Source organism: Schistocerca nitens, chromosome 4 (assembly GCF_023898315.1).
Source record: "Schistocerca nitens isolate TAMUIC-IGC-003100 chromosome 4, iqSchNite1.1, whole genome shotgun sequence".
NCBI classification, from domain to species: Eukaryota; Metazoa; Arthropoda; class Insecta; order Orthoptera; family Acrididae; genus Schistocerca; species Schistocerca nitens.
Window position 1 is genome coordinate 240,459,560 of NC_064617.1, and position 1,153,433 is coordinate 241,612,992.

General features: G+C 42.8%; 2 protein-coding genes and 1 non-coding gene across 3 annotated transcripts; 2 read left to right on the forward strand and 1 right to left on the reverse strand.

Annotated features, from left to right (window-relative positions):
* Positions 1 to 693: 693 nt before the first annotated feature.
* Positions 694 to 259,446, forward strand: LOC126252951 (uncharacterized). Its single transcript, XM_049953965.1, has 14 exons — positions 694 to 703; positions 78,677 to 78,754; positions 110,893 to 110,987; positions 132,861 to 132,932; positions 133,022 to 133,162; positions 133,919 to 133,994; positions 152,592 to 152,779; positions 176,209 to 176,353; positions 176,430 to 176,654; positions 192,662 to 192,801; positions 204,457 to 204,589; positions 227,162 to 227,384; positions 236,354 to 236,543; positions 259,317 to 259,446. The coding sequence occupies exons 1-14, from the start codon at positions 695 to 697 to the stop codon at positions 259,348 to 259,350; spliced, it is 1,749 nt and encodes a 582-aa protein (XP_049809922.1). The 5' UTR covers position 694; the 3' UTR covers positions 259,351 to 259,446.
* Positions 259,447 to 358,974: 99,528 nt separating this feature from the next.
* On the reverse strand, positions 358,975 to 955,235 carry LOC126252230 (uncharacterized). The gene is made up of 31 exons (XM_049953102.1): positions 955,209 to 955,235; positions 954,660 to 954,934; positions 928,730 to 928,824; positions 897,260 to 897,429; positions 843,336 to 843,553; positions 753,357 to 753,559; positions 715,662 to 715,667; positions 702,650 to 702,756; positions 687,918 to 688,107; positions 681,971 to 682,126; positions 657,398 to 657,716; positions 629,669 to 629,883; positions 618,905 to 619,126; positions 614,458 to 614,723; positions 595,816 to 595,978; positions 587,374 to 587,514; positions 584,756 to 584,974; positions 560,158 to 560,352; positions 549,087 to 549,320; positions 510,963 to 511,228; positions 493,171 to 493,368; positions 488,996 to 489,202; positions 468,169 to 468,414; positions 451,860 to 452,048; positions 451,320 to 451,706; positions 444,998 to 445,471; positions 425,446 to 425,726; positions 418,921 to 419,160; positions 406,393 to 406,519; positions 379,082 to 379,185; positions 358,975 to 363,655 (listed from the first exon to the last, which is right to left on the reverse strand). Exons 1-31 carry the CDS (start codon positions 955,233 to 955,235, stop codon positions 363,430 to 363,432), a joined length of 6,366 nt encoding a protein of 2,121 aa, XP_049809059.1. The 3' UTR covers positions 358,975 to 363,429.
* Trnat-ugu (transfer RNA threonine (anticodon UGU)) lies at positions 426,724 to 426,798 on the forward strand. Its single transcript has one exon. It is a non-coding gene; the product is annotated as a tRNA-Thr (tRNA).
* Positions 955,236 to 1,153,433: the final 198,198 nt, after the last annotated feature.

The window sequence follows — 1,153,433 nt, forward strand, 5'->3', positions numbered from 1 at the left end:
ACAGCACTGTATGGCAGTGATCCATGGACTGTGGGAAAACCGGAACAGAAGAGAATCGAAGTATTTGAGTTGTCGTGTTACAGACGAAATGTTGAAAATTAGGTGGACTGATAAGGTAAGGAATGAGGAGGTTCTGCGCAGAATCGGAGAGGAAAGGAATATGTGGAAAACATTCATAAAGAGAAGGGACAAGATGATAGGACATCTGTTAAGACATGAGTGAATGACTTCCATGGTGCTAGAGGGAGCTGTAGAGGAAGACAGAGATTAGAATACATCCAGCAAATAATTGAGGACGTAAGTTGCAAGTGCTATTCTGAGATGAAGAGGTTAGCACAGGAGAGGAATTCGTGGCGGGAGGAACTGATGGCAAAACAAGAAGGCTTAATTTTTTTACCACCAAGTAAGGGAAATCATCTACTATAAGGGACATTGGCAATCCTGGACAGACGGTTTGAAAGGTGGCGGATGTTGGCAGCAGTGCAGACGCATCCCGAGCGGCCGGCGGCGGCGCAGTCTCCGCGCGCGGCGGGCAGTCAGCGCCGAGATGCCGGGCATGCTGTTCGTGGTGTGCGTGCCGACAGCCGAGTACGAGCTGCGGCTGGCGGCCAAGGCGGGCCCCGAGCTCCGCCGCCTCGACGGGCCCACGCTGCGCTCGCGCCTGCCGCCGCCCGCGCCCCTCGGCCAGCTCCCCATGGAGCAGGTACGAACCCCACAACCGTCACGTCTGTAGTTGTACGTCTTCTATTTGACAATCGTTATTTCACACACACGAAATGTTTGACAAGTTTCATCTCGACCCAGATAAAAATTTGCTTGACGCCTGCCTAAGAGACAGTCTCCATTCCTTCCAAACTAACTACAGAGGGGCCCAGAAAAATTTAGACACTCTTTGATAATAAGTACTATCGGACAAAATGACATACCGTTACAGTTCTTGCGCGGGGGGAAGGTTATTTGGTAATTTCCAAGAAAGATACCCTATAGAAGTCGCGGGGTCCAAACGATACATATCGAACGTGCGATCCTAAATCGATCACGGGACTCTGGTGGCGGGCATTATGAGCATGTTTACGGTGGTCACTACAGCAACGACGAAAGAAGAGCGTTACAAAAATACTTGTTGTAATTACGAAGGAGAAGACTTACCTTACTCGTCGCCGATGTTGTCGTCATGTGAAAGCCCATGTGATGTGTACGCTACGGGAAAAATTCCCGTTTTGCCATAGCCTGGGTAAGCTCTGCCAATATCACGCAAGAACTACCGGTTAAGGCCGGCCGGTGTGGCCGAGCGGTTCTAGGCGCTACATTCTGGAACCGCGTGACCGCTACGGTCGCAGGTTCGAATCCTGCCTCGGGCATGGATGTGTGTGATGTCCTTAGGTTGGTTAGGTTTAAGTAGTTCTAAATTCTAGGGGACTGATGACCTCAGAAGTTAAGTCCCATACTGCTCAGAGCCATTTGAACCATTTTTGAACTACCGGTTATGTGTTGAAAGTGACACTCGTTGGCAACTAAACAACGTCGATGCCACTAAACTGTTGACCGAAATACGGCTGTTAGTGTTGCCGGTGTGCTAACCGCACAGGGAGCCTCGATGGTTTCTCGTAGGTCGTTCAGTGTAGCTGGCTTCTCTTGATAAACTTCATTCTCCGAGGTCCCCATAGAGAGAAGTCAACAGGTGTCAGGTCTGGACACTGTGTTGGGTGCTAGACAGCTCCTATTCAACCTGTCCATCGTCCAGGTAAATTTCCATCCAAGTAAGCTCTGACAGTCTCTGTAGCAGTGAGACGAAGCGCCATCTTGTCATAGGCAAAATCTTCCATTTCCAACACTCTCAGGCGGCAGGTAAAATCGATATTTGCAACATATGAAGATATACCTCGCCAGTTACGGTGCCTTTAAAGAAGAATGGGCCAACGACACCACACATCAGCACCCGGTAGATTAACACGTTCGTCAGACCAGATAAACATCCCTGCAAACCGTTCATCTACGCAGTACTCCTTTCTTGTTCGTAACGTAAAGCGATATTGGAATATACTTATTCCACTTTGCTGCCTTCAGAGTTCGTCGTCTGCTTGATCGGCTAACCCTGCTTTCATATGCACCCTGCTTCACAGATTTTTGAGGTGATCTAGTAAAATGTTGCAACACAGAAGCGCTGAAATCTGGACTCTTGATGTATTTGATCGGTCAGACCTTTCCTTATGCTCATCCTGAACAATATCGTCGGCTATAAATTTTTTCCGAATACGATAAATTGTTGTACGTGTTGGTAGCTGAGTTACCTACAAATTATGCCATTGCCATTGTACCTTCATCATGTCTTCCTACTTCCAGTACCATTTCTATACGGCCTTGCGTTGTTCAAACGACAATCTTACTTCATTCATTGCTACACTGTCATCTGTTGGAAAACACGGGCCAAGATCTGTTGAGAAAACACTGAACTACGCTACCGCGCAAAATTGCAACGATATGTCATTTTATTCCAAATATGTTAACTATCAAAGAGTGTCTACATTTTTCTGGACTCCTTTGTATGCAAGCGTAGATCAAGCGTGGCTTAGATTCATGGCAATGATATCGACAGTATTGGCAGATTCATATGAATTAATAAGAGAAGGAACTAATGCCCCATGTACACAAAACAAATCAGAACACTGTTGTAGAAGCAACGAAAAAGAATGCCACTTTTAAAAGGACGCAAAACCCAAGAGTGGCGAAGTTTGATAGAAGCTCGAAATTTAGCGTGAACTTCAATGCGAGACGCATTTAATGGTTTCCACAACGAAATTTTGTCTCGAAATCTGGCAGAAAATCCAAAGAGATGCTATTCGTATGTAAAGTACACCAGTGGCAAGGTACAGTCAATACCTTCACTGCACGTCAGCGATGATAATGTTACCGATGACCCTGTCAAAAAAGCGTTACTAAATACGGTTTTCCGAAATTTCTTCACAAAAGAAGACGAAGAAAATATTCTAGAATTCGCATAAAAAACTGCCGTCACGAGTAACTTAAGAGTAGATGTCCTCGGTGTAGCGAAGCAACTCAAATCACTTAATAAAGATTAATTTTCCAGTCTAGATTCTGTCGACGAAAGATACTTACCTAAAGAATGGAAAAATCCACAGGTCATAGCAATACCCAAGAAAAGAAATAGGAATAATTCGTTGAATTGCAGACCCATATCACTTAACTCTATTTGAAGTAGGGTTTTAGATCATATGCTGTATTCGAACATTATGAATTACCTCGAAGAAAATCGTTTATTGACAGCACGGATTCAGAAAATACTGTTCTTGTGCAACAAAACTAGCTCTTTATTGTCATGAAGCTATGAGTGCTATCGACAGAGAATCTCAAGTTGATTCCGTATTCACAAACTTCCGGAAGGCTTTTGACATCGTTCCTCACAAGCGGCTTTCAGTCAAATTGCGTGCCTGATAAATAATACAAACCTCAAAGCTGCCAGTTCAATTGAATTCCTAGAAATTACAATCACGAACAACTTAAGTAGGAACGACATATATAATAAGGAAGGTGAAATAAAGACTGCGTTTTATTGGGGGAACACTGAGAAGATGCAACCAGTGCACTATAGAGACTGTCTACACTACGCTTGTCAGTCTTCTGCTGGGATCTTGTTGTGCGGTATGGGATCCTTTCCAGAAAAGATTGACGGAGGACATTGAAAAAATACAAAGAAGGGCAGCTCGTTTTGTACTATCACGAAATGGAGAGAGAGTGTCATGGACATGAAACGCGAGTTGGGATGGTAACCGTTGAAACAAAGGCTTTTCTCGTTGCGGCAAGATCTTTTCACGAAATTTCAATCACCAGCTTTCTCATCCGAATCCGAAAATATTTTGTTGACACCGACCTACAGAGGCAGAAATGATCGTCGTAGTAAAATGAGAGAAATCAGATCTAGCACGGAAAGCTTTAGGTGTTTGTTTCCCCCGCATACTATTTAAGTTGGAACGGTAGAGAAACAGCCTGCAAGTGGTTGGATGAACCATCTTCAGGTACTTTAGTGTAAATGGCAGAGTAGCCATGTAGCTCTTGGGGTAATGCTGTACTGCATCTTCGGTGTTGTCACTGGCTGTTGCTGCTGCCGATCGACAGCTTGGTTTAAATGTAGAAAAATGTAAATTAATGCAGACGAGTGAGAAAAACAATCGTGTAATATTCGAATACAGTATTAGTGGTTTGCTGCTTGACATAGTCATGTCATTTAAATATTTAGGCTTGACACTGCAGAGCAGCATGGAATGGAACAAGCACGTAAGATCTGTTGATGGAAACGTCGATTTCGGTCTATTGGGAGAGCTCTAGCAAAATGGAGTTCATCTATAAATCAGATTGCGTACAGAACAGTTGTGCGATACATTCTTGAGCACTGGTCAAATCTTTGGAATCCCCACCAGGTGTGAGTAAAGGAAGACACCGAAGCAATTCAGGCGTGTGCTGCTAAATTTGTTACCGCTAGGTTCGATCAACACGCGAGAGCTACGCAAGAACTCAAATGGGAATCCCGGAAAGAAGAAGTTGTTCCTTTCGCGAGACACTACTAAGGAGGTTTAGAGAACAGGTATTTCCGACAGACGGCCACCAAGGGCTAGGATAAAGAAACCCGTGAAGTTCGGATACAGCATTAGTAGTGTCCTGCTTCACACAATTACGTCGTTTGAATATCTGGGTGTAACGTTGCAAAGCGATATGAAATGGAACGAACATGTGAGGAATGTGGTAGGGAAGGCGAGCGGTCTACTTCGGTTTATTGGGAGAATTTTAGGAAAGAATGGTTCATTTGTAAAGGAGATCGCATAGAGGATGCTTGCGCGACCTATTCTTGAATACTGCTCGAGTGTTTGGGATCCGTTCCAGATCGGATTAAAGGGAGACATAGAAGCAATTCAGAGGCTGGCTGCTAAATATGTTATCACTTGGTTCGAACAACACGCGGGTGTTGCGGAGATGCTTCTGGAGCTCAAATGGGGATCCCTGGAGGGAAGGCGGCGCTCTTTTCGAGGATCTCTGTTGAGAAAATTTAGAGAACCGACATTTGAAGCTGACTGCAGAACGATTGTGCTGCCACCAACACATATTGTGCGTAAGGACCGGGCTCATACGGAGGCACATAACAGTCGTTTTTCCCTCACCCTGTTTGCGAGTGGAACAGGAAAGGAAATGATTAGAAATGGTAGACAGTCGTTCTTCCCTCGCTCACTTTGCGAGTGGACAGGGAAGGAAATGATTAGTAGTAAGAGGTCTCCTCAGCCATGCGCTATATGGTGATGTGCGATGTTTGTAGGTGCAGATGTACGAACGGTCCAAGGCAGCACACAAGGCGTTTGCAGAAATTTATCCGAGAGGAAGCAAGATTTTAAAATTAATATTTTTGATACAACTGTTTCGGTGAGCTTCAGTAAGTATCGCGCCTCAAGAACTAATTTCGACAGGAATACTTAATGTATATCAGACGACTGATTGGTATTCACTCGAGGGTTTCAAGCTAGATTACTTTGATATCTAATTGGTAACTTCGTGATTCAACGGTGTGAAGTTACGTCCTCCTCGTTATTAAATCCAGGATATTTAATGACTTATTAAACAATAATAATATACCAATAATGATAGGTTGACACTTGAAGTTAGCAATCTAAAGAAAGCACGATTGAGAAAATACTGTTGTAATCAACAAAAATAACAGAATACCAAACTAATGTGTCTCAAAGTGGAGACACTAGACGTAAACTTCAATTTTAACTACGCCATTCAACATTAAATAATAGAAGACATGAAAATAATACAATAAATTCATTACCGTAGTCAGATCTGACTTTTGTATGGAAACGACTTGTTATAGACGGGATCAAAATTGAATAAGAGTTTTTTTAATGTTTACGTCTAGTGTCCACTGTTTAGAAACAGACATTTTCGCCTTATTTGGGTGAAGTGTAACACGAGACCAGCAGCCTAGTACAAGAATGTGGGAAACATCCCAAAACCATACTCACAGAGGCGGGTAGAAACAGCTTTCAACAGCCGAAGGTAGAAATGACTTAATAGCCGAAAACTGAACCAATGTGTGACTTTACTAAGCAGAAATGCCAACTGGTCTGTATAATTCGAAACTCTATGATCGCACGTTGCGTTGTGTTTCTTCATAGAGAGCTTAGGAAGGTCTTCTTGGAAAGGACATCTTTTCGACCTTCCTTCATACATTTATTTTCCCCCTCTTATCTCGACTGACGCAATGTCATCTCGTCACCTTCCGTTAGGTCATCGCCTCGGTATTTTCAGATCAATTGGAATCCAGCAAAGAATTTCCTGCGCCCATCTATCATCCATTCGCGTAGCTACACGTCCCGTCCACCTGCATCTAATTTTCAGGACAGTCATAATTACGTTTACACTTCACTCTTTCCTCTGATCCAGTTTTTTTTTTCCCCATCTCTCCGAATAAGTCCCATCGCGCACCTGTCCACCGCTCACCGAGCAGCCTTCCGGTCACGAATGGTTTTCTCATGTCCGTGTCAGACTACCAGAAATCAAATCTGGTGATACTAATTGATTCTAAGACTTCAGTTTCGGATAGATTGGAATCTTTGTTTGAAAATATTATTTAGTTTTTCAGAAGTCTCTAAACATTTTTTAATTTTCTGTTTCTTTATTCTGTGTCCATTCAATCGTCGTCTCCAACTACTGTAAATACAAAAATTCATGAACCAATTCAGTATATCCCAATTAATATGGCTTATTGGTGTGGGAAGGCATATTTTCTGGATAAACTGTGATCTTAAGTATTGGACAGATATAGTTTTGAGCAGACATCAGTTAACGTTCATTTAAGAGAGACTGAGAACATGATACACTTCATGTCTCAGTTTACAGTACTTTTAGGGGTTCAGCGACCAGCATCTTCGTGTGTGTTCCGCACGGCGAAGCAAAGAAAAGCGAAATGATAGTTTATAAAGACTTGTTGTCTATTATCGAACGTATTACACTTTTTTTGTCAACCTTCATTATTCGCACATTGCCTGCGAAACCAACTCCAGCGAGACTCCTGTTTGAAATGCCCCCCTCCCCCACAGCATTTTACGACGATGTAGTGTTTAATCGCGTGTTTTCCGTAGACTGGCAATCAATTTCTGCAGCTAATATTTTCATTGACCGTACAAATCGAATACCCGCATGAACTTTGGTCCCAGATTGGAACGCTAGTGTTAATACCACACTATGAATGGTGAAACACTACAAATTCAGCTGCTATTCTTCTCGCTCTAAACTTATTTCACAAATGTAAAATGTACAAGTAAATCGTGTTCCGTTTGTCTACGAATATTGTTGTGCAGTAAAGAAATCCTAGATATCTTTTCTCATTCATTTCTAACTTTACCTTCCGGATAGTCCTCATTAAAGATCATTACGTATAATTTGTCCTTTCAGAAGCATAGGTAATTAATTCCTTCACTGTTCTACCAGCCATTTCCATATAACTTTTCCTCAAACGGAGCCGCTGGCCTCCCAATTCACGGACGTCGGATATCTTGGTTTGGGTGCCACGCACTGCCCAGTTCCTAGTTAACATCTACATCTCAAAGGAAGCGATAAGTGTTTAACGTCCCGTCGATAACGAGGTCATTAGAGACAGACCACAAGCTCGGATTAGGGAGGATGGAGAAGGGAAGTGGCCGTGCCCTTTCGAAGGAACCATCCCCGCATTCGCCTTAAGCGACGCAAGGAAATCACCAAAAATCTAACTCAGGATGGCCGGATGCGGGTTTGAACCGTCGTCCTCCCGAATGCAAGGCCAGTGTGCTAACCATTGCGCCACCTCGCTCGGTATCGATGTCTCATGTGCTCGCCGCCGGCGGCACTTCGTTATTTCGTGCCTGCTTATTCTTTCTCGCAACTCTCGTTAGCTCCTCGCCATTCGCTAACATTTGAGCATCTCCTAGCAGTAATTTTCTGTCTACTTCTCCCTGTACTATGTCATAGAATGCTTTACTTATCTAAAGGGATATAACGGGTAGATTAAAATAAAACACGGTTTGGTCAAGCCTACCATTCATTTGATCTATTGCTTGAATTCCGAAAGTTGTCACGTAGATTCGCGAACCATTGTGACACTATGAAAACGTGGCCACCCGTCGTTGAGCTTTTATCTGGTAACTTTACTTTCTTCGAAAAGGAAGGGAGGTTAGGGGTAACGCCCCAATGACATCGAGCTGACACGAGACGGCTCTGGTTGGACAAAGATAGGGAAGAACATTGGTTACGATCATACTGAAGTACCCGCCTCGTCACCCTTTTCATGCGATTTAGGTAAAACATGAAAATTAGGGTGACCGATTGAAGATTTAAACCCCAATTAACCGGAAACATCCGTCAGTACACTAACTGCTACACCACCTTGCAAGGTCTTAGTAGCTCCGGGGCGCAAGCCATGTGACCATGTACCGACGTGCTCACAGATGTCTCTTAAGTTAAGATTGTCTCAATTTTTTGGCACACAGATGGCCCAAAAGATATAGCTTTTATATATCTAAGACTGAAATTAGGAGCGTGAGGCTGTAAAAGACAGTTCGTAGAGAAGGGAAGGATTTATTTCCACCCATAGATGACTACATCTTTACACGTTATTACATTTGTTTAAAAAGTCGGTAGATCATCGGTAAGATGTATCTTTTGTGCAGTCTTGAATCACGTAACGGTTCCTGGTATGCACAGACCTGATCTTCGGGCTCCGTAGAAACAGCACCATCCTAATTGCGTCATCGGAAATTTAGCACGTACTAATGACGCTAACTTGCCAGAGCTGGTGGGGAGCGCTAATTTCATTTTGTTCACGTGGCAGGATGTAGAAGAGAGCAGGGGAAGAGTGAAGGATGGAAGAGTAAGCATATTTCACGCCACGTGGATCTAGCGGTTTTCTTCCATTAGCAACCAGCAGGAAAGGAAGCATCGCTAATAAATTCTGTTTATTACGTTCTTTCGCAATAACATCACCACAATAAATAGTAGAAGACCGGGGATCTTTCAGGCGGAATCTAAAGACGTCGCGGTCTGTATAGCACACTGTCTGACCAAAAGAATCCGGTTATTAATATGGGATGTGTCCGCGCTTCGCCATTATGACGGCATGAACACTACTACGGACACTTTCAATGAGGAGTCTGAATGTCCGTGGAGGAATGGCATCCCATACTTCTTCAACAGCAGAAACCAGAGAAGGTAGTGATTTTGAACGCTGGTTTCTGGAACGGAGGCGACGCCCTAACCCATCCCAAAGGTGTTCCATTGAGTTAATGTCGGAACTCTGGGCACACCAGTCTATTTCAGGAATGTTATTGTCCACAAATTATTGCCTCCCAGAGATTGCTTTATGGTAGGGCTGTTGATAAAATATCGATATTTTTTCCAAAAAGGTATCGGATATAAACTGTAGACTTGTAATGGCAAGGAAAGCGTTTCTGAAGAAGAGAAATCTGTTAACATCGGGTATAGATTTAAGTGTCAGGAAGTCGTTTCTGAAAGTATTTGTATGGAATGTAGCCATGTATGGAAGTGAAACGTGGACGATAAATAGTTTAGACAAGAAGAGAATAGAAGCTTTCGAAATGTGGTGCTACGTAAGAATGCTGAGGATTAGATGGGTAGATCACATAACTAATGAGGAGGTGCTGAACAGAATTGGAGAGAAGAGAAATTTGTGGCACAACTTGACTAGAAGAAGGGATCGGTTGGTAGCGCATATTCTGAGGCATCAAGGGATCACCAATTTAGTATTGGAGGGAAGCGTGGACGGTAAAAATCGTAGAGGGAGACCAAGAGATGAATACACTAAACGGATTGAGAAGGATGTAGGTTGCAGTAGGTACTGGGAGATGAAGCTTGCACAGGATAGAGTAGCATGGAGAGCTGCCTGAGACCAGTCTCTGGACTGAAGACCACAACAACAACAACATATACCGACAATATTTTTCCTCCCGATATATCGATATCAAAATGGCGATATCGAGTGCCAATACTTTTATTTTATATTTTTTCACAATTTTAGGTAAATATTTAAAGTCATTCTTTTGAAATTGTAGTAGAACATAATTTTACATTCATTGCGTGAAGTAGTCTTACTAACTGTTGAGCTTTCATCACATCCAGTCTCTCTATATGAATGTATGAAGCAAGTATACGTGGCGCAAAAGAAGAAGTCTGATTGTACTGGGGTGGCGGTGTGAATAGAATAAAAAGATTTCCGATGTGAAGAAATAGCACACCAGACGCGTCACAAAAATTAATTTGTGGTAAGTTCCTGTGGGACCAAACTGCTGAGGTCATCTATACCTAGGTTTACACATTACTTAATCGAACTTACACTGACGTACGCTAAGGACAACACACACCCATGCCCGAGGGAGGACTCGAACATCCGAAGGAAAAAAACTAACGCAACTACTGTGCTATTTCTACACGTCGGCATTCTTCAAAAACAGCTGCTGAAAATGATGAACAAAAATCTGAACGACAAGATTGGTTTTTGCGGTGGGCTGAGACGTGTGAGGGGAGATGGTGACGGAATCGGCGTTCGGCGGTGAACGTTTAGCTTCACCACGCAATTACGACACTACAACCGCTAGGTCGCTGGCGTCGGCAGAAATGACAAAACGGGGAAGTCTGAATGAACTGTTCCCGACAAACCCGATATGTGACGAAACCGAACAACTGACCAATCGAACACTTTTTATTCTGAGACTTACATGCAGTTACAATTGTAAGCAAAGTGGTTATCGCCAAGCATGAACGTGCATCGTTTTCTTTTCAGTTCTCGCTCTAAGGCGGACACGCAGGCTGCTAGCTTGTTGATGTACAGAATATCTAATAATAAATCAATACTTCAATATACATCTCTAAAACAGGTAGTATATGGCTCTGAGCACTATGGGACTTAACATCTATGGTCATCAGTCCCCTAGAACTTAGAACTACTTAAACCTAACTAACCTAAGGACATCACACAACACCCAGTCATCACGAGGCAGAGAAAATCGAACAGGTAGTATATTTACAGTGTGCAGCCGATATTTTTATAGGCCACTACCTCGATATTTCTTCCATTTATATATCGATGCCTCTTTTAGATACATCGAGAGGCAAAAAATATTTGGTTTTTAAATATCGATATATCGTATTCACGATATTTTTAAAAATATCAAGAGCCCTACTTTGTGACAAACGCATCGACTGTGGCAGCTTCAGAAGAGACAGATTTTTTACATAAGTGACACCCAATGACTATCCAATCATCATTGTCTCCGAAATGTTCGACTGGTGTACGCAGTACAGAATGTTGTAAACTGTGTTCATATTCTTTCGCGTTAAGCTTTATCTAAGGCGTGATAAGGCGAGCCCACCGTAACCATGAAAAGCACCCAATACCGTAACACCACATCCGCCGTACTTCACTGTTGGCACCACACATGATGGCAAGTAACGTGCTCCATCGGATTTCCGCAGGGTATAGCGTGATTCGTCACTCGTTTTCTGTCATCCACTGCCCAGTAACGTCTCTCTTCATTCCACCTCAGTTGACGCTTAGCACTAACTACATTTGTATGTCGCTTATGAGAAGCTACTCGACCACTGAACTTCATTCTTTTTAAATCCTTACGCATAGTCTTTGTGTTAGCTGGACTGCTGATGGCACTTCGGAACTCACAAATGATTCTTTCCGCTGTTCAAGTGCGATTTTTTACAACAATCCTTCCAATTGCTCGATGGTTCCTGTTCTTCAGTACAAGAGATCTGCTTGGTCGTGCTTTAGCTGTGATTGTTCCTTCGCGTTTTCATTTCACAACCGCATCACCAAAAGTCGGCTTGAGCAGCTTTAGAAGGATTGGAATGTCCGACATATGTTTTACACAAGTGACACCCAGTGGCTATTCTACGTTCGGCGTCACTGAGCTCTGATGACCGACCAATTCTGCTGTTACTGGTTCTCTACTGACAACACAATACGCCCCGCCACCGTTTATATTAGGGGATCCATCACTTGTGACATCTGGTGATGATGTTGATATTTTATTTGTGGGGTACCCCTACTGCGTGGTTATCAGCTCCTGTACAGATTCCTAATCTTTTCACTGTCCCGTCTCGCCACTTTCCTGAATGATGCTGAAGTGGTGAGGAAAACACAAGCACTCAGTCCCCGGGCGGAGAAAATCCCCGAACTGGCCGAGAATTGAACCCGGGACCCCGTGATCCAGAAGCAGCAACGCCAGCCACTAGACGACAAGCTGTAGATTGTGACATCCAGCCGCATTACATAGAAGTGTCCGTACTTCTGATCAGACAGTGTTTGTGAGGCAGTATCTCTGCCGATAGAAATCGTGTATTATGACTGCGATGTCCTCATGGTGGTGGTGGTTAGTGTTTAACGTCCCGTCGACAACGAGGTCATTAGAGACGGAGCGCAAGCTCGGGTTAGGGAAGGATTGGGAAGGAAATCGGCCGTGCCCTTTAAAAGGAACCATCCCGGCATTTGCCTGAAACGATTTAGGGAAATCACGGAAAACCTAAATCAGGATGGCCGGAGACGGGATTGAACCGTCGTCCTCCCGAATGCGAGTCCAGTGTGCTAACCACTGCGCCACCTCGCTCGGTCCGATGTCCTCAGTGTAAACAGTTTCAGTTAATACACTGTGGTCTTGTGTGAGAAGGGAACTCTGCAGGATCAAAATAAACTATCCAACAAAATCTGCTTTCTCAAACGTGTGTTGATTTTAAATTCAGTTATCAAAAGCCATGGGAAGGGTTGTCGCATTTGATGACGTTCACTACATGAAGTTGGAATGGTGCAGCTAGATGCTGCATATGGGCCGAGCGTAGACACGAAATCCATGTCGTCTGTTACAGACTGGTGTGTAGTAAACATGCAGCATGATGCGAGTTAACCGGTTTTGAACGATGGAGGACAATCGGTGCAAGACGTATAGGTTGTTGAATGTTGGAGATTATATAAGATTTCAGGGTCCCACGGTCAACACTGTCTGATGTAGGTCTTTACTATTGCACAGAAATGTTCAGCAAATACACGGCATAGACTTCAGCAGCCGACGACATCCATCACATTGAGCGCTTTTCCATGACTTTTGGCCACTTGCAATAAATCTACTGTTTATCAGACACTGCAGGATTTTTTCTATTAAGAAAGGGCGATGAGCGGGACATATAGTCTGACAAACAGGTGGAACATTTTATCGTTACAAGAAAAGACCTAGATCAGGATCGGTCATGATGTGCAAAACTTCATAGGAGCACGATGTGCCGTGCTGGACTCGTGCAGGTTGTGGCTTGGCCTGTATCAGCTTTGCTCAGTCCTTCTTGGAAGTAGACAGTACACGGCATCTCATTTAGCATTGCAAGGCAGCATTTTTCGGTTGGCATGACATTCTTTAGTTCGGCAGAATCATGGTGTGAGTACTGTTTACCCTTCGCTATTTGTTTCGTGATGTAAAGTAAGTTGACAGGTCCACTGGTTGTTTGCACAAAGAGAGGCAGTCTAGTGGTCGATCGTCGCAAGTCTTTAAAAATGAATGGGAATGGCAGAAGAGAAGAATGAGAGTTCTCAATACCTATTACGCAGTCGCATAATCGACGGGCACTGCAGGATTGCTATGGAACGATGTTACAACGCCATGCAGAAAGAATTTAAAGATTTAGTTGACGAGCAAAAAATTACAGATAGACAGTTGCAATTCATTGTTCTATATATCAAGAAGCATTAAGTGTTAAATTTGCAGGCATGGAGCACGTGACGAAATTGTTGGTACAAATAGTAAATTTTCAGAAGTCAATCGCATTGTTGGACTGTTGATTGCAACACTTTTCGATGGGGTTGAACGAAGAATATGGATACTTTATACGGTGTGTTCAAAAAGTCTCTCCGCAGTGCCGTGTTATTGTTAGCCCTAGTATTGTTGGTGTGTGTGTCGTTACGTGTTGACATGAAAGTTTCAAATGGCTCTGAGCACTATGGGACTTAACATCTGAGGTCACCAGTCCCCTAGAACTTATAACTACTTAAACCTAACTAACCTAAGGACATTACACACATCCATGCCCGAGGCAGGATTCGAACCTGCGACCGTAGCGGTCGTGCGGTTCTAGACTGAAGCGCCTAGAACCGCTCGCCCACACCAGCCGGCGTTGACGTGAATGTTTAAGTTTAGTTCCTTCGTTTTGTTTTTGTCACTGTTTAAAGGCTAACCATTGAAGAACGTGTGTTTTTAGTCGAACAAGTGTTCAAAGCTGACGGTAAATACAGTTTCAGTTCGTCAAACATTTAATTCAGTTTTTACGGAGGCAACACTCCCACATCGCAATACTGTGCGAGATTTGATTAACAAACTTGTGTCTGGAAACTTGATTAGACGAATTGAATTGTGTATTCAACAACAGGGGGACACTTTCAACATTTAATGTGAAAATTTTTAGGTAAAAATGAATATTCAATAAGTTAAAAACTTGTACTTCACTGAGTTTCATTTCGGTATATACACTGCGGCATACGACACACGCGGCTAACGATCATACGGTAATGCGGAAAGACTTTTTGGACACCGCCGTATATTACTACAAAGTAAGTTGGTTAAGTTAACAGTACGCCTGGAACGATTTTGCGATTTAAAACCCGCTGTTGTTGAATTTCTGAAGAAGAAGGAAAGCAGGAACCAAAATTAGAACGTCTCGATTTAATTGCAGGCCCCGCATTTTCAGTGGACTATAAAGCATATTATCCACAGGAAGACGTTGCAACATGATGCAACTTATTTGTAATTTGATGGCAATGCATTTAAAAACAAAATCGCATTGTGGAAGGGACAAATTCTGACAAAAGAACACCGTCCATTTCTCTGAGCTCACTAAAAAGAATTCATAGTGGTCTTGAAAGAATTACAAGGAAAGTTCTTTAAACGTGTTGAGGACACTTCCAATCTTACATATGTAGTTGAGACCACACGCTGTTTCAACTACAAGTGTAGATGCAACTGATTGATCTGCAGTGTGATTCCTGTTTAAAAGGGTAATTCCTTTACGGGTCTACATTATTTTTTTCGGAAAGAATTTCCACGTCCCCACAATGAGGTTGTAAACATGATAAAATACTTCGATGACTATGTGTGTGTGAAAGGCCAGTTATGAAACTAAATGAGACATGATTACATTGCAACCTGAGTGCGACAATCTATGAAATTGTCGGCGTCTGCTGACAGTTTGTACAAATTAAAAATTATACTACACGTACAGTGCGCCAGAAATAATAAAATCATACTGAAAATGTATTTTGTCTGTGATTTACATAGTTGAGAAGTCCACTTCCACAGCGCAGAGGTAGCGCTACCGCCTACCACGCAAGGGGGCCCCGCTCGTTTCCCGGAAGGGCACTGGGTGTTGTGTGTCCTTCATCATCATTTTCATCATCATTGACACGCAAGTCGCCGAACTGACGTCAACTAAAAAGACTTGCAATACGGCGACCGAAACCCGAAGGGGATATCCCGGCCAATAAATGCCATACGATCATTTCATTTCATTGTTGAGAAATATGAAACCAAATCTTTGCAATGCGACTGCCCTGCCCTCTACACTGAAGCGCCAAAGAGACTGGTATAGTCATGCGTATTCAAATACAGGGATATGTAAACAGACAGAATACGGCGCTGCTGTCGGCAGCGCCTATACAGGGTGTTACAAAAAGGTACGGCCAAACTTTCAGGAAACATTCCTCACACACAAAGAAAGAAAATATATTATGTGGACATGTGCCCGGAAACGCTTACTTTTTATGTAAGAGCTCATTTTATTAGTTCTCTTCAAATCACATTAATCATGGAACGGAAACACACAGCAACAGAACGTACCAGCGTGACTTCAAACACTTTGTTAGAGGAAATGTTCAAAATGTCCTCCGTTAGTGAGGATACATGCATCCACCCTCATGCGCTGATGCAGCCCTGGATAATGGCGTATTGTAACACAGCCGTCCACAATACGAGCACGAGGAGTCTCTACATTTGGTACCGGGGTTGCGTAGACAAGAGCTTTCAAATGCCCCCATAAATGAAAGTCAAGAGGGTTGAGGTCAGGAGAGCGTGGAGGCCATGGAATTGGTCTGCTTCTACCAATCCATCGGTCACCGAATCTGTTGTTGAGAAGCGTACGAACACTTCGACTGAAATGTGCAGGAGCTCCATCGTGCATGAACCACATGTTGTGTCGTACTTGTAAAGGCACATGTTCTAGCAGCACAGGTAGAGTATCCCGTATGAAATCATGATAACGTGCTCCATTGAGCGTAGGTGGAAGAACATGGGGCCCAATCAAGACATCACCAACAATGCCTGCCCAAACGTTCACAGAAAATGTGTGTTGATGACGTGATTGCACAATTGCGTGCGGATTCTCGTCAGCCCACACATGTTGATTGTGAAAATTTACAATTTGATCACGTTGGAATGAAGCCTCATCCGTAAAGAGAATATTTGCACTGAAATGAGGATTGACACATTGTTGGATGAACCATTCGCAGAAGTGTACCCGTGGAGGCCAATCAGCTACTGATAGTGCCTGAACACGCTGTACATTGTACGGAAACAACTGGTTCTCCCGTAGCACTCTCCATACAGTGACGTGGTCAACGCTACCTTGTCCAGCAGCGACTTCTCTGACGCTGACATTAAGGTTATCGTCAACTGCACGAAGAATTGCCTCGTCCATTGCAGGTGTTCTCGTCGTTCTAGGTCTTCCCCAGTCGCGAGCCATAGGCTGGAATGTTCCGTGCTCCCTAAGACGCCGATCAATTGCTTCGAACGTCTTCCTGTCGGGACACCTTCGTTCTGGAAATCTGTCTCGATACAAACGTACCGCGCCACGGCTATTGCCCCGTGCTAATCCATACATTAAATGGGCATCTTCCAGCTCCGCATTTGTAAACATTGCACTGACTGCAAACCCACGTTCGTGATGAACAGTAACGTGTTGATGCTACGTACTGATGTGCTTGATGCTAGTACTGTAGAACAATGAGTCGCATGTCAACACAAGCCCCGAAGTCAACATTACCTTCCTTCAATTGGGCCAACTGGCGGTGAATCGAGGAAGTACAGTACATACTGACGAAACTAAAATGAGCTCTAACATGGAAATTAAGCGTTTTCGGACACATGTCCACATAACATCTTTTCTTTATTTGTGTGTGAGGAATGTTTCCTGAAAGTTTGGCCGTACCTTTTTGTAACACCCTGTATAAGGCAAGTGCCTGGCGCAGTTGTTAGATCGGTTACTACTGCTACAATTGCAGGTTATCAAGATTTAAGTGAGTTTGAATGTGCTGTTATAGTCGGCGCATGAGTGATGGGACACAGCATCTCCGAGGTAGTGATGAAGTGGGGATTTTCCCGTACGATAATTTCACGAGTGTACCGTGGATATCAAGAATCCGATGAACCATCAAATATCCGACATCGCTGCGGACCGAAAAAGATCCCCAAGAACGGGTCCAATGATGACTGAAGAGAATCGTTCAACGTAACAGAATTGCAATCCTTCTGCAAACTGGTGCAGATTTCAATGCTGGGCCATCAAAAAGTATCAGCGTGCGGACCTTTTAACGAAACTTCATCAATTGGGCTTTCGGAGCCGAAGACCCACTCCTGTACCCTTGATGACTGCATGACACAAAGCTTTACGCCTCGCCTGGTCTCGTCAACATCGACATTGGGCTGTTGATGACTGGAAATATGTTGCTTGGTCGGACGAGTCTCGTTTCAAATTGTATCGAGCGGATGGATGTGTAAGAATATGGAGACAACCTGACGAATGCATGGTCCCTGCAATGTTCGGAGGGGACTATTCAAGTTGGTGGAGGCTCTGTAATGGTGTGGGCGTGTGCAGTGATACGGGACCCCTGGTACTTCTTGATACGACTCAGACAAGTGAGACGTACGTAAGCATCCTGTCTGATCGCCTGCGTCCATTCATGTCCATTGTGCGTTTCGACGGACTTGGGCAATTCAAGCTGGACAGTGCGACACTCAACACGTCCAGAATTACTACTGAGTGGCTCAAGGAACACTCTTCTGAGTTTAAACACTTCATCTGGCCACCAAACTACCCAGACATGAACATTATTGAGTATATCTGGGATGCCTTGCAACGTGCTGTTCAGAAGAGATCTCCACCCTCTCGTACTCTTACGGATTTATTGACAGCCGCGCAGAATTCTTGGTGTCAATTCCCTCCAGCACTACTTCAGACATCAGTCGAGTCCATGCCACGGCGCGTTGCGGCACTTCTGCGTGCTCGCGGGGACCCTACACGATATTAGGCAGGTGTACCAGTTTATTTGGCTTTTCAGTGTATAAAAATGCTTAAAAAGGTGAAGTGGAGAAAAATATGTTAAAAATCGGCTCCAAAATCGCAGATGTAATACCATCGTAAGTAGCAGACCATGACGTATTCCCTTTCCACATGGAGAAGGGACAGTTTTATATCTCGTTGGTTGAACTGTAGCAGGAATTACTCCTCTCAGAAACGTCACTAAAATTATATAAGGCTGCATCATAGGTGGTGGGACGCTCACAGCATCAAATGTTCCTTTATTATCTGGACAATGTACAATGTACATATGCAGCCGTTCTTAATTACACCGGTAGCTGAGCGCCTCCCATCTCTTGAAAAAGTCCTAATTATGGTCTTCAATTCTATTGTGGATTTGTGGAACGGTATATAGTGTTCAGGAATTCACGGTGATGATTCTGATTGGTCTCCTTCGTAATTCGGCGAAAGTTGGCCCTCGCTACGCGAATGGTAGAAATATTCTCTGGTTGAAATTTGAACTCCATTGAGTTACGCGAAAGCCTTTGATTACCGAGTCCTACGCTTAACTCCGTCGGGCGGAAGGGATTCTTGTGGGTGGCCTGAAGAGCTTGGAATGGAGACATCAATAGACTGATGTATCACAGCTTTATTGTGACCCACACATCCTTGGATATCTGTCAGAATGTTCAGACAGCCTGATAGCTTTATAGTGTCTAGTTAGTCTTACTAAGCGTCCATTTCTGTGGTTTATTTTAAGGAGTGTTTCAATTTATCAGGTAAATATAGATCTTAAAATCGGTACTGGAGTACAAACTTCGAATACTTTCCACTGAGGAGAGAGTGTATCGTTGGATCGGTGGTGCGGAATTAGACTGTAACTATTCTGAAGTGCATGCTGTGTCCCTTCTGGAGAAATAACGCTCTCAACAGCTCGCTCCCAGGGGCCATGTGATAAGAAAACCCCATAGCACATCATACGCATTATATTCTCTACGGAGGAGGAACAGATGAATGAGCTGTACAGTGAGTTTAATGATGGCCTCTCGATTTAAATCTCTGTTAGCAATGTGGATCGAGAGAATATGTAATTACCATATATGGTACGGTGACAATTATTTCCAAGAATGTCGCGAAGGAAAGACGCGCGAAGCGGTCTTACATCGCTTGTAAGTGATACATCTTGTTGCACAGAATTCTTATTACCAGAATGAGATCTTCACTCTGCAGTGGAGTGTGCGTTGATATGAAACTTCCTGGCAGATTAAAACTGTGTGCCCGACCGAGACTCGAACTCGGGACCTTTGCCTTTCGCGGGCAAGTGCTCTACCATCTGAGCTACCGAAGCACGACTCACGCCCGGTCTCACAGCTTTACTTCTGCCAGTATCTGGTCTCCTACCTTCTGTAAAGTTTGGAAGGTAGGAGACCAGATACTGGCAGAAGTAAAGCTGTGAGACCGGGCGTGAGTCGTGCTTCGGTAGCTCAGATGGTAGAGCACTTGCCCGCGAAAGGCAAAGGTCCCGAGTTCGAGCCTCGGTCGGGCACACAGTTTTAATCTGCCAGGAAGTTTCAGAATTCTTATTAAGTTGGTTCAAATGGTTCAAATGGCTCTGAGCACTATGGGACTCAACTTCTAAGGTCATTAGTCCCCTAGAACTTAGAACTAGTTAAACCTAACTAACCTAAGGACATTACACACATCCATGCCCGAGGCAGGATTCGAATCTGCGACCGTAGCGGTCTCGCGGTTCCAGACTGCAGCGCCTAGAACCGCACGGCCACTTCGGCCGGCCTATTAAGTAGGCAGTAACGAAGAAATACCCTGGCTGATTTGAAACGGTAAGCATGCTAGCTCCGTCATTTTCGAGACTATAGTGACGTCACTTCTGCTGGGCAGTTGAAGCAGCTGTTAGCGACACTTGTTAGTGGTCGCTAATGTGCATAACACGACATGGAAGTGGCAAAGCTATACCTTTTGTGATGACCTATTCGTATTGTACCAGGAGCGGTTTATGAAGTTTTAATTATCATGTCAATAAATGAAGCCTTCTCTATATATTCACACTTCAAGCGACACATTTTTCCCAACGATGATTGTCGTGGCGAAGGCCTTGGTTGTAGAAATCTGTGTTTTGAATATTCATCTCCTCATCATTCTGGAAATTCATGCCACAATATGGTTTCTTCATCTGAAGAAAGAAGAATTAATCACTGGATGCCATTTGAGGAGAACACAGGGAAAGAGGTAAAATTTGATAGTTCAAAGGAACAGAATGTGTGGTAATGTCGTTTACAGAAAGAGCTTGGCTGTTGTCATACAGCAAAAACACCACTGTGGACAGCTTCCCGCGACACTTCGTCTTTGCAGCCTCCCTTAACTTTACCAGGAAATTCTGGCAATATGCTCTTGTGACGGATTGCCCCTTGAGAGCACAATCTACTATCGCCGGCCGCGGTGGCCGAGCGGTTCTAGACGCTTCAGTCCGGAACCGCGCGACTGCTACGGTCGCAGGTTCGAATCCTGCCTTGGACATGGATGTGTGTGATGTCCGTAGGTTAGTTAGGTTTAAGTAGTTCTAATTTCTAGGGGACTGATGACCTCAGATGTTAAGTCCCATAGTACCCAGAGCCATTTGAACCATTCAATCTACTAGCACCACAACACGACATTCCCAAGAAACACTCAGCATCACCTTGTCCAGTGATTGTTGGGTATACGATTTTCAGCAGGGGTGAATCCACATGTTTCCACTGCTAACGGCCTAGAACACAGCCACAGCCCAGAGTCATAATGAGGGCTTAACCACAGACAACGACGTCCTGATCAGCAGCCGCGATATGTTTCCACACTGTACTTCCTCGCATCAATGTCCAGGACACTGACGAACATGCACGAGGCTTGCGCAGTTTGACCAACTACCGGATAGCAACAACCGGACCTCGGTCACTGGCCCGTGTTCGAGACGCCGGCCGAAGTGGCCGAGCGGTTCTAGGCGCTACAGTCTGGAACCACGAGACCGCTACGGTCGCAGGTTCGAATCCTGCCTCGGGCATGGATGTGTGTGACGTCCTTAGGTTAGTTAGGTTTAAGTAGTTCTAAGTTCGAGGGGACTGATGACCTCAGAAGTTAAGTTCCATAGTGCTCAAAGCCATTTGAACAATTTTTGAGTTCGAGACGTTTGCGCGTGACAAGAAAATGGTGCAGCTTCCGCGCGGTGATCGCAGACATTGGTATTTAAGGACAGGCTCTGAATCAAATGAGCAAAAAATAGGCAAAGTTTGGAAAATTTTTTGAGACAGTGAACAGACATACAAAGGAGCTGTTTGGGGATTATGATTGATCCTACTTTGAACTTTATTTTAGATTTTCTATAAAAAACAAAATGGCGCTCATAGTTGTGGTTTGATCAAGGGCGTGCAGTGTAACCCCTCAGGAGTTATCTGAAATCAAAAATGGATAACATCAGTCGATACTACATTAAACTTATGGGAGCTTATACCTAACCACAATGAAATAACCTTAAATTTAACGATGTGGTACTAAATCGAACTTCGAGTTCGATTTTTGGGGGTTTGTTTCACTCTTTACGGCTTTACAAAAAATAGTTATATGAAGACATGCGAGGAGAAAGGGGCTAACCCTCAAATGTAAAAGCTTAGAGATAAATGTTGCCATCTGATGCTGGGTACGGGAACTGTCCAAATTGACATTGGTCTCAACCCTAAATATAACATTAGGATATTTAGGGGTGGGAACAGTGTCAATTTTGATAGTTCCTGTACCCACCAAGAGATGGCAACACTTATCTCTTTAGTTTTTAAATTTGAGGGTTAGCCCGTTCTTCCTTGCATAGCTTCATATTGACAAATTTTATATACCTCAGGTATAAGCTCCCAAGAAATGTATTACTTTTCGGGAGTCAAAGGTGTAAGTTAATAAGTCGAACCGTTTTTATTTTATGCTGCACGCAATTTTGAAAAATCGTTTCTCTAGAAAAACCCATTTGAAGTTCAGGGAAAAGTTTTATACGTAATATTAGTTCAATTTGCATAAAAACTACATGCTGTTATATATTTTTGATGTCGCTGAACACAGATCTGAAGTTACATTTTCAAAAATCAAAATGGCTTATCCAATATGGTGGACCAAAAATTATGTTTTGACCAATTTTGACCAAAATCTAACCGAAAAAGTGTTTGACCAAAACAGTGTTGTAGTTACTTACATTTAATCCGTGACTCCAGGACAGTATATCAAGCCTTCCTCTAACTCGAATTGTTCATCGAGAGCATATTCCCTCGTTCTTCTTGACGAGGAACGCCTATATGGCTGAACTGGATATGCTGCGTTCGACAGCCTACACATGTCATCGTCAGCTTTTTCGGCGAATATGTTTGCATGTGTACTGCAGTATAAACCATTTTGTGAACGTGCGTCACGGCACAAGTTTTCTACGTGAGCCAGGCATCTCCGGCTGAGAGCGTCCCGCAGCGGCCGTGACACTGCTTCGAACAGTGGGCTGTAGAAATTTTTGTAACGCACGGATTAAAAAAAAGGCTTTTCGTCTCAACATTCTAGACATATTTACCTTTCAAAAAATGCAATAAAATCGGATTTCGAATGAGAAACTGGTCTTAAACCACCAGGACTAGCCCGTCATCAGTCCAGATAGCTGGACAAATTTGCTACGTACAGTTTGCGTCGGCCGCAGCCACGGATTCTAGACTGTAACTGTAACGTAGCTTCCACCGTCGTCTTCAGGCCACGAACTGCCGACCGTTGCCTGATCGCCCAGGCCCTCGGCAGCCAACACTCCCCCACCATCTCTGCGATACCGCTTTCCGACGAACCTGCTACCACTGTGCCGTCGGTGACCGCCGGGAACCCGCCGCTGCTCTCCAGCCGACGGTACGGAGTTGGAGTCTGGGCGGCACCACACCGTCGCCTCTTGCAAAGCTACACTACTGGCCATTAAAATTGCCACACCACGAAGGTGACGTGCTACAGATGCGAAATTTAACCGACAGGAAGAAGATGCTGTGATATGCAAATGATTAGCTTTTCAGAGCATTCACACAAGGTTGGCGCCGGTGGCGACACCTACAACGTGCTGACACGAGGAAAGTTTCGAAACGATTTCTCATACACAAACAGCAGTTGACCGGCGTTGCCTAGTGAAACGTTGTTGTGATGTCTCGTGCAAGGAGGAGAAATGCGTACCAACACGTTTCCGACTTTGATTAAGGTCGGATTGTAGCCTATCGCGATTGCGGTTTATCGTATCGCGACATTGCTGCTCGCGTTGGTCGAGATCCAATGACTGTTAGCAGAATATCGAATCGGTGGGTTCAGAAGAGTAATACGGAACGCCGTGCTGGATCCCAACGGCCTCGTATCACGAGCAGTCGAGATGACAGGCATCTTATTCGCATGACTGTAACGGATCGTGCAGCCACGTCTCGATCCCTGAGTCAACAGATGGGAACGTTTGCAAGACAACAACAATCTGCACTAACAGTTTGACGACGTTTGCAGCAGCATGGACAATCAGCTCGGAGACCGTGGCTGCGGTTACCCCTGACGCTCCATCACAGACGGGAGCGCCTGCGATAGTGTACTCAACGACGAACCTGGGTGCACGAATGGCAAAACGTCTATTTTTCGGATGAATCCAGGTTCTGTTTACAGAATCATGATGGCCGCATCCCTGTTTGGCGACATCGCGGTGAACGGACATTGGAAGCGTGCATTCGTCATCGCCATACTGGCGTATCACCCGGCGTGATGGAATGGGGTGCCACGTATCGGTCATCTCTTGTTCACATTGACGGGACTTTGAACAGTGTACGTTACATTTCAGACGTGTTACGACCCGTGGCTCTACCCTTCATTCGATCCCTGCGAAACCCCACATTTCAGCAGGATAATGAGCGACCGCATGTTGCAGGTCCTGTACGGGCCTTTCTGGATACAGAAAATGTTCGATTGCTGCCCTGGCCAGCACATTCTCTAGATCTCTCACCAATTGAAAACGTCTGGTCAATGGTGGCCGAGCAACTGGCTCGTCACAATACGCCAGTCACTACTCTTGATGAACTGTGGTATCGCGTTGAAGCTGCACGGGCAGCTGTACCTGTACACGCCATCCAAGCTCTGTTTGACTCAATGCCCAGGCGTATCAAGGCCGTTATTAAGGCCAGAGGTGGTTGTTCTGGGTACTGATTTCTCAGGATCTATGCACCCAAATTGCGTGCAAATGTAATCACATGTCAGTTCTAGTATAATGTATTTGTCCAATGAATACTCGTTTATCATCTGCCTTTCTTCTTGGTGTAGCAATTTTAATGGCCAGTAGTGTAGAAGACGCCGCTGGCTGCCTCGTGCCAGCAGCACAGCCGTGCCAGATACTCTGGTCATCGCCACTGCCGATTCAGCACCCGACGAGTCTCCACTCTGTGTGTTAAGCTGCGTGCTTGCAGCAGCGTGTGAGATTAATTTAAGTTTTTATTTCCGTATTGACCTTTGGCAGCAACGATTTAGCTGGAGAATGAGTAATGAAAAACCTGGTGTACTATATCGTACGTATTAGGTTGGTGCATAACTTCGTAGCGTTTTGTGTTTTTTATGTTGCTATTCTGGTTGCTACGGGTTTATTCATCGATTGTCATTTCTTATTTGTAGTTCACTGCTGCTATTTGAGTCGACATTTTGTCATTTGCAAATAGTGACTGGGGCTGTGAAGGCTAGGAAATGGAGTGTCAAGTGGAGAAATCGGAATATTTCCGGCATATTCTTCTGTTTGAGTTCAGCAGGGGGGGGGGGGGGGGGTGACAGCAGCGCAGGCAGTCAGGAATATTTGCGCCATGTACGGGGATAATGCCATCGGACAGAGCAGGGAAAGAAAATGGTTTTCTCATTTTAAGGAGAATCGTTTTCATGTTAGTGACTCTCCACGTTAGGAAGATGGTTCAAATGGCTCTGAGCACTATGGGACTTAACATCTGAGGTCATCAGTCCCCTACAACTTAGAACTACTTAAACCTAACTAACATAAGGACATAACACACACCCATGCCCGAGGCAGGATTCGAACCTGCGACCGTAGCGGTCGCGCGGTTCAAGACTGTAGCGCCTAGAACCGCTTGGCACTCCGGCCGGCCGTTAGAAAGACCTTTAGGGTTTGATGAAGTGCGTTTAAACGCATTAATTCACAATATCTACTTCAGTATACTCGAGAACTGGCAGATGTGTTGGACTGGGATCACTCCACCATCCTGTTACATTTTCATGCAACGGAGAAGGTAAAAAGTCGGTTGTATGGGTACCGCATGCTCTAAGCCAAAATCACAAATATCAGTGGGTAAGCTAAATGTACATCTCTGCTTGCTCGTCATCAATTGGATGGTGTACCACACATGCCATTCCTATCCTGCATCGTTACTGGTTACGAGAAATTGTGTCTTAAAGCTACATAAGGAAAAGAAAGGGATGGCTGAGTCCAAATAAAGCAGCAACTCCATGTACAAAGACCTATGCGAACCTACAAAAGATAATGTTACGCATCTGGTGGAACAGCGGTCGTTTGGTGTACTACGAATTGCTTCCCCGAGGTGTAACCATCACTGCTGACATTTATCGTCAACAACTGAAACGTCTTGTAGACGGTCGTTGGACGGGAAGATTGCGTGAAGTGGTGGAACTCCGCGGTAATGCCCATCAGCACTCTGCTAGACTGACAAAACACGCTATACAGGAGTTTGGTTGGGAGGTCATTCCTCACCCACCTTACTCACCTGATCTTACGCCTTCAGGTTTTCACCTTTTCCACTCTCTAGCAAACAATGTTCAGTGAACTTCCTTTCCGGTGAAAATATGATCGGAATACGGGCCGACGAGTTCTTCTCCTCAAAACTACGTGTAACCCCAACGTTGGCAGACTATTGTAAATAGTGAAGGACAATATATTATTGATGATTAAAACTTATGTTAGGTCTATAAACTTAAGGAAAACTCTACGAACTTATTCACCAAACAAATACGATATAAACATATTAGATTGTACTAATTTGGTACACTTTGTACATGCAACCTCTCACGCTGGATCCATTGTGGCTGATGTATAACTGTATATCCGCTTCTTGAACAAAGAGGGTAATACTGATATAGTCCGCTGTGGACAGTGCCGTAACAGGGCTGTCACAGAAATAGGCTGGGGAATTACTGTATGATAAAGGCCCTCGGAAAATCTCGCGCATGTCTGCTGCAATGCAGGCACACAAGTATTACATGTTTGATGTCTACAATCTTAGGTGGCTGTACTTCCAGCAGAATGTGTATGTCGTAGGGTGTTTGCTTCGCCTGCCGCTCCCAGAAGAAGTACTACGAGACAACGTCAAGCCGCACCAGAGACGAGGGCGCACCTAATATAACTGTCCGAATCAGATGGAGTAATAAAATGAACTGTTTTGTTCACAGACTTTCTCTGCAACCTGCTACAAAGTCGCACTGTCTCTCCCGCCATCGTACAAACCCAGGATACCCCAAGTGCACCCCCGACCTGATGTGTCTTGAGGTCATAATGATGCACCCAGCACTCATTCATGGTGGTTATATGGCTAAAGAAGTCATCTTGATTAGCCTGATACAGCTGCAACATTTTCACTGCTGCCCCAGTTTGGCAGGCTTTTTGAATGTGCATGAACAGTACCAAGCGGACGGTGTGATTCGTCACGTTCAAAATGTCACGCAAGATGTTTATAAGTGATGCATGACTGACTTTACCTTCGCCTCTATTGTAATACCAGAGCCTCCAGTTATCTTGCAATTCCTGGTTTTTGGGTATTCAAAAGTGATTGTCGCTACTATTTACTGAATAAACGAATTCAGATTGTGTTGCAGGTATTCTCCTCCAATGTCTCTGCACTGTTGCCAAAGTTCTGGCAGCTACATAACAAAAGGGCATGCCGGTGCCACTGGTAGACTGCTCCAAGTTCGTTATTGGTGGTGAACTTGTTACCCCACATGACCTCTTTCATTCGACGAATAGGGCATATTTTCTAGAAGCCAGACCTGGAGAACATGGAGTATTTGTCAGCACAGTAAACCCTACATCAATCACGGTGGCAATGGTCTGGTGAATAACATTTTCGTGTTTGAGCGGAATGCCAATACATTTTCCATGGCGGCGTTGTTGAATGCGTCGGCGGAGTTGGGACAGAGAACTGCAGTAACGATTACTGTTGAGGGTGATACTGGGAGGGAACCAGTCCACTAGTGGCATACCTTGCTGATCCAAGAACACCGCTGCCATTTGTTTCTGCACGAATATTCCCAGCTGTGACTTTTGGGACGAAGGGTCCCAGTATGCTTCACGCCACAGACTGGCGTTTATTTTCTGGAGTCTCGTGGAAGAATCTAGACACGTCGGTGGTGACCAGACGCTCGAAGAACTCCGTTGGATCTGCACTGTCGTCATATCTCCATAGCCTTCTTTCTCTGCGCAATGGTAAGAGAATATGGCATCCTCTGTGCACACACCTCCTTCGTCTTCACATCCCCATCGATGACGGTGTCGGGGACCCCCACGATAAACCTGTTGCCTTCTCTAGTTCATCAAACGTGATCCGCCTGTGCCCGATTATCAAGTCATTGACACGCTGGGCATTGTTTGGTTTGGGCGCAGCTGCTGGACGCCCAGAGCTGTTAGGTCTCACAGCACGGTCCATGTCGTCTCTAACACCTAACGATACACGAATCTGCGACTTGGTGCTGTTTCCCCACATATCACTACTAACCCTTGTGGATGGCTGAAGCAGTCACTCTCAATCTCCAGAGAAACCGCACTGTCCACCATAGCCTATGTTTTGTGCTTCCATGTTGTCTTATCGATGTCCATCATTGTACTGCCTAGCGAGAACAATGCGCCTACCGGATGCAGCAACACCATCTGGTGACAGAAGCGAGTACTGCAGTCTCTCTTCACTCATACTTGGCAGGAGTTCCAGGAAGAGTGCCAATTAATATTGAACTGAATATATTACCTACAAATTTCTTCTTCGTGACTCTGTTAATGCACACTTCCATTAACCCGGCACAAATGTTGCAGTGCTGTTCCCCTTCGAATGGAGGAAACGAACTACCACACGAGACTCCGTTTTATTAATGGACTGCAGTATTTTATTTTGGCTCCTCTACCGGTTTGCCACGATATATGTCAATGTGTACCAGGGCTGTAGATACATACCTCCAAACAAACAAAGTGTTAATTACGCAGTTTGGCGAAGTTGTTATATACGTGAAGAGTGGAAGTAGCCCGTGAATGCCAAGACTAAAAGAAAGGAAACAGACATGGATGTCAGAACTACAGGGCTATTAGTCTTCTGAATTCATGTTACAAAATGTATGCCAGAATTTTAACAAAACGACTACCGCCAATCGTTAAAACTGTAGTAACTGATGTCCAACATGGTTTTCGAAACGGTAGACAATGCTCGGACTGTATCTTCACCATGACACAACTAACAGAAAAACATTGTGAATTCAATTTACCAACTTTTCTTGCCTTCGATGACTACGAAAAGGTGTTTGATAAAGTAAATCGAAACTAACTGTGCGAAATTTTAAGAAACAGAGGCGTTCCACCTCATGTTATAAGAGATGTACAGGGTTCATATATGAATAACAAAATACAAATAAAAATAGCAGGCAGTAGACTTAATATGGCCGAAATAACCCAAGGAGTTAGACAATAGTATCCCCTTCACCTATTGCTTTTAAGATGTATAAAGGGTGATCCATTGATCGTGACTGGGCCAAATATCTCACGAAATAAGCGTCAAACGAAAAAACTACAAAGAACAAAACTTGTCTAGCTTGAAGGGGGAAACCAGATGGCGCTATGGTTGGCCCGCTAGATGGCGCTGCCATAGGTCAAACGGATATCAACTGCGTTTTTTTAAAAATAGGAACCCCCATTTTTTTTTATTACATATTCGTGTAGTATGTAAAGAAACATGAATGTTTTATTTGGACCACTTTTTTCGCTTTGTGATAGATGGCGCTGTAATGGTCACAAACATATGGCTCACAATTTTAGACGAACAGTTGGTAACAGGTAGGTTTTTTAAATTAAAATCCAGAACGTAGGTACGTTTGAACATTTTATTTCGGATGTTCCACGTAGGTACGTTTGAACATTTTATTTCGGATGTTCCAATGTGATACATGTACCTTTGTGAACTTTTTCTGATAACGCATGCTGTTGCAGCGTGATTACCCGTAAATACCACATTAATGCAATAAACGCTCAAAATGATGTCCGTCAACCTCATTGCATTTGGCAATACGTGTAACGACATTCCTCTCAACAGCGAGTAGTTCGCCTCCCGTAATGTTCGCACATGCATTGACAATGCGCTGACGCATGTTGTCAGGCGTTGTCGGTGTATCACGATAGCAACTATCCTTCAACTTTCCCCACAGAAAGAAATCCGGGGACATCAGATCCGGTGAATGAGCGGGCCATGGTGTGGCGCTTCGACGGCCAATCCACCTGTCATGAAACATGCCATTCAATACCGCTTCAACCGCACGCGAGCTAAGTGCCGAACATCCATCATGTTGGAAGTACATCGCCATTGTGTCATGCAGTGAAACATCTTGTAGTAACATCGGTAGAACATTACGTAGGAAATCAGCATACATTGTACCTTTTAGGTTGCCATCGATAAAATGGGGGCCAATTATCCTTCCTCCCATAATGCCGCACCATAAATTAACCCGCCAAGGTCGCTGATGTTCCACTTGTCGCAGCCATCGTGGATTCGCCGTTGCCCAATAGTGCATATTATGCCGGTTTACGTTACCGCTGTTGGTGAATGACGCTTCGTCGGTAAATAGAACGCGTGCAAAAAGTCTGTCATCGTCCCGTAATTTCTCTTGTGCCCAGTGGAAGAACTGTACACGACGTTCAAATTCGTCGCCATGCAATTCCTGGTGCACAGAAATATGGTACTGTGCAACAGATGTTGATGTGGCATTCTCAACACCGACGTTTTTGAGATTCCCTATTCTCGCGCAATTTGTCTTCTACTGATGTGCGGATTAGCCGCGACAGCAGCTAAAACACCTACTTGGGTATCATCATTTGTTGCAGGTCGTGGTTGACGTTTCACATGTGGCTAAACACTTCCTGTTTCCTTAAATAAAGTAACTATCCGGCGAACGGTCCGGACACTTGGATGATGTCGTCCAGGATACCGAGCGGCATACATAGCACACGCCCGTTGGGCATTTTGATCACAATAGCCATACATCAACACGATATCGACCTTTTCCGCAATTGGTAAACGGTCCATTTTAACACGGATAATGTATCACGAAGCAAATACCGTCCGCACTGGCGGAAGGTTACGTTATACCACGCAGTTATACGCTTGAGACTATTACAGTGCCATCTATCACAGTGGTCCAACTAAAACATCCATATTTCTTTACGTACTATACGAATATGTCATAAAAATTGGGGTCCCTATTAAAAAAAAAAAAACGCAGTTGATATCCGTTTGACTTATGGCAGCGCCATCTAGCGGGCCATAGCGCGATCTGGTTTCCCCCTTCAAGCTAGCCGAGTTTCGTTCTTTGTAGTTTTTTCGTTTGATGCTTATTTCGTGAGATATTTGGCCCGTTCACTATCAATGGACCACCCTGTATATGTATATGTAACCAGAACTTGGTTACAGACAATAAAACGTTTTAAAATTAACGATATGGATGTTAATACAATACTTTTTGCTGACAACCAAACAATTATTACTCAGAATGAAAATGACCTACAAGAAGTTGTCTTTAATTAATTAAAATAACCAGGGAATACAATCTGAGCGCCTCTATCACCAAGACAAAATAAATGGCATTTTTAAGACACCAGCCCATCCGCGTTAAGACTGAAATGGACAAGCAGATCACGAAACAAGTTAATACGTTTAAATATTTAGGGTTCAGTATTACATATAGATGAGATGTGGTGCTACAGAAGAATGTCGAAAATTAGGTGGAATGATAGGTTAAGGAATGGGGACATTCTGCACAGAATCGGAGAGGAAAGGAATATGTGGTCCGCAGCTCGTGGTCGCGCGGTAGCGTTCTCGCTTCCCGCGCCCGGGTTCCCGGGTTCGATTCCCGCCGGGGTCAGGGATTTTCTCTGCCTCGTGATGACTGGGTGTTGTGTGATGTCCTTAGGTTAGTTAGGTTTAAGTAGTTCTGAGTTCTAGGGGACTGATGACCATAGATGTTAAGTCCCATAGTGCTCAGAGCCATTTGAACCATTTGAATATGTGGTAATCAATGACAAAGAGAATGGACAGGATGATAGGACGTCTGTTAAGACATCATGGAATGACTTCCATGGTACTAGAGGGAACTGCAGAGGGTAGAAACAGTAGAGGAAAACAGAGATTGGAATCCATCCAGCAAACAGTTAAGGACTTAGGTTGCAAGTGCTACTCTGAGATGAAGAGGCTGCTACACGAGAGGAATTCATCAAACCAGTCAGAAGGCTGATGACTCAAAAAAAATGGCAAACAATAAAATATTAAATAAGTGTAACCTGTTTAACTATTTCTGTGGAACTTTACGCAGAATATTGGGAAAGGAAGTCAACAGAGATATTCTACTAAAGTTCTGTAAGGTTATGGCTATACCAGCAATCTCTGTGGATGCGAAAACTGGGCTCTTAAGAAGAGAGATGAAAAGAGAATAGAAGGATGCGGAATGAATTTCCTTAGATACGTCGCTGGATATACTTTGACGGATAAAAACAGAAATGATGACATCTGAGCTGACTAATATGCAAAATGTAATTGACATAATAAAACAACACCAGTCAAGATGGAAAGAACATATAGACCGTATGCCAGATGCAAGAATCACTAAACCCATAAAACAATGTAAACCAAGAGGTAAAAGATCTTTAGGAAGACCAATTAAGAGATAGCCTGACCAATTTTGAAGAAGATGGAAGGGACTAAAAGGTACAACCGTTGATGTAGATGTACATATGTACTCTTTTTTTCTAGGTTATAATTAAAACTTTACGACTACTCCTCGTGCCATGGGACTATCGCGCAGCTTTGCAGAGGCTCGAGAGTTCATCGAATAGTAATTTCACATTCAATGAATTCACATATCAGGCCTCAGCTGCGTAAGTCCATCCAATCCTTTGACGCCAAGACAATATACACTGGTGTTGTCTATCAGATTCACATAGATATATTAGGAAAAGAACTAAAACTTTGTCTAACGTTCTATAGGCAATAATTTCTAGCTTTATAAGTGTGAAGCAAGTGCCTAACTCCGTCCACTCACAATATTTCAGATACTCATAACCATTATTTATTAGACCTCGAAAGTGTCAGTGTTTGGTCTCCAAGTCTGAGATAACAGCCTGCAAATGTATTTGCTAACGTCCTTATTGATACGTTCAGGTTGAATCGGTGGTATTCATATAAAAAGCAGCTCTTCCATGAATTTCCCTTGTGCAACAATGCAGCTATAGGATGTTATGTTTTATGTTATGGTGCTATAAGTAACCTTCCAACATAATCTTCGGTGTGTATACCACTAATTGCTGCAGACACTAATCGATTAGCGTACATGTTTCACCTCTCTCATTTACTCCCCAACGTCTTGAAGCTTGGTGCAAGATCGTGATGTTGCGAATACTTGTAAGCGCCACCCGGGAACTGGGTGTTTGTGTTGTGCTCATCATTTCATCATTATTCGTGAAAAGTGGAGAGACTGGACTGTTGTAAAGAATGGGAATTTGTATGGGCGCTGGTAACCGCGCAGTTGAGCGTCCCACACGACAAATACATCATCATCATCGTCATCATCCTTGTAAACAATGAATTTTCTTCCGCTCCCGCCCCCCTCCTAATCTCTCTCTCCCTCCCCCCCTCTCTCTCTCTCTCTCTCACACACACACACATACACATACACTAGCGCGCGCACACACACACACACACACACACACACACACACACACACACACACACACACACACACAAATTACGTTTCTTTCGCGTCTGCCAGATACGATGATATTCGTCTCAAAGTTTTTGTCAATTTACGTTGAAGAATCGTTCACAAAGACGAAAGACAATGTATTTTCACAACTTTGTTGGAATAGTTTTTCTCAGAGACAACAGATCCATGTAAAACAGTGCACTATCACAAGTGAAATCGTAAATCATTAACGTCCCTTGCGACGTGTGCGTGAAATATGCATATACCCTCCACTTGTCGAAATTCCGATGGTCAACTGTTTTCTACACTCCTACAAGCAACCATACGAACTCATATGATGGGAGTCCCCCCATGAACCATGGACCTTGCCGTTGGTGGGGAGGCTTGCGTGCCTCAGCGATACAGATGGCCGTACCGTAGGTGCAGCCACAACAGAGGGGTATCTGTTGAGAGGCCGGACAAACGTGTCGTTCCTGAAGAGGGGCAGCAGTCTTTTCAATAGTTGCAGGGGCAACAGTCTGGATGATTGACTGATCTGGCCTTTTAACACTAACCAAAACGGCCTTGCTGTTGTGGTACTGCGAACGGCTGAAAGCAAGGGGAAACTACAGCCGTAATTTTATCCGAGGGCATGATGATGGCGTCCTCTTGGGTAAAATATTCCGGAGGTAAAATAGTCCCCCATTCGGATCTCCGGGCGGGAACTACTCAAGAGGACGTCGTTATCAGGAGAAAGAAAACTGGCGTTCTACGGATCGGAGCATGGAATGTCAGATCCCTTAATCGGGCAGGTAGGTTAGAAAATTTAAAAAGAGAAATGGTTAGGTTAAAGTCAGATATAGTGGGAATTAGTGAAGTTCGGTGGCAGGAGGAACAAGACTTTTGGTCTGGTGAATACAGGGGTAATGAAGGAGTAGGTTTAATAATGAACAAAAAAATAGGAGTGCGGGTAAGCTATTACAAACAGCATAGTGAACGCATTATTGTGGCCAAGATAGACACGAAGCCCATGCCTACTACAGTAGTACAAGTTGATATGCCAACTAGCTCTGCAGATGATGAAGAAATTGATGAAATGTATGATGAGATAAAAGAAATTATTCAGGTAGTGAAGGGAGGCGAAAATTTAATAGTCACAGGTGACTGGAATTCGAGAGTAGGAAAAGGGAGGGAAGGAAACATAGTAGATGAATATGGATTGCGGGTATGAAATGAAGGAGGAAGCCGTCTGGCAGAATTTTGCACAGAGCATAATATAATCATAGCTAACACTTGGTTCAAGAATCATAAAAGAAGGTTGTATACATGGAAGAAGCCCTGAGATACTAGAAGGTATCAGATAGGTTATATAATGGTAAGACAGAGATTTTGGAACCACGTTTTAAATTGTAAGACATTTCCAGGGGCAGATGTGGACTCTGACAACAATCTATTGGTTATGAACTGTAGATTAAAACTGAAGACACTGCAAAAGGTGGGAATTTAAGGAGATGGGACCTGGATAAACTGACTAAACCAGGGGTTGTACAGAGTTTCAGGGAGAGCATAAGGGAACAATTGTCAGGAATGGGGGAAAGAAATGCAGTAGATTCTCACTTAAATTGCGTGTGAGTTTGGTATAGGAGGTGTAATTTCGAGTTTTAGTTACTGTAATCGTAAATTCAGGCAGATTGTAGCGCAGTCGTTAGGTATTTGTACAGGTTAGTTCATACATTCTTTGCGTGTTTCCTTCGCGTTATCTAGGCATGGACTCGTGTTTCAGTAACTGTTGTTGAACATCGATTAGTATGGACAGGGACTGTGATTGCTGTGTTTGGATAAGGGCTGAGTTGGCATCCCTTCGCTCACAGCTGCAGGCGGCGCTGACTTTGGTCGCGCAGCTTTAGGCTGTTGCCAATGGGCACCACTGTGGGGAGCCGGACTTGGGTATCACGGGGATGTAAACCTCGTCCCGTCTGTCCCCAGATCGGTCTGCCGCTGTGGTTGCCCCGGTTGCTGCCCGCAGTGGGGCTGATCCCTCGCCTGTGGTTGATTGGGAGGTCGTTCCAAGGCGTGGCAGGCAGCGAAAGACGTCCCCGAGGCTGATCAGAAAGCCTCCCCGGTGCGTCTGACAAACAGGTTTCAGGTACTGTCTCTGGCTGAGCCAGATGCAGCTGCCTGCCCTGTTTCAGAGGATGATTCTCAGCCTTCAAGGTCCGGGCAATCGCAGAGGGTGGGCTTATTGGTAGTTGGGAGCTCCAATGTTAGGCGCGTAATGGGACCCTTAGGGATATGGCGGCTAAGGAGGGGAAGAAATCCAGTGTGCACTCCGTGTGGAGTCATTCCTGATGTGGAAAGGGTCCTCCCGGATGTCATGAAGAGCACAGGGTGTAGCCAGCTGCAGGTGGTGGCACATGTCGGCACTAATGACGTGTGTCGCTTTGGATCTGAGGAAATTCTCTCTGGATTCCAGCGGCTATCTGATTTGGTGAAGGCTACCGGTCTTGCTTACGAGATGAAGGCAGAGCTCACCATCTGCAGCATCGTTGACAGAACCGACTGCGGACCTTTGGTGCAGAGCCGGGTGGAGGGTCTGAATCAGAGGCTCAGACGGTTTTGCGACCGTGTTGGCTGCGGTTTCCTTGACTTGCGCCATAAGGTGGTGGGGGTTTCAGGTTCCACTGAATAGGTCAGGAGTTCACTACAGTCAGCTGGCGGCTACACGGGTAGCGGAGGCTGTGTGGCGTGGACTGGGCGGTTTTTTAGGTTAGAAGGCCTTGGGAAAGTACGGGGTGGGCTGCAATCTCAAATGGTGCATGGCAAATTCAGGTCGTGCTTGGATCTAGGAACTGTCGGAATTGTAGTTGTAAATTGTTGTAGTTGTGCTGGGAAAGTCCCTGAGCTTCAAGCGCTAATAGAAAGCACAGAAACTGAAATCGTTATAGGAACAGAAAGCTGTCTAAAGCCTGAAATAAGTTCTGCAGAAATTTTTACGAAGTCTCAGACGGTGTTCAGGAAAGATAGATTAGGCAGAATTGGTGGTGGAGTGTTTGTGTCTGTCAGTAGTGGTTTATCTTGTAGTGAAGTCGAAGTAGATACTCCGTGCGAATTGGTATGGGTGGAGGTTATACTTAATAGCCGAACTAAGTTAATAATTGGCTCCTTCTACCGACCCCCACACTCCGATGATATAGTTGCTGAATAGTTCAGAGAAAATTTGAGTCTCGTAACAAATAAATACCCCACTCATACGGTTATAGTTGGTGGGGACTTCAACCTTCCCTCGATATGTTGGCAAAAATACTTGTTCAAAACCGGTGGTAGGCAGAAAACATCTTCCGAGATTGTCCTAAATGCTTTCTCCGAAAATTATTTCGAGCAGTTAGTCCACGAACCCACGCGAATTGTAAATGGTTGCGAAAACACACTTGACCTCTTAGCCACAAACAATCCAGAGCTAATAGAGAGCATCATGACTGATACAGGGATTAGCGATCACAAGGTCGTTGTAGCTAGGCTCAATACCGTTTCTTCCAAATTCACCAGAAACAAACCCAAAATAATTTTATTTAAAAAAGCGGATAAAGTGTCACTAGAAGCTTTCCTAAGAGACAATCTACATTCCTTCCGAACTGACTATGCAAATGTAGACGAGATGTGGCTCAAATTCAAAGATATAGTAGCAACAGCAATTGAGAGATTCATACCTCATAAATTGGTAAGAGATGGAACTGATCCCCCATGGTACACAAAACCGGTCCGAACGCTGGTGCAGAGGCAACGGAAAAAGGATGCGAAGTTTAGAAGAACGCGAAATCCCGAAGATTGGCTAAAATTTACAGACGCGCGAAATTTGGCACGGACTTCAATGCGAGATGCCTTTAATAGGGTCCACAACGAAACATTGTCTCGAAATTTGGTAGGAAATCCGAAGAAATTCTGGTCATATGTAAAGTACACAAGCTGCAAGACGCAGTCAATACCTTCGCTGCTCAGTACCGATGGTACTGTTACCGACGACTGTGCCGCTAAAGCGGAGTTATTGAACGCGGTTTTCCGAAATTCCTTCAACAGGGAAGACGAATGGAATATTCCAGAATTTGAAACACGAACGGCTGCTACCATGAGTTTCTTAGAAGTAGGTACCTTAGCGGTTGCGAAACAACTCAAATCGCTTGATACGGGCAAGTCTTCAGGTCCAGATTGTATACCGATTAGGTTCCTTTCAGATTACGCTGATACAATTGCTCCCTACTTAGCAATCATATACAACCGCTCGCTCACCGATAGATCTGTACCTACACATTGGAAAATTGCGCAGGTCGCACCAATGTTTAAGAAGGGTAGTAGGAGTAATCCATCGAACTACAGACCTATATCATTGACGTCGGTTTGCAGTAGGGTTTTGGAGCATATATTGTATTCAAACATTATGAATCACCTCGAAGGAAACGATCTATTGATACGTAATCGGCATGGTTTCAGAAAACTCAGCTAACTCTTTATTCGCACGAAGTAATGGCCGCTATCGACAGGGGATCTCAAGTTGATTCCGTATTTCTGGATTTCCGGAAAGCTTTTAACACCGTTCCTCACAAGCGACTTCTAATCAAGCTACGGGGCTATGGAGTATCGTCTCAGTTGTGCGACTAGATTCGTTATTTCCTGTCAGGAAGGTCGTAGTTCGTAGTAATAGACGGCAAATCATCGAGTAAAATTGAAGTGATATCAGGTGTTCCCCAGGGAAGCGTCCTGGGACCTCTGCTGTTCCTGATCTATATAAATGACCTGGGTGACAATCTGAGCAGTTCTCTTAGGTTGTTCGCAGATGATTCTGTAATTTACCGTCTAGTAAGGTTATCCGAAGACCAGTACCAGTTGCAAAGCGATTTAGAAAAGATTGCTGTATGGTGTGGCAGGTGGCAGTTGACGCTAAATAACGAAAAGTGTGAGGTGATCCACATGAGTTCCAAAAGAAATCCGTTGGAATTCGATTACTCGATAAATAGTACAATTCTCAAGGCTGTCAAATCAACTAAGTACCTGGGTGTTAAAACTACGAACAACTTCAGTTAGAAAGACCACATAGATAATATTGTGGGGAAGGCGAGCCAGGGTTGCGTTTCATTGGCAGGACACTTAGAAGATGCAAGTCCACTAAAGAGACAGATTACACTACACTCGTTCGTCCTCTGTTAGAATATTGCTGCGTGGTGTGGGATCCTTACCAGATGGGATTGACGGAGGACATCGAAAGGGTTTAAAAAAGGGCAGCTCGTTTTGTATTTTCACGTAATAGGGGAGAGAGTGTGGCAGATATGATACGCGAGTTGGGATGGAAGTCATTAAAGCAAAGACTTTTTCGTAGCGGTGAGATCTATTTACGAAATTTCAGTCACCAACTTTCTCTTCCGAATGCGAAAATATTTTGTTGTGCCCAACCTACATAGGTAGGAATTATCATCAAAATAAAATAAGAGAAATCAGAGCTCGAACAGAAAGGTTTAGGTGTTCGTTTTTCCCGCGCGCTGTTCGGGAGTGGAATGGTTGAGAAATAGTATGATTGTGGTTCGACGAACCCTCTGCCAAGCACTTAAATGTGAATTGCAGAGTAATCATGTAGATGTTGATGTAGATGTGGAAGAAGAATGGGTAGCTCTGAGGGATGAAGTAGTGAAGGCAGCGGAGGATCAAGTAGGTAAAAAGACGAGGGCTAGTAGAAATCCTTGGGTAACAGAAGAAATAATGAATTTAATTGATGAAAGGAGAAAATATAAAAATGCAGTAAATGAAGCAGGCAAAAAGGAATAAAAACGTCTCAAAAATGAGATCGACAGGAAGTACAAAATAGCTAAGCAGGGATGGCTAGAGGACAAATGTAAGGATGTAGAGGCTTATCTCACTAGGGGTAAGATAGATACTACCTACAGGAAAATTAAAGAGACCTTTGGAGAAAAGAGAGCACTTGTATGAATATCCAGAGCTCAAATGGAAACCCAGTTCTAAGCAAAGAAGGGAAAGCAGAAAGGTGGAAGGAGTATACAAGGTGTCTATACAAGGGCGATGTACTTGAGGACAATATTATGGAAATGGAAGAGGATGTAGATGAAGATGAAATGGGAGATATGATACTGCGTGGAGAGTTTGACAGAGCACTAAAAGACCTAAGTCGAAACAAGGCGCCGGTAGTAGACAGCATTCCATTGGGACTACTGACGGCCTTGGGAGAGCCAGTCATGACAAAATTCTACCATCTGGTGAGCAAGGTGTATGAGACAGGCGAAATACCCTCAGACTTCAGGAAGAATATAATAATTCCAATCCCAAAGAAAGCAGGTGTTGACAGATGTGAAAATTACAGAACTATCAGTTTAATAAGTCACAGCTGCAAAATACTAACGCGAATTCTTTACAGACGAATGGAAAAACTGATGGAAGCCGACCTCGGGGAAGATCAGTTTGGATTCCGTTGGAACACGTGAGGCAATACTGACCCTACGACTTTTCTTAGGAAATGGAAAGGCAAACCTACTTTCTAGCATTTGTAAACTTAGAGAAAGCTTGTGACTATGTTGACTGGAATACTCTCTTTCAAATTTTAAAGGTGGCAGGGGTAAAATACAGGGAGCGAAAGGCTATTTACAATTTTTACAGAAACCAGATGGCAGTTATAGGAGTCGAGGGGCATGAAAAGGAAGCAGCGAGTGGGACGGGAGTGAGACAGGGTTGTAGCCTCTCCCCGATGTTATTCAGCCTGTATATTGAGCAAGCAGTAAAGGAAACAAAAGAAAAATTCAGAGTAGGTATTAAAATCCGTGGAGAAGAAATAAAAACTTTGAGGTTCGCCGATGACATTGTAAGTCTGTCAGAGACAGCAAAGGACCTGGAAGAGCAGTTGAACGGAATGGACAGTGTCTTGAAAGGAGAATATAAGATGAACATCAACAAAAGTAAAACGAGGATAATGTAATGTAGTCGAATTAAGTCGGGTGATGCTGAGGGAATTAGATTAGGAAATGAGGCACTTAAAGTAGTAAAGGAGTTTTGCTATTTGGGGAACAAAATAACTGATGATGGTCGAAGTAGAGAGGATATAAAAAGTAGACTGGCAATGGCAAGGAAAGCGATTCTGAAGAAGAGAAATACACTCCTGGAAATTGAAATAAGAACACCGTGAATTCATTGTCCCAGGAAGGGGAAACTTTATTGACACATTCCTGGGGTCAGATACATCACATGATCACACTGACAGAACCACAGGCACATAGACACAGGCAACAGAGCATGCACAATGTCGGCACTAGTACAGTGTATATCCACCTTTCGCAGCAATGCAGGCTGCTATTCTCCCATGGAGACGATCGTAGGGATGCTGGATGTAGTCCTGTGGAACGGCTTGCCATGCCTTTTCCACCTGGCGCCTCAGTTGGACCAGCGTTCGTGCTGGACGTGCAGACCGCGTGAGACGACGCTTCATCCAGTTCCAAACATGCTCAATGGGGGACAGATCCGGAGATCTTGCTGGCCAGGGTAGTTGACTTACACCTTCTAGAGCACGTTGGGTGGCACGGGATACATGCGGACGTGCATTGTCCTGTTGGAACAGCAAGTTCCCTTGCCGGTCTAGGAATGGTAGAACGATGGGTTCGATGAGGGTTTGGATGTACCGTGCACTATTCAGTGTCCCCTCGACGATCACCAGTGGTGTACGGCCAGTGTAGGAGATCGCTCCCCACACCATGATGCCGGGTGTTGGCCCTGTGTGCCTCGGTCGTATGCAGTCCTGATTGTGGCGCTCACCTGCACGGCGCCAAACACGCATACGACCATCATTGGCACCAAGGCAGAAGCGACTCTCATCGCTGAAGACGACACGTCTCCATTCGTCCCTCCATTCACGCCTGTCGCGACACCACTGGAGGCGGGCTGCACGATGTTGGGGCGTGAGCGGAAGACGGCCTAACGGTGTGCGGGACCGTAGCCCAGCTTCATGGAGACGGTTGCGAATGGTCCTCGCCGATACCCCAGGAGCAACAGTATCCCTAATTTGCTGGGAAGTGGCGGTGAGGTCCCCTACGGCACTGCGTAGGATCCTACGGTCTTGGCGTGCATCCGTGCGTCGCTGCGGTCCGGTCCCAGGTCGACGGGCACGTGCACCTTCCGCCGACCACTGGCGACAACATCGATGTACTGTGGAGACCTCACGCCCCACGTGTTGAGCAATTTGGCGGTACGTCCACCCGGCCTCCCGCATGCCCACTATACGCCCTCGCTCAAAGTCCGTCAACTGCACATACGGTTCACGTCCACGCTATCGCGGCATGCTACCAGTGTTAAAGACTGCGATGGAGCTCCGTATGCCACGGCAAACTGGCTGACACTGACGGCGGCGGTGCACAAATGCTGCGCAGCTAGCGCCATTCGACGGCCAACACCGCGGTTCCTGGTGTGTCCGCTGTGCCGTGCGTGTGATCATTGCTTGTACAGCCCTCTCGCAGTGTCCGGAGCAAGTATGGTGGGTCTGACACACCGGTGTCAATGTGTTCTTTTTTCCATTTCCAGGAGTGTATGTTAACATCGAGTATAGATGTGTCAGGAAGTCGTTTCACAAACTATTTGTATGGAGTGAAGCCATGTATGGAAGCGAAACATGGACGATAATTAGTTTGGACAAGAAGAGGATAGAAGCTTTCGAAATTTGGTGCTACAGAAGAATGCTGAAGATTAGATGGGTAGATCACATAACTAATGAGGAGGTGCTGAATAGAATTGGAGAGAAGAGAAATTTGTGGCACAACTTGACTAGGAGAAGGGATCGGTTGGTAGCGCATATTCTGAGGCATCAAGGGTTCACAAATTTAGCATTGGAGGGCAGCGTGGAGGGTGAAAATCGTAGAGGGAGACCAAGAGATGACTACACTAAGCAGATTCAGAAGGATGTAGGTTGCAGTAAGTACTGTGAGATCAAGAAGCTGGCACAGGATAGAGCAGCATGGAGAGCTGCATCAAACCAGTCTCAGGACCGAAGAGCACAACAGCAACAACATGATAGGAGTCAGTAGAAAAAGACTGGAAACAGAAAGCAACTATATAAAACTGTTTAACAACCCTATTTTGTGGCCCAGTTAAATATTCGCAAACAGGGAAGATGAAACTAAGTACTATACACAATTACTATGGAGTACACACACATCCCAAATGCAGCGGCAACATGTCCCAATCGCCCCTATAGTAACGTTCACAATATCATCAGGGCCGCGTAGGCTATCTAAACTGCAGCCTTCGGCGTCAGCAGAAATGCACTGCTGTGCAAAACGTAAGGACGAAACTAACTTTCGCATAAGTATCACTGTCAAGTAACATTGCTCTATGAAACTTGGACCATACACAGAAAGAACAGCAACAGTATCGTGCAGAAGGTAGCTGAAAGAAATACGCTATGAGACGAACAGAGATTATGTTTTCATTCAGAGACAGTCGCGATTATTGAGAATCCTCTGGACATTATAAACGGTGGGACGTGGTTCTTAGTAGTGTATGATCACCATGGTCGGCAGTGCATGCTCTGCAGAGTGTTCCCACGCTGGTTACAAGGCTGTTAAGTTCTTATGATACGGCGTGCCATTCCTTCACCAGTACTGCTGATACCTGCTGGACGGTAGTTGGCGATGCGGACGTACTGCAGAACGTCTCCCAAGCACATTCCACGCATGCTCGATGGGATTTACGTCGGGGAATGGGTAGGCCAGTCTATTTGCCATGTATCCTCTCGTTCCAAGAACTCCTCCACCCGCACTGTTCGATGCGGTAACGCCTTGTCGTCCGTAGAAATATTTTCAGGAGCGAATGTACCCTGAAAAGAAGCACGTCGGAAAGAGGTATAGTATCACAAGAACTCTGACCGGCGACTATAGTGTGTTGGAAGATTTGGAGGTCTACACACGCATGCAACACTATGCCTCTGTACGCCATAACACCTGAACCTCCAAAACGATCATGTTCGACAACGTTTATGAGTGCATTACGTGTTCATATCTCTCGCCATCTCGTCCAAAATCATTGCTCAGACTGAATCTGCTCTCATCCGAGAAGAGTACACGTTGGTCTAGTAGCTATTATGCTCTTGGCACTGTCTCAGAAGGTGCCGTCGATGTGCGGTTATCAACGGTGCTCAATGTAATGGTCGCCAGGCAAAGAGACCACCGGCAAGCAGTCGCCGTATCACGGTGGAGCGTTAGATTGCATGCCTTGCAGTCCTGTTAAATGAAGTTTGGAAATACACCCATTGTTTGACGTGGGTCTCTTCTTGCCTGTTGCGCAATGTATGGGTCATGTGTTGCTGTAGTTGACAGTGATCGACCACCACCTCTCCTTTGCACAGCAGTGCCTTTGGTTCGGTACGCTCCCCACGCACGTGAAACGGTACATGAGCAATAACAGAATTCCTGGACCACACCAGTCACACTTAGGCCTTCTTTCAGTTTCACAATGATTCTTCCCATTGTGAAGTCATCCTGATGTCTCTGGGCCATGTTGTAATGAAGAACACTACAGTACACCGTAACTTCTCGCTGATTGCCACACGCTGTCTTTTCCTGTTCCTGCAGCTGCCTTGTGTTGCAGAGCCAATCCCATTTGGTGCTATAGTCAGGCTGATCTCACGGTATATGACGCCCAACTTACTATGCACAACTGGCAGACCTCTGACAACATGATCCCGCCCTTTCATTCATTTCCACCGACAAGTTAATATTTTGTCTCGTCAATAAATTTTGCTTTCAGCCCCTGGTAGCTGAGTGGTCAGCGCGACGGAATGTCATACCCAACGGCCCGGGTTCGATTCCCGGCTGGGTCGGCGATTTTTTCCGCTCAGGGACTGAGTATTGTGTTGTCCTTATCATCATCATTTCATCCCCGTCGACACGCAAGTCGCCGAAGTGGTGTCAACTCGAAAGACTTGTACCAGGCGAACTGTCTACCCGACGGGAGGCCCTAGCCACACATTTCCATTTCCATTCAGTTTTGCAGAGCAGTGTAGTTACACAGTCATTATTAACATACAGATGTGAAACATGCCCATGAGTTCAAAAACTGAGGGTTGTACAACGAGCATTGGAAAGGTGCATGTTAGCAATACAATGGGGGCAGAAAGAAAAACGAACAAGTGGATAAGAGAAAAGACAGTAATTGAGGACGTAATAGTGTCTGTTACAAATCTGAAAAGGAGATGGACAGAACATGTATTAAGACGAAATGATGCGCCATGGAGTAACGATATCATGTGTTGAGTTCCTGCGAAAAGACATAAAATAAGATACATTAACGAAATAAAGAAACAAGCATCAGGACAAAGTAGGCTGTATGAAGCTTAAGATTATAATTTATGGGAAAGTTTGGAAGAGACCTACATCCAGCACTAGATAATAGACTGATGACCATAGATGTTAAGTCCCATAGTGCTCAGAGCCATTTGAACTAGATAATAATAGCTTCTGCTGATTCTGCTGTCGATGATGATATATGTCATTTTTCACTCCTTTAATTTTCTGAAGAGAGAAATCTTTGATAAAGTATAATTGCTGTTGAAACTGATGATAGTTTTGTTATTCACGGCTGTTAACAGTCCAAATAAATGAGATTGTGTTCTTGACTGCTGACAGGTAAGATAAAACAGCAATAGCGTAATGTAGAACGCCACTTAAAAACACTATGAAGATATTCGGCCTAAGTTTACTTCTGGCAAAGACAATTCGATCAGTGATCGTGTGTATATGTCATTAGTGAGTTGTTCTGAACGATTATCTGTTTCCTTTTTCCCCCTGCCGAATTCTTCCCCACCCCCCACCCCCCACCCCCTTCCGGCGCCCCTGCCTTTCCCCCTTCTCCACCATTTTCCCTAAAACATGAGTTCAGAATGTTCTCGATGTTTCGAGCTGTCTCGGAGAGGGACATGCTTGTCTGTGTCAGCGATTGTCTTTGCACAGGAAAATGAGGTTGCCTGCCAGACGGACGTCGTAAGAAGTATATAATAACCGATAATGAGTGCCGTTTGCTGGTGCTAATCAGCTCGTAGCCGGGCCAACTGGACACGGGTTCTGTATGTATATGACCATGAAAGCAAAGGTTGTTGTCTTTTTTATATATTACTGGCAATTTTTGGTCAGGTGCGAGTAACTCTTGCGCACTGAGGGTGCCATGCAAACTTAATTATGTATATAGACACTTCATGCAGCCCGGGAATCGAGAACTTCGACCATTTTTGCCTGTTATTAATACTGGCAAGATATCGGACCCACGGATTCCACGATCTCTAACAATGTTTTAATTTTAATAACATGAATGTGACATAAAGTCGTACGGGAGGCAGGCGACTGTCTTTGTAATAATTAGTAGTTCTCCATTCAGGCTGACCGGGTCGCAGTGATAAAGGTCAAACGTCACGCAAGGAATTGCTTTATTACTTATGTGAGGCCTTTCGGAATTTATCCATCATCAGATATCCAGGAGCGATTACTGCACGTAGATATGGCGTTTCGAGTTGTGTGTGAAACAAATATTCGCAGATTAGTCGTTTCGAGGTGTATGTGAAACAAGTATTCGCACACATTCAACTTGAAACGCCATATCTACGTGCAGTAACCGCTCCTGGATATCTGATGATGCATTAATTCTGAAACGCGTCATATGAGCAATAAAGTCATTTCTTGCCTGATGTTTAATTTTGCCATTGCGATCCAGTCTCCTGAACGCAAAACTACCGAGTGTTTTAATTCCACACTGTAGGAAATACTGCAGCCAGCCACAAGTGTAATTTACGAAAACATCTCCGATGTTCTCCATCGACAATGGAGAAAATAAAGGTTTTAATTTCCAAGTTTTACGTCGAATAACAAATGACAAAAAATATATTTTTTCGCCTGATATAATTACAGATCAATATTTTTCGGCTTTTTTTCCTTCACGTGTACTGTGAAACCCTGCCTCTTGCCAAATTTCTTGTTTCTAGCACATCGAGAAGTACGATATGCATTTTGATAAGTGTTTGCGAGTATCAAAATATGTGACTTGCGTGGCCGTATCTTTTTGATTGCATTCACTTTGAAGTTTCAACTTGATATGTCTAACCGTTCCTGAGAAAAATGGTTTTTAACAGTCGGACAGACAGATGGGCAACAGTTCGATCCTGTTAGGGTTCCTTTTTTGACCGATTGAGGCACAGAAAAGGAATCAAATAAGAAAAAAAAGTCAAAGCGGCTGTCGTTGACACATTTTTACGAAGTTCAGGTTGCTATTAATCAGTGAACTAATTTTTCTGCTGCTGTGAGTTGTATCTTTGATTATCAGTCACGCAGGTGATGCAAATGTCGTAAGCAGAACGTTTTCTCATTACACCACACTCGTTGAATATCTTTGGAGTGAAAGTTTAGGAGCTCAGAACAAATTTTTTTGCCAACATGCCCTGTTTCTCATATCACGTGACGACGTATACTTAACCTATGAAAAGTAACTGTTTCTCATTACATGTATTTCCATTTGTGTCCGCAGCATTAACTCGTCGTTACTAACAAATAAATCCGTAAAATCAGGACAAATACGTGTAACAATATAAAGTTTAAGACTGCGCACATAGTGTAAACAACGGCGTTATGCCAAAAGTTACGTGACATTTCCTATTTGCTGCTGGTGACGAGTGCAGTATACTATACTCAGTCCTTAGATATTCCTACTGTGGGTTCACCAACTTAGAATCAAACTGACATTTTTCAATTTAACCTAGACCTCGGTCTACACTACAAATCAGTTTGCCACCACAAACAATATTACAAAACGTGATACAGAGGAAATACAAACGTGTTTTCTGTTCTGTCTCGAATGCATGCTCCCATCGCGACAAAAGAGAACTGCAAATAGATTATCTACGTAAGAGCTTATTCAGACAAATTTTTCGGTGGTTAGCTGTTATGTAAACCTTTTTACGCTCAGTCCCACAAATAATAATTATGCCTTTCTGGTGTTTCTTCCATCATCGATTTACGTACGCATACCATAATGTAGCCAGCCATTTCTCGCTGGTAAGGTCGTTACAAAAATGGTACTGACAATTCATAGCCAAATCGCAAGAAAAAGGGGAATAAGTATTAACATTCCCACAACAACGAGGGCATTAGAGATGAAGCAAGAATTCAAGTTACGCAAGGGAAGGGGTGACAGAAAAAAATTTCCTGAGTTTTTTTGAAAGAACGATTCTCTTATTTATCCTAGTCATTTTTTAGGAATCTACAAAAAACCGAAATCTGAATGACCGTGTGGGGATTTGCGCCCAGTTTCTCTCGAACTAGATGTTAGTGGTTTAACCATTGCGCCTCTACATTCGTTACTTATTAACCGGCAAAGAGAACTGAAGAACTAGTCACGGTGGCTGTTCGTAGGGTTTACGTCAGAAAAAAGAGGAAGGTACGAACTCCACATACCGCTGCTAGTGGAGCGCTATCATACGCTTTCCGTCATTACGCTTATGCCATGCATAGCGCAACAATTAAAGATTAATAGGCACTTTTGTATGACAACATCCTTCGCGCACTATCAGTGTGACAGTTACAGTTTAAAGTGTATGGATCTATGTTGCTTCTCTGTACGGCACTGCCCGCCTTAACTCTGATGCTTCCTTACTTTTTCTAAAAAGCGATGTCTTCTCATTCCCACATGATATCTCATTGATTTTGGCACACTTTAAAACTAATTCCCTCAGAAAGAGGCACTGTTTCCAGAGCTTCCTTGCTAGCTTTGAAATTCATTTCCACATGGTAAAAACTATAATGTTTTAGCAAAAGTGGTACAGTGCATTTAAAAATTAATATAGCGCTTGCAAGCAGCTATAACCATTTAGTATATAGCAATACATCGGTGAGAATTACAGTGAATCAAAAAAAGGTTTAAATTGATCACACAGGCAACTTCTAAGTATTAATCTGTACATTTTGAGGCGTATATGAAGTCGTCAACACAAACACATTAGAAATGTGCGTTTCGAGTTCCCACTGCTGCTCTAGCCCCTGCTAGTGGGTATATGGAATCGGAGATGTGTCACGGGGTTGCCTGCCTGCAGGTGCATATAACTCCGGCACTGGTTGTCACAATACAGGTGCATTTCTAAAGTGCTCAACAGAGCTGCATGGGTGGCACCGAGGGTGTTGTCGAACGGGGGAGATCTTAGAGGGACACTTCGCCATTTTGTTGACACATGTGTCAATGTCACACTCTCCCTGCCCTTCCAATCTCCCCTCATCGCGCCAAAGGAGGGTGTGAAACAGGAGATCAGACAAAGCATAAGCAGCGTTTGGTGCTTCGGATCGCCTCCAAATTTTGTCGAATGGTTTTGAATGGTCTCTAGTGGTACTACCCTGTTCACTAGAGAAAAATTGCAGTCGCGCCACACTCCAAAGGGATGCAATCACGTTCACTGGGATTGCTGGTCCATGTTATCCTTAGAGAAGGGTTGAATCGTGAGACGGGAGTCAGCAGTGTCAAATGTCAAGAACGTCGTCCTGTTGCTTTTCACACTGTGAACTGACGTTTTAGGCCGCAAAATGCGAGGGAATCAATGTCCCAAGGGAAGTAACTCCCCAGGAGTCTTCTCGTGTCGATTCCGAGCTGCGTGTGTCTGACATTTTTTTTTTTTCGGCCATCCGTAAGGAAACTGTGTGATCTCGACGCTGGGCGTCGCGGATTCGACTTCCGTCGCCGAGCGTCGAAAGAAAGGGTGAAACGTTGGTAAGAAAGCCTGTGACGTTCTTCAAATCGTGTGATACGACCTCGTTGGCGTTGGGCAGAACTGCGGTGAAATTTGATACCATTGTGACATCATTAACCACCTTGTATCTCACAAGAACTTCTGAGCTCTGGTTTTTTTTTTTTTGTTTTTCGCATTTGTCGACACCTTACGGTTTGAGGACATCGTCGAGCCCAAGGATGATGTCGAAGGGCGCCACGCTTTCTCACCGTTATATATATATAGCTTATAGACACCTTTGAGCCTATATAGAACTAAATAAATTCTATGTGTTAACCATATGACAAAATACATCCTCATTGTGTGCTATCATTTGCCAAAATCTCGTTTCGATACCTCGAACGGTTTAGGTGATGTGAAGTATGTTATGAGTATTTCATTCTCGTGCGTTTGCGGTCGGAAGTGAACGTGCTACGTAGATTCAATTTTCTCGAAATTAGACAGAGACCTTCTCCCAAATGTAAAGAAAAATTCAATATCTTAGCTAAATTACATTCACAGCAACATATGGTGTAATATGCACCAAATGCAAAGTCATAGCGACTTCTATTTTTGGTTGCAAATATTTCAAATTTCGCATAGTGATATATTTAAATGCGAATATCACATTAAGTATGACTGTTATCTAAACTGGCATACGAAGCTATAATTAAAGTGAAAATCTTCTTTTTTAACGATTAGTTTCTGTAAAATCATTTCAGAAAGACTGAGCACACGTCACCAACAGGCGTGCCGAAAACGGGCAAAGAATCTTCCATTCAGGCCTCGCCGGCAGGCCGGGGCCACGCCAGTCGGCACCGCCACCCTACTGCCATTGTGAGCTGCCTCGTTAGATAACAAGGCGATATTTTCCGCGCTGGGTCAAGCCGACTCCCCCCCTTAACCACTTCCTGAACAGGTAACACGCTTTCTTTCTGTGCGCATCCTAAAGATGTAGCAACACCCAAACTCTTAAGCCCAGGACTTAATTGATTTTTGACTTTCGAATTTTTAACATGATTTTTAATGGCATTTGTGAAAATCAACTTTTGGTACTCAGTCATCAATTTCTGTATTCTAGAGTTTTTAGGTACATTCACGGGACATAGAGCAACACTTCTATGTATTCATTTTATGAGAAAGGATATTAATTTACATTCAGACTTTTTTCAAGTTTCAAACTTAAATTTCGTTTAATTATTGGTACATAAACGTGACAATAAACTGTACAAAGTACATCTTCGATAATATTAATGAATATAAGTATGAAAATACCTCAAGACTACTCCCTGCAAAAATATCATTGAGATTGGTTGATATTTAGCATAAAAAAGTTAGCATTGAACTTAGAAGTACAAACTTATGGGAACATGGATCTTAAAATTTTAATAAAAAATAAATGCTAGTTCAAGACGCATAGCCATTAAAATTCACTAGCACCATATGCTTTCCCTTTCTGCTCTTGTAAGGCTTCTTCTTCTTGTAATTTCAAGAGCAGGGTAGCGTTTTCTTATTTTAAAAAAATTTTTTTTTTTCCTTTTCTAGACAACGTCATATGGACTTGTTGAGCTGTTGGCGATCCCTATACGAGCAGATCTTCTTCTGGGTGGGTGAAAAGGAAGTGCTAGGACTCCTGTTTCCTTCAAACATCCCGTGTTGACCTGAGAAACAGTTTCTAGAAGACGCAAAAATATCTATTTCTTTTCTTTGTGATACTTGGACCAAATGCGCAAATTTTCATTTGCATTTTGTGTCTTGTTATCAGCCCATCTTGTCTGTTGTGAATCAGACGCAAGTCTCTGATAGGCAAGTACTATCCTCAAAACTTTTGTAGCTATCAGTGTGGCATGGATCTTCGTGCATTCTGTATTTCAAACATTTCTTAAATATACTTATAATCTGGATACAGTCAAATCGTTTTGTGATCTAAGATTAAATACCCCGAAGATATGAAGTAACCATCAAAATTTTTTTGAAAAAGAATACAGATTTTAGGCTGTAGTTCCTCGTAAAGGAAAAGAAAAAGAAAAATAGAAACCGCATCCAAAAAGCCCGATTTCTCTTGTTCTCTCTGAATTTATCCCTTATGTGATGTAAAAGTAGTAGAGATGCACTGACGTTCACTAGCTCGTGTTCGTCCATTTTGTGGCAATAGTGTGGCTCCTTGTAAACGTTTCTGGCCTGGAAACATATTGCCCCAAGCACTGCCGTACGATCGCGATTCGTGTGGCCGCAATGTTGTCGGGCAGTATTGTCGAGATGTATTACCGACGACACGCAATTTTTTATCGCCCATCTAAACGTACCTTAACTCATCCATTCACTCTCTTAGCACTAATTTAGGTGATTCTCCTATTTCATACCACTCCTTAAAATTATCGGTATACCTAAATACTTATATGGTTTGACAAGCTCTAGATCCTCACTATTATTCTTGAAATCAGTCAGCCCTTTCTGTTTGTTATAGGCTTCATCTAACATTTATCTACTTTAGTGAGACCCAGCAACCATGTACCATGTAGAAATTTTGTCTAAATCTACCAGTAATTCATTACGATCGTCCAACGACGACACTTTTCTGTTCACAACAGCACCATCAACGAATAATCTTATACTGCTGCTGATTCTGTTTGATAAATCGTTCATACATCATTTTAAATATGAAAAGTCCTATTACGCTTTCTTGGGGCACACCCGACGTTCGTTTTTGTGGAACGTTCGCCGTCAAACACAACGGGTTCTATTATTCAAACTATCTCTCTTAATGACAACGGCGTTCATACACAATCATTGGCTGGTGACAAAACATTCACTGATTCTATTTACATAAATACGAATGTGTCGTTACTCTCCCGCTATGTATTCTATCATTTTAATTCCATATAATGCCTGAATGAAATAATTTTCCACCAGTGACTTTTCCCCACAATGCGGGCAATTTATGTGGGTTAATCTAACAATTTCTAACGGAATATTTGGTTTGGATAATATTTTTAAACATCTCTTCTTGCACAGTTTATTCCTCCTCCACCTTACGAGCTCACTGACAGCCAAAAGGATATCGTATTCTCTCTTTATTAATAATATCTGAGTTCGTATGGATGAAGACGCTAGATTATCACTACTTTCATCTGTAAAACAGGCACCAATCGTGTACAAGAGCTGACGTTCGTATAAAATCGATATGTTACCGGGTTTGCAAAATAGATTGACGCCTAAAATTAAAGCGGTAGCGTAAAAATTTTTCCTAAATTCAGTTTTCATCTTCCACAAGTTACTCCCGTAAACTTCGTGAGTAGTACTGATTACACGATTATGAAAGGAAATAGTTATAGTATTGGAAAGAACAACGATAGAGTATCGTAAGAAACCTTCACAACTTGAATGGAGTCAACGATATGCAGTTCGAAGTCATGAAAAAATCTATTAAAAAGAGATCGAAGGCAGCATAGGAAAATATACTTTAGCTATATAACTCAAGTAGAGACCGTGATATACAGTTCAGAATATATATATATATATATATATATATATATATATATATATATATATATATATATATATATATGTAGAGAGAGAGAGAGAGAGAGAGAGAGAGAGAGAGAGAGAGCGAGAGAGACCTGGAGTAAATCGAAGCCGTTATCGGAAAAGTAACTTCAACAGTTTGTCGGAAATAAAAGGTTTCATTATATACAAAATTGAATCTGGTATCGCAAAATGAACTTTAGCTATGTAGTTTAAGTGTATACTGCAATATACAGTTATGAAATAGCGAATTAATGGAAGCGGTTACCATGAAAAGAAATGTTACTATATTTAGCGGAGAGTATTGAAAAAATTTCTGTAGCTGGAATGGATTGCACAATATACAGTTTTAAAAAGTCATCATGAACAAATTGAAGCTAGTATACCAGAATAAATTTCAACTTTATAGTTCATATAGAAAGTAATATTATAGTTACGATTACAGGTACGATAATGTGCGTATCAAGCGCAAATCGAAGCTGTTATCGCAGTATGAAATTTATAAGTTTTCAAGAATCTAATGAAGGTCATCGGATATCTAGTCTTCTCAATCTAATTAAGAATAGTGAAACGCAGTCCTGGAATCTAGCTATAAACTTTCACGCTATTTTAAAAAATGTTAGCAGAATCAGGCATTATACTCAGAGCCGTTACCATCTTCATACTTCGCAATAAAAGTGACTAATAACATGCCTAAAGTTTACAAGTACACCGAAACAGAGAGTATTTTTTTACTTTTTTCCAACACAAAGCAGAGCATAGAAAAAAATAATTTCTTTCGAAACCATCGAAAATATGAAGATGAACAACGCTGTGGAAAAATAGAATTCATAATACGCACCAAGAAATGACGTCACAGCAGCCATCGCTATTACGTCAGTGGACAAAGCCGACGGGATATTTCTCTCGATCCGTTGGAACAATCGTCGCTTGAAGAACCCTGAAAAGGCACAGAAAGCCAATGCATAATGCGAAGTGGTGCGTACTGTTCAATCTGTTTAAGAAATGGTGGGACAAACCTGCTGCAGGTTTTCAACTTTGTCACAGGCATCTCCAATAAGCGCCTCTTGTTTATTGCACTTGTATCTCTATATTGAACAATTCGTTTGTATCTTTCAAGGAACCGTAATACCCTGCAGCCCATGCTTTGAAAAGTATTTTTGATAATTTCTTTCGATATTAAACCAAGTATGCTATCACACGTGAAGTTTCAGCCGCGAACAATGATCTTGACAGGACAGAAAACCTATGCCATATATTGCTTAGTGATCTCTGCTTTCGACATCCAGCTTTTCCCCAGAGGTATTGTTCACAGCAATGAGCTTGTTGTATTGAATTTTTTTTTGTGGCTTCATTTTCTGTTTTCGTGATGTGATTGCACCAGATATTTATGTTCATTCTGTGTGTGGCCATGTTCCGTGACATTATAAAATTATATATTTGTTTTTTTTTGTTCCATTGTTACGGTGACGGTGTAACTTTTGGTTGGAATAAAGAAAGGAGCAATAAGTTATTTTTACTCCAATATACCGTATTTCGTTCTGTAATTTTCTGCCAAACACAATTAAAGACATCAGATTATAGGCCCAGGCAAACGCATACATACGGTATTTCTTTCTGTTCTGTGAATTCATTGCTTTTATCGGAGTTTTATTCGCGTGAACCGTGACGCTTAAGTTCTTGAACCGTCGTATTTCGCAAGTCTATTGTGGAAAACCTGCGTTTTTGTTTTGAACTGAGTGTTACATTCAGCCTACACGAAGATGGATAAATTGAAAACGTAGAGTATCCAGAAATTTGACGGTAAAATTTTCCAGCTTGGGAGGTATCAGTTGTAAATTTTTTCGTGCTGAAAAAGTGCTCGATATCGTCGAGGGGGAACCGAGACCAAATTAAGCTGGTGAGAGTCAAACCGCTTGGGACGACTTAAATGCGAAGACCATGCTCATTCTATCTACTGCGATGGAATTTGACCAATTGCAATCTGTTATGACGTCCACAACTGCAGCGGAAATGTGTGCCAGACTAAAGACTATTCATGAACAGCGATCCGCTGTTAATAAAATGGCCTTGAAGCAGAAATTTGATTACAGAATGTCGCCAACAGACACAATCGCACAGCACATCAGTCAAGTTTAGACCTTGGCACAAGCATTAGCTGATATTGGGAACCTGTTACAGAAACTGACAAAATGGCTAAAATTTTGGGAAGTCTGGCAGCAAAGTTCGCAGTATTTTCAACTGCCTGGGACTCGTGCGCTGAAGATCAACAAACGTTTGATAATTTGACTTTAAGGCTATTTAAAGAAGAACAAAAACTTTTACAATGTGATGTAAACTCAACAGCCTTCGCAGGAGTTAATGTGGACAAAACACAAAATTTCAGTTCAAATACCGGTGATAACAGTGCGTCTAACATGGTCAGTAGAAAAGACGTTTAATGTTATTACTGTCACAAAAAGGGACGTCTTAAATCTGAGTACAGGAAACTTTTAGAAAAACTTAATACGAAAACTGATACGTCTGAGCACCAAGCATTGAGCGCAGAACATGCGTATGTTTTTGCTTCAGGTTGCAAAAAAATTTGGTTAGCTGACAGTGCTGCGTCAAAACATATGACGTCACAAAAGTGGTTCAACACATTTAAGCCAATTCAGTCGGATGACTCATTTGTCCAAACTGGAGACAACTCGATCATCAAAGCAGAAGGCATTGGATCAATTGAAGTATTGTCATCAGTTGAGGGCAAATGGCAACGTCGCACTTTGGAACACATATTATATATTCCTAAGCTAAAGAAAAATTTATTTTCAGTGGGAGCAGTCACAAAATGAGGAATGAAATTTATTTTTGACGACAGGACAATGGAAGTTCGCAGTTCAGGTCTAATTGCAGCAGGAATTAATATGGACAATCATTGTTATCAAATGTTGTTTAAACGTCCAGATGTAATACAGGCAAATCCTGCTTCCCTTAAATGCACCATGATCTGGCATGAGAGACCTGGGCACATTAATTTCAGTGGTCTCAAGAATATGGCTGATCTGAACTTAATACCAGGTTTCAATACGAAGAGAGTTGAAAATCTTCATTGTGAACCGTGTCAGTATGGCAAGATGAAAAGAAAATCTTTTAATTCAAATTTGGAATCAAGATCGAAAGTTCCTGGTGAATTTATTCATGTAGATTTGAGTGGATGGATGAGAAAAGGAGGTGCACAATTGTACGTAGTTTTCAAGGATGATTGCACTTCATACAGGTTCGTGCATTTTCTTAAAAGTAAGCATGATACTTTCCTTTGTGTTTGGAATTTCAGAGATTAATTGAAAGACAAACTGGAAACAAAATCAAAGTTCTGAGAAGTGACAATGGAACCGAATTCATAAATAAGCAATTTGAATATTATTTCAAGCAAAATGATATAATACAAGAGAAAACAAGTCTCTATACACCACACCGGAACGGCCGAATTGAACGAGAAAACAGATCCATTGCTGAGTGTGCACGTACTATGTTATTACGTCGTGGCTTGTCTCACGAACTGTGCGCAGAGGCAGTAAACTGTGCTCCATATATCTTAACTCGTCGACCATGTTAAGCAAACGATAGTGTTACGCCATATGAAAAACGATTTGGAAAGCCGCCTTCTTTAGGACACATGAGGAAGTTTGGATCAGCAGCATACGTACACGTTCCTGATAAATTTAGATCAAAATGGGATAGTAAATCAAAGAAGTTTATCATGGTTGGCTATGATGAGTATAGTAGCAATTATCGCATCTACAATCCTGAGTCAAAGAAAATTACAATCTCCTGCAATGTCTCTCAATGAAGAACAAACCCATAGCTTATACGTAGAACAAAGATATACTGAATATTACCTGGAAGACCATGCTACAGAAGATGTTCAAGAGGAATCTGAAGAGGATTATACTGGTGAACAAATGAAAGACAATCAAAAATATGTTCGAGAGAAATCTGAAGAGGATGACACTGGTGAAGAAAAGGAAGGAAAATCAAAGGATGAATCTGAGAGGTTGGTCTAATCTGCTCGTTTTCGGGACCAAGATGTAGCTTGTTCTGCCGTTATCTTTGAACTTCAAACTTTTGAAGAAGCAATGGCATAGAAAGAGTCATCAAAGTGGAAACAAGCAATAGAAGAGGAAATGACATCCCTGAAGAAGAACAAAACCTGGGACCTAGTACCATAACCACACAACCGCAAGGGGAAAATTGACCGCTTTAAATCTAGATTACGTGTAAAAGGGTATTCACAACGAGAAGGCATTGATTATGAAGAGACATTCTCTCATGTGGTTCGATATGATTCAATCAGAGTTTTATTAGTCCTAGCAGCTTCACGAGATATGGAAATTAGGCAGTTTGATGTTAAGACTGCATTCCTGAATGGGGCTTTGAAAGAAGACGTTTACATGGATCAAACAAAAGGTTTTGTTGTAGAATGACCAAATAATGTTTGCAAACTGAAGAAGAGTCTATATGGACTCAATCACCACGTTGTTGGAATCAAAAATTCGTATAGTTTCCGACAATGTTTGGCTTTGTGTAACTGAATGCAGACAAATGTTTTTTCCATTCGCTGATGTTTACCTGGCACTTTATGTGGATGATGGCTTGCTTATTTGTAAGTCTCCTAAAATACTGGAAAATGTTTTAACAGCACTGGGATCAATGTTTGAAATTACTAATGGCAATGGAAAATACTTCTGTGGATTGGAAATTGAACACAGTCCTTCTAGAAACGAAAATTATATATAGACCAGCAAAGATAAATCAGTTGTTTGCTTCAGAAGTTCAACATGGATGATTCAAAACCGAACTCGACTCCTTTTGATGCTGAAATCATGTGGCACAGTGGGCAGTGTCCTGCAAACCAATATGAGGTAAAGGAGATGGAAAGCAAACCTTATCGGCGGCAGTCGGCAGCTTAATGTTTGCAGCAACTGTCTCACGGCCAGACATCATGTTCGCTGTGAGCATGGTGAGTACATAATCCAGGTCTCGATCATTGGCATGCTGTTAAAAGAATTATGGAGTATCTACAGGGGACCAGGGACCTGACCATAAGGTACAAAGCCGACTCTATTGGACTGGTGGCTTACTCAGGTGTCGACTTTACTGGTGACTGTGACACTCGTCAGTCAACAACAGGCTATGTGAGCTTGTTAGCAGGTGGGCCTGTAACCTGGTGTTCACGTCTGCAGAAATGTGTAAGCAGATAAACAACGGAGGCCGAATACATTGCAGCTTCAGACGCTGCTACTGAAGTTCTTTGGTTGCGTGGTTTTCTCAGTGAACTTGGTTTTCAGTTAGACAAACCAACAACACTCGTTGTTGACAATCAGAGTGCCACTCGTCTGATTAAAAATAGAGAACATCACAAACACACCGAGCACATTGACATTAAATACCATTATATACGTGAACAAGTTGAAAATAATGAGATTGAAGTTTATTATTATTATTATTTTTTTTATAAACAGTTGGCAGACTTATTCACAAAACCTTTAACTGGAGACAAATTCATATCAAACAGAAAAGCTCTGTCAATGATCTCAAAACAAACTCAATAAAACAACAGCAGTGAGCTTGTTGTGTTGAGCCTTTTTTGTGGCTTCATTTTCTGTTTTCGTGGTACGAATGCACCAGATATTTATGTTTATTCTGTGTGTGGCCGTGTTCCATGACATTATAAAATTATATCTTTGTTTTTTTGTTCTGTTGTTACGGTTACGGTGTAACTTATGGTTGCAATAAATAAAGAAAGGAGCAATAAGTTATTTTTACTCCAGTATACCGTATTTAGCACTGTAATTTTCTGCCAAACACAATTAAAGACATCAGGTATAATATCTCCATGCCTATTCTATGAAATTAATTTTTTTTCAGCGGTCATGTGTACAATTAGACCGCAGCTACTTCACTATAGTCTTTCACAGTTTATTTTCTTCGTAAGTGCTCTAAAATAAAATGAATGGCTCTGCGGGGATGAAATCAGTGAAGTCGTATACGAGTAGTCAGTTTGTTTCCCATTCCATGGATCATTTGTACTATGAATTGTAATGACGAATGATTCATTTTACGTTCTCATTGCACATTTATATGCTGATCATTTACAAGCGGTTTGTTTAAATACAGATATGAATTAGTAACTCCTACCCACGACCTCTCATGCATTTAAAAAACTAGAAATTCTTCTACGGAACAGAATGAACTGTCAAGGAGAAACTGTTTCACTTTGTTTTCAGATTTAACGTTACTATCTGCAAATGTTTTGTATCACTAGATAAGTGATAAAAAGTTTTTGTGGTAGCATTGTGCACGCTCTTTTGTGCTAAAGACAACCTTAATGTAGAATAATGTCATTTTTTCTTCTAATATCTGCTGGATGTGCTTCCTAAGAGTCATTAGACGCATTTCTATGGTGTTACGGCAGATTTTTTCAGTTTTGTTTTTGCAGTGTGTAACTGGACTCAGTCCAAACAAATACTGCTTGTTACGGTTTGTTTCGCGTTACCCGCCAGGTTAGCCGACAGCGCTAAGACGCTGCTTCCTGGACTCGGGTAGGCGCGCGCGCCAGCCCCAGATCGAATCCGCCCAGCGGATTAACGACGACGGCCGGTGTGCCAGCCAGCGTGGGTGTGGTTTTTAGACGGTTTTCCACATGCCCCTAGGTGAATACCGGGCTGGTCCCCACATCCAGCCTCCGTTACACGGCTCGCAGACATTCGCACTATTCCATGGATTACGCTAGTCGCAGACAGTTGGGGTACACTAATTCCGTCCTAGGGGGTACGGGGTGACGGCAGGAAGGGCAACTGGCCACCCCTTAAACTTACATTGCCAAACCCGGTTAACATGCCGACCTTGCCTGACCACGGGAAAAGTCACAAGCGAAAGAAGAAGAAGACGGTTTGTTTCCCGTTACAAACAAAATTATTTTTAAAGTGGAATTTGTGTGCTCTTTCGATGGACAGTCCAGAATTAGTCTGGTGCGGTACTCGTTTTATCGATACGGACTAACAGGGACATTAAAACAGAGAGAATAACCATTACTACAGCAGTGGCTAGGTACTAGTGCTGCATGCCAGTAACAGTGAGTGCGGGGCAGGACAGTGCTGTTGCTGCTGGAGTACTGGTTATTCTTCGTCTTTTACTGTCCGTATGAATACATATCGATAAAATTAATATCGCACTTGAGTAATCTGGGACCACTCTATTGACTGAGCAAATAAAATTCCGCTTTTAAATTCAATTTGTTTATAAATGGAAAACAAAACCGTCGCTTTCCGTCGACAGTGGGCGTGCCATGAAAGACGTGATGAGCAGTATTTCTTTCAAAGACCTTGTAAAAAATATCTAGACTCACTGATGGCACTGCAGTCGCGGGATAATTTGATCCTTCGGCTGGACGCCATTATAGTGGTTGTAATCTGATGTGTTGTGTAGTACTGTTGTTTATGAAGACCCTGATTCAACGTTGTATATTTGTTGGGACGTACATACAGTATTTGTTACTCGTAATTCTACTGTCTGTACGTTCCAATCAAAAGAAGTACAATGGTGAAGAGTCGTGCAGGGATTAATTGTACAAATAAATTCGAGAAAGGAACGAATATTACATTTCACAGGTAAGTGAATATTTTAAGTTGTTTTGTATGTCAGTGCACTTGCTTGATAAATGTTTTTGTAACACGGTATTAGCATAATGTCCGTGCATCTATTTGCAGGTTTCCTTTCTCAAAACCATAGCTGTTACAAAAATGGTTACACGCTGTCAGGAGGCAACATTTCCGACCGACAGAATACCATTTTATATGTTCTGATCATTTTGAAGAAAGTTGGCTGATCTGTAGTGTTTTCATGGTCTAGGTTAGGTTGAAACTTGATAATTTGATCGTGAGTTGCCAAAGCACTATGCCATATATAACGCACTTCTCGTCATAAAATCTAAAGCAAGGTAGAGTCAGAAAATATCTATTAATATAGTGGGCAAATCTTCGAGTATTTTGATGCATTTTGCGTACATCTATCGTAAATGAACTACGAAAAATGCTAGGGGTCCAGGACGTAACTTTTAGCTACGGCAGATTCCATGCAGTACGTAAGATAAATTCATAAACAGTGACTAGTTGCTGTTTGTTCATAAATTAAAAAGTATATTGTAGTAACGTATTTAAATGAGGCATTATGTTTATCACCTAACTCAAGGGAAGGCATTTTATAACCAAAAGCGATGTATAAACATTCGAACTCGGCGCGTCAGTTCACCACTCTAATGGCCGCCGGCCAGCTATTCAATTTGTCCGCTCTTCACAGTCGACCACTCGTGCGGTTGTGGGGGCCTGATTTCTTTAGACTTACTCCAGCTACACACTGCAAAAACAAAATTGCAAGTGCAGGGTGAAGCAGAGGAAACGCATGTTTTTTGAACCGCTGGTATGCGGCAACAAGAGGGGGTATTGACGTTGAATCAATGTTGGCAGACTGCCCATACAATTCAGTTTCAGTCGCTATGGAGTGTAGGAGCGTAGAGCATCGTGTGTTCGTTGTCGAGCAGTACTTTAGAAACAATGATTCCGTAGTCACAGTGCATCGTCTTTTCAGTCAAAATTTTAGAGTTGGTTGTCGAGGTGCAGCGCCTGATCCAAATACTGTACTCCGATGGGTTGCAGCGTTTAGAAGTACTGGATCTGTGATGAAAAAGAAACCACCTGGTCTTCCTCGTTCAGTTCGTACTCTGGAAAATGTAGACCGAGTGAGAACGGCAGTTCTTGCTAGTTCGAAACGATCGGCTAGACGACAGGCTGTGGCGCTGGGTATATCACGTCGTTCGCTTAACCGCATCTTACATGATGATCTTAAGTTTCACCCGTACAAGATAATGACCGTCCAGCAGCTTAGTGAAGGGGATTTTGTGCAGCGCAGAGTGTTTTGTGGCGTAATGGACGAAATTTTTACGGAAGATGCAGATGCTACAGTCTTCATGAGTGATGAAGCACATTTTCATGTAGACGGTTAAGTCAATGTTCAAAATTGTCGGTATTGGGCTCCGGAGAACCCACAAGAATTACACTAAATTCCTCTCCACAGTATAAAAGTAACAATGTGGTGCTGCATTTCAAAGATGGGGATTGTTGGACGCTATTTTTTAGAAGAGGAAGGAACTGCAGTTACTGTTACATCAGTGCGTTACGTTAAAATGTTAAACAACTTTCTTCGTCCAGAATTTGAAAGGCGTCAAGTGAACCTGAGAGAAATACGGTTTCAGCAGGACGGTGCCACAGCTCACACGGTGAGAGCATCCATGGAAGTGGTTCGACAAATGTTCCCAGGACATGTTATTTCGCGATATGGTGATGTTTATTGGCTCCCTCGCTCACCCGATTTGTCGATATGCGACTTATTTTTGTGGGGATATTTAAAATCAAAAGTCTACATGAACAAGCCTCGCACAATCGATGACCTGAAGAATTCCATTCGTCAGGAAACTGAAGCCGTGCCGAATGAAATGTTGGAGAGAGCCATGCGTAACTTTCGGGAGAGGGTCAAAATTTGTATCCAGCAAGAAGGGCGTCATCTCCAAGACATTATTTTTCGAACCTAATTAAAGTATGTATATTTCAAAACTGCATTAAAAAATCTATCACTTAATGCTTGTTTTTATTAATTTTATCAAACCGTGTCCCAGTCGTACTATAGTGAAAAACATGCGTTTCCTCTGCTCCATCCTGTATCTGCCAAAACTCCAGAGAGAGAGAGAGAGGAAAAAAAAAACCGGCGCCTGACGACTCTTAGGAGCGAGACCCGTTATATATAAAATGAAATAGCATTTCAGCTCTTCTTATGATAAACATTCATTCACGGTGCATAGCAATCTGCCTAACGATGTGTGGAAGGGGATATTTTGAATACTTATGACATATTCTCCCATTCTCTGATGTCCACAAGAAAACGTCTAATAAGTCTTCCTATGAGCTCTAATCTTTTATTTACTCTGTTGATTACTCGCTAGCTATTTATGTGGAAAAAAAGCAATGAGATGCTTCACTCACCTTGTTCCTAGGGTTACAGTAACGCTCTCCGTGACGTTCAACAGGTCTCTTGTAATGTCTGCCTCTGGTGTTTGTTGAGCATATCAGGTACGCCCACGCGCCAACTGAAAGATTTCGTGACGAAAGGCTCTTATATTCTTTGGATTTTCCTTATCTCCTCTATTAATCTTACCTGGTAAGTGTTCCAGATTGCCGAAGGATAGTGAAAAATTGGTCGATCGAGGATTTTGTATGCTACCCCTTTTGTTGGTGAATTATATTTTCATTTCAGTGAATCTCAATTTGGCAACTATTTTTCCTGCAACTAGTTTTATGTAGCCGTTACACTTTAAATAGTTCGTGGCATATACTTCTGTGTACCTTACTGCCAGTAGTGTTTCCAGTGATTATTCCACAAAAATACATTCGATCAATAATGAGTGTCACTGTTTATTATTGCGCAATGCGCTGCATTTGCTCATGTTGAGGGGCGTAATCTATGCACATCGTGAGTCTGGTACTTATTTTGTGATCCACTTGCCTTCGTGGCGCTGGAAAGTAACCTTTCTCGAGGGCAGAAATGTCATATCTCTACGAATAACGTAAACTCGGTTCTATTTCTTTCTCTGTTTTATCTCTTTGTTACGCGTTTTTGAGATCAGGTCGTCGTGCGGCCATAATCACGTCGAACACCTTTTCACGCGAACCACCTGAGTGCAAATGACAGCTCTGCCAATGCACTACCCTTTCATACCTTGTGTACGCGATACTGCTGCCATCACTGTATGTGCATATCGTTATCCCATGACTTTCTGTCGAGTCAGAAGAGCCAAAGAAACTGGTACATCTGCCTAATATCGTGTAGGGTCCCCGCTAGCATGCAGAAGTGCCGCAACACGCCGTGGCATGGACTCGACTAACGTCTGAATTAGTGCTGGTGGGAACTGACACCATGAACCCTACATCTACATCTACATCTACATCTACATTCATACTCCGCAAGCCACCCAACGGTGTGTGGCGGAGGGCACTTTACGTGCCACTGTCATTACCTCCCTTTCCTGTTCCAGTCGCGTATGGTTCGCGGGAAGAACGACTGTCTGAAAGCCTCCGTGCGCGCTCTAATCTCTCTAATTTTACATTCGTGATCTCCTCGGGAGGTATAAGTAGGGGGAAGCAATATACTCGATACCTCATCCAGAAACGCACCCTCTCGAAACCTGGCGAGCAAGCTACACCGCGATGCAGAGCGCCTCTCTTGCAGAGTCTTCCACTTGAGTTTGCTAAACATCTCCGTAACGCTATCACGGTTACCAAATAACCCTGTGACGAAACGCGCTGTCCATAAATCCGTAAGAGTACGAGGTGCTGGGGATCTCTTCAGAACAGCACGTTGCAAGGCATCCCAGATATGCTCAATAATGTTCATATCCGGTGGTTTGGTGGCCAGCGTAAGTGTTTAAACTCAGAAGAGTGTTCCTGGAGCCACTCTTTAACAATTCTGGACGTGTGGGTGTCGCATTGTCCTGCTGGAATTGACCAAGTCCTTCGGAATGCACAATGGACATGAATGGATGCAGATCATCAGACAGGATGCTTACGTACGTGTCACCTGTCAGAGTCGTGTCTAGACGTATCAGGGGTCCCATATCACTCCAGCTGTACATGCCGCACACCATTACAAAGCAATCACCAACTTGAACACTCCATTACTGACCTGCAGGGTCCACGGATTCATGAGGTTGTCTCCATACCCGTACACGTCCATTCGCTCGATACAATTTGAAACGAGACTCGTCCGACCAGGCAGCGCATTTCGAGTCATCAACAGTCCAATGTCGGTGTTGACGGGCCCAGACGATGCATTAAGCTTAGTGTCGGGCTCTCATCAAGGGTACACGAGTGGGCCTTTCTCTCCGAAGGCTTATATCGATGATGTGTACTGTAGGTCTCTAGAAGAGCGGTGAGTTCCAAAAGATTGGAAAACGGCACAAGTCATTCCCGTTTTCAAGAAGGGACGTCGAACAGATGTGTAGAACTATAGACCTATATCTCTAACATTGATCAGTTGTAGAATTTTGGAACACGTATTATGTTCGAGTATACTGACTTTTCTGGAGACTAGAAAGCTACTCTGTAGGAATCAGCATGGGTTTAGAAAAAGATGATCGTGTGAAACCCAGCTCGCTCTATTCGTCCACGAGACTCAGAGGGCCATAGACACGGGTTCACAGGTAGATGCCGTGTTTCTTGACTTCCGCAAGGCGTTTGATACAGTTCCCCACAGTCGTTCAATAAACAAAGTAAGAGCCTATGAGCTATCGGACCAATTGTGTGATTGGATTGAAGAGTTCCTAGATAACAGAACGCAGCATGTCATTCTCAATGGAGAGAAGTCTTCCGAAGTAAGAGTGATTTCAGGTGTGCCGCAGGGGAGTGTCGTAGGACCGTTGCTATTCACAAGCCCGCATCTCGTGGTCGTGCGGTAGCGTTCTCGCTTCCCACGCCCGGGTTCCCGGGTTCGATTCCCGGCGGGGTCGGGGATTTTCTCTGCCTCGTGATGGCTGGGTGTTGTGTGCTGTCCTTAAGTTAGTTAGGTTTAAGTAGTTCTAAGTTCTAGGGGACTGATGACCATAGATGTTAAGTCCCATAGTGCTCAGAGCCATTTTGCTATTCACAATATATATAAATGACCTTGTGGATAACATTGGAAGTTCACTGAGGCTTTTTGCGGATGATTCTGTAGTATATCGAGTGGTGGTAACAATGGAGAATTGTACTGAAAGGCAGGACGATCTACAACGAATTGATGCATGGTGCAGGGAATGGCAATTGAACCTCAATGTATACAAGTGTAATGTGCTGCGAATACATAGAAAGAAAGATCGTTTATCATTTACGTACAATATAGCAGGTCAGCAACTGGAAGCAGTTAATTCCCTAAATTATCTGGGAGTAGGCATTAGGAGTGATCTAAAATGGAATGACCATATAAAACTAATCGTCGGTAAAGCAGATGCCAGACTGAGATTCATTGGAAGAATCCTAAGGAAATGCAGTCCGAAAACAAAGGAAGTAGGTTACAGTACGCTTGTTCGCGCACTGCTTAAATACTGCTCACCAGTGTGGGATCCGTACCAGATAGGGTTGATATAAGAGATAGAGAAGATTCAATGGAGAGCAGCGCGCTTCGTTACAGGATCATTTAGTAATCACGAAAGCGTTACGGAGATGATAGACCTTAAACCAGGGGCTCAGACGATTCTGCGGAGATCTGGGGTGCAAATTTCTCGACCTCCGCTATCGGTTGGAGAAATGTAGGGTCCCCCTGAATAGGTCAGGCGTGCACTACACGCCGGAAGCGGCTACAAGGGTAGCGGAGTACGTGTGGAGTGCACATGGTGGTTTTTTAGGTTAGAGAATTCCCTCCCTAGGCCCGACAAGACGCCTCCTGAGACGCGGCAAGGTGTAGTAGGCAAAATGCAACAGGGAATAACAGTATTAATGTGCTAATAGTAAACTGCAGGAGCGTCTATAGAAAGGTCCCAGAACTGCTCTCATTAATAAACGGTCACAACGCCCATATAGTACTAGTGACAGAAAGTTAGCTGAAACCAGACGTAAACAGTAATGAAATCCTAAACTCAGATTGGAATGTACACCGCAGAGACAGGCTGGACAGTGAAGGGGGAGGCGTGTTTATAGCAATAAGAAGTGCAATAGTATCGAAGGAAATTGACGGAGATCCGAAATGTGAAATAATTTGGGTGAAGGTCACGGTTAAAGCAGGCTCAGACATGGCAATTGGATGTCTCTATAGGCCCCCTGGCTCAGCAGCTGTTGTGGCTGAGCACCTGAAGGATAATTTGGAAAATATTTCTAGTAGATTTCCACACCATGCTATAGTTCTGGGTGGAGATTTTAATTTGCCGGATATAGACTGGGAGACTCAAACGTTCATAACGGGTGGCAGGGGCAAAGAATCCAGTGAAATTTTTTTAAGTGCTTTATCTGAAAACTACCTTGAGCAGTTAAACAGAGAACCGACTCGTGGCGATAACATATTAGACCTTCTGGTGACAAACAGACCCGAACTGGGAGTACGCATTAGGAGTGATTTAAAATGGAATGATCATATAAAGTTGATCGTCGGTAAAGCAGATGCCAGACTGAGATTCACTGGAAGAATCCTAAGGAAATGCAATCCGAAAACAAAGGAAGTAGGTTACAGTACGCTTGTTCTCCCACTGCTTGAATACTGCTCAGCAGTCTGGGATCCGTATCAGATAGGGATAGAAGAGATAGAGAAGATCCAACGGAGAGCAGTGCGCTTCGTTACAGGATCATTTAGTAATCGCCAAAGCGTTACAGAGATGATAGATAAACTCCAGTGGAAGACTCTGCAGGAGAGACGCTCAATAGCTCGGTACGGGCTTTTGTTGAAGTTTCGACAACATACCTTCACAGAAAAGCAGTATATTGCTCCCTCCTACGTATATCTCGCGAAGAGACCATGAGGATAAAATCAGAGAGATTAGAGCCCACACAGAAGCATACCGACAATCCTTCTTTCCACGAACAATACGAGACTGGAATACAAGGGAGAACCGATAGAGGTACTCAGGGTACCCTCCGCCACACACCGTCAGGTGGCTTGCGGAGTATGGATGTACATGTAGATGTAGATAGATAAACTCCAGTGGAAGACTCTGCAAGAGAGACGCTCAGTAGCTCGGTACGGGCTTTTGTTGAAGTTTCGACAACATACCTTCACCAAGGAGTCAAGCAGTATATTGCTCCGTCCTACGTATATCTCGCGAAGAGACCATGAGGATAAAATCAGAGAGATTAGAGCCCACACGGAGGCATACCGGCAATCTTCCTTTCCACGAACAATACGAGACTGAAATAGAAGGGAGAACCGATAGAGGTACTCAAGGTACCCTCCGCCACACACCGTCAGGTGGCTTGCTAAGTATGGATGTAGATGCAGATGTGGGTGTTTCATTGAATGGTTCGCACGCTGACACTTGTTGATGGCCCTCCACTGAAATTTGCAGCAAGCTGCGGAAGGGTTGCACTTCTGTCACGTTGAACGATTCTCTTCTGTCGTCGTTGGTCCCGTTGTTGCAGCATCTTTTTCTGTCCTCAGTGTTGTCGGAGATTTGATGTTTTACCGGATTCCTGATATTCACGGTACACTCGTGAAATGATCGTACGGTAAAATTGCCACTTCATTGCTACCTCAGAGATGCTGTGTTCCATCGCTCGTGCCCTTAAATCTTGATAACCTGCCATTGTAGCAGCAGTAACCGATCTAACAACTGCGCCAGACACTTGTTGTCGTATATAGGAGTTGCCGACCGCAGCACCGTCTTCTGCCTCTTTACATATCTCTGTATTTGAATACGCGCGCCTATACCAGTTTCTTTGGCACTTCAGTGTAGAAATTCCATTACTGGTAGCGATGGCGTTGCGAGTTGATTAACAGTACAGCAGGTACTGGTACATGATACCATGAAGTCATATGGGTGTCCAACTAAAAGTCGTAGAAGTAGTAAAGACAGTTTATTTTTTTTCCGTGTGTAAAGTACAGCAGTCTTAATGCCGTCTTGCTGTAGTCAGCATCCATGGATGCAACCTGGCCCCGGAATGTTGGGAGTGTGCTGGGCTCAGCATGTGGCCTTCGAAAGCATTGCCCTGTCGTGCAAGGCAGCCTGGCGAGCGATGTGCGGCGTCAGGACCCTAGCAGGTGGCCAGCACGCTGTGACGAAAGCTAGATGGCGCTCTCGACGACTGCTGCTTATGCGCAGCTGGCGCAGGTAAATCCCCCCACATGGAGGTGAACCGAAGACCCGCAGTGCAGGATACATCGGCAGTGGCATGCATGCTCGAAGGAAAATTTCTTCGGACTATGTAGGACAACACAGACACTGCGCTACAACACAGTACCTCACTCCATAACAGGGCGAGGTGACGATTGAAAAACAGTGCCTCGGGCTGTGCGGGAATCACGGCAGTGTACTGCAGCGTGGCATGTGTAGACACCAGGACAAATGAAGGTTTGTGTCGTTCCTGGAAGCGTGCTCGGATAGCCGATGTGGTAGGGCGACCGCTCGCGACAAGCGGGAAATCCGGGTTCGAGTCCCGGTCCAGAACAAATTTTCATTTGTTCTGAAACATTCTACAGCTGAGGCGCAGCGTAATCGCAATGAGGGAATCAGTTCTTAAGTGAAGTACCATACAAACTCTAAGATGCAGTCTTTTCTTCGGAAAATTGTCTCCAAAATTCAGGTTCGGCTTATACTCGGAATTAATATAAAAATATACCATCGGTGACCATGCAGCTCGTTAGAATGAAATTACAATGAAATTAACACTCTTAGCTGCTTACAGGTGTTGACAAACGTCAACGGAGACAGATTAAAATGTGTGCCCCGACCGGGACTCGAACCCGGGATCTCCTGCTTACATGGCAGACGCTCTATCCATCTTTTTTTTTTTTAATCATATTTTTATCGTTTTCGTTCGTTGTATCTGCTCTGGGCGGACGTCGAAAGACACCCGTTTTAGTTCGTTGCTGATTCATTAACTCAGTTTTTTTATTGCACAGGGCAGCTAGCTACCGTGCCGGCATCCATCTGAGCCACCGAGGACACAGAGGATAGCGCCACTGCAGGGATTTATCTCTGGCACGCCTCCCGCGAAACCCACATTCTCAAAGTATTGTCCCGCACTACATTCGTAGTGCCCCCGCCCATTCTACTCATTACTCGCGGCGCGTTGCCGATTCCCGTAAGAGTTCGGGCACTGTTTGTGCATTCGCACAGAAGAAGAGGATGGTCAAGTGGCCGGTGAGCCTTAACTATATATATACTAAGATGGTATCTGTTCTTTCGACCACGCAGCTCGTTAGAATGTAGTGCGAAACAATACGTTGAGAATATGGGTTTCGCGGGAGGCGTGCCAGAGATAAATCCCTGCAGTCGCGCTATACTCTGTCCTCGGTGCCTCAGATGGATAGTGCGTCAACCATGAAAGCAGGAGATCCCGGGTTCGAGTCCCGGTCGCACCACACATTCTAATCTGTCCCCGTTGACGTTTGTCAACGCCTGTAAGCAGCTAAGGGTGTTCATTTCATTGTAATAATATAAAAATGTCCAGTGTTTGATTTAAAATTCCCTGCCGTCTTAAAAACGATGCCTATCTTCAACTGGCAGCAGCAGTGTACCGATGCTACGAACATGAGTTGCGGAGATTCACAAGCTTGCTAACACTGTGTCCCTCCCGTTCCGCCATCACAAACCCAGAACACTATCTAGCCTATGATGCGTCATTACAATCTATGGTGCCCGTGAACTTGAACTGAAAGTGATTCTTGTTATTAGCAACAGTATAATATTGTCATCAGTAGCTAGTTCCGCAATGAAAAAAAGGTGAAAGGCACTCGTATGATGCGGGCTATAAAGTGAAAGTAATAGCACATGCAGAAAAACATGGAAACAGAGCAGCTGAACGGCATTTCAGCCCGGCACCAACAGAAAAAGAAGCAATTCGCGATTGGCAGACTAGTAAAGAAGAACTGAAGAAAATCTTGAAGACTAAATGTGCAAACAGAGGACTGAATGCAAAATGGCCAAAACTAGAAGATGACGTATTGAAATGGACTATAGAATACCGTCAAAATAACGTTGGAATTAATACAAAAATGACTCAGATACACTCCCGTAAGCTAGCGCTACGGCGGAACTTATAGAATTTACGGGTGCTGTTGGTTGGTGCTACAGGTTTATGAAGCGGCATGGACTTAGCACGCGAACCAAAACGAACATGTCTCAGAAAATTCCACAAGAAGATGAAGAGAAAATATCATCTTTCCATCACTTTGTCATTCAACATGGAAAGGAAACCAGTGTGGGACTAAGCCAAACAGCGAATATGGATGAAACTCCTCTGACATTCAATGTGCCGACTAACAGAAGAGTTTCCATGAAAGGTGCTAAAACTGCAACTATAAAAACAAGTGGACATAAAAAAATGCGCTACACTGTGGTCCTTTCATGTTGTCTAACGGTTATAAACTTAATCCAATGGTCATTTTCAAGCGCAAAACAATGCCAAAACCTTCTGAAATACCGTCAGGTGTTGTCCGCGTACATGGCAAGTGTTGGATGGATGAGGCTGGTACGAAATTGTGGACTAACAGAGTGTGAGAGAGAAGTAAAGATGCTTTATTGAAGAAGAGTTCTCTTTTTATGCTAAGGAAAGATGCCTTATTGAAGAAGAGTTCTGTTCTTATGCTATATCAGTTTGATAGTCATTTGAAAAATTATGTGAAAGAGACATTGAGCCAGGGAGGACTTGCTTGATAATTGCAACCTCTTGACGTTTCGATAAAAATACCATTTAAAGTGTAAATGAGAGAGGAATAGAATAAATGGGATGATGGATGAAACTCAACATGAATTCACGCCGAAGGGAGCTTTAAAACGACCTACAGTCAAACAGGTGTACCAGTCGATAAAATAGCCGTGGTCTAGAGTGAGGGAACACATTACTGTTAAATCTTTCAACAAGTGCGGCATAAGTAACGTTGTCGATGGAAGTGAATGAAGAGGACAACGATGGTGACGAAGAGGAAGAAGAAGAAGAAGAAGAATAAGAAGAAGAAAGTTCAGATGTCGATTTTCAGGGATTTTAAAAGTTGGTTCGGTTTTATAAACTAAGAATTTTTTGTCGGGCTGTGCGATCTAATAATACAAATGGTAAAATTGTTATTTAAAAAAATTATTAAAAATTGAGGTGCTCCTTACAGTCCTAGCTTCTTACACTCCGTAAAATACAGTAGGATGCTGCCCTGAGTGGGGGATACGCGGAATGTTTGGGAGCGGCAGCTGTACCACACAACAGCGTCGTTGCGCGTGTAGCCTATGTGCAAGGGACTAGGCACACCGTCGTTCGCTAACTAAGGATTGAAGAAATGTGTATTATCTTGCCTGTCTCTTGTCTTTACTGGTTTTAGGTATCCTATATTTAATTTTATGTCACACAGAAGAGCAAGTTATTAGCTAATAGGCAATAAAGAAGCCCAGATTTCCTGGAGAGTTCTTGTACTCCCGGTTACAAATAATCCCATCCAGTATTAACTGCGATTTTTAATTTTTTTTTTAATTTTTATTTTTAAGAGGGGCAGGATGTCAAACTAGCCGACTGGGAGCAGGAGAGGCACTAGAGGACATTTTAATTTCCACTGTGCTGCAATAGTTTGATGGCATCCATAACAAAATATACACGTTTGAGTTCCACAGAGCGAAATACAGTGACATGCGGTGTAAGAATGTTGTTTGAAGAGGCGTGGCACTGCACGTCGTCCCACTTCAGACCAAATATCTCTTACATTTCCTCGAAGATATATATTTATGTATCAGACTCTTCCGAAAGATGTCCGCTACAAAATGAATTTATTTGAAAAGTCCCTTTTTTTACACTATAGTGGGGGGGAGTCTCCAGGTGACCCGTGTTTACATTTAGTGATTTTTCTGTTTCCTCTTCGTTTACTGCTCTCACTTCAAATGAAAACAAGACGGATTTCTGTGGCTGGGAGCTATCAAGTGAATTAAGACACATTCACATGATTACGAAAGACTAAAATATGTTACTATTTTCAGATTTTATTTCCACCTTTCTGACAGTCAAGCATTAATCGCCTTGCAGAACAATAAAGTTATTTTTGTCGGTTTGCTAAGGAAATTTGGCTTTTATTAAGCTTCCCTGCTGAGGCAGTAAATTTATTTGAAACGAAGTGCTTAATTCCACACTATTGACTAGTTTCAACTTTTCGCTGCGTTTCAAGTGCACGTTTACATCTTCTAGCACATATGACAGTATACCATAATAAAGAATCAAACATGAGATAATACAGTACTGGTACTCTATGAAAATTTACGTCCCGAAAACCACAGCGAAAAGCTTAATATCAGGTCGAGCCCTAGATTGGGAAATCTGGACATACGAATGTGCGCTTTAAGGCGAACTGTGCATTTTAGTATGGTTCACGAAATTCGACGCTCTTGGAGTATTCTCTGATGACTTGTTTCTTTTATGACATAATGTAAGTAAGATCTTTTAATGTTTTACACGTACGAACATACGGGCTTCCTACGTCACCGTAGCTGCGCAAGCGCCTTGACGCCTCTAATCTGGCGCTCTCTGGCAACTTCTGAAATGAATCTATTTCTAACAGGTCGCGGGGAAATATTGCGAATTATGGTTCGAAAAGCGTTATTTTCAAAGTAAATTTCCTTTTACGCAAGATGAGCTTTGTGCGAGAATGTACGATGAATTTCTTAAATCACATAGAGTTTGCCCTCATTTAAAAATCAACTCTTTGATGACGAGCCATTTACAAGAATTTCGATCACAGAAGATCAGAGATTTATGTCGGTATTAAAAAAGTTAATGCATATTTGTGTGATGTATCTTAAAGTGTAACATGCGCTAAACAGATCAATATTATATGTGAAAGTTTAGCTTCTCTAGTAGCTTATTAATCTTCGAGACAAATATTATATGCGAAAGCTTTGCTTTTCTTGTAGCAACACTATGTACATAAACTTACACCATTAACTTTTCATTTTGGTGGAATTCGAATTTATACTTTCGTAATACGAAAATATGCAGCGTACATGTTGCTGCACATCAAAGATCTTCCATAACGTTTTTCCCCCTGAGTTTAGTTTTCTAAAGTGCCGAGAAATTCAACGCTGCTGTATAAAACCCTATCCATTCAAAGGATTGATAAGTTTTACAGTTCCTACGGTAAGTATACTATCACTTAACAAGGAAAAAGTGTGTTTTCACCCGGGAGAAAATGTATTTTGATCCGGGAAAAATACGGGAATTTTTTTTCCGTGTCCGCGTATACACCCTGGTGTAACTTTTGCCACATAGCCGTCTCACACACCCCTGCTCAGTGCAGCGCAGTGGTGGGAGAAGCCGAAGCATTGAACAGAGCCAGCTGCACTTGTGGAGTGCGAGCACAAATCTTGGTCATACATACCACAGACTATAAATTGTTGCTGGCCAGTACATATGTTCAGGATACGAAATTTGTAGTATTGCTGATAGACACTTATAAAATTAAAAATGAACCTTTCCTAGCTTTCGGAACTAATAATTCCTTCCTTTGGGAAGATAGATTGGGGAAAGTTAGATCTCTCAACTCTAAGATGAGAGAGTCAGGGGTAGACATAGATCTCTTTGTCCACATGAGTCAGCAGCTTACAACTTGCAGCAAGGTAAACTGCACTACTGGCCATTAAAATTGCTACACCACGAAGATGACGTGCTGCAGACGCGAAATTTGACTGACAGGAAGAAGATGCAGTGATATGCAAATGATCAGCTCTTCAGAGCATTCACACAAGGTTGGCGCTGGTGGCGACACCTACAACGTGCAGACACGAGGAAAGTTTCGAAACGATTTCTCATGCACAAACAGTAGTTGACCGGCGTTGCCTGGTGAAACGTTGTTGTGATGCCTCGTGTAAAGAGGAGAAATGCATACCATCACGTTTCAGACTTTGATAAAGGTCGGATTGTAGCCAATCGCGATTGCGGTTTATCGTATCGCGACATTACTGCTCACGTTGGTCGAGATCCAATGATTGTTAGCAGAATATGGAATCAGTGGGTTCAGGAGGGTAATACGGAACGCCGTGCTGGATCCCAACGGCCTCGTATCACTAGCAGTCGAGATGACTGCATCTTATCCGCATGGCTATAACGGATCGTGCAGCCACGTCTCTATCCCTGAGTCAACAGATGGGGACGTTTGCAACACAACAACCATCTGCACGAACAGTTCGACGACGTTTGCACTATCATCTCGGAGGCCATGGCTGCGGTTACCCTTGGCGCTTAATTACAGGCAGGAGCGTCTGGGATTGTGTACTCAACGACGAACTTGGGTGCACGAATGGCAAAACGTCATTTTTTTCGGATGAATCCAGGTTCTCTTTACAGCATCAGGATGGTCACATCCGTGTTTGGTGATATTGCAGTGATCGCACATTGGAAGCGTGTATTCGTCATCGGCACTTTGAACAGTGGACGTTACATTTCAGATGCGTTACGACCCCTGGCTCTACCCTTCATTCGATCCCTGCGGAACCCTAAATTTCAGCAGGATAATGCACGACTGCATGTTGCAGGTCCTGTACGGGCCTTTCTGGATACAGAAAATGTTCGATTGCTGCCCTGACCAGCACATTCTCCAGATCTCTCACCAATTGAAAACGTCTGGTCAATGGTGGCCGAGCAACTGGCTCGTCACAATACGCCAGTCACTACTCTTGATGAACTGTGGTATCATGTTGAAGCTGCATTGGCAGCTGTACCTGTACACGACATTCAAGTTGTGTTTGACTCAATGCCCAGGTGTATCAAGGCCGTTATTACGGCCATAGGTGTTTTGTTGCACATAACAATTTACTCACAGCGCTTACTATTGATTTTCTGTCACATGAAAAGCCCAGTACTTACGTGACCTTGAAGATAGAGTATCACATCAATTTGCCACTTGCTGTCTGACTGTGAGCAAGTGAACTGATGTTGCACATCTTGTCTACCTTTCAACCGCCCATCAGAGCAACAACCAATATGAGATTTGATGACAGTTTAGTCACATGTGCTATTTGCCATGATGACTGATGATAGGAACACTCTCTCTCCAACACAGTATGAGTCCCCTTTTCAACTGATTATGAGTTAAGAACATATTTGTGTGTGTGTGTGTGTGCGTGCGTGCGTGCATGCGCACGCACGCACGCGCACGTGCGCGTCTGTGTGCATGTCTGTTCCTAACTTTCAAACAAATACATTTGAGCCATGGTGCATTCATCATAAACCTACCCTCGTTCCCCTGAACCCTAAATGGAAACATTTTTTTTGTTACCAATCCCTCTGACAAAACATAACTTGATACCCTAATCCTAGCACTGGAGCTTGCCTCTTCAGTTCATACCACCATCCAACTGTGACCCTTCCCTCTCCCATATAACCCTCCATATTTACCTTCCAGGAATTCCTTACCTCCAATTTGGCCTCACCATCCTTCCCCAGGTGCCTTGCCAAAAACGCAGATATCTCAACGGAAGAAAGAACAGTTATCCACAACCTCAAGACAGACACTGATTTAATCATCCTCCCTGCAGGAAAAGGCTCTATCACTTTTGTGATGAATCACAATTACTACCTGACAGAAGGGATCTGCCAAATGTCTGACTCTCCACCTTCAAGCTCTGCTATAGTGATTCCCTCCCAGAAGTTCAACATAATCTCTAATCTCCCAGAATCTTTCCCCTGAATCCATCTCCATCCTCACCTCAACAACTCCCAAATACCCGCCTTCTAAATGCTTCCAGAAATCCATAAACCCAGCAATCTTGGACAGCCAACAACACCCAATAGCGGCTAGTTCCTATGCCTCCACTGAAGGAATCTCCAGTCTTGTCAACTGACAACTCCAACTGATTGGTTGTACCCTAGCCTCTCATATTGAAGATGCAAACCACATCCTTCACTGGCACTAGACCACCCCCACTCCAGTACCACTTAGATGCCTACTTGTCATTGTTGATGGCATCCTCCTGTACACCTCCAGCCCCTGCCCATGCTCTTGATGTTATTGAACACTCCCTCAGATTATGTCCTTCCAGCTCCATACCCACTACCTCATTCTTTATACATTGAACCTGCTACATCCTCACACACAACTACTTCTTATTTGAGGCAAAGATATGTACACTAATCAGTGGCACAGTCACCGACATCTACATGGCACACTCCAATGCCAATCTGTGAACTATTTGTAGGAAACCTTCCTAGCCTCCAAAAACCCAAAACCGCTTGTCCAGTTCAGGTTCATTGATAATTTTGTTATGTTCTGGACTTGTGACCAAGACACCCAATCCGCATTTCTCCACAGCCTCAACATCTTTTCTCCCATTCACTTCACCTGGTCCTTCTCAGCCCACTGTGCCAACTCCCTGGATGTTTACCTCCACTTCTCTGGTGGCTCCATCCATACCTCTATCTGTATCAAGCCCATTAACCATCCAAAGTACCTGCATTTTGACAGCTGTTCTACATTCCACATCAAAAAATTGCCCCCATGTTGCCAGGCCACCCATGGATGTGATATTTGCTGTGGTGAGAATCCCTTTACTGAAGGTCTCACAAAAGCCTTCACATACAGGCACTGTCCTCCAAACGAAGTCAAAGCAGATTTTTTTATGCCACATTCTCACACTCCAACCATATCCAAGAACCAGTTTCAAGGAGCCCTTCTCCCCCCTCATTGCCCAATCTCATGCTGGATGGAGCAACTGAACTATATCATTTTCCAGGGATTTGACTATCTGCCACTGTGCCTGGAAATTAGAGACATCCTACCCATAATGCCTCCCACCACACTTAAGTGATATTCCACACCAACCAACCTGCACAATATCCTAGTCCATTCTTATGCCATTCCCTGTCTCAACACCTCGCCACAGGGATCATATCCCTGTGGAAGACCCAGGTGCAAGACCTGCCTGATTTACCCACACATTTCATCCTATACTAGACCTGTCACAGGCTTATCCTACTGACCAGAGGCAGGGACACCTGTGAAAGCAGCCATGTCATACACCAGCTCTGCTGTGATTTCTGCACAGCATATTATGTGCTCATGACTGCCAACCAGCTGCCACCACAATGAATGACCACTGCCAAATTGTGGCTAAGAGTGAAGTTGAACACCCAGTGGTGGAGTGTGGTGCTGAGCACAACACACTCAAGTTCAAAGGCTGCTTCACAATCCATGTCATCTGCACCCTTCCCCCAATATGAGCTTTTCTGAACTATGTAGATGGGAGATAACTGTTGCAAAACATTCTTTGCTCCTATGATCACCCAACCTCAATACCCTCTAAACTATTGCACCCACACCCTCCACCCAACAGTCTCTCATACCTTTTCCTTTCATCCCCTTCCAGTTCACTTGCCCATGCCACTATTTTCATGTGCTGCACAAAATAACTGGCTCTATTACCCATGTGTCACATTCCTATCCCGTGGACCTGTTACGTCTCTCTCCTACATTCCTGTCCCACACGCTTATTGTGTCCCCCTGAGCCATCAACCACACTTCCTCAATCCCTGATCCTGCTTCCTGTGTCTTTTCTCCCTGTACACACCCCACTCCATGCAACCTGACACAACCTGTCACCCCAGTGTACGTGACTAACTGCAATCCTAGCTGGGTATGTTCAATTGGCATCATGTAGCTGGTTTGTGTGTGTGAGTGAGTGTGTGTGTGTGTGTGTGTGTGTGTGTGTGTGTGTGTGTTTGAAAGATAATTCCAAAAGCTAGTAAAATTTTCATTCTTTCTTTTTTTGTGTGTGTGCCTATCAGTGCTCATCAATTCCGGTGTTCGGTGAGCTGTCTCCTCATTTACGTTCTGCTACAACATTCCTTATCATATTAATATTGTGCAGGTAGTAGCTGTTTGAGCAGTATAATTTCATAAAGCTTAAATATGTTCCATGTAAAATGTATGTTTGTCATTGTATATACATTTACAAGAATAAGCAGCTGTATGTGCTCTTCATACCATACTGGTATACAAAACTAAATTGATAATACTTTTAGTTTGTATGGATTTTAAGGCAAATAATGATGTCAGCTACAGCTTCCAAGGTTCTTTATGAGCTGTCTGGAGAGTTGTTTTTCACCTATAATCAACAGAACATAATGAATGTGCTTTGCTGCAGAATTGCATGATATATTAATACTGCAAACAACTTATATCTTACATGCATATTTACTCTTTGAATTTTATCTGAATGTGTTTATCAGATCATGTCTTGATTGGATTGTTTTTCAGGTTTTGGAAGATTTGCTGAAGAAATTAGGCATTGAACATGTAGTCTGGTGCAAGGACAAGGTTGGCAATTATTTTGAGGTAAGCATTTCTCTTTCTTTTTCAAACTTTTAACTGAAGTTTATCAGACAATCAAGTTCACTTATTGAGTTGTTATGTTTCATGCATATTATATGAATGAACATTTGATTTCCCTGTCACTGAGCTCTCCTGACCAACTCATTTTGCTGTTACTGCTTCTCTACTGACATGAAAATACTACCAGTGGTTCCACCTCCCTGAACACCAAGTGAACAGTTGTACATTGTATATGGGTATTCAGGTATTTTTCATCAGACACTGTATCTCTCCCTTGGTTGATCAACACCTGCAACAGGAGTACAGAGACTCTTCTCCTATATTAAAGATACCAGCCATTTACTATTTTATCTGAAATCTGTGCCCATCTCACTCCCACTGCACACCTTGCTTGTCACCATTGATGCCACCTCCCTCTGTGCAACATACCTCATGTACATAGTGTGTGTGATGCTGAACAGTACCTCAAACATGGCCACATGATTCCACAATCTTTGATGTCCTTTCTGCTCACCTCAGTCAACTTTTTGCCTACCATCAATTGCTTTACCTTTGAGGAGCGGAATACAGGCATATCAGGGTATGACCATGGGAACCAAGATGGCTCCTTCCAGTGCCAACCTTTTCATGGATTACTTGATGAGGGCTTTGCTGGGATCCATAACCCTTTCAGCCCTTTGTTTAGTTTAGATACAATGATGACATTTTTGCCATACAGACTAATGATGAGACTGATTTGTCAAAATTTTTGGAATCCCTAAATACTTTCTCCCAATTAAATTTCATGTGATCCTATTCCAAACCCATGCCATTTTTCATGATGTTGACCTAACTCTTGCTGATCGTCGGCTACACATTTCTTTCACTTTAAACAACAGTACTTATATTGTTACAGTTGCCATCCTTTCTATGGTCCATTTTTCTGCCCAAACAGCCTTGAGATTCAAGACAAATGTATTTGTTCATACGTTGACTCTTTACAGCAATTCTCACCCCAGTCATCACTACATGTTATTATCCCACCAATCTAGATGTACCATTCCACGCAGTCAAATCTTGTTACTGCTGATCCCTCCAAAAACAACTTCGGATTACACCTCATTACTATCCTGGTCTTGAACGTATGAATCAGCTACTTTGACAGGGCTAGGACTTCTTATAACTGTGCCCTGGCAGAGGTCCATTCTGTTGGATATTGTGCCTTCATCATCTAGAACAGCTTCTTGTCACCTCCCTCCCAGTCTCCATAATATCCTGATCATACCTTATGCTCCTTCTGTAGCCATTTCCCTGCCCTGTGGTGGCTATATCTGTGACGATTCCCACTGAAAGACTTTCCTGATGCACCCTCCTACAACCACTTAAATTTATATTAAATTCTGTTGTACCTGCATTTCTTTTCGATAAATGATCCCTTTCCTTCTCATCCTGTACAATAAGTCTCCCATGACATGTGATTCTGGGTGACTTATCCTCAACTCTTGCCATTTCCTAAACCTTACCAGTGTTTTTCTTCATCCCTCTTCCTTTCCCTTCATTCCTTCTGCCAGAAGGAGGTGCAGCTGGCTTCAGAAGCTGATGCATTTCCACATCTTTTATGTATGTTCTGCCACCACTTGTTGAATAGATTTTCTTTTGCTAGCCATATCATATCACCTAACCAACTGTGTTTCAGTTGTATCCACACAGCTCATAACTGAAATTTCCAAATAACTGATACAGTAAAATAAGTTTATATTTTATTTTTATTTTTTAAACTTCTTTTGGTACTTCTAATGTGTTTCCCTTATTCTGTGAAAATTATTCTATCATTTCTCTTAAAAGCAATTATTTTTGTTTGGCTGATTTACTTTAATGTTCCCTTTTTCCATGTTAGCTCTTTCTATGTGCTTGTATACTCTAGTTTCTTTTTCCAAACAATGGAAAATCCAGGATGGAATGTAACAATGTTAGAGAAGGAAAGTTGCTACTCACCATAGAGCAGAGATGCTGAGATGCGATAGGCACAACAAAAATACTCACACAATTATAGCTTTCAGCCATTAAGGCTTTTGACAAAGGTGTGGTTTTGGTCTAGTTCACTCATGATGTGGCTGAATTTAGTGAGGTTGCAGGTGATGTTATTGCTCAGGAAAATCACATTAACTTGTCTGAACCAAATCAGAGGGTCACAGGGCCGAAAGTGTGGCAGCCTGATCAACAACAATTGAGTGCTTGTTGCTGCTCATGTAACAGTATGAGATGTTGATGTGGTGACATCTAACGCGGCAGTTTTCTTCAGCTGGCTTCAAGTGGGCAGAACTCGTGTGTGGGACATGCCTGTAGCTCAGTCTTCCAACTCTGGTTGCTAATTAGCAGTTCATCTACTGTCTTTTTCATTTCGTATGTGTTGTTACCATCTTGCTGTACAGCTAAATTCTCATAACAGGGGAGGGAAGCACACACCAAAAATAACACACGCAAAAAAATAAACATTCAAAGTTCCAGGTAGTGTCCATGCATGACAACGGCCAAAATACAGAATTGTTCATTCATAAGACAAAGTTTGCCAGATCCAATGTCAGTGGCAATGGGGGACACAAAAGAAAACAACAGAAAAGTTTATGAATAAGGAATGCGCACCAAAACTGTTCATACAAAAGACTCAATAATTTATTTGCCACAATAACTGTTAAAGGCACTGTCGTAAGTTACACAGAAAGTTTTATTTATTAATGGGGTGACTTGTTCCAGACAACTCATCCATTATTAAATCATCCTCAAGAACAAAATAAAGTAGATGCTGTGAACCATAGCAATGAAGGCTTAACAAAATACAAATATTGTTTGAAGATAGATAACATACCATGCACATTACTCTTGCATTACAACCAAACATGAATTACAGGCTACAAAACATGTAAACATGGCTCTATTTGATGTGGCATTCACGCACAAATATTGCTGTGTGTCAAAATGTAAACTGATACTGAGGGGTAACTCCAGCAACCAAGTAACCTGAGCCAGAGGCCTCTGGTGGCAGCATGCATCAAAGAATTTTTTTAAAATTTTTTCTTTATTTTTTATTTTTTATTTTTGTAAATTGTAGTACAAATAACTGTTTACACAGGTAATGGTAAAATACAATCTCGACAAGTTGTGAACAGTCTGCATTGATAAAATATTATAAAATATAAAATAAAGTACATCAGGTGCTATGATGCCATGCATGGTGTACTCTAAAACTATCACACAGAGAAACAAGGAAAGGCTTTATAGCAAATCAACTACAATACAAACAGATTAACAAAATATAGCCTGATATAAGGCTTTTGTATAGTTTGGGCATGTAGATCAAATGCAAATGGAACAATAAAACATCCTAAATACAGAAGTAAATATATAAAATGATAATAAAATAATAATAATAAAATAAAAAGGAGGATTATGGTAGGGGATGTAACCACTGTGCTAACAGTACAAAACATAAAGACATATAATTACATAACTACTGTTGAAGCAGAACTGCAAAAGTTAGTGAGAGTTACAAAGGAATATAACCCCCAAACTATGACATTTACATAAAAAGCATCACGTACTGTACAATAGCATTTTTTATGACACTATATAATAAAATGGCATGTGTTACATAGTGTAAAACTGCTGTGTGTCCAAACAGATGAGGAGAGGTAACATCATACGTGAGGTGAGGGGATACCATTATTCATGTACAATACATATGGTTAAGGTAAAGTGACACATAATCATAAAATGGAGTTGAAGACGTGTACTCATAGATTTGCAAAGTATAGCCCCTGCTGTACTTTTATTTTATACATTATAATGTTTTATCAATTTAGATTGTTCACACCTTGATAAGGGTGTATTTTACCCATGATTCACAAATTGTTATTTTTACTACAATAAAAAGCCCCAATCCTTTGGTGCAAGCCACTACCAGCAGCGTCTGGCTTAACTTCTGTGTTCACTGGAGGTACCCCTGAGTATCAGTTTACATTTTGACATCCAGCAATGTTTATGTGTGATTGGCACACTGTATAGTGCCACATTGACATGTTTTGTAGCCTGTAAGGCATGTCTCGTTGTAATGTAAGACTTACGCACATGGTATGTTATCTACCTCCAGGGAGTATTGGTATTTTGGTAAGCCTTTATTGCTTTGTATCATAACATTTGCTGTACTTGAATCTTCAGAATGTTTGATAATAGATGAGTTGTCTCAAACTAGTCATCATTGTATAAATAAAACTTCCTACACAGATTAAGATGGTTCCTGTAACAGATATTGTAATCACATAAAAGTTGCTGACCTGTTCAACCCCAGCATACTTAAGGTGCAGAAATTTGTTTACTAATAAGGTACTGTTCTTATGCGAGGACGTAAGTTTTATAGACAATTGGCAGTTCGGTTTGTCTCATAACAATGAAAATTCATCACACCACTTGTTAGCCTACAGATCATGTTAGGGTCACCAGTGAAACAATAATATTTGGGTATCACCACTTCCAACTCAGCCATGTGGTGAGCCAGATATACTGCTGCATCCATGCATTATGTCCTGGAAGGAGGCTGTAGTCATGGTGTGGTGACGGGAACTGAGAAAGAGGATGTTTATCAAATGTACATTTATTCCTCGCAAATTAATACACAGCCAACTGGTGACTGAGTTCCATTTGTAAATATCACTCATGATCGCATGACCACAGTGAATGCTGTTAGTGAAAATAGCTCACTTTTGTCACATGCCACAATGCTGGAGTACTGGTTCTAGAGGGTGTGTGCTCCACAGTGTTATGAGAGCATTGCCTGATCGCATGATCATGGGAGAACAACAGGTTGTGTCTCACTTGGAAGTGAACGACTTTTTGCTTGAACCACTGGGCACAGTGTCTTACACAGAAACTAGAAACTGACACAAACAGCACCAAATTAAAGTCTCATGGAAGTTGGTGAGGAGTTTGTGGTAAGCTTGACTAATGTGCATGATACAGTGGCTCAGCTCACACTGCTCATCTCCCTCATGATTATACACACCACACTGCAGCCAAAAGTTCACATAATGGTAAAGATTTTTCTGTGAACTGCCATTCTGCCCTTCAACGCTTTTCTGCAGTGTGGCTCCTGCAATCACATAATCACATTGTGAAGTCATAGTCCTTTTTGAATAGTACATTAGTATAACACAATGGGTGTGTAGTCTTGAAACAGCACCCATGTTCAAAAGAAGTTGAAGTATTTGCATTATAATCTCCTGGTTCAAGATCAACATGAATCTACTCACCATTTGCTCCTGTCTGATGCATGTGGTATGCTGTTCATCTTAATTTATGATGTCATCAGAAGCATGCTAAATGGGTGAGTGTGATACTCATTGTACAGCAATTAAACAACTGATAATTATATTATGTACAAGCTGAAAGATCAGAAGGTTTGGCCACTGAACTGAAATGGAATACCATCACAATGAGACAGACATATTCAAAATGCAAATAAATTTGCTATATTTATTTTTTTAGAAGGTTGCCTAACCGGGATCAGTTGTAGGACAGTAATTTGGTTGCAATATTCAAATCAAATCTGAATGTAATGATTTATTTTATTCACTCAAAGACAGGGTTCCATGAGAACTGAATAAGTGCTCTGTAAAAACTATTAATAATGGTGGGACTTTTTTTGCATTTTTCTTATTTTAAAAAAAAAATATTGTGATTTTTGTGTAATTACTTTTGATTTGAAATTGAAGTAATCTGAATAAAATAGTATTTTTTGTTTTTTAAAATTTTATAAACCTTCAAAATAAATGAGGTAGTTCCTTCAAAATACTGAAATTCTCAAAATGTTCCATCAGCAGCAAAGTCTTTGAACACGTGGTGTATTGCAGCAAAAGTAGCAGAAATTAATTTAAACAAAACCACAATGCATTCCCCAAAAGGTCTTATATTTAACACTTATCTGGTGCACTAATTTACAAGTCTGACCATGTGATCAATTTAGTGATATGCAGTATCTTGGTGACACATTCAGTGAAGGTGGCATAATCCAACTTGTACAGCACTTATTAAGACAATAATATCCCTTACACAAATATCATTAAGCTCACTCGCACTCACTTGGCTCATATTGGTGACAGACAAATCATTATATCACACTGGCAAATACTCCAGGTATTATTCATAGCCGGTGGCAGGCCAGATCTCCCAAAAACATCTGCAGTGCATACCACAACCACATAGAACTTTAAAAGAAAAACAAACAACACTCCTCCTCACTTCATTCATGATAAGTCCACTCTCAGTTCATAAATGCATAAATTTGTGCTCTCCTAAACCCTTAAACAAGTTGCAGAGACAAAAGCTTTCCCCTTAGAAAGAATGAATCCAACATGTCACAACATAAAACATACAACACATCTTATATGTACCAGACATCAAAGGAGAGGTCCCATAGAAAATAAACACTAAATCCTTAGAGGGACAATACCTTATGTTTTGGTTAACCTTAGGTAAACTTCTTGACACTGAAATGAAGTACATCAACAACACATCTCAACACGATTGCTGACAGTTCTTGGCCATTGCGGTTGTGCAATCTCTTCTAGAACATTTGTGAAACATGTATTTCAGTCAAACAGTTAAGGATTCTTTCCCCATGTGGATGTGAAATTAAATTGTGTTTGCACACAGACCCACACATCTCAAATCATTGAATGGAATGTTTAAAAATATACCTGCTGTACAAAACTGTTCGTTCTTGTCAGGCTGGTTAAATGCAATCTGGAGCTGGATTTCTCAATTCTGTACTGACAGGGAAAAGCATTGCAACACCAAAAGATAGCCTCGTGGGGTGACTGTGCTGTTAGAGGCGCCATGCCATGGATTGCGCAGCTCCTACCGCCAGAGGTTCTAGTCCTCCCTCGGGCATGGGTCTGTGTGTTGTTCTTAGCATAAGTTAATTTAAGTTAGTTTAGTAGTGTGTAGGTCTAGGGACCATTGACCTCAGCAGTTTGGTACCTTATGAATTCACACCAATTTGAACATTTTTGAACACCAAAAGATAGTTAACGTAGAGTAATGAAATTTTTAGAATACATTTGTCTAGATAACATATTTAAGCGATTAACATTGCAAGACCACAGGTTAATGTAAGCACGAGATAAGCCATTGCAAATGTGAAAGGCTGATACATTAATAACCAGAGTAACCACAGAATATTGAATGCAAGCATGCAGATGGGCATGCATTCTGTTGTACAGGTGTACGGACATCAGTTTGTGGGATGAAGTTTGTAATCTACCCCCTCCCTTTACAATATCCACCTCACATAATATGAAAATAATGCATTTACAATATTATGTGACCTACTATAAGGTTTGAATATAACAGAGGGAAACATTCCACGTGGGAAAAATATATCTAAAAACAAAGATGATGTGACTTACCAAACGAAAGCACTGGCATGTCGATAGACACACAAACAAACACAAATATACACACAAAATTCAAGCTTTCGCAACCAACGGTTGCTTCGCCAGGAAAGAGGGAAGGAGAGGGAAAGATGAAAGGATGTGGGTTTTAAGGGAGAGGGTAAGGAGTCATTTCAATCCTGGGAGTGGAAAGACTTACCTTAGGGGGAAAAAAGGACAGGTATACACTCGCGCACACACACACACACACATATCCATCCGCACATACACAGACACAAGCAGACATTTGTAATTACAATGGAATGACTCCTTACCCTCTCCCTTAAAACCCACATCCTTTCGTCTTTCCCTCTCCTTCCCTCTTTCCTGACGAAGCAACTGTTGGTTGCGAAAGCTTGAATTTTGTGTGTATGTTTGTGTTTGTTTGTGTGTCTATCGACATGCCAGCACTTCCGTTTGGTGAGTCACATCATCTTTGTTTTTACTATAAGGTTTGCTGCACAGTGTGCAAAATGATGCCAGAAGATGGGATACAGATGTATAGAACTATCTGATACATAATATAATACAGAAAACATAAGAAAAATATTGACTATACAAGTCATAACCTATACATATTATGAAGACATGGCATTCAGATTTTCAGATCTGTGGAACATTCCGTCTCAAGACAAATGATACCAAGTCAAAATTACAATATTACAACACCAAACTATAGAAACAAGTGCAGAGACAATGTAAATTACTAGAATTACAAATTGCAAGTTTACATCTCTAAAGTCACACCTTCAAAATCATCAAAAGAGAAGAAAAAAAATTCAGAGACTAAATGTACGACGAGTGAGCTGATGTTAAAAACTCACGACAACTGGTACAAACCAGAAGAATATACTCAATCACAAGTAGGAGTATAGCAGAAAACCTATCAACTACATAAACCTGCGTATGTAAGGATATGTTGACTAATGAAAGGAGAAAATAATGAAAAAATATTAGGACCTGTGGTTATAATGTGGGGACCGATCCTGGAAACCAAACCAAACCGGGTACACACCGGCAGAAATGTTTTGACACAACAAAATAATAAAGTTCATGATCATATACCAAAAAATTCCATCATATGTAAAGATAATTGTAGGAAACATACAGCCTCAGTCAATAGTTGCACACTCTCCTCCTCGAGTACACACACACACACACACACACACACACACACACACACACACACACACACACACACACACAGTCGTGATGATAAGGGGTACACAGAACAGAGTTGAGCATGAGTTTACACACAACTCAAGTTCCAATGAGATACAATAATGCAGTACTGAGGATAAATACAGGTAATCAGAGTCATAAATAGCTTTGAATGATGACATAATCAAGTAGCTTGAGGACCAAAATCAGTGCGTGGGATCAGAAATGTATACATCTTGTTATACAGTCTATACTTGTAAATGTCTTCCACACTATTTGCTAATTGTTCATACAAACTAACTTACATGCATAGAAGCCTAGAAGGTTGATTTAAAATTGATAAAAAAAATACATACCGAGTGTTGAGAAAAGAAAATGCATTGAAATGTATGGCTACTAACCTAACAGTGCCTAATTATATCAGATTCTGATAATTATTTACAACATGGTTCAGCATCATCTGTCATAGAACATCAGCCTTGCACAGCATTATTTGCCGGCCGCTGTGGCCGAGCGGTTCTAGGTGCTTCCATCTGGAACCGTGCTGCTGCTATGGTCGCAGGTTTGAATCCTGCCTCGGGCATGGATGTGTGTGATGTCATTAGGTTAGTTAGGTTTAAGTAGTTCTATGTCTAGGGGACTGATGAACTCAGATGTTAAATACTGCAATTCTTAGAGTCATTTGAACCATCCCCTACCTGAAAAAGACATATATTTATGTGGAGTAATACTGTCCATAGCAGTGACTACTTTTATAAATGAATACAGGGTGTACATAAACTTCAGGAACACTTTCAATTATTTATTGCACAAGAACCAAACATTTTACAGATATCATATGTCATTTTGAAGAGAAACCCTGATAGTTTTTTTTTTTTTTTTTGTGTATGCCGCCACAGTGTAGTTTGTTAATTTGCTGATAGTCAGTGCTAGTCGCAAACATAGCGAGTTCAGGTGCGGAGCGAGCTTTGTGTGTGTTGGAGTTCAACAAAAACAAGTGGGCTACAGCTGCTCAACGGATGTTTAGAACCAAGTACGGTAAGAAGCCACCAACAAGGAAGGGAAGGCCATTTACCTCTAGCACAACAAATTCGTTACGACGGGTTGCTTGTGCCCAGCAAAGAGAGTGAAGGAGTTTGTCTTCAAAATACAATATGTATGACATCTGTACCATTTTTAGTTCCTGCGCAATAAATAATTGAAAGTGTTCCTGGACTTAATGTACAACCTGTAGTTCCATGAATTCTTCATATAGAATAATTTATTGACTAACAATTTACAAATTTCAGTCACAAGACTGATTTAGTTGATGGGTGCTTGAGTACACTGCCCAGAACCTATGATCTGTTGTAAGTTAACTACTTCAGCAAGGGTGCAGCCATACAGGAGTGTGGCAGTGGATCCACCCACATCTTTCAGTTTCCTCCCTAGATTTCTCATCACATGTTCCAACTTATAGGTAACTTCCTGTCTGGCTTTCACATTGAATACTGAAACATTGTTTTGTGTACTAAGTATGCAGTTCAATACCTGCCTCACATTACGTAGCATATGTTTTGCCTATCTATGTTGAAAAAAATAAGTACACATGGTTTATGGCAGAATGGATTAAAAAGTGTACACATATGAAACTTTAAGATACTATTCCTAATATTTACAATACATTTGAATAAAACAACTCTTCACTCAGTTTACCAAACATCCATGACTTGACCCAAGAGAGTTCGTGACAGTTAAATTTTATTATTTCCTGCAGAGTACACAGGAATAATAATAATATTTAACACTAATAGCATTCTAAGATAAGAAATATATTACTATATATTTAATGACACTGTCCCATTTCAAAACTGTAAAAGGATCTACTCATTTAGTCACATGGAATATATGTATCAAATTCTGAAGCACAAATCTGTTACAAAACAGAATTATGTAGTTGTATGAACCTGCTAACATAGTGTATATTTTCGAAACTTCATTATTCTTAAAGTCCACAAATACCTGATACCATTCCTCCAAAATTACTTCATCAACAACATCACTAACAATACAAGTTCCATTTCCATCAAAGTCACTTATCTCATCTAACTTCATTTGCAGTAACCCATCAGTCTCAGACTTACCAACCTCAGTTATTTTGCAGCTCTCATTCACATATACACCAAAAATACCACCTAGTTCACATCAAATATAGTCGTCAGCTGATTTACATACATCAATAACACTATTTTACGACCAAGAGAAGGAATCATTAGTACATACTGCATCAAAATCCCCACACCTCTCACATTCTGGTTAATGGTTAGCACTTACATCACCATTATTAAACATAAAATTCAAAAACTTCACTGTTATTGTTGTCTAATTGTAAACATAACTTGGGCGTCCTGTGCTTGTTATGTTTCCTCACCCAAAAACTGTGGATGTACATTGAGGTGAATTGTTGTTTCCCAAATGGTTACTTCTATGATTCTTTCTTCTATTAAAATGCCCATGGTTATCCCCATTATTCCTATCCTGCTGAAGTTCAGAATTAAGAATAAGAATCTTTATCAACTGTTCAGCATTTTCTTATACAATGGGCTTTGTCAATAAGTTCAATTACAGTATAAAGATGGTTATATTCTCATAACAATGTATATATAAATCATATGAATGTTAGTGTAGTACAATAGCACACATTTGGAATTTTATATAGTGTTAATTTCACAATAAAAAAAGAGAACATTATATAAATCTATATTAAGCGGGGAGTATTCATGTTGATGACACTATGTCATTATCATATACATGTTGATAACACTATGTCATTATCCTAAGATATTGATACAAATATAGAGCATTCAAAATATGTCTATGCCTATATGTTAGATATTTTTTTCCAAATTTAGGTCCTACTACAGGCTGAGGTGACTTTCTCTATGTTAAAACAGCAAATCTGCCATATTACAATCTTTATAGTCATCAAATGAGTAAAATGCTTTACCTTTGAGCCACTGACCCAGTGTTGTCTTAAATTTATTTTTAGATACTGTTTGTACAATTTTAGGGAGCATATTAAACAGTTTGAGGCCTACATATTTATAACTATTATGTATCTTGGACAATCTAGAGGATGGCAGATTAATTGTGTGGTTTCGTCTTGTATTATGGGTGTGGACAGATGACCTAAGGGGATATTGAGCTATGTTTTCTTTTACATGTAATAAGCAATAATAGATGTACAAACAAGGAACTGTCATGATGTTAAGTTTTTTAAAATGTTCCCTGCACGTGTCCCTAGGAGATAAACCCACTATACATCGAAGAGTTTTTTTTATTATTCTTCTCCTTTTTTTTCCATCTAAAAATTGATACTGAATTGGGAGAATTTCCCCAGAGCAGAATACCATATGAAAGATGGGGGTGGATATAAGCAAAATATGAATTCAGCAGTTAAGTTTTGGCTGACGTTATTCTTAAGCTTATAAAGTAGGAACATAGCACGTGCAAGTTTAGAACAGACGTATGTGATATGTTTATCCCAGCTAAGTTTCTGGTCAATCATCATTCCTAACAGTTTAACAGACTTATTTTCTTTGTTTGATGCCTTCAAATTAAAGAATATTTCCTTAGTTTTTGTTTCATTTATGTATTGGGAGTTTGCACTAAACCACTGAACCAATTTTTCAAATGTTATATTATTTTTTTCTCGTACAGATTCAAGAGTCTGTCCTGAATTGATAAAAGTTGTATCGTCCACATAGAGGACTGTTTTACAGGGTAAATACTGCGGCATTTCATTAACATACACTACAAACAGAAAGGGCCCAAGTATGGTGCCCTTTGGCACACCTCTTTTTATTGTTTGTGTGTTTGACAGCTGCCCATTTCCACTAACAGATTGTACCCTGTTGCTTAAGTAGGATTCTAATAATTTCAGAGTATTCTCTTCCATGCTGTAGTGTCTTCATTTCATGATCAAAGTACTATGAGATATAGTGTCAAATGCTTTACTCAGTTCTAGGAGAGTAGCCCAAGAGATTAATTTGTTTTCAAAGCCATCATATATATCACTAACAATATTTTCAACTGCTTTAACTGTGGATAGTTTAGACCTGAATCCATACTGTGAGTTACTTAACAAGTTATTCCTCTCAAAATAGTGATTCATTTGTTGGTGAACACAGTCTTCGATTACACTCCTGGAAATTGAAATAAGAACACCGTGAATTCATTGTCCCGGGAAGGGGAAACTTTATTGACACATTCCTGGGGTCAGATACATCACATGATCACACTGACAGAACCACAGGCACATAGACACAGGCAACAGAGCATGCACAATGTCGGCACTAGTACAGTGTATATCCACCTTTCGCAGCAATGCAGGCTGCTATTCTCCCATGGAGACGATTGTAGAGACGCTGGATGTAGTCCTGTGGAACGGCTTGCCATGCCATTTCCACCTGGCGCCTCAGTTGGACCAGCGTTCGTGCTGGACGTGCAGACCGTGTGAGATGACGCTTCATCCAGTTCCAAACATGCTCAATGGGGGACAGATCCAGAGATCTTGCTGGCCAGGGTAGTTGACTTACACCTTCTAGAGCACGTTGGGTGGCACGGGATACATGCGGACGTGCATTGTCCTGTTGGAACAGCAAGTTCCCTTGCCGGTCTAGGAATGGTAGAACGATGGGTTCGATGACGGTTTGGATGTACCGTGCACTATTCAGTGTCCCCTCGACGATCACCAGTGGTGTACGGCCAGTGTAGGAGATCGCTCCCCACACCATGATGCCGGGTGTTGGCCCTGTGTGCCTCGGTCGTATGCAGTCCTGATTGTGGCGCTCACCTGCACGGTGCCAAACACGCATACGACCATCATTGGCACCAAGGCAGAAGCGACTCTCATCGCTGAAGACGACACGTCTCCATTCGTCCCTCCATTCACGCCTGTCGCGACACCACTGGAGGCGGGCTGCACGATGTTGGGGCGTGAGCGGAAGACGGCCTAACGGTGTGCGGGACCGTAGCCCAGCTTCATGGAGACGGTTGCGAATGGTCCTCGCCGATACCCCAGGAGCAACAGTGTCCCTAATTTGCTGGGAAGTGGCGGTGCGGTCCCCTACGGCACTGCGTAGGATCCTACGGTCTTGGCATGCATCCGTGTGTCGCTGCGGTCCGGTCCCAGGTCGACGGGCACGTGCACCTTCCGCCGACCACTGGCGACAACATCAATGTACTGTGGAGACCTCATGCCCCACGTGTTGAGCAATTCGGTGGTACGTCCACCCGGCCTCCCGCATGCCCACTATACGCCCTCGCTCAAAGTCCGTCAACTGCACATTCGGTTCACGTCCACGCTGTCACGGCATGCTACCAGTGTTAAAGACTGCGATGGAGCTCCGTATGCCACGGCAAACTGGCTGACACTGACGGCGGCGGTGCACAAATGCTGCGCAGCTAGCGCCATTCGACGGCCAACACCGCGGTTCCTGGTGTGTCCGCTGTGCCGTGCGTGTGATCATTGCTTGTACAGCCCTCTCGCAGTGTCCGGAGCAAGTATGGTGTTCTTTTTTCCATTTTGAGGAGTGTATTTTTTATATTATTGGGATTAATGAGATAGGGTGATAGTTACTTGGATTTGATTTATCTCCTTTCTTAAATATGGGAATAGTTACTGCTATTTTCAAACAGTCAGGGAAAATCCCTTGCTGCAATATACGGCTAATGAGAGTGGTTAGAGGGGACAGAAGATCACTTGATATCTTCTTTATGACAACGTTTGACAGACCATAGAAGTCCTCTGCTCTGGAAATACTTAGTTCGTCTGTTGCTTTGCTAATATCATTTTCAGTTACTGTTGCCCAGCAGAATTTATGAACTACATTCTTATTTAAACCTAAAAGAGTTTTAGCATCAAGCATGGCTTTGGGGGGAGACAAATCTTGTTGTAAACTGAAGTTAACAAACTGTGAGTTTAAGATATCTGGGGCTATGGGTATAGCTAGTTGAGTTGTTGGTCTATTTATTTCACTTTTAATTACTTCCCAGGCAGCTTTACAGCTGTTTCTAGATTTAACAATATAGTTATCATTCACCCTACATTTTGCCAAGCTTATCTCAGATCTATTCTAATGTACATCTCTTTGTACTCGCTGCTGTTATGAGATCTGTCCTTAAACATAAGAAGAATAATCCAGATGCCATTGAGGTATGGTGTGAAATTTCGCTTTCTATTGATCCTGATAGAAGTTATCATTATCTCTGTTTCTGTGACTACTGTCATTGTGATTCCTATCATTTCGATTATTATGGTACATACTTCTTTCTACTGCCCTATCCAGCCTGCCAACATATCGTAAAAACTGTTCAAGAGAATCATCAGGTCTGTGTACTAAATCCCACTACAATCTTTCTGGTAATCTCCTTTTAAGTGCATCAGTCAATGTGATTTGATCAAATGGTTTGTCAAGATGCACTGATGTTTTAAGTTGGTTCTCACAAAACTCTTTCAAAGTGCAATCCCTGTTCCTATAATTAGGACCATTCAAAAATTCACTTTTGATCCTCCCCTGTTCAGCTTCTGACCAAAATTTATTTAAGAAACTTTTCTTGAAACTCTGATATGTTTCCCAATGACTTAAATTTAAATTTACCCATTACAGAGCTTCGCCTTCAAGAAATCTTTTAACAAATTTAATTGTCATTCATGCCTGACACAAAACTACCTCTGCAGTGGTGGAGAAAATACACTGGATGTAAATTATCTGACGGAAAACTTTTGATAGGAGTGTTGGACCTTGCAATACCATTGTTTGCTCACAGATTTTGGTTCAGACTAATTTCCTGTACTAAAATGGTTACATTATTTTGCGTATTGTTTTCTACATTTAATTTTTTTTAGTTTAAACTGGTGATATTTTGTTGAGTTTTTTCCACTATGGTCTTCTGTACTCTGATGTCGTCAACAGTTTTTGATTGTTTTGCCGACTCAGCTACAAACTCATTTTCCAAAAGACTAAATTTATTTTCTAAAACATCAAATTTTTTGTACACACTTTTTAACCCCTCTGACAACTCATTTTTTAGCTCTGAAACTTGATTACTAAGTTGATCTATCTGATATTGTACACTGTCCAATTTGATATTGTTATTTGTCTTCATTTCCTCTATTTTTGCCAAAATTAACTGAAAAATATCAGTTTTTTCTGTTTCTTTACTGACTACGATTTCTCTCAGCTCAGACATGTCCTGACTGAATCCTACAGCTTTCATTTCTACCTCACTTTGCGTTCATCACTATCCATTTTGTTAACAAGCACACGAGTCCACAAACAAATCAACTTCACAAATAATTTGTTCTTATCTTTCCTTTTTGTTGTCCCTGGTTGTAGTTGTAAAGTCCTCTTCTGTTTCTTTTATCTGGTCCGTCATTATTAGTACTACATCATCCCTGTTGGTGTGATTTTGCTTTGTGGGACAGCCTTCAGTTTTTGCTTCATGTGATCAAAAATTTATTCATACATAAATTATACACAAAATAAAGCACTTTCTTTTGTGTAACAGACTAAACTTCATTATTAGTCAATTAATCATGTATGATGCCCCTACTTGTAATCTACCCCCTCTGTCCTTGTTGCTGCTGTTGTTCACCAATGTGCAAAGTCTTTTCAGAAGATTTGGCAGTGGTAAGATTACAATAAACTTTTTAGTTTACAGGTCATTCCATGTCAAGTGTCCTAGAATAAATAAAATTTATTGTGAAAGATTCAAGCCCTACTTTAACTATCCTTTAGTATAGGGGAAAGGCAGCTGGAACTTTGATTTTTGGGCTGCTAGCCAACAACCAGGTGCTCACTATACTACACCAGTATTAATATTTATGAGTAAATAGTTCTGATTTTATTGACCTGTGTCTCAAGTGTCAAATTGAAAATTGAAAATTTCTAGTTCTTTCTGATATTGCTATCAACTCTGATCTTCTTTTTATTGACACCATTGAAGAAAGCACATTTTTTGCTACAAGGGAATTGAAAAAGTAGAATGGTAATTTTCCATATAAGGCGTTTAAAATAAATTAAAAGAAACCTAAGCCATTATGCTTACAGCATGTATTACTGTGTTGGCAGCTGTTGTGCTGGAGAGTGTCAAGGCACTTGTGATGTGATTTGTTAGTACAAATTATTTGCAGCAGGATACTTTTGTTCCCCTGATTTGGAGGTACAACTGTTTCATATATGGGTTCCAGAAACTTCTGGAAATTAGATATGCAGATATTTCTGTTTTATAACAAAGGGCATGGTTTCCACAAACTTCTGTAAATTCGATATGCTGCTATGACTGATTTATAACAGATTCCAGAAACCTGTGTAAATTTGATATGCTGGTATGACTATTTTATAACAGGGCATGGGTTCTGGAAATATTATGGATATTTGATATGCAGATATGACTGTTTTATAAAACAAGGCATGGATTCCAGGAAATTATTTGCAGGTACAACAGTTTTATAACAAGACACTAGAAACTTCTGGAATTTTCTGCAATGTTCTGCAATGTTTTCCAGTATTCTCATTTTATACATTCACTCTATATAAGATGTAATTTGATTTGGGCATCATTCATGTTTGTATGCAAATTGTCAATCATTGTATCATTTGTGGTTATTGTGACTCTTGAAATTTTCCACAAGATTTCGGGATTGCAGCCAGATCTCATCGACTTCTTTCCGCGATATTTCGGCTGACAACCTTACAGCCATCTTCAGGCAAGTGTTTGACACTGGAGATTGCTAGTGCAAGTCGCTCTATTTATACGTAAAAGTGCCGCAGGCACGCATGCGCAAGTTACCGTAGCATGCGCGCCACCTGTCGATTCCAAGGCCCTCTACAATATTACTGCATCTATGGAGCACCAACGAATGCGTGAAAAAAGCAAAACATGTATGCAGATGTGTCCAAAACAATAAAATGCAAAATTTCAATATTAAAATTAAAATTACTTGTCGCTCGACATGTCAGAAGCCATAAAAAGTTTTCTTTTGGTTGAAATTAAAGAAATCAACGGGTCCCAGGCCTTATTCAATAAAAAGCCGTCATCACGATTAATGAGATTTTCCGCTAAATGTATTTCCACAGATTCCTTCACAACTGAATCCCAGAAGGATCTCAATGGGGCCAAGATTTTCATGGCCGAATAATCCATAGTATGTCCTGTGGAAATACAATGTTTGGCTATGGCCGACTTACTGGGCTGTAAAAGGCGAGTGTGGCGTTCATGTTCAACACAGCGGTCGTGTACTGTGCATGTGGTTTGACCAATGTAGGCTATCCCACACTCGCAAGGTATTTTATAAATTCCAGCCTTCCGTAATCCCAGATCATCCTTGGCTGAGCCCAGAAGAGCACGAGCCTTTGTAGGTGGCCGGAAGATTGCTTTCACACGATGTTTCTTTAAAATTCTGCCTACTTTCGATGAAATGTTCCCAACATATGGGAGAAATGCTCTGGACTTAAACACCTCCTTATCCTCTTGATCTTGTGGGTGGTCACGTTTTTTCCTCCTTAAAGCAGTACTGACCTGATGTGCAGAATATCCATTATGTTGAAATACCGATTTCAAGTGCTCTAATTCATCTGCAAGGCTGTCTTTATCAGACACGACATGTGCCCTATGCACCAACGTTCGAAGAACACCCATAGTTTGTGACGGGTGATGACAGCTTGACGCCTGCAGCTACAGATCCGTATGCGTGGGTTTTCGATAGACAGAATGCCCCAATGACCCATCCACCCTGCGTTTAACCATGACGTCCAGAAATGGTAGGCAACCATCCTTTTCAACTTCCATCGTAAACTGAATGTTTGTGTGGATGGAATTCAGATGTTGTAAAAACCGTGAAAGCTCTTCTTCACCGTGAGGCCACACTACAAAGGTATCGTCCACGTACCGCCAGAAGACTGTTGGTTGCAACATCGCTGAATCGAGAGCCCTCTCCTCAAAGGACTACCCATGGCAACACCGTCAAGTTGCTCAAAATATTCATTATTAAATAGAAATTAAGTAGAGGACAGGGCATGGCGAAACAGCACCGTTATATCGGCCGTAAACTTATTGCCGATAAGTGACAATGAATCCAAAAGAGGAACCCTCGTGAAGAGTGAAACGACATCGAAACTTACTAACAAGTCCAAATCCTTCAGCTGTAGTGTTCTCAGTCTACTGATAAAGTCCGCAGAGTTGCGAATATGGTGCGTACATTTGTCAACGAAAGGTCTCAGTAGCAAAACCAAATGACTAGATAAATCATATGTTGGAGCACCGACATTGCTCACTATGGGGCGTAAGGGCACATTATCCTTATGGATCTTTGGAAGACCATATAACCTAGGTGGAACAGAACTGTGAAGTCTCAATCTTTTCACAACTTCTTGCAGCAGAGAACAGGAGTTTAGCAACTCTCACATTTTCCTTTCTACTTTCCGAGTAAGGTCTTTATCAAGCTTCCTGTACATTGTCTCACTCAACAAACTATATATCTTCTGATCATACATATCACGTGGCAACAGCACAGTAGCATTCCCCTTATACACTGGAAGGACCACCGTCTGAGGATCTTCCCGTAACTTGTGCAGTGCAGCCCTTTCCATTGAAGAAATGTTGCTCTTCTGAGGCCGAGTTCTCGTAAGAGCACGACATGTTTCCCGCCTGATTTCTTCTGCTGCTTCACTGGAAAGAGGCCTGACAGCTTCTTCAACAGCACTAATAAAATCTGTTAAAGGTAAGGTCCTAGGTGTTGGTGTGAAGTTCAGACCTTTCCCAAGTACCGACAGTGTCACGTTGTCTAAATCCTTATCCGTGAAATTTACCACAGAGCGCCGAAAAACATCTTCTTGTCGTGACTTGGAAAGAAGTCGATGAGATGTGGAAAGAAGTCAATGAGATCCGGCTGCAATCCCGAAATCTTGTGGAATATTTGTGGTTATTACCTGTGAATGTTTACCTTACAACATGGTTGATTCCTTCAATCCATTGTTGAATCATTGCTGAAGTTACAACTTGTTATGGCTTCAAACAATGGAAATATGGACCTAGAGTAGTGCACCATTGGACAAATCAACAAATCTGTGTGTCATTTAACTAAGTTCACCAAGGACAAACGCCTTCAGAAATCAATTAGTGGCTTCACTGAGGAGGATCAGAATTTTATGTTTTGACAAATTGGATTTCAGCTTGACTGTGATGCCAAAATATGTTCACATCATGAAGCAGAACGGTTGAACAGATTTCAATATCTGCAGAAATCATGCTGCAATCTATTTCAAAAGAAGAATCACATGTTCAACAAAGGTCTGCATCCTATTGATTTTGCAACAGCCAACTTTTGAAAAAACTTACAACAGTTGATGTTAAACCTGGATAGAAGCTTTGCCCTGCCTGTACATTTGACATCAATGCAAAAAAGGCCAAGCCACTGCTGTCATCAGAGGCTGGCTTAATTAATTAATGAAGGGCTTTACTTGGTCCAGGAAATGTAGGGTTTTAGATTAGATTAGATTTACTTTCATTCCAACTGATCCGTAGTGAGGAGGTCCTCCAGGATGTGGAACATGTCAGAAAAACAACAATACATGACAAATATTTACAACTAAAACAAATAAGCTAATGTACCATTTCACAGGTCCCAAGTGGAATGATCGTCATTTTTTAATGAAGACTATATGAAAGAGTCATTTTACAAATACTAATGTACTGAATTTAAAATAAAAAAGTTTTTTATTTATTTATAAGGTAATAAACATGTAATAGAACTACTATAATACTTATTTACAATGAACACATTACTGCACTGAAATGGTGCAGAAGTTAGATGGTACTTACACACACACACACACACACACACACACACACACACACACACACACAATTTTTCAATGAACACATTACTGCAATGAAATTGTGCAGAAGTTATATTGTACTTATATACAAATCAGTTGGTTTTACTGAGAAATTCATCAATTGAGTAGGAGTTGGCCACCAATAAATCCTTTAGGCTTCTCTTAAACTGAATTTCATTGGTTGTTAAGCTTTTTATGGCTGCTGGCAAATTATTGAAAATGTGTGTTCCTGAATAATGCACACCTTTTTGTACAAGACTAAGTGACTTTAAATCCTTGTGAAGATTATTCTTATTTCTAGTATTGATCCCATGAATTGAGCTGTTGGTTTGAAAAAGTGATATATTTTAATGACAAATTTCATTAACAATATATTGGGAAGCAGTAGTTAGTATCCCTAGTTCTCTAAACAGGCTTCTGCAAGATGTTCTTGTGTTCACACCACATATAACTCTTACTGCATGTTTTTGTGCTCGGAAAACTTTAGTTTGGCTTGATGAATTACCCCAAAAAATAATCCCATATGACATTATGGAATGAAAGTAAGCATAGTATGCCAGTTTTTTCATTTTTATATCCCCTATGTCTGACAAAATTCGCATTGCAAACAGAGATTTGTTAAGACGCTTCAGCAGTTCTGTGGTGTGCTCCTCCCAGTTGAATTTATTATCAAGCTGTAATCCCAAGAATTTAACACTGTCCACTTCTTCTATCTTCTTGTCATTGTATGTTAGACATATACTCGTGGGACACCCCTTACAAGTTCTGAACTGCATGTAGTGTGTTTTTTCAAAGTTTAATGACAAAGAATTTGCTAGGAACCAGTGATTAATGTCCACAAATATTTTATTAGCTGATCTTTCTAAGACTACACTTGATTTGCTATTTATTGCAATGTTTGTATCATCGGCAAACAAAACGAACTTGGCATCTGGTATGTTACTGATGAAAGGTCATTGATATAAACAAGAAAAAGTAAGGGCCCCAAAATGGAACCTTGTGGGACCCCACATGTAATTAGTTCCCAGTTGGATGATGCCTGATAGCTTGATACATGTCTCTTTCCTAATAACACCCTTTGTTTTCTGCCAGGGATATAAGATTTGAACCATTTTGCAGCATTTACTGTTTGTTGTTGTTGTGGTCTTCAGTCCTGAGACTGGTTTGATGCAGCTCTCCATGCTACTCTATCCTGTGCAATTTCTTCATTTCCCAGTACCTACTGCAACCTACATCCTTCTGAATCTGCTTAGTGTATTCATCTCTTGGTCTCCCCCTACGATTTTTACCCTCCACGCTGCCCTCCAATACGAAATTGGTGATCCCTTGATGCCTCAGAACATGTCCTACCAACCGATCCCTTCTTCTGGTCAAGTTGTGCCACAAACTCCTCTTCTCCCCAATCCTATTCAGTACCTCCTCATTAGTTATGTGATCTACCCATGTTACACTATAATATTCTAATTTACTTAAAAGGATATTGTGATTTACACAGTCAAATGCCTTTGACAGATCACAAAATATACCAGTTGCCTGCAATTTTTTGTCTAAGGAATTAAGCACATTTTCACTGTAAGTGTAGATAGCCTTCTCAATATCAGAACCTTTTAGAAATCCAAACTGTGGCTTTGACAGTATGTTATTTGAGATAAGATGGTTATAAAGCCGACTGTACATTACTTTTTCGAAAAGTTTTGAGAATGCTGGCAACAGTGAAATCGGATGGAAATTTGATGCTATTTCTTTATCTCCCTTCTTAAACAGTGGCTTAACTTCAGCATATTTCAGCCATTCAGGAAATATTCCACTGATAAACGAGTGGTTACACAGATAGCTTAATATGTTACTTAGCTCAGAATCACATTCTTTAATTAACTTTGTTGATATTTCATCATACCCACTAGATGTTTTTGATTTTAAAGACTTTATGATGGACATTATTTCTGTTGGGGTAGTGAGGCTCAAATTCATATTATGGAAGTTACTTGAAATGTCTGGTCTGAGGTATTCCATAGCAGCATCTACCGAACCTGACAACCCCATCTTTTCAGTAACAGTTATAAAATGTTTGTTACAAAGTTCTGCAACACTATACACATCTGTCACCAATGTATCATTTACTCTTAATGCTACTTGTTCCTCTTCATGTCTGGTTCTACTGGTCTCCTCCTTCACTATATACCATATTGTCTTTATTTTGTTATCTGATATGACCATCTTTTCCTTGTAATATATTTGCTTTGACATCCGTATTACAGTCTTTAATATTTTGCAGTATTTCTTATAATGTGCTATAGCATCAACATTGGAAATGTTTCGGTTTGACAGATACAGTTTTCTTTTTGTTTCACAAGATACCCCTATTCCTCGAGTAATCTATGACTTCTTTGTAAACTTTACTTTAACCTTGGTAAGTTTTGGGGAAAGCAGTGTTCGAATAAGGTAAGCACTTTATTAGCAAAAGTGTTATATTTTTTATTCATGCCATGAGCACTGTAAACATCAGTCCAGTGAATGTCTCGGAGGGGTGTCCTAAAATAATCAATTTTTGGCTTACTGATTACCCTCTTGAGCTCAGATTTAACAGATTTAATATCCTGTTTAGTATTAAGAATGGTGGTATGATGGTAAAAGCTGGAATCTACCAAGTATAATGTCTAAATTTCCAATGGAGAATCTAGGTATGTTTGAATTTTAACATTATCTGTTAATTAGTAAACTCAAAATACATTACTATAAAGTCTGGATGTGGATCCTTCTGGTAAGTTGTGTCACCATTATCAAATGTATCTATTAGCTCAAGAAATTTTCCTCATGACATACTGCAGTAGAATTTCAAGGGCATAACTTTTAATAATAATGGTTTTAAACAAATTTAATTACATCTTTGCAATCTGCTGATCTGAGACTATAGCTGGAATAATGAAACTGAATAGGATCTGGTGTAAATAATAAATGGATAAATTCCTCACCACACTACAAATACATGTCATAGAAAATTAAAACAAATAGTCATTGAAGAAAAAATTAATTATTAGCAGAGGTGTAATAAGAGCTGATGGGAGATTCTAGCCTGCTCTGTTTCAACTACGTTCCTGTGTGGCTATCAGTAGCAAATACATCTTTTACATCATCTGTCCATGTGAAACGCCAATGTTGTTGGCCACAATATTTTTTTGGAAACAATCACAAAGTTGCTGGAAACTGTCAGGGAAGAGTTCTTATGAAATCAAGTGAACTACTGACGTCACATATTTAGGCATCTGTAAAATATGAATGCAAACACCAGAACACTGACATGATTGTGGTTGGCTGACCCAGTTAGTTAATTAATAAGTTTGTTACATGTTCCATAGATCACATTCTCAATAAACATTATGATGTCGAACATCTTGACAGAACCATTTCATAAATGAATAAATGTACTGTGAGGCTGTAATAATATTCCAAGCTGCTTAAAGAGATGTCTGCAAAATGTACATGTGTGAACCTCACATTATTTCTAATGATGTCTTTTCTGCAATAATACTACTGTGAACTGAGCTGCTACCATTAAGTATCATGTCCTCCGACCATAACTGGATCTCACTCATTTAAATAAAACATATAGCATTCTAAAAATTCAGAACACTTCATCAGCTTATCCAAATCTTTGTGAACCGTAGCATTAAAAATGTATTGCTAATTCCCAGTTTCTGCAGTAACAGTGCCAGAGGCAGCCAACAATTTTGTGCCAAAATCTCTTGCACTTGCTCAATGTTGTCTTTCTTTATTCTTGTTGACAGTCAAACTGGATTCAATGCATCATCAGCACAGTTTTATTTCCATCCTAGAACTACACTCCTGGAAATGGAAAAAAGAACACATTGACACTGGTGTGTCAGACCCACCATACTTGCTCCGGACACTGCGAGAGGGCTGTACAAGCAATGATCACACGCACGGCACAGCGGACACACCAGGAACCGCGGTGTTGGCCGTCGAATGGCGCTAGCTGCGCAGCATTTGTGCACCGCCGCCGTCAGTGTCAGCCAGTTTGCCGTGGCATACGGAGCTCCATCGCAGTCTTTAACACTGGTAGCATGCCGCGACAGCGTGGACGTGAACCGTATGTGCAGTTGACGGACTTTGAGCGAGGGCGTATAGTGGGCATGCGGGAGGCCGGGTGGACGTACCGCCGAATTGCTCAACACGTGGGGCGTGAGGTCTCCACAGTACATCGATGTTGTCGCCAGTGGTCGGCGGAAGGTGCACGTGCCCGTCGACCTGGGACCGGACCACAGCGACGCACGGATGCACGCCAAGACCGTAGGATCCTACGCAGTGCCGTAGGGGACCGCACCGCCACTTCCCAGCAAATTAGGGACACTGTTGCTCCTGGGGTATCGGCGAGGACCATTCGCAACCGTCTCCATGAAGCTGGGCTACGGTCCCGCACACCGTTAGACCGTCTTCCGCTCACGCCCCAACATCGTGCAGCCCGCCTCCAGTGGTGTCGCGACAGGCATGAATGGAGGGACGAATGGAGACGTGTTGTCTTCAACGATGAGAGTCGCTTCTGTCTTGGTGCCAATGATGGTTGTATGCGTGTTTGGCGCCGTGCAGGTGAGCGCCACAATCAGGACTGCATACGACCGAGGCACACAGGGCCAACACCTGGCATCATGGTGTGGGGAGCGATCTCCTACACTGGACGTACACCACTGGTGATCGTCGAGGGGACACTGGATAGTGCACGGTACATCCAAACCGTCATCGAACCCATCGTTCTACCATTCCTAGACCGGCAAGGGAACTTGCTGTTCCAACAGGACAATGCATGTCCGCATGTATCCCGTGCCACCCAACGTGCTCTAGAAGGTGTAAGTCAACTACTCTGGCCAGCAAGATCTCCGGATCTGTCCCCCATTGAGCATGTTTGGGACTGGATGAAGCGTCGTCACACGCGGTCTGCACGTCCAGCACGAACGCTGGTCCAACTGAGGCGCCAGGTGGAAATGGCATGGCAAGCTGTTCCACAGGACTACATCCAGCATCTCTACGATCGTCTCCATGGGAGAATAGCAGCCTGCATTGCTGCGAAAGGTGGATATACACTGTACTAGTGCCGACATTGTGCATGCTCTGTTGCCTGTGTCTATGTGCCTGTGGTTCTGTCAGTGTGATCATGTGATGTATCTGACCCCAGGAATGTGTCAATAACGTTTCCCCTTCCTGGGACAATGAATTTACGGTGTTCTCATTTCAATTTCCAGGAGTGTATTTTATCCCGTACAATCACATATTATGGACAGGCCTTCAGTTCCATTCCCAGTGAATGATCTCTGTTATCATTTTATTTTTTGCCAAATTAAACATTACTATACTATACATTGGTAGCAATCTTCACATTCATTACATTTAAGTGACTACTGCAAGTAAGACTGCATGAGCTTAGTGTGTTCAGTGGTACTCTGGCCCGATATTCTGTGTTTTCTGTAAACTGCTTTAAGCAAATCTCACAATGGTTTCTTTGAAGAGGATATCCCCGAATTCCTACTTTATCCTCTGCCAATTCAAGCTTGTTCTCTGAAATGTTTGCAAAAATTTCAACACTGCAGGAATAATTAAAAATGAATTTGATTTAACATATATTGTTAAAAAAAATGTTTCAATGTATATTGAAACATCACCACATGCCTTGTATCATTGTTTTGTGAAGGTGAGAAAATATATGGCAGAAATCTCTTCACTTTTTGGCACTGAATGAAACTTGTTCTAATGGTGTCTGTGAAATGGCATTCTAAATAGTTTATAGCATAGTTCAAATCTGTGCTGTATTATGTATGAGTTAACCATTGCATGTTAGCTGCTAATCAGCGAACTTCCAGACATATTCAGCTGCTAAATTGTTATGTGAATGGAGGGTGTATATGCCCTGGGACAATGGGGAAATCTGGGAAAAACCCGGGAATTTTTTCATCTGGGAAAAACCAGGAATTTTTTTAGAATTCTGGGAATTTTTCATTATTTTAATTCTCAGTTAAAGTTTTGTAACTTTGATTGGTATGAACTGATACTGTAACAAATAATTTTCCTTTAGCCTGCTACTGCAGAATAATAAAAGAGAAACAAGACAATCACACAAAAGTAAAAGTTTAGTTGGAAGAAAATGAGCCATTTATGACAACAAAACACTGCATACACAAGTGTCTGCCAACAGCAAAATAAATTTTGGGATGAAGACTATGTAATACACTGAAGAGCGAAAGAAACTGGTACACCTGCCTAATATCATGCAGGGCAGTGGCATGGACTTGACTAATGTCTGAAGTAGTGCTGGAGGAAATTGACACCATGGCTCCTGCAGGGCTGTCCAGAAATCCATAAGAGTATGAGGGGGTAGAGATCTTTTCTGAGCCGCATGTTGCAAGGCATCCCAGATATGCTCAATAATGTTCACGTCTGGGGAGTTTGGTGGCCAGCAGAAGTGTTTTAACTCAGAAGAGTGTTCCTGGGGCAACTCAGCAGCAATTTTGGATGTGTGGGATGTCCCATTGTCCTGCTGGAATTGCCCAAGTCCATCAGAATGGACAATGGCCATGAATGGATGCAGGTGGTCAGACAGGATGCTTATGTGCATGTCACCTGCCAGTCATATCTAGATGTATCAGGGGTCCCATAACACTCCAACTGCACATGAACAGTCCCCTGCTGACATGTGGGGTCCATGGATTCATGAGGTTGTCTCCATATCCGTACACATCCGTTCACACAATACAATTTGAAATGACACTCGTCCAACAAGGCAAAATGTTTCCAGTCATCAACAGTCTAATGTCAGTGTAGAAGGATCCAGGTGAGGTGTAAGGCTTTGTGTCATGCAGTCATCAAGGGTACACAAATGGGCCTTCGGCTCCAAAAGTCCATATCGATGATGTTTCATTGAATAGTTCACACGCTGACATTTTGTTGATGGCCCAGCATTGAAATCTGCACCAATTTGCAGAAGGGTTGCACTTCTATCACGTGGAACGATTCTCTTCAGCTGTCATTGGTCCTGTTCTTGCAGGATCTTTCTCCAGCCACAGCGATGTTAGAGATTTGATGTTTTACTGGAATCCTGATATTCATAGTACACTTGTGAAATGGCCGTATGGGAAGATTCCCACTTCACCGCTACCTTGGGAGATGCTGTGTCCCATGTCTTGTGTTCCGACTATAACACCACGTTCAAACTCACTTGAATCTTGGTAACCTGCCATTGTAGCAGCAGTAACTGATCTAACAACTGCACAAGGAACTTGTTGTCTTATTTAGGCATTGACGACCACAGTGCCACATTCTGCCTGTTTACTTATCTCTCATACCTCTGTATTCGGATATGCGTGCCTATACCAGTTTCTTTGGCACTTCAGTGTAGTTTGTAACAACAAACTGCTTTCAATAAGTGTGACAGCACAATTGTTTACATTTCCAACAGACCATGGAAAATATTGGGAATGGTGGTTTGAGAAGCCTTTCTTTCAAAGTTAATTGCCTTTTGTGCAAGATCAATTATGTTACGTGTGAGAGTATGTGATGAACTTCTTAAATCACGGAGTATTTGACTGTCATTCTAAACTCACTGTTAAGACCAGCCACTTAGAAAATTTTTGGACCAGCAGTTTATGCCATGATTTAAAATTTTACTGGCAAGTTTGTGTTTGATATATGGTATCTTAAAGTCTAACATAAAAAAAGGGACCGAGCTTCAGGGTTAGTTTTTCATTTTTATTTTAGTTGTTTCATAGATTAGAAATTATGCAATTATGGCAAAATGTATAATTAACCTTAAAAAAAGGGCCAGGGGAGTTCTTGAACAATTTCACATGTAATTGGGTTTTCTATGGAAATGTTGAAGTGCTCGATGGAATGCGTACTTGGCCAGATAACTCACAAAATATTCAGTGCACAGTGCTGAAATTCATACTCCTGCTTGTCAGAAATATTCAGCTGCTGCAATTTAAGCTGTGCTCGAAGGATCTTACCTAACCACACCCTTGGGAAAAACAGCAAAAAAATCATTTATGATCAATATTATATGTGAAAGATTAGCTTTTGTTGTAGCTATACTGCATGTATATTAATTTACACCATTAACTTTTTCTAATTGCATGTTTGTGCTGGTTGTCAATGATAACACTATTGGTTGATCGCACGCTTTTACTTGGCCTCTGCGCGGATGATACTGGGAGTGGACCTTGTGATAGGCTTGTAGTGCACTGGCTGCCGAGACAAGCCCCGACCTTCATTTCCCAAAGCAGCAAACTTATAGCATATAAAAGAAACAAATATGGAGTGGATTAATGTGTTACAGAAGTGACATGGAAGTTTATGGTGAGTTGTTAGAAGGACTAGGCACAACCTCATCACTCATTTTTGTAAATTGCATTAACAATTACTAAACACAACAATGCACCTGGATCAACATGGCATTCACAATGACTGCTCATTGTTGTGGTGCACAATACTGGTATATAGTGAAGGGTGGCAATGAGCAGAAACATTCTGGATTGGTATGAACACAGCTGGCTTCCGTCAATCACAGAGAGGGCCGAGTAAAAATGTGTGACCTAGTACATAAGGGCTGATTGTATAAATATTGTTGGCTGGACATCAAATTTGACATTAGATCAGAAACTGAACTAGGTTCAGGACTCGGCTCCATTGTATAATGCTAATCTTGGATCCACCAAAGCTGGTTCAGATTTGATTTTGGGTAGCATGTAGCATGCTTGGCAACATAGCTAAAATCAGCTATCGACTTGATTGTTGCATTTTGACTGCAGATATTTATTGTACATTGTAGATACACAGTAGCCGTGCGGTTAAAGGCGCTGCAGTCTGGAACCGCAAGACCGCTACGGTCGCAGGTTCGAATCCTGCCTCGGGCATGGCTGTTTGTGACGTCCTTAGGTTAGTTAGGTTTAACTAGTTCTAAGTTCTAGGGGACTAATAACCTCAGCAGTTGAGTCCCATAGTGCTCAGAGCCATTTTTGTAGATACACAGTATTTATTATCAAAGGTGTCATGCTGTAACTGTGGGAGCAAGTAAACAGAAAAAGAAGCAATCATCAAACTTCCCTTAATACAAGAAAAGTTTGGTGCTGGAAACTTGGATGGGCCAATATAAAGGTATAAATGAGTGCAAACTAATAAAGTCACTGTAGCCAACAAGGTATAGCATGGAGAGAAGCTGTTGTTGACTTTAATTCTCTCGTAAGGCTGATACCTTATGGACAGCTCTCCAAGCTGTTGGTATGTCTGCTTTAAACAAATCACCAACCACTATTTGAAAGGTTCCTGTGGCATAAAATCTTAAGGTTAACACCAACATGTGCATTGCAGTCAGTGGTTGGTTAATTTTCATTGCTTTCATAAAATAGTGTCTGAGCCTTAGTTGCAACTGGTCTACAGTACTTTTCTCATGAGCCTTAGTTTCTCTAAAAGAAACCCCAGCTTAAATGATTTGTTATTTAACTCGAAGAGTGGGTTCATGCTTTCACAGAATGTACGAGGAGCTTGTTAGGTTGTCATCATCATCCTCTGTACACACAATATTTGTTAAGTATATGAAAGGTTAACAATGAAATTCAAATCATGTAGGGTTGTGGCATACAGAATTTTGCCCAATAGTGGTCCAGAATGCTTGGAAAACAGAGAATATTTTATGATTTAAATGTTGTGGAATCATATGGTAATGTTGCTATAATTATCTTTATGACCAGTAAAGTAGAGGAAATAGTAGCAAATAGAAAAAAAATTCAAGAATTGAGATGGGTTCGAGCATGTGACTTCTGCACTACAGACTACAATGCAACCTCTGAGCCTTCAAAATTAATGAAGCAGAGTTATGATGTTACTTTATTTCAAAATACTTGCTTATGTTCTAATTATCAATGCACATGGAGTTGTCATAACAGTTTAAGGACGTGTGCATTAGTTAAAAATTTAATACAAATTGCATAGTTACTGCTATTCGAGATGAAAGAGAACATACACAAGTGAGGCTGAATTGTTATTAGCTGCCGTCAAACTTCCCATACTTAACTGTTCACTGCAAATATTTTGAATTTTTCTTTCTTACTCTGCTGCTAAGTGCCTATAAAATGCCTTTGAACTAATCACATAAATTATGAATCATATCCCAAGAGCTGTTATGAGATTGGTTGTTAAGGACACAGGGTAGTCAGTAAGTTTTTTAACCTAACTTTCCAGATTGAAAAAAAAGGTGTTTTGATTATCAGTGGTGTGGGAATGGCATAGTCACATATTTACTTGCTACTTTCTGTGTTAATAAAACTTTTTGTGTTATTTCAATTGGTTTGTGCTGAAAACAAAAGCAATGAATCGTAGTGCCACTACACTATAAACTGAATATTAGAGCTGAACCTGACTTTGAACAGTGAATTATCACCAGTCAAATATGATCTGACTTCATGGCTATATGATCTAGGATTAACGTTTATACAATGCAGATTTCCAGGTTAAGCTTGATCTAAGGCCATTTCCATTTAACCTAAGGTTAAATGCCTTATACAATGCCCCAAGGGCCCTATACTCTGAATATCTGCTGTCATTGGCTATGAGATCAAATGGCATGAGCTATTACTGGCTCTCAAAAACATGTAGTAATCTCAGTTTCAGTATGTTGGAAGCTACCGTGCTGTATTGGGTGGAATTCATATTTATACATTGATAATATGAAAATATGCAGTGCAAATGTTGCCATGCATCAAAGATCTTTCCAAAACAAGTTTTTTTTTGCTGGGTTTTGCTTCCTAAAATGCCATAAAGTTCAATGCTGGTGTTTAAAAGCTCTACCATTCAGAGGACTGATAAGTATCGCCAGTCTGAGGGAAATAATATTGTCAGTTAACATGAAAAAAAAAAATGTACTTTAACCTGAGGAATAATTATTTTAACTGGGAAATCTGGAAATTTTTTTCTCGTCTGTGTATACACCTTACAATGGCTGGACAGCTGTTTGTAGCATCTTATGAGCACTGTTCTCTTGGCAAACAGCTTCAGAAATGCTATGACATAAGATTATCACTTGAGCCCTGTAGCTTTGAGTGAACCCATTGGGAATTTAGACCATCACATCAGATCGTCATTTTATTAATAACGCACTTCGAAACATGGACTTTTATGGTCTCTCACACATACCCTTTTTGTTTCTTGCTTTGAGTTTCCAGTGACGTCCATATTGTACCATGGTTTGTTTACTATACTGCAGTTTTCGTGAGCATTAGTGTATCTCAGCTTATGGGGGGGATCATTGGATTTAGCCAATATAGCTTGTCTCTGTTTCACCATAGCTTATGTCTTTCTCTTGCATGATCCAATATTCATGACAGTCCTTTGTTTGAAAGAACATAATTCAATAGTTTTAAGCATAGGAAGAAATTTTCATCTCTAGTATTTCACTGGGAAGAGGTACACAGATGGTAGCATAAAATTCGGTTAGTGTCTAATGGTATATTGGTATAAAAATTATACAACAGAAAAACTAAAACTAAACTATTTAATGTCTTTCTTGAAAGGTATTTGATTTATTTTTTTGTATCAGGAGATAATAAACAATATTCTTTTGTGGTTTATACAATTGCAGGTCTTCTTTCCCTTGGGGGCTGGAGATCCAACAGAAAATTGTTTGCATTGTCTTACAGAACTGGGTATTGGAAAAAAACACAACTCAATTGTGAGGTGAGGCTATATACAGCAACATTTGATTAACATTATTTGCTTACAAGAAAATGTAGACATCTTTAAAATGATTGATTTGGTCCCTGTGCCTCTTAGAAATGTCTGTCTTTTGTTTCAGTCAGTATATAAAGTCTTAACTGACTACTGATTTCATGTTTAAGTAACTGCACTTGTTCACTGATTCTAAATGTTTAGTTTTAGGATAAACCAGCCAGACACACATCAAAAATCATATTACTGTACCTGGAATTTGTAATCTATTCTTCATTCTGTGTGAGACATAGAACAACTCAAGATCAGTTTACCAATTTTAGAGTTTATCTTGTACTGTTAGTGAAAGGAACTGGACAAGTAATACTAATACCAGGTATAACCCCATTTCTTTGGTTTTTGTTATCTGATTTTGTTATCTGATTTAGTTTAGATTTAGTTATATAAAAAAGGGGAAAGAAAAAACCACAGAACTACAGACCAGCTGCGTTAACCACAGTGTTTGGTAAATTAATTGAAAAAATAATGCTAGAAATCTTAATTAAGCACTACAATATGAATAACTTAATAGGAGATTTTCAACACGGCTTTAGAAGTGGTTGGAGCACCATATCTGCAGCAGTACAGTTTGTACACTGTCTGATGGAGAAAATAATTGAGGGTTACGAAATGGCAGGAGTGTTTTTAGATCTTTCCAAAGCGTTTGACAGCGTCCATCATGGCGCTCTTTTAAGTAAATTTGCTTATAATGGTGTCAGTGGGAAACTGTTGCTTTTAATAGAATCTTACCTTAAAGATAGACAGCAATGCACAGAAGTTGTGTATGATAGTGGAGAGGTAATCGAAAAAAGAAGATCAAAGATAAGAAATATAAATTTTGGTGTGCCACAAGGCTCTATCTTCGGCCCCTTCTTGTTTATTTGCTACTTGAATGGTTTCCCAAAAGTATTAGACACCAGTCATTGTATTACTATGTATGCTGATGACTCCTCTGGGGTTTGCTGGGCATGTAGTAATGATGACCTAAATTCAGTGGTACAGAATTTTGTTGAAAAAGCCCGAACACATTTTGAAAAAGAAAACCTGAGGGTCAATATTAACAAAACTAATTTAATTTATTTTAAGACAAGTAGTTCAAATAAAAATACTGTTGTAAATGAGGACATTCAGGAAAATACCTGTTCAGAATGTAAATTTCTGGGGATATATATAGATGACAGACTTTCGTGGAATCAGCAAATAGATCTTGTCTGTGGTAAAATAACATCTAGTCTGTATTTACTAAGGAGATTAGTTCAATATTTAGATATCAAAGCAATAAAAATAGCGTATTTTGGGTTGGTGTATCCTCATCTATCTTATGAAATTGTATTGTGGGGTGGGTGTAGCCAATACAATATAAAAAGGTTATTTGCATTGCAGAAAAGAGTAATAAGAACTTTGGCAAAAGTAAGACCCAGAACTTCATGTAAAAACCTGTTTATTAAGTTTAACATTATGACTATCTATGCAGTATATATGTTTCAATCAATATTATTAGTGAAAAAAGACAAAAAAGTGACAAACAGGAATATGGAAATCCATGATTACAATACAAGACAAAAATCAGACTTTCATATGGTAAGCAGACAATTGAATCTAACAACAAATACCCCATTCATTAAGGGAGCAATATTTTATAATTCTCTGCCAAACAACCTGAAACAGCTTTCTGGTAGAATTTTTAAAAATGAGTTTAAAAAATGGCTTGTATTGAAGTGCCCATACAGTATGGTGCTGACATAATTTGACCTCAGGAATGCTATGTTAAATATACTTAAATGATATTTTACTTAATAGCATGTAATCTATTTATATTGTGTATCAATAATCTAAATGTAATTATTATAACATTGCCCATGCATGTTAAATACATGTTTCGAGCTGTAAGATAAATAAATAAATAAATGATTCATCTGCAGCTCACTAATGTTGTAATTTGTTTTTCCTTGTACTATAACATCTCTGACAGTATTCTGAAATGCTGATACATTTCCATTGATTTTGGTAATGTGTTCAACTTCCATTCTGTCAGAACTTTTGAGGTGATTATAAATGTCTCCTTAGCTGATGTATTCGTCACAACATTCAAAATCTGCTCCAGGTGTACAGAACTATTACCATATGGAGCACTTATGTGAGTATGAAGAAACAGAACCAAACATGCACTTTAACTGGAAACAGACAATTATATTAATGGAATCCAAAAATATAAGCAAGAGGTGTGTAATTAAAGGTAAAACACACATGGAAAGGCATAAGTATTCCATAAAGATGATTTTATGAAAAGGAAAGTTGCCACTCACTGTATAGTGGAGATTCTGAGTCTCAGATAGGCACAACAATAAGACTGTGCCTATCTGCAACTCAGCATCTCTGCTATATGGTGAGTGACAACCTTCCTTTTCGTAATATTGTTACATTCCATCCTGAATTTTCCATTGTTTGATTTCCAAAAAGATGATTAATTTTTGTAGAGTGACAGTAATGAACAGTAAATAGTTAATCTTAGCTTCAACCAGTAAGAGGTTTCATGCCTTGAACTAATGTGACATTTCTAACAGTGCTACACCAATACTTATAATCAGAAGTGATATAAGTTTAAATAAATGAAACAAGAAAAATTTAATGCTCCTCTTATTTGCAGTGTGTCTCACAGTAAAACAACAACAACAAAAAAAAACATCAAAATATACGGTGTAAGTTATAACAACTGGACACCATTTTCATGGCAAATAAGATGAAGATGCAAACATTCATAGTGAACGGTGACTGGAAATTAAAAACAAAAGGTAAATGAAAGACTGCCAAGAATGAAACTAATATGTTTTATTTGCACTTGTTATTTCAAACTCTCATTGGGAGATTGAACAATGGAAAATCCAGGATGGAATGTAACAATATTACGCGCACACACACACATACACACACACACACACACACACACACAAACACACACACACACACACGCAACTTGTTTGTGTGTGTGTGTGTGTGTGTGTGTGTGTGTGTGTGTTTGTCATCTACTTTTTGATGAAGGCCTTACAGGCCAAAAGCTTTATTTGGAACAGTCTGTTGTGCCTATCTGCAACTCAGAGTCTCCCACATGGGAGAAATTTACAGGGCCACTTGAAAAAGAAAAGCAAGTACACTCTAAATTCTGTGCTTGCAGAATTTCTGTCCATATCATTTTATTCTGCAACAGCAATTACATGAAGTTTATTTCTAGCAAAATCTTTACCTTAAACAATGGAAACTCCAGGTTGGAATGGCAACAATGTAAGGAAAAGATAGGTTGCTACTTCCTGCAAAGACAACACATTAAGTTGCACACAGGGACAATTAAAAGGCACTTGCATATTAGCTTTTGGCCTTATCCATTATCAGCAAAAGAAAGGGAAACACACACCATTCATTCACAGAAGCAAGCACACCTCATGCACACATGACCTCCAACTCAGGCAGCTCAGACCAAAATGCAACTACCATTTGGAAGGAAGCAACAATCTAGAGGGGTCAGGGAAGGGGAAGGGGTAGATGTGTATATATAGGGGGAGAGAAGAACACTGTCTGGCAGAGTGTGCAGGGACAATGGCTGCCAAAAGGCACTACCTTGGGAGGCTGTGGGGCAGGGAGATGGGGAAAATGGAGTGAAAAAGGAGAGGAGTGGGGGAAGATGAGCGGTTGTGTCAGCAGAGGGCAGCTTGCAAAGAGACGAGGATAGGGAAGAGGTGATAGGACAGAGGGGGTGCAAACTGATAGGTGGAGGGTATGGGAACAGTATGTTTCCATAGGTTGAGGCTGGGATAATTTTGTGAGCAGAGAATGTGTTGTAAGGATACCTCCCACTTGCACAGTTCACAGCAGCTGGTGGTGGAGGGAAGGATTCAGATAGCTCAGATAGTGAAACAACCATTGAAATGAAGCATGTTATGTTAAGCTACATGTTGTGCCGCAGCCTGGTCTACTTTGGTCTTGGTGACAGTTTGGTGGTGGTCGTTCATCCTGGTGGACAGTTGGTTTGTAGTCATACTAATATAAAGCTGTGCAATGATTACAGCAGAGCTAGTGTATGACATGGCTGCTTTCACAAGTGGCCCAGCCTATGATCGGGTAGTATAATCATGTGACAGGACTGGAACAGGAAGTGTTGGGTGGATGGATTGGGCAGGTCTTGCACCTGGGTCTTCCACAGGGATATGATCCTTGTGGCAAGCGGTTAAGATTGGGGGTGGCATAGGGGTGGACTAGGATGTTGTGAGGTTTGGTGGGTAATGGAACCACTTCAGGAGGGGTGGGAAGTATCTCGGGTAGGATGTCCTTCATATCAGGGCTTGATGACAGACAATCAAAGCCCTGGCAAAGAAAGTGGTTCAGTTGTTTCAGTCCAGGTTGGTACTGGGTGATGAGGAGGCACTCCTTTGTGTCTAGTTCTTGGGGGAAATGGGAGGATTGGGTTTGTGAGGGGAAATGGCATAGGAGATCTTTTTGCGGACTAGGTATGGGGTATAGTACCAGTCTGTGAAGACCTTGGTGAGGCCCTCAGCATACTGGGTGAGGGAGTTATTGTCACTGTAGATATGCCATCCACCAGTGTCCAGGTTGTATGGGAGTGGTTTTTTAGTGTGAAAGATATCATAGCTATCAAAATGCAGATACTGTTGGTGGTTGATGGGTTTAATGAGGACAGAGTTGCGGATGGAGCCATCAGACTGGAGGAGGTCATTATGTCCAGGAAGGTGGCATGCCCAGATGAGGAGGACCAGGTGAAATGGGTGGGAGAGGAGGTGTTCAGGTTGTGAAGGAATGAAGATGGGTGTCCTGGCCCTGAGTCCAGATCATGAAGATATCAGCAATGAATGTGAACCAAACTAAGGGTTTGGCATTTTGGGAGGCTAGGAAGTGCCATGCAGGTGCCCATGGCTATGCTATGGATTTGTTTATATATCTTCCCTTTAAAATAGAAGTAGGTGTGAGTTAGGATAAAGTTAATAACGTGTGTGAGGAATGAGGTAATGGGTTTGGAGTCTGAAGGATGGTGGGGAAAATAGTGACCAATAGCGATAAGACCATGGGCATGACGGATCTTTGTGTATAGGAAGGTGGCATCAACAGTGATGAGTAGGGATCCAGGAGGTAAATGGGTGGCTATGACGGAGACTCAGTGAAGGAAGTGGTTGGTATCTTTGATGTTGGAGGCTAGACTATGGGCAGTTTGTTGGAGGTGTTGGTCAATGGGGTCCAAATAAGGGGTCCAGTATTGTTGGGTCTGTAGATTTTGGAGAGCACATAGAGGGGGGAGTGCGTGGGCGATGGCTATGCTATCTTCATCCATACATGTGTGCTATAATTCTGATCAACTCACCATGCCTTTTGTAAGTCTAAGATTGACCGTGACCTGTCGATCTACTCCAGATTGATTGGTTCAGATAAAAACTGATTTTTTCATTATAACTTACATATTACACAATAAAAGTGAGTTCTGATGTAACATAACAGACAATTTTGGCTGCTACATCCCTTTGCATATCAGTCATTTTACTCTTATCTACCTTCTAAGGTTTCTTTGTGTGTTTCAAGTTTTCATATTTGGTTTGTCTTTGAGACATTATCCCCAGCTTTACATACATGTATTGGAAGTTCATCTGCCTCTTATTCACAGTGACATGACAGGTTTTGTGTGGGGTGACTTCCATTAGCACACCCTGCAAAGAGAACATTGTTCGTCTTATTTTTGATACTTATTTAGAAAAGTTTTTTGAAACAATGGATTCATTTTAATCAAGCCAGAGGCCAAAATAGCTTGATTCCAACAACCAGTTATGCTTGAAAGATCATGGTTTAATTTCTGTTTAAGTGTCAACAAAGACATATAAATAACTTTAATAATACTTTCCCAAGATGAAATCCATTTATAGTTTTGTAATCCTCAGATATGTATGATTTACAGGACAGTAGCAATCTGTTTGATTTTTATTTTAATGTTTTTCTAGTGATTTTTATTTTTATATGCTTTTGGCCCTTCCAATTATGTGGTCCTGACCCAGACAAAACATTATAATCACAGTCTGCATGTGATTAGGACAAGTAATTTGTGAAGAAATCTCAGTGTCATTTGGATGTATTGAATTATCCATGTTATTATCCATCAGTGAACTTAAATTTACATGATACTTAATTTGAATCATCGGACATATCATAATTCTGATGTAGAGCTCCTCTAACACCATGGGAATGGCCTCATTAGCCAGTAGAATGAAGTCAGTAGCCACAGCTACAGGATGCACCTTCTTGCCTGTAGCTTCACATGTATGGGACGTTGTTGTGGTTAGTCTTGGCAGACACTTTAGCAGATGACAGACGTATGTATGTTTCCAAGATGGTGATGAACTGTGCCAAGGATGAAGATTGCAACAATGAGTCACTGAGGCAGCAAGATATTTCGGTGTTCTTATCTCATGTTGTTGTTTCTGTACAGAAGAATAATAAACCAAGATTATTCAAAGGGTTTGGTTATTATTAAGGAAGTTAAAAGATCACCTCAAACATACATATGAATTTGTGGACCTGCAACTCCGACAACAAATGACTACAAGTTTAAGTAGACCTCACACTTTCTTCCATGAATCCTACTCCAGTGAGGTATACACAAAAGAGCCTCTATAGAGTTTAAGGGGAGCTGGAACAACCTATCCCAACAATGTTAAATTTAGTGACTTGGTTTCCCTGCATTTCAGGAACCACTTTAGCCATTGATATGAAACTTTTACAGGACATTTAACTTTATGTTCTGCTGCTACGGTCGCAATTCCGTTTCATCCATTGCTTTTGGAAATACAATTTTTTAATTACACAGTTAAAATTTTGTGTACTTTTTTGTACATTATCCTAAATAATTTTAATTATACGTAACATAATGTTCTTTTTTTAGTTCAGTAGACTCAGGATATGTATGTTGTTACTCCCTGAAAATTTGAATACTCTACTCAAAGTGGTTTCTGAGATTTAGGGGAAAATGCAACAAAAAATGTAAATTTTCAGGAACGGCTTCTAAAGTTTCAAAAGACTGTAACTCACTTAACATAGGCTTATTTTTTTTAGTCATTCAGGAGCACCCTGCACCATACTGTATACAATCCTCTTGATCTTTTTCCAAGTTTTTCTTCTTTTCTTCTTTCTGGACTCCTTAGTTGCCAACTGTGCTGCATACTCTGCTTTATGAATGCAAATTTGTCTATCCATTAAAGTTCTCTTCTGCAGTCTGCTCCAGGATTAATTTCCATATGCTGTAGCACTTTCACCCTACCAATAACAGCAAAGCAATAACAGCATCACTGACCCCTCTCTTTAGTGTCTTCATTCCAACAAATACATTTCTTGGTAAACAAGTCTATATAAGATTACTGAATGACTCATTGAGATTTTGAGTCTGACCATGCAGACATTTCTTTAGTAATTCAGGATTCAGGTCTCTGTAAATAGGTTTTATGATATCCATGACTGCTGCTGGGCTGGAATGTTTATGCTGTATGAACTGTTTGAGTACTGGGCATTGCATTAATTGCACCATGAATTAAGTCCAGGTGGGTAAAGGTGGTGCACTGGTTTTTCATCAGTTGACAGTCTCGGAAGAAGGTAGCCCACACTGCCTGCCTCATTTTCAACAGATCCTCAGTATTATTTCTAATGCACATCCCATAATTCTGGAGGGGACTTATGACCACAGCAGTTGAGTCCCATAGTGCTCAGAGCCATTTTTGAACCATAATTCTGGTGTAGTTCATCAATCATTTTGTCTGTCAGCCCGCTTCTCATGGTTTTACCATCAGAAAGTTTCTTGTCTCTCAAAGTTTGTTTCAAGTTCCTCAACCTGGTGCCCATCCTCTTCTGGGCATGACCTTTATAAACCACAACAATCCACAGTCTTCTGTAAAAAAAATTACTGATTTCATTAGATCTTGAAGTAATGCACATAAAAATTTTAACATTATCAACTGATTTTATTAGATCTTGAAGCAATGCATATAAAAATTTTAACATTATCAACTGGTGTACATTATATTTAAAAAAATAAAATAAAATACTTCCCATGTGAGTTTATAAGTGATATGTATATATATCATTTTACTTGGAAAATTGCAAATTTTATAATGAGATAAAAATCCGAAAATGTGAAAAAAATTTTCCATTCTAACTCCCCTTGAAAAGGGAAAGGTACCAGCAGGTTGAAACTTCAAGGTTGGCTCTGAGGCATGTCTTGATCGCTCATATGACAAGAGAATTGTCCACGATAGATAATAATCTGAATTATAGTGCTGTTCAGATAAGCTGTTTTAACATTTCAGGAAGTTTTAAATGTTCTGCTTCCTAAACAGAGGTTGTGTTGTATTATAGAAACTACCAAATAAGATTTTGCCTGCTGTATCACACTTAATAAATTGCAAAAATGTAATTAATATCAGGTATGCTGAAAAGTCTGTCTTAGTTCTTATACATACAACTATCAAAATGATAATACAACTGTATGTAGATGAAATATTAGGTTTCATAAACACCAGTGACATTGCTCACTGTAGCTGTCAACATCATCAAACAGCTCTTGCACTATATGATACAAAAGGCATGATGGTCATTCAATATATAGAGGTGTATATACAAGCAAAGTGATACTTGGTTCGAAGTTTGTCGTGAAACATAATTTACTTGAACTACAGCAATATGAAAACAATAAAGACCATAAGAGTGATTAGTATCCTGCATCATCATGTATTAATAGATTTTTGAAATCTATTACTTCTTTCCTTATAATTAAGTAATTAATAATTATCTGCTCTTAGTTGCTGTTTTGTAATAATTTTCACAGATAATTGTAAGTTGGACGCTAGTTACATTGCACTATGGACTTCATATGCATATCACAATGGCTGTAACATGTTCCACCTAACTGCATCTGAAATTATGGGTTAACTCATCAAGCTGTAAAAATGTTCAAAGTATGAATCTTTCAAACTATTGCTGAAGATTTATTGAACAATGATTTATTATATTGTTTGGTGATGAGTGTGTTTCATCACCCAGAATATGCTGTTCATCATATTGTAGCTTCATTGTTATTTTTAGTGTTCAGCAGAACATTAATAGTTCAATAATTTTCATGCAGCTTCACATCAACCACATTCCCAAATTGTACCAGGAACTCTTCAACAATAGTACATTGCTGTAGTATCATTGATTATCATACTCTAATTTCCAATATATATATATATATATATATATATATATATATATATATATATATATATATATAAAAAATTAATAGAGGGAAACATTCCACATGGGAAAAATATATCTAAAAACAAAGATGATGTGACTTACCAAACGAAAGCACTGGCACGTCGATAGACACACAAACAAACACAAGCATACACACAAAATTCAAGCTTTCGCAACAAACTGTTGCCTCATCAGGAAAGAGGGAAGGAGAGGGAAAGACGAAAGATGTGGGTTTTAAGGGAGAGGGTAAGGAGTCATTCCAATCCCGGGAGCGGAAAGACTTACCTTAGGGGGAAAAAAGGACGGGTATACACTCGCACACACACACATATCCATCCACACATATACAGACACAAGCAGACATATGGATATGTGTGTGTGTGCGAGTGTATACCCGTCCTTTTTTCCCCCTAAGGTAAGTCTTTCCGCTCCCGGGATTGGAATGACTCCTTACCCTCTCCCTTAAAACCCACATCCTTTCGTCTTTCCCTCTCCTTCCCTCTTTCCTGATGAGGCAACAGTTTGTTGCGAAAGCTTGAATTTTGTGTGTATGTTTGTGTTTGTTTGTGTGTCTATCGATGTGCCAGTGCTTTCGTTTGGTAAGTCACATCATCTTTGTTTTATATATATAAAAAACAAAGATGATGTGACTTACCAAATGAAAGTGCTGGCAGGTCGACAGACACACAAACGAACACAAACATACACACAAAATTCAAGCTTTCGCAACAAACTGTTGCCTCATCAGGAAAGAGGGAAGGAGAGGGAAAGACGAAAGGATGTGGGTTTTAAGGGAGAAGGTAAGGAGTCATTCCAATCCCGGGAGCGGAAAGACCTACCTTAGGGGGAAAAAAGGACGGGTATACACTCGCACACACACACATATCCATCCACACATATACAGACACAAGCAGACATTTTGTGATAATGAGAAGGAGCTCATTCACAAACTGTTAGCCTATAAGTGTGTTCTAGTATTAAAGAACCTGAATGAAGATAGTAAATCCCCATGCATTGTTCAAACCCACAAATGTTTTTAAGTGTACACAAAGCTTCAAATTTGAATAACACAGACCTGCCAGCACTTTCATTTGGTAAGTCACATCATCTTTGTTTATATATATTTATTATTAGCCTGCCTATGTTGAAATACACAATTGTACAATCCAAGTTCTACATCACATTTCATAGTTTACAATCTTATTGTTAGAAATTTGCTTTATAACAGTCAGGTGAATGTTGTGCACTTGGAACTGTAAGGAAGACTATATACACTCTGTGTTATTCAAATTTGAAGCTTTGTGTACACTTAAAAACATTTGTGGGTTTGAACAATGCATGGGGATTTACTATCTTCATTCAAGTTCTTTAATACTAGAACACACTTATAGGCTAACAGTTTGTGAATGAGCTCCTTCTCATTATCACAAAGCAAGTCTCTCACTGATGGCAGTAGCTTGTTATATAGCTTCATTCCTGTATGTTTAAAACCTACACCTAGGCTATTTCTTTTTATGGTTTCATGGGAATAGATAGCTGTTCTGCAACAAAATGTATGTTGTTGTTTTACATTGCAGATGAGACTGAAGGAATGTGTAGTAAGAAGACAGTGATTGTTGTCTGCAAACTAATGTTTCTAATTTGTTACTCTAGATAGTTTGGTGCATAACTGTTCAGTGTGTCTGTTACAAGTCAGTTTGGGATCCAGGTGGATTCATAGAAGTCTAACAGTGTCAGACTCGTTTACTTAGACTCACTTACTTTTCCGTTTAGCTTGTACAGGAGAAATACACAGTTTCAGTCATGCTATTGTTTAGGACAGGGCTGGCCAAATGCTGCACAGTGTGCAGACATGCGGAAATGCTACACATGTGTACATGCGTGCGACAGCGACATCTGTTATTAGACATATGTCCTAAATGAACGGCGGTGGCTCCACTTTCCTGTTTATGTGGTACAAGCAAGAGTGCAACATACCCAGTCTGGTTTACCCCTGGTGACTGTTACCTTAACGGAGAAGTACTAAGAAATGGGAGGTATTGTGAAAAAGCAAAGGACGGGAGATCTATGTTCTCAGTCGTTTAAAAATGACTGGGAACTGCAATTCTTTTTTGTAGCCGTTGGCGAAAACTCACAGTGTTTGCTGTGCTGCCAAACAATAGGTGGCCAGCATAAGTTTTCAATTGAAAGACACTGCAATACATATCACAAAGACGAGTGTAATGTACTCAACAGTGAAGAACGGCAAGCAAAATTAAATGTCCTTAAGAAAATGGATGAGATACATTAATTCGATTTTACTGTACATCAAAGCAACAGATACTTCTTGAACTATTAGTTTCTTGTGTTACATTTATGTCTATTTTACTGTACGCTATACAATGTACTGTTTTCAATTTTCCAGAATGACAACCACACTAAATCTTCACTGGGAGCAAGTTTTAAAATCACATTAAGAATTGCACAATCTGGGAAACCCTTTTCCAAAGGGGAGTTTGTGAAAGAGTGTCTGATTGATGCTGCAGAACTTGTGTGTCCCACAAACATTAGCAGGTTTCAAGAAATCAGTCTATCCAAACAAACAGTGACAAGACGTATCAGTGCTATGGCCGGCGATGTGCACAGGCAGCTAATAAATAAAGCTAAAGACTTTGTTGCTTTCTCTGTTGCACTCTATGAAGCAACAGACCTTACATATACAGCCCAGGTTGTGATATACATACGAGGTGTCGATAACACACTTTGTGTAACGGAGGACGTTTTGGACTTAGTACCTTTGAAAGGGACTACTACAGGTGCGGACTTACTCCAAGCTGTCGAGCAAGCGATTGATGGTGTCAGTATGGACTGGAATCGGTTAGTCTCAGTGACCGCAGATGGAGCACCATCATTGCGAGGCCATCAGAGAGGACTCATAGCACGGATGCGCAAAAAGCTAGGGCGTGCAGACGAGACGTTGTATGGAATTCATTGCATTCTGCATCGAGAGGCACTTTGTGCAAAATCAGTAATGTTAACAAATGTCATGCAAATTGTTGTGCGTACTGTAAACTATCTGAAGACACATGGGCTTACACATCGCCAGTTTCGGCAGTTCTTGGAGGAATTAGGAGCGGAGAACGGCGACATACCTTACTATACCGAAGTACGCTGGCTCAGTCGAGGTAAAATGCTGATAATATTTTTTGATTTATGTTTGGTCATAGTAACACTCTTGCATGAGAAGGGAAAAAGTGAACCTACGTTGGAAGACCCTTGTTGGATATCACACCTTGCATTTGTCGTGGACATTACGTCTCACATGAACAGCGTGAATGTCAGTTTGCATGGTGAAAATAATTTAATTTCTGACATGTTGGAAAAAGTAAATGCCTTTGAAAGGAAGCTTGCGCTTTGGGAGAGCCAGCTATTGACAGAAAACACTGCACGTTTCCCGACTCTTGAACTGGTCCATGAAAGTGCTAGATTTCAAGAATACGTATCAATAATAATAAAAATTAAGGAACAATTTCTAGCATGATTTGCAGATGTTACGAGTTTGTCTCCTGTCATTCGCCTCTTTGCTCGACCATTCTCATCATCAGTTGAAGATGCTCTACAGACGGAACTGATTGACCTACAGTGCAATACAGTGCGAAGCACAAAAGAATTGTACGAAACTTTTTCACAACAAGAATTTCCACGCCTGCACCGAGAAGCCTCGAGAGTTATGTCCATATTCGGGTTGACATATGTTTGTGAAAGATTTTTCTCAGTGATGAAAATGAATAAATCAAGGTTTCAATCAAGCATAAGTGATGAAAATCTTCACAACTGCTTGCGTTTGTCAATGAGCCGTGCTTTTGTGCCCGATATTAACTACATCATTTCTCATGAGCAGTGATAAACATGTTTGGATTTATTCCTTTCATAAAAGGGTCTACAGGAATGCTGACTGTTTGTTTCAGGCTGGTGTTTCAGATGCAATAGAGGTCTTCACTGTAAGAGTTACCTAGGTTTGCGACCACTTTTTATACAGTTGACACATAACCTGTTTCCATTTAGAATGTAATTTATTTAGGAAAGTGCTTCCACATGTTGCATTGTATGGTGTGGATGTAGAAGAAGCTTCACACTAAGTGTTGTTTATAAAGAATTAATTTAATGTTTTTGATGGTATCAGAGTTTGTTGTCAGTTTTTATGTTTCCCTGCTCTTCTAGCCCAAGAGCATTGTAACTTTATTTCATGAGAAAGTATAAACACATAAGAGATAGAGTACATACAACAGACAACACACAAGTGGCTGGCAGAGCCTCATGGTATCACCTACATAATAATTAGTTTTAACAGGGAGTGATGCTGGTTGGCTGCATGCAATTGCTGTCATACTAGCAGACTGGGTGATCTCCAATGGCCAAATCAAGAACAACTTTCATGTGTGAACTGTGAAGTAGCACACACAAAGATTTGGTAGTTACATCACTCCTCTTCTGTTGCAAAGAAGTGAGCACTGTGTTCATGTCCATTTCTTCTGTCATCATTGTTGGTTGTTGAGTCATGTGATGTGCTGCCACCTGTGTGTAGTGTTGGAAGTGGTACGAGTGTGGGCAGGTGTGGTGCCCAACCCCTGTGAGAGAGCATATGGTAGGACAGGTGTCACTGACATGGCTTTCATTTCCATGTTCAAGGCTGCTGAACAGGCGGCACTGGCTGCATGAAGGTGGTAATGGCAGAGGTGTCAGTGGTGACAATGCTGGGACTGGTGTCCCACTTTGGCCCACCACAGCTGAAGGGGGCACCCACTGCAGAGGAGACTGTTGTGAATGCATCAACAATGGTAGAGGAGAAGCTGAGGGCACCGACTGCGTTGTAAGAGTCAGCCAGGCAGATGGAGGACACGAGGGCACAGCTGCCCACTTGAGATCATAGCTGGTTAATATGTTGTGACGTTCTCCCCTCAGAAGTGCAAGTGATGTAGAGGTGATGGCCATGGTGGCTCTCAATTACTGTTGACATCAGTTTCGGATGGTGGCCAAAACACAAACCCAAATAGCTGTGCCAGGTTGGAAGTGTTGCAGCGCCAGTGTCGGCAGATGTCCTGGCATCGGTTGAAGCAAATGTAGGAGAATCTGAGGGAGACCATGTAACAACTCTGCTGAACTCTTATCTCTGAAGGGGTACACCTATAAGAACTGAGGAACTGGTCAAGAGCCACTTCACATGACATCCAAAATGTATTTTTCTCGTCTGAGTATTAAATGTTTGTACTAGTCATTCTCCTTCCCTCTTTGAGTCATGGTGGTAAAGAGAAGCCATGACATGGAGAACACCACTTTTTTTCCAAATCCTTCAAATTCCTGAGACATGAACTGGGGGCCATTATATGTAACTAACATATACAGAAGATCTTCAATTGCAAAAATTTTTGTAGAGCTGAACCGTTATTGCCACAGAAATACAAGGTGCATTCAAGTTCTAAGGCCTCCGACTTTTTTTTTAATTAACTACTCACCCGAAATCGATGAAACTGGCGTTACTTCTCGACGTAATCGCCCTGCAGACTTACACATTTTTAACAATGCTGACGCCATGATTCCATGGCAGCGGCGAAGGATTCTTTAGGAGTCTGTTTTGACCACTGTAAAATCGCTGAGGCAATAGCAGCACGGCTGGTGAATGTGCGGCCACGGAGAGTGTCTTTCATTGTTGGAAAAAGCCAAAAGTCACTAGGAGCCAGGTCAGGTGAGTAGGGAGCATGAGGAATCACTTCAAAGTTGTTATCACGAAGAAACTGTTGCGTAACATTAGCTCGATGTGCGGGTGCGTTGTCTTGGTGAAACAGCACATGCACAGCCCTTCCCGGACGTTTTTGTTGCAGTGCAGGAAGGAATTTGTTCTTCAAAACATTTTTATAGGATGCACCTGTTTCCGTAGTGCCCTTTGGAACACAATGGGTAAGGATTACGCCCTCGCTGTCCCAGAACATGGACACCATCATTTTTTCAGCACTGGCGGTTACCCGAAATTTTTTTGGTGGCGGTGAATCTGTGTGCTTCCATTGAGCTGACTGGCGCTTTGTTTCTGGATTGAAAAATGGCATCCACGTCTCATCCATTGTCACAACCAATGAAAAGAAAGTCCCATTCATGCTGTCGTTGCGCGTCAACATTGCTTGGCAACATGCCACACAGGCAGCCATGTGGTCATCCATCAGCATTCGTGGCACCCACCTGGATAACACTTTTAGCATTTTCAGGTCATCATGCAGGATTGTGTGCACAGAACCCACAGAAATGCCAACTCTGGAGGTGATCTGTTCAACAGTCATTCGGTGACCCCCAAAACAATTCTCTCCACTTTCTCGATCATGTCGTCAGACCGGCTTGTACGAGCCCGAGGTTGTTTCGGTTTGTTGTCACACGATGTTCTGCCTTCATTAAACTGCCGCACCCACGAATGCACTTTCGACACATCGATAACTCCATCACCACATGTCTCCTTCAACTGTCGATGAATTTCAATTGGTTTCACACCATGCAAATTCAGAAAACGAATGATTGCACACTGTTCAAGTAAGGAAAATGTCGCCATTTTAAGTATTTAAAACAGTTCTCATTCTCGCCGCTGGCGGTAAAATTCCATCTGCCATATGGTGCTGCCATCTCTGGGACATATTGACAATGAACGCTGCCTCATTTTAAAACAATGCGCATGTTTATATCTCTTTCCAGTCCGGAGAAAAAAAAATCGGAGGCCTTAGAACTTGAATGCACCTCATAGACAGACAACACACCTCATACAGAAACTTAGAATATGCATCAATTATAACAAGTCTGTAGAAATTAAAAAATATCCTACTAAATGTACATCAATTCTATCCCAAGGCCACTGTGGAGATGGCCACAGTGACAAAGATGTATGGTGGACACCTGATGGGTGACACATTGTGGGCAGGTTGCAACAACTCATGTTATTTCCCCATCAATGTCTATCTGAGAAAACATGTCTGCATGCTAACACCTTTGAATGAGAGACATCCCAGTGGTTCACACGTAATAAGTGCATAACCTCAGGCCAAAGGGTGGACAGGACTACGATCCAAGGAGTGGTGCCCTCTGTAGCTAACAGCAGAACTCCATCCTAAACAGAAAGATGATTTTGAGTGTAAAAATAATTTCTTAAAGGGTCAGAAGCACAGCCCGAAGATTTATCCGGCCAGCTGTGTTTTACAAAAGAAACAACTTTACATAAAATAGGATCTGTGGCCCCAATTTTAGTGCTAGTAATAGGAAAACCATCAAAAACATTTTGAGCTTCCATGTCTAAATGGAAACAAAGCTATTCTTTTTTATCAAACTGTGGATACAGATCAACGAGCAGATGTGATAGGGCATTAGCAGTTGCATGTTGCACCATAGGTCGAAAATATATCTCATAATTGTAATGTGACAGGAAAAAAGCCACTCCTGTAAGTGATGTGCAGCTGTGTATGGCAAGGATGACAAAGGATTAAAAAGAGATAGCAGTGGTTTGTGGTCTGTGATCAGGTGAAACTTGGACATAGAAAAACATGAAATTGTTTTAGAGCATACATGATTGCTAAACATTCTTTTCCCATCTGAGAATAATGCTGTTGCTCTGAATTTAAGAGTTTAGAGGCATATACAATAGGGTGTTCTGATCTGCCCACATACAATGTCAAGGTCAAACTGAGAAGCATCTGTGGCTAACACCAGGTATTGTACTGGCTGAGAAGTGACCAAACAAGGGGCCAACTGCAGCTTAGATTTCAGCAACTTGAACACCCAGTCACAAGCCGGGGACCATTGGAAAGGAACATTGTTACATAATAATGCATGGAGTGGTTGTGCCACAGTATCGGTGTGTGCTATGAAGTTGTGGTAGTACACAACTTTTCCCAAAAATGCCTGTAATTCCTTGATGGCCGTGGGGTGTGGAAACACGGCAATAGCATCAACATGCAGGTGCCATAGTTTAATGCCAGCATGCAACACTTCAGAACCTAAAAACATAATAGATGGTTGAAACAACTGTGTCTGGTCCAAACTGCACTTTAACCTTGCAGACTGTAAAACAGAAAATAGAGTAGGAAGGTTCTGCAGATGTTCCTCTGCAGAGACACCAGACACTGCTATGTCACCTAAATATGTGGTGAAGTGTGGAACTTATGCAATAAGTCACTCTAAAAAGTGTTGACAAATGGCTGGTGCAATTGCCACACCAAAAGGCAAATGCTGGTATTGACGAAGCCCAAATGGCATATTGATAACTAGAGGACATTTAAATTCCTCATCAGATGGCACTTGTAAATGTGCATCTGTTAAGTCAATCTTTGAAAAAGATTTTGGGAACAGCTCATGACAGTGTAGTAAAGGATATATATCAGTGATTGAATGTGCATTCACTGATTTTTAAAAAATCAGCACAGAGGTGTAATTTACCTGTAGGTTTGTTTACTAACTCCAGTGGTGTTGACTATTCATTGGAAGAAATAGGTCAAATAACTTCAAGGAATTGAGGATGGTCTGATTCTGCTTTTCTGGATCCCCTAAAGTTACCGTCACTGGGCAGGTCCAGAAAAAATGGGGGCGGGAAAACTGTTTCATCATAATATGAACTTGAAATTCTGTTGCGCAACTCAGTCCTGGAGAAAATAAAGAGGAAATTTCAGCACAGAGTGCATCTAACTGTTGCTATGAAACCTGACTGGAAACCAAATTCACTTCCTCATCGATGGAGAAACCAAAAAGTTTAAAAGCATCCAAACCAAACAGATTTTCAGTGTAAATTTGTCCACAACTAGGAATGCTAATGAACGAACCACAACCTTTTAAGTCACAGGTACAGAAAACTGACCAAGAATGGGAGCCAGAGGGAAGAACCCAAATCCACATAAGTTTGAGAATTCATCAATGATAATGCTGCACCAATGTCCACCTGCATTCACAGCAGTTTGTTAAACACACACACTTCAATGTATAACTTGCTTGGAGACGCCATCACTGCTGACACATTGTTCACATCCACATCCATACCGTCCTCACTCTGGTTTGGAAGAGAGTTACACACAGAAGCAGTGTGTCCCTTTTTTATGGCACCTATAACAAGTTGCCCAGTACTTGAGGCATGTGGTCCATTCGTGTTGAATGAAGCAGGATAGGCATGACAGTAGTTGGGCATGAGGCTGCTGCTGTTGTGACATGGACTTTTGTTGTCGCAAACGATGATTAGCTAAATGGCACTGAGATGTCCATTGGACTGCTGCAATAGCTTCTCCATTACATTATGAATTGACTGAAGGCTGGGAGGGGTGAGAGGAACTGATTTCTGGAACTTTGGACAAGGTTTCTGTCTACCTGCATCTTGTGAAACCTCAAATGACTGAACTACGTTTAATACTTCGGTAAGCATAGGATTTTCACTTTGTATATCTTGCTCTTGAGCTTCCCTATCAGGAGAAAGACACATGACTGCATTTTAAATCATATGATCTGCCTATGATTACTTATGAATATTCATCATAGAATTACAACAATGACTAAGTGCATGTAGTTCTGCTGCCCATGCCCTGTATGACTGTTTTGACTGCTTTTGATGATGGTAAAACTCAACATGAGCAGCAATAACGTGAGTACATTTACAGTGATAGACACACATCTGATCTAAAGAAAGACTTGAAGGTTCTTGTAAGGGGTGATCTGACACACCAACTGACACACATCATTTGAGATCCACGACAAAAAAGAGCCTTGCACAAGTTTACATCTGTTACCCCAAATGCCAGGAAACATTGTCACAGGAATTTTTCATAAGTGTCCCAGTCTTCTGTTGCATCGTCGTACACAGGGAATGGCAGCGGATATGTTGTGGATGGCACTGCACGTTGTACCAATGTAGCTATTAAACTGGAAATAACAAATGTCTGTGCCTGCTGTTGCTCAAGAAGAGATTTAAGCACTGCCTTCATGCAAATTAAGCTCAAAGGACCAATCAGTGAAGTAGAACATGTGAAGTCAAATACCATACTCATTGCCAAAGTTTTCTAACCCAAAAAGAACTGTAACTTTATTGGGTGAAAAAGCATAAACACATTAAAGACAAAGTACATGCAACAGACTACACCCAAGTGGTCTGCAGACCATTGTTCTCTACCATATATAGTCATTAGTTCTAACAGGGGGTGCAGCTGGCAGGCTGCACTTACTATTGCTGTTGTACTAGCAGGCTGGGTGGCCTCTAGTGGCTGAATCAAGCCCAAACTTCATGCGCAAACTATGAAGCAATACACATGCAAATTTGTTAGTTACAGCAACTGCTATTGTATTTATTACCTTTCAGGCAGCTTTACATTTGTTGCCAGAATTTTCAAGGAAAGTATCATTGGCTCTATGTGCTTTTCTGTCTGTACTTTGGTCCTGTACTTCATATTTTTTCCTATCTTCTTTGTATCTCTGCTTCAATCCTAGGTTACAAGTTTTAGCCATTTTATGTAGGACAACAACAATGTTTCTCAGGTTAGGCAATTCAAGTGTGAACCATTTGTTCTGCTTTTTTGGTTGGCTGTACCATCTGTTTACACCTTTTTGGTTATTTGTGAGCAACAGTTTTAATAAATAAGTTAAAAGCATTATCATTGTCATAACAATTATATACTGTATCCCACTCAAGTTTTGACAGTTTTGACAGTTTTTGTCTTAGCTGTGTAATGTTGCCTGGATATATCAGTCTGATCTTCTTAATGTGTTTGGGTTGCTGAATAGAATGTTTTCACAGTTGACCTTCAATTACAGGCTGTGGCAGTCAGATAACATTGGATCTCTCCATACAGATATTCGTCTTTCATCAAACTGGAGATTAAATTATCCAGGCATGCATCATATTGGGCTGGCTTTTCAGTCACACTCCACTGCCTACGTTAACCAGTATATTTTCATGTACATATCTCTTACTGGTTAAACAGTCAGATCTCAGATTGGCTGTCATAAAATGTTCCATTAGACATGTTGCTTTTAAACACTCAGTATTTTGGTTGATTAAAAATTTGTTTGCAATACCAGTTTCATTTCAGTAAACTGTATCCTTCAAAGATAAACTTTGATTGCTAAGTCTTTCATCAAAGCAGAAGGAAGAAGAAACAATAAACAGAAATGGTGGAAATGTTTTAAAAATCTGTATTTCCTGAAATTAAATGAGAATGAAGTTTGTGCATGTCTCCTTATAAAATTGCATTAATCTTTTTGAATGTGAGAGCTATTAGCACTTGTGTCATATGATTCTTTTAAATACCTAACAGTATCACTGTAGTATCTTTATAACTTTCTCTTCAGAGGCACTGCATATAAAATTTTAATCATTGATATTGCTATGTGCTTTCTTGTGACACTATTAATGTTAATTTGATTTTCATATTTAGGATTTACACCAAGTTCATTGTTAGATGATAGTCTTTTATGATATAAACTAATCCTAATTTGAAACTTCATGGCAGATTAAAACTGTGTGCCAGACTGAGACTCGAACTCAGGACCTGCCTTTTGCAGGCAAGTGCTCTACGAACTACCAAGCACAACTCACAACCCATTCCCACAGCTTTGATTCCACCAGTTCATCTCCTATCTTCCAAACTTCACAGAAGCTCTTCTGTGAACATTGCAGAACTAGCACTCCTGGAAGAAAGGATATTGCATAGACATGGTCCTGCCACAGCTTGGAGGATGTTTCCAGAATGAAATTTTCACTCTGCAGCAGTGTGTGCACTGATATGAAAGTTCCTGGCAGATTAAAACTGTGTGCTGGACCGAAACTCAAACTCGGGACCTTTGCCTTTCATGGGCAACTACTCTACCAACTGAGCTACACAAGCATGACTCACAACCCATCCCCGCAGCTTCTGTTCTGCCAGTACCTTGTTTCCTACCTTCTAGACTTCACAGGGGCTCTCCTGCAAACATTGCAGAACTAGCTTTCCTGGAAGAAAGGTAGAGCACTTGCCCATGAAAGGCAAAGGTTCCTGAGTTTGAGTCCTGTTCTGGCACACAGTTTTAATCTGCCAGGTAGTTTCATATCAGTGCACACTCCACTGCAGAGTGAAAATTTCATTCTGGTATTTCCAATTTGCTCAAAAAATTAACGAAGAGATAATCCTGATAACCTGGATCTACATATTTTAAATTGATTTATTTGAAAATATTAATCTGATATTTTTTGTTAGTTGTCAGTTACATCAGTCATACCACTAATTTCTATGGAATTACATTTTCTGAAGTGTCTCCCATCTGGTTTTATATTTTATATAGGCAGTATTCATAGTGACATTCTTTTCCTTATCAGCATAATATATTAATCACACTTATTTCATTGTATTAGCACATGAAAAGAAATATTTATTGCTGAAATGGTAAGTTTCAGGAGCATTTTTTCTTTTTCTTTTTTTGTTAGAAAGTTTCATTTTTACCTGAAAGTTATTGTAGAGTTCTATAGTCTTCCTAAATCCTTAACTTTGATTTCTGGCAAACTTAAATTTAAAAATAAGTGTTGAAGACTGACTTATGAATATTTTTTCCTAACAGTGTTGTACCCTCCAATGTTTTCTACCATGGTATGAATGACGGGACAGCGGACTTTAATCCGGATGACACTGTGTATGTAAAATCTTCAGCATTCACTACTCTAGCTGCTGCTATGCAACTTAAGTGTATTCTGATTCCCTGTTCCTTTTTGTTTTTTGCAGTGGTGAATTAATACCCAAGAAAAACTGGAATAATTTTGTGCAGTCAGTTCGCTCAAAGCTTACTGTGAAACAGGTAGTTGATGGTGTAAGGAATGGAGCAGAATTATCCTTTGACTATCTTTTATTGGTGCTGACAGCAGAGTAAGATATTCAATATTTTGTTCATTTCTGTTTTTGGTTGTTTCATTATATTGAGTATTGTATTATGTTTCTTCAAAGACTTGTTTAATTTTAAAAATGTAATGTAAGGTTTCAGTTGTATTAAAAACTGACAATATCTTTTAATTAATCTGAATTATCTTTTACTTAAACATACACCCTCCCGTCTCTCCCCTGCTATACTTCCCCCCTGCCATCCCAGCCCCCTCCTTCCCCCACTACCCAGATTGCTTCTCCCATTAAACACAGTTGCTAGCAGTCAGGCCTCAGTGGCCAGAGACAATGATTGTGTGTGTGAGATGTTCTTGTGTGAATGTGTGTGTATGTGGTTTTTTTTTACATTAGAAGTAGAACTTTTGGCCAAAAGCACACATGTATAGCAGCATTTTTGTTGTGCCTGTCTGCATTTCAGCATCTTCTCTGTATGGTGAGTAGCAATCTGTTTTTTCTTAACTTCAAGACGTACTGTACACCTATCTTATTCTGGGCAGTACTGTACATCTTCATGGTAGAATGCAAGATAAGTAAACTGCAGTCATTAGGACCTCAAAATTGGTGACACTTGGTTCCAGATTGTGGGCTCCTGTCATAAAATGCACTTATTTCTCCTTTTATAATACTGATGAGTGCTGAAAGCTTAAACGGCAAACACTGAAACAAAATGTCATTATATTTTTTTCCATTGCTGTCATTTCATAATTTAACACAATTTTCACGTGCAACATTTGTATCTTATAGCATAATTGCTGCCGTTGGCCTACTGGAGAACAACTCTGTCAACATTGTAGCAGCTATGCTTGTCTCGCCACTTATGGTGAGTATTTATGGTAGATGTTACCTGTTAACAGATTTGAAATTTAATATATTAATCAATAGTTCTGGATAAATAATTTATGTGGAAAAAATTGTATGATTTTATGTTGGTGGTATTACAGTTTTTCTCTGCTAATATTTTTATACTTTTCCCACCTGGAAACAGACATTTAAACATTTTTGCCGTTTCATGAGGTGAATGATAAGTGCAGTAAACTACACTGCAAAAAGAATCATTTATTTCTCAATCCCAAACAGCTCAGTACTTGTGGTCCAATAATGTTACAATTGTTTTATTCTCTCAGGAAATGAATTCATTTTCTGTGTGGCTTAATATTAATTTGCGGTACAGATACCTTGTCATTCATTAAGAATAACAAAATTCTGCTGACTTAGCCGGGTTAGGAAACAAAAAAGGTCATGGGCCCAAATCAGCAGAATATTGTAGCTAGGGAATTATTTTATATTGAACAAAGTAGTGTTCTGCAGTTTGCAGATATTGGAAATACATCATATCCAATTCTTCTGTAGCCCAGCTCATGCAGTTTTGCTATCTCCACAGTTGCCACATGTACAAATTCTTTGTCCTGATGCCAAAGCTGTTTTTTGGTGCTTAGTATTCATTATTTCTACTTTAGTTTTTGAAATGTTACAGCAATATTGTATAGTAAGAGCCAATCAATGTTTGACCTATTTTTTTTTTTTTTGTAGTAAAAGTTGTTTTTGTAGTCTTCAGTTGAAGACTGATTTATTGCAACTGAACATGCTAGCCATTGCTCTGCATGCCTCTTCATCTCTGTGTAACTACTGCAATCTAATCTATTTGAACCTGCTTACTGCATTCATGCCTAGTCTCCTTCTATAATTTTTATTCACGTTATTTTCTGCTATACAAAATTGATTGTTCCATGATCCTTCAGAATGAGTCCTATCAATTGATCCCTTCTAATAGTCAGGTTGTGGCATAAATTTCTTTTTTTTCCCAATTTGATTCAGTACCTCCTCACCAGTTATTTGATATACCCATTAAATATTCAACAAGTTTCTGTAACAGTTCATCTCAAAAGCTTCTGTTCTCTTCTTGTCTCAAATGCTTGTTGTCCATGTTTCACTCCCATGAAAAACTACACTAAACACAAAGACCTTTAGAAAAGACTTCCTGATACTTAAATTTAAGTTACATGTCAACATATTCCACTTTTTCAGAAGTAACAATATTATGAAAAGGAAAGTTGCTACTCACCATATAGCGGAGATAGGCGCAGATAGGCACAGCAAAAAGACTGTCAGAAATAAATAAAGCTTTCGGCTATTAAGGCCTTTCAACAGTAGACATAGACACACACACACACACACACACACACACACACACACACACACACACAAACGCAACTCACACACATGACTGCAGTCTCAGGCAACTGAAACCACACTGCGAGCAGCAGCACCAGTGCAAGACGGGAGTGGCAACTGGGTGGGGGTAAAGAGGAGGCTGGGGCAGGAAGGCCAGATAGTATGGCGGGGGTGGTGGACAGTGATGTGCTGCAGGTTAGACGAACGGTAGGGGAGAGGTGGGGAGGGGGGAAGTAGCGAAAAACGAGAGCAGTAAAAAGACTGAGTGTGATGGTGGAATTATGGTGGTGTAGTGCTGGAAAGGGAACAGGAAAGGGGCTGAATGGGTGAGGACAGTGACTATTGAAGGTTGAGGTCAGGAGGGTTACTGGAACATAGGACATATTGCAGGGAGGGTTTCCACCTGCAAAATCCAGAAAAGCCGGTGTTGGTGGGAAGGATCCATATGACACAGGCTGTGGAGCAGTCATTGAAATGAAGGATGTTGTATTTGGCAACGTGTTCAGCAACAGGGTGGTCCACTTGTTTCTTGGCCACAGTTTGTCAGTGGGTATTCATGTGGACAGACAGCTTGTTGGTTATAATGCCCACATAGAATGCAGCACAGTGGTTGCAGCTTAGCTTGTAGATCACATGACTGGTTTTACAGGTAACCCTGCCTTTGATGGGATAGGTGATGTTTGTGACTGGACTGGAGTAGGTGGTGGTGGAAGGATGTATGGGACAGGTCTTGCATCTAAGTCTATTACAAGGGTATGAGCTATAAGGTAAGGGGTTGGGAGCAGTGGTTCTGTAAGGATGGACAATTATATTGTATTGGTTTGGTGGATGGTGGACTACCTCTGTAGGCAGTGTGGGAAGGATAGTGGGCAGTACATTTCTCATTTCAGGGCACGATGAAAGGTAGTCGAAACCTTGGCGGAGAATTTAATTCAGTTGCTCCAGTCCTGGGTGGTACTGAGTTATGAGGGGAATGCTCCTTTGTGGCCGGATGGTGGGACTTTGGGAAGTGGTGGGAGACTGAAAAGATAAGGCACAGGAGATTTGTTTTTGTACAATGTTGAGAGGATAATTACAGTCTGTGAAAGCTTCAGTGAGACCTTCAGTATATTTCAAGAGGGGCCGCTCGTCACTGCAGATGCGATGATCATGGGTGGCTAGGCTGTACGGAAGGGTCTGCTTGGTATAGAACAGGTGGCAGCTGTTGAACTGGAGGCATCGCTGGTGGTTAGTAGGTTTGATTTGGATGGAGGTACTGATGTGGCCATCTTTGAGGTGGAGGTCAACATTTAGGAAGGTGGCTTGTTGGGTTGAGTAGGACCAGGCGAAACAAATGGGGGAGTAGTTGTTGAGGTTCTGGAGTAATGTGGATGTGGTGTCCTCACCATCGATCCAGATCACAAAGATGTCATCAATGAATCTGAACAAGGTGAGGGGTTTAGGATTCTGGGTTTTTAGGAAGAATTCCTATAGATGGCCCTTGATTAGGTTTTCATATGATGATGCAATGTGGGTACCCATAGCGGTATCCGGATTTGTTTGTAGGTAATGCCTTCAAAGGAGAAGTAATCATGGGTGAGGATGTAGTTGGCCATGGCGACTAAAAAGGAGGTTGTTAGTTTGGAATCTGTCGGGTATTGGGAAAGGTAGTATTCAATAGCAGTAAAGTCATGGGCATTAGGAATGTTAGTGTAAACGGAGGTGGCATCAATAGTGATGAGCAGGGCACTGTGTGGTAAAGAGACAATAATTGTGGAGAGTTGGTGGAGGAAATGGTTGGTATCTTTTATATAGGAGGGTAGGTACGGATAATAGGTTGAAGGTGTTGGTCTGCGAGAGCAGAGATTCTCTCAGTAACCAGCCACAATGAGATGTCCAGAGTGGTTAGGTTTATGGACTTTAGGAAGCTTATAGACAGTAGGAGCACAGGGAATGATAGGGGTGAGTAGAGAGATGGACTCTGGGGAGAGGTTCTGGGATAAGCCTAAGGATTTGAGTAGTGACTGGAGATCCTGCTGGATTTCTGGAATGGGGTCACTGTGGCAAGGCTTGTAGGTGGAAGTATCTGACAGCTGGCAGAGTCCTTCTGCCAGGTAGTCCTTGCAGTTCAAAACAACAGTGGTGGAGTCTTTGTCCACAGGTAGGATTATAAGGTAGGGATCAGTTTTTAGATGGTGGACTGCGGTTGTTTCTGCAGGTGCGAGGTTAGTTTGCATGTTGAGAGATTTGGGGAATGATGGTGAGGCAAGGTTCGAGGTTAAGAAATTTGGGAAGTTAACAGGGGGTCATTTGGGGGCACTGGGGGTGGATCACGGTTCGATAGAGAAGTGAACTGAGTTAGGCAGGGTTCAATATTGGTCTTTGGTTGAGTCTGATTAGTAGCATTGTTGGCAAAAAAGTGTTTCCACTGTAGGGACCGGGAGAAGGACAGAAGATCTTTAACAAGCCCTGCATGATTGAATTTGGGAGGGGGGCAAAACGTGAGGCCTTTGGAAAGGACTGATATTTCTGTGGGGCTAAGGCTTCTGGAGGAAAGGTTCATGTTTGTGTTAAGGGTCTGTTTAGGTTCTGGATTCTGTGCAGTGGTGGGAGGGAGTTTTGGAGAGTGGGGTAAGTGTAGTAGGTCTGCAAGACAGGGTTTGTCAGCTATGAGGGGATGTGCGGGAGGTTTGGGGGTTGTTGTAGAGGCGGTGGACAGTGGTACTCCAATGCAGGAGTAGAAATTGAGCAGAATGGAGAGCACTAGATGTGGCTTTGTTCATGCTGCTCAAGTTCCTGCAGGGCAAGAATTTCAATGTGTGTTATGGGTTCCAGGAATTTGAGATTGCATAGCAGGAGAATTTTGTGGATGAAGAGAAGGTACTGTAAGAAGGTTTGGGCCTGGTTGACTTGGTTTTGCAGTTTTGCTGGACTATTTTGGTGAGGGCTAAGGATTGGTGGAATATGATCAGATGGAGGTCATTGTGGAGGGAGGGGTGGCAGCCAGAGATGGGTAATTTGATGGTAAGGCCATTTGGGGGGTTTTCATGAGCCAACCAACAATGAAGGTTCAGTATGTGGAATTGGCATCTGGCTAGGTATAAAGAAAATTTTCTGTATTGATGCAGATGGAAGGAGCAAGGATCCATGGTGATGGAAACTATGCAAAATATCATGTAAATAACGTAGAATTATGTCTGATAAATTTCACAAAAATACTCCCAAATACATGGGAAAAATCATGAGAAGAATGAAACGGATGCCAGAGGTGGAAACAAGATGAAATTTGAGGGAGTCAATGATAGCAAAAAGTGTGAACTCACTAAAATTGGTGAGATGTCATGAGGATCAAAGTGGAGAATAAACTATAGATATATTACTGTTTGTAGCAGACCTGAGGGTGGATAAAAGTGAAGAAGGGGGATGGCAGATGTGACAGGATGAGGTGGAATTTTTCTGACTTAGATCTTTCAGTGCTCTGTCAAATTCTTCACACAGTATCATATCTCCCATTTCATCTTCATCTACATCCTCTTCCAGTTCCATAATATTACCCCTTGTATAGACCTTCTATAAACTCCTTTCACATTTCTGGTTTGCCTTCTTTGCTTAGGCCTGGTTTTCCATCTGAGCTCTTGATATTCATACAGCTGATTCTCTTTTCTCCAGTGGTCTCTTTAATTTTCTTGTAGGTAGTATCTATCTTACCCAGAGTGGTAAATGCCTCTACATCCTCACATTTGTCATCTAGCCATCCTTGATAGCCATTTTGCACTTCCTGTGATCTCATTTTTGGTATGTTTGTATTCCTTTTTGCCTGTTTCATTAATTGCATTTTTATATTTTCTCCTTTCATCAATTAAATTCAATATCTCTTCTGTTACCCAAGGATTTCTACTAGCCCTTGTTTTTTTTTACCTTGATGATCGTCTGCTGCCTTCCATCTTTCAAACCTACACATTCTTCTTCTACTATATTTCTTTCCACTGTATTTGTCAATCATTCCCTAATGCTCTCTCTGAAACACTCTACAGCTTCTGGTTCTTTCAGTTTATACAGGTCCCATGTCCTTAAATTGCTACCTTTTTTCAGTTTCTTCAGTTTTAATCTACAGTTCATAACCAATAAATTGTGGTCAGAGTCCACATCTGCCCCTGGAAATGTCTTACAGTTTAAAACCTGGTTCCTAAATCTCAGTCTTACCATTACATAATGTATCTGGAATCTTCCAGTGTCTCCAGGCCCCTTCCACATATACAGCCTTCTTTCATGAATCTTAAACCAAGTGTTAGCTATGATTAAGTTATGCTCTGTGAAAAATTCTATCAGGTGGCTTCCTCTTTCATTCCTTACCCCCACTCCATATTCACCTACTACTTTTCTGTCTCTTTCTTTCCTTACTATCGAATTCCAGTCCCACATGGCTATTAAATCTTATTGCATCATACATTTCTTCAATCTCCTTCAATCTCATCGTTCGACCTATACTTGAGTATTGCTCATCAGTGTGGGATCCGTACCAGATCGGGTTGACGGAGGAGATAGAGATGATCCAAAGAAGAGCGGTGCGTTTTGTCACAGGGTTATTTGGTAACCGTGATAGCATTACGGAGATGTTTAATACACTCAAGTGGCAGACTCTGCAAGAGAGGCGCTCTGCATCGCGGTGTAGCTTGCTCGCCAGGTTTCGAGAGGGTACGTTTCTGGATGAGGTATCGAATATATTGCTTCCCCCTACTTATACCTCCCGTGGAGATCACGAATGTAAAATTAGAGAGATTAGAGCGCGCACGGAGGCTTTCAGACAGTCGTTCTTCCCGCGAACCATACGCGACTGGAACAGGAAAGGGAGGTAATGACAGTGGCATGTAGGGTGCCCTCCGCCACACACCGTTGGGTGGCTTGCGGAGTATAAATGTAGATGTAGATGTAGATGTAGATCATCTGTGGAGCTAGTTGGCATATATACTTGTACTACTGTGGTAGACATGGACTTTATGTCTATCTTGGCTACAATAATGCATTCACTATGCTGTTTGTGGTAGCTTATCTGCACTCCTATTTTTTTATTCATTATTAAACCAACACCTACATTACCACTATTTGATTTTGTATTTATAACTCCGTATTCACCTGACCAGAAGTCTTTTCCTCTTGTCACCGATCTTTACTAATTCCCACTATATCTAGCTTTAACCTATCCATTTCCCTTTTTAAACTTTCTAACCTACCTGCCTGATTAAGGGATCTGACATTCCATGCTCTGATCTACAGAATGCCAGTTTTATTTCTCCTGATAATGACATCCTCCTGAGTAGTCCCCACCTGAAGATCCAAAGGGGGACTATTTTACCTCTGGAATATTTTACCCAAGAGGACACCATCATCATTTAACCATGCAATAAAGTTGCTTGCCCTTGGGGAAAATTACAGCTGTAGTTTTCCCTTGCTTTCAGCCTTTCGCAGTACCAGCACAGCAAGGCCATTTTGGTTAATATTACAAAGCCAGATCAGTCAATCATCCAGACTGTTGGCCCTGCAGCTACTGGAAAGTAGTCAGTTCACTTCTCCATCCAACTGCGATCCACCCCCAGTGCCCCCAAATGACCCCCTATTAACTTCCCAAATTTCTTAACCTCGAACCTTGCCCCACCATCATTCCCCAAATCTCTCAACATGCAAACTAACCTCTCATCTACCCTTTTCAGGAACCACACATATGCCTGTCCCCTCAACAAATACCCCTCCCTTGTGATTGCACTATGGTACGGTTACCTGTATCACTGAGGCATGCGAGCCTCCTTACCAGCGGTAAGGTTCATGGTTCTTGGGAGGTGGGGGGATATACAAAACTGTATGAAGTGATAAATTAAATGCTTCATGCCAAACACTTCATAAACAGGATGTTACCTGTTCCCTGACCCTTTGCAATGCTTTTACATTGTTTAGAGTATGTATTTTATGTTGCTCATTAGGTTTCTAATGAGACAAAATTATACACATGAGTAAAAATGAATGTTATTTTATTTGATTTTACTTACATAATACAAAATTATTTTTATATAGTGATTTCACTATATTGTTGAATATTGTCTCATTATTGAGCTAAAAATTGTATAACAGCATTCTAAAGTGAAAATTTGATTATGAATTAAAAAACAAATCAAATAGTAATATTATATGATATATGAAACATCTTGGAAGAATATCTTTCTTACGTGTCACAAAAGAATGCCTTATATTCAAAGTAGCTAATATTTTTCAGGCTTGAATGACCTAGTATAATATTCCTTGAAATGCTCATTTCCTCAATTACCATTGGTGGCATATGCAAAATACAGTTATATCTTTTGACCAAAGTGGTTGAATTAAAATTCTATTTATTTGCTCTCTTCTAATCTCTTATCACCTTCCTTGGATCTTCTGTGATGGCATTTCTTGTTTCAGAACAAAGCAAAAACTGTAGGAACTCCAAATGAACTGTCTACAATAGGACTGCCAGTTTTTCATAGGAGTTTAGTCTAAGAATCAAAATCAAGATGTGGAACCACTCACTGCAAAGGCCAGCTTGCCATAGATTGGTGGCAGGAATTCAAGAATTGAAAAGTTCTTCAAGAGATATGGCATTAAGTGCAGAATTAATTTTCATTCTATAGTGAAATGAGTGCTGATTTGAAACTTTGTGGCAGATTAAATTTTTGTGATGGACCAAGGTTTGAACATGGAACATTTGCCATTTATGAACAAGTGATGTACCAACTGAGCTAGCCAAGAACAAATCATGACCCACAGTCACAGCCTGACTCCCTACAGAACCTTTTCAACTACCTTCCAGACTTCTCAGAAGTCCTTCTGCATACTTTGCAGAATTAGCACTCCTGGAAGAAATGATATTGTGGAGAACTGGCTTAGGCACAGCCTACGGGATTGCTTGCAGAATGAATTTTCAGTCTGCATCAGGCATTTATTTGAAAGTTCCTGACAGATTAAAACTGTCTGCTGTACCATGCATAGTGAAAATTCATTCTGGAAAAAATCCTTTAGGCTGTCTCTAAACCAATTCTCCACAATCTCCTTTCTTCCTGAATTGTTAGTTATGCAGGTATACAGGAGAACTTCTGAGAAGTTTATAAGGTAGTAGAGGAGGTACTGGTTGAAGTAGGGCTATGAGGGAAAATTTTGACTCATGGTTGGATAGCTCAGTCTGTGGAGCAGTTGCTTGTGAAAGGCAAGGGATCCAGGATAGAGTACTGGTCTGACACATAGGTTTAAACTGACTTTAAGTTTGGTTTTCATCTACTGGCAAGATTGAGGTATCTGTTATGTTCAGTCAAAAATGACCTTGTCCTTATAAAATACAGCATATAGAAGATTCCATGCTAGTGCAGAAAGTCCTACATTGAGCAGATATGTTGCCCTTTGCAAGAATGCTGAGCTGAATTCCATCAATAGATACACATCAGCCATTCTGACAAATCAGCAGTAACACAGTGTTGTCTCTGCAAAGAGCATTGTATGTTTTATGGGAGAACTGAAGTTTTATCTTCAGCATCATTGTTCTGGGATTGTGTTAGTAATGAAGCCATAGTACCTTCATGGTAAACATGCTAATTTACAAGGGTGCAGGAGTGACATCTAGTGCTGTTTGCCATTAAATTAAAACTGAAGAAACAGGAACCCCTGATTACAGATCTGATGCAGCTCATTGCAGAATTTTAATTTTTTTTTTTTTTTTTTCTTTTTTTTTTTTTTTTTTACCACAGCAATGCCCAGTACCACAACAATTGCACATGTTGCACACATGGAAGGCCTCTCCTGGGCTGCCAGTAGGGAGCACTGTGTTGCAACTAGAAGTGCTTTTTTTGTGCACACATGATTCCTGTTCATAGGCCCAATAAATCTGGACACTGCTGAGCAAATATCGCTTGTCACATCTTGTGGCAGTAACTGCTGCAGGCAACTGACAGTGCCAAACAGCTGCTTCTATGAAATATTATGGAATCTGGCAGCAAACAAGAAAAGCATATTCACAACAATCAACCAGAAAAGTCTGAAAAGTTATAGTATGATTCTGTACCAAAGAGGCCTTTATCTTGTGTTACTACAGTAACGTCATTACTTACTGTATTATTGGACTCAGTCTGTGCATTTGCATCTGTATATAAAATATCTTAGATATAATCAGTCCAACAGTTGCTGTATATGTTCATTTTTTTAAAATCTACTTCATTTGGATTGAATAAATTGTTGAATGATGATGATTTCTTGAAACTACAAAGTCCTACATACTCAAAATTAACCCAAATCTATCTCAGAACAACCTTTTGCTGAAAACAAGAGTGTTCCAAAAAGTAAATCTCTGGACCACTTGTTATAACCTTTAATCACTAATAAATTGCATGGATATACAAACGTAGAAACAATAGCGGGTTACATGCTACCAACTCCGAATCTGTCATTAGACTGCCATGCCGTGACATGCAGCCGGCGCCGTTCATAGCTAGGTGGCGCTCCCACACTAAGCCGAGTTGCGGAACGCCTTTATCGCCGTTTTCGCGTACTGACATAGCGGCACTGTTAAATGTCGTGGCACTGTCACAACACTTTTCCCCCCTTGAAAAAAAAAACACTCACTTCCTTGGAGACAGGGACAGGGCGGAGACATCCATGGCCTCTTGGGAGGCCCCGAAAAGATCCCGCGGAGAAACATGAGAGTATAGTCGAAAATGTCCAGGACGGAAGCTCGTGCGTGGAACGTGCCTCCTGGACGAAATGATGGGTGAAAACTCCGGAGCAGCATCCATAGGTGTCGTGGACCTGGGGGTGTGCTCCAGCGAGATGGGTCCTGGATAAGGCGGCGTCGCGACTGGGGCTGGTTCCGGCGTACTCGGAAACGGTAGCGACGTCGGCTGCAACAACACACACGGGAGATCGGCAGCAGCGACAGGACTGGCTTCTCGGGCTGGTGGAGGCGAAGGAAGGTGCGGTGGCACCGGCGTGGCCATCACTTGTGGGCGCATCTGGTCGTAATGGCGAACAACCATGCCGTCGTCCGTACGTATTTCACAAAGCCGGCGGCCGCGAAGATCCTTGACCACCCCTGGAATCCATTTAGGGCGAGATCCATACCCTCGTGCCCACACGTCGGCGCCCACCGAGTATTTTCCCGCACTAGGGGACACAGTACAAGGCCTGATAGGGTGAAGCAGGTGCAGTAGAGTGCGCGGTTGGCGGCCATGCAAGAGTTCAGCAGGGCTGCGATCACCCAGAGGCGTGAAGCGATAAGAACTCAGAAAATGCAGCAGAGTGTCATCTGTGGAAAAATCACTAAGGAATTTTTTCATCTGGCTTTTGAAAGTGCGGACAAGGCGCTCGACCTCCCCATTCGATTGTGGATGGAAGGGCGGTGCTGTAACATGATGAATCCCGTGTCCAGTACAAAAATCACGGAAGGCCTGCGAAGAGAACTGAGGGCCATTGTCCGTGACGATCGTGGATGGAAGACCTTCTAACGCAACGATTTTGGACAAACCCAGCGTCGTCGCCGCAGTGGTGGGCGACGGACATCGAACAACAAACGGAAATTTCAAGAAGGCGTCAATCAACAGTAGCCAATAAGTGCCGAGGAAGGGGCTGGCAAAGTCAGCGTGCACCCGTTCCCATGGCAGCGCCGGATCAGGCCACAGAGAGGGCATTGTACGGGGTGCAGCCAGTTGTTGAGCACACTGACGACATGCAGCGACCATGTGGGCGATGTCCGAATCAATACCGGGCCAATAAACGTGCCTGCGGGCCAGGGACTTACTCCGAGAAATCCCCCAATGGCCTTCATGCAACAGTGTGAGAACATCTTTGCGAAGAGAGGCTGGCACCACGACCCGTGGAGAGGCGCCATCTGTGGCCAGAAGCACAACACCCTCACAAACAGACAGGTGCAAGGCATGGTAGTTGCGAAGGGGATCCGATGCCCGGCCCTTGGTCCTGTCCGGCCAACCCCGTTGAACAAAACCGATCACCTGACGCAGGACCGGGTCCTGTGCAGTAGCCTACGCGACCTGCGAACCTGTAAGTGGAAAACCCTCGACTGCACGATGTTCTTCCTCATCAATGTGGAAACAGAGTAGTTCATCTCGATCGAAAACTGGGTCGGGGCCCATCGGCAAACGCGACAACGTGGCAGCGTTCGCGTGCTGGGCCGTGGGGCGATAGTGAATCTCATAGTGAAAACGAGACAAGTATAAGGCCCAACGTTGCAGGCGGTGAGCTGCCTTATCCCGAAGTGACGCCGATGGGCTGAACAGAGAGACCAGCAGCTTGTGGTCGGTGATGAGGTGAAACTTAGAACCATACAAAAAATCGCTGAACTTTTTTAGAGCATAAATGATAGCGAGCGCCTCCTTTTCGATTTGAGAGTAACGCCATTGCGCATCATTGAGGGTCTTGGAAGCATAGGCGATGGGTCGTTTCGACCCATCCTCATACCGATGGGCGAGAACAGCCCCTAGGCCATACTGTTATGCGTCAGTCGCCAGAACCAAGTGCTGACCCGGACGGAATGTGGCAAGACAAGACCCCGACTGCAAATGAGCCTTCAGGCGGACAAAAGCCTGCTCACACTCGTCGGACCAACAGAAAGGAACGTTTTTGCGTAACAGCTGATGCAGAGGATGAGCTACTGCCACCGCGGATGGAATGAATTTGTGATAATAAGCAATCTTGCCTAGAAACGCCTGAAGTTATTTGACTGTAGACGGCCGGGATAGAGCGGTAATGGCCGCAACATGCTGATGTAGAGGACATATGCCCTCACGGGACAAGTGGAAACCAAGATACACAATGGAGGGTTGGAAGAACTGTGACTTGTCCAGATTGCACTTCAACCCAGCCGAATGCAGAACCCGAAACAGTGAATGCAAATTGCGAAGGTGCTCCTCAGTGGAGGCCCCCATGACAACAATGTCATCCAGATAGTTGATGCAGCCGGGAACGGAAGCCGTGAGCTGTTCCAAAAACCGCTGAAAAATGGGCAGTGCGCTAGCGACGCCAAATGGTAATCGCTGGTACTTATACAACCCACAAGGAGTGTTGATGACGAGAAATTCCTTGGAAGACGCATCCAACGGCAACTGATGGTACGCCTCTGATAAGTCAAGTTTGGAAAAGAACTGGCCCCCAGCGAGCTTGGTAAATAACTCCTCAGGACGGGGAAGAGGATAAGTGTCAATGAGGCTCTGAGCGTTGACAGTGGCTTTAAAATCACCACACAATCGCCGACTCCCGTTTGGTTTAGAAACCACCACGATTGGCGATGCCCATGCTGGAGGTAACAGGAAGGAGAATTCCTGAAGCTGTTAACCTGTCTATCTCAGCCTTGACAGGTGCACACAACACCACCAGAATAGGGCGTTTCCGGAAAAACTTAGGGCGAGCTGTAGGTTTAAGAGAAATGTGGGCTTCAAAATCCTTGGCACGACCCAGACCAGCAGAGAACATGGACGAGAATTCAGAACACAATCCATCCAGCTGTTGATACGGACTATCCTCAGATATGAGGCGCACATCATCATCAATGGAGAACCTGAACAACTGGAAAGCATCATACCCAAACAGGTTTTCAGTGCCCGCATGATCCACCACATAAAACATGAGGGGCCTAACAACAGACTTGTAGGCAGTGGAAGCATCAAACTGGCCAACGATAGGAATTTTCTGCTTATTATAAGTCCTCAGATTCCGTGTAATGGGAGACAAGGGAGGGGAGCCCAACTCCAAATACGTGTGAGAATTAATGAGAGTTACTGCAGAGCCAGTGTCCACTTGCATGAAAATGTCTTTATCCAGAACACAAACAGTGACAAACAACTTACTTGTTTGAGAAAGCACACAGTTAACATCCATGTCCGATGCCTCGCCCTCGTCGACAGGAACTTTAGGGGACTGACACACAGAAGCAATGTGGCCTTTTTTTCTACATGAATTACACGTGGCCCAACATTTTGGACACGCGGCCCTGTCATGCTGTACGAAACAACGTGGACAAGAAGGAAGTGCGGAACGAACCTGCTTCTGTGGTTGCTGTTTTCGCTGCGAGCGTGGCGACCCAACGTGACATTGTTGACGCGAGTGAACTGCCGCCACATCATCATTCCCCTGGGAAACAGGCAAATTGTCTGTGTCGAAAGTTGTCTGTATAGTGCCTACATCACACCACGCGTCTATTTGTGCACCTGCAGCATGAGACACTTCAAAAGATTGAGCGATGCTTAGAACTTCCAACAACGATGGGTTTGGCAGTTGTAAGGCACATTGCCGAACTTCTTTATCAGGAGCAAGCCGTAGAATAGCATCCCTAACCATTGAATCAGCATAAGACTCATGATGAGTGTCCGTGACAAACTGACATTTCCGACTCAGACCATGTAGTTCCGCCGCCCAAGCCCGGTAAGATTGATGGGGCTGTTTACGACACTGGTAGAACACCATGCGGGCGGCAATGATGTGGGTGTTTTTACGGTAATAGTTAGACAATAAGTCACACATTTCTTGGAAGGACAGAGAGGCAGGTTCCCACAGAGGGGCTAACTGAGATAGCAGCTGATAGATCCGTGGGGAAATCCAAGATAGAAATAATGACTTACACATAGGAGCGTCGACAACGCTGAAATCCAAGAAGGGTTGCCGCAAACGCTTCTCATAATCCTCCCAGTCTTCAGCGGCCTCATCGTAAGGTGGGAATGGAGGTGGAGAAGAGGAAGACAGACGATGAGTAAGCGACATCGACAATGCCTGAATAGCAGCCGTCAGCTGTGTTTGTTGTTCAATGAGTGCTTGCATAAGCTGTTCCATGTCTGCCCCGACACGAACACACAATTCCACAACGCAGGAAAAAAAATATCCCATCCTCGTCGCCAAAAAGTGTTATAACCTTTAATCACTAATAAATTGCGTGGATATACAAATGTAGAAACAATAGCGGGTTACATACTACCAACTCCAAATCTGTCATTAGACTGCCGTGCCGTGACATGCGGCCGGTGCCTTTCATAGCTAGGTCGCACTTCCGCGCTCAGCCGAGTTGCGGAGCATCTCTATCGCCGTGTTCGCGTGCTGACGTAGTGGCACTGTTAAATGTTGTGGCACTGTCACAACACCACTCACTGCTAATTTTCAGCTTTTTCACTTGAATCATGGGAAGAAATATGGTGCTACAGGAATTAGGGTTGTCAAATCCTATTTCTATCTCTTCTGACAACTGGGAATTCTTTTCCAAGATCTTCACCATCTCATTCAAATGCTACAGATACCAAAGTCCTATCAATTACATCTCTTGCATGAAGTGTAGACTGTTGTACTATTACTTACTGATATAGCCATGTTAAAACAGTTACTTCAAATTCAGTAGGAGAAAATTCAATCTTTCTGCCACGTTTTGTCGCCAGGACTTATTTCTGTGTGAAACTTAGATAATATGTGTTTTTCTTAGCAAAATTGTTGTGTACTATTTGTAGATACACTAAGACAAGAAAAGAACATCTGAAACTGATAATGAACAAACATAAAGTAAAAATTAACCAGTACAAGACTGCAGCTCTACCAACTGAACATCTTCAACTTTGAGCAGCTTGTAAGATACTGAGACAGAAATATAGACATCTACATCTACATACATACTCCACTGTATGGTGCATGGCAGAGGGTAACTTGTACTACTACTAGCAAATTACTTTTGTGTTCCACTTGCAGATACAGCAAGGGAAAAACAACTGTCTATAAACCTCTGTAAAACTCTAATTTATCTTACCTTATCTTTGTGGTCCTTACATAGAATTTCTGTTGGCAGCAGTAGAATCATTCTGCAGTTGGCCTTAAATGCCAGTTATCTAAATTTTCTCAATAGTGCCTCATGGGAAGAACATCATTGCTCCTCCAGGGATTCCCATTTAAGTTTACAAGGCATCTTTGTAAGACTTGTGTGCTGATCGCACTTACCAGCAATGAGTCTAGCAGCACACATCTGAACTGCTCTGGTGTTTAATCAGATCTTTTGGTGATCCCAAATGCTCAAGCAGTACTCAAGAATGGGTCATTCTAGTGTTCTGTATGCCATGCCCTTTATAGATGAACTACATTTTCCAAAAATTCTTCAAATAAAATGAAATTCACCTTCCCTATTATCAACCTGATTCCAATTCATACCACTTTGTAATATTATGCCTAGATATTCAATCAATGTGACTCTATCAAGCAGCACGCTACTAATGCTGTATTCAGATGCCACTGTGTTGTTTTTCCCACTTATTTGCATTAACTTACATTTTTCTATGTTTAGAGCAAGCTGCTTTTCATCACACCAACTAGAAATTCTATCTGTGTCATCATATAGCCTCTTATAGTTGCTCAATGACAACGCCTTCCCATACACCACAATGTTATCAACAAACAACCATGAATTTTTCTCACCCTGTTCATCAGATCATTTATGAATATAGAGAAAAAGAGTTGTTCTGTCGCACTTCCATGTAGCACTCCTGATGATACACTTGTTTGTGAACACTCACTGTCGAGGACAATGTACTGGGTTCTGTGACTTAAAAAGTCTTTGAGTCACTCACGTACACTATGCGATCAAAAGTATCCAGACACCTGGCTGAAAATCACTTACTAGTTTGTAGCACCCTCCATCGGTAATGCTGGAATTCAATATGATGCTGGCCCACCCTTAGCCTTGACGACAGCTTCCACTCTCACAGGCATATGGTCAATCGGGTGCTGGAAGATTTCTTGGGGAATGGCAACCCAATCTTCATGGACTGCTCCACGGAGGAGAGGTATCAATGTCAGTTAGTGAGGCTTGGCACAAAGTAGGCATTCCAAAACATTCCAAAGGTGGTCTATAGGATTCAGGTCAGGACTCTGTGCCAACCAGTCCATTTCAGGGATGTTATTGTTGTGTAACCACTCTACCACAGGCCATGCATTATGAACAGGTGCTCGATCATGTTGAAAGATGCAATTGCCATCCCCAATTTGCTCTTCAACAGTGGGAAGCAAGAAGGTGCTTAAAACATCAATGTAGGCCTGTGCCATGATAGTGCCACACAAAACAACAAGTGGTGCAAACCCCCTCCATGAAAAACACGACCACACAGAACACCATCCCCACCTCCAAATTTTACTGTTGGCACTACACACACTGGCAGATGACATCTACCGGGCATTTGCCAATTCCACACCCTGCCATTGGATCGCCACATTATCTACTGTGATTTGTCATTCCACACAATGTTTTTCCACTGTTCAATCATCCAATGTTTATGCTCCTTACACCAAGCAAGGCGTCATTTGGCATTTACCGGCATGATGTGTGGCTTATGAGCAGACACTTGGCCATGAAATCCAATTTTCTCACCTTCTGCCTAACTGTCATAGTACTTGTAGTGGATCCTGATGCAGTTTGGAATTCCTGTATGATGGTCTGGACAGATGTCTGCCTATTACACTTTATGACCCTCTTCAGCTGTCTGTGGTCTCTGTCAGTCAACAGATGAGGTCGGCCTGTACGCTTCTGTGATGTACATGTCACTTCACTTTTCCACTTCACTATCACATTGGAAAGAGTGGACCTAGGGATGTTTAGGAATGTGGAAGCATTGCATACAGATGTATGACACAAGTGACACCCAATCACCTGACCACGTTTGATGTCCGTGAGTCCTGCGGAGCACCCCATTCTGTTCTCTCACAACGTCTAATGACTACTGAGGTTGCTGATATGGAGTACCTGGCAGTAGGTGGCAGCACAATGCACCTCATATGAAAAATGTATGTTTTTGGGGGTGTCTGGGTATTTTTGATAACATAGAGTATGTGGAAAACTAATCCTTATGCTTGGACCTTCATCAACAGTCTGCAGTGGGACACCATATGAAATTCTGTCTGGAAATCTAGAAGTATGCACTCTGCCTGTTACCTTTCACTGATGCTTTGCAGGATAATATATGAGAAAAAGCCAAGCACCCTAAATCCGTTCCGATTTTTAGGCAGAAGCTTTTCTGTCTCAAGGAAATTTATTACATTTGAATTAGAATGTGTTCAAGAACACAGCAGCAAGCTGATGTTAAAGGGTAGTCTTGTGTAATTATGTTAGTCTGTCCTTTTACCTTTCATACATAAAGAGTGACCTGCACTTTTCACCAGTCACTTGGAACTTGACACTGGCTTGGATTCGTGGCAAGATCTTTCACTAAGGTGTAACAGTGGAAGTTGAATGCTTTGTGCAGCGATCTTCTTATGAATGCATGAACTTCCACTAACTTTTGCCTTTGAACATTTATAACTTCTTTTTTGAACTGAGAGAGCAACAGTCTCTGCTTTCTCAGCATTTTCGGAATTTTATGATTAAACCATGATGAGTGCTTTCCATCCTTGGTCCACTTACATGGCACAGGTGTCTCGAGAATGTGATTTACAATCAGTTTAAATTTTGTCCACAGTTCCTCTATGTCAATTCATTGTCTAAAAGAGATGCTAACAACTACTTACTTGCTTTCTCCAGCATAAATACTTTCCTAGCCTTCTTGGTGGATTTATTAACTTCAGAAACCATCGTCCTTGTAGTGGTGTTATGATCAGTAATCCCTATCTCTGTACTGACTCTGCTGATAAGGTCAAACCTGTTTATAGCTACAAGGTCTAAAATATTTCTGTGGGTCCAGGTTCTGGGTGACTTTTAAGAACTCTTCCCATTTCCTAAACCTCACCAGTCCTTTTACTTCACCAGTCTTCTTTTCCCTGCAATCAGTCTCTCAGAAGATGAGCCACTTGCTCTGAAAGCTTGCAGATTTCAATTCCAACAATATAAGGAAAAGATAGATTGCTACTTACTGTAAAGATTGATGGGAATGTTGGAAATGGCGGTCATGTATGTGAGATGTGCTTACTTGTGTGATTGAATGTTTCTGTGTGTTTCCTTTTCTGATGAAGACTGTGGCTGAAAGTTAATGTTTAATTATCATTTAGTTGTACCTGTTTGCATCTTAATGTGTCATCTTTATGGTAAATAGCAATCTATCTTTTCCTTATGTTAATGATTTCCTAACTTGGAGTTTTCATTGTCAAATTTCAGTAACTTAATATGTGTGTTCTTCTGCCACCACTTGGTAAGTAAATTTTTTATCTATGCAATTACAGTTTATTTGTATAGTAATACAAACATTAAATTTTCGATAGATAAATTAATTTGCAACACATATTTTACTTACAAAAGGGTCCTGTTATGGCTATGACTTTTGGTACAATCATAGCTGACTGGAAACTCTTCAAGATTGGTTTACGCAGTGAAGCTATTGGGTTACTTCTGTCTACACTGTTTGGATTTATTTTTGGCCTTCTACTTGGTACAACAGAATCACCTTGGGGATATGGAGACTGGCCAACTGAAGAAATGAAAGGCAGGTATGTGTTGCTGATAGTAATGATGCCTAGAAAAATCTAATTTATATATATGGTCCATATGTTTATCAAAATGAGTGTTTTACTTTGTGTGCACAAATAAATAAATTATATCTAAAAAGAAAGAAAGTGATGAGACTTACCAAACAAAAGCGCTGGCAGGTCGATAGACACACAAACAAACACAAACATACACACAAAATTCTAGCTTTCACAACAAACGGTTGCTTCGTCAGGAAAGAGGGAAGGAGAGGGAAAGATGAAAGGAAGTGGGTTTTAAGGGAGAGGGTAAGGAGTCATTCCAATCCCGGGAGCGGAAAGACTTACCTTAGGGGGAAAAAAGGACGGGTATACACTCGCACACACACACATATCCATCCGCATATACACAGACACAAGCAGACATTTTACAAATGTCTGCTTGTGTCTGTGTATATGCGGATGGATATGTGTGTGTGTGTGCGAGTGTATACCCGTCCTTCATTCTTCCTCCTGAGCTCCCAAAATAACTTCTTACTCAACAAACATGACATATCTGTAGCAGGATTAATGTAATGAGTATAAGTACAAACACATGACTATACAAGCGTATGTTGGTTCAGTCATGACAACAGCTTTTACATTTGCTACAGTTTCATTTGAAGTTATTCTAGCAATTGACAACAGAAGATAGTAACTGTAAAGGTAGTGAGACATCTGTACATTGTTTTCATATAAAATGAGTTCAATTTTTGTGTGATAGGTGGTCTATATGTCGAGAAAATCGTGACCCAAACTATGCTGGGAATGGTCTCATGAACACAGCATTATAGCTTGCGCTATTTTCATAGTTAGTCACAGTGCATTAAGAAGCCTATGCCATAAAATAATTATGCAAAGATTATTGTCAATTAGCACCAAATGTTGTTATTACTATATACTTCTATGCAATGTATCTTTTGTATCTTAAAGAGCATAGATGATACCCCGCAACATAAATCTGTAGAAAATTATTGATGAAAAATTGTATTAGCTAGATTATTGGGAGGAACTTGGAGCCAGGAGCTATGAGATACACTAGTTACATGAATTTTAAATAAAATGTAGAAGTATGTTTAGAAGAACTGCATCTTGTGCAGATTTGAGATAACTGCTGATATGTGCTGAGATGAACAGAAATGAGTGATAGTAACTTAAATAGTGCTGGCTGAACTTTGTAACATATTCCAATGAAATGAATAAACACCATCTTCATGGCAGCAACTGCTTTCTTGCCATCAGTTCTGAATGGTATGAGAACATTTAAGAGGCAGTCACAAATTTCATACTGAGTAGTTGATACAAAAGTAGAAATGCAGAAAGTGGTAGCATAAGGTTATTGCGGGTACCATTAGAATGTTATGCGTTCTAGATGTCCATTGTATCAGTCCTTCAAGTGGTTGCTAATTCTTGATTACTGCACCTCTTGTCTAGGTGGTTGTGGAGAAACACAATAGTTGAATAATGTATTAGAGTTTGGAAAGATGAGAAATATTACAGTTTTGAAGGATGAGAAAGTAATGGAGGCGCTTTCTACACAAAAGTTGTTAAGAAATGTACCCACCAAGACAACACCTATAAAAACAAACACACGCACACACACACACACACACACACACACACACACTGCATAAAACAAAAATTATTGGCACTTGATATGGGACAAATCCCATGCTAGACTTGCAGCTGACCAAAGAGACCCAGAATTATTTTAGATTTATTGAGTCTCAGTGGAGGTGTACTCTTAGACATGTTTTTTACTCAAATGTTCTGTTAAATTCTAAGTGAGTCCCATTGGGTACTGTATAAAATAACTCACAGGTGCATCCAAGCTAGGGGCCTCTCTTTGCTACTGTGTGGCATTCGTTATGCACAAGACCTTTTTATGAAATGATCATTATTTGATGCAGATTTTTGTGATCTAGAGCAGATGAGAGTTGTAGTAACACACACAATTGAGAATTCTAAAAAAAATTATAATCACTTTCATGCTCAAATCATGAACACATTCAGTACATCATCCTTGTACATAGCTGAATTGGTACTGGTTTCACATGCAATGATCCATGAGTGGAATGAAGTTAACAAGAGCATAAACCATTACAGAATGAGGCACAAGCCACTCTGCTGTGGATTTAAATGGAATGACATGTAGCATTTCCACTAGGTGGCATTGGGTGGTGGCTGCATACAGTATTCTTGTTGCACGGCTGTCAGCATTGTCTAAAAATGCCACCTCCTGGCAGCTGAGGTTAACCGCCATGCTCCAGCATGGCTGACTGAATAGCATTTGACGGGCTGATGCCTTGCATCCTGCTGCACTTTGATGGATGGCGAGATGCCATTGCGATTGAGATGTTAATCACGGTTTATCACTGTTGTCTTCTTTTTTCAGGACACATGTAAGCTAGTGGAAACTTAGTACCCCCGCCCTCCCTCACTCCCCCCCCCCGCCCCCCCTCTTGTAGCATGCGATAGCACTTGGTGCTCGGGAAGACAATGCCCAAGTGCCCAAGTTTTCTGAGGCACTGTTGGTGGATGACCTCTGTGCTGCAAAGAGCCCTGTGTCAGCCTGCACTGGAGAATAGCGTCAGAAATGACCCAGACAGTGATGGAATTGCTGTGGGCAGGTGCCCATGGGTGGGTCACTGGCTGTGGGGGTGGAATGGGAAGGTGTGGGGGTCTGGTACTGAATTAGGATCCGTTCCCTGCTGTCCATGTGGTGCCTCTAGCTGCCGACCATACTCAGCCCTTGGTGGACTTGTGAAATGTGAGCAAGGCATAGTATTATATAGGGGCAGAACCAGTAGCCAGGCCATTGAGAGGGGATGTGACTGAGGTACTGATGCAGGAAGAGTAGATGATCTCAGTATGTGCAGAGGCGGCAGAGGCTGGTCATGCAGCAGTCAGGGGCAGAGTTAATTGCAGTAGTGGCTCACTAGCCTGTCTTCCATCTGCAAGGTGAAGACACGCCAAATGCGCCGGCTGCAGATGATTGCCAGAATACAACACTCAGAGTGATCATAGTGTGAGCCCAGTCCAGATTCCTAGGCACGTAGCACCTCGTCAGAGGGATGGTAGGCTTTGGTGTGGAGAGCAGTAGATTCAGTACCATGCATGGTTGGCAGCCATGACATAGCTCCACTGGACACTTCTCACCATTTGGCGTGGAGCTGAAGGAACTGAAAAAGCGTGTGAGTATCTTGTCCATAGGGGCGTTGCCAATATACCTCTTCATCCGTATCTTAAAATTACCTATTTGACTGTGGATGGAATGAGAGTGCATGAATATTGTGAATACGGTGATGGGCACATAAATCTGATCAAGTCTGAGGTATGAATTGTGAACCATTGTCAGTTATCAGGGTGCAGAGGAGGCCTTTGATGGAGAAGATCCAAATGAGAGCCCGCACTGTTGCGTCTGCTGTGGTGGAGCAGCAGGTGACAATGTACAGAAATTGGGAGTAGGCATTGACCACCAACCAATAAGCATCAAAGAAGTGGTTGGTGAATTTCATGGATACACTCCCAAGGCTGTGATGTCTCAGGACATGGTGAATAACTTTTCTGGGGAGAGGCCAGGTGATCAGCACATTTAGGACAAATAGTGATTAAATGTGCAAACTCATGATCAATTCCAGGCCAGTAGATATGGCAGCAATCTAGCATCTTTGTGAGCAAAATCCTCCAATGATCCAGATGCAGAAGTCAAAAGAATGTCGCTTGGGGAGCTGCTGAACAACTACCCATGGAACAGCAGCATTTTTTGTGGACAGGAAAATAACACTATTGATGAGAGTGAGTCTGAACTTCAACAGAAAATAATTGTGGATGGAATCTGATGCACAAGCTGGAGGTTACTTGGGTAATCCTTGTTGAATATGTCATCGCTCTTCATGAAGAACAACTTTGGCAACAACAGCTTGAGTGATTCGAGAATTGGTGGTAGGGAATCCATCCACTGTCCATTGTGCTTCATCATTCAGGTAAAAATGAAGTACTTTGTTCTGATTGAAACCAAGGTCAGGTCCCATTAATAAATATAAAGAGCATCTGCATTTGAATGCTGAGCCATGGGGCAAAAATTAATCTCATAATTATACTAAGGAACAGGGCCCACTGTTGAAGCCTATGGGGTGTCTTGTCCAGTTAGTGTGCTGTGGGGCTAAAGAGAGGCACTAATGGCTTGTGACCAGTCACCAAACGAAACTTAACACTGTATAGAAACACATGAAACTTCTTGACTGCATAAATAATAGTGAGAGCATCCTCTGCTTGAGAGTAATTCTTCTATGCAATGTTAAGAATGTTCGATGAAGAAACAATGGACTGTTCTGAACTGTGAGCATGGTATTGAGACAATACAGCCTGCACACCTTACTGTTGGAGCTACAAGCCAGATCCCAGGTATATGGATGGCCAAATACAGGGCAGAACACAAACCATCTCTCAGTGTCTTGAACGAGTAGTCGCAAGTAGGGGTCCATTTAAATGCTGCACCTTTCTTAAGCAATTGATTTAGAGAATATGAAACTGAACGTGCCTGTGGAAGGAACTTATAGTAATATGCAATTTTGCTTAAGAATGATTGAAGGTCCTTCACATTTGTGGTCCTGGGAGGGTTACAATATCCGATATATGGTTGTCTGTCAGCTGAATCCCCCAATGAGAAGTAACATGCCCCATGTATTTTATAGAGTTTGGAAGAAATGTGACTTATCCAAATTTCACTGAAGACCTGTGTCACACACAGACAAAGGTTGCAAAGATGGTCCTCAGTGGTGGGATTGGTAATGACAAAGTCATCAATGTAATTGATACAACAAGGAATTTGTTGAGTAAGCTTCTGCAAATAATTTTCAATAACGACTGGCACACTTGTAATGCTGGAAACAAAGAGGTCATATGCCATATTAACAATAAGATGCTGACATGAATCTTCATCTAGTGACAGCTGTAAATATTTCCAACAAATCTAGTTTTGAAAAATAGTGTGTGCCTGACAGCTTCATCATAAGTTCAGAGTACGTATTGACCATGGACTGTGAAGTAACCACCATGTTATTAAGTCTCCACAAAGATGGAGTTTGGCCATCACCTTCTTATAAAGACTAACAGTGTAGCCTGCTGTCTATGTGAATTGTTTTCCATGGCACCTAAAACTGCCAGTCTGTCTAATTCTTCTTGCATTTGAACATGAAGTGTGAATGGTGCAGACCTGTTATGGAAAAAATGGGGCGCACTGTAGGTTTGAGAGTGATGTGGCTAGAACCACCTTAGAACCACCTCCTTTGTACTTCACTGTTGGCACTACGCAAGATGGCAGGTAATGATTGTCAGGAATTCACCAACCCCGAACCCTTCTATTGGAGTGCCACAGAATTTGAAATAATAATCAGTCTTTACTGCAAATTTTTATTAAAAATTAAAAATAATGTGCCAGGGGTTACCAGTTTCAATTGTATCTAGATCATCATCAGACCATATCTCATAATTTGATGAGCAGAAACAAGCAGAGCAGTGACAAGTGTCAGAAAACACCTTCAGCAAGTGCTCAGACATTATAGGGAGCACATACTGAAAATCCCATGTATCATTTGACTCTTCCTTTTCATGTTGTCACCTCTATGTTGAGGAATTGAATCATGTGTTAGTGGAAAAAATTGAGACTGGAAGCTGTGTTTATGAAAGACAATTCTCATCCATAGCATACTTCCTCCCAGTTTTTATGAAAGGATGAATTTATTATTAGTTGTTTACTGATAGGACATTCTATAATGATGCATAGTTTCCTGGTTTGGAATCAGTCCTCCAACCTGGTAGCACACAAATTTCAGTATATCATGTTTTAAATGATTTTATTTTATATTCTGACAGACACTAGTTCACCACAATTCTGCCCTTTATTTTAAGAGATGATGAGATGATATTTAAGATATTTTTTTAGCACATTTTAGAACACACAACACATTTACAGCTTTACTGTTTGGGTGGAAGTGTGAATGTGCATGTGAATGTGAATTAAAATTAAAATGGGAGAGAGTAAGTACAGTTTTTAATGAGTTTGTACTGTATACCTTTTTAAGTTTTGACATTCTTAACCACATTTCTCTGAAAAATTTCAGAAAGGGCGATAGTAACCTAAATAGTGGTGAGCATATTAAACTCTCTATCTATCCATCTATCTATCTATCTATCTATCTATCTATCTATCTATCTATCTATCTATCTATCTATATTAAAAACAAAGATTCCATGACTTACCAAACGGGAAAGCGCTGGTAGATAGACACAATAAAAAAACACACAAACACACACACAAAATTTCAAGCTTTCGCAACCAACGGTTGCTTTGTCAGGAAAGAAGGAAGGAGAGGGAAAGACGAAAGGATGTGGGATTTCTGCTCCTGGGATTGTAATGACTCCTTACCCTCTCCCTTAAAACCCACATCCTTTCGTCTTTCCCTCTCCTTCCCTCTTTCCTGACGAAGCAACCGTTGGTTGCGAAAGCTTGAAATTTTGTGTGTGTGTTTGTGTGGTTTTTTATTGTGTTTATCTACCAGCGCTTTCCCGTTTGGTAAGTCATGGAATCTTTGTTTTTAATATATTTTTCCCATGTGGAATGTTTCTTTCTATTTTATTTATGTCTACCTATCTATCTATATATCTATCTGTCTGTCTGTCTGTCTGTCTCTCCCTCCCTCTCTATCTATCTGTCTATCTATCTATCTATTAGTCTGTATTTATTCATTATTTCAGTTAGAAGACTTTTCCACTGCTACTGAGGTATACATTAAATAATTAATTGCTTTGGTGGAAAATTGAGGAGTTTCCATACACTTCTTGTTGCCTCTGTATGTGCCACCTCAGTGAGAACAACAATCTTTATGTCTAACATGATTACATCAATTGCACTGAATGAGTTCAGTGGAGAATGGTCTCTGGGATGTGTAAAAAGAATGTACATTTTATTTAAATGTATTACAATGAAATGACTGAACATTATGAACTATTATGGTGTTACAATGTTAATATTAATTATTTGTAGAATTTTCTGTAACATCAAAATATTCTAACTGTCTTAAAATAATGTGATAATTTACACAGCGTAATGCCTTTGCTATATCACAGAATATACCAATAACATATAATTCATTGTCTAATGAATTAAGTAGGGCTGCATTGTCACTGTATATGTTTGACAGTTCATGGTCTAGATAATCTTAAATTAAGTAAAAGTTGCCCAACAGATCCACCATGTTACCTACAAGTTATTTGGTATGCCCTGGCAGGTTGTTAAATATTTATGTACTCCTGTATTGGATTCCTTCCTGTACTAATGTTAAGTATCTGAAGCTTTTTTGGAAGTTTTTTTTTGTCCTAGTATTCTTTTCATCACTTTTTGTGAAAAGAGAAATATTGGGGATACCAAGAGACAATGAATGCATGTGTTATCAAACCTCTTTAGTATGCTCTGTAACTAACATCAGATATTAGTACTATAGCAGATTCATATATTGTGAAAATATTATCTCATTGTGTTGAGTGTACCCAAAAATTTACTCTGTAACCCATTAGTGAACAAAAATATGCAGAATAAACTAGTTTACTAACTTTTAAATCACTTAATTGCAGTTATTATGCAAAGGTGCTTCATTAATTCTAGGAAGTAGGTTTTCTGTTTAATATTGTGGTCTATCAATAGTTTCAAAAACTTAATACTATCTATTTCTTGTATTTTATTGTTTGAATAGGCTATTTCAATCGATTGTGGAGTTTTTTGAGAAATACTGAATTGTATGCATTGAGTATTGTCAAATTGTAATGATTATCCATCTACCGAGAATTGTGTCAATATTTTTTAATATTTCATTAGCCGCCTTTTCAGTTAGAAGACTGGTACTAATTTTTTTTCATAGACTTGCATCATCTGCAAAGTCTACCACATTTACATCTTCTGGTGGCACCAGGTGAATATCATTTATGCATATCAGAAACAACAGACAACCCCGGTGGCACACTGAGTGGCTGTTGTCATGTGATTAATGTGGAACTGATGCACACTGCTTTTGCCCTAGTGATGAGATAATGGCTGTGACCCTGCTGTGTATGTTGTTCCTTAATATTTTAACTTTTGCTTGAGGACATTATGTTTCACACAGTTTCTTTCTGTGTTGTATGAAAAGGGTGCCTCATCTGCAGAGTGCAATGTGTTCTGCAATCTCAGTTACTTGGACCTGTAATACTTCTGTAGGGTTTTCCACCCTGGCAGTTCCATCATGATGTGTGTGATGGGACTGATCTACAGTATTCTGTCCACCATTTGTGTGATGTATGCAAGTCACCAGTGCAGTGTTGAAATCTTCTGTGCATCTGCCAAGAGATGTGAAGATCATAGTCCCATAATTCATTTCCAGTTAATGTACAGAACTCTCACAGTAATTGTGCAGGGCTGAAATACACAAGTTATTATATGTGTGAGTTAAAGCTCATTATAAGAAAGGGTATGAAAAATTCTGTGAAACTTCTGTGGCAATAAAAATTATTTAGAGTGGTAATATGTAAACAGTATGTTAGTAATTTGACTGCAACATGACAAATGATCAGTTACAATTTGTATTTCACAAAGTTGAGAAGGCAATTTACATATGCAGTGACAATGCAGGCCTACCAAATTCATTAGACAATGAATTATATGTTATTGGTATATTCTGTGATATAGCAAAGGCATTAGGCTGTGTAAATTATCACATTATTTTAAGACGGCTAGAATATTACGATTTTACAGAAAATTCTGTGAAATTGTTAGTCTTATCTCTCAAATGGAAAACAGTGGGTGTCAGTAAAAAAATAGCCCTGCATTAAGCTATTAGTCTTCATGCAACTGCAAACTAATTACATAGTGCACCATACAAGATTACCAGATGTTTTTTTTCAGTTGCTTTGCTCTGCTGTCGTAGCAGTCAGACAACTTGCTCACAAGACTATTAAGACTACCATAGTGTATACAACAGCTGAAAAAGTGGATGTGGTTTTTGTTAATGGTGAATGTCACCAAACTCTTAGAGCAACTGTTGCATGCTGAAAGGTATCCTGATTATGGCAAGCCCTTACAATCTGTCTTTACAAATATTATTAAAAATATTACAAGAAACTCAAAGTGTGAAGAACAAAATATGCCAATGAAAAAGAAGAGCAACTGATGAGTGGAAATGCAACCAACATTTTAACAGTGGAACACGTGATTCATGTGTCACTATGAGGCAGCTTGAATAGGTGATCAAGAACAGTCAAAGATGTGTTCTGTGAATATTACAGTCAAACATGTTACATCTTGTCCACATTTTACTCCATCAACAGCTCCAATGCAGTGATTTTCAAAGTAAGTTACAGTTTCCAAAAGATGTCTAGAAAAACTACAATAATTCAAAATGTTTTAGGAGATTTTGTTTATGTATACAGCATTATTTACAAACCATGGGCAGACCAAGCTTCCCAGTATGCAATACTAGCCAGTTGAAAATGGGTAAACAGTGAACTTATTTTGTCAACATGTGATGTGAGCTTTTCAAGAATCACATTGGTGATCCCTGCTTTATTGAAGGGACTGTAAATAGTGACTAGTATCTACAGTTCTTAACAAATATACTATTGCAATTATTCGAAGATGGCCTGCTAGACATATGCAATTCATTTGGTCCCAACCACATGTCCCACCCAACCTGAAGAGCTGATTACACATCTTCTTAACAGAAAATTTGGTGATTATTGGATGGATTGTTTAGGAAACACAAAAGGCCCATGTACTCACCAGAATTAACATTTCCGGACATTTATCTGTGTAGGAGAATTAAAAGAAGAGGACTGCATGGAAACACCAATGATTCTTGAAGCCATTAAATGCAGTATAACATAGACCTTGTGCTCTGTTAAGTCCAGATAAAATTAATTCAGTATTGTCTGTCCAAAATAACTTTATAGTATGGATAAGTGCTCAAGGTCAGCATTTTGAGCACTTGATATGTCATTTGATTTGAATTGGTGTTGTTAAATTATGAGAGGTTGTGTTGTAATGTAGGATAAATCAAAGGATATATGGCAAAAAAGAGAACAAACAATACACATACAAGGCATACAACATTACAGACATACATAGCATATAATATTAGAATATAATTTATAATTATGATATATCTGTAAATAACTTATAGCTCTAGAAACTCATTCAACTTATACATTGTATGGTTTATGAGGTATTGTTTCAGTTTCATCTTTCATGTGTGAGGGTTCTCAGTGTTCTTATATTCAGTGGAAGCTTATTGTAAATTATTACTCTAGACTTGATAACTCCTTTCTGTACTATGCTAAGGGTTATTGAGTCTTTCTGAAAGCTTTGCTTCTACTTTGTGTCATAATTGTGAATTTCCCAGGTAGTTTTGAAAGTTTTGTTGTTATTGATTACTAGTATCCTTAATGAGTCCATATATAGACTTGTGTCAATATCTCAAGGGTCTTGAATAGGCGCGTGCAGGATGTCCGATTTGTAACACCACATATCAACATCACAACTCATTTTTTATAGTTTAAAAACATTTTCCTCTTTTGCAACATTTCTGTAGAGTATTATACCATATAAGAGAAGGGACTAATATAAAAGGATGTAGACAGTATAACATTTGGAAGTTTGGGTCAGACTGGGGAGCGTGTATGGATAGCCAAATTGGTGAAGGGCAGAAGTAGGTCATAATGCATACTGAAATTTAAAAATCGATGTCTCCTCCAATACTAAAGTTAAAATGTTGAAACTTGAGACTATTGTGTAGAACATAGTGTGTAGTATTATGTGTAATTTTATATAGTATAATGTAAATGGACAGATAAAAAAAGCTACTCACCAAGTGGCTGCGGGGAACCATACACACAAAAGGATTTAACTTTTGCAAGCTTTTGGTGCCAGTGGCTCCTTCTTCTGGTGGAAGAGTTAAAGGGGAAGAAAGGGGATGAAGCAAAAGGACTGGACAGGTTTAGAGAAAGGGGTAGAATTTAAAAAAGTCACCCAGAAACCTGGGTCTTGGGAGACTTACCAGATGGGATGAAAAGGAAAGACTGATTGTTGGGGAATGCACCAGACGAGATTTGAAAACCTGAGAGCTTAAAGGTGTAAGACAGGATGCAAGACAGAGATTACTACTGAAACATTGTGCACAAGTCAGTAAGAGGGAAAAGCTTAATACATTGTACCTAACAGAAGTGGGAGGGGGAACAGTGCATAATAGACAAGTCAGAAAATGAAATATGTAGGAAAATGAAAGATGTAGAAAACGAAAATAGAGTGAAAAAGGAGTAGTTACTGAGAATAAATTCTGTGATGGGAAGAATTAATGTAAATTAAGGCTACATGGCTGGTGAGAACCAAGGACATGTTGTAGGAAGTCATGCCCTGAAATGATAGCCATTCTGTATGAGATTTAGCCCACCACATCTAGAATAACTTTTCGTCGCCCTCCTAATTCTGCAGTATCCTTGCTCCTTCTGTACCAATCTCTTTACCCTATGGCTCCTACCCCTGTGACCATCCCCAGTGCAATACTTGTTCTATGCACCCTCCTACCACCACCTCTTCCAGCCCTGTAACTGGTAAAACATATACTATCAAAAGGAGATATACACCAGCCGTTATGTAAACACTGTCCAGCCTTTTACATTGGCAGTTATCAGTCAGGTTGATTGGGCATAGGCAGAAGATGTATACAGACAACACACAATATCCTGTTGCAGAGCATGCTGTACAACATGACAGTCATGACCTCGGTGCCGTCTCTCAGAACTCTGCAGGCAGGAACTAGCACTACAACATGTCCTTGGTTCTTGCTAGCCACCAGGCCTTGATTTATGTTAATTCCTTCCACCTCAGCATTTATCCTCAGTATCTACTCCTTTATTCACTCCATTTTAGTTTTCTACATCTTTCATTTTCTGACTTGTCTATTATTTGCTGTCCCCCTTCCCACTTCTGTTAGATACAATCCATTTAGCCTTTCCCTCTTAATGACTTTGGCACAATGTTTCAGCAGTAATCTCTGTCTTTTGCATCCTGTCTTCCACCTTTAAGCTCTGAGGTTTTCAAATCTCATCTGGTGCAGTCTCCACCAATCAGTCTTTCCTTCTCACCCCATCTGATAAGTCTTCCAAGTCCTGGGTTTCTGGATGACTTTTCTAAATTGTAACCCTTTCTCTAAACCTGTCCAGACCTGTTACTTCACTCCCCTTCCTTCCCCTTCGACTCTTCCACCAGGAGGAGGAGCCATTGGCTCTGAAAGCTTGTAAAAGTTAAATCCTTTTGTATCTGTATTCCCCTGCAGTCACTTGGTGCATAGATTTTTTATCTGTCCATGTACATTATGTGTGTAGTTTTTGTTTGATAATTGTCATAGACATTCATTTTATAAGGATTTGAATTTTTAATTACCATTGTATATATGATGTACCTTTTCTCGTTAAGTAAGCAACCGTTAAAATTGAAGCTTTACAGATTACATACACATAAAAGGCTAGCAAAACGAGTGCAACAGATTTTTGGTTAAGATCATAGTTACTTTAAAATTAATCTTTCAGTTTTATGATTACTGAGGCTGTCTCCTCATACAGTAAAGGAAAACTTTTATCAGATACAAGATAAAGAAAAATCATTGCACAGGATTATGTGGTGAGTGCTTTTTAAGAACTGTGCCAAATTTCAGTATGTCAGCTTTTTTAGATTATGAGAAAAGGTACATTATATCCCAGAAAAATCTCTCTATAGCAAATCAAACAATGGAAAATCTAGGATGGAAAAATGACAATATTAAGAGAGGGACAGAGTGCTGCTCACCATAAAGCGGAGATCTTGAGTCACAAACAGGCACAACAAAATAGACGACACACACACACACACACACACACACACACACATATTCATGCAAACGCATCTCTCTCTCTCTCTCTCTCTCTCTCTCTCTCTCTCTCTCCCTCTCTCTCTCTCACACACACACACACACACACACACGCACATACACACACACACACACACAAACGACCACTGTCTCTGGATGCCAGGGCCAGACAGCCACCAGCAGCCACAGACAGTAGTCACGTATGTGTGTGAGCTGCATCTGCCAGTGCCTTTCCATTTTTTGATTTCTTGCACTTCATTTCTTCCTCCCATCTGAGAAATCTGCCTCCCATTCACTTTTGAACTTGCTTCACACAAAATTAACACAAGCAACTACTATAGAGAAAGTGTGGACTGCAGTGTGGAAAAATAGGAACATGTTAGGTACAGATGGCCAAAGAAAAATTTTTAAAACATATTTCTATGCAGATTTCAATTATGGAACTTTGAGACATCATCCTTCAATCATCCATCTAATAAATTAATCAACAACTAAAATTTTAATTTTTTTTCATTATTTTGCCTTGCATCTGCACTTAAGATGACCTCTCGTGATAAACGGAAAATCTGTCTTGAGTCATGGTCCAACACAAATTTTCATATGTCACTATTGGGTAGTAGAACTGTTCCTAATAAAACTGATGCCAAGGAATTCAAAGTCAGTAAATTAATTTCGAAAAATTTGTGTATTTGATGAGATATTGTTTCAGTTGTAATCTGCATTGAGGATTTCATGCCCTTGATCAGGATACTTGTATCATCAGCAGATTACTTTATTTGCCTTGTTATTTACTGATGCTGGTAGGTCAATAACATTCACCATTAAGATCAGTGGTCCAAGGATCAAGCCTTGGGAAACACCATATGTAACAGTTCCCCAGTCTGGTATTACTGCTTCACTTGCACATGTTAGAGCAGCTCTTTGTTTTCTGTTCCAGCCAAGTTTGTGGTTGGTCTTTGATGCCATAGTGTGGGAGATTTTGTGTTAAAGTATTATTTTTTACACACTCAAAAACATAAGAGAGGTCACAGAAAATCTCCACAGAACACCTTCTACAGTTCAGTTAGTCTAGGAATTCTTTTGCGAGACTGAATATTGCCCTCTCTCTCTGGTTATAGCCCTTTGCATAAGCCAAAGTGGGAGAGTGTCAGTGAGCCCTTTTGTGTTAGGTGTTCATATAACATTTTAAATATTTTTGAAAGAACTGGAAATGGAGAGATAGGTCAATAGATATTACATGTTTCTCAATATCTGTGTGTATTGGCACCACTGTAACATGTTTTAATCAATGGGCAAATACTCCAGGTTTCATAGACGAGTCATATAAATAACACAATATGTTGCTGATTAGTGATCTGTTTGATATTCTGTCATACCCAGAAGAGCTGGTACTTTTTAAGGATATGATGTTTACAATTTCGTTGGGTGTTATGGATTTCAAGTTAAGTGTTGTTGGTGTATGTTGGGTAAGATTACATAGTTTCATAACTTCTAAGGGAGGCTGTGTGTATTTCATTCCTATATCTTCAGTTACAGAGAAGAACAAGTTATTTACTTCTGAAGCTGCTCTTTTCAGATTATTGTTATGTATTCCATTTTCCATCACATTTTCTGTACCCCATTCTAATTTTTGCCCCTATTTCTTTCAGATTTTATAATTTTCCACATGGATTCTGATTTTTTGTTTGCCCTGTTTAATCTGCTGAGCATGATATATGTTTTCGCCCTTCCTGATTACACACATGGTTGTGTACGTTTAATTTAGTAGAGCAGACATTTGAGGAACCTCTTCTTGTGATGGTGAGACAGTGATTCATGTAGCTGTTATTGTGTTACTATTAGATCAAGCTCTACACTGAGATCCTCCTAGAAGGCTATTTATAATGCCACAGAAATGGGTGTTTAGTTTCATTTAAAAAGCTCTGTCATATTCAGTAGTTATGTTAAAATTTCCCTACATACATCAGAAAATTCAACACACTGTCTGCTATAACTTTGTGAAAACTCTATCTTAACACATTTACGCTCACTGAATATATCTGATGTGGCCTGTCTTCACTGCTTCACCCTGTATGTACTCCTTACTGAAATTTCTGGTGAATATTAAGTCTCTCTTTCAAACCAACAGCTCAGTTCACTGAATCAGTAATGTGGATAAAGTAAGCCGTAATGACTTAAAATCACTTACAGTGATCCAAAAAGTCATTCATTAGCCAGGACTAAACATTTTTAATGAGTTTCCAGAATCTATAAAAAGGTTAGCTACTAATAAAATAAAGTTTAGGAGAAGTTTACAAGACACAATGGAGGTTATTTTCTTGTGCTTCATTGGCATATTTCTTAACAGAACCACTGAATGTATATTTTATTGACAATATCAATTAATGTGTGTGCTGTGTAGTATCTGACTCCTGCCCATCTTCAGTGATATATGTAAACAAACCTGATAAACTGTTTTCTCACTGCCCCTTTCCAGCTAAGATCCAGCATATGCTCCCGATTCTCACTGCTATGGTCCAGTCATGTCTCCACTTTACCTACGCTGAAGTGCCAAAGAAACTGGTATAGGCATGTGTATTCAAATACTGAGATATATAAACAGGTAGAATATTGCACTGTGGTCGGCAACACCTTTGTAAGACAACAAGTGTCTGGCACAGTTGTTAGATCAGTTACTGCTGCTGCAATGGCAGGTTAACAAAATTTAAGTGAGTTTGAATGTGATGTTATAGTCAGCGCATGAGTGACAGGACCCAGCATCTCTGAGGTAGTAATGAAGTGGGGATTTTCCATTATGACCATTTCACAAGTGTACCATGAATATCAGGAATCCGGTAAAACATCAAATCTCAGACATTAATGCAGCCAGAAAAAGATCCTGCAAGAACAGGACTAACAAAGACTGAAGAGAATAGTTCAACATGACAGAAGTATGACACTTCCACAAATTGCTGCAGATTTCAATGCTGGGCCATCAACAAGAGTCAGCATGTGAACCATTCATTGAAACAAAATTGATATGGGCTTTCTGAGCCGAGGGCCCACTCATGTACTCTTGATGACTGCACGACACCAAGCTTTACACCTTGCCTGGGCCCGTCACCACCGACATTGGACTCTTTATGACTTGAATCATGCTGCCTGCTCAGATGAGTCTCGTTTTGAATTGTATCAAGTGGATAGACGTGTACAGGTATGGGGAGAGCCTCATGAACCCATGGACGCTGCATGTCTGCAGGGGACTGTTCAAGCTGGTGGAGGCTCTGTAATGGTGTGGGGCATGTGCAGTTGGAGTGATACATCTAGATATGACTCTGACAGGTGACGTGTACATAAGGTTCCTGTCTGATCACCTTCATACATTCATGTCCGCCGGCAGGGGTGGCCAAGGCGCTACAGTCCACAACCGCGCGACTGCTACTGGCATGGATGTGTGTGATGTCCTTAGGTTAGTTAGGTTTAAGTAGTTCTAAGTTCTAGTGGACTGATGACCTCAGAAGTTAAGTCCCATAGTACTCAGAGCCATTTGAACCATTCATGTCCATTGGACATTCAGACAGACTTGGGCAATTCCAGCAGAACAATGCAGCACCCCACTACAGAGTGGCTCCAGGAACACTCTTCTGAGTTTAAAAACTTCCACTGGCTATCAAACGCCCCAGACATGCCAGTGATAGGCTTGACGATAGTTTAAGGTGAAGTGTGAGGGCAGGTGATACCTGGCTTATGTTTACATACCGTTAGTATGTCGTTATGCTGTCAATGCTTGATTTGATGTTGTATTATTTAAGACTTACAGTGTGTGATATCTCTTGCAAGTAATATATGAATGTGGTTAATTGTAACACTTTCTTTGGGACACAGTATTTAACATAAACAGCTTCTGTAGTAAGCAAATAACAAATTAGTCCATGAATAAAGCAGAAACAGTTTTGCCATGGGTTCCAGGATCTGGCCTGGACTGTACCCAAATGTATGTGCCTACACCAAGACACTCACATGGATTGGCATGGCAGTGTCTTCTTTGTGTTCTGATGGTGTACACAAGAAATTCAGAAGCAAGGGTGCCCATGGAGGATCTTGACCACTTTCAGAGTCACAATAGAACCTATTGGGAGATCACTCCAGAGTAGGAGGACAAGGTCCCAAGCAATTAACCAGTTAATATATATTTCAAAGTTGCATGTAGGTGAGAGATGGTGGAATCACAAGTTCAGGATCTTATGACAAAAACACATGGAAAAAATCAGCACTGCCAAGTCTACTTGTAGAGATGGTGTGACAACAGAAAATTGAGGCTGTGGCAGTTGCCTTCTACACTCCTGGAAATTGAAATAAGAACACCGTGAATTCATTGTCCCAGGAAGGGGAAACTTTATTGACACATTCCTGGGGTCAGATACATCACATGATCACACTGACAGAACCACAGGCACATAGACACAGGCAACAGAACATGCACAATGTCGGCACTAGTACAGTGTATATCCACCTTTTGCAGCAATGCAGGCTGCTATTCTCCCATGGAGACGATCGTAGAGATGCTGGATGTAGTCCTGTGGAACGGCTTGCCATGCCATTTCCACCTGGCGCCTCAGTTGGACCAGCGTTCGTGCTGGACGTGCAGACCGCGTGAGACGACGCTTCATCCAGTCCCAAACATGCTCAATGGGGGACAGATCCGGAGATCTTGCTGGCCAGGGTAGTTGACTTACACCTTCTAGAGCACGTTGGGTGGCACAAGATACATGCGGACGTGCATTGTCCTGTTGGAACAGCAAGTTCCCTTGCCGGTCTAGGAATGGTAGAACGATGGGTTCGATGACGGTTTGGATGTACCGTGCACTATTCAGTGTCCCCTCGACGATCACCAGTGGTGTACGGCCAGTGTAGGAGATCGCTCCCCACACCATGATGCCGGGTGTTGGCCCTGTGTGCCTCGGTCGTATGCAGTCCTGATTGTGGCGCTCACCTGCACGGCGCCAAACACGCATATGACCATCATTGGCACCAAGGCAGAAGCGACTCTCATCGCTGAAGACGACACGTCTCCATTCGTCCCTCCATTCACGCCTGTTGCGACACCACTGGAGGCGGGCTGCACGATGTTGGGGCGTGAGCGGAGGATGGCCTAACGGTGTGCGGGACCGTAGCCCAGCTTCATGGAGACGGTTGTGAATGGTCCTCGCCGATACCCCAGGAGCAACAGTGTCCCTAATTTGCTGGGAAGTGGCGGTGCGGTCCCCTACGGCACTGCGTAGGATCCTACGGTCTTGGCGTGCATCCGTGCATCGCTGCGGTCCGGTCCCAGGTCGACGGGCACGTGCACCTTCCGCCGACCACTGGCGACAACATCGATGTACTGTGGAGACCTCACGCCCCACGTGTTGAGCAATTCGGTGGTACGTCCACCCGGCCTCCCACATGCCCACTATACGCCCTCGCTCAAAGTCCGTCAACTGCACATATGGTTCACGTCCACGCTGTCGCGGCATGCTACCAGTGTTAAAGACTGCGATGGAGCTCCGTATGCCACGGCAAACTGGCTGACACTGACGGCGGCGGTGCACAAATGCTACGCAGCTAGCGCCATTCGACGGCCAACACTGCGGTTCCTGGTGTGTCCGCTGTGCCGTGCGTGTGATCATTGCTTGTACAGCCCTCTCGCAGTGTCCGGAGCAAGTATGGTGGGTCTGACACACCGGTGTCAATGTGTTCTTTTTTCCATTTCCAGGAGTGTATTTGGCATGCTATGTACACTCATGAGAACTTGCAGTAATACTGTATTTTTGTCACTGGCACTTCACATTATGTGTGCGGTGTTACACATATTGATAGTTTGTATTATTCAGTTGCACATTCGTCAGGGTTATTAAGAGCCTCCAGCCTTGAACCAGTGTTTAGTGCCATCACCTGCTCAGTGAAGGAGAGGACACACCGGAAGTGGGCAATAGATGGGTGATGTAATGACAGAAGGCTCCTAGGAGACATCTGAGGCTGCCAGTGAAACTGCTTCTGGATCTAGAGCTTCTTTCATGAACCCAGAGATATCTTGAAGTGGAGGTGCTCCTGCAGGACCAGTAGACCCAGTGGTTCAGCTGTTGGTAAGGCCAGATCAACTTCCAATTGCTTATCTCACAGCTTGCAGGAAGGAGGATCCAAGTGACCATCCTCTGAGATTTATAAGTCGAGAAAACTATGGCATGGCTGCAGTGGTGAAGATGGTGGATTTACGGGTGAAAGAAGCCACAGCCCTGGTTGTTGCAGCTGGTGTTTCTTGTGAAGTTGCCACAGCATCCCAAAGTGATGTAGCTGCCAATACCATCTGGCACATATGTTTTGCCATGGGTTCCAGAATCTAGCCTGGACTGTACCCAAATGTATGTACCTACACCAAGACACTCACATGAAGTGGCATGGCAGTGTCTTCTTTGTGTTCTGATGGTGTACACAGGAAATTCAGAAGCGAGGGTGCTCATGCAGGATCTTGACCACTGAAGTTCATGGACCTGTAAGAAAGTAACAAGGTGTTTAGCAATGAAGCCAATTTTGTATATCCTAAAGCTTCCTGCTTTTGCAGATGTGAACAGTTCATACTGTGAGCCAATTTGAGGCTGGATAGAAAGGGGCTGTGGTAAGATGGCGACCTTTGGAAATTGTCTTCCATGAATTAGGGATTATTGTCAGTCACCAGCACGTGGGGTGCAATCTCCATTCCAAAGACTCCACCATGGCTACCATTGTTATCAGCTGAAGGCATACAACATACAGGAAGTGGGAAAAAAAGTCCATGACAATTAAACATATGTCTCCCGGCATAGAGCCCATGAAATTGACGTGAACCTTGTTTCAGGGCTGTGTCAGTGCGGTTATGGCCAGAACACTGTGGTAGTGCCAGTCCGTGTGCCTGACAAACATCACCTGTGTAACATTGCGTCAATACAGGGCCATTAGATATATCATTGTGTTAGTTGCTTTATCATGCAAATCCCTCACTTGAACTGATTCATAAGCTGAAGCACCTGATATTGCAGAGAGGGCAATGCCACCACCTGGCACACCACCTGTAAGGAGCACCACGTATTGCTGGAGCTGAGTTTGGTGCCACCAATGTAAAAGTCACTTAAGGCCAGATGAGTCAACTCTAGAGGTCTTGGAAGGCCAACCTGAGTGGACTTATTACAGGATCTGTTGAAGAAGTGGGTTAAACTTATGATTCTTCTAGTTGGGTATCTGATGGGAAAGTGACTGTTTCCAGGCAGTCAAATTCAGGATCCACACCTATCACGAGGTGAAATAGCATGTCCACATTAGAATGCTAAGTGAATTGTGACAATAAATAGAATATTCAAAATTTGCAAAACAGAAAACCCAACAACAAAGGCTATGTGCTGTGTGCTCTGACAATGTGACCCTTGGTTACAAAAAATGAAATATATGGACACCAAAAATGATGGCCAGTGTTTCCATTTTGTTCTGAGAGTAATGTACCTGAGCTTGAGTAAGTACCTTTGACACAAATACAGTTGGCCTTTCCATTCCATCCTCTAATTTATGAATCAGAACCTCCCTTAATCTGTGTGGAGATGCACCTAGAGTCAACACTAATGGCAAATGGAACTTGTAAGTCACAAGACTGGAAGGCTGATTGGAAGGGTTCAACTTCTGAAAAGCATGATTGCACTCTTCAGACAATTTTTATGTAGACGGTTGAATGGACATGAAATGGAGGTTGCCTGGGGAATAAATTACACATAGTCATTCACTTTTCCTAGGAATACTTGGAGATTCTTAATGGATTTAGGCACAGGCATATTCTGAATATCTTTGACATATCCTGTGGTGGGCTGAAAGTGTTTTTCATTGAGAGTACAACCTTTATAAGTGACTAAAGGCTGAAAGAAGGCATGTTTTTACAAGTTACAGATAAATAATATCTCTGTAAGGATTGCAAAAACCAAGCAGAGATTGCACAGCATGCATGGTATGACCAATGACGAGATTTTCACCAAGGTTATTGACACAGTATGGAATGTTGGCAGTAGTCTGTTCAAGAAAACTCAGGGAAATTATGTGGGCACTAGCCATGTCAAAAAGCATCCTGCTATATTAATACAGGGTGTATACATGAACAAGGGAAAAAAAATCCCAGATTTCCCGGTCATATGTGAAATTCCATGTTATTCACAACATTTCAGCCATGGAGGGGCCGGACTGTCTTCAGATTTGTATGAGGACTTCCACAAGACCAGTGTTGTAACCCTCACTTTGAGCCACAATGTTTATTAACTTAAACAACTTCTCTAATATGTGAATATCCATGAATCAAAGCAGAAACAGTTCTTGGAGGGATATTCATCAGAGTCACAAGAGAAAGCCTTAGGAGACTGTTCTAGAGTAGAAGGATGACGTCCCAGTGTGACTAGCTGGTTAACATGTATTTCATAAGCAAAGTTCCACATAGGCAAGAGATGGTGGAAACCACAAGTTCAGGATCCCTTGCACCAAACACATGATAAACAATCAGCACTGCAAGTCTGCTTACGAAGGTGGTTGTATAGTAGCAAATTGAGGCTAAATGGCCTTATATTTGGCCCACTCTGGACACTCATGTGAGCAGCCTATTGGCGATGTTACAAGTATCAGTATGTTTGTGTGATTAATTTGCACATCTGGCAAGGTTACTGAGTGGTTGACTGTTTCATACTTGTAACAGAAATATGTATGAATTAAGGTAAAATGAATGAGCAAAGGAAAAATAATTCTTTTTCTATCATAATGGGAGTTATTAAACACATCAATCTATTTAAACAGTTGTCTACATGGTTTATGTGAGTTATTGTTGTTTCACCCACTATATTTGCTCTCACTTCTAACCATGTTTAAGTGTCCTTCCATAAGTGTACTTTGTTTCCTAGATGTGTGCAGCTTCTTTTTTGTTACCATGGTCAGCTGACTTAGCTTTGTGATGATTTCCAGTTTTTGATTTTCTGTTAATATATATCTCTTTTTGATACATCTCATTCCATCATGCAACTCAAATTTAAATCATCATCCACTTTTTTTTATTATCAGAACTTGTTTCAGGACTGTGATTGTCAGAATGTATGGCCAAAGGACTTTTTATTATGATTTTTGTTGCCTTTCCCAACTTGCTAAGAACTTTATAAATCTTCCTGAACTTTAATACTCTTTGTTTTTCTTCTAAAGATCCCAAAATCTTTTCCCAGCTCTTCATTTGAGCCTCTTAAGTCTTCTCTTCAAAATCTTGTATCTTGATTTTAAAAATTATTGTGTGATCAAAGCAGAAACAGTTCTTGGAAGGATATTCCTCAGAGTCACAAGAGAAACCCTTAGGAGACTGCTCTAGAGTAGAAGGATGACGTCCCAGTGTGACTAGCTGGTTAACATGTATTTCATAAGCAAAGTTCCACATAGGCAAGAGATGTCATAAGGTTGTCTCTTATTGTGGATCCACTGCATAGTTCATTCTAATTATATTTGGTGAGCATCTTTAAAGAGAGTGATTTAGTTATACTTACTCTGTTAATCATACATTATACCTTGGGATTAATGTTATTCAGCCACTGTTCTGGGATTTGAAGGTTTTGACGCTATTAATGTCAGATTCAGTGTTTTATTTGTTGTTGACTATTCTCAGTATTGGCCATGTATGCCTGCACTTGTAATTCACTCATTCCAATTGAAGTTTTGAATCCTGTTTTACCCCTTGTCAAGATAGTTATTTAATCTATTGTTCAGTTACCTTAGCTGAATGTGATAGGACTAAAAGGTCTTTCACAAATGCTAAACAATCTCTGCATATTCTGACTTTGTGTCCTTTGAATCCAAGTCAATTTTTAGTCCTTTTTTTCTTACAGGGATTTTTCTTAACTCCAGCATTGTTGCATTATTTTCAGAGTGGTAGAATATTTTTGTGCTATGCGCCAAAGATATCTTTTTCCATGTCGTATCTAATAATTTGGCAAGCAAATAGAGAATAACTGAGCAATAAATATTTTACTAAAAAAAATACTGAGCTCTTCTTATATGCTGAAATATTTGGGACTCCAATATTTCATTAACGGGGGAAATTTTGGAAGACCAGTGCAAAAATTACTTTTCAGTTCCCAGGAAGCTAAGTACACCAAATATTTTTAGTTTTGCTATGAATTCTGCATAATTAACCTTTCCTTGCCAAGTTTACTAAACTTACCCTCTCAGCGTCTCTTTTCTTTGGGTCTCAATCAAAAAAGGTATGTTATTAGAAGCTAAATCTTCATTTAGATTTTTTTTAAATAAAGATGCTGTTCATATTCTTCAGTTCTTCTGTTGATGAGGGACAGTTGCTGTCAATATCTAATAATTCAGGTTTTGTATTTATATGGTTGCAAATATAAACCAATGTTGTACATTCATGCTGGCTTTTGAACATGACTTTTTAATGTCTTTAGCTTTTGAAATCCATGGACTTTTTTTCAGAGGGAACTATCGTTCTCTTTGGGTTGGTGTAATGTGGGCTTTACCTTCAGGGACTGGTGTTGCCTTAGCATTACTTCAAGGCAGTGCTGGACCACTGATTGGTGTTGCCATTTCTGCATCCTTGCTGCCACCAGCTGTAAATTGTGTAGGTATTTTTTCCTGTTATGTACTCTTGCATTAAATTATTAGACAACATATATAATCTATTTTTTTCATTCTAGGGCATTATGTGGGCACTAGCATGTACTGTGGTAAATGATAAAAATTACACAGTGCTAGTTCTCCAGGGTGAAGACCCATCACAGCCCAACTTTACATCAGGATATGAACCAATATATTACCCTGACAGCAAAGCAAAAGAACTGTCTGTCATGGGAATTATTAGTCTGTGTCTCACTTTAATCAACATTTGTTGCATATTTATCTGTGCAATACTTGTTCTGAAGGTGAGTTCATCATTCAGATTTAATTTGTCCCTCATTATGTCTTACATAGAGATATTCAGTTTTCTTTATATTAATTATAAGCCTTTATATATCATAGGCCTACTCTTCTCCAGCTTTAGAATGGGCTTACCATATTTTTTGGGTCCCACCCAGTACATATTACTCTGTTTTTGAAAGTACTTAAAAGTCTTAACAGTCTACTGCAGCATTACTCTTTATTTATTCAGTTCCATTTTTCACTAGACACAACTTTTTCAGAAATGATTTTTTTTTTAATTCCATCATTAAAGTCACAATTAGAAAGTTCTTAATTAATTTAAAAAATTAGCAGATGATTAACCATAGATACTGAAAGTGTACCCATTTTTACAAACCAAATGTTCTTCACAATTGAAAAAACTCTCTAAACTAGAAAAGATATACCAGGCAAAGATGTCACAAACTGAACCATTTTAGAAATATTGCAACATGAAATACCAGTCTTTTGAAACACCTTAAAATTGATTTCCAATTTTCAGAATTGATTTCCTTTTCAGAACTTGAACCACAGTCTACCATTTGGTTTATAATTAACTGGTTTAACAAAGTGCATTCATTAAGTAGGTTATCAATATTTATTGAATCTTTTATAATTTTGTTAACAACCTGTACACTTTCTTCTAAATCAGACCAGATAATTTCAGTTCATAAATTTATCTACTGAAACTTTCTAACTTTAACAGAACTCATAAGTATTGGGTACTAGGATTATGAAAATTGTCTACACTTGAGAATAATTTTTGTTCCTGAATGTCAATGACATAGGAAAAGACAGATTGCTACTTAGGATAAAGAAGACAGGTCAAGTTGGAAACAGACACAATTAAGAGACACTTACATATAGCTTTCAGGCACAGCTTTCCTCAGTAAAACACACACACACACACACACACACACACACACACACACACACACACAATGGTGTGTGTATGTGTCTCTCTTTTACTGATGAAGGCCTTGGCCAAAAGATATATGTGAATGTCTTTTAATTGTGCCTGTCTACAACATGACATGTCTTCCTACCTGGAGTTTCCATTGTTTGTTCCTGAGCATCAGTATTTTCTTTTAGAGTACATAGAAATTCTTTGGTAGGAGATAGCACAAAACATTAACACACATTTTCTATTGCTAAACAGGAGGCGAAAAATAAATTGAGATGAAATGATCAAAAACATGTAAATGAGTTACTTTACACATGGTAACAACATAAGCACATTGCACCTGTTGGCATGCTAAATGACTAAATGAAAAGCTGTGGTGGACCTGATAGCGGCACCTCCCCATCCATGTCAGTGCTTACTCCTGGGTTAGCTGAGAGAGGCACAGCTGTAAGAGAAGTTCTAAAAATGTGATGTCAAACAAACAGGTCTAAAATTAAAAAAAAGTCCTTGCCACTCAAAGTTCTCAAATGCCAGACATATTTGCAATGCTGGAGAAATTTGCAATTTGAGACAGCACTAAAAAGCCTGAAGTGTCTGAGCTAATGCTGGACATGTGGTAAGCCTCCTTCTGAAATGCACAACTTTTATTTTCACTATCCTCACAATTATCATGGTCATTCCCATATTACTAAATTTCCCTGTACTGAACTTAAGGTCTGACCTAAGTATATCTTGAAGAGAGTTAATGGCATTAGGCAGCTTGTTTGCAGTGCCTTTGAGAACAAAAATTCTGAGGAAACATCATTCACAATCTTCACTGTGCTAGCACCTTTCATATAAAATTGTTTAACAGTTTCATGGAGGTATTCAATAAACCATTATTTTTCAGACAGCTTATCTTAGATGTTGGAGCCATGTTATAGGTCTTTTGCAAATATGTAAATGAAGTGTGTGGTCATTCATCTGAGGAGATAAATAAAGAGTGGAAAAATTCATTTTTCATAAAAAGACACTGCCAAAGCAAGTAATGTGTTATAATAAAGGATAAAATAATAAATTAATGGTTCTCATTAGATGAATACATCACTGGGTGAATCATATATCATTGTAAAATGTGGGAACATTTATTTTACAAGAAGATAGTAATTGGGCAGTACTTATTTTCAGGAGCAAAATTTTAGTACTGTCAATAAAAACACTTAAAAGCAGAAAAAATTATTCAAAACTTTTGGAATGTTTTACATCTTACTTAAGTGAGGAAGAGGTTGAGAGGAAAATACCTACTGTGAGGACACAGGCAAACATTAAGGGAACAGCTACAGAGAGAATAGGAGATCAAAGGTAGATACTATGCCAGCTTCAGCTCAAACATGATAGAAGGGACACAATAAGAAGTAAAGGTGAAGGATAGTGAAAAGTTATCAAATAAATAATGAAAATCTACCTTCAGAAAATTGGGAGTTTCCTTCCAATTCTTAGTGAAATTATTTATTTCTCTTCCTCTGTAATGCATCTTCATTTCTCATTCTGTGGTCTCTAAACTGAATCTAGCATGGTGCTTACCTTTGACCTGCTACCTCTCTGAAAACTCATTTGGTCTCTATACCACCTGCATGGAGAACTCTGGTCTTGGAGTGTAGAACTTTATGCATATGTGTAACTTCCTGTTGTTTGCTTCATACATCATATTGCAATTAGGCAAAAACTTTTGAGTGTTCTGCGTATGATGAGAATTACTTACTTATTTATTGTTACAAACCTAATGCCATTTGAAGTCTTACTGCCTTGTTTGATGCCTATAAAGTTTCAAGGGAGTTCTTCCTCACTTTACTTCTTTTTGATCTATATCAAGAACTTCAGGCAGTTGTAAAATGAGTGTCACAACTCAGATGAGATTAATGTTCACTTCATGTTTATTCTTTGTAAACATTTTGGGTGCAATATTTTTAATTTGTGATGTAATATTTGTAAGGTAATATTATAGGTTTTACAATACAGATCAGTAAGCTTCACATTCTGTATTTGGTTTCATATTGTTCATAAGTGACAAAGACAGATTAACATTGATGTTTGTGTAATGATTATTGTTGAACACCATATGTCTGTTGAACATGATGAAACCAAAACACAGACTTGATAGTGCTGAATGTAAGATGTGTAGTGTCCATCAGTGTAATGAAGTAGATGAACACTGTGGCATACATCAAACACTGTAGAATGATTAAAGCATAAATGTATTTATCTACAGTGTATTCAGTATAAAGCGTATGTAACTATGTATAATGTAGTCTCTCTCTCTCTCTCCCTCTCTCTCTCTCTCTCTCTCTCTCTCTCTCTCTCTCTCTCTCTCCCTCCCTCCCTCCCTCCCTCCCTCCCTCCCTCCCTCCCTCCCTCCCTCCCTCTCCCTCCCTCTCTACCTTTGATCTCCTATTCTCTCTGTAGCTGTTCCCTTAATGTTTGCCTGTGTCATCACAATAGGTATTTTCCTCTCATTTTTCCACTAGTAGTAGTTATCAGTATTCACTAGAGCAATAGCATTGTGCTAGGTTTGTAAAGTTCTCACCGGCATCATGTTAGGTTTGTAAGATCTTGTTGCACTGCCATCTTTATGCTTGGTGTGAGAGTAGACTGGCAATGACCTGAATGTAATCTGAGGCTGAGCTCTTAGTGCAGTGATTGGAGACATATGTAGTGCTATCTGACAGCGTACAGTGAGAGCTCTATAACAGCAGCTTGCTGTGGCTCATTTGAATGATTATTCTACAGAGATAAGAGTGAAGCACGATGCACTGTTTCCAGTTGATGAAGGCACTGCTGATACCGCACAATGTGCTGCATTGAAAACAAGTTACTGACTCAGAACTGACATAGAAGATCACAATTTTGCTGCTGGGCTGTGACTGACTGCAACTTTGTGCTTGACTCCTGTTTACAGACATGCAGACATTAAAATACTTGCCTTTTTTCCTCTTCCCCATACTCTCAGTCTCTTCCCCCTCTCTTTGCCCATTTCCTCCATCCCCTCTCTCTTTGTCTATTTCCTCCATCCCCTCTCTCTTTCCATTTCCAACTCTTCCTCTCCCTTTTTCACCAGACCACCACCCCTCTACATCTTCCATCTCCCTCTTATGCATATCCCTTTGTACATTTCCTCCTCCACCTCAATCTGTCCATCCCCTCCTCTATACTTCTCACCTTGTCCCCAGCCATGCTCATAGGCCCCTGCAACACAGTTAAGTAATGCAGACCAGACTAGTCCCACAACACGCCTATCAGGCATGTTTGACTACATGTTGAGGCCTGCAAAATTGTTTCTTTCCCCCGATGCAGGCTGCCCTGTGAAGCAGGTTGGCAGGCCGATACTGTTCCCACACAACAAGCTTGTTGTGAGGGGCAGCCTGTATGCAAGTGGCTGAATTTTTTTTTCATATCTCTGCACCTGTTGGAGTTAGGAGGTTATAAACCCAATACTGCTTATAACTGTAAGGCCTGTTGTTTCTCTGGCAAATTTGTTTGAAATCGATTCAGGGTTTTGGGAGGACATCCTGAAAAGCTATTAAATTTTGGATAGTAATGTAAAAGGCAGCAAAATTAAAATGTACAAAGATGCAACTGTTAATGAACTAAATTTGTTCAACCAAAAGCTGTATGACTGCAAAATGGCAGAATAATAGGTACTGTTTCATGAGAGAGAAGTTTTTAGGTACATTGGGATTTTCAAACGCTGTCAAGAATTTACTGAAAGTTATATTTTCCTACTGGCATATTTTGTTAACTGACATGTTATTTTAGTAATGTTGCATCTTTTTGAAGCAGAAAAATTGAGGCTGCAAAACCATAATATTGGATTTTGGAAAGAATTACACTAGACTCTCGCTAATCTGGCCCTCGCTAGTCCAGCCTCTCAGTAATCCAGCGCACATCCAAAAACATATGCACAATTAATTATCGTGTGCAATAATGCTTAGTTAAACACTGCTTTATATACTGTATTTGAAATTGTAGCTTTCTTTACAGTTTGGAATTATGTCTTCTAAAAGGAAACACATTATGTTAGACCTCAAGCAGAAACTCAAAATTTTAGATAAGTTAAATTGACTTTCTTCACAGGAAGCCATTGCTGCTGAGTTCAGTGTTGGATGAGCAACTATTTATGATGTCAATAAGAAAGATGTTATTCGACAGTACTCAACACAAATGGATAGTGACTTGTGAAAATGGAATATTATGCAAAAGAGTGAGAATGAAGAACTGGACATAGCTAGCTGTTTATAGATGGTTCATACAACAATGCAGTAAAGGAATTCCAGTCAGTGGCCTGATTATAAAGGAAAAAGCAGCTGCATGTAACAAATGACTTGGCAGTAGTAACTTGTTTGCAGCGAGCGAAGGTTGGCTATCAAACTGGAGAAAACGACATGGCATTTGGCAGCTGACAGTCACTGGGGAAAGTCACTCAGCTAAAGATAAGGATGCTGATGAGTTTGTAACCAAGATACAGAAGACAATAGGGGAACAAGATTTAACTGCTGATGCCTTGTATAATGCTGCTGAAACAGGACTCTTTTACAAGACGCTTCTTTCAAAAATATTAGCTGCCAAGAACAAGAAGGAAGCTCATGGTTACAAGCAACAGAAACAGCGTGCGTCGTAATCCAAATGGGAGTCATAAACTACTGCTTGTGGTGATTGGAAAATTCCAACATTCTTGTTGTTTTCAACACACTGACATAAATACCAGTGCAGTATTGCACTCAGAAGAAAGCATGGATGGGCAGACAAATATTCTCTCAGTGGTTCCATGAAACATTTGTACCACTCCATCTTCAGGCCAAGAGTGGCCCATCGGGACCATCCGATCACTGTGTCATCCTCAGGGGAGGATGCGGATAGGAGGGGCGTGGGGTCAGCACACTGCTCTCCCGGTCGTCAGGATGGTATTCTTGACTGAAGCCACTACTGTTCGGTCGAGTAGCTCCTCAATTGGCATCACGAGGCTGAGTGCACCCCAAAAAATGGCAACAGTGCATGGCGGCCCAGATGGTCACCCATACAAGTGCGCTTAACTTTGGTGATCTCACGGGAACCAGTGTAACCACTGAAGCAAGGCCCAGTGATCTCACAGGAACTGGTGTAAGCACTGCAGCAAGGCCGTTGCCAAAACATTTGTACCAGCAGTGAGAAAAGAGCTAAAGAAGGAAAAGCTTCCACAGAAAGCTATCCTTATAATTGACAATGCTCCCAGTCATCCTTCAGATGTTTCTCTAAAGTCCTATGGTGTACATGTACAAGCACTCATGCTCCCTCCCAATGTGACAGCCCTAATTCAGCCCATGGACCAGGAAATTTTGGAATCAATTAAATGTCATTATTGACATTCACTTCTCGTCTCCTTGCTGAATGAAAGTGACTCTATTGAGACCATGCTGAAGGTGTGGAAAGCAATTAACATACATGATGTTGTTTTCCAAGCAGCCGAAGCATGGGATGAAATGGAGAGTGCTACCATAAGGAAGAGCTGGAGTAAATTGTGGCCATCCATTGATGCTGAGTTGAACCCAGTAGTGAGTGACAATGATGATCCAGTCAATTTGGAATTGTCATTTACTTTGTACACTGACATGTTCCACAACCTTCCATGAAGAGAAGAAATTGATGATGAAGATGTTACTAAGTGGCTGAATGAGGTGTACTGTATACAGTCAGCGAAGGGGGGAGAAGGTTATTACATATGCCTTGTGACAAAGGTGTGCAGGAGGTTGAGCGGCCAGGACTTGAGTGTGGGTGTCCAGGGCTGCCATTAAATGACAGAACTGGAAATTAGGTACAATAAAGAGAATATATTTCAGTGTATGGCATACAAGGGGTGCACCTAGGGTCGGAAGTTACCAGGCTTAGGCCAGTCTAGGAGGTCGAACAATTAATTGAAATGGGCAACAGAAGGGGAAGCGGTTCATGTTAACTTATGTTGGTGGCCAGTCAGAGGCTCTGCCTTCAGAAAAGACATCTGTTCTACTTGAGGGCATCTCTTGTCAGCAGCTTTAACTGAACAGAACTGCCTCAGTTTTGAAAGACAGGCAACTTGTGTCATGTACGCACAGCATAAGTTGCTCTAGGAGTAAACTTGTAAAGATTTGACTGGGCCTTTGAAATACATTTTTTAAACCAATACCCTAAAATATTCCGAGACTACCTGCTACAATGTACATTCCTTCCCCCTTCCAGAGAAGTGGTTACAAACATTGTTTACAAAACGGCATCTGTCACTCTCCGGAAAGACGGTTTGCCCTAATAGGGGCCTTAATACTATGGGAGGGATCTGTTACAAGATTTCATTTAGTGTATGTAAGTGGGAGGGGTCTTACATGCAGTCAAGTTTATCAAATTTCATGAGTTAAGAAAATAATAAAATATGAATTGTTCAAATTTTGTGTAGAAATACAATGTCTTCTGTAACAATTGAAATCATTAGTATAACAAAATACAACAGAAAACCGACGATTATAACAAAATGTTTAATTCTATGGTAATCAAATTATTTGAGTAAGAAATATAGTAAATTGACTTACTGTAGAACATTAACACCTGGCTTGGTTAGAATTGGATTAAGTACATTTGAAAAAGAGTAATAACCTTAGCAAAATCTTGCTATGTCATCTGACTATTTTTGAGGGTAGTAGTTGCACAAAGTTGCTGAGGCTATGAAATATTTACACATTTCAGTAAAATGGAGGATTGATGTACAAAGTACCATAAAACACATATAATACAAACCTTATCTATCTTAATCCATGTTAAAATACAGAGTACAAAGCCTTTTCTTATACTGACAAAACACTGAAATTAAGGATAAAGTCATGGGATAGCAAAGGCTACACATTTAAATTACCTCACAGGATAATATTCCTTATGCACATTACTTAATTTTTCATGTAAATTAATTAGTTAAAAGTGGGGCAAATGAAAATTAACAAGGTTGAAATGTGACCAAGTTGTGGTCTGAATGGTTGAGAATTTCTCAGTCAACAGTTTCAATATTTTTCTTAATAGTATCACTCAACCACAATGTTTTACAAATCTGTTATGGTAATTATTAACAAACTGTTCTCTATAGTAAAATTACAACTAGAAAAACTGAAGAACAAGACCAGAACAGCTCTTGTTTAAATGTCAGCTGCAAATGAGGTCTGGTTACAACCTTATTTTTTCCTCTAAAACGGCAATATTCAATAAAAATATATGTCCCATCAACTGTTCTTAGAGTTTACTGTTTTCAGATTATCATGGGACTGTCATAAGACATAAAATGAGCTTATAAAACACATTTATAGGCATGGAGAAACACACAGGCAAAACTCTAGAAAAGATAATTAAAATGTGTGTTTGCAGTGACAAAACAGCTGACAATATCCTCATCCTTTCCATAAAAGTTCACATAAAAAAGGGGAAGAATGCAGTGAGTTTATAATCAGTTCATTAAATATGATAAGATTCACATCTAGAATGTGGTTCTGTGTGACAGAAGCTCAAGCACTGTTTGTAAACAAACTTCGACTGACAGGAGAAGAGCACGTGGCTTGTCCGGCGGGAAAGGAGAGATATGCCTGTGTGACATCAACAAACTTTAATGGCACTTCTCTCTAGTAGGGTAATAGAGGGGATATTATCTGTGGCACAACACACGTGATGTGGGAGGGGAAAGAGTGCAGAGGTAAGCGCAAGGGATGAGAAAGGGTGAGAGGGGTGAAGGAGAAGTGGCAGTGGTACTTTCAGCACTCGGCACAACACAAGTGTGCCTGCTAAGGAAATCTAAAAGAAAATGTGTTTTGTAGCTCAGCTGGTGGTGTGTACCAGCGGTATAATCCAAAGTATGTGTAAAAACAGAGAAAGACAATGCTGGATAACAGATGGTCAAACACTGGTAATGATCGGCACAGAGCAACACCAAATTTGTACATGAAGAGATCCGAACTGTTATAGGGCAAAATAAAATGCATGGCTGCACAGTAAACAACATTTAAGAAAGCTCAGTTAAGATTGTTCGTACAAAACATGCATTAATTCTTAAATAGATATTGGACAACAGAGTGCATCTCTGTGTTGATTTTCAGCAAACACAGAATTCATAAAACGCTGGCCATCCGTTTTAGGAATTTGTTGTCTGCATAAAGACTACAACAGAGTTGCCTCAAGATGATGAAAATTCTGACATGCAACAGTAGGAGTGTATGACAGAGTACTGCAGGACTTAATATATCATGCACAAGATGTAGGTAAGAAAAAAGTAAATGTTAATTTCACTGGACACAGGCCAGGAAAGTTTTGTAAAGAGAGACTGAAGCAAAACAATCAATTTGGCAGACATGAGAGTTAAACTCACAAAATCATTTTGAACCCTTAGTGACAGCTTGAAAGAAAACCAGGAAATAAAGCAGTGGAACATTAGTTCCAAAAGTTAGATGAAACTTCGAAGTATCACACTCCATTGAACAATAAAAGACAAACAGAATAGACACCACAAGGTTTGACATCAAAATGAAATGTTCAATGGCGTACGCTTGTAAAAAGTAGCATTGTAGAAAAACTTTAGTAAGGTAAACTTGATGCATTCTTTTGAAAGGAAAAAGAAAATCTTAGTCAATAGAAGAGATCTACAAGTGAAATACAATACAACACCAAAATTCTGCAACAAAGCTGAATAATGCAAGTAGTTTAATTCACCACATCATGAAGACCTATACAGTACTTAAGAGAGGGCACATTTAAACACTTCAAATTCTTCACAATACCTAAACTTCCCACATAATACAAATACTGTAGGTGTGCACCTGAGCCATCCTTCTCATACAAAATAGTAACTATTACTTACGACGACTTAATATTTATACTCTATATAATACATTGTCACTGAAAACTTATACAATAAATGACTTGTAAATCATATTTAAATTAGACCTACTTACGGAGGAAGATGAAGAATAGGGAGAGAAATGGTAGCGTTTGGGGGCATGACTAGCTTATCACAAGGTGACAGCTGTACTAGTCCATGTGTTTGCACCATGCTCTGCTTATAGTAAGTGTTCACTGGTAACATAACATGCAATTTAAATGACTCCAAAACTTTGTATCAACTGGAAACTCGCTGCATGGTAAAATGAATCATGGCTAATGGTTCAGCTCTGACCTCTGGGGTGGCAGCATAAAACAGACCATTTAACATCACCTACAACAATACACACATGAACTCTTGCCTGTACATAATTATCTTCAACCACATGACCACAGGACCTTGTGCCTGCTCACAAATAACCTCAATAAAACAACATATTACATATCTTCATATCAACAGAACTTCGCTGCCCTCTGGTGGATAATAGCTGGAAGTCATCAATCCTCTCTTATCAACTTACAGGGGTGGAACAGATCAATTCTCTTTCCTCGTTATAACTCTTATTATGGTACATCATGTAATACATCCTACCTTCGTGCATTGAGTTAACCAATCAAGTTTACGAAAAACAGATGGCATGGACAGAAAAAGAATAAATGGTCAGGAAAGAGGATGCAAAGAGACGAGAAAGAAAAGAAAGAGAAGGAAGAAAAAGTTCATTCCTTTCATTCCACAATCTGACATGTCACACAAAGTCCTATCCATTTCGGCAACACAAGTGCTAATCGTGTAATTATGACTGTGTATGTGCTTGGGGCCTAAAGTCGCCTAGTCCCAGTAGTAAACAACAGACATCACCAGGACTATCAAAATCCAATGGTTTGTTGCTTTTCTTACAAGGCCTAAATGCTGATTTCACATCTGTGGTCATGCAATAAAAACGAACTCCCATCAAGGTAAAAAGATTTAGTACACCATTGATTTCAGAAACCTTGCAAATGCGGTATGATGGCACAGGGTGTTACAGAGCCCTTAAAGTGCTCATGTCTGTGGAGCAAGGAGAAGGAACCTACTTTCATCATAGGGTGGAGAAATGATGCTTATAGGAAAGATGAAAGAAAAAAAGAGTTGATCATGACACGAAAACAAAACAGAATAGCTGGGAGACTCTGTGGTTGCCAAACACATTGTGCAAGCTGCACATCCCTGGAGATTAATTGAAAGCTGTCAAAAAAAAAAAATCTTAAAAAACTTTTTAACTAACCAACCAACAAGTGAAGTGCTTATATACAAACAAATACACATTCAAGATACCTTATAGTAATCAAACTCGCAAAAATTCAAAGTTCAAATCGTTCTAGGTAAAGACATCTCCAAAAAACAGGCAATAACTGCATAAGATGCCAAATTTAGCTGTTTACTATAATTTACCAATCTCTTCTCCGAAAAAATGGCTGCAAGTGCCTCACTACATGCCAACACTCACAGTACAGTCATTGTGTCATGACGTGCAGAAGCAGCAGCTAAGGGCCGTACGCACTGGTACCCGCGTAGCAGCGCCATGGACGGTGGAGTGGCTGGTTGCATGGCACTAAAAGAACACACCCCGGGTGTTGAGGCCTGGACCCAAAAGCAGATGGCAGTTGGGAGCTGACCGGCGGCCAACATGGGCAGCAGGTGGGTGGCGGCAACAGCAGGGAAGCTTCGCCAACTGTGAACAGCACGCCCGTGCGCTCAGCGAGCCACGGCACCAGTGAGGATGCATTGCACGTTTTCCTTTCATGCTCCCGCGCCCAACTCAGAGTTAGCTGGCAGTGACCGAGAAGCTGGGTCAGTTGGACCATCAACTGAGCCTGGAGGGCTCAAATTAAGCATGTGGGCTGTGAGGTGCAGATCACTGTACTCAGCACGCAATTGTTGTTGTGGCACGCACGCTGTGAGAGGTAGGCAGTAGACTTTAACCCTGGTGCTGGTATGTACGGACGCAGCATTGGAGCAGCACCATAGCTGATGCACTGCAGCATCCAGGCTCAGATCGCAGCGGCATAACAGTGGTGAATTCTGACCAACCACACAATGTCAAACATGAACCAAAAGTAAACGGCCGCCCTATGGACTGAAAGGTGAGAATGAATCGTGATTCTGACACCAATGTACTGTATATGGTCAGGGAAGGGGGGGAGAAGGTTGTTACATATGCCTCGTGATGAAGGTGTGCAGGAGGTGGAGTGGTCAGGACTTGAGAGTGAGTATCCAGGGCTGCCATTAAATGACAGAACTGGAAATTAGGTACAATAAAGAGAATATATTTCAGTGTATGGCATACAAGGGGTGCACCTAGGGTCAGAAGTTACCAGTTTTAGGCCAGTCTAGGAGATCGAACTATTAATTGAAATGGGCAATGGAATGGGAAGTGGTTCATGTTGACTTATGTTGGAGGCCAGTCATGAAAAGCAGAGCCAGAGGCTCTGCCTTCCGAAAAGACATCTGTTCTGCACGAGGTCTGGATTACAAGAGAGAGAGGCAACTGTGTTCCACACTGCAGAACACTCCAGTGTCCACATATGTGACCAGTATCCCATGCACGCTACTGGGTAAAACCAATGGCGTGAATTTGCTAGCAGTTTCAGCAGAGGTCTCAGGGCACCTCATGTCAGCAGCTTTAACTGAACAGAAATGCCTCATTTTTGAAAGACAGGCAACTTGTGTCACGTAGGCGCAGCATAAGTTGCTTTAGGAGTAAACTTGTAAAGATTTGACCAGGCCTTTGAAATAAATGTTTTAAACCAATTCCCTAAAATATTCCTTGACTGGCTGCCACCATGTACAGAGGAAAACTGTGATATGGACCACACTTTAACAGATGAAGGAATAATCAAAAGTGTGCAAGACAGTAATGATGAAAGTGATGAAGAAGAAGACACAGGAGGTGAGAGCATGAAGATTTCTCAGACTACTGGTGCTGAAGCTGCTGAGTTCTTCCTGGAGTACATTATGCGACAACCAGATATGTGCAGTACTGATGTAATGCTTGTAAAGCAGTTGTGTGATAAAGCATGCCACCATCACGTATCACCATTGCGATAGTTAAAAATTAGGGACATGTTTCATAGTGAGTGATATGACTGTATAATTATGTACTGTGTACACTCAAGGACCACATTTTCTTTGAAAATTAATGTATTTATGATTGAATAAAGTGTATCCTCTATGTTTTAAAACAGTATCCTTTGGTTTAATAAAGTACAGTACACTGTGTCCCTCATGTTTTCAAAATAAATAAGAAACAAAATAAAACAATATAATATATTTCAGACACTCAATAAACTGGCACTTCCACTAATCCGGCACCCATATGTGCCAGGAATGGCTGGATTAGTGAGAGTCTAGTGAACATTTTAAATTTCGAATACAAATAAGTCTTGAAATATTAAGTTTTCTGAAAAATAAAATTATTTGTTTGAAAGGGAAGAATGAGGGCATTGAAATAAATTATCAAAAAGCAAACAGTTACTAGCAGGGTTGAATTTTGATGTGCTCATGGTTTACAGGTATCATAATTTTAGTATTTCTGTAAATAAGATATTTCTACATGAACTGTTTATACTACCATCAACAAACTGTGAATTATCACATGAATAATAAAGTTTATTGAAATGCTGGAGGAATAAGAATTTGGGACTTTTTGTGCACATGGTATGTATATTATGTGTGCAGTGGAAATCAGAAAAAAGAAGAAAAATTATTTAAGCAGTTGAATTATAGCCAATGGAGCTACTCTACCTTACTATGTCTCATGTTGACTGAAACAGTATATGAAGCAGGGAACTATTAGACAGACAGACGTATTGTGTCTGTATATGTGTGGATGGATATGTGTGTGTGTGCGAGTGTATACCCGTCCTTTTTTCCCCCTAAGGTAAGTCTTTCCGCTCCCGGGATTGGAATGACTCCTTACCCACTCCCTTAAAACCCACATCCTTTCGTCTTTCCCTCTCCTTCCCTCTTTCCTGATGAGGCAACAGTTTGTTGCGAAAGCTTGAATTCTGTGTGTATGTTTGTGTTTGTTTGTGTGTCTGTCGACCTGCCAACACTTTCATTTGGTAAGTCACATCATCTTTGTTTTTAGATATATAAGTATTTAATTATATGGTTATAATAGAGGGAAACATTCCACGTAGGAAAAATATATCTATTAGCAGTACTTGAAGATTTGTATTCTGAAAATAAGTACTGACCAGTCATTGTATCTCCACATAATGTAACAGTTTCTTAATTTCATTTTCCTCATGATGTATCAGAAAATTATTTTATAGGACAAAAAGTAAATAACAGAGCAGTTCAACATTTGATGATACAAAGAACTATGATAACTATTGTACCCTTAGAAGCAACTCTGCAGTGACCCTGTTGTGTAGTTTGTTAATCTGTCATCTTTACATCTCGTATATTACTTGTTGTACTGTTTCCTTCACACTGCACATGCTAGTAGGCTGGCAGCCAGGACCAAGAAATGCACTTGCCATATTTGCATTCTTTATTCGTGCAACAGTCAGAGGTAGTTAATTTCTCATGCAGGCAGCAATGTTAACAGATTGTGTACTCACTTTGAAAACCCGTTACTCATCTCAGAAAGTGTTTATTATTAATCGTCATTTTATTTGAGTTGAGTGTATTGATGTACAAACATTGTTTTATGTTGTGAAGTAATGCATATTGAAGTACTATGCTAAGTATTGTATTTCCCAGACATGTATAGCCTGAAACTGAGCTTTAAAATCTGCATGTACAACATAGAACGAATGAGGTAGAAAAAATTATGGTAATGATCCTATGAAAAAAAAGTGGAAATTTGTTTCTGTAAAAGTATACTTTATCTTTTGTGTAGAATGTAGCAGATTTCATAATATGAAATGTCATTACCTGATACTTTAATAGTAAGGTGAGTAATCTGTCATATGTATAAGAAACATTGATGATCTCTATTACCAAGGGATGAACTCTCTTCTTAAAATTTGAGTGTGAACAGGTAAACATAGTTTGGAATGAACTGTTCGAAGGTATGTGTTTTGAGTAATTGCACCAAAGATTAACATGAACAGAGAGGTTGCGTAAGCACCATTGGAAAAGTAATATCAAATAACTGCCAAGGAGATGGGTGGACATGAAATAAATTGAAAGCTTGGTGTTTGAAGAGAAAAGGAAGATAAAGGGAAAATGTTTTGTTTCTGAGAAGCAATGAATCTGTTTTTAAAAATGATCAAATTTCAATCTACAAGATTCCAGAAAGGTACATATAGATTTAATCTAATGAGATAGGCTCATGTTAAGGTTGTTCTGGTATGCCTTGCATTATTACGGAACAAAGTTTCAGCTAGAGACTTTTAGCTGGGTGGAATATACAGAATGGTTGGAATTGGATACAGATGAGTGTAGTAATGCTTTCATGGCTGTCACTTAGCCTGTTCATTTTGCCTTCACATCAGTATAGATATTTGGATAATTTTTCCTCTGCCAGGACATGCCTTTTGCTCAGTGGATACTTCATAATTATCCATATCCACGAAACATTTCCTGATCCACTTCCTGTAGATGACACTCATGGGTAGGTGTGTTGGTATCTGCATCATAAGGGTAGTGGCCTGCAATGCAACTTGCCATGTGCATGATGAAAAGAAGATGACTTAATTGCTGTATACTATTACATGGGAGTGAAAGAACATCAAATTCTCCCAAGTAAAGAATTGATTAACTCCATACATTTGTTCACTGAAACCTGTGTAAGGCTTATTTTTTCTTATAATATGTCATCAGAACTGGTGTTTGCTTCATTCATGTCATTTTGAGATGTTACTGCGTTAATTACAGCTTTTATAGCTCACTGTTATTATTTCCAGCTTATGGTATCACTTATCAGAATTGTGATGTTAATATATGTGAATGTAATGAAATAGTGCACAAATCACTACACAAATTAATGTTATTAATTTAAAACTCGAATTGAGAATAATAATGATTCATCATACTATAAATATCATGGCTGCACAAAACAAACAAACTAAAAGATATATTCGTAATGTAATTACTTAATAAGAAGAAAATTTATTGGGTTTTTGATATATTTTTAGTATAATGCAAAGAAATGTTCAGCAAATATTTTATTGCTTTGTTGGTTAGCATAAACTGTGTATCTTTAGGTGAAGGAGGTAGCTGCACCTTATACATCATCACCAGACCTGCGAAGGTTTTGGGAACATGATATACGGATGGCTAGAGATGTTAACAGAGGAACTGTGGATGGTGCAAACACAACGAATTTCAGGAATACTAACAAAGAGTGAGTTTCATTTCAGTAGCTCTCTTTACTTCATTGTAAATGTAATGAGATTTAGGAAGTTACTGAAGTATTAATTACCTCTTTCAGATATGAACCCATTAATCTCCAGAACCTGTTGACAGCTATGCTAAACATTTAGTTGTTTCATCATGATAACTTCTTTGTGCCTTCTTAAGTGATCAGAATTTTGTTCAATTTTCCCTGTTAATGACTAAGTATATTATACTTCTGAGGTTTCGTTGTCAAATGAAATTATAGCACAATACAGAGTAACCTAGGAGGAATGCTCAATAATTAGGAGTGTGACAGGAAAGATCATTTGAAGCTAAAGAGTCTAATAAACATGGGTCCTGAAATACAGGGCATTTCAAAATTAATATACTGATTGTAAAGCGTTGTAGCACATATTACGCTCAACTTACAATTGTAAATAATACACGAAATGAAAGAGCAACTGAAACAGTTTTGTTTGTATACCTGTGCGCAATTGGAAGAGTATGGAATGACAAAGAGTGATTGAAAAACATGTTGAACGGGTGCAAGTCTTTCACGCTTCTTCTTCTTCAGTAGCTCTACAGCCCTTGGTGAGCCTTGGCTTCTTCAACAATCCTCCTCCACACTTCTTGGTTATTTGCTGCTTTTTTCCACCCCCGGACTCCCATATTGCTGATATCCATTATTACCTCATCGATCCATCTTCTTCTAGGTCTCCCTTTTCGCCTAACTGAATGGATCATACCTTTCATCATTTTCTTTGGAATTCTATCCTCTGCCATTCTCTCCAAGTGCCCTAGCCATCGTATTCGCTGTGATTTAACAAATTTTACTATGTCCCTGCCTTGTATTAACTCCTGTAATTCAGCATTGTAGCGTATTCTCCAGCCTTCTTCCTCCCTTATTGGCCCATAGATTTTGCGTAGTATTTTCCGCTCAATGCTTCTTAGAGCATTTTTATCGTATTCTGTCAACGTCCATACCTCTGAGCCGTATGTGATAACTGGGCGGACTAGGGAATTATATATTAGCAATTTAGTTTTTCTTGTAACAAGGCTACTTTTGAAAAGCTGCATATTTGCAAAGTAAGCTCTGTTTCCTGCTTGTATTCTTTCCCTTATAGCCTTTCCAATACTGTTATCATTTGTTATTAGGGCTCCCAAGTAGTTAAAAGAGGACACTCCATTGAAGCATTTCCCATTGATGTTTAGGTTTTAAGGGGTTCTTCTGGCCTCAGATTGTGACATTACCATATATTTTGTTTTGTTTACATTTACTATGAGGCCAATTTTTAAGGCTTCTGTTTCCATTGCCCGGTATGTTTCTAGGAGTGTATTGGTATTTCTTCCTACTATAGCAATGTCATCAGCGTATGCACATATCTGGCTAGTTTTCATAAATATGGTGCCTCTTTTGTTGATTTTATTTACTGCACTATGCAGGGCAATGTTGAATAGGACAGTGGAGAGACTATCCCCTTGCTTCACACCTTTATTTTTGTCAAAGCTTTCACTTGTTCTGCTAAGGACCTTTACTTTTGCTCTTGTCTCTGTCATTGTCATTCTGATTAGTCTTATTAATTTAGCACATATACCAACTTCTTTCAGTACTCTGTATAGTTCTTGCCGATTTATGCTGTCAAAGGCTTGTTTGAAATCGATGAATAAGAAATGCAGATCTATATCATATTCATAGAACTTTTCCATCATTTGCCTTATCACAAATATTTGATCAGTAGTTCCTCTGCCCGGTCGAAAGCCACACTGATATTCCCCTAGTATGCCTTCTGCACACTTCCGTATCCTTTCGTTTAATATACTTGTGAAGATCTTATAAGCTGTACTTAGGAGTGTTACACCTCTATAGTTTTCACATGCTGTTCTGTCCCCTTTCTTATAAATGGGGACTATTATTCCAATTTTCCAATTATCTGGCATAGTTTCTGTTTCCCATATATCTGATATTAATGTGTGCAGTTCCTTTATTACAGGCTCACCACCAGTTTTTATTAATTCAGCAACTATGCTGTCTTCCCCAGGGGCTCGATTGTTTTTTGACTTGTGCACAGCCTGGGAGACCTCTTGTAGTGTTGGTTTTCTTGCCTCATTGGTTTCATTGTCTACTTCCAGCTCCACTCTTCCCTCCTGTGCAGCTGTCTCTTCATCTTCTAGGCTGGTACTTAGTGTATCTTTGAAATATTCTGCCCATCTTCCCACTATCTGTTCTTCCTCCCTTATCATTTTCCCATCTTTACTGGAACAGGCCATTGTTTTTGGTTGGAATCTATTCTTCATTTTGCCTATGGCATGATAGAACTTTCTTATTTCACTCTGTTCCTTTAGTTCTTCTAGTTCTTGAAATTTCTTCTTATTCCACTCTCTTTTCTTTCTCTTGCACAGTCTGTTAGCTCTTCTCCTTAATTCTCTATATTGTTCCACATTATTTCTGGTTTCTCTCTGTAGCTTTTTTATTCTTGCCCTGTTCTTTCCTCTATTGCTGACCTGCAATCTTCATCAAACCACTCCTGGGTTCTTCTGTTCCTTCTTATGCCTATTATTTCCTCTGCAGCATCCTTAATGGCTTTTTCAAACCTGTTCCACCTTTCATCTACTCCTACTGTGGTCTCTTCATTGCTCAACTTTCTGCTTAGTGTTACTTGGTATTTTTTTACTTCATCAGGGATGTTCAGTTTGTCTGTATTCCATTTCATCATCTTTCCCATTCTGTTGCCATTTGTTAGTGACAGTTTCTCTCTCAAGACTGATTTTATCAGAAAGTGGTCTGAATCACAGTTTGGCCCTCTGCAGCTCCGTACATCCGTAACTGACGTGGAGTGGCGTGCAATCACTAAAATATGATCAATCTGATTGACTACTCCATTGGCTGCAGACTTCCAAGTACCCAGATGGATCCTTTTATGTGGAAAGCAGGTACTTTTAATAATCATATTATTCCTTGCTGCGAATTGGCATAGTAAGTCTCCATTCTCATTGTTTTCTTCATGTAGTGAATATTTTCCAGAAACTCCATACAGATGTTCATTCCTCCCTATTTTTGCATTAAAATCTCCTATTACTAGCATCAGGTCATATTTAGGTACTGCACCGTATACTTTTTCCAAGTCTTCGTAGAACTGTTCTTTAATTATATCCTCTTTTTCCTCTGTTGGTGCATGTGCATTAACTATTGATATATTCCTAAATTTACCTTTTAGTCTGAGTCTGCACATCCTTTCATTTATGGGTTCAAATTCTAGAAGGCTTTTCCTAACTTCCCTAGTTATTATAAACCCTGTTCCAAGTTGGCCTGTTCTTTCTTCTGGTCCACTATATACCAATGAGTACTCAGGTTTATCTATCTGCCCATTCCCCTGCCATCTTATTTCCTGTAGCCCTGCAATATCATATTTGAATTTTAAAATTTCATTGGCTACTTCTTTCATCTTTCCAGGCTGAAGCATTGTCCTCACATTCCATGATGCTACTGTTAGATCCTTTATCCGTTTCCTTTGCCGGGGTTGTGATACATGCTTTCCATCCAGTTTCCGAGGCTTCTGTTGAATTTCTGTAATATTCTTTTTTTTACAGTATGGGGTTATTAGCCCCATGCCCAACCCCCAACCTGGAGGACCAGGATTTGTATGAGGTTTACTCCTCTAGGGAAGCTGGCTTCACTACGCCTCTAGAGCCCTCCCTGCCCTATGTTGTGGGACACACTTTGTCTGGCTCCTCTGTCGGGACCAGTCCGGCTTGGGAGACCCTGCCAGTAGCTATGCTACCGCCGGCATAGCTCTCGACTTCACCGAAGCACGCAAACCCTCCCGCCCGGCACTGAAGGTGCCTACTATAAGGCGGTGTCCCCTGAGAGGGAAGTCTTTCACGCTGAGCCCCAAGAAATAACACTGAGGATAGTTTATGGGCCTTCCTTTTTTGGTGAAACAACTGTGACTGATGTTTTTTATTTTGCTATAGCTATGGCCCATGACTCAATGGGAAGAAGCTGAACAACACATCTTTATTTGGGAGCAAGATGGTGCGCTACCTCACTGGCATAACTCAGTACGCGACTGGTTTAACGACGTTGTATCCAACGAGTGGATTGGGTGCAAGGGGCCAGTTGACACAGCATTTTATACATGACCTCCAGGTTCACACACAATCTGATGTGATCATGTGCATGTGCCTCTGATACCAGCTGATCTATCCGACTTCAGAAACAGTGTTACTGCAACAGTTACTCCTTACACATTGATCAAGGTTTCGGAAGAACTCGCCAACGACTCAGTGTGTGATCAGTGTTCACACTGAATAATTATAAGAAATACTGTTTGTGTTTCTCTTTCATTTGGTGTATTATTTATAATTGTAAGATGAATGTAATGTGCTGCAAAGCCTTAAAACCCGTATATTCATTTTGAAACACCTTGCATATGCTGTAAGAGGTATGATCACTTCTTCATCTTTGATACTGTGAAACAAATCATTTCTATTGCTAGCTCTTTGCTTTCCATACTTTGGGAGGAGGTATCATGGATCAAACCAAGAAAAAATTTTCAATTAAACATGGCCTGTAAAATACATACCTCAAGCGCTATGAACCCTTGTTCAGTAGAAGAGATTTATTTCACTGTAGCAAAGTTGAACAAATGCTCATAGTTCTTAGGCTATGTAATTTAGTCCTCATTCTTACTGAACACATTTTTCTTGTTTTGGACCATACTATCATTTTTCAAAATACGGAAAGCAAAGAGCTTGCAGTAGAAGCAATTGGTTTCATAGTATTGAAGATGAGGAAGTGATCATAGCTCTTAAGGTATACATGATAGAGACCATGTATACTATACTTTTTTGCTGCCATATCCCTGAATATTGACCATTCCTCCTGAGACACCCTGTATAAAACTAACTTGATTATGTGTGAAACTAACACGAACCTCTGACCTCATCGAATCTTTTGTTAATTGTCTGCTCAGTCAAGCAGAAGAATCTGTTTAGATCAAATATTCTCTCATCTCATTACAATTTATCAAATCCTAATGCTTTATAGAATCAGATCAATATCACTAAAAGTGAAACACTGCTTGCAAATTATAACAATATTTATCATGTGCATCTCTAATCTGAAAGCCTGCACTTTTAACTAACTCTGGTACAAAACTGCTACTGTATTTACTGTATGTGATCATAGTTTATGACCACTTATGCTGTAATACATCAGCCCTTGTGTTTAACACATGTAAAAGATTTGATATTACAGTTTAGCAGTGAAGCACAAGTGTGCATGAAGGGAAGACAAAAACATTGTAACAAATGCATATAAGGTATGGTACAAATAAAAAGTTAGATGCAAAATGTAGTGCAGCTGGCCATCAAGACATGTTAGTTTGCTGCTACATAATGCAACTGTGCTAACTAAGTGAAATGTTTCAATGTTGTTCCCTAGTATGCCAAATTTCAAGACAAAATAAGTATTTTTTTCCTGTTGTGAGTAGAGGAGTGTTTCCTCATTAAGGAAAATTCAGAATCGTCTTTGTGATGTTTACAGTACAGCGCATGTTGGTCCAAGTTAATGAAAATTTTTTTAGGAACTACTTCTTAAACTGACCCTAAATGTTAAGGTCCACAATGAATTTTATAAGCTGGGCATGTTTGTCATTTGTGTGTACTCTGCAAAATACTTTACACAAGGTCTATGACCTTTTGATGATAAAATTACTTGATTAACCAATGACCATCACAATTATAGTGGCCACCACAAAAATAGGCAGCTCAAGGTCATACCTGCTGTGTGGTGTCTTCAGACATGAAACATTGCGATTTGTCCTCTTCACAACTTTGTTACCACATGCACACTGCAGCAGTAAAGGAGATCAGCATCAGCTGAATATTCAGTGTTCCCATGTGATATTATGTGGTTTCCATTGTCCGTATAAAGTTGCTTTGACTTGTGTTTTTCAGTGAGTGAAATGCAAGAGAAATGGCCTAACTGTAGTGCTACACCAGTTGAAAGAGTGACAGGACAATTGAAAGCAAACTAAGATTAATGTATCGAACATACTGAAGTTCTTTTATTGATCTGGTCAGCTGTGAAGAAGCCAGGAATAATATAACCAAAAGTTAGTGTGTAGAATTGTACTTGGTTATTATGACATAGGAGGATTTCCAATGACTAGTAAAATACTGGGCGATCTCCACGAAAAAATAAATTGTTCTGGCTCAGAGATCTTCATTCTTCATCTTTGCTTATCACTTGGTTTTCAGTTTAGAAAGTGCAGCAGTACGATACAATAATGATGTCTCATGCGCTATCAAAAGTAATTTTATACTTTTCTTAACAACTTTGTCACTGGGAGGTTTTACAAAGCTCAAAAGAACATAAATTCATCAGCACTGATATTTCTAGTTCACAGACAAGACAGTTCCACACCTCTTATGGTATTTCATTTCGTTTTATCTCAGAATGCTCCTATGTTTTCAAGATAAAATATGTATCACATGCATTTACAAACTTTGAGAATGTTCATATTGTTATTTTAGTTGTTCAGATGGGATGCAAATCGGTAGATGTGCATGTACAGATTTATTCAAGAGAAACAACTTCACAAATTGAGCAAGTCAGTAACATGTTGGCCCACCACTGGTCCTTATGCAAGCAGTTACTTGTCATGGCATTGATTGATAATGTTGTTGGATGTTCTCCTTGGGGATAGGGTGCCAAATTCTGTCCAATTGTCAGATTGGCAGGTCCTGCCCATAATGCTTCAAACATTCTCAATTGGGGAGAAACCCAGCAACCTTTCTGATCAAGATAGGGTTTGGCAATCATGAAAATCTCTCACCAGTTGGTGTGGGTATTATCTTGCTGAAATGTAAGCCTAGGATGGCATACCATGAAGGGCAACAAAACGGGACATAGACTGCTGTACTACTGTGCTGAAGGGTGCCATGGATGACAACTGAAGGCATTCTGCTATGAAATGAAATGGACCCCAGACCATCACTCCTGGTTGTTGGGCCATATGCCAGGTGATGGTCAGTTTGGTATTCTGCCACTATCTGAGATGTCTCCAGACACATCTTTGCTTGTCATCAGGGCTCAGTTCAAATTGGGACTCTCCACAGAAGTCAGTTCGACTTCATTCAATGAGATTTCAGGCCTAATGTGCCAGACACCACAGAAATTTGGCTGGTTGGTGTACATAGGTCAATGGTAGTCAGTGCAAGGGGCACCATGAGCTCAGCCCCCTTTCTGTAAGCCACCTATTAATGATTCTTGTGGTTACTGAAGACCAGTAGCATGTCGGATTGATGATAATGATCAGTCAGGGGCACTGAGTGCCTCTCTGACAATTGCTTGGTCCTCTCATTCTGTTATTTCTCTCAGATGACCGCTTCCTTCTTGATGCTGTGTTTGGCCATGGGTCACCCATTCCTGCCAACATCATCAAAAAGTGACATCTCTCTTATTCAAATGTCAGGTGATCTATTGATTACTCCAACTGGCTTCTATAGCCCATCTACACATTATCTCCAAATTATGAAATCTTCATGTATTCTTCATGGGCCTGTCTATGAGGCATATATACTGTCCAACTGAATACATGGAATGAAATTTGCAAAGACCTCATGCCCTGGTATCACCACGTCTCCTGTCTATTGTCCTTGCCAACTACACACTGAAACTGTGCTGAAGCGTCACACATTCATCCATCGGCAGCGTTTTCTGCTGATATCTGTATGAATATCAATTTGTGACAAATTTGCATAACTCCTTCATGGTGTGCCATATTTTTGTCTTAGAACGTGTGTTAGCGCTTCTGCTTTTTTCACAGACTGACATTACAAAAAAATCTTGAAAGTTTCTTGTAGTGCTAGTTGTTATTTTCATTTTTTGTAACAACTTTCAAGAATTTTATTTTAGAAAATACTCCATCATATTCTAGATTAAAAATAGAGATGTCTAATATTTTTTCTGAAATTTTTACTGACATCGGAAATTATCACTAACTGGCAAAGCTGTAAAATTATAAGATCACCTTGACGTGTCGTCTTTCATGATGGTCACTAAGGTCTAGGCTCATGTTTCGTAATCTTTTTTTCCTTTGGGGGGCATCAAAGTACGTTTCAAACTTTCATGGAACTCCTACATATGATTTTTTTTACTAGATATAAACAAGCAATGACAAAGTACATACAATACATTTTTAAAAATTATGGAACAACTATGAGGTACAAATGTTACAAATTTATTGCATAGGCTCATGAATATGAATAAATTTTTTATGTTCTAGATATTTTATTTGCAGAAGAATAGAAGACATCTTGCAATACACCTGACACTGATTTCAACGTATTGTGACACAGTGGTTCAGAAATGCCTGTCTAGGCCATGACAACCTTACTCACTGCTTCAGGAAAGCTAAATCAATGCAGTTCAATGAGAGCACAGTGAATGACACTCAGTGATATAGATGTATGTTAGCTGGATGTTGTATGCAGACATGTGTGTAGAAAATCTTCTTTCTTTTATTAACTAATGAGAACATAAACAGGTGTCAGAAATAGTACCATGATGTTTGTTTCTTAATTTATGTGTGTTGTATGCTGATATTTGAGAGTAAAAACTCCTGTTGGAGTTCCCAGAACATGACAAACAGTGATGTACTGTCCAATTTGTGATCTGAGTCAGTATTGAAGTATCTGATGCACAATGTATAATATTGTAGTATTCAGTGTCTTGAGCTGCTCCAAGAGCACAGAGCTGGGTTTAGCAGTTGCACAGCATTAGACAACTTGTGAAGACAAGTGGCAAAGGTGCAGTGTGTGTTACAGTGGAGAATGTAAATGTTTTGCTTGTTGAAATTTCACCCAAGATGACCTGTGTGTAGCTGTAGTGTACAGACTGGACCTGTTAACCTACATCATGTAGTACATTTTGACATTGACAGACGGAGGCTAGGTTTTCTCCAGTAGGCTCTATTTATTGTTTTTTGACAGTTTGAAATTAATTTCTAAGCATGAAGACTTCATCTTAGGCAAATAGCATTTAATTGATGCCTTACACATCCACAAACATATCAGTCCATCATAAGGCATTGTTATCTGGTGTGGCTACAATGCATTCAAGAGCTTGTATGTTGACTCCTTATTGTTCCTTCATGTAAATATGCTGTTTTATAAAGAATATTGTCTATTGTCATCTTTTCATGCTTCTTGTGACCAGGTTGTGATTTTTTTCTGCCAGGTATGTAGTACCTCAATAACTGGTATCTCAAGAATTCCAGTCAGTTATTTGATACTTTCATATATTTTTTCCAAAGATCCATATTTCCTTCACCTTTAGCATGTGTTTACACTTAACTTATATTCTAGAAATTAGTGATTGACTTCTTGTAAATATAATCTTCTTTGCAATTTCATACATTTGGTATCGTTTCTTGTACTATAGTGCCCATACCAAGACAAAAAGAATATTCCTCTTATTGCACAACGCTTTGGACAAGCATCTATCAATCAACAGCTTTGTTACAGGTATGTAGGTCCACAAGCTCTTTCCTTAAGTGAGATCAATATTACAGAAAAGATACATCTTGACATCCCAGAATAACACTCCACCATCCAACAAACACTGGCCAAAACTATTAGGGACTCAGATAAGATATTGCACATTGTTGGAAGACAAGCTGTTGTGCTCATACTCCTAGGTGTTAGAATGTTATGGTGTTTATCAAGAAATGAATAAATAACTATTACATCATTCATAATACTTGTATCCACACATCAGTATTACATCATTAATTCAGGATGAAAAATGAATAGTCCATGATCTTACAGATGGTTACAGAAAAGCTGTGTAAGGTTCCAGATTACCAACATAATAACAGGGGGATATGGAAGGTATGGTATTTTGAAGATGTGAAATATGTGTGAAAAATACCTGGCATCCTCTGGTAATAGAGGAAACTGACCTTCTAGCCAAACCTTCCACTAACTGGACAACATTGGATAATAGCTATACCTTCTCTGCTTCAGTCTTTCAACACTTTATTCCATTACAGTTTGCCTGTTAGATTTTTGTAGATGATATTGTCAAGATGCTTGTTGAAGAAACACTTTTTCATTTGTTCAGACATTAACACGTTCTCTTAAATTCGTTTTCCCTAGTCCCACTTTCCCTGATAAGTGAGGTATCTAAGTGTCAGCCTCTCGTTCTACCTTTTCATTGACTTTATAAAAATCAACAGCTACCATCTCTTCTACACAATACAGTTCCTCCCGTAAAACAAAGAATGCTCACAGAAACTGCTTATGTAGTGGTGAGTAGTATATACATACAGACTCGTCGTACTGTGTTATTCTATTTCGTGAAAATTCTTGCATCATTAAAATTCTTGCGTCATTAAAATTCTTGCATCATTACAATGGGATGGAGGGTGGTTGTGGTAGGAAAAACAACCTGTCACCAATGCTTTGATTACCTTTTGTCATGTTTTGCAGTGAGAGATACCCTGCACAAAATCCTCTTCACAGTCTTCGAAGTGGTTTCCTACCAACCAAATCTACATAATATCCTTATACAACTTTGCTCCAAACCATCAGGCCATGGTTAACATTCTGAGACTAACTCTGCTTCAAGACATGTACCATGTAATTAGGTCCTGCTCTTGACAATTTATTGATTATACATTTCTGAATGAAAACCTCCGATGTTCTTTTCTTACAATTGATATATGAAAGATATAGCTGCAAAAAATACCTAAATACTGTGTACTGTTTCCTAAGTGTGTAAGATAAAATATTGTGTTATCCATTGCCTTAATATCATAATACATATTCATTAATTCTGCATACTTCCCTTAGTGAAACCAGATACTTCAGTACATGTTACGGTTTATTGTTTCCTTGCACTTTGGCAGAAAATAGAACCCTTCTCCTTGTAGTCAAATCTATTCTTAAGTATGATTTTCCTTTGAACATGGATATTGTCAATACAAATGTTAATCAGTAACAATGATTTAATTTTCTCAATTTGTGCAAGAAATTTTAATGCACTGATTTCATTTTTTTATTTATTTATTTTGCATGTTAGAGTGAGAAAAATATATACCTGCTCATATAGCGTACTGTGCAGCACACTAGCTTGCAAGACAGGAGGGTGAGCCAGGTCTTGATTGAATTTGAGCAGCAGATAAATGATCATGACTTTTGCAGCAGCCAGCCTGAGTGTGTTTGTTAGGGTGTTTCCCATTGTCGTTTAAGAATGCTGGACTGGTCTCCAATTCCCACCTCAGAAAGTACAATACACAAACAGTTAAAATATGTTCACACTTAGAAGAAAACTTACACAATCCACAGACAGTTGCTGCACAAGACTTCCCTCCCTTAGGTTACTGATGACTGTGACATCAGGAAGGGCATCTGGCCTCAAACTTAAATAAAATAAATTTGCTAAATCGTGAGTACAGCAGACCCTGTACAAGATGGGACTTAACACTAAGAAGAAGAAGAAGAAGAAGAAGAAGAAGAAGAATGAAAAACTGTAGCAGATCACTATAAATTAACAACTTGATACAGCATTATTAGAAATGTCTTATGAGAATCTTACAGGCTAATATATCATTGACTTAAATTATCATACTGTTTAATCTAAAATTTAATACAGGTTTATGGACGGCCTTAACAAACTGCCACCGGAGAATTTGGGTGCAACACTGGAAGCAGCTGTTCGAGAAGCAATGGATGACCCTACTTTCCGCAAAGTAAAAAGACTTAGCTACTCACGAACTGCAGCGGATGTAAGTATATACTTGCAGTTCAGTATATCATCATATTTAACATGTAATTTGTTGTGATGTTATCACTCCACAGTATGTAGTGGTTGAAATGGATTAATGAATCAAATAAAATGTCACACATAAATATAAGATTTAATTAATTCTTATACCATACATAGCAGGTTACACTTTCAGATGAGAACAAAGTCTTTTGCAACAACGTTGTTGTTTAAAACATTTTCAGATTTCTTGACTTATTGATTCAGGGTAAAACCTCAAAGTTTTGGTGGTTGACTACTAATTGGTCGGTAGTTACGTCTGCGCTGGTGGCACCACCACCCTATCTGTATCTTAAACAGTGCTACAAATATCTCTGGCTCCTCTCTGTATTGAGAGCTCGCTTCCATGCACTGCTAAGACTATATCCACCACCAGACTTGAAGGTTTTCTAACACATTCTTATTTCTACAGCCTCTTTAATTATAGAGTACCAGTATGTGGGAGCCTGGAACAAAACTTTTGTTTCATCAAACAGTATTTTGTGTTTGTTTGTGATGCTGTGCTCAACAACTGCAGATTTCTTCAGTTCTCAATTTTTAATATGCCATTGATGTTATGCACAGTGGTCAGAAATGGTCGTAATGGACTGACTGATATAATTGCATCTGCACTCACATGGGATGTTGTAAATCACAGGAATCCTCAGGTTGAGACTGTCCTTAATGGGGTGTAGCATCTGCCTTATTTTCTTAGGAGGTAGGAAAATAGATCTGATACTTCGTCCCCCTAGGACTCTGCCTATTTTGGTGGATGTGATACTGCAGAAGGAAAGGAATGCAATTGGTGGCTCATCACATGAATGTTCATCCTTTCCACATTTCCTTTTCATGGAGAATGTTTACTTAATAACACATCACCCATCCCTGTTCTTTCAGAACACATACTTCACATGATTAATTTCAGAATCCAAGTGGTCCTTGTCAAAAACAGTTTTTGCTTTGTGTACTGTTGTTTTTTTAGCTGCTCTCTTCTGCACTGGATGGTGAAAACTCTGGGCACTAATATATAAATTGGTGTGCATTGGCTTACGGTACACTGAGTGGTTGAGATGTCCATCCAACTTTCATTTTACCAGAACATCTAAAAATGACAGCGTTCCCCATTTCCCTGACTTGATGGTGAAATGGATGTTTGGGTGCATGCTGTCCGTGTGTTCCAGGAAGTTCTCAGTAGCTTCTACACCATGTCATCAACATAACAATAAAATGAATATGGATGAATGGGAGCTGAATTTAATGTTTGTTCCTCAGAATGTTCCATAAAAAAGTTGGCCATTGCTGGAGACAATGGTGAACCCATAGCCATTCCATCTGTCATTTCATAAAATTCTCCGCCGTGCAAGAAGTAGGTGCTCACCATAACATGTTGGAACAAATGTATTGTTTCAGGAGGAAAATGCTCTGCCAACAGTTTCAATGGCCCCTCCATATGAACTCTTGTAAATAGTGAGACCATATCCAGCCTGACTAAAATATAGTTTGGGCCAACTCTAATTTGTTTAATTTTCTCCATGAACATCTGAGAGTTATTGATGTGATGTTCGCAGTGGCCAGCTATCAGAATCATCAACTTAGTTAAATATTTGGCCAGCCTGTTGGTAGGAGAACCAATGGAATTAACAATTGGACACAGTGGAATACCTTTCATGTGGACCTTACAGTTGACCTCAATGGAATACATTTCTTGGGGACTTTACGTAATCAGAACATCATAGGAGGTTTATGAGCTTATGATCTTAAATTTTTGATGACAGCCTCTGGTATACCAGAATTCTTCAGGAGCTGTATTGTGAGAGATGCTGCACCCATTGTGTTCATTAGTGGAGTGGAACAGCCAGTACAGGGTCTCTTACAAGGTGCTGCCGATGACTTAAGACTTCCCATAAGACAGCTAAGCCAATGAAACCTAACGTCAGCAGAGCAGAGAGAGAGGGGCTTCATGCATTGCAGAAAGATGATCTTGTGGTCTTAATACCACTGAATATCACTGCAAAGTGGGATCATTATTGGAAGATAGCACTTACAAATGCCTAAAATGGGAACCAGCTGTGTCATACAGTAGAAAAATGGTGGAGCTCCTGAAGAGTTCTGGTCTACCAGAGGATGTCATAAAAAAATCTTAGAGCATGAGCTCATAGATCTCCTAGGTTGTACACATTACCTAAAGTCCACAAGGGAGGTATTCCATTGAGGCCAACTGTTAGCACCACTTTTTCTCCTACCTAAAGGCTGGCCAAATATTTAACTAAGTTGATGTCTTTGATAGTCGGGCACTGTGAACATCACATCAAAAACTATATTTTAGTCAGGCTGGATATGGTCTCACTATTTACTAAGAATGTTTTGTATTTCACTTTCAGATACTGCAATTATATTACTGACATAATTCTTGTACATATGACTAGAAACAGAAGATGACAATTTTGGTATCAGTGGTAAAGCTTAAAAATAGGCTAAGCAATATTTTCTATCTTCTAATATATTTGTTCACTGCAAATGACCTATACTGTTTTACATCTGTGTGACATGCATTCAGTGAGATTATTGATGCATTCCTGAGAAGACTCACTTGTACTCATGAGAGGTGTTGGCTTAACTACAACATTGTCACCTGACTGAATTCCACTTGGGAATACATACATTCTGATAGCTTTGTAAGTATAATCTTGACACATGGACATTGCAGCTGCTGTGAGAAACAGGAATTATCCATGTCTAAAAAATCCCTCCTGAATGGTTTTGGCACCCATTGGCACTGCATCTGCTGTGAGAAACAGGAAGTATGTAAATATGCTGGTAGCATTGCCAAAGCCTTTGGTGGTGCTGGCCATGTTGCTGTGTTCAATCAAGGCATTGTGATCTTCAGGCAGATTTGTATGTACCTTGTATCATAAGCCCTCATTTCTAACCTGCACCTCAGGACTAAGAAAAGGCTTCTTGCAAAAGATATGGATTACTTCTCTGAGCTTTTGCCATCTTAGTGTCTCTTCCTTGACTTCATTGGGGGTATGCAGCAAGTGAGTTAGGATTCAGAATGGCCAAAGCAGCACTTTAATCTAAAAACCTGTTCAATTTCCCTTATGTTGTAGTTTATGGGTCAGTGGTCCACGTTATAATGTTAATGGTCCTCATCCTTGATGTTCAAGATGCTTATGTATGCCAGCTGTCTTCCTTCTTCTTCTGGTGATCAGCTGTTTAAAGTAATAATGTTGAGCATTATCAGACTGGAAGGGAAACAAAGGTAATGCCTTTCAATCACAGACCAGAAAGAATGGCATGAAAATGTTGTTTGTTAAGTTGTTGCGTTGTATATGAATATCACAACATACAGTATCATGTCCCTGTTTCTCTTTTTGACACTAACGTACATCGAGAGCATATCTGCCAATATCTTATTAAAGCATTCTGTAAAGCCATTTGTCTGTGGGTAGTAGGCAGCTTTCATCCTGTGACCAGTTGCACTGTGAAGTTATTTCTGACATCAATCATGTCCATAACACTATTCCACAGCCAGATATTATTACATGTTGTCCACCTTGTTCCAAAATCATGTCGTCAATAAGAAACGTGGAGCATCAGTAGTCAGTATAGCTGACAAGGTAGTCATTGCACATTGTTACCCATTTATTCATGTTTGTCAATTTGAGAAACCTCCCCAAGAGGTCCAGTCCAAACCAGTGGAATTAAGCAACTGCAGGAGAACTTGGTACTAGACATCTTGAGGGTAACTAAGACACATGCTTCTGTAGTTAACATTCCTTTCAGTCGCTTACATAATGTCTGACAAACAGTAGAGACTCACCAATTATATCTGCTTCTGATTTTGTTGAGGGTCTTTCCATGTCTCAGATGACCTAATGTCGGAGCATCATGAAAATACAAGGTAAACATAGTTAAAGTTCCAGTTTCAAAATGATGTAGAAACAAAACCACTGCTCAGAATGATGTCAGATTTGAACAGCATGTTATTGATGCAGGGGGAAATATCATGTGGCAAAAGGTGATCAACAGATGATGCTGTAAGCATCAGAATAGGCACACAAGCATATGTCCCCTCATGGGCTCAACATTTGTTTGCTGAGTACTGGATTAGCAACCCCGGGGTTCCTGAGCTGAGGACTGGCAAGCACCACCAGTCTCCTGTCACCATAAGCTCTGGGCATGTTTCAACAATCACTGCATGGTGCGGCAGTGGAATGTTGTGTGTCACAGGGAATGGGGATCTTGGCTTGACTGCCCGGATTGTGAGGATGATGAAAACCTCTATAAAAGTTGCCTCAATCTCAAGGCATGTTGCACACTGATGAGATGTATGGCTGTTGAGGTGGAACAGTTGTTAGCGAGCAACCTCTGGGAAACCTGCCACATGTCAGTTGTATAAGGCTTACCTAGGCACACGGGGCTCTGTCTAGGTGGACTTTCAGTTCCCTAGCTGCTCGTGGGACTGAGGTGGATTCTTTGAAATCTTCTCTTCCTCCTCCCAGCGGAAAGGGTGAGCTGCTGGTAGATACCAACACGCAATCAAACAAGAGGGCTTGTGTAACCAGTCCTCCAGACTTGGAATATATGCAGACTCTGTCAGTATTGAGTAACAGAATGCATGCTGGTGCCAGAATGTGTTTCTTATAACAAAATGGAAAGAAGGGAGCTTACCAAGAAAGTTTCATCTTTTTACATACAAAAAGGGTTAGAGGGAATCAATGGAAGCTTAAAATCAGTCAATGGCTTGTGAAATGGGACCCTGTTGGTAGAAACATCCAATTCCCAACAAGTCAAGAGCATCCAGAAAGCTCAGTGCCTCGGGCAGGACACAATAGAAAGTGAAATGCACAACTCCTTGAACTATAGCAAAGGTGTTGTGACTTGAAGGAATCTGATTGATGTTCTTCGAGAAGAACTGAGAGCTGATTGGTCCCAGGAAGGCGTCGTTGATGTACGGAATATAATGAAATGGGTGGATGGCAATCTCATGAAATTGGACTCATTTACACTGAATTTCTGCAGCACAAAACTTCCTGATCACATTAAGGAGGGTTTCCTCTGCCTCTGCGTGCAGCCTTATTTGTCTTACCCAATGCGCTGTTTTACCTGCAAGTGCTTTGGGCATTCCACCTCTGGTTGTATGGGGACAGCCACTTGTGACAAATGTGGTAAGGCCACCCATGAAGGTGTTGGTTGTGCATCTCCTCCAAAGTGTGTAAATTGCTCTGGTGATCACCCTGTCTGGAGTAAGGACTGAAATGTCTTCTTTGAAGAAAGGAAGATACAGGAAATTAAAACAACTAGACATATTTCATGTGAAGAGGTCAGGAAGATCTGTAACACCATGCAGCCCCCAAGTTTGATACCTCCTTTGCATCCCCTCTTAAACAACCAGTTTCAAAGAATGATGCTGCTACCCAAACAGAGGTTGCTAGTGTCAGTGCTAGCACCTGCATTTGCCAGTGAACTTTTGATACTGCAATTCCTTCACATCCCACTCCCAAAACAACAGATAAGTCTGTTGTTGCTAATGTTGTGGCGCTCCCTGCACCTCCAAAGGTTCAGTCTGGTCCACCATCCAGTGGTGACACTACCATTGCTGCAATTTTGAAGTCTATCCAGGGCAAAAAATCAAAGGAAAAGCATCCACCACTGATGGAGTGTGGAAGTAAACTGTCCAACAATGTGGACATCTTACTGTATGATGTCTCTCTTGACTCTTCCCTGGAACTAATGGAGCTTGATGTCGGACTGGAGAAATCATCTCAACCCAAACCCAATACTGGGCCCCTGTCTATTATTTGCCCCCCCCCCCCCCCACTGGTGTAAAGACAGGGTGAAAGTGTAACCTCCATGATAGATGGCTTCCATATCACAGTGGAACATTAATGGGTTCAGGATATGTGGGGGAACTGAAACTCCTAGGAGAGGAAGGCCCTCTTTTCCAGTGTTTACAAGAAACACATTTTAAAGTCGCTGACTCCCCTGTGCTACATGGCTATACCCTTCACTGAAAGGATGACCTGACTGGGGACAGAGCCAAGGGGGATGTGGCTGTGTTTTTCAGTAACATGCATCACTCCTCGCTCTATCCCTCACTACTGACCTCCAAGCAGTTGCTGTCAAAGTTCATATTATTGAATCTGAGATTGCAATAAGAGAAGAACAAGAAATGAGTAGCCATTGGGTGTACCCTGGGAAACGTCAGAAGACACTACAAAGCGCACTGATGGCAGATCCTTTCACAACCGATCTCCATTCAAATGGCCTGCATTCTGACTGGTCTTTCTCAAGACCATATGTTTTTATTTCCATAAACATCGAGGGATTTTCCTAAGAGAAAGAAGCTTTAGCAGCAAATTTATGCCAAAAATATACATGTGACTGTCTGTTAGTCCAGGAAACACTCAGGGTAAGTACTAAACACTGTCCAAGAATTGCTGGTATGGAATTAATACTGGGAAGTCCTCACAACAAATACATCAGTGCCACCTTTGCCAGACCTAATGTGAATATCACGTAAGCCTCACTGACTGAAGACAACAACATCGAGCTCCTCACAGTGCAAACTCCATTCTTCTGTGTAACATTGATCTAAAAAACCACCCGGTGCCAATTTCAGCATTAAAACACCAACCAACTTCAACTATCAGGATGTGAACTTTGTCATAGGTGATTTCAATTGCAGAAGCACATCACTGGGACACCCAGATACCGACACAAACGGAACAAGTCTAGAAACATGGGCCGAGGCTCATGACCTACATCTGATCCATGATCCAAAGCTCCCACCTTCTTTTAACAGTGGCAGGTAGAAAAGAGGGTACAACCCAGACAACATCTTTGTTTCTTCAAAGGTAGCTGTACAATGTATGAAGACTGCAGGAGAGCCCATCCCCCGTACCCAACACAGACGTGTCATATGCACTGTGAATCCTGTAGTCGTGTCTGAAGAGGCACCATTCAAGAGGAGGTTTAACTTCGAGAGGGCTGACAAGCAGAAGTTCAGTGAAGAGCTTGACTCAGAAGTGATAAACATTCCACCACAACCTGAAATGTATGAAACCTTCATCAAATGCATCCAACAAGTTTCAAGGAAAACTATTCTGAGAGGATGCAGAACTTGGTATGTTCCAGGCATGTCCAGTGATGGCAAACTGTTGTTAGCAAGATACCAAACTCTCTATGAAGAGGATCCATTTGCAGAAGAAACGATCCAAGCTGGTGAAATGTTGCTGCAAGCCATTTCAGCAGCTCGCAAGGCCAAGTGGAGTAACCTGGTAGAGAGCCTCAACATGAAGCTGAATGGTAGACAAACCTGGAAACTGCTTCAAAACCTGAGTGGTGGCCCTGTAAAATCACAAGACAATTTTACAAGTGTGACTCCTGATAAAGTGGCAACCCAGCTCCTGCAGAATGGCAAAATAAAAGGAAAGACACCCAAAGAAGCTCTTCAGTGTGACCCAGAAACAGAGCATTATATTCTAAGGGGTCCCTTCACCATGGCTGAACTCAAAGCTGCCATCTCCAGCTTGAAGATGCATAAGGCTGCAGGTGTCGATGACCATAGAGTTGAACAAATCGAGAACTTCAGCTGTAAAATGATGGAGTGGCTACTAAGCCTAATGAACACACGTGTCGCCATGCTACACATCCCCAAAATGTGGCAGAAGTCTCAAGTCATTGCAATACTTAAGCCTGGGAAGGAACCAAACAATCCAAAAAATTTTCAACCTATCTTCCTTTTATGCCACACCTTCAAGATATTAGAATGGCTGGTACTTAACCGAATCAGTGCCACCCTCAAAGTGAAGTTTATCCCACAAAAAGCATGCTTTTGTGCTGGCAAATCAGGCTGCTGTCAGATCTTGAATCTAACCCAGTACATCGAGGATAGTTTTGAGTGTGGTGAGATTACTGGAGTCGCTTTTGTTGATATAACAGTTGCATAAGACACTGTGAACCATAGGAAACTGTTAAAGAAAGTGTATGACTTTACTAAGGACTACCAACTCACATCCCTTATTAGCACCTTCCTTCAGAACAGAAGATTCCAAGTTTCATTACAGGGTAAGAGGAGTAGATGGTGAATGCAGAAGAATGGTCTCCTCCAAGGCAATGTGCTTGCTCCAGTACTGTAAAATATCTACACAAATGGTCAGCCAATACCAGCAAGTACTAGGCTCTTTATGCCGATGACACAGCAGTAGCTGTTCGGGGGCAAACCTTTGGCACCATCCTAAATTTTAGAGATTCAGTGCATTTTCTGGGCCTCATTTTTAATTCCAAATTGTCATGGTTGCCACACCAGAGAGACCTGAATGCCAGAACCCTGAGAGCACTGAAGAGCCACAGGTCTTGGGGAGCTGACAGGGCACATCTCCTCCAGTTTTATAGGGCTTTAATGCATTCATGGCTGGACTACGGATGCATGGTGTATGGATCAACAAGGCCTTCCTATTTGAAGATCATTGACACTGTCCACCATGAGGGGCTCCAGGTGGCCACAGGTGCTTATAGGACCAGCTCCATATCCAGCCTCTGCAGCCTCTGTGATGAGGCCAGGGAACTGCCATTTACCATCCAGCGTAAGATATTCCTGCTGGGCTAGGCATGTAAGTTCCTCGCAGCTCTGACTTCACCCACACACCATACTGTTGCTCATCCACCTCTGGAACATCTTTTCTGCTACCCTCAGTGAGCCACAATGCCGATTGGCATCTGTGTGCAATGTGCGCTGGCTCCTCAGAGTGGAGCCAGTATGGCCCCAAATCCAGGATTTTAACCGTCTGTCACTCTGATTACTGAAGAGACCCAGAATGATTTTAGATTTGGTGCAGTACAAGAGAGATTGCACTCCTGCTTTCATTTTTATTGCAATATTCTGTGACATTTTATCTGAGCACCACAACTATGTAGGTGTTTTTAGGGATGGGTTGAAACAGTGGAATTCTGTTGGTTGCTCTGTTGTTTTCCCGGATCATGTCCTCAAGGTCCGACTGCCTCAGGTATTTACTGTCTTTGATGCAGAATTGTCTGCAACCTTTCAGGCACTGGAGCAGATGAAACATTCTTCCAATGCTAAATTTCTTGTGTGTTCTGATTCTCTAAGTGCCCTTCACTCACTGAACTGTTTGTACCCAGCAGATAAAGTAGTCCAGACCATCCAGTATGCCCTCCTCTAACTACAATGACAGGGGAAGGAGGTGGCTTGCTGCTGGGTACCAGAGCACATCGGCATTTCTGGAAATGAAAGGGCAGATCTAGTTGCCAAGGAGGCATGTCTTGATCCTCAGATATTTCCTGCATGCTATCACCTCACTGTTGATATCAATGGTCTTGCGTCAGTGGGAGGATGAGTGACTGGAAGTGAGCAACAATAAGCTCTGTTTAGTAACGTGCACAACATGGTTATGGTGTACATTGTAGACTGGATGTGGCTCTCCTCACATGTCTTCACATGGGCCATAGCCCTATGATGCATGGCTTCTTGCTCCAGTGAGAGGACCCTCCAATGTGTGGTGCTTGTGGTGTACAGATCACTGTGTGCCAAGTTTTATTGGACTGCATTTTACTTTCTGACAGCAGGCTGCAGGTGATTTGCCAATGGACCTGCAATCTCTTTTAGGTAATAATCAAGTGAATGTGGTTAGAGTTTTAAAGTTTTGTGAACTGTCCAACGTTTTTACCAAGATTTTAAGGAGAAGGTTTTAATTTGTTTACAGGGTGACTGGCTCACCCATATTTTACGTAAGTGGCCAGATGATGACAATTTCATGTGGCATCTTTTTAGCTCCATTCTTGTTTTACATGGTATGTTTTTGTCTCTTGTATAGCATTTCAGTCTTTTCCTGCTGTCTTTGCATGTATGGGAGCCTTTATATTTTATGAAGTAACAGCTTTTTCGTGAGATGAGAAAACATTTTATTTTCCAAGCACAGATCAAAAATTAACAAGAATAAACAACTCGTAACCAAGCCGACTACGGCAAAGATAAATATCTATCAGCTGCAGCTTTCACCTGCTGTTTTTGGTGCAGTGGATAAATGACATCGCCACATCAGCCCCCCTCCTTTTGAAACCGGGTGCACCAGGTATGTGGGGAAACTTGCACTTGATTTTTCTACCAGCTCTTGTGAAAACATCTGGTGCAGGCAATGGCTGCTCCTGCGCTGCACTTGCTGCTTTGTTGTCCTCTTCTGAAACCGAGGGCTCAGCGAGACTCTCTGCTGTTTCTTTGGCCTCCACGTTTGAGGGTGATTTTGCAGACCGAGGAAATAGTGTACCCTCTTTGGTGTAAGCAGGTTTAAGCCGCTCAATTGAGACTGTCTCTTCTTTACCATCCTTATCGATTTTGAAGCTGTGGCTTCCTCTTGTGATTACCCTGTATGCTCCAGAGTAAGGCGAAACAAGCGGCGGGCGCACCGTATCATCCCTAAGCCACACGTGGGACGTTGCTTGCAGGTCTTTATGTACAAACACTCTCCGGTCTCCATGTCTGACAGGGTTAGTGGGTTTGATGTTTCTCATTCTAATGCTGAGTTGTATCGCAAATTGCGTGCATAGCTCAGGGGCGAACGGCTGTGTAGATGCTGGAACGATAAATTCTCCAGGAACCCTCAATTGCTCGCCATAAACCAATTCTGTGGAAGAGCATTGTAAGTCCTCCTTCACGGCTGTTCTCAATCCGAGTAGGACCAGCAGTAGTGCTTCAGGCCATGAAGTGGAACTACACATTAATGCAGCTTTGAGCGTGCGGTGTAGTCGTTCCACCATTCCATTACTAGATGGATGATAGCTTGTGGTGCGTAGGTGGTTGCACCCGCACAGTAGTAAAAGTTCATTGAAAAGTTGGCTTTCAAACTGCCTTCCGCGATCTGTTGTTGTTTTGCGGAACGCCAAACCTGGAGAACCATGAATGCAACAGTGCTTTTGCAACCGACTCTGCAGAAATGTCTTGTATTACAACTACTTCTGGCCACCTGGTAAAACGATTAATGATTGTGAGCAAATAGCGTTGTTCTGAAGAGCATGATAGCGGGCCCACAATGTCCACATGTATATGCGAAAATCTTGCAGAAGGCGTCGGGAAGTCAGCAATAGGTGCAAAGACATGTCTGCTGATTTTATTACGCTGGCATGTTAGGCATGCACGCGCCCATGCATGACAATCTTTTTGTATTCCAGGCCACACTACTTTGGAGGAAACTAACTTGGCTGTAGCTCGTACTCCTGGATGTGATAGGTTATGTAGTGCACTATAAATCTCCCGACGATATTGTTCTGGTATGTTAGGTCGCTCCTTTCCTTTTGCTACATCACACCAAATTCCGTATGGAACATTTGGGACAGACACACATCTGAGCCGCAGCGCAGTTCTCTGTTCCTCTATTAGACGGTGCAAGAAAGGATCTTCTTGTTGTTTAGACGCTAACTCGGTCCAACGAATTGAATTTAAACTGGCACAATTCCTAGACAGGCAATCTGTGACCAGGTTGTCTTTTCCTGAAATGTGACACACGTCAGTTGTGAACCGTGCAATGTACTCGACTTGCCTGCACTGACGTGGTGAATTGAGCTCTGTGTCTCGTTGAAATATAGCTACTAACGGCTTGTGATCGGTAAAAATTGCAAAGTGCCTCCCTTCGACAGACGTGCAAAAATGCTTTATGGCTAAGTAAATAGCAAGCAACTCACGCTCAATAGCACTCCATTTTTGCTGCTGTCGAGTCAGGTTTTTAGAGAAAAATGCGAGCGGCTGCCATCTGCCGTCAACTTCTTGCTGTAGCGCTGCACCAACTGCTGTTTGGCTTGCATCAACCATGAGCGCTAAAGGAGCGCTCAGTCTTGGATGTCCCAGTAGTGTTGCCCGAGAAAGACATTTCTTTAAGTCATGGAAAGCTGCTTCAGCATCTGGACTCCATGGAATTTTACGATTTCCTGTTGTATTTTTACCTGCAAGTAACGTTGTGAGTGGCTCTTGGGCGGCAGCTAACTTAGGTAAGTGACGTCTGTAATAGTTGAGCATGCCTAAAAATCTGCGAAGTCCTTTGTAAGTTGTGGGAAGGGGCATCTGTTGTACTGCTTCAACCCGCTCAGGCAAAGGTGACAGGCCTGCTGCTGAAACCAAATATCCCAGGAACTTAACCTCACATTTTCCAAATGTGCACTTTGTTTCGTTAATAATTATACCATACTCTGTCAGACAGCGGAAAAGCTGCCACAGATGTTCGACATGCTGATATACAGAACCAGAGAATACTAAAATGTCGTCCATATAACAAAATACGAATGATAATTCTCGAAGCACCTCATGCATGAATCTTTGCCATGTTTGGGCAGCGTTTCTGAGGTCAAATGGCATAAAATTGTACTCAAACAAACCGAATGGTGTGATAACTGCTGTTTTTTTAATGTCAGATGGAGCCATGGGAATCTGGGAAAATGCTTTGGCGCAATCAATCACACTAAATATTTTGGCATTGCTAATCATACTGTTAAAATCAGTCACATTGGGTACTGGGTAGCGGTCGGGAATTGTGCGGGCATTGAGCGCCCTGTAGTCTCCACATACTCTCCATGAATTGTCTTTTTTATGGACCATGTGAATTGGAGATGCCCATGAACTATCAGACCTACTTACAATACCTGTTTTTAGAAGTTTGTCGATCTCAGCTCGCGCCGCGAGCAGCTTCTCTGGAGGCAGACGCCACGGGCGGAAGGCAATGGGTTGACCTTGTGTCATGCTGATGTGGTGTTGAGTATTGTGTCTGCATTTCCTGGTTGCGTTGATGGGTTCGGTAAGTGCTGGAAAGTCTTGAAGCAGTTTATGAAAAAGTGATTCCTCCGACAGTGCTCTGATATTGCCTACTGTATACGAATCGTTATGACTGTCGGGTGTCTTCTTGCGTGACGCGCACGTGTGCGCCCCGCTTAGTTGCGGGTACGACATCGTATCACAATATCCCGACACGGATGACGCGGTAGAGGAGCCGGAAATCTTCATGCGGAAAGACACGGGCACATCGCACTGCACTTGAACCGATGCGGAAGACGCAGTAGGCAATATCCCTTCTGTGGTAACTGTCACCAAACGACGGTTAACCAGGTCGGGCATAAGTCGGTAGTTCCGTAAAAAGTCCACTCCAATTATAGGACTCGGCACATCAGCAACCACAAAAGTCCATTTTGGATGGAAGTTGGAATTCAGATGTAATGCCAACTGTTTCTCACCATAGGTAGATATTCTGGAATTTTTTGCTGCAGTCAGCACATGTTGCGTTGTTGTCATGAGTATATCACCTCTCTTTCTTGGATACACACTGACTTCTGAACCTGTGCCAATCAGAAACTTCTCACCTGACGAGAGGTCCAACACGAACAATCGGTGTGATTGGTTGACTGCAGATACCGTGGCGTTTTTACCTCTTTGAATCACGCTATGACTCGGGTGCCTATGTTGTTGTTGACGAACGTTAGTGCCCTTTAATGCCCGCCTTTTAAGTTTGGGTAGTTGCAGGGTTGAATACATTGACGGACAGTGTTACCGAAGCGTCTGTGGTACCAGCACCATTGATCTGTCAAATCCTGTTGGATAGCATTTCTTCATCTTTTCCAACGGCGACTTCGTAGCTGCTGGTGGAGTGAAGTTACTTGCACGTTGAGTTTTGCCACTTGTGCTGCCAGTTGCTGTATGGTGGGTTCGGTTGATGAGCACTGCTGTTGGGAAGTATTACTGCATGTTCCTGGTTCACTGACGTCAGATTCCATCACACTACACGTTCTTGGGCCTCTATCCTGGCTGTAGTTGAATTCGGAACACACAGAAACTTCGGTTAAGGTGTTTGCGATGGTGTCTGCCTTTTTTGCTAAGACTTGCAATGGTAAGTCTGTTTCTGCTGCAATGACGGCACGGATGTTGGCAGGAAATTTACGAAGCCATATTAGACGTAAAGACTCTTCAGGTAGGAATTCCGGGCCGGCTAATGTACGTAAGGCTTTGAGTACTTGTGACGGAGTCTTGTCACCCAAATCTTCGTATGCGAAAATTTTTTGTAGTCGCAAATCTGGTGACAACGTATAATGCTGTATGAGAGCTTCCTTTAGCAAAAAGTAATTTTGTTGCGACAAGGTTTCTTCTACTTGCTCTATCACTTCTAAATTTAGATGTGAAACCACTATATTAAATTTGTCAATGTTGTTAGACACCCCACGCTGCCGAAATATGCATTCAGCCTGCGTAAACCAAAGCTGGGGGCACGTCGGCCAGAACGCGAAAAGCTTAACATTTCCGTGTCGCGCGTAGGTACTCCCATCTTTTGCGGTAACATCTGTCATTCCGTTTTGTGGCGAATCGATCCTTGGTCGAACAGACTGTAGTCTTCAATCTTGATTCCACTGCCCCATGCTTTTGTCTCTGAATTCATTATTCTTGTCGGTATATATATTTTCTTTATGCTTCTGCTACGATTTTTCGGGGTCACCACTATGGGAGCCTTTATATTTTATGAAGTAACAGCTTTTTCATGAGATGAAAAAACATTTTATTTTCCAAGCACAGATCAAAAACTAACAAGAATAAACAACTCGTAACCAAGCCGACTACGGCAAAGATAAATATCTATCAGCTCCAGCTTTCACCCGCTGTTTTTGGCGCAGTGGATAAATGACGTCGCCACACATGTATGACCACATTTTACTAATTTTTTCCACATTTGTTTCTTTTAATGTGTTAGGGCACTGATAACCTTGGCATTGAGTGCCCATAAGCAACAAACACACACATAATACACACTAGCAGATGTGTGGCAGGCAGCCATTCCTCAGTTTGCTTCTGATATACCCAACTTGATTGTCTCCAAGAAGGATCATGTGCTGCTGGTAAAGTTCTTTCACAATAATGATGAGTGTCTGCCAGTAGCCCAGCAGTAGTTCTGGACACTCAAGGGCATGAAAAAAGGTGTTGGTCTGATGTCTGCTAAGGGTCTGGAGAAAATGGTTACAAAATTCAAAAAGAAAGGTTCCTTTGAAGTGCATTGTAGCAGAGGGAGAAAAGCAGTTGATCTGATGCCTGTCAAAGATGTGGTCACATCATTGCAGCAGGTGTCAAACAGTGGTGTGCAAACATACAGTGCACAGGAAATTACTCAAATGTGGGACATGCCTGCAAGCAGGGGCATAAAATCCAACAAAGCATCCTGCATTGCAATCCATATAAAATCATCCATATTCAGGAGCTACTTACTGCTGACCTGCCAGCAAGACAAATGTTGACTCTGGAGTACCTTGCTCACATTGAAATAGGCAATGAATGGCCATGGAGCATTCTGTAGACAGATGAAGCTGATTTCCCTCTTTGAGGACATGTCAGTACGCAGAGTTGCAGACTATGGGCAACAGTAATCTACACACACGCATCAGTCAGTACTACTTCATTCTACAAAGGTGACAGTGGTTGACAGCATTGTTTATCATAGGGCTATATTTTTTTTGAGGAGATGAATCCCATCAATTCTTTTATCTGTACAATCACTGTTAAATACTATGAGAGTCTTTTTCACACCAACATAATTCCAACACTTCAACAGCATGGATGAGTGGGAAAGTCATTTTTATGCAAGGTGACACATTGCACAGCCAGTGAAGTGGATGCTGCAGAGGCATTTAGTAAATACTGGAATTGTTAGCTATCATTTCCCCACAGCCTTGCCATACATATCACCTGATCTTAATCTGTTGACTTCTGGCTGTGAGGTTGTCCAAAAAATGTGTTCAGAGTTCCAACTACAAACTGATGGCACACATGTACTCGTACTATGCATTCTGAACATGACTCCCGAGGCACTATGATCTGTTGTTGAACGTGCTGTTTCTCAATTTCAGCTTGTGACAGAAAACAGTGTACAGCATATTGAACATGCTTTGTGCCAGTCTCACAACAATAGAAACTGATGTTGTTTTGCTTTTTATGTGGTTTTTAGCATCAGGACAATTTGATGGATGGTCTTACCTAACTAACAGTGCTACAAGTGTTGAGTGCCAAATTTGTGCAGACATGCACATTGAACAGTACGGTGGTGTAATGTGCAACTCAAATTGTTTTGCATATTGTATTGCAATTCACCTATCATTTGTAGCCAACCCATTTAGGTTAAGCAGCTTACAGCATCATCTATTGGTAAAAGTTTCCTTAATTTTTTTTTCCTTCATGTGAAGTTTCTCTGTGTATCAATAATATGCTGGTCAAATGTGACATCATTATGAGCAGTGGTTCTTGTTTGTATGGTGTTCTGAAACGAACTTAAGTTACCGGCCCCTGTACTTCTATGTGGCTGACTGTAAATGAGCTGGGATAATGAGCAATCCTTTCAATTTTATTGGATTGTAATGTCTTTTATACACTGTTTCATGTATCAATCTGAATTCTGTTTTGACTACTTCTTCCTTCTCTAAGATCTTTGTGGTCCATCACTAATACTGGATTTTCTCTTTATTATGCTGCAGTGCTCATTAATGCAGTGATGACTTAGACATCAACAGCACAGTAATGTTACTCCAGTTGATTCTGTAAAAGGCAGTTCATATCCTTGTGCATGCATATACTATTCTGTGTTTTTGTTTATTACTGTGGCCATGATCCTTAAACTTCAGTGCCCATAGGAGGAGCATTCTCAGGCTTGTCAGCCAGCTTAAAGAATGGTGGTTAGTCACAATAGTGAACAGTCTGCCATTCAAATGAAGTCAGGACTTATTGGTAGTCACTCTTCCTTGGCCTAGAATAACTGTTGTTGGACTTGGAAACTATTCTGGATGTGTAAACAATCACTCTCTCAGCAGTTTCCGTAGCCATTAGCATCGCTGTATTATTCTGTCTTGATATCCTCTTCAAGTGTAGAGGAGTCAGAGAATCTGCTACAGTTCTTACTTTTTCTGCATCAGGACAGACTGTTACTGTTAACTAGATGCAGTAAAGAAGCACTTTCTTGGTTTCAGGTGAAGTCTTGCATAATGGACACACTTCAGCATAGCAAATTGCTCAGATGCTCTTTATATGTCTTCAAGAAAACAACAGTGTCATCTAGATAGCCAGATTTTGAATAGTCTATCCAACATGCATTCAGAGGTGGCTGGAGCATTGCATAGGCCAAATGGCATAACTTGGAACACACAGGGCCATCAGGTAATGTGAAAGCAGTCTTTTCTCAGTCAGCCTCATCAACCTTGATCTGCCAGGGGCTAGTCTGCATTTCCATAGTTGAGAAGCACTTCACTCACTTAAGGCAATCCAAAGTGTCATCAGTTTGTGGCAGTAGGTGTACATTTGTTTTGATGATTTCATTCATCCATCAGGAACTGACTTAAAAACGCTTGTATTTTTTTCATTGTGTATATGTCATGTTAGTGATATGAGGTACTAAAGTGCACGTCATTAACAACGGCGGCTGAGTTTAGGTTCGTTCTGCGCATCTGACGTCACAAAACACAGTCAGCCAATGAACAGAGAACGACGTTGCCAGAGCTTGACTGCAGTGCAGAGCACGGACGAGTGTCTTCAGTTTTAGAAACATTCAGTTATAAATAAAGTAACTGAACAGAAGCAATGTCTTGAAAGCGGACTTTCTTTTATAGAAAGTTTGGAAAAAGCATTTTTTATACCAATTGCTTCATATTCTATTAATTAATTAAACCAAACAAGCAATATGCCTCCTAATTCAGGCGATAGCAAGGAAAGGTGTTTCTCACTAAACGCTTTTCCGCAATAAAGAAGAATGGTAATTGTTTCTTTCCTATTGTACTTCGATGAAACATGAGTAATTCATAGTCATACCAACAGTGTTTGTCGGTATTTTGCGTGCTATTTTAAAGTCCTTCGGAAGGTCACTTAAATGACGAGCTCTGTTAGCATAATGTTTATATATATATATATATATATATATATATATATATATATATATATATATATATATAGATAGATAGAGAGAGAGAGAGAGAGAGAGAGAGAGAGAGAGAGAGAGAGAGGGAAACATTCCACGTGGGAAAAATATATCTAAAAACAAAGATGATGTGACTTACCGAACAAAAGTGCTGGCAGGTCGATAGAAACACAAACAAACACAAACATACACACTAAATTCAAGCTTTCACAACAAACTGTTGCCTCATCAGGAAAGAGGAAAGGAGAGGGAAAGACGAAAGGATGTGGGTTTTAAGGGAGTGGGTAAGGAGTCATTCCAATCCCGGGAGCGGAAAGACTTACCTTAGGGGGAAAAAAGGACGGGTATACACTCGCACACACACACACATATTCATCCACACATATACAGACACAAGCAGACATTTGTAACGGCAAAGAGTTTCGGCAGAGATGTCAGTTGAGGCAGAAGTACAGAGGCAAAGATGTTGTTGAAAGACAGGTGAGGTATGAGCGGCAGCAACTTGAAATTAGCGGAGGTTGAGGCCTGGCGAATAACGAGAAGAGAGGATATACTGAAGGGCAACTTCCCATCTCTGGAGTTCTGACAGCAAGATGTGCTGGCCGTGCACCAAGGCATGTTTAGCCACAGGGTGATCCTCATTACCAACAAACACTGTCTGCCTGTGTCCATTCATGCGAATGGACAGTTTGTTGCTGGTCATTCCCACATAGAATGCGTCACAGTGTAGGCAGGTCAGTTGGTAAATCATGTGGGTGCTTTCACATGTGGCTCTGCCTTTGATCGTGTACACCTTCCGGGTTACAGGACTGGAGTAGGTGGTGGTGGGAGGGTGCATAGGACAGGTTTTACAGCGGGGGTGGTTACAAGGGTAGGAGCCAGAGGGTAAGGAAAGTGGTTTGGGGATTTTATAGGGATGAACTAACGGGTTACGAAGGTTAGGTGGACGGCGGAAAGACACTCTTGGAGTGGGGAGGATTTCATGAAGGATGGATCTCATTTCAGGGCAGGATTTGAGGAAGTCATATCCCTGCTGGAGAGCCACATTCAGAGTCTGATCCAGTCCCAGAAAGTATCCTGTCACAAGTGGGGCACTTTTGTGGTTCTTCTGTGGGAGGTTCTGGGTTTGAGGGGATGAGGAAATGGCTCTGGTTATTTGCTTCTGTACCAGGTCGGGAGGGTAGTTGCGGGATGCGAAAGCTGTTTTCAGATCATTGGTGTAATGGTTCAGGGATTCTGACTGGAGCAGATTTGTTTGCCACGAAGACCTAGGCTGTAGGAAAGGGACCGTTTGATGTGGAATGTGTGGCAGCTGTCATAATGGAGGTACTGTTGCTTGTTGTTGGGATTGATGTGGACGGACGTGTGAAGCTGGCCATTGGACAGATGGAGGTCAACGTCAAGGAAAGTGGCGTGGGATTTGGAGTAGGACCAGGTGAATCTGGTGGAATCAAAGGAGTTGATGTTGGAGAGGAAATTCTGGAGTTCTTCACTGTGAGTCCAGATCATGAAGATGTCATCAATAAATCTGTACCAAACTTTGGGTTGGTAGGCCTGGGTAACCAAGAAGGCTTCCTCTAAGTGACCCATGAATAGGTTGGCGTACGAGCGGGCCATCCTGGTACCCATGGCTGTTCCCTTTAATTGTTGGTATGTCTGGCCTTCAAAAGTGAAGAAGTTGTGGGTCAGGATGAAGCTGGCTAAGGTAATGAGGAAAGAGGTTTTAGGTAGGGTGGCAGGTGATCAGCATGAAAGGAAGTGCTCCATCGCAGCGAGGTCCTGGTGTGCGGAATATTTGTGTATAAGGAAGTGGCATCAATGGTTACAAGGATGGTTTCCAGGGGTAACAGATTGGGTAAGGATTCCAGGCGTTAGAGAAAGTGGTTGGTGTCTTTGATGAAGGATGGGAGACTGCATGTAATGGGTTGAAGGTGTTGATCTACGTTAAAAAAAAAAGTGAAAAAAAGTGTTTGGCTGCTATGCGAAAGGTTCTGAGTTCAAACCTTGTTCGGTGTTTAATATTTTATTTATTTCTTACTTAATGAATTTTATTCGTTTGAATGCAATTTTTTGAAATTTCTAGTGGCAACTAAAATTGACCTTACGGAAAGTATACACTATGGACTTTTGCATCTGCAAACTCTTTAAAATTTCATGCAATGGTTTACTACATCTAATGCTGCACAATAACTGCATTGAACATCAAAACAAAATTAAGTCATTTATGGGGGGGAGGTAACAGTCCAGAAGATGTGGAAAAATCAAATTATTGGGCCAAATAGTTTTTGTGAAATAGAATGATAAAGTGTGTCAAAGCAGTCGAAACACCATGTGTCTGCACAGGTGAGCAATGCAGTGATGCCAAAATCGTGCACAGCGTGGAATGCGGGGAGCATGTCTCTGTAGCAACGAAAGGGTTAATGCGGCCGTGATGGCTTTACTTCATAAACTGTGTGTTCCCCCCTAAACGTAAGTTTGCGAACTATACTATACTATGGCGCTGCTTCTCTTGGCGCGTGCAACTGGCAACACAGCAGTCTCCCGCGTCTGGGCGGGCATGCGCGAACTGCCAAGATAAAAGAATTGAACTATAACAGACTTTCATGACTGCCATCTTTCTGATTCACTAGGACCACAGGAGAAATCCAGTGACATTCTGATGACTAAATAATGTTGTCTTGCATGCTTTCTCCACATCCCATTGAATTATTTTTCATTCAGCTGTAGACACTCTATATGGTCACTGACTGATGGAGGGATGATACCTGATGTTGATATGGTGTCTCACATTGAGTTGTGTGTTCTGCTGTAACATCACAGTGAACTTGAATCCACCTGTAAATCGACGGGGTGTAGCTAACACTTAACGAGAGTCACATTTTGATCAAACTGGGATCTATTGGATGCTCAATAATTTGGCATCGTTAAAGGTGCCCATCTGTAGAGACACATACATTAGGACACTATATCCAGGATTCTGCCAAGTGTGCCAGCCCTGGACAGAATCCACCTGGAAGACTAACAGTGATGGCTGGTGTGTCAGCCTGCTGGAATGTAATTTTCAGGTGGTTTCTCACATTCAGCTAGGTGAATACTGGGCTGGTAGACATGTCCCACTTCACTTACACAATTCATAAACTTTTAGAACGTGGGATAACACTAGACAGACAGATATCATACACAAATTCATCCCAGGGCGAGTGTGGAGACAGCAAAGGCATCCAGCCACCCTCTAACACTAATAGTGCAAAACTCAATTAATTAACTTGCCGACCCTGTGGAGGTACAGGATAAAGGCCAGGGCAGCATCATGTTTCTTCATCAATCCCAATGATCTGTCCTTTCTGGGATGTTCCCACTGTCCCTATCCATAGGGATGAATTCAGGTTGTTCATGGCAGGTAGTTAATCAGAGCTGTGCTTGTCCATCTTCAGTTGTGATGATTGTTGTTGGTATATAATTTCTTTTGTGAGGCTGAGTAACTTTTTGCATTAAATTAGAGTTTCACAATTTAACTGAGTGTCTACCCACTGACTCCTTTACAGTGGAGTATTTGTGTCTTCAGTGATAGATAATTACGCAAACAAAACTTTTGCTGTGTGAATTTGTTGGAGTAGTTTCATCAATCTTAGATTCCAATCTTCCATAGTCTGTGACTGCTTGTGATGCCTGCAAGAACGCCCGTACAAGGATAATATTATGGTAGCATTCTGGTAAAACTACAAATTTGAAGAGCTGTGTTCTATAACAGATAGTTATTGTCACTACATAGTCTCCTGTCATCTGGACGTAATTTATGTTGGCATTCTTCAGCAAAATGATATTTGAATCGTGAAATGTAAACTTCTTTAGATGGCGATAGTAGGGATTCAGTACTGCAAAAAGTGTCACCTCAGAATTCGCTAATGTCTGGAAAATTAGTTGTTATTGAAGGTGATTTCCCAACATCTTGGCAACTGTTGCCCATGGAAAATGTCCACACTTGGATACCTAGTGTAGTTTTCGTGATTTTGAAAATTTAGCAAGCTACTGGAAACTATGACGCAGTGGGGAACAACTGTGGCTTGTTGGAGAATGACATTTACCAAGCTATGGCAATGGGCTTAATTCTGTAGGCCAGCTGTAGTCATCTGCAGCTATCTGATGAGCAAAGATTTCACCTGTTGTTGTGTAGTTGTCATTGAACACTCTTCTTTTTTTTCTTCTTCTTCCTTTCTTTTTATTTTTCTTTCTTTAGTGTGACATATGACATATCCAGGGTGTCCTTGATTGAATCATGGTGTGTGTCATGATCCATCTTCCTGATTATTTGAGCTGTTATGAGACATTAACAAGAAGTAGACATTGTTAGCTCACCTGCCATACCTTCATTTTTCTTCAGAGCATGTAAACACAAACATACACACTCATTTATGTTGTCCAGCTACTGCAACCAGACATTTGATTTATGTCCGTATCAACCTCTCAGTGCTTCCCCTGTGTCCATAGTAATTATCTTTACTGAACTCATTGTTTTTATTACAGACATATATTTTTCAGTATTGTATTAAATCCAGACTTGTCATATTGTGTGAGTGAAATAATTTAGAAGACTGTATAAATTTTTTCTGTTCTTCCAGCAAGTTACTCATTCGCTTGGGATAGGCAGTACCAACAAACGTCGCAGTCATGTAAGTGGAGATCCAGAAACACCATTCAGTGACCCTGCTACACTGGACCAGCTCATCCAAACACTTGTGGGCCAGCAGAAAGCTGCACAGGGTCGGACCAGTCGAGGACATTCAATGCAGCAGTCTGTGAGACGAGGGTCTCATTCCAGTCATGATTTACAAAGTCCGCCAGGTTAGTTAAGCAAATGTTTAGTCCACATTCATATTTTTATATGCAGGATGAACATATTGTTGTTAATTTTTGTGACAACACTATAATGATGCTAATTATAACAATTTAAAATCATTTCTGATTAGTGTGTAACATGTTTCAGTCTGTAGCAACTTTAATACTGACAAATCTGGATTCCACAAGGCACTGGAAACATTTGGAAATCGTGAGACCCCATTACTGTTCAAGAATTTATGAATATTAGCTAGATCAGGGACTGTGTTGGAGCATATCACTTTATCTCCCGCAGTAACCCTTTATTTTCTCCAGATGATGCTGTGCTTTCTTTTCTTATCAAGACTGGGTCTGTGTTGCACTTATCAATACTGAAAGCATCTCACTTTATCTCCCCCAGTAACCCTTTATTTTCTCCAGATCATGCTGTGCTTTCTTTTCTTATCAAGAAGTTACTAATAGTTTATGTTCAGCAGAAAAATTGTGTGATGTTTGTGTGAAAGCTAAGCTAACAAGAAAGCCATTTTCTACTTTGTGTCAAAGAGTAACAGGACCACTTGAAATAATACATGCCGATATCTGTGCAGAGATAGATCCCCCAGTGGTTAATGGATACAGGTATTACATGGAAGCATTAGATTTCACTTATTTTTTGTGACTTATTTGTTAATAAGATTGTAGGATTTATGATAAAATATGTGTTAGAAAGTGAAAAATCAGTTCATTGTGAAAGTCTCAAAAATAAAATGTGATAATTAATGTGAATATACCAGTCATGAGTTTAAGGATTGGTACAACAGAAAAGGAATTGTGCTAGACTCTAGCATTCCTTATAGTACTCAAACCACTGGGAAAGCAAAGAGACTAAATCTGACAAAATGAACAAAGCAAGAGGTTTGATCTTCGATAATAAACTGAATGGGAGCTATGTGAAGAAGCAGTACTCACAGCTGCAAATTTAATCAATGGGTCCCAACTTTCAAAGTGCTGCACCAACAGAAAAGTGGTTTCATAGAAGACCAGATCTGTCATGACTTCATACTTTTGAAACACGAGTTTTTCCCAAAATCTAGGCCATTTGAAGAAACTAGATGAAAGAAGTAATCCAACTATTTTTGTTGCTTGTGATGTAGCTACAGACTAGTGCAGAAAGAAGAAATAAAGTTGTGTCAAGAGATATCAAATTTGAGCTGAAACTGCCAAAGAAACTGTACAGGAGTATCTCATTATTGGTGAATATAATGTAATTGGGTGGATAAAAAATATACTCACTAAGTGGCAGCAGGAGAAGGAACATACAAAGAGTATTAAAGTTTGCAAGCTCTTGGAACAGGTGGCTCCTCTTTGTGGCAGAAGGGTTCAAGGGGAAGGAAGAGGGATGATGGAAAGCAACTGGATGACAGAAAAGGACTGGTGAGGTTTAGAAAAAGGGGTAGATTTTGGAAAAGTTGCTCTGCACCCTAGGTCAGGGGAGACTTACCATCTAGTAAGTGTCCCCTGACCCGGGGATCCGGGCAACTTTTCTGAACTCTGTCCATTTCCTAAACCTCATTACGCCTTTTCTGTCACTCCTCTTCCTTCCCATTCAACCCTTCTGTCAGAAAAAGGAGCCATTGGCTCCAAAGGCCTTCAAATTTTAATACTTTTTATAAGTGTGTTCTCCAGCCACTGTTTCGTGAGTTGAATTTTTATGTATTCAATTGCACTACACTATATTTTCAAAAATTGATTATTTTCATTATCAGTGAAGTAGCAAATAACATTAACAATCAAGTAAAAGAAATTCAAGATCAAGGTAACAATCAAGTAAAAGAAATTCAAGATCAAGGAAATGGAGGAGAAGAAAATCAAGAAGGCAGAAAGTGCATTGAAGAAAGAAGATACTACAATTTTAGGTACAGAACCAAACGAGTGCCTGGAGACAGTGTCTATTTGTGTGTGACTTGTGCTTGTCTGAATATGTGGATGTTTTCTGCTTTGGAAGAAGGACTTTGCCTGATAGCGTCTTTCTCATTGTGTCTGTCTGTGACTTAATGCCTTCTCTATGCAGTAAGTACCAATCTATCCCTTTCATACACCTGCATCTACATACATACTCCACAAGCCACCGTATGGTGTCTGGAGAGTTTACTGATCTCATACAGGTATGATTTTATGTTCATTGACTGAAGTACATAGTGGAAATTTGTACCAAGGCCAGTAATCGAACCCAGGAAGAAGGGGGCAGCAGTGAGGGAGGCATGCCAAGGTAATCTGTGGAATGAACCCCTGTGCCAAGGTGGCTTAGTGGCTAATGCGCCTGCCTCATAAGCAGGAGAGCCAGGTTTGATTCCAGCCTTGGTACAAATTTTCATTCACCAGTTCAGTCAATATACATAAAACCATATCTGTATGAGACCAGTAATGTCTCTGAAATTGTCTCATTTCATTTGTAAATTAAATGATTCTAGACCATGTCTGAAAAATGCTGTAGTCTTCATTTTATCTAATTTACCAAAGCTGTATACTTCTGCACTTGTTTTTGTATCCATTTATATCTTTATTTGTATCGATGGCACAACAACTTCTTGACCACTCTTTGTGAGCTTCCTGAGAGAAGTCAGGAATGTTTACCATCAATAAATCTAATATGGTACTTTTTGTCATGGCTGGATTTTCACACTTCATCTTCCAGGTAATTTTTTGAATAAAAGTTGTGATAGTTTTACATGAAGTTTTCTTGTATCTACCATTTGTGATATTGTAATTTCACAATCATGACAGGGTGATCAGTCCTTTAATTGCAATCACCTGACAGACATTTTGTGCCCCGCCAGCAGCCAGCTGGTGGTGATGCTGGTGGAAGTATATTTCCCCTCCATAGCAAGGCCTTTGTTTGTGTAGAACTGTTGCACAGGTAGCACTTGACTGTTAGGTAATGGGATACAGTGTATTGAGTGAAAGTGTTTCAAGTGAAATGGCAAAATCCAAGTATTCTGTTCACTAAAGAGTATTCATGTATGATTCATATGTGCATAAAGAATCAGCATGTGCCGCAACGAGATTATTTCAAGAGGAATCTCCTGATGTTCAAGTTCCTTATTGGAGTACGGATCATCAATTGATAAATACATTTAATGAAACTGGAATTGCTGTTGATGGGAAACTTAGACAACCATGTACAGTACTCATAGAAGAAACTCTCGATATCACTGGTTACGCTGTAGAAAGGTCTCCCAGAAAATCAGTTCAACATCTTTCTCAGCAAATGGGAATTTGCTAAGGCTGTGTTCAAATGGCTACAAAGTTACTGAAGTTACAGCCTTATAAAATAACTGCAGTGCAAAGACTTAAACTGGGTAGCCCTGCAGTAAGATCGCAATTTTGCGACTGGATTTTGATTAGGGTGCATGACAGAGAAATTGTCCCTCACCTAGCTTTCTTTTTGAATGAATTATGGTCTCACCTAAGTAGGTATGTTAATTCACAAAATAACCATTACTGGAGTTCTGAAAAGCCTAATGTAATACACTAGGCACCCCCACATGATCAAAAGATAATTGTGCTATTAGCAGTGAGAGAACAATAGACTGTATTTGTTTTCTGGGAAACAGTTAACACCAAGAGACATGTGTAAAACATTTTGTGGCCTCTTTTTGACCAATTATCTGAGAGAAACTGTGCTTTCATGACCTTTCAGCAGGATGCTGCAATGGCATATACAGCCAATTTCTCATTACAGGAAATTCATGATGTGTTTCAAGACAGAGTAACCATTAAAAATATTTGGCCTCCCTCAATTTAGCACCCTGTGATTTTTATCTCTGCAGACATTAAAAGAGGAAATGTACAAATCAGATCCACACATTTAAGATGAACTTAAAACTAACATTTCTCAGAAAATTGCTGCCATTTCTCAGAGGGAGTGTAATGAACAATTTTCTAAGCAGGTGTCAGAAATTATTGAACATTGAAGTAGTTTCAGAATCTCCTTGTGTAATAAATATGCATATTTGCTTTTATTTTTAAGTGTTTATGTTAGAAATAATTTATGTGACAAACTGTAGTATATTTACTGCGGACCTCCTGGCACCTGTGCTGTGTGCACAGCAGCCGTCCTTGCTGGCCAGCTGCATACTGTGAATGTGGTTACATTAATGATTTATCACCCTGAGTTATGGCATAACATATAATGTGCATTCTAATGTACTGAGACTTTTTTGATGTTTCCAGTTACTTCTGCCAGTGAGTTTAATGTCTGGTAGAAGGATCCAACCATGGCTTGCAACTTACTCTTGGTAGTTAGTATTTTAATTGCAACATTACATGTGGATTAAGTTTCTACCTTAATTTATTTAAGTTTTGTAAAATTCTGTTTTTATGTGCCTTGTACTCCATTGAAGAGATTTTTTTGTAGAAACTCCTAAAAGTAATTTTTTACATTTTATTATTATTTGCATTGAAATCATGTAGTGTCACACAAAGCTTTCTGTCTCATTTCAGCATTGTTTCTGATCTTCCACAGTTCTCTCATTTTTTCTCCATGGAGTATCTTTCTGTCTTCAGTCCATTTTATCCCTAGTGTCTTTGGGTCTTCATTCCCTGATCTGACATTCCACTTGTGTATCTTGTCTCTATATATGTTTCTGTCTTCAGTTTATGTTGCATCAATTTGTGCTTTTTCTATTTCAAGTTTAGGTTGTGTGATCCATGGTGTTGTTGAATTGACCCTTTGTGTGTGTGTGTGTGTGTGTGTGTGTGTGTGTGCGTGTGTGTGTGTGTGTGTATGTGTGTGTGTGTAAGAATTCTGTTCATGATTCATGTTATGGTAGCTGATGTGCCTGAAGAGCCTTAACCTTCTTTTTCTGGCATCTGGTGCTAGATTTGACTTCTTCTCTGTGGGTTCCTAAAGAGTAATCTAGACCTCTCTTCTGTCAGCTTTGGGCCAAGATTTTTTTGCATGATTTTGCGTTCTTCCTTTAAAATGCATTCCATGTTGCTTTTCATATGGAGTGGCAGTGTCTCACTTGCATACAGTATTTCATGCTTGATTGCTGTGTTGTACTGTCTGATCTTTGTGTTAATGGACATGCATTTCTTATTGTATATGTCCTGTTTCTTGCTGTATACTCTCTCCATTTTTTTGTCATCAATTCTTCTGTGAGATATTTTCTCCTCCAGTTGGTTTGAGGGCTTCAGCTATGTATTTGAAATGTTGAACTCTGGTTATCTTTCTGTATTTTGTATCTAATTTTTGTATGTGAACAAAAGAATTCAGACTTCTGGAAAGAGATTTGCAGGCCACCATTTTCTGCACATTCGTTTAGTACTTATGTTTGTGCGTTTGCTGTTGCTTTATTATCTGGGAATATGGCCAGGTCATTTGTAATATCTAGGTTTGAGATTTCCTAGATGTCCTAGTCATGATGGTTTCCAGTGTCCTTTTTCACATTCCTTCATTACTTTGTCCAGGACTAGGTGAACAGTAGTGGGGATAATCTGTTGCCTTGGCATACTCCAGTTTTGATCACGAAGGGATTTCACGCATGAATTTAACTTTTGATTTTGTGTCACCCATTGTCTGTTTGATTAGTCGTAGTGTTTTGTGTTGAATCCCTGTTCTTCTGAGATTTTGAACAAGGATTGACAGTCAATAGAATCAAATGCTTTCTTGAAATCTATGAAGGTGAAAATAAGTGATGTAATGCATTTGTTCTCAGCCAATTTTGTTTGAAAAAAATATGGAATTTGATGTGGGACATTGTGGAATATTCCCACTTCAGCCCCTGTAGTTTCAAGAAGTTCTGATAGATGGTGGCACTTTATGTATCCATCAAAATAGTGTCTTTAACAGAGATGTGCTCCAAGCAGAGAACTGTCATTCAGTCTCTTTTGGCGGAGAATAAGAGCACCACAGATATTCATATGCATCTGCAGAATGTCTACAGAGACCTGGCAGTGAACAAAAGCGTGGTGAGTCATTGGTTGAGGTGTCTGTCATCATTGCAACAAGATCGCACAAACCTATCTCTTGCATGCTGGCTGGCCCCACACAGCTGTTACTCTGCAGTGTTGGAATGTGTGGATACCCTCAGTCAAGGTGATTGATGGATCACAATCAAACACCTCACTGCACAACTGGACGTATCTGTTGATAGCATTTGATACAATCGTCTGCCAGTTAGGGCACCAAAAGGTGTGTGCCCACAGAATTCCTCGCCACCTAGCAGAAGACCGTAAAGACCAATGAAGGCCCACCTGTGCAGAATGGCCTGCATGTTATGAGGCTGCTTGTGACAATTTTTTGTCAAGCATTGTTACAGGTGACGAAACATGGGTTCTTTACTTTAAACCAGAAACAAAACAGCAATCCATGGAGTGGTGCTGCACCATGTCCCCTGTGAAGAAAAAGTTCAAAGCCATACCCTCAGCCAGTAAAGTCATGCCAGTGGTCTTGTGGGACCCAGAAGGGATTATTCTGTTTGATTTCCTCCCTCATTGTCCAATGATCAACTCTGAATTTTATTGTGCTATTCTCAGGAAATTGAAGAAACTATTTCATTGTGTTCATCAACACAAAAATGCAAATGAACTTCTCCTCCTGCGTGACAATGCAAGGTCTCACAGACGTTTGTGCACCCAAGAGGAACTCACAAAACTTCACTGGATTGTTCTTTGTCATCCAGCCTACAGTCCGTATCTCACCCTTTCTGATTTCCATTTGTTTGGCCCAATGAAGGATGCACTCTGCAGGAATCAGTACGTGGATGATGGGGAGGTTATTGATGCAGCAAGACATTGGCTTAAATGTTGACCAGTGAAACGGCACCATGCAGGCATACAAACCCTTCCAGTAAGGCAGCATAAGGTCACCAGATTGAACAGAGTTATGTTGAGAAATAGTAATTTTTAGCCAAAAAAGTGGGGACTAATATAATGTATTGAAATCATGAATAAAACCAACCTGATGCCAGAAGAAAAGCATTACATTTCCTATAGAACGCTCCTTGTACACCTGCTTTTGGATTGAAGATTAGTTCTGTGCCTGAATGACTGGGATGGAAGCCTGCCTGGTATTCACCAATTTTGTATTGTAATTGTTCTTGCGTTCTCTGGGGTAAGCAAGCTGAGAAAATTTTGTTGGTGACTTGTAACAGGGAGATCCATCTGTAGCTGTTCACGTTCATTCTCTCTCCTTTCTTGTGAGCAGACAGATAAGTACACACTTCCAGTTGTCAGTAAATCTTTCGGTTTGCCAGATGGTTCTGATCATTTGTATAAGTTCCTCTACAGATTATGACCTGAATTTCTATAGTAATTCTGTGATGATGCCATATTCACAGAATGTCCCGTTATTTTTAGTTTAAATATATATTTTGTGGATCTCTTCACATGTTGGTGGAAGTGATACTGGATGAGTGGAGGTGCAGTCCTGTATTAGAAATATTGTTTCGTGTTCAGGAAATTAATATGCCAGTTCCTGATAATTCTTGTAATTAGTTAGTGTGAGTTTCGCATCTTGCTTTGTGAAACTTAAGTTCTGAGGTGTGTACCTGTGGACTTTTCTAGTAAAAGTCCTATAGAATTCTCTCATGTTGTGGTTGCAGAAGTTTTCTTCTATAGCACTCAGTTGTTCTTTCATGTACTTTACCTTGGTTTGACTAATGAGTTATACAGCCTGATTTTTTTAATTCATTAAACTGATATAGGCTTTCCAGGGATATTTTACAGTTGTATTCCTGGAAGCTTGTTTGCGTCTTTCTAGCGCATTTTCACATTCTGAGTCCCACCAAGGATGTTTAGTGTTCTTTTTCCATGGTACTAGTTCTTTTACTTAATGTCTGATCTTTGTATGGAATTCTTCCCATTTTTTCTTGTTATCTTCCCTATGCCTGCTTTATGTTGGATTCTGTAAACTTCTGCATGTCAGACTTCTCTATATGTGTTCTTTTCTGTCGGATTTTCTTCAATGTAAATTTGATTTTGATCTGAAATAGGTAGTGGTCTGAATCAACATTTGCATCTCTGCAGCCTTGAATGTCATGGATCTCCTGCATAGGAAATCAATGCCTACATACTCTATTTGCAATTCGTCCATCTGCTGTATAGGTTACCTCCATGTTTTTTTGTATGCCCATCCTTCTGATTGGAGGTTTAAAGGACTTCAGCCATTCATTGATATAATAAAATGGAACACCTACAGCCATCCTATTGATGTTATTTATTATATGACTACCAATTTCGGTGCTCCATGTACCACCTTCAGGTCTTAACTGACGCTGAGGGAGTTAAATCATGTCTTATAGACAATTGCATGATTTGCCAACATGTATGAACTGGTTTAAGCAGACTAACTGTAACAACAATGTTGTGTCTCCAATCATCAACTACCAACTGAGTCAGTTGGTAGTTGATGGTTGGAGACACAAAATTGTGTGTCACTGCTGGATTCCTTCCTCTGAGGTCTCATCAAAGACTGTGTATGTTGCGCCTCTACCAAACAGTTTAGCTGACCTGAAAAACTGAACCTATGCAACTGCCGTTGCACAAGTTATGTTCAATTTGCTGGTGAGTGTGGGAAGAAATCGATTACCAGTGGGATATTATCCACATCCCAAATGGAAGTCGCATCAAACCAAAATTACACTTGACACTTTTGTGTGAAACTTGGTGTTGTTTTCTACAAAATGTCACATCTGCCAATCTGTGAGTTATCTCAATAAATTTCTGTGTCATTCCAAAGTTGTAAGGTCCTTTTTGAATCATTCTGTATATTTACTTAGAGAAATTCTATACAAATGTAAGCTGCAAATCTGTCTTCTTTTACTTTTTACTTTCATTTTTAACTGTTGTCAGTTTGACAATTAGTAATACAAACAAGTCCATATGAGCGATTGGAATGAGCATGGGAGCAATGAGTCTACAAACATATAGACACATTTTAAATCATTTGAAAATGAAATGCATTTCTAGCTCATTTGTTTCTTTTTTTCCAGCACAAACCCAGTCACCTGTGATGAGTGTCAATCTGGGACTGCCAACCATAATGGAAAATTCAAATGCAAGGGATTCATCAAAGAGGCACTCGAAAGTGATGAGCATTGTTCAGTCCATAAGAGATGTCCCACAGAGATTAACGCAGCCACCACCATCAGAAGAAACAACAAGTCTCACTGACAACATTCAGTAAGAATCATATTCTTGATAGTTGTATCAATTTGAAGTTTTTATGTTGTAGATGCTTTAGGCATGAGTGACTAATCCAGAACTTGTGTGTGTTAGAGTACTGACTAGTAGTATCAAAAGAAAAATTCAGTTTCGAAAACTACAGAATTATGAAACAGAGGTACTAGCAAACAATCACCTTCATTTGATGAAGTGTTTAGAACTGTCAATAGACTCATAACAGTACACGAAAATATCCTACAGCTTTACAGCTTTCATAACTATTAGTTCTTTTGTCAGGGAGGACTGAGGGATAGGGTAGGGAATGTTAAAAAAGGAAGGGTAAGTCACTCACACTTCATGATGTGAGGGACCCACATGTTGTGAGGTTTAGATCAGCAAACTTTGTAGCAAAGGTCTGGAAGAATGTAAATACTGTAAGAGTAAAGGAGACCATTCATGAAAAAGCAGAAGTGTTGAGTTGTCAGTAAGCACACACAAAAAAGAAAACTTGCTAGCTTTTGGAATAAACCTTTTTCAAGCTAGAGTAAAAGTACACACAAACACACACACACACACAAACACACAAACAATCGCCAGCAGAACAACAACAACTACAAACTCCTTGGAGAATGGGGCCAGGACAGTTACAAGAGTCAAGAATGACTCCCATCTGTGTAGTTCAGAGAGGCTGCTGTTGGAGTAAAGGATCCAGTTGACACAGGTTGCAAAGCAGCCACTGAAACTGAGTATGTTATACTCAGCTGCATGTTGTGCCACTGGGTGGTCAATTTTGTTCTGGGCCACAGGTTGGAGGAAGACATTTTTCCTGGTGGACAGCTGGTTGGTAGTCATATTGATCTAAAAGGCTGTGCAGTGATTGTAGCAGAGTTAGTGTATGGCCGCTGCTGCTTTCACAGGTGGCACAGCCTCTGATGGGGTCAGATAAGCCTATGAAAGGACTGGCGTAGCAAGTGCTGGGTGGATGGATTGGGCAAGTCTTGCACATGGGTCTTTCACAGGGATATGATCCCAGTGGGTGAGGCATAGGGATGGACTAAAATCTTGTGGAGGTTTCTGGGAGATATAACACCACTGTAGGAAGGATAGGAAGTATCTTGTGTAGAATGTCCTCATTTCAAGTCATGATGAAAGATAATCAAAGTCATGGCAAAGGATGTGGTTTACTTGTCCAGGGATGGTTCAGCTGTTCCACTCCAGGTTGATATTGGGTGAGAAGAAGGGCATCCTTTGTAGCTAATTCTTGGAAACGGAGAGGAATGGGGGTGTGTTAGGATGTGGCACAGAAATCTGTTTTCAGGCTAGGTTTATATTGTAGTGTCTGCGAGCCTTCATGCGATCGTTAGCATACTGGGCAAGGGAGTTCTTTCTTTTCAATCCAGATATGTTGTCCATGGGTGACCAGACTGCATGGGAGGGTATTTTGGTGTAGAGGGGATGCCAACTAATAAAATGCAGGTACTGTTAGTACTTAGTGGGATTAACATGGCCAGATGTGTGGATGGAACCATCAGAAAGGTGGAAGTCAACTTTCAGGAAGGTGTCACATTAGGTTGAGGAGGACTAGTCAAAGCAGATAGGAGAGAAGATGTTGAGATTGTCAAGGAATGATGATAGGATGTCTTGGCCCTGAGTTCAGATCACGAAGATATCATCAATGAACCTGAACCAGATTAGGTGTTGGGAGGCTTGGGAGGCTAGGAAGGTTTCCTGTAGATGGTCCATTAACAGGTTGGCATAGGAGGGTGCCATAAGGGTGCCCAGATTTATTTGTAGATGTTCCCTTCAAAGGAAAAGTAGTTGTATGCCATGATGTAGTTGATAAGATGTATAAGAAATGAGATAGTGTGTTTGGAGTCTGAAGAATGTTGGGAGAGGTAGTGTTTGAAATGGCAGGGCCGTGGGTGTGAGGGATGGTGGCATCAACAGTGACGAGTAGGGACCCAGGAGTTAAAGGGACGTAGATGGTGGACAGTCAGTGAAGGAATATAATAATATGGGAGGTTAGACTTCATGCTATTGGTTGGTGTTGAGTTGATCCACATGTGGATGCTGAAGAATAGATGCGTGCTGAGGCACAGAGCAAAGTAATTAGGAGCAAACGTAATATGTATGTCACTCTTCACTTTACTGAATGTTAAGCAACAAGTCCGCAGAGAATCTTCACTTTGTCTGTTACACAGACATCTTCATCATGAATAGTCACTCTAACAGAGAAGCAAACTTGTAACACTGTGAAGGCTCCAAGTGAACACCATGATTAGACTGGCTAGCTCAGGGGTGGTGCTACTACTGCATGCAGAAGAGGGAGTTTCTTCAGATGGGCTACGGATTGGGTGGGCAGTCACGTGTTCCTGCCAACATCTGGATGTAGAATGCCTGACATGGTGTTGATAGTGTACATTAACACATACCCCTCGCCCACTCCCACAAAAAAAAGAATCCTAAACTTTGTCACCGTCTACTGGTACCGCCAGAAGCAGTGTCAAGGTTTGAGCAGTGACTGATGAGGCAGAATCTGAAACAGCAGCTAATAACAAGCCCCTGCCCATAACCTGGCAATTGTCTTGTGAATGGCCAAAAACAACCGCCAAAAAACCAGGCATAGGATGTACACATCATCTTCTGTTGGTGAAGGATAGTGACTGAAAGAGTCCACGGTGGCCAACAGGGAGGTGGCAGGACGAAGGGGGACCACCTCTGATGGCTAGGGTTTTTGGCACTGTGGTGACAGCAGTGGTGCAGTGTTGATGGCTGTTGGTTCCCAGTTCAGTGCTGGCAGCATAGGACATGAGGGAGGTGAAGGTGGCTGAGGCTGCTGGTTTCTCTTAGGCACCAAATTTGCAAACAAAAAACTTGTGACAGGTGTATGTAGGCCACACAACCAAAGCTGATTCTGATTACAGTTCCGCAGCCCAGTGAAAGACATATAAAGAATGGCCAAAGACTTCATTGATAGTGGCTCATTCCCAGCATTTGTCTCTGCCAAACACTCTGAAAAAGATGATATCATTAACATTAACCTTAGAGCAATGCGGAGGATGACCAACTGGTGTGCAGCATGCAGCAACTGCAGCAGTGTCCTATGTCAGCATCCACACAAAATTTCTGCCAGTGACTTGCCATTCTGTGGCTGGGCATAGCATGATGAGAGGAAAGACACTAGTGCTCACATCTGCATAAGAGAAGTGCATAATTTGTTCATCTGTTGCTTGAATGTTTGGATAAAGTGTTCTGCTTCACCATTAGATTGAGAGTGGAACAATGCTGACATGACATTGTTAATGCCATTAGTGCCACAAAATTGCTGAAATTCTGCAGATGTGAAATGGATTCCAGCATTTCTGGTACATCTTCAGTACAAAAAGTCAATGTCAGAGTCTTGATAGTATTAGCTGTCGTAGTGGATTGCATGGGCACCCAAAATAGAAACTTGCTAAATGCGTCTACCACAATAAGCCAACAAGAATTCCAGTAGGGACCCGCAAAGTCTGTATGCAGACACTGCCGAGGGGTGATGAGTTTGGGCCAATCAAAACATTTCTGTGTGGACCAGCCTGTCGTTCTCCACATGCCAGGCATTGTGAAGCCAGTTGTTCAGTTTGAGAGTCCATAGCAAACTGTGTGCAATGGTGTCAGTCAAGCTGTTTAGTGTCCTTGATGGATAAGGTGAAGAATTTCCTTCTGACGCATATATGGCACAACCACTCAGGACTGTTCATTGTCTGTGTGTAATAACACCCTGCTGGACAGATAATTTATGCCAAAGAGCAAAATAATGGTGCACAACTGGATCGCAAATCTGGTTAAATGAATGTGGCCAATGATGCAGAGAAGCTGAAACAAAATCTTGAGATTGGAGTCTGCAGCCATTGTCTGAGCAATCCATTGGTAGTTAATGGGAAAACCATCAAGTGTTTCATTGTCGTGAAAATCAATGTGGAAACTAATCTTCAGAAATGTCGAAAATTGAATCGGCGACAACTGCGAGGTGAGAGAGAGTGTCTGCATTCAAATGCTTAGCCCTTGACTTGTACACAATTTTGTACTAATAATTTGAGAGGAGGAGAGACCATTGCTGCAACTTTAATGCTTTGCATGGAGGTACTACCTTGGAAGGGCTGGACAAGAGATGAGAGGATTGTGATCTGTCACCATGTAAAATTTTCTGCCATATAGGTAACAGTGGAATGTGGCCACCCCACATGTGATAGCAAGAGCTTCCTTATCAATCCGTGAGTTGTTGCTCTGTGCCTTGTTGAGGAGTTTGGATGCTAAGGCAACTGACCTACTCAGTGATCCCACGAAAGAACAGTACCAGTGCTGTAAGAGGATGCATCAACTACAGGCACAACTGGTTTAGTCGGATTGAAATGTAACAAACAATAATTGCCCAGTAAAGCATCTTTTCTTTCTGAAATGTGACCAGATACTCTCTAGTCCACTCAAATTTGAAGACAATGCAGTTCAGCTGCAATCTGTGCCATGTTTAGGATGAGCTGAATGTAGTAAGTCAGTTTACCCAACTCTGTGTGAAAGAACAGTACCAGTCCTGTATGAGGACTCATCAACTGTAGGTTTGACTAGCTTAGCGGGATTCACTGATATTCCTAGGATAGTGGATACTGTGTCTGTTAATCACATGTCCTGAATATTCAATCTCAGTCTAGAAGATGGAGCATTTGTCTTTATTACAGTTTAACCTAGCATCTGAGAACACTTGAAACAATTTACTGAGATTGGAAAGATGGTCATTGTGAGTGTGAACCAAAATGATGGGAAGATAATCATTGGGAGTATGACCCAAAATCACTGTGTCATTCAAATAGTTCAAATAATAAGAAAATGAAGCAGTCAACTGTGAAAAATAACATCGAAAAATTGCAGGTGTGGGCACACTGCTGAAGGGAAACCTCAAAAATGTAAATTACCACAGGTGGGTGTTGGTCACAAAAACTTGTTATGACTGTTTCACCAAGAGAACCTGCAAATAAGCATCATGAAGATCAGTCTTGGAAAAGAAGTGACCTGCATGTAGTTTGTCTGCAAGTTCCTCGACTGTGGCAGAGGAAAAGCGTCAATCACAGTCTGTGGATGCATTGAAGGTGATGCCCACTGACTGGCTGCTACAGAGGAAATCACACCATTTTCCTGTCAGAATAAGAGTTCTTCTGCCACTTGATCTCAAATAGGATGAGGGATGGGCTGTACTTCATAAAACTGTGGTTGTGCATTGTCTTGGATGGTAATGTGAGCCTCAAAATTAGTAGCTTTGCCTAGGTTATCTTGAAAAAGTGACTAAATTTGTCACACAGTTCAATTGCCATGTCAATAGGCACAAAAGAGTCCACAGAGGTGCACTGTCTTGAATGTGCAACCAAACAAATCAAAGGACTCCAGGCCAATCATGTTTTCTTTGTTATGTGAGCACAGAACCATGAATGAAACTGTCTTGGTAACATTATGAAGAGTGGCTGGTAGGTCACAAGTGCCTAATACTTAGGCTTGCCTAACACTTCATAAGTGCTTCTTTTCAACAGAGTAATTGAGGCACCAGTGTCCAGCTGCATGTGTATTTTGCATATGGCAATTTACAGAGTGACAAACAATTTATTTTCCTGATGCTTACTAGAAAAAGTGTGTAACTTCTTCATTGCTGTGTTATACGAGAGTCACTATTTGGCTTTGAAAAATTGCATTGACATTCATTGACTGAGACTTTGGGTAACATGCAAAGTGCATATTGGGCTTGCATTTTTTGCAAACATGAAAACAATTGTACTTGCCACAGTGATAACATTTAGCATTGTGACAGGGGAATTCCTAACGTTTGTGTGCTTTGAAACACCAAGGGTATGGTTTCTGCCTGGCACACTGAATCTGTTTATGTTGCTGTCTTGGTTGAGACTTTGCGTGCTGCAGTGCATGAGCTATGAGCACAACCTGTTTAGTACTACTCTGTATGGCTCATTTAGGAGTGAAATCAAAGCCAACTGCTGCACTGTCATGCAAATGCTGATGCTCCTCTAATTCCAAGACCTGTAGGTCTTATATTGCAAATATATAGGCTAATGCCAAAGTGGTAGCTTTTGCTGTTGTGGATGACACTTGTACCACACAGTGTAAATGTGAGTAGGTACCTGTTACTACCATCCATATACATTGTAGAAAGTTCCTCATGAAGTGTGTGTGAAAGTGGTCCCAGTGTCTCTGTGGTAGTGGCTACGAATGACACTGCTGTTGTGGTGCTGACTGCCATGTAGCATACAACTTTCAGCTTGCAGTTACGTCAGTGATGTCTTGATTTATAAATTGCCTGTATACATACTGGTGAGCAACTTGTTCACGCAGAGTGATAATAGGTATTTGGCTACCTGCTGCCTTCAAAAACCTTGATGGTCTTTAGCTGTGATGCCTGCTGTTTGATGGTTGTCAGTGGGAATCTATTAAAGCTACTGGTTGGTCATCTATTTGCCAACAGACTTGTGGGGAAGACACATATGTCTCATCTGGACCAAATAGTAATGGGAATGGCAAGCTGTTTATCTAGAGTTTATCTTATATTGGTAATACTGAGAAACAGGGACCAATGCATAGGTGTTGAGCTGTGCATTGTGGGATGCGATGGGCTGATGCAGATATTGGTGGCAGTGGCTTGTGGTAGGTGAACAGCTCATAAACTTTGCCAAAAGTATATTCAGGTTATGGAAAATCGAAGATGGACTGTAACAATATTATGAGAAGGAAAGTTACTACTCACCATGTAGCGGAGATGCTGAGTCACAGATAGGCATGACATAAAGACTCTCACAATTAAAGCTTTTGACCATTAAGGCTCACACACACACACACACACACACACACACACACACACACACACAACTGCAATCTCAGGCAACTGAAACCACACTGAAAGCAGCAGCACCAGTGCACAATGGGAGTGGCGACTGGGTGGGGGTAAGGGAGAAGCTGGGGTGGTGATGGGTAGGGATAGTATGGTGAGGGGTGGCAGACACTGAAGTGCTGCAGGTTAGGCGGAGGGCATGGGAGAGGGATGGGAGGGGGGGGGGGGAAGTAGCAGAAAAGAAGAGAAATAAAAAGACTGGGTGTGGTGGTGGAATGATGGCTGTGTAGTGGTGGAATGGCAACAGGGAAGGGGCTGGATGGGTGAGGGCAATGATTAATGAAGGTTGAGGCCAGGAGGGTTACGGGAATGTAGGATGTACTGCAGGGAAAGTTCCCACCTGCACAATTCAGAAAAGCTGGGGTTAGTGGGAAGGGTCCATTTGGCACAGGCTGTGAAGCAGTCATTGAAATGAAGACTATCATGTTTGGCAGTGTATTCAACAACAGGGTGGTCCACTTGTTTCTTGGCTACAGTCTGTCAGTGGCCATTCATGCGGAGAGCTTGTTGGTTGTCATGGCTACATAGATTGTGGCACAGTGTGTAGACCACATAACTGGTTTCACAGGCAACTCTGCCTTTGATGGGAGAGGTGATGTTAGTGACCGGACTTGAGTAGGTGGTAGTGGGAGGACATACGGGACAGGTCTTGCATCTAGATCTATTATGGGGGTATGAGCCATGGGGGAAGGGGTTGGGAGCAGGGGTTGTGTAAGGATGGACGAGTATATTGTGAAGGTTCAGTGGATGGCGGAATACCACTGTGGGAGGAGTGGGAAGGATAGTGGGCAGGACATCCATCATTTAAGGGCATGGCAGAGGTAATCAAAACCCTGGCAGAGAATGTAATTCAGTTGCTCCAGTCCTGGGTGGTACTAAGTTATGAGCAGTAATTGACACATGTAGTTTTGAAACATTGCTGAGATGCTTGTTACACCAAACACCAACCTATGGTATAGGTATAATACAAATAGTTTGTTGATGACGATGCATATTTGAGACTATGCATGAAGGGAAATCTGGATATATAGTTCAGGAAGGTCTATCTTTGTGCAGCAATGCTTCCTGCATGGCACAAAAATAATTCTTCAGGCTGTGGTATTGGATTGGTGTCTATTACAGCTTTGGCACTGACTGTGGCCCTGAAGTAATCACAAATTTGGAGAGATTTGCCTGGTTTATGGATAGCTGTGGAGTGGGACGATAAACTTGATGCATGCCTTTTTGTCTTTACTGCTGAATCCAATCACTGCCTGAAAAAATTTCATTCAAAGTCCATTGCATGTTGAAAAAGCATAGAAAAAACACGTGGTTGCAAATATTCCAAAAGCAGAAGTGCACCTCACATGATGAGGTGCTTGCAATAGTTGTCTGACTCATTATCCCCGGACTTTCATTTGAGGACTGCCTCTTGTAAATTCCATACTTCTGAATGGTTGTTCAGACCAACAAATCAAAATATTGTGCTTGTTTACTGCATCAAATACATAAAATGTGGCAAGCTTTTATTTTTGCCAACATTATGGAAGCAAAAGTCTAGTGGTGTGTTTTGTCCTTTGGTGTGAACTACTTGCTATAGCCTTTAATCACTAATAAATTGCATGGATATACAACGTAGAACAATAGCGGGTTACATGCTACCTACTCCGAATCTGTCATTAGACTGCCATGCCGTGACATGCGGCCGGCGCCGTTCATAGCTAGGTGGTGCTCCCGCACTCAGCCGAGTTGCGGACCGCCTCTATCGCCGTGTTCGCGTACTGACGTAGCGGCACTGTTAAATGTCGTGGCACTGTCACAACACTTTTCCCCCCTTGAAAAAAAAAAAAAAAAAACACTCACTTCCTTGGAGACACGGACAGGGCAGAGACATCCATGGCCTCTTGGGAGGCCCCGAGAAGATCCCGCGGAGAAACATGAGAGTATGGTCGAAAATGTCCAGGACGGAACCTTGTGCGTGGAACGTGCCTCCTGGACGAGATGATGGGTGAAAACTACGGAGCAGCATCCATAGGTAGCGTGGACCTGGGGGTGTGCTCCAGCGAGATGGGTCCCGGAGAAGGCGGCGTCGTGACTGGGGCCGGTTCCGGCATACTTGGAAGCGGTAGCGACGTCGGCTGCAGCAAGACGTATGGGAGATCAGCAGCAGCGACAGGACTGGCTTCGGGCTGGTGGAGGCGAAAGAAGGGGCGGTGGCACCGGCGTGGCCACCACTCGTGGGGGCATCTGGTCATAATGGCGAACAACCATGCCGTCATCCGTACGTATTTCACAAAGCCGGCGGCCGCGAAGAGCCTTGACCACCCCTGGAATCCATCTAGGGCGAGATCCATACCCTCGTGCCCACACGTCGGCGCCCACCGAGTATTTTCCCACACTAAGGGACACAGTACAAGGCCTGACGGGGTGAAGCAGGTGCAGTAGAGTGCGCAGTTGGCGGCCATGCAAGAGTTCAGCAGGGCTGCGATCACCCAGAGGCGTGAAGCAATAAGAACTCAGAAATTGCAACAGAGCGTCATCTGTGGAAAAATCACTAAGGAATTTTTTCATCTGGCTTTTGAAAGTGCGGACAAGGCGCTCGACCTCCCCATTCGATGGCGGATGGAAGGGCAGTGCTGTAACATGATGAATCCCGTGTCCAGTACAAAAATCACGGAAGGCCTGCGAAGAGAACTGAGGGCCATTGTCCGTGACAATCGTGGATGGGAGACCTTCTAGCGCAAAGATTTTGGACAAAGCCAGCGTCGTCACCGCAGTGGTGGGCGACGGACATCGAACAGCAAACGGAAACTTCGAGAAGGCGTCAATCAACAGTAGCCAATAAGTGCTGAGGAAAGGGCTGGCAAAGTCAGCGTGCACCCGTTCCCATGGCAGCGCCGGATCAGGCCACGGAGAGGACATTGTACAGGGTGCAGCCAGTTGTTGAGCACACTGACCACACGCAGCGACCATGTGGGCGACGTCCGAATCAATACCGGGCCAATAAACGTGCCTGCGGGCCAGGGACTTAGTCCGAGAAATCCCCCAATGGCCTTCATGCAACAGTGTGAGAACATCTTTGCGAAGAGAGGCTGGCACCACGACCCGTGGAGAGGCGCCATCCATGGCCAGAAGCACAACACCCTCACGAACAGACAGACAAAGGTGCAAGGCATGGTAGTTGCGAAGGGGATCCGACGCCTGGCCCTTGCTCCTGTCTGGCCAACCCCGTTGAACAAAACCGATCACCTGACGCAGGACTGGGTCCCGCGCAGTAGCCGACATGACCTGCGAACCTGTAAGTGGAAAACCCTCGGCCACACGACGTTCTTCCTCATCAATGTGGAAACAGAGTAGTTCATCGCGATCGAAAACCGGGTCGGGGCCCATCGGCAAACGCGACAACGCGGCAGCGTTCGCGTGCTGGGTCGTGGGGCGATAGTGAATCTCATAGTGAAAACAAGACAAGTATAAGGCCCAACATTGCAGGTGGTGAGCTGCCTTATCCGGAAGCGACGCCAATGGGCTGAACAGAGAGACCAGTGGCTTGTGGTCGGTGATGGGGTGAAACATAGAACCATACAAAAGAACGCTGAACTTTTTTAGAGCATAAATGGTAACGAGCACCTCCTTTTCGATTTGAGAGTAACGCCGTTGGGCATCGTTGAGGGTCTTGGAAGCATAGGCGATGGGTCATTTCGACCCATCCTCATACCGATGAGTGAGAACAGCCCCTAGGCCATACTGTGACGCATCAGTCGCCAGAACCAAGTGCTGACCCGGACGGAATGTGGAAAATGAGCCTTCAGGCGGACAAAAGCCTGCTCACACTCGTCGGACCAACAGAAAGGAATGTCTTTGCGTAACAGCTGATGCAGAGGATTAGCTACCGCCGCCGCAGATGGAATGAATTTGTGATAATAAGCAATCTTGCCTAGAAACGCCTGAAGTTCTTTGTCTGTAGATGGCCGGGGTAGAGCGGTAATGGCCGCAACGTGCTGACGTAGAGGACGTATGCCCTCACGGGACAAGTGGAAACCAAGATACACAATGGAGGGTTGGAAGAACTGTGACTTGTCCAGATTGCACTTCAACCCAGCCGATTGCAGAACCCGAAACAGTGAACGCAAATTGCGAAGGTGCTCCTCAGTGGAGACCCCCGTGACAACAATGTCATCCAGGTAGTTGATTCAGCCGGGAACGGAAGCCGTGAGCTGTTCCAAAAACCACTGAAAAATGGCTGGCACGCTAGCGACGCCAAATGGTAACCGCTGGTACTGATACAACCCACAAGGAGTGTTGATGATGACAAATTCCTTGGAATACGCATCCAATGGCAACTGATGATACGCCTCCGATAAGTCAAGTTTCGAAAAGAACTGGCCCCCAGCGAGCTTGCTAAATAACTCCTCAGGACGGGGAAGAGGATAAGTGTCAATGAGGCTCTGAGCATTGACAGTGGCTTTAAAATCACCACACAATCGCAGACTCCCGTTTGGTTTAGAAACCACCACGATTGGTGATGCCCATTCGCTGGAGGTAACAGGAAGGAGAATCCCTGAAGCTGTTAACTTGTCGATCTCGGCCTTGACAGGTGCACGCAATGCCGTCGGAATATGGCGTGCCCGGAAAAACTTAGGGCGAGCCGTAGGTTTAAGAGTAATGTGGGCTTCAAAATCCTTGGCACGACCCAGACCAGCAGAGAACACGGACGAGAATTCCGAACACAATCCATCCAGCTGTTGATACGGAATATCCTCAGATATGAGGTGCACATCATCATCAATGGAGAACCCGAACAACTGGAAAGCATCATAACCGAACAGGTTTTCAGTGCCCGCATGATCCACCACATAAAACATGAGGGGCCTAACAACAGACTTGTAGGCAGTGGAAGCATCAAACTGGCCAACGATAGGAATTGTCTGCTTATTATAAGTCCTCAGATTTTGCGTAATGGGAGACAAGGGAGGGGAACCCAACTCAAAATATGTGCGAGAATTAATGAGAGTTACGGCAGAGCCAGTGTCGACTTGCATGCGAATGTCTTTATCCAGAACACGAACTGTGACAAGCAACTTATTTGTTTGAGAAAGCACACAGTTAACATCCATGTCCGATGCCTCATCCTCATCGACAGGAACTTTAGGGGACTGACACACAGAAGCAATGTGGCCTTTTTTTCTACATGAATTACACGTGGCCCAACGTTTTGGACACGTGGCCCTGTCATGCTGTACGAAGCAAGGTGGACAAGAAGGAAGTGCGGAACGAACCTGCTTCTGTGGTTGCTGTTTTCGCTGCGAGCGTGGCAGCCCAACGCGACGTTGTTGACGTGAGTGAACCGCCGCCACATCGTCGTTCCCCTGGGAAACAGGCAAATTGTCCATGTCGAAAGTTGTCTGGATAGCGCCTACATCACACCATGTGTCTATTTGCGCACCAGCAGTGTGAGACACTTCAAAAGATTGAGCGATGCTTAGAACTTCCGACAACGACGGGTTTGGCAGTTGTAAGGCACTTTGCCAAACTTCTTTATCAGGAGCAAGCCGTAGAATAGCGTCCCTAACCATTGAATCAGCATAAGACTCATGATGAGTGTCCGTGACAAACTGCCATTTTCTACTCAGACCGTGCAGTTCTGCCACCCAAGCCCGGTAAGATTGATGGGGCTGTTTACAACACCGGTAGAACGCCACACGGGCGGCAACGACGTGGGTGTTTTTTCGGTAATAGTTAGACAATAAGTCACACATTTCTTGGAAGGACAGAGAGGCAGGTTCCCGCAGAGGGGCCAACTGAGGTGGCAGCTGGTAGATTCATGGGGAATTCCTAGATAGAAATAACGACTTACACATAGGAGTGTCGACAACGCCGAAAGCCAAGAAGTGTTGCCGCAAACGCTTCTCATAATCCTCCCAGTCTTCAGCAGCCTCGTCGTAAGGAGGGAATGAAGGCGGCGATGAGGAAGACAGACGATGAGTAAGCGACGTCGACAATGCCTGAATAGCAGCCGTCAGCTGTGTTTGTTGTTCAATGAGCGCTTGCATAAGCTGTTCCATGTCTGCCCCGACACGAACACACAATTCCACAATGCAGGAAAAAAAAAATCCGACCTCATCGCCAAAAAGTGTTATAGCCGTTAATCACTAATAAATTGCGTGGATATACAACGTAGAACACTAGCGGGTTACATGCTACCTACTCCGAATCTGCCATTAGACTGCCGTGCCGTGACATGCGGCTGGCGCTGTTCATAGCTAGGTGGCGCTCCCGCGCTCAGCCGAGTTGCAGAGCGCCTCTATCGCCGTGTTCGCGTACTGACATAGCGGCACTTTTAAATATCGTGGCACTGTCACAACGCTACTGTTATCTTGTAAGCCTACAACCACACTTGTTTTCATAGTAATTTATGGACAGACAATCATACCATGTGTAATCCTTGAAAACCTTCTGCACAAACTTATCATGAATCTTTGGGGGTCATTGTCCGGCTTGTTGGTTACATTTCCAACTTGCACAGTGCGCTTTCAAAACATTTGCTATTCTTATTGTTTTTTTAATCAGTTACACTTACATGTTACTCACATTGGCACACTTTCTTCATCTCCACATGATAATAATATTTTGAGAACAACACACTGGTTTGTACTATTTTTTAAACATGCATTGTTTTTGCATACACTGACAGTTAAGTCAACAGCTAAGGCAAAGTTGAAATATTTCTCTGAAAATTTGAATCATAGTAGAGTGTAGGGGAATAACACAAATTTACAGATATTTAATATCACTTTAAAATCCACCTGTATTGACACTATGTAGAACTGTCTCAGTTGTTTGCTATTCTGATTCGGTCTCAGTTGTTCACTGGTTTGATTTTTTCCACTGTTTGTAGTTGGTATTACCTGGTAGACACCTCACTTAAAGAATGACATTTTCTGTTCTCTTGGAGATGTATAAATACATTGTAATCAAATCTCCTGTGTGTGCTTTTCAACTATTAAGTGATGCTACTCTTGTTTTAGTTTTAGATCTCACTAACTCCTTTATTTAATTATTTTTGTACCTTATGTTAGTGTGGTAATGTGCTTCTAATCATAGTAATTATATACAAGTGTTTTTATTGTTAAGTGAATTTACTACACTAAATGTTGTTTATACTGTGTCAGTTGATAAGAAAATAAACTCATAGGTTGCTTTTTAATACAGCCTACAAAATATTTAATTTGTGAATATTAACTTATTCATGCATAATCCACAGCAGTTGTTATTCTTGATTTGGGTTAGCTTGATTAAGAGTACTGTTTGTGTAGTTTTCTTAGGAAGACACTATATTGTTGTTTAATAAATTATACTGATGGATAGAAAATATGACTGTGTGTCCAGATTGAGAAGAAGCTGGCCAACATCTGCAAACAGAAGCAACTCACAATAAATGGAGCTGCTAAAAGATAGACTCTTGGGACATGTGTGTGAAGTACTGCAAGTTTTCCGTTTATCATCAGCTTGCTGGCAATGCTGTCTGATTACCAGCAAATGAACAGTTATCTTCAGTTCAAGCACACATCATAACTGTGCTGACAGCCTTGAGTAAAGGGTGTGTGACGTGAGAAACAAAGGAGGCACCATTGTTCCTTTAGGGATACAGTTTGGCACATTGTCCAGTGGTACTAGTGAATCTGGGGTGTTCAGTTCTATTTCTTCTTCTCCTCCTCTTTTTTTTGGTGGGGGCTATTCTTATTGCAAATGAACATTCAGAGGATAATAGAATTTTTTGATCCTTTAGTTGTATTCAGAGGGTAAGGGCAAAATAAAGTTTTGCCAGCAATGGGTTTGTGTGATCAGTATACAAGAAAACTTGCTGATGAAATGTTAACAATCCACTTCAAGTCACACAGCTGTAGTTAGGAAGAGAATATGAGGTCTGTTCAAAAAATTTTGGAAATTTGTCCACAATATTTTTCTATGCTTACCTTTTACTTATTGTGCATGATCTCCTTCAAAATACTCTAATCCACAATTTATACACCACTCCCAATGCCATTTCCTCTTCCAGAAACAGTCTGGTATGTTTCTTGCTGGATCACATGAAGTGCCATCTGTAAATTTTCTTTTATCTTGTCTATTGTTGCAAATCTTCATCCTTTCGACGGGGTTTTGAACTTCAGAAATATAAACTTTGGAAATAAAAAAAGTCTGCAGGGGCCAGATCTAGAGAGTACAGAGGATGAGGAAGCACAGTGATTTTGTTTTTTGTGCAGTAGTCATGCACCGACAGGGATAAATATACGGGTGCATTATCATGATGCAAGAGCTGTGAATTATCTCGCCATATTTCAGGCCATTTCCTTCTCACATTTTCTCATGGGTGTTGCAACATGTGTCAGTAGTACCATCAATTAGTAGTTTGTCCCTATGGCATGAATTTAAAATGAGTTAATCCTTCAAAGTCAAAGAAAACTATCAGTATGGCTTTGACATGTGACTTGACCTGGGGAGCTCTTTTTGGTGAGCTCTTTTTGATGTTGGAGAACCTTTCCCAACCCATTGTGAAGATTGAACCTTGGTCTCAACATTGTAACTGTAGACCAATGACTCATCAACAGTTATGATTATCTTAAGGAACATCTTTTCTCATTTGTGTGATGCAAAAGCGCTTCACAGATTGTGAGGCAAATGTCTTTCTAGTCTTTACTCATAGCATTGCTCCTCTAACTGTGCCATCTCAAAATTCGCAAACTGTGTGACACAACGTTTTACTCAATAAAGCACTGAGAAATAACTAACAGGCATACAACAACAAAACTTTTTGGAGTAACACATTAAACACAGCATGTGCAGGGTTGTGAACTGCATTTCATTCCAATACAGCATCAGCAAAAAATTACTAATGTTCCAGAATTTTTTGAACATACCTCTTTTTTAACATCACTGAGGTATGTTTCCCACAGACAGAGCAGGATAGAGTTTGTGTATACACTGTTGTGTCAAGTGTAAGTTGGGTTATTGTAACGCATGAACTGTGTATGAGGAACGGAAATGCAAATTTATTCCTTGTTATAAATTTTGTTGTACAGAAGCTGTCTGTCTCTCTCTTCATTCTCATTTTATCTACAAAGTAATTTTACTAGAATGAATGATGCTGATACGAAGAGGTCTCACAGTAGATCACAGATGTCACACCAATTCTAGACACTGAATGAGTTTTTCTGTTTTGTTTGTGGAGAAACAAACTTGATATTCCACTTCATGATTTTTGTCAAAGTTTGTGCTGTAGATTATCTGCCTTTGCTGGTTATGTGACACAATTAGACACTCCCTCGTTAGTAAAACTATGCTACTACATGTCCAGTACATGTAGATTTTACATATCATGAAACTTTCCAGACGTTCCAAGAAGACAATTACAAAACATGTCTCATGATACTGACAAGTGTTAAACCACGCAAGAAACACGAGAACTAAGAATGTGACTACCATTTATTGACTTAAAAGATCTATAAATGTTCATGTCTTCTAAATGATTTAATGTTTATTGTATGTAAAGACCAGATTAGCATGAGTCAAGTCAATGGAACTCCCGACAATGAAAGTGAGTAGAACCCGCAATTACTGAAATGTAAATCACTGTAGAGTATGATCCATAAAGCATGGAAGTATATTTTGACAGGACACCAGAACAAAAAGCTGCTTTTATTGAATATATGAAGGATATTTCAATTACTATCATGAAGCACACTTTTTGTTCATGCTTATATAGCTGGTGATGAATGTAACAGTTTGTTTAAGGGGCGTGAGATGTTTGCTAGTACGAGAGGAGAAGATGTTTGAAAAAAATTATAAGCTTGCATGATCAATTATTATTTTAAATGTCTTGTGTAAATATTTAAAATACAATACCAGAGAAGGAAAGTTGCTATTCACCATATAGTGGAGATGCTGTGTCATGATAGGTACAACAAAAAGATTCACTCAATTATAGCTTTCAGCCATTAAGGCCTTTGTCAGCAGTAGACACATATGCACACATGTTTGCAGTGTGGTTTCACTTCTCTGAGACTGCATACATGTGTGCAAGTTGCATTTGTGTGAGTGTGTGTGTGTGCGTGTATGTATGTGTGTCTAGTGCTGTCAAATGCCTTAATGGTCGAAAGCTATAATTGTGTGAATCTTTTTGTTGTGCCTGTCGTGACTCAGCATCTCCACTATATGGTGAGTAGCAACTTTCCTTCTCTGGTATTGTTACATTCCATACTGGATTTTCTGTTGTTTGATTTTATTTAAAAGACAAAGTAGTTTTGAAATGGAAAAAGAGTACTCTAATACTGCAGAATATGAAATAACTACTCCAACAGATGAACACTGCTTGAAGAGACAGTTATGTAATTTTATTTCATATTCTGGCATGTTACTTTTCAGGGTGCTAAACACAGTCTATGCATCAGTATTAATGTAAACTGCTGTATTTTTCTCGCGTACAATACTAGTGTGGAGTACATTGTCAGTAGTGTAACAAATAATAGTGGGAAAATATGCTAGTATTCCATTCTGTGTATCTGAGTTATTTGCCACATAATATGCAGTGGAAGTTTTATGTGCATTATTTTGGTTTGTGATGTACAAAATAAGTACTAAATCTATGAATGTCAACAAATATAAAATATACTCATAAATTTTAACATTAAAGTGTAATGTTAATGTGTTTACTTGCCACAGATTTTTTGCACTATACTGTGTTCAGTGCTATTTTACAGGCATTCTTGTAAAAAGATACTGTTTTGTGTTGCCAAAATTACTTTTTAATTGTTATGATGTGCTATATATAAACTGTTAATGAAAACTGTTTGCATATAATTTTCATGCCCTTCAGGGACCATGACACTATGCTATTACAAGCTTAAGTAAAATAGACATTGTAATTTTATTAATAAAAGTTAAAGTGAAATTACTCCTCGTAATTTTATTAATAAAAGTTAAAATGTACTGCATGTTATTAGAATTGTTAATTCTATGATACATGTAGTGTTACAGAAAGCTTTCTATATTAGATTTCTTATTTTTGGACAATGTAGATATATTTCAGTATGTCATTTAAATTGTAGTTGTGATGTTATGAAATAAAAATGAGGAAAGTTTAGCATTTACCATAACAGTGCAGTGTGATCCAATGAGATGGCTGTCATTAGACATTCTTCAATTATTCTGCTGTTAATTTTGCATTCCTTGTGCTCTTTGGTGTGTTCTATGACATAATTACTTTTTCCAATAACCATCTGTTTTGACAATTTCATTTTTAATATTAAACATGTATAGCATCCGAATGAATATGCATAGGTTGAAAGAAAGTTATAAGGAGTCTTGAGTAGCAGAAAACATATTGTCTGTTGTTAAGCGTACTTGAAATTACTACTGGTAACTAGTGGTGATAGTTGTGTGCATTATTATAGAACCAAAATCAATTACTATGATGTCTACTATTACAGGCAATTAACACTCCACTTGACCATGAGTAACACACTATAATAACAAAAAGATTTAATTTAGAGGGATGCATTTTGAGACTATTTTCTCAGATTTTGTGAATCTCGATGTGTGTGTTTATGAATACCCATTTCTTGTTTTATTTGTGGTTTGAGGGATGGAAGTGGTGACTGATCCACTGTTTTTGATCATTCATCACCATATGGGCATAGAAGACCATCTCAAAACATCAAAATACCAATAAATGATGTAAAGGTTATCAACACATGCTCAGTACATATGAGGAAAATCATTGAGAAAGATGCAGTGACAGTCGGTGAACAAGCAGATATGTATGAGGGTACTTTTTTTTTAGGTCAAATATAGTCCATTTAGACTAAATAAGTCCAGATGCAAAGTAAATCAAGATCTGCTGATAAAGTTTCATGGCTGCAATGTTATTTGTTAGTGTCATAGAAAAATGACTGACTTATTTAAAAAGCAATGTATTATCTGCCTTGGCAAAGATAAACAACTACCACATTACAAAATGAGAAATATCATTGTGTATGTGAAGTGAGACAGTTGGTGTTGATCTCATGGTAAATTTATGAACTAACATGATTATGTTTTATACGTTTCACACAGTGCTCTCTGAAATCCATACTGCATGAATAACGAGATCAGTGCTTGTTTGATCCCAAACTATGTAGAGGAAATGTGGCTGAAGTTTGAAAGAATAGTTGACCACACACTGCATAAGTATGTACCTAGTAGAACAGTTTAAGATGGGTGGGACCCTCCTTGTTTTAGAGTCAGTATAAAGAAACTTACATAGAAAGAGTGACTTCTTCTTCATAATAGGTATAAAACAAATTTCAAACACAATTGTCCATCAAGAAGGCAATGTATGAAGCATTTAGAGAATACAACATCAAACTATAATTGAAAAATCTGTCGAAAATCCAAAGAAATTCTGATCAGTGGCACTAAAGTTTGCGCAGAGATTCTCATGGATGAGAAAGTGAAAATGAGGGTAAGAAAGCAAAATCAGAAATATTGGAAATACTGGACTCTGTTTTCAAGTTTCCCTTTAATAGACAGATGTATTGCCTCTGCACCATTTTAATTCTTGCGCCATTGCAAAAATGAGTGACACAGCGGTGTTCATGGATGTTGAGAAACAGCTAAAATCACTGAAATTAAACAATGCTCCAGAACCGGGTGGAATCCTTGTTGGATTTCGTATGCAATTATCAACAAAGTTAGCTCCAATTTAAACCATAATATACAACAGGTTCCTTGAACAAAAAACTGCTCAGGGATTTGAAGAAAGTGCAGGTCACACCTGTCTCAATGAAGACTACCAGAAATGATCCTCAAAACAACCATCCAGTCTCATTGACATCCATGTTTTGTAGAACCATAGAATATATTCTGAGTTCAAACATAGTGAGACATCTTGAACCTCATCCATGCCAACTATCATGGATTCTGGATTGTGTGAAACCCATCTTGCACTTCTTCACATGACATTTTGAAAGTCATGTAGATGCAATGTTTCTTGACTTCCTAAAAGTATTTGACTCAGTGCTGTATCAACATTTATTGTCCAGAGTGCATTGATGTAGAGTATTAAACAGAGTTTGTGACTGGGTTGAGTATTTCTTGGAAGGCAGGACACAGCATGTAGATTTGTATGGAGAATCACCAACAGAAGTAGAAATAACTTCAGAGGTACCTCAGAGTACTATATTATTTTGGGACTCTTTTTCATATTGTACATTCATGATCTTGCAAACAGTATTAACAGCAACCTCTATTACTACAATAGCAGCCGTTCAGAATTAAAACCAATCAGCTCATACAGATACCTGTGTATAATAATTTGTAGTGATATGAAACAGAATAATTGCACAGAATGGAAAATCCAGGATAGAATAACAATGATATGGAAAGGATAAATTGCAACTCACCAAATAGAGTAGGCACTGAGTCACAGATAGGCACAAGGAAAAAGACTACTAAAATATTAACCTTTCAGACAAAGTCCTCCCTGAAGTCCTCCTTCTGAAATAGAAAAAAAAAAAAAAAAAAAAAAAAAAAAAACATATTCCCACATTTGCAGTCAGGCCCAAGAGATCAGAGACAATGGTCATGTGTGTATGACTTGCAGGGATGTGTGTGTGTGTTTCCTTCTATTTTAGAATGATAAATTCTCCTGAAAGCTTAATATTTTAGCATTCATTTTCATTGTGCCTGTGTATGACTCAGTGCTTCTTCCATGTGGTGAGCAGCAATCTGTCCTTTCTATATTGTTATTAATGATTCAGTCATAGACAATGAAAGAAGTAGACTTTAGCTCATTGGTAGGATACATGGAAAATTCAATCAATTTACAAAGGAGAATGCTTATAAATCACTTGTGTGCCTCATCTCAGAATACTTCTCAAGTGTGTAGGACTCATACCAAATAGGACTAATGGGGGATGTCAGATGTGTACAATTATGGCTGTCACCAATTGTCACAGGATTGTCTGATTCATGTTAGAACATCACAGATATGTTGAAAATATGAAGTTGGCAATCTCTTGAAGATAGATGCAATTTATCCCTTGAGAGCATACTTACAAAATTGCAAGATTGAATGTTGTATGAAGAATCTAGAGACATTCTTCACCTTGTATGTGTCAGCACTACAGGTATCATGAAGACAAAATTTGAGACTAATTACAGCAAGCACAGAGGCATTTAAGCAGCCATTCTTTGTGTGCTCCATATGTGATTGGAATGGCAGGAGATCCTAAACCTTGACTATGCTAAGTACCCTCTGCTGTGCATTTCACAGTGGTTTACACAGCAAATATGTGGATATAGACCATGCCATCCAACTTTACTGCAGTTGTTCAACAATGTGCATAGCAAACTGCATGTATTTTGAGGATTTAAATGGTCATCTTTCATGCAAGTGCTTTTCAAGTGGAAAAATTCCTTTAATATAAATAACATTTTGCTTGGAAACATCCATTTAGAACTTGGTTCTGAGCATTACATCTCATCTGATACTAAATGCATGCTTGTCAGATCATGTTGTATGCAACTCACAAACTTGGACAAGCAAGCAATAACAACTGTCCTTTATACTCAAATTATTCTGTTTACACATATTCTGATGATTTCTTATTTAGTTGAGTGATTATTTCTATGTGTCATGGACATTAAGTCAGTATCTAGTTTGTTCTTACACCTTCATCTCCATGCAAAATTGCAGTATTCTTGAGCTAAAATTCCTGTTCTTTGGTTTCCTCAAAGTACTCAATTCTAGTTTCTCTGTCACCTCTCTTGTTTTGACCCAAAAGAGTATGGTGTGACTACAACATGAATTTTTCTCAATTGATACAGGAAATCCTTATAACATCTGTTTGGCTAATTCTCTTTTATATTTATTGAGAGATTTCATGTTGTCCCTAGTAGAAGTCCATTGTTAATAAAATAGTCAAAATTATTGTCTGGAATACTTGCAGAAAGGAGTGAATAAAGAAAATCCCCTCACTTCATAATGGAGAATTGATTGTTGGATAAGCATGTAAATAAGAACATGTGTTATACAGTACTGTAGTTTCCAAACGCATTCTTCTTCAGAGTGTGTGCCCCCTGCCCCACACATACACATAGATGTTTTTCTGGTACTGCTAGCTGAGTGGGTAAACATACTATTCATAGATGCTGGTGTTAGGGGTAAAAAATCCAAAAGTATGAGTTGCGAAGCAGCTATTGCAGAACAACAGGTTGTGTTCCAAAGTGTCAAAGTGTGTTACACAACTACTTGGTCAAACTTGTTCTCAGCCATGGATTTGTGTGGTTACTTACAGCGATGGGCAGACAGTCATGTCCTCTGTAGTAAAAGAGCCCTGCAGTAATTATAGCAGAATTGATATATGACATAGCTGCTTTCAAATAGGCCATGCTACATGCTAGTACTGATAAGGATAAATCAATGTTTAGCAGCCCATGTAATATCATTTTAGAAGAGGTTGGAAGGATTTTTAATTCACACTATTCTATTGGAAAATGCATTGGATTATACTTCATGCTTCCTTCCAGAAGAAGCAACAGTAACTTCCTTTCTATGAAATGATCATAGAATATGAATATCTGAAATATTTTCACTAAAAGTATTTTAGTGTACAGTTCTGTATGATGATACATTTATGATTATTAAAATACACTTTCTGACGTGAGTATTCCAGTTACATAACTCTTTACATTCCAAAATCACAGAATATGTGCCTCACCATGTGACTATTTATAATCTCTGTCATACAATTGTATAACTATAGGTTTCACATATTGATATTTTCGTAGATTCTACTAAAGTACAGATGTTTCCTGATATTAATAACTTTAAAAAAATTTGTTTCTGCCCACAGATTAAGGAATCCCAACGCTTATATTCCAGAGTAAGTGACTCATCCTGAATTTTTGACTTCTGCAATAGTGCTTATGGTGTTGCAGAAATCAGAAACATGACAGTGGATTAAAATACTCATATGTGTGGACAGTTTTCAGCTGTTTTATCAGATTTGTACTACTGGAGATTGTTTTATAGTATTTTTACTCTTGTATATTCTTCTCTAATCCATTCACCATTGTTTTCTAAACAGAGTGGTTCAGTAAAATGAGCATAATGCAATGTCTCAAACAGAAAAGATGAGAAACCTCACTATTCTTAACTTACGACTGTTATCTGTTTGCATAAGTAGAGCTAGAATAAATTGCTGAATATATCTTTACTCTTCACTGGTATGCTTATAACAAACCTTTTAGGCTGTGGAATGTAAGAGGCAGGGGCCTGCACCTCTGTGCCTTAACTACTTTGGCAGTCAGTTGAGTTTTCTCCATAACTGTTTCTGTATTAAATATCAGGTCCTTGTGGTAACTGTGTAACCAGTTTTAACAGTGAGAACAGTCTGTGATAAACAAACTGGTAAATGATTTCACACAAGTGATACATATGAAAAAAAATGATAATCATCCATAATTAAAGTTCTGATTGACTTTAAAGATATGACCATTCTGTACTGAACAACTCTGTATATGTACAAATTAAAAGGTGTATTGGAAGGTATATGTAATTGTGAAAATGTGAATGTGTTACTACTTTTATGAGCAAAGCAAACGAATAAATATGTGATAAACTTATATATACACTTTATAACAAATACATTCTGTTTATTTAAGTGACGGAAGGAATGAGTATGTATTTGTGTAATTAATGACTGTGATTGTTTGAAAAATATAAGTACAGTATAAGTCTTTTTATTTCTGATTAGCCCATCATGGCTTTAAAGCTGAATCTTTTGTCAGAAGTAATCATGTTATTGTATAATGACCTTGAGGTGGATAGAATCACATTGGTTCAGAGCCAGATTCCTTATTACACACTTAAGTTTCCAAAAATTTTTTACTGGTGTCGTACCTCTGCCTCGTTTCCCATGTTAAGAAATTTACCTAAAGCTGCAATGTCTCAAACATCCTGACAAGTTATTTGCCTGTAGGGTGCTGTGACCATACTGATTTTGCTATTCTGTTTCAGTGACTGCTTAAGAAAAGATAATTGTGATTTTCTTGAGGATATGAGTATGGGTTTTTGGAACAATGCTACTGCCTCCTCCTCCTCCTCCTCCTCCTCTCTCTCTCTCTCTCTCTCTCTCTCTCTCTCTCTCTCTCTCACTCTGTCTCTCTCCCTACCCCTCTCTCCCTGCCCCCTCTCCCTCCACATATCAGAGTGAGAGTCTGGGATTATGGATGGCTCATCTGATTCAGTAAAACTGAACATTGGCAAAAGCATAATTTTAGCCTTCCTGCGAACATTTTCAGCTCAAAACTATATGTACTGTAATTCTTAGCTACTGAAGAAGACTTTGAATGATTTCATTAGACATGCTTGCGTAACTCTTTCGCAGAGAAGTGCCATGAAAGGCAAGTATTTAGGTTAAAGTTCTGGTTGGCAGACAATTCCAATTTGTCAGGGAAGTTTACATAGTCAGGAATTCTGTAGTATCAGTTAACTGTCACTAAATCTGGAACCCTATCCTGCAACAATCTGTCTTCTAGTTGATGACAAAGGAAGTTTGCATGATAAGAAAACTATAAGTTATTTCAAAAGGTTGTCAGTCTTACATGTATAATGGCAATGGCAGTCATAATCTAGTTATAAACTTACAGTAATGTGAGTAATACAGTCCTCCAGTTTTCATAATTATTTTGCAACTTATCATCTAATAATGACTATTTAATTTGCCTCTTCTATTATCTTGACTATTTCTTTGCCTTTTCTTAAATTTGATAACTTATGTGTGTCATTTGCACTTTTCTTTTTGATTTTTTTCCTCAATAAATCCAACCTGCGTTGTGCTTCACAAGGCTAAGCAACAATCAAATATGGGTATACCAAGAGTTTTCTCCTATGATAATTCTTGATTGTCTTTGTTGATTCTACTATTTAATATAAGAGTCATTGATTTTCCTGTGAGACATTTTGCTTTGAGTTTCTTCTGTTGTATAATATCAGAAGATACTAGTTATTTTTCTCAACTCTTTTCTCTGTTCCCATATTTGTGTCAGTTTCAGCTTTTAAATTTACATTTTTATTTTTTTTATTTTTCCTTCCTTCCATGTTTACTGATGCAATCTTGTCCCACATTTATTTACTTAATTACATGTTCCATAAGTAATTTCAATGATTCTTCTATCAAAATTATGTGGAATGAGTTAGTTTACAGCAGGATATGAATACATGATTAGTGTTAACATTAATAATTACATTATTATTTTTAGCCCTACTCATGCAACTCTCCCTCTCTAGGAGGAGTTATCCAGGAGAAATGATTCTGAGTTAAATTTAAAATTTGCTTCACTATCTGTCAGACGTTTTATGTTATTGGGCAAATGATCAAAAAATTTTTTGTTGCTGCATATTGAACTCCTTTGTGAGCCACTGACAACTCTAACAATGGGTAATAAAGGTCATTTGTCCTTATAGTGTTCTAGGTATGGACATCATTGTTCATCTCAAATTATATTGGATTATTTATGATGAATTTCGTTAGCAAAGTATGTATTGTGATGGTGAGTTAAAATGCCTAGCTGCATGAAAAGGTACCAGCATGATGTATGTGGGTTTATTATTCTAACTGATCACTTTTGTGCACTCAATACTTCCTTTCTAAGTTTAAAAACCAGCTTTGTTTTATGAAAAGATTCACAATATTTATGAACCACATGAATATTTTTGCACAGCTTTCATGCCCTCAATACAACTTAAGTTGAATTGGTTTTTTCTGTTGATACCACATCATATATGGTACATGATTACAAACTGTTACGTAAGTAACATGAAGTCTTGGTACAGTACACAAATAGTGATGATCCACTTGTTGTTATCTTTTCTACATTGATTGTCATATAATTAATACTAAGAAAATCCTTAGAAACTGTTCCTGAAATATACATATCCACAAATATGCTGTTGTACTTTTTTCATATTGCATCTAACTCTAAAATATATTTCTGTTTATTACATTATTAACAGAAACTTATTTTTTTTCGAATGCTGTACCACCAAAAATGCACATTTTCAAGCATTCAGGCCTTTTTTTATTAAAACAATTCCATTATCCAGTTATATGTGCCAAACAGTGGAATTTCCAGGTTGAAATACCAACAATATTATGAAAAAGATAAATTGCTATTCACCATAAAGAAGACACATTGAGTTGCAGATAGGACAGTGAATACACATTAAGCTTTTGGCCACAGTCTTCTTCAGAAAAGAAAACACACAAACATTCACACAAGCAAGTGCTCATGTGAATGTGTATGTTTGCTTTCTTTCCTAAAGAAGGCTTTAGGCCAAAGCTAAGTGTGTAAGGGTGTCTTTGTTGTGCCTGTCTGCAACTCAGTGTGTCATCTTTACAGTGAGTAGCAATCTATCCTTTTCCTAATATTACATATATCAGAAGCAGAAATCGATGAGCACACACACTATATGTGACATTTCTGGGTACCCAGAATGTGGATAAGTTAACCTAAAATTCAGGTCTGCCTACTTTCCACTTACAGTTTTCTCTCTTCGTGTTGAGTTGCAGACAAGTTGCCTCTCATACTTTCAGTACGTGATGTGACATAATCTTCTGGACAAAGCAACTAAGTAGGAAAAAAGCATTTATACTGAAGAAGTGTGCTATAAGAATATTGTGCCAAGTATATAATCATTCATCTAGGAGAAGCCTCTCCAGGGGCCTGGGTATTCTTAAGCCTATGTGCCAAAGCATATACTCTCTAATGGTATTTACAAGTAATAATAAGAGTGATTTAGGATGAACTGCAATTCACAAAAAAATACTAGAAATAAAAATTATTTTCTTGTAGGCTGTGCATATCGCTCTAGGGTTCAAAATGGAGTTTTATACTTTGGTGCAAAAGTTACCAGTAGACATCAGGCTGGAAACTGAAAATCTCCATATATCCATAAACAAAGCAAAAGAATACTGCATTAGCCACTACTTCTATAATTTATTAGAATATTTTGACTCAAGGGGTGTGAATTCCATGTCACTCTAATATTTGTTGTAATGAAATAAATTCTGACATTGGCCACAATTGGGCATTGAAATGAGTGCAGTGGTGACAAGTGAAAATTTGTACCAGACCGGGACTCAAACCTGGATTTTCCACTTCACACAAGTGGTCACCTTAACTGCATATTACACACATCTTGAGTTTGCCAGTATATACAGAACTGATAGTCACCTGTGTAAAGGTCCATAAATACTTTAAGTGTGGTATGAAAGTTCTGACCAAATGTAAATAACTTAGGAGTAAAGAGACCATTCACTGAATAGCAGAAGCATTGAGTTACTGACAGGCAACACAAAAGAAAAAGAAAACTTGCTAGCTTTCAGAATAAATCCAGCGTCAAGCTGGAGTAGAAATACACACACACACACACACACACAAATGTGCCACTATATTGTGGCAGTTGGACACCAATGGCAAGACTGCATTTCAGCAAGTAGGCTCGGACAGGTTAGGGAGGGGGTTGTGTCAGGTGGGATGAGTAGAGGGAGAGAGAATGGGTGGCAGGAAGAGAATTTAGGGGTGGGTAGCTAGTGGCTCGGAGGGAGGCAGCAGGTTTGCCAGCTACGAATGTGGGCGTGGGAGGTGGCAGATGCATGAGATAGGCATCTGCCACACATGTACCAGAGCTGGATAGGTGTGGCAGAAATTACTGTGGATATGTGGATTAGGAAGGGAGAACAGGTCATAGGAAGCGGGAAGTTTTAAGTGGAGGTTGTGGGGATAGTGGATTAACAGAGATTGACACCAGGAGTGTCATAGGAGCAAAGGGCAGGTTGTAATCACAACTCTCGTCTGCACAGTGCTGAAAAATGTGTGGTGGACGGAAGGTTCCAGATGGCCCAGACTCTGAAGCAACCCTTGGAGTTGGGCATTTTATGCTCAGCTGCATGTTGCACCACAGGGTAGTCAACTTTGATGGTGACCACAGTTTGGCAGTGGCCGTCAGTTCTAGTGCACAGCTGGTCATTGTCATAGAAATGTAAAAAAAACTGTGCAGTGATTGCTGCAGAGTTGGTGTATGACATGGGTGCCTCCAGTCTTCAACTCGATGTTGCCTATAGCCTTATACACAGTCACACACGAGTGACAATAATGACAATAGCGGCATCCCATTGTGAGCCATTCAATGCTGTTGCATATGTACAGCTCCAAGCCAGAGTCACAGTGATATCAGCTCCACGAAGCTATTTATAGCCCAGCACCAGCCTTATCAACCTCAACTTCCTGCCAGTTGCACAACCAGAAATGAATTTTTCTCTATCGCGGGCCTGTGACGAGAACCAGTCAGCTCAAACCTTCTTTAAGTGGTTGCACCTTCTTTAAGCTGTTTCCTAACTAAACACAACATGTTTTTAACTCTAAGTACCTATGTTAATGATATATGACTCTTAAGTAAGCTCTTAACAAAGAAAGTTATTGGTAGAGTCGTGTTAACAGTTAGTGATGAGTAATTTAGATGATCTTCTGGATAGTGATGTTCTGGTTAGTGATGTTTTGTCAGAAGATCCTGGTGTACCTGCTTAAATGTTGTCTGGTGACTTTTTTGGTGTTCATGTTCATAACAGAGATGAGTATGGTGGTCATATACGCAGGTTGCCTTCTACTGGTGGTGGTATGGTAGTTCAATGTGGCCAGCGTGATCTGGAGAGATACCTTGATGTGTATCAGCCTTCTATGTCTGGTGTACATTTAAGTCAGTCGAGCATAAAAGGTGGTGCCTGCACATGTGGGTCACGTGACATGGGCGTTGGCCATGCAGGTGCAGAGTGCACTCTGACGACAGCTTGGGTGAAGCTGCTTGGGGTCAGGGTGCCTAGTATTACTAGGCCCATGATGGAGAAAAATTCATTTCCGGTTGTGCAAGCAGTGATGGTGACTTAACACTGTGTTATCATAAATAAAGTGTTGACCTTAAATAAAAAGACTACACAATAATCTTGCCAAAAGCCAAGCAGAAATTCTTATTGGTGTTTTAGCTCTCTGGGGTGCTCTCTGTGTCTCTGGGATATCCCTGTGAACATGTGTGTCTCTGTAAGCCATAACTCATTAACACAGGTACTTGAAGTTAAAGACATGTTGTGTTTAGTTATGCAACTACTTAAAGAAGGTGCAACCATGTAAAGAAGGTGTTAAAGTAGTTGGGCTGGCCAGTTCTGGACACAGGCCATAGTATTACAAGGCCCGTGATAGAGAAAAATTCATTTCCTGTTGCACAACTGGCAGGAAGTTGCACTACTGGTTAGTCAACTTTGTTGGTGACCATATTTTGGCAGTGGCCATTAGATCTGGTGAACAGCTGGTCATTGTATTACCAATGTAAAAATCAGTGCAGTGATTGCTGCAGAGTTGGTGTATGACATGGGTGCTTTCACCAGTAGGCCTGCCTCTAATGTCGTAGCATAAGCCTGTGATATAACTGGAGTAGGATTTACTGGATGGGTAGATAGGATAGGTCTTGCACCTGCATCTTCCACAGGAAAGGCAAGGATTTGGAATGGGAGTGGCATAGGGATGAGAGTAAGTTGGGTAGGACTTCGATTATCTATCATCATGCTTGGAAATGAGAGACATCCTTACCCAAGAAACTTCCTGTGTCTCGAAAGTCATATTCCGTCACCCAACCAACCTACACAACATCCTTGTCCATCCCTGTGCCACTCCTGTTCCAAATCCCTTGCTATAGGGTTCATGTCTTATTGGAAAACCCAGGTGCAAGACCTGCCCAGTCCACTCACTCACCACTTCCTACTCCAATCCTGTCACAGGCTTCTCCTATCTCACCATAGGCAAGGCCACCTGTGGAAGCAGCCATGTCATATACCAACTCTGCTGCAATCACTGCACTGCTTTTAATGTTAATATGATGATGAACCAGCTGTCCATCAGAATGAATGAGCACTGCCAAACTGAGGACAAGAATAAAGTTGGTCATCCAGTGGCGTATCATGCAGGTGAGCACTGCATGCTTGATATCAATTACTGCTTGAGATCCCGGGTTATGTGAAACCTTCCCTCCACCACCAGCTTTTCTGAACTTCACAGATGGGAGTCATCCTTGCAACACATCCTTCTCTTGAGTAACCCTTCTGGCATTTTCTTCATTAACTCACTGTCCCCACACACCCCACTCAACAATTTCCCCTTCCTCTGTCCTGTCACCCCTTCCCAATCCACATCTGCACGTCACTTTCAGCTCTGGTACCCATGCATCACATGCCTAGCTGGTTCATCTACCATCCCTCCCTCCCTACACATTCCTAGCCCACATACCTACTGCCTTCCTCTGAGCCACTAGCCACCGAACCCGAACCCCTCTCTCTGCCTCCCACCTCTGTCTCCCTCTACCCACTCCATTCGGCACAATCCCCACTCCACCACTCTGGTCCACCTGCTGAATTGCCATCTCGGCATTGTGTATCCAGCTGGCACAATGTAGGTGTGTGTGTGTGTGTGTGTGTGTGTGTTGTAGCTTGAGAAAGCATTTGTTCAAAAATCTGGAAAGTTTTCTTTCTGTTTTTTGTGTGTCTGTCAATGTGTCTGTCAATGACTACTTCACTGAGTGATCTCCTTTACTCCTAAATTATTTATGTAAATGCTTTATTTGAAGTATTAGACAAGGACAGCTGCAGAGTAGTATTAGTATAGGAGAAGGAGCAGCAGCATTTTTCAGACTAGGTATTTTCTCCTAATGTATATTTATATATAAAGTAATAACATAATTATCAGTGTGAGTAGATTGGAATTAGTCACTATTTGTTCTTGATATGCTTTATGGAAGTAGTCTGCATTGACTTCTTCTTCCATTTCACATATAACATGAACTTAATTCACATTTCCGAAGGCTCTCCTTCATGATGGAAGTGATGGAATTTATAGAACATAATATGTGAATGAATGAAAATGCTTTTATGATCTTCTTTTTCTTATTTGTTATGATACTGAACTTATCAGTATTATTTCACATGAGAACAACATGACTCTGGCATGCCAAGTACAATAAGCAGTAATCACTGGATTCTGTGAGGCCAAGGTACCTTATATGCTACATGGCTTGCATTGCTGATGTACTTTTTATTTTTCATTGAAAGCCATGCATTTAAAAAGAAACTAGGCTCTGTTTCACTTAAAAAAAGGACAGTGCCTAACTTGACATACTGGTTGGGAGGGGATAAGTAGAATGCAATAAATAGCTGCAGTATTGATTGCTTTATTTTTTAGGAAAGAAAATATGGTGACAAAAATACAATTTTTTACCTGACATTAATATGCAGTATTTTGCAGCACATTATGCACAAATTAAAACATTTAATTACTCTGAAAATCAATCAAAGATCAAGTTAAAAAAAGAATTGAATGCATGCATTCAGACCATATCGCAAAACACAGCAAAATGAATCTGAGTTGTTCTTCATCCAGGAGGAACACAGATATCCCATTCTCTCACAAGAGTTATAAAATTATGGAGTGAAAACATATCTTGCTGTTCGCCACTTACATAAAACATTGCAACCATCATTGATTAAACTCTGCTATTTTTATTTTTATCTGTTTCTGTGAAATCAGGTCATAATTTCATTTTCCTCCTCCCAGTTCACAATTTCCTCTGTCCAACCCCAATGATCTTCTTTTTCTTATTTGTTATGATACTGAACTTATCAGTATTATTTCACGTGAGAACAACATGACTCTGGCATGCCAAGTACAATAAGCAATAATCACTGGATACTGTGAGGCCAAGGTACCTTATATGCTACATGGCTTGCATGGCTTGCATGGCATGCTTGCATTGTCAGCATGACAGAATGTCAATCCTAAGGGCCTGGGTTCAATTCCTGACTGGGTCGGAGATTTTCTCCGCTCAGGGACTGGGTGTTGTGTTGTCTTAATCATCATTTCGTCCCCATCGGCGCACAAGTTGCTGAAGTGGTGTCAAATCTGAAAGACTTGCTCCTAGCAAATGGTCTACCTGATGGGAGGCCTCTGTCTTTCAAACTTTTTACTAATTGCAATATTGTTAAGCTGTGAGGAGGGACCATTCTATCAAAAGCTTTCTAGTATTTTCTCCTTCTCTCTTTATCCTCAGCATAAAATTTTGTTAAATGGTATTTTTTTGTTATTCTCATTGTTATAATTACATTTGTAAGTGTAAGCTACTCTTCAGTTGTTACTGTTGTGTGTCAAATGCTTGGTTTTAAAGCTGCAATGTAATACACTTTAATAATTCACATTTCATTTGACTGCAGTGTAAAATGTAATGTAAGAGGTCAAGTTACAGAGCAAATTGTTGAAGAGTAAGGAGTTTACTTGATCTTGTACTTCATAAATCTCGATGAGTGTAGAATATTTTTATAGTTTTGTTACAATGATTAAATATTTAAAGTATGTGAAATGAGAATACTGGGCAAGAGAAATGTTTTTATTGTCTTTTTTGTCATAACTTTAATTTGTCTGCCACTTTATTTTTTAATGTGATCAGTAATATTATGTCTGGTGTGTATGTTTCCTCTATCAGTACTGGGGTAGATAGTACAGTGTCCTGTGACATACTACAGAATTTCATGATCCATCCTTGGCCATTTCAGATTGCCAGAAGAGGACTCTATGCAGGACATCCCCTTGAGAACAAAGCTGTGATTGAATAATGGAATAAAAAGACTATAACTATGTAGTAGCATTGTACTGCAAGCAGATATAAATAAATGTATTTTTTCATTCGTTAGACAGTAGACTACATATTAACAATTTCATTATAGTATTTGCGAAAGGAAACTGACTCCCAGTAAATTGGCCATCTTTAATACATATATGTGGCTGCTTATGGCACCAACCCAAAAACTAAATAAAATATTTAGATAAATTGGAATCTGCTTTAAACAATTATTCACTCATTCTCAACATTATTTATCTACAGTAACCACTTCTTCTGAAAGTCTATGCCTCCTTCTCAGTTGTGATTCCCTTTTATATATGTATAAGATATTAAAATTTCCACAAATATTCAAAATCCATTTCAAAAACTTCTTAAGTGATTTTTCCACAGTTCACTTCATTAAGTAGTTTGAAAGGTCCATGTACAGTGGAACCTCATTCCCATTATGCACATTTTGGATAACAAGAAAAACAAACTGTAAAAAAAGGATGCATTTAATGAGCAACGTTTTGCATAACAAGCGATGACAATTTAGTGTGATGTCACCAGCTGTTTGCATGCAAAGGCAGAGATATTTAACAATATGAACACCTTTCATTGTTGGCAGTGGCATATGAACAGTGTCTTTAGTACATTCTGCAGTCTGGGTTTAGTGCTCTTTCTGCTACCATCTTAGTGCAGCTTGTGCTCAAGATTTTTTTTTAAGTTTCTTTTCACAGAGCATTTTTGTGTGTGCAAATTTTAATAACCTTTGTAGAAATGCCCCTGAAGATAAATCCAAAAGAAGATGAACATAAGAGAAAGAAAATGTCTTTAGAAATGAAACATAACATTATTGGAAAACATGAATGTATTTTGTGAGCATTGCTGATTTAGCATGTCAACAAGGACAAGATTAAGGAGACAGATGTTTCAAAGGGAGTGACAAAAGTATCTAAACAACTGTTTCGTATTCTGGATTATTATCAATGGCTGAAGAAGTGTTTAAGGGAAGCAGTGGGTGGTTTAAGAAGTTTAAGAGAAGAACTGGCATCCACAGTGTTGTGAGGCACAGTGAAGCAGCCAGCTCTGACACAAAGGCAGCAGAGAACTTCATCAGCAACTTTAAGATGCTCATAGATTCTGAGGGCTATCTGTGGCAGCAGGTTTTTAATTGTGATAATATGGGTCTATTCTGGAAAAAGATGCCAAGGCGTACAATTATAAAGTAGAGGAGAATACATTGCCCAGTCACAAGCCAATGAAAGACCATCTCATGCTGCTGTTCCATGCCAATGCAAGTGGCGATTTGAAAATTAAACTGCTGCTTGTTTACCATTCAGAAACTCCACAAGCCTTCAAGAAGTGTAAAGTCCAGAGGAGCTGGTTAAATGTGCTGTGGAGGTCCAACAACAAGGCTTAGGTGACAAGTGTTCTTTTTTATGATTGGATCAATTAAGTGATTGGTCCTTCAGTGAAATAAAAAAAAAAATTGCTAGAGATGAATCCCCCCCCCCATAAACCATGGATCTTGCTGTTGGTAGGGAGGCTCGCATGCCTCAACAATACGGATAGCCATACCGTAGGTGCAACCACAGCGGAGGGATATCTGTTTAGAGGCCAGACAAACGTGTGGTTCCAAAGAGGGGCAGCAGCCTTTTCAGTAGTTGCAGGGGCAACAGCTTGGATGATTGACTGATCTGGCCTTGTAACATTAACCAAAATGGCCTTGCTGTGCTGGTACTGCGAACGGCTGAAAGCAAGAGGAAACTACAGCTGTAATTTTTCCCAAGTGCATGCAGCATCATCTTTGCATCTGTACTATGTGCAGCATTCTAGGTACTTTGCATTGCCCACTGGGCATTCTAGCATGATGCTACTAATTTTCCTTAGTGTTGCATGCACTATTGCTCCCATAGCAGAAGTAGGTAAGACATTCAGCTCGCTACTGGTGGATGGAAATCATGGTATAATAACTTGGTTCAAATGGTTCAAATGGCTCTGAGCACTATGGGACTCAACATCTGTGGTCATAAGTCCCCTAGAACTTAGAACTACTTAAACCTAACTAACCTAAGGACATCACACACATCCATGCCCGAGGCAGGATTCGAACCTGCGACTGTAGCAGTCACGCGGTTCCTGACTGAGCGCCTACAACCGTTAGACCACCACGGCCGGCTTATATAACTGGCATCTATATAAGTGATGTTTCTGGTAAGATGGTGTCAGTCATTGAGCAGCCGCACGTGCTGCAGCACTGACATAGACTAGTTATGCCGCATTATTTTAGGAGGAGAAGTCGTATGCGGCTTGCAGTGTATAAAGCTATTGATAATATATCTATTACTACAAAGTGCAGAGTAGGTGTGCAATTTATTCTTCATCGTTCTTCATTGTTTTGTGGATGTGTACTCAATTTTACACCTACTAATGCTGATGCTAGTGCACATGGTAATGGTTGGGTTACTTTGGCTCTAGCTCGTGTTGGTAAAGTGGAGACTGTATCAGGGCTGGAGACTTTTAACAGCCGAGAAGTTTTTGCTTATTGTACATTTCAAATATGTGAAGTGTATAACAGAGATCATGGTTCATCTTACTATATGTCTATGGCCTTGTAACATTAACCAAAATGGCCTTGCTGTGCTGGTACTGCAAACAGCTAAAAGCAAGTGGAAACTACAGCTGTAATTTTTCCCAAGGGCATGCAGCTTTATTGTATGGTTAAATGATGAGGGCATTTTCTTGGGTAAAATATTCCACAGGTAAAATAGTCCCCCATTCGGATCTCTGGGTGGGGACTACTCAGGAGGATGCCATTATCAGGAGAAACAAAACTTGTGTTCTACAGATTGGAGTGTGGAATGCCAGATCCATTAATCAGGTAGGTAGGTTAGAAAATTTAAAAAGAGAAATGGATACGTTAAAGGTAGATATAGTGGGAATTAGCGAAGTTCGGTGCCAGGAGGGACAAGACTTCTGGTCAGGTGAATACAGGGTTATAAATACAAAATCAAATAGGGGTAATGCAGCAGTAGGTTTAATAATGAATAAAAAAACAGGAGCATGGGTAAGTTACTACAAATAGAATAGTGAATGCATTATTGTAACCAAGATAGACACAAAGCCCACGCCTATCACATTAGTACAAGTATATATGCCAACTAGCTCCGCAGATGACGAGGAGACTGAAGAAATGTATGATAAGATAAAAGAAATTATTCAGATAGTGAAATTTAATCATCACGGGGAACTGGAATTTGGTTGTAGGAAAAGGAAGAGAAGGAAAAGTAGTAGGTGAATATGGAATGGAGATAAGGAATGAAAGAGGGAGCTGCCTGGTAGAATTTTGCGCAGAGAATAACTTACTCATATCTAAAACTTGGTTTAAGAATCAAGAAAGAAAATTGTATATGTGGAAGAGACCTGAAAATTGGAAGGTTTCAGATAGATATGTGATGGTAAGATGGAGATTTAGGAACCACGTTTTAAACTCTGAGACATTTCCAGGGGCAGATGTGGACTCTGACTACAATCTATTGGTTATGAACTCTAGATTAAAATGGAAGAAACTGCACAAAGGTGGGGATTTTAGGAGATGGGACCTGGATAAACTGAAAGAAGCAGAGGTTGTAGAGAGTTTCAGAGAGAGCATTAGGGCACAATTGGCATGAACGGGGGAAGGGAATACAGTGGAGGAAGAATTGGTGGCTTTGAGAGATGAAACAGTAAAGGCAGCAGAGGATCAAGTTGGTAAAAAGACAAGGGCTAGTAGAAATCCTTGGGTAACAAAAGAGATATTGAATTTAATTGATGAGGGGAGAAAATATAGAAATGCAGTAAATGAAGCAGGCAAAAAGGAATACAAACATCTCAAAAATTAGATTGACAAGAAGTGCAAAATGACTAAGCAGGGATGGCTACAGGACAAATGTAAGGATGTAGGGCATATATCACTAGGAATAGATAAATAGTGCCTACAGGAAAATTAGGACACTTTTGGAGAAAAGAGAACCACTTGTATGAATATCAAGAGCTCAGATGGAAAACCAGTCCTAAGCAAAGAAGGGAAAGCAGAAAGGTGGAAGGAGTGTATAGAGGCTCTATACAAGGGTGATGTATTTGAGGGCAATATTCTTGAAATGGAAGAGGACATAGATGAAGATAAAATGGGAGATATGATAGTGCGTGAAGAATTTGACAGAGCGCTGAAAGACCTAAGCCAAAACAAGGCCACAGGAGTAGACAACATTCCATTAGAACTACTGATAGCCTTGGGAGAACCAGTCCTAACAAAACTCTACCATCTGGTGAACAAGATGTATGAGACAGGTGAAATACCCTCAGACTTCAAGAAGAATATAATAATTCCAATCTCAAAGAAAGCAGGTATTGACAGGTGTGAAAATTACCAAACTATCAGTTTAATAAATCATGGCTGCAAAATACTAACGCGAATTCTTTACAGACGAATGAAAAAATTGGTAGAAGCAGACCTCGGGGAAGATCAGTTTGGATTCCGTACAAGTGTTGGAACATGTGAGGGAATATGACTATGAATTATCTTAGAGGATAGATTAAGGAAAGGCAAACCTACATTTCTAAGCGTTTGTAGACTTAGAGAAAGCTTTTGCAATGTTACTAGAATACGCTCTTTCAAATTCTAAGGGTGGCAGGGGTAAAACACAGGGAGTGAAAGGCTATTTGCAATTTGTACAGAAAACAGATGGCAGTTACAAGAGCTGAGGGGCATAAAAGGGAAGCAGTGGTTGGGAAGGGAGTGAGACAGGTTTGTAGCCTAACCCCGATGTTATTCAATCAGTGTATTGTGCAAATAAAGGAAACAAAAGAAAAATTTGGAGTAGGAATTAAAATCCATGGAGAAGAAATAAAAACTTTGAGGTTTGCCAATGACAATGTAATTCTGTCAGAGACAGCAAAGGACCTGGAAGAGAACAGAATGGACAGTGTCTTGAAAGGAGGATATAAGGTGAAAATCAACAAAAGCAAAACGAGGATAATGGAATGTACTCAAATTAAATCAGGTGTTTCAGAGGGAATTAGATGAATAAATGAGACACTTAAAGTTGCAAATGAGTTTTACTATTTATTATTTATTTATTTATTTTATTTATTTATTTGTCCATATAAATCTCTTTTTAAGTACATATATTGTACACAGATATTGGACAGAAAACCTTTTTAGCTATTGGATTTTCAAATAATTGTCTTTTGTTTCCGGAAAACTGTTATAGCCTGATATACATTTCCCCAGAAAATTATACCGTACTTCAGTATTGAATGTACTCGAGCAAAGTATACAGCCCTAACTGTTTCTGCACTAGTACTGTTGCAGAGAATTCTTACCACATAGCTCATTTTTGCTAGTTATGAATTTATGGCTGTGATATGCGTGTTCGATTTAAGATTTTCCTGGATATGAATCCCAAGAAATTTAGTTTCATTGACAGCACTAATGTTTTGGTTATCTATACATATTACAGGTTGTGCCGGATTTTTATTTTGATCAGTGTGAAAATTCATGACTACCGTTTTTTGGGGATTAACTATTAGCCTGTTTCTGGTAAACCATTCAGACACTCCTTTTGTAATATCTTTTGCAGATGCAGTAAGATTTACTTCATTATCCTCTTCAATCAATAGACTGGTGTCATCTGCAAACAGTACTGGTTCAGAATCCCTAACGTGTGATGGGAAATCATTAATGTAGACCAAAAAAAGAAAGGGACCTAAAATGGAGCCCTGTGGGACACCATGACTTAGTCCACATGGTTCTGAAAGGTGTACCTGGAGTTAATTTCCCTCCACGTACTTAATTTCAGTTACATGAGAGCGATATTCCAAATATGATTTAATCCACTGATTTGGCACACCTCTTACACCACACCATTCGAGCTTCCTCAGGAGTATAGAATGATCAATCACGTCAAAAGCTTTTGTTAGGTCCAAGAATAAACCTGAGATATTTCTGCGGTTGTCCACTGCATTTAATACATGGTATATCAGATTGAAAGTGGCAGTTTCAATTGATCTCTGTGGTCTGAAGCAATGTTGATATCCAGAAATAATATTTATTCTTGTCGAAGAATGTAATTACTTTTGAAAGGAACACTTTTTCAATAATTTTCGAAAACCCTGACAATAGAGACACAGGCCTATAGTTACCCATACAGTGATGTTCACCTTTTTTTACATAGGGGTATTACTTTTGCCATTTTCAGTTGCTGAGGGAAGACACCACATGATAAAGATGAACTGCATATGTCCAATAAAGGTGAAAGTATTTGCCTTGCTGTTATTTTTATAACATAATCTGGAATATCATCAATACCAATTGAGTACTTACTCTTTAGTGAATTAATGGTATTTAGGAGCTCTGTTGGGCTTACTGGACTGAGGAACATGGATATATTATTTATTTCAATAGATGAAAGTTCTTTCCATGTTGTATTAGGTGGATTTCCAAATTTTTCCTTCACTAATTTCCCAGCAACAGTTGCATAGTAAGAATCGAAACTGTTTGCAACTGCCCTAGGGTCAGTCACATTCTTGCCATCATGTTATATCACAATATTTTTGTGAGTTGTCTTCTTCCCTGTAAGATCCTGCACAGCTTTCCACATGGACTTAGTTTTATTGGATGACTTCATAATATATTTGTCATTTTCCATAATTTTTGCCTCCTTTATGATGTGTTTCAAAAGTAGCTTGTATTTTTTGAAATAATTAATAAATTCTGGACTGCTGTGAGTTTTTGACTGCAGAAAAAGTTCCCGCTTCCTTTTACAAGATACTCTGATGCCTGGTGTAATCCAGTTTTTGAATCTATCTGTGCTTTTGGAAATAACTTTCCTTTGTGGAAAAGCTATGTCAAAATTATGCTTGAAAATGTTCAAAAAATGTTCCATCTATTCGTTAGTATTAGAGGTATCATATACTTCTCTCCAAGATTGTTCCCTGATTAGGTACTGGAAGTATTCAATATTTTTCCCACTATAAATCCTTTTATGGATAACATTTTCTATACTGGTCGAAATGTGATTTACAGGTTTGGTCAGTAATTGCGAAAGGTGGTCACTATAGCCGGTATCAAAGTTTTCTGATGTACACTTATCCATGTTTACACATACCTGATCAAGGAGAGTGACACTAGTTTTAGTTACATGTGTTGGAGAGCTAACAGTAAGACAAAGATTGTAGGCTTTTATAATATTTAAAAACGTTTGGGAAGCAAAGTAACTGATTATAGTTGAAGTAGAGAGGACATAAAATGTAGACTGGCGATGGAAAATTTGTTAACATCGAGGATAGATTTAAGTGTCAGAAAGTCATTTTTTAAAATATTAGTATAGAGTGTAGCCATGTATGGAAGTGAAATATGGATGATAAATAGTTTAGACAGGAAGACAATAGAAGAAGAAGAATGTGGTGCTACAGCAGAATGCTGAAGATTAGATGGTTAGATCATGCCAAGATGGCTTCAAGTGAAGTTGTATGTGATGATAAAGTGAACAAAAGTTACAGTGAAGTGGTGAAAAAGCGACCTTGCAGTGATTGCAATGGAGAAACTCCTAAGTTAAAAGAGAGCATATTAAGTCTACAGTTCACAATGGATGCATTATGATGTGAAATTTCCCACCTAACAAATGAAAATTCTGAGCTGCAAAAGCCACAGACAACACGTGTTCCTGTATCTCAGACAAGTAAACCTAAATTGCAAGACTGGAATCAAGTAAGTGCTGAAAAAGCAAAAGGGGTATCAATTGTAGCAAGTGAGCAAATTATTGTTGATAAAAATAGGTATAGTGTACTCTCAACAAGTGCTCACAGTAAATGCAAACTTGAAAGAAACACTGTGAAAAGTACGAAAGTAAGATGCAACACGAGATCCTCAGTTAAAAATTGTAAGGAACCTTTGAAAATTGCCGAAATGAAGTGTACCGGTAATGAACTCCCAAAAACAAACGGAATAATGTCAATTAATAATGAAAATGGATACGGTTCACTTTGCGAATATAAACATTGCAATGAAGTTAGTGACTCCAGCTACGAACTGTATAATTCTTGTAGTAGGAAACAAACTCTGAAGTGCAATGTGCTCTTACTATCAGATAGTCATGGAAGAAATCTTGCGGAAATCCTAAATGACACGAGCAATCATCTTTATTTATTTATTTATTTATCCATCTTTAAGCATTTACATGCAATCGATGTCGTCATGAGTAAAGCCCGGTCCACACGCAACGATCTGTCTGCGCAGACATCGGCGCAGTTGTCTGTACATGCAAAAGATCGCTGCAAATGTGGTGTGTTCACACGACACAAACCCCAGTCTACTACTCGCCCGCCATCTGTCGGTGTAGAAAAGAAATATCAGTGGCAAGCAACTACGCTCCCCGTAAACGTCAAAAATGTAATTCAGTTATTTTGAATTATAGAAATGGAGAAAGTTCTGTTGTGGTCTGTGTTCGCAACTTGTGTTGGAAAAAACATTCAGACCAACCGCAGGAACCAGAGAAAGCGGTCAAAATGGTGTAGACAGTGGCTGATAAAGCGAAAGCAGTTTTCTCACGTAAATTTACTGCGAGAGTTGCTGGGCGAACCTAACGACTGGCGAAATTATTTGCGGATGGATGTCGACACTTGTAACCCCTCATATTATGAGAAAAAATACGTGTATGAGAAGGACAATTGCTCCTCACGAACGGCTTGCCAAGCAGATCAAAATACCATAACGTTGGCTGGTATACTTGATCTACTCCTACAACAGATCTTCTAGATTTCTGAACTTTGGATAACTCTTTTCTGTAAACAGTTCGCAACGAATTTTTTTAAAAATATATATTACTGTTTCTCTGTTTGCCAAGGCGTCAACTGCCCGCAATTTTTCAATTAGAACATTGTATGCTGCTGTCTCGGGCACTATATTCTTTACTTTTTATCTTCCACAAAAATGGGTGGTTTCTATATATTTCAATGAATTCACTTACAAGCTCTCGAGAACACTAAAGAGTATCAGCCATTTTAATGCCCTGTGCGCTCAAATACAAACACTAGACTGAGCAAACAGCTGTTTCGCGCCAGATTTGCGGCGATCTCCTGTCCACACGCTCCAACTTGTCTGCGCAGATGTGGTTTGAACCCACAGATTTGAGAGGTTTCGCTCAAACCTCCAACTCCAACTTCCAGGTTTGCACACACCTCAGGTTGGTGCAAATCTTCTGTCCACACGCAACGATCTGTCTGCTCAGGTGTGATGTGCGCAGACATTTGCGCAGACAGATCGTTGCGTGTGGACGGGCCTTAATGTACAATTTACATATTAAGAAATATAACTATTGTGAGGTATCACACAAAGCTAAAGTATACATTTTAAAAGAACATACATAATAAAGGAATGCATTTGATACATAAAGATATCCCACATAACTAAAGTGTGCATTTTAAAGAATGTGCATAATAAAAAAATACATTTCATACAAAGGATTTCTCCACATGTTTAACAATTAAATGTGGAACTCCAGAGACAAGAAAAGCTTAGGAAGAGGTTCAAACAAGAGTTACAAGTTGTTTCGTAAGTCAGGTCTATTTTTGAAGAGTTTTCAAATTCTTTAACACTGTAAAAAACTTTGTCTTTCAGCCATTTTTTAGTCTTACTTTTAAATATATTAAGAGAGGCACAATGTGCCTGCACAGGTACTGTATTGAAAAGCCTTATTCCCATGTATTCATAACTGTCTTATGTTTTCTTGAGTCGAGTTGTTGGTATGTCTATCTTAACTGTTTGACGAGTGTTATGATTATGAACGGACTGCCTAAGGCTGTAACTGTTAAAGTTTTCTTTTATGTACAAAAGGCAGGTGTATATAAAAAGAGAAGGGACTGTCATTATCTGTAATTCTTTGAAGTATGGCCTACATGATACGTTATTTTTGGTAATCCCAGAGATGCTCCTGATGGCTTTCTTCTGCCAAATAAAAATTTTCCTTGACCATGGAGAATTACCCCATAGAAGAATACCATAGCTAATATGGCAATGAAAGAATGCATAATAGGAATTAATCAGTAGGCTTTCAGAAACACAGGTGCGTATTTTTTTCAGTAGATAGATAACTCGCGAAAGCTTTCGAGATATGTTGTCTATGTGACTCTGCCAGGTTAATTTCGTATCTAAGTGTATGCCAAGAAGTTTGGTAGAAGTGTACTCAACATCAGCATTGGATAAGCTGAAGGATATATTTACAGTCTTCAAGTGAGTAGTGTTGTGAAACCCGGCGCGGAAACAAAAAACGTTATAGAAGACGCCGATCTAAAAGGAAAAATACTGCGTAGCAACGACTTTATATTTTGTATAAGTGGTGCAAATGACATGGGAAGAAATGAAGCTGATATCTGCATTGAAGCCCTGAAGAACTCCCTTAAAGAAAATAAGCAGAAAAATACAATTGTCGCTACTGTTCCGCATCGGCACGATCTGATCTACAACTCGTGCGTAAACAAGGAAATACGAAAAACAAATATTAGAATTAAGGCACTATGTTCAAACTATGGAAATTGTTCTATTCTAGATATAGGAAAGTTGGATAGAGGTCAACACACATCCCGCGGACTGCACTTAAATTATGCAGGTAAATGCTATTTGTGTGAAAAATTAAATTTAATCATAAAAGAAAAAATCGAACTGAAAAACTTAATATATAAAAACAGTTTGTTCATAACTGAAAGAAGTCTGACAGAAACTTTTTTAAACTAACTCAGTCTTCACCAGACATACGTGAAGGCGAAGTACTTGACAACATCGCAAATCCCAGTAAAATCAAAATAATATCGCATAATGCCCAATATATTACCAATAAAATTGAACAAATTGATGAATTTCTACGTGTTAGTTGCCCTCATATTTATCTTATGATTGAGCTAGGGTGCAAAACTGAAGAATTATGCAGCATTAATTTACGTAATTATAAAACTGTCAGTGTCACCTCATAAAAAACAGACTATAATAGTAGGAGATGTGAAAACATTGACTCCTTAACTAATAGTGTAAGTTACCTTAGATATGACATCTCGTGGAAATCGGGTTTTCTGCCGGACATCAGCGTCTTCCAAACACGATATTTCGACGTCATTACTTGACGTCCTCATCAGGTGTGACCTGAGTCTCAGGTCACGCCTGATGAAGACGTCAAGTAATGACGTCGAAATATCGTGTTTGGAAGACGCTGATATCCGGCAGAAAAACCGATTTCCACGAGATGTCATCGAATTGCTGGGAAAGTCTAAGAAATTATACCTTAGATATATTGACATATTACATCCTATAATTACAACCACGTGGATTCAATACCAACAAGAATTCAGGTGACTCTCAGGCTTGTATTGACAATGTTATTACAAACTTAAGCAAGGAGGACCTTGTAGTTGGAACTGTTGAGAACCACATTTCGGATCATAGTGTATTAGTCCTAGAGCTTCACACTGACAATGAAATAGTATCTCATAAGGAGCAATTTACTTATAAAAGAAAGCTTGACTATCATGCATTAAAGGAAAAACTGGCATACATAAACTGGTATCAGGTAGGCTTATATGCAACAGAAGACATTAATGAAAAGTGGGAAATATTTTATACAACATTAACCCATTGTCTAAATCAAGTATGCCCAAGGGTAGAAATACTAAAGAAAGATGACAGTTCCAGGAATCTTAAACTCCCCCCCCCCTAATGTGATGAAATTAAAGAATGACATGAATGATCTATATATTCTTTTTAAAGACACCAAACTGCAGTACTTTCAGTCTAAATACAAAGCCTGTAGAAAAACCTATAGGGAAGCACTTAAGACATTAAAGGCACAGAAGTATGCAGGTGAGTCAATCCTGAAATGTTAGCAAAACAGAGTGGAATATAGTAAAGAAGGAAAGTGGGGGGAATGGCAAGGTATTGTGTAACAACATAATAATAAGGGGCAATGAAAAATTGGTTAGTGACCCAAAAGAAGAAGGTATGTGAGAGATTCATAGATCAATTTATTAAGATGAGTAAGGAGGATGTGATCAACTCACTGCAGATTCTAAATCCCAGTAATGTCAGTAATTCGTTCTTCCTGAGGTGTGTTACAGGACAGGAAATCCTGAGAACCATTTCCAACTTAAAAGCAGGTACATCCAGTGGCTGGGATGACATCTCAGCCAAATTTCTGAAAGAATGCAGTAATGAGTTAATAAAGCCACTGCAACATTTAATAAACAGCTTTTTCAGACAGGGGTCATTTCCTGACTTGTTAAAAGTCACTGAAATAAGACTGGTGCATAAAAAGGGAAAAACTACTGATGTACAAAATTATAGGCCTATTTCATTGACATCAGAACTTAGTAAGTTGTTGGAAGGCTATTTCTTGATCAATTGGAATCATTTTTCTCTAAGTACAATATATTAAAAAGTTCTCAACACGGTTTCAGGAGGGGTAAGTCTACATTAACAGCCATAGCCACATTTATTCAAGCAGTATTGAACAAACTTGATGAAGGAAACAAAGTTATTGGCACCTTTCTAGACCTATCTAAGGCTTTTGATACTGTAAATCACTCCATTCTTCTACATAAGTTAGAAACTTATGGGGTCAGAGGAGTGGCATTAGATTTGTTAAGATCATACCTTGCTGACAGGAGACAATGTGTTCAGTTGTATCATCCAGCCAGGGGACTTATACAAACAGTAAAATCATCTTATAAAATTCTTAATTGTGGAGTCCCTCAGGGAAGTATTATTGGGCCTTTTCTGTTCATTGTGTACATCAATGATTTAATAATTCCAAAAAATGCAGACCTTGTGAATTATGCCGACGACACCTTCATAATCTAGGGCCCTACAAAACAGCTAGCAGTGCAAAATAATATGAAGAACACTAGCCTCATCCCAGAATATATGACTAAAAATAAATTGGTGTTAAATAAGAAAAAGACAATTCTAACGGAGTTTATGTTAATTACGAATCAAGACAAGTGGATACTGAGCCAGAGTTATCAATTGAAACAATTGATAAACATAAATTCCTAGGTATTATAGTTGATGAACATCTTACATGGAAGGAGCACATCAGCTACATGTGTAAAAAAATCTCGTATAATACCTACCTGCTAAAATGCCTTTCTAGCATAATAGCATCACCAGTCTCAAGACAAATCTATTTTGGTATTATACACTCTCACCTACAGTACGGTATCGAGATTTTGGGCGGGGTACCAACGGTATACATGGATAGGGCTTTTAGAGCCCAGAAGAGAGCAATTAGGATAATAGCGAATATTAGTAAACGTCAATCCTGTAGAGAATACTTCATTAAGTATAATATACTAACAGTGTATTCATTACATGTTCTAAGGACTATACTGTTTGTAAAAGAAAATATGGAGCACAGTATAATAAATAGTGATATCCATAGTTATAACACAAGGAAGACATAGGATTACCACACAAAATTCAGAAATAAAAAAGCAACCGATCATTATCCATTTTCTGCTGGGGGATTTTTTTACAACAGATGGTCAAATACCGTAAAAATGTTAAAAGGAAACATATTTAAAATAAAATTAAAGCTGCTGTTAATTGCTAAATGTTTGTACTCCATCAAGGATTTTTAATGTTGTATGTACTTTTTTTCTGCTACTAAATTATTATTGTTCATGTATGTACTGACTGACTATGTCCATGACTGTAAAAGTTATTATGGACAAATAAACCATTATTATTATTATTATTATGTAACTAATGAGGACTATAGAGGGTCTATACAAGGGAGATGTACTTGAGGACAAGGGTGGGAATTTAAGGAGATGGGACCTGGATAAACTGAAAGTACCAGAGGTTGTACAGAGTTTCAGGGAGAGCATAAGGGAACAATGGACAGGAATGGGGAAAGAAATACAGTAGAAGAAGAATGGGTAGCTCTGAGGGATGAAGTAGTGAAGGCAGCAGAGGATCAAGTAGGTAAAAAGACAAGGGCTGGAATAAATCCTTGGGTAACAGAAGAAATATTGAATTTAATTGATGAAAGGAGAAAATATAAAAATGTAGTAAATGAAGCAGGCAAAAAGGAATACAAATGGCTCAAAAATGAGATCAACAGGAAGTGCAAAATGGCTAAGCAGGGATGGCTAGATGACAAATGTAAGGATGTAGTGGAATATCTCACTAGGGGTAAGATAAACACTGTCTACAGGAAAATTAAAGAGACCTTTGCAGAAAAGAGAGGCTCTTGTGTGAATATCAAGAGCTCAGATGGAAACCGAGTTCTAAGCAAAGAAGGGAAAGCAGAAAGGTGGAAGGAGTATATAGAGGGTCTATACAAGGGTGATGTACTTGAGGACAATATTATGGAAATGGAAGAGGATGTAGATGAAGATGAAATGGGAGATACGATACTGCATGAAGAGTTTGACAGAGCACTGAAAGACCTGAGTCGAAACAAGGCCCCGGGAGTAGACAACATTCCATTGGAACTACTGACGGCCTTGGGAGAACCAGTCCTGACAAAACTCTACCACCTGGTGAGCAAGATGTATGAGACAGGTGAAATACCCTCAGACTTCAAGAAGAATATAATAATTCCAATCCCAAAGAAAGCAGGTGTTGACAGATGTGAAAATTACTGAACTATCAGTTTAATAAGTCACAGCTGCAAAATACTAATGCGAATTCTTTACAGACGAATGGAAAAACTGGTAGAAGCCGACCTCGGCGAAGATCAGTTTGGATTCCGTTGAAATGTTGGAACACGTGTGGCAACACTGACCCTATGCCTTATCTTAGAAAATAGATTAACTCAGGCAAACCTACATTTCTAGCCTTTGTAGACTTAGAGAAAGCTTTTGACAATGTTGACTGGAATACTCTCTTTCAAATTCTGAAGGTGGCAGGGGTAAAATACAGGGAGCGAAAGGCTATTTACAATTTCTACAGAAACCAGATGGCAGTTATAAGAGTCGAGGGGCATGAAAGGGAAGCAGCGCTTGGGAAGGGAGTGAGACAGGGTTGTAGCCTGTCCCCGATGTTATTCAATCTGTATATTGAGCAAGCAGTAAAGGAAACAAAAGAAAAATTCGGAGTAGGTATCAAAGTCCATGGAGAAGAAATAAAAACGTTGAGGTTCGCCGATGACATTGTAATTCTGTCAGAGACAGCAAATGACTTGGAAGAGCAGTTGAACGGAATGGATAGTGTCTTGAAAGGAGAATATAAGATGAACATCAACAAAAGCAAAATAAGGATAATGGAATGTAGTCGAATTAAGTCGGATGATGCTGAGGGGATTAGATTAGGAAATGAGACACTTAAAGTAGTAAAGGAGTTTTGATATTTGGGGAGCAAAATAACTGAGGATATAAAATGTAGACTGGCAATGGCAAGGAAAGCGTTTCTGAAGAAGAGAAATTTGTTAACATCGAGTATAGGTTTAAGTGTCAGGAAGTCGTTTCTGCAAGTATTTGTATGGAGTATAGCCATGTACGGAAGTGAAACATGGACGATAAATAGTTTGGACAAGAAGAGAATAGAAGCTTTCGAAATGTGGTGCTACAGAAGAATGCTGAGGATTAGATGGGTAGATCACATAACTAATGAGGAAGTATTGAATAGGATTGGGGAGAAGAGAAGTTTGTGGCACAACTTGACAAGAAGAAGGGATCGGTTGGTAGGACATGTTGTGAGTCATCAAGGGATCACCAATTTAGAACTGGAGGGCAGCGTGGAGGGTAAAAATCGCAGAGGGAGACCAAGAGATGAGTACACTAAGCAGATTCAGAAAGATGTAGGCTGCAGTAGGTACTGGGAGATGAAGAAGCTTGCACAGGATAGGGTAGCATGGAGAGCTGCATCAAACCAGTCTCAGGACTGAAGACAGCAACAACAACAACAACAACAACAATGAGGAGGTACTTTTTTTTTTTAAAAAAAAAGCTGAAATCACAATACTAATAGTATGAGTATATACAATACATCATTTTTTATGCTGAAATAACAATACTACTAGTATGAGTATATACAATACATCATTTGCTTCTATTAAAAAATTCGTCAATGAAGTAGAAGGAATTGGCCACTAGTAAGTCTTTCAGGTTCCTTTTAAACTGCTCTTTATTTGTAACTTAATTTTTTACGTTTGCTGGCAAATTATTGAAGATGAGTGTTCCTGAGTCGTGGACCCCTTTTTGAACTAAAGTAAGTGCTTTTAAGTCCTTGTGCAGATCATTTTTGTTCCTGGTATTGTATATATGAACTGAGCTGTTTGTTCGAAAAAGAGATACATTATTTAGGACAAATGTTATTAAGGAGTAAATATACTGAGAGGCAGAAGTTGGTATACCCAGTTCTTTGAAGAGGTTTCTACAGGATGTCCGTGAATCTACTCCACAAATAATAAGTATTACATGCTTTTGGACTCTGAAAACTTTTATTTGACGTGAAGAGTTACCCCAAAATATTATACCATATGACATTATGGAATGAAATTAGGCAAAGTATGCAAACTTTTTCATTTTTATGTCGCCTACGTCTGCTAACACTCGAATTGCAAATACAGATTTGTCAAGGTGTTTCTGCAGTTCTGTGGTGTGCTCCTCCCAACTGAATTTATTATCAAGTTGTAATCCCAGGAATTTAAGACTGTCAACCTCTTCTATCTGCTCTTCTTCATACTTTATACATATGCTGGGTGGAAATCTCTTACAGGTTCTGAATTGCATATAGTGAGTCTTTTCGAAGTTTAATGTCAGTGAGTTGGCTTTAAACCATTTATTAATATCCATGAAAATATCATTAGCAGATCTTTCTAGAACTACACTCGGCATACTATTTATTGCAATACTTGTGTCATCTGCAAACAAAATGAACTCTGCTTCTGGCAGTGTAACATAAGAGATCATTAATAGATACTAGAAAAAGCAATGGCCCTAAGACGGATCGTTGTGGGACACCACATGTAATTTCTTCCCATTCTGATGACGACTGACAACTTAATTCACTAGTCCTATGCACTGACACCCTTTGTTTCCTGAACCATTTTGCAGCACTGCCCATGACACCATAGAATTCTAATTTATTTAAAAGGATGTTGTGGTTAACACAACCAAATGCCTTTGACAAATCACAGAAAATACCTGCTGCTTGTGACTTGTTACTTAATTATGCTGTTAAAAAGGGAGTTTGTCAGAATTGTAACACTGAAATTACAACACTAAAAGAACGAATTGCGAGCTTACAATTTATAGTCAGTTCCTTAAGAAGCGATATTGACTCACTCAAGAAAGAAAACCGGGATCTACGATCGAAGGCAACACTAAGTGAAGTGATGCAAGACAAAAGTAATATATCGTCCGAGTGGGTAAAAGTGTCGCACAGAAATAGTGTTCCAACTACAAAAAGAACAACAAAGTCTGCTAAAACTGTCACATTTTCGGAAAAAAACAAATATAATGTTTTTCAAACAAGTGACTGTGATAACGACTCTCCAAATGATCGCGAACTTGAAAAAGTCAGTGAACTGAAAATGAATAGCGTTTTTTCAAATAATGTCAACAACAAACACAGATCATCAGGGAAAAGGAGTAATGTACTATTACTAACAGACCGTCATGCATGCTCCGTGAGAAAAATCGCGACATAGCTGTGACTAGTGTAATGAAACCGGGAGCAGGATGTAAAAATGTTGTAGATATAAACTCTCAGACGAAATTAATGCAAGATAATGACTTTATTGTCTGTATAATGGGTGCAAACGATGTGGCAAAAAATGAAGCAGAGGTTTGCGTGAAAACGCTGCAGAATTTTTTACAAGCTAATAAATGCAGAAAAACAGTAGTTGCCACACTTCCTCATAGGCATGATCTGATTTATAGTTCGTGTGTAAACAAAGAAATTCGGAAAACAAACATTAAAAGAAGGAAAATGTTCTCAATTCGCTAAGTGCGATGTACTGGACATAAGCAAGCTGCATCGAAATCTGCACACGAAGCATGGGATGCATTTGAACTATGAAGGGAAAAGGTTTGTTTGTGATCGTGTTAGTGAAATAATTAAAGACAGACTTGTAAGGCATAGAACAATCTATCAGCTTCCTGAACATCCTTCCAACAACAGCGAGGAAAACAAAATAAACAATAATTTAAACTAGAGGTATGTGATGCTGTAAATATGATTCCCTATTACCAAATCGTGAATACGCTCGAACTAAAAATTTTTCACCATAATGTGCAATCCCTGCGTAATAAAATCGATGAAATTAACGTACTATTAACACATGAACTTAATGATATCTCAGTGTTATGCATTTCTGAGCACTGGATTAACCCAGAATTAATCCAGAATACGAAAATAAACAAATTTGTCTTGGCTGCTTACTACTGCGGGAAAAACAGCAAGCAGGGTGGGGTAGCAATCTACACAAAGGATAATGTAGATTTTATTACACTACCTGGCTTAATTAGGGCAAATGTCAAAAAGGATTATAAAATTGCAGCTATAAAAATTACTCAGTTCAACCTCGTTATTGCTACAGTTTACCGATCACAATCCGGGAATTTTGAACTTTTCTTAAACAAAGTGGAGTCATTGCTAAATAAAGTAAATAAAATGGATTGTGAATTGATAATCTGTGGTGACTTCAATATTGACTTCCTCACGAATAGTGGAAATAGGGAGACCATTTTGAACCTTGCAACGTCCTACAACTTAAAAGCTGAAGTAAAAGCTGCTACCTGAGTATCAGAAACTTGCCAAACAGCTCTTGACCAGTTTATAGTCAAGAAGTGTTTACACAACACCTCACTAAAAATTTTCAATGCAGGTTTTAGTGATCATCTTGCTCAAATATTAAGTATAAAAGTACAAGGCAGTATTATTAACAACATGTCTTTCAGAACAGCATATCGAAGTTATAATGAGCATAATGTAAACTACTTCAACAACTTATTACAGAAAGAAAAATGGCTAAGAGTGTACAAAATGAACGATATAAATGAAAAATTCAACTGTTTCATTGATACATTAACCCATTTCTTTGAACTTGCATTCCCACTGAAAACATTAACCATACGGGGGAACTCTAGAACAAACAGCTGGATCACAAAGGGGATAAGGGTTTCATGCCAGAAGAAATGACTACTTCATGAAATATGTAACTCGAAAAATTCCTCACCTGCAGTACGCGCATACTATAAAAAATACTCCAAAATATTAAGAAAAGTAATAAAAGCAGCAAAAATAATGCATAATGATGAAATCATTTATAATTCAGCTAATAAATCAAAGGCTATGTGGAGTGTTATAAAAAAAGAATGTGGAGAATACAGACAACCTTGCTAAAATATAACACTCTCACATAAAAATAAAAAAGTAACAACCCCTTAGAAGTAGCCAACACACTAACAAATTTTTCACAGGTGTTGCTGATAATATGTTACAATCAAACTTTAAGAGCACCCAGGCAAATGAGTATAAAATAAGTGCATGTAGAGGATCAATGTACATCAGTTCTGTTTCACAAGATGAAGTAGCTAAAGCAATAAAAGGACTAAATAATTCCAAATCGGCAGGTATTGATGGTATACCTGCAACAATGTTAAAGAAGAGCGTATCAAACCTAATTGAAGTACTCACACACTTATGCGACTGCTCACTTCAGGCAGGCACTTTACCCGATGTGTTGAAAACATCAAAAGTTATTTCTGTATATAAAAAAGGGGATAAAGACAATGTAAATAACTACTGACCCATCACAATTTCCTCCTGCATCTCTAAAGTACTGTAAAACAACATGGATTCAGAAACAAGAGGTCAACGACAACTGCTGTCTATGAGTGCATCAGTTCCATCCTAAACCTGATGGACAAAAAACAGGAAACAATAGGAGTCTTTATTGACTTGTCAAAAGCTTTTGACATGGTGGACCATAAAATTCTGCTATCAAAGCTAGAAAGATAAGGTATTTGAGATCTGTCCAACAAGTGGATCAGTTCCTTCCTGACTAATCGTATGCAGGCAGTGTGTATCAAGCACACAAATATTGAACTAAAAACTGTATCAAATGACTTATCTGACTAGAAACAAATTAAATGTGGTGTACCCCAAGGATCAGTATTGGGACCCCTTCTGTTTCTTCTGTACATAAATGATCTAAGCTTAAATCTTGATGCACACAAAACAATCATATTTGCAGATGACACCACGATTCTACTAAAAGGAGACGGCAATGAACAGTTACAGCAGACAGTAAACACGGTCACGAAACAACTTAGCAGCTGGGCATAGAGTAATCAGCTTGTAATAAACAGTGAGAAAACCATTGCTCTAAAATTCCACAATGTTCCTAACAAGGACATGTTTATCCCATCAGTCACTATGAATGACGAACCAGTTGGTAACAATACTGAAACCAAATTTTTAGGACTTTGGCTGCAGAGTAACATCAGATGAAATAAGCATATTGAATATCTCAATGCAGAACTGAGCAAAACATGTTACCTTCTTTGTTCATTAAAATCATGCTGTAGTGAGAAAACAGTATTGAATGCATATCATGCACACTTTCATTCTCGTCTTAGATATGGGGTCACCTTCTGGGGAAACTCTAAAACAGCTAATAGCACTTTTAAACTACAAAAAAGGGCCATTAGAATCTTGTTTGCAAGCCTAGAGACTCTTGTAAACCCCTGTTTAAGAAATCTGGAATTCCTCCATTACCATGTGTATACATTATGGAAATCCTTTTGTTCTTTAAATTAAATGTAATAGGCAAGGACCAGAGACTGCAAAAAAACTGTGATATACATGAGCACTTTACCAGACAAAACAGAAACTTACATATGACTCAAATCAGCACAGCACTGTGCCAAAAAGGTACTTTTCACATGGGAGTTAAGCTTTATAACAAACTTCCTGAAAACGTAAAAGCTATCACTGAGGTCAATACATTTGGAAAATCTCTTAAGTCATATTTACAGCATCACTCCATTGAACAATATTTAAATTTATGAAATGTGTTATATAAATGCTTACGTGTAAAGTGTATTATTGTATCGTTAAATATGTATGCCTTGTAATGACTTTCAGCCTGTATATTTATAACTAGACTTGTCCAATGGCGTATGCATAAGCTGCTATGTAGACAACAGGACCAATAAAAAATACAATACTAAACTCACAAGAACATGCCTTAATTAACTTCGTTGATATTTCATCGTAACTACTAGAATGCTTTGTTTTTAAAGATTTTATTATGGATGTAATTTCTTTTGGTGACATGAGTGACATATTCATGTACCTGAAGCTATTTGTAAAGGCTAGTTACAGATATTCAAGGGCATTATTTACTGATCCTGACAATCCCATTCTATCAGTAACGCATATAAAGTACTTGTTAAATAGATTTGCCACATTATGCGCATTGGTTACTAAAGTGTCATCTACCCTTAATGCTATTTGCTCCTGTTCCTTTCTGATTTGTCAGTCTCCTGTTTCACTATATCCCATATTGTTTTTATTTTGTTCCCTGACATTGCTATTTTCTTCACGTAGTGCATTTGTTTAGATGTCTGCATTACTTTTTTAAATATTTTACAGTATTCCTTGTATTTAGCTAAATCATCAGCATTGGAGCTATTCTTGGTTGACAGATAGATTTTCCTTTTTGTCTTACAGGAAATCTTTATTCCTTGTGTAATCCTTGGTTTTATTATAGACTTCTGTTTAATTTGAGTAACTTTTAGAGGAAAACAGTTTTCAAACATGGTACTGACGTTGATCATGAGTGTGTTATATTGTTCATTCATGTCATGAGTACTATAAACAACTTTCCAGTTCATAACTTTGAGCAGTTTTCTAAAACACTCAATTTTTCGTTGATTGACTAATTTCCTGTACTCAGATTTAGCAGTCTTGATAATCTGCTTAGAATTTACATCTAAAACAAGGAGCTGTATGTCATGATCTGATAGTCCATTTATTACAGGTTTTGTCATATGATTTTGTTCCTCTGATTTGTCTATAAAAATATCAATGGCTGTCCTTGAGTATTTAGTGATCCTAGTTGGAAAGTTTACAGTGTGAGTTAGATTGAAAGACAACATTACTAACTGCAGTAAATGTTTACTGGAAGATTGCATTAGAAAATCTGTATTAAAGTCACCAGCAATCAAAATTTCTTTCTTTCTTCCTGTTAAATAACCCAAAAGAGCTTCTATATGATTTATGAATAGATTATAATTTCCTGCAGGTGCTCGGTAAATAGTTACGATTATATAGGATCTGTTATGGAACTCTACTTCTGTTGCACATGCTTCTAGATGCTGCTCCAAACAGAATTTATTAATGTCAATGTTCTTGAATTTATGGCTGTTTTTAATAAATGTGGCAACTCCTCCTCCATCCATATCTACTCTGCAGAAGTAGGAAGCTAGCTTAAATCCTGAAATGTCTAACATATCTATACCAGTGGTCACTTGATGTTCAGAGAGGCAGATTATGTCAATTTGGTTAGATGAATTCATTTCATCAATACAAATGAGTAGTTCATCAGCTTTATTTCTGAGTCCTGGAATGTTCTGGTGTAATAAAGATAAATGATACTACATACTAATAGGATTATAACTGCTTTGGCAAAGATGAACTGGCAGTTTCTGATTACTTTCTGTTAAACATTGTTTAAATAGAGGCTGTATGCTAAAATCTGACTCCTGTTCATCTGTTTTCTCAAACTGAGTGTGCTGCCAATCTCTCTTATAACTCGTTTTCTTTCCCCCTTCCTTATCCTAAAAAAGGCATTCCTTTTTTAGGATAGGGAAGAGGGAAAGAAAACTTGACTAGAAGAAGGGATTTGTTGGTAGGACATGTTCTGAGGCATCAAGGGATCACGAATTTATTGTCACAGGGCAGCGGGGGAGGGGGGCGGGGGTGGGTGAGTAAAATTATAGAGGGAGACCAAGAGATGAATATACGGAGAAGATTCAGTAGGGTGTAGGTTGCAGTAGTTACTTGGAGATGAAGAAGCTTGCACAGGATAAAGTAGCACAGAGAGCTGCATCAAACCAGTCTCTGGACTGACGACCACAACAACAAACAACAGAGATGATTCTGCCACTCCATGTCTTGCATGTGATGGACAATGCTCCTGCCCATTCTCCAGGCTTACAAGACCACCTCATTGAAGAATTTCAATTTATCAAGATCCAATTTCTGCCTCCCAACACCACTCCTTTACTCCAGCCTATGGACCAGCAGATTATTCCTAACGTCACGAAGCTCTGCACTAAACCACTCTTTGAGCATTGTTTTGGGTTGACTGAAGCTACCGATCTCACTCTCAGATAGTTTTCGGCATATCACTTCAACATCATTGTCTGTGTCAAGATGATCGAAAAGGCATGGGAAGGGGTCACCAAGAGTACTTGCCCTTTTACATGGAAGAAGATAGTCAGTACCTGTGGAGTCTGTAGTCAATTAGATTTTGCCTTTGGCCAAGAGCATGGGACTAGAAGTGGATAACAATGATATTGATGAGCTTGTGGAAGATCATAGCCAAGAAATGACCACCAAAGATCTTATTTAGTTGCAGTCCGTTTCACAGCAGGAAGTTATGGAGAGGAGTTCTTCAGAGGAGGAAGAGGAGGTAACAGCAAAGCATCAATCTTCTGGCGCAATAAGAGAAATGCTCAAAGCATGGGAATCAGTTGCATCACACATTGAAAATCATCACTCCAATAAAGCAGTGGCTAAATGTGTAACAAATTTATTTGACAACAATGCTGTGTTGCAATTTCGCCAGGTATTGAAGCACTGGCAGAAATGAATGACTGTAGATAGCTTCCTAGTAAAGAAGAATTAGTTATGTATCATTAATAATAAAGTACATAATACTGTATGTATAATTTTCTTTGAATACATGGCATGAATAAGATAAAACTTGTAGCACCTTTTCTGCATGGAACCCATTATTGTATTTTACATTAATTTATATGGAATAATTTGTTTCACTTAATGAGTGTTTTGCAATGTAAGATTCTGGAACAAATTATGCTTTTCATGCGAGGTTTCCACTGTATTTCAGGGCACCACAACTATCAACAAAATGAAAATATGGAACACTATTTAAAACAGACTGTTCCAGCTTGGGGCCTTCCTGCAGTCAGCTGGATACCTTTGGACACAGGTGAAAAGGGGTGCACAAACAGCTCATGTAGGGAACCTTTGCAACTGTATGCCTCAGCCAATCATCTTTGAAAATAGATGGGTAAATGGCTTGCATATATGAAGGGCAAGGCATAAATGCGTAGCCTATACTACTTATGCTTGCTCATGGGAGAGCCGATGAGTACTCATGGGTGTCTTGGCCTGATGGGAGGGATTTGGAATAGCCTGATTTAAAATATTTATTTAATATAATTGCCTAATGTAAAGCAGTCATTTATAATTTTAAATTGTGATCTCCTGCAGCCAGTTTACCAGGAAAAGATGTTTCATGAAACAAAAGGTGGAAGAGGAAGACTGTGCACAATGGGCTGTATGTGCTTCATTATGTGACACATTCATCCACCCATACATACTACATACATACTTATAAAGTCTGTTAAAAACATTCTGGAACATTCCTAATCTTGTGCCAATGGTGTGTTGGAGTCGAATGTGGTTCACATTAATGCGCATGAATGTGTTTAATGAAGAACTGCAAGAAGTTTCATTGTTGCATTTTTATTAGCTATTGTTCAATACTGTATTGAGTGGAACACTGTGTCACTCAGTGTGTGAATTTCAAGCTGGCAGAGTTAGAGGAGCAATGCATCTGCATTAAATATTGAATGAAACTCAAGAAAGCCTTAACAGAGACACACTAAATGATGCAAGAAGCCTAAGGTGATGAGTGCTTGAGTGATACCGTATTTACTCGAATCTAAGCCGCACTTTTTTCCAGTTTTTGTAATCTACAAAACCGCCTGCGGCTTAGAATCGAATGCAAAGTAACCGGAAGTTCTGAAATATGTTGGTAGGTGCCGCCACAACTAACTTCTGCTGTCGAATATATGTAGCGCTACACAGGCATGCTTTGCAGGCACAAAGATAAATTCTGGCACCAAATTCTCTGCGCCAGTAAATAAATTTAAAAAAACTGCATTTTCATATATTATCCAACGAAGTAAATACAAATTCCGTATTGTTCATCTTCGAATGTAGCAGCTTTTCAATGTACTACGAAAATCCGACTGGCAAGACTGTTTGCAATGTTTCCGAACTGAATTTTTTCCTACCTGTGAGAAGAAATGGTTGCTAATGGGAACTTTTATGAAGTGTGAATCACATGCAGTATTCTCTTCACCATAAGAATAATACCAATATAAACATTTTGCCATGTGTTCTTTCGTGTTTCCTGCTATCTCATTTAAATCCTGTCTGCCTAATAAACTACGAAACTAGAGTGAGACAACAGCAAACGCGGAAGAATACACGTATCATGTCATGTTTATATTCGTATTATTCTTATGCCTAATAGTGACACATTCAGAAATGAAGCACGGCAGTTGAGTAGATTTTTAAATCTAAGATGACTCTTATTTCTGTGCAGATTGTAATGTACTAAAGAGGTGTCTGCAAAGATTTTCAAATAGAGAAAAATTTTCGCTAAATTCTCGTTCAGAACATCTTCTATCATACGCAGTTTATTATTTGGTTCTTGTTGATCATTATCAAACAAAGCAGCAGTGTAAATAACAACAAATAGTCTCTTGCCATTGTTTCGCTAATGAGGCGATTCCTCTCTTTTTTTTTAAATTGTAAGCGGCGGCAGCGCACACCAAAGCAAGCCATGCCGCGAGCGGCGACAGGTCGTGAACACACATTACCAGAATGCGACAAAGAATGCATGACACAGTACAGTAATACATTTTCAACTTAAGAGTCACGTAAACACCTATAACAAAGAGAATGGCACTTAGTAGATCAAAGAAAAATAAGCAATCAATCCAAACCAGACGAAGCACGTGAAAAACGAAGGGTACCCGTATAAATACGGACGGAGCGCCTGACGCATAGCAATGGCTACTTGGTAAAGCTTAACTGCTAAGCTTACGATTCGAAACAAACTACTGTAGCTCTATCGTCATTCATTCGACCTAAATTGTGTCTCATATCACAATGGACTAACTTTGTTTCGATTTGGAGGTGCAGCCTAAAACTTTTCTCTCCCCTTGAATTTCGAGTCTCAAATTTCAGGTGCGGCTTCGATTCGGGAAAAATTTTTTCCTTGATTTCGAGTCTCATTTTTCAGGTGTGGCTTAGATTCGAGTAAATACGGTACTTAGTGTTACAAATGGTTCACACGGTTTTAAAATGGCCAGACAGAAGTTAGAGATGATCCTCATCCAGGGCGCACTTCGACATCTACCGACGCTGCTCATGTCGGGAATGTCAACAAAATTGTGCATACCAATTGAAGACTCACTGTCTGAGAGTATGCAGAAGAATATAACATTTCGGTTGGATCATGTCACGAAATGCTGAAATAGCATCTTGAAATGCACTGTGTTGCTGCCAAGCTTGTCCAACAGCTCATGAGTGAAGACCAGAAATACCTCCCCCTTGCAATCTGTGAATATTTTTTGGATCATGCAAATAAGAACTAGACATTCTTAAGAGAATCATAATTGATGGGACATGAGTCTATGGTTATAATGTTGGGACCAAGGTGCAATCTTCACAGTGCGTCGGAAAAGGATCTCGAAGACCAAAAAAGCTCATCAGGTCAGCTCAAATGTCAAAAATCGTGCTGATAGTTTTCTTTGACTTTAAAGGATTAGTTCATCGTGAATTCATGCCACAGGGCAAACTGTTAATTGATGGTGTTATGCAGATGCGTTGCGAAATGTACTGTATGTAAATGGTCAGGAAATGTTCTGAAACATGGAGAGAGAATTTGTGGCTCTTAGATAATGATAATGTACCTGAACATTCATCTGTATTGGTGTGTTAATATTGCACAAAAAACGAAATCATCATCTATACACTTCAGACCTGGCCTCTGTAGACCTTTTTTTTTATTTCCAAAGTTAAAAACCCTGTTGAAAGGATGAAGTTTGGAGCAATAGACAAGATAAAAGAACATTTGCGGATGGCGCTTTGTGTTATCCAGCAAAATGCGTACCAAGGCTGCTTCTGGAAGTGGAAATGACTTTGGGAGTGATCTGTCAATTGTGGAGGCGAGTATTTCAATGTGGCCTTGCACAATAAGTAAAAGGTAAGTGTATAAATATTTTGTGAACAAAGTTCTGGAATTTTTTGAATTGACCTCGTACATATGTACATCATACAGTACAAAAATGAACTTACCAGATAGATTACGAACAACTCCAGCAAAATGGTTAGTGATGATAGTGTCTCATAGCAATAAGATTTAGGAACATGTTACTGTTTTTGAAAGTGTTATTTACAGAATGTGATGAACAACAAATTAAAATTATGTTTCAAAAGGATGTGGTTGATTTCCCTTCTCTTCAAGTACTCAGTCCCAAAAGCCCTCTTCATTGACTACATGTTAAATTCTAATCTTCTTTTCTTGAAATTGAAATGTAAACTCTAATTGCAAACTTGTCCCATTCCTCCAAGATTTTTTAAAATTTTCAGGAATTAGACCAGATCCACTACTCAGAAAATAACTTATGAAATTGGAAGTTGATAGTATTGTAGCCAGTCACATTTATTATATTTACTACTGCATGTTTTGAAAGACTATACATTGAACATGAGACGTATTTATCTCAGTTAATAAGGCATGGATGATGTGTACATAGAACTTTTTGATAACCACATGCTCTGTTTTTCAGTATTCACAGGCTGTTTTCTATCTACATCTACATGATTACTCTGCAATTCACAATTAAGTGCATGGCAGAGGCTACAGCAACAAGCTGTTTCTCAACTGTTCCACTCTCTAACAGCGTGCGGAAAAAATGAGCATTTAAATCTTTCTGTGCAAGCTCTTTTTATAGTAAGTGTATGTAAAATGTAAATAAAACTGGAAAAATAGCCTGTGATCAGGGAAAAACAGTGGAATGGGTTACCCAGCAGTCGTATGTACTTTAAATTCATGTGTTATTAGTGGACATAAATAAACCTGTCCAAACAAATATCAGGAAGAATAATAAAAGTGACTGCCTACAGTAACTGTCCTAAAATGTTTCCATTTTAACTTACTCATTATCTCAGTTTTTCTTTCACAAAGACTTCCCTATGGATGGAATTATGATACTTGAAAAACTAATGTGTTGGTATTTTCTCATCTGCATTGATCAGCCTAGTACTCTGATTGTACTGTCCTTCAGGCAAAAATGCCATGATATTTTGCATTCATTCTCTTTTATCCTTCCCTATGCCTATCTTGCTTTCAATCCCAAGCCCCTCAGATCACATCATTGTGGCACATTCATCTGCGCACCAACTTCTATTGCTGTCCTGTCACTCCAATTATGTAATCCAGCAGAGGTAGAACCGTATGTAATGGTTGCCATCTCTCCTGTCACCATCACTGCGACTAATGAATAGTGCATGGGCATGAGTATCTCAGGTATCCACAGTGATGAATCATCTGTGTCACCCACTTGTAAAGAATATGGCTCAACATATTATATTTGTACCTATCCCATTCAACCTCCCTTCAGTCACTTGTCTAGTTTGCTAGGAAGAGTTCTTTATTCTGAGGAAAATATTGTTACCAAGTAACCCACAGATGCAAGCAAAAAATTGAATATATTCATATCTAATTAGCTACTCCTATGAGGTCACACTTTGTAAATCCCTATTTCTTTATAAAAAGCATTATGCATTACCAGTAATCCTCTTTCATACTTTGTGTAAGAACTGTTATTACTCTATATCAGTGTTTTTCAACCTTTTTGAATACACGACCCCTTTCCTAGAAAAAATATTCTGGCGACCCCCAGAACCATAATAAACATATGTCAGTGATTTTAAAGGCAACATATTTAATTTTCTTTCTGTTAATACTATACCAATCGAGAAATCATGTGCAATGTGAAAAGGGATAGCAGTACTCTGTGGGCAGAGATATAATTGTATTTTTTGCTGCAGTAGAGGCATGGGTACGAGAAGGGGTCAGCGGAGGCATAGTCATGTGTTTTTGATTGCTGCAATCAGTTGTCTGAATATGCCAGCAAGTATGGGTGCGATTATAGTCTTCGCATTTTGCTCTGAGCGAGCATGAAATGGACAAGTTCCTTTTTTTCTTCGTTGACCGAGACGCTCTGAGCAAGGCTTTGCAACCCTCCAGGAGGTCATGACCCACAGGTTGAAAAACAGTGCTCTACATTAATCATGGATTGTAGGGACATCAGCAAAGAACAAAACTCTAGCATTTCAGCTATTGTACTCTAGAAGGATGATGGAAATTAGGTGAACTGATACAGTAAGAAGGTAAAGACAATAATGTGGTAAACACCAACAACAAGAAGTTGCAGGATGATAGGACCTGTGTTAAGACATCAGGGAATAATTTTTATGGTGTTAGAGGGAGCTGTAGACGGTAAAAACTTTACGGAAATACAAACATTGGAATACATCTAAACAGATAATTGATATAGGGTTCAAGTGCTACTCTGAGATGAAGAGGTTGGCACAGGAGAGTAATTTGTGATGGGCTGCATCAGAACACTGATGACTCAAAAAATCAGTAAACTTTGAAAACTTGTTCAGAATATCATAGTATAAATGTAGTAGATGAACAGTGTTATCAAAGCAGCAGCTTCTGCTGAAAGAAGTTGATTCCACAATAATTATGTAAAACATTATTTTTATTCATTTTGAAATGGAATACAGTATCTTTGGAAAATTATATAATTCATATATCTTAAACAATAATAAGTTACAATTTAATCTAAAGAAGTATTAAACAATTCCCGCAGCTCTGTGATGATGAGCATTTTGACTCACTGCAAATCTTAGCCCATTGTGATATGTGAATGAATAAGTTAATGCTATACACATTATTCTATCATTTTTGGGGCATGTATCCAGGACATTGTCACTCCTTCTTCTAAAATTTAGGTTAGGAGACTTCCAGAAATTTGTGGAATTTCAACATTGTATTGGCAAAGGACCAGAAACTTTATTTAATCTTGCTATTTCTTTAATTTCCTGTCTTGGTTGTATCCACTTTTGAGTTACTGGTGACTAGTTTTCAATGTATTTTTCAGTTTCAGACCATTACCTTTGAAGTACTCACGTGGTCAGTGAAATAACCTCATAGCATTGTACATTTTTAGCTGCTATCACCAGTTCATATTTGAATATTCTGCGTCCTTGGTGCTACTAGCTACTATACATTGAGCCATCTGTTAGCAAAATATTGTTTGGAGTATTTTACAGGTGCTGTGTGAATTTGTTATGTACTCTTGTGCCCTGTCATCACACTAAAGTACTCATTGTGCTTCCAGCATTTGGGTTGATGGCTGCCTGCTGAGTGTGAAACCACAATTGTCTATTCTCAGAGACCTAAAATTTGTGACACAGAGCTACAGTGTAGAGTTATATGCTCCTGCATCACAGGTGACTTACTTGATGCAGCAATGTCTGTCAAAATAAGGTATAGGTATTGAAAATAAAAATGTTGCCACCACCGACCTCTACATCTACATCTACATGGATACCCTGCAAATCACATTTAAGTGCCTGGCAGAGGGTTTATCGAACCACCTTCACAATTATCTTTTATTCCAATCTTGTATAGCGGGCGGAAAGAATGAACACCTATATCTTTTCGTACAAGCTCTGATTCCACTTATTTTATCGTGGTGATTGTTCCTCGCTACATAGGTTGATGTCAACAAAATATTTTCGCATTTGCAGGAGAAAGTTGGTGATTGGAATTTCGTGAGAAGATTCCGTCGCAACGAAAAACGCCTTTCTTTTAATGATGTCCAGCTCAAATCCTGTATCATTTCTGTGACACTCTCTACCATATTTCTTGATAATACAAAACGTGCTGCCTTTCTTTAAACTTTTTGGTGTACTCCATAAGTCCTATATGGTAAGGATCCCACACCGCGCAGCAGTATTCTAAAAGAGGACAGACAAGCATAGTGTAGGCAGTCTCCTTAGTAGGTCTGTTACATTTTCTAAGTGTCCTGCCAATAAAATGCAGTCTTTGGTTAGCCTTCCCCACAAAATCTTCTATGTGTTCCTTCCAATTTAAGTTGCTCGTAATTGTAATACCAATGTATTTAGTTGAATTTACAGCTTTTAGATTAGACTGATTTATCATGTAACCGAAGTTTAACAAGTTCCTTTTAGCACTCATGTGGATGACCTCACATTTTTTTGTTATTTAGGGTCAACTGCCAATTTTCACACCATTCAGATATCTTTTCTAAATAGTTTTGCAGTTTGTTTTGCTCTTCTGATGACTGTATTAGTCGATAAACAACAGCATGATCTGCAAACAACCAAAGTCTGCTGCTGAGATTGTCTCCAAAATCATTTATACACATAAGGAACAGTGAAGGGCCTATAAAACTATCTTGGGGAACGCCAGAAATCACTTCTGTTTTACTCAATGACTTTCTGTCAGTTACTACAAACTGTGACCTCTCTGACAGGAAATCACAAATCCAGACACATAACTGAGATGATATTCCATAAGCATGCAATTTCACTACGAGCCGTTTGTGTGGTACAGTGTCAAAAGCCTTCCGGAAATCCAGAGATATGGAGCCGATCTGAAATCCCTTGTCAGTAGCACTCAACACTTCATGTGAATAAAGAGCTAGTTGTGTTTCACAGGAATGATGTGTCAATAGACCATTTTCTTCGAGGTAATCCATTATGTTCGAACACAATATATGTTCCAAAATCCTGCTGCATATTGACATTAACGATATGGACCTGTAATGTAGTGGATTACTCTTACTGCCTTTCTTGAATATTGGTGTGAGCTGTGCAACTTTCCAGTCTTTGGGTACGGATCTTTCGTCAAGCTAACGGTTGTATATGATTGTTAAGTATGGAGCTAATGCATCAGCATACTCCGAAAGGAACCTAATTGGTATACAGTCTGGACCAGAAGACTTGCTTTTATTAAGTGATTTAAGTTGCTTCATTACTCTGAGGATATTTACTTTTATGTTACTTATGTTGGCAGCTGTTCTCGATTCGAATTCTGGAATATTTACTTCGTCTTCTTTTGTGAAGGCATTTCGGAAGGCTGTGTTTAGTAACTCTGCTTTGGCAGCACTGTCTTCGATAGTATCTTCATTGCTATCGCGCAGCGAAGGCATTGCTTGTTTCTTGCTGCATACTTCACTTACAACCAGAATCTCTTTGGATTTTCGGCCAGGATTCGAGACAAAGTTTCATTGTAGAAACTGTTATAAGTATCTCATATTGAAGTCCATGCTAAATTTCAAGCTTCTGTAAAAGATCGCCAATCTTGTGGATTTTGCGTCCGTTTAAATTTGGCATGTTTGTTTTGTTGTTTCTGCAACAGTGTTCTAACCCGTTTTGTATGCCAAGGCAGACCAGCTCTGTCGTTTGTTAATTTATTTGGTATAAATCTCTCAATGGCTGCTGATACTATGTCTTTTAATTCAGTCACATCTTGTCTACACTTATAATATTAATTTGGAATGAGTGGAGATTGTCTCTCAGGAAGGTGTCAAGTGAATTTTTATCTGCTTCTTTGAATAGGTGTATTTTTCACTTATTTTTGGAGGATTTGGTGGATTAAAGTATTCAATCTTGCTATGACAACCCTGTGTTCACTAATCCCTGTATCGGTTTTGATGCTCATTATTAACTCAGGATTATTTGTTGCTAAGAGGTCAAGTGTGTTTTCACAACCGTTTACTATTCGTGTGGGCTCATGAACTAGCTGTTTGAAATAATTTTCAGAGAATGCGTTTAGCACAATTTTGGATGATATTTTATGTGTACCTCCGGGATTAAAAATATTTTTGCCAACATATCAAGTGTAAATTAGTCACCAATTATTATCGTATGAGTTGGGTACATGTTTGAAATCAAACTCAATTTTTCTTTAACCTTTCAGCAACTGTATCATCTGAATTGGGAGGTCGGTAAAAGAATCCAATTATTGCCAACAATGACCTCTGCCTGTACTAACTCACAGGAAGTATCTAATTCAATTTCGCGACAAGTTAAACTACTTCTAACAGCAACAATCATGCTACCGCCAACCGCGTTTAGCCTTTCCTGTCAGAACACCGTTAGGTTCTTCGCAAAAATTTTGGCTGAGCTTATAGCCGGCTTTAGCCAGCTTTCAGTGCCTATTAACAATTTGAGCATCAGTGCTTTCTATTAGCGCTTGGAGCACTGGTACTTTCCCAACACAGCTACGACAATTTACAGCTGTATGCCGATGGTTCCTAGATATACATCCTTCCTTTGTTCAGCCTGCGCTCTTTAAGACTGAAGCCCTTTTTGTGTTTCTCCAAGACCAACTAACCTAAAAACCGCCCAATCCATGTCACACAGTCCCTGCTACCCGGTAGCTGCCTCCTGCGAATAGTGGACACCTGACCTATTCAACAGAACCTGAAACCCAACCACCCTTTGGCACAAGTCCAGGAATCTGCAGCCTACACGGTGGCAGAACCATCTCAACCTCTGATTTAGACACTCCACTCAGCTCTGTACCAGAGGTCTGCAATCAGTCCCGTCGACTATGCTGCAAATGGTCAGCTCTGCTTTCATCTTGCAAGCAAGACTGGCAGCCTTTCTGCTTCATTTAGCCGCTTGAAACCAGAGAGAATCTCTTCTGATCCAAAGTGACACACATTATTGGTACCGATGTGAGCAACCACCTGCATTGGCGGCACCCTGTGTGCTTTCCATGGCATCCGGGAGTACCCTTTCTGCATCTGGAATGACTCCACCCATTATGCACATGGAGTGCACATTGGTTTTCTTACCCTTCTTATCAGCCAAGTCCATAAGGGGCCCCATAACGCGCCTAACATTGGAGCTCCCAACTACTAATAATCCCACCCTCTACCCTCTGTGATTGTCCAGCTCATGCAGGCTGAGTGGTTTCCTCTGAGACAGGACAGGCCACAGCATCTGACTCAGCAACAATGTCAGCCACAGACAACACCTGGTTCAAAATGGTTCAAATGGCTCTGAGCACTATGGGACTCAACTGCTGAGGTTATTAGTCCCCTAGAACTTAGAACTAGTTAAACCTAACTAACCTAAGGACATCACAAACATCCATGCCCGAGGCAGGATTCGAACCTGTGACCGTAGCGGTCTTGCGGTTCCAGACTGCAGCGCCTTTAACCGCACGGCCACTTCGGCCGGCTAGACAACACCTGGAATCTGGTTGTAAGACAAACCAGCGAGGCCTTAAGTGCGGCCACCTGGGAAGTCTTTTGCTGCCTGCTTCACCCTGGATGACCTCCCACTCAACCACAAGTGAGCGGTCAGCCTCAGTGCAAGCAGTAACTGGGTTGGCCACTAGTGAGGTTCAATCAGAGAACTTCAACGTGCTGGATGTCTGTTGGATCCCCACGGCTGGCCCACAACAATGGTGCCCATCCACTGCATCCTCAAGCTGTGTAACCGAAGCCATCACTCCCTGAAGCTGAGAGTGAAGTGCCATCAACTCGGCTCACATGTGCACACAACAATCGCAGTCTCTGTTCATACTAAAGACCATGGAAAACTGAACTATCCAGATAAATGGACTATCAGCATGTGCTCCGCATCTCTACTGTAGACCCTGATGAAAACACAGGAACTGTCTCTAATAATATGCAGATATTCAAAAACCTAATTACTGAAGCCCTCAGGTGAAACTAAATAATTTACCTATGATTAGTAATTTGTAATATGTCACAAAATCGGTTTACTTTCCAACACAAATGAAAACGCGAGAACAGTGACTACTAGATATTAAATTTACACTCAGAAACTCAAGAAACTAAGCTGTTAAAGCACACAGATGATATAATAAAATTTTCTTCTGGTTAGGAACTCATAAATGTCACAAAAGCAGTTACTTCCCTGTTGCTGCGTCTGTCTCGGCCGGCTACTACTGCCTGACCGAGTGTAAAAAAAACTCAAAGTTCCTGAAGGAACCACAAATCTACATTGCTTATTAGTCAAGTGGTTGATTGTTTGTATTGGTGGCAGGTGAGTGAATGTCAGGCAGTAAAGACTCTGAACAGATTTGCCTGTGAGAGCAAAGAGCTGGTATGAAAGGCTTCCATGTATTTTCTAACAGAAGATCCCCATCCTGGATGATAAGTTGATTTCCATATTTTCTAGCCAGTAGAATGCAAAACTAATGAGGGTGAGGCCATTATTTGAATGCTGGCATCATTCATGAGTGGCACAAAGCCAATGCATATATGTTTGGGTGTCAAAATCAAATGTGCCTTTAGAGTTCAGTGCACCACTGTGTGTAGGTTGTTCTACATAACATTTACCATACTTGCTTACAATTTTATAAACTCCCACCTTTTATAAATGCAGATCATCTGATACAATATCCAGGAGGACTATTGTCTTGACAGCAGAAATAATTTTTGCAGTAACTTTTCCCACATATGAAAGCAAAGTTATAGCTTTGCATTACTCTCATATTCCTGTTGTTGGTAGTGTGGCATTTTGACATGTGGTGCATCTTTAACCTGATGTGAATATCCATTTTCTCGAATACAGTCTCTAGGTGAATCAGCTTGCTGCAGAGGCTATTAGTGTTAGACATTTTATACATTTAGTGAACTGAAGTTCTGACGACACCACAGTCTGTGAAGCATGATGGCACCTGCTCTTCTAGAAGTATAAATTTGTTTGGGTGGACTTACTTCATCAGTCCAAAAAGTTTTTAGACTAGATGAATAAAAAATAGAGAAAATTTAATACTTCAGATGTTCTTCATAGTCCTGTCCACTTGAGTGCACTACACAGAATATACATACAACCAGTACTGAGTTTCTGAGGCTATGCTCGGGAATAAGAATAAGAATCTTGATTAGCCGTTCAGTATTTTCTTATACAATGGGCTTCGTCAATAAATTCAATTACAGTATAAAGATGGTTATATTCTCATAACAATGTATATAAATCATATGAAATTTAGTGTAGTACAGTAGCATACATTTGGAATTTTATATATTATTAATTTTACAATAAAAAGGAAAACATTATACAGATTTATATTAAGCAGGGAGTAAGGAATGAGGAGGTTCTACGCAGAATCGGAGAGGAAAGGAATATGTGGAAAACACTGATAAGGAGAAGGGGCAGGATGATAGGACATCTGCTAAGACATGAGGGAATGACTTCCATGGTACTAGAGGGAGCTGTAGAGGGCAAAAACTGTAGAGGAAGACAGAGATTGGAATACGTCAAGCAAATAATTGAGGACGTAGGTTGCAAGTGATACTCTGAGATGAAGAGGTTAGCACAGGAAAGGAATTCGTGGCGGGCCAAATCAAACCAGTCAGTAGACTGATTGATACAAATTTAGGTCCTACTACAGGCAGAGGTACCTTTCTCTATGTTAAAACAGCAAATCTGCCATATTACAATCTTTAAATTCATCAACTGAGTAAAATGCTTTACCTTTGAGCCATTGACCCAATGTTGTCTTAAATTTACTTTAAGATACTGTTTGTACAATTTTAGGGAGCATATTAAACAGTTTGAGGCCTACATATTTATAACTATTATGTATCTTAGACAGTCTAGAGTGTGGCAGATCAATTATGTGGTTTCGTCTTGTATTTTGGGTGTGGACAGATGACCTAAGGGGATATTGAGCTATGTTTTCTTTTATGTGTAGTAAGCAATAATAGATGTACAAAAAAGGAACTGTCATGATGTTAAGTTTTTTGAAATGTTCCCTGCATGTGTCCCTAGGAGATAAACCCACTATACATCGAAGAGCTTTTTTTTGCCATCTGAAAATTGATATTGAATTGTGAGAATTTCCCCAGAGCAGAATACCATATGAAAGATGGGGGTGATATAAGCAAAATATGAATGCAGCAGTAAGTGTTGGCTGACATTGCTCCTAAGCTTATAAAGTAGGAACATAGCATGTGCAAGTTTAGAACAGACGTATGTGATATGTTTATCCCACCTAAGTTTCTGGTCAATCATCATTCCTAGCAGTTTAACGGACTTATTTTCTTTGTTTGATACCTTCAAATTAAAGAATATTTCCTCAGTTTTTGTTTCATTTATGAATAGGGAGTTTGCACTAAACCAATGAACCGATTTTTCAAATATTATACAATTTTTTCTCATACAGATTCAAGAGTCTGTCCTGAATTGATAAAAGTTGTATTGTCTGCATAGAGGACTGTTTTACAAGGTAAATACTGTGGCATATCATTAACATACACTACAAACAGGAAGGGCCCAAGTATGGAGCCCTGTGGCACACCTCTTTTTATTGCTTGTGGGTTTGACAGCTGCCCATTTACACTAACAAATTGTACTCTGTTGCTTAAGTAGGATTCTAATAATTTCAGGGTGTCCTCTTCCATACCGTAGTGTCTTAATTTCATGATCAAAGTACTATGAGATACAGTGTCAAATGCTTTACTCAGGTCTAGGAGAGTAGCAAATATTTTCAACTGCTTTAACTGTGGATAGTTTAGACCTGAATCCATACTGTGAGTTACTTAACAAGTTATTCCTCTCAAAATAGTGATTCATTTGTTGGTGAACACAGTCTTCGATTATTTTAGATATTATTGGGATTAATGAGATAGGGTGATAGTTACTTGGATTTGATTTATCTCCTTTCTTAAATGTGCGAATAGTTACTGCTATTTTCAAACAGTCGGGGAAAATCCCTTGCTGTAATATATGGTTAATGAGAGTGGTTAGAGGGAGCAGAAGATCACTTGATATCTTCTTTATGACAGTTTGACAGACCATAGAAGTCCTCTGCTCTGGAACTACTTAGTTTGCCTATTGCTTTGCTAACATCATTTTCAGTTACTGTTGCCCACCAGAATTTATGGACTACATACTTATTTGAACCTAAAAGAGTTTTAGCATCAAGCATGGCATTGAGGGGAGACAAATCTTGTTGTAAACTGAAGTTAACAAAGTATGAGTTTAAGATATCTGGGGCTATGGGTATAGCTAGTTGAGTTGTTGGTCTATTTATTTCACTTTTAATTACTTCCCAGGCAGCTTTACAACTGTTTCTGGATTTAAGAATATAGTTATCATTCGCCCTACGTTTTGCCAAACTTATTTCAGATCTATAAATTTTTCTTATTCTAATGTACATCTCTTTGTACTCGTTGCTGTTATGAGATCTGTCCTTAAACATAAGAAGCATAATCCTGATGCTATTGAGGTATGGTGTAAACCAATTATTTAGTCTCTGTGGCTCATGAGCTCGGTTATTATTTTGTCTTTTTACTAATCTGGGACAACACTCATCAAATATTCTTGCAATTTCCTCTATAAATAATTTGCTTGTTATTCACACACATATCTTTGTATAAGATGTCACTCCAGTTAACTGACCTTAATCTAGTTCTAAACTCTCTTATGTTGCATTCATTCATAGGTCTAACAGTTTTGTGTTGTTCATCTGGAATGCTGACTGGAACTGTAATCCATAGGCCATCATGGTCTACTAGGCCTAACTTGACTACTCCAATTTCAACACTATTTTCATGGATATTACTTATTATATTGTCTAAGCATGCATTATATCTTGTAGGCTTATCATTTAGACAATAGCAATCAAAAGCTCTTAGGCTATCCAAGAATTACAATATGACATGACTCAGTATCCTGATATCCATATTAATATCACCAAAAATTAAGATTCTTTGGTATTTATATTTAGGCTTAGTTAGTAAGACTAACAGTTTTTTTTAATTTACCATAAATTCATATTCACTAGAAGATGGTGTGTGAGATACAGATGTAACAATAATATTATGTTTAGGTATATGTACAACTGCAGCCTCAAAGATGGTGTCTACACACAGGTCTGTGACATCAATAGTAAAGTATTGTAGATTTAGTCCATTCTTAATATATATTGCAACACCCCCATATCCAATTGTTGATCTGCAGTAACTACTAGCTAAGGAGTAACCAAATGGAATACTGAGGTCAATTTCTGATGAATATAGCCAGTGCTCATTTACACTAAGTATACCACAGTTGGAAGTTTCTAACCAGTACTGCAATTCTTCCAACTTCTTTCTTAAAGACTGTATATTAATATGTAAGAACAGAAGACTATTTTTGTTACCCTGGGCAGTAAAGATGAGGATTCAGATTGTCTTCTTAAGGGCACTTCTATACAGCTGATATCTTGAGTTGTTTGTAAGTCTACTGCTGGTAGCCAGGCCCCATTTTGACAACGTTTGGATACATCTAGTTTCCTGGACTCAGAGTGAATGGTTTGAAGGTTATTTTGATCCTGCTGGAGCATATCTGTTAATATTTTGCCAGACAGACCAGCAGGCTTTACAGGTTTCCCTGGTCCAGAGGTATTACTGTAAAGGTGGTCATTTCTTTACTCACAGTTTTGTTAATCAGTTTCGAGATTAATCTTCTTCCTTGGCTGTTGAGGTGGAATCCTTGTCATGTATAGCACTCCCTGTCAAACTCGCTAGCTTTAATGATTGTGGTATTTTTGAATTTTGAACACAGGTGATATAGCCGTTTGTTTACGTCCAATACCTCACGATTTACGCAGGATCGTTTTGTAAGATCATATCTAAACAGAACATCGACAACAAACACTGTTTTTGATGTGATACTTGGTAATGTGCTTCTTAAACCTTTTATTAAGTTCGCGCTGTTGTTTTTCGCTATGTCATTTGTTCCAGTCATAATTACGACGACATCAGCTTCAGAAGCCTATTTGTTAGTGTTTTGCAAGACATCCTTGGCTTCTGCTGAAGGATACACATACCCCAGACACTCGAGATTTACGTTTTCATTAAGGTAACTTGAAATATTACGACTTTGGCTATCAGTCAATAAGGTAATTTTACAGGTTTTACGTACTAAGCTTTGACCATCACACTGTTTCACTCGTGTTTGAATTTCTTTTTGATATTTATTAGCACTACTATGTTTCACTGCATATGTTTCCTGATCGCTACTTTGTTCATGAAACTTGCTAACATTCACACTGCAGCTACTTATGCTGTTTTTGGCATTATGCCATTTTGCTGCGAATGTTTCTTGTTCATTACTTCGTTCACAAAGCTTACTTACGATCACTCTACAGGGTTTTGCACTGACTTCTACCGGGCAGAACTGCGAATATTTGTTTACGTCGGCGAACCTTAGGGGAGAGTGGGGGAAATACACGCACCTAAGGAAAAATCGATGTGAACCATTCGTTACGTCATTAAAACCTACGAAAATAAGTACATACCATACAATGGACATTTCACCACATATTCCAATCGTCTGTAAATAGTTATAAACAGTACCTTAATTTTGAACATTAAAATAAAAAAAAGTGCAAATGCGTGGTATTCCCCACCCCTGAGGGTAATGACACGCAAAGTACTGGGTAATAGCACGCAAAACAAACAAATCATAAAAATGTACAATACTTGCTATTTTTATTTGCTTATTAGTTACTACAAATAGTAAACAGTATATTTAAGAACGAAATAATGTAATTCTACAAACATCTTTTATAATTTTTGTTTTTTACATTTTATTGATGTGAAAAGAGTTCATTTTCTCATACAGCAAAAATCGCACTTGTAACCTTTTGGAGTGTTCCAGCCGCTACATTCTTCATGACTCCATCTGCTACAAGAAATACATCGATACTATAGATCTCCTTCTTTCCCAAACTCTCCACAAACTAAACAGACATATTCTGAAATCGCCAATGGATCAATATCATCTATTTCATCGTCATCACAAATGATCTGCAAGTCCAGATTTAGGTCATCCTCGCTGCTACTTTCACTTTCTTGGCGGTGTTTCTTTTTATATAATGTCTGTTTCTTTTTCGAGACTTTAAGTTGCAGATTTCTCCACTTATCTGCTTTCTCCTTATGATTTCTTTTCTTGCTTCCTTCAGCTTTCTTTTTCATGGCTTCTTTTTGTTTCTTTATTGATAACTCTGTTAGCAGTTTATTCTTCTCTGGAGTTGTTGTAAGGATCACTGACTTTCCCTTAGGCTTTCCCTTGGCTTGTTTCGTCTTAGGAAGAAGTTGGTTTTGTTTTGGAACAGGAGATATGTCAAATACACTAACATGCTTGACACATGCACTTTTAGTTGATGTTGTTGTGACCTCTTATAGGCCTACTAGAAGTGGAACATCTTCTGCTGGAGATCCAGGAATCTGTTCTTGACTCATTTTGGGGATATGTGGCTCGTTTGAAGATGCAACCACTTCATTTCCATTTGTTGCATCGGAACCTTTTCATCTTCAAGGACAACATCTCTTAAAATCTCACATTGTTGTAAGTCGTCATGCTGAAATTTGTTTGGATTGAAAGAGCAAATCCCACCTGCCTTAAACCCTGACTGCCTTTTGTCCATGGTAGTGACCTTAATATATGCCTTATTACAAAGTTCTGCTAACTCATATGGTGTAATTTTTTGATACACGTGTGACTTCATATACATGTCACATTCATGACTGAAGGCTGATTTCAAAGAAGAAAAGAATGGAACATCTAGTGGTTGAGGCTTGTGAGAAGTGTGTGGAGGTATGGTTACCATGACAATAGAATGTTTTTTACAAAATTCAAAAATTTCAAGTGAAATGTGGTTGCTGTGATTATCTAAAATCAGCAGCACAGGGTAATCAATAGTTGATTTTACATTGTTCAGAAAATGTTGGATCCATTTGAAAAATAATGACTCATTGGACCAGCCATTGACGGAACAACCATATATTGTTCCAACTAGTCCACCTTTACTTAAGAGATATGACATCCTCTTCCTGGGGAAGATAAACATAGGGGGGATGTAGGTACCAGCAGTACTGAAACAACATATCACAGACACATTTTTCCCCCTTTCCCAAGACGTGGCCCCACCTATTTGTTTAACACCTTTAGGAGCCAAAATTCTCTCGGGCTTTTGTACAGTATTTATCCCCATTTCATCGATGTTGAACACTCTCCCCTCTTTAAATTTATAGTTTTCAAAGACATGTTCTAAGCTTTTAAAATATGCATTAACCTCTTCTTCATTAAATGCCTGTATTCTGTTAATGCTAGTTGCTTCAGGTTTTCCCATGCTAATACTTGGGTTTCTTTTTAAAAATAGAGTTAGCCAATCCTTTCCAGCTAACCTAGATGACTTATCAAATTTGTTTGCAATGTTGTTAGCCTCTGCATACTCAAATGCAATCTTTCGCAGCTGGGTGCATGTAGTGCCATAGAGCAGCTTGGCCATTGTAATAACATGATCCCTAATCTTATTTTCCTGTTCTGTCGAAAATGTTGGGTTTCTTCCAAGTTTTGGACCCTCGGTACTTTTAACATTCATTCTCGTTGGCAGAGTAGATTCATGAATTCCCGAAAGCTCTTGATACTTCTCGTATTTTTCTTCCAGATTTGACGGCATCAAGAGCCTTACAAAGTTCCTCTTGCGTCCATTTTGCTTTCTGAGTTTTTCTTTTATAATATCGACCCATCTGAAATTTAAAAAAAAAAAAAAAAACTCGTTAGTATCAAAAATATAACCTGCAAGGGGGAATACCACGCACTTCAACATGTGCGTGGCATTACCCCACTGTAAGTTCGATGACTAACCTAAGCATAACTCGGCACCTAATTCAAATAGCGGGACAAATCTACAATTAAATTAAAGGTTTCATCTAGGGTTAGTAGTTGATAAGCAAGAATTACATTAAAGCAACTTATAGTAACCCTTACCTTGCAAAATACAGCTGACCAAAATTACATGAGACATGCCGAAAATAAACAATACTTCACTGCTCCAACAATGTCACTGGAAAATGGCTGGCGTAAGCCGCGTAGTAGTTGTTACTCCTGCCGGCAGGGTGTAGCACCAACTGGGAACAGCTTGCGCTATTCAAACTGCGTAAATCAGCCTGCGTGGGATTACCCACATGCGTGTAATTCCCCCACCTTCCCCTACTCTTCTTGGTGGTTTATTTAATGCTGCTAAGCTGTTATTATGGCGAACTGTTTCACAGAGTGGAGGTTCCTTTACAGTACAGGTTACCTTCGACATCTGCGATTCGTTATTTACTGCTTCTGAAGTCCCACATGCTCTCTGAGTGAGTCGTAGCTGCTGATTTTATTCATTCCCTCAAACTTTTTTAATCATCAGAGAGGGAGAAAGTTACATTTTATTTCTATTAAAAGGCAGAAAGATTGTACCAATGACATTATTAGTAAAAGCAGATAATGATATTAGATTTCATCTGTGTCTGGGACATTTGTAAACAGAATGTTGGTAGTCCTTTTAGATGTCATGGCAGCTAATCTAGCAGCCTTCTCAAAACATGAATAGAATATCAACCTGTATAATATTACTGAAGTCATTCCATGCGTGAATTTTAAGAGCCACAGAAATAAATAAGTCTTATGCAGTGGTGCGTAACATTGTTTGTTCAGTTCTGTATTCAGCGTTGATGAGATTAAGGTGAAGTGTGGAACTTTATTAGAGTTTCAAAGTAGAAATGAACCATAAGGTTACATGGGATTTCTCATCTGCACCAAGTAAAAAGATTAACTTGTTTGATGGTGGTGATGAAAGTAGAAGAGGAGATGAGACTAAGGAAAATAGGGATACTGCATACCAGTATCCACCAGTGAATGTGAGGGGAGATTTTCACAAATGAACCTTGTTTTAACCCCATTAAGACCATCACAACACTTGAAGAATGTTGTCAACTTGATGTTCATCAGACTAGTGGGACCTCCTTTACAACTTTTCATCTCAATTCTCTAAGTGGGTGCTGAAAGGAAGACACCTGGCTACAGACAGCAAAAGTAAGGAGCAGAAACAGGAGAAATATGACAGTGATATTCTGATGCTGATTTGGAACCTGCTTTAACCCATCAACTGCCAACTGGCTGTCAGTGGCAACAGCAGAACCATACACCTGGCACAGTGTGGCCACCAATGGCTACAGCAGAGCCTCACTCTACATACCGTGTATCTGGCCGCCCCTGGCCGGGCCTGGCAGTGACAGTCTATGTGCTAAACAAGGAACGTCTTTTAATTTTAATTCTAGTTATTAATTATAAATCTATATTATTTTCTTAGTTTAAGGTACACATTAAAATAATGTTATAATTTCTTACAGTAACTCAGAGTACCACTTAACTTCTTTCCACAAAACCAACATTGCATACAACCATATGAAACTGTAAAATTCTACAATGACATGTGTTCTACCACAGTAATAGGTTGAGAGAAACTTGCACATTTCATCATATGATAAGCTGGCCAGTACTTGTAAAGGTGCAAGTTGAAAAAAAATCAACTGATACATGTGTGGCAAAAGCCGGAAAAGAAAAAAATCCCCACACAGGTTTGCATCACCCATGCAAAAAAACAGGAAATGTTGGTGTAACCATGTCTAATAGGAGTCCCAATCTTCAACCAATTCATCATATGCCAGAAAGGGTGACAGCTGCAATGATGGGAGAGTAATATACTGTGAACGCGCAGATGCCACTCAATTGAGAGCGGTGGCTAGAACCTGCTGTTGTTCTGCGAAAGCTTGCTGCTAGGCAATGAGATGTTGGAGTATTACTTCCATGAAGATGTTTGTTGAGTGACTTAGCACTGACACTAACATAGAGAAAACATAGCCCTCACTTGTCACCAAGTTTGTTACAGCAAGTACAAACATGATGTGTGGACCATACTGTAATATCTTATAAAGCGACATGTAAGATAAAGGTTGTGCGTAGCACTGAGACATACAACAGTAACACAATGTAAAGAATAAACTTAGCAGTTATTTGCGATCATGTAAATAATGTTTTTTTCTTTGGCACCTTACCAGAGTGTGCCAGGGGGCCAACCCAGGTGGACTCTATAAGTGAGTCTGTGAACTGTATGGATGCGTGCTCACTGATACTGCATGTATCATGAGTGAAGGTACATCACAATATATGTTGCTTACTGATAAAACTGAACCAAATCACTAGAAGTGCGAGAACAACAAAATGATCTACAAACATCCATATATTCTTTAAACAGCCTACTTGTAATAAATAAAACATTATGCTTTTGGTAACAACAAGAAGGAGCAAACTTTATAATAAATATAAACATGCAAAATGGAGCTCCTTCATTTCATTCAATAAATTTCCTTTGTCAGATGTACAATGTCTTTTAATGGTGATACATGTTCTTGGAAAGGAATAAAAAAATAAGCCAACTAGTAGTGTAAAACAGGTTTATTAGAACTGTTGACCTAGGATTTAATAATTATAAAATTATCTTCTTCAGAAAAAAAATGTAGAAACTTAGAAATTATTCTCTAAATGAGAGAGAGCAGCACTCAGTCATTGTTTCTGTTCTAGCTTTATTAAAGCAGATTCAGATTTTGGCTAGTAACTAGCCATTATCAATGCAATATTTCAGAGTTGTTGTTTGGCAGCTGTAGATGTACTAGGGCAGGTATAACAACTCTGAAATACTGCATTGATAATGGATAGTTACTAGCCAAAATTGGGATGTGTTTAATAAAGCTAAAATGGAAACAATGACTGATTGCTGGTCTCTATAATTTTAAAAGTTAGGTATATCACAGTAATTGGGTACATTCTACTTTTCTAATGGAAAGTAATTTGACATAGAATTTACACATTGGTTACAAAAGGTTCCAATAAAACAAAAACAGCAAATATGGATATTATAGCCCAAGAGTACATGGTTATCTGATTACCATGACTTGTTATTTTATAGTTTTTCACCTGAATTTTTACCTGACAAGAGCGAAAAGGATCATTCTAACATACAGTTTCAATACAATATGTAACAAGTAACTGTGTAGCCTTGGCTTACAATATTTTATAGACACTTGCTGTTTCTGTTTTACTTGAAACTTTTGCAACCAATATGTAATTTCTAGGCCCTTATAATTTCCTCCTGAATAAGATTGTTGCAACTCTATAGTCTGAATGCACACAATCAATCACATGATACCAGTCCACCATGGCCAACCTAGAGAGGCCACTTTGCAGCCTGGACAAATGGCACAGCAAGTGCTGTGTCATCTGCACAACAACCCAATATAGTGTGTGTGTTTGAGGTTTACGGGCGCTAAACAGCGGGGTCATCAGCGCCCAAACCCAATATAGGCCTGGCACACTGGGCCCTCTGTCTCACTTATGTTTACTCTTTTATTGTATGCTGTCTGCCTCCGGTAGCTTGACAGAATGTCTATCCTAAGGGCTCAGGTTCAATTCCCAGCTGGGTCGGAGATTTTCTCCGCTCTGGGACTGGGTGTTGTGTTGTCCTAATCGTCATCATTTCATCCCCATCGATGCACAAGTCGCCGAAGTGGCGTCAAATTGAAAGACTTGCACCCGGCGAATGGTCTACCCAACGGGAGGCCCTAATCACACGACAATTTTTTTTTATTGTATGCTCACCTATGAGACTGTATATTGATGTGATCTATAATTATTCTGTGTTTTATAATTATGAGATGTTTTACTGTTATATAGTTCATTATTGGGGGACTGGAATTCGGTAATAGGAAAAGGGAGAGAAGAAAATGTAGTTGGTGAATATGGATTGGGGCTAAGAAATGAAAGAGGAAGCTGCCTGGTAGAATTTTGCACAGAGCACAACTTAATCATAGCTAACACTTGGTTCAAGAATCATAAAAGAAGGTTGTATACATGGAAGAAGCCTGGAGATACTGACAGGTTTCAGATAGATTATATAATGGTAAGACAGAGATTTAGGAAGCAGGTTTTAAATTGTAAGACATTTCCAGGGGCAGATGTGGACTCTGACCACAATCTATTGGTTATGAACTGTAGATTAAAACTGAAGAAACTGCAAAAGGGTGGGAATTTAAGGAGTTGGGACCTGGATAAATTGACTAAACTAGAGGTTGTACACAGTTTCAGGGAGACCATAAGGGTACCATTGACAGGAATGGGGGAAAGAAATACAGTAGAAGAAGAATGGGTAGCTTTGAGAGATGAAGTAGTGAAGGCAGCAGAGGATCAAGTAGGTAAAAAGATGAGAGCTAGCAGAAACCCTTTGGTAACAGAAAAATATTGAATTTATTGGATGAAAGGAGAAAATATAAAAATGCAGTAAATGAAGCAGGCAAAAAGGAATACAAATGTCTCAAAAATGAGATCGACAGGAAGTGCAAAATGGCTAAGCAGGGATGGCTAGAGAACAAGTGTAAGGATGTAGAGGCTTATCTAACTACGGGTAAGATAGATACTGCCTACAGGAAAATTAAAGAGACCTTTGGAGAAAAAGAGAGCCACATGTATGAATATCAAGAGCTCAGATGGAAACCCAGTTCTAAGCAAAGAAGGGAAAGCAGAAAGGTGGAAGGAGCATATAGAGGGTCTATACAAGGGCGATGTACTTGAGGACAATATTATGGAAATGGAAGAGGATGTAGATGAAAATGAAATGGGAGATACGATACTGCGTGAGGAGTTTGACAGAGCACTGAAAGACCTGAGTCGAAACAAGGCCCCGGTAGTAGACAACATTCCATTAGAACTACTGACGGCCTTGGGAGAGCCAGTCCTGACAAAACTCTACCATCTGGTGAGCAAGATGTATGAGACAGGCGAAATACCCTCAGACTTCAAGAAGAATATAATAATTCCAATACCAAAGAAAGCAGGTGTTGACAGATGTGGAAAATTACCGAACAATCAATTTAATAAGTCATGGATGCAAAATACCAATGCGAATTCTTTACAGATGAATGGAAAAACTGGTAGAAGCCAACTGACCTCGGGGAAGATCAGTTTGGATTCCATAGAAATGTTGGAACACGTGAGGCAATACTGACCCTACAGCTTATCTTAGAAGCTAGATCAAGGAAAGGCAAACCTACATTTGAAAGGAGAATATAAGGTGAATATCAACAAAAGCAAAATGAGGATAATGGAATGTAGTCTAATTAAGTCGGGTGATGCTGAGGAAATTAGATTAGGAAATGAGACACTTAAAGTAGTAAAGGAGTTTTGCTATTTGGGGAGCAAAATAACTGATGATGGTCGAAGTAGAGAGGATATAAAATGCAGACTGGCAATGGAAAGGAAAACATTTCTGAAGAAGAGAAATTTGTTAACATCGAGTATAGATTTAAGTGTCAGTAAGTCGTTTCTGAAAGTATTTGTATGGAGCATAGCCATGTATAGAAATGAAACAGGGATGATAACTAGTTTGGACAAGAAGCGAATAGAAGCTTTTGAAATATGGTGCTACAGAAGAATGCTGAAGATTAGATGGGTAGATCATATAACTAATGTGGAGGTATTGAATAGGATTGGGGAGAAGAGAAGTTTGTGGCACAACTTGACTAGAAGAAGGGATCGGTTGGTAGGACATGTTCTGAGGCATCAAGGGATCACCAATTTAGTATTGGAGGGCAGCATGGCAGGTAAAAATCGTAGAGGGAGACCAAGAGATGAATACACTAAACAGATTCAGAAGGATGTAGGTTGCAGTAGGTACTGGGAGATGAAGAAACTTGCACAGGATAGAGTAGCGTAGAGAGCTGCATCAAACCACTCTCAGGACTGAAGACCAGAACAACTACAACAGTTCATTCAGTGCTACTGCAGATCTCTTCATGCAGAAGAAGAATAAAACTTGGTTGGTGTTTCTTCTGATATTGTGTCTGTACAACCTCACAAAATACTTGGCGATGAGGATGAGATTCTATTTTATGTGTTTTGTTTTACTGGTTTGATATGCAGCCAGCATGTCACTGGAAGAAGTACTTCAATCTCTGTTTGAACAACGACAAGTTCTCAGTAACCAGCAACAGGCTCTTGCCATGACACTAAACAGTTCGGTAACCTCACTGACATGCAAGTTTCCACCACCGCTGATGCAAGCCCAACTGTTTCCTCAATATTATGAGTCTGTGAAAGACGGTGATCCATATGAAAAAAATCTTTTAGTAACATTTTCTAGCTTTTGGAGTTGCTGACCCCAACTTGTGCAATGTTTTATTTTTGTCATGGATTCATTCTTGTGTGTATCACCTTTAGTGCCAGCTAGCTCCTCTTCAGGAATGGCCAGTCTATCTTTTGATGGAATTTGTCAGTTGCTCTCTAATTATCATTGTAAACATTCATGTTATTGCTGTTCACATTGAGTTCTACCGCTGTTGAAAGCAGCTGCAACAATAGTACAGAACTTGGGCAGTGGAACTCCTTGGCCTTCGCTGTCAGTGCCAATTTTTTACAGAGGCCCTCTGGGACTCACATGTTGATGGTTTGTGATGATATAATATGTCCAGCCACTCATAGGGAAATTCATAAGTGTGCTTTACAATGTGAAAATCTCTCACTCGTGGTTGTTCTGAACTTTGCTCAGTCTTTTGAAGTATCTAGGGTAGCAGCCAGTCAGAGAGAAGTGTGGTGTGAAGTAGCCAACATTACTTCCTCTTCTCCTCAACTGCCATCAGTTAGCTCACGGGGCGAAGACGACATCACGGCCGTGCAACTGCGTTCTCCATGCTGCGTGGGGCAGTGCCATGCTAAACAGCAGCAGTAGTCAGCATCACAACAGCAGCCGCATGCTCCTCTTCCATTGTGCCCTTAATTGTTTTGTTCAACACGAGTGGTCTGCAGTGCCCAAAGCATTGGGCGAAGTGCAACCATTGTAAAAAGAAAAAGGGGGACATATTGTGTCAGTGTGTAACACTCAGACTCCTTCTCCAGACTTGAACATGGATGTGAACAGTGTTTCCCAAGTGACGGTATCCCCAAACAAACTCTACATTGAGGTACATGTGATGGATAAAATGCTAAAAATGCAAATGGGCATGGGTGCAGCAGTGACCTTGCTACATTCTCAATCTATGTGGTTCTTACATCTTTGACATTGTCCTCTGTCTCTCAGTGGTTGGTGAGTTACAACAAACAACAATTTGTCCTTCAACCTTTCTAGTAGTGGATGATGCCAACAATGAAAACTTATTTGCGTTAGAATCCTTCAAAATTTTTGTTTTCTTGATTTCTGATGATGATCATCTGGTATTGGATCAAGTTCATTACCAACAACTGAGCATGTTCTGCTGAGAATATTCCTCCCTGTTATCAGGAGGTTTAGGGTGTGCTATCAGCTTCAAGGCCCACAGCACAATAACACCAACAGTGTGCCCTCATTTTTTTTTTTTGTATCTGCCCAGTCTCAATATCTTTACGGAAACAAGTCAGACTAGAACTGGCTTATGTTTTTGGGTGTTATCACACCTGTCTCCTCTAGTGAATGGTCTACTCCACTGGTAATTGTAAAAAAATCTAATAGCAACCATCAGCTCTGTTGTTGGTTTTAAAGTTGCTGTACAGATGTGTTCAAACTTCACATTTAGTACACATTTACAACCACATACAGATAATGTTTGTACATTCAATACTTTGTATGCACACCATTGTTCTTAATCAACATTTTTATCCTGTTTGGCATAGATTTTATTAACTTTTTACATGACATTTTAATATCATTGTCATGGTATCAGATTTCCTCTAGTTTCTCCATGACATCTTGTTTGTTGATTATTGTAAATTTCCTTATCTTCTGTTTCACAATAGCCCATAAATTTTCAATTGGGTTCATATTAGGGCTATTCCCTGCCAGGGCAACACTTTCAATTGCTTTTCTTTCAAGTACTTGGAAACACTTTTGACTTTGTGCATAAAAATAGCATCTTTATTAGGAAACCACTCATTTATCTGGGGAAAGTTCCTTTTCAAGGATTTCTTTATATTGTTCTTTATATTGTTCTTACCCTTCAACAGTGTGTAATCTGCCAGGACCTTTCATGGACATCACACTCCAGACCATAACGAAAGTTGGATGCTTCATGCATCATTGCACACATTCAGTTTTGAACTGTTCTTCAGGTCTGCAATGAACACACTGGCTGCTTTCTTCCATCCCATTTGGGTTATAACAATACCAGCACCTGCCAATTGGTATGGCTAGTGCCCCTACCATTTTCCAATGAGTTTTCGAGCAACTTGTAGCCTCCAAGTTGGGATGCATTAACTAGCTGGATGATATTGTGATCTCAGGGTCCTCAATAGATTAACATTTGCAGAATCTTCATGCCTTGTTCATGGTGCTACAATTTTTTCAGCCAGCTATTGCCTGTCTCAGTTTTAACTCTCTGCAATGGTGTCAAGGCCTTACACTAGCACGTCAATTCCATGCAGCTTTGCTGCATCCTACTGATGTCAAAGAGTTGAAAACCTTTCTCAGAAAGATTTCATACTACCACCAATTTGTTTCTGATGCAACTCTTAGTGCTCGCTTACACAAATGTGTTCCTTTCCACTGATTGCCCACCTGCAAGTGTGCTTTTACCATAGTAAAGTCAAAAACACTCAGCACCTTGCTTGGTTACTTTACAACCAAGCCAACATGTTGTTTTGTCCAAAGACACCTCTCAGTATGGCCTTGGGGCTGTTGTCACACACAAATATGTAAATGGTTTCAAACACTGTATTGCATATGCTTCCAAAACTGAATCAGTTGCTACTTGCATGTAGAAAAAGAAGCCCTTGCTATTGTGTATGCACTCTCAAAGTTTCATGTTTTCCTATACAGTTCTAAGTTTTGTTTGATTACCAATCATAAATCTCTGGTTTCTCTTCTCAGTCAGTCAGCATCTTTACCAGACAAAGTGCCCCATTGGCTGCAATGCTGGGCACTGTTTTGGTCATGTTATAACTACGAGATTCATTTGCAATCCACGGCAGAACACCCTAATGTGAATGCTCAAAAAAATGGTTCAAATGGCTCTGAGCACTATGGGACTCAACTGCTGTGGTCATCAGTCCCCTAGAACTTAGAACTACTTAAACCTAACTAACCTAAGGACATCACACACATCCATGCCCGAGGCAGGATTCAAACCTGCGACGGTAGCAGTCGCACGGTTCCGGACTGCGCGCCTAGAACCGCGAGACCACCGCGGCCGGCAATGCGGATGCTCCTTCTCGATTGTTGATTGTCCACAATCCATCATATGATCAGGGTGAACTGTTGTGCTTCCATTTAGACACTGAACCCCAAAACACTGTGGATGGTTTCCACATTACCAGACCTCACATTCTGGTGGCTGTTGTGACCAATCCTGTCTTACATCACGTTGTTCAATTTGTCAACCACGGTTGGCTGGATAAACCGCCAGGCTCGGTGTCAGATCATTTATGTAATTATTGTGCTCTCTGCCACTGCCTCTCAGTTCTTGATGGTGTGTTACTGCTGGTTACTGAAGACGTAGCGCCCAGGATTGTGATCCATCCACATTACGGCAGGATGTCATGCACCTTTTCCACCTGGACCACTGGGTCCCTGCCATGCATTTTGGTGGGGTATTGACACTGAGATGATGCACATTGTGACATCCTGCATGCAGCTTATCACCAATTAAGCAGTGCCATGGGGCTCTCCTTCCCTGTGTCCTGGCCCCCAGCTTCACTGGGAGCATATTCATGCTGATTTTGCAGGTCTGTTCATTAACTCTTTTAGTCTTGTAGTAGTTGATGCTGTCTCAAAATTTCCTTCTATGCTTCATTGCTTGTCCACAGCAGCTACAGTCCCAGCCCCCTCAAAGATTTTTTTGTTCCATAGAAGGATTGTTGAATATTTTTGTGAAGATAACAGCCTATAGTTTGCGTCTCAAGATTTTGAAGATTTTTGTACAAAGAGTAGCATCTGGCATGTTATGGCTCCTCTATTTCATCCCCAGTCCAATGGAGAGGCAGTGTGGCTGCTTCATAGATTCAGAACACAGATTGCTTCACCCTCTGGGTCCACGGGTTTGGCCCCTCTGGGTCCACGGGTTTGGCCAGTGCCCTAAGTGAATACCAGCAGTCATCCATTGCTGCTGAGGCCACTACCTCTGCGTCAGGCAGACCTCCAATGGCTTGGTGTCGTGACACTATGACCAGCTCTGTCCACGCATGGTCGACCACACTCCAGAGAGCCTTCTGCCCCTGTGGCCACATCCATCATCTGTGCCAGCCTCCATGGCATGGTCTATACCTCCTCCAGCTCCAGTACCATCTTCACTCTGGGTGCTGGCACTTCCGGGTGGAGTAATCAGCCCTGGGCCACTTCTATCTCTGCAGCTCCTGTCGCCACCAAGATTGCTGCCTTCTCTGTTGCCAGGATGTGGATATAAATACAGCACCATTATCAGCAGTGCTCCCTTATAGCCTCTCACAGGGAATTGGGTGCTACACCTGTCTGCGGCCATTCCATTTTAGACATATTCTCCTGTGACAGAACGACACCTGCTCCAGCAGTCATCACTTATTGATGAAGACATAGACATCTCTTCATTGAACACATTTCCCCAAGGGAGAAGTGGTGTTGTAACCCTATATGTAACCGTATAGTGTGACACTTGTAACCAAACAGTGCATGACCAGAGAGGTCGCCTCACAACGTGGACAGATGGTGCAGCAAGCACTGTGCCTTGTGCACAACAGCCCAATATAATCTAAGCATGCTGGGCCCTTAACATCATTCATATTTACTTGCTTATTGTATGTTTACCTATGAGACTGTATATTGATGTGTTCTATAGTTATGGGAGTTTGTAGTGTTACAAACTTCATTCAGTGTTATGGTGGATCTCTTCAAGGGGAAGCAGAATAAATCTTGGTTTGTATTGCTTCTAATATTATATCTGTACAACATTACAATGAAGACAATTTTATAATTATTGAAACCTAGGTTGAAGGTTCTGATAAACTTGTGTTATACAGCTGGTTGGCTTATTTCTTAAGTCTTTTGAAGACTATCACTTCACAGTTGCTGTTTACAGCCAAGTTCAAGATTTAGATGCATATTATCATGGAGTCTTGAGTTCTAAGACTAGTGGAATGCACTGCTCCACAGTAGTTTATTCTGTGCAACTTGTTCATCTCTATATAACTATTGCAACCTACATCCATTTGAAATTTTTTACTATACTCCAGCCATAGTCTCCCTTTACAATTTTTATTCCTCCACACTTCCTTCCATTACCAGATTGATGACTGCTTGATGCCTAAAGTTGTGTCCTCAAAGCTGGCCCCTTCTTTTAGTTACATTTTGCCATAAATTTCTTTTCTCCTCAATCTGATTCATTATCTCTTCATCAGCAATCTGATCTTCTCATTTAACCTTCACCATTCTTCTACAGTACCACATTTCAAAAGCTACTAATCTCTTCTTTTATTGCTAATGTCAGGGTGCATTTTATATCCTTTCTTCTTCAGCCATCATAAGCAATTTTGTTAGCCAAATAGCAAAACTCATCTATTACTCTTAGTATCTCATTTGCCTATCTGATTCCATCAGCACCAGTTTGGGGGAGGGGGGGGGGGTGCAGGAATATCAACACATGTCATCTCAAAAAGATAATATCTTAAACAACTATGCATACATGCACTACAGTACAGAGACAATGGAGGACATACAGAAACTTGGTACAAAAGCATGCACCGAAATTCTGATATCAGATACCTACCAGTTACCAGAACTTTTGGAATTTTATCTGGGATTACTTGCAGAAATTTTGACACAATTCAGAAAACACACATCAATGGAAGTACATTAAAGAAACTTGTAAACAAATAAGTGGCTCACTAAGAAGAAAAACTATCTGTGAATAACCATAGCTGGTGTTAGTAAACATGAATGTGAACACAACAAATGCTAAGTTCTTGTAAGAAGCAGTGAAACTCCAACAGCTAAAGTTATGCACAGCTCTTTTAGTTTCAATGTTTAAAACTGATATAGTTTTTTTTCTCTTGATTGATAATCTCAACATCTTTCCGTTTTGCAGTAATTATTAAACAAAATGTTGACACTTGTCCATACAGTAGATATACACAACTCTACTTGCGAATGCCACAGGATCTATCAAAAGTTCTTCATTGGCCAGAATGAAATCAAGATTTATTCTTGTTTGCTGCTCATTGTTTGATAACTTGCATTGTTTTAGAGTGCAGTGAAAGCAGTTATGACATTTGCGAGGTAGAACAGGTTTTCCATGTTGTGACTTGCTTATAGGTGCAGTTATTGCAGTCCCTGTTCTCCAGTCTACTTCATGCATTTCTTACAATATAACACCTAATAAAAAATGAAAATGCCAACCTGTGATACAAAGAAAAATACTTTGTTGTATCACTGCTGAAACTTATACTTTGAATCAGTCTTAAACTGTTACATAATTTCATCAATTTATTGACACCAGTAAATGGTTAAAAAGGTATCTACATAATACAGAATGCTTATTAAGAAAGAAATTACCCATCTTGATCTTGGATATCTACTTTGTGTGCATATCTTCAGTGGTTCTGAATTTGAAAATATGAACATTGTTGTTCTCATCTTAATTAATGGCATAGCTAGTGTAGTGTAACATGTTACTTTGGTGAAATGATGTGTTGCACAATGCATCAATTAAATTCAGTATATCTTCTGTTTCCCAAGCATTCCTACTAGCCCTTGTTTTTTTACCTACTTGATCCTCTTCTGCCTTCACTACTTCATCCCTCAGAGCTACCCAATCTTCTTCTACTGTATTTCTTTCCCCCATTCCTGACAATTGTTCCCTTATGCTCTCCCTGAAACTCTGTACACCCTCTGGTTTAGTCAGTTTATCCAGGTCCCATCTCCTTAAATTCCCACCTTTTTGCAGTTCCTTCAGTTTTAATCTGCAGTTCATAACCAATAGATTGTGGTCAGAGTCCACATCTGCCCCTGGAAATCTTACAATTTAAAACCTGCTTCCTAAATCTCTGTCTTACCATTATATAATCTATCTGAAACCTGTCAGTATCTCCAGGCTTCTTCCATGTATACAACCTTCTTTTATGATTCTTGAACCAAGTGTTAGCTATGATTAAGTTATGCTCTGTGCAAAATTCTATCAGACGGCTTCCTCTTTGATTTCTTATCCCCAATCCATATTCACCTACTATGTTTCCTTTTCTCCCTTTTCCTACTCTCGAATTCCAGTCACCCATGACTATTAAATTTTTGTCTCCCTTCACTAACTGAATAATTTCTTTTATCTCCTCATACATTTCATCAATTTCTTCATCATATGCAGAGCTAGTTGCCATATAAACTTGTACTACTGTAGTAGGCATGGGCTTTGTGTCTATCTTGGCCACAATAATGCATTCACTATGCTGTTTGTAGTAGCTTACCCGGACTCCAATTTTTTTATTCATTATTAAACCTACTCCTGCATTACCCCTATTTGATTTTGTATTTATAACCCTGTATTCACCTGACCAAAAGTCTTGTTCCTCCTGCCACCGAACTTTAGTAATTCCCACTATATCTAACTATAACCTACCGTATCCATTTCCCTTCTTAAATTTTCTAACCTACCTGCCCAATTAAGGAATTTGACATTCCACGCTCCTATCCGTATAACGCCAGTTTTCTTTCTCCTGCTAACGACGTCCTCTTGAGTAATCCCCGCCCGGAGATCCAAATGGGGGACTATTTTACCTCCAGAATATTTTACCCAAGAGGACACCGTCATCATTTAACCATACAGTAAAGCTGCATACCCTCAGGAAAAATCACAGCTGTAGTTTCCCCTTGCTTTCAGCCATTTGCAGTACCAGCACAGCAAGGCCGTTTTGGTTAGTGTTACAAGACCAGATCAGTCAATATCCAGACTGTTACCCCTGCAACTACTGAAAAGGCTGCTACCCCTCTTGAGGAACCACACGTTTGTCTGGCCTCTCAACAGATAGCCCTCCATTGTGGTTGCACCTACGGTACGGCCATCTGTATCGCTGAGGCACGCAAGCCTCCCCACCAACGGCAAGGTCCATGGTTCATGGGGGGAAGGAATGACGATTGCCACTATAAAATATTTATTTTCATAATGAATCAGATAATCTACTGTTGAGATATAAGTTTTATTTATGTGTGTATGTGTGTCATGACTAGATGGATTCAGTGCACTTGCTATCTGGGATGACGATAAACATCATACTATGTTTGCGGAACTGCTGGTCTTGTAGTTTATTCTATGTTGCCTGGTTCTCCCTCTCATGGTACAAGCCATGGAGGAAGAGTGGTCGTGACTATGCCTATCACATCACTGGGATAAGAGAAAACTTGTTATATACTGACTGAATTGGAATCTGTTAAATAAGAGAGACCATTTGTGAACTTAGTTATTGTGAATACAATTGTGATATTCCAAAATTTGAAACAACTAATGAATAATCACTGTATGCAAGAGCACAATGTACAATAAATTGATTACACTAGCCAACAAAATTTTATTTCTTTTTTGTAACTAGCATGAAAACAACTAATCTTCATATTTTTTGGTGTGCTGATAACAAAAATGTCAATGAAAATGTAAGATTAGCTCTTATTTTGAAGCATGACAACTTCACATTGTTACTTATATACACTTATGCATGTATTTACCTTGGTGTTATCCTTTGGATGAAGGTCACTGAAGGCACAACCACTTTGACTGGCATTTGTAGTTTTCTGCTGTTGATTTCCTAATTAGTGTCCAGTGGTAATCGGCTAACAATGATGCACTGCACTTTCCCTCATATCCATTTTCATGTCCAAAATTTTCTGATGGAAGCGTTCTCCATGCTCATCAGTTACAGCACCACAGTTGTCAGAAAATAAGTCCAACTGGGAAACTATAAAATGGAACTTTAAGGACATATTGTATCCCAGTCTAATGTAGCAGTGCAGCAGATTTCCCACAGGATCCTTATAGTTTTCTGCCCTCTTATTTCCTAGAAAGTTTGTTGACACTGGGACAAAGACATCACAAGCTATATTTTCATAACCTGTCAGAATGGAGTTGAAATGTTCATCTTTGTACAGTCTGTGTACTTGGGGACCCACAAAAATATCCCTGTTTTATTTTTGCCTCACTAAGATGTGGAAATTTCTTGCACAATTAGAGAAATGCTTCTCCAGTTTTGTCCATGGCTTTAACAAACTATAATCCTTACAGTACCTTCACAGGTTCTGTGGAGTTCTTGATGTGACGTTGGTGCTGACCTGTGAGAGGTTTTAGCAGTTGTGCCAAATGTTTGGCTATGGTGTATATCAGCGAATTTACTGTGTTCAGCACAGGCTGCAGTGGAACCCACTGTATATGTATTTTTAGGAGACCATATAGTCATGGTGGTGCTGGTCCCTACAGAAAAAGCTTTCTGATTGTGTTGGTATCTATTCCTGCACTGTTGAGTAGATTGATGGTCATATGTGCCCCATATGTCATCACATTCTTCCCCACTTGTTTGTATGCTGTGTTTTGCACTAAAGTTTGAAACTTCTGCCAGTAACCTTCTGATTACAGTGGCACTGTCACATTGCCTTTCTCTGCTGCTAAGACCAACACATCCATGTCATCACACAGGGTCAGTAGCACCCTGTGCTCTGCTGCCAAACTGTTGTTCTTTGCCATTCTTGCCTTCTCGGCAACTCTGCATATTTCCCTTCTCACTTCTTCAGCAGCCTTCAAAGGGAGTCCATGTATGGCATGCTCAATGATGCTGATGATGTCATGTTTCAGTAATGTTCTTGGAACTAGAGTAAAGTTTAGGCATTTTGACTTCATAAAAATTGTTGGCTCATCCAGTTCTCTCTTTGTCAGGTTGATGACAGTCTTAGCATTGCTGGTATTGTCTTCCTGCTGTTGGGTCCCTGGAAGTTGGAGGAACTTGTCACACTGTTTCCTGGTGGCTTTCTTCTTGTAGAGCTCACTGCTTGTGTCAGTGTTGTCATCCATCCACTCCCATGTATGTGCTTGGAAACTGGAAGTGAGGTACAGGTGTTGAGTGAGCAAATCTCTTGCATTATTGTTAAGTTCCAGTCTGGTAACATGGATATGATTCCATACAAAGGTCGAACTTACTTGTCATAATACGCATCTTGTCCTGGTCATGTTCACAGGAATCAGTAAGTTAGCAAACTGTGGCATAACTTCATTATCCTGATAGTGTACCAAGAAGAGCAGTCTACTGAGCAACTTCACCTTCTTCATTCATAGTTTTTACAGCATCTTGAAGCTCCACTGGATATCCTCCCTGTAAAGGTGTGATGTATGTGATTGTAGGCTTTCTTAGCATATTCTAATGATAGCATCTTCTCAGGTGATCAGCCGATTGGTGGCATCATCTTGTCACACTCATCATATTCAGGCAAAGTGTTGGGATGCTGTGTCCTGCATATTTGTGTAGCCACTGGGCCACTGACCCCTTCAGATTGGATACCAGTCACACACTTCCAGAAAATGGTGCTGTGCTGGTGGTGGGGGAACATGCGCAGCTCTTTTGTGGGTGGCGGCAAGTCCCATTGTCTGTCCATTCTGTCTGCAAATGCCACCACCTTCATAATGCAGTGTTCCTGTCACATTTTTCCATTACAGAATTCCATGCAGTGCTGAATTGAAATCCTCTACCCCAGTTTATTAGGTTGTTGTGTAGATATACACTCCTGGAAATGGAAAAAAGAACACATTGACACCGGTGTGTCAGACCCACCATACTTGCTCCGGACACTGCGAGAGGGCTGTACAAGCAATGATCACACGCACGGCACAGCGGACACACCAGGAACCGCGGTGTTGGCCGTCGAATGGCGCTAGCTGCGCAGCATTTGTGCACCGCCGCCGTCAGTGTCAGCCAGTTTGCCATGGCATACGGAGCTCCATCGCAGTCTTTAACACTGGTAGCATGCCGCGACAGCATGGACGTGAACCGTATGTGCAGTTGACGGACTTTGAGCGAGGGCGTATAGTGGGCATGCGGGAGGCCGGGTGGACGTACCGCCGAATTGCTCAACACGTGGGGCGTGAGGTCTCCACAGTACATCGATGTTGTCGCCAGTGGTCGGCGGAAGGTGCACGTGCCCGTCGACCTGGGACCGGACCGCAGCGACGCACGGATGCACGCCAAGACCGTAGGATCATACGCAGTGCCGTAGGGGACCGCACCGCCACTTCCCAGCAAATTAGGGACTCTGTTGCTCCTGGGGTATCGGCGAGGACCATTCGCAACCGTCTCCATGAAGCTGGGCTATGGTCCCGCACACCGTTAGGTCGTCTTCCGCTCATGCCCCAACATTGTGCAGCCCGCCTCCAGTGGTGTCGCGACAGGCGTGAATGGAGGGACGAATGGAGACATGTCGTCTTCAGCGATGAGAGTCGCTTCTGCCTTGGTGCCAATGATGGTTGTATGCGTGTTTGGTGCCGTGCAGGTGAGCGCCACAATCAGGACTGCATACGACCAAGGCACACAGGGCCAACACCCGGCATCATGGTGTGGGGAGCGATCTCCTACACTGGCCGTACACCACTGGTGATCGTCGAGGGGACACTGAATAGTGCACGGTACATCCAAACCGTCATCGAACCCATCGTTCTACCATTCCTAGACCGGCAAGGGAACTTGCTGTTCCAACAGGACAATGCACGTCCGCATGTATCCCGTGCCACCCAACGTGCTCTAGAAGGTGTAAGTCAACTACCCTGGCCAGCAAGATCTCCGGATCTGTCCCCCATTGAGCATGTTTGGGACTGGATGAAGCGTCGTCTCACGCGGTCTGCACGTCCGGCACGAACGCTGGTCCAACTGAGGCGCCAGGTGGAAATGGCATGGCAAGCCGTTCCACAGGACTACATCCAGCATCTCTACGATCGTCTCCATGGGAGAATAGCAGCCTGCATTGCTGCGAAAGGTGGATATACACTGTACTAGTGCCGACATTGTGCATGCTCTGTTGCCTATGTCTATGTGCCTGTGGTTCTGTCAGTGTGATCATGTGATGTATCTGACCCCAGGAATGTGTCAATAAAGTTTCCCCTTCCTGGGACAATGAATTCACGGTGTTCTTATTTCAATTTCCAGGAGTGTATTTCTGCCACTTCTTTGACTACTGAGCACCAGAACCCAGTGGCACTGCAGAACTTCTTTGTTTGTTCAAAATTGAAGATATGTTCCTCATGGATGCTATGCTCTACTACTGTGGACTTGTCTGCTTGTCCAAGTCAAATGTTTCCAATCAGTTCCATATGGCACTGTGAGATGCATCGTCTGTGTCTGTCTGATGTACTGCAACACACATTCACACTCAATGCTGTTTATGCCCAGCTTCTGTAGTCCCAGCTGGTCTTTGGTTGAGCCAAACATGTCCTTAATTTTCGACATTGCATGGAAAATGGACTTTATTTGATATTTCTCCATTAAAATATAGCATCATCAGGAAAGTGTAGTGACACTTCGCTCTCGTCAAAAAGGCAAAAAACAAACAGTTATTTGCATATAGAATGCAAAAAGCGAGTGATGAAAGGTATATTGTGTATAAAGTACAACTACTGGCTACACAAAAAGTGCACGAAGGTAAACCTGAAGTTCATCAGTGACGATATTACATGGACATGCCAAGTTTGTTTATGTGCTGAAACTGTCGAACTTTTAAATAAAGTAGACTCAAAAAAATGAAGTTATAAAATTGCTAGAAGAGGATATTGAGGGGTTAAAAACAGAAAATATAAAGATAAAGAAAGAAAATAATAAGTTAATACTCAAACTGTCCCTGTGTGTACTGCCGGTCCATAGTGTCCAACAGGCACAATATTTTGGTGATTAGACATGTCGCCATTGTCAGGTGTGCTGACGAACTGAGCTCCTGAGGGCAGGCGGCCGTCCTAAATCCCCTTCCCCCCACAAGGCACTCTCTCCACGGTCCGCGCCCGCAGCCACGTGTTGATGGTCTCTGAGAGGCTGGCGTCGGCATCTATGGTGGTGTCGGTGTAACTGCCTTGTCTGCACTGGTTGCTCATTCGTTTTCTTTGCTGAGCCTCTTTTTAATTAGACTCAATGCTGGTTCACATGCCTTGCTGGGGTTATAGCTGCAATCTCTGTTGATGAGTTCATCCCTGTTATGAATTTTGATAGCCTCTCTAACAACGCTGTCCCAGTATTTAGATGTCTGTGCCAAGACCCTGGTATGTTAGTAGTCCATTTCGTGATTTTCGGACAAACAGTGCTCTGCAACTGCTGACTTGTTGGGGTACATAAGTCGAGTGTACCTCTGATGTTCTCGGCAATGATCTTTGATGGTGCGCACTGTCTGTACAATGTAAATCTTCCCACACTCACAAGGAATCTGGTATGTGCCGGCCTTCCGCAAACCGAGATCATATTTGACACTTCCCAATAATGCTCATGTTTTATTGGGTGGGCAAAAGACAGTTCCTACTCGGTATTTCCTCAATATTCGTCCTATTTCCCCTGATAATGCACCAGTACGAGGTGCATTCAAGTTCTAAGGCCTATGATTTTTTTTCTCCAGACTGGAAAGAGATAGAAACATGCGCATTGTTTGAAAATGAGGCCGCGTTCATTGTCAATACATCCCAGAGATGGCAGCACCGTACAGCAGATGGAATTTTACCGCCAGCGGCGAGAATGAGAACTGTTTTAAATAAAATGGCAACGTTTTCCTTACTTGAACAGCATGCAAGCATTCGTTTTCTGAATTTGCGTGGTGTGGAACCAATTGAAATTCATCGACAGTTGAAGGAGACATGTGGTGATGGAGTTATGGATGTGTCGAAAGTGCATTCATGGGTGCGACAGTTTAATGAAGGCAGAACATCGTGTGACAACAAACCGAAACAACCTCGGGCTCTCACAAGCTGGTCCAACGACATGATTGAGAAAGTGGAGAGAATTGTTTTGGGGGATCGCCGAATTACTGTTGAATAGATTGCCTCCAGAGTTGGCATTTCTGTGGGTTCTGTGAACACAATCCTGCATGACGACCTGAAAATGCGAAAAGTGTCATCCAGGTGGGTGCCACGAATGCTGACGGACGACCACATGGCTACCCGTGTGGCATGTTGCCAAGCAATGTTGACGCGCAACGACAGCATGAATGGGACTTTCTTTTCGTCGGTTGTGACAATGGATGAGACGTGGATGCCATTTTTCAATCCAGAAACAAAGCGCCAGTCAGCTCAATGGAAGCACACAGATTCACCGCCACCAAAAGAATTTCGGGTAACCACCAGTGCTGAAAAAATGATGGTGTCCATGTTCTGGGACAGCGAGGGCGTAATCCTTACCCATTGCGTTCCATAGGGCATTACGGTAACAGGTGCATCCTACGAAAATGTTTTGAAGAACAAATTCCTTCCTGCACTGCAGCAAAAACGTCCGGGAAGGGCTGCGTGTGTGCTGTTTCACCAAGACAACGCACCCGCACATCGAGCTAACGTTACGCAACAGTTTCTTCATGATAACAACTTTGAAGTGATTCGTCATGCTCATGCTCCCTACTCACCTGACCTGGCTCCTAGTGACTTTTGGCTTTTTCCAACAATGAAAGACACTCTCCGTGGCTGCACATTCATCAGTCGTGCTGCTATTGCCTCAGCGATTTTCCAGTGGTCAAAACAGACTCCTAAAGAAGCCTTCGCCGCTACCATGGAATCATGGCATCAGCATTGTGAAAAACGTGTATGTCTGCAGGGCGATTACGTCGAGAAGTAATGCCAGTTTCATCGATTTAGGGTGAGTAGTTAATTAGAAAAAAAATCGGGGGCCTTAGAACTTGAATGCACCTCGTATATGGTATATAGGCGGTGGCTATCTCTTCCTCTGTGACTTCGTCCATCTCCACATGCTGTACTGTAGAGGTGGGGCGGAGAGCGCATCTGATCCGCCATTCCGAGTACCGGTAACATATCCCGTGCTCCATATGAAGGCTCAAACTTCAAAAACAAAACCCCAGTGCCTCTAATGAAGACATGAAAAAGTCAACAGGTCTAACATCAGCAGATAAATATAAGTGGAAGGTGATGACATACACTAAAAGAAGAAAAAAGCCCACAGCTGTACAAAATAGCGAGCTTCTAGTAATAGGAGATTCGCTATTGAAAAATATCGCTGTCTCCAATTGTGAAATCGACATCCGACCTGGATTTAGAGTGCAACAACTCAGCAGACATTTCAAAAATATTGCAAAACAAGCGGCTTCAGAACAGGACATGGAACACAAACGAAATTACAAAGGTGTTTTTATACGTATTGGAACAAACTTGTTTAAAAGCAGTAGCGAACATGAATTAGAGAATGAAACAGGAAACATGATTCATGCAGCAAGAGTCTTTATGAAGGATCCAGGCTCATACTTAGCAGAATTGTAAAAAGGAGGTATGTGAGTGACAAAGACATATCCAAAATAAACAGTGCCATCAAACAAGAGTGTGATTGTCTTGGTGCTATCTTCATAGACCCAAACAAATTCCTATGTGAAAATTGTCTGCAAAAGGATGACACACATTTAAATAGATTACATTCGGTAACACTCAGCAGAATGTATGCAAATGTTTGTAAAATCATTAGAAACAAGGGAAACTAACATTGTGTAGTGGGGGTGAAAAATCAGGAAATCTGATATTTACAAAAAAAATGTGACACTAACAAAAAATAATATAGGACAAAAACAACCATAGAATCAGGATATTCAATTATAAAAAAATGCACCAGAGTATACAATACATAAAAAATAAGGTAACCCAATTAGAAATAATGCTAAATAAAGAAACTCCTGACATTCTAGCTCTGACAGAACATGGTCTAAATGAGCATGAAATTCTAAATGTTACTGTTGCAAATTCCAATGTAACAACTAGTTTATGCAGGAGGAATAGTAAGGGTGGTGGAGCTGCTATACTAACCCATAAAATGTAAACAGAAACCATATAAAAAGCCTTGATAATATAAAAAGCCTGATAATAAAAGCAAGGCTTGTTGGTCTATTATAAATACAAATCGCAAATCCTCCAACTCACAGGAACACAGCAAAATACAGTTCATGATCAACAAAATAACTATAACTGAACAGAATAAAATCATAAATCTCTTAAATGACTATTTTGCCACAGTAGGCCAAAAACTAAAAGAAAAAAACAAATAATAAAAAAACACAATAACACCTCAAAAACATTTATTAATCCCCAGGGAAAAGCAATGGCACTTTTCCCAGTTACAGAAGAAGAAACACTTAAGATAATAAAAAAACCTAAAACAAACAAAGTCATGTGGAAATGATGGAATATCAGGCATAGAAATTAAACACTGTATGCAGGAACTCAAGAAACCTCTTACACAACTAATCAATTCATCATTCCTGGAAGGAACGTTTCCAAAGTGCTTAAGGACAGCACTGATAAAACCAATACATAAAAAGGGGAATGAATAAAATCCAGAAAATTATATGTCTATAGCTCTTTTACCAGTCATATCAAAAATATTTGAATGAGCTTATGCACAGAGACTTGTTGCTTTTATGATGAAATATGAAATAATCAACAAGAATCAATTTGGCTTCCAGAAAGATAAATGCACCATTGATGCAGTAATAGATCTCATCAAAAATGTCATAACAAACTTGGACTCTAAAAATAAATGTGTATGAGTATTTATGGATCTAACAAAGGCATTCGACTGTGTATACAACAAAACTTCGTAGAAATATTAGGAGTATACGGCATAAGAGGAAATGCAGGAGACTGGATTCTCTCATACTTGACACAGGAGCCAATATACTGAAATTGCTTCTGGTGAAGAAATAAGATCTAAAGCAAAAATTTTATACCGCTCTGTGCCATGAGGTTCCATTCTTGGGCCAATATTCTTCATTCTATACACAAATCACATCCCAAATATGATAAGGTATGGTAGTATAGTTACCTATGCAGATGACATAACCCTTCTATTCATGGATGAAGATGCAGAAAAACTAGAAATGAAAGCCAATGTAGAAGTAAATAATGCCATCCAACTATTTACTGAATTAAAACTGCACAACAATATTACTAAAATACTTTGTGCAAACTTCAGACTTCAAAACTTTCACAGTGAAGATATCAATGTATGCACAGATGAGTGCATAGAAGAGAACACCAAATATACAAAATTCCTTGAGATAATTAGTGATGAAAATGTAAACTGGGGTAAGCATGTAGAATATATAAGGGGGAAACTTAGCACAAACCTATATGTGCTGCACAAACTCAGCTACCTAAAAGATACAGGCATTATGAAAACAATGTACTATGCTTTCATATGACATTAAGTTACAGCGTACAGGTACCTTGAAAACAAACATTAACAAAGGTTTCACATAAACCAGCATATAAAGCTCTCAAAATACTAACATTACCCAGTATATACCTATAAGAACTCCTCCGTTGGACAAAATTCAAATATTCTGCCGATACTAAAGATAAAATCACACAACACAACCATGACATTAGAAAATGGAACCTCTTCCATGAGCCTACACACAACACCACAAAATACAAAAAAGCCATCATACAATGATCCAAAAGCCCTTGAAAAACTTCTTTCATTCTTGAGAGAAATAAACAATAAAAATATTTTCAAAAAATGTCTCAAAATTTTTCTAATAGAAAACTGTTATTACAGTATTAATGAATTTATGTGCACTGCAGTTCAAAACAATTGCAATACCATTATTGTATCAAAAGAAAATTGTACAAAATCTAATTTAATATGAAATAGCCCTAGAATAATTTTGTAATAAATTATATTTTGTTAAACAGTAGACAGTAAAAACTGTGTACCTGTCGGTGCATGAAATGAAAATATATCTTGATCTATACAATGTACTTTGTCAAAGGATAAATAAATAAATAAATCTTGGCTTTCAGCAGCCATGCATATGACAGGAACATTACATTTGGCTTCTTCTTCTTCTCCTTCTTCTTCTGGTTTGTGTTCCCTCCTGTTATCTGCTGTTAAGGTGTGATTTATTTGCATATCGTTGTAATCATTTTTGTGGAAAGTATTCCGCAGATGCTGTAACTCATTTTGGTAAGGTCATCCTGTTGCAGGTGGACTTGGTTATACACTGAAATGGTTAATACTTAGTTGTGTTGTGCTGGATGGTGGAAACTCCGATCATTAAGGTCAAGGTCTGTGCACATCTTCTTCGTGCAGACAAAGTGTCCCAACATGGCCATCTGGACTTCTCTTGATCAAAATGTCCAAGAAGTGTAGGCTTCCATTCTCTTATATCACCATGATGAATTTTATGCTGTTGTGTATGCCATGGGAATTATTTAGGAACTTATTGAAACACTGCAACAAGAGAAAGCCCTCACTCAGCTGATCACCCAAGAAAATTTTATCATTGAAATCTGTTGCTGAAGATCAAAGGCCAAGCCAAGATTACACTCCAATGCAAAATCAGTTGCTAGCAATGCAAATCAAGATTGTTGAAAAGAGCTGAGTAGTCAGTGAATAATTATTAAATCCTTTGACTACAATTATGATGGAGAAGAAAATAATTAGTCCTCAGGTCAGACAATTTTGATGTGGACCACAAAGGGCTTTGATTGGGTTAGTGTCATGATGAGTATACAACAGCAGTTGCAGCTGCAGTTCATCCATCTGCAGCAGGACAGCATCAAATATGCAACCATTTCCTGTGAAGCAACATGGCCTGCATGCCTACTCAGCTACCCATTGGAATCTACACATGGTGAGACTCTAGCGAGCTTATAAAATCTGAGTTGATTAGTTTCCAAAAGTTCTTTTTTTGTGGTGCTGTTTGTGTTGTGGTATAAACTGCAATTGGTTTCATAACCAGAGTTTGTGGGTGTACTGCAGCAGTGTAACTGGCCTTGTTACACTACTAAGCTGAAACTAGTTAAACTTATGTTATTGTAGACACTGAATGCCCATGGTGATGAGAAAAGTGGATGCAGATAGCCCCACTTGTGTTGTGGTATAAACTGCAATTGGTTTCATAACCAGAGTTTGTGGGTGTACTGCAGCAGTGTAACTAGCCTTGTTACACTACTAAGCTGAAACTAATTAAACTTGTGTTATTGTAGACACTGAATGCCCATGGTGATGAGAAAAGTGGATGCAGATAGCCCCACTTGGTTCAGAACATTTGTTGAGCAACTTTCTAATGATATAAAAGAGTTAACTGCCACACTCAGATAAACTAACACGACACTAGAGAATACTAAATCTGAATAGAAAAATGAAATGAAAATGACAAACACGAAACTAGTGAGTGCTAGAGCCATAGTAAAAAATTAAATAAAAATGACAAATACCACACTAGAAGGTCATATCAATGAATTGTGTAAGAAAAAGCAAGAAATAAAAAACGGCATATTACAGTTAGAGATGATACTTTCCACCTTACCAGAGGAAATAATGAAACAGTGTGATTTAGTCTGAAATGACATGAATGAGAATTTAGAGATGTGAACAAGGATTTGAGACAATTAAAAGGATTAAGTGAGCAGGAATTTAACACAATACCTGATGAAACCTGAGGCACACAAGAAAGGTTGAGAGCATTCAAAAAAAAGTAAAGATTAAGATAAAACCACTATTCCAGGCTCTACATGTGATCATTTGGAAAGGTAAGTAGTTGACTTCACTGATAACAAAGTGTGATACATAACTGGATCATCTGTAAACACACTTCATTCTAACAAAAAGAACAAAGTGTGAGCTACAGGAAATTTGGAACAAAGTAACTGACTAAGGAAGGAATCTTTCAAGGGGAACATAATCTAAGCACTGATACCACAGCACAGATGGAGAGGTTGAGGAAAGAAAAGGAGAAGGCTATTGGTGCCCTAAGGATGGAAGTTTCTGAAATAACAAATTCCTTTGAAGTAGATTGTAAGCAAACATTTACATATCCATGGAAGTGTACAAAAGTATATCATCCTTGGAAACCTAGTTTTGAAAAGTATTTAAACTGAAATGAGTGTGCTGAGGAATATGTAAGCCTTGAGCACACTATGTGTCAGGAGAGGTGATACAAGTGGATGTACCAAAGCAAATTGTGGTTTTAATTTTTATTATGAGGAGTATTTGAACAGAACTGTACATCTAAATGGAACACTATTCTGTGAAGTTGTTTTATGTAAACTATTATGCAGTTTATTATGTGTGGTAATAGGAAGGTTTATTAGGTAGTGTATGCTGCATAATTTTAAATATGCTCCCACATGTAGATGCTTGTGATAAACAACAAGAAGTGAACTGTACAGTGAAAGAGTTAGAAGCCTAGATTCAATTTATGTCTATTGGCATGTCTGAGTGCACCACTGTACATGTCTGATGTGATGTGCCTCTCAAAAACCAGTATCTGAACTGTAAGCATTTTTAGTTAGTTTACGAAGTTGGTTAAGATTTTTATGATTTTATTTACTCTTACCTGAGGCAATGGCATTATCTATACAGTTATTTGTTCATTGCTGAAGAAGAAGGATAGTGAGAGTATTATTATTAGTGTAACGTTAGCAAAATGCAGAAAATGTAGGTGTTTAAACATAACCACTGGTTTGGGGACAAGGTATAAGATTAAAGTTAAGTTTATCCCTCACATAAGATACAGATAATGCACATTTATGGTCATAGTTACTAGACTGGGACTTAATATGTAATGGTATTTCATTGTAGAGAAGAATTTTTTCATAGTGTGCAAGGCACCTTATGTTATGTGAATTTACATCATTATTGGTTATATAAATGAAAGAACATGTTACTTTGACCTAATGGCTGTTAGTAATGAATAGGATATTTATATTGAAATTATTTAATTGTAGGTGTGAATCCTTGTTTATTTCTTATTTACTGTCATCTGAAAGAATTATGTGAGAGATAGGAAGATTTATATGCAGTACAGCTCCTGTAGTCCATCAATTTTGGGTAATAGAGTATGGGGTGGAATTCAGAAAGGTTGTATTATCAGAAAATACAGAAAAATACAGATTTACACTAAAATAAACAACCTTTGAACTCAAAAATGACTACTACATGTATGTATAGCATTCTATGCAGTAAAAACATTGCAATAAACTGCACAAGTACTATTATTACTACATACTAAACAAGAGCAATGCTGTACAGTATGTATTTACCATACTATAGAGTACATATGTACAGTATTGTAAAAATTGAAGGTAGCCTATACACTATTAAAAAATTACTTAGGAAGAGAGCCAGTTACACATTTTTGTGTAGTAGATGAAATTCTAGATTTAGCTGCAGTGTTCCTCCATTTCCTGATACACAAAATGTCCACAGGTGTTGCGACTGACTTCTGTTCAATGTACTAAAGGGCAATATCAAAAGCGTTCTTGGAATCAGTGAGTGAAATCCAGATAGGTTGTTCATAATCATCACCATCTGAGTCTCTGTTCGACAATCCACTCCTCAACTTCACTGGCAGGGACATTCGATTGTATAGTTTGTAAATTTTTAACAATTTCTGGTGTGTTGTTGTTTTGCTCACCTTTGATCTAGTCTCTTTTGGTCTTAACTTGCAGCCAAAGCTTATGCCAAGATTTTTGCAGTGTGTCAGTTTTAGTCCCTCCCATGTCTTTGCAGTCACATACATAGTATCTTTGACATTGAGGTATTCCATAGCTTCAAGTATGTTACAACCTTCTTGAGACTTTTCTAAAATTGAGATGATGTACCACTTCTTCAACCATTCTGTCACTCCCTGATAGAGCAGATAAGTGATGTGACATTCAGTGGAAGGAAGATAGTTTTTATGCCATCTTTCACTAAATCCTCCTCATATGGATGTGATGATGGGTTATCCAATAGGAATAGAGCATGAATAGGGAACTTTTTTTGTTTCAAGTCTTTTTCAACCAATGGAATAAATTCGTTGAAAACCAAAGATTTGGAAAGGTTGCAGACCATCCAAGCAGATTTTTTATTGTGGCAATAAACTGGGTAGGAAGAGAAGTTAACAGTGTTTTTCAATGCCCCAGGCTTCTTACATTTGTCAATAATGATCAGGGGAAGCCTGTAAGTACTGTCAAAGAAAACTGCGAGGACGTCCACATGGGTACTAAAAGAAATCCGATAGATTTTGGGTATACAATAAATCACACAAATCTAAGGGCTTTCAATTCGACTAAATCCCTAGAAATTAAAGTTATGAGCAACTTAAATTGGAAAGACCACATAGATAATATTATGGGGAAGGTGAAACAAAGACTGCGCTTTGTTGGCAGAACACTTAGAAGATGTGACAAACCCACTAAAGAGACAGCTTACATTACACTTGTCCATCCTCTGTTGGAATATTGCTGCTCAGTGTGGGATTCTTACCAGGTAGGATTGATGGAGGATATCGAAAAAGTTCAAAGAAGGGCAGCTCGTTTCATGTTATCGCGCCATAGGGGTGAGAGTTTCACTTATATGATATGCCAGTTGGAGTGGCGGTCACTGAAACAGAGGTGGTTTTCTTTGTGACAAGATCTATTTACAAAATTTCAGTCACCAACGTTCTCTTCTGAATGCGAAAATATTTTGTTGACACCCACCTATGTAGGGAGAAACGATCATCATAATAAAATAAGAGATATTAGAGCTCGAACAGAAAGATTTAGGTGTTCCTTTTTCCCACGCACAATTTGAGAGTGGAATGGTAGAGAAGTAGTATGAAAATGGTTTGATGAGCCCTCTGCCAGGCACTTAAGTGTGAATTGTAGAGTAACCATGTAGATGTCAGTCTTACTGCAAGGTACAACGGCTGGCCCATCTTTTTTAAGTTTTATTCCTGCCACAGTTTCATTTGATGCAGATTGTGTTTTGTATGGTAGTATTTTATAGTTTAGGCCTTTCACATCTGTGTTATAGACTTGGCAAGGTAACAGTTCATTTTCTTTGACAATTTTATGAATCTTCACAGAAAACTCCTTAGCCACATTGGCATCAGCAGATAGTTTTTCACCAGAAATTGAAATGAACCAAATGTAATGACAGGTTTTCCAGCAATGAATCCAGCTTTCACTATTTATGAACTCACTTCTGGCTTCTAGTTTTTTATGCAAAGTTATTGCCTTTTCTTTTATAATGGGCCCATATAACAACATTCCTTTTCTTCTTTCTTGTCAGAAGCACTTCAACAATGTATTGTCAAGCAGTTCCAGTTTATTAAGTGAGTTTTCACCATCTGTCATCATGATTCAATGTCTTTTCAATTTATTCTCCAATCTTTTACTGTCATGATGTCTACATTTAGTTCCTTGGCCATTTTTTGCAGTGATTCCCTTTTGTCCAGTCTTTGTACCACAGCTAATTTTTCATTTAATGAAAAAGTAACATGTTTATGTTTCACTCCTGACATGTTGAAAAAAACACACGTGTACAGTATGCACAATGTAAAATAAATATGTAAAGTATTGAAATGAACACAGAAGAACAATGTCATAAAACCACTGAACAGTAAGCACTGAAAACTTCACAGTGCAGTAATTGACAAAAAACACGGACGACGGCAATGATATGAGAGATGATGGAACCCTAAAATGGATAAGCGATAACAACAATCACCTGTAAACAACAATACAGTAAACAACATTGGTGCAATGGGGAGTGAGTCACCACCTTGAGTTGGGGTAATTTTGGCTTGAGCACGGGTGCATCTTCTGAAGTGGTGGACCAGCTGAGAGCGGACGAGAGGGGTTTGACTGTTTTGTTTTATGAAACACATGACCTGGGTACAGATGATGGTGGAGTTTCAGATTATTCTTAATGAATTATCTCACTTATCAGGTGTATTTTCTCCAGTAGAAGTGTTGAATAAAAATTTTGTAGGAGAATCATTGTTAAGATATTTTTCTTGGCCTGAAATAAAAAAGATAGCAACTAGTGCATTATAAGAAAAAGTAGAAATGAATTTAAATAAAAACACAGTATGTCAAGTGCAAGAACATAATTTAAAAGCAAGCATCCCTACTTTTAAACTCAATGACATGGTGCTAGTGAAAGTCTTTCATCACAGTTCACAACTGAAGAAAGAAATGAGTGAGTTTTTCCATCATTATATTGATTCCATATTCAAAGCCTATTTTCTTAGTAAATCCTTTGGATGGGAAAGAAAAAGGTCTCTATAATATGTGAGCGAAAGATGTGTGTCATAGGAAACACCCCTTCATAGCTAACGTAGTTTTACACCAGTATGTGGCAAACAACAGAACTTAACGAACTTTAGTCAGCAAATAGACTTCAGAACCTAGATGAGTTATTTCCTTTTCCTAATGGAGCTGGGTGTTAGACCCATTACTTTTGATGGAGGGATCAAGGAGAATAAACTTTCAGCTATGAAGTGCAAGCATCATGGGATGACATCCAGGTATGATTGTTGCAGCATATAATAGGAGGACATTTGTTGAAATGTACAAAAGAAGGACATTGAGAGTTACAGTAGTGAACGAGTATGTGCAGGGAAAAATGATAAATATAGCACAGAAGAAAGATTAAAAACTAGGTATGCATACAGACTACGTTAGGAATAGGTTACCTTGATATAGATGTATAAAAGGAGAAGATAATGGTGTAAAGGCTATCAACAGGATATTGTACCCTAACCTGTATGTATCTAGGATGTGATGAAAAGTATAGATGGATCTAGGGCAGACAGCTGATCAGTACCTAAGAGAAAAAGGACCACATCTAAATAGGGGCACTATTACCGTGGATAATTACATGACTGTGTAGATATTAATATTTTTGCGGAAACAGGCGTATGTTGACAGTTACTACATAAGTTGGTAACATTAGTTTCAAGGTTCCTGCAAAGTACCAAAGTAGATGAATTTACCTGAGATCGTTAATCTGTTCCATATGCTAATTTAAAAATGACATAATAAAAAGGCAAGTCTCTGAGTTTTGTATGTTACCCTTCAGGACTGGGAAGGTAGAGTGACTGATCACAGAATGCCCATTAACAGATGCTTGTTAATTGTTTAAAATATGTAATTCCTCTGGTCTGGTGGCAATTTAAGAATGCTGAAGCTGTTTGATGAGGAAATTGGCCTCTGACAATGAATGTGATGTTCCCTGTAACATCTACGCAGGATAAAATCCCAGTACGTCTCTGTGAGTTTTTTAGTGTCTCATATACTCCTCCTAGGCGAATCTCTTTTTTTTTTATTGAAGATGATAAGCAATACAGTATAGCACACATACAGTGATTTCCAAAAGTATTACAAACAGGGCTAGAAAAGCCTGAGTTCTTGAAGCAATATATTTGATTAGATGAAATAGACACTTACACTAAACAGCTACTTGGACCATAGGCCCTGGTAATGAGTAGTTCACAAGAGAAAACATGAAAATATTGTAAGACTGGGTAATGATCCATATGGATTCATTATCTGAGCACCTTTACCCATAGTAAATGAATGATTAACTGGTAGGTATGTTAAGAAACTTAACCGAAGTGCAATTAAGGAAAATACATACCTATGATCAATGGTTCACATAGTATTATGAAGCATTCCACAGTTAATAAACATGAATAAGTATATGTATGAAGATGGTATCTGTTCTTTTGGACAGTATCTGTCCTTTCGGACATGTCCGAAAGAACAGATATCATCGGTGACCATGCAGCTCGTTAATTGAAATTACAATGAAATGTATACACCTAGCTGCATACAGGCATTGATATAAGTCAACAGGGACAGTTGGAAACGTGTGCCCCGACCGGGACGCAAAGACGGGATCTCTTGCTTACATAGCAAATGCTCTATCCATCTGAGCCACCGAGGACACAGAGGATAGTGCGCACTGCAGGGTGAGCCTTAACTATATGTATATGAAGATAGTATCTGTTCTTTTGGACATATCTAGTTAAGGCTCACTGGCCATTTGACCATCTTCTTCTGTGCAGATGCACAAACAGTGCCTGAACTCTTACGGGAATCGGCAGTAAAGCTGCAAGTAATGAGTATAATGGGCAGGGGCACTATGAATATAGTGTTGGACAATAAGTTGCAAATGTGGGTCTCACAGGAGGCATGACAGAGATAAGTCCCTACAGTCACACTATCCTCTGTGTCCTCGGTGGATCGGATTGATAGAGTGTCTGCCATGTAAGCAGAAGATCCCAGGTTCGAGTCCCAGTCGGGGCACAAATTTTTGACTATCCCCGTTGACTTATATCAATGCCTGTATGCAGCTAGGGGTATTCATTTCATTGTAATGAATAAGTATATTTATTGCAAATGAGACACAATGTAATGTCGGCTGTGATTGTACATCAAAGATGCACTTGACATTGATGCTTGTAGGGTGAAGGTTAAAGCTAGTTTTGAACTTCAAATATTTATTGTTTGGTTAGCATTTCACAATGATGATGACATCATTCACCTACGGGGAGGAGTCTATAGTGCAACATATTACTTTGGTGAAGTGATGGGTTGCACAAGCGTTTTTCGAACCGACAAATCGTAAAAAGTTTATTTTCATAATGAATCAAACAATGTACTGTTCGGATGTACATTTTGTTTATGCACATGTGACATGAATGGATGGACACAGCATATTTGCAAGCGAGGATGACAATAAACATCATACCACCTCTGTGATATCTGCTTCTTGGGTAGTTTATTCTATATTGTTGAGTCCTATCATGGAAATATTGCATGAGCTTTGGAGGAAGATCAGCCATGACAATGCTTATGATGCCATGGGGACAACAGAGAATTTGTTATATACTCATTCAATTGGTATCTGTTAAATAAGACAGTCCGTTTGTGGACTTAGTCCTTATAAATGCAATTGTGGTGTTCTGAATGTTGAAGTAACTACACTCCTGGAAATGGAAAAAAGAACACATTGACACCGGTGTGTCAGACCCACCATACTTGCTCCGGACACTGCGAGAGGGCTGTACAAGCAATGATCACACGCACGGCACAGCGGACACACCAGGAACCGCGGTGTTGGCCGTCGAATGGCGCTAGCTGCGCAGCATTTGTGCACCGCCGCCGTCAGTGTCAGCCAGTTTGCCATGGCATACGGAGCTCCATCGCAGTCTTTAACACTGGTAGTATGCCGCGACAGCGTGGACGTGAACCGTATGTGCAGTTGACGGACTTTGAGCGAGGGCGTACAGTGGGCATGCGGGAGGCCGGGTGGACGTACCGCCGAATTGCTCAACACGTGGGGTGTGAGGTCTCCACAGTACATCGATGTTGTCGCCAGTGGTCGGCGGAAGGTGCACGTGCCCGTCGACCTGGGACCGGACCGCAGCGACGCACGGATGCACGCCAAGACCGTAGGATCCTACGCAGTGCCGTAGGGGACCGCACCGCCACTTCCCAGCAAATTAGGGACACTGTTGCTCCTGGGGTATCGGCGAGGACCATTCGCAACCGTCTCCATGAAGCTGGGCTATGGTCCCGCACACCGTTAGGCCGTCTTCCGCTCATGCCCCAACATCGTGCAGCCCGCCTCCAGTGGTGTCGCGACAGGCGTGAATGGAGGGACGAATGGAGACATGTCGTCTTTAGTGATGAGAGTCGCTTCTGCCTTGGTGCCAATGATGGTTGTATGCGTGTTTGGCGCCGTGCAGGTGAGCGCCACAATCAGGACTGCATACGACCGAGGCACACAGGGCCAACACCCGGCATCATGGTGTGGGGAGCGATCTCCTACACTGGCCGTACACCACTGGTGATCGTCGAGGGGACACTGAATAGTGCACGGTACATCCAAACCGTCATCGAACCCATCGTTCTACCATTCCTAGACCGGCAAGGGAACTTGCTGTTCCAACAGGACAATGCACGTCCGCATGTATCCCGTGCCACCCAACGTGCTCTAGAAGGTGTAAGTCAACTACCCTGGCCAGCAAGATCTCCGGATCTGTCCCCCATTGAGCATGTTTGGGACTGGATGAAGCGTCGTCTCACGCGGTCTGCACGTCCAGCACGAACGCTGGTCCAACTGAGGCGCCAGGTGGAAATGGCATGGCAAGCCGTTCCACAGGACTACATCCAGCATCTCTACGATCGTCTCCATGGGAGAATAGCAGCCTGCATTGCTGCAAAAGGTGGATATACACTGTACTAGTGCCGACATTGTGCATGCTCTGTTGCCTGTGTCTATGTGCCTGTGGTTCTGTCAGTGTGATCATGTGATGTATCTGACCCCAGGAATGTGTCAATAAAGTTTCCCCTTCCTGGGACAATGAATTCACGGTGTTCTTATTTCAATTTCCAGGAGTGTATATAATTAATGGTTGCTGTACACAAGAGTGCAATATACAATGTGTTGATTATCAGAAGGATTATATTTCTTATGACAGTTGGATTTGGATTTTTACTCTTAACTTCCAGCAGTAAAAGCAGAACTTTGAGAAATGAAGTTTAATTGGAAGAGGTTGGCGAGTGGGCTGAAATAGATATTGAGCAAGATTGAATAATAGGAAGTCAGCCGCTGATCTGACTCTACTTCAGCTTACAATATCACAGTAGAGAACCAGCAGAAGGTTGCACCAGGAACGCAGCACTACTTCATCATGCTAAATATTAACACTCAACTACTAAAGATAGCACAAGCCCCAGAGGCTACTATGAAGCACAAAAACACAGTTTGATTTAGCAAATCACCAACAAACACCCCTACATATCCATGATCCATATAGTACAACTGTTTACGTGGAGCCTGTGACATCACCACAGCTTATGCAACAGCTGCGAGATCTTACAGTTTAGGTCACATTCATTTAAAGCAGGTGTACAGGGTATGTTTTACTACATACAGTGCTGACACCTTTTGCCGTACAACAAACATTCCCTAGAACAAAGCAAATGTAGATGGACAAGTGGATTAAGAAAGGAAACAATTCAGTAGAAGAAAGGAAGAATTTCTCATTTAGTGAACCAAGCAGCTAGAAGTCACACCTACAAATCCAAAACCTGGAAATGAAAATTTTTAAAATTAATTAATTAACTATTTTTAAAGGATACTTATAACTTGTAAGCAGTCTCCTTTGTAGACTGACTGCATTTTCCCAATATCTTGCCAATGAGCCAAAGTATACCACGTGCCTCACCTATCAGCAAGCCTACGTGATCATTCCATTTCCTGTTCCTATAAATTGTTACACCTAGTATTAGTAGAGCTGACTGATTCCAGTTACAGCTGATTGATGTTGTAGTAGTAGGATACTGCTTTTCTGAGTTTTCAGTTTACAGTTTTACATTTCTAAATATTTAAAACAAGTTGTCAATCTTTGGATCTCCTTGAAGTATAGTCACACTCTTACTGGACATTTGTCCAGCTTCTTTTTTAGACTGCTTCATTATAGATAACAGCATCATATACAAAAAGTCTGAAATCACCACTAATATAGCCTTCCAGATTCAAAACTGACTTTTATACTTTGCTGAAAAAGTACATATTAACTTGCCGGAAGACATCAGACAGGACATTAAGAGAGTGAAGAAAGAGATTTAAAAAAGTGTAAGAATACCTCATTACAGACTTCTTCTATTTGGAATTTGTAAATTCATATAGCTCTAGTGTTTGTATTAAACAGCTGTTAACTTTGTCAGTATAAAAACAGCTGCTTGTGGTCTGTGTAAAGGAAATGCATTGTTTGAAATATTAGATAAAAACAGCAACTGAGTAATATCAGAGTAGTAGTAGTGTTTGTATTTTCAAAATAGTTGTTTTTTTCCTAATAGACATATATAAAGTGAACTTGAAGTAATACTCATAATTATAAGTGTGTAACACTACTCATAATAAGTATTCTTTACAGATGTAGCCCGCGCTGCATGTTTCTGCCTGTTAATGCACAACTTGCATCTTCCACATCTCTGGAGCTCTCCTTCATATTGGTATTGATAGAATTGATGTGTCAATGATTTAGTAATGACACAGCCACCCTAGTTTTGTCATATGACTGATATTTGTTATAATGATTTGTTTCATATTCCTTTTACTAATCAAATTGTTTGCAACAATTCTAAGGCGATCCAATGTTGTGAAAAATGCACACGAAATTACTTGGCTTTGGACACAGAAAAGCGACAATTGATGAAGTTATTCACAATACAAAGTTGTTCAAAATTTTAATTCTGCTAGAAACTGATTTCAATTTGATCTCTATTCAGTGCATCTAGATAGGTTCTTGATATTATGTTGTTTAACTAGTGACAATTTTCATTGTACTTGGGTATTTTCTTGTTCTTCTTCAGACTGGCCTACTAACCACATTACTATGCCAACACCAGTTATGCCAATACCAGTCAGCGGTGTGGATCTCCCGCATCGTCCCCTACACTCCTCGGAGTATGGGACCTCCTCCTCCTCCACCTCCTCATCATCATCACCAGTTAAATATTCCAGTTACACATGAGTTCTTTAACTTATTTTTACAATTCGAGCTGCAAGCACGATAATTTATTCAATCCTTAGTTATACATCTTGAAGGGTTACCTGCACATCATTATTGTCTACTTTCTGAATTCCATCCATGTTGCTTCCATGCACTTTGGTGAATATTACAGTTGTTTGAAACATCTGTGGTGATCATAGGATTTTGAGTTCTGACCTCCCTCCCTGCCATTTTTAATTGAATGGCTACTATTTTCCATATTACCACTAAGATGCATTAAACAGACAATAATGGAAAAAGAATAAGAATTAATAATGGAAATGGAGAGGTAATACCTGCTCCCAATTCACTATATTATTTAATATAATTGGATACATAAAAAAATCTACTAGCCATGTGGTGGCAGAAGAACACACACATACATATTAAAAAAGTATTACTCATGCAAGCTTTTGGAGCCAGTGAGTGCTTCTTCTGGCAGAAGGGTTGAAGGGGAAGGAATAGGGTTAAAGAAAAAGGACTGAAGAGGTTTACGAAAAGGGGTAGAGCTCAAAAAAGTCACACAGAACCCTGGATCAGGGGAGACTGCACTGGATGAGATTTGAAAACCTGAGAGCTTAGAGGTAGAAGATAAGGTAATCTGCAAGACAGAGATTACTGCTGAAACATCATGCGCAAGTTAATAAGAGCATTGATATCTGTCTTGCATATCACCCTGTCTTCCACATTTAAAGGGAATTAGAACAGATTTTTTTTTCACATTTTCTGATTTTTATTTCATTATAAAATCTGCAGTTTTCAGAATACAATGATGTATATATCACTTATAATCTCACATGGGAAGCATTTTTTTTAATGTAATCTATGAAGGTTGAAAATGTTGAAATTTTTATTTGCTTTACTTCAAGATCTAATAAAATCAGTAATTTTTTATGTAGAAGGCTGTAGATTTTGGTGTTATAAAGGTTAAATTACCATACATGTTTGTATTGGTCATGTCCAGAAGAGGATGGGCAGCAGGTTGAGGAAGTTGAAGCAAGGTTTGAGAGACAAGAAACTTTATGATGGTAAAACAGGTTGAGGCAGGCTGACAGACAAAATGATTCATGAACTACAGCAGTATTATGGGATGGCCATTAGAAATAATACTGAGGATTTGTTGAAAATGAAGCAGGCAGTATGGGCTACCTTCTTCCACAGACTGTGAAGTGATGAAAAACCAGTAAACCACCTTTGCCCTCCTGGACCTGATTCAAGGCACAATTGCTGCAATGCCCAGTACTCAAACAGTTCATACAGCCATAAACATTCCAACCCAGCAGCAGTCATGGATATCATAGAACCTATTTACAGAGACCTGGCAAATCCTGAATTACTGAAGAAGCGTCTGCATGGTCAAACTCAAAATCTCAATGAGTCATTCAGTAATCTTATATGGACTCACTTACCAAAAAATGTTTTTGTTGGAATGAAGACACTAAAGTGGGGGGTCAGTGATGCTGTTATTGCTTTTAATGATGACAACATTGGCAGGGTGAAAGTGCTACAGCACATGGGAATTAATCCTTGAGCAAACTGCATCAGAGAAATTGATCGGATGGACAAGGTTTGCATTTATAAAGAATAGCATGCAGCACAGTTGGCCACTAAGGAGTCCAGAAAGAAGAAAAGAAGAAAAAACTTGGCAAAATATCAAGAGGATGATATGCAGTATGGTTCAGGGTGCTTCTGAGTGACTAAAAATAAAAAAAAATAAATAAATAAGTGAGTAAGTCTTTTGAAACTTTAGAAGCCATTCCTGAAAATTTACATTTTCTGTTGCATTTTTCCCTAAATCTCATAAACCACTTCGAGTTTTTCATAGAGTAATAACATACATATCATGAGTCTACTGAACTAAAAGAAGAACATAATGTTAGGTATAATTAAAATTATTTAGGATAACATACAAAAAAGTACACAACATTTTAACCATGTAATTAAAAAGTGTACTTCCGAAAGCAGTGGCTGAAAAGCAATTATTGTACTTCAGTAGACTGAGAACATACAGTTTAATGTCCTGTAAAAGTTTCGTCAGTGGCTACAGTGGTTCCTGAAATACAGGGAAGCCAAGTCACTAAATTTGATATTGTCGGGATAGGGCGTTCCAACTGCCCTTAAGCTCTCAGGATTTCAAATCTCGTCTAGTGCAGTCCCCAATACTCAGTCTTTCCATCTCATCCCATGTGGTAAGTCTCCCCTGACTTAGGATTATGGGTAACTTTTTTAAACTCTACCCCTTATGCTAAACCTCTCCAGTCCTTTTTCTTCATCCCTCTTCCTTCTCCTTCAATCTTTCTGCCAGAAGAAGGAGCCACTGGCTCTGAAAATTGGTTTGACAAATACCATACTTTTTTATGTTTGTGTTCTCCTGCTGCTGCTTGGAGAGCAAATTTTTTTTATCTATCCAATTACATTACATTTTCAACAATTGATTATTTTTATTAGTATATTATTTGTTATGTACAACTCACTTTTTAATTTTTAGATGTGATAAAATATTTTTTTCTTTTTTGAAAGAATTTAATGTGCTATTAATAACAAGTTAAATATGAGGCCACTTTTGGTATGAAACATAGCAGAAATTGATTTTATTCATGTAGTTTTGATCTTATGTGAAGTAAAAACTCACAGAAAAATGAAATACTGTTAAGGTTTGGCCTTTAAGGTCAAAATGAAACAGATGTGAGAGGACCCTAAAACGAGTTCTTTGAAATAATAAACTAATGGTTTCAAATGAATCATCAGCTTTTTTAGATAGAAACTAATGGTTGCAAGAGGATATTTTGTTTAGGGATATAAACAACTTATCCGTCATGGCAAAAAATTAAGGTCATAGCAAGTGATCAAAGTGATGACTGCTAATCTCAGGACCTATATAATAGTGGCACATAAATTGTTTCAACACTTTCTCAAATACCTCTGTAGTTTGTTGTACAACATAGGCAGACAGGATCCTGCCAATCAGTTCATTTTCAGTTTCTTCTGGGGTTTCACACAATAATGAGTTAATGCAGCTGTATAGTAGTGATTTATAGGAGAGAGATCCAGAATTGGGGAGAATTTTTTCAAAACTCAATAAACGAAAAAAGTAAATTTTTCTGGGAACATGTCTTTCAAATATCATACTAAAATACTAATTACATAAACAACATAACATTTACACACAGCTTTTGTTGGCACAATTGCAACTGACAGTTTGAATTTTCCAAAATTTTCATTGTTTTTTTCAGGATGGATGGACAAAGTTTCCAAGTTTTTTTTCAAAAGTTGATAAACAAGCGAAGATGGAAGTTAAATGTTTTGTTAGTATAGACATTCAAATTGATTTTTTTCATTTGTTTTTTATCTTTTACGTTAGTTGCAAAGCTACTTTATAGTTCATTTAGCATAGAAATGCAATATAGTACTACAATATGATTCTCTGGAGTCATACCTCTCCATAAATGGTTGACAAGCAGAAGTGCATGATAGCAACAAATGCTACTGAAATACAATGCAAAATACTGGCTGCAACAATACTAAATTAAAAATCTATTGATAATTTTCAACAGTGTCCTTATAAAACTCTTCTGCTCCTTCTGGTATGTTAAAATACCTGATAAGTTTTAAGTCATACTTTTTATTTCCCTTGCTGACAATATTCTTCTTTTTCGAGGTAGCAGCTTTCATCACACTCTAGCTGCAGTTTCTGGATTTCTGTACTTCAGTCTCTATAGGGTTTCCATTATAAGTGTCTGATACTGATAAGAATACCTTCTTCTTAGCCTTTTTGTAAGCCATCACTTGCTGAGAACTTACTTTTGAAAGGCATCTTAGATCGTAGGGCTTTCAGTGTGCTGGACTTGAGATCCTCTGCAACCTTATCTTTATTTAGTATTTTGGTGATGCTATGTTGATCCAGCACATTACAGTATTTGGTCAGTGAAATAATATCTTCCTTTTTCTGGTAATGTTTTTCCTCTGTATCAAACACTTTGCCAGGATTATAGTTGTCAACACGAATAGGAAAGTAATGCACAAGCTTATTAAATTTTCTGCTTTTTCGCACAAAGGCCATTAGCATGCACATCAATACTGTATTTTAATTTAGACTGGTGCAGGAATCAGAAAATAAATTTTGTTGCTGGGATGCCTCAAGGTTTCTGGAAAATCCAATGGAGTGGAGGCTACTTGGCTGCGTACTTTTGGTCCTTTGGTTTGAAGCCAAGTTTAAAAAGCAGTCCTTTCTCTTTTCTGTGATCTGGAATGAATCATAATGCACAAATTGTATAGCCAAACCTGTCTTGAGTAGAATACTTCACCGACAGAGAACTCTGGTATCGACTGATTTTGTTTTATATCAAAACATACTCTAACCACATTTGGATTTTCCTCCTCCATTATTGAATAAAGCTTTTTTTTGTATGAAGTTTGTGCTTCATATGGTTTGTTATCAACTAATTATTTTTATTCAGATCTTGTTCCTTTTGAGAGCCTGTCTTTGGACATCCCCTATGAGGCTTGAAATGTTGCGGTGCGTGCAAGTACTGCCATCTTTTTTCCCTATGCTCTACTTTATTCTTCCCTTTGGCTTCTTTTTTGATGTTTGTTCTCCCTGACAAAGCTGGCTTGAACTGAGCAATAATCGAGAGCTAGTGTTGTTGCGCAAACTTCTAATTTATCTCAATTGTTGGTACTGGCAACTAGTACTTGGCTAAAGTTTGCAGAAAAATCTTTCACAATGATGTCCTGTATTGTTATTCTCCATTAATGCCTCTCAGAAGCAAATCACAGTTTGCATTTATTGATATTTGCTTTAAATGGCTGAGAGAAAATATCAAGTTTTGCAAAAACTCATAGATTGCAGCACCTTATAACAACAGCAAATATCAGCTTTTGATGAAACTATTTCAAGAAGTCGTGTGTGGCAACAAGCTTGATTTGCAACTACAAAAATCTAAATTTTGGAAAACAGCATTTATTGGCTTTTGAAAAACTCTCCTCAACTGTGCTATTCACTGGACAAGACCTCCCTCTCTAATCCAAGGATGTGGTTATCTGTTGTTTAGGTGTAAACAGACATTAATGTTAAAGTAGAGGGGTGCACTGTCATGTTGAAACACATATTCTTGTGGAATATTAGAGGTACAGTCACCAACTCTTGTAGCAGGACATCTTGAATGAACACTAGGCAGCATGTGTGATTAAAATGGGGTATTAGCGAACAAGGTTCTGTTATTATTTGCATTTTTATGTTAGCAGTCACAATGCAAGAGGTAGCAGAAAAATAGAAATAATTATTCCACACAGTCACAGTTCCTAGACTTAGCCAGCATGGCCACAATAAATTAAGTTTATTTTGTATCTGTATGTGTGTGACAAAACAGTCAAACCATCACTGTTGGCAGAAAATACAGCTATACTAGCCAATGGTGGCTTGAAAACAAACAGGGGAACTGAACCCATGAAGAGGGAACAAATCTTGATGTGTAATTCAATCTATGGGTGAGTAGAGAGTCCAAACATCATGTAGAGACAAGCATGGAGAGAAACACAACATGACTGGTGCAAGCAAATGAATAAACTAAGAACATTGAAATCAGAGCACAGCGTGAGATGGAGGCCAGGCCCGATTTGCTGGTTGTCAGTGTAAAAACTGTCAGGCGTGATCTATTGCCACCACCTGGATCAATGGCAGTGTCCCAACGGTGAGACAAAAGGTTCTGTTAGTTGATCTTGTACAATTCCATCACACATGTTGATAAACAATTATCACTAAAGACCTGATATGGAAGTGACACATGGATACATACAGACAGTTGAAAAACATCATCACAATTGAAACAGACCTCATCTCACACAAGTTGTGGAAAGAACAGCACTACAGTAGTTCTTGGTCCCATTGGCTGGACACTTTGTTTATTGTTTGGGTGTAGCTGATGCTCAATCAGTACCCACCATATTGCATTCTTTGAAGTGTTCACTTCACAGGTGAGTTGACAGGTGCTTATTGGTGAATCTTATCAGACATGTTTTAACACCATCTACTCCAGTTCTGCTGTACAAAAAATTCTTTGTTAAGATTATTGGCCAACTCTCTGTAGCTTGAATGATATGGTTTCTGTCTGGCAGAATAAATTCTTAATCAGATTGATGATTGTTGCTAAACTTAACCTGGTACATTTGTCCAGCATTTATCCTGCAGCCTCATAAATTAAATACATGTCTGGAAGGGTGTGTAATGATTAATGTCTCATCCCTGACAACCAATCATGATGTGTAGACAAAGAGAAACTCCCCCATGGACCCATCTCACAAAGGGTTGGGTTAAGCAAAGTATATTCACAAAAGAGACCGTATGAACTTCCCCTCATTGATTTGATTCATACTGAGAGGGTTTGCTAGGCATGACTAGAACTTCAACATATGTAAACCAATTTTGACAATATAGAGCATGAAAATTTCAAGCATCCTTATATACTTTGTACGGCCACTAGTATTCCAGGAATCTGCAGACGATGAATAAGCAATTAGTTTAATAAGGGTGAAGTTTCTAGGTCAAATCTGGCCACCGGTAACTTTTTTTTATTCTCACATACTTCTAACAATGGATTTATTATGATTGTACAAATTATCAGTATTAAATGATTCAGTTATTATGTACCTGATATTTATGTTCATAAAATATACAAAAATTGTCTTAACAGTATTATAAATAAGACAATGATACACAAGAAATTTCAATCAAATCAGTACAATCATTTTATTTATATTATGCAGGGTAAGTCACTAACTACTGCTACCTAGAATAATTCTGAAAGTATGGTAGTAGCTGAAAAGTTTATGGGACAAATGTTGCATGGGATAACAGGGGCCATAATATGACATAGGTTTTTTGTTGCAACGTGGGGTCATGTCAGAGATATGAACAACTTTGTTTCTCTAAAGTGGATGCTATAGTTTGGTACTTATTTTCTGATAGCAGCTATCAAGATGAATCCAATTATGTGTAACAGTAAGGTCTTTGAAGGTCAAAAAGGTGGCATGAACATCCATTTACAGAAGGTGTTCGAAGTGATGACCATTGGTATCAGTCCAGTGCTGCAATCTTCTTATCATGGATTGAGTGGTATTCCTTATCACTTCAGCACTTATCAAAGCACATGCTCTGACAATTCTCTCTTGTATATCATGCAAACAGTAAATATTCGCTGAATGCTGCATATCCATCTAACGTGCCATTTACATGTAAACACCATTCGATGGTTTCGCAATACAACACTTAATAGGAACGGTAAGACTAGTATTGTCAAATCAAGCGAATGTGAATGATGTATTCCTTCAAAGAACAAGTCAATACGCTTCTCATTTATGGAAATGCCAATGAAATTCAGTGAGAGCTTGAGACTTACACACTGAAAGATATCCTCAACGTACTCACACTACACGTCGTAAATTTAAATATGTGTATGATAAACTGAGAACAACTGGGTCTTTAATGCATTGGAAACATATCCGGCAAAGGGAAGTTACTAACGTGGAAACGGAAATTGTACTCTTGCCACTGTGGTTCGAGATCATTATGTTAGTTCACGTAAAACTGCAAGGGAATCTGGCATGAGCCAAAGTAGTGTTGTTCATGTTCTGCATTGCCATAAATATCATCCTTACCATATCAGTATCCACCAAGAATTAATTGGTATGGATTGTATGCATCCCACTGAATTCTGCCAATGGGCTCAGCTTCAGATTTAGAGGGATGACACATTTATTAATTTGATTTTATTTACTGAGGAGGCTACATTCATGAACCATGGAAGTGTTAATTTGCATAACATGCATTATTCGGCAACTGAAAATCCATGTTGGCTGCGGCAAGTTGCACACCAAAAACCGTTGTCGGAGAATGTATGGTGTGGGATTCTGCAGGACAGAATTATAGGGCCCTATTTCATTGAAGGAAATCTTAATGGTAGGAAGTACACCACAATAAATTGTTGGATTGAATGTGGTGATGTGTTGTGGTTGGCTTGTTTGCGAGACTTGATGCCTCTGGATTTTTTTCTTGTGGGGATTCGTAAAAGACATTGTTTATAAAGACATTCCAACTACATTTGAAGATATCCAAGAGACAATTGTCATATATGTGCTTCATTAAGCGCTGGTGTAATAAGGAATACCATTCAATCCATGATAAGAATATTGCAGCACTGCATTGATACCAATGGTCATCACTTCGAACACCTTCTGTAAATGGACAATCATGCCATCTTTTTGACCTTTGAAGACCTTACTGTTACACATAATTGAATTCGTCTCAATAGCCACTATCAGAAAATAAGTACCAAACTATAGCTGCCCATTTAGAAAAACAAAGTTGACCTTCATATCTCTGACGCGACCCCACCTAGCAACAAAAAACAAACGTCATATTATGGCCTCCATTGTCCCATGCAACTTTTGTTCCATAAACTTTTCAGCTCCTATCATACTTTCAGAGTTATTCTTGGTGGCAATAGTTAGTGACTCATCCTGTATTGTGGTATATAGCATGCGTAACGCATGATGAATTTTTTCCATGTGTTTGTTGCAAAACAAACTTGGTTTACATTCATGAACAGTTCTCGGTCATCACACAATTTCATGGCATACCACACGTATTTAAGTGTATCACAGAATAGTGGTGCAGATAGCTCACAAAAAAATAGCATATGGTATGAGCACTGAGATTTGATCCAGCGACTGCGCTTATGAAACTAAGTGCTTACTTACTAGGTTGTGGATGCCTTGGACACTTGTGACCCTACAAAGTACATAAGCATGCCTAAAATTGTCAAACTGGGTTTCCTCAAAAACAGTTGAGAGTTGTGTCTTCATCTTTACACATGTTGAAGTCCTAAGCGTTACCTACACGTCATGTCAGTATGAATCAAATCAGTGATGGGAAGTTTGTACAGTCCCCATGTCAGATAATTGTATATTATTTTTCAAGTTAAAGCCATCAGTGTCAATGCAACAGGTACTTGTTTATTATTAACTTGAAACATATCCAGTTTCCAGAGATTTCACACACGTATAAGTCATTCAGGACCTTCACCCCTTCAGTTGTTCATTTCTGACCATCTTAAAAAACTCAGTTTGAGATAGTCTGCCATCTGTATAATTTTAACCCTAAAGGTTTGAAACAATCTGTATATTGTCCCGATTATAATTTTCATGTGCCACTGTTAGAGTGGACTCATTTTAATACATTTACAACTCATAAATATGTTAATAACATCAACGTAATAATAATTGGAATTTTTGTCAAAAGGAAAGTAAGACTGTTATTACACGTTCTGTTGACAAGAGTCATTAAAGACAGAGTACAAGCACAGATAGGGATGGAAATCAGCCTTTGAAAGGCACCATCCTGACATTCACCTAAAGTGGCATCGAAAAATCACAGAACACCTCAGGCTGACTGGAGAGGGATCTGCTGTCTTCTGAAATATTAGTCCAGTACCTAACTACTTTGTCACTTTCTTCAGTAATTGCAGTTTTAACATGTAGTCAACTTGCACAATGTAGCCATTTGTGTGTCTGTACGTGTTTTGTTTGTTAGCTCTGAAAGATGATACTGTCTGAATGCTCATCAACATTTTTGATCTTGGTTATGGGTTTTTGAGTGCTCTACACCTCAGCTTCTTCCATTAATTACTATTTTACAAAGTAAATATCATAGAATTTGAATTGCAATTCTCTGTGAAAACAACTACTCTTTTAGAACAGGGTGTCTTTATATAATAAAGCACATTTGAAAACTTTCAGTCATTCCTTATCCTTTGTGACTTTATTCTGTTTCTATTCAGCCCTGGAGATTATGTAATTTTTGAGCTGTAGCAGTGACAAAGCAATGAAATAATTGTCAGTGATAGCAAAATAGCTTAGGTAGAACATAGTGTTATTTTGTTTTGAATGTGTTGGAATTTGACTAGTAGTATAGTAACCAGTGTATGGTAAGAAACAGTTCTTGGCTTATGATGATGATGATGATGATGATACAAAGTTCAAATAATCAATAATCAAATAACACAGTGACTGGATAACGAGGTGAAAAGCATACGACTTTTACACAATTTTAGCATGAAATACATGTAATTCTTGCATTTATTTATTATAAAAACAGGAAAAATTGAAAGATTTAGTATGATGATCAAAAATTGTTTGTTATGTCTTTGTTCATAAAATAAGCAAAAATTATTTCTGAGTAAAATACAGTACATTTTTCTCAGAGCAAATGAATAGATATAAAACAGATATTATTAACAACAATTATTTACAGCTGCAAATTTATTATTGTTACACCAAGAACAAGAAACTGAAGAAATTTTATGGCTTTTACAAATGTCATTACATTTGAATAATGTGCATAACAAGAGGATGAGTTCATGAAACTTTTATGAATGCAGTATGTGCTGAACATTATTTTCACTGATAAGATAAATATATTTATATCTGAATTTACAAAAATCTTAAAAATCTGTCCACACGGAAGTATTGCTGCAATAGAGATTTCAAAGTATACTGTTCCACAGCCTGGCACGGTGCATATTTCTCTTCACATATTTAGGATTTATGGGAAATCTTAGCACTTGTGGAACATTTTTCTTGTTTGAAATTAGTGTAGAATTTCATCAACATATTCCATAACAAGGATGAAGGCAGATTAATATTTACTCTGCCTATAACTTATTAGCAACAAGGTTAATAATGTGTGAACTCATGTTGTGCTTTTTATCACAGATCATTTTGAATCAGCACCTACTATATGATTGTTCAGACCGTCACAGTGAAGAACAAAGGTACCTTTTCTCTGCTCCTGTTTTCGAAATTTTCTTCGTAGTCTTCAATTACATAAGTGTAATTGATTACTATGTATAATATTGAAACCATTATTACTGATAATGTTGCTACCCGTATTAATTAGTAGATGATAGATTAATGATGAATATTTTCACAATTGTGTGCCTGACAAATCACAATGCACTAGAGCAAGATAAAAACTTTCTATCAGCCTATCTAGAAGATTTATAGCTATTTTAAAGTGACTTTGTACAATTTTCATAAAAATAGCATATCAGTTTCTGCCTACCATATAATAATAAGAGAAAATTAGAGCCAATTTGAAGAAATATCTATCTCAACTGCTCTCATGAGTATGACAGCTGGGTTCTTACATCAGAAATCCTTCCATCTAAAGGCTGCACATGTTAGTCAGTTTATGAATGAGATAAAAGTCTAAATCTGAAATGAAATGTAAGATTCTATGTCTTCTGGAAAAAGAATACAATGACCTAAATGTTTTCATGAAGTGGGATGTAGAGACTGGAAAATGAATTGAGAGAGTAGAGGGAAGTACAGTGGTCTATTATGTAAGTGATGAATTATGAATATTTATCTACGGAAAATCACAAGTACTTTAGCACAGCATGCAATAACACTTTCTATCAAAATGGAACTTGCAGTAGCTTACATACAAGTCGTAGTTAAGAACAAGATTGAATTGCACCTCACTACAGTCAACAGTTTTCTCCTGGCAATCTTTAAAGGTTTGTATTTTAGCAAAATTTAAATATGATGAATAAGCATCCTGATCTGTAAAAACAAAATTAATTAGTTACCATGTTTTCAGTTTTACTGGTTGTTTATACGTGATTTTCCTAGGGCCAGAATTATTTTGAAATTGAATATTTATGCACGTTTTAATTTTTGTTTAATTTTTTGGATTTATTTATCTCAAAGAAATTACTTTTGCTCAGATGATCTGCTTTCAGCATATCTTTCATATATGTAATAGAGGACTTCACCAAACACATGTTAACTTGCCAGAGTATGTTTCAAAAATTAATCTCTTGCTTTTTTGGAACTGTTCAGTTCAAGAAATAACAAAAATAAGTTTTGTAAAGAAACAGATAGCAGTTTCTGGTATTAAGTAATACAATATTCAAGAAAAATGTAAGAAATCATTAGGCTGCATGGCACCAAAGGAGCACATATTTTTTTAACTGGTATGAAATGAATGAGATCTGTACATCAATTTTTATTATTATAAAAATTTGTTATCCTCAAATGACTAGTTTATGAAGTTCAGCTGGACTGATATCTTGAGAGCATAATTTATTAATAGAACAAAAAAGACAATGATGTAATGGATTATAGTGATCATATTCCTTATACATTATTTCCATGAAATTCATACTGAATCCATGATATTATTATATAATATGTTGTAAATGAATTTGACACCCAGTATAATTAGTAAATATGAAACAACACATGATAAAAATGAAATTTTTAACTGGACAAAGTTCCTGATTAATAACAGTGTCAAGTCTTCAAATAATCCACAGCTTTGGTGTTCTCCACTAATGAGCAGTAGTCCCTGTGCCCAATATTGAATGCCACCAGTACTTAAAATGAGATCAAAACATCAAAGAACAACAATAGTACTCACAAAATATCTAGTTTCAGACACGCATGAGGTTGCTCTCTGGATGCAGCTCAATATTGGCAAAGGAACTATCACTGCAGAAATATGCTGCAGGACAAGCAAGACCATTAGTTTTAAACACAATTATTATAGCAGAGTTAATACCACAATAATTCACTTTTTTGTCAAGGCATAAATATCTTGTAACAAAATTAAATATATATATTTCAAAAAATCTTTTTTTCTCTTACTCCACAATTGATTGCTTAGCCTCTGGCGAAATGTAACTATACAAATAATCTTCTCACAGTTTGAAAATGTGTATATATCACTATGAATTTAGGTAAAAGTGTAAGAAAGCTGATGTAGATCACAGTACAGAGTGCAAGTTTTCAGTTGCTACCAATGAAGTGAATGAGAATGACAATAAAGGTTAGTTTTTATCATTGCTCATCACAGTAGAAGTAGAAAAAAACTGATATTCAGTAATTCAGGAGTTCCTGTGTTTCACCAACTAGAATTGATAACACTAGCAAATGGTTTATGTGGATGTACACTGACTCTGAAATTCTAAAAGAAATAAGTTCACAAGCAAAAGTACTAAGCTTGACTGGTGACTCAAGCATATACCTGAACAGATGAAAAGGAGTTGACTATTATTATGAACACAACTTGGGTATAACTAATAACAAAGGAAAGACATACCAAGCTTGGTCCACTCTCTTTCCTGGTCCGCACTACTCGTACTTCGATTTTTGCGGAGAGGCACAAATACCCACAATGTGTTGCCAGTGAGCAATATCTCTAACGAGGATAATGACTGGTATGATAGATGTCATACCACGTATTTTAGTGCAGGAACACAGTATTTATTCATGAGAGACCAGAACTCCTTACCACAGCACTCCTTTGAAATAGGACATAGAAAACACAGTCTGTAATTGTCAGTGTAGTGCACAGGTTGATTGTAATCACTACTAGCTTAACTTAGAGTTCACTTCATAAACTGTGGTACCAGAGAACAGTTGCAAGCAAATTATATCAAAATAATTTTTTCTTCAAAAATAATGCTGTGACTTCTCTCAGACGACAGTATTGCTTCAGAATGGAGTTACGAAAATAATGAAGGTAGGAGCAGCACCACTGTAGGACACATAGTGCCTGAAAAAGTTTTTATACATTTTTCTTGCTATGCTGTTTTCACTCTTTTCCATGCTGATAGCTTGAACCACACAATCCACGGATGTATTTTGACAGTTGGTCCAGGAAGTTTGCAATGTCCCTGTTGGATTACATGTCTTGATATAGAGTGCTGTCAAGCTGAGAAGGTTAATAGAGAAATGCAGCAAGGAATAGAAAAAATACTGTCTTCTTTTTCACGTGGAAACATAATTTTCAATGTTAAATGACAATTGCTTTTGTGCAGATACAATAAATGCTATCATATTAACGCTTGCAGCTGTAGCATTGTTGATGTAAGTTACATAAAAATGTAAAAGGTTTGACCATCTTACCAAAGACATCACAGTTCATTGCCTGACAAAGTAAGAGCAAATAATGCAGATGATTAGTTTTATAGTAGCAGCTGTGATGCCATTTTGCAACGCACATAACCTGTTAATAGATAAGAGTTCCACGGACTCATTGTAACACTTCAGGCACCATCTGCACTGTGTCGATGCGGTGGTCTTCCTCTATAGAGATTGGCAGACATGACTGGTAGCTGGTGTGCCAGTAGGCCACGGTGGTTGCCGCACCGAGAGTCGGCGCTGCTGACGTGCAGTGACCCTCTCCCCTACGTTGTCACATCAGTTGCTGTGTCCATTACAATTGTGTCCACCACAGTTGCTGTGTCCACCACAGTCTGCCCCTGATGTTGATGACACAGAGCTTTGGCACTAGCTGTCAGGCTTTGTCTCACCACATCATCATGAACACAAGTTGTCTGTTTATGGAACTGGTAACCTGTCACTGTACCTCCAGCTTTGTCCATTACTGATGCCACTATTCTATAACTGGTCTGCCATTGTCTATCCATGTGTCATTACAACAATGTGATGCTTTGTGCTGGTGGAGATGTTCTGCTTAAATGCAGGAGACACATCCTGTATCATTACTATGTCTTTCAGAGGCACTGGAAACCCCCAACATAGCACGAGATCCTGCCTCTGCTCTGTCGTTTCAGATGCTTTATAAATGGTTGGTGCTGCTGTCCAAAATCAGTGGCACCATTTGTGCAATTGTATGTTGCCACATCACTTATATGCTGTTAGGTGATGTGCATAAGCAGTTTTAAGTCTGCCCCCACCACATCAGTTGCTGTGCCCACCACTGGCACTGGTGACTCGTAGTTGAGGCACCAGCAAACCGCCTTGGCGGCGCAGCCGGCGGTTGCGGTGGTGCCCATGACCGCTCGCCTGCAACTGTCCATAGCTGCTACTTTTGTGCAACAGTGGAGGCTCCTCTTCATCCAGACTGTCCGACGGGCTCACCAGACACTCACGTCGTTTCAAGCTCTGCTCTAGACGTCGCAGGAATCTACACAAAGGAGACATTAATTTTTAAAATTATTTTACCGCTCCTATTACAGAAAGGAACAGTAGTTACTCAGTTTAAGATGCAGATCCAGTGTTTAGTCATTGGGTGGAGCGATTTCCTATTGTCTCTCTCCACCCCAAATGCTATCCCCACCCCATATGTACAAGTGATTCAAAAGTCGCAAAAAACTGTTATTTGAGCAGCTTCTGAAAAATGATAGAGGGCAAAATTGTTGGACATATGTGTTAAATCATGACATCAATATTAAATTTGTATTTTTTTTCATTTTATCAGTAATCAATAACAATGTCCCCAGTACACAAATCAGGAAATGATAGAAATAGTTATTATCCAAGGTGAAGACATGAGGAAGATGCAGGGGAACATCACGCACAGCATCTCAATCAACCACTCCCATATCATGTTGTAATATTAGTAATTTTCGCCTCACAAACATTAATATACGCTCAATAGTAAACGCCTGATGGCCTAGAGTTATCGAACAATTGTAAAATAAAAGAAATGAACCATCGCATAGCAGCGACAGAATCTATTATTGTTTATCTTTGCCGTTCTTGCGCGGTGCCTGTAAATTTCTATGTACATGTATCGATTAATGGTATAAAAAAGAATTCTGTTGTTTCAAGACAAATGAGGCTATTGGCGCCTCACTTTTTACTGTTTGTATTCTATGAAAGGCGGACTCGGACTTGCTGCGTTCCACAACTGTATTTTATATTTTATGTGAAAATATTGAGTGAATGCGCTAATTGTTATTTTTCCAATCAGAAAACATGTAGTTTCTTGTAACTGATATCGAACAGACAGCGTCAAGAGGGCATTTTGACTGTTATGTATAAAGTATTTAACCACAATGGTCATCTATTGTAATTTAATATGAAAAGGTACGTAGCATTAAAAAAAAAGTGTGTTAAAGATAAGTGTGCTTATTTTCGTAAATTAACCTTGATGATTCCATCTCCTTATTTACCTGAATGATAATTATTTTTGTTACTTCATCATCAGAAATTACGATCACGCTGATGGGCCGAACGCAGCATGAGGCAGAAGGAACATTATCGTTTTCCTATTATTTCTGAACCAACTTTTTTGTGTAGTGTTGCATTTCTTTTAAAGTCTATAAATCTTCTGGTCCCTTAGTGTTGATCCGGGGGGTCAACAGAAACCTTCGATCTTACTCGTCGGCTTTGACCCGTGACGTAAGCGTGTTGAGGTGTGTGACGTCATTACGGCGCGGAGTTTGTTTTGCGATTGTGGCGTGTTTGTAGATGTCTTGTTTTTGTTTGTGGTGCTCTCTGGTGGTGTGTTCATGGTTTTCGTTTGTTTTAATTTAATGCTCATTGCTGTACGTCGGGTGAGTTTGTTATTGAGTGTATTTGGTTGTGGTTTTTTGTTCAGGAATGGATATGAAAGACACCGTTAGAAGTTATCAAGTTCTTACAACTATTCGGTTTAATCGCCGAAGTTGTTGATCGGACGCTTTTGTATTTCCCGCGTGCGTGCGTGCATTTGTGTGTGATTGTGGTGGCCAATCTAGTTTGTGGGGCTGGAACTTTTTTGAGGTAAGTTCCTTTTTATCTGTTTTTGATGTATATTTTGTGTCAACAGAAACATCCGATCTCACGCGTCGGCTTTGACCCGTGACGTTAGGGACCTACACATTGATCTGTAGCGTAGCCCTGAATACGAATACGAGGTTAGGTTGGGAGGTTTTTTTTTGGCGGGGGGGTCAGGGGGGGGGGCGCAGCCCCCCCCCCCCCCCCTGCCTGGCCTCGAGTACCACTTGTTTATTATTATCTTTGTTCGATCGTAATTTATGTGATTGGGAGCTGTGACGTTAGGGACCTACACATTGATCTGTAGCGTAGCCCTGAATACGAGGTTAGGTTGGGAGGTTTTTTTTGGCGGTGGGGGTCAGGGGGGGGGGGGGGGGTCGCAGCCCCCCCCCCCCTGCCTGGCCTCGAGTACCACTTGTTTATTATTATCTTTGTTCGATCGTAATTTATGTGTTTGGGAGCTGTTGTAGATGTATGTAGGTGTAAGGGAAGTGTTGGTTTTTTAGGTTGGTGTTGGGGGATGTGATCGGTAGGTTCTGTTGTAGATGTATGTAGGTGTAAGGGAAGTGTTGGTTTTTTAGTTTTGTATTGGGGGATGTGATCGGTAGGTTCCGTTGAGCTATATAGGTCAAGGGAAGTGTCCGATTCTGGATAGGAATGTGTTTTTTGGTATTTGGTCAGTTTTGTGATGTTGATTTATTTCGTTGTTTTGCGTGGTTTTGTATGGCCGTCGGTGGCTACATTTGTGTATATTTAGTTTGTCTCCACCCAAAAACCCCCAATTTCCCACGCTTGTCCCGTTAGAGTCATTAGGCTTTTTGTAAAACTTGTGTATTTTTGTGTTTATAATACGTATGCGATGTTTTTATATCCGCCATATTGGATAATACGTATGCGATGTTTTTATATCTGCCATATTGGAATTGTCGTTTATGGTCGTTTCCGCTACATTTGTGACGTCATGGGTCAAAGCCGACGGGTAAGATCGGACGCTTCTGTATTTCCGATCCGGGTATGACTACATCGCGACTATAAAAATGCACAGAAATGATAATGTTTCTTCCGAACGATCTCAAATATGTATATCAATATGCTGCTCTTATTCAGGTATTTAATGGTCAACGTATGTTATTATAATAGCGTAATCAATCCCTGATTCTGTTGCCAAGTGGCCCACCAAAATATTCACTTTTTCGACATAAAAAAAGTAACAATCCTTTTTATTTTCGTCCCCCAAGAGCAACGATACACTTGGCGCCCGAACAGGGACTTGATCAAAAAATCATTTCATGTATGTGTTTAAAAATTTTTCAGTGCTTGTTCTAATAATTGTTTCATTTTTTCATGTGGATGCAATTCAACCGAGAAAGAGAAGTGGGAAAACCTTTTAATTAATTCAGAAGAACGATTGATGAAATTACCAAAAAAAACGCGAGTATCCAGCCGTATCATCATCAAGACAGCCATAGTAAGTCAAATTTTTATACGCAGTAGCCAAGCTTTCGTAGTGACGTTGCATCTTTCGAGTTGATCAGAACGTAAACCTGTCTTTCCTTGCCCTGAAACAGCTTTATTTCAATTTGTCCATAGTCCATTCTTATGTAGTTAAATTCAGTGAAAGTTTACCATTGTTGTCAGTGCATAAAAAAATTACGATATGGCGGATAACTACGCTCAAAACTGGTAAAACGTGTAATATTTCATTTGTTTGTAATTAGTAGGAACCATCTTGTCTTCTTGGCGTACATGAACGTCAGTTGTTACCCAGAGTTAAAATTTCATCTTAGGTCCCAGTAAGCCATAGCACTACGTCACAGACAAACGACTGACGGCAGTGACAAACAATATCTGTAGCATTTTGACGTTTGACAAATAATTCATGAACATGGCTGACGGTAAACAGCGGACACAAACAAAACCAGACGACAGCGGTGATACGAATGGACCTCACTATCCATTACGATCACGCGCGATAGGTACACGAGCGGAGGCAGAAGCAGCCTCGACCGAAGTTTTAGAAGCTGGTCCTAGTGTGCAAACTATTCCCGCTTTTGAAAAAAATGACTTGGCTGCAATGATTGAAGCAATAATGGAACGCAAGTTCGAAAGCCAAAAACAGGAAAGATTAGATGAAAAGGTCCGCGAAGAAAAAGAGATGGCCGAAAGACGGCATAATAAAAATCAGGTCTTTACAAATCTGTGCAACTCAGTAAAAGTAGACATAAATTCAGTAAAAACAGGAATAAATTCGGTAAAAACAGATCTGCAAACGGAGATAAATGACCTAAATACACGGTTAAATTCGGTAAAGGCCGAACTAAAGGCAGACATAACAGCTGATTTAAATACCCTGTTGGGTAATGTCCAAAGCCAAATCAGTAGTCAGATCACGACCATGAGGCTAGACATTGACACACAAGTAGAGTCAAAAATAGAGGATATTTCAAAACAGTTAGATAAGAAAATCGAAGCAGCCAAGGGAGAGATAAATTCAAAAGTGATGGAATATCAAAAACAAGCTGCGACCTTAAAAGAAGATTATACTGCAATCTCTGATGAGGTCAAAGGAGTTAAAACCGCAGTAGACACGATCGAGAATGTTGTTGATGATCTTTCCAAACAGATTGAGACTCTTAATGTAGAGGATCAAATAAAGAATACTGTTAAGGCACATGCTGAAGCATTGTCTGAACACTACCAAGAGTGGATTCAAAACAAAGACGCATTCATAGAAAACAAGGTCAAGAACGAACTCAGGGAAACTGTCAAAAACGTGACCTTTGAAATATTGGCAGCCCCTGGAAAAACAGGAGACACGGTCATGTCAGAATTTGGCCAGATAAGACGAACGTTAGCTCAAGATTTACCTGAATGGCGTCAACAGATAGTTGATGAAGTTCGTACACTAAAATGTCAAGTTGAAAATTCCCCACCTTCCGTGTCAGGAGAGTGGAATAATTCACCACGATGTAATGAACAACAGCAGGTGCATTACCGTTCACCATTTGATAACGCTCAAACTCATAGTTCTATAGAAGCACAATTTAACAAGAGTACCAGCCCACCCACTTTTGTCAGTTTGATGCAGGAGGAAAGCGTGATCAAACATCGTGTTTTTCCGACCTTTCACCCACAGAAAAGAGAAATTCATCCTATAGTGTTCCTCCGAAATTTTTCAGGAATTTTCCCGAATAGCTGGAGTGACCGCCAGCGAATTCAATTCGTTAGTGGATTTATCGTAGGCGATGCTGCCTTATGGGGAACAGAAATGGTCGACTCTTGTAAAAGTTACAAAGAGTTTGAACAGATGTTTTTAGCTAAATTCTGGAGTTCTGGTGTGCAGCAGCGCCTGAGAAAAGAGGTTGACAACGCCGAAGTGTTTAACAGTAAGCGCGGTAGTTTGAGAAGATATTTTGAAAAGTATTTAGCGAAAATCAAGTTCTGGGATTCGCCGATCACCGCCAAAGACGTTATTATGATTCTAAAAACTAAGCTACCGATTGCGATCAGAGAAAAGTTAGTAAACGTGTCTGAGGACGATACGGACACTCTCCTATCTGTGTTAGACTCGTTAGATCTGATTTACGAGGACGCTAGAGTTGATGTTGGCAACGCCCACTTCAGTGCAGGCGGCCAGCACAATACAGAATACGCAGGAAACAATGGTGACCGAGCGAAAGCGCGTCACAGCGACAGCCAGTACCAACCCCACAACGGTTTCAAAAATAAACACACTACGTACTCCAACAGCAAGTACAAAAATAAGTACAATAACGGCCAGAGATACAATCCAATATATAATTCGTCACCACCTCAGTACGAAAATGCACATTATAGCACCCATCCCCAGCAATATGGAAACACGCAATCGATCAACGGTAATTATCAAAACGATCAGTCTTACGATTCAAATCGTCAGTGGAAAGGAAATAAATGGCATAATCAAGGTGGAGACCAACGTACACCTTTTAGTAACGGTTACAATCAACACAAGAAACAGCAAAATACCTTTCAGCCACAAAATATACACTTCACGTAACAAGCGAACGGACCTTCGGGAAGTCTGAAGCCTAAACGCCCGCATAATACGCAAATTTATTATGCGCAAGCGAATACGCCAGGACAACAAGATCCATTTCCAACCGAGTTCGTACCACAAAACCAACACCAGTTCCAGACGGAAGAAACTTTAAGAAATATAAATCAGCAGAAAAGTAAGCGTCGAGCGGAAAATTAAAAGCAGCACCTTTGAGCCTCCTAGAGGATGCTGCAGGTTTGAATGGGGGCTCCCTGTCCCTTAGTCCACACGAAATTAAAGCAATTAGGTATGACAAAGAGACAAACTTACGGGATGATCTAGTAGCAGACACTGAGACGAAAGACAATGATGACGTATGGGACGAACAAGTTCAAGCTTCCATAAGAGTATCAATTGCCAACATACCAGTAACAGCCATTGTAGATACAGGAGCTAATATAAATGTCTTATCTTTATGTTTATTTAAGCAAATATCCTCTGTATGCAAAGTTTTATCACTTCCAATCCAGGGTTGCACCGTATCATGAGCAATTGGTCCACCACTGACACAACGTGTAAATCTTCAGACTCAGCTTCAAATCCAGATAGAGTCTATTTCAGTAACGTGCATTTTTCTTATTGTTAAAAACCTATCAGTGCCATGTATCCTGAGTATGGAATTCTTGAGGCAGACGAAAGCTAAAATTGACATCGAGTGTGGAATCTGTACTCTAGTAGCGAGCCAGCAACAAGTAACTGTAAATTTGTTAAGAAGTAAGGTGGAGACAAACTTTGGGGTGCTTCAAATAGCAGTACGGCCATGGACTAAAAGACAACAGTACAGTCAGTCAGAAGACGTGACAGATCCTGAAAGTGTTAATGACGATGAGTATAAAGACCTAATTCCCGGTCAGAATGAATTATACGGTAAAGCTAGTGAGTCCACTGAATTATCCAAACAACAGAAGAATGAGCTTTACAGTTTGTTAACAGATTACGTTCAAGTATTTTCTAAGAAACCTGGACTAATAAAAGGCTTTGAATATCGAATGGATGTCCTGCCCCATTCAACCTACTGTAAAACAAGCTATTCCATTCCATATGCGAGACGCGAAGCTGTCAAGTGCGAGATCAGGAAAATGTTACGCTGGAATGTGATAGAAGTATCTCATTCACCTTATTCGAGTCCTTTATTGTCTGTACTAAAATCAGATGGTAGCGTAAGGCTAGTCCTAGATGCAAGATTAATCAATAAAATTATAGTACCAATAAGAACGAGACCAGAGGCTCTTGAAGAGCATCTGCAGAAGTTTCTTGGAGTTAATTATTAGTCAGGACTCACTTTAAACCATCCCTGTTGTTAAAGAAGAATCGTTAAGTGGCAATACATTTATGAAGGTCCCTTTGTGATAATGAGGAAACCACACATTGGTAGCTATTTGTTATCTGACCCTGCCACGAATAAAATCAAAGGATTGTTCCACCATCATGATTTAAGAAAATTTTATAACGCCAGGAATTAAGTTAATTTAAGCTGTAAGAAAATTCTAAGGTATTGGAGATCAGGATTAACCAATGAGTAACAAGAACTGAACTGAACTGAACTGACTACGGACGTTAACCGGTGCTAAAAGGAAACCTTATGTATCAAAACAACGTGTCTGGAAAATAATATACAGAATAAGTTGTAGACAAGTATTTACATGAATAATCTTTATGTAAACAGGAGGACATGTCATAGAGGCGAATTTCAATTTTAGTTATAAGTTAGTATGTAAGAAAAATGATGTACTCGAGAGGTATTAATTAGCCCCGATGTGCTAAAATGAGGAAAGAGGAAGGAGCGAATAATGCACTTCTCTCACTAAATAGTAATTTGAGAATGAGCAGGAAGGAGCGAATAATGCACTTCTCTTGCTAAATAGTAATATGAAAATGACGATTATATACGCTTAGTATTAGTAAGTGAGATTTAATCGAGGACAAATTAATGACCTGTTTTAAAAGGAAATACTTAAACGTCCAGACAAAAGAGGAAAGTTGTGTGAAAAGATTCGATTCCATGAGGTTATTCCCTATTTTCAAATGTGACGTAAATAAGGCACCACCTGTTAGCGCAAAACAGTCGGTAGATTTAACTTGTAAGTTCCAGCACAGTGCTGTGCCAGCACAAAGCCACGATCCGCCGAACAAAAGCGACGCACGGCACCTCAAGCGCGAAATCAACGCTCTGCAAGAAAGCTCCGGTCACGTGCGCGCGCACATACTGAATTTCAAGATTGCTCGCAACAGTGGAGGCGGACAGCCACCATGTGACGAAATAATGTGAACGTTCAACCGCCAACAGTAGTTGCTGTGCGCTACATTCTGTAGCAAAAACATTCACACCCAGTACTGAAAACATTTTTGTATGTATCATAAACATTCTGAGAGACTCTAAGATAGAGAAGTTAGCGTAATTAAAGTGCGCGTCATATATCTTGGCGGCCGAGTTTAGGTTCGTTCTGCGCATCTGACGTCACAAAACACAGTCAGCCAATGAACAGAGAACGACGTTGCCAGATCTCGACAGCAGTGCAGACCACGGACGAGTGTCTTCAGTTTTAGAAACGTTCAGTCATAAATAAAGTAATAGAACAAAAGCAATGTATTGATAGCAGATTTTCTTTTACAGAAAGTTTGGAAAAAGCATTCTTTATACCAATTGCTTCATATTCTATTAATTAATTAAACCAAACAAGCAATAAGACTCCTAATTCAGGCGATAGCAAGGAAAGGTGTTTGTTTCAATCTCACGAACTGCTTTTTCGCAATAAAGAACAGCGGTAATTGTTTATTTCCTATTGTACTTCGACGAAGCGTGAGTAATTCATAGTCATACCAACAGTGTTTATAAGTAGTTGCGTGAGATGTTAGAGTCCTTATGGAGTTACACTGTTCGAGGAGCTGAGGTAGCGTAACGGTTAGGGTGTTGGGCTGCCCAGGGAAAGGTTATGAGTTCAAACCTTGTGCGGTGCTTAATATTTTATTTATTTAAAAACAATATTGGAGTGCCTTACTTCACGAATTTTATTCGTTTGAATGAAATTTCTAGTGCTGCTGCAGACACGTGCTCCCCGCATTCCGCGCTGTGCGCGATTTTGTCATCACTGCACTTCTCGCCTGTGCAGATACATGGTGTTCCCACTGCTTTGACACACTTATCATTCGATTTCACAAAAACTACTTGGTCAAAAAATTTGATTTTTACACGTCTTCTTGCCTGATACCTTCCCCCCATAAATGACTTAATTTTGTTTTGATGTGCAGCATTAAATGTAGTAAACCATTGCACGAAATTTTGAAGAGTTTGCAGAGGTAGAAGTCCATAGCGTATACTTTCCGTATGGTCGATTTTAGTTGCCACAATGTTGAGAATGAAATGTGGACAAGATACCTAAATTTCATACAATATTTACTGTATAACAATATCTCATTTAATTTAAGAACCACATAGGTGTCGTATGTAATATTGAGAAATATTCTGTCTTTCGCGACTGTAATAAAAGTTTTATATACACACGGCGCGTTTGGCTTTATTTTAAAGCACTTCCATCGGTGAAAGGTATGGCACATACACAATGGTATTCATGTTCTATTTCTTGTTTTTGTTCCATAGTCGCAGTTTTACCAATGGTATTGAAATATATCCCTCTTCTGCAACTGTAACAAGCGACTTATTTAGACCAGACGCGTTTCTCTCTTTTAAAGCATCATAGAGGACTGTATTTTGTGTCCTCCATTGCCAAGTCACCTTTCGTAGTTTTGTGCTGCGGTAGCACAATATTCAACGTTTGTGTTGGCTCATCAGTGTTTTAGCAAATAAATTATATTTGACATAGCTCTGAGCACTTCACTGAGAGACGGTATATTCAAGTCCTAATGTTTTTGTAAGTCCACAGTTTTGTTTAATGTATTTTGTCTACTTCCTTTTGATTGATTGAAGTGCTTTAAAATAAAGCCAAACGTGCCCAGTGTAAGTAAAACTTTTGTTACAGTCGCGAAAGGTGGAATATTTCTCAATATTACATACGACACTTATGTGGTACTTAAATTAAATGAAATATATAGGTATCTTGTCCACATTTCATTCTCAACATTGTGGCAACTAAAATCGACCATACGGAAAGTATACTCTATGGACTTTTACCTATGCAAACTCTTCAAAATTTCGTGCAGAGGTTTACTATATTTAATGCTGCATAATAACTGCGTTGAACATCGAAACAAAATTAAGTCATTTATGGGGGGAAGGTATCAGTCAAGAAGATAGGTAAAAATCTAATTTTTGAGCCAAATAGTTTTTGTGGAATCGAATGATAAAGAGTGTCAAAGCAGTCGGAGCACAATGTGTCTGCACAGGCGAGCAGTGCAGTGACAAAATCGCCCACAGCGCGGAATGCAGGGAGCACGTCTTTGTAGCAGCGAAAGGGTTAATGCGGCCGTGGTGGCTTTATTTCATGAACTGCGCGCTCCCCCCTACACGTAAGCTTGCGAACTATGCTATACTATGGCGCTGCTTCTATTGGCGCGTGCGTCGTGTGCAACTGGCAACGCAGCAATCTCCAGCGTCTGGGCGGGCATGCGCGAGCCGCCAAGATAAAAGAATTGAACTATAGTATAATGACTGATTGTACACAGAGACAAGTCACAAGGTCACCTCTGAACACTGTTGATATGTAAACTTTAACGAGAGGTCACGATACGATTGAAAATAAGCACACGAAAATACGTCAAAGGATCCGATCCTTCCTAAATCCCATCCTACATGTATATAAAATTAGTTTTGTAAGCTATTGTAATATAAGATATTTTATCTGTTTCATATGTGAAATAATTCGGAGAGCCACACTCGAGCCCTGAAAGTGAAAGATATGGACTTCCTTGTCGAAGCCATCACCAGTGGCCACTCTACAATCCAAGTCTATCATAAATAGTGTATGTGCGACGAAAATAAATGTATAATTAAGTGCGACGACGGACAAGGCAATCAATCGACAAGACGATGACAATATAATGAATAAAGTCAAAACAGTTGTATACCAGTTGTGTTAGTCAAATTACTTTTGCAATGATGAAAAATGAAGTGTGATTCTATTTCCTTATAAATTTTGTAAATATGTGTACTTATAGCCTTAATTTTAAGAATCATCAAGAAAGACTGAATCCATGCAAACACTGATAGAAAAACAGAACAAATTCACAATGATCCACCGTCAGTAATTACAAATTGAAACGTTAATTCTTTTATTATGGAATGAATGTGAATTGAAACTTTTAATAACCTGTATGTTACACCTGAAAATTACAAATATTCCAATGGGCATGGGGATGAAAGTAATACCTTCGGTATTCCTTCCCTCCTCATGGAAGGCAGTGTAATATTAGTAATTTTCGCCTCACAAACATTAATATACGCTCAATAGTAAACGCCTGATGGCCTAGAGATATCGAACAATTCTAAAATAAAAGAAATGAACCATCGCATAGCAGCGACAGAATCTATTATTGTTTATCTTTGCCATTCTTGCGCGGTGCCTGTAAATTTCTATGTACATGTATCGATTAATGGTATAAAAAAGAATTCTGTTGTTTCAAGACGAATGAGGCTTTTGGCGCCTCACTTTTTACTGTTTGTATTCTATGAAAGGCGGACTCGGACTTGCTGCGTTCCACAACTGTATTTTATATTTTATGTGAAAATATTGAGTGAATACGCTAATTGTTATTTTTTCCAATCAGAAAACATGTAGTTTCTTGTAACTGATATCGAACAGACAGCGTCAAGAGGACATTTTGACTGTTATGTATAAAGTATTTAACCACAATGGTCATCTATTGTAATTTAATATGAAAAGGTACGTAGCATTAAAAAAAACGTGTGTTAAAGATAAGTGTGCTTATTTTCGTAAATTAACCTTGATGATTCCATCTCCTTATTTACCTGAATGATAATTATTTTTGTTACTTCATCATCAGAAATTACGATCACGCTGATGGGCCGAACGCAGCATGAGGCAGAAGGAACATTATCGTTTTCTTATTATTTCTGAACCAACTTTTTTGTGTAGTGTTGCATTTCTTTTAAAGTCTATAAATCTTCTGGTCCCTTAGTGTTGATCTGGGTATGACTACATCGCGACTATAAAAATGCACAGAAATGATAATGTTTCTTCCGAACGATCTCAAATATGTATATCAATATGCTACTCTTATTCAGGTATTTAATGGTTAACGTATGTTATTATAATAGCGTAATCAATCCCTGATTCTGTTGTCAAGTGGCCCACCAAAATATTCACTTTTTCGACATAAAAAAGTAACAATCCTTTTTATTTTCGTCCCCCAAGAGCAACGCTACAATGTAACCATTGGTCATTTACTGGAGCATTCGAGGCAACAGGCAGTGTACATGATGATTGACGGTCTGGGCGGTCACGTACAGCAACAAATAATGCCACTACATTTAGCGTACTGGCTAAGTTAACAGTCAGTTTGCCATTGTCAACAAGAAAAGTGGCTCAAGAATGTGGCATCTGTCATGCATCAATGTCCACAATATTATCCAGAAATAACTTTCATCCATATCACATGCATTTTCTCCAGGAACTTCCTGAAGGTGACAAAGATGGATGGGTGCAGTTGTGTGAGTTTTTTACAGAAATACAAATGCACCAGCCATACCTAGAAGCTGATATTCTTTCAGTGACGAGTACTGTTTCCATCTGAACAGAACAGTGAATAGATATAAAGTTGTTTAGTGGGCAACCGAGAACCCATACATTCCTGTAGATGCTCATCATCAGACTGATCCAAGGTTGAATTTGTGGTGTAGCATATGGAGTGATGTTCTCATCAGTCCCATATTTCTTAACAATAAGCTCACTGCTGAACTGTACAGGGAACATCCCGAGATGGCACTTCTGCCGTATTTGAATAATCTACCTCTAGCAAAATGATGCAGGTTTTTCTTTCAGCAAGATGGAATGCCACTGCAGTTTGGATGAACAACTCACAAACTACTGAATGAAGTTTTGCCTGAATGTTGGATAGGTCAAAGGGGTTTAGTGGGATAACCATCTAGGTGACCAGATCTGACACCACTTGAATTTTTCCTCTGGGACCATCTCAGATCTGTAGTGTACAGAAACAGGCCCCAAACACTGTAGGAAAAATCAGAGGAGCCTATACAGCAATAACACCCTTGGTGTCACATAAAGTGCGCAAGAGTTTCATGAACTGTATTCAGATGTGCCACCAGCAGGACAGCATTCAATTTGAACAATTTCTGAAGTAGTGTCCAAGAGATGCAGTAGCAGGATATGGCAGTTCAAAATTAATCTGTTACAATTTGCCACTCCCTGAGTTTGGTACTGTGATTGTCAATTTTGTTGTTAAGTCATTAATAATGTATGGATTTGACACTGATTTGTTTGTGTTTGTTTCAGTTTGCAGTTTTGAAGTTTTTGTTAAATTTTCTATTTCAAGCAGGCTATGGTGAATCTTATATCACAACAATTAAGCTCGTGATTTAAAACAATGTATTTCAAACAATTTTGCCTTCTATTGTTTTTATGGTACCTGCACAAATAATGGAATTGTCCTATGTTGTTGGATTCTTGAATCACCCTGTATAACTTGCCATCCCAACTTTTAATGTACCACAGATACCTATGATTTTAATAATAATAGTAGTAAAAAATACAACATCTTTAATATCAAACAATGGAAACTTCAGGTAGAAATATCAACAATGTAGGAAAAGACAGATTGCTACTTAGCATAAAGAAGTACGTTAGTTGCAGACAGGCACGATTAAAAGACACTTACATAGAACCTTTGGCAACAGCCTTAATCAGCGAAAGAGAAACACACATCATTTATACACACAAGCAAGAACACCTTATGTGCACATGACCACCAATTCCAGCATCAAGGACCGGAATGCCTTCTTTAAAAGACGATTGTTGATACAGTGTGACTCAGCATTAGATGCAGTTTGAAAGGTAGTGACTAAACACCGGAAAGTAGTGAAAGAATGTACTCTGAGAAGAGTAATGCTGTAGAGAAGAGTAACAAAGAAAAACATCACAGGGTTGTAGGATGGAAGAAAATCTGTTCAGCAATGCCAATCAATGGAGACTCCAGATAGGAATATCGACAATGTAGGAAAAGGTGGATTATACTTATCGTAAAGAAGACATGCTAAGTTGGTGGTCATGTGTGCATGAGGTGTGGTTGCTTGTGTGTACGATGGTGTGTGTTTCTCTTTTGCTGATGTTTTAATATAATAGTACTAAATTATTTGGTTGCAATAACACAGGTAAAATGTTTTGATAAAATAATAATGTGTTTAAACTGTTGCTTAGTACACCATTTTAAAATAACTCCCACAAAACTGCAATTTAGAGAAATGTGGTATCCGGAAAGCATACATCTGAAAATTTGAGAAGTACATGTGTCATGCAATTGATTTAAGCCCTGCAATAGCAACAATTTCTCTTAACATTGTCAGCATCATAATTTACAAAAGTTAAAATGAGAATGTGCAACCACCATTATGTGTATGCCACACTTAGCACTGCAATCCAGTCTGTAGGCTGCAGCTCTGCAAGTGTGAAAATGATGGAATTTGGTTTCTTTAAATCGTTTCTGCATATGCTCAGGAAGTCAGCGTCTATGTTATTTTTTTCTGAGCGGAGTGTCTTTCCTTACAAAACTCCTTACAGTTTGCAGCTCCTATCTACATGACAACCGCTCGCCTTCCCTACCTCCTGTCTCACACTCCTCCTTGGTTTTACATTTTGTCAATTTCATATTCCGGGGATCCCATTCACGATATCTTGCAATGATGTGTAAGGTATCAAATAGCTCACAAAAATGGTACTACAGAGGTGTCAGCTGAGACTGGTCTTTTGGGATGGAAGTTTGAAGCTTAAAGGAAGGGGGGAATGTCTATAGCCATTCTCACTCTATAATACCACCACGAGACTGTGATGTGTCATCTCTGCTGTGGGTTGTCTGATTCTTGTTTTGATCCATGCATAATTTTAGCCTCTTCTAGGACGTTCAGAACGTAAGCACTTTGTTCATACCAGCTCATGCTAAGGATGCTGTATTATTTTATGTAGTTTGAAAACCAAGAGGATCTCACTCTGGGATCCTGTTACAAATGAGCACACGCAAATGACATTTTAATATTAAACTATTCACACAGGTATATGCAACCAACTGCATGCCACTGAATACAGTCAGAAGGTTATCAGTAAACTAAACAACAGCTGTGGCTTCCCCCAGTAAGCTGATAGGCTGATTGGTGCCCAATCCATATATTCTACCTGTCAATGATTATTTATTATTGGAAAACAGCTACATATTGTATCAAAACTATAAAATTACAAAGAAACAGAATGGCTGGCAGGTATGTATCTTTATGGTGCAACATTTCATTACTGTCTACTAAATCTCCTTCCTCATGGAGGATGGAGGGATAGCTTGGAGAAGGTTAGAAAGGAGGGGAAGGTCATTTACATTTCAGGGTGAAAGAAACCCACCTGTAGAGAAGATGACCTTTACTCTTGTACTATCAACAGATATGTCCCTTTCCCTTGGAGCTTTGAATGACCTGCCCTTACTTTCCAAAACAGCCACATAAAATATTATTTAACACAGGCGTACGTAATTCTTGCATTTAGCAACAATGCCATTTTGAGAAACACTGTGATCTTCTCTTGGAGATATGATAAAATCAAGAGACGGATTTCGTCTGTTACAAACATAGCTGTACCTTACCTAATCTGATGACCGATAGTACGCAGTCGACTGATCTTCTTACTGGACTTAGGCAAGTCTTCCCCTCTGAGCAAGGTCTTAGGCAACATCTGGCTCATTACATCCTGTTAACAGAAAAATTAAAGAAAAAGCTGAAGCATGTTACTAGAGACAAATTACCATCATAAGAATTATGTTCTAAAAAGCTACATTTCTCATGACTACCATACAAGAGCTGAAACAGTTGGGGGTATAAGAAGCAGGGTACAGGTGTAGCCCTTGATTAGTCTGTTAATAATATAACTTCAGCAGATTTCAATACATTACTGACAGTACAATAATCTATGAGAGTGTAACAGTTTTCAACGTCATTGCTTGTTTAATTAAAGCTTAGGGAGTGGAGGAAGCATTGCTTTTTTAGATTAGCAGCCTACATTGCTTAGTACTTCTGTGATTATTAATATGCACTGTAATTAAAAAAGGAAAAACAAGATCAGCAGGCTAGAATATCAACATTTTGGAATTATTTCTACAAACATTTCATTGACTATTATAAGGTATGCAATGCAAGGTAATTACTTTTTTCTCAAGCACGTAGGGCTACCTGGGGAATATCGCAATTATTTCCATTAACAATTTGGGATTCTCTTATCATTACTGCTGTGAAGACACTGAGGAGCTAAGCTACTAGTATTAGAGAGATAATCTAAAAGTGTTTCAGAAAACTGTTTTTAAGAGTTCATCTAGGCAAAACTAAATCTACACAAAAGGCAGGAATATGATCATTGCAACTTCCCAGTAGATTAAAACTGTGTACAACATCACAACTCAAACCTGGAATCTTTGCATTTGGTGTACAAAATGACTGAGTTATCGAAGCATGACTCAGGACCTGCCCTCACAGCTTTACTTCCACCAGTATGTCTCCTACCTTCCGTAGTAGTCCTATAAGGTATGCAGGAGGGATTCTGTGAAGTATGAGAGGAGTACAGGCAGAAGTGAAGCTGTGAGGGTAAGTAGTGCTTAGACAGCTGTCAATAGAAGGTTTGCCCTCCAAAGGGAAAGGTCCAGGTTCGAGTCCCATTTAAACATACAGTTTTAATCTGTTGGAGATTAAATCATCACACACTTTGGTGCAGAGGGAAAATTCATTCTGGAGATATCATCGTTACTTAGATTCGAAGTTCATGTCATGTCTGTGGATTCTTTCAGTTTGTTTTCTTCAAGCACAGTTTGTGTCTGAAATATGAAAATCTTAGTTAATTACACGAACACATTATTTGAATGCTGTGAATTTGTCACATTAGTGACACAAATTATACTAAATAACATATCAGTATTCTATTAGGTGGAAGGTGAAAGAAATGTCTTTGCATTCACAGTAACATTTAAATATGCCTTATGTGTTATTTTTCTTTAAACCGAACAACTTTTGACTTGCAGTTACTCTCCATTATTAATACTGTGAAATCAGGGCTGGTTTGAGAACATTTTGCCAAATAAGTGACTTATCACTTGGTGCTCCCCCCCCCCCCCATTGCCACATTGCCACCTGTACTCTCATACTCTTTCAACCGTGACCATTTTTACTACTAATTGTGATATGTGTTGTGTTGTGTACATAGTTCCGTGTAGTCAGCGCGTACAAAACTTTCCCACTAGAGCGCACCCCGCTAAGCACAACAGCGCAGGCGCAGCGCTCGTCCGTCTCCGCACTACGAGATAGCGCTGTCATAGAGACGGACCAAATTCTGCTTCCGCAGATCCACGTATTAATATGTAACGCAGCCAATGAGATTGCTGCTAACGTAGAACCTTTTCTCCTCGCGGATCACACTCGCGCAGTGATACCTGAACGCTCGAGGTATTATAACGAGTGTACATATCTCCGATTAGTCAGTCTGCATTAGTCTGCATTTGCCTGTACCAGTCTATAGTCAAGTTTCAGTCTGCACCTAATAAGATTACCATATTCCTGTACATAGCCATGAAGAGAAATGTATAGACACTTTGTCAAGTATCAGAGATATGTGAGAATAAGATTAACGTACCAAGACCAAAGGAACTTCAGATTGTCAATTGTAAACAGCATCCAGAATCAAGTTACGTAATATCTATGATTTTTATTATTTTAATAAATGTGTATGAAAATTAATCAAGTTCTGTTTAAAGTTGGTCACCGTCAATCTGCTACTCTAAGCGTGCAAGTGGCATTTCTATCGTCTGACCTTACGGCAGAAGATAAACGCCATGATAAGACCATTAGACATATTGCTGACACTCGCCTACTTCGTTAGAGCGACAAGTCAAATAATCTGATGGTGTGTGTACCGAAGGTCTTACAGTACGCACACCACATGTTGTATACAAATCTTGCACATTACTAAATTTGTGCTTGACACCCCAAGCAGCTGTTTGTGTTGCTTGGGCTTTAAACCAGCCCTGTGTGCACCGATACCTTTACCGCCCAGTCGGAGCACAAAACTTTCAGTTCCATCCAGCATGCATCACTTTAACAAAAATAAAATTTTGTGAATGAACATAAAAGTTGAAAAGCAGATCTCATTCATGGGAATGAGAGCACAACATGCTCTGAGACTCATACAGTTTTCATGTGGGACATAACTGCAACTCTTTTCATAAGGCGCAATCAAATGGAGATGTGACAGATGGAAAAAAGTAAACTGTTTATTATTTTAAAAATAATTGCCATAACTGTTAATAAACTCATCCCACTGTGAGACAAGGTGGTCAACACTTCGCAGTTGCCTTTTGAACCACAACTGTATCGAGGAGTGCACCTCTTCGTCCAAAGGAAATCTATGACCACGAATGTCTTCTTTCAGGGCTCCAAAAATATAGGAATCGCATGGGGTGAGATCAGAATTGTGTGGACAATGTGTAAGGACTTTTCAGTGAAACTTCTGCAATGTAGTCTAAATAGCCTTGGAAACATTCACATGTAGCAAAGTTTATTTTAAATATAAGGTACATCATCCATACACTCCCAATCTCTCCCCATGTGATTTACATATTTCTGGAGTCCTGAAGACAGACATTTGTGGCCGTCAATTTGCTTTGCATGAACAGGTGATGTCTGTGTAGAGCCATTTTTCCGTTGGCAACTGCAAGCATTTTTCCATGATGGCAGTGACCATCTTGTCTCACAGTGGGATAAATGTATGAACAGTTATGGTGATTATTTTTGAAATAATAAACAGTTTACTTACTTTTTTCCATCTGCCATGTTTATATTTGAGTGCCCTTTATACATTAAAAAATGCACTGCAATCATACCGAAGTAAAGAAAATGAATAAAACATAATGTTTTAAGACTAGAAATGCTGTCACAACCACTTAACTGAACAGACTATTCATTTCAAGATGTGGTTCTTTTATTTTTAATGTGATACTGGTTTATTATTTTGATGTGAATTCCACACATATCTGACTTGTGTACAAAATGGTATTTTAGTAGGCCTAACACACTCTGCGAAGTGTCAAGTGTTTTCATGTAGGCCTACAATCTGGTTCAGATGATACAAACTGCCTGTGACTTATCCATTTCACTTTGGGAGAATGTGATTCTCTCTCTTTATTCGAAGTTATAATAATTTTGACATGAAATGGAGTTCGTTTAGTATAAGAAACTGTGAACTCATTTCCACCCACAGCAAATTTGTATCCGTATAAGCCAACATACGTATGTTGCACTGGGTACATGCTGTACCAGAATGACTTTCTTTTCTTTGTATTCCGTTTGCGGTTTTACGGTATGCGGAAAGTACAATTACTATGGTATCTTTCACTTCCGTATAGGCACGAATTTCTGCACGCGATTTATAGTGAGAGAAAATAATTTATTTCCAGATTGTACTGAAATGAGGTTTCTCGGGAGTCATTTGTCATGAAATCTCGCAAATATTACGCCATTTGTCATTATTCTGCTTGCAACTGAAAACGCGAACTGGCTCTGGGATCCGAAAGATTCCAGCAGGGTTGTACCTGCATTTCGAGATGTTTTTCCTCGTGTTAACAGTAAAGGTTCTTTAGATTTACGCTTTGTTTTGTATGGGAAATTGACTTTCCTTTTTCCGAAAAGAGTTATGACTTTCACTTTACTTCCGATGTTTCCAAAATTTAAATTGTGCGTATTATTTTCATTACAAACTTTGCACTTCAAAAAATTTGGTTCAAACTTTAAGCTAACCCATCTGCTAATTAATGTTTACACAATATATTCTAATCTCTGAAATTCACATATCCCAGTGGATGATGCCGTTTATTCTTTACTGACATATTATCCTTCTTACTTACACTGCTTACAATCTCTTTCTTATAAATTCTATTTTTCATTATTTACAGACTCTCTTCTTTAAAAGCAATCACAATTAAGTTATTATGTTTATCAAAAACTTTTAAGTTATTGCCTACAGATAAAACTTCACGTTTTTCTATTATTTTAATATAACTAATCAAATCTCGCGCCATGTCTTTGATGTAAAATACATTTTTCATTGCAACTGGAATTATGTCATCACTAACAGGAAAATAACGAATTATTATATTTCGTATTTTTGTTTCTTGCAAATCTTTACTCCACACAACATTTACATTCACAGGTATGCTCTCAGAAAAATAATGTTCATTATTGGCAACATGAACTGTGCAATTACTATCCAATAACTAACCCATGTATACATTGTTAACTGACTCAGTATTATTACATGACATCCTGGGCTGTACCTCCATTACAAAGCTCCACCTGCCAGTCATGTTGTGTGATTGTTGACCATATATGCAATACCGTAAAATGGATGATGGGTAGCAAAGTAAGATTTAAACCGAACTTAAAATCATTTCATCTGGACAACTCCTTCTATTCAATGGAAGACTTTGTATTTCGGAACTGGTAACGTGCAAAGTAGTGGCACGAATAGGACTAAAAAATAATGTAATTAATAATGTACCATGTATATCTGTATACTGATTCAGTCTTCATCATTTCAATAAAAGAATCATTCAGATGTTCTGTGGGACATGCTACCAACTAACTGACGTGATAGCCTCAATGTCCTTGATGATGATCAACACTTGCGCCATACTGCTCACCTCGACCATGTGACCAGTTATTGTCCTCCTTTGTTGATTATTTTGCACATGTTGCCAATTGCCGCGATTGCCTCCTCGATGATGTCCACCACATGTCCATGAATTTGTGCTTGTTCCCAACTGGTGTCTTTTTTTTTTTTATTATTTTGCTTTCGCCACCCAGACTACAGAAAATAAATTTTAAGCTAAACAAAATGCAAAAAGGCACGCAAATATATGTTACTAGCTGTTACTCACAGCTGTGCTCATGCATCAGTAAAATGAAATAAAATGTGCATGTAGCTTTATTGGCTGGGAGACCCTAGTTGGGCTGATTGGACACTTGCTGCAAGTCTTTTTATTTGACTCCACTTTGGCGACTTATACGCTGATGATGATTATATTATGATGTGTACAACACACACACTGAGTTGCGAATGGAAAAAAATCCGAGCTGGCTGGGGATCGAACCTGGAACCCCATGATCGAGAACCAGCAATGGTAACCTCATGTCCATTGTTCCCAAAATCTTTTCTCTACCAAAAAACACAATGAATTACAATGTTATTCAAAAGTTGGTATAAAACCAATCACTATCAAAGCACCCTTGAAATTGTTGCGTTATTGTATTTTTTAAATTAAGGAAACATACAATAAAATAAGCTGTTGATGTGAATCTTACATGTCTCAGGAGATATGAGATGTGTGATGCTAAGCAACTAAAATGTGTCATGTTCATGAGTGATATTAGGATGTAAGTATGGATTAAACACATAGAGGGTTATATAAGCATTGTATTCGTTATGTTGAATTATATTACATAGAACATATCAAACAATAAAAGCTTTTTCACATATATGATAAAGTTCAACAGTCAAAGAGTAAATAGCTTTTTCAAAGGCTAATTATTGTTCCATATTTCGTGTTATAGTTTTCAAATAAATAAATATGTTGTACCACAAACTTTCTAAAGTAGCTTGTGTTCTACCTTAGTGTTCAAGCTATCTCCATACCAGATTCCATCTCAATCAGTTCAGTGGTTTGGACGTGACAGAGTTACTTAGCATTTATAGTATTAGTATGGATATGGATTACAGTATAAACATGGAATTTTGTACCCAATCTTTAGCGCTTTCTGTAAATATGTGGATGTCGTTAAGACATCCGTCAGGAAAACCATACACATCACAACTTAAAATATGGTCTGTGGTCTGTTCCACTCCATAGTGACACTTGGGATCTTTGGCAAGTCCTCACTTCATTGTTCATTGTCCGCATCGTCTAAATCCAGTTTGCAATCGTTCAGTGTAGTCAAATTCCTGTGTGGCAGGTCAAAGCTGGCACTTTTACTGTTGGGCATCAGGCAGCTCTTCACGGCTATCCACTGTCACTCTTTTCTCCATGCGGTCTTCACATCCTTGGACGTTCCTTTGTCCATGCTGAAGGATTTTCGTAATTTGAGACAGTCTTCGGTACCAAAATATTGTCTCTGATTCATATAGCTACCTGCTGAAATGCTGCTTAGCGTCAGATGTGCTAGGCCTGTATCAGTTCCTCTTGGAATATCTTGGTTTGCCACATCTGTAACACTACTGCTCCTGATAGCTCATGCTGGTTTTCTTTTCAGTAAGAAATGCACTGGATTTTACACCTTCATTTCCACCATTGTCTATATATCCATGATTTGAATTTTACTTTTAAGGTATTAAACTGTCTGATCTTCTTTCAAAGCATCGACCATGTCCTTGATATAGTTCAAAGATTCCAGCAAGGTTCTCAACTAGTAGCTTAGCTTCTCCTTTTCTGTCACTGTCGTGCCTCCTAATTTTAATTCGTTCACTGTTTTTTCAAAAATACCGAAGAATGTTTTCCTTTCACTATGGTCTTTTAACCTCTATTTGTCCAGCATGTTTCAGTAAACAATCGGCAACGCTGTCGATTCCTCAGAGTATAATTCGTCGAACTTTTTCATTCGCTGAAGTGGAGTTTGCTTATCATTCACAAATTCCAATTGCTTGTTCGAACTCGGATTTTGTTCATCACAAATATTAATGCCTTCTGTGCTCGTTTTTGCTATTGAAGCCACTTTATAGCTTTTCTTCATTTTCAGACTCATTTCCTTCATCCATTTCCAGTTCCTGTAGTCGTCTCCATCAAACACTATCTTAATGTCAGCCATGTCTAATTTCACAAAGTGCACTTCATGAATAACAATCTTTATTTTAGTTCACAACTGTTCTCTGCTTTTTCGAATAACAGTTTTCTTTTTTTTTAGTTAACAGCTGCAGACCGCTACCATGTTAAGAATATTTATAAACAACAAGGTAAATAAAACATACAACAATCTTTACACTGTGAATATTCTCTCAGAAAGGGACTGGCTGACTGACTATTGTATGTATACTCAATGCTGAGAAGCCTCTCAAAGCTGTTGATTTTCCCAATATAAATGCACCACATTCCAACAATTTTTAAAAAGTTGTGCTCCGTTTCCTTAAGCTTCTTCCTTTCACATTAACAATGCCACTGGTAAAAAAGTGAAACACTCAAAAGACATGTTTCGATTACAGTGTAACTTGCAACACGTGCACACCATCAGTGGGTATGTAAATGATTACAGATGAAATTCTCGGCGGCAGGTAGAACAGCTACCACATTTCATTAGCGACATTAAGGTTTAATGGCGTTACCAGGCTTTGTCGGACGTGTAAGAGCATGAACAGTGTCAGATGTTGAGTGATAACTGTGAAGGACATCAAAATGCCGTGTTCTTGTGTGGGACTGTATTATCACACCTGACAGGGTTTAAAACGGAACTCATTGTGGATCTCCAATGGGCTGGCTGGTCAAACAGTGCATTTTACAGATTTGTGCGGCATTTGCATGGGACAGAAAATGGCCTGATACTGGACTACATTGGACTGTGAGGGCAGGCATACTAGTCGTCAGGTTTCCAGTAGACCATGCCTGACCACCACAATGGAGGATTGCAGCATTGTGCTCCAAGCATATAACACCTCCACATCTGCGTCTGCCGGCAATTAATAGGCTCTTTGCGACATTCTGTGTCGTCCTGTACCATTGGTCAGATACTAGCAACAGCTGTTGTTGTTATTGTTGTTGTGGGCTTCAGTACTGAGACTGGTTTGATGCAGCTCTCCATGCTATCCTATCCTGTGCAAGCTTCTTCATCTCCCAGTACTTACTGCACCTACATCCTTCTGAATCTCCTTAGTGTATTCATCTCTTGGTCTCCCTCTACGATTTTTACCCTCCACGCTGCCCTCCAATGCTAAATTTGTGATCCCTTGATGCCTCAGAACATGTCCTACCAACCGGCCCCTTCTTCTTGTCAAGTTGTGCCGCAAACTCCTCTTCTCCCCACTTCTATTCAATATCTCCTCATTAGTTATGTGATGTACCCAACCGATCTTCACCATTCTTCTGTAGCACCACATTTCGAAAGCTTCTATTCTATTCTTGTCCAAACTATTTATCGTTCATGTTTCACTTCCATACATGGCTACATTCCATACAAATACTTTCAGAAACGACTTCCTGACACTTAAATCTATACTCGATGTTAACAAATTTCTCTTCTTCAGAAACGCTTCCTTGCCATTGCCAGTCTACATTTTACATCCTCTCTACTTCGACCATCATCAGTTATTTTGCTCCCCAAATAGCAAAACTCCTTTACTACTTTAAGTGTCTCATTTCCTAATCTAATTTCCTCAGCATCACCCGACTTAATTAGACTACATTCCGTTATCCTCATTTTGCTTTTGTTGATATTCACCTTATATTCTCCTTTCAAGACACCGTCCATTCCGTTCAACTGCTCTTCCAAGTCCTTTGCTGTCTCTGACAGAATTACAACGTCATCGGCGAACCTCAAAGTTTTTATTTCTTCTCCATGGATTGTAATACTTACTCCGAATTTTTCTTTTGTTTCCTTTAGTGCTTGCTCTATATACAGATTGAATAACATCGGGGAGAGGCTAGAACCCTGTCTCACTCCCTTCCCAACCACTGCTTCCCTTTCACGTCCCTCGACTCTTATAATTACCATCTGGTTTCTGTACAAATTGTAAATAGCCTTTCGCTCCCTGTATTTTACCCCTGCCACCTTCAGAATTTGAAAGAGATTATTCCAGTCAACATTGTCAAAAGCTTTCTCCAAGTATACAAATGCTAGAAACGTAGGTTTGCCTTTTCTTAATCTTTCTTCTAAGATAAGTCGTAGGTTCAGTATTGCCTCACGTGTTCCAACATTTCTACGGAATCCAAACTAATCTTCCCCAAGGTCGGCTTCTACCAGTTTTTCCATTCGTCTGTAAAGAATTCGCGTTAGTATTTTGCAGCTGTGACTTATTAAACTGATAGTTCGGTAATTTTTACATCTGTCAACACCTACTTACTTAGGGATTGGAATTATTATATTCTTCTTGAAGTCTGAGGGTATTTCGCCTTCCTCATACCTCTTGCTCAACAGATGGTAGAGTTTTGTCAGGACTGGCTCTCCCAAGGCCGTCTATAGTTCTAATGGAATGTTGTCTACACCCGGGGCCTTGTTTCGACTTAGGTCTTCAGCTAGATTAGTGAATTATCGGTCAATGTGTAGGCTGCCAATTACACCTCAACACAAAGGGATGCATTTGGAATGGCGCTGCTGATGAATGACATTGCATTGGGTTCAGTGATGAATCGTGATTCTGCTCTGCCCTGGATGACCATTGCCAGATGTAAGCGGCGACCTGGGAGAGGTGCCATTCTTACAGTGTTTTGGAGAGGCACAGCCTTGTTACCCCTGGTGTTCTTTGTAAATTTGGCTCGATGTTGTATTCACTGAGATAACATCACATACCTTCTTAACAAATGAAGTTTCATTTCGTTTCTTCTTCCCCTTCTGGGAGCTTCACTCTTTTATCAGTCAGTGTAATGTTGTGTAATGTCGTCACTTTCAGAAACAAATACTCTTATGAGCGTCAGATAGTATGTTATGATATATAGATCATTACATAACACGAAATAAAGTCTAAAAGATAATGCCAAAGGCGTTCTATATGAAAGTGCTTGTGTGTACTCTTGATATCTGTCTAATGACTTTCAGAACATTGAATGACTGCTGTATATTACTTGCATCGGTAGACAAGATCAGTAAAGCACATTTGTGGTATGGTGCTAAATCCCAAACTAGGTGATTTGATCCATGGCAGTGGACGAAAATTCATCGCCATTATGTGGCCAGAAGGGAGAATATCGGTGGTAGTATATAGTTTTTGAACATGGAATTATGCACCAGATGAAAGGAGTCTACTGGAGCATACTTGTATGTGGTACACGAATATGATAATAATATTAATGTAAAATAAAATAAAACTAGTATACGATTTTATAAATGATGTATGTCTCTGATAGGCTTTATAATGTGGATCGCTGACTGTGCACGACTGCACAGCCAAAGATACTGCTTCTGGTCTGAGATAGTAGTGTTGGACATAGTTGTAGGTAGCTGTCTGTGAGTGAAAGAGGATGGAGTAGGCAGTTTTTGTGATGTGCTCTGTGAAGCCACCAAGTGTTAAATTAATGTAGTAATTACGGGAACATGGAAGCAGAAGTCTTCATGCAAGCAAGGTAGAGATGTTAAATAATTATGATTTTCGTTTTGCCAGGACGTTAGTATAGGTGAGTTGGCTGATAATTTGTAATTGTTGAGTAACCCCAGAATGTACATAAACTGATTGATAAAAAGGCTAGTTAGGTATTTCACTTTTGTAATGCTTCTAAGATTTGTTAACAGAGCTATATTTAATTTGATGATTTGCATTTTTGCTGGATTAGTGAGGTTAGATAATGCTTTCTTTAAAAAATGTAATTGTTTGTGGATCAGTTAGTAAATATGATATATTCTTGTTTTTGGCCAATGTAACTTCAGGTGTCAAATGTTTTTGAAAAGCCAAATTTAACTTGCAGTATAATTTCAAACAAATCAGTGTTAGTAATTCATCACAATCAGTACCGCCTCCCCGTCCAGGTTCAGAGAAGTTGGAATTTCTTAAATGTTCTCGTTTATCAGTCAGAAGAATTTCATGTGCATTTCAAGTATTATGGCCAGCATTGCATGCTGCTGAGCCTGTAGATAGTATTCATATTTTTTTTAATGAGAGACCAGAATATATCGGATTTCACTTTCGCTGCTTTAGAGGTAAGACAATTTAATTTATTGTTATGTGTACAAGGACTAAGGTTATCGGTTTTGAACAGGGCCAGAGGATTCAGTGCCTAAGGGGCTGAATGTGATTTTGCAGTGACTGTATTTCTTTATTGGTATTGTAAATTGCATTGCCCAACCAATGCGTATAAAGTTTTTGCTAACAGTAACACAGAGTAAGCACACCACTATTTTTGCTAACAGTAACACTGAGTAACCCCACCACTGGGATACATCAAAGGAACCTCCACGAAAATTGCAATGAGAGAAGACCAAGATATGAGTAGCACGCTACGAAGCGTGCCGATGGCAGATCCTTTCACAACTGGTCTCCATTCAAATGTACTGCATTCCGATGGGTCTTTCTCAAGACTATTTGTTTTTATTTCCATAAACATCGAGGGTTGGTTGGCGGAAGAGACCAAACTGCGAGGTTACCGGTCTCATAGGATTAGGGGAAGGATGGGGAAGGAAGTCGGCCGTGCCCTTTCAAAGGAACCATCCCGGCATTTGCCTGAAGCGATTTAGGGAAATCACGGAAAACCGAAATCAGGATGGCCGGACGCGGAATTGAACCGTCGTCCTTCCAAATGTGAGTCCAGTGTGCTAACCACTGCGTAAAGATCGAGGGATTTTCCCCAAGAGAAAGAAGTTTTAGTAGCAAATTTATGCAAAAAATATACATGTGACATTCTGTTAGTCCAGGAAACACACAGGGGAAGTACTAAAAACCGCCCAAGAATTGCTGGTATGGAATTAATACTGGGAAGGCCTCACGACAAATAGTGCAGTTCCAGACCTAACGTGTTTATCACGTCAGCCTCACTGACTGAAAACGATAACATCGAGCTCCTCACAGTGCGAACTCCAGTCTTCTGTGTAACATCGGTCTACAAACCACCCAATGCCAATTTCAGCATTAAAACACCAGCCAACTTCAACGGTCAGGACGTGAACTTTGTCACAGGCGATTTCAATCACAGAAGCACATCACAGGCATACCCAGATACCGACAGAAACAGAACGAGTCTAGAAACATGGGCTGAGGTTCATGACTTACATCTGATCTGATCCATGATCCGAAGCTCCCACCTACTTTTAACAGTGGCAGGTGGAAAAGAGGATACAACGCAGACAACAACTCTGTTTCTTCAAAGGTAGCTGTACAGCGTCTGAAGACTGTGGAAGAGCCCACTCCCTGTACCCAACACAGACCTGTCATATGAACTGCGAATCCTGTAGTAGCGCCTGAAGAGGTACCATTCAAGCGGAGGTTTAACTTCAAGAAGGCTGTCTCGCAGAAGTTCAGTGAAGAGCTTGACTCAAAAGTAATAAACATTCCACCGCAATCTAAAATGTATGAAACCTTCATTAAATGCGTCCAACAAGTATCGAGGAAAACTATTCCGAGAGGACGTAGGACTCAGTATGTTCCAGGCATGTCCAGTGACGACAAACTGTTGTTAGAAATCCAGCCATTTCAGCAACTCGGTCCGCAGCTCGTGGTCGTGCGGTAGCGTTCTCGCTTCCCGCGCCCGGGTTCCCGGGTTCGATTCCCGGCGGGGTCAGGGGTTTTCTCTGCCTCGTGATGACTGGGTGTTGTGTGATGTCCTTAGGTTAGTTAGGTTTAAGTAGTTCTAAGTTCTAGGGGACTGATGACCATAGCTGTTAAGTCCCATAGTGCTCAGAGCCATTTGAACCATTTTTTCAGCAACTCACAAGGCCAAGTGGAGTAACCTGGTGGAGAACCTCGACATGAAGCTGAACAGTAGACAGGCCTGGAAACTGCTTAAAAACCTGAGTGACGACCCTGTAAAATCACAAGACAATTTTACGAGTGTGACTCCTGATAAGGTGGCAACCCAGCTCTTGCAGAACGGCAAAATAAAAGGAAGGACGCCCAAAGCAGCTCTTCAAACCAACCCAGAATCAGAGCATTATTTTCTTAGAGATCCTTTCACCGTGGCTGAACTCAAAGCTGCCATCTCCAACTTGAAGATGCATAAGGCTGCAGGTGTCGATGACCTTAAAGTTGAACAGATAAAGAACTTCGGCTGTAAAACGATGGAGTGGCTACTAAGACTAATGAACACGTGTCGCCAAGCTACTCATCCTCAAAATGTGGCGGAAGTCTCGAGTCATTGCAATACTTAAGCCTGGAAAGGAACCAAACGATCCAAAAATTTTTCCTTTTTATGCGACACCTTCAAGATATTAGAACGGCTGGTACTTAACCGAATCAGTGCCACCAACTAAGTGAAGTTTTTCCCACAATAAGCAGGCTTTAGTGCTGGCAAATCACGGTGTAGTCAGACCTTGAATCTAATCCAGCACATCGAGGACGGTTTTGAGCGTGGTGAGATTACTGGAGTTGCTTTTGCTGATCTAACAGCTGCATACGACACTGTGAATCATAGGAAACTGTTGAAGAAAGTGTATGACCTTACTAAGGACTACCAACTAACGTCCCTTATTAGCACCTCTCTTCAGAACAGAAGATTCCAAGTTTCGTTACAGGGTAAGAGGAGTAGATGGCGAACGCAGAAGAACCGTCTCCCCCAAGGCAGTGTTCTCGCTCCAGCACTGTACAATATCTACTCAAATGGTCAGCCAACACCAGCAAGTACTATGCTCTTCATCTATGCCGATGATACAGCAGTAGCTGTTCAGGGGCCAACCTTTAAATAAATAGAGGGAAAACTGTCTCGAGCAATGGATGAACTCTCCAAGTACTATGATGCCAACCACCTGAAGCCCCATCCCAGTAAAACTCAAGTGAGCGCCTTCCACTTACGAAACAAGGAAGCACAGCGAAAGCTGGGTCAATGCTCGCATTGGGATACTGTGCTGATTGACAGCAGCTGGGGAGCCAATCCGCACCTCCTAAGGACTTCTGCACTTACGCTTTGTGTAACAGCTGCTGAGTATGCTGCTCCTGTGTGGAACGCTTCGGCTCATGCTAAGCAAGTTGATATTGCGGTCAACGATACTGCAAGGATCGCCTCAGAATGCTTGAAGCCAACACCAGTGCAGAAATAGTATCCGATTGTTGGAATAGCCCCACCCAACATCTGGAGGGCCATTGCTGCAGACAATGAGAGAACAAAGCAGGAGAATGATCACCGACATCCTCTGTACGGTCATCAGGCAGTAAGATCCCGCCTTAAATCCCGTAAGAGTTTCCTTGCTAGGTCTGCGCCACTGGAGGGAGCACCAGAGGCAATTCGTCTTGCAAGATGGAAGAGCTCACTGCCCGTAGACGTCTCACCAGAAGAACTAGCTCCTGGCGCAAACCTACAATACTCTGTATGGAGGTCCCTCAACCGCCTAAGAGTTGGCGTCCTCCGATGCAAGACCAACGTGAAGAAATGGGGAATCCTTCCAGTGATTGCTGAAACCTTTTCCTACTGCGGGGCTGAAGAAGACCCAAGCCACCTACTTATATGCCCCCTCCTGGACAACCCCCTGCACAATACAAGATGCTTACGGAGGAAATGACAAAGCTATCGCAGCTGCTATTTTTGGAAATACTGACCGGACATGGAAATGAATGAATGAGCACATCACTTGCATTTACATCACGCTACACGATAGTTCGAGTTATGTATCCATTCTACAGTTCAGACGTTCATTCAACGTAATCTACAGAAGTATTTTTTTAAAAGAAAGTTACACTTGGCGACAGCTCTCGCACTCGTTCGTTTTGTGAAAGCTTTGATATTAAAATAGTCAGGTGTATATATTCTGTTCTCTCAACCGCTCTGTAGCAATAACAGTAGTTAGATACTTTCTGGCGCAACGCAATTTACTAACTTGAACAAAATTTCTTCTACAATTCATCGACATTCTTATGCTCCGCCTTGTTTTACATTGATCTGATTGTTCAATATTTTTTGTCTTTGACTTTGTACCCTGTGTTTCATTTACGATGCCGCGCAAAAGTGTTAAGGTTCCGGCTCGTAATCTGACAATTAAACATACCGAAATGGACGATTTTCCCATTATTGATAACAATGGTGAGAATGATAGAAACCACTCTGCGGTGCAACAGTTGCAAAGCACCACTGAAAACGTGAATTCCGTTTCGCAAAATGATGTACAGTTTATTGACAGTATGATTTCACCTAGTTTACCCATTGCTCAGACTGCCAATTTCGGAATAGCGGAAGAAGCTGAGGTAGATTTTCCTAACTCGCAGGTGTCAGAACAGGATTTTTTTTACCGAATCAGGCCAATGAACCCGTCGCATCAATTCAAAGTAATATGGAAGCGATGCTTCAAAATCTCGTGCACATATTCAATGAATGATTTAATAAGAATAATGAAATTATGGTTAAAAAGAATAACAAAAATGATGAACAGTTGGCTTTTGCAACAGTAACAGTCACCAACTTTTCAACCTCACAATAATATGAGCAGACCGCAAAGAGAGCGAGGCACTGAAGCATACCTCAAAATTTACAACACGGAGGATTCGGCTATAAACATTTCCTGTCTGTGAAGAAATTCAAAATGTTTAGAAATAACAGCGCAGACCTGCATCCCCTTCCATTGGGTGTAGCAATTTTCATTTTCGCTGCCACCAAACTAGCCAGTTTATCTGTTGCATTTGAGAGGGAGAAACAGATGCGTATGAGAGCCATAGCAAGACAATGTCACTCCGCCGAAGAGTCCAAAATGCATTTCATTATGCGTATTGGTCGAAAAGAACTCAGCGAGGCATTGAAGACCAGCTTATCAGTTTACCCAATTGAACACTCCAGTTTCCCCACTATCACCCACTTTTTTTGAGTATATGGTCCAACAAAACCTGTACCTGACCGAACAGTATAGCCAATCTGCGCCCTTACAATTATGCGCTCAAAACTTCCGTGCTCATTACGAGTTTCCCTTCTCACCGGACAGCAAAAGGAAAATATTTCAGCATTCAGAGACTTATTACAATGATTAGAAATTCAGCAATCCGACTACTCATTTGTCAATAAGAACTTAATAACAGAAATCAATGTAACAGCTCGTTCGGTTACAACGAGCAATCCCACCCATTGCGTAACAAGAGAAATAAAAGATTTGGTTTCGATAACGATTTTCATGGACATTTTAGTAAGAGATTTTGATAACCTGTATGTTCACCGGCCGCAGTGGCCGAGCGGTCCTAGGCGCTTCAGTCTGGACCCGCGCGACCGCTACGACCGCAGGTTCGAATCCTGCCTCGGGCATGGATGTGTGTGATGTCCTTAGGTTAGTTAGGTTTAAGTAGTCCTAAGTTCTAGGGGACTGATGACCTCAGATGTTACGTCCCATAGGGCTCAGGGCCATTTGAACCATTATGTTCAGCAGCAGCAACAATATCAGAATTGCGACGCCAACAATCATAGTTTCCAGCCGCAATTCTTGCCGCAGCCGCAGCAGCCCGGAAATATTGAACAACAATACGGTCTACAAGCTCAATGTCAATGTGCCACCGCCCAGCTGTGCCAGTACAGCCCAGTCTAATAATTTTACGCGACCGCAAGGGAATAATTTTTCCCACAAAAGCCAATGGTCGCAGTCACACCGAAACGATCAACGAAAAAGTAATTTTCACCACAAATATAAAGGGAATAACCACCAATTTAAGCGTTATTTCCTCAACAGCAATTTTCATTACAATCAGCCTCAGAAGTCTCAGTTCATTCTTAATGAATCTAATGTTGGTTTCAATCCGCCGCAGCTTTCTGCAGATCAAAACAACCGCAGAGCATAAATAACTGATCTACCACAGCAATCGTCTACCACCAATCAGCGCACTAGCAATACATGACTAGAAACAACCGACGCTGTTCAATCGAAAACGCACTGTGTCATTCTGCTACTCATGATACCGAACAGTAAAACGTCATCACTTTCGACGACATTAGGGACACATTATTACAAGAGAGACACCAAACTCAAAAAAATATAAAAAAATATTTCTAATCACATAGTTGAAATTAAAATTGGCTTGCATTTATTTTCTGCAGTGATCGACTCTGGCTCACCTGTAACAGTGATAAATGAAACAGCATTTCTAAAGTGTAACGCTGATAATACCTGTCCTACCTTTGGAAGAGCAGTTGAACGGAATGGACAGTGTCTTGAAAGGAGGCTATAAGATGAACATTAACAAAAGCAAAACCAGGATAATGTAATGTAGTAGAATTAAGTCGTGTGATGCTGAGGGAATTAGATTAGGAAATGAGACACTTAAAGTAGTAAAGGAGTTTTGCTATTTGGGGAGCAAAATAACTGATGATGGTCGAAGTAGAGAGGATATAAAATGTAGACTGGCAATGGCAAGGAAAACGTTTCTGAAGAAGAGAAATTTGTTAACAGCGAATATACACTCCTGGAAATGGAAAAAAGAACACATTGACACCGGTGTGTCAGACCCACCATACTTGCTCCGGACACTGCGAGAGGGCTGTACAAGCAATGATCACACGCACGGCACAGCGGACACACCAGGAACCGCGGTGTTGGCCGTCGAATGGCGCTAGCTGCGCAGCATTTGTGCACCGCCGCCGTCAGTGTCAGCCAGTTTGCCGTGGCATACGGAACTCCATCGCAGTCTTTAACACTGGTAGCATGCCGCGACAGCGTGGACGTGAACCGTATGTGCAGTTGACGGACTTTGAGCGAGGGGGTACAGTGGGCATGCGGGAGGCCGGGTGGACGTACCGCCGAATTGCTCAACACGTGGGGCGTGAGGTCTCCACAGTACATCGATGTTGTCGCCAGTGGTCGGCGGAAGGTGCACGTGCCCGTCGACCTGGGACCGGACCGCAGCGACGCACGGATGCACGCCAAGACCGTAGGATCCTACGCAGTGCCGTAGGGGAGCGCACCGCCACTTCCCAGCAAATTAGGGACACTGTTGCTCCTGGGGTATCGGCGAGGACCATTCGCAACCGTCTCCATGAAGCTGGGCTACGGTCCCGCACACCGTTAGGCCGTCTTCCGCTCACGCCCCAACATCGTGCAGCCCGCCTCCAGTGGTGTCGCGACAGGCGTGAATGGAGGGACGAATGGAGACGTGTCGTCTTCAGCGATGAGAGTCGCTTCTGCCTTGGTGCCAATGATGGTCGTATGCGTTTTTGGCGCCGTGCAGGTGAGCACCACAATCAGGACTGCATACGACCGAGGCACACAGGGCCAACACCCGGCATCATGGTGTGGGGAGCGATCTCCTACACTGGCCGTACACCACTGGTGATCGTCGAGGGGACACTGAATAGTGCACGGTACATCCAAACCGTCATCGAACCCATCGTTCTACCATTCCTAGACCGGCAAGGGAACGTGCTGTTCCAACAGGACAATGCACGTCCGCATGTATCCCGTGCCACCCAACGTGCTCTAGAAGGTGTAAGTCAACTACTCTGGCCAGCAAGATCTCCGGATCTGTCCCCCATTGAGCATGTTTGGGACTGGATGAAGCGTCGTCTCACGCGGTCTGCACGTCCAGCACGAACGCTGGTCCAACTGAGGCGCCAGGTGGAAATGGCATGGCAAGCCGTTCCACAGGACTACATCCAGCATCTCTACGATCGTCTCCATGGGAGAATAGCAGCCTGCATTGCTGCGAAAGGTGGATATACACTGTACTAGTGCCGACATTGTGCATGCTCTGTTGCCTGTGTCTATGTGCCTGTGGTTCTATCAGTGTGATCATGTGATGTATCTGACCCCAGGAATGTGTCAATAAAGTTTCCCCTTCCTGGGACAATGAATTCACGGTGTTCTTATTTCAATTTCCAGGAGTGTAGATATAAGTGTCTGGAAGTCGTTTCTGAAAGTATATGTATGGAGTGTAGCCATGTATGGAAGTGAAACGTGGACGATAAATAGTTTGGACAAGAAGAGAATAGAAGCTTACGAAATGCGGTGCTACAGAAGAATGCTGAAGATTAGATAGGTAGATCACATAACTAATGAGGAGGTATTGAATAGAATTGGGGAGAAGAGGAGTTTGTGGCACAACTTGGCTAGAAGAAGCGACCGGTTGGCAGGACATGTTCTGAAGCATCAAGGGATCACCAATTTAGTATTGGAGAGCAGCGTGGAGGGTAAAAATCGTAGAGGGAGACCAAGAGATGAATACACTAAGCAGATTCAGAAGGATGTCGGTTGCAGTAAGTACTGGGAGATGAAGAAGCTTGCACAGGATAGGATAGCATGGAGAGCTGCATCAAACCAGTCTCTGGACTGAAGACCGCAACAAAAACAACCTTTCCACTTGGCAAAACGAAAGTTCGAGGTGCGGTCTCCAACAAGGGAGTAGATGTTAAACTGCAAACACACCTATCTTTTTTACTTGCTGATTACACATTTCATGCTAATTTCTGGATCGTTCCCCTCTTAACAACCGACATCATCCTTAGCATGGATTTCTTTATTGAACATGAATTTGTTATCAACTTTAAGAAGTCATTGCTTACATTGATCTGATTCACGACAACTAGCTGTTACGTTTCATAATACTTTGTCAGCTGAGGAGCAAGACATTTACAGAGCAGAGGTCACTTCAGTATCTGAGAATACTAATTGGCATACAACATTTTTTACAGACACGTATTTCCGTAGTAACAATACCCCTGATAAATTTGACTACGACGTTGTGCAGACGATCAACAGTAAGGTAAATGAATGTAAAGCTTCGACCGACGATGAACAGCAACAGTTGCACAATATCCTTTTACAGCGCTCTGAAGTATTTAACAATGTACCAGGAACCATGTCCAGTTCTGTTTACGAATTCCAAGTAAAAGCGCATAATGCATTTAACGCAAAAAGTTATTCCATTCCGTTCGTCTACAGAGATGAAGTCAAGCAACAACTTCAGGCAATGTTAAACCAAGGTATCATTGAGCCAGCCGTTAGTCTGTGTATTAACCCTCTTCACATATTTACCAAGAAAGATGGCTCACTTCGTCTTGTGTTGGATTCACGTCAGATAAACGAAACCATCATTACTGAAACCGATCGTCCGCAAACGCTGAAAGAGCTCTTGCAAAAATTTCACGTAAGGTCAATATGTTCTAGTTTGGTTCTAAAATCTGGATTCTGGCAAAATTCAACTGCATCGTAATTGCAGAAAATATGTTTCGTGAACTGCTACCAGTTTTGTAAATTGCCTATTGGTTTAACAATTAGCTCCGCTGCATTCATCCATGCGATGAATACTATTCTTCCAAATGAATTAAAAGACACAATCACCACAGACATTGACGACATTCTAATTGCAGAACCTTCTTCGTCGGAACATTATTCTGTTCTTCACAAGCTATTGCAAATTTTTCTTACAGAAGGTGTTACCGTGAACCTCAGTAAATCTCATTTTGGCAAGACTTCCATTAAATTTCTAGGTCACGTAATTTCGGCAGACGGCATTAACGCCTGAACCCGACAAACTAGAAGCAATCCGTGAAATTTCAATTCCATCTACCAGAAAACAACTTCGCAGCTTCCTCGGGTTGATCAATTTTTTCCCTGTTTCATACATCAATCTGCACTAGATATCCCTAAACTGTGTCATCTTACTGGTAAAAATACTATCTGGTCGTGGGATATCCAAGTACAGGCCGAGTTTCACGATCTAAAAAATGCTTTACTTAAAGCTCCACTTCTGTCACATCCGCCCGACTACAGATTTTTCGATTGCTGCAGACAGCTCCAAGACTGCTCTTGGTATCCATATATTTCAGGAAATAGAGGAAAAGTGGTACAACTCTTAAGAAAAACAACGCGTTTTGCTAGTCGCACCCTCACATCGGCTGAAAGAAATTATCCTATCACCGAACTCGAAACTGTGTGTTGTTTGGGCTTTCACTAGGTTTCGTCTCTTGCTCTACGGCGGACACGCAACAGCATACACAGATCACAGAGCTATTCAGTTTCTCTTATCAGCTAAATTTACACATGACAGACTCAGTCATTGGAAGCTTTATTTGCAGGAATATGATTTTACGATTGTCCTAATCCCAGGAACCCAGAATACTGTAGCAGATGCACTTTCACGCTCACTGTCCAGTTACCAGCAAGAAATCGCCGCTAATTACTGTCAAACTAATTTCAGCCTTCTCTATATTAAAAAGGTAGTTTCTGAAAATTTTTATTTCAGCTTCATTAAAAGACATCGCCAGGGTGCAGAGCAAAGACGACGTCTGGAAAGAGATCAAACGTCTGTGGCGTGATACGAGCCAGACAACAATCAGAACTTACTATACCGTGCACAATAACATCCGTTTCGCCGCGCTCACCATGTCAGCGATAATTGGGTTCTCTGCATACCTGACGAATTTGTCAATAAATTAATCTGGTATACACACTTGACCTACGCCCATTTTGGTGCTCGCAAATGCTTTTTGGTCCTACGACAGAACGGTAATTTCACAAATATGGAAAAGCGTATTCGACAATTTTTGACGACTTGCAGAATTTGTCAAAATGTTAAATCTTCTACAGTATCTCACATTGCCCCTCTGTGCCCCACTGTACCCATGAAATTAAGACATAAGGCAGCTGTTGATCTATATGGATCCATTCCAAGAATTAATAAAGGTTTCTGTTACATATTCGTTGCTGTAGAACTAACTTCGAAATTTGTATTTTTCACTCCGTTACGAAAAGCCATTGCTACAACTGTTTCTAATGCTTTTACTTAACACTTTTTGCCTCATGTTGGACATGTTCAGAACGTAATCTCCGACAGTGGACCGCAATTTCGATCAGCATTATGGAAGCGCACACTGCAAGCTAGCAATATTACACCGCCGGCTGGGGTGGCCGAGTGGTTCTAGGCGCTGCAGCCTGGAACCGAGCGACCGCTACGGTCGCAGGTTCGAATCCTGCCTCGGGCATGGATGTGTGTGTGTGATGTCCTTAGGTTAGTTAGGTTTAAGTAGTTCTAAGTTCTCACTGGACTCGCATTCGGGAGGACGACGGTTCAATCCCGCGTCCGGCCATCCTGATTTAGGTTTTCCGTGATTTCCCTAAATCACTCCAGGCCAATGCCGGGATGTTTTCTCTGAAAGGGCACGGCCGACTTCCTTCCCCGTCCTTCCCTAATCCGATGAGACCGATGACCACGCTGTCTGGTCTCCTTCCCCAAACCAGCCAACCAGTTCTAAGTTCTAGTGGACTGATGACCTCAGAAGTTAAGTCCCATAGTGCTCAGAGCCATTTGAACCATTTGAACCAATATTACACCCATTTTTATTTCGAGACACCATGCTTCTTCCAACCCGTCAGAGTGCATCATGAAAGAGATTGGAAGACTTTGTCGTACTACTGTCACAAAAAAACATATTGATTGGAACAAGCACATTTGAGATTTTCAAGACGTCATCAATTCCCTACCAAACGACTGCACCATGCTTTCGCCGTATCTTGTGTTGAAAAATATAGATCCACCTAACAAAATTCGTGAAATAGTTTCTTTTCCTAGTACAGGAAGATTAAGTCACCATGAAGTTATAGACATCGCACTTAACAATATAAAGTGTGCAGCACAACGCCGCAAACGTCAACAAAAACAGGTGAGTCACTAGCAGGAATTTTGCATAGAACAAAGAAGTGTTGGTACACACTCACTACGTTTCCAACAGAGGAAAACGTCGTTGCAGTAAATTTGAACTTTGATATTCTGGACCTTTTGGGATACGTGATCCCCATCCCAATATAGTTCACACTGAAACTTTCCGAAGGGGAAAATCGTGAGGCAATCATCACATCATCAACATCAAGCACGTTATAGAATAACTTTTGGTTTGGTCCATTTCACGTATGAATGTTCTCATACCACAACTACTTATTTTCCGCCTTTCAGCCTGATAAACAAAATATTTTGATACGTTTCAGGAACTGTTATATTTGGAATTAGTCTTGCAGAAGTCGTTATTTGCACTGCCAACAAATTTCAATTTATTCTTATTTTGGTTCTACATGCGAGCCCACATACCTATAAAACACACCAAACCTTTTACTTGACACATTTCCCATGCTTATACAAATTCTGTTGGTACCGTACTTTGTTTTCACATTTCCTTGATTATTCGGCATTTATTTAGGTGGCGACGTGCCCGGTAGGGAGAATCTTGGAGGTCGGCTTTCTTTCTATAAGTATACGCCTTGCACATTTTTCTGTATTCGTAAGCATGTGCATGAAAACAACAGTTAAAAGAGGCTCCGTTTATTTCGACACGTGTCTAGCGGATCGCAACCCTTTGGTGGTCTGACCGCTGAAAACTGTAACTCATACATTTTTTCGTAATAAGAATTTGTGTCCTTTTGTATATTGCCTCTATGTACCTTATGTTCATTTATTTCTGATGCCATTTTGTCCATGTAGATACCATAAAATGTGCTATTTTTTTCTGATGATATGCTACTCCAATTTGCCATTATTGCACTCCCTAAGCTAGGTACTATTGGTACTGACGTTTATGCTATTGTCTCATGAGATATTACTACTTTTTTTGTTAGGTTAGTCACTACTTGTATTTTACCAATGTTGCCATGCTTCAGTCATGCCCGGTCTGCCCCTGGGGTAGTTGAGTGGTCAGCGTGACGGAATGTCATACCTAGCGGCCCGGGTTCGATTCCCGGCTGGGTCGGGAATTTTCCCTGCTCAGGGACTGGTTGTCGTGTTGTCCATCTAATCGTCATTTCATCCCCATCGACACGCAAGTCGCAGAAGTGGCGTCAACTCGAAAGACTGGCACCAGGCGAACGGTCTACCCGACTTGAGGCCCTAGCCACACGGCATTTCCATTTCCATTCATGCCCCGTCTTGTGCTCTAATTTAATATGACTCTTGCGTAACTCATGCCCATTGCATATACTCATCCATTCTGTGTATTTTGCAGAACCAATGTACCGAAGTCTCATTGTATCCAAACGAGACATTGAGCTCATAAATAGAAGCACATGAAAGTGTGGAATGTGCCATATATAAAGGTCTGCAGACCCGCATTACATAGAAAGCATGACAAAAGCAACTTAGGTGGAATACTAAACACCATTGACACTTCTCACACTGTTTCCTGGCATGCCTTTATAAACATTTTCCTGTTAGTGCTCTAGGTAAATTAGGCAGATTGCCTATAAAGATTTAGGATTAAGGATATTTTTACCCACTTTTGTGTTAGATATAAGAGTATTGTTAGGATATTTAATGAGTGTTCGTGCCATGTGCTGCACAAAATTTTTGGAATCATGATGGAATATTGATATTCAGTGAGTGTTTATCCCCAGAGCTGCACTCCAATAATGAGGATTATATTGATGTATTGATGAATCTTGTATAATGATATTGTATTGTGTTAATACATATTTTGTGTATGTTGTGTCCTTTCTAGGAAAATCTGTCTTACCTTGTGACACATGATTGGAGATGTTTGTGGAAGGTTGTCACAGAAGCTTTACACCTAAAAAATTTTTTTCACCTTTCCTTATGAGACTGTATATGATAGTGTTCTTCCTTTTACAGTTTCTGGTTAGCTGGATTCGAATACTGTGATACACCAAAACTTCTTCGTGCAGCAACACTCCGTGCAGTGTTGAGCTTCACTCCAATAATCTACGTCTGCATCGACATCCATACTCCGCAAGCCACCTGACGGTGTGTGGTGGAGGGTACCTTGAGTACCTCTATCGGTTCTCCCTTCTATTCCAGTCTCGTATTGTTCGTGGAAAGAAGGATTGTCGGTATGCCTCTGTGTGGGCTCTAATCTCTCTGTTTTTATCCTCATGGTCTCTACGCGAGATATACGTAGGAGGGAGCAAAATACTGCTTGACTCCTCGGTGAAGGTATGTTCTCGAAACTTCAACAAAAGCCCGTACCGATCTACTGAGTGTCTCTCCTGCAGAGTCTTCCACTGGAATTTATCTGTCATCTGCGTAACGCTTTCGCGATTAGTAAATGATCCTGTAACGAAGCGCGCTGCTCTCCGTTGGATCTTTGTCTATCAACCCTATCTGGTACGGATCCCACACTGTTGATCAGTATTCAAGCAGTAGGCGAACAAGCGTACTGTAACCTACTTCCTTTGTTTTCGGACTGCATTTCCTTAGGATTCTTCCAATGAATCTCAGTCTGGCATCTGCTTTACCGACGATCAACTTTATATGATCATTCCATTTTAAATCACTCCTAACGCGTACTCCCAGATAATTTATGGAATTAACTGCTTCCACTTGCTGACCTGCTATATTGTAGCTAAATGATAAGGGATCTTTCTTTCTATGTATTCGCAGCACATTACATTTTATAAATGTGCCTATGGAACAATCTCAGTGTAATCACAGCTGTGTAGACGGCTACCGTTGAAAGCTGGCAACAGTGCTACGAGCCGTCAGGGATCACCACGGAACAATGCAAACGTGTGAACGCACCTTTTCAATGAGACGTTTGATGTTTGCCTATAGAACTTTGCTATTCACACTGCGCATGCGTACAGGGTAGTTTTTTCTTACCGTGCGTACCCCTCGCTCTTCTGACAGTGGACTTCTCATGGTGTGAGCATACTACCTTTAACTTACAGCGGAGGATACTTTTCAAGGTGATGATAATTTTAAAGTCATTTGTCCAAAGGAAGAATTTCGCATTCTGTACGTAATTAATTATCCTATTGTATTAAGCCTCTAGAAATTGCATAACTGGATGGTTAAAACAGCCGGTTAAATAGGTCATTGTACTTTTGCAGCACCAGTCCTCTGTTAGCTTTGGGATTTCGTACTTACAGGGAAACCTACCTAGAGAATACACTCCGATCTGATCGGCTTTGAGTACGTTGTAGTGTTGAGCAAAATAAGTGAGACAGATTTTGTTATATCTCTACGGACGGCCGTTAAAGAGGTGAAACACACTCAAAATTGAATTAAATATTTCTGAATGAATACCGTTGAAAGGGTAACACATATGGAAAAAAAATCAAATCAAAGTTCCATGGTTTTTAACGTACCGGTACGTTTCAATATTAATAGACTGATCCAATTTTTTTTTTCGAAATCCGTTCTCCTCCACTATTTTGTTTTTTATTTCGACGTTTGAGTAACAGAAAAACGTGTAGCAACACTAACACCAAATTCAATGGTAAAGGATGAGTGGTATTCCAAAGACGAATTTTTCAGAACTAAGCTAGAAATACCCATATATCAAAGTGCATTCAGCATTTTTTTGACCTGAACAATTTTGTGCCTTTCTCATTATTGTACACATTTACAATAATGTTACAACAGTATAGTACAAACAGTTTCAAATATAATATAATTAAATATGAAGAGGTTGCAAGTTGAAATAACAAAGAAACACCAAATGTAAAAATAAAACACAAATGCAACGTAAAATATTTTATATTCCATAAAATTAAAAGAATATATATAGAACATATTTATCTGGGAAAGACTTGTTAAACGACTTATCATGACAATTAGCACTGAAGCGGACAGATACCTGGCGCACATACAGCGATATAGAGATATTTCTAGCTCACTTATGACAAATGTGTCTTTGGAGTACAACTTCGCTATATACTACTGAATTTGGAATTAACGATGCTATACGTTTTGCTATTAGTCAAATGTCAAAACGAAAAACATAACAGTAAGGGGAGGGGGGGATTTTAAAAAAAATGTCTTTTTCGACAAATCGGGATAGCTGTTGTAGCGTACATTAAAAAGCATAGAACATTTATTTGAAATTTTTTTATGTCTGTTACCGTTTGGAGGGTATTCATTCAAAAATTTTAAATACAGTTTTTTCAAGGGGGATGTTTCACCTCCTTAACGGCCGGAAGGGCACGTACAAAAAGAGACGTGTCTCTTATTTTGCTCTACAGTACAACATATTCAAAGCTGATCGAAATCGAAGTATATCCCTTGGGTAGCTGTGAGATATAACACTGTATCGAATAAAACAGCGGAACTTCAGATGGTTGTCGTTTTTATACATGTGAGGGAAGTAACAAAAGTAGGATAGTGTGCTCAGCTAGCGAGGTACATTACCTCTCCCGTGTCTTCGCCGGAAGCTTCTATGGACAATCGCCGGCCCTCATCAAAGGAGCCGCCAGACCAGCAATGCCTCTCCGGGCACAACGCCTTTTCCGATGACGACAGCCGCAGCGTCATCTCCCTGAAAAATTAGGAAAAAATTACAGTGAAAAGTGGCAGACAAGAAACTGCAAACAAATGCAGTACTGTTGGAGACAGCTGATCAACTTCCAACGAAATTATCGCGAATAATGAAACTTCCTGGCAGATTAAAACTGTGTGCCGGACCGAGACTCGAACTCGGGACATTTGCCTTTCGCGGGCACGTGCTCTGCCAACTGAGCTACCCAAGCACGACTCACGCCCCGTCCTCACAGCTTTACTTTTGCCAGTACCTCGCCTCCTACCTTCCAAACTTTACAGAAGCTCTCCTGCTAACCTTGCAGAACTAGCATTCGTGAAAGAAAGGATATTGCGGAGACATGGCTTAGCCACAGCCTGAGGGATGTTTCCAGAATGGTAGAGCGCTTGCCCGCAAAAGGCAAAGGTCACGAATTCGAGTCTCGGTCCGGCACACAGTTTTAATCTGCCAGGAAGTTTCATATCAGCGCACTCTCCGCTGCAGAGTGAATATCTCATTCTGATCGCGAATAATGCTTGGTCCATTCATTTTACGAGGAAACATTCTTAAAAAGTTCTATTTACCGCGAATGAATCCTTCCATCGTCGGTTTACCCTCGCGGCTGCATCCAAAAGGCATTTCAGGGTTGTAATCGTTTGTTACGCCTCTCAGATCTTGTCATTCTTAATCTTCTTCTTTTTCTTGGTCACTTCCTGTTTTAGGCTATTTATTCCCTGTAACGATTCTCATCTTTTCCGTTGTTTTACGGGTTCTCATTTTCCTTCCTGTTTGTAGTTCTTTAGTCGCACTGCTAATCTTTCAGTACCCATTCTTTGCAAGTTTCCATTAGACCTTCTCTTGTTTTCTGTCGGGCTTCATATGTTAATTCAATTTCCGGCATAAAATTTATGGTTTTGTCCATTCTTGTACACACATTGAGACGTCGTAGAAGCCTCTTCGGACGGAGGACTGACTGCAGCTCGCCCACCAGTCAAGCCACTAGCGTGCCACTGCCATTTCACTGGTCACCTCCAGCGGCATCGTCATCGACGATTTCACCCATCCCACCTTGGCAAGTGCACCCTGCAGTCCGGAGAGGCAGATATATCCTTCACTCTCCGCTAGCCCGAGATCCCACCACAATGACTAGGGATCCACTCCCACTCAATCCGTGGCTTGGTGAGTCACACGTACCTGGGTCTGGAGCCACCTAATCAAACTGAAGAGACGTCACTGCCCTCTGGGCGTGACAGTACACGCCATTAAAAGTACCGAGCGAGACACCCATACCGACATTGCTCGGGATTAGACTGTGGAAAAACCGGTCGCTGGAAAATGGGGCCACAGACATGGTGTTCCCTCGCAGCACAGCCCTCCGCTGTGCCAGGCACCCTTCACTTTCGCTTTGGGTTGGGGGCTCTGAAGTCGATCAAGACAGGGGCAGATGTTATGCCAGTAAGACACAACTTCCCCTGTGCAATGCATGCTTTACTTTCGCTTTGAACTAGAGCTGTTTGAGAAGGGGAGGCTATGTATGACGTACCACTTCCCGAGAGGCAGCCTATTGTAGGGTCCTGCTGTAACCCCGTATCACTATGCCTGTGAATCAACCTTCATCACAGTATGCCCGCGCCAGCCAAGGCCTAGACCAAGGCAAGCAACAAGCACAGCACTCTAAAGGACCAGAGAGCAGCAACCGTCAAGACAAGTATCCCACCACTCATCTAACAGCTGTGGCTCACCTGAAGAGCAGTATACTGTATACCCACCGAGATAGCTGCAAGCTTTAGCACGCTGGTTGTGGCATTCGTGGGAGGCGTGCTGGACCTGAATCAAATCCACCAGACATTAACGACAAGGGACGGCGTGCTGGCGAGCCTGGATGTGACTTTTGGGCGGTTTTCCACAGCAGTCTCTCTGAGTACCTGGCTGGTACCCACATCCTGCCTCAATTACATGCTTCGCATACATTTCGGAAACGTTCTCACACTTTCACGTGGATAACACTAGACGCAAACAGATGGGGTATCTGCTATCGAGCGGCGCGGGTTTCGAATGGCGCCAGACGGCATGGCCCTCGATTACCACTAGAGGTCTCCGCAGCTGTCACGCAGTAAGCCGTGGCTGTGCGCGCTCCTGGCCTGTGTACAATGTGAGGGCGCCACTGTGGAGCACGTGGTCCCAGCGGCCAATAGCGACGTACCCTACCATGTATTTAAGCATCTGCGTTTCACTCAGCGAGGGGGTCTGGACACCTCCACCATACTCCACACCTATAAATCCCTCATCCGCCCTATCCTTTGTTACGCCCATCCGGCCTGGATCTCCGCCCCCCTACCTTTTATAAATCCCTTCAGATCCTTGAACGCCATGCTCTCCGCCTCGCCTATTGCATCCGTCTCACCTCCCCCACGCGGATCCTGTACAATCTCATTCCATTCCCCCACCTCCTCCTTTTCCTTGAAAGGATACGGATCCTGTACACCTCCCGCAAACTTGATCCTCCTCACCCGCTTGTCTCGCCTATCCTCTCCCGACCCTGCCCGCTGCCGCGCCTGTATTCCCACGTCCCACCTGGTCTCCATCTCTCCACCCTCCTTACCCTCTCCTAAGGTGGCTTCCGCTGGCTCCCCCTCCCCCTCCTACCAACTTTGATCCTCCCTCCCTTCTCCTGTGTCTGTTCCTTTGGGCACCCTCCCTCCCTCCTCCCTTTCTCCCCACTCCTCCCCCGGGCCTCCCCTCCCCTGTCCCTCTACTCCTCCTCCCATCTCCTCAGCCATTGGAATCTTTGTTTTCCCCTCTCTACCCCACCCCCCCTCACCCTTCTTCCCCTCTCTTCTCACTTTCGCGCGCCGGAGATCATCGCCATCAGTTTCTCGTGTGTGTGCCATCGTGCTTGTGGTTTAGTGTTCTTCGCCGTCACGCTCCTTTGTTCACCTGTACCGTCTACGTCGTCAGTGTTTGTATGCAGTGCCAACAGTTTTTTAGCATGTTTTTCGTCGAGTGTGAACGGCTTCGTGTTATTTGTTTCTGTGTCTCCTGTTTTTCGCCCGCCACTTTGTTCAGTATCTTATGTGTCTTCTTTGTATTTTCATTGTCAGACTTGTGGCGGAAGAACAGCGTAGTATGCTGCTGCCAGCTCACCTTATGTAAAGGTGTTTAAATAACGATAAAGGAAAAAAAACATCAGCGAGTTAGGCTGATATTTGAGTGAGTCTCTCGATATCTCGCTTACAGACATCGTGTTTACTTTGCTTGTTTCCGTGTCCGAGTGGACGTTGTTGATTTCGTGAGGTTTTCGCTTGTGACCCAGTTGCTTCTTGCGTTTTGCTGTTCTTGGTGTCTCGCTCGGTCGTCTGTCGTTGTGTGTGTCCATCCTTCCTCGTTCATCCGTCTTGTTTGTTCACAGGCCGCTCCCAGTCGGTCGCACCGCGCTTTCGTTCATGGCAACCCCACGACCGTTCCGGTCACGGCTACAACAGGGTACACAATTTCCGTCCTTGGGAGGGGGTAGTGGGTGGGGATGGCGGTGATAGGGTGGTGACAGGAAGAGAATCGGCACCCTCTTCCTCTGACATAGACAAATCCAGATTATCATGCCATGAATGTAGGGAATAAAGCCCCCAAAAAAGAAGGATCTGCGGATGGAACATCTCCCGAGCTTCGATACGTAATAGACGCAGTGCCACCACTAGGTAGCAGGCGTATCAGAACATGGCGTATAATGGAGAAATTTTTGCATTTTATGTCCCTGAATTAGCTAAACGTGAGTCAACTGTGACGGCCCAGCGACGATTTCGTATCAGATTTCAGGTAAAATGTCCAACATACAAAACAGTGCTGGGTGGTATAAGACATTGCGTGAGACTGGCTGGTTATGTGGTGCAGAAAAAACAAACTAGCAGGGGCCGTCAGCAGTGAAAGTGGAGCTTGTTGAGGAACACGAAGAAATCGACGACCCGTGCGAGCAGAGAACTACAGAAGCCCCTGCCAGGTATTTGACGTGTTCTACGCAAATGCCCGTGTGTGAAAAATACCGGCTGCAGCTGTTACTTACGCTAACTACTAGCGACAGTGACATTTGCAATGATATGAAGCAGCTACTGGAGGATGACTGTTTTCGCAGTGGCCACACCATCACCTTACTTAAATACTTATGATTTATTCCTACAGGATTATGTCGAATATCGTAAGTTCCTGCCTCTGCTGCCAGTTAATTTAGACGACTGGCAAGAAAGGATGACTAATGTGCTCGCTGATATCGACAGTGACGTATTGAGACATGTAGGGCAAGAATTTGTCTATCGTTGTGACATTTGGTAGGTCACAAATGATGCCCATATTGAACACCTGTAATTTGAGTTAAAAAACTGGAGAGATGCCCTATCCACTGATATGAATCTGCTTTCTCTATTTCTTGTAGTTTTAACAAGGTAGACTTCTGAAACCCAGAGGTACTTACGGATAACCCTATATTTGTTTCTTATTTTAGTAATTCATGCAAGACAGTTTCATTGTAATATTATTGTCTTGTTCAGCGATTGGTGTACGAAAAAACCATGCTGCAATTACAACTGCTGTACCAGGAAGGATAGCAAATAACTAAATTTTAGTTATTGTGCACTTATAGTACAGTCAGTAGAATACATAATCAAATTTGTAGGTGATTTTGCGCGCTGTACAGGATGCGAAATCCAGTTCTGCCAGAAAGGACTGCCACCACAGAACAAACTTCACATGGCATCGTGGCGAACTGAGCTTGCGTGACGGATATGGAAATATTATTCCATCCCGCTTCAACTCTATTCTAGAGTTCTCATCAATCCTAGTGCCTGGTGACTGATGGTGTGCCAATCTCTTGGCAACTCATCACCAAATGTTTTCAGGGGATCAGAGCTCTGGAGAATGTGGTGGCCAGTGCAACAGATGAACATCTTCTTTATTGAGTTGGGTCAAGACAGCATATACAGGGTGAGTCACCTAACATTACCGCTGGATATATTTCTTAAACCACATCAAATACTGACGAATCGATTCAACAGACCGAACGTGAGGAGAGGGGCTAGTGTAATTGGTTAATACAAACCATTAAAAAATGCACGGAATTATGTTTTTTAACACAAACCTACTTTTTTTTTTTTTTAATGGAACCCCGTTAGTTTTGTTAGCACATCTGAACATATAAACAAATACGTAATCAGTGCCGTTTGTTGCATTGTAAAATGATAATTACATCCGGAGATATTGTAACCTAAAGTTGACGCTTGAGTACCACTCCTCCGCTGTTCAATCGTGTGTATCGGAGAGCACCGAATTACGTAGGGATCCAGAGGGAACGGTGATGGACCTTAGGTACAGAAGAGACTGGAACAGCACATTACGTCCAAATGCTAACACCTTTTTATAGGTCTTTTTCAGTGACGCACATGTACATTACCATGAGGGGTGAGGTACACGCACACACGTGGTTTCCGTTTTCAATTACGGAGTGGAATAGAGTGTGTCCCGACATGTCAGGCCAATAGATGTTCAATGTGGTGGCCAACATTTGCTGCACACAATTGAAATCTCTGGCGTAATGAATGTCGGGCCGGCCGCGGTGGCCGTGCGGTTCTAGGCGCTGCAGTCCGGAACCGCGGACTGCTACGGTCGCAGGTTCGAATCCTGCCTCGGGCATGGATGTGTGTGATGTCCTTAGGTTAGTTGGGTTTAAGTAGTTCTAAGTTCTAGGGGACTGATGACCTAAGATGTTAAGTCCCATAGTGCTCAGAGCCATTTGAACCATTTTTTGAATGTCGTACACGCCGCGGTACATCTGGTGTAATGTTGCTGCAGGCTGCCACAATACGTTGTTTCATATCCTCTGGGGTTGTAGGCACATCACGGTACACACTCTCCTTTAACGTACCCCACAGAAAGAAGTCCAGAGGTGTACGATCAGGAGAACGGGCTGGCCAATTTATGCGTCCTCCACGTCCTATGAAACGCCCGTCGAACATCCTGTCAAGGGTCAGCCTAGTGTTAATTGCGGAATGAGCAGATGCACCATCATGCTGATACCACATACGTCGACGCGTTTCCAGTGGGACATTTTCGAGCAACGTTGGCAGATCATTCTGTAGAAACGCGATGTATGTTGCAGCTGTTTGGGCCCCTGCAATGAAGTGAGGATCAATGAGGTGGTCGCCAATGATTCCGCACCATGCATTTACAGTCCACGGTCGCTGTCGCTCTACCTGTCTGAGCCAGCGAGGATTGTCCACGGACCAGTAATGCATGTTCCGTAGATTCAATGCCCCGTGGTTTGTGAAACCCGCTTCATCGGTAAACAGGTAGAACTGCAACGAATTCTCTGTTAATGCCCATTGACAGAATTGCACTAGATGATTAAAGTCATCACCACGCAATTGCTGATGTAGCGACACATGAAACGGGTGAAAGCAGTGACGATGCAGTATGCGCGTGACACTACTTTGACTCAGTCCACCGGCTCTCACAATGTCCCGTGTACTCATGTGTGGGTTCATGGCAACAGCAGCTAACACACCAACTGCACCCGCTTCTCCTGTGACGGGCCTGTTACGGACCCGTTTGCGTGCCCGACCATACCTGTTGCATAAAGTTGGCGGTAAATTTTTTGCAATCTGCGGCACGTTGGATGCTGTCTGCCCGGGTACCGTTCTGCATACACCCTGCGGGCTTCAGCTGCATTTCGTCGACACTCGCCATAGATGAGTATCATCTCCGCCTTTTCAGAGTTCGAATACACCATGGTCACAGTTCCTACAACACTACACTATCACAGACGTCTGGTAACACGGTGTACTACAGTTGGTCTGCGTGCGGAGACGAATGCAGAATAACAACAGCAGCAAGCGCTACATGCGGACACTGCGACAGCTAGACCAAACCACAACAGTACACTACAGCCACACTCGTAAACACGGTCGTCATGGTAAACATGTCCCTGCAGATGATGCTCGCCGACCGTGGCCCGTGTTTGTTACAACACGCAACTGAATGCCGGAGGTTTCAAGCGTCAATTTTAGGTTACAATATCTCCGGATGTAATTAACATTGTACAATGGAACAAACGGCACTGATTACGTATTTGTTTATATGTTAAAATGTGCTAGCAAAACTAACGTGGCTCCATTTAAAAAAACGTAGGTTTGTGTTAAAAAACATACTTCCGTGCATTTTTGTATGGTTTGTATTAAACAATTACACTAGCCCCTCTCCTCACGTTCGGTCTGTGGAATCGGTTCGTCAGTATTTGATGTGGTTTACGAAATATATCCAGCGGTAACGTTAGGTGACTCACCTGTATATAACGTTACAGAGACTTTGAACACATGGTACAGCCACTGGCCCCAACACGTCAGGAACGTAGTGGCTGCTGTCCCAATTAATACACTCATGCTCATAAATTAAGGATAATGCTGATACATGGTGAAACAACGCCGTGGTGGGCAGTTTGCGGGTGTGTTGGTGCACGTCAGAGTACCGTGCAGCGAGTAATTATGCAGACGTTTTCAGACGAGCTAATGGTGACTGTGTGTTGAAAATGGCTCAAAGAACACATATTGATGACGTTATGAGGGGTAGAATACTAGTGCGACTGGAGGCTGGTCAAACACAGCACGTCGTAGCACGGGTCCTCCGTGTGCCACAAAGTGTGATCTCAAGATTATGGAAACGATTCCTGCACACAGGAAACGTGTCCAGGCGCTATAGTACGAGACGTCCACAGTGTACAATATTACAAGAAGACCGATATTTCACCATCAGTGCTCGCACCTGGCCATGGAGTACTGCAAGTAGCCTTGCTCGGGACCTTACCGTAGCCACTGCAACAGTTGTCTCCAGACACACAGTCTACAGACGACTGAACGGACATGGTTCATTCGCCCGGAGACCTGGAAGGTGTATTCCACTGACCCCTGGTCACAGGAGAGCCCGTAAGGCCTGGTGTCAAGAACACAGTACATGGTCATTTTAACAGTGGTCCCAGGTTATGTTCACTGATGAGTCCAGATATAGTCTGAACAGTGATTCTCGCCGGGTTTTCATCCGGTGTGAACCAGGAACCAGATACTAACCCTATAATGTCCTTGAAAGGAACATGTATGGAGGTCGTGGTTTGATAATGTGGGGTGGGATTATGACTGGTGCACGTACACGCCTTCATGTCTTTGACAGAGGAACTGTAACAGGTCAGGTGTATTGGGATGTCATTTTGCACCAGTATGTCCGCCTTTTTAGGGGTGCAGTGGTACCCACCTTCCACCTGATGGATGATAACGCACGGCCCCACCGAGGTGCCATTGTGGAGGAGTACCTTGAACCAGAAGATATCAGGCGAATGGAGTGGCTTGCCTGTTCTCCAGACCTAAACAGAATCGAGCACGTCTCAGATGCTCTCGGTCGACGTATCACTACACATCTTCAAACCCCCAGGACACTTCAGGAGCTCCAACAGGCACTGGTGCAAGAATGGGAAGCTATACCCTAGCAGCTGCTCGACCACCTGTTGCAGAGTATGCCAAACCATTGTGCGGCCTTTGTACATGTGCATGGTGATCATATCCCATATTGATGTCCTGGTACAGGCAGGAAACAGTGGTGTTTTGTACCACATGTGTTTCGGGACGGTTTTCTCAACTTATCACCAATACCGTAGCACTACAGATCTGTGTCATATGTGTTCCCTATGTGCCAATGGTATTAGCGCCAGTTTTGTGTAGTGCCACGTTATGTGGCGCCACATTCTGCAATTATCCTTAATTTATGAGCATGAGTGTAGCTACCTGAACAAGATGTGATCGTATGGTGTACCCAATGGCATCCTGTACCACCACACCATCAATCTAAGTTATGAGCTCCTGTTGCAATGACGAATGCAAGCTGGCAGCGTTTGTTCTCTGCACACGGATGTATCTATCGTGACGCTGTACACAGGACTACAACTCCCGTGTAGAGCATTGTCGATGGGCGCAACACTGTCGACGCACCCTCTGTGCTGGTTCATCAAAGAAGTCACAAATCTGTTGGCTGTGCTAGTTTCCCATAGTGCTTACTACATCGTCACACAGATACTTGGCTTCCTGCAAACAAACCCATTTTCAGATTCAACATACATTACTGGCCATTAAAATTGCTACACCACGAAGATGACGTGCTACAGAAGCGAAATTTAACCGACAGGAAGGAGATGCTATGGTATGCAAATGATTAGCTTTTCAGAGCATTCACGCAATGTTGGCGCCGGTGGCGACACCTACAACGTGCTGACATGAGGAAAGTTTACAACCGATTTCTCATACACAAACAGCAGTTGACCGGCGTTGCCTGGTGAAACGTTCTTGTGATGCCTCGTGTAAGGAGGAGAAATGCGTACCATAACGTTTCCGACTTTGATAAAGGTCGGATTGTAGCCTATCGCGATTGCGGTTTATCGTATCGCGACATTGCAGCTCGCGTTGGTCGAGATCCAATGACTGTTAGCAGAATATGGAATCGGTGGGTTCAGGAGGGTAATACGGAACACCGTGCTTGATCCCAACGGCATCGTATCACTAGAACTTGAGATGACAGGCATCTTATCCGCATGGCTATAACGGATCGTGCAACCACGTGTCGATCCCTGAGTCAACAGATGGGGACGTTTGCAAGACAACAACCATCTGCACGAACAGTTCGACGATGTTTGCAGCAGCATGGACTAACAGCTCGCAGACCATGGCTGCGATTACTCTTGACGCTGCATCACAGACAGGAGCGCCTGCGATGGCGTACTCAACGACGAACCTGGGTGCACGAATGACAAAACGTCATTTTTTAGGATGAATCCAGGTTCTGTTTACAGCATCATGATGGTCGCATCCGTGTTTGGTGACATTGCGGTGAACGCACAGTGGAAGCGTGTATTCGTCATCGCCATACTGGCGTATCACCCGTCGTGATGGTATGGTGTGCCATTGGTTACACGTCTCAATCATCTCTTGTTGACATTGACGGCACTTTGAACAGTGGACGTTACATTTCAGATGTGTTACGACCCGTGGCTCTACCCTTCATTCGATCCCTGCGAAACCCTACATTTCAACAGGATAATGCACGACCACATGTTGCAGGTCCTGTACGGGCCTTTCTGGATACAGGAAATGTTCGACTGCTGCCCTGGCCAGCACATTCTCCAGATCTCCCACCAATTGAAAACGTCTGGTCAATGGTGCCCGAGCAACTGTCTCGTCACAACACGCCAGTTACTACTCTTGATGAACTGTGGTATCGTGTTGAAGCTGCATGGGCAGCTGTACCTGTACACGCCATCCAAGCTCTGTTTGACTCAATGCCCAGGCGTATCAAGGCCGTTATTACGGCCAGATGTGGTTGTTCTGGGTACTGATTTCTCAGGATCTATGCACCCAAATTGCGAGAAAATGTAATCACATGTCAGTTCTAGTATAATATATTTGTCCAATGAATACCCGTTTATCATCTGCGTTTCTTCTTGGTGTAGCAATTTTAATGGCCAGTAGTGTATATGGCGGGCATCTGCGATCCTGTTGGGCAGAGTGTCCTCTTGGGCCCTAATCGCATGGAATTGTTGTGGTCCTACATAACGATAAATAAGGACCTCTTGAACTCATAAATTCTATATCTGCTTGGTAGTCACGGGACCACAACCTACACGAATAGCAATACAGCATAACGATTAACTGGAACAACTTGAGGAACTTCAGTTGTCGGGACCATGCTGGGCTTGTTACTGGCACAGGAGGTATGGAATCCAGTTAATTTTGTATCGCTGCATACGATTCTGTTCATTGCACATGAAAAAGGTTGTGGACGGCAGGTTAGGTTTGGAGCCTGAAGATGAAACTATTTGGGGTCGAAACTGGTAGTATGTATTAAATACACTACTGGCCATTAAAATTGCTACACAAAGAAGAAATGCAGCTGATAAACGGATATACATTGGATAAATATATTAAACTAGAACTGACATGTGATTACATTTTCACGCAATTTCGGTGCATAGATCATGAGAAATCAGTACCCAGAACAACCACCTCTGGCCGTAATAACTGCCTTGATACGCCTGGGCATTGAGTCAAACAGAGCTTGGGTGGCGTGTACAGGTACAGCTGCCCATGCAGCTTCAACACGATACCACAGTTCATCAAGATTAGTAACTGGCGGCCACCATTGACCAGACGTTTTCAATTGGTCAATGTGCTGGCCAGGGCAGCAGTCGAACATTTTTCTGTATCCAGAAAGGTCCGTCCAAGACCTGCAACATGTGGTCGTGCATTATCGTGCTGAAATGTAGGGTTTCGCAGGGATCGAATGAAGGGTAGAGACGCGGGTCGTAACACATCTGAAATGTGACGTCCACTGTTCAAAGTGCCGTCAATGCGAACAAAAGGTGACCGAGACGTGTAACCAATGGCACCCCATACCATTACGCCAGTGATACGCCAGTATGGCGATGACGAACACAAGCTTGCAATGTGCGATCACCGCGATGACACCAAACACGGATGCGACCATCATGATGCTGTAAACAGAACCTGAATTCATCCTAAAAAATGACGTTTTGCCATTCGTGCACCCAGGTTAGTCGTTGAGTACACCATCGTAGGCGCTCCCGTCTGTGATACAGCGGCAAGGGTAACCGCAGCCACGGTCTCCGAGCTGATAGTCTATGCTGCTCCAAACGTGGTTGAACTGTTCCTGCAGATGGTTGTTGTCTTGCAAACGTCCCCATCTGTTGACTCAGGGATCGAGATGTGGCTGCACGATCCGCTACAGCCATGCCTGTCACCTCGACTGCTAGTGATACGAGGCTGTTGGGATCCAGCATGGCGTTCCGTATTACCCTCCTGAACCCACCGATTCCGTATTCTGCTAACAGTCATTGGATGTCGACCGACGCGAGCAGCAATGTCGCGATGCGATAAACCGCAATCGCGATAGGCTACAATCCGACCTTTATCAAAGTCGGAAACGTGATGGTACCCATTTCCCCTCCTTACACGAGGCATCACAACAACGTTTCACCAAGCAACGCTGGTTAACTGCTGTTTGTGTATGAGAAATCGGTTGTAAACTTTCCTCATGTCAGCACTTTGTAGGTGTCGCCACCGGGGCCAACCTTGTGCGAATGCTCTGGAAAGCTAATCATTTGCATATCACAGCATCTTCTTCCTGTCGGTTAAATTTCTGTAGCACGTCATCTTCGTGGTGTAGCAATTTCAATGGCCAGTAGTGTAGAATAAACGACATTGGATTCAAATACAACCGCCGGTTTTGTTGCGATTATTCAAGTACTTTATGTCCGGCTGCAGTTCCACTTCCCACGATGGATTACCAGAGACTGTGTAATGTATGGCGTAAGGGGGGCGGCGACGTACCTGGCGGAGTCGAGGCTCTCCGAGGAGGAGGAGGTGGAGGCGGGCAGCTGTGAGACGCGTGTGCGCGCGCGCTTGGGGCTCTGCTTGCGTCGCTCCCTCAGCGGCACGTCCAGCAGCTCCGGCAGCGGGCTCTTGGCGCGCGGCGGCAGCGACGGCAGCGGCTGCGCCAGCGGCTGCGCGGGCGACGTCGAGCAGCCCGGCTGGGCGCCGCTGCGGTGCCGGTGGCGGCGACCACCGGATCTGTCGCGACAACATCGGCTGCACCCACGTCCACGTCACACGAGCAACGTCATGTTTCTTTGCTCTTGCTCTCGTCTTGATGCCATCAGCCAGAGAAGTGGTCCGATGGAGTTGTCAAGGCTACTGCAAACTCGTGGAACAAAATATTAGTCTTATGGTTAAAAGAGCACACTGGTCGCTTTGGAGCGCCATAGATGCTCTATAACTGGTACCGAGTGAGGCAGTCATATGATTCTCCACTGCTAACGCAACTGTTGTATAGAGTATCTGATCAAAAGTATCCAGTGTGCTGTCATAAGCTTGCGTCAGCACACTGTGCGGGGTAAAGGTTGCGAGAAGAGGCCAATGACAGACTCGCAGGAAACGGGCCGCCAACGCCCTCTCGGCCGCCTGTATTTAGATCGCCACAATGGAATCTAAGGCCAGCCTGTCACACCGAGTGAGTTCCAGTCTGTTATCCAACGAGTCACTGAGTCGTAGTGGCAGTCACAGCCTCTAGCTCAGAATCAGGCAGAACATAGCGACCTGAGTAGTGTATATCGCGGTCTTGTACTTGACCAGCAGTAAGGCTAACGTTGACTATTACAGAGAGCTTGTTTCACACAACAACTAGCTTAAGTTAAGTACATTTCTTAGTCTTAGGAATAAAGAACCCAGTTCATATATGCGTGCGTTTTGTGTTATAGAAAGACGATAGTGGCCTCCAATCAACATCCTATCCTTACTTCCCTTGGTACAAGCCTACAAGAGACAACGAGACGACATACGTTCAAGACACCTGTATGTAGTGGGGAACCGACGCCTGGACGCTCTGGTGGTAAGCCTGGAAGTATAAAAGGAGACGAGGAGTACTGTATTGTCGCTAGAGAAGTAACAGCAGGAAAAAGGATCGGTCAGGAGAGCTCGGTAACTTCGAATGATGATTACTCATTTAATGTCACTTGAATAAAAAATCCGTCAGACACATTTGTACCCTTCCTAAGCTGCCCAAGTCGACTGTTATGACTGTGAAGTGTAAACGCGAAGGGAGAACCACCGCTAAACACAGTCCATCCAGAACTCACGGTTGGACACGGACCGTCGAGCATTGCGGAGGGTGCTTGGAAAAAATCGCGGGATATCAGCGGAAGAAAAGTGCTACTAGTAGTCCAGCGAGGACAATGATTATGTGCACGGAGTTAAAAAGAAGGGGATACAAGAAGGGGATACAATGGTCGAGCAGCACTTCATAAGCCGCACTTATCTGTAGTCGTTGCTAAGCAACACTTGAGCTGGTATAGAGAGCGAGGCCATTGGACAGTGGATGACTGGCACACCTGGTTTGAAGTGATGAATCGCGTTGCAGCCCGAAGCAGCAGCTTGGGTTCGACAAAGGCCTGGAGTCATCATGTGAAGTGCCAACAGTGATGTCCTCTTACTGCACCTCGGGAAACATTAAAGACAGACGGGTATAGACACATTTAATAGCATTGTGTACTGTGTACAATGGAGGAAAACTTCGGAGGCGATGATTTTATTACAACGAAAATGTTCGCTGTCACAAAGCAGCATCCGTGAGGTGATGGTCTGTAACTGGTTTCGGCTCTTGAGGAAGAATGGCCTGTCCTTTCTCTGCAGGCATTCAGGCAAAGTCATTGAAAGACTCCCCAGCAGAGTTCAAACAGTCGTAAAGGTGGACACGCCCCACGTTAACGTCAACTAATAGGTATCTGGATACTTTTGATCAGATTATGTGGCAGCCAGTCGCTTGTAAGGGATTAACACAGAAAGATGCCGTGAACGAGTTGTCGTGTTGGGAGGTACCTGTGGACCACACCGTGAATTGAGTTGCCCAATTGTTGGTTATCAATGTTGACTACCCATTTTGTCTAGAAAAGAATGGTGTGACACTTGTAGCCGTGTAACACGGAGTGACGACAGTGGTCGTAAACAGATCCTAGGTTACAAGAACCAGAGATGTGTGTGACGTGTTACCGACAACAAACGGTTGCAAACCCCAAAGTAATTGCTGCTTCAATGAATGGAGGTCACTACAACTAGTTTCTGAGTGACCATCGCAAAGGGAATTGCATGGAATGGACATCTGAAGTCGGGTCATCGTTAAAGGCCCATAAACTTGCATGTTTTCAGTGGGGCTAACAACACAGAAACTGGACTGTAACTAACTGGTAGAGTGTGGGGTGGTTCGACGGGTGACTGGTTTGTTTCTCTTCAAATAATGCAAGGCGATGAACGCACAAACCGCTCAATGAAGCTTTTAACTCGCAGGGCGTAGAAAAGGTAGTTTAGGGTGGAAGTAGTTTTGTGATGTTTCGTACCTGGGTCAACTTTTTCAGTTTACTATCAACGTGAACCAGGATTACATTACATTACATTAATACTTATTCCATAGATCAGGAATACGACATTTCGTAATGATGTGGAACATGTTAGTTTAACGTAAGTTTTCTTTACACGATGTAATTTTTTTTTACAATTACTGCTTCATATGTAGAAATTCATCTACCCAGTAGGTTTTGTCTTTCAGAAATTATTTTAATTTATTTTCAAATTCTGATTGGCTATCTGTCAGACTGTTAATGCTATTTCGTAAATAACCAAAGGTTTCTGTCGCAGCGTAATTCACCTCTTTCTGTGTCTAAGTCAGACTTAACCCAGAATAGTGAAGATCGTCCTTTCTTCTAGTGTTGTACCTATGCACTATGCTGTTATTTTTGAACTGGGATGGATTATTAGTAACAAATTTCGTTAGTGAATATATGTATTGCGAAGGTACTTGAATATCCCGAGTTTCTTAAATAAATGTCTGCAAGATGATCTTGGGTGGGCTACAGCTGTTATTCTGATTACTGGCTTTTGTGCAATGAATACTTTTTCTCTTAATGACGAATTATCCCAAAATATGATGCCAAATGAAAGCAGTGAATGAAAATAGGCATAGTAGGCTAATTTACTGATATGTTTACCACCAAAATTCGCTATAACCCTAATAGCACATGTAGCTGAACCAAAACGTTTCAGCACATCAATGTGTTTCTTCCCACCCAGAAATTTTGAATATTCTGCCTTAGTAACAGACTTCTGGTCAAAATCTGTATTTATCAATGGTGTTATGCCGTTTACTGTACCGAACTGTGTATACTGTGTTGTCACAAAATTTAATGAGAGTCCCTTTGCAGAGAACCACTTAAGAATTTTCTGAAAGACATGATTTACAATTTCCTTAGCCGTATCTTGTTTATTGTGTGTGATTATTGTACTTATATCATCAGCTGAAAGAACTAGCTTTGCTTCTTCGTGGATATACAGGGTGGTCCACTGATAGTGACCGGGCCAAATGTCTCACTAAATAAGCATCAAACGAAAAAACTACAAAGAACGAAACTCATCTAGCTTGAAGGGGGAAACCAGATGGCGCTATGGTTGGCCCGCTGGATGGCGCTGCCATAGGTCAAACGGATATCAACTGCGTTTTTTTTAAAATAGGAACCCCCATTTTTATTACATATTCGTGCAGTACGTAAAGAAATATGAATGTTTTAGTTGGACCACTTTCTTCGCTTTTTGATAGATGGCGCTGTAATAGTCACAAACGTATAAGTACGTGGTATCACGTAACATTCCGCCAGTGCGGATGGTATTTGCTTCGCGATACATTACCCGTGTTAAAATGGACCGTTTACCAATTGCGGAAAAGGTCGATATCGTGTTGATGTATGGCTATTGTGATCAAAATACCCTACGGGCGTGTGCTATGTATGCTGCTCGGTATCCTGGACGACATCATCAAAGTGTCCGGACCGTTCGCCGTATAGTTACGTTATTTAGGGAAACAGGAAGTGTTCAGCCACATGTGAAACGTCAACCACGACCTGCAACAAATGATGATGCCCAAGTAAGTGTTTTAGCTTCTGTCGTGGCTAATCCGCACATCAGTAGCAGACAAACTGCGCGAGAATCGGGAATCTCAAAAACGTCGGTGTTGAGAATGCTACATCAACATCAATTGCACCCGTACCATATTTCTATGCACCAGGAATTGCATGGCGACGACTTTGAACGTCGTGTACAGTTCTCGCACTGGGCACAAGAGAAATTACTGGACGATGACAGATTTTTTGCACGCGTTCTATTTAACGACGAAGCGTCATTCACCAACAGTGGTATCGTAAAACAGCATAATATGCACTATTGAGCAACGGGAAATCCACGATGGCTGCGACAAGTGGAACGTCAGCAACCTTGGCAGGTTAATGAATGGTGCGGCATTATGGGAGGAAGGATAATAGGCCCCCATTTTATCGATGACAATCTAAATGGTGCAATGTATGCTGATTTCCTACGTTATGTTCTACCGATGTTACTACGTGATGTTTCACTGCATGATAGAGTGGCGATGTTCTTCCAACATGATGGATGTCCGGCACATAGCTCGCGTGTGGTTGAAGTGGTATCGAATAGCATATTTCATGACAGGTGGATTGGTCGTCGAAGCACCATACCATGGCCCGCACGTTCACCGGATCTGACGTCCTCCGATTTCTTTTTGTGGGGAAAGTTGAAGGATATTTGCTATCGTGATCCACCGACAACGCCTGACAACATGCGTCAGCGCAATGCATGTGCGAACATTTCCGAAGGCGAACTACTCTCTGTTGAGAGGAATGTCGTTACACGAATTGCAAAATGCATTGAGGTTGACGGACATCATTCTGAGCATTTATTGCATTAATATGGTATTTAAAGGTAATCACGCTGTAACAGCATGCGTTCTCAGAAGTGATACGTTCACAAAGGTACATGTATCACATTGGATGAACCGAAATAAAATGTTCAAACGTACCTATGTTCTGAATTTTAATCTAAAAAACCTACCTGTTACCAACTGTTCGTCTAAAACTGTGAGCCATATGTTTGTGACTATTACAGCGCCATCAGTCACAAAGCGAAAAAAGTGGTCCAACTCAAACATTCATATTTCTTTGCGTACTACACGAATATGTAATAAAAAAGTATAAGTTTCTATTTAAAAAAACGCAGTTGATATCTGTTTGACCAATGGCAGCGCCATCTAGCGGGCCAACCATAGCGCCATCTGGTTTCCCTCTTCAAGCTAGACAAGTTTCGTTCTTTGTAGTTTTTCCGTTTGACGCTTATTTCGTGAGATATTTGGCCTGGTCACGATCAATGGCCACCCTGTAGAGTGGCAAGCCATTAATGTACCAGGTGATCAAAAAGTCACTATAAATTTGAAAACTGAATAAATCACGGAATACTGTAGATAGAGGGGTACAAATTGACACACATGCTTGGAATGACATGGGGTTTTATTAGAACCAAAAAATACAAAAGTTCAAAAAATGTCCGACAGATGGCGCTTCATCTGATCAGGATATCAATAATTAGCATAACAAAGTAAGACAAAGCAAAGACGATGGTCTTTACAGGAAATGCTCAATATGTCCACCATCATTCCTCAAGAATAGCTGTAGTCGAGGAATAATGTTGCGAACAGCACTGTAAAGCATGTCCGGAGTTATGGTGAGACATTGGTGTCGGATGTTGTCTTTCAGCATCCCTAAAGATGTTGGTCGACCACGATACAGTTGCGACTTCAGGTAACCCCAAAGCCAATAATCGCACGGACTGAGGTCTGGGGACCTTGGAGGCCAACCATGACAAAAGTGGCGGCTGAGCACACGATCATCACCAAACGACGCGCGCAAGAGATCTTTCACGCGTCTAGCGATATGGGGTGGAGCGCCATCCGGCATAAACATCGTACGTTCCAGCAGGTGTTTATCAGGCAGGCTGGAGATGATGCGATTCTGTAACATATCGGCGTACCTCTCACCCGTCACGGTAGAAGTTTTGCTGTCCAGCGCCACTCGTCGGACATTTTGTGAACTTTGCTTTTTTTTTTGGTTCTAATAAAACACCATGTTATTCCAAGCATATGTGTCAATTTTTACGTTTCTATCTACATTATTCCGTGGTTTATTAAGTTTTCAAATTTATACTGACTTTTTGATCACCCGGTATATTAAGAACAATATGGGACCTAAGACTGAACCCTGTGGGACACCTTTCTTGAAGACTTCCCAGTTAGAAGAATCTGCTGATTTTTGCAGACCATCAGTACTGTTAATTTCAACCTCCTGCGTTCTTCCAGTTTAATACGAATTAAAACATTTGTGCACTGTCCCAGACTACAGTTTTATCCCCGCACACATCCCTCCACTATCAAACCGACTGTTGCCTGGTGCCGTGTGGCTGTGTACTGACCTCCTGGGGCGCAGCTCTGAGGCGTGCGCGCCGGCCGTGGCGCACTCGTAGAGGCCGTCCGAATCGCCGCGCGTCAGCCTGGCGATTCCGGAGCCCACGAGGCCGAGGGCGAGGCTGTTGGCGGCCTTCTCGCTGAGCGGGCTGTCGCTGCGCGAGCTGACGGGCGACGGCGACTGCTCCTGGCCGTGCACCACGATGCTGGGCAGCTGCAGCGACGACCGGCTCGCGCTCAGCCCCAGCAGCGTCTTCCCGGACTCCACCAGCTCCTTCCCGATGAACACCTGCCGGTACCACCAGACTCAGTGTCGTTGGCCTTACAAATAGGGTGGACAGAAATTTGGAAACACCAAAAAGGAAACACATTACCATACCCAATTTTGTATTGGAGGACCACTGACATTCAAAACAGCTTCCAGTTTTCTCTGAAAACAGGCCCTGGTTTACAAGAGAATCATATACCACTGTTGCTGCGAAATATCGGCAAGTTCAAGCAACGGTGATGAAGATGGATAGCGATCAGGCATCCTTCTCTCCAAAGTGGACTGCAGACTCTGAGGTCCGATGATTATGGTGGCGAGGGGAAATGCGACAATTCATCCTCGTGCTCGCAAATTTAGTTCTGGGTGATGCGAGTGTGTGGACAGAGGCCCTGTCACCTTGGAACATAGAATCACCAATGGGCAACGAGCATTGTGTCACAAGGTGGATCTGATCAACCAAAATGGTCACATAATGCTCTGCAGCAATTCGACCTTGCAGAGTAACCATGAGGGCCTATAGAATACCACGATATGGCTGCCGAAATCATCACTGAGCCGCCCGGAGTGGCAGAGCGGTTCTAGCGCTGCAGTCTGGAACCGCGCGACCGCTACGATCGCAGGTTCGAATCCTGCCTTGGGCATGGATGTGTGTGATGTCCTTAGGTTAGTTAGGTTTAAGTAGTTCTAAGTTCTAGGGGACTGATGACCTCAGAATTTAAGTCCCATAGTGCTCAGAGCCATTTGAACCATTTGAATCATCACTGAACTGAAATGATAATTAAATGGACACCTTAGCTGCAAACAGGCTTTGATGTACTTCATTGGGGACACGTTGAAAATGTGTGCCCCGACCAGGACTCGAACCTGGGATCTCCTGCTCACATGGCAGACGCTCTATCCATCTGAGCCACCGCCGGCACAGAGGATAGTGCGTCTGCAGGGACTTATCCCTTGCACGCTCCCCGTGAGATCCACATTCCCAACATGTTCACACTACTACATTCGCACTATCCTCTGTGCCCGCGGTGGCTCAGATGGATAGAGCGTCTGCCATGTAAGCAGGAGATCCCGGGTTCGAGTCCCGGTCGGGGCACACATTTTCAACATGTCCCCAATGAAGTACATCAACGCCTGTTTGCAGCTAGGGTGTCCATTTAATTATCATTTCATTTCTAGCAAAGCTGCATGGTCATCGACGGTATCTGTTCTTTCGTGAACAGATACTACCGTTCATACATCACTGAACTACCACCATGTTCAGTCATAGGACGTAAACTCTGCCAGAAGTTGGAAGCAGTGCATAACAAGATTCATTCGACCCAATAGTTTTCCTCCACTGCTCCATACCCTCCCGCCGGAGGTTCGAGTCCGCCCTCTGGCATAAGTTAGTGTAAGTAGTGTGTAAGTCTAGGGACTTCAGCAGTTTAGTCCCTTAGGAATTCACATACATTTGAACATTTGAGCTCCATAGTCCAGAATTTATTGCTCCAGCGCCACGGTTTCCTGTTACTGCATTTTCACCACTGATGAGTGGTTTTGGAATTCCAGTTCGCCTTGGATTCCCATCCCCTTTGTGTTGTTTTGGTGGTGACAGGGTTCGCGAGAGCGACATCCAGTTCTGCACTGACTTCTCCAGCTGTCGTCCTTTTATTTCGTGTCACAATCCTCTTTAGAGTCCGTCCGTCATGACCACTCAACACATTTTCGTTTGTGTTGTGACTTAGCGAACGTCGCTTTTCGTTTTTCTATGCATGCAATATAAATTTTCAGCACGATACGTCTTTTAAACACCAAACACTTCGCCGGCCGTAGTGGCCGAGCGGTTCTAGGCACTTCAGTCCGGAACCGCGCGACTGCTACGGTCGCAGGTTCGAATCCTGCCTCGGGCATGGATGGGTGTGATGTCCTTAGGTTAGTTAGTTTTAAGTAGTTCTAAGTTCTAGGGGACTGATGACCCCAGATGTTAAGTCCCATAGTGCTCAGAGCCATTTTAAACCAAACACTTCGGCTATCTAGGTCAGCGATTCTCAGCCTGTGGTGCGCGTCGCCGTAGGAAGGCTTGATAACTCTATATGCACGACACGAGGTTACCGCAAAGATAAAAATTGAATTCAAAAACCGATTAATTTACCGAAGAAAAGCGAAGTAAAACACATTCTGACATAATACAAAATTAAAATTCTCATTTACACTGATATTATGCACTATAAATAGAACTGAATCGCTATTGCTCAATGAATTTAATAATTAATTATTCAGTTCAACATTAAATACAAGTTTAGTAATTATTAGTGTCATCCTTGGACCTGGTTTACAGGGAAAAGGTTTTCGAAGGCAGTAGCCATGCTACTTTCCCTCTTCCCCCCAACTTTCCCCCGAGGTGATCCATCAACTTTTCACCTGCTACGTTTGAGACAAACGGCAGACGATAGCTATCGATTTTGGGTTTGCCAATGTAACGGATGAATGTTGCGAAATAGCAAAGAATTTACTTACTATTGGTATGAAACTTTCTGGCAGATTAAAACTGTATGCCCGACCGAGACTCGAACTCGGGACCTTTGCCTTTCGCGGGCAAGTGCTCTACCATCTGAGCTACCGAAGCACGACTCACGCCCGGTCCTCACAGGGCCTCACAGGAGCGGGCGTGAGTCGTGCTTGGGTAGCTCAGATGGGCACAGTCTGCCTTCGGCAGGGCAACAGAGCGGACGCGTACGTGTTGACTTCGTGCGGCGCGCGAGCTCGCCTTGTTTACTTCTGACGGCCGTTGCTTCAGTGCCGGCTTACCTTGTACGATCCATGGCGAACCGTTACCGTAAATCAACACTCCGATTTACTTTCTGCAACGATTATGCCCGACCCAAAGCACTTGAGGTAGAGCGTTTTCTGCGAGAGGAAGTGAAGATCCCGGCGACCGATATTATCGGCATACATTTGTCCATCGTGAGCAGCACGGTCTATGTGAAAATCATTAACGACGCGGCGTGCGAACGCATACTACGTGAGACCAAACAGGGGCTCCGCTTCTGTCACGCTGATGGCAATGTGGGGGAGGTAACCGTCGACCACGCAGGCTTAGGTATGCGAACGATACGCATTTTCGAATTGCCATTCGAACTTCCAGCTGAGGAAGTCGTCGCGGCACTACGCCCATACGGTATAGTCCACGGCCACACTGCGGAGAAGTGGACACAGTTTCGGACGTATCCTGTCCTAAACGGGGTCCGACGGGTCACCATAGATCTCCGAAGCCACGTCCCGTCCTACTCACAGATCGGCGGATGCCGTGCCATAATTATATACGATGGCCAGCCTCGGACCTGTTCCGGGTGCGGCAAAGAAGGCCACCTTGGATCCGAATGCCTACAACGGCGTATTACGCAACTTCCAGCTGCCGAAAAACCACCCACGTCGCAACCTACAGTGCTACCGGTGACCTATGCCGCTGCTCTGGCTTCTCCTACCACTTTGCAACGTCGCCCGGTCACCACAAACGACGCCACCAACGAGCCCGACCAGACACCGACGGAGAGCGCCTCGGACGACCCGCCGCCTCGGCCGGCCATTGACGCCGCTCCGAAGATGCCGACGCAACCAGACGCTGACCCTGATCTCGGAAACACGATGGAGATCGACTCGCTCATCGTTCCTACAGCGGCCTTTCTGCCAGAACGACGCGACTCCCTTCCGTCGTCGGACACGGAGGGTCGCACAAGGAAACAACGTTCCCCGAAACGTCGCAAGCGAAGACGTCGCACCGTTTCTGGCCAAGAGGAGACGTTACAAGTCGAGGAGGACGCACCCGTCGACCAGCACGAGGCCTCAGAACCCGCTACTGCTGACGAAGACGTAATGAGCGCGGAGACATCTATCGGTGTGCCTGCGCCCCGTACTGACGCTGAACTAAATCATGAACGTCTCACAGGCGACACTACACCACGCACAATTACAACATCTTCTGACGACAAAATGGACGATACACCAGTTTCCGCTTCCACGGCGTGGCACGAGGAGGAGGTCACGGAGCAGGAGCCGTTACGGGACCCTGCGCCGTCACGGCCACACCACTAATCATACTCTCCCCAGACTCCCCTGCGGCCCAGCGGGATAACGTTCCGCTGTGACGCCCACACCCTTGCGCGGACGGCGGAGTGGACCAGCCTCCAGCAATCCGACACCAGGCCTACCGGATAGCAACCATCAACACCAACAACATCCGTTCCAGGGTGAAAATCCGCCTTATGCAGGAGATGTTCTGGGCTTCGGATATTGATTTCGCCCTTCTGCAGGAAGTTCACTTGGCTAGTCTCCCGGATATTAATGGCTATACCGCCCACGCCTCCGCGAGTGATCCTATGGGCCGCGGGGTGGCCATCTACGTCCGCCACGGGATTTCTGTGACCGATGTCGCCTTCCTTCCATCAGCTCGGGGCATGGCACTCACTGCCATGGGGACACGCATCATTAATGTCTACGCTCCCTCAGGCACCGACCGACGGCAAGAAAGAGCCCAGTTTTATTCCGAGGAAATCGCTCCCCTGTTTTTAGGGCGTTATGACCATTGCCTACTAGGAGGTGACTTTAACAGCGTTCTGCATCCTAAAGATCAGATTCCCCACTATACTACATGCCAGGAGCTACGTATAGTGGTGCGAGACCTCCTGCTTCACGATACCTGGGAAGTACAACACGGCGACCTTTCTGGCCATACCTTTCTTACAAGTCATTCCGCAAGCCGACTAGACAGGATATATGTCTCACACACTCTTAGATCTGCGATACGGGGCGCCGAACGCTGGCCGCTGGCCTTTTCCGACCATTGCGCTTACATCTGTACGGTCCTCCTTCCGCCGCAATCAGTATGGCGCAGCCGTGCGCCATGGAAACTCAATACCTCACACTTGCATGACCTGGCGTGTCGCCAACAAGTCACTGAAACGTGGACAGCCTGCGAACGACGCCTTCCCCGCTACCACTCGACATTGACATGGTGGTTGGACTGCGCCAAGCCGGCGATCCGGAGGACACTGATGAGATACGGGAAGGACATGGCCGACTGGCATCGCACCACTGTTGACTTCTATTACGCGATTCTCCGAGATCTGGATGCTCAACCGCCAACCCCGGACAACCAGTTGGAACGGCAAAGAACTAAGGCGAAGATAATTGCGCTGGAACGCCGGAAATTGCAAGGAGTCGTGATACGGACGCGGCGCCACGATCACGCGGATTTAGAAATTCCATCCATACATGATATAGTGTCCGACAAACGAAGGCGTCGTCGGCAGATCATCAGCACTCTGACCACGCCTCATGGAACGCAGGTGACCACTCAGAATGACATCGTCCGCGCATTCGTCGAGCACTACCGTCGTACTTATGGTGATGAAGATGCTGAAACTGCAGCAGACGACTCCATTTTGAATTACGTCACGCGCACCCTCCCCCACACGGAGGCGGATGCTTTGACAGTGGCGGTCACGCTAGACGAAGTCAACAACGCAATCGCTAAGGGTGCAGTCAACAGATCGCCCGGCATTGACGGCTTACCGATTGAGTTTTACCGTACCTTTCGGGACCTCATGGCCCCACGGTGGACGACTATGTATCAAGAACTGATAACATCTGACCAAGCAATCCCACCCGCCTTTGCTGAGGGCATCATTATACCGGTCCACAAACCAGCCCGCGGTTCGATGGTCACGAGTTACAGACCGCTCACCCTCCTCAATGCCGATTACAAGATTTTCGCGCGCTTACTGGCAATGCGGCTCCGAACTACACTCCCTCATATCCTCTCGCCAGAACAAACGACGCCTGGCGGACAGATTAACATACAGACTGCCACAGGGGAATGCCGCGACTTAATTGCGATGGCGGCGGCCTGCAGGCTCCGGGCAGCGGTCGTCGCTATAGACTTCGACAGTGCCTTCGATAAAGTGCGTCATCGTTTCCTGTTTTCGGTGGCAGCCCTAATGGGCATCCCCCCTCCTCTTCTCGACGTCAACCGGCGTCTTTACGTTTGTGCCAGTTCACGTGTTCAAGTCAATGGACGTATAGCTGGGCCGGTACCTATCTGCCGTTCGATACGGCAGGGGTGCCCCCTCTCTACCCTCCTGTATGCTATTGCCCTTGAGCCCCTTATTGGGGGCTTGACGACCAAGCTCTCTGACCTCACCCTACGCCAACACACTTTTCGCTGTCGGGCATATGCTGATGACCTCCTCCTCCTCATTCGCTCCGGCTCTGAGATTCGGGATGTCCTCGAATTGATTACCCGTTATGGGGCTGCCGCTGGCAGTGCCATGAATGTCACCAAATCTTCTGCAATGCACATTGGACGAGGCCTCCAGGAGGGTGAAGTGGCACCACTGCCGCTTGTGCGGACTTTCCGGTACCTGGGCATTACCTTTACCTCCACGGTCACACGCACGGCGGCAACGAATTTCCGTCGCCTGTTACACGTCATCCGCAACGACGTCCGCCAGAACCTCTTGCGCCGCCAGGACACACTTCAACGGGTTGCGTTTATTAATCTTTATGTGGCATCAAAATTGGTTCACATCGCGCAAGTTCTCCCTCTGCCAACTGCAATTGGGCGCAACCTTCAGGCGGCTTTTGGCTGTTATCTCACGGCTGGTTCAATGTTTAAAGTCCGTTATGAGACACTTACCCTGCCCTCACGGTATGGTGGCGTCGGGCTCGTCAATGTCCGTATGCGAGCTGCAGCCTTGTACATGAGTACCATGAGAAAACAGTGGATGGGCCAGGGTACATCTCTAACACGCTGCTTGCTTGAGGTCCTCCTATCTGCTTCCACCTCACCACCAGTGTCTGTCGGCCATATCGTGCCTCATTTGTCCCATATTTCGACCTTTTTCGTCGACTACAGTTACATACATACCAGTCTCCCAGATACACGCCCACCTAGGACTAAGGATTTTTACAGCCTGTTGCTGCGCTGTGTTCCCCGGAATGTGATGGAGACCAAACACCCCTCCATCCAGTGGCCCTTAGTGTGGACTACCGTCCACCAGCCGTTCCTCCCTACGAACGTCCGGGCACTGTGGTATCACATAGTCAACAGGAAATTTGCCACGAAGCAGCGCCTGCACAACATTGGCTTGTCAGAATCCCCTCTTTGTCTCCTTTGCCAGCAACTGGACACTGATGAACACCGTCTGACATGCGCCTCATCCCAAGATGTATGGCGCTTCGTGCAGCAAATCATTGCCTGCTATCTCCGGGTGCCACCAGATACAGTCGAGCCTCGAATGTTTCTATACCCGGAGGACCGACATTTTCCCGCCGCCAAATGTCATGCTATTACGTGGGTCAAAGGGTGGGCGGTCGCTTATCTCTTTAATGAGGGACCTAAATCCCGCCTCGACTACTGGACCTATTTACGAACAGCCCATGCAGCTCTCGAAAACACGCCACGTTACCGAACATTATTTGCTAACTATCTTCGAGCGGTCTTTGTTAGACCTCCACTGAGTTGGGGGGTTCCTGGCACAGAGGGCACCTACCCCTCCTCCCCCGGCGGTGTCTGAGTTTCAACCGCCTACGATCTATTCTACTTCTGACCTCCGCGGATGGGAGAGCGCGTCGCAGATTACGCGGATTTTATTTCTTTTTGCCTTTCCTTTCTCCTTTCTTTTTCTTTACCTAGAATTTATATTTCTTTTCTCTTTCGCATATGTGTTCCCATAATTTCATGCTATTAGTGAATATTACAAAACACATGCAAATAAATAAATAACAACGCCTTCCACTACTGTTGATTCCTGTTTCTCCCACTTCCCTAAGCACCACAGGCTCGGTGGTGGTGAGGGGGACACTGTGGCCAGGCCTCAGGTTTCGACCCCTGCCCAAAAAAAGATGTTTAGGGCTCGGACTCCTACGCCAGAGATCTCGCGTTCTATTCCTTCTCTGGCACTTTTTTTTCTTCTGTTTCATTTTCTTTTGTTAGTCCACCAATTATTCAGAAAGTTTCCCAAACCTACATTATCTTTAACAAGTTAGTTACATAAGTTAGTTACATTATTGAATAAAAATTATTTTCCTTTTGTCCAACAACACAATTCATGGCGGTGGGTTTTCCATTTTTCATAGGAAATGATAAAATAAAAAATAAAAAAAAATTTTATTGCTCAAAAAAAAAAAAAATAAAAAATAAAAAAAAGATGGTAGAGCACTTGCCCGCGAAAGGCAAAGGTCGCCAGTTCGAGTCTCGGTCGGGCACACAGTTTTAATCTGCCAGAAAGTTTCATATCAGCGCACACTCCGCTGCAGAGTGAAAATCTCATTCTTATTATTGGTACTTTGAAAGGTTTGTAACTTTGTAGCCTTAGCGCCAAAATACGCATAATAAAATTTTATATATATTATTGTCGTCTTGTCGTCGTTTGAAGAAAGAGGGGGTGAGGTGGGGGGCATACAAATTGTGATAGAAAATTGGGTCGTGAATACTGAAAGCTTGAAAAACGCTGACCTAGGTTACAGAAACACCCACCATACGAGCACTAACAATTTACCCACCTACGAATGCACTGAGCTGTGACATGATGCACTCATAAATACACAGAACACTGTGCTGACCACGTCTGACACTTTCAGTTAGTTGAGGACATTGCACAAGAGCCGTTCGTGTTCAAATACAACAGCACAATCTGCAGGCTTGGCTAGCGTCTCCATTTGTGTTCACGCATGCATTTTTCGCTGTGTTTCCATATTTTTGTCGACGCCCTGTACATCTACATCTCGAATGGTGGTCATTAAGTTTTAATTATCGCATCGAAAAATCAAGTTAACTAAAATCAAGTACATATCTGCAGTGCTAGTACACACAGAAACCCACACGTCATCGCACCCTAGCTCGCCACTAGAGGAGCGAAAACAAAATGACGCAGGCCGTTAATAAAATCGAGTATCATGCAGCAATTCGTTTTCTAGACTTTAAGGGGAACAATTCTGCGACAGTACATGCTGAATTGGTAAAAGTGTACGGAAACAATGCACCGCCACATTACACGTTGGTTACAGGGCTCAGACGCTTCCATTGGCGACAAAACGAGTTTCAATGACGAAGAACGATGTGAATCAAGGCCGCCCATACCTAGGGCCAGGAGAGGGGTGGGATGGGGGTGGGGGGGGGGGAGGGGGGCTACATCTCAGGGAAAGGAAAAAAAATTTACGGTATTTTGCAGATTTTAGCGGGGTGAGAACCGGAACTTTTTGATAACTGCTTACCAAAAATGGTTCAAATGGCTCTGAGCACTATGGGACTTAAATTCTGAGGTCATCAGAACCCCTAGAACTTAAAACTACTTAAACCTAACTAACCTAAGGACATCACACGTCCCTGCCCGAGGCAGGATTCGAACCTGCGACCGTAGCGGTCGCGCGGTTCCAGACTGTAGCGACTAGAACCGCTCGCCACTACGGCCGGCTAACTGCTTACCAATCGCCATTCGTCTTCCAAAAATATTAAAAATACACCATATCCGCAGGCATAGACATCCCTAAAAATAATCGTATGTTCGCCCTTGATTTGACTGGCCGGGATCTGCAAGAGAAGAATGCCATGGTGCTCGAAAACCGGCGTAGTACAATCGATGGCGGAAAATTAGTCAAGGATCAGTCTTCAGTGTCTTGCATGATATTTTGAACATGACGAAGGTCGCCATTCGCTTGGGTCCGAGACTGCTCACAATCTTTCATAACGTGCACCGAACCGAGACAGCATCGGAAACGTCGAAGCTGTGTCAAGCCATTAGAGATAACTTCTTTATCCGCTCAATCACACGGACGAGTGCTGGGTGCACAACTATGACCCTCCGAAAAAGTAGAAGACGCAAGCAGCTTTGGACAAGGAAATATTGAATGTTTTATGGGACTGCCATGGTGTGGATGTATCAGATTATCCCCGTAAGGGGCATATCGTCACAGGAGCACGAAACCGAAATCTTCTGTCGAGCTTACAGGAAGTAAGCTGTTCAAGGGGGTGTTTTTGCCGCATGGCAACACGCAGCTCAATCTGGACAAGACACAGTCCTACATGCTGCTCCTTTGGACTGCCAAATTTTACTTTACGGTGCGTATTTTTCTGAGATGGCACCAAGTAACTCCTTCCACTTTCCTCAGGTGAAGAAATCATCGTGTGGTCGATATTTACAGAATGATGACGAGGTGAAACGTTTCCTAGACAGCCATAATGCAGACCTGTACAACGAAGGTCGCCGCCAAGTCACTCGTTGGAAAAAAAAATGTGTCGCTTTGAAGAGTGAATCTGTAGAGACGTACTAACACCATCAGCAACTTTCATGGTCACAGCTTCATTTTTTTTCCGAGATGGTAATTAAATCTACAGGGTGGGAAGGAGGGCGCTTCCAAAAAACGTGTGCGCTGTTTATAATGCAATAATTTCGAAACAAATTAACATACATTTACTAGTCTCCCACATTTACCAATCTCACACAGAAGTGTAGTGTAACCATTTTATCGTGGTAACATAGTACTAGCAGTTAACGCCACATACGCGCAGTTGGTAGGAGTGGCGCGGTGAGCCTCTACAGTGGAAGACAGTCGCGCAGCAACAATGGCTGAGATGGGATGTGACGAGGCGCAGATTGGTCCCTTCTTCTTCGAGGGTGCTTTATCTCGATGTGCTACAGATAAGGATTTTGCTTGCTATTCAGACTCTGTACGTAGATGAGAAGTGTTACATGAAACAGGGTCGGACCCCACCTCACTACCATTTACCTGTCAGGCTGTATCTCGATGACATAGTGTCCAGACAATGGAAAGGTTGAACAGGTCCTACTGAGTACCCAATTTGCTCCGCCATCTCTCCCATAGGGGACAGGGACGCTGTATCCTCATGCTTATACTAGGATGATATCTACACGGCCGTACAGCCGAGGTGGACCAGTTGCTGTGCCAGCGGGTGTCCAACAACGGCACCAGTACACCAGCTGGCGGACACCACTAGTAAATAAATATATCGGTTGCCATAGACACACAGCCGGTATGTTTACAAGCTAGCCTGTTGTCAGCTTTACAGATAACGGCGGTGGCTGCATCAACACCACCGGCGCCTACATCTCCCGTCGGCACACAACTCACTAATGGAAGACGACACCATTGTCGACCACGAATTGGAAGAAGCTCTGCCACACGAAGTTTCTTCATCGTCACAAAGCGAAGTAGAAACGAAACAGGAAAACGAAACGAAAAATCCACAGGATGACAAGTTTGAGACGGTGCAATATAGACGTCGCCACCACCGGCAAAAAACCGCGGAGAAAAATCCGCGCAAACGAAAAGCGGAGGTGGTAGCAGCCAGTCGATTTACTTCGATTGATCCCTTCCCTTTTACACAAGGAGAGACGCCAGCAGAGACGAGCAAAACCCCTGCAACAAACGCAGGACTTGCAGAAGTGACACCACTACACCGCAATATACCGCCAATAACCGTATACTCGTATTATATGGAAAATCATGTACAGTTGAATGTAACCTTCAGACAACAGCTAAAAGGTTCACTCAAAGCAATTTATATGGGAGACAGGATTAAGTTCCATTTGGAATCTCATGAAGATCATCAACGGGCAACGGACTTCTTTAAACAATACTAACTTCCACTTTTCACCCACCAGCCCTTTGAAGCAAAGGAACTGAAAGTGGTAATTCAACATCTACCTGCGTCGGTTCCAGAGGGAAGTGATCCGGGCACTACGTGAGAAAGGCTTCCCAACAGCAAGGGTACATCAATATAATACAAAGAAAGAACCGAACAGCGACTTGGTACCAATGCCAATCTTCGTTGTCGACCTTCCCAAATGGAAGGAAAACTACAAAATCTAGAACATACAATATCTAGTGTATACAAGGGTGCGAACTGAATCATACCGACGCAAAAATGGGACAAAACAATGTAAGAAGTGGCAGATTGGTTCAAATGGCTCTGAGCACTATGGGACTCAACTTCTGAGGTCATTAGTCCCCTAGAACTTAGAACTACTTAAACATAACTAACCTAAGGACATCACACACATCCATGCCCGAGGCAGGATTCGAACCTGCGACCGTAGCGGTCTCGCGGTTCCAGACTGCAGCACCTAGAACCGCACGGCCACTTCGGCCGGCAAGAAGTGGCAGAGATTCGAGCACACAGCTAATTATTGCTCGCTGCCAGCATATTGTGTCCAGTGTGCAGGGTTCCATGCGTCGAAAGAATCCACAATGCAGCCTATAGAAAAGACAAGATGCGCAAATTGTGAAAAAGACCATGCAGCATCTTGTAAAGGCCGTGAAAAATACCAAGAAGTACTCCGCAAGACCAAGACTAGGTAACCTAGCCGGCCGGTGTGGCAGAGAGGTTCTAGGCGCTTCAGTCTGGAACCGAGCGGCCGCTACGGTCGCAGGTTCGAATCCTGCCTCGGGCATGGATGTGTGTGATGTCCTTAGTTAGGTTTAAGTAGGGGACTGCTGACATCAGATGTTAAGTCCCATAGTGCTCAGAGCCATTTGAACCATTTGAACTAGGTAACCTAAGACATCAAACCAAGTACAGACGATACAACCGAAGCTGGTGTTTGTACAGCCAAGCGGCACCGCCCCAGCGGACGCAGGCCCCACCACCGACGACAACACACTCCTCAACTTCCAACACAACTGTTACAGCAGCAAGAGGCCGGCGCACGGAAGTAACCTATCATGATTCATTCCACAGCCACCCAGGAACCCAGAAATCAGCACCCGTTGCCTCAAGCCAAAAGTCATCGCGAAGTACACTGCTGGCCACCGTAAATGCAACACCCTGAAGGAAGCATCCGAATCAAGTGAAATTTACACCATGGGTTTGCAGCGATGAGATATGCAACTGATTAGAATTTCAGCGCAGACGCACATCACGCGCGCCTGTGGCGCCACCTCATAGCGCCATTTAAGGCTTGGCGATTTCGACGAGTGTACGTTCGGCACGTGTGTTTACCTTGTGGTTGTTTCACAATACGATCAGTTATGCCTCGTAGACAACAGCGAACATCGTTTGATCAAGTATCCGAGTTCGACAGAGGAAGGATAGTGGCTTACCGAGATTGTGGATTATCATACAGAGAAATCGCTAGTCGTGTTGGACGAAACCAAACAACTGTAATGCGGATATGTGACCGTTGGATGCAGGAGGGTACGACGGACCGACGTGGTCGATCGCATTCACCTCGGTGCACCACTGCACGTGCTGATAGGCAAATTGTGCGCATGGCAGTGACGGATCGCTCAGTGACATCCCGAACTATAGCACAGCACATTGCGTCTGTAACGCATCATCCAGTGTCTGCGCGTACCATTCGACGCCGTATACAGCAGAGTGGTCTGTCCGCAAGACGTCCATTGCTTCGTCTACCATTGACGCAGAACCACAGACGTCTCCGTCGCCAATGGTGTGATGACAGACGGATGTGGACGGCAGAATGGAATGACGTTATCTTTACTGACGAGGCACGCTTCTGTCTGCAGCACCACGATGGTCGGATTCGAGTGTGGAGACACCGTGGAGAGAGGATGCTGGACAGCTGCATTATGCACCGCCACACTGGTCTTGCACCGGGTATTCTGGTATGGGGCGGTATTGGATATTACTCTCGCACGCCTCTAGTACGCATTGCCGGTACTTTAAATAGCCGGCGCTACATATCCGAGGTGCTGGAGCCAGTTGTCCTTCCTTACCTTCAGGGCTCGGCCACAGCCATATTTCAACAGGATAATGCGCGACCACACGTGGCACGCATTGTCCAAAGGTTCTTCGTCAATAACCAGATTGAATTGCTTCCCTGGCCGGCTCGCTCTCCGGATCTTTCGCCGATAGAAAACATGTGGTCCATGGTTGCTCAACGAGTGACCCAGATTACATCCCCAGCTGCCACACCAGATGATCTTTGGCAACGTGTGGAAGCTGCTTGGGCTGCTGTACTCCAGGAACACATCCAACGTCTCTTTGACTCAATGCCGAGACGTGTGGCAGCGGTGATCTCCAACAATGGCGCCTACTCTGGCTATTGATTCTGGCAGGAACCACATGTCACAGACGTCTGTAAACGTAATCATTTGATACTTGGTCAACATGTTATCTACAAAATAAATTTTGTTGTGATACCTCTTGATGTGTCGACAGAAGTGCTGACACAGTGTGATTTGAGAGGACCGCTATGCACGCTATAAACACACGAAGGATGGCGTGAGGTCTGAAACAGGATACGTAATGAATGCTATAAAGAAAAGTACGTAGCTTCTGGAATACTTAACTTTAATCCATCCTTGTTGTATACATCGTTCTTGATGAGACATGTGAGACTCTGTAGATACATGCTAATTGCGCCTTGCTAGGTCGTAGCCATGGACTTAGCTGAAGGCTATTCTAACTATCTGCTCTGCAAATGAGCGAGGCTTCGACAGTGTGCATCGCTAGCTACGTCGTCCGTACAACTGGGGCGAGTGCTAGTAAGTCTCTCGAGACCTGCCGTGTGGTGGCGCTCGGTCTGCGATCACTGACAGTGGCGACACGCGGGTCCGACATGTACTAATGGACCGCGGCCGATTTAAAGCTACCACCTAGCAAGTGTGGTGTCTGGCGGTGACACCACACCTCTTGTCTTTCTTGGTGTTGCATTTACGGTGGCCAGCAGTGTATTATGTATTAATTTTCATTAGCTTTGACAGACATCGCAGCGCAGCTCTCAACGCTCCAGCAGAAAATCATATCCGTTCTCGGCTTGGTGGAAGAAATAATCCAAGCGTTCGTGCCGCCTCAAATCGCCGCCACAAATGCCAATGAGACACCTCCGCTGTCTTAATTGGAATGTCAACGGTATTCTTAGTAAACAGGTGGAACTAAACGACTTCATAACATAGACCGCATCGACGTTGCGATGGTGATGGAAACCAGGCTTACGGGCACAGTCGTCTTCCGTCTCGGTAATATGCAGGCGTACAGCACGGATATGATGGTCTGGAGCGGAGGAGGCACTGCGATTTTCGTACGAAATTCACCATATGAAGACACTACTACCACCGCTGGAGAATCTGGAAGATACAACTGTAACGGTTCACACAGCAGTTGGAAATATTACGTTGCTGGCAGGGTACATCAGCCCAAATCGCCGGCTTATTCGAGAAGATCTACTCACAATATTCGACAGATACCCAAAAATTCTTCTATCGGCGATTTAAACGCCAAACACTCCACCTGGAACTCTAGAAAGAACAACCAGAAGGGTCTCACACTTTTCGAGCTTCAAGAGGACCTAAACTGCGTCGTGCACGCACCACTACATCCTTCCAGGATCAGTCACTTCTGGCAGGCAAACAGATGGTGTCCTCGACATTGCGTTGACACAAAGGATTGATCCAAACGTGCAACTATGCACCATAAATGATGTATCATCAGACCACCTGCCAGTCGTACGAATCATCAGACGTGGTAGATTGGTGACCCTACCCATCAACCAAACGGAGATCAACTGGGGTCAATTCAAGAGGTACCTAATAAATGAAGTTACGCCTTCACCTCTACATACGACAGCTAAGACCAGCAAGGCAGTATTAACTTTTTACAACGAAGATCCGACAGGCACATTGGAGAGCTGTAAACGTCGCATTGTTACCCGACCCACAATTAGCCGTCTTCCCACGCCACTGGCAAGAGCTGAAGGCGCTGCTCAACAGAGTGAGAAACCGTTGATTGAGATATAGAGACCTGACTGACAGAATGAAGACAATAAACATGGGAAAAACACCATGACCTAATTTTTTAGGATTTAGTGCGTGAATTCCTAAGGGACCAAGCTGCTGAGGTCATGGGTACCTAGACTTACACACTACTTAAACTAACTTTCGCTAAGAACAACACACACACCCATGCCCGAGGGAGAACTCCAATCCAGCGAGAGTGGCCGCGCAAACCGTGAAATGGCGCCTATAACCCCGCAGCCACTCCGCGCGGCATGACCTAATTTGTTTCAAAAACAAGGGGAGAGAGGAAGCTTGTAAAACGACTTCACAATCAGCCGCCAGCTAAGAGAGCCGTTGCGGGACCGAATGGATTGATGTATGATGCTACACAAGGCCGAACTGTTTGCAGACGCGTATGCCGAGCAAATGGCGTCTCTGAACGTTGGACAAGATCCCCGAGGACGACAAAGAGACGATGAAGAAGAAATAGACGCCTTCATCGCACGAATCCGAATGGAACGGATTATGGACCAACCTAATCTTACTACTCCTCGAGAGGTAGCGAAAATCGTCAGGAGGACAAACAAGTCAGTACCGGCAATCGACCGTGTAACCAGTGCTGGACTCCGGCACCTACCGTCGAAAGCCTTAGTCCTCCTCACGAGGTTCATAAACAGCTGCTTGGTGACAGCATTCTTCACCAGCACCCGTCTCAACACCAAGACCAATCACCAATTCCACAGATCGACAGATCGACATGGGCCTTGGTTTTCTGGCACTGGCCATACCTTTGCTCACCAATCATCGAAAAGGTCGAGTACCACGGCTCCTGGAACGAATTAAAGAAAGGTCCTCTACAATACCAAATAGCCATATTACAGAGAAAAATCACACCTCATTAGAGGAACAGAGGACCTAATGAGCGTCCAGTATAGTGTATAGTAAATTGTTAAATAAAGAGACAATAAGTTTTATTTTTATTTTATTTACATGTCAAGTGCCCTCTGACGAAATTGAGGAGCGAATCTCCAAGGCCATGGAACGTGTCAGTACACGAAATTACAACATAAAAGTAATAACAGATAAAAATAAATGTTTTATGAACCCGAAAAAAGTCAGTCCATAAGTTTAAGTAAACACAATCAACAATACAACAAGAATCAGCTTAATTTTTCAAGGAACTCCTCGACAGAATAGAAGGAGTGACCCATGAGGAAACTCTTCACTTGAGGTTTGAAAGCGCGTGGATTACTGCTAAGATTTTTGAAGTCGAGTGGTAGCTTATTGAAAATGGATGCAGCAGTATACTGCACACCTTGCTGCTCAAGAGTTAAGGAAGTCCGATCCAAATGCAGGTTTAAATTAAAAGAAAGGGCAGCGTTGGCCGTAATATTGATGTTTTATTAATAGCAGAATCGATTTTCGATCACATAGTGATCTTCTTCAGTGCTGTACAAATTAAACTCAGAGACTGGTATCAAGTTATCAATAACCAATTGCCATCACAATAACCAATTGTGATCGCTTCTCAGTTTTGGTTATTGACAACTTGATACCAGTGTCTGAGTTTAATTTGTACAGTACTGAAGATGATCACTATGTGATCGAAAATCGATTCTGCTATCAATAAAACATCAATACTACGGCCAACGCTGACCTTCCTTTTAATTTAACATATATGGTCGTTGTGCACACAGCACTCCATGGAGTCGCCAATCAATAAATGCAGGTTTGATTTTTTCCGAGTATTAACCGAGTTAAAGCTGCTTATTCTTGGGAATAAGCTAATCTTGTTAACAAGAAATGACAGTAAGGAATATGTATATTGAGAGGCCAATGTCAAAATACCCAGACTCGTGACCAGGCGTCGACATGAGGTTTGTTAACTTACATCACTTATTGCCCGAACCGCCTGTTTCTGAGCCAAAAATATCCTTTTAGAATGGGAAGAGTTACCCCAAAATATAATACCATACGACATAAGCGAATGAAAATAAGCAAAGTAGACTAATTTTCGGGTCTAACGATCACTCACTTCAGATACCGTTCGAATAGTAAAAATGGCAGTACTAAGTCTTTGAACAAGATCCTGAATGTGGACTTTCCACGACAGCTTACCGTCTATCTGAACACCTAGAAATTTGAGCTGTTCAGTTTCACTAATCATATGCCCACTCTGTGAAATTAAAACGTCAGGTTTTGTTGAATTTTGTATTAGAAACTATAAAAACTGAGTCTTACTGTGATTTAGCGTTAATTTATTTTCTACAAGCCAAGAACTTAGGTCATGTACTGCTCTATTTGAAACCGAGCCAGTGTTGCACACATCATTTACTGCCAAGCTAGTGTCATTAGCAAACAGAAATATTTTAGAGTTACCCGTAATACCAGAGGGCATATCATTTATACAAATAAGGAACAGGAGTGGCCCCAACACTGATTTCTGGGGCACCCCCCACTTAACTGTACCACACTCAGACCCCATATCACAGCCATTATCAACATTGTGAATAATGACCTTTTGCTGTCTATTGCTAAATTAGGAGGTGAATCAATTGTGAGCTACTCCCTGTATTCCATAATGGTCCAACTTCTGGAGCAATATTTTGTGATCAACACAACCAAATGCCTTAGTTAAATCAAAAAAATATGCCTCGCGTTCGAAACCTCTTGTTTAAGGGGGGTAGGACGTCAAACGGGCCGACTTGGAGCAGTAGATGCACCACAGGACTTTTTAATTTCCACTGTCTATACTTTGACAAATAAATTCATAAAACTTTAACAGCATGACCAGGAAGGATCCAGGATTCATACTCATAGGAGTGGAAGCTCAAAAACGTAACAAAACACATTTTTTTACATGTGAAATTTCCTCATTTTTTCATTTACTACTGGCTGCATTTGTTACTATAGGTACACTTTTCTTCTTAAGTAAGAGAGATTCTTCGATGACTTTTGCACAGCATACAAACCATAGTTACAGGTGTATGAAACTCTAGAAGTTATTTAATTTATGAAAAAATGAATGAACTGTTACATTTTAAACTTCATGTTTAGAAAAAATTCAAGTTTTATAGTTAATTATCTCAATTTTTTCCACAGTTTTTTAATAGATTTGGAAAATTCTAGAGTTTCATACACCTGTAACTACTGTTTGTATGCTATGAAAAATTCATCGAAGAATCTCTCTTTCTTAGGAAGAAAAGTGTACCTATAGCAACAAATGCTGCCAGTAATAAGTGAAAAAATGATGAAATTTCACATGTAAAAAAAGGTATTTTGCTACGTTTTTGAACTTCCACTGTGATGAGTGTGAGTCCTCAATCCTTCCAGGTCGTGGTGACAAAGTTTTACGAATTTATTTGTAAAAGTATAGACAGTAGAAATTAAAATGTCGTGTGGTGACTCTCCTGCTCCAAGTCGGCCCGTTTGATGTCCTACCCCCCTTAACCCATCCAGTACCTCACAATGCGTGGAGTGTCAACTATCATGTAATTTTAGTCGGACAATAGAACGCGAATGACAGTTGTAGAAGCTAGAGATAAAGGTGTGTGTACCTCGAGCTCCTTGGCGCTCTTGAGTTCGCCCTCCTCGATCTTCTCGTCGATGTGGTCGGTGCCGATGCCCTCGTCGTTGGACTCGAGGAAGATGTCGTCCGAGAGCGTCTCCGAGTCGGAGCGCGCGCGCGGGCAGCCCGCCTCAGCGGGGGAGGCGCCGCCCCCGGCGCCCGTGGCGGTGCCGTTGCCGCCCCCGGCGCTGGTGCAGGTGCCCGCCGCCGCTCCCGCAGCCGCGGTGGGGGCGGTGCCGCTGGCGCCTGCCGGAGGCGTGCCGTCGCCGCCGGCGTCAGCGTCCGGAGACAGGACGAGGGCGGCGGCGTCGTGTTGCGTGTGCAGGTGGCGCAGCTGCGTCGTGGGCGGCGCCTGCGAGCCGGCGGGCGGCAGCAGCAGCAGCGGCGCCGCGCGCCGTGCCGACGTCTGCCCCGAGGAGGGCGGCGCGGGGCCTCCGGGGCCGGAGGGCGGCGGCTCGTCCGTCTGCCAAAACACTCGCCTCGTACAGTTGTAAAACTACCCAAGTCTATCCTAAGCAAGAGTAGATTACGGTAGGTTTCCTAGTGGCTTTGCTCAGTTCAAATGTTCAAATGTGTGTGAAATCTTATGGGACTTATCTGCTAAGGTCATCAGTCCCTAAGCTTACACACTACTTTACCTAAATTATCCTAAGGACAAACACACACACACCCATGCCGGAGGGAGGACTCGAACCTCCGCCGGGAGCAGCTGCACAGTCCATGACTGCAGCGCCTTAGACCTTTGGTCAGTTAAGAGCGTAACTACGTTATCTGTACGTTAGGTGTGTTGCATGCCTGTTACGGATTACCTCATTTCGATCGCTTTGTTTGCGTATGCCATTAGTGCGTTGCTAGAATCCCTGAGAAGCCGGATATGGTGAAATGTACAGAAATTGGGTGTGGATATGTAAAGGGCCGAGTAACCTACAGAACATTTTTGTTCTATGTAGTTATCCTCGTGTCTGTTACTTAAATAAACAGTACTCATAGAAAAATTGAACTTGTAATTGTTTAAGGGGGGTAGGACGTGAAGCGGGCCGACTTGGAGCAGGAGAGGCACCACAGGACATTTTAATTTACACTGTCTATACTTTTACAAATAAATTTATAAAACTTTGTCACCATGACCAGGAAGGATTCAAGATTCACACTCACAGCAGAGGAAGTTCAAAAACATAACAAAACAAATTTTTTTTACATGTGAAATTTCATCATTTTTTCACTTGGTATTGGCTGTATTTGCTGCTGTGGGTACACTTTTCTTCATAAGTAAGAGAGATTCTTAGGTGAATTTTTCACAGCATACAAATCATACTTACAGGTGTATGAAACTCTAGAATTTCCCAAATCTGTTAAAAACTGTGGTAAAAATTGAGATAATTAACTATAAAATTCGAGTTTTCTCTAAACACGAAGTTTAAAACGTAACAGCCCATTCATTTTACCATAGATTAAATAAATCCTAGAGTTTCATACACCTATAAGTATGGTTTGTAAGCTGTGCAACATTCATCGAAGAATCTCTCTTACTTATGAAGAAAAGTGTACCTATAAAAACAAATGCAGCCAGTAGTAAGTGAAAAAAATCACGAAATTTCACATTTAAAAAATATTATTTTTTCTTGTTTTTGAACTTCCACTGCTATGAGTGTGAATCCTCAATCCTTCCTGGTCATGCTGACAAAGTTTTATGAATTTGGTTCAAATGGTTCAAATGGCTCTGAGCACTATGGGACTTAACTGCTGTGGTCATCAGTCCCCTAGAACTTAGAATTACTTAAACGTAACTAACCTAAGGACATCACACACATCCATGCCCGAGGCAGGATTCGAACCTGCGACCGTAGTGGTCGCGCGGTTCCAGACTGTGGCGCCTAGAACCGCTCGGCATTTGTAAAAGTATAGACAGTGCAAATTAAAATGTCCTGTGGTGCCTCTCCTTCCCAAAGTCGGCCCGTTTGACGTCCTACTCCCCTTAATTCAGTTTTATTTGAAACTTGTTGATTTGTAACATAAAACAGAAGTATGTTGTTGTAAAAAATAAACATTTTTCATATATCGCTACAAAGTGCAGTTTCTTCTAAAAAGGTGAATTAAAAAAATGCAAAACAAAATCGCATCAAACATCGTTTCAGTACTTCGTGGAGCTCATATAAAACATGCTTCTGTTATTCATAAACAACTTATCGACACTAATAGCAAACTCTTGCCCTGTAATCATGGTCAAGAAGAATCTGGTCAGTACAAAATGACAACAACAATATATAGATTTTTTGTGTTTGTGCGTGTAAACTGTACCTGCATCAAAGTTAATTGTTCTAGTTACATAAAAGCCCATAAGTTACGCGAGCAGCTAATTTTTTTAGATATAAAATGCGATTTATATTTTTTAAGAACATAAAATACATAATGGACTAGCGCTGAACGATGGGCTGTTCTGTTTATGTGCAAAACAAACAAACAAAAAACAAATAGAAGTTGTCTGTTACCAGTTCCTCTCTCACACATTCATTTACGTTTCTTTCCCTAACAGTGTTACCAATACTTCCGGTAATGGTACTATTTTTTACGTCATTTATGTATTTTACCCAAACAACCGAACCGTAGTTTTGATAAACGCAGCTCTATCGTCTCATTGTCGACAGACATTACGCAGGGCCTGTGCCTAACTTACACACTGAAGCATATGGAAAGTGTTACACAAAGAACAGTTTGATCGAACGTTACAAAACTGATACTCAAAGTATTTCTATCTGTGTGCAATATGTTGATTAAAAGTTCATCCTTATGTGAACTTATTTATACTGTAGGAAAAAGTCGTTTGTATATATGGAGAATGGTGCGACTACATGACGGATATTTGGCGTGCTTAACGTTGCAGGAATGGATAATGTTTTGAAGCGCGATTATAAAGATCAATATCAACGAAAGTAAAATAAAGATAATGGAATACAGTCAAATTAAATCAGGCGATGCTGAGGGAATTACATTAGAAAATGAGACACTGAAAGTAGTAGACGAGTTTTGCGGTTTGTGCAGCAAAATAACTGTTGATGGTCGAAATAGAGAGGAAAAAAAAAAAAAAGCCCACACTGGCTACAGCACGAAACGCATTTCTGAAAAAGAGCAATTCGTTAATATCTAATATAAATTTAATTGTCACATCCGGTGAGTTTACATCAGTTTTTGTATAACATTGTAATTCATTGTGTTTTAGTACAATAAAAGATTTTGAAAAGAAAAGCTGAGCGGTCAGCGCGTCTGAGTGTCATACAGAGCGCCCGAGTTCGATTCCCGGCCACGTCGGAGATTTTCTCCGTGCGGGGACTCAATGTTGTGTTGCCCTCGTCACCATTTCATCACCATCGCCACGAAAGTCGCCCAATGTGACGTCACCTGAAAAGACTTGCAACTCGACGAGGACGTGTTATGAAGTCTTTTCCGAAGTTGTTTGTCTTGAGTGGACTTTGTACGGAAATGAAACGTGGACGATAAGTTGTTCAGACAAGAACGGAACTGAAGCTTTTAAAATTTTATGTTGCAGAAGAACGCTGAAAATTAATTGGGTAGACCGAGTAACTAATGAGGAGCACTGAATCGAATTATGGCATAACTTGACTAAAAGAAGGGAGCGGTTCACAGTGTACATCGTGAGGCACGAATGAATCGTCTGTTTGATAACGGAATGAAGTCTCTCTCTCTCTCTCTCTCTCTCTCTGTGTGTGTGTGTGTGTGTGTGTGATGTGGGAGGTGGGTGGGGGGATATAAATTTATAAATTATAGGGGAGACCGGGCTGTTCGAAATCCGGACCGATTTGTGACAAACAAACCATGTCTTGGCTGCGATGCGAAGCGGATACTGTTATACCAACCCCTTGCAAGCAATATTCCAGCCGGCCGGAGTGGCGCTATAGTCTGGAACCGCGCGACCACTACGGTTGCAGGTTCGAATCCTGCCTCGGGCATGGATGTGTGTCATGTCCTTAGGTTAGTTAGGTTTAAGTAGTTCTAAGTTCTAGGGGACTGATGACCACAGCAGTTAAGTCCCGTAGTGCTCAGAGCCATTTGAACCATTTTGAAGCAATATTGGTGAACTATCAGAGTATGTGTTTCAGGACTGGCAAGGAATTACTCATCATGACATTTGGAGGATATATGCTTGCCGACCGATGTGGCCGAGCGGTTCTAGGCGCTTCAGTCTGGAACCACGCGACCACTACGGTCGCAGGTTTGAATCCTGCCTCGGGCATGGATGTGTGTGATGTGCTTATGTTAGCTAGGTTTAAGTAGTTCTAAGTTCTAGGGGACTGATGACCTCAGATGTTAAGTCCCATAGTGTTCAGATGCATTTTTTGGTATTTTCTTCAATTCCGCAGCGAATACGAGAGTGCGAGAGTGTATTCGTGCCGGGGGTCGAGGCGTAACAACTGATACTGTTGCTGATGATGGACATCACCGCCGAATGGAATGAAAGTTTCAGCATTCAATGACCGTCATGTGATGAACAACCCCACAAAGTTTGATAAATATTGGACATGTGTAACAATTTCCATTTCTGTCAGTGTATATAATATATACAGGGTGTGTCAAAAAAATGTATACACACTTTGAACTGTCATAGACAATTTATTTCTCGTTCTACAAGGTCAAATGTATGTGAGAATGTAATGTTATGTTTCTTCAACAGGTGGCAGCAGTGGAAAGGAAGTAACTACAACATGGCGGACGTGTGTTTGAGCTTTGAAGCGCGGAAGCAGATAATTAAGTGGTACTGGAAGTTTGAGAATGGAGCTGCGGTTCGAAGACAGTGGAGAAGTGAGTATGGTACAGAACCACCTTCATCGTTAACAATTACACGTCTACGAGACAAATTCGAAATTCGTGGAACAGTGTGTGATGTGCATAAAGGTCGATCAGGGCGACCTCGTACAGCTACAAGTGATGATTCCACAACTGCGGTCTTGGAATTGTTTCAGCGTTCGCCTCAAAAATCTTCAAGGCAAGCGGCACGTGAGAGTAATGTAAGTGCTAGTAGTGTGCTACACATTCTGAAGAAAGGCAAGTTTCGTCTTTACATTCCAAGGCTGGTACAACAGCTAAGTGACGACGATCCAGATCGAAGGTTAGAATTTTGTGAATGTGTGAACCCGGATTTATGGGTAGCATAATTTGGCCGGATGAAGCCCAATTCAAACTCAATGGAACTGTCAATAGGCACAATTATGTGTACTGGGCTGAAGATAATACTCACATTACAGTTGAAAGGGCTGTGAATTTGCCTGGTGTAAATATGTGGTGTGGTTTGTCTGCAAGGTGACTCATTGGGCCTTTCCGTTTTGAAGGTACTGTTACTGGAGAAACGTACCTAACAATGCTTGCTGACTCCCTATTCCCTGCCATTCGTGCATTATACGGTAATGATGAGTTTTATTTCCAACAAGATGGCGCCCCGCCACACTATGATAGTGACATACGAGCGTATTTGGATCACAATGTGCCAGGCCAGTGGATTGGACGCAGGGGACCAATCGAGTTTCCTGCACGCACTCCAGACCTCAAGCCGCTGGATTTCTTCTTATGGGGCACAGTAAAAGATGAGGTGTACAAACGTAAACCACGTAACCTGGATACACTTTGGGTTGAGATTCAGGCTGTGTGCACAGAAATCTCATTGGACACTTTGGTATGATGTACAGAATCAGTGGTGACTCGTACTCAGAAATGTATTGATGCTGAAGGCCACCAGTTTGAACATTAATCACATTTTCAAAGTACATTTATTTTTTCAATTGGATTTTAAGCTTTCCATTTCCAGAAATTTAACATTGTAGAACGGGAAATAAATTTTCTATGATGCTTCAAAGTGTGTATACATTTTTTTGACGCACCCTATATATAATGCGCCCTCATTGTTCATATTATTTTATTTCTCTGATTTAGTGCAACTCCTTTCGGAGCTAATACGCCGTTCTCAAGGAATGTACGGATTTGTTTGGGCGTTACACGTGCGTCAGTGAGTCAAGCAAAAAAAAGGACCAAAACCTACAGTAAGACCAAGGAATCCTGATATAAAGTGCAAGTTTTTCATTGCCATAAATGTCCAGTTTTAAATATTTCATCGCTGCTAAATTGTTGTTGACTGGATTTCGTTTGTTCGAATCGAAGGCACAAGAATGGGATGAAATGTTAGGTTTACCCAGGGAACCTATTCGACCTTACCTTAGTAGCGTGGAAAATTTCAGTAGCTTTCCAACTAACGGTTTACGTGGCGCAAAACATGTTGAAAGGAGAAGGGGGAGTAGCGTACTCACCTCGCTGGGACAGAGCGGGTTGTTGGAGCCGCAGCGCGACGGCCCCGGGCTGGCCATGGAGCTGTAGCCGGACGAACTGAGGTTGGACTCGGAGGCGGTGCGGTCGGCGCGCGAGCACATGGAGAAGGGGCTGAGGTAGCACATGGAGGGCGCCACGGCCGGCGCCAGCCCGGACGGGCCGCCGCCCCCGCCGCCCCCCGCGCTCGCCGCGGACGCGGGCCGCCGCCGCCTCGCGCCCGCGCCCACGTCGTCGTCCTCGTCGTCGTCGTCGTCGTCGTCGTCCGAGTCGGGCTCGCTGAGGTTGCAGGTGACGGTGATGATGGGCGGCGGGCACGGCAGGTCCAGGGAGGCGGGCTTGTCCAGCTCCTTGAGCATCTGGCGGCGCTGCTGCGGGGGCGGCGAGCCGGGCGCGCCGGCGGACGTCGTCGACAGAGAGCGCGCGCGCGGCGTGGCCGGCGGCGACGCGTGCTGCACCCACAGCGTGGGCACCGACACGGCGGGGGCGGCCTGCGGGGGCGGCGACGCCGCGGAGGCCGCGGCCGCGGGGTTGGCGGGAGCGACTGCGGCGGCGGCGGCGGCGGCGGCGGGCGACGTCCGCCCGCCAGACGACTGCCGGCTCTGCTGACACACCGACAGCCTCGTGTTCGTACTCTGCCACTGGGCTGTGGGCGGCGCTAGTTGCTGGGGTAAGCAAGCACATGTGTCGTTGACTACTGACCAGTTGCCCCGCTGAGCCCAAAAAATGATGATATTCTGGCGTCAGGTGTTATGTCCCATATGGTGTTCATTTCGGACATAGGACATCAGCTATTATTGTTATTAGTTTGATTAAACAGCAGTTCCTGTCCATGTTGTTGTTGTTGTGGTCTTCAGTTCTGAGACTGGTTTGATGCAGCTCTCCATGCTAGTCTATCCTGTGCAAGCTTCTTCATCTCCCAGTACCTACTGCAACCTACATCCTTCTGAATCTGCTTGGTGTATTCATCTCTTGGTCTCCCTCAACGATTTTTACCCTCCACGCTGCCCTCCAATACTAAATTGGTGATCCCTTGATGCCTCAGAATATGTCCTACCAACCGATCCCTTCTTCTAGTCAAGTTGTGCCACAAACTTCTCTTCTCCCCAATCCTATTCAATACCTCCTCATTAGTTATGTGATCTACCCATCTAATCTCCAGCATTCTTCTGTAGCACCAAATTTCGAGAGCTTCTATTCTCTTCTTGTCTAAACTATTTATCGTTCATGTTTCACTTCCATACATGGCTACACTCCATACAAATACTTTCATAAACGACTTCCTGACACTTAAATCTATACTCGATGTTAACAAATTTCTCTTCTTCAGAAACGCTTTCCTTGCCATTGCCAGTCTACATTTTGTATCCTCTCTACTTCGACCATCATCAGTTATTTTGCTCCCCAAATAGCAAAACTCCTTTACTACTTTAAGTGTCTCATTTCCTAATCTAATTCCCTCAGCATCACCCGACTTAATTTGACTACATTCCAGTACCCTCGTTTTGCTTTTGTTGGTGTTCATCTTATATCCTCCCTTCAAGACACTATCCATTCCGTTCAACTGCTCTTCCAAGTCCTCTGCTGCCTCTGACAGAATTATAATGTCATCGGCGAACCTCAAAGTATTTTTTCTTTTCCATAGCTTTTAATTCCTACACCGAATTTTTCTTTTGTTTCTTTCACGGCTTGCTCAATATACAGATTCCTGTCCATAAAAACGTTTTATTGTCACAAACATTTTCGCCCTGTACGTTATTTTGGAGTGATCAGTTGGTTATTTCAGCAGTAACCATATCGTAAATTGATAAGTGTTCAGGATACACTCCTGTATTTGAAGGGGCGAGGGGGAGAGTGAAGGGGGAGGGGAGTTGGCGATAAGTCGATTTATTGTTAATTTATTTCATTTTACGTGTCCGCAACCTAGATAATACAGAATAATAAAATTATTCTGCGGGGCATTGCTGATTTTCTGGTACATAGACAGTAAGTTCAAGAACGCCGCTGTCTTGATGACCTTATCACTTGCAGCATATGAATCTTCTGTGCTGCAGTTATCAGGAAGGTTTCTGCTGACCAGGAGACATTGTGGGTCCTGCAGGTTTTAATGGTTCTTTATTTACGTGACCATTACGGCACTCCAACCCCAGTTCTCGATACCAGTAATATCGTACTACTTTTCTGCGAAGTAACAGACATATTTTTGTGACAATATTCACATTTGGTTTCATTAATGTATAGGTACTCCGATGTATCGATATATTACAGTGATATGGTTCTTGTGTGTATTCATTTCTGTAAGACTTGTAACCGTTCTGGCGCGAATGCGCACAGAGCAGTCTTTGTTTCACTTTGCAGAAGTTAAGTTGTTATTTCGCTTTGTAAAAGAACAGGCAAGTCTTGTGTTTGGTTAAAGTGGAAATGAAATATATGAAGATTGATTCAAAACTGTTTTCTTGATGATGTGACAATTAAGAAGAAGTATATGTGAATTTACAAGAAGTTTAATAAAAATGTGAGTCGTGAACACCAAGTCAAAAATTATTTCTACCATACCATTGTTCTGATCTGGGATTGTTTGATCGTTAAGAATTTCCTGAAAAATGCATTTGTTAGGTCCTCAAATATTGCTAAACTACAGATCTGGACCTTCTAGCAGTCAAAGTGGAATCACCCTAGAATCAACAAGATGAGACATAACAACTTCGACGAAATGTACGTGGGAATCCATTCAAGATAAGTGCCAAAATTAATGCCTTTTCCAGTGACTTGATTATTTCCATTCTGACGATACCATCCACAGTCAATAACTTTGTTGTTGCCCGATAAAGCGAACATATGCTGCGTGAGCAACATTATGAATCTGATTTCTAACCTACTTCGCAAGTGGTGTTGTTAGAAGGTCACCGCACTCACAAAACTGATCTTCAGTCATGAAGCCCCAATTCCTGAGGTTTGCCTTGCATCGTCACACTGCTGTTTAACCGATTTAGTGCCTTCCTTGTCACCTACTGCAGATGAAAGCCCGCTGCACGTTGCTCCTTCATGCCTCCCCAACCCTTTCGGTCAATTTATTTCGCTGCTCTGTTCTGCGAGTTCAAGGTCCTGATGAAATTGCGTACGTTGTAGGCATGAAGCTCCGCTTTGACCTCAGCATAGGTTTTTGTGGTTCGTACAAACAGTGTGTGTCTGGGATTGATTTCCTGCTTATTTTCCTCCTTTTCTGGGACTGTTCTTCTGGGATGTAAGGTGGCACTATACGCGTAAATTGATAAATTTTGGTGACGGGAGTTAGTCGTAGGCAACCAGTCACAAAGCGTCCACCTACTTGGCTTGTGTGGAATTCTGACAAACTGGAAGTGTAGTGCCAGGGCAGATGTACGGAGCGCGTTTGACTGTGAGCCCCAGGTGATGCTAATAGGTTTGAGGATGATGTTCCGGGCAGATACTCTAAGCTTTGTTTTATGGCAATGATTTTTGAACGTGAGTCTATGATCCACTTTTACTCGCAGTTATTTTGGAGTATCGTAGTGTGTGTGTGTGTGTGTGTGTGTGTGTGTGTGTGTGTGTGTGTGTGTGTGTGTAGGGGGTAGCGGTTGTAAGGAAGTGGAGAGGGGTCTTGGAAGCTGAATCTCGTGTTCCCGGAGAACGCAGAGACTTACGTCAGGAACGTTGATGTTAAAACTAACTGGCTTCATGAAAATGGCCAAGGAGCCGAAATTGGTCGTGACAATAAATACATTTTTATGCAAGTGGATCTGCCTTTTTGCTCAAATTCTGGTATTAGCTTGGGACTGGTCGTTTACTACCTGTGTAGGAATAGGTTTTAATGTTTTTAGATATGATACTGGAGAGAAGCACGACGTATGCACTGTCCCATCCAGATTGTGAGATACCTATTTAACGAGGAAAGGTACGAGCAAGAGGGTGAATCACGACGTATCGAAAAATATTACTCTTGTTTGTAATGAAGACCTGGGGTAAGAGAAGAGTTCATGAAGTGCTGAAAATTCTTAAAATACAATTTCTTCGGTGTAACCATGAAAGCATCACGACTGATTTGCCGTGTTAAATGTTCACGATGTACTTGTCCTTGTCAGGAAAGAGTGAATGCAATCTGAAGGAAAACTACCCTTATTAACCTTTCTAGTTGAGGAGAAGCTGGACGATCGGCATGGACGTTCGGTGAATCGTAAACCGAGCCAAACAGGTGTCCCAACTGGCACAATTTACATCGTCCTGCACAAAAGAGTGCTGTGGTGAGGATTCTGATATATAGAGCTAGAAGTACATCGGACAGGAACCGTATAAGTGCCCAAATAATCCGTCTAATCACTGTTTTGAAACAAAACGGATACTGGGCACGTGATATAAAGACAGCTGTGTCCGAAAAACAAATCCATATCTCATCAAGTAACACAAAGGTCAATACACGAAGTTCCTTTCGTTCTATGGAACATCAAGTAAAACTGGACGAATCTTAAAGAGGCATGGTATTAAATCCGTCTTTCGGTAACGCAAGAAAATCAGAGTATATATTACGCCATATGCAGGATAATCATGACCACAAAGTCCCAGTTGTTTACAGTACTCCATGTGAAGATGACAGTAGCCACATGGGAAGGCCTGTTCGCACCGTTTTTCAGCGCTGTACCGAATATCAGCAGCTCGATACAGAAATATATAGAAACCTGCTTTTTCCGAACACAGCCCTGTGAAATCTAGTTTGAGCAGACACGGATTCAAGCCCACACTTCAGACATCAAAGAGGCTGTGGCAACGGGAATGTGTCTCAACAACTTTAACAGAGAGACGGGCTACGAACTCAACAGTACGTGGAAGCATGCACTCTATACCGAGAGACCATATATGTGCAATGCCTTTCATTCCCTACTCATGAGGTTAGAGTGCGCTGTTTGAATAATTAGAGACTCGAGGAATTTTCAGGACAGCGCAGGAGTACTGTATGTCCCGAATTATAGATCGTGATCGGAACAGAGACGTTACGATACACAGTCCATCGTCGACACCAACGTAATATCTGGTCATAGTGAGCACTGAAACATCTGTGTTACTCCATTACTTCTTCATCTACATCTACATCTAGGTCATACTCGGCAAGCCAGCTAATGGTGTGTGGCGGAGGGTACTTTCTGTGCCACTAACTGAGCCCTCCAACCCTATTACATTCGCAAATAGCGCGTGGGAAGAATGATTGTCGGTAAGCCTCTGGAATTGCTCTAATTTTTCGAATTTTCTCATCGTGGTCATCACGCTAGACGCATGAGCGAGAAAATAATATGTTGTCCGACTCTTCCGGGAAAGTGCTCTCTCGAAATTTCAATAGTAAATTCCTCCGTGATGCACAACGCCACTCTCATAATGTCTGCCAGTGGAGTTTGTTGAACGTCTCCGTAACGGTCTCGCGCCGGCTAAACGATACCGTGACGAAACGCGCCACTCTTCGTTGGACCTTTTCTATATCTTCTATCAGTCCTACCTGGTAGGGATCCCAGGCAGATGAACAATACTCAAGATTCGCTCGAACAAGCGCTTTGTAAACCACTTCCATCATGGATGCGTTATGGATGCGTTACATTTCCTTAAGATTCTTCTTATGAATCTTACTCTGCCATCTGCTTTCTGCGCTATTTGTTTAATGTGGTCATTCCACTTAACGTCGCCCTAGATAGTTGCTCCTAGATATTTTATGGTAGATAGTGTTTCAAGCGGTTTCTCATCAATAGTGTAGCTGTACTGTAGTGGATTTATTTTCCTAAGTATATTACGTTAATTTACGTTCAGGCTCAACTGCCAGAGCAATATATTGAAAACTCCGCCTCAATTGCGAAAATTTTCTGCTCTTTACCCAGGTTTCGGCTAGAATAATCTAGCCTTCTTCAGAAGCATGAAATTACTATAACATGACAGAGTAAGGCACAGTCAACATTAAAAATTAAAACCTATAGTACCGTGGTATCGTGTCGAATTGAAACTATCGACCGACCGACCGCGTGGTGAAGAGATGCCGGGGCTGGACTTCAGTTAAGTAGTTTAAATTCGACATGGTACCACGGTACTATAGGTTTCAATTTTTAGTGTTGACTGTGCCTTACTTTGGCATGTTATAGCAATTTTATGCTTCTGAAGAAGGTTAAATTATTCTAGCCGAAACCTGGGAAACGACCAGAACATTTTCAGCAACTGAGGCGGATTTTTCAATATATTAGTCTATCACAGTTGCTGACGGGGCCGCAATATGCTAAAAGTTCTTAAACTGCCAGAGCCTTTACGATTCGTCAATTCTCTGGAGGCCATTCTGCAGATCGTTACTATCTTCTGGCGTTACTACTTTTGTTATAGACAACCGCATTATCTGCGAACAGCCTTAAAGAGCGTCCCATGCTTTCTACTAGATCATTTATATGTATTGTAAACAGTAACGGTCCTATCACACTTCATTAGGGTACTCCGGAAATTACCTTTACATCTGTCAATCGGTTATCTCAATATCTGCCATTTGGACGTCCGTACAATTATTGAAACGCGGGACCATGCTACGATCTTCTGCGGTGAATTAATTTCGGAAGACCGAATTCAGTATTTCGGCCTTCTCACTGTTATCTCCCTTTTCGGTGCCAGTATCAATGAATTGATGATTGACCCATTTACCGATTTTACATACTACCAAAACCTCTTAGGATTTTTACTCAGATCGATTGCAAAGATTTACTTTCAAAGGCACTGAACGCTTCTCTTATTGCTCTCGTAACGCTCATTTTCGCTTCGTTCAGTTTTTGTTTGTCAACTAGGTTTATACTTCTCTTCAATCTGAGATGAAGTTCTCTTTGTTTACGTAGCAGTTTTCTAACATGGCTATTAAACCATAGTGAGCCTTTCCCATCTCTTAAGACCTCACTCGGATCATACTTGATTAGGGAACATCGCACGATGCCTTTGAATTTTTTCAATTAGTTCTCCACATCTTCACCTTCATCTACGAATATTGCTGACTGCTCAGATACTCTGAAATTTGTAGCCTGTCATTCTTGCTAACCAAAAATATCTTCCTACCATTCTTAACATTCTTTGTAAGACCTGTTGTCATAGATGCTATCACTGCTTTATGGTCACTGATACCTTCCTCTATGTCAAGTGATTCAATAAGTTCAGGTCCGTTTGTTGCTGGGATGGCTAAGACGTCACCTTCTCGAATTGGTTCTCTATCTGTTTGCTCAAAGTAATTTTCGTACAAGATATGCAGAACAATGTCAAACGAATTCCAGTCTTTGGCACCAGTTTTGGTAGCATGACACACCCAATCTGTACCTGGCAAGTTGAAGTAACCCCCTATTACAACGGATTGATCAGAAAAGTTGTTAACGACATTCAGCAAGTTCTGTCTGAAGCGCTCCACCACTAGAGCTCCTGACCCACGCGGTCTATAAAAGCGCCCGATTACTATATTTGACCGATATTCGCTACCTAACGTCACCCAGATTAGTTGAAAATCTGAATCCTTCATAAAGTCGCTAGACTTTATCGAATTCTTTACTGCAATAAATACGCCGCCACCATTGGCGACTAAACTATCATTACGACAAATATTCCAATTTGAACTTAGGATTTAGCTCTCATTAACGTCCAGTTTCAATCAACTTTCTATTCCTAATACTGTCTGTAGATTATAACCTCTAGTAAGCGGTATTAATTCTGGGACCTTTCCTTGGATGCTCCTGCCGTTTCCTAAAATCATATTAACCCTTCCTATCTCTGATCTGCGACGACTAACATTCTCTGAGGACACTGTGGCTAATTTATCAGGCAAATCGTCTCTGATCCCAAGGGAGGTTTTCTCTAACCTAAAAAAAAGGCCCATGTGCACGCCATGTACTGTGCTACCCTAGAAGCTGCTTGCTGCATGTCTGCATGCCTGATCTATTAAGGGGAACCCTACAATTACGTATCCGACAGGGGAGGTCGGGAGTCAACTGGTTTCATGAAGAAGATAACCCTCTGGCACAAAACATAAAGTGGCTTGTGGAGTGTAGATGTAGGTGTTGATACTGCCGAAATCTCGTATTTTCATAGAGAATAACGCGAGAAGTGCATCGAGTACATTTGACATAAGATATTTCTTCGCTGTTTCACACAGTACATCTACATCTACATGTACATTTATACTCCGCAAGCCACCCAACGGTGTGTGGCGGAGGGCACTTTACGTGCTACTGTCATTACCTCCCTATCCAAGTCGCGTATGGTTCGCGGGAAGAACGACTGCCGGAAAGCCTCCGTGCGCGCTCGAATCTCTCTAATTTTAGATTCGTGATCTCCTCGGGAGGTATAAGTAGGGGGAAGCAATATATTCGAAACCTCATCCAGAAACGCACCCTCTCGCAACCTGGACAGCAAGCTACACCGCGATGCAGAGGGCCTCTCTTGCAGAGTCTGCCACTTGAGTTTGCTAAACATCTCCGTAACGCTATCACGCTTACCAGATAACCCTGTGACGAAACGCGCCGCTCTTCTTTGGACCTTCTCTCTCTTTCAACCCGACCTGGTACGGATCCCACACTGATGAACAATACTCAAGTATAGGTCTAACGAGTGTTTTGTAAGCCACCTTCTTTGTTGATGGACTACATTTTCTAAGAACTCTCCCAATGAATCTCAACCTGGCACCCGCCTTACCAACAATTAAATTTGTATGATCATTCCACTTCAAATCGTTCCGTACGCATACTCCCAGATATTTTACAGAAATAACTGCTACCAGTGTTTGTTCCGCTATCATATAATCATACAATAACGGATCCTTCTTTCTGTGTATTCGCAATACATTACATTTATCTATGTTAAGGGTCAGCTGCCACTCCCTGCACCAAGTGCCTATCCGCTGCAGATCTTCCTGCATTTCGCTGCAATTTTCTAATGCTGCAACTTCTCTGAATACTAAAGCATCCTCCGCGAAAAGCCGCACGGAACTTCCGACACTATCTACTAGGTCATTTATGTATATTGTGAAAAGGAATGGTCCCATAACACTCCCCTGTGGCACGCCAGAGGTTACTTTAACGTCTGTAGACGTCTCTGCATTGAGAACAACATGCTGTGTTCTATTGTAAAAACTCTTCAATCCAGTCGAACAGCTGGTCTGATATTCCGTAGGCTATTACTTTGTTTATCAGGTGAAAGTGCGGAACTGCATCGAACGCCTTCCGGAAGTCAAGGAAAATGGCATCTACCTGAGCCAGTATCTAATATTTTCTGGGTCTCATGAACAAATAAAGCGAGTTGGGTACTGGAGCCCCTGAAACGATATCAACTAAATTTGGTACACGTATTAGATAAGATCTGGAAATAAATATTGTGGGGGCAAGGACCACCAGTCCCCAATTGGGGTGAGGGTGATAATGTGGGGAAAGATGGAGGGAGGAAGAGATGGACAAAGAAGGAGGGGAAGGAGGAGATGGGCACAGGTAGGGGGGAGGAGATGCACAGAGAGAGGAAGAGGGGAAATGGACAGAGAGAGGGGAGAGGAGAAGATGGTCAGAGAAAGGAAAGAGGAGATAGACAGAGTCAGGGGGAGGAAGAGATGGGCAGAGGGAGAGAGGAAGGAGGAGATGGGAAGGAGGAAGTGGACAAAGAGGTCGGAAACGAGATGAACAGAGCGAGGGAGTGGTAGGAGATTGATAGAAGAGAAGGACATACAATAAGATGAGGAAGGAGCAGATGGGCAGGGAGGGGACAAGCAGATGGACAGGGGTAGGGGGGAAGAGCAGATAGACAGAGAAAGGGTTAGGATGAGATGGACAGAGAGGGGCAGGAGGAGAGAGAGGGGGAGTGGGTGGTGGAGGAGGCGGATAGAGAGAGGCTTGTGGAGGAGATAGTCAAATCGGTAGGGAAGGAGGAGATAGAGAGGGGAGAAGGAAGAGGTGGACAGAGAAAGGGGCAGGAGGATATGGACCGAGAATGGCAGTGGAAGAGGTAGACAGAGAGAGAGGTTTGGAGGAGATGATGAGAGAGATAGGGAAGCAGGAGATAGACAGAATGGGAAGAAGGAGATGGACTAATACAGGACTAGAGTAAGAACATACTGGAGCAATGCTAGGTACTCAGCTAGTAATACATACAAGAAGAAATAGAAGCGTTTAAGGGGGGTGGGACGTCAAACGGGCCGTCTTGGAGCAGGAGATGCACCACAGGACATTTTAATTTCCACTGTCTATACTTTTACAAGTAAATTCATAAAACTTTGTCAGCATGACCAGGAAGGATTCAGGATTCACACTCGTAGTAGCGGAAGTTCAAAAACGTAACACAATAATTTTTTTTACATGTGAAATTTCATCATTTTTTCATTTACTGTTGGCTGCATTTGTTGCTATAGGTACACTTTTCTTCATAAGTAAGAGAGACTGTTCGATGAATTTTGCACAGCAGGTGTCTGAAACTCTAGAATCTATTTGTGAAAAAATGAATGAGTTGTTACGTTTTAAACATTATGTTTAGAAAAAATCAAATTTTGTAGTTATTTATCTCAATTTTTACCACAGTTTTTAATAGATTTGGAAAATTCTAGAGTTTCATACACCTGTAAGTATGGTTTGTATGCTGTGTAAAATTCATCAAAGAATCTGTCTTAATTGTGAAGAAAAATGTACCTATAGCAACAAATGTAGCCAACAGTAAGTGAAAAATGATGAAATTTCATATCTAAAAAAAAATTTATTTTGTTATGTTTTTGCACTTCCACTGCTATGAGTGTGAATCCTGAATCCTTCCTGGTCATGCTTACAAAGTTTTATGAATTTATTTAAGTATAGACAGTACAAAATAAAATGTCCTGTGGTGCCTCTCCTGTTCCAAGTCGACCCGTTTGACGTCCTACCCCCCTTAAGAGATGTTGCTGCAGAAAATGCTGAAAATTAGATGAGTAGATTGGATAACTAATGAAGAGGTACTCAGTGGTATTGGAAAGAAATTTATGGCACAACTTGATAAAAAGAAGGGATCGGTTGGTAGGATATGGTCTGAGGAATCAAAGAATCGTCAGTTTGGTAATGGAGAAATGTGTGCGTGTATGTGTGTGTGTGTGTGTGGGGGGGGGGGGGCGTTAATTTGAAGAGGGAGATCGAGCTTCGGCTACAACAGGCACATACAAGTGGATGTAGGTAGCAGTAGTTATACAGAGACGAATAGGCTTGTACAGGATAGCTGCATCAAAGCAGCCTTCTGACGGGGGACCACAACAACAAATACAACAACGACGAAGACGACTCTATGTACCCTCTGTCACACATTATTTAGTGGCTTGCGCTGTAGAGATGTGATATGGCGCGCGCGCTATTCTGTGATCTTGTTCAGAGCGCGCACTGTAATCGATTATAGTTCTCTGTCCTGGTGCGGGTGGCGCTCCTGTGGCGATTTGCTATGACGTCGCTGGCGTGTGTTTGCGGTGGCCGGCGGAAAGCGAGAGGGTAGTTGGTTTCCGGGTATTGCATGGAACGTGAAGTTCGCTCTGCCTGACCTGCTTGTGACTAGCGCTAAGGTTGTTGTGCCTCGCAATATGAGCAGAGTGGTCTGGGGCGGAGTCGACTCGCCGCTGTGCTGGCCATGCGGTGGTGATTAATTGGCGTAGTTGTTCTTCCTGCCTGTCTGATGTGGAGGTCCGGTGGGGTCCTGATACTCTAGCCCGGAGACAACTAGTTCCTGAATGTTGGAGTCGTCTGCCAGGTTAGGGTGGAGGCTCGGTTGGCTCGTCAGATTTTCCCCTGGAAGCTCCAGCAGCGGTTTCTGAACTTCATTCTGATGTGGGACGGCGTTGTTGGAACTTTTTGCTGTTCAATTTCCTGCCTGGCCTGGTGCGCCCCTCCTTAGCTAACCTGGCCGCCCAAGACTCCTCTTCAGCCACCATATCGATGGCGATCTCAGTGCTGACGCCAGATCAAGACAGGATGCGTTGAAATAGTACTCCCATCCTCAGACTATCCGTCACATGAATAGTCAAACCACAGTCTTAGAAGTGCCTTAACGACACCAAACGCGACTATTCCACCAAGTTAATAATAAAACAGTGAGAAAAATACAGAACATACCACTAAATGCTGTTACACAATCAAATTGACGAGATCGTGTTGTTAAGGTCCCAGAAGACCACATATACCAAGCAGCAGTAATTCACTATGTACATACTGTACAAAACCGCCCTTCGTAGGCAGACTTTACCTAACACATGGAATGCCAAATATCCCATACACGAACGCAACTCTGGGCAGGACTCCAGTTGAGCAAATAAATTATTACCAACAAATATCGTAATGAGCCACACACACACAGCAAAAAGTTCCAACAACGCCGTCCCACATCAGAATGAAGTTCAGAAACCGGTGCCGGAGCTTCCAGGGGAAAATCTGACGAGCCAACCGAGCCCCCACCCTAACCTGGCACACGACTCCAAAATTCAGCAACTAGTTGCCTCCGGGCCAGAGTATCACAGGACCCCACCGGACCTCCACACCAGTCAGGCAGGAAGAACAACTACGCCGACTCCAATTAATCACCACCGCATGGCCAGCACAGCGGCGAGTCGCCTCCGCCCCAGACCACTCTGCTCATATTGCGACGCACAACAACCTTAGCGCTAGTCACTAGCAGGTCAGCCAGAGCGAACTTCACGTTCCGTGCAATACCCGGAAACCAACTACTCTCTCGCTTTCCGCCGGCCACCGCAAACACACGCCAGCGACGTCACAGCAAATCGCCACCGGAGCGCCACCCGCACCAGGGCAGCGAACTACAGGGTGGCGCACGGAATGTGTTACGATTTTGTTTTTGAATATAAACATTATTGTCAATACAATCTGAAAGGAGCATATACTACAATGAAGAGCCGTCCATGGAGATTTGTTCTAACTCAGCACATGCTCAATGTGTTCACTATTTCGTTTCCTAACTGCCTTCAAACGAACACTACCTACGGCACATGTCTTCCATAATTTCCCTGCAAGCTTGAAGAATAAGTCTTCTGAGCTCCATTAAATCACGTGAACGTTTCGGGAAAATTTTTTCCTTTAGGTACCCTCAAAGAAAAAAGTCACATGGATTGAGGTCTGGACTATTGGGGGGCCAATTTTGTCCGTCATTGAAGCGACCTGGAAACCTGAGTGAAATGATCCGCATGTCGAAATGCTCGTGTAAAAACTCCAACATAGTGTTTGCAGTATGTGGCCTTGCTCCATCTTGCATGAACCACTGCGTGTTGAAGGGCAAGGCAGTAGCAAGAAGCTGTGGAATGAAGCTATTGCGAAGTATGCTCAAATAACGCTCTCTGTTCACAGTTTCTTCAAAGAAAAAGGGTCCAATAAGTCCGTGACTGGAAATTGCTGCCCACGCTGTAATCCTCGGAGCATAATGTTGTCGTTCATGAAGCACTTGTGGGTTTTCAGTGTCCCAAAAGCGTACATTTTGTTTATTAACCACACCGTCTAAATGAAAATGCGCCTCGTCTGAAAACTAAACGTTGTTGAGAGTTTCTTCCCTATCCTCCGCCCACTGAGCAAACAGTAGTCTCTGCTGCTTGTGTTCGTCAGTGAGCTTCTGTGGACAGGTGATCTTGTACGGGTGGAGGTCACTTTTAAGAATGCGTTGAACTGAGGGTCTGGATATTCCCAGTTGCACTGCTGCGTTTTTACACGATTTCCCGGGACTTCTCTGTACAGCAACTCGTACCGCTTCAATAATCTCCGGCGAACAAACAGGCCTAGGCCGAGGTCGCTTCGCTTCCAATACTGTTCCTTCCTGTACAAAGTTATCGTACAATCTGTTGGTGGTGTTCTTGCAAGGGACCCATCGTGTGTTAAACTGTTGTCGAAAACGCCTCTTAAGTCACAACAAGGCTTTTCGTTTCATGAAAAAGTAACACAATTGCCGATCGTTGCTGTGTCGTCAGTCTTCCATTGTCAGCCATTGCTGCTTACGTCTCCTAGCGGCAGTATTGTGAATTACACATCATTTCGTAACTCATTTGTTTTTCCAAGCTCTGCTGGTACTTTTGTAAATATCCCAGCGGGATATCTCATGTGCGTCGTAAATTGTGAAAGAAACAATTGGTAACACATTTCGAGCGCCATCCTGTATAATCGATTACAGTGCGCGCTCTGAACAAGATCACAGGATAGCGGCGCGCGCCATATCAAGACGTAAATGTAGACACGTGTCTGTCGTCGTCAGGGCGAGAAGGTGCGTAGAGTGAAGGGTAGTAGAGATGGTGAAGTAAGATCCCTGACAGCTGTCAGCGTTGTTGCCAGTTTTCAACTGTGTTTCGCAAGTATTGCAGGCGAGACATTAGTGTTTTATAGAGAGTAAGACGTTGTCAAAGAGACATATACAAAATCGCGTTACGTGATTGGTTGAGATAGGCGCACGAAGCAGCCGTGAGAAACATACTAGGGGGAACTCAAAAGAAACCGGACTCCGAGGGCGCTGCCACTCGTAGACGTAGTGCAGGGTTCTCACGCTAGATGGTGTTAGTAGAGACCTTCATGAAACAGCTGTGAAGGCGGCGTCAGTGTAGAGCTGAACGTGCAAGTGTGGTATTGTGTTTCTCTGACTGTTGGCGGGTTACCTCTGCGAAGTCGTTATGGCAACTTTAAAAGAACATAGTGTGTGTGTGAAATTTTGTTTATTGCTTAAAAAAACTGCAACGGAGACACACCAAATGCTCCAGGAAGCTTTCCAGGAGGACGCTATGAGCCGCACACAGGTTTTTGTGTGGTTTCGGCGCCTTAAACGTGGTGGCATGTGTGTTGAAGACCAAGCTCGTTCTGGACGCCCTTGAACATCGCGAAATGAAAAGAACATTGAAAAGTTCCGCCAAAAGATCAACGAGAGACAGGAATCAGTTTGAGCTCGTGCCAGCGGACTTTGAATGAGGATTTGCACATGAGACGTGTTGCTGCTAAATTTGTTCCGCGCCTTCACACACAGGAGCAAAAAACCATCCGTATGAATGCGTGTCAGGACTTGAAAACAGAGATTGCACGTGATCCAAACTTCTTAAACAAAGTCATTACAGGGGATGAGAGTTGGTGATACGTGTATGACCCGGAAACCAAGCAAACGTCCAGTGGAGGATTCCCATTTCTCCCAGATCAAAAAAAGCAAGGCAAATGAGGTCAAATGTGAAGACGATGATCATTGTCTTTTTTGATGTTCGTGAAATTGTGCATCGAGAATTCGTACCCCCTGGCCAGACTGTTAACCAGCACTTTTACTTAAGGCGTCTGCGAGAGGATGTGAGGAGGAAACGCCCGGAACTTTGGCGATCAGGTGACTGGTTTCTACATCACGACAACGCTCCAGTACACACGGCCTTACGAGTGACCCACCATTTGGCATCTCAGAGGTGGTCTGTCGTTCCCCACACTCCGTATTCGCCGGACCTAGCACCGTGCGACTTTTTCCTACTTCCGCGAAAGGCAAAGTTCCCGAGTTCGGTCGCGGCCTGGCGCACAGTTTTAATCTGCCAGGAAGTATCATATCAGCGCACACTCCACTGCAGAGTGAAAATCTCATTCTGGATGTTTGGAACTCTTCAAGTTTGATATTGTCCAGTGCCCTTTGCGAAGCTGTTTTTACCGCCTCCAAATCGTCATAACGCTCCCATTTTAGCGTTTTTTTCATTTGTGGAAATAGGAAAAAGTCGCACGGTGCTAGGTCCGGTGAATACGGAGCGTGGAGAACGACAGACCACTTCTGAGATTGCAAATAGTGGGTCACTCGTAAGGCTGTGTGTGCTGGAGCGTTGTCGTGATGCAGAAACCAGTCACCTGATCGCCAAAGTTCCGGGCGTTTCCTCGTCACATCCTCTCGCAGACGCCTTAAAACATCCAAGTAAAAGTGCTGGTTAACAGTCTGGCCAGGGGGTACGAATTCTCGATGCACAATTCCACGAACATCAAAAGAGACAATGATCATCGTCTTCACATTTGACCTCACTTGCCTTGCTTTTTTTGATCTGGGAGAGTTGGGAGCCCTCCATTGGCTTGACGCTTGCTTGGTTTCTGGGTCATACCCGTAACACCAACTATCATCCCCTGTAATGACTTTGTTCAAGAAGTTTGGATCACGTGCAATCTCTGTTTTCAAGTCCTGACACACATTCATGCAGACGGTTTTTTGCTCCTGTGTGATAAGGCGCGGAACAAATTTAGCAGCAATACGTCTCATGAGCAAATCCTCACTCAAAATCCGCTGGCACGAGCTCCAACTGATTCCTGTCTCTGCTGAAATTCGGTCGATCGTCTGGCGACGATCCTCGTTGATCTTTTGGCGGACCTTTTCAATTTTCTCCTCATTTCGCGATGTTCAAGGGCGTCCAGAACGAGCTTGGTCTTCAACACACATCCCACCATGTTTAAAGCGCCCAAACCACTCGAAAACCTGTGTGCGGCTCATAGCGTCCTCATGGAAAGCTTTCTGAAGCATTTGGTGTGTCTCCATTGCAGTTTTTTGATTTAAGCAGGAAACAAAATTTCACACACACTCTTTGTTCTTCTAAAGTTGCCTTAACGACTTCGCAGAGGTAACCCGCCAACAGTCAGAGAAACACAATACCACACTTGTACGTTCAGCTCTACACTGACGCCGTGTGCACAGCTGTTTCATGAAGGTCTCTACTAACACCATCTAGCGTGAGAACCCTGTACTACGTCTACGAGTGGCAGCGCCCTCGGAGTCGGGTTTCTTTTGGGTCCCCCCCCCCCCTCGTACAGCTGTTAGGGACCTTCTTTCGCCGACTGTGCTACAGGCAGCTGGCGGCGGCCTCACCTCTGTGTCGTCGTGCTCGTTGGGGGTGAGGGTGATGGCGGGCAGCGCGGCGCAGGAGCCGTGGCGAGACATGATGGGCGTGGGCACGGGCGTCGGCATCTCCGTGATGGGCGACAGGCACTTGGCGGGCAGCTCCAGCAGGATGCTGGGCGGGTGCAGCAGGTTGGACGAGCCGCGGTGCGGCGACAGCGCGTCCAGCACCGGCACCTCGATCGTGTTGCGCATCGACGGCGGCGGCGACTCCACCTGCCGACCCACAGTTACACAGTCTCTAACGACCGAAGTTCAGCATCTGGCAGGAGTAGTCCGGTGGAGGGGTAAGTTCGCATGTGGATACGTGGGGTTTTAGAGTTGCAATGGTTCCTCATCGAGAGATGGTATAAGTCGTCTGTGGCATTAATTGTTTGCAATGCTGTTGCTGTATGGTGTTAAGGGGGATAGGACGCCAAACGGGCCGAGTTGGAGCAGTAGAGGCACCACAGGACATTTTAATTTCCACTGTCTATACTTTTACAAATAAATTCATAAAACTTTGTCAGCATCACCAGGAAGCATTCAGGACTCACAGTCATTGCAGTGGAAGTCCTAAAACATAACGAAGTAATTTTTTTTACGTGTGAAATTTCATCATTTTTTCACTTACTAATGGCTGCATTTGTACACTTTTCTTCATAAGTTAGAGAGATTCTTCGATGAATTTTGCACAGCATACATACCATACTTACAGGTCTATGAAACTCTAGAATTTATTTAATTTATGAAAAAACGAATGATCTGTTGTATTTTAAACTTCATGTTTGGAAAAAACACAAATTTTGTAGTTAATTACCTAAATTTTTACCACAGTTTTTAATAGATTTGGAAAATTCTAGAGTTTCATACACCTTTAAGTATGGTTTGTATGCAGTGCAAAATTCATCGAACTATTTCTGTTACTTGTGAAGAAAAGTGTACCTATAGCAACAAATCCTGCCATTAGTAAGTGAAAAAAATGATGAAATTTCACATGAAAAAAAAACTTCATTATGTTTTCGAACTTCCACTGCTATGAGTGTGAATTCTGAATCCTTCCTGGTCATGCTGACAAAGTTTTATGAATTTATTTGTAAAAGTATAGACAGTGGAAATTAAAATGTCCTGTGGTGCCTCTCCTGCTCCAAGTCGGCCCGTTTGGCGTCCTACCCCCTTAATGCGTCTGGATTCCGTAACCTGCGGAATGTAGCGTCTCTAGATCTGCATTGCACTGCCCAGCATAACTCTCACACAATGGATACACACAACATTGTGTATACAGAATGTGCATTAGCATTAACTGGAACTGATAACAACGACACGATAGCCTCCGTTTCCCAACCCCAAATACAGGAAACTGTCAGCATAAAACTGTTTTTTACAATGGTCACGCTCCAACCACAACACATTTTTTATTTCCTTTTACCAAGCAAGAGTTAAATCTTACACTACATATTCACGCTAAAATGGCTACGCCACGAATCGTCCCCAGGTAGGGAAACCCAACGCTAATGGAACGAAGTGAATGGCATATATTTCACCAATGTACTCAAACCTGTCTACAAGTTTACAAATGTTGATGAAGACGTCTTGTATGTCTGCTGCTCACTAGGGGACAGGAAGAGCGATATTATCTCCAGACTGGCTCGAACGACGATTGTTTGTTCCAGCTAATCGGGAACGCAACGTCCCTCCACGCTATCTTAGTTTTTAATATCATTTTATACTAATTAATCTTCCCAGGTGATTTGGTGGGGGACAAGTCCTCCTCACCTAAATTTCTTCAATATATGAATTAATTATTATGAGGAATAGTACATACACAATTTAAACGCAGGTCTGTGAGTCGTTGGTCCATTTTTAGGCACGCAGGACTGAATGGACCGTTCTCTGGTGCACCCTGGTCAACGGTTTTGTAGCCTGGCGACTCGAAAGTCGACCTGCCGCATTCCAACGCATCCTTTCACAAAGCGTTATCGTCTCTCTCTAAATCCTTGCCAAGCCTAGCTGGCCCCTTTCCACTCCGGCATCCAACTATCGCCAATTATTACCGCAACCACAGCACCTGACGCTAAACTGGCTGTCTCCTAACAATGGTTAGAACAGGCACAAGTCTGCATTAATGTTGTCAGAGCCTAAGATTGTATCAGACCTGACACTATATGCAGGGTCTTTCAGATATAATGCACACTACTGGCCATTAAAATTGCTACACCACGACGTACTACAGACGCGAAATTTAACCGACAGGAAGAATATGCTGTGATATGCAAATGATTAGCTTTTCAGAGCATTCACGCGAGATTGGCGCCGGTGGCGACACTTTCAACGTGCTGACATCAGGAAAGTTTCCAACCGATTTCTCATATACAAACAGCAGTTGTCCGGCGTTGCCTGGTGAAACGTTGTTGTGATGCCTCGTGTAAGCACGAGAAATGCGCACCTTCACTTTTCCGATTTTGATAAAGGTCGGATTGTAGCCTATAGCGATTGCGGTCTATCGTATCGCGATTTTGCTGCTCGAGTTGGTCGAGATCAAATGACTGTTAGCAGAATATGGAATCGGTGGGTTCAGGAGGGTAATACGGAACGCCATGCTGGATCCCAACGGCTTCGTATCACTAGCAGTCGAGATGACAGGCATCTTATCCGCATGGCTGTAACGGATCGTGCAGCCACGTCTCGGTCCCTGAGTCAACAGATGGGGACGTTTACAAGACAACAACCATCTGCACGAACAGTTCGACGACGTTTGCAGCAGCATGGACTATCAGCTCGGAGACCGTGGCTGCGGTTACCCTTGACGCTGCATCACAGAGAGGAGCGGCTGCGATGGTGTACTCAACTACGAACCTGGGTACACGAATGGCTAATGAATCCAGGTTCTGTTAACAGCATCATGTTGGTCGCATCCGTATTTGGCGACATCGCTGTGAACGCACATTGGAAGCGTGTATTCGTCATCGCCATACTGTCCTATCACCCGGCGTGATGGTATGGGGTGCCATTGGTTACACGTCTCGGTCACCTCTTATTCGCACTGACGGCAATTTGAACATGGGACGTTACATTTCAGATGTGTTACGACACGTGGCTCTACCCTCCATTCGATCCGTGCGAAACCCTACATTTCAGCATGATAATGCACGACCGCATGTTGCAGGTCCTCTACGGGCCTTTCTGGATACAGAAAATGTTCGACTGCTGCCCTGGCCAGCACATTCTCCAGATCTCTCACCAGTTGAAAACGTCTGGTCAATGGTGGCCTAGCAATTGGCTCGTCACAATACGCCAGTCACTACTCTTGATGAACTGTGGTATCGTGTTGAAGCTGCGTGGGCAGCTGCACCTGTTGCACACGCCATCCAAGCTCTGTTTGACTCAATGCCCAGGCGTATGAAGGCCGTTATTACGGCCAGAGGTGGTTGTTCTGGGTACTGATTTCTCAGGATCTATGTACCCAAATTGCGTGGAAATGTAATCACATGTCAGTTCTAGTATAATATATTTGTCCAATTAATATCCGCTTATCATCTGCATTTCTTCTTGGTGTAGCAATTTTAATGGTCCATAGGGTAGATCCACTTGTTCCACGAAATGATTTGTCCGTTTTTTCAGGATAAAATGTATTTTAGGTAAGCCAATTACAGCGAATAAATTGACGAACCTTTCATTGTATCAAATCGGACGAATATTTTTTAAATACCTGTATTTTAATACTGACAGAGGCACTGTGTCCACGAATTGTTCCTCTGCTGCTGTCGGCATCCCTTTTTCAAACCATTGTAATGCGCCACATTAAAGATTTACCAGGCGATTTGATTTGCAGACGCATCTAACAATGGTTATAGAAGTGTTGCATTTCCTTTTCCCTTGGACGCGCCACGGAACGTACCAGACACGGCGCAGCTATTAGGACAGCCAACGAAACGCGATACAATCGGGAGGAGACATTAGATCTCATCTCACTGAAGGACTGAACAACAGAGCGAGATATCTTTGGTGGTCTTGGAGTACTTATGGAGAAGCTTTTTCTGCCTTTGGAAATAACAGCTTTCGTGGTGACAAACAGGGCTTCAGTTATGACGTAAAGTCACTGTGCCAGAGGATCATGTCAAAAGAAAAATGCAGAATTCTGACCCACTTCTCAATCCTAGCATCATTTACCAGCAAAAATTATGTTCAAAAAAATATGAAACTAAATAATGAAATGAAGTGAAATATTGACCAGAAGATGGAATGTAACAATGTCGCGTTTCAGACGTTTAACTGTGACGTTGTTTCAATAGTCTACAAGCCTCCAGAGGCTGGATGCGTTGTACTAAATTTTTACTGAAAAATTGGATCTTCTGTACAACATTTAATTTCTATATAAAGTTTTATGTCCAGTTAGTGTTAATGACGCAATGCAAAGAGGGTTGAAACATCTTGTATGTGTCAACACAGATACTATAATTGGAAACTTCCTATGCGTCTTAGTAGTAACAGTAAAAACTTGCAGCAATACTAACCGGTATAATAGAAGGTGACGCTGGTACAACACGATTTATCATAAACACGGTGTGCAGCTACTCACGGAGTCCATTGTGGGCTGTAATTATTATATGGCTGCGGAACTAGGAAGATATGCTAATGTGTTAATGCGGAAATGATCAACACTGGAAAAAAATTAGTTCGGATTTTGGCCACCAGGTGCAAATCTGGCGCTCTACAGCATCTCGTCGACATCTCCGGCACTCACACTGAACAAATTGTGTATGTGACGGTTAACAGTCAAATCAACATTATGCCTTTCTCTGTTGTTTGACATTCCTTTTCTGCTGAAGTCCCGTCTTCAATTCATTATATATGGAAATGGAAACATTTCTATACGTCTTTCTTGGATCAGGACTAATTTTTTTCCAGCGTAGATCGGTTCCGCATTGATGCGGTCGAATATCTACCAACGTTGAACCTCTGTGAGCAGCTGCAATTTAATTATAACCACCCGATATCTGCAAGCTGTAGGGAACCAACTGTGGAAAAATTGCGTGTTTTTGTTTTTCTAGTACGTTCCAGATTCTCGAGGGCCTTCTCTTTGTAAATCCGACCTCACATGGCTCGTGAATTGGATCGTTAATGTGTTGTATAACAAGCATCTGACGTCAGAGCTTGGAAAATGAACGTTGTCGAGTCTTTTAGGAGGTACAGAGCAATATTAATCAGGTCAGATATTCTGAACGTGTATTCGAAAGTGGACCAATGACCGAGCGAGGTGGCGCAGTGGTTAGCACACTGGACTCACATTTGGGAGGACGACCGTCAAAACCCGCGTTTGGCCATCCTGATTTAGATTTTCCATGCTTTCCCTAAATCGCTCTAGGTTGAAAGGGAACGGCTGATTACCATCCTTATTCTTGACACAATCCGAGCTCATTGACCATGATGTCTACGGGACGTTAAAACCAATATTCCTTCCTTCCTTTTCTTCTGTGAACCAATGAGGGGCCGTCACCAGCACATGCAGGTCGCTTCTCAATTCAAACAAGGAGCGTGCCACGGTTCTTGGACATGGGAAGAATTACGCTGATGAACCAAAACATTATGACCACTGCCTATCGCGAGACTGAACGTCGCTTGGTTGCGTTGTGTGCACTTAACGCGGTAAGAAAAATATGAGGGGCAGTGAAATGAAAAGTGAAGATACACTACAATGGGACCATGGAGTGGTTCCATTTAAAAGTAATCACCACAAATGTTAAGATATTTATCCCACTGGGAGACGAGACGATTAATTCCTGGTCCGTAGAACGCGGTCAGCCGCTGACGGATCCACAACCGTACCCAATCTTGCACTTCCTCCTCCGGCTGAAACCGATGTCCACGCTTGTCTTTCTTCAGATCGCCAAAGATGTGAAACTAACGTGCTAAAAGAACCGGGCTGTATGGAAGATGTTGCAGTGTTTCCCAACCAAATCGCTGAAGCGTAGCCTTCGTCCGATTGGCAGTGGGGGACGAGTATTATCTTGTAACAGGATCATTCTGTCCGGGTAAGAGTGTTCCCGCAATCGAAGAAGAAGGTAATCATTACCTTGCCGGAACTTGAATGAACAGCTTTAGATTTCTTTGGCATTGGAGATGTAGGATGTTTCCAATGTTGCCTTTGTCGTTAGCTCTCGGGCTTCAAGAATGCTGTCAGAAAGGTCACAGTTTGCAGTAATAGACGGAAAGTCATCGAGTAAAACAGAAATAATACCCAGCGTTCCCCAAGGAAGTGTTGTAGGCTCAAATTCAAATGGCTCCAAGCACTAAGGGGCTTAACATCTGAGGTCATCAGTCCCCTAGACTTAGAACTACTTAAACCTAACTAACCTAAGGACATCACACACATCCATGCCCTAGGCAGGATTCGAAACCGCGACCATAGCAGCTGCGCTGTTCCGGATTAAAGCGCCTAGAACCGCTCGGCCACGGCGGCGGGCTTGTTATAGGCGCTCTATTGTTCCTGATCTATATTAACGACATAGGAGAAAATCTCAGTATCTTAGATGGTTTTCAGATGATGCTGTCATTTACCGACTTGTAAAATCATCAGATGACCAAAACGAATTGCAAAATGATTTAGATAAGGTATCTGTATGGTGCGAAAAGTGGCAATTGACCCTGAATAAAGAAAAGAGTGAAGCTATTCACATGAGTACTAAAAGAAATCAGCTAAATTTCGATTACGCGATAAGTCACACAAATCTGAAGGCTGTAAATTCTATTAAATACTTAGGGATTACAATTACAAATACCTTAAATTGGAACGATCACATAGTGTTGTGGGTAGAGCCAACCAAAGACTGCGATACATTGGCAGAACCCCTAGAAGGTGCAACAGGTCTACTAAAGAGACTACTTACACCACGCTTATCCGCCCTATTCTGGAGTATTGCTGTGCGGTGTGGGATCCGCAACAGATGGGACTGACGGATGACATCGAAAAAGTACAAAGAAGAGCAGCTTGTTTTGTATTATCGCGAAATAGGGGAGATAGTGCCACAGATATGATACGTGAATTGGAGTGGCAATCATTAAAACAAAGGCGTTTTTCGTTGCGACGGGATTCAGTCACCAGTTTTCTCCTCCGATTGCGAAAACATTCTGTTGGCACCCACCTACATAGGGAGAAATGATCGTCACGATAAAATAAGAGAAATCAGGGTTCGCACAGAGAAATTTAAGTGCTCTTTTTCCCGCGCGCCATTGAGAGTGGAACGGCTTGAAGGTGGTTAATTGAACCCTCTGCCAGGCACTTTATTGTGAATAGCGGAGTAATCACGTAGATGTAGATGTAGACGGCATCATCCTGGTGTACGATAACGCCCGCTCCCACACTGCCAGTCGGACGAATGCAATACTACACTTCAGCGATTTGGTTGGGAAACATTGCAACATCCTCCGTACAGCCCGGGTCTTTCACCGTGTGAGTTTCACGAATTTGGCAACCCTACGAAAGGCATACGTCGGTTTCAGACTGACGAAGAAATGCAAGAGTGGGTGCGGTTGTGGGTACGACAGCGACCGAACCCATTCTACGAAACAATAATTGATCGTCTCGTCTGCCAGTGGGATAAACGTCTTGACGTATGCGGTGATTACTTATGAATGGAACAATTGCACGGTCGCGTGGTGGATAGGTGTTCGCACTGTAGAGGCGAATGGTGAATCAGTCTACTAAGGATATGGGACGCACATGGTGAAATGCGCTGACATAAGGGACTCTGACAAAGCGCAGGTTGTTTGGCCGGCGTCTAGGCACGAATATCTGTGAAATGTTGTTCGTGTGATGTTGTCGGAAGCATCTACAGTGAAGGATGGCGAAAGCAGGAGTAGACAAAAAGTGTTGGACGTCCACGCCTCATCACAGAACGTGGAGGTCAGAGGGTCGTCCGCTCTGTAAAGCAGAATAAGCGGCGATGGGTGGCAGAACTGACGGCAGAATACGATTTCGTTCTGGCACAAGTGTTTCGTAGCGTATTGTTCAGGGCAAATTGTTGAATAGGGAACACCGCAGCAGAGGACTGATGTACGTTCCAGTTTTCATCCAAAGACATCTTCTATTACGAATGCAGTGGGCGCAGTATTGTCGAGATTGGCTCGTGGATCAATGCAAACATCACTCCTGGTCGGATTAAACAAGTTTCTTGTTATGAAAGGCCGATGTCATCAAGGCGAACGACTGCTTGAAACATGCACCACGCCACGGACGCAGACCGGTGGGGGTAGTACACTACTGACCATTAAAATTGCTACACCACGAGGGTGACGCGCTACAGACGCGAAATTTAACCGACAGGAAGAAGATGCTGTGATATGCAAGTGATTAGCTTTTCAGAGCATTCACACAAGGGTGGCGCCGGTGGCGACACCTACAACGTGCTGACATAAGGAAAGTTTCCAACCGATTTCTCATACACAAACAGCAGTTGCCCGGCGTTGCCTGGTGAAACGTCGTTGTGATGCCTCGTGTAAGGAGGAGAAATGCGTACCATCACGATTCCGACTTTGATAAATGTCGGATTGTAGCATATCGCGATTGCGGTTTATCGTATCGCGACATTGTTGCTCGCGTTGGTCGAGATCCAATGACTGTTAGCAGAATATGGAAACGGTGGGTTCAGGAGGGTAATACGGAACGCCGTGCTGGATCCCAACGGCCTCGTATCACTAGCAGTCAAGATGACAGGCATCTTATTCGCATGGCTGTAACGGATCGTGCAGCCACGTCTCGATCCCTGAGTCAACAGATGGGAACGTTTGCAAGACGACAACCATCTGCACGAACAGTTCGACGACGTTTGCAGCAGCATGGACTATCAGCACGGAGACCATCGCTGCGGTTACCCTTGGCGCTGCATCACAGAGAGGAGCGCCTGCGATGGTGTACTCAACGACGAACCTGGCAAAACGTCATTTTTTCGGATGAATTCAGGTTCTATTTACAGCATCATGATGGTCGCATCCGTATTTGGCGACATCGCGGTGAACCCACATTGGAAGCGTGTATTCGTCATCGCCATACTGGCGTATCACCTGGCGTGATGGTATGGGGTGCCATTGGTTACACGTCTCGGTCACCTCTTGTTCGCATTGACGGCACTTTGAACAGTGGACGTTACATGTGTTACGATCCGTGGCTCTACCCTACATTCGATCTCTGCGAAACCCTATATTTCAGCAGGATAATGCACGACCGCATGTCGCAGGTCCTGTATGGGCCTTTCTGGATACAGAAAATGTTCGACTGCTGCCCTGGCCAGTACATTCTCCAGATCTCTCACCAATTGAAAACGTCTGGTCAATGGTGGCCCAGCAACTGGCCAGTCATTACTCTTGATGAACTGTGGTATCGTGTTGAAGCTGCATGGGCAGCTGTACCTGTACACGCCATCCAAGCTCAGTTTGACTCAATGCCCAGGCGTATCAAGGCCGTTATTACGGCCAGAGGTGGTTGTTCTGGGTACTTATTTCTCAGGATCTATGCACGCAAATCGAGTGAAAATGTAATCACATGTCAGTTCTAGTATAATATATTTGTCCAATGAATACCCGTTTATCACCTGCTTTTCTTCTTGGTGTAGCAATTTTGATGGCCAGTAGTGTATTATGCTACGGCGGGCATTCACTTAGATTTCCATGGGACTTGTGGAAGTAATCTAAGGTAGCCGTGTCAGCTGTGGACTACGTGTACATTTTTGAGAAAGACCTGCATCTCATCATGCTCGATGTCTTTTGCGACAGTGAGCGATCTTCTAGCAGGATAACTGTCTGTGTCACAAGGTCAAAATAGTGCTACAGTGATTCGAAGAGCATGGCAGTGAACTCATGTTGATGTCTTGACCACCAACTTCCACTGCACTCGATCTGATGGAACTCATCTGGGACACTATCGGGCATTTTATCCTCGCCCACAAGCCACAGCTCGCTACTTAACGGGGGATGCGTGACCTCATCGTAGACATCTGGTGCCGCATACCTCCGGAAAGCTACCCAGTACTTGACGGATGCATACCACGCAGAATGGCTGCTGTATCGTGTTCCAAGGGTGGACCAACAAGCTAGAAGGGTCAAATCAAAAGTCCAGCACACTGCGCATGCGCGACCGTTAGAGAGACATGATCAAGTTGAAATTCGTGTCAGTTGTGAGCGAGATCTTAGGCGTGACGGGTGTGTATGTATTTGGTGGTTCGCGTAGCTGTATCGTGAGTAATTTAGTTTCAAAGTGGTAGCTGAAGCCGAATCAGGTCGGATTACGAGTAGTGACCAGTGTTCCTACAACAAAATCGAATCCCCACGTGGAAGGAACCCAACGGAAATTTATCACATTTTGAAAGAGATGTGTGGGAATAGTGTAGTGGATCGTAGCACAGTATCACAGTGGTTTGCTTGTTTCTGTGAAGATCGAGTAAGCACTGAGGACAACCCAAGAAGTGGAAGGATATCAACTGCAATAGACTGCACATCTCAATATATTGGTAATGACATTTTGAGAGATGTTCGACGAAAAACGTGTGAGAAAAATTGCATATGACGCCAGAATGTCTGTAAAGTCAGTTCACAGAAAAGTTAAAGATGAGAGAAGTTGCTGTCAGCTGGGTTTCGCACGATCTGAGTACAGAGCAGGAAGCAGGTTGCTAAACAGTCGCAGAAGAATTACTTAAACGTTATCGAACCGATGGTGAACAGTTCCTGAAAAGGATTTTTTCACTTCATGAAACTTGGATACGAGACTTTGAGCAAGAACTGAAGTCTCAGTCGTCACAGTGGGAAAGTTCCGAATCTCTACTTCCGAAAAAATTCCTCCGCCAACAATCAAAGGTGAAACTGATGATGGTCTTTACATATGAATGGAATGACAGTTGCAAACAGAGTGCCCCAGGGGACGTCTGTAACAGGCGTGTACTAGAAGCTGTTTCTGCAAAATGTTTTGCACCCGAAGATTCGTCAAAGTAGGCCTGGCATGCTTGCAGCTGGTGTCCTCATTTTGCGCGATAATATTCGTTGGCTTGGTGAGTAAAGGGACCAAACTACAGGGTCATCAGTCCCTGAACGATAATGCAAGACCGCACATTACTCTACAAGTAAGAGAAACGCTCGCCAAATATGGATGAGAAATACTTTCCCCCTCTGATATAAGCCCAACAACCTGATTTGTTTTTCAGACTGAAACAAGATCTTCCCGGAAAACGTTTTGATACAATTGATGAAGTTTCCAGTAAGGTGACCCGAGTAAATCATAGAGCTCAAAAATGAAGGTACCCTATCCGAAGTGTAGAAGTTGGAAAAACGTTGGGAAGGTGCCATAAGCAGGAATGGAGATTGTATTGATGAACGGTAAGGGTATTTTATAAAATAAATTCCTTTCTTCACTTCTGTCTTACAGTGTGCAGAAGTTTGGAAATGATCCTCGTATTAAGCAGGTAGTTATAATGCTTTGGTACATCGGCGTATGTGTATTGATAAATGTATTTAGAGAAAAATAGTGCCTGTACAATGTCGAAAGTAGAAATAACCATTGTAAACGTTGTCGCTCCACATTGTGTCTTAAACAAAGTGGAAAAGTGGCTACACTTGTCAACATCGAGAACTCGTGTGTAGTTTGTGCGACTCACCTGTAGCCTACAGTGTCCCCTGGAGCGCTCTGTTGTCGCACGTGGCGACATCGCGGTATACTGTACATCCCGCGTGAACAAACCGTGTCGTTTCCGATCGTCCAGCTGTGTGCTCGAGGCCGCGTCAGCGCGTTGGACGTTGAATGCCACGTCCAGCGTGAAGGACGCTTTACTCTAGCGTACGAACAGTGTGCGTAGTCTTGAAGCGTTCATTTCGTCCGTGCATTGGAGCTTGGGTGACGTCGCGGCCGTGGGCATAATTCACACGCTCTTTACAATGTGCTGCGTGCGAGACAAATTATGTGACATACTGCTCCACAGATTTAATTGTAAACGTTTACTGCCGGATCCGGATTAATTCTCTGCTTTGTTACAACTATCGTATCAGTCAAATATGAGTCACAAACCTCGTTTTAACCCTGTGAGACATGGCTAAATTTCTCATTACTGTAGTGTCAATAATCAAAACTCTCTAGCAATCCAACTACTTTCAGAAGGATTCAGATATTCGAGAGCTGGGTTGGAATATGTACGTCGCTAACTGTTCACACACAGCCTCCAGCTGGCCACCTGGAACCATAATTGATCATTACCCCAATAATAAACTGGAATATAGATAGGTTTTAAATTATATTTCCAGGGGCAGATGTCGACTCTGACCACAATCTATTGGTTATGAACTGTAGATTAAAACTGAAGAAACTGCAAAAAGGTGGGAATTTAAGGAGATGGGACCTGGATAAACTGAAAGAACCAGAGGTTGTACAGTGCTTCAGGGAGAGCACAAGGGAACAATTGACAGGAATGGGGGAAAGAAATACAGTAGAAGAAGAATGGCTAGCTTTGAGGAATGAAATAGTGAAGGCAGCAGAGGATCAAGTAGGTAAAAAGACGAGGTCTGGTAGAAATCCTTGGGTAACAGAAGAGATACTGAATTTAATTGATGAAAGGAGAAAATACAAAAATGCAGTAAGTGAAGCAGGCAAAAAGGAATACAAACGTCTCAAAAATGAGATCGACAGGAAGTGCAAAATGGCTAAGCAGGGATGGCTATAGGACAAATGTAAGGATGTAGAGGCTTATCTCACGAGGGGTAAGATAGATATTGCCTACAGGAAAATTAAAGAGACCTTTGGAGAAAAGAGAACCACTTGCACGAATATCAAGAGCTCAGATGGAAACCCAGTTCTAAGCAAAGAAGGGAAAGCAGAAAGGTGGAGGGAGTATATAGAGGGACTATACAGAGGCGATGTACTTGAGGACAATATCATGGAAATGGAAGAGGATGTAGATGAATATGAAATGGGAGAAATGATACTGCGTGAAGAGTTTGACAGAGCACTGAAAGACCTAAGTCGAAACAAGGCCCCGGGAGTAGACAACATTCCATTAGAACTATTGACAGCCTTGGGAGAGCCAGTCCTGAGAAAACTCTACCATCTGGTGAGCAAGATGTATGAGACAGGCGAAATTCCCTCAGACTTCAAGAAGAATATAATAATTCCGATCCCAAAGAAAGCAGGTGTTGACAGATGCGAAAATTACCGAACTATCAGTTTAATAAGCCACAGTTGCAAAATACTAACGCGAATTCTTTACAGACGAATGGATAAAACTGATAGAAGCCGACCTCGGGGAAGATCAGTTTGGATTCTGTAGAAATGTTGGAACACGTGAGGCAATACTGACCCTACGACTTATCTTAGAAGAAAGATTAAGGAAAGGTAAACCTACGTTCCTAGCATTTGTAGACTTAGAGAAAGCTTTTGACAATGTTGACTGGAATACTCTCTTTCAAATTCTGAAGGTGGCGGGGGTAAAATACAGGGAGCGAAAGGCTATTTACAATTTGTACAGAAACCAGATGGCAGTTATAAGAGTCGAGGGGCATGAAAGGGAAGCAGTGGTTGGGAAGGGAGTGAGACAGGATTGTAGCCTCTCGCCGATGCTATTCAATCTGTATATTGAGCAAGCAGTAAAGGAAACAAAAGAAAAGTTCGGAGTAGGTATTAAAATCCATGGAGAAGAAATAAAAACTTTGAGGTTCGCCGATGAGATTGTAATTCTGTCAGAGACAGCAAAGGATTTGGAAGAGCAGTTGAACGGAATGGATATTGTCTTGAAAGGAGGGTATAAGATGAACATCAACAAAAGCAAAACAAGGGTAATGGAATGTAGTCGAGTTAAGTCGGGTGATGCTGAGGAAATTAGATTAGGAAATGAGACACTTAAAGTAGAAAAGGAGTTTTGCTATTTAGGGATCAAAATAACTGATGATGGTCGAAGTAGAGAGGATATAAAATGTAGACTGGCAATAGCAATGAAAGCGTTTCTGAAGAAGAGAAATTTGTTAACATCGAGTATTGATTTAAGTGTCAGGAAGTCATTTCTGAAAGTATTTGTATGGAGTGTAGCCATGTACCGAAGTGGAACATGGACGATAAATAGTTTAGACAAGAAGAGAATAGAAGCTTTCGAAATGTGGTGCTACAGAAGAATGCTGAAGATTAGATGGGTAGATCACATTACTAATGAGGAGGTATTGAATAGAGTTGGGGAGAAGAGGAGTTTGTGGCACAACTTGACTAGAAGAAGGGATCGGTTGGTAGGACATGTTCTGAGGCATCAAGGGATCACCAATTTAGTAGTGGAGGGCAGCGTGGAGGGTAAAAATCTTAGAGGGAGACCAAGAGATGAATACCCTAAGCAGATTCAGACGATGTAGGCTGCAGTAGGTACTGGGAGATGAAGAAGCTTGCACAGGATAGAGTAGCATGGAGAGCTGCATCAAACCAGTCTCAGGACGAAGACCACAACAACAACATAGATAGTTTCACATCAACAGGGAAAGATTCATACAAAAACAACACTGTAAAATTTTTGGGTAATCGAATACAATTTTTGGATGAATTAACCTTAGCTAAGTCCTTTATCCAGCATCACAGCCTCCAGCTAGCTAATATCCCCACATCCTGCTCTGCGGTCTTTCTCTTTATCGGAAAAGTCTACGCTAATCATCAGTACTCGCCGAAAAAAACGGGAAGGAACACACTTCGAATTGTCTCAGTCTTCCGTACCGCACGTGGTTGATCATAAAGAATCATCTACTCGCATCTTCAGAAATACACAACGGAAACACTATTTCCGCTTCAGGGGCACACAACTTTACATCCATGAGAGCTGTCGGTAGACTCATCGCTCCACGAAATTATTTAACGTTGGGGCCTTCAGCCAGTCAGAATCAGGACCAGAAAGTAGGCATTTTCATTGGCCATTAACTGCTCCTACTAGAAGGGCTTCTGTAAGATGCTCCCTACTGGCCACAAATGTTCGAAACATCGGCCATCACTGGGAAATTTTTCGCCCCTAAAACCAAACCAGTCGGGTCCGACCACGACCCATTTAGGAGGATCAGGGAAAGACCAGGCCATCATCTTCAGGTTTAATAAAACACCCCTTCGCCCTACAACTGCAGACTGAACGAGATTAGTATGAACGGTGTTCAAAAGTCAAAAGGAAAGGTAACAATCAAGACTGTGGGTGGGTATAATTAAAGTATTTTTCAAAAGTAATCGCCAGAGGGCTGGGAACAACTATCCCACTGTTTCACAAGCCAGATTCCCTGTTGCCAGAATCGCTGTGGCTGTGACAGGAGCCAGTCCTCTGCTGTGTCCTTCAGTTCGTCCTCCGAGTTGAAGTGCTTCCCTTTGAGATGTTTTTTTATGGGGCCAAACACGAGGATGTCGCAGCACGATATTTCCGTAGGGCAGATGCTCAAGCTGGTCCCACTTGAAGTTGCCATTATACTTAGTGTTACCTTGGAGACGTGTGGACGTGTGTTACTGTTGAGCAGAATAATTCCCTCCTTGAGCATCCCAGGCCGTTTGCTCTGGGTAGACTTGCGTAGGCTGCGCAGTGTCTCACAGTACGCGCCACTGTTAATGGTCTTTCAGTCCTCGAATAATTCAATGAATATCAGACCGCGTGCGTCGAAAACGACTGAGGTGACGACGCATACTTCCGTTGCCTTGATGTCTCACTACGTTATTACAAAACGGCATATACAAATTTCAACCAGTGTGGTTGTTACGATGTTACGCACATTTTCATTTGAATACCCATTACACAATAGCGAACACGACTAATAAACATGGGCGGTCAGGAAAATATATGGTATCCACACGAAACCTCCTCAATTTCCAAATGCAATAAAAAGGGTATGACACAAAGATACTTGCTGTTTGTGGCATCACGTAAAGCAACTCAAAAAGTTTTGTATAGATTGTTCTTAAACGACTCCTTTCTTTTTGTTTCCGGTAATAAATAAATACCGGAAATGGCCACACCTCAAGTGAGAGCCCAATGCGTAGAGTGGTAAGCGGAAACGAAATCACCCATTGCTGCCCAAAGAAATTTTCGCCGGTGATTTCAAAGGAAGCCACCAGACGTTCCTAGCCGCTGGGAGTGTAAACAGACAATGAGGTTCTGGCAGAAAAGGCACATCTAATCAAATTGTAGAGGAGATCAGAGAGACCTCCCAAAGAAGCCCATCAACGTCAGTTCGCGAACCATCACGAGAACTAAAGATCCTTTCCTGAACAGATCTCAAGGTGCTGCATCAACCACTTCGCCGCAAACTTAACAAAGTCCAAACTGTGCAAGCATTAAAGCGAAATGATTTCCAGTTTCACCACGAATTTACTGTTGAGATGTTTGGCCGGATCGAGCGAAACGCAAACTATATAGGAAACGTCGTTTTCTTTGATGAAACAATATTTCACACATGCAGGAAGATTAACTGGCACAATAACTGCGTCTAGAGTTCTGAAAACCCCACAGTTTCCTGGAACATGTCAAAGACAGGGAATAGGTGAACGTGGGTATGTGCTGTTGAAAAAACAGCATAGGTGGATAATTTTTCTTCACCGAGTAAACAGTAACAGGAAACATTTATCGGTACTAATGGAACATCATGCGCTACCTAATGTGTTCCAAAACGATGCGCACAAAACCGAGATTCTTCCGGGCCCATACCTCTGTTTCTGTCGGTGATGGGAAGGTAGGGTCAAGTTTTTTGGATACCCGTTGGGCTAGGGACCATTTGTATACGCAACAGGAGGATCACCTTAGTATCACTATTCTACATTACAGGGTCCAAGTACGAATACTAGACATTTCCTCTTGGTCAGGTAAATGGAGATACTCGGTTGGTTCTTTTTGCATTCGATGTGGTCTAGGGTGGACCTTAAGATGCTTATGGAGGCACCATTAACTCATCGCCGCTTCTTTAGAGATCCCCCAAAAATGCGTTTTTTATCGTTTTTTCGTACCAAAACCGAGTTGGGGATTCCATGACGGCTATGCATAGTAAATGGCTGAAATGTTTACGCAGTATTCCTAAAATCCTGATACCGAACATCAGTGAAAATTTTCTTTGTATCTTTGTCCCTTTTCGAGATACAGGGGTTCAAATTTATCCTTCTTATACACCCATGTACAATCTAGTGTGAGGCGAAAACGTAGTGGCTTATCACAGAGAAATATGCTGTAAAGTGTTTCCGTTACTATGAGAAGGCTTCTGGGACTCCATGTTGTAATACTGAAGCACATTCAGTTTTTTTTGCACGTAAATTACCGGTCTGACGTGTAAAATTAGTCTTACATTATTTCAGTTTCACATAAGTAAACTATCAAAATTTTACTGATCCATAAATCTCTTTTCATATGAGTGACATGCCCTGCTGTGGCAAGGAAAAGAAAGGAATCAACGGAAAAATGATCCTATCGGAGCGCAAAAAAGGCTCTGACTGAAAATTGGGGTACTACCTGCGTCATTCTACCTTCCTCAGCGTCTTTAAAAATTTTCTCAAAAATTTTGGCATGCGAACATAGTCGAGCTTTTTTCTGCAGAAAGAGTAGGAGATAGTGGCATTAGGAAAGAGACGGGAAAGTAATAAGGTAGTAGACAGTAGTTGTCGTATAGAAAGAGGAAGGAGACAATGGCAGTGTGAGAGAAAGAGGAGCACGCAGTGGCAGTGGAACAGAGTTGACAGTGACAGAACAGTGATGGGAAAAGGGTGAAGGAGACAGTGAAGATGGTAGAGGAATAAAGAGAAGGAGAAAGTGGAAGTGGGCGAGAGCCTGTGAGTGTGAAAACGAGGAAGTGAGAGGTAGTGACAGTGAGCAGAGGCAGCGGCAGTGGAAGGAACGGTCTATTGACACAAACATGGGTTTAGAAAACATCGTTCCTGTGAAACACAACTGGCCCTTTATTCACATGAAGTGCTGAGTGCTATTGACAAAGGATTTCAGATCGATTCCGTATTCTTGGATTTCCGAAAGGCTTTTGACACTGTACCACACAAGCAGCTCGTAGTGAAATTGTGTGGTTATGGAATATCGTCTCAGTTATGTGACTGGATTTGCGATTTCCTGTCAGAGAGGTCACAGTTCGTAGTAATTGACAGAAAGTCATCGATTAAAACAGAAGTGATTTCTGGCGTTCCCCAAGGTACTGTTATAGGCCCTTTTCTGTTCCTTATGTATATAAACGATTTGGGAGACAATCTGAGCAGCCGTCTTCGGTTGTTTGCAGATGACGCTGTCGTTTGTCGACTAATAAAGTCCTCAGAAGATCAAAACAAACTGCAAAACGATTTAGAAAAAATATCTGAATGGTGCGAAAAGTGGCAGTTGACCCTAAATAACGACAAGTGTGGGGTCATCCACATGAGTGCTAAAAGGAACACTTCGGTTACATGATAAATCAGTCTAATCTAAAAGCCATAAATTCAACTAAATACCTAGGTATTAGAATTACGAACAACGTAAATCGAAAATAACACATAGAAAATGTAGTGGGGAAGGCTAACCAAAGACTGCGTTTTCTTTGCAGGACACTTAGAAAATGTAACAGACCTACTCGGGAGACTGCCTACACTACTTTCGTCCGTCCTCTTTTAGAATACTGTTGCTCGGTGTGGGATCCTTACCTGAGTACATCGAAAAAGTTTAGAGAAGGGCAGCACGTTTTGTAGTATCGCGAAATATGGGAGAGTCTGTCACAGAAATGATACAGGATTTGGGCTGGACATCATTAAAAGAAAGGCGTTTTTCGTTGCGACGGAATCTTCTCACGAAATTCCAATGACCAACTTTCTCCTCCGAATGCGAAAATATTTTGTTGATACCGACGTACATAGGGAGGAACGACCACCACGATAAATCATGGGAAATTAGAGCTCGTACGGAAAGACATAGGTGTTCACTCTTTCCGCGCGCTATTCGACATTGGAATAATACGGAATTGTGAAGGTGGTTCGATGAACCCTCTGCCAGGCACTTAAATGTGATTTGCAGAGTGTCCATGTAGATGCAGATGTAGAGAGAGCGAAAGGGAGACAATGACAGTGAGAGGAGACATCAGAAGTACGACAGAACGAAGGAGGCTGTGGCTGTCAGATAGGAGACGGTGATAATTAGAGAGACACTAAGAGATAATGACAGCGAGTTGGGCTGAAGGAGTGACTGAGAATGAGCAGTGGATGGGTATGAGCGACTTGCAGCGGTGGACTAGTGGGTGTCAGTGAGTTACAGGTAGGGAAGCTTGTTGGAGTGAGAAGAGATGAACTACATGTTAAAAAGAGCGCAGATGTGTTCGCATGCCTAAATGTTTGGAAAAATTTTTGAAGGTGCAGAAGAAGGCAGAATGAGGCAGTTGATACCGCACTTTCCACTCAGAGCCTTTTAAACAGGAGCATATTCACCTATAACTCCCGATACGAGCATTTTTTCCGGTGGTCTGGATACTATCGCGCAATTTCCTGTCCCTCGGCTTCTCCTTCTTCAGCCAAATCTGATCTTCCAAGAGAATGGTATACCATCGCACTGGAGTTTACTTGTTGGTGACTTCCTGGACCGAACATCTCCACAGCGACGCATAGGATGTGATGGACCAACCACGTTGTCACCTCTGACTCTGCACTTATCCCTCTGGAATTCTTCATGTTGGGTAATGTGAAAGGCATTGTATGTACTTCGCCTGTGTGTGCCCTTCGCGATCTCTGAGAGAAAATTGTGCATGGAATGGCCTACATCACCCCAGGCGTGCTTCCGCGCACATGGGTAGAGGTAGAGTATCGTCTAGACCAGGGCTTCCCAACCTAAGCTGGCGGACCCCTTCTACAGTCGAAAATCCATGGCGGTCCCGTAGTCAGTCAAGAGCACAGTAACATTAAATTTCAGAGCGAAATCCATGGGAACTGAAAGCTTCTTAATGCAAGTGCCATGGTCCCAATGACCCCCCCTCCCTCCCCCCTCCGAAGTATCAATAGTCTTTGGAGCTTCTTGTGATTGTTCTTCCTTTGGTCGTCCTCCCTCCTCATTCATTTCAACTGGAAACTTCCCTTGTTGTGAAGGCGATGGAGAAACCGCACCCTTCTTCAATGATCCTGACTTCAGCCACGGATCCACGTTAGAAGTAATAAACTGGTCAAAAATGGACTTATGAAATAGGTAGTGCACTGACAAAGCAAATTTAACATTTAACGATGCCTGGGGCCGCATACGTGCCAGAGAGCGCTGTGATTGGTCGACAAAGCTCGCTCCGCGCATGCGTAAAAGGTTTCAGCGCATCTAGAGCCGTGAGCCGGCGCACTAACGACCCCCGTATTGTTGCGAAACAGTCGACCAGAGAAACCGCATTCTCCGGCACTAAACTGTGTATGCGTTCTCACTCAGGAACCGCAAAGGCTGCTTGGGAATACGACCTGAAGTAAAAGTACACATGCTTTTCACACGAAAAAAAAGTGATGAATTTGATTTTCACATTTTTATTCAATAATTTTACTCATTATTTTACACAATTTGGTGAAAGGTGGCTGCGGACCCCCTAGAACGAGCCGCCGGACTCCTAAGGGGTCCACGGACCACATGTTTGGAAGCCCTGGTCTAGACGTTTTACATGTTACAAAAGGAGCCAATACCGACCTGTAGTACCTTCCGCTCAATGTTTATGAGGTACTTTATATGATGCTGCAAAGTGTAATTTGTTATTGCAGTTTTTTTAAAAAAATTGCATTTGACAGTCAGGGAGGTTTCATGTGGACACCATATATGTGTTACAATCTAAGCTAAGCTTAAACAGATGCACTGTGCCACTTGGCTGCGTGCGCGCTTACCGTGAGGCTGGAGGAGGGCACGGACGAGGTGGTGGAGGAGGCGTCGTCGTCGTCGTCCTGCGGGCTGGAGGCCGTGGAGGGCGTGGGCGCGCGCGCGAACGTGCGAAACATGGCCAGGATGGCGTCAGCCGACGGCGGCGCTCCCGTGGCCGCGGGCCCCGACGCTCGCCGGCGAGACACCTCCGCGCTCGACACGGAGTCGCTGCCCTGCACACCGCAAACAGCGCGCGTCTCACTCCGCACCGTAAGCACGACGAACACCGCGTATTTCTAGATCTGTCCAAGGTGTTTCACACTGAAGGCCATAAAAGTCTACTGAAGAAACTAAAAGAAACACTAAAATGTAGGTTCAGTCACCTTTCACAACGCAGAAGCGCTAAAACTGTCGCGTTTCGAAGGGGCAAGCCATCGTCATCATCAGAACTATTCTACAACAATCTTATAAAAGCGATAAAGATTAAAATACACTGGTGTCCAAAATTAAAGCAACAAACGGAAATTTTGCAAGGTTGCGTTTATTTTGCCACAAAACAATATAGGCAGGGGATAGCAAAGTAGAAGCAACGTAAAGAATACAGAACGTAAACAACTGCCACATACATAACAGTATAGGAAAATTTTCTTCATTTTTTTCAACTTAACAGATTTGCACACACATTGCTGCAACTGGTTAATGTGCTCACTATGGGGTGCGACCACCTCCATCTACGTGATTACTCTGCTATTCACAATTAAGTGCCTGGCAGAAGGTTCTGCCAGCAATACAGACCTGACAACGACAGAGCATGCTGTGAATAACTTCATCAAAGTCATGTTGAGGAAATAGCGCCCTTTCTTCCTGCGGAGCTGCTCGAAACTCTTAGATAGTGGTTGGTGGACGCTGACGTGATGCAACCTGTCTCCCTCGTTCGTCCCAGACACGCTCTATGGGATTCAAACCGGCAGAGCGAGCAGGCCACGCCATGCGTGCGGTATCTTCCGTTTCCAAGAACACATCAACCAGTCGTGCTGTATGAGGTCGAGCATTATCGTCCATCAGTAGGAAGTCTGGGTGCACAGCACCTCGCAACAACTGTACGTGAGGTCCCAGGACGTCTCTCCATACCTGACAGCAGTTAAACCTTTCCGATTCACCCGTACAATTTCATGAAGAGGTGTTAGACTGGTCAGCATAATCCCTACCCTCAGAATTAGCGATCCTCCTCAGTACCGGTCTCTTTCCACAATGTTCGAATCTCAAAATCTTGTTCCACATTCCCTTCAGAAGCGAATCCACCGAGATCAACTCTCCAGACCAGGTCTGGCCTCATCTTTGAAAAGGACATGGGCCCACTGTTCGATTGTACAGGTGGAATGTTCACGACTCCACTCCAGACGTTCCATTCTGTGAATAAGCGTCAGAGGCACATGTGTTTAGTCGTTGGACGTTCTCTGCAGAAGTACTGAGCCATGCTGCCACTATAGCTGTCCATAATTGCAAAACTGTTGCCGGTGCCGGATTTTGTGAACGAACAGACTTCTCAATTATGCTCCATAAATGTTCGATGGGCGTCACGTTGGGCGATCTTGGTGACCAAATCATTCGCTCGAATTTTCCAGACTATTCTTCAAACCATCTGCGAACAATTCTTGTCCATCGACATGGCACATTGCCATCCATAACAATTCAATCGTCCTTTGAGAATATGAAGCCCATGAATGGCTGCAAAAGGTCTCTAAGTAACCGTGAATATCCATTTTCAGTGCCAGTTCATTCGATCTAAACATAGCCCACACCACTATCGACCCACCACCAGTTTTCACAGTGTCTCGTTGATAACTTGGATCCATGGCTTGCGCCATACTCGAACCCTACCATCAGCTCATTGCAACTGAATACGAGACTCGTCTGACAAGGCCACTGATGTGTTGGCAGAAGAGCCAACACCGTGTTGCTAGAGGAGGCCGAAATGCACGCGTCTAAGCTCACGCAGACTGGCGTGAGGTCTGGAACAAGGTAAAGTAATTATAGTAGCCAAAAATAGTACATAGCTTCTGGAATACTTAACTTTAATCCATAATTGGAGAACATAGCTCTTGATGATACATAATTGCAATCTCAATATAAACTGGTAATGGCGCCTTGCTAGGTCGTAGCAAATGACGTAGCTGAAGGCTATGCTAACTATCGTCTCGGCAAATGAGAGCGTATTTGTCAGTGAACCTTTCCTAGCAAAGTCGGCTGTCCAACTGGGGCGAGTGCTAGGAAGTCTCTCTAGACCTGCCGTGTGGCGGCGCTCGGTCTGCAATCACTGACAGTGGCGACACGCGGGTCCGACGTATACTAGCGGACCGCGGCCGATTTAAAGGCTACCACCTAGCAAGTGTGGTGTCTGGCGGTGACACCACAGCCACACTCAGTCGTCCAGGGTCCACGTGATATGGTCACGAGCCCAGGACATGCGCTGCAGGCGATTTCGTGCTGTTAGCAAAGGTACTAGTGTCGGTCGTACGGTGCCGTAGCCCATTAACGCTAATTTTCACCGAATTGTCCTAACCGATGCGTTCGTCTGCGTCCCATATTGATTTCTGTTGTTGTTTAATGTAGTGTTGCTCGTCTGTTAGCACTGACCATTCTACTCAGATTTACTGCTCTCGTTCCTTAAGTGAAGGCCGTCGGCCACTGCGTTGTTCGTGGTGAGAGGTAATACCTGAAATCTGGCATTCTCGGTGCACTTTTGACACTGGGAATCTTGGAATACTGAATTCCCTAACGGTTTCAGAAATGGAGTGTCCCACACGTCTAGCTAGCTTCCGCGTTTAAAGGCTGTTAATTCCAATTGTACGGCCATAAACGGGTGGAAACGTTTTCACATGAATTTCCTGAGTACAAATGACGGCTCCACCAATGCACTCTTTAATGCCTTGTAAACGCAGTACTACTGCCATGTGCATATGTGCATATCGCTACCCCACGATTTTTGTCATCTCAGTGTATGTTGCTGGCTGTACATTGTGGTCTGGAGTGTAGCAGTGAATCCTACGGACTGTACTGTGTGTTTCCCATATTAACGAGTAGTATAAAGCATAGCAGTGCTGGATAACATACCTGTGTGATGGTGTGTAGTATAGGATGTAGGAAATTGTGGCACGAATTGCAACTACGAGTTTCTAGTGATAGAGTGCATTATGAAATGTACTGTATCAGTGTGCTATATTATTGTATAACATAAAGTGAGTCGCAATTGTCCTGCACAGCAGCAGTGCACCCTGTCGTAGTGTAGTATCGAGTATATTTCTGCATCCATGGACTACACCTCTACGCTGTAGAGTAATGTAACACAGAGTGTAGTTGTATGTGGTATGGACTGCACCAGTGTGCCGCAGATTAGGATAATATGGAGTATAGCTGTACATGTGATGGACTGCATTTGTGTTGTAGAGTAGCATACTGTGGAGTGTAGTTGTACACACAGTGGACTGCACCTGTGCTGTAGAGTAGTGGAGTACAGAGTGTATTTGTACATGTGATGGACTGCAACTGTGTGCTGTAGAGTAGAATAATGAGGGTAAATGTGTGTGCCATGGACAGCACCTGTGTGCATTAGGAGAGTGTAGTATGGAATGTAGTTGCCATGGACTGCATCGATGCTGTAGACTATTGTACTGTGGAGTGTAGTTGTACATATCATGGACTGCACCTGTGCTGTAGATTAGTACAGTATGGAGTATAGTTGTACATGCCATGGAGTGAACCTGTGTGCTGTAGAGTAGTAGAGTATGGAGTGTAGTAGCACTGGGTATGAACTGCACCTGTGTGTTGTAGAGTAGTATAGTATGGAGGGTAGTTGTAAATGTTGTGGACTACTCCTGTGCTTTCTAGTTGTGCAGTATGGAGTGTAGCTGTATGTGTCATGGACTGGACCTGTGCTATGAAGTAGTACAGTATGGAGTGGAGTTGTATGTGCCATGGATTGGACCTGTGCTGTAATGTAGTACAGTATGAAGTGGAGTTGGACATGCCATGGACTGCATCTGTGCTGTGAAGTAGTACAGTATGGAGTGTAGCTGTATGTGCCATGGACTGAACATATGCTGTAAAGTAGTACAGTATGGAGTTGGACGTGCCATGGTTTGCGCCTGTGCAGTAGAGTAGTAGAGTATGGGGTGTAGTTGTTACGTGCCATGGACTGCACCTGTGTGCTGCTGGTGCTGTGAGGACTGCTGGCGGAGCGCGGCAGGGACGCAGCTGCTGCTCCAGAGGCGCCGTTGCTTCCAGAGGCCGCAGCTGACATCAGCCCTGACAGCTGCGCAGGCCGGCTCACCACCTCGCCGTCAGAGCCTCCGGAGCTCATCTCCGCCGACACTTTGCTCAACAGGCGTGCGAACGTCACCTGCAGGTGCATAAGCAGACCGTAGGATTAGCAACGTTTTACATTACTACTATTCCTTGATACTGAAGTGTGTAACGTCTGTGTGAGGTGAGCTGGGCTGGATACGAGACAGAGAAAGCAAACAGACACTGTGGGCTATGTAACTGCAAGGATGCACTCACCCCAGGTACTATAAGTCCAGTCAAACTGGACGAGCAAAAAGACTGTTGGCCGGCAGGAACACAGCGAGTGCAATGGAGGAAATGTCGAAGCTGCCTGACAATTTTTACGAGTCAGTAGGATATGGAGTATTGCAGATATCAGAGAACGTAAGTACATTCAAGATTATTATGGGATTTTTTTAGGAAGGAACATTCTTGGTGACTCTGCTGCTTTTAGTGCTAGGAAAGAGGGCGTTGTACAACGGCAATGAATGTTGCTAACAAATGATTCAACTGTTGTGAGGAAGAATCCGATCTCGCCAATTAGATGTTGGGAAACCACATGGAAAATTTGATATAATTCCGGGGGAACTTGATGTGGAGCACTTTGTTACGCGGCCTCGTGTGGAATACATCTAACAGTGTGATGGTCACTCAGTACTTTGGTTCTGAGCTTGCAATAAAAGGCGCGCGTGACTTTTGTGAGAACTGTACGTCTCTAGGATCGCTTTGTTCGACATATCTACGTTCCTTTTGGAAAGTGTTCAGTTCGATTGTAAAATTAAATGATCTGAGTTGAATAGAGAGATTAGATCTGCTTTACGACGTCATATTTTACTATTCGTATAAGTTCACATTGACGGTAATTTAGCACATTCTCTCACTGTGTAGTACAATTGTCACAATCATCGCGGAGCGGCAAATAAGTAAAGTCTAGGCATTTTTCAGCGAAGAGTCAGGGAACATAGCAAGTGTGATTTATGTCGACAATCATATTTAGTCAGAGAAATGTTCAAAGCAAATCTGAAAAAAAAAACAAACAAAATGTCATTCTACTTATGAAAGTCTGTTTCCAATAGGCGGCTAAATCTACCACACGTTTCTATGCTTGTATTGCTATCGTCTTCGAATCAACAGTGTAGACGTGCTCAGGAAGGTATTAGCGATAAGTGTATTGCGCAGTCTGAAAGCCCTTCTACGAAAAGTCAAGACAGACAAACCTCTCAGGCTTTGTAAAAGTAGTTATGAATATGGTTGGGAAGAAATGACTTAGTACTAAAACTGATTGTCAAACATCTCCAGCCTTTTTCTGTTGTAGGAGACTCCGGTTATACTCAACTACTACGTTACCTGGGACCCAGTTACACATTCCATCGTAATATTTACTGAGTACAATTTTATCTTATGTTCCGCTTATCTCAACATGCCATTTTATGTCGCTTAATTTTAACAGATCATACCAAAACACATTTTAGTAAAACCCTAAAGTCATTCTTACTTGATCACTGTTCCAACCCAGTAGCAGAAACTTTACAACATGCAAATCACGAAACTCAAAAGAAAAAGGAATACCTTTATACAAGTAGCGCAAGCTGTCCTGTAGATTAAGCCAATCGAACGAACTCACTCCTCAAAAAAAGGTGAACTTATATTTACATAACATGAAATATTGTAGTATAAACTTACATTAAACTAATAATAAAGTATCGGAACCTGTTATATACACGAATATTATGAAAAAAATATTTAGACTGGGCGAGATGCGAACAATCATCAGGTCACGATTCTGGTTTTGAATCATCGACGCTACTCACTACGTTTTTTTTTAATCTCTTTTTTTCGCTTTTTTTCGTTGCATCTGCTCGGGGCGGACGTCGTATGACATCCGTTTAAGTTCGTTGTTGATCGATTAACTCAGTTTTTTTACTAGAAAGGGCAGCTAACCCTCTGACCGAACACGCTGATCTACCGTGCCGGTAGAAAAGCGAACGAAAGCAGCTTTTACCTGACAGGCAAGCACGTTACCTGGGAGCTAGCTAACAGGTACTTTTTAAATCTCATTTTGTTCGTTTTCGTTCGTAGTATCTGCTCGTGACGGACGTCGCAAGACACCCGTTTCAGTTCGTCGTTGATCAGCTTAGTCTTTTTATTACAGAGGGCAACTAACCCTCTGACCGAACACGTTGAGTTACCGTGCCGGCGACGCTAAAGAGACAACCTTTTATTGCCCTCTTATAAGATGTTGCCACTTGCTAAAAGCTTTATTCGTAGCTATGTTACTAACTGAAATTTAATTATAACAAATTGTACCAAAAACAATGTGTTTTTCGTGGATCCTCAGCTTGTCGCTACCTTCAAATGATATACTCTGATAATACCCAAGTTACAATAATTCTTTTGCCACGAATATGATGTCTCTCATTATTTTATTGCAACGAATCACGCAGTTAACAACAGGTTTTCGAATGATTCTCAAGTTGCTGGTGCTCAGAAACGACATATATATGTGTAGGCTTGAACTGAATGCCAATATGGCGCCTCACAGCTCAATGCTGAAGGGAGATGGCGTGCATGTGACGTAGGTGGCGTTGTGCCATGTGATTGGTCAACGCTCAGACGCACGCTCAGGATATCTGACATGCGAGATATTGCTCTGCACGTTTGGAAAGACTCCCGAACGTGCTATTCCACGCTATGACGTCAGAAACTCGACACGTTCAACGCTCAACGATCGGTTACACGGTCCGTGTGCCGACGGCTTCAGTGTAGCGTGTCTAGCACGAATACAGGTTGGTTGCAGACACTCAACTGGCCGCCTTCTAGCCAACACACGGCCATCACTGGCACCGAGGCAGAACCAGCTCTCACCAGAAAATACAAGAGATCTCCACCCTGCCCTCCAATGACCTCTTGCTTGACACCACTGAAGTCGCAAATGGCTGCACGCTACAGGTCCTCTGGCTCGGAGCTGTCCTTGAAGTAACCGATTTGTAACAGTTCGTTGTGTATCTGTGGTACCAACTGCTGCTCCAATTGCTGCTGCAGTTTCAATATAACGCTACAGAGCCATACGCCGAACACGATGGTCTTCCCTCTGGATAGTGCCACGTGATCGTCCGGAACCAGGCTTTCTTGCTACCGTACATTCTCGTGACCGCCGCTGCCAGTAATAATGTATAGGCCGGCCGGAGTGGCCTTGCGGTTCTAGGCGCTACAGTCTGGAACCGAGCGACCGCTACGGTCGCAGGTTCGAATCCTGCCTCGGGAATGGATGTGTGTGATGTCCTTAGGTTAGTTAGGTTTAATTAGTTCTAAGTTCTAGGCGACTGATGACCTCAGAAGTTAAGTCGCATAGTGCTCAGAGCCATTTGAACATTTGGATAATGTATAGTGGCTACATTCCTGGCAAGTCTTTCTGCTGTAATGCAGCAGACACATCCAGCTTCTCGTAGCTCTATTACAAGAAATCGTTCAAACTCAGTGAGGTGTTGATAATGGCGTCTATGTCGTCTTAAAGGCAGTCTTGACTAACATCAAAGTCCAGTCTCAAAGGGAACTATGCTCACGACTGTTATACCATGTATTTAAAGCAAACCTGATTTGCATCCTCACAGTGACGACTCTTATGCGACTGGCGCCAAATTTGAACGAACATCGAAATTCTTCCAATCCATATGTGACATACAGCAAGCCAGTGCTTAACAGTATTGGTTAAAAGCAGTCTTGGTTGCAGTTTTAGTTTTTTATTTTTCAACTACGCGTTTTGCCTTATTTAGGCATCTTCAGGTTATCTTAATTTGGTATTTCGTAGAAGGATCCTTCGGCGTAGCCAAAGGGCATCGTCGAATATATCAGGCCAACATCACCTTCGTTAAACTCAGTAAAAACTTTTATACACTCCTGGAAATTGAAATAAGAACACCGTGAATTCATTGTCCCAGGAAGGGGAAACTTTATTGACACATTCCTGGGGTCAGATACATCACATGATCACACTGACAGAACCACAGGCACATAGACACAGGCAACAGAGCATGCAAAATGTCGGCACTAGTACAGTGTATATCCACCTTTCGCAGCAATGCAGGCTGCTATTCTCCCATGGAGACGATCGTAGAGATGCTGGATGTAGTCCTGTGGAACGGCAAGCCATGCCATTTCCACCTGGCGCCTCAGTTGGACCAGCGTTCGTGCTGGACGTGCAGACCGCGTGAGACGACGCTTCATCCAGTCCCAAACATGCTCAATGGGGGACAGATCTGGAGATCTTGCTGGCCAGGGTAGTTGACTTACACCTTCTAGAGCACGTTGGGTGTCACGGGATACATGCGGACGTGCATTGTCCTGTTGGAACAGCAAGTTCCCTTGCCGGTCTAGGAATGGTAGAACGATGGGTTCGATGACGGTTTGGATGTACCGTGCACTATTCAGTGTCCCCTCGACGATCACCAGTGGTGTACGGCCAGTGTAGGAGATCGCTCCCCACACCATGATGCCGGGTGTTGGCCCTGTGTGCCTCGGTCGTATGCAGTCCTGATTGTGGCGCTCACCTGCACGGCGCCAAACACGCATACGACCATCATTGGCACCAAGGCAGAAGCGACTCTCATTGCTGAAGTCGACACGTCTCCATTCGTCCCTCCATTCACGCCTGTCGCGACACCACTGGAGGCGGGCTGCACGATGTTGGGGCGTGAGCGGAAGACGGCCTAACGGTTTGCGGGACCGTAGCCCAGCTTCATGGAGACGGTTGCGAATGGTCCTCGCCGATACCCCAGGAGCAACAGTGTCCCTAATTTGCTGGGAAGTGGCGGTGCGGTCCCCTACGGCACTGCGTAGGATCCTACGGTCTTGGCACGCATCCGTGCGTCGCTGCGGTCCGGTCCCAGGTCGACGGGCACGTGCACCTTCCGCCGACCACTGGCGACAACATCGATGTACTGTGGAGACCTCACGCCCCACGTGTTGAGCAATTCGGCGGTACGTCCACCCGGCCTCCCGCATGCCCACTATACGCCCTCGCTCAAAGTCCGTCAACTGCACATACGGTTCACGTCCACGCTGTCGCGGCATGCTACCAGTGTTAAAGACTGCGATGGAGCTCCGTATGCCACGGCAAACTGGCTGACACTGACGGCGGCGGTGCACAAATGCTGCGCAGCTAGCACCATTCGACGGCCAACACCGCGGTTCCTGGTGTGTCCGCTGTGCCGTGCGTGTGATCATTGCTTGTACAGCCCTCTCGCAGTGTCCGGAGCAAGTATGGTGGGTCTGACACACCGGTGTCAATGTGTTCTTTTTTCCATTTCCAGGAGTGTAGATGAACGCGAGTGACACCAAGATCTGCATAACGCGTTCCCGTTCACAGGAGCGAGTAACAGAATAAGATGGGGGCTCAGGTAAATTCAGGTAACCTGAAGATGCCTAAATAAGGCGAAATGCGTAGTTGAAAAATAAAAAACTAAAATTGCCACCAAGACTGTTTTTAGCCAATACTGAACGAACATCATCTTTCAGATGTAGAAACACGCCAACCAACTTTCGTTTATTTCACACAACTTCTTCCTGGTGATGCGATTTTTTTCCGTCAGTGTGTTAGTGAAAAAGAGTATCAATATCAGTAGTTTCTGAGGTTATGCTGAGCTTACAGACAGAAACCGCAGTAAGGGACTTAAATTTATACATGTATTTACGGGTGTTTCAGATTTGTGCCGACAAATATCGAGGGTATGCAATAGATGTCTTGAAGAACAAAATGACGATAGGAAGCGATGTCCGAATACGTCAGCTGACGAAGCTACGGCGTGTCGAAGTTATAGGCACCGTTGCCTGTGTTTGTATGTATACAGACTGTGATTCCATGATGAGGTTACAAACTTTGAAGTATGGTGGAGAAGGATAAATGTATAAATTTGAATTAAGGAGGCCTAGTCCGGAAAGTTAAAAGGAAAAATCGTTCGGATACCCCCCCCCCCCCCTCATGAACCATGGACCTTGCCGTTGGTGGGGAGGCTTGCGTGCCTCAACGATACAGATAGCCGTACTGTAGGTGCAACCACAACGGAGGGGTATCTGTTGAGAGGCCAGACAAACGTGTGGTTGCTGAAGAGGGGCAGCAGCCTTTTCAGTAGTTGCAGGGGCAACAGACTGGATGATTGACTGATCTGGCCTTGTAACACTAACCAAAATGGCCTTGCTGTTCTGGTACTGCGAACTGCTGAGAGTGTGGTGTCACTGCCAGACACCACACTTGCTAGGTGGTAGCTTAAATCGGCCGCGGTCCATTAGTACATGTCGGACCCGCGTGTCGCCACTGTGTGATCGCAGACCGAGCGCCACCACACAGGGCAGGTCTCGAGAGACGTACGAGAACTCGCCCCAGTTGTACGACGACGTTGCTAGCGACTATACTGACGAAGCCTTTGCTCTCATTTGCCGAGAGACAGAATAGCCTTCAGCTAAGTTAATGGCTACGACTTAGCAAGGCGCCAATTGTAACAGTGCATGTATCTTACGAGTCTCATTTGTATAGTCAAGAGAGATGTACCAAAGGAAGCATTAAAAGTTAAGTATATTCCAAAGATACGTATTTTCTTTATAGTATTCAATACGTATCCTGTTCCAGACTTGACGCCAGTCGGCGTGTGTGTACGCGTGCCTTTCGGCTTCCTCCTCAGTGTGGCGTGACTAGCTTGTTACGCCACAACAGATTGACGACGAGTATTACAGGATCGTGTTCTTTCTACTTGCTTTGCTCTGCATTATTTTTGTCATGGCTTCGACACATTCTCCAGATGTACTGTCCGAATTTTATCGCTTGCAGAATCAGCAGACGCAGGCGTTATTGGATGCCCTTGGACAGCTCGTCCAGGGTCAACGTGCGCTGCACCCCGATGCGGCCGCCGCCGTTTCATCGCTACCGCAGCCACAACACGCCGTTGCACCATCCTTCCGTAATTTTGATTCAACGCAAGAAACGTGGCCAGAATGGTCACGCCAGTTTGGCTTCCATCTGGCCGCCTACAGAATTCAAGGTAATGAGCGGCAGCCGTTTTTGCTTTCTTGTGTCGGTGTCTCCACCTACCGTGTGATAGTGAAATTGTTTCCCCAACGCGACATAGCAACTCTGTCCTACGAAGAAATTTTGTCTGCTTTAGATGCCTATTTCAAAGAAACAGTTAATGTAGTTGCAAAAAGGTATACGTTCTTTCGTACCAAACGTACGGCCGGTCAGACTAAGAGGGAGTGGGTTGCAACATTGCAAGGACTTACTAGGGATTGTGATTTTGCATGTGAATGTGGACTTCCGTATTCAGATACTATGGTGCGTGATGCAATAGCACAGAACGTTTCTGATGTTCGCATACGGGAACAGATTTTGAAACTAGTTAATCCCTCCCTTCAACAAGTGATAGACATATTGGATAGGAAAGACACACTTGAGTTTGCTCAGGAATCATTTGAAACTTCGCCAGCAGTGTGTCGCATTGACCGGCCCGTCGGGCGCGCAGCACGGGACGCTAAACGGCCCTCGCGCACGTCAGCGCAGCTGCAGCCTAGCTCGCAAACACGTGTGCCGCGTAAGCATGCCAAGGCAGTGCTCAAATCATGCCCGCGGTGTGCAACTAGAGATTCGCGTGAAAATTGCCCGTCACGCCAAGCTATTTGCTTTTACTGTCATAAGAAAGGACATGTTCAAAGTGTTTGCCAGAAAAAGCTAAGATCAGACAATCAAAACCATTCCAGGCCCTTTGCTTCACGCCGGAATCGAACCAGGGACAATCAGGCTCGTGGACCTTCGCCAATGGACATTCATGTCGTTAATTCCACCCCGTCCAGTGCCACTTTATCTCACAGTGACTGTGTTCGTCCCACAAAAAGTGTGCGTCGACGTCGCTGGAAATCCCGTAAAGTCGCAAGTGCTTCTGTACCTGTATCAGTTCATATTGCACGTGAAAGTCGCTCTTGTCGTCAGCAGGACAATAAACTTTTTGTAGACTTAGACTTTGGAGGCACAGTGATACCATTCCAGCTCGATACCGGAGCTGCAGTTTCATTGCTCAATCAAGACACGTACAAACAACTGGGCAAACCTCCGTTGCGTGCCGCAACTGTTCAGCTCAATAGTTATTTAGGACAGCAGATACCTGTGATAGGACAGTGCAGCCTTCTTGCCACATACAAAGGACAAACAAAACTTGTGTCATTTTACGTTCTTCGTTCTTCTACGGCAGTGAACTTGTTTGGGTTAGATTTATTTCAGTTGTTTAACTTGTCAATAGTAAATCAGGTCCTCTCAGTGAATCAGACTGTGCCTTCCGCCAGTGTTTCTAATCTATGTGAGGAATTTGCAGACATTTTTGCACCGGGCCTTGGTTGCGCTAAGAGCTATGAAGCGCATTTGGAACTCAAAGTGGACACGCAACCGAAATTTTTCAGAGCGCGCAATGTTCCCCACGCATTGCGTGATGAGGTCGCAAGAACATTAAACGATTTAGAATCTCAAGGTGTAACTGAACGTGTGCAGGCTTCTCTCTGGGCCTCACCCTTAGTAATTTTGCCAAAACCTTCCGGAAAATTGAGACTTTGCGTGGACTTCAAGGCAACTGTGAATCCACAACTTGTGACTGCAACTTTTCCTTTGCCCCGCCCGGAAGATCTTTTTGATAAACTGTGCCCGGGTAAATACTTTTCGAAATTGGACCTAGCAGATGCGTACTTGCAAATACCAGTGGACGAAGAATCCCAGCGCGTCCTGGTGGTTAACACGCATCTTGGATTGTACCGATTCAAAAGACTGCCATTCGGGTGTGCATCCGCCCCTGCATTGTTTCAGCAATATTTACAAACTGTTTGTGCGTCGGTCCCTACTGCTGCGAACTATCTGGACGATATTGTGATCTCCGGAAAGACAGAAGCCGAACATTTGGCAAACCTACGAACGTTATTTCAGGTCTTGTGACAAAATGGTCTTCGCTTGAGGAAGGACAAATGTGTGTTTTTTGCTCGTGACTTACCATATCTGGGACATGTCATAAATGCCCAAGGAATACATCCGAGTCCGGAGCACCTCCGTGCCATACAGGAGTTGCCTTCGCCACAGAACTTGAAACAGCTACAGAGTGTGTTGTGAAAAATTAATTACTACCATAAATATGTTCCCCATGCCTCTTCCATTTCAGCTCCGCTTCATCGCTTACACCGTAAAGGTGTTCCGTTCGTCTGGACGACGGAATGCGAACGCGCCTTTCGCCGGTTGAAATCGGCGTTGCTTTCAAATACTTGCCTTACGCCATTCGATCCCCAGAAACCCCTTTTGTTGATGGTCGATGCATCGAAATTCGGGATCGGTGCTGTGCTTGCGCACAAAGATGGATCGCATGATCGTCCTATTGCCTTTGCTTCAAAATTGCTCTCGTCTGCGCAACGCAATTATTCCCAGATAGAGAAGGAAGCTTTAGCTCTCGTGTTTGGTGTTACTAAGTTCCATGATTTCTTGTATGGTCGTCACTTTACCATCATCACAGACCACAAACCTTTGACATCGCTTTTACATCCGAACAAGCCTGTACCTCCACGTACAGCGCAGAAATTCATTCGCTGGTCTCTTTTCCTCTCGCAGTACCGCTACGATATCTTGTATCGGTCCACTGCTAAGCACGGAAACGCTGATGCGTTGTCCCGTTTGCCTGTTGCTGAGGATAACGCATTCGATTCTTCCGAACTTGCTTGCATGTTCCTTGATTCGGAAACCGATGACGTGGTCGAATCGTTTCCGATTGATTTTCGTCGTGTTGCTACAGCCACAGCTGCTGACCCTGTCCTTGCTACTGTTTTGCGTTTTGTTGCTACGCAATGGCCCTTGTCAAAGTCACGGATCGAGAATCCGTTGGTTCGCCGATTTTTTGCTCACAAGGAGAGACTTTTTGTACGACGTGGTGTTTTGTTGTTGCGTTCGGATAATGATCAATCCAGAGTCGTGGTCCCACGTTCGTTACAGTCCTCTGTCTTACGGCTTGTTCACCACGGACATTGGGGTATAGTGCGCACGAAACAACTTGCTCGTCAGCACTGTACTTGGTTCGGAATCGATGCTGCGATTACGAATATGTGCGCTTCTTGCGTGGCGTGTGCCGAACAACAATCCGCCCCGCCGCGGAAATTCTTTGCATGGCGGACGGCTACTTCCCCTTGGCAACGCTTGCACATCGATTTTGCTGGTCCATTCTGGAATGCTCGATGGTTGGCTGTGGTGGATTCCTTCAGTAATTTTCCTTTTGTTGTCCGGATGTCTTCCACAACGTCATCTGCCACCATCCAAGCGTTGTCCGCTATTTTTTGCATTGAAGGTCTTCCCCGGACTATTGTTTCCGACAATGGCCCACAATTCATGTCCGCAGAATTTCAGTCATTCTGCAAGGCCAATGGTATTCAACATCTGACATCCGCGCCGTTTTCGCCTCAGTCAAACGGTGCCGCTGAACGATTGGTCCGGACTTTCAAGTCACAGATGTTGAAGTTGAAAGAATCGCATTCTCGGGAGGACGCATTATTGCTCTTTTTGTCCTCGTATCGCTCTCAGCCCCGCGATCGTCGCTCGCCAGCTGAGTTGCTCCATGGTCGTCCTCATCGAACCTTGATGTCTTTGCTGCATCCACCGCATCAGGTTCCAGTGCAGCGGCAGACTACTGCTTTTGCTCCTGGCGACGTTGTTTTCTATCGCAACTATCGCGGTTCCCGGCGTTGGCTCGCAGGGCGCATTCTTCGCTGCCTCGGCCGCGCGATGTATTTGGTTTTGGGGGCCTCTGGTGAGGTGCGTCGGCATCTAAATCAGCTGCGCCTCTGTCGTCGCCTGGGTTCTGCCGCTCCCCGTCTGCTTTCAGCGACGGTGCCGTCCGGTCAGCGCCCTGGGGACCCATCTACTGGTTCGCCTCATCCCCAGGTGTTACCGACACTGCCTTCCATTTTGCCTCATGGCGACGCGCCGCCGCCGCCGCCTGTTCTCCCGCCGGCGCCGCCCGCAGGGGACGCGTCGCTGCAACCGCCTGGCGCCTCCCTGGGTCACGCACCGCCGCTCGCTTCCCGTGACCGGCTGTCCTCCGCCATGGAACTCTTGCCCGCTCCGGACCGCCTGGCGTCATCGCGCGTCGGATACCCCGACGCAATGGAGGTCGACCCTTCGGCCCCTCCTGTCTCTCTACGGGCGCATACTCCGCATGTTGACGTGCACCCTGGACTAGGTTTTCAGGCGTTTCCTAGCTCCCCTCGGACCGAATGGCCGGGTGCGGGTGGCACAGCCTCGCCTGTTGTTAGGCTCCCCACCTCATCGCATACGTCAACATGGGGTCCTCCCCACGGCGGGCGGAAGCCTTATAACACGACCGTTCGCCGATTTGCGGGGGAGGAATGTGGTGTCACTGCCAGACACCACACTTGCTAGGTGGTAGCTTAAATCGGCCGCGGTCCATTAGTATATGTCGGACCCGCGTGTCGCCACTGTGTGATCGCAGACCGAGCGCCACCACACAGGGCAGGTCTCGAGAGACGTACGAGAACTCGCCCCAGTTGTACGACGACGTTGCTAGCGACTATACTGACGAAGCCTTTGCTCTCATTTGCCGAGAGACAGAATAGCCTTCAGCTAAGTTAATGGCTACGACTTAGCAAGGCGCCAATTGTAACAGTGCATGTATCTTACGAGTCTCATTTGTATAGTCAAGAGAGATGTACCAAAGGAAGCATTAAAAGTTAAGTATATTCCAAAGATACGTATTTTCTTTATAGTATTCAATACGTATCCTGTTCCAGACTTGACGCCAGTCGGCGTGTGTGTACGCGTGCCTTTCGGCTTCCTCCTCAGTGTGGCGTGACTAGCTTGTTACGCCACAACAGAGAGCAAGGGGAAACTACAGCCGTAATTTTTCCCGAGGGCATGCAGCTGTACGAAGTGAAACGTGGACGATAAATAGTTTAGACAAGAGGAGAATAAAAGCTTTCGAAATGTGGTGCTACAGAAGAATGCTGAAGATTAGATGGGTAGATCACATAACTAATGAGGAGCTATTGAATAGAATTGGGGAGAAGAGGAGCTTGTTGCACAACTTGACTAGAAGAAGGGATCGGTTGGTAGGACATGTTCTGAGGCATCAAGGGATCACAAATTTAGTATTGGAGGGCAGCGTGGAGGGTAAAAATCGTAGAGGGAGACCAAGAGATGAATACACTAAGTAGATTCAGAAGGATGTAGGCTGCAGTAGGTACTGGGAGATGAAGAAGCTTGCACAGGATAGAGTAGCATGGAGAGCTGCATCAAACCAGTCTCAGGACTGAAGACCACAACAACTACGACAACAACCTCTGACAATGGAATACATGTAACGGTGCTGTTATTTCTAAGATTTGAGTGTAGGAAACTTTCAGAGTTGGCATTATGGACCAAAACAAAAACAAAAAAAGTCTCGTAATCACTCTAAAATGCATACCTGAGGAACTATGAGCACTTGTTCATCTTCGCTATCGTGAAACACATCTCCTCTATTGAAAGAGGGCTCATAGCTCTTAAGGTACGCATTTTAGAGCACATGTTAACTAGATATTATTTTCCTTGCTCTGGGTCACCTCTGTAAGTTGCCTACCCTACAATATTAGCGATAACTGCACCTGCACATGTATTCCACTGTCGGAGGTATCAGAAAGATTTTCGCTTATAACTTCGACTCGGTAGTTTCCGCATCTGGGTCACTTATATCAGACTGTCATATTTATTATTCCCCATTATCACGGGATCACCCTGTGTGTATAGACATGTACAGGTACTGGCGCCTGTAACTTCGACAGTCTGTAGCGTTTTTGGAAGACGTTTCTGCACACGGGTTCCTATCCTCATCTTCTTCCTGAAGACACCTTCTACATCTCGTCAAAGGTTCTCGGTGTACTTCTGAAACACGCTGTACACAATAAAACGAAGATGTGGTCCAGTAACGAGTAACGAATACGCGTACTACGAGGTGCGACAGTAAAGTAATGAGGCTGATGTGAAAAAAATGTTGCTTATCGTTTTAGTCAAGTTTAGTGTTGTCTCCTTCACAGAAGTTCCCTTCTGATTGCACACACTTTTTCCAGCGCTTCTGCCATTGATGGTAACGTTTCTGGAACTCATCTTCTGTAATATCCTCCAAGACCCTCGTCACAGCTTCTTGGACAACTTGTATTGTTTGAAAATGGTGTCCCTTGACCGCCGTTTTGACTCTTGGAAATAAAAGAAGTCGCACGGAGCGATATCTGGTGAATAAGGAGGCTGTGGGAGAACTGAAATTTGTTTTGAGGTTAAAAATTGCTGTACTGACAAAGCAGTATGGGATGGCGCATTATCGTGATGCAGAGTCCAATTATCAGCAATGTTGGCACCGACACGAAGAACTCTTTTACGAAGTCTTTCTAAAATTTCTTTGTAGTAATATTGGTTAACTGTTTGTCCAGGAGGCACCCACTCTTTATGAACAATTCCCTTGAAATCAAAGAAGCGCACAAGCATGCATTTCACTTTTTTCTTTGACACGAGAGCTTTTTTTTGGTCTGGGTGATCCCTTTGAGCACCATTGCGAACTTTGGCGTTTTGTCTCTGGATCGTACTGAAAAAACCAACTTTCATCACCAGTGATAATACGGCTCAACAATTATGGATTGATTTCCATTTGCTCTAACAGATCGGCTGTCACATTTTTCCATGTTTCTCGCTATTGTGGTGTGAGACTTTTGGGAACTTTTTGCACAAATCTTTCTCATACCAAGATCTTCTGTTATTATTGGATGAACTGTTTCTCGATTGATGTTCAGTTCTTCTACAATCATTTTCACGGATAATTTTCGATCAAATCGGAGGAGTTCACACACCCTGGCCAAGTTGACATCCGTCCGTGAGGTTGATGGTCGTCCACTGCGGTCTTCATCTTCAATATTTGATCTGCCTTCACTAAAAATTTTATGCCAACGGAAAACTTGAGCTTTTGACATAACCTCCTCTCCTAAAGCCTTCTGAAGCTTACCGGAAGTTGTCGTCGCGTTTTCACCACATTTAACGCAAAAAGAAGTGGCTTACCGTTGCGCAATATTATGCGGTTCCATTTCCGTGACGAGAGACAAACACGTGTTAACTTATTACAGCACAACTCACGACTGAGCAGTTGCATAGATGTGTCGCTTGGAGCGCAGGGGTGAAAGCTATATGGGAGAAGAGGCAACAAGCCAGGTAGTTCCTTCCAGACCACTAGAGGCTCTATGGGTCAAACGAAGCTGCAATTGGCCAATGAGAATTGTCCAATGGCGGTTATTGATATTATATCGTCTTGCTCTGTACTGAAGTCCATGGTTACAGTCGTATTTGTATATGTTTCATATTTACATACTATTCATCTTCATTATAAACAGGTTTATTACTTTAAATTTCATAAATTTCACTGTGGAACTGAAGAGATTTCCTGCAGAAAAAATGTCCGCAATTAATCCTAAGGTAAGACATTTAATTTTCAGTAAATAATCTCGTAGCGCATAAATGAAATGTATTCTCTTCTGTCGTGAATGAAGCTGTGTGATTTCTGTTTGCTTACTTAAATAACTTTGATATGCCAGTAGTAGTTTTATTTGATGAAGAATTTTATGTTTTTCAGAATATTCAACACAACAAATTGACATAGAAATACTCCTGTAAATTCCCTGGCTGTTCATCTTGATATTACGTCGGTTCAACTGAGAAAGTTAGGAACAAGCATTTCAACAGGTTTCCAAAACTACTTCAAGGATTGCTTCTGAAGCGGAAAAGTGTTTGTAAACTGTGACCTGATGTGAATTATGCTACTTATTTTGTTTGTGAAGATCATTTTTTCGAGGAAGATTTTATGAATAAAAGTAGGCATAGGCTAAACAGGGGTGAGTTTCCAAAATATGTGGCAGGTGTTCCATGTGAAATTGTTAATATCAGTAGTAAATCAGGTGAAACTGTTGCTCATAGTGAAATTTTTATTGTGTGCTTAGAAAATAAAAAGTAAGTTCTGTTTTCATTTCACTGTTTTTATCCACCTTTCCTATTTTTGGTACTTAATGTTGATGTCTTCTTTTTTGTGTTGAAGCGTTTACAGTTGTAAGATGTAGGAACTTTTTCAAGAAATTTCCTGGGCAATTACTCAGAAATTACAGTCCTGAAACATAGTTGTAACAAATTTTAGAGTTCTTCATTCATTAGCACTGTGACAAAGATTTCTTAATTGAACCTCCTTAACTGCCGATTATTCTCTTAATAATAGTTTCTTTCTTCTTTTGACCCCACAACTTATAAGATGTCAAAGTATGACATTATTCAGGAATATTTGTGGTCCAATTTATATGCAACAATTTTTATTTAGCTTGTGACAGTTATTTAACCTACAAGCTTGTTTCGACTTACTGTCAGTTTCAAGTGTTGCGTCTAGTTATTGTAACGCACAAAACGTCCTGGAGCTCTTATATGTTGATAGAAATCAATATAAGCGTGTCAGTTTGCAAGTCTATTCTTGATGTTTGCGCCTGACAGTTGCTGCTCAAGAAAAGATCATAGAAGCAGCGACTGTCAGACGCAAACGTCAAGAATAGACTTGTAAACTGACACACTTGTATTGATTTCTATCGACACATAAGAGCTCCAGGATGTTTTGTGCGTCTTAAAAACTAGACGCAACACTTGAAACTGACAGTAAGTCGAAACAAGCTTGTAGCTTAAATAGCTGAAGCTAAATAAAATTGTTGTGGCTAAATTGGACTACAAATATTCGTGAATAATAGGTTGTCACTGCTGTATTGCAGTGTGCTATAGCTGTGTTTAAATTATTTTATTATAATGCTAGCAAAAATAATTACATAGCACGCCCAGAAAACTGAGATAAGAAAATTAAAACAAAAAAAAACAAAAAAAAGCAGTGTACATAAGCTAAGAGGGATGCAACCCGCAATGTTTATCCTTTTTTAGTTTATCTCCATACCACAAGAGGCGCTGCTATCGGTCAGTGATGCCCTCTTTTAACACGGGAGTTGCACATCTCTTTTCTTGTTGTTCTGTGGCTTGGACTAAAGCCAGTATATAGACCAAGGTCAAAGATATTGTGCCTATGCAAACCTGCAGGGCTGCCACATCTTGCAAAGAAAATAAGTCTCATTATTGTCACACCTCGTATGTAAAAGGTATGTCTAGTGACAATATAACACGATACAAAATTTGTTCCGTACGTAGGTCGTACCACTCGCTCCTTCCGGCACCTGGATTTCTCCTTTACTGTCTGCGCCTGTCCTGTCCGCCTCACCCCCACCCTCACCTATCTTGGCTTCACCATTGACCGTCACCTCACCTGGATCCCTCATCTCCGCTCCATCCAATCCAAAGCCCACAACCGCCTCCGACTCCTCAAACTCCTCTCTGGCCGGACATAGGGGTTGCACCCGTCTTCCATCCTCCACACCTACAAATTCTTAATCCATCCCATCCTCTGTTATGCCAGTCCCACCTGGATATCTGCCCCCCCCCCCCCAATTCTATAAGTCCCTCCAGATCCTTGAGCGTCATGCACTCTGCCTCGCCTTCTGTATACGCCTCCCGTCCCCCACGTGGGTCCTCTATGACCTCATTCCTTTCCCCCATCTGCTCCTGTTCCTCAAACATATCCGCATACTCTACACCTCCCGCCGTCTTGATCCCCCTCACCCCCTGGTTGCTCCTCTCCTCTCCCATCCCTACCCTTGCCACGCATTCACTGTTGTGTCCCCCCTACCCTCCATCTCTACACCCTTCATCTCCTTTCTCAAGGTGGCTTCCATCAACTCCCCCTCCCAGATGATGCCCTCTCTCCCTCCATCTATCCCTCCTATCAACTCTGATTCCCCCCCTCCGTTCCTCCATCCTTTCCCTGGGCTCCCTCTTCCCCCTCTTCCATCCTCTTTTCTCCCCACCAGACCTCTCCCTACCTCCCTTCTCCCCCCCCCCCCCCCGAGTCCTTTTGTATTTCCCTCCTCTGCCTTCCCCACTCCCTGTCGCATCTGCCCAGCACCCCTCACCCCTCTTATGAATCCTCATCCTCCATCGGCTCCTTCCCCGCCTCCCTCCTTCGCTTTTCATCTCCTTCCCCCCTTTTTTATTTTCCCATCATCTGTCCAGGTTTCCCCCCACCTGCTCTCGGCTGTGGTATGTCACCTTTGCCAACTTTTTAGTGCAGTGTTTCAGTGATTGTTCAGTGTTGTTCGTCTTTCTCGTGTTGCGAACAGAAACCATGCTGTCGCTAGGTGTGAATTTTATATCTTTTGCGAACAGAAACCAGACTGTCGCCGTGTTTTTTAATTGTCTGTATATTGATTTACCTGTCTGCTTCGTATGTATTTTATCATCCCTCTGTTCTTTGTTTTAAGTTCCACGATTTTTTTTCGCCAAGTTACTCTTTAAGTCTCCGATTTTATCGCCTGTTTTTATTATTTATTCTCTTCATCTTTTTAACAAAGTCTGTAGGCTGAAGAGCGGCATACTAAGCTGCTGCCAGCCCGCCCCCTTCGGGGGGAATTGAAATTCAATAAAGAAAAAAAAATGTTCCGTACTTTTACGGTTCTTATTCTGGTGGCTACCAGGACTAGGACTATAGGAGCGGCTGCAGGAGCGCTCACCTTCTTCTCCAGCTTGGCGTCCATGATGGCGCCGGAGTCAGGGGTGCCCTCCGCGCTGCCGAAGGCGGTTTCGGCCTCCCTGGCGCCCGCGTGCTGCTGCAGCTGCTGCTCCTGGGCTTTGCGCTCGCTCAGCTGGATGAGCTCCCCGATGCTCACCTTGCGGGACGGTTGCTGGTTGATCAGCTGCTGCAGGATCTGCTTCTTCTCCGCCGCGTTCTTCTTGGTCGGCGTCGAATTGTTGCGCTTCTTACGAGGCGAAGGCGTTCCTGGAAATCGAAGATACGTCAGGCTCACTCACACAACCATACAACTACTCTGCCACCTACTCTGTGTAGAAGAATGTAGTCTATTAATCTTTAAATATTTCACTTCTATAGCAGAGAACCAGACATCTGGCAGTGTCGGTGCTTCAGTTTCTTGTCTTGTACGACTGAAGGAGGCATTCGTGGTTCTTCAGATTCTACAAATCTAATGTATGAAATCTAATTGGGATAAGCACACTTGCTGAAAAACGTAGTGCTGGACATATACTCCAGTCATTTTATTGACGGGAAAGGGTATACGAATGTATAGGGCGTTTCAGAAAGATTCCTACAGTTTCAAAAGCTACAGGGTGAAAAGTATTTAAACCGACAAACTCTGGGAGGTTGTAGGGGACATCAAAACGAATATTTTTCTCTAATGTCAGTTTTTCCTATGAGGAGTATTTAAACCGGTAGAGGAAGATTTCTCTGGCGGCAAATTAATTAAACCAACAAACACTTTTCCATTTTTTTATGACCAAGAGACAACACATTAACACAACCCAATTTCAATTACAGTAGATTTTCAAAAACGCCTCCATTGACACATAAACAAAGGTTACACCGTCGGATCACGTTCTGTCTGACACGGGCAAAAACCCCACGAGTATCCCGAATTCTTCCTGCTGCTGCTACTATCTGGGCAATCAGATCCTCTTCTGATGCAACAGGAGTTGCATAAACAAGGTTGCGCATTTCTCTCCACACAAAACAGTCCAGAGGGGACATATCTGGGGATCGAGCAGGCCATGGTACAGGATCACTTCTGCCAATCCACGTTTCTGGGAACTGTCGATCCAGGAGTCGACGCACACGACGACTGAAATGTGCCGGCTCCCCGTCATGTTGGAACCACATGCGTTGTAGGGAGCGAGATGTCTTCCAGCAATTCTGGCAATGCTCTGGGTGGATAATCAACTGGTTCCAGGTTGTGGACACGCTGGAAGTGAAATGGACGTAACAGTTGCTCTCGAAGGACTGTTCTTACATTCGTCTGATTCGTCCCCATGTTACGTGCAATTGCACGAGTGCTGATTGATCGATCCCGTTCCACATGCTGCAAGACAACTTCCTCAAATTGCAGCGTTCTTACCGTGCGACGGCGTCCCTGTACAGGTAATCTGCTAAATGACCCGGTCTCACGCAGACGTTGGTACACAGCAGCAAAGGTCGTATGATGCGGGATACGGCGATTAGGATATTGTTGTTGATGAACCCTCCGTGCAGCTCGTCCGTTGTGGTGCGCTACGTAGTACGCACCAACCATATCAGTGTACTCACTCCAGGTGTATCGCTCCATTAGTAAACAGAGACAATGCACTACTACACTGGTGGACAGCAGTTGCCTACAACTAAAGAGCGTAATACGGCCTCCACCTGTCTAAATAATCCTCATGAGAAAAAGTGGCATTAGCGAAAAATATTTGTTTTGATGTCCCCTACAACCCCTCAGAGTTTGTCGGTTTAAATACTTTTCACCCTGTACATCTTCTGAATGAATGAAGACAGAAACATAAATTTTAACCAACATGTGCGATTTTCAAAAGAACCATCCGGATTTACAAAGGCATAGAGGGTGAATCACCTAAAAGCTGCAGCGCAAGTCTTGGAGAGATGGACCTGCTGTTGATGTAGAGTTTTCGCAGAATGGATTGGTGATCAGGGGCTCGTACTGTTAGTCAATCAACAGTTTCTAATAATACTTAGAAAGTGTACTGTTTGTACAAACATACACTTTTACAGTGGATCAAAGCCTATTGAAGTTAACAGACTAAAAGTAGGGTGACTAGAATATCAGCAGTGTTCGTTGCAGAATTCTAGTGCGAGTCATTTACGAGATACCGAATTTGAAAAGTTGCCACGTTAAAGAACAACATAAGTGCATACTGGCCAGTAAAGAGGCAATTTACCATCACAGTTTGTGCTCAAAATGGCCACCGGCAGCGGCGATACACGCTTCCCATACGGTATGGAACGACTGCTTGCAAGCGTACTGTCATATCGCTGGCTTACTCGTAGTTGTGGAGTATCTTTGCGGGCAGCCGCGTCTGTCGAGTCGAGCGCGGGACACGGAAATGTTATGTTGTGTAGTGTGTAGCCTTGCATATTGAGGCATTGTTAATATGGAAGTTGAAATGTTGCTACAAGTGCTGTTACAGTAAAGTGATAAAATAAGTAAATGATTCAGAGGAAAGTGCGTCAAGAAGTAATTTAAAAATGAGCAGTGCTGCTGATAACGTATTTGTGTATCCTCTCGTTGCGTGTCGTACCGTACAGTATCAATCATACACGCCGTGTTCGGTTTCTCAGAATGAACTAATGCGAATCAGCAAATATTAATTACCATAAAAGAGTGCAACCAAGTGCCAGTGTCTTGTAGCGAGCGTGAGAACCTGCGTTCGGTCATCGAGTTTCCGCATTATCAACAGTCAGGCATGCCACGACGGTTACGCGCACGCTCGTACAAGTGAGAACTGAGAACTGAAAAATTAACTTTACGGACAGTGTTACGTCATTACTGGTGTCAAGGAGGACTGGTATCAAAAGAAATATGTGTATGTGTGGCGAGTGTAAGAACTTTCGTTCGATTACTCGGCTTTCGCATCATCAACAATCATCCGCGCCGTGTTCGGTACGCGTACGCTCGTCCAAGTGATATTGTGGACAGATAATCATCAAGATTGTTAATTGGGACTTAGAGTATAAACAGTGCAACCTGCGACTTTCTTTTAGCGTCTCAGAATATAGTTGTTCATACCAGACGTAAAACAGAGTTGTGATTTAATGTTGAGTGGCTCCCCTAGCTCGCTTGCATATTTCGATAGATGGAAATGTCGTGTGGCTAGGGCCTCCCGTCGGGTAGACCGTTCGCCTGGTGCAGGTCTTATGATTTGACGCCACTTCGGCGACCTGCGTGTCGATGGGGATGAAATGATAATGATTAGGACAACACAACACCCAGTCCCTGAGCGGGAAAATTTCCGACCCAGCCGGGAATCGAACCCGGGCCCTTAGGATTGACAGTCTGTCACGCTGACCACTCAGCTACCGGAGCGGACGATATTTCGATAGATAATTTCAGGCAAGCCAGGAGCAGTATGGAGCAGAACAGTACGACCGCCGCGGGATTATCAGGTACGTGGTGTGGACAGGGCGCACGGTCGAAACGATAACCAGTTTAAAGGTATCCCACCCATTTGTACCCCCGGGCGTGTTACATGCTGCACACGTGATAGCATTTCAGAGGAGATGTCCGAGCAGGCTGCAGTAATACGTCGTTGCATATCATCGGATGTGGTTGGTATGACCTTGTAAACAGCGTCTTTCAAGTTTCCTCACAGAAAAAGTCTGCAGGCGTCAAATCCGGGAAACAGGCCGGTCAAGGTATATGTCTTCTGCGTCCAATCCAACCATTTGCAAACAACTCATGAAGACATGCTGTAGTACTTCGTACACCATGGGAAGGAGAGCCATCATGCTGATACCACAGGTTTCTCCCATAGAGTAAATATCTCTGGAGTGAGCATTGCGTTCTGCGCATGTTGTCAACATTAAACCAGGATTGTCACGTGATCTCGGGACTTCGCTGTGCCTGTGTGCTTTCTGCAGCGTTTGAAGTTTATAATACCAAGAGTTTTTGTTGTGTTTCACCGTTTGTTGATAGTGTAATAGCGATGGTGAATTACGTTGTTACTACGGATGGAAACAAAAATATGTGAAAGGAGGGATAGTAACTTTTCATGGGTACATTCCATATAGCTCTAATTATATTTTTCATTTCAGTAAGAGACACTGTATACGTTTAAAAATTTCGAGACGCATTATAATTAAGACTTGATTCTGTAGACCTATTTTTCTACGATTTTAAGACTATATAATAGATATTACGGCTCGTACAAAAGCTTACAAACAATCGCTTCCTCTCGTAAATTTGCTAGTGGAACAGGAAAGGGAAAGGTTAGTTGTTTCAGTAAATACTACCCTCCATGCATTTATCAGTGACTTGTCAATTATGTATATAGATTACTCCGCCTACTATTTATTTAATGAACTGGGAGCAAGTACTTAAAATGCGTTAAATAAATACCTCAAAGTGCCACCAGTAAGAAAAATTGTGCTTTAGGTCGCAAAAACGAGAAAATAAATACGCAGAAATACAAGAAAAAAGGACGAATTAGCAGGGATATAATCGCTAATGTGTGGTAAATTCGGTGTATTTCGGACACTTGCGAAAGTACTAACGTACTGTCAAGTCGTTTTGCAGGACTATCACTGCAAAGATGTACTTCAGGCTCTGTAATACTATAAAGTGCGGTATCATACCAAAAACTACCAAAAACCGAGTGCATCTGAACTATGACACCTATCGCAAAGAAGCTGAATGTAATATCACTTGCCCTTAAAAGTTACGTAGCTGGTTTATTCCCGGTATCAAATGGATACTGTTAAAATGTCTTCGCAACATATATAAATAATCCACGACACGTACGAAAAGAATCCATCTGTACTAGGGGTGTAGTGATATTCTAAATATACAGGGCGCTATACGAACAAACACACGACGTCCCGAGATCACGTGACCAGGCCCGCAATGTATGTTTACAACACAAAATTTGTTCTGCGCATGTGAGTGCTCACTCCAGAGATATTTACTCTATGGTTTCTCCTAGTCTTCAGAGAAACGTCTTTCTGCATCCGTGGAAGACGATCTGTTAGGAGGCTGCGATACTTGTGCTCGTTCAGCGTTTCATCTATGAAAAACAGGTTTATCAGCTGATGATTCACTATCCCACACCACACTTCACACACTGTGGACGCTGACATTCCACCTGGCGAAGCCAACAGGGATTGTCAACAGAACAATAGTGCATGCTTCGGCGGTTTACCCGGCCATGATTCGTGAATATGGCTTCATCACAAAACAATATACATGATACATCTGCAGTATCCTGTCTTAATACCCATGTACGGAAGTTAACACGATTCGCATAATCGTTTCCATTCAGCTCTTGATGGAAAGGGATGTGATATGGACGGAATCTCTGTTGATGAAGAATGCCTGGGACACTTGCCTGACTTGCGGCACTTCCTTGTGGGATTGCGCGGGAGCTAACGTGCGGATCAACTGCAACACCAGCAAGGACATTAATTTCCCCTCTTCTGTCGCCAGTTTTTTCCTTCTGTTACTTTGTCTAGGTGAAATTGATCTTCTTTTAGATTTTTTGCTTTAATTTTTTTATCTTTTTTTAGAGCTATATATATATATATATATATATATATATATATATATATATATATATATATATATATATATATATATATATTACTATTCTGGGGTTTATACTTGTTCTCTTGGTTATTTTCGTGAATATCATCTTTTACTTTTGCATTGATTGCCTTTAAATATTCTTTGTTTAAAGGGTTTGTTGAAATTGCTTAAGTATTTTAATTTAAAATATTGTTTTGTGGAATCAAGAGGTCGATAAATAAGTGCCGAGATGGTTGACGTCTATTGGGCTATCTTGTCCCATACACCGTACAAGAACGAACTGTATTCTTCCTACTCTCTCCATACACCATGAGCATGTCGGCTTTTTCTGCACTGGTAAATCGCATCGTCCACTCACAACCTACTGCTTGGACATGCGTACTCCGACTGACTAGCAAGTCGCAACGCACTGAAGGAACACACAGGCACACTGCGAGCAAACACAACTACGCAGGTCGAATGGCACGAACAAGTGTCGGTGTCGAAACGTTTCAAAATACGATGTCTTGTAAACGACTTGCACTAGACTCTAGCAACAAACACCTCTGATATTCTAATTTGCCCTTCTTTTACTTTGTTAATTTCAACAGGCACTCTTCTATTTAAACAAGTTATGTTTGACCAGAAAATACACTCTCTTAAGTACTACTAAATTCTCTTTATTGACTAACAATGCGAGTCCCTTACTACCAATCCATTATGTGAAAACCGCACATCAATAGCACTTTCCATTTCCGCGCTATTGCGATGTAAGTTTTGTGTGATTCACCCTGTATATGCTTGCCCAAGCAACCTTGGAGAACTTCTTGGAATAACGTTTAGGATTGAAATGTTGATTTACTTTACACTGGTGTCCAATGTGGCCTCCACCAGACGCACGATTAACATTTGCGAGCGTATCGTCTGGAGCTACAGCGTTCAATGATGTTGCTATGCAGACCCATAGTTAACCCACAGATGTTGGAAGGGGAGGCACAAAGTGAAGTTTTTTTAAACAAACACAAAAAATCGTATACCATGAGACCACGAGACCTTGGAAGCCAATGGTGGAACGCTAGAGCCGCACACCCCCTATGGCTTACGCTGTAGGAGAAGCGGACTCTCAGCGAAAATCACGCCGCGGAATTGTAACTGAACTGCACCTGTGGAAATGCAGTATGCCAAATGCCTTTTGTTGCTGTGTTACTGCCATCTGGATTCGATGCAAACAAGGTAACGAGCGAACGAGCTGCTCCAGGGAGATCGCTGTTGGGACCCACATGAACGAATAACTTGTAACCGGCGCACAAGGTCCACTTTTAGTTTCGATGCCTAAGTTAAAATTAACCTCAAGTTTCTATCATAATTAATTTAGAAGTTATCGTATTGCAAAACTGGTTGACTCTTTGGAACGCCCTCAACATCTGCCTACTCGTCCTCACCATAACAGATACCCTCGAAAGTCTCCAGAAATCACAATGAACTTCCTGTATAAGGCTTCAGACCATGAAGCAGATGGTATAAAAATGAGTCGACGGAGAGAATGGGGGCGATCTTGAGCGGACACGATTGTAGAGGGACCAAAAAAGGAAGTTTTATCTACGACCTAATGACAGCGACGTCATTGCGAAATGAAAAAAATTAAGAAATCACTGAATCGTGGGAATAATCCACTAAGCGTAAAACAGAAACTGGTGCTGACGGCAGATCATCTTTATGCTGTAGGAGGAAAACAGCAGAAACGCTTGTCAACTACCGCGGGATACTTCCGTTATTGACGAACTACAGACAGACGTCAGGGGCAGTATGGCTAGTCAAGAGGACTACAGAACTGTGTTTTCCCTGTCACCAAGCTGCCCAGGAATCACTGATTATATGAACGGATGTAATACGTTGTTTACAGTAGTGCAGCCTCTCGGAGCAGCCGAGCGGTTCTAGGCGCTACAGTCTGGAAACGCGCGACCACTACGGTCGCAGGTTCGAATCCTGCCTCTGGCATGGATGTGTGTGATGTCCTTATGTTAGTTAGGTTTAAGTAGTTCTAAGTTCTAGGGGACCGATGACCTCAGAAGTTAAGTCCCATAGTGCTCAGAGCCATCTGAACCATTTGAACAGTAGTGCGAACTGTCTGTTAGACAGTAAAGTAAAACTGTATGTCATGAATGGTTGGGAGACGCTGAAGGGCAGGTTCAGCCACCTACCTGGAAACTCTATCCTCCGTGGCCGCAGACATTAGTCCTTTGCGAAGTATGAGAGCTATATGAGTACGTGTACCTGTTAACTACAGATGACTGTAACGGTGCGTGTGTAGTGTAGTGTAGTGTCGTGCTCATGTTGGAGATGATGAGGGAAGAGAGAGGGTGAAAGCCGGTGCCGACTTATAGCGAGTACCAAGAGGGCTGTTAAGTGCTGAGCAGTAAAAGAAGAGTTATGTTGGATGGCATGACTCTCAGATGGGCTTCTGTGCGTCTGTTTGACTCCTGACGACTGATATTGGACGCCTGGTGCAAAAGTCAAGTTCAGCGCGACCAACCGAAGTGACGCAGTGGTTCAGACTCTGGTCTCGCGTTCGCTAAGTTTGGAGTTCAGTTCTCGTTCCAGTCGTCCAGGTTTGGGGATTCCACGGTCTGCCTAGACAACATAAGGTAGAAAGCGGAATGAGTTGTTTGGAAACGACGCGGCCCATTCCTTCCGCATCCTTTCTCATCCTGTGGCTGTAATCTATCTCTAACGACCTGACTGTCAGCAGAAAGTCAAACCCAACAGTTCCTTCCCAGAAAATTTAGTGGAGACAGAGTGCTGCTCTGGAGATGGTATCCCTCGTTTCGGTTGGAAACATTATTTTTCGTTAATGGTAAAGTGGTGGACATTTTAGACAGTAGTATGTTCTACCTACTATGGCAATAGCTTGGCCATGCCCACCTTCATCTGAATCGTCAGCACGTCTGGCTACCATGCAGCGTGCCCGGGTTCGATTCCCGGCGGGACGGAGATTTTCTTCCCTGGGGGACTGGGTGTTGTGTTGTTGTCGTCATGATTTACTCATCATCGATACGCAAGTCGCCCAGTGTGGAGTCAGCTGAAAAGAGTTGCAATTCAATGGCTGAACTTCCCCAGGGGGGAGACTCGTTCATCAGTGCCATACGATCATTTAATTTCTTTCATTTCAGTTTGTACTCTGACATTTTTCTGTACGAGCATCATAACATTTTCGTCTACAGAGAAAATACTATTAAATAGCGGTGCGAAGAAAATCAGATGCGTCTATACTAATAGCATACTAAACGCCCCGCAAAACAAGTAAAGAATATTATTGCAATGAACTAGGGCACAACAGATCTCCAAAAATTCACTAACAGCTATTCACCAGCCTCGAGGAATTCGTCCTTCAGTGTATCAGAATTTACTAGTACAGACTTCTCGGAAGATGAACGCAATAGCAGTAGTAGATCAGCCTTTTCTGCGGCCTCCTTGACATTCTTTTAATAGTCAGTGGTGAGTTTTTTCAATTATGTTCAACAGATTTTTGAAAATATTTATAGAACTAGTTCCCTGTTGTTACTGACGCTTGTATTACCGCTTTTCTTATGAGGAGGACGTATAAGGATTGTTCAAATGAAAAAGTACGAAACGTCGTAACAACCAAATCGGTTCAAATTTGCTTATGCTACTTTGGGACAACGTAGTGAGACACTTAGGAACGAGAATGTAGCGTTGTCACCTCCCACTAAATCTTCAAAACCGTTTCCTCAGTAGGCAGGGAGATGCTCTCCATCTTTTTCGACGTCCGATACTCATTGGATACCTGGAGCACGAAGCAGCAATTAACAGTGATGCGTACTGAGAGACACTCCGTAGCCCCCGGAAGTCCACCAGGAGCAAACGGCCTGGGCTGCTCACGGAGGAGGTGATTCTGCTCCACGACAACACACGTCAACACGTCTCCAAGGTCACACAAAGCACGATGGTCAAGTGGAAACAGCTTGAGTATCCGACCTAAGGCTCGGACACGTCGCCCTGCGACTTCCATCTACATCTATATCTACATACATACTCCGCAATCCACCATACGGTGCGTGGCGGAGGGTACCTCATACCACAACTAGCATCTTCCTGTTCCACTCCCAAACAGAACGAGGGAAAAATGACTGCCTATATGCCTCTGTACGAGCCCTAATCTCTCTTATCTTACCTTTGTAGTCTTTCCGCGAAATATAAGTTGGTGGCAGTAAAATTGTACTGCAGTCAGCCTCAAATGCTGGTTCTCCAAATTTCAGCAGTAGCGATTCACGAAAAGAACGCCTCCAGAGACTCCCACCCGAGTTTCTGAAGCATTTCCGTAACTCTCGCTTGATGATCAAACCTACCAGTAACAAATATAGCAGCCCGCCTCTGAATTGCTTCTATGTCCTCCCTCAATCCGACGTGATAGGGATCCCAAACGCTCGAGCAGTACTCAAGAATAGGTCGTATTAGTTTTTTATAAGCGGTCTCCTTTACAGATGAACCACATCTTCCCAAAATTCTGCCAATGAACCGAAGACGACTATCCGCCTTCCCCACAACTGCCATTACATGCTTCATATCGCTCTGCAGTGTTACGCCCAAATATTTAATCGGCGTGGCTGTGTCAAGCGCTACACTACTAATGGAGTATTCAAACATTACGGGATTCTTTTTCCTATTCATCTGCATTAATTTACATTTATCTATATATAGAGTTAGCTGCCATTCTTTACACCAATCACAAATCCTGTATCCTCCTACAGTCACTCAACGACGACACCTTCCCGTACACCTCAGCATCATCAGCAAACAGCCGCACATTGCTATCCACCCTATCCAAAAGATCATTTATGTAGATAGAAAACAACAGCGGACCTACCACACTTCCCTGAGGCACTCCAGATGATACCCTCACCTCCGATGAACACTCACCATCGAGGACAACGTACTGGGTTCTATTACTTAAGAAGTCTTCGAGCCACTCACATATTTGGGAACCAATCCCATATGCTCGTACCTTACTTAGAAGCCTGCTGTAGGGCACCGAGTCAAACGCTTTCCGGAAGTCAAGGAATATGGTATCCGTCAGGATTTTTTTTCAGACTGATATCTTTATCACTATTTTGTTTTCCCTGTCAAAACTGAAATACTTCGGAAATGTTGCACGATGTATGTTTTATAAGCTAATGAATCGAAATTCATGTCTAGCCCACATCGTACCTGGATGGTTGCCGTGAGAACTCGAAAGACAAGTAAAACGATTTTTGGAAGAAACAGACGACTGCGCAAACAATTAACAGTAAAGTAATAAAACGATTGGAAGGATGGGGATGAGAACTTTTAGATAGTTGGCGCCTTTAGTGCAATAATAGTTGGTATGTGGGCAATTTTGCCACATACACTAATGAGCTGAAACATTTTGGTCGCATAGTTAATAGAGTGTTGGTCTACATTTGGAACGCAACACTGCAGCGACTCTGCGTGTCAGAATCTTCTATTTAGCTGGCAGTATCGAACCTCGCGGTATTGCAGTAGTTCGAGTAACGAAGATTTTTGTGAGGTAAGTGATTCATTAAAGGTAGAGGTTGTTGTTAGTCAGGGCCATTCTTTTGTAGGGATTATTGAAAGAATGCGTTGCGCTACAAATATTGTGTCAGTTTAGTGATGATCAGAATAAGTAAAGATAAAACTGTCTGTGTACGTTGAGTTTTGCTCCGCTGTTTGAAAATCAAATAACGTAGAAGTTTACCAGCAAAGCCATTTTTAATTCTTCAAAGGGGACGGTCATTCATAATTTTTCGAAGGGGACGTTACACCGTGTGGCCTTTAATATCATCACACAACGAGCTGATATGAGCTCTGTTGTATGGCATAGTAACTTAGTTGGACCAAAGGTGACTGAATTTAGCAGTCCTCGTGGCCGATCTAATGCCCCTTCAGTGATGCGTAATTTTATTACTTCAAGAGAGTGTCAGTGCTGTCTTCTGTGTGCTTTGGATAAATTAACTGTGTTAAACTATTGTGCCACCCCAGCGGTATTTTGCCGTTAACTGCGTCCGCTTTAAACCGCCTGAGTTGGAGTTCGCTTAAAGGCGCACTGTTTGGTAAACCAATAAACAGTAACTAATTATTCATTAGTAAATTTATTAAAGCGAATAAGCGGTGTAAAAGATGCAAGGCTGATTTCTGATTTTAAACGATTTGTATTTGTATTTTTATGGTACTTCAACTAGCACTGTTATTTTTATGTTTTAGAACTTTAAAACCCTAAAACTAAAACTCCTCTCGAACAGGCCATGAAGGCCTAAAAGGTACCGACTGGCCGGGCGCTGATGACCGCGCAGCTGAGTGCCCCACAAGTCAAACATCATCGTCGGTACCGACCGTCCGCCGTGTCACCCTCAGCTCACGGCCGTCACTGGATGCGGATACGGAGGGGCATGTGGTCAGCACACCGCTTTTCCAGCCGTATGTCACTTTACGAGACCGGAGATGTTACTTCTCACTCAAGTAGCTCCTCAGTTTGCCTCGCAAGGGCTGAGCGCACCCCGCTTGCCGACAACGCTCGGCAGATGGGCTGGTCACCCATCCAAGTGCTAGCCCAGTCCGACAGCGCTTAACTTCGGTGATCTGACGGGAAACAGTGTTACCACTGCGGCAAGGCCGTTGGCCGCCCTAAAACCAATCTGTTGTTTATTACTCACGTGCAAACATTGGGGGGATGGTCTGTCGGGACTGACGTTGAATGTGGAAACCAATTTTCTGCAGCAATGTTCTCAGAGTAAGGCCTTGCCGTACGTGATTTACTCTCTGAGAATTTTGGTATATAGCAACGATTGCAATTTAACCTGTGTCTGTGGAAGCTTGTGAGAATTAAGTTGGTCCTTCAGGCTTTTAAATGAGTTTTTGAATGTTAAATTATTCTGAATATTTATTAGTATTTTTGAGAAAATAATTATTTCGTACCAGTGTTCAATGGCGTCTTTGAACTGTTTTAATATTTAACGTGATTGTTAGCGCCTTGAAAGTTTGAATTTTGTCGCTTTTTAAATGAATCCTTAGCGCATTTGTCTTTCAGTTATTTTTTGTTGCGCTTTTAAAAGCCTTCTGATGTGAGATTGTTTAATTGAACGCTTAGCACCATTAAATCATTTTGTATGTCTTTCTGTTACTTTGAGCGGCGCTTTTAATTCATGCTATGTGATCTTATATAAGTGTAATATGAATGTTTGATTACAATTCTTTTCTGTTCAGCCAGTGCTCCCTGGTTTACCACACCCATATCCTCGCACCTTATACAGTTTCAACATGTACACATGTGATGATGATGGGGTTCCATACTCCGAGGAGCGTAGGGAACGATGCGGGAGACTCGCACCGCCGTACTAGGGAAGGTCCTAGCGGAGGTGGTTTGCCATTGCCTTCCTCCGACCGTAATGGGAATGAATGATGATGATGAAGACGACGACACATCAGCACCCAGTAATCTCGAGGCAGGGAAAATCCCTAACCCCGCCGGGAATCGAACCCGGGACTTCGTGCGCGGGGCGCGAGAACACTACCACGAGCTGCGGACTGTGCACCTGTACGAAACATTATAACACGCCTTTTACAAAGTAGCAATCGAAAAATGCGTATTTTTAACACATTTTTATCGCACATGTCACATTACAGCTGTTGTACAATTCACAACAAATGTTCGAATACCTGACAGTCAGCTTCAGTGCATTTGTGCACTCTTGGGGGAACATGTTGTGCGCTTGTCTGAATACCTCTGCACGTTTCCTTATGAGGACAGCATCGTCCATGACGCGACAAAGCATTTCATCTCGCATATTGACCTTTCGTTTGTGTACGTCAGATATCGCCCAACCCCATGAACAAAAAATCTAATGGCGTAAGATCGGCGATCTTGGTGGTGACTTAATCGTACTACCACGACCAGTACATCGATCAGGTTAAGCGCGGTTGAGATGTTTCCTCATACGTCAGGGAAAATACGGGGTTGCTCAGTCATGCTGCAAGTACATTGCAGTTCCCGTCGCCAGAGGTACGGCCGCAACATGTTCAACAAGCGAATTTTCCAAAAATGCAGTAATGCTATCCCTTCGTTCGCTCTTCTAAAATGATTAGACCTATGAACAAGCTTCCGATCATGCCGCACTAAGCACTGATCGAAAAATAAACCCGGTAATTGGTTTCCTTTGCAGCGTGAGGCTGCGCGCCGTGGCCGCGTGGGCTGCTGCGCCTTGCCACGGTTCCCGCGACTCTCCCCCTCCCCCCTCCGTCGGAGATTCGAGTCCTCCCTAGCGTAAGTTAGTTTGACATAGATTAAGTAGTGTGTAAGCCTAGGAACCGATGACCTCATCAGTGCCGCGCGCAGTGGACCCGTGGTTTGAGGCGCTATGTCATGGATTTCCCGGCCCCTCTGCCGGAGATTCGGGTCCTCCCTCGGGCGTGTGTGTGTGTGTGTGTGTGTGTGTGTTTAAAGTTACTTTAACTAGTGTGTAAGTCTAGGGAGCGATGACCTCAGCAGTTTGGTCCCTCAGGAATTCACACACATTTGAACATTTGAACCTCAGTAGTTTGGTCCCATAGGAACTTACTAAAAATTTCCAAATTTGTTGCGTGAGGATTTTCGTGCAACCACCGACGATTATTACGTGTGTTGGTGTTGTTCCATTTCCTGTAACGATGGGTTCAGCAGCGAATAGTATGTATGAATGGAAGCAAATGACCGTTATCATGTAACCAGTAAAAAAATTCATGTCGTGTAGTATTGTCGCCAATGTGAATGTTGTGGGCACGCTGTCTGTTTAATAGGTACAAGTGTTCCGCATGTAATATTCGCCGTACGCGTGTTCATGGGAGTCTGATATGTGCAAAAAGTCGCTGTGTAGTGGTAGCTGCATCATGTCAGCAATGTCTTGCTGATCCTGCACAGGTTGTTGAACTGTGCGCGCAGAAGAAATATGGAAATTGGAAGAATAGTTGTTGCACGCAATGTGCTGAAAACTCTGGTAAACACTCTACTATCAGGAATTAGATGTGTCGTAGGGCGCCGACGGTGTTCTTCGATAGCAGCGGGGGCACTACCATCCCAGATGCAGTAAACACACTATATCTGCGTATTCTTCATTTGTGTGGATGTGTAGCATTTCAGCCAGAGCTTGTACAAAAACAGTTGACCGATGCTTCTCTCTGATACACTTTCAATACCTCGCACTATTTCACTCACGACGCACCATGGACAACTGTGCGTTCAATGCGTTAGTTTAATGGCAGAAAGACATCCCGAGCAAAGACATAGAAAGCAACGACGTAAGATGGGCTAGAATAAAAAATCAAAGGTGCTGGGTTGGTAAAACACATACGTGCACGCCACTAGCCCAAAAACAAATGTACATTAAGTGTATTCTATCTGGGAACCATTCGACAGAGGCAATATGATTCAAGTGAGCGTTCCTATCATATCGTTGAATACTGACCATACCTCCTGGGATAACATGTTTTGGTCACCCCCTAAGTGCAACCAATGGTAAATTTTGAGCATGGCATATAACTGGTACCAGGCGGTAATGTGACACTACACCTCTAATGTCAGCCACAGTAGTGAAATTGTGTGTGTATGTCATTCGGTTGTATGGTATCAGGACAGTAAATGGCTCGGTGTGTATACGTAAGAGGATGGAAGAAAAGACATATCATGTTTGAACACGGCCATGCTCACATCATGAATGAAGCTGCCCGTTTTGTTGGCATATCGACACAGACTGTCCAATGTACCTACAAGGAATGACGTTCCACTCGCGGTCTAGTAATACGGTAAAAAGATGTTAAAGCGACAAGGACCGGAGAAGAGTTTCGTGCCTCGTCAATGATCATCGCTTTCATAGCCGACAGGGACTGCTGCTGTGAACGAATGCAGATTCATCTCAGTTAGTTTTCGAGCGAACGTCGCGAAGAGAACCGCATGCGTTTGTCATCTGTGTAGGGTACCTTGCAAATGGCCATTGCTCACACTGGCAAGTAAGCCTGCACTTCTTCTGTAAACACGAGTAGTGTTTGTAACATGTAGCGTGTGTAGGAGTGGTTGCGTAACGTTACCACCGCAGTGTAGTTCTCAAACCTACAAATGATTAAAAAGACCCTGTGATTGACAACCAACACCTAAGGATTTCCATAAGACGAAGCATCGGTTGTGGTTTTACTTCAGTTTAGCACATCAAAACAATCATTCCTATCGGTATGCTACTGGAAGGAATGACAACTTGTATACCGTATATGAGTTATTCTCAAAAAACATGTAGAGTACAAAACTTTTTATAAATATGAAGTGCACAATGTTAGATCCTACCCTAAATGTAATTTCGAGATTAGCAGAACATATATTTGACTTTCTTTAGACGGACAGTAAGTTGGCTGACACTGGTTAGCGGTGAGAAACAGAAAACCTACACCCTAACTGGCACTTTCAGAAAAAGTTCAGCTGACAAGAAACACATTAACTGTTGCATGCTCCTTATTCCTTGTAAGACCACCAAAGCATCCTAATCGATCTCGATCCACAGGCTCTGATGCTACGGATCTTGTCCCAGTCACGCGACCATGAACAACAGCAAAGGTTACATGACTGGATCGTTTCTCTAGAAACACATTTCGACACATCGTGGAGCCTAGTGTGCTTGAATGTAAAATACATATCTACACTCCTGGAAATGGAACAAAGAACACATTGACACCGGTGTGTCAGACCTACCATACTTGCTCCGGACACTGCGAGAGGGCTGTACAAGCAATGATCACACGCACGGCACAGCGGACACACCAGGAACCGCGGTGTTGGCCGTCGAATGGCGCTAGCTGCGCAGCATTTGTGCACCGCCGCCGTCAGTGTCAGCCAGTTTGCCGTGGCATACGGAGCTCCATCGCAGTCTTTAACATTGGTAGCATGCCGCGACAGCGTGGACGTGAACCGTATGTGCAGTTGACGGACTTTGAGCGAGGGCGTATAGTGGGCATGCGGGAGGCTGGGTGGACGTACCGCCGAATTGCTCAACACGTGGGGCGTGAGGTCTCCACAGTACATCGATGTTGTCGCCAGTGGTCGGCGGAAGGTGCACGTGCCCGACGACCTGGGACCGGACCGCAGCGACGCACGGATGCACGCCAAGACCGTAGGATCCTACGCAGTGCCGTAGGGGACCGCACCGCCACTTCCCAGCAAATTAGGGACACTGTTGCTCCTGGGGTATCGGCGAGGACCATTCGCAACCGTCTCCATGAAGCTGGGCTACGGTCCCGCACACCGTTAGGCCGTCTTCCGCTCACGCCCCAACATCGTGCAGCCCGCCTCCAGTGGTGTCGCGACAGGCGTGAATGGAGGGACGAATGGAGACGTGTCGTCTTCAGCGATGAGAGTCACTTCTGCCTTGGTGCCAATGATGGTCGTATGCGTGTTTGGCGCCGTGCAGGTGAGCGCCACAATCAGGACTGCATACGACCGAGGCACACAGGGCCAACACCCGGCATCATGGTGTGGGGAGCGATCTCCTACACTGGCCGTACACCACTGGTGATCGTCGAGGGGACACTGAATAGTGCACGGTACATCCAAACCGTCATCGAACCCATCGTTCTACCATTCCTAGACCGGCAAGGGAACTTGCTGTTCCAACAGGACAATGGACGTCCGCATGTATCCCGTGCCACCCAACGTGCTCTAGAAGGTGTAAGTCAACTACCCTGGCCAGCAAGATCTCCGTATCTGTCCCCCATTGAGCATGTTTGGGACTGGATGAAGCGTCGTCTCACGCGGTCTGCACGTCCAGCACGAACGCTGGTCCAACTGAGGCGCCAGGTGGAAATGGCATGGCAAGCCGTTCCACAGGACTACATCCAGCATCTCTACGATCGTCTCCATGGGAGAATAGCAGCCTGCATTGCTGCGAAAGGTGGATATACACTGTACTAGTGCCGACATTGTGCATGCTCTGTTGCCTGTGTCTATGTGCCTGTGGTTCTGTCAGTGTGATCATGTGATGTATCTGACCCCAGGAATGTGTCAATAAAGTTTCCCCTTCCTGGGACGTTGAATTCACGATGTTCTTATTTCAATTTCCAGGAGTGTATATCTTCACGAAACGAGTATCTTACTACGGAATATCTATAGGATAAGTTATTACTGCTATACACGTGAAACAGTTAAGGTGAACCTCACATGAACACAAAAACAAATTTAAAAATGTGTTCATTGCCATCTTGCACACGACAGCCAGTGCATCAACAAACTGACATGCATCGATAATACTACTCGATTTCTGAACGCAGTGAATTTAAATTATTAGTTACAAAACTCTATAGTTCATTGTACTTTGAATCGCGCTGATTGCACAGTTACATTTACAAGTAAAAACCGAAAGAATTCCAGATCTGTGGTTATGTGGACTTAGTTCCTTGGCCTGCTCCAAAATTTATCGAACAATTTCTGACATCCCTGTATATAGAGCGTTATGTGACTTATCTGGCTCTCGCCCACGTACTGCATGCCAATGATAGGAAAAGGAATACTTCGATCTCTGTGCCAGAAAACTTTTCGTACTCACAGAGGTAGTTAGAAACCTGTGAGTGAGTGAGAACGAAATGACACGATTGTGCAACGAGACACAGTGCTCCAGAATTGTGTTCCATACCATTTCATGATATCCTCTGATATCCTCTGATCTGCCCAGCCGGAGTGCACATATCACCTATTTAAGTACGGACAGCGGTTGTATTGCACCAATGGTCTCCTCGTTGGGGCGTTGGTTGCTACGCAGTTGATGTACGTACTGTGCCTGCAATTCTCTGCGTACAGAGTGGACGCAGTATGCCATCCGCAAACTTCCAGGGTTGAAATTACCTCAGTACAAGACAGAACAAGAGTCTAGGTTTCGCTTTGCTCATTAGCCAGGAACAGAAATTCGACTCAAATATTCTCCCGTTAAGAAGCATTTCAGTAGGTACGATATTGCAGTGCCTGTGTTATTGTGATTACTGTACAACGATCTTTTGGACATGCGTGCATGTCCAAAGGAAATTTGTATCGTAATGAGAATAACACAGACACTTCAGTATCGTATTTATCTGCCGATACCGGGCAAGCGACTTTCAAGTACAACGTCTGACCTGTACGGGAATATACATAATGGATGTACGAGTACAGGTCCGGACATATGGTTGATGACATATGGAAGTTTGGGTCTGGCCGTGAGTCGCGCACGGGTAGCGAAATGGCAAGGCGACCGCTCGCGATAAGTGGGAAATCCGGGTTCGAGTCCCAATCCTGCACAAACTTTCATTGTCGTCATTCCATTCTATAGCTGATTGCAATTGCGAATTCATTCAATGCGCTTCAGTAGGTGTCAGACTCCACAGGGAGATAAGGAATCATCACTCGAGTAAAAAAAATTAACAACTCTGTTCACAGAGAAACGACTTCACGTGCTCCTTGTGCCGAAAGCAAAAGTTCTCTAAATCTAACCACCACTTTTTCTGCTGTGGCTCACGTCAGCCAAAGTCTCTAGCTCGATCCCCAAAGGGAAGTGTCTTCCAATAATCCTTGCAGGGAAGTACCTCCCCATGCCATACGCCCGTTCCGTGCACGAGACGTGTCATTTAAGTTTGCGGTCAGGTGACGAATCGCAGTGGTCTTACAATAACATTACTTCCCATTATATGAGTCATGGAGCTGCCAGGCGATCACCTGTAAATAACACTCCATTCAGAATATTTTCTGGAAGTTTCCATTTGCCCTCCTACATGCTTAGAAATCCGCCAGTAAAATGCTCATCTACTTTCCGGTGGGACACATACCCCAGCACTTCCTGTGAGAAGATTGCTTGGTCATCTAGCGACCATCATTCGTGACCCGAACGTTCCTTCGCACTAAAAGAATGTCTTTTCGCCTTGTTCCGACTCTGGTGCCCTTTTACCAGCTACGCTGTTCTGAAATTTATTTTTGACCCGCCAAAGTGCAACCTCCCACCCACACTATGCACACTACAGGGGTTCTGCGGCCTCCAGGGTTATAAACTGCCGTCTCCTCGCTCTGCTCTCTCTGAGCAGTAAATGTCCACCCGTACAGAACACGATAACTCTCTTCCCAGCCCTCCTCTTTAGCCAATAGTAGCTTCTGAGGAATCCATAGCCCACGACGCCCTTTCTGTGAGTGCTCCACTCTAATTAAACTCCCAGACATGTAGTACTACAGGAAGCATCAGTATGTGAAACTAGCCAGTAACAGCCGATGAAATGATCATTAATATGATTGTGCATCGTAAACAGTAATCTTTTATAAATATGAATCGAAAACAATTCACGGAATGTTAAATGTACGGTGGCAAAATCTTGCGCCTTACACTTCATTGGACCAAACAACACAGAAACCAGACAGCAACTGACTGGAGGAGTGTAATATATTACGAAGAGTTGCGAGTTTACCTCTTTTCAAATGATAAAAGGCATAGATTGCGCTGAGGATTCAATTGAGTATTTAACTCACTCTGTTTGGAGGGTGTAGCAGCCGCGCGGAATGGCCGCGCGGTTTGAGGCGCCATGTCACGGATGGCGCGGCCCCTCCCGCCGGAGTCCTCCCTCGGGCATGGGTGAGTGTGTTGTTCTTAACATAAGTTAGTTTAAGTAGCGTGTACGTCTAGGGACCGATGACCTCAGCAGTTTGGTCCCTTAGGAATTCATACACATTTGAACATTTGAACCTCAGCAGTTTGGGCCCATTCAAACACACATTTTTGAAGGTGTAGTGAAAGCCAAAGATAGTTCTGCGATATTTTGGAGGCGTTTTTTATACCACTACTTGAGCCCATCACGCAAGTTACTGTGATCAGGAATTAGATTTCATAATTCCAGGTGACAAAGTTTTGTTCTTTCTTCTACATCTTCATAAGGAGTGTGCTGTTGACACCTCTGTCTTCCAAGAGGACCAACAATTATGTTCACACGGCTGTACGTGTGAGGTCCTTGTTTGACGAACACTCAGTATTGTTTCGCATCTCGACAGGCCTGCTACTTGAACCGATTTTGATCTCACAGAAATTGTCTGGGACGATATGAAACAGTGAGTAAACTAACAGTCAACATCCCTGTAATTTGGTAGCACTACAAGATATAATGGCAGTGTGGTTTCAGTTAATAATTGGCAGTTAATAATTGGCAAACAATGCTGTACAATCGCAATAAAGTCATGAAATGTTCAATTGACTCTTTTATTAGAATAGATTACGCGTTTCGGGATTACACCCATCTTCAGACATCACAAGCTTCAACTCCTTCCTAACCAACCAGGCGTACAGCCTTGACAACTTAAAGAAAGTGCCGGATAACATATGACTGCGACACATTCTTTGAGTTGTCAAGGCTGTACGCCTGGTTGGTTAGGAAGGAGTTGAAGCTTGTGATGTCTGAAGATGGGTGTAATCCCGAAACGCGTAATCTATTCTAATAAATGAGTCAATTGAACATCTCATGACTTTATTGCGATTGTACAGCATTGGTTTCCAGTTATTAACATAAAAATGATCGCAGGCCTCAGACTGGATTTTATGGATGAGGGGGGGAGGGGGATGATGACAAATTTTCCGTCCAGTATGTAAATTAAGCGGGGGATAGTTTATTCGTATTTCTCTGCTATTTCTAATGTTGATTTCGAGCCAGCGTCCTTAAATTACTTATAACAAGAGCCGGGAGAATTATCGTGAAAATCCCGTGGCTGATTTTCTTTACTTCGAATGTTATGTCTTCAAGCGTGCTTTACAAGAGACAGATTATGGATTACATTTCTTTCACGGTTATTTCTTTATCTCTGAAAATGAGAGCCGATCAGAGGATATCATGAAATGGTATCGAACACAATTCTGGAACACTGGGTCTCGTTGCACAATCGTGTCATTTCGTTCTCACTCACTCACAGGTTTCTAACTACCTCTGTGAGTACGAAAAGTTTTTCTGGCACAGAGATCGAAGTATTCCTTTTCCTATCATTGGCATGCAGTACGTGGGCGAGAGCCAGATAAGTCACATAACGCTCTATATACAGCGATGTCAGAAATTGTTCGATAAATTTTGGAGCAGGCCAAGGAACTAAGTCCACATAACCACAGATCTGGAATTCTTTCGGTTTTTACTTGTAAATGTAACTGTGCAATCAGCGCGATTTGAAGTACAATGAACTATAGAGTTTTGTAACTAATAATTTAAATTCACTGCGTTCAGAAATCGAGTAGTATTATCGATGCATGTCAGTTTGTTGATGCACTGGTTGTCGTGTGCAAGATGGCAATGAACACATTTTTAAATTTGTTTTTGTGTTCATGTGAGGTTCACCTTAACTGTTTCACGTGTATAGCAGTAATAACTTATCCTATAGATATTCCATAGTAAGATACTCGTTTCGTGAAGATATAGATATGTATTTTACGTTCAAGCACACTAGGCTCCACGATGTGTCGAAACGTGTTTCTAGAGAAACGATTCAGTCATGTAACCTTTGCTGTTGTTCATGGTCGCGTTACTGGGACAAGATACGTAGCATCAGAGCCTGTGGATCGAGATCGATTAGGATGCTTTGGTGGTCTTTCAAGGAATAAGGAGCATGCTTACATCAGCACATTACAGTCCACCGTGCCGTGTGATAGTCCCATAGTAGGACATGGAGCGTATTTCTTGGATACTTGAAGTATTCGTATTGTGTTCACTGTCTTTTCCCTACGACCAAGGAGTACTTTTGCAGATAGTTTTTTGCACAAACTGCCCGTCCCTTGCTTGTGACCTGAGCCATAGTTACTGATGACATAACATTTTCAAGAAAGGAAACAGTAAATTTTCACTGTTTACATGTGCGGTATGATGAAAATCCTCCTGGTACATATAGAGTATTAATAGAAAAACTTCATTTGTACAGTTCTGGCCAGATACCAACCGAAGTTTAGTCTGTGTGAGGCCTTGAATTGTAAGTGATTACCTAGTGGGTCCATATATTTTCCCAGACATGCACTGTTTCATATCTGCCACAACATTTGGATAGGTGGAAGAGGACCAAATCCATGGTATGCACGTTCCTCTAGTATAAATCCTTTCGTTTATGCAGTAGATTTTTCCAATGAATACACGCTTCATCACTCACATGATAGTCTCCGAAGCCGTTCGACACCGTTTGGGGGCGTTCAATAAAATGCTACAGTCTATGACTGGGAGGATTCAGATGCGTGTAAAAGCAAGAGGGAGACATTTGAACACTCGTTATGAGTTTCTGACTTGTGAACTTCGTAAATTTGTTCTTTTCTTAACAACCCCAAAATCGAGCAATTTCGGACTAATGTTTACAGGAACTTTTTTTTTTTGTTTTTGTGTGAGGAATTCATCCCCCAGAGTTAGTATAAGTATTTATGATACACCCCTAATCAATCTGATGTTAACTATATTTCTTGCGACGGTGCTTTCTTCAGATCTGAGCTACAAATGAAGGACTTATTTCAATAGTGGTATAAGTCCATTTTTGTTCATTCTGAGATACAGAGTCCTAAAGCTAAAAGAGCGCTGAAAAATCTGCAGTTGAGATACCAGAATACTTGAATATTTTTGGTATCTCAACTGCAGATTTTTCAGCGCTCTTTTAACTTTAGGACTCTGTATCTGAGAATGAACAAAAACGGACTTGTACCACTATTGAAATAAGCCCTTCAAATATAGTCATTCTGTATTTCCGAATCACAGAGACGAAAGTATTTAACCCATTTATAGGGAACTGGCTCAGTAGTAAGACACTGGACTCTCATTCAGTAGTAATGGGGCAAAAATATCCACCCGGTCATCAAAATTTAGGGTCCCGTGATCTACCAAAATGGATTAACGCAAATGAAAGGATAATTTCTTTCGAAAGGACACGGTCGATTTATGTACCTACCCTTCTCCAAACAGACTGTGTAATGACACCGTCCTCGACAAGGCTTTAAACCCCAAATTCTTCTTCGTTCGGTCAAAAGGCAGACTGCATTTTGACGTAAAATTAGGAAAAGAAATTTAATATGTTTGGCTTCTACAATATTAAACTTTCTTATTGCATTGGAAATTTAAAAACTCAAGATATTTTAATGAAATAGTTATTCTCGTTAGGAGGAAACTGGATGGAGATTTTTTAGAAAAAAATGGTTCAAATGGCTCTGAGCACTATGGGACTCAACATCTTAGGTCATAAGTCCCCTAGAACTTAGAACTACTTAAACCTAACTAACCTAAGGACATCACACACACCCATGCCCGAGGCAGGATTCGAACCTGCGACCGTAGCAGTCCCGCGGTTCCGGACTGCAGCGCCAGAACCGCACGGCCACCGCGGCCGGCAGATTTTTTAGAGTTTTTAGAATGTACATACATAGAAACATACACTATTTGATAAAAAGTGTCCGGATATCTCTAGGTAACGCAGAATTGGTGTTACGAGAGGCGGATCCAACAGTATAAAACGAGTTGAGGAGTTTTGTTTTGTCAGCGGAAAAGCGATAACAACACAATGTGTCGGTGAGGTAAGCTCTGTTGCTTCGAATGTGGACTGGTTATTGTATGTTACCTGAGTAAGAAATTAAAAATATCCATCAGGGATATTTCAGCGCTTCTAAAGCTGCGGAAGTTGACTGTTGGCGACGTGACTGTGAAGTGGAAACGTGAAGGAACAACCAGAGCAAAACCAAGACCAGGAGCGGAGGGAGGTTGTAAAGAAAGTGGAAGAAACCACGCGTGAGTTCCCAAGTGCTGCCAGTAATCGAGGCAGCACAGTGACTGTGCGCAGGGAGTTAGGAAGAATGGGGTGTGCTGGTCCAGCAGCTCCTCATAAGCCATGCGTTTGTGTGGCCAGTGCAAAGCGACGTTTGACGCGACGTAAAGAGCGACGTCACTGGAAACGAATGGTTTGGACAGATGAATTACGCTGTACCCTGTAGGAATCCAGTGGAGTGGTTTGGATTCGCCAAATGGCCAGAAAGCGTTACTCGCCATCGTATGTTGCGCCAGCTATGAAGTATGGAGGATATGATGTTACGAAAGGGGCATGTTTTCGTGGTTAGGATGCGGTCTCCTTATTGCACTTAAGAAACCGCTAAATGCCGATGGCCATGAGCACTTTTTACAGCATCGTGTTTTGCAAACGGTAGAGAATAACGTTCTACGAGTCGCGGCGTGGAATGTCAGAAGCTTGAACTTGGTAGGGAAACTGGAATATGTGAAAAGGGAAATGCAAAGGCTCACTCTAGATATAGTAGGGGGTCAGTGAAGTGAAATGGAAAGAAGAAAAGGATTTCTGGTCAAACGAGTACAGGGTGATATCAACAGCAACAGAAAATGGTACAACGGGAGTAGGATCCGTTATGAATGTGAAGCTAGGGCAAAGAGTGTGTTACTGTAAACAGTTTAACGATAGGGTCGTTCTTATCAAAATCGACAGCAAACCAGCACCGACAACGATAGTTTAGGTATACATGGTGCGTCGCAGTCTGAAGATGAATAGATAGAGAAGGTATGTGAGGATATTGAAAGAGTAATACAGCATGTAAATGGAGATGAAAATCTAATAGTCACGGGGTCTGGAATAGAGCTGTAGGGGAAGGAGTAGAAGAAATGGTTACGGGAGAATATTGGTTTCTTGGGACAAGGAATGAGAGAGGAGAAAGACTAATTGAGTTGTGTAATAAATTTCAGCCAGTAGTAGCGAATACTCTGTTAAAGAATCGCAAGTGGACGAGGTATACTTCGAAAAGGCTGGGTGATTCGGGAAGATTTCAGTTAGATTACTTCATGGTCAGACAGAGATTCCGAAATCAGATACTGCATTGTATTGCATAGCCAGGAGCAGATATAGACTCAGATCATAATGCAGTAGTGATGAGGAGTAGGCTGAAGTTAAAGGCATTAGTCAGGAAGAATCAATACGCGAAGAAGTGGGACACGGAAGTACTGAGGAATGACGAGATACGCTTGGAGTTCTCTAAGGCTATAGATACAGCAATAAGGAATAGCTCAGTAGGCAGTACAGTTGAAGAGCAATGGACTTCTCTAAAAAGGGCCATCACAGAAGTTGGAAAGAAAAACGCAGGTACAAAGAAGGTAACTGCGAAGAAACCATGGGTAACAGAAGATCAGTTGATCGATGAAAGGAGGAAGTACAAAAATGTTCAGGGGAACCAAGGAATACAGAAATTCAAGTCGCTGAAGAATGAAATAAATAGGAAGTGTACGGAAGTTAAGACGAAATGGCTGCATGAAAAATGTGAAGAAATCGAAAAAGAAATGGTGGTCGGAAGGACAGGCTCAGCGTATAGGAAAGTCAAAATAAACCTCGGTGACATTAAAAGAGAGGTTGGTAGCGTTAAGAGTGCAACAGGAATTCCACTGTTAAATGCAGAGGAGAGAGCGGGTAGATGGAAAGAATACATTGAAAACCTATATCAGGGAGAAGATTAGTCTGATGTGATAGAAGAAGAAACAGGAGTCGATTTAGAAGAGGTAGGGGATCCAGTATTAGAATCACAATTTAAAAGAGCTTTGGAGGACTTAAATAAAATAAGGCAGAAGGGACAGATAACATTCCATCAGAATTTATAAAATCTTTTGGGGATGTGGCAAAAAAACGACTATTCACATTGGTGTGCAGAATGTATGAGTCTGGTGACATACCATCTCACTTTCGAAAAAAAATCATCCACACAATTCCGAAGACTGCAAGAGCTGACAAGTGTGAGAATTATCGTACAGCCAGCTTAACAGCTCATGTATCCAAGTTGCTGACAAGAGCGATAAACAGAAAAATGGAAAAGAAAATTGAGGATGTGCTAGATGACGATCAGTTTGGCTTTAGAAAAGGCAAAGGCATCAGAGAGGCAATTCTGACGTTGCGGTTTATAATGGAAGCAAGTCTAAAGAAAACTCAGGACACATTCATAGGATTTTTCGACCTGGAAAAAGCGTTCGACAATATAAAATGGTGTAAGCTGTTCGAAATTCTGAAAAAAGTAGGGGTAAGCTATAGGGAGAGACGGGTCATATGCAATATGTACAACAACCAAGAGGGAATAATAAGAGTGGACGATCAAGAACGAAGTGCTCGTATTAAGAAGGGTGTAAAACAAGGCTGTAGCCTTTCGCCCCTACTCTTCAATCTGTACATCGAGGGAGCAATGATGGAAATAAAAGAAAGGTTCAGGAGTGGAATTAAAATACAAGGTGAAAGGATATCAATGATACTATTCGCTGATGACATTGCTATCGTGAGTGAAAGTGAAGTAGAATTAAATGATCTGCTGAACGGTATGAACAGTCTAATGAGTACACAGTATGGTTTGAGAGTAAATCGGAGAAAGACGAAGGTAATGAGAAGTAGTAGAAATGAGAATAGCGAGAAACTTAACATCAGGATTGATGGTCACGAAGTCAATGAAGTTAAGGAATTCTGCTACCTAGGCAGTAAAATAACCAATGACGGACGGAGCAAGGAGGACATCAAAAGCAGACTTGCTATGGCAAAAAAAGGCGTTTCTGGCCAAGAGAAGTCTACTAATATCAAATACCGGCCTTAATTTGAGGAAGAAATTTCTGAGGATGTACGTGTGGAGTACAGCATTGTATGGTAGTGAAACATGGACTGTGGGAAAACCGGAACAGAAGAGAATCGAAGCATTTGAGATGTGGTGCTATAGACGAATGTTGAAAATTAGGTGGACTGATAAGGTAAGGAATGAGGAGGTTCTATGCAGAATCGGAGAGGAAAGGAATATGTGGAAAACACTGATAAGGAGAAGGGACAGGATGATAGGACATCTGCTGACATGAGGGAATGACTTCCATGGTACTAGAGGGAGCTGTAGAGGGCAGAAACTGTACAGGAAGACAGATATTGGAATCAATCCAGCAAATAATTGAGGACGTTGGTTGCAAGTGATACTCTGAGATGAAGAGGTCAGCACAGGAGAGAAATTCGTGGCAAGCCCTATCAAACCAGTCAGAAGACTGATGATAAAAAAAAGAGGTACATTTAGGAGACGGTGACTGTATCAGCCTGACAATGTACGCTGTCATAAACCAGTATCTGTGAGGCAATGGTTTGTGGGCAATAGCAGTCCTGAAATGGCCGACCTGTGTCCAATGGAACATCTTTGGGATGAGTCTGAACGTCGACTTCTCTTCGGATACCAGTGTCCAACACCATTCTTTGGTTTCAGCTCTAGAGAAGAATGGTCTGCCATTCTTTCACAGACACTCGGGCACGTCATTGAATGTGTTCCCAGTAGAGTTGAAGCCGCCATAAATCTCCACCACCAGGTGTCGGGGTACTGCTGATTAAATAGTGTCCGTTCGATTCCTGACAAACAAAGAATCAACTCGCTCTTACGCGAAACTGAAGAAATTTTCGGCGTTGCTTCCTTTGTGGGTGCTGCATGTGACGGTTGGGGCAAAAAACGAAATTGTCACCGCTATATGCGATCCAGTTCCTCGCCGTTAATTGAGTAGTTAGGAGGTATGCAAACCAGTAAAATGTAATACAAAGTGACTTCTACGTTGTGGCTGACGACCTAAAACGCAATGTGACTGATATGCTGTCAAATGATTTAACCTGTCGTTTAATATTACAGAAAAGCATGAAAAAATTCAGGCCACATCTCAATATTTTGTGGGAATGTATTGCGCATGACTTTAGTTGCCACCGATGTCTTATTAGTGGAATGACATAGCAGAATCTAGGAAGCTACTTTTGAAATTGCAATTAAATGAATACCCTTACCTGCATACAGACGTTGATATAAGTCAACGGGGACAGTTAAAAATGTTTGCCCCCACCGGGACTCAAACCCGGGATCTCCTGCTTACATGGCAGACGATCTATCCATCTTTTTTTGTCTCAACTTGTTTTATATCGTTCGTTCATATGGATCGCGGCGGATGTCCGATGACACCCGTTTAGGTTCTTCGTTGATCCATTCACTCTCTTTTTTATTACAGAGGGTAGCTAACCCTCTGACCGAACACGCTGAGCTACCGTGCCGGCATCCATCTGAGCCACCGAGGACGCAGAGGATATGGTGACCGCATGGAATTATCTCTGGCAGGCCTCCTGTGAGATCCACATTCGCAACTTATTATCCCGCACTATATTCATAGTGCCCCTGCCCATTATACTCATTACTCGCGGCTTTCCTGCCGATTCCCGTAAGAGTTCGGGCACTGTTTGTGCATCTGCACGGAAGAAGATGGTCAAATGGCAGGTGAGCCTTAACTATATACTTATACGAAAATGGTATCTGTTCTTTCGGTCATGTCCGAAAGAACAGATACCATCTTCATATATATAAAGCTACTTTTAGTGGTGCGGGTGCCAAACACGTGAAAGCAAACAAAAGCTGCATGTGGGAACAAGTGGGTGAGACATTTCGGTCACATCATCGAGGAAAGACACTCCTATCATGGGCACGTGACTAACATCTCGCTAAACAAAATGTAAGGGCCGTACATCGCGAGTCGTGTGAACGATTAACGGCAAGGTGCGGCTCTTTCGGGGAAAAAATCGGGTCTCCTAGAGGGAACACTACAAGTCCATGCAAACCTCGCTTAACTGTTGGCTGACTGCGACCCTCCGATTGTAAGTTCATCATCCTGATACTGTGCCCCACGCGTATTGGAAACCAGTGCGAATAAGAGAGTGAAAAAAAACTCTTTAAATCTACACTTAGAACGCAAGGATCAAGGGAGAAAAGTATTTACAAACGGAAGGTTGCCAACATATCAGTTCAAGATATCACAGTTCGTGATAAACTGAGATAACAAAGGATTTGAAAACACGGTGTTGAAACGAGCCAGGATGAAAGGAAATTTCAAGCAGAACAGACAACGCATTGTGCAATCCTACATTAGAAACACATTGTTAGATCTGTAGTGGACGGAGGCTTGAGAGGAACCTCAGAAAGCTGGTAAAGAAAATCGCACTGTTAAAAAAAGACTATTTCTATGGTTGAAACTCATACGCTAGTAACGTGATTGAAGCAGTATAGGCAGATAATTTTTATTTATTTATTTATTTATTTATTGGTGGAATATTAGTTCTTGGACGCTGTGTGTACAGACTAATCGAATAATTATCTAAACGTTACTGTCCACAAAAATGGGATGTAAGATGTTTTTAGACGACAAAGAGGTTAATATAGTTTAATTTGTGAGGTTTCCTCAGCATAGTTGAAGATGTAAGTTCATAATCTGGCCCCGCATACAAAATAAGCGTACAGAATAACACGCGCCATAAGTAGGAAGCACAAAAAGTATGCTGTATAGTAACGTCATTATCGCTTTTGATTTGTGAACTATTTATGAGTTTCGGGTGAAATCAATCTTCTTTCATATTTGTTACAGTAATCATGAGGCATCCATACCTGTAGTCCTCAGAAAACATGCCAGTTGCTAAGTGCCATGTGAAGATTCTTGTTACGATTATGGTCTGTACCTGGGCCTCATCCGAAACTGATAGCTAATTTGTAAATAAAAGGCGGTTGTGGCGGCGAAAACCAATATAATACTTGCTCAACCGCGGCAGTCTCCCTCTGTAAAAATACGATAAAATAGCGCATTTCCACAAACTGATATGTTGTACTCATAAGATACATGCGAAAGCAAACGTTGGTGGTAGATTCCAGAGTAAAAAACCTACTGCCAATAAGTACTGAATTCTCTGTTTAAATTTGTGGATGTAATCTGTTCGCTAGCAGAAAATACGGTTATGCACGTTTTTTGAACCATAGTTTGTATTTGAAGTGAAAAGTTTGGGAATAATAGCGGAAATATTAAAAAGTTAATCGGTACGACAGAGTACAGTCCAATGCATGATTCCGTCAACGTGAAGTTTATCTTTGCAGACGATTTCATTACAACATACAACTAATCAGAAGTACTCCAGGTCACTTCAGTTTTCTTACAATATGTCAATCATGCGCCTTGCAGCGGAACGTTGCTCCGATACGGAATGAAAATAAACAGTTTGCTCTCTCAAGTAAAACAAGCAAGAAGTTTTGCCACGGACTGAAACTTTGCTTAATGCCTGTCGGTGTGACATTCGAACTAGGGGCGATTCTATATAGTGTTAGATATTATGTGGAGTCACGTCGGCTTATTATGGAAACAAAACTTTTTTGTACTGTCCAAACATGTTTCTACACATCTGTCTTAGCATTATTTGATTCAAGTCTGTAAAATAAAAACATGTTTCAAGTAATAATTATTGGAACAAAAATAAGATTCAAAAAATTTGTATATGTAGCGATTATTGCATTATTCTTTTGAACGTTTGGTTCTGTAGGGCCTTCTTTACATTATAATATAGCTTGTCACCTGCTGCGAAATGGTTCTTTGTGAAGTTGGTTGGCGAGTTAACAAATCACTTTACGTTTACACTCACTTTCGTTGCGTGAAATTATTTTGCGTCTATATTTTGTGCTTGCTTACATATATTTTCTTAGGTGCTATACTCATCAGCCCGGTATCTGTTTTTAATGCACAACCCTCGCAAGTAATAACGTAAAAATGGACAATGTTTCTGTTGTGAGCCAGGTTCGAATTTACAGATCTGAATAAAAATAATCACAGGGTACGACCGAATATGTCGAAACATAGTCGGGCAATCTGAATTCCCGTAATTTGACCTGCAAACACGACTGCTGTTGGAGCCTCAGACCAAACAATAATGAATATTAGCTGTCTTTATCATGAGGCTTCTCTTTTCAGTGCACTTGCTGATGAGTAGAAGAAGGCTTAGAAGAAGGCTTTACAGAGAATGTAACTCGTGGATCGTTTATCCGTCATTCGTATAACATCGCTGAGTATCAAGGTCCAGAATATTGGCGAACCTAACTCTCAGATGAATTTTTCAACAAGCGCTACCAGTCTGTATTTTAGTTCGCAACATTTGAGGATGAACCAAGACATACTCCTAAACAACATAGAATAATTTTCAAAGATTTGTAGCGGTAAAAGAACCTATTAGCCCTGAGGAAACCCACAAACGCCACAGAAGTTCACGCAGTAAACCATTCTCTCAGTCATCCTTTGAATAAGATGCGAGACCTTCAACTATCAGAAAAACGAAGCTAATGTAAGGGAAGAGACAGCACCCTGTGAAAAATGTTTTGTTCACAAAGGAAAACCTTTTACTGTGCCCACTCTTTCCCAACCCATATCAAATTCTTCTCCCAGTCGCAGCGTTGATAAACCCCACATTCTGGGTACGAGTTATTTTGTTACAATTAGATGAAAAACACGATGTGAAGTGTAGCAACATTAGTGATACATATAGAATATTAAACATAGATTTAACAACTCTGTTATGAAATCTGCTATTAAACTGAAAAGTTTATGACCAGTGCTATATTTTTCTCAGTACAATGGTTTAAAGGATGCAAACTTTGCCCTTCATCATTGGTGCAAGAATGACTTGCACCATTGCTAAATCTAAAACTAATTTCTAAATAATTATTATATTGCTGTGTACTAGGAAATATGTGATACTGACTTGTATATGTCGTAGTGGCTGTTATCCATTTCATTTTAACTTTTATCAGACAAAAATTCAAACTATGTCAGTTTACTGAAACAGCATTAATACTCTTATGCTTAAGAAGTTTAAATCATATGTTATCTGCACAGGATCACAGAAATTGCGTTTAAATTCTGTGTAAATCAGTTCCATTGCAGATTATGTAGTAATGGAATAAGGGATGCATAATTGTACATCTTTTCACTTGAAATCATAAGTAAGAAATATGTTACTGTATTGGGAAGTACCTGATTCACTACACACACAAAAATAATGAGGGGAAAGTACACTATGAGACAAAAAACAAATACATATCAAAACTACGCGAAAATACGTTCACCTAGGGTAGATAAACAAGACAATGCTCAGGTAAAAGTGATTTCTTAAAAACCGCTTTCACTAAGCTAAGCCTTTGTAATTACTTCTACTAGTATCTCCTAAAACACAGTACACATTGTCAGAATCGTTAATTACTCTGTGGCTCCTTGCCAGTGATTATTGAATCATGTTTGCAAAAGAACTTATATGAAATGTGAATATCTTTAGCACATCTGCCTCGATTTAGCTGTTAAATTGATGTTTGTGAAATGTCTAACTTATTGAACGCAGTACTTTTAAAAGCTCTTGAATGCAGAAGCCTCTTTTGTAATACAAAACCGCAAAGATTATAGTTTTTATGTTGACATCACACCAACTCATTTAGTTTTGTGGGGAAACAACATAAAAGGGAAAAATAGCTATGATACAGTAGAAAAACATTATTTTAATAGAATAAAATACTATTTTGCAACGATGTTGCTCTACTGTCGCTATGTTTCACTTTTACTCATCTGTTAATTCACCATAAATATGAGGATGGAGAGTGTACAACAAATCATTGTGTAAATTTGAACTAGGCAACTGACTAGCAAGAAATATAGTTATGATAGTATTTAGATCTTAAAATGATAAACTGGCAAGTAGTAAGCAATATTCTGAAAAAGACAGTTGTGTGTGTATAATGCACTGTACTACATAAAAATAACCTCTCATGAGAAAGTAAATAGTGATCCACGACTACAATGTTTCTACCAAATTCTGTAAACTGGATTTAAAGCAAAAACACATAATACGATAAAAGTGATAGATCGATATCCACAAGATCGAATGATACAGAAAATTTGATTCAAGGATGTGACATGGAGTGAATGTTGTTAAAACATAGAATGTTTTACCACAGAAATATGATAATAATGAAATCATGTAATTGAATATGGAAGGAAGAGCAGATACAGAATGAGTTCTCATACTGCAGCAATATCCCTTTTAATTTGAGATGATTTGTACCAAATCAATAAACTACCATAATGCAGCTATGGGACAAAATCTCCTACTCAATGACATAGTTCACAGATATGGATTTGCCGATTTCTAACTTATAACTGTCCTTATGTTTTGCAGCAGATGGAAATGGAAATGAGCGTTTGGCATCATCGGCCAGGAGGCCCCTTGCGGGGCAGGTCCAGCCACCGTAGTGGAGGTCTTATTACATTCGACGCCACATTGGGCGACTTGTGAGCCGGATGTGGATGAAATGATGACGATGAAGGCAACACAACACCCAGATCCTGAGTGGAGAAAATCTCCGACCCAGCCGGGAATAAAACCCAGGCCCTTAGGATGGCAATCTGTCATGCTGACCACTCAGCTATTGGGGTTTGCAGCAGATCAAAAAAGTCATGGTTTGCTTGGTACCAGTAATGTGTGTCAATTTTAAAAGTATAGACACTTTTACTGAAACAGAAACAATATAGTGCTAAAGAAAATATTAATAACCTACAGAGATGTAAGCGGGTATAACTACCTCCTTAAGGTTTAATGAAGAGTACAGAGTTATATTGTTCCACAGTGTGGGAATTTTAAATTAAAGTGATGTACAGTGAACATATTAATAGCTCTGTAAGACTTTGGTACCAGTCTGGTATTTCACATATTACATTTTCCATAAGTAGTGCAACTGTAAAAATCGTGGTGTGAAAATTACCTATAACAGAAATTTGTAATTGTTTAAAAGATTCCACAGGTTAGTAAGAGTGAATAACAGAGATGTATAGGCTTGCACATTCCACCTACAGCATTGATATGAATTAAAATATTGCTATACATCGAACATAATATTGTAATCATGTGTAATTTTTAAATGCAAAAAAAAAAATAGGTTTGGGAACAAATAGTTACTGTAGTGCTGGGAGTCCTTCTGCTTTCTGATCTTGTGGTCTTGTTTACAGAGTCTACCTCTAAAAAGAGCTTCTTTGACTCCAGGCATAAAGAGAAACTAATTTTACTACATTTAATATCTCATCTGAACATCTTGATATGATAATGGTTGCATTGACGTGCAAGAACTGTACAATATGTTAACTTCTACTTCTTATGTGAGGTTATTTAACATTTATGATACAGCATACGCTTATTACTCTTACTTATTTGCTGTATGATGACAAAAAATTATATAACTGAAAATTCAACGCAATTTCTGTAATATTTTGTAATCTAATTAAAAAGAAAGTGTCACATTCTGAGAACCTATGCTCTACATAATGTTTGGTTTGGCAGAAGAATTATGTTATATAACCTGCTCAGTCTCTTTCTTATGCAAGATAATTTTAGATTTGATCAATTAATATTGTTTTCTTGGCAGTACAAGATACAGTAAATGAAACTCTGTAGTGAAACAGAGGTGGTTGACAAATACAAGTCAGTAACATTGCTATGGAAACTACATTAGTACAGACATTTATGCATTACTGATATTTTTATAGTAAATTTTTCATAATTGTTGACTACCCAATACTCATACTTGTATAAAATATTATCACAATTTCCTTTAACGATTTTTATATCAGTAGTGAAAGCATATTAGATACTGTGTATGGAACTCAATGCAATATCATGCAAAATTCTAGGAAACAATAATATCGAAGAAAATTTTCCTTCTATGTAAAAATGTATGAGAAACATATACAACTTGCACATGAAAAATTTTACATACTCACACTATCCTGTAAACTGTTTGCATTATACTGCATTGTTCCTATAATGATTGATGTATCATTTAGTAGACTGCCACACTGTAGGAATCTGTTAATGTAAAATCATTAGTTTTGTCTCATCTATTTATTCTTCAGTTGAGACTAACATTGATGTTATATCAATTCAGTACTGACACATTATTTTCTGAGTAATCCATTGTTACCTTCAATTTCCTATAAGATACATAAATTCAGCAAACCAAAGCATCGAGGTTTCCTGTAACTAAGTACCATTAAGTGGGTGTTGTAAATGTGTTAACCAATTAACTTACAGATAGATAGGAGGAAATAAGAATGACAGCTGTACTCAAGTCACAGAGGAAGTCCTTCAAAATCTAATGCAATGAAACAACGCTAAAAGCAGCGTGAGTAACAAGCCAACTGTAAGTGCTGGCAGTATTTGGACAACTGAGGAGATGTAGTTTTTGGGAATTTAATCAAGGATAAAAAAATGGAAAAAGATTGTGATATCATCAAAACAGATCCAGAATATTATTACAGAGTAAAAATGAATGTCAGCCGAATTAAATTAATTCACATAGAAAATAAAAGTAATTATTATTCTTAAGAAACTAAAACTAAATGAAAATGCAGAATGACATTAATGGTGAGAGAGACATATAAACAAATGTGAAGTATATAAGCTCGGTTAAAGCTGCCTGAGAGGAAGACTTGTTGATTCAGATATTGACTGCAGTCAAGACGAACATGGAGACAGCATTTAAGTATTGAGAACAGAATGATTTCAAATAATAAATGATGAAACTTTAGCAATTAACTTTCTTCTAAAGCATCTCATGTTGTGATACACATCATGCCTATCTAATGAGTCATTAATTGCAATATTGAAAGTAAATGATTTATAGTATGGCTGAAATGGTTTCCACCAAAATACTCTGAAATTTAATAATACCTCATTGCTAATTCTATTCTTTCTGTCCATTCTCTCTGGTTCTTCTCTGCTCCATATTTAAAATACTGACTTCTTTCTAAATTACATATTAATTATTTGCTAATGTTTCTGTACTTATTTTTCCTTGTAGCATCATTTCATTCATCTTTGGATTAAGTGCCTACATTTATGATTTACTTCATCCCACCATTTCCCCATTTGACAATATGTAACATCAAAATACATCAGCCAGTGATGGTTGCTGTGGGTAGGCAAAATTATGAGCTCTTGGCTTTAAAGGAGGAAATAACTCTGAATCTGCTCATTTCCTTTTTTTCTGTTGTATTCAGGCACCATGCAAGGTAAATTGCCAAGTACCGACATACACAAATGAGTTTGCCGCACCAAATGTGTCATTTCACTTAACTTCACTTCTGAAGTGACTAGTTTATGGGTGCTGACAAAGACATCATGAGTAGTGAGTAGTCACAAAAGCACACTGAATAGAATAACAAAATAACAGCAACAGCTAGTATATCTACTGTGCACACAACACCCAACACACAAGGCCAAGGTAGTCACATTCTACTGATATGGGAAAAGCATTCATAGCATACAGTAAATATATGTTTGACAGGTTATTGAATGTTACATATCTGCTGAAATTTATCTCATTTTTTTACTGACAGTTTGAGATAGTCATTACTTAGAGGGAGTAACTTTTTAAATATTTTTATAAGATCTGGTGCTATAGTTAAAAACTGCAAGAAGCATTCAACAAATGATTCTGTTTCCAGAAAGATATTTAAATATCAACTACTAATGCTTCTTAACATCTTCTATTTTTTGTTGAATTAGAATAATTTTCTTATGAAGTACCATCGTTTCTGAAGTCCCTCACATAGGAAGGAGCTTAAATTTGAACTTAAGAATAAATATGAATTCAGAGCGAGTTGACATCTCTTCAGTGATACAGTATTTATATCTGAACTGCGTATTTAACTCTATTTACGTAACAAAGTTTTGTTGTAGGGTATAAGAGAGTCATTTTAAGAGTGAGAAGAGAGGGAAAGAAGAAATTATTTGAGTTAAATGAAGAATTAGATACTAATGCTTTGTCAATGTTCAGTAATAATGAGATAAAGTCCGCATCTAATGAAACATTCAGTTTGATTTGCAGGTCACTCATGGCTCAAAAATGTGAGTGGCGCACAGGAAAACATCAATAGCAAACAAAAATGTTACCAGATCATTCCAACATTGAAAGCAGACGTTAACTTACAAGCACAAAAATTAAAAGGAAGTTTGTTATGGGGTCTAATATGTAAAGGAGGGGAATGATTATAATATACATATTTCACTAATAGATTTGCTTAAATACGTCTGTGGCGCAATTTTTTACCAATTGTCAATGGGTTTGTTTTTGAAAGGCAATTACCAAGTATTTACAGAATCAGTCAAAATTACGTTTACTCCACTGTCCAGACAGAAACATGCACAGGAAGAAGAAGCTGGGTTAGAAAAGGTACGTGGTAGACATAATAAAACTGAAACTTTTTGCAGACACCGTTTACAATAGGCATACGCAACTGTCAAACAAAAGCAGAATTCAGTAACGATGTGCTCAAGAACAATGAAGGGAGACTGGGATTCCATTCAGGTATGGTCTATGTGCAGATGGCTGGCATGGCGGCTTCGGGCAAGCTGACGTGAGTGGAAGACACTGGTGGGTTCTTCCACAGTGAAGCAGAGGCACCCCACGCATTTCTCTGGAGGCGGGAGACACACACCAAATAAAACTGAGGAGTGCACAAGAGACACCCGTGCAGTGCCTGGACAGAAGAGCATTAAATAAAGAGAAGGCAACAAGAACAACAGTAACAACAACAACAACAGGGGGCAGAGACGAGCATGTTGCGAGTGCAGACACGAACGACACGAGAGAGAGAGATAGAGAGAGTGAGAGAGTGTTTCTCCGGCGGACGCCTTACTTCTGGGTGGTGGTTTAAGCAAATCGTCCAAACTAAAGGTTCTTGCTGTGGCAGCAGATGGGTGACTGTTGTAGCCGTGTGGGCTGGTGAGGCTTAGGAGCGAAGGTTTGCGGATACCCAGGCGGCCTAGCAGGGAGCGAGGGCAGCCAGGCTGCGGGCTCGGCACCACGACGACGGCGGCGGCGCCAGCTCCCGCCAGATGGTCGCGCACCGACGGCGGCCGCGAGTGCACACCTGCGAACACCACACGCCCACACTTGCACGGGAGCGCTCGCGCTGCGCCGCCGCACCACAACTTGCCTTCAATCAAATGGTTCAAATGGCTCTGAGCACTATGCGACTTAACTTCTGAGGTCATCAGTCGCCTAGAACTTAGAACTAATTAAACCTAACTAACCTAAGGACGTCACACACATCCATGCCCGAAGCAGGATTCGAACCTGCGACCGTAGCGGTCGCTCGGTTCCAGACTGTAGCCTTCAATCACATTTAAGCTATTTACGGAGCACCACACAGTCCTATACGGCCTTTTGTGGTAGGGTGGGAAATACTCAAGTAAGAAAATAATAAAAGTGGGCCACACATCGATCCCTGAGGAAAACCAGTAGTTATTTGTCCGCAATAATGCTAATTTTGGAAATATTAAAAAATGGTTTATGGCAAATCGTTATCATTAAAATTTTCAGGGACTCTGCACACATGAACTCACTAATTTCATATAATTACTGAGCTCTCATACAGAGGCGCATTTTCTCAGGTGTTTCGGAAGATATTTATAATTTAGTTCCTGCAATGTGTAGCTGGAGTAAGCCCAAACAAATGCTGCTGATTACATGTTTCATGCGGGTCACAGGGTCGACAGAAAGCGTCGGTTCTCCCATTAAAAACAAGATAACGTTTAAAGTGGGATATTATATGCGCATTCGATTGGCTGGTTCCAAATTAGTCTCGTGCAATTTTCTTTTACCAATATGTATTAACAAGGAATGTAAAATACGAAGAAAAACCAGAACTCCAGCAGTGATTGAACAGCACTGCTGCATGGTGGTAGCAGTCATTGTGAGCCTGGGTGGCGTTCTCGATGCTGGAGTACTGTTTGTTTTTTACGTTTTACTGTCCCTGTTAATACTTATTGCTAAAACGAATATCGCACTTTAGACTAATCTGGGCCCGTAAAATTCCACTTCAAAATATATTTATTTGAAATGGGGAACTAATCGGTGGTTTCTATCGACACTGGGCTTCGAAAGAAAGACGTGATGTCCGGTATTTGTTTTGGTTGACTCCAGCTGCATCCCAAAAATAAAATTGTAAATATCTGCCGAAACACCAGAGAAAATTCGCCTGACGAGTCTTAGGAGGGATAGCCAGTACACGTCCAATTCAAAGAATGGAATACAAAGAGGAGTCTGAGTACAGTTTTTACTGTTACAGAAAGATGACCATAAATTGAAAAACTCACATTACGAGTTTTGTAAGACTTACATCGGAACTTCGAACTTTGAACTTCAAAATAAAAAATAGCTTTGTATTTTATGGGAAGGTAGTTTTGATGGCGACATTCTTGGTTAAATGTTTCTCGCTATTTCTAGCAGAGTTACATTTGTTTATTCTGTCATGCTTTGAACGACTTCCTCTGTCGTTGCCCTCAGAAGTTAACTGTGGTAGGGCTACTAACAGTGAAATTCACTTTAAGAGAAGCCTAAAGGATTTATTGGTGGCCAACTCCTTCTACTCCATTATATATTTCAGTGTGGTAACGTGTTCATTGTAAATAAGTATTATGGTAGTTGTATTACACGTTTATTACCTTATAAATAAATAAATAAAACTTTTTTTATTTTAAATTCAGTGCATTAGTATTTGTAAAATGACTCTTTCATATAGTGTTCATTAAAAATGACGATCATTCCACTTGGGACCTGTGGAATACTACATTAGCTTATTTGTTTTAGTTATAAATATTTGTCATGTATTGTTGTTTTTCTGACATGTTCCACATCCTGGAGGACCTTCTCACTACGGATCAATTGGAATGAAAGTAAATGTAATCCAATCTGTGTGGCAGTTTGGTATGTAATGGGACATATTACGTGAAGGAGTCGTTAAAAAGTCACGGAACCTCCATATTATAGCAAAAATTGATATCTGTGATGGAGGGAGATCAGTAGCGATGCTGATTCTGTTAGATGATATATAACTCAGTTTATTTACCTGCAGCCTTTCAGCATCTGCAGCGTTTCAGCATCAAGCTCCCAAAAGAGTACAGCCACTGTCCCAGTTAAAGTTGTTGTTGCACTTTACGACAACAAAATTTTGAGGATGTTGGTAGAGGAAGTCCCTGAAAGACTGATTTTACAAGCAACTTTGGGGGGGGGGGGGGAGGGGGGGGGTTGGAAAACCAAGAATGATTTTTCCAGCTTTGTGCCACGTGGTCTAGTCGCGCGGTCTTGGGCGCCTTGCCACGGTTCGCGCGGTGCCCCTGCTGGAGGTCTGAGTCCTCCCTCAGGCAGGGATGTGTGTGTTGTCCTTAGCTTAAGTTAGATTAAGTAATGTTTAAGCCTAGGGACCGATGACCTCAGCAGTTTGGTCCCATAGAAAAATTACCACAAATTGCCAATTTCCAGCTTTGTATTTTATCAACTCTTTAACAGTACATATGTTCACCGATGTTCTCATAAAAAGAACAAAGTGTGACTATAATAGTAGACCCCAAAGCAACAATTACATAGAATCAGAAGTTTTAAAATTAAAACATGAAGGTGTCAGGTGCATGATTGCATGTACAGTCAACAACCTTTCACACCATATTAAATGTCATGTAGGTAACAAAGTGGAGCTCAAGAGTGGACTAAAGAATCCATTAGGTAATACCTTCTACACTATTGAATAGTATCTCCACAGTGGCTGTGGAAATTAGTGTATTGAGTTTTAGAATAATTAACATTAGCAGTGTAACACTGTAATATTTCATAAAATTAAATAATCATGATGTACTGTATTTAAAAAAAAAGACATACGTGAAGTCTTTTCACACCCCAGAAACATCTATGTCTGGGGTTCTTGCTGTGTGATTCGAGTAAGGTAATGTAGGTTGATGCTCTCTATGGCAGAAGATGATCTATAATTGCATGGCAGCTACATACCACTACTCAGTACTGTGTACCAAAACCTTGCCACATTAAATGAAGTATTAAAAGATACCCTATAAACAGAATTGCTACACCATTTTTTCATTTCTTTACAACTTTATGGAGAAGTGAGAAATACAAACACATTTATCTGCATCTGATAGTCAGGTCCAGCACTCAAAAATCACAACATGTTAGGGGCGGAGGGGGCAGATGGGGGGATGGGGGGATGGGGGAGAAACATGATGTAATGAGCAAAATTAAAAAAAGAAGGCTGTTTCTTTTGTATAAGTTATTTTCTGTTTTGTGTCTACCAGTGATACTGCTCTGATGAAACAAGATGCAGCAAAACGATTTTCAGAGAGAAATCCAAACAGCAGAGAAGGTAGAGAGAAATAGGATAAAAAACATCGCAAGTAGTACAGATAAGATACAACTACAATGTGAAAATTTATGTTAAAATATTTGTTTGGAATCCAAGACAGAACGTTTCCTCAATATTTCACAAATTGTCACACACTGAAGAAGTATATCTGCTTCATAAATTACATTGTCTTTGTTAACATATACAGGATATATATTATGGTAAAAACAAAAATACAGGGACTGAAATTACTCTGTGGCCTGATATGAATTATGCTAGTACAAACGTCCAGAAATAATAAATGTAAAAAACTGGAGAAGATGGCATTTGTGTTGAAACAAAATCGTAACCAGGATTTACTGTATAAAAATATTATTCTGTGGAAGATGTACATCGATAAATTTATTTAGCAAAAAAGTAAGATGTGCAACTTTGTTTGAGATTGATTAGCAGATCACAGTGCTTTTTTGGATGGTGAGATGGATACAATGTTCCCTTACTTGCCTATCACTTCTTAATTGACTTACCCAAATGGATAATGGCGCTACAGCACCGTCAGTAACTCACGTACAAACGAGTACTGAACTTAGTATCTTAAAAGTAAACACACATGACTCGAAGGTACTACAGTGCTGATAGATTCCTTACAGAAATTCACATTGACCACACTACAATACCACGCTATGATTACTGTAACTCAAGCTTGATACATATGACTTTTGAGTGCCAGGGCTGACTGTCAGAGACAGATAAATGTGTTTTTATTTCTCACTTCTCCCTGTTGCTGTAAAAATTTTCTGTCATAGAGTTAATACACATTAAAAAAGTATCTTCAGATTGGGGACAAATCACTACTGGCATGTCGTAGGGATTAGTAGGTCTAGTTTCATTCTTCTTGGACCTCACATACCCAGAAAAAATTCAAAAACGGTTGATGATATTAACACAAGGTTTCTGATAACTCTTAATAGGTCAAGTAGCAAGTAATTGACTATACACAATGAAGCAATTGATTTACTGAATCATTACTCACATACAGAGCCAACAGCATTTTTTTAGAAATGGCATGAGTTGCTTTTTTAATGGCATTGTATAGCCCTTGGGAAGAGAAATATGGTGATATAACATTCATTAAAGATTTATTTAAATCTATTTCACAAACATAGGCAGTAAATGTGTTAAATGTGAGAGCATTTCTCGTTGGCACAAAGCAGTTTCATTTCATTCCATTATTAGCAGCACTTACTGAAGCATAGACTCATACCTTGGTTTTTATTATCACCACTGTTCCAGTTACTTCTGTGAAACGCTTCATTGCAAACATTTTATTGATAGATATTGCAACAAACGCCTGATGAATTTACTGTAAGAGGTTAACATAGTATAATTTTCTTGTTATATTGTTCATATAAGTACACACACATATCTGAGCTAGATTTATTTGCATTGTTTCTTGCATCATAGGATATGTAACTATATTTCAAGAATACATTAACACATGATATAGACGATGCAAAACACTGTAAATTCTTTGTAGATTATGTTATCAGTCGTAATTATTATTACGTTTACTCATATGTGAGATATTTATTTCCTTTTCTGGGAGTAAATTATCAAGCCTGGTATCCATTTCAAAGAACAAGAACAACTCCTATACTTATAACAGTAATTTCAGTTATCAAACAACTGTAATTTGGAATGGTCTTTTGATACAGATATTACTTGAAACATGCGAATTTTTTGCAGGAGATGTGGATAAAATAAGAGGCCCATTTGGTGTGTATATATTAATAATGTTAAAAAGTAGCTTGCCTTTCCTCATATTCACATTGTCAGCAATATTTAATTGTAATAGTTCTTATATCATAGGCATGCATAACTAGTTCAACACACATTTACACATAACAGGAATAAAAACAGACCAATAATTGAACTCTGTGGCACACCACTAATAAATCACATTTGTCTGCTCTGCTACTGATTCAGTATGGAAACTGTCTGCGTCTACTCACAATTGGTAATTATTGAGAGCTTGTTACCATTGCACAACTAGACATTAAGGTGAACAGAAAAAAAAATTCATTTGGGAAGTATTTATAGAAACAATAATCAGTACATATTACAATCTTCCAAGGGAGATGGCACACAGATTTCGAGTACAGTGCGTCTCCATGAATGGGAGGAAGCCTAATATCTCATAATTTGCAGATGGAAGATGGGCTAATCACGAACTTTCTATGGAAAACGATTAGAATGAAGAACTGTGACATTCCGTGACATGACAATGACATTAAAATTATCACACTGGGTCTCAGAGAACTGTTGAGATGGAGACAACTTGTGTCTACCCTTTTAAGACTTATTAATGACTACTTGACAGACCTGGCATTGCCAGGGAATTTATATAGCTGCGTCAAATACTTTGTACAAATGAAATTTATTTTTGATTGATAAAGCTTGTTTGTATACGACGTTTGAAGTAATATGACTGAGGAGGTGAACGAAGTGCTTGTTTGCTTCATTAACATGGGAGAGGCAGTGATGCAGCTGTGCAAAAACGTTGAGAACTTTGGTGGTTTTCTCTGTGAGTAAAGGGTTCTGAGGATAGAGATAATGCATGACATTATCCAGTAGAGTTACGTCACGTCTCACATTCGGAAAACGTTTCAAACAAGGAGTTAAAGCCTGACGTTCTAAACCCGCAGCAGTTTTCGTCTCATGATGTTCGTTGGCTTCTTCAGACCGCAAAACCTCAGTCTTTTAGATGTTCTGATGTACTCAGAAGGAATTGTTTCCCAGCAATTTTCATTCATTAATAAAACGATATAAAAATATAATTTTTTGGGCACCCAAATCTCAAAGCAGACAGAATAAATGCGTTTTTCCTTCAAAGAAGAAGAATAAAACCTCTCGAAAGGAGTTAAGGAATGCCACTAAGTATTTTAATACCTAAAGCGAAATCTGTAAATCCGATTATCATAGGGAAGTAAATTCAATGTCAGTTTGTATTCGTACAGATGAAATGGCAGTGCGTAAACTTCAAAAATTACGTCTGTCACAGAGCTAAAAAAAACTAACATCGTCATCTGTTGATTCTTTGGCGTACTACGTCGTGATGAACAAATCACTGAGGTAAACATCCGATTTATTAAGTCGAAAACACTATTTTAGATACAACTTCAAATTACGATATTTTTCATGTTCCGTTTTTGATGAAGTAAAGCTTGAATTGACGTGAGAAATTTCCATGAAAATTCGTCTCGTAGTTTTGGAAAAAAGTGTGTTCAGACAGACAGATGTGACTATTTAAGATAAAATTTTATATTACGGTATCTTTTTTATTCGAGGATCTGATTTTCACGAAATTAAGCCTGTATATTGCCTCACTCTATGATCACATTACCTGTGAAAACCCCATGAAATTTCGTTAGTAGTTACGGAGAATATGTGTTTAAACAGAAAGAGAGACAGATATGACTGCTTTAGATAACAGTTGTAATTATGATTTTTTTTCCCATGATCCGATTCTAATAAATGAAGAGTATACGTTGCTCCAAGCTACGCTCAACCCCATAAAATGATCTACTAGTTTTAGAGATTAGTGAGTCAAACAGATATACAGACTTATGGAACAGTTTTGCAGTCCTATAAAAAGTATAACTTTCATCTACATCTATAGAATTGTGATTAGATCTCACTACTGTTCGATTACAAGGGTTAACTGTGAAGTGTGGTAAAAAATTTAATAAGCAGCTTAATTTTTTACAAAACAAAAATAATATTTCTCAGAGTGATTTACATTTAGTTCGATGAATTAAATGCAGAGGCATTCTGATATGTTTGTTTCCCCAGATAATAAACATTGATCTCAATTAATACTGCATTGTAGCACAAACGACCTGTTATTCACTAGAAGTTTCTTCTGTACATGTAATAATTTGATGTTAAGAAAGAGAGGCCCATTGTATGCAACAGGGCATATTGAGATCCATTGCACACACATTTTCAGTAGTATGGGCTCATATGTGAGCAGGCGCAAGTTCTTCATATCAGTCACTCTATGGTATATACAATCACACTTCATAATTCATTTCGACAATAGGTTTGGATCCAGGGATCAAAGTGGTCGAAATTTAGTCTACAATCTCATAACGACGCCAGAAGCACATATATTAACTTTGAGTTTTTCCATACGTGATTTAAAAGTGTCCTTCCTTGAATGTTTAATGTCTGGAATTTACCAAAGCTGTACTAATGGCTAGCAGCTCTGTCATCATTTCTTCAAAAGAAACAACTGGCCATCTGCAGCCAAATCAGCAATACTCATAGAACAACATTTAAATTAATTTTTCTACAGTGGCAATCTGCAATGGTGTTTCAGTTCTCCTTCCCGCCCCCCCCCCTTCTCAACCTGCCATATACTGATGTGCATATGAACTGTAGTTAACTTGTTTAAAATGAAAATATTTTATTACTTCAAGATACTCAGCACTAGTCATTTCCCTGAAAAGTGTGGCATGAACTGCATGCTTTATCAGTTCAAGTATGCTTATCAATAATCATAACACTTGTCAGTGTTTCTTGCTGTTTTGTAAAAATTTACCAGACTTATTAATCTACTTTGATGAAACAATTTTTTTAATTTTTTGATTATATGTGAGAGAACTGAACAGAGGGCTCAAATTCTTATGCAGTTATTGATTATTAACTGACACACACAGATCGTGGACAATAAATAAAGATATGTAAACAGCAGACAGCACTGCTGGTGTTCCACAGGGATCAATACTGGATCCATTTCTATTTAACACGGTATCCCACATAATGTCATTCTTAATACATCATGAAAAGTGTAAAATACCAACAAAATAGCTCTGGAGAAATGAACACAGACATGGGGGCATAGTCTTTTTGCTTAGTTAAGTACTCGTTTCTTTTTTGTTGTGTAAATACTTCAAATTTGAGTCAGTGCTCGGCACAAATCAGAAATTTACGAACCAGATAACTGAACTTCAGTTAAATGGAATAAATTAATTTGTGACTGAGCGACTTTTCCACTTATATTAAGTGCTGAAAGTGCCTAACTGTAATCAGTTTACAAAAGTATAGACACTTCAACTATCTGTTGTAATTTTTTGAAATATGTACTGACTAGAGCTGATGATGAGCTCCAAGGATTCAGAATGCATATCTCAAAGGCCAGTACACGTGGCAGCAATAATAACGCAGAGTAGATGTGTCAAATTAAAATATTTTGCAATTAGGAATTCCTTGTGTCTCATTTACAGAAGGATAGTGTTTTTGCCCGTTAGTGGAACATCAATTTAGTTCTGTATCTGAGAATCTTGCAGACAAGTTTATTATGATACTACACATAATAAAAATTAAAACTGAACTTGCGGACTGAAATTCAGTTGCATGTTTGATAGATGAAAATGCTGTATGAAGTCACTGCACTTAAGAAAGTGATGGTACATGATACTTGATTATTATCTTCCATACTTGGCTAATGGTAGAACCTATTGTTCCACAGTTTCATAACATATTCTGTGATTGAGAATCCAAAACACTCAACAGTTGCTGGGTTTAAAATTGTTAATTATAACATAGAATAATTATATACTTCAATTAATTATGAATCCTTAGAACTGAAAACTCTTGTTTAGTGAAATGGATAAGCAGTTTTCTAAGTTAATCAATTTTGTGTACAACAGTAAAAAAACTGTAATTATTCAATGATGTAAATCATTCTTTCCTCTTTGTTGTTGTCTTAGAGAACTGCAGTTCCCAAGTCCATGATAACTTTGTTAATCTTTACTCCTATGTCAAGCAATTCCACTTTATAGTAATACAACAACATAAAAAATTTCAGATCAGTGTTAAAAAAAATGAATTTGTGTAAGTAGTGAATGTGTAATTCTATAATAGCAACAAAAATTTATTAAATAATAAGACTAAAATGGTGCAAAATATTAGTTTAAAGTATATGGTATTTCATACCATATATAATAACAAATAACAAGGTATCATGCATAAGTTAGTAATAGTAGTAAACTCTAACGTAAATGTATTTACTTGGTATTAACTGTCTTTATCACTTTGATATTATATCATTAAACGTATTTTCCACATACAGTTATGGTTTCGTTGGCCAGATGTTTGCATTTTATAGTTTGAGAACCCTACTACTGTAGCTGAAATGGGTATTACATGTACATCCAAGGTGGTGTATCTGGTGCTATTACTGAGGACACTGAAAGTAAAACTGGATTTATTACAAATATAAAATTAGATTTAACAAAATGTGCAAAATGCTAGCTTATTTCTTAGATAATGTGGCACACTGGTCGCTGCAAAAGATATCAAGCAAGAGGTTGTGAAGTAAATTTGACTGAAGAATGAAATACAAGGCATTCCAATAATTTGCATTGGTGCATGAAAAATAAAATAAAATTAGATGTGAGGGGAAATGGGTAAAAATGAAAGTGCATTATATTTGTAGCAAAAAACTAGTCGAAAATTCTTTATTAGACAATCAATGAAAAATATGTTTTACATTTGATTTCGCTACACTTCATTTACATTGGAAAGCGATGCGATATTATGGCAGAAATTATTTACCTGTACAAAGTGCCTCCAGTAGGTACACAAAATACTATTATCTTCTCTTACCTACATTAGATGTCAGCGACATAAACCAACCTAGCTTTGATCCTTCAGGATATCATAGAGTACAGTTTCTGCACCATCTTTGTTGCACATAGTGCTTTACACAATATACGTCTGGGAGCTACTGCACTGTAAAATACAATTTTTCGAAGACAGACGTCAAACACAGTCATTGAAAGAGACGTCATATCACTCAGTAAATTTGTCTGAAGCTGTTTGTCAACATTTATTTCTCAGAAAATATTGAGATCTTAATTACATAACCACAAAATAAGTTAAGTTGAATTTTCTTTGAAATCCTGAAGGAGGAGAACGATTTTTGTCGTTACTCTGTATTGATGAATTACAATCTATATTATATTATTATTAAGATACGAAATTTAAAAGTTACTGAATATGCGTTACAAGAAAAATAATACAGAAGTAAACTAAATCCAGTTGATCAACAATTTTACAAAGAGATGACAGAAAATAAATAGAAAGAGCTGCTCAAGAAACATATAAAAGCTACATAAAAAATGCACTCGTAAATTTTACAAGATAGTGTGTATTATCTTTCTGGCTCGAAAGATATACAACTACAGACAGGTAGTCTCTGGTTTTCAGTTAGCATATCATTAGCATGCATTTCATCTGAGAGAAATGGCGTAACGTATGACAGTACAGAATATCGTCAAAGGTATAGTCTGTACAATTATGACATAAAGTTTGACGCCGGTTCTCGGCCACACAGAACTGCACACGAAACTTAAAGTTTGAAAGAGTAGAGGCTGAGAGAGTGAGTGAGTGGGTGTGTGTGGGGACCACTATCTTGCAACACTGAAAACGGTCATTCCATCGACAGAGTCCGTGCAGCGGTAGCGTGCATGTCCGAATGCGAGCGAGCGGGGAGTCATGTTGAGCTTACTGCGACTGCGGTCGGCCTCCTCGGCCAGCAGCTTCTCCAGCTTCTCCGGGAAGTGCCGCTTGGCGCACCACACCAGCCCGATCAGCAGCAGCACCACCGTCACCGTGATGAGCCCCAGCCAGAACGGCTCCTGCAGCATCCGCTCCGACAGCGGCTTGAACGGGATGTGCATCATCCGCCTCTCGCACCTCTGCCCTGCAACACGCGCGCATCCAGCCGTACACCACCTGCGTCCGTTGCACAAGGCGCAGCTGCTCTACCTTGTCACTGAGCTACGTAAGAAGGCATACTGTATACAACACTTCAGTCCGTTCGGTAAGACAAACACACATACACAATACATACACACATGCGGTTCCAGAGACCTTTTCAGGTCTAAAATATCTCTGATGTATATATGCAGTCTGAAAAAATGAATGAAAATTGTTGCAGTGCCGAGATTCGAACCTGGGTCTCCCGTTCACCAAGAAGAAGCGCTAACCACTACACCACGCTGGCACAGAGGGTTTCCACAATTGCATGGACTTTTCTAGTACGCCTCCCTTCTCAGTCAAGTCTCAGCTCACTTCAGCCTGCATATACAGGGTATTCGGAAATTACTGTTACAAGCTTCTAGGACTTGTAGAGGGGAGTGAGTGCATAATGTTCAGAATAGGAACATTTCTCCGGAAACGTCTTCCAAGGGCGCTGCAGAGCGTCAAAATTATAGGCGCCGGTGCCTGTAAGTATATGTACATACAGGGTGATTCTGTGATGAGAGTGACGGAGAAGCATAAATGTATCAGTTTGAGGTAAAGGTCCCTGTACCAGAAATGAAAGACTTGAAAGTTGTAAGCGAAAACGGTTCTAATATTTCTGACAGCAGAATACATGTGCCGGTACTGTTTTGCTAAGATTGTCGGTTAGTCAAGTTTCAGAGTGTGCACTAAAACAAGAAAAAATGTCTGTTAACCATGGGTTCTTAAATGCATACGTAAGGAGCTATTAGCACTTGTTCATTTTCAATAGTGTGAAACATATCTTCTCTAATACGAGGGGCGTTTGAAAAGTCCGTGCAAAAATAAAAACTACTTTCGTGCTTGGGGTAAACCTTTTTTATTTTTCGACATAGCCTTCTTTTAGGCTTAAATACTTCGTCCAACGCTTTCTAATTTGTTGATCACTTCGAAATAATAGGGATTGTCTAAGTCTGCAAAATAGCTATTAGTTGCTGCAATTACCTCCACGTTTGACTAAAATCTTTGTCCCGCCAACCATTTCTTTAAATTGGGAAACAAACTAGTCCGAGGGAGCCAAGTCTGGAGAATAGAGGGGATGTGAAACGAGTTGGAATCCTATTTCCATTAATTTTGCGATCACAACTGCTGAGGTGTGTGCTGGTGCATTGTCGTGATGGAAAAGGACCTTTTTGCTGTCCAATCGCCTGCGTCTTTCTTGCAGCTCGGTTTTCAAACAGTCCAATAACGATCAATTATATGCACCTGTAATAGTTTTACCCTTTTCTAGATAGTCGATGAGGATTATCCCTTGCGAATCCCAAACGACAGTCACCATAACCTTTCCGGTCGAAGGAATGGTCTTCGCCTTTTTTAGTGCGTATTCTCCCTTGGTAACCCGTTGTTTAGAATGTTGGTTGGTCTCAGGAGTATAGTAATGTATCCACGTTTCATCCACAGTGACGAAACGACGCTTAAAGTCCTGCAGATTCTTGCAACACTTCACACGATTCTGTTTTTGGTCAAGCGGTGAGCAATCGCGGAACCCATCTTGCGGATAGCATTCTCATGTAAAAATGTTTAAATATTATGTACCCGTTCATTCGAGATGCTCACAGCACTAGCAATCTCACGCACCTTAACTCTTCTGTCATCCATCACCATATTACGGTTTTTATCAATGTGTCCCGAACGTTCAGCATCACTTTTGACCATATGGCCACTCCGAAAATTTTGAAACCAGTTATAAACTGTGATAATCGAAGGTGCAGAGTCACCTTAATATTTATCAAGCTTCTCTTTAGCCTCCTGAGGCGTTTTGCCTTTCACAAAGTAATGTTTAATCACCACATGAAATTCTTCTTCGTCCATTTTTTGAGAATCACTCGACTTCCTTGATTCACACGAATGCAAAACACAAAGAAATAGACCAATATGTCTGAAACTTAGTGTATGTTCTTTCCAAAGATGCTACTAACTAAACATGACCTCGATACGCGCCGGTGGTGCCATCTCTCGGGCTTTGCACGGACTTTTCAAACGCCCCTCGTACACTACCGTTTGTGGAAGTTGCAGTACCAAGAAGGAAACGCATGAGTTCAGTTAATTTAATACCACAGGTTAGGTAGATGACAAGTAACAAATGGTTACCTTTTCAAATCTGTACATGTTCTTTGAGCCCTACAATTCAGTATGTCATGTGGCCATCATGCGTTGCAATTAGAGCTGCTATACGCCGTGGCATTGAATCAATAAGGTTCTGAATACGTTCCTGCCGGATTTCCCTGCACGCAGTTTGTATCCGAGCCCACAAATCCGTGACACCAGTTACTGGAGGACCGTGAGGCACCACGTGCCGACCACCCATATCCCAGACATGTTCGATGGACGACATGTCCGACGAACGTGCAGGCCAGGGAAGCAATGGTACCCGTCGCTCTTCTAAGCTCATTCAGAGACAGCAAAGGACTTGGAAGAGCAGTTGAACGGAATGGACAGTGTCTTGAAAGGAGGATATAAGATGAACATCAACAAAAGCAAAACGAGGATAATGGAATGTAGTCAAATTAAATCGGGTGATGCTGAGGGAATTAAATTAGGAAATGAGACACTTAAAGTAGTAAAGGAGTTTTACTATTTAGGGAGTAAAATAACTGATGATGGTCGAAGTAGAGAGGATATAAAATGTAGACTGGCAATGGCAAGGAAATCGTTTCTGAAGAAGAGAAATTTGTTAACGTCGAGTATAGATTTAAGTGTCAGGAAGTCATTTCTGAAAGTATTTGTATGGAGTGTAGCCATGTACGGAAGTGAAACATGGACGATAACTAGTTTGGACAAGAAGAGAATAGAAGCTTTCGAAATGTGGTGCTACAGAAGAATGCTGAAGATAAGGTGGGTAGATCACGTAACTAATGAGGAGGTATTGAATAGGATTGGGGAGAAGTTTGTGGCACAACTTGACTAGAAGAAGGGATCGGTTGGTAGGACATGTTTTGAGGCATCAAGGGATCACAAATTTAGCGCTGGAGGGCAGCGTGGAGGGTAAAAATCGTAGAGGGAGACCAAGAGATGAATACACTAAGCAGATTCAGAAGGATGTAAGTTGCAGTAGGTACTGGGAGATGAAGAAGCTTGCACAGGATAGAGTAGTATGGAGAGCTGCATCAAACCAGTCTCAGGACTGAAGACCACAACAACGCAAACAACAACATTCCTCGCAATATGTGGGCTGGCACTGTCCTGTCGAAATGTGGTCTGTGGAGATGCCTGAAGCAGGGGAAGTACCTCAGGCTCCACAACCTCCGTTAGGTACCGGTTGCTGCTCAAAGTGCCCGCAATGCGTATGAGGCGAGATGAGTTGTTGTAACCAATGGCGCTCCAAACCATCACACCTGGTGTTTGTCCACTATGTCGCTCTACAATGCAGCGCTCCAGATTGCGTTACCACGGTAACGCCGGACAAGTATGCGGCCATCACTGTAGGACACGCTGAAGCGGGACTCATCCGAAAAGATTACATGTTGCCACTCAGCACCCCAGTGACGGTGTCCACGTGCCCATTGCAGTCGGAGGAGCTTGTGGTTTCCGGATAATGGAAGCCGACGTAATGGCAAGCGTGCAACCAGTCCAACCTGCAGCAATACTGTGGGTGACGCTGTACGGTCCGTAATGGCCATGCGGACAAGATGACGGACATCCCATGCTGTGGTTATGTTCCGTGGTCCAGTTCCCGCTCGTCGGTGCGCACGACCTTCCTCTATCCACTGCTTCCACACACGCATCACTGTTGTAGCAGCATGCCCTGTGCGAGCCGAAATATCACGGTATGACAACCCAGTTTCTTGGAGACCGATCATTCTGTCTAGTTCGAACTCGCTCGCATGCCGATATGGCTCCCTTTGACGTCGACGAGGCATACTGACACTCACTGTATTGTTTCCACCTTGTGTGACAGTTCTGCATCAACTATACCAGTCGCAACACCGACCTGCCGGACCGACACGAGAGGGCTCTGCTCGGCCTACGTGTACCCCATCTCGCTGCAAAACGTATCACGTATTGCTTGCACACCCTTGCCACTTCCACAAAGTGTGACACTATTCGGGTAATTTATTCTCCATGTTGCACGTTTCACAAACGGCTGAGTAAGTGCTCACAGCTCTTAAGGTAAACATTCTAGAGCACATTTTTTTCTTGTTTTTGTCCAACAGCAGTACTAGTACATGGTGTATGGTACAAGTAGTTCGCTGTCAGAGGTATCAGAACGGTTTTTGCTTATAAATTTCGAGTGGTTCGTTTCTGGTACAGGGACCCTTACCTCAAACTCATACATTTATACGTGGGTCGTCCACAAAGTGAGTGCCGTTACTGTTTCTATCCGCGGCAGCGCTACCATCGCAGTTCCGAGCACGCGCGGCAGTTACTCTGACTCGAGGAGAAGACATGTACACCATTTTCAGATCGCTGCTGTCGACGTGTGCTTTGTAGTGCTTCTTCATAATTTCAGCCGTAATTGAAAATGCCACCGCGTGCGAAATCATATCTGTGATTCGTTTCCTAATTGCAAAGAAAGTTAAACCAAAGGAAATTCATATGCAAATCTGCGAGGTTTACGGACAAAATGCTGTGAATGATTCAATGGTTAGAAGATGGGTCAGACCGTTCGATGAAGGACGTAATCAAGTGCGCGATGAAGAATGAAGTGGACGCTCGTCTGTGGTTAATAATGAACTGGTTCACACAATTGAAGAGAGGATTAAGCACAACCGTAAGTTTACACTTAGTGTCCTCGCTATGGAAGTTCCGCAGATATCATGATTACTAATTCATGAAATTGTTACTGAAAAACTGAAATTTCGAAAACTTTGCTCACATTGGGTACCCAAATTCTTACTGAACAACACAAATACAACGGATGGGCACGGCACTTCAGTTTTTGACTCGCTTCAATGAAGAAGGATAGTCGAGGGGGATGAAACTTGGGTATCGTACGACACCCCTGAAACAAAACGGCAATCAATGGAAAGGAGGCATACTTCATCCCCAATGAAGGTTAAGCCTAAGCAAATCTTGACACCTCGAAAAGTCATGTGCACCGTTTTTTGGGACATAAAAGGGATTTTGCTGATTGCTTTCTTACCACGAGGCCAAACAATCAATGCACATGGTGACTACGAGACCATTAAAAAATTGAAATGATAATTAAATCAATACGTAAAGCTATGGACACGCGTTGATATACATCAACGGGGACAGTTGAAAATGTGTACCCCGACCGGGACTCGAACCCGGGATCTCCTGCTTACATGGCAGACGGTCTATCCATCTGAGCCACCGAGGGCACAGAGGATAGTGCGACTGCAGGGATTTATCCCTTGCACGCTCCGTGTGAGACCCACATTACCAACTTAATGTCCACACACTACATGCCCCTGCCCACTACACTCATTACTCGCGACAGACAATCTTACCGAGTCCCGTAAGAGTGCGGGCAATGCGTGTGCATCCGCACAGATGAAGGTCAATGGCCGGTTAACCTTGACTATATGGAGATGGTAGCTGTTTTTTTAAATGTCCGAAAGAACAGATACCATCTCCATATATTAAAAAATTGCGCCGCGCAATGCAGAACAGGCGCCGACGATTACTGTCAAAAGGTGTTGTTTTTTTGTCCGATAATGCCCGACCTCACACGGCGTATGTGACCAAACAACTCTTACGGGAATTTCACTGGGACGCGTTTGATCATCCTCCGTACAGCCTGGACCTCACTTCTAGCGACTTTCATCTGTTATTACACCTAAAATCTGTTCTTGGTGGTCAACACTTCAACGATGCTGACGAGCTGAAAGGACATGTCACCACATGGTTGAATACACAGGCGGTAACCCTCTATGAAGAAGGCATACAAAAACTTGTGCCACGCTATGACAAGTGCCTACAAAATTTTAGAAGCTATGTAGAAAAGCAGTTTTACAATTGTAGATTTTTGTACAATAAATATTTTTTCTCTATCTGTACATATTTGTTTTATATGACCAAACGGAACTTACTTTGTGGACATATCTCGTATGTCTCTATCATCCTGAGAAATCTTCAAGTTACTAACATCATCATGGAGTGGCCCTGCATATAGATACGTTTACAGGCGCTGGTGCCTATAACTTTGGCGCTCAATAGCGTCGTCGGATAAAATTTCAGGACATGTGTTCCTATTCAAAATATTATGTATTCACTCCCCTCTACAAGTCCTGAAAATTTGTAATGGGTGTATCCAAACACCCTGTATCCACCATGTATGTTTGATACTTGAAAAGGTCTCTGAAACCACGTAGTTTCATGTGATTAAAGCACCTATTTTTCCTTGTAATTAAGAGTGATTTGAAAATGGCGTGAAATACAGATGGTACAAACAGGCTTGGTTCAAAATGGCTCTGAGCACTATGGGACTCAACATCTTAGGTCATAAGTCTCCTAGAACTTAGAACTACTTAAACCTAACTAACCTAAGGACATCACACACACCCATGCCCGAGGCAGGATTCGAACCTGCGACCGTAGCAGTCCCGCGGCTCCGGACTGCAGCGCCAGAACCGCTAGACCACCGCGGCCGGCCAAACAGGCTTGGTAATGAAGCTTGGTCGAAATTAGCTAATCCCACGATTAAATAAACATTGAATTTCAGCCTACTACGGACCATGTTTACGTTTATTAATCCATGCCTGGATTTGAGGCAGGGCCCCTTGTGTCCTTCGATGACGAGTTTCTGTTCCAATACAGTTGGAGAGCCTCTGCAATGCTGTTTGAGTTTAGGGTGAATACCAGTTCGGCTGAGGCGTGGGTGGGAATTTGGATTGATGAAGGAGGACAACCCAATCAGTTATGGAAAGCCTACGTGCCAGAATGGCACAGGTGACACGGGTTCAAACACCGGTCTTGGTATAAATTTTCGTTTGTGACTTCGGTCTGTACATCACACTCTGGCAAATCAAAGTGACAGAACTGAAAAAAATAAGAAGCTAGTAATATTTCATTATCAGTTTCATACAATTTATTCCTCAAGTCGTGATTTGTCAAGTGCTGCATTTCTGAATTGTGTCACTGTTGCCGCCGGGATGCGATACATATGACATATACACTTCACGAATATACAACATTTTAATTTTTGGCTGGAGATGAAGGACGATGTCCCAGAAACAAATTAATAATGTTCCAATCGCCTGTCCCGACCAAAGTTTCCAGGGGGTCTCTATTGGTTGCAAAGCATGTGGCAGAACTAATAAGCCCCTTCCATATATTCCCAGTAGAGATTCCCGTCAACCCCGCTACTAGCTTTTCTGATAATTGCCTGAATAAAATCGTGACTCTGAATAGGCCGGGTCTTGAACAGCCATCTCCTCTCCTTGCGGTGGAGAATGAAAATATTAAAAAAGAGGACATACTGTATGACAGCGATACATGCCGAGAACACCAGCGAATTTATTCTGTACTGTATATTTCTTACCTATACTGCTCTGTAGCCTCATCAAATTGTATGAAATGCATATGATTGTAATGATAACCCATCAGAGCTGTTTATGACTCACTCTCAAGCGGTACCTAGAGTACTTCGACAGGTATTCGGTAATTAGCATTTAGTTTTTATAATGTGTGACTGGAGTTGGTCCAAACAATTACTGCCCATCACGTCCTTTATGAAATGCTCAGTGTCAGTGGATAGGATCGGTTTGTTTCCCATCACAAACAAAATAATTTTTAAAGCGAAATTTGATATGCCAAAGATTAGTCTAGTGCAATGTACGTTATATCGATATGTATTAACAGGGACAGTAAAATATGAAGAATAATCAGTACACCAGCAGCCACTGAGCAGCTCTGCTGCATTGCAGCAGCAGTGAGGGTGGGCCGGGGCGGCGCACGAGTCACTGCTGGAATTCAGGTTATTCTTCTCGTTTTAGTGTCCATGTTAATGCATATAGATATAACGTACATTGCATTACACTAATCTGCGGCCGCTCTATCGAATAGTCACGTTAAATTACTCTTTAAAATGATTTTGTCTGTAAAGTGGGACAAACCGACACTTTCTGTTCACATTGGGCATTATAAGCAAGACATGATAAGCAACATTTGTTTGGATCGATTCCATCTACACACTGAAAAAACGGCATTGCAGATATCTGCAGAAACACCAGAGGAAATGCGGCTCATGACTCTTAGGCATGACAAGCGACAGATATCAGGTGTTTCAGAATTACACCAGCCATCTGCAAGGGGCAGTAAAAGGTGTCTTGAGGAACAAATCGAGGATACGAATCTGTGCCACATCATCCAAGAACGCTACAGAGCGTCGAAGGTATAAGCGTAAGTTCCTGCCAGCAGTTCACCCCTTCAGCAGCACACTTGACTTCTTACGCTGACGGGCCGTAGACGGAACGTCTCGCAGTGTTGCTTGTTATACAGTGATCGCGTCCGATTTCAACTATCGCCAGTGGAGGAGGTTAACGTAGATGCTATGTAGAAAGGCCTTGTCTCCTAAGTATGCCTTCGATGACGGTTTCAGACATGGTTTTCCATCCATAGTTTATTTTTATGCTGGAACCTTCTAAAACCTCATATATTTTTCGATACTCAGGAGAGAAATGAACTGGAGATGGAAATCCATGTCTGAAACCGTCATCCACTGAGGTAACAGAGCACTGCATTCATAGGAGACATAGCCTGTCTACGTGCCAGCTAGTTCCATCTTCTTCACTGTCCATCAAGGCAATCAGTAGCGATCACTGAATAACAAACAACACTGCGAGAAGTTCCGCCTACCGTCCATCAGTGTACAAAGTCACGTTTGCTGCTGGCGTCCGTGCATATAACTTCGACGCTCTGTACCGTCATTGGATGACGTTTACGAACACAGGTTCCCGTCATCATTCTGTTTCTGAAGGCACCTTTTACATACCCTGAAGTTTGTTGGTGTAATTTTGAAAGACCATGTACAGACGACGTTTTGGTTATATGTATGAGTTTTGCTTACATAATAAGATATTGTATGTATTTATTGTTTTGTCACGTTTGTACATGACTTTTATAATAATGGTTCAGAGATATGATCTGTTATTAAAATAATATCTCTGATGAAAATTGATTTATGTAACGTGTTAAACTTAGGACTCTCTTTTGTCCTGAATTATCTATCACTCATAAGAATTTTATCGAAGTTCTCAATACTTTTTTTGTTTCTGAGTTCCGTTCGTTCATTTTAAAATGTTATTTGGACTTTTTGCCAGATCTGTACAGATTTCTATTTTCTCCAAGATGTTCATGAACATTCCTTTCTATACTCCGTGAAGAATGGAATTAGTGGTGGGGGGAGCTGAAGAGGAATGTATATGAACAAGGGAGCATCCGACTGATCACAAGCGAAGTTGGAAGCCTCTGAAGTGTACCAAAGTGAGAGTGTGTGTGCACGTGAACCAAACAGGTAAACCAGTAGTGTAATATGCCCTTAAGACAACTGTTATCTCTGGTAAAAACTTTCACACTTTACAAACAACGTGATTGCCACAAAGTAATTAAAATTACATTCAATAATATTTATCTGTGTAGTTAACCACTTCGTTATGCTGCTTTATAGACTAAAATTTCGATCCCTGTTTCAGGTGCCTTAACCAGAATGAGTAAATACGAAGAGGCTGGTGAAGGATTAAATACTACTATACAGATGAAGACCTCTTTCTTGCAACAGGATGCGAAATGTTGGTATTTAAAAACGTATGTGGTCATATGCCTGGAAATGTGTTGTTGAAGGTGACAATGGTTGTAGAAGACTACTCTCGCACATACAAAGATTAAATTTTTATAAAAACAAATGTTTCATTTCAAAATAACAGCGCTATGCTTTTAATGAATAAGATTATTTATAAATACAGGGTGTTTCAAAGTTGTTGCAACATGGCATGGTGGATCACGTCTTGGGGAACAACTTCTGTTAGAAAGAAAACGTTCCCGGACGGTTGCTGGCGCCGCCTGGTGTACTTTTATTGAATTTATCGGCCGTGGGACGACGAAATTTCATCAAACTAGCAGAGTTTACTAACCCGGTATGCTGCATCTGCATAGTCTATTAAAAAAATCGACCGATTATTAACAAGAAAATCTGAAGAATGAGTGTCTCTAAGTGGAGAAAGATACACTCTAAGAAGAAAAGACGAACTACACTCATGCTCGTAAATTAAGGATAATTGCAGAATGTGGGCCACACAACGTGGCACTACATAAAACTGGCGCTAATAGCATAGGCACATAGGAAAGTCACGAAACATAGATCTGTAGGTCCACGGTATTGGTGATAAGTTGAGAAAACCGTCCCGAAGTACATGTGTTACAAATCGACACTGTTACCTGCGCATGTACCCCGACATCATTATGGGATATGATCACCACGCACACGAACACAGGTCGCACAACGGGTTGGCATACTCTGAGTCACGTGGTCGAGCAGCTGCTGGGGTATAACTTCCCATTCTTGCACCACTGCCTGTCGAGCTCCTGAAGTGTCGTAGGGGTTTGAAGACGTACAGCGATACGTCGACCGAGAGCATCCCATACGTGCTCGGTGGGGTTTAGATCTGGAGAAGAGGCAGGCCACTCCATTCGCCCGGTATCTTCTGTTTCAATGTAATCCTCCACGATGACAGCTCGGTGGGGCCGTGCGTTATCATCGATCAGGAGGAAGGTGCGACCCACTGCACCCCTGAAATGGCGGACATACTGGTGAAAAATGACGTCCCGATAACCTGACCTGTTACAGTTCCTCCGTCAAAGACATGCAGGGGTGTACGTGCACTTATCATAATCACACCACACACTATCAAACCACGACCCCCATACAGGTCCCTTTCAAGGACATTAAGCGGTTGGCATCTGGTTCCTGGTTCACGCCAGATGAAAACACGGCGAGAATCACTGTTCAGACTATTCCTGGACTCGTCCGTGAACATAACCTGGGACCACTGTTGCAATGACCATGTACTGTGTTCTTGATATAAGGCTTTACGGGTGTCCTGTGACCAGGGGTCAGAGGAATGCACCTTGCAGGTGTCCGGGCGAATGAACCATGTCTGTTCAGTGGTCTGTAGACTGTGTGTCTGGAGACAACTGTTCCAGTGGCTGCGGTAAGGTCCCATGCAAGACTACCTGCAATACTCTGTGTCCGTCTGCGGGCACTGATGGTGATATATCGGTCTTCTTGTGGTACACTGTGTGCACTGTGGCCGTCCCGTACTGTAGCACCTGGACACGTTTTCTGTCCGCTGGGTTTCTGAGATCACACTTTATGGCACACGGAGGGCCACCTGCTGTGTTTGACCAGCCTCCAGTCGCCCTAGTATTCTACCCATCATAACGTCATCAAAATGTGTTCCTTGAGCCATTTTCAACACACAGTCACCATTAGCACGTCTGAAAACGTCTACAGATTTACTCGCTACATCGTACTCTGACATGCACCAACACACTTCTGCGTATGTGGACTGCTGCCAGCGCCACCGTGCGACGACCGCAGGTCAAATGCACCGCATTGTTATACTCCGAGGTAATTTAAACCCGCAAACCTCCCACCAGAGCGTTGTTTCAAAATGTATCAGCATTATCCTTAATTTATGAGCATGAGTGTTTCTAGGAATTATTCGAATGGGAGGGAAATCGCTAGATGTAATGTACATGTAGAGACAAACAAATTATTAAAATTTAAAAAAAAGATTGGATGATTTATTCTAGACAAAGAGAGTAACAAACCTAACAATTCAATACGCATTAGACCACCTGTGGCCAATATGCAAGCAGTTATTCAGTTTGAAATTGACCGACAGAGTTGTTGAATCTCCTCCTGAAGGATATCGTGCCAAATCCTGTCGAAAAGCCGCGTTAGATCGTCAAAATCCCGAGCTGGTTGGAGGGCCCTCCCCATAATGCTCCAGACGTTCTCAAAAGGGGAGAGCCCGGCGACCTTTCTGGCCAAGGAAGGATTTGGAAAGCACGAGCACGAGCTGTAGAGACTCTCTTGGACATTATGTTGCTGAAATATAAGCTCAGGATGGCTTTCCATGAAGGGAAAGAAAATAGGGCATAGAATGTCGTCTATGTACTTCTCTAGTCTAAGGGTGTTGCAGATAACAACCAGAAGTAGCCTGCTATGAAGAGAAATGCCGCGCCCCCAGATCATTATTCCTGGTTGTCGGGTCGTACGGTAGGCGACAGTCAGGCTGGTATCCCACCATTGCCTGGGACGTCTCCAGACAAGCCTTCACTGGCCGTTGGAACTCATCACTGAAGGCAATTTTAGTTCTGTCAATGAGATCCCAGGTCGAAGACGCGTCTGGAGATGCCCCGAACAGCGATGGGACATCAGTCTGATTGTCACCCGGCAACTAGGCCATTTCTTTTCATAGCAGGACCCCTTATGTTGTCATCGCGATACCCTTACAACACAGCAGTGGGTCGACGATTGTCTACACTTCATCTTGCTGCCCTTCATTGCAAGTCATCCTCGGCTTACATTTCGGCAAGATAATGCCCGCCCTCACTTGGTGGGAGTTAATAATGGTTGTTTTCGTGCTTACCAAATCATACCTTGACCAGCAACTTCACCGGATGTCTCCCCTATTGAGAACATTTGGAGCATTATGGGCAGGGCGCACCAGAAGCTCTTTCTCTTGAATAAATAATCCAATTTTTCTGAAATTGTATATCTAGCGATTTCCTTCCATTTGGACAATTCATTCATGGTGTCTGCTTTTCTTTTTGTTCAGAATGGGTCAAATGGGTCTGAGCACTATGGGATTTAACATCTGAGGTCATCAGTCCGCTAGACAGAACTACTTCAACCTAACTAACCTTAGGGCTTCGCGCACATCCATGCCCGAGGCAGGATTCGAACCTGCGACCGTAGCAGCACCGCTGTTCCGGACTGAAGCACCTAGAACCACAGCCACAGCGGCTTACTTTCTTTTTGTCTTAGGGTGTATTTTAAAAGGTCGGCCAATGTGTTTGCACATGGTGCAAATAACTGGCTTATAGGCAACATACATTGTGTATGAACCCCTCAGATTGCCTACGTCGTGCCGCCTCTCAAGCGTATAATGACAATCAGTTCTATAAGACACCTAGCATTGTCGGGAAGCATCAGCGAACATTTCGACTCTAACAAAAGTTGTACCGCATTACTTGATCTATCACTCCTAGGCGGTTGTCGCAATGACTTTGAAACAACCTATCAGACATGGCTACTCCTTTATTTTTATTTTTGCAAGACACGTATCAGACTACTCGTCCATTTCAGTCATCACGTAATTTATTTTTGTACGCTCATAGCATTTCTGCAGATGTTTTTGGAGATGTTTATCTGATTGTCAGCACGTCCTCATTGTCTTACGGATGAGGTAGTATGCTTCCCAAAATCAGCTGGTATAAAGCACGCTGCCTCCTCCGTAGGACATCCCCGCTCTGCAAGGACCAGACGGCCCATCTTACTCCGCGAAGGAGAAGGCAGAGCTTATGGCCACAACACTCGCAGCGTCTTTCCTGCCGAATCTGGCTCCTTTAGACCCAGGTCAAATGGTTCAAATGGCTCTGAGCACTATGGGACTTAACATCTATGGTCATCAGTCCCCTAGAACTTAGAACTACTTAAACCTAACCTAAGGACATCACACAACACCCAGTCATCACGAGGCAGAGAAAATCATAGACCCCGCCGGGAATCGAACCCTGGAACCCGGCCGTGGGAAGCGAGAACGCTACCGCACGACCACGAGCTGCGGACTGAGACCCAGTATTCACACTTGAAACGGACCAGGAGGTTACACAACTTGTAGCCCAGCCCACGAGCGACGAAATCAGGCGTACTAGTACAAACGAAAATTCAAAACCGTGTCCTCCAGAAATTCACAGATAGAGCCGTAGAATACCTTGCACACATAAAGAATGGCATCTTGATACACCAACACTGCCCTGACTTTTGGAAGGCGGCCAAGGTCCTGATGTTCAGGGAGCTAGGGAAAGACCCTCTCAGAAAATGACCGATCCATCACTCTGCTGTGCTCGCCCGGTAAGACTGTTGAGAACGTAATACTAAAGCTCATCAGTAGGCTCTGCATTGCCAATGACACCCTAAGACCGGAGCAGTTCGGCTTTAGGAATCATAACTCAACAACACAACTCTTCCGTGTAGTCGAACATATTACACACGGCTAAAACAAGAAACCAGGCCACAGGGGCCGTGTTCCTGGATATCGAAAAAGCTTTCGACCGTCTCTGGCACAATGGCCTTATATGCAGACTGAGCGATGCTGGTTTCCCCGACGGACTAGTACGTCTCATGCACTCATATCTCACAATGCGATGTTTTAACACTGACGTGCAGAGCAAACAATTGACACAACCCGGTATCCAAGCTGGAGTACCCCAGGGAAGCATCCTGGGGCCCATCTTGTTCAAATTGTACATTAATGACTATCCAGCAAAACAAAACATGACGTTAGCTATCTACGCGGATGGCAGAGCCATCCTTGCGCAGGATTGGAAACCATCGAACATAATTTCACCAATACAGACAGCACTCAGGACTGCCAAGCCTTGGTTGAAATGATGGCGTTTTAAAGTAAACGTCGCCAACTGCGAAGCAGTTCTGTTCACAGGCAGACCGAAGCTACTGCGCAAGCATCAACACCGTTGACAGGTAACGCAACATGCACGTCCAATACGTTTCCAAGAGAAGTCAGATATCTCGCTGTCTGGCTGGACCGGAAACTTACATGTGGGGACCACAATGAATATGTTGCCAACAGAGTGCACGCGAAGCTCAAACAACTCTACCCAATGCTCAGTAGGAAAAGCACACTGAATAGGAGGGTGTCGAGGTCCATATACATGACAGTGATTAGACCTCTGATGACGTACGCAGCTCTCGTCTGGGGATACGCAGCTCTTACACGCCTGCGTCGCCTGCAGATCATACAGCACAAAGTGCTACGCATCATTAACAATGCTCCACGCTACACACGCAACGTTGATCTTCATAATGATTGTCACCTTGAAATCCTCAAGGAAGTATTCAAAATACGCGCCACACGACTGTACAGGAACTCGAGACACTCGAACAATTCTTTCATCCTTACTCTGGGAAACTACGATCACAACCATAGGTGGAAGCATCAGTGACCGAAGACTCTACTAGATAGGGCATAACCACCTATGGCAAGCTAACTTACACCCATAAGTGACAACGTCGGCAAGCGCCTGCATATCAGCAACGTTGACTGGATATACCAGCTGCTATCTAAGCCGATCAACAGGCTACAGCAGGAAAACCGACAAGCTCGCACACTGATAAACAAACAAACCGCCAACATTACCCTACAGTGTGAGTCCGATATACGACCTATAGGACACAAAACGATGATGAACCCTACTGTTACAGGTATGCTGACGCTGACCGAGAAATCAAAACCGTCACCCAGCAGCAGCAGCCGAGTAACACCAACGCACAACGACAAAGGTATCGACCTGCATTACTAACAAAGCCTACTACCCTTGCAGACCTGTCGCAGGCAGCAAGAAAATCGCTACTGCTCTTACAACTCGACCCAACCATCGAAGAGGTTTTTTGCCCTTGGCTCTTGCCTTGGCACTTTTTTCCCTCTGCCTTTCAAACCACTACCCTTCGTTCAACTTTCGACCCAATCTATCTCCAGATGGGCGCGTATTAAAGGTTAACCTTGATCAGAAGTACGCAAACATCACAGTGCCCATATCCTGCGAGACCTCTACATCTACATCTACATGGTTACTCTGCAATTCACACTTAAGTGCCTGGCAGAGGGTTCTTCAAACCATTTTCAAACTACTTCTCTACCATTCCACTCTCGAATGGCGCGTGGGAAAAAGGAACACCTAAATCTTTCCGTTCGAGCTCTGATTTATATTATTTTATTATGATTATCACTTCTTCCTACGTAAAAAGTTGGTGATTGAAATTTCGTAAATAGATCTCGCCGCAAAGAAGACCGCCTTTGTTTCAGTGACTGCCACCCCAACTAGCGTATCATATCAGTGACACTTTCACCCCTGTTGCGTGATAACACGAAACGAGCTGCCCTTCTTTCCACTTTTTCGATGTCCTCCATCAATCCTACCTGGTAAGGGTCCCACACTGCACAGCAATATTCTAGCAGAGGACTTACAAGTGTAATGTAGACTGTCTCTTTAGTGAGTTTGTCGCATCTTCTAAGTGTGCTGTCACTTCGTCTTTGTTTCGCCTTCCCCACAATATTATCTATGTGGTCTTTCCAATTTAAGACGCTCGTAACTGTAACTACTAGCTATTTAGTCGAATTGACAGCCCTTAGATTTGTGCGATTTATCGTATATCCAAAATTTATCGGATTTCTTTTAGTACCCATGTGGATGACCTCGTACTTTTCTTTGTTTAGTGCCAATTGCCACTTTTCGCACCGTACAGAAATTCTCTCTAGATCCTTTTGTAATTGGAACTGATCTCGTGATGATTTTACTAGACGGTAAATTACAGCGTCACTGCAAACAATCTAAGAGGGTTGCTCAGATTATCACCTAGACCATTTATGTAAATCAGAAAAAGCAGAGAGCCTGTGACACTACCTTGCGGAACGCCAGATATTTCTGTTCTTCTCGATGATTTACCGTCTGTCACTACGAACTGTGACCTCTCTGAGAGGAAATCACGAATCCAGTCACACAACTGAGACGCTACTCCATATGCACGCAATTTGATTAATAGTCGCTGGTGAGGAACGGTATCAAAAACCTTCTGGAAATCTAGGAATATGGAATCGATCTTAGATCCCTTGTCGACTGCACTCATTACTTCACGGGAATAAAGAGCTAGCTGCGTTGCACAAGAACGATATTTTCCGAATCCGTGTTTGTTATGTATCAATAAGTCATTTTCTTCAAGGTGATTCATAATGTTCGAGTACAGTATATGCTCCAAATCGAGGTCAGTGATATGTGTCTGTAATTCAGTGGGTTACTCCTATTTCGTTTCTTGACTATTGGTGTGACCTGTGCTACTTTCCAGTCTTTAGGAACAGACCTTTTGTCACGTGAGCGGTTATATATAATTGTTAAGGAAGGCGCTATTGCGTCTGCATACTATGAAAGGAACCTGATTGATATACCGTCTGGACCGGAAGACTTGCCTTTCTTAAGTGATTTGAGTTGTTTCGCAACACCTAAGATATCTACTTCTATGTCACTCATGCTTCTGGTTACGAATTCTGGAATATTTACTTTGTCTTCTTTCGTGAAGGAATTACGGAAAACTGTGTTTAGTAACTTTAGAGGCGCCATACTCGGTAACATTTCCATCGCTATCGAGCAGTGGGTATTGACTGTTTTTTGCCATTGGTTACGTATGACCAGAATCTCTTTGGGTTATCTACCATATTTTGAGACAATGTTTCAATGTGGAAACTATTGTATTGTACTGTATTGAAAGTGAACTGGGGACCTAGAAACGACGGAGAGGGGTTGGGTTGTTTGGGGAAGGAGACCAGACAGCGAGGTCATCGGTCTCATCGGATTAGGGAAGGACGGGGAAGGGAGTCGGCCGTCCCCTTTCAAAGGAACCATCCCGGCATTTCCCTGGACCGATTTAGGGAAATCACGGAAAACCTAAATCAGGATGGCCGGACGCGGGATTGAACCGTCGTCCTCCCGAATGCGAGTCCAGTGTCTAACCACCGCGCCACCTCGCTCGGTAAACAACGGAGAGGCTTCGTCCCCGCCGCAGCCGCAGTGGTCTACAACCCCACGACGACTGCGGCAGTCCACTTCACCCCCCGTCGCCCCACACCGAACCCAGGGTTATTGTGCGGTTCCGAACCCGGTGGACCCCCTCAGGGAACGTCTCACACCAGACGAGTGTAGCCCCTATGTTTGCGTGGTAGAGTAATGGTGGTGTACGCGTACGTGGAGTACTTGTTTGCGCGGCAATCGCCGACATAGTGTAACTGAGGCGGAATAAGGGGAACCAGCCCGCATTCGCCGAGGCATTTGGAAAACTGCCTAAAAACCATCCACGGACTGGCCGGTTCACTGGACCTCGACACAAATCCGCCGGGCGGATTCTTGGCGGGGACCAGGCGCTCCTTCCCGCCCGGAAAGCCGTGCGTTAGACCGCACGGCTAACCGGGCGGGCTGTGGAAACTATTAAACGCATCTCGCATTGACGTCCGCACTAAATTTCGAACTTCCGTGAAACGGTTCAAATGGCTCTAAGCACTACAGGGATTCAACATCTGAGATCATAAGTCCCCTAGACTTGAACTACTTAAACGTAACTAACCTAAGGACATCATACACATACATCCTCGAGGCAGGATTCGAACCTGCGACCGTAGAAACTGCGCGGTTCCAGACTGAAACGCCCAGAACCTTTTCTGGAGACTAGAAATCTACTCTGTAGGAATCAGATACTGGATTGTAAGGTGTACCCAGGAGCAGATATAGACTCAGATCACAGTATAGTAGTGATGAAGAGTAGGCTGAAGTTCAAGACATTAGTCAGGAAGAATCAATACGCAAAGAAGTGGGATACGGAAGTACTAAGGAATGACGAGATACGTTTGAAGTTCTCTAACGCTATAGATACAGCAATAAGGAATAGCGCAGTAGGCAGTACAGTTGAAGAGGAATGGACATCTCTAAAAAGGGCCATTACAGAAGTTGGGAAGGAAAACATAGGTACAAAGAAGGTAGCTGCGAAGAAACCATGGGTAACAGAAGAAATACTTCAGTTGATTGATGAAAGGAGGAAGTACAAACATGTTCTGGGAAAATCAGGAATACAGAAATACAAGTTGCTGAGGAATGAAATAAATAGGAAGTGCAGGGAAGCTAAGACGAAATGGCTGCAGGAAAAATGTGAAGACATCGAAAAAGATATGATTGTCGGAAGTACAGACTCAGCATACAGGAAAGTCAAAACAACCTTCGGTGACATTAAAAGCAACGGTGGTAACATTAAGAGTGCAACGGGCATTCCACTGTTAAATGCAGAGGAGAGAGCAGATAGGTGGAAAGAATACGTTGAAAGCCTCTATGAGGGTGAAGATTTGTCTGATGTGATAGAAGAAGAAACAGGAGTCGATTTAGAAGAGATAGGGGATCCAGTACTAGAATCGGAATTTAAAAGAGCTTTGGAGGACTTACGGTCAAATAAGGCAGAAGGGATAGATAACATTCCATCAGAATTTCTAAAATCATTGGGGGAAGTGGCAACCAAACGACTATTCACGTTGGTGTGTAGAATATATGAGTCTGGCGATATACCATCTGACTTTCGGAAAAGCATCATCCACACAATTCCGAAGACGGCAAGAGCTGACAAGTGCGAGAATTATCGCACAATCAGCTTAACAGCTCATGCATCGAAGCTGCTTACAAGAATAATATACAGAAGAATGGAAAAGAAAATTGAGAATGCTCTAGGTGACGATCAGTTTGGTTTTAGGAAAAGTAAAGGGACGAGAGAGGCAATTCTGACGTTAAGGCTAATAATGGAAGCAAGGCTAAAGAAAAATCAAGACACTTTCATAGGATTTGTCGACCTGGAAAAGCGTTCGACAATATAAAATGGTGCAAGCTGTTCGAGATTCTGAAAAAAGTAGGGTTAAGCTATAGGGAGAGACGGGTCACATACAATATGTACAACAACCAAGAGGGAATAATAAGAGTGGACGATCAAGAACGAAGTGCTCGTATTAAGAAGGGTGTAAGACAAGGCTGTAGCCTTTCGCCCCTACTCTTCAATCTGTACATCGAGGAAGCAATGATGGAAATAAAAGAAAGGTTCAGGAGTGGAATTAAAATACAATGTGAAAGGATATCAATGATACGATTCGCTGATGACATTGCTATCCTGAGTGAAAGTGAAGAAGAATTAAATGATCTGCTGAACGGTATGAACAGTCTAATGAGTACACAGTATGGTTTGAGAGTAAATCAGAGAAAGACGAAGGTAATGAGAAGTAGTAGAAATGAGAACAGCGAGAAACTTAACATCAGCATTGATGGTCACGAGGTCAATGAAGTTAAGGAATTCTTCTACCTAGGCAGTAAAATAACCAATGACGGACGGAGCAAGGAGGACATCAAAAGCAGACTCGCTATGGCAAAAAAGGCATTTCTGGCCAAGAGAAGTCTAGTAATATCAAATACCGGCCTTAATTTGAGGAAGAAATTTCTGAGTATGTACGTGTGGAGTACAGCATTGTATGGTAGTGAAACATGGACTGTGGGAAAACCGGAACAGAAGAGAATCGAAGCATTTGAGATGTGGTGCTATAGACGAATGTTGAAAATTAGGTGGACTGATAAGGTAAGGAATGAGGAGGTTCTACGCAGAATCGGAGAGGAAAGGAATATGTGGAAAACACTGATAAGGAGAAGGGACAGGATGATAGGACATCTGCTAAGACATGTGGGAATGACTTCCATGGTACTAGAGGGAGGTGTAGAGGGCAAAAACTGTAGAGGAAGACAGAGATTGGAATACGTCAAGCAAATAATTGATGCCGTAGGTTGCAAGTGCTACTCTGAGATGAAGAGGTTAGCACAGGAAAGGAATTCGTGGCGGGCCGCATCAAACCAGTCAGTAGACTGATGAAAAAAAAAAAAAAAAAAAAAAAAAAAAAAAAAAAAAAAAAAAAAGGAATCAGCATGGGTATCGAAAAAGACAATCGTGTGAAACTCAGCTCGCGCTATCGCGCTATTCGTCCACGAGACTCAGAGGGTCATAGCCACGGGTTCCCAGGTAGTTGAATGAACAAAGTAAGAGCATATCGACTACCAGACGAATTGTGTGATTGTATTGAAGAGTTCCTAGATAACAGAACGCAGCATGTTATTCTCAATGGATAGAAGTCTTCGAGTGTCATAGGACCGTTGCTATTCACAATATACATAAATGATCTTGTGGATGACATCGGAAGTTCACTGAGGCTTTTTGCGGATGATGCTGTGGTACATCGAGAGGTTGTAACAATGGAAAATTGTGCTGAAATGCAGGAGGATCTGCAGCGAATTGACGCATGGTGCAGGGAATGGCAATTGAATCTCAATGTAGACAAGTGTAATGTGCTGTGAATACATAGAAAAAAAGATCCCTTATCATTTAGCTACAATACAGCAGATCAGCAACTGGCAGCAGTTAATATCATAAATTATCTGGGAGTAGGCATTAGGAGTGATTTAAAATGGAATGATCATATAAAATTGATCGTCGGTAAAGCAGATGCGAGACTGAGATTCATTGGAAGAATCCTAAGGAAATGCAATCTGAAAACAAAGGAAGTAGGTTACAAAACACTTGTTCACCCACTGCTTGAATATTGCTCACCAATGTGGGATTCGTACCAGATAGGGTTGATAGAAGAGATAGAGAAAATCCAACGGAGAGCAGCGCGCTTTGTTACAGAATCATTTAGTAATTGCAAAAGCGTTACGGAGATGATAGATAAACTCCAGTGGAAGACTCTGCAGGAGACACGCTCAGTAGCTCGGTACGGGCTTTTGTTGAAGTTTCGAGAACATACCTTCACCGAGGAGTCATGCAGTATATTGCTCCCTCCTATGTATATCTCTCGAAGAGACCATGAGGATAAAATCAGAGAGATTAGAGCCCACACAGAGGCATACCGACAATCTTTCTTTCCACGAACAATACGAGACTGGAATAGAAGGGAGAACCGATAGAGGTACTCAAAGTACACTCCGCCACACACCGTCAGGTGGCTTGCGGAGTGTGGATGTAGATGTAGATGTAGATGTAGAATCTCTCGGCCACAACGGCCGGCGAACTTAGCCAGTTCAAATGGTTCAAATGGATCTGAGCACTATGGGACTTAACAGCTATGGTCACCAGTCCCCTAGAACTTAAAACTACTTAAACCTAACTAACCTAAGGACATCACACAACACCCAGTCATCACGAGGCAGACTTAGCCAGTCTTGGGGATTTTGCGTTATTTTGAATTTGGCATGCTCTTCAGTGAAAACTAACCCTTATGCAGAGATGGCAGTAGACCTTTTGTGTTGGCCATCATGCTGGTGTGGGCGTGGAGGGACTCCACCTCTATTTAAAAAAGATCTGTAGCACAACGGGGACGTGCTGACAACCAGATAAAAATCAAGGTTAAATCTTCAAAAACATCTAAAGGAATTCTATGAGCACAACAATAAATTAAATGATAGCTGAAGATGGGTATTGTAGTGGTATTTGAATTACGTAACCATTACGGCACCTCACCTCAACCTCTCGATACAAGCAATATTCTGCTGTGTTTTTGTAAAGTAGTTAACATATTTCTGAGACAACATTCAGATTTGATTTCATTAATGTAGAGGTACTTTGATACATCGATATGTTTATATTGGAATGATATTATTCTTTTGTGTATTCTTTCTTTTGTCACTATGATCTTTGTCGTACTTGTAACTCTGATTTTTGGAGGCGGAAGCGGTTATGGGAGAGTCAAGTCTTGGTCGTCATGTTGAAAAGACGCAAATTGTAGTCAGTTTATGAAATGTGAACTTTAACAGTGAAGAAGATATTTTCAAGTATGTTTTATATTGTGAAGTGATATTGCGACAAAAATAATAAAGAAGAATTCTAACTTAAATTCGGAGTGCTGATTTTTTTTTTACATCACCTTTGTGCTAACTTTCAAAAGTTTAATCTTCAAGAATGGTTTATGAAACGCACCTATAAAATAATTTTTAGCATTATAAGAAGACGCGAAAAAGGACAACGACTTTAGTAAATACAGATACTCAAACCCAAGATCAGACCAAGAAATGGTAGTCGTTTCCTTATATAGGTAATGTCTCCTACAAGATAGGGCACTTGTTGAAAAATTCAGGTTTTAAAACTTCCTGCTCGACGAGTAATAGTTTAAAGAAAAATTTGGTTCATTCCCTTGAGAAAGACGGTGACAAGTCAGCGAAATCAGGCGTATATAAGATTATGTGTGATGATTGCCCATGTTATGACATAGGTCAAACAGGCAGAGCTATAGCAGTAAGGTTTAAAGAACATCTTCCAATAAAGGGCGTAGGAACACGGGGGTCAGCCTTTGCGGAACATCTGGTGCAAATGGCTCATACACCTAAACCTTTACGTGACATAGAGCTACTACATCATGAAGTTAAGGGATATAGACTCGACACGCTTGAGGAACTACAAATTTATGCACACCTAATTACAGATAGAGGCAATTTACTGTATCTAAAAAATAGGGCATACTTCGAAGGCTTCCAACCTATACTAGGTTTACAATAATTCATAATGCATGTGACCTGACAGTTTCTGTAATAATAGATCCTTTCCTAAAGATGTTCATACGAGATTTTTTGGTCAGTTTAGAAAGCTCTGTAGTAGAATGTAAAACGTAGTCATGCTGGATATTGTAATTAACTTACAATAGTAAAATATAAAATTAATTCATAGCAAAAAAGTTATCTGATGCGTGCGTAATGTTTGACTCTATACGTCTCGCGCATGAGCGCCGCCTTTTGTGAGGCAGACCGCGAAGCCCTCGCGGTCCGCAGTCTCTAGTCACACGACGAGGCCCACACAACGGGCTTAAAGTGAATTTCTGCAGTTGGTTTAATAGAAGTGACAAAACCTTACGGTTATGCATCAAGTTTTATGAAGTTGACTTAGGACATGGCCTGTTTTAGGCAAACATTTAAATAATAATTTATGTAAGTACTATACGTTGCATCCTGTAGGATGACCATATCTAATATAATTTACTAGCGCATTATAATATTAACTTGTTGCTGGTTCTGAAGAAGCTATAACTAACGTTGAAACCTAGGTAAACGATAAAGTTAACCTGCAACTGTAGGCTGTATATTCTTATATAAGCATCTATAAAACTTTTGAATATCGCAGAATAACACCTAGTCCTCTTTGCATCCGAGCTTGGAATCATCACTACCTAGATTTTCGACGATTGAGCTATGAGTTCACAACGAGACCAGCGTGGGAAACACGAAAAGATGAGTGCCTAGTTTATCCATTATTTCATGAAATGACTTTATTAACTGTGCCCTAATGATACCTGCAACATAATATAACTTTGTTGTTGCCCGGAAATGCAATATTTAGCAGCGTGAGCAACACTAGAATTGTAATAAATTTTTGACCTTTGTTGTGGTAGGGTTGTTAGAGTACGTAACATGATACAAGCTTGGTAAAAATAAAGATAAACAAAGAGACGGGTGTGGCGAGTGGGCGCCGCTCGTGTAGAGTGAGGGAGCGGGCAGCCGCGGCTGACCTTCCCACCAGGCGTGGCAGCGGCAGTGGAAGGCGTCTCCGCGCTCCAGGCACTCGCCCCGGCCCTCGCACGGGTTGTCGGCGCACGCCCGCTGCTTGCGGTCGCAGGTGGCGCCCGTGAAGCCGGGCTGGCAGTGGCAAGCGTACCCCGTCTCCGTCAGCCGGCACTGCCCGTGCAGGCAGGGCTCCAGCTCGCACAGCGTCAGCGCGCAGAACATGCCTGCCCACCACGTAAACGCACTCAGTGTGCCGTCGTACGCAACAGCAAGGCAAACAGACCAGCACGTACAGTTTCGTTTCTATCATTTGTGTTTATTCATGTGTTGATTTAAATATAATTAGATATAAATGTACACTGAGTATTTTTCTTTTAGTCTGATTTCGTTTTTGTATTTGTTGTTTAATGCTTACTGCTACAGTTTCAGTTTATTTATCTTCTTATCAAACCATTTTTGGTGTTTATGATTCTGATTTTAATGACTATCTTGTATTGTACATGTCCAAGATTGAATTTATTGTCTTTTTATGGAGAGATTTCTTCCCAATTTAATTTTAGGTTGACATTATCAACATGAACGCCTTCAGGCTGATTTTTGATAATTTTTTATACTTCCATTGTTAGTTTACCTTCATTGTAAATATTATTTAAGGTTTAGGACTTTGCTAATGATCTTTATTTTCCTTAATCAAAATATCCACGGGTGTACTGCCGATCTACAGTGTCGAACGGGCACAATATTTCGGCGATCATACATGTCGACATCATCAGGAGAACTGACGGACTGAGCTCCTGTGAACGTGCCGGCACGCGGGGCGCGGACAGCGGAGGGAGCGCGCCGCGGACGGAGGGTATTTAAATCGGCCGCCGCCGCGACCGAACCCAGTTCCCTCTGAGCAGCCATAGCGTACGGATCTCCGTGCAGGCGCGTTCACAGGAGCTCAGTCCGTCAGTTCACCTGATGATGGCGACATGTATGATCGTCGAAATATTGTGCCCGTTGGACACTGTAGACCGGCAGTACACCCGTGGATATTTTGATTATCAAATACGCCGGGAGAAACTCAAGAATTTATTTTCCTTTATTGTTTGACTTTGGTTCATATTGTTTTATGCTTTATGTTTTTATAATTCTGGCATTTTAAGTTAATATTACAATGTTTTTGTTTGAATGATTTTTCTGTCATTTGACTGTATAATTTCATTTTACATTACTATTATGATTTTGGCCTTAAGCCATGATCAAGTACAACACTGAAACTTTTTTGTACAAATGCATAGAATGTGAGAAGGATCAAAATACTACTTACATATTGGGTATAATTACAATTTGTTAAGTGAGGTCGTCAAGATCTATTGACCTAGGTATCCCAGCATGAAGGTAAGTACTAAATCACGGAAAAGTATGGCAGACAAGTAACAAACATATTTTACAGCCATAAAACAATTGAGCGTTAGCATGAACATCATACAATACATACATGAGCAGTGGAATTGGTCTGGAAGTATACTATGGAAATTATTGGTTGACTGGTAGCGCGAAAATATGACAGCATTCCGGTTTAAATAAGGAACACCCATACATCAGAGCAGTGTAGAACAATTATAATTATGACAGAACACAACCACCTGTCGAATCTTATTATAAAGTGGGTCTATGTGTTACATACAAATAAGGTACAGAAAATTACGGAAGTTTGCCATTAAAACATTATATGTCATAACCAGTATATTGTAGAAGAGATATAAGGTATTAAATGTACAATTCATGTAATCATCGGATGTTTGTAAATGTGGAATGAGGTGTGTGTGCGCGCGTGGAACTAATGGATAAGCACAAAACTCTATTCAGGATTAAAAATTAGCACCAGCTAAAGGAAGTGTGGGGTAGGGAAGTGGGGGAGTGGGACAGAAAGGTGAAGGAGGTAACATAAGACTATATCAAGTGTGCTTGTATCTAAACAAATATATAACAAATGTCATGTGACAGAGTCGCAGTGTATGGTTATATTGTACAGTTGCTGAAGGTATAAAATAAAGAAAGGAATTAAACTTACTTAAAGTAATTACACAAGTTGCATAGTACATGAAGAGATTAAACTTGCTTTATACAGACTGAGAAACAGTACAAATCACTTATTCCATATGACATACTAAGCCATAAGTAGCATATATACAACAATTTATTTAAGTCGCGCACAGGCACAGCAGGGGGTTGGAAGGGGGAAGGCGAGTGAATGGGTAGCGTTAGGGGAAACATCAAAAAATATGGAATTCATATCCAGGCATAAATTACACGATAATGACTTAATGCCGAAATCATGATAATAATATAAAATAAAGAAGTTGTACAATCAAATGGCGGAAGTATCATTTAAACACTGTTACAGGCCAGTGGCCCAAAAATATGAAAAGAAAACAATGTTCCTGGTTCATATTTGGCTTCCTAAGGCTCATGTAGAAGCTGGAAGAATAATTTGTTCTGATGTTTTATTAAAGTTAAGTGGATATAGTATCTTTCGTGCAATAAAGAGTAGTTCTTGTTTAGGTTTAAAGTTTAATTACTGTCGGTTGTCGCGAGGTGTTACTATAACGACTGGACATGGCTTTGCGCCGTGTACCTGTGTAGTGGCTGGTACACTGGCAGGAGTGGCGGTTGCCACTGCTGAGGCAGCGGCCTCCATTGAGGCAGGGGCTGGGGTTGCACGACTCCACGCTGCCGTCCTCAGAACCTCGCAGCAGCTTCAGCTTGTAGTTGGCGTCTGCAACAAATCGGTCATCCGAGCTATACTGTTAACAGCTTCTGTACGCTGTTTGCAGTAGTCTACACTGTTTATATGTTAGGAAGAAAACTGAAAATTTCTTGCTCATCCCAATGCTTGTGTGTGTGTGTGTGTGTGTGTGTGTGTGAGAGAGAGAGAGAGAGAGAGAGAGAGAGAGAAATTCCAGTCATCAACTTTCTCCTCCGAAAGCGAAAATATTTTGTAGACACTGACCTACATAGGGAGGACGATCACCACGATAAAATAATGGAAATCAGAGTTCGTACGGAAATATATAGGTGTTCATTCTTTCCGCGGGCTACACGAGATTGGAATAATCGAGAATTGAAGGTGGTTCGATGAACCCTCTTCCAGGTACTTAAATGTGATTTGCAGGGTATCGATGCAGATGTTAATGTAGATGTGGACGAGAGAAAGAGAGACAGACAGAGAGAGAGAGAGAGAGAGAGAAAGAGTGAGAGAGAGAGAAAGAGTGAGAGAGAGAGAGAGAAGGAGAGAAATTGAATTTGGCAAGGTTATCAATGCCATTTTCAAAATGATTAGAAAGGAATGTCGTTAAAAAGTCTAAAACGTTGAAAAGAGGTCAAATGGTTCAAATGGCTCTGAGCACTAAGGGACTTAACTTCTGAGGTCATCAGTCCCTTAGAACTTAGAACTTCTTAAACCTAACTAACCTAAGGACATCACACACATCCATGCCCGAGGCAGGATTCGAACCTGCGACCGTAGCGATCGCGCGGTTCCAGACTGTAGCGCCTAGAACCTCTCGGCCCACTCCGGCCGGCTGAAAAGAGGTAAAGACATTCTTGCTTAACATAGCACGCTCTCTCCTCTAATGACTGTGACGATCATCCGCATATTCACACTATCACACAACCTTTAAAATTCTGCTAATTTGGTGAAATGTTCTAAACTTTTCTTATAATTTATGGAAGCTAGGAAAGTAAAGCTAAAATAGCGACAAAGATGTGCGGCCAGCTGATTGACTACAGTAAACATGGGTCGGCCAGCCTCTATGGTAACATATTAAACACTAGTCCATAACATACTCAGAGAAAAAAAATCCGAAGCAGCGTGAAGAAATTATCTGAATGGGATGGATCGGTAGATGTGACGTATACAAACAGACAAATAAATGATAACAGTTTATCGAAAATCGGATGATTCATTAGAGAGAAAGAACTTCACAAACTGAGCAAGTCGGTAACACTTTGATCCACCTCTGAGCTTAATGCAAGCTGTTATATTGCTTCACACTAATAGATAGAGTTGGTTGTTCTCCTGAGCGATATCGTGCCAATTTATGTCGAATTCGGTTTTAGGTCTTGCCCATAATGTTCCACACATTCTCAGTTGGGGAGAAATCCGACGACATTACTGGCCAAGATGGGTTTGGAAAGTACGAAGAGAAGCAGTAGAAATTCGCCGAGTGTGGGCGGCTACAACCTTAAATGTAAACCTAGAATGGCTTGAACAGGAGGGGCAAAAAAACGGGGCGTGGTACATCGCCGACGTGTCGCTGTGCTGGTAGAGTGCCACGAATAACGACCTCAGGGGTTCTGCTATGAAGAGAAATGGCACCCCTGACAATCACTCCTGGTTGTCGGGGCCGTATGACTGGTGATAGTCACGCTGCTATCCCGTCTCCGTCCAGGGTGTCTCCAGACACGTCTTCGGCCTGGAATCTCAGTACATCTCTCTTCTACATCAGACAAACTTGTCGCACTGTAGAAGAGAGATGTACTCAACACCGACGCTACACTCGTCTGAACCACAGAAGCCTGCTGTGGCCGAGCATTATCAACACACCAAAATTCTCACGTCGACGAGTTTTTTTTTCTTTATTGTATTTCGATCCCCCCGAAGGGGGCGGGCTGGCAGCAGCTTATTACGCTGCTACGCAGCCTACAGACTTTTTAAAACGTAAGAAAGAAGATAAGAAACAAGAAAAGCAGGCGATAAAACGGTGACTGAAATTGTAAAATGGCGGAAAATTGTGGAAAGTTAAAACATAAAGCAAAGGGGTGGCAAAGCTAATAAAATACACAGGAAGCAGACAGGGAACATAGTAGACAGACCATTAAAAACATGGTGACAGTCTGGTTTCTGTTCGCAAGAAATATAAAAATCACACCCAGCGACAGTATGATGTCTGTTCACAACACTTCGGAGAAGACACACAACACTGAACACTCACTGTAAACATCGTACTACAATGGCACAAAGATAACACACCATAGACGAGGGCAGATGGGGGGGGGGGGACCTGGGCAGACGGAGGGGGGGGCGAACAATGAGAGAGGAGAGGAAAAACGAAAGGGGGGAACCAAAGGAGGAAGAGGACTCATAAGGGGAGGGGGGAGGGGCAAGGTAGACGCGAGAGGGAATGGGAAGAGGCAGAGAAGGGAAATGCAAAAGGACTCGGGTGAGAGAAGGGGGGCAGAGAGAGGGTAGGTGGGGAAAAAAAAGAGGATGGAAGGGGGGTCGACGAGTGGAAATACGTAGTTCGACGAATCTTGTAAACAGAGACATGGGCTTTCAGCTCAGTACAGCTTGGGATCCAGCAGTGGCCATATTGAAGTCGCATCGAGCAGAGAGGAGTACTATTGGCCGTACGACGGATGACGATTCGCCAGCAACATAAATATTCTGTTGACAACGGGAGGAAGTCACGCGCCTTACGCGGAGGCGCATTTCTGCTTGCGGATTCCGGCAGAGGTCGCTGGGCCGCCGATGGCAGCGCAGAGCAGCAGCGGCAGCCTCCGCGTGTGCGCCGAAGTCTTTGGTTCTTCATCTTGTAGGTGGTGTTGTTGTCCTTCCAGCTTTTTTTTTTTGGTCATCAGACTGCTGACTAGTTTGATGCGGCCCGCCACAAATTCCTTTCCTGTGCTAACCTCTTCATCTCAGAGAAGCACTTGCAACCTACGTCCTCAATTATTTGCTTGACGTATTCCAATCTCTGTCTTGCTCTACAGTTTTTGCCCTCTACAGCTCCCTCTAGTACAATGGAAGTCATTCCCACATGTCTTAGCAGATGTCCTATCATCCTGTCCCTTCTCCTTATCAGTGTTTTCCACATATTCCTTTCCTCTCCGATTCTGCGTAGAACCTCCTCATTCCTTACCTTATCAGTCCACCTAATTTTCAACATTCGTCTATAGCACCACATCTCAAATGCTACGATTCCCTTCTGTTCCGTTTTTCCCACAGTCCATGTTTCACTACCATACAATGCTGTACTCCACACGTACATCCTCAGAAATTTCTTCCTCAAATTAAGGCCGGTATTTGATATTAGTAGACTTCTCTTGGCCAGAAATGCCTTTTTTGCCATAGCGAGACTGCTTTTGATGTCCTCCTTGCTCCGTCCGTCATTGGTTATTTTACTGCCTACGTAGCAGAATTCCTTAACTTCATTGACTGATGTTAAGTTTCTCGCTGTTCTGATTTCTACTACATCTCATTACCTTCGTCTTTCTCCGATTTACTCTCAAACCATACTGTGTACTCATTAGACTGTTCATTCCGTTCAGCAGATCATTTAATTCTTCTTCACTTTCACTCAGGATAGCAATGTCATCAGCGAATCGTATCATTGATATCCTTTCACCTTGTATTTTAATTCCACTCCTGAACCTTTCTTTTATATCCATCATTGCTTCCTTGATGTACAGATTGAAGAGTAGGGGCGAAAGGCTACAGCCTTGTCTTACACCCTTCTTAATACGAGCACTTCGTTCTTGATCGTCCACTCTTATTATTCCCTCTTGGTTGTTGTACATATTGTATATGACCCGTCTCTCCCTATAGCTTACCCCTACTTTTTTCAGAATCTCGAACAGCTTGCACCATTTTATATTGTCGAACGCTTTTTCCAGGTCGACAAATCCTATGAAAGTGTCTTGATTTTTCTTTAGCCTTGCTTCCATTATTAGCCGTAACGTCAGAATTGCCTCTCTCGTCCCTTTACTTTTCCTAAAGCCAAACTGATCGTCACCTAGCGCATTCTCAATTTTCTTTTCCATTCTTCTGTATATTATTCTTGTAAGCAACTTCGATGCATGAGCTGTTAAGCTGATTGTGCGATAATTCTCGCACTTGTCAGCTCTTGCCGTCTTCGGAATTGTGTGGATGATGCTTTTCCGAAAGTCAGATGGTATGTCGCCAGACTCATATATTCTACACACCAACGTGAATAGTCGTTTTGTTTTGTTGAATAGTTGTTTAGAAATTCTGATGGAATGTTATCTATCCCTTCTGCCTTATTTGACCGTAAGTCCTCCAAAGCTCTTGTAAATTCCGATTCTAATACTGGATCCCCTATCTCTTCTAAATTGACTCCTGTTTCTTCTTCTATCACATCAGACAAATGTTCACCCTCATAGAGGCTTTCAATGTATTCTTTCCACCTATCTGCTCTCTCCTCTGCATTTAACAGTGAAATTCCCGTTGCATTCTTAATGTTACCACCGTTGCTTTTAATGTCACCGAAGGTTGTTTTGACTTTCATGTAGGCTGAGTCTGTTTTTCCGACAATCATATTTTTTTCGATGTCTTCACATTTTTCCTGCAGCCATTTCGTCTTAGCTTCCCTGCACTTCCTATTTATTTCATTCCTCAGCGACTTGTATTTCTGTATTCCCGATTTTCCCGGAACATGTTTGTACTTCCTCCTTTCATCAATCAACTGAAGTATTTCTTCTGTTACCCATGGTTTCTTCGCAGCTACCTTCTTTGTACCTATGTTTTCCTTCCCAACTTCTGTAATGGCCCTTTTTAGAGATGTCCATTCCTCTTCAACTGTACTGCCTACTGCGCTATTCCTTACTGCTGTATCTATAGCGTTAGAGAACTTCAAACGTATCTCGTCATTCCTGAGTACTTCCGTATCCCACTTCTTTGCGTATTGATTCTTCCTGACTAATGTCTTGAACTTCAGCCTACCCTTCATCACTACTATATTGTGATCTGAGTCTATATCTGCTCCTGAGTACGCCTTACAATCCAGTATCTGATTTCGGAATCTCTGTCTGACCATGATGTAATCTAACTGAAATCTTCCCGTGTCTCCCGGTCTCTTCCAAGTATACCTCCTCCTCTTGTGATTCTTGAACAGGGTATTCGCTATTACTAGCTGAAACTTGTTACAGAACTCAATAAGTCTTTCTCCTCTTTCATTCCTCGTCCCAAGCCCATATTCTCCTGTAACCTTTTCTTCTACTCCTTCCCCTACAACTGCATTCCAGTCGCCCATGACTACTAGATTTTCGTCCCCCTTTACATACTGCATTACCCTTTCAATATCCTCATACACTTTCTCTATCTGTTCATCTTCAGCTTGTGACGTCGGCATGTATACCTGAACTATCGTTTTCGGTGTTGGTCTGCTGTAGATTCTGATTAGAACAACCCGTTCACTGAACCGTTCACAGTAACACACCCTCTGCCCTACCTTCCTATTCATAACGAATCCTACACCTGTTATACATTTTCTGCTGCTGTTGATATTACCCGACACTCATCTGACCAGAAATCCTTGTCTTCCTTCCACTTCACTTCACTGACCCCTACTATATCTAGATTGAGCCTTTGCATTTCCCTTTTCAGATTTTGTAGTTTCCCTACCACGTTCAAGCTTCTGACATTCCACGCCCCGACTCGTAGAACGTTATCCTTTCGTTGATTATTCAATCTTTTTCTCATGGTAACCTCCCCCTTGGCAGTCCCCTCCCGGAGATCCGAATGGGGGACTATTCCGGAATCTTTTGCCAATGGAGAGATCATCATGACACTTCTTCAATTACAGGCCACATGTCCTGTGGATACACGTTACATGTCTTTAATGCAGTGGTTTCCATTGCCTTCTGCATCCTCATGACGTTGATCATTGCTGATTCTTCCGCCTTTAGGGGCAATTTACCACCCCTAGGACAAGAGAGTGCCCTGAACCTCTATCCGCTCCTCCGCCCTCTTTGACAAGGCCGTTGGCAGAATGAGGCTGACTTCTTATGCCGGAAGTCTTCGGCCGCCAATGCTGATTATTTACCAAAATTTAGGCAGTGGCGGGGATCGAACCCGGGACCAAAGACGTTTTGATTATGAATCAAAGACGCTACCCCTAGACCACGGGTCAGCTATCGGTTGAAATCGTCGCTATTGGCCATCGAATTTGGCGCCTTCCACGCATGCGCACTTCCTGCCTAAGACTGGCATAAATAGCGGGCTCTAGTCATGCCTTTGTTAGTTAGTCCCTCTTCCCGGATGTCCGCAATTGAACTGACACCTCTGTTCCTCCCCTCGCCCCTGGTTTCCAGTACTTGGACAACATTGCTCACACCGAACTCAATGCCCCCATCACTACTCAGGATCTCATCGCTACACTCCGCACGAAACGCAACACCACTCCTGGTCACGATCGTGTCACCTATCGCCACCTCTGTGAAGCTCCTGCCTCCTTCCATTCTGGTCTGGCCAGGCTCTATAATGTGGTCCGGTCCACCGGCTACTACCCCGACCTGTGGAAAACCTCCCGTATCCTGATGTTCCTTAAACCCGGTAAACCGCCATCCGATGTCTCCTCCTACCGTCCCATCAGCCTTACCTCGGTCTTCAGCAAGGTCCTGGAATCCATCCTCACCTGACGCATCCACCAGCATCTCCGCCAGCACCGCCTCCTTCCTGTTACCCAGTGTGGCTTTTGGCCATCCATCTCTTCCATTGACCTTCTCCTTCACCTCACTCATCTCCTCTCCGAACAGCTTAATTCCCGTCGTTCTGCTATCTTTCTCTCCCTTGACCTTCAATGAGCCTATGACTGCCTGTGGCATTCCGGTCTCCTCTTCAAGCTCCAGACCTTCGCCCGATCCAAGCCAAGGACGCTCCTGCCTCTGTCTCCTCAAGCCCCTTTCCGGCCGTACTTGGGGTCTGGACCCCTCCACCATCCTCCATACCTATAAATCCCTCATGCGCCCTATCTTTTGCTACGCCCACCCTGCCTGGATCTCCGATCCCTCTACCTTTTACAAATCCCTTCAGATCTTAAAACGCCATGCTCTTCGCCTCACCTATCGCATCCGTCTCCCCTCCCCCACACGGATCCTGTATTACCTTATTCCGTTCCCCCACCTCCTCCTTTTCCTCGAACGGATACGGATCCTCTACACCTCCCGTAAACTCGATCCTCCTCACCCGCTGGTCTCTCCCATCCTCTTCCGCCCCTGTCAGCTGTTGCGCCTGTACTTCCACGTCCCACCTGCTCTCCATCTCTCCACTCTCCATACCCTCTCCCAAGGTGGCTTCCGCCAGCTCCCCCTCCCTGATGATGCCCTCCTCACCTCCATCTACCCCTCCTACCAACTTTGATCCTCCCTCCCTCTTCCCGTGTTTGTCCTATCGGCACCCTCTCTCCCTTCTCTCCCCCTTCCCTCCCTGCTCCCTTTCTCCCCACTCCTCTCCTGGGCTTCCCCCACCCCCCCTTCCTCCAAATCCTCCTACCATCTCCTCTGCCACTGGCATCCTCGCTCACCACTCTCCCTTCCCCTCCCCCTTCTTCCCCTCTCGGCAGGTCTCCGGACTCGCACACGCTACGTGGACATTCGCGCGCTGGAGATCATCGCCACCAGTTTCTTGTGTGTGTGTCATCGTGCTTGTGTTTCGTGTTCGCCGTCACGCTCCAATGTTCACATGTGCCATCGACATCATCTGTGTTTGTGTGTCGTGTCGACAGTTTGCAGTGTGTTTCTTCGTCGAGTGTGAACGGCTTCATGTTTTTTATGTCCTGTGTCTACTGTTTTTTACCCGCCAATATGTCTATTATATGTATTCTTTATGTTTTCTGATTGTCTACTCTACGGCTGAAGAGCAGCGTAGAATGCTGCTGCCAGCGTACCTGCTGTACATGTATTAAAATAACAATAAAGGGAAAAAAAACATGCCTTAGCAGTGTGTTCGTCGCACCTGAATATGTCGGCCAGTTGCACTGATGAAATATTGTGGAGTTTTCACTATGACATCCGACGTCTCACCCGAGAACCATATAAACAAAAATTACTTCTTTTTCAAAAGGGGTTCATTTAAAAACGAAAAATTTTAGTAGTGCTGCTATCGATAAAATGTATTTCGGCTTTTTACTCGGTTATTACTACAAAATAAAAAAAGTACTTGCTATGAGCGAGACCAAACAAATACTGCAAGATATCGGTGACTGAGAACTAACATACTTTTCGGTTTTCCCTACCCCTAAGGTGCAGTAGGAGATGAGGCAGCAAGCAGAGTACTGACCAGGCTGCACGCGCACGGTGGCGTTGAGGGTGACGCCCCTGTCCGAGCCACGCTGGCGGACGGTGAGCGTGTTGAGGTAGGAGGCGATGGCCAGCGGCGGCACGTTCTGCGCCTCGCACAGCAGCCACGCCGTGCCGTTGCTGTCTGCGTAGCTGTCCCGCACCTGCGACACGCAAACACTCACACCTAGCCGAGAATCTATACAGGAGACGGTAGAACGTCTCAGTCACCGTAAATAACTTATCATAAAAATACTAGGGGCGTTCAGTGGGTAATGCAACACATTATTTTTTCGGCCAGTCTCAGTTGAAAAAATATGCGGAATTAATTGTTGGACATCGTGAAATATGTGTGCTTGAGACCCTATAGTTTCATCAATTTCCGATGGGTGGCGGCGCTATGCGTAGCCTTCAAAATAGCGTCTGTAATGGAGGTGCGTTCCAAGCAGAGAGCTGTCATCGAGTTACTTTCGGATGAAAACCAGAGCATGGGAGGTATGTCTGCGGAGGCGGGTGCCAGGTTTAGATTCATTGGGAGAAAATGTAGGCCATCAACAAAGGAGGTGGCTTACAAAATACTAGTTCGATCTATACTTGAGTATTGCTCATCAGTGTGGGAACCTTACCAGGTCGGGTTGACAGAGGAGATAGAGAGGATCCAAAGAAGAGCGGCGCGTTTTGTCGCAGCGTTATTTGGTAAGCGTGATAGCGTTACGGAGATGTTTAACAGACTCAAGTGGCAGACTCTGCAAGAGAGGCGCTCTGCATCGCGGTGTAGCTTGCTGTCCAGGTTTCGAGAGGGTGCGTTTCTGGATGAGGTATCCAATATTTTGCTTCCCCCTACTTATACTTTCCGAGGAGATCACCAATGCCAAATTAGAGAGATTCGAGCGCGCACGGAGGCTTTCCGGCAGCCGTTCTTCCCCCGAACCATACGCGACTGGAAGAGGAAAGGAAGTTAATGACAGTGGCACGTAAAGTGCCCTCCGCCACACACCGTTGGGTGGCTTGCGGAGTATAAATGTAGATGAATATAGATGTAGACCTGCCAGTGATCAAAAGCACGGTCATTCTTTGGGCGAGGCATCTGTCATCATCGAAACGAGGTCGCCCAAACCTGGAACGTGCTGTGAGGTAACGGGCGAGTTGTGGCGCCCTGAAAATGTTCTAAGTTCGGAGTAGGCGTGGCCGCGCTGGGGCCTCTCGGCGGGCCGCGTTAGCCGGGGTCCAGCCCGACCACGTGGCTAGGAATTCCTTGGTGACGCTCTGCTGATGAAAATGACTTGTACGCCGAGAGTGCCAAAGATGGCGGACTTTGTGAAACCATCATGGCAGACGTTTCACAGTTCGTAAAGAAATTAATAGGTGCCAGATGATACCTCAAAAAGAAACATGTACATTACCATTATTTGCATCACGATTGTGATGATCTAATCAGATTTTCAACATCTTTATTAGAATAAAGTTTAGTATCTGTCGATAAATTATACAAGTAACACCCAGAAACGAATTTACAAAATTTAAACGGTTCATCCGATTTTCTCGATCAACGTGTCTTTAGAAAGCTATTAGTGTAAACCTAAATTGGTATAAAGTACAGGCATGTAACTTGAATAGTACATGAGTTATTGGAGGTCAAAGTGGCTTATTACTACTGATCGCATCAGGACGTAAGTGCTCCACAATTACACGAAAAAACGGTAGCAGCATGGGCCGCGCGGGTTTAGCCGAACGGTCTAATGAGCTGCAGTCATGGACTGTGCGGCTGGTCCCGGTGGAGGTTCGAGTCCTCCCTCGGGCATGGGTGTGTGTGTTTGTCCTTAGGATAATGTAGGTTAAGTAGTGTGTAAGCTCAGGGACTGATGACCTTGGTAGTTATGTCCCATAAGATTTCACACACATTTGAACATTTTTGGTAGCAGCATGCTTATAGATATAAGTATTCGTCTATGTCTTTGTTTATATACTGTTCATGAAGAAATTGGTCAAACATTTACTGTGTTTTAGAAAGCACAGATACATTAGGTTACTGTCTTACTTCTGTTCTATTCCTTTAGCACTCCGTCTTCAGGCCACAAGTGGCTCATCGGGACCATCCGACCGCTGTGTCATCCTCAGATAAGGATGCGGATAGGAGGGGCGTGTGGCCAGCACACCGCTCTCCCGGTCTTTACGATAGTTTTCTTTGACAGGAGCCGCTACTATTCAGTCGAGTAGCTCCACAGTTGGCATCACGAGGCTGAGTGCACCCCGAAAAATGGCAACAGCGCATGGCCGGATGGTCACCCATCCAACTGCCGGCCACGCCCGACAGCGCTTAACACCGGTGATCTGACGGGAAACGGCGTATCCACTGCGGCAAGGCCGTTGCCTCTATTCCTTTAATATATGTTTATTTAATTTGTTTGTGTATTTTATAACGTGTGTTAGAGCGTGTTTATGGTCCAGCCGTAGCAATATTTATTTAATTTCAAGTTATTTAAATGTAAATCCAGTATTTCGAACGTGTTTCATTATGTTTGTGAGTGTGCATTGGTTTGGAGACAGGGTGGGAGCGCTCTAGCCAGTCACGGCTATCGTTCCAAAAAGGACACGTGGAGCGACTGTATGGAGGTGGGGGAGGAGCATCGTTCGGGAGAGGACAGTGCGGTGCGACGGATAGTCGCACAGGACACGGAGAGTCCTGGACAGTACGCCGCGACTGAAGCACAGTTGCAGGAGCGGTTTGCGTGTGGTCGCGGGAGATAGAAATACTTCGGAGTGCCAACTTATGCACTTGTGAGATTTCCGTGGCTTCTACAGGGAAGGTGTAGTATGCGTTTACAAGTGAATATCTTGCGAGCTATGTTGTTGTTCATAACTAATTACGTGAAGTAGTAATCTATTGTTTCCCTTTTATTCAACTTATATTTTATTTACGAGGGTCATTCCAAAAGAAATGCACACTATTTTTTTTTAAATTCATCTTTTATTCTACATGTTTGAAAGTTTTACCTTGTGTAGATACATCCTTTAGGAACAATATTTTCATTTCTCCACATAATTTCCTGCCTTGGGTCATCTTGGAACCCGCACGGTAAAATTCTGGACCAAACTGTTGGAGCCACTGTTTGGCAGCGTGCACAAGGGAGTCATCATCTTCAAACCTTGTTCCACGAAGAGAGTCTTTCAGTTTCCCAAAGAGATGATAGTCACATGGAGCCAGGTCAGGATTGTAAGGCGGGTGTTTCAGTGTTGTCCATCCGAGTTTTGTGTCAACATCCTGGGAATCCACCTGCCACAAACCTATTTTAACGCCAACACTTTCAGTATTCCTGCAAACACTTCCTTCCCCTATCCCAACATAGCGTGACAATTCGTTCACTGTGATGCGTCTGTCAGCAGTCCCAAATTCCTTAACTCTGTGCACATTGTCTGGAGTGCGTACAGTACGAGGCCTGCTGCTGCGAGGACGATCCTCTATATTGCCGTGCCCGCTTATATCACGTAACCTGCTTTCCCACCGACTAACTGTACTGCGATCGACAGCAGCATCTCCATACACCTTTTTCAACCGCTTGTGGATGTTTCCCACTGTTTCGTATTCAGAGCGCAGGAATTCTATGACAGCACGTTGCTTCTGACGAACGTCGAGTGTAGCAGCCATCTTGAAGACATGCTGTGACGGCACCACTCACGGGAACAGGTTGAACTAAGTTTGTAAACAAGCGGGAAGGATGTATCTATACACTGTTAAACTTTCACACATGCAGAATGAAAACTGTATTTTTACAAAAATAGTGTGCATTTCTTTTGGAGTGACCCTCGTAATTGCTGGACCATCGACACCAATAAGTGTTTTACAGTAATACAGGGCATTCTTAAAGGTACTTCTGCTATCGTACAAATTGTTTAAAGTCAATACAATAGTACCGGCAGAATTTATTTGATTGCAGTCTTTCATTTATAAATTTCTATATAACATTCAAAATTCGCAATTGCCGAGTGATAGGAACCTTCGACCATGCCATTCATGTGTCTGTTCATATTGTTTAGACTCAGCAGTATTTGGCTTGTAATGCGGCAATTACGTATCCCAGCCCCGAGACAACGGGACCAGCCAAAACTTTTAATATTTCAACTTTGAGTCAGAGGATACTTAGTTGAGGGGCACCACCACACCATCACATCTATTGGAGGTGATCGATGGATCACAATCAAGTACCACGCTGCACAACTGGACGGCTCTGTTGGTAGTGCTGACACACTAGTCTACTACTTAGGGTACTCAAGAGTGTGTGCAAACTGCGTTCCTTGCCGCCTAAAAGAAGACCATAAAGAGCAACGAAGGACCATCTGTGCGGGACTGCTTGCGCATTACGAGGTCGACGGTGGTAATTTTTTCTCTAACATAGTCACAGGCAATGAAACATGACTTTATCACCTTGAACTGAAAACAAAACAGCAATCCATGAAGTGGCGGCACACCATCTCTCCTCTCTAGTATAAGTCAAAGCTGCACCCTCATCCAGTAAAGTCATGGCGATGGTCTTTGAGGACTCTGAGGGGGTCATTCGGTTCGATGTCCTCCCTCCATCAATTACGATGTTTATTGTGTTACTTTCATGAAATTGTAGAAACAAGTTCAGCGTGTTTGTCGCCACAAAAATTCAAACGAGCTTCTCCAAGACAACACAAAGTCACGCACAAGTCTGCACGCCCCAGAGGAACTCACAAAACTGCACTGGATTGTTCTTCCTCATCCACCCTACAGCCCAGATCTCTCACCTTCCGACTTCCATCTGTTTGGCTCAATGAAGGGTACACTCCGCGGGAAGCAGTACATGGGTGACGAGGAGGTTACTGATGCAGCAAGACGTTGACTCCGACGTCGACCAGTAGAGTGCTACCATGGGGGCATACAGGCCCTCCGAGTAAGTTGGCGTTAGGCCGTGGCAGTGAACGGAGATCATGCTGAAAAATAGGGTTCGTTGATTTGGGGGATCAAACAGCGAGGTCATCGGTCCCATCGGATTAGGGAAGGACGAGGAAGGAAGTCGACCGTGCCAGTTTAGAGGAACCATCCCAGCATTTACTTGAAACGATTTAGGGAAATCACGAGAAACCTAAATCAAGATGCCCTTAGGCGGGTTTGAACCGTCGTCCTTCCGCATGAGAGTCGAGTGTGTTAACCAATGTGCCACCCCGATCGGTGAAAAATAGGGTTTTGTAGCCAAAACAGTGGGGAATAATATGGTGTATTGGAATCCTGGATAAAACCGACTTGCTTTCAGAAAAAATTGTGTTGCACTTCTTACTGAACTTCCTCGTAAATATACTGTTGAGCCAAAGCATTACGCCCACCTGATTAGTAGCGTGTTGGTCCAATGGAATACAGCAGCGACTCTGAGTGGTATGAGTTTGACAGTTTTTGGAAGGTTTTTGGAGATATGTGGTACATCGAAATAAGTGTCCAAGGAATAGAAAAGCAACTGGAATCACTCAACAGAGGAAAGTCCACTGGACCTGACGGGATACCAATTCGATTCTACACAGAGTACGCGAAAGAACTTGCCCCCCTTCTAACAGCCGTGTACCGCAAGTCTCTAGAGGAACGGAGGGTTCCAAATGATTGGAAAAGAGCACAGGTAGTCCCAGTCTTCAAGAAGGGTCGTCGAACAGATGCGCAAAACTATAGACCTATATCTCTGACGTCGATCTGTTGTAGAATTTTAGAACATGTTTTTTGCTCGAGTATCATGTCGTTTTTGGAAACCCAGAATCTACTATGTAGGAATCAACATGGATTCCGGAAACAGCGATCGTGTGAGACCCAACTCGCGTTATTTGTTCATGAGACCCAGAAAATATTAGATACAGGCTCCCAGGTAGATGCTATTTTTCTTGACTTCCGGAAGGCGTTCGATACAGTTCCGCACTGTCGGCTGATAAACAAAGTAAGAGCCTACGGAATATCAGGCCAGCTGTGTGGCTGGATTGAATAGTTTTTAGCAAACAGAACACAGCATGTTGTTATCAATGGAGAGACGTCTACAGACGTTAAAGTAACCTCTGGCGTGCCACAGGGGAGTGTTATGGGACCATTGCTTTTCACAATATATATAAATGACCTAGTAGATAGTGTCGGAAGTTCCATGCGGCTTTTCGCGGATGATGCTGTAGTATACAGAGAAGTTGCAGCATTAGAAAATTGTAGCGAAATGCAGGAAGATCTGCAGCGGATAGGCACTTGGTGCAGGGAGTGGCAACTGTCCCTTAACATAGACAAATGTAATGCATTGCGAATACATAGAAAGAAGGATCCTTTATTGTATGATTATATGATAGCGGAACAAACACTGGTAGCAGTTACTTCTGTAAAATATCTGGGAGTATGCGTGCGGAACGATTTGAAGTGGAATGATCATATAAAATTAATTGTTGGTAAGGCGGGCACCAGGTTGAGATTCATTGGGAGAGTGCTTAGAAAATGTAGTCCATCAACAAAGGAGGTGGCTTACAAAACACTCGTTCGACCTATACTTGAGTATTGCTCATCAGTGTGGGATCCGTACCAGATCGGGTTGACGGAGGAGATAGAGAAGATCCAAAGAAGAGCGGCGCGTTTCATCACAGGGTTATTTGGTAACCGTGATAGCGTTACGGAGATGTTTAATAAACTCAAGTGGCAGACTCTGCAAGAGAGGCGCTCTGCATCGCGGTGTAGCTTGCTCGCCAGGTTTCGAGAGGGTGCGTTTCTGGATGAGGTATCGAATATATTGCTTCCCCCTACTTATACTTCCCGAGGAGATCACGAATGTAAAATTAGAGAGATTAGAGCGCGCACGGAGGCTTTCAGACAGTCGTTCTTCCCGCGAACCATACGCGACTGGAAGAGGAAAGGAAGGTAATGACAGTGGCACGTAAAGTGCCCTCCGCCACACACCGTTGGGTGGCTTGCGGAGTATAAATGTAGATGTAGAAGATGTCTATGCACAGGTCACGTAATTCCCATAAATTACGGATCGGCGGTTTCTGGGTGTGGAGCTGGTGATCAATAGAGTCCCAGATGTGTCCTGTCGGTTTCAGATCAGGTGAATTTCACGGCCAAGACATCAAGTTCACATTTATCCTCCTCAGACCACTTAAGCAAGTTTCTGGACTTCTGACACCCACAATTATCCTGCCAGAAGATTTTATTACAGTCAGAAAAAATGGCTCTGAGCACTATGGGACTCAACTGCTGTGGTTATCAGTCCCCTAGAACTTAGAACTACTTAAACCTAACTAACCTAAGGACATCACACACATCCATGCCCGAGGCAGGATTCGAACCTGCGACCGTAGCAGTCGCACGGTTCCGGACTGCGCGTATTACAGTCAGAGAATACATCAAGCAAGAAGAGATTCATGTCGTCCGCAATAATGTTCGCATAGTCCAGACCTGTCATGATACAGTCAATAGTATAAGCTACCGTGGAAGCCCATATGAATGGGCCCCATGACACAATATTGCCTTCTCCGACTAGCTCCGTCGCCATGTGCATTTTTCGAGTAACTGTTCACCACGGTGATGACGTACCGAGACACGACCGCCAATGTAGTGTAACAAGAAACACAATTTGTCCAGCTAGACGATACTTTCCCACTGCTCCACAGTCAAATTTCGATGATCCCATGCTCATAGTAATCGTAAGTGACGATGTCGTTCGGTCAACATGGGAACACATAGGGAGCAGGACACAGTAGCATGCAATCAGCCAGCCAGTTTCAACATTTCCGGGATGCTCGCGCTCAGGTGCAGGCCCCTAACAATCTGCCATTTTTCACAGTTGATTTTCCCCATTTGCATTTTCGAAGAATCATTTGCCATTCGTCTGTATTCCACCCACGGTGTTTCAGCTACTCATACGTATGGATTTTATGCAACCCGCAACACCTTTAAAAATCACGTGCAAGATTTCCACATTCTCTCGCTCGCTATGCACAAACTATTACTCTTACACAAAAAAATGAACAGGACCTTTTTGTACCGCATTTGAAAAAGTTAAATTTTAAACCGGTGTACTTTTTCTTTGGAGGCCACAGTTTTCAAGTTATTTCAGAAAAACGAGTTTAGCCGCGCTGGGTAGCCACACGGTCTTAGGGCGTCTTGCCACGGTTCGCGCGGCTTCCCCCGTCGGAGGTTCGAGTCCTACGTCGGGCATGTGGGTGTGTGTGTTGTCCTTAGCTTAGTTTATGTCAGAGTAAGTAGTGTGTAAGCTTAGGGACCGATGACCTCAGCAGTGATATTCAGAGGGACCAATGTCTGAAGAATACGGCGGGTGGGGTAGGACTTCCCATTTTAACGTTTCCAAGTACGTTTTGACCTCCTTTGCAACGTGGGGTGGAGCGTTGTTGTGCTGAAAAATCACTTTATCGTGCCTCTCGCTGTATTGCGGCTGTTTGTCTTTTAATGCTCTGCTCAAACGCATTAATTGCGTTCGATAACGAGCAACTGTGATTGTTTCACTTGGTTTTAACACCTCATAGTACACGACGCCGAGCTGATCCCACCAAATGCAGAGCATGATCTTGGAACCGTGAATATTCGGTTTGGCCTTCGACGTGGATGCATGAGCGGGATATCCACATGATTTTTTGAGTTTAGGGTTATCTGAATGAAGCCATTTTTCGGCCCTGGACACAATGCGATGCAGAAATCCCTTCTGTTTTTGCCTCTGAAGCAACTGTTCTCAACACACAAATGCCGTTAAACGTCTTTTGGTTTTAGCTCACACGGGACCCAAGTTCCTTCTTTCTGAACCATACCCATAGCCTTGAGACGTTTGAAATGTCTTGCTTGTCACTCCCACTAATCGTGCCAGTTCTTCTTGTGTTTGATGGGGGTCTTCACTCAGCAATGTCTCCATTTCTGCATCTTCGAAAACATTCTCTCTTCCACCACTACACCGGTCTACGAGGTTAAAATCACCGTTCTTGAAGCGTTAAACCACTTACGACACGTTCTTTCACTAATAGCGTCCTTACCATACGTGCATGAGTGCATTCGATGAGACTCAGCCGCTGTTTTCTTTATGTAGAAACAAAACAGTAACACCTCCCGCAAATGACGAGAATTAGGCTCGTAAACTGTCATTTTCAATCAAGAACAACTTTATGATGCAGACAGAAATCGACTAATGTTTGAATGAGGTTATGTTGACCGACGTCCAAGCTAACTGCCTGACGACTGCGATCTGTTTCTTTCGACCGCTACTTACCGTTGTCGCCACCTATTGGCAAACGGCGGAAGACAAAGGTGTACACACTTTATTTTTGAAGTACGGTCAAGTTATAAAATTCAGGCTGTTTATGAAGGACAGTAATAATTATTAGAACTGATACCGTATATGTTGTGAGTAACTTAGAATCTATGCAAAACGGAATGACCGGAAACTTACTAATAAGTTAAATTCTGCTAGTAGGTGGTGTTGTAAAAGTCTCTAGGGAACTATCCGGGAAACAGTATAGTTATTAAACGAACTTATGGAATAATACTTTTGATAAACAATTAAAACTTAGTGTCTGTTATAGTTTCTGTGTAGCAGGCAATATGTATAGCAGTTAATAAATAAATAAATAAATGTCACATCAACAGTGTGAAGCGTTCACAAGCATACCGTGCTATCTCCTTCGTTTCTACTAACTACCCTTTATTCCCCGATGATTCATTTATACTCTATAACGGCAGTGTCCAAATTTGGGCTATTAAGAAAAGCACCACAAAGAAAAAACTCAAAACGAACTCCTCTGCCAGTGAGAAACTACCGCAAATCGGGGGATTTGGGGGGGGGGGGTGAGGGGGAGGAGAGTTTAGCACCATGAAATTTGCAGGACAAATTGCCGTGCTTTAGGTATCCAGTGAAAACGGGATCCGAGGTTCGATGCCTCCAGGCTGTCAATTGAATACTGCGAACATGGCAGGTCGGTACCAAGTTGCGTCTGGCTCCACTTTTTGCACCATTCCTGTCCCTGTGGCCACTACACACATGGATCATCTAAGCAGCGTACGTGGTCTTCAGACACTGCCGCTTCTGCTATAGTGGGCACGAAGTCACCTTGGGCTTAGGCGAGTTGAGATACATACGTCTTGGTGCAGCCATCCTCACGTTTGATGTACTCCTGAGTCCCTGGACCATTGAAGCAACTCTCAACGCCTGAGTGAAAGGACGGCTACGCAATTCTGACGTTCCGCCATGAGCGACGGACAGTGGGAGTGGCCCATACGCCGTGATTACAGTGACCGCACCACATCGGACCAGTCACGCAGCATTTTACGGTGTAGATACACATTTTTTACATGGTAAATACCGGTAATGTTAGTAATGTAATGTAAGTATAATAAGGTACGATTTCATATCGTATATACACTATCTGTTCAAAATATAGAGACTCCTACTAGTAGACATAAATTAGGGTGTGTCCAGTCTTCACCTGTATGGCGACTTGAACTCTACTGGGAACACTTTCAGTGGAGGAATGGCAGCACATTCTTCCTCAAGAGCCGAAACAGGAGATGGTAGCGATGTTGAATGCTGGCGTTTTCACTTAAAACGACGTTCTACACTACTGGCCATTAAAATTGTTACACCGAGAAGAAATGCACATGATGAACGGGTATTCATTGGACGAATATATTATACTAGAACTGACATGTGATTACGTTTTCACGCAATTTGGGTGCATAGATCCTGAGAAATCAGTACCTAGAACAACCACCTCTGGCCGTAATAACGGCCTTGATATGCCTGGGCATTGAGTCAAACAGAGCTTGGATGGCGTGTACAGGTACATCTGCTCATGCAGCTTCAACACGATACCACAGTTCATCAAGAGTAGTGACTGGTGTATTGTGACGAGCCAGTTGCTAGGCCACCATTGACCAGACGTTTTCAATTGGTGAGAGATCTGGAGAATGTGCTGGTCAGGGCAGCAGTTGAACATTTTCTGTATCCAGAAAGGCCCGTACAGGACCTGCAACATGCGGTCGTGCATTATCCTGCTGAAATGTAGGGTTTCGAGACGTGTAACCAATGGCACCCGATACCATCACGCTGGGTGATACGCCAGTATGGCGATGACGAATACAGGCTTCCTATGTGCGTTCACGCGATGTCGCCAAACACGGATGCGACCATCATGATGCTGTAAACAGAACCTGGATTCATCCGAAAAAATTACGTTTTGCCATTCGTGCACCCAGGTTCATCGTTGAGTACATCGTCGCAGGCGCTCCTGTCTGTGATGCAGCGTCAAGGGTAACCGCAGCCATGGTCTCCGAGCTGATAGTCCATGCTGCTGCAAACGTCGTCGAACTGTTCGTACAGATGGTTGTTGTCTTGCAAACGTCCCCATCTGGTGACCCAGGGATCGAGACGTGGCTGCACGATCCGTTACAGCCATGCGGATAAGATGCCTGTCATATCGAATGCTGGTGATACGAGGCCGCTGGCATCCAGCACGGCGTTTCGTATTACCCTCCTGAACCCACCGATTCCATATTCTGCTAACAGTCCTTGGATCTCGACCAACGCGAGCAGCAATGTCGCGATAGTATAAACCGCAATCGCTAAAGGCTACAATCCGACCTTTATCAAAGTCGGAAACGTGATGGTACGCATCACAACAACGTTTCACCAGGCAACGCCGGTCAACTGCTGTTTGTGTATTAGAAATCGGTTGGAAACTTTTCTCATGAAAGCACGTTGTAGGTGTCGCCACCGGCGCCAGCATTGTGTGAATCCTCCGGAAAGCTAATCATTTGCATATCACAGCATCTTCTTCCTGTCGGTTAAATTTCGCGTCTGTAGCACGTCATCTTCGTGGTATAGCAATTTTAATGGCCAATAGTGTATCTCATGCCAAAGGCATACCGCTGGGCTCACTTCAGAACTATGAGCAGGCCAGTCCATTTCAAGAATGTTATTTTCCTCAAGCAGCTGCCTCACAAGTGCTGTTTTGTGACAGGTTGCATTGTCATGCTGATGAAGTCACCATCTCTGTATTGTTCTTATACTGCACATAGTACATAATACTGTAAAATGTGTTCACATCGTTCTGCATTAAATGTTTTCTAAAAGTCAATAAGGAGACCACACCCTATCTGAAGAATCACGCCAATATCGTAACACCTATGAGCGAATGGAATCCTCGTTGCTTTGACAAAATGAAGTCCTGTACTCCGCAACAGAGAGTAGGGGACGATGCGGGAGACCTGCACCGAAATAATACGCGCAAAAATTAAATCCTACAGATAAGGCGATCAAATTCAATGCTCCCAGCTTTGACGGAATAATAAATACGTTATATGTGTAGTGGGCCACTGTGCACTAGGGCAACTCAAACAGTGTAGTGAACTAATTGGAAACACAACCCTGTTACATTTATTTTAAAAGGCTAGTCTAACCAGAACAAGCTGAAAGGTCTTCAAATCTAAGTCATGACTCAGAGTGATGGTAATTTATTTGCGCTAATGATTGACATGAGTCACAATGAAATTAACACACAGAAAATTTCTACTTTGTTAAAATTAGATTGAAAAATGATACTAACACAGAGGGAGCTACGAAAAAACTGTGGGAAACTGTATGGAGCTAGCACACAAGATGTACTTATCTTGGCAGCTCGCGTAATGGAGGACAACGTTACAGCAAGGAGCCACAAATGTAATCAAAACAAGCAACACAAGTTGTGTGTCGAAGTCAGCATAAGTACAAACCTGATGTAAACAAACACAAACGCGATGATTGGTCAGAATCCGTAGCACGCGTACGCTGGTGTTGTTACGCTCTTGGAAGTAGGTCCTACTTATCTATTAGATTTATTATTACTAAGTTACGCTAAATGAAACTTTAAGATATTCAGATATATTACCAGCCATCAACGTCTTACTTAATCACGCTTCATCAATGTACTTTTTATTTCAAAAATCGTGTAGTCACAGTATCTGCACTACTGTGATTGTCGGGCTATTAATACGCAGTATGAAAATGGATGAGTCTGCTTCCTGTCCGAAGTGAAACACGCTTGTCGAACATGGATAAAAAGTGCCAATAAACAGGTTGTTCTTAATGCTTTCCGTAAATTTACAGAGATAATCGACTTTGAAGATCTCCAAGTGACTGTATTAGCTACAGAAATACGAGGTAGATACGTAGTGGAATCGGTAACGAAGTGGATTGATAAATAACTGCAATTCATGGTAAGCTGGTTCAAATAACATTTTTCTCTTCCCGTTCAATCTGAAATACCTACATGTCGTTATGTAAAATTCATCATCATTTTTATGAATAATGCAAGTCTTCTTGTTTGTCATTACATGCTGCACGCGAAATTCCTGTTTCTATTTCAAACATAAATTCTTAACTATCGATATTTTATGAAATACTGTTAATAAAGGTTGCTTAAATTAAGAAAACATAACAATTTACTGTCTTAAGGCAAAAATGAAAAACCAAATACTCTTCTTTTGGACTATGTCCATTGTTTTATACGATAGATGTAGGTAAGTGTCGTTGAAACATGAAAAACAATTATTTTCACAGCATCGAACTCACTGTACAAATGCTGCATTTTTACGTTTACCACTGCACCATTACAGTATGAACCCAACAGAACTGATCTGGAGCCAAGATAAGGGATTTTTCCGGAGAAATGACAAGACTGTTAAGTTGTCAGACTTACTGGAGCTGAAGCACGCAGTTTTTCCACATGTCACTGTCGAACGCTGGCGGGATATAGAACGGCACGTCATAAAAGAAGAGAAGAAAATTGGCTTCGTGGATACCGTTATTTATCATCTCCTTATCAACATAGCAGATGACAATTCGAGAATTGAAATGTGTATCTCTGAATCGGATAAGGAAGGAGCTAAGAGATTACAAGACTACTGACTGTAACTAATTCTTTCGTGACATCAGTATTCAACCGGTGAAATGTCTGCAGTATGCTTCTGGATCACACATAGCTCGCTCAGAAAAATTACCCTATGTTAAAGTTAGGAATTTTCATCACTCTTCTTTGTAATTAGAATACTATGTGAGGTGAGAACGAGAGTATTTTATGCTTCCAGTCTGGTCACCTAAGAAGGGCGCGATGGTGCTGGAGTTTTGTCGAATATTATTTCATGCTCTTTAAAAATTAAATCACATTCGAAGCTATATTAATTCTTTGCTCGTCTCGTTTTATGTCTGAACAGTAACTGCTGACTTCATTGCAGATTAATTGGATCGCTGGCAGACTAGTGCTGTCCAAGTTTAATGTACCGGCAAAGCTGTTGCCCCGCATTATCGCTCGTGTATGTGCGTGTAACACAGCATAAAACGTAGCGTCATCATTGTATTGGACTGTAGGGAACTGGGGACCTAGAAACGACGGAGAGGCTCCGTCCCCGCCGTAGCCCTCAGTGGTTCACAGCCCCACAACAGGCTACAGCAGTCCACTCACCCCACCGCCGCCCCACACCGAACCCAGGGTTATTAACAACTTACCTTGCTCTTTTGGCACTGGCAACAAGACGGCAATTTCTTGCCAAGCATCATTTTATTTGTACGAACATTTTTTGTTGTGGATCTTAAGGATCCCACAAGCACCTGTGGGATCAGTACTGTTTTATCAACGAAAGTACGCCTTCATCCAACCGCCCCGTCACCAAACAAAAAAAAAAAAAATAAACGATACTAACAACACGTCGTGCGCGAAAAATAAAACATTGTGGCAAACCGAATGCACTGTCTTTCATCGAAGCTAGCGCCGAAGCGGAGAGGATGCTAACTTCCTTTTATTCTTCGCTGGGAAACTGACACGTTGCGAATGCGATCTATGCACGACCAAACACCACTCGCCCAGTGCTTACACCATAGAGAATTCTTGCTCGCTGTTGCGCGTTCGCTCCGGTGTAAAGGGAGCTCAATATGAGTACACTGAGGTGACAAAAGTCATGGTATATCCGTATGGATATAAGCAGATGCCGGAAGAATCGCATACCAAAGGTATAAAAGGACAGAAGAATGGGAAAAAAATTGAGAATGCGCTAGGTGACGATCAGTTTGGCTTTAGGAAAAGTAAAGGGACGAGAGAGGCAATTCTGACGTTACGGCAAATAATGGAAGCAAGGCTAAAGAAAAATCAAGACACTTTCATAGGATTTGTCGACCTGGAAAAAGCGTTCGACAATATAAAATGGTGCAAGCTGTTCGAGATTCTATAGGGAGAGACGGGTCATATACAATATGTACAACAACCAAGAGGGAATAATAAGAGTGGACGATCAAGAACGAAGTGCTCGTATTAAGAAGGTTGTAAGACAAGGCTGTAGCCTTTCGCCCCTACTCTTCAGTCTGTACATCGAGGAAGCAATGATGGAAATAAAAGAAAGGTTCAGGAGTGGAATTAAAATACAAGGTGAAAGGATATAAATGATACGATTCGCTGATGACATTGCTATCCTGAGTGAAAGTGAAGAAGAATTAAATGATCTGCTGAACGGAATGAACAGTCTAATGAGTACACAGTATGGTTTGAGAGTAAATCGGAGAAAGACGAAGGTAATGTGAAGTAGTAGAAATGAGAACAGCGAGAAACTTAACATCAGGATTGATGGTCACGAAGTCAATGAAGTTAAGGAATTCTGCTACCTAGGCAGTAAAATAACCAATGACGGACGGAGCAAGGAGGACATCAAAAGCAGACTCGCTACAGCAAAAAAGGCATTTCTGGCCAAGAGAAGTCTACTAATATCAAATACCGGCCTTAATTTGAGGAAGACATTTCTGAGGGTGTACGTGTGGAGTACAGCATTGGATGGTAGTGAAACATGGACTGTGGGAAAACCGGAACAGAAGAGAATCGAAGCATTTGAGATGTGGTGCTATAGACGAATGTTGAAAATTAGGTGGACTGATAAGGTAAGGAATGAGGAGGTTCTACGCAGAATCGGAGAGGAAAGGAATATGTGGAAAACACTTATAAGGAGAAGGGACAGGATGATAGGACATCTGCTAAGACATGAGGGAATGACTTCCATGGTACTAGAGGGAGCTGTAGAGGGCAATAACTGTAGAGGAAGACAGAGATTGGAATACGTCAAGCAAATAATTGAGGACGTAGGTTGCAAGTGCTACTCTGAGATGAAGAGGTTAGCACAGGAAAGGAATTCGTGGCGGGCCGCATCAAACCAGTCAGTAGACAAAAAAAAAAAAAAAGGACAGTGTATGAGTGGAGCTGTCATTTATACTCTGGTGATTCATGTGAAAAGTTCCCAAGTCATTATGGCCATACGACGGCAATTAACAGACTTCGAACACGGAATGGTAGTTTGAGCTAGACACACGGCACATTCCAGTTACTAAATCGTTAGGGAGTTCGATATTTCGAGATCGATAGTGTGAAGACTGTGCTGCGAATAAATTTCAGGCATTATCTCTCACCACGGACCACTCAGTCGCCGGCGGCCTTTACTAACCGACTAGAGGAGGGGTGTCTGCGTAGAGTTGTCAATGCTAGTTAGCCCACCAACACTGCGTGAAATAAACGCAGAAAGCAGAGAGGGACGTAAGAGAAACGTATCCGTTAGGACAGCGCGGCAAAATTTGGCGTTAATGGGCTTGGCAGCACACGAGCGACTGGAGCGTCTTTGCTAAGAGCACGACATCGCCTGCAGCGCCTCTCCTGGTCTCTTGACAATATTGGTTGGACCTTAGAGGACTGGAAAACCGTGGCCTGGTCAGATGAGTCCTGACATGTGTTGGTAAGAGCTGACGGTAGGGTTCGAGTCCGGGGCAAACGCCACAAAGCCATGGACCCAAACTGTCAACAAAGCGCTGAGCAAGCTGGTGGTGACTCCATAATGGTGTGGGCTGTGTTTACATGGAATGGACTGGGTTCTCTTGCCCAACTGAATCTATCATTGACTGGAAATGGTTATGTTCGGCTACTTGGATACCATTTTTTCCCAAAAACGATGTCATATCATTGGTCCACAATTATTAGAGAGTGATTTGAGGAACATTCAGGGCAGTTCGAGCGAATGATTTTGCCACCCATGTCGCCCGGCATGAATCCCATCGAACTTGTATGGAACGCATTCGAGAGGTCAGTTCGTGTACAAAATCTTGCACTGGCAACACTTTCACGGTTATGGACGGCTATAGACGCTCATTATTTCTGCAGAGGATTTCCAACGATTTGTTGAGTCCATCCCACGTCATGTTACAGCACTATGCCGGACGAAAGGACGTCCGAGATGATACTGGGACGTATCCCAAGATGTTTGTCAGCTAAGCACGAATACAGTAAGTTACGATCTGTTATCGGATGTACGAGGGTAATCCCAAAAGTAAGGTGTCCTATTTTTTATAAGTCGCGACTGTTTGTGTGGCAGTTGGTCACACTGTTATGAAGAGTGCTTCACGCGCTGTGTGTAAACATGCGCACGCAGCGCTGAGGCGCTCAGTCTTGGCATCCGTTGAGAATGGAGCTCCCGTTGGATGTTACCGCCAAGTGCGAATTGCGCGTAGTTATTTGGTTTTTGAACGAAAAGGGCACTGCGCCGATGTAAATCCATCGACAATTGACGTAAGTGTATGGTGAGTCGTGCATGGATGTCAAAAATGTTCGTAAGTGGTGTAGAGAATTTGCAGCTGGTCGGACCGAAATTCACGACGAACAAAGGAGCGGGAGGCCGTCAGTTTCTGAGGAGACAGTGTTGAAGCACTGCTCACAAAATTTTAACGGAAACATTGAACTACCGGAAGGTGTGCGCAAGATGGGTGCCACGCATGCTGACTGAGGACCACATGCGGCAACGAGCTGATGCTTCCCGCGTATTTTTTCACCGCCTTGCAGCCGAACAGAACAACTTTCTGGACTCAATTGTCACGGGTGACGAAACCTGGGCATACCACTTTACACCTGAGACCAAGCAACAATGACGCCACTGGCGGCATCCTTCTTCGCCAAAGCCGCGGAAATTCAAACAAACACAGTCTGCCGGTAAAGTCATGACATCCGTCTTTTGGGATCGGAAAGGGGTATTGTAGGTCGACTTTATGCCCACTGGGATCACAATTAAAGCTGACAGGTAATGTGAGACTCTGAAAATACTCAAACTGGCAATTGAGAACCGGAGAAGAGGAATGTTGGACACGGGCATACACATTCTCTATGACAACGCTCGCCCACACATCGCTCGGCAAACCGTTGCTCTCCTGCAACAGTTTCAGTGGAACATTATCACCCATCCACCCTATAGTCCTGAATTGGCACCCAGTGACTATCACCTGTTCCCCAGGTTAAAAGAACATTTGGCCAGAAAGCGATTCAGCTCCGACGAAGGGGTGAAAGAAGAGGTTCATAACTTTCTGAACAGCATTGCGGCGAGGTGGTATATGGGTATACAAAAACTGCCACAGCGTCTACAAAAATGCATCGACAGAAATGGTGATTATGTCGAAAAATAGCTAAATGTCCAAGCTGTATACTGATGTAAACCATTGTGGAAATAAAAAGGTCTATGTACTTATAAGAAAATGTTACTTTTGGGATTACCTCGTAGCTAGTTGGCAGACTGGGGAAATTGTAACCCTTTTACGTGTGGTAGTCGATGCAACTGGGAAGTGCTTACCTCGAGTATCCCTGCACCGTCGGGACACGAGGGGGTGGCGGCGTCGGCGGTGCCGGAGGCGGGGGCCGCGGCGTCGGCGGCGGGGGTGGGCGCGAGAGCGAGCGCGACGTGGTGCAGCTCGAGCAGGATGGTGTGCGCGGGCGGCGCCACCAGCAGCGTGGCCAGGTCGACGTGTGGGGGCGGCGGCCGCGGCCAGTTGAGGTGCAGCAGAGAGCCCACCGCGCCGCTCGCCAGCCGCAGCACGCGACGCTCCAGCGCCGCGCCCACTGCCAGCCACAGGTATAGTAAACGTCACGTGATACTAGCTGCAAACAGCCTCGAACCAATACAGGTGGCTGTATCGTCCGATGAGTGAAGGCCATAATAAAAAATTGTTTACATATAAATAAGTACTCTGCAAGCCACTGCACACGGTATGGTGGAGGGTACATCATGCCAATATTGTTTTCTGGCCTATATCATTCTCGTATCGTGGGAGAGATGAATTACTTTCTACTAGCTGAGTAACCGACAATGCCTAGGTACGTATTTACTCCGATCCTATTAGCTCATCTCCTCCTTCCCCCTCTCTTTATCCATCTCCTCCAACCTTTCTGTCCATCTCCTCCACCCACCACTCTCTGTCCATCTCTTGTCCCTTTCTCTATCCATCTTCTCCTACCTTGTCTACCAGCTCTTCCCCTCCCCCCCCCCCCTCATATCTGTCCATCTGCTCCTTGCCCCTCTGTTCATCTCCTCCTTCCCCATCTTTAAATCTCCTCCTCTCCCCTCTCTCTGTCCATCTCCTCCTCTACCCTCTCCCTGTTCATCTCCTCCTCTACCCTCTCTCTGTCCATCTCCTCCTCTACCCTCTCTCTGTCCATCTCCTCCTCTACCCTCTCTCTGTCCATCTTGTGCTCCCCAATCTCTCTGTCCATTTGCTCCTTCGCCCTATCCCTATATTCATCTCTTCCATCTCTCTTTGTCTCTCTCTTTATCTCCTCCTGCTCCCCTCTCCCTGTCTGATCTCCTCCTCTCCCTCCACGTGTCCAACTCCTCCTTCCATCTCTCTCTCTCTCTCTCTATCCCCCCTGTCCCTCCCTCCCTCTCCCCCCCTCTCTCTCTATTCCCCCCCTCTCTCTCTATTTCCCCCCTCTCTCTCCCTATGTCCATCTCCTCCTCCCTTTCTCTGTTTATTTCCTCCTCTCTGTCTCTCTACTTACCTCGTCCTCTACCCTCTCTCTGCCCATCCCCTGCTCTTCCTTCCTCTCTCCATCTCCTCCTGTCCCCCTGCCCATTGCCCTGCCTCTTCGCTATCTCCAACTTCTCCCCCTCATGTCTGCGTAGATATCCCCCTTCCCTCTCTTTGTACATCTCTTCCTTCCACCTCTCTCTCCACGTTTCATCCAATACCAAATAGGAGGTTGCTGGCTCTTATGCCCACAATATTTCTTTACAATGCCCACAATATTTCTTTACATATAGTAATATATGTGCCATATTTTGTTGTAATTCATCCAGGTGTTTATGAGGAGTTTTTTGGCCGCAGCTGTGGCGGAGCAAGCGCGTCACATATTTTTCACGTATATTAAATGTGGTGTCACCGCTAGACACCACACTAGCTAGGTGGTAGCCTTTAAATCGGCCGCGGTCCGTTAGTATACGTCGGACCCGCGTGTCGCCACTATCAGTGATTGCAGACCGAGCGCCGCCACACGCCAGGTCTAGTCTAGAGAGACTCCCTAGCACTCGCCCCAGTTGTACGGCCGACTTTGCTAGCGATGGTTCACTGTATACATACGCTCTCTTTTGCAGAGACGACAGTTTAGCATAGCCTTCAGCTACGTCATTTGCTACGACCTAGCATAGCGCCATATTCAGTTACTATAATTAAATGGTTCAAATGGCTCTGAGCACTATGGGACTTAACATCTGTGGTCATCAGTCCCCTAGACTTAGAACTACTTAAACCTAACTAACCTAAGGACATCACACACATCCATGCCCGAGGCAGGATTCGAACCTGCGACCGTAGCGGTCACGCGGTTCCAGACTGAAGCGCCTACAACCGCACGGCCACACCGGCCGGCTACTATAATTACTATTTTCAAGAATGTATCCTGAACAGATAATATTGTGAATCATATACCGTCAAGAGCGACGTTCATCATTAATGGATTAAAGTTAAGTATCAAACAAATTACGTCCGCTTTCTGAATTTTCAGTGCTTGTCATGTTCCAGACCGCGTGAGCTAAAACGCGTGCATTTCGGCCTCCACTCGTAACACGGTGTTGGCTCTTCTGCTAACACAAAATTAAATATATTTCACACATATTTGTACTCATATTTCACCTGCATCTGTAGCGAATTTCGTAGTGCACTTTCGATTTCATGCAGATCAATCTCCAAGACGTCATATTTCCTGAACAATGCATTGTACAATGATATAATTTCGTCCCTACTCTCCGTGGTACATTTATATACTGTATGCGAAATTAGAGTTAAGAGTAAAGACATAATAAATTTAAACGTCGTGCATGGTACTGCAGGTTTTCACGTAGTTCAGTGTTAGTGACGTTATATCCCCGGAAACTACATTTTGTACAATGATATAATTTTGCACGAACGCTCAGTGGTACATGCGAATACTGTCTGCAAAATTTGTCGTGAATACGATTAGTAGTAAAGAAGTAAAACAAGTCACTCCTGACGCAGCAGTTTCACTGTATGAACGGCGAAAATGTACTAAACGATAAACGTTTTTCCTTTCATCATTTTGTGGGAGTTATCGGCGGTTTAAAGTTTCAAAAATTTTTCGAAATTATGTTTCAAGTTTGTTGCAAGTCAGTAAGTGCTCTCATTCTCAAAAACTGGATCAATAAAATCTGCGAATCCGTAAATCATGAGCTACACCACCTTTTCACCCCGAACCCCGCACCTTGATAGGTAGGTGGTTCTTATCCCCACAGCGATTCCCTCCAGATAGTGAGTGATACCTGTAGCAAGTTTCGTTGAAATCGGTCCAGTGATGTTGGCCATAAATACATATACAAACACAATATACATTTTTATAATATGTATGCATATGCCTTTTTACATACTGTAATTTCTCTAGTCTTTTTCTCATGATCCGTACGTGAGACATACAGGTTTTCCAATTTATCTTTGCGACCGCAAATAATGTTCTGTCTCCCCCCAAAAAATAATATAAGAAGTAATTTTTGTTTAGCTATTAAGGAGATATTAAGCAATCTGACTGCCTTTTTTGTAACTTACCTCGTTGCGAAGACACGGACAGCAGTAAACCTTTTTTAAGCAGGATTCTGTATTCTTTATTCGATAATGCGTTTCATCGCCTCAATACTTGTTCAAAAATTTATCACAGTGCATCATTCATGCAAACTTTACATTATTGAAAACGTAACACAAAACTGAGTTTGACTTCCTTGTACTAGCAGACTGTTGTGTACATAGTTCCGCGTAGTCAGCGCGTACACAACTTTCCCACTAGAGCGCGCCCCGCTAAGCACAACAGCGCAGGCGCAGCGCTCGTCCATCTCTGCACTACGAGATGGCGCTGCCATAGAGACGGACCAAATTCTGCTTCCGTCGACCCACATATTAATATGTAACGCAGCCAATGAGATTGCTGCTAATGTAGAGCCTTTTCTCCTCTCAGATCGCACTCGCGCAGAGGTACATGAACGCGCGAGGTATTATAACGAGTGTACAGACCTTTGATTAGTCAGTCTGCATTTGTCTGCACTAGTCTGCACCGGTCTGCATTTATCTGAATTAGTATGTAGCAGTCTGCATTTGTCTGTACCAGTCTATAGTCAAGTTTCAGTCTGCACCTAATAAGATTACCATATTCATGTACATAGCCATGAAGATTAATGTATAGACACTTTTGTCAAGCATCAGAGATATGTGAGAATAAGATTAACGGACCAAGACCAAAGGAACTTCAGATTGTAAATTGTAAACAGCATCCAGAATCAAGTTATGTAATGTCTATGCTATTTATTATTTTAATAAATGTGTGTGAAAATTAATCAAGTTCTGTTTAAAGTTGGTCACCGTCAATCTGCTACTCTAAGCGTGCAAGTGGCATTTCTATCGTCTGACCTAACGGCAGAAGATAAACACGCCACGATAAGACCACGAGACATATTGCTGACACTCGCCTACTTCGTTAGAGCGACAAGTCAAATAATCTGATGGTGTGTGTACTGAAGGTTTACAGTACGCCACCACACAGACGGAGCAAGTACCAGGGTAACGTAACTTTCTGGAACTGATCGTAAATAAATGAAACGCAAGGAAAATGCACACCAAACACCAGTCTTCTTTCCATGTTACGAAGAGTGTGTAAGACAGTGCAACGCAGAGCCTGAAAATTATTTAATTGACAGATAAAGTCTTAAGCAGCAGCCCACCATCTGCGTGAGTCAGACACGCGGGTACCTGTCCTGTAGACGGCGCTGAAGCCGGCGCCAGAGGGCCGGTCGGCGGTGCGCAGGCGCACCTGGAGGCGCTCGCCGACGGAGAGGAAGACGCCGTCGGTGAGGTGCGTGGGAGACTGGAACGGCTGGAAGGCCGCCTGCCCGCCGCCCAGGTCCACCTCCAGCAGCGCCTCACCGGCGCCGATGGAGAACTCCGAGAACTCCAACCACACGCGTCTTCCCGCTGCACAAACGTTAACAGAGACAACCTACAGAACAAGTATGAACCTTCTAGTGTGCACTGGGGTTGGGTTGTTTGGGGAAGGAGAGCAGACAGCGAGGTCATCGGTCTCATCGGATTAGGGAAGGATGTCGGCCGTGCCCTTTCAAAGGAACCATCCCGGCATTTGCCTGGAGCGATTTAGGGAAATCACGGAAAACCTAAGTGAGGATGGCCGGACGCGGCATTGAACCGTCGTCCTCCCGAATGCGAGTCCAGTGTGCTAACCACTGCGCCACCTCGCTCGGTAGTAGTGTGCAGTGGGAATTAATTTTTGGGGAGCAGTAAATTGGGATGTCGAGGAGGGACAACTGAGCCGTGCGTGGCTCTTGTTCCCGCCATCATGTATTTTACACCCAGTTTTTAACGTACTTCCACCTCACTACGTTAATTTAAATTACTAATTTCACTGAGTTGCTGCTTTGCCTGAGCGTGACCGGCGCTAGCAGCGCGTTTCGATATATCCCCTCTAGTAGTATCTTTGCTCGACTGCTATTACTTCCCGGTCGTTGTCTGTCGTAAGGCGTCATTCCCCCTCAGACTGAGGAGAGGTACGCATCGCTGCCGTCGCTGTTGCTGTTCGAGATGTCGGGACGCGGAAGGGGACGCAAAGCTGCAGCCCTAGCGGAGTTGCTGTTCACGCTAGCAGGAACGTCCGGCAACAAGAAGAAGAAGACTGTAGCGCAGTACTTTCGCTGCCAAAAGCTTGGCCACGCCGCCGAGCACTGCAGCGGCGCAGTTGCGTGCTCGAAGTGTGCGCGAGCACATGACACGCGTGACTGCAAGAAGGAGAAGGACACTCCTTGCACCTGCGTCAACTGTGGCGGCGGACACGCGGCGAATGCCCGTTCCTGCGCCTACGAGAGGAATTGGCGCGGACCGGGCAAGAAGAAGACGCAGAAGCAAGTGACCACCACACAGAAGACGTCGTTTCCAGGCGTCTAAAGGACTCTGTACAAGAAGCCATGTCAGCCTTCAAATCCGCCATGGGGGAAAGAGGGTGGCCATGTTGGCGGAAGTGGGCGAGGCTCTGCGTCAGATTGCTGTGCTGACGCAGGAACTTCGCTCAACCAGAGAAGACTCCGCCACCAGAGAAGACACCGCCACCCAGACGACTCCTGCACGAGAGAAGGAGTTCGCAACGGTGGCCACGCAAACCGACGAGCCTGCCGAAGGGGAGGCGATACAGCAAAAGGACACCGAAGCAGCTGCACAAGAGGAAGAAGAGTGGGATGAAGTACCATTCCTCCCGCTTCCGGACACGTACAACGCAAGTGCTGTACTGCAGAAGATTGCTAGTTCGCTTCTCGACGGTACATATCCTCACCACGAAAATCCTTATCCTTTTGTCCCACCAAATCATCCAAAACCGCCACTTCCACATCATGGACTTACCTATCCAGAAGATGTTACTGGACTCTCCAAGGAGGATTATGAGCTCATTAATTCCTACCCCGTTTTCACTACCCTGCAGATGCGAGGTCGAATCTATTCTCTGATCTATGGAGAACAATTGAAGGCAGAATACGTCACGTATCAAGCCAACACCGAGGAGCAGTCCTCAGTCACCAGTAAGAAGAAAAAGAAAAAGCGTCATATCGACAAGACCAAGAAATAGAATATCAGCACTCCTTGCCAGTTCCAGATATAACCAAACAGTCAAGAAACAAGTTTCATCAAGATTCTTAGGGGAGTAAAGGCCAACAGGCTACAAACTTCCACTCGAACTTCCTCACAGTGAACAAAATCAAAAGGAGCCAGCCAGCCAGCCAGCCAGCCAGCCTTGTAAGGCAGTTCGGGTCTGCCAGTCAGTTGGAACGTGTCTGGAGCGCAGTCCGGACCTGCCAGTCGGGGAGTTGTAATGCGGCACTAGTGCAGTCGGGTTGGAGCAGCAGTGAGGTCTGCGTCGACATGGCTCGCCCAACCATTGCCGCCACGCATCACTTGAGCCGGGCCACGGTCTCGGTGGATCGTCAATCGGTCGTCCTACCGGACGACGCGTTTTGGCTCGCCATCGTTCATGAGTCGGCTATGTGTGTGTGCATCGACTCCCAATTTGTCTTCGTGCGTGCTTAGTTACTGTTGGGTATCGTTCAGGCCTTCATGAAAGTGTTTGTCAGGTCGTGTGTGTAGTTGGCGTTATTTCCGCTGACAACTATTTTAGATGTTGTTGGCATTCTCAGAGCAGTTGATCGGTTGCTGCGGACCAGGGAAGTTATCTCCGCGCGGTGCAGTCGGCTGGGTCCGCTCGCGGTCCCTGCGCAGTGTCGGAGCGTGTGTGGAGCTGTCCGACCGCTACGAGCTTCGTGGCTCACCGACCCAGAACGTCAAAGTTGAGTGGTGTTTAAGTACCCAAGCCATGTCCATTTATGTTGTGTGGTTAGTTTCAGTGGTTCGCTGTTGGGGAGGTTTTCCTGTGAGCAACACTGTTTGTATTGCTGAAATTTAGCAGCTTGGTTCAAATGGTTGAAATGGCTCTGAGCACTGTGGGACATAACATCTGAGGTCATCAGTCGCCTAGAACGTAGAACTACTTAAACCTAACTAACCTAAGGACATCACACACATCCATGCCCGAGGCAGGATTCGAACCTGCGACCGTAGCGGTCGCGCGGTTCCAGACTGAAGCGCCTAGAACCGCTCGGCCACCAGAATTTAGCAGCCATGCGGTGGAATTAACTATAATGGTTGACTACAAGTGCACCAGCGGAATTTTCTGCCTTGTGCCCGTTAGTGTTCCGGTTACCTGCCCTGGCCACTAACGTAATTTCAGGGCAGCGTCCTTTCCTCACCTGTTGCCGCTGTCCAACATGGTGTGTAGCTGTGACAGCTTAATACATATTTCACTGCGGATAATCGTGTTCGTAACATTTTGTTCAAAAATATTCAAATGTGTATGAAATATTATGGGACTTAACTGATAAGGTCATCAGTCCCTAAGCTTACACACTACTTAACCTAAATTATCCTAAGGACAAACACAGACACCCATGCCCGAGGGAGGACTCGAACCTCCGCCGGGACCAGCCGCACAGTCCATGAGTGCAGCGCCTTAGACCGCTCGGCTAGTATTTTGTGTTTCAGTTTTCATGTATCGATTGGCGGCAAGCAAGTCGTTTTGTCGGTCGGTCCGTGGCTGTCCCTTGGTTGGGTTTCCGACGGATCAAGCGTAGTTGGGCTCATCACCTGTCTGACCTAAGTGAACAAGGGCAGATCGACCCCCTGGAGGCTTCTTTCTTACCAGTCTTTCTCACCAGTGTTTGATTGTCTGTTTATAATCTGTCATAGCCAATGATAAAAGAAAATTCTTTGTTTTACCGTTTTTTTTATGTAAGTAAGTTCGAATTCCGGCAAGGGGATATTTGCTAAAAGATTATTGCCATTGTGTTGTCCTTTCTTTTAATCTGGTTTAGGCAGCATAAAACTTAAGGCTTATGGTTATATTTTTTTAAAATTTTGGAAAATTAATTGGGAGCCTTCAGCCATGGAACCTTATTCTTAAAATTACTTTTCAAGCTTAAACATTGCGGCCTTCTGCCTTTGAAAGGCGATGGTAATTTGTTTTAAAATGTTGAAAATTTTACTGTGGCCTTCAGCCGTTTGTATTGCATGTTGTTTATGTTTGCCTATCCACCCTTGCCTTGAGGCTTTCAACCTAGCTGCCCCCCCCATATATATATATATATATATATATATATATATATATATATATATACTCCTGGAAATGGAAAAAAGAACACATTGACACCGGTGTGTCAGACCCACCATACTTGCTCCGGACACTGCGAGAGGGCTGTACAAGCAATGATCACACGCACGGCACAGCGGACACACCAGGAACCGCGGTGTTGGCCGTCGAATGGCGCTAGCTGCGCAGCATTTGTGCACCGCCGCCGTCAGTGTCAGCCAGTTTGCCGTGGCATACGGAGCTCCGTCGCAGTCTTTAACACTGGTAGCATGCCGCGACAGCGTGGACGTGAACCGTATGTGCAGTTGACGGACTTTGAGCGAGGGCGTATAGTGGGCATGCGGGAGGCCGGGTGGACGTACCGCCGAATTGCTCAACACGTGGGGCGTGAGGTCTCCACAGTACATCGATGTTGTCGCCAGTGGTCGGCGGAAGGTGCACGTGCCCGTCGACCTGGGACCGGACCGCAGCGACGCACGGATGCACGCCAAGACCGTAGGATCCTACGCAGTGCCGTAGGGGACCGCACCGCCACTTCCCAGCAAATTAGGGACACTGTTGCTCCTGGGGTATCGGCGAGGACCATTCGCAACCGTCTCCATGAAGCTGGGCTACGGTCCCGCACACCGTTAGGCCGTCTTCCGCCCACGCCCCAACATCGTGCAGCCCGCCTCCAGTGGTGTCGCGACAGGCGTGAATGGAGGGACGAATGGAGACGTGTCGTCTTCAGCGATGAGAGTCGCTTCTGCCTTGGTGCCAATGATGGTCGTATGCGTGTTTGGCGCCGTGCAGGTGAGCGCCACAATCAGGACTGCATACGACCGAGGCACACAGGGCCAACACCCGGCATCATGGTGTGGGGAGCGATCTCCTACACTGGCCGTACACCACTGGTGATCGTCGAGGGGACACTGAATAGTGCACGGTACATCCAAACCGTCATCGAACCCATCGTTCTACCATTCCTAGACCGGCAAGGGAACTTGCTGTTCCAACAGGACAATGCACGTCCGTATGTATCCCGTGCCACCCAACGTGCTCTAGAAGGTGTAAGTCAACTACCCTGGCCAGCAAGATCTCCGGATCTGTCCCCCATTGAGCATGTTTGGGACTGGACGAAGCGTCGTCTCACGCGGTCTGCACGTCCAGCACGAACGCTGGTCCAACTGAGGCGCCAGGTGGAAATGGCATGGCAAGCCGTTCCACAGGACTACATCCAGCGTCTCTACGATCGTCTCCATGGGAGAATAGCAGCCTGCATTGCTGCGAAAGGTGGATATACACTGTACTAGTGCCGACATTGTGCATGCTCTGTTGCCTGTGTCTATGTGCCTGTGGTTCTGTCAGTGTGATCATGTGATGTATCTGACCCCAGGAATGTGTCAATAAAGTTTCCCCTTCCTGGGACAATGAATTCACGGTGTTCTTATTTCAATTTCCTTATCTTGTTGCCTTTTTAAGATTTCTGTTTGGAGGCCTTCAGCCGTGAAAGATGGGGAGTTTGAAACTCGCAGTTGTAAAAGTTCGGCTATGTGCTGCTTTGGTTGTAAATGTGTTATTAAATTACAATAAAGTACAATTTTAAGGTCAAACTGACCCCAAACTTGCTTGGCCCTTTCCACAATCCTAATCACCTGTTCTGCCCAGCGGGTTTAGCGGACGTAACAAACCGTGTGACGTAACATTTACCAAACGAAAGTATGGTAGCGAGTACCAGAAAGTTGGTGGTTGGGCTTGGTGAGACGTAAAAACAGTGTGCACTTAACGCTGGTAAGGTGTTAGAGATCTCGAAGTTTTTCAGTAGAAAATCGAAATAATTGAGACTGGTGACGTGTGAGAGCCACGTGCTTTGAGGTACTCACGTGGCTGCAGTGTAATCGTCAACGTGAGAAAGCGCGAAGCTGTGACAGCTGTGTGCAACAAGGCCCTTACCTAATACCAATAGTGTGGTACTCGAGTCGAGATACGGAAGCAGCAAGTGCTGGGGCTGGTTTATGACGACAGTGTGCACAGAAGCACTTATCTGATGCCACTGTGGTCGTGGTGCCAGCAGGAAGCGCTGCTTGTGGTGTTACTGAGATGTCGCGACAGTTTCTGCACTTAGCTGTAGCCACTGAGAATGGTAGCATAGTTAAAATTTGTCAACGGGAATTCCTGGGATTGGTGTGTGACAGCAATTTGCACACGAGCACTTGTCTGGCGTAAGTAATTGTTATATCTCCAGTAGAATGTGCCATGATTTATCTGCTGAGGAGCATTTTGCACACTTGCATCTAACTGTCGCCATTCGTGGTGGCAGCGCAGTCGTGGTGCAAGTACAAGAACTGATGGAGCTTGTGTGTAACAGTACGCCACTATGGTGGTAGCGCCAACAAGGTGCGCCAGTAGGAAGTTGTAACTATCTTGAGCAGACACTTAAGCCCACCGTACAAAATATTAGTCACAACCTCAAAAGATCAAACTAGTCGCTTTGAAGCGCTGTAGATGGTGAGAAATGCTCCCAATTGGTCGTCTGACACTCCATTGCTGACGCAAATTATAGATATAAAATGAAATGTGTGTGCCAGTCAGCTGTATGAAATCAACGTAGGAGGATGGGAGCACGTGAAAACTTACACAATGGCAGAAATGAGCTATCGTGTTTAGATATGGACATGACCATGCGGTGAAAGAAATTGGCCAATTTGTATGGTATATCAACGCTGACTGTCCAATTTACCCAACTGCAGGAGTGTAACATGGCGTAAGAACTGCGGCAGAAAAGAGATCCGTACTGTTAGGGACAAGAGATACCTTGTCAATGACACTCGGTTTCAGACCTGACCGAAGTAGTTGCTTCCAGTAAAAGCAGGTCCAACTGAATCAGTTTCTATTTGCCAAAGGATTTGCAAAACAATGTACGCTTGGCGTTGGATACCTCACAAAAGGGTATTTTTCATAGTGACACATAAAGCTCTCAGTCTTCAGTGGGCCAAAAAACACGAAACTGGACGGTTGATGACTGCTGGGTAGTCTGGTGCTACGAGCAACGACCTTGCCGTTATTTAAATGATGCAAGGCGTCGATTGTATTGATGACCTAAAGAGGCGTTCAGTCTGGGATGTGCAGAGGGTGTGACTCAGGGCATAGATGTTTCTATGTTGTTTTGGAGGGGTTTGCTGTACCATGGCATGAGTCCACTCATTCAAGTTGTCACAAATAACAACCAGGGTATCTATTTCAACAATCTTGATAATAAAGTGTTACGCTTTCTTTTAGATCTTGGTAATTAGTATGCTGTGGACACTTTCATCTTCCAAGATGACCTCAGCTGTATTCACAGAGCTACACAGATACGTTCATGGCTTGATGAACAATCAGGCCCTGAATGGTTATCTGAAACTCCCTGTCTCAACCACACGAACTCAATCGCATATAGAATGTCTGGGACTACTTGGAACAGCAGGTGAAACATCCCCACTACTTGGTAGCTCAGTCGAGTCTAATTGTCAATGAGAGGCATCAGCTGGTTCCGGGATACTTGATGAAAGTTGTGGGCTCTCGTCCGTCCTCACTGAGCTGTGAAGATTATTAAGACTAGCGTGAATCCCGGGGGGAGTCTAACTTTTTGTTCAGTGTGCTTTCCTGGTACCAGTATGGTGATAGCGCAGTGAGGTATGTCAGATAGAAGAGTGGGTAGTTGATCTGGTGCAGAATCATAGCTGTGTGAGTGGATGTACTTACCTGAAGCCCGAATGTTGGTGGTGCAACCGGGAAGTGTAGGTAGTTGTCACCTGCGAGGTGGACACTATATTGCCCACTTACCTGCCGCTACTTTGGTGATAGTACAGTTTGGGCTGGAAGGATGTGACACTATATTGTCCATTTAAGTGGTGCCAGTACAGTGATAGTGGAGTCGTTGTGTGACAGCAGGAAGTGCAGGTAGCTGGGACCTACAAGGTGTGACACTATGTTGCCTGCTTACCTGGCGACAGTATGCTGGTAGTGTAGTCGAGGTGCACCTACGGAAAGTGCAGGTACTTGGGGCTGATGCGGTGTAACACTGTATTGTCCACATACCTGGTGTCGGTATAGTGGTAGAGCAATCAAGGAACACTAGCAGGAAGTGTGGGTAGTTGGGGCTGGCATGAGGCAACACTATATTTCCCATTTACTTGTCACCAGTATATTAGTGGTGCATTCGAGGTGCACCAGTAGGAGGATGATAATGATATTTGGTTTGTAGGGCACTCAACTGTGTGATTATCAGCACCCATACAGATTCCCGATCTTTTCACTGTCCAGTCTCGCCACTTCCCCAAATGATGAGGGCAACACAAACACCCAGTCTCTGGGTGGAGAAACTCCCGACCTGGTCGGGAATCGAACCAGGGACCCCATGATCCAGAGGCAGCAACGCTAACCAGCAGGAAGTGCCTGGTGATGTGTGGCACTACATTACCCTCTTACCTGGCTACAGTGTGAAGGAAGGACATTGAAGTGCACCAGCAGGATCGGGTTGGATTGATTTGGGGAGGAGACCAAACAGCGAGGCCATAAGTCTCATCGGATTAGGGGAGGATGGGGAAGGAAGTCGAAGGAAGCATCCTGGCATTTGCCTGAAGCGATTCAGGGAAATCACGGGTAACGTAACTCAGGATGGCCGGACGATGGATTGAACGCGAGTAGGAAGTGTGGGTATTAGTTCAGATTGTTGGAGCTGGCATGATGTGACACTACATTGCTCATTTACCTGGCGCCAGTACAGGGGTTGCGCAGTCCAGGTATGCCAGCAGAAAGTACAGGTGGTTAGGACTGACGTGATGCTACACTACATTGCTCACATACCTGGCACCACTATGATGGTAGCGCAGTCAACACACACCAGCAGAAAGTACAAGAAGTTACACAATATTGCCTACTTACCTGGCGCTAGTGTGGTAGCTCAGTTGACGTTTATTAGCAGGAAGTGCGAGTAGTTGGAGCAAACATGGCGTGACTCTGTATTGCTCACATACCTGGCGCTAGTACGACCGTAGCACAGCGTAGATGTGCCAGTAGCAAATGCATGTACGCTCATGCTCATAAATTAAGGATAATGCTGATACATGGTGAAAAAACGCTCTGGTGGTCAGTTTGCGGGTTTAAATCACCTCGGGGTATGACCATGCGGTGCATTTGACCTACGGTGGCGCTGGCAGCAGTCCACATACGCAGAGGTGTGTTGGTGCATGTCAGAGTACGGTGCAGCGAGGAAGGGTGCGGACGTTTTCAGACATGCTAATGGAGACTGTGTTGAAAATGGCTCAAGGTTCAAAAATGGTTCAAATGGCTCTGAGCGCTATGGGACTTAACATTTGAGGTCATCAGTCCCTTAGAACTTAGAACTACTTAAACCTAACTAACCTAAGGACATCACACAAATCCATGCCCTAGGCAGGATTCGAACATGCGACCGTAGCGGTCGCGCGGTTCGAGACTGAGGCGCCTAGAACCGCTCGGCCACACCGGGCGGCAAAATGTCTCAAGGAACAGATACTGATGACGTTATGAGAGGTAGAATACTAGGGCGACTGGAGGCTGCTCAAACACATCAGGTCATAGCACGGGTCCCCTGTGTGCCACAAAGTGTGTTCTCAAGATTATGGTAACCATTCCAGCAGACAGGAAACATATCCAGGCGCTACAGTACGGGATGTCCACAGTGTACAACACCACAAGAAGACTGATATCTCACCATCAGTGCCTGCAGACGGCCACAGAGTACTGCAGGTAGCCTTGCTTGGGACCTTAGCGCAGCCACTGGAACAGTTGTCTCCAGACACACAGTCTACAGGCAACAGACATGGTTTATTCGACCAGAGACCTGCAAGGTGCATTCCAATGACCCCTGCTCACAGGAGAGCCTGTAAAGCCTGGTGTCACGAACACAGTATATTGGTCATTGGAAAAGTGGTCCCAGGTTATGTTCACGGACGAGTGCACGTATAGTCTGAACAGTGATTCTCGCCGGGTTTTCATTTGGCGTGAACCAGGAACCAGATACCAATCCCTTAATGTCTTTGAAAGGTACCTGTATGGAGGTCGTGGTTTGATGGTGTGGGGTGGGATTATGGTTTGTGCATGTACATCCGTGCATGTCTTTGACAGAGGAACTGTAACAGGTCAGGTATATCGGGACGTAATTTTGTACCAGTTTGTCCACCTTTTCAGGAGTGCAGTGGGTCCCACCTTCCTCGTGATGGGTGATAACGCACAGCCCCACCAAGCTGCCATTTTGGAGGAGTACCTTGAAACATAAGACATCAGGCGAATGGAGTGGCCTCCCTGTTCTCGGAACCTAAACCCCATCGAGCACGTCTGGGATGCTCTCGGTCGACGTATCGCTGTACGTCTTCAAACTCCTAGGACACCTCAGGAGCTCCGACAGACACTGGTGCAAGAAAGGGAGGCTGTACCGTAGCAGCAGCTCAGCCACCAGATCCAGAGTGTGCCAACCCGTTGTGCGGCCTGCGTACGTGTGCATGGTGATCATATCCCATGTTGATGTCGAGGTACATTCGCAGGAAACAGTCGCGTTTTGTACCACACGTGTTTCGGGACGGTTTTCTCAACTTATCACCAATACCGTGGAATTACAGATGTGTGTCGTGTGTGTTCCCTATGTGGCTATGCTATTAGCGCCTATTCTGTGTAGTGCCACGTTGTGTGGCACCACATTCTGCAATTATCCTTAATGTATGAGCGTGAGTGTGGTTGGGGCCTGCGAGGCGTCGTGGTAGCGCAATCGACGTGGAACTGCTGGAAGTGCACGTGGTTGTGGCCTGTGACAGACATACCTGGCGCCAGTATGGTGGTAGCGCAGTCGAGGTGCGCCAGCAGGAAGTGCGGGTAGTTGGGGCTGGTTAGGCGGCCCTCGCGCGCGGTCAGCGTCTGCAGCGGGCAGCCCGACACGTCGACCGCCTGCCACGACGCCGAGAACCCTCCGCCGGACACCGAGTAGTCCGAGTGGAAGTGCAGCAGCGCCTCGTTGCTCTCCGACACGAAGTTCAGTCTGCGGGAGACAAAAGCTTCATCATACACCGAAAATACTTTACCAGATTTACGTAGTTGCCTTCTGTATACGTGGTTCTTTTTTACTAGCACAAATCGTTATTTATATTTCCGAGGTGGGAAGACTTAACTTCACATTGCTGCTGAATGCTGGTAAAAGTCTAGAATAGCAAGTAAAAATTGGAAGTGTATTGAGACATATAGTTAACAAAGCAAACGTGAAACAAATTAACGTGTGTAGTAGATCAATCAGTGTAAGTAAGAAAGTATGAATTTCTGTAAAGTTTCTTTTTCATATAGAACATAACATCCCATTGCAGACTATTTACATGTACCTAACAAGAAACCAGTGTTATATGTGTTCACATGGACTTCCATATGTCGTCTACATATACACGCCCATCTCTAGCCCTTATGTGAATAGCATTTCGACAGTTACTGTCCAATATCAAATTAAATGTAACTGAGACGAGACAGACTTTGATTTTCAATCGACAGCTCGGGAAAACGTTATCTTGTTGCAGGAAATAAAATATAATCAACCCAGTTCCCATTTGACAATTTTATAGAACTTTAAAAATCCAGCAGCCCTTTCTTGTTGTGGTAAAAGCCCCTTTTCATTTCACACCATTTTTTTCGAAACAGCGTAAAATATCAGGCATTCCCCATTTATTGAAATCTAATTTACATTTCCCTTACTGTTACCGTACGTCTCTAAGAAACAATGCTGCTCCTGTTATACTGCATTACTAAGAATTAAGGGGACCACAACGTGGTTCAGGTCGAAAAAAATCGATTTTCTGTTTTCATCATATGTTGATAGATTAAGGTTTTATTTAAGTACTCTGAAAAGGATTTTGCTGAAAAAAATTTTTTTCGAGCATTTAAAGAGCATTTTCCTACCACGTGTGTTTATGTGCCAAGCCCACTTTTCTGTCACCCACTGTCAACTCTCAGCCATATGGAGATGCCATTATTAGCAAAATAGAATGTGTAGGCCATGTTAAAAAATGTTTTTGATCAAAGCTGAGAAAACACTGTTGATATGAGAGGAAAAGAATTAGAAGATGGAAAATTGTTGACCGGACAGGGTCGGTTAACTAAAACAGAATACTTGCAGGTATACTATGGGCGGGAAATTAGGAGAAATAAAGAAAATTTGGAGGCAATGAAGATAGATGTTTGGGCCATATTCTTCCATAGGTTCTCTGCTGATGATAAGCCATGTCATGGATTGTGTCCATCAGGACAATAGGGCTCAGACAACTGGAGAATCTTATTCTCACCAGCATTCTCTTCCTGCTGCCGTTACTATAGCAACTAAACCTATTTTCAGAGACTTGGCTCATCCCGACCTTCTAAAGAAATGTCTGCATGGGCAGGCACAGAATCCAAATGAATGTTTCAACAGCATAATTTGGAACCGCCTTCCTAAAACTGTATTTGTAGGCATGCATACAATGAAACTAGGAGTTCATGATGCTGTTATTACATTCAATTGTGGTAATATTAGAAAGTGTTGGGTACTGGAAAAGCTGGGAATTAGGTGAAAATATGATCACTGGGCTGCAACATTGCGATAAAATGAGGATAGCCGATGCAGACAGGTCTGCATCTAATATGTCGAAGAAAGCTAGAAAAACATCCAGGAAGCTGAAAAAGAAGCTGGAAGACCTACTAGAGGCCAAAGAAGGGCCATCATATACAGCAGGACAGTTTTAATTAACTGTAAGTAACAAATTTTAAAAGTTTTTTCTTTAAAGCCAATTTCCCGCAAACTAAAGTTTTCAGTACATATGGCCCATTATATCAGAAACTATCATAGATATGTGAATTAAATTTTCAGAGACTCTGCATAACATAAAAAGCCACCTCTGGTACTACATTCATTAATATTCCCCCATTAGGAAGTTCACAAAAAATATTTCCTGCAGAAAAAAATAATATTTTTTGTTAATAAATTTAAAAAAGTATTTCTTAAAATCTATAAAATGGATAAATTAGATTTTAGTACAGATGACTATATTAGCATCATGTAACATACAGTAAAAATATGAAGGTCCTGCATCAAACAGATTTTTTAAGAAATGGGTCAAATACTTGCCTAAATTAGCATGGGTTAAATTCACCCGTCGCGTAATTCACTAACACATTTCTCTGATGCTAAAATTTTCTTGATTTCTTCGTGTATTCTGGTTCTTTTCAATATTTTATGAGGTATGTTGATACACACACTGATGGTAATTCGATAGCTTCAGAAGTAATGCAATATAGAAGGGAATTGTTAAGAACAGAGAAACTGGTGCAATAGTAGGCGTGACAGTGTTTTAAAATTCAAGTATAACTGAGGAAATGCTCAAGCTTATGCCATCTGTAATGACGTCAATATTGGTGGGATGTTAAACTCTATCCCACCCTCCTACCTTTGAACTTACTAGAACTAAGGAATATGCAAGATTAGGAAAGACAAGAGAAAAGAAATGATCAGAGGCAGAGATGTAAAAGACAGAAGGCTAAGAAGGAAAGTGTTAATGAGATTAAAAAGTAATGTGATTGTAGGTAATTAAGAGCTTACGTTATAACTAAAAATGAAAGGGAAGAATGGAAGGGAGACTAGGATTGAACGTCCTATCGAATGCGAGATAATTAAGGATGAACTATGGGGTGTAATTAAAGTGCGGTTACTCACAGACATCCAGCGTGGGCTGCAATTATCTTATGGCAGTGAAACTTGATAGATATGCTAAAGAGTTAAGGCGGAATCGGTTTACGCTGGAAAAATGTTCAAATTTTGGTCACCAGGTGCAAATCTGGCGCTGTGCAGCATCTCGTCGAGGTCTCTGGTGATCATATTGAACAAACTGTGTAAGCGGCAGTTTATAATAATATCAACATTATGCTACTCACGCCCCACTCCTAATCCATTACAAACGGAAACATGTCTATACGCCTTTCTTGCATTCACAGCGCCAGATTTGCACCGGGTGGCCAAAGCTGGAACGAATATTTTTCAGTATAAATTAATTCCGCGTTAACACATTAGAATATATACCAAGATACGCTGCCATACGATAATTACAGCGCATACTGGACCTCTGTGAGTAGCTGCCACCCAGTACAAGCTCGCATTTGGGGAGAAATCATTCGCATTCTTTTCAAACGACCATTACGGCATTAGTCTTACAAAATTAGGGAAAACCACGAATACTCTAAATTAGGATGGCTGGATGCGTATTTGAACCGATGTCCTCCTGAATGTGAGTTCACTGTCTTAATCATTGCTTCACCTCGTTCTGTGCAGTACACGAAGAGAAATAATAAATTATACCCCGCAGCAGACAAGACTGCGTATAATGGGAGGACAACAAAAGACGTAAGGAAAAGAAATTGTTGCAGAAATGAAAATACTCTTCAGTAAAAAAGTTCTTGGGTGACAAAACAGACAGATATCGTCATTGTCTTTGTGGAACAATTTCGCAACATCTACCAATAAGAACAACATGAAGTTCAGGATTTGGAGCCAGTTTCGTCCCACAGCACTCGCTCCATCTCGGGTGTCGAAATAGAAACCCTGATGGAGGACATCACTTGTGACGACGTCAAGTATGGGATAGCAAAGGGTCGCTGGCGTGGATGCTCTCCCTGTCCAGGTTTTCGTGGCTCCAAGGCTGCCTGCGTTGTTCGAAGAACCCCTGACGACAGCCGCCACGGTTCCGCCACCATCATAATCCCACAGGCCATCGAAGGGGAGTACAGCTGCGCATTACCGCCCCTTAAACTTACTCAGTGCCGACTACAAGGTATTTGCACGTATTATTGCGACACGATGCCGTCGGATCCTTCTGTGTATAGTATCCACGGAACAGACGATTCCAGGTGGATCCACACTACCCAGACGGTCGCAGGTGAACGTCAAGATGTGATTGCTCTAGTGGGCTGTGTGCAATCTCCATGCACCACTGGTACCCGTAACTTTGATAGCACTTTTGATTGGGTGAGACATGGTTACCTCTTTGCTGTCATGGAGTGGATGTGCCTTCCGGTCCCCTTCACTGGTACCCTACGACGTCTCTATGCAAGTTCACTGCTCCCTTGTACAGGCTAATAATCGTATCACAGGACCGGTACTGATCCGCTGATTGTTACGTAAGGTATGTTGGCTATCAATGCTTCTCTACACCCTCGCCCTGGTAGGCGGTCTCAGAACGCACTTCTCAGTATTCACACTGCAGCAATACACGTTCCACTCTCATGCCTATAGAGGAAACCTTTTGCTATGGTACACTCACTGTGCGGACTTTCAAATAAAAAATATGTCATGGTGATGTTGGTGTGGCTCTCAACTACGTACCCTCAGACTCAAAGTTGAAATATTAAAAATTTGGCTGGTTTCGTTGTCTAGGGTCTGGGATACGTAGTTGCTGCATTACAAGCCAAATGCTGCTGAGTCTACAGTATACAGTATGAATATACACATTTTTGAATCGGACAAAGGTTCCTATCACTCGTCAATTGCGAATGTAACGTAGAAGTTTATAAACGAAAGATTTAAATTAAATTAAATCTGCAGGTACTATTTTAACGACTTTAAATGATGAGTACGATAGCAGAAGTACCTCTGAGAATGCCGTAAATTTCTGCAAATCACTTATTGGTGTCAAGAAACTTCCTGGCAGAATTAAAACTGTGTTCCGGACCGAGACTCGAACTCGGGACCGAGGGGGCGAGTCTCGGTCCGGCAGACAGTTTTAATCTGCCAGGAAGTTTCATATCAGCGCACACTCCGCTGCAGAGTGAAAATCTTATTCTGGGCTTATTGGTGTCGATTGTCCAGCAATGAAATAAAATATAAGTTGAATAAAAGGGAAACAATAGATTCCTAGTGCACGTAATTAGTTATGAACAACAAAATAGCTCTCGAGATATTCACTTCTAAACGCATAGGAGCCACGGAAATCTCACAAGTGCACAAGTCAGCACTACGAAGTACTTCTATCCGCCGCGACCACGAGCAAACCGCTCCACAGTCCAAGTCTCTCTCCGCGACCGTCCGCAACTCTCCTTGTCCTGTCTCGTTCTGTCCGTGTCCTGTGCCATCCTGCCCAGAACTCTTCTCGCTTCGCACTGTTCACAACCTCCCGTGTCCTGTGCAACTGTCCATCCTGTCCCGTACTGCCGAGAACTCCCACGTGTCCTCTCCGGAAACGATGTTCCTCCCCAACCTCCATACGCCTCTCTTAGTAACGAGTGCTGTGATTGGCTAGAGCGCCCCCTCCATGTTTCCAAGCCAACGTACAAATGGTTCAAATGGCTCTGAGCACTATGGGACTTAACATCGGAGGTCATCAGTCCCCTAGAACTTAGAACTACTTAAACCTAACTAACCTAAGGACAGCACACACACCCATGCCCGAGGCAGGATTCGAACCAGCGACCGTAGCGGTCGCGCGGTTCCAGACTGAAGCGGTTCTAGGAACCGCTTGGCCACATCGGCCGGCCCAACGTACACTCACAAACATATTGAAACACATACGAAATACTGGATTTACATTTAAATAACTTGAAAATTAAATAAATATTCCTACGGCTACACGCTCTAACACACATTATTTAATACATAAACAAATAACATATATCAAAGGAATAACCAAAAAAGGTAGGCCAGTAGCCTGATGTCTCTGTGCTTTCTCGAACGTAGTAAATATTTAACCAATTTCTTCATGAATAGTATATATTGGATATAGACATAGATGAATAAATATATTGTTAAGCAGGCTGCTACTGTTTTTTCGTGTAACTGTGGAGAACTTATGGCCTGACGCGATCGATAGTAATCGGCCACTTTGACCTCCAATAACTCATGTACTATTCAAATTACATGCCTGTAATCTATACCAATTTAGGTTTACACTAATAGCTTTCTAAAGACACGTCGATCGACGAAATCAGATAAGGCATTTACATTTTGGAAATTCATTGCTGGGTGTTACTTGTCTAATTTACAGTCAGATATTAAACTTTGAACTAAGAAAGATATTCAAAATCTGATTACACCATCAGAATCGACGTGTAAATAATGGTAATGTACATGTTTCGGTTTGAAGTATCGTGATTCCTCTGGTTACTATTAATTTCTATATGAACTGTGAAATGTCTGTCATTAAGGTTTCACAAAGTCCGCCATCTTTGGCACTCCCGGCGTGTCTCCTTCATCGACACAGTGTCACCATGGAATTCCCTGCCACGTCCTCTCTAGACCCGGGCTAACGTTCGGCATCACGTGTTTGCTGCCAGGCCCCGGATTGCCGAACAGCCCGCGCGGCCACGCCAACTCCGAATATTTCCAGGGAGCCGCAACTCGCTCGTTACCTCACAACAGGAAGAGGTCACACACATACTTGATCTGATCTCCACGTATGGGGACGTGGCAGGTAATGCTTTGAGCGCTGACAAATCTGCTACGATGTCAACTGGCCCCAGACACACTCGATAAAAACTGACGCCTCTACCTTGCATCCAGAGCTTTAAATACCTCGGTATCGTCTTTACTTCCATCTCCCATTGCAGCCTTCAGGTCAGCTGGATGACCTTTCGCCAACATCCCTTCCATTGTCTTGATGCACTGCAGTGTGTGGAATATCTGAACGTTCGTGTAGTTTCTACCTGGTACACATAGACCACGACCTTCCGATGTCGCCGGCGGTTGGTTGCAACGTACAGGCTGCACTGAGCTACTTCATGATGGCTTGTAACATTTTTAAGGTAAAATATGATACACTCACACTCTCCTGGAAAGCTTGGGGACTTAGACTCACCAATGTCCGGTGTCGTGCGGCGGTCTTGTATCTGAACATCATGAACAAACAGTGATCGGGCACAGGGAATTCACTCACATGACGAATCTCGGACATTAACACACCAGACTCCATTTCCCTCGGTACGATATGTTGTGCCTCTATTTTAACGCTTGTTTGTCTCTTTTGCGGACCTGAGATACATATCCACTGGCCTCCCATGTACGATGAACTCCGCACCTCGTCCATGTCCTGTCTGAAGGATTTCTACATTCAGTTGCTGGGTGGTGTGCCTTGCAACAACGTTGAGATCAAATATCCATAAACAAGGTGTTGTGGCGTAACTTTCATCAGCCATACCTCACAACATTAGTCTGAACGACATGGTATTACGTCGCCTGTGGAAAATTCGCCACTAACCAGCATTTACATGCGATTAATTTGGTGTGAAACTCCTTTATGCTCCACATGTCACTCAGTGGACATGAGTTGGTGTTCGTGAAGTCAGGACGCTGGGGCAGCAAATGGTCGCCTGTTACCTCCGCACCCCTTCATCCGTGGTCGAACAGTATGCTTTGATTAGCCTTGGATGACGTGTGTTTTCCTGCAGCCATATCACATGCGATAGTCTGGGTCAAACGATGGACGGTCTCTTACCTTTATGGAGATGGGAGCAAATCGCAGCTCGTTCGTTGAACCCTCCTACAGAATGAACATGTGGTGACTGAACGACATCCACGCTACATCGCCTATTTAGTCAACTACCTCCGCGGGGTTTTCCGCGATCCCCGCTCAGCTGAAACGTTTCTGGCGTGGTTGGCTCGACTGCTGTCGAGGTGCACTACTAACAACCCCTCACCGCACTTCCAACCCATAGGAGGCGCAGCACCTGATGCCGTTCAAAAATGGTTCAAATGGCTCTGAGCACTATGGAACTTGAGGTCATCAGTATCCTAGACTAAGAACTACTTGAACCTAACGAACCTAAGGACATCACAAACATCTATGCCTGAGGCAGGATTCCAACCTGCGACCGTAGCAGCAGCGCGGTTCCGGACTGAAGCCCCTAGAACCGCTCGGCCACAAAGGCCGGCCCTGATGCCGTACTGTCCTTGTTTTCCATTCCCTTCTCACCTACCTACCACTGGTGTGTCACACGGTGAAATTTCATCGTTATAATTATATCCTCACTTGACTGTCCCTTCTTGTTGACTTCCGGTTCATTGGTTGGTGGTGTCGGGGATGCCGTGGCCAGGTCTCATGTGTGCGACCCCTGCCCAGTCCATCTCCCGCCCTGCCATCGAGATGGAGGTGGCCTGCACATACTTATTTCCCGTCACCCCACCTTCCGTCTGCTTACGAGAAACAGGCAATTTTCCCAATTTGCATTTTCTGACGTTATCTGCTGATTTGGTGTATTGTCTCTTTGGGAATATAGTTTATATTTCCCTCATATGTTCCACCAAAACAATAAAAATAAATAAATAGTTAAATAAAAGTAGAGTGCTGGGAAAAAAGAACATACCGGATCAACATGAGTTCATACATTGTCATACGAGGTACAGAATTCACTAAAAAATAAAAATAAATAAATAAAATTAAAAAAGTCAGGCAGCAAAAATAGGATTAGAAATTTCATTTGAAAAAACAAAATTTATAACTGACATCAAAGATGCACCTTCTGATCTCAAAATTGGTAATAACTACATCTCTCGCGTAAAAGAAATTAAATATTTAGGTAAATGAATTGCAGAAAATTGTAATGAAAAGAAATCTGTCAGATTAAGAGTCCAGAAAATGGAGACGGTGTTTCAGTTAACAAAAAACGTTTACAAAAACAAGAGTCTCTCTTGGAACTTCAAAATACGACATTAATCAACAGTAATTAAACCAGAAGCTCTCTATGCATGTGAGACACCAAATCTTCAACACAGAACACTAAAAGGGGAATTGGAAGTGAAAGAACGTAAAATACTGAGGAAAATCCTAGGACCAAAAACTAAAGATGGTGTGCATTATTCAAAACCCAATGCAGAAATATATACAAGTATCTCCAAAATAACAGACAGAATGCGCATGAGAAGAATCCAATTCATGAGGCATTTAGAAAGAATGGACTCAAACAGGTTAATGCACAAAATCCATACATTTTTAAAGAACGAAACAATAAGACCAAACTGGTACAAACAGACGGAAAAAGACCTGAGAGAATCAGGGGCTCGAAATCTACATGACAGAAATGAAATCAGAAAAATCACAAACACGGCGTTTTGAGGAAGAAGACAGAAAAACTAACCGACATACGTGGTCTACAAACGAAAGCTAGCCCATTCGTTGAGTATGAAAAAATACTGGGCGAAAAGGAAGGCCAAAAAATGTTGCTTACACGTGGTCCTAAGTGATCCATCCGGGAAGAAGAAGGAAAAAAGTCGAAAAAAAGAAGAATGTGGTAAAGCGCCAGACTAAAAATCCAAAAACCTCCGGCTCGATTCTCGGTCAATCCTAGGGTATTTATGTGTCAATTATTACTTCTTTCGCCTCTGGTAATGTTTTCGATGTGAAAAATGCCGAGTTGCTTCGTGAATCGGAATCCACGTTAAACTGTTGGTCTCCTATAACTGAGTGAGCTGAAAGGTCGGAGGAAGCAAACGCAAACAGCGCAATAAGGAGACCATAACCTAACTACGAAAAACACTCCCATACCGTAAAATCACCTCCACCGTACTTTGGCACTACACACAATGGCACGTAACGCTCTCCAGGCATCCGCCAAACCCAAACCCTTCAATGGGACTGCTACAGGGCATGGCATGTTTCATGACTCCAAATCAATCGTTTTCAGTCATCCCCTGTCCAGTGGCGTCTCTCTTTACACCACCTCCAGCGACTTGTAGTGCAGGTACAGAAACGTGTGGCTTATGGGGAGCTGCTCAGCCCTATATTCCGTTCTTTATAAACTCTCTAGTCACAGTCACCCTGCTAGTTCCACCGCTGGTAGCACTTTGGAACACGACTCCTTCCGCCAATTTAAAGCTGTTCTTACAATCAACTTCTGCAAGACTGGACGGCCTCTATGTGTCAAGATTGATTTAGCTGAGATTGTTCCTTCGTGCTTAACTTTACATTCACACCAACAACGGTAGACATCGTCAGCTTTAGAAAAAGGGCTGAAATATCCCTGACTTATATGAATGGCTCGGAGATACGTAACCATAATCCACAACATTTTTGAAATTGAGTCTTTCATGCTACAACATTCTGAACAATGCCTTCTCCATATTCTGTTGAAAAAGCTCCGTCTTTCTGCAACAGGTGGCTGGCGATTCTCTGCCGTCTGGTGATATTTTCAGAAGATACATAGTCACAAGCCACAACAGATGGCTGTGGAGCGAATATCTGCAGCCTCGGATCTACCATATTTCCGAACTGGGGCAAAAACTTGATAGTGCCCCGCCTACTTCCCCATCGAGTTATTGAGACAGGATGTTACAAATTAAAAAAGAATATATTTTTTTAAAAATGTGCTCATTTTTTAGCGCACATCTTTCTGAAGAGCTTCATATATAAAACATACATGGTCGATGAAATGTAAAACAAGTTATTTGGTCGTAAGTGTGCCAAACTTCAGTGCCACGCCTCTTCACACTGGATTCTTCTTTCGCACGTTGCTGTATTTCGCTCTGTGGAATTCAAACATGTACATTTTGTAATGGGAGCTATCAAATCTATATTCAGGACAGTGAAAATTAAAATATCCTGTGGTGCCTCTCATGCTCCCAGTTGGCCGGTTTGACATCCTACCCCCTTTTTTCTGAAAAAAACCCTCACAATTAACACTGAGTAGGATTATTTGTGACCGGGAGAGTTTGCACTCTTTATTGCCTATTAGCTAATAGCTTTCTCTTTCGTGTGACATAAAATTAAATATAGGAAATATAAAACCAGTGAAGACAAGAAACAAACAAGACATACGTTTCTTCAATCCTTAGATACCAGCATTTTTTTTCTCTCTAATCTTGCTTCAGCTTTACACGGCGTTTTTTCCTTTCTGCGAAAGAATCTATTACACCATCAAAGTTCGTCAAACGTTTTGGTACATGAAGAATCAAAATATCGTTCTCTAATACTGAAAAAGCTGTATATACGAATAGTGTCCAAGACTGGTGTGGTTTCTTGATTTGATTACGTCTATTTTGTCACCGTCTGCTAGAGAAACGAAATAGGCCTTTCTGATATTGCAGCAGCCGTAACTCACGCCAAATAAGCGAGACAGTTTTGACCTACCTCTTTTACATAATACGACAGAATATAATTCACGAAGTACCAATATCACATACCTCTTGGGCCTACTACAAGCAAAAGATTTATGTTAGGAAATAGCTTCACTAATCATTCGTATGCTCCAGTTTCCCAAGCTTGAGACCGAAAAGTAGCACTATATGAAATTTTTACATAAATTTGGAATTGTCATATTCTTCAATATAATTTGTGTGATATCCTCGTTTCTTCTTCTCCCTCGTTCTAACAAACAGTCTTGTCATTAATAATACTGGTACCATTCCTGTCATGGTCAAACCTTACTCTCCAGTTAAGTTCACTAACACTGCCAGTTCAGTTGTCCCGCGTTTATTCTCCGTTTACGCGTAATTACGTTCGTACAACACGTTTCCCGCGATATTCCGAGAATAGAACTCGAGCGGTTGCTAACCGGGAACTGTACAACTGGCTCTCAGTAATGTAGCGATCTGGAAAAAATTTTCTGTCAAAATTTCATTTTCTCGGATACATAGAGAAGATAATATGTAATCTTTCTTACCTGTTTTTTTCTATTAGTTATTTATTTCCACTCTGGTGGTCTGAATCTAAGGATTTCGCTAGTAATTATGATAACGCTTATCATTCCCACACCAAATCAGTCTCATAAACAAACAGAGATTGACATTCACTCGTTCGGGTTTATTCGGCTCAGCTCATATAGCCCCGATCCCTTTTGTTTGCGAGAAAATCTTTATTTATAGGTACAATGGGGAGTCCTCTGGCAGAGACATCGCGTATATTATGCACACATTTAAAAATCAACTTAAGATTCGTCCATAAACCAACAAAAATGTGTTCAAAAATGTTCAAAAACCAACAGGGATGCGTCTCAAAATCGTATGAATAATCGACAGACCTACGTGCGCCGGATGCTAGGCGCTTTGTGAAACAAGGCTTTTTTCATCAGGAATATGAATTTGGCCCCTCTGAAAATACCGTACGGGGCAGATACTCCAGTTTGCCACTTCCGATTAACCAGATGAAATTGATGATTTACTGTCGCGTATGGCACACGCACCTACAGAAAACCAAGGTTTCTTTCGGTCATGCATTGTAAATAATGTGAACAATGATGAGGCAGAGGAACTTCCTTGATGTGACTGTCGCAATGTAAAATAATTTATTAGTCTCAGTTACTTGAAATGAATGTATAAATGTGTAAAAAGTATAAATACAGGTCACTGTATAAGAGTAGTTCGAAATAAATTGTCACAAATTTGTATTTTATGTTTTAAATTATTTTCTGGGAGACATAGTCATAAGCCACTATTGACTACTTCTTAATAAGACAGTCTAAAATTAATATCATGTAGCATAAAGAGAGTTGAGTGTTTCACTACATGCTTTGCAAGTATTAAGGAAATGTTTGAAGTACAAAGAAGGTTTCTATTTTGTATTAAACATTTTTAGATTTCCAAAGAAACTTTAAACTTGTAGTTTCTCAAACTAGTTTCATGTGGCTTATGACCATACTTCTCTAACCCCTTCATATATTACTGTATACTACTCAGGTGACATCATGTGATTAGCTCACGTTCGATGGTAGTAATCTCTCCCGACGGACCCATTCTGCCGTTACTGTTTTTTACGGACTACACGATTCTCCCTGCCTCCTTTTATATGGCGGATCCACTTTTCTTGACGTATAGTGGTCAATTCTGCATTACGTAGTAATGTCCGGAGTCTTTTGATCAGACAGTAGCATGTAGAATTATGAACAAAATGAAACAAAAGTATGAGGGGCTTTCAGCAAGTCATGCAACACTTTTTTCTGAAAGGATGTTGGTTTTATTTCTTACTCGTTTCGCTACAAAATACTATTTTTCAACACAATTTTCGTTCTATGCGGCGGCCTTGCTCCACCTTACCATGGTACCATTTATTAGCCGACGTCGGAGCCAACGTGTTGCTGCGTCAATAATCTGCTTCCCATGGAGTGCATCCCACATCGAGCCGAACAGATGACAGTCGGAATATGCGAGGTCTGTGCTGTAGGGTGGAGGAGAGAGAACAGTCAAATGTAGTTTTGTGAGCTCCTCTCGGGTGCACATACTTGTCTGAGGCCTTGCGTTGACATGGAGAAGTTCGTTTGCTTTTTTGTGGCGACAAAGACGTTGAAGTGCCTTTTTCCAATCATTTGGAACGCTACGCTCTTCTAGAGACCTACAGTACACCGCTGCAAGAAGGAGAGCAAGTTCCTTCGGGTACTCTGTGTAAAATCCAACTGGTATTCCGCTGGACGTGATGGGATACCAGTTCGATTTTACACAGAGTACGCGAAGGAACTTGCTACCCTTCTTGCAGCGGTGTACCGTAGGTCTCTAGAAGAGCGTAGCGTTCCAAAGGATTGGAAAAGGGCACAGGTCATCCCCGTTTTCAAGAAGGGACGTCAAACAGATGTGCAGAACTATAGACCTATATCTCTAATGTCGATCTGTTGTAGAATTTTGGAACACGTAGTATGTTCGGGTATAACGACTTTTCTGGAGACTAGAAATCTACTCGGTAGGAATCAGCATGGGTTTCGAAAAAGACGGTCGTGTGAAACCCAGTTCGCGCTATTCGTCCACGAGACTAAGAGGGCCATAGACACGGGTTCCCAGGTAGATGCCGTGTTTCTTGAATTCCGCAAGGGGTTCGATACAGTTCGCCACAGTCGTTTAATGAACAAAGTAAGAGCATATGGACTATCAGACCAATTGTGTGATTGGACTGAAGAGTTCCTAGATAACAGAACGCAGCATGTCATTCTCAATGGAGAGAAGTCTTCCGAAGTAAGAGTAATTTTAGGTGTGCCGCAGGGGAGTGTCGTAGGACCGTTGCTATTCACAATATACACAAATGACCTTGTGGATAACATCGGAAGTTCACTGAGGCTTTTTGCGGATGATGCTGTAGTATATCGAGAGGTTGTAACAATGGAAAATTGTACTGAAATGCAGGAGCGTCTGCAGCGAATTGAAGCATGGTGCAGGGAATGGCAATTGAATCTCAATGTAGACAGGTGTAATGTGCTGCGAATACATAGAAAGAAAAATCCTGTATCATTTAGCTACAATATAGCAGGTCAGCAACTGGAAGCAGTTAATTCCATAAATTATCTGGGACTACGCATTAGGAGTGATTTAAAATGGAATGACCATATAAAGTTGATCGTCGGTAAAACATATCGCAGACTGAGATTTATTAGAAGATTCCTAAGGAAATGCAATCCGAAAACAAAGAAAGTAAGTTACAGTACACTTATTCGCCCACTGCTTGAATACTGCTCACTGGTGTTGGATCCGTACCAGATAGAGCTGATAGAAGAGATGGAGAAAATCCAACGGAGAGCAGCGCGCTTCGTTACAGGATCACTTAGTAATCGCGAAAGCGTTACGGAGATGATAGATAAACTCCAGTGGAAGACTCTGCAGGAGAGACGCTCAGTAGCTCGGTACCGGCTTTTGTTGAAGTTTCGAGAACGTACCTTCACCGAGGAGTCAAGCAGTATATTGCTCCGTCCTACGTATATCTCGCGAAGAGACCATGAGGATAAAATCAGAGAGACTAGAGCCCACACAGAGGCATACCGACAATCTTTCTTTCCACGAACAATACGAGACTGGAATAGAAAGAAGAACCGTCAGAGGTACTCAAAGTACTCTCCGCCATACACCGTCAGGTGGCTTGCGGAATATGGATGAAAATGTGGATGTAAATGTAGAAGTCGTTTCTTCAATATTCTGAAGGTAGCCCAATAGACTCCCGAGTTTATCGTTGCACCATGAGGGAGGATATCAAACAGAATAATCCCCTTCAGGGTCCCACAGGACCGTCACATTGACTTTACCGGCTGATTGTGCAGCTTTGAACTTTTCCTTCGGAGGAGATATGGTGTGGCACCACTCCATGGATTGCCGTTTTGTTTCTGATTCGATGTGATGAACCCATGTACCATCGCCTCTTACAGTGTTCGCCAAAAAATTGTCATGATCGGCCTAGTAATGCGCAAACATTTCCGCACAGATGGTCATTACCTTTCATGGTCTACTGTTAGGCGGCAAGGAACCCAAAGGGCACACAGCTTTGAGTACCCCAACAGGTGGATAAGTGTGTCAGCACTACCAACAGAGACGTCCAGCTGAGGTGCGAGGTGTTTGGTTTTGATCCTTCGATCATCTCGAAAGAGAGTGTCCGCACGTCCCAATCTTGCGAGAGTCGCAGCTGTGTGCAACTGACCACGTTTGCGTGACCTTGGTGCTATGATGACAAACGCCTCGCCCAACGACTCATAGTGCTTTTGTTCATTATCAGGTCTCCGTAGACATTCTTCAAGCGGCTATTAATATCTGCGATGCTCTTTTTTCTGCCAAAAACAAGAAGCCATTTTGAAGGCTACCTACAGCGCCGCCACCTATCTGAACTTCATGAAACTATAGGGAGAGAAGCGGGAATATTCCACGAAGTCCCACATCAAACTGTGCGTTTTTCGAACCAAAAGTGACCAGGAAAAGAAACGTGTTGCACGCCCCTCGTATGGAAGAACGTTGTGGACCGATTCCAATGTACTTGCCGCCACATAGCAGACTTTCTTTGTCTGCAGCCGTGGTAGTGCGGAAGCTGCAGATGTAAGACGTGGGGCGCGCCCTCATCAGCGCGGCTGGTGCAAGATTAACGCGGTTGCAGATGAGTGCTGGGAGGCGGCCGTATCAAAGATGCAGCGCGCCCGGCACCTGTGGCCGCAGAGGCAGCCGCCGCAGCCGCCGACGGCGTCCCTGCATTATTCACACGCAGGAGGCGCGCTCTTCCTCGCCTCGGATCGCCTCCACTTCCGCAGCGTCATCACCGTCTCATCCCTGTCACTGATACTACCTTCCATCTTCTGGGTACCCGGCACTCACACGCAAACTGATTACGTCCTAGTCTTTGCACGGCAGTAGCAGACAATTTTGTCAGTGTCGATGCCCTCTACGGAAATTACTAGATGGTAAACAAAATTCCCCGAAAGATATGAATAAAAATCACAGGCAACACTCCGATGAATGTGGTTAAAGTTGTAAAGTTCTGTGCCATGTCAAATGTTTTTACAAAGATTTTAGGGATGGATCTGTGTGACAAGCTCGCCCACATTTTATGTAAGTGGCCAGCCAATAACAATTTACTGTGGCATTCTTGTTGCTACGTTTTCCCTTTCCTGACGTTTTACTTTCTTAAGTAGCATTTTCCTTCTTTTCCTGCCTTCTTTGCGTGTGTACTTCAATTTTATTAGGTCTGCACACATTTGTTCCCATTAATGTGTCTCAGGGCGCTGATGACCTCGGCGTTGAGCGCCCATAAGCCCCAACACACACACACACACACACACAAACACACAACGTTGGACCTAAATTTTACCATGCATCGTGAATGCACCGATACAAACGTTTCTGACACTTTTGAACTTCATTGTGGATGTTTCTTTGTTAGGGTGTTTAGTACCCATTATGATTACACTTGAATCTCCTCCTCTGTATCAAATCTACGCCCTTTCAACTTTATTTTCATCTTGGGGAGAAGGAAGGAGACGCACGGGGATAAGTCTGGTTGAGTACGGCAGGTGGGAAAGAACCGTCATCTTGATCTGTTAAATTTCTGGAGTAGTCACTTAAACTCCATTTCTTTTAATATTCCGGCCATGGGGGAACAGGCAGAACGTAGCTACAGTACAGCGCCGTTGCCGGCTAACACTCATTTCACAAGACTTCCTGCAAGCGACAGCAATATCGACAATCTATGCGGCAGGCACCATATTCGTTTTGGCACATTTAGAAGTTTTTTTTTTTTTTAAATGTCCGCCCCCGGTAGCTGAATGGTCAGCGCGACAGACTGTCAATCCTAAGGGTCCGGGTTCGATTCCCGGCTGGGTCGGCGATTTTCTCCGCTCAGGGACTGGGTGTTGTCTTGTCCTAATCATCATCATTTCATCCCCATCGACGCGCAAGTCGCCGAAGTGGCGTCCAATCGAAAGACTTGCACCAGGCGAGCGGTCTTCCAGACGGGAGACTCTCGTCACACGCCATTATTATTAGATGTTTTTTATATTAATACCACGCTGTTTCAACGCAATGGCGCACTGAACCACGTCACCCTTATCATTAAACGTGTCAACAGGAGAAACCTTCCAGAGATGCTGTGATAACTGAGATATGAGACAAAAATCAGACGATATAGTTGCAGCGGTACGAATAGTGTTGTGGTTTCTGGAAGTAAAGGATGTAGGTTTACTTCCTGTTACATGCTATTTTTTTTCATCTTAGCATTGTAAACACATTCTGTGACTGCCTCATGAATGTAATACAAGTATGTTCTGCAACCAGAATGAGATTTCCACTGTGCAGCGGAGTGTGCGCTGATATGAAACTTACTGAAGTTAGGAGACGAGGTGCTGGTAGAACTGAAGCTGAGAGGAGGGGTCGTGAGTCGTGCTTGGGTAGCTCAGTTGGTGGAGCGCTTGCCTGCAATAGGCAAAGGTCCTGAGTTCGAGGCTCGGTCCCGCATACAGTTTTAATCTGTCAGGGAGTTTCATGTACTGCAACATTCGATAAAATTTAAGATTTTCATCTGATTAGAGAACGAAGGGTAAAATAAATATTTGGCTTTTTATTTCCAAATATATGACGATTTACGAGTGTGGTGTTAGGCAGGAACCCAAGAGGACAGCTATAATCGCTACCATTCAAACGAACAGCAATAAAATTCATGTTCTTCCTCGTCATAAATACTCTGCAGGTAACACTCATTTCACTAGCTTCCTGTAAACCAATCGCAGACAAAAATCGATAGCAGTTCCTGCAGTTGTTGGTGACCTCAAAATATCGTCACGTTTGCAGGAATTCCTGTGGAATGAATGTTACGCTCCGTCAGTTTAAACCACAGAAACGCAGTCGCCATACACGTTGATCGGCAGAAAAGAGTATGAAACAATTGACACTGTGGCTATACGGTCGATCTTGCTGAGATATCGATGTGTCATTATTAGTTGCACTGTAACGATGTCTTTGAGAATTTATTAAAGAAAGTGTCACATTCCATGATTTCTCTAGGTTGGAAATGCTACGTTTATTAATTAAAGATTAGATTCAGTTTTCGTTCCATAGACCCAAAAAATGAAATGATTCTGGTTGGTGTGGAATATGTCAGAAAGTATAACATAAAAATATAAAACATTTGAATATAATACCTGATCAAATAATACCCTGATAATTTGTCAAAAGATTGTCGAAATAGGTGAATAAAACGCGGTAAACTAGAACAGCTAATATTTACAGAATTAATACGCTGTCAGAATCAAACATTCTTATGCACTATTAATAAATTTGTAATACACAAAATACCTAATCTTGACTGTTGTGACCAAATGCTGTCAAAACTGAAATCTAACAGACATTTTTACTTAAGCTTGCTTAACAGTCTCTGTTAAGATATTCATCCACAGAGCAGATGGAGTTGCCTGTCATAAGTCTTTCAAAGTCTGTTTAGACGACACTTCGTCTAAAACCAAGTTTTTAATGTTTGATGGCAATTGATTGAAAATGTGTGTTCCTGAATATTGGAGCCCTTTTAGGACCAAGATAAGTGATTTTAGGTCTTCATGTAGGTTGCTCTTATTCCTAGTATTGATACTATGTATCGAGCTGTTGCTTGGAAATAGAGGTATATTACTTGCAACAAATTTCTTTACAGAAGAAATATACTAAGATGCAGTGGTTAAAATACAAAGTTCCTTGATCAAGTTTCTACATGATATTCTTGAATTTACACCACAACTGATTCTTATCACCCGCTTTTGCACCCTAAAAACTTTTGCTCGGTTTGGTGAGTTACCCCAGAATATGGTCCCATATGACATAATAGAATGAAAGTAAGCAAAGTATGCAAGTTTATTTGTATTTATTTCTCCTACATTTGACACTATTCTCACTGCAAATACAGACTTGTTTAGGCGCTTAAGCAATTCTGTGCTATACCCTACCCAACTGAATTTATTATCGAGCTGTAGCCCCAGAAATTTAGCACTACCAACCTCTTCGATCTGCATGTCTTCATATGTTATACGCATGCTGGAGGGAAATCTCCTACAAGTTCTGAACAGCATAGAGTGGGTCTTCTCAAAGTTTAATAGCAGTAAATTAGCTTTAAACCATTTATTAATGTCTGTGAAAATTTCATTAGCAGCTATTTCCAAATCAATGCTTGACTTGCTATTTACTGCAATGTTTGTATCATCTGCAAACAAAACAAACTTAGCACCTGGCAATGTTACAGACGAGAGGTCATTAATGTACGCAAGAAAAAGTAACGGACGAGGATGGAGTCTGGAGGAACACCACATGTAGTTAATTCCCAGTCAGATGAAGACTGACTACTTACTGCACAGGTATTTCGCAACGACACCATTTGTTTCCTGTTAGATGGGTAAGATTCAAACCATTTCGCTGCATTGCCAGTGAAACCATAATATTCTAATTTAGGTAAGAGAATGCTGTGGTTCACACAGTCAAAGACTTTTGACAGGTCACAGAAAATGAATTAAGTACATTCTCACTGTAAGTGTAAATAGCTTTCTCTATATCAGAACCCTTAAGAAATCCAAACTGTGACTTGGACAATATATTATTTGCAGTCAGATGCTTAAGGAGACGCTTGAACACAACCTTTTCAAATATTTTTGAGAAAGCGGGCAAAAGTGAAATTGGTCTATACTTTGATGGTACCTCTTTATCCCCCTCCTAGTAAAGAGGCTTAACTTCAGCATACTTTAGCCCGTCTGGAAATGTCCCGCTGATAAGAGATTGATTACACAAATAATTAAAATAGAACTCAACTCGCATGAGGACTCTTTGATTAACTTCGTTAATATGTTATCATACTCACTGGAATACTTATATTTTAATGATTTTATGATGGATGCTACATCTTCTGCTACTTCTTCACTAAACGCATTTCAACTGCTTCTTTCACTACCGGTCGTGCGGTTCTAGGCGCTACAGTCTGCCACCGAGCGACTGCTACGGTCGCAGGTTAGAATCCTGCCTCGGGCATGGATGTGTGTGATGTCCTTAGGTTAGTTAGGTTTAATTGGTTCTAAATTCTAGGCGACTGATGACCTCAGAAGTTAAGTCGCATAGTGCTCAGAGCCATTTTCTTTCACCACCGAGTTCCAAAAACATGAAGTCTACGCTCGAATTCCGACATTTTCACGCAATGCATTCAGACCAGTCTCTCTGTGGTATGAAAATGCAATTCTAGTGTAGACTTAATCTTTATGGCACTAGATGGTGAAAGAAGCAGTTGAAATACGTTTGGTGAATACTTTACTTAATAAACGTAGCGGTTCCAACCTGGAAAAAATCATGGAATTTGATGCTTTCTTTAATTAACTCGCAAAGAAGTCACCACAGTGCAACTAATAATGACACATCGATATCTCAGTATGGATCCACCGCGTAGCCACAGATTCAGTAGTTGCATGCTCCTTGCCACCGATCAGCGTGTCTGGTACTTGTGTTTCTGTGGTTTAAAACGACAGATCAAGTACAAAAGTGTACTGTAGCTTTAACCTGTCAGTTCAGTATGAAGACGGCCAGAACGTATACGGTCAAAATATTAGAAGAAGTAAAAACAGAGATTATGTGACTCTGGACCTGAAATGTAATGGATCAATCGTTACCTTGCGAAAACATCAAGACGCACAACTTTCATTTACCTTTTAGTTAAAAATTCTTCAATAATGTAGACCGTACGCGGTCATGCATTAACATTGTGGAGTTTCCAGTGTTCATTCACATTATTAGGTTCACAAGGCTTCTGATGACAGTTCCTCTTGTAAAGGGACATCCTTCTCTAGCATTACTTTTCTTCAACGGTAGTTGTCGATACCATTATTATTTTTCGAGTTTTGGACATGTCAGTATTATCTCAGTTGCTTTTCTGAAAACTTTCGTATAGTTTTAAACACAGTATGTTATGTTTCAAGCTAAAATTTATGAAAATAAATTACTTTATAAAATGTGTTGGTCTCTGAATCTACAGTAGATTTTCTTTAGAAACATTTGAAATTACGAACTACTGGCACACTTAAAATTTCTATTATTACTTACGCAATACTGTACTAGTTACTACGTTTATTTATGGATTCATTTATGAAATAATAATCAAAAGTAATAATGCAACAGAAACTTATAGTAATTCATTTGTCAAGAGAAATTGCAAACCCATTGGAATATTATTATTTTCGCTGAGTGAGACAGTAGTAAGCATGCCTCTGATGTGATCCGACATATTTTTCTATTTTGTGCGAACAATGTAATTTCGACTTGGTTAATGTGAAAAATCAAAAGACTGTATAATGTACTAAAATGTGACAAAATATATTAACGTAACAACAAAAATTCTGCAACAAGAATCTTCAAAATTTATTTAGATCAATCCAACAGCGAGGAGATTTTCAGCTTAAAAAATCAGACCCCTAGACAAGAAGAACTGGAGCCAACTCTACACGAAAAGCTAAGAAAACTAGAAAGTTTATTGTAATCTTCGCTCGTTTCAAATTTTTCATAAAAGACTTTGCTTATTGTAGACAATAGCTGCAAGTAGTAAGGAGTGGGGTAGATTACACTCTTCTAAGTATACACCTAGATATCGTATTACCGTTGCATGTTTTAAGGATGTGAATGTCAATCGTTATAAGAGTTCGCCATTACTTATTCCGCACTATTAACGGTATCTCCTTTCGGAGTAAATACGAACGCGAACCCGCCAAGAGCAGTCAAGTTGTGTGACCAGCAAGCACCTTTTGTTCCCATCACACCATATCTACGTTCTTTGTTAGTATCGAAATCTTAATCTCTTAAATCTAAATTATATTCTGTCCTTTTACTATACACTGGGCACGACATCTTGGTAGATGCTTGTTGCAGTGTCTGTGTGTTTATGGGTGCATTTTTACAGATGACTTGTCAAGCCAATGGCAGCACGGCATCTCTTGCCGAAATTGTCACAAGTGTATCTGGCTGCTGAGGCAGGAGCAGTGGTAGCATTGCGTAGCTTTTTATGCCTTAATCTGTCTAACAAGCCTTCATCATGCTTCGACATTCCAGATTATAAATCATCACGCCACTCTGGTCTCATGCTGGTCCGTGCCTCCCATCTGTTTGTGTCGATTTCAAAGCTCTCCATATCTGTTTTACTGGAGTCCTTGAACCTCAATACAGGACGTTCTACAGGTCTTTTGGCTATAGAGCTCTCCATGCATCACCTCACGTGGTAATTTGTCAGGATCCATACGTTGGACGTGTCCAAGCCAGCGGAGTCGTCTCTGGTTCAAGAAAGCTGAAATACTGTTGCAGGTAGTTTTAGATAGCACTGCTTCGTTGGTCACTCGGTCCTTCCACGTTACTCGGAGGATGGATCTCAGGCACCGCATGTGGAAAGCATTAAGGCGATGTTCTTGTTTGGCATAGGTAGTCCATGTTTCCGATGCATACAAAAGGATGCTGAGGACGCAAGTTTGATATACAAGAATTATGGTGGTCAAAGAGAGTTTGTTGTTTTTCGTAGCCCGTGTAGAGAGTTTGCCAAAAGTTGTCGCAGCTCTTCCAATGCGAGCATCAATTTCCTTGTCAACAGACAAGTTTGGTTCAAAAAATGGCTCTGAGCACTATGGGACTCAACTGCTGAGGTCATTAGTCCCCTAGAACTTAGAACTAGTTAAACCTAACTAACCTAAGGACATCACAAACATCCATGCCCGAGGCAGGATTCGAACCTGCGACCGTAGCGGTCTTGCGGTTCCAGACTGCAGCGCCTTGAACCGCACGGCCACTTCGGCCGGCAGAGAAGTTTGATTCTATAGTAGATCCAAGATAGCAGAAGTTATCTACGACTTGCAGAGTAGTGCCATCTAGTGTGATATTCGGCTTTGTGTTAGCACCCTGAACCATAATTACGGTCTTACTGCTGCTTACACTCGTCGAGAATAGGTGGCATGCGTGATTAAATCTTGATACTAGCTCTTGTAGCTCTTCTGCGGAGTTCGCAAAAATTACAGCATCATCAGCATACAGGAATTCACGAGCGACTATCTCGTAGCGCTTTGTCTTACTCTTCAGAAGATTAAACGCCTAGCTAATACCTGTTGTTATTGATTGTTATAGTAATTCCGTGTCTTCAAGTAAATTAAATTCCTAGACAGTGCGAAAGAACTGATACTTCCGAGACTTATCTGATAATCGGCACTCGGGCGATGCCTGATTCTTTTCGCTGCTAATGATACAATTCCACTACAGTGCGCACATGCGACCGGCAATTAAGGCAGTCACAGAACCCTTATTCAGTCGAAATTTCTCCTAGGTTCGAGTCCTCCCTCGGGCATGGGTGTGTGTGTTTGTCCTTAGGATAATTTAGGTTAAGTAGAGTGTAAGATTAGGGACGGATGACTTTAGCAGTTAAGTCCCATAAGATTTCACACATATTTTAACATTTTTTCTTCTAGGACAACAACTGTTTTTTGTGTTGCATGTTACACCGTATTCAGAACACTGCACGGTTCATATGATGCGCACTGGCTTGCAACCCTCCTTTATCGCTTCGGACGTGTCAGTCACGATCTTATTTCTACTGATCTACAGAATTCATTGTCCAGTATAACTGCACATCCACCGGTGACAGTGTAGGTGCCACATATCAACTCAAGAAACGTGGTGGAAAATGGTGTACAAATAGAAGTGGAAATACCTGTTTCTTGATTGATTTCCAGCTTTGACTGTCGACTGGTAAACCAAAGACCAATAATAATAATAATAACAATAATAACTGAAGTACTGATATTGGCTGCACAGGAACAATCACTTGGAACTAACGTAATCAAAGTCAGAATCCAGAAAGTGGCAAAAGACTCAAACTGTAGGCTCTGCAAAAGAGCTTTCGATACAAGTGATCATGTCACCAGACCGATTACAAGCAGATGCACAATGACGTGCCTTGAAAGAGCCAATGGAACTTATGCTATAATTACCGTTTGCCAAGGACAAGGAAGTGCTGGGAACACAAGCCAGAAAAAGGTGTCGGAAACGAACTTGCCAAATTACTGTGGGATTCCGACTTTAGACAGGTCGAATGCTGGAACAAAGTACGCAAGACTTCAAAACTGTGGAGAAGCAAGCGTAACACTGCCATTCCAGGTGATAGCAGAATCTACGAAAAACAAGTTGAAAACAGGTCAGATACGAGGACTCGAAAGCCAAACGTGAACCAGTGAAAACGGTACCAGCGCTTCTCGACACAACGGGAAGAGTACGAAAAGATGCTAGACACATGAAAACAATTGGCAATAATGAAAGTATCACTCAGCCAACTACGAAAATCATCGTTACTAGGATCTGTACGAATTACGCGTCAAAATATCACGCTTGGAAGCAGTCCGACTACTGATGAAATACGAACTCAGCTTAGTGATGTTGTAATTGTACTTGAATTACGTAACCATTACGGCACCTCACCTCAACCTCTCGATACCAGCAATATTCTACTGTGTTTCTGTAAAATAGTTAACATATTTCTGTGACAACATTCAGATTTGATTTCATTAATGTAGAGGTACTTCGATACGTCGATATGTATATATTGCAATGATATTATTTTTATGTGTATTCTTTCTTTTGTCACTATGATCTTTGACGTACTTGTAACTCTGATTTATGGGCACGTAAGCGGTTATTGGAGAGTCGAGCTTTGGTCGTCATGTTAAAAAGACGCAAATTGTAGTCAGTTTATGAAATGTGAACTTTAACAGTAAGGAAGATATTTTCAAGTATGTTTCATATTGTGAAGTGATTTTTTGGAACGAGTTGCGTGATATTGCAACAAAAGTAATAAAAAAGAAGTGTAACTTAAATTCGGAGTGTTGATTACTTTTTTACATCGCCATTGTCCTAACTTGCAAAGGTTTAATCTTCAAGAATGGTTTATGAAACACATCATCTAAAAAACTTTTGAATATCGCAGAATAACACCTAGGCCTCTTCGCATCCGAGCTTGGAATCATCACTACCTAGATTTTCGACGATTGAGCCATGAGTTCACCACGAGACCAGCATGGGAAACACAAAAAGATGACTGCCTAGTTTATCCATTATTTCAAGAAATGAGTTTATTAACTGTGCTCTAGTGACACCTGCCACATAATATGACTTTGTTGTTGCCCGAAAATGCAATATTTAGCAGCGTGAGAAACACTACAATCATAATTAATTTTTGACCTTTGTTGTGGTAGGTTTGTTAGAATGTACACTGAAGAGGGAAAGAAACTGGTACACCTGCCTAATATCGTGTAGGGCCGCCGCTAGCAGGCAGAAGTGCCGCAAAACGACGTGGCATGGACTCGAATAACGTCTGAAGTGGTGCTGAGGGAATTAACACCATTAATTCTGCAGGGCTGCCCATAAAGCCGTAAGAGTACGAGGAGGTGGAGATCTCTTCTGAACAGCACGTTGCAAGGCATCCCAGATATGCTCAATAATGTCCATACGTGGGGAGTTTGATGGCCAGCGGAAGTGTTTGAACTCAGAAGATTGTTCCTAGAGCCACCCTGTAGCAATTCTGGACGTGAGGGGTGTTGCATTGTCCTGCTGGAATTTCCTAAGTTTTTGGGAATGCAAAATGGACATGAATGGATGCAGGTGATCAGACAGTATACTTACGTATGTGTCTCCTGTCAGAGTCGTATCTAGACGTATCAGGGGTCGCATATCACTCCAGCTGCACACGCACGACACCATTACAGAGCCTCCACCAGCTTGAACAATCCCCTCCTGACATGCAGGATCCATGGATTCATAGGGTTGTCTGCATACCAGTAAACGTCCATCCGCTCCATACAATTTGAAACGAGACTCGTCCGACCACGTAACATGTTTCCAGTCATCAACAATCCAATGTCGGTGTTGACGAGCCCATGAGAGGCGTAACGCTTTGCAGTCATCAAGATTACACGAGTGGACCTTCGGCTCCGAAAGGTCATATCGCTGATGTTTCGTCGAATGGTTCGCACGCTGAGAATTGTTGATGGCCCAGCATTGAAATCTGCAACAATTTGGGGAAGGGTTGCACTTCTGTCACGCTGAACGATTCTCTTCAGTCGTCGTTGGTCCCGTTCTTGCAGGATCTTTTTCCGGCCGCACCGATGTCGGAGATTTGATATTTTACCAGATTCCTGATATTCACGGTAAACTAGTGAAATGGTCGTACAGGTAAGTCCCCACTTCATCGCTACCTCGGAGATGCTGTGTCCCGTCGCTCGTGCGCTGAATGTAACACCACGTTCAAATTCACTTAAATCTTGATAACCTGCCACTGTAGCAGCAGTAATCGATCTAATAACTGTGCCAGAAACTTGTTGTCTCATATAGGTGTTGCCGACCGCATCGCCGTGTTCTGCCTGTTTACATATCTCTGTATTTGAATACCCATGCCTGTATCAGTTTCTTTGGCGTTTCAATGTATTTTCCTCACTGTAGTAGCTAAAAATGGAACCATCAAGTCGGGTTGACACCCGAAATTAAATTTTCTCTTAAGGGCGTCGGAAAACATTACAAAGCAAGTAATGTTATGGTCGATGATCTAATGTAATTAGGCTTCTCGCCTAGGTGTTCAGCAGCTTGCGCCTCGTCGCCGTTTCGTTATTGACTTTTCTTACGGGGTAAAGACGCAGTTATGCAGAACGCGAACTTAGAGCGCCGCTTCATTGCAGTTCCAGCCCCGTATTCTGGTATTTTCTCGAATGATGGCTCTAGGTCCGAAAGGTTGTTGCGTCATCGATTCAGGATATGCAACATGCAACGCCATCTGTGAGACGACATTGAAAACATAAACTTGTTGACAGAAATAAAACTAATTAAGGCTGCATTTACATGTTCCGCTAACAGACGGTGTTACTTATTTGAGACAATCTCGTAACAGTATTCTGCAAAATCGGGATCAAATGTAGTCTTGTCGGGATGTTGGGACGCGAAGAAAGCTGCCCCATGTACTTCCTGTGAATTCTCTATGCTGGTCTGCCAATCGTTGTTTTTGCCAGAATGTTGTCTTTGTAGCCAGCAGTTCATGTGAGGAGAGATGAACAGGGGAGGGAGCCAATGAAGGGCTGTATTGTGTGTGATCAAACACTTCCCATGGAAAACGCTGCAGGAGCGTCATCATTGCCCCTGCAGAATACGGCTGAAATTGTTGTGAAGACAGAAACGCATGACATTCATGTTATGTGGGCTGCATAGCTACAGGCGAAATCTCTACAAAATCTAAAAAATTGGTGGAAGACAATGTTATTTTAGGCTTTTCTATGCGATTACTTTGCTCTGGGGATCTGTTTGAGGTGCCGTGCTTTACCTGTGCAGGTCGGCGTCGTCGTGTCGGCCGCAACGGACGACGCGCGAATCTGGCGCGCGCTCGGCGTCGGCGTCCGCGTCGTCGTCGCCGGTGGCGGGCTGCGGCAGCAGGGAGCGCAGCTCTATGTAGTCGTAGAGGCAGTCCTGCTGCGGCTCCAGGTCGAGGCGAGTGAAGCGCAGCACGAGCCGCGAACCCGCAGGTCCCGCCAGCCGCACCCAGTAGTCCAGGTTGGGCCCGTACCCGCCCGGGAAGTTGGGCGACGTCAGGAAGCCCTCCGTGCCGTTCACCGTCCGGTTCAGCTGCACGCCGCCCTCCGTCACTGTCGGCCGTCACAATTCGTCACTACCTGGCGCTCGCAGGGGCAAAAGATCAGTCTACAACCAGAGGGTTAGCTTTATTCAAATGACAAATAAAACAGTTTGCACGTCAGTCACTCGATCATTTTGCTACTACCCATTTCCGTGGTTCACACCATAATCTTCAGGTGGAGAATTATTTATTTACATGGCTGGCGTTGGTGAAGAGTACAGACTTCTTTTCAAAGTCGCAGACCGAGGCCAGTGTAGATTACTTTGCATATTTTGCTAAAAAAATTTTAAAAATTTTTGGTATGCGAACATATTCGAGCTTTTTTCTGCAGAAAGATGAGGAGATAGTGGCAATAGGAAAGAGATGGAAAAGTAATAAATACTCGAAAATAGTAGACAGTGGTTACCTTATAGAAAGAGGAAGGAGACAATGGCACAAAGAGGGGCACGCAGTGGCAGTGGAACAGAGTTGACAGTGACAGAAAAGTGCTGGGAAAAAGGTGAAGGGGACAGTGAAAGTGGGAGAGGAATAAAGAGGAGGAGAAAGTGGAAGTGGGCGAGAGTCTGTGACAATGAAAACGAGGAAGAGAGAGATAGTGAGTGAGCAGAGGCAGCGGAAATGGAATGAATGAATGACACAGTAGCAGTAAGAGAGAGCGAGAGGGAGACAATGACAGTGAGAGGGGGCAGCAGTAGTAGGACAGAACGAAGGAGGCTGTTGCTGTTAGATAGGAAAATGGTTCAAATGGCTCTGAGCACTATGGGACTTAACATCTGAGGTCATCAGTCACCTAGAGCTTAGAACTACTTGCACCTAACTAACCTAAGGACATCACACACCTCCATGCCCGAGGCAGGATTCGAACCTGCGACCGTAGCGGTCGCGCAGTTCCAGACTGAAGCGCCTAGAGCCGCTCGGCCACATCGGCCGGCCGTAGTTTGCTAATGATAAAAGCTGTTCACTTAAAAAAAGGTACTTTTCTAAATAAACAGTGTACCCCAAAGAGTGCACTTGCGATTTTTTTTTCCTTTGGGTTTACTTAAGGGAGGTAGGACGTCAAACGGGCCGACTTGGAGCACGAGAGGCACCACAGGATATTTTAATTTCCACTGTCTATACTTTTACAAATAAATTCATATAACTTTAACAGCATGACCAGGAAGGATTCAGGATTCATACTCATAGCAATGGAAGCTCAAAAACGTAACGAAACACTTTTTTTTACATACGAAATTTCATCATTTTTTCACTTACTAATGGCTGCATTTGTTGCTATAGCTACACTTTTCTTCCTAAGTAAGAGAGAGTCTTCGATTACTTTTGCACAGTCTACAAACCATAGTTACAGGTGTATGAAACTCTAGAAGTTATTTAATTTATGAAAAAATGAATGAACTGTTACATTTTAAACTTCATGTTTAGAAAAAATTCAAGTTTTATAGTTAATTATCTCAATTTTTTCCACAGTCTTTTGATAGATTTGGAAAATTCTAGAGTTTTATACACCTGTAACTACTGTTTGTATGATATGAAAAATTCATCGAAGAATATCTCTTACTTAAGAAGAAAAGTGTACCTATAGCAACAAATGCAGCCAGTAATAAGTGAAAAAAATGATGAAATTTCGCATGCAAAAGAAGGTATTTTGCTACGTTTTTGAACTTCCACTGCGATGAGTGTGAGTTCGCAATCCTTCCTGGTCATGTTGACAAAGTTTTATGTAAAAGTATAGGTAGTAGAAATTAATATGTCCTGTGGTGACTCTCCTGCTCCAAGTCGGCCCGTTTGACGTCCTACCCCCCTTAAGGGAGAGAGTTTAAGCATCTAATCCCCGCAAGATCTAGGAACTGAAGGTGAGCGTTCAACGAGGAATCAACGTAATTAACAAAAGCGATTTGCCTTGGACAATGATAAGCCAAGCACACAAGTGCATCGACAACCCTCATGGCCATCCTGCACATCTTTTGTAATAATGTTAGTGTTGTTGTTGTTGTGGTCTTCAGTCCTGAGACTGGTTTGATGCAGCTCTCCATGCTACTCTATCCTGTGCAAACTTCTTCATCTCCCAGTACCTACTGCAACCTACATCCTTCTGAATCTGCTTAGTGTATGCATCTCTTGGTCTCCCCCTACGATTTTTACCCTCCACGCTGCCCTCCAATACTAAATTGGTGATCCCTTGATGCCTCAGAACATGTCCTACCAACCGATCCCTTCTTCTGGTCAAGTTGTGCCACAAACTCCTCTTCTCCCCAATCCTATTCAGTACCTCCTCATTAGTTATGTGATCTACCCATCTAATCTTCAGCATTCTTCTGTAGCACCACATTTCGAAAGCTTCTATTCTCTTCTTGTCCAAACTATTTATCGTCCATGTTTCACTTCCATACATGGCTACACTCCATACAAATACTTTCAGAAAAGACTTCCTGACACTTAAATCTATACTCGATGTTAACAAATTTCTCTTCTTCAGAAACGCTTTCCTTGCCATTGCCAGTCTACATTTTATATCCTCTCTACTTCGACCATCATCAGTTATTTTGCTCCCCAAATAGCAAAACTCCTTTACTACTTTAAGTGTCTCATTTCCTAATCTAATACCTTCAACATCACCCGACTTAATTCGACTACATTCCATTATCCTCGTTTTGCTTTTGTTGATGTTCATCTTATACCCTCCTTTCAAGACACTGTCCATTCCGTTCAACTGCTCTTCCAAGTCCTTTGCTGTCTCTGACAGAATTACAATGTCATCGGCGAACCTCAAAGTTTTTATTTCTTCTCCATGGATTTTAATACCTACTCCGAATTTTTCTTTTGTTTCCTTCACTGCTTGCTCAATATACAGATTGAATAACATCGGGGAGAGGCTACAACCCTGTCTTACTCCCTTCCCAACCACTGCTTCCCTTTCATGCCCCTCGACTCTTATAACTGCCATCTGGTTTCTGTACAAATTGTAAATAGCCTTTCGCTCCCTGTATTTTACCCCTGCCACCTTTAGAATTTGAAAGAGAGTATTCCAGTCAACATTGTCAAAAGCTTTCTCTAAGTCTACAAATGCTAGAAACGTAGGTTTGCCTTTCCTTAATCTTTCTTCTAAGATAAGTCGTAAGGTCAGTATTGCCTCACGTGTTCCAGTATTTCTACGGAATCCAAACTGATCTTCCCCGAGGTCGGCTTCTACGAGTTTTTCCATTCGTCTGTAAAGAATTCGTGTTAGTATTTTGCAGCTGTGGCTTATTAAACTGATTGTCCGGTAATTCTCACATCTGTCAACACCTGCTTTCTTTGGAATTGGAATTATTATATTCTTCTTGAAGTCTGAGGGTATTTCGCCTGTTTCATACATCTTGCTTACCAGATGGTAGAGTTTCGTCAGGGCTGGCTCTCCCAAAGCCGTCAGTAGTTCCAATGGAATGTTGTCTACTCCGGGGGCCTTGTTTCGACTCAGGTCTTTCAGTGCTCTGTCAAATTCTTCACGCAGTATCGTATCTCCCATTTCATCTTCATCTACATCCTCTTCCATTTCCATAATATTGTCCTCAAGTACATCGCCCTTGTATAGACCCTCTATATACTCCTTCCACCTTTCTGCTTTCCCTTCTTTGCTTAGAACTGGGTTTCCATCTGAGCTCTTGATGTTCATACAAGTGGTTCTCTTATCTCCAAAGGTCTCTTTAATTTTCCTGTAGGCAGTATCTATCTTACCCCTAGTGAGATAAGCCTCTACATCCTTACATTTGTCCTCTAGCCATCCCTGCTTAGCCATTTTGCACTTCCTGTCGATCTCATTTTTGAGACGTTTGTATTCCTTTTTGCCTGCTTCATTTACTGCATTTTTATATTTTCTCCTTTCATCAATTAAATTCAATATTTCTTCTGTTACCCAAGGATTTCTACTAGCCCTCGTCTTTTTACCTACTTGATCCTCTGCTGCCTTCACTACTTCATCCCTCAAAGCTACCCATTCTTCTTCTACTGTATTTCTTTCCCCCATTCCCGTCAATTGTTCCCTTATGCTCTCCCTGAAACTCTGTACAACCTCTGGTTCTTTCAGTTTATCCAGGTCCCATCTCCTTAAATTCCCACCTTTTTGCAGTTTCTTCAGTTTTAATCTACAGGTCATAACCAATAGATTGTGGTCAGAGTCCACATCTGCCCCTGGAAATGTCTTACAATTTAAAACCTGGTTCCTAAATCTCTGTCTTACCATTATATAATCTATCTGATACCTTTTAGTATCTCCAGGGTTCTTCCATGTATACAACCTTCTATCATGATTCTTAAACCAAGTATTAGCTATGATTAAGTTGTGCTCTGTGCAAAATTCTACCAGGCGGCTTCCTCTTTCATTTCTTAGCCCCAATCCATATTCACCTACTACGTTTCCTTCTCTCCCTTTCCCTACACTCGAATTCCAGTCACCCATCACTATTAAATTTTCGTCTCCCTTCACTATCTGAATAATTTCTTTTATTTCATCATACATTTCTTCAATTTCTTCGTCATCTGCAGAGCTAGTTGGCATATAAACTTGTACTACTGTAGTAGGTGTGGGCTTCGTATCTATCTTGGCCACAATAATGCGTTCACTAAGCTGTTTGTAGTAGCTTACCCGCGTTCCTATTTTCCTATTCATTATTAAACCTACTCCTGCATTACCCCTATTTGACTTTGTGTTTATAACCCTGTAGTCACCTGACCAGAAGTCTTGTTCCTCCTTCCACCGAACTTCACTAATTCCCACTATATCTAACTTTAACCTATCCATTTCCCTTTTCAAATTTTCTAACCTACCTGCCCGATTAAGGGACCTGACATTCCACGCTCCGATCCGTAGAACGCCAGTTTTCTTTCTCCTGATAACGACATCCTCATGAGTAGTCCCCGCCCGGAGATCCGAATGGGGGACTATTTTACCTCCGGAATATTTTACCCAAGAGGACGCCATCATCATTTAATCATACAGTAAAGCTGCATGCCCTCGGGAAAAATTACGGCCGTAGTTTCCCCTTGCTTTCAGCCGTTCGCAGTACCAGCACAGCAAGGCCGTTTTGGTTATTGTTACAAGGCCAGATCAGTCAATCATCCAGACTGTTGCCCTTGCAACTACTGAAAAGGCTGCTGCCCCTCTTCAGGAACCACACGTTTGTCTGGCCTCTCAACAGATACCCCTCCGTTGTGGTTGTACCTACGGTACGGCTATCTGTATCGCTGAGGCACGCAAGCCTCCCCACCAACGGCAAGGTCCATGGTTCATGGGGGGGAATAATGTTAGTAAGTGTCACATTTAAATTAATATCATTTATAAAATTTCATACCAGCATAATCTCTATATTCTACGGTGACTATGTTATGGGTTCGCTTCAGTCCGGAACAGCGCGACCGCTACGCTCGCAGGTTCGAATCCTGCCTCGGGTATGGATGTGTATGATGTCCTTAGGTTAGTTAGGTTTAAGTAGTTCTAATTTCTAGGCGACTGATGACCTCAGAAGTTAAGCCGCATAGTGCTCAGAGCCATTTGAATCATTTTATTTTATGGGTTCGGTTTTATGTTCTCCATTTTGGATTTAGAAACGTATGGTTTCATTTCCTTCTATCTCAAAGCATGGAATGCACTCCGTCTTCAGGCCGCAAGTGGCCCATCGGGACCATGCGAACGCCGTGTCATCCTCAGCTGAGGATGCAGATAGGAGGGACGTGCGGTCAGCACACCGCTCTCCCGGTCGTTATGATGGTTTTCTTTGACCGGAGCCGCTACTATTCGGTCGAGCCCTCAAGTGACATCACGAGGCTGAGTGCCCCCCAAAAAATGGTAACAGTACATGGCGGGCCAGATAGTCATCCATCCAAGTGCCGACCACGCCCGACAGCGCTTAACTTCGGTGATCTGACGGAAACCGGGCAAAGCGTGGAAGGTCTGAATATAAGAGGTGTGCGAGAAAAGTAATGAGAGTGATTTTTATCCACCAAAGCTTTTAGTTTTTTTCAAAAATCAATATTGTCCCCAACAAAGTAGTCCCTTTGGCAGTTGCGTCGTCCACAGTCTTGGTAGCAGCACTGAAACGCTTGAGCTGGTAGAGTCTTTTAACATTTTGTTGACTTCTTCCAGAGTCCCAAAATGATATCCTTTTAAGAACTTTGTAATTTAGGGAAAAGAAAAAAGTCACAAGAATTCAGATCAGGTGAATAGGGGGGGAGGTCAAAAATTCCGTGATGGAAGTGGCCGTGTAACGTGGGGCGTTGTCATGATTCAGAATCCATTTTTCTGCGATGTCCAGTCTCATTCGATTCACTGTTTTCCTGGGCCTTTCAAGGATATCTTTGTAAAACACTTAGTTGACGGTTTGACCTGGAGGAACAAATTCTTTATCAACTATACCCCCACTGTCAAGAAAGCTAATTAACAGTGTTTTGATCTCTGATTTGCTCATTCGAGCTTTCCTCGGCCGAGGAGATGTCTCAGTGTGCCACTCCTTACTTTCTCGCTTTGTCTCACGATCGTATACAAAAATCCATGATTCATCACCTGTGGTCACACCACTGAACCAATGGTGGTCATTGGCAGTCAAGATCAATGCACACGTTTCTTCGAGTGTCCTTCTCCTCAGCTGTGAGGTTTTTCGGCACCATTTCGGCACAAACCTTTCGCATGTGCACAACTTCGCCCAAAATTTGATGTACGGTGAAAGTGTTCAAGTTAAACAGCTCACCCGTCGTCCTTATTGTTAAACGTTGACCTGATCTCACAACAGCACGCGTACGTTCTCTAAATTCCGCTGTTCCATTTTCGCAACACACAACAAAAACACAACTTCACTGGTGGCACTCTCACAAATCCGGTGATGAGTGTAAGGAGCCGAAACTCGGACTGAGCATCTGGAAGGGATGAACACACCGCTCTACACAAGTAGAACAACACAGTGATGCCAGATCATTCGCATTGTCGCCAGTCTCATTACCTTGTTCATACACCTCGTAAACAATGCAGATCGTACACAAAACAGTTTGTGTCACGAGTAAGGATTCTAAACGTGCATGAGGCTTTTTGGCTATTTTATGTTGCCTGATGCTCGAATTGTTAAATAATGGAGTTCCATGTGAGGAGTATTTTCCTAGACTGCAGCAACTGACACGATTGAGCACGGCTGACGCAAGTTAGGGAAAACTTAAGAATCGAAACGCACAACCTTCGCTTTGTAAATGCGAGAATTTCTGCTAACATCCAATGAACAGACTTTTTATAGAAATTAGATGTATTTTCAGTTTGTCGATCACTGTTGTATGGACACACGACAGCGAAACTGTTTCTGTGAAATGGGTTTCTATGCGTCTAGGATTACGACCTAAGAATTGACGCCGGCCGGAGTGGCCGTGGGGTTCTAGGCGCTACAGTCTGGAACCGCGAGATTCGAATCCTGCCTCGGGCATGGCTGTGTGTGATATCCTTAGGTTAGTAAGGTTTAAGTAGTTCTAAGTTCTAGGGGACTGATGACCTCAGAATTGGCAATCTTGAGACAATAATAAAGTAATCGACAGACTGAAAATAAGTTTATTTTCCAGAAATAAGGACGCGGATCACTCCTTACTGGCAAGTATGTTCAGTTCCTTTTTTTTTATTATTCCTGTTCACCTAGAAAATTGGAATATTTCCAGAACCGTTCAAAGAGATTGTCATTTGTTATCATCCATAGCAAACGTAACAGAGCCCACTCTACAGTATATTATAGTCTACCCTCCCCCTTTTATTTAGCCACCTGATGGGTTTGCTGCAGTCTGCCAAGAAATTCTCTCCTGTGCCAGCCTTTTCTCTAAGTCCTCAATTATTTGCTGGATGTATTCCAATCTCTCTTCCTTCTAGTACCATGGAAGTTGTTCCCTGATGTCTTAACAAATTTCCTGTCATCCTGTCCATTTTGTCAGTGTTTCTCATATATTCCTTTCCTCTCCGATTCTGTGGAGAACCTCCTCATTCCTTACTTCATCATTCCACCTAATTTTCAACATTCCTCTTAGCACCACATATCAAATGCTTCGATTCTATTCTGATCCGGTTTTCACACAGTACATGTTTCGCTACCATACGATGCTGAACTCCACATGTACATTCACGAAAAATTTTTCTTCAAGTTGAGGCCTGTGTCTGATACTAATAGACTTCTCTTGGCCAGGAATGACCTTTCTGCCAGTGCTAGCCCACTTTCTATATATATCTACCTTGCTACGTCCATGTTGGTTTATTTACTTACGAAGGTATCAGAACTGCTTAACTTCGTCTACTTCGTGATCCCCAGTTCTGATGTTAAGTTTCTTGTTGTTCCCATTTCTGCTACTTCTCATTACTTTCAACACTTCCTGTAACTCTACATCGCTTCCACTGAGCATAGCAATGTCATCAGCTACTGTATTATTATCGTTGATATCCTTTCATCTTCGATTTTAAGCCCAGTCTTGATACTTTATTTTATTTCCATCATTGCTTCTTGGATATGTAATTTGAACAGGAGGGTGAAAGATTACATCCATGTAATCAAAATATCCACGGGTGTACTGCCGGTCTACAGTGTCCAACGGACACAATATTTCAGCGATCATACATGTCGCCATCATCAGGTGAACTGACGGACTGAGCTCCTGTGAACGTGCCGGCACGGAGATCCCTACACTATGGCTGCTCAGGGGGAACTGGGTTCGGTCGCGGCGGCGGCCGATTTAAATACCCTCCGCCCGCGGCGCGCTCACTCCGCCGTCCGCGCCCCGCGCCACGGTCGCGCTGTGGAACAGATTGCGACGGCGTCTGAGATAACGTCGGTATGATGGCTCTGTCCGCCGTGGTCGTCACAACTATACATTTGCTCGATTTACTCTTGATTAACCCAATCGCTGGTTCCCAAGCCTTGCTAAGATTATGGCCACAGTCACGGTTTATGAGGTCGTCATTGGTGCGAATTTCGATGGCCTCTCTAACAACGCTGTCCCAGTATCTCGACGTCTGTACCAGAATCCTCGTGCGTTCATACTCCATAGCGTGATTTTCCGACAAACAATGTTCAGCGACCGCCGACTTGCTCGGATACATCAGTCGAGTGTGCCTCTGGTGTTCACGGCATCGATCCTCGACGGTACGCATCGTCTGACCAATATACGACTTGCCACATTGACACGGAATCTGGTACACGCCGGCCTTCCTCAAACCGAGGTCATCTTTGGCGCTCCCCACCAGTGCACGAGTTTTATTCGGAGGACAAAACACAGTTCCGATCCGGTGTTTCTTCAAAATGCGGGCGATTTTCCCCGAGAGTGCGCCTGTATATGGAATAAACGCAGTGCCTACCTCCTCCCTCGTGATTTCATCCATCTCCACAGGTTGTGCTGTAGTGGGTGGGCGGAGAGCACGTTGAATCTGCCACTCTGAGTACCCATTTTTTCGACGTTGAATCTGCCACTCTGAGTACCCATTTTTTCGACGTGCTCTCCGCCCACCCACTACAGCACAACCTGGAAGATGGATGAAATCACGAGGGAGGAGGTAGGCACTGCGTTTATCCCATATACAGGCGCACTCTCGGGGAAAATCGCCCGCATTTTGAAGAAACACCGGGTCGGAACTGTGTTTTGTCCTCCGAATAAAACTCGTGCACTGGTGGGGAGCGCCAAAGATGACCTCGGTTTGAGGAAGGCCGGCGTGTACCAGATTCCGTGTCAATGTGGCAAGTCGTATATTGGTCAGACGATGCGTACCGTCGAGGATCGATGCCGTGAACACCAGAGGCACACTCGACTGATGTATCCGAGCAAGTCGGCGGTCGCTGAACATTGTTTGTCGGAAAATCACGCTATGGAGTATGAACGCACGAGGATTCTGGTACAGACGTCGAGATACTGGGACAGCGTTGTTAGAGAGGCCATCGAAATTCGCACCAATGACGACCTCATAAACCGTGACTGTGGCTATAATCTTAGCAAGGCTTGGGAACCAGCGATTGGGTTAATCAAGAGTAAATCGAGCAAATGTATAGTTGTGACGACCACGGCGGACAGAGCCATCATACCGACGTTATCTCAGACGCCGTCGCAATCTGTTCCACAGCGCGACCGTGGCGCGGGGCGCGGACGGCGGAGTGAGCGCGCCGCGGGCGGAGGGTATTTAAATCGGCCGCCGCCGCGACCGAACCCAGTTCCCCCTGAGCAGCCATAGTGTAGGGATCTCCGGGCCGGCACGTTCACAGGAGCTCAGTCCGTCAGTTCACCTGATGATGGCGACATGTATGATCGCCGAAATATTGTGCCCGTTGGACACTGTAGACCGGCAGTACACCCGTGGATATTTTGATTATCAAATACGCCGGGAGAAACTCAAGAATCACGATTACATCCATGTCTTACACTCATTTTAATTCAAGCACTTCGTTCTTGGTCCTCTAGTCTCATCGATCCCTCATGGTATTTCTCTATAGTGTATCCTTATTTTCCTCAGAATTTCGACCATCTTGCACTATTTTACATTGCCGAACTCTTTCTTCCAGGTCGACAGATCCTATGAACGTGTCTTGATTATCTTTGGTCTTTCTACCATTATCGACCGCAACGTCAGAACTGCCTCTCTGATGTCTTTGCTTTTCCTAAAGCTAAACTGATCGTCATTTAACAGGTCGTCAATTTTATTTTCCATTCTTCTGTATATTGTTCTTGTCAATAACTTGGTGGATGCATGAGCTGTTAAGCTAATGGTGCGATAATCCTCTCATTTGTCGGCTCTTGCTATCGTCGGAGTTGTGCGGATGACGTTTTTTCGGAAGTCTGATGGTATACTGCCAGTCTCACACATTCTACACACCAGTATGAATTGTCGTTTTGTTGTCACTTCCCCCAATGGTTTTAGAAATTCTGATGGAATATTATCTTTCCATTCTGCCTTATCTTAAGGCGTCCAAAGCTTCTTTTTTTTTAAATTCTGACTCTAGTACTGGACCCCCATCTCCTCGATGTGGACATCTGTTTCTTCTTCTATCACATCGTCAGGCAAGTCGTCCTCCTCATAGAGGGCTTCAATGTACTTTTTCCACGTATACGTTCTCTCTGTTGCGTGTAACAGTGGAATTCCTATTGGACTCTTAATGTTACAGTCGTCTCTTTTAATTCCACCGAAGGTTGTTTTGACTTTCTATACGCTGAATCAGTCCTTCCGACAATCAATTTCTTTTCAATTTCTTCATATTTTTTCACGTAGCCATTTCGCGTTAACTTACCTTCACTTTCTGTTTGTTTTATTCCTAAACTACTAGTATGTCTGTATTCCTAACTTCCCCTGAAAATTTTTGTATTTCCTTTTCTCGTCGAACAGCTGATTTCTTCTTCTATGCAAGGTTTCTTCACAGTTACTTTCCTTGTACCTATGTTTTTCTGTTCAACTCCTGTGACTGCCCTTGTTGTCCATTCCTATCCGTTTGTACAGCCTACTGAGCTATTCATTATTGCAGTATCTATGGCCACAGAGAACTTTGAGCGTATCTCTTCATTCCTTAGTACATCCGTGTCCTACTTTTTTTCGCATTGATTCTTCCTGACTAGTCTCTTAAACTTCAGCCTACTCTTCATCATTACTAATCTGTGATCTGAGTCTGTATCTGCTCCTGGGTACATTAACAATCCAAGCCTGATTTCGGTATCTCTGCCTGACGCTGATGTAGTGTAACTGACTTCTTCCCGTATCTCCCATCCTTTTCCCTTGTTTTACCAGAAATAATGACAGAGTTACGAAAATCAGTTTCATTTCTACTGCTAGTATTTTAGATCTGAAAGAAAAGTACCCAGCGGCGCTCACTTTCTGAAATTTTGTAAGTTATTTGGGAGTAATGCAGCATTTATAATTTGAGAATTCTCTTTTTTGAAGTTGAAATTCATTACAATCTTAAGCGGGAGGTACTGATTTCATATCCAAAGAAGGGAACACGTGCCGGTGAATGAAGACGTAAAACGTTGCGCAGTTACTGCATTGTCTCAACTCCTTTTCTACAGGTATCGCGGAGTTTCAGCCTAGCCGCTACTCCCCCTCTACCTCCGCTCCCCTCTCCCCTCCCCCCTCTCTCACCCCCCCTCCCACCACCTTGAAAATCATGGCTTATGGATTGGACGTGTTGTCGACGGTACCTAATGTCCATCATAAGCATGCGCTTCTATCACCGGTTACATAGTAGAGAGTCCCCATTCCCATATGAAATTAATATATTTGTGCCATTTTTACATTTCGTACACTGAATCACTCTAAAAGATTTGTATAAGTTGCCAATTAGCGGGTTATTATCATCCTATCGTCAACTGTGTGTGATGTGAAGATCCTTACACAACCTTTTGTCTTAATCGTTCAATATTAGCCTAAATAATGAGAAGCAGGCTGAATGGAATGCACTCAAACCGCAAAGAAAAATGACAGGATACTGAATGGTAGCGATGTTTACTTTCGTTGCACTGAGACGGAGTAAAGTACATTAGTAATTTTGTTTGGCGTCATAGAAAAAATAAATGCTATTTCGTGTAACTAGTTCTATGACTTACATTTTTGCTTTATAGTTCTAAAATCTCTGAAACAGATACATTCCTCAAATCTGTAATAGTATTGAATACGATCTCGAAGAAAACTGAAAATAATAACCAAAACTCTACAAGACTATTGCATTTGTCCATGTTCCAATGGCGATCTAACTTTTTCTTTTTTTATGTAAGAAATATAATCGGTTGCAACAACATTTCTGCAATGCCCTATAATTGATTCATTGTTGAATATTCTAATACGTTGCTTTGGATAAAACTCTCTGGTTAAGATGTTTGATATATTTCATTGACAGCCTCCCGCCAGATATTTTTCCTCAAGATAAAAATGGTCAGAGTTGCAACGTGAACTTCTTCGCTATATCAAGCGCTTCTACGTGTGCTGATTTCGAGCCCACATCGAGCCTTTGATATCGAACTCTTGCTAAGATTGCAGCAGCTACGGCCACTCATGAGAGTAATTAACTGATTTCCTCATTAGCTGAAGGGCATATACATTCACTAGACGTAACATTCGTACTGAAAACTAATGATGCTTTTGGATTTCTAAAGCTGCAAACGCCCATGCCCTCATTCCACTTTACCTCTCTCTCTCTCTCTCTCTCTCTCTCTCTCTCTCTCTTTCTCTCTTTCTCTCTCCACCCACTCGAATTAGAAATTATTTACAACATCCACCGTCTATTTTACAAAAAACGGTAAATACTTGAGGGACTATATCACTTTGAGCAAATAATTTTCTTCCTTCATCTTTAGTATCTTACATACATAGTTTGCATAATGCCCCGATCTACCGTCAATTTCTAAATACAGGAAGCCGAAGTACAATTCAACCTTATTCAGATTAGAGCCGACAGCTTCAAGATAATTGTTGTTATACATCGAAATTCCCCCCATGAACCATGGACCTTGCCGTTGGTGGGGAGGCTTGCTGCCTCAACAATGCAGATAGCCATACAGTAGGTGCAACCACAACGGAGGAGTATCTGTTGAGAGGCCAGACAAACGTGTGGTTCCTGAAGAGGGGCAGCAGCCTTTTCAGTAGTTGCAGGGGCAACAGTCTGGATGATTGGCTGATCTGGCCCTGTAACACTAACCAAAACGGCCTTGCTGTTTTGGTATTGCGAACGGCTGAAAGCAAGGGTAAACTACAATCGTAATTTTTCCCGAGGGCATATAGCTTTACTGTATGATTAAATGATGATGGCGTCCTCTTGGGTAAAATATTCCGGAGGTAAAATAGTCCCCCATTCGGATCTCCGGGCGGGGACTACGCACGACGACATCGTTACCAGGAGAAAGAAAACTGGCATTCTACGAATCGGAGCGTGGAATGTCAGATCCCTTAATCGGGCAGGTAGGTTAGAAAATTTAAAAAGGGAAATGGTTAGGTTAAAGTTAGATATAGTGGGAATTAGTGAAGTTCGGTGGCAGGAGGAACAAGACTTTTAGTCAGGATTATAAATACAAAATCAAATAGGTGTAATGCAGGAGTAGGTTTAATAATGAATAAAAAAGTTGGAGTGCGGGTAAGCTACTACAAACAGCATAGTGAACGAATTATTGTGGGCAAGATAGATACGAAGCCCACGCCTACCACGGTAGTACAAGTTTATATGCCAACTAGCTCTGCAGATGACGAAGAAACTGAAGAAATGTATGATGAAATACGAGAAATTATTCAGATAGTGCAGGGAGATGAAAATTTAATAGTCATGGGTGACTGGAATTCGACAGTAGGAAAAGAAAGATAAGGAACCGTAGTAGGTGAATATGGATTGGGGCTAAGAAATGAAAGAGGAAGCCGCCTGGTAGAATTTTGCACAGAGCATAACTTAACCATAGCTAACACTTGGTTCAACAATCATGAAAGAAGGTTGTATACATGGAAGAAGCCTGGAGATACTAAAAGATTTCAGATAAATTATATAATGGTAAGACAGAGACTTAGGAACCAGATTTTAAATTGTAAGACATTTCCAGGGGCAGATGTGGACTCTGACCACAATCTATTGGTTATGAACTGTAGATTAAAACTGAAGAAACTACATAAAAAGTGGGAATTTAACGAGATGGGACCTGGATAAACTGAAAGAACCAGAGGTTGTACAGAGTTTCAGGGAGAGCATAAGGGAACAATAGACAGGTATGGGGGAAAGAAATACAGTAGAAGAAGAATGGGTAGCTTTAAGGAATGAAATAGTGAAGGCAGCAGAGGATCAAGTAGGTAAAAAGACGAGGGCTAGTAGAAATCGTTGGGTAACAGAAGAGATACTGAATTTAATTGATGAAAGGAGAAAATACAAAAATGCAGCAGGCAAAAAGGAAAACAAATGTGTCATAAAAGAGATCGACAGGAAGTGCAAAATGGCTAAGCAGGGATGGCTAGAGGACAAATGTAAGGATGTAGGGGCTTATCTCATGAGGGGTAAGATAGATAGTGCCTACAGGAAAATTAAAGAGACCTTTGGAGAAAAGAGAACCACTTGCATGAATATCAAGAGCTCAGATGGAAACCCAGATCTAAGCAAAGAAGGGAAAACAGAAATGTGGAAGGAGTATATAGTGGGTCTATACAGGGGCGATGTTCTTGAGGACAATATTATGGAAATGGAGGAGAATGTAGATGAAGACGAAATGGGAGATACAATACTGCGTGAAGCGTTTGACAGAGCACTGAAAGACCTGAGTCGAAACAAGGCCCCGCGAGCACACAACATTCCAGCCTGACAGCCTTGGGAGAGCCAGTCCTGACAAAACTCTACCATCTGGTGAGCAAGATATATGAGTCAGACGTAATTCCCTCAGACTTCAAGAAGAATATAATAATTCCGATCCCAAAGAAAGCAGGTGTTGACAGATGTGAAAATTACCGAACTATCAGTTTAATAAGTCACAGTTGCAGAATACTAACGCGAATTCTTTACAGACGAATGGAAAAACTGGTAGAAGCCGAACTCGGGGAAGATCAGTTTGGATTCCGTAGAAATGTTGGAACACGTGAGGCAATACTGACCCTACGACTTATCTTAGAAGAAAGATTAAGGAAAGACAAACCTACGTTTCTAGCATTTGTAGACTTGGGGAAAGCTTTTGACAATGTTGACTGGATTACTCTCTTTCAAATTCTGAAGGTGGCAGGGGTAAAATACAGAGAGCGAAAGGCTATTTACAATTTGTACAGAGACCAGATGGCAGTTATAAGAGTCGAGGGACATGAAAGGGAAGCAGTGGTTGGGAAGGGAGTGAGACAGGGTTGTAGCCTCTCCCCGATGTTATTCAATCTGTATATTGAGCAAGCAGTAAAGGAAACAAAAGAAAAGTTCGGACTAGGTATTAAAATCCATGGAGAAGAAATAAAAACTTTGAGGTTCGCCGATGACATTGTAATTCTGTCAGAAACAGCAAAGGACTTGGTAGAGCAGTTGAACGGGATGGACAGTGTCTTGAAAGGAGGGTATAAGATGAACATCAACAAAAGCAAAACAAGGATAATGGAATGTAGTCGAATTAAGTCGGGTGATGCTGCGGGAATTAGATTAGGAAATGAGACACTTGAAATAGTAAAGGAGTTGGGTATTTGGGGAGAAGAGGAGTTTGTGGCACAATTTGACTAGAAGAAGGGATCGGTTGGTAGGACATGTTCTGAGGCATCAAGGGATCACAAATTTAGTACTGGAGGGCAGCGTGGAGGGTAAAAATCGTAGTTGGAGACCAAGAGATGAACACACCAAGCAGATTCAGAAGGATGTAGGCTGGAGTAGGTACTAGGAGATGAAGAGGCTTGCACAGGATAGAGTAGCATGGAGAGCTGCATCAAACCTGTCCAGGACTGAAGACTACAACAACAACAACATCGAAATTAATCTGCTGACTGAGAGACCCTTGACGTCAGATGTATTAGGTACAGATCTATTACTCAACTGTGACATACGAAACTTTGAGCTGGATCGGGACCTGAACCCGTGTTTCTCTCTCACCGCGAGTGGTCACCTTAATAACCTCGGCTATCCGTGCACGCTTTCTGGATCGACCCAAACTTCCATATGTCACGTTGCATACATACTATTACCGTACTCCACTAAATCCATTCCTGAAACAAGGAGAATGAGACCACGAGGGATTGAGACGAGTGTTGTTATTGTCGTCTGTCCACCTATTCTTGTGATGCATGCATGCATGTCTGAAAGAACTTTTGTCAGATGTGAAAGCTGCTTGAAGGCGAGTCAGTGAGTCGTTTGGTACGTTGTGCCATTTTGTTGGAAAAAAGCTGTACTCATTTTCACTATCTGTTAATTACTCATAAAATTTTTCGTAACTTGTCATGAAAACTTGTGTCTTGACAGTCCGGGCAAAAATTATTGGCTCCTCTATACCATTACCGGAAACGGCACACCAATCACCAATTTTCTCATCGTGAAGTGGACGCTAGAACGTCTCGCGGCGATTTCCTCCATTCCAATATCTGATGTTCCGCCGATTAACATGGCCCGATAAATGAGACAATGCCTCGTCTGACAAGAAACATTTTGAGTGTGCCTGCCCAGCAGTAATGTTTCTGAGAAGCCAGTTACAGTAATCAGTACGTTTCAGTTTTCCTGGCTCCTTCAGTTCAATTTCAGTTCATGAAGAATTTTATGACGAGATTTGTATTTAGGAGGGTTGTCCAGAAAGTAATTTCCGATCGGTCGCAAAATGGGAACCACTGCGAAAATCCGGTAAAGCTTTGCACAGATGCGATGGACAGTGTCTCTAGTATGCCCGTTGATCGTGTTGTGCCGCTCTTTTCAGTTTTGAGTGAACAGTGAGCACTTAAAGACGGGTAGGGAATAGCGTCTCCCGCCAAGTATGAGGGCCTGTTTAGAGATTTCGCCTGCGTCACGCAGGCCACGTAACACAACTGTCGAGCAGTTCCTTCTCCATGCCAATTCTCGGCCGCACACTGCAGGGGCAATGAAGACGCTCCTCGAGCGTTTCCGATTAGAAGTATTTGATCATCTGCAGTACAGTCCGTAATTGGCTCCCTCTGAGTCTCATGTCTGCTCACAAGAACCTCTGGCTATGGAGACAAAATTTTTCCACAGACAACGAGCTGCAGCCAATGCAGATAACTGGCCGAAAGCACAGGCAGCTGCTTTTTATGACGAAGATATTGGAAAGCTGATGCAACACTACGACAAAACGCGAAGTTGGAGCGGCGACTATGTAGAGAAGTAGGTGGAAGGTGTACCTAACTGTTGCAAATAAAACGTTTCTGGTTTTCACTGTGGTTTCCATTTCGCGACCGATGGGAACTTACTTTCTGGACAACCCTCGTATATGGATGTGTGGTGCCTGTTCTTTCGGACAGGTCAAAAAGAACAGACACCACGCATTCATATAACTGGTTGCCTCGATGGGCAATGAGTCCACCAACTTCAGTGCGGATGCACAGTTACGTTCGACCTTCTACGGGAATCTCGAAGTAGCGAGCACGGAGGACATAGACGGGGGGACTGTGGATAGCTGGCGCTAGGTGGGAATGCGGGTCGGCTGAGAGGCGTGCCGAGATAGTCCGCGCGCTTGCAATAAAGGCTGTGTCCGTGTGATGCAGTGGTTAACATAACTGCTTAGTTAGCAGGTTATCCCAGGATCTAATTCCGGTCAGGTACAAATTTTAACACGTCACCGTTGATTCCTCATAAAGTCCAGATACAGCTGTCATCAATAGTTTCTTCATTTCTCTTTCCCAACCCTCCATCTTCAGTTTAGATAAGAATTATATTTAACAGCAGATTATGGCATACTGATTTTTTTGGACTGGCAATAATTCTCTTTATATTATCGGTAAAGACCTGTGGAGCCGTAAGGGAAGCTTACCTATTTCGTTTTGCATTTGAAAGCGAACCTGTCGTACGCCATCTATTAACTAAATCGTGTGTACTATTCTTCGCTTGGATATCGTATTCGTAAATTTTTCAAAAAACACTTTACGTTTTTTCTTCAAACGACTGACGAAATTAGGCCTCAACTACACTAACATCACGTGGAGTGAATAAGCCAATTTACACAAGCACAACACCACTCGCAATAATGCACTGCTGTGGAACGTAGCCGTACACTAACATCTAAGCCGGCCGGAGTGGCCGAGTGGTTCTAGGCGCTACAGTCTGGAGCCGAGCGACCGCTACCCTCGCAGGTTAGAATCCTGCCTCGGGCATGGATATGTGTGATGTCCTTAGGTTAGTTAGGTTTAATTAGTTCTAAGTTCTAGGCGACTGATGACGTCAGAAGTTAAGTCGCATAATGCTCAGAGCCATTTGAACTAACATCTAAACATCTGTCAAAAGGCAGCAACAAACAGCAGTAACACATACATTTCCTAGTCGCGCTAGTTGTGTGAGCGTCTTTCATAAACAGTGTTGGGTAGAGATTTCACTACTCTGAAGTCCAAGAGAGACGACAGCTTTTATTGAATTGACAATGAGCCTCTCCATGATTCAGAAAAATTATAAATGAACGAACACAATTAAAATTTTCTTACGTGTGTTATGAATAAACGTCTGTCGTATGTCATTATTTTGGTTTTCTTTTTTTTAGTTTTTGAAGGAGACATCACAATCTTCAGGGCTTTCAAGATTCACTTGAATCATTTCGTTATTACCTGGCCAAGCACTCAAACCTACAAATTGCGAGAATCTACTTCACAGGTGATCCGTTTCAGTGCTTTCATAATTCAGTGTGTAGGCGATCTATGTGCAACGAAAACAAAAGAACATTGGGGAACTGCGCCAACGGGAAAATAGCGAAGCTTCATCAGATCGTCAGGAAAAGCCTCACGTGAATTTTGAATTCTGATGATGTTGTTGTTGTTGTTGTGGTCTTCAGTCCAGAGACCGGTTTGATACCGCTCTCCATGCTACTCCATCGTGAGCAAGCTTCTTCATCTCCCAGTACCTACTGCAACTCAGATCTTTCTGAATCTGCGTAGTTTATTCATCTCTTGGTCTCCCTCTACGATTTTTACTACCGACGCTGACCTCCAATACTAAACTGGTGACCCCTTGATGCCTCAGAACATCTCCTACCAAGCGATCCCTTCTTCTTGTCAAGTTGTGCCACAAATTTCTGTTCTCCGAATTCTATTCAATACCTCCTCATTAGTTATGTGATCTACCTAACGGGAATAAAAACTTAAAACACCGACACACAGACAAATGAAGGATTTTTATTAATAAAATATGTATGTTTCACGGTATCTGTTTCCCATGCTAATCCGCAATTACTTCTTTAAAAATAGGATTTTAGTGTTGTTTGTATTTCTTTTTTCATTACAGGAACGCAGGGAGGAAGGATGTCAGTGTCATTAATCCAGAAATACTTGCTAGAGGGACAAACCAGGGTTATACGGCATAAGGGGCTAGGTCGCAGCACACAGCTTGTGTCGACTGCCACCCTGATGCTACAAAAATGGTTCAAATGGCTCTGAGTACTATGGGACTTAACATCTGAGGCTATCAGTCCCCTAGAACTTAGAACTACTTAAACCTAACTAACCTAAGGACATCACTCACATCCATACCCGAGGCAGGATTCGGCGACCGTAGCGGTCGCGTGGTTCCAGCCTGAAGGGCCTAGAGCCGCTCGGTCACACCGGCCGGCCGTGGTGCTACAGCGCTGCCATTATCCTTCAGTTTGCCTGGAAACTTCACAGAGGAAGGAGCACATTTCATCGTTTTTCAGGCTGGTGAGTAAATTTTTTAGTCGTATTTTTTTTTCTGTTGTACATCGGATTGAGGCGCTCCTGATGGCGGTTTTCGAAAGAGTGAATGACTATGGTTGCATGAATGTTATCATAATCTTTTGTTTCTGATATATGACATTATGTGGTACTGATTTTGTTTTTCATATCCCTTTGGGGCTAATTGGCATAGTTATTTATGGGGTCAGTTGAAGTAGCTATACCAACAGGTCACGTCGAACAAGGCCAACAAGGAATACCCCACAATCTCAAGTGCCTCCTGATATGCTGAATACATTCAAATCGCTTTGGTTTGGGGAAGTATCATGCTCGTCAGTAGCCTGAGAAGTTTGTCGGAACCGATGCCAATGAGAGTATCGTTTCCACGATGGTCAAAAAGAGGGAAATTGGAGATAGACAGACAAGGATTATTCAATTTGGTACGAACAATGTAAAATTGTGCAAAAAAATTGAAACCATATGTTCTAATAAACGAGCGCCCAACTCCTACATTCACGATTGATTCAAAACAATGAACTATTTTTTTTGGAACAACTACAGGTAGCTGTAATAGTAAGCAGAACTTATTTTCCTTGAATAATCCATTGTTTGCTCATTAATTTAAGTTCATAGTGTTGTTTATACATTCGAGCAGAATTTACTTTTGTTCACGTATTATTTCTTCAAGAGGAATTTGTTTTTTGAAGAATTTATTCTTCGAAAAGGAAGCTACCCCATTTGGATTAAAAAAAAATTATTCCTCGAATATTTCTGTTTTCTGGCGAAGTATCTCTATCCAAATCAGATTGCGCCAACTAACCTCTAGGGATATGCCAACTAACCCCGAATAGTTATAAGCTTTTATAAAATGTATTTTTGGGGTTACATAAACACGTATTTAATTAATAGATCCTGCATGATTTTGTAGTCAAAATGTCAAGCTACCCGCCACATGTATCAGAATCTCTCCAAGAATTGCGCAGAAAATAGAAAAATCAAAAACCAAAAATATGAGCCTACTAGCCACCATCTCCCCTATGACCACATACGCGCTGCCAAAAGATAATTTGAGCAATTCTCTTCTTTTGAAGTTATGGTGAATACTTTCCTCATTGAGAGGTCTACTTGGATTAGATTTCATTGACCGTTTTCGAATACAACGTTTAGATGCACTGACGAAATGAAAAATCGAACATCAAGAACGAGTTGTGCGACAGACATGAAAGTTGGTAGGCATGTTTCTACATCTGAAAGATGATGTCTATTAAATTTGGGAAAAGTAGCGTAAGGGTGGCGCTAGTAGCGCAACTGTGAGGGAACAAACCACGGTGTAACGGTGGTGACCGTTACTTGCCTCTGAGACTGGACGTCGGGAGTCGATGTTAGTCAAAAATGCCTTTACGGCAGCAAAGATGTTGTGGTCAACCCCTCACTGGGTTTGAACGAGATTTTGTGATAGGGCTACGAGAAAATGGATGTTTCTTCTGGAATACTCCAGAAAGACTTGATAGGAACGTAGCCACTGTGATTGCTGGTAGCGGTGATCAGGAGAATGTACGGTCGCAACAAGACCGGGCTCCGGGAGACCACGTGGCACTACCTAGAAGGAAGACCACCATCTTCGGCGAATGGCCCTGGTACATCGTACTGCGTCTGAAGCAGCAATTTGAGCAGCAGTTCGCGTCAGAGTGACACTATACATTGTTACAAATCGGTTACTTCAAAGGCAGCTCGGAGCTAGACGCCCTGTAGCGTGCATTCCACTGACCCCATATCACCGCCATCTGCGACTCCAGTGCCATCGAGCTCATTGGAGGGCAGAATGGTCTATTCTGTTTTATAATGAAAGCTGATTTTGTCTCGGTGCCAGTGATGGCTGTGTGTTGATTAGGAGTAGTCCAGTTGAGGTACTGCAACCAATCCCTCTGCGTGCTAGGCACACTTCATCTGCAGTTACGGTCTGCAGTGCGATTTAGTATGACATCAGGAGCACCCTCGCGGTTATCCCACGCACCTTGACTGGAAACTTTTACGTCAATCTGGTGATTCGACCTGTTGTGCAGATATTCATGAACAGCATTCGAGGGGGTGTTTTCCAACAGGACTTACCCGTCCACATACCGTTGTTGCAACCAAACATGCGCTACAGAGTGTGGTCATGTTGCCTTGGCCTGCTCGATTATCAGATCTGTCTCAAATCGAGTTCATATGGAATATCATCGGACGACAACTCCAGCTTCATGCTCAAACAACATTAACCGTCCCTGTATTGACCGACCAAGCGCAACAAACATGGAACTCCACCTCACAAACTGATTGCCGACACCTGTACAACACAATGCATGCACGTTTGCATGCTTGCTTTCAACAGTCTGGCGATTACACCCGTTATTAAGGTACCAGCCTTTCGTGTTTGCAATGGCTTACCTGACGCTTATGTTAACCTGTACCCAGTACGTTGTCCTCGATGGTGAGTGTTCATTGGAAGTGAGGGTAACATCTGGAGTGCCCCAGGAAAGTGTGGTAGGTCCACTGTAGTTTTCTGTCTACATAAATGATCTTTGGATAGGGTGGATAGCAATGTGCGGCTGTTTGCTGATGATGCTGTGGTGTACGGGAAGGTGTCGTCGTTGAGTGACTGTAGGAGGACACAAGATGACTTGGACAGGGTCTGTGATTGGTGTACAGAATGGCAGCTAACTCTAAATATAGATAAATAAATATTTGGGCGTAACATTGCAGAGCGATAGAAAGTGGGACAAGCATGTAATGGCAGTTGTGGGGAAGGCGGATAGTCGTCTTCGGTTCATTGGTAGAACTTTGGGAAGATGTGGTTCATCTGTAAAGGAGACCGCTTATAAAACACTAATACGACCTATTCTTGAGTACTGCTCTAGCGTTTGGGATCCCTATCAGGTCGGATTGAGGGAGGACATAGAAGCAATTCAGAGGCGGGCTGCTAGATTTGCTACTGGTAGGTTTGATCATCACGCGAGTGTTACGGAAATGCTTCAGGAACTCGGGTGGGAGTCTCTAGAGGAAAGTAGGCGTTCTTTTCGTGAATCGCTATTGAGGAAATTTAGAGAACCAGCATTTGAGGCTGACTGCAGTACAATTTTACTGCCGCCAACTAACATTTCGCGGAAAGACCACAAAGATTTGTTACTGCTGGGTTTGATCATCACGCGAGTGTTACGGAAATGCTTCAGGAACTCGGGTGGGAGTCTCTAGAGGAAAGGAGGCGTTCTTTTCGTGAATCGCTATTGAGGAAATTTAGAGAACCAGCATTTGAGGCTGACTGCAGTACAATTTTACTGCCACCAACTTACATTTCGCGGAAAGCCCACAAAGATAAAATAAGAGAGATTAGGGCTCGTACAGAGGTACAGAGGCAGTCATTTGTCCCTCGTTGTGTTTGGGAGTGGAACAGGGAGAGAAGATGTTAGTTGTGGTACGAGGTACCCTCCGCCACGCACCGTATGGTGGATTGCGGAGTATGTATGTGGATGTGGATGTGATCTTGTAATGTTAATCGTTTAAATGTATTCCAAAAATTTCATTATTCTGAATTAATTGTATTTTGGTGTCGCGATTTTTTTGCTGTCGTGTATTTTGTTGCGAAATGTGAAACATAGCCATTGATAATTACTGGGAGAGCTTGGCTGCGAACCTGTCTGCAGGTGAAGACACATTTCATTCGGGGAAGCGACTGGTCAAAGGCTGTGCTAGACAGAGCGTTCGTGATCTGCGACCATTCTGTGTAATGCACGGTCATTAAGTCGTTACACATCTACTTCATCAGACACGCTCTCTACAGGACAGTTATCGAGTTCGAGAGAAATCGCAGGGTAGCGGTTGGGAGTGTGTTGTTTGTTATTAGCGTGCGGTCGTTGCACCTTGGGGTTGATGGAGGTCAGCGAATGGCACGGCGCATGCGCAGTCTCTCGGCAGCGGCGTGGACTCACCGGCTGGGGGTGCGGGCGGGGGCTCACCTTGGTTGCTCCTCTTGCAGACGTAGCCGCCCACGGCGGAGCACCGCTGCTGCTGCCAGTAGAGGCCGCTGGGCACCTGCGGGTTGGGCGAGCTGACCCACTGCAGACCCAGGCAAGCACCCGACTGCGGCGTGTGTTCTTGGTCCCGCAGCCAGCCTGCCCGAACCAGACCAGACATTCACAATATATTCAGGGTGTTGCAAAAAGGTACGGCCAAACTTTCAGGAAACTTTCCTCACACACAATAAAGAAAAGATGTTATGTGGACATGTGACCGGAAACGCTTAATTTCCATGTTAGAGCTCATTTTAGTTTCGACAGTATGTACTGTATTTCCTCGATTCACCGCCAGTTGGCCCAATTGAAGGAAGGTAATGTTGACTTCGGTGCTTGTGTTGACATGCGACTCATTGCTCTACAGTACTAGCATCAAGCACATCAGTACGTAGCATCAACAGGTTAGTGTTCATCACGAACGTGGTTTTGCGGCCAGTGCAATGTTTACAAATGCGGAGTTGGCAGATGCCCATTTGATGTATGGATTAGCACGGGGCAATAGCGGTCGCACGGTACATTTGTATCGAGACAGATTTCCAGAACGAAGGTGTCCCGACAGGAAGACGTTCGAAGCAATTGATTGGCGTCTTAGGGAGCACGGAACATTCCAGCCTATGACTCGCGACTGGGGAAGACCTAGAACGACGAGGACACCTGCAATGGACGAGGCAATTCTTCGTGCAGTTGACGATAAACCTAATGTCAGCGTCAGAGAAGTTGCTGCTTTACAAGTAAACGTTGACCACGTCACTGTATGGAGAGTGCTACGGGAGAACCAGTTGTTTCCGTACTATGTACAGGATGTGCAGGCACTATCAGCAGCTGATTGGCCTCCACGGGTACACTTCTGCGAATGGTTTATCCAACAATGTGTCAATCCTCATTTCAGTGCAAATGTTTTCTTTACGGATGAGGCTTCATTCCAACGTGATCAAATTGTAATCATCAACACAGATTTTCTGTGAACGTTTGGGTAGGCATTGTTGGTGATGTCTTGATTGGGCCCCATGTTCTTCCACCTACGCTTAATGGAGCACGTTATCACGATTTCATACGGGATACTTTACCTGTGCTGCTAGAACATGTGCCTTTACAAGTACGACACAACATGTGGTTCATGCACGATGGAGCTCCTGCACATTTCAGTCGAAGTGTTCGTACGCTTCTCAACAACAGATTCGGTGACCGATGGATTGGTAGAGGCGGACCAATTCCATGGCCTCCACGGTCTCCTGACCTCAACCCTCTTGACTTTCATTTATGGGGGCATTTGAAAGCTCTTGTCTACGCAACCCCGGTACCAAATGTAGAGCCTCTTCGTGCTCGTATTGTGAACGGCTGTGATACAATACGCCATTCTCCAGGGCTGCATCAGCGCATCAGGGATTCCATGCGACGGAGGGTGGATGCATGTATCCTCGCTAACGGAGGACATTTTGAACATTTCCTGTAACAAAGTGTTTAATGTCACGCTGGTACGTTCTGTTGCTGTGTGTTTCCATTCCATGATTAATGTGATTTGAAGAGAAGTAATAAAATGAGCTCTAACATGGAAAGTAAGCGTTTCTGGACACATGTCCACATAACGCATTTTCTTTCTTTGTGTGTGAGGAATGTTTCCTGAAAGTTTGGCCGTACCTTTTTGTAAAACCCTGTATATTCACTTATGAAATTTGTTATTAACAATCCGAACGAATTCAAAAGTAATAACAGTGTACATGGCTACAACACTAGGAGAAAGGATGATCTTCACTACTCAAGGTTAAATCTAACTTTGGCTCAGAAGGGGGTAAATTATGCTGCGACAAATGTCCTTGGCCACTTACCTAATAGCATCAAAAGTCTGACAGATAGCCATATAGCATTTAAAAGGAAATTTAAAGAATTTCTGAATGGCAACTCCTTCTACTCAATAGTTAATATTTTGGATATAGTAAGTGGGTAATTCCCCCCCCCCCCCCCCAACAAAAAAAAAATAAACATTAAGTCTCATGTAATATTTTGTGTAATGTAATATCTTGTATAGACACATTTTATTGACCTGACACTTTCCACATTATTACGAAGTATCGTATTCATGATCTATGGAACAAGCACTAATCTAATGTAATCTAATCTAATCAGCAGCAGCACCACTACAACTCTACCCTTCACATCTACATATACTGTAAGAAAAAAAAAATGCGATGTACCACAAAGGATATGTACGAATTGACATTAATACTGGTTTCGACGCAAAATGCATGAATGGTATACTCTGTCGGCCGATGAATGAAAGTGCTCAATGGCACAGCAGAATTGCCGAAGATAGTAAACAGGTGACATGCCGATACCAGGGGATAACGTGTTTGCAAATTTCATTCCGTAAACTCGCAAGCGGAGGTCAGGACGTTCGGATCACGGATTTACTTCAGACTACAGTTTTAGTAGTCCATTAGGACAACGTAGAATGCAAGTAGTAAGGCGTACTACTTGGGGATTTCCAGAAAATCAGAAGATAAATTTTAAGCGTCAGTGATGTACCGGTGCGTTGCGAACCTAAGTACGACATGGTGCCGGTTATGCTGTTAGCGATGAACCTCCTTAATTGGGGGATCGCTGGATCGATACCCGCTCATCCTTTTTTCTAAATTTATGTTTTTCCAACTCTAGTGATATTATTTTGTTCATGTTATATTTAAAAGGTGTTATAATAAAAAGATAGCTGTATCTGCATCAACTTTATTGAATTTTCAACGCCTGGATGATTCACTTTTTTTTGCCACACAGTGTGTGATAGGGATAGATCATAGGATGATGATGGAGAAAGAGCTTTTATAGGGGTGTTGGGGTCTGCACTACGACATGTATCCTAAGAAGCTAATGTGGACTCCTGTTCATAAAAAGCAGAACATCTTGAACAACTAGTGATAGAACGTTCCTATTCACCGGACATGTACATTAGCATGTTATGCAGAAATTGAGTCACATCGGTTGAGCGCGTGTCCTGGTCCCTAGTAGGCAGAGAGTCTGCCATGGGCCCTGAAAACTTGTTCCATTCATGGTGGCAACGACGCATGCAAGCCGCGAATGGCATCCTGTGATATAATCGTCCATGCTGCATTCACCTGGTTCCAAACTTCATCTATAGCGGTTGGCATTGGGTCACACTGATGCACCCGTCGTTTCTGTATATCTCGCACATTTTCGATTGGCGACAAGTCTCGTGATCTGGCGGGCAGGGGCGAAAAGCTGAGATCCTGTGACACCAAGAAGGTACGTGACCGTACAGCAACATGTCGTCGTGCATTGTCTGGCTGAAAAGTGGCGTCTGGGGTATTGTGTAAAGTGGGTATGTCTACGGTTCGCAGGATGTCATTCACATAGGTCACACGGGTTACGGAGCCCTGGACACGCAGCAACTGTATTTTGTGGCTGTACTCAATAGCACGCCACACCATACGACCTTGAGATGGTGCTATATGTCTTATGCGAATGCAGTTACCCGTTATGACGCCCCCTGTCTGAGGTGAACTAATTTGCGGCCATCATAATCAAACACACAGAACCTATCTGATGCCATTCCTGCCCCCACTGACTTCGTTCCATACACCATAGCCGTTTAGCACTTTTCTACACATTAGTGAAAGGTAGGGGGAGAAGTGGACGATGCGCACGTAAGGCATCCCCTAATAAACGGCGACGAATGTCACTCCCGATAATGTACAATGTGTTCTACTGTTGCACCAGAGCCGAGGAAGGCGTACATCTGTCCTGGAATGCCAGTCGGTTGAGATGTCGATCTTCTTGGTGGGCGGAGCGGGAGGGGTGTCTGGGTGGTGAGACCTGACCCATCTCGTCGTGTTGTACGGCCTTCCGTGAACCATTTGTGCACACCCGTGGCACTGCCGAAATACTACGAGCCCCACGAGCAGCAGTTTCCCGGACGGATGCATCACTTTCTGTCATGCGATTAATATGCAGTCCTTCAAACCCACTGATTTGACGACACGGTTCGCGCATACGTCTGCGAGGCATCCTGCACGATTCCTCAAGTCACACTGATCCGTTGCCTTCGGTTAATACACTACTGGCCATTAAAATTGCTACACCAAGAAGAAATGCAGATGATAAACAGATATTCATTGGACAAATATATTATACTAGAACTGGCATGGCCCGCATCTCGTGGTCGTGCGGTAGCGTTCTCGCTTCCCACGCCCGGGTTCCCGGGTTCGATTCCCGGCGGGGTCAGGGATTTTCTCTGCCTCGTGATGGATGGGTGTTGTGTGCTGTCCTTAGGTTAGTTAGGTTTAAGTAGTTCTAAGTTCTAGGGGACTTACGACCACAGCAGTTGAGTCCCATAGTGCTCAGAGCCATTTGAACCAGAACTGGCATGTGATTACATTTTCACGCGATTTGGGTGCACAGATCCTGAGAAATCAGTACCCAGAACAACCACCTCTGGCCGTAATAACGGCCTTGATACGCCTGGGTATTGAGTCAAACAGAGCCTGGATGGCATGTACAGGTACAGCTGCCCATGCAGCTTCAACACGATGCCACAGTTCATCAAGAGTAGTGACTGGCGTATTGTGACGAGCCAGTTGCTCGGCTACCATTCACCAGACGTTTTCAATTAGTGAGAGATCTGGAGAATGTGCTGGCCAGGGCAGCAGTCGAACATTTTCTGTATCCAGAAATGCCCGTACAGGACGTGCATTATCATGCTGAAATGTAGGGTTTCGCAGGGATCGAATGAAGGGTAGACCCATGGGTCGTAACACATCTGAAATGTAACGTCCACTGTTCAAAGTGCCGTCAATGCGAACAAGAGGTGACCGAGACGTGTAACCAATGGCACCCCGTACCATCACGCCGGGTGATAAGCCAGTATGGCGATAACGAATACACGTTTCCAATGTGCGTACATCGCGAAGTCACCAAACACGGATGCCACCATCATGATGCTGTAAACAGAACCTGGATTCATCCGAAAAAATGACGTTTTGCCATTCGTGCACCCAGGTTCGTCGTTGAGTACACCATCGCAGACGCTCCTGTCTGTGATGCAGCGTCAAGGGTAACCGCAGCCATGGTCTCCGAGCTGATAGTCCATGCTGCTGCAAACGTCGTCGAACTGTTCGTGCAGATGGTTGTTGTCTTGAAAACGTCCCCATCTGTTGACTCAAGGACCGAGACGTGGCTGCACGATCCGTTACAGCCATGCGGATAAGACGCCTGTCATCTCGACTGCTATTGATACGAGGCCGTTGGGATCCAGCACGGTGTTCCGTATTACCCTCCTGAACCCACCGATTCCATGTTCTGCTAACAGTCATTGGATCTCGACCAACGCGAGCAGCAATGTCGCGATACGATAAACCGCAATAGGCTACAATCCGACCTTTATCAACGTGATGGTACGAATTTCTCCTCCTTACACGAGGCATCACAACAACGTTTCACCAGGCAACGCCGGTCCACTGCTCTTTTTTTGTATGAGAAATCGTTTGGAAACTACCTCATGTCAGCACGTTGTAGGTGTTGCCACCGGCGCCAATCTTGTGTGAATGCTCTGAGAAGCCAATCATTTGCATATCACAGCGTCTTCTTCTTGTCGGTTAAATTTGTCGTCTGTAGCACGTCATCTTCTTGGTGTAGCAATGTTAATGGCCAGTCCTGTAGCAACAACGAGAGCAACAGGCATATTTTACCGGTAGGTGGTGTTGCGCCGCGGGCCAACGTAATTCAAATGCTAATCATTTCTGCACAACACAGTAATGTACATGTCCTGTGAATATGAATGTTATGTCTGTAGTCGTTCAAGGTGTTCTGTTTTTTCCTGACCACGATGCACGGTGGGCACCCTGCATCTGTTGAAGTGACAGCAGATGATTTGTGTACTGACCGGAGTATGAGATGGGCGTGCCGTCGGCCCATGCCCAGAGCCAGGCGCCGCGCCCCCTGGCAGGGCTGGCGGCAGGGACGGCGCGCCCTCCCAGCCAGTACACGGCGGCCGTGCTGTACTCCGGCGAGTTGCGGATGCTCGCAGTCACGAAGCTCTGCTCCTCAGGGCTGCCGATGCTCGCCAGCTCCGCCTGCAAACACCACACGTGCTCCTCAACTACCTTAACGGAGATCGAGCTCCCTATCGAGGTCTTAGCTTGTATTTGTAAACACGAAAATAAGACAATATTTGAGAAGCACGTTGCACGAAAGAATTAAAGTGTCATCTTTCTGAAACCCCTTAATTTTCCCCCATTCTACATCTGCATCTACATAGATCTTCCGCAAGCCACGGTATGGTGCATGGCGGACGATACCCCATACCAATACTGGTCCTCTCCTTTCCTGTTACACTCGCAAACAGAGCAAGGGAAAAACGACTATGCAACACATTTTTTTTCTCGGCCAATTCTGGTTGAAAAAAACCGGAAATTTCTTGTGCAATATTTTCAAACATTCCCACTTCGTCTCCTATAGTTTCATTGACTTCCGACAGGTGGCAGCGCTGTACGGAGCTGTTAAAATGGCGTCTGTAACGGATGTGCGTTGCAAACAACGGGCAGTGATAGAGTTTCTTTTGGAGGAAAACCAGGGCATCTCAGATATTCATAGGCGCTTGCAGAATGTCTACAGTGATCTGGCAGTGGACAAAAGCACGGTGAGTCGTTGGGCAAAGCGTGTGTCATCATCGCCGCAAGGTCAAGCAAGACTGTCTGATCTCTCGCGTGCGGGCCGGCCGTGCACAGCTGTGACTCCTGCAATGGCGGAGCGTGCGAACACACTCGTTCGAGATGATCGACGGATCACCATCAAACAACTCAGTGCTCAACTTGACATTTCTGTTGGTAGTGCTGTCACAATTGTTCACCAGTTGGGATATTCAAAGGTTTGTTCCCGCTGGGTCCCTCGTTGTCTAACCGAACACCATAAAGAGCAAAGGAGAACCATCTGTGCGGAATTGCTTGCTCGTCATGTGGCTGAGGGTGACAATTTCTTGTCAAAGATTGTTACAGGCGATGAAACATTGGTTCATCACTTCGAACCTGAAACAAAACGGCAATCAATGGAGTGGCGCCACACCCACTCCCCTACCAAGAAAAAGTTTAAAGCCATACCCTCAGCCGGTAAAGTCATGGTTACAGTCTTCTGGGACGCTGAAGGGGTTATTCTGTTCGATGTCCTTCCCCATGGTCAAACGATCAACTCTGAAGTGTATTGTGCTACTCTTCAGAAATTGAAGAAACGACTTCAGCGTGTTCGTAGGCACAAAAATCAGAACGAACTTCTCCTTCTTCATGACAACGCAAGACCTCACACAAGTCTTCGCACCCGAGAGGAGCTCACAAAACTTCAGTGGACTGTTCTTCCTCATGCACCCTACAGCCCCGATCTCGCACCGTCGGATTTCCATATGTTTGGCCCAATGAAGGACGCAATCCATGGGACGCACTACGCGGATGATGAAGAAGTTATTGATGCAGTACGACGTTGGCTCCGACATCGACCAGTGGAATGGTACCGTGCAGGCATACAGGCCCTCATTTCAAGGTGGCGTAAGGCCGTAGCATTGAATGGAGATTACGTTGAAAAATAGTGTTGTGTAGCTAAAAGATTGGGGAATAACCTGGCGTATTTCAATGCTGAATAAAACAACCCCTGTTTCAGAAAAAAATGTGTTGCATTACTTGTTGAACTGCCCTCGTATATTGGTAGACATTACGTGCAACATATTTTCGCGGCAGTCGTTCGGCAGTCAGCTTCAAATGCCGGTTCTCTAAATTTAATCAACAGTGTTTCTGGAAAATTGTACTGAAATGCAGGAGGATCTGCAACGAATTGACGCATGGTGCAGTGTAGCGACCCTTCTTTCTATCCCGACATCCGTATCTTGCATGAAAGTAGGAATGTTAATTTATCTATACATTGACTGGTATTGAGGGTTTTGTTTTATCCCGGCTAGTTCTTAAATTAACCCCAGTGAGTCACTACACGTATTGTCTTCCTAGTTCTGAAGGAAGAAATCGTAAGTAAATTAATACTAGTGTTTTCAATAGATTCTCGTTCTCTTGTTTCAGTTACTAGTCTGCAGTTTATTCTTGGTGAAAATCACGTAACCTAATTATTTATGAACCTAAATCGAAGTTCAAGACGAATAGTCAGTTTCAAATTAACACGTTATTTTATTTAACAATAATTATTAATAAATCAGTTCATTCATACGATCGCATTCAAAGGGGTTCTTTGAATAAGTATCTAATCTGGAATCAGAGATACTAAACAATGTTCTGTCACTTTCGATAAAAAGATTGTTCCCGTTTAATATCCATAAAGTGTCACGAACTGTGATTACTAGTCGCGTGAAGTAAAGCTTTCCCACTATCACAATACAAAGTCCGAATCTGTCCAAAAATCGTTAATTCCGTAAAATATTTAAATCTTCACACGAAGTGACGTCAGAGTCGCAGAGATTATTGATCAACTCCCCGTTCCTCCAATATGACAAAAGTTCTAATTCTGATCTGAAATTAATGCTTCAGAAAAAACAATCTCGTCGCAATTTATTCTTGCGCCCTGGTTTAATAAAGCTCCTATTGTTGCTTCCTAAAGCTGTACGTCCGAATTGACTTCGAACAGACTAGAGGATAGACTGGAGTATCATAATTGCATTGTATGTCTATTTATACTTTAGTAAACGCTAACTTTGGTGTTCAAGGCCTACGTTCTGTGACTACAATATTGATTTTCTCATATATAAGAATAACTAATAATTTAATCATTTCTATCGTTTTTCCCCCCTCCCATGCTTCCAAAATTTATGATTAAAATTCTTTTTTCTATTATTTTTCTACTATAGATTTCCCTCTATTTGTCTCTTATTTCTATTTCTTAAATTACTACTTGTGGGACATTTTCTGAATTTATATTTCGAGGTCATGGGAGCTAATTTGGGAGCTATTTAGGTTTATTAACACCGAGAGCCGTTGCAGATGTTACAGCAGGGAATGGCAATTGAAACTCAATGTAGACAAGTGTAATTTGCTGCGAATACATAGAAATAAGGATCCTTTATCATTTAGCTACAATATAGCAGGTCAGCAACTCGAAGCAGTTAATTCCATAAATTATCTGGGAGTAGTCATAAAAGTGATCTAAAATGGAATGACCATATAAAATTAATCGTCGGTAAAGCAGATGCCAGACTGAGATTCACTGAAAGCATCCTAAGGAAATGCAGTCCGAAAACAAAGGAAGTACGTTACAGTACACTTGTTCGTCCACTGCTTGAATATTGCTCACCAGTGTGGGATCCGTACGAGATAGGGTTGATAGAAGAGATAGAGAAGATCCAACGGAGAGCAGCGCGCTTCGTTACAGGATCATTAAGTAATCGCGAAAGCGTTACGGAGATCATAGATCAACTCCAGTGGAAGACTCTGCAAGAGAGACGCAGTATATTGCTCCCTCCTACGTATATCTCGCGAAGAGACCATGAGAATAAAATCAGAGAGATTAAAGCCTACACAGAGGCATACCGACAATACGAGACTTGAATAGAAGGGAGAACCGATAGAGGTACCCCAGGTACCCTCCGCCACACACCGTCAGGTGGCTTGCGGAGTATAGATGTAGATGTAGAAAGAACGTCACTTTCCCTTCACGATTCCCATTTAAGTTCCCGAAGCATCTCCGTAACACTTACGCGTTGTCCGAACCTACCGGTAACAAATATAGAAGCTCGCCTCTGAATTGCTTCGATGTTTTCCCTCAATCCGACCTGGTACGGACCCAAAACACGCTAGCACCAACGTCCTATATGAGGTCTTTTTCACACGTCAACCACTCTTTCCTAAAATTCCCCCAATAAGTCGATCATTTGCCTTCCATACGACAGTTCTCACATGCTAATTCCATTTCATATCGTTTTGCAACGCTGCGCCCAGATATTTAAACGTCTTGGCTGTATCAAGCAGGACATTAGTAACACAGTAGCCAAACGTTCTTCCTACTCATGCGCATGCGATGCAGAAGAGTGAAATTTGGCTCAAAGGTGCCTACTACCTTCTTCTATAACGATTCGAAAGCGTTTTCCTCTAAACGGTGATCGGAAATTCCCGTAACAGGACATGTAGAGCGAGTCAGTACATAATACACACATAAAAAAAGATTTTGCATCACCCCAGTTCCCAAACATCATGAAGAAGACATTGACTGTTGATATTGTATCACAGACACAGTCCCTTTGACTGTTCACAGATGTCACTAAACCCGCCAAAAGATGTAAACAACCATGAATGAGCAGTACCTATTTGACTGAGGGGGTCCGACAGCCGATCGGGTCCAGTCATTCCACCAGGAAGGAGGTACACGGCTATGTTGTGTGTAGTTCAACCATGCCTAGACGGTCAATACCACGGTTCGATCGCGTATGCATTGTTACTTTGTGCCAGGAAGGACTCTCAACAAGGATCTGTTCAGGCGTCTCGGAGTGAACCAAAGCAATGTTGTTCGGACATGGAGGTGATACAGAGAGACAGGAACTGTCGATCACATGCCTCGCTCGTTCCGCCCAAGGGCTACTACTGCAGTGGATGACTACTACCTATGGGCTATAGCTCGGAGGGACCCTGACAGCAACCCCATGTTGAATAATGCTTTTCGTGGTGCCACAGGACGTCGTGTTACGACTCAAACAGTGCGCAATAGCCTGCATGATGCGCAACTTCACTCCCGACGTCCACGGTGAGGTCTATCTTTACAACCACGACACCTTGCAGCGCGGTACAGATGGGCCCAACAACATGCCGAATGGACCGATTTCAACCAGACAATCATCGGCGACGTGTTTGGAGGCAAACCGGTCAGGCTGAACGCCTTAGACACACCGTCCAGTGAGTGCAGCAGGATGGAGGTTCCGTTCTGTTTTGGGATGGCATTATGTGGAGCCGACGTACGCTGCTAGTGGTCATGGAAGGCGCCGTAACGGCAATACGATACGAGAATGCCATCCTCCAACCGGTAGTGCAACCATATCGGCAGCATATTGGCGAGGCATTCGTCTTCATGGACGACAATTCGCGCCCCCTTTGTGCACATCTTTTGAATGACTTCCTTCAGGATAACGACATCGCTCCACTCGAGTGGCCAGCATGTTCTCCGGACATGAACCCTATCGAACATGCCTGAGATACATTGAAAAGGGCTGTTTATGGATGACGTCACCCACCAACCACTCTGAGGTATCCACGCCGAATCGCCATTGAGGAATGGGACAATCCGGACCAAATGTGCGTTGTTGAACTTGTGGATAGTATGCCACGACGAATGCAGGCATGCATAAATGCAAGAGGACGTGCTACTAGGTGTTATACGTACCGGTGTATACAGCAATTTGGTCCACCACCTTTTTAAGGAATCGCTGTATGGTAGTACAACATGCAATGTGTGGTTTTCATGAGCAATAGAAAGGACGGAAATGATGTTTATGTTGACTTCTATTCCAATTTTCTGTAGAGATTCCGGAACTCGCGGAACAGAGGTGATGCAAAACTTTTTTTGATGTGTGTATTTTGAATAGGAACCCATGTCCGGAACGTACCGTTTCCGTTCGACGAAGGTTTCATTTCAGATTTGTAAAGCGTCCACGTCTGCTGAGGGAAAGAGGAAAGTCTCAGAGTTGCCTTTTCTGGTAGGCGCTTGGGTAGACAGGATGACGTGCGCTACGTCAGATGGTCACCTGATGTCACTTAACGTCCGCCTTGCTACGACACCTGTTCAATTCCTGTGTATCTTCGATACAATGAATGTGGTTTGGTACAAGTTTTCGGAATACACAGACGTGCTCGTTGTGTACGGCGAAGCTCGAGACAGCGAAAGAGCTGCCAAGTCATCTGCATTACGAACATCTGGCGCAACGTTGCACGCCATCGCATAAACTTTTCGCGCAAGTTACACAGCGGCTCTGAGAAACATATCCCCATGGGGAGGAGGCAGGACTGTGGTGCTTCACGGCAACGCCTCACGTCCGAATTTAAAGAAGCATAGCATTGAAGACAGCCCGTCAATGAGTACTTGAACAATTTCGGGTGCAGTGGGTGTTAGTCACAGTATCGTCTGGGGCGTTCAGCGTGAGCAACAGTCACATCCGTACCACTTACAAAGGTTACACGCTATTGGTCCAGACGATTCTCCACAAGGCGTTGCCTACTGCACGTTGTTCCTGCACCGCTGCATCGACACATCCTTGCTTCCAAGTCAATTTCTGTTCATAGATGACTGTCAGTTCACTAGCGACTGTGTTCTAAATTCGCGAAACAGACATGTCTAGGCAGACGAAAACCCTCGTGCCACACACGTTCAGGGATTTCAACATCGGTTTGGTATTGTGTGGACGGTCATGTGATTGGGCCATACCTCCTTCCACTCAAGCTTACTGGTCCTCCATACTTGATCTTCCTGCAAAAAATATTGGACCCGGTATTGGAAGCTGTGCCACTGAACGTGCGTCAAGAAATTGATTTCAGCGTGATGGAGCACGATCTCACTTCTCACGTGCGTTTCGGAGACATCTCAAGATGGATAGATTGAGGTGGTCCAAACGTGTGGCCCCCGCGATCGCCGGACTATTTCTTATGGGGTCGTATGCAAAGGTTAACTGACCAGACTTCTGTAGAGACAGAGGAAGATGTGCTGCCACGAGTTCTCGCCGCTGCACTAGACACTGAGGAGAAACTATGTAGGATGTAGAGTGTGTACGAGAACATGCTTCGTATGTACGACGTCTCTAATAACATTGGTGGTTGTCACATCGTGCCGCTGTTGTAATGCATGTAATGCATCAGTACTGTTCTATACGTACAGTATACTGGATTCTTTTTTGTTTCGGAGTAATACAAACAAGTAATGTTTAAATGTTAACATAAAAAATGTGATAAACGGATGTTATGTTTCCTTTCGAATTGTTATCTAATAACTGTAGGCCCTACTGCGTCACACCTAATTCAGTTCATCAAGCGGAAGTGGATTAGTAACATCTGAATCGAAACTGTCGTAGAAGGGAAACGCCACGTTTCCGAACATTGGTTCCTGTTCAAACTATCATGTACTCATTCCCCTATAAAAATCCTTGAACTTTGTTATGAGAATTTCCGAACACCCTGTATAACGTCATTATCTGTCTTGGCGGCGCTTCCGAAAGCAAAGTAATGTTTAAATGTTAATATAAAAAAAAATGTACTTAAATGATAAATTGATATTTCGTTATGTTTCCTTTCGAATTGTTGTCTAATAACTGTAGGCCCTACCTGCGAAAAAAGGGCAAGGCTCTATTGTCCATGCTACGCGTAAGATGTGTTATTAATGCCACATTCGCACCAAATATCACCGAAATTCTCCCCAACACCACTATAAGGTTTCCGTCACGTAATACTCTTACCCAAACGTCACCCCTTCTCTTGACACCTCTGTGATGCAGGTCAGAACAGAGACGTCCAGCGTTGAAATCATGCGGATTTCTTACAGGTGGCTCAAGAAAACATTTAGCACTCACTGCCGCTCAGAATCGACTCGAATAGGCCTCAATAGGTGGAGTAAATGGCATCAATGAAATCATGCTTTGCCTTGGGGCGTTTTTTAAACTCATTTCACGGTCGAAAACGACATTTTGCGTTGCGACGTGCAACAGAACAATGTTCTTGATGACCTGGTAAAGATACTACAACAACCAGCGACCATTCAAAACAATTCAACGAAATCCACGATTACAAAGGAAGATTGTAGGTATCTTTGAACCATATTTAACACTTCTGCGTCGTAATGGGGCAAAATGATAGGTTTTAAAAAATTACCCTTTAATTATTTTGCGCTATGTATTATATGTGAAAGAAGAAAGGATAAAATGCAAAGAGTGAAAATTTGTCTGTAACTTGAGCAGAAACCAGATGCGGTTTTAAGAGTCAAAGGATATGAAAGGAAACGAGTTGTTGAGATGGCAGTGGATCAGTGTTGTAACCTAACGCGTGTTATTCAGTCTATTGGGAAACTAGAAAAGGAAACCAAGGAAAAATTTGAAAGGGCTTTAATGTTAAGGTAGAAGGAATAAAATATTTCAAGGTTGACGAGATTGTTGTTGTTGTTGTGGTCTTCAGTCCTGAGACTGGTTTGATGCAGCTCTCTATGCTACTCTATCCCATGCAAGCTTCTTCATCTCCCAGTACCTACTGCAACCTACATCTTTCTGAATCATCTCTTGGCCTCCCTCTACGATTTTTACCCTCCACGCTGCCCTCCAATACTAAATTGGTGATCCCTTGATGCCTCAGAACATGTCCTACCAACCGAGCCCTTCTTCTCATCAAGTTGTGCCACAAACTTCTCCCCAATCCTATTCAATAATTCCTCATTAGTTATGTGATCTACCCATCTAATCTTCAGCATTCTTCTGTAGCACCACATTTCGAAAGCTTCTATTCTCTTCTTGTCCAAACTATTTATTGTCCATGTTTCACTTCCATTAAGGGCTACACTCCATACAAATACTTCCAGAAACGACTTCCTGACACTTAAATCTATACTCGATGTTAACAAATTTCTCTGGTTCAGAAATGCTTTCCTTGCCATTGTCAGTCTACATTTTATATCCTCTCTACTTCGACCATCATCAGTTATTTTGCCCCCCAAATAGCAAAACTCCTTTACTACTTTAAGTGTCTCATTTCCTAATCTAATACCCTCAGCATCACCCGACTTAATTCGACTACATTCCATTATCCTCGTTTTGTTTTTGTTGATGTTCATCTTATATCCTTCTTTCAAGACAGTATCCTTTCCGTTCAACTGCTCTCCCAAGTCCTTTGCTGTCTCTGACAGAATTACAATGTCATCGGCGAACCTCAAAGGTTTTATTTCTTCTCCATGGAATTTAATACCTACTCCGAACTTTTCTTTTGTTTCCTTCACTGCTTGTTCAGTATAGAGATTGACTAACATCGGGGAGAGGCTACAACCCTGTCTCACTCCATTCCCAACCACTGCTTCCCTCTGATGTCCCCCGACTCTTATAACTGCCATCTGGTTTCTGTACAAATTGTAAATAGCCTTCCGCTCCCTGTATTTTACCCCTGCCACCTTCAGAATTTGAAAGAGAGTATTCCAGTCAACATTGTCAAAAGCTTTCTCTAAGTCTACAAATGCTAGAAACGTAGGTTTGCCTTTCCTTAATCTAGCTTCTAAGGTAAGTCGTAGGGTCAGTATTGCCTCACGTGTTCCGATATTTCTACGGAATCCAAACTGATCTTCCCCGAGGTTGGCATCTACTAGTTTTTCCATTCGTCTGTAAAGAATTCGCGTTAGTATTTTGCAGCCGTGACTTATTAAACTGATAGTTCGGTAATTTTCACATCTGTCAACACCTGCTTTGTTTGGGATTGGAATTATTATATTCTTCTTGAAGTCTGAGGGTATTTTGCCTGTCTCATACATCTTGCTCACCAGATGGTAGAGTTTTGTCGTGACTGGCTCTCCCAAGGCTGTCAGTAGTTGTAATGAAATGTTGTCTACTCCCGGGGCCTTGTTTCGACTCAGGTCTTTCAGTGCTCTGTCAAACTCTTCACGCAGTATCGGATCTCCCATTTCATCTTCACCTACATCCTCTTCCATTTCCATAATATTGTCTTCATCTACATCGCCCTTGTATAGATCCTCTATATACTCCTTCCACCTTTCTGCTTTCCCTTCTTTGCTTAGAACTGGGTTTCCATCTGAACTCTTGATATTCATACAAGTGGTTCTCCTTTCTCCAAAGGTCTCTTTAATTTTCCTGTAGGCACTATCTATCTTACCCCTCATGAGATAAGCCTCTATATCCTTACATTTGTCCTCTAGCCATCCCTGCTTAGCCATTTTGCACTTCCTTTCGATCTCTTTTATGACACATTTGTATTCCTTTTTGCCTGCTTCATTTGCTGCATTTTTGTATTTTCTCCTTTCATCTATTAAATTCAGTATTTATTCTGTTACCCAACGATTTCTACTAGCCCTCGTCTTTTTACCTACTTGATCTTCTGCTGCCTTCACTACTTCATCCCTCAAAGCTACCCATTCATCTTCTACTGTATTTCTTTCCCCAATTCCTGTCAATTGTTCCCTTATGCTCTCCCTGAAACTCTGTACAACCTCTGGTTCTTTCAGTTTATCCAGGTCCCATCTCCCTAAATTCCCACCTTTTTGCAGTTTCTTCAGTTTTAATCTACAGGTCATAACCAATAAATTGTGGTCAGAGTCCACATCTGCCCCTGGAAATGTCTTACAATTTAAAACCTGGTTCCTTAATCTCTGTCTTACCATTATATAATCTATCTGAAACCTGTCAGTATCTCCAGGCTCCTTCCATGTATACAGCCTTCTTTTATGATTCTTGAACCAAGTGTTAGCTATGATTAAGTTGTGCTCTGCGCAAAATTCGACCAGGCGGCTTCCTCTCTCATTTCTTAGCCCCAATCCATTTTCACCTACTACGTTTCCTTCTCTCCCTTTTCGTACTACCAAATTCCAGTCACCCATGACTATTAAATTTTCGTCACCCTTCACTATCTGAATAATTTCTCTTATTTCATCATACATTTCTTCAATTTCTTCGTCATCTGCAGAGCTAGTTGGCATACAAACTTGTACTACTGTGGTAGGCGTGGGCTTCGTATCTATCTTGGCCACAATAATGCGATCACTACGCTGTTTGTTGTCGCTTACCCGCATTCCTATTTTCTATTCATTATTAAACCTACTCCTGCATTACCCCTATTTGATTTTGTGTTTATAACCCTGTAGTCACCTGACCAAATGTCTTGTTCCTCCTGCTACTGAACTTCACTAATTCCCACTATATCTAGCTTTAACGTATCCATTTCCCTACCTGCCCGATTAAGGGATCTGACATTCCACTCTCCGATCCGTAGAACACCAGTTTTCTTTCTTCTGATAACGACATCCTCTTGAGTAGTCCCCGCCCGGAGATCCGAATGGGGGACTATTTTACCTCCGGAATATTTTACCCAAGAGGATGCCATCATCAAATAACCGTACAGTAAAGCTGCATACCCTCGGGAAAAATTACGGCTGTAGTTTTCCCTTGCTTTCAGCCGTTCGCAGTACCAGCACAGCAAGGCCATTTTGGTTAGTGTTACAAGGCCAGATCAGTCAATCATCCGGACTGTTGCCCCTGCAACTACTGAAAGGGCTGCTGCCCTTCTTCATGAACCACACGTTTGTCTGGCCTCTCAACAGATACCCCTCCGTTGTGGTTGCATCTACGGTACTGCTATGTGTATCGCTGAGGCACGCAAGCCTCCCCACCAACGGCTCAAATGGTTCAAATGGCTCTGAGCACTATGCGACTTAACTTCTGAGGTCACCAGTCGCCTAGAACTTAGAACTAATTGAACCTAACTAACCTAAAGACATCACACACATCCATGCCCGAGGCAGGATTCGAACCTGCGACCGTAGCGGCCCCACCAACGGCAAGGTCCATGGTTCATGAGATTGTTTTTCTGTGATATATTGCAAAAGAAATGAGAGGCCATTGAACACCTCTTGATAGCCGGCCATACGCCAAAACAGTTAGAAGACACGGTTATCCTACACAGACAAGTCAAAGGACGGAGACTAGATCTGTGGGAAGAGCTATTTATTTTCAAACATCTTGAGCTCAAAGACGGCAATATACTTAATGATCAGCTGAACCTTGCCTGTAGACAATTTTTCGAAGGCTTCAAACCCGTACTGTTTAATATATAACATAAATGCTAGTAACCTCAGTACTCCATTTCCTCAGGAAGCTATGATGCACTTTCTTATCTTTTAGTTCACTGCCTGTTATGTAATATATTTTTTCTCACGATGTATGGCTGCCAATATACGGGCCTTCATGTAATAATTTTTTTCATTCTAACATATGTATTAACTGGATTATAGCCCAGGTTTCATAATTATGACTTAAGAGCCATTACGATTTTCTAAAATTTGTCACTTATATACATCCTATGTGTTTTACTATTATGGTAATATAACCGTTATATTCTGGCTGTATATGCCACTACGTATTACTCATGGCGGATGCGCCACCTGTCCTGTTTTTGATGAATGTTCTACGTGATTGCGCCTATAACTCCCAGTATGTCACAACGGGAGTGGTAAATGATTTTATTTATTTTTGTAACTCTATCTAAGGATGCATTTAATATTGATACCTCACGTTACTTCAGTACGCCAATCGGCAAATAGTTTGCGACCTGAGCGCCACCTGCCCTGGCCGCAGTGCTACTACGCTGGCCGATTTTACTCAGTCGCCCATGCGCTCTTCAACTACTGTGTTCTTAATTCTATATGTTTGACAAACCCTGTACTCAGGGCTATATTTTATTTAGATCAACTGAGTTATGTAAATGTTTGCAAAAATGACTAAGATACTTCACTCCATGTTACTGTAATATTGTAAGTATCAGCATTCCTTCTCACATGTTGTAATACAAGATTTTCCTAATATATGTTATACTTTATTCTTGACTCATGTATCTTACCTTGGTTATAAATTATGATGTTCATTGTCCCCAGGCCGTCTTCTGAAGAAGATAGATTTATATCTATTGAAACCTAGGTAAAGATTACTTTATCCTTTGCAACTGGTCGGCTGTTTTTTAATCTGTTGACGTGGAACCGTTGCTGTATCGCAGCTATGTTTAAAATACAGAATAGATACTGTCTTGGAAAGAGGCTACAACATGAGGATATCGACAAACGTAAAACAGTGGTAATGGAATGTAGTCAAATTAAATTAAGCGGTGCTGAGCATAGTCGTTTTCTTCTTCTTCTTTTTCTGCTGTTCAGTGTTTGGAACTGAACCAATCCATCTTCAGTTTCCGAAGTCATTGCATTCTGAGTCTTACTACGTCTCTTCCTACTATTGGATGTTAATGCGTGGCCTGACGTGGAATTCCCTTAACACTCTCTCTTTGTATTTGATGTTCCCATGAAGTTTTATTTTCTTCACTCTTTTCACTAATGTTACAAGAATCTAGTTGATTCCATCCTCATTTATTGTGTGATCTTATATGGTAATTTCGTTTATGCTGGTTGCAGTTTACTTTAATCAGGTTTTTAGGAGTCCATGACTCATTTCTGTATAGCAATACAGGTGTAGCCATGGTTTTATAAACCTTTGAATCTGTTTTAAAATGTATTATTTATGATCCTGTATATACACTGATATTTTAATATTATTTTCTATATCCTCATCCCTATCTTCTCATAAAAAAAAATAATGTTGTAGACCTGCTCAAGTGGTACATTAACTGTTATCATTTCTGTGCGGATGGGGTATTTCCCATGATGAATATACAACGGTTACATTCATTTCCCCTACATATTGTCGTCTACACACTACTTTCAGTATCTCATCTTCAGTTTCTTTCAGAATTGTTACATCCTGTGCTTCTAAAAGGATATTATCATAATCATTTCTATTAGTATGTATACCTAGATTTACTTCCTGTCTCCAATTCCTGATAAAATAATTCATATATCTATTAAATAAGGTTGGTTACAGGTTACAACCTTGCTTAAGTCCGTTAATGGTAGTGAGACAAGTAGATTGGGAATCACAAGCCAGAGAAGTTGTACATCAGCTTTACTATTTCGGAAGTTGATGGCTGAAGTACAGAAGACATCAAATGCAGATCAGAAATAGTAAGAAAAGAATTTATGAAAAAGAGGAATCTGTTAACAATTAATAGAAATTTAAGTGTTAAGAAGTATTCTCTGAAAGCATTTGTTAAACTTCTGTTTAACCTTGTAAGGAAGTGAAACAAAGGCGACAAGCAGTACAGACAAGAAGAGAATGGAAGCATCTGATATGTTGTGTTACAAAATAATAACTAATGATGAGGCAATGAATCGAGTTGGCGAGAAAAGAGCAATATGACACAACTTGACTGTAATCACAGATCAGTTGGTAGGACACAACCTGAAGTATCAAGGAATAGTTTGGTAATGGAGGGAACTGTGTGTGTGTGTGTGTGTGTGTGTGTGTGTGATGGGGAGAGAGTAAAAGTAGAGAGAAACAGCTTGTATGTGATCTCCTGACAGAGAACTTCGATGTTCTCGATCATATGAAGTTGGTTCAGGTTGGTTGACTTCAGGCCACAAGTGTTTTGTGAAGGCTGCTGTGACACTACACACTACACACTACACACACACACACACACACACACACACACACACACACACACACAGAGAGAGAGAGAGAGAGAGAGAGAGAGAGAGACAGACAGAGAGAGAGAGAGAGAGAGAGGTGTAGGGAAGGATGGACAGAGAGAGGGGGAGGAGGAATAGGCAGAGAGAAGGAGGAGGAGATATGTGCAATATGTGTTTGGGACAAGAACAGAGGTGAAGCCACGAGGAAACGATAAGCAAATAAGTGAATAAAAGTCCACATACGCTGAGTAGCAGGCTAATCCAGGACGAAATGGATGCTCCAAATGTTAGAACGATGTGTCCATTTTTTCTGTTACTCACCAACCCGTGACTTCAGCGACAGGGTCTGTGCATGGACGCTTATGTTGCGAACAGTTGTGTGACACCCACCTTCCTGTCCTGGCAGGTCTGCCTGGCCGTCTGCCACGAGACCTGCGGGTAGCTGACGAACAGGTAGCACGAGCTGTTGAACACCTGCAGCCGCTCGTCTGCGCACTCTACCGCGGCTGCAACACCAAACAAGCAAACACGCTCACTGACAAGTAGGAGAAAAACAGCAGTGGCACACGTCACTCACAGCAACAACTCAGATATGTCGTGCTCCCCATTTAGTAGTGCTTTAACATCCGGATTCATGACACACAAATGTTATCCGTATTATCAACGAAGTTTAAAGACTCATTGAATTTGGGTTACATCCGAATCTGTATCCTGAATATAGCCTGAATTGAAATACCTTATAATGTACACTACTGGACATTAAAATTACTACACCAAGAAGAAATGCTGATGATAAACAGGTATTCATTGGACAAATATATTATACTAGAACTGACATGTGATTACATTTGCACGCAATTTGGGTGCATAGATCCTGAGAAATCAGTACCCAGAACAACAACCTCTGGCCGTAATAACGACCTTGATACGCCTGGGCATTGACTCAAACAGAGCTTGGATGGCGTGTACAGGTATAGCTGCCCATGCAGCTTCAACACAATACCACAGTTCATCAAGAGTAGTTACTGGCGTATTGTGACGAGCCAGTTGCTCGGCCACCATTGACCAGACGTTTTAAACTGGTGAGAGATCTGGAGAATATGTTGGCCAGGGCAGCAGTCGAACATTTTCTGTATCCAGAAAGGCCCGTACAGAACAGACAACATGCGGTCTTAGGGATCGAATGAAGGGTAGAGCAACGGGTCGTAACACATCTGAAATATAACGTCCACTGTTCAAAGTGCCGTCAGTGTGAACAAGAGGTGACCGAGACGTGTAACCAATGACACCCAATACCATTAAGCCGGGTGATATGCCAGTATGGCGATGACGAATACACGCTTCCAATGTGCGTTCACTGCGATGTCGCCAAACACGGATCCGACCATCATGATGCTGCAAACAGAACCTGGATCCATCCGAAAAAATGACGTTTTGCCATTCGTGCACCCAGGTTCGTCGTTGAGTACACCGTCGCAGGCGCTCCTGTCTGTGATGCAGCGTCAAGGGTAACAGCAGCCATGGTCTCCGAGCTGATAGTCCATGCTTCTGCAAACGTCGTCGAACTGTTGTCTTGCAAACTTCCCCATCTGTTGACTCAGGGATCGAGAAGTGGCTGCACGATCCGTTACAGCCATGCGGATAAGATGCGTGTCATCTCGACTGCTAGTGATACGAGGCCGTTGGGATCCAGCTCGGCGTTGCATATTACCCTCCTGAACCCACCGATTCCATATTCTGCTAACAGTCATTGGATCCTGACCAACGCGAGCAGCAGTGTCGCGATACGTCAAACCGCAATCGCGATAGGCTACAATCCGACCTTTATCTAAGTCGGAAACGGTACACATTTCTCCTCCTTACACGAGGCATCACAACAACGTTTCACCAGGCAACGCCGGTCAATCGCTGTTTGTGTATGAGAGATCGGTTGGAAACTTTCCTCATGTCAGCACGTTTTAGGTGTCGCCACCGGCGCCAACCTTGTGTGAATGCTCTGAAAAGCTAATCATTTGCATATCACAGCATCTTCTTCCTGTCCGTTAAATTTCGCGTCTGTAGCACGTCATCGAAATAAGTGTCCAAGGAATAGAAAAGCAACTGGAATCACTCAACAGAGGAAAGTCCACTGGACCTGACGGGATACCAATTCGATTCTACACAGAGTACGCGAAAGAACTTGCCCCCCTTCTAACAGCCGTGTACCGCAAGTCTCTAGAGGAACGGAGGGTTCCAAATGATTGGAAAAGAGCACAGGTTGTCCCAGTCTTCAAGAAGGGTCGTCGAGCAGATGCGCAAAACTATAGACCTATATCTCTGACGTCGATCTGTTGTAGAATTTTAGAACATGTTTTTTGCTCGAGTATCATGTCGTTTTTGGAAACCCAGATTCTACTATGTAGGAATCAACATGGATTCCGGAAACAGCGATCGTGTGAGACCCAACTCGCTTTATTTGTTCATGAGACCCAGAAAATATTAGATACAGGCTCCCAGGTAGATGCTATTTTTCTTGACTTCCGGAAGGCGTTCGATACAGTTCCGCACTGTCGCCTGATAAACAAAGTAAGAGCCTACGGAATATCAGACCAGCTGTGTGGCTGGATTGAAGAGTTTTTAGCAAACAGACGTTAAAGTAACCTCTGGCGTGCCACCGGGGAGTGTTATGGGACCATTGCTTTTCACAATATATATAAATGACCTAGTAGATAGTGTCGGAAGTTCCATGCGGCTTTTCGCGGATGATGCTGTAGTATACAGAGAAGTTGCAGCATTAGAAAATTGTAGCGAAATGCAGGAAGATCTGCAGCGGATAGGCACTTGGTGCAGGGAGTGGTAACTGTCCCTTAACATAGACAAATGTAATGTATTGCGAATACACAGAAAGAAGGATCCTTTATTGTATGATTATATGATAGCGGAACAAACACTGGTAGCAGTTACTTCTGTAAAATATCTGGGAGTATGCGTGCGGAACGGTTTGAAGTGGAATGATCATATAAAATTAATTGTTGGTAAGGCGAGTACCAGGTTGAGATTCATTGGGAGAGTGCTTAGAAAATGTAGTCCATCAACAAAGGAGGTGGCTTACAAAACACTCGTTCGACCTATACTTGAGTATTGCTCATCAGTGTGGGATCCGTACCAGATCGGGTTGACGGAGGAGGTAGAGAAGATCCAAAGAAGAGCGGCGCGTTTCGTCACAGGGTTATTTGGTAACCGTGATAGCGTTACGGAGATGTTTAATAAACTTAAGTGGCAGACTCTGCAAGAGAGGCGCTCTGCATCGCGGTGTAGCTTGCTCGCCAGGTTTCGAGAGGGTGCGTTTCTGGATGAGGTATCGAATATTTTGCTTCCCCCTACTTATACATCCCGTGGAGATCACGAATGTAAAAGTAGAGAGATTAGAGCGCGCACGGAGGCTTTCAGACAGTCGTTCTTCCCGCGAACCATACGCGACTGGTACAGGAAAGGGAGGTTATGACAGTGGCACGTAAAGTGCCCTCCGCCACACACCGTTGGGTGGCTTGCGGAGTATAAATGTAGATGTAGATGTAGATCTTCGTGGTGTAGCAATTTTAATGGCCAGTAGTGTGCATTAAATTTAGACTGTCGAACTCATGTAGTAACGCTGTCTGACTGCGCTGTTGCGGAAATATGGCAAAAGAACAGCAGTAACTTACTTTGCATAAAGTACTAATAATGGGCATAAGTAAATAGTTAACAGAATTGTGTGCAGCTGCTAAACTGAGGTAAACATTCACGTGAATCTTGTCTTAGCAACTGGGTTTGTACCTACGTTCTATGTATAGGGTATGCTTGGCTCAGTCTGTTAGAATAACATTCCTCTTCTGAAACCTGAAACTGTAAGGCGTAAAGCAACAATCACGCTTTATTTTAAGTAATGAATAGCCCACTCCCTCAGCTACTGCAACGACTGACTTAGCTTCAGTTCTCTGAAATCATGCAGAAAAAAAGATGAAGCGTTTTGCTCAATCAAATTACTCAAATACGTAATAATGTTCGCAGTGATAATTTGGGAAAATTACTGCCTTTTCTGAAGACAAAATTCACATTGCAAGGAATAACTTGATAACATATTACGCGGAATTCCTTGATGCTGACTGCGAAGTATAGTTCGGCCGGAAAGATATCAGAATTTGAAACTAAGAGTAAGGTTGGTTCAAATGGCTCTGAACACTATGGGACTTAACTTCTGAGGTCATCAATCCCCTAGAAATTAGAACTATATAAACCTCACTAACCTAAGGACATCACACACATCCATGCCCGAGACAGGATTCGAACCTGCGACCGTAGCGGCCGGCTAACAGCAAGGGATCAGAAGTGACTATTAAAATGTTTGAGTTGGAAAATATATAATAGCATTTAAAGTATGATTAAGCCAAGGCACACACAGCATACGTGTACGTAGTACATTGTACAAACAACCACAACACGTGAAGCGTTACAACAAAAGAAAATCTATACATGTCAGAAAATACTGAAAGAAGTTCATTAAATGGGAAAGTGACAACTTTAAGTGCTCTGATATTCTAGTGAATTAATGGAAACTCAATTCTGTACCGTTCTTTGCTAATCATTCACTTTACAAAACCACGAGGGCATCATGTCGACATTGAAATCCCTCACTAAAGTTCTGAAAATACTGCGAATATCACCACTCCAAGTCTTGCAGTACGAACCAGAAAAATGGCACACAGTAATTTTAAGACGTCTGCTAGTTAACAGCAGACTCTGACTTCAATTGTACTCAAATCTTATGCTTGTATAAAGAATTTTACCACACTTGCCGATCTCAAGACGCCGCGCAACTAAACTGGACACCACACAACTCTCGGTTTGTCCTTTCAAAAAATGGTTCAAATGGCTCTGAGCACTATGGGACTCAACTGCTGAGGTCATAAGTCCCCTAGAACTTAGAACTACTTAAACCTAACTAACCTAAGGACAACACACACATCCATGCCCGAGGCAGGATTCGAACCTGCGACCGTAGCGGTCGCGCGGTTCCAGACTGTAGCGCCAGAACCGCTCGGCCACCAGCGGCCGGCTTGTCCTTTCAAACACACCTTTCTCTACCCGGACACGTGCGGCGCTTGTTTCTCACTGGCTCACGGATATCGGAACATCAAAGAGTTTGCTCCTGCCATTTGCTGAAAGTATCAAAGAAAATTGTGCTTCCAGAGATCGATAGCTCGGTACAGAATATACCTTTGAAGACCGTCTAAAAACAAGCGAAATAAATTCTTTATTTAAAGTTCTGAATGTCAAAGACAACTTTAAAAATAAAGGAATCTTCATGCAAGTAAAGGAAAATGAATTTCATTGAAGCGTACAGTAGAAAATTTCATAATTATTTCGAATTATGACAGACGTGGAAAATGGACTGACTGGCCAACTGTTGTGTGAGAGCAGTGAATATGAACGTGAAGCAGTGAATATGAATATGAATATGCTATGCAGTGCATTTCTCTCTGTACAGTCGTGGTAGAAATGGGTTACTGACGCCACACATCCAAATCGGCGGCGATCTGACTCACAGAAGACCATCGATCACCTCTTATGGTTTTATAGAGGTGACGTGGCGTCCGTTTGCCAAACACTTGTAAGGCTGTGCGGCAGTTTACGCGTGTGGAAACGCTGTCTCTTCCCTACTGAAGATGCGCTCTAGACACTGTTCACGGTATAAGCCCGAATTATTACGTAATCTACGATATGCTATGACCCATGTATCTTGCACCGATTATTAACCCACATTCAAAATCGGTTAACTCGTGACAAGTTGCCATTCTTGTGCTGTCACGTATCGATACCTCTCCACAGGTGTCCTAATGTTGGCAACGGAATTGCAAGTTCCTGTCAGATCGCGGTCGTGCGGTGTCTGGCGGAGCCAATGGTGTGCACCCACTGAGCCACGTTTGCAGCGGCTCTGTACCCTTTGTACTACGAGCGCCCTCTGCCACCGCGATATAAGAAGGCCAGCGGCAGCCACACAGCCCCGCCTTCACCCCCCTTACATCTTCTCCAGTACGCCGATGACACCGCCTTTCTTGCCCTCGCCCCCACCCTGCAACGCTCCCAGCGCCTTATCCATTCCTATCTTGACCAGTGCACCACTTGGTGTAACCAGTGATTGCTCAAGGTCAATTCTTCCAATACCCAGGCGATCACTGTAGGCAAAACCACCCCTTCCTTCCGTTTCCTCGATTTCTATCTCACTACCTACGGTCGTCCTATCAACCTCATCCCCACCCTCAAGTACCTCGGCGTCACCCTTGACCGTCGCCTCTCCTGGACCCCCCATCTCCGGACGATCCAGGCCAAGGCACACTCCCAACTCTGCCTCCTCAAGCTCTTTTCTGGCTGCACATGGGGTCTGGACCCCTCCACGGTCCTCCACACCCATAAATCCCTCTTCCGCCCTATCCTCTGTTATGCCCATCCCGCCTGGACCGCCGCCCCTCCTACCTTCTACAAATCCCTTCAAATACTGGAGCGCCATGCTCTCTGTCTCGCCTATCACATCCACCTCCCCTCCTCCTCGCAGATCCTCTACAACTTAATTCCTTTCCCACACCTCCTCCTGTCCCTTGAACGGATACCGATCCTTTACATCTCCCACAAACTTGATCCCCCTCACCTGCTTGTCTCTCCCATCCTTTCCCACCCCCGTCCACTGCCGCGCCTGTACTCCCGCATCCCACCCACTCGCCATCTCTCTACACTCCATACCCTGGCCCAAGGTGGGTTCCGCCAATTTCCCCTCCCTGATGATGCCCTCATCCCCTCCATCTACCCCTCCTACTAACTTTGATCCTCCCCTTCCTCCCCCTCCGCTTTTGCTCCAGGACACCCTCTTGCCCTTCTCTCCCTCCTCTCTTCCTCCCTTCCTCCCCTCCCCGGGATTCCACCCCCCCTACCCTCTCCCCTCCCCCTCCCTCCTTCTCTCCCACTGGCATCAACCCCCTCCCCCTCTCCCTCCTACCCTCTCCTCTTCCCTCTGGCAGGCCCCCAGCTTTTTCGTGCGCTGGAGATCGTCGCCAGTCCTCGTGTTTGTCTTTACATTGGTGCTTCAGTGTCTCTCCGTTCGTGTTCCTCCGTTCACGTGTGTAAATTCTGTCCTCTCCGTTGTGTACAGTGATGAACGTTTTTATCCAAACAGTGCGCCTCTGAACGGCTTTATTAATTTTACCACTCGCACTCGGACCCACTTAGGTACGTGACGTCACATGGACGTCACCTAGTAGTGGCTCCGACATTATCGTTCGTGCTTTAGTTCAGAAAAGCCTCATCCTTGTTGCTGTTGTACGAGTTGGTCTCTATTTCTTGCCACACTATTTATAATGAGTATTTGTACACTAGGGGAAACGCGAGTTAATTCATGTTAACTGAATCTCCCGTCGGTTCTTGGTAGAACAACATTATAGTAAATGAAAAGCGCTAGTTTTCTTTTGTTCTACAGTATTACTTTTATTGTGTTAGCCTGTTTTCGGCTTACAGGGCCATCTTCAGACATTTACTGACTATTATTGCCAAAGAAGTTACAATGTTTGTGAATGGTATTGGAAAAGAAGTTACACATCTACATTGAAACAGGAACGTACACTAAATAACCTCTTTGACAGTGTGGTACTAATGCTATGTAAAAAGTAAACAAGTTGAACAGTAAATAAATATAAACAGAGTAAACAGAAGAAACCTTAACGCAAAACTGGAACAGCAAGCCTACATAACAATACACATTAATAAATAAAATTAACAAAATAAAACAATATTAGTAGCCTTGTATTGGTTTTGTTTATTAATGTAAAGTGGTATGTAGGCTTGCTGTTACAGTTTTGTGTTAAAGTTTTTCCTGTTTATTCCGTTTGTATTTATTTACGTTCAACTTTTTGCTTTTTACTTTGCATTACTACCACACTGTCTAAGATGTTATTTACTGAGAGGAGTCGTCGCGTGGACGCCGAGCGGAGAGGACCTCGCAGCGCAGCCGCCGATCGCCAGCAGCCGTAGCTCGCTCGCTACCCCCTCCAGGCTGCCGCGCGCCAGCCGACCGCTACCAGCACTCCGCAGCCAGTCGCCCGGCAGCGCCCGGGGAGTGTGCATCAGCCGGTCCCAGCGCAACCGCCCAGCGGCAACCGGCCGAGTGCCGAAGGGTTGAGCTCGCTCCCCTTCGACACAAAGCCGCGCAACCAGTCGCGGACTGCCGCGAAAGAGCTTCGGCTCGCAGCTCCCGGTAGCCTCCGGTTACCCAACGTGATTCTCACGTTCTTTTATGGACTCTGAGGCTGTACTAGGGCTCCTTCACTGGACCAAGCCCGCGTGCTGCAGGCCATTCTTCTTCCGCACCTCCTTTAGGTGCCGCGCTTGCACGAACAGCGCATGTTAGCGTAAAGTAGGGACCACCCACTTCAATAGAGAACAAGAGACACTTCTCTCGCCTATCGAGAAAATTAAAATTGTCGTTTCCCTCTTCCCACCCAATAAATAATCCTAAGTGCGAGATGGCGGACGCTGCTAGCACTTCCCCTGCTGTCACCCGCAGCAAGACCGCAACACAAGAGGCGCGAGGATCGACTGCACCCGCCGAAACTCGCGCCCCGCCCGCTAACGAAGGCAAGGGAGCGGCTGGCGACGCTCGACAGCTTGGCGCGAAAGCGCAAAAGCAGCTCGAGTCGCGCCGGCTAATCACCGAACTTTCCGGGGCGGACGTCTCTCCCACCAAAACAACTACACTCAACATCACTTTACACTCACCTGTCACTGGACAGTCATGTACCATTCTCCCACCGACGCCGCAGCCTCCAGAGATCGAGGCAGCGGCGGCGGATGTGGACACAGAAAACCACTACACAGAGCCCTGGCAGGTGGAGGGCCCAAAACGCAGACCCAGAAAAACACCAGCACAAACAAGCGAGCAACCAAACTCGCTAGGCAACCGAAAGGCGCTGTTGCCTACACCCACTAGTTCATCTCAGGCTAGCAACATTAACACAAAACAAAACGCAAACACAGTTGTGGCGAACAACAACAAAGCACACAAAGCCACAGCGGTGCCCACACAACACAAGACTGGTTTCCCCCCAGTCGTTATACAAAACTATGGAAACCTTAGTGCCCTTAATACTGCATTCGCGGAAAGGCACATAAACAGCACATTACACGCAAAGTACTCGGGGGATAGGGCCTCACTGTACGTTGCCACAGACAACGAATATAAAGATCTTCTGACCTCCCTCAAAGATCGGAAGATCGAACATTACACGTACAGAACGCTGGACGAGAGAACCCAGCAATACGTGATCAAGGGAGTGGATCCCACTACCCCCAACGAGACAGTACATGCGGCCCTTTGTTATCTGGGATTCGACTGTAAAAGTGCCTCCTGGATGACAGGGTTCCGTACACACGCACCGTTACCACACTACATGGTCGAGTTAGCCGACACGGCTGATTCCCGCGCCATCCTGCAGATAAAGAGCTTTCTGCGGATGGACGTACGTGTAGAGCTTTACGAACCACACAACGTCCCCCAACAATGCAACAATTGCCAGCGATTCGGCCACTCGGCCCTCCGCTGCGGCCTGGCAACTCGCTGCCGCGGATGCGCTGGCAACCACAGATCCAACACTTGCACGCAAACACAGCCAAACCAGCGACGCTGTGCCAACTGCGGTGGGCCCCATGCGGCAAACGTCAGACAGTGCAGCTCCTACAAACAGGCGCTGAAGCGTAAACAAGACAAGAGCAGGGTACTGTACGACATACCACGCCCAAGACCAACGCCGAACCCAGTAAGGAACGGCGTAACGTTTGCCACGGTTGCAAGCCCTGGCGGAACGGCACAGGCTGCGGAACCTCAGCGCCCTACACACACACGTGAAACAACCGCTGCAACAGCCACACAACAGCCACAGACAACACCTGAAACCAAACAAGCATCGGTACCAACACCTATGCCCCCAAACAACACGACCCCACTCCCGGAAATCACGTGCTGCGAAGAAACGCACCATATACAGGAAAACACATCCACACAAGAACCCCCCGAACCCCAAGCCCAGAGGAGGAATAGACGTACACGCAAACACAGGGCGGGGAACACGAAATCACCACAACAGGCCACGCAGCAACAACAGAACAGCAACACACAGGAAAACAGTCAACAAGACACCGAGACTGTAACTCACACTACCATCCCCCTCACCACAGAAGTAACACAGGCGCCACAACCTCTGTCACAAAGCACAAATGCCGCTCCTAACAACACACCAATACCCGCACAAGCGGCCGCTAACTCCACAACAGCACCTCAGGCTGCCACACCCAACACCAACACACCGCCTGGGGGAATACTGGAAACACTATTCCCTCGACACACGACCGTTCAAACCCTTACCAAGGTGCTGACGGCCGTCACTACACTCATCACCCAGCTCATGAGCGCCGAACCCGGGCAATACTGGGCTGTCATACACACTGCCATCACAACACTCTTTCACACTCTTACATGAATAATATGCCACACCCGGCCTATAACACAGACCCGCACACACTATCACAGATCCTGTTCTGGAATGCAGACTCGATCCACAACAAAAGGGCAGAATTTGCCGCGTTCATGGAGCGCAAGGGAATCCTTGTCGCGCTACTGAGCGAGACTAAACTTAAACCGCACAAACAATTAAACTTTCCTGGCTATTATGTCTATCGTACCGACCGACCGGGCGACGCCGTGGCAGGTGGAACTGCAATCGTCATACACAAAGACATTGAGCACACAAACATAGAGCTCCCTGAACTGGAAAAAATCGAGGCTACGGCCGTCAGAGTCAAGTTCAACGGAGCCTACACCACACTGATATCGGTATACAACAGCCCTGTAGGCATTTCAACACGCGATATCAGCACATTACTCAACATTTCACCGCGAGTAATAGTCGCTGGAGATCTGAACGCAAAACACCCAGAATGGAATTCACGCATACGAAATCCCAACGGCAAAAAAATTGTGCGAACATTCACTAGGCAGAAACTACATTATACTAGCGCCGACTGAACCGACGCACATTCCCTACCAGAGGGGGCACAGGCCAGACGTGATAGACATGGCCCTCATCAAGGGCATTACAGCGACACTCAAGGTCGCCGTTGAAAACGATCTGCCCTCAAACCACCAACCTGTAATACTATACGTGATTCTTGAGTTTCTCCCGGCGTATTTGATAATCAAAATATCCACGGGTGTGCTGCTAGTGTCCAACGGGCACAATATTTCGGCGATCATACATGTCACCATCATCAGGTGAACTGACGGACTGAGCTCCTGTGAACGTGCCGGCACGGAGATCCGTACGCTATGGCTGCTCAGAGGGAACTGGGTTCGGTCGCGGCGGCGGCCGATTTAAATACCCTCCGCCCGCGGCGCGCTCCCTCCGCCGTCCGCGGCCCGCGCCACGGTCGCGCGGTGGAACAGATTGCGACGGCGTCTGAGATGACGTCGGTGTGATGGCTCTGTCCGCCGTGATCGTCACAACTATACGTTTGCTCGATTTACTCTTGATTAACCCAATCGCTGGTTCCCAAGCCTTGCTAAGATTATAGCCACAGTCACGGTTTATGAGGTCGTCATTGGTGCGAATTTCGATGGCCTCTCTAACAACGCTGTCCCAGTATCTCGACGTCTGTACCGGAATCCTCGTGCGGTCATACTCCATGGCGTGTTTTTCCGACAAACAATGTTCAGCGACCGCCGACTTGCTCGGATACATCAGTCGAGTGTGCCTCTGGTGTTCACGGCATCGGTCCTCGACGGTACGCATCGTCTGACCAATATACGACTTGCCACATTGACACGGAATCTGGTACACGCCGGCCTTCCTCAAATCGAGGTCATCTTTGGCGCTCCCCACCAGTGCACGAGTTTTATTTGGAGGACAAAACACAGTTCCGACCCGGTGTTTCTTCAGAATGCGGGTGATTTTCCCCGAGAGTGTGCCTGTGTATGGAATAAATGCAGTGCCTACCTCCTCCCTCGTGACTTCATCCATCTCAACAGGTTGTGCTGCAGTGGTTGGGCGGAGAGCACGTTGAATCTGCCACTCTGAGTACCCATTTTTTCGAAATACAGTATTTCGAAAAAATGGGTACACTATAGACCGGCAGCACACCCGTGGATATTTTGATTGTAATACTATGCATTGAGGAAACACTGCAGCACATGGAACAACGCAAGATGTTGGACTACGGGCGTGCGAATTGGAAATTGTTCAAGCAAACGCTCGATAGCCACATCCCACCTATACACGAAATTAATGAAACAGCACAAATTGACGAGGCAGTATAAACCCTCACTAACGCCGTCCAGGACGCAATGGCAGGCACCATACCTGATCGCACCTCACAACAACGCAGTGCGGTCCTGCCCCAGGAAATCCTGGGCCTAATCTCAATGAGGAATCGCCTCATGAGACAATGGCAGCGCACCAGGCGTCCGTACTTCAAACGGCACATTAACAGACTACAGGGCATCATACATGATAAAATACAAACACATAGAACACAACAGTGGAACCAAAAACTCGAAGGGCTGGACACCGCACGACCTGGCGTGTGGCAACTAGCCCGACACTTCACCAGGGAGAAAATATACATCCCAACGCTTCAAGGGCCTGACGGACCTGCATACTCAGCGGAAGAGAAAGCAGAACTAATGGCCCGAACACTCGCAGCGTCATTCACACCGAACCTGGTACCATCAGATCCAGTGTTCACACTTGCTACTGACCAAAAGGTTACACGCATTCTAGCCCAACCATCGCGCGACGACATTCGACATGCTAGCACAGCCGAAGTCTCCTGGGCTATAATGCATTCCGCTGCTAGGAAAGCCCCTGGTCATGATGGCATTCAAAACCGTGTCCTCCAGGAGTTCACGGATAAAGCAACTGAGTACCTAACACACATAACGAATGCCATACTAAAACACCAACACTTCCCCGCCTTTTGGAAGACGGCCAAGGTCCTGATGTTCAGGAAGCCGGGGAAAGACCACAGCCTCCCACAAAATTACCGACCCATCAGCCTTCTGAGCTCGCTCAGTAAGATTGTTGAGAAGGTGATTTTCAAACGCATCACTAGGCACTGCATAACAAATGACATCCTGAGACCGGAGCAATTCGGCTTCAGGAATCACCACTCCACAACACAACAACTCCTACGGGTCGTTGAACATATAACACATGGCTTCAACATAAACAAAGCTACAGGGGCAGTGTTCCTGGACATCGAAAAGGCTTTCGACCGTCTATTGCACAACGGCCTCATCCGCAAACTCAGCGACGCGGGATTCCCCGACGGGCTGCTGCGTCTAATACACTCATACCTCACAGACAGGAGTTTCAACACTGACGTGCAGGGAAAACAATCAACACGACACGGTATACACGCGGGAGTACCCCAGGGAAGCATCCTAGGGCCCCTACTGTTTAACCTCTACATAAACGATCTCCCAACCACACACAACACAATGATGGCATGTAAGCGTAGGCTTCCGCGGCCGTTGTCTTCTTCAATAAAATTCTTCAGGGTATCAGACCGCATCGTCATGATTTAAAATGCGCCAACGTTTCGGCCAGCGTTGCAGCTAGCCTTCATCAGGGCCTTACGTTAACTGCTAAATGAACACACTTGGTTCCTTAAATAGCTGCACGAGAAAACCGTGTCGTTACTTGATTGGCTGTAAAAGGAGGAGGATGAGGGGTGAAAGGTATGCTTTATTGGTGTTTCCTTTATTGTCTGTCATTGGCTGGAATAGCTGTTTTCTATTGGTCTTATATTAATCCACCCCATTGGAGGAGACGGACGAATAGCGAACAGGTGATGGCTGTGACGTCACACTGTTTCCATGCTGTCCAGAAGCCGGCTGTGGCGTGCCATTGCTTTGTGTGCTCGCGACCACTGCTGCGGCTCTCCGCGTGTCTGCATGGGCCGCCACGGCTCTGCCGCCGCTCCGTAGCCCTGCTATTGCAGGCAGCCAAGACCTCGGAAGCTTGTACCCGTCCTCTCTATTCATGTTGGCGGGTCTTTTGGCTATTTCTATCGCCTCTCTAATCTTCCTTTTGAAAGTGAGAGGCTGTTTCGCCAGGACGCGGGCTTCTTGAAAAAATATTGGTTTCCCGCACTCGTCTCGGTGTTCCGCCACTGCTGACTTAGTGTGTTGTTTCAGGCGGATATATCTTTCATGTTCCGAGAGCCTTGTGCTAATCGGACGTCCCGTCTCACCTATGTAGACTAATCCACACACACAACCAATTTCATACACGCCAGCTGTGTGTAGTTTGTCAACTGCATCCTTGGTAGAACCGAGCATGTCTGATATTTTGTTTCTGCTTCGGAAAATTGGTTTGATGTCGGCTTTTCGTAGAATTTTGCCAATACGTTCGGTGACCCCTTGTACATATGGTAACACAGCAATGCTCTGTGCCTCCTTCTCCTCTTCCCTATTAGTCTTCTCCCTTGTCGACATGGTGCTGTCTATCATCTGCTTCCCATAGCCATTAGTTCCGAAATTGGACCTGAGGCGTTCAAGTTCTGTCTTCAGATGTTCTTCGTCGCTTATCCTGTACGCTCTCTTCGTTAGCGTGTGCAGGGAGGACTTCTTCTGCGTGGGGTATGGTGGGAGGAGGCGTGAAGGTACCTGTCCGTATTGGTTGGTTTCCTGTACACTTTGTGGCCAAGTTTACCATCAGGTTTTCGATAAACTTCCACGTCGAGAAAAGGCAGCACCCCATTCTTCTCTGTTTCCATTGTAAACTGAATTTTCCTATGCTGTTGGTTAAGGTGCTTGTGGAAGTTCTGTAACTCCTCTTCTCCGTGGGGCCAGATGACGAAAGTATCATCGACATAGCGAAGCCAACAATTTGGGCGTAATGGTGCGGACTGGAGGGCTGTTTCCTCAAATGCCTCCATGAAAATTTCTGCTGCGATAGGCGATAGGGGTGAGCCCATAGCTACACCGTCAGTTTGTTCATAAAATTGACCTCTCCACTTGAAATAGGTGGTCGTCAGACAGTGGCGCACAAGCTCACATATATCAGGTGCCACGCGTTCTTCTAGGATGTTCACAGTATCTGACTCTGGGACATTCGTGAATAGGGATTTGACGTCGAAACTAACCATCATATCTTGGTCCGTAACACGCATTTCCTTTAGGAGAGACACGAAGTGAGTGGAATCCTTAACGTAGGACTCGGTTTGGTGCACTAGGTGTCGGAGCCTAGGTGCCAGTTCTTTCGCTAGGTAGTAGGTCGGCGAATTTATACTGTTTACTATGGGCCTTAAGGGGAAGTCGGTTTTGTGTACCTTCGGTACACCATATATCCTTGGTGCCTGTGTCACTTGCGGGATGAATCTTCTGGCCTTGTCGAAGTTGATTCTAGAGTGCTTGAGCAGTGCCTGCGTCGTTTTGATTACCTTGGCCGTCGGATCTCCCTGAAGTTTCTTGTAGATAGGTTCTGCGAGAATCCATTCGTTTGTTGTAATCAGTTGTGTCCAAGACTACAGTGGCGTTGCCCTTATCTGCCTGTACCACTACTAAGTGGGGGTTGTCCCTGAGTTCCTTGATGGCATGGTATTCCTCAGCGTTGATGTTTTGCTTCGGTGGCTTTGCTTTATTCAGAAGACAATGATGGCAATCTACGCGGATGACACTGCCATCCTTGCGCAAGATTGGAAACCATCAAACATTACGTCACGCCTACAGACTGCACCCAGAGTGGCCGAGCCTTGGTTGGAGAAATGGCGTGTTAGAGTAAACGTCGACAAGTGGGAAGCCGTTCTGTTCACTAGAAGACCGAAGCAACTGCGCAAACACCGCTACTGCAGACCAATAACTCTACATGCACGTCCAATACGTTTCCGCGAGAAAGTCAAATACCTCGGTGTCTGGATGGACCGGAAATTACTCTGGGGGGACCACATACAACACACGACCAACCGAGCTAGCGCGAGGCTCAAACAGCTCTATCCTATGCTCAACAGGCGTAGCACACTGAACAGAAGGGTGTCGAGGTCCATGTACATGACACTTATCCGACCCCTGATGACGTACGCAGCTCCTGTCTGGGGATACGCTGCGACTACACGCCTGCGCCGTCTGCAGCTCATACAAAACAAAGTACTCAAAATCATAAGCAATGCTCCACGAGACACACGCATCGCGGACCTTCACCGGGAATACCGAATTGAGACTCTCACGGAGGTAATCCACAAACTCACCACAAGACTATACAGATACTCCAGACATTCGCAGAACCCGTTTATTCTGAATCTGGGGAACTACGACCACAACCATAGATGGAAAGACATACTTGTAAGGACATAACATCTATGGCCAAGCATACGCAAACATAACGGCACAGGCGAGCCCCTGTTAATCAGACGCCATTACTGGATATCCAGCTGAAATACACTGCCGAATAACTGGCACCACACAGGGAAGCCGTACCGTACACTGCATGCAAACAAGCTCCACACATCCCCCACACAGTGAGATGATCTATGGCCGATCTCCCACTACTGTATAACGATCTTGATTGTTCCAGGAATGTAGCAGCTGCAGCAACTGGGACACATCGCCATCACTTGTCACGGTAATGATGCATGATACCTATACTAACAAATCCAACCTTGCATGAGCTATAGCAGCTAGTAAGCCACTACTGCTCTTACTACCCATCCCACTGTCGCAGAGGTTTTTTTCCCACGGCACGGACCATGGCACTTTTTTCCCTCTGCTCTCCAAATCGCTACCCTCACTCGCGTTTCGTCCACTATCTATCACCTGATGGACCGTGTTAATGTGTAGTCCTACCCAGACGCACGAACAACATCACAGCCCAGCATCCTGTGATCCACTTACTAGATAACTAACATGTTTTACGGAGGTGACAGTAGAACTTTTGGTTTGGTCACCACGTTGGTGCGGGCGTGGAGGGGCCCCATCTCTATATGGATACCCCGTCGGAGGTTCGAGTCCTCCTTCGGGCATGGATGTGTGTGTGTTGTCCTAGCGTAAGTTAATTTAAGTTAAATTAAGTAGTGTGTAAGACTAGGGACCGATGACTTCAGCAGTCTGGTCCCATAGAATCTCACCACAATTTCCAACTTCCATTTACTGTACGTTTCTGTTTCAATCTAGTAGTGTAACTTCTTTTCCAATACCGTTTACAAACAATGTAACTTCTTTGGCAACAATAGTCAGTAAATATGAAGATAGTAACCGTTCTCGACAGAACAGATACCATTGATGACCGTGCAGCTTCTCTAGAATAAATTATAATTAATTGAAACCCTCGGATGCCAACAGGAGTTGTTGATTTACCTCGATGGGGACAGGTGAAAATGTGTGCCCCGACCGGGACTCGAACCCGGTATCTCCTGCTTACATGGTAGACGCTCTACCCATCTGAGCCACGGAGGACACAGATGAATTGCGAGACTGCAGGGACTTATCCATTGCACGCTTCCCGTGAGACCCACATTCCCAACTATCCACAATCTGTATACGTAATGTACCTAACAGATTTTTGCCCATCTACTCATTACTCGCGCACACTAATGTCACGATTCCCGTAAGAGTATCTATTAGTATGTAGATCGTGGACAGTTGGGAATGTTGGTCTCACGGGAAGCGTGCAAGGGATAAGTCCCTGTAGTCGCGCTATTCATCTGTGTCCTCGGTGGCTCAGCGTATGCCATGTAAGCAGGAGATCCCAGGTTCGAGTCCCGGTCGGGGCACACATTTTCAGCTGTCCCCATCGAGGTGTATGAACAACATATGTCGGCAGCTGAGGGTTTCAATTAACTATCAAATAGTCAGTAAATGTATGAAGATGGCCATGTAAGCCGAAAACCGGTCAACACAATAAAAGTAATACTGTAGAACAAAATCAAACTAGCACTTTTTATTTGTTACAAGTTAATTCAATATTCTGTCTGCTGTGTTATCTTGTTCGCTAATCATTTCTGCTCCTGTCCGTCTTTCTTGCGACGACAGTTGCCACATAACTCTGTAACGCACCTCTACTTACTGTTGTGTACGAAGTCGTAGACAACAATTCTCACTGCTCACTTATTTGTAACGTGCCAAAATTTACGTGCCGTTTGTTACCTAAAAACGAAACATCTGTCGCCCAACCTTATTTACAGTCAGGCATTAGGAGATGGCTCCACTATGCGACTTAATTTCTGAGGTCATCAGTCGCCTAGAACTTAGAACTAAGTAAACCTAACTAACCTAAGGACATCACACACATCCATGCCCGAGGCAGGATTCGAACCTGCGACCGTAGCGGCGCTCGGCTCCAGACTGTAGCGCCTAGAACCGCACCAATAGGAGATAACAACAAAAACATGAAGTATAGGTTCTTGTATATTTCTTTGAGATTTTTTGATGTAAATTATTGCACAAAATTGTTGTAGATGAAAGCAGAGAGAAAGATCGTGCATGCTGGTGGTTTGGAGGGTATCCAGCTATTGTGTAACTTGTTGGTGGCAGAGAGTACAGGGTTTGGGCAATAATGTGAGAATACCGCGAGAAATGCATGCCTGAGTATAAATGCAAATGTCAACGAAGCCTGCAGGTTGCGCTGTCTCATTTGACAGCGAAAGACACCTGTGCAATGCTCTCAATACGCTGCAAGTGTGAGTCGTGGTAAGAACAGTGTTCTGTGTGTGCACTATGTCGCAGCTGAGTGAATTCGTACGTGGGCTAATTGTTGGTTTTCGTACAGTCTTCCGTAACCAAAGGAGGCGCCGTATTTAAGATCCTAACCGCGTACAGGGTAAGCGGAAAAACATCATCCGCTAAGTCATAACGTGTTCGAAAGTGTATGTTGAGCTATGATGACAGACATCTCTGAACAGGACTTTGACAAAAAATGAGAGCATGACAGCTGCAAAAGTCACTGCAGTATTGAAAGTGGCACTCGCGAACCTGGTCAGCACCAATACAACAAGAATGGATCTCAATAAGGAAGGAATTGCAGGGTGGACTGGAACTGCAAAAGCACTCACCAATGATTCAAATGCCCAGGATTACGTGACCACTTTGGCTTATCAGGACCATTCCTTGATACAATGTTTGTTCCCCAACGGTGATTCTGTGTTCCAAACGACGGGCCCCTGTTCACACAGCTCGCATGGACCAGTACTGGTTTTGGGACCACGAGGATGAATTGTCGCCTCTCCCCTCGCCAGCTCGGTCACCCGACTTCAATAATATCGAGGCTTTGTGGTCTACTTTGTAGGGAAGAATGCGTCATGGCTAGCTGACTCCGTCGACGTTTGCTGAAATTGTCTGTGTTTTGCAGGAAGAATGCTATAAGATTCCCATTAAAACCATACAGGAAGTGTAGTTGTCCATTCCGAGACGACTGGAAACTGTTTTGAGTGCCAACAGGTTTCCTATTACGCACGTTACTGTTGATATTTTTATCCAACCCCTATATACAGCCGGGCGCGGTGGCCATGCGGTTCTAGGCGCTCAGTCCGGAACCGCGCGACTGCTGCGGTCGCAGGTTCGAATCCTGCCTCGGGCATGTATGTGTGTGATGTCCTTAGATTAGTTAGATTTAAGTAGTTCTAAGTTCTAGGGGACTGATGACCACAGATGTTAAGTCCCATAGTGCTCAGAGCCATTTGAATCATTTTTGAACCCTGTATACAACGAGCCACAACCGACCGCTGAAACATGCTTCGACGGTCACCGAACACAATTAATCAGTTGCTAAAAAGTACATTTTTTGATAACAATTTGAACGTAATTTTATTGGTGTGTGGAGAATAATATTTGGATCGGCATAAGTTCCGATTGGTTACGGCGTGTAGAAGTGGCTCTGCGGAGAATCATTTCGAGTGAGAGTGGTTGCTGTTTCACCGTATGATGGATATTTTGAGTTGCTTTAAGTAATGGTGTGACACTCATGATCAGATTTGTTGTTGTAGCAGGCACTATGTCATTACTACCGGAAGGTTCGAGCTGTTACCAAGGCACATTTACCCTTAACATAACAAGATTGTTTTAATGAATTCCAATTTTCATTCTGTTATTGAACGGGACATCGTGCAGTGCTATTAGACAATTTATGGAAAGCAGAATCGAATACCCAACCACTTCTATAACAAACACTGGGATATATCGTTAGTTAGTCGTCAACGCCTGAAGTTGTACATATTTACATAAATGTAGTATTGGTGGAGATCAAGCAGCGATGGCACAAAATATTTTTCAATAGAAATGCTCAATTAGGTCTCATTACACTGGACCTCGATTTCAGCACGTATACTTGATATTCTTTCAAAATGAAAGCCGGCCACGGTGGCCGAGCGGTTCTAGACGCTTCAGTCCGGAACCGTGCGACTGCTACGGTCGCAGGTTCGAATCCTGCCTCGGGCATGGATGTGTGTGATGTCCTTAGGTTAGTTAGGGTTAAGTAGTTCTAAGTTCTAGGGGACTAATGACCTCAGATGTTGAGTCCCATTGTGCTCAGAGCCATTTGATACATTTTTTGAAAATAAACTATTCGTCCTTAAAGTGTTAAAAAGAATAAACTCTGACCTTGTCATTCAGTATTAGTTAATGTATTAGTAAGCACTTATGGTCATACAGAAAAGGGTAAAGCCAAATTAATATCAAAAAATTGTTCAAATGGCTCTGAACACTATGGGACTCAACTTTTGAGGTCATTAGTCCCCTAGAACTTAGAACTAGTTAAACCTAACTAACCTAAGGACATCACACACATCCATGCCCGAGGTAGGATTCGAACCTGCGACCGTAGCGGTCGCTCGGTTCCAGACTGCAGCGCCTAGAACCGCACGGCCACTTCGACGGGACAAATTAATATCAACAGAGTTCAAAAATAAATTATTATTTTTGCATGATCAAAGCTTGAAGAAAGAGAGAAAGAAAGAAGATATATTTCTATCTGGTATTTAGGTACGGTAGATTATGGTCAGGCGCTAGTACTATTGGAAAAATTCGCAATCAGTTTCCAACTAAACTTTAATCTATAATCATAAAAATACGAGGAGGGAACGAATCAGAGAGTTTCGAAAAGTAAATAAGAAAAAAAAATAAAATAAAATTAAAGAATATAATTACACAATCTGTCAACGATATCCATCTGACGTTGACCACTCTTAGGTGGATAGTATTTCGTCATTATCTACAGCTTTGCTACTATAATTGGTGAGTGATAAAAGACAGGTCAAACGATCAATTTCAAAAACTCTGAAACTTTGAGACAGAAGTTAATATTTAATTGAGATTTTGGCACAGTATTTTATCGTTGGAAAGGGTAAGAGATACATAATCGCTATTTATGCATTTACATAGGGACCAAAGCAGAGATTCTAGTTGTTTACGTTGTATTAAAATTTCAGTGCGCGATCTCTACGCGTCTATCCGTTGCGTACATTTGCTTTATTCCAACACTGAAACAGCATAATTAAGCCAAAGGGAGGTAGGCCAATTTCCATTCTTGATCTTGTAGCCATTATAAACTAGCGACGTGATATAGTTACCGAGTGGTAAGTTCCTCTGTCGCTCGTTTTAGATTATCAGTATATAGTGCATAAGATACTTATGTGCTGTTTTGGGGGTCCGTTACCGATTTGCACCACGGCAGACGAGCATCACAATGCACTCTAGCTCTAACATTCGGGCGTCATACATGATTCATCTTCAAATCGGACAAATATATCCTGTTACTTTCGGCTTTTAAGCATCACCAATTGATCATAAAATATCACCTCATTTAAATTCGTAGGCTTCCATGGCCAGTGTCGTTTCGGATAAAATATTTCTGGGGACTGCGGCGTGTCATTGTAAACTACTAAAAAACTCAATTTCCGACGTTTTGACCGACTTGCTGTGGTCTTCTTCAGGGCTGTTCTCTGTTCAAGCGAGCTGCCCTCAAAAGGACCGCAGCAAGTCCGTCGAAACGTCGGAAATTTTGTTGTTTTGGTATTTCACAATGGCGCAGTCTAGTATCGAAAATTATTTTGTCCAAAATCACCTGATTTGGTTCAACTACACTTTGCCATTCTTGTTTTATTGTGAATGCATCTTATTATTGGTCGTTTGACAGGAGCTGCCCGTTGGTAGTACTTTATTTTAACGGACTAGTGTCGGGCGTTGCCCATCATCAACGGAATTGTATTATAAAAGAGAGACATGTTTCCTATAGTACATCACTTTCGGTGTGTGTAAGAGTGTGTTAGGAGTACGAGAGTTTTCAGTTTATTTTAATGTGACCTACCTTGTACGTAATGTTCTCTAGCGTATGCCAGTCAAAATGTTTCGTAATATTCATGTTATAATAAGGTTACATGATTTCTACGTGCTACAAGTAATCAGCATAAGGAATTTTTTGCCAAAATATACGCTGTTATCATTGGCAATTGTTGTAGTGTAAATATTATTTTTAATATACATCATACAATATACTGTACATATAATGCTACTTCTAATTTGTATTCTCCCTGTTAGCTGAACTAAAAACTGTGTTCCCATTTTGTTGTCATTAAGGACCACTAGCGAAATTTTCGACGAATTTTTTTTGGATCGATCTGTTCGTTCAAAGTAATGCCAGGGTGTTTCGTTATACATGTTGAAATTTCTACTTCTTCCAAAATATTTAGTAAGCTGCCTTTATCAGCAATCTGTAGGACAGAGTATCATTGTTCGTGTCACTGGCTGTGTGGTTTTGTTCTCTGAAGTCTCTATAAGCGAAGACATTTTCATGTCAGCTAGGTTAAGATGTTTTAAATCTTGTGAAATTTCAAAAATTTCGTCCAGTTTGTTCATTGTAAATTATCTCAAGATTAACACATATTAGGGTTAGGTTAGTGTTGTTTAACGTCCCGTCGACTACGAGGTCATTAGAGACGGAGCGCAAGCTCGGGTTAGGGAAGGATGGGGAAGGAAATCGGCCGTGCCCTTTCAAAGGAACCATCCCGGCATTTGCCTGAAACGATTTAGGGAAATCACGGAAAACCTAAATCAGGATGGCTGGAGACGGGATTGAACCGTCGTCCTCCCGAATGCGAGTCCAGTGTGCTAACCACTGCGCCACCTCGCTCGGTCAACACATTTTAACTTATAAACATATTAACGTGAAAATTTACAGGATTGATGTATGTTACGACAAATTCGTGGTCGCAATATGTTGTATGTACTGAAGCCTATTTTTGACTTGGTTTTTCTCAAATGTAAGTCTGATTTGGCAGAAATTTTCTTCAAGTATGATATGACAGTGAACTGTTTATGTTTGCAATAATTTGTCCTTTTAAGGTAATGTTGTCTCTTGTTTTCACGTGTGTGTAGTTTTATGGCACATCTCTGACAATCATGAAAATTTTCATTCGTCGCTTCAGTATAGATGTATACATCATAGATTTGAGACTTGAAAATGTCTCTGGATCCATATAAAACGGTTCAAATGGCTCTGAGCACTATGACTTCTGAGGTCATCAGCCCCATAGAACCTAGAACTACTTAAACCTAACTAAGCTAAGGACATCACACACATCCATGCCCGAGGCAGGATTCGAACCTGCGTCCGTAGCGGTCGCGCGGTTCCAGACTGTAGTGCATAGAACCGCTCGGCCACACCGGCAAGAGCCGTACAGTTCAATCTGATACATACATTAATTTATTTTGAAGAACAGGAATCGAAATAGACACCATCCACTCACTATGGAATAGCCTACATAAAAATATTATGTTAAAACTCGAACATGAATATTAAACTAAAATAAGTTTTCTAGATCTTGAAATCACAAGGAATGGACTAATGCACGGACTCAATATCTACCGTAAACAGACAACTACAGACTGTGTAATACATAATGGCTCTTGTCATTCAAAAGCACACAAAGAAGCGTACTCTAGAACCTGTGTAAAGAGACTAACAAGTATCAATTGACTAAAGAAAACATGGTGTATGTATTAAAAACACTAAGAAGAACAGCAAAAAATGATTACAACATCACCATTGTTGACAAAATTTGTAACAGAAAACTACACACACATAAAAGTAAAACAAAATACAACATTACCTTAAAAGGACAAATTATAGCAAAAATACACAGTTCACCGTCACATCCAAAAATTCCACATAGACTTGCACATCAGAAAAGCAACCTAAAAATAGGCTTCAGATCACCGAACACATTGATGTCACAAATTTGTCGTAACGTAGAACAGTCCTGTTATTTTGCACATTCAGGTGTTTATAAGTTAAAATGCGATGTCTGTTAGAAAATTTACGTGGGACAAAATCGAGGAAACTTCAAAACATTATTTTAAAAAAACCATGTGAACCTATGTAAAGGTTTTTTTAAATTACCGCTACCAGTCACAAACTTTGTCAACTATTGGAGTACTTATTTATTTAATGCCATGTTTCGAGGGAATACCTTATCTTCAGGCTAAATGGCATTACAAAAACAACTATACAATAAGGTCATACTGATGTAACGTAGTCTTTTCGTAAATACTGTAGTCATCGTGTGGAAGAAGGGAAAGCAGCATTTACGAAAAGACTATGTAACATCAGTATGACCTTGTTGTATAGTTGTTTTTGTAATGCCATTTAGCCTGAAGATGAGGTATTCCCTCGAAACATGTCGCTAAATAAATAAGTAATACAATAGTTGACAAAGTTTGTGACTGGTAGCGGTAATTTAAAAAAAAAACTTTACATATTTCTTGAGACAGTCATGGTCGAAAAATAGTCAAAATGGCTTCAAATTCATGTGAACCTAGCTGGCATTATTTTCAGGCTGTAAACTTCCTGTTCAACTGATCCTAAAGTTCTTTTCAGTCTCTTACAGAACTTCAATGATATTGATAAACATAAAATTTTTCATTATTTTTCTCTGGACACTAAATTCTTTTCTAAAAGTCTCTTTAGTTGGTTTTAGTACTTGATCATGGCACAAGCTGAGTAACCTGGGGATGCATTACAACCCTGTCCCAGTTCCATCGGTATCACAGTTTTATTTTTAATTTCTGTTTTTCCGAAGAGGCTGATGACTATTCTTAGAAACATCCCTATCTCAGTCCCTTCGGTATCACAACTTTCTTTTGAATTCTTGTTCTTCCCGAGAATCGGATGACTAATCTTAAAAACGTGTACAGTACAATTTTCGAGAAAGGCGCCTAGGTTTCGTACTCACAGACTAAGACTGTAAGATTTAACCGCACTTTACTCCTGATTGTAGCATTTTCCTTGGGGCCTACGGAAATCCCCAAAGACACAGTGCTTGTGGCGTTGGCACTCAGAGAGTCTCAGACAAAGGCGGAGGAGAGAGAGAGAGAGAGAGAGAGAGAGAGAGAGAGAGAGACAGAGAGAGAGAGGTGAAGGAGAGAGCGTTGTCGTAGCTGCGAGACGATTTTCGGAACAAAGAGGCCGAATCCGAGAACTCGAAGCATCTGCAGCACTGCCTAATGACGGCTATCACGACAGAGCGGCATCCGCGCTGCAGTATTAATACCTCGGGATCGGGGCGGGCGAAAGCGGTGAGGAGGGGGACCATTTAATTAAAAGGAAAAGGGCCGGATAAAGAGCGCAAAAACCGACACCGCTTCAAAGGCGAATAAAGCGCGCATCTCTCGCCGGATTCCGCCATTGTGCTACGCTGCAGAGGAAGCCGTTTAGGCGACGCGGTGGTCGCTTCGCTCCGCTTTTAAATCACCTCCGCCTCCGCCTCCAAACGGCCCAGGGTGATGCGCGACGCAAATGGGATGCCGCGGTCGAATCGCTGCCGTCCTCGACCGGTATTATTCAATTAATTGGCCACTTAGAATTCTCGCGTTGGAAGCCGCATTTTAACTGCTACTTTACGGTTTCATAAAAACTGGGACCTTTACTCGCAAAATGTTTTACACTGGAGTGCTACGGTTATTCGTCACTATTAGAAAGAAAGGAAAGAAAGGTTTTTACGTTTTCCTCGTTTATTCACAGTTTCAGCGTAGCAGAATTAGCGGTCAATCTCTGGCAGTCATAGAGCAAATTAAGCACGAAGTAAACAAAATACTGCTCAGGATAATCAGAACAGATACTGAAGACTGAACGTCCTGAATGTTCACCTCCTACGACTGCGATAAAGAATACAGAGGTCGAAAGGTTCGTAACTTTACGAATCGTTTCAAAGAAAATACAGTGGGTGTTGCATATAGCAAATATTTATTTGGTCAACATTTGAACAAAGTAAACATTCAGAAGGGTCAATCAATGACGTAAGGCGCCTAAGAGTTTTTACTAGATGCACTCGAAGAGAAGAAGAAGATTTATATTCGACATAAAAATCAGTCACAAGCCAGTTGAACGAACAACACAGTTTCAACGAGAAATATTTTTATGATTTTTTAAAAGACCTGTTATAAAGCCATGCTGGTCCTCTGTTTTTCAAGATTTTAGAGTTGTATACTTTTAAGATTTTAAAGGTATACATTGAGCCGTAGCGGCTCATATCGATAGTGCCACTTTGGTGGTTTATCTTTACTGCCACGGTAAGGGCGGTAAGCAGCGCCCTCTGGGGCCTACGCGAGGAGTAACGAGGCGAGGTCCTAGGGGGGTGTGCTCCGGGACGTGGTGGAAGACGGTTGTCGGGTTGACGCAGCGAGTGTGGGGCCAGACCTATCGCATGGAGATATACAAGTTGGCTTTGAACGGAAGGCGCCGTAGCAAGCAGCGGGAAGCGGGCGTCCTGTAATTTGTGTGAAGGAGTAACGATTTTTGCACTGGATGTCCCAGTAGTTCCCGAGAGTTGCGGTGGCTGCTTTCGGAGAAGAGAATTGGTCTGTACATTGAATGATGATATTTTGTCGATTGCAGTAATAACTTCGCCGGCCGAAGTGGCCGTGCGGTTAAAGGCGCTGCAGTCTGGAACCGCAAGCCCGCTACGGTCGCAGGTTCGAATCCTGCCTCGGGCATGGATGTTTGTGATGTCCTTAGGTTAGTTAGGTTTAACTAGTTCTAAGTTCTAGGGGACTAATGACCTCAGCAGTTGAGTCCCATAGTGCTCAGAGCCATTTGAACCATTTTTGAGTAATAACTTCCTGTGTGGGGAGATCCTCTGAGGGCCTTGTATTGTACTGTTGCAGTGCAGTCAATCTGAAACGTGCTGCTTAAAACTTGGGACTGCAGCTCTCTGATATTGTATATTATTGTTTAAATGTCTTGGATGTAATATGGTTGTTGAAGATTATGTAATTTTGATCGCTTGTTACTTAAAGGAAGTATTTCGTTTTAAAATATGTGCTCGGTCAGAGCCTTTTTAAATATGATTTTAACTCATCATTCAAATTTTCTAGTCTTGCTTTCTTAAGGGGCTTTCAGTTAAATGATTGCTATTTGCCTGTTTAAATGTTTGAGTGACTTAAAGGTAAAGAACATTATTGTGTAATTTGTACTGATTGTTCCTTTTGGGTAATACCTGACATGTGTTCAATAAATGTCTAGTCAATGGTGATGCACTGTTCTATTGCTAGCCTACCCCTTCCACTCCACAGCCTATTGCGCTGCTTTGTGTCGAAATTGTGTTCAGAACATCCCTCTGGCCTGACACCTCATTGCGTGAAGTTCCATGTTAGATGTACGACAGTTACGGTGTTTCTTCGTTAATCGCGTGCAGAACGATGGATGGAGCTTCTCCTTTATAACACGTAGCATTCGCATGATACACAGCTGGTGACGACTGGTGCCTCCCGGCTAGGGTTGTCATCCGTCATCGTTATGGACCTTTGTGACCCAACATCCCGACAAGACTCAGTTTGATCCAGATTTTGCAGAATACTGTTACGAGCTTGTCTCAAGTAATGTAAATGCAGCCTTGGTTAGTTTTATTTCTGTCAACAAGTTTAAGTTGTCAATGTCGACGCACAGTTGGCGTTGCACGTTGCATATCCTGTATCCTGTATCCTTTAGTGCCTAGTGCCATCATTCGAGAAAATACCAGACTTCTCCAGGAGTACGGGGCTGAAACTGCAGGGAAGCGGCGCTCTAAGATCGCGTTGTGCCTTATAACTGCGTCTTTACCCCGTAAGAAAAGCTAATAAGGAAACGGCGACGAGGCACAAGCTGCTCAACACCTACCCGAGAAGCCTAATTACATTAGACGCTCGACCATAACATTACTTGCTTTGCAATGTTTTCCGACACCCTTAATAGAAAATTTAATTTTGGGTGTAAGCCCGACTTGATGATTCTATTTTTCAGCTACTACAGTGAGGAAAATACACTGAAGCGCCGAAGGAACTGGTACAGGCATGGGAATTCAAATACAGAGAGATATAAACAAGCAGAATACGGCGATGCGGTCGGCAACACCTATATAAGACAAATGTCTGGCACAGTTGTTAGATCGGTTACTGCTGCTTCAATGGCAGGTTATCAAGATTTAAGTGAATTTGAACGTGGTGTTACAGTCAGCGCACGAGCGACGGGACACAGCATCTCCGAGGTAGCGATGAAGTGGGGAATTTCCCGTACGACCATTTCACTAGTGTACCGTGAATATCAGGAATCTGGTAAAATATCAAATCCCGGACATCGGTGCTGCCGGAAAAAGATCCTGCAAGAACGGGACCAACGACGACTGAAGAGATTCGTTCAGCGTGACCGAAGTGGCAACCCTTCCGCAAACTGTTGCAGATTTCAGTGCTGGGCCAGTAGCAAGTGTAAGGGTGCGAAAAATTCTACGAAATATTAGCGACATGGGCTTTGTGAGCCGAAGGCCCACTCGTGTAATCTTGATGACTGCACGACGCAAAGTGTTACGCCTCTCCTGGGCTCGTCAACACCGACATTGGACTGTTGATGACTGGAAACATGTTACCTGGTCGGACGAGTCTCGTTTCAAATTGAGCAGATGGACGTTTGCGGGTATGCAGACAACCTCATGAATCCATGGACCCTGCATGTCAGCAGGGGATTGTTCAAGCTGATGGAGGTTCTGTATTGGTGTGGAGCGTATGTAGTTGGAGTTGTATGGGATCCCTGATGTGTCTAGATACGACTCTGACAGGTGACACGTACGTAAGCATCCTGTCTGATCATCTGCATCTAATCATGTCCACTGTGAATTCCCACGGACTTGGACAATTCCAGCAGGACAATGCGACACCCCATCCGTCCAGAATGCTACAGAGTGGCTCCAGGAACACTCTGCTGAGGTTAAACACTTCTGCTGGCCACCAAACTCCCCAGACATGAACATTATTGAGCATATCTGGGATACCTTGTAACGTGCTGTTCAGAAGAGGCTTCACCCCCTCGCACCCTTACAGATTTATGCACTGCCCTTCAGGATTCAATGTGTCAATTGTCTCCAGCACTACTTCAGATATTACTCGAGTCCATGCCACGTTGTGTTGACGTTCTTCTGCGTGTTAGCCGACACTCCATCGATATTATGCAGGCGTACCAGTTTCTTTTGCTCTTCACTGCATTTAAGCAGTGCCACGGCGAAGAATCTGGCAGTCCCCATTTGAATAGCGAATAGATGAGACAATTCTTTCTAAACGTAATACGAACAACGAGTGCAAGTTAGTAATGTTTGAAGAGTTTACTATGGGTGCATATTACTTGCATAGAGTTTTATAAATACGAAAAAGCGAAGAAAGACATATTGAAGAAAGCGAAATCTTTCGAAAAATATGGTTTGCCAACTACTACTTTCGCAACAAGTTCCATGTAATTATGTTGCAAATAAAAAGTAATTACGTGAAACAAATTTTGTTCTTAATTTCTACACCACCATCTCAGAGGGTCCCGACGAGGTCCCCGCTAGATATGGCAACTCTACGTCCGGCGTATTCTACAGTTCTGCTCATCATCTACGAATGTGACCAATGAGTGTAATAATTTCGCATTCTACATGATCTCAAATGTTGTTTCATTTAGCAGAACATATTCTGACAAGAGTGTGAGGGAGGTCAGGAACTACACAACTATATGTACACCTTGTACATCAGTCCCTATACAACAAAGTTTTTTAACTTGCGATCACGACTGATTATTTTCATTTAGGTACCGAAGACTTTTACGTGACAAACTATTCTGTGTGCTGTACCAGGACTAATCACTGGATAACTGTCTGATGTGGGCAATGTCCTTTCTGTTTCAACATCCGAGCACTGATATACGCAAAGCTTCAACTTACAGCGAACCTCTCCTCTTTCGGCTCAAACTTGGAGTTACTGTCAACGAGGAGTACAATCGACATGCAACAGGAAAGTTAATTCTCGGCAACAACGGTGAGGCAGTGGATGAGGAAACTCCCCACTGTTACCTTCATCTCGGTGGTGCAAATTTCACAGCGCCACAGAGAGGAAATTGGAGGAGTCTGCCATTAGTTGAGACTTTGACGCGTATTTGGATGGTGTACTTGATAACTCACAGGCCGGTTCCAGGGTACAATTTCAAGTTGTCACATGCGTTCTACCCAATGTTTACTCCACACAAAACAAGGCAATAAATTATCGTATAGAAACAGAATGCTAGTTGCAAACAGAAATCAGTTCGCCGTTCTCAGCCATCAACAGAAGCGAATGGAGCGCTGGGTGTACCTCAGGGATAGTTACTATTCACGGTATACGAAGATGTGTGATTCAAGTAAATGGCCGGGTAGATGGCATCTGAATCTGTGTGTTGTTTGTAGACGTCGTAGCTGAGTACAGGATGATTACGTCAACAGAAAAGTGTTAAGTGATATAAGATGCTTAAATAAACGATGATCCCCAAATAAATTTCGTTTAACTATCTCTGATAGATCCCTCAAGTCCATTATGCCGTTTGCAATGTGTAAGCTTCCATGGGCTCATGTATTTTAATTAAAACTGCTTACAATGGATTAAATTAAATAGAAGAGGGTGGTCCTGATGAAACATGTGTTATGAATCAGCCACATCGCAATATGTAATTAATAACAGGGACCTCATCTGGCTACGAAATGAAATAGGTTTCCAAACAAAATTAATTTATTGCAATAGTCTGCCCTTTAAATACGACTTGGATTATAAGCTCGCAATGAAATTCATGACCGTGAACAACAAAGAATTAATAATCGCTTTGCGTGAAATGTGCAAAGGCCTTGGCAAAGAACGGAAGATACTTGGTAGCTGTTAGGTGGTCATCTAATAAATTGTGAAAGTACAAAGTAGCTATGAATGCTCACTGATTGCGCGATTACGCCGAAAGAATAGTTAACTAAAACATGCATACTACGTTAATGGTTGAGTAGTGAATGAGTCCTTAGAATTTCGAAGAATTTACAAGGTTGGTAAAAGATTCTCGTTTCTATCATCGTGCCTAAAAATAATCGCCTGAAAATTATAAACAAGGGCAACACCTTGGAATTTCAAGCCGCAATGGAAGGAATCTTCAGTTTCGCTAAGCGCCGCTATCAAAGATGACAATCGTGCGTCGCATACGTGATATGGCAGACGGCTTCAACAGTCAGTTAGCAAATCTTTAAAAAGAGTTCGCTAGAGCGCAGCTAGCCATTTTTATCAGAGGCGTGAACAGTGAACTTGAGAAGAGCTCGATTTCTTAGGAATAATGAGAAAGATTCTTAGCACCTTTGAAGAAAGTGTAGGAAATTTATTAGGTTCTGTTTCGAGAGGCGGAGTATCAGCCGTATTGTAAATAAATGAATACTCGTAGCGCAAATGAACGAAAGAATGAAAAAAATTCCAGTAGCCAGTGAAATCAGAGGTGATATCTGCAAGAGTGATCAGGGGAACGTATGCGCAAAGAACGTCACATTGAAAAATGTAATGAGTGTTGTTACTCGTACAGCTGACGATACACGAGACCATGGACTTCAACAGTGCCGTTAGAGAATTTCTTTGAAAGTATCGACAGCTAGCAAAGAAGTCCACCTTATTACAGTAGGATGCACTGGCTTAATCAGAGCTCGTTATTAAATCGATTAGTTCTTGTCTTTCAGACGAGAGAGATACGTTTATGAAAATGAGTAACGTGTGTATTTCTGAAATGAAACAACCTTCATCGAATAGTGACCTTCCATTCCTTAACGATACAACCAGTCTCCGAACGACTTGAATATTTTAGGTTAAAGATCTGCTGATAATGCATTTCATTAGCCGTATACAACCATTCGAACTCAAATTGTCACTTTGGGAAGAACTGAACAGAGAATAGATACCATTTTCCAAAGTTGTGTTCACTGAACGACTTCTTTATTAACAGATTTTGAACGTTTTCCACCTATTCTACTTAATCTTAAGGAAAAATTGCAGTTTTTACCGCAATACAAAATGACTTGCATCCGTTTTTCTCTCCACATTCAACGTACATGGGTTAAATTTGCTTTTCTCTACAACTCTAAGAAACGGCCTTGCCGCAGTGGATACACCGGTTCCCGTCAGATCACCGAAGTTAAGTGCTGTCGGGCGAGGCCGGCTGTTGGATGGGTGACCATCCGGGCCGCCATGAGCTGTTGCCATTTTTCTGGGTGCACTGAGCCTCGTGATGCCAGTTGAGGAGCTACTCGACCGAATAGCAGCGGCTCCAGTAAAAAAAAAAAAAAAAAAAAAAAAAAAAAGAAAACATCATAACGACTGGGAGAGCAGTGTGCTGACCACACGCCCCTCCTATCGGCATCCTCACCTGAGAATGACTCGGCGGTCGGATGGTCCCGATGGGCTACTTGTGGCCTGACGACGGAGTGCTGCAACTCGACGTAACTTACTTTTAGTGCAGCTGGGAATGTAAGGAAAAATTCAGTAACAAGAGAAACATTCCAGATTTATACAAGCATTTTCCTCAGCATCGATTACCTCGGTTATACAAGATGGTTGCAGGAGGAGGGGGTGGGGGTGGAGGGGGGGAGAGATAAGTGGTTAACGTCCTGTCGACAGCGAGGTCATCAGAGACGGAGTACAAGCTGGAATTAGGGAAGGATAAAGAAGGAAATCAGCCGTGCACTTTCACAGGAACCATCCCGGCATTTTCCTTAAGCGATTTAGGAGAATTACCGGAAACGTAAATCAGGGTAGCCGAACCCGGGTTTGAGCAGTCGTACTCCCGAATTCGAGGCCAATGTGCTAACCACTCAGGTACCTCGCTCGATAAGACGGCTGCAGGCGCAGTACGAATGTAGCATTCCACGTACGTATGTGAACAACTACTTTCATCGCTGAGAAACGATAACAAACGTTTTAGAAACTCATCTTCAGGCCGAAAACTAAACTGCACGCCAAATGTACAATACGTACGAACGCTCATGCAAATGGCAACAGAGCAAGAAGATCGAGAATGCGAAAGTTGATTAAAAAGCTTTACATGTGTAATGACTGATTAAGAAATGTGAGAAATAAAGGGTGTTTCAAAAATGACCGGTATATTTGAAACGGCAATAAAAACTAAACGAGCAGCGATAGAAATACACCGTTTGTTGCAATATGCTTGGGACAACAGTACATTTTCAGGCAGACAAACTTTCGAAATTACAGTAGTTACAATTTTCAACAACAGATGGCGCTGCGGTCTGGGAAACTCTATAGTACGATATTTTCCACATATCCACCATGCGTAGCAATAATATGGCGCAGTCTCTGAATGAAATTACCCGAAACCTTTGACAACGTGTCTGGCGGAATGGCTTCACATGCAGATGAGATGTACTGCTTCAGCTGTTCAATTGTTTCTGGATTCTGGCGGTACACCTGGTCTTTCAAGTGTCCCCACAGAAAGAAGTCACAGGGGTTCATGTCTGGCGAATAGGGAGGCCAATCCATGCCGCCTCCTGTATGTTTCGGATAGCCCAAAGCAATCACACGATCATCGAAATATTCATTCAGGAAATTAAAGACGTCGGCCGTGCGATGTGGCCGGGCACGATCTTGCATAAACCACGAGGTGTTCGCAGTGTCGTCTAAGGCAGTTTGTACCGCCACAAATTCACGAAGAATGTCCAGATAGCGTGATGCAGTAATCGTTTCGGATCTGAAAAATGGGCCAATGATTCCTTTGGAAGAAATGGCGGCCCAGACCAGTACTTTTTGAGGATGCAGGGACGATGGGACTGCAACATGGGGCTTTTCAGTTCCCCATATGCGCCAGTTCTGTTTATTGACGAAGCCGTCCAGGTAAAACTAAGCTTCGTCAGTAAACCAAATGCTGCCCACATGCATATCGCCGTCATCAATCCTGTGCACTATATCGCTAGCGAATGTCTCTCGTGCAGCAATGGTAACGGCGCTGAGGGGTTGCCGCGTTTGAATTTTGTATGGATAGAGGTGTAAACTCTGGCGCATGAGACGATACGTGGACGTTGGCGTCATTTGGACCGCAGCTGCAACACGGCGAACGGAAACCCGAGGCCGCTGTTGGATCACCTGCTGCACTAGCTGCGCGTTGCCCTCTGTGGTTGCCGTACGCGGTCGCCCTACCTTTCCAGCACGTTCATCCGTCACGTTCCCAGTCCGTTGAAATTTTTCAAACAGATCCTTTATTGTATCGCTTTTCGGTCCTTTGGTTACATTAAACCTCCGTTGAAAACTTCGTCTTGTTGCAACAACACTGTGTTCTAGGTGGTGGAATTTCAACACCAGAAAAATCCTCTGTTCTAAGGAATAAACCATGTTGTCTACAGCACACTTGCACGTTGTGAACAGCACACGCTTACAGCAGAAAGACGACGTACAGAATGGCGCACCCACAGACTGCGTTGTCTTCTATATCTTTCACATCACTTGCAGCGCCATCTGTTGTTGAAAATTGTAGCTACTGTAATTTCGAAAGTTTGTCCGCCTGAAAATGTACTGTTGTCCCAAGCATATTGCAACAAACGGTGTATTTCTATCGCTGCTCGTTTAGTTTTTATTGCCGTTTCAAATATACCGGTCATTTTTGAAACACCCTGTATATACCTGTTTAATAATGAAATAATGTGGCAGCATTACGTTTTTAGCTTACTTGTTTCATTTATAGCAATGAAACATAATATACAGTGACTTACACACTTCTGGTTGTAAAAATAACAAAATTAATTAGAATGAGAAACAAGCGATGTCCTCTCTCAAGACTTCAGCCCCCTTTTTCCGTGTGCTGTGACGACGGAGGAGCGGGGTACAGTACAGTACTCACTAGTCGCAGGTCCGCAATCACCACCCACCCGCGGAACAAGTTGGCTGTGAAACCCTAGCCTACACAACGTCTCACATCCATTAACGTATGATTTAAGGTTCATAACGGCTATCTTCTAGAAATTAACATTGAAAAGAAGGTCAATCAGATGAGAAATACACTCATCAAAGAAAGTGTTGCTTCACCTCGGTTCCGAGAGTTCCGGAACCTGTACATAAAACTGGAATAGAGGTCAACATAAACATCATTTCCGTCCTTTCTATTGCTCATGAAAACCACACATTGCGTGTTGTACCACCATAAGCGAGAGCTTCAAATGTGGTGGTCCAGATTGTTGTACACACCGGTACCTCTAATATCCAGTAGAGCGCCCTCTTACATTGATGCATGCCTGTATTCGTCGTGGCATACTATCCACAAGTTCAACAAGGCGCTGTTGGTCCAGATTGTCCCGCTCCTCAACGCTGATTCGGCGTAGATCCGAGTGGTTGGTGTGTCCTTTTCAACCTATCCCAGGCATGTTCAAAAGGGTTCACATCTGAAGAACATGCTGGCCACTCTAGTCGAGCCATGTCGTTATCCTGGAGAAAGTCATTCGCAAGATGTGCACGAAGGGGGCGTGATTTGTTGCCCATGAAGAAGAATGCCTCGTCAATATGCTGCCGATATGGTTGCACTATCGGTCGGAGCATGGCATTCAAGTATCGTACAGCCGTTAAGGCGTCTTCCATGACCACCAGCGGCGTACGTCGGCCCCACATAATGCCACCCCAAAACAGCAGGGAATTTTCACATTGCTGGACTCGCTGGACAGTGTGTCTGAGGCGTTCAGCCTGACTGGGTTGCCTCCAAACACGTCTCCGACGATTGTCTGGTGGAAGGCATACGTGACACTCATCGCTGAAGAGAACGTGATTGCAATCCTGTGCGATCCATTCGGCATTTTGTTGGGCCCACCTGCACCGCGCTACATGGTGCCGTGGTTGCAAAGATGGATCTCGCCGTGGACGTCGGTTGTGAAGTTGCGCATCATGCAACCTATTGCGCACAGTTTGAGTCGTAACACGACGTCCTGTGGCAGCACGAAAAGAATTATTCAACATGGTGGCGCTGCTGTCAGGGTTCCTCCGAGCCATAATCCGTAGGTAGTAGTCATCCACTGCAATAGTAGCCCGTGGGAGGCCTGAACGAGGCACGTCATCGACAGTTCCTGTCTCTCTGTATCTCCTCCATGTCCGAACAACATTGCTCTGGTTCACTCCGAGACGCCTGGACACTTCCCTTGTTGAGATCCCTTTCTGGCACAAAGTAACGATGTCGACGCGATCGTCTAGGCATGGCTGAACCACAACACTAGCCGTTTACCTCCTTCCTGGTGGAATGACTGGAACTGATCAGCTGTCGGACGCCCTACATCTAATAGGCGGTGTTCATGCACGGTTGTTTTCTTCTTTGGGCGACTTTAGTGACATGTCTGAACAGTCAAAGGGACTGTGTCTGTGATACAATATCCACAGTCAAAGGCAACCTTCAGGAGTTCTGGGAACCGGGGTGATGCAAATTTCTTTCTTTTTTTGATGTGTGTATTTAGTTCATTATAATGGTTCGCTATTTGTTCACTCCAATAACAGTAAAGCTGTCCCGAACGAATACTACAATCGTTTATGTTCACACCATAAACATCTATTCCAGAAGACTTAAGTTTTTCCACCACAGTTTTCATTACATCCAGACCATTCATGTTAGTAAGCCTCGACAATCAACATTCGACTACTTGTGCATGGCAGATCGGTTACCTACTCCGGCATCGATATGTCTCCCTTACTAATTACTGTGATCCGAAGTGCATAAATACCGTTAACTCCCAATATATATGAAACTGATGGTAGTATAATAAAACAGAAAATTTATGTATATATTGGGAAAACTACCATGTTTTAAAGGCTGACTATGGAAAGGGTTGGTGGGAGACATGGAAACAAACGTAGGAGCGGCAACTGCAAATCTCTTTTCTGCATGGAAATGTGAAAAGGCAAAGTCTGTGGAGCTCAACACTGCACCGTCTTCTGGTGATTGCTGGTAGATGTAGCCTTTCGTTCGTCGCGGCACTAGGAGAGAGAGGGGCTGACTACGCCATCGTTCTGCCCACCCTCCATTCTCCCCCCTGTCCCCCCTCCGCTGGGATCAATTTGACAGCAGGCTGAGCCCATCCTGGAGGGGCTGGAAGAGGGAAGATCACAGTTCCTGCCAGACGTTGAACCCAGGGCCTACAGGGCCGGCGTCTAGCGTCTATCTTCACCACGGCCACATGGAAACCATTCCCATTACGTATCTCTACTACTGACTGCCGTAGCTTAACGTTTCAACAATCTGTGGCTTCATCGTTTCGAAATACTTTTACACTATGTGATCAAAAGTATCCGGACACCCCCAAAACCATACGTTTCTCATATTAGGTGCATTGTGCTGCCAAGTACTGCCAGGTACTCCATATCAGCGACCTGAGAAGTCATTAGAGATCGTGAGAGAGCAGAATGGGGCGCTCAGCGGAACTCACGGATTTCGAACGTGGTCAGGTGATTAGGTGTCACTTGTGTCATACGTCTGTACGTGAGATTTCCACACTACCAAACATCGCTAAGTCCACTGTTTCCGATGTGATAGTGAAGTGGAAACGTGAAGGGACACGTACAGCACAAAAGCGTACAGGCCGACCTCATCTGTTGACTGACAGAGACCGTCGACAATTGAAGGGGGGTCGTAATGTGTAATAGGCAGACATCTATCCACAAGATCGCGCAGGAATTCCAAACTGCATCAAGATTCGCTGCAAGTACTATGCCAGTTTGGCGGGAGGTGAGAAAACTTGGATTTCATGGTCGAGCGGCTGCTCATAAGCCACGCATCACGCCAATAAATGCCAAACGACACCTCATTTGGTGTAAGGAGCGTAAACATTGGACGATTGAACTGTGGGAAAACGTTGTGTTGAGTGACGAATTATAGCACACAATGTGGCGATTCGATGGCAGGGTGTTGGTATGTCGAATGCCACGTGAACGTCATCTGCCAGCGTGTATGGTGCCAACAGTAAAATTCGGAGGCGGTGGTGTTATGGTGTGGTCGTGTTTTTCATGGTTAGAGCTTGCACCCCATGTTGTTTTGCGTGGCACTATCACAGCACAGGCCTAAATTGATGTTTTAACCCTTTCAGACCCGAAATTTTTCTGGAGGAAGAAAAATTTTCCTTTATGTGGTAGTGGTCTTAGGTGATTTTTTAATGATTTTAGGAGCAAGATTTATACAAAAATATGTACCCGTTTCCAAAGCGTACTTTGTTCACTTGGCTTCACTTTAAGGACTAAAATAACTAATTATGAAATATTCTGTATTGTAACAAATAGTAAAATGATCATTCAATAATTTCCATGTAAAATAACAACAACAGTATTCAATTACACACTGGAATATAGCGAACCATGTATTCTGGTGGTCACGAGTTGCTGCGCACTGCTACATTGACTTGCTGATATTTTTATAGTGATGCCCAACGGTTGGCAGCATTTGCGCGTGATGAAAAGGTTGAACATTTACAAGTGTGTAGCTCAGGTTCGCTTACGGAAGAAATACTTTTGTTGCAGCTAACAGACCGTAAAAGTTAATGTACACAATTGTAGCCAGAGGGTCTGAAAGGGTTAAGCACCCTCTTGCTTCCCACTGTTGAAGAGAAATTCGGCGGTGGCGATTGCATCTTTCAGCACGATCGAGCACCTGTTAATAATGCAGGGCCTGTGGCGGAGTGGTTACACGACAGTATCATCCCTGTAATGGACTGGCATGCTCAGAGTCTTGACCTGAATCCTACTGAACACCTTTGGAATGTTTTGGAACGCCGACTTCGTGCCATGCCTCACCGACCGACATCGATACCTCTCCTCAGTGCAGCACTTCGTAAAGAATGGGTTGCCACTCCCCAAGAAACCTTCCAGCAACTGATCGAACGTATGCCTGCGAGAGTGGAAGCTGTCATCAAAGCTAAGGGCGGGCCAACACAATACTGAATTCCAGCATTACCGATGGAGGGCCCCACGAACTTGTAAGTCATTTTCAGCCAGGTGTCCAGATACATTTGATCACATAGTATACTTACCAAGCTCGTCTACGATAATTTGAAGTGCATCTACTTTTTTCTGCATTTTTTCAGTCACCAATGCGCTGCTACTGTCACCTACAAATTTACTTAATAAGTAGTAAATTTTGTACTGATTTTTATTTTACTGCAACAGAGCAAGAATTTCGTAAATTACACACTTCCTTTCCTGCCTTAATCTTTTTGTATGTCTCTCGTATTATTCGCGTCTTGTAAAATAGCAAGAACAATAATCGAAAGAAATGCTACCAACAACCAATAATCATTACTTTAGTCGCAACTGGACCCGTAGCAATCCTAAATTGTGTGAACGATATCATTCTTCCATACTGGCTGTCAGTGGCCAGATTAAGATACCCCGTTCCTACCCTTTGCTTTACATTTTGAGACAGGCATGTACTATGTTCCAGATTCATCTTACTTGTATTGAGGCGATATACAGTGTCCAGTCACATTAATGTGACCACTTGTCACAACCCTGAATAACCAGCTTTCACAGCGCGGACCGTTGCGAGAGTTCAGACGCTGCGCTATGTTTCTCGGTCGAGTATCCGTAGTAAGCAGTCCACAGATTCTCGACTGAGTTTAAATCCGGGGAGGTTGGTGGCCAGGGGAGTACTATAAACTCAGTGCTTTTCGAACCACACAAGTAAACGGAGAGCTGTGTGACACGTCGCAACTATCCTGCTGGAAGATGCCATCGTGCAGAGCATTTAGGAGAGAAGCATGCTTGTGCTGATGCCGTGAAAAGTTTCCCCATACCACCACACTCCATCCTCCGGCCGCGAGCCTCCCGACGATTGTTGAAGGGTGTTTGTTTTCAGACGTTCCACGATGTATGTGGTAAAGGCCATCTGTCCGATGGAGCATAAAACGTGATTCATCTGAAGAGGCCACCTATCGCCACTCAGTGGACGTCCAGGTTCGGTACTGACATGTAAATTCCAGCCTTCATCGCCGATGACCAGCGTTCAGCATGGGTACACGAACCAGGCGCCTGCAGCGGTGGTCCATACGCAGCAACGTTCACTGAACGGTCGTTGAGGAGACCTTTGGCAGCCTCCTGGTTGATCTGTGCGGTCAGTTGTTCAACAGTTGCACGTCTATTCACTCGCACACATCTCCGTAGCCGTCGTTCGCCCCTGTTATCTACGACCCGTGGTGTACCACAATTAACTCGGCGCCTGTTCTGTATGGCGCCTATTTGCAATGCACCGTACACTTTAAACACGGCGGCACGCGAACGATTTACAAACTGCATTAAGACAACGACTGCACTGCTTCCCGCGTTTTTTTATTTTTTCCTGTATTGATTTTCGATTCCCCTCCACCCTTGGAGGGGTGGGCTGTCAGCAGCTTAATAAGCTGCTCTACGGCGGAGAGAAAAGTTAAACAAACAATGGTGAGAGAACAAACGATATATAAAAAGGCGATAAAACGGTGACTTTGTTAAAAACAGTAAATTGGCGGAACGTAAACTACAAAAACAAGGCGTTGACGATGCATATGAAGACACACAGGAAGGAGACATGCACAATTAAAAAACACTGCGACAGTCTGGTTTCTGTTAGCATGAGATGAAAACACAACTAGCGACATTATGGGGGGGGGACCTAGACTGATGAGGGGGAAAAAGGGGGGAGGAGAGGAAAGGAAGAAAAGGGGGGAGCCGATGGAGGAAGGTGACATAGAAAAAAGGGGGAGCTGAGTGCACGCGAGAAGGAGTGGGAAAGGCAGTCGAGGGGAGGACTCGTGGGAGAGAAGGGTGACAGAGAGAGGGTAGGCAGGGAAAAAACAGGGTGGAGAGGGGGGGGGGAAGAGGGAGCTGGGGAAAGGACAGAGGAAGGGAGGTGCAGATGATGATCAGAGTTGATAGGAGGGATAAATGGAGGGAGAGAGGACAGCATCTTCAGGGAGAGTCGACGGAAGCCAGCTTGGGAAAGGAGATGAAGGGTGTAGAGATGGAGGGTAAGAGGGACACAACAGTGAAGGCGTGACAGAGGGCCCGCATCTCGTGGTCGTGCGGTAGCGTTCTCGCTTCCCACGCCCGGGTTCTCGGGTTCGATTCCCGACAGGTTCAGGGATTTTCTCTGCCTCGTGATGGCTGGGTGTTGTGTGCTGTCCTTAGGTTAGTTAGGTTTAAGTAGTTCTAAGTTCTAGGGGACTTATGACCACATCAGTTGAGTCCCATAGTGCTCAGAGCCATTTGAACCATTTTTTCGTGACAGAGGGCAGGGGTTGGAGAGGAGAGGAGCAACCACGGGGTGAGGGGGATCAAGGCAGTGGGACATGTAGAGGATGCGGATATGTTCGAGGAATAGGAGCAGATTGGGGAAAGGAATCAGGTCGTAGAGGATCCACGTGGGGGATGGAAGGCCTATACCGAAGGCGAGGCGGAGTGCATGGCGCTCGAGGAGCTGGATTTCCGCGTTCCACCGACACGCTTTATATACTCTCCATTCCTAATGCTGCCACCTGCCGTCTATGCGTGGTCATTGCACGCTGACGCTGAACATAGGCGTTGGTCGTATTGATATGACTGGACCGTGTATATCTGCGTCGTTTGTCCACTTTCTGAATGTTAGCCTGGGGTCTTAACTGATATTGGAATTTCGTCCTTACGGCTAATAATGGTCGACTCGTTTTGGTCTACAGTGTGAACCGAACTCCGTCGACGTTTCAGAGACTTTTCCGAGTATTTTGGTAGTCACCATCTCCCGTGGCTCATTGTGGTGTAATAATGCAACCACAGTCAGATTGCAAAATCGAGCGATCTACACTCATGCACATAAATTAAGGATAACTGCAGAATGTGGTGCCACACAACGTGGCACTACACAAAACTGGCGCTAATAGCATAGGCACATAGGGAACACACACGACACAGATCTGTAAGTCCACAATGTTGGTGATAAGTTGAGAAAACCGTCCCGTGACACATGTGCTACAAAACGCCACTGTTTCCTGCGCATGCACCCCGACATCAATATGGATATGATCACCAGGCACACGTACACAGAGCGCACAACGGTTTGGCATACTCTGGATCAGGTGGTCGAGCAGCTGCTGGGGCATAGCCTCCCATTATTGCACCAGTGCCTGTCGGAGCTCCTGAAGTGTCCTAGGGGTTTGAAGACGTGCGGCGATACGTCGACCGAGAGTGTCCCATACGTGCTCGATGGGGTTTAGGTCTGGAGAACAGGCAGGCCACTCCATTCGCCTGATATCTTCTGCTTCAAGGTACTCCTCCACGATGGCAGCTCGACGGAGCCGTGCGTTATCATCCATCATGAAGAAGGTGGGACCCACTGCACCCCTGTAAAGGCGGTCATACTGGTGCAAAATGACGTCCCGATACACCTGACCTGTTAAACTTCCTCTGTCCAAGACATGCACCATTCACCATGCACCATTCATAATCCCACCCCACACCATCAAACCACGACCTCCATAAGATCCCTTGCAAGGACATTAAGGGGTTGGTATCTGGTTCCTGGTTGACGCCAGATGAAAACCCGTCGAGAATCACTGTTCAGACTATACCCGGAATCGCCCGTGAACATAACCTGGGACTACTGTTCCAATGAGCATGTAGGGTGCTCTTGACACCAGGCTTTACGGGCTCTCCTTGGGCCAGGGGTCAGTGGAATGCACCTTGCAGGTCTTCGGGCAAATAAACCATGTGTGTTCAGTCGTCTGTAGACTGGGGACAACTGTTCTAGTGGCTGCGGTAAGGTCCTGAGCAAGGCTACCTGCAGTACTCCGTGGCCGTCTGCGGGCACTGATGGTGAGATATCGTCATCGTCATCAATATGTGTTCTTTGAGCCATTTTCCACACACAGTCACCATAGCACATCGGAAAACGTCTGCACCCTCCACTCTGACATGCACCAACAACACCTCTGCCAGCGCCACCGTGCGTCGACCGCAGGTCAAATGCACCGCATGGTCATACCCCGAGGTGATTTAAACCCGCAAACCGCCCACCAGAGCGTTGTTTCACCATGTATCGGCATTATCCTTAATGTATGAGCATGAGTGTAGTTGTCGGTGCTGCGGGAACAGCTCGACTAGTATCTCAGTGCAGCCCTCTCACTGTATTCATAAACGAGACACATATCAGTGAGCCTATCCATACTGCTGCGTATAACCACAGTCTAAAATAACAGTCGCGGGATCTGATAAGCAAGAATACTAACGTTTCTACTGATCTGCAACGTAGTTTTTAGATCAGTGAATCTATGTAGTGCCATAAAAATCGACAACAACTACAAAAAGATACAACATTTGTCATACATTAGTTTCCTAAGAACACTGGAACGTATGGAACGGTACATTACATGACGCATCATTTACGATTCTCTTGTAACGTATAGTTATGTATCGAGTAACGTCGTTTTCCTTTAACAACAAAAAATTATTGGCAAACACCGGAAGACCTGACACTTTGCAGAAAGACGCACCGCGAAACACAAAAATGTTGAGCATCTTTGGTTGGAACTTAAAGGTATTGTCCACCACGTGCTAGAGAAGTATGTGCCTAGCAAAAATATAGGGGAGGTTCAAATGGTTCAAATGGCTCTGAGTACTATGGGACTTAACATCTGAGGTCATCAGTCCCCTAGAACTTAGAACTACTTAAACCTAACTAACCTAAGGACATCAAACACATCCATGCCCGAGGCAGGATTCGAACCTGCGACCGTAGCGGTCGCGCGGTTCCAGACTGAAGCGCCTAGAAACGCTCGGCCACACTGGCCGGCTATAGGGGAGGAAAAGGATCCACATTGGTTCAACAAACATATTAGGAAGTTTCTGAGGAAGCAGAGAATTTTACACAGTCGTTTTAAACGTAGTCACTGCCCCGTTGACAAACAGAAATTATGCAAAATGAAAGCAGCTGTCAAAAGGTCAATCAGAGATTCTTTTAACGAATTTGAAAGCGATATTTTATCTGGAGATTGTACAAATAACTTCAAAAAATTTTGGTCGTACGTGAAATCTATGAACGCTACAAATAATTCATTACTTTCTCTTGCTGACAGTACGGGTAATGTAACGGACGATGATAAACAGAAGGCCGAAATTCTAACCTAGCTTTCAAAAACTAGTTTACGGTAGAGGACTGCAGCACCATTCCCCCTTTCAATTATCGACCAAACTCAAGGATGGATGACATAGTGCTTAGTGTATCTAGGATTGTAAAACAGTTAAGGTTCTTAGACGCCAGGAAGGCATCTGGCCCAGACGGTGTCCCCGTAAGATTATATGCTGACTATGCTACAAATATAGCACCATTCTTATCTATCATCTATTGGAGATCATTGGCACAGCGGAAAGTTCCACGGAATTGGAAGAAGGCCCAGGTCATAGCTATAATAAGGGTAGAAAATCGGATGCATATAATTACCGGCCAATTTCACTGACGTCGATTTGTTGTAGAATCATGGAACATATTTTGTGTTCAGACATAATGACCTTTCTGAGAAGCTCATCTGCAGAAACCAGCACCGTTTTAGGAAACAGCGGACATGCGAGACACAGCTGTCCGTCTTTTTGCATGATATACAACAGGCTCTAGATACCGGCTCCGAGGTTGATACCATATTCCTCGACTTTCGAGAGGCGTTCGACTCAGTTCCGCACTGTCGCTTGTTCCAAAAAGTACGCGCTTACGGTATATCCGATGACATATGAGGTTGGATAGAAAGTTTTCTAACAGACAGGAAGCAGAATGTCATCCTGAATAGGGAGACTTCAACAGAAACTAGCGTAATAAGTCAGCTGCTTTTTACGATTTACATAAACGATCTGGTTGATGGTACTGACAGCGGCATTAGACTGTTTGCCGATGATGTGCAGTCTACAGGAAAGTAGTATCACACGAAAGTTGTGAACAAATCAATGGAGATTTGCAGAAAAGAAATGCATGGTGTAATGACTGTCAGTTATGTCTCAATACTAGTAAGTGTAACCTACTGCGTGTAACAAGGCGAAAATCCCCATTAATGTACGAGTACAAAATAAACGCCCAGTCTTTGGAAGCGGTAACATCCGTCAAGTATCTGGGTGTGACTATTCTAAATGATCTCAAATGGAATGATCAGATTACTCATGTAACGGGCAAGGCGAACTCTATATTGTGGTTTATTAGTAGAATCCTTAAGCGACGAAGTCCTTCAACAAAGGAAATTACTTACAATACGATAGTTCGTCCAGTCTTAGAGTATTGTTCGTCCGTATGGGACCCGTACCAATTGGGTCTCATTCAAGAGATTGAGAAGGTCCAAAGAAGAGCGGCAAGATTTGTGACTGGTATATTTAGCCATTGCGGGAGCGTTACAAATCTCATAGAAAGTTTGAAGTGGGATACACTTGCAGATAGACGGCGCGCTAAGCGGAAGGGATTGCTCACTGAATTCCGAAATACCATCTTCACCGAGGATGTAGATCATATATTATTACCACCAACTTTCAAATCGCGTAATGATCATATTTCAAAGATAAGGGAAATCAGGGCTCGTACTGAGGCGTTCAGACAGTCGTTTCTCCCTCGTGCGATCCCCCAGTCGTTTTCCCTCGTGCGATCCGCGAGTGGAACAGAGGGGGGAAAATATGACTTTGGCGCGGATTGTGTCCTCTACCGCAAACCGCTTGGCGGATAGCGAAGTATATATGTAGATGTATATCTACTCAACAAAGTGGAGTTTCGTTCCCTACACTTTCAGCCAAAACAATGAATATGAAACATAGGAATCCTACGTGGAATGTAATACCTACATTGTTTAATGTGTGAAAAAAGCCACAAGAGCTGTAGCTTAAGAAAAAACCACACACAAGTGATGATAAATCGTCAAAAGCAATAAAACTGTTTCCCAACATAGAGTAAACCAGTTCTACAACTGTTGCTAAATTTGAGCCTTAAATAGCAAGAATTTTCAACACACTCATTTTTGAAGCGAAAGTAATTACATTTACAAAAATTATCCGTGTATTAGAAAGCCGAATGAAGTGTAAGAATGGACGAATCATTAGACTCCATAAAGATGTTTAAGTGTCGAGGAGCGTGTCAGTGATAATAACAACAGATAACAACAACACTATGGGCTTCGCGTGCATGGAATAAATGTTTATGTTATTTACTTTCAGCGGTGTTAGCTGCAAATATACACATACTTGAAAGTATATTTTCCTAAATAAGCTGTAGCTTATATCATTCAATTACTGTCATTCGGCTGGTTTTACATGTATTTGATGATTAATCATGTTTTTTGGTAATGTACTAACTCACGGAACGCACAATTATGACAACTATTTCATTAATTAAGTAGAAAATAATTAAAAACGAACGTTATCCTTAAGATAAATGTGAATGACTGCTTTCTCACCGCTTGGAGCGCTAGTGTCGCTCCAGCTGTCAAACGGTAACGACTTCCTCACCAGAGAGTGTTCCAACTGCATATAGTAGACTGTGGTACAACTAACACCACCGGAAAACATCGAGTCAGAACCAAGCAATACTGAAAGCAAACTTAATGGCACAGAATAAAGCCGGAAAACATATCGTCAGTAGAAGATACTGTCAGTGAATGGAACAAGTTTGTTTCTGTACAAGATGCAGAGCCTATACCTTCGAAATTTGTGCTATTGCGCAAACACATTAAGGGCAGTACAGCTGCAGAGGTAAATATAGGTAAGAAATCAAACGAAACCATCTCAGTTTGTAACTAGCCACTGGACACCATGAGTTTCTTATACAAAATGCTGTGAAAGTATTCCTGAGAAACCTATGAAATTATACAGCTGGAGTTTGGAATTGCTCTGTGTGGGCCCCTGTCTTCCGGCTTTTTGTTATTAAAGATTTTAGTTTTATGCAGTTATTTTTATTGCTACGGTTTCTAAGAATAACAAAGAGAAATGCGTGTGGAGACTAGCCTGTATGTTCTTTTAACGTACTGGTTTCACTGTCACTTTTATCTCATTTTGGTTGTAACATATATGATTGTATGAAACTAATAAGAAGCCTGATTTAAGTCTTTGTGTCTGTTTACCTTTCCATATGTTATATTGAAGTTTTTCTTTATGTAACTATATGTATTATCGTAACTATAGTTACGATAATACCGGTTTTTTCTATCTTGAGAGAGGGGACTAATGACCTAAGAAGTTAATTCCCATAGTGCTCAGAGCCATTTGAACCATTTCTTTTCTATCTTGAGAGAAGATGTACAAATGACCAGACTATGAACCCTGTTCACAGAATCCCTCTTCGCCTTGTTGCATTCATAAGTTTCACGGTGTCGCTTTATTAGGGTCAAAAGGTTTATGAATAATTATTTAAACGAAACATAGGTCACATGTTGTGGCGCAGTTTTATGGTTCAAATGGCTCTGAGCACTATGCGACTTAACTTCTGAGGTCATCAGTCGCCTAGAACTTAGAACTAATTAAACCTAACTAACCTAAGGACATCACACACATCCATGCCCGAGGCAGGATTCGAACCTGCGACCGTAGCGGTAGCTCGGTTCCAGACTGTAGCGCCTAGAACCGCACAACCACTCCGGCCGGCCGCAGATTTATGTCTGACTAGCTGACCATGAGGAAAAAGTCTAGTACACTCTTACACTTCTAGTCGGTACGCTACGTCACTGCTGTTAAGGAAATACTTTGCTTTATTTCTGTAATGCGGCGATTTGTAAACTATTTTATTACATAATGTTTTCCTTGTTGTATGTCCACCATTCCTAAGTCTTCTTAACGTAAGTTTAATTTTATTGCACACTGTTGTGTGATACCAAGAGTGCTTGAGCTATACCCTCAGTATGTCCATTTGATGCATGAGGCATTTAGTCCTCTTATGGTTTCGACTAAATGATTAATGTTTGATTTATAAGTTGTGTTTACGTCTGGTCTGTATTTCAGACAATCGTCTGCAAACGGCAAAGCAGCCTAAACTGCATTGTAATGAAATCAAAGTAAAGGGATATTTAATCAATTCAATGACAGCTAATGTGGCAGAATGTTCTCATTCAGGCAGTAAACAATCAGTTTTTGAAGATGACCTAGTTAAGTCGAAACTGATCATAGTAAAAGGTATGATGTTAAAGGTGTATGTAACAAGCTGTCAAATGAGCTCTACTTGACTATGTATGGAATATGGAAAAGAATTTTTCGGCAGAATACCGGATGGTTATAATTAAAATTCCCTATTTAACTCGTGCGGTAGCGTTCTCGCTTCCCACGCCTGGGTTCCCGGGTTCAATTCCCGGCGGGGTCAGGGATTTTCTCTGCCTCGTGATGACTGGGTGTTGTGTGATGTCCTTAGGTTTAAGTAGTTCTAAGTTCTAGGGGACTGATGACCATAGATGTTAAGTCCCATAGTGCTCAGAGCCATTTGAACCATTTTTTGAACCCTATTTAACACGTTATAACACTGAAACTAATTACCGTACGAGTACGAAACTCGGTAGCATGTATCTCAAGAACGTGGGGAAGAAACGAATCAATTCAACTGAAACACTTTTAATGTGCTGCTACGATAAGTCATAACGTACCGGTACCATTACTGCTAGAAAAGTGGCTCAAAGCGCAGGATTGCATTCTGCACAGCCGAACGAAACATGTCCGAAGGTATCCTGGCTTCCTCTATTGATATGCTGCAATTCAGATCAGCACATGTGTGAATGTTTCCCTGATAAACCTTGTCCTTCAGGTAAACCCACAACCAGAAATAACAGGGAGTGAGATCAGGTGATCGTGCCGGCCAAGCATTTGGAAACGATCGGCTGATAATTGGATTGTTTCCAAATGTGTTTCGGAGAAGCAGGTGATCTTGTACGGATCTTGTACGGATACCATTTGAGAATGGTTCGAAGCACCTTCGGTACAGTGGTCCACTGGATGTTCAACTGCCGTGACACAGCACGAGCACTACCTGACGATCACGCATTGCGCGCAGCGTTGTCTGCCATAGCAACAGCGATTTCATCAACCACCTGTGGTGCAACCGGTCGTCGGCCTCTTCCCGGAGCGACGCCCAGTTCTCCAGCTGATTCGAACTTCTTCATCGCGCTCCGCACAGTAGGTGGAGAAAGAGGGCATTTCCGCAATCCTTTCAGTCGGCGATATCCTCGAAGTGGTTCTGCAGCATTACTGTTGTTTTGATAACACAGCTTCACCAATGATGTCCTGCTCGGTTTGTCCAAGCCCACGACGGCACGTCAATAAGGCCACTGCGAACGGTCAGGAGTGTGAGACTATGAATCAAGATGACTGACCACGGCACGTGGCGCCATAGTTGTAGTTGGACAGTGGCGCTGTGACGCATGGAAATCATGCACCTCTTACTCTGTACATTAATGCCTACCAAGTTTGGTAGTTTAATTATAACAACGCGGTACTGTTAATAGTATCGCCCACACATAGCACACCGATACAGAAGATTATTTCAGGGGTGGAGACTAGAGATACTGAGAGTTTTATTGAGTTACCAGGGGAAAACAAAGTAACAGACAGTGAATGAGTGAATGTGTGACAGACTAGGTAAGTGAATGAGTAAGAGAATAGGGCAGGCTGAGAGAGTGAGAGAGGCTGGATGTGTGAGAATAAGAGTTATGAATTCCAGTGAGGGAGAGAGTGATTAAATGAGGGTATTAGTAAGTTAGAATTTGAGCAAGTGCAAGGCAGAGTAAGCGGAAGTATGAACGAGAGACTGAATAAGTGAGAGGGAAAATGACTTAATCAGTTGTTGAGTGAGCAAATGGAAATGCCGTGTGGTTCAAATGGTTCAGATGGCTCTGAGCACTATTGGACTTAACATCTGAGGTCATCAGTCCCCTAGAACTTAGAACTACTTAAACCTAACTAAGCTAAAGACGACACAGGATTCGAACCTGCGACCGTAGCGGTCGCGCGGTTCCAGACTGAAGCCCCTAGAACCGCTCGACCACACAGGCCGGCGAAATGCCGTCTGGCTAGGGCCTCCCGTCGGGTAGACCATTCGCCTGGTGCAAGTCTTTCGATTTGACGTCACTTCGATGACTGGCGCGTCGATGGGGTAAAAAGTATGATGATTATTACGACACAACACCCAGCCCCTGAGCGGAGAAAGTCTCCGACCCAGCCGGGAATCGAACCCGGGCCCATTGTACTGGCATTCTGTCCCGCTGACCACTCAGCTACCGGGGGCGGGCAAAGGGTGAATAAATTAGAGATTTAATTAAGTGAGAGCATGCGCGCTTCAGTGCAAGTGTGTGTGTGTGTGTGTGTGTGTGTATGTGTGTGTGTTTAATAAGAGAGGGAGGGAGAGAGGGAGGGTGAGAGGGAGGGAGGGTGAGAGGGAGGGAGGGAGGAAGGGAGGGTGGGAGGGAGGGAGGGGGGCAGAGGGAGGGAGTGAGAGAGGGTGGGGGAGAGGGAGGGAGGGGAGAGGGAGGGAGAGAGGGAGGGGGAGGGAGAGGGAGGGAGGGAGGGGGAGAGGGAGGGTGGGGGAGAAGGAGGGAGGGAGGGTTGGAGGGGGAGGAGGAGGAGGGGGAGGGGAGGGAGGGAGGGGAGAGGGAGGGGGAGGGGGAGGGGGAGGGAGAGAGGGAGGGGGAGAGGGAGGGAGGGGGAGAGAGAGGGGGAGAGGGAGGGGGAGGGGGAGAGGGAGGGGGAGAGGGAGGGAGAGAGTAGTATAAAATAATGAGTTGTGACACTTAAAATATTCAGCTCTTAACCAAAACTTGATGTACGGACCTTGTTCCATGGATATGCGCGCCTTGTAGCCGCTGTAGTGGTGCGAGTAGTCGGAGAAGAACCTCAGCTGCAGGGCAGGACCCTGGCTGACGTAGCGCAGCTTCTTGAGGCGAGAGCTCCAGTCTCCACAGAGGCGTCGTGTGGCTACGCTGCTGTTGCTGTTCCCCACTGGCTCCAGAATCTGCAGGTAGTCGTAGCTGCACCTGTCAACAACACATGCACAAACGCCTGTGGCAGGAATCAGATATGCATCTCACATCACAAGTACACTGATGAGACAAACCATGATGACGAGACTGAATGCCTCTTTGTAGTGTAACGGGCACGTGGTGCGATACACTGAGGTGATAAAAGACACGGGATACCTCCTAACATACTGTCGGAAATCTTTCTGAAATCAGATGAATTAAAAAAAAGGAAAGAAAAAAGAATAAGGATTATTTGAAACTGTTTTCGCTGAAATTCCTGTAGTGTATATTTATAGACCGCTCGCTAGCCGCGCGGTCAAACACGCTGCTTCCCGAGCCGGAAGGCGTGCCGGTCTCCAGCACGAATCTGCCCGGCGGATTAGTGTCTAGGTCCGGTGTGTCGGCCAGCCTGTGGATGGTTTCTAGGGCGGCTTTCCATCTGCCTCGGCGAATGCTGGCTGGTTCCCCTTATTCCGCCTCTGTTACACTATGTCGGCGATTGCGCGCAAATACTGTTCCCACGTACGCGTACACCGTAATTACTCTACCACGTGCCGGCCGCGGTGGCCGTGCGGTTCTAGGCGCTACAGTCCGGAACCGCGGGACTGCTACGGTCGCAGGTTCGAATCCTGCCCCGGGCTTGGATGTGTGTGGTGTCCTTAGGTTAGTTAGGTTTAAGTAGTTCTAAGTTCTAGGGGACTGATGACCTCAGATGTTAAGTCCCATAGTGCTCAGAGCCATCTGAACCATTTTTACTCTACCACGCAAACATTTGAGGTTACACTCATCTGGTATGAGACGTTTCCGGAGGGGGGAGGGTGTCCACACAATAACCCTGGGTTCGGTGTGGGGCGGCGGTGAGGTGAGTGGACGGCTGTGGCCTGTTGTGGGGTTGTGAACCACTGAGGGCTACAGTGGGACGAAGCCTCTGAGTCGTTTCTAGGTCCCCGGTGCAATACACACACACACACACACGCACACACACACACATACACACACACAAACACACACGCAATCTTCAAAAGAAATCAAATGGCTCTGAGTACTATGGGACTCAACTGCTGTGGTCATAAGTCCCCTAGAACTTATAACTACTTAAACCTAACTAACCTAAGGACATCACACACATCCATGCCCGAGGCAGGATTCGAACCTGCGACTGTAGCAGTCGCACGGTTCCGGACTGCGCGCCTAGAAGCGCGAGACCACCGGGGCCGGCACGCAATCTTCATTTATTGTCAACTGCAAGCACCACTTTTCGGAAAAGTGATCCGTTATACATGGCTTACCGCGAAAGTATTGCCAACGCTCGAAATCTTAACCAGTGTTGACGACCTTTCTTTCTCGAGTGAGATTCATACGAAGAAGTGTCACTGTGGCAAACCAGCCTTTATGGGATGCTCGTGGTGTTCGGAATAATCGTGTTTCGAATGCTTCTGCGATCGGTATCGTCCAACCGAATGCATCAAATCTTCCTGAGAAAAAAAAACATATGAATAAAATATAAGAACTGATACGACAATGAAATACCAAAATATGAGAATTTAAAAAGGTTGTAATCACCAACCTACCATACACACATATACAGGGTGGTCCATTTTTAGTGACTGGGCCAAATATCTCACGGAATAAGCATCAAACGAAACTCGTCTAGCTTGAAGGGGATAACCAGATGGCGCTATGGGTGGCCCGCTAGATGTCGCTGCCATAGTCAAACGGGTATCAACTGCGTTTTTTTACATAGGAACCCCCATTTTTTATTACATATTCGTGTAGTACATAAAGAAATCGAATGTTTTAGTTGGACCACTTTTTTCGCTTTGTGATAGATGGCGCTGTAATAGTCGCAAACTTATAAGTACGTGGTATCACGTAACATTCCGCCAGTGCGGACGGTATTTGCTTCGTGATACATTACCCGTGTTAAAATGGACCGTTTACCAATTACAGAAAAGGTCAATATCGTGTTGATGTATGGCTATTGTGATCAAAATGCCCAACGGTCGTGTGCTATGTACGCTCCTCGGTATCCTGGACGACATCATCCAAGTGTCCGGACCGTTCGCCGGATAGTTACGTTATTTAAGGAAACAGGAAGTGTTCAGCCACATGTGAAACGTCAGTCACGACCTGCAATTAATGATGATGCCCAAGTAGGTTTTTTAGCTGCTGTCGCGGCTAATCCGCCCATCAGTAGCAGTCAAATTGCGCGAAAATCGGGAATCTCAGAAACGTCGGTGTTGAGAATGCTACAGCAACATCGATTGCAGCCACACCAGGAATTGCGTGGTGACGACTCTGAACGTCGTGTACAGTTCCGCCACTAGGCACAAGAGAAATAACGGGACGATGACAGATTTTTTGCACGCGTTTTATTTAGCGACGAAGCGTCATTCTACAACAGTAGTAACGTAAACCGGCATAATATGCACTGTTGGGCAACGGAAAATCCACTATGGCTGCGACAAGTGGAACATCAGCGACCTTGGCGGGTTAATGTATAGTGCGGCATTACGGGAGGAAGGATAATTGGCCCACATTTTATCGATGGCAATCTAAATGGTGCAATGTATACTAATTTCCTATGTAATGTTCTACCGATGTTACTACAAGATGTTTCACTGCATGACAGAATGGCAATGTACTTCCAACATGATGGATGTCCGGCACATAGCTCGCGTTCGGTTGAAGCGGTATTGAATAGCATATTTCATGACAAGTGGATTGGTCGTCGAAGCACCATACCATGGCCCGCACGTTCACCGGATCGGACGTCCCCGGATTTCTTTCAGTGGGGAAAGTTGAAGGATATTTGCTATCGTGATCCTCCGACAACGCCTGACAATATGCGTCAGCGTATTTTCAAAGCATGTGCGAACATAACGGAAGGCGAACTACTCGCTGTTGAGAGGAATGTCGTTACACGTATTGCCAAATGAATTGAGGTTGACGGACATCATTCTGAGCATTTATTGCATTAATGTGGTATTTACAGGTAATAACGCTGTAACAGCACGCGCTTTCAGAAATAATAAGGGCACAAAGGTACATGTATCACATTGGAGCAACCGAAATAAAATGTTCAAACGTACTTACGTTCTGTATTTTAATTTAAAAAATCTACTTGTTACCAATTGTTCGTCTATCACAAAGCGAAAAAAGTGGTCCAACTGAAACATTAATATTTCTTTACGTGCTACACGAATATGTAATAAAATGGGGGTTCCTATTTTTAAAAAAACGCAGTTGATATCCGTTTGACCTATGGCAGCGCCATCTAGCGGGCCAACCATAGCGCCATCTAGTTTTCCCCTTCAAGCTAGACAAGTTTTGTTCTTTGTAGTTTTATCGTTTGACGCTTATTTCGTGAAATATTTGGCCCGGTCACGATCAATGGACCAGCCTGTATAATAAAAGTGTGACACTTATTGTGAAATCAAGGTATAACTTTACAGTTAATATAATGTCCTTGTATCCCCTAATTTGGTAAGAAGCATTCGTGTAGTAACCTTTTACGGAAGTGGGTAGGTACATGAAAACAATAAAAATAAAATAAATAAAAAACAGTTATCGGGTTTCGAACACGGGGGGCAAAACTGAGAAGCCGCGACGCTGAACACTGTGCCACCACTGCCCCTGGGTACATCGAGCAGTCAAACGTATGCAAAGTAACTCAAAAATACCTCGAAAACTTTGACCGTCGTATTTTCAGAAACGGCTGAATATCTAGCATAAGCCGGGACAGGCATTCGCTTATTTTGACTCCTCTTCCACTGACCGAAGTTCCTGTGAAATAGGATTATGGCACTTGCTGTATTCTCGTCTTTAGCCACTGTGGTGGCACTACGGTGTCCGATGTGAGTTCGTGAAAGCTCAACCTTCAGGAAAAGCTGTGTGTCACAGAATGACGATATTCCTCCCGCCTGGAGAATCCTTCACGATGTCCCCGGCGAGTGATATTCCAGACAGTTTCTCTGCACGACTGCTTTGCCCTGGCAGGGCCACATCGCCCGGAAAGCCGTTCTATGGTGCTACGCAGCCACCATCGGCACATTCCCTCGCCGTTGCGCGAGTACCTCGCCGTCGCATTCCCAGCGTGGCAGCGACTCGAGCGCTGGCGAGAAATACTTCTCGCTTGTTACTCCCCCATGCTTCGCCCTCTCTGAAGGCAGACGTAAGCAGCGTTGAGTAGACTGAAGGCTTCTCGACGGAAGAACGTGGCGGTTCTCCCTCTCGGGAGGCAGTGGAAAGCTGCTTTCAATAGACGAGAGGCCACTAGACAGAAGAGCGTAAATGAGAGATGAGAAACTGTGATCCGAGCTTATACCGAGCATCACTTCATTGACTTATCCTTTTGGACGTCTGGTCCAGGTTCCATAAATTAAACTGGGATTTTGTGGCACATGTATCTACAGCGGAGGCAGCACCCACATCTACATCTGCTTAACTTCATCATATTTAAAGTGCTCGTCTGAGGGTCATCTTGTTTTCCTGATTTTACATCTTTGGCTTTCTTCACTTGAGGGTATATAAAGTCAAAGGTGTGCAAAACAAAGGTAATCTGGAATGCAGTATCAGCTACACTACTGGCCATTAAAACTGCTACACCACGAAGATGACGTGCTACAGACCTACAAGAAGAAGATGCTGTGATATGCAAATGATTAGCTTTTCAGAGCATTCACACAGGGTTGGCGCCGGTGGCGACATCTGCAACGTGTTGACAGGAGGAAAGTTTCCAAACAATTTCTCATACACAAACAGCAGTTGACCGGCGTTGCCTGGTGAAACATTGTTGTGATGCCTCGTGTAAGGAGGAGAACTGCGTACCATCACGTTTCCGACTTTGATAACGGTCGTATTGTAGCCTATCGCGATTGCGGTTTATCGTATCACGAGACTGCTGCTCGCGCTGGTCGAGATCCAATGACTGTCAGCAGAATATGGAATCGATGGGTTCAGGAGGGTAATACGGAACGCCGTGCTGGATCCCAACGGCCTCGTACACTAGCAGTCGATATGACAGGCATCTTATCCGCATGGCTGTAACGGATCGCGCAGCCACGTCTCGATCCCTGAGTCAACAGATGGGGACGTTTGCAAGACAACAACCATCTGCACGAACAGTTCGACGACGTTTGCAGCAGCATGGACTATCAGCTCGGAGACCATGGCTGCGGTTCCCCTTGATGCTGCATCACAGACAGGAGCGCCTGCGACGGTGTACTCAACGACGAACCTGGATGCACGAATGGCAAAACGTCATTTTTTCGGATGAATACAGGTTCTGTTTACAGCATCATGATGGTCGCATCCGTGTTTGGCGACATCGCGGTGAACGGACATTGGTTACACGTCTCGGTCACCTACTGTTCGCATTGACGGCATTTTGAACAGTGGACGTTACATTTCAGATGTGTTACAACCCGTGGCTTTACCCTTCATTCGATCCCTGCGAAACCCTACATTTCAGCAGGATAATGCATGTTGCAGGTCCTGTACGGGCCTTTCTGGATACAGAAAATGTTCGACTGCTGCCCTGGCCAGTACGTTCTCCAGATCTCTCACCAATTGAACGTCTGGTCAATGGTGGCCGAGAAACTGTCTCGTCACAATACGCCAGTCACTACTCTTGATGAACTGTGGTATCGTGTTGAAGCTCCATGGGCAGCTGTACCTGTACACGCCATCGCAGCTGTGTTTGACTCAATGCCCAGGCGTATCAAGGCCGTTATTACGGCCAGAGGTGGTTGTTCAAGGTACTGAAAAAATGGCTCTGAGCACTATGGGACTTAACATCTGTGGTCATCAGTCCCCTAGAACTTAGAACTACTTAAACCTAACTAACCTAAGGACATCACACACATCCCTGCCCGAGGCAGGATTCGAACCTGCGACCGTAGCGGTCACGCTGTTCCAGACTGAAGCGCCTAGAACCGCACGGCCACACCGGCCGGCCTGGGCACTGACTTCTCAGGATCTGTGCACCCAAATTGCGTGAAAATGTAATCACATGTCAGTTCTAGTATAATATATTTGTCCAATGAATACCCGTTATCATCTGCATTTCTGCTAGGTGTAGCAATTTTAAAGTCCAGTAGTGCATTTCAGTAGATACGTTTCGGAATGTGTTAAGGTCTTCCCGTCCACGATTAGAGCAATGCCTCGAAGGGACCAGACGCCACGCTGAAGAGCTATGAAAATGTATCCAATAAAGTGACAGCAAGCTTACATGAATGGTATGCTTTATAAATAGATGCATTATTTTTTAGAAACGGGTCAGGATTGTATGACAGCCCTGTAACATGGACTCTAAAGGATGGTGTTTCGTCTTTTTTGAATTGCTCTTTCTGTTTCTCTCCGAAGCACAACACAGCACACACTCGTCACTATGCGTATGGCTTAGTAGTTCGTCTGAAGCACGATCCACACTTGATGGAACGGAACGGGATTGAATGGAATGTAAAAATAATGCGCAAGATGCACAACGCATTTAAAATGGCAGAATTGATACAGACCTTCAACGGAACTGAACAGAACGGAAAAGGGAGTCATCGTTAAATATTATCATGTAGAAAGTTTTGACGCTGACGCAGGTATGGGGTGGGGAGAGAGAGAGAGAGAGAGAGAGAGAGAGAGAGAGAGAGAGAGAGTGGTTGCTCCTAACATCGGCAGTTAACGATTCCTTTCCGCTCCCGGTCACTTACGTTATAGCAGTCGATTACGTTCTTTTTTGTCTTTTTAGTGTTTACTTGATTGTTTGCTTTGTTTTCATTACACTTTGACAAGATTCCATGAGGACGTCGATATTATTCCGAGCACGGTTCTTCCACAAAAGTAACTAAATATCTAAAATAGAAAAAAACTAGGTTTTACAGTACCTAGGAGATGGGAAAAGCTTGTATTTTGCGTAAATGAGAACGTGTAAGTAATCTGTTTAGGTTTTTATGTTGGTAACGCCACGTAGCGCTCTATATGAAAATCACTGACTGTGCTGTGTGAAGTCTGTGGCTGGTTGGCATTGTTGGAATAGTCGCTATTGTGTTGAGTTTTGCTCAGCTGTTTGAAAATCAAATAATGTAAGAGGTTTATCAGCACAGTAATTCATTAATTCTTCTAAGGGGACGTTACAAACGTGAACTGATGAAATAATTTTTATTTAAAAATCATTTTAACCGTGAAAAAGTCAGCTCATATAAAAAGAAAAATGCAAATGTTTCTGACGATAACTGACAATTAGAATGAAATCAAGGCACGATGGATTAGATAAATTGGGTGTATGTATTGTCATCTGAATATTGTTTGATGTGTTTGTGTGTATACGTTTTCTCGATCAGGCAATTTTTGTCAATAACTTACGTTATGAATTTTCTTTGTACATTAATAACCTCTGACAAGATAGTTCCTTAGTACTCGAAAGTACCTTATAACGTCGCTTTCACCTTTCCGTACTAAACGATTGGACAAGCAACTATCCTCTCGATATCTGGGTCCTCCGGTTTTATTGTAAAACGTATGAGGTTTTTTTTTATGTCCAGTGAGTATATGGCCTCGAAATTATTACTGAGTGAATAAAACTAGCGCGTGCATTATTCGAACGCCTAAATATTGAGATTATTTCAGCTCCACTGGTTTACTGAAAGCGTAACGACAACTGATCCAAATGAATAAATTGAATATACATAGGGCCCATCCGCTGTCCTTGTACGTCAGGGTCTATAATTAAAATAAATGGTCTTTGTAGTTACGTACGTGAAAAACGGTCGAATGAACATGTTTTTCTTGGGGTATTGAAGAAAATGGAGATCCTATCGCACTTGTCAAATGACCTTTTGTATGTTGCTTGGATATAAAAGAATTACCACGAGGTAAGAAAATGTGGAGAACAGCATCAAATCGGTCGAAAGACAGATTATATGTATATAGCTATCACACACCGATAGCACTTACTGCAGGATCTCTCGTCAGTGGATGTGGAATTAGTTTTTTAAATATGAAATCTAATATGAATGATGGACTGCATATCGTAAGGCAAATGGAAGAAGGCAAGATTCGGGACTGCACACAGGAGAAATGCCGGGTGATCAAAAAGTCAGTATAAATTTAAAAATTTAATAAACCACGGAATAATGTAGATAGAGAGGTAAAAATTGACACACATGCTTGGAATGATACGGGGTTTTATTAGAACCACCCCATATTGGTAGACGCGTGAAAGATCTGCGCGCGTCGTTTGGTGATGATGGTGTGCTCAGCCGCCACTTTTGTCATGCTTGGCCTCCCAGGTTCCCAGACCTCAGTCCGTGCGATTATTAGCTTTGGGGTTACCTGAAGTCGCAAGTGTATCGTGATCGACCGACATCTCTAGGGATGCTGAAAGACAACATCCGACGCCAATGCCTCACCATAACTCCGGACATGCTTTACAGTGCTGTTCACAACATTATTCCTCGACTACAGCTATTGTCGAGGAATGATTGTAGACATATTGAGCATTTCCAGCAAAGAATGATGTAATAGTTCCGCTTTACGCACTAAACATCACACAACATTCGCGTCTTACGCACACAGCCTTGTACGGGAATTTAATGTTTCCCTATGTCTGAACGTTCGGTTTAAACTAACTTCAGCGCTTCTTATTATTAACTGTTATATCTGTGTCGACTGTCTGCAATATGCGCTGGTCCTGGTCTCTGACGTTATACCGGATCACCTTGTCCGCATGAAACCGCTCCGTATCGCGCTGTGCTCAAGTATCTCCTTATACCTCGCTGACTCTGTGCGTGCCTACCTGGGCTGCTTACTGATCTCTCTTGGACACATCTTTGGATTACGGATACACGAATAGTGGCGAACTTGCGTGACCACAGACTATATGGATTCTTCTCTTCATATGTGTACACCACTTAACGTCTACCCGGCTAGGTCTATTTTTGTGAACTGTCAACGATAATAAAGAATGTTTATTGCAGGTGTAATACTAACTGCGCTATTTTGCAAAACAGGTATTGGCCGTATACAGGTTAGTTTAATGCACACGCTTCCGTGCTCTCGTCGTCGTTTTAGAGTCTTTCCAACTGATGGTTATCTGGAAAATTTTGGTAAACTGGGTGTCGTTTACCCATCTACTTATCATCAGGTTGTTTTTCTTCACCCTGTAGTATGTGCGCGTGTGCATTTTGTGATCATTGGTTCATATACTGCCAGTCTCATGAAACATGGCACTGCGTACCGTTTCATTTCGAGACCACAAGGTCAGACGAGTCCAGGGTCCGTCCAGGGTCCAAAGGTCAGCATGGTGGCGTCACTGTCCCGCTGAGATAGTTGTCCTTTTAGGACACTATTTGGGCAAACACCCACGCCGGCAAATAGTTGGCACGAGCGTAGCACAAGCAGAAATAATAAAAAAACTCGCCTTAGCAACACGATCGATATTTCGGTATATAAGGGAGAGAACTTGTAGGTCCATGCATCATGAGCTCAGCTTCTGCAATTGCCGGATCATCGATAACAGAAGAAACCACTACAGTGAGTATACTTCTTCATAATGGAATCTTTGTATAAACTTGCACGTAGTGACATTTGTGGAAACCTTAACAATGCAATTGATGTATTAGATCTTGGTTTACCACATACTATTGAAGACGATATTTTGTTAAATTTTCGTTATGACAAACTGAAATTTATGTTTGACGCATATCGGTTACCAGAAAGTTATATTTTTAACGAGAGTGTCAATGTACCTATGATTAGCGAAATAATTAATGATGCTCTTCAAGCAAGCGAAAAAATTAGGCCGGCCGGTGTGGCCGTGCGGTTCTAGGCGCTTGAGTTTGGAACCGCGTGACCGCTACGGTCGCAGGTTCGAATCCTGCCTCGGGCATGGATGTGTGTGATGTCCTTAGGTTAGTTAGGTTTAAGTAGTTCTAAGTTCTAGGGGACTGATGTTAAGTCCCATAGTGCTCAGAGCCATTTGAACCAGTTTTTGAAAAAATTAGACTTAATACATCAATTCCATGGCCAACAATGTGCTTACTTACTATGTGCAATTTTCCGCAAAGCACATTTTGGCAAAGCACATTCAAAAAAACTGTGCAGTTTATTGACATTTCATTCAAAGAATATATTTGGACAATTTGTGAATTATGCTTGTCTAAATTAACACTAAATTGACAAAAACAGTCACTACGACTAGAATAAAATCACACGATCATGTGTCTTGATTGTGTGGCAAAAAGGATCAAAAGATGTGTTGTTTGCCCATAGGAAAACATAGATGCCATTGTTTATAAACGGTATGTCTGTTTGCTGACTGATTAACACTGGTCTTCCAGTACCAAGTCATCAGCAGAAATCAGGAGGAGAATGGCGCTTCTCAAGAGTAACTTATGGAAGAAATTTAAATTGAATTTCCAGAGGATTTCGCTGTGGGCTCAGCATGATAGCCCGGTGTAGGGGGAACATTACACCCGAGGAGTCCGTGCCGTTACCTCTCTTGAAAAGGTTTCGTTTCAGTCAAACAGATTCCCTGGAGGGGTCGCTATAACATGACGGCCGCTCTGTATTTATCAGATGAATAGGAGACCCGGTAATCTCGCCTCGACACCGGAGCCGCTTCACAAATCACTCTCCGAGCACGGCCGATGGCGCCAACAGGGCGCGGTTGCAATTTCAGTTAAATCCCGCGAGAAATTTAATCTGCGAGATAACTCTCACCGTTCCGCTCCCTCAAACGCTGAGAGGAAGGAAGAAACAGTTGCGCGGGTAGAAAGAGATGGAGGGAAGAGGTGAAAAAAGGAATGAGAGGAGCAGTTGGAGTGGGGTTGTTGAGTAGGGTGAGGAGTGGGAGAGGGGCAGGGGTGGGGATGGTGTGGCATTCTGGGTGATGGTCGCGGCTCAGATTAGAACGGCGGAGTGTGCGGCACCTGTCGCGGCGTAAGTGCAGTGGAGGGGGAACAGAGGCAGTGGTGGGGGTAGAGGGTGCTGCGGAGTGGGGAATCAGGGAGTGCGGCAGGTGGAGGGGGAAGGGGGAGTTTAAACACTTGTCGCTTCTCGCGGTCACTGAGGCCGTGCAATCTGCGTGCCAGGCCGCTACATGCCGCACCGTCGTTTTTATTTCTTTGCACTCTCTCGAGCTGCCAGCTGGCCCTTTGCGTAACTCTTCCGGTGGGTATTTTTCACCATTCTGACAGCATCTGGCGGCGAGAAACGCCAGCAAGTAAAGCCTTTCACAGTTCCCCTCTTTTGTTTACTGTATAAAGTTTTATTCCGCATGAGTCATTTTTATTGCGCCGAGAACAAGAATTCCCTCTTGATTTTGGACGCACTCGCACTCCGTTCCAACACATTACTCTCCTATCGCGACGAGATCTTCCCACATCCCAAAGCTGACATATCTCTGCATTTCTCTTTCTTAGAATTGACTAGAGCAGAAACATTTTTATTTTTATATCTTACCACATTTTCCACAGTTAGCATTAATATTATTATTTATTAGTACTACTTTCGAATATGCATTTTTAAAAAAGCGTTTGAACTTGATTCGTCATGATTTGCTTTTAGTCCTTCGTTCTTCCCAAGTTCTCCTCATGTGCTCGTTGCGTTCTCCCTTTGTTTAAGTGTATACTTTGGCCAAGGGACGTCTTCTAGGATACTGACCTCAGGAAGAAATTACTGAGCATGTGCATTTGGAGCAAAGCATTATATAATAGTGAAACATGGACTATGGGAAAAGAACAGACGGAAGAGAATAGAAGAATGTTGAAAATTACGTGGACTAATAAGGTAAGGAATGAGGGGGTTCTCCACAGAACTGGTAAGGAAAAGAATATACGGAAAACACTGAAATCAGGTTGGTCGGCGCCCGGAATCAGTCACTGGTCCAGGAGCCTTTATAGGACCGCGCAACACAGCATCTCGACACTTCGCTTGAAGATGATGGGTACGAAACCCTTCGAAACGTTGCGAGAAGACGACGCCTTTACTCGGCTGATCACCCGAGAATATTTCACAAACCCATAGCAACCGGAATACCAACATGCAAAGCAAAAACGTTATGAACTTATGCACTGACGTAATAGTTAAGGTGCCATTAGCAATTATTTTACATTTCCATAATTAACTATAATTTCAGTCTGAATTTTATGACGGCATAGCTCTGTTATTCTGTACGTTATCTTACTGGATTCCTCCTCTTTTACTTAAGACTGAATCTATATTACTAGTCTTAACTTACGGAAGAGAGAGAGAGAGAGAGATAGAGAGGGAGAGAGAGGGAGGGAGAGAGAGAGAGAGGAACCGAAAACCCTACAAGAACTGAGGGTTGATCGGCCAGCGGCGGAGAGATGGGCATTGGCAATTAATTGCAGAGTGTGGAAAAAATGGAGCAATAAAAATGGGGAAAAATGATTTTGGTGTCCTACAGTTTTGACCTATTTCTGGTTATACTTGGATCACTCATACTAAATGTGCTTTCAGTTTTGCACTATCAGCTCTAGCTTTTTAGATGCAGTTTATTCGCGTTATAAGTCAATTCAACCATACTGGTCCGATTATACAACTACACCATTCACACACAATTAAATATGGAAGACGTCTGGATGAATCAGGCAATTCCTTGCTTCAAATGAAACTGTTTGGCTCCAGAGACATTTTTCAAGTCGCAAACATGTGTTGTATATATATATATATATATATATATATATATATATATATACTCCTGGAAATTGAAATAAGAACACCGTGAATTCATTGTCCCAGGAAGGGGAAACTTTATTGACACATTCCTGGGGTCAGATACATCACATGATCACACTGACAGAACCACAGGCACATAGACACAGGCAACAGAGCATGCACAATGTCGGCACTAGTACAGTGTATATCCACCTTTCGCAGCAATGCAGGCTGCTATTCTCCCATGGAGACGATCGTAGAGATGCTGGATGTAGTCCTGTGGAACGGCTTGCCATGCCATTTCCACCTGGCGCCTCAGTTGGACCAGCGTTCGTGCTGGACGTGCAGACCGCGTGAGACGACGCTTCATCCAGTCCCAAACATGCTCAATGGGGGACAGATCCGGAGATCTTGCTGGCCAGGGTAGTTGACTTACACCTTCTAGAGCACGTTGGGTGGCACGGGATACATGCGGACGTGCATTGTCCTGTTGGAACAGCAAGTTCCCTTGCCGGTCTAGGAATGGTAGAACGATGGGTTCGATGACGGTTTGTATGTACCGTGCACTATTCAGTGTCCCCTCGACGATCACCAGTGGTGTACGGCCAGTGTAGGAGATCGCTCCCCACACCATGATGCCGGGTGTTGGCCCTGTGTGCCTCGGTCGTATGCAGTCCTGATTGTGGCGCTCACCTGCACGGCGCCAAACACGCATATGACCATCATTGGCACCAAGGCAGAAGCGACTCTCATCGCTGAAGACGACACGTCTCCATTCGTCCCTCCATTCACGCCTGTCGCGACACCACTGGAGGCGGGCTGCACGATGTTGGGGCGTGAGCGGAAGACGGCCTAACGGTGTGCGGGACCGTAGCCCAGCTTCATGGAGACGGTTGAGAATGGTCCTCGCCGATACCCCAGGAGCAACAGTGTCCCTAATTTGTTGGGAAGTGGCGGTGCGGTCCCCTACGGCACTGCGTAGGATCCTACGGTCTTGGCGTGCATCCGTGCGTCGCTGCGGTCCGGTCCCAGGTCGACGGGCACGTGCACCTTCCGCCGACCACTGGCGACAACATCGATGTACTGTGGAGACCTCACGCCCCACGTGTTGAGCAATTCGGCGGTACGTCCACCCGGCCTCCCGCATGCCCACTATACGCCCTCGCTCAAAGTCCGTCAATTGCACATACGGTTCACGTCCACGCTGTCGCGGCATGCTACCAGTGTTAAAGACTGCGATGGAGCTCCGTATGCCACGGCAAACTGTCTGACACTGACGGCGGCGGTGCACAAATGCTGCGCAGCTAGCGCCATTCGACGGCCAACACCGCGGGTCCTGATGTGTCCGCTGTGCCGTGCGTGTGATCATTGCTTGTACAGCCCTCTCGCAGTGTCCGGAGCAAGTATGGTGGGTCTGACACACCGGTGTCAATGTGTTCTTTTTTCCATTTCCAGGAGTGTATATATATATATATATATATATATATATATATATATATATATATATATATATATATATAATGCTCATAAATTAAGGATAATTGCAGAATGTGGTGCCACACAACGTGGCACTACACAAAACTGGCGCTAATAGCGTTCGCACATAGGGAACACACACGACACAGATCTGGAAGTCCACGGTATTGGTGATAAGTTGAGAAAACCGTCCCGAAACACATGTGCTACAATATGTCACTGTTTCCTGCGCATGTACTCCGACATATATATGGGATATGATCACCATGCACACGTACACAGAGCACACAACGGGTTGGCATACTCTGGATCAGATGGTCGAGCAGCTGCTGGGGTATTGCCTCCCATTATTGCACCAGTGCCTGTCGGAGCTCCTGAAGTGTCGTAGGGGTTTGAAGACGTGCAGAAAAACGTCTACCGAGAGCATCCCAGACGTGGTAAATGGGGTTTAGGTCTGTTTCAGGGTACTCCTCCACGATGGCAGCTCGGAGGGGACGTGCGTTATCATCCATCCAGAGGAAGGTAGAATCCACTGCACTCCTGAAAAGGCGGACATACTGGTGCAAAATGACGTTCCGATACTCCTGACCTGTTACAGTTCCTCTGTCAAGGATATGCAGGAGTGAACGTGCACCAATCATAATACCACCCCACACCATCAAACCACGACCTCCATACAGGTACCTTTCAAGGACTTTAAGGGCTTGGTGTCTGGTTCCTGGTTCACGCCAGATGAAAACCCGGCGGTAATCACTGTTCAGACTATACCTGGACTCGTCCGTGAACATAACCTGGGACCACTGTTCCAATGACCATGTACTGTGTTCTTGACACCAGGCTTTATGGGCTCTCCTGTGACCAGGGGTCAGTGGAATGCACCTTGTAGGTCTCTGGGCACATAAACCATGTCTGTTCAGTTGTTTGTATACTGTGTGTCTGGAGACAACTGTTCCAGTAGCTGCGGTAAGATAACGAGCAAGGCTACCTGCAGTAATCCGTGGTCGTCTGCGGGCACTGGCAGTGAGATATCGGTCTTCTTGTGGTGTTGTACACTGTGTACGTCCCGTACTATAGAGTCTGGACACGTCTTTTGGAATCGTTGCCATAATCTTGAGATCACACATTGTGGCACACGGAGGGCCCGTGCTACGACCTGCTGTGTGTGACCAGCCTACAGTCGCCCTAGTAATCTACCTCTCATAACGTCATCAATATGTGTTCTTTGAGCCATTTTCAGCACACTATCACCATTAGCACGTCTGAAAACGTCTACACACTTACTCGCTGCACCGTACTCTGACATGCACCGACACACCTCTGCATATACGAGGTGTGGCTAGAAAAAAACCGGACTTGTACTGGTGAAACAATAAAACGAATGCAATAAGGCTGAAAGTCGCGTGGCCTGTCACGTGACTCTCGCTCCACCTACTGCTCGAGTTTCATCTGCCTCCTGCACTCAGTCTGCCCGTGGCGTCTGTTTTAAGTAGTTGACGTTTTGTCTGTGCGTCGGAAAATGTTGAGTGTACAGAAAGAACAGTGTGTTAACATCAAATTTTGTTTCAAACTAGGAAAATCTGCAAGTGAAACGTTTGTAATGTTACAACAAGTGTACGGCGATGGTTGTTTATCGCGAACACAAGTGTTTGAGTGGTTTAAACGATTTAAAGATGGCCGCGAAGACACCAGTGATGACACTCGCACTGGCAGACCATTGTCAGCAAAAACTGATGCAAACATTGAAAAAATCGGTAAACTTGTTCGACAAGATCGCCGTTTAACAATCAGAGCAGTGTCTGAGTTAACAGGAGTTGACAAGGAAAGTGTCGAACAAGTTTACCGATTTTTTCAATGTTTGCATCAGTTTTTGCTGACAATGGTCTGCCAGTGCGAGTGTCATCACTGGTGTCTTCGCGGCCATCTTTAAATCGTTTAAACCACTCAAACACTTGTGTTCGCGATAAACAATCATCGCCGTACACTTGTTGTAACATTACAAACGTTTCACTTGCAGATTTTCCTAGTTTGAAACAAAATTTGATGTTAACACGCTGTTCTTTCTTTACATTCAACATTTTACGACGCACAGACAAAACGTCAACTACTTAAAACAGACGCCACGGGCAGACTGAGTGCAGGAGGCAGATGAAACTCGAGCAGTAGGCGGAGCGAGAGTCACGTGACAGGCCACGCGACTTTCAGCCTTATTGCATTCGTTTTATTGTTTCACCAGTACTAGTCCGGTTTTTTTCTAGCCACACCTCGTATGAACTGCTGCCAGCGGCACTGTGCGACGACCGCAGGTCAAATGCACCGCGTGGTCATACCCCGAGGTGATTTAAACCCGCAAACCACCCACCAGAGCACTGTTTCACGGTGTATCAGCATTATAGCATTATCCTTAATTTATGAGCATGAACCGGATATTGACCTAGGTTTTGGCGCGGATAACCACGCCTTCTTCGGAACACACTAAAATTACAAACTGCCTAAAGTGGCATGATCCCACATCAATAAAGAACGTCCAAAAGGGCAAAAGACTCAGATATGCCCTTATGGGCGTTCTGTATCGATGATGGACCTTGCCTCTTTAGGCAGTTTGTAGTTTTAGTGTGTTCCGAAGAAGGCGTGGTTATCCGCGCCGAAACCTAGGTCAATATCCGGTTTCTACTTGCAATTGAGGCGGATTCTTTATATTCATTAAATTATTCATGATTGCTGACGCGCTGCAATGTTAAAAGTGCGTATTAGGGTATTCGTGCAGTTGGGCTGAGAGACCTAGGTTCGACTCCCAACCTTGTTACAGATTCTCATTCCTCGCTTCAATGTGCATATATACTTTTTGGTTTATTAAGAATTACATCAATTTAAGCACCCTTAGTTATTACACGTAAGTCGCATTTGGTTCGTTTATTTTCTTCCCTTAAGTCACTGAATCTTCGTTTCTGTGATTTCCTCCGATGTACTGATCTTGTACATTCACGCTAGATGCTCCAACAGTACTCCGGCATCATGTCTGTATCCCGTCGTCCACAGTATTGTTATTCTAGTGAACTTATTTCCTGGTGAAAACGCTTACCCTGTCTCTTATTCACTAACATTACCAAGGCCATCTGGAAATCGACGCAATTGACTGTGCAGGTAGTATAATTTTATACTCATTTTGCAACCAAGGGCACAAAAAATAATGAGCGTATTTTTCACTAGTTCTTCGTGGTTAGGAGCCACACAGTTTCCGAGGTAATTCTACACTACCATAGAGAACGACGACCAGGCAGCTGCTTCAGAATCATTAACTGAATGTTGAACTTTCTGGTGATTTAAGAGTTTGCGGATTTGTGATCCAGCAGACGTTTTTATTTGTAACATAGTCAGTGCAAGAAATTTTATACATATGTAGGCAAACAAGCTCCACCTCTATAGAAATCATTGATTGACTGCTTCAGAATCTAAGGCTGATATGAACTGGTAGCAATGTGATGATGTTTCTTTCCGTGATGACCTTTTTTTGTCCAAGGATCATGCTTTCTTTCACAGGTCGCTGTTTTGTCACCCAGTTTAGCTCTCCAATTACATAGACACATACAGCATGGGTGTTAGGTGTATCCCCCTTCTTGTCCTCCAAAGAAATTTTGAGCTCGACCCAGGTAAGGATAGCCCACTGATGACTGTGGTAGGAGATCTTCTCCATGACTGCTGCTATTGTAGCTTGTTCTTCTCGCAAAGCAACTGAGTGACTAATTGATATTGACGTACATTTGTTCTCATTGTACAAAAGAACACACTTAGGGTCGTGTTTCGAGCTATCTATAAATAACCGTTATTCACTTGGTGTGTATTTTCTTAACCCAGTTTCATTAGCAGTCCTTCAACGATGGCACAGAAAAGAAATTAGTCTGGTGTTGTGAAGAATGGCAGGAAATCTGCTTCCCTTTTGCTATAGAATATGACTTTTGTTCCCGCTAACAAATGGTGTTTCTCTGCCGGCCTTGAAGCTAACATTCCCTACAACTTTTTTTGGAAGACTTCGATCTCTGATGAGGGCATTCAGTTCCGCTTGGTTAAAGCCGGTTGCAGCTGATGAACGTCTTGTAAAATCACTGTCACCTAGCTGAGTGCAGCTTTAAGCTTAATCGTTCTCTTCTTCTGATGAGTCAGGAAGACTGGTAAATGCAGGAACAGGTATTTCCTCTGAATGTGGAACACGGCGCCTTGCGGAGGGTAGATCGGGACACAGTCACCTTTTCCCGTTATTGCAACTGGTACCCTTTACATTCAGTCATTACTATGGTTTATTTGTTCTTACCACATCATTGGTACCCCGAATTTCAAGCAGTTCCGTTTCCCATTTGTCCACTGGCGCAGATGCACATTGCACTTTTTATATACTACGTGAGGTGCCCAAGCCTGGTCCTGGTCTTCCACTTTACTTTGAAATAATCCAAAAAAACTCTTTGTATGAAACCCATTATGGGTTCTTTTTCCTGAATGAATGCGTACTCCCTACAGATGAAACAAAACACATGAAGATTACTCATACATTTTCTCCTTGGTGAAGTCATGTTACTGCCCACAAAAAACAGAAGTAAATGTCAGAATAGTTAAATTACGTATGTAACAACAGCTGAAGAAGACAGCGAATCACGCCGTCAAAATATCGTGCGAGGAAGACGTGAACAGCTGGCAGAAGACGAGATTATTGAACATGTAAACACATCGGCGGGAAAGTATGAAGAATTACAACATAAATAGATCTTGAATAAAATCAATTAGTCTTATGCAAACAACCAATTTACAAACGGTGGGGTAAGAACAAAGTAATCGTAAGACAAATGTGTGTCATTAATAGATCATAAACTAGAGCTGATGGAACAAAATGGATGGCATTTTCGGAATCAGAAGCACCAAAACACCACAGAATCAGTCAAAAAATTTCAGGCAGCAGGGAAAAAAAAAGTTTTGTTCCCCCTTGTCATGAGCGTAATGGCTGTAATGAATATTGTAGCGTCTGGCTAGTGCTGCGTGATTCAGCCACAAGCCAAACAGCAGAGTGCTGCGGGTAGCCGTTCTGTCAAGGCGCCTGAAACACTATTGTAGCTCATCTTGACTGCGACAACCAGTGCCCTATAGGGGGCGCTACATCCACCGGATGCAGCCGGAACTAGCTCTCGTTCACGAACCACGAGATATTAGACAACTTCACTGTGTTCCTGCGCCGGGCGTCATTTATAGGATACCACCCAGCATCTCGTCAGTCTCCATGCGTTCCAGGTTCGTCATCAACGATCTACTTTCGCAATGCCACGACTACATTCCTCAGAGTGCAGTGCTTGTCACTTGATCTAGGATATCGGCAGTGTAGTCTATATCGACCGCGTCTGCGCAGTGTTGCTCGATCCTGACAGACTAAGGCCCGATCTGTTCCTTTAAATGTTATCGTATTAGTGACAATTTTTCATAGCTGATCAGGACGATATTTATATTGCCTTCACTAGGAAGCTGTTTCAGTTGCTCAACGTTATCGTGTGCCTTCTGTGTTTTAATAAATTTCTGTGGATCTTGGCTATTTGGCCATCTTGTGCATGCATCACCCACAACGGGATACTACAAAAAGTGGATAGAAGTGGTCGAGACAGGTAATCAGGCAAACGGGTGTTGTATGATGAAGAAACTTCTTCACTGGATTCCAAATCAATACGATAAGAGCGAGACAACGGCCTGTACAAGTGGAGAGATGGAGTTAGACAACATGAAGGAGCAGAATGACGAAACTCTCACCTACAAAATTTCAAGAAACCATATTAAGTGTTGAATCCAATAGTATGTTGCAACTCTCTAACAGTGGTTCCTCTAAGGACCGTGAGAAAGACGTTAGACTAGTTGCATCAAACACAACGGAATTTGAGCAATGCAGTAAGAAACTGATTGTGACGATGAGAGGTAATCTGGGAGTGTGTATTGATGAGCTGTGGCGTTCTGGAAAGTATTGTCCTTGAGCGACTGTATTAGCATATAGGATAACTTATATTTATATTTCATGTGATGAATGACCACTTGCTCTAAATGTAGGAAAATAAATGTTACTGCATGTGAGTAAGAAAAAAAATTCCTTTAACTTTCGAGTCCGGTATTAAAGTGTAATACTTGACACATTTACGTATTTGCAAAAGGACATGAAATGGAAAGAGCACTTAAGATCGGTAATAGAGAATATAAGAACCCACATACCTAATCAACACAGCAAGCGGGCGGATTATGTGTCAATCTTTGAGAAGATTCATAATTATCTGCCACATGTCGCGAATGGATGCTCACTAGGTAGGGAGGAAAGAAACGAATGAATTGTTCCATTACCTGGCTTACCAAGGATAGGAAAGTCAAAAGAACAGAGATACTCAGAAGTCTTGGCTAACTTATCGAAGTGTGCCCAAGCAAGGAAATTAAAATATGACCGAGGTGTGAAGAATGCACTATCGTTTGGAGTAAATGATTTGGTATTGTTAAGGACTCACACGAAGTCATCTATTATGCACAAAATAAACAAGAAGTGGTAAATGCTACATGGAGGGCCATACAGGATAATAAGGATACCACGTGGGGTGCATCTACCTGTTATCTGTCACCAAGGCAAATAAGGTAAAGGGTTTGTACCCCTACAAAGACTTATAGAAATGTATGCAGTAGTTGTAAGTTCTAAATAGTAGATATAAGTTTATGGCAATTAGTGTTTACCAACCATTTTCATGTGAAATGTGTTTTGTGTTTAGTATATATGTATGTGTTACTTGGCCACCAGCCAGGACTGAACATTTGCAGATAAAGGAAGAACTGCCTTTAGCAGTATAATGTACAGTAATTTGACAAAGGAAGGCATTCCTGGTAGACAAGAGTTACTGCAGGTCAAAGTAAATATTGAATTGAAAAGTAATGTAAAGTGCCTTAAGCAATAATTAGGCAATGATATTTGAATGCCATATAGGGAATTTGAAACTCTTATGTAGAGATTTTGTATTGTAATACCCAGACTACTTCTGTGCATCTCACAAGAGTAAAACATATAGGAAAGGTGTGCGTCTTCTCCACGCACAACTTCACATGGAAGTCTTATTTCGTGGACGAATAGCCATGATTCCTTAGTTTCAGAATTCGCATGTGTTGTTGTAATAGGGAACATACACTGTCGTCCTAACGAATTAATATCCAAATGGATTTAACTTCTGACAGTAATTATAATTAGGATTTGACTATACGGTAGAGATTGTTGTAAAGTCCAAGCTAACACTTGGTTCAAGAATCATAAAAGAAGGTTGTATACCTGGAAGATTCCTGGAGATACTAAAAGGTATCAGATAGATTATATAATGGTAAGACAGAGATTTAGGAACCGGGTTTTAAATTGTAAGACATTTCCAGGGGCAGATGTGGATTCTGACCACAATCTATTGGTTATGAACTGCAGATTGAAACTGAAGAAACTGCAAAAAGGTGGGAATTTAAGGAGATGGGACCTGGATAAACTGAAAGAACCAGAGGTTGTACAGAGTTTCAGGGAGAGCATAAGGGAACAATTGACAGGAATGGGGGAAAGAAATACAGTACAAGAAGAATGGGTAGCTCTGAGGGATGAAGTAGTGAAGGCAGCAGAGGATCAAGTAGGTAAAAAGACGAGGGCTAATAGAAATCCTTGGGTAACAGAAGAAATATTGAATTTAATTGATGAAAGGAGAAAATATAAAAATGCAGTAAATGAAGCAGGCAAAAAGGAATACAAACGTCTCAAAAATGAGATCGACAGGAAGTGCAAAATGGCTAAGCAGGCATGGCTAGAGGACAAATGTAAGGATGTAGAGGCTTGTCTCACTAGGGGTAAGACAGATACTGCCTACAGGAAAATTAAAGAGAACTTTGGAGAGAAGAGAACCACTTGTATGAATATCAAGAGCTCAGATGGCAACCCAGTTCTAAGCAAAGAAGGGAAGGCAGAAAGGTGGAAGGAGTATATAGAGGGTTTATACAAGGGCGATGTACTTGAGGACAATATTATGGAAATGGAAGAGGACGTAGATGAAGATGAAATGGGAGATAAAATACTGCGTGAAGAGTTTGACAGAGCACTGAAGGACCTGAGTCGAAACAAGGCCCCGGGAGCAGACAACATTCCATTAGAACTACTGATGGCCTTGGGAGAGCCAGTCATGACAAAACTACCATCTGGTGAGCAAGATGTATGAGACAGGCGAAATACCCTCAGACTTCAAGAAGAATATAATAATTCCAATCCCAAAGAAAGCAGGTGTTGACAGATGTGAAAATTACCGAACTATCAGTTTAATAAGTCACAGCTGCAAAATACTAACGCGAATTCTTTACAGACGAATGGAAAAACTGGTAGAAGCGGACCTCGGGGAAGATCAGTTTGGATTCCGTAGAAATGTTGGAACACGTGAGGCAATACTAACCTTACGACTTATCTTAGAAGAAAGATTAAGAAAAGACAAACCTACGTTTCTAGCATTTGTAGACTTAGAGAAAGCTTTTGACAACGTTAACTGGAATACTCTCTTTCAAGTTCTGAAGGTGGCAGGGGTAAAATACAGGGAGCGAAAGGCTATTTACAATTTGTACAGAAACCAGATGGCAGTTATAAGAGTCGAGGGGCATGAAAGGGAAGCAGTGGTTGGGAAAGGAGTGAGACAGGGTTGTAGCCTCTCCCCGATGTTATTCAATCTGTATATTGAGCAAGCATAAAGGAAACAAAAGAAAAATTCGGAGTAGGTATTAAAATTCATGGAGAAGAAGTAAAAACTTTGAGGTTCTCCGATGACATTGTAATTCTGTCAGAGACAGCAAAGGACTTGGAAGAGCAGTTGAACGGAATGGACAGTGTCTTGAAAGGAGGATATAAGATGAACATCAACAAAAGCAAAACGAGGATAATGGAATGTAGTCAAATTAAATCGGGTGATGCTGAGGGGATTAGATTAGGAAATGAGACACTTAAAGTAGTAAAGGAGTTTTGCTATTTAGGGAGCAAAATAACTGATGATGGTCGAAGTAGAGAGGATATAAAATGTAGACTGGCAATGGCAAGGAAAGCGTTTCTGAAGAAGAGAAATTTGTTAACATCGAGTATAGATTTAAGTGTCAGGAAGTCGTTTCTGAAAGTATTTGTACGGAGTGTAGCCATGTATGGAAGTGAAACATGGACAATAATCAGTTTGGACAAGAAGAGAATAGAAGCTTTTGAAATGTGGTGCTACAGAAGAACGCTGAGGATAAGGTGGGTAGATCACGTAACTAATGAGGAGGTATTGAATAGGATTGGGGAGAAGAGAAGTTTGTGGCACAACTTGACTAGAAGAAGGGATCGGTTGGTAGGACATGTTTTGAGGCATCAAGGGATCACAAATTTGGCATTGGAGGGCAGCATGGGGGGTAAAAATAGTAGAGGGAGACCAAGAGATCAATACACTAAGCAGATTCAGAAGGATGTAGGTTGCAGTAGGTACTGGGAGATGAAGAAGCTTGCACAGGATAGAGTAGCATGGAGAGCTGCATCAAACCAGTCTCAGGACTGAAGACCACAACAACAACAACAACAGGGCAGGATCGTTAACCAGCACTCATGTTCTCGTCCATAAGATGAATAAGAGCCAGATAAATAAAGTAAAAAAGTTATCCACAGTCTGGTTACTAAGAAGAACTTTAAACCGAAAGCGTGTTAGTGACTTGGAACTGTGATTCACAATATGTATGTACTGAAGAATGAATACTCCTTGGTAGAAGACAGTGCAATATTGAACATTATGAGTAAAAACCCTGACTACGTTGAAACGTCGATATCAGCCTGTTGTCTCGTAAAACCAAGCTATGTATTAAAGACGTGCGTACAAAACCTGAGTGAAAGTGGCAGTGGAAATAGCATAGGCAGTGGTTACGTACGGATGAGTTGAGGTCAATGTGTGTGAGACTGCTAAAATTCACTCGCAGACAACAGTCCGCGTACCTCACTAACTGTGCCGGCCGCGGTGGTCTCGCGGTTCTAGGCGCGCAGTCCGGAACCGCACTGCTGCCTCGGTCGCAGGTTCGAATTCTGCCTCGGGCATGGATGTGTGTGATGTCCTTAGGTTAGTTAGGTTTAAGTAGTTCTAAGTTCTAGGGGACTGATGACCACAGCTGTTAAGTCCCATAGTGCTCAGAGCCATTTGAACCATTTGAGCCTCAGTAACTGTCGGTGATGAGGCGCAGGCAATGTACGATCGGAGCACTGAATGTATACAGAACGCAGTGTACCCGCGAGCGTCCACGCTCTATCAATTTACAAACTATAGAAAAGTCATGTGACAACAGTGTGTTTACGTATATCAAATTCTGCGTACCGAAAACAGAGGCATGTTCGATAAATGTGGAAGACGTGTGAGAATGAATCGGCGAGGCAAATAATGTTGAGAACTGGTCCTGAATGAACAATAATAATGCATAATCCTCATTTAATTCATTCCGTGGCGCGCAACATCTAAGTTAATCAGTGTGTAATGCAGTACTTCAAACATTTTAAAGGATACGCATGGTGGAGTTGCGCAGTCGAAACCAGTCCAAGTTCGCGGACACGAGGCAGAGAAAAGTTGGCGACAGCATCTAAGCAGTTGTCGCCTGGGAGTTCGGAGTTTGGCCCAATGTTCCTGCGGGGTGGTGCTCAACATATACACCTAGACTGTCTCGGTCTGCAACGACGCGGCAGCAAAACTTCGCCTACGTTGTCGGAGACTCCATACGACGGAGAATGTCGAAGAATTTAAATTATTTGCACCGTATAATTGGAAAGCCACTCTCTTTGGAGAAATTCTGTAAAACTTCATGCTTGTAGCAAAAATAATTATGCATTCACGTTTGTTCCGTGCATTTATACATAGCTCTAAATTGTTAGCATAATAGCTCTCATTGAATCAAATGTTTTACAAATGCTGGACGAAAGTAATACGTGAGCCAACTGGGAGTGGATATAGGTCCTTTCATGGTTTTTCGAGCCGTTTCCCTAATGCATGCATCCGTAATATGAAAACCACAAACTTTCTAACGACTCAAGCTAACAAATCTCCATTCCAAACCAAAGTAGTTTATAAGAACAGCTGGAAAACTGTATACTTTCAAGTAGCCCTAAAAACAGGTTTAATTAGTTCTAAGTTCTTGGCGATTGCTGACCTCAGAAGTTAAGTCGCATAGTGCTCAGAGCCATTTGAACCAAGTGAAAGTAAGCAAACAAGCCTTGCCATTTCTTCGTCTAGTATAGTGAAGATTAATTTTTTAGTGGAGATAACAGCAGTCAGTTTTTGCACGAGAACTTGATACTTCCAAGAAAGCATTACATAAATCCTCAGTCCTATGAATCTGAAGTGGTCGACTTTACTGACTGACTGGCACCTTGGGGCAATGAAATTTCCGCGTCGCAAGCTGTATGCAAGGCGTTTTGTTATGCGTTAATCTGTTCTCTCAAAACTAAGTTCTGATGCTCCCGACTACACTACATCATTTACATTACATTCTACGTTTTCCACAATAGGGCTCGCGTCAACAGGAAAGAGAAAAAGAATTGAGTAATGTCTTGATTAGCATTAGATCACTGATATATGTCAAGAAAAGCAACGGACGGAAAACAGAGTCCTGTGTCTTTCCCAGTCTTCCCTTCCCCGTTCCCATTTCATTTGACTCCTCTCTAATTCAAATTTCTGTTTGTTTACGCTGTAGTACAACCTTCTTCTTCTTACTTTCTAGTATGTTGCAAACCCTTAGAATGTGGTAGTCTTAATTTTATTTATTATAGCAGCTAATCGCTGTACTTGTGCCGGCCGTTGTGGCCGAGCGGTTCTAGGCGCTTCAGTCAGGAACCGCGTGACCGCTACGATCGCAGGTTCGAATCCTGCCTCGGGCATGGATGTGTGTGATGTGTTTAGGTTAGTTAGGTTTAAGTAGTTCTAAGTTCTAGGGGACTGATGACCTCAGATGTTCTCACAGTGCTCAGAGCCATTTACTTGTACACAGAATACGCACGGAGAATACAATAAAGTTCATAAAAATGCAGTATTTGCAAGAGTGCTTTGAAGGCTGTGTTTGAGCATCATATAGGGACGCTTATTTCGCCTCCGACGCCTGTTGGAAAACTCCCACAGCCCTCGGGCCCCATGCCACAATCTCCAACCAACGAAGCTGCGCGTTTTTATGCGGAAACTTGGTAGCGGCAGCGGGCTTATCTCGCAGAGTATTCACAAGACGGCTCGAGGCGCATTGTGGCGCTGCAAGGTTTCTGGAAAGATAGAAATGGTTGCAACGTAGCGGACATATTGAGGCACGGGTCCTCCAGCGCGAGCTTATCTCGGCTCTGCTCGGCCAGCGAGGCTGATACATACCGACTTCCCTGCGTTCAGACTCCAAGTCTGCCGCCATCAGTTATTCTCCGCGTCCGTGGTGATCGACGTCACGACGCAAAGAACGGTATACAATATGAATATTTTGAACATGGCTGCACTACAGCAACGGTTACAGGATAGCAGGTATAACAAACAGACAACAACTGACAATAAACGGTGGTTTTCAAATAACCTTTACCATGGTTTCAACGGATTCAAACCCATCTTCCTCAGAAAGACTCATTCGTCATCTAACTACTAAAACGGTCTGTTTTAAGAGACTGGTCTTAATGATGTGATAAACCCTTGATTATAGGGGCCTTAATTTTTATATATGGGCATACAGACCGTTGCCGATACATATGTGGAGACAGCTTTACTGACTGGTTGGTAATGTGAAGTTTGTTTATTTTTGTGAGGAGGACGGGTTTAAATCCGTCGAAAGGTAATAAAGGTTATTTGAAAACCACCATTTATTGCCCCTGGTTGGCTGTCTAATGTACCTGTTATACAGTATGAGACAATTAGGGGCATACATTTCGTCTTGGAATTTTGGCATGACGTTGTTGAATGGATCAACAACTAGTAGTGACATCACTGCTTCTATTTTTTGTGATAGTTGCGTGTACTCACAAATTTTCGATGACATGTTTCGAACACAATGTTCATCTCCAGGCATACTGCTAACGGTTCACATTTATATACACCGCCTGGAAAAAAAAAAAAAAAAGAAACCTACCCAGAAGGGGTGGGGGATGGGGGAGAGCGGAGAAACGAAATATAGCTTCATGGGTTGAGAAAGTATGTGATGCTATTTGAGCGATTACAAAATTGAGTAAAATTAACGGAGAACCCGTCACTATGAGCCTATTTGTCAGTACGGCGTTGCGTTCCCTAGGGCCTGGATTTATTTTTGAAGGATACCATAAGACTGTTGCATCTACTTCTGAGGCAAGGTTGCTCCCAACTGTTGTAACGGATCCTTGATGTCCTGGATATTGGCATCTTGTGAGGTTGCAGTTCTTATTTCGGTGATTGTTAAGAAAAGTGGACGAGGAAATCCGCAATGGCGGCAAAAACACTGTGCAAGTTCGAAAAATCGCAGAAAATGCCTGTGAAACTACAAAAGTGGTAGAAATCTGCGTGTTATCAAACCACAAACAAAGCAGACTAATACCACAATACCAAAGCATGACAAGTTGTGGATTGTGTAGCAGACTTACAGCTACCAATGTAAACATTCAATAGCTTTATGTAAGAAAGGGAATGAAGGAACCCACTGAAGCACGCAGACGTGGCATGGACTCGACTAATGTCTGAATAGTGTTGGAGGGAACTGACACCATGAATCCAGCAGCGCTGTCCATAAATCCGTAGGAGTAGGAGGGGGTGGAGATCAACAGCACGTTACAAGGCATCCCAGATATGCTCAATAATGTTCATGTCTGGGGAGTTTGGTGGGCAGCGGAAATGTTTAAACTCGTAGAGTGTTCCTGGAGTCACTCTGTAGCAATTATGGACGTGTGGGATATCGCATTGTCCTGCTGGAATTGCCCAAGTCCGTCGGAATGCACAGTGGACGTGAATGGATGCAGGTGATCAGGAAGGATGCTTACATACGTGTCACCTGTCACAATCGTATCTAGACGTATAAGGGGTCCATGTAACTCCAACTCCACACCATTACAGAGCCTCCACCAGTTTGAACAGTCCCGTTCTAACATGCAGGGTCCATGGATTCATGAGGTTGTCTCCATACCAGTACAAGTCCATCCGTTCGATACAATTTGAAATGGGAGTCATGCGAACAGGCAACATGTTTCCAGTCATCAACAGTCCCATATTGGTGTTGATGGGTCCAGGCGAGGCGTAAAGCTTTGTGTCGAGCAGTCATCAAGGGTACACGAGTGGGCCTTCGGCTCAGAAAGCCCATGTCGATGATGTTTTGTTGAATGGTTCGTGCGCTGACACTTGCTAATGGCCCAGCGCTGAAATCTGCAGCGATTTGCGGAAGGGTTGCACTTCTGTCACGTTGAACGATTCTCTTCAGTCGTCGTTGGTCCCGTTCTTGCAGGATCTTTTTCCGACAGCAGCGACGTCGAGATTAGATGTTTTAGTGGATTCCTGATATTGACGGTTGTGGTGTACGTACTGTAAGACCTTCAGTACACACACCATCAGATTATTTGACTTGTCGCTCTAACGAAGTAGGCGAGTGTCAGCAATATGTCTCGTGGTCTTATCGTGGCGTGTTTATCTTCTGCCATTTGGTCAGATGATAGAAATGCCACTTGCACGCTTAGAGTAGCAGATTGACGGTGACCAACTTTAAACAGAAATTGATTAATTTTCACACACATTTTTAAAATAATAACAAGCATAAAAATTACTTAACTTGGTTCTGGATGCTATTTACAATTGACAATCGGAATTTCCTTTGGTATTGGTACGTTAATCTTATTCTCACATATATCAATGATACTTGACAAAAGTGTCTATACATTTATCTTCATGGCTATGTACAGGAATATGGTAATCTTATTACGCGTAGACTGAAACTTGACTATAGACTGGTACAGACAAATGTAGAACTCGTACAGACAGGTACAGACTAATGGAGATTGGTACAGACTGGTGCAGACAAATGCAGACTGGTACCGACTGGTGCAAATGCAGACTGACTAATCGGAGGACTGTACACTCGTTATAATACCTTGTGCATTCATGTATTGCTGCTCGAGTGTGATCCTCGAGGAGAAAAGGTTCTACGTTAGCAGCAATCTCATTGGCTGCGTTACATATTAATACGCGGATCGGCGGAAGCAGAATTTGGTCCGTCTCTATGGCACCGCCATCTCGTAGTGCGGAGACGGACCAGTGCTGCGCCTGCGCTGTTGTGCTTAGCGGGGCGCGCTCTAGTGGGAAAGTTGTGTACGCGCTGACTACACGAAACTATGTACACCACAACGGTATACTCCCGTCGTACGGGAAAACTCCTACTTAATCGCTATCTCGGAGATGCTGTGGCCCAACGCTCGTGCGGCGACTATAACATCAAGTACAAACTCACGTAAATCTTGATAGCCTGCCATTGTAGAAGCAGTAACCGATGTAACAACCGCGCCAGACACTTTTTGTCTTACATAGGCGTTGCCGAACGCAGCGCCGTATTCTGCCTGTTTACGTATCTCTGTATTTTAATACGGATGCCTATACCAGTTTCTTTGGCGCTGTATATAGGATGAAGCATCCAGGAGAGATCACTCCGACAGCGGACGATGTGGTCAATTCTCTGATAAATGAAATTACTTTTTAACGCTTATGTCTCCCAAATTATGAAAGTTTCTTAACAGAATTATATACTTTTTCTTCGGGGTTGTAATGAGAGTTAGAAGAGGAATTAACGACAAAACGTGTGTAAATTGATTGAATAATAAAAGAGCAAGAAAGCACTGTCCGGCTGTCAGGAGGTCACCAAAACGTCGTGCAACTCAGGTAGGGTTCGCATGTTTATTATTACGACTGTCCTATCAAGTGCCCAAAATGTTGACCTAGAACACTGGTAAATGTTGAAAAGCGATTCCGTGTAGACAACACTGTACGTCGTATTTCACCTGGAATTACCGTAGCACAAGCGTTTGTTATAGGTCATTACATGTTTACAGGAGTCGTCGGTGTTTTCTTGCTTTATTTTTCCCCACAGGAAAAATTTCAGAAGCGTTACGTTCTGAGCATTGCCGGCAATTTTGCGTTTCCCGAAAGACTGGTTCAGCGCTTACCAATGTTTTGGTAAGAAGATCCCTAAAAATTGTAAATTTCGTACAGCAGTGTGTCTCGAGATATCCCATGGGGTGGTTCAGCTGCCTGTCAGAAAGGATGTTCTTCACCCGCGCACATTGATCTCTTTCCCTCCTTATGGAGCTTCCTTCGTGATGGTTTGGTGCTGACTGAGTGCATCAGCACGACCTTCAGTTCTGTAGTGACTTTTGCACCTGTCGCCCTCTTATTTTTCTTCACGGTCTTCTCCAATGACCGTCTGTCAGAGCACTCTAACACACACTTTGGTCCTCGTTGCGACTTAACGGATGACTTTTTTCCGCTGTAGCTGTATGCGGTATGAATCTTCGTAACAGTGCCTCTTGAAACACCAAATACTTGTGTCACCTTGGTTACGGAAGCACTCGCCATACGAGCACCAACAATTTGCCTACGTTCGAATTCACTTATGTCCGATGTAATGCTGTCAGAAATACACATATCAATCTTCTGACCACGACTATCACTTGTAACAGATTGTGGTGCTGTTTATGATCAAGTACAGCAACGCAATATGTGGGGTTGGCTACCATCCCCATGTATGCTGAAGCACGCATTTCTCGTGACGTTTGTATGTATTTGTCCGGCCACTGTACTTCCCTTAGCGAATTATAAAAGTATTGTATCGTCACAATGTAATGTTTATAGTCGCTACAATTGTTTATGTAACATTGTGCTTCTCCTACCCATCCAACGAAAGAAATAAACAGAAGAGTAACAGTAATCTTGAGTGCTTGTTGTAAGCTAAGTTAGGTTTTAAGAACCGTGATATGTCCGAGGAGCCAAGTTTACAGTAATCATATATCACCACTTTTGACTTACTACAGTTAAATACGGACTTTCAATGGGAAAACCATTCAATATCTGAGAGCTGGTTAGCGAGCTATGGGGAGACACATGATGGGAATTCCTGGGCTCTTCCAGACAAATGATTCACGGACCAAACTGGAGTGAAAGATGTAACTACGTAAAATTACTTTTTGAGTCAAAAAGTTTCCATAAGTTTCTGTGAGCCCTAATGTAGCTATAGGGTGAACTACAGCCATAGCCTTCTTCTTCTTCTTCTTCGTCTTCTTCTTCTTCTTCTCCCTCACCTCGAGAAGAAGTGCACATATCGCTGTTCGGATCTCATTCAAGCCATCTTCTTCGTGGTCTTACTGGTTCTTCTTTCCCTTAAGGTTTGTGGTTCAGTGTTTGTTTTACAAGTCTTTCCTCAAGCATGCTATCGGTACGGTGTATCCTTTTTACTCTCTTTTTTGTTTAATTAATTAGTTTTCTCGGATCTGATGACTTCATTTCATATTTGATCCGTTAGACTGCTACCTTTTGTGCGTTTCATAAATTTCATTTCAATGGCTTGTACACGCGTGGCGACTTGCTTTCGTACAGTCCAGTACTCCGAGCCATACGTCAAAATAGATATAGCCAATTCTTTACAAAATTTTCTTTTTGTTGCGCAACGTTCTTTGTACTTTATCACAGCCATCTGATACGTATTTTATTCATTTTTTACGCTGTTTTCGATTTGATACAAGTTTAAATTGGACACTTTGTTCTAAAACATGCCAATTCGGCACTGCTCTGGAACGTGTGGGGTCTTTTCCTTTAAAAGCCACACATTTCTTGTTTCGAGATTCATGTGTGTAATGACATTTGGAAGAAACCGTACCAGCTGTTACATGATTGTGCCACTTTGTGCATCTTATCTCCTTCTCACGCTTGAATTCACCCCTAGAGTAGCTGGAGTTCCTTGTCTCTGTAATATTTTTTTTCCAGATAATATGTCGTATGTGTACCAAGATTGGCTGCAACTGCATCAGCTGATCCAGTAGTTATGCTGAAGACTTCACCCAAAAAGTTGCGTGTGTTTAATATCATCTGTTGACTTTGTTATCTTTCTGGAACAATATTCAAAGAAATATTATGAAACGATACAAGGTTCTTTAGCAGAAAACGCATATCCTGTACACATCTCATTCACATAATTTTTGCATTGGGTGTATTATCATCATCGTCATCATCATCATCATCATCATCATCATCATCATCATCACCACCCTCATCACGATCACCTTACTATCGTTGTAACACTACGAGTAATAACAATAAAATTAATAATAATAATAACATCATGAACAGAACAGTTTTTAACCTAAAATTGAAAATTCTCCACAGAATGTTAACTAACAAACCTATAATAGTACTATTTATTGATTTCAAATAAGCATTTGATTTGGTGGACAGAAAGGAAATATATAAAATCATTTGAATTAGAGAATTTGGAGCTAAAGCAAATATAGCAGACGTAATTTCAGAATCTCCACTTAAAATCTAAAGTACATTTTACAGGAAAAGGACCTCAGCCACTAGAAATAAAAACTGGTGTTAGACAAAGGGACGGCTTGTCGTCTTTACTGTTTAACTGCGTTTCAGAAAAAAATTATAATGATTTGGGGGTAAAAAATCACAAAATTGAACCGATAATTCTGCGAAGGAAAACAGATGGAATTAACTTAAACTGCATCGCTTTTGCAGACGATTTTGCAATACTTTCAGAAAATCTGACATTACGATTTGCTTAAATAAATCTTCCGAACAAAACGGCGAATACAGTTGGTCTCAAAATTTCAGCTGAAAAAGAAACAAATTCATGACAAATATAAAAAGTGCACCAAAATAAATAGAAACTAAAATCAGTAAAATAGAAGAAGTTGGTAAATTTAAATAGCTTGGAGAAGCTATACAGCAGTACGGACTATAAAAATTTGCAATAGATGTAAGAGTTAATAAAATGGAAAAAGCATATGATCTGACAAAAATTGGATATCTAGAAAAACAAAAAAGGGAACACTATATAACAGAGATAAGACCAGAGAGTTTATACGCATGTGAAGCTTTAACGATGAACTATAGCCGGCCCGTGTGGCCGTGCGGTTCTAGGCGCTTCAGTCTGGAACCGCGTGACCGCTACGGTCGCAGGTTCGAATCCTGCCTCGGACATGGATGTGTGTGATGTCCTTAGGTTAGTTAGGGTTAAGTAGTTCTAAGTTCTAGGGGACTGATGACCACAGATGTTAAGTCCCATAGTGCTCAGAGCCATTTGATGAACTATAAGCTGACTAGAATAGAGGTACTTGGAAGACGGGTTATTAGAAAAATAATGGGTGCAATATAAACTTCAGATGTTTGGCAAATGAGAAGGAGATCTAGGAAAGAAATGCAAAGCGAAGATAAATGTCCATTGGAAACCTGTACCGAACGAATCAGAACAGCTAACAAAACAAATATTCCTGGGTTTCTGGAAAAAGAAATCTGCATTAGCATGCTTTATAGAAACTAGAAAAGAACTGAAAAGAAACAACACTAAAGAATCTGAAATAAGAGAAAAAAATCTTTTTATGAATAAAATACTAAATTTGGAATGTAAATATTGAAAGTGGAGGGGAAAGGAAAGGGAGGGAGCTAGTGATAACAGCTGCATCGTGGCATGATGTGGAATCAGCGGTGATGAGTGAAAATGTGTGCCGGATCGGAACTCGAACCTGGGATCTTCTGCTTACAAGGCAGTTGTGTTAACCACTGCATCATGCGGACACATTGTTTGTCACAAATGTGCGGACTATCTTGGCACGCTCACTGGCTGACACACGCAGTCTTTGTCCATGTCCTCCATACTCGTTAATTTTAGATTACCGCAGGAGGTCTAACTAAATGCACATCATCACTGAAGTTTGTGGATTCATTGACCATCGAGGCAAATCAATTATAAGAATGTGTGGTATCAGTTCTTTCGGACATGGACAGGGACTGTCCAAAAGAACATCTCTGAAAGAGCTAGTCTGACAGATCAGACACCACACATTCATATAACTGATTCACCTCGATGGGCAAGGAATCCACAACCTTCAGTGCTGATGAACATTTATGTTCGAGCTCCAGCGGGGATCTAAAATAAGCAAACATTGAGGTCATGGATGGGGATTGTGGCGAAGTGGCGCTAGGGGGGAATGTATGTCAGCCGGGGAGCGTGCCGAGATATTCCGCGATTTGCCATAAACACTGTGTCCAGCTAGTGCAGTGGTCAACACAGCTGCCCAGTAAGCAGAAGACCTAGGTTTCAGTCCCAGTTTGGCACACATTGTGCATAAAGTACCGATGCAGTTGATGTCCTTAGCTGCTTCCCTTCCCCTTCCTTTCTCCCCCAGCTATCTTCAGTTTACATAATATGTGTCACAGCTGCAGATTATGCATTTATGTAAAGGAATTTAGACGGTTTTCAAACAGGATAAATAGGGCATGGAGAGCAGCATGGAGTACTGAAAAAATAGGAAACAACAGAAGAATTGAAGTACTTATGTAATCCCAGTTGGTCAATACCAAGATAATAATAATAATAATAATAATAACCCCGTGGAGGCCCGGGAAAAGAATAGGCCTCCGGTATGTTCTGCCAGTCGTAAAAGGCGACGAAAAGAACAAACCACTAATAGGGCTAACCCCCCTTTTAGTGTGATTACTTGGTTCAGGACAGAACTAAAGAAGCCTCGGACAAGCGCCGTCGTGGTCGGGGACGGCGCTTGAACCCTATGCCCGCCCACAATGGTAATGACACTGCTAGCCAACTGGAAAATGATTTAAATCCAAATAGAGGTGTTTTGCAGGATATGCTTCCTGCAACCACCCTAGAAGGAAAACAAAGACAGAGGATGAGATGGTCAGATGAAGTTAATCGACACCTCATGTTCTGTTATTTACCAAGCAACAAACCTAGGAACCAACACAACTGGATACAGATCACAAGTATACACAACATTTATTACCAGATACCCAGAATTAAAATTTTTAACAGAACAACGTATAGCTGATCAGATTCGTGTAATAATAAAAAATAACAGGATACCCCAGTCAGAATTAGAAAACATCAAACAACAAGTACAACAAATACTGGAACAAAATAATGTGCAATTAGAAGAAGAAGAAAATACAGTAATGGACTCAAACATCCCAGAGCAAACAAACAAAGAACAACACGCATCAATTAAACAATCAGAGGAAAATGAAATTTTAAGACAGCCACCAGCACAAGCACAAATAGAACACGAAGTGACACACATGTTAGATATAGAAGAAAAATTTCAGTTGACATATATAGAATACAAAGACACAAATACAGACATTAGACCATTCTTGCATAGACCACCAAATAGCCCACAAGTCGAAACAACAATAAAAACTATCAACACAATCATACACAACAAAATAAATGAATACACAACTATGGAAGAGTTACAACTACTGGTTTATGTAGGAGCACTCACTACACTAAATATACACACTAGGCAGATATCAGAACCAACCAACACACAGAAGAAACCCACAAAACCAGCATGGCAACACAGGCTACAGATCAGAATAGAAAAACTGAGAAAAGACATCGGACAGTTAACACAATTTATAAGAAATGAAATATCAGACAAAAAACGAAAAAGGTTAGGTAAAATCTCACAACAAGAAGCAATAGAGCAATTAGATGAAAAGAAGCAAAAATTACAAGCTTTGGCGAAACGACTTAGAAGATACAAAAAAAGTGAAAATAGAAGGAAACAAAACCAAACATTCAACACAAACCAAAAGAAATTTTACCAAACAATAGATAACACACACATAAAAATAGACAATCCACCAAACATAAGAGACATGGAACACTTCTGGAGCAGCATATGGTCAAACCCGGTACAACATAACAGGCATGCACGGTGGATACAAGCAGAAACAGATACATACAAGATGATACCACAAATGCCTGAAGTGATAATTTTGCAACATGAAGTCACCCGAGCAATTAATTCTACGCACAATTGGAAAGCCCCTGGAAATGATAAAATAGCAAATTTCTGGCTAAAGAAGTTCACCTCAACACATTCACATCTAACTAAATTATTTAACAGTTACATTGCAGACCCATACACATTCCCTGATACACTTACACATGGAATAACTTATCTGAAACCTAAAGATCAAGCAGACACAGCAAACCCAGCTAAATATCGCCCCATAACATGCCTACCAACAATCTACAAAATATTAACTTCAGTCATTACACAGAAATTAATGACACATACAACACAGAACAAAATTATAAATGAAGAACAAAAAGGCTGTTGCAAAGGAGCACGAGGATGTAAAGAGCAACTGATAATAGATGCAGAGGTGACATATCAAGCTAAAACTAAACAAAGGTCACTACACTACGCATACATTGATTACCAAAAAGCTTTTGATAGTGTACCCCACTCATGGTTACTACAGATATTGGAAATATACAAAGTAGATCCTAAATTGATGCAGTTCCTAAACATAGTTATGAAAAACTGGAAAACCACACTTAATATCCAAACAAATTCAGATAATATCACATCACAGCCAATACAGATTAAGCGTGGAATATACCAAGGAGACTCATTAAGTCCTTTCTGGTTCTGCCTTGCTCTGAACCCACTATCCAACATGCTAAATAATACAAATTATGGATACAATATTACTGGAACATACCCACACAAAATCACACATTTGCTATACATGGATGATCTAAAACTACTGGCAGCAACAAATCAACAACTCAACCAATTACTAAAGATAACAGAAGTATTCAGCAATGATATAAGTATGGCGTTTGGAACAGACAAATGTAAGAAAAATAGCATAGTCAAGGGAAAACACACTAAACAAGAAGATTACATATTGGATAACCACAGCGACTGCATAGAAGCGATGGAAAAAACGGATGCCTATAAATATCTAGGATACAGACAAAAAATAGGAATAGATAATACAAATATTAAAGAAGAACTAAAAGAGAAATATAGACAAAGACTAACAAAAATACTGAAAACAGAATTGACAGCAAGAAACAAGACCAAAGCTATAAATACTTATGCCATACCAATATTGACCTACTCATTTGGAGTAGTGAAATGGAGTAACACAGACCTAGAAGCACTCAATACACTTACACGATCACAATGCCATAAATATAGAATACATCACATACATTCAGCAACAGAAAGATTCACATTAAGCAGAAAGGAAGGAGGAAGGGGATTTATCGATATAAAAAACCTACATTATGGACAGGTAGACAATTTAAGAAAATTCTTTATAGAACGAGCAGAAACTAGCAAAATACACAAAGCAATCACTCATATAAATACATCGGCTACACCACTACAATTTCATAACCACCTCTACAACCCGTTAGACCACATAACATCAACAGATACGAAGAAAGTAAATTGGAAAAAGAAAACACTTCATGCCAAGCACCCGTATCATCTAACACAGCCACACATCGATCAAGACGCATCCAACACATGGCTAAGAAAAGGCAATATATACAGTGAGACAGAAGGATTCATGATTGCAATACAGGATCAAACAATAAACACCAGGTATTACAGCAAGCATATTATTAAAGATCCCAATACCACAACAGATAAATGCAGACTTTGTAAACAACAAATAGAAACAGTAGATCACATCACAAGCGGATGTACAATACTAGCAAATACAGAATACCCCAGAAGACATGACAATGTCGCAAAAATAATACATCAACAGCTTGCCTTACAACATAAACTTTTAAAACAAGTTCCTACATACAAGTATGCACCACAAAATGTACTGGAGAATGATGAATACAAATTATACTGGAACAGAACCATTATAACAGATAAAACAACGCGACATAACAAACCTGACATCATACTCACCAATAAAAAGAAGAAATTAACACAACTAATCGAAATATCCGTACCCAATACAACAAATATACAAAAGAAAACAGGAGAAAAAATTGAAAAATACATCCAACTGGCTGAGGAAGTCAAAGACATGTGGCATCAGGATAAAGTTGACATCATACCAATTATACTATCAACTACAGGAGTCATACCACACAATATCCACCAGTACATCAATGCAATAGAGCTACATCCAAACGTATATATACAACTACAGAAATCAGTAATTATTGATACATGTTCAATTACCCGAAAGTTCCTAAATGCAATATAACACATACCATACAGTTAAAAGGAAGTGACGCCTGATCAAGGTCCGCGTCACTTTTCATTTTTAACCAGACTTAACGTCTGAGAAAGTAAAGAATAATAATAATAATGATCTGGGGCCACGATCGCTTTAACGATGAACTATAAGCTGACTAGAATAGAGGTACTTGGAAGACGGGTTATTAAAAAAATAATGGGTGCAATGTAAACTTCAGATGTTTGGCAAATGAGAAGTGGAGAGCAGCATGGACAGCAGAAAGGAAAAGAGAACATTGGGAGAAGATAAAGGAGTACTGAAAAAATAGGAAATAACAGAAGAATTGAAGTACTTATGTAATCCCAGTTGGTCAATTCCAAAATGATAATAATAATAATAATAATAATAATAATAATAATAATAATAATAATAATCTGGGGACACGATCACTTCAGGAAACCACACAGCTCTTCCAAGAAATCTGCCAAAGTGAAAAACTCCCAGACGACTGGAAATGTGCAATCACCCACCCATTCCACAAAAAGGAAACAACACAGGAATCTCCCTCCTCCCCGTTCCTTACAAAATACTCTCCACCTGCCTCCTACAACGCGCACAAGAACAGCTCGAACCCCTAATTGGTGAATACCAGACAGGGTTTAGACAACACAGATCACGCACTGAACAAATTTTCAACCTCAAATCCACATTAAAACATCGCACGCAATCTCCCAACCATCTGTACATTCGTCGACTTCAAGAAAGCCTACGACTCCATCGATCGACAGTCACTCTTTCATATACTCGAAGAAAGTCGTCTTGACCCGAAAACATGACGACTCATCCAGCAAACGCTAGCCAACACAACTTCCAAAGTCAAGTTCAGCGGAGAAATCTCCCAACCTTTCCTCATCAGAACCGGCGTCCGACATGGTGACAAACTCTGCCCACTACTCTTCAACATCGCTCTCGATAAGGTCATCAAAGAACGGGAAAAGGAACTGAAAAAATGAAACAGCTGGAGACCCATCATGCTAGGAAAAAAACGGAAAGCATCGATGTCACATGTTTAGCCATCGCTGACAACCTCGCGATCCTCTCGGAGGGTGAACGAACAGAAATTCGTCAGATCGAAGTACTCACATAATGTGCCGAAAAAATCGGGCTGCAAGTCTCTTTCATAAAAACTGAATTTATGGCCACAAAACATGTCAAAACAGAAAATTTGATCACACAATACGGCACAATGAACAGAGTCAATCACTTTAAATACTTGGGTGAAATCATCGAGCCCACAGGAACAGAAAGATTAGCCAAAAAAGCACGTGAAGTCAAAATGCGAAAAGCATACGGGAAAATTGCGAACATCTACAACAAAAGATGCATGAATATCAGAACAAAACTTCAACACTATGCGACTGTCACCAAACCCGAAACACTGTATGCAAGCGAGACCCTAAGCCTCAGTTACAAAGGGGATCCCGACAACGTCAAAAAGTTGAAAGGAAAATCATTCGCAAAATCGTGTGTCCAAAGGTCACAGACGAAGGATATCGGATACAATGAAACACGACAACATTGAAACAGCCTTCCGCAAACGACGACTGAAGTTCTATGGACACATCATGAGACTGGATGACAACAAATTAACAAAGAAAATTCTAATATACTCACAGATACTAAAAACGACAACAGTCTGGACCAAACAATTTCAAACTGATCTCAAAAATGCCAACTTCATATCCGACATCGCAGATCGAAAAATCTTCGGTTCTAGGCGCTTCAGTCCGGAACCACGCGACTGCTACGGTCGCAGGTTCGAATCCTGCCTCGGGCATGGATGTGTGTGATGTCCTTAGGTTAGTTAGGTTTAAGTAGTTCTAAGTTCTAGGGGACTGATGACCTTAGAAGTTAAGTCCCATAGTGCTCAGAGCCATTTGAACCATTTTTTGAAAAATCTTCAGATTGAAGATCTGCTGGTGGAAGTTGCACCAGGGGAAAAACCCAAAAGATCTATGGGAAAATGGACGAAAGAATGTCGAGCTAAACAGAGCGGGAGGATGAAACAATTCTGGAACGACAAGAAAAATAGAACCCACAGATCGTAGTTCGCTTTGTGTGATCCTCCATGGATCTAAACAATTTAAATCCATAAATAAAGTAAATTACATAAATAAAGTAAATAACAATAATAGAAGTAATAGTAATAATTACATCATAATAAATCTGAAATCCAGGGCTGGGTAAAGCCCCTCTAGCTTTTCACTGCATTACTATTTTCATTTACACTTATGCCCATATGTCATATGATCGCCTTCCACTAGGTCGTTGTTTAGGCTTTTCTTGTCTCCCTTAACTTTTGCAGTCCACAAAAAAAACTTCCTTGGGGCACATTTCTTGACATCTCTTCCCATGCGTCTGTTCATGTTTTTGATACACGCATTTTTAACAAACTTTATTTTGTAGGTATCGGTCTCTACGTGAAACTTTGTAGGGAAACTTTATATTTTGGACGAAGAGGCTGGTGGTTAGGTGAACGGACCTCTAGACACGAGAATAGCACAGAATGTCGTCTAGCATGTTGTCAGGGGGTGCTCACCCCAATTAGGGACGGTTAGCGGCCAGGTCGCCTCATTACATCCACCCCCGTAATGGCGTGGCGTGAGGCGAGCCCCTTCAGAGTCGGCCGCCCGCCACACCGCCTCTCCGAGCAGCCCGTGACCCACTCAGCGCGGCGTTTTCTGCTGCAGATACACAACACAGTCCATCAGAGGACGCCGTTAGTTTGACAAAACACTAGCCACTTCACCATGTGATGCCGAGCTGTATCACCCTTGATATTACAGAGATACTTTCTTTACGATAGGGTTCACAACCCACTATAAGAATTGGTTCTAAACATGATGTCTGTTTTTTGACATGAAAAGATCTAGGGCCCATTCAGCCGTCGGTCGTACTCGCTTCTATAAAAAAGAAAATACTGTAAGATTTGAATCGCTATCAACTACAAGATTAATAACGAGTAAACAATTATCATATCTGCACGCGTTTGTCGCAAAGTAATTGTTTTGTCCGTAACGTCACGATACCAGTGTAGGCGCAAACATGTGATTGTTACGAACTAGCTTTGTGTAAAGTTAAAAACTGGTGCAGTATCCAAACGCATATAGATAGCTGGCTGAATCGGTATCACTGTGAAGAGCTTGCAAAGGTCTGCTAAGACAGAAAGTGAGACAATGATGACATTCTCTGGAATATAGGTGAAAATGGATATTAAATTGAAAATTACAAAATAATGAGGGAGAGTGTTTCATATGACTCGTAAATCTGCTCGGAATGATGGAAAACTGAAGTCAGGGGAAAGCTCGCGTCGAAATGAATGCAAAAAGCCTGAAAAGTCCAGTGGCGAGTGAATGCGAAAGTTACGGCAGCGTCGAAAAGCAAACGGAAAAAACAGCGCAAAGTGGTTATGTAGCCTGCCTGTCGTACAATCAGCGGCCTGTGACACTCCAAACCTATGATTAATATATTCTGTAACTATTATACTACCCTGTGTAGTTACTATATTAAAGAGATTGATAATTATATTACATACTAATACGAAATACTTTTTATTATTTAACCCGGTCGTTTTCAGGAATATCTACAGCATGGTCTCGAACTGTTCACACAGATATTTGTAGTGGTCTGCTAGTGATACAATACGCCGCTCGTCAGCAACACACATTTAAACAAATAGGTTTAGAAATGTTAAACAGATAGAATATTAATACGGTTTTCATAATTATTTAAACGATGATGACTGCAGGAAAAAGTTACGAAATCAAATAATTAAATGATATTTGAAAAGACAGCATAAAAAGTCAAAATAAATTTCGGTGAAAATAAAAGCAAAGACGGCAACATTGAGAGTGCGAAAGCGATTTCATTGATAAATGCAGAAGAAGAACGGATAGGTGCAATAAGTACTTTGAAGGCTTCTATGAGCGGGAAGAATTGCTTGGTGATGTTGTAGAAGCAGCAATGGAAGTCGATTTGTAAGACATAGGAGATCAAGTAGTAGAGCTGGAGATCGTCTGTGCCTGCCTTAAATAAGGCAGGAGGCAAACATAATATTGTTCTGAAATTATAAAGCTACTGGAGGAAGTGGTAATAAAAGATTATATGAAGAATGTCGTCCACATAATCCAGAAGATAACTATCACACAACTATGCATCCAGATTACTGCCGAGAATAATATAAAGAACTGAGTGAGGATGAGTTACATGACGACAGCCGGCCGTGGTGGCCGAGAGGTTCTAGGCGCTTCAGTCCGGAACCGCGCGACTGCTACGGTCGCAGGTTCTAATCCTGCCTCGCGCATGGATGTGTGTGATGTACTTAGGTTAGTTAGGTTTAAGTAGTTCTAAGTTCTAGGGGACTGATGACCTCAGATGTTAAATCCCATAGTGCTCAGAGCCATTTGAACCATTTTTTACATGACGACAAGTTTGACTCGAGGAAAGGTTAAAACACCAGAGAGGCTGCCCAGACACTCCGCTTTATAATGAAGGCAAGACCCGTTCATCGGTTTTTTCGAGCTACAAAAAGAGTTCGACAACGGAAAATGGTACACGATTTTCGAATTCCACAAAAAATAATGTATTGTGTGGTATCTGCTGATATCAAACGACCAGTAATATACAATATATACAATAACCAGGATAGGATAATAAGCTGGGAGACCAAGAGAGAAGTTCTCGGACTGAAACGGCATAAGTTCAGGATGGCCTGGCGGTAGTGTCTTTGATTAGTAATCAAAACGTCCAGGGTCCCAGGAGCATCAGGAAATTTACCGTATTGTCCGCTGTAGCTCAGCAAAGAATACGCCACAATATGTCCTGTACATTTTTTTTTGTTGGCCTATCGTGGCTGTCTCACGCTTTACAGCCTGGGTTAAAGCGTTGGGCGTGCAGAGTGTGAGTCTCCTTATGCAATACCATAGAAATAAAAAACGGAAAGGAAATACGAAACGCCGGGGCATAGCTTTCTAATTTCTGATAATAACAAGGGAGCCACATTCAACAGACGAATCATGACCAGCAGTGTCTCAGTTACACGGACACCCCCCCCCCCCTCACCTCCTCATTACAATAGTTACTCCATTTAACACATGCAGTAATTCTTCCCCACACTATGGAGAGCAATTTTGGCTGATAGAAGACATTTTTTAGTTTTGTTACTACTCAAACATGATTCAGCATTTTTGCGCTATTTCTGGTGGGATATTTTTATTTATTTTCTTTCGTTCCCACGTGATGCCATTAGATTGACATGTTTTTTTTTTTTATGTAGTGGCGTCGCTTCTCTTGTTTGTGAAAGCACCTTTTTCTTTTGATGTTGTCATTTCTTCGTGGAGATAGTGGAAAAATTGAATCATTTGGATCAGCAATAATTTGCACAAAATGTGCAGAATCATGTTTGGGTAATAACAAAGTTATAAAACGGTGTCTTGCGAGAAGCGAAATTTCTCTTCAGTTTTTCTTAGCAAACGTGGAAAATAAGAAAAGCTACAACATTGAGTGAGGACGACGATGTCATCAGCGAAGGTTATTGATATCCGTTTCCCCTGAATTTTAGTCCAACTTCCGAACGTCGATTTTATTTCGAAGTTAAGGTTGAAAGGTAGGGAAGAAGCCCGCCAGAGTGGCCGAGCGGTTCCAGGCGCTACAGTCTGGAGCCGCGCGACCGCTACGGTCGCAGGTTCGAATCCTGCCTCGGGCATGGATGTGTGTGTTGTCCTTAGGTTAGTTAGGTTTAAGTAGTTCTAAGTTCTCGGGGACTGATGATCTCAGCAGTTGAGTCCCATAGTGCTCAGAGCCATTTGAACCATTTTTTTGGTAGGGAAGAAATACGGAATTCTTGCTTCATGTCTTTTCCATTCGGAGCTGTTCTGTCTTTGTTTTCAGTTCCTAAAAAATGGTTCAAATGGCTCTGAGAACTATGGGACTTAACATCTGAGGTCATTAGTTCCCTGCAACTTACAACTACTTAAACCTAATCAACCTAAGGACATCACACACCCAAGCGGTTCTAGGCGCTACAGTGTGGAGCCGCGCGGCCGCTACGGTCGCCTCGGGCATGGATGTGTGTGATGTCCTTAGGTTAGTTAGGTTTAAGTAGTTCTGAGTTCTAGGGGCTGATGACCTCAGAAGTTAAGTCCCATAGTGCTCGGAGCCATTTGAAAATCACATACATCCATGCCCGAGGCAGGATTCGAACCTGCGACCGAATGTTTGGAAGAATAGGAAAGTGTATGCAAAGTTTGTCCCGCACTATGTAACTCATTAACAAAAACAAAGACGCGTGGACGCCTCCCACGACTTGATTGAATGCAAAATGAAAATCGTCACGGGGGACAAGATTTGTTGTTATTAGTACGACCCTATCACAAAAGGATAAAGTGAAGAACTCTTACAACAGAACCGATATTCAATCCATTGTGACGCGCGAACTTAACAGCATCCCAAAGAAGGACTTTTCTGACGGTTTTACATCGTTGTATGAAGTTCTATGCGTTGTACTCAAGTGGAGGGAGGCTATGTGGGGCAGATGAAGCAATAAAACCACCGTGTCAACTTTTCTCACCTTTTTTTTAATTCCAGCTTTGCAACTTTTTGTGCTGACGGACGGGGAGAGGTATATCATGTTTACCTATAATTTACACGAGATTCTCCAATAACGGCAAGTAAAATGCACCAGTTTGTGTTGTCGAACTCTTGAGTCTACATGTCCTGTGAAACCCAGATTACTCTTCAGTCTTTTCTCCATTATCTAGCGTGGTGGCAGGACTGCTTATCTGGTGGCTTTACCATTTCTAAGTCCAAACTCATCTCATGTAACAGATTGTCAGTTTTAATTTCTATTTTTCCATATACGCTCTATAAAACCCCATCACCAGTCACTGGTCATCTGGGCTCAGTACGAAGTGTGACTCATCATTCAAGAAAATTCTACTCCAGTCAATGAGATGCTAGCCCGAAGACGTGTCTGGAGACACCCCGACAGCGGTGAGATCCGAACATAACTGTCGTCCACCATATCCTGGACTTACCTTCCAGCAACATAAAGCTCGCTCGCACACGGCAAAATTTCTGCTGCCTGTATTCGTGCCTGCCAAACCCTGTCTTGGCCAGCGAGGTTGCCGGATTTCTCCCTAACTCAGAACCTTTGTAGCATTACTGGCAGTGCCATCCAACCATCTTGGGATTTTGACGATCTATGGGGACAGTTGGACAGAACTTTTCACGGTATCCATCAGGAGGACGTACAATAACTCTACCAGTCAATGCCAAGCAGAATAACTGCTTGCTTAAAGGCCGGTGGTGGGCCAACAAATTTGCTCAGTTTGCGAAAGTCTTCCTCTTGAATGAATCACATAATTTTTCTGAAACTGTAGAATTTGTGAAAACACACTTGACCCTTTAGCAACAAATAACCCTGAGTTAATAACTAGCATCAAAACCGATAAGGGATTAGTGAACGCAGCGTTGTCGCAGCAAGATTGAATATTGTAATCCCCCAAATCCTTCATAATAAGCGAAAAATATACCTATTCAAAAAAGAAGATACAAATTCAGTTGATGCCTTACTGAGAGACCATCTCCTTTCATTCCAAATTAATAATATACGTGTAGACAAGATGTGGCTTGGATTCAAAGAAATAGTATTGGCAACAATTGAGAGATTTGTACCAAATAAATTAACAAACGACGGAGCTGATCCTCCTTGGTACACAAAATGGGTTAGAACACTGTTGCAGTGTTGTGTGCTGTCCTTAGATTAGTTAGGTTTAAGTAGTTCTAAGTTCTAGGGGACTGATGACTATAGATGTTAAGTCCCATAGTTCTCAGAGCCATTTGAACCATTTGAACACTGTTGCAGAAACAACGAAACAAACATGCCAGATTTAAACAGACGCTAAATCCCAAGACTGACGATTTTTTACACAAGCTCGAAATTCATACAATGAAGGCTTTCACGACCGGATGGTACTGTTGTTGATAATTCTTCCGGGCTATATGGCCGTGGTCCATGGAATGAACTGTACCAATATAAATGAATTTCAGCTTATCGAGATTACACAACTCTTTTAGTAAGAGAATATCAGATCGCTACGAATATTATGCGCATTCGGCCGTGAAACGGTCTGTGTCAACGTTCAGACCAGTCATACTGGATTACCGTTGCTGACCTACTATGAAAGTGCGCAAATTTAGCAGTGCGTGAAGATTCATAACGAAACTAAGTTGAAAGTCATCCACTGCCACACTTAAGTCAATTCAATGATTGACAGAAGCGGGAAAAGTAGGCAGTAATAAGTATGAAATTCTACAAGAATTTCATAGTGACATTCACAGGGTGCTGGCACAGAATAAAGTTAGCAATAAAACGTATTGGGGGCGCCAGAATTTCCGCTTATTATGTCTACCCATACTCGAGGTAAACGGGTTTTAAGGTTTGGGTAGACAGATAGACAGGCAAGAAAGAGACTAGTAGGGTTCCATTTTTACCGATTTAGGTGACGAAATCCTAACAACGAAAATAGTTACGACCGTTACTGAAGATGAGGGCCACATAAGTAATTTACCCTACTCTTTATTCCAAATGTTCTAATTGCAGTCTATACATCAGCATATTAATCGTAGCTACGCTTTCGATCCAAATCACGTTTACAGGAGTGCAAATAAAATCCATTTGCCTATACACGTGGTAATTCAGATCCCAGTATTAATGCCACCGCGTTTTAGAAGTTCGAGCCTTCCCATTGTAGCTAGCTTAAGAAACACTTCGACTATTGAACGTTTTCTAGCTGTGGCAAGTGTAATGGAGAATTTGAAACATTTTAGAATACGATTGGCAGCTATGTCACCGTTTATTTCCTGGAGTGTTGCAAACTTATCCTACTAAATTTACTCGCTAATAACAGTATTTTGTTATTTCGATAAAGTTCCCGAATGATTGTCACATAAGCGGTGACTTAAAGGTAGACAATTCATGTTTCTGAGTCCAGAAAGCCCTACGCAACAGAAACTGCAGATCATTTCACCATTTTCATTGCGAAATCGTCGAATTATTCATGTCTGGGATAATAATAGAGAGCTGTTTGCCTCCGTTATCTGCTAGCGTAGTGAAAGGAGTTCGATACTGCAAGGGAGGTATGGTTTGTTTTCGGTTCTAATCACATTGGAGGCAGATAGACAATCAGTAAAACAATTTTAAGAAGTCTCTCGTCCCCAATACGTTTTATTGCCACCTTTATTCTGTGCCGGCGCCCTGTGGGTGTCAATATGAATCTCTTGTAGAATTTCATACTTGTCACTGCCTACATTTTCCGCTTCAGTGAATCACTGAGTTGAGTTAAGCGTCGCACTGAATGATTTTTAACTGAATTTCGCTGTGAATCTTCACACATTGCTAAATTTGCACACTTTCAAGGTAGGTCAGCAACGGTAATCGTGTATAACTGGTCTGAACGTTGACACAGACCGTTTCGCGGCAGAATGGGCATAATATTCGTAACGATCTGGAGTACTTAGTTTTACTAAAAGAGTTATTTTATCTCGATTAGCTGAAATTCATTTTTACTAGTACAGTTCATACTAATTAGCGTTTCTTATTTCATTTATATCTTAAATTTACGTGTTGTGTTTAACACACTAATCAGCATTAATATACTCTTACACATGATTCAAAACAGTCTGACAAAGTTTGGATGGTTTTTCAATTTCACGTCTGTGCATAGTATGTTGGTAGCACTTCGTCGACTTTCCTGTTATGCTGTGTAGCAGACTTTAAAGCTGTGCGGGTCAGCATAACGAAAAGGCGAGGGGTCTCGCTCGTTTTGTCCACGACTGTACATGTAGGTGTAGATGTTTGCCTATATTTACAGGGCGAAGAAAAATTCGTGCACACGGACTTTGCAGCACGATTCCCCAGTTACTAACAATACAAAAAGTCTCACGAAATTTTCGTCTGCGCGTATTTACGGCTGTAAATGAACGTTAAAGATTGACAATCTGGCAACACTGTAATCACATATACAGGAAGTACCTCAGCCAGGGCACAGGTCTGGTGTTGTGCAGGTGGTGCAATGGATAGCGTTTTGAGTTGGTATGCAAAAGATCGAGGGTTCTATTCCCGATCAAGGTATGTTTGTTTTTATTGGCCAATTTCATTCTGCCTTATAATACTGTAGTATACACCTTATTTTAAGCCACAAGTGTCCGACATTTACATAGTACATTCCTAACGAAATGTAATCGATGAGGCAATTGCGGGATGGTACACAGAGAACAGGTTTGGAATCTAGTAGATGCAGTGGTGCGAAACAGTTGGCGTCCACGACGTGCAAAAGACTTATTTCTCCACGATCCATAATCGATCCCTCGACGTCTCGCATGTTAGTCCAAAAGGCTATTGACTTCAACTGCACAACTCTACTCCGATATGCTGACACAGGTAGTTACCGTACATATGATTACAATGTTGCCAGATTGCCAATCTTTGAAGTTCAGTTACTGCCAGAAATATGCCTAGGACGAAATTTTGTGACAGACGTTTTTGTATTGTTACTTTTTGAGCAATCGCACTGCGAAGTCCGAGTGCGCGAATTTTTCTCCACCCTGTGTACATAAAATCTACTGAGTTCCTTTCCTTTCGGATAATTCGTTTGTGGTGTATCTTATTTCTTTTTCTTAGAGCGTATTGTTCCTGTCAGCAATTTGGCTGCATGTGCTGTTGAGCTCATTTGTTCTCTCATTTGTCTGCTGTTGCTGTCTTTGGAAATGTGTGGTTAATGTTCTCCCGAATGTGCGCTGATATGTCTCCAGTTTCACAGGTTCTACGCACTTGCTTGAATAGCCATTTTGTTCTAGAAATTCGGATAGAACTTTATAAATGACGGTAGCTTTGGTTGATCGCAAGTCTTCCAGAACTCTGTAAAGCTCTGACTTTAATAGTGTAGCACCTATGTTTTCCAAATCGATACACCTCCTCCTCCTCCTTCTTCTTCTTCTTCTCTGACGTCAGCAGACAGCTCATAACCTTCGTAGAGGCGTTCAGTGTGATCTTTCCACCTATACGTTCCCTCCGCTGCGTTTCATAGAAGAATTCATTTTGCACTCAGTATCGACGCATCTGCAATTAATTTAACCTAAAGTTATTTTGTCATTTTCATATGCTGAATCTCTGTAAGTCCAACGTTTCAGAGACGCTTATTTTATTTAGTTACCAGTCTCAGCAATTTATTACCCCATCTTCAGGCCCCCTGACCGATGTGTACGAAGATTCCAACCTCGGTTCCGGTCAAACTGGGGCCAGACTGGTATCTATAGATTTCTGCTTGATACAGCGATCACCTTGTATGAAGCAGAAATCTATAGATACCAGTATGGCCCCAGTTTGACCGGAACCGAGGTTGGAATCTTCCCACACATCGGTCAGATGACTTGAAGATGGCGTAATAAATCGCCGAAACTGGTAACCAATAGAAATAACCGTTTGGAAATTAGATGGTTGAAATGTGTTTGATTTGACATATGGCGAATCTTAGGGGCAATTTATTTTTCATATTCACCATCTTTTACTGAACCCATTTCAAATCAAATCGCTCTGAGCGCTATGGGACATAACATCTGAGGTCGTCAGTCCCATAGACTTAGAACTCTTAAACCTAACTAACCTAAGGACATCACATACATCCATGCCTGATGCAGGATGCAAACCTGCGACAGTAGCGGTCGCGCGGCTCCAGACTGTAGCGCCTAGAACCGCTCGGCCAATCAGGCCGGCGAACCCATTTCGTTTCAGCTCATTTGCACTTACTATTGATTTTATTTCCAAAGTACTTGTATGGATTATTCCTTTCTTTTCCTGAATATTTTTTTGTATTTACATCATAGACCAAGGTGAAATACGGGTATTGTTTTCTGTTACCCTAGTTTTCTTCACATTTACATTGTCTGTACCTATGTTTTGTCTGTCCGAATCCTGTACTTGCCATTTTTAGGGACGTCCATTCCCACTGAACTGCCTAATGCGACACTCACTCATAGACAGATAGATGGATAGATAGATATTAAGCGATCACAGGCCATGCAGACCGCGTGCTGCTTTCGCAAACTGCCTCCATTCCTTCCTGTTTTGTGCCCGGTTGTTCCAGGTGTCTTCAATTCCCAGGGCTGCTAGGTCCTTCGCCAGGTCGTCCATCCAGCGCTACATTGGTCGTCCAATGGGTCGTTTGGCGTTGGATTTCCCCGCTAGTGCCATCTTCGCCTGTCTTCCATCTGGCATACGGGCTACATGGCACCCATTGTATTGTTTTGCTCTTTATCTTCTGTAGGATAGTTGGTTGTCGCATCAGAAGGTAGATTTCCTCGTTTTTCTTCCTCCTCCATTCTCCGTTATCTAAAACTGGTCCCCACATCTTCCTCATTACTCTTCTTTCAAATATTAATAGTTTTTCCTTTTCTCGCTTAGTCATGCTCCATGTTTCTGAACCGTGTATTACTGCTGGGCATATCACTGTGTTGTAGATTTTCATCTTAGTGTTCACTGAGAACGATTAGAGCGGAGCGCCTCTCTGAGGTAATGTATGCATTTCATTCCCACTGCTATTCTTTCCTTGATGTTCATTTTTATGTTGTTGTCCTTGGTAAACCAAGATCCCGAGTATTTGAACTGGTGTGCTCTCTTGAAGCTCTTGCCATCTATCTGAAGAAATTGTGCTCTTGTCTTCTCCCTAATTGCACGAACTCTGTTCTGTCTCGATTCACTTTGAGCCCCACCTTCTGTGCATAACTGTCCATTTTCTGGTACATTTCTTTCAACTCGTGCTTTGATTCACTTAGTACTACTATGTCATCTGCATAAGCGAGACAACTGAAGTTACCGTCCATCCCTACTCCAGCCCACTCCTGTTGCCTACACTCTTTTATTGCTTTCTCTAAGATGTCATTGAACGGACCGCATGAGAGAGCATCGCCTTGTCTGAGGCCTGTCTCAGTTTTGAATATTTTTGATGTGGCTCCTCGGAAACGTACGCCTTTGACCCTTCCATACAAGCTTGCACCATACTCACTAGGCGCTACAGTCTGGAACCGCACGACCGCTGCGGTCGCAGGTTCGAATCCTATCTCGGACATGGATGTGTGTGATGTCCTTAGGTTAGTTAGGTTTAAGTAGTTATAAGTTCTAGGGGACTGATGATCTCAGAAGTTAAGTACCATAGTGCTCAGAGCCATTTGAACCATTCTCACTAGCTTCTCAGGGATTCTGAAGTCACGCATATCACTGTATAGGCTATTCCTGTGGATGCTGTCATATGCACGTTGAAAATCGACTAACAGGCTGTAGATATCTTTATCATATTCCCAGTACTTTTCAAACAATTGTCTTAGTGTGAAAATGTGCTCTATTGTCACTCGGTTTGGTCGAAAGCCAGCTTGGTACCCCTGTATGTTGTTCTCTATGAATGGTGGCAATTTTTTGAGGACAATGATGGACAGCACCTTATACGTTTCACTCAACAAGCTGATTACTCTGTAGTTACCGCATTCCATTTTGCTTCCCTTCTTGTATACTGTGCATATTATAGCCAATTTCCACTCTTCCGGCAGTGTCTCCTTCTCCCATACCAATTGGATCAGTTTATGTATCTCTAAGTGTAAACTCTCACCACCCTCCTTGATTAGTTCTGATGTTATTCCGCCCTCCTCTGGGGCTTTGTTGTCTCTGAGTCCTTTGATTGCGATCTTCACGTATTCTTCACTAACTCATTCTACTTCATCTTTCCTTTCCTCTGTAGTGTTTGCAGGTAATATGTCTTCTTGGTCTTGGCGATTCAACAGCTCTGAGGAGTATTCTTTCCATCTTTCTACAATTCTTTCCTTGTCATTTATCAAGTTACCATTCTTACACTACTGGCCATTAAAATTGCTACACCAAGAAGAAATGCAGATGATAAACGGGTATCATTCGAAAAATATATCATACTAGAACTGACATGTGATTACATTTTCACGCAATTTGGATGCATAGATCCTGACAAATCGGTACCCAGAACAACCACCTCTGGCCGTAATAACGGCCTTGATACCCCTGGACATTGAGTCAAACAGAGCTTGAATGGCGTGTACATGTACAGCTGCCCATGCGGCTTCAACACGGTACCACAGTTCATCAAGAGTAGTGACTGGCGTATTGTGACGAGCCACGGCCACCATTGACCAGACGTTTTCAATTGTTGAGAGATCTGGGGAATGTGCTGACCAGGGCAGCAGTCGCACATTTTCTGTATCCAGAAAGGCCCGTACAGGACCAGCAACATGCGGTTATGGATTATCCTGCTGAGATGTAGGGTTTCGCAGGGATAGAATGAAGGGTAGAGCCACGGGTCGTAACTCTTCTGAAATGTAACGTCCACTATTCAAAGTGCCATCAATGCGAACAAGAGGTGACCGAGAAGTGTAACCAATGGCACCCCATACCATCACGCCGGGTGATACGCCAGTATGGTGATGACGAATACACGCTTCCAATGTGCGTTCACCGCGATGTCGCCAAACACGGATGCGACCATCATGATGCTGTAAATGAAAAAATGACGGTTTGCCATTCGTGCACTCAGGTTCGTCGTTGAGTACACCATCGCAGGCGCTCCTGTCTGTGATGCAGCGTCAAGGGTAACCGCAGCCACGGTCTCCGAGCTGATAGTCCATGCTGCTGCAAACGTCGTCGAAATGTTCGTACAGATGGTTGTTGTCTTGCAAACGTCCCCATTTGTTGACTCAGGGATCGAGACGTGGCTGCACGATCCGTTACAGCCATGCGGATAAGATGACTGTCATCTCGACTGCTTGTGATACGAGGCCGTTGGGATCCAGCACGGCGTTCCGAATTACCTTCCTGAACCCACCGATTCCATATTCTGCTTACAGTCATTGGATCTCGACCAACGCGAGCAGCAATATCGCGATACGATTAATCGCAAACGCGTTAGGCTACAATCCGACCTTTCTCAAAGTCGGAAACGTGATGGTACGCAGTTCTCCTCCTTACACGAGGCATCACAACAATATTTCACCAGGCAACGCCGGTCAACTGCTGTTTGTGTATGAGAAATCGGTTGAAACTTTCCTCATGTAAGCACGTTGTAGGTGTCGCCATCGGCGCTAACCTTGTGTGAATGCTCTGAAAAGCTAATCATTTGCATATCACAGAATCTTCTTCCTGTCGGTTAAATTTCGCATCTGTAGCACGTCATCTTCGTGGTGTAGCAATTTTAATAGCCAGTAGTGTATCTCCAATTAAAAAAAGGTGGGCTCTGAAATCCACGTTTCCGATATTTTATGTACTGGAAGAATTGCCTTGAATTCTTGTTTTGGCTCTCTGCCTCAGCAAGACATCTCACTGGCTGATTTAGTTTAAAAGTTGCACAACTGGGCTGACACTTCAAGCTGCAGTTTGATCACTGGATCTCGGAGCGCACACCACAGAGTTTTGACGATAGCGTCGCCTTCTCCAACGCCAGTAGGCCAAAAAGACAAGAAAGAGACGGGAGGAAGACCAAGGAACCACTCTTGTGGCGCTACAAATGGTGACAGATTGTAACGCGAGCTGCTGCTTCCACGTAGACGACCATAGCAACGTTGGTTTCTGACGTAGAGAGACAAGTCGCCATTCTGGTGGGAGGAGGACCCGCTAATTGCTGGGGGAACAGTTGGCTGCAACGGGAGTGTTTGTGCGCCGCGCAGCCGAGATTAATGACTCACGAGCGTCGCCGACGCTGACGCAGACGGGACGGCGGGCGCGCTGAATGGCGGACGGCGCTGGCACGGGGTAGCCAGAACACACCACTGTGGCTGTTCATTAGGGCGAGCGCCGTCAGCCAGATTAATTACTCACAGGGGCGCGAGCCAGATAGCGGTGAGTAAAAACCCGCCACTCGTGACCGTGTGCCGTGACCTTTACGGCGGCGTTCGCTAGTCACCTCCTCATGTAGACGAGTGAATGGTCGCGCGGGATATCCTGCCGAATCTTACCGACCTCTATCTTGCTGCAGGGTCACAAGCATGCATCGATATCTGTCAAAGCTGTTTCACAGAGGAAGCCTGAACTGTAGTTCCTTCTCAAGATTGTCGCACAGATGACAAAATGGTAGATATCGAAATAGACGACAGAGGGATAGAGAAACAATTAAAATCGCTCAAAAGAGGAAAGGCCGCTGGACCTGATTGGATACCAGTTCGATTTTACACAGAGTACGCCAAGGAACTTGCCGCCCCCCCCCCCCCCCCTTCTTGCAGCGGAGTACCGTAGGTCTCTAGAAGAGCGTAGCATTCCAAAGGATTGGAAAAGGGTACAGGTCATCCCCGTTTTCAAGAAGGGACGTCGCACAGATCTGCAGAACTATAGACCTATATCTGTAACGTCGATCGGTTGTAGAATTTTGGAACACGTATTATGTTCGAGTCTGATGACTTTTCTGGAGACTATAAATCTACTCGGTAGGAATCAGCATTCGTTTCGAAAAAGACGATCGTGTGAAACCCAGCTCGCGCTATTCATCCACGAGACTCAGAGGACCTTAGACACGGGTTACCAGGTAGATGCCGTGTTTCTTGACTTCCGCAAGGCGTTCGATACAGTTCCCCACAGTCGTTTTATGAACAAAGTAAGAGCATATGGACTATCAGACCAATTGTGTGATTGGATTGAAGAGTTCCTAGATAACAGAACGCAGCATGTCATTCTCAATGGAGAGAAGTCTCCCGAAGTAAGAGTGATTTCAGGTGCGCCGCAGGGGAGTGTCGCAGGACCGTTGCTATTCACAATATACATAAATGACCTTGTGGATGACATCGGAAGTTCACTGAGGTTTTTTGCGGATGATGCTGTGGTATATCGAGAGGTTGTAACAATGGAAAATTGTACTGAAATGCAGGAGGGTCTGCAGCGAATTGACGCATGGTGCAGGGAATGGCAATTGAATCTCATGGTAGATAAGTGTAATGTGCTGCGAATACATAGAAAGAAAGATCCCTTATCATTTAACTACAATATAGCAAGTCAGCAACTGGAAGCAGTTAATTCCATAAATTATCTGGGAGTACGCATTAGGAGTGATTTAAAATGGAATGATCATATAAAGTTGATCGTCGGTAAAGCAGATGCCAGACTGAGATTCATTGGAAGAATCCTAAGGAAATGCAATCCGAAAACAAAGGAAGTAGGTTACAGTACGCTTGTTCGCCCACTTCTTGAATACTGCTCAGCAGTGTGGGACCCGTACCAGATAGGGTTGATAGAAGAGATAGAGAAGATCCAACGGAGAGCAGCGCGCTTCGTTACAGGATCATTTAGTAATCGCGAAAGCGTTACGGAGATGATAAACTCCAGTGGAAGACTCTGCAGGAGAGACGCTCAGTAGCTCGGTACGGGCTTTTGTTGAAGTTCAAGTTTCGAGAACATACCTTCACCGAGGAGTCAAGCAGTATATTGCTCCCTCCTACAATATCTCGCGAAGAGACCATGAGGATAAAATCAGAGAGATTAGAGCCCACACAGAGGCATACCGACAGTCCTCCTTTCCACGAACAATACGAGATTGGAATAGAAGGGAGAACCCATAGAGGTACCCAAGGTACCCTCCGCCACACACCGTCAGGTGGCTTGAGGAGTAAGGATGTAGATGTAGACGTAGATGTAGAAGCAATTCAGCGATGCTGATCGGGAGCGCGGAACCGTTCGAGGTACAGCTCGCGCAAAATATCGTGGTACCGCAACAGAAACGCAACTCATCGTGACAGTGGGGCGATATCATCCCCTTGTTCCGAAGGGGCGGTCACCTCAGTTTGTTATTGCCCGCCGACCTATACATTTCAGGCATTCTCGTTGTTAACTCTTTACTGCACTGCGTGGCATTAAAGCCTTTGTGCACCATAAGAGAAAACAAAATCTCTATTCAGAATGAGATTTTCACTCTGCAGTGGAGTGTGCGCTGATATGACACTTCCTGGCAGATTGTGTGCCGGACCGAGACTCGAACTCAGGACCTTTGCCATTCCCGGGCAAGTGCTCTACCAACTGAGCTACCCAAGCACGACTCACGCCCCGTAGAGAACTTGCCCGTGAAAGGCAAAGCCCCGAGTTCGAGTCTCGGTCCGGCACACAGTTTTAATCTGCCAGGAAGTTTCAAAATCTCTATTACTAATCTATGGGGTCTAACGGAGTGTTTTTATGTTGGTGACTGAGTATGGTGAACATTACATCACTATTTACATCATCTGCTGACTAATAATTATAGATGTTACAAGTCTTATGTTTTAGGTAAGTGTGGAGGCTTGGATGCAAAACGATTAATCTATGGCTCTGAGCACTATGGGACTTAACTGCTGAGGTCATCAGTCCCCTAGAACTTAGAACTACTTAAACCTAATTAACCTAAGGACATCACACACACCCATGCCCGAGGCAGGATTCGAACCTGCGACCGTAGCGGTCGCGCGGTTCCAGACCGTAGCGCCTAGAACTGCTCGGCTACCTCGGCCGGTGATTAATCTATACTGACAGGTATAGTGGTGCAGTTACAACCATGTAGAAAACATCATGTCGTGAAGTTTGTGACGTATTTGTGGGAATACTGTTCGATGCAAAGAAAAAACAATCAACACACTGACGTGTGTGCATATCAAAGAAATTTTGGTAATTTGTGGTAGGTTCTTATGGGATCAAACTGCTGAAGTCATCGGTCCCTAGGCTTACACAACACTTAATCTAACTTAAACTAACTCCCGCTATGGACAACACACACATCATGCCCGAGGGAGGACTCGAACCTCCGGCGGGGGCAGCCGCGGGAACCGTGGCAACGCGCCTGAGACCGCGCGGCTACCCCGCGCGACTGTGCATATTAATGAGCCACACATAAAAATACAGCCCGTATATTACCAGGTCACAGTAGCTCGCTGCCTGTCTAAGGGCTTCAACAGGCAACCAAACTTTGATTTTCACTAGTTCCTATAATTATATTCCTAATTTAGCTGTCATAATCTACTAATTAAGACATGGATGGTGAAGAATTTAGAATGCAAGCCGTGATTTTGATCACATGCCGCAGCTGTCTCACCTGGTTACACACTTCCCGCACTGCCGTACCACACTGTCTGAGCGTGAGCAGGGGGAAGAGGGGAAAAATGAGAAAGCGACACATTGAAATGGTAATGCAGTCGCACTGCAAACGACTTGATCTCATATTACTCAATATCAGACATGAGGAATAAACAAATTTTCGGCATTATTTCATTATTTTTGGTGCACTGAAGACGTAACAATTTTTATCTGGTAAAAACTGACGGCATAAGGACAGACACTAAGATTTCATAGAGTTTCGCACTCATGTTGCCACGTAATTATGACTTATTTAGTTTCATAATCGAAACAAGCCTCCCACTCGTATGTGTCGATCGAAATACTTTCACGTTTGCAAGCTCATTGCGGAGACGTGGAAAGTCTTCCCAATGAAAACAACATAGCCCACCCAGACTGTTTAAATGTAAACCGATTTGTCCTCAAAATAGGAAATGTATTGAAGTGGGGACCTAGAAGCGACGGAGGGGCTTCGTCCCCGCCGTAGCCCTCATTGGTTCACAACCCCACAACAGGCCACAGCAGTCCACTCACCCCACCGCCGCCCCACAACCGTACACAGGGTTATTGTGCTGTTCGGCCGCCAGTGGTCAGGGCGGAGGAGTATTTGCCTAAATATTACAATTTTCGTTAGAACGTACGCTGAAGAAGTGGTAGCAGGTGGTGTGCTTAACTACGAATGCCAATTTTGGTTTAATCTTGCTTTCAGAAACACCACATTACTAAGCTCGGAGTGTTGGGGGGGGGGGGGGAACATTATTTACTATGATATGATGATATGGCCGGAAACTTTTGCTAGTCTTTGTTTCATCAATGGGCATTAAAATCTGAACTTTCCTAGATGCAAGTGTTTAACCCGTTTATGTTACGTACCTCACTTCATTGTGAGCAAATCAAATAGTTATTGGGGGGCACAAGAAACATTAACTATTACATCAGTACTATTCCACACACGTGGCCAAGTAGCGGTAGTCAACAAAAATGCAAAAATATGGACACACAAGTTCATTTCTTCCCCAGATCGAAACTGCAGTTTTCCAATGTAGCGGTTGCTCCAACCGATCACGTGGCGGGGAAGCAAGTGCACAAAGGAAACATACGAAAAATAAAAATCTCCCAAAATATTACTGTAAAAGAAAAACTGCATTAAAATACATGAAATGAGTGGACTTCCATTAAAAGCAGAGCAATAATGCGACCGTGAACTTTACGCCCTTGGTGCGTGGCCTGACCAAGGAACAAACGCAAAATTCTTGCTGAAATTTGACTAAATTTTGAAATTAAACTACCTTATGGGGGTTTGGTGGTAATCTCACACCTGATTTCAACATCTGGACTTTATTATTAGCAGTTTCGAGACATTCTGATACCTTTGTTAACATTACCAAACGAACATTACAGGTTTGTTTTTGCTACTCATCCACATTAACATGCGGTTTTCTACATTCAGAGATAGTCGCCATTCATTTAACGAACTAGAAAGTTTGCCTAGGTCACCTTGTATTATCACACAGTCACTCATCGTTAACACATTCTCGTCCACCACAGCACTATCAGCAAACAACCGCTCATTGCTGCCTACCCTGTCTCGCAGATCATACATCATACTGGATTCTATTACTTAAGTCGGTCTCTAGAAAATTTATTATATTCAAACTCAGAACATGTTCTAGACTTCCACAGTAAACCGATGTTAAGGTTTCCAGAATGATATTTTCACTCTGCAGTGGAGTGTGCGCTGATATGAAACTTCCTGGCGGATTAAAACTGTGTGCCGGAGCGAGACTCGAACTCAGGACCTTCCCTTTCGCGGGCTCGTGCTCTACCATCTGAGCTACCCAAGCACGACTCACGCCCCGTCCTCACAGCTTTACTTCTGCCAGTACTTCTGTTAAGGTTACTGGTATGTAATTTCTTTGCATGTCAGAAAAACCTGCTGTGTCATTTCATTTCATGAACATTGTTGGCAGGTGGCTGGTAAAAAAGTGTGTCCTTCCACCGCATCTGACGTATGATTTAGGAGAGAAATCAAGGATCATGCAGGCCAGTCAAGGATCCATACATTCCTCAAGCTGTTCAAATGTCTCTGAGCACTAGCTAGTCCTTTTCGGACCTGGCAGTGTTTGACTTAGGACACGGCAGATGTTCAGTCGTGGCGCGACTGCAGTGAGGTCCGGACAGCCATGACTCGCCCGACGGTTGCCGATACATTTAATCTGAGTGCGGACCACCTTGGTTGGTCGTCGGTCGGTCGTCTTGTCGGACGACGAGTATGTTGGCCGCCGATCGTTTATGGGTTGCTTGCGTGTGCCTACTCGTGATTCGTCCTTGTTATTGCACAGTCGCTGTTAGTATTGTCTAGTCCTTCGTACAAGTGTTCGTGAAACTGTGTGTAGCTTGTGATGTCGACTGCTCAGTTATTTTGTGCTGTCTCAAAAAAATGGTTCAAATGGCTCTGAGCACTATGGGACTTAACATCTATGGTCATCAGTCCCCTAGAACTTAGAACTACTTAAACCTAACTAACCTAAGGACAGCACACAACACCGAGCCATCACGAGGCAGAAAAAATCCCTGACCCCACCAGGAAGCGAGAACGCTACCGTACGACCACGAGATGCGGGCTGTGTGCTGTCTCCTTGCTGATGTGTTGCAGTCGGTTGGTTGGTGTGGATCAGCCAGGAAATCTCCGCGCGGCGCAGTGGGCCGGGCCCGCTGGCCGTCTCTACGCAGTGTCGGAGTGTGAGGGAGCTGTTCCGATTGCGACCCGGGACATCAAAGTTGAGTGGTGATTTAATTACCGAAGCCAGTCTGTTCACATTGTGCCGCTAGTTTTCATGGTTGGCTGTTGAGGGTATTCCCGTGAGCAACAGCAAGTGTTCGAGTTGGCGGAAGTTTGGCCACAAGCCGGTGGAGTTTAACTGTATTTCGGCTATTTGATGTCCAAGTGCACCAGCGGAGTTTTCTGCCTTGTAGCCGTTAGCGTTCCTGTTACCTGCCCTGGCCGCTGACGTAGAATTCAGTCAGTGTCCTTTCCTCACCGTGTTGTCGCTGTCCAACACGTGTGTGTAGTTTTGACAGATTATGCATACTTGGTTGTGGGCGGCTACGTCTGTTACGTTTTGGCTTTGGAGTTCCTTATGTACTGGTCGGTTGGAAAGCAAGTCGTCTTGTCGGTGGGTCCGTTGACTGTCTATTGGTTGGGTTGCCTGCGGATCGAATATAGTTGGGCCGACTACCTGTCTCCCCTAAGCGAACGTTAATATTGCAAGTGCAGACCGACCCCCGGAAACTTCTGACAAGGGAACCTCCCCATCGCACCCCCCTCAGATTTAGTTATAATTTGACACAGTGGATAGGCCTTGAAAAAATGAACATAGATCAATCGAGAAAACAGGAAGAAGTTGTGTGGAACTATGAAAAAATAAGCAAAATATACAAACTGAGTAGTCCATGGGCAACATATGCAACATCAAGGATGATAAGGGTACAGGAGCGCCGTGGTCCTGTGGTTAGCGTGAACAGCTGCTGAACGAGAAGTCCTTGGTTCAAGTCTTCCCTCCAGCCAAAATTTAAAATTTTTATTTTAGTACAATTATCAGAGTTCAGGCACTCACCCATAATCAATTTCGTTCTCCAAAATTCCAGGACATGTTCAGATTTGCTTGAACATATGCAGGATTTGACGGTCTACACATGGAAAAATTTGAAAACGTTAAAAACATATGTTTTGACAGAGCACAGAGAAAACTGTGCGACTGTGAAACTGTTGCATTCATTTGTTGCAGTTTATGTGACACACTCTTATGTTTTCATCACTTTTTTGGGAGTGATTATCACATCCATAAGAATACCTAAATCGGGCAGGGTAGAAGAATCTTTTTACCCATTCGCCATGTGTGCAAGTTAGGTGGGTCGACAACATATTCCTGTCACGTGATGCACATGCCGTCACCAGTGTCGTATAGAATATATCAGACGTGTTTTCCTGGATCAAATGTTTTCGGTTCCCATTGGAGAGGCACATCCTTTCGTCTACTAATCGCACGGTTTTGCGGTGCGGTCGAAAGACACAGACACTAAACTTATTACAGTGAACAGAGACGTCAATGAACGAACGGACAGATCATAACTTTGCAAAAGTAAAGTAAGTAAACTTTTCGCTCGAGAGTAGACTTGAACCAAGGACCTCTCACTCTGCAGCTGCTCATGCTAACCACAGGACCACGGCGCTCCTGTACCCATGGACTACTCAGTTTGTATATTTTGCTTATTTTTTCATAGTTCTACACAACTTCTTCCTGTTTTCTCGATTGATCTGTGTTCAGTTTTTCAAGGCCTACCCACTGTGCCAAATCATAACTAAATCTGAGGGGGGTGCGATGGGGATGTTCCCTTGTGAGTGCCGCTGGCTGTACTGCCTTTTCTTATTGGTGTTTGATTGTGTATTTTAATGGCTCATAGCCAATGGTTTGAATTTGTATGCTTTCAGTTGCGTTTTAAATAATAAGTTTTCAGACGTCTTAAAATTAAAATTCCTTACTTGCTAAGTCTTAGATTGTTTGCGTTCAAAAAATGGCTCTGAGCACTATGGGACTCAACATCTGAGGTCATCAGTCTCCTAGAACTTAGAACTGCTTAAGCCTAACTAACCTAAGGACATCACACACATCCATGCCCGAGGCAGGATTCGAAACTGCGACCGTAGCGGTCGCGCGGTTCCAGGCTGTAGCGCCTAGAACCGCTCAGCCACACTGGCCGGCGATTGTTTGGGCCTTCAGCCCCATTTAAAATATTTTTTTCTGGATAAAGCTTTGGGCCTTCGGCCTTTTGAAAATTTATTGTAGTTGTGTTTTAAATCATGGACCTTCAGCCGTTTTAAAAATTAGAGGCTGTGCCCTTAAGCCATAAGGTTGTGACATATTCAGTCGATAGTTCAGCTCGGAAATTTTCGCTGTAATGTTTGAGCAACTAAATACAGTTATGTGTTCGAGTGTAACTGACAGCCGCTCATTTTTGGCCCCTTTCCACAATTCCAAGTACCTGTTCTGTTCTGCGGATTTAACGAGACGTTTCATAACGTTAAAAGAAATTCCTCTCCGGATGAAAATGCGCTCCGAACATGGATCGACGAGTTCTTAAACTCACGTGATTTCTACAGTCACGGAATCGAAAAATTACCTCAGTGCTGGCCGACTGTTGTAAATAGTGAATGAAAATGTATAATTGATGACTAGAGTGTCTGTTATGATTATCTGTTATGTTTAACAGACTTAGGAAAAAACACCACGAACTTATGCACCAATCCACATCAGCATCCGATGTTACCCTTTTGCTACACATCACCTCAGCAATAAGCTCTTTAATGTGTAGATGAATGAGTAATTAAACGTTCAGTTATAACTAGAGAACCAGTGTAGCTTGCCTTATTCCTTCTTTGTAGAGGCTCAGTAATTTTCAGTAGGATTTTATTTTTTACGCCTGGCTTGTGGTATGAGCTCGCCGTAGGCAACGAACTTTCTGCTCTTTTTAAAAAGTGCGCTCTGTGACTGGTCAAATAAAAACAAGCGCGGGAAGCTGTGGAAAGTTCCACAGACTTTCCTGTTCGAATATTGTTTGGTAACTTCGGTGGGAACAAAAAAGCGAATTTCTGGCGGTGTGCTGACGCCCACCGGATTGTACGAGCGCCTGGCGTTGCCAGGTAGTTTTGGTGACTGACCGACCTCCACTCTCTAAAGACCCGCCGGTCAAGAGGAGGATAAAGTAAATATTTAAAATGTTTGAAGACCATGAGGTCAGCAAGACCTCTCACGACCGTTTCTAACATAAGTTCATTCTGTTTAATTCTGTTTGGCCGCGCGGTGTAGCCGCTCGGTCTCGGGCGCCTTGTCACGGTCCGCGCGGCTCCCCCTCGTCGGAGGTTCGACTCCTCCCTTGGGCATGGGTGTGTGTGTTGTCCTTAAGTAGTGCGTAAGCTTAGGGACCGATGACCTCCGCAGTTTGGTCCCAAAAGACATTACCGCAAACCTCCAAACTTCCAATTTCGGTTTGGTTATTTTGTAATTCAACGTAGGTGTTTATTCAGTTACTTAAATTTAACTTCCAAGAGTGTTAATATGCACTGTTAACACTTGCAGAGAAGAATTTTGCTAAGATCGATTGCTTTTCCGTTTGAAAGGCATGAGTGCAGTGTTTTGATTCAAACTATCGCACTAACGATTAATCCAAGTATTCTAAACTGACTAAACGAGTACCAAGGTCAATATCTAAATTTGTGTGTGACGACTTTGACGAATTATCTCTGTTTTTTTTTCACAGAATGACATTTAATGTGTCGGGTTGCTCATAATACTGCCACAGCGTCTTTTTCTACACCAGTTCTTGAGCATCATGAACACAGGCAACACGGGGAGACATTAGTAGTTCGAGAATCTGCCGGAATTACTAGAATCCCCATGGGCAGGGTGAACTTAGTTTCTGGTGTTTGCTTTTTCATCCACCTGTGATGGGATTACCTCCTGGTTGATATTTGTTTTAAACCCACACCCCTGTCCCAAAGACCGATTAATGTTAAATATTATTTAAAGTAACTCAGTTTTCGTTCTTCGCCTCCCAACCCCACCCCTTCCCTGCACGTGCACTCCGCCACCTTCTCACATCCTCTGTAAAATCAGTATCACTAGCCGGCCGCTGTGACCGAGAGGTTCTAGGTGCTTCAGTCCGGAACCGCGCGACTGCTACGGTCGCATGTTAGAATCCTGCCGTGGGCATGGAAGTGTGTGATGTCCTTAGGTTTAAGTAGTTCTAAGTCTAGGAGACTGAGGACCTCAGATGTAAAATCACATAGTGCTCAGAGCCATTTGAACCAGTGTCACTAGTAATAACAATACCTGCCTGACAAATAAGAAGAGTATTTTGATACACTCAATCCACTTGACAGTCGTGTGAAATCGTAATCAGTTCCGCTTTTGATATAATTTAATGGGTCATATCCTTTTACCGGATTCACTTGACACTGCGTGTCAGTGGAATTAGGATGTAAAGAGGCTCTGCCTGCTTACCAAAAGAAATTGCAGCAAGTGCATGCGCAATGGAAAAAAGGAAGTCTCAATAAATAACAAGTAACAGGAATTAAATTCTAAAACAGAAGTAACGGGCACGTTGGTTTCGATCTGAACGGCGCAAATAAAAGCGAGACTCGTCGCTGAACACTGCAGATTGTCAAATGTCCAGTCTGATTATGGTAGTATGCCGTGAAAGTATCTGTTGACTGTGGCGTAGGCGGCAAATGATGGCTCTGAGCACTATGGGAGTTAACAGCTATGGTCATCAGTACCCTAGAACTTAGAACTACTTAAACCTAACTAACCTAAGGACATCACACAACACCCAGGCATCACGAGGCAGAGAAAATCCCTGACCCCGCCGGGAATCGAACCCGGGAACCCGGGAGCGGGAAGCGAGAACGCTACCGCACGACCACGAGCTGTTGCCGCGGCAAATGATGCGCAGCAACTCGAGATCTGGACACAGCATCCATTAATGTGTTCTCGACAGTTCATGGTGACATTCTGCCTGTAACCTCTGCATGGATTTAAACTGTTGGCATTCGTCTGTTTGTCAGAGCCGGTGGAACAATGCTATGCCCTTCTCAAGAGATACTTCTCTGGAAAGACCCGTATCTATTCTTCTTGTCACGCTTTTATTCTGAGTCCACCTCAACACTAGGCGTTGCATTACAGCCAACTGTCTGTACGATCTGTTTGTATCATGTTGACGTGCTCCCTATTATTCGTCCTTCTGTAAAGTTAAAAAAATTGCGATAAGCTGAATATGGCTGAGCTCTGGCCTTGCTGTGCTGTGATCTCCACCTGAGAGGTTCCAGTGCACCCGACAGCCATTACACAGTGTGACCTCAGTTCTGTGAGGACTGCTTCTGTGAAATTCCAAACTGCAACGCTATCTCGTGGCGAATTGCGATGTTACGATTCTTGACGTTTCAACAGCATCTGTGTAGAAAGTCACAGCTCTTCTAACGTCGCTACGTCGCTGTAGCGATGCTGGCCGCGAAGGTAACAGTACGTGTTGTAATGCGACACCCTCCTCTGGCATTGCCTTTTTTTTTTTTGGAAGTAGCCGATGCTAGGAATAATTTCGAATCTTTTATAGGTGAACCTTATATCAGCTATTTAACTAAATGAATTTAATATGATTTTATATACAGTGCACTATACTCCGCCTCGTCTTCCGTATACGCCTCCCGTCCCCCACGTGCATCCTCTATGACCTCCCTCGAACATATCAGCATACTCTACACCTCCCACCGCTTTGATCCCCCTCACGCCCTGGTTGCTCCTCTCCTCTTCCATCCCCGCCCCCTGCCACGTCTTCACTGTTGTGTCCCCCCTACCCTCCATCTCTACACACTTCATCTCCTTTACCAAGGTGGCTTCCATCAACCCACCCTCCCGGATGATGCCCTCTCTCCCTCCATTTATCCCTCCTATCAACTCTGATCCTCACCACCCCCCTCCTTTCCTCTGTCCTTTCCCTGGGCTCCCTCTTTCCCCACTTCCATCCTGTTTTCTCCCCACCTAGCCTCTCCCCCCCCCCCCGAGTCCTTTTGTATTCCCCTCCTCTGCCTTTCCCCACTCCCATTGCATCTGCCCAGCACCCCTCCCCATTCTCTCTTATGGGTCCCTGTCCTCCATTGGCCCCTTCCACCCCCTTCGTTTTTACTTCCCCCCTTTTTATATTCCCATCATCTGTCCAGGTTCCCACCACCTGCCCTCAGCTGTGGTATGTCATATTTGCCAACTTTTTATTGCAGTGTTTAAGTGAATGTTCAGTGTTATTCGTGTTTCGAAAGTGTTGCGAACAGAAATCATGCTGTCACTGGGTGTGAATTTTATGTCTCTTGCGAACAGAAACCAGACTGTCGCCATGTTTTTTAATTGTCTGTCTATTATTTTACCTGTCTGCTACATATGTATTTTATTAGCATCATCATCCCTTTGTTCTATGTTTTAAGTTCCACGGTTTTTCCGCCATTTTACCATTTAAGATTTATTATTTATTATCTTCATCTTTTTAAAAAAAATTCTGTAGGCTGAAGAGCGGCATACTAAGCTGCTGCCAGCCAGCCCCCTTTGGGGGGAATTGAAACTCAATAAAGAAAAAAAAATTGCACTATATTTCAAACTAAAATGCATAAAAAGAAATTAATTTGTCACAGTCGATATGTACAGCTAAAATTACTCTTCTTTGAGAAATATTTGACATTACGAAATATCTGGCACACTTAAATTCATATTATTAATTGAACAATCTATGGCTAATTATTAAATTTATTTCTGCAGTCATTTATAATGATATAACTTGATGAAGATTCTTCTTTTGTCAAGAAAGTTCATAAACTCTTTTCTTTTGTAAACTCTTTGAAATAGTGTTAGTTCCGCAGAATGAGTTTAGTAGAAGTGGGCATGCCTCGGATGGAATCTGACGTGTTTTTATTTCGGGTAATAACGATGTAATTTATGGTGTTATACACTCCTGGAAATTGAAATAAGAACACCGTGAATTCATTGTCCCAGGAAGGGGAAACTTTATTGACACATTCCTGGGGTCAGATACATCACATGATCACACTGACAGAACCACAGGCACATAGACACAGGCAACAGAGCATGCACAATGTCGGCACTAGTACAGTGTATATCCACCTTTCGCAGCAATGCAGGCTGCTATTCTCCCATGGAGACGATCGTAGAGATGCTGGATGTAGTCCTGTGGAACGGCTTGCCATGCCATTTCCACCTGGCGCCTCAGTTGGGCCAGCGTTCGTGCTGGACGTGCAGACCGCGTGAGACGACGCTTCATCCAGTCCCAAACATGCTCAATGGGGGACAGATCCGGAGATCTTGCTGGCCAGGGTAGTTGACTTACACCTTCTAGAGCACGTTGGGTGGCACGGGATACATGCGGACGTGCATTGTCCTGTTGGAACAGCAAGTTCCCTTGCCGGTCTAGGAATGGTAGAACGATGGGTTCGATGACGGTTTGGATGTACCGTGCACTATTCAGTGTCCCCTCGACGATCACCAGTGGTGTACGGCCAGTGTAGGAGATCGCTCCCCACACCATGATGCCGGGTGTTGGCCCTGTGTGCCTCGGCCGTATGCAGTCCTGATTGTGGCGCTCACCTGCACGGCGCCAAACATGCATACCACCATCATTGGCATCAAGGCAGAAGCGACTCTCATCGCTGAAGACGACACGTCTCCATTCGTCCCTCCATTCACGCCTGTCGCGACACCACCGGAGGCGGGCTGCACGATGTTGGGGCGTGAGCGGAAGACGGCCTAACGGTGTGTGGGACCGTAGCCCAGCTTCATGGAGACGGTTGCGAATGGTCCTCGCCGATACCCCAGGAGCAACAGTGTCCCTAATTTGCTGGGAAGTGGCGGTGCGGTCCCCTACGGCACTGCGTAGGATCCTACGGTCTTGGCGTGCATCCGTGCGTCGCTGCGGTCCGGTCCCAGGTCGACGGGCACGTGCACCTTCCGCCGACCACTGGCGACAACATCGATGTACTGTGGAGACCTCACGCCCCACGTGTTGAGCAATTCGGCGGTACGTCCACCCGGCCTCCCGCATGCCCACTATACGCCCTCGCTCAAAGTCCGTCAACTGCACATACGGTTCACGTCCACGCTGTCGCGGCATGCTACCAGTGTTAAAGACTGCGATGGAGCTCCGTATGCCACGGCAAACTGGCTGACACTGACGGCGGCGGTGCACAAATGCTGCGCAGCTAGCGCCATTCGACGGCCAACACCGCGGTTCCTGGTGTGTCCGCTGTGCCGTGCGTGTGATCATTGCTTGTACAGCCCTCTCGCAGTGTCCGGAGCAAGTATGGTGGGTCTGACACACCGGTGTCAATGTGTTCTTTTTTCCATTTCCAGGGGTGTAGAAGTGGAAATTGTAAAGATGGTGCGATACTGAAAAAAATTGACAAAAATTAAAATTCAAGCGTAAGACAGGCAAATCTTTAAACATTTTTATGTCATCTGGAACACTCAAAGTTAAAAAAAGTATCTACCCCTAGACGTGACTGCAACCAACACGGAGAAAATGAAGATAAGCCATAAAACTTTTTTTTTGTATATCTTACGCCTCTCGAAGCTTTTGAAACTAATGAAGATACCGGAAAATTTAATGTTGATGTGTGGGAGGGTGAGATGATGGTGTCTAACAGTTGTTGGAAAATAACGGTGGAGCCATGAGGCAACATCAGCTCTTGTGTTAAGTTTTGTGTTTGTGAGAAGAATTCGTCGAATTAGACCCGAATACCGAGACGCAGATTCCTAGTCACTCCCTCACGACAACGCCCTAACCCATAAAGTGAAGGTCGTACGCGAGTTTTTGGCTAGAAAACGCTTCACAGTTCCGGGTTACCCTCCGTTTCGTCGTATTAGGCATAGCCGAATTCTGGTTGTTCTCCAGATGAAGTTGACAATGAAAGGACTCCGTTACCACGTAACTAAGGACAGCCAAGAAAATTGTACTGCAGTATTAATGCAATTCCAAAAAAACACTACAGTAGCTGTTTCAAAATACTTTTAAACTATTTCAACTGTGTTTTAATTCAGGGAGACACGATGTTGAATAAATACAGTGATTTTGTGAGGGTAATTCACGACTTCTATTTTTCATAGGCACAGTCCTAACGCAACATGTATAGGAATGTCTTTATTCAGTATTGAAAATAAGCTCGCATAAGGTTGAAATTTTAATCAACGTATTTCACAGGCATAAGAATACAGAAGTGTTGGATGGCAGCATTCGATCGAATTGGAAATGGTGTAACAGCTTCTACACTGAAGAGCCAAAGAGATTGGTAAACCTGCCTAATATCAGGCAGGGCCCCCGCGAGCACGCAGAATTGCAGCAACACAATGTGGCATGGACTCGACTAATGTCTGAAGTAGTGCTGGACGGAACTGACACTATGAATTCTGCAGCGCTGCCTATAAATCCTTAAGAGTACGAGGGGGTGGAGATCTCCTCTGAATAGCACATTGTAAGGCATCCCAGATATGCACAATAATGTTCCTGTCTGGGGAGTTTGGTGGCTATCAAATGTTCAAATGTGTGTGAAATCTTATGAGACTTAACTGCTAAGATCGGAGAACTCGAACCTCCGCCGGGACCAGCCGCACAGGCCGTGACTGCAGCACCTTAGACCGCTCGGCTAATCCCGTGCATGGTGGCTATAGGAAGTGTTTAAACTCAGAGGAGTGTTCTTGGAGCCACTCTGTAGCAATTATGCAGGTTCGGGGTGTCGGACTGTCCTGCTGGAATTTCCAAAGTCCGTTGGAATGCACAATGGACATGAATGGATGCAGCTGATCAGACAGGATGCTAACGTACGTGTCACCTATCAGAGTCATATCTAGACGCACATGCGATCCCATATCACTCCAACTATACACGCCCTACACCATTACAGAGCCTCCCCCTGCTTGAACAATCTCCTGCTGACATTCAGGATCCATGGATTCATGAGGTTGTCTCCATACTTGTACACGTACATCCTCTCGGTACAATTTGAAACCAGAGCCTCAGACCAGGCAACATGTTTCCAGTCATCAACAGTCCGATGTCGGTGTTGACGGGCCCAGGCGCGGCGTAAAGCTTCTTGTCGTGCAGTCATCAAGGGCACACGAGTGGGCCTCCGGGTCCGAAATCCCATACCGATGATGTTTAGTTGAATTTTGATTACGAAGACTTTCCTGGCGTAATAATTGATAATATTCTTCTCGGGTGTGCAACCGGATCACAACGTCATCTTGACACAATATGGTGTGGCCTCATGGGAGACTAGCTCTTGATCGCCTCCTAAATCTTGTAATTCCCTGCATCCCAGCATGAGGTTTACCATGGAGGTGGAAAGCTTCCGTTTCTGGATGTTCTGGTGTACAGAAAGGACGATGGGACACTGGGACACAGTGTTTATCGAAATCCTACGCACACGGACCGTTACCTGCATGCTTCTAGCTGTCATCCATCGTTCCAGCGTACGGGGTCTTGCGGACGTTGGCGAGAAGAGCTTATGCCATTTCAGATGGAGAAAGCTTGACGCAACAATTGGACCATCTTAGGGTTGTGTTTAAGCAGAATGGCTATACAGATAAACAAATCCGTCGTGCTTTCCGGTTTAGACCTTCGCCTGAACCACCAGAAGATACCTGCAAATCGGTGGCTTTTCTACCTTTTGCTGGGAGCGTTTCCTCGAATTAACTCTTCTATTGAGGGCGCCGGAAAACTACAAGGCAGGTAATGTTATGGTCGAGCGTCTAATGTAATTAGGCTTCTGGGCTAGGTGTTCAGCAGCTTGTGCCCCGTTACCGTTTCGGCTTTTCTTACGGGGTAAAGACGCAGACGGAGAGCGTGACCTTAGAGCGTCGCTGGCCCCAGGCAGCGTGAAAACTCTCCGGCGGCGTGGCGACCATTAGCAGCCGTGAGGCGGCACATAAAGAGCACCTTTACGGGGACGGCTAAAAGCCGCCGTGGCCGACTCGTGTTTCCGGCCGGCTTTCGCGACGCCGCGTAAAAGCGCTCTAATTCCCGGGGCCGCTCTCTCGATTTTACTGCCGCTGTAGCCCGGTGCACGCCGCTTTATGTCGAGAGCCACTTATCAAACTCGGTTTTACACTCACTCATAATACTTCACCATCTACAGTCATTTCGCACACACGAATAATAGTCGCGTGCTGTCAGTCTACCTGTTTCGACAGCACCAATGAAAAGGGGAAAAACAATTTTCGTTGGAATCCATCGAAAGGCTGCATTATACACTGCCAGGATAAAAAAAAGATACACCTGGAAAGTCAACGACGATTTTGATCCGATGATGGCATATGCGACGTGGGGGTGATACATGTTTCGTCATCTGCCAACAGATAGCGTAGTGGCATAGCTACCAGAGCGCCAGCTGTGGCTACCCATTTATAAGGAATGCTCACAGCCAGAAGACTCCCCTCTTATGAGTCCTCTCCCTCCTTGGTCCCCCCCTCTTCTTTTTCGTTTTTTCCTCTCCTCCCTCCTTGTTTTTCCCCCTCCTCCAGGTCACCCCCCCCCCCCCCCCCCATCTGCCTTTGGTTCGGGAGTGTCATCTTTGTGCCGCCATCTTCGTGCAGTGTTTTACAGTGAGTGTTTTTACAGTGAGTGTTCCGTGTTGTGTCTTGGGAAATGTTGCGAACAGCCATCAGACTGTCGCTGGGTGTGATTTTTTTATCTCTTGCGAATGGAAACCAGACTGACGCCATGTTTTTTAATTGTGTGTCTACTATGTTACTTGTCTGATTCCTGTGTATTTTATTAACATTGCCAACCCCTTCTGCCTTCTGTTTTAACGTTCCGCGTTTTTCCGCCATTTTACACTTTAAGTCACCGTTTTATCGGCTGTTTCTCTTGTTTCTTTCTTCTTCCGTTTTTAAAAAAAGTCTGTAGACTGTAGAGCAGCGTCCTAAGCTGCTGCCAGCCCGCCCCCTTCGGGGGGAATTGAAAATCAATAATGGAAAAAAAAAACCAGAAGGCTCATCTGTCCCCTCTCCTCTCTCCTCTACCTCTGTACACGGCAGATATGTGCCAACCCCCCCCCCCCCCCTCTATTACACCTCCTGCAGTATGCCGATGATACCACCTTCCTTGCCTTCGCTACTACCCTTTAATGGTTCCAACGCCGTCTCCAGAATCACCTTGACCTTTCTGCTGCATGGTGTAACCAGTGGCTCCTGAAAACTAATCCTTCCAAGACCCAGGCAATCATCGTAGGTCGTACCACCAGCTCCTTCTGGCTCCTTCATTACGCCCTTCCCATGTGCGCTCGTCCTGTCCGCTTCTCTCCCACCCTCACCTATCTTCGCCTCATCGTTGGCTGTCACCTCACCGGGATCCTTCATCTCCGCTCTATCCGAAGCCCACAACTGCCTCTGACTCCTCAAACTTCTCTCTGGCTGGACATGGGGGTTGAACCCCCCTACCATCCTCCACCTCCTCTGTTGCGCCAGTCCCGCCTGGATATTCCCCCCCCCCCCCCCACCACCACCTTTCCAAAATCCCTCCAGATCCTCGAGCGCCATGCACTCTGCCTCGCCTTCTGTATACACCTCCCGTCCTCCAAGTGGATCCTCTACTACCTGATTCCTTTCCCCAATCTGCTTCTTTTCCTCGAAAATATCCACTTCCTCTACACCTCCCACTGCTTTGATCCCTCTCATCCACTGGTTGCTCCTCTCCAACTCCCGCCAACTGCTGCGCCTTTACTGTTGTGCCCGCTACTCTACACCCTTCATCTCCTTTCCATACGTGGCTTCCGTAGACTCTCCCTCCTGGATGATGCCCTTTCCCCCTCCATTTATCCCTCCTATCAACTCTGACCCTCATCTCCCTTCCTCTGTCCTTTTCTGGGCTCTGTCCCCCCCCCCCCCTAGCATCCTGTTTTTTCCCTGCCTACCCTGTCTCTGCCTCCCTTCTCTTCCCTGGGTCCTTGCATTCCCCTCTTTCCCCTCTCCTTCTTGCGTCTGCTCTGTCCCCATTATGAGTCCTCTCGTCACTTCATTTCTCCTCCCCTGCCCCCCTTTTCCCCCTCATCTGTCCAGGTCCCCTCCCCCTTCGCCATCTGCCCTTGGCTGTGGTGTGTCATCTTTGTGCCAACTTTTTAGTGCAGTGTTTAAAATGAGTGTTAAGTGTTGTGCGTCTTTTCCGAAGTTTTGCAAACAGAAATCATACTATCGCTGGGTGTGATTTTTATATCTCTTGCGAACAGAAACCAGACTGTCGCAGTGTTTTTTTTAATTGTTGTCTACTGTTCTACCTGTCTGCTTCCTGTGTATTTTATTAGCATCGCCAACCCTTTGATTTATGTTTTAACTTCCACAATTTTCCGCCATTTTACAATTTACGTCACCGTTTTTATCGCCCGCTTTTATTGTTTATTATCTTCTTCTTCTATTTTAAAAATTCTGTAGGCTGAAGAGTGGCGTACTAAGCTGCTGCCAGCCCACCCCCTTTGGGGGGAATCGAAACTCAATAAAGGAAAAAAAAAACAGAAGGTTCATTGTGGTGCACATGTGTGAAACAAGCAGACAGCCATATCACAGAGACGCACTCGTACTTCCTACAGCCTAATGAGCGGCTGTAAAAGGGGTCAAATTGTGTCCTTCCGAGTGGCAGGATGGTCCTCCTGGAGAATAGCCACCCAAGTCGGACGTGCTGCGTCAGTTGTTCAACGACGCTGGTATAAGTGGTCACATGAAAATTTTCACACCCGTAAAGGACGTTCTGGATGCCCATGCAGTGCAGACGCCCGCCAGGTCGGTCGTATTGTAAGGGCAGCAGCGGCAGATCGTACAGCTACCACAACACAGATAAGAGAGTTTGTGAGCCCAGACATGTCAAAACGGACTGTTGCGAACCTGTTATTGGCAGTGGAACTAAAGGGGTGCGCAGTTCTGGCCTGTCTTCCACTCACGTCACAGCACTGACGTACAAGACTCGGCTGTTGCCGTAAGAGGGTATCTTGTAAGATGGAACGGAACGCCGTGGTCTTCAGCGATGAAAGCAGATTCTGCCTGCACAAAAGTGATAGTCGTTTGTGTGTAAGACCTGGTGAAGGCTGGCTCATGGAGTGCATTCGTCCAAGACACGCTAGTTAAACCCCAGGCCTTATTGTCTGGGGTGCGGTAAGCTACAACTCTCTTTGATCTTTGCTTTTTCTATAGGGAACGCTAACCAGCGCTCGGTACGTGTAGGGAGTTGTTACACCCATTCTTTTGCCATTCTTGCAACAGGAAGCTGATGTGTTGTTCCAACAGGATAATTCCCGCCCACACTGAGCCGTGGCTGGCTCATGCTATGCGCTGGATTAAGCCTTGGTTGCTATTATGTGTTTAGTGTCTCACAGTTATCGCGATTATGCTGTTATCCTCTCTCTCCGAGAGTGGCAGCAGCGGTGCGTATCGATATTCACACCCTGTACTATCTTTGGTCTGGCGCTGATAGTTTACGGCTGTGCTGTGTGCGAGCGGTTGGTCGGTTGGCGTGGAGCAACGATGAAATCTTCGCGGCCTGTAGTTTGGCCGAGGCCGCTGGTGGCATCCACGCGCGGTCGGAGTGTGTGGTGCTGTTCCCATTGCTACGAGGACCGTGTCTCACCGATCCTGGACACGAAAGTTGAGTTTTGACTTAACCTACCAGCAAGTCACGACTGTTCACATTGTGTCGTTTGGATTTCGTTGTGGCTGTTGGGACATTCCCGCGAGAGAGCAACAACTTGTGTTTTCAAGTTGGCATATTTTAGCCACCCACCGGTGGAGTTTAACTGTACTTCAATTTTGAATTGAAGTGCACAAGCGGTATCTTCTGCGTTGTGGCCGTTAACGTTCCGGTTACCTGCCCTGGCCGATGACGTAAATTCAGGCAGTGTATTTTTCTCATCGTGTTGCCGCTGTCCAGCACGGTGTAGTTTGACAGCTCAATGTATAATTGGTTGTGGGCGCCAGTACCTTCTACGTTGTTCCATCTAACTCCCTGTTGTGTGCTGGTCGGGTGGAGCGGAAGTTATCTTGTCGGTGGGTCCGTTGACTGTCTGTCGGTTGGGCTGTCGTCGGATCGAGAATGGTTGGGCCGACTGCCTGTCTCACCTATGCAAGCGTTAGTGTTTGAATTCCATGCCGACCTTCGGAAACGTCTGAGCGCCGTTGGGTGTACTGCCTTTTCTTATTTCTTATTTCTTCTTGCTGTTTGTATTTGTATGGCTTCTAGCCGATTTTTTAAATTAAGGTTGTTTTGCCCTTAAGGCGTAAGATTGTTTGGACCTTCACCCTAATTTAAAGAATTGTTTGAAGGTAAGACCTATTGCCTTTTAAAAATTTAATTTTGGTATGAGTCCTATGAGATGGGCCATCAACCGTTGTTTTTTTTTTAATTAAAGTTCTTTTGCTCTTAAGGTGTGAGACTGTTTGGGTCTTCAGCCTAATTGAAAGAACTGATTTAAGATAAGGCCTTCTACCTTTTTCCTGACTTTGGTTTGAGTCTTAAGTTACTAGCTTTCAGCCAATTTTAAATTGCAGTGGTCTTGCCCTTAAGGCATGAGACTGTATGGCGCATTCAGCAGGTAATTAAGTACCAAAAATTAATGCTGTGTTGTGTTCTTTAAAAAAAATTCATGGCTCATGTAATGTTTTGTCAAATAAATAAAGTTGTATGTTCGAGTGGAACCGACAGCTGCTTATTTTGGACCGTTTCCACAATTTAAACTACCTGTCCTGTCCTGCGGGCTTAGCGGCGCGTCTCACACACACTGCCCGTGTAATTCAACGTGCTCTGTAAGAAGTGCAGTAACTTATTTGCCCAGCATAATCTTCGGGCTCGTCTCCAATCAAGTACGTATGAGATATGATGGGACGAGAAGTGACTCGTTAGCCAACAACTCTTACAGACCTACGTGCACAGGTCGAGTTTTTTTTTTTTTTTTTTTTTTTTGGTCAGCAGTCTACTGACTGGTTTGATGCGGCCCGCCACGAATTCCTTTCCTGTGCTAACCTCCTAACCTCTTCATCTCAGAGTAGCAGTTGCAACCTACGTCCTCAATTATTTGCTTGACGTATTCCAATCTCTGTCTTCCTCTACAGTTTTTGCCCTCTACAGCTCCCTCTAGTACCATGGAAGTCATTCCCTCATGTATTAGCAGATGTCCTATCATCCTGTCCCTTCTCCTTATCAGTGTTTTTCACATATTCCTTTCCTCTCCGATTCTGCTTAGAACCTCCTCATTCCTTACCTAATCAGTCCACCTAATTTTCGTCTATAGCACCACATCTCAAATGCTTCGATTCTCTTCTGTTCCGGTTTTCCCACAGTCCATGTTTCACTACCATACAATGCTGTACTCCAGACGTACATCCTCAGAAATTTCTTCCTCAAATTAAGGCCGGTATTTGATATTAGTACTCTTGGCCAGAAATGCCTTTTTTGCCATAGCGAGTCTACTTTTGATGTCCTCCTTGCTCCGTCCGTCATTGGTTATTTTACTGCCTAGGTAGCAGAATTCCTTAACTTCACTGACTTCGTGACCATCAATTCTAATGTTAAGTTTCTCGCTGTTCTCATTTCTACTACTTCTCATTACCTTCGTCTTTCTCCGATTTACTCTCAAACCATACTGTGTACTCATTAGACTGTTCATTCCGTTCAGCAGATCATTTAATTCTTCTTCACTTTCACTCAGGATAGCAATGTCATCAGCGAATGGTATCATTGATATCCTTTCACCTTGTATTTTAATTCCACTCCTGAACCTTTCTTTTATTTCCATCATTGCTTCCTCGATGTACAGATTGAAGAGTAGGGGCGAAAGGCTACAGCCTTGTCTTACACCCTTCTTAATACGAGCACTTCGTTCCTGATCGTCCACTCTTATTATTCCCTCTTGGTTGTTGTACATATTGTATATGACCCGTCTCTCCCTATAGCTTACCCCTACTTTTTTCAGAATCTCGAACAGCTTGCACCATTTTATATTGTCGAACGCTTTTTCCAGGTCGACAAATCCTATGAAAGTGTCTTGATTTTTCTTTAGCCTTGCTTCCATTATTAGCCGTAACGTCAGAATTGCCTCTCTCGTCCCTTTACTTTTCGTAAAGCTTAACTGATCGTCACCTAGCGCATTCTCAATTTTCTTTTCCATTCTTCTGTATATTATTCTTGTAAGCAGCTTCGATGCATGAGCTGTTAAGCTGATTGTGCGATAATTCTCGCACTTGTCAGCTCTTGCCGTCTTCGGAATTGTGTGGATGATGCTTTTCCGAAAGTCAGATGGTACGTCGCCAGACTCATATATTCTACACACCAACTTGAATAGTCGTTTTGTTGCCACTTCGAGTAGGCGTGGCATAACGTGTCCCATGACAGTATTCGCCAGCTGTAGAGTCGACTGGATGCCGGAGTCAGCGCCTGTATTGCCTCCCGTGGAAGCTATACGGCGTACTAATGTGGGTATTTCAGCATGACTAGATAGCTGGTACCACAGAACCGTTTGTTCTATTGATCTGTAAGTGTAATAATTTCATGTACTCCATATGAACTACTGCAACAATAAATGTTGAGTGAATTGGAGACTTCTAAAAGTGTGTACTAATTTTTTCCCGGCAGTGTATTTGAATGAAATCATTGAGGACATTAGTCAGCGTAATTTTGAAACTAAATCCAGTACTTAAACCGACGTTTAGACTGTCTTTATAGTCTCCCCCTTCAGTACGACTAATCAGCTAACTTCTGGGGATAGTTTTCCACGAAACTGACCCATTTCTGTTATCATGTGACATTTTCCATAACATCACAGGACATTTCAAAGTGGAGATGCCTGTGGAGGTGTGTTTCTAAACGAGGCTATTGCCAGCGCTGCTCCAGCAAGTGACTGGACAGCAACAGAAAATCGGGCCCTTACATATTAAAAGACGTACATTTCATGTGGGTACATCTTTCATTAGAGTTTATCCTTCAACTAGGTTCGGTCTTTTACCCTTTTTATATGCCATCTTCATCAAATTGTACTCGGACCACTGCCTATAGGAAGTGATCTGTGGGAGATGTGTTTTATTTGACCCTTAACTTTCCCTTTATAACCAGTAGCCACTATTTCATGAACACTCCCTGTCTTGCATGAAAACCATCATGTTAGCTTGGCTGTGAGATAAAACGAATTTACTGCTTTCTCCGAGCTTGGAAACGTAGGGCTCATTCGTTGGAGCCCGCACAGGATAATAGCAGGAAGAAGTGGGGTGGTGGAACGAGAGAAATGATGGTAGAGGACCGCACGCCTCTCTGTCTTGGAGTACGTGACTTGGAGCGCGTAGGTGCAACGATCTTTCCCGCCAGAATTCGTGGGCGTGTTTCCATTGGTTACTGGAAGGACGCGGAAGAAGCTTCGAGTTCTTTTCAGAAACTCTGTCAGTTAAAACTGACGAACAAGGGATCCGTAGGGCACACTTCTTGACGCGAACCGATTGGGCCGTTGTATTGCGCCTGGAAGCTAGGCCCGTGATTGGCCGGAATGTCCGCCAAAAAGGGCGAGCTCTCGGGGGTGTTGAGAGCGAACGGTGGGCAGTTGAAGACGGGGCGGGCTGCAGACTGGACGTGCTGGAGATGCTGCTGGCCGGTGGGGTCACTCTGCTGCGGTACCACGAGGCAATCACGTCGAAACGCAATGCAGCTGCTTGCTGGCGCACTGTTACTTGGGTCATGATCAGGGCCTATTCGTAGTAACAGTGCTTTGTACTAAAATCTTTCCGAATTGCTGAAATCTTTGCCACGTGTTTAGTAAGCTAAATTTTTTACACCTTCCTGTTTTAGACTGACCAGCTTGTTCGTTCTCTTGCTTCAATAACTGCATCTCATATCCACTTTTCTGTCGCTCTACCCTTGTTCAGTGAAACTGTAAGTTTATCAGTTTCGTGAATCTCTTTGATTGAGCGATAGCAACTTTCGCCCTTGATATTTGCCTCCAGTAACGCTTATCTCTGTTGCAGCCGTACGATCACGCACACGCCTATAATATCCTTTCCCTTGCTCCCATAGGGGTTCCCACACCCCCCACCCCTCCCCTCCTCCCTTGCTAATCATTTTGTCTGCTAAGTTACTGTCAGGTCTTCATTTCGTAAGGGACATTACGCAATTCAAATTTTCTCCCCCTCCCCCTGCTCATGGTCATTTTCAGATGGATCAGACAATTGAGTAATACATATATGACAAACGGCTGAACATTATGTTTGTCGCCATAAGGCTTGTTTGCGTTCCGTCGCGTAAAATAAATGGTTTTACACGTTTTAAGGGCAGAAATTCCTCATACTTTAATTAACTACAGTGCGGCCATTGCATTTACGGGGTATGACACCATCATTAGTGGATGTGTTAGAACAACAATAGCAATCAGTGATTAAGGGGGTACTATCACAGCCGGCTGCTGAGGCCGAGCGGTTCTAGACGCTTCAGTCCGGAACCGCGCTGCTGCTACGGTCGCAGGTTCGAATCCCGCCTAGGGCATGTGTGTGTGTGATGTCCTTAGGTTAGTTAGGTTTAAGTAGTTCTAAGTCTATGGGACTGATGACCTCAGCTGTTAAGTCCCATAGTGCTTAGAGCCATTTGAACCAAGTACTGTCACACTTTTGCCTATTTTCAACCAGAAATACAGATTAAGACCACTAGCCTACCATCAGATCTCTCCATGCTATCAAACACTAAAATCACAGTCAGCACTTTATATTATATTAATAGTCTCTTTTACGTTCCGCTACTGCGGCCTTGGTTGCCGGGATAGTAGTCTGGTTGCTCTAACTGAACTTATAAGAAATAAAGGTTCAGCTGTATATGGCATACATGAAAAACTTCGTGGACTCCGTTTGTCAGCGCATTGAGACCATTAGCAAGATTAGAGTCCGTCTTACACGGTATTATCGTGATGTCTCCTGTAGGTGACTAATTCTCTGTTTGGTGCACTTAATACCTGTGTGGTTGCTTCGTGATGACTGGGTGTTGTGTGATGTCCTTAGGTTAGTTAGGTTTAAGTAGTTCTAAGTTCTAGGGGACTGATGACCATAGATGTTAAGTCCCATAGTGCTCAGAGCCATTTTAACCATTTGTGTGGTTGCTGCTTCAGACAGAGCCGACAACTGTCGCTGGAGTGCGAGGCCGTCATATATCACGTTAGCAGCACATCCCTTGCGAATCACAAGTGAGAGGTATTAATAAAAGCTCTTAGGCACTGAAAAACTATTAAGACATTCCACGGAGTTTTAGGGCTTCAGACGGCTGACGTTGGCATCTTGTCACCATATTTTGGCTGATAACCATTCATCCATCTTCAGGCAAGTGATTTAGATTAGAGACTGCAGGTACACGTGGGTAACTTTATACAAAAAGTTGGCGCGGAGAAGCATGTGTATAGGCAGCCGCTATATGACCGCTTTTTGTCCAGTTTAGCGCCCTCTTCGGATACTGCTCCATCTATGGCGCGCAGACGCATATGTATGGGGTGGTACTATATGAACGCCCTCTGTCGGAACGCAGGTTCGCAGAGTTAAAATTCAAATGTCAAGTTAATTAAATTTGCTTCATTAGAAGATATGTATTCACAACTGCGAATACGATTAGACTTCAGCTGCACAATTTATTAATGACATACGAAAAATTGTACTGGACCAGGACCCGGATTTTGCTCCAGTTTTCGGTTGCAGTAAGTTTTAGCAGACCATCGCTATTTTAAATTGATTTCGTATTTAGCATTCGACTGTGTACGGCGCCTACACTGGTCCTACTCGCAGGAGGTCCTGATTCTTTTCGATACTGGCAAACGTGGGAGTATATCACAACTCGAATAAGCAATAAATTAGGAATAATGAAAATATTAAACTTCCTGGCAGATTAAAACTGTGTGCCCGACCGAGACTCGAACTCGGGACCTTTGTCTTTCGAGGGCAAGTGCTCTACCGACTGAGCTACCCAAGCACGACTCACGCCCGGTACTCACAGTTTTACTTCTGCCAGTATCTCGTCTCCTACCTTCCAAGCAGGAGAGCTTCTGTAAAGTTTGGAAGGTAGGAGACGAGATACTGGCAGAAGTAAAGCTGTGGGTACCGGGCGTGAGTCGTGCTTCGGTAGCTCAGTTGGTAGAGCAGTTGCCCGCGAAAGGCAAAGGTCCCTAGTTCGAGTCTCGGTCGGGCACACAGTTTTAATCTGCCAGGAAGTTTCATATCAGCGCACACTCCGCTGCAGAGTGAAAATCTCATTCCGGAATGAAAATATTGATATATTCTGAAATCATAATCAAGCAAAATACAATATTTGGCGAAGAACACCCGTCGCTGATGTTGCACAGTGGAAAACGACGTAAGTACATGTACTGAAACGATATCTAAGTGCGTAGAACTATGATCGAGCCGGAGACAGGCTACTGAACCAAGAAAGCAGATCAAGGTGGCAGAGCGGTATATTCCGGTGAATTTTACCACGTGGCAGGTGCCATTGGTTTGCGGACGTAGTATGAGATACTTGCACTTACTGAACGACGAAATGGCGTGTGTATGTGAGTGACATTGCTGTGTTCTGTTTAAGTTGCTGAACAGCTAAATTGCTACCAACTACAAAGTGGTAAATGCCTGTAGCAAGAATTGTCTGCGAGGATGAAGCATCTGCAACTGATGGTCTAATCCGAAGGTCAAACCAAGTGACGTGGAACAGTTTTCAGGACACTGAAATTGCATTATGGAGGGCGCGTTTCAAATCCCTGTCCGGTTATCCAGATTAGGTTATTCGTGATTTCCCTGAATGGCTTCAGATAAGTGTAGGGATGGTTCCTTTAAAGGGGCACGGTCCATTTCCTTTCCCATCAGTCAGAAAACTATCCGAGCTTGTGCTCCGTTCCTAGTGACCTATTTTGCAGAGTCTGCGTTTTGTAGTGTACTGTGCAATGTTCCTTCAAATTGCATGCATGTCTGAAGCAACAGGCACTGCTGCAGTCTACAGCTAAATGAAATAGAAGGAATGTCTTTGCAACTGTGAATACGATTAGATTTCAGTTGCGCAATTTATTAGTTACATATGAAAATTTGTGCCAGCCTAGGACTCCAACCCGGATTTACCGCTTCACGCTAGCGGGCGCCTTAACTACTTATCCGAGTACGTCTCCGGAACCGACGCAAACCTCCATATGTCACCGTGTGTCCACGTCCTCCACTCGTGCAATTGCCGGTACAGCCAGAGACCTATTTATTACTGCTACTGCTTGCCTAGGCACGTAGATCGCAGCAGTGCCTGCTCCTCTAGACAAGCATGCATGTTGAAGGACATTGCATAGTGCGCCATAAAACACAGACGCTGAAAGTAGGTCACTAGGAATAGAGCACAAGCTCGGTTTGTTTCCTAAATGATGGTAAAGGACCGTGCCCCTTTAAAGGAACCATCCCTACATTTACCTGGAGCCAGTCAGAGAAATCACGGATAACCTAAATCTGGATGGCAGGACAGGGATTTGAAACATCGCCCTCCCGAATGCGATTCCAGTGTCTTACATTTGGAAATTTATGGGACCAAACTTCTGAGGTCATCGGCCCCTAACTCTACACACTACTTAATCTAACTTAAACTAACTTACGCTATGGACAAAACGCACACCCGCGCCCGAGGGAGGACTCGAACCTCTGACGGGGGAAGCCACACGGACCTTGACAAGGCGCCGTAGACCACGCGGCTACCCCACGCGGCCCAGTGTCCTAAAAACTGCGCCACCTCACTTGGTCTGAGCTTCGAAGTGGACCATCAGCTGCAGATACTTCATCCTCGCAGACGTGTGTTGCTACAGGCATTTTTCACTTTACAGTTAGTAGCAGCTTAGCTGTTCAGCACCTTGAAAAGAACACAGCAATGTCACTCACATACACACGCCATTTCGTCGTTCAGTAAGTGCAAGTATCTCGTACTACGACCGGAAACCAAATGCGCCAGCCATCTGTTCAAATTCACCGGAATCCCTGCTTTGTCAACTTGATCTGCTGTGTTGGTTCAGTAGCCTGTCTTCGGCTCGATCATAGTTCTACGCACTTAGCTATCGTTTCAGTACGCGTACTTATGTCATTTGCCCCTGTGCAACATAAGTGAAGGGTGTTCTCGGTCAAATATTGTGTTTTGCTTGATTCTGATTTCAGAATATATCAATATTTTTATTATTCCTTATTTATTTCTTATTAGAATTGTGATATACTTCCATGTTTCCCAGTATCGAAAAGAATCAGGGACCTCCTGCAAGCAGGAACGCTGTCGACGCCTTATAAGCAGTTTAAAATTCCTGTGGCCTGTTAAAATTTACTGCAACCGCAAATTGTGGCAAACTCCTTTCACTTTCGCTCTCTGCGGTCGCAAGCTCTGTGGATGACAGCGGGGTGAGGTACGCACGTGTATTCACGGAAAATTTCTCCTTTCGGCGTAATGAATGGTAGTGTAATGCGTTTAACAGCGAGGAAGGAGAAGGTACAGTTTCTTATTAAAATATAAAAATGGTTCAAATGGCTCTGAGCACTATGGGACTCAACATCTATGGTCATCAGTCAAATGGTTCAAATGGCTCTGAGCACTATGGGACTTAACATCTTACGTCATCAGTCCCCTAGAACTTAGAACTACTTAAACCTAACTAACCTAAGGACATCACACACATCCATGCCCGAGGCAGGATTCGAACCTGCGACCGTAGCAGCCCCGCGGTTCCGGACTGCAGCGCTAGAACCGCACGGCCACCGAGCCGGCGGTCATCCGTCCCCTAGAACTTAGAACTATGGTTCAAATGGCTCTGAGCACTATGGGACTCAACTGCTGCGGTCATTAGTCCCCTAGAACTTAGAGCTACTTAAACCTAACTAACCTAAGGACATCACACACATCCATGCCCGAGGCAGGATTCGAACCTGCGACCGTAGCAGTCGCACGGTTCCGGACTGCGCGCCTATAACCGCGAGACCACCGCGGCCGGCGAACTTAGAACTAATTAAACCTAAATAATCTAAGGACATCACACAACACCCAGTCATCATTAAAATATAATTGCCGAACATATTGAGGGCGTCAGAATATTGCAGTACCTGAATACCAAGAAGTATTATGAAATGCAACCGCAGAGCAAAAGCTGTAATAGATAAGGCGACTGAAAGGATTCCGGGAAAGTGCACTACATTTGCAAGGGAAATCGGACTCACGACGCTAGTGCCACTAATTCTACAATACTCTAGAGTTTGGAGTTCTTGTCAAACAGACACGATAAGTCATCGAAGGAATTTATTGGCGTGCTGCTAAGACTGTAACAGGTCGGTGTAAGTCATAACAACATGTCGTATAGATGCGCTGGGAACTTAAGTGGAAATATTTGGAAGAAAAATGATGTTCTTCTCGCATAACTTTTTAGGATAAATTGCAGTAGTTAGCAAGAAAATGCCTCTTTGCATGCCGCACATGAAGTTTCATTGAAACACCCAGAGGCGTTTCGCTATTTTAGGCATTCTCAATAAGTATCTCGAAATATCACATGAATTTTTTGTTTTGATGTATTGATTTGTATATTTAAAACAGCTCACGTAAGTATTTTATAACAAAATGAGAAGGAACCTACAATAAAATGTCTAATTCAATACCTTAAAAACATACAGCTATCCGATATGCGGAAAAACTTTTGAAAGTCTTCTTTTCGTGGACAGTACTGTAATTTCAGAACATAACATTAATTAAACTGTTATTTTCGGTGTCGAGTGTGTCATTTCCTTCTGTCAGTAATGCCAGCTCTCCCAGTTTTTTGCTATTACCTGGGCGTGTGTGTGTGGGTACACATAAGTAACATAAGCTCTTTTTGTGGAGTGTAGGATTGTGCCGAGATGAAACATGAATGATAATCAGTTCAGACAAGATGCGAATAGAAACTTTTGGAAAGTGGGGCTACAAAAAAAAGGTTAAATTTAGGTTGGTAAATCGAATAACTAATGAGGATGTACTGAACTGAATTATGGAAAACCGGAATTTATGGCAGAAATTGAGCATAAGTATGGGTTGGTTGATGGGACACAGCCTTAAGCATCAAGCGATAGATAATCTGCTAATAGAGGGAATTTAAGAGGGTTAAACTTGTAGAGCGAAATCTAGGCATTAGAGGTTCGGTTGTCCTGTGATCCATTTCTCCTTAATGTTCCACTTAACCCTGGGTGGCTCGTCCTATACTTCCAGGCTTTGATACGTTTTTTGTATCTGGTGTTAAAAGTTCTGCTGGTTTTAGGATAAATCAAAGATCCGCTACCTGAGGAGGCCTGTGTGACAAATCTGCTGCTACAATCGTACATTTCGCTTAACACGTTGATCCGATATTACTGGGCTTTTCGTTGAGGCAGAAGTCCCGCGTGCCGGCGAGCACCTGTCGTCCTCTGAGTTACAGTATGATCAGGAGCGTAAAAGTGCGCCTGCCGGCCAACAGTCCATCTGAGGGACCCAACAGTACCTGTCATCTAGCACGCAGGCCTTCGCCTTACTGTGGGAAAAAATTCGCTCGGCAACTGCCGCCGAGCTGGATAAATAAACAAAATGTAAGTATACCACTGTTCAACAGTGTTATGCTCAGAAGACAGCCTCCAAGGAACGACTAGTTAGAAAAGCCACGCTTGGGTAACGAGGGGTTAGTTTCACAGCGATTATTTTCAAAAACCGTTGTAGCTTATAGTAGCATAAACGTCGCGAGGAGAATACAGTGATTCATCGAGTACGTTATTTGTACCACGTAAACGTCGCCGTGTAATGCGACTGCCATCATCCGAAAGTGGGAATTCATCTGATGGTTTAGTAAGTGATCAAAGTACCTGTATGATCCTCGAGGCAATCAGATGAACACTGTGCATTTTACGAGTGACCTTGTTGCCAAGTGAGTGATAAAAATGTACAAAAGTGTAGCAAAGTCGAAGTGTTTCATGAACTTTGATGAAAGATGAAATATTTGAAGACATCAGTGAACAAACAAATACTTATCCTGCAGAAACGACCATGGTTACCAAACGTTTGAATCAATGGTTGCCAACAAACAAGGATGAAATGAAGCGATTGTCTGGATTGTTTTTGTGGATGAGATTGGCGAAACTTTTTTCCATACATTTAATTTGTTTCTAGGATTCACTGTTTATTCAAACATTCCCGCGAAATGTAATGTGTGGAGATAATATAGAAATTCTATTGAGAATGGTGCGTTTCGCAGAAAATACGAAAGTTGATAATTTAGACTGTCTCTCAAATATTCGTTTCATTATCGACGACCATTTTTCACGACTGTAGCTTCCATTTTGGTATGCCAATGCAATAGTACTTGTACACTAGTGGCCCCTCCTCTCGTTCGCAGTTGGTGGCGGCTGAAGATGAAGCTTTATGCTTCGAAACTGGTCTTTGGTTGGTTGGTTGATTTATATGAGGGAGGGGACCTAACAGCGAGATCATCGGCCGAAACTGGTCGTGCAGTAAATTAAGAAATTACTGGCAACGGAATATGATATTTTACGCTATAAATATATTCCACAGTTGTGTATGTTCAGCTATCAAATATTTTGCATCGTCGACGAACTCAACATAAATAAAGTAAATGAATAAATAATCCTCCCGAAATACTATGTATCGATGAATCTCCATAACCACTCCGAGGACGAATATATTCAGGCAGTATTTAAAACAAAAGGCTACAGTCTTCGAGTTTACAATGGCAAAGCTCTTGATAAAGAAAATACCACGCCAACAAATGTTTGATGGTTTTGCGTCAAGATTTATTCAATAAAGGTCATATATAATGTACCGATAACTGGTATACCAATGTAGATTTGTTAAGAAAACAGATAACAAAAAATACGCAGTTGGTTAGTACCCTTCAGCTAAATAGGAAAGGAATTCCGAAAGAAATTGTAACGACCAAATTGAAACGGGGGAAGTGATAACAAAAGAGAAGACTCAAGGAATTACATTCTGGAAATGGAAAGACAAAAAACACGTTTGGGGTTGTTTTGCCCGACATTCGAGTAAAATGGAAAGGGTGACAACCTATAAAGAGAGGTTTATAGGAAACCAAAAATTGTTACTGAGCATAACAAAGGAAATACTGCCACTGACCTCTCTGATCAGGCGACTGCTTATAGCAATCCATTGGGAAAGACACTAAAATGGTACCGAAAGTTAGAATTCGATCTTTTTTTTGAAGTCCGCTGTTGTCAGTGCGCTATATATATTCGAGGATGTAAAATATCTATCACAAAATTTCGGAAACAGTTTTTATTTTATTTTTATTTATTGATTTATTTAACTTGGCAAAATTAGTGTTTCGACTACGATGGCATGAAAGGTGTTTAATCTCTGAAGCAAAGTACTGGGGTGCTTGCGCGACGAGGAGCCGGTGAAGTAGACATAGTGTGGTAGTCACGCAGTTTGTCCGGCCGCAGCCACCCTAGCTGGGAGTATGAGGCACTAACATGATCATATCGACGAATGTTGCAGGTGTAACGCATATTCATGGTTAGTCCTAGCCGTCTTTCGTTTTCACTACTCATGCCTTGTTGAATTACATAACAATAGTGGAGGTTCGGTAGAACGAGTGCTTGCACGAGCTGGCATTTCACGTCCTGTGGAAATACGTTCCGAAACTTTTTGAGAGCATAGAGACACGCGGACGTCTTCTGGCGCACTGCGACTATATTCTCTGCACAGTTGAGATGCTCATCCAAAGTTACACCCAAGTTCTTAACTGTTTTCTGATATGGTATTGGAATACAGTCGAGCAGAATAGGAGGCAGCCGATGGCGGAAATCTCAAAGATGTTCAAATATGTGTGAAATCTTATGGGACTTAACTGCTAAGGTCATCAGTCCCTAAGCTTACACATTACTTAGCCTAAATTATCCTAAGGACAAAAACACACACCCATGCCCGAGGGAGGACTCGAACCTCCGCCGGGACCAGCCACACAGTCCATGATTGCAGCGCCTGAGACCGCTCGGCTAATCCCGCACGGCTTGAGGAAATCTGAACTTACTAATTTCTGATGGCAGATACCCTCATACAGCATTCATGTGAAGGAACTCCTGTAATTGCCGATATAAGAAGAAACAAACACCAGCTGGAATCAAAGGAACGAAAGGCGCATAATGCGTGCAGATGTTGTTCTGAATGCAACAAGACAAACACAAATACATTCGGGCGCAACGCAGCTAGAAAATTAACTAAACAGATGATTGGCTTTTGTATTATGTCCTGATCTAACCTCATCTATGTACTGAAAGTTTCATTCAAATTACGTTTGTTTTATAATATTGTCACTGTCACTCCCACGCACTTATGTCGTCCAAACGAGAAGTGAACTCAGTCCTCACGGATTGACTTCGTCCAAACGAGAAGTACACTGCCAGGGGCAGGGGACTGACAGCGGCCAAAGGAAAAGTCCACGTCAGTCCTACGACACACGTGGGGTTATGTACTGTTGTCTACATAGTTTCGCGTAGTCAGCGCATACACAACTTTCCCACTAGAGCGTGCCCCACTAAGCACAATAGCGCAGGCGCAGCGCTCCTCCGTCTCCGCAACACGAGATGGCGCTGCCTTAGAGACGGACCAAATTCTGCTTCCACCGATCAGCGTATTAATATGTAATGCAGCCAATGAGATTGCTGCTAATGTAGAACCTTTTCTCCTCGCGGATCACACCCGCGCAGTGATATGTGAACACGCGAGATATAGACCTCCGATTAGTCAGTCTGCATTAGTCTGTACGAGTCTGCATTAGTTTGTACCAGTCTGTAGTCAAGTTTCAGTCTGCGCCTAATAAGATTCTGATATTCCTGTACATAGCCATGAAGAGAAATGTATAGACCCTTTGTCAAGTATGAGAGATATGTGAGAATAAGATTAACGTACCAAGACCAAAGGAACTTCAGATTTTGAATTGTAAACAGCATCCAGAATCAAGTTACGTAATGTCTATGCTTTTTATTATTTTAATACATGTGTGTGAAAATTAATCAAGTTCTTTTTAAAGTTGGTCACCGTCAATCTGCTATTCTAGGCGTGCAAGTGGCATTTCTATCGTCTGATTTAACGGCAGAAGATAAACACGCCACAATAAGACCACGAGACATATTGCTGGCACTCGCCTACTTCATTAGAGCGACAAGTCAAATAATCTGATAGTGTGTGTATCGAAGGTCTTACAGTACGCCCGCATCTCGTGGTCGTGCGGTAGCGTTCTCGCTTCCCACGCCCGGGTTCCCGGGTTCGATTCCCGGCGGGGTCAGGGATTTTCTCTGCCTCGTGATGGCTGGGTGTTGTGTGCTGTCCTTAGGTTAGTTAGGTTTAAGTAGTTCTAAGTTCTAGGGGACTTATGACCACAGCAGTTGAGTCCCATAGTGCTCAGAGCCATTTCAATCTTACAGTACGCACACCACATGTACAGACATTTTTCCATCTCTGAATATGTGAATGGTAGGGCACAGATGGTCGCTCCGCCAGTTTATTTACGAAACATACGTGTACATTGGATATAGCCGAGAAGGGCTGTAGGCTGAGTAGTGGTACTCACGTGGGTTCGTCTTCGAGGACGAGCTCCTCGAAGTCGACGACGATGCGGTAGCCGTCCGGGGCGGCGACGTCGACGAAGCAGTCGGCGTTGTCCGGGTAGTGGCGAGGGAAGCCGGGGGAGGAGGCGGTGGCGCGCGGCGCCTCCCTCGACAGCCGCACCGACCGCCGGCACGACGCCGACGCCGACGCCGACGCCGCCTCCGTGTCTGCGCCGCCCGGCTGCACAGCGCACCAGCAGAGCCTCAATGTTATATAGTGTCTCTTTGATACGGGCTACACAGTCGTCAACATGCTACTTCGGACAAATGGTAACTTTTTGTGGTAAGTTCCTATGGGACCAAAATGCTGAGGTCATCGGTCACTAGGCTTATTTTATGTTATGTTAACCGGGGACCTAGAAACGACGGAGAGGCTCCGTCCCCGCCGCATCCACAGTGGTCCACAACCCCACGACGACTATCGCAGTCCACTTCACCCATCCGCCGCCCCACACCGAACCCAGTGTTATTGTGCGGTTCGGCCCCCGGTGGACCCCCAAGGGAACGTCTCACACCAGACGAGCGTAACCCCTATGTTTGCGTGGTAGAGTAATTGTGGTGTACGCGTACGTGGAGAACTTGTTTGCGCAGCAATCGCCGACATAGTGTAACCGAGGCGGAATAAGGGGAACCAGCCCGCTTTCGCCGAGGCAGATGGAAAACCGCCTCAAAACCATCCACCGACTGGCCGGCTCACCGGCACAAATCCGCCGGCCGGATTCGTGCCGGGGACCAACGCTCCTTCCTGCCCGGAAAGCCGTGCGTTAGATCGCACGGCCAACCGGGCGGGCTTCCCTAGGTTTACTCACTACTTAATCCAACTTCAACTAACTTACGCTAAGGACAATAAACACACACATGTCCGAGGGAGGACTCGATCCTCCGACGGGGACAGCTGCGCGAACCGTGGCAAAGCGCCTGAGACCGCTCGGCTGCTCAGTTCGGCTCGGACAAACGCATTGGGTTCTTCATTTGTGTGCTCATAATGTCCTTAATTGGTCTACATTTGTTGAGTGTATCTTGATTCCGTATTTAAAACTAAGAGAAACTGCGTGTTTTGTCAGCAAATGATTTTCGTTTCACTGAAATGGAACATCGGTGAGTGGTCTGTAATAAAAGACATTTACAATTTGACTTTCATTCCAGGTCGAAGAACAGTTTATTACAAGATGTTGACTTTTACTTACGGCATTCGATGCCTTGTTTTTCGCTCACACCAGGGAACACCGTCTACTTGCACATTTTTAGGTTATTGCTTCGTCTGGCATTGTTGATTCTGGTCTAATCTCACACTGGTTTGCAAAACTATGCTTTTTTATGCTAAACACAACGCTGTGTAGTACTACAACTGTTTCTTCGTGTCTGTATGACTAAATTTATATTTAGCCAGAAGGATACAAATAAACAGTGGTAGTACTACATTGTGTTGTGTTTAACTTTAAAAAATGCATAGCTTTGGTAAGCAGCGTGGGATTAGGTCAGAATCAACAGTACCAATCGCAGAAATCATCCAAAAACGCCCTTGCAGACAACGGTTCCTGATGTGAGCAAAAAACAAGCCACTGACTACCGTAAGTAAAAATCAACATCTTGTAACGAACTGTTTTTCGACCTGGAACGCAAGTCAAAGGATAAATATCATTCATTACAGACACTGATGATGTTTTATTTCAATGAAACGAAACGCATTTGGTAACAAAATACGCATGTTGTCGTAGCTGCAAGGACGGAATTAAAAGGCCCTCAGTAAAGGCGCAAGGAAATACTTTTCTTTTTTTTTTTTTTCAGCATCATTGAACGCGAAATTCTCTCCCTGATTCTTCAGAAGCGAGGACCATGTATTTCTATTTGACGCCGTTTTGGCGACTTATCGATGAGGTGAAAGAGAGATAAAACGATTTTGACAACACCCAAACATAGTCCAAAGCGAAGATAATGTCCAACACGGGCGGGAGTCGCAGCAATCTAAAGGCAGCGATGCTAAGCACTTTTTGTTTTTGTTTCTCAGGAAGAGCCACAGCGATTGGCATGGGTTTGGAAATGTATAAAACTTTGTTTTTTGGTTTACTTGTTATTTTTATTGTCCTGACTGTGCTCAATAACGGCAGACTTTTCTAACGGCTCAAGGTCTACAAACATTGGGGCCGAGAAGAAAGAGAAACCTGAAGGAAGAATAAAGGAGAAAACAAAGAAAGATAAATTGGGAGGCGTAGAGCGCACTTCTTGGAGCGTGTATCCCACTCACTGGCCAGGACTAGGCTGTTACACCGTACCGTACCGAAAAAGGGTGTTGTGAGGGATCAGGAACTTAGAATGTCGGGTACCCCCCCCCCCCCCCCAACACTGCGTGGGGTGTCGTAAATTACAGTTTAAGTAATCAGCAAACTGACGTCGGTAGTACTGAGTTCGTCCAAGTGCAGTGTGAGCATCCAAAACATGGTACCAAACCAAAGTCGAGCTTGGAGTGCGCACCGTCGCTGAAGAGGTATGCTGTTGTCAGACCCTTGAACCATCTGATAGTGTGGGGCTCGGTAAGTGGAAAATGTGTGTACTCTGGAAGGAGAAAAAATTGCGGCCGACAGACGTTGACGGGGCACAGAGGTAACATGCCAGTATCCGTTGCACGAGTTGCCAGACATCGTGTCTCGACGGACATGTGAGTCGGTAATCATTAGTATCCTCACTGTGGCAACGAGTATATAACGGTGATTTGGTCAGTCCACTATGGTGTAGTCGCCTATTTGTCAGGTATTTACCATTAATGATGCGGTGCCATGGAGCTCCTGCATCGGTTGCAAGGAAGGGTACATGGATGTTCTTGTAGACTGGTGACCAACGAATATCTGGGCCGTGGTTCTCGAACATATTACGGGGGAAGCGTTGCTAAAACAGCGTAAAAGTCTTCCCCGTGATGCGGGCGTGGTCAGAAGGGCATCGCGTACAATACTAAGTTCGATATGTGGGAATACTGAGGTCGATATGTGGGAAAGTGTTGGGTCAGTGTGGGCCACATTGACCGATGAGACAGGTAAGGCCGGCATAAGAACCTGCAACAGGCTGCGCATAAGGGACGTGGAAGAACAGCGCCAACGCTTTATCATTGCGGAAACAGCGATCATGTGAGACCCAACTCGCTTTATTTGTTCATGAGACCCAGAAAATATTAGATACAGGCTCCCAGGTAGATGCTATTTTCCTTGACTTCCGGAAGGCGTTCGATACAGTTCCGCACTGTCGCCTGATAAACAAAGTAAGAGCCTACGGAATATCAGACCAGCTGTGTGGCTGGACTGAAGAGTTTTTAGCAAACAGAACACAGCATGTTGTCCTCAATGGAGAGACGTCTACAGACGTTAAAGTAACCTCTGGCGTGCCCCAGGGGAGTGTTATGGGACCAGTGCTTTTCACAATATATGTAAATGACCTAGTAGATAGTGTCGGAAGTTCCATGCGGCGTTTCGCGGATGATGCTGTAGTATACATAGAAGTTGCAGCATTAGAAAATTGTAGCGAAATGCAGGAAGATCTGCGGTGGATAGGCACTTGGTGCAGGGAGTGGCAACTGACCCTTAACACAGACAAATGTAATGTATTGCGAATACATAGAAAGAAGGATCCTTTATTGTATGATTATATGATAGCGGAACAAACACTGGTAGCAGTTACTTCTGTTAAATATCTGGGAGTATGCGTGCGGAACGATTTGAAGTGGAATGATCATATAAAATTAATTGTTGGTAAGGCGGGTACCAGGTTGAGATTCATTGGGAGAACCCTTAGAAAATGTAGTCCATCAAGAAAGGAGGTGGCTTACAAAACACTCGTTCGACCTATACTTGAGTATTGCTCATTAGTGTGGGATTCGTACCAGATCGGGTTGACTGAGGAGATAGAGAAGATCCAAAGAAGAGCGGCGCGTTTCGTCACAGGGTTATCTGGTAAGCGTGATAGCGTTACGGAGATTTTAGCAAACTCAAGTGGCAGACTCTGCAAGAGAGGCGCTCTGCATCACGGTGTAGCTTGCTATCCAGGTTTCGTGAGGGTGCGTTTCTGGATGAGGTATCGAATATATTGCTTTCCCCTACTTATACCTCCCGAGGAGATCACGAATGTAAAATTAGAGAGATTCGAGCGCGCACGGACGCCTCCCGGCAGTCGTTCTTCCCGTGAACCATCCGCGACTGGAACAGTATAAATGTAGATGTAGATGTAAGTGCATTATAAAGCGGATATCCTGGCTCTAACACGGACGACACTGAGTCGTCCTGCTGGAGATGGTGAGGATTTCGTAGCGAACCTCAAAGATGGTTGCTGTCAATACGAAGCACCCAAAAGATGACTGGAACTGGCATCTTGGGATTACAGCGGATGGAAAATTTGGGCGCTACATAGGTGTCAACGTAGGCCGCTCACTGGAGCGGATTCAAGCTGTGGCCGAGGCTGTGTTGGATGTTGGATCGTATCGTTTGAAGCAAACGGCCGTAGCTGAATGCCGTCGTACGGTGGGTATGTCCAGTAAATGTGATACCCATGTAGCAGACTTTGTTCATCACTGGCGCCAGCTGTGCTCCTTCGTCTTGGAGACAACGACCGATGTTCTTAATCACTAATTTGGCCACTTGAGCACATGTAGGATGTTTCCCGAGGTTCTTCCATACTGTCGGGTCAAAGCAACGGCGTTGTGTACTTCTATAGGTGCAAGTGCATGAGCAGGGAGTCATCGGGATATGCCTGGAAATGGAAAGTTTGGCTGCATAGGGCGAATCACGTAAGGCGAAGTAGGAGACTTCTGATAAGTGGTTTGGGAGCGATCGAGAACAACACAGTGGACACGGAATAACCATGACTGACGGAACGCCGTATTGGAATCTGTCCCGCCTGTCGACCGTTGACTTGAATACTTGATGTGGCACCGACACGCGCGTGTCCCAGGCTGTCGATGGATAGGAGAGCTATGTGCTTCACTACCGACAGAAAGTACTGGTGTCGGACCTTATCAAAGGCACTATCGAAATCGATTGACACCAGTGGTGAACGGAGACGGTAGGACGTGGCGAGCATGACGAGATCCCGACATTCGCCTGTGGCAGTTTACAGGTTGGCACGACGGCTGACGTCTGCTCCGGTCAAAGGAATCAGGACAGTACAGTGGGTACACTTGCCGCCTGCAGGCGCGCATAGACCTTATAGTCCTCACTGAGAAGTGTAAGCAGGCCAAAGTTTATGATCTTTGGACGTCGAGACGGATTATGTACTGGAATTAAAATGCCTGTCACAAAGGCCGTTGGTATTTGGAATTTGGGAGTGAGCAGCTCCTGGAGCATTGTTTAACTGCTGGATCATCAGGTCTCAGAACACTCGATATAATTCAGCCAGTGGGCCATCTGGATCTAGCTATTTGTTCGTCGCACCTTGGCGATAGCGTCTGCCACCTTGTCTGTAGTAACTGCCGCCGCCAAGGATGTAGCCACTGTAGTGTCGAGAGTACGTCTGACGTGTCTGAGAACGTCCTCAGATGTCGCATCGTCTGCTTTTCTGTCGTTGTACATTTGTCGACAGTGGGCTAGTGGACAGCAAATGTGGAGGCAATACTCGTTTGTATACTGACACGCCTACCGTCTTGCTTGAGGAGGATGGTAACAAGCTGTTGGCGACGATGACGATAGTCGGAAGTTGCATGGAGCGTCGATGGTGTTTCCTCAGGCGTGAATTCCTGAGTGTGTGACCTCATCACCATGCCCTGAAGCTTACAGCGTGTCGATGAAATGAGATTGGCGTTCATGCGTTGTCGCTCCCTGTGGGTTTCGGGTGTTGGAGGTTGGATGTCGAGTTCCCGTAGCCTGGTATGGTAATAATTTATGGTCCCGCGCTGCCACGCAGCCGATTCTTCTTTCATTGGACCAACTACCTCGTGATAATTGGTTTGACACATATGAGGTGCAACAAAGGCGTACCTGGGAAGGCGGTGTTCACAAGAAGTCCACACTGCTGCGACACGATGTTGACAAACTGGGTCATGGAATGGGGACATGTTGCGCTTCCATGTCCCACGGTTGCGCCAACCTGACTGCTGTGGAAGTAGGAGAGAGCTGGTGAGCAAGCAATGGTCGGAAAGAGCAAGGTACCATTTTTCCGTAGCGAGCACTCTGGACTGGAGTGTGTGGGACACGTAGATGCGATCTACGCTGCTTGCAGAAAGACTTGTAAGATGTTTATGGCCAGGGGTGTCGCTGCAGACTTTCTTCTGCCGTGCGTCAATAAGGCGGAGTTCTTCCACAATTGTGCGTAGGGCCGGGCACAGAGAGTAGCCGGGATGTTGGCCTTTCGGATGCAATATGCAATTAAAGTCGCCTCCAAGAACAGCGTGGTCGAAAAGACCAAGGAAAGGAGGGCGATGTCTACAGAGTAAGAAGCAGAACGTTGATGTCGTGGCTGAGATCAATGATATACATTTCGAATATGGTAAGGACCACGTCGTATGTGGATAGGACTACGGTCACATCTATGACGAGTAGCCCCTCTCGGTCGGATATCGCCACCCTGCACCCGGCCTGAACACCAATGGAGTGATACAAGTCGTATTTATAAATATCGGGAATCGCCGCAATATGCACCTCCTGTAATACGGAACCGTCGACATCTGACGTGGTAAACTTGTCTCGGAGTAACTGTATCTTCACCATACTGCGAATCATATTGGTGTTGACTTCGGCTGCACTGTACGCTTGCTGCGGGGTTGCTGACAGTTGATCCACCATGGGTGAATTGGGCTAACTGGGTGCGTCGATCGCAGTGGGATCACCGACGTGTCTTCATCATTTCCCGATGTCGTTGTGAGGGGGAGTGTTCAGTGTCCACACGGTCTTCGCCTGTGACGGGCTGGTTGTACGATACCAGATACTGCTTCCATCCACGCGGTTTTCTTTACGACGACCGCAGAGAGGACGGGCGCTGGACGGATCGTTGTACATGGTTGTCCGCCACTGTCACCGTCGGCTGACATCGGGAGGTGGGCGTCGTCCGCACATTTGACGTCGTCATCCTCGTGCATGGTATAGTCACTGGTTCCTTGTGTCGATGTTTGCGAACATATTCTTCTGCATCAGATAGCATCGAGTCCTGCCATCTGTGCTTCCATCGGCACCACAAGGGAACCAGGTGCTGATATAGTGCCGACGCCGGTCATAGTGTTGGGTGGAGGAGGCTGCTATGTGGTGGCCTACTTCACTGCCCTTAACTTTTGGTCCCTTCCCGTCGCCCAAATCGTCACTCTGTGATGTGTGTTGGGGCTTGGGAGGCTAAGCGGCAGGCTTCGTGAAAACGTAGCGGGGTAAAACCCTGTTGCATACGTCGCCGGTAGAGCAGACGGCTTGGGTAGGGGCGTCACGTTCATAGGGGGTAATTGTGCGGTCTGTCACTGTATACATTCCGACTGCGTTTGTCCTTCGTTCCCGGATCCCGAGCATGTACGCCGTCCGTCGTCGTACATGATAATGGCTTTGCAGCCCCTCAGTGCGGAGGTAGGAGGGTACAGTGCTACGGAGATTGATATGCACTTGTCGGACACCATTAAGCCTTTTTCTCGGCTACGTGGTTGAGAACCGTGCCGTAGAGCTGGAGGGCTGATATCACAGCTTCAGCTGATAGCTCAAGAGGCAGATCGAAAACTCTAATTGTTCGCACGCCGTATCAATCATGATCATTGGTCACAGTGCCTACATTGCCATCCGCGTGGCAGAAGCGAAGTTCTTTACTTACCTCCGTGAAGGTCTTGTCACACGTGGCGTCATTAATAACCTCCACGTACGTTGTGCTGCTTACGATGGAAAAAATATGTGTCTATGATGTCCGATGATGGCCTCTTCAACTTGTCTCTTAAAAGCCCTTCCACATCGAGTGCTCTGGGCCGCGAATCGTGAATCGTAGGGATGCTTTACAAGATTAATTCACAGTACAGCCGCAGTGCGTGTAGTGGCTGATATAAAAACAACCAAGACAAGCGTTGCCCACACATAGAACGCAGGCACGTGTCCGTACTGTAGCACAGCCAATGGCAGACTGGCTCCATTAGACCACAAGCTGCTAACAGATATGAACTTGCATGCCGGACCGAGTCTTGAGATGTGGACAAGTGCCCCACCGATCGAGCTACACCACTAAGACTCACGACTCGTCCTCACAGTTCCTCTTCCGCCAGTATATCTCATAACTTACCTTCCAAACTACACACAAGTTGTCCTTCGAAACTTGCAAAAGTACAGCTCTGGAGACTGGCCCAGATTCGTGATGGTTCAGTCAGTAGAGTACTTACCCGCTAAAGTCAAAGGTCCCAAGTTCGAGTCTGGTTCCGACACACAGTTTTAATCTGGCAAGGAAGTTTCATATAGCGCTCACTCCGCTCCAGAGTGAAAAATTTATTGTGTTGCAGGGAGATTCACTAATAAGGCAAAGCAATGTAATCACCTGACTGATAACCTGATGATTCGTCCTTGTAACGCACTGCATCATCGACTCTGCGTGGCATAGTATCTACTACTCCATTGGTAAGTTTCCAGAGCACCAGATGTCAACGCTCAGATGACATTAATCCAGTGAACTGCAGGACGATGGTTTGTGAGCGCGGAGCTGGCTCCCGATAGCCTCCCAGATGAGTTCAGTCGGATTCCAAGCAGGTGAATCTGGTGGGCAAGCCATCAAAGTGAGTTCACTATCGTGCTCCTCAAACGACTGTAAAGCGATTCTGGCCGTCGACATGGACAGTTACCCTGACGGAAGATGCCGTAGCCATTGTGAAATACATCAAACCGTGAAAGGATGCAGGTGGTCCACTGCAAAATTCACGTAGTTCACAGTGCCTTCAACGAGTACCAGAGGACCCATGGAAGCCGATGTGATCGTTCCCCATAGCATAACACAGCCACACTGGCCTGCCCATGTGGCGCGTGGTGTATGTTTTTAGCAGCATGGATGATGGCGTATCTGGACATAACCATCGACCTTGTGTAGCAAGAAACGTGCTTCATCCGACAAAGTGACACGTTTTCATTAATACACCGTCCAGTATCGATGATCCTGCATGGTTGGCAGTCCATTCTGATTTCAAGAGCGGGAATCCTCCAACCTCCACGTTCTGTGATGAGGAGTGGACGTCCACCGCCTTGTCGTCGGCTCGTGATTTCACTATCCTTCAAACACCTGCCATACGTTCTCGTGTCAGTAACGTGCGGACAGTCTACCAGTTTCACCATTTCCGAAATGCCTTTTGAAGAAGTCACTTAAGTCAGTGCTGTTTTCCCATTTGCGACCTGTATAGTACTACGCATTCGTCTATGGTCCGTTTATATACCTCACTTAACGCATTAGGTGCCAGAAACACCACCTCGCGACATTCAGTATCACCGTGGGCAGCATTAGATGAGTGGCAGTCAGGCGGCATTCGGTCACGTGACACAAAGTTGTGAGGTGCCACTGGGTCGCGTGGAAGTATGTTGCCAGGTGTTGGTCACATGTCACTGTATTTCCATATGGCACTGGGCCATGAGTCACTGTGTTTCCAGATAACACTTGGTTGTATGTCACTGTGTTGCCAAGTGGCATTTGTTCACATGTTACAGTATTCGTATGTGGCATTGGGTCATATGTCACAATGTTGCTAGGATGCAATGAATCGCATCTCATAACGTCGCAAGGTAACATTTTCCACATGTCACAATGTTGCTGTGTGACAATGGATCACATATCCGATTGCCACTAAGGCTTCTCAGCAATGTCTGGGCCACTACCATACTTTCCATACTGTGCTGCCACAATTTAATCCACACAGTGTCTCTTCGTGCATCATATGGTATAATTAAACTATCGACGTCTGAGAAAAATAGTTCTTATTCCACATAGCAGTTAACGCATCCACGTTGTCATCGATAATGCCAACGCAACATAAAATTCTTAATTAAACTAGACTGCAACAGCGATGTGTTTCCTTAATAAGTCTAACTTAAATGTCGCACACTATTGTCCCCATGCGAAAGATACGATAATAGGGAAAATGAAGCAATCTAAATGAAATTTTCAGTGTATTAAACCGGGGGATTTTTAAACTGCATCATTCATTCTACTAGGTCGTCGACAGTTTTTGAGACTTACAGGATGTTCGAAAGTAAAGTCTCATAGGACAAACAGGATGAACCTGAATTCCACCGACAAACTTTTAGAGGTTGTTCTATGAGCCAAAACAAGAAAAAAATGTTCAGTAAATAAGGGATCTAAAGTGAATACCTTAAGATCTATGAGCTTCGATAGCATCTGCTGAACTTCATATTGGTTATCTGTAAACATCACAATATTAAATTCAAAGCCGAGATAATTTGGTTATATCCTGTTATAGGGATCGCTTTGTCCTGTGTCTAGTATATTAAACTTGTATTTCAAACCTGATGTAAGTAATATATGTGAGACTAGATCTTCTCCCGGAGATCCTCTTTCAGCGTCAAATCATTTACCTGTTTCTCCGAATTTAATTTGCACCGTGGCACTGTTGCTGTTACGTGTTTTACGTTGACTGTAGTTCAAGATAAATCTACAACAGCCCTTATTATATTAGGTAAAAATGGAGCGGTTCCACAAACAATTCTGCTGGAGGAACATCCATCGCTGAGCATTACAACAGGTGTTGAAGATATCGCTGCAGTTGTAATTTTTTTTCCGGTGCTTAAGCCACGACTGGTTTCTAGGTCTTATATGACCATCATCAGGTTTAATAACTTTGTGCTGTGACCCTGAGCGCCGCGATGCACGAGTATAGAACGCGGCGCTTGGCGTCACGCCAGGAAGCTACCACATCTGATGATGGCCATGTAAGAGTTCGAAACCGGTCGTGGTTTAAGCACTGTAAAATAAAAAGGACCTTACAATCGAAGTTGTATTTTCAAACTCTACTGGAACGGACTTTTTCCATCATGAATAACTTTTTATATTATTCATTGGGACACTGGACAGTTGTTACAACGAGAACATGTCGAAAGTCGTGGTGTTAGCTTTCGGAAACAATAGTTGATTGTGAGCTGTATGAACTGGATCAGCAGAAATCGATATAATGTCTGTGATCGAAAAACGGACTTTGCAACGTAGCGAAGTGAAATACACTCCTGGAAATTGAAATAAGAACACCGTGAATTCATTGTCCCAGGAAGGGGAAACTTTATTGACACATTCCTGGGGTCAGATACATCACATGATCACACTGACAGAACCACAGGCACATAGACACAGGCAACAGAGCATGCACAATGTCGGCACTAGTACAGTGTATATCCACCTTTCGCAGCAATGCAGGCTGCTATTCTCCCATGGAGACGATCGTAGAGATGCTGGATGTAGTCCTGTGGAACGGCTTGCCATGCCATTTCCACCTGGCGCCTCAGTTGGACCAGCGTTCGTGCTGGACGTGCAGACCGCGTGAGACGACGCTTCATCCAGTCCCAAACATGCTCAATGGGGGACAGATCCGGAGATCTTGCTGGCCAGGGTAGTTGACTTACACCTTCTAGAGCACGTTGGGTGGCACGGGATACATGCGGACGTGCATTGTCCTGTTGGAACAGCAAGTTCCCTTGCCGGTCTAGGAATGGTAGAACGATGGGTTCGATGACGGTTTGGATGTACCGTGCACTATTCAGTGTCCCCTCGACGATCACCAGTGGTGTACGGCCAGTGTAGGAGATCGCTCCCCACACCATGATGCCGGGTGTTGGCCCTGTGTGCCTCGGTCGTATGCAGTCCTGATTGTGGCGCTCACCTGCACGGCGCCAAACACGCATACCACCATCATTGGCACCAAGGCAGAAGCGACTCTCATCGCTGAAGACGACACGTCTCCATTCGTCCCTCCATTCACGCCTGTCGCGACACCACTGGAGGCGGGCTGCACGATGTTGGGGCGTGAGCGGAAGACGGCCTAACGGTGTGTGGGACCGTAGCCCAGCTTCATGGAGACGGTTGCGAATGGTCCTCGCCGATACCCCAGGAGCAACAGTGTCCCTAATTTGCTGGGAAGTGGCGGTGCGGTCCCCTACGGCACTGCGTAGGATCCTACGGTCTTGGCGTGCATCCGTGCGTCGCTGCGGTCCGGTCCCAGGTCGACGGGCACGTGCACCTTCCGCCGACCACTGGCGCCAACATCGATGTACTGTGGAGACCTCACGCCCCACGTGTTGAGCAATTCGGCGGTACGTCCACCCGGCCTCCCGCATGCCCACTATACGCCCTCGCTCAAAGTCCGTCAACTGCACATACGGTTCACGTCCACGCTGTCGCGGCATGCTACCAGTGTTAAAGACTGCGATGGAGCTCCGTATGCCACGGCAAACTGGCTGACACTGACGGCGGCGGTGCACAAATGCTGCGCAGCTAGCGCCATTCGACGGCCAACACCGCGGTTCCTGGTGTGTCCGCTGTGCCGTGCGTGTGATCATTGCTTGTACAGCCCTCTCGCAGTGTCCGGAGCAAGTATGGTGGGTCTGACACACCGGTGTCAATGTGTTCTTCTTTCCATTTCCAGGAGTGTAGCTGCACTTGCTATAATACCATTTCTGATAAGTTTATTATTTTTTCTAATGTCTGTTCCATACGTAATTCATGTACTGACGTATACGAACCCTCTAAATTCTTATTCAAGGAGTATTTTTTTAAAACTTCATTAGTTAGTGCATAATTACATTTTTCTGATAACGATAGTGTATATCATGTAGAAACATTTTATGCAGAGAAATATTCAAAACTTGCTATTCACAAAAATCACTTGCACTTCTAAACTAGACTCCACTAATAACTGTTTGTTTTTGAATTGGTAAACCTTATTTGAAATTCCTTATTCTCGTCCTTATAAAGACCACCTCATTTTTTTTCGGAAATCTGTATGTTGCAATAGTTATCTTTATTGAAAACTGTCGGTTCTAGAGTGTTCGAGTCTTAGCATGTGGTCTTTTCAACATTTTAGTGTTATGTTGCAGTCTTAATTTTTCCATTACCAAATAGTATAATTACCCTGAAATAACGTTAATTTGTGAAATATTTCAGTTAGAGATTTTGTGGCATGTTTCGTACATCCTAGTGCTCTCAAAAACTTCTGACTCATAATATAAAATCATAACTTGTACTAATATAAGGATATGCAGCCAGCTCTTACTTAAAACAGTGTCTTAGCCTAATTTGTATCTGTATTCTATGCTTTTCCTGTATTTTAAGTTACGATCTAAATTTTGTTCTTCTTCTTACTCACTTCAATGTTTAGGCAATATTCCTATTCCGGCATTTTTAAGACCATCTATTTCCCGGTATTCGAACGTCTCTTTTCCTTGAGGGCTTGGACTTGTTGACGCTGAATGGAATTGTATCTTCTTCCACACATTTAAGATGTAGCCTCTATTTCTCCATATATTCTGACACATGGGGGATCTTGTCGCGTCCGTCGTATGGCGGATGAAGGACCCAATCAGATATGACTGGGTGGTCCGAATACCGAATACCCAGTAGCACCCGTGGAGCAACAAGGAGCCCAGTTTCTGGGGACGGGGGCACACCCTCTTCAGGGGACACAAATATGGAGGTTCCAGCACGGGGCAACAAGGTGAATATTTCAACAACTGGGAGAGCCAGCCCTCCATTTCGGTAATGTAACGCTCGAAATCTCCAGAACCTAAAATGTACGCCTACTACCGTCTTTCGCAACCATAATAAGTCTTATTTTAACCACACGCTTTTCGCTTTCTTTTAAAACATCTGCGGTGATAAGGCTTTTATTTTGTTTCCTACTTCATTCTTAACGTTCTGCTACACATACAGGGTGATTTCGTGGTGATGTAGGCAACTTTCAGGGGGGGGGGGGGGGGGGAAGTATGGACCAAAACAAGAAAAAAAAGTCCAGTAAACATGGGTTCTCAAATGTTTCCCTTAGGATCTACAAGCACTGAACGAATGCTCATAGGTCTTCAAGTACACCTTTTAGAGTCCATATTTACTGGACTTCTTTTCCTGTTTCTGTCCACATTACCTCCTACAGAAATATGTTAACCAAAGAATTTGTAGTAGCAGAGATGTGTTTTACAGTAGTGAAAATGAACAAGTTCTCATAGCTCATTTTATTAGACATTTATCCCTTGTTTTGGTCCATACGACCACCTCTGAAAATTCATGCCTTACAATTTTAGCAAGAAAAATACCTGTCCATGCATTCCACTGTCAGAGGCATCAGAACGATTTTCGCTTATACCTTTCTACTCTGTCTGTTCGAACAGGGTTCCTTACCTCCAACTGATATATTTAACATTATGCATCGTCCGCGACAGTTTGAAACACCATCACGGATCCACCCTGTATGTGCTAGAATTTTGTACACTGCACTTCCACTAACAGGATGAATATTTATATTTCTTTGTTATGTAAGTCCACTGTCCGTTCTCCAAAAATCTAGCACATATGTGTTAAGAATGCAGTAGAAAACAAAACAAAACTGGTCACTGCAGCTTGCACTGTACGTGCTTGACCATTGTCCTGCAAAATGATGGTCAGGTCATGCAGAAAGTGTCATCACTTCAGTCTCTGTGCTGTTCATTTTTGGAACACAGCCTACGACCAGCTTAGAGACAGAACTGATAACACTTCCTGCAGGACCTGACCATCATTTCGCAGGACAATGCTCAAGCACGTACGGTGCAAGCTGTTACTGATTTGTTTGACTGATGGGGCTGCTAAGTACTATACCACCTACTGCACTTCCCTCACTTAAGCCCTTTTTAGTTCAACATGATTTCTAAACTGTAGGAAACACTTCACGGCATTCGCATCAGAACTGCTACAAATTCATCGGGCAATAGACCGCGCCGATCTAACTGTCAATATTGCTAAGAGTATCTTCCGACTTCCACATCGCTGTCAACGGGTTATACACAATGCTGGTGACTACTGTGAAGGCCAGTAAAACTTTGAAACGCGTACCTATTTTGTACGAGCTGTAAATAAATAGTTGCCACTATTAAAGTTCCAACCCTCGTATATCATCTTCCCTAGAAGGCTGAAAATATATTTTGCTATATTTCGTCGTCTTTCAATCTTTCCTTCTCACGACGTTCACACGAACAAATTTTCGACTCGGACTAATAGGAAATCCGAAGTCAATTGACAGAATTAAAATCACTACAGTATAAGTAAACCGCACAACCAAAATTCATGCCTATAAAGAAGAATATCGCTCGAGCGAGTCCACTTACTATTGAAACGTGATTCCTTTATGCTTTAGACTATAATCAGAATGATTAGCAGATGACGAAAGCTGGCATTTTTTACCAAAACAGTTTCAGACTATAATCAGAATGATTAGCAGATGACGAAAGCTGGCATTTTTTACCAAAACAGTTTCATCAGAAGCTATTGTTTGGGGTACCTAACATGGCGGACATCGGCTTCAAGTTTCTATCATAATGACATCTCCCCTTATTATATGTCCATACTTGTAGCGACTGTATTATCTCTGACGCACTGGCTTTTACCTCACAGGATATCATTGCGCTAAGTGGTTTTAATTCAGACTCCGATTCGCCTCGAAAGTGGGTACTCGGTTATCAGCGGAAATATTGGAAGAAGAAATACTGCTGTTCCGGATCCACGCCTGAATGATGGTCGAATATACTATGAAATGTTGTACATGTACATCTGCATGATTACAATTCTCAGTCAACTACCGGGCAACTACCTTCAAACTATTTCTCTACCGTTCCACTCTCGAAGAGCGAGCAGGAGAAATGAATGCTTAAATCTTTCTGTGCGAACTTCGATTTCTCTTATTTTATTATGATACCCATTCATGCCTGTGTTAGGTGGGAGCTATCAAAATATTTTCGGATTCGGAGGACAAAGTCGGTGATTGAAATTTTCTGACAAGATCCTCTCGCAACGAAAAGGTCTTTGTTTTAATGACTGCCACGCCAATTCTATCAGATACGTGCCACTCTCTCCCCTACTTCGCGGTAATACAAAACGAACTGCTCTTCTATGGCCATTTTCGTCGTTCTCTGTCAATCCTTTCTGATGCGGAACCTATACCGCACAGCAGTACCGCAGAAGAGGACGGACAAGCGTAGTGTAGGCATTCTCTTTAGCAGACCTGTTGCATTTTCTAAGCGTTCTGACAATAAGTTGCACTTTTTGATTCGCTTTACCCACAGCATTACCTATGTGATCGTTGTAACGTACAGCGTGAATCACTATTATTTTCAAGTCCATGTGCTCATTATGGAAAGTTATACGCTGTGTGATCAAAAGTAACTGGACACCCCCAAAAACATACGTTTTTCACATTAGGTTCATTGTACTGCCACTTGCTGCCAGGTACACCATATCAGCGACCTCAGTAGTCATTAGACATCGTGAGAGAGCAGAATGGGGTGCTCCGAGGAACTCACGGACTTCGAACGTGGTCAGGTGATTGGGTGTCACTTGTGTCATATGTCTGTACGCGAGTTTTCCACATTCCTAAACATCCCTAGGTCCACTGTTTACGATGTGACAGTGAAGTCGAAACGTGAAGGCTTACAGGCTGATCTCGTCTGTTGAGTGACAAAATGGCTCTGAGCACTATGGGACTTAACATCTATGGTCATCAGTCCCCATAGAACTTAGAACTACTTAAACCTAACTAACCTAAGGACATCACACAACACCCAGTCATCACGAGGCAGAGAAATGTTGAGTGACAGAGATCGCAGTCTGTTGAAGAGGGTCGTAATGTGTATTAGTCAGACATCTATCCAGACCATCGCACAGGAATTCCAAACTGCATCAGGATCCACTGCAAGTACTATGACATTTAGGCGGGAGGTGAGAAAACTAGGATTTCATGGTCGAGCGGCTGCTCATAAGCCACACATAACGCTGGTAAATGCCAAAAGATGCCTCGCTTGTGGTAAGGAGCGTAAACGTTTGATGACTGAATAGTGGAAAAACGTTGTGTGGAGTGACGAATCACGGTACACAATGTGGCGATCCGATGGCATGGTGTGGGGTATGTAGAATGCCCATGGACGTCATCTGCCAGCGTGTATAGTGCCAAAAGTAAAATTCGGAGGCGGTGGTGTTATGATGTGGTCATGTTTTCCATGGAGGGAGCTTGCACCCTTGTTTTGCGCGGCACTATCACAGCATAGGCCTACAATGTTGTTTTAAGCACCTTCTTGCTTCCCACTGCTGAACAGCAATTCTGGGATGGCGATTGCATCTTTAAACACGATCGAGCACCTGTTCATAATACACGGTCTGTGGTGGAATGGTTACACGACAATAACATCCCTGTCATGGACTGGCGTGCACAGAGTCCTGATCTGAATCCTATAGAATACCTTTGGGATGTTTGGAACGCCGACTTCGTGCCAGGCATCACCGACCGACATCGATACCTCTCCTCAATGCAGCACTCCGTGAAGAATGGGCTGCCATTCCCCAAGAAACCTTCCAGTACCTGATTGAACGTATGCCTGCGAGAGTGGAAGCTGTCATCAATGCTAAGGGTGGGCCAACACATACTAAATTCCAGCATTACCGACGGAGGGAGCCACGAACTTGTCATTTTCTGCCAGGTGTCCGGATACTTTTGACCACATGGTGTATGTGAGCAATCAGTGACGAGCATTCAAAGAATACACAAACTAGATCAGTTCGTGGTTACTATTCGGTGTGTGAAGTTATATGGCAGCCACTTTGCGCCCAATTTCATGAGGTGGAGCTTCTTGTCAATCAGTGACGCGCATAATACATTGATAAAAGTCAGTTTGTGTTAGCACGAATTTTGGAAATTTCTGTGTCAATCAGCATATTTACATGTCGTCTAGTCCTACGTAATTATCGATTTTCGTCATTTGTATGTAAAGTTTCTGAGCTCTTGAATGAAAGTTATGAACACCAATCTACAGCTGACTTTCATTATGAGTGATGATACTAAGAAATATAAAACAGAAATTTTCATCCCATGATGAAGTGTGCACCTAATTTAAAACCACCACAAAATATTAATGGGCGAATTAAGCGTGAAGAGAAGAAAATTACCGAGGGGAAGAACTGGAGGCTAAATAATCTTTCAATTAGATCACGAAAAGGTTTTGCATCAGCAGTGCTTCAGGCTCGCGCGTTTCTCGACATCTCCACCATCTGAAAGTACTCTAGGTGGCTACGCACATCGCAGTTTGGAAAGAAATAAATTCCCGGAGAATTATACCCGACTTGACAAAACAACTGTCGTAAGTTCCACCAACTTCAGAAACTCAGTCGACAGCTGTTTGATTATGAAGATTCAGTTCGCCAGATGTAAAACGAAATTCCCTTTTGTCTGTCTAGATTTTAAATCGGAACCTGCGTCTCAGGTACTGTTTTATTGACTCCCTTGCAACATATGTAAAACAGCACGTACTTTAAAGACTCTTTGTCTCACCATGGTATCCATGTTTGTTCTATAATTAATTAAAGTATATAGTTCTAAAACATCTTAAGTAATTTAGAAGAATATTTGGAAAGATACATCTTCATGAGAATCGGAACAAATTTCGAAGCATCGGCGGAAATATTCAGAGGAATACGACAAATGTTTCATGAAGGGATATACGCATATCAGTTCTGTTCCAGTTGAAAGTAAATTACAAATGTATAAACACAAACATGATATGAGTGTGACAAGCAGATATGAAATTTTGAATAATAATTGATGAATTCATTTCTTTCTTTCTTGGACAGAAAAAGAACATTGATATTAGAAAACTGTTTGAAACAATTCAAACCTCAAACGTTTGTCATTAACTGCAATGGATTACCAGAAGTAGCCATGAAGTTTGAGCAAGCTGTAAAACAAAGGAATGTAGGAATCAGCATTGAAATGGGCTTTGTTGTTTTGAAAGTGAGTTGAAGTGTATCAGTAATATAATGCCAGATGATTGGTAGTTGCCGTAAGTGTGTTTGTTATAATGTTTGGGGCAATGTAATGTAATCGACGTATCAAACGGCGAAGTAAGTAACAACACTACGTCGCTTGTCGAAAACAGATTATCGCTCAGTTGCGACAAAATGCAGCGCATGTATTTACCGGCGAAGACCAATGGTAGAAGCCCTGCTTTATTATCCGCGGATGAGAAAATAACTGGTGTAGACAAACTTTTGAAATTACTGCGACGAATAGTAGGCAATACAATTTCTCGGGAGTATTAATTTCAGGGTCTTGTGAAGACACGGAGTGCTCCTGTCTCCATCACAAGAAAAGTCTCCACTATCAGCGACAATAAAATACGGAATCATGTTTCCTTTGAAACTTCCTGGCACATTAAAACTGTCCGCGTAAGGCAAAGGTTCTGAGTTCAAATTTCCGATCTGCTACTCAGTTTTTATCTGACAAGAAGTTTCAAATCAACGCACTCCGCTGCAGAGTGAGAACTACTTCTACCTATCTTTTCTTACTTTTATTCTATTTTTATGGTGCTATATTCGAAGCAGCCGTAGAGCTCTCAGAGCGATTCAGAGAGTTAGTTCACGGACATTGTACAGACTGCTAACTATGATTCTGTGAACAATGTCATATCAGCTTATGTTTATTAGAGACACCATAGATTATGCACCATTAGACTACATAACGTTCCTTTTCAATCGGCTCTATCAGTTGTGGCAAAGTCTTGCAAATAAAACAAGAGCAGTGGTCAACGAATACCCATTTAAATCTTTTTAATAATGTTCGAGCGGTTGGCATTGATTTGGAGAAAGATGTTTCTTCTTATATTAAAGTGGAAGTGTTTCAGGGCCTGGTCGTCTATGAAGGTCAGTCCATTATGTGAACTAGTTAGTCACTTACTCTCGATCGACAAACAGGTTAAAATATGCCACTGTCAAGCCACTCTACAAAAAAAAGGGGACACCACAGATGTCAATAATTACCGGTCAGTGTCCTTGCTTACAGTATTTTTCAAAACTCGTCGAGAAAGTAATGTACTCAAGAGTGGTTAGTCTCCTCAATAGCAATGGGATACTTAGTAAACCACAGTTCGGATTTCAAAAATGCTGTTCCACTGAAACAGCAATGTACAGTTTCACTGCCCACATAATAGTCTTTAAATAGTAAACTTTCATCAACAGGAATTTTCTGAGACTTATCCAAAGCATCTGATTGCGTGAACCATGTCACTATGTTACAGGAATTACAATTCTATGGTGTAATTGGAACAGCATATGAGTGGTTTAAGTCATATCTACAGAACAGGAAGCAAAAAGTTTCTTTATATGGTGTAAGTGATTTAAGGAAGTTTCCCACTTCATCTAACTGGGGTGAAATTACATTAGGTCTTCCACAGGGTTTGATCATGGGTTCCTTTCTGTTCTCGTTGTATGTGAATGACCTCTCTTCTTATCTGAAACAAGACGCTAAACTGACACTGTTTGCTGATGATACAAGCATAATTATTAATCCAGTAAAATAAACTACAATAGAAAAAGAGACAAATAATGTGTTTGGAAAAATTACTCATTGGTTTTCTGCGAATGGGCTTGCTCTGAACTTCGAAAAAACACAGTACACCCAATTTTCTACCACAAGGAGCACAGTTCCATCCATAAATATAACACATCAACAGAAGTCAGTAGCAAGGGTAGAGCATACTAAGTTTTTGGGTGCACATGTAAATGAGAATCTTAACTGGAAAATTCATGTTTTGGATCTCCTAAAGCAACTTTGCCACAAGAACAATTGCCAATTTTGAGGATATAGAAATTAGTTAGATAACATGGGGTACGCAACACTTAGGCAAAAAAGTATTCACTACTCAAAGGAAAGTGGTTAGAATAATGTGTGGGGCTCGTAGTCGCACATCTAGCAGGCATCTGTTTAAAAGGTTCTTACAACAGCTTCACAGTACATTTATTCAGAAACGAGATTTGTTCTCAGCAACATCGACCAGTTTAAAAACAACAGTGACATTAATGATTGTAATATCAGAATAAAGGAAGACTTAACTGTCCGCTACTTAACCTGTCTTTGGCACAGAAAGGGGTAAAATATGCTGCTTAAAACTTTTCAGTACAGGACTAGATGATATAAAATGTCTCACAGACAGCAGTAGTAGTTCCAAAAATAAACTGAAATCATATCTCTTTGGCAACTCCTATACCATAGATGAATTCTTGAATAGGAATAAATAAATGTATACGTATAAAATATGCATTTTGTGCCATTTAAGGGAATGGGGTAGGTGATAAAAATTCTAAGCTTTTTTTCTTATTTTTAAACTTGATTTATGTGTGCATTTATTATGCACTTGACACGTTCCACATCATAACGCTCACCGTGAGATTAATCAGTGGAACACGTAATTGACTAAATAACAAACTAACTTCTTCAACTACCACTAAACAGAATGGTTCAAATGGCTCTGAGCACTATGGGACTAAACATCTATGGTCATCAGTCCCCTAGAACTTAGAACTACTTAAACCTAACTAACCTAAGGACATCACACAACACCCAGCCATCACGAGGCAGAGAAAATCCCTGACCCCGCCGGGAATCGAACCCGGGAACCCGAGCGTGGGAAGCGAGAACGCTACCGCACGACCACGAGATGCGGGCACTAAACAGAAGCTTAGATGACAACTAAACAATGATAACTAAACGAACATAAGCTGCAGCGGCTACCAGTTCACTGCCACAAGTAAAATAGACTTGCAGCGTGTTAGAACAACGGGACATACACCTAACGGAAAATACGCGCGAGCGACGATAATTTAAGAATACTCGTGCCTCTCACAACCGGAACGCTAAAGGCACATGCGAACGAATAATTGACACAGGAAACTTTCATTCAGTTGCAGCTGAAACTACAACCGGGAGAAAACAAGAAAGCTCCGTCCGAACAGGCCTCGGAAGGCCAAACGGTACAGACTGACCGACGGACGTGTTGTTCTTAGCCGATAGGGTTCACTGGATCCGGAGGTGGAGGGGCATGTGATCAACACACCGCTCTACCGGCCGTTATAAATTTTCGTGACCGGAGCTGATACTTCTCTATTAATTAGGTCCTCAATTGGTCTCGCAAGGGCGAGCGAAGCCCGCTTGTCTAAAACGCTCGAGAGACCCGGACGGTCATCCAAGTCCAAGCCAACCCGGCAGCACTCAACGTCAGTGAACTGACGGGAACTGGTGTTACCACTGCGGCGAGGCCGTTGGCCCTTGTGCTAACCACGAACCCAAAAATGTGTAGTCCTGTACACACATAAAACGAGGTCATTACACAATCTGTGAAAAACTAGATGTTTGTCTCAACCGTATACACATAAGCAAATATCGAAAGGTAAATGAGCGCTGTCAACACAACTAGAACTTAATTGCAAAGAACAGGAAAGAAAACAAAAATTTGGAAATCAAGTAGAACAAAGGCCGAATATTTACTGATTACAAAAGATATTAAAGCAAATACAGCTGTGAAGAAGCACTGGATAGCTGAAGCATAATCGGAAAAGTAAAATGACACCCCCGCGCCTGCAGTATGATCCAAAGACTCCCTGGTCTGGTGACTTGACTGTTTAAACGACATCCGTGAATACACAAACATACTGATTATCTACCATAAATGTAAACATGGTATCTTCCAGTACAAAAACTGATGTTCCTCGAAGAATTTGTGTCAGTATTTTGCAGCCATGACTTATTAAACTTATTGTTCGATAATAGCCACACATGTGTCAGCACCTGCCTTTTTTGGAAGTTAAATTTTTATATCCTTCTTGAAGTCTGAGGATATTTCGCCCGCCTCTTATATGCCACTCACCAAGTGGAAATGTTTTGTCATTTCGTTACTGAGGAATTCTAGGACGCAGCGTGTTATCTTGGATGGTGAGTCAACGACAGAAGCAAATGTGAATTTAGACGAGGCCTGGAAAGTGTACTGGAATCCTTGCTGTTCATGTTGTGTCTACATCTACATCCGCATGACTAATCTGTAATTCACACTTAAGTGTAATCTATTTCTCTAGCGAGCCGGGGACACGAACATTTAAATCTTTCCGTGCGAAAACTTTTATCTTATTATGATGATCATTTTTCCCTGTGTACGTGGGTGTCAACAAAATATTTTCACATTTGGAGGCGAACATTTGAAACTGAAATTCCATGAGAGGATCTCGCCCCAACGAAGAACGGCTTTGTTTTAATGATAGTCGCCCCAACTCGCCTATTATATCCGTGACAGTCTCTCCCTCCCCCCCCCCCCCCCCCGCTTCGCGATAACATAAAACGAGCCGCCCATCTTTGAACTGTTTCGATGTCCTCCATCGATCTTATATGGTAAGGATCCTATATCGCACAACAATACTCTTGCAGAGGACTGACAAACTTAGAGTAGGCAGTCTCTTTAGTAGATTCGTTGCATTTTTTAAAGTGTTTTGCCGATACAAAGCAGTCTTTGCTGTGCTTCCCCACAACATTATCTATGTAATCGTTCTAATTTAAGTTATTCGTAATTGTGATTTCTAGGTATTTGGTTGATAGGTAGATCACGTAACTAATGAGGAGGTACTCAACAGAACTGGGGAGAAGAGGAATTTGTGGCACAATTTGACTAGAAGAAAGAATCGGTTGGTAGGACATATTCTGAGGCGTCAAGGGATCACCAATTTAGTATTGGAGGGCAGCGTGGAGGACAAAAAACGTAGAGGGAGACCAAGAGATGAGTACACTAAGCGGAAGGATGTAGGTTGCAGTAGTTCCTTGGAGAAGAAGAGGCTTGCATTGAATAGAGTAGCATGGAGAGCTGCATCAAACCAGTCTCTGGATTGAGGGACACCACAACAACAGGTATTTAGTTGCACTGACAGCCTTCAGATTAACGTGATTTATGGCGTAACTGCAATTTAACGGATACCTCTTAGTACTCATGTGGATGACCTCACACTTTTCATTATTAGGGTCAATTGCCACTTTTCGGACCATACATTTATATTGTCTAAATCAGTTTGCAATTGGTTCTGATCTTCTGATTGCTTTCATAGACGGCAAATGACAACATTATCTGCAAACAATCTAAGATGGCTGCTCAGATTGTCTCTTAAATCGTATATTTAGAAACAGCAGGAGACCTATAATACATCCTTGGGGAACGTCAGATTTCTCTCCGAACTGTGACCTTTCTGACAGGAAATCACGAATTCATTCGCAGAACTGAGACGATACCCCATAAGCACGCAATTTGATTTGAAGCCGCTTGCGAGGAACGGTACCAAAAGCCTTTTGTAAACCTAGAAACATGCAATCAATTTGAAATCCCCTGTCGATAGCACTCATTACTTCGTGAGAATATAAATTTAGTTTTGTTCCACAAGAGCGAAATTTTCCGAATCCAAGCTGATTGAATGTCAACAGATCATTTTCCTCGAGGTAATTCTTAATGTTCGAACCCACTGTACCAGTATGTTCTAAAATCGTACTGCAAATCGATGTCACTGATGTAGGGCTGTAATTTATTGTTTTATTTTTTCTTCCTTTCTTGATTATTGGTGTGACGTTCGCAATTTTACAGTGTTTAGGTATGGATCTTTGATCGAGCGGTCTAATGACTGTACAATCTGGACCGCAGAACTCGCATTTATTAAGCTACTTTGCTACACCGAATACGTCTACTTCAAAGTTACTCCTATTGGCAGCAATTCTTGATTCTGCAATATTGACTTCCTCTTCTTTGATGAGAGGATTTCGGAAAACCGTATTTAGTAACCCTGCATTAGTGGCACTGTCATCAGTAACATTACCATCGATGTCAAACATTGCAATTGTTTATTGTGTCTTACCGCTGGTGTACTTCACATACAACCAGAATCTCTATGGATTTTCCACCAGATTCCGAGACAGAGTTTCGTTGTGGAAATTATTGAAAGCATTTCGCACTGAAGTGTGCTCTAAATTTCGAGCTCCTGCAAAATTTCCCTCATTCTCGTTTTTTTCGCGTTCTTTTAAATTGGGTGTGCTTTGTTTTTTGCTTCTGCAACAGTCTTCTATTTTGTGTACTATGGGAGGTCAGTTCTGTCACTTATTAATTTATTTGGTATAAAACTCTCCACTGCTGTCCATATTATTTTTTTTTTTTTTTTGAATCTAAGCCACATCTGGTCTACACTTACATAGTTACTGGAAATGTATGGAGGTTCTCTCTTAGGAAGGCGAAAAGCGAATTTTTATCTGCTTTTTTTAATTAAACATATTTTGCGTTTATTTTCTGTTGTTTTTGATGTTGCAGTACTCGGTCTCACTAAAACTACCTTTTGGTAACCTGTATCCGTACTCACTAAAACTACCTTTTGGTAACCTGTATCCGTAATATTGCTCCCTACCTACTTAGGATTACATTTTGTTGCTAAGAGGTCGAATATGTTTTCACAAACATTTACAATTCGAATGGGATTCTGAACTAATTGCTCAAACTAATTTTATTTAGCACGATTCCGGACGATGTTTTGTGCCTAACATCGACTTTAAAAAATTATTTTCAACACTATATCGTGGGTAGAGAGAAGTCACAAGTATAATTGTATAATAGGGTACTTATTTGAAATGAGATTTAATTCTTCGTCAAACTATTCAGCAACTGTATCGTCTGCGTCGGAAAGTCGGTAAAAGGAATCAATATAATTATTTTGGACCTGTTGTCAGGTATAGCCTCGACCCATACTTCTTCTAACAGCAACAAGCACTCCAATACCAACAATGTTTAACGTGCCCTTTCTGAGCACCGTCAGGTCCTTTGTAAGAATTTCGGATGATCTTATTTCCGGCTTTAGTCAGCTTTTGGTAGCTACAGTGACTTGTGCATCAATCAATACTTTCTCTGGGCGCCTCAAGCTCTGGTTGTTTCTCAACACTTTTACAAATATTTATCACTATTATATCTATGGTTCCTAGATGAGCCCTTGTCCTGTGTGACCTGCACCCTTTGATAGTGAAACCAGTTTCTTCTTTTCCGAGACCTCCTAACCCCTCCCCACCCCCACCCCCACAAAAAAAAAACAGGCCAGTCCACGCTACACAGTCGCTGCTACCAGCATAGCCGCCTCCTGTATATGATGGACACTTGACCTATTCCGCGGGGTCCTATACCCCACCAACCTATGGCGCAAGTCGAGGAAACTGTAGCCTACACGGTCGCAGAACCATCTGAGCCTCTGATTCAGACACTCCACTCGGCTCTGTACGAAGGGTCCACAATCGGTCCTGTCGACCATGGTACAGTTGGTGAGCTCTGGCTTCATTTCTCAAGCAAGAATGGCAGTCTTCACCAGTTCAGACAGCAGCCAGAAACAGAAAGAATCTTTTCTGATCCAAAACTGCACACATCATTGGTACTGACATGAGCCACCACCTGCAGCTGGCTGCACCCTGTGATCTTCATAGCATCGAGAAGGACTCAATCCACACCCGGGATGACTCTCCCTGCATGCATAGGGAGTGCGCACTGAACTTATTCCTCTCTTTGGTAGCCCTGTCGCTAATGGGCTCCCTTGCGCACCTAACATTGGAGCTCGTAAGTACCAAAAATCCTACCCTCTGCGACTGCCCGTATCTTGCACATTGTGAGACTTCCTCTACAACAGGACAAGTGACTACATCTGGCTCAGGATTTATGTCAACCAAAGACGGCGCCTTAAACCGAACCGAAGAGGCTTGCCGATCGGCCTCCTGGAAAGTCGGTCTGCTCGACCATGGACGACTTCCCACTAGGTGACAGGTGAGGTGTCAACCTCAGTGCAGACAGTAGCCAAGACAACCACAGTAGTGGACCAGTGGGAAGACATGTGAGACGTAACAGACGTCCCTCGGATCCCCACACGCGGTGTACTACAGTGACGTCCACTGGCAACAGCCTCGAACTGCGTGACCAAACCCAGTTCCGCCAGGAATACAGCTATCATAGTCCCTATCCATACTAAAGACGGCGTAACTCTAAACTACACAGATATTAAAACGCCAGGCTACGCCTAGTAAGCATTCAAATACGCAAGAAATTTAAGAATTAAAAAACAAGTCACTCCTGTATAAAGTCCAAAAAAATAATTTACAAACGAACGCTGTACTTGCCTGCGCTGGTGCATTAACGGAAGCAGCTGCCTTGTATATTAATGACCTAGCATACAATATTAAAAGTAACCTCAGACACATTGAGTATGATGCAGTTATTTAGAACGAAATACTGTCGGGAAAGAATGTACAGAAATATCCAGTTAGATATTGATAATAGTTAATCAAAGTTATGCAAAGACTATCAATTTGTAATAGATGGCAAAAATTTAAAATTATGCTCTTAACAAAAGAAGTTGTTATTTTATGAAAACAATGTCAATGATTCACAATTAGCATCAGTCAACTCATACAAATACCTGGGCTAACAGAGTAAGCGGGTATGAAATGGAATGGTCACGTAGGCCTGGTCGTAAGTAAGGCAGCTGACAAGCTTTGGTTCACTGGAAGTATACTGATAAAATACAGTCTAAAAGGGGCACTATCCGCCACTGGTAGCTGAGTGGTCAGCGCGACGAAATGTCATACCTAACGGACCGGGTTCGATTCCCGGCTGGATCGGAGATTTTCTCCGTTCAGGGGTTGGGTGTAAGTTGTCCTTATGATCATCATTTCATTCCCATCGACACGCAAGTCGCCGAAGTAGCGTCAACTCGAAAGACTTGCACCAGGCGAACGGTCTACCCGACGGGAGGCCCTAGCCACACGGCATTTCCATTTTTTACAAGGGACACAGCTTCCGTATCCCATCTAAGAATATTGGCCAAGTGAGTGGAACCCAAGCCAAACAGGACGAACTGAACACATAGAAAGGAGGGTCGCAGGTTTGTTTGACTCACATGAGAATCTTACGCGGCTGGTCCCGGCGGAGGTTCGAGTCCTCCCTCGGGCATGGGTGAGTGTGTTTGTCATTAGCATAATTTAGATTAAATAGTGTGTAAGCTTAGGGACTGATGACCTTAGCAGGTAAGTACCATAAGATTTCACACACATTTGAACATTTTTTTTTTGAGAATCTTACGGTAATTTTGGGGAAAAACCTAAATTTGCAGCCCCTTGAAGATGGACTCAACTTATGAGGCGAAAGCCTTGTTACACAAGTTGAAGAACCAGTGTTGAGTGAAGAGTACAGAGAGATTCTTCATCACCTTACGGTCACTTCCGTAGGGATTCTGAAGATAAGATCAGACTAATTACGGCAAGGATACGGCTATTTAAGCAGTAATCCTTGCCATGCTCCACACTAATGGACAGGTAAGTGATCATAACATGTGGTACAATGGTTTGCAGTGTACGACAGGTGTTTCAAAGTCTTTGCATGAAACATCTAGGTGAACAACGGAATGGTCACATGCTAAAAGGGCCTAAGTCATTTCCAACCCAGTTTCGAGAAAACAATAAAAATATAACTACACGTAAACCATTCTTTCTTTTTTTTTGGAAAAAATATCAGTAATGCATTCTATTGTTCTGAATATCAGGGTTCATTTCACATTGTGAAAAATAAAAATTTTGTACATAAAAACTTTAAACTTTGATGATGACTGAGGTCCTTTTAGCCCGTTTCCTGAAGTTCTTTTAGCACGCTTCGGGATTTATTGCAGTAGACACCGTTTTTCCTCTTAGTGAACGCGTTCAGAAGTGACTTGAATAACAGCCAATATTAACAGTTTTTTGTCACAATTTTTGACCTTTCTAGAATTTATCATGAGCTTTGATAATTCGTGTATCGTACAAAACCTGTCATGCTTTTTAGGTCCTCTTTTGATTATGTTTGAATCCTTATCACAAGGGATAAGTGAATGTCTCTTCACAAGAAAATATTGTTGAATTTTCTCAAACCAGCTACAGTCGGCAATAGTAATAACATTCTCGATACAACATACCTTACACAATTTTTGTTCTGTCCTCAACGCTTCTCGTATTATAAGTTTAATTCAGTAATTAACAGAGCAACGCTCTGCAGAAATGTATAGATAATACTTCGCCGGGCCCTTGTTTCCCACTGATATATATATATATATATATATATATATATATATATATATATATATATATATATATATATGCACTAGCCTCCCTTAGTTCGGAAATACCATGCTGCGTATGATAACGAAGCAAGACGGGAGTGATTGGTTGGGACACAGATCAGCATGCTCCGGTAACGATTAATAATGACACTTACAGCATTGTACAGATAATTATTTTACATACACATACTTTTTGGTACATATTGGTATTATTCTGTTTCACATAAAACAGCCGCCAGGTTAACCTAGAGCGCTAATGTGCTGCTACCTGGACTCAAGTAGGCGCGCCGGTCCCAGATCGAATCCACAACGCGGATTCACGACGAGGGCCGGTGTGCTGACCAGCCTGGATGTGGGTTTTAGGAGGTTTTCCACATCCCACTAGGTGAATACCAGGCTGGTCCCCACGTCCCGCCTCAGTTACACGACTCGCAGACATTTGAAACACGTTCACACTATTTTACGATTTACACTAGATGTAGACAGCTGGGGTACCCTGATTCCATTCTGGGGGGTACGGGGTGACAGCAGGAAGGGCATCCGGCCAGCCCTTCCAATTAACCATGCCAAATCCGATTGTAACGATGCCGACCCTGTGAAAACTGTGGGACAACGTCACTAGCTAGAGAAGAAGCTCTGCTTTATATAAAATGACTTTATCTGCCCAAGCAGTACCGCTAAACACGCCAGGCGGCGGCGGTAGGCGGCACGACTCTGTAGAAGTACGTTGTTTGCAGCCCTGGTCACTTGTTGTTTCGTTTGTATGAAGGTAGGATACGCCATGAAAGAAGGTAGTACAAGCAGCAAAAGTAATTGCAAATGTCCCCATAATGCCAGATTCCTTATCATACACGAGTAAAAAACTCGCTTTGCAACAGTGTCAGACAAATATCACAGAAATTGAAGATTTCCAGCAGCGTAGTTGTAAGGACCGTACACCGAGATGCAGGCTCGTATGTCGATCGTCCTCGCTCCCAGGAATATATCACAACGCCAGGAACAGTATCTGGTAGTGACCAGTAAACGTAACAGATACGAAACCAACTGTGAACTGACTGCAAAACTAAACATAACTGTGAATGCACCAGTAAGTCAACAGTGAGACGGCGCTTGGCAGAGAACAACCTCCAGGGTTATGCAGCAGCAAGGAAACCATTGTTGCGCTGTGCTAACATGAAGAATAGGATTCAATGGCCTACGACACACCAAGCGAAAGAGTCTTATTTACTAATGAATCCAGAGATCGAATTATTTAGAAGTAAAAGCCGTCCATTCGTACGCTGTTTACACCAAGAGTGCTTAAATTCTCAATGCGTAGTTCTGTGATGGTAAGAGGACCTTTGGAGGGAATAAAGTAGAAAATCTGGTGCAAGCAGATGGAAAAGTAGCCCAAAAGGATTATAATACCATTCTTCAGCGATATGCAAAAACATCTGGTTTGCATCTGATTGGGGAAGGGTTTGTCTTGCAGCAAGCCAACAACCCGAAGCACACATCCCAGTTATGTCAACCTATGTGCAGTTTATAGAGGTTCTAAAAATTTTGAGAAACATGGAATGGTCTCCCCAGTCACCTGAATGATTTGTAACCCAATCGAGTTACTATGGGATGAGTCGGACAGAAGGATCCGAAAACGGGGACTCATGAGTGAGAGACACTTGTGGAAGGTCTTGCTGCAAGAAAGGAGACTAATTCCAAAGGAACACTGGAAAAATTGATCATTCGCATGCCGAGAGTTTGCAAGGCAGTGATTAAAACAGAGGGTGGTCATGTTGAGGAATCTAAAATTTAACAATTGCATTCACCATTGAGCTTAATAAACATTTAGAAAACCATAAAATGCAATTTTACAATGTACTTCCTTTCCATTGTCCGTAATTACTTGGTGTTTCCAAACTTTTGGAGGGCAGTATATATGTGTACATACATTTTTTGTAATGTCATGAATACAAAATACACCAGCTGTTAACTATTGCAGATAAATTGTATGCGGGGCAGAAATTGGTGCAATCTGGACATTTTACACGTAGTCAAAACTAATAGCAGATTGGCCTGCATGGGGCTCGTCGGTCCTTTTAGCTTCTGGTGTAAGCTTAGTATAAACTTTTGGGCCGTCTCTTCTGAACCTTTCACTCTTGACTAGCACATCGCTTTGCAACATCATTAAGGTGATAAAGGGCTTTTCATTTTCTCCTTCAGCTCCTCACTTGTGTAGTAGCAGTGCATTGAGGTCCTCCGAAATACAAACTGAAATTTTTCTTGAAAAAAGTTGCATGTGGGGATGTTTCTCCAAGAACAATTTACGCATCTCTAAAATGTTAAGCTTTCTGTTTAAATACTATATATCATTGCCAGTTTAATGACTTCCTTTTAAGGGAAAGCTTTCGTTGTGTTGCCGGATAGCTTGTTTCTGTTGGAAAGGCACCGTTTACTTGCTAGAAGAGCTTCAGTCACTGATGTCCTTATAGCACACAACATGATTTCTGTAGCTCGTTCCTATCATACCCAATCATCTGATTAAATGCTTTTTAGCGTTAAAAGATGCTGCTACCCTTCAGCAGCACATAAATGTGTTTATCTCCATTTTAGATATTTCCTGACATGCCCTATTAGCGCGGTGGCGATTCAACTTTTGTTAGAGACAAAATGTCGGCTGACGCATCCCGATAACACTAGGCGTTCTTTTGTATTAGTTGTGCTCCTGAGGGGGCAGTACGTAGGCACCCTGCGGCGAGCAAATGCCTTGTGTGTTGCCTATAATTCTGTCGTCTGCTCTATATGAAAGAGGGTGGACCTAGCAAAATTAAAGTTCTTTCTAAAATATCTTTCTCTGCTTAGAGACACTCTTTGTTAAGGTTTTCGTTTTGAAAAATCATTCTATCAGTTTACTGGATAGGTAGTGTGCAGCACGCCTTGTTAGTAGACCCTGCTAGTTCGGAGAAATCGCTTGGACCTAGCGTAGCAGGGAAGCATCAATGTACATTTTGTCTCTAACAAAAATTGTTCCTCATGACGTGATCTCGAACCCCTAGACTTTGAAAAACGCTATACATGTAGATGTACAGGCGACTTAAGGCAATATGAACAGGAATATGGGATTTTGCATCATCAAAACTCTAGTAATGTCGTCTTCCAACAAACACGTGTTATTAAAAGATGACGCCTGCTTTACAATTGCGAGTTGTTTCAACTGTCGGAATGTTCACAGTTGAGTCTAGTAAGTGTACTTCAGAGAGCCTCTTGCCACGCTCTACGGTACTGTGTGGTCATTTTTGGGAGATATCAAGCATGTAATAAGTGTTACAGTGAAGACAGAATGGACATCTATCGTAAATATATGTGAAAATGTCACTAATAATAGTTGCTCATAAAATTTGCTGTTTACTGTCAGACGTTAGAAACTTCTTGCGTCTTTTACTCGTAAAAGACAGCTTAAAAAGAATTATGTTCCTTGACAAAATATCATACACTGTCTTTGTGCAATAGAGTGTCACTGAGAGCCGCAACATAATTCTCATCCTTTTCTTCTTGTTCAGTATTAGACCACGTTGTCTATTGCGAGTTATTCATCCATCCAACTTTTCTTAGAAATCATCCCTAATGTAGTAAACATCCTGCTGGGGCAGACCCTTAAAAACTCCGTATTATTTCAGCCACAAATAAATGAGAAATTGAAAAAGTGCCGAGATTTTCATACTTTTTAGCCTCTGTTTTCTGAAACAGTGAAAGTGATTGTCTTTGTCACTTTCTGTGTAACAAAACTGAAATACAAACATTTAGTGTTTTGCAGACGGTTGAAGAATAAAAAACATTTCCCAAACACGAGAAGAAATAAAAACACGAGCGAACAATTCAGCATGAAAATCATTTCAAAGCCATACGAAGGACTTCCTGTGAAGCCCGCTGTTTCGCTTTTCTTGTGAATAGATACAAAACACAGACAAAAACTGAAGTTAACATTATTTCTATACGTATTGTAAATTACACAGGTCAACGACAAAATATTTTTCTTAGGTAACATCTTGATCTGAAGATATTATTTGCTGCTGGATATGCCACAAAGTGATTTCATTATATATATATATATATATATATATATATATATATATATATATATATATATATATATATATATATATATAAAATAGCGAATACGTGAAATTGTAATGAAAATTGATTTAATTTTTCACCATGAACATTAACATTAAAATATTATTAGAAAGGCACTGTAAATTTGGTCCGATGAAATGTCAACTGTATGTCTCGGTGAACTAATACAGTGGAGTTCGTATTCTTGATGCCATCTCTTCTTCATTTAGATGTACTGCTGGTGAAAGCGTACAGATTTTTGACGGCAAGGGAGGAGGGGGAGGGACGGGGAGTAGGGGGAAGCAATCAAGGTGACTGTTAAAAAAGTGACTCTTGATGTCCATAAAAATCCTAACTTGTTTCACTTTTCTAGCATGTTGCCACAACAACTGTAATATGAACCCATTTTTTCGTAACAGTTATGAAATACATTAAGTAAATTTCAGCTTGATATTAACTGAAATAGTAATATATTAATTTGAGGAAGAAGTTTCCGAGAACATACGTTTTGAACACAGTATTGTATGGTAGTGAATCATGGAGCATGGGAGCACCGAAAAAAGAAGAGAATCGAAGCATTTCAAATGTGGGGCTACCGAAGGGTGCTGAAAATTTTGTAGGCCGATAAGATAATGAATGATGAAGTTCTACGCTGAATAGGACAAGATAATAAGACATGGAAAACATATACAAGAAGAAGGGATACGATAATAGGAAATGTGTTAAGGTTTCAGCGAAAAACTTACATTGTACTAGAGGGATCTTTAGAGGATAAAAATTTTAAGGGAATACAGAAACTGGAATACATTCTACAAATGACTGAGGCCGTAGGGTCAAGTGCTGCTCTAAGATAAAGAAGTTGGCACATGGTAGGAATTTGTGACGAGCAGGCTCAAACTATTCAAAAGACTGATGACAGAAAAAAAGTATCGCTAAGTATATATTTTTTTAGAGTATGTAGTCTTAATTCTAAAAAAATCTGTCATCGATACGGCTTCGTTATTATTATGATCCACTACACTAAAAACCTCAAGAGTTAGCCACTGTTATTGAAAACGTCTTTTTATAGTTGGTTTGTGTTATTGATTACTTTAATTCACCGAGAAAGTCTGTTTGGGTTGTAAGACATGCCTATAATATAGCTTTCAGGTAATATAACACATTAGAGCATGTTGTTGCCAAATTGTACACTTGTACAGGACATAAAAAGAGGCAACAATACATTTATTGTAAGATGAATCTCGTGGTGAAACCTAAGAGATTTTTTTCATGAAGGAATTTGAGATTACTCCACATGCCAGAGGCCAGCGTACAAAGAAAGGCTTGTATACGGAAGGACAATGGCCTGTGGAGATGCCCTCCACTAAACGAGGGCTTTTCTCCAGGTAAATATCCGCGCCGCATAAACCGGGAAGGGGTCACCGCCGTAAACCTGCTTATTAGCGACGGCTCGTGCAAAACCGCGCACAGCGGACGGTATGCATACGGGTCATTATTAGCCATAAACTTTAGAGGCCCGCATCAGCTTTTTGTCCCGCAGCGCGAAAGGTCAAGCACGCAGAACATAGATGCGTTCGTGGCGAGCCAACGAGATATGAATATGCGTTGCTTTGTGCGAGCATGCGCCAATGTGCAGTCTCACGTAAAAAACATCCCATCAACGCACCTCTCGTCTGTTACTTCTTCTGTCCTTGGTTGTTCCACTGGTACCAGTTACGTCAAAATTTTATAGTAGTAATTTATCCTCCGGCCTTCCAGTAACTTTGAAAGTCTACGAACGAATGTTTTGCCAATGGAATAGATTCAGGAATCCTAACGTCTCTTACCCAAGCGAAACCATTCTCCATTTGCTTCGTATTTCTTAATATCATCGACGACATTTTTATGATACTGGCAGAGGGAAGTAACAGAAGAACTAAGACCCTCGATGGATTTCAACCATACATACCACAATTTTTGTTTAGGCTTCATTTTCGAAGAACTGCTAGAGGACTGCTTGAAAAGACCACACGCCGCTTTCACTCTTTTTCTTGTCTTATTAGTCTTCCGACTAATTTGATGCAGCCCGCCAAGAATTCCTCTCCCTTGCCAATCAATCTTAAGAATGACACTTCCACCAAATGTCCTTAGTTGTTTGTTGGATATACTCGTATTTCAATATCTTCTACCCCTGCTGTTTTTCTAAAGCTTCCTCTATTACCATGGAACGTATTCTTGATGTCTTAATGCATGTCCCATCATGCTATCCCTTGTCCTTAGCCGCGTTTCCCACACGTTCCTCTCCTCGCGCCTTCTGCAGAGAACATCCTCATTTCTTATCTTCTGAGTCCACCTGATTTCCAACTTCCTTATTAGCACCACATCTCAAACATTTCGTTTCTCTTGTTTTCCGATTTTCCTACAGCCTGTGATTCAGTACTGTAAAATGTTGTGCTCCAAACGAGCATTCTCAAATTAATGTCAATGTTTGATTCCGGTAGACTAGTTTTAGCCAGGGATGACCTCTTTGTCTGAGCCAGTATGCTCTTAGACTCCATGCTTTGTCCGCCATATATCATTTTTTTCCACGTTAACCGTGTTCTATCACTTCGTTGACAGATGTGAAAATTACCGAACTATAAGTTTAATAAGTCACAGCTGCAAAATACTAACGAGAATTCTTTACAGACGAATGGAAAAACTGGTAGAAGCCGACCTCGGGGAAGATCAGTTTGGATGCCGTAGAAATGTTGGAACACGTGAGGCAATACTGAACTTACGACTTATCTTAGAAGAAAGATTAAGGAAAGGTAAACCTACGTTTCTAGCATTTGTAGATTTAGAGAAAGCTTTTGACAACGTTGCCTGGAATACTCTCTTTCAAATTCTAAAGGTGGCAGGGGTAAAATACAGGGAGCGAAAGGCTATTTACAATTTGTACAGAAACCAGGCCGCAGTTATAAGAGTCGAGGGACATGAAAGGGAAGCAGTGGTTGGGAAGGGAGTAAGACAGGGTTGTAGCCTCTCCCCGATGTTATTCTATCTGTATATTGAGCAAGCAGTAAAGGAAACAACAGAAAAATTCGGAGTAGGTATTAAAATCCATGGAGAAGAAATAAAAACTTTGAGGTTCGCGCGATAACATTGTAATTCTGTCAGAGACAGCAAAGGACTTGGAAGAGCAGTTGAACGGAATGGACAGTGTCTTAAAAGGAGGATACAAGATGAACATCAACAAAAGCAAAACGAGGATCATGGAATGTAGTCGAATTAAGTCGGGTGATGCTGAGGGAATTATATTAATAAATAAGACGCTTAAAGTAGTAAATTAGTTTTGCCATTTGCGGAGCAAAATAACTGATGATGGTCGAAGTAGAGAGGATATAAAATGTAGTCTGGCGATGGCAAGGAAAGCGTTTCTGAAGAAGAGGAATTTGTTAACATCGAGTATAGAGTTAAGTGTCAGGAAGTCGTTTCTGAAAGTATTTGTATGGAGTATAGCCATGTATGGAAGTGAAACATGGACGATAAATAGTTTGGACAGGAAGAGAATAGAATCTTTCGAAATGTGGTGCTACAGAAGAATGCTGAAGATTAGATGGGTAGATCACGTAACTAATGAGGAGGTATTGAATATCATTGGGGAGAAGAGCAGTAGGGACCGGTTGGTAGGACATGATGTCAGGCATCAAGGGATCACAAATTTAGCATTGGAGGGTAGTGTGGAGGGTAAAAATCGTAGAGGGAGACCAAGAGATGAATACACTAAGCGGATTCAGAAGGATGTAGGCTGCAGTAAGTACTGGGAGATGAAGAAGCTTGCACAGGATAGAGTAGCATGGAGAGCTGCATCAAACCAGTCTCAGGACTGAAGACCACAACAGCAACAACAACAACAACATCACTTCGTCTATTTTGTGGTTGCCAAATTCTGATGTTAACTTTGTCGATACTTTAATTTCTGGTACTCCTCATTACTTTCGATTTTCTTCAGTTTACAATCAATCCATGTTCTGTGTACATCAGATTGTTCATCCAATTCAGGAGGTCTCGCAGATATTTCTCACTTTCACTAAAGGTAGTAATGTCACCAGCGAATCTTGTCAATTAATATCATTTCACCCTGAATTTTAATCCCACTCTTGAACGATCCTTTTATATCAATCATTGCGTCTTCAGCGTATAGATTCAACAGTAGGGGCGAAAGACTACATCTCCGTTGTATAATCCTCTTAATCCGAGAACTTCGTCCTTGGTCTTCCATTCTTATTTTTCTGTCTTGATTCTTGTACATGTTTTATATTACCGTCTTTCTCTTTAGGTTATACATACTTCCCTGAGGATTTAGAACACCGTGAAAGAGTTTACATTGTCGAAACCTTTTTGTGGGTCGACAAACGTCATGAATGTGTCTCCATTTTTCTTGCGTCTTGCTTCCGTTATGAAGCGCATCAGTCAGTACTACCTCTTCGGTGCTATCGCCATACCTAAAGCCACACTAATCGTCATGTAATAGTTTCTCAGTTTCCTTTTCCATTCTTCTGTACACTATACTAGTCAGAAACGTGGATGCATGTGATGTTAAATTGACTGTGCGATACTTCTCACACTTATCTGCTCTTGCTATCTTCCGGATTTTGTGGATGATATGTCTCAAGACACGTAGATTCCACAGACAAACTTGAATAGTCGTTTCATTGCTGCTTCCCCCAGTGATTTTAGTAATTACGAAGGGATGTTGTCTGTGCCTTCAGCGTTATTTGTTGTCAGGTCTTCCATAGCTCTCCTATACTCTGACTCTACTACTGGACACGTTGTGTGTTCTATACTAATCCGTACCAACTCATATTCCTGTCACGTCATAAGTAATTCCCTTCTCCTCTCCCGCCCCCGCCCTTCGTAGAAACCTTCAACGTACTCATTCGATCTATAGGAATTATACTTGCACTCTTTTATGTTGACGCCTTTGCTTTTAATTTGACCGAAAATTGTTTCATAGCCCATATTTTAAAATGAACTTTTTATTGATGTTCTGAAGGAAACTCTAAAGCCGGCCGGAGTGGCCGAGCGGTTCTAGGAGCTACAGTCTGGAACCGTGCGACTGCTATGGTCGCAGGTTCGAATCCTGCCTCGGGCATGGATGTGTGTGATGTCCTTAGGTTAGGTAGGGTCACGTAGTTATAAGTTCTAGGGGACTGATGACCTCAGAAGTTAAGTCCCATGGAGCTCAGAACCACTTGAACCATCTGAAACTGTAAAATCTCGTTCCTATTGTTGCTGAGTTTCAAGAATGCTGCTACTAACATTGAAGAAGCAATGATAAAGTTTCACTTTGTGAAAAGGATTTCTTACAATTACCAGCTTCTTTTAAATCTACTCTTTTTTAACATATGTTACAGTCGTCTTCTGGATTTGTAGGTCTATGTAACTAGGAAGCGCGCAACTGGCGATCCCTGCATATAAAACAGAACTTTTCTTGGTTTTATCACCTGCAAGTTGTATTAACTCTGTATCCTCCGTGGCATGAGCATCACAATAGACATTTGAGCCGTGGTGCGTCTTTTCTGGCACACCAGCTCTTTGGCACGACCATCGATTACCCAGCTGTACAACGCTCTTTGCCCCTGTTGTGATCTGGCGGCGGGTATTGGCGGTCGGGAAGTTGGTCGTGGGACTCGCTACGAGGCGCTAGGACGTGCTTGAGGGGACGAAGGAGCAGAACACGCGGGCTCGGCCAGCGGCGATGCGGACGGCCAATCTTGCAGGAAGGTCACGAGTTGGTGGTGCACCTGCCTGATGTCAACGCCGACCGCTGCTCGTCGCATTGCTTTGGTGCCTGTTTTCTCTGACAGATCCGTTCCTCGAGAACATCTCGAACAACGCTCTCCATCCGAGGTGTAAATGGTTTTGTTGGTCTGGTACCGCGCGCCGCGAAATTTGAATCCCCGCCAGACATCATGGACGTCGAAGACCCCTAGAGGTTTCTGCACCATCGCGCCGTAAGCTGTGCCGGCACGTGCCTCCTGGCCCGCTTTTAGTGTGAGGGCGCCACAGTGAAACATGTGTTTTTTTTTTTCTTTATTGTATTTCAATTCCCCATCGGGGCGGGCTGGCAGCAGCATATGCGCTGCTCTTCAGCCGAAAGACATAGAACCAACAATAGAAGACAGTGGGAAATATACAAAGGAGAGAATATGGTGAACATAGATATAAAAAAGGGGAACATCATGGAAGGCAATAGACAAAAAAAGGGGCGACTGTTTAAAAGTAGCGCACACAAAAAGCCACACACTGCGACAATTAAAAGAACACAAGGCACAGTATGACTGGAGCATAAAAAGTAGCGACGGATGGCGTAGCACATAACAAATACTTACGGCGAACCTCAAGGCAGTACACAATTAAAATCACACCTCTTGACGCACAGGAGAAACAGCACTAAACACAACACTGACGTGGCACACTGACGATGATCAAAACGGAGGATCTGCCAGGCGCAAGGAGATGAGGGAGACCGGAAGAAGGGAGGGAGGAAGGGAGGGGAAGAGAGGGGGGAGTTGGGCGGGGGGCGCGCTGAAGAGGGCTAGGTAGGGAGGGATATGGGAAGGAAAGAGGCAAGGAAGGGGTCCAGCGTCTCAGGGGGGGGGGGGGGGAGAAAGGAGGAAAATCCGCTCTGGTAGAAGGAAATACGTGGTTCCAGCGGCCAATAGCGGCACCCCAGATAGAGTACTTAAGCGCCTGCCTCTCGCTCAGCCAGCCAGTCTAATCTCGCGTACGTCTGTGGACACATCGCCTCGCGTTAAACAGCTTACTTACTTACTTTCTTGTTCTGTGTATGAGTGGACGAGTTTGTTAGGTTTCCTTGTGACACCGTTTTCGATCTTGTTGTTCGTTCTGTCCTTCGTTGGTCGTGTCCGTCCTCTCCCGTTGTGTTGTTGTTCGCAGGCCTCTCCGCCGGTCCCGCCGCGCTTTCCGTCATTTCAACCCCGCGACCGTCCCGGTCGCAGTTACAACAGTTTCCTTCGTTTCATGGAACTATTTGCGCTGTAGCGACTGTCACGTTTTGGTTGGTTGCCCTAATGTGCGTGTTGTTGAAGTAAGAGCAGCCGCCAACGTCTGTGATCGCATGGAAACCAGCAGTCACTACTTCCTTTAAGGAAATCTGTGTCCCCAAAAGATGTAGTAACTGTAAGGTATTGAACATATTAGCTCGTAGTCTAGTTCTGATTTTCTGCATTTGAAGCTTACACAATTGGCACATGGCAGACCTATGCAACGAAATTAAAGTGCACAAACCTAGTTTTTTGTGAAGTTGTGCACTTGAATATCGTGACATTATCTTGAAATTATTTCCATTTCATCTTGGTACACATTGTCGTCCTGAGTCATTTGTGTAAATGTTGTTGGCTAAACTATAATAGCCGACCGTTGTGGTCGAGCGGTTCTAGGCGCTTCAGTCCGGAACCGCACTGCTGCTACGGTCGCAGGTTCGAATCCTGCCTCGAGCGTGGAGGTGTGTGATGTCCTTGGGGGACTAACGACCTCAGATGTTAAGTCCCATAGTGCTCAGAGCCATTTGAACCACTCAAACTATATTATTTTACAGCATTACATTTGTGTACAAGTCTTAGTTTAAATGTCTTACATCATTGATATTGCTGCAAAATTTAACTAGTTTCCATTCAAAGCACTAATCGTTTTTTTAACTTATATTGTTTATTGATCTCTTAACTTATATTAATTGATGTTTGCTTGGCGTTTGCCGTGTTTTCTGCAGTCTGTTTGTGTTCCAGTTTCCTGCGAGTTGGGGTGTGTGCTTCAAATGACTCTGAGTACTATGGGACTTGCCCGCATCTCGTGGTCGTGCGGTAGCGTTCTCGCTTCCCACGCCCGGGTTCCCGGGTTCGATTCCCGGCGGGGTCAGGGATTTTCTCTGCTTCGTGATGGCTGGGTGTTGTGTGCTGTCCTTAGGTTAGTTAGGTTTAAGTAGTTCTAAGTTCTAGGGGACTTATGACCACAGCAGTTGAGTCCCATAGTGCTCAGAGCCATTTGAACCATTTGAACTATGGGACTTAACTTCTGAAGTCATCAGTCCCCTAGAACTTAGAACTACTTAAAACTAACTAGCCTAAGGACATCACACACATCCATGCCCGAGGCAGAATTCGAACCTGCGACCGTAGCGGTCGCGCGGTACCAGACTGTAGCGCGTAGAACCGCTCGGTCACTCCGGCAGGTCTGGGGTGTGTGGGAGTAGCGCCACGTTCCGCTTCGGTGCACAGAAGCTGTGACGTCTAATGGGCAGTGACTCCCGGTCGGGCCCCGGCGTTTAGGTGTTGTTTTGGACGGCTGGTCTGCTGCTTCCGGCATTTTAAGTTACGTCACCTTTTGTCCAGGGCAGCCTGGAGTCACTGGCCATTTGATTAATATTTAACATCCCTCAAGTATTTTAAAAAAATTATCTTTGCTTGCCAATGAATTATATTAAGTGTAACGTATTGTGCTGGTTGTGTATTGCTAAAAAAAATTTACTGAGCCAGCTTTAAATTTCTTCGGATTTGTTGTTCATTAAGTAATTCTAATTTGCTGCTTGCGTCAGAAGGAAGTTATTGGTCATTTTGGATACTGTTTTTAAGACGGCCACTTGTCGATTGTACGTTAGCTGTTTTATAAATGTGGTCTTGAATAAATTGTTAATTTATTAATGTACTAGTTGTTGTGTTTAAGGAGTGACGTTATAGGTGCCTTGACCTTCCATGCTAATCCTGACTTCCTAAGTCACAACATTCATGACCAGTCAGGTAAGTGATAAGTGAGTCGGGCAGAGACCGCTTCTGTTGCACAGTGAATGGAATATCACCATCTAATGGCGACGTCGTCAAACGTTGTACTGGCACTCAAGGAGAGCATCGTTATAAGCTATGCAGCGGGTATTGTGTTCCCTTATTCTCCTGCTAAACTTGCTCTCTGCTTAGATCTAATAGGCTCGATTTCCTTTCCGCGCCAGTCGCGTTATTTGTTAGCGGATGTCCCACGCTAAAAGTACATCCTTACTAAAAATATTCTCTTCTAAAAGTACGCAGTTCGTAGATACTGTTCAGTTTGCTGATATCTGAAAACCAGTATGTCCTGCAGATTGCACCGATAAACGACTTTGTCTTACTGATTGTCACACCAACGCATCATACATGTGACACTCTTTTCATTATTTCAGAATAATAAAACGCAAGCTACCCTTCTTTGAACTCTTCAGATGTCCCCTGGAAATTTTATCTGGTAAGCATTTCATACCAAGCAACAATACTTCACAAGAAGACGGACAATGGAGGTATTCTCTTTAGTATCAGTGCACAGGCTTTCCAGGGGCAGTACTTATTGGCATTTTGTTGGAGCTTGCTGTGGGATCCTAAAAACAAAATTACTCGATGTTTCAGCGTTCCATCTATCCGCCATCTTCAGGAAAGACGCTGCAGCTGCTGAATCCCGCTGGAAACGATCGTCCTATGTTGCCTCCCGTCCTGTATTGGGCGCATGCACAGTCCAATACCTGTGCTGCCCCCAAAGACGGGTTGTTGCACCGCCCGTAGTAAACGACAGCGTTACGACGTATCGCAGTCAGACTATCAGCAAACACTCGTGCCGACCGCACCAAAGAACGTTGCGCGTTCATGCGGAATAAAACAGAGTTGCACATACTTCTGAGAATAAAACCTTTGTCTCTATTATCAAGTTGTCTTCCGACCCAATTTCAGCTGGCTCCTTATAAACACATTCTGGAAACCGGACGCACCAGCCACTATTAGGGTTGCGTCACACTTTAAACGTGTATCTCATTTAAACAGTGCTCCGCTATCGCCGATTTTTCAGGCAGTTGTAGCCTCGTATGACGAGAAGTTCCACCCACCAGTCCTGAACTGTGTGCATTACCTGCCCTTCTCACTATGACACGGAATTTTGTATACGCGGAGCTACCTAGGTCCCAAATCTCCAAGTCCCAAATCCCAAATCATCTTTGATGGAGTCGTATTGTGCCCTAATCTTTGCAGATGGATAGAAAACATTCTTAATATCAAATCTCCTTAAGACTATTCCAGTCATTAAGGGTATCACGCCAACTTAAGAAATGAGAGCCACCGATCTATACTGCTCTTCACGCATCTTCAAGACGGTCCAAATCCTTTACATCGACGAATCTTCTCAGAGTATCAGTTTTCCTTACACATACGCCAAGTGTGCCAGATTCTATGTTAGACTATACACGTCAGAAATAGCAGTTTACAAGTGGAGGACTTTGAGGATAGAGCAGTGAGAACATCGGCTCTGAAACCCAAATGTTTCGGGAGCTGCGCTGACGCTTTTTGTCTAGACCCGCGGACATGATGTATTTGGATCACTTCAAATGTCTTCATGCCAGCGTTAAGTCAAACGTTTACCATGGAGGATGAAAATGAAAGCTTAGAGTTTTGGATGTAATAATTTTCGAAAACATTCTCGGAAATTACCAAAAACGGACGAATAATGACCGACATCTTCATGAATAAATTTGCCACCCACCGTGCTAAGGCAGTGACATTCTTAGGACTCTGGTTGTTTGTTGTTATAGTCCTCATCACGAATTCTGGTTTGATGTAGCTCTCCATGCTAATCTATCTTGTGCAAGCCGCTTCATCTCTGCATAACTACCGGAACCTACATCCAACTAAATCTACTTACTTTTCTTTATCCCTTGGTCTCCCTCTACAATTTTAATTTCGTTTAGCAAATTAAGAAGTCCATGGTGCGTCATTATGTGTCCTATCAATCGATCCATTCTTTACGTCAGGTTGTACCATAAATTTCTTACTCTAATTCTATTCATTACCACCTGATCTGTCATTCCATCAACTCATCTAATCTTCTGCATTTGTCTATAGCACCACATTTCAAAAGCTTCTTTTCCCTCCTTGTCTGAACGGCTTATCGTCCTATAGTTTTCTCCCTTACATAGATCCTGTAAGGATACTTTCCACCTTTCAGCTTTCCCTTCATTGAATAGTACTGGCTTGCCATGTGAGCTTTTTGACACTCTTTTAGCTGCTTCCCTTTTCTCCAATGTTCTCTTTTGTTTAAGCGTAGAGCGTTTATCTTTCCCCTAGTTATTCACTTTTCTACAACCCTGCGTTTGTGCTCTACCTTTTCCTCGATGGGCATTTTGATTAGACTTTCCGATTCGGGAACAGCATATGCGCTGTGTAGTAGAGTCCTTTGCAAAGAAAGTGTTACTTCTGGATAGTCTAGCAAAGGAAATGGCACAGTTGGCGTCTGTGTTTAAGGAAAATGGATACTCCGAGAAGCAGATTAGTTGGACTATGAAATCCTGACCACCTCAGGACATGCATGAAGAAGAGTATAGATCTGTGGCTTTTATTCCTTATGCCAGGATCGTATTTTAAGGGGTAGTGATATTAAGAGTGTGTTCCGTCCACCTGTCAAAATTAGGCCACTACTCGACTCCGTCAAAGACGGTTTGGGGCTTTGGTCAGACTGGTAAGGCTTTCATCAACCTGTCGATCCGGACAGTTCAGCATAAGTACACGGAACGTGGCCATCACACCAGGTTACAACAGCGTGAAAATTCGGCGGTCGAGGAGCATTGTTTAAACGAGGGAAGCGGGAGGAGATATGACAAGATCCAGAGAGTTAAGATACGTGCGGTTTTTGGAACAGTGTTTATAAAGAGTCTACGGAAGTCAGGTTGCCAAACAACTTTACTGATAAAGACGAGTATATTCCACTTAGCAGGTCATGAAATCTGGTATTATCCCTATGAAAGGTCTACTTTGTTTGCTTTGGCATATTTGAGTCTTTGAGGCTGATATTTGGTTCGATAAATCGTCAGCGCCGGTGTCCACTACGGGCGGCGCCATAAGCACAGTACTGTGGCCAGTGCAAGTATTAGGTGGCGTACGCGATTTGTACGGTATGGGGGATTATATAAGTGTGGGAACTTAAATAGTGACAACTATTTATTCACAACCGATACAAAAGAGTTACATGTTTGCACCTGTTACTGTCCTTCAGAGTAGTCACCAGCGTTGTGTAGAACCCGTTGCCAGCGATGTGGAAGGCGTAGTATATCGTTATCAGAGCCTGTTTTGTTGATGGTGCGAATGCAGCGGTCTGCTGCCTGTCGATTCTCAAGAACAGTTCTGAAGTGAATGCCACGAAGTGGTTCTTCATCTTCGGAATAAAGTCAGTACGGGGAGTATGGCGGATGGTACAGTACTTCCCAGTCCTATCGAACAAACAGAGCAGTCACAGCTTGGGCTGTACTCGCCCGCGCATTGTCGTACAAAATGATGAGTGGGTTGCGCAGAAAGTGTCGCCGCTTCTTTCGCAAAGCTGGCCGCAGGTGATGGTCCAAAAACGAACAGTAATATTATGCATTGACGGCGGCATTCCTTTTAGAACTGTTCCAGGGTTCCGGCAGGCAGTAGACAGTAGACCGCTTCATTCGCATCATCAACACGCTCTGCTAACGGTGTACTACGCCTTCCACATCGCTGGCAACGGGTTCTACACAACGCTGGTGACTACTTTGAAGGACAGTAACAGATGCAAACATGCAACTTTTTTGTATCGGTTGTGAGTAAATAGTTGCAACTATTTAAGTTCCAACCCTCGTATAAAACGAGTTCTCGTCTAGGAATGAGATTTCCACAGGACTCAGTGGTAACAGCATCTCTCCTGCAGTTGGCGAACATTTCGCCCTTTGAAAGATCATGATTATTTTCAGATAAAGCAGGAAACCCGAGGAGATTACCATTATCTTTAGTAGATACGTTGCTTCTTCTAAGTGTTTTGCCAGTGAAACGCAGCCTTTTATTCTCAATCTCCACATTTTCCATGCAATGTTTCCAATTTAAGTTGTTGTTAGTTGTAATCCCTAAGTATTTAGTTCAATGTAAAATCTTTAAATTTGTGTTATTTATTGCGTAAAACAATTTAACAGATTTTTTGGTACTTGTGTAGAGGACGTCATACTTTTTAATGTACAGGGCCAATTGCCATTTACCGCACCCAGCAGTCATCTTGTCTAAATAATTTTGCAACTCGTTCTTGTGTTCTGATGACTTTACTAGAAGAACACGATAGCATCATCTGCAACAGTCTAAGAGGGTTGGTTATATAGATCAGTGGTTCCCAACCTCCGCTAACTAATACCCCCATTTGCAATCCCATAACATCTCATGTCCCCTTTGTTTACTTATTTTATTTGTTAATTAATGTTTTTGCTTCTTTCGTAGAACTTTGTTTGACAATAATAGGCAATCCGAACTTTAGTAATACAGGGTTATCAGTTGTAGAATACTGCAAAAACTATAATGTTTCAAAGGAATTCTAAGCCAAAATAGAAATGTCTTTATGTTTTACTCAAATATCTAACGACATTGTTTTCAATTGAACAACATTTTTCACATCTAACTTTATTTATGTGCTGAAAATCACAAAAAAATTTCAAAACATAAAGAGGCCGTTGAAATTGTCGTTCTAGGCGAATGACAACAGACAAAGCTCCTGAGCGTTTGGTTTCATACTAGTTAAAGCGTATCTAAGGTCACTCTCCACGTGTAGGTGACTGCGGTGTTTTGTTTTCGTGATGGCTAATGTCGAGAATCCGGTCTCCTATAAGTATGTAGATGAGAACTACATGAGGACTTTGAAGGCTTCCTTTACCTGGCCAAAAATTCATCCAATCCCATTCGATGAAACTATTCTTTAGTACTTCAATCACATTTCAATTCTTTTGCATCCTCTTGTATTTCATCAGGAGGTGCATGCATATCAACTGTGAACTTGCTAGGATAATGATGGAAGCTGAAGAAATGAATTAAAATTTGTGCCATAGCTGGGATTTGAACCATGGTCTTCTTGCTTGCTAGGCAGAAATGCTGACCATTAAACCAACGCAGTACTGTCAGCTTTTGTGCATAGTAAGCAACAAGACGCGGGGTCCAAGTCCCAGCCATGGCACAAATTTTAATTCATTTCTTCTGCTTCCATAATTATCGTAGATAAAGATGAGACTTAAATGTCTTGGGGAAAATTTAATTATGAGATCTACATGATGTTGCTAGATTTGCACTGCTCGTCGAACATGAATCTTAATATGTTATTCATTATACAGTGTTCTTCTAGCAGACATTTTCACTTACTGTACTAAACCAATAAAAATACTATTAATTCTACAGAGCACAACAGGCGTAATGCTGAATTAAGAATGCAGATCACAGACTGAAGAATGTTTCTTGTCAGAAATAACTTGGTGAAAGACACAAAGGAATTACAGACATTGGCTGCGAGAGAACATTGATTTAAAACATTGGGGAAAGTTGAAAATTGCGCCGGACCACGGTTCGAACCCGGGTCTCCTACATAATAAGCAGATGCTTTGACCACTTTATTTTCTTTCATTTGGGTCGTAATTGCTCTAGCCGTTTTGTGTGAACAGATGTCACATGACAGCCCTTTAAGTTCGTCGTTGAATACTTCACACCTTTTTTTTTTTTTTGTTACAGAGGGCAGCCAGCCCTCTGACCGAACGCTGAGATACCGTGCAGGCTTGATCAGTGGTGCGTACTTTCGGGTTCAATGAACTACCTAGAGACTGACTGCTTGAGCCATCCGGAGACAGTGGTCATCGCAACTGTTCGGACTATCCTAGCACGCCACACCCCTCCCTCCCTCCCTTCAGACGCGAACTATCAACTCAGCCAGACATTACTAATGTGGTGCCCCTTGCCCATTATCCTCGTTACTTGTGTCATTTCGCCGATTCCCGTAACAGTCCGAACCTGATGTAAATCCGAACCGAAGAGACTACTGGTCGCCCCCTTACAGAATCGGTGAAATGCTGCGAATAATGGAGATAAGGGCAAGGAGCACTACATTAGCAGTGTGTGGATAAGTTGAGAATTTGGGGCTGACAGGAGGCGTGCTAGAGTAGTCTGTGAAGTTGTGATGATGGCTGTGTCCGGATGGCTCTATCGCCACGGTAGCTTAGCGTGTTCGGATACAGAGCTCGCTGGTCTCTGCAATAAAAAAACTGAGTGAAGGGATCAACAATGAACTGATGTCATGTGACATCCGCTACGATAAAATACAACGAACAAAATGAAAGTGGTTAATGAATCCACCTAGTGAGCTGGAGACCCAGGTTCGAATCGCGGTTCGGCACATATTTCATACTTTACCCATTGATTTAAATCAATACCAAGTCGCAGTCAATGTGTGAAATTTCTTTATGTCTTAATTCGTAGTGGCTACTGCATCAAAATGGTGTCTGTTTTCTCGGACATGTCATTTACAGGGTGGTCGATTGATAGTGACCGGGCCAAATATCTCACAAAATAAGCATCAAACGAAAAAACTACAAAGAACGAAACTCGTCTAGCTTGAAGAGGGAAACCAGATGGCGCTATAGTTGGCACGCTAGATGGCGCTGCCATAGGTCGAATGGATGTCAACTGCGTTTTTTAAAAATCGGAACCGCCATTTTTTATTACATATTCTTGTAGTACATAAAGAAATATGAATGTTTTAGTTGGACCACTTTTTTCGCTTTGTGACAAAAGCGCTGTAATAGTCACAAACGTATAAGAACGTGGTATCACGAAACATTCCGCCAGTGCGGACGGTATTTGCTTCGTGATACATTACCCGTGTTAAAATGGACCGTTTACCAATTGCGGAAAGGTCGGTATCGTGTTGATGCATGGCTATTGAGATCAAAATGCCCAACGGGCGTGTGCTATGTATGCCGCTCGATATCCTCGACATCATCCAAGTGTCCGGACCGTTCGCCGGATAGTTACGTTATTTATGGAAACAGGAGGTGTTCAGCCACATGTGAAACGTCCACCACGACCTGCAACAAATGATGATCTCCAAGTAGGTGTTTTAGCTGCTGTCGCGGCTAATCCGCACATCAGTAGCAGACAAATTGCGCGAGAATCGGGAATCTCAAAAACGTCGGTGTTGAGAATGCTACCTCAACATCGATTGCACCCGTACTATATTTCTATGCACCAGGAATTGCATGGCGACGACTTTGAACGTCGTGTACAGTTCTGCCACTGGGCACAAGAGAAATTACGGGACGATGACAGATTTTTTGCACGCGTTCTGTTTAGCGACGAAGCGTCATTCACCAACAGCGGTAACGTTAACCGGCATAATATGCACTATTGGGCAACGGAAAATCCACGATGGCTGCGACAAGTGGAACATCAGCGACCTTGGCGGGTTAATGTATGGTGCGGCATTATGGGAGGAAGGATAGTTGGCCCCCATTTTATCGATGACAATCTAAATGGGTCAATGTATGCTGATTTCATACGTAATGTACTACCAATGTTACTACAAGATGCTTCACTGCATGACAGAATGGATTCCAACATGATGGATGTCCGGCACATAGCTCGCGTGCGGTTGAAATGGTATTGAATAGCATATTTCATGACAGGTGGATTAGTCGTCGAAGCACCATATACCATGGCCCGTACGTTCACCGGATCTGACGTCCCCGGATTTCTTTCTGTGGGGAAAGTTGAAGTATATTTGCTATCTTGATCCACCGACAACGCCTGACAACATGCGTCAGCGCATTGTCAATGCATGTGCGAACATTACGGAAGACGAACTACTTGCTGTTGAGAGGAATGTCGTTACACGTATTGCCAAATGCATTGAGGTTGACTGACATCATTTTGAGCATTTATAGCATTAATGTGTTATTTACAGGTAATCACGCTGTAACAGCATGCGTTCTCAGAAGAGATAAGTTCACAAAGCTAAATGTATCACATTGGAACAACGGAAATAAAATGTTCAAACGTACCTACGTTCTGTATTTTAATTTAAAAACCTACCTGTTACCAACTGTTCGTCTAAAATTATGAGGCATATGTTTGTGACTATTACAGTGCCATCTATCACAAAGCGAAAAAAGTGGTCCAACTAAAACATTCATATTTCTTTACGTACTACACTTATATGTAATAAAAATGGGGGGTTCCTATTTTAAAAAAACGCAGTTGATATACGTTTGACATATGGCAGCGTCATCTAGCGGGCCAACCACAGCGCCATCTGTTTCCCACTTCAAGCTAGACAAGTTTCATCCTTTGTAGTTTTTTCGTTTGACGCTTATTTCGTGAGATAGTTGGCCCGATCACGACCAATGGACCACCCTGTATATGCAGGGTGTTTCCGTAAGAGGGTGTAAAAATGTAACAGAACATAGCGAATGCTCCGTCGAACAATTTGAGGTAGAGAACCTGGGGTCGGAGAAGGCAACTTAAGGAGCTATGGTGGTAAACTTGACTGCCGCTGTGTCTAACAGTACTGTTTTCCAGCTTATTTACAACTAATATGTGTACACGTTTACAAGTACTGTGCTGTTTATTTACATGTACATTCTTTATTTCCTGCAAGGAAACCAGGAGGACGAACCTGATTACTAGAAAGTATTACCTGGTCGCTGGATTGGAAGGAGAGGTCCTATTCCATAGCCTACCAGGTCACCTAACATGCATCACCTTGATTATTTCCTTAGGGGATAGGTTGAAAAGTATTTAAACCGACAAACTCTGGGAGATTGTAGGGGACATCAAAACAAATATTTTTCCCTAATGTCACTTTTTCCCACGAGGATTATTTAAACCGTTGGAGGCCGTATTACGATCTTCAGTTGTAGGCAACTGCTGTCCACAAGTGTAGTAGTGCATTGTCTCTGATTACTAATTGAGCGATACACCTGGAGTGAGTGCACTGATATGGTTGGAGCGTACTACGTAGCGCACCACAACGGACGAGCTGCACAGCGGGTTTATCAGCAACAATATCCTAATCGCCGTATCCCGGATCATACGACCTTTGATGCTGTGTACCAACGTCTGCGTGAGACCGGGTCATTTAGCAAATTACCTGGACTGGGACGCCGTCGCACGGTAAGAACGCTGCAATTTGAGGAAGCTGTCTTGCAGCATGTGGAGCGGGATCCTTGAATCAGCACTCGTGCAATTGCACGTCACATGGGGACGAATCAGACGAATGTAAGAACAGTCCTTCGAGAGCAATTGTAACGTCCATTTCACTTACAGCGTGTCCACAACCTGGAACCAGTTGATTATCCACCCAGAGCACAGTTTTCGCAGTGGTACCTGGAACTGTGTGAAATCCATCCTACATTTCTATCCTCTGTGTTGTTTACCGATGAAGCAACGTTCGGGCGTGATGGAGTCTTCAACATGCACAATTCGCATGTTTGGAGTGAGGACAACCCACATGCCACAGTTTACTAGCGCTCATCAAGTGCGGTTCTTCGTTAATGTGTGGGTCGGTGTTGTTGGAGACTTTAATTGGGCCGTATCTGCTACCTAGTTGTTGTCTCTTGGTCATAAAAAAATGGAAAAATGTTTGTTGGTTTAATTAATTTGCCGCCAGAGAAATCTTCCTCTGCCGGGTGAAATACTCCTCATAGGAAAAAATAACATTAGGGAAAAATATTTGCTTTGATGTCCCCTGCAACCTCCCGGAGTTTGTCGGTTTAAATACTTTTCACCTTGTATTAAGTCAGTTGTGTATCAGACCCCAGTGGATACGGAAATGGAATCAGTTGCAAGAATTGTAACTGCCTGTGCCGTTATTCGAAACACACCAGGGATATTTGTCAGCATATGTCAGAATCTTGTTCACCGACGTTACGCTTGCATTGAGGTTGATGACTGACACTTTCAGAACGTTTTGTAAGATACAGTAGAAATGGTACGTCCATTGTGTCATTGATGGTATTTGCAGTTAACTGTAACTAATGTAAATAAAAAAGTACACAGTACTGTGATTTTATTCCTATTATCTCCTTACGCTGGCTTCACCGACCCAAGATTGCCTGCATCTAGCTGTTCAGTGGAGCATCATCATCGTTCTCTTAAGTTTTTGCACGCTCTTACGGAAACACCCTGTACAAAATTATGACTTATCCGACTGCATATTTCTGCTTTCTCCAGAGCTCCCACCAACAAATCTCTCACGACCTTCCCTCCACAACCCCCCCACCCCCCCCCCCCCCCCCCCCCCCGCCCGATCGTCAAGGTTGGGATCAGCAGCAACAGGCCTATAACAGTAGTTGTTTGGAGAGCTCTTGATATCGCCTCGGATTCATTAAATGACTTCGTGTCAGTTACTACGAACTGTGGATTTAGGAAATCACGAAGCGAGTCGCACAACTGGCAAGGGGAAGGCCTCAGACACGGCCAACCGATTCGGCTCAAATTTGGCACGTCTCTTGTGTACAACCTAAAACGAAGGAATCTAAGATATTTTGGGTCAACACCCCCGCGTTTTTGAGAAAATCGCCCCTGAAGGTTATGACGAGCAATCGTCTCAAAATTGGAGGGCTCGATAGATAATTGTAAATAGAGCATTTTTCATCATCAGGTATGGGGTTCGCGGCAGCCTAATGACGGAAAACAGCTCTATCCAAAAATGGTTCAAATGGCTCTGAGCACTATGGGACTTAACATCTGTGGTCATCAGTCCCCTAGAACTTAGAACTACTTAAACCTAACTAAGGACATCACACACATCCATGCCCGAGGCAGGATTCGAACCTGCGACCGTAGCGGTCACGCGGTTCCAGACTGAAGCGTCTAGAACCGCACGGCCACACCGGTCGGCCAACTCTTTCCGATTGACTTCTATAAGGCTTGTGCTGGACACCTTCACTCTTCCAGGTTCACAACCATGATATGACGAAGAGGCAACCGGGACAACATAACTCTCCCCGTGTGTATTCTGTCCCGTGCCTCGCTGTAAACAAGCGTCGCGCGGTTGGCTATCTGTCATCCCTCGTGAGGAATTCGGAGCACTCTTACAGGGCTTAAAAGTTTAATACTTTAGTAACTCACGGCGTTTGGAAAATTAGTTTCACTACCTTATTATTATCATTCCTTATTGATTTACTTACCTTATTAACCCTCCTATCCCTATCAACTGAGATGCGAAAAAACACAAAAAAATGGCTCTGAGCAGTATGGGACTCAACTGCTGTGGTCATCAGTCCCCTAGAACTTAGAACTACTTAAACCTAACTAACCTAGGAACATCACACACATCCATGCCCGAGGCAGGATTCGAACCTGCGACCGTAGCAGTCGCACGGTTCCGGACTGCGCGCCTAGACGAAAAAAACACAAACGAAAAGAATAACATCAGCTAGGTTTCTTCGAGATTCGAACCCGGGTTCTCCGATTCCCAGGCAGTTATCTTGGCCGTTGCTCTATCGATGATGGTGGCGAGAGGTGTTTACCATGCGGGTACAAAAGCGGCAGTTGTAAAAGTTTCTTACCTCGATTTCTGAAAAAAGTTTGCGTTTGCGGACCCAATACCTGATGATGAAAAATGCTGTCTTTACAATTATCTATCGATCCCTCCAAATTTGAGTCGATTGCTCGTCATAACCTTTAGGGGTGATTTTCTCAAAAACGAGGGGGTGTTGACCCAAAATATCTTAGATTCCTTCGTTTTAGGTTGTACACAAGCGACCTGCCAAATTTGAGCCGAATCGGTTGGCCGTGTCTGAGGCCTTCCCCTTGTAAGACAGAACGCCACATCCGCTCACGCCCTCGAGCAGACAGCCGTAGATGGTTGCGCTGGTACGGAGCGCTGCTCTTACCTGCTGCTTGGGGGTGTCGCGCCGGCGCTGGCAGACAAAGGCGTTGCGGACGGTGCAGGAGCGGTCGTTCCAGCGGAAGGAGCGGTCTCGGTGGCCGGCCAGCGAGCGCCGCACCTCCACGCAGTTCTGCTCGGCCAGCGCGTCGTCGTTGGGCTGCTGCGGGAACCAGTCTGCCGGCACCACACAACACGGACACGCTGCCGTTACTTGAAAACACTACCCAGTGTGCTTCTGGCACAACATTTTAAATAACTTCGTTACTGTTTTGTGTATAATTATGAATTATTTAAGAACAACCATTTCAAAAGAATAGGTAGCATACTAAGAACCTTTAGACGTAAGAAATTGTAGTTATGTCACCATTTGTTTTGTGTAGGTCTATAAATAGTTGAGGCAGTAGTGTCTCCACCTCATCTTGCCTTACGTTGTCTGCATTGTGTTAGCTCGTTTGACCGCTTATTGTGAAAATATACACATCAAAAAAAGTTTTGCATTACCTTGGTTCCGAGAGTTCCGCTACATGTACAGAAAATTGGAATAGAGATCAACATAAACATCATTTCCGCCCTTTTTATTGCTCAGGAATACCACACATTGCATGTTGTACCACCATAAAGCGAGACCTTCAGAGGTGGTGGTCCACATTACTGTAGACACCGGTACTTCTAATACTCAGTAGCACGTCCTCTTGCATTGATGCATGCCTATATTCGTCATGGCATACTATCCACAAGTTGGTCCAGATTGTCCCACTCCTCAACGGCGATTCGGCATAGCTCTTTCAGAGAGGTTGGTGTGTCACGTCGTCCATTAAGAGCGCTTTTCAATCTAAACTCAGGCATGTTAGATAGGGTTCATGTCTGAGAACATACTGGCCACTCTAGTCGAGCGATGTCATTATCCTGAAGGAAGTCATTCACAAGATGTGCACGATGGGAGCGCGAATTTCCGTCCATGAAAACGAATGCCTCGCCAATATGCTGCCCATATGATTGAACTATCGGTTGGAGGATTGCATTCACATATCGTACAGCCATTACGGCGCGTTCCATGACCACCAGCGGCGTACGTCGGCTCCACATAATGCCACCCCAAAACAGCAAGGAATCTACACTTAGCGGCACTCACTGGACAATGTGTCTAAGACGTTCAGCCGGACCGGGTTGCTTCCAAACACGTCCCCGACGATTGTCTGGTTGAAGGCATAAGCGACGCTCATCGGTGTAGGGAATGTGATGTTGGGCCCATCTGTACCGCGCTGCATGTTGTCGAGGTTGCAAATATGGACCTCGCCATGGACGTCAGGAGTGAAGTTGCGTATCATGCAGCCTATTGTGCACAGTTTGAGTCGTAACACGACGTCCTGTGGCTACACGAAAAGCGTAATTCAACATGGTAACGTTGCTGTCAGGGTTCCTCCGAACCATAATCCGTAGGTAGCGGTCATCCACTGCAGCAGTAGACCTTGGGCGGCCTGAGTCATCTACATTTCCTGTCTGTCTGTCTGTATCTTCTCCATGTCCGAGCAACATTGCTTTGGTTCACTCTGAGACACTTCCCTTGTTGAGAGCCCTTCCTGGCACAAAATAACAATGCGGACGCCATCGAACCGCTGTGTTGACCGTCTAGACGTGATTGAACTACACATAACGCGAGACGTGTACCTCCTTCCTGGTGGAACGACTGATAGGCTTCTGGACCTACTCAGTCTAATAGGCGCTGCTCATTCATGGTTGTTTACATCTTTGGGCGGGATTAGTGACATCTCTGAATAGTCAAAGTGACTGTGCCTGTGATACAATATCCACACTCAACGTCAATCTTCAGTTCTGGGGACCGGGGTGATGCAAAAGCTTTTTTGATGTGTGTATATACTGTGAAAGTATTCAAAATTTTAATTTCGCTAGTACCTTCCACTTTATCTGAAAGTAATTATCTTTGTGAGAGGGAACAGTTGTTTTATTAAAAAGTAAATGATAGTTAATTTTGTAAGCGAATTCAGGGAAGTGAGATAGGGGGTTGCAATGGGCAGTAATTAATTCAAAGCTTAAACTGTGAGAAAAATTAATTATATTTGATTTCTACATTACACAGCCCAGCGCATAGATCACCAATTTTTTTAATAAAATAGAACTCAAAATTAACATACGCATAGGATCTTTGACTGCCAGCATGAATGAATATTGACTTTATAATAACTCGCAAAAATAGCTTTTCCCGTGAATTTAACTTACTTGCAAGAATGTAAAATTAATTTGGACGGGACTTGCTTAAATGTTATCGACTTCATTCGTTGATTAACCAATCAAAGTTAAAGAGAGAAAGATATTACGAAATATTCAGTTCTACTACGAATCCTGTTTTACGACAAATTTTAAGGACAGTAATTTGTGGTGTCTTCTGAAAAAAAAAAAAAGGAAAACTGCCGAGAATTCTTCCGGGTTGTATGTCCGTGGTCCATGGAACTCTTCTATCCGTGACATTTCGTCCAAAGCTACGTTGGACATCTTCGGAGGTGCTCCAGACTCAGCACAACCAGGAGCACCTTCGAAGATGTCCAACGAGCTTTGGACGAAATGTCAGGGATAGAAGAGTTCCATTGACCACGACCATACAACCCGGAAGAATTCTCGGCAGCTGCAACATCCGGTCGTGAAAGCCTTCATTGTATGAAAAGTAAAACTGTTACCACGCTCTCAGATTAGAAGAAATACATCATTAACGCAGACTAACTACTGCCATCTAGTCGACGAATATCAAGATTACGAGAGCCGTCGCACACAGTGGCCGATACGTATACTGACTAACAAAAAATAAGTGAAGCACCAGAACACATGGTCGGATGTGAATGTAACCATCGAGAGGTATGTAAATGATTAGAGATGCAACTCACTGCGACTGGTAGAAAGGCCACATAGGTGCATTGGTGTTGTTCATGTTCATTATTGTTAAAAGGTCTGGTAGGCTATATAAGGTGCGTGAACAGCGTCGGATGCTGAGTGATCACTGTGAAGGACACGGAGATGCCGCGTACTCGTCTGAGACAGCGATATCAGAAACTGACAGAGTTAGAATGTGTGGTTTTCCATTTGGCCAGGTGGTCGAATCGTTCAATTTTTGGGGCATTCAGATGCGACAATTGCCAAATACTGGACTCCACCTGTCATCTGAGAACAAGTTATGGGCTCATTCCAACATTCATCTACATCTACATGATTACTCTGCAATTCACATTTAAGTGCTTGGCAAAGGGCTCATCGAACCACAGTCATACTATATCCCTACCATTCCACTCCAGAACAGCGCGCGGGAAAAACGAACACCTAAACCTTTCTATTCGAGCCCTGATTTATTTTATTTTGATGATCATTCCTACCTATGTAGGTTGGGCTCAACCAGATATTTTCGCTTTCGGAAGAGAAAGTTGGTGACTGAAATTTCGTAAATAGATCTCGCCGCGACGAAAAACGTCTTTGCTTTAATGACTTCCATCCCAACTCGCGTATCATATCTGCCACACTCTCTCCCCTATTACGTGATAATACAAAACGAGCTGCCCTTTTTTGCACCCTTTCGATGTCCTCCGTCAATCCCACCCGGTAAGGATCCCACACCGCGCAGCAATATTCTAACAGAGGACGAACGAGTGTAGTGTAAGCTGTCTCTTTAGTGGACTTCTTGCATCTTCTAAGTGTCCTGCCAATGAAACGCAACCTTTGGCTCGCCTTCCCCACAATATTATCTATGTGGTCTTTCCAACTGAAGCTGTTCGTAATTTTAACACCCAGGTGCTTACTTGAATTCACAGCCTTGAGAATTGTACTATTTATCGAGTAATCGAATTCTAACGGATTTCTTTTGGAACTCATGTGGATCACCTCACATTTTTCGTTATTTAGCGTCAACTGCCACCTGACACACCATACACCAATCTTTTGTAAATCGCTTTGCAACTGATACTGTTCTTCGGATGACCTTACTAGACGGTAAATTACAGCATCATCTGCGAACAACCTAAGAGAGCTGCTCAGATTGTCACCCAGGTCATTTATATAGATCAGGAACAGCAGAGGTCCCAGGGCGCTTCCTTGGGGAACACCTGATATCACTTCAGCTTTACTCGATGATTTGCCGTCTATTACTACGAACTGCGACCTTCCTGACAGGAAATCACGAATCTAGTCGCACAACTGAGACGATACCCCATAGGCCCGCAGCTTGATTAGAAGTCGCTTGTGAGGAACGGTGTCAAAAGCTTTCCGGAAATCTAGAAATACGGAATCAACTTGAGATCCCCTGTCGATAGCGGCCATTTCTTCGTGCGAAGAAAGAGCTAGCTGCGTTGCACAAGAACGGTGTCTTCTGAAAGCATGCTGATTACGTATCATTAGATCGTTCCCTTCCAGGTGATTCATAATGTTTGAATACAGTATATGCTCCAAAACCCTACTGCAATCCGACGTCAGTTATATAGGTCTGTAGTTCGATGGATTGCTCCTACTACCCTTGTTAAACACTGTTTTAGAGAGGCAAAGCAGTATACTTCTAGCCTCATGCACTGATGAACCATCGAGTATAACTTCACGACACGGCTGGTAATTATTTAGTGAAATCTGAGGACACGCTGGTACGACACGGAGATCCTACGTCCTCATGTGTTACCTCTCACGCGAAAGTATCGTGGTGTAATTTTCTAAGAGGACAATGATCATACACACATGGCATGCATATCTATGAACCGTCTGAGTGACTCCCGTGGCCTGCAAGATCCCGAGATCTGACCCCGATGGAACACGTGTGTAACCAGCTGGGACTTCAACTCAGCCGCAGTGCCAGTATCCAGGATGTCATTGACCAGTTACAATAGCCGGCCGCGGTGGTCTAGCGGTTCTAGGCGCGCAGTCCGCAACCGCGCGACTGCTACGGTCGCAGGTTCGAATCCTGCCTCGGGCATGGATGTGTGTGATGTCCTTAGGTTAGTTAGGTTTAAGTAGTTCTAAGTTCTAGGGGACTGATGACCACAGATGTTAAGTCCCATAGTGCTCAGAACCAACCAGTTACAATATTTGCGGGCTAACTAGCCTCAGGAGGTAATATGACCTCTACCAACCGAATGAGTGCATGCATCCAGGTCACAGCAGTTGCAGTGTTATACTGACAAGTAGGAACATACTAGCAACCTCTCAAGCTGTGAAGATTCATATGGTTTCCTCCTCCCGTTCCGGTTGCTTTACTTTTTTTGTCAGGCGGTGTATAACGCCATTAATATGGGAAAACAAACAAGGAACGCGAGTTCATGAAAAATATCTGAACGAACTTCATTTTACTGATGACATAGTCCTGTTTACTCCTGCTGCAGGAAAATAAATAAGGCAGCCTGAAGCTCAACTGTTATACACTGATGAGCCAGAACGTTATTAGCACACTGGACTCGCATTCGGGAGGACGACGATTCAATCCCGTCTCCAGCCATCCTGATTTAGGTTTTCCGTGATTTCCCTAAATCGTTTCAGGCAAATGCCGGAATGGTTCCTTTGAAAGGACACGGCCGATTTCATTCCCAATCCTTCCCTCACTCGAGCTTGCGCTCCGTCTCTAATGACCTCGTTGTCGACGGGACGTTAAACACAACCCACAACCACCACCAGAACATTATGACCTCCTGCATAATAATTGTTTGTCCATCTTTGGAACGAAATAGATTACTTATTCTTCGAATAAGGGATCCGGCAGTTTTTGGAATGTTTGTGGAGGTATGTGGCATGATTCACAGGTTGCGTAGTTCACGTAAATAACGGGCCACTTATTTGCGGTGATGACTCCCGATAACGACCCAAATGAGTTGCACAGGAATTACATCAGGTGAATTAGGCCACCGAGCAAGCAACATGAGTTCGCTACAGTGCTCTTCAAACCGCTCTAGCACGGCGCTGGCTCCAAGACACAGACAATTACGCTGCTGAAAGATGACTTCGCCGTCGGGGAAGACATCAAGCGTGAATGAACGCAGGTGGTTCGCAGCTGTCAGTGCCACAGGTTCCACGTAAGGGCAGGAGAGTGTGTCGCATAGAATAATATTGCTCCCACCAGCCTGCGTCCGTGGCGCGTTGGACTTTTCGAGCCGCCTTTCACCTCGCTGACGGCGTTTGTGAAGGCGACCATCGACCCACTGTAGAAAACATGTGATTCACCCGAAGAGCCGACACGTTTCCATTGGTCGACGGTCGAATCTTGAAGGTCCCGTGCCCACTGCAATCCTAAATGACGATGTCGTTCGGTCGGAACACGTAGGGGTGGTCTGTCGCGGAGTTCCATGTTCAACAATGCATGATGACCGGTGTGCTCCGAAACACTTGTGAGTGCACCATCATGTGCTCTTTCGGCAGAGATGCCACAGATCACCATCTATCCTACTTTACAGAGCAGACAAGCCTCCGAACCCCATGTGCTGTGAAGAGTCGTGGACGTCCAACCTTTTAGCGCCTAGTGGTAGTTTCACTGGCTTTCTATAGATGCTCAAGAGAGTAGCACGTGAACATTCGACCAGGTTCGCCGTTTTCGAGATACTCGTTCACAGGCTCTACTAATAATAATATGCCCTTCATCAAAGTCGCTCATCTCAATGGATTTCCCCATTTGATAGGGTGATCCCTCGTCCGTGCCTGAACAAATACAAACGTTTGTTACTGAGTTACGTGCCCGCACACCACCGGGTGGCATCCAATGGTGCGGTGGGCAGTTGTCATAAAGTTTTGACTGATCAATGTATAACTAACAAGCCCAATAGACAAAATACTCGTAATTTTCTTAAAACGAGCACCCTGGTCGCTTTCGAGTGGTACACATGGCATTGACTTGGTGTAAGGCGTCCATGTGACTCACTACCGCTGAAGTCATGTTAGTGGAGTGGTGTGTGTGCGCCGACTGAGCAGGATGAAATCATCGTAGTTGGGTGGGTCGACATGGAGACGTGACGGAATGCCAGAAAAGAGCAATCGTGTTTAGACATTCGCCTGGCCACAACGTGAATGAAGTCGCCAGAACTGATGGTGTGTGGACACAGACTGTCGAACGTGTCTACAAGGAATGACGTACCACTCTTAGCCGTGGAACTCGGTGTAAGAAAAGCGGCTGTAAAAACGACCTAACCGACTGCGAAGAGAGACGAGTGTCACGCCTTATAGATGGCAATCCGGACAGGAATTGCTGTCGTCTGTAAACGTAGGTCCATTTCAGCCAGTCTCGGAGCGAACATTATGGAAGAAAGTGTCTGCGATGGACATTTGGTGTCTGGTACGTCGGAGACGGCTATTGCTCATAGCGGCACATAAAGCTGCACGTTACATTATATTCTATTACATTAATATTTCTTCCATAGATCATCAATGCGACATTTCGTAATGGCGCAGAAAGTGTCAGTTTAACATATGTTATCCTTAGACGATATAATATCTCTCTCTCTCTCTCTCCATCTCCCTCTCCCTCTCCCTCTCCCTGCCTCCCCTGCCTCATATCTAAAAATTCATCTATTGAGTAGAAAGAGTTGTGATTCAAAAATTCTTTTAATTTATTTTTAAATTCTGGCTGCCAATCTGTCAGACTTTTAATGCTATTTAGTAAATGATGAAAGATTATTTTGACAGAAAAGTTCATACCTTTCTGTGCTAAAGTCAGATTTAACCCAGAATAGTGAAGATAATCCTTTCTTCTAGTATTGCAGCTATGCACCTTTCTGTTATTGAATTGGGGCGGATTTTTAATAACAAATTTCATAAGTAAATATATGCATTGTGAAGGTACTGTGAATATTTCGAGTTCCTTAAATAAATGTCTGCAAGGTCACCTTCGGTGGCTTACAGCTATTATTCTGATTACACGCTTTCGTGCAATGAATACTTTTTCTCTTAATGATGAAGTATCCCAAAATACGATGCCAAATGAAAACAGTGAATGAAAATGGGCATATTAGGCGAATTTACTAATACGTTTATCACCAAAATTTGGAGTAGCCCTAATAACTTAAGCAGCCGAATTTAAACGTTTCAGCACATCATCTATGTGTTTCTTCCATTTACATTTATCATCAATGCGCACACCTAGAAATTCTGAATATTCTGCCTTAGCATAAGACTTCTGATGAAAGCCAGTATTTATCGATGTTGTTATGCCATTTACTGTACTGAACTGTATATTCCGTGTTTTCTCAAAATTTACTGAGACTCCATTTACAGAGACACAGTTAATAATATTGTGAAAGACATTATTTACAATTTCCTCAGCTAATTCTTGTTAGTTGGGTGTCCCCAACTGGCCAAACAACAACAGAAACCAGACAGTAGCCGACTAGAATCACCTAATGTGGTCCGACGAGTGACGATCCTTCCTCTTTTCAAATTATGCAAATTCTGTGACATTCTGAGGCTGTTTTCGTAATTACTTGAGCCCATTCATTCAGGATACCGTGAACATGAAGCAGTATATATATTTTATCTCTCTCCGTGATCAAGACCTGTCTTCTACATTTTCATGAGTGTCCGGTGGACATTTATGTCTTCCAAGATGACAAAGCGATGTTAAAAGAGCTGCGCTCGTATGTTCCTGGTCTTAACTCGACATACGCGCTGAATCACCAAATCTGATCCCCCTGAAATTGTCTCCACCTATCTGGAACAGCGGGTTAAGTGTAACAATCAACATTTCGGCAGTTTGATAGCTTTACGGGATCATATCATCAACGAATTGTTTCAGCTTGATATGTGTACCTGAAGTAACTTCTGTTCTCCCTTCCTCACCTAACTGATGCCATTATCAAGGTTGGAGACGGCGTTATTGGTAGTAGCTAATTTTTCGACTGGTGTGCTTATAATATGTAATCAACAATAAAATATCAGACAGGGTGTAGTCGAACTGAGTGAGACAGTGATAATGATGATGTGTTCTGCCCATAAGGCAGTCTTTTTGCTATTAGTTTGCCGTTGTCCATTCCTCCCAATTTTCCAGCATCCTTTTCGAAGCTGTCGTCATTCAAATGTTATCTGAATCTTCCTCTCGCCCTCTCCCCAGTCACCAGTCCTTCTAGGGCATCCTTTAACATGTAGTCTTATCTGATGCAGTGTCCTAGAGACTCTCCTCCTTTTAACAATTCCAGGCTTTGTCTTTTCTCATTTACCCGGTGCAATACAAACTTATTCCTTATTTTATCTATTTATTCCACATGTTTAGTTCTTCTCCAAGTGCTCATATCAAAATCCCCTAAGTATTTCTTCTCTCTTCGTCGCACAGTCCATGTTCGATACCGTGCACAACAACCAATTATACAAACCACTTCAATAATCTTTTTCTCACTGGTCTATTTAATGAACTACGGGTACTACTACTCCTCCTTAAAACTTTCCTTTTGCAGTAGCTATTTTTCTGGTTATTTATTGCTTAAAAATCACATAACTGGTTACTTTGAATAATAGATAGCTGACTAGCTTTTCCTCTTTTATCTCCCTTCACTGACGTGAAAAAAACATACCTTAGCCTTTTGGAAATGTATCTTCTTTCCATATTTTTCACATCTGAAGTTCAGCTGCTTTAACATACTATTAACTGGTTATTCATCTTTATTTAGTAATACCTTGAAATCCACAAATCTTATATGTTTAATTATCCTTCCTCGTATTGCCATACGGACTCTTTCGGTTGAAGCAGTTTTCAAATTAATTATCTAAACAGACATCAAACAGAGTAGGTAAAAGACAACGGCCTTGTCCAACCTGTCTCTCAATTTTAATTCCTTGTGTTATCTTACCTCATATCCTTTCCCTATTATACTTGTCGTTTCATTTACAGATACCTTATTAATTATGTGACAGTGAGGAAACTGTATTAGAAAATGGGACTCAGAAACTAGTATACAACTGACGACAATAGAAGTAAGGCAAAATAAAACACAGACTAGCAATAACAAGAAAACATTTTTGTAAAAGTGAAGTATGTTAACATCGAATATAAATTTTAAGTGTTACTAAAAATGGAAAAAGAATCGTAAGAAAGATTAGGATTTAGAGTCCCTCTTATGACGATGTCAGAACAGACGGAGAATAGGAACGGATAGAGAAAAGAAGTCATACTTTCCCTTTTCAGTGGAATCATTCCGGAATTCACATTAAATGATTTAGGAAAACATACATTTGGGTTGCAAAACTTGAATCTGAACGCCGCCCTCTCCAGTGCAATCCAGAGTCTTTAACCACTGTGACACCTCGCTTGGTCGTGTCAGAGAGTCTTTCCTCAAACTATTTGTTTGGGACGCAGTGATATACCCAGAGTGAAACGAGTGTAATGAACAGTACTGACAAGAAGCTTTTCATATACTGTGTTTCGGAAGAATCCGCTAGATTAGATGGGTTGACCGAATAAGTAATGAAAACGTACTGAACCGAACAGAGGAGAAAATACATTTTATATCACAAGCTGACCGAAAGCAGAAACAGGAGAGTACGCATGAATAATTAGTAACCGAGGGATTTGTGGGGGGCAGTTAAAATTGCAGAGAAAAAAACAGGCTTGAATACAGTTTGTAGGGAAAAGTGGAAGGAGGTAGCAGCAGTAATGCAGAGACTGAAAGTCCTCCAAAGGACAGAGTAGCCTGGAAAGCTGCATCAAATCACTTTTCGTAATGAAGAATACAGCAACGAAAATGTACAGACGACACATCTGTAACAAAACAGTACCAATGAAGAATGAAATCGTAAAAGGAAATGATGAGTTTTCGTTTTTAGTGTACAGTAGCTCAGTGGACAGGTTTTGAGAAATAAACAGAGTTTTCGGAAATCAATTGCCAATTATTCTGAAATGGAATGTTTACAACGACTGAGTAATAACAAATTTGACTTATGGCAGTGAGACTTGCACTTTCAGTGCGAAAAAAATTTCAAAATATGGGGATTGTTTAGCACATAATAGCAATTGGAAAGACAAGCAGGGAAACAAACCGATGGATCCGGGAATTTTTGAATTGGGAAATGTTCTTGTAACTGTAATGAAAATTAAATGTAGGTGGTTCGCAGATGTAGCCAAGCAGATAGCACGTGGAAGTGTCATCATTGAGTCATCAGTCTTCTGACTGGTGCGATGTGGACAGCCTCGAATTTCTCTCTTATGACAACATTTTCATCTCAGAGTCGCCCTTGCTCCCAATGTCCTGTATTATTTGTTCGATTTTTCCGAATCTCTATCTTCCATACTATACAGTTGCTTGTAGTACCATGGAAACTATTCGCTGATGTCTTAACAATTGTCCTACCACCCTGTCCCAAATTCTCGTCAATGTTCCACATATGTTACTTTCTTCGCGGATTCTGCGGAGAACCTAGTCAGTCCTTATAAGTCTACCTAATTTTCAATATCCTTCTATGGCACCACATGTCAGACACTTCGACACTCTTTTTACCGGTTCTCATATGCTCCATGATCCACTACCATACAATATTACTCACCAAACGTACAAACTAAGATTTTTTTTCCTCAGAATAAGGCCGATGTTTGACAGTAGCTGACTTCCTTTCGTGTGCTGTTCTCGTTTGTATGCCGTCCTTAATTCGTCCGCGGGGTGTTATTTTGCTTTAAGGCAACAGGATTGCTTAATTAGTCCCAGAGTTTTCCAGCTCGCTTTGCCCTATGAACGTCTCTGTGTTTTTCTTAACTCCTGCTTACAGTAACAGTCGCAACTTCAGAACTGCGTACTAATGCCCTTATTTTTCCAAAAGCCGAAGTGATTGTCATCTAACAGATCCTCATTTTTCTTTTCCGTTCTTATTTACATGATTCTTGTCAGCAACTTGGATGCCTGAACTGTTAAGTCAATCGTGCAATAGTTCTTGCACTCGTCTGCCCCTTCTACCTTCGGTATTCGATGGATAAGATTTTTCTGAAAGTCTAACGTTATATCTCCAGTCTCATAGATTCTACACAACCAACTCGAATAGTCAATTGCTTGCTATTTATCCGAAATTCAAAATGGCTCTGAGGACTATGGGACTTAACGTCTGAGGTCAACAGTCCCCTAGAACTACTTAAACCTAACTAACCTAAGGACATCACACACATCCATGCCCGAGGCAGGATTCGCACCTGCGAGTGTAGCGGTCTCGCGGTTCCAGACTGAAGCGCCTAGAACCGCTCGGCCACATCGGCTGGCTTGTCCGAAATTCCAAAGGAATGTTGTCCATTCCATTTGTCTCATTAAACTCTAGCTGGATTTCCTAGGTCTTCAATATGTACTCCCATTTCTTCCTCACTCACTTCATCAGACAAGTCTTCATCCTCATAGAGGCATTCAATGTACTCTTTCCACCTATCCTCTCTTTCCTCTAAGCTTAACACTGGAATCGCCAATACGCTCTTAATATTGACACCCTTATGTTTAATTTCACGGAAGGTTGTTTTGATTTTTCAATATGCTGAATCAGTCCTTCTGACCACCATTTCTTTCCCGATTTCTTTAAATTTTTCCTTCAGCCACTTCGCCTTATCTCCCCTGAACTTCTTATTTACTTCGTTCCTAAGCGACTGTCTGTGTCTAAAGAGACCCTTTGCTGAATTCTGTGAGATAAGGGGACACCTAGACAATCTAATTGAAGTGGGTGGATGGCATTATCATACACACTGGAGTACCATGGGTGAGTATTTCTGAAGTCTGTGTAACATGTCGTCGTCTCCTGACTTTCATTGCTTACAGATTCAGCCCTCACAATCATATTCCGCACATCAAGACGCTTCATTTGAACCCAAACTCTCCCGTTTTAGAAGAGCAATGTTGTATGAATTCATGTAAACGATATGCAATTAACAAGTAAGCACACCGTGGTTGAAATACTCGAGGCTGGCGTATACACATACATTCCAGACACGACGGTCACAGAAGCTTTTAGTTTGGGAGAGAAACCGCACAACGGGACACCAGTCCCTTCAGAGGACGACCCAGCCTATGTCGGCCAGTGACCGCCCATGTAGCAGACAGCGTGGGCCCGAGTGAAAGGGGGGAACATCCCCGTGTTCGACTTAAAAGCAAATTCCGCTACATTGTGTGGGAGCAGTCAGCCTATGCATTCTTTACACATAGCATGATGTTTCAGAGATTTTCACAGGGAGACAGCAAACGCCAATCGCCAATGCTACAGGTTTCCGGATTGGTCGCCTTAAACGAAACGTCATTCTCCCGTTTTAGAAGAGCAATGCTGATTGGCAGACGATATTTCTGACGCCTTGAGCTGAAGGAATAATGGAAGAGACCGAAAGATATACCCCTTCATGTCTGGCGTGGAGAGGCGCCGTTCCGTTGTCGCTCTTGGAGCGAGGAACAAGTCTCTCCTCAGTACTTCACTGGGGGAGCACGTCTGTCGAGAGCGAATCGAAGTGCTACTCTATATTGAGTCCTTGCGATTAATCGTTGTTCACTGTGTTGGCCGACACAATTATTATGTGGTGTGAACGCACAGAGTTATAGTTAAATGCCTGCGAGCGAATTTTTGAGTGGCATCACAGTGGATTAGTTATCTGACCGGTGTAACACACCAATAGTTAGACTAGCGGCGAATAGGAATCCTTGATTTCATCAAGGCATAGGGAGAGTTTGATTGGCGAAGGTCAATCCAGATAAAACGAGAGTTATCTTATTTGTCAGCAGCGAGCGGCGCAGACAGCAGTCATCGCAGCTTACGGTATTGTGCGCTACAGCTATTGCGAGCCCCATATTTCCTCCACAACAGTACACTTCACTGCATTTCACATGTGACAGCCTTGACCGTACCTAGCAACATTCTAATTATTCAAGTTGAGTAGGCGCGCCTCTCAGCCATTCTGCCAAGTCAACAACCATCTTAAACATTGTATAGAAATTTCATTAGCGAATCCTATCCTTGAGAGGTAACCTCACATTCCGAAAAGAACCAGGATATATCTTGTTCAATTCATAACTAAAAGTGCCATTGTGATTTCTCAGAATTTTTGCAAAATAAATAATAACTTTCGTTAGTTACATGTTTTTCTTACACTGACTAGCACTACTCCAGTACCGAAGTATCCCACCAGTTACGTAAGAAATTATGTTAATTTTTGTGTCATTTCCTTACAGCTGACGACTCCAGAAGATATTTACTGCTGAAAGTTGCTCAGGCATTTCTCTTTAGAACGTTAGGAGCGTCTGTCTGACTTCTGTAGTATTGTGGGGGTGGAAATTGCATCTTGCAGGAGCCATAGGGTAAAGGGTACATCTCAGATTAATCCGTTGCACAGAATAACAGAATAACAGATCAACCCCACACCTCAGAAAATAGGTAAGCTACCAGGATAGGAAAGTGTCAGGATAGTTAGGTACGGCAGGTCGCAGCAGTAGCACTTTGAAGAACTTTCTTTCATGTATTAAATAGCTATTTGCAAAGATTGGGATCAGAATAGGTACAGGTAGTGAAGAAAGCAGAATTGTAGGGAAATTGTGTTGGGAAATTTTGCATTTTTTTCTATTTTTGTGTAGTTGTTAGGGCATAGAATTTTCAGGTGATAGGCACAGACGCAGAGACGCAGTGTGACGCAGCATCATATAAATTAGAATTAAGAAATAATATTTTTCTCCCTTGGCAAGCGCACAGGTAGAGATTGGAGACTGTAGCAGAGGAGACAGAACATTAGCCGAGAAGTCACGACGTTGTTGTTGTTGTTGTTGTTGTTGGTTCAACCAGCTGTTAAGTGGTCGTACAATTTTGTAGATAGGGTTGTGGTGTGTTCAAAGAATTTCCATGTTAACGAGAGCACAAGCCAAAAGGTTACGTGAGAGACAGCAAGTAGACAAGATGGGGGAGAATGAACCAGATAGACAGCAAGTAAACGAGCTTATTGACAATAGTACAGAAGGTGAACCTGAAGATAGGACAGACGGTGAATCAAAGAATAGGACAGTCGGAGAGCTGCAGAATCAGCAGGCTCAGTTAGACTGGGATAAAATTGAGACAGATCAGACAGATGGGAATCGAAGGGATGAGAAAATCGAATTTCCAGAATATGAAATTTCAGGTAGGGCACATTCTGAGCCAGAAATAGACAGCCCACGTAAGAAATGGCAAAAATTAGAAGCGAAACGAGCACAGGAAACGCGTTTGTTTGCCGCATGTTCAGGGACAGAATACGCCTCAATACAGTCAATAAACCGGCAGTTAGCTTATGTTCAAAGAGAAGTAGACAGCGAGGAAGAGGGGAAACATTTAGAATACGTCGAACCTATCATACACAATCTAAATATGCCCCAACTGCAGACACAGAATTTTGCGGAGTTACGAGCGTCGCGAAAAGGTTCCGTAACAGACGCAACTGTACCTGCAAACACAAGACATAGACAACACAGAGGGCAGAATGCGGAGTTGTTTGCGCCACGTAATGGTTCAATGACAAACGCAACTAGTCCTCAACACAGACAGCACGGGTTATTGCAGTTATCAAACTTAGAAACGCCACAGCATAGCCCAGTAAACGACGTAACTGACCGAGTAGAAAACAATAGATCGAGAATACATAGTTCAGCAGAAGGTGGTGTTACAGGACAGGATTTGATCATGGAGATGTTACAAAAAATGAACGCTAGTATGACGAAACAGAATACACAGATAACAAAACAGTATCAGGAATTGAAACAGGATAATCAGGAACTGAAACAGGACAATCAGGCTATTAAGACACAGATCCAACGGGTTAAAATCCAGATGGAAGAAGGGATCGCCAGAATTGATAGTCAGATCACTCAGATAAACAAAGACGCGAAAGAACCTATAGAAAGAATTCAGGTACTAACACAAGGTCAGCAGCAATTACGGACTGACGTGGACAAGGTCCAATTGGACATCGTAAACGTTGATAAAAAGTTGGAACGTTTTACGAAAAAGGCCACTCGAACAGTAATACAAATTCGGAAGAACAACCAATTCAAAGCAAGGTCGCAAAGGTTGCACTGAAAAAGTAGGATCAGCGGATTAATAAAATAGAGCTTAAAAACAAAGATCAGTTTGAAAAGCTTCGAACAGAGTTGATACAAACTATCGAAGAAAAGATCGAAACCGATTACATCTGTAGCGAAACAACTGACGCGTCAAGCATTAATTCAGTACACGAACACACGCCGTCTAGGAAAGTTCAAGTAGAACCTAGGCTAGACGTAACACTCGCGCAGAAATCGAAACAGAAAACCCCGATTAAAGTAACACATGACATGCCACAGGACCAGGCACAGTACCCAGAAAAACGGAACACATACATTCAGCCGATACCAATCGAAAGACAGGCAACAGAACCAGTAAATCCAATGACACAACATAATAGCAGCACAGGTACTATACCACGAACGACGAGAGTAGAAACACACGAACAACACTTTTGTTCACCAATGATACGATATGACGCGGATATTAGTCAGGAAATTGAGAATAGGCAGAGAAGCAGTAGATTACCAGAGAATAAACACGACGACACAAGCAATGGCAGATTATTTGAGTCCATGAATCAGCCACAAACCGAATTTATGAGTAGATATGAGACAGACCACTTCCTTACAGGTAGAAAGTTTCAACATTTCAAGGAAGAAGGCGGTAGCTTGCATGCACGCACATTCATCGACCAGTTTCAAGTAGGCTCACCAAACCACTGGAGCGTAGCTCACAAACTTGACTTCATTTGTGCACACATGTCAGGGACAGTAGCAGAGGTGATGCAGAAGATCGCGGCTACCTGTACGTCTTACCTACAGTTCAGAACAGCATTTCTCGAAAGATATTGGTCCAAGGAGGCGCAAAACAAAATTAAATACGAGTTACTTCAGATGACACCATATGAAAACTCAGAAAAGCGTGGTAAAATTCTTTGATACAATGAACAAAAAGAATCAATGCCTAGACAAACCATACAGTAACGAAGAGCTGATACGTCTGTGTAGAATGAAATTACCGGTAAAGTATCAACAGGCAACAGTAGGAAAACATGAAAATACCGAAGAATTCAAAGAGGTTTTAAGGGAACTTGAATTTATGTTTATAGAAGACGAGGTGAAAGAAAAAAGAAAGGAAAGGGAACAGCAAAAGCAGAGGACGAGGAACGAATATTCCAATAATAATAATAATCGTAATCCTAACACCAATAATTTCAGGCAATTTAACAGACAAGGACAGTGGCACAATGGAGACAATGGGCATAGAAACCAGAATATTTGGTACCGAAATAGGAACGGTAATGGGCACTCATACAGTGGCGGATATGGATTTAGGAATCAAAATGCCAACGGTCAAGGGTACTTTGAAAGAGGTCACGATGTTAGAAACAGCAACTGGCGACACCAGAGCGCGAATAATTACCAAGGAAATTATGGTCCACAGAGACAAGAACTACTCAGCAAAGGGAAACCAGAAGTAGACGTTAAGCCACCAAACACTGCAAAACGTAAATATTGAAGTGAAAAATGCGGAAGAGGTTAGACAAATGTCCACCCTATCTTATACTAACCACTAAATAAAATTTAAATTAATGGATCAACAAAATAACGCATTAATTAAAAGAAAAAGAGGCATAATACACACTAACAATATCTTGTAGTATCAAGTACACTACAACATGCACACAAACAATAAATGGTACACAACAATCAAAAGAATAAAGAAGTGGTAAGACATAATTAGAATAAAGAGAAGATATCATATATATACAATAATTTTTGCCACTATCAGAAAATTTTTGCAATATATAAAATCAGAGTTTTTTTGTAAATAACAAATATATGTAAAACAAAAATTGTAAATATTTCTACGCATCAGAGGGACATCGCCACCAACACCTATCACCAGCTCCCTTAACACAAGATGCTTCGAGATAGCGATGGAGAGGGTACAGACATGTTGAGAAAGCACTTAGGGCAATAACAACAACACGAAGACCAACGCCACACTGGAAATGCAGGTTGCAACTAGGTTGGATTTCAGGAGAACAACGTGCAGCATGGACATTTCATATGTCACGACACTGCTACACAACAGAAGAGTGTGGGGAGAATCACAATATGACGAGACGACAATGAAGGTACAAAAAATTACTAAGATCTACAAACTCATCAAGTAACAGTTGGCAAGGCAGTCAGATCCTACAAATTCTACATCACCCCTAGCCCAAGAAGAACAGAAGAATGCAAGAAAGAAGAGAAGAAGATGCAAGATGTAGAAGGGCAGAAGACAGCAAGATACCTTTCTTTCCTATCCTACAAAGCAAATTGCTACAAATGTCTTCCATGAACTTTGAGGCATAGCAACTATTACAACCACCTCTCCAAAAATAAACCTTGAATCGTCGAACAAATACAAGCGAACGGCAAACGAAATATTAAGTAGTACCAACCAACATTATCTAGAAATAGATTCAGCAAAATGAACAGTAATCTCCCTACCACATCATCAAATTACCATACCGAACCAGGTGTGAAGTGCCAAGACGTCACAGCACAATATTGGGTGGCGATCGTCGGTAGTCAACTACAATTATCGAACTGCCACACCGTCCCAGGTGTGACAGCAAAGGAGTACCAAGACATCACTGTTTATGCAGTAAACCACAGTCACCATCATCGGTTAAAAGCACCACTCCATGATGACAATGTCAACAAGTGTAAGACCCGGCATCGCATGCTAGAGTGCTTCTCTCATGATTTGTGACACCCATACAAATGAGTCGACGCCTTCCAGCATTTCAGTGGGGATCGTCGAGCACAGAAACTGACGCAGCAAAAAAAGTATTTCTAAAAGTACCTTTTTTCCTTTCTTGAAAAAGTAATTATTTTTTATTATGTATGTAACATCTACAATTTATAGATACCTTAAAACTTTTGTAAACAAACTTAGTTAGTATAGTTATACAATCTCACAAACTCATGGAAAGTCTATTTATTTCTTTTACATGTAAAATTAGAAAAGGATTTCTGCAGGATTTTTCTTCTTTAAGTAACATTCAAAAACTCCTTTTTGGGGTAATAATATTAATACCGAGGATAGAATTAAGAAGAAACGCTTCTTCATTCTTACAAAAAAAGACACATAAAGGAAAAGATAATGCCTAAATAAATAAAACAAAGTAACACAACAGAACTTTTGCGAACATTTGCGCAAGCTTAACTACAGAAAAGATATAACCACACTAAAACATGATACACTGTACACTTACGAGTTTAGAAAAATTAATATTGTAAAAACAAATTTTTGGAAATGAAAAAGAAAAACAGAGACACGTACTGGCAATGACAAAGAATAACAACCTTTGTAAAGCCTATATTTGCCTAACAACAAAACATAAACTGTAGAATTAAAAAATAGAAACAATAGCTATAAAGAAATCATTAGAAAAAATTGTTAAAAATGGCTGAGAAAAGTTAATTGGAAAATGTAAACGAACAATTTTTGCCTGACTTTCTCAATGTTTTCCGCAGTATTGACAAACCCCAGATAAAAATTTTGTCACAAGGAGGGAGGTATGTAAGACGCTGTGGTCTCTTGATCTTCATTGCTTACATATTCCACCCTCACAATCATATTCAGCACATCAAGACGCTTCATTTGAACCAAAACTCGATAAGATAAAGTCAGTGTTGGATGAATTCATGTAAATGATATGCAATTAACAAGTAAGTGCACCGTGGTTGAAATACTCGACGCTGGCATACACACATACATTCCAGACACTATGGTCACAGAAACTTTTAGTTCGGGAGAGAAACCGCACAACGGGACGCCGGTCCCTTCCAGACAGCGTGGGCCCGAGTGAAAGGGGGCAACAACCCCGTGTTTGGCTTGAAAGCAAATTCCGCTACACTGTGTGGGAGCAGTCAGCCTACGCATTCTTTACACATAGCACGATGTTTCAGAGATTTTCACAGGGAGACAGCAAACGCCAACGCCAATACTACAGGTTTCCGGATTGGTCGCCTTAAACGAAACGTCATTCTCCCGTTTTAGAAGAGGAATGCTGATTGGCAGACGATATTTCTGACGCCTTGAGCTGAAGGAATAATGGAAGAGACCGAAAGATATACCCCTTCACGTCTGGCGTGGAGAAGCGCTGTTCCGTTGTCGCTCTTGGAGCGAGGAACTTCACTGGGAGAGCACGTCTGTCGAGAGCAAATCGAAGTGCTACTCTATATTGAGTCCTTGCGATTAAGCGTTGTTCACTGTGTTGGCCAATATAATTATTGTGTGGTGTGAACGCACAGAGTTATAGTTAAATGCCTGGAGTGAATTTTTGAGTGGCATCACGGTGGACTGGTTACCTGACCGGAGTACCACGCCAATAGTTATACTAGGGGCGAATAGGAATCCTTGACTTCATCAAGGGAGAGTTTGATTGATGAAGGTCAATCCAGATAGAACGAGAGTTATCTTATTTGTCAGCAGCGAGCAGCGCAGACAGCAGTCATCGCAGCTTACGGTATTGTGCACTACAGCTATTGTGAGCCCCATATTTCCTCCACAACAGTACACTTCACTGCATTTCACACGTGACAGCCTTGACCATACCTAGCAACATTCTAAAGCATAATTATTCAAGTTGAGTAGGCGCGCCTCTCAGCCATTCTGCCAAGTCAACAACCATCTTAAACATTGTATAGAAATTTCATTAGCGAATCCTATCCTTGAGAGGTAACCTCACATTCCGATAAGAACCAGGATGTATTTTGTTCAATTCACAACTAAAAGTGCCATTGTGATTTCTCAGAATTTTTGCAAAATAAATAATAACTTTCGTTAGTTTCATGTTTTTTTTACACTAACTAGCACTACTCCAGTACCCAAGTATCTCACTAGTTACGTAAGAAATTTTGTTAATTTTTGTGTCATTTCCTTACAGCGGACGACTCCAGGAGATATTTATTGGTGAAAGTTTTTCAGGCATTTCTCTTTGGAACGTTAGGAGCGTCTGTCTGACTTCTGTAGTATTGTGGGGTTGGGAATTGCATCTTGCAGGAGCCACAGGGTAAAGGGTACATCTCAGATTAATCCGTTGCACAGAATAACAGAATAACAGATCTACACCACACCTCAGATCTGTAATTCATAAAAAAAGTCTGGCAGAAGCCTTCTTCCAGCAAAAGATGTCAAAATACTGCTGCTGTGGCTGACGATGATGATGGCGCACTATAAATTTAAACGTCTACAATAATTACTAATCTATGTCAACTCACTAGCCATAGCTTACTGTCGCACTGCAGACTGCTAGTTAATTTGACATCATGCTATTTCTTGTGAATTTGTCTACAACAAATGATATGTATCAAAATGGATATTTGTTTGGTTGATTGTTAATTTCCTATGTTTTCCATATTATTCATTCGATTACAATGAAACTTTGGTGAGCTGTTGTGTGTGCACTTGCTAAGACTTCTGAATTAGTGTAACCCAACTCCTACAACTCCTATAGTGAAGGAGGTGGGCCTATGGGTTCAGAAACCACCACGTGTATAGTTTTCAGTGGCGCTAGAGTCACTGGTGACAGTCCCACTGACGTTCTACCCCTAGAGGTGGAAGAAACGAAATGACGGAAAGTCAGTAACATATCGGCATATATCTGTATCTAAAATAATTTTTATCAGACTTGGCAAAAATATCAGTTGCTAAACGGAAGAAATTGCTGCAACAGTCAGACTGCCGAAGTAGCGCTACTGTTGAGGGTGGTGGTTGTAGGATGTGACATAAAAGCATTAATCAAGGAAGTCTGGAGCAATTTCAACCTAATTTGGTAAATGCATGACTCACTATTTGGATAGAAATGCTGTACTAAGAAGAGACCTCTATTACACCTAGGGCAGAGGTAAGGGGTGACATGTGTAATTGTTTGACAATACCCTGCTGGAATTTTTTTCCTATATTCAGTTGACTAGGAATATTTTTAAAATATGAAAATACTCCCAGTCAACTGAGTACAGAAAAGAAATTATAGTAGGTTGTTGTCAAACAATTGTACATGTCACCTCCTATTACCTTACCTGTACGATGAAGCGCAACTTGTATTGTTTAGTGCGTCAACCAGATCGCCAGACTGAGTACGGTAGGGAGTAAATGATTTTGTTAGCAGGTTTTGGGGCTAAAGATTATGCGACACGTTTTTATTTACGTATGAAGACCTGTCTCAAGTCGCATAATGTTAGTCAGCGGAGAAGCAGACAGTTTCCTCGGAATTCAAATGAGACTGCATGGAAAAATTCGTTATAGATAAATATATGTGCAATATATATATATATATATATATATATATATATATATATATATATATATGATGTCCCATTTATCTTGACCACCCTGAATAACTGTTTGTCCAGATGCAAATTACAAAATGTTTCAAGCCGTCAGGAGGACATCAATCAGCATGATTTCTTTCATTGTAGCTTCGTTTTTTTACAAAGATATGAGCAGCGGTATGACTTTTTTTAATGGCAGCCTGTATTTTTTATTCGGTAATTCAGTTTCTCTCCTAACGACCTATTCAAAAATGTATCACAGTGTACCATTCACTGAAACACGACGTTATTAATTACATAACACAACATTGACGTTGACGCTCCCAGCGCTTAGTGCAGGTACTCGCCGTAATGGAACACATCCACGTGCTGACGTTGACAGAGGACAAATGTAAACATAAGTAGAATGCACATCCGGTATTTCGTCAACCATCGTCAGTTGAAGAGTTGTGTGAGTAGAATGTACGCCAACGAAGAGAAGGTAGAAATGCTACTCATCTCATGGGGAATGTAAGTTAGTAGCACAGTAGTTGCAATATTGTTTTCTTATGTACGGGTGCATTTAGTCCAGTAGTTTAGTCCTTTTAAATACTGTTGTGCAGAGTAAGCATATAGTAAAGGCTTTCCTTCGTACAAACTGCATCGACAAAACGTTTTTTTTTATTGTTTTTGTTGAAAGTAGGCGAAATGCTATGCAGGAAGAAATGTACAGGGAGCGATATCCTGACAAGAACCCATCTTCCCTACGGATGTTTTCTCGTCTTGTTGCGACGCTTCAGGAAAAGGGAAGTTTCAACCCACGGCAACGCAGTCGTCGTAGCACTCGCACAGACGAAGCTGCCGAAGTTACTGTTCTCGCTTCCCTTGCTATGAATCCACATGTGAGCACACGACAGCTTGAACACGAGATTGGCATTCCTAAAACCAGCGTACATCGTATTTTTACACGTCACCGGTTTCATACTTACCATGTACACCTACATCAAGAATTGCATGGAAACGATTTCCATAATCGTGTACAGTTCTGTCAGTGGGCACAGCAGCAAATCCTCGCCAACTCGAACTTCTTCTCCAATGGTCTATTTACCGATGAATGTTCCTTCTCAAACAAAGGACAGGTACATACAAGGAGCATGCATTATTGGTCCAGCAACAACCCACGATGGCTTAGACAGGTGGAATATCAGCGTTAATGGAGAGTTAACGTCTGGTGTGGGATGCATGGTACTTTAATTATTGGCCCTTATTTCATCAATGGTGGTTTAAACGGCACAGCGTATGCCAACTTTCTCAGACGAACTGTTCCTCCTCTTATGGATGAAGTGCCGTTAAGAACCAGAATGCTTATGTGGTATCAAGACGATGGGTGTCCAGCACATAATGCCTTGCGTGCACGTCGTGTTCTGAACCGAAGGTATCCTGCCACATGGATTGGTCGAGGAGGAACAGTTACTTGGCCTGCTAGGTTTCCTGATTTAAATCCTCTGGACTCTCTTCTTTGGTTATGCATTAAAGATGTTGTCTATCGCGAAATTCCAACAACTCCAGAGGACATGCAGCAACGTATCGTCTTGCTTGTAATTCTCTTCATCAGGCAACATTGGAAGCAGTAAATAATTCTTTCATTCAACGAATGCACCAGTGTATCGGTGTCCAGGGTCACCACTTTGAGCACTTTTGAATGCTCTACTCTTCGGTAATGGTACAGGAGAGTCAAAATCACTTTTGTGTTACGTTTTTACTTGGTTTTCATTTGTTTTCTGACGACTCCAGAAAGAGTACGAGTTTGTGATCCCGGACTCAAAGTCAGTGTTGTGTTATGTAATTAATAACGTTGTGTTTTAGTGAGTGGTACACTGTGATACATTTTTGAATAGGTTTTTATGATTGGAAATGAATTACCGAATAAAAAATACAGGTTGCCATTTAAAAAAGTCATACCGCTGTTCATATCTTTGTAAAAAACAAAGCTACACCGAAGGCAATCATGCTGATTGATGTCCCCCTGACAGCTATAGAACATTTGCTTGAAACATTTTGTAATTTGCATCCGGACAAACAGTTATTCAGGGTGGTCAATATAAATGGGACACCCTGTATATGGTGAAGAGAAATTCGCGCACTCAGGCTTCGCAGCGCGACTCCTCACATGTCAGCGATAAAAAAAAAAAAAAGTCTCTCACAAACTTTCGTCCTGCGAGTGCATCCGGCAGAAAAAGGACGTTAAAGAACGGCAATACGGCAACACTGTAACCATCTGTATAGTAACTACCTCTGTCAGGAGATGGTAGTCGTGCTGTACAGTTGGTGCAGTGGATACACTTTTGGGTTAGCCTGCAGGAGGTCGAGGGTTCGATCCTGAGTTGGGATATATTTTGTAATGCGAACATAACAAACACGTGGTTAGACAAATAAGAAATAGACAGTTGAAAGAAATGACCTGTCATAAGATAGAAGAGCCACAAAAACAATATCAATTTCGAGATGCTAAAGACGACAGCAAAGTACAATAACACATCTACTTGACATTTATACTATATGTAATATGAGCTCTCAGATGTCGCACATCAGCAACCAGTGACAATAATAATGTCCATATTAATGACCGCATGACTTTCACAACAGAATACGTTGTCCTCACAACAACAGGTGCTCAAAGTGACATCCCTGGACGTCCAAACATTGCACAACTCCAAACATTGCGCAACCCTCCGGATCATACAGCTCTGGACCCTTCCCAGTGAAGCTGCGTCCATAGTAACAAGAACAGCATGAACGCGCGCTACCAATTCTTCCACATTCGTCGGCGGAGTACACGAGCTCCTTCAGATGTCACCACAGGAAGAAATCCAGGGGATTTAGGTCAGGTGAATACGATGGCCATACAACTGGACCTCCACGTCCGAGCCATTTCCCTGGAAATGTTCTGTCCAAATACTGCCGAAAATTAATTCCAGAGTGTGGAGGTACACCATCATGTTGGAACCATATCCTCTGCCGAACATGTAGTGGAACTCTTCCAGCGCATCAGGCAGATAGTTTGAGAGGAATGCATGATACCTTCGTGCAGTCGACCGGTCAGGCAACGTGTAGGTGCCCAAACACCTGTCGCCCAATATTCCGGCTGAGACGTTGATACCAAAGCGAACTTGGCATCCACGGTTGCGAGTGGCGTGCCGGTTAACCTCACAATAATGGTGGGAATTGAGCTAATTGAAGACACCCTCACGAGTGACTGCTGCTTCATCCGACCATATTACGGTGTTCACGAAGTCATCGTTGGCTCCCTGTTATTGTTGGAAGCATTCACAGAATTGCATCCGCTGATGGCGATCTGCAGGATGAAGGTGTTGCGGGAAAGCATAATGATAGGGGTGCAGCCAATGCTTGTGCAGCACGTTAACGACCGTACGTTGTGAGATACGCAGCTGCCTTGCTACGCTACGTGTACTTCGCTGGAGCTCTTCGTGTATGACTTCCAGAATAGCTTCCTCAGTAGCTTGAGTACGTCGAGTCCATGGACGACCTCTGCCACGCGATGGTGGAAGGAGAGAACCTGACTCCCCAAGGTACAGCTCCAGCTGACGAAACACATTTTCATTTGGATGGAGTCGACGCGGTTATCTATCACGAGCGGCAACACCAACCTGGTTATCACATGCACCACGGACCAGAAGGATACCCACATATTCATCGGTTATATATGCCATAGTCTGCCACACTGTTTTAGAGGTTTACAATGAGAAAATTCGATACGTGTACGTATGTACATTGGAGTTTGTCATGGGTGCGTTGCTCCGTTCACCACTAGTCCCTCTCCGGTGGACTGCTCATAATGTATAAACACGCCGTCAGTTCTACGCGCTGTTCCACCTAACGCGCATTAGCTGTGGCTGGCTCTGAGCACTATGCGACTTCTGAGGTCATCAGTCCCCTAGAACTTAGAACTACTTAAACCTAACTAACCTAAGGACAGCACGCACATCCATGCCCGAGCCAGGATTCGAACCTGCGACCGTAGCGGCATTAGCCGTCTGACAGATATTGTTCTGCATGATTCATCCCGACACCGCTAACTGTAAAATGTTCGGTTTCGAATTACACTGGTTCTCTAACGGTAATTGGGAATGCCGTGTGACTAGGGCCTCCCGTCGGGTAGACCTTTCGCCTGGTGCAAGTCTTTCGAGTTGAGGCGACTTCGGCGACATGCGTGTCGATGGGGACGAAATGATGATGATAAGGAGATACAACACCCCCCCTTAGCGGAGAAAATCTCCGACCCAGCTGGAATCGAACCCGGACCATTAGGTGTGACATTCCGTCGCGCTGACCACTCAGCTACCAGGGGCGGACTCTCTAACGGTAATAGACGTGATGTTTCCACAATATCATCGATAGAATAATAATAATAATTCACTGATATACGTACTAAACAGCATGCGGTTACCAGACTCAATGTTGAAAGGCATAATTAGTGGGACCATAGTGATAATACATACAGAGTTTGGACATTATTCGTAAAGCACGTTGCTAGTCCTACTGGCAACATAAGGCCCCTAACGAAACGTAATAGACCTCAACGAGGCAAAAATAATAGTTGGTACTAATCTATTGGACCATTGGGGTATGGTACGAAGAAAACAGGTTTGGCATCTAGCAGATGAAGTGGTGCGAATATATTCACGCCCACGACGTGGAAAGGGCTTCTTCCGAAGCTGACCAATCTTCCATTTCTACGCTTGTAGTATGTAAGTGCAACTGTTTTCTAAACGACCCGCTGCAATCGCTGTTGACCATTAAGATGCCAGATACCGTACGACCTGGACTACATTTACCAAATAAAAAACATATGCCCCAACGCAGAATCGAACTGTCGACCTCCTGCATGCTAACCCAAAACTCTATCCACTGCACCAACTCTACAGCACAGGTGATGTGTACTGACAGAGGTAGTTACCATACATGTGGTTACAGTGTTGCCAGATTGTCACTCTGCAACATTCTTTTTCTGCCGAATGTACTCGCCGGACCAAACTTTGTGACAGACCACCATATATATATATATATATATATATATATGTATATATATATATATATATATATATACTCCTGGAAATGGAAAAAAGAACACATTGACACCGGTGTGTCAGACCCACCATACTTGCTCCGGACACTGCGAGAGGGCTGTACAAGCAATGATCACACGCACGGCACAGCGGACACACCAGGAACCGCGGTGTTGGCCGTCGAATGGCGCTAGCTGCGCAGCATTTGTGCACCGCCGCCGTCAGTGTCAGCCAGTTTGCCGTGGCATACGGAGCTCCATCGCAGTCTTTAACACTGGTAGCATGCCGCGACAGCGTGGACGTGAACCGTATGTGCAGTTGACGGACTTTGAGCGAGGGCGTATAGTGGGCATGCGGGAGGCCGGGTGGACGTACCGCCGAATTGCTCAACACGTGGGGCGTGAGGTCTCCACAGTACATCGATGTTGTCGCCAGTGGTCGGCGGAAGGTGCACGTGCCCGTCGACCTGGGACCGGACCGCAGCGACGCACGGATGCACGCCAAGACCGTAGGATCCTACGCAGTGCCATAGGGGACCGCACCGCCACTTCCCAGCAAATTAGGGACACTGTTGCTCCTGGGGTATCGGCGAGGACCATTCGCAACCGTCTCCATCAAGCTGGGCTACGGTCCCGCACACCGTTAGGCCGTCTTCCGCTCACGCCCCAACATCGTGCAGCCCGCCTCCATTGGTGTCGCGACAGGCGTGAATGGAGGGACGAATGGAGACGTGTCGTCTTCAGCGATGAGAGTCGCTTCTGCCTTGGTGCCAATGATGGTCGTATGCGTGTTTGGCGCCGTGCAGGTGAGCGCCACAATCAGGACTGCATACGACCGAGGCACACAGGGCCAACACCCGGCATCATGGTGTGGGGAGCGATCTCCTACACTGGCCGTACACCACTGGTGATCGTCGAGGGGACACTGAATAGTGCACGGTACATCCAAACCGTCATCGAACCCATCGATCTACCATTCCTAGACCGGCAAGGGAACTTGCTGTTCCAACAGGACAATGCACGTCCGCATGTATCCCGTGCCACCCAACGTGCTCTAGAAGGTGTAAGTCAACTACCCTGGCCAGCAAGATCTCCGGATCTGTCCCCCATTGAGCATGTTTGGGACTGGATGAAGCGTCGTCTCACGCGGTCTGCACGTCCAGCACGAACGCTGGTCCAACTGAGGCGCCAGGTGGAAATGGCATGGCAAGCCGTTCCACAGGACTACATCCAGCATCTCTACGATCGTCTCCATAGGAGAATAGCAGCCTGCATTGCTGCGAAAGGTGGATATACACTGTACTAGTGCCGACATTGTGCATGCTCTGTTGCCTGTGTCTATGCGCCTGTGGTTCTGTCAGTGTGATCATGTGATGTATCTGACCCCAGGAATGTGTCAATAAAGTTTCCCCTTCCTGGGACAATGAATTCACGGTGTTCTTATTTCAATTTCCAGGAGTGTATATATATATACTGTAAAAAGCCAGTTTAACGTAAAGTTATTGAAAGCTGGCAGCTACGATAGAACAATCTTTTCATTCGCGATGGTTTCCTGTAAAAAATTAAAATTTTAGCATACTGGACGAATAGAGGAATGTACTTGAATGTGTGAGTGTGTGTGTGGGTGGGTGTTTGTGAGGCGGGGAGGAGGGAGAGAGGTTCAGTTTAACAGTGCTGCATGGTGAGGAGTAGGTGTTTGGAGGGAGGGGGGAGGGCTGGAAGTGTTCTCCTATTACCGGACTACGCGTATGCAACAGCAGGCGCCGTCGGTGTATTTTTTAATGACCGCCGCTGACATATTTCTGCACCGCAGAGAGGCGTTTGTGGTTAAATGAAAAGGCAATTACCGTGGAATTGGCAGATTTATTCCTCCGGCGCTAATGTCCCCGTTTTTAATTACATTTATCGAACAATAGTCTCTCGCGGTATTCAGCCGCAGGTTGATGGAATGGATGCCGCACTCAGCTTACGGGAATTTGTCACAGAGGACAGCAGTTGGGCACCGGAGGGTATTTCGACACCGCTGTATGAACGAAAGGACAGAGGTGTTTTCTGAAGTGAAGGGATGGGGTAACTTATAGCTACCATTGTCTTGTTTTCTGCAATCATCCAAGCAGCTATGGGATTTCTAGTACGAGTAGCGTTCAATAAGTAATGCAACACTTTTTTCTAGCGCAATTTCGATAGATGAAATTCGGAGGCTGTTGTGGGGCATCGTGGAATATCCACGCTTCAGCGCCTATAGTTTCACGAAGTTCCTATTGGTAGGAGCGCTATTAATAGGCTTAAAAATGATCTCTGTAACGGAGGTACGTTCCAAGCAGAGAGCTGTCATTGAGCTTCTTTTGGAGGAAAACCAGAGCACCGCAGATATTCGTGGGCACCTGCAGAAAGTCTACGGAGGCCTGACAGTGAACAAAATCACGGTGAGTCGTTGAGCGTGGATCTGTCATCATTGCAACAAGGTCGCGCAAATCCATCCGATCTCCAGAGTGCCGGCCAGCCGCATGCAGCTGTGACTCCTGCAGTGTTGGAACGTGCGGACACTCCGATGTGACCGATGGATCACAATCAAAAATCTCACTGGTCAACTCGATGTCTCTATTGGTAGTGCTGACACACTCGTCCACCAGTTGGGGTGCTTGAAGGTGTGTGCCCGCTGGGTTTCTTTTCTTGTCGAATAACGTCACAGGCGATGAAACATGGGTTCAACACTTCAAACCGAAAACAAAACAGCACTCTATATATGGTGGTGCCACTCCACACCTCCTCCGAAGGAAAAATTCAAAGTTGCTACCTCAGCCGTTAAAGTCCTGGCGACCGTCTTCTGGGACTCCAAAGGGGTTATTCTGTTTGATGTCCTCTCTCATGGTGCAACGGTCAACTCCGAAGTGTATTGTGCTACTCTCAGGAAACTGAAGAAACGACTTCAGCGTGTTCGTCGCCACAAAAATGCAAACGAAACTCTCCTTCTCCATGACAACGCAAAGGTTTGCGCACCCGAGAGGAGCAGTTTGGACTCTATCTAGTCCCTCTACAGGCCATATCTCGCACCCTACGAGTTCCATCTGTTTGGCCCAATCAACTCTGCGGGAAGCAGTTCGTGGATGAGGGGAGGTTACTGATGCAGCAAGCCGCTGGCTCCGACGTCAACATACGTGGGCGCACAGGCTCTCCCAGTAAGGCGACGTAAGGCCATCACGCTAACGGAGATTATTTTGAAAAATAGGGTTTTGTAGCCAACGGAGTGGGGAATAGTATGTTGTTTTGGAATCCTGAATAAAACCAGCCCGCTTTCAGAAAAAAATGCGTTGCGTTACTTATTCAAGGCCCGTTGTATATCTGTATCGTATTTCTTCACATGCTTAAGAGCCGAAACGCAAACCTTGCGAACTAATTCACGTGTTCTCAACAAGGTTGATTTAATGCAGTCGGGTGTTAAGTAGGTCGATCATGGAAACGATGGACTTAAACTTTACGAAAACGGGACAGACACATGCGCAACCCTTAAATGTAATAAGACGACGACGGAGTTCAAATTTCCGTCCGGCTGCCTTGATTTAAGTTTAAAGCAAGGGGAACACCGTTAGGATTTACTGTTCCGTTGACAACGTGGTCGTTAGAGACGGAGCAGCACTTGGATGAGACCAGGAAGGGGTGGAAATCGACAGTGTCCTTTTCAGTGCAATATTCCCACCACTATCATTCACAGATTTAAGGCGATTACGGAAAATCCGAATTACTCTTCCCGAATGCGAGTCCTGGCTCTTAACTACTGTGGCACCTCTCTGAAGCACTCGATAAAGGAAGTAGCGTACTGCTCAACGGCTTTTCCAGCAGCAGAAGATGCTTCAGTATCAGTCTCAAGGAACGAGGTACTTAGGTGGAACATATAATCGACAGACTGAACAATTTATCTAGCAGTATAACGGGAGCATGCCCAATACCGCGAATGTGTGGTGGTGATGATGCTGATGATGATTATGATGCTGACGACGACGTCGTCGTCGACGACGACTACAACGATGATGATGATGATGATGATGTTGTATCAAATGCGTTAGTGTTTCGCTCTTCTCTGAATACTAAATGTGCCATAAGCTGCAGTACTCACTGGAATACTGGAAGGGCTGGCCGTCGCTCCAGTGGAAGTCCCCCTCCAGCGTGCGGTCGGTGGCGCCTATCCAGTAGGCCACGTCAGCGTCCTCGCTGCACACACAAAACAAAAACATGCCACGTTACTGCTTTGTCAGTATAAAGTGAAAAACGCTTTCACCTCCTCTGTTTCACTTCACTCAGAACAATTAACCTCTTCATTCCCTCGATCCACACATGGTGAACATTCGTTCGTTGTTATTTTTTCTCCGTAAATAGGAATACTTTTCCGGATACGCGAATGTGGACCTTCTAGTTTTAAAAACGGTGTGAAGCACCTTGCAAGGTACGATTAGCGCTAGTTTACAGCTGTTCGTATGCGGACAATGATTACTTCTACAAATCGAAAAGGTTTGTAAATAATTATTGTACTAAATATTAGACTGAAAATGTATGTTTTTCCTAACGATCGCCAACAATATAGGTATTGAGAATTAGTTCAGACTTCTATAAATTTTGTTCGTTATTATGAAATAACCCATTTTCTGTAGGTCTTCGAACGCGGACCTCAGATCGTAATGCATATTCGCTAATATTAATTTGGTCTTCAATAATGGAATACTAAAATAAATGTTTTTTCTACACTCTACAGCAATGCATGAAATATTAACTGATGAGGAATTAGAATCTCTTTTTAATGCCAAAATCCGGAATTACCTGACTGCGAAGATGACGAATTCTCGTTTTTGACTGAAGACTCATCCTGCTGATGAAACTAGCTGATAAACAATAGTAACCTTAAGATGACGTGCCAGTAGCCGGGAGAAAGAGGACATCATTGTACAGTGAATTCCTCAGACGGTGAAGATGGAGATGATATATATAAAATTACAGTTTCACAAATGTTGACCCAAATATTAATTTTTTCCCGCAGATTCGGGTCAACATTTGTAAAACTTTAATTCCTCTCTCTCAAACCCCACCCTATGGCGAGAGTGGATGAGTTTTAGTTTTAGCGAATCAAAAATTTACGAAGTACATAAGTATTTTTTATTCATCCATAACCATTTTCCACGCAACAATGAGCACATGGATTTTCTTGAATTACAGCGCCAAATACCAAGAATCAAAACAAATGTACATAGTTTTTTATGTAGAATCTGATTCTACAATAAAAAATAAGGGTTCCCATTTGATATTTTAAAGTTGCGTCTCGCCCCCACCCCCAGGGTGCTGGGGTGGTGGACTAATTTTAACAGCAGCAGATGTCCCACTAGAAAATACTCAACTTTGTATTCTACACATTTTTTCGTGTGAAGCTTATTTTTCGAGTTATTCTGGTTTGTCAACTTAAAATTTTACACCCTGTATTTATATACTAATGCAAAGAGAAAATTGAACTGAATTTATCCAAAGCAAAGACTAGTACGTTTGCAGGGTAAGTGAGACTTGACGTCAACATATGTGGACCTCGATTTGTGCCTTAGTAACCATCAAAAAATATTTCATTTGTATTTGTGTCATGATTGTTTATTAGTTTGGTGGAAAATGTGAAAAGAAAAAATTCCTGCCAATTCTTTTATCCAACGAGTGAAGAGGTTAATGTTAATACAGTTTTCAAGAAGGGTCGTCAAGCAGATGCGCCAAACTATAGGCCTATATCTCTGACATCGATCTGTTGTAGAACTTTAGAACATGTTTGTTGCTCGCGTATCATGTCATTTCTGGAAACACAGAATCTATTCTGTAGGAATCAACATCGATTCCGGAAACAGCGATCGTGTTAGACCCAACTCGCTTTATTTGTTCATGAGACCCAGAAAATATTAGATACAGGCTCCCACATAGAAGCCATTTTCCTTGACTTCCGGAAGGCGTTCGATACAGTTCCGCACTGTCGCCTGATAAACAAAGTAAGAGCCTACGGAATATCAGACCAGCTGTGTGGCTGGATTGAAGAGATTTTAGCAAACAGAACACAGCATGTTGTTCTCAATGGAGAGACGTCTACAGACGTTAAAGTAACCTCTGGCGTGCCCCAGGGGAGTGTTATGAGACCAGTGCTTTTCACAATATATGTAAATGACCTAGTAGATAGTGTCGGAAGTTCCATGCGGCGTTTCGCGGATGATGCTGTAGTATACATAGAAGTTGCAGCATTAGAAAATTGTAGCGAAATGCAGGAAGATCTGCGGTGGATAGGCACTTGGTGCAGGGAGTGGCAACTGACCCTTAACATAGACAAATGTAATGTATTGCGAATACATAGAAAGAAGGATCCTTTATTGTATGATTATATGATAGCGGAACAAACACTGGTAGCAGTTAGTTCTGTAAAATATCTGGGAGTATGCGTACGGAACGATTTGAAGTCGAATGATCATACAAAATTAATTGTTGGAAAGGAGGCTGCCAGGTTGAGATTCATTGGGAGAGTCCTTAGAAAATGTAGTCCATTAACAAAGGAGGTGGCTTGCAAAACACTTGTTCGATCTATACTTGAGTACTGCTCATCAATGTGGGATCCATACCAGGTCGGGTTGACAGAAGAGATAGAGAAGATCCAAAGAAGAGCGGCGCGTTTCATCACAGGGTTATTTGGTAAGCGTGACAGCGTTAAGGAATGTTTAGCAACCTCAAGTGGCAGACTCTGCAAGAGAGGCGCTCTGCACCGCGGTGTAACTCGCTGTCCAGGTTTCGAGAGGGTGCGTTTCTGGATGAGGTATCGAGTATATTGCTTCCCCCTACTTATACCTCCCGAGGAGATCACGAATGTAAAATTAGAGAGATTCGAGCGCGCACGGAGATTTTCCGGCAGTCGTTCTTCCCGCGAACCATACGCGACTGGAACAGGAAAGGGTGGTAATGACAGTGGCACGTAAAGTGCCCTCCACCACACACCGTTGGGTGGCTTGCGGAGTACAAATGTAGATGTAGATGGAGTGTGGTACAGTATATCCGACACTGACGACCATGTGGCGAGCAAGACCAAAGTGGCTAGCACCGCACCTCAATCGAGTTACAACGTCTCGCCTGCCAAAGATGCCACAGGAGCGGAGGACTTCACTGTTCGTAACATTGCGATGAGAATTTTCGAACCTGGGTGGAGAAGTTTCTCCTCGAGTGTCTTCAGCAAGGCAGGGACAGGCTGGCTTCCATCAACGACGGGGTGCTCTGAAGCATTCATTCTGGCGATCCCCACATTGGCTTTTATTTCAGAATGCCACCATTCTGTTAAAAACCTTGTTTTATAATATACCTACGAACTACGTTAGACATTATCATCGGTTTGAAAGCAGGTACTGAAATCTTTTTCTAGGTTGAAACTTGTGTCGTCGAGAGCTCCCGTCGACCTGACTCGCACTCCGTGAAGGTCTGTCGTCAAAGGCTTGTGGTGTCGTCTAGGTGCAAGTTTTTTACAAAAAAAATATACAGTACAACCTTAAGGGTGTGCAGTAAAGTTCTAGAATCGGTTTTGTAATTTTTTAGTTATTTTGTCGAAAAAAATTATGAATACCGTTTCCAAAATCGAGCGTCATCCTGGTCTGACCAGCTCAACGAGGAGTAGACAACTGTATCTTCAGCGGCTACACTAATACCAGTGCTTACTAAAGTAGCAGATCCGTATCGCCAGCGTCATTTATTCCTCTTTTGGTTTGCTTAGGAGTCGGTTCAGTTGTTTCAAAAGTTGTGTTCCTTAGAAAATCATCAAGAATTGCAGTTTTCTCGCGTGTGTCACTTGTTAACGGTATATGATATCTAGAAAATCCTCATATAGCCTGGCATTTAACAAGTGTCACGAAGGCCGCTGTGACCGGGCGGTTCTAGACGCTTCAGTCCGGAACCAGGCGGCTACTACGGTTGCACGTTCGAATCCTGCCTCGGGTATGGGTGATGTCCTTAGATTAGTTAGGTTTTAGTAGTTCTAAGTCTTGTGGACTGATGATCTCAGATGTGAAGTCTCATAGTGCTTAGAGCTAACAAGTGTCCCAAGACGTGCAACTAGTCGCATAAGGTTCAAATGGCTCTGAGCACTATGGGACTTAACTTCTAAGGTCATCAGTCCCCTAGAACTTAGAACTACTTAAACCTAACGAACCTAAGGACATCACACACATCCATGCCCGAGGCAGGATTCGAACCTGCGACCGTAGCGGTCCTGCCGTTCCATACTATAGCGCCTAGAACCGCACGGCCACCCCGGCGGACTGTCGCATAAGGAGTGGGTGACAGATTTACGGGGTCTAATCCGTGGTTGCAAATCTCGCCAGAGTCCAAGACTCCAAGACAACGAGTCACACAACTCCCCCAGTTTCTTTTTTCGACTTTTTTGGTGAAGCGCTGCCAAACGGCTGGACTTCGAAACGATTTTACGTTGTATATTTGGAGTGGAAAGCACTTTCAGAATGCAAATAGATAATATTTTAAAGCTTATTGTGGTGCTATAAATACGGAAAAGCTTTTTACAGTCTGGGTTTAAACTTTTTTAAACAGTGTGGTATAGATAACAAAGAGAAATGGAAACCCACTGTCTTTCTTCAAAGCGAATCAGTATAGAACGTACTGACAGAATTCTGTAGGAAATAAAATCGGGAAAGATGCAAGGCAAGGATGTTCGCTGTCTCCACTAATTCTTATTTTGTACACTGAAAAGGCAACGAGGCACGTAAAGGATTCTGTTTCTCAAAGACAGAAAAATTAGCACAATTCAATGCACTGATAATGCAGTAGTGATAGCCTAAAGTGATTAGAAATTGGGTTTTATGCTAAATATAATGGAACATGTGCATCAGACGTGGACATGACAGAGGACTTAATGTTACAGACGGGATAGAGTATCTTGAAGAGAGATACAAAATTGATACCTGGGAAGCAGAATAGATAAACAGGCGTAAGGTATAAAAGAAACGACATCCCAACAGGGCTTTTCTAAGAAGATGTAAAGGCTAACGTGCGACAGTGTTAAGAAACTCGTACCTAGTTTTTAATTATTAAAATATGTGTGAAATCCACAAAGAAACTCGCAAAACGTACTACAATCGGCTCAAAGCATTAGAAAGTATGTGAAAAGCACAAGGATATGTTGTTGTTGTTGTTGTTGTGGTCTTCAGTCCTGAGACTGGTTTGATGCAGCTCCCCATGCTACTCTATCCTGTGCAAGCTTCTTCATCTCCCAGTACCTACTGCTACCTACATCCTTCTGAATCTGCTTAGTGTATTGATCTCTTGGTCTCCCTCTACGATTTTTACCCTCCACGCTGCCCTCCAATGCTAAATTTGTGATCCCTTGATGCCTTAAAACATGTCCTACCAACCGATCCCTTCTTCTAGTCAAGTTGTGCCACAAACTTCTCTTCTCCCCAATCCTATTCAATACCTCCTCATTAGTTACGTGATCTACCCACCGTATCCAGCATTCTTCTGTAGCACCACAATTCGAAAGCTTCTATTCTCTTCTTGTCCAAACTGGTTATCGTCCATGTTTCACATCCATACATGGCTACACTCCATACAAATACTTTCAGAAACGACTTCCTGACACTTAAATCTATACTCGATGTTAACAAATTTCTCTTCTTCAGAAACGATTTCCTTGCCATTGCCAGTCTACATTTTATATCCTCTCTACTTCGACCATCATCAGTTATTTTGCTCCCTAAATAGCAAAACTCCTTTACTACTTTAAGTGTCTCATTTCCTAATCTAATCCCCTCAGCATCACCCGATTTAATTTGACTACATTCCATTATCCTCGCTTTGCTTTTGTTGATGTTCATCTTATAACCTCCTTTCAAGACACTGTCCATTCCGTTCAACTGCTCTTCCAAGTCTTTTGCTGTCTCTGACAGAATTACAATGTCATCGGCGAACCTCAAAGTTTTTACTTCTTCTCCATGAATTTTAATACCTACTCCGAATTTTTCTTTTGTTTCCTTTACTGCTTGCTCAATATACAGATTGAATAACATCGGGGAGAGGCTACAACCCTGCCTCACTCCTTTCCCAACCACTGCTTCCCTATCATGCCCCTCGACTCTTATAACTGCCATCTGGTTTCTGTACAAATTGTAAATAGCCTTTCGCTCCCTGTATTTTACCCCTGCCACGCCGGCCGCGGTGGTCTAGCGGTTCTAGGCGCTCAGTCCGGAAACGCGCGACTGCTACGGTCGCAGGTTCGAATCCTGCCTCGGGCATGGATGTGTGTGATGTCCTTAGGTTAGTTAGGTTTAAGTAGTTCTAAGTTCTAGGGGACTGACGACCACAGATGTTAAGTCCCATAGTGCTCAGAGCCATTTGAGCCCCTGCCACCTTCAGAATTTGAAAGAGAGTATTCCAGTTAACGTTGTCAAAAGCTTTCTCTAAGTCTACAAATGCTAGAAACGTAGGTTTGCGATTTCTTAGTCTTTCTTCTAAGATAAGTCGTAAGGTTAGTATTGCCTCACGTGTTCCAACATTTCTACGGAATCCAAACTGATCTTCCCCGAGGTCCGCTTCTACCAGTTTTTCCATTCGTCTGTAAAGAATTCGCGTTAGTATTTTGCAGCTGTGACTTATTAAACTGATAGTTCGGTAATTTTCCCATCTGTCAACACCTGCTTTCTTTGGGATTGGAATTATTATATTCTTCTTGAAGTCTGTGGGTATTTAGCCTGTCTCATACATCTTGCTCATCAGATGGTAGAGTTTTGTCATGACTGGCTCTCCCAAGGCCATCAGTAGTTCTAATGGAATGTTGTCTACTCCCGGGGCCTTGTTTCGACTCAGTTCTTTCAGTGCTCTGTCAAACACTTCACGCAGTATCTTATCTCCCATTTCATCTTCATTTACATCCTCTTCCATTTCCATAATATTGTCCTCAAGTACATCGCCCTAGTATAAACCCATTATATACTGCTTCCACCTTTCTGCCTTCCCTTCTTTGCTTAGAACTGGGTTGCCATCTGAGCTCTTGATATTCATACAAGTGGTTCTCTTCTCTCCAAAGGTCTCTTTAATTTTCCTGTAGGCAGTATCTATCTTACCCCTAGTGAGACAAGCCTCTACATCCTTACATTTGTCCTCTAGCCATGCCTGCTTAGCCATTTTGCACTTTCTGTCGATCTCATTTTTGAGACGTTTGTATTTCCTTTTTGCCTGCTTCATTTACTGCATTTTTATATTTTCTCCTTTCATCAATTAAATTCAATATTTCTTCTGTTACCCAAGGATTTCTATTAGCCCTCGTCTTTTTACCTACTTGATCCTCTGCTGCCTTCACTACTTTATCCCTCAGAGCTACCCATTCTTCTTCTACTGTATTTCTTTCCCCCATTCCTGTCAATTGTTCCCTTATGCTCTCCCTGAAACTCTGTACAACCTCTGGTTCTTTCAGTTTATCCAGGTCCCATCTCCTTAAGTTCCCACCTTTTTGCAGTTTCTTCAGTTTCAATCTGCAGTTCATAACCAATAGATTGTGGTCAGAATCCACATCTGCACCTGGAAATGTCTTACAATTTAAAACCTGGTTCCTAAATCTCTGTCTTACCATTATATAATCTATCTGATACCTTTTAGTATCTCCAGGATTCTTCCAGGTATACAACCTTCTTTTATGATTCTTGAACCAAGTGTTAGCTATGATTAAGTTATGCTCTGTGCAAAATCCTACAAGGCGGCTTCCTCTTTCAGTTCTTCCCCCCAATCCATATTCACCTACTATGTTCCCTTCTCTCCCTTTTCCTACTGACGAATTCCAGTCACCCATGACTATTAAATTTTCGTCTCCCTTCACTACCTGAATAATTTCTTTTATCTCGTCATACATTTCATCAATTTCTTCATCATCTGCAGAGCTAGTTGGCATATAAACTTGTACTACTGTAGTAGGCATGGGCTTTGTGTCTATCTTGGCCACAATAATGCGTTCACTATGCTGTTTGTAGTAGCTAACCCGCACTCGTATTTGTTTATTCATTATTAAACCTACTCCTGCATTACCCCTATTTGATTTTGTATTTATAACCCTGTAATCACCTGACCAGAAGTCTTGTTCCTCCTGCCACCCAACTTCACTAATTCCCACTATATCTAACTTTAACCTATCCATTTCCCTTTTTATATTTTCTAACCTACCTGCCCGATTAGTAATTAATTCCTTTTGAACTTAAACACTTCAGGTTACAATTCATTTCTTATCTTAAGGGGAGAAGGTATCTTGTATCTCCTCCATGTTAAACTGACAGTTTTCAGTGTATCTTTTCTCAGGAAGTGTTAACAGAAGAATACTGAAATTTTTTTCACATACATTTAAACTGTTTGCTAACGATCTGCCATTTTTCAAGACTAGTACATTAAAATTATGATTTTTAAAGACGTTCCATATTTCGGGCAAATTTTTAAAATAAAAAAGACCATACATCCCTTTGTAATATAGCTAGAAAGGCAAAAAATATCACTTCATGCATGTGCACAACGGCAGCTGACTGTTGTTGCTCTGGGATAAATGGTTTCAGACCAAAGGTACATTAGGCTACAAAAAACAGAATTTACGGGAATTTTATTTCAAAGTTTTATTGCACTTACAAAGTCATTCCTGCTACGCACTCTTCATTTAAATTCACGGCTTCCCTCACTGTATCTGCTATAAATTACCATGCCACTGATTTACAAGCAGCATGAAGTGAAGAATTATATTTCTGAATTTTTGTGCAGGCCATACACAGGCCGTATATTGTTTTCACTAAATTCACTATTTTCTTTCTTCCATGTCCCTCAGATCTTTTCTTGATAATTTTGGAAGTCGATCTGAGCATTTTTTGCTCAGAAGCAAAAAAAAGCACTTTTTGCGTTGTTACTACAGGAAACAATTGAATGCAAGACAATAAACAATACAGCTAACGAAACGTCCTGGCAGATTAAAACTGTGTGCCGGACCGAGACTCGAACTCGGCCCATATCGTTAACGTCGATATGCAGCAGGATTTTAGAACCTATATTGTGTTCGAACATTATGAATTACCTCGAAGGAAACGGCCTATTGACACACAGTCAACATGGGTTTAGAAAACATCGTTCCTGTGAAACACAACTAGCTCCTTATTCCCATGAAGTGCTGAGTGCTATTGACAAGGGATTTCAGATCGATTCCGTGTTTCTGGATTCCCGGAAGGCTTTTGACACTGTACCACACAAGCGGCTCGTAGTAAAATTGCGTGCTTAGTTATGTGACTGGATTTGCGATTTCCTGTCAGAGAGGTCACAGTTCGTAGTAATTGACGGAAAGTCATCGAGTAAAACAGAAGTGATTTCAGGCGTTCCCCAAGGTAGTGTTATAGGCCCTTTGCTGTTCCTTATCTATATAAACGGTTTGGGAAACAATCTGAGCAACCGTCTTCGGTTGTTTGCAGATGACGCTGTCGTTTATCGACTAGTAAAGTCACCAGAAGATCAAAACAAGCTGCAAAACGATTTAGAGAAAATATCTGAATGGTGCGAAAAGTGGCAGTTGACCCTAAATAAGAAAAAGTGTGAGGTCATCCACATGAGTACTAAAAGGAACTCGTTAAACTTCGGCTACACGATAAATCAGTCTAATCTAAAAGCCGTAAATTCACCTAAATACCTAGATATTAGAATTAGGAACAATTTAAATTGGAAGGAACACATAGGAAATGTTGTGGGGAAGGCTAACCAATGGCTGCGTTTTCTTGGCAGGACACTTAGAATATGTAAAAGACCTACTAAGGAGACTGCCTACGCTACGCTTATCCATCCTCATTTTAGAATACTGCTGCGTGGTGTGGGATCCTTACCAGGTAGGACTGACGGGGTACATCGAAAGAGTTCAAAGAAAGGCAGCACGTTTTGCATTATAGCGAAATATTGGAGAGAGTGTCACAGAAATGATACGGGATTTGGGCTGGAAATCATTAAAAGAAAGGCGTTTTTCGTTACGACGGAATCTTCTCACGAAATTCCAATCACCAAGTTTCTACTCCGAATGTGAAAATATTCTGTTAACACCGACCTACATAGGGCGGAACGATCACCACGATAAAATAAGGAAAATCAGAGCTCGTACGGAAAGATATAGGTGTTCATTCTTTCCGCGCGCTATACGAGATTGGAATACTAGAGAATTGTGAAGGTTGTTCGATGACTCCTCTGCTAGGCAGAGTACCCATGTAGATGTAGATTTCATTAATGTATGTCCACATTAGCAGGAGGTGGGACGTTAGTTTAATTGCGTTTTCCTATTCTTACTGGAAAACTCACCGCCCCATTTATTGAATGGGAACTATGGAAGTAACAGCATTACAACAGCAATTTTCAGTTTATATTATGTCATTATTTTGTTACTACAGGCTAGTCGCTTGGAGCGTTAGCGTCGCTGCTGGTGTCACAAGGCTGTATTTTTTGCCTTGTAGAGCTTCGCAGCTGTATGTCATAGGCAGTGTTTCCACCGCAACTATTCCTCCTGCTAACAAGTCTACAAGATTACAAGACAGCGTCTCAGTTAGGGGCCAACGGCCTTGCCGCAGTGGTAACACCGGTTCCCGTCAAATCACCGAAGTTAAGCGCTGTCGGAATGGGCTACCACTTGGATGGGTGACCATCCGGTCTGCCGAGCGCTGATGGAAAGCGTGGTGCACTCAGCACTCAGCCCCTGTGAGGAGCTACTTGACTGAGAAGTAGCGGCTCCGGCCTCGTAAACTGACATAGGGCCGGGAGAGCGGTGTGTTGACCAAATGCCCTCCATATCCGCATCGAGTGACACCTGTGTGTGAGGGTGACACGGCGGCCGGTCGGTACCGTTGGGCCTTGATGGCCTGTTCGGGCGGAGTTTAGTTTTTAGACTCCGTTAGGTTAATTCGCACAAATTATTAATCGATCTGTTCGTAGGCCACAGTCACTTTCCAGATTGACACGAGTGTCTCAGCGTCACTGGTCAGTTGGCACCCTCATCTGCGGCTCGGAATTGCTGCGTTAGACATAAACATTAGAACTGTCACGTCTTACGGCGGCCGCGGCATTCCGCTATCAGACCTGTATCGAAGAGAAGAGTCATGTAAAGAGGTTGTCAGAGATATCTCTCTATTGGTTATAAAGTATGCTGGAGTACAAAACATTTTCGTCCCGATGCACTCAGAGATTTCGGATTCTCTATACAGGAATCAGTGCGTGCACTGGCGTCAAACGTTCCGTATCAGGACCTGGAAAATGCTCAATTCGAAGGTCTATCCTCTAGAGATTTAGCGTGTGCAACGAAAACAGAAGTAGAAATTCACATATCCTTATCGGCGGCACCAAATTTTGCCCTGTCTCGGCCGATCCCATTCGTGTTACACGACTCTGTGACACGCTGCCGGCCGCTGTGGCAGAGCAGTTCTAGGAGCTTCAGTCCGGACCCGCACTGCTGCTACGGTCACAGGTTCGAATCCTACCTCGGGTATGGATGTGTGTGATGCCCTTAGGTTAGTTAGGCTTACGTAGTTCTAAGTCTAGGCGACTGATGACCTCAGATGTTGTCCCATAATGCTTAGAGCCATTTGAACCATTTGTGACACGCTGCAGGATCAATAAGTCATCTTCCTCATGCGAATACTTCCCTGTTGGACGTAGTTAAGAAACTCTGGTTGTGTAGGGAATTCAAAGAGACTATTTGCCAAACAGTTGCAGTTTCGTTTCCTATAACGTGTCTGGAAGATCTGTACTGAGGTACAAATTTCTCCAAAACTGACCTCTCCGATGCATATCTCCAGCTGTCACTAGATGAAGAGTCTCCGAAACATTGGGTGTTGAATACGCCATTTAGTCTTTACGGAGTGTCGCAGGAGAAATGGCCAGTTTTCAGGCATATGACAGGAAGGAGAATTCTAAAGCATCTCTTCTACTGCAAACTCTTTGCTTTCCATATTTTGAGAGGAGGTACTACGGATTAAAAGTCCAGAAAACATGGGCTCTAAAGTGCATACTTTAAGAGCTATAAGCACTTGTTTAGCTTCGCTACCGTAAACATCTCTCTTCTACTGAAGAAGTGCTCACAGCTCTTCTGATATGCATTTCAGAGCCCTTGTCCACTAGACAATTTTTTCTGGTTTTGGACCATACTACCTCTTCCCAAAATATGGAAAGCAAAGTGTTTGCAGTAGAAGATATTTGTTTCGCAGTATGTAAGATAAAGAAGTACTAATAGCTCTTAAGGTACTTTAGAGTCCATGTTTACTACACTCTTTTGCTTCGAATGATCGTTGCTTTAATGTTCCTGAATAATGAATCAGGATCCACTGCAAGTACTATGACAGTTAGGCGGGAGGTGAGAAAACTTGGATTCCATGGTCGAGCGGCTGGTCATAAGCCACATATCCCGCCAGTAAATGACAAATGCCTCGCTTGGTGTAAGGAGCATAAACGTCACCGGCTGTATGGGCACCAGGTGGCCGCTCTTATATTGCTGTTATGTGTGCTATTCACAATTCCAGTCGTTATAAGCAGGTTGCTTGAGAGTCTAGTTGAAATCCGTATAAGGGATTGGTGTTGGGTGAAACTGTCCTTCCGTAACGGCCCTTTTAGCGAGGCGGTCAACCGTGTCATTGTGGAAAAAGCCTCTGTGCCCTTTTACACATAGTAAGCGAACGTCAATACCCAACGTCCGCACGTCTAGTATGGTCTCCAAGACATCCCGGAATATCTGTTAATCTGTTCATCGAACCCCGGATGTTGTAGTTTCTGCAGCTCACTTTGTGAGTTAGTGAGAATCAAAACGGGCCAGAAATTCCGTTTGACATAATAAATAGTCTCTCTGACGGCGAGTAACTCCGCCGTGTGGATAGACGATTCAGGCGGCAATGGAAATATTTAATATGTGTCGTTAGAGGTGCCAAAGAAGGCGTATACTACCCGCACCTCACCTTAGAGCCAACCGTATAGATTTAAGTATGGTTTGGCCAATGTCGTGTAAGAAAGTGTTCCAGGTTGTGATTAATGTTCGTCACTGTTTTTAAATCGGTGTCTTTGATTTCGTTCGGGGATCACGGTGTGCAGAACAAACTTTGGACACTTCTTCCTCTTCTTCTAAATATTCTTAAGACAGTCTTCCATATTTCACTTGCAAAATTCTTTCTGCAAACGAGGTGCTATAATTCGCAACATTACCTTCCAAACCTCATATGGCCTAGACATGAAATGATCTTTCATTGTTGCATATGTGAAGTTACTTACATTTTTTAGCGTACATAAAAATAAAGAAGTCGTTACTAATCATACCGTTTTTTTTCTTCCAAGAAGACAAACCACAAGTGGTTATTAATGCCTCTTACTAAATCTCTGCAATCACTCAGAAACAATTAATTTTATTAGTGAAACAGTTTACTTTAGAAATTATTTCCTGTCATGAATAAACTGGAAATGGTTCGTTGATGCACCTGCATTTATAAAAATATTCACAGTGCAAAAATCTGGTAAGTAACGTAAACAGCAATGGAAATTATTTCAAGACAATTGTGTTAGGAACTGCTGAATGTTATTTAATGTACGCCTCGGTATTAGGCGTGTGGCTTAATGGTATTCGATAATAAGCTACATTTGAAATCAGTTTTTACCTTCGATGTGTTTGTTTGTGGATAACGGGACTACCGGATGGCGGAATGCGTTTCATTCCAAAGCCGGCGCTTCGGATCGAAGTTATTAAGGACGGGTAATATTTTTTAATTTTCATCTCCTGTCGGAAATAGTCTCTTAATGCTCCTCTGACTGTTTGTCTCCAAAGGCGAAAGCTGCGATTTTTAATCTCAGGGATTTAATTAAATTGGAAAAAATTCTCCATTTTTTTCCAACACATAGTAGAGATCAGATATTTTCACGACTGACGAGTTTCCTCTGTAGGGCACCGTGGTGTGGAAAAACAGCCTATTGTTATTGTTTGAAAATTTTTTTTCGCTAGAACTGCATTTCAATTTTCAGGCATAGTTAACGCAGTAGGTACAGAAATCGAATGAAGAATTCTCCACAAACGACAGGATGCGAAGTATTTGAGGATGATTTTGTCTTTCGAATTTCTTTGGTGAGCTTTCTGTAAAAAGAGGGGGTTGTAATTTGGTCAGCATATTTATAAGAAAATGTAGCATGAAGAGTGGTACTGCTGCCACGTTAAATTATTTTGATACACTGGAAAAAAGATAAACAGAAAGAAGGACCTTTGGCACAGTGGCCTTTTTCAAGTTTTAAGTCTGGTATCAATTCCTTCTTCTCGCGTTTTCTGTAATAGACAACAAAAGTAGTGAAGTTCTAGTGGCAACTATTCTAAGACAGGGAAGGAGACGAGGACAGACAGAGAAAAAAAGAGTGAAAATCGAGTAACTGCGACTAGAATGTGTAGCTGCATCATTGTACACTACTAGCCATTAAAATTGCTAAACCACAAAGATGACGTGCTACAGACGCGAAATTTAACCGACAGGAAGAAGATTCTGTGATATGCAAATGATTAGCTTTTCAGAGCATTCACACAAGGTTGGCGCCGGTGGCGACACCTACACCGTGCTGACATGAGGAAAGTTTCCAACCGATTTCTCATACACAAACAGCAGTTGACCGGCGTTACCTGGTGAAACGTTGTTGTGATGTCTCGTGTAAGGAGGAGAAATGCGTACCATCACGTTTCCGACTTTGATACAGGTCGGATTGTAACCTATCGCGATTGCGGTTTATCGTATCGCGGCACTGCTGCTCGCGTGGTCGACATCCAATAACTGTTAGCAGAATATGGAATCGGTGGGTTCAGGAGGGTAATACGCAACGCCGTGCTGGATCCCAACGGCCTCGTATCACTTGCAGTCGAGATGTCAGGCATTTATCCGCATGGCTGTAACGGATCGTGCAGTCACGTCTCGATCCCTATGTCAACAGATGGGGACATTTGCCAGACAACAACCAAGTGCACGAACAGTTCGACGACGTTTGCAGCAGCATGGACTATCAGCTCGGAGACCATGGGTGCGGTTACCCTTGACGCTGTATCACAGGAGCGCCTCCGATGGTGTAGTCAACGACGAACCTGGGTGCACGAATGGCAAAACGTCATGTTTTTGGGATGAATCCAGGTTCTGTTTACAGCATCATGATGGTCGCATCCGTGTTTGGCGACATCGCGGTGAACGCACATTGGAAGCGTGTATTCGTCATCGCCATACTGGCGTATCACCCGGCGTGATGGTATGGGGTGCCATTGGTTACACGTCTGGTCACCTCTTGTGCGCATTGACGGCACTTTGAACAGTGGACGTTACATTTCAGATGTGTTACGACCCGTGGCTCTACCCTTCATTCGATCCCTGTGAAACCGTACATTTCAGCAGGATAATGCACGAGCGCATGTTGCAGGTCCTGTACGGGCCTTTCTGGATACAGAAAATGTTCGACTGCTGCCCTCGTCAGCCTATTCTCCAGATCTCTCACCAATTGAAAACGTCTGGTCAATAGTGGCCGAGCAACTGGCTCGTCACAATATGCCAGTCACTACTCTTGATGAACTGTGGTATCGTGTTGAAGCTACATGGGCAGCTGTACCTGTACACGCCATCCAAGCTCTGTTTGAATCAATGCCCAGGCGTATCAGGGATGTTATTACGGCCATAGGTGGTTGTTCGGGGTACTGATTTCTCAGGATCTATGTACCCAAATTGCGTGAAAATGTAATCACATGTCATTTTAGTATAATATATTTGTCCAATGAATACCCGTATGTCATCTGCATTTCTTCTTGGTATAGCAATTTTAATTGCCAGTTGTGTAATAATACACATTTAGACTGATAAGCTGATGCATTATGACCACTGGTCAACGCGACGTTGGATGCAGCCTGGTGGCGTTGCGTGCATGTGACACGGTAACGAAAGTAAGAATCTGAGTCGACACGGACGAGGGATCACCGTAGCGAAGATATGGGTTGCAGATGGGGAAATCCATTGAGATAATGGACTTTGACAAAGGACAGATTGTTATTACGCAGAGCCTATGAAGAAGTATCTCGAAAACGGCGAAGCTGATCCAATGTTCACGTGGTACTGTCGTGAACATCTACGAAAAGGGGTATAAAGCCAGTGAAACTACCAAAAGGCGCTAAATAGTGGATTCTGAGGTTTGTATGCTCTGTAAAGTAGGACAGACGGTGATTTGCGGCATGCTGGTGCACGTGCAAATGTTTTGGAGCACATCGTTCATCTTACATTGTCGAACATCGAGCTCCGCAGCAGACCGTCCACACGTTTTCACATGCTGACCCAACAACGTCGTCATTTACGATTTCAGTGGGCACGGGACCCTCGGGATTCGACCGTCGGTCAATGGAAACGTGTCGGCTCTTCGGGCGAATCACATGTTTGCTACACTAGGTCGATAGTCGTCTCCACAAACGCTGTGATCGAGACGAACGGCGGTTTCAAACGAGCAGCACGCCACAGACGCAAGCTGGTGGGAGCAGTATTATGCTATGGGAGACATTCTTCTGTCCTTGCGTGGGACCTGTGGTAGTAATCGAAGACACGCTGACAGCTGCGGATCATCGGCATCTCTTTGTACTAGATGAATTCCCCGACGGCGACGTCATCTTTTAGCAGTATGACTATCCTTGTCTCGGAGCCAGAATCGTGCTGCAATGATTTGGGAACTATTATAGTAAACTCACGTTGGTGTCTCTGCGACAAAATTAGCGTGATATAGGCCATATGGAACTCACCAGGGTCGCTATTCGTCGCCATAACCACGTACGCAGAACAGCGGCCCGTTATTTACGCAAAATACATGACCTGTGCGTAGACACCTATTGCCATAGATCTCCACAAACTTATCAACGAACCGTCGGATCCTTGATCAGTTTTGTATTCCGGTCCAAAGACGGACAAACAAGATATTAAGCAGGTGGTCATGATGTTTTGGCTCATCACTGTATATTGACATTTAGGGAACATACGCCATGAATGACGGCTATTCTAGAGAATATATGATGTTGTGGTTCACAAATGTCAGTTATGCCACAGTAAAACTGCTTAGCTTAGAAACAGACTAGTAAAACTTACATGAATGCTCATGTTATGTAGTTTGTGAGAGAAGAAGGGCGTACAGATAGTGGTGTTACAAAGTCAGACGCGCTACAGCGAAGGAGAAGAAGAAGAAAGAAGAGGAAAAAAACCGAAGACAGACGATGAAAAAAAATGGTTTAAATGACTCTGAGCACTATGGGACTTAACGTCTGAGGTCATCAGTCCCTAGAACTTAGGACTACTTAAACATAACTAACCTAAGGACACCACACACATCCATGCCCGAGGCAGGATTCGAACCTGCGACCGTAGCGGTCGCGCGGTTCCTTACTGAAGCGCCTAGAACCGCTCGGCCACAACGACCGGCACAGACGATGAAAAATGAAGTGGAAAGAATATAGATTGCTGAAATGAAGAAATAACACCCAGACGAAAAGTGAGTATTATCACAACAGTAAGGAAAGACACCTGATAAAAAAAGAATAGATGCTATTTCTCACAACTGGCTGCATTGGCAAATCTTCTGCTGTCTGGCTAATTTGTCGTTTTTCGCCAGATGTCGATTGTCAGTGTTTTGCTCGACAAATAAGTTCAAAATGGGGTTGCGAATTCGAAATATCGCCGAGTGCGAGAACCGTGCTTTAAACATGGAGAGGACTTTCTGGATGAACAGTGAACTACAGCTTATTTTCGTAAGGCGTTCGATACTGAAACGCCATGTCCGCTACGAACTAAGATACTACCATATGGCGTATCGTCGCAAGTACGTAACTGGATCGATGAATAAATAACTAATAGGACCCAACACGGCCTCTCCAGGGGAGAACGCTTGTCGAAGGCACCTTCTGTGCCGGGCGGGGAAGCTTCTGAGCTCTGAAGAAGCTGTGGGCTGCGACGGCGGCAGCGTAGCTTCTGGCAGGATCACCCATGCCGGACTGGCCCCAGCAGATGAGCCAGACGAAACATTCCCCGCACCGTAGAGCACGAGGGATTCTAAAGATTAGATCGTCAACCCCTCTAGGGGAGCTAACCCCGAAGTGAAAGCCTGGTCTTCCAGGTTGGAGATTGTGCTTTGGGCCGATACCCCTGCCTTGTAAAACGCCCATCATCGCGAATTCTGGACTGCCCTTAACGAAAACGAATTCCGATAAGGAACAGGAATGTGGATATACCGGCACATAAACTTGGAATATGGAAAGTGCTTACACTGCTGCAGATAGGAGTTATGAATAGTGCTGCAGAAGAGAGAGAGTCTAAGGTATAGAATGGTAGTGGTTGCACTTCAGGAAATCAGGTGGAAGGGGAAGGGTGAGATTCATAAGCATAAATTCTCGCTATATTATCCAGGAAAAGACGAACGACAGGGGGAGCATGGAGTTGGGTTTGTAGTCTCCAAAGATACGCGCATATCTGTCATTGCTATGAAGGTTGCTCATTTTCCTCTGAGAATAAACTGAAGTCGGTAAGTACCTGTTTCCCAAGAAAAAATTCCTACAAAGGGACCTGGAAAATACAAGGTACAATTATCTGATATGGAAAATGTGCGCACTTTTCCAGGGGCTAATTCATATTCAGACCATTATGCAGCAGGGGCCAAAATGAGGCAGAAACTTGCTGTGGCTGCCAAAGGAAATATTACCAGGGTAAAGAAATGGAATATAGAACAACTGAAAGATAGGTGTACTGTTTAAGAGTATCAGAACACAATGAGACAGGAGTTACGAACAAAATATGGTGAAGACCATATAGGCAAAGAATGGAATTGTATCAAAAATGTTATTCTGACAATAGCACATGAAATAATGGGGAAAACAGGGAGACTTAGAAAGGAAGATTGGTAGGATGATGAATGCGGACAGGCAGTGGAACAGAAAATGGAAGCAAGACTGAAATGCTTACAGCGAAGTACAAATTCAAATTAGGCATTACAAAATGTCCTGTAAGAAAATTAAATAAGGAACTTAAGAATATAGATCGAAAATAACAATGCACGGACAAAGAGGGAAATCTGATGCCAGATAAACAACATGCTCTGGATAGATACAGATAATGCCTCAAGGGAATTCTGGAGAGCAATCCTACCTGAAGTGTATAGCCACTCTATTACACTGCAGATCTAGAGATAGAAGAACCCACATTAGACGAGGAACAGGATATAGTGCAATGTCTAAAAAACTACAAAGCACTAGGAACAGATGGTATAACAGCAGAACTGTTAAAAAATGGAGGAATTGGTCTCCATAAGTGAATCCATAAACTAATCAAGCTGATACGGAATTAGGAAAGAAAGAAGAGTGGACCTCAGGGGTAGTCCACCAATCCATATGAAAGGAGACAAGTCTTGTTGTTCGGATACCCTGCTGAGTGTAATCTATAAGATTTTGTAGACAACTGGTAGACAGTATGCTGCTTGATATTTTATTTTCGTAAATAAGCTTATATCGTCTTTATTGCCTTCATCAGTACAGATTATAATATCGTAATGGACGTATGTCAACTTCGAATAAACTGTTACTGCTGTCTGTAGTTGTTGGATATAAAATCTTTTTCAGTAACGTTTGAAAGTTGTTCGATAATTTTTTGTTGCACAAGTATTATAATACATTATTTATTATTTTGGCAGAGGTAGAAACTTAAGTTTGACAACTAGTTGTTTACTCTCAGATATCTTCAAACAACTAACTGTCAAAGAAAGTGCCGTCGATAGCCGAGAAGCACACGGAATTTGTTGAGATCCTCATTACAGTCATTATCGGTGCTATCAACTGATCTACGTTCGTGTGATATCTGAGAGACATGACTCTAGAAGACTCTAGGTAAGTGGAAAGAACATTCGCCATGTGTCACCTGCAACTCCCGAATGAAATGTCTGGCATTTTCAGCCAGCCCCCATCATTATGTTGTCAGCAGTAATGATGAGTGGAGATGTCGCATTACGCTATGTTTTTTTTATTCAAACTTTTGAACCTTGTAGCGTTCCAGTTACATACGTTTATTTATTTCTCGAAGAAAAAATTAAATTCAAACGTAATGGTACGATTATGAATATCAAACTGTTTCTTAGCGATGCAAGAAGGATGTTAACTGGGAAAAATATTTTAGTTAATAATTCTGGAAAGAATAGTTTCACGTAAACTGAAATTAATACTTCAGTTGCCACTCTGATTCGCGTTCTGGGGAATGCAGTACGTGGATGCGGTTGTTGACGGAACTGTGACCCAAAGAGGACAACATTCACAACCCTTCTTTGGGACGAAGAAAGGAAGACTGACATCGTAATGGACAGTCGTTGTGTTCTTTCTGGAGAGACCGATGTATAACTGCGCCAGAGCTACATCAGCTATCACTGGTACTTTTCAAAGACTGCTAGTTATTTCAACGAGGGGCAGTGTCTGTAATAATATTCCGAGGACATATATTGTGTTTTTAATTCAGTGAAAAGTGGTTTAATTGTACATCCTGAACTGAAATGATAGTACCCTCATATTATTCTCAGTAATTGGGCGCAGTATGAATTTAAAAAAAAATATGTTGTGTGAAGCTGAGATAAGCTTTCTTTCATTAATTTATCAGTTGAAGAGAAGAAATTCCAAATATTCCAAGTGTTATTTCTTTCACAAAACGCGTTTTGAGTGCTGTTGTGCTGTTGGTAGTACGTTGCACGTCCGTACACTTATTCCAAACAAAATAAATGAGAACAAGGTTTCAAACATTCATTATTTGATGGTGCGTGGCCTTTTTGCCAAGCACTGCTTCCCTATGAAGTTCCAAATGTCTTCCATCAGAGTCTTTAAGTCTCCTCCATTTAGTTGATGTGATGATTATTAACGGAACTTCAAAAATATTTTTGTTGGCACATAGAAATAGTAAGTTCCATGGTAGAATATCAATTCCCTGCTACAATGGTAGCACTAAATTATTCATCATCTGATTTATATCATTACTTTTTGCGCTGATTAGCTGAGCAGAATAATTCCATGGTATCTTAATATCTTCTATTTTTTTGTTGATATAAACGAATTGCCTACAAAAAGAGATATACTGATTTTTTATTTTCCCGACAAATGTCAGATGTGGCACTTACCACGTTCGACATTTCCCCTCTTTGTTTGCTATTATTTCGTTTGTCTAGTGGTGCCCATAGCGACCGAACGTTATTTAATGAAGTCAGATGCGAAATCTAGGACGCCTGTTGCGATTTTTGTAATAAATTAAATTTACCAGGGAATTTTTGTTTTAGGCCCCTTATGGCAGTAGTTCACCCAAGAAAACCTATAACAACTTAAATTTTACCGAACTTCGTGCTATGGATTTGAGACGAAACTTAAAATACACTCCTGGAAATGGAAAAAAGAACACATTGACACCGGTGTGTCAGACCCACCATACTTGCTCCGGACACTGCGAGAGGGCTGTACAAGCAATGATCACACGCACGGCACAGCGGACACACCAGGAACCGCGATGTTGGCCGTCGAATGGCGCTAGCTGCGCAGCATTTGTGCACCACCGCCGTCAGTGTCAGCCAGTTTGCCGTGGCATACGGAGCTCCATCGCAGTCTTTAACACTGGTAGCATGCCGCGACAGCGTGGACGTGAACCGTATGTGCAGTTGACGGACTTTGAGCGAGGGCGTATAGTGGGCATGCGGGAGGCCGGGTGGACGTACCGCCGAATTGCTCAACACGTGGGGCGTGAGGTCTCCACAGTACATCGATGTTGTCGCCAGTGGTCGGCGGAAGGTGCACGTGCCCGTCGACCTGGGACCGGACCGCAGCGACGCACGGATGCACGCCAAGACCGTAGGATCCTACGCAGTGCCGTAGGGGACCGCACCGCCACTTCCCAGCAAATTAGGGACACTGTTGCTCCTGGGGTATCGGCGAGGACCATTCGCAACCGTCTCCATGAAGCTGGGCTACGGTCCCGCACACCGTTAGGCCGTCTTCCGCTCACGCCCCAACATCGTGCAGCCCGCCTCCAGTGGTGTCGCGACAGGCGTGAATGGAGGGACGAATGGAGACGTGTCGTCTTCAGCGATGAGAGTCGCTTCTGCCTTGGTGCCAATGATGGTCGTATGCGTGTTTGGCGCCGTGCAGGTGAGCGCCACAATCAGGACTGCATACGACCGAGGCACACAGGGCCAACACCCGGCATCATGGTGTGGGGAGCGATCTCCTACACTGGCCGTACACCACTGGTGATCGTCGAGGGGACACTGAATAGTGCACGGTACATCCAAACCGTCATCGAACCCATCGTTCTACAGGACTACATCCAGCATCTCTACGATCGTCTCCATGGGAGAATAGCAGCCTGCATTGCTGCGAAAGGTGGATATACACTGTACTAGTGCCGACATTGTGCATGCTCTGTTGCCTGTGTCTATGTGCCTGTGGTTCTGTCAGTGTGATCATGTGATGTATCTGACCCCAGGAATGTGTCAATAAAGTTTCCCCTTCCTGGGACAATGAATTCACGGTGTTCTTATTTCAATTTCCAGGAGTGTATTTTTAAACCTTCTGCTGCTATGGACGTGCTCCCTTCATTCTGTGCTGAGGTTGGCATCTGTTATGGCTATGCTGTCCGCTAAAAACTAGTGCCTATGCTGAGAAACGGCGTTCCGGCCGATATGGAATACTATCGTCCGATTTTTCGAAAACTATTAAGGGAAAAATTTGATTTTTGCACATATTACAGTCAGATATCTTCACCCGATAAAGAATTGAATTTTTTTTTCGTTATCCATCATACGTGCTGCACTGCATCAAATTAAGCAAAACATTGCACAAAATTTTAAAGAGTTAGCAGAAGTGACAACGCATTGCGTAAACGTTGCGTATGTTGATTTTCGCTCGTACATTGCAGTTAGTGAAATGTAGATAAGATATCGAAATTTTATTTAAAACTGAGTGCAGAACGAGATCTCATTTCGTTCTTGACATAATGGGTTTTATATTCGACGATCGCATGTGAAGTGCCCTTTCACGTCCTTGGACATTACTAATCATCTGGTCGTAACAACCTTCATATCTCATAAACGGTTAAAGACGTCTCATACGAGCTTTTTTTTTTTGCAAATTATAGCACGCAGTGAATCACACAGAATGGTCAGCGAGAACATTATGACCACCTACCCAATAGATGCATGTCCACGTTTGGCACTGATAACAGCACCGACGTGTCGTGGCATGGAAGCAATGGCGCCTTGGTAGGTCGCTGGAGGGAGTTCGCAACACATCTGAACACACGAGTCACCTAATTCCCGTGAATTCCGGCGAGGGGGAGGTGAAGAGCTGTGACGCCACGTTCAGTCACACTCCAGATGTGTTGAATCGGTTTCATATCTGGCGAGTTGGGAGGCCAGCACTCGCTGCTGTGTTCCTCGAACAACACCGTCACACTCCTGGGCTTGTCACATGGCGCATTGTTCTGTTGAAAGATTCCCCAGCCATCGGGAAACATGAAAAGATGTACGTGGTCTGAAAGCAGAGTACGATACTCCTTGGCCGTCACGGTGTCTTGCACGAGCTCCACTGGACCGCCGACGCCTTTTTTTTTTTTTTAAATCTTATGGGTCTTAACTGCTAAGGTCATCAGTCCCTAAGCTTACAGACTACTTAACCTAAATTATCCTAAGGACAAACACACACACACACACACACCTATGTCCGAGGGAGGATTCGAACCTCCGCCGGGACCAGCCGCAGAGTCCATGACTGCAGCGCCTCAGACCGCTCGGCTAATCCCACGCGGCCTGCCGATGCCCACGTGAGTGCTTCGCAGAGCGTAATGGAGCTGCCACCGGCTTGTCTGCGTCCCGCAGTACAAGTATCAAGGAGCTGTTCACCTGGAAGACGACGGTTTCGCGCCCTGCGATCGGCATGATGAAGAAGAGATCGGGGTTCATCAGACCATGCAACGCTCTATCACTGCGCCAACGTCCAGTGCCGATGGTCACGTACGTGCCCGTTTCAGTTGCAGTTGCCGAGGCGTGGTTCAAAAATGGCTCTGAGCACTATGGGACTTAACTGGTGTGGTCATCAGTCCCCTAGAACTTAGAACTATTTAAACCTAACTAATTTAAGGACATCACACACATCCATGCCCGAGGGAGGATTCGAAGCTACGACCATAACGGTCGCGCGGTTCCAGACTGTAGCGTCTAGATTCGCTCGGTCACTCCGGCCGGCCGAGGCGTGGTGTTAACATTTGCACATGCATGGGCCGTCGGCTGCGAAGGCGTATCGTTATGAGTGTTCAGTACACTTTGTGTTCAGACACATACGGTTCAGCTGATGTTAGTACCGCCACAAATTGCCAACTGTTTTACCAGTCTGCCCAGCCTACGACTTCCGATATCTGTAATGAGGGGTGGCCGCCCAATCCCACGATGTTTGGACGTGTTTTTACCTTGATTTCGCCACATGTTGAAGACACTTATTACAGCACTCCTCAAACACTCGACAAGTCGTGTAGTTTCCGAAGTGCTCAATCCGAACTTCTGGGCCATCAAAATCTGCCCTCACGCGCCTTCCCCATTCTACACACGGACAGCACACTCACTGATACAATGCACCATCTGTGTATCTGACGAACAGCCATTCCTCGCCCGATGATGCTGCCGTCGCCTGTACACGTTTATACTGATAGCAGGTCGGTAGTCATATTGTTCTGACTGATCAGTGTATATTGTGTGATAAATACTCGAAACCTCTTATTCAATAACTACCAAACAATAACACATACGACTTACTAAGACACGAAGAGACTTTTGAAACTTTGAATAACGTAGCAAATGAGGTATCACGTAAAGTTCTGACTGCATACCTGAGGAACTTTCGCGATTAGAACCAACTACTGAACGTGTCCTAGTACGCAAATCATGTACCGCACGTGCGTGGACAGGTCGACTTGTTAGTTGGAACCCGCCACGTGCAGGGCTAGGGGGACTGGGGTACACCAACTTCACGATTATGACAGCACCGGATTTGACGTAGGTTAGTTAGTAGTTAGTAGGATTATAAGTAGATACTAAAATAGGAACCTGCAGCGACAAGTAGTTTTGGCCTGCCCAGCGTCAGGGGCACGCTCATCGGGATTAGCTCGATGAGCACGGCCTTGTAGGAGGTTTATATCTATACTGACACATCTGTAACGTCCGCAGCTCGTGGTCGTGCGGTAGCGTAATCGCTTCCCGCGCCCGGGTCCCCCGGTTCGATTCCCGGCGGAGTCAGGGATTTTCTCTGCCTCGTGATGACTGGGTGTTGTGTGACGTCCTTACGTTAGTTAGGTTTAAGTAGTTCTAGGGGACTGATGACCATAGGTGTTAAGTACCATAGTGCTCAGAGCCATTTGAACATCTGTAACGCTGCAGTCAGTTGGGATTACTAACAAGTAGGTAATAGTCTATAGTTTAACAAAATCGTAATTTTGCCCATTAACCTACACTGTTTACACTGTCTGTAGTTTACAAATTAAATGTAATAACTGCAAATAACATACAACATTGTATTGACATTAGGACCTACTAATCATTAACGTGGTGGGTCATTTTATATAATTATTATTATGTTTTGCAATAAAGATTTTTAAAAAAAAACCTCTTATTCAGTGAGATAAGAAAGTAACGCGTTTGATGCTGTGAGCTGCTCAGAACGCACACAGTTTCCACAGCACTATAGGGAAACCCAAGCAGAGCATTTTTACACGTCCACAGCACCTGGGACACGACGCAGCAGGAAATACATACAGCAGCGAAAAGGTAAATGCAAACTTCGTTTTTCAGAAAGGGTGACGGCACAACGTTTTTCTTTAAATCTCTCTGGTTCAAGGGCTGATAGCCCACCGCTGAGTACGCGGTAGGCGAGGGGACGAAGTGAATCGACTTGCGCACAGCGTGAGGCGGCAGCCGCCCACGTTGCTACCCACCTGTGCGTGGCGCGCAGCAGGCGGTCGAGGCGCAGCTGCGCGGCGGCGGAGGCGACGCTGACCAGGTGTCCGCGCAGGTCCCGGCAGCGCTGCTGCGCTCGCGGCCAGCTGAGGCGCTGGTCGGCGTCGGCGGCGGCCACGGCGGCGGCGCACCGGCCGTCCGACAGCGCCGACCAGCCGTAGCCGCAGCCCGCCTCCAGCTCGGCGTCCGCCACCGCGGCGTAGCGCAGCCGCAGCGGCACCGCCGCCTCCAGACCCGCCGGCGACGCCAACACCTGCCACAGCGGTCCGTCAACACACTCACCGGCCCTCAGTCTTGTGCAGCTACGGCGAGGGCACAGTACACAAGATGCCAGATTACACAAAAAGATTCACGCGATTTCACAAGACTGTACACTGCCTGATCAAAAGCACCCACTTACCCTCACGCAGAGTTGTGAAACTACCGTAGGCTGTGGTAGACTGCCATAAGTAAGCGTAGACTTTCGAAATTTTTTTTTCTTTTTTATGGTTATGTCATTTCCCCTTCCCCTCCCCCCTCCTACACACAAAAAAAGAAATATAGAAGCTGGACATTGCGGTTTGTGTAGGTGGATGTTTGGAAGAGGGATGGGGGGAGAGTGGAGAGTGATGCGGTTGCGAACCAGTACTTAGGAAGTGAATGGAGAGGACTGGAGGGGGAGGGAAAGAGAAAGGCAGCCCTAACAAGGGGTGGATAGTAGGGATCTCCTATATCTGGTAGGACTGTTATACATCTAGGCGGATTTCATGTTCGCTTAAGGAAGGCGATTCAATTTTCGTCGCGAGGGCATGCATTGGGAGAATATGCATTAGATGAGTATGTGCCAAGCAAGATCGTAAGAGATGGAATAGAGCCACCGAGGTACACCAACCGAGTTAGAAAACTGCTACGGAAGAAAAGGGAACTTCACAGCAAACATAAACATAGCCAAAGCCTTGGAAAAAAAAAAAAGGTTCAAATGGCTCTGAGCACTATGGGACTTAACATCTGAGGTCATCAGTCCCCTGGAACTTAGAACTACTTAAACCTAACTAACCTAAGGACATCAGACACATCCATGCCCGAGGCAGGATTCTTCAAACCTGCGACGGTTGCAGTCGCGCGGTTCTGGACTGAAGCGCCTATAACCGCTCGGCCACAGCGACCGGCCCAAAGTCTTGGAGACAAACAAAAATTACACGAAGCGAAATGTATGAGGAGGGTATGCTAGAAGCGTTCAATGAATTCGAAAGTAAAGTTCTATGTACTGACTTTTGGTCTTATGTCAAAGCGGTCGGTGGATCAAAACACAATGTTCAGGCACTCTGTGACCAAAATGGTACTGAAACAGAGGATGACAGGCTAAAGGCCGCTATACTAAATGTCTTTTTCCAAAGCCGTTTCACAGAGGAAGACTGCACTGTAGTTCCTTTTCTAGGGTGCCGCACAGATGACAATATGGTAGATATCGAAATAGATGACAGAGGGATAGAAAAACAATTAACATCGCTCAAAAGAGGTAAGGCCGCTGGACCTGAAGGGATACCAGTTCGATTTTACACAGAGTACGCGAAGGAACTTGACCTCCTTCTTGCAGCGGTGTACCGTAGGTCTCTAGAAGAGCGTAGAGTTCCAAAGGATTGGGAAAGGGCACAGGTCATCCCTGTTTTCAAGAAGGGACGTCGAACAGCTATGCAGAACTATAGACCTATATCTCTAACTTCGATCAGTTGCAGAATTTTGGAACACGTATTATGTTCGAGTATAATGAATTTTCTGGAGACTAGAAATCTACTCTGTAGGAATCAGCATGGGTTTCGAAAAAGACGATCGTGTGAAACCCAGCTCGCGTTATTCGCCCACGAGACCCAGAGGGCCATAGACACTGGTTCCCACAGAGATGCCGTGTTTCTTGACTTCCGCAAGGCGTCTGATACAGTTCCCCACAGTTGTTTGATGAACAAAGTAAGAGCATATGGACTGTCAGACCAATTGTGTGATTGGATTGAAGAGTTCCTAGCATGTTATTCTCAATGGAGAGAAGTGTTCCGAAGTAAGAGTGATTTCAGGTGTGCCGCAGTGCAGAGTCGTAGGACCGTTGCTATTCACAATACACATAAATGACCTTGTGGATAACATCGGAAGTTCACTGACGCTTTTTACGGATGATGCTGTGGTATATTGAGAGGTTTTAACAATGGAAAATTGTACTGAAATGCAGGGGGATCTGCAACGAATTGGCGCATGGTGCCGGGAATGGCAATTGAATCTCAATGTAGACAAGTGTAATGCGCTGCGAATACATAGAAAGAAAGATCCCTTATCATTTAGCTACAATATAACAGGTCAGCAACTGGAAGCATTTAATTCCATAAATTATCTGGGAATAGGCATTAGGAGTGATTTAAAATGGAATGACCATATAAAATTAATCCTCGGTAAAGCAGATGCCAGACTGAGATTCATTGGAAGAATCCTAAGGAAATGCAGTCCGAAAACAAAGGAAGTAGGTTACAGCACACTTGTTCGTCCACTGCTTGATTGCTGCTCACCTGTGTGGTATCTGTACCAGATAGGGTTGATAGAAGAGATAGAGAAGATCCAATGGAGAGCAGCGCGCTTCGTTACAAGATCATTTAGTAATCGCGTAAGCGTTACGGAGATGATAGATTAACTGCAGTGGAAGACTCTGCAAGAGAGACGCTCAGTAGCTCGGTACGGGCTTTTGTTGCAGTTTCGAGAACGTATCTTCACCGAAGAGTCAAGCAGTGTATTGCTCCCTGCTACGTATATCTCGCGAAGAGACCATGAGGATAAAATCAGAGAGATTAGAGCCCACACAGAGGCATACCGACAATGTTCCTTTCCACGAACAATACGAGACTGGAATAGAAGGGAGAACCGATAGAGGTACTGAACGTTCCATCCGCAACACACCGTCAGGTGGCTTGCGGAGTATGGATGTAGCTGTAGATGTAGATGTAGGTGCGAGCTTTTAGTGTGGACGAACGCGGTGGTAGAGGCGCGGCATCGCACGTGGACTGGTGAGCAGTGGGGAAACTAGGTGGTGGGTAGTTTCGAGATTACGCGTAACGTAGGATACTCGGAGGTGTTCAAGATGGAAGAGCAGGTTTGGAAATTTTACACATTAGTAGAGCATGTTGATGGGAGAGGGTAAGAGGATCCCAAAGGCTACGGGGACTGCGCGGTAGTTTTTGTAGTACCTTTGGTCATTTAAAATGGTAACTGCTTTGATGTGTTGCATACATCATGGGCGCTATCTCATTTCGATCGCTTTGTTTGAGTATGTGATCAGTGTCTTGTTAAACTCCCCCAGGAACCGGATCCGATGAACTACCTAGAAACTGCTTCAGGTTATATAAAAGGGCAACGTAATCTGCGTAACATTCTCTCTACATACTTATCCTCCTCCATGTTGCTTAAAAATAAATTGTCTTTATAGCAAAATAGAAACTGTCAGTGTTTAATTCAAGTTTTATTCGAAAATTGTTGATTAGCTACTTGTAACAGAAGAATGTTGTAGTAAAAAGGAAAAAGACAAACACCAGAGTTTTATCATACAGCTTCAGGAAATGTAGTTTCCTCGAAAAAAGATAAAATAAAAAAAACACAAAAGATATCAAACATCGCTACAGTACTTCGTCGAGCTTATACAAAACATGTTTCTCTTATTCATAAACTTCCCTTTTATTGATAATACCAGGAAATTCTTGCCTGTGATCGTGATGGAGAACGTTCTATTGAGTACAAGACAAGAGAGAGAGAGAGAGAGAGAGAGAGAGAGAGAGAGATTCTTACGTTTGTGTGTTCGTGCATGTAAACTGTACTTGCACCAAAAGCATTTGCTTTGTTTACATAGAAGCGCAGAAGTTACACGATTAACTAATATGTATTACTTGTAAAATGCAATTTCTGTTTTGTAAGGATATAAAATACACAACTTGATAACGCTGAACGATGTGAGGTTCTAATTGTGAGCAAAACAGGTAACAAACAAACGAAAAACAAAGGGAAGTCGTTCGGCTCCTAGTTTCTCTCTCACACATTAATTTATGTTTTTTTCCCCTACCAATGCTATCAGTACTACCGGTAATCCTACCATTTACTATGTTATTCATGCACTGACCGAAACTACCAAACTGCAGCAGCAGACTTGGTCGGTCAAGAGGGCTCAGTGGCGTCGAACGTGGACTACTCACTTGATTGCAACCCTTGTAATGGCGCCGAGATCGACTGTTGGTGATTTTAAGTGGAAACGCGAAGGAGCAACCACAGTTAAACCAAGACCGGGCAGACCTCACCAACTGACGGACAGCAACTGTCGAGCACTTTACGATTTTTACCCTCCACGCTGCCCTCCAATACTAAATTGGTGATCCCTTGATGTCTCAGAATATGTCCTACCAATCGGTCCCTTCTTCTAGTCAAGATGTGCCACAAATTTCTCTTCTCCCCAGTTCTATTCAGTACCTCCTCATTAGTTATGTGATCTACCCATCTAATCTTCAGCATTCTTCTGTAGCACCACATTTCGAAAGTTTCTATTCTCTTCTTGTCTAAACTATTTATCGTCCACGTTTCACTTCCCTACAAGGCTACACTCCATTCAAATACTTTCAGAAAAGACTTCCTGACACTTAAATCTATACTCGATGTTAATAAATTTCTCTTCTTCAGAAACGCTTTACTTGCCATTGCCAGTCTACATTTTATATCGTCTCTACTTCGACCATCATTAGTTATTTTGCTCCCCAAATAGCAAAACTCATTTAAGCGTCTCATTTCCTAATCTAATACCCTCACCATCACACGATTTAACTAGACTACGTTCCATTATCCTCGTTTTGCTTTTGTTGATGTTCATCTTATATCCTCCTTTCAGGACACTGTCCATTCCGTTCAGCTGCTCTTCCAGGTCTTTTGCTATCTCTGACAGAATTACAATGTCATCGGCGAACCTCAAAGTTTTAATTTCTTCTCCATGGATTTTAATTCCTACTCCGAATTTTTCTTTTGTTTCCTTTACTGCTTGCTCAATATACAGATTGAATAACATGGGGGACAGGCTACAACCCTGTCTCACTCCCTTCCCAACAACTGCTTCCCTTTCATGCCCCTCGACTCGTATAACTAACATCTGGTTTCTGTACAAAAGCTACAGATATCCGTATCCAATGTTATGCAACGATTGAGGTGGTATGAAGACCGGCACTTTTGGACAGTGTACGACTGAAAAAAAAAGTGGCTCTAAGCGCTATGGGACTTAACATCTGAGGTCATCACTCCCCTAGATCTCAGAACTACGTAAACCTAACTAAAATAAGGACATCACACACATCCATGTCCGAGACAGGATTCGAACCTGCGACCGTAGCAGTCACGCTGTTCCAGACTGATGAGCCTAGAACCGCACGGCCGCAGCGACCGGCCACGACTGGAAACGAGTTATTTGGAGTGGCGAATCATGCTTTACCCTACGACAATCCGATGGGAGGGTTTGGGTTTAGCAGATTTCCGGAGAACATTATCTGTCATAAAGTCCGGTGTCAAGTGTGAAGTACAGAGGAGGTAGTGTTATGGTTACGAGTGTTTTTCGTGGAAAGGGTGTGGTCCTCTTATTGTGATTAAGGCGTCGCTAAATGCTATGAATACATTTTACAAGATTACATGTTGCGTACACTAGAGGAACATCTATACCTACAACTACATGATTACTCTGCAGTACGAAATTAAGTTCCTGGTAGAGGCTTAATTGTATCACCTTCAAGCCACTCGAACAGCGCGAGAAAAATGAACACGTAAATGTTTCCGTGCGAGCTCTGATTCCTCTTATTTTATTATCAATTCTCCCTATTTATGTGGGCGCCAACAAAATATTTTCACACTCTGAGGACAAAATTGCTGATTGAAATGCCATGAGAAGATCCTGTCCAACGAAAAGCGCGTTTATTTTAATGATTGCGTACCATATCCGTGACACTCTCTGCCGATTTCGTAATAATATAAATCGAGCTATCATTTTTGAGACTTTTTCGATGTCCTCCGTTCGTTCTATCTGATACAGATCCCACATCGCACAGCAAAATTCGAGAAGAGAGCGGACACGCGTAGTGTAATCAGTCTCTTTAGTAGACCTGTTGCATTTTCTAAGTTCGTGGAAGTATGTTCCTTCTATGCAACTAATTGAATGCAGGTTTTTTTATTGCCATACGGTTTTCGGTTCTATTTGTGACGCACCTTCAGTGGCGATTTCCAGCGCTGTTGGCACATGTGTGTGGTCCTCGAGATGTGTTCATTAATGTTCCACCTGGCCAATTTCTGGCGTTTTTTCACCAACGCTTGGTTCAACACATCGCATACATCACTTGCATTTTACATTTTGTGTTCAACGTGTCACATGTTTGCAGTATATTTTTGCATTGCGTTAGACAGTTGTGTGTCTACATTAGGGTAATATTTACTATTTTATTTACCGGTCTCGTGATCTCTTCCGGTTTATTATAAATTACAGCACAACAGAAACCTAGCATATTGCATGACAGGTAAGCGAGTATAAGCTTCGAATTGCGTCGCTACCAGTAAATGACCTACGTTTTCTTCACTAAGTTAGATCCGTGAACAAAATAGGAGGACCAAAAGGAAACAAACATAAAATAATGACACGTTTGCTTGGATACAGAGAGCAGAGAGGATAATGATTTGGTAACTTCTACGTTTACCACACACACAAAAGGTGTTCGAGAAAATGGCAACCTAGCGGAGCGATATGTAGCACTGCCCCATGCCCCCCCCCCCCTCCAGCGCCCCACCGAGGGTAGGATCGACAAGCCCAACCGCTGTACTTGTGACGAGATACGTCGTCTCGCGACGTCGCAAATACAATATCTGTCATCCACTTTTAGGTCACTTCCCGACTTCTGCGGTGCCACGTGTCTGACGTTGAATTACTTGTCTCAGCGTCAACTACATCGCTTCGGGATTTTTGAACGTTAATAAATATCACTGTGCTATATTGTACAAAACATGTACTAAGACAATAACGACATTTAAGATCAAATACTCCACATGCCTGACCATGTGAGGTCTTGAAAAATTCCTTGAACCATTGCGACAACAGATGGAAGCAGCGTGAGATCGTATCTCCTAAGGTAATATTCTTCACGTATATGATATTGGTTATGTACGTTTTTAGAACTGCAGTTTTTTTCTCTTTATTGAATTTCGATTCCCCCGAAGGGGGCGGGCTGGCAGCAACTTAGTACGCCGCTCTTCAGCCTACAGAATTTGTTTTAAAAAGATGAGGATAATAAATTATAAAAGCAGGTGATAAAATCGGTGAATTAAATGGTAAAATGGTGGAAAATCGTGGAACTTAAAACATAGAACAAAGGGTTGATAATGCTAATAAAATACATATGAAGCAGACAGGTAAAAGAATAGACAGACAATTAAAGAAACACGGCGACAATCTGGATTCTGTTCACAACACTTTGGAAAGACGAACAACACTGTTCACTCACTTGAACACTGCACTACAAAATTGGCACAAGTACGACATACCACTGCCGAGGGCAGATGGGGGGAACCTGGACAGATTATGGAAAAGGAAAGGGGGGAAGGAGAGGAAAAAAGGGGGGAGGGGGGAAAGGATCCCATGGAGGACGAGGACCCATAACAGGGGTGCGGGTGCTGGGCAGATGCGGCAGGGAGTGGGAAAAGGCAGAGGAGGGGTATACAAAAGGACTCGGGGGGGGGGGGGGGAGGGGAAGAGGGGAGGCAGAGAGGGGTTAGGTGGGGAGAAAACAGGATGCAAGTGGGGGAAGAGGGCTCCCGAGGAAAGGACAGAGAAAAGGATGGGGGGGTGAGGATCAGAGTTGATAGGAGGGATAAATGGAGGGACAGAGGGCATCATCCGGGAAGGGGGGTTGACGGTAGCCACCTTGGGAAAGGAGATGAAGGGTGTAGAGATGGAGGGTAGGGGGGACACAACAATAAAGGCATGGCAGAGTGCAGGGGTTGGGGAGGAGAGGAGCAACAAGGGGGTGAGGGGGATCGAGGCAGTGGGACGTGTAGAGTATGTGGATATGTTCGATGAATAGGAGCAGATGGGGGAAAGGAATGACGTCATAGAGGATCTGCGTGAGGGACGAGAGGCGTATATGGGAGGCGAGGCGGGGTGCATGGCGCTCGAGAATCTGGAGAGACTTATAGAATTTGAGGGGGGGGAGGGGGGGAGGGCGGATATCCAGGCGGGACTGGCATAACAGAGGATGGAACTGCAGTATAGCAGCAGTAAGATATCGAAGATAACGATGTGTATGTTGTGTGAGATAACTTGTTCAGTGACAGCACTATCATTATGGTGACAAACAGTCTATATGATATGCGAATAAAAATTCATCCACTTGGAACCACTGCTGGTGGGTGATCGTTTTTCGTTTTACACTAGTGTGTACGTGCACCGAAGTGGGTGCCGCGAAGTGCGGGCGCGCGTGAGACAGGCGTGCAGCGGAGCTGCAGCGGCAGCGGCAGCGGCAGCGAAACAAAGCCACCGGGCGCCACCTGTTGAATCTCCGAGGACAGCCACGCACGTGGACACGGATCTCTCTTGCGCTACTGACACCTGTACATTCAATGCCCCCGTGCCACAATTTCAAAACAGCGCCATCATTTACTCGCTTCTACTCCAGGAAATCAAAATGAGTATGGCGTACCACAGTGCGAGATGCTGCAATATAAGGCGATAAAGATTTAATTTTGACACTGTACCACACAAGCGGCTCGTAGTGAAATTCCGTGCTTATGGAATATCGTCTCAGTTATGTGACTGGATTTGTGACTTACTGTCAGAGAGATCACAATTCTTAGTAATTGACGGAAAGTCATAGAGAAAAAGAGTAGTGATTTCTGGCGTTCCCCAAGGTAGTGTTATAGGCCCTTTGCTGTTCCTTATCTATATAAACGATTTTGAAGACGATCTGAGCAGCCGTCTTCAGTTGCTTGCTAATGAAGCTGTCGTTTATCGACTAATAAAGTCATCAGAAGATCAAGGCAAACTGCAAAACGATTTAGAAAAGATATCTGAATGGTGCGAAAAGTGGCAGTTGACCCTAAATAACGAAAAGTGTGAGATCATCCACATGAGTACTAGAAGGAACTCATTAAACTTCGGTTACACGATCAATCAGTCTAATCTAAAAGCCGTAAATTCAACTAAATACCTAGGTATTAGGATTACGAACAACTGAAATTGGAAGGAACACATAGAAAATGTTGTGGGGAAGGCTAACCAAAGACTGCGTTTTATTGACAGGACACTTAGAAAATGTAACAGACCTACTACGCTTGTCCGTCCTCTTTTAGAATACTGCTGCACGGTGTGGGATCCTTACCAGATAGGACTGAGGGAGTACATCGAAAATGTACAAAGAAGGGCAGCACGTTTTGTATTATCGCGAATTATGGGACAGAGAGTCACAGAAATGATACAGGATTTAGGCTGGACATCATTAAAAAACAGGCGCTTTTCGTTGCGAAGGAATCTTTTCACGGAATTCCAATCACCAACTTTCTCCTCCGAATGCGAAAATATTTTGTTGACGGCGATCTACATAGGGAGGAACGATCACCACAATAAAATAAGGGAAATCATAGCTCGTACGGAAAGATATAGGTGTTCATTCTTTCCGCGCGCTACGAGATTGGAATATAGAGAATTGTGAAGGTGGTTCGATGAACCCTCTTCCAGGCACTTAAATGTAATTTGCAGAGTATCCATGTCGATGTAGATATCATGGCCTCTCGGCTAGTACCTGCTTGAGTATAGCGTTTCTATTCGTTTCTCAACTGCATTACGTTTATTAAATGAAAATGTAGGCTTTCTGGGCTAATTTCACTGATGAAGTCGTTACGGGTATCTGCCAAGTGACAGCGTCATCCCGGGTTCGATTCCCGGCGGGGTCAGGGATTTTCTCTGGCTCGTGATGACTGGGTGTTGTGTGCTGTCCTTAGGTTAGTTAGGTTTAAGTAGTTCTGAGTTATAGGGTACTGATGACCATAGACGTTAAGTCCCACAGTGCTCAGAGCCATTTGACAGCGTCAGCTTGAAGCACCGACATCTCCAGTTGTCGACGTCCTGTGGATTGGAACATTTTATAATGACTGGGCCGGACACTCAAAGACGCGCTGAAAATGCCAGTAAACAACTATCGTGTCGAACGTGACAGCGATTATAACTAAGTACTGCAGGAAAAAATACTCCGGTGTGAGAACGGCGCAAGCAGCCGATTTACAGGCATAATCATAATCAACACCACTACCGCCGCCACACACAATATTCCTTCGGCAGACAATGCTGCCGCCTAGTAATTGTGAGCGACCACATCCCACAGGAACCTCATACGTCGCCCATAGGTACAGAAACGGAACACGCCAAAATGTAGCTTCAAGACGATGCCTCAACTCGGCAGATAAACCGAGAAGAATTTATCAATTATCTTAACTTCAGTTATAAAGACAAGCAAACTTCCTTTTTCCTAACTGAAATTTGTTCCAACATGATCATGATCGTTAACACAGCAAAAAACAATGGACACACCAGCAACACAGTACAGGAACTACATGGTCCTATTGAAAGAAAAATAGCCGGCCGAAGTGGCCGAGCGGTTAAAGGCGCTACAGTCTGGAACCGCACGACCGCTACGATCGCAGATTCGAATCCTGCCTCGGGCATGGATGTGTGTGATGTCCTTAGGTTCGTTAGGTTTAAGTAGTTCTACGTTCTAGGGGACTTATGACCACAGCAGTTGAGTCCCATAGTGCTCAGAGCCATTTGAACCATTTTTGAAAGAAAAATACAGACAGAAGAAAGCAAAATTAAAAACAATGCAGATATACTAACAAACTAACAAATAAGAATAACATACAATACGCACACGCACACACACACACACACACACACACACACACACACACACACATACACACACACACACACATCCTAGAAAACGCAGCCCTCAACAACAAAAAATGACGCTCCACAACCTGCTCACACTCAAAATTAGTAATTTCTTGAAAAAAAAAACAAAAAATTAATGTATCCCTTAAGTCAAATAACACAATACAAAAGGAACAGCAGAGAAGACTGTGACAGCAGAGAAGATAAATACAACACTTCAGCTACATATGAATTAACATGTAATAGTTGCAACTCTAAACATATTGGGATGACTGTAAAAAATTTTAACATCAGGTACAAAGAATATATAGCGCCAAAGAAACTGGTAATAGGCATGCGTATTCAAGAGGTATGTAAACAGGCAGAATACGGCGCTCTGGTCGGCGACGCCTATACAAGAAAACAAGTGTCTGATGAAGTTGTTAGATTGGTTACTGCTGCTACAATGGCAGGTTACCAAGATTGAAGTGAGTTTAAACGTTCTTTTATAGTCGGCGCAAGAGTGTGAGACACAGCATCTCCGAGGTAGCGATGAAGTGGGGATTTTCTTGTACGACCATTTCACGACTGCACCGTGAATATCAGGAATCCGGTAAAACTTCAAATCTCTGACGTCGCTGCGGCCACAAGAAGATCCTGCAAGAACGGGATCACCGTCGACTGAAGAGACTCGTTCAACGTGACAGAAGTGCAACCCTTCCGCAAATTGCTGCAGATTTCAATGCTGGGCCATCAACAAGTGTCAGCGTGCGAACTATTCAACAGAAATAATCAATATCGGCTTTCGGAGCCGAAGACCCACTCGTGTACCCTTGATGACTGAACGATACAAAGCGTTACACCTCCCATGTGCCCGTCAATACCGACATTGAACTGTTCATGACTGGAAACATGTTGCCTGGTCGGATTGGTCTCCTTTCAAACTGTATCGAGCGGATGGACGTGAAAGAAAATAACCTCATGAATCCATAGACCCAGTATGTCAGCAGGGGACTGTTAAAGCCGGTCGAGGCTATGTAATGGTGTGGGACCAGTGATACGTCTAGATACGACTCTAGCAGGTGACACGTACGTAAGCATCCTGTCTGATCACCTGCATCCATTTATGTCCATTGTGCATTCCGACGGACTTGGGCAGTTCCAGAGGGACAGCGCGACATCTCACACGTCGAGAATTGCTACCGAGTGGCTCCAGGAACACTCTTCTGAGTTTAAGCACTTACGATGGCCGCCAAACTCCCCAGACACGAACGTTATTGATCATATCTGGGATGTCTTGCAACGTGCGTTCAGAAGATCTCCTCTCCCTCGTACTCTTTCAGATTTATGGACAGTCCTACAGGATTCATGGTGTCAGTTCCCTCCAGCACTACTTCAGACATTAGTCGAGTCCATGCCACGTCGTGCTGCGTCATTTCTGCGTGCTCGATGGGGCCCACACGGTATTAGGCAGGTGTACCAGTTCCTTTGGTTCTTAAGTATATAAGGGCACTGAAGAGTAAATATGCCCACTTGACATATCGTGAACCTATAATTAAAGATAATTACCGTCACACTGGGACATAAACAAACATGGCAGTCTTATGCCATAACAATAAAAGAAAGGAAATATTCGCACTACAGGAACAATATTTCGTACAGAAGGCCATAAATAAGAATTCTCAAGGACGAAATGGGGAACAACAAAAGACCAATATTTACACTGTTCCCAGTCTAACTTGAAAATATATTTAAAAAATAAAATAAGTAAATAAACACACACACAATGCCACACTACCCACCCTTCCTCCATCCGCACCCCGACACCCCACTCCACTCTCCCAAGATATCTCTGTCCGTTACCATGATCCCTCACTCAGATCTACAGCATGTCACCAAAAGTGGTGCACACATGTGCAGTTTTCTACTGTACAGTGTATGTGCGAAAAAGTATTTAGGGGCAGTAAAGTGCACGATTTGTGTTTAGCACATACAGAACAACAAATTGCTGGAGGAACAGGTCCAAAACGAATGTAAGTAAAAAACGCAAGGATATAATTGTAAATGCAAGTAGCTAGATCTAAAAAAAAATTCAAAGACTCTCTAGAAATCTCACATCAAATTATGTAATTTAAACAAATTTTATATAAGTAGGCGAAACATGTCTGGTACCCAAGAATATATTTCAGCTGCAAAAGACGGAAGTTTTCTTATCTTTACGATAAAACATAACTGAAGTTATTATTAGCAACAGAGGAAGATGATTGCAAATATTAACAATATCATCAATTATTTTGTTGCTTCCTTACTGATGGAATACACTATCTGATTAAAAGTGTCCAGGTACCGATGTGCAATGCGAAATTGAACATTAGATGTCATGAAATGCGGACCCGCTACTACAATAGGAACAGGAGAGTATTGTGTTGCCAATGGAGAAGCAGGAACGGCAGAATGGCTCGGTCGGAAGGGCTCAGTGACTTGGAACGTGGATTAGTCATTGGATGTCTCACCTGAGTAACAAATCTGTCAAGGACGAATCAGGTGACTTGGAATGTGGACTAATCATTGGATGTCTCACCCGAGTAACAAATCCGTCAAGTGACTTGGAACGTGGACTAGTCATTGGATGCCTCACCTGAGTAACAAATCCGTCAAGTGACTTGGAACGTGGATTAGTCATTGGATGTCTCACCTGAGTAACAAATCCGTCAAGGACGAATCAGGTGACTTGGAACGTGGACTAGTCATTGGATGCCTCACCTGAGTAACAAATCCGTCAAGGACGAATCAGGTGACTTGGAACGTGGACTAGTCATTGGATGCCTCACCTGTGTAACAAATCCGCCAAGGACGAATCAGGTGACTTTGAATGTGGACTAGTCATCGGATGCCTCACCTGAGTAACAAATCTGTCAGGGACGAATCAAGTGACTTGGAATGTGGACTAGTCATTGGATGCCTCACCTGAGTAACAAATCCGTCAAGGACGAATCAGGTGACTTGGATCGTGGATGCCTCACCTTAGTAACAAATCCGTCAAGGACGAATCAAACCTTATAATGACGTCCAGGTCAGCTGTTGGTGATTTGACTATGAAGTGGAAACGTGAAGGAACGACCATAGCTGAACCAAGACCCGGCAGACCTCATGTACTGACGGACGGGGAGCGTAGAGCGTTGCAGGAGGTGGCTGTAAAACATCGCACGAAATCAAAAAAAGGGAGTCAGTCGTGAGTTCCAAAATGCTACCACCAGTCCCAGCTGCGTTGGGAATCAAGAGGTATGGGGTACGACAGTCGCGTAGCTCCACAAAACCCACACATTTGTGTGATCAGTACCAGGCGTCACTTGAGTTGTGGTCTGGTTGTGGTCTAGTGGCTAGCGTTGTTGCCTCTGGATCACGGGGTCCCACTTTCGATTCCCGGCCGGGTTGGGGATTTTCTCTGCCTGAGTACTGGATGTTTGTGTTGTCCTCATCATTTTATCACCCTCATCATCCTTCGTGACAGTGGTAACATTGGATTGTGTAAAAATTGGGATTTTGTAAAAACTGGGACTTTGTACGGGTGCTGATGGCCGCGCAGTTGAACGCCCCACAAACCAAAGATTACCATCATCATCAGCAGCAGCAGCAGCAGTCGACAGTAGATTACTGGAAGTGAGTGGATTGGAGTGATGAATTACGCTGTGTCCTGTGGCAATGTGGTGAGAGTGTTTAGGCTTGGCAAATGCCTGGGGAACGCTCCTTGCCATCATATGTAGTGCCAACAGTGAAGTACGGAAGAGGTGATGTCACGTTACGGGTGCGTTTTTCGTGATTAGCGTGTGGATTCCTTATTGCGCTTAAAAAGTCGCCACATGTGGAAGGATGTGAAGAAATGCGAGGATACTTTACAGCACTGTGTTCTATATACGGTAGACGAACAATTTGGAAATGATGAGTGTTCGTGAAAGCATGTCAGTGCACTCTGTTATAAAGCAGCATCTGTGTCGCAATTTTTAGTGGACAGTAACATTCCAGAAATGCACTGGCCTCCCGAGAGTCTCAGTCTGGACACAATTTGGGATGAGTTAGAATGTCGACATTGCTCCGGGCCCAAATTCAGTATTGGACCTTCTGTCGTTTCGACTCTCGACAGACACTTCTTTGAAAGTGTCACCAGCAGATTCCAGCCTTCATAAACATGAGGGATGGACACACCTCATAGTCACTTTCGCTAAGAGGTGTCCGTATGCATCTAGTGCTCAGCTCCGCATTATATAGGAGTATCCGGATCATTTGATGAGATAGTGTACAACTAACGTCATTAATAAAAAAACATGAGTATTCTCCTGTCGCCGCACTAATGGACCGTGACCTCCATTCTATCCTTCTCTTTCATTTATCTATCGTAAAGAGGACTACCGGGAAGCATGTTGCGGCCGGAAATTTCCACTTCTCTGCTGTTTGCACACAGGATCCCTGAGTGAGTGTTGCTTTTAGACGCAGCTGGAGGTGGAAAAATATTTCAGTGTGGTCTAAATGTCCCAAGTTGGCTTATACATGGTGACCGAGAGCAAACGGACGTCTTTGAAATGAACAGAACTCACTTGCTTTTTGATGAAAATCAATTTAATTACTTAAAAAGGATAATTAGATACCTTTTTATGTACATTAAGATTAAAGGTGTCAGAGAAAGTGATATCGTTATCTCCTTAACGCCCTCTGCTGAAAGTCCGCATATACGCGTTTCAACATCTCATGGGCAATTTCTGCCCCTTTCGCGTCTATTGCCACTTTCAATATAGTTAAAGGACGAAGCTAGCAAGTGCAGCTTCTGGATCTGATATATCTGCACAAAAAAGTTGCAAGTGGTCAAATCAGACGACCCTGGGAGTTAAGGGATCCCGTCAAAACATGAAATAACACGTCATGGAAACATCTGTCGAACTACGTTCATTGATAATCGTCCAGTGGGTGTCGTTGCGTCATATTGTTGGAAATAAACTTTTTGAATGTTGAGTAGACATCGTCTCTTCAGTTGTGGCTGGATGAGCATGTTGAGCGTACAAACATAACTGTTTGTAGCGACTCTCACAGTAGCACCATTTTCGTCTTATAGTGGCAGATGGTGACAAAAATGCCAATTTCACATCACACTGAATTAAGGTTGCTTTGGCCTTTGTAGGAGGTAGGTGACCTAGATAGGTAAATATACTGTACAGTTCGCAGTCTTGATTGCATTACTGTTTATTTGGGATACCCGCACGTATTGTCACAAATGCTATCAGGGAACTTCGCTTTCTTCTTCACTTTCTTACATGTAATTGCTGTCAATAAATATTGTTTATTAAAAATCCGTCACCGCTTCTTCAACCAGTGCCAAGGTTTGTAACATTTGCAATTATTGAAGTATCAGGTATAATGTTAATCATTTCAGTTAGCAACTATGTGTCCTCTATGTCACTACCTTTATAAAGTAATTGGTTCATTCGTTTCCCGAGTGTATAGCACACGTTGTTGACATACCTACCTTACTTCCGAGCAAATGGACTCGCCCGTCTCACGTCACCGGTGTGCGCACAATCGGGGCAAAACACAGTCAATTGTGAGCGAGCGGTCTAACGTAACGGTGTCACTGTTTTCGAAACAGGAAGAACGGAGTTGGATCAAGATTGAATGACCGTCAGCGCACGGTATTACTGTTCGTTTTTGGAGCATCCCCTGCGATAAGCTTTGCGAAAGAAGCGGCGACACTTTCTACGCAACCCACCCATCGTTTTACACGACAATGCGCGGGCGCATACAGCGCAAGCTGTGGCTACTCTGTTCGGTAGATGGGAGTGGGAAATACTGTACCATCCACCATACTCCCCGGACTTAAGTCCTTGTGACTTTGATTTCATTCCGAAAATGAAGGAACCACTTCATGGCATTCGCTTCATAACTGTTCCAAAGATTCCATAGGCAGTAGGCCGCTTCATTCGCACCATCAACATAATAGGCTCTGCTAACGGTATATTACGCCTTCCATATCGCTGGTAACGGGTTCTACACAAAGCTGGTGACTACTTTGAAGGACAGTAACAGGTGCAAAGATGTAACTCTTTTGTACCGGTTGTGAATAAACAGTTACCACCATTTAAGTTCAACCCTCGTATATACGTTGTATAGATCTCACAATGACAATAAAAAAATGTTGTAAAGGATGAGCCAGACAATAAGGGATTTTACTTTATTATATGAGCCTCCAAACGGTAACTTCATTTTTCTATTGCGGCCGAGCCACGGCCGGCAGTGTTCGCTGCCTGTAAATTCTTTCGTCCCACGGTCTAGTAACAGGAAGTCAGCACCGAGTAAGGGCACCTTGATCACGCGCTTCTCTCATGTGCTTACGAGGTAACGCCGCCCCAGGCGTCGCCTAGCAGGCAACGCTCTGGAAAGTTCCATTCCGCCCGCACGGTTTGCTCGGTCCTGACCAATCAGGGCGGAGGAAGCCGCGTGGTGCGTTGAACATACCCGGCCGCCCGTCGCCGGGCTCGCTCTCTTGTATTCTTGCTCACCCGCGAGTCGGATTCGCGCCCTGTAGCATTGAACATCTCCCGCTTCTCCCGTTGCTGCGGCACTGTGGACTTAGTTTTGGCAGACAACAACTTTCGGTATCTTCGCGAACAATGTTCGCCAAATTGTAAGCCCTGGCTCACCCTCACCTCCCTAGGCCTATGTATCCCCTTTCAACATGCTTTAGCCAATAAATGGCCTTTCTCTAAAAATTACCCTATTATTCCACAACGCCCACCGCCTGCCCATACGCCCATCCTGTACAATGTTTATTGACCATCTTATTCAAATGAAATTTTCACTCTCTTCAGGAAGTACTTGTGGTATTCTCCTTGCTCTTAATGTGGTACCCTGAAATGTATATCGCTTTTGGCTCCCAATCAGCGCCTATCCTACTCTCTCCACGGTTTCCCGTGTCCTTACTGTCTTAGTCGGAGCAAGTGGCTTATTCCATACAGCACTGTTGTTCTCAGACTGTGGGCCTACTTGAATACCCTTCTGCACCTAGAAACGACATCTCTGTTCCCAAGATTGAAGGTAACATGAAAAAAAATTACGCTCAGCTATCAGCACGAGAAAGCCAACCAGTTTATGTGGAAGGATCACGAAATGGCACTGCGGGCACCTGAAGTGATAAAAGAAGTGTATAAGGGGAACAGACAAGAATGGGGATACTGTAGCGACGATATGGGCGGAAAATAGGGAAATCCACTGACGTAAGCAACATAGACATTGGGCAGGTTGTTATGGCCAACAGACTGGGAAAGTGCATCTAGGAAATTGCAAAGCTCGTTGTTTGTTCGGATGCATCTGTCGTGAGCATCAATGGAAAGTGATTGTGGGGCAGCGAAACCACGAGTAGGCGACAAGGTCGTTCGACATCCACAATCCATCACGATAAAGCAGGATAGGCGGTGATCTGTGCCAGAATTAGCGACAGGGTACAATTCAGCACAAGTTATTGAACATAAGTCTCCGCAGCAGACGACCCCTGTGTGTTCCATGTTGATCCAATTGCACAGCAGTTGACCGGCGTTGCTTGCTGAAACGTTGTTGTGATGCCTCGTGTAAGGAGGAGAAATGCGTACCATCACGTTTCCGACTTTGATAAAGGTCGGATTGTAGCCTATCGCGATTGGGGTCAATGGTATCGCGACATTGCTGCTCGCGTTGGTCGTAATCCAATGCTGTTAGCAGAATATGGAATCGGTGGGTTCAGGAGAGTAATACGGAACGCCGTGCTGGATCCCAACGGTCTCGTATCACTAGCAGTCGAGATGACAGGCATCTTATCCACATGGCTATATCGGATCGTGCAGCCACTTCTCGATCCCTGAGTCAACAGATGGGGACGTTTGCAAGACAACAACCAAGTGCACGAACAGTTCGACGACGTTTGCAGCAGCATGGAGTATTAGCTCGGAGACCATGGGTGCGGTTACCCTTGACGCTGTATCACAGACAGGAGCGCCTATGATGGTGTACTCAACGACGAACCTGGGTGCACGAATGGCAAAACGTCGTATCTTCGGATGAATCCAGGTTCTGTTTACAGCATCATGATGGTCGCCTCCGTGTTTGGCGACATCGCGGTGAACGCACATTGGAAGCGTGTATTCGTCATCGCCATACTGACATATCACCCGGCGTGATGGTACGGGGTGCCATTTGTTACACGTTTCGGTCACCTCTTGTTCGCATTGACGGCACTTTGAACAGTGGACGTTACATTTCAGATGTGTTACGATCCGTGGCTCTACCCTTCATTCGATCCCTGCGAAACCCTACATTTCAGCAGGATAATGCACGAGCGCATGTTGCAGGTCCTGTACGGGCCTTTCTGGATACAGAAAATGTTCGACTGCTGCCCTGGCCAGCACATTCTCCAAATCTCTCACCAATTGAAAACGTCTGGTCAATGGTGGCCGAGCAATTGGCTCGTCACAATACGCCAGTCACTACTCTTGACGAACTGTGGTATCGCGTTGAAGCTCCATGGGCAGCTGTACCTGTACACGCCATCCAAGCTCTGTTTGACTCAATGCCCAGGAGTATCAAGGACGTTATTACGGCCAGAGGTGATTGTTCTGGGTACTGATTTCTCAGGATGTATGCACACAAATTGCGTGCAAATGTAATCTCATGTCAGTTCTCGTATAATATATTTGTCCAACGAATACCCGTTTATCGTCTGCATTTCTTCTTCGTGTAGCAATTTTAATGGCCAGTATTGTCTTATTCCCGGTTGACTGCATCGCTTCATTCGTGATTTCATCAGTGTTGGGATCTTCCAACACAATAATTGTCGTTGCAGCAAAACCAGAATCGTAGTACAGTGGGTTGCGTTCATAATAGTGAACTCGAGTTGATATCTTTGCTACGAATTTCGAATGATCTGAACCTGATACAACATACACCGGACACTACCAGACGCCAGCACCGCAACCCACCGCCTCCTAATTTACGGGAATTGCGCGACTTGTATGCAGACAACTGGTGCCTCACACCTTCAGAAACCTACGAAGAAATTTTCCAACCCATGACACGAAGAATTTCTGCTGTATTGCTTTCCAAAGGTGAACCAACTTGCTATGAAACTGGCGGTCGTCATTTTTCGGGTCATCTGTGTAGATGCTGACATACTTACTGCATTAGCGAAATCGAAACGCTTGCCAACGACTCATTCATTGTGCGCAGCTTAATTTTCAGTATATGTGTTGCTTTAGTGGGTCCGCCTCTCATACATGGTCAATGGAAGGTGCTGAAGTAATCGCTAAGTCTGTCCACATGGTTGAGAATGTGTCTTTAATCATCAGCAATGTCAAGTATCCAAATGATTTGAGTACAATAATGTTGCAACAGTGATCAGTTCGCAGTATTTCCACAACGCACATGATGTATGTAAGTAGGCTGTTTAGGTTATTATATTGGTAACGCCACCTAGCACTCTGTATGAAAATCACTGGCTGTGCTGTGTGCAGTCTGTGGCTGGTTTGCATTGTTGGAATTTGCTATTGTAGTGTTGGGCAGTTAGCTGTTAACAGCGCGTAGCGTTGCGTAGTTGGAGGTGAGCCGCCAGCAGTGGTGGATGTGGGGAGAGAGATGGCGGAGTTCTGAGGGCGAATGATCTGGACGTGTGTCGATCAGAGACAGTAAATTTGTAAGACTGGATGTCATGAACTGATATGTATGTATATATTATGACTTTTGAACACTATTAGCCGGCCGAAGTGGCCGTGCGGTTAAAGGCGCTGCAGTCTGGAACCGCAAGACCGCTACGGTCGCAGGTTCGAATCCTGCCTCGGGCATGGATGTTTGTGATGTCCTTAGGTTAGTTAGGTTTAACTAGTTCTAAGTTCTAGGGGACTAATGACCTCAGCAGTTGAGTCCCATAGTGCTCAGAGCCATTTGAACCATTTGAACACTATTAAGGTAAATACATTGTTTGTTCTCTATCAAAATCTTTCATTTGCTAACTATGCCTATCAGTAGTTAGTGACTTCAGCTGCCAGTATTGGCGCACGCTGTATTGCAGTAGTTTGAGTAACGAAGATTTTTGTGAGGTAAGTGATTCATGAAAGGTATAGGTTATTGTTAGTCAGGGCCATTCTTTTGTAGGGATTATTGAAAGTCAGATTGCGTTGCGCTGAAAGTATTGTTTGTCAGTTTAAGCACAGTCATTTATAATTCTCCTAAGGGGATGTTACATATGTCGACCCTTAGCCGAGGATACCTCACTGGAATCTTCTGATTTTTTTTCTTGTAGTTTGTGTAATTAGTGTAGCTATTGTTTATTGCTAGCGCATAATTATACAGTGAATTTCCTTGGTAGTTGTGGTTTTTCATTGTTGTACAGTAAAACAGTGGCATGCATGTACATTTGCACCAAGAATTTAGCAGCTGCTCTTGCAATTATCTAGATATTATTTTCAGTGCTATGTTAATGTGTTTTCTTATTTTTGCTCTTCAAATCGTGCTTTTCTTGTTATCGTGTGAAATACGTGATAATTAAGGCGTGTGAAAAACGTAACTCTAGGCTCCAAAGTAAACTGAGAAATGACAGTGAAGACGAAAGCAGTGTGTTAGTGCCACCGTGTAATGAATTAACTAATGTTCAAAGTAGTAATTTGGTAACTGTGCATAGGGAAATGGAGCGGGCGGCAAATAATGGTGTAGACAGTGAAACAATTAGTGAACAGGGAAGCATTATCGATCGATCGATCGGTCGGCAACAGTCCGCCTCAGGAATCCGAAATGACAGGACACAATCTTGCAAATACTGTTGATTCAGGTTTTGCGTCCTCACCGTTTTCTCAAATAAGTCAAGACATATTTTCTGCTTTTCAAAATGCGAATATTGGCGATTCAAATGCACTGCCGAATAGAACTGAGGAACATGTTTCAGACACCAGTGCATTGTTATTACAATTAATGCAACAAATGGGACAAAAGCTTCAAAAGTTAGACACGATAGATCAAAATCAGAGACAGACACAGCAACAACTTCAAAAGTTAGACTCAATGGAACAAAAGCTTGAACGAAATCGTGAATGTTTAACTGATGAGTTACTTAAAATCGAATCGAAATGTCAAAAAGTCTGTAATGACGTAAAAACACAAATTCCCGAGCATTTTCAACCTATTTTTTCGCGACATGAAAATGCATTACAGAATCACGAAGCAGCCATAAAAGAACTGCAAACTATTGTTCATGAAAATCACGACACCTTGCAAGCTAAAATTGACTCAGTTGCATCTACCGATTCGGTTACGCAACTTGCAAAAACTCAGGAAAACTTAAAGACACAGTATATACGATTTCAACACAAATGGACACTCTGAAACTTGGTTCAGAAAAGCACACTGAGGAAATCAGTTCACTATCGGAGAAAGTAGCCGAACTTTTGGATCAGTTCACTAACTTATCTACAAAGGTAGATGATGATATGAATGACACATGACCCGTAGCCTTCACTGGAACAGAAGTGTATGAACAAATTAGAAAATTCAAACAAAATCAAAATCAAATCAATACACAGTACAAAAGAGAAATCCGGGAAGTACAATATCAGTTGACACAGGTAATACAAGAATTACATATTTCAGAGGAGACTCGCGCTCCAATACGGGAAGAGGGGCTTAGAAATACGGAAACGCCACAAAATAATAACACAGGGCATTTCGGAAATTATGAAAGGAATTGGCAAGGTACACCGAATTCTGAGATGGAACCGCCGAAACAAAGTAACAATGACCGATATGCGACTCGCCGACATGATAATTTTAACTATAAGCTGTTCATTACTACACTTAAATTCAAAACATTTAAGAATTCTGGCAACGACATTCATCCACAAGCGTGGCTTCATCAAAGCTCTCATTGTTTTCCTCCCAACTGGTCATTGGATCACAGACTAGAATTTATGTGTGGCTACTTAGAGAATGAACCAGCTGTAAGAATGCGATCGGTCAGAACTCATCCGCATTTGCTTAATCAAATTACCTGCACATTTACGACATATTATTTTGGCAGGACGTTGCAAAGACGACATTGAAGCTTTTCAGGGACTGTTACAAGAATTGGAAATTGACACTGACAATCGCGGAACGCGAAACAGGAGCACAACAGTTACAGGTCACATCCGTCACAACTCCGCGATGACAGAAAGAATAACTGTACACGACAAGGCTATTCTTACAACGTAAATCGTGACCAAAACAGACACCACCCGTATGACAACCGTTGGCAGAGTAGTAATAATTACAGGGAAAGATCACATCTCTGCGGTAATGACTATCACAGAGACAATAAGAGAAACAGACAATATGGGAACCGAAATAATTTTCATCAAGGGAGACAGAATAACTTCAGACGCAACGATCCACAGCACAATTACGACTCATGGACAAATTCTCCACCACGTAACCCACAGGAAAAAAATTACAGGAACTACCGATATGACGACAGATGATATAATCGTAATAACAGACCAGAATTCAATCAGAACTGGCGGGATTCAAACAGAGCAGGGCCCTTTCGGCAAGGTGAATTAATAGAAGTTAGGTCTCCAAATCCAAATAACGACGCGCGCCAACATAGAGACAGACAATGACTAGCACCGCAGGTAGCCACGTGCGCCGGCTGGCTCAGAGAAAAATAACAGACGCTAACCTTGAGAAAAATGTAGTATTCATTACCTTCGTATACAACATGATAATTGCTTTGAAGTTGAAAGTCTGCGCACTATAAAGGGTAAAATATTGCACCACATTTCACATGTAAAACCGTTTATTGAGAGATAATCTGCTTTTAAACTTTGTCTTTGGCATAAAACTTTTCACTTCACGTTACTAGTATGATTTGTCAGACTTAGAAACTGTTAACACGCAACAATGTTTGAAGTTAAATATCCAGTCTAGAACCAAGAGAACTTATTTAAACAGAAATTACGAATGCATTGTTATAGTGAACAGACGACACAGTGCTGTTATTTGTATATTCTTGCTTGTTAGTTGCACTATTACGTAACGAATATACGGCTTACACACTTAGAACATATACTGCTAATGAGATTTTAATGCAATATTTTGGTTTACTTGAAAAGACATTCTTTATTTGATGTACTTTCTGTGAGATTAAAGATGACTTAGTATTTGGTTTCTTTGACAGCTACACGATTATATCACGACGCTACTAATGTGTGACACAATTTACATTGTTGACTTTGTGCTGTATCTGTTTTATATCTGCACAGTTTTTCTAAATTCTTCTGGAAAGTAAAATATGATTTAGTAGTAACTTTGGTGGTATAGCTACAATGAGACAGCCTTTTTCGTAGCACAACAATACGTTACAGTATAGTACTTTCTTGATCACGGTACTGTACGTAATAACTACGATATTTATGTGCACAGAATTTAACTTTTGTTTATTACGATGTAAGTACATTGACTTCTACAGAACTTTGCTTACGGACGACGATAATTACGGCACTTGCTACATTTTTACCCTTAAGTAACGACAGAGTTTATCTTACAACAAGACGCACAGTTTAGAGCTACAGTACATGTATTTGAGTGATTAATTTTGTACTTAAAGCATTTATTTTTAAAGATTTTTGAATCATAAAGATACAAAGAAAGTTTTCGGTGATACATTTCATTCGATTGCTATAATCGGTAACACCTGAGGGTATAATTACATTAATCCTCAGGGGGGGGGGGGGGGGCGGGTGGTACACGCTTACTTTGTGTACCATGTGTGTGGCAAGCACAAGGAGCCCTAGCTAATATGGTATTTGCTCATACAACTTTACACATCGGTACCATATTTCTCTAAGACATAAATTACACAGCTATCTGATTATTTAACAGAGAAACAAACATTTTTTAACTACATCAGTGACAGATGTTTACGTAATTACACAGTTGGATAACTTCACACTTATGAAATTGTATTTTGTCTGTACTGTGTGAACTGTTCATATTTTTTCGGAACCATTGTGATACTGTGAGAGCTTTGAATGATGTATTTGGTATGGGATCATGATTTTTAAAGTACGTTTGAGGTAGATGACACTATTGAAATGAGCAGAGAATTCTTTTTAGGTTTTGAAATTATTGCAGAAAGCTACGACGTTTTTGAGATTTGACTGAGGTGTTATGATGTTATTATTACGGTGACGATGTGTATTATGCTGTTGAGGTATGTTTATGATCAATAAGGTGATGCTATATGAGGAATTTGATTATGCTACATATTTATTATGATGAAATATTGAAATGTCGACGAATAGGTATATGTGTAATAAGGTAAGAAATAATGAGTAGTGGTTAGGGACTGTGATTTGTGAAAAAGGATGTTGGAAACCAAGAACCGTACTTTAAGAGTTATGAAATGTGTGTAAATGCGTGAATGTATCACAATGCCAGCGAAAATTTTTTGGACACTGTTATATTTATAGGTGGTGAAAAAGGAGGCCATTAACCTCGCTATTGACATTTCTTTGTAGAAATCATTGCAAATACGACACGCTCATTACTTGGAAACATATAGTACTTTGTGCTACTTACTGAAATGCTTATGAATTGATGGGAAATGTTCTTACATATGCACACCTGATTATTACAAGTGTCTTTCTACGAGACTTGAGAGAATTTCTACTGACTTATGAAATGCCACATGGCTATTGAATGATGTTTTTAAGCTTTGCATTACATAGTTGCTCATTTCATTTGATATCTGGTTTCCAGCTGTGTTGCAGCATTGGTTTTATAAAATAAAATTAAATGCATTTGCAATGTGAACACTTTCTGTCAACAGATCTATTAAATAATAATTTTATGATCCACATTCTTCGAAAAAGGAGCACTTGGTAAGGAAAGAACAATAAGAAGGGACTAATAACAGTAACTGCATACACAATTTTCTTTTCAAGTACTTGGTAATTTCTTCTGTAGAATAAGTTGTGGTGCACCACTTTAGTTACATAGACATTAAGATCTGAATAGACATTTCCCTTATCTGCATAGTTGTCTTTAGTGTACTATTTTTTCTGCTTGAGCTATGTCATGTTTAGATATAAGTTATTGCATTTGCTGCTGCTGTTTGCCAGGCATAGTGCTACTGAATTTAACTTTGTATTACTCTGTTAAGCCAGTTTTACTACTGGTTTATTTTTCTTGTTGCTGCACATTGGCTCATATTAGTTGTAATGTTGCATTTGCTTTGCTAATTTATATTTATTGCTGCTTGCTTTGCCAATTTGCATTTTTTGTCATTGCTGTTTGTGTTAATTGTTTTGTGCTGCTGCATTGCCGCATCCCTTAGTTTAGCATCTGAGCTCAGTAGATTTAAGTTAGCCTAAGAGAGAGTAGGCTATATTAGAGAATGAGTTGTGATGAATTTGAAGAAATGCATTGACAAGGTATAAAAAAATTGAAATAAGAGGAAACATCTATGAAATGAAGTTTTGGGTTGGACTGCAGTACCAAATGTCACTCTGAAAGCAAACCCTGCCCTGTCCTTTTGTGTTATTCCACTATGTGTCTGTGCACCTTGTGTATTTTTGTTCTTCCTGACTTTATGTGTTTATCTGATAAGACTTATGTTGTACAATTTTTCTAATACTCAGTTACATTCACTATGATCAGGAATACTGTTTTCCTCAAATATAATTTGCATTTATAATATGTTATTTACTTTGTGAAGATGTTTAGACATTATTTATTCTGTTTTGTTTTAATGCTCACGTGTGAAGTTGATGTTTCGAAAGTTATTCTGACCTATTATGTATTTACTTATGTCATAATTCCTGTAACACTGATGTATATGTTATTTCGATTCTTTTGTAAAGCCCATATTACCAAAAATGTTATCTGTATTGTTATGTTCTTTAATGATGTATTTTGTACCTTTGTAATTGTATTTTCATGTCGTAAATTTATAATTGTGTAGACACCAGTTCTTCAAATTAAGTTTCATTTCACTGCACACGTTTCTGTTGGTCATAGTATATTCACAATAGGTGAGAAGTTGGGACTGTTAGTGTTTGCACATGTGTTAATAATTCAGCAAGGGACTGGATAACAGCATTGCTGGTTCTAAGGACAATTCCAAAAAGTTTGTGAGTGCACAAGTGGTGGTTATGGACTTGCTATATTGTCCGCAAGACTCTTCGATGGTGATTGTGCACCTGCACAGTTGCAACAGATGGCTACTGGCCGTCTCTACAAGGACTACAGTGGGTCTGCATCTTTGATGGCCAACCAATACCATTATTTCTACAAGGACTGCACCTCTGGTGGCCCACCAATACCGTAATCTCTACCAGGACTACAGTGGGTCTGCTCTGTGATGACCTACCTATCAATATTCTTCAACTTCGAGTGACACTCCTGTGGGTTTGCTCTGTTGTGGCCCATTACCTGTCTGCATGTCAAGAGTCACCATTGTCTTTCTGTTGGAAGGACAACACTACTTCTTCAAGACTGCATGGAAATCCACTACTTCCGTGTGCAGTTTCTTGTACTGCTCAGAAAAACACTGCAATTTTACTGTGATGAACGATCAGGACTGTCTTTATGAGAACAATTTTTGCTTTTGACCAACAGTATGTCAATAAGTATGTGCATCTGATTTCTTTGTTATTGTAATTATGAAAAATTTTAACAAATATGTATTGGCCAGTGCGCAAAACAAATTGTAAAATTTTTTGTGGGGAGCATGGGGGCTATGTAAATAGGCTGTTTAGGTTTATATATTGGTAACGCCACCTAGCACTCTGTATGAAAATCACTGGCTGTGCTGTGTGCAGTCTGTGGCTGGTTTGCATTGTTGAAATTTGTTATTGTAGTGTTGAGCAGTTGACTGTTAACAGCACGTAGCGTTGCGGAGTTGGAGGTGAGCCGCCAGCAGTGGTGGATGTGGGGAGAGAGATGGCGGAGTTTTGAGAGCGGATGATCTGGACGTGTGTCCATCAGTTACAGTAAATTTGTAAGACTGGATGTCACGAACTGATATATTATGACTTTTGAACACTATTAAGGTAAATACATTGTTTGTTCTCTATCAAAATCTTTCATTTGCTAACTTTGTCTATTAGTAGTTAATGCCTTCAGTAGTTAGAATCTTTTATTCAGCTGGCAGTATTGGCGCACGCTGTATTGCAGTAGTTTGAGTAATGAAGATTTTTGTGAGGTAAGTGATTCATGAAAGGTATAGGTTATTGTTAGTCAGGGCCATTCTTTTGTAGGGATTTTTGAAAGTCAGGTTGCGTTGCGCTGAAAATATTGTGTGTCAGTTTAAGCACAGTCATTTATAATTTTTCTAAGGGGACGTTTCAGCACCAGTGAACAGTTCGCTGTATTTCGACAACGCACATGATGTAGGTGGATGATTTTTAAAAACTTTTCTTGAACAATCTGTTACTACTTAAGAGATCAGTGATATCCAAAAGCTAACCAAAATGTCTCTTTATTAAAAATACTACGAAAGCACTGAAACCCTCCCTTCTATGAGCTGTCTAAATGGGAGCATCTGATTTATAGATATCTGTCTTAGTGAAATAAATGACGTTCGAAAATGCAATATTTGATTGGGGTAACAAAGTCCAGTTGTTTTATCTGATTCAACTACGGGATCTTGGTGAAACATTGTATATTACATTAATTAAACGAACCATTGTTTTAGCCTTGTTTCACAAACGTTTTTATTACTGTATGGCCTAGGTATCAGGCTATAACGCTATTTTCAAATACTTAACTGGCCCCAGAGATGGGAACTAAGCAAAGACAAAGACGTCAACTTCTTAATCTATGAAATTTTGAGTTAAACTATGAAAGTTATCTCTGTTGACAATATCGACACAGTTACATACGTATTTTACAAAATTCAAGTGTTAGTTCTGCTATATTGGACAGATTGAGAGGTCAGACTGTACTGGACTCAGATAGCGCCATGCAAGATATAGATTAAAGAAGTCAAATTCGTCCTTTGCTGAAAATTACTTAAACGAAAACCGAAAATACATAACACACATAGATGGAAAGGGTGCAAAGCTCGCTCAGTTATAAATATTGCAAATGAAGAAATTATGTGTGCATCCCCACATTTAATTCACCCCATTTAGACAACTTTACAATCTCTACATAGGAAAAAAAAACTTGGTGCCTCCATTCATAAATAGATGATGACATAAATTCCCATTCCTATGCGTAGCTTTACTCCAGTGTATGTTTATTCATAGTTATTGTAGTACCCAAGGCCTTCGCCTGTCAGTACAGCCACCCGCATTTCAAATATTGTCGACAAGTTGCCTGTCCACTGGTTCAGCAGGGGATAATCCCTTCTCTCTCTGTCTTTCTCTCTCGCTCTCCTCCCGAACAGGCCATGAATGCCCAACGGTACCGACCGGCCGCCGTGTCATCCTCAGCACACATGCGTCACTGGATGCGGATATGGAGGGGCATGTGGTCAGCACACCGCTCTCCCGGCCGTATGTCAGCTTCCGAGACCGGAGCCGATACTTCTCAATCAAGTAGCTCCTCAGCTTGCCTCACAAGGGCTGAGTGCACCGCGTTTGCCAACAGCGCTCGGCAGACCGGATGGTCACCCATCCAAGTGCTAGCCTAGCCCGACAGCTCTACTTCGGTGATCTGACGGGAACCGGTGTTACCACTGCGGCAAGGCCGTTCGCAGGACACCCCCATGGCTGGCACAAATGTCGGTAATACAATAGGCACGGACTATCAAAAAACTTGAATTGGGGACTAAAACACGCCACCCTATTTTGAAGCAGAACTCCAGCGTCATCACTTAAACATGTGGTGATAACTTAGCTACGAGGGGAAAGTTTGTCTATACTTGTGTGACACAGTTAGTCAAAAAGCACAATGCAGGTTTAACTAGCATTTTCGTTGTGGACTGACAATAAATGCACTGCTTGGCAACTGCTGAGGAGTAACTGTCACTTGCTAAAGAACAACTGCCAGTTGCTGCGGAACAACCGAAAATTCCAACGGTACACCTGACCAATGATAATAATAATAAAAAAAATATGTAGAGGGTGGGACTCGTTAACTGCAGCGAAGTCTGAGCACGAACGCTCTTTATGCGTTCGACAGCTCATGCAGTACTGTGTTTGACGAAGATTGCTGTGGAACCGATTAGTACGTCGTTTTGTATGGTACGGCTACACGTCTGCAGGGCACTATTTGAATACTTACGATCATGGACGAGCAGCCGGTCAAAGTGTCGCTACTGAGGCCACGGTAATGGGTGTATCCAAAAGGGCGCTGAACGTGGAACTGCTATGCGAAAGCATGCCGGTGGTCATAGACGGACACTACATCGCAAGAGGATCGATACGTAGCCCCAGTTGTGGTATAGATAGCTACGATGCCACAATGTAGGTACAAGTTCTTAGGTTGGCACTACGAAACCGACACCGACGACAGCGCCCTCTAGCTGGCGCTGTGCAGCTCTACGACCGCCGCTCCAGATTCTGCCATTTGATTCCGAGCAGACAACCAACCAACATTATTTCGTTTTAATAGTGGGCGAGCCACTACAGATTTCGCCGACGTTAGCTTTGATACATGAACGGCTTCGCATCTACATGCTCATCTGTACGCAAAGTTAAGTAATACAGGGTGATTCAAAAAGAATATCACAACTTTAAAAATGTGTATTTAATGAAAGAAACATAATATACATCATTACAAAGGGTATTTTAAAAGGTTTTTTTTCACTCAAAAACAAGTTCAGAGATGTTCAATATGGCCCCCTCCAGACACACGAGCAATATCAACCCGATACTCCAACTCGTTCCACACTCTCTGTAGAATATCAGGCGTAACAGTTTGGATAGCTGCTGTTATTTCTCGTTTCAAATCATCAATGGTGGCTGGGAGAGGTGGCCGAAACACCATATCCTTAACATACCCCCATAAGAAAAAATCGCAGGGGGTAAGATCAGGGCTTCTTGGAGGCCAGTGATGAAGTGCTCTGTCACGGGCTGCCTGGCGGCCGATCCATCGCCTCGGGTAGTTGACGTTCAGGTTTCATAACTAACCTTTTTCGTAGGACTCTCCATACAGTTAATTGTGGAATTTGCAGCTCTCTGCCAGCTCTGCGAGTCGATTTTCCTGGGCTGCGAACAAATGCTTGCTGGATGCGTGCTACATTTTCATCACTCGTTCTCGGCCGTCCAGAGCTTTTCCCTTTGCACAAACACCCATTCTCTGTAAACTGTTTATACCAACGTTTAATACACCACCTATCAGGAGGTTTAACACCATACTTCGTTCGAAATGCACGCTGAACAACTGTCGTCGATTCACTTCTACCGTACTCAATAACACAAAAAGCTTTCTGTTGAGCGGTCGCCATCTTAGCATCAACTGACGCTGACGCCTAGTCACCAGCGCCTCAAGCGAACAAATGTACAACTAAATGAAACTTTATAGCTCCCTTAATTCGCCGACAGATAGTGCTTAGCTCTGCCTTTTGCCGTTGCAGAGTTTTAAATTCCTAAAGTTGTGGTATTCTTTTTGAATCACCCTGTATTATAATTTGTATGTGTTCATACACCAGTAAAAGAGCTTTAACCTATACGCAGTACCGAAGTACTTCACCTTTTCCTGTTACTACTCGCGTCCTTCACTCTCGGCCTATTTTGCAGAATCAGTTCACAGGAGCAGATCCACGCGGCGCCTATGCAGGCGGGATACAAGAATAGTGTCGAAAAAGAGCAGACGTCTCACTCGAAGGCAGATTGCTGCAGACCTTACCACCGTCACCAGTACACGTGTCTGTACAAGATCTATTATGCTGCAGTTACACCGGGCTCGTTTGTACGGTCGGAAACATGTTAAATGCACCCCCTTGAAGCACGCCATCGTCGAGAAAGAGTTCGTTGGTGTAAGGTACATGTTGGTTGGGGGTTAGCAACACTGGTGCAGAGTGATGTTCTCTGACGAACCCCGAACCATTGTGGCAAGTCATTCTGGCCACCAGTTAGTCTGGGGAAAGAGGGGAACATGTTACACACTACATGTTCGTGAATGTCATCGACATAACCTACGCGTTATGATGTGGGCAGGCACAAAGGCCGAACAGTGCTGCATATCTTTGTGCGAGCTACTATTACAGCACAGGACTGCGGTAGGTCCAGAATTTCTGTTTATGGACGGCAATGCCCACGCAGCACATCTGAGGTGTCGGACACACTGGAAAGTGAAGATATTGAACTTATGGAATGAGCTGCGTACTGGCCATACGTTAACACTATAGAGCATGCCTGGGATGTTCTTGGCAGACGCATTTCTCATTGAACACCCTCTGCCCGAACTTTGTAAGAACTGAAAACCGCTTTGAGACAGAAATGGGATAATATCACTACGAACTCAACAGTTTGATAGCCAGCATGAATAACAAGTGCAAAATGTTTATTAGTGTCCGAGGAGGGCATATTCCATACTGAGAATCCGATATCGACCTTTATGTTGGGAGTTTGATGTGTGTCAAACATGAATGTTATTTGTATCTGTTATCCTGCTACGTCTCTGTTCCTTAGCAATTTTCAGGCAGTGTATTAATTTCATACGACCTGGCACAATCAATTATTGAGTCTGTGCTTGCATTTTGTAAATTACATATGCAGCTCTGTGAGAATTGTCAGTAACTTTCGTAGTTTAAGTAATAGATTAACAAGTTTATCTTTGCTTTGTCCCCGTTTGGATGCAGTCTTGTATAGAAATAATCATCTTGTGGTTGAAGCTCTTTTTGTCGTTTTGTTTTTGGAGAGGGCCCATCTTGAGCAAACACAATTTTTATCTTTTCTTTTTATTTCCCAGACATGTTTGTCTGAAGTTTCAGCATCATCAGTGGACTTATTATCTTTCTATAGAACAGGAAAAATGCTCGACAATATTTGTACTTTTGAGACAGTATTTGTAAATCTGACAAACAGACAAAGTTTTTTATACATATTTTGTTACCAAAAGCTGTGGTTTTCCTGAATTTTGAGGTTTGTTATTGCAGTTGATTCTTTCTCAGTTTGTTATTTGCAGTCATAGAAAACTTAATTTGGAACAGTTACCTACTTTAAAACTTTACGACTGGAAGAGTTACTGTTATGCTTAAAGTTAACTAATTCTGTGTTTAATTGTGTGTGTGTGTGTGTGTGTGTGTGTGTGTGTGTAGGTGAATGGGTGTGGGTTTTGTTTATTTAATTAATACATTTTCCGCATTTTTATTTAAAAAATGAAAAATTTAAACAGAAAAGGTAGAAATTAAATAAGTAACACCCATTAACCTACACACACACACACACACACACACACACACACACACACACACACACACACACACACACTGTGACATTCCCAGTCATAATATTACGAAGTAAATAACTGTTCTACATTAATCTCTGTGTGGTTGCAGATGACAAATTGTGAAAGTAAACAACTACAATAAAAAAAACATAAAAATTTAGGAAAAACGCAGCATATGGTATATATATATACAGGGTGGTCCATTGATCGTGACCGGGCCAAATATCTCACGAAATAAGAGTCAAACGAAAAAACTACAAAGAACGAAACTCGTCTAGCTTGAAGGGGAAAACCAGATGGCGCTATGATTGGCCCGCTAGATGGCGCTGCCATAGCTCAAACGGATATCAACTGCGTTTTTTTTAAATAGGAACCCCCATTTTTTATTACATATTCGTGCAGTACGTAAAGAAATGTGAATGTTTTAGTTGGACCACTTTTTTCGCTTTGTGGATAGATGGCGCTGTAATAGTCACAAACTTATGGCTCACAATTTTAGACGAACAGTTGGTAGCAGGTTTTACATTAAAATACAGAACGTAGGTACGTTTGAACATTTTATTTCGATTGCTCCAACGTGATACATGTACCTTTGTGAACTTATCATTACTGAGAACGCATGGCCGGCCGGAGTGGCCGTGCGGTTCTAGGCGCTACAGTCTGGAGCCGGGCGATTGCTACGGTCGCAGGTTCGAATCCTGTCTCGGGCATGTCCTTAGGTTAGTTAGGTTTAATTAGTTCTAAGTTCTAGGCGACTGATGACCTTAGAAGTTAAGTCGCATAGTGCTCAGAGCCATTTGAACCATATGAGAACGCATGCTGTTACAGCGTGATTACCTGTAAATACCACATTAATGCAATAAATGCTCAAAATGATGTCCGTCAACCTCAATGCATTTGGCAATACGTGTAACGACATTCCTTTCAACAGCGAGTAGTTCGCCTTCCGTAATGTTCGCACATGCATTGACAATGCGCTGACCCATGTTGTCAGGCGTTGTCGCTGGATCACGATAGCAAATATCCTTCAACTTTCCGCATAGAAAGAAATCCGGGGACGTCCGATCCGATGAACGTGCGGGCCATGGTATGGTGGTGCTACGACGACCAATCCACCTGTCATGAAATATGCTATTCAATACCGCTTCAACCGGACGCGAGCTATGTGCCGGACATCCATCATGTTGGAAGTACATCGCCATTCTGGCATGCAGTGAAACATCTTGTAGTAACATCGGTAGAACATTACATAGTAAATCAGTATACATTGCACCATTTAGATTGCCATCGATAAAATGGGGGCCAATTATCCTTCCTCCCATAATGCCGCACCATACATTAACCCGCCAAGGTCGCTGATGTTCCACTTGTCGCAGCCATCGTGGATTTTCCGTTGCCCAATAGTGCTTATTATGCCGGTTTACGTTACCGTTGTTGGTGAATGACGCTTCGTCGCTAAATAGAACGCGTGGAAAAAATCTATCATTGTCCCGTAATTTCTCTTGTGCCCAGTAGGAGAACTGTACACGACGCTCAAAGTCGTCGACATGCAATTCCTGGTGCATAGAAATATGGTACGGGTGCAATCGATGATGATGTAGCATTCTCAACACCGACGTTTTTAAGATTCCCGATTCTCGCGCAAATTGTCTGCTACTGATGTGCGGATTAGCCGCGACAGCAGCTAAAACACCTACTTGGGCATCATCATTCGTTGCAGGTCGTGGTTGAACACTTTCTGTTTCCTTAAATAACGAACTATCCGGCGAACGGTCCGGACACTTGGATGATGTCCAGGATGCCAAGCAACATACGTAGCACACACCCGTTGGGCACTTTGATAACAATAGCCATACATCAACACGATATCGACCTTTTCTGCAATCGGTAAACGGTCCATTTTAACACGGGTGATGTATCACGAAGCAAATACCGTCAGCACTGGCAGAATGTTACGTGATACCACGTACTTACACGTTTGTGACTATTACAGCGCCATCTATCACAAAGCGAAAAAAGTGGTCCAACTAAAACATTCATATTTCTTTACGTAGTGCAGGAATATGTAATAAAGAATGGGGGTTCCTTTTTTAAAAAAAAACGCAGTTGATGTCCGTTTGACCTATGGCAGCGCCATCTGGCTTCCCCCTTCAACCTAGGTAAGTTTCGTTCTTTGTAGTTTTTTCGTTTGATACTTATTTCGTGTTGTTTGGCGGGGTCACTATCAATGGAGCACCATATATATATATATATATATATATATATATATATATATATATATATATATGTATATGTATATATATATATATATATATATATATATATATATATATATATATATATATACTCCTGGAAATTGAAATAAGAACACCGTGAATTCATTGTCCCAGGAAGGGGAAACTTTATTGACACATTCCTGGGGTCAGATACATCACATGATCACACTGACAGAACCACAGGCACATAGACACAGGCAACAGAGCATGCACAATGTCGGCACTAGTACAGTGTATATCCACCTTTCGCAGCAATGCAGGCTGCTATTCTCCCATGGAGACGATCGTAGAGATGCTGGATGTAGTCCTGTGGAACGGCTTGCCATGCCATTTCCACCTGGCGCCTCAGTTGGACCAGCGTTCGTGCTGGACGTGCAGACCGCGTGAGACGACGCTTCATCCAAACATGCTCAATGGGGGACAGATCCGGAGATCTTGCTGGCCAGGGTAGTTGACTTACACCTTCTAGAGCACGTTGGGTGGCACGGGATACATGCGGACGTGCATTGTCCTGTTGGAACAGCAAGTTCCCTTGCCGGTCTAGGAATGGTAGAACGATGGGTTCGATGACGGTTTGGATGTACCGTGCACTATTCAGTGTCCCCTCGACGATCACCAGTGGTGTACGGCCAGTGTAGGAGATCGCTCCCCACACCATGATGTCGGGTGTTGGCCCTGTGTGCCTCGGTCGTATGCAGTCCTGATTGTAGCGCTCACCTGCACGGCGCCAAACACGCATACGACCATCATTGGCACCAAGGCAGAAGCGACTCTCATCGCTGAAGACGACACGTCTCCATTCGTCCCTCCATTCACGCCTGTCGCGACACCACTGGAGGCGGGCTGCATTATGTTGGGGCGTGAGCGGAAGACCGCCTAACGGTGTGCGGGACCGTAGCCCAGCTTCATGGAGACGGTTGCGAATGGTCCTCGCCGATACCCCAGGAGCAACAGTGTCCCTAATTTGCTGGGAAGTGGCGGTGCGGTCCCCTACGGCACTGTGTAGGATCCTACGGTCTTGGCGTGCATCCGTGCGTCGCTGCGGTCCGGTCCCAGGTCGACGGGCACGTGCACCTTCCGCCGACCACTGGCGACAACATCGATGTACTGTGGAGACCTCACGCCCCACGTGTTGAGCAATTCGGCGGTACGTCCACCCGGCCTCCCGCATGCCCACTATACGCCCTCGCTCAAAGTCCGTCAACTGCACATACGGTTCACGTCCACGCTGTCGCGGCATGCTACCAGTGTTAAAGACTGCGATGGAGCTCCGTATGCCACGGCAAACTGGCTGACACTGACGGCGGCGGTGCACAAATGCTGCGCAGCTAGCGCCATTCGACGGCCAACACCGCGGTTCCTGGTGTGTCCGCTGTGCCGTGCGTGTGATCATTGCTTGTACAGCCCTCTCGCAGTGTCCGGAGCAAGTATGGTGGGTCTGACACACCGGTGTCAATGTGTTCTTTTTTCCATTTCCAGGAGTATATATATATATATATATATATACACTCCTGGAAATTGAAATAAGAACACCGTGAATTCATTGTCCCAGGAAGGGGAAACTTTATTGACACATTCCTGGGGTCAGATACATCACATGATCACACTGACAGAACCACAGGCACATAGACACAGGCAACAGAGCATGCACAATGTCGGCACTAGTACAGTGTATATCCACCTTTCGCAGCAATGCAGGCTGCTATTCTCCCATGGAGACGATCGTAGAGATGCTGGATGTAGTCCTGTGGAACGGCTTGCCATGCCATTTCCACCTGGCGCCTCAGTTGGACCAGCGTTCGTGCTGGACGTGCAGACCGCGTGAGACGACGCTTCATCCAGTCCCAAACATGCTCAACGGGGGACAGATCCGGAGATCTTGCTGGCCAGGGTAGTTGACTTACACCTTCTAGAGCACGTTGGGTGGCACGGGATACATGCGGACGTGCATTGTCCTATTGGAACTGCAAGTTCCCTTTGCCGGTCTAGGAATGGTAGAACGATGGGTTCGATGACGGTTTGGATGTACCGTGCACTATTCAGTGTCCCCTCGACGATCACCAGTGGTGTACGGCCAGTGTAGGAGATCGCTCCCCACACCATGATGCCGGGTGTTGGCCCTGTGTGCCTCGGTCGTATGCAGTCCTGATTGTGGCGCTCACCTGCACGGCGCCAAACACGCATACGACCATCATTGGCACCAAGGCAGAAGCGACTCTCATCGCTGAAGACGACACGTCTCCATTCGTCCTTCCATTCACGCCTGTCGCGACACCACTGGAGGCGGGCTGCACGATGTTGGGGCGTGAGCGGAAGACGGCCTAACGGTGTGCGGGACCGTAGCCCAGCTTCATGGAGACGGTTGCGAATGGTCCTCGCCGATACCCCAGGAGCAACAGTGTCCCTAATTTGCTGGGAAGTGGCGGTGCGGTCCCGTACGCCACTGCGTAGGATCCTACGGTCTTGGCGTGCATCCGTGCGTCGCTGCGGTCCGGTCCCAGGTCGACGGGCACGTGCACCTTCTGCCGACCACTGGCGACAACATCGATGTACTGTGGAGACCTCACGCCCCACGTGTTGAGCAATTCGGCGGTACGTCCACCCGGCCTCCCGCATGCCCACTATACGCCCTCGCTCAAAGTCCGTCAACTGCACATACGGTTCACGTCCACGCTGTCGCGGCATGCTACCAGTGTTAAAGACTGCGATGGAGCTCCGTATGCCACGGCAAACTGGCTGACACTGACGGCGGCGGTGCACAAATGCTGCGCAGCTTGCGCCATTCGACGGCCAACACCGCGGTTCCTGGTGTGTCCGCTGTGCCGTGCGTGTGATCATTGCTTGTACAGCCCTCTCGCAGTGTCCGGAGCAAGTATGGTGGGTCTGACACACCGGTGTCAATGTGTTCTTTTTTCCATTTCCAGGAATATATATATATATATATATATACCGTGTGGTTATAATTAAACTTTCCCTATTTAACACTTTATAACACGGAAGCTAAATACCGTACGAGCACCAAACTTGGTAGCAGTAATCAATTAAATTGAAACAATTTTAATGTGCTGCTACGGTATATCACACCATTACACACCGGTACCATTACTGCTACAAAATGGGCTCAATATGTCACCCATCAGTGTCCAGAAGAGTCTGAAAGCGCAGGATTTCATTCTGCACTGCAGAACGGGGCATCTCCATAGGTATCATGGCTACCTTTCTTGGTATGCTGCGCTTCAGATCAGCACATTTGTGAATGTTCCCCTCGTAAACCTGTCCTTAGGTAGACCCACAACCAGAAATCACAGGGAGCGAGATCAAGTGACCGTGCCGGCCAAGCATTTGTAAACGATTGATAATTCGATCGTTTCGGAGAAGCAGGTGAACATCACGAGCGATGTGTGGTGAGACTCATCTTGCATGAAAACTGTTGAGTTCAATGCGTCTCTGTCCTGTGGGACGGGTATGAAATGCTGCCGAAGCATATCGCAGTAACGCCGGCCGTCGCACTGCACTCCTTTGGTACCGTTCAAAAAACAGTAGACCAATGATGCAAGTAACGGTGAAGTCACATCATACGGTGACACGTTCACCATACAGAGGAACTTCATGCACAGTGACTGGAGGTGAAGATCTCCACACTCGGAAACTGTGTGTGTTCACCTCACCCGTGAGGGAAAATTGAGCTTTTTCTGTCCGTAGGGTGGTCCAGGGACAGCCATCGTCAACTTCAATCATTGCGAGAAAGTGGAGGGCGAAGTCAATAAGTCGCTGTGCGTCCTGTGGTGCAAGGTGCTGTTCGATAAGGACCCTGTACGGATACCATTTGAGAATGGTTCGAAGCACATTCTGTGCAGTGGATCACGAGATGTCCAACTGCTCTGATACAACAAGCGCACTGCCTGACGATCGGGAATTGCGGACTGCCATAGCAACAGCGATTTCATCAACCATCTGTAGTGCACCTGGTCGCGCGGAACGATACTCAGTTCTCCAGTTGATTCGAATTTCATCCTCATGCTCCTGTCAGCCGCCGATACTGTCGAAGTGCAGCTGCACCATTACTGTTGTTTTGATAACAGAGATTCACCAACAATGCCCTACACCTTTTGTCCAAGCTCATGTTGACACGCCAAAAAGAGAACTGGGAATCATAGGTGTGAAAGGCTATGAATCACGATGACTGATCACTGCATCTGGTGGCCATAGTTGCAACTGGACGGTGGCGCTGTGATGGATGGAAATCATGCACCCCATACTCTGGACATTAATGCTATTTTTGTACCCGTACAGTAGTTAATTTCCGTGTTACAACGTGTTAAACATGGAAAGTTTAATTATAACCATCCGGTATAAAACTTTCTTTTTCAAAACTGTAAATTCTGACTTAAAAACTCAAATTTATATGAGCAAAAGTAGTAAAGAGCTTTTTCCTGTTTTGTAGAAATACAAAAAGTCCACTAATGACGCTGAAACTTCTGCAAAACATCTCTCGGAAATAAAAAGTCAAGGTACACTACTGGCCATTAAAATTGCTACACCAAAAATAAATGCAGATGATGAACGGGTATTCATTGGACAAATATATTATTCTAGAACACATATGTGATTACATTTTCACGAAATTTGGGTGCATAGATCCTGAAAAATCAGTACCCAGAACAACCACCTCTGGCCGTAATAACGGCCTTGATACGCCTGGCCATTGAGTCAAACAGAGCTTGGATAGCTTGTATAGGTACAGCTGCACCTGCAGCTTCAACACGATACCACAGTTCATCAAGAGTAGTGACTGGCGTATTGTAACGAGCCAGTTGCTGGGCCACCATTGACCAGATGTTTTCAATTGGTGAGAGATCTGGAGAATGAGCTGGCCAGGGCGGCAGTCGATCGTTTCCTGTATCCAGAAAGGAACGTACAGGACCTCCAACATGCGGTCGTGCATTATCCTGCTGAAATATCGGGTTTCGCAGGCATCGAGCCAAGGGTCGCAATACATCTGAAGTGTAACGTCCACTGTTCAAAGTGCCGTCAATGAGAACGAGAGGTGGCCGAGATGTGTAAACATTGGCACCCCATACCATCACGTCGGGTGATACGCTAGTATGGCGATGACGAATACACGCTTCCAATGTACGAGGGCTATTCCGAAAGTAAGGTCCGATAGGTCGCGAAATGGAAACCACGGTAAAAATCAAAAATGTTTTATTTGCAACAGTTAGATACACCTTGCAGCTACTTATCTCCATAGTCGCCGACCCGACTTAGACGTGTATCGTAGCGTTGTACCAACTTTCCCATACCCTCGCTATAGAAGGCAGCCGCCAGTGCTCTCCGCCAATTCCCTACGCTGGCCTACGGCTCGTTGTCTTGTGCCGAAATGTTGTCTTCATAACCAGCGGTTCATGTGACCAGAGCTGAAACTCAGAGGGAGACAATTACGGGCTGTATTGTGGGTACTCTCACATTTCCATTTGAAAACGATGCAGGAGCATCTTCATTGCCCCTGCAGAATGCGGCTGAGAATTGTCTTGAAGACGAAACAGCACGACAGTTATGTAATGTTAGCTGCATAGCTTCAGGGGAAATGTCTCACCAGGCCCCCGTACTTGGCGGCAGACACTATTTTCTAGACATCTTTACGCACTCACTGCGAGCTCAGAAATGAGAAGAGCGACGTGATGCTAACTGGGGTTATACTAGAGACACTACCCAACACATCTGTGCAAAGCTTTATCGGATTTTCATAGTCGTTTCCATTTCGTGACCGATCGGACCTTACTTTCGGAATAGCCCTCGTACGTTCACCGTGACGTCGCCAAACACGGATGCGACCATCATGATGCTGTAAACAGAATTTGGATTCATCCGAAAAAAATGTTTGCCATTCGTGCACCCAGGTTCGTCGTTGAGTACACCATCGCAGGCGCTCGTGTCTGTGATGCAGTGTCAAGGGTAACCGCAGGCATGGTCTCCGAGCTGTTAGTCGATGCTGCTGGAAACATCGTCCAACTGTTCGTGCAGATGGTTGTTGTCTTGCAAACGTCCCCGTCTGTTGACTCAGGGATCGAGACGTGGCTGCACGATCCGTTACATCCATGTGGATAAGATGCCTCCTCGACTGCTAGTGATACGAGGCCGTTGGCATCCAGCACGGCGTTCCGTATTACCCTCCTGAACCGACCGATTCCATATTCTGCTAACACTCATTGGATCTGGACCAACGCGAGCAGCAATGTCGCGATACGATAAACCGCAATCGCGATAGGCTACAATCCGACCTTTATCAAAGTCGGAAACGTGATGGTACGCATTTCTCCTCCTTACACGAGGCATCACAACAACGTTTCACCAGGCAATGCCGGTCAACTGCTGTTTGTGTATGAGAAATCGGTTGGAAAGTTTCCTCATGCCAGCACGTTGTAGGTGTCGCCATCGGCGCCAACCTTGTGGGAATGCTCTGAATGGTTCAAATGGCTCTGAGCACTATGGGACTCAACATCTTAGGTCATAAGTCCCCTAGAACTTAGAACTACTTAAACCTAACTAACCTAAGGACATCAGACACACCCATGCCCGAGGCAGGATTCGAACCTACGACCGTAGCAGTCCCGCGGTTCCGGACTGCAACGCCAGAACCGCTAGACCACCGCGACCGGCGAATGCTCTGAAAAGCAAATCATTTGCATATCACAGCATCTTCTTCTTGTCGGTTAAATTTCGCGTCTATAGTAGGTCATCTTCGTGGTGTAGTAGTTTTAATGGCCAGTAGTGTAAAAACAGTGCTTCGCTCAGGGCGAACACTGTCCAAAAACCGCTGCAGTCCGGAACCGCGGGACTGCTACGGTCGCAGGTTCGAATCCTGCCTCGGGCATGGGTGTGTGTGATGTCCTTAGGTTAGTTAGGTTTAAGTAGTTCTAAGTTCTAGGGGACTTATGACCTAAGATGTTGAGTCCCATAGTGCTCAGAGCCATTTGAACCATTTGAACTGTCCAAAAACAAACCTCTTGCGCTAGAAAAACGGCTTATTACGGGAAACCTACATTGTACAGTAACAATAGTAAAAGGAGGTTAAAATGCTTCGTTTAGTTAACAGAGAATCGTGTCACATTCCCTAAGTCACGGCTAGGGTGCAGAGTACTTGCTTGGTCGGCTCACCCTAAGCGTGGCGGCGTTGGCGGGGGCGGTGAGGACGACGCGAACGGGCGCCGTCCCCGGTTCGGCACACAGCCCCCAGTGCAGTACCCTCTGCTCGCCGCTGCCGCCACCACTCGCCTCGTCGGCGCCGGCCTCGTCGTCGGCGTCGGCGTCGGCCGTGTCTCGGGGCGCGCTCAGCGTCACCAGCACGCCGGGGTCGCAGCGGGCGTGGGGCGGCCCCTCCTGCCAGGGCTCCGACTCCTGCAAAAAGGTCACCGTGTAGGATGGGCTGCACCACTACCTGCTCTGCCGCACTGCCTTCGACACACATCCTGACAGCTCGCTTTATGCAACACAAACATAACATGTACTGAGGTGATAAAAGTCACGGATATGCACGTACACAGATGGCGGTAACACCGTGTACACTACGTATAAAAGGACAGTGCAATGGCGGAGCTCTGATTTGTACTCAGGTGCTTCACATGAGAAGATTTCCGGCGCGATTATGGCGCACGACAGAAATTAACAGATTTTGAACACAGAATTGTAGTTGGAGCTAGACGCATGGGACATTATATTTCGGAAATCGTTAGGGAAATAAAAATTTCGTGATTCACAGTGTCAAGAATGTGTCGATAATACCGGTGAACCGTGTCGTTTACCAAGTTTCCTGTTTTTCCCTTGGTTTACTCCTGTTTGGAGTTTCCGCGCTTTCCTAGGTGGTGTCGCGGATTCTCAGCGAGCGCGCTGCTTTCGCGGCCGCTTGGAGGAGGCGCTGTGTTCCGTGCAGAGGGCGTACGAGGGAGTTGAGACGAGTGTTTGGCCCTGGGCAATCGTTCTGCAGCGGGACGCTCGGTCCCTCTATGCTAAGTCTGGATGGGCCCAAAAACCCGGGGCATGAGGTCACAAGAGGCCGTAAATCTGTGTACAACGTTTGGTTTCCGTTCATGGGCTGGGGAAGCTATAAAGTCGGTCTGCGGCTGTCAATAACCTCCGGAAGGTGGTATCGTCACTGAAAGTAAGATTTTTCGTCTACTTAGTGCAACGGTAGTTATCTGGCGGGGCCAATCTCTCGGCGTTGTGGGTGCTATTAGTCACTGTGTGGCAACGTTTCTCTGCTTTGAGTTTGTGATCAAAAATTGCCTTGCGTGTGTGTTACTGCCCCCTTACATGATCGTGCATTTGTACGTCGTACTGATTTAAGGCGAGCGTCGTAAAGAAACAAAAAGAAAAATTTTTTGGCTGTGGACCTTCTGCAAACCGTTGTTTTTCCATGGACGGCGTAGGTCACTGTTTGGATAAGCACGTGGTAAAATGTTAAATAACCTTGTACTGGCAGGCGGAGAGACAGAGTCAATTAATTTTATGGCTGTCCGAAATGCGAGATTATGTTAATGTTCGCCAATATCTGTTATGTTTAGTACATAGGCATATTAACTTTAGTCGTTATTGTGTTTATATTCTTGTGTTAAGGAGTTTAGCCCCGTGGCATTTAAGTGCTCTATTTAATTATATTTAAGGCAGTGCTGGAGTTTCTATTTGGTACTCCGCCTAGCCACGACTGATGTCGGTTGCTCGGTCTGTGTTTAATTTGTGGTTACAATTCTTAATGAATGATCGTCCTCAATGGTGTAACATTTAATGTACGTCTGATAGTCCCCTATATCACCTACTGACTTCATTCAGAGACTGAAAAGGTGATCCTCGCTCAAGTTTATGCGACTTTACTAACCGTTGATCTTTATTGTTTATGGTATTAAAAATGTTTGTTAAAAAGAACTAATTTTAGATTCCTATTGTTTATTAATTCTTAGATTGTATACCAAATATTACGAGTGCAAATATTCTCTCATTGTTACACTTGCTTGGTCTGTGGTTTACAATGAAGAGTGTGACAATAAATGCAAAATCTAAAGTGAAGCGTTGGGGCAAATTAATCATTTCCTTTAATACCGTTAAAGATAACTGATTGTTTGTCGTTTATCATAGAAACTGGCTGTGAGAATAGTTTGACCCCGTAGAAAGAGTACATCAATTGGATTTCATGCATTACCTCTCACCACGGACAACCCAGTGAGCGACGGCTTTCACTTAACGACCCAGAGCAGCGGCGTTTGCGTAGAGTTGCTAGTGTTAAAAGGCAACCAACATTGCGTGAAATAACCGCAGGAATCAACGTGGGACGTATGACGAACTTCTCCGTTTGTTCAGTGCGGCGAAATTTGGCGTTAATGGGCTATGGCAGCAGAGGACCGACGCAAGTGTCTTTGATAACAGCACGAAATTGCCTGCAGTTCCTCTCTAGGGCTCATGACCATGTCGGTTGAAGCCTAGACTACTAGAAAACCAAGCCGTCGTCAGATGAGTCCCGATTTCAGTTAGTAAGAGCTGATGGTAGGGTTCGAGTGTGATGCTGACCAGACAACGCCGTGCACCCGTGTTGTTGACAAGGCACTGTGCAAGCTGGTGCTGATTACATACTGGTGTGGGCTTTGATTACATGGAATGGACTGATCCTCTGTTCTAGTGAACTGATCACTGACAGGAAATGGGTTATGTTCAGCTACTCTGAGACCATTTCCAGCCATTTATGGACAACGATGGAATTTTTATGGATGACAATGCGCCATGTCACTGGGCCACAACTGTTCGCAACTGGTTTAAAGAACATTGTTGACAATTCGGGCGAGTGACTTGGCCACACCCATCACCCAACGTGTATCCTCTTAAACGTAATCGAGAAGTTAGTTTGTGTAAAAAATCCTACACCGACAATATTTTTGCAATTATAGACAGCTATAGAGGCAGTATGGCTCAATATTCCTGCAGGTGACTTCCAACGACTTGTTGAGTCCATGACACGTCGAGTTTCTGCACAAAACCAGGCAAAAGGAGATACACAGCTATATTAGGAAGTATCTCATGAAGCTTGTCATCTCAGTGTAAGATCACTTGACAAACCTCAATGGTATGGAAAACTTAAGGACGAAAGTAACTTTCGCTCCATGTCCCACTGCCAAGTGATATATGAGGAATGTTTTTTATTTCAGTCTTTGATCACAATATCAGTTGTTCTGACGATGACCGGTTTCAGTCCATAATGACCATCCTCAGATCGACAATATACAAATATATACACTTATTGAGCAGTGTGTCTTTCAACACAATACAGCAATATGTATCACAATATACTATCATACAACCAGGGAAATGTACAGATACGGTAAAACGTACCTTTTCTACACCATGTCCTAAAGTGATAAGGCCATAATGGCATCGTCAAAACATATAAATATAATCAGCACAGTATCGTCACAGAGATCAAAAATAAGGTGTAGAATAGGCCACATCGTCCACACAGTCATTATTGCAACTGGCTACTGAAGTACAGTAGTTACCAGAAATCTGTTTGTCTATATCCCACCTGCGAGTTCAGATGTAGTCATGATTTAAGCAAACACATAATCTGATAAAAACACATTAGGTAACATGCATGTAGAAGACTATTAAATATTGATAACTGTCATAGACACCAATTGTGACACATTAAAAGACGAATACAGTTACCCATATAAAATTATTAAAAGGAAATATATGAAGGTAATAGGTCCAACCTATTTTTGGTGAATTTACGGTCAAAAGGGGGTTGCCAAGAAAGTAATGTACTGCATTTTTTTCATCAACAGTTGTTTATTAAACATAATGAGAATTACAGACACGAAATAATGGTGTTTTATCTACGCACCCTATTTTTTGACGTTCTAAGGCCTTCATATAGCGTGAAACAAGGACGTATATGCCTTGTTGGTACCAATCCTTGTCCTGATGGCACAGCCATTGCTTCACTATGTGAATCATCTCCTCATCGTCCTAAAAATAAGAGTGGCATCCTTTCATGGTCCAAAGAAACGAAGCACGAGGCGGCTAGGAAGGCGCTGTCAAGTGTGACAGTCGTGGATGGTCTCCCCGAACGCTTGAAATCGTGGAGCTCCAGCGAACCGCCTTCTGTTGACCTCACCCTCTGTACCCAGCGCCGGCCGCGGTGGCCATGCGGTTCTAGGCGCAGTAGTTCGGAACCGCGCGACTAATACGGTCGCAGGTTCGAATCCTGCCTCAGGCATGGATGTGTGTGATGTCCTTAGGTTAGTTAGGTTTGTTCTAAGTTCTAGGGGACTGCTGACCTCAGATGTTAAGTCCCATAGTGCTCAGAGCCATTTGAGCCTCTGTACCCAGCGACAAACTGTGCTCCTGTCGACAGCAGATGCTCCATAGACTTTGCGTAAGTGGTTGTGAACATTCCCCAAAGTTTCTTTCTCTGCAGTGAGAAGTTCAATGACGGCACATTGCTTGTAACGGACATCGCCTAAAGACGCCATTTTGGAACTGTCCTGTAGCTACGCTATCTCTCGGAAGTTACGGTAACTAGGCGCGCTCACTCAGGAGACGTCAAATAATACGTATGTAACGTTTCGCATTCGTTGCATCGTTTTCGTCTGAGGGAAAAAAAAAAATGCGGTGCATTACTTTCTGGGTAACCCTCGTAGATCGATGAAAATTGGACCATTAAAAAAAAATAAGAAATACAACAGTATAGTGCAGTAAAGTGACTGGAAAGAAATACTCAATGAACTGAACATAGATGACTATTTTGTTCAAAGACAAAAATCCCCTCCCCTGTTGCACCTTGCTCTTCCCTCCTTTTCCATCCTCTCAGGCCTCTCCCTCGGAAGGTCCCTCCTGGCAGTTTTATTCTACATCATGTGTGCTCCAAGTGGGTTTAAAGTGTGTTGTTCTGGAGTGTTTTTAATACTGTGGCCAACTTTTAACCTGTGCATGTGACTTCAGTGTCTTTTTTATGTTCTACGAATCGCCAACTGTGTTTTTTAACCTTATGTTGACTTTTTTTAATTGTCCTCCCATGAACGTCTCCATGTCAGTGTATTTTTACCTCCATTATCTCTCCTTACTCTGTTTTATGTCCCCCTTTTTATCGCCTTATATTTAACATTTTCTTCTTGTATTAGCTGCCATGTCACACGACTGAAGAGCGGCGTATTGTGCCGCTAACAGCCCTCACTTGCTGATATGGGGCAGGGAAATGAAATCACAATAAAGAAAAAAAAAGACAATTATTACACTGAAGTCACCGTGATTCATGATGGTCTTTTGGACCTTACAGAGGGCGGAATTGGTTCTTTATGAGACGTGTGATGGCTACAGATGGTAAGGTGTGGTCTGCAATGTGCTCCCATGCTGACCACAAAATTAGTAAGGAGTTCTTATTGCAGGGTATTCCATTCCATCACCAGTGCAGTTGACAACTAAATGGTTCAAATGGCTCTGAGCACTATGGAACTTAACATCTGAGTTCATCAGTCCCCTAGAACTTAGAAGTACTTAAACCTAACTAACCTAAGGACATCACACACATCCATGCCCGAGGCAGGATTCGAACCTGCGACCGTTGCGGTCGCGCGGTTCCAGACTGAAGGTTGACAACTGATGGATAGTCGCTGGTCATGTGGACGTGCTGCAACACGTCTTCCCCTAACATCACAGAAGAGCTCGATGGGATTTAAGTCAGAGAAGCAGCCAAATCCGTCCGTTCGCCGAATATCCTCTCGTTAACTTTTCCTGCGCTGTTCGATGGCTCGCGCATGAGGGCCGGATGCACCCACAAAATGATGTGCATGTCGAAGGAGTACAGATTTACAATAAAGCTCACCAGTGAGTCTGCCTTGTCTAAAGATATGGACGGCGTTATGCCTTCCCACACCATAACAGCAATACCATCAAAACTATCATGTTTAACAATGTTCCTGGGTGAATTGTGTGTTCCTATCTCTTGCCATACGAGGGTACGGAAAAGTATTTAACTTAACTATTGGCACTTGCACTCGGCCTCCGTTAACATCATACTAAGAACTCATAAATATATGTCGATAATATAAAGCTGATGAGGACAGGCTGAAGTGAAGACATGGTCTTGGGTCCTCTGCTGTTCTTAATATATATCAGTGACTTACCATTCTATATTCACGAATATGCAAAGCTGCTACTTTTTGCTGATGATACAAGTATAGCTATCACACCCAACAGACAAGAATTAACTGATGAAATTATAAACGATGTTTTTCAGAAAACCATTAAGTGGTTCTCTGCAAATGGGCTCTCATTAAACTTTGAAATAAAACAGTATATACAGTTCCACACAGCAAATGGAATGACACCATTAATAAATATAGACTTCGATCAGAAATCAGTAGCTAAGGTAGAATATTCCAAATTTCTAGGTGTATGCATTGATGAGGGGTTGAAATGGAAAAAAACACACTGAAGATCTGATGAAACGTTTAAAGAGTTCAGCTACTCTTGCTATTAGGGTCATTGCAAATTTTGGCGATATACATCTCAGTAAATTAGCTTACCACGCCTATTTTCATTGTATGCTTTCGTATGGCTTCATATTCTGGGGTAACTCATCACTGAGTAAAAGAGTGTTCATTGCACAAAAGCGTGTAATTAGAATAATTGCTGGAGCCCATCCAAGATCATCCTGCAGACACTTATTTAAAGAGCTACGGATCTTCACTGTAGCCTCATAATATGTATTCCACTTATGACATTTGTTATTAACAATTCGAACGAATTCAAAAGTAATAGCAGCGTACATGGCTACAACATTAGCAGAAAGGATGATCTTCACTACTCAAGGTTAAATCTAACTTTGGTTCAGAAGGGAGTAGATTATACTGCCACAAAAGTCTTTGGTCACTTACCTAATAGCATCAAAAGTCTGACAGATAGCCATATAGCATTTAAAAGGAAATTAAAAGAATTTCTGAATGGTAACTCCTTCTACTCATTGGATACAGTAAGTGGGTAATTCCCCCCCCCCCCCCCCCCCCGAAAAAAAAAATGAAAATCTTGTCATCTAATATTTTGTGTAATGTAATATCTTGGATAGACACCTTTTATTAACCTGACACTTTCCACGATTACGAAGTGTCGTGTTCATGACCTATGGAACAAGTACTAATCTAATCTAATATAATCGATGTCATTTCCCTTTTTACGATGGAGGCAGTGGAAGATACATTAAAAGTATTGCATAGAGTTGATTGTGTAATATGTACATGCTGGTTGCATTTAAGCACTTTGTGATTTCTCTCAGAAATGCGTAACAACGAAAACAAGGAGAAACATAGCTCACTACAACGTATTACAAAAGCAAAAGAAATGCTTCTGACAACACTGACAGTATTCTACAACTCTGTAACCATCAGAAATATCATCATAATAGCCCTAAAGCGGCCATGACAGCAAAATAGAGCTGCCTAAAAATATTGTGGCTTGTTGCGCTCTCCCTTAACATTCCTTTTTATTTCGTCCTTTTTCTTGACTTGGAAAGAAGAAATAAAACGCACTCAACGAGGTAGACGTCAGTGCTGATGTCAGAACTGGGGCGTTTTTAGGAATACAGCACAGATAACCACCAGAGTAACTTATCTTACAGAGCAGCAGTTTGTTTCTGTGTACTGGCGAGGAAGCGAGATAAAATTACCGTGTTACTCCAGTTTTTGAGTCTTGGCAGACGCAAAAGAAAGAGTTTGTGTCTTTCATACGAAGTTGTTATTCGAAAAGCAAGCAGCTAAATCTATGATCTTTGATGTCATAAGGGCTTTCATGGAACATATTTAGCTACTGTCTGCATAAAGGAACTGTTTTGAGGTACTTATGAGCGTGTTAGAATAGTTGGTAGCAGCCTAGAAGCATGGTATACATGTATTGACATTTATATCTTGTATGCAACTTAACATTGTATTTATTTTTAGAGGCTATCGATGTTTTAGCTCTCGGAACCTCTGCGGCGTCTTTAACGACTGCTAGTATTAAAGCCACGTATATAGCTACTATGGTATACTGAACTTGTTTTGTACTTAGCAATGAGTGCATCCAAAAGCCATCAAGTGACTGTAAATAGGCACAATGTTCTGTAATGGATCCTTTTCGTAGGTGAATGTGATGCCAATGAAAGTCCTGTACTACTGGTTCCCCTCACAAATACATCCACATTAACGACAATACACTTGATGCATCTCATTACCACAGAGCATTCTTTTTTTCTTTCCTTTCATGACAGATGAAAATTAAGAAGCAGAGAGCATCTGCCATTGATACAACTGTGTGGATGGCGGGTACTAGACTGTCAAGAGGACGTTATAGTCAGTGATTCATTACCTTTTCAACAATAAGGAAAAGTTTATTATTTCGAGCACAATCTGTGCGTAATTAAGACGTTGTGACAAGAAGAAACGTACTATCCCGTTTTTCCAACTTTGCAGTACGTTTCCAGTTGTCGTGGCATTTTCACTCCTACACTGTGATGCATTTATAACCGTAACACAGGAGAATTGCGTCTGCAGGTGTCAATCCCCCATTCCTGTTACGCCATAATCTTAGTGTGCGACGATGTATATAGCTTACTCTTTTAACTCCACTCGTAGCTACGAAGAGCATAAAATTTCAAAGTAGTGACCTTTCTCTTCAGATTACATCTTTTCTCACATCTCTAGATAAAGTTTTGTGGAAATGTCATTTCTGTTCTTCCAAAGTACTCTCTTCAACATTAACTTTAAACCATGATGAGCTAAAGAGTTGTGATTGCAGACCATCTTCAGTTGTACGAAGTTAAAATTTCAGCTGAGATTTAGACGCCAAATAACTGGCATCCATCAAACAGTGGATCAAAGATCACCATTACTTGGCATAACATCGTGTATGAGGAAATGATTCACGATTGAAATGCTCGTATACCTGAAGACGATTTGATTCAAACTGAGTGTATTAACATTATTAAACACAAAGATGTGTATTGTGTGACACCACATTTCTTGCGGAATGTGGTCAATAACTACAGCGATGACAACGATATCACACGTTAAAAGCAACCAAATGGTTCAAATGGCTCCAAGCACTATGGGAGTTAACATCTGAGTTCATCAGTCCCCTAGACTTAGAACTACTTAAACCTAACTAACCTAAGGACATCACACACATCAATGCCCGATGCAGGATTCGAACCTGTGACCGTAGCAGCAACGTGGTTCCGGACAGAAGCACCTAGAACCGTTCGGCCACAGCGGCCGGCTAAAAGCAACCCTTTGAGAGAGGTTATACACTCGTAACGAAAGATCCTTACACTCGCTGTTCATGTGAGATTCCAGTACGATGGTGATGATTTTAATTTTGCTGAATCATGGGGAATTCATATGCCAAGAGGTTTCGGCCATTAGTCCATTCGCTTTCCTCCTCGTTGTCAGGGGAAGTCTCTGTATTGACTACGTTGGTGGTGGCTCGTTAAGTCTCTGAAAAGTGACAAAAAGCATCATGATCATTAGCTTAATTATTAAATCCATTTCCGGGTTTTCCGGCCACCCACACCCGATTTGGAGGTTGTGAGTTTTACAGCAGCGTCGCTAAAGGCGGATATTACGACGAAAAACGTGCCAAAGAAAACAGGAGACGTGGCATTACAAAGGTGGGACTGCCACTGGATACTGGTGGCGTATTTCTGACAGTCGCGAGGTTAATGACGTGTTGGCGTACTTTATACTGGGGAGTCTCGCTGCTTTATTCACACAGTTTTTAAACCGCTTGTATGTTGTACGAAACTAACTGACAAAGTTAGCCATTATGGAACTCAGTTTCGTTTATTACTGCCGCACAGTCCCGCCGTAATGCAAGGCTCGCTCCAGCTCCAGAGAGCATCGTTGTTGGTGCAGGGCCGTAGCGCGACTAAAGAAATGAAGAGATGTACTAGCCGGCGGCGGCTGAATGTTAAACACCGTGTGGGCCGGGCAGGAAGTGGGGCGCGGTTTAGAAGGCGTCCGGATTAGGGCCGCAGCCACTTGGCCCTGCAAGTGGGGCGCCAAACTTGCGCAGAAGTTCCCTCCGCAGCCGGATTCGGGCCGATTGCCGACCAAGTCGTCTCGCATACTGAGTTGGCTCGATGTGGAACTACGGCAGATTATGGGAGTTTGCCATATTCGCAGCACCAGGTCACAGTTGGCTGAAGTGCAAACCGTAATAATTCCATAAACGATAAAAATACGTAGGCTTCTATTTAGTCTCCTTAAAATCCCTCTCGGTGCACTGCCGTATTGTCCGATCTACCTGTCCTCTTTCTGTTTCCGCTTCTATTTATACATATATAAATAGAAGCCCACGTCCTACTGTTCTGTTTGCATGTTCCGGGCAAATCTCAGGAACAACTAAAGTGTTTTTGAAACAGTTATTACTAATAGATAGACTGATTCACAAAGAAGGTTTATGTAGATAATTTATAAATATTTCGTGCAGACTGGCTGAACTTACTGCTTTTATTTTTGAGCCATCAGCCTTTGGTTTGATGCGGCTCGCTACTAATTCCTCTTCTGTGGCAACCTTTTCGTCTCAGAGTAGCACCTATAATCCATGTCCGCGATTATTTTCTGGATGTACTCCAATCTCTGTCTTCCTCTACAGTTTTTACCCTCTACAGTTCCCTCTAGTACCATGGATGTTACTCCATTACCTCTTAATAGATGTCCTATCGTTCCGTACCTTCTTTATGTCAGTGTTTTCAATCTACAGAGGGGTCCAAAAGATGTATACAGTGTTTAAAAGTCCATAACTGGCAAACTAATTGACGGAGTTGTCTCATCTTTGGTGGTGTAATAGTTCCGGCAATCGCCACACAAGCATTGTATTGCGCTGTTTTGTTTTGTCAAATTACAGTCGCCAGATAGTCAGTGTTTTGTTCTTACTTGCACCTAGCTACTCGAGTAAACATGGCTGGCGCAAGGCTTACTTCGATGAAAGGAAGTCAGTTTTGAAGTGGTATTTTAAGTGCGAAAACATTAATGAGGTTCAACGGCAATGGCGAAATGAGTACCAAACAGAGCCACCGACACGTTTAACGATTCGTCGCATTCGAGAAAAATTTGAGGCCGAAGGCTGTGTTAAAGATGTACAGAAACAACGATCTGGACGACCTGTAACAGTAACAAGTCCAGCTAACTCCCGTCGTGTGTTACAAAAATTCACTCACTCACCACAGAAGTCTGTGAGACAGTGTGCCCGTGAAACTGGGGTGAGTCGCTCAAGTGTTCGGCGAATTTTGAAGACAGCAAAGTGGAAGTGCTACACGCAATGAACGAGGACGACCCAGATCGTAGAATGGAGTACTGCGAGTTGTTTACTAACATGGTGCGCAACGATGATGAGTTTGCAGAGATAATTGTGTGGTCTGATGAGGCACAGTTCAAACTCAATGGTACAGTAAATCGCCAAAATTACATCTACTGGGCCGCCGAAAATCCGAACGTCCATGTAGACAAAGCCGTGAATTTGCCATGAGTAAATGTGTGGTGTGGGTTGTCTTACCGGGGCTTGATTGGGCCATTCTTCTTTGACGGCACAGTTACCGGTGAGGTGTACCTTCAGAAGTTTCAGACATCCATTTTACCTGCCATCCGAGACTTGTATGGAGACGGAAGAGTTTACTTTCAATAAGATGGTGCCCCAGCCCACTACCAAAATCGTGTTAGGGTGTATCTCGACGTAAATCCACCAGGAAGATGGATAGGCCGTAGAGGTGCTGTGGAGTATCCATCATGTTCCCAAGACCTAACTTCTCTGGACTTTTACCTGTGGGAAAACTAAAGGACGTCGTTTATCGACAAAAGCCACGCATATTGGATGAACTTCGAGAATCCATCGTACATCCATGTGCAAATATGCAACTGAACACGTTGCAGTCAGTAGTTCGTGCTGCAGTTCGACGGCATCGTTTGTGTGTGGATGTTAATGGCGACCATTTCGAACACCTACAGTGTTATCTTTAAGTTGGGCTTTAAGCTACACTTTCACCAAAAATGAGACAACTCCGTCAATTAGTTTGCAAGTTATGGACTTAAACAGTGGATTTATTTTTTTGGACAGCTCTATATTTCTTACTTTGCCGATACTAATGAGAACCTTCTCATTTCTTATCGTATTAGCCCGCCGAACTTTCCTATTTTTCAATATTTTTACGTAGCATCCCCCTCAAATTCTTAGATTCTCTTCTGTTCCGGTTTTCTCACAGTCCATGTTTCACTAGCATACAATGCTGTACATCAAACACACATTCCCAGAAATTTCTTTCACAAATTAAGGTCTGTGTTCGATAGTGGTAGACTTCTCATGGACATCAATGCCCTTTCTGCCAACTCTAGTCTGCTTTTTAAGTTCTCCTTGCGTGGTCCGTTACGGGTTATTTTGCTGCCTAGGTAGCAGAATTCCTTAACTTCGTCTACGTCGTGAAAACCAATTTTGATAAGTTTCTTGGTATTGTCGTTTCTGCTACTTTACATTACGTTCGTATTTCTTCGCTTTATTCTCAATCATTATTTTGTACTCATTAAACTGTTCATTCCATTCAACAGATTCTGTACTCTTCTTCACTTTCACTGACGATAGCAATGTCATCAGCAAATCTTATCATTGATAACCTTTCACTTTGAATTTCAATCCAAATCTTGGACCTTTCTTTTATTTCTCTTATTGCTTCTTCGATGTGTAGATTGAACAATAAAGGTGGAAGATTGTATCCAAGCTTCCTGGCAGATTAAAATTGTGTGCAGGACCGAGACTCGAATTCAAGGTATGCAGGAGAGCTGCTCTGTAGTTTGGAAGGTAGGAGGCGAGGTCCTGGCGGAATTAAAGCTGTGAGGAGGGGTCGTGAGTCGTGCTTGGGTAGCTCAGATGGTGCCGACACGGCAGCTCAGCGTTTTAGGTCAGTGAGCTGGCTGGCCTGTGTAAACTGAGTGAAAGGATCAACAACGAACTTGAATGGATGTCATGTGACGTCTGCTACGACCACCAACTATAACGAAAAAGAAAAAGAAAAAGAAAAAGAAAAGATGAGACAGGCACAGGTCCCGAGTTCGAGTCTCGGTCCGGCGCACAGTTTTAATCTGCCAGGAAGGTTCATATCAGCGCACACTCCGCTGCAGACAGAAAATTTTATACTGTATCCCTGTCTCGCATCATTTTTAATCTGAGCACTTAGTTACTGGTCTTCCACTCTTATTGTTCCCTCTTACCTGTCTTTCCTTATAGCTTATCCCATTTTCTCTCAAACTTTCGAACATATTACACAATTTTACATTGTCGAACGCGCTTCCCAGGTCGACAAATCCTATGAACGTGTCTTGATGCTTCTTCAGTCTTGCTCCCATTGTCAACCGAAACGTCAGAACTGCCTCACTGTTGCCTCTACGTTTCTTAAAGCCAAAGTAATCGTCATCTAACAGATTCTCACTTTTTTTCCCATTTTTCTGTATATTGTTCTTCTCAGCAGCTTGGATGCAGGAATCGTTAAGGTGATTGCGCGATAACTGTCACATTTGGCGGCTCTTGCTATCTTCGGAATTGAGTGGATGATATTTTTCCGGAAATGTGATGGTATGTCGCTAATATTCTACATTGTATACACCAACGTGAATAGTTGTTTTGATGCCACTTCCCATAATGACTTTAGAAATTCCGGTAGAGTGTTATCTACTCCTTATGCCTTGTTGTTGTTGTGGTCTTCAGTCCTGAGACTGGTTTGATGCAGCTCTCCATGTTACTCTATCCTGTGTAAGCTGCTTCATATCCCAGTACGTACTGCAGCCGACATCCTTCTGAATCTGCTTAGTGTATTCATCTCTTGGTCTCCCTCTACGATTTTTACCCTCCACGCCGCCCTCCAATACTAAATTGGTGATCCCTTGATGCCTCAGAACATGTCCTACCAATGTATCTCTTCTTCTAGTCAAGTTGTGCCACAAACTTCTCTTCTCCCCAGTTCTATTCAATACCTGCTCATTAGTTATTTGATCTACCCATGTATTCTTCAGCATTCTTCTGTAGCACCACATTTCGAAAATTTCTATTCTCTTCTTGTCCAAACTATTTATCGTCCATGTTTCATTTCCATACATGACTACATTCCATACAAATACTTTCAGAAACGACTTCCCGACACTTAAATCTATACTCGATGTTAACAAATTTCTCTTCTTCAGAAACGCTTTCCTTGCCATTGCCAGTCTACGTTTTATATCCTCTCTACTTCGACCATCAACAGTTATTTTGCTCCCCAAATAACAAAACTCCTTTACTACTTTAAATGTCTGATGTCCTAATCTAATTCCCTCAGCATCACCCGAGTTAGCTCGACTACATTCCATTATCCTCGTTTTGCTTTTGTTGATGTTCATCTTATATCCTCGTTTCAAGACACTATCCATTCCGTTCAACTACTCTTCCAAGTCCCTTGCTGTCTCTGACAGAATTACAATGTCATCGGCGAACCTTAAAGTTCTTATTTCTTCTCCATGGATTTTAATACCTACTACAAATTTTTCTTTTGTTTCCTGTACTGCTTGCTCAATATACAGATTGAATAATATCGGGGAGAGGCTACAACCCCATTTCACTCCCATTCCAACCACTGCTTCCCTTTCATGCCCCTCGACTCTTATAACTGCCATCTGGTTTCTGTACAATTTGTGAATAGCCTTTCGCTCCCTGTATTTTAGCCCTGCCACCTTCAGAATTTGATGCCTTATCTGATCTTAAGTCTTCCAGAGCGCTTTTAATACTAGATCCCCTATCTGTTGTCTATCGACTCCCGTTTCTTCTTCTGTCACGTTTTCAGACAAGTCCTCCCCCAACTATCTGCTCTCTCCTCTCTCCTCTGCATTTAACAGTGGAATTCTGACTGCACTCTTAATGTTAACACGTTTGCTTTTAATTTCCACGAAGGTTGTTTTGACTTTTCTATATGCTGAGTCAGTTCTTCCGACAATCATTTCTTTTTAGATTTCTTAACATTTTCCATGTTGCTGTTTTGCCTTAGCTTCCCTGCACTTCCTGTTTATTTCTTTCCTAAGTGACTTTTATTTCTGTATTACTTAATTTCCGTGAACATTTTTCCACTTCCTTCTTTCGTCGATCAGCTGAAGTGTTTGTTCTGTTACCCATGGTTTCCTCTCATTCACCTTCCTAATACCTACGTTCTTATTTCCAAATTCTCTTATTGCTGTCTTTAAGGATGTCTATTCCTCTCCAACTGAAATGTCGAATAAAATATTCATTATGATTGTATCTATAACCCTAGAGAACTTAAAGCGTATCCCTTCATTCCTTAGTATTTCCGTATCCCACTTCTTTGCACATTGTTTCTTCCTGACTAGTCTCTTACACTTCATCCCACCCTTCATCGTTACTAAATTGCGATCTGAGTCTATATCTGCTCCTTGATACGTCTTACAATCCAACATCTGATTTGATAATCTCTACTTGATCATGGTGTAATCTAACTGAAAGCTTGCTGTATCTTCCCGCCTTATCCAAGTACATCTACCCCTCTTGTGGGTATCGAACAGAGTATTCGTTATTACTAGCTGAAATTTATTGCAATAGTCAATTAGTCTACCTCTTCTTTCATTCCTACTACTAAGCAAATATTCTTCCATTACCCTTTCGCCCACTCCTTTCCCTACAACTGCTTTCCAATCCCCCATGGCTACTAGATTTTCATCTCCCTTCAGGTGTTAAATTATCCATTCAGAGTCCTCACACACTTTCCCTCTCTCTTCGTCTTCTGTTTGCAACGTCGGCATGTGTACCTGAACTACTGGTGCCGCTGTTCATTTGCTGTCGATTCTGACGAGATCAACCCTGTCACTGAACTGTTCACAGTAACTCACTCCCTGTCCTGCCTTCCTATTCATAACGAATTCTGCTTCGTTTATGCCATTTTCTGTCACTGTTGGTATTATCTGTTGACTGATGATGAAATGATGGCATTGCTATACTCGTCTATAGAAGTGAATGTCGGAATATCTTGGAATAATCCTTTATATCAATGTTGTGTGGCAGAGAGTGCTTCGTATCGAAGTTACGTTGCAGTGTTCTTATCGATGTTGTATGGAAGAATGTGCTTCGTACTGATGTTACATGACGGAGGGTTCTTTGTATAGATGTTATTGGCAAAGCGTTCTTTGTACGAACGTTACGTGGGGAAGGATGATTCGTACTAATGTTGCATGGCAGAGAGTGTTTCTTACCAAATATCGTGTCACAGGGCGTTTAATCACCAAAGGGGGGAAAGGGGGGGTGGAGTGCTCCGTACCAACGGCGTGTGGCAGAGGGTGTTCTGTATTGACTATGGAGGCGGACGCTTCATTGCAATGTTTCGTGGCAGAAGGTGCTTCGCAGTGATGTTACGTTGGAAAAATGCGAGAAAAGATCGCACAGAAAATGTAGTTCGTGCCAGACTGGCTTTCGACTCACGTGGCCAGTAAGTGGACACAGCCAACACTGAACTGGATCTGCAGTCGAGCGAACCGATGGGAGTAGCTCACACCTCACAGCATGCCACAAGATGTCGCTCCAAAACGCCCAATGAATATGGAATTCTGACAAACTTCATGGTGTGCATCTTTTAAATCGTATGAAAGTAATGATATTCTGTTACCTAATGTTGTTCTGCGAAATTTAATTATGACTCTACGTGGTAGGCCATAACCTAAATCACCACTACACTGTGCAAGTTGTCCGGCCGTGGACACTTTGTGTAACCAGTATGAAGCTGGGGAGGGTCGCTAATAAAATACTGAAACGCTGAACTACTAAAGCATCTGAAGTTTCGGATCTTCTGCAGTGGCCTGCTCAAGGCCACAGAATAATTTAGCTGAGATGTGCGTGCGTATTATGTTTAGAATGGTTTTAAAATACCATTGATGTCAGATTTCTTAGATTTAATTGTCCCTAAATGCCACTGCTCAATGTTAGAGAGGGAGGGGGAGAGTGAACATCAATTTTCTGCAAAATGAAACTGGAAAAAACCTCCCACAAGCTTGTCAGCAGCTGGCAGTGTGCTGTTGATTACCAGCAAGCTGCGTATTCCACGAATGGTCTGCCATACATCCCTTCCCTGTCGCCTAGCACTAACCAATGGCAATTTAAGAAATTTCAGGTTGGTTGTCTTATGACACAGAAACGCAGCATTGATTTGCGTAGATAGCAGCACCTATATTTGAAATACAGGGTTAGTCTAAATGATTCATCAGGTTTCAAGGCACTGTTTATTTACAAGTATACCACGTACAAAGACTGGTGATACATCAAAAACTAGATACACTCACCACATTTCTAGTAGATTCTGTAAATGTTCAGTGTGTGCATCCTTCGTCACACACCTTAACGGTAATCCATTTGCAGCCATAGGTTCACAAGCATGTTTCCGTCAATGTGTGCGGTGCAGCAGCAGTGATGCGTTGCTACAGTTCTTGCAGCGTTATTGGCAATGAGGGTTCGTAAACTTTGTTGTTAACATAACACCACGGGAAGAAATCACAAGTCACAAGCCGTGAGATTTGTCGACGTGGAGCTGTGGATGAGGGGCGGGTGGGTGGGTGGGTGGGGGTGGGGGGGAGTGTGAGAGGAGTGGGGGGGGGGAGCGTTGGCAACAGAGGAACATCACCCAGATCAGCATGCTCTAGTTAGCTTTGTGGCAGTTCTCTGATGAGGAAGTTGCAGACAGTTGTGCTCAAGCGAGATGGAGCCCCGATGAAAGATGAAAGTCGAGAAGTCAGCAGTCAGTTGTCGCGACAACAACATCTGCAGCATATCCAGATGTACGGAACCTGTCACCGTCTGATCGATGAAGAAAAATGGGCCATACATCTTTTTCCTGGAAACGGCAAAGAAGACATTCGCTTTTGGTGAATCCCTTTCCACTTCACGTGGACATGCGGCAGTTCAGCAACCGCACTCTCACTTTTTGACAATTCACATTTCCTAACAGATTGTAAATCGCCTCCTTGCTGAATAGTAGTGTCCCTGAAAAGTCGTTATCATCTCAATGGCTTGCTGCATTTGGGTACAGCAACCCCATTGGTGGGCATAATTATCTGGAGTTGAGCGTTGTAGTTGTTGCAAAAGGTAGGTTTTGAAATGAAAACTCAGCCGCAAACCAGTCCACATTGTTTGCTGCGCAATGCACAGTTCACAGTTTGCACTAACAGTTGATTTTTATGGGCTGCGCACAAAGTTCTCTATCACGCGCTCCACGATTTCCTCTGAGACACGCGGTTGCCGCGTACTTTTCCCTCACGAAGACAAACATGTGTCACGAAACTGGCGAAACCAATACAAAATGCTCTGGTGCTGCTTTTCTGTATCTGCGTACGACCGCATGCTGAACGCTCGTAACCAACGAACAGTTCGCACATTTTGTGTTGTTGTTGTTGTGGTCTTCAGTCCTGAGACTGCTTTGATGCAGCTCTCCATGCTACTCTATCCTGTGCAAGCTTCTTCATCTCCCAGTACCTACTGCAAAATACATCCTTCTGAATCTGCTTAGTGTATTCATCTCTTGGTCTCCCTCTACGATTTTTACCCTCCACGCTGCCCTCCAATACTAAATTGGTGATCCCTTGATGCCTCAGAACATGTCCTACCAACCGATCCCGTCTTCTGGTCAAGTTGTGCCACAAACTTCTCTTCTCCCCAATCCTATTCAATACTTCCTCATTAGTTATTTGATCTACCAATCTAATCTTCAGCATTCTTCTGTAGCACCACATTTCGAAAGCTTCTATTCTCTTCTTGTCCAAACTATTTATCGTCCATGTTTCACTTCCATACATGGCTACACTCCATTCAAATACTTTCAGAAAAGACTTCCTGACACTTAAATCTATACTCGATGTTAACAAATTTCTCTTCTTCAGAAACGCTTTCCTTGCCATTGCCAGTCTACATTTTATATCCTCTCTACTTCGACCATCATCAGTTATTTTGCTCCCCAAATAGCAAAACTCCTTTACTACTTTAAGTGTCTCATTTCCTAATCTAATTCCCTCAGCATCACCCGACTTAATTCGACTACATTCCATTATCCTCGTTTTGCTTTTGTTGATGTTCAACTTATATCGTCCTTTCAAGACACTGTCCATTCCATTCAACTGCTCTTCCAAGTCCTTTGCTGTCTCTGACAGAATTACAATGTCATCGGCGAACCTCAAAGTCTTTATTTCTTCTCCATGGATTTTAGTGCCTACTCCGAATTTTTCTTTTGTTTCCTGTACTGCTTGCTCAATATACAGATTGAACAACATCGGGGAGAGGCTACAACCCTGTCTTACTCCCCTCCCAACCACTGCTTCCCTTTCATGTCCCGCGACTCTTATAACTGCCATCTGGTTTTTGTACAAATGTTAAATAGCCTTTCGCTCCCTGTATTTTACCCCTGCCACCTTTAGAATTTGAAAGAGAGTATTCCAGTCAACATTGTCAAAAGCTTTCTCTAAGTCTACAAATGCTAGAAACGTAGGTTTGCCTTTCCTTAATCTTTCTTCTAAGATAAGTCGTAAGGTCAGTATTGCCTCACGTGTTCCAGTGTTTCTACGGAATCCAAACTGATCTTCCCCGAGGTCCGCTTCTACCAGTTTTTCCATTCGTCTGTAAAGAATTAGTGTTAGTATTTTGCAGCTGTGACTTATTAAACTGATAGTTTGGTAATTTTCACATCTGTCAACACCTGCTTTCTTTGGGATTGGAATTATTATATTCTTCTTGAAGTCTGAGGGTATTACGCCTGTTTCATACATCTTGCTCACCAGATGGTAGAGTTTTGTCAGGACTGGCTCTCCCAAGGCCGTCAGTAGTTCCAATGGAATGTTGTCTACTCCGGGGGCCTTGTTTCGACTCAGGTCTCTCAGCGCTCTGTCAAACTCTTCACGCAGTATCATCTCTCCCATTTCATCTTCATCTACATCCTCTTCCATTTCCACAATATTGTCCTCAAGTACATCGCCTTGTATAGACCCTCTATATACTCCTTCCACCTTTCTGCTTTCCCTTCTTTGCTTAGAACTGGGTTTCCATCTGAACACATTTTAACACACGAAAACTCTTCCCCTGCGTAGCCGCCATCGTGTAGAGTGTTAGCGCAGGTCTGGAATCTAGCGTGCATGTGAGCCATAAGATGGGCTTTTTAAACTTGGTAAGTGTATCTATTTTTTCATGTCTCTGTACGTAGTATACTTGTCAATAAACAGTGCTTTGAAACCCGATGAACCATTTGGGCAAACATGTATTTCATTTTTACTCCACTAAATCAGTCGACTCTTGGAGGAATGGTTCAAAATGGTTCAAATGGCTCTGAGCACTATGGGACTCAACATCTTAGGTCATAAGTCCCCTAGAACTTAGAACTACTTAAACCTAACTAACCTAAGGACATCATACACACCCATGCCCGAGGCAGGATTCGAACCTGCGACCGTAGCAGTCGCGCGGTTCCGGACTGCGCGCCTAGAACCGCGAGACCACCGCGGCCGGTGGAGGAATGCTGCAGGTCGATCAACATGTCGGGTATCTTATTTAAGTATTTTTAGTGTTTTACTAGGTGACGCGGGATTATACCCAGGACGGCATTAATAAGCTTTATAAACGGTTCAACACACTAAAAAAATTTTAAAAAACGATCAAATGTTTTGTGAAATGACTTGTCTAAACGTAACAAACAAAATAGCTTAGAGAAGCATAGGACGCGCCTTAGAACGACGCTTGAAATGATGTACTGCAAATGAGGCGCGTCAGATATTTCTCTAACATATTTTTTAATTTTTTATTATTAGACAAACCAGTTCACAAGACATTTGGCGTGTTTTTTCCTTTTTTATTTTAAAATTTTGCTTAGAAAGCGTGAAATATATTTAAATATCGATCGGTATTCCGTTATTATTAAGAGTATATAAGATCTGGTGAAAGCTGAGCAGTTCACTTTATGTTGTAATTTGATACTAACTTTACATATTCATCATGAAAGAAAGAATTTATCAATTTTTACATCAATGTAATTTTTTACGGGCAGATAGCTAGACCTTGGAGAAACAAAGTTTTTCGTGCTCCATTTACACTGTTGTTAGGAGCTGTACGTGAAATATTCCAATTTTCCCTCAAACAACTAATTAAGTGTTTCTTAATCACCCTAATTACATGCAAGCAATTAAATATTTTATTTTTTTTTTTTTTTTTTGCAAAACTAGACTTCACGCTGGGTAATCCGATTTCCCAATTGTTCATTTCCGAATCTACGTTTGGCTATGAAAATTCGGGCAAGAATCCAATCTATTACTTCTAGGGCGTCACGTTTTCGCTTCGCTTAAACATTTGACCAAATAAGACAAATTATAGCACGTGGAAAGAAGAGTACTTTTCTGTGTCGTTGGTAAAGATGATATCGTGACACACCAAACTATTGCAGCAACTAGGTTTTGTTTTTTCAGCCAGCCCCGTCTACTTTTTACCAAATTATTGAGAGATCTTACAAAGACGACTACAATGTCATCGTCGTCGTCGTCGTCGTCGTCGTCATCATCATCATAGTAATATCAGTTAACACGCACTGTTGGACACAGTTCTTCGTGCAATACGTTCTATACTGATGCGAATTCACGTATCTGTTGGATGTTTTCTAATGTATAGGTCTAGTATCTCTTGGAATTCAGCAGAGAACGTGCTTGATACGTGTACCATCCTTTCGTCTAGCTTCTTCTCCCGCGTACCTCTATATCAATTTAATTAGAGCCATAGTCACGTCTTCCTATTCAACCTGTTCATGTATTTATCATGTAACTCCTAATATATTACAAAATGCATCTCTCAATTTTAGAATCGTTTTACCAGAGAAAACATGTTCCCTTTCGAGTGCCATCGAAATGTAGCGCGGTAGCATTTGGGATACCCAACTGATAATGTGTGATGTAGTCCAGCGCAAATAGAAAAGAAAAATCAGCGCTACTACGTCGGAAACTGGCACTCTTACGTAATGCTTGCGTTCTAGATCAGTCTCGAGGGTCTCGACCAACATTTGTACTTTGATTTCTGATATTCTCTGGACCTGTACAAATGATTGTCGTCGAATGTGGCGAGTTCCTGGTTAATCTTCTTCCGTAGTCATTACCCAACAGCAGGGCCTAAGCAGGTGTACAAAGTGAAAGACCACACACTGTGTGGAAATAATACCAAACATTCCATTTCTTAAACATCTCATTAACTTTGCTCCACATGTACCATATCCCGTGCGTTACAGCCATCTAAAAATCCGATACTGATTTTTGTCTACTTGTACTTCTGCCGCCATCTACCGGATGCCATCTCCATCCTCTGTACTGCATCACCACACACGCGCTCCACATCCTTCTTGCCCTAACTCTTACTCCGGAGTAACTCTACTGATGCTATCTGCCTTCCCTCCTGTCTTCAAGTGCACAGCGATGTAGCGTACGTTCCGAAATCACCAGTGGGGAAAGGCCATGACTCACTTCTTTATTCACTAGCTGACTGCGAGAGCAGATTCCTGGCCGTCACATTCTTACTAACAGATTCTTTGTAGTTCCATGGTACTCTGGCCATCTTCGTGTGGTCTAAGTCACCATTAGAAGGCCGTCCTTTGTACAGCGTCCAAAGCGACGTGGGAAACAACTGAAAGAACAGCCAGTGAATCATTCGGAACAGAACTACCTTGTGAACAGCCTCAGCGTGTATCTCTGAAACTCGGGACACTAAATCTTCTCCTCGCGCTCGAAACAAAAACGTATACACTATGTGATAAAAAGTATCCAGACACCCCCAGAAACATACGTTTTTCATATTAGGTGCATTGCGCTGTCACATACTGCCATGTACTTCAAATCAGCGACTTCAGAAGTCATTAGGCATCGTGAAAGAGCAGAATGGGGCGCTCCGCGGAACACACGGACTTTGAACGTGGTCAGGTGGTTGGGTGTCACTTGTGTCATACGTCTTTATGCGAGATTTCCGCACTCGTAAACATCCTAGTTCCACAGTTTCCGATATGATAGTGAAGTGGAGACGTGAAGGGACACGTACAGCACAAAAGCGTACAGGCCGACCTCGTCTGTTGACTGACAGAGACCGTCGACACTTGAAGAGGGTCGTAATGTGTAATAGGCAGACATCTATCCAGACAATCATACAGGAATTCCAAATTGCATCAGGATCCATTGCAAGTACTATGACAGTTATGCGGGAGGTGAGAAAACTTGGATCTCATGGTCGAACTGTTGCTCGTAAGCTACACCATCACGGCGGTAAATGCAAAATGACGCCCCGCTTGGTGTAAGGAGCGCAAACATTGGACTGTTTAACAGTGGAGTGACGAATTACGCTACACAATATGGCGATCCGATGGCAGGGTGTGGGTATGGCGAATGCCCGGTGAACGTCATCTGCCAGCGCGTGTAGTGTCAATAGTAAAATTCGGAGTCAGTGGTGTTATGGTGTGGTCGTGTTTTTCATGAAGGGGGCTTGCACCCCTTGTTGTTTTGCGTGGCAGTATCACTGCACAAGCCTACCTTGAGGTATGAAGCACCTTCTTGCTTACCACTGTTGAAGAGCAATTCTGGGATGGCGATTGCATCTTTCAGCACGATCGAGCGCCTGTTCGTAATGCACGGCCTGTGGCGGAGTGGTTACACGACAATGACATCCCTTTAATGGACTGGCCTGACCTGAATCCTATAGAACACCTTTGGGGTGTTTTGGAACGCAGAGTTCGTGCCAGGCCCCACCGACCGATATTGGCACCTCTCCTCAGTGCAGCTCTCCGCGAGGAATGGGCTGTCATTCCCCAAGAAACCTTCCAGTACCTGGGTGAACGTATGCCTGCGAGAGTAGAAGCTATCATTAAGGCCAAGGGTGGGCCAACACCATACTGAATTCCAGCATTACCGATTGTAAGTCATTTTCAGCCAGGTGTCCGCATACTTTTGATCGCAGTATATGTGCTATTTATGCCACACTTGTTTTAAGGCCAGAGGTTTTATATGACCATATTATTCACCTCCAGTCAGAGAGAGTTCCTAATGTTTTATAGAAGAAGGTGCTGCAAATTTGAAGCACGAAATTTAGAACAATGGTTCGTTTTAATTTTATCGCAGTCATTTGACTGCTTTCCATATTAACTGATTTAAAAATCCTAAATAACAGACTGCGTACAGCCATATAAAAGTTGCAACAGTCTGGTTGGAGTCCGGGCAGTCATAACATGTACGCCCTTAACAGGAAACACCTCAGTAAGGTGTCTTGGTCCATCGCCGAAATTATGTGCATAAAAATGGACTCACCAACCCGGAAGAGGACGCAAAGATATGCAGGGTGCAACTAAATTCCTTTTACAGATTTTGCGGATGTGTTCCTTCTACCAAAACAATGAAAGTATGTAGCAAATAAGAGCTCTAAACTGCATACCTTCAGAGAAGAGATGTGTTTCACAGTATTGAAGATGAGCATGTGCTTATAGCTTTTAAAGTAAGCACTTAAGAGACCATGTTTATTAGATTTTTTCTTGTTTTGGTCCATACTATCCATACTACCCCTTTCCAAAATATGGAAAGCAAACAGCTTGTAGTAGAAGAGATGCGTTTCATAGTATCGCAAATCAACAATTGCTCATTGCTCTGAAGGTTTTCATTTTAGAACAAATGTTTACTGGACACTTTTTCTCGTTTTGGTGTGAGGAATCCATCCTCAAAAGCTGTAAAGGGGATTTAGGTAGACCTGTAGCTTTTCACAATCACATCGGGGAGACAGCGGGAATTACGGACTTCATTTATGCGACTACGATCTATTTGTGCAAACCAAGCTTAGTACAAACCAAAAAAAAATCACTAACAGTTAAAAAAATCACTGCAGCTTCCATATTTTTATCGATCAACAACTGAGGTCACGACTGTGTTCTTTGTCAATCCTTATTCAAAATTCTGATATTTAGTATTCAATTTGTAATATTACGTTAATGCTAAGCAGGCAAGTTACATAAGGAAATGAGGTCTGATGGTAACGACGTAAAAACTATATAAATCTGTATGAGCGTCGACAGTATTCGCTTTTGCTCATCACTGATGAAGACACAGCGGTTTCTTTTGATCATAATTTAAAAACACGTGTACCTGAAATGCAACAGGACCCAACTAGATATTATTGATCATTAACGTTTTCTTACAAGATACACTCATGTTCAGAAAGAACAGTACATCTTTAACGACTAGAGACAGGACGTTCATATTCACAGGACATGTACATTGGTATGTTCTGCAAAAATGTGAAAAATTTGAACCACGTCAGCCCGCAGGTTAAAGGTTAAAATCGACATCGCTGCGCGACACCATCTACCGATAAAATGTGTCTGCGGCCCTTGTTGTCGCTATAAACCGAAGGTAACGGATCAGTGTGGCTTGAGCAGAGCTGCAGGATGCTTCGAAGACGTAGGCGCGGATAGAACTGTCGAATCCCGTCGAATAAGACAGTTTGTAAGAGGACGCATTACTGGAATGAGAGAATGTGATGCGTCCTCCCGGGAAATAGCTGCTCGTATGGGATGAAATGTTTCAGCAGTGCAACAAGTGTGTTCAAATGGCTCTAAGGACTATGGGACTTAACATCTGAGGTCATCAGTCCCCTAGGCTTAGAACCACTTAAACCTAACTATCCTAAGGACATCACACACATCCCTACCCTAGGCAGGAGTCGAACCTGCGACCGTAGCAGTAGCGCGGTTCCGGACTGAAGCGCCTAGAACCACTCGGCCACAGCGACCAGCCAACGGGTGTGTGCAGAATGGTTCACGGAAGGCCGTAGAACACGAGGACATGGGTTAGGTCGCACCACTCAAGCCATCACCTGAGAAGGTCGAAACCTCATCAGAATGGCATTGCACGACAGATCTGCATCCTCCTCAGATCTGGTGCAACATTGGAACAGTGTAACACATGGTACAGTATCAGGGATAACAGTCCGTCGCCGTTTCTTATGGCATGGGTTCTGTGCGCGCTGTCCATTTTTCCGAGTACCTTCGATGAGCGTGCAGAAACATACTAGACGGAAGTGGTGTATGGAAAGACGTCACTCTCCAGCTACACCAGATAGGTTTTCGGATGGAACTAGGTTCTGTTTGTCTGAAAATGATGACCGCATTTTGGTTCTCCGCAGACAGGGGGAGCTGCACCACAGTGACTGCATTTGCACAAGACATACAGTGCCAGCTCATGGCCTTGTGGTGTGGGGCGCTATTGGCTACAACCACGAATCACAGTTTGTGTGTGTCCAGGGCACTGTAACCTACGTGAATGACGTCATGCGACCCACAGGCCTACCCTTTCTCCACAACATCCCAGATGCTATTTTTCAGGAAGACAATTCATGACAACACGTTATTGCTCGAACACGTGCCTTCTTGGTGTCACAGCATATCAGCTTTTGCCCTGGCCCGTCAGATCACCAAACTTGTCGCCAATCGAAAATGAATGGGTCATGGTGAAACAACGGGTGCAGCGCTGTGATGCAGTGCCAATCACCACTGATGAACTTTTCAACCAGGTGACTACAGCATGGATGACTATAGCACAGGACGCCATTGACGTCTTACACGGCTTCACACCACACGCGCGGAACAAGTTATCACCCCCGTGGCGGACCTTCTATCTACTGGGCACTGAGGTGACTGAAACGTTAATCATTTTTGCAGAACATACTAATGAACACGTCCTATGAATATGAAGGTCTTATCTCTACTCATTAGAGGTGTTCTATTTTTTTCTGAATATGAGTGTAAATAGATGCCTCGTACCTCCAAAAGATTTGTTTGCAGACGACTGTATAAAATTGTCTGTTTTTATGGTGTTAACAATATGACACGGAAACATGAAGCTGAATACAGGAAAACACATGTAGCGAATGAAAATAAATTTTGGAAACACAGACTGCAAGGTCGGTCAGCAACAACAATGCCATTTTTAGGGGTCGTACCTGACTCGGTAAAAGCGGAAGCCTCAGAGGGTGGCATTGTTGTCCATCCCTCTGTCCCACTATTCAGAACCCTTTTTCCCAGGAATGCATCAGGTTGAAATTTATGTCACATATTAAGGTCTACGGCCCCTTGGTGATGTAAAAAAGAAAACGAAGCTTCTAAGTCAATGCAGTTTAAAGATATGGCCATTTAAATAATATGTGAATTCCTAAGGGACCAAACTGCTGAGGTCATCGATCCCTAGACTTACAAACTAACTTATGCTAAGAACAACACACACACCCATGCCCGAGGGAGGACTCGAACCTGCCTCGGGCATGGATGTGTGTGATGTCCTTAGGTTAGTTAGGTTTCATTAGTTCTAAGTTCTAGGCGACTAATGACCTCAGAAGTTAAGTCGCATAGTGCTTAGAGCCATTTGAACCATTTGAACCAATTCGGGCGGCACGGCCATTTAGGTCACATATTTTGGTACTTGCATACTCACCTACGGTGCACTTCCTGTTAACCAAGAATAATGAGATCTGCCAAGAAGCAAGGTTTCACAGTACAACCAAAGGAAGAAATCTGAACGTTCTTAATTTGTAAGTGTATCACACGAAAAACAAGTTTTTGGCATTTGATATTCGACTGCTTGCATGTCCGTATGTCTGTTAAGGACCCTTTTCTTGGGAGCGGGTAGACGTATCAAACTGAAATTGGTCTATGACCTGTTGACGGGATAACAAATGTTAGCTTCTAAGTCAATGCAGTCAAAAGATACGGCCATTTATCTCACATACTTTGATACTCTCAAACACACTCATTAAAACCTATAGCGTACTTCCCCTTGACACAGAGTCATAAAATTTAGCAAGAAAAAGAGGTTTAACGGTACAAGTAAACGAAAAAAATGAGAAAATTGTTGATTTGTAATTGTATCACAGATTAAGTATTTCATTAGTTATTTGTTATCCGACTTTAAACTTGAATTTAAAACGTACGGGAAAGTCTTGGTTTACTTGGGACCGGTATCTTTCCAGATCAATTTAGATAAGAGGCAAAAATCGTCGAGTTCTTCGATTCACGGAATGGATGAACTGTCTATATACATTATTAGGTTTGTATGGAACCCTTAGTGCGCGAGACCTACTCACACCTCGACAATTTTTTTGTCAGAATGTCTAAACATTGTGCGCTTCTTCGGCTATACCAAAACACAAACAACAAACAACCCCCCCCCCCCCCCCGCACACACACTCACACAACTGCCTGCTCAATCATTCGGATCTCACCATATTACACCATTTTTACTATTTCTGTTTTAAAATTCAATTGAGATGTCATCTAGTTTACGCTATGAATAATCCACGATAGCAACAATTTTCATTTTAAAAAATATGTTCATAATCTTGTACTCATCAGTCATTCAACTGCTTTGGAGCAGCCCTCCACCATGTCCTTTCATGGGCTAGTCTTATCACCTCTATATGGATACTATCGCAAAATCCTCCGTATTCTATTTTGTTTGTTCTAATCTTGGTTTGCCCCTATATTCCTCCTCCTGGTTAGAAATTACATACTCTTGAATGCCGTATCTGATATACATTAGCCTGTTCGTTTCATTGTTAATTCGTCATGCTACGTATGCTGTCCATCTTTATATACACTGAAGTGCCAAAGAAACTGCTACATCGGCCTAATCTCGTGTAGGGACCCCGCGAGCACGCAGAAGTGTTGCAATACGACGTGGCATGAACTCGACTAATGTCTGAAGTAGTGCTGCAGGAAATTGATACCATAAATCCTGCAGGTCTGTCCATAAATCCGTAAGGGCAACTTCTGAACAGCACGTCGCAAGGCATCCCAGATATGCTCAATAATGTTCATGTCTGGGAGTTCGGTGGCCAGCGGAAGTGTTTAAACTCAGAAGAGTGTTCCTGGAGACACTCTGTAGCATCTGTAGCAATTCTAGACTTGTGGGGTATCGCGTTGTCCTGCTGGAACTGCCCATCGGAAAGCACAACGGACATGAATGGATTCAGGTTAACAGACAGGATGCTTACGTACGTGTCACCTGTCAGTAGAATCTAGACGTATCAGGGGTCCCATATCACTCCAACTGCACACGCCCAACGCCATTACAGAGCTTCTACCAGCTTTAACAATGCCCTAATGACATGCATGGTCCATGGATTCATGAGATTGTTTCCATACCTGTTTACGTCCATGCGCTAGATACAATTTGAAACGAGACTAGTCCGACCAGGCAACATGTCTGCAGTCGTCAACAGTCCAACGTCAGTGTCGACAGGCCCAGGTGAGGCAAAAATTAGGAAATTTGTCGTAAGTTCCCACGGGACCAAATTGCTGAGGTCGTTGGTCACTAGGCTTACACTCTACTTAATCTAATTTAAACTAACTTACGCTAAGGACAACACACACCACCATGCCCGAAGGAGGACTCGAACTTCCGACGGAGGGAACCGCGCGAACCGTGTCAATGCGCCCTAGACCGCGCGGCTATCCAGCTCTGCGCCAAGTGAGGCGTAAAGTTTTATATCGTGCGGTCATCAAGGGTACACGAACGGGCCTTCGGCTCCGAAAACCTATATCGACGATGTCTCGTCGAATAGTTCGCACGCTGACACTTGTTGATGATCCAGTACTGAAATCTGCAGCAATTTGCGGGAGGGTTGCACTTCTGTCACGTTGAACGATTCTCTTCAGTCGTCGTTGGTCCCGTTCTTGCAGTATCTTTTTCCGGCGGCTGCGATGTTGGAGATTTTATGTTCACCGGATTCCTGATATTCACAGTACACTCGTGAAATGGTCGTACCGGAAAATCCTCACTTCGTCGCTAGCTTGGAGATGTTGTGTCGAATCGTTCGTGCGCTGACTATAACGCTACGCTCAAACTCACTTAAATCTTGATAACGCGCCATTGTACAAGCAGTTACCGATCTAACACCTGCGCCGGACACTTGTCTTATATGGGCGTTGCAGACCTCAGTGCTGTATTCTGGCTGTTTATGTACATCCGTATTTGAACACGCATGCCTATACCAGTTTCTGTGGCGCTTCAGTGTATTACTACTACGTCGCGTTTTCCTGTCTGTATGTGAAAGCTAATCGCAGGAACTACTGCAGGGATCTTGACACTGCTTATCGCGGTAGAGTCGAATTATGCATTGTAATATCTTTGTATGAGTCATTTTATCTTTGGTGTAAATAAAGGTTCTTGTTGTTGTGGAAGCAAGCGGCGCGTCCTACTTATTTAACTTGGTGCCGAGTCCCGGTAATGGGTCGCCGCAGCCGTCACAAAGAAGAATTTCTGCAAATCACACTTCCACGTACGCTAATATGTCGGAGCAGCCACGCAAGCATATTAAGGTATGATGAGCAACATTATGTTCACGAAAGTGGAAAGGAAGTGTTTCACATCTATTATGTAATTCGCCGTTATCTGCTTTTCGGGTAAATTGTAAGCCCGTTCCGCTATTAATACTGCTGTGGGACATTCACCGCAGATCTTGGTGTACGGGAATCGACGTAACTCGCGATTGTTACTGCCTTTGGTTGATGTCCGCTGCCTTTATCACCAGCAACTATAACGTTCTTTACCTGCTGATGCTGCTATAATTTTGGTTCTTATACAACAACTGCTGTCTTTTGAGAAGATTATTAAGTTCTGACAGTACTCCAGACATGTCGATAGAAAAACTACATATTCTCCAAAAACAAAAAAAAGAAAGAAAGCGAACTCATCAGAGATCGCATATTACTCGATTCGTGACCTCGACAGGAGAATTGTCAGCTGAGACACCGCTCTCCGAATTTAAACACTACAAAGCTCATTTGGAGGCCACGCTCTCAGTAGTTGTACTGGTGGACGACCAAATACACGACCTTATGTCATAGAAGAACTACAGTGCTGACGTAATTGTGTGTAAGGATTATGTTAATAAGGAGAATCGCGCCCTTATCATCGTGTACAACGGCATCGAAAGGAAACTCCCTGAATCCACGTCGTCTTTAAGCACGAATAATGTGGTTCCTCCGTCCAATGCAGTTGCTACTAGAATTAAATTACTCTCCATTAAAGTAGAACCATTATCAGGAGACGCGGAGAGCTGGCCTAGATTTTGGGAATAATTTCAAAGCCCTGTGGATAGCAGGTCCTCTTTGTGTAGTGTTAATAAGCATGTCCTCCTTCGAGGTTAGCTCCGAGGTCAACCCAAGAATCTCGTTGTAGCCGTCGTAACCGCCTCCACTTACGAGGATCCAAAGAAAATTCTTTGGGACCTGTACGGGAATAGTAGTAGAATCATTCATAGAATGTAACCGAAGAACACAGGCGTTAAAATCATTAGGGAAAGACGTCAATGTCTGTGGCAAAGTCTTAGTTATGAAGGTATAGCGCGCTTTTTAAGAATAAAACTGTCGTCGCAGAATAATTCTCCTAAAAAGACTCTTCGGACCCTTAAACAATCTCTGAAAGGTAAGAGGTTCACCCGTGACAAGGAAATGCGGGGCACCGTGGGAAACTGGATTCGTCAGCCATCCAGATCCAGGAGTTTCTAGACTGTAGCTATCCACTCCCTTCCTACGCGCTGGGATCGGTGTATCAATGTCAATGGCAATTATATATAGTTTCTATGTTACACATGAACTGCAATTCTAATATAGTTATCAAAACTTCTTTACATTCCTGCAGTCTCCTTTTTATTTGGTCACATCTTATACAGGGTGTATCATAATTAATGACGTAAACGCATACAGATGAAAGTACACGATACTAGAAGAAAAGAATTCTCAGTAAACATAGGTCTGCAAACGAACCGTTTGCGAGATAATTGCGAATTTATGGTTACCAGCCGTCACCGACGTGATTCTGTGTAAACGTCATTCCAGTTAGGAAAATGTAACAATATTGTCCACCGTTAAGAAAAGTTACAGGAGATACTTTGGTGGAAGTGCAGGTGTTTTGAATGAACATGACAACTGTTGCATGACTGTACCCGTAGTTAAAGGAGATGTTCAAAGTGTCGTCCTTATACCCGGCTGCATGTCTGCACCCGTTGCCGGCACTACTATCGAATTCTTTCAAACACGCCTGGATTATTTCGACATTGTTGACAAACACTGACAAGTGTCTGCTCCAATTCTTCATCCGTATTAACCTGAGTGGTGTACACTGTACCTTGAAGGTGCTGCAAACACAGAAGTCCATGAGGTTCAGATCAAGAGAACTTGGAGGCCACGGTACAGGTGCTTCCCACCCCATTCGTCTTTGGCTATATCGGCGCGTTAGATGTCGTCTCATCATAGCAGTAAAATGTTAGTGTAGGACCAAAGTCTGGTACACTGAGAACCTGAACTCGTTGGAGGCAGTACGGGTACACTGCATACCGACGCATTATCATCCAAACACCACTCTGGCTCATTCCAGGAGTTGGTGTGGCAAGTCTCATTGTGAAGAATCCTGGAGAGTATTCGACTGTTTCTAGCACCACGTCTTCAAGCACACGTCTAATTCGTGCAGGCATATCCGCTCCCACAACGTGTGCAACGCTGCCAGATTCTCGGAAGGCGTGGATACAGCATTGTGAACTTTGCCCTGTCGGGGTGCCTTCGCGTAGATTATGATTCTTGGTACAAGCACGCAGCCTCATGTCAGTTGTCATTAGCTCTACCACACACCATATCAGCACACTCATAGTTACTGTAATGTTCTACTTTTACAACCAACACTCGTACAACACAGCTGGCGCTCCGCAAACATCTGACATAAGTGGCACTCTGACTGTCTACTGTAATGTCGTATCCATTCTGTTTGCACCTCCTCGTCTCGAAAATGTAAACAAAGACCACACCACGGACCGGCACAGAATAGCGTCAGTGGTGGCTGTTAACCACAAAGTGGCAATCATTGTGGACCTATGTTTATGTTGGCTCTAAGCACTATTGGACTTAACATCTGAGGTCATCACTAGAGGGCCGCTGGTGTCCGAGCGGTTCTAGGCGCTTCAGTCTGGAACCGCGTCCACTACGGTCGCAGGTTCGAATCCTGCCTCGGGCATGGATGTGTGTGATGTCCTTAGGTTAGTTAGGTTTAAGTAGTTCTAAGTTCGAGGGGACTGATGACCTGAGATGTTAAGTCCCATAGTGCTCAGAGCCATTTTTTTGAGCTCATCAGTCCCCTAGACTTAGTACTTAAACCTAACAAACCTAAGGACATCACACACATCGATGCCCGAAGCAGGATTCGAACCTGCGACCGCAGCAGCAGCAGCGGGGTTCCGGACTGGAGCGCCTAGAACCTCTTGGCCACAGCGGCCGGCCAATTGGAAATTTGTGATAAGGTCTTATGGGACCAAACTGCTGAGGTCATCGGACCCTAAGCCTACACACTACTTAATCTAACTTTAACTTAAGCTATGGACAACACACACACCTATGCCCGAGGGAGGACTCGAACCTCCGACAGGGGGAGCCACGCGGGCAGCAACAAGGCGCCCTAGACCTATGTTTACTGAGACTTTTTTGTTGCTACCATCGTCTACTCTATGCATTTACACCGTTAACTATGATACGACTTATATATTTTAACTGTAAACGCAAATGTGGAAGTTTCTCATCGATTCAGAATAAAAACATTTCGTAGCCTGATGAATGTGTGAACTGACCCAGACTTAATGCCAGGAAATGAGGAAAGTAAAATGTTGTGAATGAAGGCCTCGAAATGGTAACCGAAGTATTCCTAAGTTCGGTTGCATCGAGATTTGTGGTGGCCTGTGCAGTTTGTGATCCTCATACGCATGACTATCTGTGGCAAATGTCGGACCATTATCACGGTGCTGTCCACAGCAAAGGACAAGATGTCAATAGCAGACACTCACTGACAGGGCTACCATCCTAAAACAGAAGCAGATGGGAAAGCAACTTTGGCCCTCCAGGTTTCCAACAGAACAACTTCTGTCACGGAGTGTTCCTGTCCAAGCTTCCAATTGACTAGATCTCTGTGTTGAGGTTTCCTTCTCCAAATCTCCAGCCAAACAGGTCCCGAACTTAAAGTATTCTCCTCGTGTGCTCTTGTCTCAAATTTCACTTTCATTGGTTCGTCCATTGCATGTTCTCCATTCAGTAGGGTGTCGCCCCACGAACTTACGACTCGCACTCAGTCCTCCTGCGGTCACCTTGTCCATCCACCAAACAAAATTGTCACAGAATACCTTAGTGATCAGGATATCCGTGTTTGGAAAATTACCTGTATCGCTCTATTTTCTAGCAGCGAATATGATGTATTTCTGCCACTCTGCCGCAACAGTTCTCCAGAGAAAACATTTTTTTGTATCTACGTGGACTTCATGGTGTTTAGATAGCTATGGCAAGCCAACGGGAAGTTACCAGGAAAGTTTCTTCTTGCCGCAATGATTTCCTTTCCCATGAACTGCTGTGGGGGTTTGTAGAAAGTGCCAGCACCATTGACTGCAATGTTGTCACTTCACTCTTCCGCTATTTGATTGACTATATACTTATCGTATGATGAGAGGAGGAAATACTAGACAACGAAGTCCAGAAAATTTATTAACGCTGATGATACTGCTTTCATCGCTCGATATCAAAGATTTAGAGAATCAGACCTGAAGATGTTAGATGAATACTTCAAACATTATTCTGTTCCGCCGAATCCTCCAAAAGTGGTTGTATCAACTTTCCACCTACGGAATAAAGACGCGAACTACAAACCTAAAATGTTCAAATGTGTGTGAATTCCCAAGTGACCAAACTGTTGAGGTAATCGGTCCCTAGACTTACACACTACTTAAACTAACTTATTCTAAAAATAACACACACACACACTCACACACACACTCACACACACACACACACACACACACACACACACACACAAAAGCCCGAGGAAGGACTCGAACCTCGGGCGGGAGGGGCCACGCGCTCCGTGACATGACGCCTCAATCCGTGCGGCCACTCCGCGCGGCACTACAAACCTAACGGTGAACCCAATAACGAACTTCTCCAAAACACCTAGGAGTGACCGTAGACAGGCCATTAACATACGTAATCCATTCCCGGACTGTGGCTACTGAAATCAAAACTCGGAACAATATACGCCAGAAGTTAACAATAACTCCCACCAAAATAATTGAGACACTGCTTGATGAAGGAACGCGCCTCATCACAGGGTGTATTCGTTTCACTAACACGCACTGGACAGGTTCTTAGCAATATTACACCATAAAGCGTAAGAGAATCACAGTCATTACTGAAAGCGTGGGCAAAGATAAATTTAGCAGTTTATTTCATTTTTTAGAACACTGGTGAATAAGGCCTAGAAAACTGTTGTGGCACACAGCAGTGAGTCTGCAGAACAGCCATTACAATATTCAAGATTGCTCCAATCAATGGCAGGAGCAAACTTCTTTGGTGTGTCACCAACTAATTAAAACTCCCTGGGAGCGACTAGAAGGTTTTTCATTTACCGAAGACAATGGTGCTTACTGAACCTGATCAGAATTGACAGGAGCAGACGTGGAACATTGCTGCACCAATGAGGACGGAAGTCAACCTCTGAATGTGACTGTAGAGAAAAGCAGCAAACGGTACTTGAATGTTCCCTCAGAGCGTTAAAAGACACAATGGAAGACGTTCGGAGAATTTTGATTTTGAGTGAAGGTGCGATGAGTTGCTAGGGGCCGGGCTTTTGCAGGTTATGAGACACAGTAGAGTGTCAAGACCCATATTTACGAGAAATATGGGACAGACAAAGCTGTTTTAGGTGTTTGAAGATGTGTGAAAACTTATGAGTTGGTACAGGACGTGGGTGGAAGAAGGGAATCGGATACTGAAAACTCAGCACTCTGCATGTCGTTCTAAGATTCAGTCAGTAGTAAATAAAACTAAAACGTTGGCGATACGGTCCCACCATTGTTACACAGGGTGAGTCAGTAACTATTGCCACCTAGAATAACTCCGAAGGTATGATAGGTGCTGAAAAGTTTGAGGGACAAAAGCTGCATGGGACAACGGGAGATATAATATGACGTTGGTTTTTTGTTGCTAGGTGGGGTCGCTTCAGGGATATTAAGGTCAACTTCGTTTTTTTAAATGGGATGTTATACACTCCTGGAAATGGAAAAAAGAACACATTGACACCGGTGTGTCAGACCCACCATACTTGCTCCGGACACTGCGAGAGGGCTGTACAAGCAATGATCACACGCACGGCACAGCGGACACACCAGGAACCGCGGTGTTGGCCGTCGAATGGCGCTAGCTGCGCAGCATTTGTGCACCGCCGTCGTCAGTGTCAGCCAGTTTGCCGTGGCATACGGAGCTCCATCGCAGTCTTTAACACTGGTAGCATGCCGCGACAGCGTGGACGTGAACCGTATGTGCAGTTGACGGACTTTGAGCGACGGCGTATAGTGGGCATGCGGGAGGCCGGGTGGACGTACCGCCGAATTGCTCAACACGTGGGGCGTGCGGTCTCCACAGTACATCGATGTTGTCGCCAGTGGTCGGCGGAAGGTGCACGTGCCCGTCGACCTGGGACCGGACCGCAGCGACGCACGGATGCACGCCAAGACCGTAGGATCCTACGCAGTGGCGTACGGGACCGCACCGCCACTTCCCAGCAAATTAGGGACACTGTTGCTCCTGGGGTATCGGCGAGGACCATTCGCAACCGTCTCCATGAAGCTGGGCTACGGTCCCGCACACCGTTAGGCCGTCTTCCGCTCACGCCCCAACATCGTGCAGCCCGCCTCCAGTGGTGTCGCGACAGGCGTGAATGGAGGGACGAATGGAGACGTGTCGTCTTCAGCGATGAGAGTCGCTTCTGCCTTGGTGCCAATGATGGTCGTATGCGTGTTTGGCGCCGTGCAGGTGAGCGCCACAATCAGGACTGCATACGACCGAGGCACACAGGGCCAACACCCGGCATCATGGTGTGGGGAGCGATCTCCTACACTGGCCGTACACCACTGGTGATCGTCGAGGGGACACTGAATAGTGCACGGTACATCCAAACCGTCATCGAACCCATCGATCTACCATTCCTAGACCGGCAAGGGAACTTGCTGTTCCAACAGGACAATGCACGTCCGCATGTATCCCGTGCCACCCAACGTGCTCTAGAAGGTGTAAGTCAACTACCCTGGCCAGCAAGATCTCCGGATCTGTCCCCCATTGAACATGTTTGGGACTGGATGAAGCGTCGTCTCACGCGGTCTGCACGTCCAGCACGAACGCTGGTCCAACTGAGGCGCCAGGTGGAAATGGCATGGCAAGCCGTTCCACAGGACTACATCCAGCATCTCTACGATCGTCTCCATGGGAGAATAGCAGCCTGCATTGCTGCGAAAGGTGGATATACACTGTACTAGTGCCGACATTGTGCATGCTCTGTTGCCTGTGTCTATGTGCCTGTGGTTCTGTCAGTGTGATCATGTGATGTATCTGACCCCAGGAATGTGTCAATAAAGTTTCCCCTTCCTGGGACAAGGAATTCACGGTGTTCTTATTTCAATTTCCAGGAGTGTAGTTTGGTACTTATTTTCTGATAGCGGCTATCGAGACGAATCCCATGATGTGTAACAGTGAGGTCTTTGAAGGTCAACGAAGGTCACAAAGGTGGCATGAACGTCCATTTACAGAAGGTGTTCGAAGTGATGACCATTGGTATCAATGCAGTGCTGCAATCTTCTTATCATGGACTGAGTGGTATTCTATGTCACTTCGGCACTTACCGAAGCACGTGCTCTGGCAATTGTCTCTCTTATATCGTGCAGATAGTAAATATTCGCCGAAAACGGTGTATCCATCTAACGTGCCACTCACATGTAAACACCATTCGACGGTTTCGCAATACAACACTAATAGGAACGGTAAGACTAGTATCGTTGAATCAAGCGAATGTCAGTAATATATTCCTTCGAAGAACAAGTCGATATGCTTCTCATTTACGGAGAATTCCCACGAAATTCAGTGAGAGCTAGTGACTTATACGCTGGAAGATATTCTCAACGTACTCACCCTACACGTCGTACATTTAAATATGTGTATGATAAATTGAGAACAAATGGATCTTTAACGCATCGGAAACATAACCGAGAAAGGAAAGTTACTAACGAGGAAACGAAAATTGATACTCTGGCCATTGTGGTTCGAGATCCTTGTGTTAGTTCGCGTCAGATTGCAAGGGAACCTGGCATGAGTCGGAGTAGTGTTGTTCATGTTCTGCATCGCCATGCATATCATCCTTACCATATCAATCTCCACCAAGAACAATGTACGGATTGTACGCGTCGCATTGAATTCTGCCGATGGGTTCTGTGGTGTCACCGCCAGACACCACACTTGCTAGGTTGTAGCCTTTAAATCGGCCGCGGTCCGTTAGTATACGTCGGACCCGCGTGTCGCTACTATCAGTGATTGCAGACCGAGCGCCGCCACACGGCAGATATAGTCTAGAGAGACTCGCTAGTACTCGCCCCAGTTGTATAGACGACTTTGCTAGCGATGGTTCACCGTCTACATACGCTCTCATTTGCAGAGACGACAGTTTAGCATAGCCTTAAGCTACATCATTTGCTACGCCCTAGCAAGGCGCCATATTCAGTTACTATAATTACTATCTTTAAGAATGTATTCTGAACAGATAATATTGTGAATTATGTACCGTCAAGAGCGACGTTCATCATTAATGCATTAAAGTTAAGTATCAAACTAATTACGTCCGCTTTCTCAATTCTCATTCCTTGTCATGTTCCAGACCTCACGTCAGTATAATTCTTCCCTCCTCACGCCAGCCTGAGTGAGCTAAAACGCGTGCATTTCGGCCTCCACTCGTAACACGGTGTTGGCTCTTCTGCTAACACAAAAGGTTCAACTTCAGATTCAGAGGGATGACACATTTATTAATTGGATTTTATTTACTGACGAGGCTACATTCACGAACCATGGAAATGTTTATTTGCATAATATGCATTATTGGGCCACTGAAAATCCTAGTTGGCTGCCGCAAGTTGCACACCAACCACGGTGGTCGGTGAGTGTGTGGTGTAGGATTTTGGAGGACAGAATTATAGGGTCCTATTTCATCGAAGGAAATCTTAATGGTAGGAAGTACACCACATTCCTGCAAGAAACAATAGGTCTGTTATTTTAAGAAACACCTTTAGGGACAAGGAGAAGAATGTGGTAATAACACAATTGGTGTCTGGCACATTTTTCCCTGATGGCTAGAAATGAGCTACAGACACAGTTCCCAAATCGTTGGATTGGATGCGGAGGAGATGTGTCATGGCCGGTTCGTTCACCAAACTTGACCCCTCTGGATTTTTCCTTGTGCGGATTCGTAAGAAACATAGTTTATAAAGACGTTCCAACTACACCTGAAGATATGCGAGAGAGAATTGTCAGAGCAAATGCTTCGATAAGCGCCGACGTGTTACGGAATACTACACAATCCACGATAAGAAGATTGCAGCACTGCACTGGTACCAATGGCCTTCACTTCGAACACCTTCTGTAAATAGACGTTCATGCCACCTTTGTGACCTTCATTGACCTTCAAAGACCTTACTGTTACACATCATTGGATTCGTCTCGATAGCCGCTATCAGAAAATAAGTACCAAAATAAAGCACCCGTATAAAAAAAATGACCTTCATATCTCTGAAACGACCCCACCTAGCTACAGTAAACCAACGTCATATTATGGCCCCCCTTGACCCATGAAATTTTTGTCCCACAAACTTATCAGCTCCTATCATACTTTCGGAGTTATTCTTCGTAGCAATAGTTAGTGACTCACATTGTAGAATCTCGTCTTTGTATGGCAGAGCAGTGAGATCGCCCTCAACAACCACGAGAGGTGTACGGTAGTCTCTTGTAATGCTCAAAAATGATTGAAATGGCTCTATGCACTATGACACTTAACATTTGAGGTCATCAATCCCCTAGACTTAGAACTACTTAAACCTAACTAACCTAAGGACATCACACACATCCATGCCCGAGGTAGGATTCGAACATGCGACCGTAGCAACAGCGCCTTGAACCGCTCGGCCACAACGGCCGGCTCTTGTAATGCGACCCCACAGCATCGCTTCACCAGCACCTCGTTGGACGTGTGGGACAAAACGCAGGAGGTATTCTATGTTACTGGGTTGTACGGAAACTCACTGTCTGCGATTATCGGGGTACAAACAGAGCGGATTGTCGTCATGAAACGACACTTGACGGTAGTTCTGGGGCGAACGCTCTGCATGATATCTTGCCCATTGTATTGTAGTGTATGACGTGGTGCTCGTCACTATCGTCAGGATTGGAGAGTCGCATCATGGAATTGTTTTCTAACAGTTAGATACAATACATGACTTCCTGTAGCCTCTTGACCAGGAAAAACGATGTCAAAACTGGTTCAGATGGCTCTGAGCACTATGGGACTTAACTTCTGAGGTCATCAGTCCCCTAGAACTTAGAACTACTTAAACCTAACTAACCTAAGGACTTCACACACATCCATTCCCGAGGCAGGATTCAAACCTGCAACCGTAGCGGTCGCGCGGTTCAAATGGTTCAAATGGCTCTGAGCACTATGGGACTCAACTGCTGAGGTTATTAGTCCCCTAGAACTTAGAACTAGTTAAACCTAACTAACCTAAGGACATCACACACATCCATGCCCGAGGCAGGATTCGAACCTGCGACCGTAGCGGTCTCGCGGTTCCAGACTGCAGCGCCAGAACCGCGCGGCCACTTCGGCCGGCGCGCGGTTCCAGACTGTAGCGCCTAGAACCGCTCGGCCACGTCGGCCGGCAAAACGATGTCAGTTTTCTGTAAAATAATAAATGATTTTTTTGTGAACCTGTATTTTTCCCTCTCAACGCAGCAATACCAACACCCATTGGGAGCCAGTTCTCTCTGATAAACTTCCGGAAGTTCGTCATTCTTCCAGATTATGAATATACACTGACGAACCTAAACATTATCACCACCTACTTAATAGCTAGTTTTTCCGTTTTTGGAACGAAATATCACTGATTCTGCGTATCAGGTGTCGGACAGTTTCCTGGAGGTAGGTGGCTTTAGAAGTGTATACACAGGTCACGTAACCCACGCAAATAAAGGGCCGCTGATTTGCATACGTGGTGATGGCGCCCGATAGCGACCCAGATGGGTTCCATAGGATTAAAATCAGGCCAGTTTGTTCACCGATACAGCAAAGTGAGTTCGCCACCGTGCTCCTCAAACCTCTGTAGTACCGTTCTGGCTCCAAGACACGGACAGTTATGCTGCTGAAAGATGGCATCGACGTCGGGGAAGATATGAAGCATGAAGAGATGCAGATGGTTCACTGCTGTCAGCGTGCCCTCGATTGCTACGATAGATCCCATGCAAGCGCAGGAGAATCTCTCCCACAGCATAATAGTGCCACCACCAGCGCGCATCCGTGGCACACTGCACTTTTCGAGCCGCCGTTAACCTCGATGGTGGCGTTCGTGGAGACGACCATCGATCAAGTGTAGCAAAAATGTGATTCACCCGAAGAGACGGCACATTTCCATTGTTCGACGGTCGAATATCGAGGGTCCCGTGCACACTGCAATCGTGAATGACGTTGTCGTTGGGTCAACGTTTGAACATGTAGGAGCTACATGTTCAACCATGTGATGCGAAACACTCGTGCGTGAACCAGCATTGTGCTCTTTCAACAGAGACGCCACGCATCACCTTTTATCATATTTCACAGAGCAGACGAACCTCCGAACCACATGTTTTGTGAAGAGTCGTTGGTGTCCATTCATTTAGCGCCTGGTGGTATTGTCACTGTGCTTCTGCCTCTCTATCTATATCTACATCTACATGGTTACTCTGCAATTCACACTTAAGTGCCTGGCAGTGGGTTCATCGAACCATTTTCATACTACTTCTCTACCATTCCACTCTCGAATAGCACGTCGGAAAAAGGGACACCTAAATCTTTCCGTTCGAGCTCTGATTTCTCTTACTTTATTATGATGATCATTTGTCCCTGCGTAGGTGGGTGTCAACAAAATATTTTCGCATTCGGAAGAGAAAGTTGGTGACTGAAATTTCGTAAATAGTTCTCGCCTCAAAGAAAACCGCCTATGTTTCAATGACTGCCACCCCAACTCGCGTATCGTAACAGTGACACTTTCACTCCTATTGCGCGATAACACGAAGCGAGTTGCCCTTCTTTGTACTTTTTCGATGTCCTCCGTCAATCCTACCTGGTAAGGATCCCCCACCGCGCAGCAATATTCCAGCAGAGGAAGGACAAGTGTAATGTAGGCAGTCTCTTTAGTGGGTTTGTCGCATCTCCTAAGTGTTCTGCCAACAAAGCGCAGTCTATGTTTCGCCTTCCACACAGTATTATCTATGTGGTCTTTCCAATTTAAGTTGCTCGTAATTGTAATTCCTAGGTATTTAGTCGAATTGACAGCCTTTAGATTTGTGCGATTTATCCCATAACCAAAATTTACCGCATTTCTTTTAGTACCCATCCGGATGACCATGCACTTTTCTTTCTTTTAGTGCCGTAGATACTCAAAACAGTAGCATTTGTAAATTCTACTAGCTTCGTCGTTTTCGAGACACTCGTTCACTGGCTATGCGTAATAATAATCTGCCCTTTGTCAAAGTCGCTTGTCTGAATGGATTTTTCCATTTGTAGCCCACATCTTCGCCAAGGTGAGCCCAAGTCCGTATCTGCTCAACATACATACTTTTATTTCTACATCACGTGCCGACAGAGCCAGCGCCGCCCGGCGGGATCCAACGTCGCGGTGGGCAGTGGCCGTAGTGTTGTGGGTTATCAGTGTTCAGACATGTGCTTAAGGGCTACTCACATATATTAGATTAGATTAGTTTTTCGTTCCATAGATCCGTGCTGAGGAGATCTTCGTGGATGTGGAACATTTCATTTTTTTAAAAAAAAAGCTGAAATAACAATACTAATAGTATGAATATATATAATACATCATTTGTTTCTATTAAAAAATTAGTCAATGGAGTAGAAGGAGTTGGCCATTAGTAAGTCTTGCAGGCTCCTTTTAAACTGCTCTTTACTTGTAACTAAGAGTTGTGGACCCCTTTTTTGAACTAAAGTAAGTGCTTTTAAGTCCTTGTGCAGATCATTTTTGTTCCTGGTATTGTATGTATGAACAGAGCTGTTTGTTGGAAAAAGATATATATTATTTACGACAAATTTCATTAAGGAGTAAATATACGGAGAGGCAGTAGTTAGTATACCCAGTTCTTTGAAGAGGTTTCTACAGGAAGTCAGTGAATTTACTCCACAAATATATACCTGGTTAGTTAATCCACTTAGCGCAACCTGTTGTAGGTGCAGCAGGTTGAACGGATCTTGTGAAGCTTGGCAGGCTTGCAGAAACCCACTGTGCTTCAGTGCACGTGGATTCTGAAAACTGTTGTTTGACTTGAAGATTTACCACAAAATATTATACCATATGACATTATGGAATGAAAGTAGGGAAAGTATGCAAGCTTTTCATTTTTATGTCGCCTATGTCAGCTAACACTCGAATTGTAAATATAGATTTGTTGAGGCGTTTCTGCAGTTCTGTGGTGTGCTCCTCCCAACTGAATTTATTATCAAGTTGTAATCCGAGGAATTTAAGACTGTCAACCTCTTCCATCTGCTATTCTTCATACTTTATGCATATGCTGGGTGGAAACCTCTTACAGGTTCTGAATTGCATATAGTGAGTCTTTTCGAAGTTTAATGTCAGTGAGTTGGCTTTAAACCATTTATTGATATCCATGAAAATATCATTAGCAGGTGTTTCTAGAACTACACTCGACATACTAGTTATTGCAATACTTGTGTCATCTGCAAACAAAACGAACTCTGCTTCTGGCAGTGTAACTGATGAGATATAATTAATGTACACAAGAAAAAGGAATGGCCCTAAGATGGAACCTTGTGGGACATCACATGTAATTTCTTCCCATTCTGATGATGACTGATGACTTAATTCACTAGTCCCTTGCACTGACACCCTTTGTTTCCTGTTAGCGAGGTATGACTTGAACCATTTTTCAGCACTGCCTGTGACACCACAGAATTCTAATTTATTTAAAAGGATGTTGTGGTTCACACAATCAAATGCCTTTGATAAATGACAGAAAATACCTGCTGCTTGTAATTTGTTATTTAATGTATTAAGTACATTTTCACTGTAGGTGTAAATAGGCTTCTCGATATCAGAACCCTTCAGAAATCCAAACTGTGTTCTTGATAATATGTTATTTGTGGTCAGATGGTTGAGAAGCTGCCTGTACATTGAATGCTGGGAAAAGTGAAATCGGTCTGTAGTTTGATGGTATCTCTTTATCCGCTTTCTTGAATAGAGGCTTAACATCTGCATATTTTCGCCAGTCAGGAAATGTCCCAGTTATAATTGACTGGTTGCACAAGTAACTTAGAATTGTACTAAACTCACAAGAACATGCCTTAATTAACTTTGTTGACATTTCATCGTAACCACTAGAATCCTTTGTTTTTAAAGATTTTATTATGGAAGTTATTTCTTTTGGTAAAGTTAGTGACATATTCATGTACCTGAAGCTATTTGTAAAGGCTAGTTTCAGATAATCAAGGGCATTATTTACTGACCCTGACAATCCCATTCTATCAGTAACGGATATAGAGTACTTGTTAAATAGATTTGGCACACTATGCCCATCGGTTACTAATGTGTCGTCTACCCTTAATGCTTTTTGCTCCTGTTTCTTTCAGGTTCTATTACTCTTCTCTTTCACTATATCCCATATTGTTTTTATTTTGTTCCCTGACATAGTCACGTCGATGACCTGCACGACATGTGCTCGTACGTATGTCATTCGCTGAGTTTGCCCACAGGAGAAGAGCAAATGAAATAGCAGTGGAGGTGGCGAAGCGCGTACGAGGAGGGGAGCGTACCTGCTGGACGTCGTCGGCGCCGCGCCCTACGGCGAGCTCGAGGCGGACGCGCTGGCCGTAGGGCTGCAGCAGGCGGAAGGTGCAGTCGAGGCCGGGCGGCACGTCGAGGGCGAGCGAGCCGTTGCGGCGGTCGAGGCGCTGGTCGTAGCAGGCGTCGACGAGGCGGTAGCGCAGCGCGAAGCGCGGCCGGCCGGCGAGCAGGAGCGGCGCCGCGGGCGGCGGCAGGTGGTGGGTGCGCGCGGCGGCCGGCAGCTCCTGCAGCTTGCCGCAGAGGGCGCGCGCGCCCAGCCGCAGCCGGCCGCCGCCGCCGCCGCCGTCGCAGGCCGCGTTCAGCCGCAGCAGCGTCACCAGCACCGAGGGGCCCGGCCAGCGCAGCCGGCAGCCGCCCCACGCCGCCGGCACCGGCACCTCCAGCCACGACACCTCCGCCTGCGCCGGCGACAGCCGCAGCTCGCACTCTGCAACACGGCCGCTCCGTCTCAGATCCTCCTGAAACACACTGTAAGATATACTGTCTAACAATGTCGACCCAAGCCGGGGGATGGTCCATTTCTTGTCAGGACACGGGCCGCATCCGGTAAATTTAAACCGCATGGTTAATCATCTACATCTACATCTACATGATTACTCTGCAATTCACATTTAAGTGCTTGGCAGAGGGTTCATTGAACCACAATCATACTATCTCTCTACCATTCCACTCCCGAACAGCGCCCGGGAAAAACGAACACCTAAACCTTTCTGTTCGAGCTCTGGTTTCTCTTATTTTATTTTGATGATCATCCCTACCTAGGTTGGGCTCAACAAAATATTTTCGCATTCGGGAGAGAAAGTTGGTGACTGAAATTTCGTAAATAGATCTCGCCGCGACGAAAAACGTCTTTGCTTTAATGACTGTATAACACTACCGTCCGCTACTGCTATACCATAACCTTAAAGTTGTAGGCAGGTCGTGAAATAAAACTATCTTGTTAAAGCAATTATGGTATAAAGCAACAGAGCAGTGTTACCCTCTGAGAGGAATTTTGTTATGTTGACCGTGTTGTACCTAACGGAGGTGGCTTATCGGAAAATGAAAGTCAGAATTACGTAAATATTTGAACAGTAACAAACAAAATTTTGCCTATTTGCACTGTTTAACTGATAAAGAAAACGGTCGCCAGCCTAACTAGGCAAGAGAATGATTAACATTCTCGTTCAAGAAAATAGTTATTAGTAACTTTAATGGATAAACACAACCTATACTTTGTCACACGCGAGTGCAGTGAACTCTGACACATACATATGTTTGCGGTAAGACTGAAACTAACAGTTAGAGCAGCACAAACTATTTGCAAAATTATAACAGATACCGAAACACACTATTACTTTCAGGGCTTATACAAACTGAATGGTCTTTATAACGTTATTATTACTATTCACTGCAGAATCATTAATTGGATATAGGTTAAGTCTCTCTCAGTTAAATACTTTACTATTTAAAATGAAAGTTAATTGGAATCCACTAACAGGTTGCTTCTCACTATAATTTGAATAAAGAAATTATGGTTTTCATATTTAGTGGTCTTCCCATTACTTGTTACCCAGCATTAACACAATAGACTGGCTCTGAGCACTATGCGACTTAACTTCTGAGCTCATCAGCCGCCCAGAACTTATAACTAATTAAACCTAACTAACCTAAGGACATCACACACATACATGCCCGAGGCAGGATTCGAACCTGCGACCGTAGCAGTCACGCGGTTCCAGACTGAAGCGCCTAGAACCGCACGGCCACAACGGCCGGCTTAACACAATAGGCAAACTGTGGATCCTGTTATATTATTAATATGCACTTCCAATACACAAGAGAGACAAACACTTAGCAAACACGAGTATATAACTTTTCACAACTGCAGTTTCCACTTTTACTACACTGAGAGACAAAATTAATATATGGAATATACTGACTCAGCTTCTGCGATTTACAACAGGCAGTAATGTGATCATTTACTAAGCAAAACTTTATAAGCCTCAGTCTTAAGAACTTTTCATTTGAAGTTGGCTACAACACATTAATAAGCAGTTTTACTAGGAAAATTATTTTCAGTAAGCATCTTTAACTCATTCTCTTGCCACATTAACTGCTCAGATTGTCACCCAGGTCATTTATATATATCAGGAACAGCAGAGGTCCCAGGACGCTTCCCTGGGGAACACCTGATATCACTTCAGTTTTACTCGATGATTTGCCGTCTATTACAACGAACTGCGACCTTCCTGACAGGAAATCACGAATCCAGTCGCACAACTGAGACGATACCCCATGGGCCCGCAGCTTGATTAGAAGTCGCTTGTGAGGAACGGTGTCAAAAGCTTTCCGGAAATCTAGAAATACGGAATCAACTTGAGATCCCCTGTCGATAGCGGCCATTTCTTCGTGCGAAGAAAGAGCTAGCTGCGTTGCACAAGAACGATGTTTTCTGAAACCATGCTGATTACGTATCAATAGATCGTTCCCTTCGAGGTGATTCATAATGTTTGAATACAGTATACGCTCCGAAACCCTACTGCAAACCGACGTCTGTAGTTCGATGGATTATTTCTATTACCCTTCTTAAACACTGGTGCGACCTGCGCAATTTTCCAGTCTGTAGGTACAGATCTATCGGTGAGCGAGCGGTTGTATATTATTGCTAAGTAGGGAGCCATTGTATCAGCGTAATCTGAAAGGAACCTAATCGGTATACAATCTGGACCTGAAGACTTGCCCGTATCAACCGATTTGAGTTGCTTCGCAACCCCTAAGGTATCTACTTCTAAGAAACTCATGCTAGCAGCTGTTCGTGTTTCAAATTCTGGAATATTCCATTCGTCTTCCCTGGTGAAGGAATTTCGGAAAACTGCGTTCAATAACTCCGCTTTAGCGGCACAGTCGTTGGTAACAGTACCATCGGCACTGCGCAGCGAAGGTATTGACTGCGTCTTGCCGCTTGTGTACTTTACATACGACCAGAATTTCTTCGGATTTTCTACCAAATTTCGAGACAATGTTTCGTTGTGGAACCTTTTAAAGGCATCTCGCACTGAAGTCCGTCCCAAATTTCTCGCGTCTGTTAATTTTAGCCAATCTTCGGGATTTCGCGTTCTTCTGAACTTTGCATGCTTTTTCCGTTGCCTCTGCAACAGCGTTCGGACCTGTTTTGTGTGTACCATGGGGGATCAGTTCCATCTCTTACCAGTTTATGAGATATGAATCTCTCAATTGCTGTTGCTACTATATCTTTGAATTTGAGCCACATCTCGTCTACATTTGCATAGTCAGTTCGGAAGGAATGTAGATTGTCTCTTAGGAAAGCTTCTAGTGACACTTTATCCGCTTTTTTAAATAAAATTATTTTGGGTTTGTTTCTGGTGGATTTGGAAGAAACGGTATTGAGCCTAGCTACAACGACCTTGTCATCACTAATCCCTGTATCAGTCATGATGCTCTCTATTAGCTCTGGATTGTTTGTGGCTAAGAGGTCAAGTGTGTATTCGCAACCATTTACAATTCGCGTGGGTTCGTGGACTAACTGCTCGAAATAATTTTCGGAGAAAGCATTTAGGACAATTATTCAGAAACAGTCTTAATCGCATTTATTATTATTATACCGCCAGCCGGTTTCGACCCGACGTGGGAGTCATCTTCTACGCGTTTACACTGTGAAATTATAGATATCCGTCAGAAACACTCCATTATACGACAGCTACAATTAGGTAAATTTAAAATTTGTTACCCATTGGTCGACTGCTGGTGGTGTCACTCCTGTCTACATAACGGCAGGAAACTATGCCAGACTAACCCTTCGTATGGGCTTAAATGGCATGCCGAGATCACGTGAATAGACGGCAACACCCCCAGCGGCGATCAACGGCATTTAATACAGTTTATTATATGTAATTACTAGTCGCCTTGGTTTAACATAAATTTAAGTGACAGTAAATAACAGAAAATGGAACCATTCCATTTAAAAAGAGTTACAATTATAGTGTTAATTATAAGACACAAATTGTTTTACTTTATATTATGGCACATAATGTAATATACTTTTACGAATTTTAAGAGTTGACTGCGGATGAGTACGAAACACAAACCCGTGATGTTCGAATAGGCATTAGGAGAGTGTTGCTTGAGAGAGACCACTATGTTAAATAGCTGGGCGTAACGTTGCGAAGCGATTTGAAATGGAAGGAGCATGTGAGGAGGACTGTAGTAAGGTAGGCTGATGGTCGACTACGGTTTCTTGGAGAATTTTAGGAAAGCGTTGCTCACCTGTAAAGGAGACCGCCTATAGGACACTCGTTCGACCCGTTCTTGAGTACTGATCGAGTGTTTGGGATCTGCACCAAGTGGAAGTAAAGGAAGACATCGAAGCCATTTAGAGGCAGCCTGCTAGACTTATTACCAGTAGTCTCGAACCACACGCAAGCATTATGGAGCTACTTGGGGTGGGGGGGGGGGGGGGGGGAGGGGGGGAAAGGCGACATTCTTTTCGAAGAGCACTACTGAGAAAATTTAGAGTACTGCAGAACGATTTCACTGTTGCCAACATACGTAAGGACATGAAAGATAAGAGTAGAGAGATTATGGCTCTTACTGAGGCATAAAGATAGTCGTTTTTCTCTCGCTCTACTTGCAAGTGGAACAGCGAAGTAAACGACTAGCAGTTGTACAGGGTACCCTCCACCACTCAACTTATTGTACCTTCTGCAGTATGTATGTAAATATACATACGACCGAGTAAGTTATTCGGCAGATACATTTCAGCCCTTCTAAAGCTAAGTCGACTATTGGTGATCTGATAGTAAAGTGGGAATACGTAGGAACAACCTCACCTAAATCAACATCAGGCAAACTCGTACACTGACGGACAGGGACCGTCGGAAAAAAGCGGAAGGTGGTTGTAAAAGATAGCATCAAATCAGGGAAGGAAAAACCCGTGAGACCCAAAGTGCTACCAGTAGTCCAGCACATAGACTGTGCACAGGAAGATAAAAAGAATGTGGTAGAATGTGTAACGGCTCACTTAGTTGCCCATTGAGTCTGGAGATAAGGTTGAACTCGATACTGGTCATGCCTTAATCCAAGGGAACGGCTGGGCACCCTCCTCCTCCGGCTGCGAGCAGAGAGGCTGGCTGGATGGCGGCTTCCGGAGATGGAGAGGATTACTGGCCGGTCGCTAGCTGACGAGAGCCCTAGGATCGCTCGACACAGGGAATTGGTCCCGTTCTCGCAAATGTCCGCCAACACGCATTGCGACCCCCGAGTCACTGTGGAACCATTGCGGCTCTGGGAACTCAGAGGCTGTTTTCCAAAGCCGGAATGGAGGTGTGTAGGCAGTTGTGCGAAGGGTTACTTTCCAGTGAATAGTAGTAGCTGTGGTTCCCAGGCCTACGTCATACCGAGAAATTTATCTGGAAGGACAAAGAGGGGCAGGGGGGGTAGCAGGAAAAAGAATGACCAATGACAGCGCGTTGCTGTTGTTGTCTATGGGACAGCCAATCATTAGAGGGAAGAGTCCAATATTGGTGTAGCAGAGTACAGGCGTGAAAAGTGTAGTGAAGGCAGTGAGTATTGGTCCGGCATCGGGGCCGGTAGTGAAACCGTGAAGTGGTGACAGCAGCATCTATGAACTGGTTTCCCTGCAGTTCGACGATCCTTATGAAGGGACGCTAGCTCTTCGCGAATGTCAGGTGGACCACTGATTTCTGTTTACAATAATTCTCTTTGTCTCAAGGGGTGAACCTGGCGACCTGAAATAATCAGTGTTAAAGGTGATGGTAGAGTGGGTATTAAAAGCTTCCGACAACAACTGACCTAATTATGTAGGTCACTGGACATCGGACGACTGGAAACGAGTGATTTGGAGTGATGAATCAAGCCGTACCCTGTGCCAATCCGATGTAAGCGTTTGGGTTTGGCGAATTCCTGGAGGACATTACCCGTCATCAGGTCTAGTGGTAACAGTGAGGTACAGAGGAATTCGTGTTACATTAGGGGAAGGGGTTTGCTCTCGTCATGGTGTAGTCTCTGCACGCTAATTTAAGAAACGTACAGTATTGTGTACTGAGTGCAGCAGAGAAGCAGCTAGGAGATGATGACTGTTTGTAACAGCTAGATACCCTCTCACAAAGTAGCTTCTTTGACATGATGGGAAGTGGACAATGACATTCCTGAAACGGACTGGCCAGCCCAGAATCTCGAGCTGAAACCAGTGGAACACCTTTAGGATGAGTTAGAACGTCGACTTCGCACCAGATCTTCTCTGGTTTCGGCTCTTGAGGAATAATCGGCTGCCATTTCTCAACAGACGTTCATACACCTCTCTGAAATTGTCCCCTGAAGAGCTGAAACAGTCTTGAGGGCGAAGTCTGGACACATCCCATGTTATTGCCCACCAGTACGTGTATCATTTCCTAAAAAGGGGACCTTACAGTTTCGTAAACTCATTTCGAGATTAGACTTAGTAGTTTAGTAGTACATCACAAGTATGTCCACAATAGCCAGAAGATTCCGAGAAAAGTGGCTCTAAAGTTTTACGCGCAGCTCATATACAAGTCAATTTTTATGCTCTGGCAACACAGCGAAATGGCTGCGTCTGTAGAAGAGTCGCTTGCTACGGGGGCGATCTAGGTTCGACCCTGCCTAATGACCCGAAATGTTGTCTTCGAAATAAGGAAACTAACGACGGTGCTGAGTATTGACGTGCTCACCCGTTATTTAAATTTTTATGTGGCAAAAGAACAGTTTCTATAATTATTAACTCTTCAGGAGGACAAGCAATGCCTGAATTATATGACAAAATCTTTGTGGATGACGAGAAATAACCGACACGTGCAATTAAAGTGACCCTTCCGAAATGTACTCCCATTATTCAACCTTGTGACGTATATTTTTACAGACAGGTAAAAAATCTAATAAAGCGTATACAAAATGGCAGTTATCTGACTGAAAATAATATAAATTCCAGTGAAGATTCTATAAAAAAAATCAATAGTGCATCATCAACTGCCATTGCCAATTTTTTATGAATTGATCCAATATGCCTGGTAAGTACGCTTGCAGGCTTTCTGAAGGAAGATAAATTTTCATGAATGTTAACGGAGTCTGTTTACCAAAAGATCTTTTAAAATATGATAACGATATTGTTCGTGGAAACAGTCGTCCTTCATGAATTGTGCAAGATATCAAAATTTTTGTTTTCATTGTTTTTGTGATGATAATCGTCATTCTGATGATTGCATGTAAAACACAAAATTGATAAATAAAGAAATTGTAAAAAAAATTCATGCAAATAAAACCTTACCCGAAATTTTGTTACAGTTGTAATTAAAGCATTAACATGAATTTGTAATTATCGAAATGTTTAAAAAGAAAATGTTAACTGTAATTCACGTTTCACGTTGATTATTATAACAGTCGTTTCACAAATAAAACAAAACTTTTTATGATTTACTTGATAATATTTTAAGTCATTAGCTTTATTTACAATTGTCATAATTTTTGAAACAATTTGAAAAAGTAAATAAAAAGTTACCTGATGGCAGGATCGAGCCTGACTTGCCCTTGTATCAAGTGAGTCCGCTACCATAGCGTTTAAATTTATCGGTATATGAGTTGCCCGCAAAACATAGAGCCCATTTTCTCTGAGTCTTTGTCCATCGCGCTTTACAACTTTTACGGGTGAACACCTTAGAGGTACACTACTAAACGGCGAAATCTCATTCCGAACGGAATTTCCCAGATCGTAAGGTCCCCTTGTATATGCCCATGTCTGCTAGCCCTGTTCGCTATTCTAGTCGCTATTGGGGTAATTTTTCTTCTCTTCAGCCTGGAGCTGGTGGGCCAGTATTTTCCTAACCCTCCAAAATGTGTACTGCAGTCTTGTGTCAGTCTTACAGGGAAAGTAATTTTCCCATGACGGAGAGCTTGACCAAATCCGTTGCTGAAAAAGTTCGTATGTCCTGTTAGAAGGCAGCACCTTACAGAGGATCTGTAAGCAGGAAATGGCCAGTTACGATGCATAGATTATGCTCCTGTCTGTGATTGTCTGAAAGGCGAATACGTTACGTAACTTCGTGTAGCAGTTTTCAAGCTCGTGAAATAGTCAGGCAGCCCTCGTTGGGTTAACGTTCCAAGTTTTTGACCCTCTATGGTTGTGTTTTAAAGTCGTTATCTTTTCGTAGCTACAGAGTTAGTGAGCCCTCGTTATTACCGAAGTTTCTTTGCCAGTACTGGAAGCCCACAAAGCGAAAGCACTTTCCCGTGCGCAGCTATTGAATTCGGCGCAGGCACTTTCAGCTTTTTCACACCTTCAGAACTGAGCGTGAAGCCATTATATAGCTGAGATAGTATTCAGTAAAACTGACGGACTTGGCAAGTGTCACCGTTCAAATTTGAGTGTGGTGCTGACGTCAAAATTTTTCGCTTATTGACACTGAACTGTACTGTTGTTTTGTTGTGTGGAGATTAGCGACAGGTTAGGGACCAATTGGAAGCAGTGAACATCTGTAGTCCAGTGGTCGATACTCGGAATTTTTATGAAACTAAGTGGTTTGATACATGACTTTTAATTACTGACTTCGATGTAATGAGCATTTCAACTCTGTTATGTAAATAAAACTGTCTTTTCCTCTGCTAGTTACTTCATTCATCCCATATGCGTTTCGGCCTTTCCTGTTCTAAGGCATCGTCAGTGGGATCTATAACGATACAGTTTTCTTTGTGTTAGATTATTAAACAGTTCACTTCGCGATTTTTTTGCAGAAAAGTAATTACTTGCGATTTGCTTGTCTGCGTTTCCTCACATCTGGCCTGGAGGTCGCACTACCACTTTTATCACTGCCATATAACCACAACTTTGTGTTCTGGCCTCCCTCACACTGTTCACCATGTTTCTCACCCTTTTTTGTGGTGTGCTATTGTTCTTTTGTCACTCGATACAACTATTTCGTCGTACACTGTTTTTCACAACGTAAAAATTGCGACTCCATTACGTGTTTCATTCTCTTTGTCATGTTTACCTATTTGTTGCCAACCTAACGATGTAGATGTTCGAGACTAACTTCTATTTATGATGTTTATACCGTGTGTGTGTATGAGTGAGAGAGAGAGAGAGAGAGAGAGAGAGAGAGAGGGAGGGGGGGGGGCGATGCCTTAGAACAGGAAAGGCCGAAACGCGTATGGGATAAATAAAGTAACTAGCAGAGGAAAAGACAGTTTTATTTTCGAAACAATTATTTACATGCTTGCTGCGGAGGATGGCCACACAAACAAACTTGTTATTTTAACCCTGTTCGAGGGTCAGAGCGAGCTTAGGGACCAGAATTTATACTGCTTTTACATGTGTAGCAGTGCAGAGAATTAATCCGGGTGTACTTATAAACGTTTCCGATTATATCTGTAGAGCAATTCGTCGCGTGGATTCTGTCCGTCGCTGCGAGTGTGGCTTTGCGGCAAGCTACGGATGCTCCGAGGTACGGACGAAAGTAACGTTTCAGCAAGGCAGTCTACAATAAATGGAGTAACAGAACAGAACGTCTGTAGAAGAGACAAGAAGTTTTAATGCCTGGCTGTGGCGTTTACGTAACATTCAGAGTGATGATATTATTTCACTACAGAGTTACAGCACTGCTGTGGGTGTGGCTACAGAAGAGGTGTTAGGTTACTCGTCTACAATGACAGATGGTCAGGACATGTGGACCTAATAAATACGGGAAACTTTCAATCAGTACAAGACTTTGTTCGTGAGCTAAGGCAGACTGTAGATACAATCAAAATTGACAGAAATATGTATAACTTCAGATGTTAAAAATTTCAAATTCGTGGTAACGTCTCATGGGACCAAACTGCTGAGGTCATCGGTCCCTAAAGTTACGCACTACTTAATTAACTTAAACTAACTTACACTAAGGACAACACACAAACCCTGCCCGAGGGAGGACTCGAACCTCCGACGGGGGCAGCCGCTCGGACCGTGACAAGACCCCCAGACCGCGCGGCTACCCCGCGCGGCCTTCAGGTGTTAATAATTAATAAATAAGTTATTAAAAAGCCAAGCTCGTTTCACTGGAATCCTTAATCATACCGAACTTTCATATCTGAAAGATTATTTATTAGAAAAACTATCGAAAGTTAAAGATATAAACAGAAATTATGTGACGAACATCGTCGAAAATGGCTGTTCTTTGATGCGTCTTGTGTAAGTGAGAAACGGTACGATGTCAACCTCAGTGTTCAGCAAAGTTTAGACGTCATCTGTTTTTGAATTTAAAGTGGTTAAAAATATTAAAAGTAACAAGGGCAACGTTTGATGCGATGCCTGTGTTTATCGATGTCTGGTCGATGAATTACCAGTGGTACTGGAGGATGTTACCCTCTCAGAAATGCAGCGAGTATCAATTGTAGACTATAGGGCACCAAATCATTTTCTACGGTAGAAGTGATCTTGTAGCATGGCCTCCCTGTTCAACGGACCCGAAGTCTTTGGATTTCTGGCTAATTGGAAACCCATCGCCAATGCAGACGACACAGAAGCGTGTGATCAGTGCATGTGACGCAAACCAAATGCAGCTAGGTATATTCGAAAGTGTGCAAGATTCACGGTGAATAAGGGTAAAAGATGAGTCAGTACATGTGGTAACCACATGCAGCATTGCTTGTAGTGTATACTTATACGTAAAGACTGACATTAATAAGAGGACAGATTGTCCTGTATCTGAAAGGGTATTGTTTTCATGACATATTATTCTAACAACTTTCATTCTAGTTTTGACCAATAGGTCCTGCAAAAAATGGTTCAAATGGGTCTGAGCACTGTGAGACTTAACTTCTGAGGTCATCAGTCTCCTAGAACTACTTAAAGCTAATTAACCTAAGGACATCACACACATCCATGCCCCAGGCAGGATTCGAACCTGCGACCGTAGCGGTTGCGCGGTTCCAGACCGAAGCACCTAGAACCGCTCGACCACCCGGCCGGTGGTCCTGAAGAATATGTGACACTTTTTGTAATTACCCTGCATATTGTATACATTTCTGCTCTGCCAGATTGGCTCTCCGTGGCAAAAGAAACGAGAAATTCCTTTTCCTTTTTCTGTTATAAATGCGTCCTTCTTTTGCTGAGTAACTGCATCAGGAAGAGATTTCACATCCACTATACATCACTGTCTATATGAAAGCCATTACCACCAGATGTACGGGACACGAACCTCACCTACACGTAAATGAAAAAGTTTATATTACTAATAAAAGGAACAAACGATGTTTATTCTCGCTGCATGTGGATTCATTCTGTACTCGGAGCAACACCTCCCTGATGGCACTAACTCCGACTCCCCCTCGTCCTTCTTTCCGAAATACAACAAAATGCGAGGCGAAAATGTGGGGGGCAGAGTAACTCATTGTTTTTGATACGTCCGCACAGCATGCACTCACAGCGCATAGTCACACGCCTGCTAGCCCCTGGAAGAACTGTTACTCGGTGGCGGGAAACGGGGACAACATTGTAGCTAGTCGCGCGTACCTAAAAAGCAACAGTTACCGCCCAACAATGACTCTACAAATCACAGTCTTTCATTTAAATTGTGTGTCATCTATTTATTTTAAAATGTTATTTTCATTCAATATAAATAGACAAAGACGGACAGTCTCGCTTCAAATGATCTGGGAAGGCAATTCGGTTTTCATATGTATTTGTATGTTATAGACTGTTTTGAAAGCAAAATTAAGATGGAGAGAGCTACCGACCACCGGTTGGGTGGCATTAAACATGTTGTGACGACACTATTCGCACAACACATTTGTCACTGGGGCTTATGGCTGACGGACGCAGTGTAGGTTTGACGAGCAGTTAGCAACATTTGGTGTGATGATCTGCTTCCTTCATATTGGTCATGATTTGTTGATCTGCCCACCTAGTTAAAAATTGAGATGACCTGCTTTTTTACATGGGTCATGATTTGATGATCTTACCACCTAGTTAAAAATTCGTGGCTCAGTCATTCTCGTGTGTACAGGATGAGTTTGATGAATATAGACAAACTGCAGGAAACTATCACTCAGACGAAAAGGAGCAAAATTGATCACGTGGACATATGGTCGGAAATGGGTTCCAAGGAATTAGCATCCACTGGAAGGTGGACGTGGGACATTGATGACTGAAAGCACCCATGAGAACACCAGGCAAATAGGAATGTACTGTCTATCTGTATTTTAGCTCCACACTCAATTGGGAAGTGAGATGGAGCATTACCATATATAGTCACATTACCCTTTTTACCACCAGAGATACGTCTCCCAGCAGGGGTAGGAGAGGTCATCCGCAGCGTAAGTGCACATTTGCCTCGTCTGTGGGGAGTTGTGGAAGGATCGCTGTTCCCTTGAGGAGGTCGCCAATAATCCCCGTTCACACATTGATGCAGAACTGGAGCTGATATTTGGTTGCCACCAGACCATGGTGATTCTTCGTAGCCCACAGGTGAGTATTACGAAGGTTAAGGACACTCCCACACGTAAAAGCAGTCTCATGTGTTTGTAGCGTGGATGACAGAAATTCCTGCACCTTTGTGGCCTGTGGGACGATCCAGCTACGAACCCATCGCCTTGGAGGCAAGTCCGTAAGTGATAAGGCCTGCTCGCATTATAAGTGATATGTGTAGTGGCTGATACCATGATCACTTTTCTCCATCTTCACCTGTATGTGCCCGCCTTGGAACGCATTTCTAGCGATATGTCCACTTGACCATTTTTTTCCTTATCCTCTCAGGCATCGTTTCGTGCAGTTTGTCCACATGTAACAAAATCATCCTGTATAATAGGAAACTGGGACGAGAATAATCTTCAGTGAACTTAACTGCGGAACTATAGTTTCCGTTAGCTGACACAGATCTAATAAAATCTGACTCCATTTGATACAGCATTGATTGTTCACAGTTTGGAGCCCAGTGTGGCCTTGGAGAATTACTAATACCTAGTGATATACTAAATGATTTGCTCGGTGTGACTGGTGCAAAGATGCGAAGTTAGGTATAAGTATTGATTGCGTTTGTGCAGTATAAAGCAGATCGCGGTCGCCTGTTTCCCGCAGGTTGCGGAATGCACTGGCGCAATCACAATACGACAGGACGCAACGTGTAACCGTAATGTGATACTCCGAAAGTCTGTTTGTCTTCCACCCAACTGTGTTCTGTATGGTTTTTTTAGGATGCGTTGTGAAAACAATGGCCAATGTATCGTGTTACATCTTGGAACAACAAATCATTAAGAGTACCTCGGCTCTACAACAGTTACATGATTTACAGATTAGATATAATGCTGCTTCACGTCATTTACTATCGGAAAAGAGAAAATTATGCGTATATTTAGTATAAGCAGATCCAAATTTCTTTGAAGAATTGTAAATGAATCCACCTCGTGCAGCCGGCCGGAGTGGCCATGTGGTTCTCGGCCCTACAGTCTGGAACCGCGAGACCGCTACGGTCGCAGGTTCGAACCTTCCTCGGGCATGGATGTGTGTGATGTCCTTAGGTTGGTTACGTTTAAGTAGTTCTAAGTTCTAGGGGACTGATGACCTCAGACGTTGAGTCCCATAGTGCTCAGAGCCATTTGAACCATTTTGAACCACCTCGTGCAGTGACACGGGCTGCAACGTCTGCCACACATTTAGGTCATGAGAGTGATGCCCTATAGTCGTGAATCAGGTGGCTCTTCCAGCGATTCTACATGTCTGGTTTGTCCTGTAACAGCAGCTTTTGGGACAATTTCGTCAAATCTTGTTACAACGAAATGAGGCATCAGCGAATTTTTGAACAGGTCTGCAGGAACACTCTACTGACGTGCAAATGTATTGGAGCGGGGCCGCTAGTGTCGTCAGCACCTCCGTCATGGTCTCCACAATGAGATAATGTACACTACTGGCCATTAAAATTGCTACACCAAGAAGAAATGCAGATGATAAACGGGTATTCATTGGACAAATATATTATACTAGACCTGACATAGTTCTAAAGTCTACATATTTCAAAAAACTCCCTAGAAAACAAACTACATGGGTATCCCCGAATCCAGTCTGTGGGGAGAAACAACTTGACCATGTTTCTATAAGCAGACTGTCTGCATCAGAGATACTCAATGTAAAAGTTGCTAAGAGTGCAAGTTTAGATTCAGATCACTATCTATCTGTCGTTAAATTCAAAATTAGACCAATATATAAAAGAAAGAGCGAATATCAACCTAAAAAGTTTGACACTCAGAAATTAACCAAGGAACACAATTTCAGGACACTTTTGGAAAAGAAAACACCTAAAACATGGGAACAACTTCAAAAAGATATAGTGCAGACAGCAGAAGAAACCATTCTCCTCACCAAAAATGGAAACATGCCTGGTGGAATGATGAGTGTGACAAACTAATCCTAACAAGACAACGAGCTTGGAACATTTGGAATGCCAACAAAAATGATAAAAATAGGAACTCCCTAAAAGAAGCCCGGAAGCAAGCTTCAAAAGGCCTTAAAAAGATCCAAGTTCAATACATAAAAGACCAACTAGCATCAATAGACTCCAACTTCAAACAGAACAATGCTAGGTACTTTTAAAAAACTTTCAAAAGTAACTTAAAGAAATACTCTCCTCCTAGTCTATTTTTCACGGACCCAAAAACGCAGAAAACTGCATACAATAGCATAGAGAACTGTAGAATACTTGCTGAATATTTTGAAGAACTACGTAACTGTTATCCACCGAAAGAAAAATTTAATTTCAATACTGTAAACCCAACACCACTAGACTCCAAGCCGCCAACCACAGAAGAAATAAAAGAAATCATAAAAGAGCTTAAAAATAATAAAGCCCCTGGAGAGGATAATATAGATGCTGAACTATGGAAGTACTCTAGTGTCAACATGATACAGTGTCTATCAGAAATACTAAAAGAAATCTGGACAACACACAGATTACCACCAGACTGGAAATCTGCATTAATACATCCACTACATAAAAAAGGGAAGAAAACAGATCCTAGCAATTATAGGGGAATCTCCCTCTTACCAGTGACCTATAAGATCTTGTCTAAGGCGCTTTTAAAAAGAGCAGAAGAGATACTTGACAAACAGCTAGGAGAGTATCAGGCTGGATTTAGGAAGGGAAGGTCATGTGCAGAACAAATACTAAATTTAAAGAACATAATAGAAATGAGGAAAATCAGGAACTTAAAATATGTAATTACTTTTGTGGATTTAAAAAAAGCCTATGATTCAATTGACAGAAATACACTGCTTGATATCTTAAAAGAATTGGGACTCGATGCTAAAACAACTGTAATAATTAAAGGTACTTTGACAAATACAAAATCGAAAGTAAAATTTAGGGGAGAGCTCTCAAAATCGTTTGAAATAAAGTCAGGTGTTCGACAGGGAGATGGTCTGTCACCTCTGCTTTTCAATTGTGTCTTGGAGAAGGTAGTTCGAGAATGGAGGAAGGCCATCAATACTAAAGGGATTCAACTAGGGAGAAATCCAAACAAGATCACTGTCGACTGTTTAGCCTTCGCGGATGAACATGGCATTGATTACAGATTCACTAGATAATACCCAAGAACAAATAAGAGAACTACAAAAACAAGCAGCCAAAGTAGGACTACAAATATCCCATGAAAAAACAAAGTTTATGACAAACATCTGTGATGCTCCTCAAAATATTGCAGTTGACAACAACGCAATACACAAAACAGATTCCTTTAAATACCTAGGAGAGTGGATTACATACAATGCCAAAGAAAAGATAGCTATAGAAACTAGAGTGCTCAAAATGGAAAGAGTGTTTCATATGACCAAAAACGTTTATAATAAAAAATCCTTGTCCTGGAACACGAAATTAAGACACTACCAAACAGTGGCCAGACCTGAAGCTCTCTATGCGGCAGAAACACTTAAACTAACAAGAAATGGAGATCTTGAGAAACTAGAGAAGGTCGAAAGAGGAATTTTAAGGAAAATACTGGGAGCCAAAAGAAACGATAATGCTGAATACAGGTTAAGACCAAACAGAGAGCTATATCCGAAAACGGAGAAACTAACTGATGTAATGAGGAAGAGGAGACTACAGTTTTTTTGGACATATATTCAGAATGGATAACAACAGACTAACCAAGCGGATATTCACATTACTCAATAGCTACAAATCCAAGCCAGCATCGTTCATAGAGACTGAAAAGGACATTGAAAATGCTGGAGTTACAATAGACACAACAGAAAACAGAACACATTTCAGAAAGGCAGTTCAAAAGGCAGAATTTCAGGAGAGAAAGGAAATAACTAGACGAAAGTGGACTCAAGAAGAAAGGGAACAACACTCTAAAAGGATGAAGGAAATTTGGAAACTGAAGAAATCTAATACAATGAAGAGTAGCCACAGTTGATTCATCGTACCCTCCAAATGGGATATTCGAAAGAAAAAAAAATACTAGACCTGACGTGTGATTACATTTTCATGCATTTTGGGTGTATAGATCCTGAAAAATCAGTACCCACAACAACCACCTCTGGCCGTAATAACGGCCTTGATACGCCTGGGTTTTGAGTCAAACAGAGCTTGGATGGTGTGTACAGGTGCAGCTGCCCATGCAGCTTCAACACGATACCACAGTTCATCAAGAGTAGAGACTGGCGTATAGTGAAGAGCCAGTTGCTCGGCCACCATTGACCAGACGTTTTAAATTGGTGAGAGATCTGGCCAAGGCAGCAGTCGAACATTTTCTGTATCCAGAAAGGCCCGTACAGGACCTGAAACATGCGGTCGTGCATCCTGCTGAAATGTAGGGTTTCGCAGGGATCGAATGAAGGGTAGAGCCACTGGTCGTAACACATCTGGAATGTAGCGTCCACTGTTCAAAGTGCCGTCGATGCGAACAAGAGGTGACCGAGACATGTAAGCAATGGCACCCATCACGCCGGGTGATACGCCAGTATGGCGATGACGAATACACGCTTCCAATGTGCGTTCACCGCGATGTCGCCAAACACGGATGCAATCATCATGATGTTGTAAACAGAACCTGGATTCATCAGAAAAAATGACGTTTTGCCATTCGTGCACCCAGGTTCGTCGTTGAGTACACCATCGCAGGCGTTCCTGTCTGTGATGCAGCGTCAAGGGTAACCGCAACCATGGCCTCCGAGCTGATAGTCCATGCTGCTGAAAACGACGTCGAACTGTTCGTGCAGATGGTTGTTGTCTTGCAAACGTCCCCATCTGTTGACTCAGGGATCGAGACGTGGCTGCACGATCCGTTACAGCCATGCGGATAAGATGCCTGTCATCTCGACTGATAGTGATACGAGGCCGTTGGGATCCAGCACGGCCTTTCGTATTACCTTCCTGAACCCACCGATTCCATATTGTGCCAACAGTCATTGGATCTCGACCAACGCGAGCTTCACTTTCGCGATACGATAAAGCGCAATCGCGATAGGCTACAATCCGACCTTTATCAAAGTCGGAAACGTGATGGTACGCATTTCTCCTCCTTACACGAGGCATCACAACAACGTTTCACCAGGCAACGCCGGTCAACTGCTGTTTGTGTATGAGAAATCGGTTGGAAACTTTCCTCGTGTCAGCACGTTGTAGGTGTTGCCAGCGGCGCCAACCTTGTGTGAATGCTCTGAAAAGCTAATAATTTGCATATCACAGCATCTTCTTCCTGTCGGTTAAATTTCGTGTCTGTAGCACGTCATCTTCGTGGTGCAGCAATTTTAATGGCCAGTAGTGGGTTACGTGGAGCCGGCAAACAGAAAGTCACCCACAGTCGTTATCAGAGAACCTAGGACCTCAAAGACGTTGTTCGAAATACAGTTGCTTCCATTACTCTAACAATACTGCAGCGAATCTATATCGCTCCCAGAGATAAAAAAGACTGTGCTATCGAAATGTCAGAATCCACATAGATCGCACCGAGTAAAGCTCATTTATTTATATATTATATGTATTTTTCTGCTCACCCGTCGTGCACGAATACATGGACGTTTTGCAAACATCTCTCAAGCACAGAGGGGAGAGGGTTTGTGTGTGTGTGTGTGTGTGTGTGTGTGTGTGTGTGTGTGTGTGTGTGTGTGTGTGCGTGTGTGTGTAGAATTCGGTGGGGAAATGGGAGGTGAATGGAACTTTCCATACACTGTGTAGTTTGTTAGGTCACCGTGTGCGAGCTAATTTTGGGCTACTGAATTTATCGGTCTTTGCAATTAGAGGATCGTTAATTACATTTGTTACTTACAAATAATGGACTTAATTGCCTGTATTGCAGTCAGAGAGATCAATTAAAGTAATGAATTTGTGTGCGACATTTTAAATAAAAAAAATTGGATTAGACGCGCCAGCTGGAGGAATGTAATTTAAATACGCCGCCTGAAAAGAAAAAAGAAAAAAAAAGCATCCAGAAGGGGAGGAAGAAACAAAAGCGAAACTCTGCTGTTTGAGACGGCATGTGACGTTATTTCAGTGATACAAAATGCAGTCAAATTTACAAAGAACTTAGCAGTATGCGCTCGCTTATCTGGACAAAGTTGCACTCACTCTCCCATAAGCTCATGCACAGATTCGGTTGGGAAGGATGTCATAAGGCCGTTATATCCCCTCCAGAGGTAGGTTGGTCCACAACAGTTGTAGCTCCTCCTTGATGCCCTGGTTACTACCACTGAGCTGGAGTTGGCGACCTAGCTGGTCCCACACATGTTCTATCGGGGACAGATCTGGAGATCTGACTGACCACAGGCGTAGCTCAACATCACGCAGACAGCTGTTCGATACACGTGCCATGTGTCGACGCGCACTGTCTTGTTGAGAAATGGCGCTACTACACCGTCGTATGAGAAGTAACATAAGGCCGTAATACACTAACTGCCATTAAAATTGCTACACCACGATTATGATATGCAACAGACGCGAAATTTAACCTACAGGAAGAAGATGCTGTGATATGCAAATGATTAGCTTTTCAGAGCATTCACACAAAGTTGGCGCCGCTGGCGACACCTACAACGTGCTGACATGAGGAAAGTTTCCAACCGATTTCTCATACACAAACAGCAGTTGACCGGCGTTGCCTGGTGAAACGTTGTTGTGATGCCTCGTGTAAGGAGGAGAAATGCGTACCATCACGTTTCCGTCTTTGATAAAGGTCAGATTGTAGCCTATCGCTATTGTGGTTTATCGTATCGCGACATTGCTGCTCGCGTTGGTCGAGATCCAATGACTGTTAGCACAATATGGAATCGGTGGGTTCATGAGGGTAATACGGAACGCCGTGCTGGATCCCAACGACCTCGCATCACTAGCAGCCGAGATGACAGGCATCTTATCCGCATGGCTGTAACGGATCGTGCAGCCACGTCTCGGTCCTTGAGTCAACAGATGGGGACGTTTTCAAGACAACAACCATCTGCACGAACAGTTCGACGACGTTTGCAGCAACATGGACTATCGGCTCGGAGACCATGGCTGCGGTTACCCTTGACGCTGCATCACAGACAGGAGCGCCTGCGATGATGTTCTCAACGACGAACCTGGGTGCACGAATGGCAAAATATCATTTTTTCGGATGAAGCCAGGTTCTGTTTACAGCATCATGATGGTCGCATCCGTGTTTGGCGACTTCGCGATGAACGCACATTGGCAGCGTGTATTCATCATCGCCATACTGGCGTATCACCCGGCGCAATGGTATGAGGTGGCACTGGTTACTCATCTCGGTCACCTCTTGTTCGCATTGACGGCACTTTGAACAGTGGACGATAAATTTCGGATGTGTTACGACCCGTGGCTCTACCCTCCATTCGATCCCCGCGAAACCCTACATTTCACAGGATAATGCACGACCGCATGTTGCAGGTCCTGTACGGGCGTTTCTGGATACAGAAAATGTTCGACTGCTGCCCTGGCCAGCACATTCTCCAGATCTATCACCAGTTGAAAGCGTCTGGTCAATGGTGGCCGAGCAAGTGGCTCGTCACAATACGCCACTCTCTACTCTTGATGAACTGTGGTATCGTATTGAAACTGCATGGGCAGCTGTACCTGTACACGCCATCCAAACTCTGTTTGACGCAATGCCCAGGCGTATCAAGGCCGTTATTACGGCCAGAGGTGGTTGTTGTGGGTACTGATTTTTCAGGATCTATGCACCCAAACTGCGTGAAAATGTAATCACATATCAGTTTTAGTATAATATATTTTTCCAGTGAATACCCGTTTATCATCTGCATTTCTTCTTGATGTAGCAATTTTAATGGCCAGTAGTGTACGTCAGTGATGTACCGTTGGTTGTCAGTTCCCTCATTTTCTGTTGGCCGTTGCCTGATGTCACACAAAATGTCCCCTCACGCCAAGACACCAGGAGCAACGCAGCTGTGTTTCCCCAGAACATTGGAAGGATGTCACCTCTGCCCAGGTTGCTGCCACACCTGTCGACGATGGTCATGCTGGGCAGTGCATGACGTGACTCGCCGTTGAAAGTGGGATGCTATTCATCAGCAGTCCATGCCTCCCTGCAACGGCACCACTTCAAACGCATCCTTTCGTGTTGTGATGTTAATGGCAGCCCACCCACGAGACATTAATTCCGTAGCCCGCCATTAGCTAGCGGCTGGATGACATAGAATGTTGTAGGGAGTCCATTACTTGTTCTCGGATGGCAGGCATTGGTCTGAAGAGGTTAAACGTCCTTTTTGCACATTATAGCCCTTCTCTCTTGTGCTGGTAAGACGTTATTAACCGGGAATAAGTTTCCTTTAATTTACGTCTATGGTCACAAACATTTTGTTAACACTGTGGTGTGCATACTGCAAGACCTTCGGTACACACATCATCAGATTATTTGACTTGTCGCTCTAACGAAGTAGGCGAGTGTCAGAAATATGTCTCGTGGTCTTATCGTGGCGTGTTTATCTTCTGCCGTTAGGTCAGACGATAGAAATGCCACTTTCCCGCTTATAGTAGCAGATTGACGGCGACCAACTTTAAACAGAACTTGATTAATTTTCACACAATTTTATTAAAATAGTAACAAGCATAAACCTTAAGTAACTTGATTCTGCATGCTATTTACCATTGACCATCTGAAGTTGCTTTGGTCTTGGTACGTTAATCTTGTTCTCACATATCTCTGATACTTGACAAAGTGTCTATACATTTCTCTTCATGGCTATGTACAGGAATATGATAATCTTATTAGGCGCAGACTGATAATTGACTATAGACTGGTACAGACTAATGTAGGCTGGTACAGACTAATGCATACAAATGCAGATTGACTAATCGGAGGTCTGTACACTCGTTATAATACCTCGCGCATTCATGTATCACTGCGCGGGTGTGATCCGCGAGGAAGAAAGGTTCTGCGTAAGCAGCAATTTCATTGGCTATGTTACATTTTAATACGCGGATCGGCGGAAGCGGAATTTGGTCCGTCTCTAAGGCAGCTCCGTCTCGTAGTGCGGAGACGGACGAGCGCTGCGCCTGCGCTGTTGTGCCTAGTGGGCTGCGCTCTAGTGGGAAAATTGTGTACGCGCTGACTATGCAGAACTATGTACACAACAAACACATTACTCAAAATATCCACGGGTGTACTGCCGGTCTACAGTGTCCAACGGGCACAATATTTCGGCGATCATACATGTCGCCATCATCAGGTGAACTGACGGGCTGAGCTCCTGTGAACGTGCCGGGACGGAGATCCATACACTATGGCTGCTCAGGGGGAACTGGGTTCGGTCGCGGCTGCGGCCGATTTAAATACCCTCCGCCCGCGGCGCGCTCACTCCGCCGTCCGCGCCCCGCGCCACGGTCGCGCGGTGGAACAGATTGCGACGGCGTCTGAGATGACGTCGGTGTGATGGCTCTGTCCGCCGTGGTCGTCACGACTATACATTTGCTCGATTTACTCTTGATTAACCCAGTCGCTGGTTACCAAGCCTTGCTAAGATTATAGCCACTGTCACGGTTTATGAGGTCGATATTGGTGCGAATTTCGATGGCCTGTCTAACAACGCTGTCCCAGTATCTCGACGTCTGTACCAGAATCCTCGTGCGTTCATACTCCATAGCGTGATTTTCCGACAAACAATGTTCAGCGACCGCCGACTTGCTCGGATACATCAGTCGAGTGTGCCTCTGGTGTTCACGGCATCGATCCTCGACGGTACGCATCGCCAAAGATGACCTCGGTTTGAGGAAGGCCGGCATGTACCAGATTCCGTGTCAGTGTGGCAAGTCGTATATTGGTCAGACGATGCGTACCGTCGAGGATCGATGCCGTGAACACCAGAGGCACACTCGACTGATGTATCCGAGCAAGTCGGCGGTCGCTGAACATTGTTTGTCGGAAAATCACGCTATGGAGTATGAACGCACGAGGATTCTGGTACAGACGTCGAGATACTGGGACAGCGTTGTTAGAGAGGCCATCGAAATTCGCACCAATGACGACCTCATAAACCGTGACTGTGGCTATAATCTTAGCAAGGCTTGGGAACCAGCGACTGGGTTAATCAAGAGTAATCGAGCAAATGTATAGTCGTGACGACCACGGCGGACAGAGCCATCACACCGACGTCATCTCAGATGCCGTCGCAATCTGTTCCACCGCGCGACCGTGGGGCGGGGCGCGGACGGCGGAGTGAGCGCGCCGCGGGCGGAGGGTATTTAAATCGGCCGCAGCCGCGACCGAACCCAGTTCCCCCTGAGCAGCCGTAGAGTGTACGGATCTCCGTGCCGGCACGTTCACAGGAGCTCAGTCCGTCAGTTCACCTGATGATGGCGACATGTATGATCGCCGAAATATTGTGCCCGTTGGACACTGTAGACCGGCAGTACACCCGTGGATATTTTGATTATCAAATACGCCGGGAGAAACTCAAGAATCACATCATACACCTTTACGGGGAGGAGATGTATCGCAGCATGAAGAAATTTGAAAAGTTGCGCCACCGTAGATGTCGTTTGCTAAGTACTCTTGCCTTTCTAAAGAGATGTCGTTCCGAGAATGTTGTTCCAAATTTTGCTAAGGTTATGCATCACATCGATTCTGCAGCAGCTAAGAGAATCAAGAAACGAGCCAGCCTTGCATTGGTACGTGAGGGAGTGCAATTCACCCGCCGGAGCCTTGAGTTTATCTCACAGGAATTACTCAAACTACATTTGCAACTGGCTAGTAATTTCACTTCTTTTTCCTGGGATTGGATTGATGGTGTCATCTGGGTTGCAGCTGATTCCGCCCATAAGAAGGCAACGGGACGTCAAACAGCTAAGTTCTCACGTCTCCTTGACAATCCATCACTGCAGGTTCCGGGCAAGACTGTCATCAATTTGAGTGGCATGGTGTTAAGTGATGATGCGGTCTCGGTTTTGCAGAAAGGTCTCAACTTCGCTCCCACCCCCAAGTTCACTCCGGTCGCAGAAATTGTTAGTGCTGTTGAACAGGTTGCAGCACGACTTCCGCCTGAATCAGCTGAGGAAATACGTCGTGAAACTTGTCGTGCGTTGACGAAATCCAAGCCGATGAAGTCAAATATCACTAGTAAAGAGAGGGCGGCCATTCGTGATCTGAGGGAGTGCTCTGAAATTGTTGTCTTACCGGCTGACAAAGGCAATGCTACAGTTTTTGTCTCCCATAAGGACTACACTGATAAGATGCATAGCCTGCTTAACGACGATTCCTACCGGAAGATCAGCGTTGACCCTACAAAGAAGGTGGACAACAAGACGAGGTCGCTTCTCAATGACGCAGATTTACCGGAGGGTGACGCTAAGAAATTGTTACCCGAAGGTCCGGTACCGCCTAGACTATATGGACTCCCGAAGGTTCACAAAGAGGGGGTACCATTACGCCCCATTGTCAGCAACATCAGGGCACCTACATATTTGTTGGCCAAATACCTGACGGGAATATTAAGTCCTTATGTGGATAAATGCCCTCATCACATCCGTAATTCCGTGGATTTTGTTAAACGCCTTGATAGCTTCACGTTGGGTGAGTCAGATATCATGGTGAGTTTTGACGTCGTTTCCTGTTCACGAGGGTACCCCTGCGAGAGTCACTAGAATTGATTAGTCAGAAGTTTGACGAGAAGACCACTGAACTTTTTAGGCATGTCTTGACTTCCACGTATTTTCTTTTTAATGGAGAGTACCACGAACAAACGGAGGGAGTCACCATGGGTAGCCCACTCTCACCGGTGGTAGCGAATTTGTACATGGAGAACTTCGAGGAGGAAGCCCTGTCGTCATCCGAATGGAAACCTACTTGCTTTTTCCGTTACGTGGACGACACGTTCGTCATCTGGCCACATGGTATGGATAAACTCCTTGACTTCCTTACACATCTAAACTCCATACACCCCAACATCAAATTCACTATGGAGACTGAAACGGAGGGTAAACTACCTTTCCTTGACGTCTTGGTCAAGAGAAGGCCTGACGGCACCCTAGGCCATGGGGTGTATCGGAAGACAACGCACACTGATCTGTATTTGCACGCAGACAGCTGCATCCACCCTTCACAGAGGAATGGGGTGCTTAAAACTCTAGTACATAGGGCGCGCACTATCTCTGACGCAGAGAGTCTACCCCAGGAATTGGAACATCTGAGAACTGTATTTCGAAAAAATGGGTACTCAGAGTGGCAGATTCAACGTGCTCTCCGCCCACCCACTACAGCACAACCTGTGGAGATGGATGAAATCACGAGGGAGGAGGTAGGCACAGCGTTTATCCCATATACAGGCCCACTCTCGGGGAAAATGGCCCGCATTTTGAAGAAACACCGGGTTCGGAACTGTGTTTTGTCCTCCGAATAAAACTCGTGCACTGGTGGGGAGCGCCAAAGATGACCTCTGTTTGAGGAAGGCCGGCGTGTACCAGATTACGTGTCAATGTGCAAGTCGTATATTGGTCAGACGATGCGTACCGTCGAGGATCGATGCCGTGAACACCAGAGGCACACTCGACTGATGTATCCGAGCAAGTCGGCGGTCGCTGAACATTGTTTGTCGGAAAATCACGCTATGGAGTATGAACGCACGAGGATTCTGGTACAGACGTCGAGATACTGGGACAGCGTTGTTAGAGAGGCCATCGAAATTCGCACCAATGACGACCTCATAAACCGTGACTGTGGCTATAATCTTAGCAAGGCTTGGGAACCAGCGATTGGGTTAATCAAGAGTAAATCGAGCAAATGTATAGTTGTGACGACCACGGCGGACAGAGCCATCACACCGACGTCATCTCAGACGCCGTCGCAATCTGTTCCACCGCGCGACCGTGGCGCGGGGCGCGGACGGCGGAGTGAGCGCGCCGCGGGCGGAGGGTATTTAAATCGGCCGCAGCCGCGACCGAACCCAGTTCCCCCTGAGCAGCCATAGTGTATGGATCTCCGTCCCGGCACGTTCACAGGAGCTCAGTCCGTCAGTTCACCTGATGATGGCGACATGTATGATCGCCGAAATATTGTGCCCGTTGGACACTGTAGACCGGCAGTACACCCGTGGATATTTTGATTATCAAATACGCCAGGACAATCTCAAGAATCACAAACACATTACTGGTTTCGGTCTTTAATGGCCATCATCAGGTCTGTTTCATAAAAACAAAGTCCTAATGTACTGCCCCAATGACTTTGTTTTTATGAAACAGATCTGATGATGGCCATTAAAGACCGAAACCGGTAATCTGTTAACAAAAAGTTTGTGACTATAGACGCAAATTAAAGGAAACTTATTACCTATACAGGTCACTTGTTTTTAGCGACAATGTCACAGCTTGTGAAATTAACCGGGAACTTCAAGATGAGTATGCCTGCCCTCACGTTCCCATGCAGTCCAACGTCGGGCCACTGTCACATCTGAATGCCCCACAAACCTGGATACTGCATCAGTCGACCAGGCAACTAAATTGAGATCCACAGTGGGTATGTTTTCCAACCATGTCAGCTACTGTTTCACACGAGTACGTGGTATCTGCGTATCCTTCAAAGTGATCAGCCAACATCTGACGTTATTCACGCCTGATATAAACGCTAGCAAGATCGGCGACAATACTTAAACATGAAAACATTAGTGCTCACTGATAGCCGTTCTGTTACAAAGGATGGTAAGTTAGCAGCTCGTGTTCTAGAGTCTGGCTTTGCTGCCTCTTGATCATGGGGTCCCGGGTCCGATTCTCGGCCGGGTCGGGGATTTTTCTCCGCCCGGGAATTGGTGTTTGTGTTGTCCACATTATGTCATCATAATTCGGGAAAGTGGCGAAACTGGACTGTGTACAAATTGGGAATTTGTACGGGCGTTGAGGCCGGCCGGGGTGGACGAGCGGTTCTACGCGCTACAGTCTGGAACCGCACGACCGCTATGGTCGCAGGTTCGAGTCCTGCCTCGGGCATGGACGTGTGTGGTGTCCTTAGGTTAGTTAGGTTTAAGTAGTTCTAAGTTCTAGGGGACTGATGACCTCAGAAGTTAAGTCCCATAGTGCTCAGAGCCATTTGAACCTTTTTTTTTTTTTTTTTTTTTTTTTTTTGCACGGGCGTTGATAACCGCGCAGTTGAGAGCCCCACAAACCAAATATTATCATCATCATCGGAATGGTAACTGTAATTATTTTCGTACGTGCTTTTGGTATGTAGATTTGCGAAGTTACGTTGACGCCCGACTATGTCTTATGCGTGATTCACGTTTTTATTTTTTTTTTATTTTTTATAGGCATGTAGTTCAATTCTGAAAGATTGCAGTATCCACCACTTGACTGGAAAATGTGCATCGCTAACAGTTTATATACCGCCAGCAGGTGGCTCCTAGCAACTCCACAAAGCCTAAACAGGATAAAGGCTCAGATCCAATATATTAGGTCAAAATTCTAACAATAACTCCATAATACAAATTTCCACTGGAAGAAAAGCTATTTACTGACCTCATATAGACTTCGCCAAGTCAATAACTTTCATTAAAAACCACCTCTAGCTAGCTACTGGTTAGGCCTTTGCCTACAGACCTTGTCCACACACGTTCTTATTGTGCCGAAAATGAAGCTAAAATTATAAAAAAAGACATTCTGCGACTTACTTCTAGCTACAGTACGATATTCATACTTTTATTCTTAGTGAGTCCACAGTAAATGTGATACCATATAGAATGATTTAGTAAATTTTTTTTGTTGCTTTATGATGATATGAGTTAACTACAAAGAGTGAGTTACATATTTATCATGGCAGACCAAGTATCATTTCTTGAATGCTGCACTGTACTTCAAAGTGACACATATACATGACTCTATTATTCAACATAGTCGCCAAGCCTCTATAAACAACGCACGGAACCGCCAGAAATTCGTGGTGAATCTATGCGTGATTTAGGCGTTTTGCCCGCAAGAATCGTACTATCCCGCCTACTTCATCTTTGGAATATGTTTCGAGTCACTGCGTCATTTCACTCCCAGACTGCGGTCCACCTGTTGTCAGTAACTGTATCTGCAGAGAACCCAGAACGTGTCCTCTTCCTGTGACAAGGCACTACTCTTGTTGCGCACTGGTCCTTGAGTGGAACGACATGTGTAGCTTACTTTCAGAAGTTGCTACGTGGTTTCTATCGGTAGCGAGTAACGGTATATTTTATCAGCAGCGCTTGGTGGTATATAAACACAACTTTTTTTACATACTGTTTCTTTCTTTCCTTTGTTAGCAGGGGCCAATGTCTGCTGGAACCGCACATTCGCTGGTCGTTTCTTTTCTGTTTTAAAATTTTCGTGTAATCCTAGTGGTTACCTTGTAAACTTGACTTTTCCTCATTTCATATTACATGTAGCCTGCAAAAGCTCTTTGCAGTAGTTTGTGTTTTGTACCCTTTACGTAGGTACACATTCCACAAACAAACGTCTTCTAAGAGTAGAGAAGAAATTACCAACAAAAACGCTGTGCAACTCAAGCTGAAATCAGTTGTTACAACGAAAGAAAAATTTAGGTGTAATCGTAAAACGACGTTATGTCTTTACGTACAGGAAAATGTAGGAACTATTGAATATTCACTCAAACTGTAAATCATGGAACGTGTGTGAGGAGGATGATTGAAACCATTACCCGAGAATGCTTTACAAATTTAATGAATGAAGTCTGAATTGTTTTCTGTTCCGTAACAAAATCGATTCACTTATATCAGTCCAATGTGACAATTCCTATGAGTATCGTTGGACATCCATGGGGAAACCAGATAGCGGAGTTATCGTAAAATGATATAAGAGGAGCATTGAAGAACCAAGCCTTCGGACGCATAAGAAGCCTAATTGTTGGTTTCGGTATGTTGATGGCACTTTCGTTGTATGATCTCACGGAGGAATGACTTTAAACGCGTGTCGACAAGTTTTTGTAACGAGTAATATCCACATTTTTCAACCATCCATGAACTATAAATAGTGATCGATTCCGCTGTGGACATGTTATGGGTGACCATTTTTCAAGGTAGCGCTATACCGTCCATGCAGCAGACATTGTTTGATATGAAACATGAGACTTTGAAAATATCATCTTCTCTCTCATGCTGATTAACAGTGCCGTAACAAAAAATGGTTCACATGGCTCTGAGCACTATAGGACTTAACTTCTTTGGTCATCAGTCCCCTAGAACTTAGAACTACTTAAAACTAACTAACCACACACATCCATGCCCGAGGCAGGATTCGAACCTGCGACCGTAGCGGTCGCGCGGTTCCAGACTGAAGCGCCTAGAACCGCTCGACCACTCTGGCCGGCGTGCCATAACACCTGAAATATTCAGTTAAGACCTATCGCGCCTTATTTCAGAATACTCAGTTTAAGATTCTTTGCCGTCGGTGCCAGTTGGACACATATACGCAGCAAACAGAGCTAATGCATGCGCCGAAAGAGTTCCAGGAACAACGTAGGCTCGATTTGGCATCTGTAGACAGCTTTCGTGTGATGTCATAACGGCGCGGCTGTTGAGCGGATACGAACAATTATTTCTGATGTTATCGTCTCTTGTTCTGCAGTCAACAGTGTTAGTACAGTTGCCTAGCAACAGAAGTACTACAGAAGTCGGTCTCGCAAGTTCGTTGCGGGTTAAGGAACCGTTTGAATGTGCTGAAGGTAGGTTTTCGTGTAAGCAGTTCGAAGAACTTTAGTAAAATATGAGAGAAATTGGTCTGTGACAGTTAATAGTACTCGACTACCGGCATAAGGTCTCGTATCCTTTTTATTATCGTAGTCATATTCGGTGGTAACTATACGGGGTGTGCGATGAATATTTTGTTAGCGTCATAGATGTCGTATATAGGAACGACAGCGACTATGCTTTTCCTATTATCGGTAATGCACTTGCAACATAAATAATGTTCAGACCACTTCGGCAGCAAGAAATGAGCTCTCATAATAGTGCAAGGTAATGGAAATTCGAAACGATGATATTAATAGTTTGAAGGCAGACGACGAAAACGCCAAGAAATTGCGCCCGAAGTCCTACAAGGGACCGAAGGAGAAGCAAGCTACATGACCTGGTAAATCATACAGCACTCGTCTGAGAAACCGCCAGAGGCAGGTGGACCCATCGCATATCCCGTTCTACATCAGCAAATAAAAAACGCCTTCATCAACAATTACGCGCAATAGGGTACTTATGTAACTACGTAGAGGATAAACGTCCTTATAAAAGCGAAGGGCATCTATCTAGTAGTACGAACATCGAAGAGCTAAACGCAATTACACGCAATTGATTGCCTGTATGCAGTGCTGCTTTACTCATTTTAATGCTTATCAACTCCCTTGCACCATCTAGAAGTTAAGATATTGTCCGTCGACTTTGATCATTTATGTAAAGGTGACAGCTGCTGTGACGTCATTTATTGTGCTCATTTTTAGTTCTCTTCCTCTGTAATGCTATCGTTGTTATATACTAGTAAGTTTCGAGAGAAATTATGTTCTTAATCTCTGCCTTGTATAAGACACAAGATACCCTCTCTTCTTTGTTCTTTACTATATATATAAAATTCCTACCTTGTGTTGTGGTCACATCACATCTGTAGACTTTTTCTGACTATACTCGATTCGTTTTCTTTCCGACAAACAGTTAATGTTAGTGCGGACATGGCCAGTTCCTCCTGATACGTACATATACTCTATCGGGTCAAGCGCACGACCCTCTTCCACCCATCTGCTTTGACCAATGACGTCCTGTGTGACGTCAAGAGTTTACCTTCCGACTGATCTAAGCGGTCTGTTATTGTGGTTGTCTTAGTGGTTTTTATAAGCTTTGATGTTTGTAAACCATGTTGTTTATTCCAAATACGTCGCAATGTACCGGAGTGTGGTAAGTTGGAACTTGAGCGCTCAGCAGGATTATGCTGGAACCTAAGAGCACAACTTAAATTGTTGCGAGTGAAACGATTAGTGATTATAATTATAACGTTGCTTATTATATTATTTACTTTATTTGACTATTTTCTCAGTGTGGCACGTTTGTTGATTGTGAAGTTAGACATGAACCTAAGTGAATAGCTCAAATGGTTGTGAGTGAAATACTGGTTCTTACATATATTTGGGAGGTTTTTTCCCCAAATGTGACATCGTGCAGGCGTTGCATGTATCAGATCGATTGTTCTTTTCGCTGTCGTGTTGTTGTTGGTGGTGGATCACACTTAAAGGGACGTGTGTTTTTGTGATTTAGTTTGTCTTAGTGGGTTAGTTAAATGGGATTGGGTTTTTGTATTAATCGATTACTTTTCTTTCCTTATGGTTATTGACTTTCGTTTGTATTATGATAATTTTTAGATGGATGTTCTTTTGGTTTATTCTGGAGGAAATTTCATGTCCCTTTCCTCGATTGATTCCTTGTTTTCTGTGATTGAGTATGGTATCCCGTTTTCGTTTCGGCTATATACGTCAAGTGAAGACTTCGATTGCAAATTTTTTAAAGGTGGGTGGAGCTTTCATTTTTATTTCTTTTTTTGAGGAGGGTGGAGGCTGGTAGCTGCTATTGCTGTCTTTGAGATATTTAGCTTTAGCATACGTTGCAATTACCCTTATGTGTTTTCTCTTACAATGTCTTTTGATTTATTTTGGAAGAATTTATGCGTTTTGTTATTCGACGTTTTCGTTGCTTTGTGGAGGTGTATCTGCTATTCCTGTCTTCATTTGAGCTATATAGGTCACGCAAAATATTCTATTCCAAATGGATGTTTCCTCTTTTTTTTTGTTTATTTTCAAGGAATCTCCGTGCTATTTTTCGTATGTTGTTCTTTTGTGGCGTGGATGTCTGGCGTCGTTGTCTTCGTTTCAGCTTGTATTTGTCTGTGTGAATGTGTTTGTATGTCTGTGGTTTGAGTATGTTTTCTGGCCAATCCTGATTAGTTTGGCATCGGTAACGCGTGATAAGTACGTTTCAATGATATCCGTTATTTAACTTAAGTTTGTGTTTTGTTTCAAGAAGCGAAATTGATTTCCATTGACGGTTTTCAATTTTTCGTTTCGTTATTTTCATTTCCAGGTCTATGTTTTTGTTAATAATGTATGAGTTTCACGTGTATGAACCTGATAAAAATTGCGACTCTGCTTCTTACAGTTCGGTTTGCTGTTGTCGGTATCGCTGTCTTCGTTTGAGCGATGGTCAAGGGAATTATTCGATTCCAATTTTGTATTTTCTATATATTTTCGTTTCGTTTATTTTACATGAATTTATTAGTTGCTCTGGAACGAACTTACCTTCATTAAATTTTTTTTAAGTTTGCCCCCTGCACAAAACCACCTTATTCCCGCCCTTGTCCTCTTAATTTTATTTTCTGTGCTGACTGAAATACTTTGCGTATTTTTTGCGATTGTTTATAAACATATGGTCTATTCTTGTGGTCGTCATCTTAAATAGTGTAACTGGCCTGTTATTAAATGTTATCCGTGGTTGTGTTAGTAACCAAGGAAAATGATCGTCTTTACTAATAATATGACGTCATTGCTGAAAGCAAAAAAATGGCTCTGAGCTCTATGGGACTCAACTGCTGAGGTTATTAGTCCCCTAGAACTTAGAACTAGTTAAACCTAACTAACCTAAGGACATCACAAACATCCATGCCCGAGGCAGGATTCGAACCTGCGACCGTAGCGGTCTTGCGGTTCCAGACTGCAGCGCCTTTAACCGCACGGCCACTTCGGCCGGCTGCTGAAAGCAAATGGGTGCAATCGGACCTTACTTTATTCCCTTGTATCTGTCTGTTGCGTACTCAACTTGAGCTATAGAGCTAACATGTTTTTTGTAGTACTAGCGTCGATTTCTTTCAATGTCCGAAAGGTGTGTCGCGATATCCAGTACAACTGTAAGGCTCTTTTCACGAAACTTTCTGGCTGATAAATCTTTCACTTATAAATATTTGATCGTGAATCTTAAATTTTAACTTGAAACATTTCTTTAACCTATGCAGTAAACAGCTAATATGGCAATTTTCACACTATCCCGTGTACTCTCAACACATGCGCTGTTACATTCATTGTATCGTCTGTCTATGTGCTGTGCTGCTGTACTCATTTCCAGTGGATAGTACCTTGCAGACTTTTCTTACGAGGAAGTAGGTTGTTAGTGTTTTGACTATCTAAAAGGTAACATCGCTCGGTTCTGTATGTAGGATAGTGATTCCGATACCGGACACTAGACAAATCTGCTAACGAGTGAAATACGTCCAGGTAGGTTAAAGCAGTGACGTAGTCCTGATAATTAGTACACTTGTCGGGAACACAAACAGCTCAGTGAATTATTGCTCATATACGGCGCCTGTAGTAAAGCTCCATTTTAAGACCAATATTACGACCTTGTCATTTATTGGATTTATCTCGACTTGCTACTGCAATAATATTTTCTCGACCTTACAACTTTTACATCTGTACGAATATCACTTGATGAAACTTCCTTTTCGCGAATTTAGTGGTCCGTGCCTTACCTGTCTAACTGCTTAGACACTACAACTCGAGCTAATTTGTCTTTCCTATCCGTATCCACATCCAGTGATGCCTGTGTGGTGAGGATGACAGGGCAGCAGGTCGATACCGTTGGGATTTAATGGCTCGTTCGGGCGGAGTTAGTTTAGTTTTTTATCTGTGATGATGCCAATCCGTTTTCTTTTAATGTCCTTGTGTTCGTTCTCCTCTGTCAAACTCTGCATCTCAGACCAGCGCCTTCAGTTAATATGTCGTAGATATATTCAAATATGTGTCTTTCTCTACGGTTGTAGCCCTCCACAGTTACTTTTATCACCACGGAAGTTATTTCCTGATGTCTTAACATACGTATTATCATCCTGCCCCTTCTCCTGGTCACTGTTTTCCTCATATTCCATCCGTCGTAGATTGTACTGAGAACTTCCTCATTTCTTAATTTAACAATCCATTCAATTTTCAGCGTTCTTCTGTAACATCATATCTCAAATGCTTCGATTTCCTGCTTTACTGATTTTCCCGTAGTCCATGCGTCACTTCTATACTGCGTTGTGCTCCAGAGGTACATTCTCCGATGTACACTTCTGGGCATTAAAATTGCTACACCAACAAGAAATGCAGATGATAAACGGGTATTCACTGGCCCTAAATTTTATTACTAAATCAGATCCGGAACCTATATGTAATTGCAATGAATCAGCTTTATCATTTAACGTGCGATTACGCCGCTGGGCCGAACGTACGGAATTTATTGATTACACAGATCCGTTTTTAGTGAATAATTGGTCCCGTGTACGTTTCATAGAAAAGTACTTTGAATCATTTCAGGGAAAGAAGTGTGTCGCACGTTCACTAACCGAGTGCCATCTTACTTATAATGGCTGGGCGGGCCGCGTGGTCCGCTGGTATAATGAGGCCTTTCGGTCCAAAGTGGTACGTAAGAGACAGTTATACTTGCATGGAGACACAAATATCTGCAAATCCACTCTTATAGAAAAGGTATTAACCAGGAAACAGCATGTGTATAAGCATTTCTGTTCCGAATTCGGATTTGGTGGATACGACCCTCGAATACATAATGTAATATTATTTGAAGAGTTTGATTGGTTGCGATGGCGACCGTATGCATCTATTTTGAAGCGAATAGTCGAGGGCAGACCTGTTACAGTTAATGTAAAGAACAAACCAGGTCTCGTTATAAAACATCGTGGACTTGTTATCTTTGTGTCGAACGATTTTAATATTGGTGATGAAGCACTGATATCACGCCTAACAGTTATACATGCCGACTGCCACATAATACATTGTCTTAATGTTAAGGAGGAAATGGCGTCGGACCCGTCGGACGTGGAGGCCGAAGAAGAGATCATATGCATATCGTCGGACGAGGATGATGACCCGGTATCGCCGTGCACGCCCCAGGCGTTGGATACGCCGTCGGAACATTCTGACTAGGCCGTATTTCGGACGAATGTGCAAGTGGCGTACAGAGTATACACAATCAGATGGAGTGCGGTTTGAATATGGCAAGATGGGCACAACGGAGAAATACGATGAAAATGCACATAACTTTACAACATTAAGACACTATGACATCGGGGATGAATTTAAATTCTTTGCTAATAAATATGACTCTGTTATTATTAAGAAGATTGTAACATATGTGTATAGAGTTAATGTAAGGGTTGAACGACTAACACTTGATGATAGGGCTAACAAGAAGATATTTGAAGATCAAGGAGCATTGGAAAGAATACGTATAGCATGTAGTAATAAGTTAGGTCCATTTAGTTTGAAGCCGAAACGAACATCTGGCGTTCCATGGAGAAAATACAGTAGAAAGAACCGATTTAGATTTGTAACATATTGTAAGCCAGAAACTAGCGCTGATATTAATAAGTTAAAGGGTTGGCCGGATCTATAAAACCTGTGTAAATGTAAGAACAAACTATTTCAGGGGGTCAACCCTTTTTACATTGGTTTGGAAATTGCTGGTGATGAACCGGCAAAGAATGATGTACAGAGTGAGGTTAAATATGTTACCTTTGTAGTACGTAATAGAGTATATATGACGTTTTGTAAAAGGAAAGGAACAGTAACGTTCTAAATAAAGATTATTGTTTACAGCTAATGTCTGCGTTGGAATTCTTTTATCAAAACTGGGAACATATAAGGACCTATCCTGACATGTGATTACATTTTCATGCACTTTGGGTGCATAGATCCTGAGAAATCAGTACCCACAATAACCACATCTGGCCACAGTAACGGCCTTGATACGCCTGGGCATTGAGTCAAACAGAGCTTGGATGGCGTGTACAGGTACAGCTGCCCATGCAGCTTCAACGCGATACTACAGTTCATCAAGAGTAGTGACTGGCGTATTTTGACGAGCCAGTTGCTCGGCCACCATTGACCAGACGTTTTCAATTGCTGAGTGATCTGGAGAATGTGCTGGCCAGGGCAGCAGTCGACCATTTTCTGTATACTGAAAGGCCCGAACAGGAACTGCAACATGCGGTCGTGCATCCTGCTGAAATGTACGGTTTCGATTGGATCGAATGAAGGGTAGAGCCACGGGTCGTAACACAACTGAAATGTAACGTCCACTGTTCAAAGTGCCGTCAGTGCGAAGAAAAGGTGATTGATACGTGTAACCAATGGCGCCCAATACCATCGCGCCGGGTGAGACGCCAGTATGGCGATGACGAATACACGCTTCTAATGTGCGTTCACCGCGATGTCGCCAAACACAGATGCGACCATCATGATGCTGTAAACAGAACCTGGATTCATCCGAAAAAATGACGTTTTGCCATTCGTGCACCCAGGTTCGTCGCTGAGTACACCATCGCAGGCGCTCCTATCTGTGATGCAGCGTCAAGGGTAACCACAGCCGTGGTCTCCGATCTGATAGTCCATGCTGCTGCAAAAGTCATCGAACTGTTCGTACAGATGGCTGTTGTCTTGCAAACGTCCGCATCTGTGGACTCAGGGATCGAGACGTGGCTGCACGATCCGTTACAGCCATGCGGATCTCGACTGCTAGTGATACGAGACAGTTGGGATCCAGCACGGCGTTCCGTATTACCCTCCTGAACCCACCGATTCCATATTCTGCTAACACTCATTGGATCTCGACCAACGAGAGCAGCAATGTCGCGATACTATAAACCGAAATAGTGTTAGGCTACAATCTGACCTTTATCAAAGTCGGAAACGTGATGGTACGCGTTTCTCCTCCTTATACGAGGCATCACAACAACGTTTCACCAGGCAACGTCGGTCGACTGTTGTTTGCGTATGAAAAATCGGTTGGAAACTTTCCTCATGTCAGCACGTTGTAAGTGTCGCCACCGGCGCCAACCTTGTGCGAATGCTCAGAAAAGGTAATCATTTGCATATCACAGCATCCTGTCGGTTAAATTTCGCGTCTGTAGCACGTCATCTTCGTGGTGTAGCAATTTTAATGGCCAGTAGTTTTATCTTCCTCAAATTAAGGCTATGGATGATAGTAGTAGATTTGTTTTGGGACGAATGCTCAATATGTCTGTGCTCGTCTGCTTCTTATTTTCTTGCTTCGTTCATCATACGTTATTTTGCTTTCAAGGTAGGTTTAAGTAGTTCTACGTCTAGGGGACTGATGACCTCAGATGTTAAGTCGCATAGTGCTCAGAGCCATTTGAACCATTTTTTTCTAGTCAGGTCGTGCCACAAATTTCTTTTCTTCCCAGCTCTACCCATTATCTTCTCATTAGTTACGTGACTACTTAGCTAATCTTCAACATTCTTCTGTAGGCCCACATTTCAAAAGCTTCTATTCTCTTCTTGTTTAAACTGTTTATTGTTCATGTTTCACTTCCATACATTCCTACATTCCATAGAAATACTTTCAGAAAAGACTTCATAGCACTTAAATCTATATTCGATGTTAACAAATACCTCATCTTCAGAACAGCTTTTCTTTTGGTTGCCAGTCTACATTTTATATTCTCTACACTTCGGCCATCATCAGGTAGTTTGCTGCCAAAGTAACGAAATTCGTCTCGTCTCGTCTCGTTTACTAATCAGATTCCCTCAGAGTCAACTGATTTAATTTGATGTACCATTTTCTTTGTTTTGCTTTTATTCGTATCTTCCATTCAAGACACTGACCATTCCGTTATACTGCTGCTTCATGTCCTTTGCGATCTCTGATAGCATTACAATGTCACCGGCATATCTTAAACTTTTTATTTCTTCTCCCTGAACTTTAATTTCTGTTCCCAGTTTTTGTTTTGGTTCATTTACCGCTTGCTCAGTGTACAAATTGAATAAGATCGGGGACAAGCTAGAACCCTGTCTCACTCCCTTCTCAATCCCAACTTCCTTTTCATGCCCCTCGACTCTCACAACAGCAATCTGGTTTCTGTACAAGTTGTAAAAAGCCTGGCGCTCCCTCTATTTTGCTCCTGCTCCTTTCGGAATTTCAAAGAGAGTATGCCAGTCAACATTGTCAAAGATATTATCACAGTTTGCAAATGTTACAAAAGTATATTTGCCTTTCCTTAGCCTATCTTCTAAGCTGAGTCGTAAGGTCACTATAGCCTCTTGTGCTCCTACATTTAAACGGAATCCAAAATGATCGCCTCCGAGGCCGGCTTCTACCTGTTTTTCCATTCTTCTGGCAAGAATATCAATAATAAGATGAGATGATGAGATTATCGTATCTGATCATTGATACTGTTCCACCTTAATTTTAATCCCACTCACGAAACTTTCTTTTCGTTTCGTTATCGCTTTTCCGAAATGTAGGTTTTATTGTAGGAGAGCAAGATGGCATCCCTACCTTATGACCTTATTAATGCGAGCTCTTGTCTATGAGTCTTAAATTGTTAATATTTGACTTGGTTCTTGTACACATTGTACACTGGTGGGCAAAACTTAAGGACGAAAGTAAACTTCATGTCCCTGCTAAGGCAACATAGCTCGACGAAAGTTAATCATACGTAGAAATAACGTACAATATAGTGCACAAGGTAAATTAAAGAAACAGGCATAGAGATAAACAGAAATGGAACATTTTTTTTTTCAAAAATAACAATTACACTGAAGTCACTGCGAATGACAAAGGTGCGACATTACAAGAAGCGGGACACAGTTCTTAGTGTGTGATCTCCAAGAACGGCAACGCGTGATCTGTATCGTGGTCACTTGTTGGAGTTGGTAAGGAGTTGCTGTGGTAGGGCCTTCTATTACTGCATTATAGCGATTGACAGCTGTTGGATGGTCGTTTTTGCATATGGATATGCTGCAATACGCCTCCCGAACGCACGTATTGCTGCAATATGTTCACCCGAAGCATCCAAGATGTGTTACCCTACAGCTCATACCTACTTTTCTGCAGTATTTGGATCATCTTGTGCCATTGTTACTTCTTCGAAGGCTTTTTTATGATTGATAAATACTATGAATGTATCACGATTTTTCTTGAATCTTGTCTTCATTAGCAAGCCCAACGCTAGAACTGCCTCACTGGTATCTTCACCTCCTCTAAAGCTAATATGAACTCTACCAACAGATCCTCACTGTTATTTTTCAGTCATGTGTTTATTATTCTTGCCGGCCATTGTGGCCAAGCGGTTCTAGGCGCTTCACTTCGGAGGCGCGCTGCTACTACGGTCGCAGGTTCGAATCCTGCCTCGGGCGTGGATGTGTGTGATGTCCTTAGGTTAGTTAGGTTGGTTCAAATGGCTCTGAGCACTATGGGACTTAACTTCTGAGGTCATCAGTCCCATAGAACTTAGAACAACTTAAACCTAACTAACCTAAGGACATCACACACATCCATGCCCGAGGCAAGATTCGAACCTTGCGACCGTAGCAGTCGCACGGTTCCGGACTGCGCGCCTAGAACAGCGAGACCACCGCGGCCGGCCGGTTAGTTAGGTTTAAGTAGGTCTACGTCTAGGATACTGATGACCTCAGATGTTAAGTCCCGTAGTGATCAGAGCCATTTGAACAATATTTTTTTATATTAGTCTTAATAGAAACTTGGGTGCATAAGCTGTGCGATAGTTCTCACATTTATCTGTCTTCGCGATTCTTCCATAAGTCCGGTGGTATGTCCCCAACATCATAGATTCTGCACACTAACTTGAATAACCGTTTGTTTGCCACTTCCCCGAATCAATTTACAAATTTCAAACGCATGTTATCTATAGTTTCTTTGATATCAAGTCATCCAAAACTCTAACCCTAATGTTGCATCAACTGTGTCTTCCAAATCGATACCCATTGACTCTTCTGTGACGTCAGCAAACAGTTGCGCTACCGCGTAAAGGTGTAATTTTTTTTTATTACTCTGCCCTTAATTTCACTTATCGTTGTTCTGACTTTTCTGTATTGTGAATCATTCTTCAGACGACTATTTCCTTCTCGATTTTTTAAATTTTTTTCCTCCAGTCGCTTCCATTTTGCCTCTCTGCACTTCCTCTTGGTTTCTTTCCTTAGTGGAACATGTTCGATACTGTCTAGAAATATTTAGGGTGAATCCCCTAAGTTCCTGATCACAGATGTCTCTAGAACGATTTCATATATCGTAATAGTGACTTCAACGCAGATGAGCCATGAATAAATCCTCAATAACCGAGTTATAGACTCTCGTCACGGGACTATTAGGTACCAAGATACCGGTATCAACTTGGTTATTATTTAAAAGTAGCTGTAGTGCTTTACGATTATAGTACCGTAGATATGAAATAGACGGCGTTTCACTTTCAGGCCGTCGATATGTAGGTTACACAAAACTTGCAATATGCAGACCTTAAAATTACTCTGTTTCAAACATCAAAGATTGTCTTATGGGAAAGTACCTGATACAGTATATTATAAAGAACTAATCTATATAGAACTATCACATCGCTTCAGTTTGGTACAGCTGAACGAGAGTAAACATTCGAAATAGCGGAAATTCAGAATATAGGGTGTGCTCAATAAAACTGGCCTGGAAAACATTTATAAGACTGATGGGGTATTGACCCTTTTTAATCAAGAGGAGAACTGCCGATCACGGAAAATGCTGGAAAACGTGATTTAGATGTACCAGTCAGTCCTGCCAGTGGTTTCTGAATGAAGTGGAAGCTGGTCTTTTCGATTCTCGGCTTTTAATCTCTTCAGATGAGGCCTAGCTCAGCCTGTCGGGGTATGTGATTTCACAGAACAATCGCCATTATGCATCAAAAACATATGCGTCAGTACTTTCAGCAGCCATTGCATAATCTCAAAATTGTTGTTCGGTTCATCATGTCTTGTGTCCACATACCATCTGAGTTATTTCACCAAATTGATAACGCTAATCGGTATGTTCAGAAACTGTTTACCCTATATGTGGATCAACTCACAGAAAATGAGCTACTGTGTGCATATTTTTAGCAAGAAGGAACAATAGCACTTAGCCTTGTCGCAAGTGCATGAAGTGTTCGGTGAGAACACATTGCCTAACTATTCAGAAGATATTGTAATTAAAATAAAACTGGGCCAGAAAATTTTTACAATAAAACTGACACAGGCTTGATCCTTGTTAATGAAAATCACAGAAGATAGAAATAGCTACCACTGACGACCGTTGACGTCAGTGTAGCACTGTGCTCGGTTTAACTGACTGTGTGACACGAGTAGCAGCTCTGCCTGAGGCAGTGCAATATCCCGGCCACCTCGATCGCCTGATCTCTCTCCCTGTGATTTATACCTGTTGGGCTAATTGAAGTGTCAGCTGCACTCAAACAATCCTCACACACTGGAAGAGCTGCAGCAGAACACTCTAAACCACTGTCGCTGCTGTCCCTCAGGCAGAGCTGCTCCTCGTGTCACACAGTATGATAAATCGAGCACGGTACTACATTGACGTCAACGGTGGCTACCTTCTGCGCTGTTCGTCAATAAGGATCAACCCCACGTCAGTTTTATTGTAAATAATTTCCAGTCCAGTTTTAGTTTGGCGATAAAATCTTCTGAGTCGTTAGGCAGTGTCATTTCTCTTCAAACTTCTTCACTCCTCCACGTTTTGAGCTTTCTTCTGGGATCTTTTTCAGTATTCTATTGGCGTCCCTGGATGACTGAACACTCTCTTAGTTTTCCGACCCTGACCAAAGCTGCACTTCCTCTCCTCTCCTTTTATTCTCACAGCGCGGTGGCGCAACATTTCATTTCTTCTTCATCCAATTACACTTACTTCCTTATTTCAGTATGCAGTCAAGATCTTCTGCACAAACGAGCAATCAGTTTGATGTAACTTTTCAGGCTTTCCCGGCGAGATGTTGACATGTGGAATAATCGCGTCTACTGCCGGATGTTTGTGTCGCTCTGGCACACGGGGGTCAATTTTATGAGCAAATGGAAGTAGTGGCAATCGGCAGCCATTTATCACCAATGGTAGCCAACCTTTTCATGGAAAGGTGCGAAGAGGTGGCACTTGCATCAGCCACTTACCAACCCGAGTGCTTTCTTAGGTATGTCGATGATACTTTTGTCATTTGGCTCCATGGCAGGGAGAAGCTAGATGACTTTTTTGAACATCTAAATTCACGCCACACAAGTATAAAATTTACTATGGAGCTAGAGAAGGATGGACAGCTCCCATTCTTGGATGTCCTGGTCAAGAGGAAGGCAGATGGCACTCTGGGGCACAGTGTGTATCGTAAGCCCACCACCGAGCGAGGTGGCGCAGTGGTTAGCACACTGGACTCGCATTCGGGAGGACGACGGTTCAATCTCGTCTCCGGCCATCCTGATTTAGGTTTTCCGTGATTTCCCTAAATCGTTTCAGGCAAATGCCGGGATGGTTCCTTTGAAAGGGCACGGCCGATTTCTTTCCCAATCCTTCCCTAACCCGAGCTTGCGCTCCGTCTCTAATGACCTCGTTGTCGACGGGACGTTAAACACTAACCACCACCACCACCACGTAAGCCCACCCACACTGACTTATACCTTCAAGCCAGTAGCTGCCACCACCCGGCACAGAAGAATGGAGTCTTGAAAACATTAGTTCACAGGGTTCGGGCTCTGTCACATATGGAAAGTCTGGCCACAGAGATAGAACATCTACAGCTGGTGTTCAGCAGAAATGGATACTCCTCCACAGACATCCAAAGGGCACATCGTGCTACTGGGCAACCACAGGGTACAGAAGAGGAGCCACAGGAGGCGAAGGACGTGGCACACCTGCCATATGCTGGACCTATTTCTGCAAAGCAGAATTCTTCCAAAATATGATATAAAGAGTATCTTCTGTCCACCCTCCAAAATTAGGACAATGCTAGGGAGTGTGAAGGACGACCGGGGGTACATCAACCAGGCATTTACATCCTGTGCCAGTGTGGAAAGTCATACATTGGCCAGACAACCAGGACGGTGGACGTCAGGTGCAAAGAACACCAGAGTCACACCAGACTCGGACAGGCAACCAAATCTGCCATAGCGGAGCACTGTCTGGAGCTCGGTCACTCAATGGACTACAACAACACCAAAATTGTGACACAGACGCCAAGATTTTGGGACAGTGTCATAAAGGAGGCCATCGAGATCAAGGTCACAGACTACCTAATAAACCGAGACAGCGATTACCTGCTGAGCTCGGCGTGGAGTCCGGCTCTAGAGCTTATCAGGGCCCAGCGAAAAGAACCAAGAAACTCCATAAAAAGTAGTAACAACGCAGGAGCAGTGCCAGGCGGGCGCGGACCGCGAACGCTACTCCCGACGCAGGACGGGCCTCTGTCAGCTGCCACGACCGCAGATGATGGACGAGCCGAGGGCGGACGACCGTCGGAGCACCAGGGAAGTGCCAACACCTCAGGAGCAGCGCCAAGCGGGCGCGGACCACGAATGGAACGCCAAACGCGGGTCCGGCCCCAGACAGCTGCCACGACCACAGATAGTGGACGAGCTGGGCGCGTTCGTCCGTGGGAGCACCAGGAAAGGGCCAAAACCTAAGGAGCTGCACCAGGCGGGCGCGGACCACGAACGGAACGCCCGACACAGGACGGGCCTCAGAGAGCTGCCACAGATGGCGACCAAGTTGGGCGCGGACGTCCGAGGGAGCACCGGGGAAGAGACAACACATTACAAGCAGCGCCAGGCGGGCGCGGACGGCAAAGAGAGCAGCACCCAGAGCCCTCTGGGCATAAATACTGGACAAGATCCTCCAATACGGCAATCTCAGGTAGCGCCTGAAGAAGGCAACGAGTTACGTGCCCGAAATATTGTGCCAGAGCGACACAAACATCCAGCAGTAGACCCGATTATTCCACATGTCAATCAGTTTGATGTTTGAGAAATCCTCTCCGAATTTACTTATTGGAACTCCAAAGTGAGACGCTGTTGAATTCGTCTGTTTCAGATGTAGGTTGATACCCATATATTTGCAGTTAATTTAGGTATGAACAGTTAACATATCAGGTATCTTGGGTACTACACTGAAGAGCCAAAGAAACAGGTACACCTACCTAATATCGTGTAGGGCCCATGCGAGCACGCAGAAGTGCCGCAACACGACGTGGCATGGGCTCGATGAATGTCTGAAGTAGTGCTGAAGGGAACTGACACCATGAATCTTGCAGGGCTGATCATAAATCCCTAAGAGTACGAAGGGGTGTAGATCTCTTCTGAACAGCACGTTGCAAGGCATCCCAGATATGCTCAATAATGTTCGTGTCTGGGGAGTTTGGTCGCCAGCGGAAGTGTTTAAACTCAGAAGAGTGTTCCTGGAGCTATTCTGTACCAATTCTGGACATGTGAGGTGTCGCATTGTGGACATGTGAGGTGTCGCATTGTCCTGCTGGAATTGCCCAAGTCCGTCGGAATGCACAATGGACATTAATTAATGCTGGTGATCAGACATGCTTACGTACGTGTCACCTATCAGAGTCGTATCTAGACGTATCAGGGGTCCCATATTACTCCAACTGCACACGTCCCACGCCATTACAGAGCCTCCACCAGCTTGAATAGTCTACTGATGACACGCAGGGTCCATGGATTCATGAGGTTGTCTCCATATCCGTAAACGTCCATCCGCTCGATACAATCTGAAACGAGAGCAGTCCAACCAGGCAACGTGTCCCAGTCATTAACAGTCCAATGTCAGTGTTGAGGGGCCCAGGCGAGGAGCAACACTTTGTGTTGCGTAGTCATCAAGGGACACGAATGGGCCTTCAGCTCCGAAAGCCCATATCGATGACGTTTCGTTGAATGGTTCGCAACCAGACACTCGTTGATGGCCCAGCATTGAAATCAGCAGTACTTTGCGGAAGGGTTGTACATCTGTCACGAACGATTGTCTTCAGTCGTCGTTGGTCCCGTTCTTGCAAGATCTTCTTCCGGCCGCAGCGATGACGGAGATATGATATTTACCGGATTCCTGATACTCAAAATACACTTGTGAAATGGTCGTACGGGAAAAATCCCATTTCATTGTTACCTCGGAGATGCTGGGTGCCATCGCTCGTGCACCGACTGTAACACCACGTTCAAACTCACTTACATCTTGATAACCTGCCATTGAAGCAGCAGTATCGGATCTAACAACTGCGCTACACTCTTGTTTTCTTACATAGGCGTTGCCGACCGCATCGCCGTGTTCTGCCTGTTTACGTATCCCTGTATGTGAATACGCATGCCTATACGTTTCTCTGGCGGTTCAGTGTAGCTTACAGTTACTCTATCTCCACAGCTGTGTGGTCAGTATAGATGGCTGCCATGCTGAGGATCCGAGACTGATTCCTGGAACTACCCAGTATTTTTCCTTGGTGAGAGGACTGGTACAGGGTGGACTCAGCCTCGTGTGCCAAATGAGGAGCTACTGTACCGAGTAGCAACGGCTGCTCTGTCGGCAATCGGCAAAAGGTGCAAAACAGACCGTGGCGGGGAGGGGGGGGGGGGGGGTAGGGGGGGGGAGAGAGGAGGGCGTGTGCTGGCTACATGCCCCTCCATACCGCATCCACATGACGCCGCAAGGCAGTCGACTATTGTCATTCAGCTGTTTCTGCTCAGCGTGCAACCATTATCCATCAATATGGTTTTAAATGTTTCAAGATGATCGTATCATGATCGACTCTGTTTGCCGTGTATTAAACCTTTCCGATCTAGACTGTTTTATAATCAGTTTCGCCGGGCGAAGTGGCCGTGCGGTTCTAGGCGCTACTGTCTGGAATCGCGCGACCGCTACGGTCGCAGGTTCGAATCCTGCTTCGGGCATGGATGTGTGTGATGTCCTTAGGTTAGTTAGGTTTAAGTAGTTCTAAGTTCTAGGGGACTGATGACCTTAGAAGTTAAGTCCCATAGTGCTCAGAGCCATTTGAACCATTTTTATAATCAGTTTCATGTAAAGAAAAACTATGAGGTAGACAAGATTACAGTACGTAAAACAGATCTAAGCAAATAGAATGGTGAAAATGACGTCGTTCTGCAAAACAGATTGTTGAGAAGGGGCAGCAGATACGCAAAGATGAGTTCAAAAAATGGCTCTAAGCACTATGGGACTTAACATTTGACGTCATCAGTCCCCTAGACGTAGAACTACTTAAAGCTAACTAACCTAAGGACATCACACACATCCATGCCCGAGGCAGGATTCGAACCTGCGACCGTAGCAGTTGCGCGGTTCCGGACTGAAGCGCCTAGAACTGCTCGACCACCGCGACCGGCGACCTGACTAGAGGAAGGGATTGGTTGATAGGAGATATTTTGAGATATGAAGGGATCAACAGTTTAGTATTGGAGAAATGTGGGGGCGGGAGAGGAGGAGGGTAAAAATTGTATGGGCAGAGGAAGAAATGAATACAGTAAGCAGATTCAGAAGGGTGTGAGTTGCAATAGTTATTCGAGACGAAGAGGCTTGCACAGGATGAGACTAGCATGGCGATCTCAATCTAATCAGTCTTCGGACTGTACACCACCACCACCACGACGACAACAACAACACAGTGACATTACTAGTCTGTGGATATGATGGAAAAACAATAGGACCTCTTGAATAACATGCATAATTTACCGAGCGCGGAATATGGGTAAAGACTAAATCAAAGAAAGACGAACACAAATGAGATTACAGATGAACTTAAAATCAAAACTGGAGATCACATAGTAGAAGAAATGAAGGAATTCTGATACCTTGAAAGCAAAATAACGTATGATGAACGAAGCAAGAAAATAAGAAGCAGACGAGCACAGACACATTGAGCATTCGTCCCAAAACAAATCTACTACTATCATCCATAGCCTTAATTTGAGGAAGATAAAACTACTGGTCATTAAAATTGCCACACCACGAAGATGACGTGCTACAGACGCGAAATTTAACCGACAGGATGCTGTGAAATGCAAATGATTACCTTTTCTGAGCATTCGCACAAGGTTGGCGCCGGTAGCGACACCTACAACGTGCTGACATGAGAAAAGTTTCCAACCGATTTTTCATACGCAAACAGCCGTTGACCGACGTTTCCTGGTGAAACGTTGTTGTGATGCTTCGTGTAAGGAGGAGAAACGCGTACCATCACGTTTCCGACTTTGATAAAGGTCAGATTGTAGCCTAACACTATTTCGGTTTATAGTATCGCGACATTGCTGCTCGCGTTGGTCGAGATCCAGTGACTGTTAGCAGAATATGGAATTGGTGGGTTCAGGAGGGTAATACGGAACGCCGTGCTGGATCCCAACTGTCTCGTATCACTAGCAGTCGAGATGACACGCATCTTATCCGCATGGCTGTAACGGATCGTGCAGCCACGTCTCGATCCCTGAGTCAACAGATGCGGACTTTTCCAAGACAACAGCCATCTGCACGAACAGTTCGACGACTTTTGCAGCAGCATGGACTATCAGATCGGAGACCACGGCTGTGGTTACCCTTGACGCTGCATCACAGACAGGAGCGCCTGCGATGGTGTACTCAGCGACGAACGTGGGTGCACGAATGGCAAAACGTCATTTTTTCGGATGAATCCAGGTTCTGTTTACAGCATCATGATGGTCGCATCTGATGCGTGGCATCTAGAACCGCTCGTCCACAGCGGCCGGCAAAGATGAGTTCAAGGAAAGTTCAGGAAGTGAACGATAATGAATTATTCGAAGTAAAAGAATACCTGAAAATCGACTGTCGAAGATTTATGTTCTGAAATTCCGGATGAAAGGTACGCTAGTAAATTATTGAGTGCTTCTAGTGTGTATACTTTCATGAAAAGATTTCGAATAGTTTTGTGGATTATTGTCGGTGTGTGTCTCTTCGCCACCGTGTGTTAGACATATGACACGTTGCTCGAAAGTGCTGTGAACACGCAGGGAAGGACTGGCGGCAGTGCAGTGGGTGGATGCTAGTTGCGCACGATTGGACAGTTGCCACAGCAACAAGCTGCCACTCGGCGCAAACGGCCTGGGGCCGAACGTTTCCCAGCAACAGAAATGGCCGGTGGCGCCTACGGGGAAAAGTGAACACCGACAGGCACTTTGCTCTCTGCCAGAGAGCGGACACGTGTTGCCTTCGTGTGAATAAACTGGCAGCTACTGGTTGCGTGTTCACTAAAGCACGCAGGCTGCGGAAGCTGACTGAAGTTGGTGACAAATTCGCACCAGCACTTGCAGTGAAATAATTGCGTCCGAAATCACTTTCCTCCGTCTTCGCGACATCTTCTCTCCTTCTTTTGCTGTCTTTCTATTTTACCCCAGTGTTCTTCTGAATAGTAAGCTTCTTCCTCACTCCAGAAGCTGTTAACTTTTTGTTAACATTTCCGATGCCTCTAAATCGGCTTATAGACCGTGTTCTTTAGGTATTTTTGTAATGTATGGCGCATCTATAATCTGTTGGCAAGCACACGGTTCTTCGATCCGAGTAGCATTTAACGCACAGCGCATAATAATTAAACCAAATCCATACATACTACAAAAATGGGTGTGTGTTCCACATCTCTCCTAAACTTTCAGGCAACAGTTGATGTCGGGGAACGAACAACCTACCCTACCAAAGTTCTGGAGATATGACGCCACAAACAGTGAGATTCGTGAAAAACTACCATACCGTGCATGACGTTTAAGTTTATTACTTCTGTGTTACTTTATCTGCTAGAAATTTTGTAGACGATATCGACATACGTCACTAAATGCCCTTAGAATGGTTCAAATGGCTCTGAGCACTATTGGACTTAACATCTGAAGTCATCAGTGCACTATAACGTAGAAGTACTTAAACCTAACTAACCTCATGACATCACACACATCCATGACCGAGGCAGCATTCGAACCTGCGACCGTAGCAGCAGCGCGGTTCCGGACTGAAGCGTCTAGAACCGATCGGCCACAGCTGCCGGCGTCTTACGATTTCACCGGTTATTAATATACCAGCTTTTCGCATTTGCAATGGCGTATCCCGTGCTTTCATTAACTTGTGAGCCTGCAATGTAAACCACTTTAAAATGTTACCTAGAGAAATGTATTCCCTAATTTCACTACTCTACATTAACTATCTTTTTTGAAGTTGTGATTTTGTTTTCCGAGAGTGTGCTTCATTTTATTCACTGAAACTCAAGAGAAAAACTATAATAATTTTGATGCTGAAAGTGAAAAGCAAAATGGCAAACGTATGTACAAACGAACGAAAGACGAGTAATGATTACTAGCAGTTCTCATGCATTTAAAAGAAACTAATAATTACAAGATTTAAAAATATTAAAATCGAAGTAGGCCAGTGGAATCTTCAATATATTAATTAAAGGAATCACAGAAAGTTACAAATGTAAATGCCTAATATTTCTGATACGGACGCTGAGTGTAAAAGAAATAGAATTTATAAATGTCACCCAATGAAAGCCATATTCAACATTTAGGTTTCTTGTTTTCCTTCTGGACAGGAGTGCAGTGAGTATTATGATGCACAGAGGAAACAATCTAGGATTGTAAGCAACGTGTTCCACAGTAAATGTCATGATAAACTGACGGAAAAAAATCACAACACAAAAAAAAATGTAGAGTAATGAAATTTCTGGAATACGTTTACGTGTACGTTTAAGTGACGAACATTACAAGATCACAGGTTAATGTAAGTGCGAGATAAGCTACATCTACATGGTTACTCTGCAATTCACACTTTAGTGCCTGGCAGACTGTTCATCGAACCATTTTTATACTACTTCTCTACCATTCCACTCTCGAATGGCACGTTGGAAAACTAACACCAAAATCTTTCCGTTCGAGCTCTGATTTCTCTTATTTTACTATGATGATCATTTCTACCTACGTAGGTGGGTGTCAAAAAAATATTTTCGCATTCGGAAGAGAAAGTTGAAATTTCGTAAATAGATCTCGCCACAAAGAAGACCGCCTTTGTTCCAGTGAAGGCCACCCCAACTAGCGTATCGTATCAGTGACACTCTCACACCTATTGCGTGATAACACGAAACGGGCTGCCCTTCTTTGCACTTTTTCGATGTCTTCCGTCAATCCTACCTGGTAAGGATCACACACCGCGCAGTAATATTCCAGCAGAGGACGGACAAGTGTAGTGTAGGCTGTCTCTTTAGTGGGTTTGTCGCATCTTCTAAGTGTTCTGTCAACAAAGCGCAGTCTTTGTTTCGCATTCCCCACAATATTATCTATGCGGTCTTTCCAATTTAAGTTGCTCGTAATTGTAATTCCTAGGTATTTAGTCTAATTGACAGCCCTTAGATTTGTGCGATTTATCGTATACCCAAAATTTATCGGATTTCTTTTAGTACCTATGTGGATGACCTCGTACTTTTCTTTGGTTATTACCAATTGCCACTTTTCGCACCATGCAGAAATTCTCTCTAGATCATTTTGTAGTTGGAATTGATCGTCTGATGATTTTACTAGGCGGTAAATTACAGCATCATCTGCAAACAATCTAAGGGGGCTGCTCAGATTATCACCTAGGTCATTTATGTAAAGCAGGAACAGCAGAGGGCCTATGACACTACCTTGCGGAACGCCAGATATCACTTCTGTTCTACTCGATGATTTACCGTCTATCACTACGAACTGTGACCTCTTTGAGAATAAATCACGAATCCAGTCACATAACTGAGACGGAACTCCATATGCACGCAATTAGATTAATAGTCGCTTGTGAGGAACGGTATCAAAAGTCTTCTGGAAATCTAGGAATATGGAATCGATCTGAGATCCCTTGTCGACAGCACTCATTACTTCATGGGAATAAAGAGCTAGCTGTGTTGCACAAGAACGATATTTTCTGAATCCGTGCTGGTTAGGTATCAATAAGTCATTTTTTTTTTCGAGGTGATTCATAATGTTCGAGTAAGCTACTGCGAATGTGAAATGCTGGCACTTTAATAAGCGGTGTAATCGCCAGAATGTTGAATGCAAGCATGCAGATTGACGTACAAATTTGCAGTTTGGATGCGTGGCTTAACCACGAGAGTGCTCCTACTGTCGTACGAAAACGTGCGCCAGATCATAACTTCAGATGTAGGTCGAGCGCGTCTAGGACGCAGACAGGCTGACTGCAGGTGCCCGACTAGTCTCCTGCTATCACTGGCACCGAGGCAGAATCAGCTTTCACCAGAAAACACAGCAGACCTCCACCCTACCTTCTAGTGAGCTCTCTCTTGCCACCACAGGAATCGCAAACGGTGGTGTTTTGGGGTCAGTAGAATGCACGCTACAAGGTATCTGTCACGGAATTGTGCTTGAAATAAGCGATTTGTAACAGTTCGTTGCGTCACTGTGGTGGCAACTGCTACACAAATTGCTGCTGCAGATTCAGTGCAGTGCGCCAGAGCAATACGCCAAACAAGATCGTCTTCCCTCTCGTTCGTAACACGTGGCCGTCCAGAGCCCTGTCTTCTTGCGACAGTACGTTCTTGTGACCATTGCTGCCAGCAATCATGTATAATGGCTACATTACTCCCAAGTGTTTCTGCAGAATCGCAAAGGAACATCCAGCTTCTGGGGGTAGGCCTATTACACGACCTACTTCAAACTCAGCGAGGTGTTGATAACGGCTGCTTTGTCGGCTGAAAGGCGTTCTTGACTGAAGTGAAGTCACCACATCCAGTGTCAAAGTAATTAACGCTGAACTCGGTCACAGCGTGTGTTTAAGGCAAACCTTATTTGCATCCTCATTGTAGGCGCTACTAGCGCCGCTCTTATAAGACTGGCGTGAAATCTGAATAGACATCTTCTTTCAGACGTAGAAACAGGCCAACCAACTTCAGCTTTTGTCGCACAACACCTTCTCGGTGTTTCCATTTTTTCAGTCAGTGAAGGAACTATTTACAGATATTATCGTTTTCGTCTTGGCATACTCTTTCGTACTGTAGGATTTTGTCTGATTAGGCAGAGCCTAGGTGGTTACATGGAATGGACAATACAACAACAGGATGTTCCAACAAAGCGCAAATTGTGATAGAGGTCATAATCTCAACGAATGGTAAAATTAAGTTAAACGAGTAACCGGATACGAAACACATAAAGTCCAAGGTTGAATAAAGGAAAAATATAGTATCACAACGTTACGAGAACGAAATTAAAACACCAAAAGTAACTACAGTTAGTAACAAGTATGCGAGATTAGGAGAAATTTAATACATATGATCTACAAAAAAAAAATTTTGTGATAGACTGTTCACGTAAGTTTAAAGATTTTACGAAGTAATAAATTAAAAGATGAAGCAGACAATGTAAAGAAGGGAGTTTCTCTCTTGCTATGAAAACACGTTTCCTCGATGTTACTGGCGAAATTGAAGTCTTTTACGACGTTCATGCATATTCTCCTAGCGACACTTTCTCGCATAAAATTTGCATTAATCGAAGCGTTATTGCTTTTTATACGCCAATACCGGTCACGAAAAATTGTACAGCACTGGGCAACATTCTTATTCTACCAGTAAGAGCGTGTGTGAATAATCTATGAAGCAAGCGACAGCTCATGAATTAAAGAAGAATGTAAATTTACATACAATGAACATTCATATTAGAGAAAGTCATTATTGCCTTGTAACATTTATTTCACCGAATGAGAATAGCACTACCAAATCAGTACGCTATAAAGCACTCACAGAGGATTTTCATTTCCCGTTTTTTCTTCGTGGTGTGACTGGGCGGAAAGGCTGCAGTGGAGCGTATTCGTCGAGTAACTACCACAGCGAGGAATGAAAAGTTTTGCCTCTGAAAAATCACAAAGTGAAATGTTTGACAATATTGCGGTTGTCGCCTGGTTCATTTATTTAGAGACAACTGAGCATCTTCATCCCCACATCCCGACCAACACGCAACAGTACAATTAGATACATAGATATGCCAATAATTCTTCCAACTCACAATTCGCAACTGGAATAGAAAAGAGGAAATTTATGTTAACATACTATGCATTCTTCCCTACACGCTTTGATTTGCAGAGTATACTTTGTAAGGATCCTGTGGTCTTCACCTCACCCGAACTTGAATTTTGAATCAGTGTCGTCATCGTCTTCAGTCAGTAGTTGTTGTTATCTAATTACCTGTGACTGTCCTTACCTGGCCGGCCGGAGTGGCCGAGCGGTTCTAGGCGCTGCAGTCTGGAACCGCGCGACCGCTCCGGTCGCAGGTTCGAATCCTGTCTCGGGCATGGATGTGTGTGATGTCCCTAGGTTAGTTAGGTTTAAGTAGTTGTGAGTTCTAGGGGACTGATGACCACAGAAGTTAAGTCCCATAGTGCTCAGAGCCATTTTGTGCTTACCTGCTGTAGCCAATGCTCAGTCCAATGTAGACAGCGATCTGTGCTGGAGGGGACTTTTACGTTGGACGATTAAGTTCAAGAGGAATTTGGCTGTGATGTATTTGTTCTGTAGTTCTAATGTCATTTCATACACTGAAGCGCCAAAGAAACTAGTATAGGCGTGCGTATTCAAATACAGGGATATGTAAACAGGAAGAATACGGCGCTGCGGTCGGCAACGCCTATATAAGACAACAAGAATGTGGTGCAGTTATTAGGTCGGTTACTGCTGCTACAATGGCAGGTTATCAAGATTTAAAAGACTTTGAAAGCGGTGTTAATGTCGGCGCACACAGGGGGACACAGCATCTCCCAGGTTGCGATGAAGTCGGGATTTTCCCATACGACCATTTCACGAGTGTACCGTGAATATCAGGAATCCGTTAAAACGTCAAATCTCCGACACTGCTGCTGCCGGAAAAATATCCTTCAAGAACGGGATCAACGACGACTGAAAAGAATTGTTCAACGTGACAGAAGTCCAACCCTTCAGCAAATTGGTGCAGTTTTCAGTGTTGGGCCATCAACAACTGTCAGCGTGCGAACTATTCAACGATACATCATCGATATGGGATTTAGAAGCCGAAGACCACTCGTGTACCCTTGATTACTGAACGACACGCAGCGTTACGCCTCCCCTGTGTCCATCAACACCGACATTCAACTGTTGATAACTGGAAATATGTTGCTTGGTCGGATGAGTCACCTTTCAAATTGTATCGAGCGGATGGACGTGTACGGAGACAACCCCATGAATCAATGGACCGTGCATGCCAGCATGGGACTGTTCAGGCTGGTGGCGGCTGTGTAACGGTGTGGGGCGTGTGCAGTAGGAGTGATATAGGACCCCTGGTACGTCTAGATACGACTCCGACAGGTGACGCGTACGTAAGCATCCTGTCTGATCATCTACATCCATTCATGTCCATTGTGCATTACGACGGACTTGGGCAATTCCAGCAGGACAATGCGACACTCCAAACGTCCAGACTGCTAGAGAGTGGTTCTAGAAACACTCTTCTGAGTTTAAACACTTCTGCTGGCCACGGAACTCCCCAGACGTGAACATTATTGCGCATATCTGGGATGCCCTGAAACGTGCTGTTCAGAAGAGATCTCCACCCCCTCGTACTCTTAGTGATTTATGGACAGCCCTGCAGGTTTCATGGTGTCAGTTCTCTCCAGCACTACTTCAGACATTAGTCGAGTGTATCCCACGTCGTACTGCGGCTTTTCTGCGTGCTCACGTGGGCTATACACGATATTAGGCAAGTGTACCAATTTCTTTGACTCTTCAGTGTATTATACCACCAATAAAGTGTTAATTGTGGTCCATTTAAAAGCTCCAGTACAGACACTGCTTAAATGACAATTTATTAGTAAAAATTAGAGTCACTACTAAGTGTTATGCAGGCAGACTTTGGATTAAGAAGGAACTACAACTGTTAGCAGAATTTTACTTCGTTGCTTCGTCTTCTCGTGAATATGTCGAAGCTTCCCAAAATATAAGCTGCCTCAGCACTGATTATGCTAACACTTTAGGGAAGCTGAAAGTTAAGACGCACCTTCCATTCAGCCAAGGTTCACTGAATAAGAAAATTCTAGCTGACAACCTAGCAGCAGCGTCAAGATAGATTTACACAGGTAAGTCCAAACAAAAAGACAGGGTAAGGAGTGCATTCATAAATGGCAAGACTAATCGAGGGGGCAAATTCAAGCTCCCGGAATTTGCGTCCGTACTCACTACAGCGATTTTAGAGGAACTGAAATGCGCAAAAGAAGTGTAAGAAGAAACAATCATAATTTTATCAGACTCACGATGAGCATTGATATTATTAAAACACTACGACGTCAACAATACTTAAAATTAGCTAGCACATCGCATTTTACATAGAAGCAATGTAGGAGCTTTACCGTGTAAATAAGACAACCATCATGTTATAGGTGAAAGTGTACAGCCGAATAAAAGGAAAAGAAAAAGTGGATACTCTGGCCAAGGAAGTTTCGTCCATTGGTTCAGTGAAATACAGTAAAGTGCCACCCGATGATATTCTTCATACCGTAAGGACAACAACCAGAGGCCTCATGGAACAAAAATCTGCATCAATCTTAAGAAATTAAAAGAAGGCATTATGCCGCAGTGGTGCCTAATTTCCCATCACATCCTTGGTACCAAAATTGCAGATGCAACAGAAACTTCATAGTGACAACGGCATGAATTCGCTGCATTGACGGGAGATTCTGCAACAAATCTACCGCCTCAACATGGTCTCATCTTCTTCATGTGAATGTGACAATGAGAAGATGTTAATCACATTTTCTTCAGCTGCCACAGAACATTTCTAGAACCTACTTAGGTATTACACTTCTGATGACATCTGGAAATTCCATGCCTACAATCATTAAACACTTTTATAAACAGAAGACACGAAAGTGCACAAGCTTCTATAATATGTTATAACAGGGGGTGAGCTAAGAATGTAGGAAGTGAGAATGTTGTTACGTTATAATATATTAAATATGTTAATATACTTGATCGTTCACCTAAGTTCAATTTAAATTGCTGCAAGAGGTTATTCCATACAGAGGCAGGTAGTAAAATTGTGTCGTGTTGTTCAAACATATGCCAGTAGTCATAAAATGTTAAGTATCACCTCGAAAACGTCAAGCTACAAACATGAATTTTTATGATGCCTTTAGTTCTTCTGAGCATATTTATCCTTCACTGCTACACATATTTTCAATGATGGGCGACTTGTCGTAGAACTTGGTAGTTGAAGTCTGCATTTTTCCCCTTCAGGAAACCTCAAAAACCACGTGGTCGTTTTTCTGCAAAAGTGTGCAACGTAATGATTTCTTCACCCCGGTAGGAGGAAGAAGTCAGTAGATACATGTCAGGAGAATATACAGGTGGGACGCAGGATAATATAGCAAAAAGACCGAGTTAGGTGCGCAGTGGTTAGTACACTGGACTCGCATACGTGAGGACGACGGTTCAAACCCGCGTCTGGCCATCCTAATTTAGGTTTCCCACAATTTCCCTAAATCATTTCAGGCAAATCCAGGATGGTTCCTTCGAGAGGGCACGGCCGATTTCCTTTCCCATCCTTCCCTAATCCGAGCTTGTGCTCCGTCGCTAATGACCTCTTTGTCGACAGAACGTTGAAAGTTAATCTATACTCCTTCTTCTACTCCGTATAGCAAGAAGAAGTAGAATGTGGAATGGTGTCCCGTGCAGAATGAGCTGGGGCTTTGTCGTGGATCAGAAACACCAGCTTGGACTGCTTCCGCAATGCATCCTCTTTACAGCCTCCAGTAATCTAGCCCGCATCTCGTGGTCGTGCGGTAGCGTTCTCGCTTCCCACGCCCGGGTTCCCGGGTTCGATTCCCGGCGGGGTCAGGGATTTTCTCTGCCTCGTGATGGCTGGGTGTTGTGTGATGTCCTTAGGTTAGTTAGGTTTAAGTAGTTCTAAGTTCTAGGGGACTGATGACCATAGATGTTAAGTCCCATAGTGCTCAGAGCCATTTGAACCATCCAGTAATCTCTTCAGGAGATATCGGTGCTATGCTTCTATGAGGGTTTTCCACTTACGAGCAGATCTGTTAGCACCACATCATGACAATCTCGAAAAACACTCGGCATCACCAAACCCGATAACGGTCGTGTCTTTATTTTTTCAGCAGTGTTTCCACTGCTTGCTTTGATCCTTTTCTCGCAGTGATACAGCAGCACTCGTCGAAGGCGATAAGTCGCCTAAAGAAGATACATGGATTGGCATGACACAGCGGCAACATTTCCGCTGCTGCTTCAGTTCAGCGGGATTTCTGAATGGGAGTGAGCAACAGCGGATATCAGTGGGTGGCGACATTTTTCGTCTTCAAAATTCAGAACAAAAAGTTGAAAACAGGTAGCCGTCCTCTGTGACCGAGCGGTTCTAGGCGCTTCAGTCCGGAACCGCGCTGCTGCTAATGTCGCAGGTTCGAATCCTGCCTCGGGCATGGATGTGTGTGATGCCCTTAGTTAAGTTAGGCTTAACTAGTTCTACGTCTAGGGGACTGATGACCTCAGATGTCAAGTCCCATAGTTCTTAGAGCCATTTGAACCATCTGAAAACAGTTTCATGACTGATTCATACTTTTTCTACTACCTTCTAGGTTGCGATACGACGTACTTCAGGCACCAGGACGTCCATTTCTCTCCGGATTCTTGGTTGTTCCATAGAAAGGCTGTCCCCTCTCAGTGCGGCTGACCCGGGTTCGATTCGCCGGCCGCGGTGGTCTCGCGGTTCTAGGCGCGCAGTCCGGAACCGTGCGACTGCTGCGGTCGCAGGTTCGAATCCTGCCTCGGGCATGGATGTGTGTGATGTCCTTAGGTTAGTTAGGTTTAAGTAGTTCTAAGTTCTAGGGGACTGATGACCACAGCAGTTGAGTCCCATAGTGCTCAGAGCCATTTGAACCATTTGAACCGGGTTCGATTCGTGGTACAGCCAGGGATCTGTCCCCTTCGTGGGGAAACTGGGGTGGAATGCACTCAGTCTAGTGAAGCCAACTTGGGAGTTTCTCGACCTATCAGTAGCTCTTCCAAGGTCAAGAAACCCTGGAAACGACTAGGAAAGCGGTGTGTTGGCGCCACGCCCCTCCACACCACATCCGATCACAGGATGACTCAGCGGTAACTACTTACAAATGGGTTGCACGGTTTTGTTTTGACCCCTATGGCGGCGTGCTACGGTACTGTGGCGCTGGGATGATGATCATGAAGATGATATTTTGTTTCAGGAGCGCTCAGCTGAATGGTTACCAGCGCCTGTACAAATTCCTAATCTTTTCACTGTCCAGTCTCGCCACTTACCCAAGTCATGAGACAACAGTAGCACCCAATCCCCGGGCGTAGAAAAATCCTCGATCCGGCCGGGAATCGAACCCGGGCACGCGTGATCCAGAGGTAGCACCACTAGCCACTATACTACGAGCTGCGGCCTATGGCACTGCGATTTCGATGTTTACGACGAATGTAGACATGTACAGCCCGTTAAGTAAGGGCATGGTCGGGAGAACACACAGTTGATAAAAGATATCGCCTTAGTTCTTTCACAGCCCATTAGAGGGAACCTTTGTCCTTCTTGCTATTTCCCGCAATGCGTTAGTTTACTTTGAATTCTTGACTGAGATTTCCACGTGTTTACCGGTAATTGAAATGCAAAAAATAGTTCAGATGGCTCTAAGCACTATGGGACTTAACATCAGAGGTCATCAGTCCCTTAGAATTAGTACTACTTAAACCTAACTAACCTAAGAACTTCACACACATCCATGTCCGAGGCAGAATTCGAACCTGCGACCGTAGCAGCAGCGCGGTTCCGGACTCAATCGCCTAGAACCGCTCGGCCACAGCGGCCAGCTATTTAAATGCACAGAAGATGTTACAGATTTATCAAAGACGACCAAACGTTGAATCATCGAAAAAAATTAAGATTGAATACTGCAGGAGGGCAATGATTCGAATCACCACAGCAGATTTTGCAGCGACTGGAAAAAGGAGAAAGGTGTGCAGATACTGGACTGGGCCGCAGAGTAGCCTGACGTTAATACCATTGAAAAGTATGGTCTTATGTAAAACCAAGGTTGCAAGGAAAACAGTTCTTGACTTTGATACAGCTGTAAACGCAGGTTCGGTGCCTTTGAAGGTCTTTTTCGCGTGAATACGTAGAGAACATGATTTCAAGCATTCCTCGGAGATGTCAAGCATTTATCGACGCTGAGGTGGCTGGACGTATTACTAAATGTAACTGTATTTTCTTTTTGTTCATATATTCCGTATGTGAACGCTTTAGTTAGATGTCAAATAAATTTTTCTACTGAATGTCCCAGTCACGATCTAATTTAACGGAATTCACCTGCAAAGAACAAATAATTATTGTAATTACATAACTTTAGTTTTTCGTTGTGATAGTAAAAACTTTATAATACCCTTCGTATATACTGTAGCAAGTCATATGGAAATATAGCCAGCAATGCTTTTCAAGTGATTAACACCCACCTGAAGGTGGAGATAAAAAAGCTTTTACAACGTAGTTTTCAATGATTGATAGCATGCTGTAATACCCCAAGAAACCCGAAAACCCAAATAAGAATGTCATGATAATTTAAAGTAGAGAACAGTGTTATCCTAACAGGTACGACAAGTTTGACAATAATATAACACCTTAAAGTTTTGATGAACACCAATTTCAATAATTACTGAGTATGTCATGATATAAAGGTAGAAAGAGAGAAAGGCTATTTTTAATTAGCTATCAAACATCTCAGTAATAACTGCAAATCAGTACGAAGAAAGTTAGGTCCAAAGTAATATGTCGGTCAGAGATAATATTTATTGTGAAAGAGTGTTGTAAACGCGGCGAAAAGGAAATTCAATGTGTCTACAATGCTCGATCATGGAAATGTTAGTCGTTTGCTTGCTATAAAGTCGCGAGAGAGCACCGTTTGTTACAGTACTACAAACGGAACGCTACGAGATTGTTTCTATTCGAAAAAAAGTACTGTTGCGTGATAGAGATGCGTGGACTTTGTTCTCAGTTATTCTGACTTGAGAACTTGAACTGAAGTGATAATCTGATAGTGCACGACGAGTTAATGAACTTTAATTATTGGAGATATTATTGTTGGACTCAACCTTCATCAAAGTGAACAATTCTGCCTAGCAACGTAACAACAACTACTGATACTGAACCGAAAATGAATTTTTCCTCGCTTCAGTGGTGTGAAACGACGCCGGTGACGAATGATTCACTCAATACTGCAATAACTAACTAACCAGGCATAGCAATTCATCACAAAACCATAACAGACAATGAAAATCAGCAGTTCGCATCGCTGAGAAGACTGTGCGGACTCGGAAACGGACTTTCATACATTACGCGAGGAACAATTTTCTTTAGAGATTCTCAGGTGCCGTCCCGCGTTATCCGGCGGAGACAACCATCACTGCGCGTCGCGTCTCCATTCCACCGACCGAGCTGTAGCAGTAGCGGCTCAACATCAACAGCGACAACAAGGGGGAGAGGGGACGTCACAATACATAAGATTACTCCAGCCAAGTGGGAAACTTCTGTCTGTACTAGTGTTTTAGCTCCACGCTAAAGAGGGCAGTGAGCTGCAGTACCATCACGAAGTACCCACATCACCCTTTGCACAACCAAAGGTACCTCTTCCAGCGGGCCAGGCGGGATCACGTGCACGAAGTGCAGACACGCCTCGGCTACGAGACGTTGTGAAAGGGTGACTGATCCCACGAGGCGGTAGCCAATAGTCCCGTGCACCTATTCTGGCGCTAATAGTTCGCTGCCACTGTACAACACGGGTTCCTTGTAGGTCACAGGTGGATGTTGTGAAGGTAGTACCATCTAGGAACAGAATGGATGACGGAAACAGCAGCAGCCAGCGACGAAACCGTCGGTGCGGAGGTAAATCCGTAGGTAATAAAGTTTGGAAGGTAGGAGACGAGATACTGGCAGAAGTAAAGCTGTGAGTGCCGGACGTGAGTCGTGCTTCGGTAGCTCAGATGGTAGAGCACTTGCCCGCGAAAGGTGAAGGTCCCGAGTTCGAGTCTCGGTCGGGCACACAGTTTTAATCTGCCAGGAAGTTTCCATAAGGTCTTGCTTTGCGAGTTTTGAGTGATACGGACAGTGGTGGTTGTGGTGGACAACGTTCCACACTGTCGTCTGCCTTATCTAATGCTGGTGGCCCACCTGCCTGGGGCTGTTACAGGGGTCACTGTAAAATTTGGAACGTGTATTTTCTAAATTACGAGAGTTAGAACTTACGAGGGCGGTTCAGAAAGTAACCTCCGATTGGTCACAGTGCGGGTTGTGGGGGGAGTAGCGACGCCATCTGTGCGTTCACGCACTCAACAGGTCAGTCGGCATCAAGCCGTGGTCGAGTGAACGTCGTACCTGCACTAGTTTAGTTTTTGTGGCAGTTTGAAATGTGTGCTGCAATAGAAAACCCCGCCAAATGTGAAGTGCGTGCTGTCATAAGGTTTTTTTACAGCCAAAGGATATTCTGCAGCAGCTATTCATCGTGAGCTTTGTGCCGTGTACGGACCAAGAGTTAAGTTTATTTAAAAGTGGACGAGAAAACGTTCATGATGAAGAGAGGAGTGGTAGACCATCATTGGTGACTGACGAACTCGTTCAGACAGTTGATGCAAAAGTTCGTGAAAATCGACGTTTCTCAATGTCGGAGTTGTCTACTGGTTTTCCACAGATTTCTAAGACTCTCTTGTACGAGATAGTGACAGCAAGATTGGGTTACCGTAAGTTCTGTGCACGATGGGTGCCCAAAATTCTTACCGACCACCACAAAACTCAAAGAATGGCCTCTGCATTAGACTTTCTGTCACGTTATGAGGACGAAGGAGAACCATTGTTAAACAGAATCGTGACCGGTGACGAAACCTGGATTAAGTACGTGAACCCTGAGACAAAAGAACAATCAAAGATGTGGGCACATTCAAATTCGCCTACCAAACCAAGAAAAGCCTCGCAAGATTTTTCTGCCAGAAAACTGATGGCAACGGTGTTTTGGGATGCCAAAGGGGTGTTGTTGGTTGAATTCATGGAACGTGGTACGACCATTAATCAAGACGTGTACTGTGAAACAATAAAAAAGTTACGACGGGCTATACAGAACAAACGCCGTGGTATGCTGACTTCCGGTATCGTTTTTTTGCACGATAACGCCCGTCCTCACTCTGCTCGCAGAACAACGGCCCTTCTTGAGTCCTTCAAGTGGGACGTTATCAACCATCCACCTTACATCCCAGACCTGGCGCCAAGTGATTATCACCTCTTCATGCATTTGAAGAAATGGCTCGGGTCACAGCGGTTTGATGACGACGAAGAGCTCAAAGATGCGGTCACAGGCTGGCTCCAGGCACAAGCGGGTGATTTTTATGCAGAAGGAATTTCAAAGCTTGTGAAGAGATACGATAAGTGCCTCAATCGCTATGGAGACTATGTAGAAAAATAGTGCAAAGATGTAGTTGTAAGATGTATATATTAAAATATTTTTATTTAACTTGGTGTATTTTTTTAAATCAACCGGAGGTTACTTTCTGGACGGCCCTCGTAAATAGTGGCAACTACGAGTATTTATTCACAACCGATACAAAAGAGTTACATGTTTGCACCTGTTACTGTCCTTCAAAGTAGTCATCAGCGTCGTATAGAACCCTTTGTCAGCGATGTGGAAGGCGTAGTATACCGTTAGCAGAGCCTATTATGTTGATGGTCTGAATGGAGCGTTCTACTGCCTGTCGAATCTCTGGAACAGTTCTGAAGTGGTTCCTTCATATTCAGAATCAAACCAAAGTTCAAAAATGTTCAAATGAGTGTGAAATCTTATGGGACGTAACTGCTAAGGTCATCAGTTCCTAAGCTTACATACTACTTAACCTAAATTATCCTAAGGGCAAACACACACACCCATGCCCGAGGGAGGACTCGAAACTCCGCCGGGACCAGCCGCACAGTCCACGACTGCAGCGCCGTAGACCGCTAGGCTAATCCCGCGGGGCTCAGGTCAAAATCACAAGGACTTAAGTCCGGGGAGTATGGTGCATGGTACAGTACTTCCCAATCCCATCGACCGAACAGAGCAGCCACAGCTTGCGCTGTATGCGGCCGCGCATTGTCGTGCAAAATGATGTGTGCGTTGCCTGGCGCCGAGCCGAGCGGGTTGCGTAACCAGCTGGCTAGGCGCCCAGCGGGCAGTGCGGCACTTTGCTTTGTTATTTTTTCAAACCGTTGCATCCTTGAGCCCCAGGTTCGAGATGTACCCTTGTCCGGTTAGTGGCTGACGCTACAGATAACTTTATTAATAATTATAGTACAGGGTTACATCACCGGTTACAGTTACATTTTCAGCAAGTACACCAAGTTCTTTCATCCATACATGTATTTTTTCATCATTACTAACTTTACGACAGGAGCGGGTACACAATATAAACGGCATATTACTATATACATAACTAGGTCTAGATTGGGACTTAGCATCTATTCCACAATGCCAGGTCTTGTAAGCGATGACATCTCGGTCGGCGAATGATTCCAATCCGGGTATAGAGGCATTCTCACATCGGGCGATAGCTAGGGTGAACCACCCACTTCCAGTGGATATTAAATTGGCCCATATTTTTCCGAGGATGTCGAGTGAATTTCAGTCTTGATGCTGGCACAGGGAATACTGGAAGTGGATGGTTCACCCTAGCTATCGTCCGATGTGAGAATGCCTCTATACCCGGATTGGAATCATTCGCCGGCCGAGATGTCATCGCTTACAAGACCTGGCATTGTGGAATAGATGCTAAGTCCCTATTTATGTGTCGCCGCTTCTTTCGCAAAGCTGGTCGCAGGTGATGCTCCAAAAACGAACAGTAATACTCTGCACTGACGGTCTGCCGTGGAGGAACGTAATGCGTTAGCATAACACCATCACAGTCGTACACGAGAATCACCACCGCGCGGGATTAGCTGAGCGGTCTAAGGCGCTGCAGTCATGGGCTGTGCGGCTGGTCCCGGCGGAGGTTCGAGTCCTCCCTCGGGAATGGGTTTGTGTGTTTGTTCTTAGGATAATTTAGGTTAAGTAGTGTGTAAGTTTAGGGACTGATGACCTTAGCAGTTGAGTCACGTGAGATTTCACACACATTTGAATTTGAACGAGAATCACCATAACTTTAGACCGCTCCATTCGCGCCATCATCACAACACGCTCTCCTAACGGTATACTACGCCTCCCACATCGCTGGCAACGGGTTGTACACAGTGCTGGTGACTACTTTGAAGGTCAGTAACAGGTGAAAACATGTAACTCTTTTGTATCGGTTGTGAATAAATAGTTGCCACTATTTAAGTTCCAACCCTCGTTTTTGATTTATTTTTTTGCTTCTGATTAAAATTGGCAAACAATGTTACGTTATTTCCACTATACTACTCTGAATGAAACAAGTGATGTTCAGTTAACAGTTCTTTAATAATGTTGTTATCTTTTCGTAAGTGCGCGACAAGAAATTCAGTCACCTCTGGACGCGGAAGGCTCACTCAATTTCTTTCTGTAAATTCTAGATTCAATTGAATACTGTTACCTGACAGTTCTGCATTCACGATCACTGCGTGTCTACGCTGTGTAAAGACTGAAATAACTGCGTTAAGACTCTTCGTTAACAAAGAGCTCACCTTTGCATTTAATTGCTGTATCTTGACGAGGAAGAGGGTCAGAGCACATCTGTGCCAGCACGGAGCATTGCGTGGAGGGTAAACGTGTTTAATTATCTTGTAGCATATAATGGCCTATCGCTCCGCCTTTCCTATCCCAAACCTGTCTTTACCATGTCCTTTTCCTGTCATTTCCTGTTATATGTATAAGACCTCAACGGCAGCGACAGCGGAGAAAGAGTCTTTCGGAACAGTGAAGCTGGCGGAAGAGACACCTTTTCTCTTTGGGTACAAAAGGAGTACAAGTAGCGACTGTACCCCAGAGGGGCAACTACAGACAGCGTCTGACTCATAGTGAGCGGCTGACTTTAGGTTGGGCATCCTAATTCCTATGTGGGAAGTAACGGGAAACTACCACATTAGATTCCCAAGCAGTACATGGTATGTCTCTCCATGTGAAAGATTCCGGAGTTAAGACTTCGACGCATCCGGATCTCCGGGAGGGGAACACATTGAGAGTTGACATATTTGAATGGAATAAAGGAGCAGTGAAGGAAGGAACGGATTGGAACATGGAATGTGAGGACACTACTGGAAGCAGGAAAGCTAGAGAATGCAAAATAGGAGACGAAAAGTAACAGATTAGATGCCCTCGGTTTGTGTGAAATGAGATGGGGAGGGAATGGGGAGATAGAAAGTGGAGATTATAAGCTCTTTTACTCAGGGGAAATCAAGAGTGGTGAAAATGGAGTAGGAATATTGATAGGGCAAAAGCTAAAAAGTAAGGTAATGAAGGTACAATATATTGGTGGATGGCTGATGATGATACGACTGAAGGGTAGTTCAAAAGATCTGGTGTTAATATAGGTATATATGCCAACCAACCAGCATAGAGATGAGGTATTGGAAGAATATTATGAGAAAAGAACTCATCGAGAAAGAAAATAGAAATGTCTGCATTATCATCATGGGGGACTGGAATGCAGTGGGGGGTGGAGGAAGAGATGAAGGTGCAGTAGGAAAATTTGGTTTAGGAATAAGAAATGAGAGAGGTGAACGTCTAATTAGTTCCTGTAAAGAAAATTCATTAGTAGTGGGTAACACATTATTTGAACACCACAAAAGGAGACGTTACACATGGATATCAAATTTGAGTAGGGAAAGATACCAGTTGGACTACAACCTGATACAAAAAAGATTTAGGAACTGTTTGAAGAATACCAAAGCTTATCCAGGAGCGGATATAAATTTAAGACCACAACCTAGTAGTGGGAGAAATAGAAGTCAAGCTAAAAAAAGTCTGGAGAGGTAAAGCAAAAGAAAGACTAAACATAGAAAGACTCAAAGAGGTAGGAAAGGCATCAGTTTTGGAAAACTGATTTATGGAAAAATGGGAAGAGGTAATGCTGAAGAAAGTATTAATGACAAATGGACAAAAATGAGGGAAGGACTCGAGGACTCTGCCAAAGAAGTTCTAGCAATTAGAGTATCCCAAAGTACCAGGAAAGAATGGATAACAGAAAACATGTTGGAAAAGAGGGGAGAGCGGAGAAAGTGGAAAAATGTAGAAACTGAAGAAGGCAAAAAGAGGTACAGGAAACTGAATAATTAATTAAGAAGAGAAACTGAAGAAGCAAGGGTAAAATGGATGAACCAGAAATGCGATCAAATAGAGAAAATGGAGAAAGAGGGAAAGTATGAAATTATATGTAGACTGGCTAATGAGATAGTTTTTGAACGTAGAAGAAAGAGGAATAACATGGAAATAGAAAGAGCGGATGGTACTCTAGCAGAAGGACCACAGGAGGTTTTGAGCAGATGGCAAGAATATATTGAATGTCTGTATAAGGGGGATGAAATACAAAGCGAAACTAAGGTTGAAGAGGTGGAATATGTGCCGGAAGATGTGCACAATGGGGGCGCGGATTGTCGTCCATGAAGACGAATGCCTCCCCAATATGTTGCCGATATGGTTGCACTATCTGTCGGAGGATGGCATTCACGTATCGTACAGCCATTACGGCACCTTCCACGATCACCACCGACGTACATTCACGGCAGGGAACCTCCACCTCGCTGCACTCGCTGGACAGTGTGTCTACGGCGTTCAGCCTGACGGGGTTGCCTCCAAAAACGCCTCCACGATTGTCTGGTTGAAGGCATATGCGACACTCATCGGTGAAGAGAACGTGATGCCAATCCTGAGCGGTCTATTCGGCATGTTGTTGGGCCCATCTGTACCGCGCTGCTTGGTGTCGTGGACCTCGACATGTACGTAGGGGGTGAAGTTGCGCATCATGCTGCCTATTGGGCACGGCTTGAGTCATAACACGACGTCCTGTGGCTGCACGTGAAGCGTTATTCAATATGGTGGCGTTGCTCCGAGGGTTCCTCCAAGCCATAATTCGTAGCAGTAGCCTTTGGGCGGCCTGAGCGAGGCATGTCATCGACAGTTCCTGTCTCTCTGTATCTCCTCCATGTCCGAAAAACATCGCTTTGGTTCACTCTGAGATGCCTGGACACTTCCCTTGTTGAGAGTCCTTCCTGGCACAAAGTAACAATGCGGTCGCGATCGAACCGCGATTTTGACCGTCTAGGCATGGTTGAACTACAGACAGCACGAGCCGTGTACCTCCTTCCTGGTGGAATGACTGGAACTGATCGGCTGTCGGACCCCCTGTCTAGTAGGCGCTGCTCATGCATGGTTGTTTACATCTTTGGTCGCGCTTAGTGACATCTCTGAACAGTCAGTGGGTCTGTGTCTGCGATACAATATCCACAGTCAACATCTATTTTCAGGAGTTCTCGAAAGCGGGGTGATGCAAAAATTTTTTGATGTGTGTGTATATATATATGACAGCTCTTATTTCCTATTAATTTCCTTCGCAATAGTTATTACGACTCGTCCAAACTGAACGTGTGCAATGGTGATCAACAATACAGCGCAGAACACATTAATACATCCATTTTTGTAGTATGTATCGTACCGAAGCTCAAAAATATGTGGTAGCATGAATGCTTTCTCGACCGGATGACATAGCTACTCGTAAATCTTTCGGGGTATAAGGTCGTGGTCCACGAAGATCTTCTGTTCCTAACGTTTCATCCAGAACAGCGCTCGGTTTTCTTCAGAGGCGTTGCCCTTCCGACTGACTGGTCGGACACTAGAGACGTATATACTGCAGAAAATGGAGCGTGGCCGGAGTTACACGTGATAAGCAGAGATGATCCGCATCAAATATTAAATTTAACTATCAACTGTCGTCTTGTCAAAGATAAAAAACTGTTTGGCGTTTCTGAAGAGCTACTGTCCATATGTCGCTAAGTTTCACGACTCTTCTTTCCTATTAAAATTATCCCTATGTTTATACATTTCAATGGATTCTCTACATAACCGTGGATAATAATTCACTGTCGTAGATAAAAAATTTGATTTCAGGAAACATCACTTCGTAACTTCCTAGTAGAAGAGAATGCTCTGCTACAGCCTGTCCGCCCCAACAGCTGAGTGGTCAGCGTGACGGATTTCCGTTCTAAGAGCCCGGTTTCGATTCTCGGCTGGATCCCGGATTTTCTCCGCTCAGGGACTGCGTGTTGCTCTGTCTTCATCATCATTTCATCCCGATCCGACGTCCAGGTCGCCCAGTGTGGCGTCGAATGTATTAAGACCTGCACCAAGGCGGCCGGACCGCTCATTTCCGTCTTTCTGCTACAGCCTATTTGTCTATTCTTCCTAGTCGGTAAAGACTTTTGTGTTCCCTTAGCAGTGTATTCACGCTTCTATTGGTCGCAGTGCTCCAATATAAATTTTACGACACGTACACGGAATTGTATATACGCCTCATGCTGACAGATGAGGGTGTTTATGCTTCACAGTTCGGAGTGCTTGTCCTATTTTCTTTGTTGGTCTAAAAACCGGTTGAGGATATCCAGTTGAAGATATTGTCACGAATGTAGAAGCGTATATACATAATCCCCAAAGAAACTGCAAATGCAGTCCGATTTGAAACCACCAGAGTATTGTGCCGCAGTAAACTTTTAGAAAGTAATTTACCGCTAGGTGGAAGAAAGGCTCTTAGAGATTTAAATGCACATGAAGAGATAGTGATTCTTCGTGCTAGTAAGTGGAATGCTACTGTTCTTCTGAATGATGAGGATTATCGAACCAAAATATTATACCTAACGTAAAAAAAAAGCATACTTGAGTTATGAATTTTATAGTCCACTGACGGTGACCTAACTTTATGGCAAGTCGTAAGTAGTTCACTAGGTCATGAGACTGCTCTTGCTTTCTCCTCCAGGCGGCTGCCGTAACGATCTGAGCACGCCATAGCTCATTTGTGCCGCGTTACGGTAGCTAGTGTTTGAAGCAGGGCGCAAGTTAGCTGCTGCTGACGTCAGCAACAGGCTCCCAGGCCCGGAGCGTTTTAGCGGGGTTGCATGCACTGCGCGGTGCGCTAACTTTCAGCAAGTGTCTGCCGCGAGCTGCGCCAATGAACGAGCTATACAGGTGAAACTATGCACTGTTACCAACCTCTCAGCAGGCATACAAATGAGCAAAATTCACACAACTTCCCTGCAGTAACGGATTTTGTGGCAAAGTAAAGTTGCCGTAGTGCTTCAAGTGTGGGTTTTACGTGGTAGCTATAACGGTTAAATTGGGCCTTGAATACAGAAGACTTCTAATATGCTGTTGCAACCACAGTTCTCAGTCGACTTTGTGCAATTTTCATCCACTTAGGCAATATACATTTTTATCTGCATTATTTATGTGCCTCACTGCCCATTTGTGTTACGTTACGAAAATATCATTGGCACAAAAGTTTTGCGTCATATTTACGAATGTGAACCGGATTTTGTATGCGTGGTGCTAGATAACGATGTGAGTTTTCCTTTACTCTGTGTATATGATTATATTACTAGAAAGATAACAATAGATTTAAGATCAACATTCAGATATATTTAGAAATAAGGATTGATGTTTATAAACGAAAATAAATATTTTTGGTAGAGGTTTTGCAATCTTTGAAAACTATGTGAAGTACGTCATCTTCTAGATCAGTGAAAATCGGCACTACATATGAAGGGCTTATTTCAGTAGTGGTACGAGTCTATTTTTGTTCATTCTGAGATACAGAGTCCTAAAGTTAAATGAGCGCTGAAAAATCTGCAGTTGAGATACCAGAAATATTCAAGCATATATACTTGAATATTTCTGGTACCTCAACTGCAAATTATTCAGCGCTCATTTAACTTTAGGACTCTGTATCTCAGAAGGAACAAAAATGGACTTGTACCACTATTGAAATAAGCCCTTCATATCTCCACTGATGGAAGAGAGCTGTATTTGCAAAAGTTAGTTCCATTCAGAATAGAAGAGACTACTGTGGCTTGAACAGGGAAATCGACTGTTAAGTATCACTTGATCAACAAGATTTTTTTATACAGCGCAAAGGAAAAAATTTCCCACATCATTTTTACTTTTCTCTCAGGTTCCACAGAACCAGCCATGCAACGCATCACAGCGTAATACACAGAATACTGATAAAGAGTTTTAGAAAACACCGAAGTGAATGGAAAATATTACTCAGCATAGAACGAAAGAAAGCAAGATAGAATTTAACGTCTCGTCCACGAGGTTTTCGTTGAAGACGGAACACAAGTTTATTTTGGAGAGGAGGGTAGGAGGAAACGCCTATTATTTATTGTAAGGAATAAATCCTGCTTCTGTCTGAAGTCATATTTTAAGTAACAAAAGCTAAGACTTAAAATGGTTCAAATGGCTCTGAGCACTATGGGACTCAACATCTTAGGTCATAAGTCCCCTAGAACTTAGAACTACTTAAACCTAACTAACCTAAGGACATCACACACACCCATGCCCGAGGCAGGATTCGAACCTGCGACCGTAGCAGTCCCGCGGTTCCGGACCGCAGCGCCAGAACCGCACGGCCACCGCGGCCGGCAGCTAAGACTTAGTCAGAATGCAACGCAACCACCATAATGCAGAAATCAACGAAAAGCCATCAAATATTTGCTTTGTCATGATGTGTGATTTCTCGACGACTGCGTAACAATTTTCAAATTACACGTTTTCCTTGGTTTGTCATTCAGAGAAAGATTGAGAAAGCCGCAGCGTGCATAATTTCCACTCCTGACACTTCCTATTGGTGTAAAACTAAAGTGTTGCAAGAAAATATTCAAGATTCACATTATGGTTATTTTATAAGAAAGGAAACCACTGCTGTCATGAAAATTTTATGCTCAACGCTTTTAAAGTCAGGAAGTACTGCGTCCTTCCTGCTGCCGTTTCACTGCATACTGAAATTTGCATAGAAAATAAACTGTTCCAAAAAAAGGTTCCCCAACTCCTGTCTGCGAAAGTATCTCGGGAAGGAATGAAAGAATGAATCTAAAAATAAACTAAAAACTGAAAATAAAATAAAAAAGTGTACTATGAAATAAAAACGAATCAATAACCAAATCAAACTCTGTCTGTTCGAAAGAGCACATTTTTACACATCTGTGAAATGAAAATGTGGTAGTGGATAACATTCAACACCCTGTCACACCATCTCCTCCATTGTAAGGTTCTTGGATCTTCCTCACCCGCAATGGTGGTCGAACCTTGCTTACTTCTGAAGTCTGTTCCACTCTTCGACTGTGGCCCTCACTGCGGTCATCCACTATGTGAGAAGTGTTTCTGCGACGACGGATTGCAAGATTCAGTTGGTGTCAAGCAAGATAAATTGGGCCCATGAAGTCATAAACAGCAAACCATTCCGTTCGCTTGATTCTTTCGTACACACTAGAAAAAGAAAAAAGATCCACTACGAAAGAATTAACCAAACGCGACGGAAATCGGTTGATCTGATGTACATGGACACACAGTTTATTACAATTTCAGACTAATGGATGAATTCTTGAAGAGAAAGACCTTCACAAATTGAGAAAGTCAATAACGCATAGATCCCCTTATGGCCTTTATGCAGGCAGTTATTCGGGTTGACATTGATTGACAGAGTTGTTGGAGGTCTTCCTGCGGCATATCGTGTCAAATTCTGTCCAAGTGACGCCTTACATCGTCAGAATCACGAGATGGTTGGAGGGTCCTGCCCATAATGCTGCAAACGTTCTCCGTTGGGGAGAGATCAGGTGACTTTGCTGGTCAAGGTAGGCTGTGGCAAGCACAAAGACAAGCAGTAGAAACACTCGTCGTATGCGGTGGTGGTGGTGGTGGGGAATTATCTTGCTGAAATGTAAGCCCAGGATGCCTTGCCATAAAGGACAGCAAAACGGTCGTAGAACATTGTCGACGTACGACTGTGCTGTAACGGCGACGTGGGTAACAACCTAATGGATGCTGCTATGAAAGGAAATGGCTTGCCAAGCCCAACCCTAGCAAGCAAGCTCGCCGCATCTCTCCCCAATTGAAAACGTTTGTAGCTTTATGATCAGGACCAGTTCGGGATTTTGATGATCTAACGCGCGAATTGGACTTCATTTGGCACCATATCCCTCAGGAGGCATCCAACAACTCTGTCAACCAGTATCAACCCAAATAAATGCTTGCATAATAGCCAGAAGTGCTCCAGTGTGTTATTGTCGTTATTGACTTGCTCAGTTTGAGAAACTCGTTCTCTTGAATATAACGTCTATTTTTTCTGATATTGTACTAATTGGTTTGTCTGTACATGTACATCACATCCACATATTTCCGTCTAATTCGTATAATTCCTACGTGGTGTGTGATTTTTTTCCTTTTTCTTTTATATTTGTTTGGCTTACTGAGGACCACATGAAATAACTTATGTATTTTTTTTACTTTCTTTTCAGTAATTTTTCATTCTTTGCCTATGTCTTTCTCTCCTTTCTTCTGCCCATATTGCACCTATCTTTTTCTTTGTTTTCTCCTGGAAGCCCTTGAAATTTTTTACTTTTGCTCTGAACCTCTCTCTCTTTCTCCTATATCTTCCTCCATAATTTCCATTTTCCTCATGTGTGTTTTAATTTCTTTTATCCACATCATTGATGGTTTGGAGTGTCTTTAAAAATAAATTAAAAATTCTTTTTGTTATCCTGTTTTCATGTCGCCTTTTATGTGTTCATAAAATGCAACTCTTCTCTTCTTCAGCATGTCTGATATTCGCTCTATTTTTCATAAACTTTTTTCATTACCTTTCAAGTTTTATTTCCCATTCTCATATTTTGGTCCCAAGATTTTCCTGATTATATTCCTTTCCTTCACTTCTATTTCACCTGATTGTTTGGCTGTATTTAACGAAAGGCATTCATTCTGGTTTGTAGTGCCGAAGTTTTGCTTTTATGGAAATAGAATTTGTGTTATACAGGTTTTCTGTTAGTTGAAAAGCCACCTCCATTTCCGTTGCCCTTGATAGGTTACCTTATTTATCTAAAGCGTTTGGTTGTGTTATGTCACGTAGATGTTTAAAGTTTGTAGACATTTTCATTCTGTCGTAATAAGTTTCCATACATTTCGGTGCTTCCTTCACATCTGTCATGTACTCTTTTTTTTTCCAGAGATATGTGTAGGCCCGCTTTTGAAGCTGTGTGTTGTAGGATATTTATCTGAATTGTTGTATCTACTAGAGATTCAACAAATATGGAATGATCATCTGCAAAGGCAGACAATCAAAACTCGGATTATCCTCTTTTCTCCCAATTGTGAGTCCTCTAATTCGTTTTTCTTCTGTTCTTTTTCTACATTCCCTGATTGTATATTCTAGCACACAGTTGAACAACAGTCAGGACAGTCCATACCTCTGCCTTATGCCAGTTACTTTTTTTGTGTGGCCTGACATTCTTACATTTTACTGGGTCAAAACATGACCGACCGATCTCTATGCTGAACCAGTGTGATTGCATTCCAAGACATGTGCTGGTATCTGAAAGCCTGCATGCTCCTCTACAACGATAACCAGACTTGAGACCAATTCCATACTCTTTAGTGAGGAAAAAAAACCGACGCCAGTGATCCATGCTCCATTCCAGATGTTCCCTTGCTCCCCTTCAGGAACCATGGTGCTAGGCTTTAGTACTGCTAATCATAATGGAAAGCTAATGGCAAAATTTGTCGTGCAGAGACGCTTGCTTACTTTCTAGATCGACACAGCGCTCTCAGGTGCCACTAAGTGCAGTTCTGTGGCCTTCTAGTTTGTGATACCTACGAGCCACATAATTTGTAGGTAGCTGGCATCAGCTGATGTTGCTGATCACAGGGGACTACTATAGACATGTCTTCAACTTAATGTGTCTCACTATTGTGATTTGATTGTTCTATACAGCCACCGCTATATTTTGCGTGTTGTCGCAGTCGGGGGCTGAGGTATCGGCATGCCAACTATAGCAACAGGGTTGTATATGGATCAGACGCAGACTACACCAAGCACCGCCACCTCTCGCTGGGGCGAGTTTCAGCATCGGAGGCTGGCATCCCTTACAAGTATTTCAGCAGTCTTCTGCGCCAATGCCAACGTCCACGAGTAGCAATGCCCCATCTAATTGGGGCGAGTGCCAATTGGTAAACTCCAGGTGTCAGTGTTTCTGTGCGCAGCAGTCACGGCCCACTATAGTTCAATTCTTTTATCTTGGCGGCTGGCGCATGCCCGCCCAGACGCGGGAGATTGCTGCGTTGCCAGTTGCGCACGACGCACGCGCCAATAGAAGCAGCGCCATAGTATAGCATAGTATAGCATAGCATAGATCGCAAGCTTACGTTTAAGGGGGAGCGCGCAGTTCATGAAGTAAAGCCACCACGGCCGCATTAACCCTTTTGCTGCTACAAAGACGTGCTCCCTGCATTCCGCGCTGTGCGCGATTTTGTCACTGCACTGCTCGCCTGTGCAGACACATCGTGTTCCGACTGCTTTGACACTCTTTATCATTCGATTCCACAAAAACTATTTGGCCCAAAAATTAGATTTTTTCATGTCTTCTTGACTGATACCTTCCCCCCATAAATGACTTAATTTTGTTTCGATGTTCAATGCAGTTATTATGCAGCATTAAATATAGTAAACCATTGCAAGAAAAAAATGGCTCTGAGCACTATGGGACTCAACTGCTGAGGTCATTAGTCCCCTAGAACTTAGAACTAGTTAAACCTAACTAACCTAAGGACATCACACACATCCATGCCCAAGGCAGGATTCGAACCTGCGACCGTAGCGGTCTCGCGGTTCCAGACTGCAGCGCCAGAACCGCGCGGCCACTTCGGCCGGCTCATTGCAAGAAATTTTGAAGAGTTTGCAGAGGTAAAAGTCCACAGAGTATACTTTCCGTATGGTCGATTTTAGTTGCCACGATGTTAAGAATGAAATGTGGACAAGATACATAAATTTCACATAAAATTACTACATGAAACGCTGCATAATAACTGCGTTGAACATCGAAACAAAATTAAGTCATTTATGGGGGGAAGGTATCAGTCAAGAAGACGTGTAAAAATCAAATTTTTGGGCCAAATAGTTTTTGTGAAATCGAATGATAAGTGTGTCAAAGCAGTGGGAACACCATGTGTCTGCACAGGCGAGCAGTGCAGTGATGACAAAATCGCGCACAGCGCGGAATGCGGGGAGCACATGTCTGCAGCAGCGAAAGCGTTAATGAAGAGACAAAGCACTAGAAATTTCAAAAAAATCGCATTCAAACGAACATAATTCGTGAAGTAAAGCACTTCGATATTGTTTTTAAATAATGGAAATATTAGGCAGTGCACAAGGATGGAACTCATAACCTTTCGCTTAGAAGCCCAACACCTTAACCGTTACGCTAACGCAGCTCGTCTGACGAGAGAACGCCATGAGGACTGTAACACGTCACGCAAAATACTGACAAACATTGTTGGTATGACTATGAATTACTCACGCTTCGGCGAAGTACAATAGGAAATAAACAATTACCACTGTTCTTTATTGCGAAAAAGCGGTTCGTGAAATTGATACAAGCACCTTTCCTTGCTATCGCATGAATTAGGAGTCTTATTGCTTGGTTGGTTTAATTAATTAATAGAATATGAAGCAACTGGTATAATGAATGCTTTTTCCAAACTTTCTATAAAAGAAAGTCTGCTATCAAGACATTGCTTTTGTTCTATTACTTTATTTATGACTGAACGTTTCTAAAACTGAAGACACTCGTCCATGCTATGCACTGCAGTCGAGATCTGGCAACGTCGTTCTCTGTTCATTGGCTGACTGCGTTTTGTGACGTCAGATGCGCAGAACGAACCTAAACTCGGCCGCCAACATAAATGACGCGCACTTTAGCCGTCAGCTAACTGCCACTGCACGCCTTGCACCGTCCTCACTACGTGCTGAGTGGGGAGTGCCCGCCGCAACACGAGGCTATGGGTGTAATGAAATGAGTTGTGATGAAAATTTGACATTTGATGCCTTTTTTCTAAGCTGCTACCAGCCTGTGTCCTCGCCACGAGTCACCATCGCAACCCAATCTGGCACACAACTGGTGCTTCATCACAGGTCCACTTCAGTTGGAATGATGACGTCATAGTGTACGCCAGCCGGGCACGCAACTTCCTGTACTGACAACCCACCCGCCCTAAAATGATCGGATTGAAAAGTGCAGACAAGCTTAATTGTCCTATTCATGCGTGAAGACACAACACTTTCCGTTGAACCGCACTGAGAACGCAGACTTACTATTATATCCATTACACAAGCAATTTCTTACGGTCACAGGCGCGTTGAGAAAGTAGTTTCGGAAGAAAAAATGGGAAAATACAGTCTCTGTAAATCAAGAAGGTGATGCAGAAGTCTCCCGAGCATTACTTGCAACTGTGTTGTAGCAGCTATAGAAGAATTACTCAACGAATTATGAGGTTTCATTATTAGCTCGGGTAATGCAGGAGTATCTTGTTATCTGCTGTGAAATTTCCTCGAAATTTTGGAGTACCTCACATGTCATTTTCGAAATTTATGGCTATTTACATATCATCTGTACATCTTTTAGTATTTAGCAGTAAACTCCCGATTCATTAAAGACGTGGACTCTCAAATGCAGGATGATCAAGCTTTCCATATATGTGGGTTTTATGCAACCAGCAACTCCTTCAAATAGCTTGAGCAAGGTTTCCATATTCTGTCCCTCACTTCTCGTAAACTAGTAGTCCTACAGAAAAAAATGAATATGTAGGAAAATTAACGTAGTTAAATTTCGTACTGGGAAATGTTTTCACTAAAATTGTTCAACAAAAACGTACAAAAGTAACCTTCAAATACGGTTTTTTTCAAAAACCCCAGAACTGTGTCGTCCTTCGAAAACATAAGTCAGTACAAAATTTAAATACAGAAAAATTTCCTACAAAAAGGTTCTGTTAATTTTCTCTGTACGAATAATAGCTTCTGTGTAGTGAGCGAGAGAATATGAAAATCTGGTTGGCGGTTTATGAATGTGTTGCGCCTGCCGATGTGGCCGTGCGGTTCTAGACGCTTCAGTCTGGAACCGCGTGACCGCTACGGTCGCAGGCTCGCACCCTACCTCGGGCATGGATGTGTGTGATGTCCTTAGGCTATTTAGGTTTAAGTAATTCTAAGATCTAGGGGAGTGATGACCACAGATGTTAAGTCCCATAGTGCTCAGAGCCATTTTTTATGAATATGTTGCGGGTCAAATACAACCCGTAAGTAGGGGCACCTGAATCCCCCTGTATAAAACAGCTTCGGGCTGTTGATTTCTTAAAGAATGAGTGCACGAGTTAAATGTTTAAGGCTAAACATGCAAGCGAGAAAGAGTTTAGAAAATGTTTTAAATTATGTTTAAAGGTTGTTGGAGGAGGTTAAGTGCTTTCATTATTAAATGTGTTTATGCACAGTAAGCTAGGAGGAGAAGAAATATACACAGTTTCAGACAGTAATATTTGTCTTTAACATGAGGTTATATCTATTCCTGCGTAGATTACGACAGGATTTTAATATTTTAATTCTGTCAAAAAATATGTAAAATTTGAAAGTCAATTTTGTTTTGTTCCTGGAAGCAGTTAGATATATAGGTAGGCTGCAATGGGAACCGAATGCCAAGAACCGGATCAGCTGTTGCGTAATATACACTCCTGGAAATTGAAATAAGAACACCGTGAATTCATTGTCCCAGGAAGGGGAAACTTTATTGACACATTCCTGGGGTCAGATACATCACATGATCACACTGACAGAACCACAGGCACATAGACACAGGCAACAGAGCATGCACAATGTCGGCACTAGTACAGTGTATATCCACCTTTCGCAGCAATGCAGGCTGCTATTCTCCCATGGAGACGATCGTAGAGATGCTGGATGTAGTCCTGTGGAACGGCTTGCCATGCCATTTCCACCTGGCGCCTCAGTTGGACCAGCGTTCGTGCTGGACGTGCAGACCGCGTGAGACGACGCTTCATCCAGTCCCAAACATGCTCAATGGGGGCCAGATCCGGAGATCTTGCTGGCCAGGGTAGTTGACTTACACCGTCTAGAGCACGTTGGGTGGCATGGGATACATGCGGACGTGCATTGTCCTGTTGGAACAGCAAGTTCCCTTGCCGGTCTAGGAATGGTAGAACGATGGGTTCGATGACGGTTTGGATGTACCGTGCACTATTCAGTGTCCCCTCGACGATCACCAGTGGTGTACGGCCAGTGTAGGAGATCGCTCCCCACACCATGATGTCGGGTGTTGGCCCTGTGTGCCTCGGTCGTATGCAGTCCTGATGGTGGCGCTCACCTGCACGGCGCCAAACACGCATACGACCATCATTGGCACCAAGGCAGAAGCGACTCTCATCGCTGAAGACGACACGTCTCCATTCGTCCCTCCATTCACGCCTGTCGCGACACCACTGGAGGCGGGCTGCACGATGTTGGGGCGTGAGCGGAAGACGGCCTAACGGTGTGCGGGACCGTAGCCCAGCTTCATGGAGACGGTTGCGAATGGTCCTCGCCGATACCCCAGGAGCAACAGTGTCCCTAATTTGCTGGGAAGTGGCGGTGCGGTCCCCTACGGCACTGCGTAGGATCCTACGGTCTTGGCGTGCATCCGTGCGTCGCTGCGGTCCGGTCCCAGGTCGACGGGCACGTGCACCTTCCGCCGACCACTGGCGACAACATCGATGTACTGTGGAGACCTCACGCCCCACGTGTTGAGCAATTCGGCGGTACGTCCACCCGGCCTCCCGCTTGCCCACTATACGCCCTCGCTCAACGTCCGTCAACTGCACATACGGTTCACGTCCACGCTGTCGCGGCATGCTACCAGTGTTAATGACTGCGATGGAGCTCCGTATGCCACGGCAAACTGGCTGACACTGACGGCGGCGGTGCACAAATGCTGCGCAGCTAGCGCCATTCGACGGCCAACACCGCGGTTGCTGGTGTGTCCGCTGTGCCGTGCGTGTGATCATTGCTTGTACAGCCCTCTCGCAGTGTCCGGAGCAAGTATGGTGGGTCTGACACACCGGTGTCAATGTGTTCTTTTTTCCATTTCCAGGAGTGTAGATTAAAATATCCTGTAGCTGATTTCAGTTACCCAGAAATATTTGGAAAATAAATTTTGGATCAGTGGTTTCAGGAATGAGTCACTACACACTTTAATGTATAACATGTACAGGGCTATTACAAATGATTGAAGCGATTTCATAAATTCACTGTAGCTCCATTCATTGACATATGGCCACGACACACTACAGATACGTAGAAAAACTCATAAAGTTTTCTTCGGCTGAAGCCGCACTTCAGGTTTCTGCCGCCAGAGTGCTCGAGAGCGCAGTGAGACAAAATGGCGACAGGAGCCGAGAAAGCGTATGTCGTGCATGAAATGCATTCACATCAGTCAGTCATAACAGTGCAACGACACTTCAGGACGAAGTTCAACAAAGATCCACCAACTGCTAACTCCATTCGGCGATGGTATGCGCAGTTTAAAGCTTCTGGATGCCTCTGTAAGGGGAAATCAACGGGTCGGCCTGCAATGAGCGAAGAAACGGTTGAACGCGTGCGGGCAAGTTTCACGCGTAGCCCGCGGAAGTCGACGAATAAAGCAAGCAGGGAGCTAAACGTACCACAGGATGGTGCTCCACCGCACTTCCATCATGATGTTCGGCATTTCTTAAACAGGAGATTGGAAAACCGATGGATCGGTCGTGGTGGAGATCATGATCAGCAATTCATGTCATGGCCTCCACGCTCTCCCGACTTAACCCCATGCAATTTCTTTCTGTGAGGTTATGTGAAAGATTCAGTGTTTAAACCTCCTCTACCAAGAAACGTGCCAGAACTGCGAGCTCGCATCAACGATGCTTTCGAACTCATTGATGGGGACATGCTGCGCCGAGTGTGGGAGGAACTTGATTATCGGCTTGATGTCTGCCGAATCACTAAAGGGGCACATATCGAACATTTGTGAATGCCTAAAAAAACTTTTTGAGTTTTTGTATGTGTGTGCAAAGCATTGTGAAAATATCTCAAATAATAAAGTTATTGTAGAGCTGTGAAATCGCTTCAATCATTTGTAATAACCCTGTATTTTACTGCATTGTACTTCACAGCTACTTCATTGAATAAGAGAGTTGCCACAGCCGGCCGCGGTGGTCTCGCGGTTCTAGGAGCGCAGTCCGGAACCGTGCGACTGCTACGGTCGCAGGTTCGAATCCTGCCTCGGGCATGGATGTGTGTGATGTCCTTAGGTTAGTTAGGTTTAAGTAGTTCTACGTTCTAGGGGACTGATAACCACAGCAGTTGAGTCCCATAGTGCTCAGAGCCATTTTTTAGAGTTGCCACACCGAAATGATCGCTCTCCGTTAAACAGAACAACCACACAAAAGTGAGACACAGAAATCGATGAACAGAACGGCCAGCGCAATATTTTTCTCACGTCTCTTAAGGCTACGCCAAATGAATAAAAAAGCAGGCTGGAAGAATGCAAAATGGGAAATACGTGACAGCAATGTACGACGAAAGTTTTAGATGATAATAGAGACCTTTGATAGAGTATAGCTTGTCATATAGTCTTTTGAGCTACTCCTTATCTAGAATGTCCGCAAAAACATGCTGATATCCGTGTAACAGTATCCTCCGCTGGCGTTGATTCTATGAACATTGACATGTAGAAACAGTGATGACGTGTTCAGTGAGATTCATCCGAGAGTATTTAAAATACTCTGTCTAATGGCCCTGTCATGCGATTCAGTTCCGACCGGCCGCCGTGTCATCCTCTGCCAGTTGTGTAATACGGCTGCAGTATAGAGTGGTATTGGGTCAGCACACTTCTCTCCCGGCAGTGGTTAGCATTCAAAACCTTGTAGCTACTAGTTATTACGCAAGTAAGTCCTCAGTTGCTATCACGAGGCTGTGAGCTAAGAAGGCAGACACGGTGTGTATTTTCGGCTTCAAATTTCGACGTGGAAGGTCGGTCAATATTTCAATGAACCTGAAATATAAGAGCGGCGTATTTTCAGAGTCCATCTTTCCGAATGCTCGAAATCGACTGGCAAGTTGTAATAAGGTACAGTGAAAGTAGCCACTGCACTTGGGAACATATTGTTGTTTTCGTTGTGAAGATTCTGGTTTCACATTGCGTTCAGTTCAATGGGACATCAGTTCTTGGTATAATGCAGCGTTTCCTCCATGGTTAGACATCACTCGCGTACAGTAAGACGAAATTTATAGCTCGTTCTTTTGACCCGGTTTGGAAGAACTTTTTCCGAATTTATTTTTCTACGTATTCTTTCCTGCCCTTGGCTCCTATATTAAAGTGCTGACTCTAGTATTGTTTAAGCTAAACTGGAATTGGAAACCGAAAATCAAAAGACAGAGAGTTGCCATTCTTAGCGTTCATCGACTCACAACACAATAAGATTCCTTTTTATGAAATATGGCACAGAAACCCCAAACTAGTAATGACAGTGTGGTGCACAAGGAAACTGAAACATTGTAAACCAGACACTTTTTAGCTGATTTTAAAAATATTTCTTACAATGTTTTTATGGACGTTTTACAGCTGAAAATTTCCGTAGAACCACCATAAGTAATATCTATGAAAACTGCAAAACTGCTCATCAGACCAAGTTTTTCCGGTCTTCCTGGGTTTTTCTGCCAGGCCAGTTGTCCGATCATGAATATCCTGGGTAATTTTTTTCTGACTGGTGTAATGAAGTGCGTTATTCCTGCTTCTTTCTGATCTTCTTTTACTGCTCTATTGTTTCCGGGGCCTCATCATGCAAACGGCGAAGAAAGAGAATGAGAAGTAACAACCTCGTAAACAAAAGGAGATCTCACCTAGACTGGATGATAGAACCATGCAAGGGCCCTTTGCTGGGGGTGGCAAGGAAAACCTCAACGGCAAAAAAGGCGCAGAGAATTGGGTTATGACACCAGACGACCGTCGCTAGTGCTTTGCTAACAGCACGACATGGCCTGCAGCACCTTGTCTGGGCTAGTCTCCATATCGGTTAGATCCTAGACGTCTGGTAAACTGCTGCCTGGTCGGATAGGTCCCGATTTCAGTTGGCAAGAGCTGATGGTAGGGTTCCAGTGCTGCGCAGACTCCACGAAGCCATGGATCCGCATTGTCAATACGGCACTGTACAAATTGAGGGTGGTTCAATAATGGTGTGGGCGGTGTTTGCATGGAATGGATTTTGTCGTCTGGTCAAAGTGAGCCGATCATCAACGGGAAATGGTTGTGTTCGGCTACTTGGGGACCATTTGCAGTCATTCAACGATGGAATTTATTTGGGTGGCAATGTGCCATGTCACCGGGCAACAACTGTTCGTCATTGATCTGAAGAACATTCAGGACAAATTGAGCGAATGATTTGGCTACCCTAGTCGCCCGACATTAATCCCATCGAACATTTATGGGACATAATTGTGAGGTCAGTGGTGCACAATATCCTGCACCGGCAACACTTATGCAATTATGGACGGCTGTACACGCAACATGGCTCAATATTTCTACAGGGGACTTCTTACGAGTTGTTGAGTCCGTGACACGTCAAGTTGCTGGTCCGCAGCTCGTGGTGTAGTGGCTAGCGTTCCTACCTCTGAATCACGGGGTCTCGGGTTCGATTCCCAGTCGGGTTGGGGATTTTCTCTGCCTGGGGACTGAGTGTTTGTGTTGTCCTCATCTTTCCATCATCTTTCATGAAAATGGCTAGATTGGACTGTGCAAAGATTGGGAATGTGTATGGGCGCTGATGACCGCGAAATTGAGAGCCCCACAAATCAAACATCATCATCATCGTCGTCGTCGAGTTGCTGTGCTATGTGGAGCAAAAGGAGGTCCGACACGATACTAGGAGATGTCCAACGACTTATGTCACCTTAGTGTAGAATAATATTTCTTAAACATGTCTTAATATTTTTGATAGTTTTAAAACTGATAATTTCATTGTTTTATGAATGAATTTTGCTGTTCCTTTGAAGCTCTGTATCTTGGTGAATATGTGATGTAAATGTGCGTTTGGCCACTGCAAACTGTAGTAAATTTTACGCTCCACAAGAAGAGTATGAGCGCAATTTGTAGTACTACGTAAGGAAAAAAATTATAGAGAAAAACCTGGAAAAATTGCCAAACTTTCACGATTATTCAGCTCCCTCCAAGTTAGCACAGGTTCGTGAGTTGAGTACTTGGATTATACAGTACAGAGAACCCATATACAACATATCAAAAGTTCATAAAATATGGACCTCTCGTGAGGACCTTGTACCTGCCGACTGGACTACTGATTATCAGGCGAGTGGCGGAACTGGAAGCCCTTCCCAAATATGCCTAACTGTGATTCCCTCTGCCCCTCATTCAGCCGTATGGGACGTTTGACTGTAAAGAAGCACGATTATTTAATGGGCCAGACGGCAAATCGTCCTCTCTGCTCCTTGGAGTTGAGAATGGAAGGGGAAGAGGGAGAGAGAGAGAGAGAGAGAGAGAGAGAGTGGCGTTAAGCTACCGCCTTCCACCGAAATTTCAGCTAATTTACGCGATTTCAGGAAGTTACAGCGCTATGTCTATTAGAGCCATTCTGACTGAAATACTTTAACCCAGTCGTATGGTGTTTCTGGTATGTTTCCTTTTTACTTATTTGTTTATAGATAATAGAAATCAATTTCATTTGGTTTTATCGTTTATTTGGCTATGAACTATGCCCGAAGTCAGATTTCAATAACTTTATTACAAAGAAAAAAAAAAGAGGAACAGTATAAGTTGGCATTGCACCACCGATGGACTTTTAAAGACTCGTCAGTGAAAAAACATCTTAGTTGGGTGGTTTCCACTCACCATCCACAACGAGTAAACTATATTATATACTATATTATTATCGTCTTAGGCGCAGCACAGCGGCAAGAAAGTATATGGTTTAAGAAAGTAGCTCAAATTTACGTGCAGCACTAGAGCAACTGCATTACTATTATCTCTGGAGATATGTGCTCTTAGAAATATACGATTATCAGTTGTTTTATTTGCAACTAATTTATCTTAACTACAGGCGTTGATTTTTTCAGAAACCACACAAGACCTAAAAGCTTCATAGAAGTAAATATAATTTCTCTCGTTACACCTTACAATGCTATTTCAGCCGCCTTGAAAGAGGATTCATAGCAACTGACAGAACTTTTTCAGCAACAGTAGCCTGGTCGTGATCTCACCTGCAAGGGCCCATATACGTATTTCATTGTACATTCAATCGCCTTCACACTTGTCGTTCATGTAAGCTACTATTGTAAGGAAGTGGCCTTGGGCGCCCCACTTTGTATATCAATGTGCAATTGGACGTGTGCACCCTGAGTGGGTGGCAACCCGCCGTTCTGTAGCAAAGTCGTTAGCACTTGAATGGCTGGTGGTGGGACGCGCGGAAGCTATTCCATTCCCACTGTACTCGCCCCACCGGCACAAATTCTTCTGTGGTGGCTCAGTGCGGGATACAGCCGCAGGTGCAACCACCCGCACTGTGGCAAACCGGATTACGTTAAACCCCAAACTTTGTTTGCGAAGCTACCAACTCTGCGGCGAGCAACGACAAGAAACGGATTCTCCTTTCCGAAAAGCACTTATCCTTTGAGTCTTGTAATTCTATCGAAGAGCTCCTGTATGCAAAGCCAACAGAGAGATTTTATGTGTAAGCTTCACTGAGTATAAAGAGAACAGATATAGTTTTCGGGTATGGGGAAATGGGTGAATAGTGTGCACTTATGCAAAAAATATCATTTTCACACTTTCGTAAAAAGTAACTTAAAACTAACTGTATGCAAAATTGTTGTAGTTTCTCTACTTTTATTATACAACATAAATTTATGAGGTTCGTGCATAAGACGAGTCGTTTTCTATTTGCAGGTTGGTATTCCAGTTGCTATGGGCTTATTTCTCGACTGTCACTTTTTATTTGTAGCTCACTGTTGCTATTTGAGTTTAAGTATTGTACGAGGGTCACTCCAAAAGAAATGCACACTATTTTTTTAAAATCCATCGTTTATTCTACATGTTTGAAAGTTTTACAGTGTGCAGATACATCCTTTAGGAACAATATTTTCATTTCTCCACATAATTACCAACTGCCTTATGCCATCTTGGAACCAGCGCTGTATGCCTGCACGGTAAAATTCTGGACCAACCTGCTGGAGCCACTGTTTGGCAGCGTGCACAAGAGAGTCATCGTCTTCAAACCTTGTTCCGCGAAGAGAGTCTTTCAGTTTCCCAAAGACATGATAGTCACATGGAGCCAGGTCACGACTGTAAGGTGTTTCAGTGTTGTCCATCAGAGTTTTGTGGTCGCTTCCATGGTTTTTTCATTGACATGTGGACGTGCATTGTCGTGCAACAGCAAAACATCCTGCTTTTGCCGATGTGGTCGAACACGACTCAGTCGAGCTTGAAGTTTCTTCAGTGTCGTCACATGTGCATCAGAGTTTATGGTGGTTCCACTTGGCATGATGTCCACAAGCAAGATTCCTTCGGAATCGAAAAACACCGTAGCCATATCTTTTCCAGCAGAAGGTGTAGTTCTGAATTTTTTTTATTGGGTGAATTTGCATGATGCCAGTCCATTGACTGCCTCTTCGTCTCTGGTGAAAAATGATGGAGCCATGTTTCATCACCTGTCACAATTCTTCCAAGAAATTCGTCTCCACCATTCTCGTACTGTTCCAAAAGTTCGCTGCATACCGTTTTTCTTGTTTCTTTGTGAGCCACTGTCAACATCCTGGCACAAACCTTTTTTAACGCCAACACTTCCAGTATTCTGCAAACACTTCCTTCCCCTAGCCCAACGTAGCGTTACAATTCGTTTACTGTGGTGCGTCTGTCAGCAGTCACCAATTCGGTAACTCTCTACACATTATCTAGAGTGTGTGCAGTACGAGGCCTACCGCTGCGAGGACAATCCTCAATATTTCCGTGCCCACTTTCATCACGTAACCTGCTTGCCCACCGACTAACTGTAATGCGATCGACAGCAGCATCTCCATACACCTTTTTCAACCTCTTGTGGATGTTTCCCACTGTCTCGTTTTCACAGCACAGGAATTCTATGACAGCACGTTGCTTCTGACGAACGTCAAGTGCAGCAGCCATCTTGGAGACATGCTGTGATGGCGCCACTGACGGGAACAGGTTGGACTAAGTTTGAAAACAAGCGGGAAGGATGTATCTACACACTGTAAAACTGTCACACATGCAGAATGAAAACTGTATTTTTACAAAAAATAGTGTGCATTTCTTTTGGAGTGACCGTCTTAATTTTGTCATTTGGAGATAGTGCGTCGAGCTGCGGACCCTAAAAAATATAGTGCCAAGCTGAGAAATCGAAACATTTCTGACATATTCTTGCCGGCCGAAGTGGCCGTGCGGTTAAAGGCGCTGCAGTCTGGAACCGCAAGACCGCTACGGTCGCAGGTTCGAATCCTGCCTCGGGCATGGATGTTTGTGATGTCCTTAGGTTAGTTAGGTTTAACTAGTTCTAAGTTCTAGGGGACTAATGACCTCAGCAGTTGAGTCCCATAGTGCTCAGAGCCATTTTTTTGACATATTCTTCTATTTGAGATCAACAGAGGGGTGACAGCAGCGAGCAAGAAATATTTATGCCGTATATGTGGATAATGCCACTGCACAGAGCACAGCATGAAAATGGTGTTCTCGTTTTAAGGAAGATTGTTTTGACACTAGCAATTCTCCATGTTTAGGAAGATCTTCGGGGTCTCATGAAGAACGTTTAAACACTTTAATCCACCATAATCCGCGACAGTGTACTCGAGAACTGGCAACTGTGTTCATTTCACCATCGTGCGATATTTGCATGCAATGTGGCGGGTTCAAAAATCGGGTGTACGGTTACCGCATGCTCTAAGAGAAAGTCACAGAAATCAGCTGGTGACCATATGTGCATCTCTGCTTGCTCGTCATCACTTGGCTCGTGAACGACACGGACCATTCCTATCCTGTATCGTTACTGGTGACGAGAAATGATGTCTTTACGCTAACATAAGGAAAACAAAGGAATGGTTGCGCCCAAACAAAGCAGCAACTCCAGGTACAAAGACCTGCGCGAATCCACAAAGGAAAATGTTAGGCATCTAGTGGAACAGCGACAGTGAGGTGAACTAAGAATTGCTTCCCCGAAGTGGAACCATCACTGCCGATATTTATGGCCAATAACTAAGACGTCTTGCGAGCGCAATCCACGAACAACGACCAGAATGAATGTGTCAAGTGACGCTACTTCACCATAACGTCCGCCCGCATTCTGCTGGACTGACAAAAAACACTGTACAGGAGTGAGGCTGGGAAGTCATTTCGCACCCTCCTTATTGACCTGATCTCGCGCCGTCGGATTTCCACCTTTTCCGCTCTCTATCTTACAACCCTCTAGGAACTTCCTTTGCGTACGAAAGTGCACTCCTAACGTGGCTCGACGAGTTTCTCGCCTCAAAATAGCGTGATTTCTACTGTCGCGGCCTCGGAAAGTTACGCCAGCAGTGAAGGAGAATGTATTATTGATTACTAAAGTCCCGATTGCGGTGTGTTTGTTGTGTTTATTAAACTTATGGAAGAACGGCACGAACTTATGCACCAACCTGATAAATGTAAAAAAAAGCAGCACAATGAAGCTAAATTGCAAGTATCAGAAAAGTGTGATTGAGCATAATTCTCCATTTCATGGCGTAATTTTCTGCGGTGTTTGGGGGATTGAGCACTTGAGAAGGGAAGCTTATACCAAATGTGAGTGGACATCCTTTTTATCTGTATTCCCACGAGTTGCTGAGAGGCATAAACAAACATTACACATATTTTGCAGAACTTCATTTGTAGATAACACTTTTCAACATTGCCAAAACACCGTATAAATTCATTGAGGTGTGTTCTGTCGTTGCAACTAAATTAAAGGGAGTTAGTTTTTCTCCCCTTTCGCGTTTTTTTTTATGAAACAGCTTCAGTGGCCTGAAATATACGATAGGATATATATATATATATATATATATATATATATATATATATATATATATATATATATATATATATGTGTGTGTGTGTGTGTGTGTGTGTACGTACATATAAAACAAATACATTATGAAGTAGTTACAAGGCTGTTACTATGTTACGTTTTATCATGTTTTTCTCTGGTTTTTTAGGTTAGAGACAATTTTTTCAGCCCAAGTTTCGTGATGTTAAATTATCGTTTGATGTTATTTATTTGTTTGCTTACTTTCTTACTCACGTTCAACACACAATGAAAACTACAAGTGAAATGCTGTAATAGATGTTGGTGAAAAAACGTTGGAATCGGCAATCTGGATTAGGAGACCGAGTAAATCCATTTCCAAGACCACACACATGTGGTAGCAACACAGGAAATGGTGATTAACACCAAACGCTGATATAGCTTCAAGAACTTTGGGCTACAAAAGGGAAAAACATGAGAAAACGTCACACAACAACATACTTGTAACTACTAAGTAATGCATTTTTTATGCGTATAAAAAGAAACATGTATTACAGGCCACTGGAAATACAAATAAAAGAAGCGAAGCACTTGCGGCACAAAACAAACAATCTTTTATTTAGCTGCTTGGGCGGAACAAAGGTGGACATACCAGCTATTAGATAGGTGGTCATAATGTTCTGGCTGATCAGTGTAGATGACATTAGAAAATCTGCGGGAGCGACATGGATTAATTTAGGTGAAGACAGTAATGGGAAAGTTTGGAGGCAATCCTTAGCCAGCGTTGCGTGTCGAAGGCTGATGAAGATGAAGTAAATAACGTCTTTTACTGAACAAATGAAATAATCCTTTTTAAAGATAAAAGTTCATTTACACGAGGTGAAAAATTTCGCTTAGCACATCTATGACTTCAGTAGGCCTACACGAATTTTGAAGCAGATAAGGAACGACGGAAAAAGGAAAAAATGAGAGAGTAAATGTTGATTGGTTGGTTGATTTGGGGGAGGGGACCAAACCGCGAGGTCATAGGTCCCATCCGATTGGGGAAGTATGAGGAACGAAGTTGGCCGTGCCTAGCATTTGCCTGTAGCGATGTAGGGTAATCACGGAAAAACCAAATCAGGATTGCCGGACGCCAATTTAGCCCGTTGTCCTTCCGAATGCGAGTCCAGTGTGCTAACCACTGCGACACCTAACTCGGTGTAAAACTTGGTCTCGTGAGTTTGGCGCCAAATATGAATTTCTTTCACTTCTACCCTGCCCCCCCTCTCTCTCCCTCTCTCTCTCTCTCTGTATGTGTTTAGCGGAGGCCTGATCAATAAATTAAATAAATTAGCAATTCAGCTCACTTTAATGAAATAAGAAGAAAGAGAAAAGGCACACATATAAAAATGGAGAAACACTCCACACTATCATAAACAGCGTAAGTACACCCACTGCATATAAACATCAGAATCGAACATATAAATTGCATGACAGAATCATCAACCACACTGATCAAACAAGGAAAGTGCCTACTAAAACGAGGACCAAAACGTAACATTAACACACATACATCACACAAAACAATAGAAGAACTCATAAAGAAATCTGAACACATTATTAAAAAAAGAGAGAAATAGAAACAAGAAATACTCAGCACATCAATTTTAAGAGAATTAGTAGCTGCAGAAGTAACATAAATAATCAGAACACACAAATCCACCACAATCTCCAATAACAGAACACTGGATGAAATCACATCCAAGAAGCTAAAACAAATGTAAATAAAGGCAATAAAATTGAGAACATGAATAAAAAGTAATTCATAGATCAAATGCTAGATCTCCTGGACAACTATAATGCCATATTAACAATTCATCCAACAAAACATTCGATACATTAAAAATACATTCACAATTTGCCAAATAGAAAGAATGACACGGAAATATCCGAAGGCTCCCAGTCTACAGTCCCTATCAAAAGCGCACAGTCAAAGTCATTAACCTCATAAATACTTCCTTCTGTTATCTAGGCAACACACACACACACACACACACACACACACACACACACACACACACACACACACACACGCACACACACTATTAAAAGCGAATGTACACTTCTGAAAACAACAGACCCTGGAAAAGTCAAAGGAATTAATAGACAGAATCAAGAACATAGGCCTTTTATCATTTGATGTCACATCTGTGTACACTTGTATTCCAGTAGATGAAACAATCAACACCATTACACAAGGACTAAAACGAGTCCACACACCAGACGCATAAATCGATGAAATGTACAACACTTAAATTAACTACATCAAATTTCCTACTAAAACGACGTGTTCATTTTTACTGTAGTACTAATAGTTTCGGCGCAGTGAGCGAGAGAATATGAAAATCATACGCATGGTACTTTGGACCATTACAGATCAAAATTACTTCCTGCTAACAAAGAATATTAGTCCTAACATGAAGGACTGCCAGTGGGATCACTTAGAGAACAAGATTTTCAGACACATAATAAAATCAAAACAATACGAAACTTAGCCTGGTGATTCAGCTATCCCTACCAATGGGTTGTATGCAACACATTCCACCTTCAAATGCCACATGCAAGGTTTTCATATTCTCTCGCTCACTGTATGCAAACTATTAGTAGCACAGAAAAAAATGAAGACGCCCTTTTTGTAGGAAATTTAATGTATTTAAATTTTGTACTAGGATACGTTTCGTTAGACTGTGTGGTTTGTGAATTATTCAAGAAGAACGTACAAAAGTGAACTTCACATGCGTTTTTCTTGAATAACACGAAAATCGTGACCTCTAGCGAAAACGTATTCCAGTACAAAATTTAACTACATGAAATTTCCTACAAAAAAGACCTGTTCATTTTTACTGTAGAACTAATAGTTTCGGCGTAGTGAGCGAGAGAATATGAAAATCACACGCATGGTGTTTGAAGGCATTGCATGTTGCATAAAATCCATCAGAAGGGACACCTGAATCACCTTGTGTACTGGATAAACTATGCCGATGATATATGCCTGATCTACAAACCATATCAACGCACAGAATAGTCAAATAATGAAATAAACAATTTCAACCAAATATTCATTTCACGCTAGAAACAGAAACGGACTACACACTAAATTTTCTGGATCTGGCATTACAAAGTATAAAACACGCTTCGAACCTTCAGGGAACCAGCGATCATGAGCGCCACCATTCACACTCAATCGGACCATTCATTAACACCCATGCAAGCAAGCTTTACGTTCATGCTCCAAAGACTAAACAGAACACCCATAAGGAAAAGGGACTACACACAGGGGCTAAACAAAAGAAAACAAAAGCAGTGGAAAATTGTTATGATACCCACATTCTAGAAAAACTAATACAACGAGTTCGTAAACGGAAATGTAATGAACAGGATACAAGTACACAACAACACAGAAGAACACAACACACTGGCAATGGTCACGTACAAGACACACCAAAGCAGCAACCCACACACAAAAAAATGACATGTAGTCACCTACAGTAATAAAAAATTGGAAATTTGTGGTAAGGCCTTTGGGAGCAAACTGCTGAGGTCATCGGTCCCTAGGCTTACGCACTACATAATCTAACTTAAACTAACTTAAGCTAAGGACAACTCACACACCCATGCCCGAGGGAGGACTCGAACCTCCGACGGGGGGAGCGGCGCGAACCGTGACAAGACGTCCAAGACCGCACGGAAACCCCGCGCGGCCACAGTAATAAAAACAGTTCACAGAATAGGCAAGATTTTAAAGAAACATGGACTGTAAATAGGATACGGGACACAAAACGCAACATAGGAAAAACTCAGAACACAGGAAACACCCACAGATAAATTCAACGCATCACACACTTGCAATACTTGTCATTCAGTATACATAAGACATACGTGCAAGAATTTAAAACAAGATATCCACAAAACGCCAAGAGATTTGAAATGCAACAGCCCCTGTAGCACATTTGCTGACTACTTAAGAGATCACACCCATCACCCAACTAAAATAGAAATAGATTTCAAAATACTAAAATCCAGAAGGGATGACAGAAACAGCTAAACATGTAAGCGTATTGTCATATCGCTGGCTTAGTTGTGGAGTATCTTTGCGGGCAGCGGCGTCTAGACAGTCGAGCACGGGACACGAAACTGTTATGTTGTGTAGTGTGTAGCTCTGCGGCTACGGATATCAGAATTCAAGACACAATGCATTGAATGACCAGGTGTGAAACAGGAAACATACCAAGTGGAAAGCGTATATAACATATTTTTGAGAGTGTAATCAACAGCATACCTCACGCCACAAGGTCAAACACCATGTGGAAAATATTAAACTATACTATAGTGAGCAAGATTAATGACTGATTGATATATTGTGACGTGTCTCAATCTGTATATATGTCAACTGCTATTGTCCTTAAGTACAGACATTAATTTCTGATTATTGGTTCAAATGGCTCTGAGCACTATGGGACTCAACTGCTGAGGTCATAAGTCCCCTAGAACTTAGAACTACTTAAACCTAACTAAACTAAGGACAACACACACATCCATGCCCGAGGTAGGATTCGAACCTGCGACCGTAGCGGTCGCGCGGTTCCAGACTGTAGCGCCAGAACCGCTCGGCCACCAGCGGCCGGCTTTTCTGATTATTATGAGGTTTCAAGGAGACACTCTCATCGAGTGAGATTTAACTAGGATGTGTTACTGCCATATGCAATTTTTTTTCTTCTTTCTTTTCACTTTCTTCTGTTGAACCTAGATTATATGTAATATATTTCTTCTTGCCCACACAGTGATATGGTTAGACTGATTACTGGAGTCTAGTGTATGTAGGTTGTGCTATCCAAAAGTTGTTTTCATGTAGAAGTTTCTTACTACTCCTGCTTAATGATTGCTATTATTTTTTGTGCCATTCACTTAGTAACTAAATTTAACTTAGTGGACATCCGTAATTTTTTTTTCTTCTTAATAGCCTATGTGTTTATTATGACATATAGAACATCGCAATGTCTACTGTAGTAGTAACAGACTAAGGATAAGTTGAATAGACATTGCTAGGGCAACACTGAGAGCACCATTAACCTGTTTCATGTTCGCCAATGGACGGAATACCGCGAGGCGAGAGTGGCGAGCTGACGACTATACTGCACATCTGCTGGTCTGCGCAGCATCGACACTACAGTCACTCCCCACCCCCTTTCAGTGCAAAGAACGCTCCCTTGTGATGCAGTGTTGTGGCTCAAATGGTTCAAATGGCTCTGAGCACTATGGGACTTAACTTCGAAGGTCATCAGTCCCCTAGAACTTAGAACTACTTAAACCTAACTAAGGACATCACACACATCCATGCCCGAGGCAGGATTCGAACCTGCGACCGTAGCGGTCTTGCGGTTCCAGACTGTAGCGCCTTTAACCGCTTGGCCACCACGTCCGGCTGCAGTGTTGTGAGTAGTGAAGTAATTTTTTTGTGTTTGACGGCCTAGTGGTGTTGGAGGTTCTCTAGTTCATGCCTAATAGTGTTACCGGTGATTTATCTACCAAAAGTAGCAGTGAACGCGTGTTCTTTTTTTTGTACTTTTTTTATTTATCTCTTTCTTTCAAGCACCTGCCTATCATACCTAACCAATACTATTTGTAATTGTAAACTTTCTACTTCAGGGACAATATTTTAGTGTCTTATTGTATTAACTCCTTGTTTATCCACTGCATTGTAACTGTGTTTTGCTGTACAGGTTGCACTGTAGGTAGGGTTCTTTTATTGTGTAGAATTTCGTATATTTGACAACTGTTCTTTATGTTTCCATGATTATGTGTAACTCATGTCTGGTCCACGAGTAGCAATGGTATATAACTGTGGGATGGGGCAGTATACCCCCCTCCCCTCCCCTCACACCATCTCTTTAACCCCCTGCAGTAGGGAATTATCTATATTTCGATATTCTCTTCGACAATTAGAAAACTTTTTCATGCGGGAATGTAAGCGTATTGTCATATCGCTGGCATAGTTGTGGAGTATCTTTGCGGGCAGCGGCGTCTAGACAGTCGACCACGGGACACGAGACTGTTATGTTGTGCAGTGTGTAGCTTTACATGTAGAAGCATTGTTAGTATTCAGGTTGAAGTGTTGCTACAAGTGCTATTATAGTAAAGTGATGACATATGGAAATGGTTCAGAGGAAAGTGCGTCAAGAAGTAATTGAAAATGAGCAGTGGCGTTAATAACGCATTTATGTATCCTTTCGTTGCGTGTCGCATAGCATCGATCATCCGCGCCGTGTTCGGTCTCCAAGAATGAACAAATGTGAATCAGTAATACTATTTACCACAGAAGAGTGCAATCAAGTGTCAGTGATTTGTAGCGAGCGTGAGAACGTGCCTTCGATCATCGCGTTCCGCATCATCAACAATCAGCCGCGCCGCGACGGTTACGCGCACGCTCGTGCAAGTGAGAACTGAGAACTGAAAAATTAACTTTACGAACAGTGCTATATCATTACTAGTGACAAGGAGGATATCTGTATTTGTGACGAGCGTAAGAACTTCCTTTCGATCATTCGGCTTCCGCATCATCAACAATCACCCGCGTCGTGTCGGTTACGCGTACGCTCGTCTGAATTATATTTTGGACTGTTAATCATCAAGATTGTTAATTGGGATAAACATTTACGATTTAGAGCGTAAATAGTGCAACCTGTGGTTTCCATATCGTCTCAGAATATAGATATTAATACCAGACATAGGACAGTGTTGTGTTTTAACGTTGAGTGGCTCCCCTAAACCCGATTGCATAAGCGAAAAGCAGTGTGGAGCAGGACAATACAACCGCCGCGAGATTATCAGGTACGTGGTGTGGACAGGGCGCACGGTCACGAAACGAGAACTCAGTTTAAGGTACCCCTCACCCATTCGTACTCCCGGGCGTGTTACAGACACACGCACACGCACACGCACACACAGCGACAGAGAGAGAGAGAGAGAGAGAGAGAGAGAGGAAGAAAATTAATAAATAAAATTCAAATTTGGCGTCAAATTCTCTCAAGTGAACGTCAGCTAGCACTGGACAAACAACAGCAACATGTTTTTGGAACGAAGTTCTGCGAAGTATGTATAGTGTTTGTTGTGTGCTTCTCAAATACGTACGGGAACGCAGGTAAAAAGAATTTACGAAAGCTTAATGTAAGTAATCATAAATGTAGTCGTGAGATAATTTCACACACAACAAAATTACATTGAGATGTAAAGCAAATTCACATTAACAGATGTAATTCGTTGCAGATGACAAGCTAACTGTTTCCCATAAATAAAAGAGGGTTCTGCATGACCCTATAATTCAAAATTAAAGTAACGACGTTGACAATTGTTTTTAGGCTCAGTTTTAGTATCTTAGGGTGTCTGCTAGTTTTCGTAGATTAATTATCCCTTAAAATATGTTCATATTTTATGGATTTGAATAAAGAAAACGCATGGACGATGGAACAAAAGTGCTGAAACACATCTGGCTTCATATGAAAAACTGTGTTTTCCATAACAGGTGTACCTTAGATCCAGTAATTTTATCTGCAAACACCGCCAATGTAAATACAGCAAAACCAAAAGATGAATATACCTGCAAGTATTTCCCCAGTCTTAACTACGTTAGGGAGATGTGAAAGAAGGAGAAAATTTTATTTTCACGTAATAGTGCCAAACACGGCGTCAGGGGACTGACATTCTAATTTCCACGTGACCCCTGTTCTTTATTTTACGAGGGCTGATACACAAACACTGAGACTGATTGTTTCACAGATGTTTACTATTCCATTGCAATGTTCACATAATTTTTTTCAAAGTACTCCCTTCCTACTTGAACGCACTTTTTATAGCGTCTTCGTCAGGCCCCGAATACATGGGGCACGCCACTCTTTGTCAGTTCCTTTATAAACGCCTCAGTTTTCTTGAGCACTGCTTCAGAGATTTCAGATAGAATGCCCCGAATCTTTGCCTTTAGTGATGGGAATTAAAACTCAGGGTGGAGTGTGGGGGCAACAAGTTGGACGCAGTACTCAAGTATTGTTGAACTGAGCCAGAAACTGCATGACTTGTTTTTCGACGTAAGGCCACACAGTGTCATGGTGAAGTCGCCACCCAGCCCCAGAAAGTTCTGGTCCTTTCCTTGCAATTTTCTTCCTCAGTTTAGCCAATACTGACGTGTAGAATGCTCCTGTAAGAGTAGGTGGGTTGAGAAGAAACTACAAGCTGCTAAGTCATTCCATGACAATAAAAAAATGTGATCACCCTCAATTTCCCTGCAAATGGAACAACTTTGGCCTTTTTGGTGTAGCAGAACCTGGGATTTCCACACTGTGCTGGCTCGTTCCTTCAGGATCATAATGATACAGTCATGACTCATCAACTGTGATAATAGATTCCAGAAATGCATCCCCTCCATCAGCAAAAAGCCTTTTGCTCGGGAGTCAACAGACGTAGCACCCAACGGGCGCAAACACGTGTCATATGGAGAACACTCTGCCATATGAAATCTCGACAATTCACTGAGGTTACGTAATGTTATTCGCCGATCCTCAAGGACGATCACAGCAACTGTGTTGATGTCGATTTCAGTCACAGCAGAATTCGAAACACCAGGCCCACCTTGCTTAATACAGGCAAGTCAACCTTATCTGAAGCCATTGAACCACCTAAACAGTATTGCACGAGGTAGTGCATCTTCACCGTACACTTGCTGTAGCTTTTCTGACTGTATGGTTTTAACGAAAACAGAATTTTATACGCCTTAGTGCTCCTCCGGCAACGGCCTTGCCGCAGTGGATACACCGGTTCCCGTGAGATCATCGAAGTTAAGCGCTGTCGGGCGTGGCCGGCACTTGGATGGGTGACCATCCAGCCGCCATGCAATTTTTGGGGTTCACTCAGCCTCGTGATGCCAACTGAGGAGCTACTCGACCGAATAGTAGCGGCTCCGGTCAAAGAAAACCATCAAACGACCGGGAGAGCGGTGTGCTGACCACACGTCCCTCCTATCTCCAACCTCAATGAGGATGACACGGCAGTCGGATGGTCCCGATGGGCCACTTGTGGCCTGAAGATGGAGTGCTTTTAGTGCTCCTCCCGGATCACCTCCATTGTTTGGTATACAAAATGCAAAGCGCGTCTGCAAAACAGAGCATTAATACCAGCCTGCTTGTACGAGTGGGCTGTCGCCTATGGACTATATATGTAAAAACCCGCTGTCTTTAAATATTCATGGTACAGATAGGAAGCTATCACGGAAGCTACAGGAAAAAATCTATGTCAGTCTGCGCAAGCAGACCTCAATATAATGCCATAGCTTCCGTATCCGGGGCGGCCTGAATGAAAAGAGGTTGCCTCAGTTAGTGGGCGAGATTAATATCAGATAGCCCATCTGGGTCTCAAGTTATAATCGTACCCAGTATCAGACCGTGGAAAATCGTGGACTACGACGATACTTACAAGGAACCATTGATTTGAATGGATGCTGGGGGAAGGTGGTACCAATCGCGACACAAATAAACGGTCCAGAAACTAGCACAAAGATACATGTTCTGAAATTAGCACGGAACAACGTGCTGTTAACCGAAAGCCTTCCCCCATGAACCATGGACCTTGCCGTTGGTGGGGAGGCTTGCGTGCCTCAGCGATACAGATGGCCGTACCGTAGGTGCAACCACAACGGAGGGGTATCTGTTGAGAGGCCAGACAAACATGTGGTTCCTGAAGAGGGGCAGCAGCCTTTTCAGTAGTTGCAGGGGCAACAGTCTGGATGATTGACTGATCTGGCCTTGTAACATTAACCAAAACGGCCTTGCTGTGCTGGTACTGCGAACGGCTGAAAGCAAGGGGAAACTACAACCGTAATTTTTCCCGAGGACATGCAGCTTTACTGTATGATTAAATGATGATGGCATCCTCTTGGGTAAAATATTCCGGAGGTAAAATAGTCCCCCATTCGGATCTCCGGGCGGGGACTACTCAAGAGGACGTCCTTATCAGGAGAAAGAAAACTGGCATTCTACGGATCGGAGCGTGGAATGTCAGATCCCTTAATCGGGCAGGTAGGTTAGAAAATTTAAAAAGGGAAATGGATAGGTTAAAGTTAGATATAGTGGGAATTAGTGAAGTTCGGTGGCAGGAGGAACAAGACTTTTGGTCAGGTGATTACAGGGTTATAAATACAAAATCAAATAGGGGTAATGCAGGAGTAGGTTTAATAATGAATAAAAAAATAGGAGTGCGGGTTAGCTACTACAAACAGCATAGTGAACGCATTATTGTGGCCAAGATAGACACAAAGCCCATGCCTACTACAGTAGTACAAGTTTATATGCCAACTAGCTCTGCAGATGATGAAGAAATTGATGAAATGTATGACGAGATAAAAGAAATTATTCAGGTAGTGAAGGGAGACGAAAATTTAATAGTCATGGGTGACTGGAATTCGTCAGTAGGAAAAGGGAGAGAGGGAAACATAGTAGGTGAATATGGATTAGGGGGAAGAAATGAAAGAGGAAGCCGCCTTGTAGAATTTTGCACAGAGCATAACTTAATCATAGCTAACACTTAGTTCAAGAATCATAAAAGAAGGTTGTATACCTGGAAGAATCCTGGAGATACTAATAGGTATCAGATAGATTATATAATGGTAAGACAGAGATTTAGGAACCATGTTTTAAATTGTAAGACATTTCCAGGGGCAGATGTGGATTCTGACCACAATCTATTGGTTATGAACTGCAGATTGAAACTGAAGAAACTGCAAAAAGGTGGGAATTTAAGGAGATGGGACCTGGATAAACTGAAAGAACCAGAGGTTGTAGAGAGCTTCAGGGAGAGCATAAGGGAACAATTGACAGGAATGGGGGAAAGAAATACAGTAGAAGAAGAATGGGTAGCTCTGAGGGATGAAGTAGTGAAGGCAGCAGAGGATCAAGTAGGTAAAAAGAAGAGGGCTAACAGAAATCCTTGGGTAACAGAAGAAATATTGAATTTAATTGATGAAAGGAGAAAATATAAAAATGCAGTAAATGAAGCAGGCAAAAAGGAATACAAACGTCTCAAAAATGAGATCGACAGAAAGTGCAAAATGGCTAAGCAGGGATGGCTAGAGGACAAATGTAAGGATGTAGAGGCTTGTCTCACTAGGGGTAAGATAGATACTGCCTACAGGAAAATTAAAGAGACCTTTGGAGAGAAGGAAACCACTTGTATGAATATCAAGAGCTCAGATGGCAACCCAGTTCTAAGCAAAGAAGGGAAGGCAGAAAGGTGGAAGGAGTATATAGAGGGCTTATACAAGGGCGATGTACTTGAGGACAGTATTATGGAAATGGAAGAGGATGTAGATGAAGATGAAATGGGAGATAAGATACTGCGTGAAGAGTTTGACAGAGCACTGAAAGACCTGAGTCGAAACAAGGCCCCAGGAGTAGACAACATTCCATTAGAACTACTGATGGCCTTGGGAGAGCCAGTCATGACAAAACTCTACCATCTGGTGAGCAAGATGTATGAGACAGGCGAAATACCCACAGACTTCAAGAAGAATATAATAATTCCAATACCAAAGAAAGCAGGTGTTGACAGATGTGAAAATTACCGAACTATCAGTTTAATAAGTCACAGCTGCAAAATACTAATGCGAATTCTTTACAGACGAATGGAAAAACTGGTAGAAGCGGACCTCGTGGAAGATCAGTTTGGATTCCGTAGAAATGTTGGAACACGTGAGGCAATACTAACCTTACGACTTATCTTAGAAGAAAGATTAAGAAAAGGCAAACCTACGTTTCTAGCATTTGTAGACTCAGAGAAAGCTTTTGACAACGTTAATTGGAATACTCTCTTTCAAATTCTGAAGGTGGCAGGGGTAAAATACAGGGAGCGAAAGGCTATTTACAATTTGTACAGAAACCAGATGGCAGTTATAAGAGTCGAGGGGCATGAAAGGGAAGCAGTGGTTGGGAAAGGAGTGAGACAGGGTTGTAGCCTCTCCCCGATGTTATTCAATCTGTATATTGAGCAAGCAGTAAAGGAAACAAAAGAAAAATTCGGAGTAGGTATTAAAATTCATGGAGAAGAAGTAAAAACTTTGAGGTTCGCCGATGACATTGTAATTCTGTCAGAGACAGCAAAGGACTTGGAAGAGCAGTTGAACGGAATGGACAGTGTCTTGAAAGGAGGATATAAGATGAACATCAACAAAAGCAAAACGAGGATAATGGAATGTAGTCAAATTAAATCGGGTGATCCTGAGGGGATTAGATTAGGAAATGAGACACTTAAAGTAGGAGTTTTGCTATTTAGGGAGTAAAATAACTGATGATGGTCGAAGTAGAGAGGATATAAAATGTAGACTGGCAATGGCAAGGAAATCGTTTCTGAAGAAGAGAAATTTGTTAACATCGAGTATAGATTTAAGTGTCAGGAAGTCGTTTCTGAAAGTATTTGTATGGAGTGTAGCCATGTATGGAAGTGAAACATGGACGATAACCAGTTTGGACAAGAAGAGAATAGAAGCTTTCGAAATGTGGTGCTACAGAAGAATGCTGAAGATAAGGTGGGTAGATCACGTAACTAATGAGGAGGTATTGAATAGGATTGGGGAGAAGAGAAGTTTGTGGCACAACTTGACTAGAAGAAAGGATCGGTTTGGTAGGACATGTTTTGAGGCATCAAGGGATCACAAATTTAGCATTGGAGGGCAGCGTGGAGGGTAAAAATCGTAGAGGGAGACCAAGAGATGAATACACTAAGCAGATTCAGAAGGATGTAGGTTGCAGTAGGTACTGGGAGATGAAGAAGCTTGCACAGGATAGAGTAGCATGGAGAGCTGCATCAAACCAGTCTCAGGACTGAAGACCACAACAACAACAACCGAAAGCACCTCCACTGATATATACACATTCATAGAATGACATAGGAATAGCATTCACTCACAGCTACACAAGTTTAACTGAGAATACTTTGGAGAGACAATACTGGATCATGAGAACTGTGTTTCTGCAAAAAAAGTAGGATGGTGGCAGAATTCGGTGAACCTTACCACATGGGTAGCTCTGCTCGCGAATTACTCGCAATTGTCAAACTCCTGAAACGGAGATAGAAAACGATTATCATTACAAGACAACGCCCGAAGTCACGAACCGTTCATCTTTACCGTTGCATGGCAAGAATACCTACGGACAGTAGAAGATCGCGGGCGAAACGGCAGCTAGTGGACCTTCCAAGAAGACGTTCCAGAATGGCTGGAGCGGCGATGCTCAGGGCTTTTGTTAGTTGGTAGACACCTCAAACAAATATGTCTACGACTAAAAGAAGTAGGTTCGGTGCCAACTTGCTGAGTGGTTAAGTGTCTAGCTGGCGCCTGCTGGCTCATAGACTTGGCCGCATCCTTTTCGCTCCAGAAGGTTCCTAACCTGACTTAGCCTCGGCCATTGGGATGGTGGGATGTTACGCGTTCGTGCGCGTTTCAAAACGAACAAGACGCCGGTTTCAACTTTAATCTTTTTAACGTCTGCCGCCATTTTGAAAAAAAAATTCCTTCGCAGCCGAGGTCTGTTTCGGTTCCTCTGTATGTAGGGAATTATTATTACAAGATTCTTTTTGTTTCTGTAATTAATTAGATTGCTTTAATTTGCAATTGAAAGTTTAGAAACTTCGAAATCAAACTTATGTGCAAATTATGTACAGAGCAGCTGTTTGCTCCTCTTCAAAAGATCTGTCATCTGATTTTTTATCCATCAATTACTCTCGACGCATCATTTGTTTCCAGCCTTGCGTGCCACCCACGGGCTCGTCACTGCACGTCGCGTTCTGTTGTAGATTGCCAATATTGTAGTAACTGACGTTGTCTCCTACCATTTTTACCCCTCTCATGTTCTATGAGATTTTCGCCTGGAATCTCGTTGTTGGACTTGTTGTGCTTTGGTTGATACTTTATGTGACTATTTTTCAGTACTCTGGTGGGAAACTACTGACTTGATTGGTTGTACAGACATAACCTGCTAATATGGGCATCTTGAGACTTGCTAGCTGTCGCTTGTAGGTTACGCGAGATAGGTTTCAGCTGTTTAACTACACCTCCCCTGCTTCACAGTGGAGCCCCCACCACTGCGTTTCCCCCCTCCCCTACCTTGCCGTCTGCACAACTTGCCAACTTTTTTTGTGTGCCCTCTACCCTTATGACTCTGTTGGTTCCTCCTTGCTTCTAATTTTCTTTTTCTTCTTTGCTGGTTGCTCAGTGAAGCACCCATGTACAGTTTTCCATCTCTTGTTCCTCAACTCTGTCTACATTTCTTACTCTTTTCTTCGTCTCACGTTTTTCTACCTTTCTTCCCACGGGCGTGCACACCTGTTCTCTTTCAGCGGACGACTAGAACAGTCTGTCACTACAAAATAGAGCGATCAGATTATGCGTGTTAAACTATTATATTCAGAAAGCAAATCCATAAAACCACATAATGATTTACAGGTTCTAATAACATGGTTGTATAAATCAGTAATAACTGCAAGTTTAACTTCTTATTTCCTGTATGCTAAAATTAACAAGAAACTGATCTGTTTTATTTTTCTCATACTAACACATTCCTCATATACAAAGGTGCCTGTCTTTTTTGTTCCTCTTTGCTACTTACAGGAATGAGAAGAGGACAGCAGTAGTCAGAAGTTGTTATTTTCATCGCAAGCTTCAAATGTCGAATGGATAAGATTACCTGCCACGCGCAATTACCCAGATTGACTCAATCATGCACCGACAAAAGGTTTTATTTTCTCCAACATGAAATGTTTGTTGAAAACTTGTCAGTCACAATTTTCTCTGTTCTTCGCAAGAAGCGCTTCGGGAAGCAATTCCCAATATCAATGTGTGCGATGTGTGAGCTGCTGCATGAATGTGGTGAGTATAGGATTTCTTGTTGTTCTGTAGAAACTCACACCCAGTATACACTAGAAACTCACGCACAGAATACATCAGTTCACGATTCGCAGTACAAAGTACACATTAAAGTCAGACACACACATTAACAAATGAATAGCTTTTTCACTGTTTGTTTATGTATATTTCTCTTTTTAATGCATGCCGTGGGATCATATTGTGAAATGATGTGTGCCTTGTGTGCGTTTCTACATCAGAAGGCAACAAGAAATTTAAAATCATCTGAATAATGAATAAGGTCAAACACTGCAAACAACACACCTAAAAAACGTCATAGTACACGAGACATGAAACTGATAATGGGGTCTATTTCCCAAACGGCGACGTGCGGTTAATAAACTCAAAAAGAATCCAAGACTGGCAGTAGCAATCGCTATTTTGTACATACATACATAAAAAAAGAGTTTGTGACACTGTTTTCCCGCAAACAACTCCTCTATATCGTAGAAAAATGTGGATCCTCTTTAATTACTGTTTGGCATTCCATTCCGTTGTTAGGCCAATAGGTCGCTGGCGGTCGAAGAAATGTGCTGTATCACATGGTGTTGTTATAATTTCCATAATGCGAGGAGCTCTGTGCTGTCGCTCAACATATTGAAGTGTGATAAACTAGTTGACCGAATAAAATGGCATTAGGGAATGTAGTACGGTGCTCCCTGTAAAGAATGACGAGAAATGCACCTAATACGTGTCTGGAAAGCAAGAATGGAAGATTTGGTTCCACGCTCCAGAGGCGAGCAAATTTGAGACGTAGCAAGGAGATGTATGAAAATCAGCGATCTCCTTTTCAAAGGCATTCGCGTTATTCGATTTAGGGGAAAAACGGGAAATCTCTGCCGTCACATGCGGTACAAATTCCGCTCCTATCAGAATTAAAATCGATTGGCTCGGATTCCATGGCACATCCTCCTGTATACTGTAGGAGGACCGTATTAACGAAAAACGAAGGATGCATTTCAGAACCTATATAACCGTCAAAAAACAATAACTCGAAGCATTCACTATTGTGTCTTTATTGTATTACAAAGAGCGACGTAATACACCGCCTGGCGAAAAAGTGAAGCACCCAGAAGACACGATCGAATGTCAGTGAAACTTCGTTGACTTACAGACCATATATGGATATGCAAATAATTACAGTTTCAATTCTCTTTGAGAAGTTGTCAGCTTATTTGCAGATAAAAGCGCGTTTTACTTTATTTCCAGTTTTGCTATTTCATACACGTGAAGTGAATGTATCAGTATTGCTGTACCTATGGAGTAAGGAGCGAGCGGTAGTTTCCCACGCTGGCTATCAGAGGCTGTTGACCATCTGGCGCTTTCAGAGACAGTGGCGTGAGGTGCTGATGCGTAAATAGGTCGTGACTCCAGCAAAGAGATACGTAGGGAAAGTACAGTTTTTCTAGCGCGAATGAAGTAACTGCTATTAATAAATATTTGCCACCGAAAGTTGCCTTCTGCAACCAGACATTAGGAGTCACAAATACTATCTTTCAGTAATTTTAAAGTGCCAGGAACGTTGGTTTTCATAAATAAATGAGTAACTTCTGTTTAACCGAAGATGTACAATCTTATACGCTCAAGTTATAGACTATGCGCCATAGTCGGCAGGCGTCGATAGGATACCTTTCGATCTAGTCGTGCGATAGACCATGCTTTCATAGCTTCGTTACGTAAAAGATAGAAGTAGCATTTCAGTTTCAGAATCCGACGGCGCTGCTACAGCTCTGCAGGACGACTTAAAACAACGAGACCATCTCCACGCAACAGGTAGGTAGAATTCCTACGCGGTGGCTTACTAAGTCAGTGCAAGGATGGACTAGTTTAATTATCGCAAAAATCGGGTGAGTAAGCATGCCCAGTTGCACTGTACTCCCCTTATACCACCATCTACGGACTAAACTGAGACATTTATTGAGATTTAGTAGGGAGGGGGGGGGGGGCTCCTGCAGGGTGGAAAGGCCATAAGAGTGCAATGGTATTGTTCGTTTTTAGTGTTGTTACCAGGCCTGGTACGGAGTACAACGGCCGGCCGTGAACAGAGTCAGATGTTGTGTGATCACTGTCAAGGACATGTAATGCCGGTACTGGTCTGAGACATCGTTATCATCACGTGACAGAGTTTGAAAGTGGTTCATTATGGCCCTCCAATTGGCCGGCTGCAGTGTCCGGATTTTTCGGACCTTCAGTTGGAAAGTGACTCAATGTTGGACTATATTGGAACATGAGAGCAGGCATATTTGTTGTCAAGGAGGATCGCCGTATTGTGACAAAAGCACATCGTAACCACTTCTCACATCTGCGCCTGCCACCCGAGAACAAATAATGGATTCCATGCAACATTCTGTGTCATTCCGCACCATTGATCGGGATCTAACAGCAGATAGACTAGGGAACTGCCATCCCACTCGTAGGCTCTTGTTAACAGTACAATTGGGGTGGTACCAGGACCAAAACGTGCAGACTGCTGATAATGACATCACGATTCTACTCTACACTGGATGAGCATCATACGGGAGTACGGCGGCAACCAGGGGACAGGTCCCATTCTTCACATATTTTGGAGAGGGGCAGTTGGTTTACTCGTGGAGTCAGTGTGTGAGGTTCATGGAGCATGACTTCAGGTCACTGCTGATAGTGATTGAGGGAAAGGACATCGCGCGTTCTCATGTGTTTCCTCTCATGCGACAGTATTGTGATGCCATTTTTCAACATCCCCATGCTCGCCCACACATGGTATGTGCGTCAATAAACTTTCTCCGTGATGGTGAGGTACTCCCGTCGCCAGTAAGATCCCTGGACCCGACCCTGATACAACATGTGTTGGACTGGCTTGGAAGTCATTTTGTCTCAGTGTCAGAAACCAGAGTATCAACGACCAGATGCAATAGTTCTGGGCCAGCTTGCCTCGGGGGAGGATACGACCGAATCATACACACACCAACAAAAATTTTGCATCACCTCAGTTCCCAGAACTCCTGAAGATAGACGTTGGCTGTGGATATTGTGTCACACAGTCCCTTTGACTGGTCAGAAATGTCACCAAACCCCTTCCAAAGATGTAAACAACCATGCATGAGCAGCGCCTATTAGACGGAGGGGGTTCGACACTGATATGTTGCCGGCCGCTGGTGGCCGAGCGGTTCTGGCGCTACAGTCTGGAACCGCGCGACCGCTACGGTCGCAGGTTCGAATCCTGCCTCGGGCATGGATGTGTGTGTTGTCCTTAGGTTAGTTAGGTTTAAGTAGTTCTAAGTTCTAGGGGACTTATGACCTCAGCAGTTGAGTCCCATAGTGCTCAGAGCCATTTGAACTGATATGTTCCAGTCACTCCACCAGGAAGGAAATACACGGATAGTGTTGTCTGTAGCTGAACCGTGCCTAGACGGTCAATACCACGGTTCGATCCCTTCAGCATTGTTACTTTGTGCCAGGAAGGGCTCTCAACAAGGGAAGTGTCCAGGCGTCTCGGAGTGAACCAAAGCGATGTTGTTCGGACATCGAGGAGATACAGAGACTCAGGAACTGTCGATTACATGCTTCGCTGAGGCCTGCCAAAGGCTACTACTGCAGTGGATGACCGCTACCTACGGATTATGGTTCGGAGAAACCCTGGAAGCAACGCCACTATGTTGAATAATGCTTTTTGTGCAGCCACAGACGTCGTGTTACGGCTCACACTACGCGCAAAAGGCTGCATGATCCGCAACTTCACTCCCGACGTCCATGGCGAGATCCATCTTTGCAACCAGGATACCATTCAGCGCGACACAGATGGGCCCAGCAAGATGCTGAATGGACCGCTCAGGATTGGCATCACTTTCTCATCACCGATGAGTGTCGCATATGCCTTCAACCCTACAATCGACGGAGACGTGTCTGGAGGCAACCTGGTCAGTCTGAACGCCTTAGACGCAATGTCCAGCGAGTGCAGCATGGTGGAGGTTCCCTGCTGTTTTGGGGTGACGTTATGGGGGGCCGACGTACGGCGCTGGTGATCATGGTAGGTGCCATAACAGCTGTACTATACTCGAATACCATCCTCCGACCGATAGTGCAACCATATCGACAGCATATTGGCGAGGCATTCAGCTTCATGGACGACCATTCGCGCCCCCATCGTGCACATCTTGTGAATGACGTCTTTTAGGATAACGACATCGTTCGACTAGAGTAGTCAGCATATTCTCCAGACTCAGCCCTTATGAGGACAGATATAGGAACTACTTGATTGAGAAGTAGCGGCTCCGGTCACGAAAACTGACAACGGTTGGGAGAGCAGTGTGCTGACTTCATGCCACTCCATATCTGCAAGTGGTGACATCTAAGTACTGAGAATGAGGCGGCAGCCAGTCGATATCGTTGGGCCTTCAAGTCATGTTAGGACGGTGTTTGCTTCTTTTGTGGAATTCAATGAGTTGTGAAATTTTAGACACGTTAAAATACATAAAACCTAAAGAGGAGGCAAAATACTGTATAAATGTTACTTTGACGTAGATGCACACCTAACATGCATGTTTCTCAGGTGTCTGATGGTAATGTACCTAGTGGCTGTCAGTCAAATGACCACAGTATCAGTGAGGTACAATTGGAAGCAATCAACTCAAAGAAATACCTAGATGTAACTATTTGTAAGGATATGAGACAGAACAGTCACATAGGCTCGGTCGTTGAAAAATGCAATGCCTAGTAAGGAGATTGCTTACAAAATGCTTGGGTGACCTATCCTAGAACATTGATGAAGTGTTTGGAATTCATACCAAATAAGACTATTACTAAACGTGTACGAAAAGTGGTAACACGTATGGTTATAGGTTTGTTTGAGCGATCTAAGAGAAGGGAAGAGAAGCAGGAAAACGTGAATACCATACGTCAACTATCCTTAAAAACTTTCAAGAACAAATATTGAGGAACCTAGGAATATGCTACAATCCCTAAGTAATTTATCACTCTGGTAGCGACCGTGAAGTAAAGAGCGCACACATAGCAGCTTAAGGACTTATTCTTCTTGTGTTTTATACACGAATTAAACAGAACGAAGCAGTGCAGTTGGAGGTACGCGCCCGCATCTCGTGGTCGTGCGGTAGCGTTCTCGCTTCCCACGCCCGGGTTCCCGGGTTCGATTCCCGGCGGGGTCAGGGATTTTCTCTGCCTCGTGATGGCTGGGTGTTGTGTGCCGTCCTTAGGTTAGTTAGGTTTAAGAAGTTCTAGGGGACTGATGACCATAGATGTTAAGTCCCATAGTGCTCAGAGCCATTTTTTTTTTTTTTTTGGAGGTACGCTCTGCCACAACCTTTACAATAGTGTGCAAAGTACTGATGTAGATTTGTAATGATTTCATAAAGCGACTGAAATGAAACTGAGAAATATAAACAAATTGCATGGTTGATAAGACGTAAAAGAAAAAAATGAAGAATTTTGGTAGTTTCCATGATGATCCACTCCTAGAAGGGTGACGAAGACGCTAGAATTTGAACGTTATCATACTTCATAGAACGCCCGATTCCAATGCAACGTTCCACTTATTTGTTACTCTCCCTACTTGCAAATACCCCAACAAATGTACATGTTAACATTTCACGAGTTTTACCATGTGTTAAAATGTATGTTTGCTACGTATCTACAGAATCAACTTTTTATTGACATGTAGTGACTGGTTACTGAGAGAACGCGTGACACCTCTGAAGACAAAAACGTGAGGCCGACTGCGTGGTCATCATCTGCCAGGCCTCGTACGCCATCGCTTCTCAGAGAAGCGCTCGCGTATTCTCCCTGTAAGCGCCGATCAATGTCACATCTCCAGAATAGCAGGAATGACTCCTTATAATTTACTGTTCTGTCTGATGCATTAAAAAGTTAGTTCTTGTTAAAATGCAGTCTTGCTAACTTCTATGTGCAGTATATATACATAATAACAAAAATTTTGAAGATGTTTGGAAATGGAAGGTATTGTTCATGTGAAGGTGAATATTATTACCTGATAGTAGTGAACTAATTTATTGAGAGTATGAAGATTATTTTTATCAAATGATGTACTTCAGAAGTAAGTCAGATTAAGTATAAACAGGGTATTTTGTTTGTGATGTGTTACTGAAGATGCTGGATATAACCTTACGAGAGTGAAGAATTTTAGTTACTGTCTTTTTGGAACTGCGTATACAGTCTCTTTGTCACTTTGAATTAATTGAAGCAGCATGCATAATGAGACTACAGCTAACTTTTAAGGCTATAGCAGACGTTTTTACCGTCTATGTTACACATTGTTGAACTTGAACTTTCATGTTTTTAAAAAGTGTGGCAACGTATACTCACACGAACTCTTCCGCGCACAAGCCTTACTAAACACCATAAAACCTTCAAGAAACTGAGCAAAGCAACTGTTTGGGGTAAACAATATGAAGACTCGAGTGAGCAGTAATCTGTGTCTATTTGCTGATGACGCTGCAAGGCACGAGAAAGTGTCGTCCATTAATGACGGTAGGAGGAAACAGGCTTACTAGGATAGAATTTCTGTTTGGTCTGATATATGGCAGATTACTTTAAACGTGGAAAAATGTAACTTAGTGCCGGAAATAGTCCTGCAACATAGTGTTAGTGTCGAGCTGCTTGATGTTGTTACGTCAGTTAAACATCAAGGCGTAATGTTGCAAAGCGACATGAAATGGAACGAGCATATATCGTCGGCTTTGGAGAAGGCAAATTGTCGACTTATGCTTATTGCGAGAATTCTACGGAAGTGTAGCTCATCTATTAGGTCCACCACTTTGCTTCCACCGTTTTGCAATACATGCCAGGAGCGGTAAGTAGTGATGCTGGTGATAGCTTGTAAGTGTCGTACAATAAGCTTAGGCGTTTGTAAACATGAAGCTATTAAATTATTAGTCGATTTTTGATTGCATCATAAAGTTATTCTCGACCGAGTGTATCAGCTTACGAGCCCAACTCTATTCATTTGCGGAAGTTTCGATTTTGCGCTTTAACATGGTGAAATCTGCGGCTGAGGCTCATGAAATGCTGAGTAAGACCAATGGTGAGGGAACTGTTAGGGAAACAACTTGGAGAGAATGATTTCAACGCTTCAAGAACGCTGATTCTGACGTCGAAGACAGGCATGGCGGTGGAAGAGTAATTTTCGAAGCTACTGAAACCGACGGAAACTATCACATAAGATCTTTAACGAAAGGAGTTGATGCGTCTGAGCCAAGTACTGAAAGGCAAACTGTGGTGTCACCGCCAGACACCACACTTGCTAGGTGGTAGCCTTTAAATCGGCCGCGGTCCGTTAGTATACGTCGGACCCGCGTGTCGCCACTGTCAGTGGTTGCAGACCGAGCGCCACCACACGGCAGGTCTAGAGAGACTTCCTAGCACTCGCCCGAGTTGTACAGCCGACTTTGCTAGGGATGCTACACTGACAAATACGCTCTCATTTGCCGAGACGATAGTTGGCATGGCCTTCAGCTGCGTCATTTGCTGCGACCTAGCAAGGCGCCATAGCATTTGATATTTATCTTATGAAGCATGTACAATCAAGAGCGATGTTCTACAATTATGGATTAAAGTTAAGTATTACATCATCTACGTACTTTATTTGCAATTCTCAAGGCATTGTCCTGTTCCAGACCTCACGCCAGTCTGCGTGTAATTAAACGCGTGCATTTCGGCCTCCTCTAGCAACACGGTGTTGGCACTTGTGCCAATACTTCACAAACAACGGCCACAGCACTACGATAGACATGAAAATGTGATTTTGCAGCATGTAAATGTTCGACCCAAGTCGCAAAACACGTCAAAGCATACTTGGAAACGTTGAAATGGGAAGTCCTACCTCGCTCGCCGTATTCTTTAGACATTGCTCCCTCTACCACCTTTCTCTATAAATGGCTCGCGGCCTGGCTGACCAGCACTTCCTGTCACATGAACAAGTGCAAAACTAGTTCGCTTCATGGATCTCCTCAAAAGAAGCCCAGTTCTTCCTCCGCGGGATTCATATGCTGCCCGAAAGATGGGAGAAAGTTTTGACTAGCGATGAACAAGACTTTGAATCGTAAATGTTTTATACGTTTTTATAAAAAGCCTCGAACTTCGAGAAAATATGGCGCCAAAGAAGTTGCAGACCTAGTATAAAGGAGACCGTGTGCAGAATACCTCTGCGATCCATTCTTGATTGACCTGCTGCTCGAATGTTTAGGACTCGTGGAAGGTCGGATTAAAGGAAGACATCGAAGAAATTCAGTGTCGTGTTGCTAGATGTTTTACCAGTAGGTTATCAACATTCGAGTATTACGGAAATAACGAACTCCAATGGGAAACCCTGGCTGCAAGAAGACTTTTTTCGGGAAAAACTATCGAGGAAGTTTAGAGATCCGTGATTTGAAGTTGTCTGCAGAACGATTCTACTGCCTCTAACATATATCTCGCGTAAGGATCGTGAAGACAAGAGAAATCAGTGCTCGAACGGAAACAGTAGTTTCTTCCTCGTTCCATTTATGAGTGAAACAGGAAGGGAAATGACTAGCAGTGGTACAAAATACCCTCCACCATGGGCCGTGTGGTGGCTTGCTGAGTATCTATGTAGATGTAGATGTAAATGGAAGAGTAGAGGTGCACTCGGGCGGTAGCCCCATGACATAATCACCGAGCGGCATAAAGCCCAACGTGTGAGTGCGCATTCCGTGACCTTTTCCTAGGCGATTTAATTCTCCGTGGGATAGCTCATTAAAAGTTAAATTT

Excerpts from the sequence above, each read along its gene's own strand:
- LOC126252230 (XM_049953102.1), bottom strand. The coding sequence starts at position 955,235 with ATGTCCAGCTTCTATATTTCTTTTTTT. Across the intron at positions 897,430-928,729 it reads CCAGCCCTTCCAGTATTCCA|ACTGGTTCCCGCAGCAGCCC; the intron begins GTGAGTACTGCA and ends TGGTGCCGGCAG. Across the intron at positions 425,727-444,997 it reads AGAGCGCCAAGGAGCTCGAG|GTGTTCATCGGGAAGGAGCT; the intron begins GTACACACACCT and ends TGGTACCGGCAG.
- LOC126252951 (XM_049953965.1), top strand. Across the intron at positions 176,354-176,429 it reads TGCCACCAGCTGTAAATTGT|GGCATTATGTGGGCACTAGC; the intron begins GTAGGTATTTTT and ends TTTTCATTCTAG. Across the intron at positions 236,544-259,316 it reads AGTCTCACTGACAACATTCA|ATTAAGGAATCCCAACGCTT; the intron begins GTAAGAATCATA and ends TTCTGCCCACAG.